Genomic DNA, 1075000 nt, shown 5'->3' with positions numbered 1-1075000 from the left:
TTTTTTTTCTTCTTCTTAGAAAAATTAACATTAAAAAAAGAAACAAAGTGGGAAAAAAATGTGAAGGAGAGACTGTGCTGAAAGAATTCATCAATAGCTGATTCAAGAAAAGTTTTCTCAACCAGAGTAAATATCCAATGATACCTGAATTCAGAAGACTGTAAGATAAAACTGATGGATAAATGTCATGTGGTCATAAAAGTAGCAGATACATATCAAACAATAACCTCTAAGTAGAGATAGGGCACAGAAGACCCCAGATTTACCAATATAATTTTTTCTTAATAGAGAGCAAAATGGTAGACAGTGGCTGAAACAGCATCTCCAGTAGAATTATGAATGGGTTGCTGTAGAAACAAAGTTTTCCTAGGAGCGTCTTCCTTTAATGTTGGGGAAAGGAAGGAGACAGGAGAAGAGGTTTCCTTTTCCTGCCTGGCTCCATGTAGTGATGGAGTGGTCTTTCTCAGAAGAATCCAGAAGGGTCATTGATCTAAGGCTGCTGGTGTTATAGTTTTACCCTGGGCTCTCTCTGTCATTAAGTTACAGTCTTCTAACCCCTTATTGAGATGGGTATTCAATCACTTGGCAAGAAGCCAACCAGACTACCTCATATCCTCTACCTGCTCCATATATCTCTGTATTCCCTTCTGTGATGTCATGAAAAACCATGGAGCAACAGGGCAAGGTGGCGATTACCTCCATCTTTTTCAAGGCAAACAATATTGTGGTATCTTTAAGCATCTAAGTACCTTCCAGCTATAGATGTCCTTTGAACAAAACTGTGCAGTTTTGATATTCAAAAGTGCTCCCAAATTTCAGAAAATACATAAGAGGTATGGTTTTTCATTGTTTTGTTTTGTTTTTTTTTCTCCTCCATGACAAAGGAGGGAACTGAAAGGACAATGTGGCAAAATGTTCAAGTTTCCAGAATGCTCTCTCAGAACACAGCAACATATTCTATTCCACTGGGACACAGAGATGAGGAATGAAACATTAGTCTCCATGACTGTAGCCACTCCCAAGAGTTAGGAATTATTCTCTTGAAAAACTTCCCTTTATCTGGAAGAAGGATAAAACAATCTTCCCTTCTCCAAAAAGAGAAGAGAATAACATTTTACCATAAACACTAACCTCCTAAAGAAAAAAAAAATTCTTTCTGTGTTCCATTTATATTGGTTAGTTGAGCAGTTGCTGTTAGGGGTAAGAGTTAGTAGTTTTTGTTTGTTTGTTTGTTTGTTGTTTGTTTTTAAAGATTTTTATTTATTTATTTGACAGAGATCATAAGTAGGCAGAGAGGCAGGCAGAGAGAGAGAGGAGGAAGCAGGCTCCCCGATGAGCAGAGAGCCCGATGCGGGGCTCGATCCCAGGACCCTGGGATCATGACCTGAGCTGAAGACAGAGGCTTTAACCTACTCAGCCACCCAGTCGCCCCAAGAGTTAGTAGTTTTAAGCGGACCTCCAGTAAGCCCTCAGAGCAGTAGTGTGCCCAATCCACCGTAATTCCTTAAATTTAGAATTCAAAGAAGTCATTTTTCTGTTCAGTGTGCTAGCTGTGATTGTAGGACAAGAAAAACTTCATTCAAAGCCCTGTTAGAAGGAATGAATAAGTAGTTCTCAACCTGGAAAAAAATTGCCTTCAGTGAATATTTGGCAATTACAAGAGGTATGTTTGGTTGCCCCCAACTCCAAGGGTTCTACTGGTCTAGGTGGGAAGAGATCAGGCTATCACTGAACATTTTATAATGCAAAGGACAGCCTCTCATAGAGTCATTCAGCCCAAGTATCATTATTGCTGAGGCTGAAAAACTGTGGGCTAGAATATACCTCTGTATTTATGTCTAAAGTAAAAATCCAGGAACTCCTAGGTGGCTCAGCTGGTTAAGCGGCTGACTTTGGCTCAGGTCATGATCTGAGGGTCCTAATATCCAGTCCACATCACACATGGGGGGTGAGGGGGAGGAATCCTTTCTCAGCCTGCTTCTCCCTCTGCCTGCAACTCCCCCTGCTTGTACTCTTGCTCTCTCTCGCCCATGCGTGCACTCTCTCTCTGGCTAAATAAATAAAATCTTAAAAAAAAAAAAAAGTGAAAATCTAGAGGTAACAACAGGTGTCTCATGGGACTCTGGTAGTCCTATAAATTCCCTATCTATTGGTCAAGATGATGACTCCTAAAACATGATTTGCATTTTTACATGCTTCTATGGTTGCCTGTTTATTATTCTAAACTTTCTATGTCGTTGATTCCACAGACTTCCTCCACATGGAACCATTGACTTCCAACATCATCATTTATATCTTCAAATGCAAGTCATCTCAGGTCAATAAAAACTAATTACTAAAATTCCACTCATCTCTTTTCAATGAGATTGACTTTCCCAATTTGGACCAGTTACTAGAATCTAATGATAACGTCAACGGTCAGAAGGAAGATCTGAAAGGAGAACAGCCCGACAACCATACTCCTTTCACACTCTTCAGCGGGGCCCTCAAACCAGCTTAGTTTTTTGTTTCACCAGAAACAAGTAACTGTAAAACTATGTAACTACCAGGCCAGGTGGAAAAGCAACCTAGAGGTCAAACAAGCAAATTGACATAACACTTTAAGATATGCTATTTCGTCAGGGTGAATGACAGTTCTGTTATGTGCATAAAATCACAGATTTATCTGAATGCTAAGTTACTTGTCAAGGAGTCATTTTACTTTTTTTTTTTTTTTTTGTCTTGTGTCATGTAAGATTCCTTGAAGCAACTAAAAAAACAGCCATAATCCATTTGATTTTCTGCCTTCCCATGAGAAAAATTTTGACAGATGATAAATAGCAACTGCTGACAATCATCAATGCGAAGCTATCATGCTTTTACATTAAATACAAAAACAGAGTTGTAAAGTCACAAGGGATAGGACTTTTGACACATAAGAGACAAATATATAATCCTCAGAACTAAATCACTGTTGGGATCTAAGCAAGTGCAACAAAGCGCAGCTGCTCTTAGAATCTCACAAAGTCGAACTAAAGCTAACTTTGATATCTGGAACGTAAGGCATGTTCCAAACCCATGTGCCACGCTCTCATCCAGAAGCCTGAGTTAAACTCGCAAACATCATTGAATGTGTTGCAGAAAGGAAATAGCCATTTTATCATACTGTCTCTTTTAATTAAGGCCAAAAAGGAGGCTAGAAAACAAATAAAAATACCATAAAACCGAGTTAATTAGAATAGAAGGGTAATTCTGAGGCAAAGGGGTTTGAGTATCAGATGTCTGTCTCTCATTAGACCTGCACGATAGCTGTGCATGTATGACCCTTCAAAGAAAAGCAATAAATTGTCCAGATTACTTGTCAATATGAGGAAATCATCTGCAAAGGTTACATCCTTTATAGTCTAAGCTGCTCCCTCTTCTGCTGTTGACAAGTAATCAGAGTAGTTCACGGATCATTCTTTCACTTATGGCTTACTTGTGGCTATTTAGTGACATTCACTTCAAGTTATCTAACCAATTTAGCAACCTAAAGTACCCTTGGGATCCAATTTCCACCTCAAATTATATATATTTTTGTACTTCGGATTAAATGACTAATTTTAATGGGGAAATCTTATCTCGTAGGCTAGGGAATAGCACTTATTTCAAATTTCATGCTATTCTAAATGATCCTGGTAACAAATTAAAAAGGTTTTATAGCATACTGTTTATTTACCTAATTAGTAGTACACTGGCCTTTTGGCTTTTATCTAAGCTTGTTTTTCTCTATTTGGCCTAATTTCCCCTGGGAGAATAAAGGTGAGGTAGACAGGGTTAGAAAGATCATTCCCTATTCTCCAATCACCTTCCTTTTTTCCTCCTTTTACTTACACACACATGCGCACACACACACACACACACACTCACACACATTTGTAGCTCTATATGGCTTACAGTGTTTAATAGGGTCTCCATTACCTAAGATCTGTGAATGGGGCCACATTTTCAGAAAAAGATTCCACACTCTTTATCATTTTTGATACCTATGAGGTTTTTCTACATTCATTCAACATGTCCAAATTTCTAATTGTGTATTTCAGTAATCTATTCCCAGTTTCCAAAACCGACCACTTATAAAGGGAGAGGTTATGCCTATGAAGAGAGCACTTAAATGAAAGGGCACCTATATGAAAGTTGGCAGAACTGATGATGGTCATGAGAATAGAGATTCCATTATGCAGCTTACATATATGATTTTATTTGATTTTTACAATAAACCTATTGGAGAAAAAGTGCTATTCCAAATTTATAGAATTTAAATGACTTCTTCAAGTTTACATATTTAGGAATTAGCAAAGCTAAAGCTTGAATGCTGCTGCTGCTTCTTCTTTTTGTTTTTCTTTTTGGTTTTGGTTTACTTTTGATCACTGATTCCATTCAGTGTCTCTCAATGAAATGGTGAGTTTAACTACTTTTATGTCTTTATTTTTCTTATTTTTTAAAAAGTTTTACAGTATCTTTCTTTTTTAAAGATTTTATTTATTCACTTAAGAGAGAGAGAGAATGAGTGAGAGAGCGTGCACAAGCAGGGGGCACAGCAGGCAGAGGGAGAAGCAGGCTCTTCACGGAGCAGGGAGCCTGATGTGGGACTCGAACCCAGAACCCTAGGATCATGACCTGAGTCAAAGGCAGATGATAACTGAGTGAGTGACTCAAGCATCCCTACAGTATCTTTCTTCAAAAAAATGTAAGAATATAAACTCTTAAAGATATACAAGGTCATGTAATATAATTAAATAAAGAATAGTGGCTTAAGAAGTACTTACATTCTAAATTCTTTGTATTTCTTTACCTTTTGATTAAATAATATTTATTGATTATTACATTTATAAGCTTAGTCTTTGATGAAAATATACATATAAAGAATTTTTTTACGCTAGCTAATTATAAATTTGAGAAATTATTCTCTTAAACTTTGGAATCTGAGACAATTAGAACAATTGCAGTAGGTCTTACTAAGTAGTGGGATAAAAACATCAAGAAGCATAAACCTCCATGGTTATTTCAGGTGAATGGAAATGCCTGGGATTAATATTACCTTGAAGTGGACCATAGGATCCCCAAAAATTTAAAGACATTAAAAGCCTAGATAATACACATTTACAAAAAGAAGTACTTATTTGTATTCAAATGTAAATAGAAAAACATACAACTTTCATATTAACATTTAAGCAAAATGAAACATAATTTGGATAAATGTCAGCCAAAAGTTATATCCAATATTGATTATAGTGGATTTTTTTTCACATTAAAGTTGAATAGATGCTATAACTATTAAAGTTGCGTACTTTTTTAATGCAAGAATACCCAGAAACAGAGTAGGGGAATGAATCCATCCTAGAATATATTTAAGGATCATTTCTTTACCATGTGCATTTCTTAGTAGATGAACTACATTTTCCTCTTGTTGTAGATCAAAGCAGAAGAGTCTTGTGTGAAAGATATCAGTATTGTCAAAAGTCTTAGCTTTTTATCCTCATCTGACCTTCACTGATTGACTTGAGAAGGGCATCAAAGTGAAGATTTTTTTTTTTCAAAGTACTCTCATAACATCCCTTTGTCAGTCTGATCTGTATAAACTAAATAATATAAAAGCAGGAATACTATGATACCTGGATGATTGTCTCAGGACAGTAGCATGAATAACTCTAAACCATGTCAGCTGCCAGAGATATGTAGTATCTCAGCCTATTTCAGCTGCTGTAAGGAAAACCCCCTAGACTGGGCAGCTTCAACAACCGACATTATTTCTCACAGTTCTAGAGGCTGGGAAGACCAAGACCAAGACCCCAGCAGACTCAGTGTCTGCTGAATGCTTGCTTCCTACTAGAAGAGGCAGAAGAGGTAAAGGAGCTCTTTAGGGTCTCTTTTATAGGAGCACTAACCTCATTCATGAGGGCTCCACCCTCCCAAAGGCCCCATCTCCACATACTGTCACAAAATAGGAATTTGGGAAGACAAATAGTCAGTCTGCAGCATATGGTAAGTTGCTTAATTTGTCCTTTCACAATCCCACTCTTCAAGGGAACATCCTAATAAGAAATCTAAAACCAGGAAATAATAATTGTGTAACTGAGCCTATCAAGTAGGTTTCCTTATCACTCTTACCCTAGCTCCGAATTAGGACAAAGGGGGAAGTCCTCTTGCATTTCAGTGCAATGGAGGAAAATATCTTACTACCCATGGTTATATTAAGGGCTTCTGGCATTTTAATTTTATTTGTCTAACAGAACCACATCTAAAATTATGGGCGATGAATCAAATTAGGGCAATTTATCACCGAGTTATAGAAAGTTTAAAAGACAATAATCCTATCTAGTCAAAGTACAATGCAAGATAAATGATAGCCCAGTATTAAAATATTTCACTAGATTTTATGTTCTTGCAACTTAGGAAAAGTGAACTTGAGACAATCAATAGTGCCTAAGTAGAGATCACAACACCTGTTAAATCCTATACTTTCTTTAGGAATATTCCCTGGTGTTTGTGAGAGGAGGAAAGTGGGGCCCGTTAATGCGACTAGTTCTGAGTACTCATAAGGAAAAGGTCAAAGGTTGGGTTTCAAGCAGACCAGTTAACTTCAAACGAAGAAGACATCTGTTCTTCAGTCACATATTATGCCTCCAATAATCCTGGCCAGCTGTCTCAGAAAGATTTCAATCACAATAGGGATCAGTTGAGACTGTATAGATAGTTTATTGGCTCACTGCAAATGTATCACCACTACAGGTAAAAGAGATCAAAAGTCAACTCTACTGATGATCTGTTAGCAATTTCAATCCACAAAAAATCCTATTTTTTTAAAAAATTTTTAATTGCTTTTGCTTACACAATGCCAGAAACAGCATCTATTCAATGAATGAAAATCAGCTACAATATTTAACACTGTGTGTGGGACAAACAGTATTCTGATGTTTTGTATCTTCCAGCTGTCATAATGACAAAGCCTTCTTCTTTGTCTTATAGCATTTGTTTTCAGTTGCATTCAAGATTTGGATCAAATTGGCATTTGAAAAACCTAGGAAATGTTTATTTATTCCTTTTGCCAAGGAATAAGGCAGGTCATTCACTCTGTGACAGATGGACAACAAAAGAATCAGAGAGTTCAGTGACTCACCCGTGAGAGGCAGTCTATCAGCAAAAGCATGACCTGGGTCTCTAAAACACAAAATTTTTATTGTGCCTCAAATTCATTGTAAACAATTCACTATTTAAACACATTTTGAATCTGGGATATTAAATTACCCCTGAAGTCTCATTGTTTAAGATATTTCTGAAGACCTGACAAATAATCATAGTTAGAAGAGAAAGACATTATTATAAACCTAGAATTATTTTCAATACATCTTCTCCTTATTTTCTCCCATAGTGTTATCTGTTATTGTCTTCTCAAAAATATTGAACAATTGATACCAAATTACAAAGCGTTTAAAATTTGTATTGCTTTCTCATCACACAGTCTGAAGCTAAGTAAGTCAAAGTTGAGTTCAAATCTTACTCTCTCTCTTTCTCTAAGGGGACCAAAAAGACAGACAAAACCCTTAATTTCATCCTAAAGTTAATTAGAAACTGTGTGAGAGAGACAGAGAGTAAGTAACATAAGCCCTGTGCTGGAGAAAATTCTAAGAATATGTGTTGACTCTCTAGAAACAAGGGGAAAATTAATACAGATTATGGAAGCTATCTAGTAAATCAATTTGCAATTTTTTAAGCCATCATTTTTTAATTAACACACCCAGGATTGGGATTTTTTAATTAACTAACTGAAAGTTAGTATTTCTGTATCTGATTTCTGGTTTTCTTCAAACATAAGGTCAACCCCTTTGATCATTTTGTTGAGTGTGATGGATTCTTCTTATCTGCTACCAATATATTTTTAAGCACTAGCAAAGTATTGGACTATTTCACAGTTTTGAACGATAGCTCATTTCACTCATATTTGGGTGGTTTGTTAAATGCAACCATCTTCAAATAAATCTGGCTAAGTGCTTATGTGGCCTTAACTGCACTAGGTCATTCTAATGGCTGTTAGCATTACCTGCTTTTTAGGGCTTTCTGGGCAAGAAGACAAAGAAGGGCATTCAAATTTCAAATGGCAAAGCATTTAAAAAAAAAATTCCCTCATATCCATGAAATACCATCTTTTGACATAAATGTTTCAGTCAGGCTGTGGAAGAGGTTAAGAGGGTGTCTGAAGAAAGGAGAAATAGCATGTAGGTTCAATATTTAGTTACTTTTTGCAGTAAGATGACTCTGAATTTCCTCATAAATACCAGACCTCTGAGAAGGGCAACCAAAATGTCAACCCCGACACAAAGTACAATATTAAAATATAAATTACTAACAATGTATATTGTAGAATAAAAATTTATGCCTTTTAATTTAAAGGTATTCATGTATTTATAAGTTATTAAACAAATATTTATTTGGCATTGAGGTTTAAAAAGATTAGTCCTATACCAGGAGGGCAACAGATGAGAAAAAAGGCAGACTCTGTCCCCTAGTATGAAGAGAAACTCGAGATTAATCCTTATTCTAAAGCCAAATACTCTCCCTTGTGCCCAGAATCCATTCTGCTCTTTCACTAACCCAAACAGAGAGGACTGACCTTCTCCCTTTCCACATATCCATCCTTCAGTCTGTATATTGCTGCTTTTTATTTTTTTATTTAGAGCATGAACATAAGCAGGAGAAGGGGCAAAGGAGACAGAGAAAGAGAACCTCAAGCAGACTCCATGCTGAGTGTGGAGTCCGATGCAGGGCTTGATCTCATTTGATCTCAGGTCATGAAATCATGACCTGAGCCAAAACGAAGGAAAGTTTAACTCACTGAGCCACCTGGGCACTCCTGTACATTGTTTCATATAGAAGTTTTTTACTCTTCTGATTTGCCCTTGAGGCTTCTTCTTCTTCTTCTTCTTCTTCTTTTTTTTTTTAAGATTTATTTATTTATTTTAGAGCAGGGAGGGGAGGAGGCAGAGGCAGAGGGAGAATCTTAAGCAGACTCCCTGCTAAGCACGTCCCCCAACTTGGGTCTGATCATGACCTGGGCCAAAATCAAAAGTCAGATGTTTAACTGACTGAGCCATCCAGGCATTCCACTCTTGGGGCTTCTTGTAATCTAGAGACTGTAAAACATGGAGCCTTGCAGTGAAATTTACCCCTGATTCCATATACCCTATATGGACCACCTGTAATGAAAGGTGGCACAGTTCTCCAATTCATTTTAGACCAGATTATATTTTCAGTGAGGGCACCACCATTATACCTCCTACATCCTTGTATTCCAGAGCCTGAAATTCTGTAGGTGCTACATGAAAATTCGTGAAAGAAATAAATGGATGAACTCTTAAAACCAATGAAGTGACAAGGACACACGAACACCAAGATAAAATAGTCTGTCCTAATCTGTATGGATTGTCATCCTGCGCATCCTCTTCCAATCTTTCCTTTCTTCTCCCATAGCCCTTGTTTATGGCTGTTTAGAACGCTTCTCATGGTTTGACTTATGTAACTGTTATTTATGAGTCTATTTTCCTGATTAGGCTGTGATTCCTTGACAGTAAAGAATGCAGCCTCCTTCCTCTATTTATACAGCTGGTACCTAGGAGAATGCCTCTCACGGGGTAGTCCTCAAAAAATATTAGAAGGAATTGTTCTGACTGGTGTGTACATGTATACTACAGCTGACTGAATTGAGACCCATGTTTATAAGGAAGAAAAGAATACCTAGGCATAATGCTAGGCAGTTTCCACATATTACTTCATTAAACATCAAAACAACTCTCTTAAGTAGGTCTCATTAAACTTGTTTCAGCTTTGGAAACTTAGATTCAGAGAGGTTAAGCAGTGTGACCCAAGTGAAGTTAGCAGTGGCAGAATGAAAATTCAAATACGAGTCTTTCCATCTCCAAGGTCAATGCCCCTTCTACTATATTATGCTTCTACTATAGTATGCTTCTTTTGCATCTGCCCATCTGAAGCTTAGGACAGAACTAAAGAATTTTTTTTTTTTAATATATAGGCTATATCCAAGGTTCTCAGCTTCCTGTTAACCACTATTATAGTGCTAGACTATAAAGTTTATAAAGTTCTGTAAAGTTTTGTAAAGTTTTATCAAGGGTTAAATTTATAATTTAATAAATTTTTTTAAAAATATCCTTAGTAATGGTACTTCAACCATCTTCCTTAGCGAGCTTTTCTTTTTGTCTGGCTGACTCTCAATTAGGAAGTGTTTCTGAATTTACATTGCCCCCTTTTCAATTTCAGATTCTTATCAGTCCAGCCTTTCCTTGCTGTCCCTTATAACTCCTCTTGGTGTTCACTTCATCTTATTTTTTAAGGCCACATTTGCTAAGCTGGATAATCATTCTTCATGAAAAATGCTCTATCCTTTTAAATTTTAAGTTCATTGCGTTGCCCTCCACCCTATGTCTATAATTTCAGTGACGTTCTTTCAAGAAAATAATAATGGTGATCAGAAGTGTACCTAGCATACTATTCCAAGCATGGTTTCGTTTTCACTATGACCTGCCAAAATAATTTGGATTGATTTAGAATCCATGCTGTGACTGCTCATCTTCTCTTTCTTAAATGTTTCTAAACATAGATTTTGTCACTCTATTTTTACCAACGTATTTTATAGTGAGATTTTCAATAAATTATTACACTTGCACAATCATTTCCCCTGTCATTTCCTCAAGCCAGAGTCTATATTGTACTTTAATTTTCATTTTGGCCTCTATGATTATTTTCTATCCCTGTACTCATTATATTATATGGGATCATAACAGTCATTTGGAATCCCATAAACCGATTACACAAAACATGATTATGTTTACTCTGTTCCTCAGTATTTTTAATTCTTAGCTAAAAATCTGTGCTATAAACAGCTTTAGATATTTTGAAAAAATTCTTTACCTAAGGTCATTCTACACTACTAAAAAAATACACAAACTTTTGAATGGCCAATTAATCTCAATATATATTATGTAGTTTTTCAAATCCACTTTATTTATATATGTTTGACATGCCTTTTTAGTTTTTATTTTTTTATTTTTATTTTTAAATAATCTCTACATGCAACGTGGGGCTGAAACTTAACAACCCTGAGATCAAGAGTTACATGATCTACCGACTAAGCCAGCCACAAGTCTGATATACTTTTTTAAAACAGAGAAGTTTCTTTGAATGTGATCTTTTGTCCCTTATTGCATTTTTGTTTTTAAATTTACTACAGTCTTAGTTATCTTTTCATGTATCTGCCTACATCTTCACTGTCCCATATAGCTCCATGTGATTTTTAAAATTAAATTGATTAAAGCTAAATAAAATTACACTCTTCAATCATACTAACACCCTTTGAAGAACTCCACAGTCACACGTACTAATGGGCTGCCACGTGGGACAGTGCAGATGGTGGAGCATTTCAACCATGACAGGAAGTTCTATTAGGCAGCACTGTCCTAAAGAATCTAGACATCCCAACAAGGACTATCTCTCTCTGAATGTTCTTTCTCTCTTAGTACCCTGCTATTATGCAACCCATAAATGTTTATTCAGCTTATTTGTCCTAGAATAATTGATATTTAGAGTTAGTAAGGTTGGATATTTTAGATATCACCCACTTTAATCCCACAACTTTAGAGATGATGGTGTTCAGCTCAGAGGTTAATTTATTTCTTCAAAGTAAACCCAACACAAGAACATTGGTCTCCTAAGTTCAAATCCACACTGCTCCTTCGATGAATTCACTCTGAATTGTTTATGAACTCACAAACTATATGAACCTCATGTTCATATCAAATATTGCAGGGACACTCAGAAAAAGTATGGTAGTGTATTTGAGAAATAGAATTAAAATAAAATCACAAACATCTCTGAGATGCAGCCATTAGCCACTAACTATATAGTGGCTGCATATGAGAAATAATATTAACTTTTTTTTTAATGTATGGACATGTGCATTATTGGTATCATTTATTGAGAGGTATATGTTTGCAGATAGAGGTGAGGGAGGAACACATGCATTTATTCATTCAGCAAACATTTACTGAGCATCTGCTATGTGACTGGCACTGAATATATAATCATTAGCAGAGCATGTGGCTAGGCGAGAACTAGCAGTTACCAGACTGCAGGAACAGCAGACTTATAACTAGAAATTGCAAAGCAGGGCTGTAAACACTGCAATAGAAGCCAATATGGAATTATGTAAAAAGAATCCCCAACTCATCCATGGAGAATGTCAGAGAAAGCTTAATGGAAGCATTAAGCATTTCTTCAACCAGCAAGGATTAACACAGAGTTAGTACACTGATATGGTAAGAGAACATAGATACGAGTGAACAAAGACGGTACCCACCCCTGAATCCTCAATCCAGCCTCAGAGCCCACCTTAGGGAATACAGGCAGTGTCCGAAAAAGCAAAGATCCTTGAGAGGTCTAACCCTTGTGCTAAGATGCACCGTGACCACCATCTGTCTGTCACTGACCTAGACTATCCTTCTCCCTAACCATGCAGGGAGAGTGGCTGACGAAAGAAGGTGTGCCAAAGATGCCACTGAATGACTGCTTTGCTTTTGAAACATAGTGTTTGGGACTTCTTATGCAATGGGCAGGACTATTGTTTTAAAAGTTCTTTATTGCATTCCAAGCAGCAATAATGCATATGAATACTGGATGGATCTTGTGATACCTGTAAGACATGTGGAATTTGGAAAGTAAGTGATAAGCATTATGTGATTACTAAGTTATTATTCAGTGTAGAAATATTTCATGTTTTTTTTTTTTAAATGCAGCAGTAATCCATTTAAAGACTTTATAGCAAGGTGGTAAGGACAGTGTTCTAAGCTGACTCTGGTATTACTAAATTATGCATTACCAAATGTTTGGTAATTGTCAATAACTTAAATCTTAGACTGGGTTTGTCCACTGCTTTTCAAGGTGACTTCTTTTTGTTTCTGTTTTAATGCCTATAAATCAAGGTAGGAGATTTTGAAGTGATATTTGCCACCTACTTTTGAAAGGTCTTTTGATGATTGGTGGATTAAAATCTATAAGTATACTGCAATAATTGCATATAAAAGAGGAAAAAGTCTTCAGAAGATTTAGACTTTCCTGGGAGGTTTTTTTTGGCAGGACCATGTGTGTGTTTGTGTGTGCACGTGCGTGGGCGTACACACATGCACATACATGCATTTCTCAAATTCAAGACTATATTAGCACCCTTCAGCCCTCTGGTAAGATGTTGTCCTCAATGAGTTATCAAAAGTGTTCACTAAAAATTATACTATTTGTTACTTCCTTCAGAATTCTAATGAGTAATGCATTTAAACTAATGCTCTGTCAAATTTAATAGTTGTAATTGCCTAATTATCTGCTCTAGTGTGATGGTAAAGCCTTTTAACATCTCACTTCCCCCTAAGGAAAATGCATTGCAGTTTCTGGAATACTACCTTCCTCTTCTTTGGGGAATACTCAAGCAAATAATTCATTTTGATTTCAGCTAAATAAACCTTATCCCCTTCCTCAATAACTGTTTTTTTTTTCTTTTTTCGTTGTATGTCTTTGCGTCTCTTCTTAGGTCTTAGGTATATAAAATGTTTTTAAGTAGATTGGCATTCATATTCATAAAATGTTGTTGTTCCTTTGATGTTCTTTGACTTTGTCAATTACTTTTATGGTATTCCTTTCTAGTGGGCCATTTTCATCTTAACCTTCTTCAGTATTACATGTCCAGAAACATGTCTTTCATTTTCATAATAATTAACACTCTTCTTATCAACTTCTAAAGATTTGTATCACTTCACACAATACAATTAATTACCATACATGACCAGATGACCTTTGCACTAAAATAAGTCAATTTTTAAGTGAGTTTATTTTTATTTGCTTCTTTCAATTTTTATACAATTTTAGCTCAGTGAACTTGGTATCTAATTGTAATATGCAAAGTACATTTTCATGATGTTATTTTTCACCTTTGACCTTAAAACTGGGCCTCTGAACTTGACATTTAATAGGTAATCCATTTGGGGATCCAATGTAGTATGTGCAACAGTGAGACCAAGATGTCGTACACAAAGATGCCCCCCTGCACAGAGCAGAGTGTCTTTTTTTAAAAAGGATGCAGAAAATTACAGGGACATATCCATAAAGCTAGAAATAGCAGAGTATGTCCAGACAGGGGTAAAGCTTCCCAGGTATTCCAAAGTTCTACCCAGAGAAGTAGGGACTTCTAACAGCAGGTCTGCTCTATCATCAATCAAAAGTCAGTCCCTAGTGCAAAACCAGTCCAAAACATACCAGAGGGTCAGCTGCTCGACAAGGTGCTACGAAAGCCAGTGGCTGGGGGAGCTCACTTAGGCCCCAACTCAGATATATTTGAAGTCTTCTCCTGTCATCTTCTCTGAATTTTATTTTTAGAGGGTCAATTCAGTAAGTAAACTACTGTACTTCTTAAGCAGATATCAACATCAACTCAAACTACTCAACTGGGACAGTACTGGATCATATAAACAAATATAGGCATAGCTAGGAGATATTGCAGGTCTGTTCCAAACCATTGCAATAAAGCTAATGTGGCAATAAAACTAGTCAAATGAATTTACCGGTTTCTCATGTCACACAAAAATTATGTTTATCCTATAGTCTATTAAATATGTAGTAGCATTATACCTAAATGTATACATTGTATGTATCCATACAATGTATGTATCTTAACTAAAAAATAGTTTATTGCTAAAAAATGCTGACCACCACCTGAGCTTTCAGCATGTGGTAATCTTTTACTGGTAGACAGCCTTACCCTGAGGATGATGGCTGCTGGCTGACCAGGGTGGTGGTTGCTCAAGTTTGCCATGGCTGTGGCAACTTCTTAAAATAAGGCAATAAAGTTTCCCACATCAATTGACTCCTCTTTTCACAGATAATTTCTATGCAGCATGTGATGCTTTTGATAGCATTTCACACAGTAGAAGTTGTCAATCCTCTCAAACCCTGCCACTACTTTATCAATGAAATACATGTAATATTATAAATTCTTTGATATTGTTTCAACAACCTTCACACCATTTTCACCAGGAGTAGATTTCATCTCAAGAGCCACTTTCTTTGTTCATCCATAAAAAGCAACTCTTCAGGGCGCCTGGGTGGCTCAGTCACTGGGTGTCTGTCTTCTGCTCAGGTCGTGATTCCAGGGTCTTGGGGTTGAGACAGCATCGGGCTCCCTGTTCTGCTGGGAAGCCTGTTTCTCCCTCACTCACTCCCTCTGCTTATGTTCCCTCTCTCTCTGTCTATCAGATAAATAAAATCTTTTTTTTTTTTTTTTTTTAAAGAAGCAACTCTTCATCCATGAACGTTTGGTCACAAGATTGCTGCTGTTCAGACACATCTTCAGGCTCCACTTCTAATTCTAGTTTTCTTGCTGTTTCCACTACATCTGCAGTTACTGCCTTCATTGAAGTCTTGAACCTCTCCAAGTCATCCATGAGGGTTAGAAATAACTTCTTCCAAAGTCCTCATAATATTGATATTTTGACTTCTTTCCCTAAATCACAAATGTTCTTAATGGTATCTAGAATGGTGAATCCTTTCCAGAAGGTTTTCAATTTACTTTGCCCCGATCCTTCAAAGGAATCATGGTCTATGACAGGTATAACCTAATAAAATGTCTTTCTTATATAAGAAGACTTAAAAGTTAAAACTACTCCTTGGTTGCAGAATGTATATTATGCCAGCAGGCATGAAAACAACATTAATATCTTTGTCCATATCCATCAGAGCTGCTGAATGACCAGATGCATTGTCAATGAGCAGTAATATTTTGAAAGAAATCTCTTTCTGCCTTCTCGGGTTAGTAGGTCTCAACAGTGGGCTTAAAGCATTCAGTACATCATGTTGTAAACAGATGTGCTATCACTAGGCTTTGTTGTTTCACTTCTAGAGCACAGACAGGGTAGATTTGTCATAATTCTTAAGGGCCCCCAAATTTTCAGAATGGTCAATGAGAACAGACTCCAACTTAAAGTCATCAGCCGCATTAGCCCACAACAAAAGTGTCAGCCAGTTTGTTGAAGCTTCAGAGCCAGCCATTGACTTCTCTCTAGCTACTAAAGTCCTAGATGACACCTTATTCCAATATAAGGAAATTTTTGTCTACACTAAAAATCTATTATTTAGTGTAGCCACCTGCATTAATTAACATGGCCTGATTTGAGAACTTGCTACAACATCTCCCTCAGCACTTGCTGCTTCACCTTGCACTTCTATGTTACACAGAAGGCTTCCTTCCTTAAACCCCATGAACCCACCTCTGCTAGCTTCTTACTTTTCTTCTGCAGCTTCCTCATCTCTCTGAGCCTTCAGAGAATTGAAGAGAGTTAGGGCCTTGCTCTGGATTGGGCTTTGGTTTAAAAAAAAAAAATTGTGGCTGGTTTGATTTTCTATTTAGACCACTAAAACTTTGTCCATGTCAGTGATAAAACTGTTTCATTTTCTTATCACCATGTGTTCACTGGAATAGCAATTTTAATTTCCTTTAAGAACTTCTTCTTAATACTCACCACTTAACTAACTGGCACAAGAGGCCTGGCTTTTGGCCTTTCTCAGCTGTTGACATGCCTTCCTCACAAAGCTTAATCATTTCTAGCTTTTGATTTAAAGTGAGAGACATGTGACTCTTCCTTTCACTTGAACAGTTAGGAGGCCATAATAGGGTTATTAAATGGCCTAATTTCAATATTGTTGTGTCTTAGAGAATAGGAGGTTGAGAAAGAGGGAGAAAGATGGGGGAACAGTTGGTTGGTAGGCCAGTAAGAATACCCATAATATTTATTAATCAAATCTTTGTCATCTTACATGGACCCGGTTCACAGCATCTCAAAACAATCACAATATTGACATCAAAGGTCACTGATCATCAATATAGTAATAATGGAATAGTATAATGTCATAAATTATATTATTATAGTTTAATAATAATGAAAAATTTGAAATATTATGAAAATTACCAAAACATGACACAGAGGACACAAAGTGAACATACCCTGTTGGAAAGACAGGGTAGCCACAACTCTTCAACTTGTAAAAAACACAGTTATCTGTGAAGTACAATAAAGCAGAGAACAATAAAACAAAGTATACCTACAAATTTTTCACTGTCCTTTACTTATTGAATAATTTGATGCCACTCTTGACTCTGTGTGTGTGTGTGTGTGTGTGAGAGAGAGAGAGAGAGAGAGAGAGAGATGTGTACACATGAGCTCCTGGGTACCAAACAAATGATCACATTGACAGATACACAGACGTGCCTTTTATCTAACACACTTAAACATTTTTCTTAAAAACTGCTGCCCCAATTATAGAATGATCTCTTCTACCAGGATCCCTAGCTCCTTTCAGTGAAGGATAGCATTAGAGTGACGATCTGGAGGCTAGCATGCACAATAGCGTACACAATAATCTACTGGAAATAAATAGAACAATATGAGAGAAGAGAATATTTAGATCACTGTAGTAACTGAGCAGAGAATTAAATTTTTCCCCAGAAATGATGAGTTCAATCTGTTATTTTCAACTCAACATGTTTCTTTTCCCTTGGCCTAAAATCAGAGGTTTTTAATTCACTTCTCCCTTTTCTCCACCCATCATCAAGCATTATGTCTGTATCATCACACTTCAGAGGGTCATCAAATTACAGTTTCTTTTTGACTTTATGCTTAAGCACTACGAACTGGCTCCAAACTTCCTCAGGATTTCTCCTTCAGTGTCACTTGGACCTTAGTCGTCTGAACAGGAAGAGCTATTCCAACCTTAGTCCAAGCAAACCCCCTAAAATATAAACATGGCACTTAAAGTCACAAGAGTTACAAATGGCACAAGAGAGAAAAATACATGTTCACAGTCCTCTTTTGGCTTTTGATTTCCATAGGTCTCTGTATTACTGGTGATCTTTTATTATGAACACTTTAATTTCTGAGTTCTAATTTCTTAACTACTTTTTTTAAAGATTTTATTTATCTATTTTACAGAGAGAGAGATCACAAGTAGATAAAGAGGCAGGCAAAAAGAGAGAGAGAGAGAGGAAGAAGAAGGCTCCCCCACTGAGCAGAGAGCCCAACGAGGGGCTTGATCCCAGGATCCCAGGATCACGACCTGAGCTGAAGGCAGAAGCTTTAACCCACTGATCCAGCCAGGCGCCCCTTCTTAACAACTTTTTTTTATTTTTTTAAGATTTTATTTATTTATTTTGCAGAGATCACAAGTAGGCAGAAAGGCAGGCAGAGAGAGAGAGGAGGGAGGAAGGAGGCTCCCTGATGAGCAGAGAGCCCGATGCGGGGCTCGATCCCAGGACCCTGAGATCATGACCTGAGCCGAAGGCAGAGGCTTTAACCCACTGAGCCACCCAGGTGCCCCTGTCTCATACTTTCTTACTCTTCCCTTCTTGAATAGCCCCACAACCACTCAACACACTGTAGAGAAATAGAAATAGGCTTAACCCACCAAGCTACCCAGGTGCCCCCCTTCTTAACAACTTTTAAATAAATGTAGGAATTCAATATCTTTCTGTTATATCAATCTCACTTTTTCAAAAAAAAAAAAAAAGTATAAAATGTCAGAAAATATTACCAAATCAGCATCAAGAACCAGCAAAGAATTTAGAAAACATTACTCCAAAGATCAAGCAAACTATTTCAATAGGCAACATTTTTTTCCACACAGCCTGGTGTCCAGAAGAACCAGTTCTTAAACGATGCTAACACATTTGGAATTTAGCATGCTTCCATTGATGCTCTATAGTCATGCCTTTCAGGTAACTCTCAGTACGCTTTTAAAGATTTCCCAGAAATTTCTGAAATGCCACTAGAGATTTTATTTTCACTTAAGATGATCAGACTAAATTCAGCTTCTCTGAAAATATCCAAAATGTGACTGAAGACACAGGTACACTTTGACATTTTTGCATTCTGTGGCAACTGTACAATAATCATGGAAAAATAGCAGATGAAAACCCTTTCTGGAGCAAACTATCTCCTTAGGCCTTCAGGATTCCTACAGATTAAGGTGTAACAGTGAACTCAGCACCAAAGACTACCAAGAACACAAGGCAATAAGCCACCTTAAATATAAAATAACAACAGATTTAGATTCAACCAGGGACATCAGATATTGGAATAGTTAAATACAGATAAAGAAATACAGGATGCAATTTTAAAGACCAAGGAAAAAAGAAACTATAAAAATATATAATTTGGGGAATAAAATGTATATCCAAAATGTTAAAGTACATTCCACCACAGACAGAGTTTAAAAAAATATATATATATGAGGGGTCTAGGAGAAGAGTATTGCAAAATATGTAACTGCCATTTATTTGGTCTTCTTTGGTATCTTTCACCAGTGTTTTGCAGTTTTCAGCATATAGATTTTGCACACATTTTAGGAAATTCATACATAAGCATTTCCTATTCTTTTGGTGCTATTGTAAATAGTACTGCATGGATTAGGAGACTCAATATTGGGAAGATATTAATTTTCCCCAAACAACATCCCAGGAGGATTTTTGTAGAAATTACCAAACTGATTATAAAATCTATATGAAATGACGAAGAAACTACACTAGCCAAAATAGTTTTGAGAAGAAACAGCAATGCTGGAGGACTCACAAAACCTGGTATTAAGACCAGGTGATCATGACAATGTAGTACTAGGGAAAAAAAAAAAAAAAAGGTAGACATATTCATCAGTGGAACAGGAAAGATAGCCCAAAAGTAGACCCACATATTTTAATAAAGGTACAAAGGCACTCAATGGAGAAATAATTGTTTAAAAAAAATTCCTGGGATAAGTATAAATCCACATAAAAAAGTTAACTTTGATTCCTACTTCGCACCATATAAGAAATGATTTAAATGTGGACTTATATATTTCAACCAATAGTTACCATAGAACACAACAATATAGATAATTAACCAAGACAAATGAAAATATGTCAAACACAAAAACCATATATGGTATGATTTCATTAATATTAAATTCTGGAAAATGCAAACCATCGTGACTGAAAGCAAATCAATGGTTGCCTGGGATTGGAGTTGGGAGGAAGGCATTGACTAGAATGGGCCACAAGGTACTTTTAATTGTTGTAAACGTGCTATACTCTTAACTGTGGTCGTGAATACATGGCTATAGATAATGCCAAAGCTCATTAAACTACACAATTAAAATTGGAAAAAAAAATACATAACTGACAAAGAATTCGTAGGTAAAACAGAAAATTTAACAAAAAGATCTGAGTAGGTGACTATAGGAAAATAAAAAGGGTTAATTTGTGTTTGAAGAGCTATACAGCTGCACAAGAAATAAGAGAAATAAAATTCAAATAATAAAAATAGCAAGTGATGCTCAGAATGGGGGAATGTGAACTTTTTCCTGCCATGTTTGCTATTGGGCTGTAAACCAATGCAGTCATTCTGGAAAACGACACAGTGGTAGTTAAATTAAGCATGCCAATTGAAACCCATTAACTGAACTTCTGTGAATGCACCCCAAAGATACCCACATGTAGGTGCAAAGCAGACATGATCATGATTGAACGTAATAAATACATATTTGGGGGAAAGGATGGGAGTAATACTTGTGTTTTTATAGGTCTCTCTCCCTCTTAGCTTCCTGCCTGTCTTCCCCCTCCCCATCTCCTACTTCTATTCTCCCTCTCTTTACCCTTTAGTTCCCTGCTTTCTGTATATGATATACAACTTAGTCATGCTATTTGATTGATTATTTAATTTTCAGTATCAGAGTGCTCATTTTATCTGCCTCACTCTCTCAATAGACTGTGAGCTTCTCGAACACAGATTATACACCACCATCTTTGTGCGGACATACTAGAAAGTAGCAGAAAGCTTTACTGGAGAAAGATCTTACTTTCAAATATATGTTGCTTTGGCTCTAAAGATAGTTAAGGGCAACTAGAAGCTCCCCTTAACTTCAGACTATGATTGAATAGTATCAACACTCAATTTCAGGAAGCATTAATGTTGAACTTTTTAAATGTAAAAAGCCATATCTGTAAGCCATTATAAGAACTTTGGCCTCTTTCACTAACATTTTCCTTTGTATTTCAGAAATAGAAATTCACTATAGCCAGGTGATCAACCTAATTTAAAGAGAGCTTTTCTTCTTTCCCACTGACAGCCCAAACAAAGCAACAGTCGAACTTCAGAATATAAGCTATTTAAATTGGAATATAAGCTATTTAAATTGGAATATCTTTAGTTTCAAAATTACCCCTGATAAATAGAAAGAAAATCATTTTAAAATTTGATGTGTGCTTTGACAATGTCTAGTTTTAAGGGAAAATAAATATGGAAAAATTCTAAAATCTGTAAGACTGATTAAAATAAAAGGTAGCACAAAACCGATAAAATAAACCATGGTCCTCATAGGGAAGGCAATATATGAAACCTTAAATTCTGAGCTAAAAAGGACATTTAAAACACGTTTTCTTACAATAGTTTTCAGTTGTCAATCTCATGGGAGAACATATAAGATTTTATTATCTACATTTAGTAAATACATACATGTATCTCCTCCCTATAAGGTTAAACTTTAAAACATTTTTTAAAATAGAACTCAGTATTTTCTCTCTTTCCAGAAATTAACATTAGCATGACTACCCCATCCTTCATTGTTTTGTTTTGTTTTATGTGATACAGGTAACTAGGGTAACCCACTACACAGTCTATTCAACTATTAGTGTAGAGGAGAGACAGAAAAACAAAGAAAGAAAAAGAATAATCTAATGACAAATTTGTGATATGGACCCCAACAGAGTTGAATCTAAAACTTAGCTCTGCAACTTACTGGTCGTGTGACCCTGAACCTCATTTTCCTTATCTATGACTCAAAGAACACAATACCTATCTAGCTCAGAATCATATAAGAAGGATTAAATGAGAAAAACCATGTAAAATAATTAGCACAATGCTTGGCACTTACGTAACTATTGATAAACATCACTGCCATATTTCTCTCTTTCCTACTAAAGGAGGAGTAACCTGACAGCATGGAGCATCAATTGCTTATATTTGTATTCCCAGGGCACCAGTAATACAGAGTTCCTTAGCATAGAGTTAGTATTCAATAAAAGTTTGGTGAACCACTATTTTTAAACTGACACTCAGATAAATTGTATTTTTATAGCAAATTTATTTAAAATATGATTCAGCGTTAAGTTACATTCTAAGCAGAAGAAAAAAAAGATGGTATCTGAAACACTGCATTTGGATATCTTACATGCTGTCATACAGTCATTTACAGTTTGGGAGCCTGTGAGATAGAACTTGTCACGGCGGAAGGAGAATTACACTCTAACTGCTGAGGGGACTTAAGTTCTTCAATTTCTCTGAGCCTCAGTTTTCTCACCTGTGTAATGGTGCATATTCCTCGGGTGTGAGATTGATTAAATGTGATAATACATTTAAAGTAGCGAATCTAGTACTTGACACATAGGTTGTTCAACACAGGTCAGTAAATCTCCCCGCATTCCTACCGTCTGCTTGTCTACCTTACCATTTAGAAAAAAACCCACCTTTACAAAATATAAAAGCTATTTGTAATAGGGAAACCGAACCTATGTATGGCAAGTTAGGCAAGAAGTTTTAATTGAGTTGAATGAATCTTTCTGGAAGTTAATCAGAAAAGGAAGGGATATGTGTCAATGACTCTCATATTTGAATTTCCCTCTATAGTGACCCAGATCAGTACATCCAACTGTTTTCCAGCTCTGTTTGGAAAACTTACTGGCACATCAATCACACAAAATCTATGCCCCAAATCCTTAAAACCTAGTCTTTCCCCAGGGCATCCTATTTTAGTGACTAAGAAGATACTCAATCCAAAGGTGCAAAGTAGTGTTTTAAAATCATCATTAACCCTTACTTCTCCAGTTACCCCCTCTACCACCAGCATCTTATAGACAATCTGTTGAGTTTTCCTTCTCAACACCTCTTGAATCTGTCTAAATCTCTTCATCTCCATCGCCCTGACCTTTGTTCAAGCTACTATCATGTCACAGCTTGAACAACGCAATAGCTTCTTAACTTGGCTATTTATATTCACTCTTGTCCTGTTCCAATTTATTCCCCCAAACTGTAGTGATCTCAAACAAACAACTACCAAAAAACCCACTGTGTGATATCTTTGTTTAAAACACTTACGCTGCACCCAGTAACCTGATCCACAGAGCCCTCCATTGCCCATCTTGGCCCTGCTTAGCTCCCCAGCTACATCTTCTACCATTATGGCATCCCCTCTGACCCCACTCTCTCTTTACGCTCAGTTCTTCAAAGGTGCCATATATCTTCTTGGCTCCAGGACTTGGCACATTTACTCCCTTTGCCTGCAAAGGTCTTCTTACTTCTTCCGCACCTGCCTTCCACCTGATTACATCTTACTGAGCCTTCAGAGTTTTTTGATTCATTCTTACATTCCCCAGAAAAGCTTCTTCTGACCTGCCAGACTACATCTGTTCTCTGCTGTTTTCCCCAGTCCCTCTACCTTTCTTTCACAGCCTTATCACAGTCCGTATTTACATATTTATGTGTCATTTGATTAATTTTCCCCTTCCATTTTAAACCCTAAATTTTTTAAGTCTTTCGCCTCACTCTGGCATTCTCGTTAGGCTCACCACTGCTGGTATATCACAGGTGCCGGATAGCTACCTAATAAGTTAGTGGATGGATGAATATAAACTAAGCTGAGGTCATCACTACTCTTCACGCACTTATTCCCTAAATCCTCCTTCCCACCCCATGAAACATGGGTGACATTTGTTTATTTGACTTTTGTTATTCAGAGAAGAAAAATGAGAGCAGAATATTGGAGAACTGAAGCATACGGTAGACAACTGATACCTTCTGCTAAAGTGAGATCTACAAGTGATTATAACTATAGTTAATAGGAAAAGCAGAGGTTAAAGCAAGGAGTATGTTTTGGCCTTTAAGAGTAGCTCCTCTGGGGCACCTGGGTGGCTCAGTGGGTTAAGTGTCTGCCTTCGGCTCAAGTCATGATCTGAGGGTCCTCGGATCAAGTCCTGCATTGGGCTCTCTGCTCAGTGCCGAGCCTGCTTCCCTCTCTCTCTCTGCCTGCCTCTCTGCCTATTTGTGATCTCTCTCTCTCTGTCAAATAAATAAATAAAACCTTTTTAAAAAAGAGTAGCTTTTCTATTTTATTTTACTGGTACTAATAATTGGACTGAGAAGCAGATTGGTACTCAAAGTGTAAGATAGATAGCCTGGACTCTATCCTCTACTAGAAAAGAAAACAAATAGAAAACAAACAAACAAACAAAAACAGACAAGAATCTGCTTCCTATTATTCAGAAGTCAAGGAAGGTCCATATAAGCTTTTCTTATACGTCATGGGGATTTAAGGTCTGTCTATAAGGAGCTAAGAAGGCATTATGGCTGTTCAGAATTGAAATGGCAATGATCATCTCAGGAACCAGTTCTGAACTGTGGCTTAGAGATCTATGTTGCTAAGGATTCTGACACCACTCGTGAGTCAAACAGCCAAGAGTGCTATGATCAATTAGTGATGTGAGTCAGGCTTTGAATGGGTACTGGTGGAATGCATGTTAGGTATTAGCATTTACTCTTCAAAAATCAGAAAGTTGATAGGAAGATAGTATGGGGGATTGAATTAGCATTCCATTCATTCCCATTATAAGATTAAGAAATACATTTCTTTGGAACAGGAGCTCAATATCTGCTCCCGACCCAGGCCAAACATGCTGTCCATCATTCCTGATTAACAATTTGGAAATTGGCCTGAGAACTGTAGATATAGAAATGCTAAGTGGTTTCACCCAAGATATTTATGAGAGCTCATGACAGGGTTAGAAGAATTTTTATTCCAGTGCCTTATCTTAATCAATATGGTCTCATTTTAAATTCACAACCTGTGATGTAAAAATACCTTAACATGTTTAATGAGATCAATTAAATATTTAGCTTGACATTGTCAACAGGAAATGGAGCATTTGCATGGAAATAAGCACTGCTACTTTTACTATTCTAAGTCATACACTACTCTGCAGTTCAATTTTCTGGTCACACTTATGCCACAGTAAATGTCTCTGGAGATAATATCAAGTGTGGCTACCCTTAGGGGAAGGTGAAGAGTGAGTATGCCTAGTTTGCATTATTTATTTTTTCTGATTGTGAAATCCAAGCTCAGTGTTCCTTATCAGAGTTTACTGAAACCTACATTAAAGGGTTTACTGAAATCTATCTACTTCCATCATCAGTTGTCACTGTGACATTAGGTATATAATGAATGTATATAGAGCCTCTGTGTCAACCCAGAAAGCACACATACATTGTTTATAAACACATTTTCTTCCATCTGCTGCTGTTGTCTTACGTAAGTTGATCAGAGCTGTGTGGGTGGAGTAGTATCTGTGGTGCCAAACCACCTACAAGCTGTAATATATCACCCGTGTCTCTAGGGGTCCAACTCACTAATTACTTCTCCAGAAATATACAAGAGGTCACTTGCCTGCTACCTTTCATCATTACTTACCCACCAACAAGAGTGTTAATATGGTTGTAAAGATACAAGGAAAAAATGAGTGAGAGGCATTTATAAAATCTGGAAGCCAACCTCATTGGTAAGAGCCCAAATCACACTTCAGATATATGCAGTAAATGATGCAGGGAGAGCTAATCCGAAAAACAGGATAGCCAGAAAGAAGAGACCGATAGGGAGACGGAGGAGGTTTCCACTACCCCTTGAAAGTTTATAGGATTGGATTTATTTTAAAAAATTGTTTTTCTTTATAACCATTCGTAAACCTTGCAGCAAACTCTTAGCTCCCTGCTATGTCTAAAAAAATGATTATATAAGTAAATACGATTTGTGTAAACAAAAATCTTACGATTCTTTCAGTGTAATATGGTAAGTGGTGTTTCCTGCTTTGAGCTGGATTGGGGGATAAAACTGAAAATGTCCATCTTTGGTTTTCGGTGCCCAGATATCATTCAGACACTGAAACCATCAGGGTTGAGAAGTCCTATTGCCCACTCATGGTTTCAATCCATCTGGAGCTTTTCTAGCATCTCTCTCCCCACAGCGGGACAAAGCTCACTACAGAGCCCGAAACTGGCCCTTAACCAACTGGTTCAGATGTGACTTTTCTTTACTTTACAGGTGTATGTGGGAAGGTGTTGGGGGGATAGGGATAATATCATTGTTCCATTTGGGGAATAGGGGAGGAATTCAGATTTATGTCATATCGAAGAATCAAGATACCAAAAATTAAAAAGGGAATTTCTCTTTTCATGCTTAAGAAGTTAATTTACTCGAAAAAAACCCAGATCAGATCTATTCCTCATTTTAATTTAGAAAATCAAGGCACATGCGTGAAAAATTTTTTTTAATCTCAGTAAGTCTAAGATGCATATTAAAAACTAATTTCTAGGACTCAGATTTAGTTTTATAGTCAACTGATAGTATATTTTCCCTCCGGTTCTCCTTTGTGAGAACTGACCCATATCTAACTGATCGGTATGCACGTGTAAGCAGGATTTCATGTATTTTCAAAAAGCATAATAACATATCTAACCATTCTTTCTGAAGATGAAGGAACTAGGCAGGATTTTTTGCCATTGGTTCTAGGACTCTATATGATGTCACCCACTGCTTCAGGTCCTGATAGCAACTGCTTTAAGACCTTTAAGATCAGATATGTCATACATTAACCTTGGACTCCCCTTATGGTATGTTAAGTTTCCTATAATTCTGATTAACCTCATGGTCATCAAGATGATACTAATTAATTAACTAATTAAGTACCTATTAGGTTCCAGGAGACCTGGAAGGTCACAGGCATCCAGAAGATTAAAATTATCCTAAAATAAACCAAACAGAAAACACAGAGGAGCCTGACAAACTTTCTAGACTGATTCAACCTATTTTTATTTTATTATTTTATTTTTAAAGATTTTATTTGTTTATTTGACAGACAGAGATTACAAGTAGACAGAGAGGCAGGCAGAGAGAGAGAGAGAGGGAAGCAGGCTCCCTGTTGAGCAGAGAGCCCGATGCGGTACTCGATCCCAGGACTCTGGGATCATGACCTGAGCCGAAGGCAGCGGCTTAACCCACTGAGCCACCCAGGTGCCCCTCAACCTATTTTTAGATGCAAGATTAGCAATGGGCCACCTCAATCTCAAGAGACCACTAACTGGAAAATAAATGGTTATTTTTCCTCTACGTGTTTATTGGTTTTCATCCAGTGGCTTCACTTTTCTTCCAAACTAACTTTTTAGTCTAGATAAACAAGATCATCTATGAAAGAAAAACTTCTGTGAAAGGAAAAAGGGGTATTTTTAAGATATTCTGAAACTGAAGAGCAAAATCATGTAATGTTGATCATTTTAAAGGTCTGGATAAACAATAGCATAAATAATCTTTATTTACAGTGTTAGCAAAGAACTATAACAAAAAATAAATCTTTAGAAAGAAGCATAGTAAGTATTAGTATCTACAAAACATAGATGGGTTTCATAAATAGGTTATTCATATAACCAAATAAGTGAACCTGCATATTCTTAATCAGTGGTTTCTTATACAACATCTAAGTATATTTCTATTTTTCTGCCTCACATAAATTTAGGCAATAATGCTATTTGTACAAGTATAAATTCATATGATATGAATTTTATGATATGAAATTTAAATGGTGTTATTGAACTTACAATCAACTGTGCAAGATTATCCTTCTATCACAGCCTAACTTTGACAGAGAATAGACTATATTCAGTATTATCTCGATGGTAAATTTTTGGTGAGAGGAACAAAACCTGAACTTTCTTTGAAAACAAGCTAACATGAACTTATAGGAAAAAAGAAATCCTAATTTTCTAAGCACTCAATGTTAAGAGTACTTAGAAAAGTTTTAGGTGGTTTTCATAAAGCAAATTTCCTGCCCCATGCTTTCCCTGCTGAAAACTGACAGAGAAGCCACAAATGGAAAGAAGGTACTCCATTAGTCCACAGTAATTTCCCTTGTACAAATTAATACGAGGTGGACACGGAAATAGCTCGCAGTTTCCCTTCCTGTGGGGGTGCCCATGTGAGCCTGTGCAGACTCCTTCTATGAGTAATTGGGTGACAAGCTTAGGGGCACTGCAGGCATAGGAAATCAAGCTATAAAGAATAGCCTCCCATTCTGATTTCCCATATAAGAAAATCACTTTTCACATGTTTCACTCTTTGTTTAGTTTAGCTTAGTTGTTGTTTTTTTTTTCCTCTCCTTTTTTCTTTTAAACAACCACAATCCATAAGCCCTGCCTGAGGGTGTATATTGTAAACCATATGGATCACTGAGCTTTCAGCCCCTGGCTTTCATAGTTTTCTCATCCAGGATGCTAATATTTCTATGATTCACTAACATGACAAGAACAAGATATGCTGCTTCTGGCATCCCTCCTTTAGGTGGGGGTGGGGGGAATCTGAAAATTGTAGCTTACTAGTAAAAATTACCAAGAATGTCAAGGACCTCCCCCACCCCACCCCCAGGGCTGAACTATCATCTCTCACAGTTGAAAGTGCATTGTCTGTTCCAGAAAAGGGGTAAAAAGCAGGAGACAAAAGTTCAGTATCTGGGTCATCCCACAATGTTGAGAGGAAGTTCACGACTCAAGTGGTCAGATAATACTCTCATGCTACTGTTTGGAACAATAACCCACCAGGATGAGACTCATATCTTTGCCTCCATCTGCTTTCCTGTCTCTGCAAAATATAAAAAAATAAAAAAATAAAAAAAAGTATCTATTTACTGATAGGCAATCCTCTGGTAACATTCTTATAATTTCTACATCCTGCTTAGTCATGCTATATCTGAAAAACTGGGTTCCTGTTCTTTAACTTGTTTTTTTTAAGCTAACGCTGCATTTGAAGAATATTCACCCACAGAAAACAAGAATTAGATCTTTTTCTCATTAAACAAAGAAGTAACTCTCTCTTGACCTAGGATTTGTGCTGTTTGATTTCTGCCTCATGCTTCTACAATAAAATATTGAAAATGCTTAGTAGAGGCTTCAACTCATTGGAAGACATGAAGCACAATTTTCATTCTGGAACTAGGGCCATTTCCCAAGGAGAGAGAGAAGGAATTGTGCAACAAGAGTTTCTTCACAGAGGCAGTCTTCAGTAACTAATGGACAACCCTCTTCACTCAATTATTTATGCTCTGCATAACCAACCTGTGCACAATTATTTGGGGGGAGAGAAATATGCCCTTTGTCTAGATGCCCTCAGCGGGGAACTACATCTCTCTATGATGCATTTTATAGGATATTGACAATTGTTAGGAATCTTGCAGGTCAATTTTTCATGCAATGCAAGAGCCACTTCTACAACATCATGGCCAAGTATTTGTGTAGCATCTACCATTTATGTATTAACAAATATTTACTGAACACTAAGTGTAAGCAGTCAGCTAAGCACATGCAAAGATTTTCTGAAAAAACCAAATACATAAATCTTGCCCTCAAGATTCTCACAGTCTAGAAGAAAAGAGACACATGTAACCAATTATAAGCACTGTGCTAAGAGAGTAGAAGGGAATAATTAATTCTGAGTGGTTGAAAGAAATTATAAAAACGTTAATAATAGGATGAGATCTTACGAATGTGGAGATTATAACCAGATGGAGAAAGGATAAAAGGACCCTCTGAGCAAACAAACAACAACGACGTCGACAACGACTCCATCTGGAAATGTGAAAATTCTCAGTGTATTAAAGTCATGTAGACACAGCCATTTCTTTTGGGGCTGCACTGTCTACAATGGTATCCACTAATAACAATATGGCTATGGAACATCTAAAGTGAATTCACATAGAAATGTGCTTTAAGTGTAAAATATACACTAGATTTTTAAAGTATTTTTAAAAGACTGTGAAATGTATTACAATACATTACTGGATAGCAAGATACCCAAAACATTCAGTAGTTTAAAACACGAACGTTAAAAATCTCACAAGTCTGTGGGTCAGGAATTTGAGAGTAATTATTGCTTACGAACTCCCAATACAGATAACAAGATGCATCAGGGCTGCAGGCACATGAAGGCCTGAGAGAGGCTGGGGGATCCCCGTCCCAACAGATCCTTTGCAATGCTGCTGGCAGACCTCAGTGCCTTGCTAGCTGTTGCTCAGAGACCTCAACTCTTTGCCTCATCAACCATCACCAAAGATAAGGGTCCTCAGTTCATGGCAGCTGGCTCCCCATAGAGTGAGTGATCAAAGAGAGAAAGCAAATAGAAAGCTGCAGAACCTGAGATGGGGTTCAGGACAGGCCACTCCGAAATATGCCACTTTGGCATATCGGTTTTTTGAATTAAAGTAACTTAAGAAGTAGCCCACACAAGGACACTCTGACCCTCTTCTGTCCCCCCGAAAGTGGGAAATAAATGCCCAAGTGAAAGGTACTTTCCCAGCACCTGGAAGGTAGAAAGCGTCATTCTCACCAGCAATCAGGAATTCAGGGCCAAGAAGGCTACGTACACAAACCTTGCTACTTCTTCATTAATTTACTAAACCAACCCCAACTTTTTTGTCCTGTCCATTCTTCACAAATGTATAGTTCTTTGTGATTAGGTATAAAAGCTGCCTGCTTCAGTCACTTTTTTGAGTCTCATATTTTTATGAGCTCCCTTACATACAAAATTAACTGTATTTTTCCTGCTAACCTGTCTTATGTCATTTGAATTATTAGACTAGCCCCCCCAAAAAAGAAAAAAAAAACTAAAAAGGAGGAAAAGTTTTCTTCTCTAGACCACTTATGACTTAGTCCCTGTAGTTGAAAACCATCACCTCTGCTTTATTCTATCCAGTAGAAACTACTCATTCAGTCCAGTCCACACTCAAGCAAAGAGCAATTTGGCTCTACCTCTTGAAAGGAACAGATATGTTGAACACAGTCCACCTTTTGTTTACAAATTATTCTATTCTTCTCACATGCAAAATATGTGCACTCTTTCCCAAGGATCCCCGAAGTTCATCATATCACAGTTGCAGCTTGAATTTAGACTCTTATCTTCTAGATTATGTGTAGGTGCCAACAGAACTATGTGGGTCTAGTTTCTTAAGAACATCTCCTCCAGTGCATTTCCCCTTTACCAGAAAACCCATGAACAAGAGACAAGTTATATGGCCCCCACACTGGAAACACACAAAGGTGGGGCAGGCATAAGTTCACCATGAGAGACATTCTTGTTGTAAAGAAGGAAGAAGCGCAAAGAAGTCATGAGTCTACAACATTCCTGAAATTGAGCCAGACATATTTGGGATGTGTCTTGACTTGGTCCCATTCCTTCCTGGGAAACATTGTCCATGGCTTTCAGCTCTATTCTCTGGCCTCTTGGTTCTACCCAGTCACTCATCCTTCCTTTTCCAAGAAAGCAGCCTGTGTTTAGCCATGTAGATTTCTTAGGCTCCTTCCAACTGTTAGAATTCCAGGATTTGAAAGATCTCTCTTTATTTTATTTTATCTCTTTTAGTCCAAGCTGGCAGTGTTTCTTTGAATATACTCTTCTTTAAAACTTTGTGTATCTCCTGTGATTCTTAATACATTCTTTCCATTACAGAAAAGTCACACCCACAACACCCTTCAAAATGAGTCCTTTTGCTACCTTGAGTTTCTCGTGAGATGGCTGAGGGACAAGATCCCTAGGTGTTAGAAGCTGTCCAGTTGGAGAAGCCTTTGAGAGAGACTTTGGTCGGACTGAACGGTACTACTCTCTGAGGCAATACCTATGATGTTTCTGAGGTCTTCACAATGTATTTCACAGTCTCATCCACAACATCATCTTTGAACCATGTTTTCTTGAAAGTATCCTGGATTGCATCTTCACTCATAAGACATTTCCTAATTTTCATTCACCATCAGAGTAGGCTAGGAATTTCCAAAAGCATCAAGTTCTTGTTCCTTCCTGTTTAAGTCATTCTTTTTTTTTTTTTTTTTTTTCTCCTCCTCACTTTACTACAAGCAGCAAGAAGAATCCAGCTTACATCTTCACCACTTTTCTAGATCTTTCAATTCACTGGGCACAATTTCTACTTTCCAGGTTACTGGGAGCAACAGTGTTGATCAACTTTCTGACATTTTATAACAAGACTTTCCTCAATTTTGTTTAAGCCCTCATTCATAGCTCCTCAAAGGATAACGTATTTCTAACAAGATTTTACAAAGCTTTCTGAGGTTTTGGTAATACTGTTCTTAAAGATCTTCCAGCTCCTACCCACTGCTCGTTTCAACACCACTCCTACATTTTGGATTGTTTTTTGTTGTTGTTGTTTTGTTTTGTTTTTTGTTTTTTGTTTTGTTTTGTTTTGTACAATAGCGCTCCTCTGGCAAGTACCCAGATCTGCATTGGCTTAAACTTTTGTGTAACAAATGACTGCAAAATTTTGTATCTATAAACAACAAGCATTTATTATCTCACACAGTCTTAGAGGGTCAGGAATATGGAAGTGAATTATCTTTGTTGTTCTGATGCAGCTTATGAGCTTGCAATAAAGCTGTCAGTTGGGGTTGTTGTCATCTGAAGCTTGACTGTGGTTGGACAATCTGCTCCATGATGGATCATTTCTGCAACTATTGGCAGGAGACCTTGGTTCCTCACTGGTTGTTGGCAAAAAGATTCAATTCCTCTCTATATAGGCCTCTCCACAGACCTGCCTAAGTGCCCTCAAAGCATGGTAGTTGACTTCTCCCAGAATGAATGATGCAAAAGACAGCAAGGCAGAAGCCACAAGGCTTTTTATATACCTACCCTGAGAGGTAACATACCATCTGCATACTCTATTGGTCATACCAACCAACCCTGCTACAGTGTGGAAGAGAATTACACAGAGGTAATCTAGAGCCATTGATCTTGGCAGAGATCAATAAGGGTTATCTTGGAAGCTAGCTAGTACACCATATAAACACCATAGGCTAGCCTTACATATATATGTATACATAGATATATAACTATTGATTTTTAATATTGGCTCTATGATTTGTATCATTTATATCATTTATGTACTTAATAAAATATATTTAAATATAAACATAAAATACAAACCTGTATAGTAAGTTATATACATATCAATATATAATCTAATAGATTATTAAGTATTTTCACCTATTCATGTTTATTTTTATATTAATGTGGCTCCTAAATAATTCCAAGTTACATATCTGGCTCCTATGAGATTTCCATTGGACAGCATGGTCCTAGTGGATACATAAAAGAGAAAAAATAAGATTGGAGGTAAAAAGCAGAAGACAAATTGAGAACCATCTTGAATCTTCTCTTACAGCATTTGGATTCTCTACTTTGAACAGTAAAGAGACCTTAAAGTTTTGGGCAGGGAAGTGACTTTATCAGAGATATGTTTCAGGGTGATTACATTGAACAGCAGGGTGTTAGATGGATTAGACCAGAGGAGACACTGAAGAGAGATTGAAAAGACAATGAATCAGACAAGGCTTGAGGCCAGAAAGAAAAATCAGGGTGGAGAGAATAAAAATTTTTGGAGTTACATCCTTAGGGATCCCAGTTAAAGGCTTCCAAAGGATGAGTCCACCTATGGGAACAGTACTGTAAAAGAAAATTTTCACCTAGGAAGATCAATGGGTGAAGAGAAACCAGAGAAGGACAAGGAAGGAACAGAGAAAAGGACTGATAAGAGTGGATAGGAAATGAACTTTTGCCATCCTCACTGGGGTTGCAATTGTGGATTCTAGATTTAGGTTTCGGTAGTTCCAGAGGCTCTAGAGGAATACAGAGGTATCTTGAGCAACTGTTATATAGGATGATTTTTTTTTTTCTCCACCCAGAAAACATTGCTTTTAAGACAGTACTGCTTTGTTATTCACAGGTGGTAAACTTCTCCAAATCAAGCAACTGGCAGAGCTCTAATTAATATATCTCGTCTGTATCTTTTGCCAGCTCCTATCCTCTGTCAGACTTCTGGGAAGGAGACAGTGGTGGATAAGCAGTTTTGGTGTCATCCAGAACTCTGGTCTCAATGTTTATGATGTGCTGCTATAGAAGAGGAAGTGAAAAGAACAGCTGGCTTTATTCAGTTGAGATTGAAAAGGCTTTTAATGAAAAGTTGAAATTACTCTCCCATCTTGAAAAAAATTGCTTTGTCAGTAGCCCTACAAATGGTGAACTCAGTAGCATTTTAGATCATGCAAAATATAATTTCTTAACTTTTAAGAAACATATTTCCAAGTAACTTTTCCCCTTGTGACAAACCTGTTTTCTGAGTTTTTAAAAATAATTTCCATGATATGTTGAATAAACCACCACTATCTAAAACATGACAAGCTTTTGAAGGAAGTGATGTTAAAAATATGAATCATATCTGTTGACAATGAAAAAAATTTAATAGTGCAAATAAAGAAACCCAAAACAGTAGAGAAAAGCAATCAGCTACACACATGGAATATTCTAATTATTTTTCCATTTGCTACCACCTAAAATTTAAAGCATTTATGTGCTATGATTAAGGCTAAGCTTGTAAATAGAACCCAGGGAAAAAAAAGGAAGTTTCTATTTTAGTGTCATTTTCTCCCTTAGCCTCTCTGGTAATTTGAAAAGTATAGTTGCCAAGAGGATTTTTTTATGCCCACTAGATATTGGAACAAGATCAACAATTCTCCTAAGACCTAAACAGTCTTATTCACTGCATTGTTAAGACTTGTTCAGTCAATTATATCTGATGATGAGTGAATATTTATTTTTCCATCAGTGTGACAGGTTTTTTTTTGATCAAGTAATTTTTATAGGTTAATTACACCCTGAAAATAAGGAAGCCACAAAAGCGGTTGTCATTACAACCCCAAGAGTGATTCAATATAAAAAAAAAAAATTTAAATCTATTCTTTATTCTGGATAGTAGCAAGGTAAAGTGAACATCTGCTGAAGACATGACACAATGCTCCTTTCCTTACAGATAATGCATTCTACACTGTATTTGGTGAATGAATGGGTAAATGAGGAAAAAAAAAAAAAAGCGAGGGCATTAGAAAGGAAAGAATCCCCCTGCAACTGGAAAGAGGCATAGAATTTTTATCTTTCTTTCTTGCTTCCTCTCATGCATTCAGCCAATATTTATTAAACAACTACTTTATCCCAGGCATGGTTATAGATGCTGGGGAATACAAAGCTTAATTACAAAACAGTTTCCTCTCTTGATGTGATTATATATAATCCATCAGGGGAAGCATGCATTTATACAACTACAATACAAAGTGATCAATACTATAATAACTTACATCTGTATAGCATTTTATATGCTGCAAATAATTTTCACATGCATTTTTTCATTTCATTTCATTCTAATAACAAACCCATTTGGTAGGTAAGTTATTATCCTTGACACCATCAATTAATACAACTGGAAGCTGAGACAAGGAGAGTGCTCAACACCACACACTTTAAAGAGAACAAATGACATGGACTGAAGTCCAGTGAAATTTCCCCCCCAAAAGTATAATGGATCTTGCAAGAAAAATGGACTTTGCACTTTCTAAGTGAAAAAGATGATGAGTTTTCATAGAAAAGCTGACGTTAGAACAAATTCTTCATGGACTAATAGCATTTAACTCAGAAGGAAAGAACATTTCAGACAAAGTAAACACCATTAGTTGTGTAGAGCTGTGCCCACAAATGGAAGGTTCTAGGATCGGTAATTCTGGAGTTGTGGGCAATGATGCTGAAAGGTAGATTGTAGCCTGTGTATGAAAGACTTCAGCTGTCATCCTGAGTAGGTTGGCCTTTGTCCCAAAAGGTAAGGAGAGCCACTTAAGAGGCACTTTACATTTGAAGCAAGAGAGTAAAACAATAGGCTTTTTAAAGAAAACAACCTGGGTGCCTGTATAAAGGACTGGAAACAGGGTGAGCAGTGAGTGAAGGCACAGCAGACCAAAGCAAGAGAAGGAAATACCAAATAGAGCAATGAAAATGGAACGAAGGGGTGCATAGAATCTAGATACATCCCTAGATCAAGTAAAGAACTGGGTAAAGCCCTGAGGAATGTCTCTCACTCTTGAGCACCAAGAGATCCAAAACTCAGAAAGATGGGATGAAAGAGGCAATTTGGCCTATTGTACCACAAATGCCTATGTAAAAAATGTAATGAGAAAAACCTTATAAACATTGCTTGATGAGTCTGCCCGGCAAAAGGTAAAATCTAAAGATGTTAACCTATAAAGAAAATCCACAGCTGAATGCATTTTGTGTGAGGATACGGTACAAGCTGCAATTATAACCACATCCCACAGGCATTTTTGTGTTCTGAATAGGTAGTTAGAGATGGTTTCTTCAGGCTGAAATGTCATATCTTGCTATCACTTGGCAGCTCTTCGAATGTGTCAGAGTTGGGAAATGTATCACTGACCCTGTGTTCTTTGTAACAGAGGCAGCCTCTGTGCTCTTCAGCTAACAACGCAGCAATGAAGGACAAGGTCCCAGGACCAGTCCTTTCCTCAGGGAAGGAGCTGGCAACTTACCAGGCTATCAAACACTTGTTGGGAGTCATTTCTGCTAAGTAGCACTCCTACCCAAAGGCACTAAAAAATACTTAGGTTTTCCTTAATAATACCAAGCTTTTTTGTAGCACTTTCTAATCATTAATTAGTTAATTTGAACACCATCCCTATGAGATAGGTAAGGATAATTATCCTCATTTTACAGCTGAGAAAACAAACACTAAGAGGTTAAATGACTTTGACAAGGTTATTTAGGGAGCTGTGGCGGCAGAGCCAAAATGCAGACAACTTTCAGACCTCGAAAAATAAAATGTTCTTTTCTTTACTGCATAGTAAATATAATTCTAGTATATTTAAGCAATCCGTATGATGCAATTGCTTTCCTTTTGATCTAGATGACTTGGGGCCTTAAACCTGGTCCACTGAATCACCATTTAGTGACGGGTAGTAACTAATAGTGTGATATATGTTGCTGTTGGCTGCCACCAGTGCTAAACTGGCTGCAAATGCTGGAAGCACTTTTAAGAGGATTAAAAAAGAAGTATCATAAGAGTATCATAAAAAGTATCATAAGGAAGTATCTGAGTTCAAAAGAAAATTATTAATGTTAATAGCCCTATATAAAGAAATATGGCTCTCGAGAGTTAGAATTCCATCAAAGTACATATCAAAATATTAGGAACAAATCAGGATGTATTTTAAAACATATGATCTTAATAATACTCTCAGTCCAAGACCGTCTGGATGGCTCAGTCCCTTAAGCATCTGCCTCTTGGTTTCAGCTCCCGTCATGATCTCAGGGTCGTGAGATGGAGCCCAGGGCCAGCTCCACACTCAGGGTGCGTCTGCTTGGGATTCTCTCTCCCTCTCCTGCTGTCCCACCCTGCACTTGTCCTTGTGCACTCTCTCTCTCTCTCTCTCTCTTTTGAAATAAATAAATAACATCTTTAAAAAATAACACCACCAGTCTACAATGGAAAGGAATCCATAAATACAATGTAGAAATATTTGCATCAATAGTTTTCCAAAATTACCAAAGAACTGGTAGATTCCATATATTTCAATGTAATTGATTGATTAGGAGTAAGGTTAACATTATCTTTTTTTAAATTTAATACCTATAGATATTTTAAACAATTTGTCAAAATATTGGGGTTTTTTTCATATAATGATCTATATAAAGACAGTGAAGCTTTAAAAAATGAAACTAAAATCACATGTTCTCATCTATGCTGCTGTTTCCAAAATGCAATGTTGAATTATTTCAGCAGCATTTCTTCACTTATAGCAATTGTCATATGAACTGTAAAATTATAATTGCTTATCAACATTAATAGATATTCATAAGGCTCTCACTTGCACATTGGCTTCCATGGTACAAATGTTACACAGCACTCACATAGACACCAAGGATGCTATATTACCCAAGAGTAATGAGGATTATAAATATTTGGTTAGTATATGTAGTGCTTGTGATGTTAGATTTTATTTTTTTTAATAACAGATTTCTCAATCTAAAACTTACGCATGTCCTAGGAACAAGCAATATCCTAGGAGAGACCTCAGTAAGGTAAAAGAAGAAAAAATTCACTGGAAATAGCACATCTAAAACCATTTTATGCACAGATTTATTATTTTTAGTATATGTGGTACTGAAGCAAGCACTTACGCACAGATTTATATCCATTCAATTTGTGTTGGTATCTTTTTATTTTAAATTACACATCTTTTCCATGGAAAGGGAAATTTTAAACCCAAATATATCTGAGGAAGCTCTCAATATTCTCTTCAAGAAATAAAGTTCCCTGAGGGCAAAGCATTGAAAAGTAACTTAAATTTTTAGTGACCCTTTCATAGAATGGAGTACGGAATGTCTACTGTTTTAAATCGAATTACAAGATTTCCTAAACACCTCCTGGAACCTTTGCTCATTTTGCTCAGTTTACCTCTTTGTTTGCAAATATCCCCTTCTCTACCACAACCCTTCTCTCCACACCCCTTTCCTACCCCTCAACCCCTTCCCCTGCCCCTGCTCATTCTTGGTCTACTCCACCTCCCTCCCTTCTTCCAGAATGCCTGGACTACCTCCAGGTTTGTCTACCCCCACCTCACACCTTTTTATTTCTACATCAGCATTCAACATTTCTTTACTTTTCTTACATGAATTCTCATCCAGCTGCTCAGCAAAACATTAAATCCTCCTTTCGATCCAATTTCCTTAAATACAGTGCAAGAGAAGGAAAATATAAATATTTGCCCTTTGATATTGCCTTGTACAGATTGAGAGAATAAAGGAAAAAGAATATAGGACATATGGAAAAAGAATAGGCGAGAGAAGGGAGCCATGTTAACTCTAACACATGTAAAACCAGCAAAGGTGAAACAACTGATCAAGGTCCCGTGGACAGAGGAGTTTAAAAGCAGCCTCACAAGTGTAGGGATTTGCCTCTGTGAAATCAAAAAGGGAAAGGAAAATGATCAGATATCATAGCAGCCAACACGCCTCCCCCAGTAGGACATCGCTTTCCCACCAGGGGGGCTGTCTCCTGTATTAGCCTCTCAGAATCAGTGTTCACAATCAATCTCTATTGAGCAGGGACAATTTCAGTCCACTGAGTGAATCTTTGAAAACCTACTAAAGAAAATCTCTAAAGAGGGACTTACTGCAGCACAGCGACCCCGACAATGGCAAAGAAAGGTCACAGGCCTCCCACAGGATGGTAACCCACCACCAAAGCCTGGGGGTGATTTTTCTCATTTTTTCTGCCCACCGCTGAGGGTGTCAGATCGGTTCGGTAACGCTGGCAAAAAGAATGATTTTAAAAAGTAGAAAGACACTAGAAAATCAGGAGTGATAAAGAAAAGAAGGAAATGCTACTGAGGTTTTGCAAGAGGTTTAACGCTGTGGAAACCACAGATGATACGTTATTGTCTTCTGCTGGTGAGGACAGGGATAAGATGGGAGCTAGAGGCTGCACGTGAACATTGCACTTGAGCACGCTGAAAGGAAAGTGAGCTCTCCTTGGGAGGGTCTCATCCTCGTCTTCGAAATCAATGAGAGAAGAGTAGACGGAGAGTTGATAATGAAGCTACTGACAGCTACAAAGAGTTGATAATGAAGCTACTGACAGATTGAAGTTTGTTAAATATGGGGAGGTTTGTCATTAGGAATCTCCAGTGGGATGGGGGAAGCCAAGACTGAACTCACTTCTGAAGAAATACATGAGTACATATCAGGACCAGATGAAGGTAGAGGTGCAGGTAGGTAGGAAATACATACCTATAGCAGAAAAACAGATCAGAAACAAAAACCCACTCCTTGAAAAAAAGGGACTATATTGAAGATGCATCCATGAAATTCCCAAACACTAGCAGATGATTCACATTCTAGGGGGAGACTTAGATGTGAGTAATGAAAGAATACTGATCTTAACAATAGAGAATAAACTGAGGTTGCTGGAAGGAGCTGGGTGGGGAGAGGGCATTTATAAATGGGTGATGGGGATTAAGGAGGACACCTGTTATGAAGAGCAAAGGGCATTATATGAATCACTAAATTCTACTCCTGGAACCAATATCACACTGCATGTTACCTAACTATAATTTAAATAACAATTTAAAAAACAATTGAGAATATTAAAACTTGCAATCCATACCAAAAAACAAAAACAAAAACAAACAAACAAAAAACCCAGTAAGTATGAGTAATAAGTAATGGTAGTAAGTAACAGTTGTAAGAAAAAGAAAAGTCAATAAATATAAGTTAAAATATGTCCGGAGCCTCTCAAAGTTGAATGAACAGAATCACCGGGAAAATGGGCTTGTTAATACAGATTTCTTGGCTCCGTTCCCAAGGGTCCTGATTTCAGTAGGTCTGGGGCAGGGCCTAAGGTTGTGCATTTCCATCACCTCCTAGCTGATGCAGATGCTGCTGGTCTATGGACCACACCCTGAGCAGCACTGATCTAAAATATGCAACCATATCATGGACATTTAGGTTTCCTGTAAATTCAGATTTATCACAAGCAATCAGTTACCAGGGTCCTTAATTTCAGAGTGGTTTGCTGAGACATCTGACCTCAATCTTTTAATCTCTATGCACCTCAGTTTCCCTTTATGTGGCATTAAGATAGCTATCCTTAATTTTCTAGCACAGCTTGATAATTAGGTTCATTTTTAATGGTGGGTGAGGTCCCTAATTATGCAATTAACGTTCTAAAACCTTTTGAAATCCTAACATGGAGAGTGCTTTCACACAAGCATCCTTGTTATTATTTTTAAAACCCTTGTAATATCAAGTAAATCTGGCAGAAGCAATTCTGCAATCTATAGCCAATTCACACTTGCCCCCAGATAGTAATTATAGAAAACGTCTGACTTTTCTGTTTGTGAAATCTGAAGATTTTGAGGAAACAAGCAGGTTCTAAATGTCAAGCACTCAATGGAACCCCCTCTTCCAGTAAAGAAAATGCAGCTATGTTTAAGGATGGGAGAGTTTCTGATATTAGAAAAGGATTTACTCTAACCAGGTTTGACAACTGACCCATGGGGCAAAGAGTCATTTGTTCAGTTGGCCTTTACTGCAAGAAGGAGAACATTTTGACCATATTTCTGCCAGAGTCTTTTTATTCTCTAGTCTGACCCTGTTTCTGGACTCTTAGCTAAGGAAAAGCAAGTGGACAAAGACATTACTTATTTTTTTTCCTATTTTCCCCCAATAAATGCAATGAAATCCTATGATTCCTACAGAAATATGTTCTTTACCAAATGCATCACAAAGGTTTGAGAAAGATGCCCATGCTAATACGATAATAAAAATACTAAATAACTAGTATCGACAATGAAAATACTAAGTTGATTCATCTCTTCTTCCCGCTTTACTTGCTTTGCTTCTTCTTCCTTTGCCTTCTTTTTCTATTTTCCTTTCCCTTCTCTTTATTATTCCCTTCTTTCTCTCTTCCTCCTAATAAAGGGACATTACATGATTTGAGTTAAAACTCATCATCATCATCATCATCATAAATTGATTCAACATCATTAAGTACAATCATGTGGCATTATCATCATCATTATCTCGGACGGCTGGAGATGCTGAAGCATGTTCCTTCCTTCCTCTCTTTCTTTCCCACAGCTTCCAAGATAAGAGGATCTTTATTCTCACCATTCACTTCCCTGTTTCTGAATACACGAGAAAAAGTTATTTTCTCTTTTCTTCTCCCTGTCCCCCCATACCACACACTGCCAATGCAGTTTCGGTCATTTCTTCCCTCTATTTGTTTCACCAGCAATTATTTTCAGGCCCTCGAATGAAAACAAACTGGCAGAGAGAGCTGGCATTGGGCAGTATCTTACATTTCTTTCAGTGTTGTAAAGATGTGGAAATGACTTCCTGTGAAGTATCAGTGGACTAGATTGTCCTATTAACTATTTAAGTGAGCATGCAAGATGATTACTTCAAAGCTTCATCTACTGTAATTATGTCTAAGTATGCCTTCACTGAGAAGATCCTGGATGTGATGTCAAAGGGTCATTTCCAAGTTAAAATCAAGCCTCTCTTTCCATACTAAGATAAGTTGTCAACCCAGCCACAGCTCTCTGAAGAAGAGGGTGTGCACACATAGTCATCTTATCACAGGATTACAGCTCAAGTCAAGAGATCTCTTAGATAAATAACTTAGTGTTGCTTCAAACATCATTTTATTTCCTAATTGGTAGTGCATACTTCTTTGCTGGATAAATGGAATAGACTAGGTATGGCATCATCCTTAATTAATTGGTGTGCTAGCTACTTAAGAGGGCACACACCACTTGTGTTATTAAACAGTGTCATGTCAGATTTAATGGATGTCATTATGGGGGTTCCTCAGGGATCAATCCTTGGACCATTGTTATTTATGATCTTTATAAATGAGCTGACAAGGCAGTGTTCTGACTGCACTGTGCATCTTTGTGCTGATGATACAATCCTGGGTGGGAGTGTTCAGTCACTGAGTGAACTTTGAAGCAGCCTTAGACGGAAATTGCATTGTTTCCAACAAGGCGAGGAAACATTGAGGCATTTTGTGCAGAAATTTTCCAAAACTCTGCATACAGAGATAAAATTGAAATGCTCAAGTATCTCTGTGTTCAGAATAATTTTAGAGAAAGTGTTACTATCGGCTATTATCGACAAATACATTGACATTTAAGTCATCCCAAGTAAACTGTATTCAGAGAGATAGATCAGAATATTTTGATTTTGAAAACTGAGATGAAAATTTAGATAAGTTTCTGCTATGGAAGTAATGCGTAGCAAGAGACCTAACTGGTTTTAGTGTAGGTATTCCCTCTTCCTAAGGGTACTTCTTGATCTCCTCAGTCTGCATTAGGTGAGCTTCCTACAAATTCATTTTTCTCCCCCCTTCACTTTAAAGATAGATTTATTTATTTATTTATTTATTTATTTGAGAGAGAGAAAGTGGACAGGGACAGAGAGAAACCCCAGCAGATTCCTTGCTAACAGCAGTGCCCCATGTGGTGCTTGACCTCACAACCCTAAAATCATGACCCGAGGCAACAGCAAGAGTGGGAGGTGTAACCGACACACCACCCAGGGGCCCCAGTTTCCTACAAATCTTATTTGCACTGTGTGCTCACTTTCAGTCTTTTCCTTAGATTTCATCTTTGTGAGGGCAGGACCAGTATCTTTAGCTCTGCAGCCTCAGAGTCCAGCCCAACATAAGATACACTTTAGGTACTAAGAAAATGTTTAGGAGTCTATCAGTCTGTGTTTCATTCTGGAAAAGAGAGAGAGAGAGTGACTGAAACGAAAAGTATTATGGAGGAGTTAAATATAATGTAATGTAATGTAATGTAATGTAATATATTATTAAATATAATATAAATATAAGGAGTTAAATATAATAAGTTGAATACATGAATATGGGGCGTGTCGTCCTAAAAGGCTGCACCTGCACCTGGAGGACTAAAGAAACAGGCACTCGGGACTTTTTCTCCTGAAGTGCTGCAGCAGACGGAGGCACAGGAACCCAAAGAGAAGTCGGAGAAGCTGCAACAACCGCAGGACAAGCAGGAGCTTATAAAGGAAGCTGAAAGGCTGCGGTGTCTGGCCACCTTCCCCATGAATGTTGAGCTGGCTTAAACTGAGAAATCACCCCATGTGGTAGACACAATCTGCTGAGAATAACTCCTCCTCTCTGCCTTCTTCTTGTGAAACTTTAAGTGGGGACCACACAGAGAAGAGTATTATGGGGAGTGTAAGCAGAGGGAAGAAGGGATCTCAGTCACTAAGGGAGGCGAAAAGGGCAAAGCAGACAGAAAACAATCCCAAGTGACAAAGTTCAAGCGTCCCAGCACAGAGGAATGCTCATTCACCAAGCATTACCCCAGTAGAAGATTGTGTCTGAAGACACTATTTGGATAGAAGTTCAATCAACATCAGAGAAAAAGTACCTGCAAACCTGTCTACATTGTCTTTATAGTTAGGCTGTGAGATAATAGAACAAACATGGGCAAAGAAGTAAAAAGGAATAATCTCTACTAATAAATGTTTCTATTCTGACAGAATAGGAAAATAAACACAGTAAGCAAAATTTAGCTTTTTCATTGAAAATGATTGAGGACACAGGGTCAAACATGATTTATGATTTAGCAACTAAGTACCACGAGAATAACGCCAGCTCTCTCCCTTTTGGGGCATCATAGGCATCACTGTCATTGAATCTTCCCAAAATGTCTTGCCTGTACTGGCTTGCCAGATAGCGATTACACAGCCATAAATTTAGAACCATCCCATATGGACTCCCCTTCCCATCACTTCATTAATGTCTCACTCTGCCTTCGCACAATGACAAACCACAGATAATTTTACTATAAGCAAATGGTGCTTGATTGTTATGGTTAGTCACAATATGAGTAAAACTACTATAATTTTGTATGTCAATGTGCCATCATTCCTCTCTGGTGGTAAAAATGGTCAGAATAGTTTTGGTGCTATGACATCCATAAGACAAAGCTGAAGAGGATCAAGGAAAAAGAAGTATCTCTTTTCTTCTTCTTCTTCTTCTTTTTTATATGCCTAAATATCTCCTTTTTAAAATCTTTTTTCTGAAGATCTGTGCTGGATATAATAATACTGCAGCAGAGTTCTCAACAAAGTTCCTTAGTGAGTAAATCTGAATATGAAGAATAGTTTGCTTTAGCTTGACAATGCTCTGTACCTAAAGAAGACAGAACTGTTTTTTAGATAGAAATTATGGTTATATGTCCCTAATTAGGGTTCATTTATTTACTTAGTGAATATTGACCATGGAGTACGCATATGGCACTATATTAAATCTTGTGGGGAATACAAAGATGAATCTAAAATAAGCTCTATCCATGAATACTCGGGTACTGTGAGTAGGAATGCAAACTGATGCAGCCACTGTTGAAAATAGTCTAGAGGTTCCTCAAGAAGTTAAAATAGAGCTACCTTATGATCTAGCAATTGCACTACTGGGTATTTACCCAAAGAATACAAAATACTAATTCAAAGGGATACATGTACCCCTATATTTCTAGCAGCATTATTTATAATAGCCAAGCTATGCAAGTAACCCATGTCCATCGAGTGATGAATGAATAAAGAAGATATGGTATATTGGGGTACCTGGGTGGCTCAGTGGGTTAAGCCTCTGCCTTCGGCTCAGGTCATGGTCTCGGGGTCCTGGGATCGAGTCCCACATCCGGCTCTCTGCTCGGCGGGGAGCCTGCTTCCCTTCTTCTCTCTCTCTGCCTGCCTCTCTGTCTACTTTGACCTCTATCTGTCAAATAAATAAATAAAATCTTAAAAAAAAAAGAAGAAGATATGGTATATATAATATACATACAATGGAATATTATTCAGCCACAAAAAAGAAGGAAATCTTGCCATGACATGGATAGAGTTAGAGAGTAAATGCTGAGAAAATAAGTCACTCAGAGTTAAACAAATACCACATAATTTCATTCATATGTAGAATTTAAGAAACAAAACACATAAACAAAGGGAAAAATGAGAGAGATGAGACAGACAGAGAGAAAGAGAAGGAAAACACACAGAGGAGAAGGTCATATGAAGATGGAAATAAAGACTGGAGTTATACACTCACAAGCCAAAAAATACCTAGAGCCACCGGAAGATGAAAAAAGCAAGGCAGGATTCTCTTCTAGAGACTCCAGAGGGAGTGCAGTCCTGCTAGCATTCCTTGATTTTGGACTTCTGGCCTTCAGAACTGTGAAAGTATGAATTTCTGTTGTAAGCTGCTGGCTTTGTGGTAATTTGTTACAGAAGCCCTAGGAAACTAATCATAGATGCCAAGTTTTCAATGAACCTTACCTTGACCACCCTTTTAAAAATGTCTCCTCTTCTCCCCACTGCCCCTGGTACTTCTGGTTTTGTTTATCCTGCTCTATTTTTATAGCACATATCACTTTCTAAAATACTGTAAGTTTACTTTTTCCAATATATATTGTTTATTATCCATTTCCCACTAGAATATAAAATCCACAATAGCAAGGATTTTTGTATGTTTTTTCTCACTGATTTATTTCAACTGTCGAAAACAGTGCCTGGCACATGTTAGGTGCACAATAAATATTTATTAATGAGATCACGGTCACAAACGTGAGAAAGCCCGTGGAGTGTTTAATGAGCAATGGGACCCAGAGTCTTGAGTTTACCAATGGATCCTCGCAATATAAACCTGGAAAATATGCATTACAGAAGATAAGGATTTCAAACTTCACTTGTGAAACAACAGGGCTTGCTTTTGTGTCGGGACACTGTGTGACCAGAGCTGTGCACTGTTACACATATACAAAGGACTCCTTCCTTGTTGACGAAATCACTTAATGTAAAACTCCTGGCTTCTCATGCCTCCTTTACTCATTTTTCCCAAAGGAGGGGATGGAACTTACTTCATGATGCGTTAGATACAGGAATAAACTACACTAGAGCAGTCCACACTCTTCCTCTTCGCTTGCTTTTGAGAGGCTGCTTATAGGATGGATATGTTTTGTTCTCCAAAGCCACTGCTTTGAAGAGGGCCAGGTCCCTGTGTGGAGAGGCCTGCCATGTTCAGGGCAGCTTGTGAAACTGTAGCTGATCCCAGATTCATAAGAACAGCAGTAAAACCTGCAATAAGGTCATGTATGCTTTCTACCCCCACTATACCGTCACCTTGACAGATAACGCTATCAAAATCGGCGAAGATCCTTTGTTTGCAGGCATCAGAGAATATAATGGATTTGCCCAATCCATGATTTCCATGTCATATTTTGACATAGCATACAGAATCCAAAGCTATCCATAAAAACAAAAGATGTGTTGAGAAGGTGGAAATGAAGTATCACTTTTAAAACTTAGAATTAAGAATATTTGGGGAAGTGTAGTTAAGGCCATCAGACATGTTGGTCTCTCTGAAAACAAGTCAAAAAGGATTGTTTTTCACAAGTGTAGAAGGAAAAATACCTCAAGTCTAAGCTCTGTATCTCACTAGCTCTTTAAATCTGGCCAATCATTTCATCTCTCTTAGCTTCAGTTTCTTCACGTGTAACTTAAGGGAAACTTTTTTGCTCATAAGGTTGTTCTAAGTATTAAATGACCTGTGTTTATGGAAACCTCCACACCTCCATGAAAAAAGATTTCTTGTAGAATATTACTCTTGGTTTCTCTCCCACTCTCATCCATACCCAGGAAGGAGGAGTAATTTATCCAGTTGAGGTGTTTGAGAGAAGGAAGTGACCGCCCTGTCTCTCTTGGAAGCAGCCACTTAGACGGCACATCCATTCTCTGCTACTGCATTCTGTAAGTGTAAAGAGACGGCCCCCGTGGGCAGAGGCCTGCAACCATCTAGGCATGCCATGACTTGGAAGGAACTTCATCTAATTAGAAGGTAAAATACTAGCAAATCTATTGTGGTCATAGCAAAACTTAATTTTTCTTCTAACTTATTGATTTTTCTATTTCTTTCTCATATGGTTCCAAACTTGGGTATACAAGAGGTACATTATTAATAGCCTCCCTCAAAACTCCAACATCCTCTACAAATGCAAATTAATGCAATTATCACACAATATCCTTGAGCTGTGCCTGCAAATGACTATCACATGTATTTATTTTTGCTTACTTTCTCTGCCAGAAGCACAGAAATATCTTCATCTTAGAGATCAAATCTCCTACACCAACAGCAAATCAGAAAAGGTCAGAGAAAGAAAAACTGCGATTAAATACTCAGTAAGTGAGGTAGATTTGCTGTGTTTTGTAATTATGCAGTTCTTCACTGTACACTCCCTTAAAAATAAAAGTCTTCCTGCTCATATATTTAAATGGTTCTACTGGTTTTGGGATGTGTGTGTGTGTGTGTTTATGGTTTTCATCAAAAGAATTGCTCTTTCATATCTTCAGAAAAGAAATGATCAAAGAGAAGTTTGTTCTTCTATGTTGCCGCTGCTCCTCTCGACTCCTCTCATTCCCCAGGTGAGGTCATTATCCCCTATACCCAGAGAAAAGGAAGAAATTGGCTTTTTGTTTTCTTCTTCAGTTTCAAATGGCTGGAAGACATTGCTTCTTGAGCTTAATCACTAAATAGCATAATATCCTCCAAGCATGGGTGATACGGTTATTTAAGAGAAAACTGTAGTTGTTTTAATATGGTTATTGTAGTCATACATTTCGTTTTTATGAGTTTTTATGTAGCACTATTACTTGTGTGGTAATCTTAAGGATATTGTTATAATTTGTTTTATGTGTTAAGTATTATAGAGGCCTTGCTAGCACTGCTACAGTTAAAGGTCTGCAAGCATCTCATTTGATTCATATTCTCTGACTTAAACCATTTCTTGTTACCATGGGCTCCACACACAGCTTCCGTTCACTCATTTAAGCCATTTGCTTTTGGAAATTTTTGCCCTTTATCCTCCAAAGTATATATCATCTCCAGTCTCTTCGAAACTATGCCAATGAGAGAGGTCCACGTGCTGCACACTCTTCTACACACACAAAGCCCTGTGGCTTCCTATTTAGACTGACGGAAGTCATAGAAGAGAGATTTCACTTCTTTTGATTCCTGTGTGCCAACGGAGTGCTTGTGTGTGACCCAGTCCTTTTTTAAGTTTCCCTAACTTTTCACGCTGTAACAGTAGTGCTTAGTTTGTCTCTTTTGTTTACGTTTAAGAAGTCACAGAGTTTAGATTTTATTATTCATATGCCTTCAACCTATGTTCTCTTTTTTTCCTAATTCACACAAAGAGAAGATGTTCCTCTGAGAGGGCCATTCTGGAGTTGCCATGACATCTTATTTTACTGGCAAGACTGTTTATAAGAAAGCCATTGCCATTATTCAAGCAAGAACAGCTTACTTCTTGTGCTGTGGATTACAGCACAGGTGATAACATCTGACATTGCACAAGAATCACTGGGGACAAAAACCCCATGCTTACAGCTCATTTTGCTTTCTTAGGAATTACTCTACGCTCATTAGGTGCGTTTGTTATGTTTTGAGGTTTTTTGGCTTGGGCTGCCATATATAAAGAGACATGCTGAACATTCGTCAGCATGTACGTAAATCGCAGATTGAATCTAATCACCTTACTGTGCATTGTTTTGGCTTTATACATCATAATATACACAGCTAGGTAACAAAGGGAGGAAATAAAAGTATACTGTAAATATCAGGGTCACTTACAGTCTCAAATAACTAGTCCATTTCTTTAATGACATTAAAAAGGGACCAGGGAGAACATCCAGTTTCAGTCAGGACAGAGAGAGTTGCAAAGTACAAACTTTCCCACCCTAACAATAAGCCAGTTAAACTACAAAATCATAGATTTTTAAACCAATATGAGAGCTGGGGAAACAAAAATAAACCAAATTCCAGAAAGTGATGAATTTTCTGGAAGAGAACTACGGCTGCTTTCAGCGCTGTTAGAGTAGGAGACGAGCTGGGAAGAGTAAACCAGCCAAACTTTTAACAAACTTGTGGTGACCACATGTGGGCTGGTGTGATGGATGAGAATCACTAACACCACAGAGGGGGTCTGTATCTACTTGCCAGCTCTTTCCATGACACTTTACCAAACACACAGCTATAATGTGCCAATGGCCGGGGCCCGGCAAATTCTGTGGTTTGTAGGACCTTCCCTTAGAGTAAGTCAATGGTAGGGCTGTGAAGGAGAGCTTTGGGAAATCCCTCTGGGACACACTCGGAGCCTTCATCTGGTGTAGGTCCTGGCTGTGAAAGATTTGAAAAAGAACTGGAGGACTGAAGAAAATAAAATTCCTCCTACGCACTCGGAGCCTTGATCCAGTGCAATGCAGAGGTCTCCCAAAGGTTAGTGCAGGAAAGCAGAGTGGAGAAAGTCCTCCTGAGGTACAGAAAGCCAAGCATGGAACTGGATGGAAAAAAGAACTCACCAATGACTAACGAAACAAACAGCTGCATGTACAGGAGAGAGAACACCTACAGTTTGGCAAGTTAGCAAAAGAACTCTGAAGCATGAAGAAATCTCTGTAGTTCCTCAAACATTTGAAGCTGGTGCTAATGTACAACTACATAAAGCTGCAACAAAGCCCAAACCTAGACCAATTAGCTGATTAGATCGACACCACTGGACACACTGGCAGATGACAGAAGGAAATATGACTTTTTCAGGGAAATAGATAGTATTTACTTCAGTCTCCAGTGTTCTTTTATACACACTGGGTGGCATATAATTTAAAAATGTAAAGACATGTGAAGAATCAACAAAATGTCACCTACAATTAAAAGAGGATGTAATAGAAGTGGACCCAGAAATGGCAAAGATGTTGGAAATATGAGACGGGGATTTCAAATGCTAGGTTCTTGTATTTAAATACATTAAAGAACCTTAGGGGGAAGTGAATACATGCATAAACAGTTGTGGAATTTGAGCAAAAGGACATGTGTGCGTGTGCACTCGCACACACACACACACACACACACACCAAATAGAAATACAAAAAAATATAAAATACATTACCAGATGAATAATATATTCAGTGGGCTTAATATGAAACTAGAAATAGCAGTGAAAATAATCACTGAGCTTGAATACAGAGCAGTAGGAATTATTCAAATCAGAATACAAAGGAAAAAATGAAAAACCAGAACTGAGTGTCTAAGATCTGTGAGATAATATAAAAATATGAAATGGTCCAATATATGAAGAACTGGAATCTAAGACAGAAAGGAAAGAGAAAAGTGGAGCAGAATGTTTGATTGAGAATGAAATGACTGAGAATTTTCCAACATTGATTAAAGATGTCAAACTGGGATCCAAAAAGCACAGTGAACACCAACCAGGACAAATTAGAAAAACAAAACAACACAACACACAGTTAGTTAGGGATTTCAAAGTTCTGAAAATCAAGGTAAAAAGAAACCAAAAACTTCAACCAAAGATGAAAGATACATTACATACTGAGACATGACAAGAACAGTGATGGCTGACTTCTCATCACAAATAGTGAGGCTGGGACAAAGCTGGGTAACACACACACAAAAGGAGCAGGAAGAAACAAAACAACCTGAAGCTACACAAACAGCAAAAAAAAAAATATCCATCCATTATGAAGTGAAACAGAAGTATTGTCTTAAGTATTGAGAAATGAGCTGAGAAAATTCGCAGCAGAACTGCCCTACAAGAAATGTTAAAGAAGTGCTTCGGGAAGAAGGGAATCAATGACAGAGGAAAGACCTTGATCATCCGTAAAAACTAAAAGCAACAGGAAGTGTAAATACATGGGAAAAGTATAGGCCTCTTGTTTAAAAGACTATTGGCCATCTCAAGTAAAAATAATAATAATCAGTATATAATAATAAATGACAACAGAGGGAAGAACAATGGTAGGAAGAGAAAAAAGAAAAGTGTTTAGATACCAAAGCTCTTACCTTGTTTGTGAAATTCTAGAATACTACTTGAAGGTACTCTGTGATAAGGGCAGGTGAATATTCAAATCTCTAGAGAAATCACTAAAAATAATACATGTACAGCAAAAAAAAACACATAAGAGAAAAAAGGGAATATTAAAAAAAAAAAAAGTTGACTTACTATACGATTGTCAAAATACATCAACCTGAATCTTTGTGGTCTCTGCATTTTGCTGTGTGTGAATTCGCTCTCAATTTTAAAAAATACAAATAAATAATTTTTTTTAAAGCTGCGTAAGAGCTTCTCGAAGAAACACTTAACTGTTTTATAGAGGCAGATTCCAAAGTCTTGGACTAGAAAACGAAAAGAAGACTGAAGAGGGTGTTGACTCCCTCTCCCCCACCCCTAGAGAATCTTGGCACACTGCTTGACTCATCCTTTTACCTCTAAAGACAAAGGGTAGAATAAAAATAGTAGAACTACTTTTCTCTGAAACAAAACAGAACAAGTGTAATCAATTGGTGCTGACTGTAGGTAAAGGGACAGAAGCTTGACACACAGACACAACATCATCATATTTTTGCTTAAACTTTTGCACGAATCCACATTTTAAAGGGCAGTTAATTAAAAATAAAGTTATTTGGGGTTTTGTTTTATTTTGTCTTTTTTTTTAAATTTCTTGTTAATCTTATCTTAAATATATAGTACCTTTAAGTCAGACACAAAACTGAGACAAAGCTGATTAATCACAGGTGGATACCAAGGGAATGGTTTCCTTAGCAATGCTACCCCTATGTATGAAGGCCCCAGTTCAAACTTATGATAGTAGCCACACAGGGATGGAGTGCTAAATTGCCGAGATTATTACTTGGGGACTACCTGTAGGATTTTGCTAATCTGTAATGGAAAATTTGACACTACAAAGTTCTTTCTTTGAAAGAATTTACCTAGTACTGTAGAGCCATGCATGTCTCATACTACACATATGTAAATACATATATACATATCTATTTACGCATTATATTTATGTATAAATGATTAATAACATAACATCTGGCATTTTGAGGAACTGAAATTGTTGGAATGTTCTACATCGTTTTTCAACAATGACAGTAGCAAATCTTCTGACAGAGATTGAAAAAAGAGTAATGATGTAGGTGTTTATTTTGGAAGATATTTTCTAGGGAGAGGGTTTTAAGCAAAGATATATTACTTGAATCATAGAGCTGAAAGGAATTAAGGGTCATCTGGTTCATCTTCCATGCCCAAACTAGAACTCTCTCTACTACTTTGACTGATGACCAACCTGTCTCTGCCTGAATTCTTTCAGCAACAGGGAAGTTTCTACTTTGGAAGTCAGCCCAATGGGATTCCTCTCTTGAGAAAAATGAACATAGAGTTGCAGATACTGACTGTATTTAGTCTGTTCTTATAAACTCTGGAGCTGAAAGGTTACGCAGAGTCAAATTTGGAGATGCAAATAACGTTGAGGGAAGGAGACGTGAGAGAGCAAAACAGGAAAGGAATGAACACAGAATAGTAAGCCGAGAGAAAAGGAGACAAGAAAGAAGGCCGCCATAGCCCAAGTCATCCTGTTTCCTTGTCCAAGCATTTTCCATTTCTCTGTGCTTGGGTTTAGTACTTCAAAATGACAGCCTTCTAGAAAATATAAAACCAAACCAAACGAACAGGGAGAAGTGTCAGAGATGGTGAACATGAAGGCACATATTTTCTGATCACTAATCACCAGCCTTGGGGGGCTCTTTCTGGCAGGCAGAAAGACATTTGGGTTCTCAGGAAATGGAGTCTCGGCAAGAAGAGCCTAGGGAAAGTAGGACTTGGGATAGTCTGCTAATATCACTGCAAGACGGCACCATTTTTGCCAGTATAAAGTACTCCATGTTCAAACAATGATCTTTGAAGCTAAAAGTAACAAATATTCTACTATTTTTAAGTGACCAGTGGCTTGAAAATACTATTTTGTTTTGACAAAATTGTAAGAGAAAGAAAAAGACCAATGGAGACTGTAACAATAGGAATTGCTCAAATGTCTTTAGCAGCCTGGTCTTGAATGAGTACAATCATGACAAATCTGAAAAACACGCAGTACTTACTTTTGTTCAAGAAAATGCATTCATTTCTTTTATTAAAACTTCAGGTAAATTCACTGTTTTATTATGTAAACATTGTGCCTTAGTCTGAAAGGTGACTTTTTTCCCTCACTCTTCTTCCTTGTTACTCACTCTTGACAGTGTCAGGGTACTTCTTCCTATGCTTATTCTCTCTATATACACTTATTCCTCTCCATAGTATGTACACATCCTCACGATTGTAGGCATTTTTTTTTCAGGTTTCAGTTCTAGGAAAAGAAGTTTATCTCAAAAGTTCCCTATTGCTGACTTAGAAATCCAATTCCATCATATCTATGGATAAGAGTGCCTCTGAGTATTATTAAATGATGTGGAATAGATGGATAAGCTTCAGATACTTACCAGAAAATCAGAGTATAGTTCTTTCTCCAAGAAAAGAAACTTAGAAATTACATTTTAAAAAGTTTTGTTAATCCCTACAGAATGCCAAAAAAAATAGAGAAATATAAAAAATGTCTGAAACATACTGAATCTATCCCAGTTTTAGCCACATATCAAAGCCATTTAGGGAATAAGATTATTTATTGTCTTTCCACATTTAAAAGGAAGTCTTAGTTTAAAAGAAAGAAGCTGATCAAACAATTCTGTTCTTAAAGGTTTGAAAAGCTTTCCACTTTAATATCTTTTTAATTTAAATAAATGTCTTACTAAAAGAACACCATTCTCATGAAATTTCCATGGGACATAAATTGGCACAAACTTTTGATAAAGAATTTAGTAACGTGTCAATGTTTCAATGTAGAATAACTACCAATATCTTCCCTTGAAATATGCCCTGAGAACATAATTGCACAAATACACACATATATCTATATATCTGCACATGTATGTATGCACATTTATAACAATGCTCACTGAAACAATTTTATAATAGAAAATTTGAAAACACCCTAAATATCATTCATAAGAAATTAATAAAATAAAATATAGTATAGATAGTTTATCAAATCAACAGAGCACTAGTCAGCAATTAAAATAAAATGTATATTTTTAAGGCAAAGAAACAGCTTCTTAATAAATTTCCATGTGAGATTGGCAGTTACAAAATAATATATATAGAATGTAAAATTGTGTGTATACACATGAATTCTGTGTGCATAAAGACAGATACTTTTAAAAAAAGAGACTCATAGAAATGTTAACATTACTTAGCTCTCCCTAGAGAGATTATAGGTGATTTTTAATTTCTTCAAAAAAATTTATTAACTAATTATCGTGGGCATGCATAATTTTACAGTAGGAAAACACTATTGCATTCTTATTTTTAAGCAAATAAAGACTGTGTCTGGATGCAGCACAGCAAATAGGTGTAGCCTTAGGTGTCATGATGAAAAAATTCTGCATAAGTTAATTTTCATGTGAACAGGCCACACTCTCATAATAATGCTTTTGATGCTATTAATTTTATGAAGTGTGCAACTGTGCTTATCCAAGGTGTCTTTAAGCCACTTTCATACAAACAAGTAATACATACTTAGAACACTTAGGACACCTGATTGGGTAGAGAACAATATACAACAATATGAGGCTATAGAGTCTTTCTGAATTTTCTGCTGAAAATATGTATCAAAACAAGGGGGGGGGGTTTCAAATATGTACCTAAATTATCATGAATTGAATTTTAAATCATCATTTTACTTTATTTGCTTTATTTAAATAAAAAGGTAATACTTTGGAGATTTTTAATAATCAATTCCATTTTTAAAAGATTAGCTAATAAACTACATTTTTTTTAAAGATTTTATTTATTTATTTGAGAGAGAGACAGGGAAAGAGAGCATGAGCAAGGAGAAGGGCAGAGAGAGAAGCAGACTCCCCGTGGAGCTGGGAGCCCGATGCGGGACTCGATCCCAGGACTTCGAGATCATGACCTGAGCCGAAGGCAGTTGTCCAACCAACTGAGCCACCCAGGCGTCCCTAATAAACTACATTTTACTATCTTACCAAGTAATTCAAAACTAGAGTTGAAGGGGAGTATATATCTGAAAGAAATACTAAAACAGGCTGACAGGCTGACACATTGCACAATGTGTGACTATTTGATAGCAGGAGTAAATAGGAAAAGCCAGGATTTGGCTGATATCATGTAAGTAAAATCTGTTATGAGGTAATTGTTGTATGGATATGGAATCCATCAACATGCCAAAAGGCAAATTAAGGCACTACTACTTAATGGCTTAAAACAATAACCCTTATTTTCTCATAATTCTGTGGTTCAGAAATGCAGGCAGAGCTCCTCTGGGCCATTCTTTGGTTCCACGTAGCATTAGCTGGGGTCACTCATGAGGTTATATTCAGTTGGTGGCTGGTAAAAAAAATATCCAAAATTGCTTCACCACAAGTCCAGTGCCTTGGAGTGGATGGGAAACAGATATATCTATTCCTTCTGCCTCTCTCTCTTTCTCTCTCTCGTTCTCATGTACTTATTCCTATGTGATGAGCTTGAGCTTTTTAATACATCTGAGTGTCACATATGATCCAGCAGATCAGATGGTATATGAAGCATCTACAACAGAAAGCAAATAAGGTACTAAGCCTTTGGCCCTCCTTCTGTAGGTAAATCACAGTTCACAGATTTAGGACTTTGGAGCAAAGTTACGCTCTACACATACTCATTCTCCTTGAAGAAACAGCTTTTGGTTTCCTACTGAGATGTAGTAGAAATTCAATACTTGGTCATAGGACACCAAGTTAGAATGCAATGTGAGATCCCCATTATGAACTCAGTGTTGTCTCACCCAACCAGCTATTTGTGCAAGCACCCTCAAGAAGCAGTGTTTTATGTAGGATTGAGCTTAAGCAAATCCCAAAAGCACAATAAAGTTACATGAATAAGTGTCTCAGATTTTCACAGTCCCTACCTACTGCCTTGCTTTTTCTCTTCCAACCCAGGCCTATGACTTAATGGAGAGTTTCCTGGAACCAAATGACAAAAGAAGAAAAATCCAGGCCTGGCTTACAGATGGCTCTACATGATATGCTGGCACTGCTTTAATGTGGATGACGAAAGCATTGTAGTCCCTCTAGAGGATAACTTTGAAGGATAGTCATGAAAGAAAATCCACCAGTCAGTGGAACTTCAAGTAGTGTACCTGGTTGTTAATTTTGCTTGCCAGGACTGATGGCAAGAGGTATGAATCTACACTGATTCATGCTGAGTGGTCAGAAACTTAAAGGAAACACAACTGGAAAGCTAATGGCAAGGAAGTTTTTGAGGGAATGATATGAACACAGATTTTTCTGATTGGTCACAGAATGTAAAGATATTCGTGTTCCATGTAAAGGTGTACCAAAAGGCAACTTTAGCAGAGGAAAGTCTTAATACTCAAAGAAACACAGTAACCTGTTTGAGTACCCACCATACACCTTCCCCATTCACCTTTGTTCTTGCCCAACAGGATTATGAACAAAGCACCCACGGTGGCAAGGATGGAGGCTACACACAGGCTCGGAAACACAAATGTCTACTTATCAAGGCCAATCTGGCTAAAGGCACTGCCAAGTGTCTATCTGGCCAACATCAGAGGCAAGTGTAAAACCCCGTATGGCAACATTCCCCACATGGTAGAGATCCTCAAGCTATTTACCGTTGCCAGGCAGATTACATTTGACCACTGACTTCCATCATAGCAGGGACAAAACTTAGTTCTCACTGGAATTACTCTGGATACATTTGCCTTCCCTGCCTGCAATGTTTTTGCAAAAACCACCACTAAGGACTTACAGAATGCTTCACTCACCATCTGGGTATTCCACCCAGCATTGCTTCTCAACAGGGAACTCATTTTATAGCAAATGAAGTGTGGCAATGGGCTCATGTTCATGGATTCACTGGTCTTGCCATGTTTCCCATCACCCTGAAGCAGCTAACCTGACAGAATGATGAACTGACCACTTGAATAATTAGTTACAGCACCAAATGGATGACAAAGTCTTGCAGAGCTAGGGTAATGGGTAATGTTCTCCAGGACGTGGTCTACACTCTGAATCAGTAACCGAAGTAGGAATTTCACTCATACCTCAGATTCTCATGTCTGGGAATTGAAGAATAGAAATGGGAGTAATTCTTTCCACTATTAGTCTTAATTATAAATTAATGACGTGTATTTCACATTCTTGCAATTTACAGCTCTGTTTGGTTTATAAGTCTTAATTCCCAAGAATGGTATGTTCCACCAGGGAACACAACAATGGTTCCATTAAACTGAGACCTGTAGGCTCCTGATGTTACTGAACTCAATGGAAAAAGGGCTGTTATTATGCTGGATTTGGTGATAGGTTCCAATTATTAATAAGAAATGGTGTCGTTTCTACATAATGAAGCCACAGAGGAGTACATCTTAAAGCAGAACATCTTGGGCACCTATAAGCATTCCATGATATAATATGATATCATAAGATTTTATCTTGTGATAAAAGTAAATGTAAAACTTCCATAACAGGCAGGAAAATAGGTAAGTACCCTAATGTCGCAGACTATTCCAAAGTGACGTTTTTGAGTCACCCAAAGGCAAGAAACTGGAAAGCTAATGGCAAGGAAGTTTTTGAGGGAATGATATGAACACAGATTTCTCTGATTGGTCACAGAATGTAAAGATATTCGTGTTCCATGTAAAGGTGTGCCAAAAGGCAACCTTAGCAGAGGAAAGGTAATAGGTAATACAGAGTGGAAAAGAAAGGTTATACATATAATAAAGGTAATACAGAGTGGAAAAGAAAGGTTATACATATAATAAATGAGGACTGTAATAGTTATGAGTAGTTCTTCCTTGCTTTGAGTATTTTTAAATATATAATAATTTCCTCTTTTTCATTCTTTTATTTCTTCTCTGTCCATCCCCCTTTTATCTATATGTTGCTGCTAATGCTTCTTTAAATGTAAAATGTAATTTTTGGTCTTAAGTAATATTGGATACTATACCATGATAGCAAATGAAACATTTCAACGATCAATGGATGATGGTGATTATGGGAGGATTGTGGGCAGCAAAGGCAAATCCATATTCAGAAGTTTTAATTTATGTCAAAGCACTATCCTTTCCATGACGGAAGAAAACTAATTAAACGACTTCCACCAAGCCGACTAACCCCTCCTGAGATTGGGGCTACATAAAAGTCTTAGTGTTGTTTCCCTTTGATATTGGCCAAGTTAGTCTCTGAGCAGGGACAGTAACCACATTATCAAAGGTGTGAGAAAGTCTATGTGTACAACCCTAGCCCAATTAGGTTATGACTTCACTTTAGCTAACCTGAGATTACAGAAAATTTCCGGGATGTATAGTGGGAGCATTTCAGCCTTGAAAAAAATGTGTTCTTTTTTTCTACTTTCCTGTCCACTTAAATAATACTAGATCTGTCGTCCACAGAGACATTGATTGATTCAAGTTTTAATTGTTTCATACATATGTTATAGCTATGATTCTGGCAGATGCAAATAGAGCAGCATTCCGCTGACAACGAAATAATTCTTATGAATGAATACTGATTATATACGCATTGCAGTTTATCGAACACAATGGCCCATTTTGCCCTATTAAGTATAGTATAGGAAATTTATTGAGAATGATAACAATCTCTTCTGTTTGGACCAATGCAACAAATTTCTACTCTTTTCTTTTATTTTTTTTTAAGATTTTATTTATTTATTTCACAGACAGAGATCACAAGTAGGCAGAGAGGCAGGCAGTGGGGTCAGGGGAAAGCACGCTCCCTGCTGAGCAGAGAGCCCGATGTAGGGCTCCGTCCCAAGACCCGAAGATCATGACCTGAGCTGACGGCAGAGGTTTAACCCACTGAGCCACCCAGGCTCTGACTCTCTGTGAGCCTGAGCAAGTCATTTACACTTTAAGAGTTTTGATCCTCCATCTGTAAAATGGGATAATTAAATAGACTTCGAGATGTTCAGATGAAAGGAATGATGTAAGCACAAAATAACCTACTCATCATTAGGAGGACAAGATTATCATCTCATGAAAGTGAGTGGTACTAGAAAAACTATGGTCAAAGGGAAAAAAAAAAAACACTTAAGGAGATGTTTATAATTATTACAAGCTAATTTGACTAACTTATTCATTAAGACAGGTATGCATTTTATTCCATATATTATCTCCTCTATAAGATAACAATACTATCTCTGCAATTCTTTACTGATAATAGTATCTCAAAAGAGTAATTCACTATGGTTTATAGTTCCCATGAGAATTTTAAAAGCATTACTCAATAATTTCTTTTAAATCTTTAAAATGGTCCCCATAAAGCAAACATATTAATTTATTTATTATATTTCATTGTTTTGAGATTAACTGTGGATAAAATATGCATCTAGTTCTTTTAGGTTGTAATTCTATTTAGTTTCTGAATTTGTCAAACTGAAGTAGGGCAGAGATTTTCTACATACGTTTTAAACTCTTGTCTTGCCATTGGTAAATAGTACCAAGGCAACTATAACCTCAATATCATAGATTCTAAGTGAACTTTATACAATTTTGATATTACTTTAAGCATTCTTTGCAAGTAATTCCCAAGGTCTAATTTTTTCCAAGCTGTACACCAAAATCAGGTACTGATTTTAGGATTAATTACAATGAATTATGAAAAGGGTCACTTGAATACATAAATACAATAAAATAATCAGGGTTCTCTGTACAATTTTTTCTCAGAAATATAAATTCTTTTGAGTACTTTTTAAAAGATTTATTTATATATTTGAAAGGGAGGGGCAGAGGGAGGGAGAATCCAAGCAGATTCCATGTTGAGTGCAGAGCCTTAAAGCAGGGTTCAATCTCATGACCCTGAGATCACGACCTGAGCTGCAACCAAGAGTCAGATGCTCAACCGACTGCGCCACCCAGATGTCATACCCAGAGAGAGAGAAAGACAGAGAGAGAAAGAAAAAGAAAATGTCTTCAGGGAAAACATAAGTTTTTACCTATACTTCTAAACCCCAAAGCTGCTGATTCATTTGTCCCATCTGCAAGAATTGTGCATACCTTCCAGAAGTTCCAGTTTTAAGTAAAATGTTTATGTATAAACACTACATTCTCATTGTCATCAATTTATTTTCCTACAGACTAACCACAATAACATTTATATGTAATTGGCAGTGACAATTTCCAAACAGTTCCAAACTTAGAGGCTTAAAGGGGTAGTAACTTGGAGGAAAACAAAACAAAAAAAAAACCAAACAAACAACAACAAAAAAAAACCCCACAAACTAACAAACAAAAAAAACATAAAACAAAAACCACAGATGTGAAAAGTAGGCATCTGTGGGGTTGGTTTCCAGGAGTAGCTCTTTGGCCTCCTGCTCCAGTGAAGGGAAGTATCCAATTAATGCAACCTTAGATTTTTAAAAACTAAGTCAACAGCTAGATAATTGCTCTAAGTCCCATACTGAAAAGTATAAATTACCAATAGGTTTCCTTTACAATGCAGGGAAGAACTTTATTCTCAAATGTATACAGGCGCAATTTTGAAATGTTATGGATCACTGAACAAAGGAGTAATAAATTAAGCAAAATTTAAAGTGAAATAGATACCTTTATACTTCTCCTGGCTATCTTTTGAATATCTGGTGATAATTATGCCTCCAATAGGTATATCCATGTGGCAGGCTGGGCTTCTCTGGCTGTCATGAAAGAACCTGATACATGACGTTTCCCTGAGGCTAGGGAGAAAGGTGGAGAATATTCAAAACCATAAAGTTCAGGTATACAGCTAACTTCAGAATGAAATAAGTGACCAATGACATATGAGTTCAGTGTTGTGAAAGCAGTCAAAAGTAGGGATTTAAGGACAAAGAAAATTCTTGCTAAGTTATGAGGAAGCCAAGGATAACTGAATTGAAAAAGATCTAAGAGTTGGCTGGAGATAACTAACTCCCTGAAAAGGAGAATAGCAAGGATCTAGTAAATTGCCTGGGGAGGTTTCCCAGGGAACCAGAATGCAAATCAGAAATACGGCCAGGGCATGGACATATGGGGTGAAAGAAAAAATATGATGATCACTTTGGTGTTCTGTGTAAGTTTTCCTATTCAGTTCTCACAACATGTGGGGACATACAGCTCACAACATACAGCTAATAAGAGACAGAGTCTGCCCTAAAACCCCAATCTTTCTGTCTTCACAACCCACAACTTTGACCTTTATAAACATCTTTAATATATCAACTTCAGTTTAATCTTTACATTCATCCTGATAGGTGAGTATTTGTAATCACCATTTTGCAGATGTGAAAACTGAAATGATGAGATCTGCCCAAGGTCAAATAAATAGTAAACAGCAAAAAAAGACAATCCTCCTGAATACTAGAGGACAGTAACAGAACACATACGGTTGGGAATAAGTTCCTAATAAGACACTATACTTTATTTTTAGTGATGCAAACATTGGTTAGGGAAGAAACTTCAGACTTGAAGCAGCTAAATACTGACAGGTATTGATACAAAGACATTAAAATCTTTATCTTAATCCAGAAAAAAAGTGAGACTAAGATTTGTTAAACCCATGCTCGCTTCGGCAGCACATATACTAAGATTTGTTAAACCCTCTTTACTAGAAGTCAAAAGATTAGCAATTCAAGATATACAGAAGGGCTGGGAATTCTTGGCAGGAGCTAACTGTGAGAGCAATCAATATTCCAGGTAGGAGATCTGGAGCTACACCCAATAGGGAGGTTTCTGTCAGCCACAGAGATGCCATGAATGAATGGACAACTGGGAATGGAAGCCAGAAAACATAGCCAGAAATTGAAAGTCAGGAAGATAGCCAATCCATGAGTGACACCAGAATTACTAATCAGAAACAAGGCTACAGAATATGTGAAAGTTGACAAAGAGAGTGCTTTAAGAGCACCAGACATATAAAGTGGCATTTCCCCTCCTGACAGCCTATAGGTTATGCAATCACCATGGGCTACACATTGAGTTATTGTGTTATAACTTACAAGGAACTCATACAATTTAACACATGTGTTCTAGCTGCTACACATACAGTGAAGAACAAGACAAAGGTCTGGACCTCAGAAGGCTTATGTTTTGCTATAGAAGACAGATAATAGAAAAATAAATACATGAAACATTGTTCAATGGTAGTTAGTGCCAACAGTAATGCTTGAAAATATTGGAAGGAAGCATAAAGCCTTTGAGAGGAGAATGTCAAAGAGAGGGTTTCTGAGGTAGGGACATTTGAGCATAGACAGGAATGAACTTTAAAGAACTAGACCTGAGACCATCAACGGGAAGAGAACAAAAGGAGAAAACCCATGAAAAACAGGTAAATTTCATGTTTGAGCATAATCAGGAAAAACCAGTCTTCTGCAGCAGAATCAGCAAGGCATTCTGAGGTAGCAGAGAGAGGCAGGGTTCAGATTATGTAAGGCCATGTAGGTAAGGAAGCTGGTCTAAGTTTAAGCAAGAAAGTAACAACTTCAATTAGCATTTTGAAAAGGTCAATAGTGACAACAGAAAATAGTTAGCTCAGTAGCCTAGGTGCAAGAAAGATGATGGCAGCTTGGACAAGAGTAGTCAATGGTGGTCATGGATGCAGTGTATCTGTTGAGAGTAAGGGGGAGAAAATCTGCTTAATCAATATGTGGGTATGAGGGAAAGAGAGGAGTCAAGAACAACTTTCTAGGTGTTTTGGTCTAAGCAACTGAATAAGCAGAGGTGTCACCCATTAAAAGGGGAAAGTTGGGAAAGGGCCAGGTGTCAGGTGTTGGTAGGGAGAGGCAGTGAGGGGTGAACAAGGCACATTTGATCAAGAGCTCAGTATTGGAAGTTTTCAGTTTGAGAGGATCATTGGACACCTAAGCAGAGATATTGAGTTGCAACTATAGAGGAAATGTCTAGGCAAAAACTATACACTAAGAGTCATCCATGTACACATAGTATTTACAGTCATGAGATTGGAGAAGGTCCAGAGAAACACTGAGAAAGAAAGCATTCTCACTAGAGAAAAACAGAGGCCTGAGAGTTTGGGCTAGGTGCCTCATGATGGTCATCTACATAGAAGGAGGGGATGCCAGGAGTGGAACCAAGATATCTCCAAGTTCACTATCTCGTTCTGTACTTTCCAAAACCCTGTACTATATCAATGCTGATTTAATAATCTTCATAACAACCTTGTGAACAAAGTATTCTATAACCATTTATATGTGGAAAATACTTTTCAAAATTATGCACAATTAGTAAATTACAAAACACCTGCATCCTATGAAAAGTTGAACAAATCAGTATTGAAAAACACAGGCTCAGAAGATGAACTAGACACATCCAGTTCTAGCTCTATTGCTTGCTATGTGTCATTGGGCAAGTTAACAAAACTTTCTATGTTTCAGTTTCTTTATCTATAGAGATAATAATAATACCTCCCTTATAGATTGTTGTGATGGTTAAAGTTTAAAGACTTGAAGAGTTCCCAGCACATAGTAAAAGTTATAAGGGTACAGCTAGGATTTTATGTAGGTCAAGACTGCATAGTAGAATGGCTAAGAGCAAGTGCTATTACCAGATTGCCTAACAATACTTTCTGGCTCTCTATTCATTGACTATTGGGCATTATGCGAGTTAACCTGGGTGTTAGTTTCTTCATTTATGTACTGGGCTTCAGAAAACACACACCTCACAGGATCACCATGAAAATCCAATACATTAATACATCTATATCATTTAGAATAATGCATGGCACATAATAAATGCTCAATGAATTTTAAGTATTGATATCCACTCCAAGGTCCACTCCAATATCCAGTATACCTCAACTGTATTTTGGGCATCAGAAAATAACTATTACGAAAAACATAACTAGCACACTTACAAAAGCTCAAATTTCACAAAACTCACCTTTTGGACACTTTTATGAAACAAATCTATAAATATTTAGAGGCTTACTTGACACTAATCACCATCAGTGCTTTCATACAAGGCAATAAACACTCAGAATTTTCATGAGAGGTATTGTGAGTAGGACAGATGCTTTTGTTCATAAATTGGGTGGTAACCTCAATCATTAATAAACAAATCATGGTCAGAGCAGCAAAGAATGTAAAGAGTAATTTTGTAAGGAATCCAATAAATTTATTCAACACAAATAATCAAAACAAAGAATTTATTCTTAATCCTGCCATGCTAATGGCTTCTGTTAAAATGAAAATGATTAAATCAAATTTGGCTTTAATTTGCTGAGGCTAGATGCAGTTTTCCCCAATGTGATAAATTACTGTGTGAGCAAGTCAAATAATGTGAAATTTACTATGAGCCTGCTGTTGCATGAAAGTAGAATGAAACAAGAAACAATTCAAGAGTTATTTAGCATATAGTTCACTGAATTCAAGAAGGGAAAAGTATTATTAAAACCTCATATACCTTTACTACTGTTAATCTGTTGTTATAGAAAAAAAAAATGACTTTTACATCAAAGCTGCTATATAGTAAAATCTTCCATGTCCTGCCCTACCATGTGCTTCTTGGGACAAACCATTATCCATGATCTGAATATTCTTTCAACTCCAGAGCTTTCATGGAATCACAGGATGCTTCTGCTCTGAGACCTGCCAAAAAGGGCTTATTCCATCTATCTCAATTTATAAACTAAGAAAAGTAAGCCCAGAAAGGTTCAGTGACCTCCTCAAGTCCCACTTGGGACACAGCCAGAAGTCAGACGCAGTTGCACTGAGCTCTTAGTCCAGATGGAAAAGAAAGAAGGAAAAGAAGTGAAGACAGTAAAGAGAGAGATGCTAGTCTCTCAGCCTGGGTAGATTCAATATTCATAAAACACAATTTTCTAAAGCTCTTCTTTCTCCAGTGAGGAAGGTATTAACTGAATATCCAATCATGTAACAGCTCTGTCCCAACTTTTATTCTTTACTATTTTAAAAGTTGTGCTAGGCTAGAGCTGGGTTGGATTTGTGAACTTTAAATATATTTTTAAGAGATTATTTCAAAGAGCTCATCTATTTTTGTCCTGTCAAGCTTTCAAAGAAATTGGTGGATAACATCTGTATTTCTCCATCATTAAAAAAGAAAAAAAAAAAAAGAAGAGTGGAAGCATAATTGAAAATTATAGGAAAAGAAAGTCGAAGCACCTGCAAACAGAACAGAAGGAAAGGCCACAGGGGGTAATGAAGGGTCACAGCAGAAAGAAGGAGAAAGATAATCAGAATGACTCAGAAATTTTCACTTGGTATCGAAACAGAATGTGGTAAATTTAATCTGTCATGAGGAAGCTGGCCTACTAGACACTGGCAAAGAGTAATTAAGGAGTCACTCTCCAAAGAAAACTATTTTTATAAGTGGAAATCAATGGGTGCATTCCGCCCCCCCCTTCCCACCGTCTGCCACCGAATTTGTGGTTTTGCATTCCACCTGAAGAGGCTGATTAAATCACTGACACTTGGGGCAGAACAGGGACTTGTAATCTTTATACGGCTCTACGCTAATTGGGCTAGCAACTGTGCAAGGGACAGTGAGACCTGAACTTCTGTCCTGACAGCACTAAGTGGAGGAAAAAGAGACATATTCAATATCTTAAGCTGTTCTGGGGCTGAGCACTGGCTATGTCAGTTTAAGAGAAAAGACAGTATGAGAAGACTTGCCTAAGGTCAGGACTTTAATCGTGAAAAGAAAAGATGATTTGCTGAAATTCACCATGCCAACTCCTGCCGAGAACACTTTTTTTTTTTCCCCCTCCCCTAGCTGCTACTCAAAATATGAACTAGAAAGAATAAAGAAAGGACTAAGGTGGGGGGGGGGAGGGCGGGAAGAGTCCAGTATCCCAGGGTCCGGGTTGATTTAAGCTTTGCTCAAATTCATACACTAGTGATACAGGCAAAGGGAATAATAGAACATGGGTCTTCTTTCCTAGACAAGGGCCCTTTACATTATGGCAGAAGCTCTAATCCTTGGCTGAACATCAGGACTTAGGTCATAAATGGGTCTTTCTTGAACTCATCCAGCAAATCCGTATGGGCTAAAATCACAGTGAGAATCCTGCAGATACCAGTTTGTAGAAATGAAATATTCTTATCACCGAACAGGCTTACCTGTCAACAGCATATGCACAATTTTCTCCATCCAAAATGGTTCAACTCCCCAGATATTCTTAGTTCTTCAAGCCTGCCCAAAACTCACTGTCCTTCACATCCATTCTGACAAGTAACATCTTCATATTATTTAATACTGGCAATATGGGTAATTTTTCTCTTTTCCTTTCTTTCTACCATTGTATACAAGAAACTGTAAGTACTGTCTTAGTGACTCAGGCTACTGTAACAAATTACCATAGGCTGGGTGGCTCATAAACAACAGAGATTTATTTCTTGCAGTTCTGGAGACTGGTAAATCTGAGATCCAGGCATCCCACAGTAGATGTCTGGTGTCTGTTGAAAGCCTGTTTCCTGATTCATAGATAACTGTGTTCCCCCTCTGTTCTTACATGCTGGAAGGGGAGAGGGAGTTCTCTGGATTATCTTATAAGAACACAATAGCCCATTTATAAGGACACATAGCTTAATCACCTTCTAAAAACCCCACCTCCAAGTAATATCACCTTAGGAATTAGATTTTAATATATGAATTTGGGGAGGGGGTGACAGTTCACTCTACTGCCTTAAAAGGGTCTGAGTTCAAAAGGTACCAAGCCAGTTTGAGATGCCAAGAAACAGTATCCAAATTAACTGATGGCATTCTATTTAAATTTCATTTCTATGAACAAATACTCAGGTGCTTAGTTTAGATCAATTGATTTTTACATCATTGTCAAATTAATTTGCCATGCAGAAGAGATTTCTGGTACGATTTACAGTTTATAGAGTAAGCCACAACCTTAAATTTTAAATCTCTGCATGACCCATAACAACTCAGTCCAAAAATGTAGGATTTGCAATGAGTTTATCATATTCTGCCTCCACGCTGTAACATGATAAAGAGGCAGCACATTACTGAGACATCCTTGACCCTGTCCCACAGGACCCATTTGTCTTATAAACCAGTTCTTACAGAGTCAGAACCAGTGCCACGACTACACAAAACAAAGGAGCGATTTTGTTTGCAAGGGTTAGCTGCAGCTAGCTCAGATGCCTCACTTTCTGACAATGAGAGGAAATACTAAAATCTCAAGTTGTTGAACTGTGACTTTGAATCAGGGTAGAGCAACCATTAAAACCCAGACTGAGACTTTCCATAGCACTTTTAATGGATACTCTATCTGAGGAAGCAGACTCAGGGCCCATCCTCTTTACTCCCTTTCAAGGAGGTTTGTACTTAGTTACTAGTGTTCAATAGGTCTGAGGACTTGGTGTCTGCAAGGTAGCAAAGGTGCTGAATATGCAAAACACTTGAAGCATCATCTTTCTAAATGGCAAGTCTGAAACTGGCCACTCCTCTCCCCCTGAAGTCCTTGAGTGACTCCTGTTGCCCTCTAGACAAATATGAAACTCCTGAGCCTACATTATCATCCCTGAGGCTTCTCCATCTCATCTCTCACCAATGCTCTTCCCTCTTCTCTGCAGCTGGGCAGTTCTCAGCCACACTGAGCTCTTTTTACCTTGAGCCTTTTCACACTGGCACCAATACAGCTGCCTGGCTTACTCAACTTTGGCACCTTCCTCACTGAGCCAGCTAAAAGCATTATCTCCCATTCCATTTCAGCCATAGACACCACCAGTCAGATGCACAAAAAAATGAAGACAAAAAATGGGGGGCAATGCTTTATTCAAACATTTGAAAATTTCGATACAATTTATTCAAATATTAGCTCAAAAATTGACAGGTCAATTCTTATTTATTCGAGAGGACTTACCAACTATGGGGAACATTCCCTTGAAGGAACCTGTAATTTTAAACACAATGCCACATAAAAATATCAAATCCTTTAAGGTGAATGTGATAGCAACTATAGGTCATCATTCATTCATTCTTTAAAACAGTGTTTGTTGGCTTCTTTCCACATGTTCAAAGAAAGAACTGAAATCAATACATATATTGGTGACTCACTGTCTGCCAGGGATGATGGGATAAGTTATGCTGCGGTATCAAAGAATCCCTAAATCTCTGTAACCTAGAACAAGAAAGCTTTATTGCATGTTCATGCTAAGATTCCACCATGACTGGAGGCTCTGGATCTTTTCACTCTGGAATTCAGGCTGACAAAATAGAGAACACTTTGGATATTCCTGTTCATTCTATCAGAGGACATAAAACTGTCTTCAGAAAGGTCTCCGCTCTAAAAATAATGGAATGCTCTTCTATTCATGACCGATTAGACAGGAGTAGTCACGTGGGTCAATGCAATCACAAGGGAACCAGGATGTACTCAGAAGGAAAGAGAACCTGTAATGTTTAACAAATATCAATAGTGTCCACTATAATCTACCCTTCTGGGATCACCAAATTTTTGTTTCATCCTTCCTTCTGCAGAAAAATATGCTTATCTTTACTATGGTTGAGAAAACTTCTAAATTCCATATATCTTAGCATCAAGCTTTGGGCTCTACCTGGTGGTTTCTAAATTGGGGTTATATACCCCAAGAATAGGTATATAATAGGTGCATCATATCCAGACTGGTATTCTCTATATCTAGAGAACTATACATGAAGAACCCAAGTTATCCATATCTTTCACAACCAATATGAAATGTTGGAACGAGAACAAGATAATTGCAATAAACACCCCTATTCAGAAAGGGTAGGAGTGAGAGACCCACACCAGACATGCATTGATCTACAGCCTCTACCCTAGAGTACGGGGTACTTCTTGGAGTAGGCTGAAATTCTTTCCCCTGGAAAAGGTTCTTTAGTTCAGGGTTCTCCACAGCCCTTAGTTGTGATTTCTGTCCACTATACTCTCTGCCCATTTTTAAGTAGGCATCAATAAACAGGTCAAATTTGTAGGCCAAGAAGCTTTTCTGGTCCTCTTCCTACCTACTGAAAGTTGGAGGCCATAGGGTCATCTTAAGTATGAAGAAGTCATTAAATTTTGTTAATCCAGGTACTAGTTTCTTACTCATTGGTGTCCTTTTCTCTTTTTTTGCTCAATAAATGCAGGAGCAGACAGCTGCACCAACAGTTCCCCTTAAGACATGTCTCAGGGTCTTGACTTAGTGACATATATCTGCAAGTTGTATGGCTTCTGGAATAGAGCCACACCCTAATCTCTTTCCCGAAATGATTTTCCTTTGAACTGAAAAGATCTACTGGGTACTTCTTAATCCCTTTAGAAGTTTTAACCATAGATTTGATAACCAAGTTCTTGATTTTATCCTTGTTCTAGGATGAGTTTTAATAGGTATTTGTAGTATAAAAGGTTCTTCTTAAGAATCTCTGTATATTCTTTCAGTCCTATTTGCAAATTGAGCAGTTATTTTCCAGGCTTATCTCTCTCTCACACCATCCTGTCAGATGCCACTAAAAACAGTCAACATATCCTACCAACATTCTAATACCATTTCATTCCCTGAAAGCTGCAAACGTGTGGGGTCTATCATCTTCCTTTTCTTGGTATCCCTAGTAACATCCTATCAAATTTCCATGACCACAAAACATGGATTGCCTTTCTTCTAGCCTCTGATATCAGTTTCCTGACACCTGCCAACTGACCCCATATCAAACTAATACCATATATCTTAATTTTCTATTTGTTTCAGTAGCATTCCTCTCTTCAACCAACTTCTGGAGTATTCAGTGTGTGCTAGTTTAAACTGAGTCAAAAACTACCCCTAAAATTTCAATAACTGATAACATGTAGATTTTTCTTTTCTTTACAGAAGGAAATCAGGTTTTTCTGCTCTACATTTTGCCATTGCCTTAGCATAGAAGATTCATATGATTTTTCCTTAGGTCATTTCAGAAGTCTCACTCTCGAGTCTTGAACTCGTAACACCACAAATGGCCTCGAGAATGATCTATGGGTGATACAAATCTGATTATGTTCCTTGAATTTACGTCTTTCAATTCTCCCCAATCATATTGAAAGTAAAATCATTTTCTTTTCTTTTTTCTTAGTAACTTCTTTCATGATCTAATCATTGACTGCCTTTCAAGCTCATCTCTGGCCGTTCATCAACATACACTTATATTCTAGCCACACAAAAACACGCTGATCATTCCTGCCTCCATCTGGACAGCTTTCCCCCATTTCCTCCCTTTTGTTAATACCTACACATTTTTTTTTTTTTAAGACTCAGCTCAAACACAGAGAAACCATTCCAAGACTCCTGCTGCAATTTAGGTTACTTAAATTTCCTCCTTCCTTAGTATCCTGTGAATAACTTTATCATAAATTGCATACTGCATCATATTTTATAGTTTATTTTTATTTCCTAGAGTGGATTATAAGCCCTTTGAAGTCAGTGACTGTATTTCTAATTTGTCTTGATTCCTAGAACAATGACAGACACATGATAGATGTCCACTATTCATTAATTCATTCAGCCCATATTTAAGGCATACTTACTCTCATTAGGCACTGTGCTAAACTCAGAAAAGAGAGAATAATTTGAATAGCCTTTTCTTTCTTTAGCTCATGACCCCCTCTCACTGTATACATTGATGTCATTTCCTGACTATGCCATGAAACTCTTCTCATCCCTGAAGGCATAGATAGAAACATTGTATTATGGGGGGGGGGGGGGAGGTCTGATTTAGACAAGTGGGATGGTTGTCTCATATTTTAATATTGTCAAAATCTTGACCCTGATCTCTAAACACACTAAGGGTAGTCTGATTCTATCATACACATATTACATTTTTGTAATATGTTTTACTAAATTTAGTGTAAGTCATAGGACAGGATTTTAATTCTCTTATTTTTCTCTTTCTGGCACTATTTGCTTTTATTAATGAAAAATTAATTTACGAAACTTAAAGCTCCTTATTTTATTTAAGGGGTACAAAACCTTATTCATAATGATTATACAGATTTAGTTTTTGAACAAGTGGAATAGAGACTGTAAAGTCTTAAGTCTAGTTATTCTTGTTTTAGTACATGGATATTTCCATTTCCTATGGATTATCCCAATACCTATTACTGTTTAGGTGTCTTACTACTCAAAAATCTACTTACTGAAATATTTTATGCTACTTTCAGGGTTATGCCTTTGTGCTCATAATTTTAAAAGATTATTTATTCCTTTTTGTAATAACTGCTCATAGCCCACGGGGTTTACTTTGCCATGTGCTCACCAAATCACTTAAACTTTGAAGTTCTCTTTCTGTAGAAGTTGTTGTTTTTGCCGTTGATTTCAATTCGGAACTGTTAAATACTCTGAAAAGAAAGAAGAATTCTAAAAACAAGAAAGCTTTTAAATTTTGTGTGTCTGTTGATGGTAAAGATAAGAATGGTGCAAAGAAATGTGTGTAGTCAACATGCCCCTAACCCAGGGCCCAACTAGATGGGGCCGGACCTTATTTTAAGGTCCTTTTGACTGAACATGAGACATATGGAGGTTGTGTGCCATGATGGACAGAGAACAAAATTTGGAATCAGACACACCTGAGAATAAGAGGAGATATGGGCATATACTAGTTCTGCACCCTCACCCCCTACAAACCACTAACCCTTCAGTGGGAATAATCCTTGAATTTGCAAGACTGTTGCAAGGATTAGAGATGAAGTAGATGACTCAGAGTAGATACTTGAAGGGATATAATGTTATATTATCTTTGAAGACATAAAGAAGGTCATTCTCCTTAAACCTTTATAATTTACACTATCAGTTATCTGGGGGCCTTTTTCCCTTTTCTCCCTATTTTTCACAGATTAGTATTTCTTTAAAAAACAGGCCAAAAAAATGGACAAAAAATTATGATCATGTTATTAAGCATTCTGACCACAGTTATGGATAATATTATTATAAGAAAAACTCTAAGGTGATCAGTGAGGATGAATTTTTAAGTAACAAATAAAGGGAATGTTGTAATATGACAAGCAATTAGGGAACTGGAGTTGAACAGTTAGAGTCCCCATGGTTAGCAACCTGGAATGGAAATGGGAGGGCCCTCCTGTCACTCACAGTACTTTAAATTTAAGTCTTAGATAACCCAAACACTTTAAGGAATAGGAATCCTAGAATAACAGATGGTAGAAACCTGACAACTCAGCCCAGCAGAGAAGGTAAACAGTGATGGCAGCCGATCAGGATACACCTTGACTAGGAATACAAATAGAATGCAAGGAAAACTGACAAACTTGCACACCCTGCTCTTAATTTATGTGACAGAAGAGAGATTTTTAATGAACAATCCAAAATCCAATAGAGTGAGTTCTTGATTAACTAACTGCAAATGCAGAGCAGGAAATGTGTGGATAGCATTTTTTAAAAAATCAACAATAATAAAACTTGCTATATGATGTTGAAAAGCAGGAACACTCTAAAGCAGCATTATACATGTTCAGATTCCTATGTACTCACCTCTCAGACTTGAAACCCAAGGTAATCATACTATTAGTTGCTCAGATTCTATATGTATGTGAGGAAAATAGTCTTAAGATTATTTAAATTTACAGAATTTGATGTTTATTTATATCCTTCTTTGATTTTTTGGGTTTTAGTCTACCAATGCATGGGTCCATGAATTTATTTATTTATTTATTTATTTATTTATTTAAATTCAATTAGCCAACATATAGTACACCATTAGTTTCAGATGTAGAACTCAATAATTCATCAGTTGCATGTAATACCCAGTGTTCATCATATCATGTGTCTTCCTTAATGCCCCTCACCCAGTTACCCCATCCCCCTCACAACCTCCCCTAGAGCAACCCTCAGCTTGTTTCCTAGAGTTAAGAGTCTCTCGTGGTTTGTTTCCCTCTCTGATTTCTTCGCTTTCAATAATATTTAAGTTATATTTCCTCCGTGAAAGCAATTATTGATTTCAAGGTTAGTTGCCATCAATTACCAATATCTGAGGCCCTTGGGACCCTGAAAGCCTTAAAAACACCAACCAGAAGACAGGGATATGGTCTTGGGTTGACATTGGGTTCACAGCCTCAGTGGGGTGGTGGTGAGGAGGGTTGGTGGTAGAATTGAAAAAATGTGAACATAATAAAATGTCCATTTTTATTCTGCTTTCATCATATTCTGTTCTTCTGGTCTGAAGAGAAAATGTCAGATATGTAACAAAACAATATATCAGGAGGACCTCAGTTCACTTTTATAACACCCCAAAATAAGCTTAATAGGCACTGACTTCTCCAAAGGTGCATTATAAGTAACCAAAACAGTGGCCAAAGTGGCAGAATTAAGGTGCTTGGTCAGCCTTCTGTATGAACTTCCTAACCTTTAGAACTTCAGAACTTTAAAATTACAGCATTCCAGTAATAGAAATTTTATTAGGACATTCCTACACTTAAGAAGATGCTGAAGGTGTAATTTTTTTTCCCCCCAAAGAAGCTAGTCACAATGACTTTAAATTTCTACATAACTTTTAAATTTCCTGCACTGGAAAAAAACAAAAAGCCCCACTTAAAAATCCTCAGATTCTGATGTACCCTCTTGCCTAAGTGAAAAATCTATCAAAAACCTCCACCTTTTTTTTTAAGAAGTTTGCTTATGTGCTGTGGTGAGTGCTCTGAAATGTGTAAGCCGGATGATACACAGACCTGTACCCCTGGAGCAAATAATACATTATATGTTAATAAAAATAAAATAAAATTAAATAATTTAATTAAAAAAAAGAAGTTTGGTTATAGTTTCACACTTTTGTCTGAGGGACACAGTGCCTCTGGAAAGGTCAGGTTTTTATTTTCCAGTGTGTGTGTGTTGTGGGGGGACTAGCTCAGTCATGCCACCTTTTAGTCCTTCAACTGGTATTTGTCACATATTGAATATATACTATATATTGCTATGTTGGGAAGAGACACATGCATAATGACATACAACATAATCACTGCCGTTTATGAGAATTGGAGAGAAATGGACAAGACCAAAATTCAAGAAGCACGTTAAAAATGCCCTATGTATAGCATGAATAATACTCGGGTGAGGGAAAAAGATCGTTTCTGCCTAGAGCAAACTGCTTAATGTACTCTTAGAATTCTGTGCTCTCTCATATAATTCATGTGTTTTAATAGACTTACTGTCTCTTCACATGAAAAAAATCTCCAACCTCCCAACTGTTTTTTTCTCTCCCCGGGAACCTGGTAGACTTCTACATTTTAGTGTCATAATCCCAGAGGGCCTGCCCCAGGCCGGATTAGGAAGTGTGCTATTGTGGCTCCTTATGATAATATATGTTTCGTAGTATACAGCTATATGTTGCATATTATAAGTTACATCATATAGTACATTTCTATTTTAATAGGGACAATGCCATTAATCTGTTTCCTCAGCACACTGCACAAAGTCTGCAACACAGTAAGCATTTTTGAAAAAGATTATAAAACGATTAAAAAACCTGTTTTTATTGGATCTTCAAGGAGGAGTAGGACTTCTGAACAGCAGATGACAGACAGGGGACTCTAAGGAAGAGCAGTACATCTAAAAACACAAGACATATTAACAAAATGATAAAGGGAGATTAGGTTTCTAAAACAGGAAACAGGTAGCAGGAGAGAGAATTTAAAGGCAGCTGAAGGAAGATTTCCAAAGACTTTACATTCAAGAGTGAGGTATGCGGCCTCCAAAATCTTCACTACTTTTTCTCCCACGTACACCCAGTCTCCTCCACACTTCACTGAATAGTGAAGGTACATCACAGGAGTTGATGAGACAGCCAAAGAGCTTAATAGGGGTAGAAAAGAACAAAAGAAACTTTCAGCAATGGTCATATTTAGGGAATAAGAAGAGAAAGAGAGATGATGAAGACAGAAAGGAGGAGTAATCGGATTTAACTGAATTATGAAATTGCAAAGAGGCACAAGCTAAGGAGTTCTGAGAAGGAAAAGTGGCAAATGTACCAAACCGGCAAACGTGAGGAGGCAGATGCAACCTGAAAAAAGTTTACTGAATGTGGTAACTCAGAGCTTTATTACTGACTGACAAATGAGACAATTCAGTAGACTAGTCAAAACATGAGACAGATGAAAGGGGCCGCAGGAAGGGGCAGGGAGAGGAAACCAGACAGAGATGTAAGCCACTGGGAAATTATCTCGATATGCCAGAGGAGGGGATTTGAAGATATACAGTATATATTATGGAGGTAATTTTATGCTGTTCCAGGACCCATGTATATTTATGTGTTGTCAGGAGTTTAAAATTTTGGAGAAGGAAAATTCTCACTCCGTTGACAATCTCCTTCTTCTTTTTTTTTTTTTTAAATATTCAATTTTTTATTTTTTTATAAACATGTATTTTTATCCCCAGGGGTACAGGTCTGTGAATCGCCAGGTTTACACACTTCACAGCACTCAGCAAAGCACATACCCTCACCAATGTCCATAATCCCACCCCCTCTTCTCCCAACCCCCCTCCCCCCGGCAACCCTCAGTTTGTTTTGTAAGATTAAGAGTCACTTATGGTTTGTCTCCCTCCCAATCCCATCTTGTTTCATTGATTCTTCTCCTACCCACTTAAGCCCCCATGTTGCATCACCACTTCCTCATATGAGGGAGATCATATGATAGTTGTCTTTCTCTGCTTGACTTATTTCGCTCAGCATGATATTCTCTAGTTCCATCCATGTTGTTGCAAATGGCAAGATTTCATTTCTTTTGATGGCTGTATAGTATTCCATTGTGTATATATACCACATCTTCTTGATCCATTCATCTGTGGATGGACATCTAGGTTCTTTCCATAGTTTGGCTATTGTGGACATTGCTGCTATAAACATTCGGGTGCACGTGCCCCTTTGGATCACTACGTTTGTATCTTTAGGGTAAATACCCAGTAGTGCAATTGCTGGTCATAGGGCAGTTCTATTTTCAACATTTTGAGGAACCTCCATGCTGTTTTCCAGAGTGGCTGCACCAGCTTGCATTCCCACCAACAGTGTAGGAGGGTTCCCCTTTCTCCGAATCCTCGCCAGCATCTGTCATTTCCTGACTTGTTGATTTTAGCCATTCTGACTGGTGTGAGGTGATATCTCATTGTGGTTTTGATTTGTATTTCCCTGATGCCGAGTGATATGGAGCACTTTTTCATGTGTCTGTTGGCCATCTGGATGTCTTCTTTGCAGAAATGTCTGTTCATGTCCTCTGCCCATTTCTTGATTGGATTATTTGTTCTTTGGGTGTTGAGTTTGCTAAGTTCTTTATAGATTTTGGACACTAGCCCTTTATCTGATATGTCGTTTGCAAATATCTTCTCCCATTCTGTCAGTTGTCTTTTGATTTTGTTAACTGTTTCCTTTGCTGTGCAAAAGCTTTTGATCTTGATGAAATCCCAATAGTTCATTTTTTCCCTTGCTTCCCTTGCCTTTGGCGTTGTTCCTAGGAAGATGTTGCTGCGGCTGAGGTCGAAGAGGTTGCTGCCTGTGTTCTCCTCAAGGATTTTGATGAATTCCTTTCGCACATTGAGGTCCTTCATCCATTTTGAGTCTATTTTCGTGTGTGGTGTAAGAAAATGGTCCAATTTCATTTTTCTGCATGTGGCTGTCCAATTTTCCCAGCACCATTTATTGAAGAGGCTGTCTTTTTTCCATTGGACATTCTTTCCTGCTTTGTCGAAGATTAGTTGACCATAGATTTGAGGGTCTATTTCTGGGCTCTCTATTCTGTTCCATTGATCTATGTGTCTGTTTTTGTGCCAGTACCATGCTGTCTTGATGATGACAGCTTTGTAATAGAACTATCTCCTTATTCTTTGCCTTCATAAGTAAAAATAAGAAAAGCTCTCATACATTCACTCATTTTACAAACATATCATTAGCCAGGAAAAAGAAATGAGAAAGGAAGGAAAGGAGGGGAGAGAGACTGGTTTATTTGGGTTCCTTCTATCTCTTCAAAGAGCAAGGAGCCCAAATGCACTTATAGTTAACCTTTCAATTTCCCTCCTATCTGGAAGCAGGAATGTTGATTTGGCATGCATCTGATTCTAGATGCTTTCCAGACAGATTCTCCATACAAACCCACTGACTGCACATATATTCAGTTTACTACTTATTTGATACGAAAAACCCACCAAGTGACACTACCACTTTGGGGACCCCCTGACTGACTTGAGTAGGAAGTTCTGAACTACAAAACAGTGCTACCACTTCCACCCTGGGACACGCACTGGTGTGAACTTGTTGATTTCCTCCCCAAGCAACCATACTCATATTCACATTTTCTGGATCATTACTTACGATACCCAATTCACTTTGTGTTTGGGGACATGGCTAAGAATCTTATGATTTTAGAGTGGGAAAGGACCAGATAGAATATATGTCCCAACCTCCTTATTAACAGATAAAAATTCAAAGCTCCAAAAACAAACACGAGCTTACACAGCTAGTGAGCCTCTAAGAAAGGTCTAGCATTCACATTCTGACTTGAGTTTCAGGGCTCTTCCCCAGTCATGCTTTGGATTGTGTGTTGCCAATCTTTTCTTATCACTCATCTATATTTCTACTATCCATTTTGCCATTAATTATCTTTTTCCAACCATAAGCACATTATTCTACTTACAGACCTCAGTTTTCTCAGGTGCAAAATGAGTGAGCTAAATGAGCTATCTATTGTCTGGTCTAGGAGATAGTATGATTCCACAACCATCAGGAAACCCATTGTCTTATTCCTAGGTATTTCTGTTTCATGTAACAGAAACCCAATCAAGCAAGTGTAATTAAATAGGCAGATTTATTAGAAGGATACAAAGCTATCTCCTAAGTCCCAAAGTGAAGAAGTATGGGGGTCTCCATACTTTTTCTCCATACCAGGAACTGGGACTATGAACTGGGACTGTCACAAGTTTATTGATTGATTTCTTCTGTCTCTGTGGGACCCCTGCATTCTTCCCTGCTAGTTTCTGAATATTACGCTAATTTTTCTTTCCTTTCAGATCAGTTCTCACTGCTTCACCAGGCACAGAATGTAGCCGTCCAGAAGGGCAGCCTTCCCACTCAGTTCAAATACCACTAGAGTCTAACTAGCATCTCCAAATCCAAATTCCAAAGGTCTTCCCAATCCAGTCTGGTTGATCCACCCTGGCTGGGTTAGATGTCAACTAGCCTCTGTAAGCTGAAGCTGAAGCTAGAATTCACTTCATTTTCACAGAAGGACAATTTGGTCTAAGCAGGGGACCCAGAAGAGTGGATGCTATATATTCAGAGCTAGTAGACTCCGTTGCTACTTGATTGGCATGAGATGACAAAGATTCTGTGGCTAAATCAAGAATGACCTAAGCAGAAAGCCCAGTATGAATGTCTTATTCTCTCAGGGTTTGACCAAAATCTACATCAATAATATAGGTAACTATTTAACCTCCTTAGCTATTTCAGATGGTCCACATCGGAAGGATTCCATATTCAGGTTTCCAAAAAAGCCCACATGGAAAAGTAAATTCAAGTTAACAGTTTAAAATGAAAATTAAATGTAGAGCCAGGAAGTAAAGAAGCAACAAAAACCTCTCTAGAGAGAGGAGTGAACCCATAGCAACAACTAAAGGAATCCCACAAAAGAGAATAGTCTCCAGATACTGAAGAAGTGTAGCTATTCCTTTGGGAGGGCCTTGGTTTAAAGGGATTAAGGTAAATATTTAGGATAAAAAAAGAATCAACTAGGACAAGACAGCAAGGAATTCAGTGTGATTTCTCTTTGAACAGGAGCTGGTTTGTTATTATAATGAAACAAGCCCCCTGCTGACACCTTTTCCGTGACTTGTTTCCAATCCTATTGAGATTTCTACCCTTCAAAAGAAAGGATGTGGATTATTAGACTCTTGGCAGGGGGTACAGAAGAATCTGTGTAGCTCCAGGTCCAACCCAGCAGTGGCGGATTAAGGTGTGATTGAATGGATTGGTAATCGCCCCTTATTCAGAAGAGAACCTCCAGATTCCATCAGGATTCTCAACAAGGCAGTTTTCCAGGCAGAATTCCCCTTTGTTGCTTCCATGTCTTCTTTACATTTTTTCATTCACCTCCTTGAATTCCACTGGTGAATTTACTGATCTGCCACCAGGCTGTTTCTTCAAATACCATATTTTCTAAAGGTGCTAAGAAGGGGAGAAAGATATCCTTAGTTACATTTGAAGTAAACACAATGTTGGGGCATCTTTATCTTTATCATTGTATAGCATGAATTGTTTGAATCAGTCTGCTTGTATCAGTTTGAATCAGGCTATGCCAGGGAACTTTTTTTATGGCAATTTAGTCTGCTATTCTTAAAAAAGAATAACATGGGTGCCTGGGTGGCTCAGTGGGTTAAGCCGCTGCCTTCGGCTCAGGTCATGATCCCAGGGTCCTGGGATCGAGTCCCGCATCGGGCTCTCTGCTCAGCAGGGAGCCTGCTTCCCCTTCTCTCTCTCTCTCTCTCTGCCTGTCTCTCTGTCTACTTGTAATCTCTGTCAAATAAACAAATAAAATCTTTAAAAAAAAAAATAAAAAATAAAAATAAAAAAGAATAACATGTTTCATTTTCTGTTGTTTTACCCTCCAGACTTCCCAAATAGCATTTTACACATAAAGAGGACACCAGAATCTCGAATTCTCATATCTTTAATGGGAAAAAACTAGAAACATATCTAAATATTATCTATATTCACATGTTTTATCTATATTATATATTATCTATATTCACATATATATGTATCACATTATTATACATACTATATATGTGTATACACACATATACACATCTATACATCATTACAACTATTTTCCTGTGTATAAATATCATATGTAATAAGTCTGTCTATTAATAATATCTATGCTGGGGGCGCCTGGGTGGCTCAGTGGGTTAATGATTATCAAATTCATGGACCAGATTTTATTTAACATTCATATCTGGATTTGGGCATAAGCAGGATAAAACTTCCCAAGTAAGCCCTAGAAGACTTCTCTCCCTGACTTAGAAGGCTTTATCTTCCTTTCTTATACCATTATTGACTATGTGTAAATAAAAGTCAGTTTGTTTTTGCATTGGCACTTTTTCAGCTGTGAATGACACTGAAAAAAGTAAAAGACCTTTCTTTAATATGTCACTCTTAAGAATTCAAGTAGAAACAGAACTCTGGTTTGTCACTTTAATGATCATGGTCATTATGATCACCTCCTTCTCATGGAGTGATATTAGCCATTTTCAGTATTCACATGTCATGGCTGTTATGTAGCAACAGACCCATTTTCTGTCCAGCATGTTTAACCCATGCAAGAATTTGGGAGCTTTTACCAAAATATAAATACCTCCCAAACTCTTAAGATTATTTTCTCTTCATCTTATTATTTTTTTTTAAGATCTGATTTATTTATGTATTTGAGAGAAAGAGAGAGAGGGCCTGAATGCATGCTAGTAGCAGAGAGGAGAAGAGAGGCAGGAGGAGAAAAAATTTCAAGCAGACTCCATGCTGAGCACAGATCCCTGCAGGAGGCTCCATCCCACAACCCCAAGATCATAAGCTGAGTTGAAACCAAGAGTCAGAGGCTTAACCAACTGAGCCACCCACGTGCCCCAGTTTTCTCCAATTTTAGATAAGCAAGGTAAAGAACACATGGTCTAATGAAAAATAGTTTGCTGCCTTTTCCTGCTTTTCTGAATTATCAAGACCCTCTTTTTGAACTAGCACTATCAGAACCTAACTAAAGTCTCCTAATCCTAATTCCAAATGTGTTCTCAATCAAATCTGATTGATTTAGCCAGGACAGATTTCCACCCAGCTCAGTAAACTAGGGGCAGGAGGGCAGGCCAGAATCCTTTGGTCTTCTAGTATAAGGAGATCTGGTTAGAGATTAGATCTCTAGAGACCCCTCTAATTTGGGATTGGTTTATGTCAGTCTACACAATGAAAACTTCTTCCCTCTCACATTAAAAGGAAGAACAAGAAATTGTAGAGCAGTGGTTTCCAAACTATTCCTTGCATCCCACATTCCAAGTTGGGGAATGTAAAGGGTTCTCTGTTTTAACAAAGAACTAGAGAACAGTAAGCGAAGACCAAGTCAATAGCAAGAAAGCAGAATGAATGAAAGTTTTAAAAGACACACCTAAAAATATTTCAACAAATGTGACTACCCAAAAAAGTAGCCACTGAAAGTCATTATTAAATCAAGATGCTTTGAAGATGAAACATCCTTCCTCAATACTGCAGGAGTTTCATGTACATGTATAGTATAGAAGCTTTACAAAGTTTTCAAGGATTTTGTCGAAGCCAACTCTCTTATGGGAATACAGAATTGGGGTCTTCCTGTTCTAGCAATGTGAAGCTTTTGCTTAAAGATAAAAATTAAAATTTGCTTAAAGATAAAAAATTTTGCTGCCCCTTAAAAACTCAACACTTTATTATAGTAAATAGCCCAATTTCCTTGGAATAATAGGTATTGAATTGCAAGACATTTCATAAAAGAACTGAATATATGACTTACTACTTTTATTTTTCCATGCAGTTGGGAAGATAACTGTGGCCCACGTGAGGCTCAAGGATGGTGTGGAGAAAAACACAGGTCCAGAGATACAGTTCTACAACGAACTTCCTATCTAACAACTGAGAACTAAGTCAGGTCTTAGCTAAACTCCTTAATAGATTTTATGGGGCCTCATTCTCCAACCACTGATGAGAAAAAAGGAAAAACAAGATGGTGGAATTATGAATTTTTGCTGTTCTTCTTTCAAAGTCTTTGCTTCCTCTCGCTGTTTGTTCCCTCCCATTAGCCAAGCACAGTGAGTACAGAAGGGGAAAAAGAAGTTGTAATTGCTTAATTGATTGTTTATTAATTAATTGATACATGTACCTATTATGTCATGTGAAAGTTTGTAGGAATGGCTTTTATATTTAAGTGGAGGATGAGATCTAATTTATGTCACTTTGTTCTTTTTTATATTGTTTGGTTTTTACATGCTAAACACCATGTGTATCAGAAGTACTTTTACTTCAGCCTACAGTTAGACTGCAGTTGAATTTTAGAATTTTCTAGATTTTTGTTTCTGGCCAAAAGTTTGCACTTCTTACACAACCCATGATAGTAGTCCTCAGTAAATCCTCCTGAAATTCAATCAGTTATCAAATGTGATACTACTTCCCAAAATTAAGTAGTCAGTAAAGTCTTCTAAGATTCTACCAATACCTAAAATGATGGGAATGTCCCAGACCGGTGCCATTTTCTTGACAAAGTTTGATTTTGGTCTCAACCTTGGCCAAGAAAGGGAAAAGATACAAATTTACAAATCCACTTGGGGGAAAAATATTCTCAGTAACTGAAGAACAAAAATATTAACCGGTGATTAACTGTTCTTAAAGAAATGATCATTCATTACATAAAACAGGTATTTTATATAGTTTTCCATCCAGTGGATCTAACTTTTTACTTTTATACATTCCTGTGAGAGTCAGGAAATGTCCTTAGGAATATCATCGATTGATGATCAATAACAAATAAGGATCAATCTTCAATTATAAAGTTGTTAAATTAAAACTATGCAATTACACCAGTAGTAAATTAGAATTCTTTGTAGGAAAATAATTATTTTACTTATAACTTTGCATAATGTAATCCATTACTTCTGCTTTAAGTAGACCAGACCTTTTGGATAATGCTTAGACCATATTGTTTGAAAAATTGCTACAGAACCAGAATTGAATCATTCTATCTCTTCTAGCTACCATGTATTGAGAGTTTACTATTTGTAAGACATTGTACTTCATGGCCAATATATCTAGTTTAATTCTCTCAGTATTTCCTCAAGTAATTATTATCTTCCTCATACAAAAAATGAGAAAATCAATACATAAACAGGTAGGATCACATTCTTCTACCATAAGGAAAATTTGGAATAAAAATCTTTGCTTGTCTGTCTCTAAAACTGTGTTCTTAACTACAAAGCAGCTTTTCTCAAGAGTAACAAAAGCAAATCCCTTGCCTTTGCCTGCAGAAGAAAAAAAAAGTCCTAAAGGCTAAAGACTTATGCTTTAAATTTATGTAGGGAGGAGAACCTACATTTCTTTTCTCTCCCTTAAAGGAGGTTTGGGGACATGACATGAAACTGACAACCAAAGAAAAAGTAAATATTGATAATATCCCGGGTGGTTGAATGGGTTTCTAATTTTTTATTACTATTCAGGAAGTGTCACTCAAACTAGATTCCTTTATTGCAGTGGTGCTATGGATCACTGTCATAAATTTTCTGTTTGTACAATTTTCCCTCTCATATTGTCAAGTATCTTGTGGTTTTATTAGTGGCTTGCCTGTAATTAGATTCCAGGTACAGACTCACACTCATCTTTCCAGTCAGGAAATCAGAAAGACTATCACTTGTCTTCTGCTATTCCAGTGAATTCAGTTTGGGATATAAGATCCGTTAGAGGTAATTTCGTTTGTGGGTTGCTCAATACCCAGTGACAATGGACTCTACTCTCCTGATGTTTCCATAACCTCCTCATTTGGGATTTTGTTCCACCTGAACACTTACGTTTTTAAGTGATAATATCTCTTATATTTGAGGAACTATACAAATTAAAATCAGAAAGAAGAAAAACACATGTAAGTGTAGCTGCTTCTTTTGGTTCTTCAGTATTCTCAAGTACTTCACTGGGTTCCTTACAGTCTTTTTTGTAACTCCTGGCATCAGGAGAAGGAATTAATTTTTAAATAAAGTATCCTTCCCATGAACAAAATCCCCAGAGGCCGTTTATTGTTTTCTTTTTCTGAAATCCATAGGCTAATGACATTTATTTCCTTTTATTTGTAGTTCTGCTGGCTAAGTATACACTCGAAAGTGAAGTTCTTGGTGACGCATGCTTATTTTCTTCCTGACACCCAAATGAAATGTTCAAATGGTATGACTTCAATTTAGAAAATTTTGAAAAATCTGCCAGTGAATCTGTTATTATTACATGTATGAGCACTCTGTTCCCAGGGGCTACCAAGCAAAAAAGGGCAAAGAAGCCTTTGGATATGGTAAAATGGATAAACATTTTACTACAAGAAAGGCCAAAACCAATATTATAATCTTTCAGATCATGAAATGACCACCCCAAGAAGGAAAATATGGAGGTTCCTTTTTTTTCCCCTATCAGCCCAGAAATTCACAATTCATCACGCATATGCACTTCAGAACAAATTAAGGTAAAAAGATGCTCAGATATTAATGGAAATCTCCCATTTTCTTTTGATTAATTAAAAGGGTTTTAGGAGAAAACTAATAATGGTCCACAGGGAAGAAAAGGCCATTAAAGTCATGGAATATATATTAGCAATTATCTTTCTTTATTTACAACCCATTTTTCTGCTGAAAACTGGAATGCATAAAATATATAAATTGCATAAAATAATAAATATATGTAAAATTCATGAAAACCTGATAACAGATTGTGAACGTAATGATATTATTAAGAATTAAAATAATTCAGTATTTTTCAGCAGCCAAAATATATGAGATGAGCTTTCAAATAATGTTAAATAAGTAAAGTAGGATTGTAATTGGATGTAGGCCTAATTAGCTTCTCTTCATTTTGATCTTCATTTAAACATCTTCTAATTCCCTTTTACAGAAAAACATAGATTAGAAATTGGTGTAAGATTATGTAATCAACTAGGCAAATTCGAGGGTTTATTATTGCATAGAGGTTGGAATATCGAGATGTATTCCTACAAGTAAATATCTGAGCTTTGAACTTCAACAAATATTAACAGTGTAGTCCTCGTCTAGATTTGTTCTGGGTGCACACTGACCTCTTTACTAAAAAACTGGAATAATCCCAAGAAATCTCTGTTTTCCAGTACCTGAATCTGGAATGCGGCTTACAATATAAGGAAATTCCTCGTGGGAATCCCAGGGTTCCAGACAAACGAATTACAGTATTGTGCATTTGGACACTGATGTTCACTTTAGCAGACCCAGAGGTCAAGCAAAGGGGTAAGTCTAAGTACCTTTTCCTCAAATAAAGACCCACTCTAAAATGAACCGACGTGAGTTACTAATTACCAAATAGTTATTAAACAACTTTAGTGCACAACACACTTTCTGATTACAGAAAAAAACAAGAAGGGATCTGTCTCAAGTTTAATTTAAAAAACATAAGCTATTGATAAAAGGTAAGTAGCATGGTGTTTGGGGGGGGGTTAATCTTTGGAATTAGATTCCAACTGGATTATAAATTTCTCCACCTCCTTAATCCTCAGTTTTTTCCTCTATAAAATGGGAGTGAAAAATGTCTACTTCATAATGTTATTCTGATGATTAAATGAGTGTTTGTTTACCAGGTTTCTGGCAAATGGTGAACACTCAATTGATTGTAGCCACTAAACACATTTAAAATACTTAGTAGTATATTAGACACACTTGATAAAGACTAATTCTTTTCATCTAACACTATGCATCAATTTGATAGGTGCCAAAATAACTGTTCAGAAAATAAGGATCATGAAAATTCACTGAGGATTAGGACAGTGACAAAAGCTTCCCAGATAATGCGGGCCTTAAGTAAAAATGTGGGAGAAGACATATCAGGAAAGTAAATGTATAGAGGAGGGAATTATTTGAATGTTTGAAGAATAATAAATGGAAAAATTCAGTCAAACTGGAGGCACAATAATGTAAAATGAAGCGAAGAACATTAAGACTGGAGAAGGGGAAGTTGGAGAAATATCCAGTTTTTCATGAACATCACATAGAATATGGATGGCATTTTAATCAAGTAGAAAGAAATTAAGGAAAAGTGTTCTGAAGTGCTTTATAATAAGATATTCAAAAAGAAAGCTTTTCAGCAATGAATGTTACATGAGTTATATTAAATTGCACTTTGACCATATGTACGCATTAAGTAAAAGGTTGCTGCTGTGACAAGCAGACCCCAAATCTCAGTGGCTTAGCACAATAAAGTTTATTTTTATTCACATAAATCATGTGTTCCTGGTCAGTGAACAGCCTTCCATATTGGCAATCACGGAGCCAGACTCCTTCTGTATTACCGTTTTGCCCTCCTCTGGATCCCTATTTGGCAGAAAAACAGGCAAAGAGGAGGATTACTATAGAAGGTTTTAATTGGAGAAGCCTAGAAGCACTGTCCATCATCTGTGTCTAAACTCCATTGGCTAGAATTCAATCACATGAACCAACCAACTGAAAGGGAGGCTTAGAAGAAAGAAAAGGGTTTTATTTTTTAAAAAACACAAAGTGATATGCCATACCATCTCAGATGTTTTTTCATTCAGGCTGGAATTTATAGCACTCAACTTTTGGTAAACATAACATATGAGCAACTGATGTCTGTATTATTAATCATGGCATCATTCTTATTGAGAATTGACTTATTAGCCTCATAAGAAAACACTATAATTTTCATTATTTTAATAAGTAGATCTAAATCAAGATGGGTGACAACTTGGATTCTAAGCTATCTAAAATTTAAGAAAATATTCTAATTATTTAGATCTGTCTTAATACCTTGATACAGGGAACTATCTCAATATTTCATTTCAATACTGTCAATGAATTTTACATGTGGATTACTGAAAAAAAAATTTGTTGTTAAATATTACAAGAGTGTCATGGGAAATCTAGATGTAAGATACTGTAAAATTTTAAACTGCACCTGAAACACAGACAGAAATTTCTTAATTACACAAAAGTATTACATAAGAAAAAACATCATATAAACTAGCTTATGAAACACTTAACAACAAAGAAAGTACATAATAAAATTTCTTTCTATTAACTTAAGTAGTGGAGATAGTATGCTATGATGCAACGAGGGGCTACACTGTGCTCCCTCAAAATTCATAGGTTGAAGATCTAACCCCCAATATCTCAGAAGGTGATAGTATTTGGAGATAGTGCCTTTAAAGATTTGAGTACATTAAAATGAGGCATTAGGATGGGCCCTAATCTGATCTGACCCATGTTCTGTTAAGAAGCTGAAATTTGGACACACAAAGAAAGAAGAGGGATCCATGCACACAAGAGGAAAGACCATGTGAGGCTACATCTGTCATCCAAGAACAGAGGTCTCAGGGAAAAACAAACCTGCTGACACCTTGATCTTGGACTTCTAGTCTCCAGAACTATGAGAACACAAATTTCTGTTTATTAGCTCCCCAGTGTATGGTACTTTGTTATGGCCACCCAAGTAGACTAGGGCAGATGCTTATGAGATGACATGACTGATTTGAAGTTGAAGGTCTCAAAGGCAAATATTCACCATAAGGATTTTGCCAAAGGAAGTCGTAATTTAGGGTGCTTCTACAATCAGAAAATCCAACAAACAGCTGAATATCACCAGGGAACTGAAGCACAATTCTTTCATGTATAATCCTGGAAAATTGTGGAATTATCACCCAAATTATATATTTTGAAAGTTGTTTATAGCCTAATTATTTGAAGAATGCAAATTCCTATATTGAAATAGTAATAGTAGGGAGTTATTAATAACAAAAGATTACATTTATCAGGAAAATAGAAAAACGTTAATTTATATTCCCCTAAGAGCATGATCTCAAAATACATAAAACAAAATTTGACACACATAAAAGAAGAAATAAAAAATATATAATCCTGAAAAGATACTTTAATACACCTCTCCCACTATATAATAAGACAAGCAAACAAAAACAGTGAAAATATAGAAATCTGCACAACATGAATCACAAATGATATAACTGTTGTATGGAACATTGTATCTTACAACAGCAGAGCATTTCCTAAACTGACCATAATAAGAAACATAAAGCAAGTTCAACAGATTTCAAATGTTTGAAATTATACATCTTTTGTTTCTGAAATACAGTGGTGTTAAGCTAGAAATCAGTAACAAAATCAGTAACAAAAAGTTAAGAAAAAAATCCCCAAATGTTTGGAAATTAACCACTACACTTCTAAATAAGTCATAGGTAAAGAATAAATTTCAGTAAGTATTAGAAATACTTTTAACTAAATGAAAATCAAAACTAATTTAAAACTTACATATACATATTGAAAGAAGGAAAAAAAGGCTGATAATAAACTATGTATATAACTGCCAAAAAAAAGTTAGGAAAAAAGCAGTTACTTAAACCCAAAAGTAGTAAAAAGAAGAAAATGATGAAAGTTAATAGATAGAAGAAAAAAAAAAAACCCCTCAGAAGACAAAATGAATGAAGCCAAATTATGTTCTTAGAAGGACAAATAGAGTAGCAAGACTCTATGAAAAAAAAAAAGCAAAAAATAATAAACACACAAATATAAATAGTAAATATTAGGAGTAAAAAACAGACATCAATACAGAAATAGATTAAAAATATAAAAAGAAGCGGTTATATACAACTTTAAGTCAACTTATGTGAAGATTAGGATCAAAGACAGATAACTATAAAAACATAACTAAGCACAACTGATGGGAAAACCCCCAGAAATCTGAATAGTCTTGTATGTATTAAAGATATTAAACACGGAATGAAAATCTTCACCTCATTAACCATGAGAACAATGCAAATTAAAACCAAATTAGTACTATACACACCCACCCCAACTGCTAAAGTTAAAAAGACAAAAAATAAGTGTTCATCCAATATGGAGCTACTGTAACACCCCCTCACCACTGGGAGTGCACATCTGTGCAATCGCTTAGCCATCTGAAAACCCAGGGTTCAATCTCACACAAAAGAAGCATGACACAAAACATTCTTACTATGGGATTTCATTTATATTCTGTTCACAAATAGGCAAAACTAATCTATGTTACTTTTGCCGTAGAAAAAAAGAGATACTGCTTAGGATATGTAAGCAGCTTCTAGGATTCATAAGATGTTCAATTTATTGATCTGAATGGTGGTAAAAGGGGTATGTTCATTTTTTATCAAGCTAATTATGTGTGTGTGTGTGTGTGTGTCCACACTTCAGTAAAATATCCATATAATAATAATATGAGATATGATCATTATTTCGCACATGCTGGGATATGTTACAAAATTCTCTGGCCCTTTTATTCTAAAACAATATGACCTGGGGAGAACAGGTCATTGTGAATTAATCATGAGCAAATGAAGCAGTGAAATATTTGTAACAACACAAAAAGAGCAGCATAGAATTTCAGTTGAGGAAAGGTTATTCCAAGTTTATTCCAGAATCAGAAAAAATATTGTATTTGTTACAAAAGCAGGACAGAAAAATAAAAACGAAGGTAAATATTGAAGACGACTATACCATAAAAACTCTACAGAGGTTGACTCCTCTAACAGACAGGAAGAACAGAACCTGTGAATTCAAAAGAATCAATTGAGACATTGTTGTTCACGCTAATTAACAAAGAGGTGTTAATGTGGCATCTAATGCTTAGATTTTAGCTCCTGAGCAGATGAAAATAAAACGGGAAAGACTGAGCCCAAACGGTAATAAAAAGGCCTCAGCAAACCTGTGTATGCACTAATTTCCACCATTATCACTTTCCCCATCTAGGCAAGTTAATCTCCAGCAGTTTCAGCACACCACCACCTCTGCCCCTCACCCCAACCCCACCCCGTCTGATTTGGTTATCTAGACTGGGGCCAAATCCAGGAGGAAGTCTAGATTAGTCCAATCCAACAATGAATACTAGTTACAACCTCCTTGTAGTAAGTAGACATTAAAAAGATTGTATTGCCTAATTTTTACCTATGAGAGTGCTTCGTGTTAAGGTAGCTCTGAAAGAGACAAGAAGATTAGGCATTTATTTTCCCCCATGCCTCTGAACACTGATGTGCCTTGAGATGTTATGACCAGCTTACTCCATGAGGGGATAGGATCCCTGTTTCTGAGAAGAAAGAGTAATGTTATTGTTGAAATGTCACATTAGTGAGCCATCCTGATTAGGATACCTACCATCCTTTACTGCAAGACAATACATCCAGTTGTTTAAGTCAGTGATTCTTAAAGTATAATTCTCAAGTCAGCAGCATCCAGATAACCTGGAAACTTGTCAGAAATGCAAATTCCCAGAAACCACCCCAAACCTACTAAATCAGACTCGGGGCAGGTGATCTTGATGGATCCTTAAAGACTGCTAACTACTGGCTTAAGTCATTTTGAGTTGGGTTTTCTGTTACTTGCAGCTAAAGCTTCCTATTTGATAGAGCACACAGTAGCAAGCAAGATAAAAGCAAATGGGATTATGAGATAAGAGAGAAAGAAAAACTGTGAAGAGCAAAGGTTAGGATAAAACTAGGATCTGGTGAATCTTCTTGTAGGTAAATTATATCTCACAAAGACATACAAGAGGCCAAAATTGAGTTAATTCCTCAATTTCTGTGCTATATACCTCAAGCACCTCTGAGACTGATAGCAGATTCATAGGATACAAATACCTCAAGATCTCAGCATCATCTTTGTTGTTGGATTCTTTACATTAATGAAGATTCATGACATTTATTGTAGCTTCCAGGATTAAAAAGTCAAGGAACAGAGTGATTATAGTCCTGCTTCTACCTCCTCTTTAAAAATCACTGAAAAACAATGAGCATAACTGAGGAAACAGAATCACAAATACTTTTACCTTTCCAAAATTACGGAATATCATAACACTAAACCATAACATTTGCTGAAGAACTGCCAAGTGTACCAAAGAGGGGACAAGCGTGGAAAAACACCAATGAGAAAGTCTACAGATCCCAAACACGCCAACAGAGCACAGTTATTCTTAAGTAAAAACTTCATCTAAGGAGCAAAAGGAATGATCTTCTTTAAAAACTCTTCTGGTTATAACAAAAGAAATGGAATGCCTAGGCTAGTGAGAAAATGCCATATGCCACCAAGATGTATCAGAAAGTCCACAAGGAAATGCACAAACATATTTGGCATGACTGGAGGGATTGGTGGCGTACTAGAAGAGAGAAACTGAGGATTTGGAAAGCTCCTGTAACTGTTGATCTTTACTGGCTCTGGAGAAGTCATGATTAAATAAATCTCTCACATATTCATCTTGGGTTTCTTTTGGTACTAAGGTGAATTCTGACCACCCCACAGGACTACCATGTTCTCTTTCTCACAAAAATTTCCTGTAAAAAGCCAGGCCAGGGAGAATTCATTCAAACAACCAGACTGAAACAGTATGGAATCTTCCCCCTCAAATACTAGAAAACAATAAATGAAGGCTAGAAACAACAACCAGGAAAAATAACAACAACAACAACCAAACAGAAAACAAAAAGAATCACAAAAAATAATTATTTTTTAATTAATAAAATCTCCAAAGAATTCGAGGCAAGTACAGTATGTAGGGCTTAAGGAACATATATGATGGGTACAAAGAAAAAGGAGCAGAGAGCTCAAGAAAGAAGCTGAGGAGGAAAAAAAAATTGGTGAAGCATCACTGATCACAGTACAAAGGAAAACATCATGCTAAACAGACAAAACAAGTAAATGGAGAACAAGATTAAGAAAGAAAACGTGCTATATATAGATACAATGAGTTTTAAAAGCAGTAGCAAGGATCAGGATGGAAAAATAATCAAATATGTAATTCAAATATATTTTCTAGAATTGTAAGACTAACCCACAGAGTAAAAAGATATACACTGTGTAGGAAAACATGGATACAGAATGATCAACACTGAAACATAGACCATACAGGTGTCAGTCTTCTCTAAACAAGACAAAACAGAAAAGCTCTGTTGGGCCTTAAGTCAAAAACATAAAGTCACCAACAAAGTGAAGATTCAAGCCAGCCTTAGAGACTTATGATCAGCATTCTTCAATGGTAATTGAGGTTTGCAAATGGCTACAATGTTTTCAGAGAAAGAAAGTATAACACAAAAAATTTATAAACCGTGAACTGTGGATGAAAACAAAGGCAGAAGATAGGCATTTTTACATGTGCAGGAATTCCAACTCCCATGAGTCCTTCTTTAAGGAAATCAATGGAGCCAAGGAAAATATTAATAAAGAAACTACGGGAAACAATTGGTTAATTCTTTGGATTCATTCAACTGTAGGAATAAGACCAAACATTTGATAAAATTGTAAGAGCAGAAGAAAATGTCACAAACTACAAAATTTAAACATATATATACAAACAAAAAATCTGAAGCAAAAGGAAGAAATAAGAGAGAGAGAAATATAAGTATTTTATTTCTTCATTACTAAGCTGGTGATTAAAATATTATTTTTTAAGAAATAGAATAGAAATATAAAAATAAAATATAAGTGTAATATATAGAAATAGAAATATAAAATAAATAAAATAAATATTTTTCAAATAGAAAAACAATAGAAATAGAACTGTTTTTAAATATGTAAAGGTAGAGAGTAGACTAAGAAAAAGGTGCTATTTATCGGTAGTTTGAAAGAAAAAAAAGAAGAGATTGGGGAATTACAGCAATTTTGCTATTCCACAAAATGGAGACTCAAAAGTTACTACCTAAAGACACAGAGTATTAAGTATATTATATAAAATTATGGTATAAATAATCACTAAAAGAACTGACAATGAAGATACAACCTACAATTTATCAGAAAGAGTCTACATACAAGACAAAACCAAAGAGAAAAACTCCCAAATAATAATACAAAAACAATCAAAGAAGCCATAAAAAGTGAAAGTATAATATAAAGGACTATGAAAGAACTAAGTCCGAACAAATCTGTCACCTCAATAAATACAGGTAGGCTAAGGACTCCTATTAAAAGAAAAGGAATCTCGGGTTGAGCAAAGCTTATAAAAACAGAAACCAAAACAAAATGTCTCAAAAAGATTGAAAATAAACTGATAGGGAAAGACATACAAAGAAAATGCAAAGAAAAATAAGGCAGGATTAACAGTCTTAATACTACGTAAGGTTACATTCAGGGCAAAAATAAAAAGAGGCAATGCAAATAAAAAAACTGAAAACTATTAAAAGTCATAAGAATTGGGGGGAATAAGACTCTTAGATTATCTCTGTACAAACGGCATGACAATATATCTAGAAAACCAAAGAGAATTAATACTATATATTAGTATATAAAATCACATAAAGAGAGATGGAAATAACCAATTGAAGAAAAAAGCCATTTATAATGATAGCACAAAAATTACATATTTAGGAGTAAGCTTAGTAAGAAATGTGGAAAAAAAGAGAAAACTGTAAAAACACACCAGAAAAACACAAAGGTAGACCTCAACAAATAGAAAGCATTCCTCATCATTAGAAAGGTTACTTTTCAAATTTATCTTTTCCAAATGATACAGATTTAAAATGATCTCCCAAAAATACATCAGTAGTTTTTGTTTTTGTTTGAAAGCTAGACAACTTTATCCTACAGTTCATTTGGGGGGAAAAAATATAAGAAAAACTACTAAAAATAAAGCCCAACAAAGAAGAACACTACCACTGCTGCAATCTCACTAGAGTAATTGAAATTTAAACACTATCAAAAACAAAGATTAAACAACTGAAATTCACACACATTAGGTAAAAGAATGGCAATTCCTTATACAACTAAACGTTCATCTACCCCACACCCCCCAAATTTTACTGCTAGGTATTTACCTAAGAGAAAGGAAACATACATTCTCCCAAAGTTATTTAACAGTGTTCATTACACTTTTATATGTAATAGCCCAAAACTCTGAGGGTTTATCAGTAAAATTAAACAAAGTATGGTATATTTATAGAATAGAACACAACTCAGCAATTAAAAGAAATTATTTACTCATACACACAATATGGATGACTATCAAAACATATTGCCAAGTTAAAAAAAAAACTTGAAACAAAAGTTTACTTCAATTTTACAAAGCCCAAGAACAGGCAAAACTAATTTATGGTGGGGGAAAAAAAAAAAAAAAAAAAAAAAACAACCTACATAATAATTGTCTTTAGACTCTGACTGGGGATTTACCAGGAGAGTGAATGAGAGAACTTTACTATATCACAAGGTATATCGAGTTGTGAGAAGTTACTGGATGCTATACTAAAGATTTATGCATCTCATTGTAAGAAAATTTATCATAAAAAAAAGAGAAAACTCTAACAAATATTTAATTCTATTTGATGTTATGGATACTGAAGTATTTAGGAGGATGATAGTGATGTCTGCTAGTGATTTACTTTGGAATGAACCCCCAAAATAAGATGGACTTATGGACAGACAGATGGATGGATAGATGAACAAATAAAGAATAAAGTGAGCTTAGAAGAAAATTATTGTTTGAATATGTGTGGTTGTATATGGGTGTTCACTGTAAAATTTTTTCAACCTTTCTTAATATTTCAAATGTTTTCATGATGACAAAATGGGGGCTAGGGGGAGGAAGAAAAGAAGTGCAGGACAATAGCCCTCCCAGAAATGAAAACATACTATAATGCTTCTAAAACTTATCAAGTAAAGTGGTACTGTTGCAAGAATACATATGACAGTGGAACAGAACAGACTATCTAGAATTTGACTTAAGTACAGATGAAAGTTTATATATGATAAAGGTGACCTCTCAAATCACTGAAAAATGATAGACATTTTAATAAATAGTGTTGACGTATGAGATAACCATTTGGATAACAGATAAGAATGGATGCATACCACCAAACACTGTAATAAATTCCAAATGGATAAGGTTTGTGTGTTAGTCGAGTTCTCCAAAGAAACAAAACCAACGGGGAGGGAGAATTACTTTAAACAATTAATTCATGTAATCGTGGAGGCTTAGTGAGTCCAAAATTTGATGGGCTAGGCTGGCAGGCTGGACACTCAGGGAAGAGTTACAGTTTGGCCCAAACAGTCAGCTGGCAGCATTCCTTCTTGTTTGGAGGTCAGTCTTTGTTCTGTTAATGCCTCAGTTGATTGGATGAAACCCTCCCACACTACGGAGGGCAATCTGCTTCACTCAAAGTCAACCGACTGAAAGATGAATCTCATCCCCAAAACACCTCACAGAAACATCCAGAGTAATATCTAACCAAATATCTGGGCATCTAGAAGTAATACAAGTAAAATAGTAATAATTTTGACTATTTAAAACATGTTGCATGGCAAAAACAAACAAATGAAATAAAACAAAACAAAACCACTATAAGCAAATTTAAAAAGCAAGTAGGTTTAGATTTAATTATAAATATAAACATCTTTTTTTTTTTTCAAATGAAATATAGGAAGGATATAGTGAAATATAATAAAAGGGTTACCCACAGGTGTGTGTGGATATAGAAAGTCTACAGAATGAGTAAGAATATTCTTAGCACACCTATATGTGTTAGTATCCAAGCAGGAAAACAGAAACCATGTAAACTAGGCTGACAAAATAGGAGCTTATCTAGATCAATGTTGGAAGAATGAAAAGGTAACCATGGAACACTAAGGTAACATAGAGATTATAAATGCCTGGAGCAGCTCCTACCCAAAAAGCTGGAAGTAAAGGAAGGAAACTGAAGGAAGAAATTTACAAAGTTGGAATACATTTTTCTGAATGCAGGGCACTTCCCAGATGGTGCTAGAACCTTAGGAGCTCTGAGGCATCATGAAATTGGGACTCAGACCACTGAAAAAATAGTGTTCTTAGTGACTAGTCTAAAAGTATTAGAAGAAGAGATATGCTGAAACAACTATTACTAGAAAGATCTCCCACTGTCTGGATAAAGGGTTGTCGCTGGAGAAACTGAGAAAGAAACAACAAATAAACAAGAAGAAACCAGCCCTTTCTCCTATCTTCCTTCTTTTCTCCAGTCTCCTGTGACACTCTATAGTAGAAACTAATAGGACAAAAAGTGGCAACGGTGATACAGAGTTTAGAGAGTGTCAGCATCACAGAGAACATTAGGGAGTGTTTGGAGGAAGAGAAAATAGCCAGCACAGTCCATTACTTTGGCTACTCAATGGCCATAAACATGTTCCCAAACATATGTGAAATCTTATGTAGTGAAGTAACACTTTTAGGCTTTCATGAATTTGATGTGTTAACATTTTATGCACCTATCCCTCACTCAGATATGACTCTTCTTTCATTTTGCCCTAAAAGGGTAAACACAGTCTTCATTATATCGATATACATTTCTGGTCAGTGTTAATTACTCCTAAACACAATTGTAGTCAAACTTGAATATTACGTAGCCTAAAGAAAAAGAAATTGAAACTAAATCACCAATAATTCTTACATAAAATAATAAAGGGAACAGGGATTAAGAAAAAATAAAATTTAGGGGTGCCTGGTTGGCTCAGTCAGAAGAGCATGAGACTCTTGATCCCATGGTTGTGAGCTCAAGCCCCACACTGGTAATAGAAATTACTTAAAAATAAAATATTTTTAAAAAAAGGAAGAAAGAAAGAAAGAAAAATAATAAATTTTGAGCAATGAAAACATTTTATATTTTCAAAAATAAATCAATAAAGTTGTAATAAAGGCAGCAAAATTAATTATACACAGAAACGAATGGATGCAACCATATCAAATGGGTAATATAATTACATAGGAATAATACAACGAATTTAACTATCTTTTGACTGTACTATTTCAACTATACATCCTGGATATATTCTAATTACAAAGACAGCAAAAATAGCTTTATCTTTGCTCAGTGGAGTTGTGGCTTGCAGGATTTTGTTTAAAACTTTCAATTAATAAGTGAAAGATGATGATGATGGAGAAGAATGAGAATGAGGAGGTAGATAGATAGATGAATGAGTGGATAGGCAGACAGAGTGGCAATGAGTAAATAGATTAATGTTATCTGGGAACCAGAATTCTCACTGAGAGAAGAAATTATGGGAGAAAGATGGGAAAAAACTGAGGTCCCTGTAAACACACATTTTTTTTATTTTTTGTTTATTTCCTGGCTCTACGCAAAGAAAAGCCCTAAAAATGGAATCCCAGTAACAACGAACAGACTGGCACCAGATCTTGATCTGCAAATGCCATTTTATTTTGTAAATACCATTTGAAGAAATAACTGATCACAAATGTGGGCAAAGAAATAAAAATAAAAGGCTTTTTATGCCTGAAAGTGCCCCAAAAGTATCAAAGGATTTAAGACGCTTCCATGGACTAAATTTGGGGAAATTTAAGCATATAAAGTTAAAATAATTTTAATAAATTATAACACATCAGATTTTAAAAATCCATGAATTCTACCTCTGGGAAAAAAAAAAAGAGGAGGAAAAAGGAAAGAAGGAAGGCTCATCTTTATAGAACACTCCCAGCTAATATATGTAGAAGGAAAAATGTAAAAACACTATTTTGCAAATGCCAGTGTAAAAATAGATTTAGGCTAGGATTTTCAATGGATATTAAAACCATTAAAGAAGGTTATTGAGAACATAAAATCCAAAGTCTTAAAGCTTTGGTGAAACTGAGTTCCCTACAGATTATGTATTACTTATAAAGGATAACAGATATCCTAATAGCGAATAAGTCTCAACTGACACTATCTCAACTAAGTCATTAATTTAACATTACCTAGAAAGAGGCAAAATTACCTTATGTATTTTCTGATGCAATGCACTGAAAAGGACAGGGTATCACCTATTTAGTATTATTTCCAAAAGTGTTGAATATGAACTTACTCATAAGGAAACAATCACACAAACCCAGATTGTGTGACATTCCACAAAGCGATTTTCCAAACTATTAAAAAATATGGTTAAAAAAGAGGAAAGTTGGGAAGCTGTTGTAAATTAGATTAAAGAGACAAATGCAAGCTGTGATTCTTGATGGATCCTCAGTGAGAAGAAACAGCTATCAGAGATATTATTAGGACACTGGGAAAATTAGGATATGGATTGCGTATCAGACAGTTGTGTATCAATGTTACATCCCTTGAGACGGACAATATCGTCATGGCTACGCAGCAGAATGTCCTTATTCTTGGAAAATAAATGCTGACACTTCAGGGTGATGCATCATAACGTCTGAGACATTCTTCTGAAACTCCAGCAATTTGCACATGTATGTATACATATATAAAGATAAATGTGGCAAATGGGTGAATTTAAGAGATGCTTATATGCCTGTTCGTTGTTCTTTTCTTTCATCTTTTCACAGGCAACTCTAAGACTAGAACAGCCCTTCAAAATTGCTCCAAGCTGGGCTAAGGTGACCAGGCTTTTGTGTCCCTCCACCCACATTATCAGTCATCTGATGGGGGCTGACCTAAACAAAGCATGGTCTGAGCAGGGTCACTCTCCACCTGAGGCAGTCCCTAAAGGGGATTCCTGAAAGCCTTCTGTCTGCAGAGCTCCCAGCAGCTGGGCTGACGAGTGCCCCTTCTAGAGGCATCTGGGCAGCACATCACAGTGTCCACTATGAATGCTTCAAAATACATAAAGAAACTTCAGAAGCTATTGCCAGAGGGGACGTTATTTCCCCAGCTAAAGAAAAACAAATGGGAAGGCGGATCCTCTGTACCGATGTGACTCTTGATAACACTCCACATTCTCTCCTAGTATTGTCATTGCTGCCAAGGATTTATTTTTGCAGCTATCCATTTAAGCCAACTTGTGTTTAGGTGATTCTAAAGAAAACAACTCTTTTCACCCTGAAATTATGTGCCTGGTTTAGCTGAAAGAAATATGGTAATACATAATCTTAGCTGAAACATAGTACAGCAGTTTTCCTCTGAGAAGGTCAGGGTTAACCTTCAACGCCCTTACTCGCATAAGGAAACATCTTAAACTTGTATCAGCATATTTTCATTAAGTTCACATCGCCCTTCAAGGTGCAAAAGGGCTTTCATCTCTAAGAAGGCAACAACTAATTAGAAATAAAGTTGCAAGAAAGGCACACATTAAGCTGCAAGAATGGCACAGCCATTGCAGGCAAAGCATTCCAAAGGATCTAGAAAACACTTAGAAGTGCAAAATAGAAACCAGAAACTCGGCTCTTTCACAGGAGACATTTCAAAGGTGCAGTGGCCTTTCTCTGACAATTCTAACATTCATAAAGGGATGGGGGAGGAGGGGCGCACAACAATTTAAAGGGCATTTTTTTTCTGGTGGTTCAACGGGATGGGGTCTTCAGTTTGTGTAGGAAAGTCAGAATTACAAATGGTCTATCCTTTTGTTCCCAGAGCATAAACCATTATTTCATCAGCAACTTCCAAGTCTGACATTCAGAATACAACTATCAATTAGTATCTGTAACCTGAAAATTAACTTCTCGTTCATTGCATATTAGAGGTAGGAGATTACAGCTGATACACGGGAAACTGCAAGACCATGGGAAGTGCAGGAAGATCCGCTCCCAGACTATGTGTCCATTTTTAAATTTTTATTTAGAACAGCATCATGCCTGACACATAATAGGCATGCAATATGCATTCATTGTATAAATTTTCATGTCTCCCCAACAGAGAAAACCCTGTCATTTTTAGGAAGTATAAAAATGATACTGATTAAAATGCTCTGAGCAATTTTGATAGGTAGAATCTCATTAAGAGGACCTTATTTAACTATTGATGTCCTGAGCAATTTTAATGGGTAGAATCCCATTAAGAAGAACTTATTTAACTATTGATGTTTTATTTTTCATAAGCTCCATCAAATAAATATTTGCCTGGCTTTGTGGATAGTATTGCTCATCTTTTTTAAGAAAATACAATTTCTAAAATTCAACAGGTACGTTGAGTGTCTACTTCATATGTTGGTCCAGTGAGTTTCTGTGGCATTTTTCTGGCCATGTGACTAATTCAAAAGATATAGTATCTACAAATACATATTTTCTTTTCTTTCTTTTTTTTCCCCTCAATACCCCATGGGGTGGACTTTCTAATTATTTTTCAGCTTTATATGAAAAGTACATAAGATCATACTTAGGAGTTGTCAAATTGAATCAATTTTTCTCAGTTTACCTTAAAGTGGTTGCTTACATAAATTGAATAAATATGCCCACATGAGGATAGCAAGGGGGGAAAAGTCAATAGATTGGAAAATTCCTACATACATGCATCTTGAAACAAGTTGCAAAAGCTACTGAAAGGTTAATATTTGTGAGATAGGTATAGTTTTAATCATAAATTTAAGAACTACTGAGTTTGACAAAACAGTCCTAGGGCAATTTGGCTTACTACTATTTAGTTTCCAAAATATTTGGTATTGCCTTGACAGGACAGAAAAGATGAGTTGTTTGAAGTTGAGTGTGAAAGTCTGTTTTCTATCAATTAAATCTGCTTCTCCTCCCCCCCCCACCCCCGCCTTTAAAATGTTTCTCGGTATGGTACTTGTTCTGGTGCGTTTGATTTTATTTTGAAATGAATTTTTTGTAGTTTATTTTGTTTTTTTTCTCCTTCTTGAGGTATTCATTTTGAATCTCTATGTCAGGAGACAGAAGTGTTATCTCTAAATGAGAAGCGTATGCAAGAAACTCAGCCAATGTTGAATTTCAATGAACTTGGTGGTTCTAATGTCATGAAACTCTGTCAAATGTTAACAGAAATTATAGATAGAATTCTTAAGGAAGCTTTCAAATCACAGCCTTTTCTGTCAGTATTTGATAATAACCTAACATCTATGCTCTATCAAGGTACTGAAGTGTGCTAGTGAGCCCCTGAGGGAAAATGACGTTCTTAGGCCAGTATAATAATATGCATTTCCAGTTTCAATCATTTCTAAGTTTCCTAAGTGTATTTTTTTAGTCTGCTGCATGGTAAATATGAAAAATAATGGACAATGAAAATATTCGACATTTGGAAATATTTCTCATTAAAATGATGGTATGTTTACTTAACAGTTCTCTCTTTTCATATATTAAGAAAGAAAAACTAATATGAAAATTTTATAGGCTTTTCTTTATCCAAATATTCTAAATGGAGGCACAACAAATGTTATTTTTTTTTTAAAGATTTTATTTATTTATTTGACAGAGAGAAATCACAAGTAGGCAGAGAAGCAGGCAGAGAGAGAGAGGAGGAAGCAGGCTCCCTGCTGAGCAGAGAGCCCGATGCGGGACTCGATCCCAGGACCCTGAGATCATGACCTGAGCCGAAGGCAGCGGCTTAACCACTGAGCCACCCAGGCGCCCGCAACAAATGTTATTTAATAACTCAACCACTGTATGAAAATACGTATTTTTAGAAGTCTTTTCCATTGTATGTGTCAATGCCATTACATTTCCTTAAAGACAAATATGCAGTATAGATAATGTTGCTTACCTTACGTTAGACTAGCTTTTTAAAACAATGATGGAAAAATCTGTGGAAATCAATAATCAAGTGGTGGTGAATGCCTTGGAACATTTGTAGAGTTCAAAAGGCTGTCACTTTCACTTAACTAAGACCATCCTCATCCTTCTTCCTCCCTTCTACTGCTTTCTCTGTTCTTGAATATTCAAGGCTGGAAAAGTAGAACAGAAATAGAACAGAAATTTGGAAGAAAAAAGGTTGAAGAAAACCCAAGGACTACCTTTATTCCTATCCAAATGGGCCCAGTGACAAATGATTCCACGGCTGCTGATCTTGGTCCAAGCCATTACTTACACCACTGTGAGGGAACATCTGGAATACAGACTAGCTACCTTCAACAACAGTTGATAGAATTAAAGACCTGAGTTATAATGGCCCACTCCATAAACAGCTGCAACAAACGTGCCACATCATCCCATTCTTACATTGTAAGGGAAAGGGCTTTATAGCATTATTTTCAGGCACATTCACAAGCAGATACACTGTGTAAGCTCTGAAAGAATGGGGTCTGATTTAAGTTCTGTTTCCTACTATTCTCTGTATTCCCTGCTCCTAGGACAGTTCCTGAGACAGTAAATAAATAGATATACAAAGAATGAATGTGCCAAGGCTCTTGAATCACTGTTACCAGCTATCTGGGTCTCTTCCTTTCCCATAGTCTCCCTGAAGCCAATCATACAACCGCAGTAAATATCCTTGAGCAGATACACTGTGTGTGTGTGTGCATGTGTGTGTGACTATTATAAATGGGACACAACAGTGATGAATATCCCAGCCAAGAATATGAATTAGCAACTCCACATACCCTTTTAAGATACAGTTGTTAAAGTTATGCCACTGGAAGTCAAAAGCACAGAACAATGCCATGTTTAGATAGTCAAATTTTCCCAAATTTGAATGTATTATGGAGTTATTCAAAATTTCAAAACTCCATTAGAGAGTTTTCCAATAGGAATTTAGGTTTTAATCTTCACACTACCTGGAAGACTAGGAAGGTTATTGCAATTAAAGTAATGATTAGTTGGGTTCTTGAAAAATTTCTCAAAGACTTTATTTATTTATTTGAGAGAGAAAGTGAGTGGGAAAGGAACAGAGGGAGAAGGACAAGCAGAATCTATGTTGAGCATCGACTCCAGGACCCTGAGATCATCACCTGAGCCAAAACCAAGAGTTGGACGCTTAACCAACTGAGCTACCCAGGCAACCTGTGATTAGTTTTTAAAAGATTTTAAGCTGAAAATCAAATCACAGATTGAAATTCAAATCAAAGGAAATAAAGATATTTAAATATAATGGAAATAAAACTTTCCAAGGCAATTTATGCAATACAAATATAATTTGCTATTTGTTTGGAGAACTGAGTCAAATTCAAAACTAAGGTATTATTTGAATTATATTTTTACATCCATCAACAAGAAGGAAGGAATTGTCTTCCTCGACTCATACCTTAAATCACAATGCTTCCTATCTTTCTATTCATGTGAGATGTTTTTTGCTGTCTTCACAGTTTATATTAATTAGGTAATTTTCTCTCACACTCTAACTCTTGCTGATATTCCTCAATATCTTCAAACTTCCTTCATCCAAGAACTCTTTTGTGAGATTCAGGTTTACATATCTATCTAGACATCTCTATTTAGATGTTCACAGGCTTTAAATTCTTCATGTCAAAGCTGATTGCATCATCTCCTACCTAACCCCTAAATCCCAGAACTCTTACTATATTTATCTCATTATCTACTTAGTTACTCCAAATACTACAAAGCCAACACCAACCACTTTTCTTTCCTAATTCTCTATACACAATTTAACATCAATTCCTATCAATTCTACTTCCTAAAGTTCTTACTGTTAACCAGTCTCTCTGCATCTGATCTGTCTCTTGCCACTGACCCCGTCTCCATTCATCTCTCATCTTGTAGCCTGAATGATCCATACAAAGGGCAAATCTGATCACTGTAGCTCATCTGACAAAATCCTTCAGTGGTTCTCCAGTGCCCTAAGATTTATTAACTTAGACACACAGTCTGACATTCAAGCATTTTATGATCTTTCCCATTCCTGTACTTCATTGACTAAACTTAAGAAATACTGAACTGCTGGGGCACCTGGGTGGCTCAGTGGGGTTGTGCCTTCGGCTCAGGTCATGGTCTCAGGGTCCTGGGATGGAGCCCCACATCGGGCTCTCTGCTCAGCAGGGAGCCTGCTTCCTCCTCTCTCTCTCTGCCTGCCTCTCTGCCTACTTGTGATCTCTGTCTCTCAAATAAATAAATAAAATCTTGAAAAAAAAAAGAAAGAAAGAAAGAAATACTGAACTGCTGAAATAAGACTTTTTCTCTCTGTTATGGATGATTGTGTCCCCATACCCTCCTCAAAATTCCTATGTTGAAGCCCTAACCTCCACTGTGACTTTAACAAGATAATTGAGGTAAAATAAAATCTTAAGGTCAGGGCCCTAATCTAATAAGATTAGTGTCCTTATATGAAAAGGAGGAGATACCAGGAGTCCATGCACACAGAGGTAAGGTCATGTGAGGACCTTGGTGACCATTTGCAAGCCAAAGAGAACAGCCTCACAGAAACCAACCCAGGTGACATTTTGATCTTAGACTTCTAGCCTCCAGAACTGTGAAAAGCTGAATTTTTGCTGTTTAAGCTACTTAGTCTGTGGTACTCTTTTATAGTCACCCTAGCGAACCAATATACCCTTCTTCCATTCTGAGCCTAGAAATACCACTCTGCCTTTTCTGCATCCCCTCTGCAATCCCCACACTGGACAGACTCATTCCTGCTGGTATTTCACACCTCAGTGAAACTATTAATTTCCTTAACAATCTTGACTTCTCCTCTGGGCAATGCTAAATTAGTTGTTTCTCGTAGATTACAGACACATAGCTCCTTATTGTTGTATTCAAATGATCTAAATTTAAAATTCCTAATTGCAAATTATTTGCAAGCAGGGAATGTATTTTATGCATTCCTTTATTCTCAGGGTCTAGAACAAGTACTCAACATATTCGGCGAACAAATGAACAGTATCCAGTACGTACTAGACGCTCAGTAACTGATAAATAAAAGAAAGGTAGGTTATGTCAAAACTTCCACCAATACTGAAGGGAACTTCAACTGACTATAATTAAAGAGCTATGTGTGACTGCAAAACTTCAGTGAATGAGCAAGTCAAGGAAAAATAAAGCACTTCAGTTTGATGTCCAGACATATGGGAAGCAGAGACGCATAAACAACAGCAAAGCAGAGATCAGATAGCATATTTGGAAAAGATTTAGACAGAAGTAATTGTTCTACAACAAATAGCTTTGTGCATTTGTACAAGAGTGCAAATTTTATCTCCTTGGTGTCTTTTTCCTCTACATACACCTCTAGGAAAAATGGTTATAAAATAAACCTTTTAAGATTTCACGAGATATTTCATGTTTGGTCCTTCTAATGGTTCTATTAAGTCTCTTCAAAGGGGCACTTTTCTACCAGAGCAAACTTGAAAGAACAGAACATTTATTCCAAAAGCAATTTCCTTCCCCAGTTATTTTCTGTATTCCCTTGGCAGTATTTTTCGACAGTTTTACTTGAATAAGAGCTTATTTGGTCCCAAACCAGTTTCTCCTGCTGCTTGAACCTATACTCAAGTCTGAGACCTTTGTGTGTGACCCCTGATCTGCTACCATGGAAATGACTACGATCACGCAAGTACATATTTTCTTGCAAGATGAGTTCAGATATTTATAAAGAGAAAAATTAAAGCAAACTCTTACATTTTTTTTTAATTCATTGTGTTGCTTTCTTTTATCCATTCAAGGAAAGTGAACACATTCCCAAATGGAACTTTTTATATTTACAGGAAAATGTTAATGACAATGTGACAGTGGTGATGATAACTACATTACTAATGATAATGATTCCTTCTTAGTATGTAATATTGTAAAAGTTTGCAACAGGATAGCTTACAACCGCCATAGGAAGAAGGATGGCTTAATTTTTTTTTTTTTCTTAATGTACTTATTTGAAAGAGAGAGAATGAGAGAGACAGCATGAGACGGGGTAGGGTCAAAGGGAGAAGGAGGCTCCCCACAGAGCAGGGAGCCAGATTCAGGGCTGGATTCCGGGATTCCAGGATCATGACCTGAGCCAAAGGCAGTCATTTAACCAACTGAGCACCCAGGAGCCCCGAGAATGGCTTAATTTTAATATTCCCATTTTACAGATAAGATGGATAAGAAAACAGATTCAGAGAAGTTGATTTACCTAAAATTGTTAAGTTTTTCAATGAGAAAAGTCATTACAGAAATGTCTGGCACCAGTTCCTTTGTTTTTTTGTTTTTAAAGATTTTATTTATTTATTTGACAGAGATCACAAGCAGGCAGAGAGAGAGAAGGGGAAGCAGGCTCCCTGCCAAGCAGATGGGGACCCTGAGATCATGACCCGAACTGAAGGCAGAGGCTTTAACCCACTGAGCCACCCAGACGCCCCCCAGTTCCTTTGTTTTGCAAGTAAGAGATTTGATGATCAAATCAAAGGTGACTTTCCCAAGATCAAACATCTAGGAGGCGGTGAGCCTCTCCCCAGACTGCCCTATACAGAGAGCTGCATAGGCGAATGGGGTCTTCAATGCACAAACTCCACATCAGGAATAAAGCCAGTCTTTGGAAATGTTATTATCTTTTGGCCACTATTTGATAAGATTTGAAGCAATCAAGTGGTCTCAAGTAGTCATAGGTGTCAGTAAAAGAAATCTTCCTGGGATGTTTAGATAGTGACTAACAGAAAGAATCTGCCCAAGATTGAAGCCTGTGAGGGTTTTTGAGGCATATCTGATGTCCCAATAACTAGTTTTCAGCACAGTGTTTCCTGACTTTCAATCTTCTGGGGTGCCCCTTTGGGAGGAGGGCACATGAACGACAAGTGGGTTTTCCAATTTCTTCTAACTTTGAATTTTACCTTCTCTCCCTCAACACTGTTCCTACTGGAGATTTCAAAAAAAAAGTTTGTTGGAAAGGAAAATGGTCATGGGTTCATGGTGTAAAAAAACCTGAATGCAATCAAGTTCAGCAAGCATCCAAGGGATATGGTAATTCCTCCTTATATACATTTTTACTTTCCTTGGTTTCGGTGACCTGTGTTCCACTGTGATGGACCTCCTTCTGACATACAGTTGGAAGGTTGATAGTGGCACACTGCCTCCATCACTCACCTCACTTCAAGTCATCACATAGGCATTTTATCATCTCACATCATCACAAGAACAAAAGAGTGAGTATAGTACAGTAACATATTTTGAGAGAGACCACATTCATTTGACTTTTTTTACAGTATTATTGTGATAGTTGTTCCATTTTATTAATGCTTATTGTTAATTTCTTACTGTGCCTGATTTAAAATTAAACTTTATCATTGGTGTGTATATGTAAGAAAAAACATAGTGCTCAATATTACCTGTAGTTTCAGGCATCTACTAGAGGTCTTAGAACCTATCCCCCATGGATACCTGGGGACCATTGGACTTTTATGTCTTCATGAAAGTATTTTAAACTATATCATTACTAGCCTGGCAGGAATAGTGTTATTTTAAACAATTACATATATATATACTTTCCACACAAGGAACTATATAACAGTTTGCTTCTGCTTAAAGCCAAACTCCAAATCTATTCTTTTGTTAGGTGCTTAGTTTTCTGTTGTCCCACTCAAACCCTGACCATAACTTTAGAACTTCTCATGTTAGAAGACTACCTCACAATCAGGCAGATTGTGCTTTTCCATCAAAGGAGCAAAAATAACCACAGCAGCCTCTTCCTGATACCTCTCTAGGTCCTTAGGTGACTCCATGACGTTTTTGGATCATTTCCTTTTCTAACCAACCACTTACACCAAAGTAGCTTGGATCTCATCAGATAAGGGAAAATAACCATTTTGTTCTCTAAACATACACTTCACATATCACTCAGAAGATTCCACTTGCCCCGTAGTTGTGGATTTTGGGAAGGAAATGGAGGCATCTTCCATACTTCCAGCTCCGTGGTAACACTATCTCTATGAAAGGACAACACAGGCGCCTTTCAGTGCAAGATTCCAGATCCTCCACTGCAGTTCCCCCAAATCAGCCCCAACCTTTGAATCTCCTTCCTCAATTCACCTTTCCCACCTCATTTCCCCCCGACCCCTGCCTTCTTTTCTCAGCCTTTCAAATAGTGCTGCCCGTGTTTGTTCTCTGACTGGTGTTTTAAGGTTGCAGTCCCCAGATGCTCATGCTAAAATACCTGGGGCAGAGAACATTTATAGTTCAACACATGTTTTCATAGTCAATGGGAAAAATTTCTTCCTCTACTCCTAATGGACTTTCTTTAGTAATATGCTTCATGGCACCCTTGAATATGTGGGGAGACTGATGTTGCCCGAATATTTCTTTTTTACGGCTTTTGTTGCTTTGACAGCTTTGATTTTATGGCAACTTTAATCATGTGTGTCCTATTCCTTCACCTCTGGCATTTTGTAAATATTCTATTTCTCTATCACTGCTACCATAACTGCCTTCAACAAATTGTGATTCATCAAATTGTTTCCCCTATGTCCTTCTACTACATCCACAGGGGAAACCCCAAAGGGAATTGCATCAAGCAAACAGGGTGATGTTAAATGCTCGTGAACAAGAAAATCTATTAATTAAAAGAGGGAGGGGAGAGGGAACAAGAAGGAAGAGAAATTACGTGTATAAGTTAATGCAGCCCCAAGACACCACTGGCAGTAACTTACATGCTGACACTTTAAACAGGCTTTATGAGTCTGTTTACTCTATTCACGACTATTCATGAAAACGAATGTGCTATCAAGTATAACAACACAATGTACATGTGTTATCTTAAAGATACAGTGACTCAATAAATCATACCTGAGATTTAACAATATTATACTTCCTTTTCTTGTATATTCATAGAATAATGGAAGTGGAAATGAAAAAGAGCTAGAGATGGCAAAGACCAAATAGGTTATCCATTCAATCTTGCTCTGACAGAGGATCAGTCTAGAGCAATACATCTTAGATTCTGTCATCTGGAAATTAGTGCCTTCTCTGTGTCACAGCTTTCTACTGCTTTTCTTAGCAGTTTATTTCTGAAATAGCAGAGTTCTTAGATGCTAGTTGTTTTCCCTTAAAGACAGAACTTAAATTTGACTTTGCTAATTTTTTCTTCCTCTCTCTCATTCAAATTCCCTGGATCCTGTATAAAAAAAATCTCTCTGCTGTGTATATTTATACTAATATTCCAAGGATTATTCTCCGCTTCTTATTACTCATCCAAGATAAATCCAGTGGCTGGTCATATATACCAAGTATGTATCTCCCTTTGTGCCAAATGCTCTGTGTGCACTGTTTTCCCAAGAGGGTGAGATTAGGACAATGTCCAGAAGATGTTTGCAAAAGGTAATGCCTCTCCTCAACCACCCTAATTCTAGCACTCTCTAAACTAGGGAGAGATTTGTCCATGAGCCTCTGCAGCTATGTCTCTTCACCCCCAGAAGCCATTTCTGCCTATTGAACATCTAGGTTTCTGATGGATTTGTCCCATTTTGCATTTGTATCTTACTTAGTGGGACGCTCAATTCCTGTTCTAAGACAGTGTGGTCCATTTTTATGATTCCCCTTTTCTTCCAAATATTGGCATTGCCTTCAAATTTTCATTAAAATGCTATTTACTACCCTTTATAGATCATTAAAGATTTTTTCACTTAGAGTGAAGTTAATGCTACAGTATACTAACTACCTCTTCAAATTGATCAATTCATGCCATTTTAAAGCACTGCAATGTTTTGTTTACAAAGCTAAGCCAGTTATCAAGTTGTTGGCTTTGAGGGCACTCAAAAGGGAAAAAAACAGATATCATGCTAAAAAATATTTTACAGAAGTCATGACTATTATCATAAGTATATAAATATCTAGTAACTGTTTTAGAGTTTGTGTCAGTGGTGCAAAAAAAATATAGATTGTAAGCACCAATCGTTTATTCACTTTTCCTTCCAGGCCTGGCATAAAGCAGATACTCAATAAGTAAACATAGAGTTAAATGTGTATTTTTAGATAATACATTGTTTGTTTAGATCCAAATAATTTTAAGTGTGTTTATTTTGCTATATAAAACTTAGTTTTAACTTCACAAATATGAAATCGAGGGTTAGAGATGGCTGTGTAGATATCCAGAAATTGTGCTGTTGAATTTACATGTAAGTCTAAACTTTGCAAGATCCCTAGAAGTCAAAAGGGCAAATTCAAGTACAGGAAGGTAACTTGCTTAAGATCACAACAAAGAGGAGGGAAGCAAGATGGCAGAGGATTAGCAGTCTAAAACAGGATTAGGTTCCAGAAATTCAGCTAAGTTGTTATCAAATCATTCCAAACACCTACAAACTCAACAGGAGATAGAAGAGAAGAAGAGCAGCAATTAAAGGAACAGAAAATTGACCATTTTCTGGAAGGTAGGATGTGTGGAGAAGTGAATCCTAAGCAATGGGAAGATAGACCGTGGGGGGTGGGGCTGGCTCCCCAAAAGCAGTGGAGCACTAGAGCATAAAATCGGAACTTTCAGAAGTCTGCCCCACTGAGAGACATTGCTCCAGAGGCTAAGTAGGGGTGGAGCCCTCGCGGGGACAGTGTGGTCTCAGGATCTGTGGAGACACAAAAAGACTAGGGGTGTCTGAGTGTGGCAGAGCTGCCAGGTATCAGAGCAGGGAAACCGACTACAAAGACAGAGCCAAAGAGTGAGCTCTCACCTCAGGGTTACCTTAAGCAGTGATCCAAGGCACAATTGGACCACTGCTCTTCGAGAAGGGACCCCACAAGTGGCAGATCCAGAGAGAGCCCATCCTTCCTCCTCCGGGAGGAGCAGCAAGGGAGCATGTAGCAGGAATCTACTGGGATTGGAGACTTCAAATGAGGCTTTGCACCAAAGATAGAAACACTTGGTCTCCGGCCGGGTGAGCACAAAGCATGGCCAGAAACCAGAGAGATGGGAGGTACTGAGTGCTTCTCTTTGAGGGCACACTAAGGAGTGGGGCCCCGAGCTCTCAGCTCCTCCAGGACAGAGATTGGGAGGTCGCCATTTTCATTCCCACCATCCAAAGCTGTACAGATAGTGGTCACGGAACAAAAGCTCCTGAGAGCGAACCCAAGCAGATTATTATATTAGCCTGTCCCCTGGGGAGGGTGGTGCAATTCTGCCTCTGGCAAAGACATTTGGAAATCACTGCAAGAGGCTCCTCCCCCAGAAAATCAGCAAGAACATTGAGCCAAGACCAAGTTCACTGTTCAATGAGAATTGGTACTCCAGAGCTAGAAGAAAGCAATGCATAGAATACAGGGCATTTTTCCCATGATCCCTTAGTCCTGCAAAGTGAATTTTTTTTTTAATTTTACTTTTTTTCTTATATTTTTTCTAACTTTTCCTCTTTCATCTTTTAGCATTAACTATTTTATCTTAACAATGACTTTATAAAAAAATCTTTTACAACTATCATATGATCTCCCTGATATGAGGAAGTGGAGATGCAACATGGGGGAGTTGAGGGGGTAGGAAAAAAATAAATGAAACAAGATGGCATTGGGAGGGAGACAAACCATAAGTGACTCTTAATCTCACAAAACAAACTGAGGGGGGCGCCTGGGTGGCTCAGTGGGTTAAAGCCTCTGCCTTCGGCTCCGGTCATGATCCCAGGGTTCTGGGATCGAGCCCCGCATCGGGCTCTCTGCTCTGCAGGGAGCCTGCTTCCTCCCCTCTCTCTCTGCCTGCCTCTCTGCCTACTTGTGATCTGTCTGTCAAATAAATAAATAAATAAATCTTTAAAAAAAAAACAAAACAAAACAAAAAAAACAAACTGAGGGCTGATGGGGGGAGGGGGTTTGGGAGAGGGGGATGAGGTTATGGACATTGGGGAGGGTATGTGCTATGGTGAGTGCTGTGAAGTGTGTAAACCTGGTGATTCACAGACCTGTACCTTGGGGATAAAATACATTATATGTTTATAAAAAATAATAATAAATAATTTTTTAATCTTTTAAAATTTTCATTGTTAAAGACATATTCTATCCCTTCAATGTATTTAAGTTTATTTTTTTGTATACATATAGATTTGTATTCTTTAAAATTTGGGTATACAATTTCTTCTAATACATCAAAATACACCCTAAATCTAAAACATGGCTTTGTTCTAGTCTCCATCCTGATCACAGTCTCTCCTCTTTTGTTTTTCTTTTCTTTTTTAAACCAACTTATCAATTCCTTTAAAAAATTTTTTTTTCATTTTCTCTTTACAGTCATATTGCATCCCTTCATCATGTGTACATATATGAGTTTTTCTTTCTTTAAAATTTTGGGAGGTAGTTTTTTCTAAGAGACCAGAATACACCCTAAATCAAGTGGGGAGCTCTGTTCTAATCACCAGTGTAATGTGTATGTATACACACACACACACACACACACACACACACACATATATATATAAATTTTTTTTATTCTCCCCCTTTTCTTCTCCCACTAGTTTCTGGTCTCTTCTGATTTGGTTAGCATATAATTCCTGGGGTCTTTGTCACTCTCTTAATATTTTATTTTCTCATCAATATATTCATATCTAGATAAAATGACAAGGCAGAAAAACGCAATACAAATAAAAGAACAAGAGGCAGTACCAACAGCTAGGGACCTAATCAATACAGACATTGGCAATATGTCAGAACTAGAGTTCAGATTGACAATTATCAAGGTGCTAGCTAGGCTCAAAAAAGCATGAAAGATACTAAAGAATCCCTTTCTGGAGAAATAAAAGAACTAAAATCTAACCAAGTTGAAATTTTAAAAAGCTATTAATGAGGTACAATAAAAAATGGAGGCTCTTACTGCTAGGATAAATGAGGCAGAAGAGAGAATTAGTGATATAGAAGACCAAATGACAGAGAATAAAGAAGCTGAGAAAAAGAGAGACAAACAACTCCTGGACCAAAAGGGGAGAATTCGAGACATAAATGATACCATAAGATGAAACAATATTAGAATAATTGGGATTCCAGAAGAAGAAAAAAGAGAAAAGGGGGAAAAGGTATATTGGAACAAATTATAGTGGAGAATTTCCCTAATATGGCAAAGAGAACAAGCATTAAAATCCAGGAGGCACAGAGAACCTTCCTCAAAATCAGTAAAAATGGATCCACACCCATCATCTAATAGTAAAACTTATAAGTCTTAGTGACAAAGAAAAAGTCCTGAAAGCAGCTCAGGACAAGAAGTCTAGAACATACAATGGTAGAAGTATTAGATTGGCAACAGACTTATCCACAGAGACCTGGCAGGCCAGAAAAAACTGGTGTGATATATTCAGAGCACTAAATGAGAAAAATATACAGCCAAGAATACTATAGCTAGCTAGGCTGCCATTAAAAAGAGAAGGAGAGATAAAATTTCCAAGACAGACAAAAACCAAAAGAATTTGTAAATACCAAACCAGCCCTACAGGAAATATTGAAAGGGTCCTCTAAGCAAAGAGAGAGGAGTAGTAGACCAGAAAGGAACAGAGACAATATACCTTACAGGTAATACAATGGCACTAAATTCATATCTTTCGATAGTTACCCTGATTGTAAATGGGCTAAATGCCCCAATCAAAAGACGCAGGTTATCAGAATGGATTAAAAAAAAAAAAACCAAGACTCATCAATATGCTGTTTGCAGACCAGGGACAATGATGGCCTGAGTCAGAAGTCCCTGGTCTGGGACTTCATCAAGTTCAAAAGTTTTTGCACAGCAAAGGAAACCGTCAACAAAACCAAAAGACAACTGACAGAATGGGAGAAGATATTTGCAAATGAGATATCAGATTAAGGGCTGGTATCCAAAATCTATAAAGAACTTCTCAAACTCAACACCCAAAGAATAAATAATCTAATCAAGAAATGGGCAGAAGACATGAATAGACATTTCTGCAAAGAAGACATCCTGATGGCCAACAGACACATGAAAAAGTGCTCCACATCACTTGGCATCAGGGAAATACAAATCAAAACCACAATGAGATACCACCTCACACCAGTCAGAATGGCTAAAATTAACAAGTCAGGCAATGACAGATGTTGGTGAGGATGTGGAGAAAGGGGAACACTCCTACATTCTTGGTGGGAATGGAGCCACTCTGGAAAACAGCACGGAGATTCCTCAAAAAATTGAAAAGAAAGCTACCCTATGATCTAGCAATGGCACTACTAGGTATTTACCCTAAAGATACAAATATAGGGATCCAAAGGGGCACATGCACCTGAATGTTTATAGCAGCAATATCCGCAATAGCCAAACTATGGAAAGAACCTAGATGTTCATCAACAGATAAATGGAGAAAGAAGATGTGGCAATGTATAATGGAATACTATGCAGCCCTCAAAAGAAATGAAATCTTGCCATTTGCCATGATGTGGATAAAACTAGAGGGTATTATGCTGAGTGAAATAAGTCAATCAGAGAAAGACAATTTTCATATGATCTCTCTGATATGAGGAATTTGAGAGGCAGGGAAGGGCTGGGACATTAAGGGTTAGGGAAGGAAAAATGAAACAAGATGGGAGCAGGAGGGAGACAAACCATAAGAGACTCTTAATCTCACAAAACAAACTGAGGGTGACTCGGGGTGAAGGGTTAGAAAGAGGGTGGTTGGGTTATGGACATTGGGGAGGGTATGTGCTATGGTGAGTGCTATGAAATGTATAAGCCTGATGATTCACAGACCTGTACCCCCGGGGCAAATAATACATTATATGTTAATAAAAATACTTTTTTAAAAAAGATTACAACAAAGATTAGGGGACAGAGACAGAATCCAAATGCAGAGGTGTCTCCCAACAATAGGCAGGATATACAGAATATGAATTGAAAGAAAAGACCAGACCTGGGGGTTAAATGAGGGAGCTAGTGAGGGATCTCTGACCATGGTCCACTGTGGTGCAGAAGCATAAGCTAGCCCCGTACATACTGGGAACATGGTCAATTAAAGATACGTATAAAGGGGAGCTGCAGTTATTACAATGCAAGAAATAAATAAATGGGGGCACCTGGGTGGCTCAGTGGGTTAAAGCCTCTGCCTTCAGCTCAGGTCATGATCCCAGAGTCCTGGGATCGAGCCCCGCATCAGGCTCTCTGCTCGGCAGGGAGCCTGCTTCCCCTCGTCTCTCTCTCTGCCTGCCTCTGCCTACTTGTGATCTCGGTCTGACAAATGAATAAATAAAATCTTTAAAAGTTTTTAAAAATAATAATAAAAAAAAGAAAAAGTTAAAAAGAAATAAATTCATGGAAGCCTAGTCATAGAGACCTTGCTCTTTGCTCCCAAAAAGAGTTTAGAGTTTATCTAAACACTTTAAGCAAAGACTTTGAGGGTCTCTCTGGCTTGTAGCATTAGGAACTGATTTGAAGAGAATAAGGAGAGATAAGGAAACCTGCTAAGAGTGATTATACAATAGTCCAGGTAAAGAATGAAAAAGCCTTGAACTACGACAGGGACACTGATAGCAAAAATAATGAGTAACATTAATTAATTAATTTAAGGAAGGAGGAAAGAAAGGAGGAAAGAAGAAGGAGGAAAGATGAGTGAAAGGAAACCGGCTTATTGCTGAGTAACGGTGATGTCCTCTACTGATACGAATGTAGAGCCTAGAAACTCTTGTAGGACAAAACATCTATATATGGGTGTGGGTACATTGGAAGGAAAAGGGAGGGATGGGCTAGATGAGTTTGTTTGGAGATCCTAAGTTCAATTTAGTATATGCTGAGTTTAATATATCCAGTCCAGTAGAATATTGATGGCTGGAAGATCAGGGTATTAGACACAATTACTCACAAAATGATTTATTTTGTGAGAATTTTCCAAAATATGTATGTGTAGGCCTTATCTTAGATATCATGATTCAGTACTTCTGCACTGAAGCTTAGGCTAATAAAAACAAACCAATAATAACAAACAAACAAACAAACAACAACCTGCCCACACTAACAAAACACATCTATAGGACCTCTACCAGATAGAGCCTCAAAGTCTCTAGGTTACCTTCTTTTCACTGTTTTTATACCAGTAGTAGCAGTAGTGGTATTGTGTTACTAACTATGGGTCACAATCTCTTGATTGCTCATTAAATCAATTTAATAGATTGCAATAAATGTGTTAGTGAAATTTAACAACAACAACAAAAATATCAGAACTAATTGCACACAGAAGACTAAGTATGTTGGGATGCCTGGGTGGCTCAGTCAGTTAAGCATCTCCTATCAGCTCAGGTCATGATCCCAGGGTCCTGAGGGAATGAGTCCCGCATCAGACTCCTTGCTCAGCAGGAAGCCTGCTTCTCACTCTCCTCCCCCCTATTTTGTGCTTGCTCTCTCTCTCTCTCTCTCTCTCTCTCTCTGACAAATGGAGAAATAAATTTTTTAAAGTATTTTTTATAATTTTATACCTGTTTTATATATATTTGAGTAGATACATGTGTAGTGCATGTGCATGCAAATGCACACTTGTATTGGTTTATAATGTAAGATTATACTTTCTTTCACAATCAAAAAAAGGTTTTTTTAAAGATTTATTTATTTATTAGAGAGAGAGAGAGAGCTTGAAAAGGGGCAGAGAGTGCGGGCGAGAAACATTAGCAGACTCCACGCTGAGAGTGGACCAATGGGGGCTCAAGGGATCTCAGGACTCCAAGATCATGACCTGCAGATAAACTAATAGTCACAACTGTGACCAACTGTGCCACCCAGGGCCCACAACATAATACTTCCTAAATATTAATAGATATTTCTGGGAGGAGAAATGATTGCTTCTACTGGTATTCAATAATCATATTAATCAATGCCTAATAGCTAAAGATTTCATGAGATTTTTCTTTCATCACCCACTGAAGCCAATACTGTAGACACATACTCTAAATCTATTTTGCTAAGAAAATATTTTTCTTTCATATTTTGTTCAACTCTTGAAAGAGAGATTAATGATTATCTACCCATAATTTCCTCTTATTTGTCAAAGAAACTCCAATTTTATCCGTGTACCTATAACTTAGAAAATATATTTCTGGGGTGCCAGGGTGGCTCAGTGGGTTAAGCCTCTGCCTTCGGCTCAGGTCATGATCTCAAAATCCTGGGATCAAGGCCTCATAGTGGACTCTATGCTCAGCAGGGAGTCTGCTTCCCCCTTTCTCTCTGCCTGCCTCTCTGACTACTTGTGATCTCTCTTTCTCTTTGTGTCAAATAAATTAATAAAACCTTAGGGGGAAAAAAAAGAAAATATAATACTGTTCTCAGCTCAAGAGCAAATCCTGAACATCATACCTCTATCAAGTTTATAAAAATCTCCTTAAGAATGATTGGTTTACAATGGACATATGACCCATTCAGGTCATATGTCCTGTTCAGCTCTAAAGAGAGGTCTCCTAAGTCCAAGGGGAGGGATTGATCAAAAGAAACACAAAGAAGAGACTGCTGTTTTATTCCTCTGGATGCTGAAGTTGTCTGGATGTGACTACTGGAACTGTGGGACCCATACTGCAACCATGAGGGCAGCTGGGCTGAGGACCAATGCAGCTCCCTGAAACTGTGGCAGTGGGAAAATGGAAAGAACCTTAATCTCTGATGATATTGTTGAGCTGCTTAACTTCTTGACCTTGGAGTCATCCTATATCCAAATAACTTACATGCAAAGTGTTAAACTTTCTCTAGAGTTAAGCATTTTAAGATATATTTTTCATCCTTGCAGCCAAACATATCCTAACCAATAAAATCTCCCATACATACATTTGGTCTTTATGGCAAACTTTTAAGCGTAAATATCTTAAGTTTCCACTTAACTAATTTTTTTCCACTTTAACAATAATTTAGGAATATTCTAATCCTGCCTAAAATTTTTTAATCCAGTTAATCTAAAATAATATTTTATGATTATCGCATTTTTTAATTGAGAGACTATTTTCCAAGATGTTTTATATATTTAGAGAATCCAGTTTTTATTAGCCATTCAGAAACACAGCAGATAAATAATGACATCCAATATATAAAAAGCATTCATATGATAATAATATCTCCAAAGTGTTTAATTTGGAAAATATTTAGTTGACTCATTTCTTACTTCTTTGACTTAACTACCATACGTGTAACATGGTCTATGTGTTATAAAGGTGGATGGTAACCTAGCCAGTGGACATAAGGGTGATATAAATGGCCTCGGGGTTGCATCTGACACCCTCCTGAAATTTTATTCAAAACTGCTTATGTGTGTTTATGCATATCTCTCTAGGTGGACTATCCATAACTTTTATCAGTTTCAAAGGATTAAGAGCTACTATGTATGAGAAAATAAATCCTTTCTTTTATTATTTTTGAATCAGATCAACAGAAGCCAACAAACTTTCATTCAAATAAAGAATGATTTCATCTCTGATTTGCCACTTCATATGACCATAGCTCATGTACACAGATTATATACAAGACTATACCACTTTGTGGAGACAGAAAAATACTAAAAGCTTTCGATGCTTTTTCAGAAAGGAAAACATAAATTAGGCAATTGGATTTTTAGTTCTGCATCAATTCATCCACAGCAATATAGAGTGGTTTAATTTTCTTTCCAATACTCAATAAAATAAGCATAGGAAAAATGTAGAAAAAAATCTTTGGAATGGTACAGTATTCATAAGTTATACTGCTAAACTTTGAAAGAATAAGCCTAATACATTTATCATAGTGTCTACCATTCAAGGTTTATCTCTGAAAACTCTTGTCACACCCCCTACTCCAACCACTCTATGCTCCAACTATAGAGAAAGTACTCTCCTTTCTAGAATTAAAACTGCCATTTCTTTGTGCCTTTGAACATCTCTCTTCTATAATGTCCTCCCCTTGCTCCTTTATTTATTGCCTGGCATAGTCCCATTACTCAATAGTTATTCCAGAATCACATCCACTGAGAAGAACCTCCTAGGAATAATATGACACTCCCTCCTCTTTGTTCTTGGAAGACCCCAGGCACTCATTCAACAAATATTTATCTAATGCCTCTAAGCACTGGGAATATGGCAGTGATCAAAACAACATTCTTGCTCTCATGGAGATAATATTCTCATGGGAGCAGATAGATAATAAGCAAATAAGCACATGATATATAGAAGAAGTAATAAGTTCTCTAAAGAAAAATAAAACAGGGTAAGAAAGAGTATTAGGGGTAGAAGACCACTGTTGTGTCTAAGGTGGGGAGAAAAATCCACCAAAACAGTGGAATATTTGAGCAAATATCAGAATTAAATGAGGAAGACAGTGACCACTTAGGAGAATAGCATCCAAGGAAAAAGGGGCAGCAAATGCACAGGTTTGGAGGTGAAAGCAGATCTATAAGTTTTAAAGAAAAAAATAAAAGGAAGAGAGGGAGGGGAAGAGGGTGAGAATAATGGGAGATAAGGTCAAGAAAGTAGCTGGGTGCCAAGGCATGCTCTTCTAAGCTTTGGCAAGGACTTGTAACTTTTATTTTAGTAAGATAAAAGCACTGGGAAATTTTGAGCAAGATGTGACTTGACTTTATTTCTATTTCTAAAGGTTCACTCTGGCCTCTTTGAATAGAGTGCATGCTTGTCAGTGAGACAGCAAAGAGACTTAGAAGAGGCTACTGCATTGGTCCAGGTGGAAACTGGTGGTGGAAGCTTGTCCTGGGATGACTGCAGAGGCAGGAAGTGAAAACTATGAACCTTGGCAACACTTAAGGGAGTTTGTTACAGCAGAGAAAAGAGAAATGGTTAATTCACTGGAGAGGGTAGTGAGGTCAATGGATAATTTTCACTATGATATATTATAGCACACATTACACCAATGGGAAAGATCCAGGTAAGAAGAAAATGTTGATAATACAGGGTTGAGAGGGTCTAATTGCCATGTCCTTTAGTAGGTGAGAGAAGGTGCGATGCAGGATGCAAAAAAATGAGGTGACCTTTGTGGACCAGTGACAGATAGTTCAACTATAGTAGTGACAGGGATGTGGAGTATTTGGGTGCAGGTAGAGGTGGAGTATTTGGGTGCAGGTACAGGTGGGGTAGTAGATTTTGTGGTATAACCAGATAGGCATTCTATACATGGGGAGAAGATAGGAGAGAATTGTGGCAAGGTATTTTCTCAGATGTGCAGGAGGTGGCTGACTGAATAGAGACATATTAGGCTAACTGGGCAGCACTAACAGAACTTTTGATGTTCTGGGTTGTGAGTACAAAGTGAGATCAATCAGCATGCACCTGTGTAAAGACGAATGCAAATAATTCTTATAATTATGCACTATAGAATAGACCAATAAAGGAAGGAGGTGAGAACAAATGGTAGTAATACACAATGAAAAGGGTAGGACCAAGGGTTCAAAGAATTACTGAAGCAGAGAACTTAAAGGAGTATCCTGGAGAAAAATGTGGGGAGTAAAGAATGGGATATCTCAAACTGAGGCTTTGGTGGTGGCAGAACGTTTGGTGTGACTGTAGGAGTGGCTAGCTACAGTGAGGCAGAAGACAAGAGCATAAGAAGCATCTTATTATGTGTTGTATTTCTCTTAGAAGGAAAAATATACTGTGGACAGTATGGAATAGTAGGCAATTCACAGGATCGTTGGGAAGGTCAAAGAATCATCGGGGCCTATCCAACCAGGACAATTGCCAAATTACAATGACACAATTGCTCACAGGACATAATTTTCCACTGCATTTGGGAACCCCAGATTTTTTTGCCTATAGATCCCCAAGTCCAGCTGGTGGAACCCATAAAACACTGGCTATCTGTCAATTACCTTCAGCAAACAAATAAGCACTGTACTCTGCTTCCATCTTTCTGCAATTTGTCTCCTAACCAAAATCTTGCTTGGAAAACTTTGATAGGAGAAATCTACATCATATTCTTGAGCTCTAGTTGTAAAAGAAGTTTAAAATATAAGTTTCTGGCATCTACCTTGGAGACTGAGATTTCATAAGGGGAGAGATTCCCTAAACATAAAAAGGGTACTCATGAGGTGTGAGCAAACAATACTGCAACAAACATAAACTATGAGTATTTACATATTTGTCATAGTATCATCAAAACTTTTCTCAGTACACACAATAAAAATAAGCATATGATCATTTTTCTTGAATAAAAAATATAAATGAATGAGGAACTACATTTTTAATGCACACTTGTTATTTCTTTGTTTTGACTCCTGGTCTCCACCTTATATGATACAAATAATATACAATAACTGGAGCATTAGAGAGTTAAATTGGGGTGTCTTATAGTATTAAAATACTACCTTCAACCTCTATTCTAGATATTAAGACTCTTCCGGGAACTGACTCATTTTGAGCTCCTATTCATTTCAACACAACTGTCCTAAGAAGGTTCTAGAGCTCTGGTACAGTAATGTTTGAGAATAGTAGAACAGAGTATTTATTCACGAAGTAGGTACTTATTGACCACCTAACTACAGTTATATATTGTTGTAGGTGTTGAGCACTTAGCAATGTACAAGAGATAAAAATCCCTGCTAATGGCATTTGCGATTCTAGAAAAAAGGGATGCTTTCGACATAACAATTACCTTTAAGTTATTAGAAAATTAGAGCATGCTTATGACACAAAAGCATAAGAAGAAAAAAATTCACTATAGCACTAATGCAACTCTTGTGCTTTTTGATACATGTTACTATAGTTCTTTGTAAGTTTATAAACAGAAATATTTATTGCAAAAATAGAATGCTATGTAAACATAGTTTTCTATTTTCCTTTTTTTACTTGACATTAGTTCATGAATATTTTTCTGTATCATTATGCCATTTTTAAAACATTTTTATATGTGTACATATTATTCTGTCATAATAAAAGCACCATAACCAGGTCCCTTTTATTGATCATTTAGTTTCCAATTTTCCATTATTATAAACAATGCTGCAGTGAACATCCTTACACCTATATATCTGCACATTATCTGATTTTTCTTTAGAATAGTGTTGCAGATGTAATACTGCTAGGTCAAAGAGTAACCATATTTAAACATTTAATGTATAGACCAACTCCTCTCCAGAAAAAACTTGTGCCAGTTTCATTCTCAGTTGCACAATGCCTATTTCCTACACCCTAGAAGATTCTACTTTTCTGATTATCAATCAACTTCTGATGATTCAGCCAGTGACTCTCACAGTAGGGAAAGAGGTAGTTGGGCAGCTGTGGCTAAATGATAAGTCAACAGATTTTTTTGATATGTACCATTTTATCCACAAGGATTACCCTGTGCCCAGTGGGATCCTTACCTGTATCATGCTGATAGGAATGCTTACAAAACTTCTGAAGGAAGAAAAGAAAAAAGAGGAGAGCAAATGTGTCAGTAAACCTCACCCTCATCATTGAAATCAACCCATTTTTTTCATTAGCAAACAATATTAATTGCACTGGAAAATATTTAAATAATGTCGGTATGGCAAGGACAATTTAGCTATATAGATAGGTTTGTGCGCAGTACACAGAGCTATTGAAGGCACATGGGAATACAATTGAAATTGCATATTATGCATCATTAAATAATATACTCTGAACAATTGAGAAAGCATCTTCTAGCTCTTGGGATGCCCATATCCTATCCTGACAATCTAGAGAATCCAAAGAAGAAATGATGCTAAATGGAGTCATTTTTCATATATGTCTGTTCCACCTCCCAAATTGCATTAGTTAATACTTACTTAGTTGATTAAGTTAATGCTTATTGTTCCAGTTTTATGCCAACTGTTTCCCGAGATGCAGCCAATCACCACTTAACACCGTGATAAGAGAATGTTCCAGTGAGTCAACTCCAGAGGTCATTTGCCTCTAATTCAGAATTAGTCCCTCTAACTCAGAAATCTCTATCATGTAAGATCCCAGGAGAACCTGGACAGCTTAGCCAAGCCTGTGTCAACTAGGAAAACCACTCAGAGTGCAAAGCCCTTCATTGTTACTATTGGCATTACCAGGATCCCATCTCTGTCTGCCCAGCCTGGGCCCAAAACCTTCAATCTCCCTACACCAGGAGAGAGTGGTTCATAACCAGAACAAAGGTGAGAAAGCCCCTATCCTCATCACAAGCGATACCTCGTCATCTTTAAAGGTCCACTGAATTGGTGCCGGTTCTGATCTGTACCCAAGCTCCTAATCAAAATCCTCTTGTTTCCTATTAATGATGTCCTTCTTCCTGGTCTGAACTCCTCCTTGGTGAACAAACCCTGCCTCATCAGATCAAAATCTGTTTATGGCTCCCACTCTGGCCTCAGCCATTCCCATCCATTTCCCATAGACCACAGTGTCTCCAGCTGTATAAAGAGGGTCCCCCCTGCTGGCACCCTAACTCTGCCTTTCTCTTAGCAGAAACAGATAATTATATATGTTCCAGAAAGGGAAATCCAGTCTGAACTCCCTTAGGATTCAGACTGAGCATCTTCTGAATGAGTTTGATGTTAAATAAATTTCTATGATTTCGTCCTTTAATTTTCATAACAATTCTAAGGACTAGATCTTCCCTTTTTAAGTGAGAAAACTGAAGCACAGGCAAATTAGGTGATTTGTCTAGCTTTTACATAATGGAGCCAAGGTTGGAATCTAGGTCTCCTGAATCCAAACCAATGTTTTTCCAGCTATTACATGAATATGGAACGACTTAGGTCAGACTTAAACACATTTTGAAACAGAGGTGTTCTCCCCTGGCTTGATGTAGTAATTTTCAGATGAATAAAAAATTCCCAGAGTTCCTGGGTGGCTCGGTTGGTTAATTGTCCGGCTCTTGATTTTGGCTCAGGTCATGATTTTAGGGTCCAGGGTCATGAGATCGAACCCAGAGTCGGGATCTGCGTTCAGCAGGAGTCTGCCTGAGATTCTCTCCCTCTCCCTCTGCCCTTTCCCCCACTTGCTCTTGCTTTCACTCGCTCTCTCACTCTCTCTCTCAAATAAATAAATCTTAAGAGAAAAAAAAAAAAAAATCCTGTGTCCTGGCCATGTGGGTCCCTCACCTACGCCACCAGGCCAAAAGACAGACTCATGCATCTGACAGGCAACCACCCCTTGCATATTATCTATAATGTCAGATTTGAAGTACAATCAACAAATAAAAGCAAATCTGGCCAATGTTTAATAACAGATGGAGGACTTAACGGAGCTATGCAAATCTTAGAGTGCACAGAGAAATTATAAAAGTAAGAAAGTATTATACTGCCTTTCTTATACCCCACCTGGTCCCCTCAGCAAGATATGCCATCCCAACATGAGTCCCATCCAAACATTTCCCAATTAGTAAGGGACCTTAGGCATCTCAACATGTAAAACAGCATTCAAAAGGATCGTGATTACATAACATGCCATATTTTCCCCCAAAATAGGAGAAAAAGAAAAATTCTACTTTATAGCTCTTGCTTAATTGCCCTCATAGACTAATCAGGAGAGAGAATGATGCTATCTCCTCTTGCTAACCTTTTGGTCTGCTCCCTAGCAGGGTTTATTTCATTTCCTCAAAACCACAAAAAGAATAGAACAAGGTGATCAGGGCTGAAGTCATCCCCTTTGCAGTTTTTCCTGGCTTAACATACTTTTTTACTGCTAAGCCAAATCTTTTAAGATTTCTATTTAATAAATCACAGTGTTATTGCTGCTTATTGTTACAAAATTTCTTAACAAAATGCTCCTTTATTTAGGCTTTCATATATATATATATATATATCTATATATAGATATATAGATATATAGATATATATTTTTTTTTCTGAATGCATTGTGGCAGTTATGTTAACTGATTGCAATTAAAATTCTGGTTTGTACTAAGATGGAATGACCTCTATATCAACACAAACAAGAGTTTTGGAGTTGACATAGCTAGTTTACAGTAAAAGACGAGTCAGTTTCTGAAACACTCCTTATGCCATGCAGAATATTACTGGAAATTCTATTAGGCTTTAAGTAGACACTGTGCTGTATTATGAATACCAATACTATTAGTTCCCAAGTTTGCACACAAATTGTATAATCACTCAAGACACTGCAGGGGTTACTTAGAAAACAAATGCGACATCATTTATCATATTGATCTTGTCTATAAACAAAGAACTTGTATCTTTCCTCTCGACAGCAGTTTCCTAAATGTCATTTAGTATTAACCAGAGAAACAAAATAATAACATTTTCAAAATCAGGATTAGCATTTAGGTTGTTGCTGGAGATCTTAAGATATGAAGGAAGTAGCCTTTAGTCCTTGTCTGAGGGAAAAAAAAAGAGGAGGAGACTTAACAGATGCTCATGCTTATCTTAGTCTAGAAAATATGCTATATTATACTTCTTTCCTCTAACATCAGAGAATGGGCACCTGCTTATCTGTTTTTATCTAAGTAATCTTTTCTATAAGTTTAAAATAAATGAAGTGTTTTACCTCTAGAATTATAGAGTTGTGTTTATTGTGGGTTTTGTTTGTTTGTTTTGTTTTGTTTTGTTTTGTTTTAATACCTTGAGTGGACCTTGGTGATTAGTGAATCTACTATGATCCAGAGGCCAAATGTGTCTGTCTGATTCTACCTTTAATTTACCAAACACATGATTTTCCTAATCTTACTTATAGCTTAATGAAGATGTTCTCCAAGAAGAAAAATACAACAGTAAGTGATAAACATCATCAATTACTGTTCGTCAACTTATTATGCTTGAATAAGAACACATTAGGTTAAGAATTGCTTTTCTTATCATTGTCGTTTGTTGGACATTTTACTTGATAAAAGAGAAAATGTCTTGTGTGCTACTTGTCCACAATTCTTCACACCAATATAGCTAGCCAAGTGAAATTAGTTGCCTAATTAGAATTGGAAGAGATGGATGGACTTTAAATGGGTCCACAATATATTATGGCACATGCACATTTTTTTTTCTTCTTCGATTCGACATTTTTGTTTGTAATTGGAAACTGTCAGAGTTCACATCAAGAAGATTTTAGCATTCTCTCATGATCCTTTCACAGCATAGCTCCAATCCATAATACCAATGTAAGTGTTATTTTACATTCCAAAATTCAGTCAGAACACTGCTTTATTATCTTGAAAAAAATGGAACATAAAACCTGTTTTGACTAAGATGGTTCTCTGTTCTCTTATCTGTCCCTTCAAAGAAAGTTTCTCTCTTCCTCTCTTGATTTATACCTTTTACCTATACTATAAACATTATTCCTTCCCACTTTTTATAATAATACATGCCTCTCCCTTGTTTCTTCAGTTAACCTTTACATATTGGTTGTTATGCTTCCATTTTCAAAAAGGTTCAGGTTATTATTTTTCTATTGTTCTTAATAACTAGTTATTTGTACCTTTTAACTCCCTTCACCTCTTTCATATACCTCCCCTTGCGTGCCCACCCCAGAACTACCAGTTTGTTCTCTGCATTTATAAGTCTATTCGGTTTTTCTTTGTTTTTGAGAGTCCATATATAAGCAAAATAATATGGCAATTGTCCCTGTTTAGTTATTTTACTAAGTATAATATTCTCTATGTCCACTCATGTAGTCACAAACACAATAGTTCATTCTTTTTCGTGGCTGAGTAATATTCCATTGTATATACCACATTGCCTTTTTCCATTCATCTATCAATGGACATTTAGGTTGCTTCCATATCTTGGCAACTATAAACAATGCTGCAGTAAACATAGGGGTGCACCATCTTTTTGAATTAATGCTTTCATTTTCTTCATGTAAATACTTAGAAGTGGAATTATTAGATCATACAGTATTTCTATTTTTAATATTTTAAGGAAAACTCCATACTACTTTCCATAGTGGCTACACCAATTTACATTCCCATCAATAGTGTACAAGGATTCCTTTCTCTAAAGTCTTGCAGACATCTGTTATTTCTTTTCAATACTAGCCATCCTGACTGGTGTGAGGTGATATTTCATTGTGGTTTTGATTTGCACTTCCCTAAGATTAGTGATTTTTGAGCACCTCATGTGTCTGTTGGTAATCTATATATCTTCTTTGGAAATATGTCTATTCAAGTCCTCTAGTCAGAAATGAGCACACACATCTATGGTCAATTAACCTACAACAAATACAGCAAGGATATACAATGGGGAAAATAAAGTCTTTTCAAAAAATAGTATGGGCAAAAACTGGACAGCTATATGCAAAAGAATGAAATTGGACCACTTTCTAAATCATACACAAAAAATAAGTTCAAAATGGATTAAAGACCTAAATTTAAAACCCGAAGCCATAAAACTCTTAAAAGAAAACATAGGCAGTAAATTCTTGAATGCTGTCCTTAGCAATATTTTTCTGGATCTGTCTCTCCAAGGGAGGGAAACAAAAGCAAAAATAAACAACTGGGACTAAATCAAACTAAAAGGCTTTTCCACAGTGGAGGAAACCATCAACAACAACAACAAAAAATCCATCTATGAAATGGGGAAAGATATTTCCAAATGATATATCTGATAAGGAGTTAATATCTAAAATATATAAAGAACTCTTATAATTTAACACCAAAAAAGAAAAAAAATCAAATTTAAAAATGTTACTGTTGTTTTAAGTAAATTTCTAGCAATTATGTTCCATTAAATTAGAAATAACCTCCTTCTAGTAATTCTAAATGGCATTTTCTGACTGATCCTGACCTACTCCTTTCTGGAGATTCTTTCATGATTTGATTTCAGTGGCAAAGAACAATCTTAAGTTCTTACTTTTTCCTCTTTGGTTGGCTTTTTAATCTCTTATGTTCCTCAGTTGTGTTTCTCATGACTCTTCCCTTAGTTCTTTATTCTTCAATTCTCCTTTGAGTCTTTGATTTTAATCACTATCATCAACCACCCCTTCTATAGGAATAATTCCTGTGTTATTCATGGATGGCAAACCCCTAAATTTTTGGATTGCTCATACAATGACCCCACCCAGATGTTCCTGGTCAGTCACCTCCCTGGTCAGCTCTCCCACAATTGTCCCATTCCATCCATGAAGTCCTCAGAATTCTTCACTAGATCCTCTGTGAGAAAAAGAGGGGAAATAAAGTATTATCAGGAATTTTATATTTCCTTGTGTTTTTTGTTTTGTTCTTATTTTGGACCCAGCTGGGAAGCTGTACCCATCACTTTGAGCCTACAGCATATTGGCCAACACTTAATGAGATAGGGAATCTAAAAGATAAATAAATAATATAGAGAGAATGTATACATGGCGAGAGACTGCCTAATACAGTTGTAAAGAGCACAGCTTACAAAGCCAGGTGACCAGAGTTTGAATCCATCTTGACAATGGACAAGTCACTTAACTAATCTCGGTTCTAGTTTTCTCATATGTAAAATAGGACTAATGATATTCCCAAGCTCAAAGGGTTGTTATGATAATTAAATAAGCTAATATTTTCTGCAAAGCCTAGAACAGTGCCTTGTTGATAGAAAGCCCTGACTAAGTGCTTGCTGAATAGGTGGGTGCTAACTGAAACAATAAAGCAGGGAAGATGGAAAGGCATGAGGTTTTAGAATTGTAGATCAGGTAGGCAGAGAATGCCTGACTGGGAATGTGAGATTTGAGCAGAGAGTTGACAGAAGTCAAACAGCAAATTGTTTTGATAACTCATGGAAGAACATTCTAGGCAAAAAACATCTTCAAGTACAAAAGTACTTAAGAAGGAGTTTGTCTAGTAGCTTTGAAAAACTCTAAGGAGGTCAGTGTATCTAGGGAGAGCATGAGAGGCACATTAGACAAATCAACGTGAAATAAGAAAGGGAAATAAAGTGCTGGTGGAGGATTTGAGGTATGGGGATATTGGGATTTTTGACTGTGATTTACACAAGTTCATTCTGGCTGTGATACTGAAAATAGTTTGAAATGAGGCAACAAACTATTTATGAGGCCACTGCAACATAATCAGATGAAAGATGTTGGTGGCTGTGATCAGACAGGGAGTGGCAAAATGGTAACAAGTGGTAAGATTTGAGATATATTTTAAAATTAGAGTCAATATAGTTTGCTGTCTGAGTAGATATGAGGTGTGAGGAAAACAGATGAACCAGGGAATTAATAACAGCTTTAGCCTAAGGAACTGGAAAGAGAATTACAATTAAATTAGATGAGAACCATTATAAGAATCATAGGCTGAGGACTAAGATCGCAAATGTGGTTTTCAATGTAAATATGAGATGCCAATTGTTTTTCTAAGATGTATAGTACACAGTGGAGTCTAGAGTTCAAAGGGATGGCGAGACTAAAAATATACACTTGGGAGTTATCAGTGATAGATAGCAATCAGAGCCACAAGAATAGACAAGATAATCTAGGAGATGCACATAATTTAATGAAACAGAGAACACATCCAAGGATTGATCCCCAGAGTACTCAAAGGTTTATAATAGAAATGAGCAACAAGCATAGGAGACTGGGAAGGACCAGTCAGTGAAGCTGAAGGAAAACCAAAGAAATGTGGTGTTCTAGAAGTGAAAGAAATCATTTCAAGAAAGAGGAAGTGATCATCTCATCAAGTGATCAACTCTGTCAGGTAGTTTAGTTACAAAGAGAACCAAGAATTACAAGTTTGGGATGCCTGGGTGGTGTGGTAAGTTGAGCATCCACCTCCTGGTTTTGGCTAGGGTGGTGATATCAGAGGCATGGGAGTCAAACACAGAGTCTGCTTGAGATTCTCTCTCTCTCCCTCTCCCTCTGCCTCTCCCACTCATGCTTTCTCTCTCTCTCTCTCTCAAATAAAGAAATAAATCTTTAAAAAAAATTGTGAGTTAGATTTAGTAACTGAAATTTCTTTAGTGAACTTGAAAAGATGAGTTGCAGTGAAGTCATAGGAACAAAATCCTGGGATCAAAAGACATGGAAAAGAAGAATTAAACAGAATGAATATGATTTTTCAAGGAGTTTTGTTACAAAAATAAGGAAAGAAATGAGGTGGTAGGTGGAGAGTTAAACAAAGACAAACTAAATTTTTTTTTGAAAAAATATTTTTATGCTAATGGGAAGAATCCAGTAGGAAAAAAAAATAAATAAATGAAGAGATCAGTAACATTTACTCCCAGTTCAATCACCAAGCCCATCCCTCCCCTGTGAACTACACTTTTACTGCTGCTCCTATCTACCTATTAATTTACTCAGTCCAATCATCAAAAGTCCAAATCCAAAGCACGCTTTTCTCTGGGTTCTCTGCCACCAATTTTATAAGCACCCCTATTTGTTTGCTAACAAATTTGGAAATCATGAGAATCTTTTCCTAGAATACTACCTCTATCCCTTAATGTTACATGGGGACTAATTTTCCCAAGATGGTGCCTCTTCTCCAGAAACTGAGGCAAGTGAAGAATGAATGCTCATGTTCTCAGGCTCACTTTGATCAATTGCTCAATCTTGATTCATTTATCTGACTTCTCTCTGGCACCTTGTGGACAATCATTTTGACCATATCATTGTTACTAAAACCTTCAATTCTCTTTCCTCCCCTTTTGGTTCACCACACTTAACTCTTTTTTTTTTTTTTTTTAAAGATTTTATTTATTTATTTGACAGAGAGAAATCACAAGTAGTCGGAGAGGCAGGCAGAGAGAGAGAGGGAAGCAGGCTCCCCACTGAGTAGAGATCCCGATGCGGGACTCGATCCCAGGACCCTGAGATCATGACCTGAGCCGAAGGCAGCGGCTTAACCCACTGAGCCACCCAGGCGCCCCCACCACACTTAACTCTTGCACTGACTAGGTGCACAGTAAATGTTTCCAATCTTTGCTGAACTTCAGTATCATTCAGAAATTATTTTACTTATTCTATTCAACAATTTTCCCCCATCGTCTGCAGTGGCTGATCAAATCTGTTAGGTTCCTATCTTCATGTTTTTCTCTCATTCTAAGATTATTGGGTTCACTCATTTTACCTTTACTGAAGGTAAAATGCTGTATGTTTAATTCTGATTTTGGCACTAGTTATCCAAAGGTCCTTGACTTCAAAGATCTCAAGAGTGTCACAAAAGGAAGAGAATAGGATTAAAAAAACAAATCAAGGGAAAATAATGGAACAGAGAAAAATATAAACAGAATCAAACAAACAAAACAACCTCTCATACAATTTGGTTCATGTTTTAACAAAGGTACTAAGCAAATTAATTAAGTACAGGAGAATAAAGAATGCTGTAAGGGGAAAGTCAGGAAAAATCTGACAGAAGCGTTGTTACTTGGTTTGGGAGTTAAAAGGTAACTGTAAGTGTTACAAGTTCCATTAGAAGAGACTGGGCAGAAGGTAATTCTAAGCAGAGAGAATTTCTAGAGCAAGATAATGAGGCAAAAAATCATTCCTTTCTCATGAAATAACCACTAAGTCCAATGTTCCTAGAGTACAAAGTAGAAGCTAAGGATTTTGGACTACTTTTCTACTAATCTAAGAACCATGAAAGGTTTTTGCAAAGAATGGGTAGAGACATGTGTGTGTCTGTTTAAAAAATATTCCTGGGAGTAATGTGGAACACGGACCTAAGAAAGAGACAGACTCAACACAGTTAACTGGAAATTATGGCAATTGTCTAGGAAATAAATGATAAAGGTCTCTAGAGCAATGTCGTCAGGGGGGAAAAAAGGAAAGAAAGAAAAAGAAGAAGCTGGCTTGGTTAATTTTTATGAAAATATAATTTAAAAGATTTGCTGATAAACTGGATTTAGCGGACTATGAAAGGAAAGGAGTTAATTTGGCTTCAAGACTTCTAGCTTGGGCGATTGGGTGTATGGCAGGTGTGTTAATTACACTAATGAACACGGGAATTTCTGAAATAGAGGGAATGGGAAAGCAACAAAGAGGTTAGGTCTGGGATGCCTTTAAAACATCTGAGTACAAATGTCCTGTCAAATCCAGCACTGGAGCTTCTGAGAGATATTGAGGCTGGAGATATTTATCTAGACGTCGTCAGGACGTAGGTGGAAGTTAAACTTGAAACACTGGACTAAATCCTCTGAGAAAGTGTCAAGGAAGGGGGAAAAAGGATATCATGAAAAAGATATACACTCTGAAGGCTGTTAGGGTTGTATCCAGAATATAGTCTCTTTACCATCTATACTTGCTACCTATTTCCTCAATCTTATTAAGTAATAAAAACTGACAAGGCTTAGCTCCTACACTTAAATCTTAAAAAGTACTGGTCCCCAGCTTTTTTTTCCCCCCTCCTAGCTTTCTTCTCTATTTTTTTTTTTCCTTTTTAAAAATTGATCTCTATTTTCAGAGAGTATCACATGATTTCTTCAAGTTTCTCTTCCATAACAGCTGGCAGAAATGCCCGAGAAGTTGCACCTCAGAGAATTCTTTCATCATTTGTTCATAATAACACCATTTAATTGGACCATTCCACCACTTTAGTACATTATCATCTGTTTTGTTTTCCTAACGGATACAAGTACTTTATTTTCAGAAGTTAGTTTTGGCATGTGACTGACATTGCAAGGCTCACATTCAGCAAGTGATTCTTCTAGATTCCAGCACATTTAACACTCCATGCTGTATCACATCTCCCTTAGACACCCAGTAACCTACGTAGCCTTTTTACTATAAATTTTCTGGATAAATTTGCCAGTATCACGAAATCCACAATCACAAAAATAACGTTCTTTTCCCTAAGAAGATATACAACATTTATGCCCCCGAATACAGGACACAAGGGATACACATGGATAGAGTATGACTTGATTTCAGCAATAAATTGTGAGTCAACGCAACTAGGCAAAATATGAAACCACTGCAGTCTTGAACTGGGATATTTTTAGAATTTCATTTGAGTACACTCAGATGAGAACCTGTCCTTATTAATGGATTAGAAAGTTAATTGATCTGTATTATGCCTGAAAGTGGCCAGAGAACATGAAAAATAAGGGTACTCATTCTGTGCCCTACTCATATATTTAAGCTCTCTCTATGTACTTTTAACTTACACCATCAGCACTTAATATACGGATAACTCATTTTAAAATTGAAAGGGTTACAGGGTTATAATTTTTATAATTTCTTCTCACTAATGCTTTATATATTACATTTAAAGCACCTAGTAAAATACATCCCAAGGATTTCTGCACCTCACAAACTTTACAGAAATTTCTTGGCCAGTGACTAAAACCCGAGCCTATTTGAGACTAAATATAACTACTGAATGAGGTAAGCAATAAAATTATTCTTATGTGTATGCACTCTAAAGAATTTTTAAGGTCTTTACGTATTTTAAGAATTTTTAAAAAAATTAAATCTGAAATTAGGTTCTGGGCTTTTACCAATCCTCAGTCTACACAGTCTTTTATCACTAGCAGAATTTGCAATTCACCCCTTCCTCTCTTCCTTCTCTCTCCACCCCCTGCCCCCAGATCATAAATAAACTGAACCGCTCCACTCACAGTATAGTCTTCAGAGTATCCATTTACCTTGCATCATGTACCCAGAGGCCCATAGCGTCTTTCTGTTCTTTGTTTTCCTTCAATAAGTGGTTTTGAAATCCCTAACAGTACCTTCGACCTTTGATCTTTCACTATTTAATCTTTAAAGGCTTTATGAAAATTCTGTTAAATTTGTTATCAAACATATCCTGTCACTCTTTTTGTTTCGTTTTGTTTTGTTTCTTGCCTGTAAAGTTTTTCAAAACAATCTTTCAGATTAATGAAACAAAATTCTTTTAGAAGAAAGTTGTTCTCCCGTACTCATGAATGGTTATGCGCAGCCACGTATGATAACCAATCTCTACTTGTGGCACTGTGGTTCTGCAAACATATGCATGAGGAATGGGGAGAACCAATGTTGGGTTGACTATTACAGAGCAGACTCAAGGCTACTTCTGTACTATTTTCAGCATCAGTGATTTCAGTATTATGTGATCTAAAATTCTTTCCTGCCAGGATCCTGTCTTCCCTTCCAGAAGATAGTGTTTCTCTGCCAACACTAAATGACAACATTCCCTTCCGTCACCAACAGCTGTACATCTTTCAGTTCTCGCGTTGGATGTCACAGGCTTGCCTCCCACTCTTCCTGCTGCTGCGAGCTGAATGTGGAGGAGAGCGCAATTCTCGTAGGCGTTCATAAAGGCTCAAATGACAGATGAATTTTTCTACCCCTGCTGCTCTCTAAACTTTGGGAAGTATCAAGTGAACCATTAGCCATTTCATGATATTCGACTTGGGTGACCATGCTGGGAAGAGTTGCAATTTAATGCCTTTTTAAATGTATGGTTATGGGTTATAGTGTATGTAGTTCTATTACATTTTTCTACCATGTTTTCCTTTTATTGTGCCATTAAAAATTTATTTTTTTTATTTTCATTATCACATTATAGTAATTGTTACATTTCCATTATTGTTTTCTCATTTCTTTTTATAATGGTTGTAAAATTAATAAAATGTTTGACATTTTCTTGGGAGGTCCAGAGGGCCCACGAAGTGCCCTCTGCAAGCTTGTCATTATGCATACCTTGCTCAGGTCCTTTCTGAGCACCTCCTGAATGCGTTACAGTGGAGAACAGTTGACTCAGTCAATTCACTTGCTTGTTTGTTTGCTTGTTTGTTTTTAAAGATGTTATTTATTTATTTGAAAGAGACAGTGAGAGAGAGCATGAGAGAGGAAAAGCAAACTCCCCGTGGAGCTGGGAACCCGATGAGGGACTCGATCCTGGTACTCCGGAATCGTGACCTGAGCCGAAGGCAGCTGCTTAACCCACTGAGCCACCCAGTTGCCGTGTTTGTTTTTTAATCTGTAAATTGTACATAATATATAAATATATATAATATACATATTATATATATATAGTATAAATATATAAAAATTATAATATATATAAATCTAACATTCGGGTAATGGTATTCAGAAAATGAAACCATTTTTTCTTGGCAACCTAAAAAGGCTATTATTTCTAGGAAAAGTAAAGAAATATGTGAAAACTAAATACCTCAAAAATATTATTTAATGATATCTAAATAGAGTCAAACCATAAAATATCAGAGATGGTAATAATATTAACAGTGCAGCTGAAATCCATTATTAAAATTATTAACTTTAATAATTTTAATAATTTATTAAATTTGTTATTAAATTTAATAATAACAGAGGAAGGGAGAAGTTTAACTTTAACAGGAGAGAACGATATTGATTCAAAATAGAAATGAAAAAAAAAAAAAAGAAGCCCTGAGACATGGTATTTAAATTTATTTGACATCAGTTTCTTTATAAACTTAAGAGGCACTCCACTGTTGTAAATAAGGCCTCAATTAACAAGAGTTCTGTTTTTCCACTGCTGTCTTTAAATTGTCCTAAGTTGTCACATTCTTTGTGGAGAAAACTGTTCACATCTTCAGCAAATGGTCAATCATATGTAATGTAATGTTCATGAGGGCACAGACCATGTTGAACTCACTACTGCAGCTCTAGTGCCCAGATCACAGATTCTCAATAATACCTGTTTGCTGAATAAATCAATAAATAGGAGATATATATATATATATATATGTGTGTGTGCATAACATAACATATATATGTTACATTAATTTAATACATAACTGATTGACACAAATATCACATTACATATGCAATACTGCACTTAGAAAAAAGACAGCACTTGGACAACCTTTGTGGAATTTTACCTAAGTTTTTTATATTGATGTTATTAGAGAGCATACAGGCAAGGACATACAGTTTTTTGTATACCAGAGTATGAGACTTTGTTTTAACATTTATCTTTCCCAGAGAATACATATAAATCAAAGAAATTTTTTTTTACTCTCTGTAGAAACAGAAAATACAATACATTTAATTTTTGCTTTACAAGAGTACATGTCAATGCATGTCTCATATCTTTCTGATCCAATGCCTAGTGCCTATTGGCTACAAACTGAGGAACTACTAACACTAATTAGCAAATAAAATACACATCTAATAGGGCTCCTAAAAGATATGTTGTAGTATAACCCTGTACTTTGAATTTTAGCAGAGCAGCCAAAGATAAAAGAAAATAGCATGTCAGCCTCATAATTGATCATTATGTCACCTACCTTTCCTTATACAAAAACCACGCTTGTAAAATATTTGCTAAAGGCCATTTGATTTTCCTCAGATGTGAACACCAGACCTAATTAAAGAGTACATTTAATTTCTAATAAACCTCCTTTCTTTGTATGTTTTCTGTTCTTGAATATATTTCTACTCAGGTGTTGATTTCAGATCTTTGGAATTTTAAGTGATGAAAAAATTAAAACAATAACAAATTCCACTTACAATTTACTAAAATAACTTAATCTTTCATCAAATGTTTGGGTTAGTGATATAAATGTATAGTTAAACAAATACACATGGAACTTTTATAAAACCTCAATATAATTCTATCCTGGAGGTCCATAACTGAGAGCATCGTATTTATAAAGTCCATTGACAATTAGCCACTACTATCTAAACAAGAGATCTTGAAAGAAAGCCATTTTATATCAAATTCCAAAATATGTATTATTTCATTACCCGTTTCCAGTCTATATATTAAGACATGAAAAATGTATTTGGAGGTTAGACACTCACCCACTCAGGCATCCAATAATTAGACCAGTGAAACCTGGAAACCTGAGTGATCTATACTGAGATATGTATTATTTAAATGTGCTTTGATTTTCTTATAAATTCGAAATTTTCCAGATGTAAGATAGGTGCTTATATTAATATAGAGAAAAAAGATCAAGAGTGGTAGAACCCAAGAGCAGAGGCAGTATATCCTTCCAAACATCCTATCTGGAAAGAGATAGCACTTTTAAATTAGGTAATTAGAGAAGAGTTTAAAAGGGAGAAATTTATAAAGACCTTGGGCTAGTAGTAGTGAGGAGCTATCCCTAGGTCTGATGAGAAGTAGAGAGAAGGTATTAGCATGAATGAGAAGACAGAGTCACATGGAGAGAACCCCTAACTTGATGCAACCAAACCTGGTGATCCCATAGGAAGATAACTGAGGAAATAATCTCCTCATAATCCCTTTTCCCTTTGTTGGTCACTTCCTCAGGAACTCCCCTCATATACTCCAAAACTAGTCCCTTTGAGCAAAGGGTAAGGGAGACCAAAAAAAAAAATTTTTTTTTTTTTTAAAAAAAGGGCAGACCACACCAGATTGGTAGGTGGCAGGTTTAATAAGCAAAGGAATTTACATATGATGCTTGTCTTGGGCAGCCACAGAGAATACATCTTTCCACCTGCTTACAAAATCTTAATAGTTTATGTAGAGCCCTTCACTGGATTCAGTCACATATACCATCCTAGCGGTCTTAGTATCACATCACTATCTCCCTGGGGCAGCTTCTGGGAACAGGGAAAACAAGTGGAACACATGTGCCAAGGACAGAGGAGGGGCTAGGGAGCTTCTGATTGCTGGGGTTCAGTTCATGGGCCAAGCAGTCATCACACGCTCTCAAGGATCTCCCTTAGCACCCTTTCCTCACTGGCCAAACATATATAGAAGCCAGGAAACATGGGGGTCATTGATGTAGACCATTATTTAAAACAGAGCAGAGTAAAGAAGAAGGCAAATGAATCTAGAGGAGCCAACAGAATATATTATGCACAAAAGAGAACTGAAAAGCACATCTGTCAGAGGACCAAGGAAGTAGACAAAGGAGATGTAAAATGTGCAAGGAAAAGCAATGGGTTATCAACTAAATATGCAAGAGAAATTAATGAGAATTCATCATACTCTCAACTGGATGTCACAATAGGTAGAAGCAAGAAAGCTTCTAGAAGAATCATGAAGAAATTCTAAAATAGATGAAGGAAAGGAAATTAACAATTACAGCACAACTGTTGTGTACCAAACATTGTGTTAGGTAGTTTTTTTTTTAAATAAGTAATATCTTTTAATTCTTACAATATTCCAGTAAGAAAGTTGTGATTATAATAATTTTAAAGATATAGAAACTATAATCTATAAGGCAATCTGCCCATCTATCCCTGTTTGAAGTGCCTCTGTGTATTACCACTTAGTCTCCACAAAACAGTTTAACTACCAAAGCTAAGGGATCCAAAGCTGCTTTTAAATTAAACCTAGTCTGGTGATGAATCACGGCTCAAGACTTTTCTGACCTAAAAGGAATGGATAAAAACTTCTTGTCTCCTTTCCAGAAACTTCCGCATCTCTTTGTCTCACCAGGATCTCTGGAGACAATGAGCATAAGATTGTGCTACTCTGTATGCCAAGTCACCTTCTACTAGATCTCTCGTTCCCTTCCCTTCAAACGGAGCCAGGGAAAGTAAGTCAGGCATATAGTCTTACATTACTAATGTATGGAATCCATTAGGCAATTCTATTTGGACCTAAAAAATAATAACTCTGCTTTTCTTCCAACTTGAAGTCAGCTGTCGCAATCCCACACTCTTTCAAAGCTATTTCCAGCAAGTTTACATTGTAGCTATGGTAGCATATATGCCTTATCAAATCCCTTTTATCAACAAAACTAATTTTGTATTTTTTGGCTCTGGCTTTATAGTTTTCCTTCAAGTTCCCCCCATACAAAACCACTCCAAACTCCTGAGGTTTAACAACAATAACAGCTAACATTTAGAATGGGTCATGCCCTGGACTAAGGATCAAGACTTGATTTATCTCATGGAATCTTCCCAGTGAATTTGAGGTAGGTGCTATTGTTAGCCCCATTGCAGAACTAAGTAACCTGAGGTTTAGATTAAGCAGTCTGCCATTATTCCCACACCAGGAAGTGTTAAAAATAAGCTTTAAATGCTGTGAATAGACCTACCAATACTAAATTTGCACCTAACAAGGCTTAAGCAGGTAAATTTCATGTGATGCGTATTTTACCCCAACTAAAAATAAACACACAACAAAGAATCAACAAAACAAAACAAGACAAATAAATAAGCTTTAAGCCCAGGAATTCTGGCCCCACAAACTACACATTTAACTAGTTAGTGCCCTCTGTTGCTTCCTGATGTTTTGAATGAAACTCTGTTCCCCATATCCCCTCCCTTTGTCTCCCAAGCAACCAACAGAGGGATGTGAAACTTGTTTTCCATTCCCTTTCTCAGAGAGCCACGTTTTCTTTTTCCCCTTGATTTATTTATTTATTACTTTCCCCTCTGGTTATAAACAGCATTGACTGGGCGCCTGGGTGGCTCAGTCCTTAGGCGGGCGTCTGCCTTCGGCTCAGGCCAGGGTCCTGGGATCGAGTCCCACATCAGGCTTCCAGCCCCACCAGAAGCCTGCTTCTCCCTCTCTCACTACCCTTGCTGTGTCCCCTCTCTTGCTGTGTCTCTGTCATTTATAAATCAATCTAAAAAAAAAAATAAAATTAAAAAAAAAATAACATTTACTTTCCCCTTCACTTAGGACAATATTAAAGCATCTTGCAACACTCCAAACTGTCAGTAATTTTTCCAGCAATGCCAGTTAGCCAATGGACAGTCTCAGACCATCAAGTCATGTTCAAATTTGTCAATATATATAGCAAAACCACATTTAGCAAAATTATACATTCAGACAAATTGTTGATAAGTATTACTTCATGAAGTGCTTTACCATTTTCAGCCAGGTAATCGCCAATCAGGGAAATTATGAAGAACAAAATGTACCAATTCTGATGACTACATTAGTGACATGAAATTAAAACCAAAAATACTTCAGTCCTAGAAGCACTAAGGAGACTGGTTTCAATATGGAAAAAATCAAACCCTCTTCACTAATAATTAAAGAATCCTGTGTGGAATCTGAGACCTAAAGGCAAAATCATTTTATTTGAATTTTCAGTATAATAACGTTTTCAGTATAATAATGTTTGAAATAGTGACTAACCAAACTCAGATGTGAGAAAAGATGGCTTAAGAAATACCAGACAAAAGAAAATGAAAGGTTTTCAGCATTCTCAAGGGGAGACACCAACATCTAATAGTTTCACTTTGGTATGTAGAATACCGTAAAGCTTCTATATCTCTATATTTTCTTTACATCCATGATAATATACCCGGAAGGTTTTTTCCTCTAGGGCACTGATTAGGATCATTGTTTTTGATTCTGCATTTTCATCTCTCTTTTCAAACACAGCATAAAACCATTGTTTTTGCTCCTTTCTTAGGTCTTATCATATGTAATTAGTATAGGTACTCACAGGACTGTGGGACAGCTGGAGTTACTATGAAGTTGGTGACATAAATTTTGCAGCCAGCCTGACACTGATTTAAAATGCATTTCAGACTGATGAAAGCTGGTGGATTCACAGTCCCCGAGACTGAAGTTCTCTGGTTCTCCAGTGAACAAAGAACGCCCGGGGAACTGCAGTGCCCCATAAACTTGCTTCAGCTGTGAGGTGACATTCACCATAAAGAGGCATGTTGGGGAGGTACAGCTGAAAGAACTGGAAAGAAAGCCACTCATCACTGAGGTCTGAAAAGAGTAGTTGGATTGCTTCTATTGTTAGATGAGTTAAATTAGAGCATCCACATTGTCATTCATTCAACAGTAATTTTAGGATTGTTTATCATGTTTTTTCCCCTCAAAATGCCTAGATTTTTCAAATATATACAATTGCTAGAAATTTACATTTGTTTTTATTCAGAACTTTTCACTAACTTGTACAAAATTAGGCAAGTCACCATGTCTCTGTATGATTTAGTTAATGTATCTATTAAATGGGGGCTAATCTAGGTGGTATATAAGACACATTCCAACTAAAATCCAGATATATGGGGGCACCTGGGTGGCTCAGTGGGTTAAGCCTCTACCTTTGGCTCAGGTCATGATCTCGGGGTCCTGGGACCAAGCCTCGCATCGGGCTCTCTGCTCAATGGGGAGCCTGCTTTCCCCTCTCTCTCTCTGCCTGCCTCTCTGCCTACTTGTGATCTCTCTCTCTCTCTGTCAAAAAAATAAATAAAATCTCTGAAATCCAGATATACAGTCACGGTTTATCATGAAAGGAAAATGTCCCTATGATCCCACAGAGCTATCTTAACAAAGTAGCACACTGCGTTCCATCTGATTTGTTGGATTATAAAACATAACAGACATCTAGAATTAGGAATAAAGACAATCTCATGTAGCTTTCACAATAATATGGAGAGGTATATCTCAAAAGGTTTTGGTTTTTTGTTTCCATTTTACATGTTGAATGGGCATGCTAGCCATTTCCTGTCTCATTCTTATACAATTTCAGTTTGAAAAAGAGAGAATAAGAAGACAACTAGCCCTTGTCCCTTTGGCAAATAGATAAATGTTTTAAGACTGAGCTATAAGGAACCAACTCAGAAAAGATAGCTGTTGGAATTTGCTCTAACAAATCCAGTTCTCTATCATTCAGAAATATTCTCATGCTATGGGTCATGCTTCCAAACAGATTTTTCCAGTTATACAGACCTCATATTGAAATAAAACTGGAGGGGAACATATAGTTCCGTAGAGTTGTCTTACTTCCCAACAGATTTAAACCAGATCTAATGGAATGGCAGGGGAATGATAAGCAGGGCAAGAAAAAACATAGCAAGAGACATAAGAAGCGTGTGCTCCTTTGGATTCTGACTGCAATCAGGGCTTGGGGTTTGGAGCATTTGGATTCTTTGTGTGAGGCATTTTATCTTGATTTTATTCTCTTTCCCACTCTTAATCCCTTCTGCTCTAATTCACCTAATTCACACACACATACATAGAAGACACTCCAACGTACAAATATTTAATTCAATCTACCTGCTTATTCTCTATATCCTTATGTTATTGAGACCAATCATACATGTCAGCATGTTACGTGATCCAAGGCAACATATGAAGGATGCAGGGACCTTCCAGCTACCTCCCCGTGTCACTCAAAAGACAACGCTAGCTTCTTTTAAGTGTCGTAAAAATGACAGAAGAAAAATTTTGTAAGGAAGCCATCTACAATTCCCTTAATTTAACCCATCACTTTAAAAATATCTCTTTTTTAGAGACACTAAAACTAAATACATGAGGGAAATAAGGCATTCATCTCCAAGAGAGGTCAGGCTTAATTGCTTGTGTTCCCATAAAAGTCCATTAGATGAAAAAGAAAGGGGGGAGGGAAATAATGGGCAATAAGAAGTGATTATCAAATAGAGAAGGAAACCAGCTTTAACAGCAAGTCCTTAACATGTAACGGAATGTATGCTATCGGCAGCATTGTATTTATGGTGACCTAAACCCCGTGATTACGCTTTGAGTCAACTCTCTGAGCCAAGAAGGACAGACCTTTTGTCTACTGAACAGGCAGTGTATAAAGCAAGTATGCTTCTCTGTTTCCCTCAGTGTGTGTGTGACAGTGTGTCATGCACATGCTACCGCACAGCTTCAAATCAAGATGTTCTAGAGGCGCCTGGGAGGCACAGTCGGTTAAGGGCTGACTGTAGGTTTCAGCTCAGGTTGTGATCACAGGGTCATGTGGTTTTGCACTGAGCTCAGAGTCTGCTTAGGATTCTCTTCATCTGCCCCTCCCCACTGTATTCTCTCTCTCTCTCAAATAAATAAATTAATATTTAAAAAAAGAAGAAGACACTCTAAATTATGTATCCTTCACATCTAGATGGGCAACTGTATGGCTAAGAAGCAGCATTGAGTAGTGGAAAGAATCATGAACATTCCATCATGTACAAGAAATTCTCTGACTAGTCCTGTCTCAGTTTCTTCAACTGTGAAATGATAATGATAGTGTCTTCCTTGTCTGCTTCACAGCTTTGCCATGAGCATAAAGTAAAATAAATAACAGCATCTTTATTTATTGAGCACTTAGATAATAAACATGCAAAAGATTTCACAAGCATTATCTCAATTAGCCATTAAAACAAACTGATGAAATGAGCAATATTGATCCAATTTTGCAGTTGAGAATAGTTAGGCTTGAAGGAATTAAAATTCCACAGACTATAAATGGGAAAGCAGAGAGATTTGATCCCAGGATTTTAAGGACATCTTGTGTAGGTGATATGATTTAAACTTTGCGTATTCATTGAATACCAACAAGGACAGTGTTCTGTTCTTTTAGCTCTTTGTTTTCAAATGATGACATTTGGTGATAATAAACTGCACTTCTGCTGAAAAGAAAAAAAAAAAAAAAACTTCTACAGCCAAGCACTAAATTAATAGGACACCAAATCACTAAAGTTTAATTAGAAAACTCGAAGGAAATTTAGAGGAACTTTCTCCTTTCATAGGTAAAGCTCTTTTTTGTTTGTTTGTTTGTTTCACTTTCTTTTAACTTCTGTTAAAAGGTTAAGGGGATGGTCTTGCTACTTTTCTTTCTTCTGTGCCCCTGAATGCTGCTAATAATTACCTTCTGCCAATGTTAAAGTCCTCTCATTTACCTAAAGATGGAACTCTTTTAAAATTAAAATCTCCAGTGGTAAAGGTGATATTAGGCCATGTAAGGTCCCATCTGCTTTTCAAAATCCAGTTAAGGGTATTTAATTTCTCTTATTCAGGAAAAGATGCAAATAACTGTTTGACCAAACTGCTATCTAATTAGACCAAGAGCACTAAAAAGTCGCTTGCTCTCCACTTGCTCAATGTAGCTTTGAAACAGACAAAGGTCTGTCTGTTTTGGATGGTTTTTCCCTTAGGTGGGTAATTGAAATACTTCTAGTTTGGTGGCTTAAGCACTAAAATGTCAGAGTGATGACTGTCATAAGATAAATATAGGGATAGCTTCTTACAAATATATTTTTTTTCAATCTGATGTTGCATATGGATGCCTGGAATAAGTAATGTAAACTGGTCTCTTCTAATTTACATTTAAACAGGGGCTTAAGAAGGATCAGGGAGCACCACTCTGCCTTGAAAAGCTACAGCCTAAAAAGAGTGACAGGGATTGTCATCTGTATTATAATCATTACCAAGTTCCAAAAAAAAAAGATCCTTGTTAGGAATGGATCCATCTCTGCAGGGGATAGCCAAGACTATGGGGCTTGGATAAAATAAGAATCAAGGACTAATGCCAAAAATTCAAATTACATTTTTAAAAGATGTTATATTAAAATAGTGATAAGCTGGGTAATTATAGAGAATTTATGCATCTTTTAACATAATCAATAACATAAAACACTTTAGTTTGAAATTTAAAGTCCAACTATTTTAAATTTGTTTCTGAATTTACACGTATCATTAGAACAAAAATAAATTAGAATGGTTAGATTAATAACCATAAACTAAACATGGATTAGATTTTTGTCCATTTGTGAACATTACAAATGAAAGCAAGAATTTCTTCTCATATTAAATAGATTCTAGTTAACTGTAGGGCATTTGCTAAAACTAATATTAATATTATCTTAGTTAACTTATCCTATATAAAAAGTGCTGGGTAAATAAACCCTGTATGAAATCTGGAATGTAATTTATAATGAATTTGTGCTAATGATATTTAATGTGCCTAGTTAAAATGGAAGCTTTATTGAGAATAAATGTTGCTCATTTACTTCAAAGGGAGTTACCAAACATGTGTAATTTCATGGTAATTGAAGAAATAAAACAATGTTAGCTAATATAAGTATGATTTACAAATTTCCTTATGAAAATGCAGTGCATATGTTACATATTTTTCTTAATTGTTTACTAGTAAAAAATTTAAGAATCCATGGGCTCACCAAAAATTCACTTAATTAATCCCTAGAACCTGTGAATATGTAACATTGTTACATAGCAAAAGGGACTTTATAGGTGTAACTAAGGTTATGGACCCTAAAATAGGGAGATTCTCATAATCCTGGATTATCCAAGTGGACCCAATCTAATCACATGAGCCTTTAAAAATAAAACGTTCTCCAGATGCAGTCAAAGAAACTTAGAAGAATAAACAGAAAGGATGATGAAGCCACAGAGGAGGTCAGTGGTAAGTAGGAAAGAGCCCCACCCATCTTTGCTGGTTTTAAAGATGGTTATCTGGGCAGCCTCCAGAAAACCACAAAGGATTCTTGGCCAAAAGCCAGCAATGAATCTCGATCCTACAACTGCTTGGAACTGAATTCTACCAAGACCGCGGATGAGCCTGGAAACAGGAGACTTCCCCCCCAGAGCAGCCTATATAGAAGTCAACTCTATTGCCATCGTAGTTTTAGCCCAGTGACACCATGGTGGCCTTCTAACCTATAAAACTGTGAGATAAGAAATGAGCGTTATTTTAAGTCATTGAGTGTATGTGATAATTCGTTGAGGCATCCTAAGAAACTGATATTATACTGTCTTTATATATACAATATAAATACTTATTAGTGAGTGTTAAAATGATCAAAATTCACTTTCACTATAGGTCCTCATGGTATCGACATAAACTAAAATTTTGAAATTCTAAAATTTTAGAGAATAAATTCTCTAAGAATTGACATCTTAACTCATGATATAAAACAAATAAGTAAGCAATTAAAATAATCCAGAGCTTTAAAAAAAAATGAAAGCAGAGGTTTGCATATTCAACAATACTAAGGGAGCTCACAATGTGATTTATTTTTCATTATCCCAAGTAAAGATTGAGTGATCTTGCTCTCCCCTCTTTTATTTCCTCCAAAGAACTTTATCATTTTAGTAAAACTATAGTTTATTACTATAGCTCATCTTTATTCATCAATGATATGTATTTTTTAAGAAATTTTAAGAAATATTTTAATTAGTTCCTGTGAAAAAGCTCCAGTTTGAATTAATGGTAGGTCCATTCTGAACCAAAGATGTGACTTGGCTCTATGACTATAATGCAATCTTATAGAAAATAATAAGTGAAGACCAAATAATAGTAATAATCATTGTTTATTAAAAGCATAATATCTATGTTATCTCAATAACTTTTAATACCCTACAGTTAGGTATTAATACTCCATTTTACAGATGAGGACATAGGTTTGGGGAGTTTATTACTTGCTCATAGTCATATAGCCAGTTACTATGAAATTAGTATTAAAATCTTTTCTAGCATGTTCTTTCTCTTATAATATAGAAAGTACTTCTTGTCCTGTTACATTCTATATGCATTAGCCCAGCACCTTGTGGATTCTAAAAAATTAAGGTAAATATATATACATACCGCTAATGCCATTATAGCCATGATAGCTAAATAGCATGGTTTTTATCCATCTGATAAAATGATATCCATCTGATCTCTCTTATGACTAAAATGTTCTTTCTTCTTAACATACTTACTATAAATTTGTTCTTTGATCTTCACCTTTGCTTCTATCTGCTGCCTTTTTTAGCCCAACTGAAAGCTGTAAATTATTAGCAATTTTTTTTTATTTTAGAAATATTCATTGATCACTGTTTTTTGCTGGCCTACTCTAATTCGTAAAGAAGAAAGTGTTCTTATACCAAAACTTTTTGTTGTTTTATTCAAAATAAAATATGACACCCATATAACCAGAAGTTCAATTTCCAGGAACGTCAATCAATTATTTAGTTTCAACTTGCTACATCATCTGCTGTGCCTCCACAGCAAGCCATCCCTATTTCTCAAGCTTCCAGAGACAGAAAGTAAATTCTTCTCTCCCAGAAGAAAACAAAGAGCATGGAGTGTACACCCTTTTCCTTTTCCCCTCAGCATACTTCCCCCATAGAAGAGAGAGATTTTCTTGGCTTGGTGAGATCAGAGGGTCTAATTCCCATTGTTTGCCTATCAGAAATGCTCACTTTTTCTAATTTTGGAAATAACCACTGAATAATGTACTTCAAAGTATAGGAGAATTTTGATAAAATAATAAAACAAAGATAAACCATTCAACAGCTATTTTAAAACTGTGCTTTGTGTGAGTAACAACCTGACTTTTCATAGGGAAGCATGGGAAAATAATCCTAATATTATTTTCAGTCTCCCTACCTTGCTTGTAAGAAAACAAGAGAGAGAGAGAAAGAGAGTGTCAAACTCCCAAACTCTATAATGGAGATTTCCAAAAATCCTCAGACTGTTTACAAATACATGCCCTCCTCTGCTCTCACTTAGCAATTTGTTCCTACCTCACCAATAAGACTTGCATTGCATTTTTTGTTCTTATGTGTATTTCCTGTCCTTCTAACTCCCCATCTCAGAACTTCTTTGCTACTCCTGATACTTTTTTCTTCTTTACATTCATTTCCAATTTATGTCCAAGTCCTATAGATTCCACTTCCCACTCTAAAATCTGTCCACCCAACTGCAACCACCTGCATCAAAGCTCCTATCACCTAGCCTTGGAGCATAAGAATTGCTTCCTAACATCTAATCATATCTCTGTCAAATCTTTTCTACTCTACAGACTTGGAGATCTTTCCAAAATAGGAATCAGATAATCTCTCCTGCTCTTGGCTACTTCTCAGTCTCTTCTTGAGTTACATTTATCTTCTCATATTTACCTTCTAAATATACATTGAATCTTAGCATATGCTGAACATATTGTGCCATGTGCTTTACACATATCATTTCACTTAGTCCTCACCAACCACTTTGAGGTTGCTATGTAACTTGTGTGATTCTCCTTAAACATTTGATAAAGTTATTGCAGAACATAGTTAAATAATTTGCTCAAAGGGTCACAGCTAGTTACTGGTAGTTCTTTGTTAAAAACCAAGTCATTTAGGTCCATAGTCTACACTCTGAATTACCACTCCATAATTTAGCTTTCATTTAGTTTTTTTAAATACTGCCTGTTCCTCTTCACTTTCTTCATACATCTCCCCCTCCACCACCTTCCTCTCCATCTTTGCCTCAATAGTCACTTCTGATTCACTGTATCAGCTCAAGCGTGACTTAGAGAACACGTTCCTAACTCTTTAGTCCCTTCTGTCATTGGGCCCTATTCCTTCATTCATAGCTGACTGTATAATCAGTCACTCATTGTTGTATTTAGTCCTTCAGTGCCTATCTCCAACAGAAGACATTTCATCAGCTAAGCCCCCCGAGGAACAGGCAACTTGACTGGTTCTGCTCGCCATTGTGCCCTTAATGCTTATCACTTTCCAGCAACCAGGTGCTCAACAACCATAGAATAAAAGACTGAAGCAATGCTTCTTCCTGCTTTCAATCACGTTCTGTCTAATGATCCCACTACATGGTATGGTACCAAACTGCCAGGATTTTTTGAGCATCACAGCATTTAGCTTCTCCCTCAGAGGCAGATTCAATGAAGTTTATTCTTTCTGCTTCAGTTTGAAAATGTCTACATTGGGACCTTTTCTGGCATGACTTAAATCAGGTCCTATTCCTAGTCTGACTAATTCTGATCAAAGAAACCACATCAGAATGCACTTCCGACTAACGGGACCATTCTGAGAAAGGGGGATATTACACTTTGCTAACAAGACACTCCAAGCCATGTCCATAACATCTAAGTAGATAGATATGACTGGGTCTCAGAAACTAGTTCAATTGAACTTAATTAAAATAATGGTAATATAATAACCAATTACTATAAGCAAAGCATACTGCTAGATGTTTTACCTATGTTATTTAACTCATATTGATGATAATCCTGTGAGGTAGGAATCCTCTTTTGTATTATTATCCCATTTCACAAATGAGAAAGTGAGGCTTAGGGAGCTTAACTCATTTACTCAGAATCACATTGCTAGAAAATGGCAGAGTGAACTCAAAATTATCTAAATCCAAAGTTTACTTTGTATTCTGACCTGCTAAAAATCTTGCCTTGTTAACAACAAAGCTATTCAAGTATATAGAGTGAGCCAAAACTTACTAGATAATCAGCTGTATTGGTATGCAGATGCAAAGGAAAGAATCTGCCCAGTAATTATATACCAAGTCTGTAGTGAAAAGGTGGCATGTCAGGAGGAAGAAAAAAATGTATACAAAATACAGCAGGGGCTATCTCTGTCTAGTAACAGTGAAGGACTACATGAAACAAATAAGATTACGTGAAGTTGTATTAACCATAGTTATGCACACAAATATAAACAAGCAGAGGTGCCTGGCTGCCTCAGTTGGTAGAGCATTTGACTTTGGACCTCAGGGTTGTGAGTTCAAGCCGCAAGCTGGGTGTAGACATTACTTAAAAATAAAATCTTTAAAAAAAAGAAAAGAAAGAGCATTTCACAAGCAAACACATCACAAATAAGCAAGGAATTTCAGGCTATTTCAATACTGTGTTGTGCATGACCTACCCCGGAGGTCGAATAAAGTCCTCTCTCAATATGGCACAAAAGAATAAATGTATATTATTGATCAGAAAACCATAATTAAATGAACACATTTTAATTTTCAAAGTTGAAAAATTTATTTAATCCCCAAAAGTATTGTATTCTAAATCTACTGAAGATAAATCTTTATAAATGAAAATACAAATTGCATTTCATATGCTGACACTCTTTATTTTAGGGATTCAGGAATAAAAGATAAAAGAAACTAATTTTCTGTAAATCCTGATACATTATCAAAATGGTACATTAAATTTTTCATATTAAATTATTTAACTATTTAGCACATTATAAAATTTAAAATGACATTTCTGTTTAAATGATTATGAGGCACTGAATTTGAATATAATTTAATAAAAGTATGCAAAATACATTACCATATGAAGTCAATCTGATCAATTTCATAATACTACATATTATGATGTAGAATACTATTAAAATTGTATTAACATAGTTCCCTTTAAAGGATTTTTTTTCTCTGCTATTTGGCATATGACCGAATGCTTTAATTTATTCTCTAAACATTATCTTGACACTATTGATTTCTGTAATCGCTTTTTAGATTATTTAACTATGAAAATTTCAAGATTTTAGTTTTATTAAGTATGTGATACACAATTAAACTGTATGACTATGTTAGATATCTCAGAATGTTCCCGTAATTAAACCAGAGAAGTATTTATAAATTGTAATTTATTCTAATTCTGATGTTTTTAAAAAATGAGGTGAAAATAAATATAAACATCTGAGAAACTTAAGGGAAATGGTATATTTATGAATCAGGTTTTAAACATCTACAATGGAACATTCAAAGAGTTCATTCAAAATAAAATAATAATAAAGTCATAGACTTTTAACATAACAGATGTGGTAGATATTTTTCTTTGTCCTTTTAAATATTCAATCAGTTACTACATGTATATTAAATATCTTCTGTGTAACAGAAATATTTCTTTACACACTGTAAGCTGGAAGAATATTCAATTATGTATTTGTTCGATTGACATCTGACTCCAATAAAATTTTTTCTAAATAAACTAATATAGGTTTCTTTTAAAAAAATAAATAAAGCAGCACAAGTACAGAGCAGTCGTCAGATTAGTGGACCCAATCAATGCCACAGTGCCCTCAATCCAACATTTGGGCACAGCTCATCAGCCGGATAGTATACAAAGCTCTATGTTTGCATCTTCCACAGTAAAGTTCTCTCTGCCTCCCCATTCCTCTTGTCTTTTTCCTTAATAACTCAGCACCCCTTAACAGACATCTTACAACCAACAAACACCACTATTAGACTCATTCTAAACACTATACCTGACCAGTGGCCATCAGTTCATGTTTACATGTATTGCTGATGTGCACTGATATCACCGAGCCTTAATCATTCCTTTATTTTTAAGAACTTACATATTTCAATTCTGGCTGAATACCAGTCTAAATGCATATCCTATAGGCACTTTTTCATTAACATCTTAAAAACTGAGTTCATACCATCTCTACTCCCTAATCCATGCCTGGGTCTTCACCTGCATCCCCTGATTCAATGCAACAATATCTAACCACAGTTCAAGGCAAGACTTGGGAACCATTCTAGGTGCTTTCCCTTTCTTACTCCACATTTCTTATCCCTTGCATTAATTAATCACCACTTACCAACTGGCTTCACTGTGGACTCATGATCACTAAACTCTAGCATGCCCTTAGCAATCCTACAGCATCTAGCCAGTCAGTTCACTCTCTCTCTCTTAAGTTACTATTTCACGAATTTTCCTTTTCCTCAAAGTACCAATATCCATCTCTGGTCTTCACTCTCAGCTGATAACTCTGCATATTATTTCACTGAGAAATAAAAATGATCCAAAAGATTTCTATAAGTTCCTACCTCCACATCTGCCTTCTGCATCAAGACCCACATTCACTGAGTCTTCTGAAGCCAGACACTCTATACCCATTCAGCTCCATTCCCTTCTCAAGAGGAGGGCTCAATCACCTACCTCATCAACTTTCTTTCTCTCTCTTGGATTATTCCCCTAAACATATACACTACTATTAAGAAACAATTATGGAGGTGCTTCGATGGTGCAGTTGGTTAAGCGTCTGACTCTTGGTTTCAGCTCAGGTCATGATCTCAGGGTTCTAAGATCAAGCCCCATGCTGCGCTCTGTGGTCAGTGTGGAGTCGGCTTGAGAGTCTCTCTCCCTCTTCCTTTGCCTCACACACTTGTGCTCTCTCTCTCTTTCTCTCTCTCTAAAATAAATAAATAAATCTTTTTTAAAAAGAAAGAAGAAAAGAAATAACTATGACTTCTCCTTGCATACCCCTCCAATGACTGCTGCTGCCCATCCCCTTTATAAGATTCCTCCCTTTAAATATAGTCTACTTAGTGTCTCCAATTTTTCACTCTCTTTCTCTCTCTCTCTCTCAGATTCTCTTCTTCTCTGCCTTTTTTTTCTTATCAAAAGTATACATGGTAAGCAAAATTTGTTAAGAAAACAACACTATCTTATATTTTCCTCCTAAGACAAAAGAAATTTTGAATCATTTAGGTGAGATGAGTGTATTTAGGTGCATTCCCCGCCCCACCCCCATTCATATGCTGAAGACCTAACTCCTAGTACCTCAGGATGTGCTTGCATTTATAGACGGGGTCTTTGAAAAGCTGACCAAGTTAAAATAAGGTCACTGGAGCATTAGAGTAGGCCCCAACTCAATATGACTGGTGTCAATAAGAAGAGAAAATCTGGATACACACAGGCACAGAGAGAAGACCATGTGAAGAACCAGAATGAAGACAGCCACCTACAAACCAAGGAGAGGGGACTCAGAAGAAACCAACCCTGCAGACACCTTGATCTTAGACTATTAGCCTCCGGAACTGTAAGCAAATAAATTTCTATCCTTAAACCACCCAGTCAGTCATACTTTGTTACTCACCTAGAAAATATAGAACAAAATAAATTATTAAGGTATATCTGATTTTTTTCAAATTCAGATTCTGACTGCTTCAAATCACCTGGTTGATTGACAGTCTTACTATCCATGTTTTTCCACATGGTCATCCTTTGTACCAGCCAGAATGCTGACGGTGATGTTTTCATAAAAGAATGCTCAAAATACTAAAAGGCTCTGATGTTTGTCTCTTCATCTAGTTTTGCACTATGTACAGCTAGCCAGATTTTTTTACTCCCATTTTGGGAATATTACTAAATATCTGTACTGCACTACCTCACTTTGTCCCCACACCATCGGTTCCTTACGGATGTATACACCTATGTAATCATTATCAAATCAATTACAGAATACCTCCACAACCTCGTGATGCTGGCATTTGTTGATGTTCATGTTTACAGAGCTAATGACAATCTTACTATGAATTGCCGCATGGCAAACAACATTTATAAAACATCATTTATTGTAAGATGGTCCTAATTTTTAGATATGCTAAACTGTGCAGGTTAGAATTAATAAAATTCAAAATATTATCATTTGGTTAAATAAGTATTTAATAATCACTTATTAGATTCATGAAGATGCTAATGACTGCAGTAGTGAATTTACTGTGAAGTTAGTAAAGGACCCCTCACTGGGAATAAGCACCTTCAAGGCGAGGGGAGGGGACCTAGGAATGTGTTTGCATCATGATGTTTTGCGTAAAAATTTCAAAAGTAAGGCATTTTAATTGAAACCAGTTAAGTTCACAGGCCTTTTCTGCTCTGGGTTTACAGGTATCATCTGCCACATTACTCCTCATGATCCTCATGATTGGTTAGTCATAAACTTGTAAGGGAAACTGAGGTGAAGATACACTGCGTTTGGGTTTGGAGGGACACCTTCATGTACATTGCTGCCATTTCCATGTGCTAGCCACCATTTTCAGTTGTTACTGCTACGGCTTACTATGCCTTCTCACCAGGCATTCATTACCTGAAGTACAGGGTGAAATCTGATTGCAACTGGAACAGGCTCTAGGGTTCTGATGACATGCTTACCCCAAATCCTAAACCCTCTTCACCTGATAGTCTCCCTAAGTCTGATGTCTTCTTTTGCCAGTGTCCTAGGAAACTGTAGTTGCCTGAAGAACTTTGTCAATTCACAGCTACACACACTTGTTTAAAAAAGAAACAATTAAAAAAAAAAGAAACAATAGAAATATATAACTGTAACACAATTGTTCTCTCTTTCTGGTTCTCTCTTTTCTTCTATTAGACTCAATCAGTTAAAAAGAATCAATAAAATAAATCCACACAGTATTTCACCAGCCAGGAATTTTGTTGTTTTTTGGTGTTGTTTTTTTTAAAAAGCCTCCCATATCTCTTTCTTCACTTCTCTACACAACTTTTCCATCCTATTACACTGGCCCAAAAGTGGGTAACCCCACTTTTTCAAAAAAAAAAAAAAGAAAAAAAAGCTCCTGAATTAAAATAACTTCATGGAAAAACATAATCCAAAATAGCATATCAAATAAAGAATGTTGACTAAGAAAAGAAAAATATAGCATCCCCGAGGAGTCTGAGAAAAAGGTCTGTGCACTCCAAGATGGACTCTCCCAGCAGATTGCTGTTCAACTTAATAATGGTTTAAGATGTGCACATGTGAAATTAATATTTGGGATCCTGGTGATTTGAAAAACGGCAACTGGCCACTATTTGAATTCAGTCTTGTAATCCATCTTTTCCCATGAAACAACTATAATACAGTATCAGTGCTCAGATTTCTGGAAAGAGAAAGCAATGGTCCTACTTTTTAAAAAAATAATAATGCATATGTAACTTGAATACGAAAGGGGAGATTACATTAAAGCCGAGGGAAAACTACAAGGCTTCCACCGTTTTAGTCCCAAACCAAGAAATCTCCACTTAGTTCCTTAGGTCTATTCAGAATGTCACTACACACCGACCAATGTCGTATCCTTACAACAATCTCTGAGCCTACATTCATGTACGTCATAGCTTTGCATGGTCAGAAGGAGAGATACGAAATTCAGGATGAGACCTAGACTAGTTTCACTGAAACTGTACTGATGATACCCCATCTTTACCTCACTCTTCCCCATGCTTGCTAACAAACACTGTCCAGGGACATATGCCCCAGGGAAATAAGCAAAGCGACTATCCTCTCCAAGCCTCCATTCTGGTCCAAAGAAGTTCTGATTCCTGGTTTCTAAGTCTCAGCATCTCCTTTCCACAAATATCTAAGACAGGCCCCAATTCTCCCATGTCCAGCAAATCTCTGTCAGGGAGCCAACACATCCTCGTGGAACTTTCTGGCTCCTTCTCCATATCGGACACTTTTATGGGGATCATTCAATTTCATCCTCTCCATCCTGCCTTGTCACTATCAGAGGATAAAACTTGGTATGTAGAAAAACTTCAAGTTTGGGGTTGGGTCTAGTCTCCATTTCTCTCTCATGGCCATGTAACCTTGGGTAAGTTACTTTATTATGTTGGATGCTTTTTTGTTTGCTTGTTTACCTAGATAAATATAGGTGCATTTTATTTACAGGATTGTAAGCATCAAATGAGAAAAAAAAAATATATATATATATATATATGTAAAATATCCAGAACAGGGACTACCACAGAAGATACCACTGGTAAATCATGTTCCTTCCGCTGCCAAGAACAAAGCCAATGCCACTGAGGTCATGTTGTGCTGATGGATCCCATCAGATGGTTGACAGAGTGAGTGCTGAATCAAGCTGCCTCTGCTACTGTGGCGAGATATTGCCACTTCACCCTCTGAGCCTGATCTTAGATGTATAACCTTTGTTCACAGTTGTGTTCCTGCCACACTGGCTTTCCTTAAGTTGGAACACTGATTCCTCGCTTTCCCCAGATTCTTACAAGTACCTTTCTCTTGGCTCTTCTTATGACTATTCTTTGTTCTTCAGTCTCATTGGAAATGTTATTCCCTCAGAGAAGCCTTTTCTGACTATCCTTACCTAAAGGAAGTCCTTTGTATTTTTTATTCCAGCACCTATTCCTTTTTTTTCTAAACACACAACACAATCTGTAACGATTTTATTTATTTGGTTGTGTATTATAATAGAGTCTGCTTGAAGATCTTTGTATCTTTCATATACATCCAGAGGAGTACCTGGTGCACAGCAGATATAAAATAAATATGGTATTTGTTGAAGGAATGAATGAATGCACAAACTATTGTAATTTCACAACTACCTCTGTTTTGTTTCATCTTAAATTCAATTTAGGTCACATATACTGTATTATTAGTTTCAGGGACAACTGCTTCTGTTTTTAAGAAGCTTTTCTGGCTGCACTCCCACTTAGATGAAGTACTGGTAGGCATCAATTCTTTTCTTAGTTTTGAAGAAAGTTATTATGAAAAAGTAAATTAAATGTTGGTACTATAAGGGTGAGTCATCAATACATAGTAATTATCTGGTGTAGTATTTTCATTAGTTAGAGACCAGTAGCCTGAGTACCATAAGAGCACATAGTACCTTCACCTCCCTTTGCCTTGATTACCTTAACTATAAATTAAGAAAACCAACCAAAGTGCATGGTGTACGTTATGAATATTAAATAGGTTTATACATACAAAGTACTTGGAATGGCACCTGGAACACAATCAGTGCTAAAAGATTTGATACTTCAGTCTATAGCAAAGACTATTTCAAGTTAACTGATTGGTTCATCTCACTGAAGCCAGACGTGGGGAAAGGCAGCATCTATGTGGCACCGATCAATAGAGCCCTGCTGTCATACACGGGGTTAAAGTCTTTAATTCTATTTAGTGAGAATTAGTGTAATTTAACACTTACATTATTTGACAAGATGAAAATTTTGTTTCACTGAAATCCCTGCAGAGGTTATAACCTTAAAAAGTTTTGGAGGAAACTATTTTCACTGCAACATGTGACTATCAAGTGTTAAATCCGTGCTGCCCAAACTGATCAGATATAACAAGATATTTACGGGTATTCTGGTCAAATGGACACCAAAGCTTCTTGGATAAAATCCATGCCAGCTGGATTTATGGTAATACATAAGTCAGCAAGTCCCTGGATTTGTCTGTTATACTTTCCGCTATGTATTATCACAACCCTTGAATAAAGATTCATTTCAGTACCACTGGTAAGATTTTTTCTTATGTGAATCCACTATAAATTCAGAATTTTGAACTGAAAATAAACTCAATGTGTCTGTTTATAAAGATAAAAAGTTAAAAAAATGCTAGGGGAAAACTAAAAATAGCAAATGGTCCCATATTTATATCTCAGTAGTCAGAATACAAATAAACATCCTTGGTGAAAACACATCAGTGCTTCCAATTAAGGCAATATAATTGCATGCTTTGAAGTGGAACAATGGAAAAATCTGACAATCCATTGTATTAATATGAGACACAGACTTTAGAGACATATAAAAAATAACATTTAATCTTTGAGAGGCATCTGCTTCTATATACATTTTGCATAACATTTATGCATTGTGTGTAAACACACACATTAGATAGATAAATAGATAGCTGGATAGATAAACATATGTTAAAGAGCTAGATGAAATCTGGTGCAACCTTCTAATTCACTTTAGTAAGCCATTTTACTGTTACTGCTGCAAGTTCTATTGTCTTCTAGAGTTTCATTATTTTCAAGAGGTGATAGAAAGGCTTTACACATTTATACTCAATTAATGTACTTACCTGGCACAGATCTCAAATGACCAATGTCTAAGTAGAGGACAGAGTCTCAAATAAACTAGAAAGTGGTGTAAATCTGAGAGCAATGCTTTTTCTCTTATATATGCCTTCAAGTATTTTATTTCATTTATAAAGTGGAGTGTAATATATAAACATTTGAGAAAAAAATAATAGGTCAACTAACAATCTTATGTAAACAACTATTTGGAACATACAGTTGTTTCTCCAACTCTTCCTGAGATTGCATCAAACTATTACTTAGTGAGAAGTTTCCAAATATCGGTGTTCCCTTCCTTTGCTCTCTAAAACAACCTAAACAAAACTAAACATTATTTACAAATTTCTTTGTTAAGATTCTTGGTTTCTGGTCTACTGACTCTGTCTACAACAGTATTTGATTGTATAAACTTTAAGCAAAACTACCTCTTAAATTTCCTCCTCAAAAAAGACCTGAACATACAGATAAAGAAAACTAGGAGTGGGGTGCATTTAAGGTAACTACTTTGGTGAATGAATCATTAATATTCCAATACCAATGGTTGCAAATTATAGACCTTTATAAAATTCCATTGCAAGATTGGTTGTATGCTAATGGTTATATAATGGAAGAAGAATTTTCATTAGAACATTTTGGTCTAGATCTAGAAATGAAGTAGAGAGGAAGGCAGCCAGTTATAGAAGAGAGCAAAGAATTAATCACAGTTGTCTTGCACTTATCACAAATAGATCAGTTACAATTAGTTATAATTACAGTCAGTTACAATTTATTTCCAACTCTTCAACCTTGGCCACAATCATAACAAATTCTCTTCCTACCTTTTTCTGAGTTATTTTTTTTTAAACATTAAAAATATATTAAGCTACTCTGTAGTACCTAAAATTAATTATCTATAATATCTGAACCATCTTCCACTAGAATCAAAAGTCCTATAATGTAAACATGCTACAATATTACAGGTTGGAATAATTTTCTTTTTTTTTTAAGATTTTATTTATTTATTTATTTATTTGAGAGAGAGAAAGATAGATAGCAAGAGAGAGCAGGAGCAGGGAGACAAGGGAGAAGCAGGTTCTCCACTGAGCAGGGAGCCCAACACGGGACTTGATCCCAGAACCTTGGGATCATGACCTGAGCCAAATGCAGACACTTCACCAACTGAGCCACCCAGGTGCCCCAAGAATGACCAGTTTTTACAGAAAATTATTCCAGGGCACCAGGGTGGCTCTGTAGATAAAAGTTTCTGCCTTCGGCTCAGGACATGATCCCAGGGTACTGGGATCAAGCCCCACATCAGGCTTCCTGATGAATAAATATTTTTTTAAAAAACCAACAACAACAATAAAAACCCTGATCATTCTTTACTATCACATGTAGCTGGAGATAAATTTTAAGGAAGGAGTATTCATTTTTTTCGTAAGAAAGAAAGATAAGGAAGTTAACATTTACTAAAAATACAATGAGGGAGATATGCAAGTAATATAGAAGAAGCCATCAACTGTCAAATGACATTACTGTGCCAGGAAAGTTCAACATTTACCATTCTGCTTAGGATTTCCCCATACAACTTTTCAGGAGTTAAAAGCTTTATGGTTCAGACTCTAACACTGGGAAAATCATTCTCCTGGTTCATTTAGGGATCTTTGTAAATTTTGAGAGACATTTGAAGTGTTGTGGCAGGTTTAGAGTCAGACATTTGAAAGCTTTGCACTCCTGGGTGAAGCCATTTCAAATACTAAGATGGGATTACAGCAAGTGAAAAATAATAACACATTAACTTTTAATTCATTGTTGTCTTAGAGTGTGAAGGCCTCTGAGAGCTTTAACAAAAGACCACTAAGAATTACATGCTTGAAATACACTCCAAAGAAGAAGAAAGTAAACAATGAACCTCAAATAGTTCAAGGCAAGGCACACTTACAGCATGCAGGACCAAAAATAAAAGTCTAAAGAGAAACTAAAAAGCTTTGAGACTGGCCTTTAGGATGGTGCATATGAGAAGGGGAAGAATTTCCAGCTAAAGCCTTTCAAGATCCAACAGATTATACTTTTTGATGGCCAATAGTATCATTCTGACCTTGACTGCTGCTGTAGGAAATAGCGGGGCATTCAAATATGGCCATGCATTTGCTCCACGTCAGTCAGGCACTGAGGATAATGATGGCCCAAGAATAGAGGTCCTTTTGCTATATTCTTTGTTCTCTGTGGGAGGAAAATCTGAGAAAGACGTTCTATTATATCCCAAATAGCATTCTTTCTGGCAGTCCGTAATAGTGGGGAAAAGGGAGAGAATTATTAAATGAGGGGAAAAGTTTACCTAAGACAATATGTACATAAAGAAACTTTGGTTTATTACATACCACAATAGTTTAGCATACTTGTAGGCACTTCATGTGAATTTATTTAATCCTAAAGACATTCAGAGGTAGGAACTGTTATTTCTATTTTGTGGACTGAAAACAAAGAGGGAGAGTGGTAAACCATTTGCCCAAACACACTCAGTAGCTGAGTGATAGAGGCAAGGTTGCACTAAAGCCTGTTGAGTCCAAAGCCCCAGTCTTTAACCATGATGTAATTCTACCCATTATTAAATCTCAGGAGTTGTAGGATCACCATCCAGTGAGTCCTTTCTTTTCATGTACCCATCGTAGCAAATGTTATCTAGAAAACCTTGAATTCTACTGTATGCTGTAGGGAAATAGCTGACTGCTAGATGATGATTAAGAATTTGCCTTTTAAGGACACGCTACCAAGCTGCACCCAGCTCTTCTACCAGTCAAATTCCAAAGGACCTGAAGGATGAATTCATTTCACTAAAATAAAAAGACTGAAACTCAGCTGACCTGGTGAGCAGAACTGGACCACAGCAATCCATCCAGTATATGAAAAAACTTGACTCTTCAATCCATAGACATGACAGAAAAATTCCACAATCCAGATGAGGAATATCCCACTGATGCAATTTCAAATGAGGACCGTCTCCCTGAAAAGTTACACTCTTCGCAGAGATTGTTTTAATGCCAGTACCAAAATAATTAAGGAGGCCCACACCTACAATAATCAAGGAGAGTAGATTATTATACTGCCATTTATTTGGGGCATTATTTCAAGTGTTTGCAATGAAATAATTCCGTCTTCAAAATAGATTCACTGATCTGGTAGAGAGCCCTCATCTAAAATCACATCAATAATTTATTTTTTCTGCAGAATGAGAAAATACTGCCCTATACAAATATCTCTTTCCATAATACTGTAAAAAGTATGATTTTAAAAATCGAGTCCTAAATATCCCAGCTATAGTTGGATAAGCTTACAAAACTAAAATGATACGTGAATTCTGAGAAAGTCTCCATTTGAACTCAATAAGATTAACCATTCACAATAGAAAGCCATTTGAAATGCAGCATTTGGGAAGGATCATCCATCACAGAGACTAGCACATTCTCCCTGCTAGACTGAAGCTTGGAACTTAATGGGAAGTTACTGACAGCTTTCGTCTTCACAGCTGTCCCTGAAATTTGTTAACAAGTCAGTTCTCCTGACAGGGAGATACTAGGAAGAAACTCGTAATATTCCAGTAAACACAATACAAGAAATGAAATCCGCTAAAAAATTATTCCTTCAATCCTTTTGACTAAGTAAATATAACTTTTAGAGGTCATCAGCCAACTGTTTAACAAATCTTAGCCTTGTGGTTTTTAGCCTTCGATATAACTATTTGTAGCAAACAGTAAAAAGAATTCAATGTGTCAGAATTCCCACATTCTTCTTTTTTAAATTGCAACTCTCATATGCCAGTTCTATCATCAATTATGCCATCAGCAGCCTATTAAAATGTAAATAGTGTATTAACATTTACCATGTTGACAATTCTCAAACAATCTCCTATGAAAGGTATGATTGATCTTTTTTCTTTTTTTTTTTTTTTTTTTTTTTTTTGTGGCAGGTAAGTAAACTGAAAGCCCTGAGGCATTAAAGGATATGACCAGATTATAAGTTAGGTATTGGCAGAATGGTCAATTCTTTTCTATATCAGTAAAGATCTACTTTTCCATAGAGATAGAGAATTAACTTTAGAATTGAAGTGAGAATTAATGAATTGGTCTATTTTAATGCAAATTAACAATAGTTTCTTTAAAAAAATCATATGTACTGCAGTAAAACAGAGTCAAAACTAAATTTTCTTACAGGCATCTTTAGCCCATATAATTTTTTGCATACACACACACACACACACACACACACACATACACACAGAAATCTGAGAAACTCTATATAAATATCTATACATTAAGAAATCATTGCTCAATAGATGAACAGGTGACTTCCTTTATAGAAACTCTGAAAGACAGGAATAAACCCTCTGTCAAAATTCTGACCACATTGCCACCATCACCATACTTATCACTAGGATTTCACAGTTCCCTAATTCCACCATGAGTCATATTCTTGACTTGAGGCATCAAAGACTCTTGTTAAAACTACTATGTGAGGTTGGGGTGTATCACATTCAGTCATTATAAGTCATTAATGTCATTCTACAATCCTGTTTTAACTAATTAACTGTAATCATCTAATAGGTACTTGAAGAACTAGATCACCAAGAACAAGAACAGGTAAGTTTGATACCAGAGGATGGAGGAAGGAAATGCTAAGAGCTTTCATGGGCTTCATATTCCTAAAACATACATTGAATTTAATTTGCCAGGTTCTTCTCAGAGCTGATGGAAATGGCCACTGAACACATTAATGCAAAAAACACTCTAACAGATATTTTCACATTTTATAGTGATAGAATGGCTTGTTCTCAGCAGAGCCCCATCTCTCCACAGTGACCCTAGACTTTCAGTCTCATGGGGCTCTTCCATACAGTGCCGTCCATACATGATTTTATAGAGTATGTTTTTCTGTCTCCTTTCCTTCTTTCAAGTTCTGTTCTCCATTTCTCTTTTAACAGGGAGCAAATGAAGTGGAAGTGGCAGCTAAGGTACATTTTCCACTCATAAACAATAATTGCATATTTGTGGGTAAACAATCACACCTAAATATCAAAGGCAGGTCCTGGACTGGTGCCAGGCGTAATAGCATAGCTCATCAGAAAATAGCTCCTGGAATCACAAACAACCTATCACAGGTTCTTCTCTGAAGACTCCCCCTGAACCCCCCCTATATTTAAATAGAGTATGAAAAAAAGAGGGTAGTTATTTGGGATATGCATTATTTTAAAATGTATTTTAATAACAATTTCAAGATTGGGAGGACTAAATTTATACAGTTTTCACTAAGCTTGTCTACATATTCTCATTTATTTACATATATGAGACATTCCAGTGTCAAGAAATAAAAGATTTATCAATGGTCCTAAAAAATATTACCTCTAAGAACACTGCTGAGGCCATAAAACCATCCACTGTGTTCACCCGCATCTGCTCAAACCATGCCAACTCAAGTTTCTACAGTTTTAAAAACTTTTCACTTAAAAAATGTATAGTTTTGGGACGCCTGGGTGGCTCAGTTGGTTAAGCAGCTGCCTTCGGCTCAGGTCATGATCCCAGCGTCCTGGGATCGAGTCCCACATTGGGCTCCTTGCTCAGCAGGGAGCCTGCTTCTCCCTCTGACTCTGCCTGCCATTCTGTCTGCCTGTGCTTGCTCTCTCTCCCCCCCTCTCTCTGATAAATAAATAAAATCTTTAAAAAAAAATGTATAGTTTTGTCCTTTAAAGAAGCCCCTCCTCTCAAATAGTTACTATTCTCTAAAAACCTCATAAGAAAAACTTGAGAAGTACTGAGATCCCAAAAAAACAGATGAGCAAAGAACAAGGATAGTTTACAAATGAGTAAGCACAACTAGAATGAAAACACAAGAAAACTGTTCAAAACTGTTTAGGATTTCCATTAATAAAAAAAAAATTAAGTAAATCAAAGAGAATCCATCTTTAATCAATAACTTTTTAATTATGTAAAATGAAACATAGTTGAGAGCATAAATTTCCTAAGGCTTTTTGGGAAAGTAATTTAGTAATATGTGTCAAGACTACGGGAAGTTGCCTTTGAACTCAAGAAAATAAACCTAAATGTGAGAGGGCAAAGCATGTTTAAAAAATTGGTTTATCACAGCATTTGTCCTAACACTGGAAAACTAGAAATAACCCAACAATATCCAACAGTAAGGGAAAAGGTATATAAATGGTGTTATAGCTAATACATTGTATTTATAAGGTTTAAAAATGAGATGAAAACAGACTGGTCAAATGGCGATAACTGTAGAAGTGGGGTGATAGGTACATGAGCTGATTATACTCTTTAAAAACAATTAGAGAAATTCTTAAACCACAGTTTTAAAGGAAAGGAAACACAGCTTTGTGTTGGGAGAAAAAAATACATAAAAACACAGCAAAATGTGCATAATGTATAATTTCTTAAAGACTTAACTTGTTTGAGCAGTTTTAGGTTTATAGTAAAATTGACAGAAAAGTACAAAGATTTCCCATTAGCCTCCTGCTCCTACACTTGTGTGGCCTCCCCCTATATCAACATCACTCTCCAGAATTGTACATTTGTTTCCAAAGATGAACCCATACTGATCCATGGTCATCACCCAAAGCCCATGGTCTACCCAAGTGTTCCCTCTTGGTGTTGTATTTTCAGTGGGTTTAGACAAATGTGTAATGACATGGATCCATCACTACAATATCTCGTGGAGTATTTTCACTGCCCTAAATACCCTCCGTGCTCTGTACATTCATCTTTCCTCCCACAACTTACTGATCTTTTTTATTGTCTCTATAGTTTTGCCTTTTTCAAAATGCCACATAGTTGAAATCATGTAGAATGAATACATATTAAAAAAATCGGGATCTCTATTTATAATGAAAAAGCAATCCTTGGTACATAAATATTACCCTTTGCATAAGACCTATCTATAGAAGCCTTGAGGATTCCTCCATGGGAGTAAAGCAGGTGTTGGTAAAGTAAAACCTCCAAGAAGATAAAGAAGGCTGATATGCTGATAATGATAATTCAACTCAGAACACTAGAAGAGATGAATAATTTACTAGAGAAATATTATAAGTTTAGAAATGGTTTCTTTTCACAAACAAAACCCTTGGGAAACGAATTATCTGTCCCTGGCAATGAAACACCTTGACAGCCTGATTCAGAATCAAGACTGGAATGTGGACATGGAAGAGATGGAGAGAACAAAGTGGAGGAAGAACCAGAGAGCTATCCAAAAACTGAATCTTTCAGAAAAAAAGTAAGAATGCTTTCTGCACAAAGAAGGCGGAAAGAAGAAAGGAAAGGAGGGAGGGAAAGAAGGAAGGAAGGAAGCAGACAAATGAAGATCTATAAACTTTTCTGAGAGGACTCAATAATATTTCTAAAGAAATCTTTGGTTGCTTCTAATCTGAAAGGACTTCTATTGTTTTCCAGCCTTTCAGTATACTTTGGAAAGGAACCATGACCTGAGGTAGTGTTGTCTTTGGAGATTAAGAGAAATGCAGTCCTCTGCTATCATTCTTCTGCTCCTCTCCAATTACAACCAGTTGTAGGCAGTTATGGGTGGCCTTTGCAGCTTGGTGACTACTAAATAATTGGAGTTGAGACGTCAAATATTTCCCTAATGAGCTCAAGGTCCAAAGTAAATCCTGAACTGCAATCGCAATACTGAAGCATTGCAATGTGTCTGCTTCTGGATGGGTTAGAGCGCTTATGCCTCCAAAAACATGTGCATAATTGCTTGGAGAAAAGTAAAGAAAGGGTGAGAATGAAGATAAAAAAGAAAGGAATCTCTTTCCATAATAAATTAATAGGATTATTGTTTTTAAATTGTTATTTCGATCACTTAGCTTTAGAAACTCAGCTCCAGTATGACTGATATCTGAACACTTCTAATTCTATTTAAACCAAACCCAATGTAGAAAGCTAGAGAAGAAAACTGCTTAGGAAAATAAAATGATACCATAAGCCCTCTTCAGAAATGACTAGCATATTGGTGGAAGGTTTGCTATCTTTGACAAAGGGGTATCTGGCACCTCGAAGCACAGATAAACACAGGTGTTACTTATAAACACAGCCAAGCCCCATCCCCCAGTGAATGCTCCAGGCTGCTGCCTGTTCTGTCATGTGGAGGTGAAGGTGAACCAGAGTGCGCCATAACTCCCAGCCCGGATGACTCTGACGGCTGTTGACTTCTTTGCTAAATAAGTAGTTAAAACTGCACAAGGATATTAATGGTGCTTGTTACTCTAAAATTTAAAGGGATAATATAGTGATTAAGGGCTATCATTATCACAGAGTCTCACAGCTTTAGTTAAAGGTCTCTTCAGAGACTTTCCTGGAGTGGGGGAAATCAACGTTCTGCTGGTTGATACGATCTTCAAATCCTTACGCCATTACAGCAAGAAAGTGGAAATCTTAAATTAGCAATTTGCATTAGAAAATAATTTCCTGTAGTCCCTCCTCCTTCTTGGAACCATCATTATAAGCAACCCTTCATATTGTAAACATGGCTATTTGAATTATGTTTTATTAAACACAAGCTTTCCAATCCTTTGAATCAGTATGTTGGCTTGAGAGAAGGCTTTGCCTCACTATTTGGAGTGTGGACACGTTTGTGCTTGTCTCTTTTTATTGCTTTGGGGATTTTCCCAATATAAATCCTCTTGGAACTCAACTCTCCAGCTTTGTACAGATGTACTGTAACTGACTCTTTGTTTATGATCCTATATCCAGTTTTGTTTTGTTGTTTTTTTTAATGGGAGTAGACAGATTAGATGCACTTCTAAGGACCTATTGTGCATTGTGAGCACTGTGTACTTAATTGCAAAAAGGAAAGAAAAAAAAAAAAAACAGCAACAACCCAGCTGCTTAATTTATGGATATCAACAACAGGGCCAGCAATTTCTATATGGAAAGTGGAACTGCCATCATTCATAAAGCTGGCAAGAGTTTCTTCTGAATTTCAGATTGAACAAGAATCTCTTTGTTTTTCTCCAATTACTTTTTCAAACAACTAAACTGAGTGCTCATGGAAGGTGTTTGTTTTCCTAAGTGAAGTCCTCTATTTCACCAGTGAACAGGTGCAACAGAGGGAGTGGCTTTTAAAGCATTACAAATTTCCCCAAAGTCCACAAGTATGCCTTCTGCTTAATCTAGATGCTCTACTTTTTAAGGATCAATAAAGTTGAGCCTCTGTAACCTATCTTGGTCTATTCCTTGACATTATTCATAAAATGAACAATTACAATGGTAATTTTTCAGAATCAGCTAAGCCTGGAAATAAATATACTACTTCTCTAATGTATTACCTCATACAATTTTGACTCATTTCCTTCTGTACTTGGCCCAGAGCCATCAGTCTAGGGATTCCTCATTGCCCTCCAACTAAAACAGAGGTTATGTGTTGAGGATGGCAAGGACAAGGCCAGTGCCAACAGCTCTCTTCTTGGCCTGGCCTTATTCTTCTCTAGGCTTTCTGACCTTTTCTTTGGCAGAATGCACCCTTTCCCACCTAACAGTAAATGTCTTAGGGGATGGACCAGTGATACAAGAGAGCTCAAAATCATCTCTATCTTGATGTGCTACATAATGTACTACTTTACAAGAATGTGATGACACTTTCTTATGAAGCTGTCCTTGGACTCTCAAGACTTTGGAATCTTCTTGAAATAAGACTGTGTGAAATAATAAGTAATTGCTGTTTTAGCAATTAAATTCTCTTGGATGGGATCCAAAAAGGATTTGCTTTAATTACGGAAGTATTTTCAGAGGCAAATAGTCTTAAAGTGGAGTTTCAATGTATTGTGAACAGATGATCTTTAGCATGAAACCATGTCAGAAGAGTAAGTCATGAGAAGCACCTGTTCAGCAGTAAGCAAAAGGAGTCAGGAAAGAAAACACATGCACATGGAAATGTTGTTCTTAAAAGTAAAAATGTCAATGCACAATGATCCATTAAGCAGACGAATTCCAACCTAAATTATTCCAGCAGAGCTTCTAAAATTCCCAAATGCAATAGATTTTTGGTTACTAATAACTGAGTTTGGATTCCTGCCCACAAATTAAAGATAACATGCTCCCGTATCCCATTACTAATTCCTTTAACAAGGTTTCCTCTGAATAATTTTCACTTTTTAACCCTTTTGGTTACGGAAACTCCATTTAACAGAGTAGCTTCATAGGAGCCACCTCAATCTTATTTCTGTCCAAGCATTGGGATGCAGCTATTTAACAAGATGTCCCAATTGTTATTGTCATGTATTATAGAAAAGAGCCAGTTTTGCATAGCCACATTGAAATCTGTGAAGAAAGAACAATCTATTTCTGTATACAGAAAGATGCATATAAAATGACAACTTCAGTAAGCCTGACGATTCACAGACCTGTACCCCTAGGGCAAATAATACATTATATGTTAAAAAAATAATTTTTTAAAAATGACAACTTCACTGTATATCCAGAAACCCTCTTGAACAGGAGACATTTATTTTTTTTCACTCCATTAGAGAAGCCAGAACCTAAAGTAGAGACATGAACCAAGGGCACCAACTTGTATTAAATATATTATACGTATTTGGTTTCTTTAACTATTCACAGAATGGGCTCCTAGTTGGAATGCTCCTATATACGTAATTAAAACAAACAAACAAAAAAACTTGCCACTGGGCTAGGAGTTGTGGGTCTTATTCTAGTTTTATCACTAGCTAGTTTTAGAAGCAAAGGCAAGATACAGCTTCTTAGGTGATTTATTCATTTCCTCATGCGCAATATAATAATTATGATTGGCTTACATCCTTCACAGGATTGGTATAAAGATTAAATGATGCCATACGCAGAAAGTTACTTTAATAAAAGCACCATCCAAATACATAAGACTGTTATATATGCTCCCCCCAAAAAAAATCTGGTTGTTAGACCATCAACCCAATATTCATGAGATTTAAACTGGAAACATATACTAGCATATTGAAATGCAGCATTTTTATGACCTTAACAAGAAGCTAATGGGCATTATATGGTGATGGATGGTAGCTACAGTTTCAGTGAGCATAATATATAAACTTTTCAAATCACAATGCTGTACCCCTGAAACTAATGTACCAATTGTATGTCAACAACACTTCAATTAAAAGAAAAGAGAGAGAGGCTAATGGGAAGCCTCTTCTGGTTTTAACATTTGTTCATTCAACAAACCTTTACTCAATGCTCATCATTTCTCAATTATTTTGTTAGCTGCCAGTTACCAAGTGATGAATAAGTCATATGTAAACTTTTCTGCATGGAGCTTGGAGTCTAATGGGGGGCTAGATATTAAGCAGATAATCACATGACTAATTAGACCATTAAAATCATGACAAATGTTATGAAAGAAGAGTACATTTTGAGAACGTAAAACAAAGCCTAAGCTCTATTTCAGGGTTTGGTGAAGTTCTGAAAGGAAATGACATGAGCTGAGACCTAAAGGACAAGTAGGAGCTACCCAGACACATGCAACAGGTAAGACAGCAGTCAGAAAGCAGAACAGATGAGAGCCTGAGACACAGCATATAAGGGGCAGAAAGGAGCTGGGGGTGACATTAAAAATGTAGGAAAAGGTAAGATCCCACAGGAGTATAGATATCAAGGATATGGAATAGATATCCCTATTCTATAAGGATAGTATTAAAATCTTTAACACAGAAAGCAATCCAGACTGCAAATATAAACTCATGATTTCTTTTTATCTGAGTATAAAATTAAAAATATGTTCTTGCAACAAAATTAAAAATATGTTATTTAATATTAGACCCTTTCACCCTGTATCAGTGACGTTTACACCATGCTCTCTGGAGGCCTAGCTTTCTCCAGAGTTGCCTCAGCAGGAATCTGAGGTGGGCTAGGTACAGGAAGAAAGGCTGGGAGGAGGGTTACAGGCCAACAGCATCACATCGTTCCATCCACAAACCAACCTGCCACCAAGACAGAGCAGGCACATTCTTAGTTTATATATTGGCTTCTATATAAGAATCATTGTAAGAAGGATTGTGAAGTCAGGAAAGGCCGGAAGACTAGAAGAGAGAAAGAGAAAGAGTTCCCATCTTCTATGAGTGACAAGGCTATTTATTTATGGCCTTCATCCACATTTTCTTCTCCCCCCGCCACAGAGCTGTGTTTTGTTTTCTGAGAGCTTATCGCTGTTTTCTCTGCTGACTTCTTGTACACGGATCATCATATTAAATCAGATCATTTGTCTTAAAATGGGGCCTACCTCACTAGTCCACAAGGCCTCAGGAAATCTGTGACGCCTCAGGAGGCAGGCTTCTGAGTACTCTCTTTATGGAAGGGAGGGCCTTCTTTTTCCACTGGGCAGCACTAATCTGCCTTGACTGTGGTGGTACATCCTCAGGCTCTCCTTTCTGAGGTTTTAAAACCTTTTTATTGCAGCTTCCAGGGCTTTGTTCAGGATGGTTGATGGTGTTCTGAGATCTGAGGAGAGAGGAATAACAACCATAATACACACCGTACATTGGGGAAATCTGGATGCTGAGCTCTGTCTTCAGACAAGAAACAGTGTGAGTGCCTGCCCACTGGCTCACAGGAAGTAGGAAGGACACAGCCTTGCCTTCCCTCACCCACCTCATGTTCTGTCCCTCAGCTTAGCTGAATGAAGGCTAACCTTGATACAAACTGGATGTGGGCTCGGTAAACAAGGTAATAAAAGAAGGTAAAGTAAAAGTTCATTCCCAGAGGAGTCAATCCCAAAATCTCCAGAGAGCCAGTGTTGCTGATCCATTTGTTATTTTCTATCTATTTTTCTTGTTCCTGGTGGAATGCCACCTTTCGACATTTCCCTCCCCAGTCCAGCAAGCTGGCAATTCTATGCCAAATCAGGCATCCATGAAGCTGCTAAATGTTACCATATATTTTGTAAATAAATGTCTTTCAAAATTAATTTTCCTAGTTTTAACTTGCTAAAGGAGGGAAGCATAGACAGAAGGTCGTGTGTATGCCTAACTTGGAGAAATCCCCACATGGAACTTGGAAGCCATTTCAGGATTACCTGGTTCTGACTAAAACAGTCCAGGAATAGCTAAAAAGCCTAACCTGCATGCTATTGTTTTAATACCTCAATAGACAACATGGCCTCCTTCACTCAAGTAGAGAGAAGCATGCTCAACAAATATAGTACATGCTCACTGACATTTTCCAGCCTCTCTTGAAGGTACATTGGCTCCTCAGGAAATCAGGCTGGGAGCTGAAGAGATGCCATGGTCTGATGCACTTAGGACTAGTTGTGAGTCCCTACAATCTCTCTTCTGCTCCCTGAGCAACCAGGAAACTGGTTAGCATGCTGAGATGCTGCATGGATGAGGCTTTCCTGCTGTAACCACCTGAAGTGACTTCTTGAAAGGGCCCCTTTCCTATGGTACCCAATAGGATTTCACCAAGGCTACCTTCCTATAATACAACCCATGAAACTAACAAGTCAAATCTTCATTTAAACCTCCTGACCCTTCAAGTTCACCATCCATTCACTGCAATGTTTCTCTATATTGTCACCTTCGTGTCATGTGACTGACTTCAATCCTGCTTCCTCAGGATGACCAGTGAGTAGTCTGAGAATATCACGCCAACAATTTCTTCTTAGTAATCATCCTTTTATCTCCCTGGAACATTTGGCATTCAGCATTGAAAGCCAACCTTGTTTTTCTCTAAATTCTCAATTCCCTGTTTTTGTGTATATGTGATTCTATTATACCAATTAACCAACAAGTGTCTGCTGAGCAACTATGTACCCTAAAATTGTCTGTATCACTTGGGCTCTGTTCCCTCCATACTTTCCCATTGAGTTATCTTAGCTCTATCCATAGATTCCCTAAGCTTTGGTTTCCTAATTGATAAAATAGGAATGACAACATTCTCCCTTTCAGTTTCTATGAAGGTTAAATGAGAGTGTTTATAAAGGAACCTGTGGCAAAATACAAACCATGGGAATTGTGGAGTCAATCTCCTTTACCGCTGCTGTTGTGAAGTGACAGCTAACTATTCAAACTACTGTCTGCAGTCCTCATCTTTCCAGCAATTTCTGGTCTTCCTTCTTAATTTCTAAGGGACACTTCAAATAGAACATTCACATTCACCTCAAATTCTAACAACTGAGCTGACAATTCTCCACACCACTCCCATCACAACCATCCACCCCCCAAAAGTTTCTATTTTTTTCCAGTGGTCCTAGTACTAACCCAGTCATCATGGCTTGAAGCTGAAGAGTAAGCTTCACTCATTGAAATCTCCTGCTGATCTCTTCATTCTATTCAACTTAGTCAAACAGAAACTGAGCCAGAACACTACAATTGGCAACACTGATATCAAGCAGACACAACCCCTGCCTTAGGTTGGAGAAGTATAGAATAGATTTGTCAAAAGAACAAGATGAGTGAAATCTGAGGGTTTGGCAGAAGAGGCCTGTATGTTACTGCAACATGAAGTTGCAAAGAGATAATGATAGACTCTCAAAAAACTGGAGGTTATTAATAAGATGGAAGAGAAATTTTAGTGGAATTAGGGATCAAAGGAACTGGGGAGGCTAATAAGTTGTCTTGTTGTTGCCAATGAGTGGGTTCATAGAATGGAAGAGTCATGGGTACTGACAAAGGCCAGTTGTGGCCATGGGAGAAGACTGTTAAAAGGCAAAGTGTTTTGTTTTGTTTTGTTTTGTTTTGTTTTGTTTTGTTTTGTTTTTTAAATACTGAAATTAGTTGTCAGGTGCATTATCTGTGGTGGGGGTAGGGAAAGAACTGTAAGAATATGTCAACTTCCTCAGTAAGAAGATATGCTCACAGGAGGCAAACCAAAAGAAACGCTAAACTCTAGGAAACAAACTAAGGGTTGCTGGAGGGGGCGTGGGTGGGGGGAAGTGATAATTGGGTAATAGGCATAAAGGATTACTTGATGTCATGAGTGCTGGGTGTTACATGCAACTGATGAATCATTAAATTCTACCCCGAAACTAATAATGCAGTATATGCTATTTAAATTGAATTTAAATAAAGAATTAAAAAGAAGAAGAAGAGGAAGATGTGGTGACCAGAACACAGCAGATGATAATCAGAAGCTCATTCAGACAGCGTGAGCCTCAGGTTATTTTGGGTAAAGTTGGCTTAGTGTGAAAGAGGCAATGGGAGAGCTAGGAGAATGCCGTCTGTGGAAAAGCTCCAGATTTGCACCTTTTTGTAATGGAACCTCGCCATCCACATTACTAATGTGGGGTAGAATTAAAAATTGGATGGGTTTCTGAAGTAAATGAGACACCTCACTTTTTTAAAGTTTCTCATATAGGAGGATTTCAACAGAGATTTCAAAGGCGCATTAAAGAATTTTCTAGCAAATTTGTGAGCTGTTAAAATTATTTACCTTAAATAAATCTCGAGAGTCTTCTTCGGTTCTAACTTACACAGGTCACTAACCAAGACTAACAAAGACCACCTACAAAGAAAGCTAAAAATTTTATCGGCTGCATCTTAGTCGTGTGGATGGCATCCAAAGATTTCTAGTCCCCAGATTTCATAGGATTGTGAATTTATATAAACCACTAACATTCTGAGGTTAGTGGTGCAAAGAATAAACAGAAAGCTGAACGGATAATTCAAGCTGTGTAGCAATTTGGAAAAAGTAGTTCTATCTCAGATTAATAAAATGGAAATTTGCTTCTAGAACTATGTTGCTTCCTGCTACTGCCAAATCTCTTTTGCATTTGTATGATCAAAAACTCATAATCCTATTGAATGCACACAAAATTGGATAATAAAGTTCTCCAAGTGTTATTGTTAGTATCTGCTCACCAATACCAACACAGAGGGAAAGCTGCATGCACAGAGGATGTTACAATACTATAAACTTCTGAATATTTTTAATATTTTATTTTCAGTGTTCAAAAGATATGTCCAAATTAAGAATTGAAAAGTCATTTGATCACACAGAACAGTCATATCTATCACATAAAATAGTAATGTGATTAGCTATTGACTGTATGGGAAAAATAGAATTGTTACAATTTGCATTTTTTGCATCAAGAACTGAAGAGAAGTTTGGCTACAAAACCAATAGTTGTTCTGAAATGGCTTATTTTTTTCTTTTTTTCCACAGTATTATGTTTAGGCTGTGAAGTAAGGTTTTATCATATACTAATACCATAAAAGGGGAATCTGTGCAGGTGGATGAGAATGCGTTAGGGGGAGGGACAGAAGGCTGATGATGGTGATTAACAGAAATTGATAATACAATATTGATTTTCATTTCCTTTCTCATCCCAACATTGCCATCAGACAGACCACACAAACACCCGTAAGATAGCAAAAGTTAGGCACATAAACTCTTTCATTGAATCCAAACACAACATATTAGAAGAAATTCTAGGGCAAATGTTTCCTTTGGAACATTAAATTGGTACAATACCAAGTGCATTCTTTTATGAACCTTTAAAACAATATGACTCACAGAAATTCTGTGAAGTAGGATGCAAGTAGGGAGAGAGAATCCTAATTTCAGCTTTATCTGAATTTCAAAATCATTTGAGTAGGAGGGGGGTAAACTTATCTCTTACAAAGGGAATATAGTACTTTAAAAACGAAAGGACAAGTTTCCTTTCATTCAGTTTTGTTTTGTATCTGGAATTATAACAGAGGAGGGGGGTAAACTTATCTCTTACAAAGGGAATATAGTACTTTAAAAACGAAAGGACAAGTTTCCTTTCATTCAGTTTTGTTTTGTATCTGGAATTATAACAGAAATTGAGAAGTTCCTAGATTTAATGGACTATACCTACTCCGTGGAGGTCATGCTGGTATTGAATAGTGCAGGAAGAGGAAGGGTGAGGTGGGATGTGCGGAATGGCATTCTGTTATGCATCCCCTGTTCAACATTACTGAATTATTTATGTGCCAGTTGTTTGCCACATGTTTATCATATAGATTATGCATATACCTTTTAGACAATGAAGAAAAACAGATATAATTTCTTTTTCATCTCACTCTGGAGACAAAAGAAGATTTGGAATCATTAAAGACACGTAGCTGTGTTCCAGAATAGTTTAGGTGATGTTCAACCAAAGAAGCCTGCATGTGTGATGTTGGCATTGACACTCTTCTGTGCCATTCTTCCTTTAGTGTCTCTTAACTATTAATTTTATTCTGTCCAGAAATCACTGCCATTTTGCTTTACCAAAGACACAGTATTCAGCATCCAGATGACTTCTTTCCTCTAATTCCAGCAGAGAAAAAAGAAAGCTTTGTGTTTAAGAAAATGTAGCCCACAAAATTGAAGTTTACAAAGGAAAAAGCTGAAAGATTCCCTTAAAAAATTTTTTTTCAGCCTGAAGTAGTCACCATAGATAGAGTAGAAAGGAGAAAACGACTAGGCGGTGTGAGAGAGAAAGTGGAAAAGAATAGAGAGAAACCTAGAATGATATAATATCCTACAGTATTAAATTTTTAATCTCTTACCGGAGCAAGCAATTCCTCTCTGTCGGACAGTGTCACCCTAATGCAACCTCCCAATATCCTGATGACTTTGCGTGACCCACAGAGCTTCTCTTGGTTATGTATAGTTTTCTAGAAATCTGGGTCCATGGTGAGAAATCACTACACTAAGTTTTTCTTGTTGTTAAGCAAAGGCTAAGTAATTAATTTCTTGATATTTGTTTCCTTCCCCACAGGTTTACGCTCTGTTCCTTTTCTCTTTTTCGAAAAAATTATGGCTCCTAACACATGTGCTGGAGAAAGTCATCAATAAAATGTGTTTTATGAAGACTGAAAATAATACCTATCAGTTTTACATGAGTTAAGGTAAAGGCAAGCCTCAACGATGAAATAATCTTGACATTTATTCAAAAAGTTTCCAAAATTTTCCATGTTTCTCACATAGGAAATTTCTGGGGTCGGGGGAGAAGAATATTAGAGATTAGCAAAAGATAGACTTCGAACACTATTTAAAGGATTAAAGTTATGAAAACTCTTCACTCGTATTCAAAAACCCCACTGGTTTTAAGGGAGTTTCCTTATACAACTGGGGCTGGGGAGCTAATACGCAAGAGCCCGGGAGACAGTGATGAAATAATACTTTATATGCTCCAGTGCGCATGCAAGCATTTGGCTGAGGATATGTATGCTTTCCTGACATCAGAGTATGACATTCCATAGACCTACCATACGGCTCCATTATGCAGAAGGATCCACTAGAGAACTCCTGTTATGAAGCAAAGCTGAGATATCGGCCTCTTTTATGCAGGCAATATTCCATTTTAAAATGTTTTCCAATCTGGCTCGGAATAACCCCCTCTGTGAACCAAATGTGTTCGCTACCAAATATTCTCCATGGTTTCCCTCCAAGGACCAAGACAGCCTCCAGGTGTTAGTAATGACCTAATCATACAAAAGCTAGCATATTTATCTACTCGTACTCCAAGAAAATGTGGTTATGCTTCCTTCTTAGTCTACTTTGCTTCGACAGCCTTCATACATCTGCTGATTATATATTTGTAAATCTCTCCTTTTATCTCCCCAACAGATGCACGCTGTGATGAGAAATGCCGAAGCACACATTAGAAGCAATGATGGTTATCAGCCTAGCAGAGGCTGATGGGCTTCCTCGGATCTCGCCATGGAACCAATGGAATGCCAGAAAATGATTGGCTGGGGAGCTCTTCCACATTGTCAGGAGCATTGGAAAAAAGGCTGCAAGACAATGATGAGAGAAAACCTGGAGAACGGCAAATGCTTCACTGAAGCAATCTGTTATGTGCCTCCTTGCAGAGTGGGACGCCTGGCCTGAGATCAGAGGAGAAGCAAGAGGGTGGGGAGGAAGCAAGCCAAGGAAATAGAAGCTGAGGAGGGCAGGGCAGAGAGCAACGATTTGCAGCATGTTCCGTAACCGCACTCATATTTCCGGCTTCTCCTGAGTTTAATCCAACTTCCGTGCTACTGAAAATACATTATTTCCCTTATGCATTAGTAGAAAAGAGACCCAAAATGAGTATGAAAGATGGAAAGAGATGGGGGGTGAGGGGGACAAAAACAAAGGGAAGCAGGAGCCTAATTCCTGTTTCTCCTTCTTTTGTCAGACTAAGTAAAACCTTGAAAATCATCAGCCGATATTGACTGATTCTCATCATTTTGAAAGTGGCTATTCCAACCTTTTAGAGAAGGGCCTGGTCCTTGTGCCAGTTATTGGCCAAGGTATGACATGCACTAATAGCACTTCAGGGACAATGGCCTTTCGATGACCATCAGGTACCAGTGCCTCTAAATTGGCCAATTTCGTGTGTCAGGAGGCCAGAAGACATACAATCACATAAGAAAAACACTTTAATCCAGTCATTATAAGGTAGGAGCCAAACAGAGTAGCTGAGGTGTTTATGGGTATTGCTGTAATTTCAGCCTAGGTTCATTCAGTCAAGAAGATTGTTTCCAGTCTACTAGAAAACACTTCCAATAAGCTTGAATTACAACCTCAATATCTTTTTTTTTTTTTTCCAGGTTAACATGTGAAATAAAGAGATTTCTTCTGTCATACTTACTTTTACTGCCTCCAAACCAATGAATATCTTCCCTCTAGAACAAAATACTATTGTTTCATTTTAATCTCCTATCAGACTGGTAGTAACCAAATTGGTTTTGAATTTTCCCTTTTCATTTACTTTTCTGCAATTGATTACTGCCCTTAAAAAGATGAGAAGATAAATTTCAGCTGCTATCTTCTACGGTGGTTCTCATTCATTAGTTGTTTTTCTTTTCTTCCTTTTTTCCCTCCAATCTTTTCCTTGCCTGTTACATCAGCCACAGCTCTCACTGCAAGTTCACATAATTCCTGTTGTGTGTCTTTGCGACATCTAATTTGTTATGATGTATTATGCATGCAAATGTAATTGCAGAGGAGGAGTTAAGCAGAATGACAGCTTAAAGAGGCATATTTTTTTGACTCTGTCACTCCCAGAAAACAGCATAAAGAGATCTGGGACAACTAAATGTCGTGATGCAACCATTAGAATGTCAGGATATCAAATTAAACAATAGAACTGTCCTACTGAACCTGCTTCATCTGTCATAGGCAATGAGAGCCCCAAACAGAGAAGAAAGCTATATGAAGTCAAGGCAGTTATTTGTCCTAAAATCTGCCTCTAATTCTTACATGTGTAAAACAAAATGAAAATTGTGCTTTCAGCACAACACTTTTGGTGAGAAATGTACAAACATACTTTGTCACACTATATAATTACTTATTTTTGGAACACTTAGTTTGTGAAAAATCATATTAACAAAAACAATAACCTGAAAGCTAACTGAATAAATCTTAATAGCACCAACCATAGTCTTAAAACTTGAGGGATCTTACATTGATCCTGTGTCTGAAGAAGACTACAGTGATATGGGAAATAACTTACTTCTTATAATCAAGTATCAAAGAACGCGGCATACCCATTAAAAGTTAAGAGGACTTTTTTAAACACTTTATTTATTTATTCATGAGAGACAGAGTGAGGCAGAGGGAGAAGCAGGCTCCCCTCTGAGCAGGGAACCCGATGCAGGACTCTATCCCAGGACCCCGGGACTATGACCTGAGCCAAAGGCAGATGCTTAACCATCTGAGCCACCCAGGCACCTGAGGATATGTTTCTTAAACTACAATGCTAAAAAATTAATTTCAAAATTATTAGTTTAAGTTGTTAATATGAACTGTAAAATATGATCTCAAACGGATTCATTTTATATGGAACACATTTCAGGCAATAAATTTTAATTTCAAAAAAAAAAAATCACTGACCTGTTGTTTACATGGTAAAAAGTGAAACAGAGACTTCTTGAACAGGTTCTTAATCGGGATCATCTTCCCATGCAAACCAGACTCTCCTTTTTTCAGATCCACCATTGCATATGCCCATTATTTCTGGAGACCCAGACAGGTTTGGAAGATATTCACAGAAAGGGCTTTATATAGACCAAAAGTCCATAGTTGGGTAGTAGCCTCTCTACTTGAGCAAGAATAAAGCTAGGAAATGGGACACTTGACAACAAGTATTTCTCTACACCAGCTAATTCCATTGTCCTGAAAATTCATTCTTTATCCAGTCATGTTTTAGACAGTCATGGAAAGTAGAGGATGAAGAAAAAACAGGAGTACAGGAGAATATGGCACTGAGAACAGAAATTTAGCAAGAGTAGCAAAGCAGAAACTCAGGCCTGAACTGGGGCTTAGCAGAATTCTGAGAAGCTGGGATTCAGATGGGTGACTGGTTTCTTATTTCTTTTTCTCTTTTTTTGAAATGTATGTATCTATCTTTCTTCCTATCTATCTATCTATCTCTATTTTAGGCCAAGGAGTAAGTCTTGTTTTCATTATTAAGCTTAAAGCCAGACTGACATTATTCAACATCTTTATACTGGAGAAAACACAAATCTTGGGGAAGATCCAGACAAGCGTTGACATGGCACTACTCTTCACTATTCAGGTCCCTGCTTAACCTGAAACAGAGTCTCCCTCTTCATCACCCTGGAATACAAGATGGGATACGAGATGAATGAATGAACGAATATAAGATGGAAACGAACTCACACAGTGACCTGTACTTTCAACATATTTGCTGCTGTAATAACAATGAAGAAATCCACCTGGGGCTTCCACTTATTTGCTACACGAACTCTCAGAAACCCATTTTCAACTTTTTTTTGTTCTTATTTATGGAATAAGTGCTACCCAAATACACCATAATTAAAGGGAGATTGACTTTGCAACTTGAGACAAGTTCCAGTAATGCTGGAACTTATTGTGTAGCTCAGATCAGCTTTTAAAAAAGGGCAGTTCAGACGATGAATGGGTGCTAGGTGACCCTTACCAGCACATCCAGGAAGCGATGGAATACTAAACTGCACTAGACTGGAAGAGGGTAAGAGAACACAGTCTCCTGAATGGCTTGGGATCTAAAGCAGTGGACATTTCCTTGCAGGAAAACACCACTGTGCCAGCTAGTCTTCTGGTTATCTAACAACCTTGTTTCTTTGACCTGAATTAAAGCAGGTCTTAGCACCAAAATCTAAATGACAAACATAGCTGTTTAAGCCTTACAGATAACGATGGTTCTCAGGAGCAAGATGGCTCCTCAGAATGCATCACTGCAAGAAAAAGCAGCCTGGCAGGGTTATAAAAATGTCTTTATTTTCTTTGGTTGCTTTCTCAGTAGCCCTACTACTCGGATTCCGCGATGTTCATAGCGGCCCCTCTTAACCTTTGTGGCCCTCCTGCTAGTGAATTACTGTATTACTCTCATGGGAAGAAGAAACGGCTAGAAAGACTAAGACCTAATAACATGTCAGAGGTAGTATCCAAAAATTTCTCTGCAATGATTTCAGTTCCTCCATATCCTAGCCTACACCTACCTTCTGGTTTTCCCTGCTACCCACTCTAAACTTCAGTAACGACCAACTGATGACTACACACTGAATGGACTATGGTATGTAATAGCTTCACTACTTTATGTATGCTGTTTCCTCTGTGGGACACTAACACCCCTTCACCCATCCTTTCTCTTGGCCAGATCACTTCCAAGATACTTTCCCTGACTCTCCACTAAAAGAGCCCATTGGGGATTTGCTTGCTGCAGGTGACTCTGTTAAATCCTCTGCCACACTACCTTAAAACTGTTGACTCACCCCTCCTGCACTCAGACAACTCTCAGAGGGCCCCAGTTCTCGTCATTATACCAGATTCTTCTAAGTCCAAATCATGAGTCTCAGGATAGAGGGAGAAGGGAAAATAGTAATTTAGAAAGAATCCAGCTACAACTACTTTCGGACAGGGAGAAAAGTAAAGGCAAAACAGTTTTAAAAAATCTGTCCCAAGGGTGCCTGAGAGGCTCAGTGGATTAAGCCTCTGCCTTCAGCTCAGGTCATGATCTCTGGCTCCTGGGATCAAGCCCCACATCAGGGCCTCTGCTCAGCAGGGAGCCTGCTTCTCTCTCTCTCTCTCTCTGCCAGCCTCTCTGCCTACTGTGATCTCTTTCTATCAAATAAATAAATAAAATCTTTTTTAAAAAATCTGTCCCATAAGTGCACAAATAAGTGATATTTAAAAGCCACAGTTTTAGGCTACCACTGGTGCTGCGGTCCGAAGAGGGATGCACTGGATCTCGGAGGCAGGACTGAGGAAGCAAGAGACCCGCCACTTGGGCACTCTCTGCCTGAGTGTAGATGAACCAAGGGGAATCAAACTGAGCAGTTAAAAAAATAAAATAAAATAAAAAAGTAAAGTAAAATAAAATTAAACCACAATTTTATCAGTGGTGAAGAAACCTGCATTTTTTTTTTAATTTCAAAGTTACAATTTTATTTATTTATTTATTTATTTATTTATTTTAAAGATTTTTATTTATTTGAAATACACATCACAAGTAGGCAGAGAGTCGGGCAGAGAGAGAGAGGAGGAGGAGGAAGCAGGCTCCCTGCTGAGCAGAGAGCCCAATGTAAGGCTCTATCCCAGGCCCCTGGGATCATGACCTGAGCCGAAGGCAGAGGCTTTAACCACTGAGCCACCCAGGAGCCCCCAAAGTTACAATTTTAAATCACACTGCCTAATGTTACTGTGAAGTCCAAGAAATATAATCCTCCGTAAGTGCATTGATGGCTTCTGATATTTAACACATATTTTAGTTAGAACAGTTCTGCCACTGATATCAGCAGGGGAACAAAATCTCTTTCCTTTAATAAATGGTAGTTGGACATCCATTTGAACAGTGTGAACCACCAGCCACCTTTAAGAATATTCATCACCTGCCTTGTTAGACTTAGATGCCATCCTATGCTGGGAGGCAAACTGGTGAACTCTGTGACTTCTCTAAGTCCTTCTTAGCCCTCTGATTTTAGTTCTTTGATTTTCTATTTATGATCTTCCAGGACAGAGAAATGGAGTTGATTTATTCACATTAAGCCCATTGATATATTTTGAATAAGGTGTAGAGGAGGGTTTTGAATGACTCCTCACTCATGCGAAGGTCTGTGACCTGTGAACTGCCTCAAGGCTCTCTCTTCAACCTCTCTCTGGGGTATTCTCAACCTTTTCAAGATCTTTCTTAACCCCTCCACTTTTTGGATGAAGATTTTATTTTCAGTATTTATGGAATTAGTCTATTCATTACCAAACATGTGCCTACTTCACTAATTAGTAGGTATGTCCAATAAATAAGCAAATAAAGCAGTAAGGACAGAGTTTCATCAAGAATATCTCAATGCTCATTGAACATCTGTGATCTCAGTGTGTGAAGTACATAGCCCCCAGGTAACACTACCCTCTGAACTGAGTTAGCTCATATTTTTTTTCCTAGCCCATCTGTACTTGTCAAGTAAAAGCTTGATTCAAAAATGTGCTGTAAGGAAGGGCTTTTCTACATGTTAGAGTAGTTATTTCACATCTCCCACTCTAAACCAGACTCCCAACTGCCCACATACATTCCTTTCTTATTCCTCAAGGAAACAGCAATTCTTCTATGATTGCAGTAATTTCTCTAGAAAGGCTATTTCTCGCAATTTGAGAAAAGCACCCCCTTTTTCCCTCTTCTGGGATGTGTGTACTTCAGGGCCGTGGTTATGCTACATGAAAGGGGGACTGAGTGCCCTGTGGAGGTGCTATCACATCTTCTGAATCTACCCAGAAAAGGCACGCCATGGTAGCGTTTCTAACAACCATCAGTTAGTTGAATAGCAGAACCAAATGGCTTTATCGCATCTGTACTCATGCGGTCAAGTTTGTTTTAGTAAATCCTGTGGAGAAAGAGAGCCACTTAGGTTTCTTTGAAAATAACACCCACAAATTGAAATGAAATATCCCAATTCATGAAAATAATCCTTTTACAAGATGATTTTGTACAAATTAAAAGTATTTTGTTTTGTAACTTGTTTTTGAAAACATAATTTGGAATTGTATAATGGAATTTTGATCAAAAGTGTGAATAAGTTTTCTGCAAGGAACTTATATGAAGCCTTATATGCACTCTATTTCAATAGTAATTATTTCTCTCAATCACAGTGTTTTATGATTCTTATTCTTAAAAATAATAGAGAAAGCTACTGTGTGACAGTATAGTTGTGAGACATGTGTATTGACAAAACTTCTGAAAGTTACTTTTAGTTTTTTCATAAAGAAATACTAATTGAAACAAATAAATGCATATTCTTTTTTGTTGTTCCTGTATTCCAAAAAGACAATGGAAAAAATGAGTCCAAGAAAGTTAAAAAGCATTTATTAAATATCTATTGTGATTCTGGCGCCAGAGTATATGTAGAAAAACAGCTCAAAAAAAAAAAAAAAAAAAGAAAAGAAAAGAAAAAAGAAAAAAAGAATTGTGTAGGAAAAGACATTGCTATGCTAAGGGTCACCTTTATTACCTCCACTAATGCTGGTTAAAAAAAAAATTAGCAACGTATATTAGCTATTATAATATGGATGCTGTAGCAAACCAACTGCCAAATTTCAAGGCTTAACCCAATAAAATTTAACTCATGGCTCACATTACAGTCTAATTCCACTGTCTCTGGTGAGCATGCAGCTTTCTAAATTTTAATTTACAGATAAAGGCAATTTTATATTGTGGCTCTGTCTTCTTATAGAGTCCTGGAAGGGTCATCAAGGAAAGGCAAGAAAGATCACACACAAGGGACGTTGAAGGATCAGGTCTGAAAGTTGTGCCTATCATTTCTGCCTACATTCTTTTAGCTAGAATTAGGTTGCAGGGTATATCTAACTGCAAAAGGACAGGGAATGTAATACAGCTGTGTGTCCAGAAGATGAGGAAGAGGATCTGATGAGCAGCTAGCCACAAGAAGACTTCGTAAAAAGAACAGTAGGTAGAAACTGAAAGTCAGAGTTTTAGATTTTGTGGTACTTCATTGTAGTATATGATGCAGGGTAAATTTTTACAGTTTTGGGCCATAATTTTTGCATAAATGAAGTTAGGTGTGAGATTCCGATCCTGCATCAGTAAAGTGTTAAGAACAAATTTATGGAAGCATTGTCACATTAGAAGGAAATTAAAATACAGTTGTTGCAAACTGGAAAGTGTTACAATAAATCTGTATAAAACATACTTTCTCAACAGCTTTATTGAGATATAACTGACATACAGTGCACATATTTGATGGAATCACCTTAAGTTTTCACAAACATACAAAACCAGCTCATCAAAATTAACATATCCTATGCTCTTATGCTCCCAAAAGTTTTCTCTTGCTACTCCATGCTGCATTTCTAGGCAACCACTAATCTATTTTGGCCACTTTAGTCTGCCTTTTCCAGAATTTTATACAAACAGAAACAAACTCTTTTTTTTTTTTTGACTGATTTCTTTCATTTATCATCATTGATTTGAGCTTTCTATGCTCTCATTGTTGTGTATATCAATGGTTGCGTGTATCAGTGGTTCACTACTTTTGACTGTTGAATAGTCCAGTGTCTGGATATAACACAATTTGCTTATCCATTTATCTGTTGGTAGATATATGGATTATTTCCAGGTTTTTGCTATTACAAATAAAGCAGCTATGAACATTTGTATACAAATGTTTCTGCAGGTATATGTTTTCCTTTTGCTTGAATAAATGCCTAAAAGTGGAAAAGCTGGATCATATTGTCCTCAGGTTCTGTTTTCTACTTTTTCTGCCTTCTCTTGGGTTAACTGATCAGTTTTTCTGATTCCTTTATATCTCTTCTGTTGAATTATGATTTGTATCTTTTTTAACCATTTTGATGGTTGCCATAGGGTTTTCCAAGGTACATTTTCAAACTATCTGACTCAATATATCACTTAAGCTGTAATGTTAGGATTTATAAAACTATATCCCCAATCTCTCCCTCATGTCCTTTGCACCACTGTCATATTTTTAAAATATATACACTAGAGCACACATGGCACCATTATTATTTCTGACTTAACAATCAGTGTCTTTTAGAGATACTAAGCTGTAAGAAAAACACAAATTTCATTTTATCTTTATTTATTCATTTTTCAATATGCCTCATTTTTTCTAATTGATATCATAATACTGTCTGAAAAACCTCCTTATAAACAAAAAACAAACAAAAACAAAAAACCCTGCCTCCTTTAAAACATTAATGCAGAGTAGGTCTACTAGAAATGAATTACCTCCATTTTTGTATGTATGAGAAAGTATTTCTCCTCCATGTATAGAGGGTATCTTTGCTGGGCATAGAATGCTGGGTTAACAGGTTTTTGTTCTTCTTCTATCAGCATTCTAGAGATTTTACACACTTGTCTTCTTCCTTCCATGGTTTCTGATGAGAAGTTTGCTGTAAATATTATTTCATTCTACCATACATAATGTATCTTTTTCCCTCTGGGTGCCTTCAAGATTATCTTTTGTGTTTCATTTACGGTGTCTTAAACAGAAAATTTCTGGATGTGTTTTTTTGATATTTATCCTACTTCATGTTGCCTTATCTTCTCAGACTAGTTTGCATGTAGGTCACTAATTTTGCAAAACTTTTAGCGTTTACTTCTTCAAATAGTTATACTACCTTACTTCTCCTTCTGGAATTCCAATTATGGCATTGTTGTTGTTCTTCACCACCACTACCCACCCTCAAAGGTTAAGGCTTTTGATCAGAAAGAGAAATAGGAAAAATAGTTGCGCGCCTAGTTTTGGCAATGGCTGTCCTTCCCTTCCCCCAAAGAGAACCATAAGAAGACCTATTTCAGGACTCTTGCTATCCTTCTCAGTGCCTTGTGGGGTTAAGGCTTTACTTGTAAGTGTGTAAGCATATTATTAGTATCTGAAGTCCCAGGACCTTTTTGCTCTGATGCCAACCTTCATTCCATCTTTAGCAATTTATTAAAAATTTTTAGATATCTTCTTACCATCTTTTAAGCAGCCAATGGTGCCTGCTCCTGGTAAGCAAAGGCTTGGATCCTATTTCTCTTTGTAGTTGTCTTACTATCCCCAATAATTCCCATTGCAATTCTCTGGTAAATTCAAAAAACATCATTAATTTACAGTTTGCATTTTCTTGTTGCATGTTTCATGTTCCTATTATCTCCAGATTTCTCCATCTCTAAGCTGAAATAAAAGATGACCTGGTTACAAAATTCTTCCTTGGCAGGTTTTTTTTTTTTTTTCCACATTAGTATTCTTAGTTTATGAATCCTCTCATGAAAAACCTACACAATCCCCACAGATAAAGTCATGGCAGCACCTTTACTTCTCCTCTTGTCCAATCTCTAATTCACTTCTTTTTCTCAGCAACAGTGGCTTTTGCAGTCTCCCTGCCTTTCTTTACTCTGTTCTGCATTCCTCTTGCTGTTGTTTTTTAAAGTCTTTTTCTTCTCATACAGGCTATGTCTTACAAGTCTATGTTGAGTTCATTTTTCTTTGCATACTCCAAGGAATCATAAACCATGCCAAAGCCAGTTGTCTTGCCAATATGGGTTCTGAATCCAAATACAAATATGACATCTGGTGCAGTCTTGTACATTTTGGCTAGTTTTCCCCTGAATTTCTGTCTTATGTGCTATTGCCTTTCCAGGGTGAAGGACATTAATCAGTGACCATCTGAAGCAGTCAATTGGTTACGAACTTCCTGGTCTAAATAGTGAGTCTACCTGAAGTTGTCTCCCAACTTCTGATGATCTAGTTTCATTGTTATTGTTTTCTTTAGAGTCTTTTCCATGTCTTTTCATTTTCCATAGCTCCTACAGATAGATCTGAAAGTTCACTAATCATTTCTTCTGCAATGTCTAGTCTACAATTAATCCTATCCAGTGTATTTTTCATCTTAGACATTAGAGTTCTCATCTCCAGAAGTTTGATTTTGGTCTTTTCCTTATCTTCCATATCTCTGTATAACATTTTCTATTTTCCTCTGGCTTTTTGAATACATGGAGTATAGTTATAATAATTGTTTTAAAGTCCTTGTCTGCTAATTCTAACCTGCGCTTCAGAGCTGGGCTGCTTTTCATTGATTAATTTTTCTCCTCTTTATATATTTAATTTTCCTGCGTCCTTTTGTGACTGGTAATTTCTTGATTATATGCCAGAATATAAGTCATAACTTTTGGGGTGCTGGATATTTTTATATACCTCTAAAATTCTTGATCTTTGTTCTGGGATCCAGTTAAGTCACTTGGAAACAGTTTGATCCTTTTGGATCCTGCTCTTAATATTTGTTAAGTTGAAGTAAAACAGTAGTCGATGTCTCATTTTTCCCCTCTACTGAGGCAAGACCCTTTTGAGTATTTACCCAATTCTCTGAATTAGATGATTTTCCAGTCTGGCTGGGAAATAAGCAATATTCTTGGCCTAGGGTGAGCTCTGACTACTGTTGCTTTTAATGCTATCAGCTAGTTCTTCCCTTGGCCTCCAGTAGTTTTCTCACACATATTTGCTGAGCGGTACTTTCCTAATTACTCCAGGAGGACTCCCTACAGATACCTACAATTATTTTTCATTTGGTTGGTTCGTGGGTTTTTGCGTACCTCAGTCTCCCAAGACTCTCAGCTCCTTTCCTCCCAAATCAAAAAGTCTGCCAGGCATTGTCTGGGTTTCCCTTCCATGCACTGCAGCCTGAAAATCCTCTTATACCAATAAGCTGGGACAATTATAAGACTCACCTTATATGTTACCTGACTCTTAAGAATCATTGCCCTTCATTCTCTAATGTTCAAGTTCTTGAAAAAATTAATACATTTTGTCTACTTTTTCAGCTTTCTAGACTGGGGAGGACAAATCTGATGTCCTATTACTCCATCTTGATTGAAAACATCTTGATCTTAAAACATATCTGAATACACAAAATATGTGGAATCTCTACAGAATGTATAACTTCTTCATTAGAAACAACCACAGCATAATGTGCTCCTGGTGAGATAATGATATGGTGTAGTTTTAGCATTTATATTAGATAGTTGATTTTTTTTTTCTTCTACCCAGCATTCCATTCCACTTTTCCTATGATTACACCAAAATTTCTTTGGAGATTCCACCTTTCTGACTAGTCTATGTGGATTATTTGGGGTTCTATTCCCAGTTTAAATAATTGAAAAATAGTATTTCAGTATATTTTACATTTGTGTTCATGTCATTAGCAAGGTTAAGCAAATCTTCATATGCTAAAGAATCATTTGTATTTCATTTTCAATGAACTGTCAGTTCATAGTCTGCGTCCATTTTTTCTTTTGGGTCATTTGATTTTTCTTAACAATTTCTGTAAGCATTCTCTATAGCTGAAAGATTGATCCCTTTATCTCATATACTGTTGCACTGACCAATTGTTTGCCCACTGAGTTTTACCTTTGCTTAAGGCTTTTTTTTTTTTTTCACTTTGCAGATGATCTTCATTTTATATAGTAAATCTTTTCTGACTTCTATATTTTCAATCATAGTTAGACCTTTCAAACTCCTAGGATAATTTTTCAATGTCTCATTTTAGCATTTTTATTGTTTTTTTTTAACATGACTTCTTACAAATTAGTTTCCAACATTTATTAACAATTTTCCCCAAATATTCCAGTCATGGTGGATTGGTTTTGAATTCTTCCAGTGATGACTGGCTCACATCATTTATTATAATTATTCGCTTTCTTAATATTTTTATATTATAGTGTTTTATGTATGTCATGGTCCCAAACTAAATTATGAGCTTGTGATAAACAAATCACAGTTTTTCTTCCTTCATGAACACGAAGTCCTAGTTCAATGCTAAACACAGAATATAACTTGAGAAAGAATAGTTCTTGGTACCAAAGTGGAGAGGAAGGTATTATGTTTCCCATCTTATTAATTCCCCAGCATTTTTTAAGTGGTATGTTTCTAATGACTGCTCAATTAGTATTTTTAGAAAACCGGATTGTAAGTATAATAATTAAACTAAAGATGGGATTTCTTTGTGCTAAAATAATTTGACAAATCTAATAGCACATAGGGTATATATGATACATATGAAATGATAAATATATAATTTATAATAACAATATTCCTGCTATAATTCAATGGACTTTATATGGTTTAATTTCAACTTCAAATGACTTTCACAGTGACTTTTCCTATGATTATTTTCTGATTTCTTCAAGTTATACATGATCTCATTTGAGGCCTATGGCTTAAAAAATCATTTTCATCATATTTCCTAAACTCCTGAATTTTCTAAATATTATATATCTTAGACAAGTTAAATAAATTTCCTGAACCCATTTCCTTACTTATAAATGGGAATAGTAAGATCTTTGTCAAAATTCAAGAATTAGGATAAAAAGAAAAAGAAGAAAAAAGGAAAGAAATGGGGGGCCTAAACTTAAATGCCTAGTACAGATCCTGGGAATAGTCAGTATTTATAAAATGGTATTATCATCGTTATGAGTATCGCCATCATCTTTATTCCCATTGTTTATTTTAGTTCTTTTTTTAACCTCTTTCACATGTGTGATACCTTTCATCTTTTCTATCTTTTCTACTTTTTTCTATTTTCCTGTTGTTTTTCTTTAATATGCTCACCTGCTCCAGTCTTGCTTTAACTTCACTCTTCTACTCTGAGTACACTTCTGCACTTCATCAGACATCTTGAACTACTCGTAAACACTTAGGGCTTTACTCAAATGCCCAGTTTTAACTTATTTTTTTTTTATCTGTATTAGGTAGGCATTATCTAAAAGATGTTCAACAAATGTAGGCACCCAGCATGGGCACTGAGTCCCCATTTCCCAGAGGCAAGAGGTATAATCCTCGTCTCCTACTCCACCATGCACCCCTTCTCTCCCACTTTCCCCTTCTCCCTTTAGCTCCATCACTGATGTAAGCAGAGAACATTGTTCTTTGTGTAGAAAAGTACCATAAAAGGCACCTCAGATCTGCCATGTGATAACCACTTTGCAAGAGCTTTAACTGCCACCTCTGAAACAATCATCTTGAATAATGAATCATAAAAGTAACTACCATTTACTGAATGTTTGCTACTTAGCAAGCAATATTCTAAAAGTTTTATGAGTGTTGTCTCATAAAATCTGCCATAGAATCTTTGACAGTGTATTCAGGTAGATATTCTGACCTACTTACAAAGACTTAAGAGATGTTACGTAAGTTACTCAAGGTCACACAGCTGGTAGGTGGCAGGCCAATTGAAGCCAGACATGTATGACTCCAAAACCCATCCATTCTGCCTACAACGCTGATTCTATACTTTAAGAAAAGGAAGTACACTCACCATGTCACTTGACACCTCTCCTTTCAAAACAAATACCTAGTGAGAATGACAGACGACCAAAAAACTGGCTTCGAACCTGGAAAATGCCCAAGAAATTGCCAATCGAATGACCTCTGAACCACAGGCAGATATCACAGAACAAGTTAAAAAACAAATGCTTCACTGAAACAAAATTTCCAGGAGGGATTGAAAATGCTCTTTCAATCCACTACAATATTTTACTAAGGGTACAGCATATTTTCCCTTCAGTCTTGAAGTAGAGAAAATGTCAGCTTTGCTTTCATATTTCTTTAAGTTCAGGATGGTCAAATATTGAACTTTAGACCCTCTCAACTGATAAGGTTTCAATATCTCTTGAACTCCTCTTACAGTATGAACAAAATGAATTTCTATTGTCTGTTGTTTGTTCTAAACTCCTGCCTATTTTTTTTAAACTCTGTTTTTAAATTAGTAATTTTCACTACCTCATGCAATCTTCTAAATTACTTTTTAGAGTGCTGGCTATTAATATTTTAGGTAGCTTTGATGTTTTACTTTATAGTCTTCAATTTTATTTTACATTTCACAGGTTCCTAGTTGCAAATAATCCTACAGGCAATTTTCTCACACTGCAACTATTCCTTGAAAGATATGCTAATGCAGCACGACACTTGCAATACTGGGGGTTAAGTTAATCACCCAAAATGAGTTGTATTACTGTCAGCAGTGTATAAAGACATCCCATAGTGAATTACAAGGAAGGCTAGCTTTAAAGCTGCATTTCAAAAAACACCCAAAGCTAGAGATGAACAAAAATAAGCATTTATTTCAAAGTCCATTGAGCTAAAGAATCAAACATTTGTTATTTCTGGTCTCAAAGTTACCCAATATAAATAAAGGGATTCATATCCTTTTCAAAATTTAATTACCAGGAAAACCTTTACAGATCACACACTCTGTCTCTGAGCAAGACAAACACTGCAAAGCAGTTTCTGCCGTCATATTTGTCTGCAGAAAAAGGAAGAAATCACTATTTTGCTCTCTGTTTAGCTGAACCAACATGCCATCTCCGAAAACCTGGGCAGCAAATTGCCATCCTCTCCTCCCTCAGTGAAAGTGACACTCGTGGCAGGAACACAATCAAAAGATGACTTGGCCAGAAATCAGGAGGCAGTACGTTATACATGTATTCATCTACTTCATTCCACCGTTCAGCCGTTACTTGTGTTTTACATCTGGATTAGATAAGAGACTTAAGGATCTGCCAATTATGTGACCCTTTGAAATCTTTGAAATGCAAGTCACTTGTAAGACTATTTTCTAAGTGTCCCATAACAGTAAGGACACATGTCCAACCACCCTAACTTCTTGCTTCCAATACTCCTGACTTTGTTCTTGGGAGAGATTAACAATACCTTGCCCCCATGCCCAGATGCAGAGCCACACTGCAGCTCCATTTTCTACGTGCTCTCATACACACAAAGCTAAGGGCAGCCATCAGTGCCAGCCCTGATGCTGACTGGCAGCTTCGTACGCATTGCTGCAGTGTTTTTCCATATAGGCAGCAGATTAAGGACTTCCAGGAAGCCTTAATCCTTTCTTTCAGAAGCACACTTCTCAGTAGACTGGCTGCTCAGAGGCCAACTGAGGTAGAGTTCCGAGCTGCATTTTAAAACAGCGGCAAGTCTGCACTGACAATGATCTAGATTTCTCTTTTCTGCCTTGCAAAAATATTGAAATAAGATTTAGTTACACTGTTGTGATACGCATTTTTATGAGAGAAGAAATATATTGTGAAAAGCACGTTACTTTACTTGAAAAGATCAAGACAGTGGGGAAGGAATAAAGGTTTACCGGGAACATAGTATTTATTTGCCATGCATATTTGATATGAGTTCATTAAATACGCAATAGAAGTGTCAACATCAAGTGCTGTTTAGATCAAGCTATGAAAACAAACTGCCCTGGTATTAACATTGGAATATACTGAGCTATGGTTAAATATAAGCCTATTTACTATACGGTAAAGAAATATTTTATTGACTGTTGTTAAATAACCATCTATTTAGCCTAATTGAATTTACCCCTTTTTTTTTTTATAAAGACTGATGGATCTAATTCTAGGACAGTGTGGTTGGCACTTTTATGTGCCATCCCTTTGCCGTTACATGGATTTTTCTTTGCTCACCCATTGACATTCAATAATTAGCAATTATCACCAGTCCGTGCCTAATTTGAGAGTATTTTCTCAGTCTCCCTGGACCAGTGCCAAAGCTCTACCCAGTGAGGAAGCAAAGAGCAGAAGCATCTCTTTAAGGAACGCTTGCTGTAAAACTGCACCACAGTGTGAAAATCCACTCACTGGCACAAGTAAGTGTTTCATAAGACAGAGTCGACTCGTTTGAGTCTCTTCTGGGATTTGAATTTAAACATAGATATTTTGGATTAAAAGGCAGATACCTCAGGCAGAAGGAGAAGGCTGGGTAGTCTTCCTGGCACATTGCCTTACTGACGATCATTAACATAATGTAAAAGTACGAAGCCGGGAGACTATTATTATCCTCATGTCTCATGCAATATGCAGGAAAGCTAAACCTGCTGTAATTAATACTGACCCTTTCTTTACTGGTAGCTCTCCTACCAATTTTGTAGGACAGAATATCAGAAGAACAAATGCATTGATAAAATTTTTAAAAACCCAGGTTTTGCCTTACAAATGATTTCTGCTCCTGTTCTGACCCGGATCCTTTAGGGTAACAGAAATAAAGGCCATGAGTACAGATGCGGCTGTCAGGATATATAAACATTTTACAAACATAAGGAAAATATCAGAACTTACTCAAACTCATTTCTAAGATGTTGGAACCATGTATTCAAACACCGTTTCCCCAATTAAGGTTAATAATGCAAAAAGTACACTTATCAAATAGTCTTAATTTCAGCCGTGCATTTTCCGTTTTTGTTCACTTTGTGATTTCTGAAGCATCTATTAATGGAGTTGTTGATGTGAAGTCGGAGATAGTAGTTTTTAAATTATTTTTAAATTTAATGGCAGGGTATATTCTTCCTTGGTCTTCCTCTACTTAGTCTTTCAGTTTAAATAGTTTGAAAGGATAACTATTTTTCAAGGCTCAAGATTCAAAAGAATGGGTATAAACTCTAAAATTAACTTCTAGTTGTAGTGATGGAATAGTGGATTCAAATTATATAGTTTCAGTTATCTGTCATTCTTCTTTAATTGTTTTCTGCAAATTTCCCACTGCCACCTAGACTAAGGAGTTTCATGTCATAGTTGGACTCTGATAAACATGACAATTAAAGTATCGAGGTTCTCTCTCTAGAGGGAAAAACAGGGTCTTCATGTGACTAGGCAACATACAATTTTTCCCAGTGATTTCAACCAAGTCATTTTGTACAAATACAAAGTCATTACTTTGTATAAATAACACTTCAGACAGATGTAGCCAAAAAAAAAAAAAAAAAAAAGACTTCATTTATAGTTTTTTCCCTTCAGGACCATTTACCACTTAAAAATCTCAGCAAACAAGTGATACCAATAACCAGGTAAGATGGTTCCAAACTAGCCAATTTCTGATAAATTTTTATTTTGGTTCATTTTTTAGTTGATACACACTGAATACAGAAATTCTTTTCACTAATGAAAAACTGGCCCATTGTCGCAGAATTCTCAAATACATTGTTGCGAATGTTCAGTACATCAAGACTGGCAGATGCCAAAGAACTGTAAAAATTCACCACAATCTTCTCCATTGCACCCCCTTCCACCTTCCTTTCCCAACATATAGCACCTTTGCTGGGTCCCCCTTCTCCTTTTAAAGAAACACCATTAATTCAGTCAACCAAACTGCAAACCCTGAAGTCATCTTTGATGACTCTTCCTCCCAGCTTCCGTTGTGTCACCTGTAGTCCCTCTTCCCTTCAATCCATCCTCTCTTGTTGCCATTGATAGCATTCTAAAATGAGGTGCACATACTGGTGCAAGCCAATGTGGTATGGTTGAAAAGGAGAGAATATAGGGTGATGATAGTATTGATCACCTTGTTATTTACATCATTGATGTTGCTACATCTATTCAGTTCAAAACAAGAGTAGGTTTTTGGAATCAAAGTTATGACTTTGGGTGTAACCCTTAAAATTAGGTGTTCCTGGAAAACTACTTGATGTTTATAAGCAATGCTTTCCTCGTCTGTGGAGTGCTCATAAATTGGAATCCCTCTTACCCAAAACGTAACATCATATAATTTCTTGCCCATCAGGCCTCTTAAGCGAATAGTCTATATTCATTTTTTTTGTAGTTTCATAAAATCAATCCATCATACGAAAAATCTAAGAGCCATTTCTACCCCTCCCAACTAAAACTGCTCTCGTCCAAGTCATCCATAAATTCTTTTTTTTAAGTTATCTATGAATGCTAATCCCAGACTCAACAGACATATTTCAGACTACATCTTAGTAAACCTATAAGTGGGATTTAGCTCTACTATTTTCTCATTCTAGTCCCTTTCATGGTTCTCTGTATCTGTTTGACTGTTCCTTCTTTATATCCTTCATGTGCTTCTATTTTATTCAAATCCTGATTTTTCCCTCAGGGCTCCATCTCAACAATTATTTTGCCTTACCTCTGTTTCAGATTTGTATATGAAATTGATTGGTGCGCGCGCGCATGTGCGTGTGTGTGTGTGTGTGTGTGTGTGTGTTGGGGGGGTGTCTCTAAAAAGTTCCAATTCTCCTTTTAGATATTAACGTGAAATTTTCTTCAATCTCCAAAGGAAAAACCTACCATTCCTACTCCCTCTACATTTATCACCATGTACTTAATCACCTAATACTTAGAATTTTCTCCTGAATATTTCTTTTATATAATACCTGCTTTCTATTCTTATTTTCAGTGATCCAGATCATTCCCCGTTTTTTTGAACCAAAGCAATAGACTTCTTTCTAATGCATCTCTCTCTCTGGCTTTCCCTACTTTGTGCTGTATCCTCCCCACAACAATAAAGTGACAGATCTAAAATTAAGTCTGACTATTCCTCTACTCAAAAATTTTCAGCAGCTCCCCACTGCCCATGGCTTCTTAGCATGGTATGACCCTATCTACCCATACTTCATAGTCCACTCTCACTGCCATAAACATTATATTTGTTGTATTATACAACATTGTTATACAAATAACACATACCACACTTCAATCTTTAAGCTCTGTTAATTCACCCTTGTCTTTGCTTTGCTTTGCTTGGTCTCTCTGCTTGATATATTCTTCCTCCTTTTCAACTTCAAGATCCATTCTCCAAAACTCAGCAAAAAGAATTTTTCAATAAATTTCTAACCCAATTTAAAAAGATTTTTTTTCTATATCGTTCTTACCACTGACCACAATAAAAGTGAAATTATAATTTTATGTCAATTTCCCCTCCTAGATATAACCTACTCAAGGACAGAATCTGTATCTTAATCAACTTTGCACTGTCAGCATCTAGCATAGTACTAAACGCACAGAGATGATTCTGTGAAGACACCCAATTTCAGTCTTGGGTAACTGAGTAGATGATGCCATTCATTGAAACAAGAAATAAAGGGAGCTACAGGCATATGGAGCTAGACTGTATTTTAGATGTTAAGGGACAAACAGACGAAAATATCTAGTAGATAGACAAGTATATGCATCTAAGGCATTTTGAAGGGATGTAGGCTGGAGATAAAGGTTGCAAAGTCATAATTATATAAATGGTAATAGTGTAATAAGGAAATTTGTGAATTGTTTTCTATTTAAACCTCCATGCTGAAAGCTAATTATTTAGACCTTCTGCTTTAATCAGAGTTGCTGCTACAGAAAATCATTTTAATTAACTCAAATACTCAAGAATCTGGATGCCTACAATATCCTTTGGTCTAGATTAAGAAACACAGTTTTGATTTCAAATAGACTGTTATGTTATTGTTTTGGAATTGAGAATTACCCATATGAAGCTATTAAATAATCATGACAAAACATATAAATTGAAAGGTTGAATTAAACATTACTGAGTTCTAATAGGCATGACACTAAAGAATAAATGCTGCTTTGTGGTACAAAAGTGGATAATATGCCTGTAATTCTAACATCCTTATGACTTCAAAACCCCTCTTATTGGGGCTATAATAAAATGTGAATTCACTTGTATATGCAAAGGCAATATAAAATTGTCCAGCTAGGTAATAAAAAGGTCAAAGGCATACTAGATATGCATTTCTTTTTTAATTCCTAGAACTATGAACAGGATGATGGAAACCTATAATGGACAATAATGGACAAAGAATTATATAATTCATTTATTCTTTAAATATTCATCAAACGTTTGAGTACCTGCTGTATGTCATCACTGTTCTGTGTACTAAAAATAGAGTAGTAAAGAATACAGGCAAAAATTCCTATCCACATTCAGCTGACAGTCTAGGTAGAAAGGCATGCCGTAATAAGATAAATAAATAAAATAGAAAGGGTGCTAGATGGTGATGAGTCATATGACATAAACTGAAGCATCAAAAGGCAATGTGGAATGCAAGACAGGGGCAATTAACTTGAAATGTGGTAGACAACAAAGTTGCACATTTTAACAACAATCTGAAGGAAGTTTAAGAGTGAGCACTGTGAGTATTTGAGGGAAGAAAATTCTGGGCAGAAGCCAAATCTATGGTGAAAAGATTGCAGGGAAGTCCAAAGAACAGCAAAAAGACTTTGTGTGAGAGTCAAGAAAGCAAGGGGAAAGTAGTCAGATAGGTAATGTGCGCCCTATCAGGTCAAACACTTAGATCCTTTCAAGAACATTGGCTTTTACAAGCTTTTATTCTGAGTGGGAGACACTGATGTGAGCTGAGCAGAAGAATGTCATGATCTAACCTATTTTTTAATATTTCTAGTGCATTAGTATGTTGTCTATGCTAAGAGTACACAGTGGAGATAGAAGAACTTAAGCAATAATCCAGAAATGAGGCATGGTGGCTTATACTAGTGTGGCAGCAGAAGACATGCCAGGCAGTAGTCGAAGTCAGGATATATTTGAAACTAAAACCACAGCATTTAATAACAGCTTAAATGTAAATTATAAGAAAAAAACTGAAGCATGGAGAATGACTATAATATTTTTGGTAAATCAATCAGAATAATGAAGCTGCCATTAGCTGAGCTGGGGACAACTACAGAGGCAGCAGTTTTGGAGAAGATGGTGGGGGGGAATCAGTTTTACTGCGGGTCTACTGAGGTGCTTGTTAAACATTTCAATAGAGATGGTAGGTGGGCTGCTGGATAAAGGAGTCTGGAATTTAGGAATGAGGACTGAGCTAGAGATACAAATTTGAGAGTTGTAAATACACAGATAGTGGAAGAAAAACAGAGAACATGAAATAATGATGTAGGAGAGTTAAATAGTAAATGGACTAAGAAAATTCACTATGACTGCCTAGCTACACAAAGGGCCCACTTACCTACTTGATTATAAATTTAAAGCGAGACCAACGGCAAAGTCCAGGTACAGGAACAAAATCAGCAGAGATGGACTTAACTACTATTGTACTTTTCCCAGCTGCTCCCTATGCTGAGATGGAATTTGGAGTGTAAAAGTTTTTTGGGAAATAATGCCTCTGAAATGAAAGAGACGGAAGCAAGAATGGAAAGAGGGAGCCGGCAGACCCTGATACAGATGGACAAACCCCACTAGTGGAATAGGAAGCCCATTAAAGAAGTCCTGCATTGAGTGGAAATGGCTAGACCTTGAGACCATCATTTGCTCAGTCATTGGCTGGAAGCATCGGACCACTCCAAAGAGTTCACGGCAGACCCATAGCTGTCAAAAGCTGGAGACTACCAGTCAACTATATGCCCTACCATTTGACAATTTCTTTCTCAAAGGGAGATCTGAGCAACACATCTCCTCAAGCCTACCAGACCAATCTTTTCATAACTCAGTGAAAGAGCTGAAGGTGAATGAAAGGAGGTAATTTTATTAATTGAACATGAAATTTAAGGTGTCTAGGGAGGACTTGTGAACACAAGATATGTAATGGACAGTAAAAACAGGAGAGGCAGTGGATGTAGATTTCAGCAGGACTGAAAGATTGTTGGGGTAAAGATATTAGAAGAATTGAACGAGAATATAGGAGGTGGTGGCCACTGTGTGAATTTAGGATTATGGGAAGGCTTTTAGTAATGAGAAGATTTAGGATGTGACCCTGAGAGTGAATGAATGGATGCAATCAGGTGAGAGACAGAAACAGTAAAGGAAGAGGTTAAGGAACTGAGAGGTCACATTATAGGAATGATCACCTATAATAATATTAAAATCACTGGAATGCCTGGGTAGCAAAGTCAGTTAAGCGGCCGGCTCTTGATTTGGACTCAGGTCACGATCTAAGGGTTGTGAGACGGAGCCCAGCATTCCCCTCAATGCTTAAGATTTTCTCTCTCTGTCTCCTTCTCCTTCAGTCCCTCCATCTCCCTCTCTAAATCAATCAATCAATCAATCAATATGGACTCTGAAAAACAATGTGAGGGGCTTGAAGTGGTGGGGGGGGTGGGAGGTCGGGGTACCAGGTGGTGGGTATTATAGAGGGCACGGACTGCATGGAGCACTGAGTGTGGTGAAAAAATAATGAATACTGTTATGCTGAAAATAAATTAAAAATTTAAAAATTAAATAAATAAAAATATAAATAAAAATCACTGAGACTGAGGATGGCCTTGGGCTGAGAAACAAAGAGCCAGGAGCAAAAATCTGGATTGGGAGGGAGACAAACCATAAGTGACTCTTAATCTCACAAAACAAACTGAGGGTTGCTGGGGGGAGGGGGTTTGGGAGAAGGGGGTGGGGTTATGGACATTGGGGAGGGTATGTGCTTTGGTGAGTGCTGTGAAGTGTGTAAACCGGGTGATTCACAGACCTGTACCCCTGGGGATAAAAATATATGTTTATAAAAAATAAAAAATTAAAAGTAGAAAATAAATAAATAAATAAATAAAGATCTTTAAGAAATGAAGGGGTGTGACCCGAGATTGGGAGCTGACTTCAACAAAGCAAAGGTGGTAAAACCACAGATGACATGGGACTCCAAGCCGGGAGGAGAAAAGGAAACAGTCCTGAGGAACAGGGTAGATACCTACCATACAGCTATGTAAGTGGAGCAGGAAAAAACTACACATCCACTTAGAGCGGGCTGCAGAAGTAGCTGTGTTGAGAACCAGGTGGCCAGTCAGAGGGAGAAGGTGAGGTGAGTGTTCAAGAATGTGCTGAATGTACAGGGGATTCTGAGGTTCATTACCCATAATGTCTTCAGGGCCCTATGGCAGGATTTCCTGAACTAATACAGGGTGTTAGAGTGCAGGAGATGAAGGGTGGCCTGGGATTCTGGGGCATTTTATGGAGACAAACATAACAGAAATCACAGTATAACATGGTTTGGTCTGTGAGTCTCAGAGCAGCTAAGGGTGGTGAGACTGGAGTGACAGTTGGGAGAACAGGTAGGGTCTCGAGTCTCCACTACTGTTGATGGAGACACAAAACACGGGGGAGGGTACTGAAGGCCTATATTATACACAGAAAATTATTGTTTGATGTTCTTGATTAGATAATGATATTAAGTGCATTTGCATTTTTATGTATGTAGACATTTTTACATAATAACCAATGCACAATACTGATTTTGAGAGAGAATGAACCCAAAGCAATTTTTTGAGTAGTCTGAGAGGTGGAGTTAATTGTTTTCACATACTTTATCTCAATCAACTTCTCAATACATCTATTAGAAGGGTATTACTAGTTTTTCACACATGAAAAAGCTGAGATTCAGAAAGGTCAAGTGGCTTGTCTAAGATCACAGCTAATTCTCAACAAGAAGTAAGATTTTTCAATTACATCTGTCTGACTTAAAGCCTGGACAACGTTTGCAATGCTATGCCTTAACACCCATCTTACAGGATCCCTCTCTATCACAGTGGTTTTAATTTTTTTTTTCTGAAAATAGTTCCATTTTTGACATGTGATATTAAATATATTTTGCTATGAGTATAAACACATGTATATGTGCATATATGTAGTGAAATATTATCCCTTATAATAATTTTAAACAAATTAGCTTATAATTCTACCAAAAATGTCTAGTTCCCTATGTGTTATGCATTTGTTTTCCAGACTATAGCCCATTTGTCAGAATCACTGGTCATCTTAAATTTACAGAGGTAGCAACAGATTGGATGAGACTGAATAGAGAAGTTTGAGGGTCAAAGCATCCACAGCTCACATTTCTATCACAAACTGAAAAGGAACTACATGTGACAAGAGCTTCAGATCTGGAACCCATAAGCACTAGTAAAATCAAAGGCCCAGATTCCATACAAACTATGCATTTTCCATCTATATCAAACTAAGTTGTTACAAATGTATGTACTTTCCTACATTTATGAAACTGGGTAAGAGACACCATATATATTAAACTCACTATAAATATATATATATATATATATATTTCTTTTTAAGATTTTATTTATTTATTTGAGAGGCAAAGAGCAGCAACAGCAGCAGCAGAGGGAGAGGGAGAAGCAGACTCCCTGTCGAGCAAGGAGCCAGATGTGGGGCTTGGTCCCAGGACCCCGGGATCATGACCAGGGCTGAAGGCAGATGTTTAACCAGTTGAGCTACCCAGACGCCCCCTCCTTTTTTTAAAGATTTTATTTATTTATTTGACAGAGAGTGCTTATTAAAATTATAATAAATAACTGATTTAATAGTAATACAATAAAGTACTTTGAATAATTATATAAAAAACTTGTTAAAACCATAACAATTTTTGTCTACAGTGTGGCCATTTTTATCAAATGTATTTTTATTAAATGTATCAACCATTATTTTGAATCATTCTATACTCAGACAAAAAAGAATGACTACACCCAGTAGTCATCCCTTTAATAGAAAGGATTATTATACTGTCCTTTTTTTAAAAAACAAAATTATCCCAATGTAGTATTAAAATAGGTGCTCTAGAAATGATGTGGATTTTTTTTGGATCTGCCAACAAAGGCATCCACAAATATTTGCCAAAGCTTGTTTCCTAGGCGCTCTCATCCTTGTAAGTGCCAATCAGCCAATTATACTGGTGACGAGGAGAGAGGAAGAACTTGAATTACAAAGCATATTCAGTTCCCAAAGAGAATAAATCCTTGAAAATTAATGCTACCGTATTTCCTGGACTCTACAATGCATACTTTCTGAAATTGGGGTGCCTTTTTGTAATCAAAATCATCTTAGATTTGATAAAATTTGTTAAATCATTGAATGAATTTTAATCAATTCAGCTTGGCCCAGGGAGAAGCAGGCTCCCTGCTGAGCAGAGCCCAACATGGGATGGGGCTCCTGGGGCTCATCCTAGGACCTTGAGATCATGATCTGAGTTGAAGATCATGACCAGAGGTTTAACCAACTGAGACACCCAGGCGCCCCTGAAGTTAGAATAGTAAAAAAATAATTTAAAATTTTTTTTAAAATCTCAAAGAAATGTTCATCTATATTCCCTCAGATCTCTCATGTTCCTTGTAATCCAATTACCTTTGTGCATATTGCAATTTCCCCATTATAGCTGGAAAACACCACTACATATCAGAAATCAGGATTAACTATGTATTAATTTAGAATGATAGTTATAGAAGGGTAAATTATAGTAGGAAAGTAAAATAATGTGTCCAACTGAGAAATTTCTATTTTTGGACAGAATCTCTAGCACCTTTTTAGTGATAAACCAGTCTCTTATTAATGTCTTAACCATCAGTGAGTGCTGACTGTGATACACTTTACTCATAATATTTCACTTAATCTTCATGGCAATGAAACAGATATTATAATCCTCATTTTTACAGATGACCAAAAAAAAAAAAAAACACATTAAATAATTTGCCTAAGATGAACTGAGCAGCATTTCTAAACTGGCCTTTCAAACCTCAAAATCCATTTTCTTAACCATTACACTATACTCCCTCTTGGCCCTACTGAATTGCCATAATGTAATTTGAAGGTGGGAATGCAGTGACATTACAAAACCAGGAATTGAGAACGAAGGACGTAGGGATCCCTATAATCAGCTATTTCTGATTGCTCAACATTTTCCAAATGGCATATCACGTCCAGTCAAGACAAACTGTGTGCCGACAGAAATTAGTCCATAAAAGGCAAGAGTGCTGTGGAAAAGAAGAGGCATTCATGTGAGGAAACACGTTTTTGAAAAATAGGATAGGCAACTTAATTTTCCAATTCCTTGAGTTTTACAGTGAAGATTTAAGTAAGAGTTACAACATGAAATGTTCTGAGGTTTTCAAGAGCAGAATTACTTCCCAAATTCCTCTGGAAGACATGAAAGACTATAGTGGGCTAATATTTTTAATGATACTGAACAAATCTCACTAGAACATTTAGATTGCAGAAAAGAAGCTTCTCAATACTAAATACTTAGGAAAATCTCCTTTCTTTGATGTGAATGATGATCTTTAGCATGAAAACACTTTACAGCCAGGGAGACTCTAGGCCAAAATCAGCAAAAAATGACAATCCCTGGTAGGTAGTACGTTGTTGCATGCGGATGTGAGTGAGATGCGAGAAGGCGGAAAGAAAAAGTTATGTGGCAGCAATGACATCTCTATGCTGGGAGCACCTACCTGCAGACACACACAAAAGACTGCAAAGGCTATCTGAAAATCTCCAACATTTACACATAATCTTCAGCAGAAAAATTACTCCTTCAAAAATAAACGAATCTGGAATTTTTTTTTAATATACAGGCTTGATAGGTAATTCAAAATAGCCTGAGATGTGAAAGATCAAATTCTAATGATATAATAATCTTATAATTAGGTTAACAACCTAGGCTAGTAATTTTGACAACCAAATAAAAGTACCAGTAGTGGGAAGTCAGATAACATCTAAAAAGGACAAAGTCATCATCAAGAACTAGTCATGAGCCAACTGTTAGTTAGGGGTTTTGGGGGGGGCAGGGGGAGGTTGGGGGTTGGCCTCCAGTCTCCTTTCATACAAGAAAAGTGAACCCTTACCTCCAAATCTATTTATCTCATTTATCTGAGTTCTCAATAATTGGAGAATTTCAGGAGCTACCCCAAGGTAATGACATACATGTGGTTCCCGCAAAATCCACATCCACCTAAGTAGAAGGAACTGCTAAAGAAGACTTACAGATTTTTCCCATCAGCCCTCCCATTCCTTGCTCCAGGGATCACTCCTCCTAGCAGCCCTTCTCTGTCTTTCATCCCACTCTGCTGGAATCATTTCACAGAATTTGGGGAAATGTTTCTAGCAGTGCTCATATCCCACTGTTGCCGCAAGTTTGAAAGAACTGTTTTGATCCCCCCTTTTGCCAAACAGACTCTGACCTATAGAGCGAATATGAAAGTCTATTATAATTCCAGGTACTATCTCAAATTGTTGGGGAAAAAATGAAGGTGGAAACAATCGAGTTTTATTCTGAACATATTCTGCCAATTCCAATTAAAAACGACAGCTATAGATATGTCTTTTCCAACTTGCGGGAAATCTACTGCTTTCTGGTAACAACCTCCTACTTCTCTCTACAAAATTGCAGCTTATAAGTGAGGAGATAATGAAAAAAAAAAAGGGCAGGCTCCAAAGGCCTTAATTTGTCTGAACCTGTTTCGTACTGGCACACAGAGCTGGAGAGGCAGGCAACTAACCCCCTCAGACAAACTGAAGGGGAAATCCAGCAAAAGGGCTGGAACTTACATTAGTCCTCCCAGACTATGGCACTGGGCTTCTTAACCATGCTGTGCCCTTAATTTTTCTTTTCCCAGAGCCGAACCAAAAGGAGGGAGAGAAAAGAGAGTGGAAAGTTGGATGTTACATCTCCAGTAGTTTTTCAGTCCAGGAATTTAGGAATGGTGCTAAAAGGAAATTCAAGCTGGAGCACCTTTAGCTACAGACCTTTGGAAAAAAGAAGAAAAAAAAAAAAAATCTTGTCTCCATAGCCTCCCGCACACCAGACATGGTTGTCTTTATTTTATGAAGACGTCACTCTACCATCCATAAGAGTGCTGGAGGTGACTGATAATAATTAATATATCTCTTCAATTACAGCCTCTGACAATATTACTGATAGGCATGTCATGGGTAACATTACATAACAAAAGATATGCTGAACTTATTTTGTTACATGACTATTCCATCACTTACATTTTCTACATCTGCTACTTTCCTTTCTCCTACTAGGATTGATGTAATGCTTCCAGTGGCATTTGCAAAATTCCAGTTGTACCTCTAGGACCAAAGCTTCATGGAGCACTGCTATATTCACCTGCGGAAAAGCATATTCACTATTTCCAGAGATGGATTTGACTCAAGCAAAAATATCACCTAACGTGGCATGCAGATGTTACACTTTCTTTAACTGAGGCCTGGGACTAAGGGAGTCTGAATTATGAATCTGTATTTTTTAATGTGAGAAAGCCAACTCTGTGCTTTTTGAAAATGTAGCTCTCAATGTATATTTGGTTCTCAAGAGGAAACTCAGGCATCATGGTGTATTTCCTAAATTAATCCAATTATAATGATTTCTATATTTAACGATGAGCCACAAATGTTTTTAATCATGTCTTTCTCCCTATAGTACAGCTTACACAATACCACTGCATATAAGCTACAGAACAGCAAAAAAAATACCCTTGTACACTAAAAGAATACCTGGCAAGTCAAAGAATTCATCCTCAAAGCTCAAATCACTCTCTGAGAGGGCAGAAGCCACAGACTTGAAACCAAACTAAAGTTTGTCACGCTTGTGTTTTCTTTGGCTTTTTCTATCTAGCCTAACTGGATGATTACAATAAAAAGAATTCACCTCGGGGTCTAAAATTATGCCCTTAAAATTAACAGGATAATTACCACTTTGTATTTCTCTTTTATTCTAAAGACATAGAGTTGTTTTATGGCTTCCCGGAAGAAATACTAAGAATTTTTTTTTTTAACATTCTATGTATTTGAGAGAGAGAGAGGGAGCACAAGCACAGAGAGTAGTAGAGGGAGAGGGAAAGCCAGGTTCTCCACTGAGCTGGGAGCCTGATATGGACAGCATGACCTGAGCAGAAGGCAGATGCTTAGCCAACTGGGTCATCCAGGTGCCCCCACGGAATACTAAGAATTTTTTTTAAAGATTTTATTTATTTATTTGACAGAGATCACAAGTAGGCAGAGAGGCAGGCAGAGAGAGAGGAAGGGAAGCAGGGTCCCCATGGAGCAGAGCCCAATGTGGGGCTCGATCCCAGGACCCTGAGATCATGACCCCAGCCGAAGGCAGAGGCCTTAACTCACTGAGCCACCCAGGTGCCCCAATACTAAGAATTTAATAGAGGAAAAAAAAATTATCAGGATTAGAACCTCCCTACATTACCTTGGGTGCCAGCATCAAAATCCAGATTGATGACTGGGCTCCTGCCTTGCAAATACCAGAAAGCATTTGATGATTCGTTTCATTTGTGATCTAAATATAGTTATATAACAGTGTAATTAAAAATGAAATTTTATCTAGAATTAAATAGAAGTCAGTAGAATTAGTTCTATGTGTTCAAAAGGATGTTTGGCAAGAACCAACCAGAAGCTACAGGATGAGTTAGGGTGACATCTTAGTTATGTGTGCTCATTTGGAAGCTTTGGCTCTTTAACTTTTGAATATTCTCCAAAGGGAAACAGTGAAGGGGATTGTGTTAGTTTCCTGGGGCTGCCAAAACAAAGTAGCACAAATCAGGTTGGTTTAAGAATAGAAATGTATTGTCTCATAGTTGTGGAGTCTAGAAGTCCAAAATCAAGCTGCCAGAAGGGCTGTCCCTCTGAGGATTGAGGGGAACAATCTATTCCATGCCTCCCTGCTAGCTTTCATCTCACATGTTTCTTGACTTATAGGTGAGGCATTCTCTGTGCTTTCACACTCTCTTCCTTCTATAATTGTGTCAAAACTTCCCCCGTTTTTATGAATGCCAACCACACTGGATTAGAACCTTCCCTAATGAACTCATCTTAATTTGGTCATTGACAAAAATCCTATTTCCAAATAAGGTCATATTCAGAAATACTAGGGGTTAAGACTTAAAATATTTTTGGGGGGGAGTGCATAATTCAACCTGTAACAGGGATTAAACTCTTTCCAAAAACACTGAGGATCTATTAATCTAGAAGTAAGTTTTCTAGAAAATTATTTTCCACCATGCAATATCACCTGCCCTTGACTGAGTAGTATATAGATAGATGAGTGGTTCTCCACCAGCTGAACAATGGGGAGAGTAGATAAAGATTAAGGAAGACATGATGGGGAGTAATGACTAAATATCATGGAAGAAAAATATACCACAGATGAGTATCAGAATCAAAACGAAGAGCCCAATGAAGGGCTTGGACGGACAACCCTGAGAAGACCTAAGCTGAGATCCAGAGTCATACACTCAACTGACTGAGCCACCCAGGTGCCCTAAAAAAATAATAATTTCTAATATTAAAGGCAAAAAGTAAACTTCAGCAAAGTATTGTTGGCTGGTGGAAATAAATGAAAGATATTTCTAGTCTCTCCTTGTCCATGCTCCTCCTCTAGGATCAGTATATGGCTTGGGAGTGGGAATTTTGGAGGTTGCACACCACTAATCTCCTGTCACTGTTCCCTAGAAACAGTAGCTTCTCTGTCTTTATTTCAGTCCTCTGGTGGTCTACCAGTTCTCATGGCACCCCTGGCCACCCTCACAGAAGCCCTGTGACATGCTGGAAATATCCACATCTGAGGTGTCTTGTGGAGTGGGAGCTGGTGATCTGTAATCTGAAAGCCAATCCAGCCTACTACTTGATTTTATAAATAAAGTCTTACTGAAACACAGACACACCCATCCATTTATGTATTATCTACGGCAGTTTTTGTGCTATTACTACAGATTTGTATTATGTAGTCCACAAAGCCTAAAATATTACCTGAGTTTTAACAAGAAAAGTTTGCTAATCCATGCTCTATATGTTTGCAATCTTTAGTTGTATACCCAAGGAAGTTATGCTACTACATACTACTACACACACACACACACACACACACACACACAACCATACATTCACAGCCATGTTCTTGGACTCCTCGGTAACATGTAGATACTTCTGTGATACTCCTCCTTCAATTTCCTCTCCCAAAAAAGGACAATAAAACACCAAGTATAATTCTTCATTTTACTTTGGTCTTACTTTTCCCATAACTCAAGAGCGCAATAAGGGGTAGATCTTCTTTATATCCTGTTCTTTTATTTGTTCCAGACACATTAAAAAACAGAAACAAAACAGTAACTTCTATACTCTAGTAATGCATGTCTGGGTCTTGTAAATAAGGGCCAAAGGAAATGGAAAAATGCTTTTCTTTTTTGAGATTGTCTGGATATCACTATTACAGCCTTGTACTCACAACAGCCAGCCTTAAGATTCAAAGCACATCAATGACCTTATGGGTTCCAGGAAGGAGCCATTCTCTCTCATTCCCTAAAGCAATAAGCTTCACCTCTCAGCCTTAGGAATGGAATGCTAAAAGGGAATATGATTTAAGCTGACAAATACATTGGTTTAATATCACAAAAGTATTATCACAGTTGCATTAATGTGCAAAATCATGCACATGATGTATAGGAAAATAGAAATTGCAGCATACTTGTACAGACTTTAGGGTTTGTTTGCTTGGTTTTTTTTTTTAAGGGGGGAGTCAGGCAAATGTTTTGTCAACCAGCCCTCCCCTCCACATATATCTCAATAAAAATGAGACTGTTCCTGTTGCTCTAAAACTCAATGGAGGGAAATAAGTCACTGCGTCATATTTATAACATAAAAGAAATCTCCAGCTAGATAACAAATTTGCAAAAACCCTCCTTAAAAGTTGGGAGGCCAGCCAACCTACTAAGTGGGAGAAAATATTTGCAAAACATATATCTAATAAGGAGTTAATATCCAAAATATTATATGAAGAACTCATACAACTCAGTGGCAAATAAGAATAATTGTAACCAATTTAAAAATGGAGAGAGGATCTGAATAGATATTTTTCTAAAGAGGATCTACAAATGGCCAGCAGGTATATAAAAAGATGATCAATATCCCTAATCAAAGCACTACAAATCAAAACCACAATAAAATATCACTTCACACCTGTTAGAATAGCTATTATAAAAAAGACAAGAAATTACAAGTATCGGCAAGGATGTACAGAAAAGGAATCACTGTGTACTGTTGGTCGAAATGTAAATTGGTGCAGCCACTATGAAAATAGTAGTAATATACATATATATTATTCAGCCATTAAAAAAAGGAAGTCTTTCTATCTGTGACAACATGGACAGACCTTATCGGCATTAGGCTCAATGAAATGTCAGACCGAGAAAGATAAATGCTATGATTCCATTTATATGTATAATCTGAAACTGTTCCAAAAAATAGAAATGGAATGAAAACTTCCAAACTCATTTTATGAGGCCAGCATCACCTTGATCCCAAAACCAGACAAGGATCCCATCAAAAAAGAGAGCTATAGACCAATATCCTTGATGGACACAGATGCGAAAATTCTCACTAAAATACTAGCCAATAGGATTCAATAGTACATTAAAAGGATTATTCACCACGACCAAGTGGGATTTATTCCAGGGCTGCAAGGCTGGTTCAACATCCGCAAATCAGTCAATGTGATACAACACATCAATAAAAGAAAGAACAAGAACCATATGATACTCTCCATAGATGCTGAAAAAGCATTTGACAAAGTACAGCATCCCTTCCTGAACAAAACTCTTCAAAGTGTAGGGATAGAGGGCACATACCTCAATATCATCAAAGCCATCTATATGTATAATCTAATACTAATAAACAAAACAACCAAAAGCAGTTACAGAGAGCAAATATGTAGTTGCTTGAGGTGGAGGGGGTGGGCAAAATGGGTGATGGGGTCAAAACATACAAACTTCAGTTATAAAATAAATAAGTCCTGGGGGTGTAATGTTCAGCATAGTGACTACAGCTAATAATACTCTATTATATATTTGAAAGTTGCTAAGAGGTTAAATCTTAAAAGTTCTCAACACAAGAAAAAAAATCAAAACTATGTGTGTAAATAGACATTAACTGGACTTACTGTGCTGATCATTTCACAATATATATAAATGTTGAATCACTACACCTAAAACCAATGTTATATGTCAATTATATTTCAATTTTATTTTATTTTTTTAGATTTTATTTATTTTAGAGGGGAGGAGGGGGGAGGGTAGAAGAAAAGGAAGCGAGAAATCCAGGCAGACTCGGGACTGAGCATAGAGCCCCACACAGGGCTCGATCCCACAGTCCCAATATCAGACCCAGCTGAAATGAAGAGTCAGATGCTTAACTGACTCTCCAACCAGGTGCCCCTACAACTCAATTTTAAAAAAGAAAAAAGTTGGGATGCTGGAGGAGTTATAAATATGTGTTTATATGTTTATATTTGTATATAATACCACACAAAATAAAGATAGCTCCTACTTACTGGCTGCCAGGAACGTCATTAGATCTCTACACCCATGTACCATTTCATTGGTGTCTCTTTATGTTACGAAGAAGATATTATTTACTCTGCTTAACAAATAAGGAAACTGAAGCCAACTCACCTTATCAAGTTGCCCATAGTCACAGCGTAAAGGAGAAATAGAGCCAGGATTGAGCCCAAATCTACTGAATGCTAAAGTATAATCCAAGAAAATGCTTTCCACTTTGAGCGCTTACAATCTAGTGACACTTTGATAAGACGTGATGAAATTAACCTGTTAGCCAAAGGGACTCAGAAGGGTCAACTGATGAGGGAGAGTGAAGGGAAGGCACTTCTCAGTGAAGCATAGATGGGGAACAACTGGCTCAACATTTTTAGGGAGATATAGGGGCACTACGTATCTAAGCACAAGGGAGTATCTTCATGGGAAATTGAATACCTCAGAGTGGGTCTGGGCCCAAGAATTTCTTCTCCTATTACTTTTTCAACTTACCCATCTCATGCACAACAATTTGCTAAGCTTATTAGGCAATAGTGACTAATACAGATCAATGATCCCCTTCAGCAACTGGAACTCCACTCCTAACCACTAGCTAACCTTCTACCATGCATCCAAATAGACCAGTGGTAAACTGGTTAATGTTTATCAAGCAAGTCTCCGCTAAAAGACAAAAGCAAAATAAAAACAAAGAGAAAGGCACGATTTGTAGTATTTACCATTTTCCACATTATAAATATTTTCCATTGTGACCAGTATTCACTACCAACATGGCAACACTCAATTCAGAGTTAGGGGAAAAATACCCATAGTTGGCCTCTGGGCGATGGCATGAGCTAGCTCCAGCATACCACTGACCCAAATGGTGTCCTTCTACCTCCCCAGAATTTTCTTCCCAACCACTTTATCCCACATTTTCTTCTTTTTCAAAACACTTACAGCTTTGAAGTCAACGGCACATTGCTTGAAAGTCTTTCTTTTATGGCCATATTATATTCCATGTTGTATTACAGTAATCTCTGGCTACATCCAGCCTTAGGAAAAGGAACAGCTGATTTATCTTACCATTCTAAGTGTCACTTTACAGATAGTTTTGTCTATTTGTACCCGGTATGATGAATGGTTAGTTTTCTTTTAGAACTAGTTCTCAAACTTCTTAAGGACAGAGAAAATATCTAATATTTCTTATTTATTTCTCAGAGAATACCTAAGAATGTGCTGGTGGTTAAAAAATACTTGTTGACTGATCTTTCTAGGTCACGTTCAGACCTTTGAAACTACTACAAACTTACGAACTGCAGCTACTGCACATGTGTTTTGGGAACTTGCAAAGCTTGCAAATAATACAGAGTTTTGTTTTGTTTTGTTATTTCCTTCCGCTTTCATAAAGAAAACCTCAGGCTTTAAAGCTGAGGTCCTGAACAACTCACTCTGAACCAAATATATCCAGTGCTCTCTCCACCTCTACTCTAAAGTCTGCTCACTGCTTAGTTCCAAACATCTCTAGGAAGTCTGCTCCACAGAGCATCTATGGGAAAGGAAGAATTTGCTGATTCAGGTTGGATCCTCCTTGTTGTAGAAATTAAAATCTAGGATCATAGTTCAAAAGTTCAAAAATTTAATAGCAGTTTTGTTTTTTTTCCTTAAGAGAAGCTAGTTTCCATGTGATCAAGGATCTTTTCTGGTTTGTTCACACTTAAATCTCTAGAACCTAGAACATTATAGATGCTCAATGAATATAAATGAAAGGCAGTACAGCCATAAAAGTGAAAAGAAAGAGAAAAGTGAAATGAAACAATATAAAATATTGGGCAGAAACTCCAGTATAAAGAATATACAAATGATGCTCAGGTATGAATTTATTTTATAAGTTTGAATTCATAATATTCACTCAGTGAGACAATCGATAAGAAAAGATTACTGGACTGTACATGAAACTTTGAAATGAGGCACCACAATTGATGGTTGTAATCTAATTTCAGCATGAGTATCCAATTTATTTCTGCATTTGTTTTGGTTGCAGAGGCTAGAGAAAATTCTGATTTACACAGATGATGAGTAAATTATTTTAACATCTTTCTTTGTAACCTCAGAAGTCTTCAATTAAACACATCCAGAATCTTGAAAGAGGAGTAGTACAAAATCTGTGTTTGTAATATGAATTAGTAATATCTCAGAATTACATTTGATGGTTTTTCACCAAGTTTAAAATTATATATATATGTATATATGTGTGTGTGTATATACATTATATACATCTCTTGAAATATGAAATTCAGTAATGTCACTGAAGAATATTATACATTTCAATGCCCATCTCAATCACATATTTACTCAGTTTTATAAGAATCAAATTTGCTTTGTTTTTACATTGAATCCAAATTTTAAGTTTCAATTTTATTGCTGATTTTATAGGTAGTTGTAAATGAGATTAACAAGGCACGCTAGCATTGTCATACTGAGTTTCTTCAGCTTATTAAAAATGTCAACAAGAGACACAAGCAGGCAAAACCATGTTTTAAGAGAGGCTCTATTAATGGTGTTATTACCAGGAAGGAGGGGGAAAAAAAAGAGTTCTTGTCTCTTTTGAAAGATTTGTATCAGCACTTAGCCTTGGGAGAAGTAACTTCAATTGAAAAGGGAATTTTGGAACTCATTTTGCGCGCACGTGTGCGCACACACACACACACACAATGCTAAAAATTCTGCATTACAAAGAGTACACCTTTAAAATTTGGCAATTTCTATCAAAAAAATAAAAGATTGTTTGAAAGATGCTTATTAACCTACTTCATAGCAAATGATTGTCTACTCAATATACCACAATTATTTGAACTCATTTTGGCAACTGCTCCTGTTTTACAAATCCCATAGTTTTTCTAACCATTACTTTCTCAATGCTAATTGCATACCAATCCATTTTTGACAACTGACTTGATGGAATTTTTTTTTAACTAAAATTAACTTAAACACTTTCCCTGTTGTATGTGCTTCAAGGATCTTATTCAGTAATGTATATCCTTTGTGTTTATTTGTTTGATCCTATCTTACCAACAAATTGGTGTAATGCGTAGTACTCATACCTTGAAACAGGTGAATTAAAATAGTTTCACATATTTCACTTTTTGAAATAAACAATTCTTTATGAGCAGCTTCTTGGTATCTTTTTCACACAGTATTTTAAAGGAATGGCAATAAGTGTGTACCTCATTTCTTGCTCATTTACCATGACTGTAGCAAAATCAATAGCATAGGATTGAATGAGTCTTTTCCTGATACTTTGTGCTTTTTCCTTTACTTACATGATAACTTCAAATGGTGCTGTAAATACATTTTTACTGACAGATTTACATTTTTAAGTGTACTTTTTCAATAACATTAAATGGTGGCTCAAGCTGTACTAAAAGATGCTGGGAGACTTATTTTTTAGTCAATCTTTCAATTCAGAACTTAAGAACACATCAGAATTCACAGAACAAAGAACTTTGCAAATTTTAATTTCACGAACACAATGAAGACTTTGTGTAGAGGACACTGTGTTTGGGGCTGATGTAACTTAACTTGTGTCATGTTATCCTTATAATTTTCATAGTATTAGCCAGGAAATTCTATTTTCTTTGAAACTTCCTGTTTTTAATTAGTGATTGATTTCTAGTTTGAACAGCAATTATCCCACCTCAATTTTCACAGTTACACTTATGTGTATATTTAATTTAGGCAAGTAACATCTGACACTTCATTTGGAAAGTAGGGCCATGACGCAGTGTGTAGAGTTCACCTGTTACTGCACAATTGTCTAATAAGCCATGATGAGAGCATGAGCGAGCAGATGTGCCTGAGCCCTGCTTGGCATTTACTGGAGCACAGTACACACGTGCTGAACTAGTGAGCTCATTTGTACCATTTGACATGGGCAGACATGTACAGGCTTGAATTCAAGGAAAGACCAGAGAAAAGCTCCTTCCTTCCTACTAAAGTACACACTTGTAGGGAGGACAAATATACGCATAAATAAGCAAAAGGAACCATAGCTTAAAATCTGCATGAATACAAAATAAACCCTCTGTACCTGACATGTTCCATAGTCTCTAAAGTGCTAAAAATTGGCAGATACATTGTAGAGTCTGTTGTTTCAGCTTTAAGTTTTCGCTTTGGTTTTGATTACAGCTTTTAAAATAATGAAATATAATTTTTAGTTGAATTAAACTTGAAACTCTATAGAAGCAGCTTGTAGAAACCTGAGGTTCCCCAGAAAGCAGTTTTGTTTTTTTTGTTTTTTAAGATTTTGTTTATTTATTTGACACAGAGAGAGACAGCAAGAGAGAGAACATAAGCAGGGCGAGTAGGAGAGGGAGAAGCAGGCTCCCCACTGAGAAAGCAGCCTGATGTGGGGCTGGATCCCAGGATCCTGGGATCATTACCTGAGCCCAAGGCAGACGCTTAACGACTGAGCCACCCAGGAGCCGCCGAAAGCATTTCGAAAGTACACCAACATCCCCAAAACACCTAGCCCAACATAAGGCATAGTCAAACTGTTTGGCTTGTCACTTCCCAAATAAAATCACCCACTGAGAACAGGCATAAGGAAAATGGAAGGTCACGAAAAGGAATAAGGAAGGGAGAGAAGGAAAGGTATGGAGGGGCTAGGGGAGGAGAAGCGAGGCAAGAGACGGAATGGGGGAGGGAGGGAGGGAGACAAGAAAAAGGGGATGGAAGGGAAGGAGGAAGGAGAGAAAGAAGAAAAAGAATGGGTCTTGAGCTAGTGCTGTGTGACTGGTCATGTTCACATTCTCTTAAGCCTCTACCTCCACTGCTTCCCCCTCTTACCTAAGAGAAGCCTCCCTCTCTTACTGTCCACCTCCCACTAGTCCTGCTCTCTGTCAAACTCTCCACACCCTGAACTCTTCTTGTAGAAGCAAACCTCATTTTACTGTGCTTCACTTTATTATTCTGTTGCTTTTGTGCTTTGCTGATATTGCGTTTTTTGCAAATGGAAGAAGGTTCGTGGCAATCCTGCATCTAGCAAGTCTATCAGCAACGCTTTCCCAACAGATATGCTTGCTTTGTGTCTCTGGGTCACACTTTAGTAATTCTCATACTATTTCAAACTTTTTCATTATTATTATATTTGCTATGTGTATCTGTGATCAATGATCTTTGATATTACTACTGTAATTGTTTTGGGGCACCACAACTGTGCCATATAAGACAGCAAACTTAATTGATAAATACCGTGTGTGCTATGACTATTCCATTGACCAGCTGTTTCCCTATTTTTCTCCCTCTCTTTGGGTCTTCTATTTTCTGAGACACAACAATATTGAAATTAGGCCAATTAATAACTCAACAATGGCCTCTAAGTGTTTAAGTGAAAGGAGGAGTCACATGTTTCTTACTTTAAATCAGAAGCCAGAAATGATTAAGCTGAATGAGGAAGGCATGTCTAAAGCCAAAGCAGGCTGAAAGCTAGGCCTCTGGCATCAGCTAGCCAAGTTATAAATGCAAAAGAAAAGTTCTTGAAGGAAATTAAAAGTGCTACTTCAGTGAACACATGAATGATAAAGCAAAACAGTCTTATTGCTGATATGAAGAAAATTTTGGTGGTCTGGATAGAGCAAACCAGCCACAGCATCCCCTTAAGCCAAAGCCTAATCCAGAGCAAGGCCCAAACCCTCTAACCCTCTAACCCTCTTCAATTCTATGAGAGCTGAGAGAGGTAAGGAAGCTACAGGAGAAAAATTGGAAGCTAGCACAGGTTGACTCCTGGGGTTTAAGGAAAGAAGTCTTCTCCATAACATAAAAGTGCAAAGTAAAGCAGCAAATGCTGATAGAGAAGCTGCAGCAAGCTATCCAGGATATTTTTCTAAAATAATTAAGGAAGGTAGCAACACTAAACAACAGCTTTTCAATGTAGACTAAATAGGCTTATACTGGAAGAAGACAGACTTCTCATACCTAGAGAAGAGAAGTCAATGCTGGCTTCAAAGCTTCATAGGACAACTTGACTCTCCTCTTAGGGCAATGCAGCTGATGATTTCAAGTTGAAGCCAATGCTCATGTACCAATCTGAAAATCCTAGAACTCTTAAGAACGATGCTAAATCTACTCTGCCAGTCATCTAGAAATGGAGCAACAAAGCCTGGATGACAGTACATCTGTTTATAACATGTTTTAATAAATATTTTAAGCCTACTGTTGAGAACTACTGCTCAGAAGAAGATTCCTTTCAAAATATTACTGCTCGCTGACAATGAACCTAGAGCTCTGGTAGAGAGGGACCACAAGATCCATGTTGTTTTCATCTCTGCTAACACAACCTCCATTCTGCAGCCCAGGGATCAAGGATTCATTTTGACTTTAAAGTCTTATTATTTAAGAAATACATTTCTTAAGGCTATAGCTGCCATAGATAGTGATTCTTCTGCTGGATCTGGGCAAAGTCAACCCTTCTGGAAAGGATTTCCATTCTAGATGCTGTTAAGAACATTTGGGATTCACAAGAAGTGGTCAAAATATCAATATTAACAGGAAGTGAAGAAGTTGATTCTAACCCTCATGAATGACTTGGAAGGGTCCAACACTTCACTGGCGGCAGTAACTGCAGAGGTGGTAGAAGCAGCAAAGGAACTAGAATTAGGAGCGGAGCCTGAAGATGTGACTGAACAGTGGCATTCTCATGATCAAACATTCATGGGTGAGGAGTTGCTTCTTAGGAATGAGCAAACAAAGTGGTATCTTGAGATGAATCTACTCCTAGCGAAGATGCTGCAAAGACTGTTGAAATGAAAACAGAGGATTTAGAATATCACATAAACTTAGTTAATAAAGCAGCAGCAGGGTTTGAGAAGATTGACTCCAATTCAGAAAGAAGTTCTGCTGTGGGTAAATGTTATCAAACAGCATCACATGCTGGAGGAGGAAAAAAAAATGTTGGTGAAAGAAATAATCAATTGACATGAAAAATGTCACTGCTACCTTATCCTAAGAAATTGTCACAGCCACCCCAACCTTCAGCAACTACCATCCTCATCAGTCAGTAGCCATCAACACTGAGGCAAACACCCTCACAAAAAGATCGTGACTCCCTAAAGGCTTCGATGATGATTAGCATTTTTAAGTAATAAAGCACTGTTTAGTTAAGGTATGTACATTGCTGCTTTAGACATAATGCTACTGTACTCTTAATAAACTACAGTATAATGTAAACATAACTTTTATATGCACTAGGAAACCAAAAAACTCATTTGACTCACTTGATTGCAATATTCACTTTATTGCAGTAATCTGGAACTAAATCTGCAAAATCTTGGAGGTATGCCTCTAATTTTCCTTCCCACAACTCAAAGCCATTTCATGAGGTGTGGTGTGTGTCTATCCCCAGAAGACACAACAGAAGAAGGCATGAGGTGCTATGTTCTTTGCTGGACTGGTAAGGGACTAACAATTTTTATGAAGTTGCCAATAACATTGCCATGCCAATAACAAACATGACTTTTTTATTTCATTAATCTGTGACTACAGGAAACATTCATTAAACAAATGCTTCTTGAGCACCTACTGTATGGGAACGAGTGTTAAAAAAAAAAAAAAAAAAGATTGTAATGACCATTTATCAACCACTTATTATGTGCCAGGCACTGGGTTAAGTGCATTCCATACATAATCCTTTCATTTTTCACAACACTATGAGACAGGAAATATAATCCTCTTTTCTCATATGGGAAATTTTTGGCTTAAAAACATCAATTGCCTAAAGTCAAACAGTTGGTAAAGGGATAGGGAGAGAATTCAAACTATATCTATGTGATACAAAATCTGTGTTAATAACTCAAACTCCATAACTCTTCCTTCAAACTTGCATAATCTTTAGCTCACTGTACCTCCGACCAATTATTTGCTCAGGAGTTAAATTTTCCATCTGACTTAGTCCATTGTTGCAGATTATAATTTATTTTAAGAGATATTTTTTCTGTATCATCATTTTAACTTTACACTTAACCTGCCCAATGCAGGAGAAAGGACATAGAGACATATTTTTTTTAAAAGACTGACAGATTTCAGTGTATTCTTAAAACCCAGGATTTTAAAATCCTGCAATTGTAACAATGGTCTGAAATCAATAGGAAACTTTTATCTGCATCTATGCTTCACCAGAAAAAAAAATCCTGAACTTTTTTCAACTTTTAGTATTCAAGTAAAACTTCTGCCAAGCATTACTGGGAAAGCAAAGGAACTGCAGCTTAGCTAGATGTCTATCTCTCAGTGGAGAATGCACACATGTACAGAGGAATGGAGCTGTCTGAATGTGCATTCACACATTCAAACACACGTACACACACGTACACACACTCTGCACTTGGCTTCTCATCCCCTCACTCTGCTTTCTCTGCTGCAAGATCCTCTGCCTCCTGCTTTTTAATCCAGGGAAAGCTTTCTAAATGACCTCCTCACAATACAACATTGCCAAAGTTAACCAACAGATTCTAATACTGCCCAGTAGTCAGTGACACTGAGTCTCCTTTTCCTTCTCAGACATCCTCTACACAATCATTTGTAAGCATTTCCCACAGTACTCCCTACTAGGTAGAGATTGAGTTCCTGAAATTGATCAGCAGATAGTCAATCCTTGAGCTGTAGTTATTAACTGTGTCTCTCCTTTGTTCAAGTCATAGCAGGATAATATTTTTAAAGTGGAAAAGATTTTGCCCAACCCCCTTATTTCACAGATGAAGAAACTATGGCTCATTAAAGCCTAGAGAGGTAAAGTGCTAGGAATAGTCAAGCCTGCACAGTGAAGCTGTTGGAGTTAGAATCCTGTACTGCAGGCAGAGCTGATATATTCAGCAGTCCACTCCTGCACACACAGTGTAGTGCCTGTGGCATACCACCCACAAAGATGGAAATGCCATCTCAACTATTACTACTAGGTCTGTAGCCTGACTCTTAAGCATTAGCTCTTTTATCAGACAACCAACTGGCAGCTACTTGAGCAAATGAATTCTATGTCTCATTTTGTAAAATGATTTTATCCTTCCTTTATTATTCTATGATGGATATTCTTTCACATTCATATTACTCTGGCATGATACACTCATGCTGGTTTATGGGGGAAAAAATACCCTACTTTAGAGTAGACTATTATTATACAATCTTGATATAACCAGTGTCACCTCATATAATGAATGAGTTAATAAAGTGCACAAAATGATTGCTTCTCTTCCCCATTTTCTGTATATCATAGTTGAGGCTGCTACAAATACATGTAATACAATAATTATTATTGTGTTCTATTGTCAAAATATATTGAAGGCTTAACAACTACTGATGAGCAAATCTCAATGGGGGTGGAGTTGCAGACTCTTTAGACAAAACAACAACAACAACAACAACAACAACAAAACACTCAATAAAGCAGACTTCTCATAAAATCCTTAGGGTTCCTTAGTCTCCACTGAGAGAAAAATTCTGTAATAACATTTTTCCTTATATTTCTGGCATATACGATTAAAATCATTGCCTAGACTGAGTTATTAGCTTAAATTCTATTCTCTCCAAACCCTCACTGTTAAAACGTGTGCTTCAATCAAAATCCTAATGCTGCTTTGTGTCTTTAATCTTTCAGGAGAATACTATTTATTTTTATATGCAGTATTTTTCTGACATATATCCTAGGTTTTAGGACCCATGTTTCATACCTGTAACAAAATTTTTCCTTCTATCTTTTAGTATTGTCATCCTTAATCCCAATGAAGGATGATTTATGTAATTTTTCACAGATGATTAATCCACATTCACGTAGAAACAACATTTTCTTAACTAATTAGCATATACATAGCAGGAATGGGAAATCGCCTTCTTAAAAGTTGAATCCAGGTAAGCCTGGATTTATTTTATCTAGTTCTTGGGTCAAATATCAAACAGCAATGTTGCCATGTATGCCTCATGTTGTAAAAATGCAACATCACAATACATTGTTAATAATAAAATCAGGTGGTGCCTGGGTGGCTCAGTGGGTTAAGCCTCTGCCTTCACCTCAGGTCATGATCTCAGGGTCTTGGGATCGAGCTCTGCATCGGGCTCTCTGCTCAGCAGGGAGCCTGTTTCTGTTTCTCCCTCTCTCTCTCTGCCTGCCTCTCTGCCTATTTGTGATCTCTGTCTGTCAAATAAATAAATAAAATATTTAAAAAAATCAGAAAATATCATAAACTGGATATGTTACCCAACTATTTTCTCTCATCTTTAGTATTCTTTCTAGGTCCTTCTCTTTAGCCTGTTTTCTGTGTTCCTTACCATTCCTTAACAAATATTTATGGTCCAGATACTATGGCAGGCACTAGAAATACAAAGGTAAAGAAGTTAAAGCACACCTCCCATTTCTGTCATTTTTCAATATGTCATTCCTCAATGTCATTTCTCTCTCTCTCTTTCACACACACACACACACACACACACACAGTCTCATAAACACACAAACACACACACATAATTCTCTCAAACTCAGCTCAGGTCTGTTTCTCTCTAAAAAAGTAACTGCCATAATTATTGCAAGGGAACGCAGCCACACACCCTGGGAATTCAGCACATTCCCTGCTGACTAAATCTGAAGAGATACTTTGTGGTCTGGCTGTAATTCCTGGTTAAGACCCTGCCTGAGAAGTCCCCTTGAAGCACAAAGGACTTCAATTCTTGCCTTGCCAAGGCATCTAGATAAATTCACCCTCCAGCACTACTTTCAGCACCCCTCAAAGGAATGGCATAGAAAACTATGTGTTGTTCTACTCTACCCTCCATGGGAGGGAAATTTTGAGGTAGCCAAGCCCTATCTTTGCCTACACAAACAAAATTCTGACTGTTCTATTGTTCTCACGTGCCTGTATGTCTTTCCAGATTTCCAAACAAGACCTTTCTACTTTAGATTTTTCTCTCAATCCTGCTAAGGTTTCTCCCTTGCTGTTGTCTTCCCATCCCCGTCTCTGAAGTCCTGGATCCCGGAAGGACCTAAGCATGTTCCATCTCCAGTCTCATTCCCACAAAATCTCTCCCTTGCTCAAGGCTCTCTCAGCCTTAGGAACTCTCCATTCTCACAGGCAGTGAAAACTCCTTTTACACCATTATCTTGAGTTGTAGACATCTAAAGCCTAAAATAAATCCTATGCTCAGTCTTGCTCCAATCTGGACTCATTACTCTCTAGGCCTCCTGTTCAGCTGGGCTTTCACTTCATGATTCTCCTGTATTGGATTTTCCTGTTTTCTAAATCCTATGACATTTTTTCTTTTAATTTTTCTATCACTGTGCTGAAACAGCTTTTAGTATATTTCTTAGAGAATTTGTTTCCGAGAATTTGCAGGTTTGACAATTTCTTTATTCCAACTCTCATACCTGATTGTTAGTTTATTTCTTTTTATATAGGATGAAAATTCTTTCCCTTCTATACATGAAATGAATCACTCCATTATTTTCTAGCTTAAAGTGCTGCTAATGAGCAACCAAGTAATATTCTCCTTTACCCTTCACATTACTTGTCATTGTTGTTTCTCTGTGTGAGTTTCTAAGTTCTTTTCTTTATCTCTGGGTGTGGCAGAGGCTGTAGTTGCTCCTTAATTAACTTCAGTCTCTGTTCTTCCTTCAGTAGTTTGAGCTCTAAGATTTAACCAGGCACAGGGAAGCCCAAACTAAGGACTGTCATTCCCAGCTTCCCTTGTGGGCGGGATGACCATGTGACCAACTCTGGGCCAACCAGATATGAGCAGAAATTATATACAGTCTCTAGAGTGGGCCCTGGAAAAAAAAAAAAGACGGGCAAATGGCCTCACTTCCCCTTTCTCTTCTTCCTGCTAGCTATAAACAGACGTGACAATGAGAGCTAAAGCAGCCATCAAACCAAGAGAGGAAACCACATTTTAAGGATGGCAAGAGCAAAAGAGGAAAGCAGCTTGGGTTCGCGATACCATGCAGCAGCTTGTGCTTTGACTAATATCTGAGTGACAAATTTCCATCTTATTTCGGTCACTATTGTTTTAGCCTTTGCAGCAAAAGAAACACTGTATGATAAGGAATATCTGTTTCCTCATAAATTCATTCATGGTCATTGTTAGGAGCACGTGGTAGTCTCTTTGAACATGGAGACCTTTCTTTAACAATAGCGAAATCCACCTTTGTATAATTTCTTTGATAATTTCCTCCCCTCTGTTTTTTGTTTCTCTCTGGAACTAATTGTTGGATCTCTAAAATTGGTCTTTTAATGTTCTTAGTTATTTCCACCCCCCAGCCCCCATTTTCCATCTATCTTTTTATTCTAATTGCAGGGAGATAAACTCAACTATCTACTGAACTTTTATTTTGAATGCTATACATCTAAAGCCTCTTTCTTTTTATTGCTTCTTTATTTTTAGAATCCTATTTTGTTTCACAGATACAGTATCTTTGGTTTTTGTTCTAAGAATATTATGACAGAGCCTTTGTTCAAGTATTTTCTGCTTCCCTTATGGCTCTGCTTCCTAAGAGTTCCATTTTACAGATTATTTTTTTTTTTTTTCTCTTTCATGGCAGAGACTTTCCTCCATTAACTGGCGACCTTCCCTGTCCATTTTTATATGTTTAAGAGTCAGATATTTAAAACACTCATGAGAAGTTCTATGTATTAGGGTGGGCCTTGGTAAGTGTTGAACCTTGAGTGACAAGCTACATTTTTTTGTGGAAGATCCCACCAATGTCAAGATTTAAAGATTATTATTTATTCTTTTAGAGCCGTTCTGCTTTTTCAAAGAAAAGTTCTCCAGGCTTTTACCTGGGTATAGGAGTGGAAGGGGGCTGTCCTTCTGGCTCTCTGCATTCTAATAGATGAGAGAATGGGAGAGAAAATAAGAAAAAGAGAGAGAGTGTGTATGTGTGCAAGTGCAGGAAAGCAGAGCCCCAAGCCCCACCGTTTAATATGCAATTGTCAATCTTTCATCCTATTTTCATCACTTAAACTGACCCTACCTCCAATTGGGTCTGCGGTACCTAAAATCAGACATGCTAGTCCAATTTCAAAAGAAGTTGAACCTCTAGTCATGAGTGAAAGTTACAGATCAGCCTGGAGATGTGGGGTGGGGCAGGGGATAGGGGTGTAGAGCGTAAGAATCAGGGTTATTGAGGGGATCATGTTGGGAAGGTGACCCAGGGAGCCTAACTGTCCATACGCAGACCCTTTATGTGCATTGCCATGCCTCTTTCATGTCTTCTGAGGTGGCCAGTGCCTCCTTTCTGGAGTTCTGCAGAGGAAATTTAATCCCCTTTCTGCAGTATCCTCTGTTGCACCTTGGCCTAAATCAGATTCAGTCCTCAATCCTCTCTCTTCCAAAATTCATTGTCTACTGTTGCCTTCTCTTCTGTTATTTTTCTCATGTGTATGTGTGCTTTATTTTTTCTTTTTTAATAATTCCTTTACTGTACTAGGCTTTTGAGTGAGAACTTAAAGAAATGTGTATTTAATCATCCAGATGACCTGGCACACATTTAAGTTATCTTGGAGCATAACATGTTGCATCTATGATATCTCAGTGTGTTTCAAATGGCAAATTCCCCAGATTATTGTGATAATTGCTTCCTAGTGTCAAATACAGTCCTTTACCTAGTCTCAATACATAATTTAAAAATATTAATAGGTGATTCAGGGTTTTTTTCTCATTTTAGCCAATTTTTCTAGAAAGTACATATGTAATATAAATTCTAGTACATAAACAGCATAAATTCTATTTATAGAACAAGCTACAGTAATTTACTTAGAAAGAAAACAGGCTTTTTTCCTCCGTGAAAACATTTCACATACATGACTTTGTTTTCAATTCACTTACAAGTGAAGATAATGTTGGCCAAAGAATCACACTAAGACTGACTCCAGACAACTTATTTTCCTGGAAAACTTCCTGTTAAATTAGCCCTGTTCCTCCAGGTCAAGCCCTTTGGGTAATGGGAGAAAGTCATTGGTAGCTACTGTTTCAAAGGGTCCCTAAGATATAAGTAAGTCTACTGGAGCCTCCAGGACAAGGCATGCCTGGTCTTTCCGTTATACTGTGGTCCTGAACCTCAAGTCACTACCCAGTCAAAAAAGTTGACAGAAATGTGTCTGCATCTCTGGAATGCCTGCTACAATGAAAATCTCATATCAGCTTTCGAAGGACAGACTCTGTCTTTGCTGAGTGTCATTACAGGAAATTTACATTCTCTGGTGAATAGAAATTAGTCCAAGGAAATGACATCTTGGGTTTAACAGTTACATGGTGTTGGAAAGCTACTGACATTTAATTTCTGTTAGTGTTCAAACCCTACAAACTTTGTATTATAAACCACCGAAAACTTCTATCTCATTTGATGCATTGCCATAATTCAGAAAAATCTGCCTTTGGAACTTTTCTGAGCTGTTGTGTTGTTTTTGTTTGTTTGGTTGGTTGGTTTGGTTGTTGTTGTTTTTTAATCCCTTTACATGCTCTATGTTCCATTTTGCTCACTCATTGGCTATTATTTTACCTATCATTCTTCTTTCAATTATTCAATTATATTCATTTTAATTGTACATATCCTGAATGCCATTCCAGGTCACACACTCAGCTGGTTTTCATCAGAATGTGGAGTTATGCTAATTTGCCTATCCCTACCCTTTCTGTTCCAGAAATCATGACTTTGTCTGCTCCTCTAACCTTCCTCCCTCAAATTGCCTTCTGACTCCCTTGGAGTTCAGTCAGCTTTTCATTCCAGTTGGAAAAATGTCAGGATTATTACTCAGATACTTGGTTGAAAACTTCACTCCTGAGAAAGATTTTTTTTTCCCCCTCTCAACATTGTGACAGGAAATATAACACTGAGACTGTCCAAGGCAGGAACAACATAGGAACTAGGCCCAGTGCCACAATCGTTATGTCACAACTTCTGATGAAACTCAGCCTTCCACAATTCAGGCACTTTTGTAGCATAAACAGATTCCAGAGTCTACCCCAGACCTAAAAATCATTTATGGTCTACTTAGTTTGCACTGATGAATGTCAGTGCCCTAGTATTCGATTCTTCCTTAAAATAGTTCTAGATGACAAAAACGCACCATTGCACGTCTGCAAACCCCAGGCATGTTAGATTCCAAATATGTACGTCGAATATGACAAGTTCTCCAGGTTGGCCAATGAGACTAATGAGATGAAAATAGCAGACAAAGGGATTAAGCAGGAGGGGAGATAGTTTTTTTTATTTTAGCTCATTAAAGTCCCATGCCACTGTCCTGTTACCAAATTATGAGTAGGTTATCAGACATGGCAGGATGCATTTTAAAGCTCCCACACTCTAGATTCATCTATGTCTGAATTTGTTTCCCAACTCTGCCTCTGAGGAATGTGTGACATTGAATGAGTTATTTAACCTCTCTAAATGGCCATCTCTTCTTCTGCACGTCCTAATAGGAATAGGTACTTGGAAGCTGATATTCAGAAGCCACTGAAAAAAATAAGCATTAATGACAAAATATGCAAAGCAGACAGCCTGATGCAACATAAGTACCCAACAGGTACTTATGACATTAACATCATAAACATAGCATCATTGTCTCTCTTTGAGAGGTTGCCAAAAATCATCCTAAGTGTCACTGAAAATAAAACAAAATCACCAAGTCAGGCCTTATAAGAGAAAATACTGTATGCTGACACTGACCTATAACCTTACTTGTACCACTACAACCACTTTTATTCTTTAAAATGTTACATAATAATGATGCGCATACTAAGCAGAAGCCAAATACGTTTGAAGATTTTTTTAAAAAGAAACACAGCTGCTTTTATAGGAGTTAGAGACTACTAATTCTGCCACCTGCCAGAATTAAATTTCTCACCCCCTCATGTTTAATCCTGGTTATGGTAAAGATACACAAATCAAAACTTGACAATATCTGAATTTCAGACATAAATGTTAATCAGTACATCCTCATTCTAATTAGGTTCTTCGTTCTTCACTGACTATCCCATATTCCAGTCAATGTGTCAACTTTTTAGTTAGGCGGTATTTCTGATGCTCTGGAGATGATAGATAGATAGGTAGGTAGACAGATAAATAGATACATAGTATAATAAAGATTTCATATTATTAAACATATGATTCAAATACCAGTTTCAGAAAATTTAATGAGTCCAGCTAATCTGTTTTTCAGCCTTCTTTAGGACTGAAGAAGTGGTTATTACTCATAATGTGTATAAAAATATCCTGGCATGCTTGTTAAAAATATGTTTTCTGGCCTGACCCCAGAAATTTTGATTCGATATATCTGGGATAGGGCCAAGAAGGGGCATTTTAATAGATGTCCCAGGTGATCCTCATGGGCGTATGTCTAAAAGCTCACTTGGAGAAACACAGGGCTAAAGGCACAATTGATAATACTGTGCTTCCATTTCATATGAAATTCTCAATAGCATTACAAAAATCATTGTAGATTCCTTTAAATATCACATCTTCTCCCTACATACTCTTTTACAGCTGAAAAATTGTGCTCTTACACATACACAAATATGCCTATTTTTCCCCATTTTAATAGCAAGCTTGCTCAATCTTACTCCAATATTCCAGAAAACAGATATTAAGAAAATACAACTCATAAAAACACTGAAGCTAGAGACTAGACAAGTCAAGGTATGTTTTGTTTTGTTTTGTCTTTTACACAGGTATTTATTTTTCTAAAGGATATACTCTGGATTTATTTGAATACTGAGTTTTCAGTATTCAGTTCTCAGTATTAAGTGTGTATCACTTAATACCTCTTGCTATAGAGTCTGTTGGGACAGACATAATTAAAGTTAGAGTGGCAAGGCCACAACCAATTAAATATCAATCAGAAATGAAAATAAAGCAGCTCTGAAATTAGAATGTAAATTCAATGTAAATATATTCATCCATTCTTTTTATTAGCTACTATTTATTAAGCACCCACTATATGCCAAGAGATCATGTTTCAATTTATTTTAAAAAGACCTCTATTGTATAAAGCAAAATATATCCACATGGGATAACAGAGTGACATTTACTGGCTCTTTGGGGTATATTTAAATGTATGTCTGATCTTCAAGAGCAGGTCTTTGAACACAAGAAAAGCGATGGAGCTGAATTAAAATAATCACAAAAATTATCACGAAAACCTTCACAAAGTCTGCCCATCAATTTTTCCCAACCTTCCACAATCTTATTTTTAACTTCCAAAGCATGTAGCCCATAGCGTTAGTTCATGTTACTTATTTTTAAGCTGACTAAATTCAGTTTTATAATAAGTCTCTATAAAGGGACAGGCTACATGTCCTTGACATTCTTCAATATTCCTCAACAACACTCAAAAAAGCAGGAGTCATCTTTAAAACGAAATTAATAGTATTATTTAAAAAACACTGCTGAGATATCTGGGGAGGAAGAATATTTGAAACTGTATTGTTTAATGGCTGTCTGCAGAGTATTACTACATGTGTGGCCCTGGATAAGACATAGAACTGCTCTGAACAACAATGTCTTCACGTGTTAAATAGGACAAATAACATCTCATTGCAGGACTGGTGTGTAAGAATTCACAGAGGTAATGTATGTAAAAAAGCAAGTATAGAGTCCGGCAAGAGTAAGTGATCAATAACTAGAAGTTGGGTGATGAGATAATGAGGCTGATGTTACTGCTGAATTGGTCTCTAATTGTTTCCTGTGTGTATATTTTATCTCTTCTACTAGACTGTAAATTATTTGAAAGCAGGAATGATGTCACCTTTTTTTTTTAATCTCCAGCAATCTGGTATAGTATTAAGTAAATAATATCCACTGTATGGATTCATGTAATTGAATTCATATCAATTGACAAGAGTGTAATTGTTTTTCTCTTACTAAAAGTGTGAGCCACATCTTACCTAAGAACACAACTTGAAGGGTCTCAAGTTTTGGAACAAATGTCTCCTGAAGAAAGCTAAGCACTACAATCATAGTAATAATAGCAAATTGCATTTTGGTGCTCTCTATGAGCCAAATGCTGTTCAAAGCACTTTGCATATATTAACTCATGTAATCCTTTCACCAATCCTACAAGGAAAGTACCATTATTATCCCTGTTCAATGAGTGACAAACTGGGAATGCAAGAGGTTAAATGACTTCCAAAGGGCACACAGCTAGCAGTGATGGAGGCAGGATATGGAAACTGGAGTGCTGGGCCCAAGTCTGCACTTAACTGCTATTCTGTGCTTCAGCTATGCTAGATTAAGGGGGTGGGGGAAAGGCTGGGGGAGGAGAAAAATTTTTGGTCTTAAGTACAGGAAAAAACAGATTTAAATCTAATAAAATAGATTGTTGACCCTTATGCTCATCACTTCCTTTTTAAATCGCAGGACAGTGAAATGACTGTGAGGGTGTTCACTTCCTCCCTGAGGAACAAGTTTGTGCAGAAAAGTACCTTAATTAATACTCATTATGCAGTTCAGGCAAAGAGACACATATATATCATTATGGAAGAAAGCATTTTGTTGCATTTGGAATCACCCGAAAATTAGTGACGCCAAATTTAACAGCAAGTTCCAAATTTAGTGAGCTTGGAGTTCCCTTGCCTCTAGCAACATACATGTTCTAGTCTGCTACAGAGTTTGGGGGTGAGAGCTCTTAGTTTATTATTGGTTGTTGTTGTTTTATCTTCTTTCCCTACAGTTTTTATAGACATAGGAACAGAACTTCTAATATCAATATACTTCCAACTCCTCAAAATCTTCGAACGATTTGGAAAGAGAAGGTTAACTATTTACTTAATAGTGATCTTAATACCAGTTTTATTAGGGCCCAGCAAACTTTTTCTATAAAGGGTCAAACGGTAAATGGTTTAGGCTCTGCTGGCGAGACAGTCTCTGTTAGAGCTACTCAAGTCTGCTTTTAAAGTGTGGAAGTGTGAAAGCTGCCACAGACAATAAATAAGTTAATAGGTGAGGCTGTGTTCCAATAAAACTTTATTTACAAAGGCAGCAGATGGGCTTTGAATCCCAGGCTATGGATCCCAAGCTATAAACCTAGGATCCCAAACCATAGCCTGGGATCCTAGGCTTAGAGTAGCCCACGATCTTACAAGTCTAATTGTTATTGAATTATTGCAATTTGCCTGCCACTTTATCCCAACCTAAATTATCTTATTCAATTCTCCCAGGAACCCTTAGAAGTAGAAAAAAGGGGGGGGGGGGTTGGGCAGATCAAGTGGACAAAAATTAAACATGTAGCAACTTACAGAGAAATTACAAGCAATAAATAAATAAAACCCAAATGGTTTGTTTACAAGCTTTCATTCTGCATCTCACTCTGCCTGACACACAAGGCCAGAGCACTTATGGAAACTTTAAAATAACACATTCAAATATTTTTCATTTAAATGGATTGTAACCAGAGATAATTGGTTTCAAAAGCAGTAACTTTGAGAGAATGGAAGACTGAATTATTGACCAAAATACTTAGAATACAGAGCACTGAGCTGGCCTTTGACCAGTCTTCTCATAAGAATAGAAAAGAAGGCTAGAGAATGCATGCCCATCTGATACTTCAAAACAGTAAGGATATAATTAATAGCTAGACTGGGTATAAAGTCCTTATAAAAACTGTTCCATCAGTTTTATATTTAATCTGTGTTTTAGCATTATGAAATTAAATCCTAACTACTATGGTTATAAGATAACTCTCTTGGGACATTCTGACTTCTTAAGCTGCAGCATTATATATTGCTAATCTCAAGGTTATGATGTATGTTTTACTTGTTTGTTGTAGGAAAGTATATTTATTCATTATACAGTTGATAGATGATATTAAGTTTAATTTATTCATAGACTTTATACTATTTAATCATCTATGACTATGAAGAAAAATGCCTTCCCTCTCTTACATAGTTGTGCAAATAAAAATTATAATTGTAACAGAATCTTTTTAAAAATAATACAGAACTTTACCATTTTCTCATACTCTTCCTACTAATTTCTCTTATTCCAATACTTGTTGATCTGTATTGAGAATATCCAGGGTTGGTCACCTTTGAAAGATCTGCTTTGAAAATTCCGACTTGCAGCACTTTTTTTTTTTTTTAATGGTGGGTGAAATGCAACCATATCCTGAAAACTTCACCTAGATACCTGTCCGTGGAAAGGATAATATTCCCTAAGGGGTAGTTTTTTTTTAATTGGTCTTTTAACTAAAAACGTTGTAAAGGGAAATTTTACAGTGTCATATCCAATCGTAATTAGAAACCATGGCTTGAATTTTCTAGTTGGAACATCACACAACACTTTTAGAATAGTGAATTGACCACAGTTTTATTATTCTTCAAAAAAAAAAAACTATTAGAAAATGTTCAATCAACTTGATGAAAAGGGAAATGCATAATAGGTCATTAAGCAGAAAAACGAATAAAAGGAAATGGGTTGTTTTTAATTAACACAGTGGTGCTATGTAAAGTGGTCATCATTAAAAAGGATGGAAATGGTGTCATACTTGGTATGAAAGCCTTGTAATTTGGGTCCAAATTAGCCTAGGAACAAGACGGAAAGGAGGCAGATACTACTCTTCTGTTGGTAGAAATCCTGCATCCCATTAAGTTGCTGATGCTCTGGCATCAGACTTCAACAGTCCTAAATTGAACCTCTAATGATAACTGTACTTTAAAAGGTAACTCCAGGGGCACCTGGATGGCTCAGTGGGTTGAAGCCTCTGCCTTCAGCTCGGGTCATGATCTCAGGGTAGTGGGATCGAGCCCCGCATCGGGCTCTCTGTTTGGTGGGGAACCTGCTTCCTCCTCTCTTCTCTCTGCCTGCCTCTCTGCCTACTTGTGATCTCTGTCCTTCAAATAAATAAAATAATCTTTAAAACGTAACTCCAGGGGCCCCTGGGTGGCTCAGTGGGTTAATCCTCTGCCTTCGGCTCAGGTCATGATCCCAGGGTCCTGGGATCAAGCCCTGCATTATTAGGCTCTCCGCTCCGCAGAGAGCCTGCTTCCTCCTCTCTCTCTGCCTGCCTCTCTGCCTACTTGTGACCTGTCTCTGCCAAAGAAATAAATAAAATCTTTAAACAAAACAAAACGTAACTCCAACCCAATCAACACTTAAAAAATAACTCCATGGGCACCTGGGTGGCTTAGTTGGTTGAGTGTCCGGCTCTTGATTCTGGCTCAGGTCATGAACTTAGGGTCCTGAGATTGAGCCTTGCATTGGGCTCCTTGCTCAGCAGGGAGTCTGCTTCCTCTCTCCCTCCTCCTGCTGGCACTGTCTCTTTCTCTCTCATGAATGCACTCTCTCTCTCAAAAATAAATAAATAAATCTTTAAAAAAAGAATAATACCAACTCTATTAGTCAGGATACTCCAGAAAAATGGAATCCATAGGATGTGTGTGTGTGTGTGTGTGTGTGTGTGTGTGTGTGTGTGTGTGTGTCTAAAAACATATATGGAAATTACATACTGGCTCAGTTGATTATGGAGGTTGGCAAGTCCAAAGTCTATAGTGTGGGCCAGTAGCCTGGAGACCCAGGAAAGCCAGTGGTGCAGTTCTAGTCCAAAGCTGGACAGGCATAAACCTAGGAGAGCCAATGTTCCAGGTCATCTCAAGGCTGTCTGGTGGAGAATTTTCTTTTGGTCAGGGAGGCCAGTGTCTTGTTCTATTCAGGCTATTAACTGATTGAATGACTGCCATCCACATTATGGAGGGCAATTTGCTTTATCCAAAGTTCACTGATTCAAATGTTAATATGATCCAAAAACACCCTCCAAGTTGACACATAAAATTAACTATCACACCAAAGATACCAAAGTCGGAGGCAGGAATGTATTACATATAGAATTAGCTGCAGATCCCAGAGATAAAATATACTAGCTGTCTGACCTTAGGCAAAGCACCTACTCTCTCTAAAATTCACTTTCCTCATTAGTGCCTACTTCAGAGAATGGCTGTGAAAATTAAATGAGAAAATAAGGATAAATGCACTCAAACAGGTCCTTGCTACTAACAGGGCTTTTTAAATATAATTTTAAATTTCTATTATCAGAATTACTGAAGGAATCCTAACTGACAGGAGTGCCCACAGTACCCATTAAGTAAATAAAGCATTTCGAGTACTGACACTGACTGATCATCTTTACATTTAAATGCATTGCCTATGCCTTGGAGGGAGGAGGAAACATGGAACTAGGATGGAGAAGTAGTAATACATTTTTTTTCTGGACAGATGTCATATGAATTTGCACACTGAGATATGCTATAGCTCACCTGAAACACTCCATTCAACTAAACGCCATCATAACAAAATTTAAAGAAGTCAAGGGGAGAGAAGGCAGAATGCCTGTGAGGATAGAAGGTTACTGTAGGAGAACAATGTTCAAAGCCCTTCAGTCTAGAAAGGTGACAGCTTTGGTGGGAAACTCAATCAAAGTTTACAAAATCAAGAAAACTACAGAGTCACCTGTCTGAGTGGCTTAGTCAGTTGAGTGTCTGACTCTTGATCTCAGCTCAGGTCATGATCTCAGGGTCTGAGGATGGAGCCCCACGTCAGGCTCCACGATCAGTGAGGAGTCTGCTTGAGATTCTCTCCCTCTGCCCCTACCCCTGCCTGCATGCAGGCTGTCTCTCTCTAAAATAAATAAATAAACGTCTTAAAAAATCAAGAAAACTAGACAAGAAGTTAAGAAAATCAAGACAAAGGCAAACAAGCCCACACCTAGAAGCTGAACGAGGATGATATAAGCACAATTCATTATGTATACACTCCATATGCAATACATCAGCAAACCTTGTTGGCCCATGGCCTTTCCAGTATTCTCCAAACCCAGCTACTTTTCACCACCTCCACGGTTGACCTTCTTGTCTAAGCCATGGTTCTCTCTAACCTGAGTTATGTCAGTAGCCTAATTCATCACTCCACTACCAATGTTGCCTCCTTACAGGGTTTTCTCAACAGGGCAAACGAACTGTTTAAAACCAGTCTTTTCTTAAAACCCTCAAATGATTTCCCATCCCAAAGCAAACACCGAGTTTCTTTAATTGGCCAACACAAGGCTGTCCAGTCAGGGCCCCGCATATCCCCCCACTTCATCCACTGCATGCAGCCTCCTTGCTTTTCCTTGAAAATACCAGGCCTGCTCCTTCACCAGGGCCTTGGCATCTCCTCTTCCCTAGACATGAGACTTTCTTCCCCTAGATGCTACATGGATTACTCCTCACCTTCCTTGGGGATATACTCAAATGCCATCTTTTCATTGAGGCCTTATGTGACCACCCAATTTAGAACCATCATCTCTTTCTCCCCAGACCCGAAATGCCACCCTCCCTCCTTTTCTTCTCCCTTGCCCTGTAGCTCACTTATCTCCACTTATTTTAATGTTTTTATTGTGATGATCTTTCCTTTGGAGTATAAACCCAAGGAGGGAAGAGATTTTTATCTGGTCTCCTCAGTGCCTGAAGCAATTATTCGACACAGAGCAGGTGCTTAATAAATGTTTGTTAAAAAAATTAATAAATATCTTCTAGCCAAGGTATGGAACTCTGGAAGAAAAAATATATATACATATGCAAACAACAACAACAGTGTTTGTGTATTCTTGGATGATTAATCCTCAGAGGGTTTTACTTCGATGTCAGGGTTTCTGCTATGCAAAGCCACCATAGCCTCCAGGAAATCCTTCTCCTTTGTGTCACTCTAAGATACAAAACACAAAGCTGAATAGGCCGCGTCATCGATTCAGTACAGCATGTTCTATGTTCTACTCTGACATCTAATAGTACCAGCGTTCTCATAATACCGCTTCTGCCCCACTTTTATCTACATTTTGAAAGGTGGCATTTAAAATGATAGGTCGCTTTATATCTATTCTCCTCCCTCTCCAAAAAGTAATCATGGGATAAGCACTCAATAGTATGAAAACAAGCACCATGGTAAATGCTCAAATGGCAAGGGGGAACGCCAAGAGGTTTCAGATTTCCCGCAACACGCCTATAGGCAAAAAAGAGGTTTCATAATCCAAATCCATTCCTTTTTGAATGCCTGCTGCCTGTGTAAATACTGCTTAGATAAATGACTCCTTGTCCATTATATTTGTTCCCCCACAGTTGTTAACAGTTCTCAGAGCAGTTGCTGCCTCAATCAGTACTAGGGGCTCTCTCTCCACTTACCAGAGTCCTCATACCCTACTTTTGTCTCCCATCCAGATGGCCTTCATTACAGAGAGAAATTTTGCCAACAGGTGCCTCCTGTGCCTGGAAATGCCATCTGAAATCCAAGGAAGAGATAATCTTCTGTGTGTGTTAGTGATGTGTGTGGCTTTAATTGCATGCATGGTTTGAGAAGCCTATACTCTGTTGACATATTTCTTGACATCCATAGGTTTACTTCTTGCTCTTAGAAAAATCTACCCAAATCATAGGAAATGAAATCTCATAATCTTAATTTCACTCTCGTAGGGCTAGATGCCACTTGGAAGAAAGATAAACTCCTTCATAAGCCTGTACAAACCAGGTATTCCTACAGAACAGTTGAAATGGAAAGAATAGGTTATTATAGAAGTTCTTGAGTATTCATTAGCAACTTTAACCAAGCTCATTCCCTCACGGACATCTTCTAAATTGCCAAGCAAGATCTTCCATTTCAAAATTAGTGTCTCCCTTCTCTTTCCAGAGTTGGGTTTTTTTGGTAGTTCCATAGGATGGGGTTCGTTGGTCGCGCTCTAAATCTGACTCCTAATTCCGTAGCTGAAGGTCACTGCTTTCACCACGTGCAAAACAACTGTTTTACTATGGAAAAAAACAAACAGACACTCAGCTCATTGATCTTAGAAGAAATTCCTGAGATGGTGGGGGGATCTGTCCTGACAAGAAATGATTTTAGGGCTTCAAATGATCCAAAATTCTTTCTGTGGCACACATTAGCGATAATCAGAGAGCGTTGCTATGGTTCAGTAGAAGTCAGCACTGAACTTCACAGAACTCTTTCAACCTTTCCTCTCTCACTGTGTAAATGTGAAAGTAACAATAAATCTTGTTGACAATTACTTCCACGTCTATTGGCAGGAAGTCAGCAGCAGTTTGAAGAGTATTGTGAGCAGTATGTGCAGTGGAGCCAACACCCATTAACTATCTCCCTAGTTTCTCCTGTGACTTATAGAACATGTTATTTTTCCCCAGCGAGCAACGCTTCCAAATGTTGAATTAGTAATATTAGCACCAAATACCACTAATTTGTCAGCTAAGCTGTGTTTTTCCATAGCGCTTACAGTGGGGTCCGATTACCCCTTTGCAACAACAGCTGAGCAAAGACGAAAATCTGAAGACATTTTATTTATATAATTTCGCCAGGCTTTACAAAAACACATTAAAACAGTCACAGAGGTGATTTAGTTACAGTTCAAAATACTCACCCAGACTACAAACAGAATCCTGACATTTCAACCTAGGCCTCTGATGAAGGTGGCATTTTGGCAGAACCACGATTATTTCTGAATTCCACAAACTAAGCTTTAATTCTTTATTTTTCAATGTAAAAAATCCTATGTTCATCCTGAATAGAGCAATTAGTTGTTCTTCCTTTGAAGCTGTCTTGGAGTTTTATGAAGAACTAGGGGTGGATAGCTGAGCGGGGAAAGGAAGGAAAAAGGTATCTTGAAAACCCCACAAGTGTTTCCATCCGACACCACTGCCCAGCACAGGAGGCCAAGGCAGGATGCATGTTCCCAGCTGCGGTGTCAGCTGCTCTGAGCAGAAGGGGTGGAATGCGTACTAGCTTGCTTGTTTCTAAGAGCACAGATGCTGCCGAAGTTTCAAATTCGAAAGGGTTTTCAGCATCAATTTGGAGTCCTGCATGGTTCATCAGAAACTGTACTCTGAACTTCATTTAATCAAAATATCCCACCTTAGTTGGGCAACAGATCTCCCTTACAGATCTTTGAAAGCTAAAAGGCATGCAATTCCCTACGCCCTCAAAAATATCAGCCAAGGCAGCAAGCCCCCGGGGACAGAGCAAGGGGCCGGGAGAGCACTCAGCAATGCAGACTGCCCAGGGACTCCATGTGTCCTCAAACACCATTCCCACACGGTTTTCCAGGGAAAAACCCATTACCTTAGAGAAATGAGTTATAAGGTTTTTTTTTTTCTTTAAATATTTTGTTTCCCTATTACTAGTGAAAAAATAAAATTAAGATGATTGTATAAATTACTGCCCAGATCAGAACATTTTTGAGAATGCTAACAGGTGCTAGTATGTATGCCAAGAGGATGGGTGTAAATCAATGCCACTGGGGAAAACTGGAATTTGTGGACCTCCCCTACCCAAATAAATGCTGAGGTCTTTGGGGATGGGAAACATGCTCTTAGATGTTTGGGGATAGAAGGGAAGCTTAATTCTTTGCTCTTTGGCAGAGGACTGAGAAAAGGGATCGAGTGATCCAAATTTCCCCACACCCACAAGCACTCTCATCCAAAGTTTAGCATAATACCGGGTTTGGGATCATATCCAGTACATATCTGTTCAGTCCTAATGTTTGCAGACATTAAAATTTACCATCCTATGAGTACAACCTTATGAGAGCACTTGCTACTTTGGACTCCCCAAATCCATTTCCTGGTCATGGAGCATATCTGCTGGTAGCTTTGAGAAGAGATTTGAAATCTGTAGATTTGAGAAGCAGAATGAGAAAAATGCTACAAATACAGGCTTTGGGTCAGTGTCACACATCCTTACTCTCTACATGACTTTGCAAGTGACATAACCTTTGTGAGTTTTCAGTTTACACTTTTGTAAAGTCGTGAAAGTACAGCAGGGTTCTTACAAAGATTAAATGAGATAACTATGTGCATTTAATTGTTGAGCACAGGGGCTAGTACTTGGAGTTCAATCGGTAAACAACAGTGGTCGCTAATAACAATGTTATTCTCATCATTAAGTGTCAAGAGGAGCGGCCTGTGCTGTTGTCTTGGATTTCTGTTGCCAGAAGTTAGCAGTCTTGGGTCTTTTTGTCATTCTGTGGTTCAGTGTACACAAACTGTAGTTTCAACGTGGACGACAGTAGTTTACAAAACAAAGACTGCCTTGGTGCAGAATTGGTGCTCTTTTCCTTGCCTTTTTACTGTTAAACACAGATTAACTGATCAACCGTAAGGACTAGTCAGTTTCTTAACATTTACTTAATAGACTTACGTCTTGGCAGCAGCGTTCCCCAACTTTTCAAGTTCTGACGTGCATGAAGATACTTGCATGGTCACCTACTGGCATTTTTCCTTGTACAGTATTTCTTTGTGTAATTCCTTAGGAAGTGGCCCCAGAGAGTTTCAGATGATCCATCAGGCTGCATGTGGAGGGGGTTAGGAAAAGGCCCTATAGGGGTTCTCCATTCAGAATGGGAAGGGGAGTACGCTAACTATGAAAAATCTAAACAATTTTGCATGGTATGTGGTTTCAACTAGCTGCTCAGTTCTTCCCCAGATGCTGGAAAGCCAGAGAACCAATAGATCTTCTTTCAGCTGACAGTTCTTCGCACCTTGTAATGCCCTTAGCAAAACTGTTTATAAGTGGTGACAACATCTACAGACAGTTTGTTCGTTGTTCTCGCACCTTCCCTTAAAAAAAAGCAGTATGTCCAAACATAAATTTGAAATAGTAGTTCTTTCTTACATGAGTCAAGTCCCAAGTGATGAAAATTCAAAACAGCAAGGAGAAGTGTGTTAAGGCCCCGGAACAGCTATGCCCAGACCTGAGGATGGCTTACTTTCACATGAAGGCAAACAACAGAGTCCTCTTTTTGTCACAGTTCACCAGTTATATGCATACAATAACATGGATTCATATGACCTTTATTAATTAATCTTCTTAAAGAGGTAAATATAAAGATTTACAGGACAAATACATCAAAAAGAACAGCAGCAGGATATCCCTTTCCCAGCCAGCCTCAAAATAAACCTTTAATTTACTAGCATCTTATAATCCTGATGACTCTGAAGGAGCAGAGAATTTTTCAAGGATAGAACATCACAGAACCCCTACGGGGAGGACAGATAGATACCTCTCATACTGACTTCCAAGCTGAGTTGATACAGGGAAGCAATTCATGTCTTAGTGTGTTATGTGTGTTGCAGAATAAACATGGGAACAGCTGAACTCTGACACAGGCACTTCAGTACCCCCCAGGCCCAAGACTATGCTGGGTGTGACAGGGTGGTGAGTTAGAAAATAGGACCTTAGATCCTGCCTCAGAGCTGGTCACAGATTATGTATCCAATTGATAAACCCAATCAACTATCCGAACAACTAGATGTGATTTTTCTGTATGTGGATGTTGGGCAGGATTCATATTCTACAGTGGTCTTTGTTCTCAAAAAAATTCTTCATAAAAAGGATTTTTTTTTTTAATTTGAGAAGAATTTTGGCAATATATCTAGACACAGGAGAAGTATTATATTATACTGGCATATTAACTAGCTCTTTTATTCACACAACTAGCATTTTTTTTTTCTTTTGCCAGTCACTAGGCTAGAGCATCCAGATGCAAATTTAAATGAAATATATGAAGTGTGATCAAGGAAGGAGCCAGACGTGTAAGAAACAATTATAATGCAGTGTGATTACTGCAAAAGACCAGCCCAGGGTGCCATGGTAGAATCGAACAAGACATGGCACATTCATCAGAAAGGAAAATTAGGTCCTGACCTTCAAAGATAGGTGGGAATTTCTAGAAGCAGGAAAAAAGAACTACTGGCCTGAAAAATTAAGTGTGATAATATTATTATCTAATATTTTTTAGCCCAGCTATGTTTCAAGTAATAAAACTTTACAGATATCATTTCAATGAAGCAATCCACTGGTGTAGGTATAATATATTTACATTATAGATGAGGAAGCCGAGGTACAGAGAAGTCAAGCAACTTGCCCAAGATCACACAGCTACAAGGTAGTGGAGCACTCAGGAAGGCTTAAATAATCATAACATCTTTATGAACAGGCCAGGGGTCTGATACAATTTAGACATTATACATGAGATTAAATAGCACAGAAAGAAAGTGTGCATCACCCAGGAGAGTCAGAAGTATATCAGTAATATATCACAGCATTATAATATTATGGTATTATTTACCAGCAGCACTAAAAGCCCACTTGAAGATCTCTGTGATAAATTTGAAGTGAAGCCATTCTGTGTGATGTTGGGTTTGTCTCTAATCTCTTTCAGCTGTATGGTTATGGACATAAAGTAGGCAAACGGTTGTAAAGAATCAAAAGTCATGGTTTTCCTCAAGTGAATACAATATAACAAGAGTAGGGTAGGGGGCTGAGGAGCCCAGTGTTAGAAAGATCACCCCTGTGCATACTGAAGTCATCACAAATGAAACCATGACGTTGGAAGTAATACTGGAGAGACGGGCAATGAGCTATGTATGAAAATTGTTGTGCTAAGAGGGGATCACCCGGAAGTTAGTAGATGACAGCAACAATGGGGAGTAGCTGCCAAATGAGATCAAACTTGGGATTTTTAGAGGGGAGGGGAGAGAGACTGATGTGAAAAGGGCAGGGAGGATCAAGGGCACCTACTCTACCTGCAGGCCAGTGGGGAGAGGACTGTGGGGAGAAAAAGAGAGCTCCCACTTGAAAGGGATGTAAGAAAAGCTGTCCTTAGAACAAAACCAGATTTTCATTCAAATGAAACTATGAAGGGAAAATTTAGAGATAGAGTTGGGAGCATAGGATATTTCCCTAATATTACATTAGAATCACATTGGAAGAATGGCAGGAGTTTGCAGGAAGGATATGGGATATAGGTGAGTTTGCGGGGATTAGAGTATGGTAGAAAGGGGTGACCTGCACCCTGGGGGCTCTTGAGGTAACTGACATAATCAGGAAAAAGTATGATGGGTTCAAGGCAGATAGTGGTAGAAAGACTTGTGATGGGAAAGGTAGGTTTCTGGGGCTTCCTTTTCTAACCATGAAGATGGAAGCAGAAACCTGTGGGAAGAGGGCTCTCTCAGACTCAAGAAAATTCAAATTTACTACAGTATTCCAAACTGTTTTCACTGAGCTTATAGTAAAAGAGAAAATTCATCTGAACTGGAAGGTAGAGCAATCCTTCTAAGTTCTTTAAGTCCAGAAGAATAACTGAAAGAGATGCCTGCTACTCAAAGCTGAATGTGGCAGGAGCCGCAACCCCCACGGGAAGGGCTCGCATCCTGAACCCGACAACCTGTACCCTCTATGCTTTACGTCACTTCTCCAGTAGCAACCCCTCCTTGCTGTACATTCTTTGTCCATTTCCCTCTGCCTAAAATAAAGGCAAGATTGTTACAAAATTATTTATTCCATTTGCTTTTGTTTTCCAGTTGCTTTTGTTTTAAATTATCCAAGAATCAGAGGTTACTCCAACAGCAAACTAAGAGAATGGAAGAAGAAGGATTAATGACGCTCTCTCTAAAGAACAACGGATCAGATTCTCATCCGAAAGACAATGGTCGTGGATACTACTAGGCAAGTGGAAAAATTTTAACATGAAGAAAATAAAAAGAAACAATCCAGAAGAAAACAAAAGGTCAAGGAATCGTCCTATCCTTTTTAATGCTTGGGGCCTCTGTTGAGCAGGGAAACATTGAAATAGACATTAGTGTCATCTCTTGCCTCTGCCTGTCCCATTTTGGTTGCTTTATCTCCACCTATAACTTAGAAAGAGCAATTATAAACAAATGGGGCCCAGCATGAGCACCTCTCTGCCAGCCTCTCAGGGTCAACTGTCTCCTCCCCAGTTCCTGCACCAGCAGAGTGATGCATAGCCCCTGGATGTCAGCATGAGGAGGAACCAAGGAGGCAAGCGGCCTGTGATTTAAACCCATGCCTGCCTTTGTCCGCTCCACGTGGAATTGCATCAGGAAGGGAGCCTGGACAAAGCTTTGCTACTTTAGAATACAGGAATGGATATGGGATATATGATGAGCATACAGAGTAATTTAAAGGAAAAAAAAAAGCGATGGAAATCATTTCCCATTATAATCCCCGTGAATTGCCTTACATCTCTAATATAGATCGCCTGGGAAATAATTTAAAAGCATTTAAAAATATCTTCCATTTTCTATTATGAGCCTTTGGATTTCCACAGTTTGAAAGAAGGAAGAGACTGTAGCTTAGAAAACTAATTACAAAACATAAAAATGCTCAAGTCTAATGGAACATATCAGATTGGAGGAAGATTCTAGCAATGGCAGGCAGTATTACAAATGTACCCCGAATGAAAGAGCCACATCTGAAGCAGAGACAGCAGTCCTACCTAAACGTCTTGTTCTCAACATCTTTGTTTTACATTTTCTTTGTTCCTGTTGGCTTACTAATTAGCTGTGATTTTTTTTTAATGCCCCTTACAGTAGGTTAATTTTGTCTAACTCACCAGCAGGGGTTTTTGTAATACATAATTCACAGAGCAATGTCAATGATTAAAATTCTTTCATTAACACAGCACCTTAAAGATAATAAATATGAAGCATTTAGCTCCCAATCTATGGGTGCAGAAAGCCTAATTCTGTATGGAAAGAAAGTGCATGCTCAGATAACTTGGTACTGGAGAACAAAATGAAATCTGTTTTAGGGTACTGCAAATACAAAGTCAAATAAATCATAGAGCACTTACTTTGAGAACAATAATGTAATGGGGGGGGGGTTCAGATAAGGAATTCAAACAATGTACTTGAAGAATACAAAACAAGCAAGTGCTCAAGTGCTCCTCTGGCCCTGTTGTGGGCAGTTCTATGCCACTGCAGATGCTCAGCTGAACAGAGGGTCAACAACATGGCTTGGGCTGAAAGTCATCAGTGGTGTGGTGCCAAGTTGCTTTGGTCTCCATGTCCATTACTCTTCACTCTCCCCAAGATTTTTAACAGGTCTGATTTATCAGGATACAAGAAGAGCAATGCAGTAATTAGACATAGGGCATGAGATCTCATTTTGAAAAGTTTTTATAACTCTTAGAACATCTGTTCCTCTGAACTTTATCACTTCCTTTCCACCTACACTCAAATGATTCTTATATTTCATCGCTACGTGCAGGCTCTGTTTGCTTCCATGTGTTCATCCTGATACAAAAAGGATAATAATTGCAGATGCCTTGGCAACAGCAGCCAAGAAAACAGAGAATCTGATCACTAAATGTGATTTTGCTTAGAGCTCTTCCCCCTGATGGCTTTTTTCCCTACTTTCCTTCTCCAAAGATGAATCAGATTCTTTTTTGTTTGGGGCGGGGGGGTGGAACAGAGGGTATACATATATATTTGGGGAGGGTAGTAAGAACAATAATCACTTCTCCAATTCAAAATATTTTCCTGCTTTAAATATATCAACTGAGAGTAACTCTGCACAGAATTCCAAACAGCTTTAAGTTCAGAGACATGAAAGTAAAATTAAAAACCACAAAATTGTCACCCAGTCCAAAGGTTATGGCTCAAATTTAACAGGTGGCCCTGACAAAATGCATTTTCTACTCTCAGCTATGGTTCTAATGGGTTTGTCTCTGGAACCAAAGTGCGGCATCAAACTAAGCCCTCAATTGGCATTTTGCGCTAAAGAGACATAGAACCAAGTGAGAGAAGATGGTTCTCCAACATGTCATCCATTCAAGTAAATGGTCTGTCCACTTCAAGAGGGAGGTCAGCAGCAGGCCGGTCAGAGAGAATGTTCATGGCTTGTCCCAGCTCTGTAATTTGCCCGTGGCTCATTTCATAATTTCTATTTTTAGCATTTGGTTGCTCCCATCGCTCTCATAAGCACAAATAATTGCTCCCATTTTTTAAAAGAAAGAAAGCAGCAAATAGCCCTTTTAGTAAGGAGAGCCACTAATTTTAGCTACTAAAATTAATACTGAATACCACTAAGAGAAATTTGCTACTGATCAACACACTAACAGGAAAGTTGTAACAAATGGTTCTGTTTAAAAAAAAATGATAGTGGGGCAAAGTTAGTTCTTTTAGCCCAGGCAGAGTTTTTAAACTAGAAGTGTTTTAATTTCACACATATAAACCAAAAATAATTGATTTTTTTTTCCTTGTTTCCCCTTACAGATTAAAGTCTGGGTAGCTTGCCAAGCTTGGTCAACCGATTACTGTTAACGATAACAGATGAGGTGGGTGCAGAGAGACTGATACCCGTAACTATTGGGCAATAGATACATATGATTCAAATAAATCAAGAATTTTATATGGATAGACAGAATCATAACTTGAGCATCTGAATTCATAGTTCTTCAATGTCACATAAAAGAGGATGGTAAAAGGCTAAGAGTAAAGCCTTTATGTCAAATCAATCACCTTCCTCCCACTGAAAAGATTCACAATTTGAGAATTTTCTTCTTCCTAGAGCATCCATGGCCATGTCTAACCAGATTGGTCTTATTGTCAAAAACTAGGTTGACTATTTGTCAGTCAAATACTCAAACCTCTATGTCCTGTGCACTCCATCTCCTCCACCACAGAAAACCATATTAACAAGCTTCACCTTGGCTTTAGAAGTGGGAGTAAAGGAGGAAGCTATCTATATAGGGCCTATAGGTCATAGCCTTTCACCCTCACATCCAACCTTTCATACTAGGTATTTGGCTGAGTTGCTACTATGGTCAAGGAGTTCATGGTAAGGACTTTGAATTTTGCTTTGAAATGGGAAGGGTATTTTTTTCTTTTTAAATTCCAGTATAATTAACATAAAATGTTATATTAGTTTCAGGTATATGTACAATAATTAACTAATTTTATACATTTCTCAGTGGTCATCATAGTAAGTGTACTCTTAATCCCCACCACCTATTTCATCAATGCCCTTCTACATCCCCTCTGGTAATAGTCAGTTTGTTCTATAAAGTTAAGTCTATTTTTTGGTTTGTCTTTTTTTTTTCTTCATTAGTTTGTTTTGTTTATTACATTTCAAATATGGCTGAAATCAAATAATATTTGTCTTTTTCTGGCTGACTTATTTCACTTAGCATTACACTTTCTAGACCCATCCATGTTGTTGCAAATGACATTTCTTTCTTTTTTATTACTAAGTAATATTCCATTGTACATATATGTACCACATCTTCCTTATCCATTCAATAGGCAGAGAATACTTGACTGCTTTCATAATTTGGTTATTGTAAATAATGTTGCAACAAACATAGGGGCACATATATCTTTTTAAACTAGTAGAAATGGGAAGATTTTAAAATTGAAGAGTGATATGATCTGGCTTTAAAAGATCATTCTAGATGTGCTGTGTTGACAAGAATCTTTGTTGAGTCAAAGAGCAGTAAAGAAGACCAGTTAGAGGGCTAATGCAACAGTCTAGGAGAAAGACAATGATGGCATGGACTGGATGGAAAAGGGATACAGATTATGCAAAGTGGTCGGATTTGGATTTATTATAAAAGTAGAGTCAACAGGGGCGCCTGGGTGGCTCAGTGGCTTAAGCCACTGCCTTTGGCTCAGGTCATGATCGCAGGGTCCTGGGATCGAGCCCCACATCGGGCTCTCTGCTCTGTGGGGAGCCTGCTTCCTCCTCTCTCTCTCTGCCTGCCTCTCTGCCTACTTGTGATCTCTGTCTGTCAAATAAATAAATAAAATTAAAAAAAAAAAAAGTAGAGTCAACAGAATTTACTGATAGAATGATAGCACTAGGAGAGACAGAAGTCAAGTTCATTAGCATATAAACTATTTTGAGAGGGTGTATGTGTGTTTGTCCAACTGACTGACCTACAGCATTTCTAGTAGAGACTGCAAATATAACAGACCCTCAGTAATTATTTGTTGAATAAATATGGTGCCTCCACCTCCAAGGTTTTGAACAGAGAAACTAGATGAATGATGTTACTAATTACTGAATGTCCCTAGGAACAGCCGCAGAGGCATGTTGTTTGTTTTGTTTGTGGAAAAGTGTGAATCAGTAGTTCAGTTCTGGGCATGTTAAATTTGAAATGCCTACAAGATATTCAACTGGAAAGAGCAAGTTGGTAGTACATGTCTGGAATGTGGAGAAAAAACAGAGAATTATTAGAGGGTAGCCCTTATTAGAGAAGAGATGATGTTTAGAGCAATGGGGAAGATGCGATCATCCAGGTTGTGAATACCAAGCAAGTTTAAGGATCACTTGAGTATGTATAGGTCACGTGAGTATGTATAGGTCAAAAAAACAAACTTTAAAAAAGCACAGAAAGAGGAGCCAATGAAATGTAAGGGGAACCAAGAGTGAGTGGTTCCCCAAATGTGTTCTGAAAAAAGTATTAAGCAACTGTGTCTAATGCTACTGATGAGTCCATTAAAAAAATATGAAAATTGATCACTGGAATTGAGACATACAGGTGAACAGTGACCTTGACAAAAGCAGTCTTAACAACCTCAGCATAAATTAGCACTAAAAAATAAGCTGGATCCTTAGCATCCAGAACAGTGCTAACACAGCAGGTACTCAACAGACATTTAAATGAATGAAGAGCATTATCATTCTATTTAAGGTACATTTAAAGTAAAAAATAAATAAGTAAATTAGTTTTATGAAGATGGTGCCAAAAGCTAAGAAGGAATCCCCCACCCCTCCCAAAGCCAAAGCCAAAGCAAAGGCTTTGAACGCCAAGCAAGCAGTGATGAAAGGCATTCACAGTCACAAAAAAAAGATCCGCCGGTCACCTAAGTTCCGACTACCCAATACTCTGCATCTCAGAAGGCAGCCCAAATACCCTGGAAAAAGCGTCACCAGGAGAAACAAGCTTGATCACTATGCCATCTTCAAGATCAGCCATAAAGGAAATAGAAGACAACAACATGCTTGTGTTCATTGTGGATGTCAAGGCCAACAAGCACCAGATCAAACAGGCTGTGAAGAAGCTCTACGACATTGATGTGGCCAAGGTCAACACCTTGATCAGGCCTGATGGGAAGAACTTCTTCTTCCCATCTTCTTCATATGTTCAACCGGCCCCTGACTATGATGCTTTGGATGTTGTCAACAAAATTGGGATCATCTAAACTGAGTCCAGCTGGCTAAATCTAAGTATAATTTTTGTCATCATAAAAAAAAAAATTAAAAATGTTTTTTAAAGTGATTCACACATATCCCATGCTGGTCATGCCTCAAAAGGAGATTAATTTAGACCCTGAGAAGGAAAATGTATTTATCACATAAATCATTAGAAATATATGAAGATTTGGACCAAACATGTTTATCAGAGTATTATTTGTAATAATAAAATGAATAATAACTGAATGTCAAACTATAATAGTTAATTTTAGCTTACCCATATAATGGACTAATAAGTAGCCATTAAAAATGTTCAATGGAAAAAAGAAGTTAAGCGTCCAATAGTATGGGTTGATATTATGTAATAGATCAAATGATATAATATGCAAATAAAAAGGAGGAATTACAATTATAAGAATAGCTTGAATTATTTAAAATGTTTATATGGGGGCTCAGTAGGTTAAATGTTTATATGGGTGGCTCAGTGGGTTAAAATGTTTACATGAATTTGATGAGTATGTGTGTAGAGGCATGTGTGTGTGTGTAATTATTTCTTTATGGGAGGAAGAGATTGAAGGAACATGCCAAAATGTTAGAAGATTACCTCCATATGATTACTCTCTTCCCTTTAATGTTTTCTCTAGTCTCTGTAATATATTGTATTTCTCCATTTTCCTCAAATCTGAATATTTTGCTTTTAAAATTCAAAAGAAGTAAATTTTAAATTTTAGTAAACATTATTAATTATTGTATATATACACATATGTTGTATATGTAAAATTCAATAATTTTTAGAATGTATTTAATTGTCCACTAAACACCTGATATCAGCCAAAGACATCTATGATAACTAATGTGAACTGTAGTTAGAGTTATGTCCCCCACGAATTCTGTTTTTGTATCAACTATCAAAAGTTGATAGTTGATGAGACAGGGTATTTATTAGGGGCCATGTCCACATTTCTTGCTGTATTTTTCATCAGTACACATTCATGTGTATTTTTCATCACTATCTTAAGCTCTACACATATGTGCTGAATTTCAGAATGTTCATCCATTTTCAGTCTTCCAAGTGGACAAATCAGATTTACTTCATAGTTAATAAAAGAGATTCTGCAAAAATAAATCATGAGACTGCCTAGAAAAATAAATAACTAAAAATAATCATTCATCAAGTGTGAAGACAAATTTTTGGCAAAACACCTAACATACTGACCCAGTGATGCTAACAAATAATGTGGTGTATCAGCTAACTACAGATTCAAATTAAAGAGAGATTTTATAACTTTAGTATCATAATGAAATCTGGTCCTCTAAATTCTCCAAATTATTAACTACCCTAATAGGACTCACGAAATATTTTCCTTACAACAAAGGCCACTATTATAAAATTTTAATGGAATCAATTTTAAGCAAATGAGTAGCTATTTTTTTCTTTTAGTTGTGTGACTTAATTAGTCTAAAAATGAGGCTGAAAAATAGTAAGAATATTGTTGTTCTCAGATTATTTTATTACACTTAAAATGATATTTTAAATGTTCTATTAGATGCTTTTAAACTTCAGCTACATTTGAATAGAAGAAAGGTATAATTAATGAGAGAATAAATGAAGGGGTAGATAGAGTAATGCATTTTAAAAACTACTATTATTTTCTACTGAATTCAGATTCAATAGCATATATTAATCATTTAGCCTCTGTGTTAGATTTCACATGTACTTAATTTTCTAAATAAAAGCAATACCTATTTTCTTACTAATCTCAGCCAAAAGAAATCCCTCTGTATAAATGACCAAATGAAAACCCAAGTATTTTACCTAAGCTTTTTATCTTGATACATTTTAAAGAGTCTCCTTTTTATCTTGATACATTTAAAGAGTTTATTCTAATATAAATGAAAATGCTTGTGGTTATTGAAAGGTATAATATAAATGAGAAATAAGCCAGATAACCTTATTATGTCATCAACTCTATGAATTCACCTACTTTTCTAGAGACATATACAGAAATATAATCCACTAAATAATTTCACAGTTATCTTTGACTCAACATTTTAGAGAACGCTGACACTAATCAATTGTCCTATTATTTAAAGTATAAGCCAAAGACTAATGATTTTTAAACACAATTTTACAATTACAAAATTAAATTCTTAGTATTCTTGATCAGGAAACACCAAGAATTACAAAAAAATTAATAAATAAAGTCACACACAAGACATCCCCAAAACATAATAGCTTTAACATGCAGATGGATCACTTCTGTGTTATTAATGCATATATTATTTTCCATTTTAAAACTAGACACCTCTAGTGATGAAACTGGTCTTTTTGTTTTCAGTGAAACACTATATATAATCCCAGAATTTTAAGTATCCAGATATGAGATATTTTTAATGGCAGCTTAGTATTGCATCAAATGGATTTGTCATAATCTGTTCAAGCAATCCCATGATGAATATGTGGATCATTTCTAATTTTCTCCATTATGAACAAAATGACAACATTCTTTTAGATAAATATTTGTACAATATCATGATTCTATCCTTTGGCTACCTTTTTGAATTTAGCTTATTATCAAGCTTCACTATATTTCTGAAACTATAAAAATGTATAGAAACTTGAAGTAATCTGTTCTTTCTCTCAAAAAGTAGATTCTTTCTTTATTGGAAGGGAACCCAAGATTTTGCAGGTGCTACTGCGAGGTGATTTTATAATCCTCTCAATCATCCTGTTTGATAGATTCTATCATCTCCAATCTTATAGAAAAGGAAAGTAAGACTCTAAAAGGTTAAGTAGCTTTGCCTAAAGTCACATCGTTGGTAAAAAACAAAACTAGAATTTAAATTTAGGTCTGCATCCAAAGACCAAGCTCTCTTAATTCAAGCAAGTCGCAAGGTTCTGTGGGTGGGGAATGACTTGTCCTATATTACACTCCAGTTCCTTTACAGGATACTGAAAACCTAATCTAAGAAGCAGCAGAAAGTGAAAAATCAGATCACAAAATACATTGTTTTTCAAAACAACCACTTTGAGGAGCAAGGTTTTGTAGTTTGGTTATAATCAGAATGCCGTATCATTGGCTTGTTTTATTAACTTCTTTTTTTTCTTCAAAGTAGTTATAGTGGTTCCCTCCACATTTATCTTTCTTTCTTTCTTTTTTTCTTTCTTTCTTTCTTTCTTTCTTTCTTTCTTTCTTTCTTTCTTTCTTTCCTTCCTTCCTTCCTTCCTTCCTTCTTTTAAACACTATGACCCTTTGGGGGTTTAGAAGGATTGGAAGGAGCCTACGAGTCCAAACAGTTCAGAACTTTCACTGTCCTTTTGTCTGGCCAGGCTGAATGTCTCAACATCACACTCAAGACAGCCCTGGCATTACAATTAGCCACACTTCCTTTTGAGCACAAGCCTTCTGGAATTCAAACTTCCCCCACCTGACAGTGCATGATTCCAGTAGTGTGGAACAAAGCTCCTACACATCACAACGAAGGTAAAATCTGACAAGAGAAAATTCATGGTTCTCACTCTCTATGACTCCTTCCGATAGGTTTTCCTATATCCATGACATTAGACAGAGAGAACTAAAGATCCTGAGATCATTCCTGTATCATCCTAAGCAAAAAGATTCTTCCTTTCCAAAGAAGAAAGAGAATTCAATTTAATTTTAAATTAAAACTAAAATGAAGATAAGTACTCTATGGTTATTTTCCATCTGTTAAAATTAATCATAATTATGTTGGTCAAATATAAGTTTTTATACAATCAAACTGAAAAGTATATTATCGAAGTCTGCAAAGCATTTAATTAAAATTGAATTTTTTTTTATCCATTCCACCGCTCATCTCCCGAAGGTTCTTCTTATTTGCATGGTTTTTTGCTTATTTTGTTTAATGAATATATTTTCTCAGGACCTTCAATCAAATTGTCCATTTTTCCTAGGTCTTAAATCTTCTCAACCACACATACCTGAAGCTCTCTTTCTCTCCAAATTTATCTTTCCTTCATTCCTTTTTACAAAAATTTTACTGAGCATCTACTATAGCCCAGATGTTATTTTAGCTCCTCAAAACATAAAGATTTATTTTTGGAAGAAGGAAGAGTGAAATTATTGCATTAGAATATCCTCTGAGGGGTGCCTGAGTGGCTCAGTGGGTTAAGCCTCTGCCTTCGGCCCAGCTCATGATCTCAGGGTCCTGGGATAGAGGCCTACGTTGGGTTCTCTGCTTGGCAGGGAGCCTGCTTCCCCTTCTCTCTCTCTGCCTGCCTCTCTGTCTACTTGTGATCTCTGTCAAATAAATAAATAAAATCTTTAAAAAAAAATCCTCTGAGTAACTGGAATTCATGAGATTATTTATCCCTCAATAGCAGTTCTGATACGCAAATTTCATGTCTCAAATTTCACTTTCCCAGCAATGTGTAAGCAATGTACAAACTACTGTATACCATATAGGTATGTTGTTCAACTTATTTTTTGGTTGGTGTTGGCACTTGTCTGTGTATTTTCTAATCTGTTGATGCAGGCACTACTCATATGAAACTTTTAGAGGTGGTTTGGGGATCTGTTTACATTTAACTTGGATGTGCATAAATCAGCAAGCATCAATATCAATCCAGACGGGTATTTATTGAGCTATTCAATAATTATAACACCCCTTAAGTTCTTAATATAGGAATGACTGTATTTTAGTGCACCACCAAATAGCCACACTATTCAGGCATTGCCTAGGGACCAAAATTATACTGATGGTAGCCACCCTATTTTGATATGGACAGAAGATTTACTCATGTTTATCCATACAGCTTTTCACACTGGCCTTCAGCCAGGCTATGACAAAGTGAGAAGATCCTTGCCAGTTCCTATCTGGCAGATCCATGTGACTTGAAGGAATCTTTGGCCTAGAGTTTGATCGATAATGCCAGAATCGCCTGGAGAATTGAGAACATATGGACAACTTCCTGGGCTTCCAAACATTGATTAACTATATTTGTTGGTTGAAGATATTTAATTATTATAAGAATATTTTAAAATTCTCCCAATGTGGTAATTTTTTTTATTGGCATGTAAAACTTTGGCATATACAATTTTCTTCATTGGCAGGTGTAGTTGTTAAGTGTACATACTGGATATTGGGGTGATATAAGCCTTTTTAAGTTCCAGAGGTCCCTAAAGAATAAACTATTTTACTAAAATGCAAGCTAACATGATCACCACTTGTAGAGCTCTGAGGTATCTATGCTTTTCATTGTGGAGTTCCTCCTTTTTTGGGGTAGGGAAGAGGGACCTGGACTTCTCCTCAGAGGTAAAATGCCAGATATTCCAAATAGGAAAATTATCCTATACAGTATGGCTTACAAAACAATAGGACAATTCTGTCAAGTCTGTTTTTAATTGACTGGTTATCTTTCAAATATAGAAATCAGAAAGAAACCATTACTTTAGGTTTAAAAAGATGATGGTAATTTATCTTCTGACCAAATGATGGTTCTTACTGGTACCATTGGGAGTACATTTTTCTTACCAGCTCTCTATGGATGAGGAATTGTATTAGCCTGTCCTTCACATAATACATATAGCAACACTGATAGAGGGACCATCCTTCAACAGCTGTTCCATCTCTCAATCTAGTGGCCCAGTCCCCCTGGGGGTTTGCCTGGTGGCAGTTAAATAGTTGCTATAACCCCTGTGCGCTAGGGTTCCTAATGCAATTGAACAAGGTTTTGAGTGATGACACTGAGTACCTCCGAGTGAAGGTGGTCCTTTTGGTGAGGACATCAAAGTCAAATAGTCCTGAGCCCTGCAGTTCCTCTGAGATCAAAATGCTTTCTTCCATTCCAGACTGCCACAAGATGAACATGGATAAGGGGAAAAGCCTGAAGAAATTAACTGGTAAATGTAACATGGATTATTTGCTTCTTCCCTTGTAGGAAATCATTAGGATAATAGATACAAAACTAAAATGGAATGTCATTAAAATAGTTGTATCTTTTTACAAACATACCTTTTCACTGCTATTACCTACATACCTATGTTTAAACAAGCATTTTAAAGATTTGTTTATTTGAGAGAAAGAGAGAGAGAGAGAGCAGGAGCAGTGGGAGGGGCAGAAGGATTAGCAGACTCCCCCATGAGCAGAGAGCCCGACGTGGGCCTCAATCCCAAGACCCTGGAATCATGACCTGAACAGAAGGCAGATGCTTAACCAACTGAGCTACCCAGGTGCCCTTACATGAGCATTTTAAAGTTACTTATAACTTTTATGAATTTGTTTCAAAGTCACCCATCACCAAAAGTTACATATATCAAAAACTTCACAAAGTTGATAAGAAGAAGATAGCTAGAAAAAAAAATCCATAAATAAGTAACAAAATGCTAATATTCATAATATAATAAATAGTTTATATTTATGAGTACTTTCTGGGCAACAGGCACTGTTCTTAGTGGTTTACTGGTAATACTTCTAACAAATTCAAGGGGTAGTTCAATTCCAATGATCCTCAAGGGAAAAGAGGATAAGTAACTTGCAGATTACGAATAAGAGAATAGCACATGAACAGTGCCAGTACATGAACCCAGAAGTTTAAAATCCAGAATCAGTCATTTGGTTCTCTCCATACCCTAAAATTAGTTTTATGAATCAGAGAAAAAAAATGAACTTCTCTTTAGGGAGAAAAAAAGGCCAACCATAGGAACTAATGATTCCAAAAGGAAAACAAATAGCAGCTTCCCCCTCTTACAAAAGAAAAATCTCACCAGTTACGGTGACATGCAGATTCCCATCATATGCACACTGCTGTGCTGTGAAAGGATTCCAGGTTTACCCGGACATGGGTCTGCCCAGAACCTTCAGCTGACTGGCTCTAATAGAAAGCATCCTAATCTCCTTTCCTCAGTGTGCCTCACAGATGTAATAGTCTCAGTGTTCTAGGACTTGAAAAAGTCAGGCAGTTCTGATAAACGTCTTTGATTTTCAATCAATGAAGTAGTCTGTAGGGTGCTTAGCAAAGTGCTAGGTACATCATAACCACTCAAAACTAACATTACCTGCTTTCGGCTGAATGATATATGCTACCCAATCGCCCATCAGCCGTTGTGAGAAATGTTTTATACCCATTTTTCCTCCTGCCAAATATTGCTGGTTTATGCTAACCCACTACCCACTAGGGGATTTTTAATAAAATTGGTGCAAGGTAGCCATTATTAAATATGTGGAAGAACTAGTCTAACTGCAGGCCTGTACCAGCAGAATTCTGAGTTGGACACTTGCTCCTGTTACTGACTTCTAGGTTATGGTGAAGGTAATACTCTCTCATCTCAACCTCTACAAAGTAAAAATTTGCGTACATACAACATAAGTACAAAAGCTAATTACTGTATCTAGTACTTCATAATGCACCAAGAAGCAGAACCTATGGTAAAAGCCTTACAAATATCTACATGTCACATAGTATGCCATTTTATGAACAGACGCATTTGTTTGATTACTGGATCGCTTGCTTTAAGACTTGATCATTGATCATTCCCCTGCTCCCTGGAAGGAAGAAGGGAAATGATGGACAGTAACAAGGGGAGAGAAAAAGAGACGTTAAGTCATATCCAAAAGAAACAAATATAAAATGATTTGACAGTAACAATTTGTGAGTCAACAGGGAAGCTTTGTACAGTGAAGTGCGGTGAATCAAAATGATCAAATGATTTTATTAGTTTCGTTTTATTAGTCAGATCTATTACCTTTTTTTTTATGATCAGGGAAAAACAAAATAATTATAATCAGTTTATCAAGGCAGACCCTGGCGGAAAGCATACCCGAGTCCCTGATTCCACTCCAGCCAAGCTATAACCACTGCCCTTGGACAAATACTTAGCCTCCTAATTCATTCATTCCACACAGGGAGGACACTGAATGCAGCAAACAAAGGTTTCTCACAAAACGACATCACAACATCAAAAGAAAAATAAAGTGTGAGCTATTGTATTTAAAAAGCACTGGAGATGGACACTGCTCAAAGCTGAGGGGGTGGGGGGGGATTCTTAATTTATCTTCAAGCCCCAGACTGTAAATACACTGCCAGCACTCACAGCAGAAGCCTTTCTCACACTACCGCCCTCTTTCCCAAGCCCATGAACCTCACCTGGAGTAATCACATTCTCAGTGGGAGAGAGGGGATTCAGTTACCGTGATAGCTAATTCCTGGACCTCCCCGAAGCAAAGACGAACAGTCATTATAAGCCATTCCAAATTATAGATGGGCACTCTGTGATGTCGACTGGCGTAGACAGGGCTGAGACAATTATCAAATGAAAGAAATATTATTATTTTAAGAAATCTAACATTTTAATACAATCTGAAAAATGATGAGGGAATAATAAATGGAGTACATAAAAAGAGCTAATAATAAAAAAGAGCTTGGTGAGAAGTCCCGCTGTAATATTTGCATTTACCCTGAAACTAATGCCATGCCATTTCTGAATGCAAATAATTCACGAGAGGAAGCAAAATGAGGGTGTTAATAATCATTTTTCCCTTAATGAGAAGCTGTTCTTTGACTGAAAGGTGCTTTAAGATGGACTAAGTGGGGCTTAACAAAAGAGTTCCTTTTGGGGGGAATGCATAAATGAAGGCAGTTGAGTTTCAGTCTGGGATTCAAAGGCAGCAGCATTAACATTATCATCACAAATATTATTTCTACATTTTTAAATAATAAAAATTCACCTTGTCAAATTAAAATTCCTCCTTGTGCTGATTTTAGCTCAAAGTGATATATCTTGTGGGGTTTCCAGGTATTAAAAGCATCTTTCAGTAATACTTTTAGCCATGTCAAACTTCTACTACTTTTAATAATAATAATTAACATTAACTGATTGCTTATCATTGACCACGAACTGTCCTGAGTTTGACAAGGGTCACTCTCATCTTAGAGCTAATGAAACTCCCAGAGACAGGGGTGAAACTTGTCCAAGGACACCAGCGAGTAAGCAGAATTTATTTAAACTCAGGAGATCCAACTGCCCTTTCCACCTTGATGGCCCCCATCCCTTTTGATACTATGAACAGACCCACGTGGCCTCAGCAACAAGCCATAAGGACTGACACACAATGACACCAGAACACAATGTGAAGCCTAGAGACGCTCTTCTCTTCAAACTGAGTTTACAATCTGTCTTCTTTCCCTCCCTTCTTTCCTTGTTTCCTCCCTTGCTTCCTTCAAGTAGGTGCTAAGTAAGAGGTGGGGGGTGCCTAAGGACAGGATAAGTTTTAGAAAGTCAGCCCCAATTAATATACCTGTGGCTCCATATCCACCTCACTCAGTGTGATTTATTCCAAGGTTCAATGGCCTGACTGCCAGTGTCATTCCAATGGAACCAATTCATGTTACAGAAATGCTTCCATTCCAATAGCAAACCATTCCAACATGATTTGCCACAGAGTCAGTGTTGTATAGTGGCTGATAATACCAGTTTTATAGCCAAAGTATATTGGGAGACAATTCTCCATGGGTCTTTCACATTTCTTCATGTCTTTCAAGCAACAGTACTGAATGATTTTCTTCCAAACTATCTCTTCAAACATGATTAAATAGCAAACATTTTTGTAAGACTGAGATAGCATTTCTCTCCAGAGTAAAAGGTAGTGATACTTACTGCCTATTATAAAAGATCAGTTTCCGGGCGCCTGGGTGGCTCAGTGGGTTAAGCCGCTGCCTTCGGCTCAGGTTATGATCTCAGGGTCCTGAGATCGAGTCCCGCATCAGGCTCTCTGCTCAGCAGGAGCCTGCTTCCCTTCCCCTCTCTCTGCCTGCCTCTCTGCCTACTGTGATCTCTCTCTGTCAAATAAATAAATAAAATCTTTAAAAATAAATAAATAAATAAGCAGATAAATAAATAAATAAATAAATAAAAGATCAGTTTCCTCAACTCAGGCGTCCTGTCCTATAATGCAGCTCACTGCCTGTGCAAGTTACACCTGGCCCTCTTCTCGCCATTCTGTAGGAAATGCAGCCCAAATAAATACTGACACTATGAGTACTACTATTAATATGAATAGCAAAGTCCTTTGTCTCTAATCTGAGAGTCTTAGGTCTTCTGCCAGCATCCATGAAAAAAGGTTAACTTGTTTGCTTGCAAGGAAATTAAAAAGTTCCTTCATAGCCCTTCAAAGCTCTTGACAAGGCCCATATTGGAATCCTAGTTCTTTTGTTTACAAATCATATGATGTTAAGAAAGTAATTTGAACTCTCTAAGCATCAATATAGACTCCATTGTCAGGTGGGGCCAGCCTTAAGAGTTTAATGCTACATGGTGTAATATATCTTATCTTATATAGTATAAAACACATGCATTACCATAATGCAAGGCACAGAGTATATGCTCAATAAATTTACTAACTATGGCTCTATTATAATGCAGAAATCACTAGGAATGAGGAACCCAATTCTAGCCCATATTCTATAGCCTCAGAAGTCACCCAACTCATCTAGTACTTTAGTTTACCCTCTGTAAAATGAGACAGCTAGATGACTTGATCCTAAGTTTCCTAATAGCTTTAAATCCTGAAACTTTATTGAAGCTTCTCCTCATCATATTCCTTCTTTTGTCTGAAAAGCAGTTTCTCTCATCAAATCTTTCCAGAGGTAACAGATCCAGCATAGAGCCTAAACAGAGCTAGAACCAAGCCCAACTCTGATCTAAAGGAGAAAAGTCTGGCTGCTACAGACTTTTGCTAAGGCCAGCTAAAAATGAAGCTAGCACTGCTATCACTTTATAAACTAAAAGAGTCCTGCTAATTTTAGCCATTTCTATTCTCTCTAACCCACACCCAGCTGGCTTTCCTGTTGTAGCTAAAACAAGGGCAGAGACTATGAAAATGTTGAAGAGGTCTTGGATATCAGAAATAATAAGCAGAATCAATAACTGGACTTGTTGCCTAAGTTGATATGGCGGGTGAGCAAAATTATGAGATCTAACTTTTATATCCAACTCTGTACACAACAGACTGTGTGACCCAAATTAATCTGTTGACCCTTACTAGGTCTCAGTTCCCTTACTGGTACTGTGAGGACACTGGATCAGACGATTCCCGAGGTCTTTTCTGACTTTATAATTCTATGACTAACTAATGTTACTAACACTTTCACCTCCGTGAATAATTTAGCTGAAGAAATGACTAAATTTATCTTAGTGCAACTGCAGGCAAAGGGATCAAATTAAATGACATCAAGTTTTTTGTACATAGCCAGGAGTGTGTAAGCAGAGAACTGTTAACAGTCATCTTGATCTAGAATCTATGTTAGTCCCATTGTAAAATCCAGCCAAAGATATGTCAGATCTAGGTGAACAACTGACAAGTCTATGTGCATCTGAGTACTCCACTCTTGATATACTTTTCCATATTGAATGACTTTTCCAATAGCAGTGATACCCTTGCTCATTTCCACCCACAAATACCTTCACTGTTCTTCTTGGACCCAAGACACATATTCATGAAACAATTTGCAGAGGTAGGGCAGGCATATAGAATGGTATCAGAGAACACAAAGTAAACCAGTCAATGACTTAGCCCTAACAATTATCTTATTAGCAACAAACTCTAACCAACCAATGTCAGGAAAATACATTACTCAGCAATAACGACAATGGGGAAAAATAACAAAAAACCTAAGTTTCTTCCCATGGTACATCATTGATATTTTTAACACTTAGCAAGATATATACTTTTTAATATCTCTGCCATGACTAAACTGATTTCTTCTGGGCTGCATCATTTTTATCTTTGCACCTACCCTTGTGATTCACTGGATAATGCTTTGGAATTTAGCATACTGGTTTTAAATTCTGGTTTTGCCATTTGCTAACTGTGTGACTCTGGGCAAGTTACTTAACCTCTCAGAGACATAGTTATTTCACCTGTGCAATTAACATAATAATATCTACCGCACAGAGAGGTGGTTAGAATTTACTGAGACAACTTTTAAGGTGTCAAGTACTTTGTCTGACCTATAAGATTTAATGTAATACAGTTTTTACTATAGCAGATCATCAATAAATACTTACTGAATAATATAGTTTCTTGATTGCTTGTGTACCAGGCCCTAAGGTGTTATTTCACACAAAATTATGTGAAGTAAGTACCATTACAGGCCTCATTGAAAGATACAGACCTGAGAACAGAGCAGTGAAGTGAAATGCTTCCATAGGTCCATCAGTCAGTAACAGCAGAGCCAGAATTTAAACTCAGGTAATCTAGCTCCACAGCCCAAACTCCTAATAACACACAATTTTACCTCCAAATGAATGATTTGATTTCAAATAGAACTAGGCAGCCAGAATAGATTGAGATGATTTATTATATACTTAAAATCTTAAAACAAGTCCCCATATCTTTATCTTGAACTACATACAGACCCATATTTATTAAATTTATATTGTCAGTTTTCAAAATCCTGAAGAGAAAGACATGGAAGAGAAATATATTCCACTAATTAGCATGCAAATATTTCTACATATTTGTGACTTCCAGTGTCCATAGACAGGAAGATAAATTAGAAAATTCACTAAATCTCCTACAGTTTATATTTCAGTTTCATAGTCAACATCATGCAGATAAGGCTTTTCTCTGTATAGGTATTATTTGAAATGGTCTCTGGTAGAAAAGAATGAAAGGTAAAATTCTAACTTACAGATGAAACTAAAATGCAGCTTTCTTGTGAATAACTGTTATTAAGCATACTGAAAAAAATCTTTCTAGTAAAAATGGCAAAATATTTTTAACAGACTTTAAAGAATTCATTTCCAAACAATTCTTTGTAGTAAATCTTTAGCCCTCTTCCTATATTTTAAAGCTTTTTCCTTTGTTTTTCTTTGAAGATAAAGTGGTTTGTAAATCTCCATATTAAAACAAGTACATTCTGATATTATTCATCTACTAGAAAAATCTTTTCAAGCTTTAGGTTAAATAATAAAACTACAATTCAAGAGGCAATGTCATTCATCATTCCAATACATACACTCACACATGAAAGTCTGAGTTCATTGTTCTCACTGTTTTATGGAAGAGAATCCAAAACAAGGAGAAGAAAAGTCTTTGTCCAAGATCAGAGAAGAAATAAACCCAGTAAAATGGGCCTGGCTACTCAACGTCTCACCCAAGTCTGCAGAAGAAACAAATCTAAAAAATGCAGAATGATTCAAATAGAAGGGAAGCTTCTTTCTTACTTGCATAAAAGACTGAGATGTTCCTGTTAGCAGATGACACAGCACCCCTTCCCGAACCTCTACCACAAGGTAACTCAGAGACCCAGGCCCCTGCCAAGCTGTGTCCCACCCACCCTTAGTACCTCATCATGGTCTGCTTATAACTGGAAGAAAAGGAGACAGAGTGAAGGTGGGCATACCCTTCCTTAAAAAGCCTAGAAATGGCACACATAACATCCACCCTATTTATATTCCACTGGAGGAACTCAAACATATTGTTACATGTCAGATCAAAACAGTTAGGGAAATACAGTCTAGTGCAGGAAAAATAAGAAATAAGAATTTGATGAATAGATAATAGTCTTTCCCACACTTTGTATGCTCTATTCCATGTGACTCCAGAACTGAAAGAATTCAGATGCACAGAATTTCTAAGAAGTCTCCCATTACATCTTTTTAAACATTCTAGAATATTTCAAGCAACAGTTTAGCCATGTACAATGATACAATATAGGATAACTATAATCAAAATGCATTTTCTCTTTGTTCTACACAAATAAAAACCCTTTTTAATTTGGACAATCTTTGCCAGAATTCTCTTTTGTCTTACCAGAGTAACAATAACTAGAAATGGTATTTAAATATTATCTGATCCTGGGGGTTAAAGCCTCTGCCTTCGGCTCAGGTCATGATCCCGGGGTCCTGGGATCAAGCCCCGCATTGGGCTCTCTGCTAAGCAGAGAGCCTGCTTCCTCCAATCTCTCTCTGACTGCCTCTCTGCCTATTTGTGGTCTCTGTTTGTCAAAAAAAAAAAAAAAAAAAAATCTTAAAAATTATCTGATCCATTGTTCTGCACTCAGGAAGGCCAACACCTACACCATTCTATTTTAATGGAAACACTTTTTCAAAGATGCGCAAAAGCAATTCCAGCAAGTCCTTGTATGCCCAATAACCCTTACAGTCAGGAAATTCTTTCTTGTTGCTAATTTAAATTTGTTATCCTATAGCTTAAGCCCACTTCCTTTTAGATTTTTCTTAGACATAAAAAACAGATGTTCTTTTATCCCTAGTATATTACACATTCCCACATTTCTACATTTAGCCTTGTCCCTAGCAAACTGAATAATCCCAGAACCTTTCCCCATAGGTCTCATGCCCAAGCCCTTTAACTGTATTTATGACTCTCCTTAGAAATCTCTTCAACTTTCTCATGTTCCCTTTAAGTCGTCATGGTCCATAACAAGGTCCTTGTAATTTAGCCAATTTGTATAAATACCTGCTCTATGAGTGCATAGCATACACAGAGAGAAAATGAACCTACTATCCAAGAAAATGATATTCTATCAACAATAAAATAAAATCTCATCACTATATTTTGTCTTTTCCTTGCCAGTTGCTGCTTTCACATTTGTCATCCCCCTTAAGCAGAAGTCTTGGCTCACAATCCTCGTTTCCAGTTACAGAACTGGCAAAGCCTCATACTCCCTTCTCCACACACCCTTATCTCAGAAAACTCAACACTTTTCCCCATAAATGTTGGGACTCTTTCACAATTTCACAACCAAGACACTTAAAATATTTCACATTCAAATAGCCCCTTTACAGTTTGCGGAATGCTCTAACACATATGTTCTCATTAAATCTTCCCAATAACCATGTGAGGTAAATTACATATCTTCACTTGAAGGACAAGGAACCCAGAACTAGAGGTTAAGTGGTTTGCCTAAGTCAGCTTAGGGACAGGTGGCAGTTGTACATCACTAACTCAGAGCACTTAAGGCCAAATCTAGTGCTTTTGCAGACGATACAGGGGAACAATTTCTTTGTTTTTAGATCTACTGCTTAAGAATCTTAACAGAAACAAATAATACAATTCTTCAAAGTAAAAAGATGTTGTATGGGTCATGTCAATAAAAATATCTGATTTGAAAAGTATCTCCTATTATTATTATTTCAACAGGAAGGTGTTGAAATATAACTTGAATGATTTAAGATTGATTTTCATGCAATGATTACATAAAACATTGGTCTTGACCATGATTCAATAAAAGTATGACTGTATATATTCTTGGCAGGGGGATAATGTGTTTGGTACGCAGTAGATGCTTGGTAAATGTGCATCTGAGCAAAACATCCTTATTCGTTATTCTTATGTAACTATTTGTAGAGTTTAGCAGAGCTTTCCAAAACTTAGTCAAACCACTCACATACTCATGAAAAGAAAATCCAATCCATGCACGCATTGATCAGTCTTGATAAAGATAACAAACTTTTCTCACATATAGATCTTTTTATTTCAGTCAAGGTATTTAAGAGGTTTTTTTGCATATTTTCAGAAAAACTTTTTAAGGAGAAATTAAAATACATTTTATGAGACATTGAAAACACAATATTTAATTCAAACTTCCAGGGCAAACAAGTTAATCTCATGTAAAGATACAGCTATAAATATACATATATATGTATGTGTGTGTACACACACACACACACGTATACATACCCGTGTATATATATGTATATGGCTTATTTTTATAAAAATAAATATATGACTTAATTTTTATAAAAAATGAAGTTTATTAATTTAGAACTTTTCAGGTATTTTTTGCCATTATTATCCATTAATCTCCTATCCAAATAAAAGTAATAATAGTTAAATTAGACCAAACCTTGCTTATCCCATGTCTGTATAAGTTTTATTGGCTATTCATTTGACTTAGGAGGCCGGCATGATTTCCAAAGACTCCCTCCTCATTATCCACTTGATTTTTAAAATTTTTTTTGAGAAAGTTTCTAATATCAAGTAATTTTTATCAATATACACTTCCTTTTTATTTAAGGAATAAATAAAAAATTTGCAACTATGGAACTTCCTTTCCAGAGCTATACAACACTTCAAATCTTTAACAACTAATGGATTTTAATTTTCTTCAGTATATTCTGGGCAATGCATATTTTAATTATATATATATATGATTACTTTTGGGATTTTTGCTTGAAAATGAGCCTAAAAATAGATACTGTATATTTGGTATCCATTTTTTACCTAATCATGGCAAACTTATTAGCCTATAAAAGAGACATTTAAATTTAAAGCATAATTTCACATTCTTATTCTGAATGATTTCACATATTTAGCTTTTGTCTTAATTAGAAGTAATTGGCTGGGGGGGGTGCGGGTGCCTGGATGGCTCAGTTGGTTAAGCGTCCAACTCTTGATTTTAGCTCAGGTCATGCCCTCAGGGTTGTGAGATTGAGCCCTTCTTCAGGCTCTGGGCTAGGTGACAGGCCTGCTTTGGAGACTCACTATCCTCTTCCCTCTGCTCCTCCCCCAAACTTAAGCACTCTCTCTCTCTCTCTCAAAAGAAAAAAAGAAACAACACAAAAACTTACTTAAAAATAATGTCATGAGAAGATGAATATAAATTTAGAATTTTTTTATTACTTCATACAAAGAAGAAACTTACAAACCATACTTTTGCTAATATCGTATGATTACACTACAGTTTCCTCTGGTACTTTTTATTTAATTAAAATATGCAATTTTAACAATAATTTTAAAAACTTAAATAGGATGTTTAACTATCAAATGTTAATCTTATTTATTTCATGCTAAAATATATGTTTTGTCCTAAAAATATAGTTTTGTAAACCAAGCTCAAAATGTGACTGCAATATTTTATATTACAGATAAAGAATGGGATAAATCACTACAAGTTTTTCAAGCAGAAAAAGAATATGCTTTGAGCTTCACAAAATATTTGTTTCAGGCCCTAACACTCTTAAACTGAACTTTCTAAGGTGAGTTAATATTTGTAAACAAGTCTATCATTGAGTGAGGAGCTTAGCTTTGAGGGAATAATTTCAGCAACAGAAATATCTACCTAGCTGTATAATATAATTTCACACTTAGAGAGCTTGCTACATGGAAATCACTTTCCTCTTTCATTTTGGTTTGCATGTCCTTGGGTACTTGCCATTTAATTTCAGGTTACTCATGCCTTGGAAGTTAGAGGAAACAACACCTAAAATGCTGAAACCAAACTTCTGCAACCACAGAATTATGGATCATGAAGATATGATGTGAAATTCCAATGATGTTACATTCATTCATAAGGCTGCCATCATAAGCTGTTATAGAGAGTGCTGGGGATATTCACTGGTCTGGTCTGTGCATTTCTATCAAGTAGGAATATTAGTATCTGAAAACTAAGTCAGTCCATACCACATTCACTAATTAAGCAACATCATTTCAAGTTCTGCCATTTTAATAATTAACTTTTATGGAAGCTATAATTTCTGAGCCAAAATCATGGCGCAAAACATTTACAGATGCAGTTACAGCTGCTTTTCTGTAAATCAATGTTTAGCATGAGCCACTGTTGAAGGGAAGAAAGAGAAAAAAAAAAAAACCACTGGGAGAAATGCCTATAAATTAATAGATTTATTCAAAGAGTTTTTTTTAAAGATTTTATTTATTTGAGAGAGACAGAGAGAGCATGAGTGGAGGTAGGAGAAGCACAGAGGGACAGGGTGTAAAACTCCCTGCCAAGCAGGGAGCAGGACACAGGGCTTGATCCCAGGACCCATGACCTGAGCTGAAGGCAGATGCTCAACTGACTGAGCCACCCATGTGACCCCAAAGAACTTTTTTTAATCTTTTAACTCATATCTTAATTAGAAATTGGAGAAAGATGGAGATGAAAAATAAGAAGAGTACAAAGTAGGAAAAGAAATACAAGAGTACTGGCACCTTCCTTTCCACAAAGAAAAACAACATGGGCTTATCCTCAGAAATTTACAGCATGGATGTAAATAAATAACTAATAATGATAGACAGAACAACGCCACAGGTGATGTGGCAATTGTAATTAACTTTACTGTCATATAAGTGACAGGTAATAGAGACCCTTCACCACCTTGGAGATTTACAGAACAAAATAACTGTGTATAATTTAGCAAATATATATTTTTATAGAGGAGATTTACCATGTGTTAATTAGGAGGTACTTTCAAGGATTTACTGCAGCAGAGGAAAAAAGATGCATCCACAGTAGGTAAACAGAGTAAAAAAGAGAAAAGGTCAGGAATGGGAATTTGGCTAATTAAAAGGAGAAAGCAGGTGGGTGGAAGACACAAGATGAAGTGGGAAAGTATTTTTCACACAAGATACCCAGATATGTCATCTGTAAAGCATGTACCTTTGCTAGTAAGCAGGTTAAATACATATTTCTCCTCCAGTTTTTGTTTTAGATTCATAACCTTCTGCTTATCAAATGATGAATGACTCCATATGCTAATAGATATTACATTAGGAATCTAAGACCAATGGTGTCTAGCAAAACTCTGGATTTCCTAAGGAGAGTGCCAGCTAATTAGATGGCAGTATGCAGAGTTTGGATAAGGGTTTTACCACCCTGTAGAATCACTGATGTCCTTAGGACTTGAAGCCTGATTCCTTCGATAAAAAGCTATTCTGGATTCACAGGCTAATGAGTTGACAAAGAAGCAGAGAAACTATATATGAAAATAAGTTTGGCTTCTTAACAAAAAAGGAGGGGGAGAGAGAAAATATCAGTATCAAATCTTTAATTCTGAAATTAAAACTGTTGCTTTAGATTTTTTCTCCTTTTTAATTTTTTTGTTTTTATTTTATTTGGGGGGGGGTCTGTTTTTGCCTTTCTTCTTCTTTTGATGAAAAGCTGAAAACTTAAAACACAAAGTGTTCACCAGCCCAGCAAATAGATTCATGGCTTAAATAAGTCCTTGAAAATTGAACAGGTTCCCATTCTTCTTTAACACTAGAAGAGGCCAGACTGGGGCAAGCATTTCATGGAAGTCTCAGATCTTTGCCACATTATTTACATTGTGTGGGAAAAGAGCCTTGGCCAGATAAAGGTGTCTCATTAATTTGTAATGGTGATGATGTTTTCCATTCGGCATGGAAGAGGTACACAGATGGGCCCTACGTTTCTTGATTTCCGCTCTACAAGACATCAAGTGCAATGCTTTGCACCAGATTCCTGGTGGGAGAGGTAGAAAGGAGATTTTTCATGCTCCTTAGAGAAGCCGAAGGATAATAACTCAGAAAGAGTCATTTACAGAGTTTAGGGAACATTGGTGCCTGCTTCATTGTTCCTTTCACAGCAGGCTAGAGGGCAAAAGTTTATCAGAAGGAAAGAAAAAAAAATTGAGGGTGAAATGGAACTGAAAAGAAATTCAAATATGCTTAAATAAAATTTTCTCTTGGGCTTTAATTCTAGTCTTTGATTTACATTCTTCTAAAAAAAATTAAGTGATGTTTTAAAAATGGCAGTCCTTTTGTATCCTTCATTTAATCACAAAACTTTGACTTGGGGCATTGTTAATAACATTAAATATTGGGCTTAGATTGTTAGCTTAATAGTAAGTGGGAAGGATGGCTTTGTAATTGTATGATTTTTCTCACTTGAGCCTTTTCTTTTAATAAGTCAGTTTAAAAATTCAAGAGGCAGTTTAATATTAGGGTCCTTACTAGAGGAACTACTCATCCAAGAAAGAAGCATAGCCAGTGCAAATCATTTAAAATTTAGAAATTAATGAGTTTTACTAACTGAGTTTATACTTGAAAATTACCAAAATACTACCTAAAATGTGTATTAATTGGGAATACAGTATCTTGGGATTCTTAAATATTGCAAGCCAGTTTTTAAATAACATTTGAAAATAATAAACCCAATAGAAATCAGCCACTAATTCTTTATAGGACCTTCAACCCTCTATTCTAAACTAGGTTGTTTATAATATAAAGTAACTGTGAAGTTTTACATTTAACTTAGCAAAATATCATTAGTAAGGGTTATTTAATATAACTGGCCTAAAGTCATGGATACTTTCTAATCTGAGGTGCTCACTACTCAAATCAGTTTCATGAATAATGGTTCAAGGTTAAGAAATGGTCACATAATAGTTTAAAGAGTGTTTAGGGATATTCAGTGGTTTGTGTATAATGTTGTAGAAATAATGGCACAGAAAACCAAGTCAATCTGAGCAAATTTATGTCTACACAGTTTTTCTCTTAATAAAAGAAATGGCGTGTGTGTGTGTGTGTGTGTGTGTGTATAGTAGCATCACTTCTGTAACAAAAATCATTAGTTATCTATCAATAACTACTCTCTCCTTTTATGACAATAGGACTGAACTAAGCTTGCCAACAGTCCGCTCAGCTATAGAGGATAGACTCTACCGTTAGAATGGTTTGCCTAGGTTCTAAGGAATAAGATCAGAGCAGAAGAGATAGATAGATAGATAGATAGATCTATATATATATCTGTATTGATATATTCCAGTTTGAGGATTTCTCCCCGACAAAAGATCATACATCTACTCCCAAGCTCTTTGTTCTCTCTGGTTGGGAAATGATAGCAACTGGAGTGGCCACCAGGGTACCAGAGAACGTACATATGTAACGGTAGCACCATCTTCTTACCAGCTTTGGATCACAAAGTCTGGATTGTTGTAAGAGAAGTAAACTACTTTGAATTCTCTTTGTTAGAGAATTTTAGCCTGTACCCAGTTTAACACTTCCTATTAGGGAAGGAAAAAATGGCAGGTGTGGTGATGGAAAACACTCAATAAATGAGAAAGGGCACATGGTTGCAACTACAAAACACATCATGACAAATTTAACTCTAGTTAATATGCTAGAGTTATTTCACACACAAAAAAAAAATGGAAAAATGAACATATATTATTTGAATTTCTTTACAAAATCTTTTTAAAACATAATTCCAATTTCCTATGGTATTGTTTTCATCTACTAAAATTTAAAAAAGCCTTCTATTTTCTATTTATCTATTCATGTCAACAGTTCTTGATATTAGTATAAGAATTAATCAACTAGAAAACAAAAGCAGGGTTAAAGACTTCGCCTCTGTTATAGGTAAGCCCCACACCAATTCCAAGAATGAAATATGCTGTGTCTTAACTTGTAAGGTTTTAGACCAAGCTCACTAGGTTTTCTTGATGTATGTGAAAGTTTTTGGAAAATTTTAAAAAATACAATATACTATTGAAATATAAAGGGTTGTTATTATTACTATCATTATTATTATCCAGAGTTTTTTTTTTTTTCAAATTGTGATAGCTATTAACCCAATGCTTGAGAGCTAAGATAGAGAGGGGAAGAGAGATATATAAAAAAGAAAGAATATTTCTGAAATTCATAGAATAATTATAACTCACAAAGCTGAATTTAGACTTTAGATTTTAAATGCTTTACCCTCAAAATGACTCATAGTCATATACAAATATGAGTCATTTTTGAGGGTATATAAATGAAAGCAAGTGGGAACACAAAGCTCTGAAATAAGAATTACTAAATTTGATATTAACCAATCATGAATCTTATCAATATTGGTTCATGTCCTTATAGGGAGATTTGGTTTTAAAAACTGTACAGCTTATCACTTTACAACCATGACTGACAGAAAATTATCTAAGTATAATTTATAGCTAAACAGAGGACTAAAATATGCATGTGGTCATTTATCTTGATTCTTCCAAAATCAAAAACAAGACAAACTCCATAGTGTCTCTTTTTATTTCTTTTCTTTAGAGCAGATGTTGGCATATTTTTGTAGGGGGTCAGACAGTCAAAATTTTAGGCTTTGTAGGTCTTACAGTCTGCATAGCAGCTATGTAACTGCCACTCAGAGCAAAATCAGCCATAGATGATACAGAAATGAATGAACATGTCTGTGCTGAATAAAACTGTTCATGAGCACTAAAATCTTCATTTCTGACAATTTTCACATATCATGAAATATTACTCCTCCTTTGATTTTTTTCTAAACATTTAAAAACATAAGAGAAATTTTAAATTTACAAGCCTCACAAAACAGGCAACAGGCCAGATTTTGCCTGTAGGCCATAGTTTGCCAATCTCTCATATAAAATGATCACAAAATCAAATCAATATATACAGATACATTTACCTACATAGGATGAATTTTAAATCTCTGCCTTATTTAGGTCAGTTAAAAGGGTTGCAAGACATAATTGAAAGTCATTCATTCACCAAAAATTAGTGAGACCCTACTGGGAACCACGCACATAATACAAATGGAGCAAATCTTTGCCTCATGGGAATTATGGTCCAGTTTGTAGAATAGACATGAATGCATAACTCATGCAAATAAATTAATAAACCCCATCAACCACAAGACCTAGTTTAATTAAAAAACTAAGTAAAGCTATGGTTTTCAACAAAGTTTTGTTTCATTTATATAAACCAAAATTTTTATATTTTCAATCAAAATGATGATACGGAGAGGCTGAGCAAATTGAACAAAATATCAGACTAGTACCTCAAAGGTAAAGATGGAGCTAGAAGCTAGAACTAGCAAATAAAAAGATGTATATGATTACTCCGTATTTTAATATCTTGACCTTATTTTGTTTGAGTTTCATAACAGTCTCATATTGGATCCCAAGGGTCCTGAACAATACTTCTATTAAGACACAAAGACAAAAACAAGGAAAAATAAAAGTAGACAATGAAACAACCCCTTTACATCTTCTCAAATCAAGCTAGTTTTCTCCAAATTAGAACCTGGAAAACTACTTACCAATCATTAAATATTTTATACATGCAAAGCATTATGATACAGAAATAATAACAGATACTATTTGGGGTATTTGCTATATTCATTAGATACTATAATAATATTATATAAATATATATATATATATATATATATATATTCTCAAATTTAATTCTCACACAGCTCTAGTTAAGAGATAATATTCTCATGATTTCAAACATGAGATATTGTCAGAAGTAAAGGTGTGAATCCAGATCTTTCTAATGTCCAAACATGTGCTCTGTAACACTAGCCTATACTACCCTCCAGGTGCTTACCACGGTAAATATAGAATGAATATAAAAGATACTAAGTTTCATGAGCACATAAAGCTAATATGAATTAATTAATAATATTAATAGTATGCAGAATTTACTTGAGCAATTATGTTGTGCCAAACGCTTTTTAAAGAACTTCTACAAATTTTAAGATTTAATCTCTACTTAATCTCTTTGAGGCAAGTATTATTATCTTCCCCATTTTATATATAAGGACAATAAAGAAGATGAAAACAAAGTAACTTATCAAAGGTCAGAGAGTTCATAAGTAATGGATCCAGGATTTATATCCAAGAAATCTCTTTCCAGGGCTTAAACATTTACGTCAGGACCACTGCCCACTGCCACACAGGTAATAACTCTGCACAGCTCTTGGAAATATCATTCATTGATCACAAAGAACTTTGTATAATGTGGCAATGATACTGGACTTTATCTACAAATACTGGTGAGCCACTGAAATGCTCTGTTTTGGATAGAATGAATATGTTTTGGAATGATTACCCTAAAGACAGAGGAAGGACAGACTCTAATAGTTTAAGTTATCAATGCCATAGTCCTATCCAAAATAAATAAATAAATAAATAAATATATGCTAAAAACCTGAACTGTGGCAGCAGAAGTGGGAAGAGAATGGGTCTCAACTTAATTAATCCAGACAGGAAAGTTGAGGAAGGTGTACAGAATTGGGTGTATAGATTGGATAGAAAAAGTGATTGATGCTTGAGGTGTGCAAGTTGTAAAGAGTATAAAGTTCTGTGGCACTTCAGGAAGAGATGGTTAAAAGGTTGGACATGTGGCTCAGGGTAGGAGTTGAATAGATTAACATAGTTACCAAAAAAAACCAGGTAGTAAAATCTTGGGTTTTGGTTAAGAACCCAAAAATGCAAAGAAGAGAAAGACAAGATTTACAGATAAAACCATGTAAAACAGTTACAGTTAAGCAGTAAGTGAAGAAAGAGTTTTCCTTGAAAAGGAATAACAGGAATGGTCAAAGACATATAAGAATAGGGAAAAAATTATGACATGGAAGAGTCGAATGATGGCTGCTCAGAAGGCAAGTAAATCAGACTGAACCACAGAACTGAGCAAATAATTGGAGACTCCAAGTAAGAGGAATTTGTATGAAGTAAATTAAATAGTTGCAGCCTAGGTCAAAACATGCCTGGAAGACATCAAGTAGTTACTGAGTATCCATGATACTCTCATCATTGTATCCAGTATTGCAGGTATGAGAGTAAACAAACTTGCAGTCTACTAGAAGAAATGGTTGGGAACAGGCATGAATAATACAGCATAAGTAATACAGTAGGAGTAAACATGAGGTTTTATTAGTGGGGCCCATTTGAGGGACATATAACTTAGTCTGGTGTGGTAGAGGTCATGCGAAGCAATGCATTCTGGGTGGTGGGGGTAATGTCTAAACTGAAGAATACATTCCATTTTGCTACATATGGAAGGCTAATGTCCCACCAAACATATCCACATGGTATTCACCAGAATTTGTGAGTTATGTTACCCTATGTGGCAAGAGGGATTTAGCAAAAATTATTTAAGTTATTATTAGCATTTTACGATGAGGCGATTATCTTTTATTATCCAAGTAAGCCAAATATAATTACAAGCATCATTATAAAAGAGAGACTGAGAAAGAGGGAGGATGAGGGGAGTAAGAGAAAAAGTAGATGTGATGACAGCAAAATCCAAAATCCAAAATCCAAAATCCAAAAAAGCCTCGAAAATGCTACGCTGCATGAAGATGAAGAAAGAGGCCACAAGCCAAGGAGTGCAAGCAGCCTCCAGAATCTGGAAAAGGAATGAAAACAGATTCTTCTCTAGAGTGTCCAGAAGGAACGCAGCCCTGATGACACCATGATTTTAGCTCAGTGAAATACATTTCAGATTTCTCACCTGCAGAACTTAAGATAATACATTTGTGTTGTTTAAACCACTAAATTTGTGGTAATTTATGTTGCTATAATGCAACAATAGCAAAGCAGTAATACAGGAAATTAACTCTCCCCAGAGTGAACAATACTTGCTAAAGAATAGATGTGGGAAAGTTTACATTTACCAGTCTGAGCCTAAATTCTAAATTTGGTTATAATATCATGATATTCCCAACCATGTAGACCAATGCTGCTGAAATACTCTTGGAAACATTTTATAATCTATATCCTCCCATGGGAGTTGTCCAAACTTGGTCATCTATTAATGCTGCACACAGAATATAAACAATTTAATAACATTGGGAATAAACTGCATTACCCATGTAACCCAAACCCACCACACTCACTACTCTTCTTTACCACTTCATGATCATACCACTCTCTCTATTTGAAGTGACCCACCAAAACCTTCCATTTATACCATATTCTCTGCTGAGAAGCCTTGTGTTAAATGACTGAAGAAACCTGAAACAAACAAGAGTCCCAATTTTTATCAGTTTAGCTGACATAAATATAAACTGCAATCAGCAGCTTTTATTGATCAAAATTAACTCACACTTAGGAGGGGAAAAATATCACACTATCTTACTGAATACACTGTCCATGAGCATTTCCTTTCTGTAAATGATTACGTCTACCTAAAGAAAGATACATTATTAGACTGTCCAACTGTGAAGAAAATGCTAGATGTACATTTAATTTTTCCAGAGCAGCTAATTTATATTGCTGGCTTTCAAATATTTTCTAAGTGCAGCAGTGTGGAGAAAAATCATGTGGTTACATAACTGTTCAACAGACACTGTGTTCAAGTTGAGTTTAAAATTGTTCAAAAGAATGAAAAAAAACACTCCTTTAAAAATGAGGTCACACATAAAAATAATTTATACTGGGATCATGCTGAACTAGTAGAGGTAAGGTACACATTATATTAAGTTAAATAACTCTTATATTATCTATACTATGGAGAAAAGTGAGAACTGACTGTCCTCTCAAGCAGTAAAGAGAATTTAGATATAGACAATCATAAAGAAAATTCATTTATTTCAGCATTTCTCAAAGTGTGCTTTGCAAATCACTAAGCTCACACATAGTATGAGTAGTAGGAATAGTAATTTTGGAAAATACTAACACATTTCCTTCTAAAAGGGTCAAAATGCATATTAGCACATTAATCAGGAGAAATCCTGCAGTAAGGAAAAATTTAATTTGTTTTACTAACTGTTTCCTTAACTATCTGACCTTTGACTAACCCCACCCATTATAATTCCTTTTAACACTTGTTATATGGAAATATTTAGGGAAACTTTCACTAGAGCAAGGTCAGCAAACTTTTTTGTAAAGGAACAAATAAGTATTCCTTTAGGCTTTACAGTCCACTGTGGTATCTGTAGCAACTCTAAATTCTACCTCTGCAGCAAGCAAAAAAATTTTAATTGATATGTAAATGAAGGGGTGTAGCTGTGTTCCAATAAACTTTATTTCCAGAAACACAGCAGACCATATTTAGTCAGTGGGCCATAGTTTGCCAACCCTGAAATAGAAGCATGATCATTCTCCCAGGAATAGAAGCTGAAAATTCACCATCTTTATCCATTAGGGTTTGTCTTCAGGGAGCAATGAGGAGTTTCCTTAAACTTCGCTGTGACTTGAAAAGACATATGCCAGGAATGAAGGTCTAGTTTTATCAACTGTGCTAAATAAAGGAAAGACACCCCAAGTACTAAGATACTACAACCTTCATCTCAAAATAAGATGCCTTCAGTTTAGTAGATGACTGGGATAATTGTTCCAATTTTAAAGAGCTATATGCTTCTATGCAAATGGAAAGAATTAAGCTGGACATACACCTCAAAACCAGAATTGACTATATTTACTAAATATGCTAGAAAATTGAAAAGATAATACTTGTGTAGTTTTTATTTTGGTTAGTAATTATGCAAATTGCAAAGTTGTATTTTCTTACACTGACGTATTATTCTAGCAAGTGACTAAAAATAAGGGATAAATAGTAATTATCTCTTCACATATACCTAGTGATGTCTATCTTACCAATGTTCCCATGAAGCCAATACTATCATCTCATGGAAATAACCTCAGGTAACTAGAACAACAAATAGTGATGTAAAATGGGAGTATTTCTCCCCATTACGGTTCCTTCACTGCTCTCATCCTGTTGTTTAGAAGTTCATATAACTTATCAAATTAGCAAAAACGTTAGCAAGTATTAGAGTCCTAGCTCCTAGCATTAGTTTTGATCATTTGGCTCATTTCTTCAATTCTCTGGAGGTTCAAAAGACCTTTGGCAATTCCATTAAATGATGTGTTACTTTCCTCAGTAAATGTCATTTCCCTAATCTAGTAATTAATAAAAAACAAAGAACAGTTTTCTCAGCGAATGTTGCTTGCTTTCTTTTTGTGCTGCATTTCTACCATTTGCCATTTCTTACCAAAAAAAATTAAAAAGTAAAAATGAGGTTTTTGTTATTAATGACTAGCATTTAATTAGGTTGTTTGATCTTTGGTTAAACAAGTTTGCAGATTTCCATTACCATACCTACAAAGATCAGCCCAACTATTTTAATGAATATGGATGTCCTCATATAATGACAAAGCCCTTGATTCTCTGGCTGCTAAATTACTGGGCAATGATCACAAGAAAATATGTGATACACACTAAGCAGAAAACCTTAATTTTTCACAGAAATCTCACTTGTAATAAAGGATTTAGGTCAATAATTTGTATTGTATGATTATAATTACATCAATATGGAGCTTAATAAACAGGAGAGTTTCTAATTATTTAGAGTTTAGGCATAAATGCTAAGTTCATATGGAACTGATTTTTAACATCTCATTTTCACAGTATTAGAAATTTTTTCAATGGGTTGCCCATATCAACAGACTATTTGACTTGGCATTCAAAGGCATTCCTTGTGTGGTCACAATGTACCATTCTGTGGCCAATCACTCCCTTTATGACCTCCATCCTCACAAACACTACCACTATGCCAGTTCATGAGATGCTGCAAACATACCAAATTACTGATTGCTACTTAAATATATCATCCTGGCTCACACTTCTAGGACATTGCAGATGCCTTCCCATTTACTTAAAACATCCTACTCTGCCTCACCTACACTGTTAATAGCTACCCATAAAGACTTTGCCCAAATATTATTTCTTTTATTCATTCATTTGTTCAAAAGTATACTGACTATCCCCTATATGCCAATTAATCTTTGGGCATTGGAGAGACAATGGTGAACAAGATAGCCCCCAGTCTCTGGGAGCTTACCTCTGGAAGCAGACAGACCATAAACAAAAGTAAAAATAAACAAGATAATTACAGATCTTCCATGACTTACAATGGGGTTAAAACTCAACAAACCCATTAAAGTTGGAAATACCTTACATCAAAAATGCATTTAATAAACTAACCTACTAACCATCATGGCTCAGTCTAGCATATCTTAAACATGCTCAGAACACTAGTATCTGCATACAGTTGGACAAAACCAGGTAACACAAAGCCTATTTTATAATAAAGTGTTGAATATCTCATGTCATTTATTGAATGCTCTATTGAAAATAAAAGACAGGATGGTTGTGTGGGTAAAGAATGGTTGCCAGTGTATCAGTTATCTATACTCAAGACAGCGAGGCTGACCGTGAGCTAAGTTTCACTGCTACTGCCCAGGATCATGAGAGAGGATCATACACATGTTGCCTAGCCCAGGAAAAGATGAAAATTCACAACATGATGTATGGTTTCTATTGAATGTGTATTGCTTTCACACCACCATTAAGTCAAAAAGTTGGAAGTCAAACCATCGTAAATCGGGAATGATCTGTTATAAACTGTGAAAATGGCCCTGAAGTAAATGGGGTGATGTGAGAGAAAATAAAGTATGGGGAAGTGTGAATGCAGATATGTGTTGAGGGAAGGACTCTCAGTAGAAGTGACATTCCAACTGGAACCTGAAGAGGAGAAGAGACCAGGTATGCAAATCCTTGGGACTAGAGTTTGCCTGCTCAGGAATTAAAAGGAGGTCAGTGTGAATGGAGCATAAAACCTTGAGCTAAGGTGGCAGAACATAAGCTTCTGCTCCTAAACTTCTGGATCCCATCCTCTTGAAGTCAGTCTATCAGCAGCCCCTTTCATAACAGCACATGATGTCATAATGCACCATTAAAACTGTCTGCCTACAACTGAACTTGGAGCTCTCTGACAGCAAATTACCAAATATGTGTTTGTGTGTATATACATATAGGTGGGTGGGTGGATGTATGTATAGAAATATAGCCACACATATTTTACACACACATATTTGTGTGTGTGTGTGTTTGTATGTATTTGTGTGTGTGCGTGTGTGTGTATATAACATACATATACATAACACATCTTTATAAATACAACACCTATTAGGGACAAGTATGTACTATGTATTCAATATTTGTTCACTACTAATGTCTGTATCTATATTCTTGATTCTTGATTCTAACCCCTTTTGATGCTTTCAAGGACTCACTTCATTGTTTTCCACATTTATATACACCTCAAGTAACTCAATGCATAAATAACTTCAAATCTTTCCAATTTAAAAAAGGGAGGGGTGCGCCTGGTTGTCTCGGTCGTTAAGCGTCTGCCTTTGACTCAGGTCATGATCCCAGCATCCTGGGATGGAGCCCCATATTGGACTCCCTGATCAGCAGGAAGCCTGCTTCTTCCTCTCCAGCTTTCCCGTGCTTATGCTTCCTCTCTCACTATCTCTCTCTCTGTCATAAATAAAATCTTTAAATAAATATTTTTTTAAAATCTTCCTTCAGCCTCACCTTACCTCTAGTGAGGACCTCTCCAATTTACTTTATGAATTCCTTGAGAAAGGTATTTACTCATTATTTCTACTTCCTGATTTCCCCTACACTTCCTCATCTCACTGCAATTCAGCTTTATATTTTGGTTTTGTAATTCTTCAGCACTGTCAAAGCTGGTTCTTACGTATCTGAACTAGGGCATCAAACTGTGTGGATATGAATATTTGTTTTGTTTTATCATGTGGGTCCGATGACTTAAACTCTTTGTGTGTTAGCAGCCTAATCTGTAACATGGAGACAAAGTCATAGGACCCATAGTTTTGAGGATTAAATGGGCTATCATATGTAAAGTATCTGGCAAAGTGAGTACACTTGTTGTCTTACCCTTTACATTCACAGTAGAATTTACTCATCACACTGACAGTTCTATACCTCTTCTTGGTCTTGAAACTATTTCCTCCTATAGTTTTCATATCACCACTGTCTCTTCATTTCCCTTCTCCCTTTCTGGCCATTATTTCTCGATTTCATAAATCCTTTCTTCCTGTTCCTCCTAAATGTCAGTATCTACCAGAGCTTTCTCCTTTTCTACTCCCCACTCTTCATTCAAATCCATCAGTGTCAGTCACCCCTTAAATCTTAATGAACTCCAAACCCCTATTCTGAGTACAGATCTTTTATCTAAGTTTTAGACCTATGCATCACTCCTTTCAGATTATCCCCCATCCAGCTTTTCAGAAGACCCTCAAACTCAATACCTCCATCTGTGAAATCAGCTTTCTAATTCCTCTGGGGGATCCCTGCTGCAAAGAATGGCAGGAACCCAATTCTATCCCAAGTATCCAATGCAAAAACATTAGATTCCTAGACTCTGATCTTCTCCTCTTCTTCTGAACCAGTCTTTTTTCTCCACCTTCCAGGTGTCCCCAGAATGTCTCCTCCATAGCTCATTTCCATTATAGCACCTTGGACCAGACTTTCACCATCTCTCTTGAGTAAAAATCTTCTTCCCTGATTTCTATACCTTCAGGCTCACAAACTTTGCATCTATCCATACACAGCAGCCAACAAGATCTTTTTAAAATGCAAATCCAATCATGCCATTGCCCTGCTTAAACCGCCACAATGATTCCCCAAAGCTTTAAGGATACAGTTCAAACTCGTCCGTTTAGTTCAAGGCCCTCTGCCTGAGCCAGATCAGTGCCCTTAACAGCTCCCTCCTCACCAATTCAGGAGGCTGCAAGTGCCCTATAAAAATCTGCTGCAGCTATGTTCCGGCTGCTCAGGAAATTCCTCCAAGCCCCACATCACACCCAGGTTGCAGCTTTGAGCCTTTGCTCTCATCTAAGTCCCTGTTTTCCCTCAGTCTCTGCCTCCATCCTGAACACTGCCTGACTGCTTCCTTAGATGTCAGATCTTCACACTCTAAATTTCTCAATCTCTCCAAAGTATGGTCTCTTTAATCACCCCTCATGCTCTGCTGCACACTGTGGCCCATGAGCAGGGGGCAATGCAGCCACAGTTCCTGATCCAGGCTCCCCTGACACTGTCCCCCAGCCTCACCCAGCACCCAGTTCCTACCTGCTTGTAAGAGGACATGGGAAATGTCTCCACAAGCTCATCAATTCTTGTGCCCCATCCACAGGAACACCTGTGTTCCCTAAACAGTTCCTGCTTTTTCACACCTTTGTCCCTTTACACAAGCTCTTCCCTTTGAGTAGAATATGCTGGTCTTCCCCCACCACTCATGCATACCACATTGCTATATATATATATATATATATATATATATATATCAGCTTAGGCCAGCACTTAAAAGATTCCACTCTCCGAAGCTTTTGGTGATGCTTCCCCTGGTCTTAAGATTGGGAGGGAGAGAAACCATAAGTGACTCTTAATCTCACAAAACAAACTGAGGGTTGCTGGGGGGAGGGGGTTTGGGAGGAGGGGGTGGGATTATGGACATTGGGGAGGGTATGTGCTTTGGTGAGTGCTGTGAAGTGTGTAAACCTGGTGATTCACAGACCTGTACCCCTGGGGATAAAAATATATGTTTATAAAAAATAAAAAATTTTAAAAAAAAAAGAAACCATTCTTTTGTCCTCTCAATTCTTCTATATAAATCTAACATAGTACCCTCTATTAAAAAGTCCTTTTCTTTCCATTTTCTCCACTATTAGACAACACCACTATCTGAGGTCAGGTTTGTATCTCAGTGCCCAGTAAAGTGCTGAATTTTCATGACTACCTACTAAGTAATTGTTCAATGAATCAATGAATATATTTCATAGTCCTGGAATAAACTGAATAAATGTCATTTTGAAACACTTTTTGGATGTAAGAGAAATTTCATTTCACAGTGATATGTAAGCAACCCTAATGTGTTTCGATATAGTACCTTTAAACTAGATATATTCAAAATATCTCTATTTTAACTTAGACTTATAATGACTGATTCCTTTCAAAATGAAATCAATATCCACCAATTTCCTTCTCTAGAAGGCCTGTGTGATGAGGTAGGGAGTTCCAGCAGAGATTATCCATGTGCAGATTTATGTAGTGTTTCTGATGTGAATAGATTCCCACCAGGGAATAAAAAAAGATGCCCCCATTCTTTTTCACCGGGTATTTGCAAGGCTTTAGGAAAGAACATTTATTTGCACTGCAACTTTCTGAGCAACTTAGCTTCAGTAGCATTTTTAATTGCGCCATTTATACCTGACACTATTATCCCTATGACTAAATGTAATATTACTGAACATAGATAGTTATTGGATATATTATTAAAACTGGTAAAGATAAATGTGTGGAATACAAAATACTGGTATTATTTTACCTAATATAATATTTCATAGTTCTAAGCCCTAACACACACACACATCTTTAACTATATTTAAATAGCATGTGATGCATAATGTTAAGAATAACCAACACTTCTTGAGTGCTCACAATGAGCCAAGAACTGCTCTGAGAATTTTATATATATTTTAACATTTAGATCTAACAACAATCCTAAGAAACAGGTAGTATTGCTACCCTGCTTTTTCAGTTGAGGAAATGGAAACAAAGAAAGATAAACAGCTTGAGGTCATACAGCTAGCAAGTGATAAAGCCAGAACAGAAATCCAGGCAGTCTAATTTGAGAGCTCTGCTTTTAATTTCTTTGTTATCTTGTCTTTGTACATAACATAGTATAAAACAAAGATTTGCATGGCTTTACTGAGAAAGGTGTTTAAAAGAAAGAGAAAACAGGTGAAAGTGCTTTCCATCCCATAAGCAGAATTCTATGCATGCAATGAAATTCAGTATGATTTGTGTGTGTGTGTGTGTACTTTTAATCGTAACTACCAATCTCTTCTCCCCCACAACAGACACTAATTAACCTTATACCTCTGATATATGGCAGAGACCCTGGTATATAAAAGGTGCCAAAAAAGTTTTAATGATGACATTTATGAATACATACCAACATAGATAGAATTTCATAAATAAATTTTAAAGCTACAGATTAAACAATGTGATAAACACTTTGTTTTCAGTTATTATTGATTCAAATATTTTTGTAATTATTGATTCAGATTTACTGATATTATTGATTCGGGTATTGTTGATATTATTGATTCAGGCATTATTGTAATTATTGAGTCTTCAATAATTACATGGGGTAGAAATACCAATCTTACCAATCTTTTCTGTGGGTTACAGAAATGAAATAACTTACCTAAGATTACATAGCTGGTAAATGGTAAAACCAGAATTCAAACCCACATCTGTTTTACTACAAATTTCAGTACTATTAAAGTTTTTAAGCACCTTTAACTTACAATCTTAGTACTAAAAGAGACCAAATACTGGGTTGGATTTGCCACAATCCTGTCCAGCCAGGGAAATTTTGTGTCTTTATGAGTCCTTAATCTCTAGCTACAAAATTTTAAGACATCAACGCTGCCAATTATACAGGTATAATACATATGAGGCAAACAAATTCATGGACATTGTTTTCTCCAAGAATTTTTTACTCCCATTTTATTTAATTTTCATTCCTAATGTGTATGCATACAAAAGTTAGGATACGGAACTCTAACATTATTATGCAAGAAGGAATTCGAGGTTAGTCAAGCTTCCAGGTGACCCTTGCAGAGCCTCACATTTCGGTTTCCATATGAGCAATGCTGCATGAGGTCAATGGAACAGGTAAGTCTAACAGAATTCTGGAGAAGCCCAAACAAAACTTATAATTCAATATATTGCTCAAAGTTAGAAAATGAGAATGTATCTTGAAAAAACCTCCTATAGCATATATTTTTTGATGTCAGCATAAAACCAAAAACACATTTAGTGGAAAGTAATGAAGAATAAAATATAAGTTTCATACTAAGTAAAGACTGGAAAGAGTAGAAAATTACTCATCATTTAATAAGGCACCTCCCCAGAGTAGGCACTCAGTAAATACTTACTGAACAAATAAATGAGGTTCACATTTGGTTCTATAAAATAGGTGACATCTCACTAAAAGTAACTTTGGTGACATACATTATCAAAATTATTATAAATAACTATAAAATCTAGCTCAAGCCTTAAAATTTCAAATAAATGTTTAAAAAGTGACAATTCCAATATCTTAAAATAATTTTCATCTACTTCAATTTATGCGATTAGTGTCTCCCCAGCTAGGTGAATAGCAGACAGATTTAAAAGTTATTTTCTAGTAACTCCAGAATTAAAAGCATATTGTGCTATTCACTAGTATAAAAGTTTTTGCAGAACACCCCTAACATACTGAGGCATTAAAATGAGAAGTGTTTATTGCTGCTGTTTCGGTTCTTGTTTTATTCAAGATTTTCAATCATTTTCCTAAAAGTCAAGAGAATTTTCTAATTCTTATTAAATCAGATTACAGGGGCACCTGGGTCGCTCAGTCGGTTAAGCATCTGCTTTGGCTCAGGACATGATCTCGGAATCCCAGGATCTGGCCCATGTCACATCCGGTTCCCTCTCAGGGGGAGCCTGCTTCTCCCTCTCCCTGTGCCACTTCCCCTGCTTGTGCTCTCTCACTCTCTCTGTGTGTCAAATTAATAAATAAAATCTTTTCTTAAAAAATTCAGATTACATACCAGCTGAGATCTCATTCAAATATAGTATCCCACCAGTCTATAATTCTCCAAAATTGGTAACAACTCAATTTTTTCTTTTTTCCTTTTTTTTTTTTTAAGATATTTACTTATTTATTTGACAGACAGAGATCACAAGTAGGCAGAAAGGCAGAGAGAGAGAGGAGGAAGCAGGCTCCCTGCTAAGCAGAGAGCCCGATGTGGGACTCAATCCCAGGACACTGGGATCGTGACCTGAGCCGAAGGCAGAGGCTTCAAGCCACTAAGCCACCCAGGTGCCCCAACAACTCAATTTTTTATGTAAAATTGAGATTGCTATTCAATTGACCAGACTTTACAAGACAGAAAACATGTTCTGAACATTAAATGACTCTAAGCAAATCCAATCAGAAACAAGTAATAAAATCAACCTGAATAATTAGTATCACTTTTCACTGTAGGAGTAAAGGATGGCTCCTTCAGAACTCCACCATGGCCTAGATAATCTCACCAATCTACTTTTTTTTCTGTTATGTCAATTAAACATCAGACATCAAGACTTAATTTAATAGTATTTTGACCCTATTGATCACTATTTCCTTTAAATAGTTCTGAGTGCCTTTGCTACAACTTACTTTTTTTTTTCTTTAAAATTATATTAAGAAGTAGAAATGTTTCTTTTTCATTTATTTTTAAGGACAAAACCGAAACTATATATTTTTTAAACACAAATTTTATTTTACTATATTAACAATTACATGGAGTTAATATGATCCCCCCCCACTAAGAAGATATCTCTATCATCATCCTACTATTGATACTAATAACGTGTTATTAGTCAAATGCCCTTTCTGTATGTCCTCAGTAGTCTCTCATATAGATTAATATTGATACAAGTTAATTTTCTAATTCTAAAAATTTTAATTCAAACAACTTTGCCTGGTTCCAGATCCAAATGTATCTCCCTGAATCATTTTTTTCAGATCCTTTTGTAATATCCATCCTAAACAGAAATCCTGGTTTATTCTGGCTCTGATTCAATCTTCCAAAATTTCCTCTCTGTTTACTTGGGTCTTTGGAAAAGTTCCAAGTTTGACTCCAGTCTCTGAAAAAAGATGAATGAAATTAAAATTACTGTTCTTCTGACTCTCATGTTTGTGCTCAAAGACAGATCTAATTTCTCTGACAATTTTCATAAAGAAAAACTACCAAATTCATTTATTTTAGCACTCACTAAAACGGGGCTTATTCACAGCTAATATAACCTTATTCCCATTCTTTTATTAAACAATAAAATCCTTATTAAATTAAAGATTATTTTTTCCCAAGTATACCTATAAAAAGCTTTATACAATCCCAAGCATTTTGAAGTAACCTAAAAGTTAAACTCCTTTAAGAGTTGAAGAAATTGAAGCCTGGAACAGTTAGAGGCTCCTCTAAGGTCATGTGGCTAATTAGTGGCCAAGCTAAGACTGGAAACCCAGTCCAGTACTAGATTGCCTGTAAAAATTCTCAGATTATTGAACTGCTGATTTAATCTTCAAAGATTTTATGGAATGTTGAAAAGTCAACTATTTGTCTCATTCTTTCCATTACTGTGCACTGCTGTTATCCTGATCTTTCTCAAAAGAGAAATAAGAATAAATAAACATCAAAAATCATTATGTGCCATAAATATGGAAAAAAAACACAAACTGTATATCTTGAGAAAATATGTAGAAAATGAATGATAGGGTGATAAGCACTGTAGAAGTAGATGGCAGACCCAGAGATTGATTGATAGAAAATTTGCCCACTATTACATTTTCAATACATAACACTTAACTCCTCAAAGGTTTTTGTGCACACATACAAAAGAACCCTGAGCTTAGGGGCATCTATGAATTTTTAGTAGTCTGGGAAAATATTTCAATTCAAAAATACAACATGTCAAGTATTGTCCTACAAAGATGTAAAATACTTTAAATTGCTCAAGAGAAGATGTTTTGTACGAGACAAAATAAAGTTTTATATTATCATTATAATGATTTGCTTATGTCCCATATTTCTTCTGATTATTAGTTTATAAAGGCATACAAGCATCTGCAAAAGACTGAGAAATAAATATGTACCTGGCCTAATGCAATATCTAGGTTTCATAAAATTCGGGAATGAATCAATTTTTTGTAAATCATAATATTATTTTAAAATGCATTGCAAGCTTTCTATTTAGGGGCACTCTGCGGTAACTCTTACAAAGAATAATTCAAAACAATCACCCTATTTTATCTACAAAACAGGCAAAGAGAGAAACCGACCGGCTGGATGTCTAAGGCAAACCCTGTGAGGCAGCCAGAGATATGATGGAGTGAGCATGCTAAGGGATTTGGTCCCTGCTTGGAAGGTCTGGGCCAGTTCTCAGTCCCAGCTACAATCCGTAATCAATTGGACAGCTTATAAAAATATAACAAGTCCCAGGCCCCATCCCAAACTAATTAAGTCAAAGCCTCTGGGCATCAGTATTGATAATACTAATAAGAGCAGCTCCACTGGAGTACAGCTACCAAAACCTGAAAGAAGTGGGTTCAAGAAAAAACAGGAAGAAGAGAATTAGAAACAAAATACGAGCAATTCTTTCAGGGAGGTTTAGTCCAAAAGGAATAAATGAAATAAGCATTGGAAGTAGATTCATAGACAAAAGAAGGTTTTATTTGGTTGGTGTTTGGTTTCATTTGTCTTTTAAGATGGGAACTACTGTAACACGTCTGCGTCTTGGTGAGGATGATCTGAGAGAAGAGAAGTTTGTATCATCAGAGCAAGAAGGACCAATTGCTGGTGTGCTGGCCATGAATCAGCAAGAGGGAATAGGATGCAGAGCACAGGGGAGAATGTGAATTTTACATTGGAGCAGGACAGTTCATCCCTAGGAGCTGGGGGAAGGCAGACTGTGCGGGCACAAGTGCAGGAAGAGGTAGCATTCTGGCAGAAGAAGCTCACAGAAGTTTCCTCTGGTATCTTTCATTTTCTCAGTGAAAAAAGAACTAAGGTCCTTAAGTAAGAGTGAGAAATGCAGATGGGATGTTGCAGATCTCTAGACAGGGCAGATGTAAAATAATCATGCAACTAGATGGATGATATGCCTAGAGAAACGTCACCACCTTGGTCTGTTGCAGCAGAAAATCAATTTCATTCAAAAATGAAATGTATTCTTCTCACATGCTTTGATCTTACTGAGTCTACATTGAGTCCTAGTAACCACCTTTTCCTCTAACTAAAGTGTGAAACCACCTTCCTCTAATTCATTCTGGTCTTGCGAGAGATCAATGAAGATGGTCACTCTATAGTTTGCAAAGTATTTCTTCCCTTTTTCAAAACTCTGAGTGATATTTGCTTATCTCCAGTTTGCCGAATCCTTGTCTCCATAATTCTTTAACAATAAAATCACTGAAAATTGCTCAGCAATCTCATTTTTGAGCACTCTGAAAACCACTCAGAAAAATCCCACTGAATCAGTACATGTGAACTCATTTAAAAATCCTAGGATCTTCCCCCTCCACCTGCACCATAACTCAGCGCAGTGAGAAATGCTTAACCTAATCTCACTGAGTTCCATTCTATTTTCTCAGCCTGATCTGTTACACACCCAGCAAATTCTGCACACCGCATTTGCTCATTTCTAAACTCTTAAATTATGTAATAGTCTACATGCACTTGTAAGTACTTCCAAAGATGAATTTAGATGAACTTTTTCTTATCGAATGAATGAAAGACCTGAAGTGACTTTTGAACTTCTGGAAACTAAAAGCATTTAAGAGACTTAATAAGCATCACTTACACTCAGAAGAAATAAAATCACATTATTCTTTTGTCTAACCGTAGTATCACCTTAGTTAAGGTTTCTTCTTTTCGGCTCTGGCTTTACTTTATTAAATTCTCAAAAAATCCTCTCATTCTCAGTCTCTTCCCCCTTCCAATTTATCTAAATATTGCTTCCGGGCCAACTTTCACTTAATATAATTTTGTTGATCTCACGGCAATAGGAAAAACACACAGCATTTGCTTCCCCCACAGACTTTGGCTCAAGTCCTCCACTGTGTTACGGGTTAGTTGCTTCATCTCTTTTAAGTAGAACTGTCCTTATTTGTAAAGTGACAATAACAAGGTAATTACACACAGTATACAAAACAGGCTGTCTTTCCCGTGCTTAGAACATACTAAGTGTTCAATAAAAACATGTTCTGGGGCACCTGGGTGGTTCGGTTAACAAGTATCTGCCTTCGGCTGAGGTCATGATCTCAGGGGTCCCAGGATAGAGCCCCCCATCATGGTTCCTGCTCTGTGGGGAGCCTGATTCTCCCTCTCCCACTCCCCCTGCTTGTGTTCCCTCTTTCGCTGTGTCTCTCTCTGTCGGATAAATAAATAAAATCTTTTTTAAAAAAATGTTCTGCTCCTTTCTTTCCCTCTCCTATTCACAATTGGCCCCATTTTCCCAATAAGACTAAGTGTGAAGTAACACTTTTTTTTCCCCTCTGGTAAATGCAAACAATGACCTCTATCATTTTCCTTCTTGAAAGTTTTTCACATTTTACTCAGTTCAGAGTATACTTGCTCATATCACACTCTAATATATCTTTAAATTATTTTGTAGATTAATATATCATTAGTTCCCAGATAAAGAGAGAGCAAGAGAGACAGAGAAATATATAGATAAAAAGATATAGAAATTGATAGAGGTAGGTATAGGTGGATGTCTGTTTAGATACAGATATGAATATGGTTATATATGAGAGTTTTTTGTATATGTATGATTTTTTTTTACATATATAATTTTACATATACACAGCATTTTATTTGAGGTACAACAACTTAGCATAGAGAGCCAGGAAGCAAAGTCTGTTCAGCTAGACAGGTAAGACTTGAAGCCCTCACTTAGGATTTAGGATTATATTCCTATATAATTGTAAAAACAAATAAACAAAAAAGGCTTAAATTCTCTAAGCCTCCATTTCTTTGTCTGTAAAATAAAAACTTCACTGCAGAGCTGTTGTATTTAGGGACACTGTTTATAAAATCCTGGTACATAGTAGGTTCCCTGTGAGTTGCTGTCATTTGTATTATTATTTTCACAAGCCCTATTTTTTCTGTAGTGCCAGACATTTTTAGCAGCAACAATAAATAAATGCCTGCTGAGTTAGATATTGCTATGATTTTATCTTGTTAATAGTAATGAGTAAATTGGCAGAGTTGACGTTTTCAAATTTTAAAAGATGCCATCTTTTGAGTGAGTCTTATAACATCTGTGGTATAGCTACAAAAAGATTACTCTGATAGATAAGATTTTTTCTTAACTTACACATCAAATGAAACAGCTATATGACATTATATTGCTGAAGTAGTCCTCAGCAAGCATGTGCAGTTTTGCTACAGTGTTCCAACATATGCATGAATAATAAAGGTAGGGGCTCTTTGACAAATAAAGTCCAGCTTCTAGGACATAGATCTTTATTTTGAATTTTCTCTCCTTCCTTTTCCCTATCTCTCTCTCTCAATCTTAATATCTTGCTCTCTCTTTCTCACTCTCTCTTCCCATATATACTTCTGATTTCATATATATTCACTATTCTCTTTCAAGATTTTTTTTTTAAGATTTATTATTTGAGAGAAAGAGAGACAGACAGAGGGAGAAGCAGGCTCCAGGCAGCTGGATGTGGAACCCCAAGACTCTGGGATCATGACCTGAGCCAAAGGCAGATGCTTATTCTTATCTGCCTGAGCCACCCAAGTGACCCCCACTGTTGTTTTTTTGATAACCAAATTTACTTTAAAGACTCTACTACTGACTTTTCTGTATTTTCTCCATTTTTCTACATGTCATACAGAGCAGAAACTAATGAAAATTGAACAATTTCTTGTTATTATATCTCCTAACTTTCCTTTTCATCAATAATATTTTTTGCTAAAACAAACAAATAGTAGAGATATCTCTAGTTCAGTCACTGAAGCTCACTGCAAAGGAATTTCAAGGCCAAAAATACAAAACAGATATTATTGGCTTGATAGTTAGAGAGACTAGAAGAATAAAAAGTTGCACTAGATCTAAAAGAATTACCTCTGAATTGATTCCTGAAAGTAAATCAATCTCCTAGTCTTTTTACACGTTGGCAAGTTAATGGAAAGAAATAGGCTTATTTATTTATTTGAGTGATATTCAACCTAGTAACATTTCAGTGAGTGAGAAAAAGAAACTAAGGGAGAAAATTCCTTAAGGGATGTAGTTAAATTGAAAAATGTAGACTTTTTTTTTCCTCTTCAGAGGAATGTTTATATTCTCAAAATTGATGAAGGATTGTTTTCACATGTACTTCATTTGACTTGCATAGCATAATATTTTGGATCAATAAATATGCTTAACCTAGAGTTGTTGTCAGACGCTGGGAGTACATAGTTGTCATTCCTGGTATTTTTTTAATTCAAAAATGGTTGTGATTTTTTTCTTTAATGCACCTAAAAAAGCAACTTCATGTAACAAACACAAAAAGTTCCAGTCTTTGTACAATGATATATCCTAGAATGCACAATTTTTTACCTTTCTGACTTTGGGAAAGATATTTGGCCACAATAAGTCTTAATTTTCTCAACAATAACATACAAATAATAGTAATATCACTTTGCAGATTATTGTCAGATTTAAAATATGTATTTCATGAAAAGTACCTGGTAAATATTCTTATGAGAATGGACCATTAGTGCAGGACCAAAGTTCCCCAGTAGTATTACTTGTTTTTCATTTATGTGTGTGCATGAATATTCTCAAAGCAAATATTTCTAAGAATTTTTTAAACTTTTTAAAAGCTGTGAAAAGAGAATAATAATAAGTTTGCCTCTGATTTAAAAGGTACCATTTGGCTAAGCCACGAAAATTTTGATGAAGCACTGACATATAAGGAAGAAATGGCAACTCCCAAGATAACAAGTATGTGTTTGCTACCTCCAAGTGCTTCACATGCATTGCACCATCAACACTATACACCCATTGGGAGATTAACATTTCTTTCCATTAAAAACCCTAAGTTTATACAGATTATGAAATCTAGCTGATGATTACCATATCCGAACTCTAAAGACTGAGCTCTTGACCACTATGCTGTCAACATCTGCTTGGGGTAGGTATAATTAACTCCAAACAAATACTTCAGGTTGGTGAAGCAAAAGGGAAAGAAACTCTTCTTGTACAAATCTCTAAAGAGAACACTGTGATTTACACCCATTTCCAATTTTTTTCTATTTTATCCTTACAACTAATCATAAGTCCATTCCTGCACATCTCTTCGACCAAAATTTTCTGCCAAGAACCATGCACACTCAGCCCTATGGGACCTCAGAATCAAAGAAAACACATACTAAAATAAATATTTGATGATAAAATGTGGGTAAGGAGAATAAATGTCAAATCTAATCATTAACATAAAACTATTCCTCAAAGTTTCAAATGCCCCACTACAGAGAGATAAAATTCTACAAATCAAGCTATCACAAAAAATAATAATAATAATAAAATATAGTTCCATAGCCTGTGGAACAAGTAGAGATATAATGGCTTAATATGATCAGCACAGCCATTATTAAAATAAATTTTCTTTTTAGTAAATCACAAAGTAACAGATTTAGCTCTACAGAATTAAAGGCAAAAGAAATTTGAAAAAAAGCTATGGGCACTTGGTTGTGTTAAAATGTAGGCAGAGCACAGTAAAGTGGTATGCCAGTGAGAGAAGTGAACCTTTTTATTTTGAACAACTCTAAACTTACAAACCATGGACATTTAAGTGACATCCAGATATTTGATCCTATCAAATACTGAGCGTGCAAATCAGTAAACTGTGTATATAATGGATGATTAGGTGAGCATAACTGCAGTCTGTGCTTGCAATTCAAATTTACATGCTTAATCATCACACATATATTTCATGGAGAATCGTTTACACATACATATAAATTGTAAAGTTTTCATGCATATCTATTTTTACACCTATGGTTTCTATTTCTGGTACAGACAAATAACCCCCTTGTATAGATTTCCTTTGAAGTTAATCTTATTTTCTGTATTATTACATATATTATATAAACACCTTAGGCTGCTGGACTATGTGTTTATCGTTTGTCGATTTCTTTGGTTGTATCTCTGTACCCTGCTTCAGATCTGGGAGCACAGTATAGTAAGGAAGGAAACGGGTTTTCTACCTTTTGAACATACTGCTTTTTCAATAATATCTTAAGCATTTTAAACATCTAGAACATTTGATTTTAAAATTCAAAAAGAAGCTAGGTGGGCGCCTGGGTGGCTCAGTGGGTTAAGCCGCTGCCTTCGGCTCAGGTCATGATCTCAGAGTCCTGGGATCGAGTCCCGCATCGGGCTCTCTGCTCAGCAGAGAGCCTGCTTTCCTCTCTCTCTCTCTGCCTGCCTCTCCATCTACTTGTGATTTCTCTCTGTCAAATAAATAAATAAAATCTTTAAAAAAAAAAAAAAGAAGCTAGGTAAAGTATAATACAATATATACTGATATGACATAATTCTCAGTCCAACACAGCTAATCCTTAAATTCACACTTCGCATATCTGTTTCAATTTGGGAACTGTCCCATAGGGATCATCCAACATCAGGTTTAGAGAAGAGGAAACTGAGGTCCCATAAGGCTAAGTGTTTTTCAAAAGCCACTGCTCTCCCATAACTTTCTGATATTATTTCAAAGGAAAGAAAAAGATAATGTATCCTGTTTATTCATACAAAAGACTTACCAAGGATTTCACTTCAGCCCTTTGCAAGCTTCAACCTAACTTCCTTCATCTTGGCTGGGCATTTCTGTCTGGATGCCACTCTTGCACTCAACAAAATGTTTCTCATTCTTCCTAAATCTGTTAGTCAATTCCTAAAATGTCCTACCATTCCTGAGTCATATCACTCAGAAATGCTTCTTCCCTTTGATGCCCTCGGCTGATCAACAATAAGCCCCTTCCATTCTTCATGTCATTGCCCCTCTCTGTGTATCATGACTTCCCACCCACCATATCTGGCCCTTTGAACATCACAGCAGATCTACTGCCGAAGTATCTCACTAGTCTTGTTGCCTCACATCCTCTCCCCTGCAATCCACCACACACCACACCATCTAATTCATTCAAAACTCTTCTTTCGTTATGTATTGGCATCTGGGGCTCCACGCTCAGGGGAGAGTCTGCTTCTCTCCCTCTTGCTCTGCCCCTCCTCCTGCTTACACACAAGCATGTTCCCTCTCTCTCACTCTCTCTCTCAAATAACTAAATCTTTTTTTTAAAATTTTTTAAAAAGAACTTAAGATTATTTTCTTAGAGAAGGAGAAATCCTTGGTACCTATTCATAAGTTTTTCAAGTATGCATAGAATTAGTGAGAAGAGGCTGGCTGACCTCTTGTTTCCCTTACCTCATAGGAGCTGAAGAGAGTTCAGCTAAATGAACCCTGGTTTAGTTTAAGCTAAAATGTAAGGAATATCAGTTGCACATCAGGCAAAATTCCATTAGGAGAAAGGAGATAAAATAATAGGCAGTGGGTAAACTTAATCTTTTATCCACCACATTTCTGTTTTGAATATGTAGAATCCAAGATCATAAAGGCACAATGGAGATTATTTTAGACAAACTCTTCATTTTACAGGTTAGGAAACAGAGATCTGGAGAATTGAAGTGATTTGCCCAAGGTCACAGCTGCTCAGTATCAAAAGCAAAATAACCGCTCAGATTTTCTACTTCAGAGGAACATCCACTTTTCTCCATTCTCTTCTCAAATCTCATGTGATTTAGATACTCAGTAGTTAATTTCTTGAGTTTACCTTTGATTTATAATTTAGGAAAACTTTATTTCCCCAACATGTAATTTTTTTTCCCCAACATGTAATTTTTAAACTGCAGTATTTCATCAAACCAAGTTGCCATTAATTGTAAGACGCCACTAGGAAATCAAACAAATGTTAACAAACAAACTAGGACACGATGCTTTCTTACTACATGGGGGTTTTATTTCATACTTTGTGAAGGAGCTTGTTTTTTTATGATTTTAATTTATTTATTTGACCGACAGAGATCACAAGTAGGCAGAGAGGCAGCCAGAGAGATTGGAGGAAGCAGGTCCCTCACTGAGCAGAGAGCCGGATGTGGGGCTCTATCCCAGGACCCCGGGATCCTGACCTGAGCCGAAGGCAGAGGCTTTAACCCACTGAGCCACCCAGGTGCCCCTGAAGGAACTCAGATTCATTTACATATAGATTTTTATCATGCAATGTTCTCATTCATAGGTTAAAATAAAAATATTAACACAATATATTGTTATAGCTTAAAAACTTCTGCACTAGAATCCAACCTTCCTGAGCTACATTTCATCTCAGAGTCATAGATATTACATTACAGCATAGTAACCTCTGTGCTATCAAGAGCATTGGTGACGCAGCATTTCTTAAAATTGTCCCCTGCCTCTTCTTTCAAACTGACTCCCATTTTGCACTCATATTCCTTCCTCAAATAATCCTGATGGTTTTTGACTGAAATGTCAAGAAGTTCCCACTGTCCAGGCATGCCACAGAGAATAACAATTAGGCTCACACATGCACACAGTGACACCTTCCTTACCACTGCCACTTCGTCAATAGCTAATGTAAAACTCCATCAATTATAATACATTCTAACTTAAACTATGTTAAATGTGAAAAAAAAGTGCATAAGAACAAAATATAGTATTTTTTTTCTATTTTACCCCTTAAAATGAATATGCATAAATAGCTTCCATTTCATTTTAAGATTGACTAAGCCCAGGAGCGCCTGGGTGGCTCAGACGATTAAGCTTCCCACTCAGTTTCAGCTCAGGTCATGATCTCAGGACACTGGGATCCAACTCCCAATCCAACTCTGTACTCAGAGGGGAGTCTATTTCTCTGCCTCTTCCTCCTCTACCTCTGCCCTTCCCTTGCTCATGAATGTTCTCTCAAATAAATAAATAAATCTTTAAAAAGAAAAAGTTACTAAGGCTCAGGGCCCCTGGGTGGCTCAGTTGGTTAAGCCTCAGACTCCTGATTCCACTCAGGTCATGATTTCAGGGTTGTGAGCTGAATCCTGCATCAAACACGCTGGGCAGGGAGCCTGCTGACGATTCTCTCTCTGTCCTCAAGATTCTCTTCCTCCCTCAAATTCACTAAGCCTTTATGTACAACTACAGACCAGCAAATGATGTATTATTACGCAAGCAGAGTAAGAATCCTCTGGTTTCTCCAGCTCATACTCACAGGGAGAGTGGACAGGTATTTCTACTATTCTTTAAAGTCATTGATACAACCTTCTCAGTTGCAAAAACTGTCCTATCCCATTTGGGAATGGAGCTCATTATGAGGCAACTAATACCTCCTCACTGGTTCTGCACTGTCACATACCTTTTCCCAGAAAAGAACAAAACCAAAAAGACTTGGAGATAGGTAAAGGTCAACTCACTTAATTATAAGAGGAACTCAGTTAATTACCTGACATGCTGGCATCTCACCCCATTGTGCCATCCTCCTTTCCTTCATTCCCCACATTTACTATCTTTTACTCTAAAAAAAAAAAAAAAAATGTTGCTATTCCTCCCTCTGCCTTAGCTCCTCTCTGATCTTTCCAAAGTGTATCATAGATGTTAAAAGTTATATTGTTCTACAGTTTGTCTTTCCCACTTTATCTCTGTCTATTTCAAAATCTCATTCAAGGAAGAGCAAAGAAAGGTCAGGATTGGCCTTGGCTGGCTATTATAATGTGCACCATAGCCTCACCCTTAGCCCAAGGGCCCACAAAAGGAGTAGTATCCTTTAATGCTTTTGAAAGCATCAAGAAAAGAAGAAAAAAGAAAGAAAGAAAGAAAGAAAACCACTTCCAATCCTGTCCTTGTAACCAGGGGCCCATTGATCAGTGTAGGTAAAGGGATAGCACATTAAGGGGGAATGGCATTCAGAAAGTATGATTTGATCCATACAGCTGAGTGATCACGGCAAGTTCAAATCCCATCTGAGCTAGGGAATAAATCTATACTACTGTCAGCTCTGAAATATCTCATTCATGAAGCACAGGTAAGAAATCACCTCTAGTTGCCATTAATTATTAAACATATTTGAGTTAAGTAACTACTTCACCTATGCAGTGATCCACGGATGAAGTTTTACAACTGAGAGAACAATGTAGCTACAGAAACTCAGTACCATCAGTAACCTAACATCAAGATCTGAACTCTAGTTTTTCTACTAAATGGCTGAGAATTGGGTGTCAAAAACTGCCTGTCTAGGATTCAGATTATTAAATAAAAAAGAAGAAGAAGAAGAAAAGAAAGAAAGAGTTTAGCCTATTAAAATGGCCAAAATCTAGAACAGTGCCAAGACCAAACACTCCTGAGGAAACAGAGCAGAGGCAATTCTCATTTACCACTGGTAGGGGTGCAAAATGGTAAGACAGTTTGGTGGTTTCCTAAAAAACCTAATCATACTCTTACAATCCAGCAATCATTCCCTTGGTAGTTACCCAAAGGAGTTTAAAACTTATATCCATGGGGCTCCTCGGTGGCTCAGTGGGTTAAGCCTCTGCCTTCAGCTCAGGTCATGATCTCAGAGTCCTGGGATCAAGCCCGGAGTCGGGCTCTCTGCTCAGCAGGGAGCCTGCTTCCCCTCTCTGTCTCTGTCTGCCTACTTGTGACCTCTCTCTCTCTCTCTCTCTCTCATAAATAAATAAATAAATAATAAATAAATAAAATATTTTTTAAAAAAATAAAAAAATAAAACTTACATCCACGCACACACACAAAACCTGGATGTGTATGCTTATAGTAGCTTTATTCATAATCGCCAAAACTTGGAAGCAAACAAGATGTCCTTCAGTAGGGTAATAAATAAAAGGGGTTCCTCCAAACAACAGAATATTATTGACACTAAAAAAGAAATGCACTCTCAAGCCATGAAAAGACATGGAGGAAACAAATGCATATTAGTATGTAAAAGAAAATATTCTGAGAAGGAAACATACTCAATGATTCTAACTATATGACATTCTATAAAAAGCAAAACTATGGAGACAATAAAAACATCACTGGTGCCTGGACTTAAGCAGGAAGGTGGCAGAGCAGAGGCTTCTTAGGGATATGAAAATGCTCCTTATGATGTTATGATGAAGTATATATATATATCATTATATATTTGCCCAAACCCAGAGAATGTACAACACGAGTGAACCCTACGGTAAATTGTGGATTTGGGTGATTATGATATGTCAATGTAGGTTCATCTTTCATAAAAAAAATTCTAGCAAGTGAGTATGATAATGGGGGTGATTATGCATGTGTGGGGGCAGGAGGTAAATGGGAGATTACTGTACCTTTCCCTCAATTCTATTGTAAACTTAAAATTACTCTAAAAAATAATTTAAAAAAAAAAAAAAGGAAGAGTTAAGTGAGCTTCTCTCAAAAGAAACAGCTTCCAGTACAAGTTAAAATCTTAAACTCTGGAGGGGCACCTGGGTGGCTCAGTGGGTTAAAGCCTCTGCCTTTGGCTCAGGTCATGATCCCAGGGCCCTGGGGTCAAGCCCCACATTGGGCTCTCTGCTCAGTGGGGAGCCTGCTTTCCCTTCTCTCTCTCTCTCTGGCTGCCTCTCTGCCTATTTGTGATCTCTCTGTCAAATAAATAAATAAATAAATAAAATCTTAAAAAAAAAAAATAAAATCTTAAACTCTGGAATCAGAAGAGTCTTGAGTTCAACTTCGAACTCTTACACTCACTACCTCCTAACCTTGATAAACTTACTAACTACTCCAAGCCTCAGCTTTTTCATCTATAACATGGGGATAACAATTGTTCTAACCTTAAGAGGTATATAAAATGTGTACTATAGGTCAATAATATGGTCAGAATTCCAAGAACCTATTTCAGTTTCCAAATATTGAAAAACAATTTCACATACTCTCAGAACTGTCCTCCCTACTTGTGTTATTATGAATATCAACTGAAATAACATCAAAGTATTTCAAAAACTATATATCAATGTATAGATATGAAGAAATATTCACAGTATTTTGCTCTTCTTACTTTTAAAGGTCTAAATAAAAACAATCCCTAAGATGGTTTTTATTCTCAGTATCAAGCTGAGAAATGTAAATTCAAAATAAAAAAAAAATCACCTAGTTTTGGCAAAATTTTACAGAGGAAATTTGAGACAATATGTCTCTAAAAACCAACTTCTAAAAATAAGTACAAATATAAGAAAAAAAACATTGAAAAATTAAACTAACCAGTATAGTTAAATTATGTTGACCAAAAATACTTTTGACTGATATGGACCTTGTTTTCTCTTTTCCATTGTATTATGATGAATCGGATTGTTTTTATTCGGCATGAATTTTAATCAGAGCTGCTAAATCACAGGTAAGAGGGTGCCAAAACAAATGGACTTCATCTCAACTCTGGGAAACCTGAAATGATTAACAATGAGGGAAAATAGAGCTGAAGGAATGTCAAATCTCATCATTCTCATCCTCTTTTCCCTAATGATTGAGTTTCTTTCTCCCATATTTCTTGTACTTATCATTCTTTTTTTCTTCTTCTTCTTCTTCAGGCATTTTGGTCATACACACATACACATAAAGGTCTGCCTGTCTAGAAAACAACAAATCAAACCAAACTCTTGCTGGAAGTTGCCGATGTCAATAAATCCCCCATGCTGCTGAATTTGGAAATGCTTTACAGTTGCTTAACCTAACTCTTCCATGACTGAAATTTTAAAAAAGCAATTCATTAAAAATAGAATTTTATTAAGACAGTTAAGAATAATTTCTTTGTTTCATGCAACTTCATATTCTTAAAAGTCCTGTTGATAAAGTGTGAGAAGAGGAGAATTAGTAAAAGTCATACTTCAGTATTTTTTTTTTAAACCACTAAGATACGACTTCACAAAAATGATGTTGACCTGTCAGTTATACCTTCTTTTCTCTGTGGGTATGCCTCCATTTTGCATGGGAGATATACATATTGGCATGTATTGAAATAGTCTGAATCAAATTATCATCTAGTTGAGATGGGGATGTAGCAAGGGGATGTCTCCATGACTCAAAATTCCACAGAGAGGAACCGCAGTGTCAAACTTGTGATATGGTGTCAAGATGAAATATGCTTTGAATTTTATTAATAGAAGGGAGCATATTTCACTGCTCATTCAAGTGTCATGCTAGAACTAGGTGAGTGTTGCCAATATAAGTGGATGGAAATCAACACTTTTTTGACACTCCTGCTACCAAGTGCCTATAAAATGTTTATACCTGTAATTGTGTCAAATTATGCTAATTGAGTACTGAAAAGACACTATAAGTTGAAGTATTCAAAAAGTATATTTCTCAGAATCTCCTGGGGCTCTTCAAGTTAGGCACTTGGGGAACATTTTTCCCTCCACCAAGTACCATCAAAGTACAATGTCTTAGAGTGTCATCTTGTTCTTAATTTAATTTTTAATAGTAAGTACCAGGAAAGCAAATTCATTTAAATTCTTGATCATATATGCATTAGATATTAAGGATTCTATCTTGAATAGTTTTTTTTTTTTTTTACAACCCAGCTATACTAATATCAGTTAAGAATATTTATTTTATACAAAGTTTGTGTTTATTATAAATGATACTTCAAGCACAGCTCAGGGGTGTTTAACAACCTCAGCCACCGGTAGATGTTAACAATAAATCAGGTGTGATTGTGAGTCAGGAAGAAAGTGAAATAAGATATTGGTTCCTAGGAGAGATTTTTTTTCCCCCTAACTCCTTCTCTCAGGTCAAAATAAATAGGGATTTTTCTGTATGTCATTACAGAAGAATACAACTTCAATGACTTCTCAATTTTATGTGAAAATATTCTACTTTCAGGAATATAGATAACAATCCTTGAGTTCCCAAATTCTGACCATATTCTATTAAAATCATTTTTCCACTTTTCTGTTAAACTGCATTTAATCCTTTGTGTCAATGTGCTGAGGAAGATAGTAAAGATATATCTGAACTTTGCCTTAAACTTCTTTAATCTTTTTTTAAGCTCTCATTCATGTAACACAGCTTCAGCAATCTGATTTCAATACCCTGTCTCCCGGGGGAAAAATGCTAAGATTTCCAAGTTCAGAGACCAGTGTGAAACTGGTTCTCCTCAACTAAAAGGTATTTAATTCTAACTGCAGATTCTCTATAGTGCCTCCTGGAGGCCTTTCAAGTCTTTTGAATTCCAATGATAGTAAAGAGGTCTTTTGTACTGGCTAAAGGGGTCCTCGAGCTGAGGGGATTGGTAATGGCATATGGCACAGGTGGTCACAGAGAATTTTTATCTGGTGTGGAAAACATCAACCCTCTTACAAGGCAGTATATGCCGCCAAGAACACATTTACCCAAAACCTTTGTTCCCTTTGCTGGCTACAAGTACAACTTAGCAGCCAATATAAAATGCTGTTGTATTTCCAAGGCCCTTAATGATGTGGGATTCAGTTATGGAGGAAACCAACTGATAGCACATGTCGAGCCACATTCCCTTCGTTTTTCTACAGCACAAAAGGAAGAATAAATCTCTCCAGAAAATGTTTGTTTGCAGGCCTGAGAGTCTATTCCTAGCTCTTGTCTCTTCTCATCCAATTCCAAGAGCACTCTCCAGTGTGAAGTAGTTCTGAACTATTTTGCCTGTAAACAAGAAACCCCACTGTTTTCGACCATTCCTCACTGTTTCCATTCAATGTCCCTTATCTCAATTAAAATAAAAGTCACTTTATCTCATGCCTCTTTGGTATACTTCTAATATTTTTGCATGAGAAATTACGTTCCAATAGCAGTGATAGTTCCATGCCTAAGGAGATCTGCTGGCAGATGGAGTGCAAGTCAGTGCTCTCTAGGCCTGAACTGACAATTAAAACATCTAGCCCAGATTGGCGGTGATTACTGTCTACCAGTTATCCAAAAGCTTTATGACCCAAGCTGATAGTGACAGTTCATGCTATGGCAACAGAACCAAATCACAGCACACACTTGATAAAGAGCCTTTCATTTATATGAATAGCTTTAGCAATTAGCTTCTTTGTAACAGAGAGAGCAAGAGATTGCATTCTACTAGTATCATATGACAAAAACGGTGGAATGATTTTTTTAAAAACCTTAGCCATCCAGAGCAAATATAAAAATTATCATTATAATACATAATATTGAATTGCAGTACCGATGCATTGTACATAGAAGCTAAACTAAAAGAACAGCATGTTATATTAGAAAAACCGTAATCAGTACACTTAATATCCTAATATAGGTTTGGTTCCCTTTCCTGGAAACACCATGGTCAGTAGTAGAAACCATGGGATTATTATCACTACAAATAACCATGGCTATGAGATAGTCTTTATAGGGAAGAAATGTCTATCTTAGCCAAACTAGATCTTTCAGCATTATGAATCTTTTTCCTTTTGGAATGTGTAATGTCTTCTGAAAAAAGGATTTTTGTTGTTCACTGCACCTCAAGTCAGTGGCAGTTTTAAATGACCAACTTATCTGGCAGGCATTTTGAGACCTTCCTATTTATCTCAGAAAGAAAAGACAGAGCAGCAAAATGGAAAGTAAAACATGATAAGTGTAATAGTTGTAGTTATTTCAGCAGATGGAAAATATGGACTGCTAACTCAGTTTTCGAGAAAATTAATCTCTGCAACAATCCAGGAAGTAGGGAAAATGCTTAAAAAATTTTTCATTTTTGCTCAAATTGTTCCACATTTAGCCATTGAGAACTCTTGTGTGTCCCCTTAGAAAATACTAAGATTTTGTTTTGTTTTGTTTTGTTCTGTTTATTTTAGCATTTCCTTGCTTTCTAGCATGGCTACAGAGATTAAATCCTACATGGGTGGCACTGGAAACACAGCAGAGATAAAACCTCCATAACCTGGGTTACCAAGTGACTACATTGAGCAGAGCTCCCAGTTGCCCTGCAACTAGAAGAGAAATAAACTGTGATATATCTAGCCAATGGGAATTTGAAATTGTTTGTTACTACAACATAACTTGAGCATTGCAGGAGATACACACATTATCTATCACTTAATAACACAACAAGTCTCCAAAAGTCACAGCAGAAAGTTAATTCCTTAGGGGATGTGTATTTATCACAGTGTACTTAAAATATAGGTGCAAATCAAGCATTTTAGGCAGATTTAGAATAGGAATAAGACTGAGTCTTTTACATGATTGGCTTACTGCCAATTCAGAACTTTTAAACCTTTTTAGTGATTCTCTTACATTGTAACTATGGAGATTTATCTTTAGTTATGAATAGGAAAACTGTCCCTATTGTAGTTTATACTAGATTTTCAGGTAGACAAGGGTTAAATCACTGTGTCTGGAGATAATTTGGGAGCTTGTTCTCTTTTCAAACCACTCTTAAAATTGTTCTTTCTCCCTTAATGAGAGAGGACAAGTAAAATGGCGACTATTTTTTAAGGGAAAATAAATGTTTCACAAAGAGAAAAATCTTGAAAACATATCCAGCAATAAAGCATAGGGAAGATTCATTTTTTTATAATGTAATTTTAAGAGGGAAAACAATCTTTTATGATCCTTATAAATAGGTTAGTTAGATATTCCTTCCACACTGATGTACATTAAAAAACATAAAAACTGTTGTAGAGAAATAGACTAATTATCCTCTTGAGGAGGTATAAAACCACCATAATGCACTTGATAGTGTGGTACTCTGGAGTATCAAGAAAGGATAATTCCTTCATTTCCCCTCTCAGAGATCAGTTATGCAGGAAGCATTAGGATTTTAAAACTTCAGGGCCTTTATCCGGATTCTGATGGCCATATGCTTCTACCTTCAATGACATCCTCTGGCACCACGTTCCAAAATCAAAATTTGTTTTATTTAAAATACATTTGCGAATTAAAAGCTATTAACACACGTGACTTTCTTTACTAAGCACAGAAACATCACTGGGCCTGGGGAGTTTAATAACTGTCATGAGAACAGCACTGTCTTAAAAATAAAATACGGGGTCTACCATCTTTCTTTCTAAAAGACTATTTTTAAAAACATAATTTGTATTAAAATAACCCATCTTAAAGGCCAAACCAGATGTAACCTCAGCACATGACAGATTTTCCATAAAAGTATATTTTTAAAATATTGTATATATACACATATATATTATTCCATAAGAACATTACTCTGCTTAGCTCAATAAACTTATTTGACTGAATGAGTCTTGCAAAGTATTTTGTTTGCCTCTATAACAGTAGATTCGTTACCTCATATTTATACTTCAAATAGTGATAGAAACTCAGAAAATGATTGCTTATCTCGTATACCACCAGTTTTACCATATTGTCATGGCTGACACTGAATAAGGACTGGTAATGGAAGAGAAAATTTTCCCAAAGGAAAAAAGATGACTTTCAAAGGGGCTAGATAAAGAAAAAATAATGACTTAAAAAGACATGACTTTTTACCATAGCTATACAGAATTATAGAGAACACAAATACATTTTTTGATAGATCATAAAGAAAAGTTAATTGTGTTTGGGTGGAAGGGTTGTGGGATAATGGGTTTTAATGCTCTAAAATGATCACTACTAAAATACTCTAAGGAAGGAGATAAGTTGATCAATAAGGGTAAATGAGATAAATGTTGAAAATGCAGGCAGAATATTCAAAACTTCAAGATTTTACAAATAAAGTATATTTTCCCTGGCACCTTAAACTCTTTAAAATAACCAAAAGGTATTTTTCCCACAAAAATCCATTTAAAATAAAATGTATAACACCCAGGAATCCCACTGAGCTCATCTCTTCTTTTGAAAACTAGCAGGTGTACTTTAAATAGTTGGGGTCTTGATGCAATAGTTCAGTTTATAAACTGCAACAACACATCTCCCCTTATTACTTACAGGAAGATCATTTTCCACAACAACTCACTGATGTTTCTCCCTCTAATCATCATTTCTGCAGCATTTAGGTACAGGATCCATGATGCCCTCTTCTTAGATGTCAACAGAATGACAATGAGCCAGCAGCAAGAGCTGATGGAGTCACAGGGAGAGGCAAACACAAGAGGACTTCCAGGCACCAGAGAGAGGTACCCTGCAAATGTGGCTCATCAAGAATACAGGCTACTCTCTGGGAGAAGGGGGTGGTATTATGGACATTGGGGAGGGTATGTGTTTTGGTGAGTGCTGTGAAGTGTGTAAACCTGGTGATTCACAGACCTGTACCCCTGGGGATAAAAATATATGTTTATAAAAAATAAAAAATTATATTAAAAAAAAAAAAAGAATACAGGCTACTCTCAAAAGAACATGTAAACTAAAGAATATCACTGACCATAATTGCCAGATACTCTGTCTCTGGGATTTTAATGAAGCAGAGCAAAATCCGTTAGCCCTTGAGATTCATGTAGAACAAGGAAGGAAATATCCTGTCATTCATTGTCCCTTCAATTACTGATGTTACCTGACTCTATCACACATTCTAATGTTTAAGGGGGGGAAAAAAAGAGGTTCCCTGGACAGTGTCCTGGAATTGAGTTCCATAACTAGCAAAATATAGTGTTTTTAAACACTTTAAAATAACCTGCGATGCTGCGATGATTAATTTTCTGTGTCAATATGACTGGGCTATGGGTGTCCAGCTATTTGGTCAAACATAATTCTGGGAGGGGAGGCAAGATGGCAGAGGAGTAGCAGACTGAGATGACATCAGGTCACAGGAGTTCAGCTACATAGTTATCAAACCATTCCAAACACCTACAAACCCAACAGGAGACTGAAGAGAAGAAGAGCAGCAATTCTAGGAACAGAAAATCAACCACTTTTTTGAAAGGTAGGACTTGCAAAGAAGTGAATCCAAAGCCAAGGGAAGATAAACTGCAGGGGGAGGGGCTGGCTCTCTGCAAGCGGTGGAGGAGCAGAACACAAAATCAGAACTTGTAGAACTCTGCTCCACTAAGGGACATCACTCCAGAGTCTAAGCAGGGGTGGAACCCTCAAGGGGATGGTGTGGTCTCAGGTCCCGTGGGGTCAGTGAAAGATCAGAGGTGTCTGAATGTGGCAGAGCTCACAGGTCAGGTATCAGACCAGGGAAGCTCCATAAAGACAGAACTGAAAAGTGGGCTTTCTCCCCATGATCCTTTAGTCTTGCAAAGTTAAATTAAACTTCTCTTAATTTTATTTTTTTCTTACTCTATTTTTTTAACTTTTCATCTTTCCTTTTTTAACTTTATAAAACCAGTATCTTAACAATACCTTTCTGAAAAAAAATCTTTTTAAACATTCATTATTATTGTCATAATAATGTAATAATTGTCATATTTGATCCTTCACTGTATATAACCTTATTTTTTGTAAACATATAGGGTTGTTCTTTTTTTTTTTTCCTAAAAACTTTCAGGACATAATTTCTTCTAATAGATCAAAATAGACCCTAAATCTAGCACAGGGTTTTATTATAGTCTCCAACCTGAGCACATTCTCTCCACCTTTTTTTTTTCTCTCTCCAAACAACTTACCAATTCCCATTTTAGAATTTATTTTTTAAATTTTCATCTTTACAGCCATATTCCATCCCTTATCATGTTTACCCTTATCTTGTAAGTGTATATAAGTTTTTCTTTCTGTAAAATTTTAGGAGGTAGTTTCTTCTAAGAGACCAAAATACACCCAAAATCAAGTGGGTGTCTCTGTTCTATTCACCAGTCATATATATACATTATATGTATGTATAATCAACCAAAATTCATTGAAATATATATATTTTTTTCTTTCTTTTTACCCCCTTTCTTCTCCCCCCAATTTGGGGTCTCTTCTGACATGGTTAGTGCATATTTTTCTGGGGCCTTTGCCACCCTTTTAGTAATTTTATTCTCTCGTTCATATATTCTTATCTGGATAAAATGAAAAGGTAGAAAAACTCACCACAAAAAAAAAAAAAAAAAAAAAAAAAAAAAAAAAAAAGAACAAGAGGCAGTAATGAAGGCAAGGGACCTAAAAAGTACAGACATTGATAATATGTCAGATCTAGAGTTCAGAGTGACGATTCTCAAAGTGCTAGCTGGGCTTGAAAAAGACATGGAGAATATTACAGAAACCCTGTCTGGAGAAATAAAAGCCCTTTCTGGAGAGATAAAAGAACTAAAATCTAACCAAGTTGAAATTTTAAAAAGCTATTAAACAGAGTAAACAAAAATGGAGGCTCTTACTGCTAGGATAAATGAAGCAGAAGAGAGAATTAGTGATATAGAAGACCAAATGTCAGAGAATAGAGAAGTTGAGCAAAAGAGCGAAAAACAGGGCACCTGGGTGGCTCAGTGGGTTAAGCCGCTGCCTTCGGCTCAGGTCGTGATCCCGGGGTCCTGGGATCGAGCCCCGCATCGGGCTCTCTGCTCAGCAGGGAGCCTGCTTCCTCCTCTCTCTCTGCCTGCCTCTCTGCCTGCTTGTGATCTCTCTCTGTCAAATAAATAAATAAAATCTTTAAAAAAAAAAAAAAAAAAGAGCGAAAAACAACTACTGGACCACAAGGGGAGAAGTCAAGAGACAAGAGGTATCATAAGATGAAAAAATATTAGAATAACTGGGATTCCAGAAGAAGAAGAAAGAGAGAGGGGGGCAGAAGGTATATTGGAACAAATTATAGTAGAGAATTTCCCTAATATGGCAAAGGAAACAACCATCAAAATCCAGGAGGCGCAGAGAACCCCCCTCAAAATCAATAAAAATAGGTCCACACCCATTATCTAATAGTAAAACTTACCAGTCTTAGTGACGAAGAGAAAATCCTGAAAGAAGTCTGTAACATACAATAGTAAAAATATTAGATTGGCAATAGACTTATCCACAGAGACCTGGCAAGCCAGAAAGAACTGGCATGATATATTCAGAGCACTAAATGAGAAAAACATACAGCCAAGAATACTATACCCACCTAGGCTATCATTGAAAATAGAAGAGATAGAAAGTTTCCAGGACAAACAAAAACTAAAAGAATTTGCAAACACCAAACCAGCTCTACAGTAAATATTGAAACGGGACCACTAAGCAAAGAGAGAGCCTAAAATCAATAGATCATAGAGAAACAGAGACAATATACAGTAACAGTCACTTTACAGGCAATACAATGGCACTAAACTCATATCTCTCAATAGATACCCTGAATGTTAATGGGCTAAATGCCCCAATCAAAAGACACAGGGCATCAGAAAGGATAAAAAACAAAAGCCATCATTATTCTGTCTAAAGAAAGTCATTTTAGATCCAAAGACACCTCCACATTTAAAGTGAGGGGGTAGAAAACAATTTACCATGCTGATGGACATCAAAAGAAAGCTGAGGTGGTAATCCTTATATCATATAAATTAGATTTAAAGCCAAAGACTGTAACAAGAGATGAGGAAGGACACTATATCATACTCAAAGGATCTTTCCAAAAAGAAGATCTAACAATTTTAAATATCTGTGCCCCTAACATGGGAGCAGACAACTATATAAACCAACTAATAACAAAATCAAAGAAACACATCGACAATAATACAATAATAGTAGGGGACTTTAACACCCCCTCACTGAAATGGACAGATCTAAGCAAAAGATCAACAAGGAAATAAAGGCCTTAAATGACACACTGGACCAGCTGGTCATCAAAGATATATTCAGAATATTCCATCCCAAAGCAACAGAATACACATTCTTCTCTAGTGCACATGAAACATTTTCCAGAATAGATCACATCCTGGGTCACAAATCCAGTCTCAACTGGTACCAAAAGACTGAGATCATTCCCTGCATATTTTCAGATCACAATGCTCTGAAGCTAGAACTTAATCACAGGAGGAAAGTTAGAAATAACACAAATACATGGAGGCTAAAGAGCATCCAACTAAAGAATGAATAGGTCAACAGGAAATTAAAGAAGAATTCAAAAAATTCATGGAAACAAATGAAAATGAAAACACAACTGTTCAAAGTCTTTGGGACACAGCAAAGGCCATCCTGAGAGGAACGTATATAGCAATACAAGCCTTTCTCAAGAAACACGAAAGGTCTCAAGTACACAACCTAACCTTACACCTAAATGAGCAGGAGATAGAACAGCAAAGAAAGCCTAAACCCAGTAGAAGAAGAGGAATCATAAAGAGCAGAGTAGAAATCAATGAAATAGAAACTAAAGAACAGTAGAACAAATCAATGAAACTATAATCTTGTTCTTTGAAAGAATAAGAATGATAAACACCTGTCCAAACTTATTAAAAAGAAAAGAGAGGGGCACCTGGGTGGCTCAATGGGTTAAAGCCTCTGCCTTCAGCTCAGGTCATGGTCCCAGGGTCCTGGGATCAAGCCCCGCATCAGGCTCTCTGCTCAGCAGGGAGCTTGCTTCCTCCTCTCTCTCTGCCTGCCTCTCTGACTACTTGTGATCTTTGTCTGTCAAATAAATAAATAAAATCTTTAAAAAAAAAAAAAAAAAGAAAAAAGAAAAGAGAAAGGACCCAAATTAATAAAATCATGAATGAAAGAGGACAGATCACAACCAACACCAAAGAAATATAAACAATTACAAGAATATATTATGAGAAACTATACACGAGCAAATTTGACAATCTGGAATAAATGCATGTATTCCTAGAGAATTATAAACTACCAAAACTGAGCCAGGAAGAAAGAGAAAGCCTGAACAGACCCAGAACCACTAAGGAGATCGAAGCAGTCATCAAATATCTCCCAACAAACAAGAGCCCAGGGCCAGACAGCTTTCCATGGGAATTCTACCAAACATTTAAAGAAGAATTAAGACCTATTCTCCAGAAACTGTTCCAAAAAATATAAATGTAAGGAAAACTTCCAAACTTACTTTAAGAGGCCAGCATTACCTTGATTCCCAAACCAAAGACCCCATCAAAAAAGGGAATTACGGACCAATATCCTTGATGAACACAGATGCGAAACTTCTCACCAAAATACTAGCCAATAGGATCCAACAGTACATTAAAAGGATCATTCACCACATCCAAGTGAGATTTATTCCTGGGCTGCAAGGTTGGTTCAACATCTGCAGATCAATTAATGTGATATAATACATTAATAAAAGAACAGGAACCATATGATCCTCTCCATAGATGCTGAAAAAGCATTTGACTAAGTACAGCATCCTTTCTTGATCAAAACTCTTCAAAGTATAGGGATAAAGGGTACATACCTCAATTTCATCAAAGCCATCTATGAAAAACCCACAGCAAATATCATTCTCAATGGGGAAAAACTGAGAGCTATTCCCCCAAGGTCAGGAACATGGCAGGGATGTCCACTATCACCACTGATGTTCAACATAGTACTATAAATCCTAGCCTCAGCAATCAGACAACAAAAAGAAATTAAAGGCATCCAAATCAGCAAAGAAGAAGTCAATCTCTCACTCTTTGCAGATGATATGATACTTATGTGGAAAACCCAAAGACTCCACTCCAAATCTGCTAGAACTTGTACAGGAATTCAGTGTCAGGATATAAAATCAATGCACAGAAATCAGTTGCATTTATATATACCAACAGCAAGACAGAAGAAAGAGAAATTAAGGAGTCAATCCCATTTACAGTTGCACCCAAAACCATAAGATACCTAGGAGTAAACCTAACCAAAGAGGCAAAGAATGTGTACTCAGGTAAACTATAAAGAACTCATGAAAGAAGTTGAGGAAGACACAAAGAAATGGAAAAACGTTCCACGCATATGGACTGTTAGAACAAATATCGTGAAAACATCTATACTACCTTTATATACTATACTACCTAAAATACCACCAATTTTTTTGTTTCAAAGAGATGGAACAAATAATCCTAACATTTATATGGAACCAGAAAAGACCCTGAATAGCCAGAGGAATGTTGAAAAAGAAAGCAAAAAAGTTGGTGGCATCACAATTCCAGACTTCAAGCTCTATTACAAAGCTCTAATCATCAAGACAGTATGGTACTGGCACAAAAACAGACACACAGATCAATGGAACAGAATAGAGAACCCAGAAATAGACCCTCAACTCTATGGTCAACTAATCTTCAACAAAGCAGGAAGTTCAGAACGTCCAATGGAAAAGACAGTCTCTTCAACAAACTGTGTTGGGAAAATTGGACAGCCACATGCAGAAGAATGAAACTGGACCATTTCCTTACACCACACACAAAAATAGACTCCAAATGGATGAAAGACCTCAATGTGAGACAGGAATCCATCAAAATCCTTGAGGAGAAGGCAGGCAGAAACCATGTCCACCTCAGCCGCAGCAACTTCTTCCTAGATACATCGCCAAAGGCAAGGGAAGCAAAGGCAAAAATGAACTATTGGGACTTCATCAAGATCAAAAGCTTTTGCACAGCAAAGAAACAGTCAACAAAACCAAAAGACAACTGACATAATGGGAGAAGATACTCACAAACAAAATATCAGATAAAGGGCTATTATCCAAAATCTGTAAAGAACTAATCAAACAACACCCAAAGAACAAATAATCCAATGAAGAGATGGGCGGAGGACATGAACAGACATTTCTGCAAAGAAGATATCCAAATGGCCAACAGACACAAAAAAGTGCTCCACATCACTCAGCATCAGGGAAATACAAATCAAAACCACAATGAGATACCATCTCACACCAGTCAGAATGGCTAAAATTAACAAGTCAGGCAATGACAGATGTTGGAGAGGATGCAGAGAAAGGGGAACCATCCTACATTGTTGGTGAGAATGCAGCCACTCTGGAAAACAGCATGGAGGTTCCTCAAAAAGTTGAAAACAGAACTACCCTACAACCCAGCAATCGCACGGTATTACCCTAAAGGGTATTTACCCTAAAGATACAAATGTAGTGATGCAAAGGGGCACGTGCACCTGAATGTTTATAGCAACAATGTCCACAGTAGCCAAACTATGGAAAGAACCTAGATGTCCATCAACAGATGAATGGATAAAGAAGATATGGTATATATACAATGGAATACTATGCAGCCATCAAAAGAAATGAAATCTTGTCCTTCACAATGATGTGGAGGGTATTATGCTGAGCAAAATAAGTCAATCAGAGAAAGACAATTATCATATGATCTCTCTGATATGAGGAATTTGAGAGGCAGAGTGGGGAGGTTGGGGGGTAGGAAAGGAAAAAATGAAATGAGATGGGATCAGGAGCGAGATAAAGCATAAGAGACTTTTAATCTCACAAAACAAGCTGAGGATTGCTGAGGGGAGGGGGCGTATGGAGAGGGTGGTTGGGTTATGGACACTGGGGAGGGTATATGATATGGCTGAGTGTTTTGAAGTGCCTAAGCCTGACAATTCATAGATCTGTACCCCCTGGGGCAAATAATACATTATATGTTAATACAAATAATAATAAAAATATATATTTCTGGGCTTTTCTGAATGAGATTAATTAATATCTGGATCAACAGACTGGGTAAAGTACATTACCTCCCAGAATGTGTGTGGGCCTTGTTCAATCAGTTGAAGGCCTGAATAGAACAAAAATGCTGACTCTCCCTTGAGTAACAAAATTCTTCCTGCATAATGGCCTTTAAACCAGAAGGCTTGACTTTGCACCCAAACTGAAACATCAGTAATTCCTGAGTCTTAAGCCTAACACCGTTTGGATGGGAAATAAAACCTTTACTATCATGGTTCTCAGAACATTGGACTCAGACTTTAACTATATAATTGGCTCTCCTGGATTTCCACCTTGCCAACTCACCCTGCAGATCTTAGAACTTGCCAGCCTCCATAATCAAATGAGTCAATTCCTTATAATAAGTCTCTTTCTTTTTCATTCTCTGTGTGTGTGCCTATATATACATATCTTATTAGTTATATCTTACTAGTTCTGCTTTTTTCTGGAGAAATCTAATGAATACAGTCACCTTTGTAAGGGAGAAAGGTTTGGCTCACTCAATTTTATAGATGTGCTTAGCAGTGTCTGCATATACAGTGAACATAATCTTGTTTAACTGAGTTGGCCAGTCAATTTAGAAAAGCATAATCATCAACCACTTGGTTTTGTTCAATGGAGTAGCCAGTTTAAAGATCAAACAAACTGTACATGTACATGTGGAAAAGGGAAGAGGGGATTAATCTAAATTATGCATAAGCAGTGTTTAAACTTCAATATAAAAAAAGGTCATTTATCAAAAGTTTCATTTAAGAAGATCTGAAGATTAAGCATGCACACACACACACACACACACACACAGGGGAATAAATTGCAGTTAGGAAAATTTCAAGAGAACTTTGCAGCCCTTATATTTGGAAATTGAGACAATTTCCAATAGCTGAAGTACATGTCAGAAATATTATGCCCCGAATTAAGGGACAACAAATGAAAGGCAGCCTTTAAATATCTAACATTCCCCATACAGTTGATCTGGCAGAATATCAGAGTATCAAAATATCAGAAGATCAGAATGATCTGATACATAATCTGTTAGCTGCTCTCAGAAGGATCTTTGTTCAATGGTTGGATAGATTTCACCGATTGCTAGCCCCTGAGGATGTCAATAGTACCAGGTAGATATAGAAGACATAGCCCAGCAAAAACAGGAAAAACTAAGAGAGGAAGTAATGATGTCTCAGCACTCTAGTCCAAAAGGAAGAAAATTTTGCTCACCCTGATAAATATAACTTTAGTTGTAATAATTGTATGATCCTATGATTGTAGCCTCCTTTGCGAGCTTTTCGAGTTTCTATAACAACTTGATGCAAATTTTTAATGTGGTTGTAACTTTCTCTGAATTTAGGATCTCTCAGAATTTTTTTCTTCCTGTGGCTTAACAATAATGAAATGCAATAACATTAATTTCATAATTAACCTCCTTTAGTAATTCAGTTCCAGATCTATTCCAGCTCCAAGGCAACCTATGTAATTTGAAGAGGGAAACATGACTGTTGAAGACTTACAACCCCTGAGAGGGAAGTTCAGTGTTTCTATTTCTCTTATCTGTATCTTGTCACTTAAAATATTTTTAAAAATATTTTATTTTATATTCTCAATTTATAGTATCCATAGCTATTTTTACCTTTTGATTCTGACTTACCATTCCAAGGCTCCAAAGGCTATGGTCTAACAGAGAAGCAGATAGCAGAAACAGATGACAGATAAGAGAAAAGCAGAAAGGGGATTAAGCTAGAGGGAAACCTTACCATCTTATTTGTTTCCTTTGCTCTAAGTATTAGATCAAAAATTTTAAGTGAGAAGGGGTTAGGCATGAAGATCAATTACATAAGCCTTCTAATCCTCAGTTTCCACATCTGAAAAATAGAGAAAATAAAACCCATCATATATATAACATGTAAAATACCAAGTGCAAGCACTAAGCATGTTACAAGCCCTCAAAAAATAGCAGAAAGAGGTCCCTGCCTCTTGGTATTATTTCTTTTACTCATATTATTAGTTTCCTACTAACAATGTTAAGTCTCACTCAATCCCCCAATAAATGTGGGAGTCTTCCACATTCTATTTTCTGGAACCTGTGAACAGGTTATGCTACAAGGTTAAAGGAAGCTTGCAGACCCAAACAATGTCATAGACTATACAATCCCCACTTTCCTAGGGCTCACAATACAGTGGGAGAAATAGACATGTACAAAAAAACAAAAACAAAAACACTATGAATTTGTGAAATAGAAGTCATCTCAGGAATATAATTCAGATTATTAAACTTCATAATACTCCAGATTTCAGTCATGTGCCTGGCCCAGAAGTTAATGCCAACATCTGCCACTGACCAGGTAAACAGATTCCTTGCCTCCAAGTAGAAGCCACAAGTTGTACCATTCTCATGTTCTGCGATTACAGTTCTTGTTGTAAAGGCATAGCACCAAGGATGATTTTACATCAATTATTTGAGCCTCTTCAATACAAACTGGATTGCAAAATGAAAACTGTGGAAAAAATGTTAGGATTACTTAAACACAAAACTTAGAAAGGCAGCTCTTCTTTCTTCCTCCTTAAAATGCACATACAAACACAAACCTCCTTGCGAACTGTTTAAAATTTTGAATACTGAAAATACTGTATCAGGAAAAACAGTGACTTCACAGTGGAGAAACCCAGGAGACACTACCTTAACCAAGTGATCATGATCAGTATCATCAGTAACAAGACTTAGTCACATCACGTACTCTAGATATGAAACATATGTCATGTCTGTAGTATTCTTGCACAAATGCATAACCTTAATCTAATGTTGGAAAAACTGAATTCAAAGCAGACAAACCAAATTCAAAAGACAATCTACAAAATATTGACCAGTACTCTGAAAAAATGTCAAGGTCAAGAAAGACAAGGAAAGAGTAAGGATCTGTCAAAGATTCAAGCAGACTACAAAGAAATCCTAACTAAATGCAATGTAGGTATCCTGGCTTGGCTTCTGGAACAGAAAAAAAGACACTAAAGGAAAAACTGATGGTATCTAAATAATCTTGAATGTGAAAAAAATTAAACTATAATTCATTTAATACCATGACAGACGTTTTAACAAGTGTGCCATGGTTAAGTAAGTTTAAATATTAGTGGAAGCTGGGTAAAGAGTATAGGTGAACTTTCTGTAAGGTTTCTCCAAATCTGTGTAAGTCTAAAATTGTTTCAAAATAAGCAATTGAAAATTTAAAAAAAAAATAATCTATCATAGCAGGAATTAGGCAGCCCCAGGTTGACTCAGTGCAAAGCAGCTCTCCCTTGTAGTGCCATAGTCATATTTGAGCTTCTCAAAAGCTTCTCTCCAAAGTGGCCAGTTAGGAACAAGTGGGAAGCTCAGTCATAAGACTGGCCAAATGTTTTGATAGAGCGGCCCCGGGGAAAGCTGGGAACTGAATTGTGAGACAGGCCTGCTAATTTCACTCAGACCACCTGCCTGGTTCGGATACAAGCCAGTGACCTAAACATGATGGGCCATTACCAGCCCTCTGCTGGCATTCTGAAATGACTACATAGAAGACAAATTTGGGAACAATGAGATTTGCAAATGACATGAGAACAATAGAGGAGTAATGACTTTTCATGAGCATTCTGAGACACCTCACACACACAACATAAAGTCACCAGGAGCTATGCTGCATGAATTAACAGGGATTTTTCGCCCAAAATAAAACTTTCCACCACTAAGTTGTGACACGCAATGCAATGCATTATCAAAAAGAAAAATCTCTAAATGGAACTTTTCATCACATTTCTTGAGGCAACAGAATAAAAATTTTTAATACAATTTTTTCTTAGTTTGCTCCTTTTCTGTCAAGCATGCAACTGCTTTTCCTTTCTTCTGAAGCAGTTCATATTATGATGAGTGAAAGGAGAGAAATAAAAAGAGCTATGATCATGTCAACCACAACTGAACAAATACATTTATTAAAAAGAACTCCCACCAGAAATCTTAGAAGCCTCACAAAGTCTCATTCTTTTTCATACACTAACTCTATTATGAACTGAAACGTCCCTTTCTTTTATTTTAAATTATTGTCATCGTCCCCTGTGCATGTACCAACCAGTGATTTACGCTGTGTCAGATGATAATACACTAGTAAATTTGGTGTTTTAATGGCTGTAATAGCTCTAATAAAGAAATTAAATCAGATGTCATATGCAGAATGTACGTTTTTTGCCACTAACAATAAACTGAATTATAGCAAGCTAAATACTATAAAGGAACACATGTATCCATTTGCAATTGAAAGCCTGTGTTGAAACTACTCTGAGATAAGCCGAAGAGGCTCTGGAGGAGGCAGAAGAGCAAGGAAGGTACTGGGATTTTTTTTTTTTTTTTTTTTTTTGGTCCTTTTTCCCAATCCTTTCAACTCCATCCTTTATAATGATTCACTCCGAATTTTATCCTGAAGACCACCATGCTGTACCCTTCCCCTCCTCTGGTCCAGTGGAAATCCTAGAACCCAGGCCCGTAATTTTAATATGCATATAATTTCACACAGTTGATGAATATAACACACCATGGGTAAACAGCAGGGAGGGGCTAAATGGAAAACTCATTTGTTAGTTTTCCCTCTTGGAGGTTGTTATTTCTTAAATTACTGATATTGGACACTGTAGGAGTGCCCTTTTTCATACACACTGAAGCACTCCACTGGCCCCAGGAGTCACTAAGACTAGTGGATTTTAATAGTTATAGATCTTAAATGGAGGGTTAGAAATTGTTTCTTTTCATTACAATTACAACAAGGAATTAACCCCAAGGGTATCCACTTAATTTCATAATATATAGACTGGAACGCTAATGTGGCTCTTCTACAGTGTAATAAAGAGGCAACTGGCCCTTCTCTCCCCGGGGTGGGTTTCTATAAAATGTATCACCAAAAAAATGTAAAACGAACAAGATTTGAAGTTAACAAGCTCCCTAATGTCACCAGCTCCAGTGCCCAGCATGAGTGGGCCCTCACAGGCACTGAGCGCTGCTTTTTCTTTTTCCAGTGGGAACTCAGTACCGGCAATGTTCTTTGAACCGCTTCACTGACACAAAGAAAATGGAAAAGGAGAGAAGGAAGGATAATTTACAATTAAGCAGAGGAAGTCAAAAGGATGGAAGAGACTTGGAGCAGACAGTGAATCACCAAGTTCGGAAGACGGGACCAGCAGTACAAGCTGTCCAATTGCGGTCAGGCCCATTTAACCCTTTGCACTCTGCAGTGACCACGGCTCCGTGTTATGGGAACTCCTTCCCTACTTGCTGGAACCTAAAGCAACACCAAGGGTTAGGATTTTCCATCTTCAGGCTCCAAGTGTCTGAAGCCACTTCCTGGCAGAGATTTGAAATCTTGAATCCCTGCTGATTAGCCCTCCCAGTTGAAGGCATTTTTTATTTCCCAAAGCTTTTTCATGATGTTTGACTACGTCTCTCTGGGACGAATGAAAGGACAAAAATAGAGCTTGAAACAGAAGTGGGACAGAGACAGTGGGAGAGGCAAATGGCAATTTGATAAAAGCACATCCTGGAAAGAAGAATGTTCTGCTTTTGTATTATGCATTTCCAACATGTATTGTAACATTTGGCCCACTATCGGCTTCCAGCCAGCCATAGCCTGAGACTTCACTTCTTCCTTTCCCAATGAATGTGTCAGCCTGGTAAAAATCTGCAAATTTGCCAGTCAACTAGGGAAAGAAAAACTGATGATCCAGAGAGAAGAAAATGCACATCATTCAACTCATTTGTTCATATCTATCATGCAGATCACATTTCTGGAGGCAGATAAGATTGTAGATGAAAGCCACAAAGGAACTCTGGCTTCAGTGAAAAGCACCCCTTTACAAATCAAAATTCCCAGCTTCCCTCCTGAGACAGGAAGCAGCGGGTTGAAGCAGATGTCAAGAGGCTGCCAGGAGAGCCACAAGAGATGAAAAGTCACTAAAGAGGGCTGAGGGAGATATTTATCACAAGAGAAAGTTGAGAGTTCCCCTTGCTGGCTCAAGCTATAGGAACCATTTCCAGGGGAAGTCGGTATTGTTTGCACACCCATGAGATACTGAAAGGGGAGAAGAAGGCACATCACCCCCAGAAAACAAACCTACTGAGGATTCCACCAGAAAACCAATGAGATGGGGTACATGATTTAGCAGCTGGTAATTCTCAGCTTAGCCAAGTGGCCAAAACTTTGTAAATATAAACCATGGACCCATTATCAAGGATGACAACAGTGATGCATATGCTGCTCAATGGTTTATAAACTTTTCTATCCCCACATTTCCTCATTCCCCATTTCCTCCCCCTTAAAACCTCATGTCCCATAAGCTAAGCATCCCGAATATATCAATTTTTGACTTATTAAAAGTTGTGTGTATCACAAAATAACTCCTTAAGTGTTTTTCCCCAGTGGCTTTAATTGTGTTTGTTCTGGGCTCATAAACTTGGGGAACTTGAAGCATTTAAAAAACACACACAAATGTGGTATCCAAATGTTTTGGTTTTTCTAAGCTCAATGCACTCTAATTGGCTCTTTCCTTTAAAAATTATAATTAAAAGGAGCAAGCTCACCTATGTAGAAATTTCTCATTTCTTTATTTGCCTTAAATCTCTCCATGCAGTAAACTGTTAATGTTCTTTGTTTTGTTTTGTGTTCAATAGAAACAGGATACAAAATAATTCTCTAATTAGAATTGCATGGGATGTATGCCTTACAAGTTTGATTTTCTGAATTTCCCCCTGACATTTTCAAATTGAATATCATATTCAATATCAATCTAACCAATATAAAGCAATTTAATTTTTATAATGAACCAAGAGAATATCTAAATTTGGCATATTAGACAGTTTTTTTCTCTGTTGAATTATTTTAGGAGATAGTTTAGTTAACTGACTTACAATAGCAAATTTCACACCCTTCAAGTAATATAAGGGAATAGCCTCCTGATACATTATCATTATTTAGGGCTAAAATTTATTCTTATCAAACCACGCTTGCTGAAGTGTCTGAAATACCTACTACTATTTCTGCTTCTAATGGTACTTGCTTTATAGGTCTTAAGAGATGGTAAGCTTTTCAGTATCAGATACATCATAGTATTTGATTTTTCAGTATCTTTTACAATGTTAGTGATTATTTGGATTCAACAAATACTTAAAATAGCATAAATGATACAAATGCTTATACTACAATATGAATAGGATAAGCAAATCTATTTATCATTTGTTGCCTCCACCAAAGGACAAAGGCTATTTCAAAAACAGAATATAAATACACCAAAAATAACAAAAACAATAAGCCTTTTGTTCTTTTCTAGATTCCCAAGATCACACTGGTAGATGGTCAGAGAAGAACAAAAATCTTATCTCTGACAGCTATATTGCATGAAAATTAGAAACATTCCCCTAATTCTTTAACTCTGGTCCCCGCAGTCTCTTGAAATTTCACCCAACATGACCAGTGACCCTGGATACAGTGGTCCCAAACTGAATGCTTTGGTTTCTATCACAAAACTGTTTTTTCTCCCATGTTTCCCTTTTTGGTCAAAGGGAAAAATCATTTTCTAAGGCAACAGTGATTTTCTGAGACACGTTAAGCTGAAATATTATTAGGCTTGCATTTTGGATATATCAGGCAACCATCTGAATACAAGAGTTTGGGCCTCCAGCCTGGAGAGATATATTAGGGAGACACCAATACAGAGACAGAGTTTAAATCTATAAAATTATCTAAATGGTATAAATGGAAAAGAGGAAAAATGTGAGAACTGAGTTCTAGAAAACCCCAAAATCTAGAGAAGAAAAGAGGAAGCTACCAAAGGATGTGAAAAGGAGCAGGTGGTGTGGAGGGGTAAGTATTCTGGCTCCTGCAATATCCTGTACTTCAAGTGAAGCAGGTGTTTGGAGAAGGAGAGCGATGGACCCTGTCAACCACTACTGATAGGTGAGGTTTAGATAATCACAGGCTTTATCAACATTGTGATTATCAGTGAACCTGATAAGAGCAGCGTCAATGAGTGCTGAGGGTGAAAACATTATTGGAGTGGCTCCAAAAGTGGAGTGGTAAAGACAAAGAGGAAAGATTTTAAGACATCTCCAATAAGAGGGAGTGGATAACTGAGGTGGTAACTGGTGAGGGATGCAGAGTTAAGCATTTCTTAAGATCAAAAAAAAATTTACAATCTGCCTATGTATGGATGGGAATGAACTATAAGAAAGTGAAAATTTGGTTTTGCAATAGATCAAAGAAATGACTGCTGTCTGATTCCCTTGAACAGGAAAGAGAGGATGGAATCCAGTTGACAAGTGAGAGAGACAAGCAAGGGGAGTGAATCCACAGCACTAGGGAGTAGGGCAGAGTTCATGAGGTGGATAGATGTGGTGGTGGCAGCACATGAAAATATCTCATCTGATGGTTTATGTTTTCTTATCACTCAGGTCTCAGAGCAGCTGCCACCACTCAAAGAACCTTCCTTGACCACTGAATCTAAGGAGCTCTCCCTTTCACAGAGTCCCATACAACCCTATTTCACTACGTTTATCGCACTTGTGGCTTTTTTTGAAATTGGTATATAATTTGTTTTCTTAATAATGTGTACATTTCCCAACTAAGACCATAGACCTTACTTCTCTTCTTTACTCCTATATCCTCAGTTCCTATAACTGAAAAGCAAGGAATACAAATACAAGCTTAATATTATAACAGTTGAATGAATAAATCAATGAGAGCTTCAGAAATAAGCATTTCCTAGAATCCAAATGATTTCAAATGTTATATTACCAGTTTCAAGTATTTTTTCTAGATTGACTCATACAAGTAGCAAAGTCAATGGATAGTTGTGCCTGTACTATTTGCTCCATTGAAACTGTATACTCTTGAGTTTTGTAGTAGTGAATTAGGTCACTCATGGGCATGTTACAGGCTGTATACCAGAAACATTACAGAAGAAGAGCTGAAATCTCCAACACAAATGGTTTAGATAGTCTTGCTGAGGCACTGCCCTTAGCATACAAAGGAGGATGCAGGGAAGGAAAAAGTTAGTCCAAAAAAAGAAAAAAACCCAGGAACTCAAAACCATTAAACAGGAGAAAATTATCCTTAAATGTTTGTCTAGCACCTGATATTTGCTTTCCATAATTTTTATTAGTACTGCACAAAATCACTTCAGAGGTCAGTTAGTATTGTTGGACTCATTTTTACACAGCCATAAACTGAAACTCTAAGGGCTTCAGTGCTCTCCTCAAAAGAAGTTATCTGCATTTGCTGAAAAAGAACTCACAATCATGCTCCCTGCTTTTCTTAGCTCTCCTGAGCCTACCATTCCCTAAAAGCCACAGAATGATAAGAGTCAATGGTAGGATGATCACTAACTGCAATAGTTGACATTTTTCATTCATTCATTCATTCATTCATTCATTCATTTATATATCTTCCCCCTGATACTAACTTTACTTCTCTAGGTTGACTTGCATTGACCTGAATTGAGAATATTTATAAACAAGAAACTGTTTAATCTATGAATACCAAGTCCGAATTCTGCTAAGAGTGTTCATGCTCTGGTTGAGCTATGCCAAAAAGCAATTAGAACTTCTCCAGTACTCCTGGGGTTAACCTGTTATTTCTACCAGGTAGGCAGAGGGAATTCATTGCATTATCTATGGCTAGGCACCTTGGAAATTTTCCCAGGCTATTTTCAAAGGTTAACTGCTATTGCTGGTCACCTTTGGCAAACAGAAAAAAGAAGAGGGAGAGAAATGAGGGAACTGAGAAATAGGGACACAGACATTCTCAGGGGAGAGGGAAGATGTTTAGTAGAACACGAGGCAGTTTTGATGAGAGAAAAAAAAGGAAAATACAAGATTAAATCTAAGAGTTTGCCCTTTTGCTTTAATTTTTTTCATTTTTAGAAGTGGAAGAGACTTTGTTTTGAGAAGTTGATCATTCTTCTTCCAAAACTGTGTTCCCAAATGAGAAATAACATTCCATTCTCTTCTAAGTCTCCGATGAAGGAGAATTTCACACCCCAGTTCCAAACCACATATTAGAATAATAATATTCTGCCTGAGGTGTAGAATGACTCCCAAATCCGCCCCCTTGTTCACCACACAAAGACTTTTGCAAAAGTAGAGTACAAAGCAATATTGTTTGATTATGTTCCCCCAAATGAGGTAAGTGTCATTTAGTTAAGGGGAAAGTGGAAGATCAATTTACAAAACCCATAAATGTGTAAGGATAATCGAGATTTGTTCACTCTTTTGTAACTTCTTCCTCCCTTCTTTCTTTCCTTTTCTTCTCTATTAGGTTTTATGATGTTTACTGCCATTCTTGGACCATGAAAAATAATCAGATTGTGGTCTGGTCATTAATAAATGTCATCCTCAAACTGAGAGAGAAGAAGGCAGACCCTGTTAAATAAAATAACATACTTTGGGGCCTGATCTCTTCTGTTGGTCTGATCATCTTAACTGCTTTCCCTCAACCTTTAAACCTGATTCATTTTCTACTTCTGGGATTCTATCCTAAGACATCATCCAAATTTGAGGGAAATGTTGTGAATAAAGCTATATCCATTAACTTGAGAAACAAGACAGAGGATCATAAGGGAAGGGAGGGGAAAATGAAACAATACAATACCAGAGAGGGAGACAAACCATAAGAGACTCTTAAATTCAGGAAATAAACTGAAGGTTGCTAGAGGGGAGGGGAGAGGGAGGGATCAGATGGTTAGTGGGGATGGACATTGGGAAGGGTATGTGCTATGGTGAGTGCTATGAATTGTACGAGACAGATGAATCACACAACTGTATCCCTGAAACAAATAACATATTATATGTTAATTATTTTTAAAATCTAATAAATAAATAAATAAATAAAATTTTGAAGACCATATCCATTAAAGCAAATTAAAAAATACAAGAACTCTCCCAAATTAGAAGTTCTAAGTAAATTCTAAATTATTTTTAAAAGTTATTTACAAAAACATTCAGTACATATGGGAATTCTTTGGATATTCAATGTTAAATGAAAAAAAAAACAGGATACAAAATTGCACCTTTATGATTAAAGTATATAGAAAGTAGAAAGAGAAAACACAATTAAATGTTAAAAGACAAGTGAAGATCGTTTTGTTTTCTCTATATTCCAAATTTTCTATGAAGTCAAAATACATTTTGACCTGATTTTTCAGTTTAAAAGAGATGTGTGATATAAAAGAACCCATACTTATTCCAATTGTTCTTTTTCTTTTTTAGGTATTTCTTGGAATAGATGTTTGTGGGCAAAGAAACATTTTTGGATTAAGCCAAGTTTCTCTTCTCTGAGCCAGTTGATAAGGGCAGGGATTTAGAAGGAGAAAGAGTTATATAATCAAAATTTTATTAAAACTGTCTGGGATTTTATAGATCATCTGTTTGAGAGTCCACATTTTATAATGGAGAAACCGAGAAGGGATAGTTAGAAAAATATAACAGGCAGACATATGGGTGGATCCAACAGACATAGTGTGAGTTTAATGAAATTTTTGTAATAGTAATTATTTCAAAGAGCTCTGAATATAAATAACAATAGATCTAAGTAGTAGAATACCACTGTCTAACTCACTCTCCCTGGCCCCACTCTTTCCTAGTGACCTCCAGTTCTTTGCATCAGAAAAAATCTGTTTCTCTGGAGAGTCCGCAGAACAATGTTTACAGAACCCCGAAATGGTACTGTAAGATATCTGTTAGAACTGCCTAAGTACCAGAAACAATATATGGTGCTGTGGGACCCCCTCTGTGCTGAGGCTCCCATTCTGTTTCTGGATGTGAGGGCGGCTGACTGCCCTCTCTGAGTCCCTTTCTGTGCATCACCCTTGGTCAAAGCCACCTCACTCCCCTCCTGGGGTGGCAGTCTGCACCCCAGACTGGGGTGGTTCAGTGGGGGCATGAAGACCCAGCTCTCCTGCTATGATTTGGGACAGATGAGAGGACCATTTCATTTCCAGAGCTGCCCATAGCATCAGCCAGGGCTCTGCTGCAAACACATTCTGCTCAAATTCTCCCCATACCCATCCTGCTTCCCTTGCTCCTGAGTAAACCTCCTACAGGCAAATCTCTGCCTCAAAGTCTATTTTCCAGGGCACCCATCCTAAGGCAATGAAACCATACCAACACATGAGAAGCCCACTATAAATCTTGGAGTTCACTGAGTAACTGAAATTGTGTTATTTTCAACTTCTTATTGAAGATGAAACAAAAACAAGGGTCTGGTTTTAAAATTATACACCCTCTCTTCCCAAGCAGCAAAATTAAGTAGAGTTGAACAATTGTCTTTTGAATTTTATCAATTTAGACAACTAATCTTGCTTGAATACTCTTTCCCTTAATAAGAAGCCTATACACTGATTAATTTTTTCTTTATTTCTTATCCTCTCTGTTGAAGTTATAAGCATGTATGATAGGAAAATTAATCAAGGTAATCTTTATCCTTGCTACTCAAAATGTGGTCACTGTACCAGCAGCATGGGCATCACCTGGGGGGAGCTTGTTAGAAATGCAGAACCTCAGACGCCATCTCAGAATGGTGTCTACTAACTCAGAATCTGCATTTGATCAAGATTCTCAGATGACTTCTATGCACATTAAAATCCAACAACCATTGAAATGCTCCACTGTTGTCAAATCAACCTGCTAATTAAGACTGAGCATCATCAGAGGGAAAACAAGCACTGGAGTCGGAAGAATTCAGAAGTCCCAACTATGCTTCCAGCTTGTTGAGCATCTTAGGCAGGTAAGTCTTCATTTCCTGAGTACCTATTTGATCACCCTTAGAAGTTCTTATAACAAGATGTGCCTTACAGGATTTTTATGAAGATTTATACTTGCTTTTATTCAAATACATTTTCCTGTGCATCTGTAATGGGCCAGGCATTGTTTTAAAGCCTCAAGCACTATGAAGAATAAGACAGATTCAAGTCCTGCCTGTCAGACATTCCACAAACATGCATGGAGCATGGACTATGTGCTGTGGTGCTAGAATTGTAGCAATAAAAAAAGATGGACTCTTTTGGAGCCAAAAGTTGAAAACAGGACAAACATTGAATGAATTATCATGAAAAAAACTATCAGAGTTACAAAGGAGAAATATAGGTGCCAAGAGAACTTATAGTAGGGGAATTAATGTTGGCTAGAGGAGGGAGTTCCCAAAATATCTCCATGTTCATGTGGCTTCCTGGCTAATGAGTGTGTACAGACAAATATGAAATCTAATATCAGGTATGATTCATGTCAACAGTGATGTGTGGGTACATAGGGGGCCCTCCACACAGGCCTGAGGGGGAAGGGGCACAGAGTGGGGATGAGATAGGTGAGACTAAGGAAGCATATCCCAGAAGAAATGTCATTCACTGAGACTTATAAAATAAATAGGACTAATTCTCCTAAATATGGAGGTTAAAGTGAGTCAAACAGGGAGAAGAGCATAAAATAATTTAGGGTTTTAAAAAAGAGAAATGAACATAATCAACAACACAATTTTGAAGAATCTCTTTTCATTATAGAGGTAGATTAGATTGATATTACACCCTGTAAATAAAGCCTCTTCCCTCTGCTGCTTGACCAAGCCTGGTGCTTCCCCATGAGGCCTTACATGGTATGCACCTTCTCCTCTTGGGAACTGTAAGTAACAAAGTATCTTTTCAATGGCAGATCCTGATCTGTTGACCCCACCATATAAGAATAAAAATAAAATCTACACTTTAAAAGTCACCTCATTTAGCTTTTATAACACTCCTATTGGGTACAGTTCATTTTCCCCATACTTTTTTGATATGACAAAGCTGAAAGACATCTATCTCAGAGCCTCTCACTTTGTTAAAGCTAATTCAATGCACTAGGAAGAACGTAACATTTCTAGTAAAACAGATTGCCCAGGATTCAAATCCTACTCAGTATGAGCATGGTAGTAAGCAATAAGCAACCTCAAGAACCTCAGTTGCTTACACATAAAAGTTTATTATCTACAAGCCTAGATACTCTCCAAGGAAGCTGACTTCCCAAGCTCTTTTTTGTGACTTCATCATCTCGCCACAGGGCTTCTGGGATCTCCAAGACAGGCAAAGAGAAAGCAGAAAGCACTCACAACTGATCATGACCATCAGTGTCTGGAGATGACACATCTCACATCCATCCACAGGCCACTGAGTAGGGCTCATATGTAAACTAATTACAAGGAGGCTATAAAATATAGCTGAGTACATAGCTATTTGGTTAGTATTACTGCCTGTGAAACACATTTCTACCACTTTCAAACTTTTCAACCTTGGTCAACACCCTCACTCTCCATCAGCAGACTACAGTGTCCCAAGTGCAGTGTTCCATAGCTGCTGTATTTGAAAAATCGGTTGTGAATCATTCCTTCCATTTTCAATACATGGACATAATCGGAGCTGAATATGTCATTCCCTTTACAGCCACTCAAGAGTTCCAATATATTTTCACTAGTCCAATAACCTCTTTATTTAGTTATACTTAAAATATAAATTACTAAAATTAGAATCTACTTTGTTCTCACTACCACTTTCAACTTTGGGTTTTGGCTTCTTATATGTTGTTTGGCTTCTTATATGTATATTTGGAATGTGTTTGGCTTTTTTTTTTTTAATGTATGTTCTAAGAATTGAATCACAGAAAAAAACTGTCTCAATATTCTAACAGGTAAAGAAAGCTGGAGCCTTTTTAAGGATGCCACAGAAATTAAATCAACCTATTATTCTCTTTTTTAAACTACTTTATTTCTCTATCAGCTGCTTCTTTTTATTCCATTATCAGTGTCTCTCTCTGTGGCTTAAGAACCACTATACAGATGATCTAATTGGTTCCAGTTAGCACCTCTTTGGAACTGCAGCACCTCTTTGGAACTAAATTCTCAAATGGGGTCCCTTTGTAGATCACAAGCCAACCTGCTCATGATTGCCTTGGTCAGGCACATAATCCTAATACAGCCTGCCACAACCAGACTTGTGGAAGGTCTTAATGACACTTTGTGCCCCGTAACTCACCTCTGGCAGCTTAGCTCTGAAGGCAGCTTTGGGTGAGACAAAGTCTCACAGTTTCATAGATTCTTCTCCAAAATAGTATTGTGAATGTGTTTTCCATGAGTAGAGCTGCATTCATTATTTTCAGTTTACTGTTGGCTTAGTATTCTAGAGAGTAGGAAAATATTGAACTGTAGGGTTAGCCACCCATGGCACAGCTAACAGATGGGTTTTTCAAGACAAAGAAAAATATGTAAGACACACATCTTCTAGCCATTTTATCTCCATTATGCATAGAATTTTTTCCTAGATTTTTTTAATGGCACCTACAACCTTCTACAGATTGTCACTATTTGTTATAGTATTGGGTTTTGAGAATTTACATTTTGAATTATTACAGAAATGGTACTGTTACCATGACAAAAATGCAAACTGAGTTATTCTCTCAAACATGTAGGTCACCCAGTGAGCACAACAGAAAACTATGATAATTGTGAATTTAAGCAAGAAGAGAAAACAGATCAATTCTGAGCAAAGGGCACGACTAATCTATAAGTAACCTTTAAACTATGGAGCATTATGTAAAATATTAAACGATTTTTTTTAAAGGGTAAAAAGGAACTGAAACAAAAACTAAAATTTATCTCATAAATTCAGCTTTTTATAAACATAAGAAAGACACATTAAAGAAGAAAACCTATCAGTTAACTGGTATACATATTTACTTTGGTCACTTCATTGCAGTGATAGGTATGATGGGAGGGGGATCCTGGATGAACCAAGGTGCTGAATGCACAACATGGAGCATGATGTGGCAAACAGAAACACCAAATGAGATTTGGTCAAGGTAACATGGATAGATCAAAAAAAAAAAAAAAGAATAAAGAAAAACAGAATGAAAGAACATTATCCAGTACCATTTTCATAAATTACAAAATGTATATACAAAACAGTAAAACACAATCTGAAACAAAAAGATGCACTAGAAAGTAGTTGCCTATGGTAATGGAACTAATACCTTTCAATGAACTATCCAAATAGTACAAGAATTTGCTGAATCCCCTTCAGATTACCTTGTGTGCCATCTTCGATGGCCAAGAATTGTGGGAGCAAAAATGCCCAAACTAAGGCTTTGTAAGCTCTTCCATTCTAGCTGCCTGTTCTCTAAGGAGAATGGGTGCTATAGAGATAAAAGGGAATAAAGTTGAAACAAGTAAGAGAAATTCTCTGCACCAAACAGATGCTAGTTTGTCTGCTAGAAACCAAGGAGTATAATTAGACAGCATGTGAGATGGGGGTGGGGAAGAAGCAGAGGAAGAGAGAGAGAGAAAGCACTCTCTGGCTATCACAGAGATAGCATTAATGCTAATGTGCTAATGTCTAATGTCTAGCACATTAATTAGACCGTATATTCTCAGTTTATGTGGGGTTTGGTTTTGTTTTGTCTATAATACCCCAGGTTCAAGAGAATTTAGACCCAAACACCTAGGAAAAGTATTACAGTTAAGAATCAAACCTTAGGGGCGCCTGGGTGGCTCAGTGGATTAAGCCGCTGCCTTCGGCTCAGGTCATGATCTCAGGGTCCTGGGATCGAGTCCCGCATCGGGCTCTCTGCTCAGCAGGGAGCTTGCTTCCCTCTCTCTCTCTCTCTCTGGCTGCCTCTCTGTCTACTTGTGATTTCTCTCTGTCAAATAAATAAATCTTTAAAAAAAAAAAAAAAAAGAATCAAACCTTAGCAGCCATTCTGTTAGTTGCTTAAACCTCAGCACAAATCAATCGAAAAGCAATAGACTCAAAACTACCTAGAGATGTGGATTAATCATCAACAGTACATCCATCACTTGGTTAGGTTTGGGATTCTGCAAGCCACAAATATTATGTTCCAATAAGTAGGATGTGACAAGTAGGCAGGAAAATAAAAGGGGGTCGTGGTATTGAGTATTGCAGGTTATCAGAAGTCAGGCCCCAAACCTTCCCACAATTGAAAATGATTAGTGAGTATTCCCTGTGATAAAGTTTCAGGGCACTAGATCCTAGTGAGCCTGGTAAAGACAACTTTTCTAATAGCTAAGGGAAAGGTAGAAGGACCTAAGTAATAGAAAATAGCCAAGACCAGTTTAGAAGCTTGCAATCACATGTAACAAAGCACATTCTGTTTTCAGAGCATTGTGGCCAGGTGGGGGATTGGCTTATGAAAAAGAGTCTCTACATGACATGATTTATGGAGAGAACCACAAACTTGCTGACTCGATGCCACACAATGACACACTGGACAAGTTATATGGCTTTCCAAAGGAGATGCATATGGGATTAGAAATAGAAATGATATTTTATTATCTAAAAAACAAATCACAGCCTTCCTGCAGTCACATGTTCAACATTTAATCTCTAAATTATTACAACCGGAAAAACCAACATTTCCATTCCTGCAGAATGAGTGACACAGGGTTTAATGTTCCTCTCCCCTTCTGGGAATGCACTTTCCCCAAGAGCCCAATAAAAGGAGGCTTGTCTGGTCATATCTCTGGAAAGGGATCATTGACTATGCCAGCTTTGATCTTTATTACCTTCCTACAGTAAAGCTAGAAAATTTTGAAAAAAAGATTTAGAAGCAAAACAAAGGCTATGTCTCAGTATATTCTCATAGAAGTTCTATGTAGTTCTGTTTTGGCAACATTCTTTCTTCTCCTAAGGCCAGGGGTGACGTGACATTCACCATTATGAAACAGCCAATGTGGCACCCACACAGACCAACCAAACCACATAAAAATCAACTATACTCACACTGGTACTATTGGCATGGCACGGCCTAAAGTCCTACTGAGGTAACCCCCAAATACTAAAGACTATTTTTCTACTTTGTACTGGGATAAATCCAAGGAGCTGGTTTAGTTTTCCAGAATCATCTCATAAATTTGCTGAAGGCCCCTCTAGTCCTTCACTGCATGGAATCCCAAGCCTGGGGCCACCGTACATTGTCCTAGTCAAACTCAACATGCACAAAAGCAGAACAGTGCCTCAAAATGACGGGCTACCCCCAGATTTATCCAGAGAGAAAGATATTCACTCTACTCCATATTCTGCTAAGGAGCAAAGAAGTCAGAAGATCGAAGTGCCCAGTCCCACTCTGAGCCCCTCTCTTCGGATAGGTACATTCCCAGAAGGAACTGGAGCAAGGGCAGGCAGCCCAATTCCACAGTGTCACCTGTGGAATTGGGTTCCCCACTCCTTCTTTCTCTCCTAATAGGGTCCTACTAAATGAACAGAAAGCCAGGGCTTTTCCCAGGATAGTGGAGGTATAGGAGCCCACAGTCACTTTCTGGGCAAGAGGAAACTCACAGAAGGAACCATAGAACAGGCTCAATACCCCCTCTGACCTCACTAAGACATTCTAATTCTGAAAGAACAAACAAGCCAACCCTGCCACACTGATCCTAGTAGTACTTTTTTGTTTGTTTAACTTTAATACTTTTTACTTTTTTAAATTATAATTAATACACAATGTTATATGTTTCAGATATACAATAGAATGATTCAACATTACTCAGTGTTCATCAGGGTAAGTGAACTCTTGACCTCCTTTACTTACCTGACCCACCTTCAATCCACCTCCACTCTTGGCAACCACCAGTTTGCTCTCTATATATGAGAGTCCATTTTTTTGTTTTTCTCTTTTTTCCTTTGTTTCTTAAATTTCACATATAAGTGAAATCACATGGTATTTGACTTTCTATGATTGACTTATTTCACTTAGGATTACACCCTCTGGGTCTATCCAGGTTGTTGCAAATATTAAGATTTCTTTCTTTCTTATGGGTAATATTCATAGATAGATAGATAGATAGATAGATATAATATTCATATATACATGTATACAATATTAATATATATAGTATTAACCATGAAGATATATATATAGATAGATTGATAGAAGATATAGATATATATCTTCATCTTTATCCATTCATCTATTAATGGCTAATGGGTTGCTTCCATACCTTGGCTATTGTAAATAATGCTGCAATAAACATAGGGGTGCATATGTCTTTTTTTTTTTTTTAGATTATATTTATTTGTTTATTTTAGAGAGATAAAGAGAGAAGAAGCGGGGCAGGGGAGGGACAGAGGTATAGGCAAACTCTTCCCTGAATAAGGAGCCCAATGCGGGGCAGGATCCCAGAAGCCTGGGATCATGACTTGAACTGCAGGCAGACACTTAACCAACTGAGACACCCAAGCATCCCACACATCTTTTTAAATCAGTGCCTTTGTTTTCTTTGGGTAAATACCTGGTAATAGAATTCCTAGATCATATGATAATTCTATTTTTAATTTTGGGGGAATGTCCATATTGTTTTCCACAGTATCTGCAACAGTATGCATTCCCACCAACTGCATTCTTGTAAACACTTGTTATTTCCTGTGATTTTGATTCTAGCCATTCTTACAGTGTAAGGTGATATTTCACTGTGGTTTTAATTTGCATTTCCCTGATAATTAATGATGTTGAACATCTTCTCTTGTGTCTCTTAGCCATCTGTATCTCTTCTTTGGAAAAATGTTTACTCAGGTTCTCTGCCCATTTTTAATTAGATTATTTGTGTTTTGGCTATTGAGTTGTATGAGTTCTTTATATTTTTGGATATTAACTGCATATTGGATACATCATTTGCAAGTATCTTCTTACATTCAGTAGGTTGCCTTTTTGTTTTATTGATGGTTTCCTTCACTATCAAAAGCTTTTTATTTTGGTAGAGTCCCAATAGTTTAATTTTGTTTTTGCTTCCCTTGCTTAAGAAGACATATCTGGAAAAAATATTTCTATGGTTAGTGTCAGAGAAATTACTGTCTATGTTTTCTTTCAGGAGTGTTATGGTTTCAAGTTTCACATTTAGGTCTTTAATCTATTTTGAGGTTATTTTCATGCATGGTGTCAGAAAGTTTCATTCTCTTACATTTAGCTGTCCAGTTTTCCCAGAACCATTTATGGAAAAGACAGTCTTTTCCCCATTGTATATTCTTCCCAACTTTGTCATAGATTAATTGACCATAAATTGTGGGTTTATTTCTGGGCTCTCTATTCTGTGTTAGATCTATGGGTCTCTTTTTGTGCCAGTACCATATTGTTTTGATTATTACAACTTTGTAGTAGATGTTGAAATCTGAGATAATGATATCTGCAGTTTTATTCTTATTTCTCAGGATTGCTTTAGCTATTTGGGTTTTTTTTTTTTTTTTTTTTTTTTTGGTGTTCCATACAAATTTTAGCATTATTTGCCCTACTTCCACAAAAAATGTTGGTATTTTGATACGGATTGGATTAAATCTGTAAATTGTTTTGGATCATACAGATATATTAACAATATTCATTCTTCTAACTCATGAGCATGGAATATCTTTCCATCTGTGTCATGTTCAGTTTTTTTCATCAGTGTTTTATAGTTTTTGAAGGATAGGTCTTTCACCTCCTTAGTTAAGTTTATTCATAAGTACTTTATTATTTTTGGTGCAACTGTAAATGGAATGTTTTCTTAATTTCTTTTACTGCTGCTTCATTATTAGTGTGAAAATTTCAACAGATTTCTGTATATTAACTTTGTATCCTGAAACATTATTAAATTAATTTATTCAGTTTTAGTAGTTTTTTGGTGGAGTCTTTAGGGTTTTCTATATATACTGCTATGTCACCTGCAAGGAATGAAATTTTACTTCTTCCTTAACAATATGGATGCCTTTTATTTATTTTTTTTTTCCTTGTCTGATTGCTGTGGCTAGGTCTTCTAGTACTACACTGAAAAAAGTGATGAGTGGACATCCTTGCCTTGTACTCGATCTTAGAGGAAAAGTGCTCAGGTTTTCACCAGTGAACTTGATGTTAGCTGTGGGGTTTTTATACATGGCCTTTGTTATGTTGAGGTATGTTCCCTCTATACCTTCATTGAGACTTTTTATCATGAATAGATGTTGTACTTTGTCAAACGATTTTTCTGTACTTATTGAAATGATCATACAGTTTTTAATCCCTTTTCTTGCTAATGTAGCATATCATGTTGACTGGTAAATACTGAACCACTCCTGCAATCCTGGAATAAATCCAACTTGACTGTAATGCATGATTTTTTTTTAATGTATTGTTGGATTCAGTTTGCTAATATTTTGTTGAGGATTTCTATATCTATGTTCATCAAAGATATTGGTCTGTAGTTCCTGTATCTGTTATATTTTATCTGGTTTTGGTATCAGAGTAATCATAAAATGAATTTGGGTGCTTTCCTTTCTCTTCTATTGTTTTTTTTTAATAGTTTGAGAAGAACAGGGTATTAACTTCTTTGAGTGTTTTGTAGAATTCACTTGTGATGCCATCTGGTCCTGGACTTCTGTTTTGGGGGGGGGTTTGATTACTTATTCAATTTCATTGCTAGTAATCAGTCTGTTCAAATTTTCTATTTCTCCCTGATTCAGTTTTGGAAGGTTGTATGCTTCCAGGAATTTATGCATTTCTTTTAGGTTGTCCATTATCTGGAATATAATTTTTCCTAATATTCTCTTATAATCCTTTGTTTTTCTGTGGTGTTGGTTGTTTTTTTTTTCTCCTTCATTTATTATTTTATTTACTAGAATCTTCACTCTTTTTTCCTTAATGAATCTGACTAAAGGTTTATTGGTTTTGTTTATCTTTTCAAATAACCAGCTCCTGGTTTCATTGATCTGTTCCATTGTTGTTTTAGGCTCTAGTTAACTTACTTCTGCTCTAACATTTATTATTTCCTTTCTTTACTGATTGGGATTTGTTCTTCTTTTTTCTGGTCCCTTTAGATGTAAGGTTAGGTTGTTTGAGATTTGTCTTGTTTCTTGAGGTAGGCCTCTTTATTACTATAATATTCCTTCTTAAAAACAGCTTTTACTGCACCTCAAATATTTTGGACTATTGTTCATTTTCACTTGTCTCCATATATATATATATATTTTTTTTTAATTTCCACCTTGACTTCCTGTTTGACCTATTCATTGTTTAGTAGCATGTTATTTAGCCCCCATGTATTTGCGTTCTTCCCATGTGTTTTTTGTGGAATTTGACTGAATTCTAGTTTCATATCACCATAGTTGGATAAGATGCATGATACAATTTCAATCTTTTTTAATTTATTGGGACTTGTTCTGTGGCTCAACATATGATTGATTCCAAAGAATGTTCCATGTGTACTTCCAAAGAATGAGTATTCTGCTGGCTTTGGATGGAATGTTCTGAACATATCTATTAGGATAATCTGGTCTATTGTATCCTGGTGGTACTTATTATCTCAAAGAAATACAGAGACAGTCCTGTCCTACTGCTGTGGAGAATTCTTATCACTTGTTGGAACACTAAAACAATGCTTTGAGTGTACACATTCATGAAATCATATGCACTGTACAGGGGAATGTTATACTGTCACTGTTGACTAATACAGATTTTACAGTGTAACCCTACTTACAGGGGGTTACATCCCAGTTGGCCCACATAGGTTGAAAATATCTTAAGTCAAAAATGCATTTAATACACCTAAGCTACTTAACATCATAGCTTAGCCTAACCTACCTCAAATGTGCACAGAACACTTATATTAGCCTACAGTTGGGCAAAATCATCTAAGACAGAGCCTATTTTATAATAAAGTATTAAATACCTCATGTGATTTATTTAATATTGTATTGAAAGCAAAGTATAAAACAGTTGCATGGGTACAGAATGGGTATAAATATGTATATTGGCTGTTTACCCTCATGATCTCATGGCTGACTGGAGCTATGACTCATCACCCCTGCCCAGCAGCATGAGACAGTATCATACTATGTATCACTATCTCAGGAGAGGATTACAATTCAAAATTTGAAGTATAGTTTCTACTGAATGCATATAGCCTTTGCATCATCATAAAGTCAAGAAATCATAAGTCAGACATCATTAAGTTGGGGATCATCTGTACAAATTTTCTAACCACTTCTATATGAGAACCCTCATATACACTTAGAGACATATATATGTAGTAACTGAAAACATAGGCTAGAGCTAGACTAATATCCTTGCTGGCCCACTTAATGGCCATGGACTCTTGAGTCAGTTTCTTAAACTCTTCAGGTTTCAGTCTCCTCATCAATAAAATGAGGATAGGGCTAACATGATAGAATCCTTGGGAATATTAAAAAAATTTTACATGAAAGGTGCTTAGAGTAATACACATAGTAGGCATTTCATAATAATAAATGGGATATATTTTCACAGCACAGACAAAATAGTTGATTCTGATAAACCAAAGCAAGAATCATCAGACTTTCTAGAATCTTAGATAGTTTTTTGTAAAAATGTTCACAATTTACCTGATTGGTTTGTGCTCATGGACTTATGGATTTAATCAACAGATACTTCTCAAGACATAACTACATGTCAGACCCAGTGCCAGCAGCTGAGAATATAAAAACGAATGAGGTGTGGTCCCTGCCACTATAAAGATTATAATCAAGTGGTAGAGACAGATATATTCACACATAATGCAATGCAGAGAGTGGTTTTAGAAAGAAGGCATTACCCCGTATCAGAGAGCCAAACTGATACATGAACCCAAACACCTGGGAATAATGGCACTGTGGGGTCAAAACTTATATATGATACAAAATCAGACTCATCGTACCTATAAGGCTTAATTGATGACAGAAGCAAAAACCAGATTTTTCCCTTTCAAAGTAATTTAGACCCTTCTTTTTTAAGCTTAATCTCTTCTGGATAGCCAAATTCCAGGCTTGCCCCCAACATCATTCTCCTATCCCTAAGTGGCTTATTAATTGTCTTGTCATTTGGGGTGCATGGGTGGTTCAGTTGGTTAAGTGTCTGCCTTCAGCTTAGGTCATGATCCCAGGGTCCTGTGATCGAGCCCCATGTCCTCTGGCTTTGGACTTTTTGCTCAGTGGCGAACCTGTTTCTCCCTCTCCCTCTGCCTCCTACTCCCCCTGTTGTGCTCATCCCCAGCCCGCCCCATCAAATAAATAAATAAAATCTTAAAAAAACAAAAACAAAAAAACCTGTCCTGTCATTAGAGAAAGAATATCTAGCTCTTGCTTGGCATTAAGAACCAACCACATCCATCACTGCACCAAACTGTATGATGCCGATATCTATGGTCTGATTCCCTAGCATAGAGGTGATAGCTTTCAGGTAACTCAGTTTCTCTGACAATAGACTCAATCTCTCACCTCAGCACTAACATCCACAACTGACATTCTGAGATTTAGCTATACATCCATCCACATGGGGCCCCTGTTTTGGACTATCCAATCTGTAGTTTCCAATTTAAGCTGTGGCAGCCTCCTGGCAGACATGCGATTTTCTAATTCTCATTTTCCTTTGCTTCAAATTTGAAGAATTTTAGGGACTTTCCTGGATCTCATCTCTGAATCTGAAGGACAGCTTGAGAATGGGTCGGCTCAGGCCTGATCATCTCACACACATAACACCTTAATTTCTGCTCTACCAAGGAAGCCCCTTTTAAGGAAATCACCTCCATTTAGTGTTCCAGGCAAGATGTGAGGACTAAGCTCCCTTTAATCAGTACTGTTAAAGTCACATAGGGTCTCTGACTCACCCAGGCCCAGGAATCCGACCCAACTCAGGACTCCACATTCTTGCTTTCCTCTTATTCTTTCTCTCCAGACTCCTCCCCATCAGTTTTGTTTTGCTTTGTTTCTTTTCAGGGATTGGAAAATGAATGTTGTGTTACATTCTGCGTATTTTGTATTCTGTGGCTTATGGTACACCTTTCTTCCTTCAATCCTGTAACTTCTTAATATTTTAAAGGAATAGTTAATATTTAAAGCAAAGCTTCTGATTTCTCTTTCAACAAATCCAGGTATTGCAAGTGAATGCCTTGGCTTTTCACAACTATTGTCTCTGAAATTAGCTTCAAGAGCATGATTTGGAATTCAAAAACTGAACATCGTTTCCTTTGTTCTGGCTGAGTCCTGCCCTCCCCCTGAAGCAATGGATATCATGACTCAATGGACAGAACTATAAAGCCAATGAACTAAAGGGAATTAAAAATACAGAAGAGAAGTTTCAAAATCATGCCTTCTTTGCCCCAAAATTTTAAAAAGAAAATTAATTCTGGGGGCACCTGTGTGGCTATGTCAGTTAAGCATCTGCCTTCAGTTCAGGTCATGATCCCAGGGTCCTGAGATCGAGCCCCACCTCGGGCTCCCTGCTCAGCAGGCAGCCTGTTTCTTCCTCTCCCACTCCACCTGCTTGTGTTCCCTCTCTCGCTATTGCTCTCTCTGTCAAATAAATAAATAAAATCTTTTTAAAAAGAAAAAAAAATTAATTCCAAAAGATTGGGTAACAAAATGACATTGAGTACTTCCGATCTCTAACATACCTTTGCAATCCCGTGGCCTAGAGCATGTCACAGGAATATAAAAGCAAAAACGTTTTCAAACAGGTGGAGCTTTATCATCATCCTGATTCCAGGGTGAGTGAAGGTCCAACTTCAGCAAAAAGAAGGATTTGCCACTCTCTGCAATAAGCAAGGCTGTTGTGGAGGTGAGAGGAAGGACAATGGGAGAGGCTGACATAAAGACAGATGCCGTGGATTTAAAAAAAAAAAAAAATCCTATATGACTGTCCATGAGCTGATCATTCATTCAAAATTACCTATTTATAGTTTCCAATATCAACCTTAGACATTAAGAACCATTGTTCCAGCTCTCTAAAATTAATTAGATGTGTTCCTGTTTATTTTATTTGACTTTCTCTATGAAGTAGTTACAGGAACCAAATTTTCATTTGAAGAATCCAAGGCCCACTGACTTTCTCAAAGCCAAATAGTGCTAATGATATAAAACAGGTTCAGACCTCCATACTCCACCTTGAAAAGGCTATTTACATTCTTCATCCTTCAAAATGCTGTTTCTTAAGTCTCTTCTTAAAATCATGCCCAACTTTTATCCCATGGCTTGTAATTATTTGCTTATGATGTTTATTCTTCCCAAATATCGACAGACTGAATTATCACTAACTCATGCAGGTTCCCTCCCACATTGTGTATATACAATGGCTTGCTGACCCTGAATGTCATCAGTCAGTTCATCTGCATAGTTCTTCTGTCCCCTGAAATCACCCCTAATCCTGAGGAAGCTTGCACTCTGTATAAGATGCCTCATGAGTTCTGTTTGTTAGCCACTGTTCATTCCCTAAAGAAGATACTTTCTTCTGTCACTTTCCAACTCCTACTCAAGATATCTACTGTCTCAAGTCTTCCACTGCCCAGGTCATTCCATCTAGGACTCTCCTTTTAAAGAAACGCCCCATGTGTATGTCAGATCTCACCACCTATGATCTTAGCAAAATATAGCAACAGCTATTTTAATTTAGCAAATTAAAAAAGTGACATATCTATAATAATTAACTTCTACTGCATAGTAACCCCCAAATTTAATAGTTTTAAAAAACCATTTATTTAGCTCACAATTCTGCAGGTCAGCAATTTGGGCTAAGCATAGCTGCTGTGTAGTTCTGGCCTTGGCTGGACTCAGTCAATGCATCTGTACTCAGCTGCCAGGTCAGCTGGGAACCAGTTGGTCCAGGATGACCTCAGCTGGAACGGTTGCCTAGACTTGTTCACAAAGCAAGAGAGCAGAGGGAAGATAGAGGCTTAGAACTGACATACCATCATTTTTGTCACATTTTACTAGCCAAAGCAAATTCTAAAACCAGCCAAGATTCAAGGACTGGGTAGAGACTCTTGATGTGAGATACTGCAAAAACACATCATAATGATGAGGTGATTTTTTTTTTTTTAAATCAAACCAAAGGATCTGTGGCAAAAAGTGGTCCAACAACAAACTTTATTAAGTTTGACTACAAGACCTGCTCTGCTAGGCACCCTTATATGAATAAATATTTAACCATTTCCCAACCAATTATTTATTTGCCAAAGGAAACAATTATTTAATTAAAATTAGTTTAATTCCATTCAGTCTGCCAAACATTACTCGGGTATCTAATGCTAGGCACTAAGCTAGTCATGAAAAACAGGCAAATAAGAAAATCACTACCATTAAGAAGCTTGTAGTCTAGTAGAGGAAACAAATAGTAACATGCAATTATAGATATTTGGGGTTACAAAGAAAGGGGACATGACTCAGAAAATTTCCCAGAGAAGGTTACAGAATGTTAAGTATCAGAGAAATCCAGAAGGATGAGAAGTACTGCATTCTATGTGTATGGGCAAATAACCATGAATCCATAGCTCCCAGCCTTGAGAGATGGTCAAGAAATTACTTCACTGACAGACTTGGGTCACCATGAATAGCATACTTGATACCAGAGGCTTTCAACAACCTAGCATTAAGTTGATTTAGCCCACCAGTCCCCTCCCATTACCTTCCAGCAATGATCTTAGGTAAACAGTCTTGCTCTCTGCCAAAAATATCAAAGTCAGCATTGCTTGTTTTCTATCTCCCCAGCACTCCTCACTATTCAATCTATGATCAACATCCAGGTTCCTCTACTTTTAGCATTTACATTCCTAAAATCTCCTTCATCCTCAATACTGAGGTGTGGCTTCCATGTCAGTTGTCTTAGGCAGTTTTTGTTTGTTTGTTTTTAATATTTTAATTTTTTTATAAACATGTAATTTATTATTAGACCCAGGGGTACAGGTCTGTGAATCGCCAGGTTTACACACATCACAGCACTCACCGTAGCACATACCCTCCCCAATGCCCATAACCCCACGACCCTCTCCCGACTCCCCTTCTCCCAGCAACGCTCAGTTTGTTTTGTGAGATTAAGAGTCTCTTATGGTTTGTTTCCCTCCCCATCCCATCTTGTTTTATTTATTCTTTTCCTAAATTACTAACCCCCCACGTTGCATCTCCACTTCCTCATATCAGGGAGATGATATGACAGTTGTCTTTCTCCGATCGACTTATTTCACTAAGCATAATACCCTCTAGTTCCATCCACGTTGTCACAAATGGCAAGATTTCATTTCTTTTGATGGCTGCATAGTATCCATTGTATATATATACCACCTATTCTTTATCCATTCATCTGTTGATGGACATCTAGGTTCTTTCCATAGTTTGGCTATTGTGGACATTGCTGCTGTAAACATTCGGGTGCATGTGCCCCTTTGGATCACTACGTGTGTATCTTTAGGGTAAATACCCAGTAGTGCAATTGCTGGGTCATAGGGTACCTCTATTTTCATCTTTTTGAGGAACCTCCATGCTGTTTTCCAGAGTGGTTGCACCAGCTTGCATTCCCACCGACAGTGTAGGAGGGTTCCCCTTTCTCCGCATCCTCGCCAGCATCTGTCATTTCTTGACTTGTTAATTTTAGCCATTCTGACTGGTATGAGGTGGTGCCTTAGGCAGTTTTTACCCTATTTTTCAAGTCCAATACCAGTCATACATTAATTCATGCAATAATGATTTACCAAGACCAGCTATGGCCTTGAAGTACTATATAACAATCAACAATATAATTACAGCCTTTATTCTCATGACTCTCGTAATCTGTAGAGACTGACATTAAAACAGGAATTGCACAAGTGATTTTCAACTATGTTTATATGTCCTGTGAAGAAACATATAAAAGGTATAAGAACAAAACAAGGAACATTTTAAGTAGTCCCCTAACAGATGAGCACAAATTCATCCTAACAAAGAATTGCAGGGACCCAGAGGACACAGAGCCTTTGTCCTAGGCTAAGGACACAGTGTGAAGGAGCTGGGTGTGAAGGAGCCTGGCGTGTTGGAGGAACAGAAAGATAGCCAATGGGACTGGATGTGAGTAAAAAGATGAATCATAGGCAATGGGGCTGGGGGGTAGAGGGGTACAGAAAACAGCCAGTCTGAAGGAATGGATTCACCACTCTGCATAAAGATACTTTCCTCCAAAACCACATGAAACTTAGGATGCATGGGACTTCAGAATTAATGCAATCTTAAAAATTTTTAATTTCATTTCCAGTTTATCATTCAAAGAGTATCTTAACTTCCCAATCCACAAGTTTACCTATAATTTTAACTAATCCCAGTGTCTTGTATATTTCCTCAAAATACGGTTTGTTAACTTTGATCCAACCAGTCAGAAACTAAGTAGATAAAACACATTTTACAGGATTGTGGCAATTGAAAACATCTCCTGGGGCATAAAATAAAGAATGGTAGAGGAACCAGAGCTAGGATCTGGTTTGCTCTGCTTTCTCTCGAAGGACGTTAATTAAAGCTTAAAGTTAGTTATGCCCTACCTCCTTACTCCTAAAATCTAAGGAGAGGTTACCCCAGGGCATTCTAAGAATTTCTCCAGGCCTCTTGTCTATTTTACCACCCAAAACCTTTCTTTATCTCTAATATTCTCTGTTACGTTATTTTAAAATAGGAGTTTAGAGTAGAATGTACTTTATATGCAAATAGTTGGCTGTTTATGTGTGTAAATGCAGTTGAAAATAAAAGCTATAAAAACAAAAGTAGAAAACCCTGAAACCTCTGTACATCCATTGGTCTGAAGTTGGTGTGGCTGGATATTTGAAGATGGCTGGAAGTTGCTGGCAGAAAACAAACCAGAAGGAGGAATTATACTATTTCTTATTTCTGTGAGGCTTACACATTTATTTGATCAGACTCAGATTCCACCCCCCCTTTTTCTCAAATTTTATCTAGCTGAAGAATTAATATGCAACCATTATTCTTTCCCCCCACGTTTCCTATGCCACCCTTCCCCAAAGCAGCAGTACAACAACCTTATTCTGGACTCATGGCCATTGTGGGTTCTCCTACTATAATGCAACTTAACCCATTACTTAAGTCTGTATTTTTCTAGCATTTATTTAGTGTGTGATACTTGTGTCCACACTATTCAATTCACCTGAGTTCAAAGAAATCCTGTGCTAACTCTGAGGTCAAAAGTTTGTGGGCCACTTTTTTTCCCAGAAGGTACACTTGATCTGGGAGTGTGATGCCATTTTCTAACCATTTTCACAGTTGAAAACATAATCCCGAATTAAAACACTTTGCATTTTAGGAGCTCAGTCCCTACCCTGGGTTCTGTTATTTTAAAACTTTAGCTAAAAATTTCCTGGAGGTGACTGAGTTTTCTCAGTCTCGGGGGAAGCTGCTGTGAATGACTTTCCACAATGCCTCTTCTGAGAGTCGCCAAGTTCACTTTTTGCAACCTAAGTGCATGCCAGGGGCATTTAAATTGAAGGAACCAATGAAAATTCTAAAAGGAAAGTTTTTAAATGAACATAGGAACAGAGAGCTTAACTTAAGGAGGTAATAAAGTAAAAACAAAGCTTAGGGTTCCAATCTCACCCTAAGCCGTGGGACCCTAAGCAAACTGCTCTGGCTTCCCATTCTATCTCAGGGACTTCATGGCATTCTTTCAGAGTTTAAATGAATTAACACATGTAATTCATTTCTTGCCTTTGGCTTTCCTGATGTCTAACTAGACTGCATGATAAGACAGGGAGTAACTCATGTTCTTTTTTTTTTTTTTTTAAATGAACTAATGGAGATTCATTGATTTATGCAGTCAATTATAAGTGTGGGCAACAGCCAAATAGGCAAGTTACTTGAAGGGGGAAAAAAAAAAAATCCTCAGGTCACTGAAGCAGCAATTAGCAAGTATTGTGGGGAGAAGAGGAAAAAGGAGGAGGAAAAAGGCCTGATGAGGCAAATTGCCTTTAATTATCTTTAAACATTTTCTCCTCTTCTTTTGATGCCATAAGACCCCCTGCAGTTCCAAAATAAAATAAGCCAGAGTTTTGTTTTGCTCTTTTAAATAGGAACATAATAGCCGCTGTGGAAACATGTTCTTAATCAAAGGTATTAAACTCCTGGCTGCTCTCCTTCTTTGAAATTGCCTGGGTTCATTATTATCAAGGGGAAGAGCAGTCTAGTCACCATTTAGCTCCCTTCTTAGTAAATTAAAATATTAATTACAAAATACATTATTTTTATCTTATATCTTAAGCTATTGGTTACTGTGGCTGGGTTAAAAAAAAAAAAAAAAAAAAAGAGGGTTCATTTTGTGCTGAAGTAATTTCCCTAACAAAGCATTCATAGTTACTTTCTAGTTCCTGGACATCCAATCCGTACATGAAATGCTGCACTTGGAGAGCCATCTGAATAAATTCGATAGCAACTTCATTTATTTCTTGTCTCCGAGATAAGTGTACAATTAGAGTTGCCGTGTCCATGCGCTCGTGGCATGTGCCTGCTCAGACAAGGCCCTGGCTGCAGCCAATGCCCAGCAGAGCTCAAGAGGAAAGAAAGAATGTTTCCTTTTCATTTCCACCACACAATGCAGTAATCGATCTTATGCCCATAGACACAAATGCTCAATCTTTGGGAAAGAGGGAAATAAAGCCACAGAATAGACATCAGAGCTAACTAAAACCCTCATTGTCTGCCTCTTCAAAGACTCAAATTACCAGCAAGGTATTGAGGTAACAGTAGAAAACCTTAAGAAAACACAAGCCAAGGACCAGCAAACCCACAACCGTATGCAGATGACCTGGTCCTGTGGTGCCTCAAGTCATCACAAAGTAAACCAAAGCTGTGCTCTCTTTTACAGGTGAGGGGCACACGCAGTAAGCATGCATGTAGGCAGTTTATTTGTCAAGACTCTAAAAGCCACCCACTCTCTTGCAAAATATTCCCTCCTTTCCCTACTAACTGCATGATGCCTGAAATTTGATTTTTCCCCCCTCTTACATTTGAAAGGATATTCAGTTTAAGAGGTCACTATTTAATTCCAGAAAGCTAGAGAGATAAGACTTACAGCCAATACCATTTATTAAGTGCCACTATGTACTAAGTATTTTACATACATTATTTTCCTGAATCATTACAATAATCTTATGATGTAGACATTTTTTTAGTACCTTGTTACTTGCAAAAACTGAGGCTTAGGAAGATTAAGTAACTTGAACAACTGACAAGTGATACAGTGAAGATCTAAAACCAGGTGTCTAACTGTAAAGCCCCTGCTCTTGCTCCATCTATCAGCTTCTATCTGATAGTATGTGTTGGGGTACAAGGAACAGAGGGCTGGGGCACTGGAAAACAGACATGAGGATGAGAAAGGTGGTGGAGGGGCACTGGAGAGCCCTAGACGTCCTCGGAAGGAAGAAGTCCTCTTTGCCAGACTGCCAGATGGAAGCATTAATGCTTGCCTGCTCAGCCCTCCCACTAAACATCATCCAAACCAACCTTCTTCTCAGAACTTTCGTGCATATATCTCACTGAATTGTCCAAAACTCATGATGCCTGTGAATGGGCAAAGAGGCTGTAATTCTTTCACACACTTTTCTATGTCCTTAGTAAATTTCTGACATATGACCCCTTCCCTCTGAAAGGGGCAGGCTCACTGGTCTCCACACATCAAAGCCCCTGGGAAGCAGGAGAGGGTAGGGTAGTGGGACAGGGCATCTATGTGTACCTTAGGCAAGTGACTTAAGCCTCTGTTGCCTCAGATCCCTCATTTGAAAAAAGGCATCAATAATAATGCCTCCTTCACAGAACTGCAGTGGCTAGCAGATAGAAAATACTGAATGGATGTTAGCCTGTGCTGGTAGTAGTAACCCATCAACTGACTTAACTGAATAGGACAGCGTTCCTCAAAGGTATACTGTAAAACAACTCCTGAACCAAATAAATTTGGAAACCTTGGCCACCTGACCTGCTCTTACAAACACTCTTCCGATGTACCTTAAAACACAAGAGAGTCCCCTAAACTGCAATCAAGAAACCCAGTTTAATATATTTAACATGTTCATTCCATGAAGCACGCCTGAGGGATTAGTGTTCCAACGAATTCCCTACGGGAATTCTGAATGGGGACAAAGTAATGTAGTGCATTTAACTGTACCAGTTCTCTTATCTCTGTTACAGATTCGTACTTTAGAACCAAAACCCCTTTTTGGATTAAAAACTCAAGTGGCCAGTTAGAAGACTGGCCTTGAACAAGCTACTCATCTTTTAAGTCTCAGTTTCTTACACACACAAGTCTGTCTTGTCAAAGATAGGGATCACCCTTAGTCATCTCTGAATTTCCAACATCTATGTTTGTAAAATGGAACAATGAGTCTCGACTGGGACCTAGATGGAACAAAATGGTTGGTCTACTATCACCAGCTCCATCCAATCCCATAGACTTTTGCAGAGTCAGTGCAAATCCTTCTGCCAGCAGACACTGACACTGCATTAGGAGTGCAAGAGGTTAACCGGCAGATACTGCCAGTGAAAGATAAAGGGGGAGGAAGCAAGACTTGGGCAGAGAGTCTCAGACTGCATTGCAGACCTGACACTCAGCCAGCCTAACCTAATGGGGAGCTCCAGAGCAAACACTGTCCTTTGTAGGTGCCGCGCAAATAGCAGAAGTGGATGAGTAGCCCCAGCACCCCCACCATGCTCAGTGGCTGGGGGCTGCACAAAATGAGCTTGGCCTTGGCTCAAATGCTGCAGTCCATGGAAGCAGATCTCCAAACCACTGCAACTGGAAAGTGTCAGCTAACCACTCCTCACAGCTGAAGGGGAAGTTCTTTCTTGAGATCAGACCCAGCAGTGCACCTCTAGATGGCTGAAATGACCCTCTTCCATGTCCCTAACTCAGATCCAGAGATGAACAAGGCTTAAACTTTATACTAGACTATAGTGTGATAAGAAAATTAACCAATGCTTTAATCTAAGAAAGCAGTACATGAATAGTTCTCTAAGGAAAGACAGACCTGTTATGGGATGACCGATTAACAATGTCTCCCATGGACAAAGGAGGAGACAGTAATTGTGCAAAGAACATGTATTTGCCATCCCTGGCCTACCCCTTCCCTCTGCTAACTCAAATGTCCCAGGAGGTTCAGCTATAGTTTCACATTTTCCATAATTTTCTTGACTCTGGAAAAGTTTCTCCATAAGGTCTTTCCTTTCATAACCAGCTTCAACATTTATTACTGCCTCAGAATTCATTACAGAATTTATATTTCCTGTATTATGTGACAACTGCTTCTTTCCATTGCAGCTAGTCTCAATTAACCAACTATGAACAATTTGATAGCAGATATAATGTCTCATACTTTCTTTTTTATTTATTTATTTATTTATTTATTTTTTGACAGACAGGATCACACAGAGAGAGGAAGAAGCAGGCTCCCTGCTGAGCAGAGAGCCCAATGCGGGGCTCGATCCCAGGACCCCGGGATCATGACCTGAGCCGAAGGCAGAGGCTTTAACCCACTGAGCCACCCAGGTGCCCCTGTCTCATACTTTCTTACTCTTCCCTTCTTGAATAGCCCCACAACCACTCAACACACTGTAGAGAAATAGGATTTGGTCAATGCCTACATTTAGATTATGGATCAAATTACTAGATTCATAGGTCAAGAGGCAATCAGCAACTTTGTTGGGAGAAATTCAGGAGTATATGTCCTTCAAAAGTCTCCAAAAGAAAATAGCAAGCATCATTCCCAACTGGGATGAATCTGCACACCTACTTGTAGGTTTCTATTGCATGTATTCCTTTTACGGGTCCTACTACCTACTGGCAGCTTATAGGATGTCTAAGGAGAGAAATGAAGGCTTTATGAACATTTCTATAATCTCTATCAGCTCCACCCCACTATCATCTGAAATGTCTAACCTGAATTTTCTAGTTTAACATACATTTCCCCATAAGCACAACTTCAAGCATCCTGGCCACCAGCACCCCTTCCAACATCAGTACCACCACTGAGCCTCACAGACAGAAATCATGGGGCTGCTTCTGCTACTTTCCTCTGAAATTCATTCAGATAATAAAGCGTGGTTTCTGCTTCTATTTTCAGGGTCAAAATCCTCTAGGGACTGGTAAAGTCAACTCCATTTCCCTTACTCCCACTTCTGCTATTTTGGTTCCCATCCAACCTCTCTTCAAGGATCAACTTTCCAGTTAACATGTTATAGAAAAAAACAAAACAGATCAAGAGAAAAAAAGTATGTTTGGGATGAATCGTTTTTTGTTTTTTCCTTTAAAACAGTTTGCCTTCTATACATTTGGCTTTATTTACAGGGGGGTGGGGTGTGGAAGGGAAGAAGGACATTTGCTTCTAAACTCACTGAAGTTGAATCTACTCATTCAAATCAGCTTACCTTTTTAAATTTTAGCTAACATTACCAGTCTGCTCCTTCATACTACTCATAACATTTAAAGTAAATAGTAGCTTTCAGGAAAATCTCTTTAAACCCTAACCTAAAAATTAGTTCTCATCACAGCCCATATGTTTACATGGTCACAATTGCCATCGTAATTTTAAAGCTCACTTAAAAGAGCGTCAGAAGGTAAGTGATTTGCCAGAGGTCACAGGGAATCCAGGGTGAGTTAAAAATAGAAGCCAGCTGTTTGGACTAGCTGCCCCATGCTCTAATCACCTCAACAACATTCATTCCCACACACCCCATTATTACAGAGACACTTGTCCCAGAGCCCTGTCCAATTCATCTTCTACAACACAGGCTATGGAAACACTCAAACTACCCCTCTCACTTCTCAAATTTGACTCTGACTCATTGCAAAGCCTCCTTCCCAGCTATACTCACTAAGTCATTTTCAGATCAAATAATCTAGTTAGTAAATTGGCAGGCTGTTTTCTTATTTAATACTAAATATCACTGTAAATGCTAAATATTTTGCCAACTCACATGTGTAGAAATTTTTTCTCACTTCATATGTTGGTGTGAATTGAGTGAGTGCTCCCTGTGTGCTTGGCACTGTACTATTAGAGATACAAAATGGAGTCCTCAGCTTCCAGAAATTGACCCTTTACTGTAGAAGACAAACAATTAAGCAGACAATAAAATATGCTAAGTCCCATCATAGTGGAAATACCAAGACTTTACATTCACAGAAAGGATACTTAACCTCAGCTTGGAGGATCACAAAGACTGCTTAAAAGCTGAGTTCTCAGAGAACATACCAGCCAGCTATTATTGGTCAAACAGTGCCCCCCTAAGAAAGATATGTTGGGGGGCACCTGGGTGGCTCAGTCATTAAGCATCTGCCTTCAAATAGGGTCACTATCCCAGGGTCCGGGGATTGAGCCCTGCGTTTGGCTCCCTGTTCTGCAGGGAGCTTGCTTCTCCCTCTCCCACTCCCTCTGCCTGTGTTCCTTCTCTTGCTGTCTCTCTCTCTCTCTACCAAATAAATAAATAAATAAAATCTTTAAAAAAAAGAAAGAAAGAAAGATATGCTAGAGTCCTAACTCCCAACACCTCAGAATTTTACCTTATTTGGTTATAGAGTATACAGATAATCAAACTAAAAGTAGATAATTAGAGTAGACCCTTATCCAATGTGACTGAGACGGTTTGGACAAAGAGACAGATGGGCACACAGGGAAGTGATGTGTAGACACTGAGAGAGAACACCATGGGAAGATGGAGGATTGGAGTGATGCATCTATAAACCAAGAAACAACAAAGACTGCCAGCAAACTACACGAAGCTAGGAAGGGGCAAAGAATTCCCCTACATACAGGTTTCAGAGGGAACAGGGCCCTGCCAACACCCTGATTTCAGACTTCTCGTCTCCAAAACTGAGGGAAAATAGAGTTCTGTTGTTTTAAGCCACACAATCTGCAGTACTTTGTTAAAGCAGCCCTATGAAACTAACATGCCAGGACAAAAAAAAAAAACCAAAAACTAAAAACCAAACCAAACACAGCAACAACAAAAACAAAGGAGCATACAGGTAAGGAAAATCAAAAAGGCAAATGCCTTAAAATAAAACATTTCCCCTGGCTAGTTTGAGCTCAGCGTGGTGAAGACCTGAGTGTAGAGGAGGGGAAAGCAGAGAGCCAAGGCATGATAGGGAGTCAGAGCCCAGCCCTTGAGTACTCAGTGCAACATATTTAGTCTGCCCTTTGTAATCGTGGAAACTATGGAATCCCCAGTGTTTCTACTATGGGGAGAAAATTTTCTGGATAGTCTATGTTCAGTACATCTTAGGGCATTTGACTCATTAATGGCACGCTTTCTCCATTGTGAAAGCTCCACTGATAAGCTTTAAACCCTGCATTTCCTCTGCAGTCAGCAGCTTGAAGCATCAAAGCTTCTGTTTCAGCACTGCATCAAAACTCAGGAAGCTTTAAAGTTCATCCAAACACCCAGCTTTTGCTGAAAGAAGACACCAGGACTCTGGAGACAAGCAATGTACTGTCTTCAGGGTCCCTCTGAAAAATAAATATCTGATAAGTGGTCCTTTATTTATATCCTCCAGTGTCCTTTCCTGTTCAGGTCTTCTCCAGTCAGAGATACAGGACACTATATCAATTCCATCTAAGGAAAGACAGTCCCCCAGCACAGGCCAAAACACAAGTACAGCAAAACCCTGACATTCAGACCACTAACAGCCCCTTGCTTTGCTTTATAAAGAGACATCTAGGGCCATCACCCTGGACCGTGCAAACATGTTCACGTGGAAATGGGCTAAAATTAGCAGCTTCAATTCCTCTCTGAAATATCCCTACACTAAAAAAAGGTATTTTTGGCAGACTTCCCATGAAGTCCAGCTTAATGCATTTCCTGCCAGACATCTGAATGGAGAAAAGCTCATATGATCCACCAAACTGAGGAATTCTGGTCAGTGAAGGAAGGCTTCCCCTAGCTCAGCAGAACTGAGAAAGGGAAGAGAAAGGAGGAGATGTCCTTCAGGAAGATGTGGGAAGAGTCAAGGACTTTGGTTCCACCTTTGATGTGGGTGGATATAACCTTTATGAGAAGAGCTGCCTTGTGGAAACAGTGGAGAAAGCGTGCCATTAATGAGTCAAATGCTTGCAATGCTTGCTTTCACAGCCTGGTCACTGGGTCTATGTTTAGAGCAAGTGTCACCTGTGCCACACTTTAACCTCTCTGTGAAGACGGAACTCCTTTAAGAGGTTTGAGGGCTGGAGAAGACTGAGTTTTCCTCCTCCTTTCAAACACAAACATTGGGTTTGAATTTTGATGGTTTTTAGTTATAGCTGATTTTGTTTCCTTTGTGTTCCTGCATTGAAATTAAGGGGATTAAATGTGGATTTATTGCTAGGCACAACACCCAGTTGTACAAACAGCAGGGGATTTGATTTTAGTATTACAGTACATTTTTACTCATAGTAATCTGCATTCACCTTCCCTAATATATCCCTGGGTAGAATTTTCCCTTCAACCCTGTCTCAAGTCTTTGTCCACAGTTTAATGAAGAGCTTACCCCCACATTCACTGTAACTTAGTGCCATATCTCTTCCTTCATAACAATGGCATCTTAATCACCTTTGAATCCCCAGCTGCCAAGACAGAATAGGTACACCATTAATTCTTCCCAAATTAATGAATAACATACATCTTGGACAACCACAATATTGCAGAGCCAAATTTGCCATTTCAGCTAATCACGGCTTGTCCTGAGAGTTGTACCAATACTCTCATATGTGATTGCTGAAAACACAAAACAGCACACGTAAGGCCCCTCAGAGAATGCTCTCCTGTTGCTTAATTTCAAATTTTTCTACCTTTGATTCTTCTCACTTTCCTTAGAAGGCAGAAAATAGCTTAAGTGGGTAAGCAGCTTAAAAGATGTCATTCTAAAACAAGGGAGTTGCAATCATATAGTATGTTCTACTATATAGATATTTATATACACATAGTTTAATACTGCATTTATATAAACTATGCATGCTAAATTTAATTTCTACTCTTTATTTAAATGTGTTCTTTGCAAAATGCAATAAACTTCTTTATAACCAGGGTAGCTTGGCTTGCGATAGTTTGTCTTAAAAATACAAAGCATTTAATTGGCTTTCCCATCTACCCTCTTCACACCCTCATCATCTCAGGAAAGGAGAGGCAAAGTATTGCCCTCATTTGCTGAGGGGGAAGACAGAGCCAGTGAGTCAGTGACTGAGTTAAAAAACAGCAGTGCTCTGGAACCACTCTGGAGTAAATATAGCAGATTTCAGTACAGGCCTGGTCCATCTTGGCTTTCATTCAAAAAGGGTATTGTTAGGGAAGCAAAATATTACCTCTATTAATGAAGAAGTTATGCTCAAATGGCATACTTTATTGTCAGAAATCTTATTAGCAGAGCTCAAAATATATGAGGCATTAGGGATATAAATTGGTATGTCAGTAAAGGACCCAATTATGGTCTGATCGTATCATCAACACTAACAGAAATAATATCACATGTTTTAGAACATAAAATTATGATTCAAAGATCGTATGACAAAAGGAGGGCAAAATTTGGGCTTGAGGATGTCTGAAAACAGAAAAATTATATAGGCTTCCAGTTATTGGAAGAAACATGTATAGCTAAAATATATATGGCCCAATATCCTCATCTCAAAACTTCTGGGCTCTACTCAGAACCCAGAAATAAGTCACCCAGAAACAACTATAACTAAGCCTTCTCATTTTTCCTATAAAAGTTAGCAGTCTTCCAAGAGGAGAGAATCATGAAGCCGTTTTTGTAAGTCCAACTAGTAAAGAGAGACAGTGAGAGACAGTGGAAAGAGGAAACAGGCTTACAGTCCAGATAAGCCAGAATGAGAATCTTACTGTCTAAACTTGGCTAAATTACCTCACCTACTGGAGCCTTAGTCCTCCTTATCAATAAAATAAAGGTGTTTAATTTACCATGTGATTTGAAAATTTGAGAATATGTAGGTAAAGCATTTAACATGGTTCCCAGAAAATACCAAGTGTTCAATAAAAGGGACCTATTATTATAACTAAAATATTAAATTACATTTACCATCAGTACAGACTTGTGGAAAATGAGATTGCAGGTCCAAAAGCAATTTGTCTCCTATTAAAAGAATTTTAAATGTCAGCAAACAAGAGGAAGAAAGTCTTTTTTTTTATATAACAGAAAGGGATATGTACAAGGTAAGTGATTGAAAGATTAAAACCACACTAAAATGTAATCAATCAATCACCAAGTATAAATTGTTGACACTAGATTATTTTCCATTTTTGTTTTACTGGAGAAGAAAAAGGATAATAAAAAGCAGGGAAATCGAAGAAGTGAAAGAAAGAACAACCTGAAGAAGAAAAGGAACCAGAAAGAAGAGAATGGGGGTGTTCAAACTGAGTTTAAACAAAAGATACATTTAAAAGAAAAAAATGGAAAGCAACAACCATTTATAACAATAAGAAGATATTCCTATTTCCAAATTTTCCTAATCAAAACAACTAAGATGATAGATAAAATATAAAATAATATTATTTTAATATATTATTAAGCAAGCATAATATTTTTTTAAAAACCAGGGAACTAAAAACAAAGTAATAGGACCCTGGAGTAAAGTTGGCTTTGCCCCAAGAGTTCTTCATCTTAGATACAGTGTGAGCAACAGATAGGAAATAAAATTGGAGAGGGTTCAAGGTGAATGATCTAGTAGAAGATACCTGCATTGATGGAATCCCAAAGATCTCTATCCTCAGTGTAAGAACCTTGAAATGAAATATGCTATAGAGTGGTGATTAACAAAAGACTTTCCTGCCAGGGCCTTGGTTCTGTGGGGAGAAAACAGATTTCTCTCACCATTTTTAAATGCAACTGTCCCACAAAGAGGTTAGTGATCCAAATTTGTGTTTATATATCTATATATCTATATCTTATCTATATGATCATAAAATATCAAAGTGGGTAATTTAATATAAAGTGATCCAGAGCTGTTAGTGCCACAAATGACTGCTAGAAGCAAATATAAATCCTCCTTAAAAGAATTAAAATTCAACCTGGTCTTTGAAAAATATAACTGAATATGTAAGAAAAATAGATAACCCACAGTAAAAATCAAAACAAAAAATCACATCACAAAACATACCCAAAGAGAAGACACAATGAATGGGAATCATAAGAAATAGCAGAAATAAAACACAGGACCACAAGGACTTCAGAAACTGACACTTATATACAGCACAGAAATGAAAAAAACATGTGTTTGAATTTTTTTAAAAAGACAGCAAAACATGAAAAGTGATCAGTGAATGAGTGATTAAAAAGGATGACCAAACATATTTGAAAAAAAATCAAAACAGAATTTCTATAAATTAAAAATGCAATTACTTAAGTTAAGGGAACCAATGAATGCATTAAACAAATGAATAGATAGCACTGCAGAGAGAATTAGTGAACTGGAGATAAATTTTTAAAAAACTATCCAGAACATACTCTAGAGAAACAAAGAAATAGAAAATATGGACATATAGATTCACAGAAATAAAAATGAGACAGTATAATCAAAGTTCCAGATGGAATTAATAGAGAAAATAGGAAAGAGACAATATTCAAAGACATACTGGCTGAAAACTTTTCAGAATCGATGAAAAAAACACTAGCAGTCAGATAGAGAAAACTCCAAAAAAATTCCACACAGGAAATTATTAGAGTATCACACCTAGATAACTCAGAATGAAACTATAGGGTACAAAATTAAAAAGGGAACCTAAATGCAACCAGAGAAAAATGACAGCTCATTAACAAAGAAATAAAGTAATTAAACTGACTTCAGAATCTAAAGGCAATAAAACAATATCTTTGATATTTTGAGAGAAAATAACTTACAGTATAGAGTTTTATCTATGTTGAAACATGGAAGCAATCTTTCAAGAACTGAGGAGGAGGGAGAAATAGACATTCTTAGAAAAACAAAAACTGATGTTTTTACCACAAGAAAAATGTTTTTACTAAGGGAAACTGCAAAGGGTCTTCTTCAAACAGAAAGAAATGATCCAAGAAGTAAGAAGAAATGCTGAGTTGGATATTTCTTGTGTACCTCTTCAAATTCTCTTGGTCAAACCTTTTATTCTACCCAAAGCTACACCAGCCAATTGTATGCAAACTTTAATCAACTTCACCCATCTGTAGCCTGACAGCTCTGCACCTTTCACTTCCTGTTCGGGAATTCTTACACTTACCTAACCTAGGATAAATGGAAATTTTGACCAATGGGGACTAGGAACCAACAAATAATGCCTCTACTTCTTTCCTAGAATCTGAGACTCGTTCAATAAGGCTCATCCCATGGTCTTAAAAGATTGCATATGCAGTTACCTCTAGTAGTGGTTAATTCAACATCCCATCTTTATACTATCTCTCCCTCTATCTCACTTTACTCCCAGATAAACTACTTGCTTATAAACTTTTTTCTCAGGCTCTGCTTTCTGGGGAACCTGGATAATAAAATACTATACAAAAAAAAAAAAATTATAATGACTAATTTGCTGAATGTGGAAGCAACAAGAAACAAGCTAAGTCAAAAATACTTCAAATAAAGGCATGTTAAATTGGGAAGGAGCTGGTAAGAGTCAATGCCTTCTAAAATCCTTTTATTGCTTGAGCAATGGGTAAAATATCAAATAATTTTAGACTTAGTTAAGTATGCATTTTAAATTAGCAACAAAACCACTAAGGGAATAAATATAAATTGTACAATTTCTAAAGAAGGAAGAAAAGAGGAAGACTTGGGGTATGGGGGTGTTGAATAGGGAAGGCAGGGGTAGGCTGACTGGAAACTCATCCAGCATAAACAAACAAACTAAATTAAGGCAAAACAGGAGCAGGAAAAAAGTAACAGGCAGACACTTGTCACTATCCATTTACCCAAACTCAAAGAATCCACAATAGCAAGAGTGAATCATAATGTAAACTATGGACTTCAAGTAATTATGATGTGTCAGTGTAAGTTCATCAATTTTAACAAATGTACCACTCTGGTAGAGGAGGTTGATTATAGGAAAAGCAATGCATGTGTGGAGTTAAGGGGTATGTGGGAAATCTTTCTACCTTTCCCTGAATTTTTTTGTCAGCCTAAAATTGCCTTAAAAAAAAAAGAAGTCTTAATTTAAAAAAGTAACAGGAAAAAAGGGACAAATGGAAAACTAGAAACAATTCAAATATAACCATGTAGACTGCCTAAGCTTTCTAAATAAAATAAAAATGTTATTGTACAGATTAAAAGAAAATTCAGATATATGCAATATAAGATATTCCTAAAATGTAAGAAAAGAAAACAGAAAGTAAACAGTTAATAGGATAAATAGGAAAGCCAGTCTGGAATAAGCTAAATAATATGCCCAAAGTCACAGGTTTCTAGTGCTGTTTTGTTCTTGTTTTTTTGTTTTCTAATCCCTGCATTCAATTGTTTTTCCATTATGTCATGCCAGTTACTGAGGGTAGGGCCACTATTTTATTCATCTCTATGAAACTACTATCCAGCATAGCAACAAAGCAGTATCTGCTGATTTCATGAAATCAAAATTGTACTAGTGTGCAATTCATCAGAAACATGGTAAGCCTTCTCAAAAAGAGCAACAATGTTTCATTTAATTTATGAAGACTGATTTATTCTGATATTTCTAACATAATAAATGAGCTTTATATCTCCCTAGAGGATAAAATCAAAGCATAACTCAACTTAGGAAATATCTACATGTGTGGTCATTTACAAGGTGACAAGCAAGACCATAAAAGATGGCATTCATTTATTCTACAGATATTTATTCACCTAATCTGTGCCAGGTACTGGGTAGGCATTTGGATACAATGATAAATAAAACAGACACAATCCTTGACATTTTGAAGTTTCCAGAGGAGTTGTATAGCAAAGTGCTAGTCTAAAGTAATTTAAATTTAGATTAGTTTAAACACCCTAAGTTTTACTGCTTTTAGATTATATTGTAGTTAGGAAATATCTTGACCACAAAGAAAAATTTCAGCTAGTCTTAATTTCTTAGTTTATAATCTTGGGCACATCATACAGTCAGTTAGACCATTTGCTGCTCTGAAACTCAAGTTTCTTATCTCAGATTTTGAAAATAATCCCAACCTCTCATTACGACAATTATCTAAAATGATATGCCAGGCATAGCAATGTTCAATAAATGCCAATTCTCTTTAGAACCAAACTGTTACTAGCATGTTCAAATTTAATATATACCATATCCCATTTACAAATATTAAGTATTATGCAGTCTAGGAATCAGGTTTCAGAAAAAAGGGGACATCTAGATGCGGCAAGCCTGTTATTTATTAGAAACAGGTTTAATGAGGTCTAAATGGGAATATAATGTATGTATATTTATTCAAACTTTGTATCTATTACATAGATGGTGACCTAGCCACTATGATTTGAGTAGTCTACTGGCATTGACTAGCAATAATGATCCTATTATATTCTATAGAGTTTACACATATAGTTTAAGGTATTGCCTTCCACCCCCGAAAAAGCATATGATCTAATGAAAACTTAAAAAACACTGTTTTGACCATTATTTCCAAGCTCATTCTTCACCCAAGCAGATGGAGAAATGTATTATTAGATATGCTGCATAAAGCTAAAGACTTTGAAATTAATAGAGACCTGGTTGCCACAGGATATGACTACACCTAATGGGCTATTAAAAAATGATTAATATATGTCCCAGTGGGCCAGCAAAGAGAAGGGCCATGATTATGCATAAAAATGAAAGATTTGACTTATCGTGGCAACAAGAAGTGCTAGTCCAAGTTGCAAAGCACTGACTGTGGGAAGAGGCTAAAAGCTTTCGCTGGCTTTATTGGCTTCTAAAAAAACAATATTTCCTAAAGAAGAAGAAAAAAAAAAAGCAAAGTTTACTAGAATGAGCTTTGTGTTTGGTCTTGCCGCAGTGGCTCAATCTTTCAGCCTTAAGTGCTATTTTGCCTCTGATTCACCATCTCAGTGTGCCATAAGTCAATTGCACGAGAGGAGCATTAAACAGTGCCTTTGGGAAAAATACTAAACTCCTTAGGATGTTGTAATGAAAGGTACTTTATAATTGCAAGAATTTATTAATAACTCTTTTTATTCAGACTCTGATTTTCCAATATTTTCCATTGTAGATGCAAAGTTTAAGATGGCGATGTAGGAAGATCCCAAATTCACTTCCCCCCACAGATACACTGAGTCTACAGCTCCATACAGAAAAATTATCTCTTTAAAAACCTAAATGCTGGGGTTCCTGGGTGGCTCAGTACCTTAAGGTTTAGACTCTTGGTTTCGGCTCAGGTCATGATCTCAGGGTGGTGGTATCAAGTCCCACATGGCTGGGCTCCAAGTTCAGTGGGAAGTCAGTTTGGGATTATGTCCCTTTTCCTCTCCCTCTCTCCCTCTCCCCACTAGTATGCATACAGGATCTCTCAAATAAATAAAAGCTTACAAGAAAACAAAACCCTAAATGCCGGCTGAGGGATGACCACATGCGGAGCATATGCGAAGAAAACTACATCTTAGCGGGTAGGCGAGGACAGACCCGAATCTCAGCACACACGCCACCTCTGGCGCACTGACCCACCGGGGGAGGAAAAAGGCAAGAGCTTCTCCCTGAGGAGCCAAAGATTTGAACCCCACACCGAGAACCCCCAAACTTAAGACATGCACTTGACAAACAAGTCCCCCCAAATATCTAACTTTGAAGATCTCGGTGTCTTATCCCAAGACCCACAACACGGTAGCCATCTGAGTACCAACTTTTTTAAACGGTTCACACGCTGGGATTCACCAGGCCCAGAGCCCAACTCAGGGGCAGCAGATCCCATCCGAACTTCGAGGGAAAGAGGCTGGCCACTTGTATTCAAGCGGTGGACTGAGGACTGGCGTCTCATTCAGCACACACACCTGGGAGGCGGCTGGGACGCTCTCCACAGGAGCCCGGCCGGCGCCATCTTGGGGCTCCTGCGCCTGCTCCAGAGCGCAGGTCTGGGGCAGGCGGGAGACTCCACAGCCCCCGCGGCTCAGGGGATCCTCGGGATCGCTCAGCTCTGGAGGCCGGGGAGGTTGCATTCAGGTAAGGACACTGGAATGATGGCTGTCACCCAGAAAGGAACTTGTAGCACCCCTGTGTGGCGCGCCCCTTCTCGTGACTGCTGGAAGACACCTCCCCCATTGCTTGTCTCTCATGGCCTCCGGGATTTGCTCCCGCGCCTCACAGGACTGTAATCAATGCAGAGAACGTTTATAAACAGCCACTGTCAGCAAGGCGCAGCAAGAGGAACAGACCCAAAGGGTACCTGGGGACTTAGTATGTTGACCGTCCGACTTGGGCTCGGTCGTGATACCTGGGTCCTAGGATCGAGCGAGCCTCAGGTCAGGAACCCTGCTCCGTGGGGAGCCTGCTTCTCCCTCTCCCTCTGTGCTCACGCGCTCTCTCAAATAAATAAAAATCTGTTACACACGCAGACACCACACCCCACCCCGGTGGCAACAAACCTGGGAGCTTGATCTTCTGTGAAGGAGACCTATTAGCTAATGATCACCGCTGGGACCTGAGGCGCAGGAGTTTTTTTTTTTTTTTTCAAACCTCTCGGGGCTGACAGTAGTCGGTTACAGAGACCTGGGAAGACGGACGCTTTCTTTTGCTCGTCCTCTGCCCGGCCACAGTGCCAGCGTCTCCTAGAAGGCAGCCTTACGTGGGGCTGACTCACGGGGGACACCTTCAATGACTTGGCTCTGGTGACTGAAGGGGCTTACGCGGCGCGATTCCACGGAGAGGCGGCAATCAGAGGCCTGATGTGGATAGGCTGCACCCCTAGGGCACTGCATAGATAGCGGACTGAGGAACACCCCACAGTCTTGCCACTGGGCTTGTCCTAGAACTTCAGACTGAGAAGCAGGATTCAGGTCTGACACACCTTTAGTGGCCTATGGAGCTGCTTTAAAGGAACACAGGCTGTGGCTGCCATCTTGACACTCTCCTGTGCCCAGCTGCAGCTCCCCAGTATCTCCCAGGAAGGAGCTTCTAGATCATGTGGAGCCCAGATTGTTGTAGCTCAAGAGGAAACCTCCAGATCACCTGGCTCTAATGACAAGTGGGATGTACTTGCAGCCCCTTGGGACTATACATATATATTTGTAGCCTCTTAAAAGTTGTTCCCTGAGTGCCTGTCGTCCAACCTGAATCTAGGTGCTGAGGTCCTCCCCTTTGGGACACTGACAGGTATTGGCACATCCTCAGCTACTGGAAGCTATTAAAAATATAATAGGCTGCTTGGACAAGCACAGAGGTTGGAGAAATGATCAAGAGCTGGGGTGGGGCTGAACAAAAAGGTTTATCTTCTACAGGAGGCCATTCATTCAAGACTGGAACAAGGGGTGGTTTCATCTACTCTATACAAAGCAATACAGAAAGTCAAGCAAAATGAAGAAACAGAAAAGTATGTTCCAAATGAAAGAACAAGATAAAAAATAAAACTCCGGTGTTGGGGAGGACACTTAAATGACAAATAGCTTACCTGATAAAGAGTTCTAAGTAATGGTCGCAAAGAGACCTCACTGAACTGGGGAGAGGAATGTGAAAACACAATGAGAGCTTTGAGGTGGGAAATATAAGAAACTACCAAATAGAAGTCACAGAGTGAAGAAAACAATATGTAAACAGCCTAAGTATCCATCAAAGATGGATGGATAAAGAAATTGTGAGGTATATATCTCACAATCTCACACACACACAATGGAATATTAGACAACCATAAAAAAGAATGACATCTTACCATTTGCAACAACATGCATGGACCTCAAAGGCGTTATGCTAAGTGAAATAACTCCGAGAAAGACAAATATTGTTTGATCTCTCTTATATGTGGAATCTAATAAGACAAGCTCATAGATACAGAAAACAGACTGGTGGTTGCAAGAGGTAGGGAGCAGGGTTTGGGGGAGAAGAGTGAATTGGGATTTTTAGTTTAAATAAATTGTTTTGTATTCAGGGCCACATATGAATAAATTATGTCTTTCTTCTCAGCAGCTATAAGATGAGCCATTAAATCTCTTAGATAGTTTGGATGCCTTAGTTGTTGAATAAAGCATTTTTAAAATTCAGATTCTTTTTTAATTGTTACTTTTAAAACATTCCCTCTTTGGCTTCCATGTGAGTATTACTGGTTATTTCTTATTATTACCTGCTAAATACAGTCAGTCAAATGATAAAAATTTCCAGAAGCCACACATGAAAGAATAAGTTGTGGAGGTGTCAAGAAAATTGATCATGACATTTGTAAAATTAAAAACATAATAGTCAGATATCTTCTTGAAATAAATGACTAGAGACAGTTAAGTACATTAATTTTTAATTCACCATTTTAGGAATGGAAAGGCCAATCAGACCTCTTTCAAGCATTAATAATATAAGTTGCTAAATCCAAAAATTTATTTAAATAACTATACAAACATTGCACAAAATAATGAGAAAAAGCCCCTCATGGTGAGAGGAAAGATAGGAAAGAGATTTCTAGAAAAGACCAAGATGCCAGGTTTATAGATGCTTCCTCCTACTGATTGGCTATTTCAATATCTGTCCCACAAACACAAATTCACACATTTATGTATTCACAGGGGAAAGAGGACTATACTTTAGTGCTTATTATGTCCTAGACACTTGATATATTTATCTTCTTTAATCTTTACTTCTAAAGATTAGGAAGCACGTATTATTATTATTAGCTCCATTTCACAAATGTTTATAGTGAAACTCAGAAACCTAAAGTAATTTGTCTAAAGTTACATGGCTAATAAGAGGTAAAGTTAGATTTTCACACACAGATCTGATTAAGACCAAGCCTAAACTCTTTCCATTATTTCATTCATCCATTCATTTTGTTGAACACCTGGTATGTTTCTGGCCAGATAAGGGGAATGCAAATCCTTCTAAGATAATACTCTAAGCCTTGGGAAATCAAGAGCTCCATCCTGGGAAATGTGTAGGAAGTTGAAGTGTCTATGCTACCAGGCAAGAAGTAGAGAAGAGTTTGGTCAGAACAGATGATAGGAAAAGGTGAAACCAAAACCAAGTCTTCAGACATGAGTAGGTGTGGCCACAGAGGCCAAGCAGAGAAGGCCTTAGAGACAGCAGTGTGGACAAAGGCAGATTAGCCTGAAATTTTAAATTTAGGAGAAATTTCTAGAAATACAAGTTTCAAAGAAGGGTGTGGGATTTGGGTGCCATGTTTTAGATGGGAACTTGAGAAATTTTTCAAATGCCTTTCCCACATAAAGTAACCTATTCATAAAATAGTGAAATCTGTATGAGAAAAAGCAAAAACAAACAAACAAATCAATTCTAATAAAATTGGACAGAGGATCAAGTGAAAAAGCATTGTCTATACGGAAAGCATGGAGCAGGATTTACCTTCTCATAGTGAAAATGAATCTAATGACTGTGCTCATAGTCTACACCCCTAGTTATAGCACCAGGGTACCCTGAGATTTTAGCAAGGGCTGGGTTGGTTTTAGGGGTGTCACTTGGAATTTATGAACATATTACTGGAACCAACGAATATCCACAAGGACATTGTATACTGTAGCAGCTCCTATTTCTTGACATTTCTTGACTCTACACCACTTCCTCTAAAATGCACAATGAGTAATTCCGTTTCAGTGTAACACTAGCTACTCTGTGATGTGCTCTAGAGCCAGCTTCACAAAGATTGTCCTGAGTAGTGGGACTTCCTCTTGGCCTTTTGGCTAATGTATGCATTGGCAGGTGACAGGAAGAAAGAAAGAACGAGGTGAAGTACTCCAATTAGGATGCTCCAAAGGTAACCCTAGATTGTAGGAAACAACGGGCATATTAACTCAAGTTGGCACCAGGCTCCATGAGATGCTTACCAGAAGCAGCTGCAGCAGTCTCTTCAAACACCATAGCTGCCAACATCTGATGAGATTTCCTGGGGCCCTGACTGAGTGAACCAGGCACTAGATTGATTTCACATTAATAAGCTTCAGCCTCTAGGTTTTTAAAGCACACGAAGTGATGTGCTTCTTTTCGGCGGGGAGGGGAGGTGGGGAGTAGCAGGGGGAAGCAGAGTGAAGTTATATTTAAATTTCCATTGTCTTTTTGTTTTGTTTTGTTTTTAAAGATTTTATTTATTTGACAGAGAGAGAGAGAGCAAAATCAGGCAGAGTGGCAGGCAGGCAGAGGGAGAGAGAGAAGCAGGGTCCCTGTTGAACAGGGAACTCCATTCAGGGCTCCCACCTAGGACCCTGGGATCATGACCTGAGCTGACCTGAGCTGAAGGTACATGCTTAATGGACTGAGCCACCCAGGCACCTCTCCATGATCTTTTAAACTCCTGCTGTGCAGATAAATCCAAAGATGAAAAATGGTGAGCAACAGACTGACATAATAAATTGCCCCAAAAATGTGTTCATAATCACATGATAACCAAAAATGGGAATCAGGCCACCAATTACATTAAATTCATGCTACCTTGGCAAGGATTGTTAAATTAACTTTGAAAGCAACAATTAGACACTTGGTAGAACACCAGGAAGATTTTTCCACTCCTGTCTCTGCCTCCATTTCTCTTCATCACTTGCCTTTCCTTGCCTACTCTCCCTCTCTGCCTTTCTGCCTTGCTGCCTTCCCTGGATTCTTTTTTCTCTCTCAGTATATTTCCAATTTCTCTGGAATTACAGCCACGATCCTCTAAAATATTTTAGGTTTAGGTTATTGGAATAATGGTTTCATTTGATAGAAAAGTGCCTGTGGGTTCTTGACCAAAGTAGGACACACACTCTCAGAATTAAACTATTTCTAGCAATAAAATGAGACTCAACCAGAATTTCCTTTCATGGCTCTCTAAAAATTGAGGGAATAAACAATCTACTGCAATAAATTTTTGTGTCAAAAGATAAAGATGTGGATAAACCAGTCACAGAGCCTTTCCATTTCCTTCGAGCGATATTTCTTTATGCCAAGTGTTCTTTTACTTTCTTTGGAAAGGTGGAAGCTAACACACCGCCAAGTGTAGATATTGTTTCCCACACATGGGAAAGAACTTCCTTGAGCTGTACACATGCCATGTTAAAAAAAAATTGATTAAAAAATTTCTTAAACTTGCCTTCTAAACTTTATGAATGAACCCATTATATATCTAATTCTGTACTTTCTTAAAAACAGATTTGTAATGAGGTGTTTCATGCCCCTTAAATAATTTAAAATCTCAAAGATGAAGTTTTCACTAAGGCTTTAGCATACACATTGGTATGTGCTGCCCTTCTTTTACCCATCTAGTCAAAAGGATATTTCAGGCTTTCAATATTTTCTATATTGGTTTGAAAGAGCTATTTATTATCGCAGAGCCATCTCACCAGTAAATATTTATAGGCAGTTTTATTTCTAGTTTAGGGTTTGAGCTTTGTACCTAAAAGAGGTATTGTTGATTTCCTATTTTAGTTTTTGATAGAGAGTGTGTTTATGGCATGGCTGTGGGAGGTTTTTTCTTTAATAATTTACAAAATTACCTGCAGTAAAATCTTCACCTGTTCTTTGTTTTCTTAGCACCACAAAATTGGAATTACATATAAAATCTTTCCTCCAGGAGATTTATGTCTACCATGGAAAGAAAATCTCCACTTAAATTTTTATGAAACATCGAAATTACAGTCAGCTTTAGCAAAACAATACAAAGGAGCCTTTTGTTGGGTGAGGAGTATTTCCAATATTTGAGGACATCATTCTTTATCTCCCGTTTAATTTTTATTTTCCTGTGGAAGCTTCTTTTGGTTTCATTGATTCCCCTGTTTGTAAGTGCAGTGTGCTAATTTGTCTTTCATTACAGAAAGTTCCTAGTGCCAACCACAGAGGCTAACCCCAGCCAGAGGACAGGCCTCCAGACTGGCTGTGCTTTTCACAGTTTAATTTGAGGTTGTTACATGAAAAGGCTGATGGCTGGTTGTTTCTCTCTTTTCCCCAAGAATGAGCACCCCATCCTTGAAGAGGGTAATAGTCCTCACCTGGCAGCCCCAATTTAGCTGCACAGGAAAGCAAAGAAAACCAAATGCTGTCCTTCACTTGATTTGGACTTAAATCTCTCATTATTTAATAAAGGGTTTATATAACATCCACAGAGCAGTTATCAATTAATTACCCATGGAATTTAAGGGATGTTACACAGTGGTAGTTATTATACCCAGGGTATTAGACATATGTTACATAAAAGATGCAGTCACCTTGAAATTGTATTGGCAAGGCTCCCTTTTTTCCTATAGAATATTTTACATTCTAATGTGAAAATTGAGTTAAAAACCTATTAGGATATAGGAATGGCATGTTCCAAATGGTTTAAGACAGGCTTATACACATTTCCAGTAAGCTCAGCAGACTTTTAGGAAAATGTGCCCACTGTTTGAGACATGTGTTACGTTCTTAGGATATTCTTGCCTTCTGTGGATTGGATTCATCCAGAGCCACCCACTTAAGTGGAGGGAGATGATGTGTGTGCCTCCAGGTAGGTGCAGTCCCTAAGGCTGAGCGTTTTGTGCCTATGCACGAGCACCTAAATGCAGGTGCAGGAAAGACAGGATAACATGAATAATGGAGAAGATTGATGGATGGTGACAGTGACCCAGGGTATGACTAAAAAGAAGAAGAGAAAAGAGATCTTCCAGATCCCAGAACAGTGGTGGAACCACTGAGCATAGCAGGGCCATTGGGGGAGGGAGGCAGAGAGGAGCCTACCAGAACCTCAAGCCAGTGACAAGGCTGCCAACAGGCTTAAAATTATTCCGCTCTGTACATGCCCTGAAAACTGCCCAAACTCTCAGCGTCCAAACAAGTTTTCCATGGCTGGAATAAAAGCTTACCTTGCTTTAGGGGAGAATAATATGGTACTGTTTGTTATTTTGTGTCTTCTCAATTTATCAGGGATAAAAATTACCTTCCTTCCTGGCTGAAGAAATTAAAGAGTTGCATTAGCGATTTTTGAAGCTATAATCTAAAGTATCAGGAAATCAAAGTCATTACTTTGGGGCATTGTACTACATTGATTTTTAGAAAAATTACCTCCACGGTTATAGTTTAATTAAAAAATACCAGAAACCAGTGAAATGTTTTCATTTAGCTATTCATTAAACAAATTCGAACAAAACCTAAGTCAAAAATTCACCCTAATACACTGCTACTATAAAAGTAGAAGGAATGCATTCAAGTATTCAGCATTCAGTTTAGATTGAGTTCATCCCTGGAGAGTCACTATTGGGGAAACATAAACAAAAGACATAGCCCCTGAGCTCGACAGTAAAGGGTGAGGCAGCAATGAAAACATACAGCCAACCCTTGAACAATAGGGGGTCAGGGATGCCAGCCCCCACACAGTTGAAAATCATCGTGAAGTTTTTGACTCCCCCCAAATTTAACTACTAATAGCCTACTGTTGACCAGAAGCCTTCCCAGTGACATAAACTGTTGATTAACACATATTTTGTATATGTATTACGTGCTGTATTCTTTCAATAAAGTAAGCTAAAGAAAAAAAGTTACTAAGAAAATCATAAGAGAGAATGCATTTACAGTACTGGGCTGTATGTATCCAAAAGAAATCTGTGTCTCAGTGGACTTATGCAATTCATGTGTTGTTGAAGAGTCCACTGTAATCACGTCCCAAGGGAATAAGTGATCTGGCAGGATACCATGGGAAGGGATGTGAACACCAAGAGGCATGAGGGCTTTATTTTACAAGCAAAACCTGGGCAAGGAATGCAGGGTCACAGCTGAGCCTTGACAGACTGACAACAGTTCAAAAGATGGAAGAGGGGAAAATGAGACCCGTGAAGAAGACCCACAAAGCACAGAGTGAGTCCGCCGGGGTTCACTCTCCTTTCCTACAACTGTGATTATAGAAGGCATCTGCAATGACACTTGGGTTGGCCTCTTCTGGTTGGTGTACCTGAGCCGGACTCAGACACTGAGAAGGCCTTGACTATTTCTGGGAGCCAAGATTTTCCCTGAAAAACCCACTGACTCTATGTGAGAGTGACTATGAAAGGCAGTGAGGAACCAGAAATATCACAGATTCTTTTCATCCAAGGCCTGATTTGCCCTATTAGAATTTTGGTCACTCACTGACATCAGCAATAGCTTACAGGAAAATTAACGAGGTGCTTATGATGAGCTCTTAAATGAACCACAAATGACTTATTAAATACAAAAGATCATCACACCTGAGAATGAACTAAATCTGCTGTGCAGAGAGTGTTCTGGGGGTAAATACATGGCATTTTAATTACACAATCAGATTAGCTGTCAAATGACAATAATCTCTAATATTTAATATTGTTGTCACATTCATTCTACCCTTTGAGTCTTAAAACAAAGTCATGGAAGCTAGGAAGATGGTACTGTTATTGTCGTTTTACAATACAGAAAGGTTTGATGATATACCCAAAGCAAACTGGATCATCAGTGGCAAAATTGCCAAAGTGCCCATCTTCCTAAACCTATCAGTTGAGCCTCTATTTAGTGGTACACCCACCATCCAAAAATTATAACAAGCTTCTCCAAATTCAAAATTTTAAATATAATATTAAGCTAAAGATGAGGGATTCTTTTTCATACTAAGTCAAGATGAAGATTATCCACTAATTTAATCTACTTCTCTTCTACATAGAGGGTTTGATGTTTTCTGTCACTTATAGCATGGAATGACCTGACATGGACAATATATCATAGAACAGGGCGATGTTCTGAGGCTGCCCCAGAAGAAAGCTGGTAAACCCTTATCTGTGACATTTAACAAAGATTTAGAAGATGGAAAGAAATTACTGCTTATATTAAAATGGAAAAAAATAATTAATTGACATATGAAATTAGAAGTCAGAAAAGAAGCATAGTTCAAGTAGATAATTTGGGCTACCAAAATAACCCAAATATTCCTGGCAGCATTAATTATCCAGATTCAAGTTTTACTTTGAGCTTCTTGAATAAGGGCCAAAATCATTTTATTTATATATTTATGGTTTATATTAATTGTGAATTTTAAAGCTCCATAAAAAAAATAAAACATGTGATTTATTTAAGAGAGAGAACATGAGTGGGGTGTACAGAAGGAGAGGGAGAGGTGGACTCTCCTCTACGCAGGGAGCCCGATGCAGAATTTGATCCCAGGACCCTGGGATTATGACCTCAGCTGAAGGCAGCCCCTTAACCAGCTGAGCCACCTAAAGCTTCAAGTGCCCCTAAAGCTTCATTTTTAATAAGCTTTAAATATTACTTCCATAAGATAATTGTCTTTCTCCGATTGACTTATTTCGCTAAGCATGATACCCTCTAGTTCCATCCACGTCGTCGCAAATGGCAAGATTTCATTTCTTTGGATGGCTGCATAGTATTCCATTGTGTATATATACCACATCTTCTTGATCCATTCTTCTGTTGATGGACATCTAGGTCCTTTCCATAGTTTGGCTATTGTAGACATCGCTGCTATAAACATTCAGGTGCACGTGCCCCTTTGGATCACTACGTTTGTATCTTTAGGGTAAATACCTGATATGAGGAAGTGGTGATGCAACATGCGGGGTTAAGGGGGGTAGGGGAAGAATGAATGAAACAAGATGGGATTGGGAGGGAGACAAACCATAAGTGACTCTTAATCTCACAAAACAAACTGAGGGTTGTTGGGGGGAAGGGGTTTGGGGGGTGGGGTTATGGACATTGAGGAGACTATGTGCTATGGTGAGTGCTGTGAAGTGTGTAAACCTGGCGATTCACAGACCTGTACCCCTGGGGATAAAAATACATTATATGTTTATAAAAAATAAAAAATAAAAATATTACTTCCAGTTCCAAAGTAGAAAAATAAATACATTACTAATATGTAAATGAGCCTTAGTCCTTTATTCCACACTTTAAAAACATGTTTAAGATGGAAATTCAAAGCTACTAATGACTCTCTTTAAGTTCTGTAAAAATATTATAAAAGTAACATCTTCTGTAGTGCTGACAGAACAATAGATTTATTCATCTTGTCTTACTGTTTTGGCTTTTCATTACTGATAGTACATTGTGTTCTTGTTGCTGTTTATAATAATTATAATCTAAAGAGTTGTTAGGGCTGAAAGGTAACTGCCACCAGAAATCTATGAAAGCAAATTCATTAATACATTTTATAGTATAAGAGGAATATATTTTAAACAGCCATTGCATTCGTGTACTTAGAGTGTACTTATATGGTCACCGTATTACTCAGGTCTAATGCTAGGTCTGCCATATTTTAGGGCTGCCATAACAAATCAGCACAAACTTAGTGGCTTAAAACAACAGAAGTTTATTTTTTCACGGTTCTAGGGGGCAGAAGTCTGAAGTCAAGCAATCACCAGGGCCATGCTCCCTTCAAAATCTAAAGGAGAGTCCTTCCTTGCCTCAGGTTCTGGTGGCTTTGGCCATTCCTTGGCTTATGGCCAAGTCACTCCAATTTTTGCCCCTGTCTTCCTGTGGGCTTCATTTCTGTGCCTCTCTCCTCTGTGTGTCTTTTCTAGAAATACTTGTCATTGGATTTGGCACCCTGACTGATAATGCAGAACAGTCTCATCTTGACATCTTTAACTTAATTATACCTTGCAAAGACCCCTTTTCCAAATAGGACCACATTCATAGTTTCCAGGAGTTAGAACAGAGACTTATCTTTTGGGAGGCCTCCAGTCAACCTGCTATTGTCACCTGCCAAGGATTTTTACTCATACACTCATCCCCATTAAATGGTTATTCAATACTGTCACTGCAGGGATAGGGGCTAGAACACACCAAATCTCTGATGCCATTGCAGAGTCCCAATCATGGTGATCATGAGTCCAGGGAAGAAAGGGCTCTGAGAGGTGCACCTTTTGATTTATGTTAGCAACAGCCTCATGGAAGAAAACCCAGCCTTAGACTGCTAATGTCCTGGGCCATCAATTACTCCTGGTTTCTTCTTTTGGCACAAATTTAACGTAGCAGTTTGCAAGTACATGTGTCTCTTGTTACAGGATCCTTCAGGAGAACCTATTGAAATCATGTCCCCTCTTTTTGGTTCCTCCCATCTGTCTTGAAAACATGTTTTTCCTATTAGGTTAGGTTTGAAAGGGTCCCCCCCCCACTTTTTTTTTTAATTAAAAATTTTTTTCATAAATCTGGACTTCACTCAGATATCAGGAACCTCCCCCCCCACTGTTCTAGGACATTTTTTCCATGTTGACAAGTCCTTTAAAAGTGCTGTCATTGCTTCTTCAAAGAAAAAAACACATTGGAAAAAATCTACAGCATTTGTTCAAACTGAAAGATTTTTTTCATGAGCCCCCAACAGGCAAAATAAAGGGTATTCAACATTTTCACTTGTGCAGTTTACCACTGAATGATTTTGCTGCATTTTACTTTAAATCTCAGGACACTTTCAAGAAGGCATTTCTCTCTAATGAGTGATATGTCAGATGCAGAGTGGATACGATAGTCCCATCTGCCCACATCATAGCTACCAAAGATTTCATTTCTCATTTCTTTTTTACAGAGCCCTTAACCAATCCTAGCCAAGGTGGGCAGATCACTGAGCTCCCCAGCTCAAGAATTAATCTTGCTGCGACAGATCAAGTTTCAGTATGCCCAAGACAGGTAATAATATCACTCATGTGCAACATTGTCCCAGACCCTGTAGGCACAGCATCTGTCTCACCCCCAGGTCAACATAGGCTTAGTGATTACAGAAGACATTTTAGACAGAGCTTCTACATGTAAATAATTTAGCTGGACTTAGTCCCTGGTTCCTGAGAGGTAACTTCTAAATTTTGGAATTTTCTGAGAGGGAGGAGTGTTATTCATGGTGAACCTGACCACACCTGAGTTTATGCTAATGAAATGATTCAGAGCTGGCCCTTAGATCATTTGTGCTAACAGGATGACTCAGAATGGGAGCTGGCCAGGTTAGAAAAGCCGCCCACATGATTAGAGAACTGGGGCTTTGAGCCCTGTGATATTAGCCCAACTTCTGGGGATAAGAAGACCACTAGGGATTAAGGTCAACCACATAGCCAGTGATTTAATCAGTTGTGCCTGTATAATAAGGTTCCAATAGAAACTCTGGACACTGAGGCTTGGGAGAGCTTCCTTGATTGGCAATACTCTGCTATTGTCACATATCCATGTGCTGGAGGAATAATGCATCCTGACTTTATGGGGAGAAGACAGCAGAAGCTTCACATTTGGGACCCTTTCAGACCTCACTCTGTGCATCTCTCCCTTAGGTTCTAATTTGTATCCTCTTCCTATAGAGAAGTATAGTCATAGTATAATGCTTCCTTGAGTTCTGTATCGGTTGTTCCAGCAATTATCAAAACTGAGGGGTTAGTATGAAATCCTGAATCTGTAATTAGTTGGTCAGAGTGAGAGTGGCCTGTGGACCCCAGGCTTATGACTGAAGTGGGGGCAATCATATAGAGGACTATGGCCTTAAGCTGTGAAGTTTGACCCAAGTCCAAGTAGCTGGTATCAAAAACCATTGCAGCCCCAAACTTAATACTTACTAGGTACTTTGTGTAGTGCATTAGTTTCCTATTACTGCTGGTCACAATCACCACAGACTAAATGGCTAAAAACAATGCAGTGATCTTCTTACAGTTTGGAAACTTACAAGTCTGAAATGAGTTGAAAAGTGCTGCATTCCTTCTGGAGATGCTAGGGTAGAATGTGTTTTCTTTTCTGTCCCAGCTTCTAGAAGAGGACTGCACTCCTTGCCTTATAATATCACTGTATTTCCTTCATCCCCTCCATGTTACTTTGCAAACTGAGGACCATACATGGAAGGCAAAGAGAGATGGGAGAAAGAAGCAGACCAATCCAGAATGGTAGGTGGCAGTTTTGATCAAGGGAATTTAACAAGGGCCTGTCGTGGGTGACCACAAGACTCTACTAGTCTTGTATACACAAGGCTCTACTAGTAGTGTCTACACCTACCCACCATAATCTTAAGAGTTTATATAGAGACCTTGACTGGGTTCAGCCGTGTATGTGGTCCAAATGGTATCAACAATACTTCACTATCTAAAGGCTGTGTCCTTGGGCTGGCTTCTAACACAGGGAAGGCAAGCAGGATGCACATTCCAAGAACAGAAGAGGCGAGTGCCTGGTTCAGCTCACAGGTAAACAGGTAGTTATATCCTCCAAATGACCTCCTCCAACACTCTGTTTCTATTGTCACACAACTTCTCTGACTGTTGCCTTTCTGCCTTCCTCTTCTAAGGGCCCCTGTAATTGCATTCAGCCTATGTGCAATCCAAGATATATCAAGATTCGTACTTTAATCACTCTGCAAAGTCTCTTTTGCAGGTGAGTTAGCATATTCACAGGTTCTGGGGATTAGGTCATGGGCATATTTGGGGAACCATTAGTCTGCTTACTATATATGGCTTTTGCCAATGGAAGAAAGAAGTAGACTTCCCTAGGTTTTTGTTCAAAGCCAAAACCATACTTCGAAATCATTTCAAAAGGCACAAGTATATTTTGCTAAATGTAATTGGTTTCTGTCTACATAGGCCTTTCTTGTTAAAATTTAATTATTACTACCCTTAGGGTTGTCTTTACTTTTCTTTTTATTTCCTCTTATATACCTATTATTATTAACCCAGATCCCTTACACCAGAAGTTTGTATCTGAGAACAGAGAATAGGATTCTAAATTCTATTGCTAAAGTTCATTATAATCCTTCTTAAAATGGTTTCTGATCCTAATGCCCTCATTTTTCTCAATAGCAATATAGCAGAATAGTAATTGTGGATAAGACAATGAGCAGAGGAATTAATTGTATCTGAGTTACAAGTTTGGCTCCCCCATTTCACTAGTCATATGTTCTCAGAGAAGCTACTAAATCTCTCTAAAGTTGAGTTTCTTCATCTGCATAATGACAATAATAGTTTTATTGTGATCACGTTAATTTAATTGCTGTGATGATGAGAGACCCAGTACAGTGTCTTGGACACAGTAAGTCAAAAAATTCCCTTCTTTCCTTCACCTTCACCAACATTGCAGACCCAAAGGGATGCCTACCTGCTCATGTGAGACTGTAATTCTATCTACCCACCTTAAGCCATACATTCTACATACACACATCACTGAGCCTTGGCCTGTGGGTCTGTTCCCAGTGTCAATGTTTTTTAAACCATCCAGGCATGTATTACCTGGCTGTGGGCGGCGGGGGTGGGGGGTTGGGGGGGTATGAAATATGCTATGAGAGGACTGGTTCTGTCCCGACTCTTACTATATTCTTCCAACTTCATCTCATTCTACTCTGCAGCCAGAGTGCTTTCCACTAGGTTACCTGAAATCTCCATGAGAAAAGAAAACAATGTCTGCCCTGTTAGTCTGTTTCTCTAGCCACTGGCAGAATGTGGGACACACAGACCTCCCTCCATAAATATTTGCCAAATTAATTGAGAAAACTAAAAAATGCCTTGCTCCTTCTTGGTTGTGTGTGCACGTGTGTGTGTGTGTGTGTGTGTGTGTGTTTGTGTCTTCTGCTCTACCTTCCACTCCCCACTGTTATTTTTCATCTCTGACCTACAGTCATAATTTAAGGACCAGCCCAAGGACCACCCAGGCCTCGCTCTCTTGCGAGGTTTTTCTGACCACTTCGCAGGGCCAGTCCTCAATAGCTTCTAAATTTTTCCAACATTTCCACTATCTGGGACTTCTAGTGTGCACTGTATTTCTCATAACCTCTTCGCCACTGTTAAATAATATCAGTTGAAAGCCCCTCAAGGACAAACAATTTGTCCTATACTTCTCTTACTAGTGCAGGTGTCATTCATTTTATTGCACTTGACTTTGTTGTACTTCATAAATTCTGAGATTTTTTTTTTTTTTACAAATGGAAGTTTTGTGACAACTCTGCATTGAGCAAGTTTATCTGTCCCCTTCTTCCAATGGCATTTGCTCATTTCATGTCTCTATGTCACATTTTACAGACTCTGGTAAGAGTTCGAACTTTTTTGTTATTAGTATATTTGTTATGGTCATCAGTGATTGCAGTGTGCCGAAAGATCAGATGATAGCATTTTTTGGCAATATTATTTATTTACGGTATCTACATTTTTTTTTTAGACATAATGTTACTGAACACTTAATAGACTACAGTTATTGTAAACTAACCTTATATGCACTGGGAAACAAAAAAAAAAAGATTTGATTTGCTTTGTTGTGATGCTTGCTTTACTCTGGTGGTCTGGAACTGAACCCACAGTATCTCTGAGGTGCACCTGTACATAGCCCGAACATGTAGTAGGCATTTGATAAATGCTTCTGGAATTGGCCTTCTCTTGCTCCAAGTAACACACATAGCAGGAGAATCTTAAGGAATATGACTGTGGTTGTGGATATATTTATAACTAGTTCATTTTGATGGAATTGGCAACATTATTTAATTAAATTGCCACCCATTTTTTTTTTTTTAAACAATAGGCCTCATTGATATACTGAATCGACTACACAAAATCCAGTTGCAATTCACATTTGCAGTTTGCGACCATTAAATGAGATGTACTGGGGGCCACCAAAAATGTTGCTGGGCTACTAATGGCATTCCCAGGTTGCATTTTGTAGAATTTTTGCCTCAAGTTTTGGGATTCCTCATTGTTTCTTTCAGCAAGTATCACTCCACGGTGTGTGTAGGGGCTGGGTGGTTATAGCAAATGGCAAACTGTGTTAATGGGAGTCAGGGAGGAACTTAATTATTCTTCCAATTTCCAAAGGCAATGATGTATCACATTAATACTTTTGCTTTGCTCTTCCTGCACGCTAGTTGCTGAAAGTGAAATGATGTCCCAATCCCCAGTGTGTTTGCAAAGGTGTCATAAATTATACTTCTGCACCTTTTTCAGTGTAAGAGCTGTTTTCTCCTGATGCTCCTTGTTTGCACAGACCGCAGACAGAATGGCACAGGCCACAGACATAGTGAAGACAATGTGTTATTCCAAATTTACTTTAGGAATCTTTTGTTTTGTTTTGTTTTGTTTTATAATTCAGGGATTTTCCATAAATGATTTCCATTCTGCAGGGCTGATGATTCTTACTAACCAACGCTTCCTAGGGTGTGATTTTTTTTTTTTTAATTAGCCTATTCAATCAATTTTAGTAGTATCTTTGAAATCTCTGAAATTCTGAAAATAACATACCTGCGATTTTACAATTCTGTGATTGGGCAACTCGATACTTCATGATGAAGGATACAAATCGCTGGGGTGGTTCCTAATGGTGAGTGACTAGGGTCAGTGCCTCTGCATCACTCAATCCCCAGTGCAGATGGGGGAGTCAATTGAACTGATGATTCTCACTGTCTGAGCCAATGCAACCAAGTTTTTAAAATATCAGCTTATGTGACTTTTAGCAAAACAAGCTTTGAGTGTAGCTTGTACAACTGTTGGGTGGAATCCTCAAGTTAGAAATGTTCTGAGGATTACTAGATAAAATTGCTAAGGCAGTAGAAATTTGTAGAAATAAAACTTCCCCTTAAATTCAAAATATTATTAAAGTCTATAATGTTGAGTATAAACATCCAGTTAAGACAGAATAGTTTTATATGGAAAAAAAAAAAAAGAAAAAGAGGGAGAGACTGAGGGGAAGAGGGAAAGAAGAGAGGAAGAAAGGAAGGGAGACTGAGAAGGAAAATGGATTTTGAGATCTTTAAATAAAGTTAATTCTGCTTTTGAGATTGCATATCAATTCTTGCTTATCTCAGCTTACTTTCTTATATAATAATATGTCTTATAAACAAAAAATTACATTTGTGAAAAAACTATATAGAAATGTCCAGAGTTCCAAAATATTTATTTTATGAAAAAATTATTTAGAAGTGTCCACATCCACAGAGAAATGCCTCATCACCCATTTTTCTCAGCTACCCCAGATTTCCATTTACTTACTTGCTCAAAACAGTAGTTACACATTTCTTTATACATTTTTTCATGAAAAAGTGATTGGAAAATACATTTCAATTTTACTTTTAAACAATATTTATTTAATTAAGCTCTCTAGATACTTCAGCCTTATAGATCAGATGTAAATTGATGGTCCAACTTTCCTTTTAACATATTTTTTTAAAAGATTTATTTATTAATTTTTGAGAGAGAGAGAGAATCTTAGATTCCACACTAAGCACGGAATCCAGGGTGGTGCTTGATCCCACGACCCTGAGATCATGACCAAGTGGAAATCAAGAGTTGGATACTCAACCAGCTGTGCCACCCAGGCACCCCAATGGCCCACCTTTTCTTAAGTTATAAAAAGGAACAGAAAAATTCTTTATTTTTAGGAGCATTCAGCTCTTCATAGCTACCAGGTATCAAGTGCAGGATGAAATGCTAGCATAACAGTTATGTTTGGTTTTTTGTTGCTTGTCTAGCTCCTTTGGTTCTCAATTAAATTTCTGGGAAAAAATTAAGACTTAAGAATTAAAATAGTCCAAAAGGAAGAGAACTGGACCTATTGGTAATAAGAAATTGGGCTTCTGTTCTTGGATCTTTCAGGCCCGACTGGCCTTGGGAAATAATTTAATGCCTCCATTGCTTTTATTCCCACCTCCCACCCCCAAGTAAGATAGGAATGAGAGCAACCCTTTCTACTCAGGGATGTAATAAAAGAACAATAAATAATAAATATGTAAAAGTCCTATGTACAGTTAACAAGGTATATTATTACCAGATTGTTGGGGGGAGGTGCTCCAATTACCCATTAGTTTATGACAGGCCCTCTGCTAAGCACTTGGTATGCATCATATCTTTTAAGCCTTCAACAAGCTATACTATTATTGTCTTTTAGAGTTATAAAACCCTAACCGATTCAGTTTATGCATCCCCAAAGGTCTGATTGTTTGCCGTGCTGTCTAGCTGGAGAGACTAAAGCAAATGTGGAGGGCTGCTCCGGCATCCTTGAGCTGGTCTCTGTGGTCTGCTGTGGCAGGTGTTCCCCACCCCACGCGTTGCTCATAGCCCAGCAGCCTCCTCTGTTGCTCCTGGACTTCCCTGTCACCACTGTGGCGTGAGGTTCTGCCACATCCATGCATACACAAATCAGAAATGACTGGGAGCTCAAATCTCATAGGGCAAATGTTGACCAGTAAGAGATGGAAGTGAGACGATATATTTATCTCTCTTCTTGTCTATCCTTCATGCTGTTTGGAAGCACAGTAACTTCATTCAGCTTTTCTGAAGACATCTTCAGAAACCAAACAGTTTATCACAAAGTTATGGCCAGCTCTGTACCACCTTAATATCTGTTCTTTCCTGGCCTTGCCTTCCTTCTGCCTCACCTTTACTTCCGCGGGTTTCCACTTCCATAAACTACTAATACTTAAGCTTTCACTTCCGGTTTTGTCTTCTAGAAAATCCATCCTAAGAGAGAAAGCCATCAGGAATAGACCAGATAGGGAATCAGAGAATCGTAACCAAAGGATCTATTTGGTAGAGTACCACAAAATATAAATCATATGTCAAGAAAAATTTCTTTCAGATCACTATTTATCTGACATAAGTAATAGTACATCCTTTCAACACAACAAAATGTGAAAGAATAATAGCAAACAAACTCATAAAAACAATATCTCTCTATTAGTTAGAGCTGGCTATACTTTTGTCATAGTAACAAACTATCCCCAAATCTCCGTTCCTAAAAATATAAACTAGTTTTCAGACAATTCTCCATAGCAGTCAATCATCCATGTGATAACTAAAGGATTCAAGCTGCTTCAATCCTGTAGCTCTGCCATCTCAACCCATTGCCTCTACTGTAGACAATGAAGGGGGAGAGAAAGAGCTGGAAAAATCATGCAAATGCTCATTGCCTCCACTCAGGAGCATGATTCTTAGTCATATTTCTCCACCCAGTTGTAAGAAAGTCTGAAGAGTAGCTTTCAGTGGTTCTCTGAAGAGACATCATACTGAAAAATACTGGTGTTGTCAACTATAATCAACCAGAACCTACTTATAATTTACACATCTGAAGTAGCTACTGCTTGTCATTGTTTTATGTTCAAAAATGTGTTTACCAGGGTAATAATAAACCCAAATCTGAATTATTTATCAGAGTTCACTGATGCTACTTGGTTCAGTAATCTGTCACAGAAGTCCGATGACTCAATGCCCATTATTATTCAATATCCAAAGTCACTTGGGAAAGTCACTTCAACCTCTTGGGCCTTAGTTTCTTGACCTACAAGTAGGACTTGGAAGTAGAGTCCCTTCCAGAATTTCCATTTCATAAGTTTTGCCTCAGTTGCACTGGGCACCTAGGATAAGCTATAAAAAGACTGCCCAAGACTTTTTGCTCAGTCTTCTACTGCCATCTCGCAGTCAGTCCTGTGGGCACCGTCTGCCCAGGATTTGACCTGGAGGATACCCCTCATTCCAATTTCAGGAATGAGGATGCTGGTGTCGCACCTGCTAGTGTTTCTCGTGTTTCTCGCTGTGCTCCAATAAGTGACTGAATGTCAAAGTAAAACTTAGTGCATGACTCCTAACACAGAAAATGGTGCACTAAATTTTGTCATTTTCCCCACTGTTTTATTATCCTTACCTGTTGAGAGAGAAGTGATTAAGCAGTGAGTGTTAACTTTACTTGCAGAGTTGGAAGAAACAGTGCATGCTGGTGGAACAGCTCCTGCTCCATGATTAGCTAATGAAGCAGAGGGGAGAGTGTATGAGAGGAAAATAATAACAGCAGCCTGAACCAGGGTTCAGGGAGAAATAACACCTTCCCTTTGGGGTGAGGGACAGGCTTGTTAGGTGAAGTTCACTGAAGACACATGTGATTTTTCCTCTTCTTTTTTCGTTTTCTTGTCCCAGTCTCTGACCTCTAGGTTCAAGCCTTGTGTCATGAAGCGCAAATATACACAGATGGATTATGGCCGTTCTGCACACAGCCTGAGTCTGATTCCTCCTATGGCCGTTCTGCACACAGCCTGAGTCTGATTCCTCCTATCAGTGCTGCAAAATGGTACCCACTGCAGTACTTCTTAATAGTGCATTGAGTCCTGTTGTGCTACCCTTACGCTTTTCTAAACGAGCTAAATAAAATCAACTCCTGTTGTCTACATGCTTACATTTCAGACCACGCTATATTAGTGTAGTCAAATAGAATTATCCAACCTGGGTAACGTTAGTGCCAAAGCAAGCCAATTCCAAATAAGTATTACATTATGTTTTGAGTTCAGCAGTTGTGGGTTTTGAGGAGTGAGCAAGTAACATGTGAGAATAAAGGAAAGATTCATTATCACACACTCGGACTTGATGGGCTACAGGGGGGAAGGGAGATGAAAGACATCTTTGGAGACGGTGGGGGAAAGTATTTGGCAAATCCAAGAAGGGGAAACACAATAGACATGGGGGCTGGAAAGCATAAAGATATGCAATTAGAAGAAAATTGAGGTGTCTCCAGAATGAAGGAGAACAGAAACTGAATGAAGGGTGGAAAATTGAACTGAGTGGTAAGGAGATTAGTATGGGAGGAGGGAGAAGAATGGGCCAAAAGATGCCAAGAATAACTAGAAGGAGTAGAAGAAGGCATGAGAGAGTCTCACCAGCTTGCTCACACTCCAGTACACACAGTGCTATTTCCTTGCATGTACAATTGGAGGTACTGCTTCTCAAATTTCTTTTCTTCCTCTATTTTCTTGGAGTTATGTATATCCAAATCCTGTGGCTGGCATTTCGGTGTTTGAACTGTTGATTAGACTCAGGTGAGTTGCCAAAAAGTCCTCAACTTTAGAACAATTTTCTGTAAAGGTCTGGGAGAAAGGTCAGCTTACCTGCTTGACCCATTCATTTGAGAGACATTTACTGAAATAATCTATTCCCTTAACTGCCTGAGTTGATTTAAATCTCTTTGTTATTTAGTCACAGATTCAAAAATATCCTTGGCTTCATTTTGCATGTATTAGGAGACCAGGGTTTTGGCAGGATATTTAAAATCTGAATAAACAAATTAAAAACTTATGAAAGTTAATGACCTAGAGAATTAACACATTTCAGAAATTATGGTCAACTATATGCAGATACTATTCACGATACATTATGCAGATGCATTCACCTACCTATTTATGAAATTGATAAAAAGAAAATACCCTCAGCTTTCCTTTCCCTCCCATGACATACAGTTAGCAATTAAGTTCTATGTATCCTTTCTCCATAATGTCTCAAACTAAGAAGACCTCCTGCCCATCCCCACTCTTCTCTTCCCCACCTAGTATCTAAGCTACTTCAATACCACAAGACTACAGTTCTCACCCTGACACATATTCACCACTGGAGTAAGAACTACGCACGGTGCTATAAACACTTCCATAGTTAGTCATTCCTATCCTCAAAAGCTCACGAAGGCCTGCCTTGAATAAAATACAAACCTGTATCACAGTGTCTTAAGTTTCCCACAATCTACCCTCAGACTATTTTCCAACCAGATTGTCCTCCATGGCCCTTCACATCTCCACATTTGTCTTAACCCTTCTGTGTTCTAATTTCTTCATCTCAGAAAAGGACAAGAAGGGGTGCCTGGGTGGTTCACTTGCTTAACCAACCGACTCTTGATTTTGGCTCAGGTCATGACGTCAGGGTCATGAGATCGAGCCCTGCATCCAGCTCTGCCCTGGGCATGGAGTCTGCTTGAGCTCCCCCCACTGCACTTGGACGTGCTCTCTCTGTCTCTCTAAATAAATAAATCTTAAAAAAGAAAGAGAAAATTAAACTGCTTCCTTCAGGGAGTTATTGAAGGATTAAGTATCTGGCACATAGTAAGCATTCTCTGCATTAATATTATAATTATTTGTAGCACTAATGTAAACCCAGCTTTCAATATTTGAACAATGAATATATATATGTTTATACATATATATATATATATATATATATATATATATATATATATTTCCTAATTCTCGACTATATGTTTGCTACAGTGCCCAGTTTTATTTGCTGAAGTGACTGCTACGATCAGAATCTGGGTGAGGAATTTTCACATTGTTCACATTGTTACCTTATTTAATCTGCTCCAGGTGGACCCTGAGAGAATATTTAATTTTCATAGAACCACAGGGTTCTTTCAGTGGAGAGGGTAACTTGTTCTGTTTGCATGATATTGTAACAAATCAAGTACTGTGTGTAAGTGGAAGCTATAAAGATAGAGGAATATTTTAGCCTGGAGCCTGAAAGCTGGTTTTATTGAGCATCGAGGTCTATTTAAAACATGCCTTTTTAAAGTTATCTTGCATAAGGTCTGGATTTGGAATCACAACTCCAGAGTGGTCCTTGAGAAGGTTTTTAGTAGAGCTTCCAACCTAAAACAGAAGCACCCTGAGATAGAAGAAAATCTCTTCTGTTTTAAAATATCATCTGAAAAGATTTTCCATCTTTCATAACCTACTGCGAAATTGGTATCTCAGAATATCCAAAATTCTCAACTGCAATATAAATTATCCTGTGAGTACTACTTCCTATTTTTCTTTTTTCTATTGAAGTGATCCAGTTAGTACCCTTTGATATAGTAATAATTCTACTTCTACTGTTTTAATCAATTCTTTTTCTTAGATTTAATACATACCAGTTTCTTTGAGTTTGCTATGTAGGTCTTACAATCTAATCATCCCTGTGCTTCTTCATTGAGCTTGCTTAGAAATTTCCTACATAAATTTCTAAAGGTCAAAACAATGCAGAGAACTGTGGTTTTACTATTGACAAATTCAGTAAATATAGTAACTCGGGTTCTTCAGTTTGCTGTGATGTTGCACTTATTTTACTACCTGATGAGTTCTCCCAGGTAAAAATTTATGTCTGCTTGATACAGTAAACTTGCATCTATTTTAATATATTTTTAAAAGATTTTATTTATTTATTTGACACAGAGAGAGTGATCATAAGTAGGCAGAGAGGCAGGCAGAGAGAGAGGGAGAAGCAGTCTCCCCGTTGAGCAGAGAGCCCGATGGGGGCTCGATCCCAGGATCCTGTGATCATGACCTGAGCTGAAGGCAGAGGCTTAGCCCACTGAGCCACCCAGGTGCCCCTGTATTTTAATATTTTTATTAAATATTGCTTTTTGTATTTATTTTCATTATTTATATCGAGAGTTTTATGTTTCATGTGACCTAATCATATTTATATTGCTTTTCCTTCATTGATCTGATGATTATAAAATCTTTCTATATCTAAGCCTCTCTATCATATTTTTTAACTTTAAAACATGCAACTTTTATCTTTAACTCATTAATGTTCATGATTTTGTTTGTTTGTTTGTGCATGTCACCTCAGGTAAGATTCTATTTTTTTTCCTCCAAAAGTAAAATATTTCCTGTAGTAAAATATTATTTTTAATACATGAAGGTCTCATATAGACCAAAGGTCTCCTGTGGGAAAAAAACCCTATTTTTAATTAGTCACTGGGTCTCTTTTAAACCAGTTGTAGATAGGTAAAATAAATATTTAATTAAATAATTGATATTTTATAATAAACAGGAGATTAAACATGGGAAAACACTCCAGATAAGTTTTTAAATTATAACAAAATACATGTGACATAAAATTTACCACTTTGACTTTTTTTTAAGTATACAGTTTGGTGTCATTAAGTAGATTCACGTTGCTCTACAACCATCATCACCATTCATCTCCAGAACTTTTTTGAAACACCAAAACTGACATCCCTTTTCAATAAGAGAGGAGGCTGATATTTTCTTTCCCTTTTGCTATAATATTTTATCATGGCACCATTTTGTTTTGTTCTGTTTCATTTACCCAATAGGGTCTGTGATTGACTTCCCAGTCTTTTGCCTTCCCGGGGGCAATCCCTTGAAATCCTCAGCTTGTGGGCAGTTTGATATAAATAATTCCTAACCCAAATTGAAATGACTATGTATTCTTGGGAAAGAGCTCTCCTAGACCAGGCAATACCCAAGCGAGACCAGGTAGTACCAAGACCTCGGTTGTTTCGGTTTGACAGGGTTCATGAAAAGCAGCTGTCTGCAAGATGTACCAAGATCCTGGCTCTTCCTGACTCTGGCTACAAAAAGGGCATGAAATTACTATAATACTGAATGTCAACTATGCCTCAGTAATAAAGAAAGAAAGAAATCAGTGGACTTTGCGTAAAGCAGATTGTGGGTGGGCTTCCTCCAACTACCTGAAGGCCTGAATAGAACAAAAGTTTGACCTCCTCTGAACGGAAGCGAATTATGTGGCCTGACGTGACAACCTTTGGACTTAAGCTGCAGCACTGGGTCACCCCAGGCTCTTCCCATTTTCTGCCAGCCTGCTGAGTTTGCACCTGCTGCCCTCCGCAGTAGTGTGAACTAATTCCTTGAAACACATCGCTTTCTTCATGCAGAGACACATCCTACTGGTTCTGTTTCTCCGGAGAACTTTGACTAACATAGCAAATATCAAAATATTTTTCCTTGGGAAAATTCTTTCCTTCCCCAGCCTGTTTGTTAAGGGCAATGTTTCTGATGATCAAACTCAACTCTGTGATGAAACAGCCTTCCTTTAGCTTTAGTGGGTGATGAAAATCCTCAAGGATATGCTACTTCATTGCAAACACCTCCTTTCACTTCATGAAAGTAAATCTTCCTCACAGACCTCTGTTAAACTGGGGCCCAGGAACATTTAAACTACATCAGCTTGGTACTGTTAAATATTCATATTTGCACTGCCAAGCAATATTGCATTTTAATACCGGTTGCATCTTTAGGAAGGCAAGAGCTTGAACTTGCTGAATCAGATTGTATTCTCGACACTTCCAAACTTCTGTCAAACTCCTCTCAACTCTTCATTTTCTTCAGCACACACTGCCACTTTTTCGCACTCATTGGCACTGTTTGTACATTAGTCAGTGTATGTCAAGACAATGATAATTAAATCTCACTTGAAGATCAGAGACAACGTGATTTCATTTAAACTTACATCATTCTGAAATAGGTAGCTTTCTTGTATTTCACAGAGGGAAAATTCTACTTGAGTATTAGGAGGAATATAATTATCTTGTTCAAGATACTAGATCTTTCAAGAAACAATACAATATTATCTTGGGTAGAAAGAGGGTAATCAGAAATTCAGAGCAGGTTTTCTTACAGTTATTTTACATTTTCAGTATGTAACTGTCCTTCCCTCACATACAGACATTTGCTGCAGCCCCAAAGAGAAAGGAGTGCAGGGAAGCCTCAGTTTACCTCCCTCAATGTAGAAGAAAAGGAGGAGAAAATCTGGCGTCTCTCTGTGGCAGAAGGACACCTGATGAGGTGATCTGATCAGCAAAAGCTTCACAGTCGCATGGCAATAGTAGCCTCAGTTCACTTTCTCAAGAAGCTGTGGGCCACCAAGATGCCTGGCGGCAGAGTCTCCCCAGGAACGTGGAACCTTGTCCCGCATGTGGCTCTAGTCCCTCTCGACTGGGTCTGGACTAGGAGGAGGACAATCTTTGCTCAAAATTGGTCATGGTCGTTAAGGATACCTGGATTGTCAGATCTAGTTGTGCTATCAGTGATCTCATTCAAATTCGCTTCCCGAGCAGCAGGGCGATTCTATTTCCCATTGCCCTGTGACTTTAATTCAGCTGCGTCCTCTCAACCTCCATCCAGCACTGATGAAGGAATCTGAATGCAGAAGTCAAAGCTGCATTACAAGCGGAGGCTGTGCATCAGTGCTGAAGTGACAATCATCCCTATTCTCGGTGTGAACTGGGAGCAAGCACTAATTAAAATTATAAGCTAGAGAGAACATGCATTGAAAAAAAGAAGCCGTCCCTAACCAATAATTCCAGGGATAAATTATACTTGATTTGCTAACATATAGAAGTGTCCAGGAACTATGATCTACAAATGTCTTGAATATGGTTCTAATCAATCTGCAGAACAATAATCAAGGAGGCATATAATTAGAACCGACTCATCCGACGATCAGCACATAACATTGTCTCACCTTGAAACAGAGCAGAGCATCCTCTCCCAAAAGTAAGAACTAATCGCAAACAGAGGCTGTTTTCTTATGGGAAATGCTTCCTGACAGACTTCTGGCAGTCCCTGAAAGGCAGTTTTGGACTTCAGAGGTGTCCCGGGCAGGTCTCACTGAGGCTCCAGCTCTTGTGGCATCCTTCTCCCTTGGGATTCAGACCCAAGAGGCCCTACTTGGCGATGTACACTCCATAGTGAAAAAGACAGGAGACTGAGAAAATGGTCTGTCGCCACCTTTCCCGAGAGCTACTGACAACCTCCGGCAGCTGCTGGTCGCACCACTGCCCTCAGGTAGGGACGGCAGGGGAGAGCACGAACAAGAGGAGACGGAAATGTGAGCACTTCTTACTTGCTCTGTGGGTGTTCTAAGCCTTTCTGTAGATCACCACAGAAAGACTAATGCAGTGGATTATGAAAGAGCGGTGTAGAAAGAAAAATGCCTCTGGTAGGTGTTGAAGGTGATGTTTGAACCCATGTCTCTATAGCTCTAACGTGTCCGTGGCTAAGGCTGCCTTCCTCTCCACTGTCCTCCTTTCTGACCTTAAACATGCCAAGCTCGTCCCTGACTCGGGAGCCTTTCTACCTGATGTTCATGGCGCCTGGAATGTTCTCTCTCCAGATCTTCAAACAAATGCCACCTTTTCACTATTCAGATCTCCAGCTCAGACATGCCTTCCTCGGGCGGCCTTTCCCTACATGCTAACCAGACCGGGCTTCTCATCACCATATTCTTTATCATTGTACCCCTCCTAGCTCTGCAGTTATGTGCACAGACCCTGGAGCCAAACCGTCTGAATTTGAACTCTGGTTCCTCCGTTTACAAACCGGGGCACGAACCAGGGAGGACTTGCCCTCTCCAGGCTTCAGCATCATCATCTGTAAAATGAGGATCACGAGAATAACTACTGTACCTATCTCATGGATTTGTTTAGAAAAACACACAAAGTAATACAGATAAAGTACTTAGAACAGGGCATGCTACGAACTCACACTGTATGCATGTTTCTTACTGTCTTCTTCATAGTACTGTGAGTGCCCAATTCTACCTTCTTCTCACCTAAATATTTATCAGAAGGGTTTTATTCCTTATTATGTCCTTAGCAGCCAGAAGGATCCGTGGTACACAGTAAACTATTATGTAATGCACTCAATAAGGTATCGTTAACTAGAGATTCAATGATTCAAACCGTATGTTATACTGCTCTTCCAGCTTTCGGATGGGATGGTCCTGGGTCAAAGACTTTGTTCTGGTACTTTCGAACTCTGTGATTTAAAACTAGTTATTTAGGAGCACCTGGATGGCTCAGTCAGTTAAGCAGCCGACCCTTCATTTCTCTCAGGTCATGATCTCAGGGTGGAGAGATGGAGCCCCACATCAGGCTCCATGCTCAGTGGGGAGTCTGCTTGAGATTGTCCCTCTTGCTCTGTACCCCCCCATCTCTTTCTCTCAAATAAATAATCTTTTTTAAAAAATCGTTATTTAACCTCCCCAAGTTTTGTCATTTTAATATTAGCTATTCTGAGTCTAGATAATGAATTTATGATGTAGTCATCAATGGATCATTATGTAACAATGAAAAGGAATGAACTACAACTGCATATGCCCATCTGAATGGATTTTGCAAACATAGTATTGAAGAAAAGAAACCATACACAACATATGATATATTGCCATATTCTAGAGTTCAAAAGAGGCAAGGTTACACTATGGTGTTAGAAGTCAAGTAGTGTTACCCCAGTAGGGTGCCATGATTGGGAGAGGACACATGGCAGTTTTTGGACTTCCATATTCTATTTCCCATTCTGCATGCTATGTTAGTGTGCTCACTTTGTGAAAACTTAGTAAGATCTACTCTTATCATTTGTATGCTTTAAGTAATAATAATAATAATCACATACTTCCTTGTATGGTTGTGAGAATTAAATGAAATAATGTAAATAAGGGAATAGAGATCTTACTAAACACTAATTCCCTTCCCTTCTTCCAACATGGTTATCAAACAACAGATCATTTCCAGTGCCTCAGGGGCATTCAAGTCCCTTTCAATCTGGTCTCCATCTATGTCCTTAGATTTTTGGTCACCACATACCCATCAGACACATTATAATGTTCCGGCCCCGCAGAACTTCTCCCTCAAATCAGCTCATGTTTTTTCACACTTGTTTGCTTTTCACCATGATCTTCCATCTACCTAGAATACTCCTGCTCTATTTTGGTCACCTAGCAGGCTCCTACTTCTTCTTCAAAGCCCAGCTCCAACACTGTCTCCTCAATAAAGCCTTTCTTGGGATTCCTTTCAGTCAATCACTCTCTCCTTTGTGCTCTCACAATAGTTAAGCCTTTATCTTATGTTGTAATTATCCTTTCAAATATGTTTTGGTTTCAAGCTGTGTAAGTTGTATCATAACAAGGTCTCTTAGGTTCTCAAGTTCTCCAGTGACTAGATTTTTAATCCTCAGCAAGTTGTTTCACCTTGCTAAGCTTTTGTTTCCTCACTTACAAGAATGTAGGTAATAATAGTTTCTACAGGAATGTTACAAAAATCAGACTTTTTAAATGAAATAATATTCATGAAGGGTTTAAATACAGAATTTAGCAAACAGTAGGTGTTCAGTGTTAGTTATTACCATTATTAGTTGAAGGGGAGACATCCTTCATTTCTGTGTTCTGCCACCAATTTTATAAAACACATAGTAGATACTCAATATCATTAAAGAAAGAGGCAATCAGTAAAGCAAGAGATTTGTCTACTGCTTTGTAGGCAAGAGCAAGAAGGCAAAGGGAAGGAAAAGAGGAAGTACAGAAGTGGAAAACTGAGTGACACACTTCTCTGCATAAGATAAATATTTTTTTAATTAGCTAAATTAATATTCCAGAAGGAGACTGAGAGACCTGGTCCCCTTTGCTCTCATTAACCCACATCACTGCAGGGAGCTGAGCGTTCCCCAGAGTCACCCATCTCTCACAGGCGGGAGCCTGTGCCTTGGTCCTAAAGTGTGACTGATAACATCCTAGCCACATGGCTTGAGGCAGATAATGACAATCCAGTTGAAGTCCTGATGACTGATTATTTTCATAAAACTTAGAGTCAGGAGATGTTTATGCTACTCACAGTATTTTCCTAAGGAAAAAAGCTACTATCTATTGAGTGCCTATCACGTGCCGACGCTGTGCTAAGGCACTTTACATACATTACTTCTAATCCGCACAGCAACCCTTGGCAAGGTAGGCTGATTCCAATTTTACGGAGGCGGAAACAATTTGAGAGAGGTTAAGCAATTTGCCCAAGAGAGAGCAAAGTTAAACCTATGTCTATGTGAATCTCAAGTTTCCATAACCATTATACCTCTATTTGATTAAATTATTTATGTGAATATCTTATATAAAATATACACTAAAATTGGGATAAATATATAAGAATTACAAGTAGGACTGACATGCTGGAGACTTTTTCAACGCAGCCACCTTCATGGCAGTAACTCTGGCTGACTACTGGAAGAGAAAGTTAACAAAAAAGAAATTAAAGAGAAACAGAGGGTCTTTTTTTCTTTTTTAAGGAATGTGAAGGGCAAAAAGAAAATTAGAAGGAAATTAAAAAGTAAAATTAAAAAGAAATTTAAAGTAAGCAATTTATTTCCAATAAAGTCAATACTAAAAATAATATAAAATTATGAGATTTATAAAAACGCATATGAAGCTAGAAGATGGTGAGATTAAAGAGGAAATCCACAGACTAAAATATATATGCTCTAGTAAGAAAAAGGGCTAAAGTCCATTAAATGAAAAGATGATATATAAAAGTAGATATGATTAAGAACTAAAATAGTTTTTCCTAATAAAATACATACCACCACCACCACCACCACCACCACCAAAAAGCTTGAAGAGAAAACAAAGGAGGGAGAATAAGGCACCAAGGGAGGCAAGCAGGTGCCAGCAGCATTAGGAACAGCACCAAGAAGGCCATTCAGACAGCCCTCAGGTGTGGTGGTCAGGCGTGGGGGGGGTGGTGGGGGCTTGGGGGAACCAGGGAAGAGACAGTGTTTAAGTGGACAGGAGCCCGTAGGACAAAGTCTCAGATCCCTTGTGTATTCTTCCCTTTCCTCTGTCACCCCAGGACCAGCTACTTAATGAGCAGAAAAGTCAGTGCTTTTTGGTACTTTTTGGTACATCCCAACTGCTGGGATGGAGGTGGGGGATGGCTCGAGGCGGATTGACCGTCCCCAGACAGTGTTTAAGTGCCTGGGCTCAGGCATGAAGCTGAGTTCTGATTCCCACACACTGCTTGTAGTTGGCTAAGTTGATGTACTTACGTAACTCAGTTTCCTCAGTTGTAAGAATATTTACCTTCAACAGTTGTGAGAATTAATTCAATAAATCAGAAAGATTCATATAATACCTGCCTTAGTAGACTACATTTCCAACAAACTCTTCATTTTTCAAAAGAAAATAGGTTGCTGTCCGAATGTTAAAGACAGTGCTACATTATGAACTTGAAAAGCCCTAAATACACACACACACACACAGACACACACACACATCCACTCACCTCATCTTACACACCATTTAAATTTAAAACAATATTAAGGGGCACCTGGGTGGCTCAGTGGATTAAGCCGCTGCCTTCGGCTCAGGTCATGATCTCAGGGTCCTGGGATCGAGTCCCGCATCGGGCTCTCTGCTCAGCGGGGAGCCTGCTTCCCTCTCTCTCTCTCTGCCTGCCTCTCCATCTACTTGTGATTTCTGTCAAGTATATAAATAAAATCTTTTATAAAAAAAATAAAAATAAATAAAACAATATTAAGAGTTAAGGAAACTCAAATAATTTGATTTTTCACGTTTTTTTCATTGTTATTGTGACTTGATTGTGAAGGAAAAGAAAAAGCATGTACTTGACTAAGCTGTTTTTCATTTTTTGTGGTTGTTGACTGAATGGTCAGGAATGGTCAGGTGAGGACTAGAAATTCGACATCCTTAATCAAAGTCTTTTGCTTCTTTTTCCTGTCACAACTCCCTCATGATGACCTTTTATTTCCAAGGGAAATGGTAAATTAATAACCAGTAAACTTTCCAGTAGACTACCACTTAGATAATATGCCCACTTCTGCTAAAATTTGAGGTAAATAAGTGGTCTTTTAGCTGGCTATCTTCTTCTGAGCACTTTGACTTAATTAACTGACTTCTTTACTTCATTTTTTTTTACAGTCCTAGAAACCCAAAGCCAACCAACCAACCAGCCAAACCCCTCTGACTACCACCAGAGACAGAGTCCAGGAAATAAAAAAATATTCTTGGAACTCCGAGTTAAACCAGAGGTGACCTATGTTGGCTAAATCCTCAGACTCTGTAGCCAAACAAACATCTCGCCAGCTCAGGTCTGGCCACCCACCAGCTGTGAGACCTTAAGCAAATTATTTATCTTCTTTGGCAAATGTGGATAAGGAGTCCACTTCTCAGAGGGCTGTTGAGAGGATAGAGTGCAATGGACCACGTAATATTTAGCACAGAGCCTGGCACATGTGAGGCATCTATTAAATGTAGGCTGGTAGGCACTAGCACTTTTATTGTTGTAATATGTAAAAATTAGTAAATGGGACGTCATTTAGTCTGAGACATCTTTTAAAAATTACACAGTGATTCTTACAGTTCCTTCATTATACCGTTAAAAGAATTTACTGTGAGCTAGTGCTATGTTTTGGTGTAAAAGCTATCTATTAGGATTGATATTTCAGCAGAAAAACATAAATGAATCTTTCATCTAATCAATATCTCTGATACCTATCATTATTATTCCTGGGTGTTCTATATAGTAGCTGTCAGCCTTTCTAAGAGAGTATCAAAGGGTTGGTCATTTTATGCCTAATAAAATCAGACAACAAAGCCATGCTGTTGTGACTGCCAAAATGCTTTTTAAAAAGCTTAGTTCTGACATAGGACTTTAAATGCTTGTGAAAAACATTGAGGAAACTATTCAAACCTTGATCATTCATCACTGGTCTCTTAGGCTCAGACAACATTGGTTTCCTTAAGACTAACTATGTCTTTTAAACATTTCTAAGGCATTTTGGTCTTAAATTTTCAATAAGCAAATCGGGGAAATGTGTGAAAGATTAACAGGCAGTATTTTTTTTTTTCATAGCAGGTAGACTTTGGTCAGTTCAGTTGTGCTGGGTTATCTGTTTTGTTTCTTATTTCATACAATGGTCTCGAATGTTAAATATTAGGACACCTGACAGCATTTCACAATCTATTAATTCAGAAAAATCTTACCAGTTAAAACATTAGGCTTTAAAAATCAAACTGACATCTGAAGACTTCTTTCTCAGAACCTGCACACTCAGTAAACAGTAAAGCCATCAGGAAAAGGAGGAGGAATCCAGAGAAACCTTATTAAGACAACAGGGAATGATCTATAATGTTTGTAGTAGGTTTAGTGAGCCTCATTATATGGTGCACCTACAGCTTACTGTTAATACATTCTGACAGATATTTTACCCTGGCCTTGAAAGTTCAGTGGCCACAGTGCCTTGAAATGAACTTGGATAATGTGCAGAAATTTCCACCAGTCCCAAACATTTTGGAACAAAATACCAATAATATGCACAAGGTACACGTTGGTTAAGTGTGTTCTCTCCTTCTGTTTGGTGCATTTAGCTAACATAATGTGTTTCTATGACCATTTGGAGAAAGACCCAAAGTGACATAATAGAAAATCCTCATTCCATACCATTCAAATGATAATTAAGACTGCCATGAATTAATCTGCAAAGTGCTTCCAGTCTGCCAGTGCATACTATTGAAGGACTACTCAAAATCAACATGGTGCTTACCAGCAGGAAGCACAAGATACAGCGTTTTCACCAAAAAGTACACTAATTTGATTACCCTGTGAAGCAGTCCTCATCTGTATTCAGCATGCTCATAACTCTTCATACTAATGTGTGAGATTAAATGCAACAATTTCATGGAAAGAGAAGTATGTGAAACAGAGGACTGTGTGAACACTTGGTACTCAGTTTTACTTGAAAAACTCTGCAGGGATTACTGTCTTTAAAGAAAATTTCAATATCAACCAAATATGAAGAGCTGTTCTCACTGCAGAAATTCAACTTGTATGAATTCATTCAAGCTTTTCTAGTTAGGTTAAAACTGCAATAAAAATTTTCTGAGTTAAAATTCTTTACAAAACACTCTATCCTACAAGAACATGTTGAAGGGTGCCTGGGTGGCTCAGTGGGTTAAAGCCTCTGCCTTCGGCTCAGGTCATGATCCCAGGGTCCTGGGATTGAGCCCCACATCGGGCTCTCTGCTCAGCAGGGAGCCTGCTTCCTCCACTCTCTCTCTGCCTGCCTCTCTGCCTACTTGTGATCTCTGTCTGTCAAATAAATAAAATCTTAAAAAAAAAAAAGAACATGTTGAAGGTCAGTTTTAAGTCTGAAGTTGAATTGATGGAAACATACATTTTCTCCTTTCTTAAATAAATAAAGCAGACATCCGAATACACCCCTTTAATAAGTGCACATGAATTTGTTTTTGAAATTTGTTAATGAATTTGTGCATAATGCCTCTGTGGAGAGAGGATAGTGATGGTGATTTTGTCAAATATGTGCAGCTGTTGTTTTATTGGTTAAAATATTATATATAATTACCCTCAAATGAATGTGGAGGAGGAGTTTGAATTGACAACTATTTAAGTAATTTATAGATTTGTAAGGATTCTTCCTTATTCCCAAGTGATTTTAAAAGCCTATAAGACAACCTATGCGTGTGTGTGCATGTGTATAAAAGAACAAAACCGAGCCTATATTTTAAAATAGAATAAAGTTCAATCTGAATTAATCTGTATCAAGCTGTGTCTAAAGTAAACGGCAAAAAAAAAAAAAAAATCTTATTACTAGTAGACCAGTTGTATCTGTCCCTGAGACCAGGTACACTAATGTGAACAAGTTTACAATTGTGACTATTATAAAGAGAAACAATCAAGGATGTGGAAATTCTATATGCAGGTGAAGTCCGAGAACATCCAAAGAAATCACTGGGTTAATAAACAGACTAATGTGTCGGTCAATGGATTAATAATTTTAAATGTAAGAAATTAATTTGTACTAGGGGACATCCTGAATGGATTTTAAGGCAACATTTATGTACTTTAAAAAAGAAATCCATTTTAAAAATGATTCTTCTTTTGGTGACAAAGATGAAAGATATCTTCCAGACTGTATTCTCTAATATAGACTCATAATAAATTACATTTTCTAAAGAGAACAGTAACCGTGTAGGTACTATGTACTTACGTACCTGTTCACATCATACCAGTTTTAAGAACTGCTTCAAGAGAAAGAAATGAGTACTAACTGAATAATCAGTGCCTTTTGTGGGGGGGGGGCGCTAATTCATTCATCCAGCCCAGCCCTAGTTGGATTATATACTGATAAGTACATATCATACAACACTATAAGTTTGATAGGAAAAAGGTGTAACAAAATAGAAAATTAAAATGTTTGATTATATAATGCCCCAAATAAAGTCTTATAAATTCCTAAAGGATTTTAGCCAAAGAAATAAAAATACCCTTTTAAAGGATTTATTAAATTTGTTTGAATATTAATACAACTTTTTATAGTCAGTCTCCAACCTAAATATTAACTATGTGTGAATACACACCTCTGTTGTTACTCTATTATTAAACTATGGATACTATATCATACAGTGCCTGCCTTACTATATCTGCATTTAGATATATCAATATATACTTGAAAAAACTTTTCTCATTTTTTAAAAAAATTCAATAGGCATGACGAAGTGTGTCCACATTAAAAAATCAAGCTATTTCTAACTTAGCGGAAGCACTTGAGAGCCACTACCCTTTAGAAGAATCTGGTATAAATCCTTTTGATGTAGACAGGAAAAATCTATTTGTTGAGATTCAATTATATGATTTTTGAACCTTTCTCTGATAACAAATATTGTCATTCACGGCAGCCTATAGGGATAGTTTAAAATTGTAAAAGTATGCTTTAGGAATGTCTTCTCAATTCTGCTGAAAAATTAATTTTTTTACGATGCCAAAATTTGTAGAATTTCCTACCCTTCTTCTTTTTGTAATTTTTGTTTTAGTTTTGACACAATGCAACTTGAAAAAAGTACTTTCAGTAGATTTCTCTATTGAAACTTTTCTGCCAGATCCTGTATGTGGGAAATGGGCAATTTGAATACAAACATATTCTCGACAACACCCAGAACCATCAAGGCAGCTTAAGTGTATTCTTTCTCATACCCGTGGGTTATTATTATGAAGGGACCCACGTATGCCATGGGGGAACACCATTTAACACCAGTGTGTTAAAGCCAGTTATGTCTCATACATAAAAGTGCACGTTATAACTACTTGAAAAAATTCACATTTATTTACTGTCAAACCGTGTTAAACTTTACACTGGATATTAGTGATGGGCTCATTATTAACAGGTTTACACAAAGGGATGAAAAGAAAAGCAGAATTTTGCGGAAACAATTTACATTTCATTAGAACTTTATCATAAAATAAATTAATTACTAAATATAGGCAGAAGGAATATGGAAGAGTAATATTTATGTTTTATTTTATTTTTTAAAAAAGAATAGGCACCTTTTGTTCACTAGAAAGTTTGTGAGAAGTGCCCAGTGCCCTCACTGCCCTCCGTTCAAGAATAAACAGAGGGGTAACACACACTCTTTTCTAGATTTCACCACATTTGTGCAAGGCATGGCGTAACTGGCTTCGAAGAATTTTTTTCCCCCCATAAAACGCGTTCTTTTGGCAATAAGAAATTTAAATGTAAGAATAAAGACTAACTGGTCAAAGCAGAACACTGTGTACAGTGGAAAATAAGTGAAAATGGGTAGAACTTACCATGACAGAGTGTAAGAAAAAACATTTCATAACATATGTGCAACCAAGAGCTTTTCACAATATTTTCTTCAAACTCTTTAAAATTATTTTAATGACAATTATATTTCAGTTGGACACAAATGTATTTATTTTACCCTAGCAATAGAACAAAATATAATTTCTTTAGCCATTTTTCATGAGAATAGTTCATTGTACAGTTGAGGAAACATATGAAATAAGGCCTGTGGCTTGATTGCTAGTGGTTAAACATGTTTTCAATCTTTGCCTTAATGTAAAAGATTTGCAGTGAACGAACTGCAAACTGACGCAGAATGGCTCTCCTGCTTTTCCAAGTCTTGTCAGGAACAGTAAGGTACAGTAAATTTGTCCCACAGGATTTTAAAGCCTACGTCTTGTATATAATACAATGCAGGCCTACAAAAACGGTGCAGCCATATTTACAGATCTAGTTCACAGACTGCTGCAGTAGAATGGCTGGAAAAGTTTTGTTTTGCTTGCTTCACAATTTCTCTAAACAGCAGCAGAATCTTAAAATACCTGGTTGGCATCTCTTTTCTTTGTAACAAATAATCATTTTAGTATACTCTGTGTATATACAAAGTTTCTGTACGTACTATAAAAATTCACAGAACTTCAAGGTTCAGTCATCTTTTTACACTGGAGAACCACAGGTCAACAGAGCCATCTCTCCGAGCAGAGTCTGAGGGAGCTGCACTGGGCCAGCGGAGTCTTTATTAATACTTGCCTGTGGCCCATGGAATTCCTTAGCTGCTCTATTAAAGACTCGTGACCAGCTGCATTTGTCCTTCTCTAACGTCTCCTTCGGGAATACACCCTTCCTTGTTAATGGGGATTATGTAACCATCACTATTGCCCCTGCTGATCTGGTAACACATCTGAAGCTGATGGCCAGCTCCAAGATTTGGCATGCTTTTATAGTAAATGTCCTCGTTCTCACTCCTCCTGGAGGGAGAGAGGTCCTCTTCCATGTCAGGGCTGCTCTCCTGGTAGGGAGAGTCTCTAAGATTGGGCATGCTCGTATAAAGAGAGTCTCTGTTGGGGGACTGGAGGTGGTCCTCGGCCTCCGCGGTCAGCTGGGAGACGTAGCTGTCAGTCCCCTCGGGCTTCACCTTCTTCTGCGGCTGGTACAGAAGGGAGTGAGTCCGCTGAGGAATGAGCGGCGCCTCGAGCTCCTTGTGGTGGAGCTCCAGCCCGGGGTTGTCGCCGTGCATCAAAGAGGAAGCGTCCGCCACGATCGCGTCGTCTTCGCTGCTGCTGCCACCGATCACGGGTTTGACTGGCAGCGTGAGCTCGAGGTTGTGAGTCTTGCTGCCGCCCCGCAGGTTGTTGTGCACTAACTCTGAAATGATCATTTTCTCGAAAGCGGTATCATTCAGACTTAGTCCACAGTCCACGACTTGCACGCTGTCATTATAGTCCCCCTTGCGCAGTGAGTAGCTGTTGTTAAAGTTACCATTTAGCGGTAGAGTATCCATGGCACTTGTATCCCTGGCATTGTTCAGTGAATGTCCTGAAACGGGAAAGGGGGGGTTTCCGTTACTGCCGCTGTTCCTTCCCAAAGCATCTTTACTTCTTTCGTACAAAACTTTTTAATGTCGTTCAGGACAAAGTTGTATTTGAAAGCTAACACCTGAACAGTGCCAGGCTTTCCCGCATTCCCAACGGTAAACAGTTGCAACCCCTTAGATAATAGGAAGAAGTGTGAAAGAATAATACTGTTTTCCAGGGAGGGAAGATGGCATACAGAATATTACTTGATCAATTTTGGGGAGACGGTAGTTATCAATTGATTTTTGGTCAAATCTCTGACACTCTTACAAGGAAGACTTCACTCCATGCCCTTGCATAGTTAATGCAAAGCAATTCATTAGTGACATTTACATTTTAAAGTACGAGACTATGATTTATAAAAATAAAATTGACAGAATTTGTCCTAAACAACACTAAATTAAAAAAGGAATAAGTCACATACAAAAACCGAAGGCAAATGTACAACATAAACCCACATAACTGGCAAGCAACTTTTTAAACAACATTCTAACATTTCCTTTTTCTGGAGATGGAGTAAAAAAAAGAATGAAAAAAATGGACAGATACAAAGAATCATGTTCAACGAAGACAGCCATCTCTCACACTGACGGGACCAAGGGCCCACAAGCACCATCCGACAACACGATAGACAGCAGGTGGAATGACTCACTTTGGACAACTCACATCATGTCTGTCTGCTCAGGCTATCTGGCCTAAGAGTAGCTGATATATAAAAGAAAGTAAAATGATTTATTGTAACATGATGAAGAATTTCTAAGCTTCTCAGCAACTTAGTCAGAGCAAGGGTTCAACAAATTAGATTACCAGCAATAGCAGCCTTTTGCTTTTTCATTTAATAGTTATCGTTTTGATTTTTTGGTTTCCTTTTGGTACTAATACTCTCTCTAATCGCAACGGCCCCAGGCTCCTAATGGTCAAAGTTTGCCTGCAGCCCTGCAGTTGCATCAGCCACAGTGACAGCACCGAATGAACCAGCAGAGTCTACTGTACGAGACTGGCCCACAGACACCATGGGCATGGAGGTTAGACGCAGAAATGTTAGAGATTTCTTAAGTATGGGTCACAGAAATCAAACCAATAATAGATATTAACTATGGAATGGGAAAAGGGTGTCAGCCTTGGCTAATATATATTTATCTCTAAAGGAATGAAAGACTGGATAAGTCTGCTGAAGATATGAAAAGAGGTTTAGAAGGAAAAAAAAGATGGTAACATGCTCTCTTGGAATCAGAGTTGTATTTCTACAGACACATAAACATGTAAACTGAGACATCACAGTGCTTCTCAGGCAAATGAAAATAAAAAGTTTTAGAGAAAATTAAATGATCTGCACCATGGTAAGTTAGGTTATTCATTCTCAAAATCCTAGAGAAAAAAAAAAATCACTTGTTTACAGATAGGTCTGGAAAAAAAAAGAATGAAATGGTGTTACTGAATGACACTGGCCACTGTGAGGCTGCTGCATTGTATGCAAGGCTTGGAGGAGTCGAGGAAAAATTTCATTCTTGGAAAAAATAGGAAATTTCCCTTTTTCGTGCTGACTCCACTCTTAAAGCTGCAGATTATCCTAGAAAACTCGATTTCATGACCAATAAATATGTGGGAACTGTTCAATAGCTTCTCATTAGCAGAAAATGAGTAGGTGTGGGGGGGGTATACCTGTTGGTGACTGGTTTTATTTTAAAAAACTCTGATCCAACGTCTACATTGGAAAAACGGACAATTTCATTTTTACCAGGCTCCACATATAACAAAACGAAGTTATTATAATAGTATCTGTAAGGCTTCCTTTAGTTTGATTCACATAACTGTCTAGCTACCTAATTCATGCATGTGCCACCATCTTTATTTAGAAAACATTTGGTGTTTAAGTTCTAGGTGACACACAGATCACTTTCTAGCAATTGTTTCCTCTATCGAGGTTCGATCGTGCCATTTTTCTTTCCTTTTACCATTGCTTAATAAATATAAAAATATATACTGGGTAATGCAAAAGGTGTTTTCTATGATATACTGCAGATTTAAGCACATCTTTGACTGGTTTTGAAGAGGCAACTTTTTCTGCCCAAGTTCAGGTAATTCACTTGAAGACTTTCCACAGCCTGTAGCAAGATTACTGTGGGAATGCAGAAATGATAAGTCAATTATTAAGCTTTCTGGTTGACAGCACCTCAGGCTTTAAAGAGCAAATTATTTCAGCATTGCATATACTTAAGTATGGACAGCATTTGCTACAGACCTCTATTACTGACAAAAGGCAGTACAGACAGATGTACTGTTTGAATTTGGTACCAGTTTAGTTGGAAATTGTGAACCACTTGCCCGCTGAGTCTACTTCATGACTGCTAGTTATGTTTTAATTGTGCCGGTTAAAAATCATGCTGAAAAAATTTACATTTGATAGGCAAAGTTAAGTTTGACTCCCATACTTGTCTCTCTGTAGGTTGCTAGAGGAAAGCATAAGGAAAGTAAGAAAAACAAGAGAATGAAAAGAGAAACTGCAGTTACGTTAAAAAAGAATTTAAGAAAAAAAAAAAGGAAACAAAGTTCTTTGTTTAATTTAGTGGCAAATATCAATCACAAATAAATTTTACGTGCTAACAATAATTATGTGATAACTTTTACTGAAGTCTTGCAAACTGTGTTAATATTAAATGCTTTTTATTTTAATAAGCTATTAGAAAACATAGTAATACAGGATGGGTTAGTGACAATCTCTCCCCCTCCCCCAATAAACAACTAAAGGTATAAACTGACTAATAGTAACTTCATTCTCAAAGTTTTTTTTTTAAGGAAAAAACAAACAAACAAAAAAACCACTACCATAAAGCTGCACTATACTATAGTTTGGTTACATTGATAATGCTGGGTGTAGTTTTCTATACCTAGGCATCCAAATTATCTTTATTAGCTAATTCATTCCAGAAGCAAATTCTGTCTGCAAGCTTTAGGGTAAACTGAACAGTATATTACATAGATAGGATACCTCTAAATGATATAAATCTTGAAGATGGGCTCTCGGACCATGTGATGTCAGTCCTGTAATAATATATTAAGATTTATGCCACCTGTGTTAAAAACATGGATAATTATTGGTAAATACTATCATGACTGAATTTTTACTATAATATAGTGCAGTTTTAGAAGCCTGGCATGGGCAATACCGTAGTTCTTTAAACTGAGAAATTAAAGATGTAATAATAAATATATGGCAACTTGAGTACTCTAGAAAAGGGGCAAAGATCAGAGCTCTGTTTAGCAGCAAAGAAAGGAAGTTTTATTCGTAAGTATAAGCACACCTGGTGAGTTAAATACAGGAGCTGAAGGGGCATTACATACAACTGTTTCAGCGAGCAATGTGTTATAGGGGTTGTTAGTGCCGTGGGGTCGAAGAAGAGGGTTTGTTAGTAGGTAATTGCCAGTCATTCCTAAAGCAAAGAAACAGAAAAGAAAAATACATCAGTTCTCTTATTTTTGTGTTACAGTTGCAGTAAAGTACTTTTTGTATTCATCAAGGGTAGCAGACAAGTTGGCAATGGATTATCTGCTGAAATTTTCTGACTGTATTTGAACTACTAATTTGAAGGAGAAAGGGGAGAGGGAAGTTAAATTTCAGTAATTCACAGGTGCTTTCTAAGTCCCTCAAGTAAACACCTGCTGAGGATGACATTTACTAATTTATACAAAATCACTTTTAAACAAAAATGGCAATTAAATGCACAGAGATCAACATTATGTTTCAAGATGTTACTGCTTAATATTAAAAACCTAACCACTGAGGCCCAGAAGAGGGAATCTCAAACTTTCAGATTTACAGGTGTGGGATTATCCCTCATGAAAACATCTGTGTTAATATCAACTTTGACACAAGCAGGAGGAAAACAACTTTCACAAACAAGTAAAAAGTACGACACACTGCACAAAGCTTCTCTTAGTAAATGCGAGAGCACACATGCCAAGGGGGAAGAAAGAGACTGTGTGTATGATGAATTATTAGACCATTCACAAACTCCATATAGTAAGAATTTTCATTCCGTAATCTTATTTGCCAGGTTTCAAAAATGAATCATTGAATAATTCATTTCCTTTTTGATAGTCATCTTAACAGAATTAGGTAAAACATCAGAGCAATGGAATAAACACACATTTCACTCATTCTAATTGACAAATTACAAACCTTTCAATACTTATCAAACATATGTTTTGCATAGCTAATGTAATTTGACTAAAAATACTTTAAAATTCAAGTTGGTTTTGATGCCATACATACTCCTTTCTTCATTTTAAACCAGAATCTCATCAGAACAATGTCAACAGTGAAAAATGTCTTTAATATTTGTGATAAAATAGAACATGTTCTATTATATTACAAATCAATATATCAAAACAAATTACCTGGATAAATTACCTTTTTAAGGATATATATATATATATATATACACAATAACATTATTTTTTTCATATCAAATTCAAATTTACTAAGCTTGCACTCAGGATTATGTGTGTCTATGTGCACTTGTGTCCTCATCCTGCTTAATTATTTTATTTGCCAGCTTATTTTAAGTAATAATTCGTCATTTATACAAGTTTAAAATTGTAAACACCTTAAAAATAGTAATTCAAATAGAAAAAACTGCTTTATAGATTCTCATTTATTTAACTAGTCGCTTATGAAAATTTACTATAAATGTTTTTGACACTTTTTTACTTTTGGAAAGAAGTGTAAAGTAAAATAATTTTACAAATAAGAATTTTCACCATAAAATTGTCAGTTTAATGTGAATAGTAGTTATTCTAACTATATTAATGTTTTAAAAAGAAAACTTCTACAAATGTCTCAGAAAAGATAAATTTGTATTCACTAAAGGAAAATATTTTTAATCTGTGGCAAAATATGTTCTTAGTAATTACTTTTTTCACCCTTATTCTGTTACTGTGGAGTTTAAAATTCTACTTTTTGCATTACATTATTGAGTAAGACGAATTTATATGTACTTTCATAAAGGATAAAAGTTGACTCAACAGGTTTAATAGCTTGTGAGATAAACCCATTTGAGAGGAAAAAAATCAGGAGTTTCTCTAGAGTTATTGTAAATTGGCAAAAAGGTACAAAATTTATATTGTAAACTCAAATTTTCCTAGTAACTGACCTTGATTAAGTGTTGAAGTGCTATTGATGTCACCTGAGATAAAAGAAGATTCAGACTGTTTTCTCACAGTGTCATTCCACATCCTTCTTATACGACTCTATTAATATAAAATAGCAAGACATATGTTATGTTAGTTTCCCCAAGCTCACCTTATGAAAGACACATAAAGATCTACCCTAAGCAATCTGTGGAGGATTATCTGGTAGCTGTTAAAAAGAAATGTGTGTTGATTCTGGTCTAAAACTAAGGAAGTCTAGAACTGAAGAACGAATATTTAATCCTCCACTCTTCGTGGAGATGACTGATTATTTAACAAACGTTTAGTGAGTACCCACCAGGAGTACCGTGCTATGTGACCTCAGGGTATCCCCAAAATGATCATATACATCTTAAAGAAGTTACACTTCTCAACAATGATGCTCACGCCTAAAGAAACACCTTGAATAAATACTTAAGAAGAAATTAAGACCAAAAAACTAAAAGAGCAAGTATTTGCTACCTAGATCATTATAATGAGGAGACAATTAGTGCATGTGAACAGAACATGTCTCGGTAGGCTTTCGATAAAGAAGGTTAATTAAAGATGTTGTCAAATTCTTTGTTACCTGTGTGCCAGAGGAATACCGAGCACTAGTTCTGGTGGTTGATGCCTTCACTGAACTGTGGGGGCTCTCAGTCGGGAGGCCGCCGCAGCAATAGGAGTGTCTGAAGCACTTGCCATATTCTTTTCGTACCTGCATTGAATAACCACGAGACCGAGAGATGAACACAAACATACCTGCTTCTCTCTGTCACTCTAATTAAATGAGCAGTGGAAACAACTAAGAGGAGTAAGTTCACTAACACTTTTCTGTGGAGCAAATAAATTGAATTTCTAAAATCAAGTTCAACTGAAAATGCTGAAAGAGTAATCAGAAAAATATCTTTGCCTCCCAGACTGACTAGTAGGAGCTTCAAAATGTGATGTAATATGTGAAAATGTTTGATGCCTATTGTTACACAAATGTTATTAATACATACATAATAATGTTTTAAAGCTTTATCCATATACTTAGCAACTTAGATTTTCTATTTTATGCTAAGAAAAAAAGGACAAAAAATTAGAATTTTCCTGCTTAATTACATTTAACCACTCATAATCCAGTCATTTAAGTTTCATACGCTTCATGTCCCTTTAGGTAGGTCAATACATAAACTTCTTTTACCGGATTGCACACTTTCGCGGATAACCTCTTTATAATGACAAGACTACTTTGGCACACGAATAAAGAAGAAAAGGACTTTGATACATATGCTATTAATTAGGATGGAATGTTTTCTTCATTTTCTGATGTGTCTAGCTTTAACATTTAGTGCAGAGAGTCTAAGATGCCTATTCACTTCATTAGCACACAAGGGAACTATTTATGCAATTTCCAATCACATTAATGTGTTACCCATGTAATTTCCCTTTTCCCCTGAAGCTAGGATATATGAATAGATAGGAAAGCTGTTAGACCTAAAGAAAGTTTAAAGTCAACTTTAAAAACTGAATCCCCCAAAATTGTAAAGAATAGGGCCCCATTTAGGAAGGTGATGCAGAATTGGGAGGAGCGGAGAAGAGGGCTGGATTTTGTGCAGCTCTATTGGCCTGTGAACAAGTTCTGCTCTGGCTTAGAGCCAGACTGAAATTAGAACTCTGCGTAAGAAATTACTTTCCTTTTTTTTTTGTTTTTCAATTTATTTATTTGATAGACAGAGATCACAAGTAGGCAGAGAGGCAGGCAGAGAAGAGAGGAGGAAGAAGGTTCCCCACTGAGCAGGGAGCCCAATGTGGGGCTCGATCCCAGGACCCTGCAATCCTGCACTGAGCCGAAGGCAGAGGATCTAACCCACAGAGCCACCCAGGCGCCCCAAGGAAATTACTTTCCAGTAGGTTGCCAAAAGCACTCAAAAAGACTCCTCCCTCCCCCCACCCCACACCTCCCTTCCCCACCCAACACCATTCTATTCTAAGTAGATCTACTTGCAGACCCAGGACTTTGACAATTATTCCTTGAAAAAATTACAGAATTAAAGTTGCTAGATGACTTTTTAAACCCAAGTGCACTTGCATTTTCATTCTGTTAGCCTTATTTAACTACACCTATTAGAACAAATAACAATGGGCTTGAGCTTTCAAAGCATTTTCTTGGCCTAAATATGCTCACTCAAGCAGTAAGAAGCATGATTTTAACAAACTCATTTTGTATCATATTCTTAGCCATTCATTCTGGCAGCACCCAATAGGACATACCCAAGAGTAGGTAGAAGGTGTTCAAAGGGAAGTCTAACACATTGTTCAAAAAATGTGATTTTTAATTAAAAAGCACAGCAATGGGGTGCCTGGGTGGCTCAGTGGGTTAAAGCCTCTGGCTTCGGCTCAGGTCATGATCCCAGTGTCCTAGGATCGCATCAGGATCTCTGCTCAGCAGGGAGTCTGCTTCCCCTCCTTTCTCTCTGCCTGCCTCTCTGCCTACCTGTGATCTCTGTCAAATAAATAAATAAAATCTTTACAAAAAAATAAAAAAATAAAAAGCACAGCAAAATCTCTTTGTTCAATTAATACACATAACCTGTATGAGGAAATAATTCATGCTTTATGTTAAACACTTTTGGAAGAAATTATGATATGTGATCCTATACATGTATACAAAAGGCTCGTTTGTGTATGGTAAAGTAAAACCCAAAGTAATTACAAGATTATACCTGTATAATGTTTAGAAAACTAAAGTTCAGTGTTATTAAATAACACCTGATACCTCAACAAAATTTTTTTTTGGACATTTCATGGCTATTAACTGCTCTGAAATGCTGTATGACCAAGTCTATGGCAATCAAAATGGTATTTTATCCAAATAATACACTCCAGTGTTGGTTTTGCCTAATGCCTATATTGCTGTGAATGTACATTATCTGTCAGTATTGCACATCCCACTGTCATTATCTCAAAATTATAGCTTACTCAACAACTGATGGAAGTAACAACACTATCATCTTGTCAGGACTGAAAACATAATAGTTTTCACTTTCAAAATTCTATTTCGCTGTTCAATTTAGTGACCAACTAGTAATAACAGAATAAAAAGACTATATTAGATATGCAGGCAGAGAAAAGATGATACCTAGTTAAAAGGCGGCTAAGCTATTCTCTTAAGGTTTACATCTTCTTGCAAGTTTTTCATCTTTAACTTTAATTTTTGAATCATTTTTGCTGACTCCAGTTAACATAAAATCAGGACAAAATAATAAGATCTGAGATATTAAATTATTGGGTTTTAGATTTTTCACAACGACTCAAAAGGTAACATTAATATTAATTTTTTGTATGTCTGGTGCTTTTAAAGTCAAGGTCATTTATCCTTATGTTCAATTTTGTTTTGAAACACTGCATTCCCTTTATCAAGCAAAAAATGAGATTATTTAACCTTTTTTAAAAATCTTGTATACTTTTTTTTTTAAAGATTTTAGTTATTTTTTCATGAAAGACAGAGAGAGAGAGAGAGAGGCAGAAGGAGAAGCATGCTCTCTGTAGAGCCAGGAGCCCAATGCAGGACTCAATCCCAGGACCCTGGATCATGACCTGAGCCGAAGGCAGACACTTAACCAACTGAGCCACTGAGCCACCAAGGGGCCCCCATCTTATATACCGTTTGCACAAAGCATGTTTGTAGACCCCACTAGCAAAGAAGAAATCTTAACATCAGTGCCTAATATTTTCAAAGTGAGATCCAAAAAGATGATTGGTATTGACTTATTTTATATGTGAAGCCTGAATTTCCAGACATGCGTGACAATTAATTTATGATTAAAAATGATTCTATTTAGTAATATGTCAGCTGTAAAATTGTAAAATCTTCTCCATTTCATCTCTGATTTTCAAACCAAAGAACAAACAACTAGAATCCGTAGGTGTCTTCACTTACTTTCTTTTGGAGAGCACAGTGAAAGATGAAAATGAACACTCCCTGGAAAGCATTAAAGATGGTGAAGAGATATGCCATCACAATAGTCTCCTCATTAATAAAAAGCAACCCAAATGACCAGGTTAGGCCAAGAAGACATAGGAGAGCAAAAGCGCCAAGCACCCAAGACCTGAAAAAATAAAGTGAATTTTATTAACAAGTCCAATGAGAGAACACCACATCACACTTAAATATCAACATATCAGTAGTAGCGGTTGACTTTCTCTATGTTCACATTCAAATTCAACAGCATTTTGGCTTTAACCTTTCATTGATTAGAGAAAGAACAATAGCATTTAGTACTGCAGCCTCCAGTGAAAACAGCAACAGCAGGTATGACCTTTTCTTACTCCAGCATTAACAAGGTATCAGAACTATATTAAAATACAAGGTGTAAAACATCCCCCGTGACTTTATTGTCTTTTATGTGCATTTTAGTCAAAGAAATTAAGGAGTCCTTAATGAGTTTACTCCTGTCTTTTTATCCCTGTGGTGCACTCATGACACTGAATAATGTGACACATACAGAAAGGTTAAATGGCAGATAATCACTTCACACCTAAACTGCAGATTCTAATAAACTGATCTTAGGTGAGCCTAAGGTATTTTAACTAAAGCATGAAGAAGCCTCACTGAAATGGGACAAAAATATGAGAACAACTTCAAAATAAAATAATTTTGGAGAGATTTCATCATGAATAGCTTAAGGAGAAAAGAACTGTAGAAAATAGGACGGAATGGAAAGGATTTAAAGTCAGTGCATTCCATGTCTAACTAATGATCTTACTTGATAAATGGCTTATTATCTTCATAGCTAGAAAGCATTATAAGCAGAAAAGAGAAACAAAATTATTAGACAGAATTAAAATAGAAAGTAATAAGAAAGCATTTATATATTTTATAAATTAGTCAAAATTAAGAAAGTCAAAATGCAGAGGCAAGCAATTAAAAAATAAAGGCATATTATAGTTTTAAAATACTACAGCAAATTAGATATTCCAAAATAACTATAAAAATTAAGGGCAATTCATGATATTGACGGATTTGTAAAAAATATAAATCATGCCATAAATTTGTTAATGTAGGGTTCTACCTTACCCAGGTAAGTCCGTATTATAGTAGCCATCACAAACACGGTAATTACTGGTGTAGATGAGAAGACAGAAAGAGGAAAAGGAAGAAAAGAGAGAGATGCTAAAGATTAGCTCTCTCTCTTACCATGCAACATGCAATGAAGCTGGCACTAACCTATCTAAAACATCTACTTTTTTAAAAGAAAAATTACCCTTACTAGAGATCTGCCATTTTTTACATTACAAATATTTTTCACAATCCCATTATAACCAACTTGAATAATACCTCCTCAAATCTTAAATTAACTCATATCTAAAAGATAACTCTGAAAATCCTTCCATAAATGACTTAATGAATCAACAGCGATCAATTATTTAATTAGATAGCATTTGCCATTGATAGGATATTGTAGTTTTTATTCAATATTGTAATAAAGTAAACATTTCTTCAATTATCATGAAAAACAACAGATAATCTCCAAGTTAACAATAGTAATAGAGTAAATTATCTTAGGAAAACAAGATTAGAAGTAGAAACTGCTCAGAATCCTTAAATCAAAAAAGTCATTTAACAAAACAAACTTAATATCATCATATCAGCCATGCAAACAGCAACATCATTTTGAACTGCATTTTAAATTTAAATGAAACTGCTACAGTGATATGGAATTTCCACAAAGCCACTGAAACAATTTCTTGGCTCTAGATCAAGACAGAAATCATTATCTAATTTTTGACCAATGTCTGTGACATGGTTAACAGTGAGACTCAACCTTGATCAGTAAAACTTCATTCTGAATAATTTCTACAGTTGAAGGAAAGCATTTATGCTGTGGAGGGTATCTTTCACTTAGTTTGTCAAGCACTAAAATTCAAATACTAAATACTTACTTAATGTTTTCCAACCTGCTAGAATCTGGTTTCAAAGTGTTTGAGTGCTTCACCATTTTGCATAATGTGATCACCAGGAAGATAATATTTAGCTGTTACAACAAATAAAGAATTAGACCACTGTAACCACAGAGTAAAAAAATGAGCAAGTTTTGCAAATACACTTAATGAGTTAATGCAGCTAAATATCAATGACATGAGTATATAGTAGACATTCACTGACTCAGTTTTACATAGGCAATGATCAGGTTGAGTCTAAATAAAAAATACTCCAGCTATGTATGATCGTTTTTTTTTTTAATAGATCATTTGACATGAAATTACAACCTCATTAAATCAGCATCATGTGGTGATGATTAAATAAATTAGAAAATCTAAATTAGTTTCTTTAGCTAGAGGTACTCCACGGCCTAAAAGCCATCTAATGGAAATACTGAAGTGAATTCTTCAGAAGGGACATTTACATCATGTAGCTTACAAGGACTGTGGGATTTGGGACCCCAAGACTTAGCTGAGAGTCTAGCTTTTGATTCTGACTGATCAAAGAAAGATAATCACATTTGTATGATCTATTTGTGAGGTAATTGTGAGAATCAAATGAAATAAAATATATGAAAAATTATGAAAAAATACATGAAAAATATTTATTAGTTCCAGAAAGACAAACTTTGAAAATATTTATATATTTGCTACTAAATGGTTAAAAGCCATCAGTCCTTTTGTTCTTATGCCTCTCTGATGAATGGGCGTAGGTAAATTCTGAAGAAAAAGGCTGCTTTGAGTCCCTCTAAACACTGAGCTGTGTAAAGAATCTAGGTGCAAACGAAAGCAAAAAGAGGGAAGATGGAACCAGACATGGAAGGAAGGTTTGGGAGGTCAACATGAGTGAACTGAGAAGAAAAAAGACAAGTTTTGACTGGAGAGAGATAATGTTTGCCATTTTGCATTTGGTTGTACAGAAACCTAGCAGAATGCCGGAGAGAGGGAAGGCAGTTCCATTTCTAGCTCTAAAAACAGAACTAAGCCTGATCACTCCTGGATTCCTTTACATTTTATTTACTCCTGATTATTACTTTTAAAAAGACAAAACAAAATTATATTTTGTGAGCTTTACTTGGCTTAGACAAGGACAAATAGGGACAAAGACAATTCCTTGGGGGTAAACATTCAACATAATTTTGTTATAATAAGATGATCACTTTTACTGAGTCACAATACCATCTGATAAAATGATAATGCTGTTTTACTCATTCATCACTACTTCTGATTTTGTAATTAGGAAAATTTATATAGGGCAATAAATAAAATTTCCAAGTCATTCCTAATGAGGAGTTTAGGAACATCTAAGCTGTTTATCACTCATTTTGTCAACTGTGCCTTATTGTTTCTCTTAGATGTAGAATTTCCTCTTAAGGGATAAAATGAGGTCAATGGCTATAATTTGCAAGTGTTGGCAGATAGCATTCTATTGTTTCATGTTAATTACTTAATATTAACAAAAGAGGGACAAAAGAAACTCTCTGTTTAAAACACCTACTTAAACATTAACTTATTAAAAAACTTGTCCAGAGAAAAAGCAAACAAATATGTAGAAACACTAGCTTTATATTCTAATGATTATTCCAGGTGGTCACATATAAATAAATGTTTACATTTTCAGAGATATTACAATATAATGCAATTCATTCAACTAATATGTATTGACCTTACTGCTCCATACAAGAATGTGCCTATTGTATTGCACGTAAGATACAATTTCTACCTTTGAAAAGTTAGGGAGATCCTTCTGATAGGACAATAAATAGCTGACTTAGTTTCTAAAGATGATGGTACAATACATCTCTAATTTTTTAAAGGCAAAATCAACAGTGTTTTTATTTTTTTATTTTATGCAACACTAGGTCTTAACTAGTAAAATTAGAGAATGGTTACAAATAAGATCTCCAAATATTCTAAAAACAAACAAAACAAAATGCAAATAAACACTGATGCAACTCTTAGGGAAAAAAAGCTGCTTTGTAGATTCAGAGTTAAAATCCTTTAAAATTCTGGACCCTTCCTTTTGAATGTTGTAATATAACCATTTCTTTCTTTCACTCCATAATTCTAGACTTTGGGTTATTTCTTCCCCCTTCCTTTTCTTATACAATTTCGTAAAACATATAGGGCCACAATTTGGTGTTCATCACTTTCTAAGCATGTTAATTAACCCCTCAGGAATAAATAGTAGTGGTAGTAAACTCCAGGAAGGAAAAAGTTATACAACTTCTTTGTAAAATTGTATAATGTAAAAACTACAAGAAAATAAAGAATGTGAATTTGGAAAAATGTGGATGTATAAGGTATTATGTTATGAAAAGAAAAGGAGTACAAAATGTGAAATCTTGAAGATGAACACATACCAACATTTTTCAATGAAGATGACCATGTTAAAATTCTGAAGTAAAATAGTTACTTCAGAACTAACACATTTTCAAATAAAACTGAAATGGAAATGGAGTTCACCCACTGAAGAACAGAATTAAATTTAAGTATGATACAAAGCCATTTTTCTTTCTTTCTCTCTTTCTTTCTTTTTTTCTTTTTTTTTAAGACTGAGAATTAACCAAGTTGAATGTCACACAGAAAGCCTATCTTATTTAATCCTTAAAAAACAACCTGGTAGATAGATACCTTTTCTTCCTCTCGTATCACTCTACTGAGGATTGTTAACATTATATATGTGTTTAGTTCTTCTTTCTAGTTACAAATATAGTACATTCACTTATAATAATCCTATGTCCAGAGGTAACAGGAAGCACTTGGAGAGTCAGTTTACATTCTAAGATGTTAAGTACCTTGCCAGAGATTACTTAGGTGCTATAATATCAGTGCTGGGATTTAATACACTTTGTGATGGCTCCATAGCCCAGCAACTTTACAGATAGAATTAACCAGTTTATTCTGGTGAGAAAAGTAAGAGTCTCTCCTAGCAAAGCAAAAACATACTAGTTTTTTATTTAAAAAAAAAAAAAAAAGATTCTACATCTAGAAAGAGTCATGCATTTTAGAAATCACTCAGAGATGATGAGTGAGTTGAAGATAAATAATAAATTCATATACAAAATACAGCCTCAAGGAAATTCTGAACATAAGGGATGTGCTCTTCAAATGACTTCTACCTGATCGACTTGCTAGAATAACTAATTCTCTATTTCTTTGTTAAACACTACCATCCCATGATCAGCAAATGACTAAAGTGTCCACACACTCCTACTCCCAGTAGACAAACAGTATGTTTAACAGTTAGTTCTGTTTTCTCAAACCTGTTTGTGTTCCACTCACATAACTAAACATCACACAAACTCATAATTGAGTCCAAAAAAGGACTGTCATTTCTAACATAGTAGAATTGAATGTTTCAAAAGATGTTTTAAAAGAGAATCTTTTAAAAAACCAATAAAATAGTAGAAAAATAATCATAAAACCACAGAAAGATTTTTGCACTCAAATTGTTTCACGAATATCTGTGATTTCTCCAATTTAAAAAGCCAAACAGAAGAATTATGATTAGCACTCTAAAATTTAAGTTGCCAAGAAATTTATAGTTAAATCCGATACTAATTTAGACTTCGAAATACAACTTGAAAATATACAAATAATGAAGCAATGGTGTCTTCAACAGGACAAAAATACCATCATTTCAAGAAAAACTAATTATGAAAAAAAGCACACAAGACATACTATAAACCATAAAACACAACAGGGAAAAAAAAAAAAAAGCTAAACACAAGGTACTTTTCTTTTTCCCAAATCCACTTTAAAAACTTCACTGATGGGGCGCCTAGGTGGCTCAGTGGGTTAAAGCCTCTGCCTTTGGCTCAGGTCATGGCCCCAGGGTCCTAGGATTGAGCCCTACATGGGGCTCTCTGGCTCAGCAGGGAGCCTGCTTCCTCCTCTTTCTCTGACTGCTTCTCTGCCTACTTGTGATCTCTGTCAAATAAATAAAATCTTTAAAAAAAAAATTTCACTGATAATGTGTTTATTAGTCTTACTAAAATAATGAAAAAGATACTTATGTCATTTAGGTATTGAATATCTTAATATATTATCACCAATATGTATGACAGTAAAATGCTTTCTGGAATTAAATAGAATAAATCCTGAAATGTAAACAATTTTTTAAAAGGAAGTTTTAGAGTTCTTTCTTTCTCTCCAGTGCTAAAAAATATACATATATTTTCATAGAAAAAATACTGTTGGCTGTGATCTTTTTCAGGAGGTGATAACACTTCATAAGAGTCATGATTCTGTAGAGTAAAATATTTTTTTTTCCTCTCTTCTTTGCCATTCTCTTAAAAAGTAACTAACGGAATCAGAACAAGAAATCAAAGGGCAAGTAGAAATATCTTTGATTAAATCTATCATTCCAAACAGTCACAGGCAAAAAAAAGTTAGTTTCAAATGAATTACTGATTGCAAATCTGACTTGTTCCTTCTTTGCATTTTCCCCATAACACAAATGGCTCTTTCCAGACATAAACTTCTGGGCTGCTGCTGCTGCTTCTTTTTTTTTTTTTTTTCTCCCTTTCTAATTAGAGTAAGTGATCTCTTTCTCCTCACTTTTATTTCCTCTCAATTTATTTTCCTGCATTTGGTATGCATTTAGAAAATAAAAGAAATCCCAACCATCAAAGGAATTTCTCCTATTTCTTCCTGGAAAGCAGGCAAAAAGCCAGGGAGAGAAGAATGTCTCTATCATCCAAGTGCTGCTCTTCTCCCCTCAAATTCCAATGCAACCACTTTTTGTCCACTTGCTTTTTTTGTTTCTTTCTTTCCAACATGAATACCAGTAACCTTAAACAGAGTACATATTTTGGGATAGGTTGAAAGGCATTACGCATCAGTGAGAAAGGAAAAAGACGGAGTTACAACTCTGTATACAAAGAACCTGGAAAGTGCATGTCATGACTCAATCATTCACAGAGAAGTCACTAGTAAGTACAGCTGTAGGACTGTGTTACATACGAAATACCAACCCACCAAGCTTAACACCCACACTGATGATTAATTTTAGAGATGAAGCAACTCATCCAGGAATTAATCCAATTTTATCTCTGCTGTGTGTGGTGTGTTTATGTGTGTACACACAGGTAAACAGGCATCTCTTAATGAAATTCTACGTGAAAGAGACGGCAAATTCAGAAACAGATTTTCCTATTCAGCTAAATGGAGTTAATTGCCAAATGGGGTACTCCTTCTCTTGTAATGACAAATAAGACTCTTTCACTTATCTCAAAATAATAATTTCATGAGTTCCAGTACAGATAATCTGCCAGTATCATTTGCTGCTTGATGACAGGGCATAGCCAACTACCCACCCACACTGGGTCACGAAAATCAAAGGACTTGGAAACAAGCAGAGGGAACCAATGATGGCGGGAGCGCACCGTTTGTTTTAGAGTCATCAACCTGCTCAATTGAATCACATCCGTCTGAGCTTAGCAGCTTAAAATTCATTCCACAGCTCGTAGTGCTGACATGGATATGATAAGACAGAAGAACAGAAACACCACTCTGAAGTAACCTAACTGAACTGCACATGTTCTGACCCTTTTTGTCCTCCCTGGAGCTTTTGCTACCTAGCAAATGCAACTCTAAACTGCACTTGTATCTCCAGATCTTTCCTGTTAGCCGAGCAGAAGCCTATTTCTCCCTGGGACTAGCAGCCAGAGAGGTGTTCTCTGAAGAAGACTTCTAAATGAGTGTGTGAGCTGAACTCTTACTGAACTGAATTAATTATTAACGATGCAGATGGAGCTGTCCAAATGATAAGAACAGCTCCTGACGTGTCATGATCCAAGCTTTCATTAAACCATTTCAGGCATACTAATGGTTTCCCACTGCTCATTACTTACAAGCACTTTTCTCATAGATATAATAACTCTAGTGCCTGTAGGCAAGACAGTCTATAGAAATACAGAAGCAAGAAGTTTTATCTTCCATAGCATGTTATTTTTCTTCATAGAACATTATAAAAAGCATACACTTACTTAATATTACTAAGTTAAATGGCTTCAATTCAGAAAAGTAGGAAAGGCAAAATTCCAAAAGGAACACAATCCCCTTCCGGGAATTGTAATGAGTACTTTTTGTTCTAAGAGTACTCCTTAAAAGGGTAGTATATAATGGAATTTATGTTACTAAGATTTGTGTTTGTATTGACTTTTAAATATCCTTTCTCATCAGAAGGATGTATGTGTTATAAATATATTAACATTCAACAAACGTGCTGAACAATCATATATCTCGGTTTAGGTTATGCATGATGTTTTACACCTCTATACCACTCTTTGCCTCTCTGCGTCCGGAGAATTAGAGGACAAAGCAGCTGCGGGACAATTACTCCTAGGATCTATATTGTCAAAACAGCTACTTGCTGTGTTTGGGTTTGTTGGTTTTTTTTTCCCCCCCTTAAAGTTGGGAACACTATTCCTCAAAGCCCTTCACATTTCAACCTAAATGATTGGGTACAGGATAACAATGACGACAAAACTAATAAATAACAGTAGGGTTCACACTGTAAATGGGCAATATAATGACCTTCACTTCTTTTCTTACTAGAAACTGAGTATATGTGAACATTAATGTCTTTTGTCCAAGTGAAAGAAATTTTCATACTCTAAAGTGAAAAAAAAAATTTAATACTCTAAAGTCAGTATTTATTTTTAGATGGAAATAAACAAAACTAGTACAACAGAAGTTAACACATACTTTTATAGATTAGATTATCTCTGAAATGGTCTTTATAATTTTCAAAGTTATCAATATGATTAGCTAAGGGTTCAGGGGGAAAAAAAGAGAAGCGTGTGTCTTTAAGAATCATGCCACTTCAATTCAGCTGTTTACCATTTAATTTGAGAGTGGTTTAGGCTATGTTAACTTAAATAAACTGAGAACTAAAACGAGAGTAATCATTTGGATTGAGTAATTCTGGTGAGAAATAAGCTTTCCTAGGAAGACTTGAGAATGATTTACTGGCTTGATTCATACAGGCATTCACCTCAAATTTTCATTTTGCTTTGTGTAAGTGTATAATTCATTTTAAAGACAAAAGTACATACATATGAAGTGGTTTTAAGTTTCCTTGAACTACTACATTTTTTCCCCTCGATTTTATGAAAGACTAGTTAAATACAGAAATATCCTAATAAGTTCATGTGTATCACCTCTTTTAAAAAGTCCTTAAAATAGGTATTTAAAAGAAAATATTTAAACTTGCTTATGTTTCCCTTTCAATCTTATAATGGTCAGTAGCATCTATCTGTAACAGCATAATGCTAAAACTCAGTGAAAAGTTTTAAATACCGAAAACCAAATATTTTAGCTACATCCTTTTATTTCAACTATATTTCAAATATTTGACTAATGATAATGTAAGCAGTTAAAAAACACCTATGTCATGTTATATTTAATGGGTAAACAATTTATTTTTTAAAAATTTTTTGAAGACCAATATTTTTATTTGGCATTTGAAAAGTAACTTTATTTCTTTTGAGTTAAAAATTGATCTAAGACTCAGTTATTAATCTAAGCTTAAAAAATTTTTTTTGTGCTCTAAAAAGCTTAGGGTGTGGACATTTATTTTAAAAGCACTAAATTATTATGTGGAAATTAATATAATAAGCATTAAGCTAATGTTCTTTCAATTCCATAAAACATTCGTTTAATTTATAAATGCCACATAACTTGATACAGGGCTAATATTACAGATTTTGAAGACAAAACTCATGAAGCACAACTCTTAGCAAAAAACTCAACTATCCAAAACCAAAATACACTATACATTTCAGTTATTCCTTTCTAATTATTAAACTAGGCCCGAATCATGCAATCTAAACATAATTTACATATTTTTTTTAGATTATGACATGCATTGTAGCAAACTAAATTAGATAAGAAAAAGTATTTTTTAGAGGAAAAAGGATTTTTGAAATAGACCAATCAGCAAGTACATAAACTGTCAATAATGGTATAACATTTAAGGTATACACGCAGTTTTATCCTGTAGGTTAGACATGTTTATAAACCCTTGAATGCACAGATTAATTAAAAATAAAACCAGTTATCTTTGTTTCAGTGGCACTACAAAAGTAGCAAGCTAAAAATGAAGGGAAAACAGAGTTTGCTTACCAGAATAATGAAGGTAACTGGTCCAATGAAACTCCATATAAAATAGTTATCAACATGAAGCCAGCAACTATTATGAAAAGAAGGTTATGTATTAAGTAGCTTCAATGGATCCTCAACATTACCAAAAATATAGGATTCTTAAAAATCTAACAAAACTATCTTTATATCTGCCTTTGAAAATTCATTTGTCATGGCTAAGAACAATTTTAATAATTCTGAGTTGGCTTTGATATAAAGAGTAGTAATTTATTTACTTCAGCTTACTGTTTTTCATTTCAGGTTTTAAATTTGGTAAAGGCATTCATTATTCTGTTCGTATGGGATAAACAATAAACCCCACCAAACCCCAATCCCTAAATCTTAAGACCTCTGACTATATCAAGGAAAACTTGAAACTCAATATTCCAAATGGTCTCATCATTTTAAAGTTCTTATCTTCAAAATTTGCCTTTCAGATCAATATCTGAGCGACAGTGTTTAACCCTATGAAACAAAACAGACAAAATATTCAGCTGTTATGCCTGTTTCAAAACAGCACAGCATGAATATAATACCTCAACTGGGAATGGATGAATACGAGATAAAAAAAATCAAAGCATAGCACTCATATAGTATTAGAGTAAATGATGCATAAACTTATTAAGACAGATTTTACTTAGTGGTTCATTTTTCATATAACATTGAATCCCCACTGAATTTTTTTTATTTGTCTTTCATCATCTGTTTAGTCAAAAAGCTTTCTTTAGTCCAAGGAATCTTTATATAAGTAATTTTATCAAAGGCAAATATAAGCAGAATTGTGAGACAAATTCATGCTCCTAGCAAATAAAAGCCTTACAAATATGGCTATGTCTACCTTCTGTCATTTTCCATAAATATCTATATTTTTTATAAATGAAAGACAGTGACTTATTTTAATCCTTTTAAACTGCCTGACAAAATATTATCAAAGTAGAACATATGGGATGGAATGTGCTACTGTCACAATTCAGAATGAGAGTTAGCTAGAGGGTCGGCTGCACAAAGAGAGCTAATGAAGCATTAGGTTAAAACTGAGTAGTTAAACCTGTCAGATGCTTTAAGTTCAGAAGAATTTTTACTTAATATCTTTCTAAGGCCAAAAAGTTATTTACTTTTTCAATTTGTTTCAGGTCAATCTTTTGTGTTAAAAATAAAGTCCATAATTTAGAATCTGCCTTGCCAGAGTACAAATCCTCTGAACCTAGAAAATTACAAAAGACTTGATTGTAATTTGTGCACGGCATGCCCATTCTCTTACCAATAAAGCTTTCAGATGCTATTTTAGTCTGTCAGGGACCCGCACTGACAGCTAACAGGCTTTAAAAAATTATTCACTTGAAAAACACTCAGGTCGCTTGCAATTACTTACGCTTTTTCTGTTCCATAGCTCTTATAGTCAATAGCAGCTGAAACCCCAACCACGGTGGCAGGAAACAAGTAACCAGCAACATAATAATATTTCTTCCTTGAATATTCACTTTCAAACACTTCAACCAACATCAGGTAGAGCTGTACACCTTCTAGACACATCCAAGCAAAAGCGGCCAAAAAGAAAAAGTGTAAAAGTCCTGCAAATATTGGACAAGCAATCTAGAAAGGAAAAGAAGAAAAAACCCAAGAGAGAACACATGAATACAAGCAGGGCACCCCAAAATGATGCAATATTCACTGACAGTGCTCATGATTGTCTTTAAAATACAACATTATTTAGAGTAAATGTTTCTTAAAAAAATTTTTTTTTTTAACAAATGGAAATGAGTTCTAAACAGTACAAATTTGAAGAGTTTAATGCTTAATAGAGCATAATGGCAGGTGTGCTAGAAATTTCATCACTGTGAGACCCAACTATTTTTAGTAAAATTAAGTGTAAATAAGAAAATACATGTTAATTTCCTTTCTAAATTATCCACTATTAAGTCTGAATATTCTACTTACAGATTATTTGCTCCATATGTCTTTAGAACAATTGCTTCCAAGTATATTATTTTTATTTTTTCAGTAACAGAATTTAAAAATTCACTTTAGTGATGAATACCCTGGATCTAATTCCTAACATTCTTTTCCTGTCATATGCGGAGCATTCTTAAAATTCATTCCGGTGCAGATGAATACAGGGTAAAGCATTAACTACTGATTAAGTACTATTTCTGACACGGAGGCCTCCTGATGATGAACAAATTGCTCAGAAGACGAAGAAATGATCACTGACCAGAATGACTATGTAAGCAAAATGAAAACTGTAAAAATAGGATCTTTTCATTTCAGTGTCCCTGGCACTCTTCTATTCAAATTACGTGTCTTAATAACGACCCAGAAAAATGCAAAAGCATTTTTATCTGCAATAAATGCAAGAAATGAGTTCGCTCATAATAATAATACCTAACGATTACGCTTTTATTAAAAATTATCTGCCAAGATCACCACTGTCAACTTTATTGTTACAAGATCAAATAAATATCTATATAGGCATCGTGTGTGGATTCACACCTGGTATAGTAATTGTCAGAGATCCAAGGGCGATAAGCTGAAGGGGTGCTTACCATGTATTTCGTCTTGTCAATGCCTATTAGGAAAATAAATTCCGCAATGAAAAGGTTGATACAAAGGTTCTTGTGAATAGTATTGCGGTCACTCTGCAGACCACGGAAAAAGCAGAAGGTGAAGATGCATATAGCCAGGCAAACAAGGGAAATGACAATTCCCACCCAGGTGATGACTGTAAGAAGTAATTCGTGAACTCCATCTTTGTACTGAAAACAAAAATAGTATGAGGAACATTAGTATTCCTGCATTGCTTCAACTAAAAGGTTAAGATAGCTTTCACCATGGTAGCTCATCTTTTAATACCAAACTCTATGAATATTCTTATGTGTTCAAACAGGGCTCAAAGCTAAAATGAAAACTTGATCACATAACAGATCAATCTTATCTTATATCCAAAGAATGACCTAAGAAAGTGAAAGATTTTACCTAGAAAATAATGCAAGAATCCAATCATTTCAAAATAATGGCTGAAATAATTACTTACGTAAACCCAGATATTTATATAATAGGATAAAGGATATTCAGTTATGATTAAAAATAATTGGTATCTTAATGACTTTCCTGGCTAACAAAAAAATTTTAAGTTTTCATTTCCCCCTTGAGTTTTGATATTTATTTATATACTGAGTCAAATACACAACAGACCTGTGAGTTTTCGCGCTCTATTTCTTAAAATGTTTTTATCTTCTGGCTATCATTCCCTTCATCACAGAAAGGAATATGAAGAAATATCCCAGAAGCTATCCTGACCTTTAAAATCTGCAGTTCTGCACAGTGTGCAAAGTTGTGAGAAAAACTTAAAACAAAAGCTGAAAAACAAATTCAAACATTCCAGATGAAGAGAGTGTGTTCAATTTTAGAGCCCTCGGTCTCTTTTGTAGGACCCATCGCTATTCATTTTTTAAATCCCCGATTGCCTCTGCTAAACACCTGCCCAAAGGAGAAAAATTTAGAATGAATCTGCAAAACACATGATTTTGAGAAGTAACAATAAAGAGAGTGCCAAGACGTTCAAAAAATATACGGACAGTGTAATGACATTTAGAAATCCACACTACTTTGTTTGCTTTTTAGTTACGATAAGCACCCAAAGAAGGGACTATTATAAAGCTGTTTTGAATCTCCTGAGGTTTTTCTCTGCTACTAATTAGAAGTGCAAATACTTACTGCAATTTCCCTGTGGGCCATGAGAATTGCAAAATTGGTTAGGTGGCTGCATGCACACGTTGTACGGGTTTTATTAGTGTCAACCAGCTTGCAGCCCTGGGTAGACCAATATCCCATCATAGTTCTTTCTGAGTAGTTCCAGAAGGAGCAGTTTGCATTGAAATAATTATCAGGCTGGGAAATAAAATGACAAGATAAAATTAGGATTTTACACTCTAAGATGGCAATAGCAATTGTTTAATATGTGTAAAAGGTAATTTAGATTAAACTTTGCATGTTTCGGACTATAAAGTTTTTCATCAGCAAAATTGTAGACTATGTTATACAAGGCAGATATCTAACTTAAAAGGGGTTTTATAGTCCGAAACATTCTAAAGTGTACTCCAAATTACCAAAGACCCATTTTACACAATTACAATTTCCATCTTATGATTTTACATACTGATGGTACATTGGAATCATTTTTTTTTTTCTTTTCTGACAAAATGACACCCATGAATTTGTCCTGTCCTGAGAAAATTCTGTAAGGATCAAGTGTTTTAAAATCGATTTGGGGCCCATTTTTATTCTAAGTGACATGTTAGCAACATCAGGGTTTTTAAGAGAGTGAACCAACTTGCAGCAGATGTAAGAGAATAGCTGCACGAATTTTTTTTTCTTTGCCGATTCTGGAGATACACTTGGGCTGTCTGTGGGCACTTATTCATTCTGCTTATAACAGAAGCCAAAATCCTGCAATCTTCCAACACAGTGCAATAATTTAAACCAACTTCATTCTAAGGCACTGCAGAGAAATCACGTTTTCAAGCCTTCAATCCTATATTTTTAAAAACCCAATGCTTGATAACAATTGTGTCACATAGGATCAGTAAAGTCAAAAAGAACAAAAACAAAAACAAAAAGGTCTGCCACACTAAAAAGGCAGAGTCCTAAGAGTTAACATTCGGTTATCCTGCTGTTAAGGTAAGAGTTAATTTTCATTCTCAAACAAATTACAGTCATTTACATTTTCCTGTTGATTACTGAATTAGCTTTCATTAAGAATACACTTAAGTTCTAATAATCACTGAACCAGGCTCATTTAATTTTATGTTCACAGACTTAAATAAACTTATGTCTGACCTAATCCAACATTTGAAATTCAAATGGAAAGGTCTTTCCTCTCCTCTCCGCAATCTTCCCATTCCCTCTCTCCCCATCCCCACCATGTCAAGTTTTGCGTTCTTTCCTCACTGGTTTTATAACCTTCCACTACTTCATCAGCACATAGAACTTACATCAATGTGTGGCAGGGTGAAAAGCACAGGATCTGTCAAGTAGACTCGGCTGGATTCTTTATTGAGTGAAACGGAAATGACGTGGGAATTCACTGCAATCGTGCTATTCCGACCAATAAAGTCAGCACCCAGTTTTATGGTTGCATTTTCTGTACTAAGAAACTGTCCCAAACTCCGGTAAATGATGAACACCAACTTTGCAAGCCCTAGGAAGGTAAAAGTAGTCATATGCCTTTCCAGGAAATATGCTTATGAATAAAATAAAATACATTCAAGTAAGAATAAAAGGGAAAAAAAGTCCTTATGGACTCTGTATAGATTAAGTTTCTTGGGAAAGAGTAAAGCATTATTTTAAATCTGCTTTTAAATGGTAAGCAGCATTGTTACATTAGGAGTCAAATAGTTGGCATTTTAGGGTTAATAGAGTTAAATGAACAAAAAACCTGTCAATTTTTAAAAGACTCTGCTCCATCTTACCATTCCTGCTGTTCTGTTTGACAGTATTTGCAGAGAGCTGGATTGAGCTGCCTGCGCCTTTGATGCCCAGAGGAAATTTAAAGTCTTGAACCTGTCCTTCGGTACTGAGTACTGCAACTTCCAGAACTGGATGAGGGGGAAGGAGAAAAGGGCATTCTTTAAACTACAAAGAGGCAAATGATAATTGCATGAAAACCACTGCTTCTTTTTTTTCTACTTACAAAACTTTACTGTTACATTTCAATAAAATCATGAACTAAATGACTCGAGGAGGTCTAAAACCTTGACCACTCTAAAAATTTTTATATAATAATTTTAACATTTTTTCATAGTTTTGTATCTTTTGTCATCAACTAATTCCAGACATTGTCCCTAGGAATACTAATTGTGTATGAGCTGAAAGCACACAACTTTCAAAGTTTCATTTATATTGAAAATAAACAAACCTATTTCAAAATGAGTTTTTTGGCTCTGTACTTTAAATAACTTTTCAATGAACATTCCTTGACAATAGCAAAATGAAATATGAAGCATAAATCTGAGTGCCTTTATAACATGTATACATTTATTTCTTTGCATAGGATACATTTTAATAGATAATGAGATTGCATAGCTCAATTTTGCAATACTTGATTTTCTCTGATTTCTAAACATGGTGAGACCAGCACAGCACAACATTTTATGAGAAAATGTCTGGCATTATGTTAAAACCTCCCATTAATTCTCACTAGTTACTATAAATGTTTACATATTTAAGTTGGGCAAAACAGGCCCTGTGTGCCAAATCTGTCCTGTCATCTTTTCTTGTAAATAAAGTTTTTACTAAAATACATCCATGTATGCTCATTTACACATTCTTTATGGCTGCTTGGTGCTACAATGTCCGGTAAGCATTTGCAACTCAGACCATGTGGTGTAGTTGCCTAGGATATATATTATTTGGGCCTTTATAGTAAAAGTTTACTCAACTACTGTACTTAATATTCCAAAGTTCAAAAATTCATGGAAAGGCAAACAAGCTGACATAAAACACTAAGAACATGAACCTAATCAACAAGACCAATGTTAAACTTTTTTTCCATACACACACACACACACACACACACACACACACATAATTTAATAGTCATCAACATAAACATATCTACTATAATTCCAATAAAGATTATAATACTTTACATCAATATTCATCATATTCACATAATTTTTAAAAAGAATGGAAAAGTACTATTGTTTCTGCTAAAGTAAACTATTTCATATTAATAATAAGATTATGCCATTTTATTGATGAAATGAGAGGAATTATATACAAAATTCATTAGTTTCATATATTAGCATTTTTAAAAGTAACACATACTTTTTAAATAATTCAATACATACAGTTCATACATTTTTCTCTGAACTTCACTCTCCTGGTATATATTTTTGTATAGCTCTTTCCATACATAGACAAAGATGAGTATATGTGTTTGTAGACACACACACATACACAGAGATATGATTAATTCATCCAACCCCTTTCCTTTTACAGATAAGAACTTATACTATTATAGTAACTTTTGGATAATAATTTATTCTTCTAAATCTTTCATAAATTTGTTGTGTAAACTACACATAGATTTAGTTTTATCTATGAAATCAGAACACTGTAAGATTTTCATGTGTCAAGCACCTAAAATACAAATTTATAATGACAGTTATATAAATCTTAGAATTCTATAAGCTGCAGAAGCTGGTTAAAATATTTATTTTATTGGTTTACGCTTAGAAATATTAAGCAGGTGGGTAGGTAGGTGACCTTCATTCATCATATCAGATCCCATGTGTGTGGGAAGAAGGAAAAGTAGTGGAAGAAAAGGAAAAAATATACATCTAATGTATGCCTCACTCTTTTTACACTGAAAGAGACTCTCAGTTATTAACTTTTCTCTTTTTTTCCAATTCCTAACTTTTCTTAAAGCAAGACAGAAGACAGGGTAAAAAACTGAAATCTTTTGAGTTTTCATGAAAAGTTCCAAATATAGATATATACGTACAAAAAGTTAATTTCTTTTTAAAGATTTTATTTATTAATTTGAGAACGAGAGGGAGAAGTAGACTCTGCACTGAGCAGGGAGCTGATGTGGGGGCTCCATCCCAGGATCCTAAGATCATGACCTGAGTCAAAGATAGATGCTGAACTCACTGAACCACCCAGGCACCCCCCCAAAGAGTTAATTGTGTTCAACAAATATTTCTGATCAAACTTTAATTTCAGTCAATGTATATTTACATAAGCTTAAAAATCAAATCCATAGCAAAAAAAGGGTAATAATTTGAATTTTAAAAGGATCATTAATACAGATCTTTGTAGAGAATCAATAATCAACTTCATATTAATCAATAAATTTATATCAATAAATAAGTAAATTTAAAAACAGACAAAAGGGAAAACTTCCAAGAAACAAAAAACGGAAAAAAAAAATATGAAAAGCTCTAACAGTTTATCACCATTACAGAAAATAAAATAATAGCTAAATACATACTCAATCTTAAAAAACTGTTCCAGAATACAGAAAGAATGCTTTTCAACTCAGTTCATAAGACTTGTATAATCCTGATGCATAAAACAGCATAAGGAAAAAATTACAGAATATTCTCTTATTAAAAGGTTGTAAAAATGTTTAACAAATTATATGGACACTAAGTATAATCTTGAACAAACTGAGGTTAAGTCTAAAGGGCATTAGAAAATATATTAATGTAATACACCAAATTAAGAAATTAAGCACACAAAAAAATTATTAACCAAAAGAAATCAACAAACACCAAAACCAATTCAATTTAAAAACAATTTACAAAATAATAAAAGAAAAGAAAAAATCTTTGCCTGGGGAAAGGTTTTGTTATCAGATGAAGTTTTATCTAACCAAATCTACAGGCAAAGTGAAAAACTCAAGAAGCATTCTTTCTAAAGCCAGTAAGACCCCTATTAGGGGTTTTATTTATTAGCATTGTACTAAAAGACCTAACGAATGCAGTAATTCAAGAAAAAAGTTTTATGACACCTGGGTGGCCTTAGTTGTCAGTTAAGTTTCTGCCTTCTGCTCAAGTAATGATCTCTGGGCCCTGGAACAGAGCCCCCATTGGGCTCCCTGCTCAGCAGGGAACCTGCTTCTCCCTCTGCCTCTACTCCTACCCTTGAGGGCTCATGCTCTTTTGTTAATCCTCTCTCACAAATAAATAAGTAAATAAATAAAAATTTTTTTTAAGAAAAAAGAAAAGAAAAGGTGTAAAGACTGAAGAAAAAAGCAAGCTTTTTATTTACAGAAGATATAATTAACTACATAGCAATTTTGAGAGAGCCTCCATATGATTGGAAGTAAAAGAATTTAGCAAGGGTGCAATCAGCAAAATCAACTGTGATCCTATACACTGAGCAACAGACAATTAGAATATGTAACCTTAAAAAAGATACTTTACAATAAAAACAAATAGTGCAAGTTATCTAAGAATAAACCTGATTTTTATAAGTGCAAGACATTAGTGGGAAAAATACAGAACGTCATTAGAAGACCTAACAACAAATGGAGAATTATATGAGATCTTATTTGAGATACTTCAACAGGTAAATAAATCTGTGAAACTTCCTTCAAAATCAATCTACAAACTCAGCTTAATTCCTTTTTTTAACGTAATATTTTATTTTTAATTTCTTCAAATCTTTATTTAAATTCCAGTTAGTTAACATACAGCATGATACTCGTTTCAAGAGTAGAATTTAGTGATTTATTACTTACATAAAACACCCAGGGCTAATCACAAGTGTCCTCTTTAATGACCATCATCCATATTTAACTCACCCCCCACTCACCTCCCCTCCAGCAACCCTGAGTGTGTTCCCTACAGTCAAGGGTCTCTTACGGTTTGTTTCCTTCTCTTCAGCCTAATTCTAATAAAAATTCCAACAAGACTTTTTGTAAGGAAAAAAAAAAAAATTTCCTTACTTTTTGTAAGGAAAAAAAAAAAGATTTTTTTGAGATTGTGGAACTCGATGACTGACTTTATGGAGAAGACATGCCAAAAGCAGCTAAGGCAATTCTTCCAGGAGCAGAAATGAAAGAACTCACCAGATAGCAATATCATTAAAACAAAAACAAAAGGAGCAATGCATAACACACTTCTAATGTGTATAGAAAACAACAGAGATAGCCTTACAAACCACAAGGAAAAGTTAAGAATTATGAAATCAAAGTACTGAAACAACATATTATCCCCCCAAAACCCCAGAAAACAAAAACCAAATTAGTTTCTTCCTTCATACCACAAACAAAACATAATTATTAAAAACACAGATATTAAAACAAAATTATAAAAAAGCAAAATTTTATCATTTCTGAAGTCTTATATAAGATCATTTAAAAAGTTATAGGTATAACTATAGAGAAAATTTTCTTGAGAACACCAAAAAGGAAACCTGCTTAATAACACCCCAAAAGCACCTACCCTAAGAGAACAGACTGACAAATTTGACTTCATTATTCTGTAAAACAAAAGATACCATAAACAAAGTAAAAAAGAGAAAGCATGCACAGAAAAAATATTTTCAAACTATACAGCCTGCAAAGAATTAGTGTCCAGAACGCATGAACTACAAAGAAATAGATGCATATGTCAAAGTCGTGGAGAACAAATACACAGAAGAGAAATCTGAAATAACCAATAAAGGCATTAAGTAATCTGAGAACTGCAAATTAAAACAATAATGTGATCAATTCTAACCCATTAGAACAATAACATTTATGTCAATAACAAAGTGTTATTTAGCAAAGAGATTGATGGGGAGAGAACAATGGCATTAACAGGTGAGGATGTAAATTGGTAAACAATATTAGAGAGCAACTTGGCAGTATTTAATAAAGTTGGAGATGGGCATGCTCCATCATTCAAAAATTCTATTTCTAGGTATGTATATCCATATATGTCTAGAAAGGCACATACACATGACAACAAAGACATACAAAAACCTTCACGGTTTTCCTTCTTATTAGCAAAAAAGCATACGCCACTAAAAAACCTATCATTGGCATATTAAATAACTGTGATGTACCTTAGATCAAACAAAAGAATTAACTAGAGATGAACATATTAACATGCATAAGAATAAAAATATAATGGCAAGGGACAATTATACAACCACAACTATAGTGTGAAATCATTAATGTTAAAAGTGTAAAAAGCAACTGTTAAATGTACATAGTTGTAGACCAAGTTGGGGGGGTAGCTTATTAAGGAAAGGTTACACCCTTCTTGGTCTGATCAAGAAATAGAGGACCCAGAAGACTTACACATTATTGATAACTCCTTATTTTCCCCAAAATGTGAAGCGAATATGGTACAATACTAAGATGTGGTTCAGCTGGGTGACTGGAATACAAATTATTTATGATATTTTCTGTATCCTTAAAATAATATATGCCTTGTACCACAGATTTCCTGACACTGAATACACTTCATTCATAGGAAAGCCTCCCTCACAACCAATGATATAGATCATATTTTAATATATTTTTCTATCCATGTACTTTTCAGATTCATTTCTGAGTAATGGCTCCAATGAAAGAAGAGGGGAAGAATAGAGAACATACAGGAAAATCTATGATGTGTGCCAGAAGACCTGCAGCATTCTAGGCTCCGTCAGCCTGAATCCAAGGTACAAAGAATATGGAGCTGACTAAAGATGACAGTCGCACAGCCAGAACTAAACCTCAGTGGTGATGCGGTGTGAAGGAGTATAAGCCTTCACTCTTGCAAGATGCTGTGACTTTGGGGGTTTTGTTACCACAATATAACTAAGTCTAAATTGACAATCATGTTGGCTGCTAAGCCCACTGGGAAAATAAATGATACGGAATTTTATAACAAATGGATTAGGCTGATAAAACCCAAGTCACCTAATCAATCATAAGATCACAAAGAAAGACAACCTAACATGTGCCTCTTTTGCAGGATGCAACAGCAATTTCTTTGAGAAAATAAACAAAGAAACAAACTTAAACCTGACCTGATTAAGCCTCTAGATCCAATTACAGTACATCTCAATCATGTAAAATGGTATCATGGGGATGAAAACAGCCAAATATAGGATGTGGGAAATTCCATAGTACAAATCATCTGCTCAATTTCTTCAAAAAGAGGGTAAAAGTTTATAAAAAAGATGTAGAGAGAAATGACTCAAGCAATGTATCAAATGTACTACATGGACTTGTCTGTATCCTGGTCAAAACAAATTAAGTATTAACAAATTTACAAAATGAAGTAAATTTAGACATATTTTTGAACATACTATTTTTGTTAATCTTCAAATGTGTGAAAATGATATTATTGTTCTTTTAAGCATGGGATGCATATTAAGGTATTTACAGTAGTAATATGATACTAAAATTTGCTTTAAAATGCAATGGCGGTGAGAGGAATAAGTGAAATAAGATTAACCAGACGCTGTGGAAGGTGCATAACTTTTTAGCAATATGAGAAACTTCTGCTCCTCTTAAGACATCATTAAGAAAATAAAAAGAAAAGTCACATGCTGAGGGAAAATATTCACAGTTCATACAGTCAGCAAGACTTACTATATAAGGGATAGATTATAAATCTTCATAACTCATTATTAAGAAGAAAAACAGAGCAAATAGAAATGGGGAAACTATAGGGACACTTTACATAAAAATACATGAATGACTGACCCACAAGCACATAAGAGTTGAATAGTTATCAGCCCTAAGAACCACAGCGAGTCTATAAATGCAAAATAGAACTAAGATGAGATGACTCTACAAGCCACTTGAATGGCTAAAATTAAAAGGACTGACAATCCCAAATGTTAGTGAGGCAAGTCTCATGGCAGTCAGGAGTATGAAATGGTATGACGACTTGGGAAAACTGCGGCTTTACAAGTAACAGTGAAAAGGGGAAAACGATGCAAACCCCTAATAAGAGAATGAAAACACAAAGAGTGGTGTTTCCTTATAATGGAATACTACTCAGCAACAAAAAGGACTGGACTACAGATGCTCCTACCAACACAGACAAATCTCAAAAACACTACTCTGTGTAAAAATGCACGATCAAAAAGAGTACATATCGTATGATGCCATTCAACTAACGGTCCAGAGTAGGCGCACGATCAAAAAGAGTACATATTGTATGATGCCATTCAACTAACGGTCCAGAGTAGGCAAAAATAAATTACGGTGACAGAAAACAGATCATTGGTCATCTGGGGCTGGGGTTTGAGCAGATCTACTGCTAGAGAATAAAGGGCCCTTCTGAGGTGACAGAATGTTGACCATGCTGTCGGTCACATAGTGTGCATTTGTCGGAACTCACCAACTATACACGTATGACAACTATTATATATATATTTTATCTCCAAGTTGACTTAAAAAAGCTATAATCAGATATATTTATGACAGATATAATTGTACCATTTTTATGAGGTCATATAAAGGTCATATAAGGATAAATCACACAATGAAGTTAAACTAAGGATTCAAGCAGAAATCACTAAGGAGTAAATCAAATTGTCTTAATAACCTAAGATAGTGTACCATGCCCTAAATTTAGATAAGAACTTCAGAAAAGTGAGGATATAAAGGAATAATAAGCTATTTTAGTCCTCATGTCTAAAAAAAGAACAGTTCCTAGGAAAAAGGTAAATGCTTTCCTCATACTAAAGCATGGACTGTATTTGCCACAAAATTATATTTTAGCAACAAACAAAAAAGTCCTAACTGTGCAAGAGAATGTAAAATGACTTTCATACTGATAATTCTTGGGTAATCTACATGCATATGGTAAATTCAGGCCATTATTTTTGAGAAGTCAGTAACATGTGTACTACATACTGTAAGAGTCTTTACCCACAATGTTCTTTTTAAATTTTTGTAAAGATATTTTAGTTTTTTAAGCAATCTCTACACCCAATGTGGGGCTTAAACTCACAACCCCAAGATCAAGAGTCACATGCTCTACTGACTGACCTAGCCAGGCACCCAATATTTTTTAATTAAAATTTTCTTTTAAAAAACAGAGTGAAGGGGCGCCTGGGTGGCTCAGTGGTTTGGGCTGCTGCCTTTGGCTCGGGTCATGATCTCAGGGTCCTGGGATCGAGCCCCGCATCGGGCTCCCTGCTCCGCAGGAAGCCTGCTTCCCTCTCTCTCTCTCTCTGCCTGCCTCTCTGCCTACTTGTGATCTCCATCTTTCAAATAAATAAATAAAATCTTTAAAAAAAAAAAAAAAAAAAAAAAAAAAAAACAGAGTGAAGATGAATCCCTTATAATTCTGAAAAACAGGCATTAGAAAAAATATTTTCCTGGACATTAACATTTTCAGACTCTGCCTCAAGCTGGTGTAGAAATATCTCAGAGATTGAAGAACAGCGCATCCTGTATATGTGAGGCTCATGGGAGCATAGCACGTCGCGCTGGTCCATCCAATATTCTTGCACTCTTTGAGAGGGTGTAGGAGGGAAATAACAGGTGTTTTAAAAAAGATAGCGATTGGAAGATTTGGAAAACAAATGTCACTTCAAACAATATTTTCTATGATTCACTCTCTAAGATGATCAAGTTTACACTCTTTTATCCGTACAGGTACATTGCTGGGAAAATTTGAGAAGAATTGTTCAATGCACATTGATTCAATGCACAAGGGATTTTATGAGACCAGCTAATAAATTAGCCAAATTTAATGAAAGCTTTAGACAGAAAGAGGGAGCTTTCTTCATTTTGTATTACTGCTAAAGGTATGGTAGAGCGTCACTTTCCTTATGACTGGTATCCCAGATCATGGCCAGCCAAATTACGTATCTTGACTTCATTTAATTTGAAGTTACTGAGTTATCTATCATCCCTAAAGCTCATAGTACATAAAAACATGATTTTCATAATGATTTTTTCTTTCTAAAATTTCAGCTACTTAAAATAAACTTGAGGTTTTAAATTTAAATTCCATTATTGTAATTTGATTCTATACTTTTTAATTTTTATTTATTAATTTGATAGACAGAGATCACAAGTAGGATGAGAGGCAGGCAGAGAGAGAAGAGAAGCAGGCCTCCTGCTGAGCAGAGAGCCTGATGCAGGGCTCGATCCCAGGACCCTGGGATCATGACCTGAGCCGAAAGCAGAGGCTTTAACCCACTGAGCCACCCAGGGGCCCCTTAAATAATATTTCTAATTGTCGTGGTATATGTTAATGTGTGTTCTGCAACAGCTTCAGTTGAGAAATAAGGTATTGCTCTGTGGGACGCCCTATTCAGTACCTGTTGTGCCAATGCACTCTTTCGCTGCAAAAGTTGTCTGTGTTCTCTTCTGGCTTTTTTTTCCCCACTTGAATGCTTGGGAAACTTTTTTACTTTACTAAAAGATATTATAAATATCGCTTGAGTTCAACTTCTCTGAATAACCAACAATTCTACATCAGTCAAGCCTAAATGAATATAATTTTACTGTACTTACTGTAATTTTTCAAATATTATCAAAAGTGAATTCCCACCTCTCATGGACAGCATTTAAATGCCAAATTTAAATGCTTCGAAACTATCTGCAGCTATTTGCAATCTATGAAGCATGGACAGTCTGCATTATGGGAGATGTAGTTCGCAGACCACATTTTCACATGAAGGCGGTTGTGTTTAGTATAAACATTTGGCTCAAATTCTGTGTGCCTAAAATATTTGATTTGGAGAATACATTACAGAAAGTAATTTAAATTCATTAGGAACATATTACATAAAATGGAAAAGCATTTGCCACAGTTCCATAGCAAGTACTTTCATTACTTACTCAATCCATATACTGGCATTTAAGTACTCTAAGCTTCTTTCCTTTAATGATTTTTCAGTTGGGGGTGGGGTGGGGAGAAACCCTACATAAAACCAACTTTTAAAAGATATAGACAGATTTCAGCTTTTGCATTAATTTTATAAAGTGTGATCAATAATAATTTGATGAAAGAGAAGTCTGGCCCTGGGAAAGAACAGATTCAGAAAGGAAGCATCATTCTCTTAAACATTTATCTTCTAAATCAAAATTAATCCTGACAATGTACTCACTTACCGATATTTTCTGTAGGCATGGAGACCCTCGTTGGTTCTACAAGATTGTCAGCCAGGACAAAAGCTCCTTCTTCCAATGTATCAAGTAACATTGTTGCTGTATGAGCTTGCTCAGAAGAATTCATGTGTTTCCAGGATTCCAAAGCTTCAGGTCTCAGAAGATTGTCCACTGTGTCCACAATTGCCTACATCCATTAGAAAACCACCATTAGTTCTGACTGCTTCTAGTACCAAGGTGATTTTCAATCACTGACTAGTGACAACTGTAGTATTTATCTGTCATGATGATTTACTCTTACTTCAAGATGGAAGAACACCTGAACAACATACACCTGGCTGATTAGGAACATATCTTACCATCTCAAAATAAAACTAACTGAAGATTAGTAGATTGCTATGTGATTATAAAGGGTAAATGTGAACAGATGGCTTGTGGATACTTACCTAACAATATCTCCATTGTCAAAGAGAAGCCTAACCAATGTCAACTCTTAACCTGAGGTATTACTGGTACATGCATGGTCACTCCTATTTATAACCTCAAGGTTTAAATGTTCTAGATAGAAAACACTGATGTCCCTGGAATAGCCTTTTATTTATACCTGAAAGTTACACCATACTGTTTTCTGGAACCTAAACTAAAGTAATAGCTAAAAATTGTGCCTTAGAACATTGTCTACTTATTACACCATTGGGGAAAAAACCAAGATGATTTCAAAGTTCATATATTATCTGTGAATATTTCACTTTTCCAATTCTCCATCCAGCTAGAAAACACTTGAGAGTACACCTTAGATGATAGACAATGATCTGTTTTTATAGAAAGATCAAGAGATCAAAACGTTTAAAGCCCATTTGAACAATTTAATGAAAACTAATAGTTTAATGAAAAATTTTAATGAACTATTAAGAAAAATAGAATAAGGTCTTCATGTTGTACATGTTCGTATTTGTAGGTTTTGTTTACTACCATGCAAAATAACAAATAAAAAATAAGACCCAGTCAGCTAAGCAACTGAAGGCAGGCCTTTGTACTGATACTTAGTATAGCTATATACTGACCATGGCTTGAATACCTGAAATCACTAAGTTTACTTACTCTACCCCATGTACCCAGCCACAACATGTCATTAAGACCGTACATAAATTGTTTTAATCTATTGGTAATCACTGAGGGAAAAGAACATACATTGTGCAAAGAACAACAACAAAAATTGCTAGTTTGAGGCACGACATTGAAATAAGCAGGGGGAAAAGTTGTGTGAAGCTACTGTCAGAGTAAGAGTAATTAGCTTAATCCATCTTAATATCCTCGTTCTATCTGCCTTGTGAGCCCCCATAACCTTCCTGGCAGGTGGAAGATACTTCCAAGTGGCGTTAAAGGCTTTTCTTCCCTCTCTCTAATGGGAGACAGAATAGTCAAAATGCACACAGTGATACTGCCGCAGCCATTAACTAGAGTGGAACAGAAATTGGTCTGCTGAGGCCAGATTCATTAGTCACCAAGAAATACAGACTGGAGTCTCTAATCTAAGTTACAAATGAATCCTCTGTCACAAAGTGGGAACTCGCTTCATTTGCATAGTGTAAGTCAGCTTCTGATTTGTAATTTAAGAAGTTTTATTAGTCTTATCTGAGCAGAGAAGCTCATTTTGAGAGATACTGAAAATGACACTGGTCAGAAATTAAGGTCATGCTGAAACTTACTACATAGACACATAACTCGCTGATGACATGCTTTTATTAATTTGAAACACTCTTTATTTATTACCATTTGTACTTTTCTAGCAGAATCAAAAACGATCATTAGTCTAATCATATTCCTTAAGTAGTCTCTCCCTGCCAAAGAGAAAAAGCTATTCTCTTGCCACTAAGATATACGTCCCGGGCAACATACCAATTATTACATTTCATACATTAACTAATACCTTAAAGGTGAACTGAAAATTTCAGTACGACAAATTCTATACACTTCAGCAGTTTTTTCTTTGCCCCCATTAAACAGGCTAAAAAGGACATTCAGAATATTACTACCTAAAAACGAACTTTCCCACCACTTTTCCTTGTCAGGTTCTCGAGTCCAACAATGTCTATTTGCAAACTAGGGACATGACTTTGTTCTTTTGTTCTTTTTTTCCTTCTAGATCTTGCTGACCGAAACTGGTAGTCATGGCTTTTGAATAACCTCTATTCCACAAAACTAAAAGCTGCTTTTGTTTTGTCGTCATACTCATATGGGTTAGTTCTTAAGGTTTGATTTACTAAGGATATGGTCCTCAGATGAGTACGATTAGAAAATAACCATCCCCCTAAAAGAAACATCTAAAATTCACATAATAAAACCAAATGCAAGCTGGTAATGTTATTCTGATCTATCACACAGAACTAGAATGGCATAGTCTACCGTCAGCCTCAGCATGCTTCCTATTACTTGGATATACCAGGGAGAAAAACCTGCTGGAGTGAACAAGGATTCTGAGCCAAACAGTGACTTTCTGTTTCTATTAGCCTGATAAAAACCAACATAGAACATACATTGATAACTCTGTCACATTATGTATATTCCATTTCTAGTAACCCATCCCCATGTATCAACCTGATTCTAGAAATGACTCCTAAAAATTTCAGGACAAAGCCTATTTTATTTAAGAGTACACCACAGGGATAAGAAAGCAGTGACTTTTTCATGCACATACATTATGACTATACAGTCTTTGATATGATAAACTGCCAAGAATATATCATAGCTGTTTTAACTCAAGTTGTTCTTAAATCCACATAGATGACAACAGGAAACAAAGAGATTATAGGATTACTTTCCAATTCAGAGGATATTTCATTTAAATTCTTGTATGTTTGGATGAATGGAAAAAAAGCAAAAATTATAAAGGTAAATTATTTGCTTATTCTGAGAGTAATATACCTGAGAAAAGTCAACATTTGTACAGCTGATATGGGGCACATTATATAATTATCAAAGACTGAAATACATTGGATCATGCAGCAAGATGATAAAGCGTGGCTGAAGAAGGGAGAAAGCAGGGTGACAGCACAGGAGAGATACCTTAAGGTAAGCCCTGCATGTCTTCTCTCGTTTTTGGAGCTTTTTAGTGAAAGAAAAGAAAATCAGAGGTTAGATTTTGTCTGTTGAAAAGGAGGAAAAAAAGAAATCCTCAAAACTTAGGCTGGTGTTCCTGATTTCAAAGTTTGTTATGCAAGGTGGTCCTCTGGATTTTTGTGAGTTTACACTGATTGCCAAAACTGCATATTTATAGTTCATAGCTGCATTTTGTTAAGTGTACTAATCCAAAGTACCACGATAAAACCAGAACAAAAATGTCTGTTTTTTAACCCTATAACACCATATTACCCACAGATTTTGGCTTAATATGAATCTCCTATGCTTGTTGGGTAGTATGGTTAAAATAACTATCAATTTTTTGTCGTATTAGAAAAAATTAATGGCGCTAATATACTATCCTCCTAGAGAGGGAAACGTGCCCTTCTCCCAAAACCTGCAATTGAAAGCAGTATTGTAGTGGATAACATTCCTCTGTGCATTACAATTTTAGTGCAACCACAAAAGCTGCATGTATTAGTGTACGGAGTATATGAGACGTAGAACATGCACTCTCTTCAAGTGCAGATAATGCATTCTTAAGAGGGAATACCGACCACAATCAGGCCATGTCTGCCACCAACTAAAATCTCCCTAGAAATTTTACCTTCCCCACCCCCCCCATGTTGTCCCTTTTTCAACTGTAATTCTTTCTTGGGAAATTAACCATATCAGAAATTTTGTTTCTGAGTATATGTCAAGGGGGCCAGAGGTTTGGCAGTCCAGTGCTGGAGGAATCAAGAGCTGCCATATAAAATGTCTGATTAAATAACAGGAAATTCCTACCCACCTTGTTATAACTCCGTCCGGCGGAATCCTTTTCACTAGGTTTCAGTTCCTGCAGCTGTGCATCAAGAATGTCCACCAACTGCTCCATCAATCTCACTGAAGAACTCACATCCCCAGCAAACACTGGCCCTTTGGTATGTTTAGCCAGTTCATTGGCAAGACTAGCAGCATTTTCTCCACTTCTGATCTGAAATGACAATTTATATTATCTCAGTATGATTTCTTGCTCTGTTTGCGGCTTCTTGTTCTTTTCCTGAGTATCTTTGTTGTGGTGAGAGAAATATTTGCAAATATGTCAAAATCTGCAACTAATTGAGGCCAATAACTTTCTCCTCATTTCATATGATTAAAGGTTCTTAGATCCTCAACACACAAAAGAAATTCTTAACCAGACCTTTAAAAGGAATGAAAGGAAAAAAGAAAACCAGAAGTCTTTTTTTAAGTTTTTCAGATAGCTTTCTCATTTCACCGCCACCCATTTGTAAACTGCTGTTTAAAAATCTTATTTATTTATTCCAATGATCCAGAAATTTAAATTAGAATGTAATCAGTATGATACTGGGAGTTATTATCTACTCTTCGCTTGCATTTCAGAAAGGTAGATGACAAAGAGGAAACTAAAATGCCACCGCATTGTGTTGTAATATTAAAGTTACTAATGCCTTTTAAAGTCGTTTTTACTTATTCTATCATAATCATCTGTGATATAAACATCTGCTTGCATTCTGTGGATTCAGTTGCAAACTTAATGGTATTTGATTTATTGGGCCGATGGGCTATTCATCTTACAAACATCAAAAGAAACAGAACAAACTGAATATAAATGAAATCAAGCAAGTATCTACTCATTAAAAAGCTTAACTTAGAAAACAGCATGCCCCAAAACATATGTAGCTTTGAATAGTTTACAGACAAAACTATACATGATTTTCTTATTTTTCTACTGAACAAAGAATGATGAAGCCAGTTTCAACATACAAAGCTAAATTATTTATGCTAGACCTTAACACCCTTAATCATCAATGTGTATCATATTAAAAGGTTCCAACCAACCTTCTGAGCCAGCTGATTTACCCAGTGTGAGGTACAGTTGCTAAGATCGGGGCCCTTAGGGTTCCATGTTCCAGTGGAAACCATGCAGAGATAGGATGCAGTTCCTACAACAGATGTAGAAAACAGCAGTGAAAAACTATTTTTCTGCATGCATTCAGGAAATCAGCTATGATGATACTACACTACATGTTAAATTTTGAATGAACACCAATGGAACTGGTTGACAGAAACTGACAAAGAGTAGGGTATAATGCAGATTATAAACAGTAAATATAAAGTCAGTATAGAAATATCAGACGTTTATAGCAAACAAAGAGCCCTTGATTTTCTTGGGACTTATCCAAAATGATACTTGCAATGAGAAAGGCAGCAGTAAGGAAGCCTCCCTGGAGTCCATGGGCAAAAAAATGTCAGGCTTGACCCCTATAGGTCTTCAACAGGGAGAGAGGTAATTCGGGCCTGACCTTAAATAACTTTTACTGTCCATGAGCCTGTAAGTTATCTACCAGTGCTCTATTACCAAAGTGAACAAAAATAGTAAAAAAATAAGCTATCCTAAACGTCTCTCTTTCCTCGAAATCACTTCAGTGTAATTCAGAACCTACTCACACTAAATTTAAAAATATAAGTTTGGCATTTTACAAGAACTACCTCTTGTTCCCTTGGGACATGGCCGTTCAACCATCATTCCCCTTTGTGTCTGAGGCCACTTTATCCCCCTCGCGTCTAATGCTTCGCAGAATCTCTCTGGCAGGGGAAAAATATTTGTTACAGGAGGAATTTTGGTTGTAGAAACTGCTGGAGGTGGTTTTGTCCCTTTGCTTCCTTCCTGTGATCCAGCTACAGTTGTGCTCATGGGGCCTTTCTGTGAAGTAGTGCTTGTGGTTGATACTGTGGTTTTGAACAGCTCAGCTGAAGAAGTTATTGTCACAGCTGTGGTAGGCACTACGGAAAAAAGATGAGTATGTTAATCTCACACACACTCGCACTCATATACAGGCACACACGTGAATGTGTATATGCACACACACAACACAAAACCCCTCCCAACCAACTATCCCAAAACCACTAAAATGAGAATTAGTGGGAATACCAGTTGGGAGGAGCAAGAATAAATCCCCTCATTTATTCCAATTTATTCATATTGTTGGCTAAGTAATGATAGTTTAGACTTTACTATGGATTTTTCTGTATGACTCTAATTGTCTTAAGTCTACTTCTAAATGAAATATTTGATAATACAGCTTAAGTATACTTCATCATTTATCATCCAACAGAAACCGAAGGACAGTTTTAGTGTCTAGACCAGGTATATGTCACTATGAAACAATATAGAAAAATTCTTTTTTTATATAAGCCCATACCCTGTAAGTAATCAAATTCAAAGCATCAATAAAAATCTGAGAATTACATATAATTAGGACAACAGAAAAATCAGTCACCCACTCTACATCTTGCAGGAAAATAAATACTGTGACATCTTTCCACCCAGCAGCCATTCTTGCTTGAGAGATTTTTGAGCATGCCTGATTAGATCCAAACAGAAGATAGGCTTGGCATGCTTATGCTGTGTTAGTAAGGAAACATCTGAGGCTTCATTAAGCATATTTACATTTGAAAACGTAGATAGAAAATGCAACCAACTAGTTCTGGTCAGAGGTTACGATGTAATCTCTTATCAGGATAACAGGTTAGATCAAATTATGCCTAATTTGAAACCAACCCTACATACCATACTGACAGTACAGAGTGTAAAAGGAACTACAGTAACACATTTGAAATTATTTTAAAAGGTTATTTTTTATTTCCAGCATCACTTCCAAACTGTTTAATCTACCAGGTTTTAAAAAAAAAAATGGAGCTTAATGTTTCCTTCATTGATTGCCATTTAATTAGTTTTAACAACTAAAATTCTGCCAGTAAAACTTTAATGCTATCACTTAAAATCTATTAGGTGATCACACTAAAGTTTCATCAACATTTGCAGATAACTGGCTCTTGAAACCTTATACATATGATGCTTTTAATAGAGTATAACAAGTTAAAAAACTATTTTCTAAACATTAACTTTTTTTATGCTTTCTCTATAATGTAAGAAACAAACCAGAATATTAAAACTTAGAAAACAAGTTCATCTTATCGCTAATATGTTCATTATTTTAAGTTTTGGTTCAAAAGTAGTTGTTTATATAGTATGGATACTACTGACAGAATATTCTAAGTCCATCACAAAAAGTAGTGTGTACTTGTTTATAGTTCTTGAAGAGTGAGAAACTTCTTGTCAAAAAAAGACATAGACATTTTCTACACTTTTTTCCTTCTACCTCAAGAGAAATTTTTTAATCATGTGTTTTATTTCCAGGGCATAATTTATTGACCATATGAGAGATGCTGTGTCAAACATCATGTCTACCCAGCTGCTGCAGAAACCGATTCAAACCTGTCTATCTTTTTCTGTAAAGCACTTGCCTGACATCTTGTTAAACCTCTGTAATTTTCTTTTGATTACAATGCAGCCAGGCTTTCAGTGCTTTCTCAATTAACATTTGTCAAAAGCATCACCTTCTTTTACACAACTGTCAAATGACTGCCTCTGAATCAAATCTTAAGTAGTGGGAAATCGGAGCATAAACGAAAAGGACAGAGGAAAATGGTTTAGTGCCACACCACCTTATGTATCCCTTGACACTGCACTAATTACTATGTCTTTAGTCATGGAAATATGTCTTAATAATACTACAATTAGTGATCTGCTAGCTAAGCATCAGGAAAGCATCATGATAACTGAATCAAGGTAGGTAATAAAATGACCTCTGGTAAATGCACAAAATTTCTTGTAGCATGTGAAGTAGTGCTTCTGGTTGATACTGTGGTTTGCATGTGTTTTTGATAATAAATTTCATACATTTTCACCTTTTGTTCATCAAAAGTTTAAAGGAAATCAATCTTCTTCAAAAATAAATCAAAGAAATATTGGGACATCATGAAGAACCTAAAAGTAAACTTGTAAGTGGCAAAACTAAACCCTTTTGAAAGGCCATCAGAATTTCTGGAATTTTGCAAAGCTGAAGTTTTGCAACTTTACAGAAAGCAATTTTTTCTAATGATGAAGCCATAAGCGCAGAGGTTGTTTCTAAAAATTAACATTTCTTCCATAAGTGAAGACAGGTCCCAACAGGGCATCTGATAGTGATAAAAGCCGGCACTTATTCAGCATTTATGTACCAGATGCTATGTTAATCACCATTCATGGATCATCAGATCATCTTATTTAATCCTTACCACACAACCCCATGAAGTAGCCACTATGATTATCTTCCTTTTACAGATGAGAAAATTGAGCCATGGGGAAGGTTAGGCAATTTGCTTAAGGTCACCCGGACATACTCTTGAATGTTATGATCTTACTTTTCTAGGCAAAAGATTTTCATAGAATCTGGAAAAAGTATGGCATCCCACAAAGTAATCTGCCCTTATTCTGGAGCATCTAACTGATACTTTTCTGTGTAAATCTCTAAAACAAGAAAAGATGTGGGAAGATAATATAAAATACTAGAGCAACAGATGATAAAAAGTTTCATAATGTAACTTATATGGCAAAAGATTCAAAACTCAAGAATGTCCTATAAATCGTAATAGAAAACATGGCAATTCACAGCTGAATTATATCTCAAATCTAAACCTTATTTTACAAAGTTCTGTCCCAGAGTTATCAGAGTGTCATATCAAGCATCCAGATTAAGTGACTTAGCACTCTCTTACTTTTGTTATTTGGGTATAGAGACCCAAAAACAGTACTAATAAAATGCTCATGAACATATTTAAATGCTCATGAAAATTTCAACAAACCACACATACAGAATGCCTCAATTTACTGTGGTAGTGCTTACTAACAACAGCATCCATTTATCTTAAGGGTAGTGCTTCCCTCACGGGGGTCCAAGAACTCACTCATTGTTCACTGAATGAACTCTAGTTACAATGAGTCTGTAGCCTGGAAAGGCAGAAATGCGTATTCATTAAATTTACCTTTATTCAATGTCTAAAAATAACAAGCATCTTTTATTGAGCAATCATTATCAGTGGAGAAATGTTTCAAGAAGTATATATTCTACGCTAAACATCCCTAAATAAATAAACCTAACTAGTTCTCTTGATAAAAATTTTTCCCTCATACTACTGAAGTGTCTTACTTCATAATTATTCTAAGACAAATATTCAGGAACTGCCAAAACCCAAGACACAAAATCTTTTCAATATTTGGGAGGGACTCCTGGGTGGCTCAGTCAGTTCAATATTTGGGAGGGACACCTGGGTGGCTCAGTCAGTTAAGTGTCTGTCTTTGGCTCAGGTCATGATTCCAGGGCCCTGGGCTTGGGCCCCAAGTCAGCTCTCTTCTCAGCGGGGAGCCTCCTTCTCCCTCTCTACTCCCCACAGCTTGTGCGTGCTCGCTCTCTCAAATAAATAAAAAAAATCTTTAAGAAAAATAACATTGCAGACAAAGTAAATATAAAGCAATTCAGATTAAGAAACAGAGTTGAAATAGGACTGAAAGGGTTTTTCCTAAGCCCACTTTAGAGGGGGAGAAGGTAAAAGGAAATAAAGAGCTAGTTTAGAGATATGGAGCAACTGAACTATGTAGAGATAACATAAGGTTAAAAATTCAAAGGAAAAAAAAAAAACATGTATCTGAAAACCATGATTAGGGCAAAGAAATAATATACTTGCCCTGTTAGGAAGGAAAAGGCTGTGTTTATAAAAGGGGAAAAGTTTTGAAGCCAATAGACTATGAAACAGTCCACAACAAAAATCGAAAGGAATGGTAATTTTACAGTATGCTGTATACCTTAGAAACATACACAGTAGCAAATCTAGTACATAAAGCTAAACTACAGCCAACCAGTCAATCATTGTTTTATGACGGCTAAAGATCTGAATTCTCTGACTGCTCTGTCCTATCAGTTTTGTGGATCTTGCTTCAGAAAAGCTGACAGTGGCTTATTGATTTGACCTAAACTGATGGGCCAGAATAGTTCTGCAAGGCCCCATCTACATGCATATAGATATCAGCCCATCTGAGAGAGACAGGAGTCTCTAAGAGCACATGAAGATAAATCACAATAGAGAGAAAAGAGAATATGTTTCAATCAGGAGCAAGAGAGATTTAGGTCATATAAAACTTGGTATCACTAAGAGTTTAATATGGGGCCAATAAGAATTTTTACTTTCTGGGAATATTTATGAGTGGCTAACTATATTGGGTAACAAAACCCAGTTGTGGAAACACAACTACCAAATATGCCCGTTTCCCATTTTCAAAGCTGATAACTGGTTTTCAAAAAATATCTAAATTATTGAAGCCTTTTTCATCTGAAATGGATCAAATTATTTACTAGAATATAAACCACATATGGAAAATTACATCAGTACTCATCTTGCATTCACAAAGTACTTTGTGACAAGTAGACGGGGCAATGACTCTTTGTTGAATTGAGTTTGTCCTCAATTTATTCACAGTCTTTCAGGTGTTGCCTGATTATGAATTTGCATTTTTAAAAGTATTTTATTTCTCCTTTTCCTAATGGAGGGGGAAGAGATTTATTGTTGTCCCAAACAAATGTAACAGCTGTGTGAGAGTAACACAGGTTACAAAAAAGATTAACGCAGCAATCAATATACAATGTCAGATTTTGTCAATTCCTGAATTCTGCCTTTGACAAACCTATAGGATAAAGGAGAAGAATGGTACTAGCTTTTAGAAAAACAGCCGAGACATTGGGGGCTATGGTGAGTGCTGTGAATTGTGTAAGACTGATGAATCACGGACCTGTACCCCTGAAACAAATAATACATTATATGTTAATAAAACAAGGAAAGAAAAAGAAAAACAGCTGAGATACAGAAAAGGTTCCAAATTGCTGGCCTTATGAGAAAAAGATATGTCTAAATTTAAAAGTAAATGATTCTGGGACCGCTGGTTTGTATAGTCAGCTGGTTAAGTCTCTGAGTCTTGGTTTTATCTCAGGTAGTGATCTCAGAGTCCTGAGATGGAACCCCATGTCAGGCTCTGAGCAGCACACAGTTTGATTGAGAGTCTCTCTCCCTCTCCATCTCTGCCCTTTGGCTCATGTTCTCTCTCTCTCTAAAATAAATAAATAAATCTTTTAAAAAATTTAAAAAAGTAAATGATGCTATGCTATTATCCTTGAAGATTTAATTGCTGAAAATTTAATAATGGGCATTACTACTATAAATTTAATGCAAAAAAATTCCAGCCATACATGAATTAGAATAAAAGGGGTCTTGCGTTAAGTCAATTTGTTATTATTCTCTTACTTTTTAAAGAAAAAAAATCACATATTTTTGTATACTATAATGATTCAAATTAGAAAGTCAACTATAACAAGTTGTGACTTTTGCTTTTAAGGTCCTTCCTGACCCTATTACAATATTTAGAACTTAGTAACAGTATATCTTAAAAAATGTTTAGGTACATGTAATTATGTTTAAGTGTGTAGAGTGTGAATATTGCTTTGACAGAAAGATATATTAATTTCTTTTTCACCTTGTTGAAGAGATTGATTTAGTCACTCCAAAGAACTTCTTGGTTCCTAAAATTTTCAAGTAACTTAATACTTGGAAAACTCCAAATAACTTGAGTATATTGAAATATTCAGATCTTTAAAACACAAATATTACTGTTCAAATAGAAAAGACTTATAATTAGTACAAGCTCTGTAACAACATATGAATAGGTTACTTTTATCATGAGTATGAGGTAATCTTGTTTTAATGAAATATTCATTTAATTTACCCTCATAAATTGTTTCCCACAGAACTGAATTCAGTTGATCAACTAAAATATATTTCCCAAGATTTTACATTACTTTCTAAAGTAATGATCCTCCACAAAGATACCTAAAGAGAACACAAATTGAAAATGTTAGCTGATCCATCTTCATAAATCACCACGTGGGATCATTTAATGCTTAGTCTATGTGTGACAGTTAAAGTCAAAGAAATATTTACTTAAAACCATCACTAATTTATCAGGAAATAAAAATGTGTAATTTTAGTAGGAGGATGTTGGATGACTCCCTCTCCTATCCAGACGGCAGATACCAAAACTGCAGAACATTTATGCCTGACATTGTACATCAAGCCTAGCAATTCTCCTGGGACTTCCTAACACACATTTCCCTTAACCACTGGCGCCAAGAAGTTAAAAGGTCTACACATAGATTGTAATCAATTCAGAAGTCAGGTAGGAAAAAAACAAAACAAAACAAAACACAAAGCTAACAGGTTTGTAGCTGGTATTATATTTTTAGCAATGAAAAACTGAACTGACAAATGATGCTACAATTTTCTGTCATCGACATTTAAATAAAAAAATTCAGAGAAAGAAAATAGGCCAAACTAAGGCTAAAATGTACCCGCTATGTGACGGCATGAAATACATTATCCTTTGAGCTTTGACTATGAAAAGGAGAAAAAAACAGACAGGAAAAAAACTTCCAAGTCTTTTAAAAATAAGCTTAAAGCCAAAAGCATTAGCAAGCAAACATTCTTACCTTGGGCAGGATCAGGTGGACCAAACTCCAGAGAATATCGTAAAATGAAGTTATTGTTCCACACGTAGAGTTGGTTATCTCTAGGATTGTAATCCACTGCAGCAATATACTGGTATTGGTTGGGGAAGGGAACATCTACATATTCTCCTCGGTTTAATCGGGTATTGTAAATGTAATCGATTGCATTCTTGCCTGTTTCACTCTCATTGTCTTGATAAACTGACCTGACCACATAGAGGACTCCGCAGATCATAAAAGCATTTGATGCAGCACGTTTGTCATACACAGTCTCCCACGTTGCTTCAAATCGAAGAGTATATGGATTTAGTTGGCTAATAACTATCATTCCATTGTTCTGTTCAGTGGCGTAAATGACCCATAAGCCATTTTCATCAACTGCTAGGTCGATATCAGTCTTCCCTCCCCATCTATATGGTGAGGTATCATGATAGTTGGCATAGTTAATTATGGCCTCTCCACTCTTAATTCTAGTCCTCAAGTCAAATTTCACAATGTTCCTGGTTCTCTCTTTGTTAAAGAAGACAGCACCATCATATACCACAAATCCAGTACCATCTACTCGATTTGGAAGTTTATATGTCGTTGTTTGGCGACTATTTTGGAAATCTTCTAAAGAAGCATATTCTATTAAAGTATCAGTACGATAGGGAGTCCAGGGCATGAAATAAATTTTATCTGCAGCCTGAAGAGGGTCCTTGCACCAAGCACCTGCCTTTTGTTCAGCTTCATATATACATGGTGAATCCACAATTGCTTTCAAGGTCCCAGGGCACACAAAAACTAACAGTCACAGAGAAAAGACAATAATTAAGCCAAGTTAAAAAATGAAACAGGCAAACACAAATTTTAATGATCACAACTCAGAAGAGAAAAAAAGTGTTTTATTAACATTAGATTTAACCAAAATTTATACTTAAAACAGTACCACCCTTCTTTCCTTAAGTTACAATAATCAATGTAGCAGCATACAAAGTGGCTGGGGTTTATTTTCACACATACAAGCCTAAGTTTAAGACCATTCATAACTGAGCTGACAACGTGCATTTTTGTTACGAGCTTTTAATCTTATAATCTGGTAATTAATATTTCAAAACTTTGAGCTTTGTGTGTAACAGCGTACAAAGTACTTTAATTTAGTCCCAACGGTGTCCCCTCCCTTCCCTACCCTACTTACAAACCCCCAAAAGCAAAACACTAAAATAAAGGAAATAAAACAAAAACCCAATGTGAAGGCTTATTTAGAACTTTTATAGAAGTCAGACTGAAAACAAAGGTGCTTCAATTGAAGAAACATAAATATTCAGGAAATGTAATTAGGAACGGAGAAAAGTAAATACAAGGAAAGGAGTGATGAAACAACCGGGAGACCCTGTAACCATGGCATGCTATGGAGAGGGTTCTGGAAGCCAGGCAGGATGACACGTAAATAATAAAATATCCAGGGGTGTCCGAAAAAAGAGATAAAGGGTGAAAAAGAAACCCAGAAAGGAGCAGCTCCCCCTCGCCGACTTCAGAATTTTTACCCCATCACCAGATTTAGCAGTCATGTAATTTCATCGTAAACAGTTGACTTCTTTATGAGGTGCATTTATGAGATCCTGCTGATTATCTTAATGTCAGGAGTATTGTGGAGGGAGGGAAAGGAGGGGCGCATCCATAAGGCACATAACAGGGAGCTGGGGTTCAGACTGTATACGTTATTTACCTTTTTGCTCCACTTCTATTTTAAGCATCGGAAGAAAAACAAAAAAAAGTGCGAGGAAAAAAGAAAAAAGATTAAAATAAATTGACTATTAGTCTAAGACTGAATTCGTAATAGATGCTAAATATAGGAAGAATAAGAGCTGTACTACTTTGGATAAAGAGAAACACACAACAGGAAAACCTAGCAGGAGAAAGATTCTAAAGTTACATAAAGGAACATGGATCAATCATTTTAGTAGATTAAGGAGGCAATACAAATACGTTGGCATGTTGCTTCACTTAGTGTACCTGAATAAATAATGAAACTCTTCACTAATGCATGGTATATATACTCTTGCCTTTCTAAAGTCACTCAGCATTTTTATCCAGTTTTACTTTATATACTTATGCTACAGACACAAATGCATGCAAAGGTGTATCATCCCCATCTATCTTATTATATGAGCTCATTATTAAATTGACTAAAATCAAGTAAGCATAACAACAGGAAAATATATCATAAAAAAACGAAACTCAATTTTGGACCTTAGGTCAAAATTAATGAATATTGATATGGTTATATTTTAACACTCTCCCAAAGACATTTATGTAAGAATAAATATATAATTATGCATCTTAGTACTTTTTAATGTCTCTTTATTAATTTCTATTTCTAGAAAAATCCATCTTAATTATAAGAAAAAAAAATGCCTCCTTTGCAGGATATATAAATCTCCCCTGCTATCCCAGTAAGGATTCTGAAGGGTGGGGTAACGTAGTGTCTTTCTTTCCCACCAAGAATTAGTAAATTTGCTTATTTAGGTTTATATATACTTTACAAAATAAAATTCTTACTAAATTCCCTATATTACATATCTCAAACTTGTTATATTAAGTCTATTTTTTTTTAAAAAAAAAGTAAGCAAAAATACATACAAGGAAAAAGCAAGCACAGTAGGCAAGGAGAAAAAGGAAGAAAGAATTATGGTTAGCTTATTATGACATTGTCTACCATCATCAATTTACACAGAAAGCAAGCTGGCATGCAACGACAATCATACCAAGCATTCAAAGCAAATACCTTGACTCCACAGACCCCATAAGAGGTAAATGCTTTCATAAAACAAACCTGATTAGTACAGTTATATGAGAGAAAAAAATCCTCCCTCCAAGAAGTCTAAAGAAACGGATTATACAGTTAGGAAGGGTGCTATATAAGATTCTTGTTGGTAAATAGAAGTCTAATAATTACAAACCATAAAACACTATTTTGGATTGTATGTAGGCTATGAAGTATGTTGCCTGAATTTCATAAAGTGACCAGATTAATGTCTGTGATTCTCCCTCTTTCCTTATTAAAATGCATTAGGGTGTGCTAATATTCTATCTCCAAACTGATTACTCAAAGACACTGTAGTTGCACATTTCATTAAGATGTCTTAGCTTGATTAATTTTTAAAAATTACAATAATTCATCAAGATTAAATACTGACCTCCTGAAATACCTCAGGGAGAAATGCCATACAAATATTTTGCTACAGGAATAGCATATAACCCTCTGCATTAAGCAATACCACCTCCCCATCCAACTTGGTTTATTTGACCACTTTCAGGAAACATACTTGCCCTATAATGTGTAATTCTGACTATATCCAGGAAAAGTAAGTTCAGCGTTACTGATATGAAACAGATCGTTTTTATAAACCAGTAGGCCTAAAACTACTCCTCAACGAAGAGCAATATTATACCTGTTTAGAATCAATAACGGAAGGGCGTGGTGGGAAAATGAGGATAAGAGAAATTATTAGTCTTGTGACTTCTCAGACTATATTTATATACAGCCATATTCTTTTTTTCAGGAAAGAATGATTTTACTGAGTGAATCAATTAAATGTAAAGGATGGGAATAATACATTTTAAAATATGTTACATATTTAAAACAGAACTTAAAACAAGTTCATTAAGGAATGTATAAAAATATATTGTTTTCCATTCATTGAAAATGGCTAGGCTTTATTATGTGATACACTAAAATGACCGTGCATTTGCTTAGCACAATATTAAATACGGAAGTCTTCCTTTGTGATTTAACTAATCACTTGAAAAAACGAAAATGTATAGAAGTTGTACATAATTTAAAACTGATGAAAACAGAAGTAACAGCCAAATGTAAAAATAAAAAATAATTAAATAAAAGTTTGATGATTGATGAATCATGTAAGATATGGATATTGAAAACAAAAGTCCTTACATTATGATTTTTATGAAAACCCAAAGGACAGAGATCTGTCAAACTAGCCAAAACTTCATCAACCCAGAAGAATATAAAAATACGATAAAATTAATGAAATTAGCATTCTTCATCACATGCCAAATGTATATTGCAATTTGTTTTAAAAGACTATGAATTAATTCATAACAATACATTTGCTATTCTATAGACCAAACATAAATACACAACCCACTAACATCAGTGGAGGACTAGATGGATATGCAAAAAACAAAACAAAATTGCCCCAAACAAACTTAAGCCTACATACTCTGTATCTGAAGTGACACACTATTTCATTTTGAATAATCTCACATAGATTCATTAAAAAATTTAATTAATAGTAATGGTTATTTTCTCAGACAAAACTTATAGGTAAAATTATGGTATAATTTGTATAATTTAATGATAATTTGAAAAATAGGGCACAAATAGCAAAACCAATCTTGCCTATAAGGTACGAAATTCTAATAATTATTTTCATTTAGTCTATAAGATCTTTATGATTTCTTTTAAACACATACACATTCAATTACTAACATTTCTGTTAATGATAAAGGATAAGCGGGACACATAACATTTTTGACACAGGCATTATCTGGGTAGGTATAAATGTCACATGTAGCATTACATGTGTCTGTCTATAAACATAAAAAGTAAAACAAACAATGACATTTCTAATAAATTCTGTTGGATAAATTTCTTATAAAATTTTCCAAAATCATAGAAAATTTCTGGATTTTTTTTTTAAAAGGAGGTAAAGTATTTAGATGTGTAAACCGCTCGAGAATTTGCTCTGGATAGAAACTGGCATAAAGCCAGATGGTAAAAGACATATAATTAATGTTTTAGTGAGAATTTTTATCAACTATATAAAGTTTGAAGGGGGTATGCAAATTATACAAGGTACTAAAACAAGGAGGAGGGGCATCTGGGTGGCTCAGTCAGTTAAGCATCTGCCTTGAGCTTAGGTCATGATCTCAGGATACTGGAATAGAACCCCACATTGGGTTCCCTGCTCAGTGGGAAGCCTGCTTCTCTCTCGCCCACTCCCCCTGTTTGTGTTCCCTTTCTTGATGTCTCTCTGTGTCAAATAAATAAATAGAATCTTTAAAAAAACAAACAAACAAAAAAACAAGGGAAAGGGGAAAATACGGGCTTAAAATAAAAGTATAAGGGATGGGTATAACAGAAACATAAAGAAACAAAAGGAGAAGAAAATAAGGAAAAGAGATAAGGAAATACAGAATCATATCTAATGTCAAAACAATTCAAATAATTCTTTGCAGTAAATTTCTGTATTAGTGAAAATCATGCAATAGATAGTGTGTCACTACTGTACAGTATATAGGAATTATAATTCTATTCTTTAGCATGGAATAATTTGGGGGGAAAAAAAAAGCCAGACTTATTTCTGCCTCGTGCAAACATCTAGAAAGGTAACAGCGAATTAATTACAGGTTTTTTTTTTTTTTTTTTTTAAGGACACAAACTAAAAGAACAAATACTTCTCTGAATATAGCTATTTGCAAGTTTAGTGCACAATATACAATACTTCTGGAGAACTGAAAAAGTAAAAATTTTGAAAGTTAGATGTTCCAGAAGATATCCACATTTTCCTTTCTAAAACAGCACAAGAAATAACTTAAGAGTCTGAAAATAATATTTGCTTAACACTGTTCTTGGTCTATAGACTAGGTTACAGGAACTGGCTCCAGAAAGACAATTCTTGGCAGCTCTGACTGATTCCACTGTTTGGGAATGGATGCTGTATTCCTTTTCTAATTTGAGGACAGAAACCATAATAAATTCAAATGAAAGTGACTTTACAGAACAAAATTTTGGTTAGCTCAAAAGAATACAATATTCCTCTAGTGGCACAGGAGAATGATTATGTAAGCCACCAACACTACACACAAGAGAAATAATATAAAGATCAGTGCACTCAGTAGGCTTCCAATCCTACAAATGGTATAGAAAATACTGAAAACATAAAAAGCATCCATTTCACTGTAACACAGGAACACAGAGCGGGGATGAAAAGAAAAGATAATCTGTGTTTGGCCTTTAACTGATACCCACAAAAAAACAATTTATCGAAACTGTGGGCAGAGAGGAGAGAGCCCGCACCATTCACAGGACATGTTAGAATGTACTACTAGTATATTGGACGTATATTTATCTGAATTCAGTCCTTTGGTTTTAAAAATATTGATAGTTTGGACATAGAAATCTATCAGGAATAGTGATCTAGCTTTTGAGGTTCTAGAAAAGGCAATTTCATTATTTAGTTCAAATCCACCTTTTTAAAAGAGGGAAGTGTATAAAACTTTTTCAGATCATTGCTGCTAAAGATAATTGCCGCTAAAGACTTCAATTTAAATGCCCATGAATCCAGGTTACAAGATACATTTTTTTTTATTTGAAAAAGTAAAGAAGAACACTATTAAACAAGCTAGCTTATGAAAATTACCTAACATACTGAAACTTCTGGTCGTCTAAAATGCTTTTTTCTACTGAAAGGGCAGAATACAATTCAGCAGTATGAATTCTGAGGTTAGGAGGAAAACTACACAGAATTAGAGCAGGAGCTGAAGAGTACTTATGAAACTTCCACCTGAATTTTAAATATCCCTCTACAGGATCTAATAGATGTTGTCAAATTAAAAATAGACGCATATGCAAGGTTTTGTTCTATCTATTTTATTTACTCTTAAGATTTTAACACTGAATCTGGTAAAAGAAAGGCTCGTGTAAGGACAAGGAAACAAAAAAAAGGAAAGCACTTGCCTCAGTTACTACAATGGTAGCTTTTACCGGGCACTAAAGTTACCACAACAGCAGGTAGCCATTCAAGTAGCTCACGATTAAAACCGAAGTCAATTCCTTCTTTAGAAAACTGTGAGCCAAACCAATTTGTCAGCAACTGGTATTGGGCAAAAGTACAGATTTCTATCTGCCCTAGTGAATAGCTAATTCAAGTTTGTTTTCTGGAAAAACACTAGTCTTAAAAGCCAAACACTTAAGAACACAGACAGACACTTGGCCAGCATCACACTGTGGCTTCCTTCCACACTTCATGAAGCTAATTGGAGGCCCGAGTCTGTTAGTGCTCTGCATGCATAATGGTTTTGTAGGCCATAAACATATGCTTCTTTCACATGTGTAATCTTTCAGCATCAACGAGGAATGCTGGAGAAAGTGAACATCACAAACTTCATACTTACTGTAAGGGACACATTCATACTGGACTTCAAGATATTTGTATGTTCCAGGACAGGGATCAGGAAATACATCTGACCCAGTAACTACTATACACTGTGTTCGATTGTTGCACCTAGAAAACAAAACAAACCAAACTTGTGTAATGTAATCATTAGTTTGTTTTTAATAAAGAAATCGAAGACAGAACTGATTCATATTTTAAGCAACTAGTACCATAAAACAAAAAAATTCAACTGATATTAGGTTGCTCCACATTATTAAATACAGAGACATAAAAATCCTATTTTATATTGTACTATTTCTTTATCACGGGCCACACTATATTTTCATTCAAAGCAAAAAGAAAGGAAGAGTTCTCTATTATTCTACTATACATCTAATTGGAATTTTTAGCATTTTCGACATGTACTAAGAAAAAAGTATATTTTGCATGTTTAAGAACTAAAATAACAATTAAAAATGATACTATGGTTAAACAGAAACAGTCAGAAATTGAATAGCTTGGAAGTAAGTTCTGAGAACACATTAAAACAAAGAAGAAGCCAGGTTTTTAGGTTTATCCATTAAATCCAGTTTGTGTTACATTTTCTATTACAGGAACTTTCTGCACTCTTCCATAACAGATAGCAAGTTGACAGATCACACCTTCAGTGCTCTGGCTTGATCGATGACAGAACACATTTAGAGCAGTGAGCACAGTGCCTGGCACATATTGTGTCTAAGACTGTTCTTACTCCTGTCATGTTCATTGATTCCCCACATGCTTATACTAAATACAACATGACTATGAACCTAGGTTCTTTTAAATTAATACTCTCTGAAATAGAATGTTAAAGAGAAGAGCACTAACATGATGTCTAAGATGTCCTATTTATTATTTTATTTTTATGTTGTCACTCATCAAGATTATTAGGATTAAGGTAGAATTTTAGGTAAGATGATACTTATTTAAGTTCTATGAATTTTTTCAAAATGATATAGCTTTATAAAGGCAAGAACCATTTCCCTTTATAATTTGCCCTGATTACAACTCAACGGAATGTAATGTTTGCAGAATTTTATTATATTTTGAGATAGTGCATAAATTAAGAAGGCAAAGCAAGCAGAACAAGAGCATTATAACAAAATTTATTTAACAATCTGAATACCAAATATTCTTAGAGTGTGTAAAATAACTGGACTAAAAATGGCCGATAAAAAATGGAAAAAAAAACAACAACCCAGCTACGTCTTTTTTTAGCATGACAACTAATGAAGATAGTGGAAGGAGATATGCATTAAAGAGGGGTAGGTATATTAAGTCATGCACCCTTGCAGCCATTTCAACTCAAACCAGGCAGTTTCGTCCTTGAAGAGCAGCAAGACCTGAAAACTCCTACAGGATCAAACAGGTAAGTTTCATAGGTCAAAGTATATTCAAAAACTTCAAACAAAAGTCCTAAATATTACATAAACTATAATACTGCTTGCACAGATATTAAACTAATAATAACTTTTATCACAATTCATCTAGAGTAGTGTATGCTATTTATTTTAAAAAACATACCACATAGAATAATTTTCAAAAGCACAGACAATGGAAATGGTGCAGTGTCACATTCTTAGGCAACATCATGTTTTACTTCCATTATCTGCATTTCTCTTAAACTGATTCAATCATTTGAAGAAATTTGTCAGTGGTTCTCCATTTAGTGTAAATGAATTATTTTAGCGTGAACCACATAACCAATTTCCTATCTTAAAATTTTAGACAACTGATGAATTTAAGATTTGACAATACATCAGTATCTAATATTTCATATTTTCTTCTTTCTTAAATTTTACAATAAGAGAGTTCCCCACTTTGTTCTTGATCTTCAAGGAATCCTCAACCACTACCTGGTCCTTTCCTTCCTTATACTGACTTACACCTCCAAAGCCTATCAGAAACAGGAAATCTAAACTCCTGCGACTTGACATCCCTGTTATATATTCCCTTAATGTGCCTTTTATAGCTACTCGACAAAACCCTGCCATGTTTTCGGGAAAACATGGCCAGAGTAAAGGAGTTGCACTCAAGGTTGAAATGAACCAAGACTGTGAAGGATTTGGGACCAGAGTGAAAGAGGGTATAGCCCAAAGAATTTAGGAATTTACATCATAAAATAAATAAATAAATAAATAAATAACCCATGCATGTATTCTTTTTCTCTCTCTCTAAAATAAATAAATACATCTTTTAAAAAACAAAGAATATATCGACAATTATCCATCTTCCCCCTGATGATCAGATAAATAAATATGAATATAATATGGGATCAAAAATGTCTTTTATTTGGGGCACTTGGGTGCCTCAGTTGGTTGAGCATCTGCCTTTGGCTCAGGTCATGCCCTTTCCCCCTGCTCATGCTCTCTTTCTCTCTCATTCTCTCTCTCAAAAAAATTAAACTCTTTAAAAAATATCTTTTATTTCATACTTTTCAATGCCACAGGATGTCTCCAAGAGGTATACAAGGGGTAAGAATTCCTTCTTCCACTATATTTTAAGAGAGACCAACACCATAAAATGAAGAATAACTATTCATATTTACTTTCTCTGAACTTTTTTGCATTAGTCATCTGACCACAAATACAAGTTCAAATGAATGTCAAACGCAATTACCAAAGTTTATATCAACCATATGATTTTTATGTCTTTTAATAATCACACTGTACAAAACATTTATTTTATGAAAGCAGAAAGTGTTACAGGGTTATAATCTTAAGTAAAATGAAGGTAAGAAGACTTAACGGAGTTCCTGAAAAAAAATTATAAAGATTTCTAGAATTCAAAGCTTCCCAAGATGTCAAAAATATTCTTTTTATATATGGGAAATACTAGAACTTGATCTTGAGGAAAAAAAAAAAAAAAAAAATGGAATTGGGGGCTAAAACAAGACCGGCAAGAGAAACGCAATTGTAAAAAGAATAAGACTATCAGATTTGCATACCAGTATCCTGGGAAAGAATACCTAAGCTTTTGGAGAACAAAGTGATGGAAATAAAATACAATTATATACATTCATTTATGAATGAAGAAGTGAGAACCTGAAGTTTTCAAATTCAGTAAGTGTGGGGACACAACTGGAAAGAAAATACCAAATAAGAGCTGTTAAGACTGAGAAAAATCAGAAAATTCCTTAACCAGTATATTGTTAGTAAGATTGTAAAGCTATAAACGACTCTCATTTAAGAAGATAGGGAAAGAGAAAGCAATTAGCCACAGAAGCAAAGTAAATTCTCACCAACTGCTCTGCTTCAAGTTTTCATTCTAATGAAAATGAAAGGTACAACTAAGCCAAGAAAAGAAGGCCTTCAGTTGCTTGTGTTCTCAGTCTTGGGCATAGTTCCTGGCTTAATTTTCTCCCTCTTCCCCCACAGAAAAAGATTATCAGCAAAGGCATGGCTTCTATTAACTATTAGATTATCGGCATATTTTGGTAATATTATATGGATTCATTGTTAAAAATCTATTCTTTTCTTAAATGTTAAGCATAAAAAATTAAGTATGAATGAAAACAAGGCAGAAGAATACGGTTGTTAAAAATAGGTGCATCTCATTTACACTCATTTTTAATAACAGAAGGAAGATATAATCTTTTCCTAAATATTTGCTAGCTAATGAAAATTTCTAACACTAAATAAATCTGGAAATAAAACTTTTGACAATCTGTGAAATTACACCATGCTTCCTAGGAGAATGTCATTAAAAATAGTAACAACAAAAAAGATCCACTCTAATCACTATAAATTTTTCTATATTCAACCTATGACTTCTTTATTAAAACAAATTTTAATAAGGTGGTTCAACTACAGGAAGAAAATAATCGTTTTTAGAACTCAAGGGCATAAAGGCAACCCTTGCAAATAACGTCTAAGCAATCTCTGGGGTATAATGTATGCTTTAACACAAACTAGTAGATAAATGTTGAAGTACCTAATAGGCACTCAGTCTCAAAGTCTAAGCATTTAATCGTTTTTAATACTTAAGCACATTTCCAAAAATTTCCCAAAGCTGGCATGTACAGACAAAAGGCTTATTATTTCACATTACTGTGTTAAAACCACTATTAAAAAGATCACCTATGTATTATTTCTACACATTATTTTAGGTTGTAACTTTCTATCATTTTAAATATTTTTTCTACTGATTTTCTTACTAATCTAAAATATACAGACTACAACACTCATCCTGAGAATTCCACATGTTAACTAAAATAAATCCAATAATAAATGCTTTGTAACATTATCAAATTCAAACACCAGAAGAAAAGTATTATTTCTGATATTAATATTCGTAAAACTTACATTTTAATCATAAAACCCATCATCTACAATGATGAAAATCCTAAATCCTACTTTATAGGTCAAAAAGCTGCTTTAAATGGAGCAAAAAACCTGAATTTTAAAAATTAGTTTAAAACTAATTTATGCAAGTCTTTCTACTTTAAATGGAAAAAAATATTCTACTTAGGAATGAAACCAAATGTACATCTCAAGAGCTGATGAAAATAAAACCACATAATTTTGGAGATTAGTACCTATTGGTTTACATCCTTTGCATAAGGGAATGACAATACCTTTGTTTCTCAGCAAAATTCAGAGTATGATATTTAAAGTCATTGATAATGTCTAGGTTTGTGCATAATATATAATAGAAAAATACTTTACAAAATATCTAATGACTCTCTTAACAATCACAATGAGCATACAGTAAAAGTTAAAAGTATTAATACTGTGTATCTATCTTCCAGATATAATCAATATTCTCAGGTTTCAATATTAACTTTTAAGTCATCCACAGTCATTTTTGAAATTAAGTTAAATGTTGCCACCAAAATGTATAATTGATGAAAAGGCAATTTATAAATGTGCATTATCATTAATTTACATATGTATATGGAAATTACCTTAGAAATTGTCATGCACAAATTAGCAGTACTTTGAAGAAATATTATCTTTTTTTATTTTGGGGACGGTACTGATTCATCACTAATGAAATATTAATAATGCAAACAAACTATTAATATGTTGCTTTTCCTTCATCTTTTAGAAGTGTAAATGAAAGAAAGCTCAATGCACACATTACTTATAATCTGAAAATAAACTATATAAGAATCAACAATATAGAGTACCATTTGACTTTGTTCAGAAGCAAAATCATTTGCTATTAGGGAAAATTAGTGTTTAAAAGCAGACACTTTAGAGTCAGAAAAAACTGGGGTTTCTATTCCAGTTTGTTTGTTGCCTTTACTAGGAGCCCCTAAGTAATGTATTAAAGCTTACAACCTTCTTTCGAAGTTTATCTTTAAGGTTAGATGGGATAATGCAGGCGAACTCTTTGCACAATGCAACAAAAATGAAATACCAAAAATATCAATAATAAGTACTCCCTTACATAAGGTGGACATAGATTTGCAAACCTGAGGAGGATCTGACTAGGGGCAGAATATCTTTTATTGTTCCAGAGTAGTTCCAATCCTGTGCATGAGATTTCCTATGTACAGTTTTAAAAACAGGCCAACTATTCATGCAATTTGTTTCCTTTCCAATCCTAACCTTGGATTGTACAATGCCCAGCAAATTGCTTTTACTCTTCTTCTGATTATCTTATGCTCATTATTACACTTTACCAAGTGCAAAGTATGGAGATGAGATTCCATGTGTAATCTATTGTGAGAGGTGTTTTAATCAATAGTCTTGTTCTGCTGATTAAGCAGGGGCTTCTGTTTTGGGAAGATAACATTAGTTTTTCCAGTCATGCTCCAAAAACCATTGGGAATCTTCAGTAGATCATTAGATATGCTACAATAAAGCTTTGGTACATTCTCTTTTCTTCCTTAAATTACTTCTCCACTGTCCCATCATTCCCTGTCTCCATGGCACTGCATTATTATTGCATCTCCCCTGAAACTTGCACTACAGCTATGTCTCCAGGCCATAGGACGCCATTTTCAATTGAAGCTTCTGCTTGAAAATATAAATTAAGAAAATTTCATTATCTCCTGCCAGGGGCCATTATTCACCACAGTTCTAAGGAAGATTAAAAATGCAAAATCTACTGACTTGAACAAACACTCCAGCATTCAACAGAAAAGCTCATGACAGAAACTAAAAATTAATGTTTGCGTAAATTTGGAGTCACCCTCTAGAATTAGTCCAATTCTTTATTGAGCCTGTAGGTTCAGTGAAGATTGCTTCCACAATTTCAGTTTCTTCATGGCATCTGTTACTTTTAAAATTCAATTATAAAATACTAGCAGTAACGGGTCTGTTTTCTTTCCTGAGTAATCTTCTACCTCAGTTAAAACTGCTCACTTTTTTGGAAACAAGCTACATGTTTTCAAGGTACCAGGGTATAATGTAATGACACTCCTTTCCAAAGTGCCATATATAAGCAGAACATTCACAAGAGTACCCTGGAAGAGTTTAAACCACATACACATGGGGGATAATTTCTTCTTAATGAACCCAACATCTATAGTTGAATTACTGCAACTGAATCCATTCTCTCATAATAAGTAGGAATGATATTAATTCCTGAGTCTCAATTACTAAAACCATAACAAAAATTAAACAAACCTATTGTATGTCTGTAAGTAAATTTTATTCTACTCAAATAAACCAGTTCAAAAAAAAAATTAGAAAAGTTACCTCAAAGGGCAAACATAAAAAGGAACAAAAGAAAAAAGATATTGTCAACCTCTACATTTTTATTGGAGGTGATTATATGCCTGTCACATAACAGAGATTCAGTAATTGTTTTTGAATGAATGAAATAAATGATGAGTAGTTAGCCTGGCTATTTCTGTTTATAAATAAACACAGTTACTAGAAAATAAATACCAGACATCCAATTCTGCTTCAATCAGCTGTACCTGATTCTCAGAGAATTCTGTCAATTTGGACATAATTTTGTATCATGAAAGCCAATGATAACAGCACTTATGAGAGAGACTATTTAAAGACAGAGGAAAAAAGTACCCTTTAAACTTCCAAATCACTTCAAACACTAACAATTCCAAATGACCAAGAACAAATGTACAGTACTCTAGGCACTAGAACTCTTGACCTTCTGAGTCCAAATTAAGAATAAATTTTTACACATATAGCAGGTGACCTTAAAATACGAATAGGTAAGATCTAATGAGAATAGATTTTTTCAAGGAAAGTAATCAAACCGAGGGGATAAAAAGAAGCTATGTTCCAAGATAAAAGGTGACAATGATCCTCACAAATCAAAGAGGGAAACTGAGGCGAATATCACATCAAACTTCTTCTTTTCTTATTGTATAATGCTTTTTTAGTATCTAAACTTCTATTCTGTAGAGCTAAGAAAAGTGGGTCCCGCTTTCTTTAAATATTTATTAATGATGATTTGTGAGCCTAACTAATTGCTAGGTAAACATAACATTAGGAAGCTAAATGGTGTGTAATTATTATGGAAAAAGAAGAGGTGTTCTGTAGTAATGTTCCCATTTGTCACATAACTACGTTCTCATAATTTATTTAGTAACTTGTGCATTCTTGTAGATTTCAATCCATCATATAGTATTTAATTGTTAGGCATGTTAAGACATTATACTCAAAGCATTACAGAATATGTGTTGGTTGAAGTATTTTGAAATCACTGAAACGAAGCTAAATTACAGAAATAAAGTTACTAATAAAATCTCTAGGAAAATATTCTTGAATATTGGTACACGACATGAATACATAATTTGGAAAAAATAACAATTTCTGTTCTGTTCAATTTCCAATATGCGGGTGTTTTCAAAATTTTTAAATACAAATCTGATTCCCAAAAAACTAACTGTGATTACATCTCTGCAACTGTATTTAAAAGAAAAAGGTATAGAAAAAGGCAATTGATTAATTAAGTAACCAAGAGCAAAAACACAAAGTAAAGTTCTTTCAGTACTATCAATACATAAATGTAAACCTAGTTGGCTGTAAAAGTGTACAGTACACAACAGAAATAGAAAGTCAAAATAAATAAATATCAGATAACCCACAGCAAGTGAACAAAAGCTTTGACAGTCAAATCCTGTTTAAGCCCATGTCTAAAATATTTTCATTCCATTTTTCAGTATATTAAAAACAGGAATAACATAAAGGTGATACCTTCCACAATCATTTTGTGTCTGAATAAAATGTTAGGAATTATAACCAGTTTGCATACTTCAATGTTTGCAAGTTAAATGTGCATCTGAGAAACTTAATAATCCTCAAAAATTCCACATTAATTCCTAAAATAAGCATTTGAAATGGCAATGCTGATTTGCTTAAAAACAACTTACTATGTTTTAGAAACCTCTGAAATTCCTTGCAGTTTTTACTGGACCTTGGGGTCAGTTTAATGCAAATTAGGCTTGACTCATTCAGAGCCTTATTAATCCAGTACAAAATCTCTTGTTTGCAGAAATGCACATTCAACATAAATGTGCTTGCTTTTATTAGCAAAATAAGAAGTATTTATTTACAAAGCATGCCACTGAGACTAAGTTTCATTCACAGGGTCATCAGGTCTAACTACTTAATGAAAGGAGTAAGATAATTTAAGTCAGGATAAAAACTATAAAATTTTGGAATACTTAAAAAATATAGCTTCTGTGTCCAAATTTTCAAGACCTCTGCTTTTAATAATTCAAAAAATTATTATGACCTGTATCAATTAAGAGCAATTATTTATAAAAATGTTAACCTACTATAGTTTGCATTTGCAGAAACTATCACATTTTTAACAAGGGAAATGGGAAATCACTTTGGGATGCCCTAGTTAGATTAAATTAGCAAGAAACTTGTTACCAGACCATATAAAAGACACAGCGTAATAAGACATGACCTTGCAGAGCCTTGGAGCCAATCTGTGATGTTTTTCCTTTCTATAACCCTTGCTAATTATCTGCAAAGTTGCAGACCCTTTTGTCGTGGGTTATTTTTCTTCAAATTGTGAGGGGATTTTTGGTTTCTAAATATTTAATTAGTCTTGTTATGATACGAGAATTGTTGTACATGCCAAGCATTTTGATTTTCATACTCTATTCCTTCTAATTATCCTCAGATTTAGATTGGTCATCCCAAATCTTTTTCTTTTGTAATTATTTACTTCTTAAAGATCATTCGGTGAAGAAATATTTCCACCCTTATGGCTCTTCTTTTTCACAAATGGCTTTTCTGGTCCGTTAATTACCCGCTCAGAGGATTAGAGTTTGAAATAATGCAAAGAACCTGCAACTAAAAGGAGCTTTAGAGGACAACACTGAGTAAACTAGATTTTTGTCATTGCAATTTTAAATTCACCTTAAAAGATTATTCCCTTGGTTTGGATGTGATTTTGAAAAACAAGAAAATTATGCCATAAATACATTTTTCTGCCTCCCAAGATGTTTGATGGGGCATCATTTGGTCAGCATTATAGATCTCTGCATATAGAATAAAGGAGTATCTAATCTAATTGATGGCTAATATAATTGCGGCTTTTACAGACCTCACTTTGATTACAGCACAGCCAACAAATGTTCACAGAACTCCTATACAAATCAAACGGCAAGCAAAGAAATAAAATCATAAAAGTTGATAGCATGACTTTTAAAAAATTTCCATCTATAAAAAACTTAAGACTAAATACAACTTTTTGCTGAAGTATTTAAATGACTCAGAAGTATTTCATTTTTTATTAAAATGACCATATTCTACTCTACATGCCTGGGTTTTGTTTTTTGATCAAGAGGCAAGAAAGCACTGCTATTCTTTACCCGAAGTGAATTCTTCTGGCATAAAATCTTTTTCATATTTCACTACTATTATTTTCTCATAAAAAATCTTCAATTAAATACACTTTTCTTGTATAGCTTTTATATTATTTTCCTCATGCAACTTATGGAATATTTAGTAATAAAATATGTGGTATAGTTTATAAACAAAAATATAGGAGGGCCTTGCATAAAAGGGGATGTAAAAGCATGAGTGAGCAGTGTCTTAATAATAGGATTTGAATCAATAAATTAATAAACTAATAAATTAATTCAGGGAAAATACTTCGTCAACATTTCCCCAAAGGGTCAAGAAAGTGACCAAAAATAAAGTGCTACATAATTAATCTAAAAGTTATGAACATGCTTCTATTAGTTATCTCTTTTTAATTTTGCACCCATAAAAACTGTTATCTGTGTTTTCTTTATGTTGTTCTTGTTCATCTAGAAAGATGCATCAGAACAGAAATAACTATCTGTATATACTTCTTTGAAGTATTTTCTTCTTAACAAGAAGACCATTGGAAGGACCTTAAGTCTCTGAGGTAGAACATTTCTAGAACTGAGGACAATAGGCTACTTGTTTGCTAAACTTTTGTTTTCCATCTTTCAGTCGTGCCTCTATGCAAGTCGTTGCCATGTACTTCAGTGTGAGGAAGACACACACATTTGCAGGAAGTATCTAAATATCTAAGGTGGAGGTGTAAAGAAAGCCAGCACATCAACGATGCAGGTCAACAGTATTATATTCATCCCTGATTAACGGAACCTGAAGTGATCTTTGTCTCTCTCCCTATAGCAGGAATTGTCTATGTAACTAATTTGGCAATTAATCACATTCTGCTTTGTGGCATCTCTTGTATATTTTGCATTTTAGCTTTTATTTAACTCAGCAAGTACATTGCATGTTTTGAATTAACTGGTAAACTTCTCATGTTCTTGTTTACATTCTTCCCAAATACCCTCTAAGAGTGCCAGACACTTATTTGCATCAGGTCTCCAGGTCTCATTCAATGCCTTTAGTTGTAGGGCCCTATTATTAGCTCTCCAGCTTCTTTTAAATCCATCAGAATGCCGAGTCCTGTTAACAGCAAAAAGTACTCACTCAATAAATACTTTCTATATCAGAATTCTTGTTCCTCTATTATTTTATGAAGGGTTTTTTTTTTTTTAAATCAAAGAGACAACTCAAAATATTCCTGTTGATAGATACCATTTGTCATTTCTTTAATAAAAAAGGTGGGAATTTTGTATAGATGTTCACTTAACTTTCTGTAAGACAAGAGATGAAAATTAATACAGACAAAAAGCTGGAACCATAGAATCTTGGGTTAGTCTCAGCAGTAGAGCAGGTGTAGAAAGCTAAAAACAACGCTTAATATCTATAATCTGAATATAAATAATCAAATTCATTAGAGGCTCTTTATAAAGAGGTGGATACTGTGTGGTTCATACACTCTCAAAATTAATGCAGTCTCACCTGACTGATAAATAATATGGCAAATTTCACTGGCTTACTTATGATAAATCAGAAGTAATCTTTAATCATGACAAAATATTCATAATCTAATCCTTTTATCAAATTGACTATCACTGCAGGAGTCTCATGTGTTTGCACAATTAAAAACCCCATGTTAGCTGTATATAATAAGGCATTACATTTGATGCAAATCCTTTTCTATTGAAATAAGTGCCAAGCTGACAGCAGGAAGTAGCTGATAAGAAAGCAACAAGGCATTGCTCATGGCATTTTCGATAACTGAACACCTACTCATAAGCATTCAGTCTTCAGCATATTAACCCAAGTGCTCTTAAAAAAAAAAGTGCACAGATCAAGGGAAGTGTCCTCTTACTACATCTCAGTCTCAAAGGCAAGAAATTATCAAACAATAAACAGATGACAGATAGGTAGAGATAGAAAGTAGACAAATAGGAAGGAAGGATTGGAGGGAGGGAGAGAGAAGGGGAGGAAGGAAATGAAAATTTTATATCCACCTGTGATTCTGGCACTAGAAACAGCAATGTAAGACATATGCTGCTATAGTCTAGATATAGAAATACCTACAATTTTAAAAGTATAGAAATACCCTAAATATACCACATCCAAACAATATGCAGAAGGAAATTAACAAATGAATATGAAATTATGCATTATAGTTCTCTGCCATAAAAAGGGTGAACTTACTTGCTGAATTAATAAAGGATCTAAAGTCCTAGTGTCATTTTCCATATTCACATTACAAGGTTAAAAATAATTTTTAAAATGTATTTTATAGAATTTTGAGAAACATGAAGAACACAATCTTTGAAAGATCCTTCCTTCCTTAGCCTAAGTACAAGAAAAGAATTTACAGTGCCCAAGAAGAAGAAAGCTATGAGATGCTCCATGGTATAGGAAGTTTGAAAGGGTGAGGTCAGAAGTTGAATAACTCCCTAAAACAGACCTTATTCAGCATTCCCTCAACATATAGCACATCTTCCTACCTCAGGACATAACTCATCACTTTCCCTTCTCCATCAGTTTTTAGTAGTTGATTGTACTGAGAGATTTGGTATCATACTTATTTCTGCACACATCTCATCTTCATCACCAGACTACATCTTTGAGGGGCTCATGCCTGCTTTAAGAATCTCTGACAACATGCAGTGCATAATGCTGTGACTTATTCCACAATTTATTAACTCCATAAACATCTGTCTGTAGACTTACAAATATATATCCTTACCAGGTCTTCATAAATACCATTACAGAGTTTGGCACATTCGCTTGTACATCATATAGCTCAGGAATTATCTGGAAGCATCAGTCAATGAATGAAAGATAAAATATAATTTTCAGAAGTATAGTTCCATACCCATATGACAGAAACCAAATCAAAACTTTCCTGATTTACATGGTTTGTGTAGGTTTTTAAAAACAAAGAAGGCAGACGCTTCCATTCCATGTTACACTCCTAGCCTGAATTAGCTTCATATCAGTAACTTGTCTGAAAGGCTCAGTTCATCGTGACCTATAAAATGTTAGACTCAAGAGCTTTTAATACCACTAACACCATGTACAGGCTTGGGAGTACAGGGCTGTGTGCTGTGAAGCAGCAACATCACTCCTCTGAAAGCAGACATGCCGTCTTAGGCCACAGATATAAGCGGGGGAGCATAGTCAATAATGAATGTCTAGGAAACCATCTTTATCACTGCAGACTAAAGACACAATGTATACCTTATTACATTGTACATATTAATATCTATGAAGCTATTTAAAATTTGTTACACATCTTATAAAAGTTATAGAGATATGTAATATCTTAATTTAGTAAACTGCATTTGAGGTTGTGTAATTCATAGCTAGGGAGTGTTAGAATTATTTTTATTTGCAAAAAAAATATTCTAATCCTTAAAGTTCTACACTTAACACATAACATTACAGATTTTATGTTAGGAATCATAGTCAATTTATTAAGTGTATTTGATATCACTATTAAGAAAAAGAAACACTAGAAAAGCTTGCTACTATTCTTATCTTTGACCCTTCAACTTTTCCATTTCAATAACCTCATTAATGTCAAAATGCCATGAGAATGTTGGCCCACTTTTAAATCTCTACAGCCTGGGCAAGGCAAAATCTTTTGAGTTCAATCAGGAGTGCTTTCTTTCTGCATTCAGCTAAAAAGCATAATAATACCACAAAGGTCAGAATATTACCTTTATTAAAGAAAAAGGATCACATGACAAAGATAAAATGCCATCTGTAGACCTGAATTGGGTAATGGGGGGGGGGGTATAGGGGTTGAGGGGGGTAAAACTATTTTAGTTTTTAATTGCTGTATTCCTACAATGTGTGTACCCAGTCCCACTGACAGGACTTGTTTTTATATTTACTAGTAGTACCTTTCTTAGGTTAGGTAACATGGGAAGCACAATCGGAAGTGGAGATCTCTGGAAGGCTTACTGTACTCTTGGAACTATCAGGGAAGCAGAATTGGATAGAGTCTAATGTGGCTGCAGCAAAGGCGCCACAAATTCCTTAGGGAGGGAGCTCTGGAGTTAGGAGAGTGCCCTTCAGAGCTGTCTCAAAATGAAGCAAAGGATGAGGAGGCCAAGCCTTTGTACTTTGGCAATCAGTGAGGGCTGCCTCCAGGGAGAAGGGTTTCAGATCCCTTTAGCCCAAGGCAGTCTTGGGCGGGGACTCACTGGGAGCCCAACAGCAGGCTGGGGGAAAGATTGGCCGGTCCTGAATGGGGAATCTGAGGGCACACCACAACATCCACTACCACACCGTTATTGTAAAGAGTTTAATGAATTGTTTTCAAAAACAGTTCTTTTAATGATACTTCTCATTTTCACAGATTTTATTGCATTTCATCTTCTTGTACACCCTGACATGTCAATCCTGTTTACTAAGCGATATTCAATGGGTTTCCTATAGAGCAATGAACCTTAACAGGCAGCTTTTAATTGGCCCACATAGGCAAGCGCATTACTATTAATTCCACAGCTACTGCATAAAATAAAACCATTGCTTCTCAAACTCTAGAGCAATTAGACCTCTCGGCTATTTGGCTAACTCTGCTTCATGATACCCAATGCAGTTAATTATATTTTTTGATGTTAATAGTCTCTGTCAGTCTCAAGCATAACTTCTCTTTGATGAATATTTAAATTATATTTGAATAAAAAATAATCTTGGTTACATTTCATATTCAGTAATCATCACAGCTTAATAAAGGTCTACTCGTCAAGGGTTGAAATAAATGGCAATGCACATATAAAGGTCTCAAATCAACTTATCGGATAATGTATTTGTAATGACCACTATTTATCTTTCTGTCTAACATACCTGTTTATACACATTTTCAAATAGCATAGTCTCATTCACCTAACAACCCACAAACAGATTTCAAAAGTTACTTAGAAACATTTTTTAAATTATATCTACAGAAATCCATGAATTAACAATGAGAACAACTTAGGACTGTCATAATATAATATAATGTAGGGAAAAAACCCCACAAATTATAACATATCCTAGCAAAATCGGCATAGTTTCTCTTGCCTCTTCTTACTACATTGTTTTCGCAAGTTTCAAGACTAAGAAAAATAAAAAGGTTTGATTTACTAAAACGTTTTTTGATTATGGATCTTATAGAAACCCATGAAATAATTACTAAAGAAAAGTAACTTAAAAAAAATATATATATATATTTTTCTCCATATAAAGGCTGTAATAGGACTGTGGGATGAGGGCAAAGGAAACTTCCAAAATTGGGGAATGGGGAGAATGGAGAAAAGTATAAAAGCAAAGCCTATTAGTACAATTTCTTAAAAATTTGTTTAAACCACATTTAGTTTAAAACTCTCTTCATTTAGCCTACATCATAATAGAAAGGTTTTATATAAAACATTTATTATCTTATCTACTTAATATCCCTTAATAAATTTATTTGTTTTTAATTTTTCACATTTTCATCCCAAATTCTAAATCTTTAGCCTATAATGTAGACACAATGAAATAAAATAAATAAGATACAATGAAATGTCCTGAAATGCATACATCAAGCTGTGAATGTCAAAAGTAGAACACTGCCAATTTCTCAAAATCAACATATTATAAATTAAAATGGTAGGGGTAGATTCAAGTTTTGTGAGGTCCAAAGCTCAAATTAAGGGGTACCACTTTAACGAAATAAACAAACAGAAAAATTACATGTAGAAAATTAGGTACCAAAGTGAACAGTTATTTAGGAAAAGAAAAAAATCACAAAACAACCGTGTATCACAAGCAACAAAATCCAGAGACCTGAAATAACATTTTAATAAATTAATTGCCGGCATTCCTTTATGACATTTTCCTTAGTAATTTTTTAACCACAAATCCTACCATTGTCTCATACATAACAATTTCACAAATTCACTTTCTATAATTTTGGTTTTCCTCTAGAATAGCTGCTCAGAATTTGTTATTTATTACTGATGATTTAGATACATAAAGTGAATGAATGCCTACAAGGTCACGGGGGCTTGTGTTTGTTGAACTGCTACAGCCTATGCCCCATGAATACTGGTATCCTGGTAAATTCTATTTTATCTGATACTCACTGAAAAACAGAACAATATGTTGTCTTTATAATTTTAAGTGCTATACCTGAAATGTTGTCCATGTACTCCCACAAGAATACATAGGAGAGAACTTCTGTTTTGATTAGTTATATCTAAGAACCAAATCCCCCACTTACTGTTTAACACAATTAATAACTGAAAAGATTCCACAGACTAGCTTCTGGCTCCCTACATTTCAAACATTATTTCTTCTCCACTTGCCACATATTTCAGGTGCCATAGGACACATTCAAATTGTAATATGACATCTGGCCTTGCACATTTATGTCACAATCAGTAAGGCAATATAATGAAAAATAGGAGTAATTCTAGAGGCCATTTCTTCTCCAGAACAGCTAGCAATAACTAAACTGTACATGAATGTGTGCAGAAACATAAAAATACCTCACTGAATCCAAACTGAATTTATCACCAACTGAACCTCGACTTAACAGAATCCTGGTAGCTTTTGGCTACTCCTAAGTGACCATAAATGAGAAGAAGTGTAACAGAGAAGAAGTCAGAGAATGAAACCAAACCCTTAAAAGATTGTGTTTGAATATCATACCTCAGCAAACTTTACAAAAACATACGATCCTTTGAGCACACTGGTAGGGGCCCCAGCAGTGTCTTAGAAGAGCCTGGTAACTGAACGGCTCTAACATTTAAGATTCTTTAGCTTCATGGTAAATCCAATTTTAGGAACAGTAATATTTTCACAAATTACAGGCGAGCTCAATAACAATGACAGATCTCTGGTCTGAAAGAAATGAACAGAAAGACCACTGCTTGGGCACCAGGGTGGCTCAGTTGGTTGAGCGTCCAGCTCTTGGTTTCAGCTCAGGTCAGAATCCTGGAGTTGTGGGATCAAGCCCTAAGTCAGGCTCTGCACTCAAGAGCGGAGTATGCCCCTTCCTCTTGCTCTCAAATAAATAAATAAATCGTAAAATAAATAAATAAATAAATGAAATAAAGACCACTGCTATAATCTCAAGACAGCTTATACAGAGTAACTATCATTTCAGACACTCTAAGGCCTGGGGAGTGTTGTTTATGTGAGTTCTAAAATCATGTCTGTGTTGGCTGTATATGATGTGAAGAATATTGGGAAAATGGGGAAATGCATTAAACAATAAACTTGACTGATTTATATGAAATTTATCAAGACTACAGAATCGCTCACTTCATTTCTTCAAAACCTGATTTTTCCTAGAAACACCAGAAATATTAGGTCCAAACCTACTGTGGAATAGCAAGCAGCATTAAGAACTATAACTAAATTGCTTTATTTGCTATGTATTTTTTAAGAAAATACATAGCAAAATAAAAAGAACAGGTCTTTAAAACCTCTAAGACAGATAAATCTGTAATGCTATCAGAAACCTAATTAACCACAATAATTTTCTTTAGACTACATACAGAGTAGTATATTGATACCGGTGTTTTTTGTTACCGCTGCTATTGTTAATATGGTCCAGGTATAATTTCATTATATGATATATAGAAAAATTAGTAAGTCCATAATAAATGACAGCTGAGCTCTTTTGAAATAATTCAATATCAAATATTTTTCTCTATATATTTGATAAAATTAGCCATTAGAATATATTATAAATGATATTGATTCACAATTGCTACCTGCTTTTGTGTGGCAAAGCAGAATTCCTCATCTCCTACTAAGAAAATAAAGTAAGGATTTGGAATAAAACAAAGACTAAGGATTTTTTTTCTCTACCAAATAACATGTAAGTTTTTCTCTTTTTCTTACTTAGGAATTTTAATAAAATAAAAAAGAAAGTTAGAATGGAAGATTCTCATTTTCACTCAAAATTATATTTTATTCTCATTTATTGCATAATAAAATATATTAAATAATCAACAGTGTATTTTCAGGCAGTGAATTTTTGTCAAAGTCTTTATGAATACATGTTTTAATTTCCTGGTAATAAACATGCTGTTAAGAAGTTGCACTACATATAAAAAACAACTCCAAATTCTTAAGTGAAGTTAAAATTCGCAGTTTATTTTTATAATGGTAGAAAATACATATTACATTGCACTTCAGTAGCATTTTGCTATGACATTTTGATGGGGAGTGGTAAGAGAAAGCCAAAAAAAAAAAAAAGAAAAAACAGTGACTATGTATTGATTTGAAAATCTACTATAATATCATTTCTATTCTCTATAATTGATCAAGTATCTATTTTTTGTTTAAAGTATGACTTTTTAAAAAAAAGACGCTTCTAAGCATATTTATATATGATACTAGTAATATGCCATCAGAGAACAGCTATACACTAAAAAAAAATCACACCATACAAAACAAAGTACTCATCGGGTATTTGAAGCTCGTCCAATGTAAGCAGATACAGTGTGCTTTCATTTAGTTATTTAACATTGATTATGTAGTACATTTAGGTAATATAACACTAAACTGGACTTCGTTTCTATCAATTAACATAATTAATGTTTAAACTGACTTTGTAAATAGAAACCGATATTTTAGTGTGATGAAGTCAGGAATGTTCTGAGTAAAAACTACAAGGTATATGACATTGTATGTGCTATTGAGATACCACTGTAAACTCATCAGAAACATCTTTCAAATGAGAAAGCAGGAGTAAATAATACTTAAAACTATGAAAAGCATTATGAACAGATTATTTACAATGATACTGAAATTTGTATGTCTAAACAATGTTCACATTTGCTCTTATTTTATTTCTTTACCTCTCCACTTTGGTTTCAAAAATAAAGACAACTTCTAAAAATAAAAACTGAAGCAAAATTACCAATTGAAATGTGATGTCTTTCCTTTTGAGAACTAACTTCGACTAACTTCCCTTTTCTCTCATCTGACCAGAATCCGAAACAAAAATCAAATTCAAACTTTTAAAGTATTATTCAGACCTCTTACTTCACTGAATAAGCCTTAGGAAATACCGAGGTTAGTAATGTTTAGTCATAAGGAAAACTGGTCCTGGTTTCCTTGACCAAAAGACATAAGATAAAAGGTTAAAAAAATCCACATATTAGCTAGAAGTGGGCAATTCACACTTATTCTCTCAGTCCTCATTAACCAATAGAATTGTTTCACTAATTTTCATTTTAAAAGGAGAAACAGAGGACCCTGTAGGGCAGAATCTTTGATGTGACATTGTTTCTTTCTTCTACATTTGATAAGCAGGGTTGTAAGGGATATTTAGATTATTTGTCTTCTAAGCCATTTTACAATTTATTAGTCTTTCTTGCACAGTAAATGTGAATGTTTAATATGTTTCATGTTTATTACTGCCAACAGTCTCCCCTTCTTACAATGAATGCTTTGGTTTAAATACCCATCAGTAAGTGACATGCAAAGTGTGTGTCCAATTAGATAGACCAATTAGAGCTTTAATGGTTATTTATTCCTATACTAAGGTTCAAGAGTCTATACTAGTAACCTCCCAATCCTTGGCCAAAGAGAGATGCTTGTAATTCAGTTAGCAGTCTTAAAGCAGCTTGGCCAAGAGTAAAAGAATTAGTGGAAATGCATCACCTAATATATTGCACAGAGATGATGAGTTAGTAGCATCTGAGTTATTCATTTTCCCAGATACATTTCATCTTAATGGACAAATGGCTGATAAATCTGACACCACAGATAGATAAAAGCACTTGAGATAAACAGTACAAAGGTAAGAATGTAGTTCTTCAGAAATGGCAGGCTTACATCCTATGAGTAGGAATAGGTTCAATGAAAAAATACACTAAACAAGAGAAAAGTATCCCTGACCAGTATTTACAATAATGCAAGAAGAAAATATACAAAACCCCCAAATATTACAAACTATGAAATTAGGGGGAAAGGCAGATTGGCTTATTTTTTTCTTCTAAAAAAGTTCCATTAATAAAAAAAGGGATATGAATATTTAGAAGCACAGGTTTTAAATGTATTGATAACTATAAAGAGAGACCAGGAAACAGGAAAAATAATTAAACTCTCATGAAGCTCTGACTTGGATACAAAGCTTCTTTATAAAGGCTGAATGATCAATATAAAAGTTGAGAGGGTTGTATGTGAAGGAAAATAAACCCATACCGAAATCTATAATCATGAAGTCTCCCAGAGAATACTGGCAGAACTGTGACTGCATTCTAATGGATTTTCTTGGTTAAATTGTGAGAAGCTTCCAATCTCCATCAGTTCTCATAGGAAAATTTTGTATGTATATGTGTGTATTTAAGTATCTCTTTTAAATATTTTACAAATACTTAGTATCTTACCAGTGTACTTGAAAATAGCAGAAACACGTTTTTAAAACCTAGGTAACAGAATTATTATTTAAGACTAGTTATCACTAATAATAAATTTTCATGCCATTAAGATACTAGCTAATAAGATTCCAGGTATAGACGAAGTGAAGTTTCAGTTCCTATTGCAAATCACTCAACCTTTCTGAAGGTTCATAAAGTGAAAAGAGGGATATCATGTTGTCACACCTTCCCAAGTATATTTTTAAAGCAAGTGAGGAGAAAATACATGCTGCAGTGTGGACAAAATGTACTGAATGCAATGACAGTTGATTCCTTGATGTAATGAAAGGGAACTAGAATATGATGAGTCCCAAGTTCCTCAGCAGTTCTAACAATGTTATTCAATAGCTCTCTTAAAATAGAAACAATCACATATGTCCCCACCACTGACCCGCACAGAGGGTCCCTCGTTATGTGCCCTGACTGGTAGCAAGAATGGGAGGTGGAAAGGCAGAGGAAAGATTCTTGTGCTTATTCTGGACTAAGGTATGCTGGTCCTTTCCATGGAGCCTTCTAACTACATGTTGAGAATACGCACTACATTTCCGAAACTCACTCTGTATCACTACAATGGAACGAGGCATGGAACAGAATAGGTAATGCACCTACATATATAATAGCATGTTCCTTCGAATCCTCATACACGCAAGGAACTGTCACCACTTGAGTTGCTGTTGGGTTGACATGTTAAATAAAATGTAATTATGCTCGGTGATAATAGGCTGGGACACTGATAGGTTTAAAAAAGGGAAATTCGAGGATACAAAAGTTACTGAATGGGATACAGGACGGGAAGGGATTACCTGGTTCCTAGATATTTGAGCTCATCTTCATCACCCCAACCAATGTGGAAAAGATCTAGGCTCTGAAATAAGTTTTGTCATCTACATATTTAGCTTCATTTAATGAAATTGTACCCAAGTTCGAGAAGCAGATCCTTTCCCTTTAAGACAAAAGTCCCTGTACTGTACCCCTACTTTAAGAATCTAGGTCGTGTATTTATTCATTGGGGGCTCTGTGACTAGGGAAATACCTAATTCTTCTAGTCTAGGCAAGGCTAAGTGTCATTTTCTTGATTCCTATTCTCAAACTCTACCATGAAAACCCTATGTATTCTTTTATATGGGCTGTCTAGATAAAAATAAAGATCTTCAACACCAATAAGAAAAAAGTGTACGCCTTGGCAGGGCACCTGGGTGGCTCAGATGGTTGAGCATCTGCCTTTGGCTCAGGTCATGATCCCAGGGTCTGGGCATCAAGCCCTGCATCGGGCTCCCTGCTCAGCAGAGCCTGTTTTGCCCTTTCCCTCTGCTGCTCCCCCTGCTTGTGCTCTCTTGCTCTCTTCTGTCAAATAAATAAATAAAATCTTAAAAAAAGAAAAAAGTGTACATCTTTTATACTTTACTATTATTATTTTACTATTGCTATGACTATTAACTTTGCTATTGGCTTTATGAGACATTACCTTCTTGTGCCTGTCCTGGTTCCTTTGATGGCAACTTTACCTCCGTCCCTTACATTCAGGTGTTCTCTTGAGTTTTTGCATGCTTTAACTATAGAACCTCTGTGCATGACATCATCCTTTCACCAACAACTGTCAACTTTGCGTTTCTTTGCTTCATCTATATGTTCTTTCACTAGTCTTGTGAATGCCAATTCTGTATAAACAACTGCTTGCTGAACTATTCATTTATATGCAAAATTGCTCCCAAAAGAAACTTAAATGGGTAGCACAACCAAAAATACACTGAACTTTATTTAATAAGAAACGTCATGCAGTTATGCTATAAGGTTCTAGCCAGTTGGGTCTACATGTGGGCTAAAATTTTGGCCAGAAGCATTAAAGGAGCCAGACTAGTTCAGCATGTCTAGGGCAGTCCTTTATTCTCCTTGGGCAATTCCAAAAGGACAACAGCCTATTTTTGAATCAATTACACAACATAAACCTTTCCTACAGTAAGAAAAAACTGAGGCATGTATCCTTTCTATCTTCTTGAGAGGAACACATATTAATTTCAGAACCTCTTTGCATTGATATAAGTACAATGACGCATGTCTGGTAGCATGAGTTAAATCTCTAACTCATCTGATGTAAAAACCTCACCTACCCATGCCCGTTCAACTAACATTAAATATTGAAAAAAAGTACATATTTACTTTCAGATCTCTAAAGCAAAGTGCTAAAAACTTAAGGGCACATTATAAAGCATCGTTTAAGGTAGCAAACTCCCTTGATCAGAATGGGCAGGCTCTCAGAGTAAAGAACATGAACAGAGAAACAGCCATAAATGACAATGGAAGATGATCGCAGATACAATTCAGCACATCACTTTAAAAACTAGATTGTACCTGAAGGCTGCAGAAACCCGATTTTATTGGGAAATTCTAATTTCCTTATTAATCAAATACTTCAGAACAGTAGTAAAGTTTTTTGTTTCTCTTGTTTTAATGAAAGCAAAGAGCGGAAACTGTTGTACATTTTTTTAAGGTATCTCACGATAATTATCTTCAAAAAGTGCTAATAACTTTATCTTTAATGGTCATTATTTTATTATTTTTTTAAAGATTTTATTTATTTGTCAGAGAGAGAGAGAGAGGCAGAGACAGAGAGAAAGAAAGCACAAGCAAGGGACAAACAGGTAGAGGGAGAAGCAGACTCCCCACTGAGCAGGGAGCCCCATGCAGCGACTCAATCCCAGGACTCTGGCATCATGACTTCAGTTGAAGGCAGATACTCAACCAACTAAGCCACCCAAGGTGTCCCTTTGTTTTTATTAAGATTTTATTTATTTATTTGTCAGAGAGAGAAAGCACATGCTGATTTTTAATGAATTTATTAAGTTTATTAAAATACATAGCATTTTAGGGACGAATTTCATTTCCCACTTGTTCAGATGAGCCATTTGTTGTACTTATAAGATAAATGTACTATCAGTTTCATATAGAGCTGATATATGAGTGAATAGGAAATAAAAAGCGAAAGATGAAGAACAATTATTAATATTTTTACCACCACTACAGCCAAAACTGTAAGTGTCTTTATTTACTTGGCTTTCAACTTTTGAGTGAATAGGAAATAAAAAGCGAAAGATGAAGAACAATTATTAATATTTTTACCACCACTACAGCCAAAACTGTAAGTGTCTTTATTTACTTGGCTTTCAACTGTTGAAGTGATGACAATGGAGAAAGTACCTCCATTTCACCCTCCATTCAGGGGTGAAAAAACCTTGAAATACAACACAAACATATTTTAATTTCAGTAGTATTGAAATTAGTGTTTATCTCCATCATTACAGTTTAGAAATTTAATAGAAAATTTTTTAGAAAAATTTAATAGAAAATTTAATAGAAAACTTCAAGTGTTTTTATTAGAGCTTTCTAGAGGAATTTATCTTATCTCAGAGCAAAAAATGTCTCTTTCCTATATTATCAAATATCACATTTTCTGACAATTATAAATAGAAAATTTGCTAAATTATTAGGAATTTGGTAAAAATAACTCTTACTTTTTATCTGTAAACACTGAAAGTATTTTTCAATGAAAAAAAAAAAAAAACCAGGGATATACTTAAACAATGGGGTGCCTATCTGGCTCATTTGGTGATGTGTAAGACTCTTGATGTCCAGGTTGTAAGTATAAAGCATAAGTATAAAGCTTACTTAAAAAACAAAAATAAAAACAAAAACCCCAGGGCACTCAATTATTATTCAGTAATAATTCAGCTGCAAAAATGTTGTCTGCATATTTTATTACAGTTTTTTGTAACTTCGTACTGGTCAAGTATGGTAGACTGAAAGTTTATATTCTGACAAAGGCAGAATGAAGTACTTACAAGCTACTACTATGAAACTCATTTTTTTTTTTAAAGATTTTATTCATTTATTTGACAGACAGAAATCACAAGTAGATGGAGAGGCAGGCAGAGAGAGAGAGAGAGAGGAGGAAGCAGGCTCCCTGCTGAGCAGAGAGTCAGATGCGGAACTCGATCCCAGGACCCTGAGATCATGACCTGAGCTGAAGGCAGCGGCTTAACCCACTGAGCCACCCAGGCGCCCTATGAAACTCATTTTTAAGTTCACTTAACATCGTCTTCCTCACTAAAGTGTTCTTGTTTAAATTGTTATTGTGCTGACTAAATAATTATAAGCCACCAGTATAATACAACAATTTAAAAATGGGGGTCCTACAGCTAGTTTTGGAATTAACCCCTTATTTGCACTAGTACATCATAAATTGTTCAAAACTCTTGATAATAAGGGTACAGTGAACAACTGTATGCTTCCAAAGAATTTAAATACTAGCAAAACTCTAGTTCCTTTTAAAGTATTATAAAAAATGCAGCCCTGCTTTTATAACATGATGAAACAATAAAAATAACTTAGCTTCTACATGTTCTATAATATGTAATTATATTTACTAGATACAAATATGATGTAGACCTATACATTTTGTTAGATATTGAACTGTGTATTTAACTGTAGACATCCACAAACAACGATAAGTTACCTACAATGTACAGTCCCCTCAAGGCCAACTCTTCCAACTCTTTGTACCAACTCCTCTGATCTTTGTTTGTCAATTTTGTAAAAACAGAGAGTTGCACATATTTCTCTACTTCCCACTTCTCTCTGGCCAACTTCTAAATGCTCATCTAATACCAATTAAATTAAATTGTTCAATTATTATTTTTTTAAAAGATTTTACTTATTTATTTGACAGAGAGAGATCACAAGTAGGCAGAGAGGCAAGAGAGAGAGAGAAGGAAGCAGGCTCCCCGCTGAGCAGAGAGCCCGATGTGGGACTCGATCCCAGGACCCTGAGATCATGACCTGAGCCGAAGGCAGTGGCTTAACCCACTGAGCCACCCAGGCGCCCAAACTGTTTAATTATTAAACAGCTCAACATGTAAAGAATGGATAAATGGTCCATTATTAGTGGCTGCCTTTACTGTCTCTCCAGTATGGACGGTTCCCCAAATTTTGAAATACTATGTGCAAATTGTTCTATTACAATTTACTGGAGCACAGAATCCATTCTTCCAAAGAAGGTAAGTTATTTTTTACAGTTTATTTCACAGGCCAAATTCCAAATGGTACACAATAGTGAACTTCTGTTTTAAATTTGAAAAACCTTTCTCAAGTACCACTTATGCAAATAAGATTTTGTCTTAACTATTTAATAATGAGACCTTAAGAACTAAAAATAAAACAATTTTTTAAAAAGATCTTATTTTTTTCAAGTAATCTGTACATCCAATGTAGGGCTCCAAGTCACAATCTTGACATCAAGAGTCAAATGTTCTACTGACTGAGCCAGCCAGGTGTCCCCAGAATTAAATCATTTTGTTGGAAAATCTTTGGTTTTGATGGAAACCAAAATAAGAATCTGATGAAATCTGTTCTCTGGTTTCTTAAAAAATCTTGACCAGTATAAACATTAAAGAAAAACTACTTATAATGTGCTACTTATAATATGGCCAATACCTATTCTCTATGAAATCAGAGATTTTACAGCAATTTATACCCATATTCTTATGACATGGGTTTTTTTTTTTTAAGATTTTATTTATTTATTTTACAGACAGAAATCACAAGAAGGCAGAAAGACAGGCAGAGAGAGAGGAAGGGAAGCAAGCTCCCTGCCGAGCAGAGAGCCCGATGCAGAACTTGATTCCAGAACCCTGGGATCATGACCTGAGCCTAAGGCAGAGGGTTTAACCCATTGAGCCACCCAGGTGCCCCTCGCATGGATTTTTTAAAAAACAGTTTTTCTACTTTTTTTTTCTTCATTGCCTCTTAGCACCTTCTGATGTTTTCATTTTGCTTATACTAACCAGACCCCAGTCTAGAAATTTTGCTATTCTACTTTAAGGTACACTAATAAATAAGCTAGAAAGTTAGACAAAATATTGTGTCCAGTGGGGGAAAAGAAGCAGGAGAAAAGGGTGAAGGCTTTGAAGGGAAAGATGAAGGGTTTTCCTAGTAAACAAAATACAAAAGCAATAATATATAATAAACTCTGTGATATTTAAATGTTCCTTCAGAGAGTTTCTGTGTTCCAAATAACTACAACTGCAGGATATTATTGTATCGGTTGACCATAACTAACCACAATTTTAATATCTTATATATAAGAAAATTTTAATTAAGATGCCAAGTGTAGCAAAATTGAGAAAAGAGAAAAAATAAGGCCAGGAGTTAGGTGCTCTGTAGTAAGGCCGAGAAAAAGCAATATCCATTCTCAGCAGTTTTTCTGGTATTCTATCTATATGTAGGAAGGTAATTATCCCCTTAAGAGATATCATTTATATATTTTAAATTTTATAACACACCTTCCAACACACATCATTTTTAGAAATCTCTTTTTGTTTTTAAAGATTTATTTAAGAGAGAGAGAGAGGGTAACAGGAGGGACAGAGGGAGAGGGAGAGAGCTCAGAACCAGACTCCGGGCTTGATCTCACATCCCTGAGATCATGGCCTGAGCTGAAAACAAGTCAAGACACTCAACTTATGGAGCCACTCCAACACACCATTTTAAAAAACATAATATTAATCAATGAGATAAATATATGGAAGGAGAGATAGACAGAAAGCACACTATTTGTTTTCTTAACCCGAACTTGCTGGATTTTTTTTTTTAAAGCTGTTTCGAGAGAATGAGAAGACAAACCACAGGCTGATAGGAAATATTTGCCAACAACCCTATCTGATAAAGAATTGTTACCCAAAATATATAAAGAACTCTTAAATGAACAACTGACTAAAAAATGGACAAAAGACCCGAATAGACAACTCACCAATGAAGATATATGATGGCAAGTAAGCATATTAAAAAATGGTCAATATGACATGTCACTGGGAATGCAAATCAAAGCTATGACACATCACCATATACCTATTAAAAGGGCAAAACTACGTTGTACGATACTACAATGATGGACACAGGCCATCATAAATTTGTCACAACCCATAGAATACTCAACACTAAGGATAAACCTTCACGTAAACTATGGACTTTGGATGATAATAAGGCATCAGTGTGGGATCATCTATTCTAACAACTGAGCCACCCCAACACAGGGCGTCAGTAACTGGGGAGGTTGTGTCTATGTAGCAACAGAAGTATGATAACTCTACTTTCTCTGCTCATTTTTGTTGTAAGAAATATTAATCAAAAAATTAAGGACTGGGGTGCCCGGGTGGGCCAGCCAGTTAAGCGACCGACTCTTGATTTTGGTTCAGGTGTTGATCTCACTATTATGAGATCGAGCCCCAGGACTGGGGATCATGACCTGCACTGAAAGGCAAACATTTACCCAACTGAGCCACCCATATGACCCTAAATAATCCTTTTTAAAAAATTAAAGATGAGGGCGCATGGGCGGCTCAGTCAGTTAAGCGGATTGCCTTCAGCCCAGGTATGATCCTAGAGTCCCGGGATTGAGTCCCACATCAGCTTCCCTGCTCAGCAGGGAGTCGACTCCTCCCGCTGACCTCTCTCTTCTCATTCTCTCTCTCTCTTTCTCAAATAAAAAAATAAAATCTTTAAAAAAAAAATTAAGGACCAATTATGCCAAAGAACCAGAGAGTTATATATTTTTAATGTTACAAAAAAATTCCAAAATCCTGCAGACCTAAAAAAAGATTACATTTGGAATATTATTCTTACAATGTATTTTATGATATATAAAAATCAAAGAAAGGTATTACATATTCCTTCTGATATGTCAAACTATATAAAAATGATATTGAGATTTAAATGTTGAAAAGCTTAAAAGGGGAAATCAACATTAGTAGGTAAAAGCCTCATTCAGTTTAATAAATGGGCTGAGATATGGACTCTATTCATCTACTTTGGAATTATTATAATTTTACCAGTTTGGATGCAGTAGCTAAAATGGGATATTAACACATAGGTATTTACCTTTGAGTCATAATTTTGAAGGCATCTGGGAGGTAGCAGTCTGTATTCTCCATCTGAAATGGGTCAGCATCGCAAATCTTGTCATCCGTCCGACCATAGTTAGCGCTCTCAATCATGATGACATCACTGCCTGGACATCGCAGATCTATAGAATAACCTTCACAGGATAATTCTCGCCTAACTAGCCCGAATGGTAAAGCTGCTCTGCTGAAACCTTAAAAATAAAAGAAAGAAAAAAGGAATTAAAATCAACACATTTATGAAATATATTATTTTTTTTAAAGATTTTATTTATTTATTTGACAGACAGAGATCACAAGTAGGCAGAGAGAAATGAAGAAGCAGGCTCCCTGCTGAGCAGAAAGCCTGATGCGGAGCTCGATCCCAGGACCCTGAGATCATGACCTGAGCCGAAGGCAGAGTAAGCTTTAACTCACTGAGCCTCCCAGGCGCCCCTGAAATATATTATTTTAACAAGGCATTTCAAGTAATATGATTCATGTCTACATTCAAGAGGTGTCACGAAAAGTATGTTTTTTAAGTCACCCATTCACACATTAAATAATTCTTTGACTCCTTATGTTAAGAATTTTTTAGTTTTTTAAATATGTATCTTTAGCTGAACTATTCACCTGCATAATTTAAAAATTACACAATCAAAATATTTTCTGTATAATCTAATCACAAGCAGAAACTAAATGACTCTTTTGAGTCAATCCAAAGAAAAATGACCAATTTTAAAAAAATGACCAATTTAATCAATGGATTTATAAATAATGATGTTTTACAAATACAGAATGGAACAACTAATCAAGAACAATCTTCATTTAGGCAGTGGAATAAAATCTCTGTATATAATGACTTGACTTTCTCATTTAATGTAGACATATTAATTGCTGTTAGTAGCATTATCTTAAAAAATACTTTTGTCTTAGCAGTTTTGCACCCCTCCAAGAAAAAAAACCGAAGATACTATGACAACAACATATTTATGGCATATTAGCTTATGTCAATTTATAGACACTTTATTTAAAAGTGGCATCAATGGACGCATGCAGCAGCTAGGCATTCAAAGGCGCCAACACCCCCCGTCTGACAAGCTGAAAAAACCCAGGAAGGGCAAAATTTGTCTAAGAGTCACTTTTGTCATCTACAGAACGGAGATGAAACACCTGTGATGTGACTTTTCCTACCTGGATGACTCTAAGATAAGATCATGTACATAACCGTGCTCAATTAAAAATGCTATATGAATGTAAGTGTAGTGTATTAGAAAGAGTGCAGACACCTTCTGTTCATGAGTGCTGAAAAAGATCTGCAGATGGAATAAAAGATTAGGATTTTAAGTTACCAACCAGGGACCCATGAAGTAGCAACACAGCGTAGGACAAAGATAAGTGAGTGAAGTCCATCTTCACTGTGCTGGTGTTCTACCCATGGTTAGCTACCACTATCAAAAACTTCTCCAGCATTGCCTCAATTTTGTATTTCAATTTTCTAACCTGTCACCGTCTCAAACATTCCTGTTATAAAAGACTAGCAATAATTTTAGTATTTTTTCTTATCTCTATCCTTTTAATTATTCTGCATCACGTAAATTATCCTTTATGTCCCTTTTTGTAGGAAAAAAACCTGACCTTCAAAAGTAAACGGTTCCAAGTTATGAACTTCAAGTTCAAAACTAGGTTATGGAGGCATCTGGGTGGCTCAGTGGGTTAAAACCTCTGCCTTCGGCTCAGGTCATGGTCCCAGGGTCCTGGGATCGAGCCCCAAGTCGGGCAATGGCAAAAGCTTTGTGGAAATTCAAAAAAGCAACATACAAAATTTTGAAGCACAAAGTATTTTAAAGACATATATTTTGTAATGATAACTCCTTAATAAATGAGAATAAATCATATTACTAGAAAGTACTGTGAATTTTAGAACACATTAGAAGACAGGCTAGGAGCCATAATTCACAACTTTCACTACTTGTCAAAATATAGGATTGACTATGAAACATTGTGGTTTTTAAAATAAGCCCTTAATTTTTGTTGCTGTTGATAGTATGCAGGATTACAGTTATTAAGGTTCTAAGTTAATTTTTCTCTGCTTTTGAAAGATATTTAAGAAATTGCATTGTTGAGTGTCCTGCTGTTTCGGTAATTCGGTGAGAGGATTTTTAAACCTTAGCTATAGTCATCCAAACAGGTAAAGTAAGGAAGAAAAGAAAAAAAAAAAAAAAAAAACAAGGGAAAGGGACAGAAAGATCTGTATACTTTAATAATTTCGATTTCTAATGTAGAATCTTCTGGAGAAGAGAGATCATGGTGCTTACGCTTTGCAGAGAACTAAATGAGTTCTTAATAGTGAATATTGCTGGGGCACCTGGGTGGCTCAGTGGGTTAAGCCTCTGCCTTCGGCTCAGGTCATGATCCCAGGGGCCTGGGATCGAGTCCCACATTGGGCTCTCTGCTCAGCAGGGAGCCTGCTTCTCCTCATCTCTCTCTGTCTGTCTCTCTGCCTATTTGTGATCTCTCTCTCTGTCAAATAAATAAATAAAATCTTCAAAAAAAAATAAGTGAATATTGCTTTATTAAATGCCACAATGTCTATTGTTTTGAATCACAAGTGTTCTTTACAAATTCTTGCTCTCTCCCCTCTGTTTCCATTGAACTTTATACTTCTTCACGAAAGTGCTTATTGTTACCACACAGTACTATGCATATTCATTTTTAATTTATATCTTCCCTGCTAGACTATGATGATAGAGTTCTTATAATTCCAATGACTAGGTGGGTACGTGACACGTAATTCCAACAAGTATTATCAAACCAAAGCTAAATCGAACTGGTGTTTGTTAAAACCATAAATAATTACAATCTTTCCCCTCTATAATACCTATTTCCTTTGGTCATGGAAATAAAAACAGTTAGCATTTAGAAACAGATAAATCACTTATAATCAGTGAAAATGATATGCCATCCTCAAAAAAGAAAAAAAAATTCTGCCAATTATTTTCTAGGTACTGCTGGGGTTCATTAATGTTTAACATAAAGACAGGTGAGTAACATGTTTGTGAGCTTTCATTTACTTAAACCCTGTTTTTCCAATCAGAAACACAGAAATTCAAATAGGAACACAGAAAACTTGTTATAATAGCTAACATTTACAACACTAATTATTATGTTCTGGCACTGTGCTAAATGCTTTATATGGATCACTTTTTTAATGCTAACCAACATCAAGATCAACAACGGAGTAAGTTACTATTATAATACCAGTTTTACAGAGTATGAAATTAAGGCATAAAGTTCGGCATCTCAAGGATTACTACAAGCTTGTCTATAATGTACACAGGTTCTCAGACTTCTGAACTCACGCTCTTAGTGGCAATAAACAGAAGAGTATTGTGTGACTTCTCAAGCCACCTTACTGATAATAATTTTATAAATTTTCACACAATCTGAAAATCTACCAATGAATATTAGTAAATTTGACAGGACAAAATTATGGGAAAGGTTCACAGAACATATAGATAATAATGAAAATTCTATTTTTGGAAATGTAGTGTAGTATGCCATAAATATAAAGAGAGCACAGCCTACACTCTTCAAATAAATATACATGGCAAGAACATGGGATACTAAAGCACGTGTGTCTGGGTGAGGCTTGTGGGTTTGGCAAAAACATTTTACATTCCTGGGTTATAATTTCTTTTTCTGAAGAATTAAAGTCATTTCAAATTTGCATCAAATTTCACCAATCGGTGATTCTAAGTAGGCAAGTTCCTTTTTATCAGGTAACACATGCTATTCTAACATTCTCAAGCAGTAACCGAGTAATAAATTACTCGCTGTTTTCTTTAAAATATAAACATACATGAGAAGGCTAACATGGATGTGTCATGGCACAACTGTGTAACTTACTACTGTCTGTGTAGCTTACTACTACAGCTTACTACTGTACTTACTACTGTCAAGGTAATTCTCCAAAGCACATTTGACGACTAGGCAGCCAGGGTTCACACAAATCATAAGCAGACATCATTCTGGATTAACTATTTTAATCAAGGACAGTCAAAGGGATAAAATAAACATAGGCCAACATGGGATCACAAGAAAAATTCACATTAATTTCTTAGTAAAATGTAAATGGCTGTGCCTTCTTCAGCCACTTCACACTATTTTTCCTAAAAACTTCAAGGAGTGGGTTCAGTCTCTTCAACAATGGTACACAGGAGAAGCTTTGGAAAAGTCTTAAATAAAACTGTTGCCATTGATATTTTTTTAATTCAACATTTTCACTAAGAAAATGTGATGGGGAAAAAATAAAACAGAACAGATCTTATTCCCAAATACATTAATTTACTCCTTTATTTACAACATGTTAATGACTTACTATATTGAGTCACAGAAATAAAACATTACAGGTATGGCTACTATTTCTTAACCACACTTTCTTCCTTTGTAAATGATGTAACTCTTAAGTGTTTAAAGTGGGTATTTTTAGGACTTTTTTTTAAGTCACTTGCCCGGACTATATAAGTCATTCCCAAACATGATTTTGCATCAGAGTCAACTGGTAAATGTTTTTAAAAAGATCTTCAAGCCCTAATTCAGACCTACTGAATCACAATTTCTGGGTTCAGATAAAGCTGGGTATCTGTATTAGGGAAGGAAAATGTTAATTTATTTGCAACACAATGATATAATAACTAATATGTGCCAAGAATTTCTCCAAGGCCTTTTTAAATTAGTTTTTATTTCTCTATTGAGATTACATACTTATTAAGTCATTGCCATCATATTTCCTCTTAATTTTCTAATATAGATGTAGTTTTACTTTAATCTTTGAACATATTCATAATAGCCACTTTGAAATTTTTATCTGCTAAATCTAACATCTGGGCCTACATCAGACACAGTTTCTACTCAATGCTTTTTCTCCCGAGTATGGGTCAACTTCCTTGTTTCTCTGCAAATCTTGTAAATTTTTTGTTGTTAGAAACTAGACATTTAAAAAAATATTCTGTTAGCAACTGGAGATCCAGATTTTCTTCCCCAGAGAATTGCTGCTACTGTAATTATTTTCTCTTTAGAATCTTGACTGGATTTAAGCTACAGAATCTGTCCCCTCCATCTTCTTCCGCTGCTGTCTCTGCTCACTATTGTTATTTTAATTCTTATTTTTATTTTCTAGCCTGGCTTCCTAGGGATCATTCCTGTCTCTGCATAGCTTAGTGATGGGCCAATGATTGGGCAGAGTCTTTAACTTAAACACCATGAACACATAACAAGGTCTGTACCCTCTGCTGACTGATCTGAGTGTGTGTTAGGGAGAGTGTGCAAGGTTCAGGCAGTTTCCAAGTCAGTCTCAGTTATTTACTTTCTGCCAACTCCTCTCACATCTCTTTGGCATGTGTGTGTAGCTTCCCACTTAGTCAAGAATGCATAGAGAACTTTGGCTCTTTTCATTTCAAAGATTCCCTGGGTTTGTTTCAGACTGGCCCTCCAGTCTCCCCAATAGGGACTACAACCTCAGGCTAGCAGAGCTGTGAGTCTTTCCCATCTGTTTTCCGCAGTGTTTACTACTTTCATTGGCAACACTGCTAAGCACGGGTTTCCATCCTCCACTCCAAATCAAGCCAACTCTCTCTGGCAGCAGTCACTGACTTTCAAGGCCAGCCTTGCCCTAATGAAACTAGCACAAAGACTTAGTAAGGAGTGGAGGGTAGGAGCAGCCCCAGGCTAGAAGGCTTTGAACTTCCATTGTTCATTCCAGAAGTTGTAGAGCTTTTCATAAATAAATGCTTCCCAATTTCTTATTTGGCTCTGGTTCATTTCCACAGCCTTAAATTGTTGTGGTTCACAATTCTGTACAGATTTACACTTGTTTTGGGAGAGGATTTGCCACCTTCTTCATCCCCAACATCTGAAGAAGCTCCTCAAAGGACTTTATGAATATTTACTGAGTAAAATGCTCAAAACTGTATGGGGTAGGTGATATTACCATTATCACCATTTTAAAGAGGAAGAAACTGAGGCACAGAAAAATTACTTTTTCCATCATCATATCATCCAGTAAGAATGAAATCAAGGTTTGAGATACATTAATGCAGATACATTAAGTTCATATCCTTAAATGTTACTTTAATGCCTCTTAAAAGCAGGTCTGCAGACCCTGGAGGCAGGGGAATTAGTTAGTAGGATGTACTGGGTGCTTTCCAGTCTTAGGGGAAGAAGAGCAGGAAAGGAAATAATAGTGTGTTTGATTGTTAAGCTTACTATGAAACTGTCCAATCAACATAATCAACATAAAGAAATTCCCAAATTAAGGCCCTTTAATTATACTATTACTATGACATTTATTCTAAGTCGTATTTTCAATCTATTTCTATTTCAACAAAGCGGGGTGGGGGTGGGGGAGCATCCCAGCAAACAAATCCATCGTGCAACCCTGACAATCAAAGAAAAAAACTTGTAGGAGACCTTGTGAGCAAAAATATCAATATTGCAGCTTTGTGCTGTGCAAATGTGAATATCCCCAAATAGTGGTGCTTAGAGTACAATGAACTGTTTTGCTCCATTTTCTCCACTCTGAACAAATGATTTTGAAAAGACGGGGTTTTTTTTCCCCCCAAGCTATAAAATGTCAAGCAATAATACTCTGTGCTTTAGGCTAGTGATTGGAATAAATATCTCCCAGCAACAGGTGTGGTGACTTAGGACTGAAATCATTCACATTCAGAGGATAACTCCTAATAAACAGATGCACTTCTTTGAGATGTGAATCTGTAAGATCGGAATTGGAACTGTCATTGGATTTTGCATCATATAAGCATTTTTGCAAGAATAGATGCTACTCTGGCGACAGTATACTCTGCCATAAGCTTACACTTGTGATAAACTTTAGGCACTTGATTATAAAAACTTTACTTTTCTGACATTGTCTCCATTCAGTTTGCTCTTTATATAGATTTCTGCAAAATCATACATTCCTATATAAGTCTTATTAAGCTATAATATAAAAACATCAACTTTTCTGGAACAGTTTTTTCTTAATTACTTTGAACTAAACCCTGTCATGGATGCTACTGCTCTTGCTGTCTGGGGTCCTGGTAAGCACCATGTCTTCTGATTATCAGGGACCTCTATGGAACTGAGGCTGTGACTTCAAGCTCTACTGAAACATTAACGCAAGTCACAGTCTACTACGAGTGCTGGCATATTGAAATCTGATTTATTTCTGTTTATATATGTTAATGATTTTTTCCCCTAAAATGGAAATGAGAAAACTACTTAATAGGTGGGGACATGGTTTCAACCAGGCTGACCTACAGCCTACAAGCTTCCAGAAAACTTTTTTTCCATTCCATTTTCGTTCAGATGAAAAGAAAATGTTAAAAATAAGTCTAAAAGATCATTTATTTCACTAATGGTTCAACATTTTTATTTCTTTCTGAATATTCATGATGTCATCAAGACAATGTTAAAACTCAAGGATGTATAAAAAAAGCTTTTGTTGGTAGGGGAACATGATTGGCTCAATTGATAGAACATGTGACTCTTAATCTCAGGGTCATAAGTTCAAGCTTGATGTTGGGTGGAGAGCTTACTTAAACTCATTATTAAATCACAAGTGCCACTAAAATACAGCAACTTAGTGATATAATACTATCAGTTTAATATTAATTCTTAATATTAATTAATTAACTAATATTAATTCTTTTAGAAAAGAAAAATTCCTGATAAGCATGTCTACTGAAATATTACATGCAACATGAAGAGGTGCTTTTAATTGTTTCAGTAAAAGCTATAACTTCTTCAAAGTTCAGAAATGTAGGATACTTTAATTCTGATCTACTTCTAAAAGAAATTAGTAAATTTTGTATTAAGCCTCAATATTTCCCTGCCTATGTTTAAACTATGCCCTCTGTGTAGAATATTCTACTCATTTTTCTCTTAGGCAACAATTACTCTCCAAATCCTGTCAAGCCTTCTCTACACAAAGAGGAAAAGAATCTGAGCTCAGGTTTTGGGTCATCTATTTTTTTTTTCTTCCAATAATATTTACTGCCCCCCTACTATGTGTCTAGCACTTTTCTAGGCGCAGAGGTTAACAGTGAAAAACATGACAATGATCCCTGTGCCTAGGTAATTTACATGGGTAGTGAGTTCTCCTTGAGATAAGGTATCACATCTATCTAGTTCACCATTACAATGCCAAAACCTAACAGTTAGCTGAGGGGGCTCTCTTTATAGAAGGCATGAAATAAAGATATATTAAATAAATGGATGTGCAAAAGAACTAAGTGAATGAACAATTATGAGCTCCTCTGGCAGAGGAGGCAACATGCTTCTAAGAGTCTCCTTACTTAATATTCCTCCCCTGCTGAACTCTGAGCTACTCAACAGAAAAAAGTGAATCCTATTTACTTTTGTATCCTTGGTTTCCTGCACAATGCAAAATACACAATAGGCATTCAATTTTTACTTAATTTTATTTAGTGCTGTATTTTATACCTTAATTCCTTATACAAAAAAGATGTCAAATACACCCAGGAACATAAAATGAAGATGTTTTTACAAGGGAAAAAAACAAAACCACAATTCTATATTAAAATGTTTTAAAACTTAAAATAAAATCCAGATATCAGGAAATAAAGAATACAAATGTAACAAAGATGACATCTTCACTGGAGTCCCCAAATCAGTGGGCCTCAGCAATGAAATGCACCCCTAAATGACCAACCATCTGCTGGACTTCACAATCATCCAGGAATCCATGTAAAAACATTACAAAAACCAGAATAACAACTTTACCCTGTTTTCCCTACCCCACTAAATACGAAACACTCTTTACATTTATTATTTCTTAAAACTAGTTAAAACCAGTTTAACATTATGAAGTTATTATCAGAAATGCAATTTCTCAAGTCAGTCACATTGGATTATCCAATTTAAAGTCTTAACTAATTCGGTATAATTTATTCATTGACATCAAAAAACCCAGAGGTAACAATCACAGAATAAGTACAAAACAACAATTCCATCATCTCCTCAGGTACAACAATTTATTTCTACTTCCACATTGATTAACACAACTTTCTAACGATTTTCTTTCTTTTACTGTTCTGTTATAAATTCCATTAACAACTCCCAATCCCAACCAGGTCGAGTGTTTGTTCTCAAAAGCAGTTAAACAAAAAGCAAAAATGGAAAACTGTGATTTGTTCCCTCATCCATTGACTTACCCCAAAACATACTAGCTAAAAGATTCTATCCCTTTCCTGTCACTGTATTATTAGTCTGACAAATAAAACTAGTTAGAAGCAGAGCCCTCATTTAAAGTACTCCCCAAGATAGGTCTCCCAGGTCAAAGAGAGTCAAAATTTGGATTCTGAGTCTTTTTCTTAGTGCCATGTGTATTTAAAATAACCAATATTTTTTAAATGCCTCCCAAAACCCCCCAAAAACTGCTAGGCATTATTTCATTCTTCAAAACGTACATTTAAGTAGACTCAAAAAGGGAAAACAATGTACATGAATTTAAGATTTCCAGGTCAATTACATTTATTTGACAACAATTAACTCTATATAAAAAGTCGTAAAGAAGTTACCTGTGTAACAACTGGGTTCCTCATTAAAGGTATCTAATAAGGGGGCCAAATTAATACTAATTCTAAAACTTATTTGAGTTAACTACATTGAAACTGCACTGAAACCACCCACTCATTTCTCTCAATCCCAAACAGCAATCCAAAGGTAATCACATTCAACGACAGTGACTCAAAAAGTGTCCTAGAAGGAAAAGACATTATATCTCCATATACATTTCTATGAAGTATTTATTTCTCACTTCAGGTAGGAAAGATTAATGTAGCCTGAAACCAGTCTCAACTGCTACCCTGACTTTTCACAAACTGTCACGTACACTAACACTTCGATCATTTAAATAAAAAGTGTCAGCCATTTAACCTTTTTCCTACTGAAGAAGGGAGAAATTTCATGTCTTTCCTCTACATGCTATAAAAGGTACTCTTCTTTCCCTAAAACCTCAAAGGACTCCTGAAAGTTAGTTTTTTGTTTTGGGTTTTTGTTTGTTTACTCACAGTAATACTACGGAAGATGACAGAAAGGCTTTTCTGTTACAGGAGTGAGAAAGCATCTTCCAATAAGATTCTAGGGAGAAAAATGCTTACAGGAGTACTGTCCCATCTCAAAAAAGCTATTCAGGACACCAAAGTTGATTTTTAAAATTTCCTACCTTTTTTCTCTTAAATAATGTTTAAAATTTGATTCTAAATTATGCTATACACATGAATTTCTTTTTTCAAAAGAAATTTATTTTATTTTAGATAGAATGCACTCACACATGGGGGAGGAGCAGAAGGAGAAGCACAAGCTGACTCCCTCTGATGCAGGGATTGATCCCAGGACCCTGAAATCATGACCTGAGCCAAAATCCAGTCACAAGCTTAACCAACTGAGCATCCAGGTGCCCCTACGTGAAATTTTTTCTAGCCCAAACTCTGGACTATCATTCCTAAGATGTAAAACTTCCTTTAAAGCTGAAGGTTATTTTTAACCCATGAAAAATTTGGAAAGATACATTTCTAAATGATACATGGAGCTTATGGAAATAACTAATCACAGACTAATACCTGAGACTAATACCGTCTACAGGAAACAAAATTACTCCACTGTACTATTATGCTATTACTTTTTTCAATGAATATTCCTGGGCAAATTAAAAACGGCAAAATGACAAAATGAGTGTAACTAAACACAGCAGTGAGCCCATTTTGTGAACTTTACTTCAAAATACAAACTCAAAATAACCCAAACCACCACTAAATGAAAATAGCATCTGTAATGTTATCTCTTACTAACATCTTTGGCAGCCTCACCCCAACACTTTATTGCTCATTCATCCATCCGTCCATTATGTACTTGTCTCTGTAGCACATTTGAATTCCTCCATCAGGCTATTTTGGAATAAGCCAAAGAAACTAACAACTCTCAGGTTGGAGGCCATTTCACTACTTCTCCAAGCTACAGAAAGCCCACACAGTGGTAAAAATCCTCCCTGCAGTAAAGAGATGACTTACAGAAGTACTCACTCCTCTACTAACTGTGATAGTGTGAGTTAAAACAGAAACGGCTTCCCAAAATGCTATGAAGGTTGTCAAATAATTCCTTAAACGACCGTATCACCGAGTTCATGGTTAGTTTTGCTGTTATTATTTTTGTGTTGGGCTGTTGAGGGTTGTTCCATTTTTAATGAAAGATGAGATTTCCAAGAACACACAAACTATTCTCAAATATGTGTCACCAGAACATTCTGGGAGGGAAGCAAGGAGAAGAAGAGAGGGAGAGAGAGAGAGAGAATAAGAGAGAGAAATAAGTTTAGCCTGACATTGTAAAGTTACAAAATGCTGCCTTAAAAAAGAAATACCACTACTTTTCTGCAGAGTTAAAAATTATATCCTCTCTCATATTTAACTGCCAAACTAAACATCAAGGGAACTAAGAAACAGCATGGTAGCAGATCCAAAAGCACAGGCCCTGCCCCTACATATATAGCCCATTGTTGTCTTTCATACTCGCTCCCTACAGGTACCAACAGTGCAGAGACAAAAGAGCAGTTCCAACTTCTGGACTCAGACACTCTAAGGAATGGCAGGAAAAAGGCTCTAAGAAATCCTGTTTGAACCAGTGTTGCTATGTCCTAGTGTACTACTCTAATGCCACTTCCCTGGTACTTAAAATGTTGATTTCCCTTGGGGCCACCTGGGTGGCTCAGTCGGTTAAGAGCGTCTGACTTCAGCTCAGGTCATGATCTCCGGATCCTGGAATGGAGTCCCCCGCCTTTCCCCTGACCAGCGACGGGCTCCACACTTAGTGGGGAGTCTGTCTGCTTCTCCCTCTCCCTCTACCCCTCCCTCTGCCTGTGCTCTGTCTCTCAAATAAACTCTAAAAAAAAGAAAAATATTTCTTTACCTTTGCAACCTCAAATACTTGTTATTTCACCGTTATGAAGCTGAAGTTTTACCATATATTAAAAAAATCTCCCTTACTGTTCAAGGCAAAAAAACAAAAACAAAAAAAACTTGAAAGAATCTCAAAAACAAGCAGTGTATCTTATCAGAAAATGAGAGTAAATTTAAGTGAATCTGATTTATAATGACAACAGGAATGTTTCAGAAGATTACATATCCCAAGATAAACTGTCTAAACAAATAATCAAAGGTTAAATACTTTATATAAGCAGTACTTAGAAATCCTGGTATTAATTTCAAAGTAGGTAAAGAAAAATAAAAGAAAATGAAATAAAATACAAGTAACAAATAAACATACACAATGCTCAGTTTAACTGGTAAGAACAAAAAGAAGGCAAAAAATAAAAATTTGGTCAAATCTTTTCCTATAAATTACCAAAAATTTACTGGGAGTATTATAAAACAAACAGCCTCATATTATTTCTGAGGCTTTACAAATTAGTACAATCTTTCTAAAATAACCTTATCAAATTCCTTCTGTAAGTATACATTCTAAAAAGAAGCCAAAAATTTGCCAAATATTTGAATATTTGTAACAATGAAAATTCTGAGACAAACTCAAGGTCCCAATTAGGGAAATGATTTAAAAGTAGACTGACAAAATAGAATATGATAAAAACCTAATCAACAATATAGTAAATATTATAAATAATAATGACTTGGGAATGTATTCCCAGAAAATTGTACAAAAGAATTATATATGTACTTCAATACAGACAGATAGATAAATAGACAGACAGACAGATACATGCCTAGAGGAAAAAAAATCCAGAAGTGGAAACTCTTTTTGGCATAGCAGTGACCACTATGGTAACCAGCTGGGAGCTGAAGAAAACTAGCCACCAACCCCGAGATACCAAGAAACAGTACTCAGGTTAAAGTGAACAAGTGAATGAAAAAACATTCAGTCTGGGAAGATAAGAGAAATCCTGTTTTCCTTTCCAGGAACAATCTGAAAATAAACCATATCTCAGCTTGAGAATGAGGGTGCTTCCCTGACTTTCCAGGTTCTGAGTTCCAGCCTTTGTGTAACAGATGCCTAGATGGACATGGGAGATCCTGGTGGTTTTTCCAAAGCTACATAGATCCGTCCTCCCTACATCACAATTCCCTCACTGCAACTGGGATACATATTTCTTGGATAATCTATGCCGAAACACACTTACTCCATAAGAAATATTTTGCTCATGCAGGGGCCTGTCTCCTATAGACTCCATGGTTTTTTCCTATTGCCCATCCCTCCCAGCTCGTACTTTCTTCTCACTGTTTGCTCCAAATTTCCTGCCACTTAATCCAGACTTCCTCCAAATACATTCCAGGGTGGCAACTTTGTTGTTGTTTGCGTTAACTTTTACATGCTGAAAGGCAGATGAATAATCTATTTTTATGGAATTAACTATTTATGTAAAAGAAAGAAGCAAATGGTACTTGAGACATCAGGTGTTATGCAGAAAATTCTAACTTATGTATTCCTTATAATGTATTAAAATGTACAAAGCTAATCTGTTTACACTATGGAATTGAGTCTTAAATAATTTATTCTTCATTTAAAATCTAGTATATGCATTCCTGACTTTGTAACTTTTTTCATACAACTCCCCTTGCTTGGAATTCCTTCCTATATGCTCAGTTTCCCGGCCACCCCCTCCTTTCCCTCTTCTAAAAGCCTGGGAGAAGATACAAAATAAAACCTTCAGAAGCGAACAGAAGGTACAACACTTGATTCAGAGATGGGATAGTAAGTTTTGCATTTATACCAATTATAATCACAAGACTCCCCAAAATCACACTAATAAATGGTAGGTTTTTCAAAGAGAATTTATTGCCAAAGGAACAAGAGCGTTAAAGGAAGGGTCACTGGCTATCACAGTGACCCACATTTCACCACTCTGTACAGAGAGTCTTACTGAGAAGTTGAAGAGTACAGCCAGCACATCCATATTCCTCAGGATTCCCCAAGAATGCAGAGACAAAGAACCAATACTCCCCTTTAGTGAGATGCTCTCTCTAGCTACCCTGATGACGGAGAATTTTGACTTCCAGTTTCAGCTTTGCAACAGTATTCTGCAAGCTTGTCAGCCATATTATCTTGTAGGAAAAGTATCCACTTATATTCCATAAACTAATTTGCTTGTTTCCTATGTGCCTTGAAACCTAGTTATTGGTTTGCACATTTATCTTGAAAATCTTAGTCTTCTGGCACAAGAATGTTTATTTCTAGGACCTTCTTAATCACATGCTATTTTTCAGATGAACACTGTCCAGCACAGTCTAGATTTGAACCTAGGCTCCTCTGTTTATTAGCCAAGTGATGTTATTCAGATGGAAAAGTCTGTACTTCAGTCTCCCTATCTGTAAAATTGAGATAATAATAGCGCTTATGCTTCATAGGGTTTTTGTGCTGACTAAATAAGTTACTACATGTAAAGTATTGAAAAACAGTGCATGGCAATTCTAAGTGCTCAATTTTGCCGACAAACTTTTCTTAAGTGATTCATGCATGATATCTAGTCATAGGTTCTAGGTTCCACCTCCAATAAACTAAGGAAACAGCGTAACTGGTAAATTACAAACCAGATATAATTGAATAACTCATTACATGTAGATAATTTGCAGATTATATTTAATTATAGGTAATAGAAATAAGCTGGACTGTGTCGTTCCCATTTCTCTTCCCAATAGTTTCTTTGAGAGCACAAAGTTCACTTGCTAATTGGGTTTGTGTGTGCATGTGCGGGTTCAACTGCATGTGTGACCAACTCTATGTGCACACAGAGTACACTGGTAGACAGGTCAGGAAAAAGGCGAGACACAGAGTACATTATCTCACTTAATTATCACAATAACCCTGGCTGCATCCACAGAATATACTGCCTGCATAGTGAATTTTTACTCATACTTTTTAACATTAGAGATAGGAGAAATCTATTCTGACCATCTAACCATGCTATCCCATTCATCTCCTAAAATGTATCATAATCTGACCAAGCGTCCATGGGCATTCTCTGCAATTATCACATGGCTTCAAGGTTATCTAGTCATGTGTTACCCCTTTAAGACTAAAACTTCCTTGAAGGCAGGAATACTTACTCCTATTTTAACCCAAGCATCTAGCAGATTGCCTGGTTATAGTAAACACTTAATATAGATATGATATTAACTTTAGAGCTAAGAAAATGGAGGCTCTGGGGTATTGATCTATGGTCACATTACTGCAAAGGAAATCTGAAGACTGGCTTTAAGGCTCCTCTCATTATATACCATCATACCTTGTCAAGTCCAACTGTCAATACTTACTTTCTGAGATTCCAAACCACTCTCTTTCAACACTCTTTTAACCTATTTTACCATGGGCATCATTGCAATCTTAAGAAGTTTCTCAAAATCTTTCCCAGACTTTTAAATTAAATCCATCAAATACACATTAAAGGGACATACTGATACTTTTTATTTTCAGATTTTCCAAAGGTTATATTAAAGCTGTTCTGTAAACTGTGTTTGAATATATAATTCTCTCACCTAGTAACACATCTGTGTATTATACAAGTAGAATATTTATTTGGAAATCTAATAAGCAAAATCTCAAAGCCATCCAAATGTTAGTAACAAACATTATAATGATGAAAACTTCATAACACATAACATTACTACCATTTTTTTTCTGAGCATTCAGATGCTAGAATCTCTTATTACCCAAACCAAATGATCAAAGAGCATAAAAACTCTATAGGATTCAAAGGAAATAGACTAAGAGGTTCTATATATCTTGGTCTATTGCCTTGCTTTCATGGTGTCTAGCACAAAGTCAGTTTGTTGAATAAATTAATCATCTTACTAAAAACCCATTTCATTATTTCTGAGGAAATATGCTTGCCCTCACATTACTTTGTAGAAAGTATATATTTAAAGTCTATAAAGATGTACCGTCTGTGGATATGAAAAAGAAAGAGATCATTCTATACAGGAAGCCCAGATAAGTTTTCCTAAACCATAGAGAGCTTTAAGAGGAGTATGCTTTTTGGAACTGGAAAATATGTGCTTATATTATAATAGAGGCATTGTCATTGTGCCTCAATCCCATTCTCAATCTCCAATTTCACTAACAATTTTACCTGAACCAAAATAATCATATGGCACTCCCTATTCCTGAAGAGTCTTACCATTCACTTTTTCAGACTTAATATGTTAAACGTGAACATGGTCTGCAAAAACAGTCGATACTGTGGTGATAAACGTCTAATGTCAGTAACTGCTACAACAGAAATTATAGAACTACCTTTAATAAGCAACTCCACTATTTTCTCAAGTATAATTAGGAATTTTTTATGACATTTTCTCAGTGTCCATCATGCTGTAATTTGCATTTCACATGCTCTCTGACTAAAGATGAAAAGGCCAGTCTACAGGAATGTATATACAGTTTCTGTTCCATTCAATCATAATCACAGCACCTGTAAGGTGGGTGGGTGAAAACTTAATAAATCCATGTTAACATGCCAACAGCAACCATCATATGTCCAAATGTTATCAGACCAAATTTTAAAGTTTAATTCCTTGAGATAATTCTATTTTTTTTTTTTTAGATTTTTATTTATTTATTTGACAAAGAGATCACAAGTAGGCAGAGGCAGGGTAGGGGGCGGGGGGGGGGGAGGAAGGCTCCCTACCGAGCAGAGAGCCCGAGTGGGGCTCGATCCCAGTACCCTAAGATCATGATGGAGCTGAAGGCAGAGGCTCAACCCACTGTGCCACCCAGGCTCCCCAAGATAATTCTATTTTTAATCTTTTAAACTCAATGCCCTATTTATTCCCTTAACTTTATTGTATATTTCAGTTTTGGTAGCTCATTGACATTTACAGAGTGGTCACCATATACACGTACATAAATGCGGTACATATAATATACCATACACGTGAGACACAATATACTAAAATGAATTTTGCAGTTTCTAGTTTTAAGCAGCTCAGTCTAAAAAGTACGAAGCAGGAGTACATATAGTGAGGGGAAGGTGAATGACTTCATAAAAGAGAACCGTCTTGACAGAAGGGACATCAGGGAAAGTTCCTCATGGAAAACAATGTTTTAAAAACCCCAGTATCAACAATATGCAAACTCGAACAGGTAAGTGTCTAGCCAGAAATGAAATGAGAGAAAGACCACATCAAGTTCATTTTCAACCTATTAATACTAAGTTTTTCTCACTGCATTTTTTGTTTAATTAACAAAGGTGGTCATTTGTCACTCAAGATTTCATGTTTGCTTGGGTATTTTGCAAAAGTATAGAAAACTGCTCCAGTATTTTCAAAATACTAAAATAAAACTCGGGCACCTAGAGGAATCAGTGGGTTAAGCGTCTGCCTTCAGCTCAAGTCATGATCCCAGTGTCCCTGTCCAGTGGGAAGCCTGCTTCTCCCTATGCCTCTGCTCCTTCCCCTGTTCATGTTCTCTCTCTCAAATAAATAAATAAAAACTTTAAAAATAAATAAAATAAAATAAAACTCAATGTGTTGGGAAACTCAATATAATCAATTAGTGTATTGTATAAGGACTAAAATTAATCAATTTTATTGTTTATCAGAAAAGGAGTTTCTTACTGTCTACAGCCCCCACCCTCGTCAATTCAAGAATGGCCCTTCTGAAATTCTCCCACAGCTCATCATCTCTACGCTTTGATCTTTCTCTACTTCGGTTCAACCACCACTCTGCTACCTTTTTCTTTCTTCAAAGCAGATCTAATTCTAGCAGGCTTAATAGGTTTGGCGCTCTCCCTGGTCTTCACAATAAACTTCACATGCCTAAGTATGGCATGCAATGCCTCTTGACTTTCTAGCCACATTCAAAGTGTCCAGACTCATCTCTCTCAATTTTCTATCTAAAATGAATCTAATCATACTCATCTTTCAAGGATATACTCTAATGTCATGAAGTATTTTCTGAGCCTGACAATCACAACTAATCACTTGTTCTTTATGCTCTTATAGCTTTCATACAGGCCTAAATTATCGCACTTAGAGATTAGGAATAATTACAATTTACATAAGTTTTACTCTTTCAGAATATCAACTGTTATATCTTATCTTTTTATTCCTAGAAGTATCTGCTTGTGGTAAGTTTTATTTTTTAAAAATGCAGTCTCATAGGACACTAGGTGGCTCAGTCGGTTAGGTGTCTGCCTTTGGCTCAGGTCAGGATCCCAGTATCCTGGGATTGAGTCCCACCTTGGACTCCTTACTCACTGGGGAGCCAGAAAGCCCTTCTGCTTTCTCTCTCACACATACAATAAATAAATAAGATCTAAAAAAACAAAAATAAAAATGCAATCCCAGGAAAGCCTAAACAACTAAAATTTCATTTGGGGATACTGGAACTGGGACAGACCTTTGGAACTACTCAGCCCAGTATTTCTTCATATATATACATTGATAGTATCAAGACGTAATATATTTATGTTCACATACAAAGTTACATATTTCATGAAAAATATTCTTCATATATAATGTATTCTATTTACTATTCTCTTTCACTCAAGTGCTGATCATACCCACTAAATACTGTATTCACAGTCTGTTATTCAATGGCAACCTACAACCTGAAAAGCACTGATCTAGTCTAAATTCTTAAATTAAGAAATGAAACTCTGAGTCATTATATGAATTCCCTGAGGTTCCTGAACCAGTTAATATTAGACACTATATTCTAAGACACTGGTCATACTAACCTAGGCAACTAGTCTGTATATTCTTAGTATGCATATCTGTGTATTCCATCAATTGGTTCAGTAAGAAATCTGAGGCTTCCAATGAACACTTAAAGCTCTACTCTGACATAGTAATGATTCTCTTCTAATCATATTTTATAGCAGTTATAAATTTACTTATAACAATCCCTATTGAACATACAACAGTATATACTCACAATGTCTATCTCTGGCTAATTACACTAGAGGGCACTTTTCAAAATCTTTAGACTTTAGGACTAAGTGCATCTTTCTGAGAAAGTGTGTCACATTCCTGGAATTTCAGAGCTTTGGTCTTTTAATCCATTACCAGTTTTCTATCAAGGGATTACCATCTTGTTTTTCTTACATTAATTATATATAGAATCCTCAGGCAGAAATTCTGACAGAAAGAATGTAAACGAGCTAAGCAGATGCTATTTTAATTAAAAAGAGTACATGCAAATATTTCATTTTGCATAGGAATTCAATGAAGGTTTAAAATTATTTTTATTTGGCAGGTTTTGTTGTTTAAATAAAAACCACATGTTAAAAAGCTTATCGCATTTGATTATTAATGATGCAGAATAAGTAGTCAACTAAGAGCTTCATCCGCAAAGATAATAAGGAGTATTTGGGAATCTAAGGAATATTTGGGAAATGGAAAATTATCTATGGCTAACTTGTTTTAAGAAGCTGAACTTCTGCTTTCTGGTGAAAAATCATCAGATTACTATCAAATTAAAAAACCTGCAATTTGAACAATATGAAAGGTGTATAATTATAATTGTAACAGCAAAGAAGTAATGTGTAGTTTACCTTTAAAATGATATACTGAAATACAAATCATGTACAAACTATGTAAAACTGCTTTCAAGAAAAAAAAAGATAAAATTCACTTGTTGCAACCATGCTGCACTGAATATTTCCAGGGAGGTCATTACTAAGTTATTAATGAATGTTGATTAACATCAACTAATATAAGATCCATTTAATTTCAGTTAACTGTTATCTAAGTGACCTGCCTAGATTTTCACAAAGCTACAGGCTAAGCCTAATTTGCCCCTGTTTCAGAGTAACAACAATTTGGAATTGTCTCAATGTACATTTTAACTATAGTAACAGGATATTCAAATTTGGAAAAGACAGAATTTATGGAAATCCCAATGCTTAATTAAATCACAGAATGAGGTTTTGAAGTAGTAAATAATAAATCACAATGAATCCTCAATCTGGTTGTCAAGGAAACTACTTTGCCTCTGCCATAATTGCTGTGATCCCCATCTTGCCCTTTTTGACACCAAGCCTTATCATGCATTCTGGTCAGAGACTGAGAAAGTAGCTTTTCTATTCCTTTTAGGCAATCATGTAACATGCATTGAGCTTGACTGAACAGGGCCATGCGACCATACAAACGCTGAATTCAAGGCCTATTCCTTTTCTATTTAGAGACAGTAATTAACTAGTGAGCAGCAGTATATTTCTATCAAGCTTTAGATAGGAAATGGGACCAAGGCGCCTTGGCAGGTCTTAACAGCTGTGTTTACAGAAAGTTTTCACTAATTTACTAATTTATTATCAGAAGACCTGTTTGTGAACCAGCAATCATTAATATCTTAAAGTTAAATATCATTTTTTGATTGCTCTGAAAATAAAGATCAGATTATAGCTCTGAAAGAGATGTATGTAAAATAAACACAAATACACAAACAGTACATTTAATAATGGTAAACCAAATACTTTTAGTAAAGCAGTAAAAACAGTGCCAAATAGGTATTACCAGCTCAGAATGGTTTCCTTAAGTCATCTCTCTTATTTTCTTTTATATTGGTCATGTTTCAAATAATAACTATTTTAAAATAAAATCCTAAAGTAAATTGGCAGTTTTATGCCCCTAAATCCATACACTGCTTCCATGGTTTTCTATTATTTTTACTTCCTTAGAAGTATTTGTTTTCTAATACAATTCTATTCATTTTCAAATTTTGAGGTCCTCTCTACTCATTTCAACCACTAAATAGTAAAAAACAATATTACCATTCTATCTTCAGATTCTATCAGTCTACAATGAAAATCAAAATGATCTTCACCAGGAGGACAACTGCCATGATTCAGTGTCCTCGATCTTTCTTCTTATTTACGTAAACTCAGTATGTTTCTCTAAAGCTCATTACTTACCCAGCAATAAAGTTAATAAAACTGACTATCTCATAAGTCTTAAAAAGTTTCTGAGTGTTATATGAAAGAACGCATGCATAGTGTTTAGTTCTGCTCAATACCTGTTTAGTCAGAAAGCATTCAATAATTTTTAGCTTCCAACATCAATAGGAATCTTTCCATTTTCAGTTCAAAACTAAAATACCCGACAGGTAGAGGTACCTGGTTGGCTCAACTGGTAAAGCATTCTACTCTCATCTTGAGGTTGTAAGTTTGAACCCCATATTGGGTATAGAGATTATTTAAAAAGAAGATCTTAAAAAAGGAAAAAAAAAGAGAGAGAGAGAGAGAGAAAGAGAGAGAGGGAGGGAGGGAGAAAGAGAGAGATGGAGGGATCTAGCTATAATCTAGAGGGAGGAAGAAAGAAAAGGGGGGAGAGAGAGAAAAAGAAAGAGAAAAAAAAGAACGGAAGAAAGAAAACCTTGTCTTGCCTAAGCACGGAAAGTAACTAGTTAAATAAAACTAATAAAGTGTAATGATTATGGGAACTCAGGCAGAGCTTTAGAAATGGAAAAATAATAAAGTTAAAATAGCTAATACCTGGAAGAAAAGGATCTGGAATCAGAGTTTGGTACAGTATCAAGAGAAACTCAGGGCAAGTAGCCAGGATGTAAAAAAAAAAAAAAAAACACACACACACACACACAATATGAAACTTAATGCTTAAATATTTTCTCCCCATTTTTATCTTATTTCAAATTAATGGATTTGCTTATTTTCTTTTAGAATTAGTAACTACAAAATGTCCTTGAAAAGAGGAGGAGTAAGAGGGTATCTACATTTCTTCCAAAATGTGCATCAAAGTAATATAATCAAAGCTTAATTAATCATGCAACTAGATGTAAAAAGAACATGATCCCACACATTCCTATTGGCTCCACCATGTTAATTCAATGTTACACTGAATACTGGTACTTGATTTTCTTGATGCAGCTGATAAACTTAAAATAAGTACTTTCTATAGTACTTAAGTACTCAAGTAGTGTTAGAATGCTACATATGATTCTTATTCTCTGCTTAAGTTCTCTCATATAAAATACACCATCCCTGAAAATGAACTGTATAACATCTCAGACTAAAGCAACATACCCTATGAAATCCTCTCTGTCCCAAGGAAACACACCATACCTTAACTGAATCAGTTAATTATGTGCTTTGGTTTCACAAACAAACTGCTGTTGCCAGTTGTATTCTAAATAAAAGTAAACAGAGACAGTCTGAGCTGTCAACAAAAGATAATTAAATGGAAAAAAAATGCTGTCAATAAGACATGGCTACAACATTTAAAACTTTAAAAACAAGTAAGGTCAACCAGATTTGGAATAGACCATCCATCAATACATCTTAACCACTAACTAGATGGGTCAGATAAGAATAATCTAGAGGGGAAAAGCTCAAAGAAATATATTTGTGGGGAAATATTTTATGTAAAAGAAGGTTAAAAGAGATTTTTAAAACTTTTTTTTAGCTTTTTTCAACTAGGATTCCACAAGAGAATAAAGCCCTACCTAAAATGATTGAGAGTCTTATCCCCCAATTTTGCTATTTTAAATACATTGGAAATAAGTTGATTCATTACATATGAACAATGTGTTAGATCTTAATTACCTACAAGAACAGACTGAAAGGCGTAAATAGAGAATCTCCTTAAAACCTATAAAAACAGACTCCATATTTTTATTTTTAAGTTTAAAAGATGCTATGATTACAAAAAGCTACAGTTAACTTTTCCTTCAGGGGTATCTTCTAACCATAAAGCTAGTTTGTATGTTTACAATGTTCTAATTTTCTAACTGCTTTCCCATTTGTTTACTATGTCATTACCCATATAAACAACTCTAGTTATTTGAACATGTTTTTACAGGAAGCTTAAATTCATATTGTTTAAAAAAAATTACTGTAATTTATTTTAGATAAAATTAACTTCCATTCTGATAAATACTGAAAGGGCCAAGAAAATATGTAGGACATTTTAATTATTGGTAGTATATTTGGCATAATCAAAGTCCTTCCATAGATTTGCTAAAAAGCAATCTCTTTTTCCTATATGATAGAAACCAGGAAACTCACAAACCGCAAGGATTATGGGGGAAAAAACCATCTCCACCTATTTAGCACCAACCTAATTTTTGGTTGCTTGATCACCTTTCTCATTTCTAGTTAGAATCATTTTTCCTAATACCTAAAATCAGAAAACAAACTGCACAAATTCTGTATAACCTCAAGGCTTCTACAGTACATCTATCTATGTCGCCGTATCAGAGAAGCAGGGAAGTCAGTTCTAATGGCAGACTCAGGAAAAAGCGGGTAGGTCTCTAAACAATTCTCACCATCACTGAAAGAAAATATGCATCAATCAAGTATCCACTGACTGCCACTTAGCTGCTTTAGCACAGGGTCTGAGGCAGATTTAAGGCAAGATTAAGATAAGACATTGTCTTCACCTTGGATAACTTGGGGAGCAAAGAAACAGATCTATACAAAGAATATATATATATCTCCATTCAATTATGCAGCACAGACTGTACGGTGTAAAAATTGGAAGTAAAGAAATATTAATGAGCATTAGTACGGTGAAATAAGATGTTATGAAGGAAGGGAAATCTCTTTTTAACCTTCAAGGATGAGCAGAGAGACAATATAGAAAGGATGACAACCAGAAGTTAAGAACAATCTTAAGAGTAGGTTCCTTCCTGGGGCGCCTGGGTGGCTCAGTGGGTTAAGTCTCTGCCCTTGGCTCAGGCCATGACCTCAGGGTCCTGGGATCCTGCCCCACAAAAGGCTCTCTGATCAGCAGGGGGCCAGCTTCTGCCTGCCTCTCTGTCTACTTGTGATCTCTCTCTGTGTCAAAGAAATGAATATAATCTTAAAAAAAAAAAAAAAGGTAGGTTCCTCCCTTCCTTCCTTCGTCCCCCCCCCTTCCTTCTCTCCCTCTTATTCTTACGTCTGTCTATCTTTCTTATGCGCTGTTTATAACAACATGAAAATAACAAATGGGATTTGCCAGGAACAATGTAAACATTAGCATGGGATTAATATTTAAAATACAGAGGAATTAATACCTTGCCAAAAAAAAGTTCTATTACTCATTATTTTGAGTGCCATATTCATCAATCCCCATACAGTTTCATAACAATCTAATTTTACACCTAACATATAAACCTATTTAATCCCATAATATAGAATTTGAGTACACTGGTATTTCAAAGAAATATATGAAGAAATGAAGCTGGGGGCCTAGGGGAGTCCTACCACCACAATGTTAAAAACTGAAAGATGCTATTGGTTCAATTCAGGGTTTGAAGGGGTAAGACTAAGAGATTTTAAAATTGTTCTCTACAAAAAAACTTTCAACGCCAAAAGAACTTAATCTTCTATCTAAAACAATCAAAAAGGTTGTTTCATGTCCTTTGCTCAGAGGGACAGGAAATGCCCAAGTACTTGAGGAAAAAAAACTGCCCTGACAGTATCTGAGGTTTAAGTAATAAGACAGAAAGCATTCTAACAAGGGTGCCCACAATATGTGCAAGTGATCATGCTTTGAAAAGAGGGGGGGGGGGATCAAGGAATTTCTTTAAAAGAAGACACAGTGAGGCAAACTGAAGTATAATTTTTTTTTTTAACCTGCAGTATTATTATCTTCAGTGTTCAGAAGAGGAAACAAATCTCAGCACATTTAAAGGGCTATTTTTGTTCACAGTACTAGAAATTAGAACTGGAAATCAAATTCAGTTGTTTTATATTTTAGCTTCCATAACATTTGATTTTTTTTTACCACAAGTGTGAAGAACAATCACTTAGAAGAGCTCCATTTCATTGCATTTCAGTTACATTTCATTGCAATACATTGAGATACACCTTTCTCACTTGGGCACATTCATTTTAAATATTTTATTTTGGTTGAGTAAATAATCACCAATCAAGTAGTTATAAGCTTTAAAAAAAACATGTCTAATCCAACTGGCCTTGTTCCAGATAAGAAAACGATAGTCCATAAATAATAAGTCTCTACCCAAGGATATGTTTAGTGGCAGATTAGTGGCAGGGAAAGGTCAAAACAAATGATTTACTTTCAACTGTGATGATTCTAGCTTTTCAAACAGTTATAAGTATTTTGAGATTTTTCCCAAGCCTCTTCAATGATAACTCTATGTTTTAAGAACAGTTCTGTTTCCCCAGATATTTTCTAATCACACAGACTCTGAATCTACTTATCAATACGATGCATTTCTAACTCCAGAGTGCTAGATTCTCACAGTGTGGTTCTACGCTGGAAATGACTCAACGGTTTCAAAGTCAAGCAGACATACAGATCATTCCCAGAAAGTGTCCAGTGAGTGTAAAAGGAAGAAACAGAAAAATTACTTTAATATTTTATGTCATTGTTAGGTTAACGCATTTGTTTTTTTGCTTTTGTTTTTTTTTTTTTTAAAGATTTTATTTATTTATTTGACAGACAGAGATCACAAGTAGGCAGAGAGGCAGGCAGAGACAGAGAGTTGAAGGGAAGCAGGCTCTCCGAAGAATGAAGAGCTTTGCAGGGCTCGATCCCAGGACCCTGAGATCATGACCTGAGCCAAAGGCAGAGCTTTATCCCACTGAGCCACCCAGGCTCCTCAACAAATTTGTTTTAATTAAATGCTTTTAGGGGAAGTACTGTCTTTCAGAATGTGGTTTTGTTTTTTTCTTAAGGTTTATTTATTTATTTTTTTGACAGAGAGATCACAAGTAGGCAGAGAGGCAGGCAGAGGGAGAGGAAGGGAAGCAGGCTTCCTGCTGAGCAGAGAGCCCGATGCAGGACTCGATCCCAGGACCCTGAGATCATGACCTGAGCCAAAGGCAGAGGCTTTAACCCACTGAGCCACCCAGGCGCTCCATCAGAATGTGTATTTATTTATATTTTAAAATGCTAATTTTATATAAATCAATTATAACATGTTATCTTTTTAAGAAAATACATCCTAGTGTGTTCATGAATACAACTATAAGCTGTATTTATTTCAAGTTGCCCATGATGCCATTTACTCTAGTGTTTAGCCTTTTATGTGACATTCAGCCAGTTCATGATTATAAAAGAGTTGGAAAGAATAAGCGGTTAATTTAAAAGGGACACATTACAACATCTCTCTCTGGTATTACAATATTTTAATTTCTTTTTTGAAGACAAACTCCTTGGAAAGATACCATCTGCTAGTGTGTTAATACTACTCAGCAAAGTAATGAATAAATGTCCTCCTCTGCTGTGAGAAGGGGACCATTAAAATGAAATACAGAAAAAGAAGTATGACTAACAGACTGATTCAGTGCCATGTAAAAAGCATTTTTCATTATTTAGTTTCTAAACAAAAGAATGATTTTTAAATGCATGCTTTAATAAAAAGTATAAATAAATCTTCCAAAATCTATTTTTTACACTAAGTAAAGAATATATTAACAAAGTAAACAGCTAAAAATCAAGTTTCCTATCATTTCTTTTCATGTGATATCTTCACCATCTATTTATACATAGTTAGGCTCTGTCCCCAACATAAATATAATTTTAAAAACATACACATAATAACTTAGATTTTATATGTTGCTACATTTTCATGTATTTTGAAACATTTTCCAAAATTGTGTCATCAGTATTCAATGAGTGGAATAAAGTAATGTCTATTTATAAATAATTGTAAGAATATCAAATCAATTAATAACTACACTTCTGATCTCTATTACAGTAATTTCTATGTATGTGTGATATGGTACCTGTGTACCTTATGAGAAACTGCGTCATCTCAGGTTACGTTAGGGAAGAAGAGCAGGGCAGGTCACTGTCTAGTCTTCCTATGCCTAAAGGATTGCCTTTGAACACAAGAGATTTACTCACTTAGAAAACTATGGATCCCCTGAATCCCTATGGAAGCTTACCAGAGGAGAATAAACCTCACCCATTACTGTAGTACAATTTCAGGACCAAAAAGTATAAATGCTTATTCATTAAAACTACATAATACTCTAATATAGTAAAACAAATGGAAAATTATAGATTTTTATAAACACTCCCACGTAGCTTTTTTTTTTAATCTGTAAACATGATTTACAGAGATTTTTCTTTCTTTCAAACACAATTAAACTTCCTTTGTCAAGCCTGACTCATGACTAAAACCTGGTAAACATTTCAAATGGTTCTGATGGTTATTAAGTAGCTACACTGTACTCAGTAACTTCTAAGGGCAAGGTATCCTGTTGGCTATCTGTTTAAGCTGGTGGCAAAATTTCTTTTAAGATCCATCTCAAACCTCTTTTCCCAAAATACCAAGTTTTCCTTTTAAAACAAAGTGTCTTAGTGCTTTATAAATATTCATTTCTTGAATCCTCCTAACAGTGCTATTGTAATCAACCCTCATGTAAAGATAAGTAAAACCAGACATCGAGAGGTTAAGTAAGCAGCCCAAGGTCATGTGCAGGAGAGTACTCCTATTTAAGACTGAACAGGCTGATTCCAGACCTAGACTATGCTCTTAAGCGCTGTGTCATGCCACCTTAGTCATGTCAATTACAGCAATAAATTCTGATGCACAGCCATAAAGGCAAACACTTTTTAGTTTGAAAGTCAGTCTGGAGAATCCACATCATCTTAAAGTGAGAATAACTATCACAACAAATGTTGTTACTTCACTGGCACTCAAAACAAACAAGTAAGAACTATAACAAAGGCTGATTAGGGAGACAGGCATAGGAATTAAGACTCAATATTGTAGAATGAGGGGCTGAGCAGGAGTGGTTAAGAGGAGCACGGGGGGGGGGGGGGTGCACCTGAGTGGCTCAGTGGGTTAAAGCATCTGTCTTGGGCTCAGGGCATGATCCCAGGGGCCTGGGATCTAACCCACATCAGGCTCTCTGCTCAGCAGGGAGCCCGCTTCCTGCCTCTCTGCCTACTTGTGACCTCTGTCAAATAAATAAATAAAATCTTTAAAAAAAGAAAAAAAAAAAAAAGATGAGCACCCAGGGAATCTTGTTTCAGAAAAGGAATCAACTCGACTTTCCATTCTACTACAGAAGAAACTGAGCTTGCTGATACATAACCTCAGCAGTCCACAGTTTAGAAACTGTGGCTGGGAGTTTTTGAAGCTGAGCTTTCATCAGTAGATTTAGCTGGTAAAAACCAAGGCAGAGAATAACAATGGAAGTCAAGAATTTTTAAATATTTTTTTTTTCTCTGAGTCTGAGGGTTTGAGTCACCTTGAATCTGCTACTAACTTACTGCTATCTTGAACAAATATCAACTCAAAAAATATTTCTCAAGTAAAAATGAAGGGGTTGGATTTAAATTATCTCTGAAGTCCTTTTTAAATTCCACAGTCTTTATCTTTGTCATTCAAGTTAAACAAGCATTTATTGATAGTCAGGTGACTCCACTTGTTTTTACATGAATGGTCTGTTAAATGTAAATCAAGGATTTCTTTTGTGGTCCAAAATGGTCTAACAGAATCAATGGAAAAAACTCACTTTGTAGTAGTACATCTGCATTAGTGCAAAAGATCACATGTTGTCCATTTTAGTATCATTAAGAGCTTTGTAACGAAATAATGGAAAACAATATACAAAGGTATAGCCTTAACAAATGTTGGAATTCTTAAATTTTATTTTAAGGTAGAATACGAAGTTATGACAGGAGTAAATGAGAAAAGAAATAAAACCATCCTCAATTTCTCTTTGGCCAGGCATTAAAACTTTTTATACTTTTGATTTCACTTATATTTTATAAAATCATATGTGAAAAGCATTTTGATAGTTTAGCTTTCAATATTTTAAAAATTAGCTCAAATATGCTAATTTTTAGAAAATGTCAACTTTTTAAACTACCTACGCCATTCAGTGAAAGACACGCAGATGTGAAAATTTTCAAGGTCTGGATTCTTATTCAAATGAATAAAGACTTATTTCACAAGCCCTTGATATACAGTATTCTCCTTTATGTACTTTAAAAAGTTGAACTACTATCACAAATACATAATTGATTTATGGGGGAGAAGTTCAAGTGAAGGACATATTACTAACTGTGCATTAAAGAGGCAGGGTGGAAGAAAACGTACCTCTCTGGAACATTTTAAAAGCAATATTTAAAAAATGCAAATGCTGGATACAGGCAAAGCTCTCCATTTCACATCAACACGTAAGTCACAATAAAGCCAAAGTCCCCCTCCAAAAGTAGTAACAAAAAGGGAAAGTATGTATCAGGACACAAATAAAAGGCAAATCTTTTCCCATGTGAACATGTTAGGAAGGGTGCTGCAGCACTCAATTACTCTTTTAAGGAATAAGATTTATCTGTTGTTCCAAGTTTATAAAGTACATCAAGGATCTAATCACAACATGGTACAATACTAAAGATTCAAATGTGTCATAGTTCAAATGCTATGTAACAAGAAACAATGCAATTAAAAGTCTATGGAATGGAATGTATTCACAATGTTTCTGTCACTCAAAAGCATTATACAGGTGCTTTAATCAATTTTACTCCATAATTCTCTATTTTTTTTTAAAGGATAGAAATGGAACTTTATTTTCTTATCCATTTTCACCCCATCCCCTTAAGAAAAACTACTTAAGTCAGTGACTTTTTCAACCAAACAGTAAAAGATAATTATTATTAGGGAAGTGGGCTGGCAGTTGGACAGTTGTTCACTCTGCCTGTCACATCCCTTTAATGCAACTCTGATTTGCCTTTGTTCTGACAGTAGCAAACAGCTGCTTGTAAATGAGCCACTATCCTCAGGCTGCCTCCCATTATTCCCCACTTTTGTTTGACAAGGTCACTGGCTGAAGGGATTTTGTGAAGAAAGGATGTGCTACCTATAGAATTAAGAGTTTAGGACATAAGCAAGCCAGGTATTTTTCTTTTGGTAGCATGAGCAAATCACAACCACAGAGAACGGTTTCTGGCCATTGAGGAGGTCAAACATTTCTCCTTTAATACTAATTTCAAAAACCTAAAGTTATATCACAAATTAAGACTTTTCTGTAAGTTCTCTTTCCTTTAAATCTACATGACAGTTGTACAAAAGACAGACAATCACAAAATAATATTTACAAGCCCATGTTAATAGATGCTAAGATGTTACTCCTCTGCTGTTTTATAATGGGAGTTCATCTGGAAAACAGCAGCTGGAGAAATATTTATGGAAAACTGGAGAATATAAACCTATACTTTTTTTATTTCAAATTTCAATAAAAATTTCATTTATGACTAATTTCATTAAAAAAAAAAAGGAAAGACCTCCAGGATCAAAAATTCCAGTTTCATTCCATGTTGATTGTTACCTTTAATGAACTTTACACATTATATAAATTAATCCACACTGAAACTGATTATTAAAATGTTTGATCAATATTCTACCAATGTTCCAAAAGGTGTAATTGACACTATAAAGCAAGGCTCACCTTTAATTTTCATCTTGACCTATGATCTTCAGAAGGACTTAAAGATACATTATGACACTCTCATATAATTAAGTTGTTTCCAAAGAAAAGCATGCAGAAAGAGTGGAATGGCAGGTTTTTGATGTCATGGATGAGTATAAAGGGCATGTTGGAGCAGCCACTCATCCAAAATGAATCATGGTTTTGTGGTTTTGAAAGTCTATGAGTGGGAAAAGATCTAGGAAAGTCTTTATGGATTCTTAAGATAAAACCACCCAAATGTCTCACAGAAACCTGGAAATAAAGAATTATTCACAAATATGACTTCTCACTATTCCATCTTTTTACCTATATCTAAAATTAGACAGCTTTGTACATTTTTCTCATCTTAATATATAACCATCAGAAGGAATGCGAACCTACAATAAACTTTATCAATCAATAACTAAAACTGAAATTCTTTTCAGCAATACCAGCACACTTTGGATGTGTTCACTGGTGAAAATGAGGTATTTCCAGGGCGCCTGGGTGGCTCAGTGGGTTAAAGCCTCTGCCTTTGGCTCGGGTTGTGATCCCGGGGTCCTGGGATCAAGCCCCCCATCGGGCTCTCCGCTCGGCAAGGAGCCTGCTTCCCCTCTCTCTCTGCCTGCCTCTCTGCCTACTTGTGACCTCTGTCTGTCAGATAAATAAATAAAATCTTAAAAAAAAATTAGGTATTTCCATATCAAGGAGAAAATTAAGAATTATGTGATTATCTCAAATTCCTTCTTTCTCTACTCAAGTATTACAATACTATTCATAGAATATACTATACAAGTTTTCAAAAAATTCCCAGCCTCCTGCCATTTAATAAACTCAGCGAATTTTACCAGTCTTGTCTCATGTGGAAGGCACCTGAACTCTAAAAGTATTTTTACTACCTTAGCTAGGCTGACTTTGTATACCTCGTAAAGGCTACTCCTCCTCATTCTTAGCCGTAACTCTGATCTATCATTTATGGTATTGGAATAAAATGTTTTTTCCTACATTTCAGTCAGAATATGTCAAAGCACCTTCACCAAGTACCATATTTAAAGACATATTAAAGAGTATTATAACCAAATTATATTTGATTATCCAGTGTTAACAAGTATTCACATAATAAAAAAAAAAAAAGCTAATGGTAATCCCTTATAACAGCCTTCACTATTGCACAAAGATTTGAACAGCCTAGTAGTTCACTACCGAGAGCACAGGACAGAAGATTTTCAGCTTCATTTATATTCAGAGGCAGGCAAATCACCCAAACTCATTTACATCCCTCCATTTTCCTTACAGTGTGTTAACAGCAGGTGGTCTATCCATACCATCTCAGAAATAGGTAGGTGGCTTAAAATGCCTTTACATTTCAGTCAAGACCCTGAATTAAAAATAAACTTGAGCTTTAACTTCATTATTTTCTCTACAAGATGCAGTAATACAGAATAAACGCAGTACAGTTTGTTCTTATTTTAATCTACATTTCACATTCTGGTTTCATACCATACATTTGCTCATTTTAATCCTTCACATCCCCCAAGAGTTAAGCATTTAAGCTAACAAAACAAATAAAATGATCTAGTAATAAATTGTAAGTGTTTCTGATAGTCTTATTTTATTTTATTTTATTATTTTTGTACTCTATAGACTTGCCAGCATTCCTTTTTACTGATGAACACTAAAAAAATAAATAAATAAAAATAAAAAAATAAAAATAAAAATAAAAAAAATAAAATAAAATTGGGGGAGTGCCTGGGGTAGCTCAGTCAGTTAAGCATCTGACTTAGGCTCAGGTCATGCTGGGGGTTCCCTGCTAAGCAGGGAGTCTGCATGTCCCTCTTCTTCTGCCCCTCTCCCCACTCATGTGCTCTCCCTCTTGCTCTCTCAAAAATCTTAAAAAAAAAACAAACAAACTGTAAAACATTTTTTTAAAAAATAAAAAACTATTTTGACACCAACACAATAGGAAAATCATGATTATATAGACTATGTACTACTCCTAAGATATCCAGAATATACCTACATAGGTATTTATAAAAATATTTTCGTTTCATCTATTGGCAATGAATTTTCAGAAACAAAAGTACAAAACATTTAATAAAATTTCTAAAGACATATGCCTCCTTCTTCTTAATCTGAAATGAGTATTAGGACAGCCAGATTAAAACAGAAAAATCTGTTAGTATCAGTACTTAACGGTAAATAAATAAATCTTTGTGAGAAGAATATGTCAATACAAAAAGTTTACAGGGAACATTCAAAACATTAGCATCAGAAGGACCTTCAAAATAAAAATATGAGGGGTTCCTGGGTGGCTCAGTGGGTTAAAGCCTCTGTCTTGAGCTCCATTCATGATCTCAGGGTCCTGGGATCCAGCCTCTCTGCATCGGGCTCTCTGCTCAGCATCAGCATGGAGCTTGCTTCCCTCTCTCTCTCTGCCTGCCTCTCTGACTACTTGTGATCTTCGTCTGTCAAATAAATAAGTAAAATCTTTTAAATAAATAAATAAATAAATATGAAAGATTTAAACTACACAGTGGAAAAATTGGTAAGAATCCTTCGAGGCAAGGGAGGTGATTCTACTACTTGAAGTTTTTCACACTAGAGTCAAGATTTCTAAGAAACTGTCTCCATATCCATGAAAACTTACAACTCAGAAAGTTGTGGCCTGACCTTCAAGATTTTCATTACTACTTTGGTCCTGTGCATTTCCTTGAGAATACAAAATAGGTAGGGAGCAAATCAACCTAAATCCCCATCTTTTAAGAAAGATGCCAAGGGGTGCCTCAATGGCTCAATCCTTGGGCATCTGCCTTCGGCTCAGCTCATGAACCCAGGGTACTGGGATGGAGGCTGTCATCGGGCTCCCTGCTCAGCAGGAAGTCTGCTTCGCCCTCTCCTTCTGCCCCTGCTTGTGTTTCCTCTCTCACTGTCTCTCTCTCTCTAACAAAAGTAAATAAATAAATAAATAAATAAATAAATAAAATAAAAAAGATGCTGGATTTGATTTCTAAACAATTTTAATCTCTCTGCCTATCCATGTCTAGTGACAAATACTTAAAATCAACGAGAAATGAAGTAAGACTTATTTAAACACTTGACCTGAAAAGTAGTTTTACTTTTCATATTCCACCAATAACATAGCCACTTAAAGTTATGTATATAGTTCAGAACCAGACAATAAAAGTATTGTCTCCAAAAGAGGCAAAAAAGATTATCATTTACTAATGATTAGGTAATAACTTTAGGTAAAATGGAACAACTTGTTTTTCAAAAGTAGTTTCATATAAGTACCAATGAATGTAAGCCTATGAAAGTATTCTCGAACAGAAAAATAGAAAACCTACCAAAAAAATAAAAAGTATGGTTATGGGTGTTTTAACTATTCTAACTTGTAAATGAATATACTACAAATCGAAACTATTTTTGACAGTATAACATCGATAAAAACCAGAACCTTGATTCTTCATAATATTGCCTGCAAATGTAAAAATATTTCCATTAGGACTAGCTATTCCAACAACTTAAATGTAGTTTATATTCCTATATCTTTAAAATAATTTCATAGCCCAATTAAATTATCATTATGGGTACTTTCAAAATGCGAGACCATTACTTGAAATTGACAAAGAGAAAGTCCCTATGCCTACCTGTTTTACTTGAAAACTGATTCTTGCAATTAGAATGTTACCTTATAAAGTGTTACTCTGTGTTAAATATATGAAGATGTTGCAAGAAAGGATAAACAGAGTATTTACTTTTTATTAGAGAATTTCAAGTACTAATGGGAAAAGAACACTGGTAATTTCTTGTTTTTAGACTAAGTTAGATGTACTAAATAAGATCGAAGGAACCTAATTATTCCAATTTAGGTAATTAAAGTTAAAAAAGTTTTTGTACAAGTCATAAGCTTCAACAAATGTTAGGTTATCAAAAAACGTATTTTTAATAAATTAACCACATTTTATTCTCCTTTCATAAAAACTCTCATGAATATGTATAAAAAGTTTTATGTGCAGATACACAATATGTATGAAATTAACTCTGAATAATTGTCTGGCACAAACCAAGTCTTTTAATTTCATACAACTCTCATAATGAATGTTACCAATTTTGTGTTTTTGCTCCATATAGGAAAATGTGCATTTCCTACTATTCAATTTCAACATGATGAAACACTACAGTTTTCAAGATTAGTAGCTATAATATTTGCCAATGTAGCTCAAATAACTAACAAGTTGTCATACAAAGATACGGACACTTAATAAATAAATACAAAAGAATTCAAAATTAAATGTGATGTGACCTTTCTACACAACAGTAAGAAATTATACTTCTTTATAAACTGTTGAGAGAATAGTTGAAGTATTGAAAGAATACCTACATGTTAGTGATTTTCTATTATAGTACTTTTATATGTATGCTCAAGGGTATTTACCATGGTTGGAAGTCATTATACAGAGCAATCTAATACTACTTCTACAGTCTTTGAAAATACTGGAAAACATACATTGAAGAGGAAAATGAAAGAAAAAAGAGACCTGGAGAAAAACACAAGAAACAGATTTGTACCTGTACCTGGACAACAATGTGGTCTTCTTGTATCTCAGTCAAAAACACCCACATAGGTTGCACAAGTCAGAAACCCAAGAATCCACCTGACACCAGCTTTCCCGCCTCAAACTCTGGCTAGTTTTAATGTTTTATTTATTTATTTTTTCATGCCTTTCCTTTTCTTTGTCTCTACTTTCAGCAAGATAATCCACTTACTGATATTTTGATTCCTGAGCTCTCATAACATCTTCTCAAATCTCCCGCATACATTTTAGTTCCACCCCCTTTCCTCACAGCAACAATGACCTTTCCAAACACAATCTAATCAGGCCAAGCTCCTGGTTATGACCAGCTCTTAGCATAAAGATGAAAATCCTGAACATAGGCCATAGGGTCCCACTTGATCTGAACACAAGATCTCTCAGCTTACACAGTACATTTTACTTCCATTAGTCAAATGAGTCAAGCACCTTTCAATTCTCCACAGAAGAATAACACAGCTCCCCTAACTCGGTCAAATATTCCCACCTACATTCCAACTTTTCTTTTTATTTATTAAAGGATGAGAGCATACTATGTACAAGGAGCTGGCTAATACAAAGATAGGATTCCCTGCCGCATGGAGCCAAAATTCGTGCAAATAATGGGTACCTATCTACCTCTCAAAAGATGTAAAATAAACACACATTCATGCTGCAGAAGGTACTAATAAAGAAATAGATGAGGGGTTAAAGTGTTGTATGTCTGGAGGATGTAGGAGAAGGGAATGTTTTAACTGGGCAGGTAGCTTCTCTGAGATAAGAATAGTTGAATTTTAATCTAAAAGTAGGGGAGGGAAAATTGTCAATAGGGCAGGGGAAAAGAATTCTGAGCAAAGAAACCACAGGTGTAAAGGCCTTCAGAGGTTTATAGGAACTAAAATAAGACTAGTAAGCCTGAAGACAAGGTAGTCTATCCAAGAGTGGCTTCATGGAAAGCCAGAGAGGAAAAATACAAGTTACATCATGGAGGGGTTTACACCAATTGAGGACATAAAAGAATTTTGAATATGGAAAGAAAGTGACTCAAATTGTGTTTTATAGAGCTCATTTTTGCTAACCTGTGGAGAATAAATGGAGAAAGAACAGGGGAAAGGGAGTGGGGGTGGGAGGACTCAGATGAAAGTGGCCACTACACCAAGAAACCATCACTGTAGAACCTACCCCATTTGTAATTTATTTAGTTAATGTGGTCTCCCCCAGATTTTAACTAAGTGTAAGTTAAACCTTGTCTGGTTTTTCTTCAACAATATCACCAATGTATGGGATAAAGCACGTGGCAAAGACGGATATAATCAATGAAAGCCTTAAAGACAAAAAGAAAAGGTCAGTAAAATTTTTATAACACACACACACACACACACACACACACACACACATCTACTCAAAGTGGAACTTCATTATTAAGTAGATTCTAAGGGTATAATACTTTGTGTCTGTGTGAATCTTCTTATTTACCTGGGAGGAGTTGTCCAGTTTTTAGCATATTCTCCAGGGGGGGTCTTATAAGCTCCAAAATTTTAAGTGCCACTGAAGCCTATATCTCACCATTAATCTAGAAGGTAGAGTTGTCATAGGACATAGAATAATCTAAAATAAAACAGTGAATAGAATCTGAGTTCTTCACAGATGCATCAATTAATATCTGATACTCAAATCAAGTGCAGATACCATACGAATTAAATTTTTTAAAAACATTACTTTCTTCGGTGCCTGGGTGGCTCAGTGGGTTAAGCCGCTGCCTTCAGCTCGGGTCATGATCTAAGGTCTTGGGATCGAGTCCTGCATTGGGCTCTCTGCTCAGCAGGGAGCCTGCTTCCCTCTCTCTTTCTCTCTCTCTGCCTGCCTCTCTGCCTACTTGTGATCTCTCTGTCAAATAAATAAATGAAATCTTAAAAAAGAAAAAAAAAGACATTACTTTCTTGACTCAGCAATTAATTATTTGGTTTTCCTTTATAATTGTATTTCATTTTGGAACTTCATTTATTAGCAATTCCAAGGAAGGAAAAGCAGTGCACAATCACACTTTTTTAAAATGTTTGTGTATAAGTATTAATCTATAGATAATCAGATATTGTTTTACAGTGATTTAACAAGTTTCTTTCAAGTACAGAATTAAATACAAAACTCACTCACCAGCCTCAATTTTGTTTTCTCTCTTGTATATTAGTAGAGATACCTCCTAATCTCTGACTTTCTGGTACATATCTAAAAAGAGCTAAATGGCACAGGCCCATGTGCACATAGCAAAGGAAGTCAGAACGCTCCAGGGAAGGAGTTTGGTTTGTTTTTATAGACACCCAAAATAGCACTCCCCTCTTCCCATGGGGCTTAGCAACAACACTACCTTGTCCACTCTAGTTTCACAAAACACTATGATACCCAAGCTATGTTTTGTTATTTTTGGGAAGTAGACATTTCAAAACATTGAGATTGGGGCAATCACCAAACACTAATCATAATAGTAGTCTTCTGTCAAAATCAAGTAAGATGCATAAGAATTTTGAGATATGAAAATATTGTAATTTTTAAAGCAGAATCATTGGCTACTATAAGATCACTAGAAATATTTTACAAGGTTAATTTCATTTATCTTGTCTAATTAGACTAGAAAGGAATCACTCCTATTAAATTTACTTAAGAAAAACTACTTAAATTAGTGGAGTTTTTTTTCCCTATTCTCCATAGTTTAAAAAGAAATCACTATTCTATGTAACAAAGATTTCAAATTCTTTTGTCTAGAAGCACAATGCAGTCCTTAAATAGCTTAGTATACTTTATTTGTAACCAAAGGTAGCAACTTGCATTCTAGCAATGAAAGCATTTACTTGCCACTTACCATTTTGAGCTCACCTTTGGTTAATGTTAAGACTTGTGTAAGATTCTGATGCTAAGCACAAGGTCTCCAGAGTACCTATTTCATGCAAAAACTGAAATCACATAAATCCCAAATATCCATGAAAGATTACTTTCTTTTGTGTAAGATATACAATCAAGTTAACAGCTCAGTAATTAAAATACACTTGCAGAAGTGGTTCTTGTGTGGAAAATGAATGCAAGATTACAAAATGTCTTCTATCAGCAAAACATGGCTTCAGTAAGAATTTCCAATAATTTTCATGGAAATTTACATATAGGTTATTTCTTTAAAATATCTTCCCTTTAAAAAAAAAAGATTTTATTTATTTATTTGACAGAGATCACAAGTAGACTGAGAGGCAGGCAGAGAGAGGGGGGAAGCAGGCTCCCTGCTGAGCAGAGAGTCCCACGCGCGGGGTGCCATCCCAGGACCCTGAGATCATGACCTGAGCTGAAGGCAGAGGCTTAACCCACTGAGCCACCCAGGCACCCCTAAAATATCTTCTGACTACCACAGTAACAACTGGAAATTAACACTGAAGTGCAGTTTTAATGATTTCTTTAAAACTTTTTGAGAAAATAGGACTTCTTTATCTCTACGTATTTAAAAGGGAACAAGATATATAAACAGCTGTATTTGTTCACTGAACCAACAGCGACTGAACATGCTAATGCAAGCCAAGTACTGTTAGGCGAAATAAAACTTGAGCAAACAAAAGCGAAAAATGACAGATCCTTGTCCTCATAGAGCTTATAGTGGGACAGACAAATAAAAGTACTTACAGATACTAGAACTGTTAAAAAAGAAAATAAATAGGATGATGTAACTTGGGAGGTGCTTTCCATAAGATAGTTATGAATAGTCTCTCTGGGGGTTGACATTAATTAGAGCCAAGACCTAAAGGATGAGAAAAAATCAGTGATGTGACAATCCAAGGAATGAGTTCCAGGCGCAAGAAAAAGTCTGGCATGTTCCAGAAACAGAAGGAAGGCAAGTGTACGAAAATGTTAACATTTCTTCCCTATTCCTCTAAGTTCAGCGTGCTTTAACAGTAAGAACATGGACTCTGGAGCAAAGTTTGGATCTGAATCTCAGTTGTACTAACTTAAAAATTATGTGATCTTGGACAGTAAATTACAAAAATACTTAGACCATTTATCCCTAATCTACACAGTACAGAAAATAAGATCCATATTTTATGACCATTAACATAAAAAATCTTCCGGAAACAAAAAATACCCAATAAACTATTCCTTTTTCCAAAAGTGGCATCACTTTTATCTTTCTGAATTTTAAACAATTTTTTTTAATTTCACAATCTGCACAGAACATTTTAAATAAATATATTTCAAACAAATTTTTCAATGCCCTTCAAAATAATTAAGTTTTCATGGAAAGTGATGATGTAAACCTTTCTCCCTCCCTTTAGGGTGAGGAACTATCTCCCTGGGAGTTCTGTTCTCAGCACTGCCTGTGGGGCATACAACAAAGGTTACTTACAAAGGCCACTACACTTCCCTGGGTATTTCTTAGAAGAAACAAACTACTGGCTCAAAACCAGTAGCTAAAACTACTTATCCCACATTTGAGGAATCTAAGAAGCTAGGAAGAATTAGAGATCATTTCCTAGAACAGGTAGTTCCTAACCTACAGTGTTCAGAGTAAAGTGATCTCTTTATATTGGAAGGAAGGAAGGAAAATTGAATAAATTATAATCATTAAAGTAGATATGATGGGAACGTTCCATATTCCCAAATAAAAGTGATAAAAAATAGCTGCAATGTAGTGAGGCTGATAAAATGCTTTCAATTTCAATACTTCACGTTTATCTTTGTATTAGTAAAAGCCTAATTAGGGAATGATTTGGCTGACTCACCAATATCATTGTATTTTAGCTAGTAAGTAAGAACTGAAACATGGCAAGAAAGTAACTGGAAAAAAAAAAAATGCCCAGTGCTTCACAACTGGGTTTGTGTAACCAGCTGAAATTAAATTAAATTTTCGATAAACAAAAAAGGTTACAGTTTTAGAAATATATCTAGGAAGCCGAAAGACAATGGAACATTTAATCTAAATTATCCCTTTAAGGTAGTTAAGCCTCTTTGTTTAGAGTGATAGTAAATAGAGAAAAAGGATGGAGATAGCACATATGGAGAATCTGCTACCTGTAAAACAGTATATGTGAGTTTTCTCAAGTTTTAGAAATAAAGTAAAATGGATGGTCAAATCCAGGGAGATGCGAAAATCTAATTTTCCTACTTCACTGTAAATATACTTATAGTGACTGAAACTTTCATACTAACAAAAATGCAAATGAGGCTGTCAAATTAAATAGAAAACATGCAATAATCATGTAACTATATATACACATATATAATTTTAATCGTAATAAGCCACTTGCCAATTCATTCACTTGTGCAATATGGTATCTATGTCAATGGCTGCTATTTGGGGGAAAAGGAAAAAGAATTCTTCAAAGCACTGTCTCAATGCTATAGCAAACACACTGATTTTTTTCCAAATCAGAAGGAGGTCCTCACTAAATATGTACACATTTGCCAAGTGGTATGCTGCCTTCAGACTCATCACTTGGCAATTCATTTTGCATACAAAAAAATCTTCATGCTTGATAGTTCTGAGGCTCACACTGAGTACTTTACTGTTAGAAGGATATATGGAATTAAGCCATGAAATATATGTGATGAGTTACTATTTTGGAATGCATGTGACCGTTGCCATATTGTTGTTGACCCAAACTCAGTAAAGTATGACTCATACTTACAGTAAATAAGTGCATACTAAAGTATGAAATTAAAAGTCCCGAAATGCTAAAAATGTAAGTTTTCACAGTTTTAGTGACATATGATAAAGAAAAACTTAATTCCAGAATTTTGAGTTCTTCCTCCACGATAGATTGCTACATGTATCAGAAAATTACAATGGCTTTCTAACATTTTTTTCTATAAATACCTAAAGCAGTTTAAAAACAAAGTATCTGATGCTATCCAGATAAATTCAATTCCCAGTACTAAGGGACTACAAAAGTCTGGAGGTGATATAATACTTGTGACACATAATTCAATAAGTTTGGGTCAAATATATTAACTTCTAATTTTTTCAGACAACATCATTATTTTATATACAATGTATATAATACTACCTCCAATCTTTTTGTGTGAGAAAACATGCTCCTTCATTCTTTATCAGGCTCTCAATATATGATACCAGGTTTCTTGGGTTTCCCCATTAACTAGCCCTAATATAAACAATTAAATCTCACTTTACACTAAATCAAATGTAAATAACAGCAAGAGACTGAGATACCCCCACCCCACCCAAACAGCTATCTTTTCATCTGTTCATTATAATCCACTACTGGCAACTTAAGAATCATCACAGGAGAGAGCCACTGTTGTTTAGGGTTCAAAGGGGTGGTGGGACAGGCACGAGTGGAGGAAAAGGATTGTCAAACATGGTTTTAGATGATTTTTTTCAGTTTCTAGGAGAAGATTCTTCCTGGGATTATCATTTAAAACCCCAGGCTCCTCGGGCACGAAACATTAGAAGACAACAGGAAAATACTATGACTGAGCAACCCCGAGTCACATTCAATGGGTACTGTGGGGTGGGTACTTCGAAAGCATGCTACAATATGAAGACCAACATGAGCTGTCCATCTTCAATTCGAAAGAACAGGGCCTAAAGCCATAATGGAAACAACCCTACAGAGCAAAGATCAATAGCCCAAGAATCATACAAACCAACTTCTAATTCTTGTTCTGACAACAGTTATCTCTAACTAGTCACAAACAAATCACCTAAATTAACTGCACTGTTAAACTCCCACAAAATGGAGGCCCCTTGCTTTTGTAAAATCTATACAGAACAGTATCTATAAGAAAGTATAAATATGACACTAAAAATCATATTCCCAGTCTTCCAGTGCTTGCTTATGTTTCTCTGTGACTGTGTACTTACAAACCAGAATAGTTTTTATGTCATCTGGGTTCATGGAAAGTTTTTTTCCACCAAAACAGGGTCTGATCTTTTCTGTCTTTCTTTCTCTCCTCTCTGCTTTTTTTTCTTCTTCCCCATTTCGACAATAGTGTAAATAGAGAAGGGATTATTCATTTACTCATTCTACCAAAAAATATTTATTGAGTATCTTCTCTAGGTCATACCCTGCTTTGGCTGCACAGTAGACATCAGTAGATGTGAGAAGTGACAGGTGCACTTTCTTGGTCAAAGAATAAAAGCACTATGAAAAACTGTTATCTTTTCTCTAGAGTTTATAAAATGTGAATCCAGTCCAGAAAAAGGCTTACTCAGCTCTGTTAATATAATCATTCAGTCATTCATCTAGTCATTCATTCACCAAATATTTATTCATTTAAAATGTATTTGTGTGCCTTGCCCTTTCCTGAGGTCTGAAAATCACACCGGCAAAAGACATAATTCCTGCCTTCCCATAGAAGCTAAGTAAAACTCCCTTCAATCTAGATCTATTTATCACATGAAAAGACTGCAGTTACCTCATTACTGTCAGAGAGGAATGGTAAAGTACAGAGGAAGATTAAAAAAAAAAATGATAGGAGCTACTAGGTGGCTAAAAGAAAGTTATAAAATTAGTGACAAACTAGAAGGGAAGCAGGAGTTATTAAAGGTGTTGGCTCATTATGGTTTTTTCTAGTGCATTTACCGACAGAATAATGTAAAAACATGGTTAATGTATTCTAAAAAAAAAATCTACTTTTCAAAACTTAAGTTCTTTTCTCTCATCCCCTCAGACTCCTTCTTTAACAATAAAATTCCTTGATACTATAGTATGATAAGTACATATTAATTTTCTCTTAATTTACAAACTTTGCTAGTTTTAACTTTGGCAAGTGAAATAAAGTTTGAGGATAAATATAGGATTTCTTTGTTCACAAAGTGATTTCTGCTGTACTCTATAATGACAAAACTGTACATAAACACACTAATGTAACACAAAAATACTAAATCCTTTTATGACAAAATACCACACAGAATATGTTAAAGGTCTATAGTAAACACATTCATGGATTTAATAAAGAACAATATCAAATGTTAAAAGGTATTTTTGAAGTGATACTGACAGAGTCCATAAAATATAATATATAACATATAAATCAGTGAAATTTATATTTCTCTGGTCAATAGTGCATAGCAGCACCTTTAAGCCAACATGCAGAACTGGCCATGACACTCTTTTTGTCTTGTTTTTTGTTTTTGTTTGTTTGTTTTTTTAAAGATTTTATTTATTTATTTGACAGAGAGAGAGAGAGAGAGAGAGAGGGAACACAAGCAGGGGGAAGTGGGAGAGGGAGAAGCAGCGCTGTCCCCCCACCCTCCACCCCCCGAGAATCCCAGGACCCTGGGCTGGGATCGTGACCTGAGTTGAAGGCAGATGCTTAACATGTAACCACCCAGGGGCCCCCTGGCCATGACATTCTAACATCTCTTAACAAGTGGTAGAGAAGTTTCTTAACTGATTTAATATTACTGAAAACATTAAAATCTTTGCAAAATTAACTATGACAAAATACTTTATCATCCTATTAAAATGTCAGTCAAATGTGCACATGTTCTAAAATTAATGAGGCAAGCACGTTTTTAAAGTTAAAAACAAATATATTGCTCCAGTAGACTTAACTTTATTTCAAAGTTTGGAGTCAGCATAGATACTGGCCCCCTCCCAATTTAATTTCTTAACTTTTGGTATTAAGAAAAATTAACTTTTGGTATTCAGAGAAATTGTTTAACTACACTCCAAGTTAGACCAAAAACCAAAATTTTGGATTCCCAGACGCTTTTTTTTTCCCTCTAAAGCATCTCTTGTGTCATGTTACTATGGGACATTCTTCCAGCTAACACAGACACCTATGTAACTGAAACCATAAAATATGTGATTATAAAATTTGCTAGAGATAGTTATACATTTAACATGTTAATGTATACTAAAAGAAATCTAAGGTAAGAACATATCATTTTGTTTTTTTAAAATATAGAAAACTGAAGTATATGGGGGACCTGTGTGACTCAGTCAGTTAAGCATCTGCCTTCTGCTCAGGTGACAACCCCAGGGTCCTGGGATCAAGCCCCAGGTCAGGCTCAGTGAGGAGTCTGCTTCTCCCTCTCCCTCTGCTGCTCTCCCCTTGCTTGTGTTCTCTCTCTCTCTCTCTCTGTCAAATAAATAAATAAAATATTTTTTAAAAAGAAAAAGAAGGGTTCTTTAGTGCCTTTTTTTTTTTTTAAGATTTTATTTATTTATCTGACACTGAGAGAGAGACAGCGAGAGAGGGAACACAACAGGAGGAGTAGGAGGAGGGAGAAGCAGGCCTCCCGTCTAGCAGGGACCACAACCCCGAGCAGGGTCCCAGAACCCTGGGATCGTGACCTGAGTCCAAGGCAGATGCTTAACAACTGAGCCACCCAGGGGCCCCAACAAGTTTTTTGTGTTTTGTTGTTTTTTTATTTTTAACTTAAAAAAATTCACCAACAGATGTTTCAAGAAAACATCAGTTTGTTGATATCAGGATTTCAAATCCTTTTTATCCCTACTTTTTAATGACATCTAAATTTGCTTAAAATACTTAAAAATATTAAAATATCTCAAATATTTTAAATATTAAAAAATATCAAAATACTTCATATTTTTAAAAAGCCTCACACGGTATGACAAACCAAAAAAACAAAAAATAAAAAAACTCATACACACATATGCCCCACACAAAAGTGAGCATTTATCAAATAATATTTCAAAGAATACTTAAATTATTTTTTGGTCATTTTTACTTAAGAGAATTTCAAATCACATAGAGGGTGAAGGATGAAACATTTAAAAAATACTACACAATACAAATAAAAGTAATACTATTGAATTGACTCAAAAGATTTCAACAACACAATTTCTTTCATAAAAATTAAAGAACATTTATACACAATCATATCAGAATTAGAGTGGCAAATGTTTTAAAATCATACAATGCTCAAATCACTAAAATATTATAAAACTCAGTTACTTTAATTTTTTTTTTTTTTTTTTTTTCAGTTACTTTAATTTACTTCCCATCTTAAACTATGCCAGTTATTTACAGCTTGTATTGGTAGTATGTTCTCAATCCTTCTCAATTATTATTAAAATATGAATGTTCATAGTTACTTAAATTCTGCACAATTAACTTCATAGAGGTACCCAGCAAAACTATTTATTCAATCAATATTTTCCAATGTTAGAGAAACAAATGGCAATACACATCATAGGACTATGAAGTCCATGGCATGTTAAAATAAAAACTCCATAGCAGGCTGAAAGTCACCCATATTCAATAGAAAATAAGCACTCTAAGTTACAAATACCACAACTTACTCTTTATTACGTGGGGGTGGGGGTGATGTGTATACAGTTCATTTCATGTGACTTAGATTTTGTAAATGATTTTTCTTTAGGACTTTCTCCATTTGCTATCATTGTTAAATTTTAATCTGGCCTCATCTAGGTAATCATCCTAAATTCTTATAATCTGGGAAGTAAAATGCTAACTCAAATACTGACCCTGTTCTAATTCAAGCTGAATCTCTAAAGAGGTGAGAACATACCCTGCTTCAAAAGACAGCAAAGATAAGATCAGGAAAATCCTGCATTTGGTCTTAGCTCTAAATAGTTTCATAATACGTTTGTTTTTGCCTTAAGAGAAAGTTTATGGGAATAGGTAAAATGATGTTCATTCTTTTTGGTTTCAGTTCCTTACACCACCAACTGCAAAAAAACCTGCACACAGGGGTACCTGGGTGGCTCAGTGGGTTAGGCCTCTCCCTTCATCTCAGGTCATATCTCAGGTCATGGGATCGAGCCCCACATCGGGCTTTCTGCTCACCAGGGAGCCTGCTTCCCCCTCTCTCTCTGCCTGCCTCTCTGCCTACTTGTGATCTCTCTGTCGGATAAATAAATAAAATCTTAAAAAAAAACAAACCTGCACACAGGGGTGCCTGGGTGGCTCAGTGGGTTAAGCCACTGCCTTGGGCTCAGGTCATGATCCCAGGGTCCTGGGAGCAAGCCCCACATCGGGCTCTCTGCTCAGCAGGGAGCCTGCTTCCCCCCTCTCTCTGCCTGCCTCTCTGCCTACTTGTGATCTGTCAAATAAATAAATAAAATCTTAAAAAAAAAAAAAACCTGCACACAGTAAGACTCAAAAAATGTATCATTTGCTGAATAATCTGACAAATGACTTCAGGAATAAATACAGTCAAGGAGAAGTAGTACTATTGGCTCAATGGCATTAGCTCTGTCCTAAATGTCATTGGGTCTGGCTTTCTCCTGTCTCACGTGCCATGTATAGACTTGCAGACTTTCTACATGTAGCCTCATTTAAACCAACACTGCCTGAACCTAGGAGAGTAACTGCAGGTTTCAATGGCAAGAACTAACTGCTTACCTCAGAGAGTTAGAGTATTATAATATTTAACTTTCATCCTCCCTGATCCAGTTTCATCTCCATAAGTCCAAATGTAGTCAATCTTTATCTTTACATTTCCTTATTTCCCTAGTGCAAACTAACAGCTAATTTTAATTTTCCATTTGAGATCAAATGTTTTACCATTCCTGTACATTTTCAAGGGCCACTTCTCAAACTATCACAGTAAAGATTTAAATGACAGTTCTGAAAGTAAAGATTAACTGCTATATAAGCACAAAAATAATTTTTCAAAGAGGTCCATAAATGGTTCTTTCAATGGTACACAGCCAATAATATTCTATCTAAAGTGATAAAAGGGTTTTAAAAATTGCATTGCTTTTTTTCAATTACTTATTTAAATCCTATACCAAGAACCCACAAATTTAAAATTAAAAAAATAGTGTTACATTCAAATCACAACATAATCACCCAATTGCGTATTTATTGATGAGGAACAGACCTCTCTCTGAATAGAAGCTGTCAATGGATGGTGCATTTGAGAGAACTGCCACCAGAAGGAACCATCTGTGGGCTGATAGAGGCTTTTCTACTGATTTGTCAACACAATGCCAAAATATGTAGTCAACGAAGTAAAAAAATAAAGCTAAGTAGGATGTCTGGCACCAGAGACAAAAAGCATATGTTGAATGCCTACATATTCCACTTTCTCAATAGGCTTTCTGGTGTCCAACAGACCTAGCCTGAGTCTGAACAGTGCATGTACATCAATGAACCTTTTAAAAGCCATTTCCTTTTTATCCATATGCATTGCTTAAAATACAAATGGCTTAATTGTAAGCACCACACAATATACATCTAGAAACATTCCAAAACTGAAAATGAAAGTGGATTTTCATGAAAACGCAAATTAAAAATCATCAAGAATGTGGTGTCGCACAGTCTCAGGACAATGCATCTCCTCTCTGCATTTATTACTGATTTAATGCTGCCTAACTCGCCTATCTGTGAGTTTCCTCACGGACAAAATTGAGAAAATAACACAAACCCCACAGAGCTATTGAAAACATTATCCAGCACAATGAAGAAAAGAATCTTGTAGTCTCTGATATCTAGTAGGATCCCAGGACAGCCCTTGTTTTTAGATTTAAATTAAAAGCACAAACTAGAGAAATTAAAAACTAGTTGTCTCTGTATGCTTAGAATAAAAGTTTCAAAACTTTATTCATATTTATTATTTAATGAATAAGGCAAGTTTCATATTATATGATTATAAATCATGGAATATTAAGACGCTAATATATTTTTAATTCAGTATATACGCCCCACTTACACATTTGTCTGAGTCTGAACTTACTATTATTATGCTTCTAATGGTAGCATCTGATTTAGGAAAGATGTTAGGGTTCTAGGCCTATGGCCAAGAAAGAATTCTTGACACCTTTGGTGCAAAAAGGTGGTTTTATTAAAGCACAAGGGGCAGAAAGCTGCACTGGGTCATGAGAAGTGGCGCATTACGTACTGTCCATTTGGGAGGGATTATGGATAGTGTACACCTCCCAGGTATTTTGGAAACAGGCTTCCAGGACCTTGAGGGGGTTAGCTATTGTTAGGAAAACGGCATTTGTTATTGTTATCTATATCAGTGGGTCACATGCTTGGAGGATAATTACCAACATGCATTTTGGGGGACAGAGATAAAGGAAGTTTCCGAAGGAATTTTTATATGTTAAAGTAGTTTTACAGGATCCTGGGGGTCGGGCCTTTTGCCCTTAGCAAGTTTTAATATCGAGGCAGCTAAGTTCCTAGAGGAATGTCACTCCAGGATTTGTCAATGGGTTGTAAGTAGTAAAGACATTTAATAATTTTTCTTCTGCCTTTGTTTCCCACATCAGGAACTTCATTAAACTGACCACACAAATTACCCATCAAATCCACTTCTCTTTTTATATTTCTCATCTTAGTGAATTCACGATTCAGTGTGACTCCCCACATTCATCACTTACCATATCTAAATATTAACTGCCATTCTTGCCAGCACTCAGTTCATTTTAACTAAAAATGCTCTGCTTACTACAAGCACTGCCGAGAAGACAAAGCCAATCTGACTATGAGATCCTATCAGCAACCAGACACAGCTGATTGAAAAAGACGATTCCTCAATGCAGGAACAGTCGGTAAATCTCAACAGAAATGTATGTGACTTCATACAAAAGGAGTGAGGCCCATGGATTTCTCTCTTTCTCAAGAATCTCGATTAGGAAAACTGGGCCAATTCCAAAATTAAAAGAATTAAAAGAAAGTGCTTAAGCTAGGGAGAGGGTGTCTGGGTGATGGACATTGGGGAGGGTATGTGCTATGAAATGTGTAAGCCTGATGACTCACAGACCTGTACCACGGGGGCAAATAATACATTATATGTCAATAAAAATAAATTTTAAAAAATAAAAAAAAGAAAGAAAGAGCTAAAGCTGTCAAGGTAGAACAAGGCTGGGTGGAGTATACTAAAGTCATCCCAAGATAAAACTGTGAGGGAGGAGAAATCATGCCTAAGGCAAAGGGGGGAAAAGATAAGAAGAAGACAGAAGAGAAAAAGAAAAGCCAACTGGAATCCTGGATTCTGGAAGAAGAGTAAATGGATGCCAAGGGAACCCACAGCAAGTAAAGAGAGTCCCCCAAACCCCTGCTGCTCCTGATCTTAGATAGGTGCTGGATATGACCAGTTTCCTTACATCTTTCAACCACCACAGGACAAACCAGGCAGTATGACTCCCTGGGAGAGTCCAGTTTATTTTACTCCCCCCATTAATTTCACATCCTTACTACCAATAAACTTGAATAAATCACCTTATCCCTCATCAATGATTTAGCAAGTCAATTCAACTTTTTATTCTACCTCTGAAATCTCATCTATTCATTCCTTTTTATCTAATCTCATCACAACTTTTTTCTCATTCTTTCTTACATAGATTACTACAGAAGTCTTAAGAAAAAGAGTTTAAATGGGCAGACAACAGGATGATGCCTACTCACAGGCACCCCCACCATATTTGAATTTGTGTTTTGAATTACCTGCCAATGTTTTAAACTGTGGAAACACATCATTCAAAATCAATTTCTGGGGTGCCTGTCTGGCTCAGTCAAAAGAGCGGAAGAGACTCTTGATCTCAGGACACAGGTTTGAGCCCCATGATGGGTGTAGAAATTACTTAAAAATAAAATCTTACCAAAAAATCAGTTTCTGACTTCTGTTGGGGAAAATAAATCAGATCAACTGACAACATGCACTGAAAATAATCACCTGGAGCTGAGTAGCAACTGTCTACTTTAGACAAGCACGCATTTCTCCAGTTTTGTTCATTTCTTTATACTCTGCCTGTTTCACTTTTCTATATTAATTGCCTGGCCCCACAGGAACCCATTCAACATTCCCTCTCTATGCTTTCAATAGTCAATCCCATCCAATGCAAACAAATGCATCCAGAATAAAAATCCATAATCACCTTTGAAATTATGCAATAATCATCCTGTCACTTACAAGATAAAACCTTAAACTCTTTCATATGACCTGTCCTATATTCTCTATTCAGTGCTATCTTTTGTCACTGCCCCCGGCCCCCACCCCTGCCACCTTTCACATGCATTTGACCACCTACTATTCCCTGCAGTTTTTAGTGGCAATGTTTTTGCATACTCTAGTTTCTCTTCTTCAGCTGCCCAGTTCTTACTCATTCAGGTATCTCTGCCAGAAAGTGTTTCTTGACATATCTAGTTTCAGCTGGCTTTGACACCTATGCATGTCTCCCTGGTTCCTTGTAGGTGTTATTATGTACCGTAATTACTGTTAAATTCATTAAAGGCAGAACCCGTGCCTATCACACAGCACAGTCCTAGCACTTGGCAGATGTTCAATCATTACTGATGAATAAATGATTTTTTAAACATCTCATTTCTAAGCATCAACAGTTCTAAAAAGTAGGCATTTTCCCAACTTTATAGTAAATAAGAAAATGCAGACTCAAGTTAAATAATTTGCACAAGTTCCCACAGCTGGTAAGAGTCAGAATATGAACCAATGGACTTTATAGCAAAAGTTGCTGCCTTTGACTATATACTCTTTTTCACTCCCATAGGAAACTCTGGTATAAATGTAATTTCACTACAGGATATGTTAGTGAAAGGAAACAGAGACCAAGTCAATACAAAAGACAATAATGTTTAATCCTAAATCAAAGCTGACAGGATAAATCCTGTGAAATGTTCAGTAGTATCACTGAAATGTGACTGGCTGTCAAAATGCCATGACAACTTTCACAGTCCTAGGCAAACTAGAGGAAACTTCATAAAATCTTCATACTTTGAGCACTTAGCACTTCATTATCTTACCATAATGGAAAAATGATTAGAAAAAAAGAAAATGAAAAAGCAATCTACAATGGAGAAGAAAACTCAATGCCCACAGAACAGGCAAAAGATAGATCACAAACTCTTAAGAAAAATGTTTATGACAGTCAAGAAAACACAATTAACAGAACTAATTAAAGGGTAGTTTTGTGATTCAAGTTTTTAAATTTCAAAAAAAGTAACTATTATAAACGCTTCGAGCACAAATTAATTTGAGCAATATTAGCAACAACTTGTGATATAAATTCATAAAGCATAATAATTCTAAATTTTGTTTTAAAATATCATAGTAATATATTGCACAAGAATTTCTTTTAAAAAGATAGGGGAAAAAAGACAATTATACCATGTAATAGTGAAGTAAGATAAAAAAGTTTGAAGGAACAAAAAAATCATCTTTAATATTCCCTAATAGTTGTTTTGCCTTCCTTTTTTTAAAATCTTTGAAAATTTCACTGCTCATCCACATAGGTTGCATATCAGGAAGTTTGGGTTTTTGGTTTTTGTTTTTAAAGAGACTCAAAATAAAGCCTAATTAAATGTTCTAGCATTCCTAAAAACACTAACTCCCATGTTTTTCCCCCCGCACAGTATCTCAGGGCCAACAAAGTACTGACAACTATTGTTTTCAGTACATTAGAGAGTAAAACCCTTGAAAGCAATAATCTTTTCTACACAGATGGATATAGATGTTTTTCAGTGTTCTGTATGGCATCTTCTTGCCACATAAGCACCTGCAGTCTTGCATTGTCCTGCTAGGCATTCCTAAAAACACCTGGGCAAGCTGTTTACTAAAAAAACTAGACATTGGAAAAGATGAGGGATAATTAGCAAATAGAACTATTCCTGGCACTCTCTCGACATTAGTGCAGAATGGAGCTTCAAGCCGGCACCTGGTGAAGGGAACTGCTAGATGTGATAATTCCAATTTACACATTCAGCACAACATTCTGTCTGCCTGTCAATTTGAAACAGTTTCCTATTCAGTGATAACAGATACCCCAAAAGAATGCAGTGTCGAAATGCTGACATAAATTTTTTATGCATCAACTAGACCCTCTCTCCTCTGGACCAGCTGCATCTGCCTTCTTCACTCTCGGAATGGACTGACAGTTGGGTACTTTTTTAAGTACACCAACAACAAAAAATTGAAATTTAGAGAGTAAATTAAAGTATCAGATCTTCATGCAGAAAAAAAAAAAATACCAATAATACGTCCTTTAGTTAAGAAAAATAACTTAAATGAAGTTGTAAAAAAATTCACTGGGTAAGTATATCCTAATTTATATAGTGCAGTATTATTGCTCAGCTGCCAAAAAACATGAAAGTAAATATTTCTACTAAATACACAATGTACTTTTTTTCACAGTATCTTTTGTGAAAGATACACAATACTTTCTTACACTATCTTTTTTTTCTAAATTGACATAAAGAGAACAAAAGTAAGCAAGAAAGACACACAGAGACAGCATGGTAATCGAATATTTATCTGCAAATGCTAAATAAAAAATAAAGAGAAATTAGAACCTAAATCCATGCAGGTTTATTTTCCAGATACTTTCATATGATCATAGTTTGAAAAATGACTATATAAAGATAATGAAGTCAAATGTTATATTCAGGAAATTATAAATTTTAGACTTTTTATTCTCTTCATATTTAAAAGGCAAACACATGAACTATACCTTTAAAGTACTACTATTTGTGTTTTTTTCCATACGTATACGAGATAATATTAAAAAAATCTCTCCCCGTAATATGAAAAAATATCTCAGCATAATAAGTCACCTGGAGGTTTATTCATTTGTTCTATTATCATAGCCATGGCTCAAGAATTTCTGGAACTCTCCTCTTACACCTGCTGTATGAAATGGCAACACATTCTTTTCAATTATTTTCAGTGATACCAAATACCCATTTTAAGAATGAACTGACTTGCTAAAATAAATATAAATCATGCAGAAATGAAGCTAATAAAATAATGCTTCGATCTGAGAGACACCATTACTGTTATAAAGCAAGAAGTGGTAATGAACTATTAGATGTGGGGCTCATAAACCAGCACTCCAGAAACCTCAAATCAATGCTGAGCACGTTAATGAAACTTCTTAAGTTCTCTGAGTAAAGCTTTTAATTACAAAGTGTTCAAGGCTAGAATAGTTAGAAGTCCCAAATAAAGTATTTTTTAAATCACCAATATAAGTGAAATATTTTCTTCTGCAAAAGTTGCACTGTGCATTTAGCTGCTGGAGAATTTGTCATTTTCCTACATTAGAGACAGAAATAGGTAGACAGAAACAGACAGCATGTTAAATCAAACATCCATTTGCAAATGCTATTTAAATAAAGAGAATAAGAAATGTTGGTAATGTACAACACTGATGACTATAGCTAACACTGCTGTATAATACATAGAGAAGTTGTTGAGAGTAAATCCTAAGAGATTTCATCACAATTTTTTTTTTCCTTTTTTCTTTTTCTTTTCTGTTCTTTATAAAACTACCTATATGAGAAGATGGGTGTTAACTAAAACTATTGTGGAAATCATTTCACAACATATGGTAATCAAACCACCAAGCTGTATACCTTAAACTTGTAAGCAACATATATCAATTATTTTTCAATAAAATTGGAAAAAAATTTAAAAAGAAATTTGAATGACGGTATACATATGCTCACACACATATATATATGCACATGTGTATATATACATATATATATATATAAAGATATAGATCCACATAAATATGTGTATTTATATACATATATAATTAAGACATTTTATGAATCTTTCCTCAGCAAAGCCATCAATTCTAATATTATAAACTATAAACACTTTAATAATAGTCATTACAAACATATTAAACAAAATAGTAATAATTTTCAAATGTGATATGTAAGTTTATGTAAAATGTCATTATACTTAAAGGCTATTATCTATTTTAAAAATAAAACTCCCTCTGTCTTAAAGCTAAGCTAAAATTAAGGAATTTTCTAATTGCTAAAAGAAGAAATTCACAAGGTAAGATCACAAGAATTTCCGAAATGACAACATTACTCATCATTTTTAAGCTGATGCCTTCATAACTACTTATCCTCTAAAGCATTTTCTCAAACCATCGAAAGCAAATGGCAGCATCAGCTGAGTTCATCATTAGATTTCAAGACAGAAGCCCTATTAGGGAACAGAAATCAACACTAGCTCACTTAGATTACCATCCAGATAATTTAAAGACCTATCAAAATCATGTACAAACTGAGGCTGCAGTCAGCAACTAGGGTTTGCTACCATTACATCTAAAAGTATATTTAAACTCAGCTGTTAATCCCAAAGACTCCATTCCTTCAAGCTACATACTATGCAAACAGCTACATTTGCTTTTGAAATTCACAAACACAACACACTGCTTTCACTGATAGTGAAACTGCTCTACCATTAATGAAGTATATATTTAAACCACTGCTTTGGTACTAACACACCTTAAATGCATTTCTCAACTAACTGAAATATTTTTCTAAGCACCACAGCACAATGAAAAGTATAGAAATAAGTAAACCATTTTCCCTGACCTCAAGGAATTCACGAAGACATATAAAAGACAATAGCTGACCCAAAAAAGGGGTGGAGGGCAAGTGAACAAAGAAAACTAGAGTGCCTACAAACTGTTCTGTCCATTACTGTAGCTACTAGCCATTGTGGCTACCTAAATGTAAAATAATTAATATAAAATTAAAATGTACGTGTTCAATCATATTCGCCATAGTTCAAGTGCTCCATAACCACTGGGGACTAGTGACTGACTCTACTGTACTGCTGCTATGTAAATTCAAATGATTCCTGTTTATATGAGAAAAAGCTTCGCAAAGGTACTAGCTTTTGAAAAGGATCCTAAGGGACAAATAGGAACTGAAGAGGTGGGAGGGTAGATTTCTTGGCATTTGTTTTTCCTTCTTCTTTTTTTAATTTATTTTTAAATTTAAATTCAACTAATTAACATATAATGTATTAAATGTTTCAGGGGTTACAGGACTGTGATTCATCACTCTTAACATAACACCAAATGCTCATTACAACACATACCCTCTCCAATATCTATCACCCAGTCACCCCATGCCCCATCCCCTTGCCCTCTAGCAACCCTCAGTTTATTTCCTACCCATAAGCTTGGCATTGTTTTTAAGGAACACATAGTAAACAAAGCGTGGCTGGAGCGATGGGAGAAAAACCTCACTTTGAAATCAAAGTTCAGGTCTTTGAATTTTATGCTATGCCTTTTAGATTTGGTTTTATTCAGTGGAAAACTCATAGAATTGACATGATTAACGGAAATAATGCATATATAAAAGACTTAGTGTTAAAGTTGTAAAAATGGTCAGGAGAGAGGAAGAGGACAAAGAGGACCAAAAATGGTCCTTTCTAATAAGAAAGAGAACAGAACTGCAGACTTTTAACTTCGTTCACTGTGTTAAACTAGTATTAAACAGCTATAAGACTGCACTGAAATGTTACAGTTAAGTCTCAGAATGGTCTACTGATGCCTACAAGTGTTTCTTTTATACTTTTCTCCAGGACAGATTGGTAAGGAACCAAAGTGGCATCCACCACACACAGCCATGAAGAAAGTTTACTTTGGTAAATGTGTTCAAAATTAGGGTGGAATCTTGTAGTGCAGAGAAAGAGTATTTAAGAAGGTTGTGTTAAATTTCAATTTGTCTACTGACTGTGGCACAGGGTCACCCTATCATGTGTCCTTGGGCTAATTGGTATATAGCTTATTGGTATCAAATCTATAAATGAGTCTCTGATTTGTGTTCAACTGAAATGCATTCCAAAACATAGAAGTGCTAGTCATTCAAATTATTAATTTATCTTTCTCTTCTAAAGCTACGTATTTGAAGTTGTCAAAAACCATATATCAAGATTTATAAAGCAGACGTTGCTTACAAAGGTTTCCACTGTGACATATTTGTCTTTAATGTTTTACTACTCTATTAAAACACGTGATCTTAAGACACATTTATGTATTTATCAATATCATCAGGAAGTCAATCTTCCCAAAAGACCAAAATATTATTTTAAAATTAAACTCAGTTCAATCCCTTTTTTTTTTTTCTTTTAAAGCAAAATTACTAGAAACATTTGTTTGGACCTTGTCAGAAGGGTTTCAATTTTACATCATTACGTTTTAACTTGCCTAATCAGTTGAACAAAAGTACTTTATGTAAAATGATTCTTTTAGTTGCCTTAGCTACAAATCCCTGCAGGATACTATAATTGAAATCTACTCACGTAAGTTAGGAATAATTAGGGCCCCAAATTAAGCCAAACACAAAGTTAATTCAAACAGTCAGCTGCTGTCATTTAAATGGTTACGGAGTTTTATTGTTGCTTAACATTTCTGAATGCTTTTAAATGTACTTTGTTCTTCTAGTCTATATTTAGTATTTTAGTACAAATAGAAATGGGATCAAGAAGCAATGATTCACCAGCCTTGAGACTGGAGTAACACCTATACCCAGTCTTCGACACTGACAGTTTTCCACACAATTTTCGCTATCAGTCAATTAACAACACGGATGAAAGAAGAGAGTGACAGCTCTCAAAGACAAGCTTTCTGGTAAATAAAGAGGGATCACAGAATGTACCCTGAGTGCCATTAATGCAGGAAAAGTAAGAGCTTTTGAAAGCTAACAAGGATGGTCTCTATTTGCCTAAACTCTAAAACAAAGCAAAGGATTAAATCAACTTCCTGTTGTAAGCAAAGAAAAGAAAAAGGATAATGTCTAAACCCCATACGCGAAGGAGGGGCTCCAAAGGCTTGCCTTCAACTATTTTAATGGTGACTGCTAATAAGTGTGAACTGATAAACTAAATACAGTAAAATAAAAATTACTGTGGCATATTTCAGTTTTCCAGTGTTGCGGCAGTAAATCCTTCTTAGCAATAGTTTGTACTTTCAAAGAAAAACTGATTTTTGAAAAAAATACATGCCTTATGGCTGTATAACTTCTCAAGATCATTGGATACTTGCAGAGTTAGCTAATACTTTTTTTAATCTGCAATGGTAATGTTTAAGAAAACTGAAATAGAGGATTTTTTTCGATCACAACCATTAAGTTAAACAATGTTAAGCAATATACTTTAAAGTATATCTTAAATACTCCTGAGTGATAGCCTCAGGAGGTAGGAAAATATACCAATGACCTGAGGCTATTTATCAGGTTCTCCAGAAAGAAAAAGGGACTGGCAGTAAATAGAGCTTAGCAGAGGGTTGAACTCTGCAGACGTTTCTTAGTTTCTTCATCCATAAACTGAAAACTTCTAACTACTAATCTCAAATTGTGGTATTACGTCTATAATTCTTCAATCTATCCCCCAAAACAAAACAAAACAAAACAATTTTGACCTCTAAGATACCCACGTAAAACTCTTTGTTTAAAATTTGCTTTTTAATTACTCTTCAGATGGCTTTAAAAAGTGGAAGAATCTAATAAACTTCATGACGAAATAAATGTAATTTGTGATTTGTATTATTATAAATCTAAAGTAAATAATTATAATAATCTATATCTCTGACAGGAAAAGTAGAGGGAGATTATGTCCACTACCAAAAATGAATAAAATCCTTGATTATGTATAACAAAGTAGAAAAATCATTAAATAATCTTAAGCAAATAAAAAATCTTTAAGCTGTTTTTGATAACCAGTTTACATTCCAGTACTCATCCTCACTCTCTTACGGGGCTAACATGTCAGGGTGTTAATATTGAAGTGAAAGTGACAATTCTTAGTTGTTGTTTTTTTTTTAAAATACATGGACTTTGAATAATTAGTAAAATATAAACTTTTTCCAGATAGGTTAAGAAAATATACAACCTGCATTATATGATTTTTTAATGTTACTTTAAGTAATAAATGCATTTATAGTAAAATGTTATTAAAAATAACGCTTCCACATAACACAGAATGAAAATAGGACAGATCAACGGGGAATAGAAGGAAATATTAGGGGGTAAGGGTCAGGCTGCATTGTTACTCAGGGATCTTTAAAACAAATCATCAGATAAAAGGTCAATAGAAAGCATATAAAATTGGGTTACAAGTGCAACAAAATGTAAAAATGTTCAGTAACGTTTCAAGATAGCTTAGTTCCTTTTTAAAATAAAATGAATTACAAAACTGAAAGTGATATTTTTTCTGTATTTCAACTATGCTATTAAGGTTAGAAAAAAACTTTATTTGCACTGGTAGAAATCACTGTCAAACAAAATCTGATTTTCTAGACTAAACATTTTAATAACCAAACTCTGATACAGATGTCCTCTCACAGACCAGAAACCTCAGCATCACCTGGGAGCTTATTAGAAATGCAGACTCTGGAGGCCCATCCTGGATTATTGAGTCAGAATCTACATTTTAACAAGATCCCCAAGTGATTTATGTGTGCATTAAATTTTGAGGGGCATTGTTCTAGATAAACAAGAAGATTAAAAGCATCCAGCATGTCTGTCTTAAATTTCTTTTTCTCACATACACATCTCTTCCTGACTTTTCCCCTCCTTGGATCATCACACATATTCTCTCTTCCTAGATGAGGAGTCTTTCTGTCCTTGCACTGGATCCCATTTCCTTTCTGCCTGGAAATAAATTCAGGTACCCAACCTATCTACTAAAAACAACTAAAAAAGAAAATTGTAAAAAGTACTTTCCTTAAACAATGGAGTATACTGAAATACCACCTGTCTCCTTTACTTTAGAGAATCCCCTGCCACCATCACCTCCGCACAGCATTCTGCCATGTAAATGTGGTTCTCTTAAAATCCCAGACAGCTCTCTCCCCACTACCCCCAGGAACAACCCAGTCATCCTTCCTATGGTGTTTGACTATTATGCTTGACTAAGTTACAAAGTCCCTGACTCATAAGCATATTGTCTCTAATCAAAACCTAAATATTAGTTATGTCTACCACATGGTTGGATTTTAATACCACAAAGAAAAAATAAAGAGGAGAAAGAACTAATGATTAACACACATACATATACATAAACACACACAAAGAGACAGGAGTAAGTAGCATTCTATAAATAACCAGCAAAATGAATGAGAATTTTACTTGATCTCTTTTAGATTAAACCTCGATGCCAAACAAAACTCTGCTATCTCTGAATTTCTCTATTTTTTCCAGAAATTTCCTGTGTTTCTTGACACTCCAGAATTCCTAAAATGTAAACTCTATTTTTACTATGAGGTGTTTTAATTACTGTTGTCATGCTTTTTATTCATTCTTCTCACTCACACAAAAAATTTCTCTGTTAAAAATAAAATTTATTGAACAGACTAGATAAAAAAAAAATTTAGCAGAGAAGAGCACTATTACTGAAATCAGAACAGTAACATTTCATCCATAATTCAATCTGTATAGATATAAAATTGTGTTCATTGCTTTTTCTTTCTTTTTTATTATCCATTATCCTTTTTTTATATGGATAATGTCCCAATTTTATCTACTTTTGTTAGTTAAAATCTGATTCATTTCAAATCAACTGAATGAGAGCCGAAAGCTCTCACCTAGTAACAAAGTTAACTCCTAATGGATTAAAAATTAAAAACATTTAAGAGCTACAGGGAAATGCAAGTGAATAAATATTTAACCAATCTCAAGATAAGAACTTTTAAGATAAAAATAATGGAAGATCTCACAAAAGAAAAAAGCAATACATCAAAAAGCAAGAAAAGAAAAAGACAAATAAGAGCAAATGAAAAGCTGATAATTTTAAATCTGTGATTGTTGTTATTTTATAAATTTTTCTTATTTGAAATTTTCATTACAAAATTAAACAGAATGGAGCGCCTGGGTAGCTCAGTGGATTAAAGCCTCTGCCTTGGGCTCAGGTCATGATCTCAGGGTCCTGGGATGGAGCCCCCCACATTGGGCTCAACGGGGAGCCTGTTTCCTCCTCTCTCTCTGCCTGCCTCTCTGCTTACTTGTGATCTGTCTGTCAAATAAATAAATAAAATCTTTAAAAAAAATTTTTTTAATTAAACAGAATGAAATGAATTATAAGGCAAATAAAAGCTAAACAGAAAAGTTGACAAAGGCAGTGCACAAAAAAATTCACATTAAAATTACAACTAACCAATAAATAAATCCATGAAAACTAATTTTTTCCTCACTATTAGCCCAGAAATTATAAATTTAACTTACAGATACCCTTTTTCTCCTATCAAAGTGTCACTTCTTCTAAAATTTAAAATCAATGATGGAAAAGTATGTAAGATCGATACTTTGAGACACTGGAGATCAAAATGAACAGTGGTATAATCGTTCAGAAAAACCAATCTGGAAGACGTCCACATCATCTAGACATCTACAACATCAGAATTTTAGAATTCCAGTCTCAGGAAATAATGAGATATGAAGAAAAAACAGTTATATATATATTTAATTTTACTTATACTTGAAAGAAATTAAATTCAAATGGTCAACAATTACAGACCGAGGATTTTATATCATTTTTGACATACAAATGATAAATAACCATGCAGGTGTTAAAATCCATTATCTAAATATATAATGACATGGTAATACAAGTTATGATAATATAAATGAAAAATCAGAATATAAAAGTATATGGAAATGAAAAACCTAATTTTGCTTCACACATCATAATTTTGTTTTAGCTGTAATATCAAGCAAGTTGGTGGGGCACCTGGGGGCTCAATCGGTTAAGCCATCTGCCTTGGGCTGAGGCCATAATCCCAGGGTTCTGGGACCAAGCCCCACATCAGGCTCCCTGCTCAACTGGAAGCCGGCTTCTCCCTCTCCCTCTGCCCTCTCCTTCCCCGGCTCATTCTCCCTTTCTCTCTCTCGTGCATGCGTAGGCGTTTGAGATGTTTCTCAAATAAATAAATAATTTTTTTTTTTTAAATCAGGTATGTTGTGAAAGAAAAAGAAAAAGAAATATGCCATGGTTATGTCAAAGTCCTACAATTATGAACATTTTATTTCAACTTCCTAATTTTTTATCTTTTCTCATGAGAATGTATTACATTCAAAATCAGAAGGGGGAAAAAGTACTTTCAGGGAAAAAAAAAGCCCTTCAAACAAGAATAATGGCAGACATAAAAGTCAAACTCAGTAGAGTCCCATGCTGATAAGGAGGGATTACAAATGTTGTTTTTGCTTCCTGAAGCTCTGATATGGAATTCCCTTCTCAGCCTTACATTTTAGCCAAGAGATCCCAGGGCCGGCGCTAGGTATTCTCCTGAAATCACTTCTGTCAAGTTGACAAAAGGAGTTCAAGAATAGGGTTGAAAGATGTCATGAGATATTCACTAATCCACATTGATGTCTAATACATGTAGACCGCACGGCTGTCATATGTCATTCTCTGTCATGCAAGAGGTGAAAAGAAAATAAAGAGTACCATAGGGTACCAAGCATATGTTTCAGTAAAACACTCCCTTAGTAATGCGGCAGATAAATCGGTTCTTGGAGACATACCAGTTCTACATTAATACTCCGAAGTGCTCAGTCATTTGTATTATCGTATTCTTTAATACCATAACCTAAGTATATAACATATAAAAAAGTGAAAAGCTATATTAATTCAGAAAATGAAACAAAAGATTCATCAAAACTGAAATTACTCAGTAAGGAGTAATTAACACAATTACTGTTTGGCAAAATTAAGATGCGTTACATGCTTCCTATGCTTTTAATTAAGCTACCTTTAATAACACTGTTCTTTCAAAAATTATAACAACTGTGATAAATTCCCAATATGGATGTAAAATCAATACTTCAAATATTTACTATGATATGGACAAGTTCATAACCTCTTTACTTTTAGCAAAGTATTGTTTCATAACAACAGATTTATTTATTTAGCATTTAATGCAGTCTTTTCTGTCAGAAAACGGAGGCTTGTAAAAATTGAACAGCCACACAATACACTGTTATTGAGGTCTGCTGGGCGGCTGTTGTGTGTGACACACTGATTTATAACACTTTTCCACCAGCAACAGACCTACCTGTGAATCAACATAGAGTGTGGATAAACAAACCTTTTCTAACATGGGAAGAGGACAAAAGAGCATGAAATAGGGTAGAGGATGGGAAGAAAGTGGGATATCAAACACTGGAATTTAATCTCCAATATATGAAATATGGCATATTTTGACACTGAATATTGGTACATAAGATGATAAATGTATATTCTAAACTAACTTTTTAAAAGATGCTTGTGTCTCCCAGTAAGTTTAATCTTAATTTTTTTCAATTTTGAGTCATATTCTGAACAAATAAACCTTATTCTTAAATCTTGGTAGTAATATAATAATGCATTTGGATTTTTACAAGATAAGAAGCAACATTATATAATTTGTAAATGGCATTAATATTTATATGTTTAAAACTGAATTACATCTCTACCTATACAGAGGAAAGCTGCTGCAATCAAATTACATTACACTCATATAATACAATAAAATGTCCTAAGAGCAATATAGTTGGGTACTTTCTCAAGGAGTTAAATCACATTGATCTGCACTAAACATATAAATAAAATCATTATTTTAAAAAATGTATTGTTTTAAACCAGTGTTAATTTACATAATTTGTGAATTTAAAAAATAAGGTTACATTTGCTATGCAGCCAACATAGATACGCTGTACAATTCCTATTAATTTAATGAGAGTTGTGACTCCCATTAAGTTTAATAGGAGTCATACGGCCAAATCTCCAAATACCTTGCTGAAAATTTACTTGCTAGCTTTCAACTAATCAAAAATATACTGAAATGAACAAAAGTAGTCAATTTTGCTAGATTGGGAAATCTAAAGTCCCTACAGTAAGTCAATTCAGCATTTTCACAGCAATGGCCATATAGTTATTCCCAACAAGAAAAAGAACAAGGTTATCACAATGAAGAGACAAATTGAATCAAGGGTTTAGGAGCTCTGAAAATGTAACAATTTCCCTTAACAGAAAATATGTCCTGTTTTTTATAATCTGGAGCCAAGTTTTCCTTTTTTTTTTTTCCTTCTCAATACATTGTCAAGAAAGAGGGGGAGAAATCCCATTTTAGAGCCTAAAATTATGACCAAGAAGCGTGATCAGAGGAGTAAAACACCATATGAAAAGATACAGATAGTAACTCCTAGTAATCAACTGGTTACTATTCTGGGATGACAGTGAATTAAATCACAATTTCTTTTCAAAAACCCTTTCAAAAAAGTAACGTTATATCCATATCCATCATCTCTACACCTCATCTCTACACCTCAGCTCAACTACCCACACACATACAATACTATAATGGTCAAGTGTGATGCTGAGGGACATCAGTGTTATCCCTCAAATCTGTCAGAAATACAATGCTTAGGCCCCATCCTAGGCCTTCTAGGCAATTCTGATGCTCTAAGAATCACTACAGTGTTTTATTCCACACCATGCTGTTCTGTCTTTTGACTTTTTTGTCTCCATCCCCATGCTCACCACTGCCTTTACATAGCTTGGTCAACTCATACTGAGTCAGCTCAAGTATCATGATCACCTCAGCTGAAAGCCTTTACTGATATATATCCAGCCACCTCCTCCCCTTCATCCCAATGAGTATCATCATCTTGGCACTTACTACCCTGGTATTACAACTGTTTATTAACCTCTCAAAAATTTCGGGTTTTTTATGTGATGGATATAAAATGAGTACTTACTATAAGCCAGGCATTGTTCTAGGCACTTGGACACACTGATGAAATAAAAACAAAAACAACTGCTGCCCTGTGATGCTGACATCGTGTGTGTATGAATATATATTTTATACATTTTCTTATATGTGTATGTAAATAAAAAAAAGAATGAATACAGACAGGTCTGAATTATTGTAATCCTTAAATTTAACCTTGAATAAAAAGCTACTACTCCTGGGGCACCTGGGTGGCTCAGTGGGTTAAGCCGCTGCCTTCGGCTCAGGTCAGGGTCTTGGGATTGAGGCCCACATTGGGCTCTCTGCTCAGCATCTGCCTGCCTCTCTGCCTACTTGTGATCTCTCTCTGTCAAATAAATAAATAAAATCTTAAAAAAAAAAATGCTACTACTCCTTCCAAATTATGGACCAGTCTGAAGGAAATATTTATATGACTAAAACAGTTTTTTAACTCATACTTAATGCCTAGATCTACTTTTTTCTGTCACTCAACTAGCAAAAAGACCCTACAGCCAAACATCATTTTTCAGTAAGATATCATTAATACAAAAGTTATTGTAAAATATGCTTAGAGAATTTAGAAGTACATTTAAAATTGGTTAAGACACTTTCTACACCGATATTCTTAAAACTTCTGGATGTATATAAAACTAAAAGGTAAAGCTGTATCTTGCATAGCTGGCATTTATTTGGACATAACATTTTCTTTTTGGAAATATGGATAAATAACAATGTAATTTGAACTAATTAAAATTTTGACTAATGAAATCTAATTAAATACTCACTGCAAAATGAAGTCAACCTGAAACCCATTTTAAAACCGACTTTGCTGAAGAACTGCTATTATTTGTAACTTGTCACTTGAGCAAGCCTTCACATGTCTGACTTATGCTTGCCAGGGCTCCATTATATAGCATAATTTAATTCTCTAGGACACAAAAATTCAATTTACTTTCTTACTTACTGATACATGATACCACAGTGGTTATTCTGCTTATAAAAATTGGCCAAAAAAATCAAAGCACACCAGTTTCTCAACAAAACTGATTTTTGAAGGGCTTGAGATTAGTTCTGTAGGAATAAAATCAATTCGAAGAAAAACTTACAAAGTATTTTGAAAGTCTGATCTTTCATAATCATTTTTATTTGGAAATTCTAAACAACTTTCCAAAATACACAGGGGAAAAGAAACTAAGAATAAATAAAACATTGTTCTTATTTTGCAAAAACAAGTAAATTTAAGGAGTGAGACTTGATTGTTCAATATTAGATGACAAAGTTAGAGATAAAGGGAGAGAGGCTAATTCTAACAATTAAATCTTTATGTAATTAGATTTTACTGTGGTTAAAAACTTAAAAAAACTATTTCGTAGTTTGTTCTTTACTGTGTACCCAAAACATGACATATTTATAATATTCACCTGAACATAAAACAGGTAGGTCCTTGCAAATGTGGAAATTTACCTCTCACAAGTATAGATGTAAAATAACTCTAAAATTATGTTTGGCCTATTTTAAAATAATATACTAAAATGAAACACTACTGCAAAGAGGAGGAAAAATAAAAGCTCTGAAAAAGGCAAGTCCATCACTAAATATAATATACACTTGTTCTATTTTGATCTTAATTAGCTACTACTATTTAAAATCCACATTTGATTTCCACATAAAAGTCAGAAGATTGGCAAAACCAGGCTAAATTCTGGCATGGCAATCATGGGTCCTCTGGCAAGCATTTCCCTGCCTACTGCAGACCTTCACTGGCCTGCTGCCCTGAAGTTAACTTCGCCTGCTTGGCAGCAGTAAGTACCTGAGGTTTCTGCCCCTGCACATGACTGTGAACTCCTCAAGAAGCAGAAACTGTGCCTTGTGCATTTCAGAATCCTAGCACCTGGCTCAGTTTAGTCACTCAGTAAATGAGAAAGGAAGAAACCACCTAGGAAAGTTTCTCTAAGTCATAACTGTAAGAATCCAGAAACTAATACAAAAAGTGCTCATCTCTGTGAGATTTGAAAAGGTAACCATCATGCAAGGGCTCTGAAGAAACTTAATGGGCTGAATGGTTAAATTTATAACTCCTTTCCTGTGTTCTCACACCTAACTTTGATTGGTTTTCTCTATAGGTGTTCACAGAACATTATCTGCTTTCTGGCAATAAAAGACGATCATGTCATGTAAAACTTTACTAAGACAAAACCACGTGATGCTGGATCAGTATTCTAACAGTGTGCATTAACTGTGTCTACTCTCACAGCCAGCAGTGTGGATTCCTCCCAGGTTCTTTTTACCCGTAGGAGGGAGCTGCTTCAAAAGCAACACCCCCTGGCCTGATGCGCCAAAAATGAAATTTCTCTTAACAGCGATATGAATCCTGACCTGATAGGTGACACTAGAAATAAAACTGCAGTATCTCATGAAAAAGTCTCTGTTTGCTAGCCCCCCCCCCGCTGAGTTAAGCTATTGTGCCAGCAAAGTGGTCTCTATCTTGATTGGAAATTTTTTCATTATGTGGACTAATGAGCCATTGGTCCACACCTGGAATCTTTTTTAAATGTATAAAAACATTCAAACATAACAGCAGGAATTCAGTTAGTTTCCACCCCCCCCCAAAAAAAACAGATGCAAAATTATAGACTATACACAAGATTTTCTGAACAATCCAACCCAGAGATTCATATTCTTAAACTCTGTTTCTGCTTGTTTTTTATAATTATGGTACTATTCATTCAGACATGCTGCATTTTACTGTTAGATTTGATATATCTTTCAGTTCTGATGCGAAGAGCATTATCTTCTAAAAACAGAATATTAACCCATTTGTAACTTTCAAGCTTGACTTAACTCCAAGTGAACATTATTTACTTTCTAAATACAGAATTTATTTTAAAAATATTCCTAAATTTGTCATTTACTTAAATTATTAAGTTATGTCAATACTGAAAGGAGGGGACTGGGAAGGTAAGACGATTATGATGAAATATAATTTTGGGACAGCAATTCAAATAAAATTCTTTCAGCAAAATAAAATGTTAACACTGAAGCTTATTACAAAGATACTGGAATAATAAGCTTCTCTTAGTAGAGAGCTGCCTCTAACCTCCACCTATCATTTTGTTACTAGGTATAAATAGGATCACTTAAAAATACATATAAAATCAATTTTAAAATTCTAAAGTATTTTCTTCAAGAATATTTAATTGGGACAAATAAAAATCCATGCGTTTCTCATAGATTTTGTATTCTCCACAGATTTTACAAGATTAATATAGTTTCACGCTGAATACATAACTACCACTATCAAGTAGCTATAAAATTAACATATCTTAGCTCCATATTAACTTCTGACCTGCTCTATAAAAAGCACCTGAAAGGGTGTTATTTTCACATGGTAATAATATGTAAAACTAAAGAAATAAGATACTAAAAAAATCACATAGTAATTGATAAATGATGGTTTCTATTATTTCACTAAGCCTCAAAAGTATTTATTTCTTTAAAAGTCATGTCCATCTTCAAAACGATATAAATGACATTCAAAGGAAGCACTACAAATTAAAAAAATATATATATTATCCAGAAGATATGAAAAAACTTTATTTAGGAGTTTTAGAACTAAACTATGACTCCACTTAAGAAGCAAGGAAACTAAAGAAGTAAAAACATTGACATGAAATACTTTTGATTTTACTGGAATAAATTTAGTTGCTAAGTGTAAAATATTTACCAAAGCAAAGTTTTCATTTACTTCTCTCAGGATATTAACAATAATATTTTACAAATTTATGTGAAACATAAATTCAGATTTCTAGCACTTTCTTCACTACTATAGTTGTGTGTAATGAAAATAAATTCAACCACCAAAAAAAGAATTTGACAGTCGGGAAATCTTCTTAACAGCTACTTTTTAAAATAAAACTCATTCTAGCCACTTCTGTATAGAGAATACTGCACAGTTTAAACCAAGTTCACCCAGATTTTAAAAATAAAATTTAAATTGCATCTTACCTTCTATATTCGGTAAGAAGCTGATTATAATGACAAACCACAGACTTCGCATTCTGCAACCAGAAGACACCATTATTGATCCCTTTAAATATTTTCTTTGTATTCCTTAATGAATCTAGTTATAAATGCCCAGCTTCATCGAACCCAGCAGTCTGCATCATTGATCCTCATATCTGAAAAACAAACAAATCCATCATTTACTCTTATGGTCCTGTTACGTCACAAAAGAAATGCAAAAATAATAAGTCTCTCTCTCCTTCCCTGCCTCAATCCATCTCCTAAGTATAAAATTTTATTTTAAAACAGTATGTATTTTGACTCTATATCCAATATGGGAGCTGCTCCTACATACTGGATATCTGAGCCTTAAAAGAATATAAAGAAAACAATCAAAGCTCGAAAAACATTTATAGATAACCATGACATATGAATTCGTAGAACAGCAATATAAATCCCTAACGATTTTTTTCTTTGAAAAGCTTAGGAAGTCATTCGAGAACAATACATCTCTCTATGCCACACATCAGTCTTTTAATGAAATTACTAGCCTTAGTATAGGTTAAATACATATATGTAATATATATTATATATAGAATTTAAAAATTTATTAATACCTGTAATTTTTTGGTTTGTTTCTAGTGATGTTGACAGTAATATTATCTACTATTTTATCCTGTTATCTTGCAGGACAGATTAGAGATAAATTAAGCAGTTTATTTTTCTATACAAGGATGTAAAATTTTTGACACACGGGTGCACGTAATTTATATAATAATGACATTCTAAAAAATCACATTCTTAAACACCATATATCAAATTGCTATTATTACAGTTATTCATAGACAGAGAAGTTTAATAAAGGGTCTCTTAACTATTTCATTTTAAAGTTTCAGATTTTCATATATTGGGGTTTTTTTATAGCAAAGTATAACTTAGTAAGATTAAACCTGTATCCTTGAGCAGGTCCATCTCCTAGACCCAAATAAAACCCCAAGACTATGATGACTGCTTTTCCAAGGTTGTAACACTATTTTTCTAAAAACTTGGAGAAGAGTAAAGAATATAAAACCTGGAGCCAAATCTAATTCTGACTAGCCCTTAAGAATCCAGTTCTTCAACTGGAGAGGCTACAAAAACTTCAGAAGCATGACTTAATCAGAATTCTCAGTTCCTAGGACATAAGACCAGGTTATTACCTGGATTGTACTGAAGTGTTTCACTTCTTCCTAGGTTAACGTGAGGAATCAGAGTAAATACTAGCCCTACAATACACATAAATGCAGACAATTCTCAGGCGTCTGGGTGGCTCAATGGGTTTGGGCCGCTGCCTTTGGCTCGGGTCATGATCTCAGGGTCCTGGGATCGAGTTCCGCATCGGGCTCTTGCTCGGTGGGGAGCCTGCTTCCCTGTCTCTCTCTCTCTCTCTCTGCCTGCCTCTCTGTCTACTTGTGATCTCTCTCTGTCAAGTAAATAAATAAAATCTTAAGGGATATCTTAAGTTTCTTCATACCAACTTCTGAAATTTTCTTCTAAATAATACTCCTACCAAGTTCTCTCAATCTACCCTTAATCTGCCACAGATAAAGTTTCTTAAAGTGGGGGAGTGAGGGGGAATATCTCCCATTCTGAAGCTGTATCTATAAAAAGGAACTCATATAATTTAGATCTTGACACAAAAGCATAAAAACTTTTAGGAAAAAGTTCCTAGATAACCCTGTAGTTCTTTCACATTATCTGAGCTATTCTGCATTTGCTACATGCTTCATATATCATGTGAGTCTATTAGTAGTTTACTATATCCTATTATTAGTTCACTATATTCTATTATCAGTTGACTATGATGTAACCTCAATGGAAAAGCAGTGAGATTCTAAATGGTTTGGAACACTTATAACCCTACAAAGTCGCTATCTTGCTTCACCAACAACCACACCGAAAAGAATATAAAAAATTAATCTGAAGCTATTATCCGGTGTTTAAATATAAAGATCCATAAAAATCACAGATGAAACTAGCAAGATATTTCCATAATACGCAGTTTGTTTAAGCATGCCTATAGTTTCAGAGATGAAACTGCTTCCCTATACATCCCTCCATGACCCAGAACAGCCCAATTTTAGCTGTCTCTGAAACTACTGAAGACATCTAGGTATCATGATGAAAGGAGTCAGAAATGTTATTACCCAGTTCTGAGAACATTTCAGATGATTCTGTGCCCAGAGAAATAAGACAAAAAGAGCAAACTTCCTCTCCTGAATACCAAAAATATTCAAAAAATGATATATCAAAAATTAATCTGATGGGGAAACATGGCACAAAAACCTCGTAAAATGGGCAATCTCTATTCTTTTTTCACACTGAACTCCCAAAGACCATTCAAAAGACAAAACGCAAATGAACCTGCAGTTTATGAGCGCTGTGGTTAAGTACTTGCCTTAAAACTGCGAGCTATTTTATATAAAGCATAAAGAGAAGTCCAATAATTTCATGACCTGTCAGACTGAAAAGGCTAATCAAGAAACAACTTTTTTAAAAAAAGATTTTATTTATTCATTTGACAGAGACAGACGCAGCCAGAGAGAGAGCAGAGCACAAGCAGGAGGAATAGAGGAGGCAGAAGCAGGCTTCCCACCCAGCAGGGAGCCCTATTCGGAGCTTGATCCCAGCACCCCTGGGATCATGACCTGAGCAGAAGGCAGACACTTAATGACTGAGCCACCCAAGCGCCCCAAGAAACAACTTCTTATATCCTCTATGTTGTTCAAAGATCTGACCAAGCAATCAGAATAATTTTAATGTTATGGATGAGGCACATTAATTAGTACACATGAAATTAAATCAGCCTCTGGACTGCTCCTGATTTGAGCAAGTCCAAGTTCTGCTTGTAAGGAGTATTTTCATTTCAATGACATGAATACAGGCTGCCTGCCCACATGCACACAACTCTTGAACACATTTCTACATTCTTAAAGCAATCCAAGTTTAGTCTGTCTTCGGTCATCTGTTATTTGAAAGAGTCCTTGTTTGTGGGGAGAAAGGGAAGGAAGAAATCAGAGACTGATGACTGCTTTGTAGGAAACAGCTGCCAAGATAGGAAAACCTCTGTTAGTAAAGGGAAAATGAGGAGGAAACCGCACAACCAAGACCTCTTTTGTGGTCGTTGGCCAAGGCAGATATTTCATGAGCTGATTCTAACTATACTAAAAATTTAAGTGTATTCTTAAGGATCTTAATGTGAAGCACAATTTTAAGGTTTGAGAATGTGAAACACAATTTTAAAATTATACCGTAGTCAATTATGACACTTAGTATAGATGATTATTTCTAACAAATAGAAACAAGTTCTGGAATGTAATAAAATCATGGTTTTCTTTATGCAAATAAAGCTTACGTCCATCTGTGCAATAAGTAAAAAGAATATCAAATTTATTTTTCTCACCCTACAATCTACATCCAATCATCTTTAGATCAAACAGAACTATTTATGAAAATTCAAGCTTTAAATGCAATTTTGAAAACTAAAGTCCAAAGATTTTATCGCTGTGATCCAAATGAAGAACAACCTTCCATTTAAAAACGTCAATGAAAACTGAAATACTTAACAAACCACAATCAGTTAAAGACAGAATGAATAAATAATCAAACATGGTGAAACTAATCTTAGGAAAACATTGCTCCTAACCAAAGTGGAGCCAAAGGACACTTCCAGGCATAAATGTAGCTAGCTAACAGACTCCTCCAAACATTTTACCTGCAAAATGAAGCTCAGCAAAATCTTCTCATAATGCAAAACAAAAACAAGGAAGAGATCAGAAAAGAAGCTATTAAATTTCCTTTCAATGAACAGAAAAGATTAAGTAACTCTCCATACTAATAACCAGTTTGTCCTTAAATTTTGGAAAACCTCTTTCCAAAAACTTTGGTGAGGAAAGAACTGTGACTATAAAGGCACAGGAGACAGATCAAACTCCTCTTAATGCTAAGTAAAGTTTCATTTCTTAATAAAATCAGAAACACTTCTACTTAAACTATAAATGACCATGGTTTTTAAAATCCCAACCCACTTCTAATGCACAACCTTGTTTTTATCCTTCAAATAAGAAGATAAAATTCAAACAATTTTTTTAAAAGATTTTATTTATTTATTTGACAGACAGAGATCACAAGTAGGCAGAGAGGCAGGCAGAGAGAGAGAGAAGGAAGCAGGCTCCCCGCTGAGCAGAGAGCCCGATGTGGGGCTGGATCCCAACACCCTGAGATCATGACCTGGGCCGAAGGCAGAGGCTTTAACCCACTGAACCACCCAAGCTAAAACAAGGATAAAAACAATTTTATCCTAGTCTTAGTTCTACCAAACCTCAGTCAAGATTTTTTTTTTTAGCTCTACACAGCTTACGACACTGTCATATAGAAAGTGAATTAATGCATCCTTACTACTAAATCTTCCAAAGCTGAAAAATGACTTCCAGGAATACACCTCAGCACTGCTTATACCCCTCGATGTTTTATACACTACTTACAATGTACAGTCAGGTGTAGTCCTTCAAATAGTAACCTGCTTATATTTATCAGTTGCATAAAACATCCCATGCTTTAAACTGTCAGTAAAATTAGGAAAGTATTACTAATCAGTTTTAGCATTCAGGTGTTTATGTTACATTACCAGGAAATCACATTTAACCTCATATGCAACATGCCTGTTCAGCAAAAATAGAAAACAAAACAAAACAAAAAAACAAAAAACAAACAAAAAACAAAAAACACCACCTGCTTGTTTTTAAGTATCAATGAAAGAGGCACACTAGACCATGCTTCAAATTAATAAAAGGAAAAGATAATTTAAGGTTTTCTATCACAGCTTAACTAAGGCTGATATTCTATTAGGAGTAAAGCCAACATAAAGATTCATATACAAAGCTTTGTCTTTGACTTCTACTTACAGACACTGAGGTACTAAGACCACTAGATGATAAACCCAAAAATAACTAAAAGCATGAGAACAGGGAAAGAAAAGCACCATCTAAGTATGAGACCTATCAAAGTCACCCATCCTTGTTATTATACACTAATGCTGTGTAAAAGGAAACATCAATGCTTATTCTATGCCCTAAATGTATGTCAGCACTAAATGAAAGCCAAAGAAGCTATGTACAAAATCAGTCTTTCTAATCTTATTTGCACTATAAAATTATAATTATGAAATGGAACTTACTAGCAAAAGAGAGCTGCTATTCTATATTTTGCCCATACAAACAACAAAAATGGATAATACTAACCCCATTATGCCCCAAGCAAAGTCTTAGAAAATGAAAAATAAATTAGTTTAATTTCAATCTAAATCTCATTCGGGATGTTCACTTTCCAGAAATATCTTATGTGTGGGCTTGACAGGCCAGAACTCCCCCTTCTTGTTAACATCGTAGAAAACACTGATACTCTTGGGAGTTTTCTTTCAGTAAGTTGTCTAAGTAAAACCCTTGCTATTGGTAATCAGTGAGCTTATTTTAGCTCCAGACATTCAACGTTCTTTTGTGTTTCAGTTTATTTTCTTTCCTTTCACAAAGATAGTATGAGGCTGGGAATGCTGATAGAGATTTGAAAACCACATGGCAAACCACAAGTTGCCACCCTCTTTCTCCATTTCATTTCTGTGGACACTGGTATCAAGTCCAGAGTACTTTAATTAAACTATTTATGCCTAAGTCCCCTTAACATTCATTACTGGTCTTACCCTTTACTGAAACTTCTGCACTGCGAGGGAATAAATTCTTCTAGGTCTTAGAGCAGAGAGGGGAAGAGCTCAAGAATGCTCCGAGAAAATTACATCAGCAATCTGCTATAACATCTACCAGCCATGCTGAGCATGCAAAAGAGCCTTGTAGCTGTGGACACTGGAGGCACAATGCAGGGCAGTCTGCCATTCTCTTCATTAAAATCCTTCCAGTTGAAATAATAAAAACAAGTTACTGTCATTTTCAAATCAATGTAGGGGACATTTTATTTTATGACTGAACATAAACTTGCAAATTAAGTCTCAAAAGAAAAAAACAAACAAACAAAAAAGAAGTTACATGCCCAGTTCAAAATATCACCTATATCATAAAAAGTTGATGCCTTCCTCAACTCTTCTACCAAAAAAAAAAAAAATCATTAAATCTGTTTGTTGAAGATATTTTGTATTTATTATTAAATTATAATCCACTTACACAAGAAGTTAGTTTTTTCCCCATTTGAGGGAAAGGGAAAGGTATTTTTATCTTTATTCTTTTTTAATTTTATTTATTAATTTGACAGACAGAGAGCACCAACAGGGGGAGATGCAGGCTCCCAACTGAGCAGGAAGCCCCATGCAGGGCTCAGTCCCCGGACCATGACCCCAGCCACAGGCAGACACCCGACCACTGAGCCACCCAGGCACCCTGGGAAAGGTATTTTTAAATGGCAGTCCTCTCCAACTTTAAGACATTCTATTTCCTCATAACTTTCTAATAGTCCAGAATTCTTAGAAAATTTTTTTAGTTAAATACAAATTATGGGTACTACAGCCTAAAATTATTTCCTGGATGCCTACTATGGGCAAAACACTATATTATACATCATATATTCATGAAGAATATGTATTCTTCATGAGATCAATATTATAAAGATCAGAAATCTGAGCCTCAAAGAGGAAAAGTTTAACTCGATTAAAGTTATTCAGCTAGCAAGTAGCAGAGCTTGAATTCTAATTAAGGCTAATTAGAAATCCATTCTTTCTGCTAGTCACTACATTTTTCATTCAACAAATATTTACTGAGCACCTATGATGTGGTAGGTACTAAGGAACAAAAGAGATAAAACTCCTTACTCTTGGGAGATTACATTCCAGCTCAAAAATAAACCTTCCCCCAAAAAAGTTGTAAGTGCCCGGTACACAATTAGGTCTAAATAGTTTATTCACAAGACTTCATGAAATCTTCACAACTTGAAGAAATAGATATTTTGCCGTAAATTAATCACATAATCTGTTCAAGGGCAGTAAGTAAATACCAGTGCTAGGATATAAACCCATGTTCTAAAACCATTATTGCCACTAATTAAGTAGTTCAGATAAACTTACTTTATGTTTTATCATCTTTCCCTTTAGAATAAAAAAATGGAAGTAAAACAAAGGCATTTTGGGATTGGGAAAATGAAAAAATACCAAAAGAATAATGAGTTGATTTTCAAAGTTTACATTTGTAAACCTAACATCCCTTAGGTAACGATAGCTAAATGTTAACTTAATTTTTATTATTTCTAGTCAAGCTATCTTAATTTCATTCATTTATAGTGCTATTTAAATTAACAAACTATTCTTAACTAGTAAGTCTTATCAGCCAAAATACCTGTAAAGTTGCTTACAAGTCAAATAATAAACTTAAGTATTTCCAACAATTATAATTAATAATAAATCCTAACAGTCCTGGAAAGAATGTTTTCACATTAACATCTATAATATTATGGACTAATCATTCATTGTTCAGACAAACAAAAAGGAAAAAAATCTAATGTTGCTCATGAGATTCAATCTTATGTTTGGTTTACTGCACTGGATCCTTTGTTCATAAATCATTGTTACTAGTCATTCCCTAAATCAATATTCAGATTCCCTCTTGGTCTATATATATAACCACTAAATGAAATAATAATGACCCAGGATCTGTTGTATATTAGATCATCAATATCACCATCAGAGTTTTCTTAGAGATAATTAGGTAATCTGAGTAAAGTATGTCAAATGATCTTAAAAATAAATATGAAAAATTATTATGAATACAGAGTAAGAAGCTGAAGAAAATTTTGTGAAGTATAGCACATTGCCTTATGTAATCAATAAACGATACAACTCATTTGCAAGCTATGTCAATATATAGTGTCATATAAACTTACAATTTTCACTTCTAAAATAAAGTAGATTATATTAACAATATAATCACATGTTCATCAGTTTAGGTCAATGAATATCTAGTGATTACATTCTAGATATTTCTGAATTGAGTACTGGAAGGAATGTTACTTATTTGTTAATTATTTTTACCTTATATATTATTAGTTGGTCCTGTGTTAGGTTCAAAAGGAATTATAATACAGAATAAGATATGGTTGCCACCTTCAAAAAGTTAATAATCTTCTAAGGAGAATTAGAAACTGAAGAAAATACCTAAGACTCAAACTATGTATTAGTTAATAATTGTTATAATTCCCCCAAAATCTATGGTAATAAATGTATTTCATACCAAAATAGTGAGAGAGAAGAGAAATAAAAGGATTTTCTGGACCTGTGTTTCTCCTGAGATGTGCACCTAGATCAACCAACATCATCTAGACAGCAAGAGTCCAAAATTGAGATCAGGAGCAAACTCTGGAATCCAGACTTAACCTACCACTGTGAAAGTTGATACAATTCACAAACATGTAGTCCCAAATTCCACCAACTATATATGAGTGTAGGAATAGACAATAAATCTACTATCTCATTATTTTTCCAATTATTCCAATTAAACATTTATGGTCCTGATTCCACTTTAAGTAGTCTTAGAGAAGAATTTTAGGGGTTATTGCAATATGTTTGACTAAGGGCTTGTCCCATCTCTCAAAATATGTCTCAGCAATTATTCTAATAATTCACATTCTAAAAATATCTAAAGGAGTTGCTATTTCAGAAAAACATTTTTTGAAACCTACTTATACATGATCACATTGGCAGCCATAATAATAATAACCTAAGTTACTCAGCTCACATATTTCACACTCTGACTTCATTGGAAAAAAGCAAGATGACATCTGGGACTTCTTCCAGAAAAAGCAAATTTTTTGCCTTAGCCAGGGTTGCTTTCCATCAAACCCTATGTTCCATACCATTTAATGTGTGTGTACAAATAAAACTCAAGACAATAGCATTTTACTGAATTGTAAAAATATATATATCAATTATTTCTGAAAATTAATTAACACTATTCAAGTTGTAACCTAAGTGTAAGAACAGAATAGACTCTTACTTTATTGTTAAACACATTCTGTATAGTTGGTATGGCTGACTCCTCTAAAAAACATTAGGACTTAGATGGGAAGGCAAGAAAAATCATCATGGACCAACTATTAAGAAGTAGTAATGGACTGGGTTATTCTAAATGGTTGTTAACACACACACACACACACACACACACACACACACACAAAATAAAAACTCCAGTTCATTAAAAAGTTGAAATCAGGTTGTATGTGCTAGTGCTTCTTAACTACTCAATCATGGAGTAGGGGGAGGTATGTGGTTTTTAGAAAAGGGATTTGCAACTTTAAAATATAATTTTACAGCCTCTATTAAAATTTAAAATAATATTAAAGTGGCAATAAAAGAATTGTTGTTTAATAAAAAATATAGGTTATAAACAGCTGAGAAAAACTGACTAGAAGCTTGAATTAACTTGCTAACACTCTTTTTTTTTTTTTAAGATTTTATTTATTTATTTGAGAGAGAAAGCACAAGTTGGCGGGGGAGAGTAATCAGGAAGCAGAGGGAGAAGCAGACTCCCCACTGAGCAGGAAGCCCAATGCACAGGACTCCATCCCAGGACCCTGAGATCATGACCTGAGAAAGGTAGATGGCTTAACTGATTGAGCCACCCAGGTGCCCCAAGACTCTCTTAGTTAATAAATAACTAATGTATTTCATAATATTTCAACAAATTTTTTAAAATCTCCAATTCAGAAAACTTTGAGGAAAATATATTGTTATTAGGCCATATATAAAGAATAGCAAAAGGCTGTACTTAATAACTACCACTGATAACTAGTGAGTCTTCAAATCTCATAAGCAAAAACTTATCAATAGTATCCCATTATGTCTGTAAAGATTAGAAGCAAGGGTTTGTGTAGACTGATATGACAGAGCAGGTATCAGGAAACATTTTTTACAAATGACCAAATGGTAAATATTGTAGGCTTTAAGGACTCTATAGTCTCTGCCATTATAGCATGAAACCTGCCATTGACAATACGTAATAATGAATGAGCATGGCTGTGGGCCAATAAACTACCACAAAAACAGTCACCCAGCAACAGTTTGGTTCATCACCCAGCTGTAGATGAACTGGCAGGAAGAAGATAACTAAATGCAGTTCAGTCAAGTAATGAATTGACCAGTAACTATCAATGTCTGCCAACATAACCAAACCAATTTTAGTCTGTTATTTCAAGAAATTAATTTAAATGTTAATGTAAAGGTAAATTAAGCATGCTGGAATAAGAAAAATAAAACAAAGCAACGTTATACTGACCAAAACAAATGAGTGTTTCACTGTGTGTGTATAACAAAGCCATTATGTACAGCTTACAGTGTCTGGGGAGAAACTCCAGAAAAGAAAATAAAGGACATTACCACAGTAACATATCTTGCTACTTTGTTTGGCAGAAGAGAATGTAAAACCAATCAAAACAGTAAGTAATGGAAGACTGAAAAATAATGAGGTTTGGACAAGACCCCTGAGGTATTCTACCATTAGCATGATGGTTTCAAATAGCTGTTGGTAAAAGTGGCTTCAGACTCCTGAAATTTCTGTCACCATTGCTACTCACCCATATGAAATACTGGATATACCCCAGTTCCACATTGTATTCAACAGGAAACTGCTAAATTCTAATTTGCTGATTTTCTGCTAGAAAGCTAAAAATTCTACAAGGCCAGAATCACCAATCTTAATTCCAAAAAATTATTAAGTCACAATGAATACACACACTTCTTTTGGAACATAAGCATTTTTACTGCTTTCCAATTCCCTGTATCTAGATTCTCCCCAGTAAATATATTTTAAGTGTTACTAATACAATAAATATTTTTATTTTCTGCTATCTAATATATCTTAAAATTGAATAGCCATCCTATGACATATCATAAGAGTAAGAATAACATTTCTAAGCTACAATTAATAGGTATCATTAAAATACATGAAGGCTAAACTTTTCTGCAAATATTATATATAAGACAAAAGAGTGGAAAAGGTTACAAATTTTTAATAAGAGCATTATATTATGGTAGTAATAATCTAGGTGTTTTACTGAAAGTGAAGTGGATTACTGTAAATGAAATTTTAAAATGTCCTTTCCATTCTACAGATAACACAAAATGACTTTTTTTCATGTCTCTAGCGATAAGGATAAATTTGCCACACATTTAAATGGTGCCTTCACCCTTTCCACTCTGGCTCATGAATTAATAATTCAGTGACATTAATACAAGAAGATAAATGATAAAAAGGTTAAGGCGCATGGGCCAACCATACACACATACTTCTTTTAGCACAGTTAATACTTCTCTGCCAATTATAGCTAAAACTTTTTAACAGTTTTCAATAGCGTTTTTACAATCTAAGTAGCAGCTTATGCACACACAATTTCACACAATTCAGGCTTAATAAATCTCCTGCTGGTACCAAACAATCATTCTAGGGGATTAAAGTGCAACATCTGTTAACATTAATAATGTTTTATATAGTCATATGTATTAAAGAAGCCTCTACTCCATTATTAGTCTCCTAAAAAACCTTCTAGACCAATATACTGATTTAGTATGAATTATACATATATCCCTCAATTGGTGACTTATAACAACAAAGAAATGCATTAGTATGAAATGGTAAAAGAAAAAATTGCATTCTCTGTGAAGTAACGGGGTTTTTTTGAACCCAACTTCACTAAATGTATTTGAGTGTACATGTGCAGATATACACACACAAATGAAATTAGCTCAGTCTCTAATAGTTTTTAAAACCAAAACCCCTCGGTAACATTACTCATTATAAATTTCAGTAAGCCAATGTTCTGTAAATATAAAAGGTACTTCAATGTAAGGTGGCACACATTCACTCACAGCTGACTCTGAAATGTCTTAATCCCCTCTCACTGATTTCATTCCCAGGGCCCTAACACCTTCTCTCTAAACTTGTGTAAAAACCTCATAGGTGATTCTTCACCCTCCATCCAACTTGCTAATCTCCACTGGAGTAATCTTCCTAATTTCACTCAACAACATAAAAATGTGTAAAACTGGAACCAATCCCAGAGATCACTTCGTACATATGACAAAGAAAAGACTTGGGGTTTTGAGTTGACAAAGGCAGATCGCAGAACTGCTGTTTTTTAAATTGCCCGTTAAGTTACATATATTGTCTTGCTGTAATTCAATTATCACAACAAATCTAGTATCTCTATTTTAACAGGGAAAATACAACTGGGGGCTGAAGGAGTAGTAAATGGAAAGTTTAATAAAAAGTGGCAAAAAGCAGAACTAGGAATAGAATCCAAATAGATCTAATTTCAAAAATACTTAAATGCTCTGCTTCTGTCAAATTTATTTGCTCAGTAATTCTGAATATGCCCTTGGAACTGATTTTTACCAAGATACCCATATACAAAGCATCACCCTCCTTTCCACCTAAGGAAATTTATACGGATTTCATAAGTTTAAAAACCACCTAAACCATAAAGCCAACCTGACCACCTCAAGGTGGAAAAATCTTTCCTTCCACAAATTCCTATAGTCATCATCTTTATCATTTGTATGGTAGGGGATCTTGGGTTATCTTAGGACCCCCCTTCAATTAAGCTTTTAAACTATTTTTAAAAACCTCTTTTGTCCAAATTTCTCATATTTATCTTTCTTCAATATAAAGTCTCTTCAAACCAAACCAGAAGGTTTGGTTTCCAACATACATACTTTGTTCAAAACACTGAGGCTGATACTACAAGCAATACAAGGATACAGGAGATCAGGAAATGAAACAAATAACTACAAATTACTTCAATGTAATTAAGAAAAGTGGTCCTCGCTTTAATCGAGTCTGATATGTAGCATAATATCCTGGTGATCAACAGTGAATATACAATAAATTAAACAGGCTTCTGGAACTTACTATTTTTTAATGGATTTCCTTTTTTAGCTAACATCTAAGCTTGAGAATGACCATCATTCATTCATTTCCTGTTCTTCCTCTTTAAAAATTAGGGAGATTCAGTTTTTGAACCAAAGGAGGCTTGCCCTCACCTCTGTACCTTTCCTGGCATACTTATGGTGTTCCTTCTGCCCAAAATGCCCTCTGCCACTTGTTCCCCTGGCCCACGACTATTCTTTTTCCAATACTCAGTGTAGACCATGACTAAACTAACTCCCTCCTTCCCCTAAACCTTAGCACAAACAAAAGAGCACTACCATTTGTATCCATAGCACAACCTGCTATATCACAAAATATCATCTCAAATTATTTTAAGTTAACTGAAAACAGAACCAATGGCTTTCACATCTATAATCTCAGTGCTAGGCAGCCTTGCCTAATGCTTGGCAAATAGCACATAACAAATGCTCTTGACAGAAAGAAAGGAAAACAGGGAAGAAAGGAGAAAGCAGTGAATGAATAAACTGAACTACAGATGCAAAGCAAAGACCATGAATGGTGGAAAGAATAAAGAAAAGTGAGTGGAATCCAGAAACTAATGTGTGAAAGAAACATAATATTTTAAAAGTAGAAACAAATGGAAAATCTCCTAGAATAGGGTTTTTCAAGGATTTTTCTTCCTCTACAAGACTATTTTTAATTAAATGTTTAATTAAATATTGAGAAAGCTTATTTAAAATACAAAATACAAAATGAATATTTTTCAGAAAGCTTAATTTGCCATTGTTTGACATAAAATATTTTAACATTTCAATCCCTTATAGAAGCCAAATAAACTGAGCCTCCTAATTATAAAAGCAAAACAGGAAGGTCACAATTAATAGGGAAACTAAACCTACACATCAGCTCTAACCAAAACCAAACTACAGAAAAATAATCTCTTGATGGAAGTTTTCCTTTAAAATACTTGAAAATCTGAGGTGCCTATGTGGTGCAGTCAGTTAAGCATCTAACTCTTGGTTTCAGCTCAGGCTCCTGGGATCAAGCCCTGCGTCTGGCTCCGTGCTCAGCAGACAGTCTGCTTGAGACTCTCTCCTCTTCCCTCTGCCCTTCCCCGCAACTCCCTGTTCTCTTTCTCGCTTTCTAAAATAAAAAAATCTTTATGTAAAATAAAATACTTGAAAATTTAATAGATCTATGAAAACAATTTCTAATTTTAAATATTTTAAGTAATTTAAAACTTCAAGTATTATGAAATATGAAGCTCCATGAAATTATGTTAGAAATGCCTGATAAGTAAGCTTTTAAATAAAAATAGACTGGGTATACTAAAAAAATAGACACTGATTTTCAAAGTACACCAAAAAATACAAGAAATTTTTTTCTTGCAAAACTTTTTGACAAGGTAGGCTTCACATCTACACATTGGCCCAGCAATAAATAAATTCCAAATACTTTTGGAATTTAGAGAAATGCTATTTCTGTATCAATAATTTTTTTAAATTGTAAAAGTTCCCTTAAAAGTGAAAGCTTTTAAATAGAGAGAGCAACACATGGATACAACACACTTTTATCACCATTCAGAACAAAGAATGGACAAATTAAAATCCACACCTCTTTTCTCTCCCAAAATTATGAGACTGACCTTAGCACTCCAATTCAATGCCATTTTGAGGGCTTATACCTCACCTCTAAATGAAAAGACAATACATTTCACAATGGGAATTACACTTCAGCCTTACTCTGCAATTAAGTTACCTGATATTACCTATAAAGCATGCGGCATTGTAGGTTATTTCTTTTTGGTATTATGTTTTGCTGAGGCTGTTGAAAAACCACAGCAATTTCCAAATCCTAACTTTCTACCCTTCCGCAAACCAAAATTTGCAATTTAATCAACTTTAATTATATGAATCAAGCACTGATAATAAATCTAAGCAGCTTGTTTGCAGAAAGATATCTGAATATTAAATATGAAATTTAACAGGTTTTAATAATTAGACTCTGTAAGTTGTATAATATATATATGTCTGTCCTAATTTGGGAAGATGCACTTCTCACATAACACTCATCAAACTGAATATAAGAAATTGCTCTGGCATTTCACTAAATTAAAATCTTGAAACCCTAGAGCTACAATGTGCAAATTTAGAATTTATTAATACTTTAAATCAAATCATAGTTATTATTCAGTTTCATATAATGCAATTTATAGTAGTCTTCTGCTGTAAGTGCAAGAACACAATGAGATTTTAATCAGAATCTACTGTTAGTCACTAACACACATTTTGGAAGGTAACAACCACCATGACCAACCTCCAGAAACACTATCATTTAACAGTTAAAAGATAAAAATTATCCACCTGTGATACCCACGGAGTAAAGGAATTGAGGAAGAATGGCTCCTTACATACCAGAAAATGTTTCTAAACCTCGGATTTAGGCTACCTTTACTAGAAACTTCCATGAGATATTAAATGCTGTTTTTTCATGGTTTGCTAAATGCCTAGATGGATTTGTTAAAATACTTTGTCACAATTTTGTTAACATACTTGTTAAAGTATTGGATTTGTTAAAATACTTTGTCACAATTTTTCTTGATATATTTTATCTCATGACCATTAAAATATCTTTTTAAACATTTCTATTATTCTTACAGTTTCCTTTAACAATTAAAAAACTAAAATTCACACTAGAATATCAATACCCACGTTTAGTTAACCTCCCTTTATTTCCTGTTGATTACCTTATGCAAATCTATCTTCAGCATAACTGGTCAACCAGGAGAAAAAAGAAGTCAGCCTTCATACCAGGGCACAGTTCTGACAAGCAGCCTCTACTGACTTCCTTTTAAAACTGTTAATACATGGGAGGATCCTAATCTTTGCGATGATTTGGGGGCAGGGATTTTGAAACTGTGATTGTAGGTCAGGGGGAAGAACTACAAAAAAAGAGTCCTACTTGCATATTTTCCATATGGTAATTCAATCAGATATCAGATTATAGTAAAATGAGGAAAATTATCCATCTTTTTTTCTTTAATCACACAGTAAAAGTGGAAGCAGATGTTTTTAGGTGGTGGGTAGGCATCAACATTTGTTTTCAGTCTCAGAACATCAATTTTGATAAAGGCAAATCAGGTCAATCACTAATTTATCACCTAAAGAAGACACCGACATAAACAGAAAACTCTGAGCAGAACTTAAAAAAGGAGGAAGAGAGAATCTCCCAACAAAAATGAGGAAAAAAATAAAATAAATCTAAAGAGTGAAAATGGATCCCAAACAACAGGAGCCACTGTGAACCAAATATGGGAACCAAATTTAATCCACATCAATAATGATAATAGTAAGTATTTACTATGAGCTTTCCATGTATGAAGCTCTATTAAACTCTGATAAGTGTATCACACATTTTTTTCTCTATTATATGTAAGTAAGAATATGTTCAGATCACCACTGAGAAATCATAATAACTCTTGTATTACTACCATTATCATTCTTACATCTATGACAGGAATCTGAAACTGGTTAGGTTCTAGCCCAGTTTACTGTGATCTTTATTATCATAAATGACAACTATTTATTCAAAAACATATTGAGAGCCTACTCTGAATTAATAACTGATGGTAGGTGCTGATAGGGGCTTGTGGTTGTTGTTCAGCCTTGTCACCCATAATTAACCAGCTATAAAACCCCAAAGTTATTACTGGGTCTAAAGAATTGGAAAGCTATTGAGGAAATAATTGCATTGTTCTTAATAATGAATAAAATGTAGCTAGGAAATTTTCTAGGTGCCAACAGAATAAATAAGTAAGTTCATGCTAACAAAAAGAAAAAGCCACAATAAATTGTAATGATTACCAAAAAAGATCTTTGAGGGCATAGAAATTCCTAAAGCTTTCCAAAAAGGGACAAGACTTGCATCTAAGGAAACCTAAGAATATCAAATTAGTTTGTGAAAGAGCTGTTAAGAATGTTAATAAAATGGCCCTCAACAAAGCCAAAAGTATTCTTTCACAAAATAAAAGATTTCTCTCTAACCAGATTTTAATAACTGACTTTTGTAAGTCTTGATTATCTTAGAAGAAACCTCACACAAAATACAAATAAACCAAAAACCTACATCTTATAGCCTTAAATCCACATAATAAAATTTTTCATTTTAATCAGCACTTGAAGAAACTTGAGTATCATTTAAAACATATATAGGTACATACTCAAGAATATTTCTAGGAACATCTGTAAAGGAAGCATAATTACTATTTTTTCACAAATATAACATTTAAAATACACGTATCAACTTAAAGCAATTTTTTTTCGACAACTGGTATTATTTAGGCATAATGCATGCCCCTCAAAGTCCAGGCAAGAAAATGGACTCGTTCTTTCTCCTTGCTCTCAAGCAAGCTAATGGCAAGAATGAACGATGTTTTGAACTTGGGTTTGATTTCTAGCTCTCTTTCTACCCCACATTCAATTACCAAATTCTACCCCATCATTACAAATATTTTCCCATCTATAGGCATTGCTTCGCACCTGGACTGTCATCCACACCTTCTAAAGTTCTATTTCCTCCATTATTTCCCTGTTCTAGTTCACTGCTTACACCATCTTGAGAGTTAGCAATTAAAAAATATAACACATTCTCAATCAAAAATATTAACAGCTTTTTATGGCCCACATGTAAAGTCTAATTTTAGTGGAGTAGGCTCTTTAAAATCAGGTCCCAAACTAACATATCACTTTCATCTCCTTCCATTTTCTGTACGACTCATACCCTACATACACATTCTCCTGAAGGTACCATATTTCTTCGTTTTCCAGTGCCTTTACCTCTGACCTGTCCACCTCTCAAAAAAAAAAAGCCTGAACCTGCTAAAATCATCTTCTGCCTTCGAGTCTACCTCAATGGAGTCTCTTTTTTCCATATTTCTCATTTTGAATTAACCCCACCCTACATCCCGCAGACTTTACTCTTCATTTTGACATGTGGCTATAGTATGCCTTATATTATAATTATTTGTTGAACTACCTGTTTCTCTCACAAGATTGTAAGTGCCTTTTATAGAGCAGTCCTTAACACAGCAAATTTTTCGAGGCAGGACCTTAATAAATGGCTGTTGTCTCAAAATAAATAAAATTAAAGCCCAAAAGTTGATGGATAACTAGATGAAATGCACTTATAGATAAAACTGTTCTTGTAAAGGATAAAATACAATCAATATTGTAAAACACAGACTTTAAGACCAATTCAAGCAAATGCATACTTTTGGTCTGGCAATTTTGGCGAACTCAGTAGTAGGAGTTCTCACATTTTTAAAACCACATGTGCTGCCATAATAACCTCTGTGGCACTGCAGGAAACCAAAAATAACATCTTGAAAGTAAAATCCAAAGCATTATAAATACTGTGAATTATTAAAGTAAATCCAAGCCCTCATCTGTCACTTACACACATGCAACATTATCAAGAATGACTGCTCTGAACTACAGAAGCATAAGGGACTTTAAGAGAATGTACCCGCTTGGGGCGCCTGGGTTGCTCAGTGGGTTAAAGCCTCTGCCTTCAGCTCAGGTCATGATCCCAGGGTTCTGGGATCGAGCCCCGCATTGGGCTCTAGCCCCGCATTGGGCTCTAGCCCCGCATTGGGCTCTCTGCTCAGCAGGGAGCCTGCTTCCTCCTCTCTCTGACTGCCTCTCTGCCTACTTATAATCTCTGTCAAATAAATAAATAAAAATTTAAAAAAAAAAGAGAGAATGTACCTACTTATGAAATATCAGGCTTTTCAAAGGGTAATTTGGGTTTGACTTTTATTTTAATTGGACTCTTAAAAAATTTTTATATAGTAAGAAATCTCTAGTACTGTGCATCTTAATACTACTTAATTTAATCAATATTGGGACTGAAAAGTAGGACAGTGGCAACAATTTAACCACTCTGGCTTGGTAAAAGCCTCTGGCCTTGAGAAAACTATAAATTGCACAACATAGAAGGGTGACAAGGCCACCAAAAATGAAGATTTACCTCATCAAATTTACCTTTATGATCTTAGCAGTAGCCTTACAAATGTCCCGATAAATGAAAAGTTGACTTAAGGAGTTTTAATTAGATGAATATAGTCTTGAATACAATTCCAAAGATGGAATTTCACCTAAAAAGAAAGATGCCTTTCACCTAAACAGCTAAATATACCAAATGCACTATGTTCTGAAAGATAAAAATGAAATTCTACAATATTTAGAACTAAGAGCAATTTTCAATTTTTTAAAAATTTGTCATATTTACATACATTAAACCAAAAACTGCTATTCTAGATTATTCAATTCTTTATCTGTTGCATAAAATCAATAAAACTCAAAGTCCAAATAAAGAAAGCTTACTACTAGAGATAGGGAGCTTTTAATTTGTACTGAATTATTCATTAAAATATTTTTCAACCTATTTACAAATTTTGCAATAATAAAAAAAAGCGGACTTAAGTCCTACTTTTAAAGCAGTTTCTATATCACCATGACAGGTGATTTCAAAACATTTTAACCTGGATGTTAAACACTTCAATTTCAACAACTTTTGATTGTATGTTAAAACGATGTAAAATATTAGAGTTTTAATGAGTACTCAGCATTAAGAAGTCAATTTAATAAGTAAGGAATTAATTTTCAAATAGATAAGCAGAGCTTTATAAATTTTGAATGGTATAGTTGTGAATTCTGTCCAAAAGCTAACCTTTATAAGCAGTGTTAAGGAAAATCTTAACTATTTAGTCAAAATTATATATTATTTCCTGGAATTTTTCCTAAGATTTTTAGTTTAGCTTTCTAACTACTTGAATTATTCCTCCGTGTTATATATAGTTCCTTATCTAAATACCTACGCTTATAGAGGGTTTTTTAGGTTCTAACAGGAGAAAATTAATAGATACTTAGGTCTTAGATATAATGCAAAAATGTTTAAGTTTAGAGAACAGACAGCCTACTCTTCAGTCAAAAGTGAGATCAAGACAATGCTGAATCCTTGGCCACTAACATAAACATATTTGCCTTACTATATTTTGGTTGAAGCAATAAAAATAAAAATAAAGTACAATGGCAGGCCAATCAAAGACATCAATTCCCACACAAATCCTTCTTTATACAAACATTTTTTTTCTTTTAAAATCATTTTTTGGGGGCAGCTGGGTGGCTCAGTGGGTTAAAGCCTCTGCCTTCGGCTTGGGTCTTGATCTCAGGATCCTGGGATCAAGCCCTGCATCAGGCTTTCTGCTCAGCGGTAGCCTGCTTCCTCCTCTCTCTCTCTTTGCCTGCCTCTCTGCCTACTTGTGATCTTTGTCTGTCAAATAAAGAAATAAAATCTTTTAAAAATAATAAAATAAAATCTTTTTATTCATAACACAAATTAAAGAATGGCAAAATATATACGTTCTTCAAACTGTCATTTAAGATGCTTCAATAAAAATTTTCATTATTTTCTTTGAGTAAAATTACATGGATTGAAATTTTTATTTTGTAGGTTAGACAATAAGCAAGTATTAAAATACACTCATATATCATTACAAAAGATGGATTATCAGAACAAAGATTAAAAGAATATTTTACAGGAGTTAAATAATGCCAAAAATGAGGTATGTATGTGTGTATATACATACATACACATACACATTCAGTCATATAGAAACCATCTGAAGACCATTACCACATAATTCCACATTAAATAAAAACTTATATATTAATACTAATCACTAAATTTACACCTTGGTCTTTTTCAGAGGTAAAACAGCATTTACTTGGGAAGTCAAATGAATAAAAATGTGATTTAATTTTTTTTAAAAAAGAAATGAGACCCTCAGCCATCAATTCAGAAATGAATATCAAATTATTAAGGATGAAAACATTCTATCAGAGGAAATACCAAAAATATTATAAAGCAATACACAAAACACAAAGAAGTGTTAAACATAAAAACATCAGAAAAGGGGCGCCTGGGTGGCTCTGTGGGTTAAAGCCTCTCCCTTCGGCTCAGGTCATGATCCCAGTGTCCTGGAATCGAGACCCGCATCGGGCTCTCTACTCAGCAGGGAGCCTGCTTTCTCCTCTCTCTCTGTCTGCCTCTGTGGTACTTGTGGTCTCTATCAAATAAATAAATAAAATCTTAAAAAAAAACTATTAAAAAAATCAGAAAATAGCAATTTTACAAATACACAGGAGTTGGTGATTTATTCTTCATAAACAGACAAAATCAATTTTAATAAAGTAAGCTAAAAAATTAAGCTTATATTTTAATTTATTTTCAATTAAATGTTAACATTGTGGTGATTTAATTGTAACTTTCTTGGTAATGTTCTTGATTTTCCCAGATTTAACAGGCAATACAGAGAATGAGATTATTAGTGTACATAATCTATAAAATTCTCAATATTCTTCAAATACTGAAGCAATAGTTGTACTAAAGGCTATTCAATTTAGTATTGTTCTAAAGCGTTCTAATTTTTTAAGAACACTCTTAAGCTATTAAAAATCAAATCTAAATATTTTTTTTAAAAAGCCAACTCTGGAAAATGTGAATTCTAAGATACCTAAGATTTGTTCTTCAATTTTTTAATCATGTAATATTAGCGACTGAATAATAAATGCTTTGAAAAATATCTTTTCTCGGGCGCCTGGGTGGCTTAGTGGTTAAGCCGCTGCCTTCGGCTCAGGTCATGATCTCAGGGTCCTGGGATTGAGTCCCGCATCAGGCTCTCTGCTCAGCAGGGAGCCTGCTTCCTCCTCTCTCTCTCTCTCTGCCTGCCTCTCTGCCTACTTGTGATTTCTCTCTGTCAAATAAATAAATAAAATCTTTAAAAAAAAAAAAAAAAAAAAAAAAAAAAGAAAAATATCTTTTTTCATGTAATGAAACCAATTATAGGTTTCAGGCTGAAATGTCAAAGGAACTTTGCACTTAACATATCAGGAACACAATATAAGAATATTAGTAAAAAAACAACAGCAAAACAAATGGGAGGTGTGAGAGAGTGACTACACTATTAAAATAGACTACACTATTAAAAGTTATGCTTGACCATCAAGTTCATTATAATTTTATGTCACCATAATTCAACAAAATATTTCATAAGCACTAATCAACCCAAAATTCCTACGAAGAGGACAAAGAAAAGTGCTTTTAGAGTGTACTCTTAAATACCTTAACATATTGCAGCTGTTATCTGAGTCCCATGTAGCAAAGATCTAAAACAAAGATTTTCCTGAATGTAATTCAAATAATTTCAGAGGTCCAGGTACTTATTTTTGCATCTGCCAACAGCTACAACAGGCCAGTAATTACTACTAAGAGATAACAAAGCATCCCTTATGATGCTCTGACAAGTAATAAAATACTAGGCTAAGCTATTTCCTTGAAACTTCAGGCCTCTGATATAAGTAATAACAACTACTTTTCTGCTTCGACTGGTATTTGGTCAAAACAAAAATGCCTTTCAAATCAGTATTCTGAATTAAAGAGCATTGAATATAAACTAATTTTTAAAGAACATTACATATAACATTATATGTTATATAAAAGTAAAAATTCAATGAATAAATGGCTTCCTTAGTTATGTCCCAAAAAGATTATTTAAATTTATATTAAAATCGTATTTGTATTAAAGTAAGAAAACCAATCAAATATGAGACAAGATTATTCATGAATAGAAAGTATCAATATTTTTATTTTGAATTCCAGTTATATCCATAGGTCTTATGTTTATTCTTATATACAGGTAATGCAATCATGTTTAAATTACTGGAGAAAAAGATACACTATCTTATAACTGATTCTTTTTAAAAATGAATAGAATTTTGATATTCTAAGATTTTAACATTTTCACTCTTCAGTGCAGCTTTGAATTAGCAATAAACTATGAATGCCATAGAAGCATATACATAAAATGTACATAATAAAAAGTAGTCTTTTAAATCTTTGTTAGATTTCAACTTGGTGAAATCTATGCTTTTGAAAAATTTTCAAGGAAAAAGGAACTAATATTATTTATCTATTATTATAATTAAAATGAGTCTTTAAATTTTAAATTAATTCTATTAATAAGGCAATATAAGATATATTTTTCCAACAGTTATTAAAACATGGAGATTCTTAGTTTTGAATTCCAGACTCTTCATATAGGTAGACATAAATTTTGAGTAAATATTATTTAGGGTTTTTTTTTACATGTTTTATTAACTTCCATTTAAAATCTAACCTGTTAAAATATTTGACTTGGTTCAAAGAGAATAAAACATAGCAAGATTTTTAATAGAAACTTCCACTTTTATAAGATGTATATTAAAAAAGATTATTTCAAGTAAACATTCATAACATACACTACTCTTATCTCGAGAATTATTCCTCATATTTTATTTTACTCATAATACAGCTTATTTTTTTAAAAAAGTCAATCGGCTTAAACAGATGTAGAAATACATACACATTCACTCAACATATATACAAATGACCAGAAGATATTATATCATAATTAATAGTTTTATTATTCATTCAAGAATATTTGACTTTGTTAACTTACAAAGAATGTCAGTTATTTTAAACTGAAGAGCACTGCCAATTACCTTCCTTGTCATAACATCCCCAGTATAATACCAATAACTTTTACAATAACTTAACTTGTCAACAAAACAGTTTTTTGCAATGGATTCAAATTTCACTGCTTTAAAAAACACTCAGTAGTTAACCTCCAAATTTAAGACAAAACATGTAGAACTTACCCTAGCTGTGCCTTTCCAATAACCTCAAAGAAGTTATGCACTCTGTGACAGTTACTGTTCCTCACGTAACAATTTTCCTGGAATGAATTCTCTAGTAACCCTTACCTCTCTGTGAAGGGAGGTGTGATATTCAAGGGAAAAGGGTAATGAACTGTAATATCAGATTCTATTTTCCAGTGCTGATCATAGTTAGCATCAACAATGATAAGAAATCTTTTTTATCATATTATTCAAGACAATGAAGTTGGCAGTACAGGATGCCTATCAGTAATTTTACCGAAAAGGAGCATTTGTATACTTGCGTAAAAACATACCATCATAATCCTATTGAAGTGTAATTGCTGTTGCTAATATTCTTACCCTGGTATGAAAATGCTCTGCATAAATGTAGCATAGACTTGTTAAGATAATACATGACCATGCTGAGAGGTTAATACTTATATAAAAGCCCATGCCAGTACCATAAATCTCTTTATTAGACAACAGTTTCCTTACTCAGAGGGTCATTCTGTGTAAGAGTAACAATCTGATTTTTCACATTAGTGAAGCTTAGCTAATAAAACAGTAAATCTATGACAACGAATTTCATTAAGAAACAAGGCCTCTTAAAATACAAAATAAGTTATTTTTACTTGTCATATCATTCCTTGGTAAACTAAAGAAAATGAACTACTATATCTCTTTTCAAGGATGCATTAAAGGATAAACTTTCTTTTATTTTTTTTTTCCAACAAGCAAATCCTGAAATAACATTTTTATACTAAAATGTAAAAATAAAAATAAAAAGGTTCATCTTTAGTATAATTTAATATAACATCTTACCCTAAATTTCCTGGCACAATTACGCATATGATGTGAAAATTTTAGCTAAGTGAAAAGAACCAAATGCTCCTAAAGGCTTTTAACAATGATTACCAAAATACCTGATCGGAAAACTCTCAAATATTTCTGAGTATCTGGCTTATAATTTCTTTAGCTGACACAGTGTTCATAAATATAATCCCATTTTTTAATTAAGTACTGCCTATCTTACCTGCATTCGTGTTTTTCCAAGTCACTCAGCAATTTTCTAAACCATTTAATATTAGATCTTTGCTGGTGGTTTCCCTGTTTTTAAGTGTCACGGCACTAATCAGTCCGTTATTGAAAGCAAAAGTCATTAATCCAAAGTGATCATTTTTGTTTTTAGAAAAGAGCATATGCAACTCATCTACTTTGATCTATTAATTAAATATAGAAGAATGTAATGTACTACTTATTGTTCAGTGATCACTTTATAATATTTCACATAATCTGGAAAATTTTATAAAAAATCCGACCTCTCTTTTAACAATTATTCGATATTTAAACAAGACACAGTTCTAGTCATCCAGAGTGTGGGCTGATCATAAAAACAGCTAGCATCTCAAAATAAAACTGATTCATTATCTTCATTACCTTTCAACTTATTTTCACTAATTAAGGAAAGGTAAAAGGCACATTCGTAAGCTGTGAATACATGAAATGATAAATACTTGGACACTTAGTATATTAAATTTCACTACAATTTGGCTAATCCCAAATGCTTTATATTCCTTAGAACAATTTTTCTCAAACAAAATTTAAAAATACATTAAAAAATACAATTTTCAAAAATGCAATTCCAATTGATATTGCCTTGATTATTTTATCTCATATACAAGCTCCCTCTGCAGGTAATAACAAGGGTTAGCAAAAATATCTGAAACATGTAGGCAGTTGCCTGGTAAAGTTGCAGGTCACTATTGTATGAAAATACTATTATCTAGAGTCTCCTCCTTACCAATTATCTGATTAAAATAACTGCTTTTGAAAATTTGCGGTTCAACATGCTTATTCTTGTCCTTCAGCTTGGTTAAGAATGTGGCTTGAGTAGGCAGAATAGACAAACTTTTCAAAGTCACCCAAGAGCCACTCTTACAAAGTGTATTTCAAGGAAAAGAAAACATTACCTTGCTTACACAGCACCAGCCTGAAATGATAGACCACCCAAAACAAAGCTGTTCTACCCGTTTATCTGATGCATCTTCTGATCCCAAAGTACACAATCAAAGATGGTATTTTAGGATCGACTTATGGTGAAAAATAAATGATGAATTTCAAATAAATGCAGTCACTACCATATTTTCTTATTTAAAAAAATTCTGAAATGTGAACCTGGAAGTATTTACTTTCGAGCAATAAATTTATTTTCACTAATTCAATACGAAAAGAAAAACTGATTTGATTTACAAAATGCCCTTTACCCCTCCATCATATTTTTTTCAGAATCAGTTTTAGATTTGTGTTTGCACACTCTCCTCACCATATTCCTTTCTCTGTGTATACACAGATACAAGGTGCATCTCTGACAAGGGTGCAGGGCCAAGTTAAGAAAATTTTCAAGCTCTTGGGGGCAATGTGTTACTAGAAATTATTACTGGGTAATTTGATGTCCCCCTGATTTTCCCCTTCAAACATGTATGCACCACCTTATAGCATATAAGCAGTGACTAGAAATTTGAGGCATTCCATTTGACTCAGCTATAAATGAACTGACAGGCTTAGAAAGTGTTTTTTTTAAACTAAGATCTTTATTAAACACCTATAAATTATAAAAGATTTGCTCACTTTCGTGCTAAACATACAAAAATGTCATACAGAGATAACCAGTTAAATTTTTCTACTTGAACAAAGAAAACAAGATTAAGGGTAAAGGCAACTTGTAATAAGCAGCACTTGTAGTGAGTTTTTCACTTTAGAGAAAGATAAAATTTTGTTTCACTTATATTTTTAAATATTCAGGCTGCAGACCTAGTTTAAAACCAATGATAATATGAACAGTGACTTCCATGAAGGCTGTGAGTATCACAGCATTCCCAGCAGAAAAAACAAAGGTGGGGAGACATCTCTATTGCTCATCTATAGAGCTATCCAGAGGAAGCAACCAATATCCCAATACGACCTTTCTCATGACATTCACGGAACTTTGAAAGGACAGACACAGTTAAACATCCTTAATAAAAATGAAACATCTAGACCATCAAATTTTAGTATAATTTTAATCTGTTGATGTATGAAATGAAATGAAACATTTCAGAATTAGATTTACCTTTTTTTGAATGTGAGACAAGATACATAAAGTGTTTCAATTCTTCATTTAATACATTAAAGCTTTGTCAAATTCTGTACAAATATGCATAATCACTGGGATGCAGATGTGTAAACCTACAACACCAAAATGAATGTTTCCCAAACTGTCTTGGACATTAACCGTAGGAAGACGAGGAATTTTAAGAATTAAAATACCATAAGCATCACAAGATTAAGAACACAAAAATGAGTGGAGAAAATATTGTATAAAAACATGTGTTCTGTAAGTTCTAATCAATAACCACAGTAATAACCACTGAAAAAACGGTTGGCTTTTAAGGCAGAGGAATAAAATTTCTGTATGGAAAGTACCAGCGGAATAAAGAAATAATAATTCCAAATAAAAATCATTTGTCTCAAAGTAGAGAAAAGGGAAATAATTTTCGACATGATTTTTTGATGTAAATTGTAGTTGAGAACCAATTAAGTAAATATATCTACATAAGAGAGAAATATATCAACTAAAGACCTTTTCTAAAATTTTGTAATGATTCCCTCATTATATGAAGAACTGCTGTCACAGTATTCTATTTTAACAATAAATGATTAAAATTAGAACTTACTTTATGAACAAACCAGAATTCTCTTTTGTTCTCTTTATCGACACTATTTACTGTACTCTACAAAAGAAAGCATTAGTCAAAAGCAAGGTCCCCGAACCCACCCTTAGCAGCCTAGAATCATTTTCTACAATAATTGGGGTTAGATTATTTTATCATCTAAATACAAGGCAACAATTTGTTTGAGGCGTGGGCTGATGTCAAGTACCTACATAATATTGCAAAGCATGAGTAGTACAAGCATTTTGTGATCCAAAAGTAGTAAAGACCTTTGAGAACGAAAGAGAGATTAACTAAGCCATATCATTTTCAAAATCAGTTTAAAAAGCTATTTCAATAGTAGATATTTTACATTTTAAACTTATATTTGCAAAAATTTTTGGTCAATTAAAGTCATAAATATTGATATATACAAAGGAACAGAATATAAATTCCATGCTTATGTATGTACAGGTGTGTATATATTTATTTGATCAAGAAAGGAGCTAAAGAGAATTACCTAATAATTGAAAGAGCAAAACTAATCCTTCTTCTTTTATGAGGAACTTCATGGTGCATTTTTCACTGCTATAATGGCTAAAGATTTTATTACTCATCTAGAAATAGATCTATCCGGTTTTGTTCTAACAAAATAACAAGTCTTTGAACTGATCTAGGTCTAAAGTTAACCATCTTTTCAACTTCTTTCATCTGTCATGGTCAAGAACTAATAGTTCATTTTTATCTCTTTCTTTTTTCTAGTATCAGATTTATTAAAACAACAACAACAACAAAAACCGACACATTTTTGAAGTTACTTAATGCATCTTGAACAAAATTAAGTCATTGTTTAGGATGTTAACTTCTGCTTAACCTGCCTGCTTTTTAATATTTCTATTTTTATGAAAATATTGAATTTATCCTCACAAAACGTCTGCCAAAGGTTTTTTTTTCTGTTTTAGCTTTAAGTAGGCTTCTTTTAAAGCAACTAATTTCAATACTGAAATTCAGAGATTAAGATGTAATCCCTGTGTGTGAATTTTAATGTTTATAACGTATTCCTCACAGATTGGAAAAATCAATGACAAGACCAACAGGGGCCCGTTTTGCTCAGCATAGGTTTTCTTGTCAGGTAGTGATTAATGCTGTGCTCTGTAGAGGGAGACATTACATCCGGGCTAAAACAGACCTAAATTTTACCCTCAGGCAGAAATCTGATTTAAACATCTCTATTTAAAGTGACATTTGTCCTCCCTTTTCAACTGGTTTCCCCAGAAATTCCAGAAAGTTGACTTCATGACCTAAAAACAGCTGGGTGGCTGTGAGCAGCAGTTGTGGCCTGTTCTTGCACTTCGGTAAATCTGGGTGCCAGAATCAATCAAGGTGGTAATAAAACAGGTGCCCGGCTATCCGCTATGATGAATCCCATGTCACCTTATTGCTACAAGAATTTAAGACTTAAAATTCCTTATAACTCTAGAGTCAGTAGTAAACATTTCTAAAATATGTTTCTGTTGTTGATAATAACCTAGCTATCTATACTGATGGGCTAGATCTCTTTTGATGCCTAAAATTACATCGATATTTCACTACATTCATCTGAAATATCAGCAGATTACAAATACCATGAACCCAGAAAAGCAATTACAAAAAGCAAATCTCTAAAAAAAATTAGAATATGCAAGTGGAAATGGCTTCTTACATGAAATATAACAGCTTCCAAAAAATGGAAAACAAAAAGAAAAAAAGTTTACATAGCAGAAGTCACCAAGTAAACAAGATATATGCATACTAAAACAAGCACAATATCCTTATAGTGTGAAACATGGTAGCTTTTGATATTATTAAGCAATTTAAACATTGCTGGCAAAGTCCTACTAACCAAGGTAATCTAATTTCTGTTGCTTTTCAATGTAAATTGATTTTTTTTTTCTTTAGCCATTCTGGTAATTGAACAAATTTATACAACTGTGATGGGATTTTACTTACCACCACACAATGCATAAAATTCTCTATGAAGACAAACTATATTACTTCATAAAACTACATTTTTGTTGTAATTAAACAAATTGTATTTAAACTTGCTCTGTGCTTCAAAACAATCAATAGTGTTTTGCTGTAAGCTGTACTTTACTTGCAGGTGTTAAGCGCTAGCTAGGTTCCTTCACTCGACCTACCTTTTTTAAAGATAATTTTTATTGGCAATACACGGGAGGTTATTTTCTTCTTAAGAAATAACTTTTTAAAAATCACTGCATAAGACTATATTAGAAAATATCTGCAAATTATTGCTTACATATAGTCTATCAGTTAAGTGATGTAAAAAGATTTTTAAGTATTTTTTGTTTGATTAAGACCTTTTATGACACAGTGATCCACTTAAAAAAATACCCACTTATGTCAAAACACCATTAAGAGATTTTCATTGTTTATAACATACATATAACAAAATCTATAAAAGTCAAAATGCCACACTGACGTCCTGAATAAAATTCAGAAATTACAGACCTCCAGTTCTATAGTTTTTCCTTTAAAAGATATTCACACTTAGGTCAAGAAAAATGTCACCATTTCAGGATTCTAACTTCCCAATTCCAATCATTAACTATCTCTATATTCACCCATTTCCTAAGCGTTTTTCTTAACGCATTAAAAAAAAATCACTACTTGACCAATCTTGAGTGGCAAAAAGATTTCAGAGAATAGTCTCAATTTTTCTGATAACATCAAGTCTAATTACAGTAATCGGGGTGATTAAATACTTTTCAACCTTTCAACCTTCAATCAAGAATTATTTGAAGAGATGAATATTTAGGTGGGGCTATAAACTAATTAGTATTATGTAAGAGAGACTTTAACTAAGCTATGATTTTAATCTATCTTTAAAATAAAAATGTTTTAAACTTTCTTGAAAATAGTTACAGAACAGTTATCTATTTAGGTAATATGAACTGATATTTAAACAAATCACCTGAAGAACTGATATGACCAAAACATAAGTAGGATTTCAAGGCCTACTTCAAGCTAAAGTTGTTATTTTTAACACTTGATCAAAACCATTAATTTGCAAAAATTTTTAGCTAAGTATTCTTGCAAATAATTTGATGAACATTTCTAAATAATCATGCACTTTATTTCTAGAATTTATTAGTTTGAAAATAATTCCACCTTAATTTTACAGGAACCTTTTCCATAAAAAAGCAGAGAGATGTCAAATGTGTTCCTCTCCAACACTCAAAATCAGATACAGTGGACGTGAAGAGGCAAAGTGTACAGTCTTTGAGATTTTTCGTAAAAAGAGCAATCCTGAATTCTTCAATCACTGAATTCTTCACATTTCCAAGACTGTATTTCATTCCTAATCTAAATACAGTTAATCTGCGCTCTTAAATATTAGCAGTTGAGCAAGTGGTATGGATTCTTATTAAAATGAGAACAGATTTCTCTCAGGTAAGTTTAGTGTGTATAGCCCATACCTAAATTATAATGCTCTCTTCATCTCATACTACTTCTGTCAATAAACTAAGCATGATTTGAGTATTTATGCACAAAAGTTAGGTCAAATAAATATTTTGATAGAAAATACAGCAATAACATTTTATTACTATGGTGTACAGATTTCCAGTTACCTCTTGACCTTCCCAACTTCTCAATCTTAGCTCACATATTCCATAGTACTTAAGACATTAAAATACTATGTCAGATTTTTTGCTAAAACACAAAAGGCTTCAATAATGATCAAATAAAGATCCCACCTTAAGTAAACCTTGGTTTTAAAGCTCTCCTCTTGCTTATTTTAAGAAAGGAAACGCCCAGAAGCTTGGTGTTAACGTTTCTGCTGATTGTGAAAATTGCAGCAATAAAAACTCCAACTGCTTGTCTTAAATTAAGACCTGTAGTACTACTCCATGTGAGATCCGTATATTTAATATTAGTTTTTATAACATTTGGAAGTTTTGTTGTCTGCTTTGATGTTAGTCCATTAATAGAGCAGAATCAAAGCCTTAAAAAATTATATTTATTGGAAATTCTCAAATCAAAACCAGAAGTAATGTTTGTTTTACCTCACATTACTTAATATTCTGATTCTCCAGCTACCTGGTCCCAGAACTATCTGTATTTCTAAATTCATTTTTTGTTGCCAACACATAGTAACCCACAATGATTGAAAATGGCAGCTGAAGTGCTTCTACAACACATTAATTTTTCTCTAAGTAGTCCAATTTTGTCATTGAGATGTTGAAAAATCTTTTCACTGCATTTTACACCTTCAGAGATTTGCTGAATTCAGGCTCACCATCATATAAAATGAAGAACAATGTTTTCAAGACAATTTTTAGATTATCACTAATAGCTCTAAAGGATAATGTTTTCTTTATACCACTCTGCATTCAAAGCAGACTAGTTAACAGCAACTTAAGTGCAATAATAGCAATTACATCAATGTGGGCATTTTTACCTCAGAAGTACTTCTTAGATAACCGAAGGGACCAGATAAATAAACTATAATAAAATGATTTCAGGGGAATGATATACAATAGGAATGCCACTAAAAAAAAATCTTCTCAATCTAAATAAAGTATCTTATTAAACGAAAAACTAAAAATGTTAGGCAATTAATGCAATGATATTTATCCCTCCAAAACTGAGTTAAGTTTCAATATTAGAATAAAACCAAGGAATCGCGAACATTAGTTTATTTAAAAAAAGAAAAGTCCTCTTCTAATGAAAGAATATAAGCTTCTGTTCAAAATCAACTAACCATCAAAGGTAAAACTATTAAAAATATAGGTTCCAAAATCTTCTCTGAGGTTCGTTTTCATCTTAAAACTAGGTTTTAGGAAATCTTAAGCTAAATAAATAAAACCAACACTTCCCCAGAAGTTGATAAAAAAAGTTCTCCCTTGACCCATCTGCTTGCCATGAAATGACCCAAATGACCCAAGTACTTGTTCTTATTTCTCCACTAATGGATACTGAGTTGTTAAAAGAAATTCAAAGAACTTCTCTCTCTGCAAATGTAAAAAAGGCATTAACAAATATGCTATAAATATTAGGAAAAATAAACCAAATGTAAGCTGAATTCTCCAGCTTACGGTGTTTAGAAAATACAAAACTTTTGAGACAAAACAATCAATATTCAGAAAGAATTACTACTAAATAGAATTCACAAATAATCTGAGTATCACCTAGAACCCTTTTTCAAATTTACACCTACAAAAGTTACATTAACAAAGTTCATGCTGAGTTTTTAACATTCAAACCCTCCTTGGATTTTTCCCCCTTAATTTAGCAAGTGTATTAAAAATAAGTTTCCTAGGTGTAAAAATGAGTGTCCCTTAATCACAAGATTTCTATTGTTTTATACTCTAATTAAAAGTCTTCCCTACCCATTTTAATAATATAACAAAGTGTAGGCCCTAGAAAAGTATGAAGTTGGAAGGAAAAGCTTTCTCACTCTCTTCCACTGAAGGGACCCCAAAAGACAGGCAACAGTGACTATCATAAAATAAAAGGTCACCCTTTTTCTAGGAACAAACCATTTATCAATAGAAAATAATTGTCTTGCCATTTGCAAGGGCTCCACAGCAATAGACAATGTTTTTCGCTCACATAATTACAAAACAGTGAAAGTTCAGAAACACAGCCTGAATCCACCTCCCTATTTTTACCCTTTACAATTCTCATTGCCCTTTGGGCCTCTGCTTGGAAGCAAATGGAAGACAGGCTGAAGTTTTCTCAATTGAGCTGAAGCTAAGAAACCTTTGATATGCTAATAGTCCCCTTCAAACGGTAAGAATTCACACTTGCATTAATTCAAACAATTTGTGCAGAATGATGTGAAATGGCACCTCTTTTAGAGGCAAGCAACAAAAGGAGAGAATCGGAATGTCTGAAGGAACTAAACAACAGAACATTTGTTCTGCAGTATTCTCTCTATCATGCATAAATTTCCTAGAGGGCGGAGGGAGGGACAACAAAAAGTTCCACAACACACCTGAACAGAAGTAGGTTTTCTTATATAACGTTTTCCAAATATTAGAAACATACTAAATCTAAAGTTACCAAGTTACCTTTAGTTACCTCTTAGGTCAAGAGTCCCATAACAACTTTTCTAAACTACTAAACACACCACACAAACTATTCTATTTTTTCTGCTGTGGACGCACATTGCCTCCTTAGTACCCAATTTTTAAGGTTTGCCCAAGATCTAACTTGATTTAGTAAGAGACATCCCGACAGGAAATTATTTACCAAACGGATGTGACTTTTCTTCATTTGTGCAACTCGAGTTGAGCAAAGAGCAAACTCGGTGGGGCCCGTTGCAGACACAAACACTGACAGGGAAATGAATGAAACAGCGTCCGTTAAATCTACGCCCCTGGAAAGGGGACGAGAGAAGTACACATACTGTAAAGGCTGCAGAAGAAAATTTAAGAATTGGGGCGGGGGCAGGGAGGAGAGTGCCTTAGAACCGGGCCTTTTGTAACGGGAACCATATGGTTGGTGGCTGCGGCTCAGACGCTCTCAGGCTGCTTGGAGGAGCTGCTAACCAGCCTGACACCTTTCAAGAAACAGGAGGAAAACATTTCCTCGGTCTGAATCCGAGACAACACAGTTTGCATCAGGAAGAACGGAATGAGAGGGCCCGGGAAGGGGGGAATGATGAAGGGGGAGGAGTCCGTAAAAGACGAGAAAAGACTCCCCCCCCCCCTCCAACTACGTTTTTAGAGGACGGAATGAAAAGAAGATAAATATATAGAGAGGAGACAGAGAGAGAGAGAGAGATTGAGGAAAAAAATATATATGTATGTATGTATATATGGCATACGTTCCTTAGCCTCCGATCAGCGACACTTTGGGCACAACGTAAAGCTTCCAGCGATTTCCCCTACCCTAAGCCCCGTAGTTTGGCGAAAGGAACAAACTTTACTGATCCCAAGTGAAGCAGTCCTGCAAGCGTGCCTCCCCACTGCTAAGACGCTTTTGTCGCTTCGCCCGCCCTCGCCTCCCCACCGGAGGGGTCGACTCGCCCCAGCCAATCAAGGAGCCTACGCTCGGTTAGCCCGGGGGTCTCGCCTTTCCTCGCGCTCCTCCCACGCCTTTTCCTCCCCGTGGATCCTCACCCGGCACCCCCATCCTACAAACCAGACTTCCCCAGGTTCCCAGCCCCAGCCACCCCAGGAGCCCACGGTTGGTAACTTCTCCCGCAGGCCCAGCGCGGCCCGCTGCTGCCCTCTCACTGCGGGTCCGGGAGGCTCTCTGCCCTCCCCAGGGCCCGCCGGGTGCCCGGCTCCGCCGCCAGCTCGCCCCGTGGGGCCGCCCCTAATCGTTGCCAGCCCCCGCGCCGGCCTGGCCATGGCCACATCTGGCTGCGCTTTGCTGTCATCCTTGCCACTCCACACCACCTAACCACCGACAAGAAAAAACAACAACCCGCAACAACTCACCCAAGCCCCCCAAACCGCCCACTTCCCCCGAACTCGCTCCCAGAGCCCGGCCTCCCTGCTCCACTTACAACCCGGGACAGGTCTGCAGAGGGAGGCGGGAGGGGCCCCGCACCCCAAGCAGAGCGGTCCCACGGAGGGCGCGCCTCACATCGCCCGACCCAGACGGGCTGTAAGAGGGAGACCGACACCTTCCGACCCAAGCTTTCAGAAAAATCAAAAAACGCTAACCCAAACGTACTCCCCCACGCCCCCTGCAAACAGACTGATGCCTAGAGAGCGTTACAACCGCTCCCCGAGAAAAGGAGAAGCTGGCTGGACGGGACTGGAGTTCTGCGTATCGATTTCTGAGCAGAGGAGGTGGGGGGAGGGGGCGCAGCAAGAGCCAGCGCGGGTCTCTCCCTCGGCCGGGCCGAACATAAACAAACAGGCGAGCCCCAACTCACCCGCGGCTCCCTCCACCTCCAGCATCCACCCCCGGGCAGGAGGCGCAAAGCAAACAGGTCTCCGAAGCCCGGCACAGAGGCACATTGTTCGCTCCTGCGGATCTTACCTCGGTCTGCGAGCGCGCCCCGGGGGCGGGCCGTCTGGCGCGGGGGCCGCGCGGGGAGAGGAGCAGAGGGCAGCGGCGACCCGGGCCGGTGAGGGCCGAGGCCGGCCGCACGCGGGTCGCCGGCCGCCGAGTCCGCGCCGGAGGCAGCGCCGCGGCTCGCCGGCGGGACACGGCGCCGCTGCTCGGCGCGTCCTCCTGCTCGGCCGCCGCCGCCGCCGCCTCCTCCAGCCAAGCAGCCAGCGCCGGGCGGCTCCTGGGGTTAGGTCAACATTTTCCCGCAGTTTCCCACACGCCGCTCCGGAGAGGGGTCTTTTATACACGCGCGCACACCCCCAGACCTCACGCTCCCTTAGAAAAATCAAAATTTCGGGAATCAGAGCGAAAGGGGTGGCGGAGGTAAAAGCCCGACAGAGGTGCGCAGACTTGGGAGTCCCCTCGGAGCGGCGGCCGCGGGAGGGGCGGGCAGACGCCGGCGGCGCGAGGCCAACTCAGTTTGTCAGGCGAAGCCCCTCAGCCCGCGGTCTGCGCCGGCCGGACTGGCATCCCTCGCGCCGACCCTGCGGCCTGGGGCGGGAGACAGCGGCGCCCCCTCCTCACATTTCGGGGCTCCGGCCCGAGGCTGAGCGGTGGCCGCTGCCCCACGAAAGGCTGAAGGCGAGGACTCTGGCTCGGGGAAGCTGGGAGGTGCACGGAAGAGCCACGCCACGCACAGCTACGGAGGGGAGATGCCCCCCAACAATCCCAAGGAATTCTCCGGTAAGCTCCCGATTTCGCTCCGGCACCTCTGCGAGTGTGTGTGTGTGAGCGGAGAGAGAGTGAGAGGGAGAGAGGGAGAGAGAGAGAGAGAGGGAGAGAGGGAGAGAGATGGGGGAGTGCGAAGTCCTGACACAGACTCTCGGCGAGGTCTGAACTGGAGTCACCTCCAGCCTCCTCCTCCTCCTCCTCCTCCTCCTCCCCAAATCCCCACCTACCCACCCCCCTTCCCGAGTTCGACTAATCATATAAACATATTAGCGTGTAGAGCGGCAAAGGACAAATCTCTCCCTCCTGATTTTTCCAGCAAGGGGCTCAGGCAAACTCAAAAGAAGATTACAGGCAGCTAAGTACAAAACGTGGAGCAGATAATCTATAACTCATTGCCGCCCAATGGCCATTTTCCACTCCATTTGAGCAGCTGCGGCGGCGGTGCGCCCGAGCAGGGGGGAGGGGAGCGAAAGGGGACACTTACGGGCTCGAGCGGTTCGAGTGGCGGTGGCGGTGGCCGAGCTCCCGCCCTAGGACAGGCCGGCCCCGGCTCCGCCGGCGGGGCGGCCGCAGGGCTGTCCGGGCAGCGGCGGCGAGGGATGCGCGCGCTCGGCCTCGGAACGCGCCCCGGAGGCGGCCTGCGGCGGCTTGGCGCCCCTCCTCTGCCTCTCCGTCGGCTCGCCACCCCCCGTTCTGTCCCAGGGCTTCGCTTCCAGCCTCCCCCCTCCCACCATCAACACACGCCTTCCACCCCGACCCCCACCCCCAAACTCCACTCACTGCGCGCGAGGTCCTCCGCGCGCTCCTCCGGCGCGCGCTCTCCATCCTGTCCACACACACGCACTTTAAAAACATTTATTTTATTTCTGGAACGGGGTGAAGGGAGAGCACGGCGGAGTGCGGCGCTCGGGCCTCCGAGGCGGGGCGCAGGGGACTGGCCAGCGGCTCGGGTTGGGGGGGGGGGGCTCCCCTCTTCCTTCCAGGCCCGGGAGCTTTCTCCTTGCCTGCACTTCGGAGCGGCGCCCAGGATGCGTCTTTTACCCACCCCGTCTCCAGGTTTTCTCTTTTCTCCACGCAGCGAGCCAGAGGCTTCGAAACTTTTAGTTTCCGCAGCCCTCCTTTTGTGTGACTGCTCCGAGGAGAAAAGAACGTCTGTTCGCCGCGGTCGCCTCCGTCCGGCTGCGGCGCGCGGGGGACGCTCCAGGGTTAATGCGTCTTTGATACCTGAGATTTCCGGCGCGCTCGTTAATGAAAGTTACATTTTTTAAAATTGCGGTGACTTTTTCTTTGTAGTTACAGAGACCTCGCCAAACTTTGACTTTATTGACTATATTTCACAAGAGCGTTTTGTTTGTTTTTGATTAAACCCACCAGGATAAGCAAAGGAAGGAAAGGAGACTACAAGGCTCTCTTTACTCGCAAGTGCATTCATCGTGCTGTTAGGTCTGTTTCCCTCATTTCCTTACATTGAAACTGCTTTTGCTCTTGTCCTCTGACCACACTTCCTTGCCACCTCTCTGATGGTAGGGTCAGTAAACAGCCAGGCAGCGCCAGCGATGAACCTGAGCTGAAGAGAGCAGACCACGACGGGACAAATTACGCTTGAAAAATATTTTAAAGCCAGTTTAAGTGTCCTCTGTATACGAGGAAGGTCAAAACTGGATTTTTTTTTTAATTTTTATTACAAAATCTCTAAGCTGAAATTCCCTAAATTTTCAGACGTATTTCTCAATCACTAATACTACTAATGAACGCTGCCCTCAATTAAAGAAGCATGTATGCATTGGTTTTCAAGAAAAACCGATTCATCAAGGTTTAAAACCTTTAGAAAATAGGATGAAACTTGAGCTGCTTTGCTTTCAGAAACTATGCACTTTTTGTTGCTGCGGGTTTGTTGTAGTCATCATACTTCAGGAATCATTTCAAACAACAATGTTATTAAAATGTCAACAGCAGACTGTCAAAAGACTTGAAGCCTCTAAATACCTATCAGTATTTTGTCACAGAGCCAGGCATTTGTAGTATTAAAGTAAATCCAGCTATTGGTCAAGTTTGTTCTCAACTTGTAAAAAATCACAAGTTAAAAGTACACATGTGCAAATAACCAAAACCTACTCTTTCGGTTGATCCATTATACTTCTCAAATCAAGAATCCTTGATGATCAGATTTCCTTGTACTTAATGTATTGATGTATTAATATTCTCACCATTCCAAAAGATAAGAGGAGCCTCTCAGAACATTTGTGTTTTAAACTACATAAACACTTCCATTTGGAATTTCATAGATAACATAATTCAAATATTATCAATAGAGGACACAAACCTCATCTGGGGGAAAAAAAAAAAAAACAGGTATGCAGAGGTTGTATGAAACCTTACTATGTACCTAAGGTTTTTAAATCTGTCAAAATTACACATACAACAGATCTACCTAGGAAAATTAAATCAGGCTTATTTAGTTGAAAAGAGGTAAAATTATGAGATTCTTAGACCTCAGAGGTTATTTATATCTTGGTCTCTTCTAGAATTTAAACTTGTTTTATTCAAGATTATAAACCAAAATATGTCAAATAATAATCTACATTTACTGAAAAATTTTAGCCCTTTCCTTTGTTCATCTTTGAAGGTTTTTCACTCATCCGGGCATGATTCACAAGAAGTCCCAATGAGTGCATAGATCAGTCTAATCCTATTTTCTTTTGGGAGGCAAAACCTGGGCTGAAGTTTTTATTTAGTGAGCTTAGTAAGTAATCAATAGAAATTTTTGACTGAATTAAGCAGGCCATATGTTGGCTCATTTACTTATTTATTTAACTCTCAGAAAGAATCTCTGGAAGAGCCCACTGTCTACATTTCATAGGTCTGACATTCTTTGATGCTCTGGACCTTAAGTAAGTCACTCTCCACTATGTTCCTGAAAAGAGTTGTCAGAAGTGGGTTAAAACTATAGGGAGTGGAAAATGCGTCATACAAGTTTTTAATTTTAATTCAATAGGATGTGTATTTTATAGAGTTCAAAGCATTCAAAGCTTTTTTGCAAAGGATATAATAAGCTTGCTGTGTTTTTAAAATTACAGCTAAATGTATTCCTTCTCTAGGATGTTTTAAATATTAAAGAATTTTTAATTCTTTCCTTGCACTTTACCCATAATAATGGTTCAACCTTCTCTGTGTCCACAAAAAGAAATTGAAAAGAGCTTTTAATTGCATTGATATATTAAAGATTAAGCTGTTAGCCACAAACCTGCCATTACAAAGGAACCTTTAAATGACACATACACACCAGAAAACATAATTTGCCTGACACTTCATGACAATTCAAACATAATTTATAACAATACAGGTGTTATGGCAGGGAAAAAAATGAAATGAGAAGCTTAATAATGTCTGCAGATGTTAGCAAGTTAAGGGGAGTTGGAGTATATTATGCATTCCCTAAAATCCAATCAAATTAACTACTCAATCTGTATTATTATTTAAGTAATGGCAAAATCATTGACTTATTCATAATACTTGCTAATTGTTTTTAAAAATAAATTCTGCAAAGGACAAAGGAAACACCCATTTCCATTTGTTTTATGTTAAATCAACATCTAACCACTCGTGATTTCATTCAAAGAAAACAGAAGGTACTCGTTAGCTTACATGGTTAGAGAGATTGATGGGCTTCAAACATTTTAACCATATATGTTTTTTCCAACTCTAGAAACTCGTGTTTTTAATTTAAGCAACTTTAGGAAACTAGATTATCTTATTCTGTGGGTTCACATATTTCTGATACAGAAATTATGCTAATTTTTGAAGCTATTACCATCTAAGCACCTTTGTTTAAAGGAAAGTGATGAGGTACTTGTCAAAATACAAGTATGAATAACAATAGTTTGGGTACCAAATTAAAGAATCTGAAGAAGTAGGAAAATGGGCATTAAAATATTATGATTAGTACAAGCCAGTAGAACAGTAAGTAACTTCTCCACTGCCCCACTCTGCCAAACTCGGATATAGATAAGACAGTTCTAAAAGGGGCTACATGGAGGTGGGCTGGGGTGGAGTGGGGAGATTTGGGACTTGATACTGGGCCAAAAATTCTAAGTTTGAGCTATGCAGCTGTAGAGAACTGTTAAGGAGAGTAGGCTGTATTCATTATGGGGAGTATATTTTTGCCTGTGATGAGAGTGATGTGAGTTCTAAAATAAAACAGACAAGTAAACAAATAACAGGTGAAACTGGTCTGGTTTCTAATACACAAACAGAAATAAAATTCGCTAGATTTCACCCTAAAGTTAACCAGTTCCCATTTCTTCATCTTTACTATTCAGTGATGCTTAGTGCTGAAACTAGCTTTCCCTACTCTAGAAAGTAAGTGTTATAAAGCTCTGGAGCAGATCAAAGCAATGTGTGAATACCAAACTTAACTAGAACTGGTTGAAAGTTGCTAGCTTTGTTTTTCATTTTAGCTTTGCCATGCATGGAGGCTGAGAAGAAATCAAAACTCATTTTCCATGAGAGTAGAAACATATGAAAGCATTTGGCAAAGCCAATAAATTTAACTATTCTCCCAGCTCTCTTCAGGCAGAGTAAATCTTTGTCCAAGAAAGCCAAACTCCATCTAAAATGTAGAGATGCAGTCTCCAAAAGTAATGACATTTAAACAACAGTATACATATAATTATGGTGAACTGTGCTTAATGATATTGTTTAGAAGTATATAATCACCACATATATTATTATTATTATATACCTATCATTTTTAATTAATACTTTTTTTAAAAATTCACCAATACAACTGGTAGCATGACTGTGCACTTAGAGTGTTTATATGTATAAATATATATAAAAGATTATAAAAATTTTATACCATTGCCATTATGATTCTCAAAAGTAAGCAAATTAAATAAGATGTTCTACGTAATCATTGTTCCACTGAGTCTTATACAACTCTAAATTAGTCTTTCTTTCCCATAGATTGTTCCCATAACTCTTGTTAATCTCTGCACTTTGAGGATTTTCTATAATTGGGTCTTATAGATCTTTTACTATCAATGTTTCTGTCAAACCATGAAGTATAACTATAATAACCCTTATTTTATACAAAGCTGTCTATAACTTCTTATAGTAATTTTTTGTTCATTGTACTCACATCCAAATATTTTATTAAAGTCCATAGTTTAAAAATAGTTCTCCTCATGCCTTTTTAAAATATTCAGAAAACCTGTATCAACAATAGAGATAAAATTTCCTTAATTTTTAAAAAAAATATTGAAGCTAAACTAAGAGTATCCTAAATCACAACTCTTTGTTTTAAATATAAAATATTTGGATGGGCAATTCTTCGTAAAGCAAACATGTATATCTTAGATGAGAACAAAAGCAAGTCAGTGGTTCATAGTAGAGGCAACTCCACTCTATTGAGTTATCAAAGATTACCAAAGACCAATTTCAGAGAAGTCCAAATAGAATTTTTAGTGTCTCTGTGAATGATTTTGATTATTCATGTCATTGTTCATTATAGCACAGCAAACTTGCAAAAGGCTTTTAAAAGTAAGAAAACAAACTGACAGAAAGCCTTAGATAGTGAGTCAAAGGTACAATTATATAACATTTTCATATTAGAAAATGTTATGATTTTCTTAATGATAAGCATGAAATAATAAAATCATAATTGTAATCTATGATCTCAGTATTTTTTCAACAAAAAATGATTTCGTTGCAGTTTTGAAAATATAGTGTGCAACTGTATAAAGCGAGATGTTTGACCTTGGCTTTGGTTGATCCTTTTGATCAGATAAATAACCTATTGCTAACACTTTTCACTATTTTGTTCTCTAATATGAGAGTAATTTTTTAACTCCACTTAACTACTTTATTTTTTAAAGGCCTTTCTTTGTTATGTATATTTCAGTAACCATAAATTTGTCTGAGCATGTGGAAAATAGAATAGCAATTTGCAAAGATTTTTCTCCTAAGCCTAGCTCTCATCATAGTTTCTTGATAAGATAATAGAATGTTGCCATCTCTATTTTCAAGAATAATTTAAATCTTTATAATTAAGTTTTAACTTATTGCAACTCATTACAGTGCATTCTTAAGGTCACTATGAAATCAATCACTAGGACCTAGACCAAACAATGATGTAATGGGCATATGTTTTTTGATAAGTAAAAGTGCATTAGAGAAGAATTTGTTTTCTTTAAAATAAGCATCCAAATTTCTAATCATGCTACAATGTCATTTATATATCAAAGGAATACTGAAATGATTTGGAAATGATAAGGTTTGTGGAACTACGTTCAGTGAAAAATTTTTGTTTTAGGTTAAAAAATAAAAACACATAACCTCTTCAGCTATTCTACATTAAAAAAGAAGTTGCTGAACTGTCACTTGAACAATATATTTTTTGAAAGGTTTTGTTTCAGTGGTGGAGATGTGTTACACTGAACTATCCACCCTCTTATCCAGCTGTCCTGGTTACCAAAATCACGTATCTACAAATAACTCTTTCAGTGCATTAAAAGAGTGCCCCCCTTCATTATGGGAATGTAATTTATGACACCAATTTAATTAGAACTATGTCCTTACTACCTGAATTAATGACCCAAATTCAAACCACATATATTTCATTGTTCAGACAATGAAGAATACACTACAAGAAAAACTAATTTCCTGTTTATTATCTAATGATAATTGAAACACAATAATTCATTATAATACTGGATTACATCTATATATGAAGTAACATGTCTCAAAGAAATAGGTCATGGAGATAAGATGAAAAATATTTTAAAATAAAATAAAATTAGAGAAATGTTGAGTAAGAATGTTAGGTATAAAATGTAAATATTTGAGTATTCAAGAATATAAAATATTTTTAAATAATATGGATCCCCAGAAGACAATCATTTATCATTAAAAAAAAAAAACTATAGGTAATCAAATAAAGAATCTGAAAAATATTTAAAAGAATGAATTTTGACATTTCATATAATTACTCAATATTTACTTTCTCTCCAATACCTTATTGCAAAGATATGATATATATAAATCAAAGTGTTTTATACAGGTGTTGATTTGAGATGATAATGTTAGCCTGTTTGTTTATAATGAATATTTCTATACAGGAGGGAATCATGTAATGTCAAAAATAAATATTAGATTGAATATTTAGAAAACTACCTTTAACAACTTAGGTAAGTTTATAACTTATCAAAATTTGTAGATAAAACATTACAACTTATAACTAAGAAAAGTCTATCTTTGCCTCAGTTTTCCAGTTAATGAAAGAAGTGTTTAAATACTCTATAGTTAGATTATTAACTTCTACAAAACTGAAACAGATGTGTTTCTTAGTATGCCATTAAATTTATGATTTACATAGAACCCTTACATAGAGCTGAGCAGAGGCCAGCGATTCTAATTTGCTCTAGATTTATAATAACCTGATCTGGGTTTTGTAAGTATTGAAACACTTTAAACAAAATTAGAAAGCAGTTGTGCTTTGTGTGATTAAAGATGCAATTCTCTTTGGAGTAATGAGAAAAGTTAGAACATGTTTCTTTCTTTATGGATGTTTCTATTATAAACATGAATACTATACATTATATAATTTTGTTACTATGATTTCCTTGTTTTTAATTATAAAATAAACCAGTTGAATTTCACTAGAGTCTCAGATTGAAACTGTGCCAAAATTTGGCTGAAGAATGTGTACTGAGCTTCATAAAAATCCTTAAAACTTTTTTCCCAGGGTCTTAAGGTCTTGTTATACAAATAGTAGTTCACCATAATTTTCTAGAGCAAAGCATCTTTTTGATGAAGACCTGTGCAGCAAAACGGCGTAAGTGCTAAATAAATTCCAAACCCTAGAAAATGACATATATAAAATTGTTCAGGATTAATGACTCATATAAATTACATATAGAAAAAAAAGCCTATTTTATCTCATTACACAGATTATAACATTTATAGCACTATTATTTAAACCTTCTTCTACTTAACTTGGTGAATTATAATCCATCAGCTCCTAAAAATCAGATCTATAAAAACCCTTTATTTTCAAAACTCTGAATACTATTTCCTTAAAAGTCAGTCAAAAATGTTGATATAAATATCATTGTAAGCATCCATGTGTATATTTATGTATATAGAAAATAAGTACATGCAAAAGTATTAATTCATTAAAAGTTTATCTCTCATAAAACCTTTATTAGCCCTTGAAGTCTTTGCCACTTCATATAAAATGATTTATCTTTTGAATAACAAGGTTCCATTAATCTGTTTGACAAAGGAATTTTTAAATCATTTAAATAATTTATTTGAATGAATTATTTAAATTCTGTAAAATATATATGCACATGTATATGTATATATCTGTGTCTATATATTTGTGTTCTGGCACAATATCACAGAAGAAATACGAAATAGAAATTCAGAATACATTGTCCTTGACACCACCAGTGTGACTTGTTGTTTCTGCAAAGTGTTCTTTGATCACCCACTGTTTGCATAGGACCCCTGTTAGAGGGCCATTTGTGCTACATTTGGCACAACAGGGTGGTTTAATGTCAGAGAAATGTGCACGTTATTTCTTATACTCATTTTTAATTTTGCATTTTTACTGAGATTGCAGGCTGACATATATTTTCCAAAATGTAAGAATAAGAAAGACAGTTATTCAACACTCATAGAAAACTTGCTTTCCTGGGGCGCCTGGGTGGCTCAGTGGGTTAAGCCTCTGCCTTCGGCTCAGGTCATGATCTCAGGGTGCTGGGATCGAGCCCCGCATCGGGCTCTCTGCTCAGCAGGGAGCCTGCTTCCTCCTCTCTCTCTGCCTGCCTCTCTGTCTAGTTGTGATCTCTGTCTGTCAAATAAATAAATAAACTCTTTAAAAAAAAAAAATTAAAAAAAAAAAAAAGAAAAAAGAAAACTTGCTTTCCTCAATTCAGGGCTCTAGGTGCTAGTGGGAAGTGGTAAACACTCCTTCCCCAGAGAAATAAATCATGTGTGGAAGCAAAGGGCAAATATGCATGGAAAATAAGTAAAAATATACCCCAAAATTTATAAACAAATACACAAAACTAACTAGGACATAAAGATTTATATGATATGCTTAATGTGCATGGCATTTAGGAATTTTAGTTATATACTATTTCTTCACAGACTATTACTTCACAAAATTTGCTCTCAAATAGGTCTTATTGTTCTTTTTTCCCTGAAGATCCATTTTTACTTATAAAAATAATGAAGATGATGAAATATTTCCCCAGTTTTGGTAAGGTTATAGAATACATTTATGAAAGGTTCTCCCCAATTTTAGTTTTAAACATGCAGGAAAATAAGCTTTCACCTAAGTATCTCCTACAAGGAGATAGATAGATAGATAGATAGATAGATAGATAGATAGATAGATGGATGTTGTGTTTTTACTTTCTTTCGGAAGTTCCATCCAGTTTTTCCTTTGTGATGCTATACCCCTGTCCATTCAATTAAGTTTTGATGGGTTCATTCAGGTTTTATTTGAATTTTGTGACCCATCCTTTCAACAAATTCATTTTAGCTTGATTTACCAGAGAGGTCCTAATTTTATGCATATTAAAATCTCAATCTATGTTTGTGACAATTAGTAAAATTTTGAAGCTTCTATTTTCTCCAGTCCTTTTCTCCCTTACCCAACAATCCATAAACCCAGTTATTATACAATATGGTTTTATATCCGTTACCCACAATACTCAAACCTTAGTAAGCAGGTATAAGAAGCTCTCAGTGGACTGATACAACTATTAACGGTGGGGAGACAACAGTTTTTCAAAAATTCATTATATGCCTAAAACTCCTATTTGGAACTTTCTCTCTAAAACCACAAGTACACACCAATCGTGTAAAGTAATTTTTTCAACACTTTATCTACTCTCAGATTTTTTTTTAAGATTTTATTTATTTATTTGACAGACAGAGATCACAAGTAAGCAGAGAGGCAGATAGAGAGAGGAGGAAGCAGGCTCCCCGCCGAGTAGAGAGCCCGATGTGGGGCTGGATCCCAGGACCACGGGATCATGACCTGAGCTGAAGGCAGAAGCCTTAACCCACTGAGTCACCCAGGCACCCCCTCCTCTCAGATTTTTGAAAAATAGTGGCCCTTTTAGTGTCTAGCAAAGGACCTGAGCTATAGTTGGTTATTGAAAAGTATTTATAGAATATATGAGTCAGAAGCCTATAATCATGAATACTACTATATTATTTAGTTCAATAATAAGGCTACTTCTTATCCAAATATTGTAGCATTGCTTTGCTGATATGGATATTACAAGTCAAATAACCTAGAAATCTTATACAAACATACTTATCACAAGTGTACATATAAACACACATACATAAATTTACTTAACACATTTGTTTAGTCAATTTATTGAAATATTTCTATAGACCATCTGTAAATATTTTACTGTCTTTACAAATTGGTGATTACAATGAAAATTTGAATGTTTTCCTAAAAATTAATTTAATGACAATATTTGTGTGTGAGTGTGCTTGTAAGTAAAGAGAATCATAAATACAGACAAAATTGTTCAGGGAGTATATAGCACTATTATCTTTGTGTGTGTGTATGTATGTGTGTTGGAGAGGTGGGAAATAGTTCAAGGAAGGCAAGAATTAATATGTTTGAGATTTTTAATTCAGAGAAGTTGAAAAGTTGGCTGTCTGTTCTATATTACCTAGAACAAGCTTTCTCCCTTCTACTGTTCTCTCCCAACAATTTATATAATGTAACGATGTATCTAAGGAACTTCAGAAATTAGAATCAATAAGACTTAGATGAAGCATTTCAAGGGTTTTATATTGTACCCTAGTACTTGTACCCTAGTACTTTTATTCAAACACAAAACATCTGATATTTTATGCATTATGGTAAAAGTATCACATTTCCATCTTCGTTAATTTATTATTATTAAGCAAGAACTGGAACCCTACATCCAAGACCCAAAAAACATTTTAACTATTTTTTTTCCTACCAAATCACTTGTAAATTCTATTAATGTTATTTTAAGGAGTAAATTAATTAAAATTTCCAAAGAAGATCTCATTTTCTGCTGACACTTTGCATTCTATTTCTTTTTGTTTATATTCCTAGTTTTTAAAAAATCTTTTCAAAATATATTAGTATAGTACTTTGCTATCTAAGAAAATCATAGTGAATATTATTTTTATCTTTCTTTGATGACATGCAATTTTTGAGTGTTGCAGAACCATAAAAATGAAAATTGATTATCATAGCTCTTATTACACATCATTGTATTTATTGATTTACTCCTCTTGCAATAAAAAGTTAGCTCCTTAAAATCGCACTAAACTCTCTATGCCAGCTCTTAGCACAGCATACAACAGAGGTCATGAACTGCTGCCCTATATAAAATCTAGCCAACAAATGTAACTTATTGGCTCCATAGATCTTGGATTACATAGTATTTTGTTTGTTTGTTTTTAAACAGTTATTTGTCAAGTTTTAAAAATTAGGAGGTTTTGATCAAAACATGGATTTCCAGCTTCTGGGAGGAAAAAAAAAAAAAGGAAAGGTCTAATAACATTGGGTGGATGTTAGTTCATAGTAACATTCAGCAGGAGAGGCCTTCCTTTTTTTTTTTTTTAAGATTTTATTTATTTGATAGAGACACAGAGAGAGGGAACACAAGCAGAGGGAGTGGGAGAGGGAAAAGCAGGCCTCCCACTGAGCAAGGAGCCCAATGCAGTCTCGATCCCAGGACTCTAGGTCACGACCTGAGCCAAAGGCAGATGCTTAACAACTGAGCCACCCAAGTGCCCTAAAGCCTTCCCTTTTAATGAAAACATGTCTCCACCATTCCCTATGACCTCCTTAAAATTAAGGCAAAGTATCTTGTGCCCAGGTGCCTGGGTGGCTCAGTTGTTAAAGCCTCTGCCTTTGGCTTAGGTCGTGATCCCAGGATCCTGGGATTGAGCCAGGTACCCACCAGGCTAGGCTCCCTGCTCAGCAGGAAGCCTGCTTCTCCCTCTCCCACTTACCCTGCTCATGTTCCCTCACTGTGTCTCTCTCTGTCAAATAAGTAAAAATTTTTAAAAAGTATCTTATACCATGAATCATCTAATCATTGATAATGTTTTGTGTTCTACTTTAAGTGTCATTAAAGGAAAGTGAAATATATCTTCACCCACATCTTTGTTTTTGTTTTGTTTTTTAATTAACTTATTTATTTAAGTAAGTTCTACACCCAACATGGGGCTTGAACCCATGAACCCAAGATCAAGAGCCCAATATTTCTCCAACTGAACTAGCCGGGCCTGCCTTCACCCATATCTTTGGAAAGTGAGAAATAACAAGATAGATCTAGAGAACTATATGTTTAACCTAACTGCCCTTCTCTCACTTTTTCTTTCTTATTCCTATAAACATTTTAATTTTTTAGCTCCAGTGGTCAAAAACTTATATGTGAGTGAATGCATGAATTACACTGTCAATATATATTGAAAGATATGAAGAAATGTATTGTATAGTAGTAATGGTGCTTTGCTGTATTCAAAGGGTATGTATATATACTACCTCATCTTTGTACTTACTGCACAGCTAAGATATTGAAGTTACAATGCTGCACCCCCCATTGCCACCAATTAGCTCAATCCTCTCTCTACTTATATCTACATTCACCAGTTGTCTCTTTTTCTCCTCACTTGACAACACTTTCTAGCATTCTTTCACTGATGTTTACTCTTACATATTCTTTTCTTTCTGTGATCTGTTCAGTTTCCCCCTACGTGGTGAGGTAACTTGACAATAACAAATGATGGTTTTGATTATTTTTGTATTACCTAATATCCCATAAGTGTAGTTCACCAAGGCAGGACACATGAAAGGAATCAGTCTTTTCCAACCAAACAAACAAGTGGAAACAAATATCCTTTGAGTATTTTAAACCAAAGGGTTTAAAAGTCTTAACAGTTAAAACAATTAAGACACACTAATACAGCAGAAAAAGCTAACCACAAAATGCTTTAAGGCAAACAAGCTAAGCCTTTACTAAAAAATACTAGAGGCAATTGATTGCCTCAGATATGTTTAAAAAATATTCTTTGTTTAGGGTGTATTTTTCAAAGAGAGAATTTACCAAGAATAATGATAATTTATTGAACCTGAGTCAGGAATATTTTTATTTTATTATCCCAAGTTTGTTATGCTTCTTATTTCTGAGTATTATTAGTACTATTATCATAATTCCTAATTTTATTTTATAATTTGTATTTTCATATATAAAAATTTTATTATGATTATAGGTCAAAACATTTTCCCATATGAATGTAACTCAATTTTTTGTAAGTATATCAACTGGAAAATATGATAATGAATTAACTCCATAAAGTGAGAATCACCTATATTAAATATACCAGTTTTTAAAAATTCTTATAAGTTATAGTTTGCATACTATCCTTTGTATCAGTAAAAAATCCTAATACACACTTTCTGAAAAGAGCCTTTTGTGATCATTGTAGTAGTTCACTAGTTCAGTAGTTTTACTGAAATACTGTTGTCCTTATTTAAGTTTCATAAAATTTTGGGGGCAACTGGGTGGCTTAGTAGGTTAAGCACCCGGCTCTTGATTTTGGCTCAGTTAGTGATCTCAAGATCCTTGGTTGGAGCCCAGCATCAGGCTCCACACTCAGTAGGGAGTCTGCTTAAAAGACTCTCTCTGCCCCTCCCCTCCTCAAATAAATAAGTAAATCTTAAAAAAAAATTATTATAACAATTATATATGGCAATTGTTGAGACAGACACTATTTAAAAAGAAACAAAAAACCCTCAAATTTCCCATGCAAAATAGAAACTGATATTGACATATATGATTGGATCCTTTTCATATTAGAAATTTTCAATTTTTTTCACTAAGCAAAGCTCTTCTATAATGACAAAAGTAAATTTGTTTCTAGTAATCATAGTATTTAATTTCAAAAATTTTGTCTTTTCTCCCTTTTCACTTTTCCTGCCAAATTGTAAGACAAAAGGTATATTCCATTCATAAAATTGGATAATTAATTTGATCAATTAACTTAATCTGTGTCATACTAAAGAGTATGAAACATTTTTATTATTGTTTTTGACTCTTAACAGAACACATACATTAAGGAGTAGAATTTCTTTTCTTAATGCTTAATAAGCATCCCATGAGACTATACCTAGCTTAAATCATTTATACTCACTTCTTAAAATTCTATGTTTTGGTACAGTCAAGAATTTGGTAAATACCATTTGAAATCACTTAGCTCTGCCAAAGTTTTTGAAACACCACCATTGAAGCATTTGACATATACTTTAAAAAAAAAAAACCCCACAGACAGACCTACTTTTTTTTTTATTAAAATATTTTATTTATTTATTTGACAGAGATCACAGGTAGGCAGAGAGGCAGGCAGAGAGAGGAAGGGAAGCAGGCTCCCTGTTGAGCAGAGAGCCCGATGCAGGACTCGATCCCAGGACCCTGGGATCATGACCTGAGCCAAAGGCAGATGCTTTAACCCACTGAGCCACCCAGGTGACCCCAGACCTACTTTTTTAAGATATGTTGAAGATGAAACTTTTCTTCTACCTTATCTTGAAAAAGATCTGTAAAGGGCTTCATAAAGTATAAATTTACTTAATTTGATGAATGTTAATTTTAAGATATTTGAAAAAAATTGTTTAAAAAAGGAACACAAGCTAAAAGCTTTGAATTTGGACCAGACCACCAGTAGTTTCAGCTCTACCATGTTCAGGCTTCCATAACTTGCTCAAGTTATGGAGGCTTGTCTTTATTTTACTTTAATTTTTTTTTAGATTTTTTAAAAATTTATTTGTTTGTCAGAATGAGAGAGCATAAGCAGGCAGAGTGCCAGGCAGAGGGAGAAGCAGTCTCCCCACTGAGCAAGGAGCCCAATGCGGGACTCCATTCCAGGACCCTGGGATCATGACCTAGCTGAAGGCAATCACTTAAACAACGGAGCCACCCAGGTGTCCCAGGAGGCTCATCTTTAAATTAACTCTTTCTTTCTTTCCTTGTTTCTAAAATGGAGATCACAATTGTGTGTATTTTATAGTGTTGTCATGAGGGTTATATAAATTAATACAAGTAGTCTTTAGCACATAGTAAGTCAGTTCTCAAATATTTACTACTATTTTGGTACATTAATAGCATAAAACAGTTGATCGCTCTTCAAAATGTGTTGCTTCATAAATGCCTAAAACTGTATGAGCTAGGGGTGCCTGGGTGGCTTAGTGGTTTAAAGCCTCTGCCTTTGGCTCAGGTCATGATCCCAGGGTGTGGAATGGAGCCCCGCATCCATCGGGGCTCTCTGCTCAGCAGGGAGCCTGCTTCCCCTTCTCTCTCTGCCTCCTCTCTGCCTACTTGTGATCTCTGTCTGTCAAATAAATAAAATCATTAAAAAAAGAAAAAAAAACTGCACGAGCTAGTGTGAAACAATTTTGAACATTCCTATATATTCTCACATATTGGGCTGTATTATAGCAGATTTTAGAAGTACTTTTTAAACATAGAGCCTTAAGTTGACTAAATGAAAATTTTTTGTCACACGAACTGGTAGTTTTGATTGCTTTACGCTCACAATTTGAAGAAACCACTCACTCTTAGTTATGTTCACAGCTTATGATTTTCATTCTTTTTTATTCAAAAGTGCTTCATTTGGGGGCACTTATTTGGCTCAGTCAGTTGAGTGACTGACTCTTGATTTCAGCTCAGGTCATGATCTTGGGGTCATGAGATTGAGCCCTGAATCTTCATCCAGCTCTGCGCTAGTTGTGGAACCTGCTTAACCGAATTCTCTCCCTCTTTCTCTGCCCCTCCCCTCTGCTTATGCATGTGCACTCTTTTTTTTCTTTCTCCATAAAAATAAAGCTTATTTTTTTTCATAAATCCATAACATTAGAAGAATATCTGGTTACGCTTATTATATTCCAAAATAGCTAAACACAATTGATGACAATTCTCTGTGAAGCACTCTAATTTTTATTTATTAATTTATAATCCTTCATATTCCAAAAAGAATTTAAGCCTGGTGGTGGGTATTAAGGGGGGCACATATTGTTTGGAGCACTGGGTGTGGTGCATAAACAGTGAATCTTGGAACACTGAAAAAATGAAATAAAATTTAAAAAATTTAAGGATATTTAAAAATAAATAGAAATACAAGTAATAAGAGCAACTAAGAATGACAAGGCAAAGACAAAGTAAAGATTGGAAAGTAAAAAGCAGGAAAATAAGTACAGGCAAGGTATGCTTATATGCACACCAGCTTTATATTTTTGCCTTTAGTCTAAGAGCTACACAAAGAGAAGGGCTGTTACAAGTTTCCCAATGCCCAGCAAATGCATGACCTGATGGTGAGACCCGCAAGGACCCTGACTAACTAGTGATACTCATCAATTACTTATTCTTCCATCCTGTCTCTACTTCTGGTCCATCCCTCCTTACTGTGTTCTCCACTACTGAAGTTTATAGTCCAATTTTGCCTTTGCTTACAAAGGTGTCCTTCCTTCTTTCCTCTGTTGTTCCAATAACAACAGAAACTCCCCAAACCCCAAAGCGGGTTTGTTTGTTTGTTTGTTTGTTTTAAGCCAAATTACTTAAGGAATCCTATACATACTTCGTTGGTTCATTCTGGCAGGTTCTTTTCTTGTAAGAGAGCATTTCTCCATTGATTTAGGTCTTCTTTAATTTCTCTCTCAGAGATATTTTGCAGTTTTCAGTGCACAGGTCTTGCACATATTTTGTTAAATTGATCCCTTAGTATTTCGTATCTTTTAATGCTCCTATAAGTATTTTTTTACATTTTCAATTTCAATCACTTTTTGCTGGTTAATACAAGTAAAATTAATGCTTTTATTGAGATATAATTCACATAGAATAAAATTCACCCTTTTAAAGAATATAGTTTAGTGGTTTTAGTATGTTGAGAAGCCTGTGCAATCACCACCACAATCTGATTTTATAATATCTTCAGCACCCCAAAAAGAAGCCCCATACCCATTAGCAGTCACTCTGCATATCCCCTCCTACAGCCCCTGGCAACCACTAATCTATTTCTATATCTGTGGATTTACCTATAGAATTAATTTTTATGTATTGACCTTATATCATGAGACCTTGCTATACTCATTATTTCTAGAGCTTTTAAATAGATTCCTCCCAATTTCCTACATATATGTTCATGTTGTCTGAGAAACTGAATATACAAATAAGTAATAGACAGACCAAACATGACAGTAGAACTCTGACCCACAACCTCTATAGCAATCAACCCAGAATGATCAAACTACATCAGCTACTGCCAGCCCTGCTGTTTTTTTTATCCTGATTCTAACTCAAGACAACCAGAAAAAGACAAATGTATTTCCCAAACCATCACAGGAGATTCTCACTTCAAGTTAACCCACCTCTATCTTCCCCATGCCAACAGCCTCCAATCAGTGCTTACTTGAAGCCTTCTCCTTTTTTCATTATAAAGCATCCCCACTCCCCAGCCTGACCTCCAGTGTGCCAAATGCAAGTCTTAGTGACTATCTGCTATAGCAAACTCTGAATAAATAGTCATTCTGGAAGATTCATAATAGAAAGGAAGGCACCAAAATCTCTGGAAGGACTTTGGGGAGGTGGTTTTGGTGGAGTGTTCCCCATTTCCACTGGCAACACCTGGGAAACATTGCCTTAAAAACTGTAGAATCTAAGTAAATTTAAGAAATTAACCCTTCCTAATAGGGAAATTATAAACTCCGAGGAGAGAGACAATGGTCCCACTGGGTATAACTTAAGATATAGTAATAGTTAACAGCTGGGTTCTAACTGAGGGAATAGTTTACAATTAATATTTTTAAAAGTGTATCCATTTTAAAGTGTATCCATTTTACTGTAGAGCACAGAATGAATTTTGATATTATTGGTGTGAAGAGAAATGATCTCCATTAATATCCCATTGCCATAAAATAATAAACTTGACTTGTCTGGTTATCTGAGGCTATGTCTTCTTGGAGTTGCTTTTTTGCTTTCACTGGAGTTTGTTCAAAAGGAAGTTGTGAAGCAGGGTAGGAGATTAACATTAATCAAACACCATCTCTGTGTGTCAGATAGCATGAGGACATTTTAACGTTATTTTGTTTTAAGGCTGGCATTCATCTGGCAAGCACGAGCAAGGCTTGCTGGTAGTTTATGACCAGCATCTGTTCCGATCTATTAGTGCCCAAGCTCAACCATTTACACATTGCTAAATATCTTAGTGTTACCCTTACTTTATTTAATCTTCAAGATAAACCTCCAGGGAGACAGGAACACAGGAAGCTCCAGGCGGAGATACTATTCAGGGGCCCCTGACCCTGGCTTTGCTTGCTCCTCCCCATCCTGCCCAGAGGAGGTTTTTTCCCTTGTTCTGGTTTGGCTCTAGAACTGGGAGAATGTGTATCAGTAAGCATTTTCTTACATGGAAGTACCTACGGTATAAATCCTTCTAGAATAGAAAGTTTGAGTTAAAAAAACTGTTTTTCAACCCTGGCAGTAGTGTCTCTGGCAGCTGTGTGGCCCATAGGGAACCAGAGGAAGAGAAAAGCAAAGCCAAGGTATACTGTGTCCGCATCCATCTGCTTCTGATACAGACGGCCACCTGCATCCAAGCGGAATCCACTTTGGTATTCTTGGCTAAATATTGGGAAATGGCAGGTGTGTATGTAATATCTTTCGGTCCATCTATAACCAACCTGAAGTGCTGTAAATTCTAGGATACGTGAGGAAATTGTGACAAAGAAAGGTTACTTTGTCTGAGGTGCTAACAGTAAAATAAGTATTAGATGTGTCTCTGAGACTCTAGAGCATACACATCTTGTTTCAACTTCTCTTAGCTGAAAAACATTTTTCTCTAAAAACAATCTTACATAGCAACCAATCTGTAAATAAACAATTAATGTATGCTCTGATTAAAGCAAAATGAAGCCCAAGAGTTCACACTCAGCTACGCCTTCTCTACTTTGAGCAGTGCCCAAAGTACCTCCGTGAAACTTAATATAGTGCTCTTAAGAGTCAGGTTGGAAAAACAATGACTTCCAAAATACTGCTGCCCTCAGACCCACTCTTGTTCACCTTGGTAAATAATTTACTCAACAAACATACTGTGTAGCTATTGAGTGCCAGACTCTTAGAATATGAAGATAAATAAATACTGTCTGCCATCAAGAAGCTCATAAACTGAGGGAAGAGAAATATACAGGAAAAATAAATTAACAAACAAACAAATAAAAACAACCACCAATATTGAGACTTTCAATATCAGTTCTCACAACTTCAAGAGATAGGAATGTTTAGGGGGTTCCTGGGTGGCTCAGTGGGTTAAAGCCTCTGCCTTCATCTCAGGTCATGATCCCAGGGTCCTGGGATCGAGCCCCACATGGAGCCCCACATCAGGCTCTCTGCTCCGCAGGGAGCCTGCTTCCTCCTCTCTCTCTCTGCTTGCCTCTCTGCCTATTTGTGATCTCTGTCTGTCAAATAAATAAATAAAATCTTCAAAAAAAAAAAAAAAGAGATAGGAATGTTTAGCTCTTTAACAGATGAGAAAACTAAAATCAGAGAAGTTAAGAGGATGTTGTATTGCCCTGCATCCCCTGAGTGGCAGAAAAGGATTATCATCCTGGTCCCAGGGGTGCCAAAACCCAGATTCTCTTCTGTAGGATGCAACCTGCAATTTGTTGTAAATCTTTAACAAAGTAAGCACATTTCACTACAGATTTAAATTTAAAATGCAAATCTCAAACAAGAAGGGGGGGAAAAGCCCACAGAAAGCAACAGATTAAATCATTATCATAATAATACCGCTTTACACTGTTACTGTTACTGTCATTACACACCTATTAGCTCCTTCCCTTTCAACAACAACTCTGTGAGGTAGGAACGGGCAGGCAGTATTTGGCTTTTACTGAGGGGAAGTAAGTCTCTGGGCCATTCATGGAAAGCAACCTGTGGGGGGAAATTTACTGGCCTAAGGGAATAACACCTTATCTTGCAACCACTCTCTCTAACTAGTTGTGAGACTGTGGACAAGCCAACTAACCATGTGAGGTGACTGTTTGCCCCTCAGTGAAAGCAGAGTCCAGATCTTTCATCCTTCAGTTAAGGGACTTTCAGTTCTGACATCAGCAAGATACTATATGGCTTGGTCAAGAATAGAATCTACCTTCTATTCCAAAGCCTTCTATGATTTCGTGCTGCTTGTTAATATTAAGCTGTAGGGAAACTTCCTGGTTTCCTAGGTGTACAATTTGGTCATGTTCAATTTAATTTCTAATCTATTTTTAATTATAATTAGACCAAACTAATTGCAAAAATAGGTGAGAATGGTCCTGACTGGTTAGAAGTTGTGAATACACGTGAAAAGTCAAGAACCTGTTGGTGGGGGAACACTGGAGAAAAATTTAGATGAATATAAATAAGACACAAAGAAGTGATAGCACTATGTGACTGCACCACAGACTTCCTGTAAAGAAGGATGTTTTTCTAGTGCTGACCACAAAATTATCAGGGCAGTAAGATATCTTAGCGTTAGGGATGTCTATCTCAAAGTATCTGCAGAAACTTTCATTCCTCAGAAAGCAAAACACCGACAATTTCTTAACTAACCTTGCTGATAATTTCATTTCCCAGACGGCAAAGTAGGCAGTAAGAAGAACTCCTACTCTAAACCCAATTCTGACAGAAACCAGTAGGTAAGACGGAAATGATGGGAACCTTGGGGAAAAGCAACCATGCACTCTCAAGAGTTAGATTTTAGCAGTGTTCTGCCTATGCAAACACAAATGATTCGAATGAGCAAGAAAATGGGGAGGAAACCAAAGAAACCGGTGTGCAGCACAGACACCAACTGACACGCTCTGAATTTAAAACAGCATGTGCAAAAGATGGTAAAAAGGGGCACAGAATCAAGCACAAATATGGGAAGGTAGCACATAGACCTATAAAAATAACATCAGCAACACTGCACAAAAAGAGCTGGGGCTTGTGAAAGATGCCAAGGAGAACAAAAATTATTTCCTTAGCACGAAATGAAGAAGAAGAGCAATACAGGAATAAGCTCCCCCTCCTTTTTTTTTTTTTTTTTTACATTGAAGATGTAACATTTATTCATGAAAAAGAAAGGAAAGCATCTTTACTCCTCTTGTTTCTTCCCTATAAATTCATTGGTATCTCGGTTCACATGTCATCTCTTCAGAGTGGACCCTGACCATCCTTTATAAAATAATTCTGACATCCTCTGATTCTTAAACTTTTCATTCTTCCAATCATTGACTGCCATTATTTCAAATACTTTGGTGTTTTTCTTCTCCTGTACTAGAATGTAAGCTCTCTGAGTGCAAGAAGTTTGGATTTGCTCAGTACAGTATCTTGAGCACCTTGTATGTACCCAGTACAACTCGATAAATATTTGTTTAATGAATAAAGTCAAGGCCATTAGCCATTGGCCAAAAATTGAAAGACAAAACAGCTAAAGTGATTTTAATGTAAATAAAATTTATTGGTGACTCAGAAGGTGTCATACACTATGTATTGATTTGCATTTTTTCTTTTAAAAAAAAATTATTTATTTATTTGACAGAGATCACAAGTAGACAGAGAGGCAGGCAGAGAGAGGAGGAAACAGGCTCCCTGCGGAGCAGAGAGCTTGATCTGGGGCTCTATCCCAGGACCCTGGGATCACGACCTGAGCCAAAGGCAGAGGCTTTAACCCACTGAGCCACCCAGGAGCCCCGATTTGCATTTTGTCATTTAATCATCCTAGCTATAAAGCATGCATCATTATCAGATTGAATAATTTGTCCCAAATGATACAACTAGAGAGATGTAGAGCTAGGATTTGAGCCAAGAGTTAAGCCCATTGTTTGAGCCCTTCACTTATGTGCTATACTAGGAGAACCTGACTGGTCTAGGTGCCAATATGTTTCTGGACCCCTCTGAATTATTACCGGAGACCTTCTAAGTGAGATTATGGAGTACTTAGCTGGTTACCTTTGAGAACAGAATGAAGAGAAAAAGAGAAGAATATTTTATGTTTAAAAAAAAATGGCAACATCTGGAAACTTCGAATCCATGAAACTAATGTTGCTTGGAAGAGAATAGCCTCGGTTATACTTATGAAAGACCGTTACAAATCACAATCACAAATGAATTTTGTGAGCATTTTTTAAGTGGCTATTAGGAGAAAGTATAAATTCAACAAGAATAAGCAATTCAGCTCAATCTTACATATTCTTTTCTATAAAATTGATAAACCAGTATATTAGGGCAATAGAAATAGACATCTGGATTCTAGCAAGTCATTTAATAAGGTTTTCTTTATATCCTTGTGGACCAGATACAGAAATATAGGTTAGGAATAGTACTATTATATGTTTTCATAACTGGCTGAATGATTGCACCCAATGGTAATTTTAAGGAATCTGTGTCAGCCTGGAGGAAGGTTTTTCAAGTGGTATACCACAAGTCTTGGCCTTGGCTTTGTCTGATGTAAACATATTTATCAATGACTGAGATAAAGCTGTAAGAAGGCATACTTGTCAAAAATTGGTTATATGAGATAGGAAGAGTGAGTAGTATATACATTAGATTAAAAGATCAAGCTCTAAAAGTTCTTAACAACTAAAAAAATCAGCAAAATCTAACAATATATAACTTGGTTGGAATAATTGTGACGTCCTGCCTTGGGACAAAACACCAACTGCCTAAATTCAATTTTGAAGGATATGAGATTTACTAACTGTATTAAGAGGGAAAAAAAAAGAAGAGCTTTACTTGGCATGGTATAAGATGGTTACAGAAGAAGTACAAGGAAGAAGGTGGAGGAAGAGAAGGAGGAGAGAAAGAAAAAGATGAAGAAGAAATAACTTCAACTGCATTAATAAATTTAGGAGTGAACAGAGTAATGGAGGACATAATCTGATTATATTTCAAGCTCTTCAGATTACCAAAATCAGATCTCAGAGCAACATTTTACGGAAGATATGAATGGAAAGGTTATAAAACTTCCGGTATTTAGCAGCCTTCATGGTTAAGGGGACTTAAAACTATCTCACATGAGAAAAGCTTAAAAGAATTGAGGAACTTTTAGTCTGAAAGTTATTAAATTTGATGGCTTTATTAGAATAGTATAAATATAAACATAATAATTCTAATCATTATTCAGCATTTACTATTTGCTAAATACTGTGTTAAAATACTGTGTTAATTAATGCTAGTCACAATCTCAAGAAGTAGGTTCTAGTTATAGATTAGAAAATGGAGATTGAGAGAGATTAAGTAACAAGTCTGAGGTTATAAAAGCTAACAAGATAGTGCTTGACCTTGAATCTAGGTCTTTCCCCAGTGCCTGTCCATGTATCTTCTATGGTAGATTTCTTCCACTAGATGGGAACTCAATTATGTATTGTATGTGTGTGTTTACATATGTGGTGATAAAATTATGTTAAATGAGAGAGAATCCAAACTATTCACAGTAAAAAGCATGGAAATGAGACACCGATATTTTTAAATGTGGGTGTCTTGGGTAATGGGGATATGACTACTTCCTTCTTTTATCCACTTCTTTTAATTTCCAAATTTTCATGATTAAGCCTATCCGAATTTCATGAAAGTCTCACCAATATTTTTTGAATTAAAGGCATTATTATTTGAAAGTGAGATTAGCTTAATTCTGAATGTCCCAAGATGCTGAATTAAGATGCTGCAAGGTAAAATGAGGCATGATTCAGTTTAAAAACAGAACCACTTACAGTCAGAATTTTTCAGAGATGCAGTATCCTGATTGTAGAAATAGTGATCTTTCTGTTTCTGGAGATGCTAACCCAAGTCTAGAAACAGTACAGTTTTATTGTTCTATGTGGTTAAGATTATAATTTGAAGGATCAACCATGTTAGATATATGAGCCAGGAAAAAGTAAGCCAAGGACTAGGTAGTTGTTAATATGTCACTTCATACCAAGGCCTTTCAGTCTGCTTAAGAAACCTTATTTTTATAGGTACTTGTAATAAAATATTTGTGTAATGAATACATGAATGTATACATTTAGAACAGGGAAAGTAGACCATGGATAATATTTAGTTTTTGTACCAGACTTTTTACAAAGTGTGCACAGATAGCAAAGACTGTACTGAAAGAGGGCATGCTCATTTGTTTATTCAAGTTCTAAAGTACTCCTGGCTGTTGACATCTGAGTACAGAATAAGTGGTCCCTCCAGGAAGTATCATTTGGGCATGACCTCTACTCATACACACTCTCCTTCCCTGCCTCTGTTTCAGGCTCCTATAAGGATACTATTTTTATTTTATTTTTTTTTCAAACCAGGACTTCCATTAACTAAACTGAAAGTTCCACAAAATCAAGAATCAATATCTATTCTGATATTTCTATATTATATAATGCTTGATATCATAGACACAAAACACATAAATTAATGGCTTGGCAGATATATTCAGCAAGTGTTTCTTTTGTTATCTAATTATGGTGGGGGGAAAAGTGCTTTTGATTTCAAGTGTAGATAATGTAGTTTACTTTTAAGTATTGCCATTATTTGTTATCTTTCTTTTTAAGAGTCATGTTTCCTATCTATGGGTAGATACAAAGACCCACTGCTTCAGCCTTGAAACTTTTTTTTAATCAATTTTTTTAAAGACTTTATTTATTTATCTGACAGAGAGATAGAGAGAGAACACATGTAGGCAGAGCAGGAGGCAGAGAGAGAGGGAGAAGCAGGCTATCTGCTGAGCAGGGAGCCCAATGTGGGATCATGACCTGAGCCGAAGGCAGCTGCCCAACTCACTGAGCCACCCAGACACCCCAAAAGTATTTTTTTTAAGGTAAGAAGAGTAATATGATTTTTCTTCTCAGAGCATAAAGCCGTCAATTTTTGCCAAATGATAAGTACATAAATCGAGTTTATAATACAGAAGACAACATTAGAGTTTGAGATCTTACTTCCTTTTCGAAGGTGAACTCTAAACCTGCATTCACGTGTGGTCCCACCACACAATTTGTGTCACTATGAATAGGGCCAGGCCACAGAATAACTAACTGCAAGAGAAGTAATTGTTTCTGCCAGTCCTTTTACATAGTTGGAGGCAGTGGTGAAGGGTTTTACAGTGAACAAACTAGATAGGCTTCATATATTTTTACTATTCTACATATTAAAGTATCTTTATGACTTTTTTGTAGCTTCTCAGGAGGCAGACATATTGTAACCTACAATAGGTATAGACCTTTAACAAGAAAATTTCTGAAATTGCATTGTTAATGTAAAAGAATCACCAGTTTACTTCAAAAAGGTGTAATATTATTCAAGAAACACTGTGATCACTGGAAGGCATAGTAAGAAATATATTTTCAAAAGACTGAGGTCAGAAGTTTGGAGGAAGCTGTCATATGATCATTAATAAAAAGATGGGCAAATAAACTTAATAGATTCTGTTATTCATAAGATCAACTTAGGAAAATATTTAAAATACCATTTTCTAGACCACATGCCCATAGATTTTGAATCAGTAGAAATTGTCTGGGGCCTGAAAATCTATAATTAAAAGAATGCCACCCAAAATTCTGATGCACAGCCAGGTTCAGGAACCATGGGCTTTACCCTAGGGATAAGAAGAGACCGCAGAGCAGAACTTGTTCTCACTAAGTGGGTTTGCCAGCATGACTATGAATGTTTAAATTAGAGTGATGAGAAGCTGGTGGCTGCTGGAATATTTCAAGTAAGAAAAACAAAGCCTAAACTAAGGCAATAACTGTGGGAACAGAGAGTAGAGCAGACATTTCTGCAACACATTTTATGAGTAGATTTGATAGACAGGCTTATTTCTTCTGAGAACTTTCCCTGGCTTGTAGATGGCAGTCCTCTCCCTGGGTCTTCACATGGTCTTCCTTTGTGTGTGTCTGTGTCTTAATCTCTTCTTATAGGGACACCATCATATTGGATTAGGGCTCATCCATATGACCTCATTTAATCTTAATAACCTCTTCAAAGATTGTCTCTGTAAATACAGCCATATTCTGAGGTACTGGAATTTTTGGATTTTTTTGAAGTAATCACTATTCCCAACATGGGGCTTGAACTCATGACCACAAGATCAAGAGTCACATGTTCCACTGACAGAGTCAGCCAGACATCTCTAGAGTCTTGGATTTTAATACATGAATGGGGGGGGGGGCACAATTCAGCTCATAACACCCAATGAGGAAAGGAATTAAAAATGGACCAACCAGGTCTTTAATATAGTGTCATATGCTCAATAGATATTACATTCTTCTTTAAATTTCAGCCCTTCCTCTTCAGGCCATGTAAAAATCTCTAATTGTCAAAATAATAGGGATCCTAAACCTTATTATAAAGAATAATCTTAGGTAATCCTTTTAACTTTGACCTGACTGAAGAATAAATCAGAAGGAAGAAATACATTCTGGTCAAGGCAGGACTTCAAAAGAACTTACCCAGCACTCTTTCCAAGTCCCTTCCCTTGCGGTGGAAAAGGTATTAAAAGTATTATTCATCCATTGCCTTCTATGACTATCAGCATGCAGTGAAACCATCTCAGAATTTAATTTTCTTTATATAAGTGTAGTTATCAGGACCATTTTCGTTGCAAGTTATAGAAATAACTCAAACAAGCTTGAGCAAAGCAATTTACTGGTTCATGGATCCCTAGAAAGTTTAATAACTGGAATTAAGTCTCAAAATCAGCCTTCCTTGGGATCCATAAACCAATGTGTTCTCCCTTTGCCTACAAATCGGCTCCATGATTCCAGTTTAAAAAATTAAAAGGACAGATCATGATTGGCTCAGCTTTGGCCAGTGGGCACAGTAAGACCAATCAGGAGTTCAAGGTCAAGTGAGAATACAATTCTTTTGTAGAAAATTTCAAAACACAAATGTAAAAACATTTGAAAATCCTTGAGATTTTAGGTGAAAATAACATGCTATGCAAATAAAGCATATTCTAAGAATTTAGAATATCCCTATTTTAAGTATTTAACTAAATGGAATCTGTCTAAAAAAAAAAAAAAAAAGCTTGAAAACTAGATTTTTTCCAATAGCCACCAATATATGTTTTGGTATTTTTATCCTAATAAAGTATTTACCATCTTATTGGTTTGTTTAAGCTGAACAGAAAAGTACCTATTCTTATTTCTATTCATTTTTTGTTTTCCAGAATTCTTATAGCTTGGTAAATAAATGTGATCAAATTCCATTTCAGTATAACCAGGCTTAGCTTGGTTATACCAAGTTAAACTTGGCTATATTACTAATTTATGACATTATAGAAAGGAAAGTTTATGTGTTATTCATGAGGAAATTAAATGCTAGAAAAATATTTTTGAATTTAGTTTTGTGTGCAACAATGAATGAGAATAAAAAAGAAAAGAATGAAAATGGTAATTCCAATATTTGAAGTCTTTGTGGGTCTGATTCTGCTTTTTATCTTTTTCACCTGATTCTTGATCATTTGTTCCCCACCTCACCCTCCTTTTTTTAAAATAGTGTGTATGTGATTTCTGTCTGTGGGCTTATACTAATGGAATTTTATCTGTTAAAATTCTTGGAGTAATGGCATAAAGGTGAGCTCTCTAGAATGGATTTTCTTTTGATTTTACCAAGCCCAAAAGGCACAAGTAGGGACCAGCTTAAATTCTTATCTTGAATATTTAGACCACTGAGATTATGTGAATTTTTGCTAGAAACAAAGTAAAGCTGGTTTATGATTATGACTTTTCAGAGGGGAATTTTTTTTCTTTTTAGTTATACATTTAAGACTTACAGTTTTTCTTGCAGTCCTCTATGGGATGGATTTATTTGTAGACCAAGTTAATGATGAGGATATATCCATTTTGGATCCTAACGCTAAGCCTTGGGCTTTGTCACTTTTCCTAGTACCAGCAAGAACATGAAAAGTAAAATTCTTGCTCACCTCATTCAGTAAATGTCCTTAAGGTAAGAAGTACTTCAGTGTTAAACAACCATTTGTGAGAAAAATTGTGTTGTCCTCTAAATTACTGTAGAAAAACCCGATAAATTTCATACCCATCAAAGATTAAAAAAAAAAAAAAAGGAAAATTTCTTAACTTGATAGAAGATATCTGCAAAACCCATACAATTTAATGGTGAAATTTTCATAACATTTTCTTTTTCAAAATTCAGGAAAAAACAAAGTTCCATACTATCACTATCTCTGTGTAATACTGGGCTAGAAGTTGACTTGGTGGAATACACAAAAACAAAATGTTATAAGAACTAGAAGAAGTAAATCTGAAATTACTCACAGAAGAATTCATTGTTTTCATGGGAAATATAAAAGAAAATACAGATAAATTATGAGAATTAATAAGAAAGTTAAGATACTTGACTTGCTGGATAAAATAAAAATACAAAAAATTGTGTTTCCATATATCAGAAGCAAACATTAGAAACTATCACTTTTTTTTTAAGATTTTATTTATTTATTTGAGAGAGAGATGGTGAGAGAGAGCATGAGCAAGGAGAAGGTCAGAGGGAGAAGCAGACTCCCCATGGAGCTGGGAGCCCAATACGGGACTTGATCCCGGGACTCCGGGATCATGACCTGAGCCAAAGGCAGTCGTCCAACCAACTGAGCCACCCAGGCATCCCAGAAACTATCACTTTAAAAAGAAATCACTGGGGCACCTGGATGGCTCAGTCAGTTAAGCGTTTGCTTTTGGCTCAGGTTGTGATCCGGGGGTCCTAGGGTCCTGGGCTCCTGGGATTGACCCCCACTTGGGGCTCCCTGCCCAGTGGGGAGTCTGCTTCTCCTTCTGCCTCTCCCTACCACTCCTGCTCTCTCGCTCAAAATAAATAAAATCTTTTAAAAAAATCATTAAAAGTAAGTAATTAAAATAAATTATAAAATAACATTTAGAGATATATCTAACAAACTTACGGTAAAAATAAAACCTTTTTGAAACATTATATTATATATATTATATATATGTATAATATATGTATAATCTAAGAGTTGCACAGAAAAGAAAAGGGACTTAGGAGCCAAGATACTCTTGAGGAAGAACAAAGAGAGGAACTTACCAGATTTTTAAGTTAGCAGTATAATATTGGTGAAGAGATAGACAAATGAATAAAACAGAAAGCTAAAAACTAGATCATAAAATATAAGAAAAAGCTGGCTTTGAAGATCGTTATGGAAAATATAAACTCTTCAGTACATGGTGTAAAGACTATAATTTCTATTTAAAAAAATATTTCTACTTCATACTATACACAAAAGTTTCAGAAGGATGAAAGGCTTAAATATAAAAAGTAAAATGTTAAAATACTTAAACGATCAAGGTAAAAATTTCTTATGTAGGAAATGTAAGATACCAGCAAAAAAGAAAACTTTGTTAAATTTAACTACTTTAAGATTCAGAGTTCTGTCTATAAAGGGGAACTTAATAAAGGGAAAAGATAGGGATCACCCAACCACTGCTGGTTTGTTGCTGCTCTTTTTGAATCAGTATTTGGTGAAATATACTCTTTTTTTTTTTTTTTTCAAATATGCTCTTTAAAAAAAGTAGGTGGGGGGAGGCAATCCACAACTAGAAAAAGATATTTATTACACAAATAAAGAACAATGAATTAGTAAAGATATTGCCTATAATTCAATTTTTAAAAAAATATTTAATTTATTTATTTGACAAAGACAAACACAGCAAGAGAGGGAACACAAGGAGGGGCAGAAGGAGAGGGAGATGCAGGCTTCTTGCTGAGCAGGGAGCCTGATGCAAGTCTTGATCTCAGGGCCCTGGGGTCATGACCTGAGCCGAAGGCAGATACCTAACAGCTGAGCCACCCAGGCACCCCTACAATTAATTTTTTTTTTAATATTAAAAGATTTTATTTTTAGTGTAATTTCTACCCAAGGTGGGGCTTGAACTTACAACCCCAAAATCAAGAGTCACATGTGCCACCAACTGAGCCAGCTAGGTGCCCCTACCTACAATTCAATTTTTAAAAATTGATTGATGGCTGCATAGTATTCCATTGTGTATATATACCACATCTTCTTTATCCATTCATCTGTTGATGGACATCACTATTGGGACATTTATCTTTACACTATTGGCAGGAATGTAAAATTGATACATTTAACAAGTTAAGAATTCTCTAATAAATTTAAAATCTTCATACTCAGTGGCTCAGCAATTTCTTTTTCAAGTGTATATTCTAGAGTAGAGTTTCACAACTTCACACTATTGGCATTTTAGTCCAGAAGATTCTTTGTGTGGGACTCTCTTGTGTCTTACAGGGTGTATAAAGCATTCCTGCATTCCTGGCCTTTATCTGCAAGAAACCAGTAGAATCCTGATTGTCAAGTTATGACAACCAAAAATTTCCAGATAGTGCCAGGTATTGCGTGAGGGCAAAATAACTCCAGGTTAAGAATATCTTGCCCTAGGGAAATCTTTGTATATATCCCTTTATACGTGTTCAAAAATGTTCATAGCAGCACTATTAAAGAGTAAAAAGCAAAACCAAAAAACTGGAAGCAACCCAAATATCTATCAGTGTTGAAGCCAAATAAATTATGTCACACAAGGGAATACTATACAACAGTGTGAACTAATGAACTATAGTTACGTGCTGCAAATGTTTGAAACTGGAGAACTTAATGTTGAATGGAAAAGTCACAGACAGATACATATATTTTCACTTACGTATCGTTGTAAATATGTCAACCAAACAATAATATGTTTAAGGGTGCAAACACATGAAATTAAATTACAAGAAAAATAAGGGATACAGAAAATTTAGGATAACTTTTAGTTCTAATTGAAGAAGAAAGTTAAGGAATTGTAGAAAGGCACAAAGAGAGCTTGAAAGGTCACAGGGGACACAGGTATTCATGATATATTTCTTATATATGTAATGGAAAAAATTTTTTGGCTACTAAATATTTAAATTTTTTTAAAAGGAAGCGAGTATTTTTATCTTATAAATTTTGAAAAGTAATGCAATAACACACGAGAAATGTCTCTTTATTTAATAATTTTTATTTGTATGTTTTAACTGATACGGTAATAAATCATTCTTAAGCCAATTTAGGATATTGCTTAGGAATGTTCTGAGGTTAAAACAAAATGGATTAATCACCTATCAAAAAAGACATCCTGTCTTCAAAGAAAATGGTTATCAACAGATAACATATTTAACTGCTCTAAAAGCAGAGCTTTATTATTATTATTATTATTAAACAGAATAATCTAGTGGCAGTAGTCAGTGCATGGAGTGAATTCCCTCTTATAAAAACTCATCAACTGTTTTTTGCTAATTAAGATGAATATTATTCCTGTGAAATGAACCAAAAAGTTATATGAAACCAGAAATCCCAAAAGAGATCTATAATCTACAAGAATAATTGCATGCAATTTTAATTGAAGGAAAAGGAAAGAACTGTTTTTAATCTTTACTTTTTCAATATCTTAAAACTAATCAACCTGTTGGCCAATTAACATTTCTTTACTATTGCTACATCTGACCTAAAAATTGACAGTTGATGTATCAGAAACTGTTGTGGAATTTTAAGAGATAAATGGCAAAGTGACTTGGCTATAGTTAACTCCAATATGAAATTTTTGTCATTAATGAAATAACTAACAAATTTTTATTAATGTTCTCAGAAATAAAATATATTTTATTATTCATTGAAGACTAGATGCTGTGACTATTCACAGAAATATGCATTCAATCTTTGTTCATTAAGTCAGAATTGGGAATGAGAGGAAAGATCTATTTTGTTGAAGTGCAGATTAATTACACTGAGAAATTTGCTTTATTTAAATAGTTGGCATTTATCTCTAATCTACTAGAAAAACTTGTTAATGCTGAAGATTTATTTTATTTTAAAGTTAGTTTGAATAGATACATGTCAAACAAAATATATATTTACATTTCAATTCAGTTTGTGTAATAATTCAGAAAATGAGTGGCTTGCTTAAATTTGTATAGTTACAAATCAGAAGGAGATAATTGGAATGAGGAGCTGTTTTAGTTATCCAATAATTTTTTTTAAGATTTTATTTATTTATTTGACAGACAGAGATCACAAGTAGCAGAGAGGCAGGCAGAGAGTGAGAGGGTGAAGCAGGCTCCCCACTGAGTAGAGAGCCCGATGTGGGGCTTGCTTCCAGGACCCTGGGATCATGATCTGAGCCGAAGGCAGAGGCTTTAACCCACTGAGCCACCCAGGTGCCCTAGTTATCCAATAAGTTGTTATGTTGAACCGATCTAGGTTATGGAGAAAAGTTTATTTTTTTTCCCCTAAAATGTCATGATATGTCAGTTGTACTAAAGATGAGTAGATGTAAAAAGAGAATTATGAATTAAAATTTTGATTGCCCAATACATCAAATTAGCATCTTGACAGAATAAACCTATTCAAAATATACATTTCCAGGGGTGCCTGGGAGGCTCAGTCTTTAAGCATTTGCCTTTGGCTCAGGTCATGATTCCAGGGTCCTGGGATCAAGCCCCCATCGGACTTCCTGCTGGGTGGGAAGACTGCTTCTTCCTCTCCCAGTCCCCCCTGCTAGTGTTCCCTCTCTCACTGTCTCTCTCTCTGTGTCAAATAAAAAAAAACAAAATCTTTTAAAAAAGAGAAATATATATTTCCATATACAGATAGGTATGAATTTGATTTCCCATTCTTTAGAAAAGACTGATGCTAGATTTTTCCTTCACATTATTTACAGTGTTATTTAAAGCACAGTGAGAAATTTCAGGTTAAATTTTTAGGCACTTTTTTTTTTTAAGATTTTATTTATTTGCTAGAGATCACAAATAGACGGAAAGGCAGGCAGAGAGAGAGGGGAAAGCAGGCTCCCCCACACCCAGCAGAGAGCTCGATGTGGGGCTCGATCCCAGGACCCTGAGATCATGACCTGAGCTGAAGGCAGAGGCCTCAACCCACTGAGCCACCCAGGTGCCCCTTTTAGGCACATTTAAAAAGTAGTTCTGTGAGAAGAATATTATGAAAATGCACAATATATAGTCTCTTATTTACACAATATAATTTGTGTTTTTTGGAGGGCTTGATTTTGTTTTTAAGATTTTATTTATCTATTTATTCGACAGAGAGCGAGCACAAGCAGACAGAGCATTAGGCAGAGGAAGAGGGAGAAGCAGGCTTCCTGCCCTAGCAAGGAGCCTGAAGCAGGGCTTGATCCCAGGATTCTGGAATCATGACTGAGCCTAAGGCAGATGCTTAACAAATTTGGATAAAAGGGGCACCTGCCTCTCTGACAACTTGTGATCTCTCTCTCTGTCAAATAAATAAAATTTTTAAAAAAAGTGAATTTCACAAATGAATGAAAATAACCCTTTTAATCATTAAAACCTTTTCATTCTAATGACTCCAAATATCACAATATTATCTTATGCTCTGTATAGTAAGTTTAAAGATACATCATTCTATTGTAAAATTCTAGGGCTAGAAAGGAATTCAGATTTCATAAAAAAAATGTTTCAGTATAACTTTCTGATTTAAGACATCACGAATTTTAAACCCAAAGTACAGGATATATCTTCTCAAAATCATACAGCTAGTCTTTGGTCTCTCAATTCTTAAAGCTGATGAATAGTTATGAAGGGCTCTAACTTTTCAGTTCATTTCTCTTGCCCCTCATGGCTTTTATAGTATCCTTTCCCGTTTGTGAGCTAGACAAGCAGAGAACAAGTTCTGTTTTAATTTTATGTAAACTGAGAGCAAGTGGGATGAAGTGAGAATTCGGGAAGCATTAAAGTAAACAGGATTAAAATACCTGCTAGAGCACTCTTTTTTTTCTTCCCTAAATTTCTTCTGAAATTATTGGCCTATGTCCAGACAAAGTTGCTGGATATTCGAGATACAACAGCAATTTATACTTATATGCTAAGTTTTCACCCTATAATAAGTCACTCTTGAGAAGAAATTTTTAATCTCAGAAATATTCTATTTGTTCTACTATTGAGTTTATGATTAAGAAATTATTTATTAACATCATTTAGGTTAAAAAAAGAACTCTGCTAAAAGTTCCTTATAATTGCCTAGTTGTCTATTATATTTTCTTTTCATCTTGGACCTTAAAATAATTTTGCACATTAAACTTGCAAAGATGACTCTTGGTTGTAGATGAGTAAATTACACAGATTTTAGATCAGTTTTTTATTATTACTGAGTAGTTTGATTTACTGACTTAAAATTTGAGTTATTTTAAAAGTTTCACCTTCATGTTTTAGCTTTTATGTAGCTAGACCTTTTCTCCATTTAAAAAAAAATTATTTTTATTTATCTGTAAAAGATTTTATTTTCAAGTAATCTCTATACCCAACATGGGGCTCACATTTACAACAGTGAGATCCAGAATCAGATACTCTACTGACTGAATCGGCCAGGTGCCCTTAGACCTTTTCTTCTGAAAAAGTTCATAAAATATCACATTCTTTTATACTAAACACCAATGTGAATCTAAAGATTTTTTAAATTACAGTTTTAAAATGTTTATTTTTTACACATGCATTTCCTGAATTCTAGGAGTACTTTTGTATTGTAGTAAAATTAATAAAATTGATAGCTTTAACCTCATTTAAAATACTTCATTGTCTTTTTTTAAAAAAGATTTTATTTATTTATTTGACAGAGAGAGATTACAAGTAGGCAGAGAGGCAAGCAGAGAGAGAGCGAGGAGGAAGCAGGCTCTCTTCAGAGCGGAGAGCCCCATGACGGACTCGATCCCGGGACCTGAGATCATGACCTGAGCTGAAGGCAGAGTCTTAACCCACTGAGCCTCCCAGGTGTCCCAAGATTTTATTTATTTATTTGACAGACAGAGATCACGAGTAGCAGAGAGGCAGGCAGAGAGGGAGGAGAAAACAGGTTCCCTGCTGAGCAGAGAGCCCGATGCAGGTCTCGATCCCAGGACCTGAGCTGAAGGCAGAGGCTTTAACCCACTGAGCCATCCAGGCACCTTTTTTTTTTTTTTTTTTTTAATCCAAGTAATCTTCAATTTCTATTTTGGCTCCTTCTGTGACTAGGTGAAAGGGTCTTTTTGTTTTTGTTTTTTCCTTTTTTAAAATTGTATAAGATCATTTTGATTATGCAATTGGCACACGTGGTATTTCCTCTATTATATATATCCGTATTTCATTAGTAATAAATATACTATTTTAAGTTAACTATTGAAATAATACTTTCATTCTGATTACAAAAATAATACATATATTTTTTAAAGATTTTATTTATTTATTTGAGATAGAGTGAGAGCGAGTGAGCGAGCAAGAGCACAAGTAGGGGGTGTGGAGGGGGGCAAAGAAAGAGGGAGAAACAGGTTCTCCACTGTGCTAGGAGCCCAACACAGGGCTTGATCCCAGGACCCTGAGATCATGACGTGAGCCGAAAGCAGATGCTTAACCAACTGAACCACCCAGGCACCCATAATACATATTTATTATGCGGAATGAAGATGGAGTGAAGACTATTAAACTACCCATATTCTCACTGTTTTGTGCACCTTTTGTGAAACTTTTCTAAGCTTACCACCAGGATGCTCTCAATTTTCTCTCCATTGGATACACATGCACATGTGTACACAACATATAATATATGTATTCTGTGCCTTGATTTTTCACTTAATAGCACTTTTGATGATTGGTTTATTTCAAAGAGATTTTTTTCCTACTGTGGGAAATTCCTACTTTTTATAGGGACTATCCAAGATCACTGGGGGGAAAAAAAACTTCATAGGAGACAGTAATAACTTCCTGAGAAATGTCACTTTACATTGACCTTTCCCATTCAATAAAATTAATTTTTATTGTTATTTGAATTGTAAAGAGGTTATGATTAAGACTAAAACTAAATATTACCTTTTTGCATCATAAAAATGTAAAGGGAAGAAAACTATGTGTTTAAACAAAATCATACAGTAGCTAGCTTGCCTAGGAGAAGTTATGATATATACTCTTAAAAAACAAACACTTTTAAATTCACAGATGCTGCAAAGCCCTGGTCAAACATAAATTACAATCAGTTTTTATGTAACAGTAAAAATTCCAAAGGACTCTTACTCACCCACTCTCAATATGTATCACAGATATGCTTTTTCTCTATGTTCATAGAATATAAACCACATTTATTTCTGTATCTGTGTATATTTTAAAATAAATTACCCCCAGAAAACAAAATGTTGACTCCACTGTGTTCAAATTCCATACAACCAAGAAAACAGAAACCTTATATTCCCTTCAAAGAGCCTGTAGCATATATGGTGAGAAATTTGGAATGCTTATAGAATTTGAATGCAGCATCCATTTATTTCAAGAGTATAAGCTATCTTATAATTATCAGATCATTTAATATATTTAGCAAATGCCACTCCACTTTTATTATAGCAATTCACTTTTTCTTGTTTGTGTTGAGTACTATCCTATATAGAAAGAGTTCTTTACTTACCGTTCTGGGAAAGATGAAATTTATCATTATGCCATAAATACCCTGGAAAGCAAAGAAAATATTGTTATTTATTATACCTCCATCCACAGGGGTTCTAACCACCAAATGTAATGCATCAGCAGCAAAACAAAAATGAAGTAAATCTATTGCAGAAAGCATGAATCAGTGTTCTAAGAATTATTGAACACGTATTGCATGCCTGTGGACAGAGCTACTTTAAGACTAAGCAGTTGTTGTGATAAGTAATTTCAAGGTCAGAAATAAAACATTTTATTTTCCCCAAACAAATATTATAGGATTAAGAAAATATTGCCAATTAACTGTTTATTCTTCTCCCCTTTCGCTCAGTTGAATCTTTCAATGATACAGATGGGACAGCTATGGCTAAAACTCTTGAAGGGGAAACTGAGGGTCATTCTACTTTCTTGAAATCAACATTAATGACTATTTATAAAAAAATCTAAATTAGTTTCCTGTTTGGAATCTTGAACTGGAAATCTAACGTAGGAACTGAGAAACAAAATTAGAGTCCAAACTTCTACTTTTTCATACTAAATAAATGATAATAAAGCATTATTTATATATTTACATTGTTTTCTGTTGATTAAAAATAAGGTTTTAAATCGCATCACATAAAATTAGAGCAAAATCATATTTTAAAAAGCTATTTACTCTTGAATTTATTGTGTTCTTTAAAGATTTTTAATCAACACTTTCACATTTAATAATTAGTTAAAAATAAAAACCTTTCTTAATGTCAATAATTCTAATATAAAGAAACATGTCCAGATGTGAGAAAAAATGCTTTTCTCATATCCTGATAATGTTATTACATATTAGTCATTTTCCATTCCTTTACTTAATTATTTTTTAAATATCATAAACTTAACTTAGAGAAAAACACAATGAGTTCATCTCCCTTAACTTCTCTATCAAAACTAGATGATGGCTAAGGAAATTTTAATAGATAACATACTCAGAAAAGGGTTTTTACTTGAATTTTTGAATAATGATATTTCAGACCCTTCAGGATTATTTTTGAAGAAGTAAATTTGAATAAAAATTTATCATGTGTTAAGTAATCTGAATTATTATTTCCAAAAAAGATAATGTTTCTACAAATGAAAACTAGCTAAAATTTCAAATGGCAAATACATATTTTTAAGTAAACTCTATGCCTAACCTAAGGCTTGAACGTATGACTCTGAGATCAGGAGTTGCATGCTCTAATGACTGAGCCAGCCAGGTGCCCTTAAATGACAAATTTTGGTGTTCACAAAATTTGCTTTTTCCTAGAGAATAAAATTAAGATTTGAAGTTTGTCCTACTTAGATTTTGACATCAAAGATATCTTTTTTAGTCATTTGTATTCTTAAAGAAATATTTGGGTAGAAAATATGGAACTCTGAAATTCTGTAGTGATTCAGGAATTCTGCCAATGAGTGTAGTTTCTTTTAAGAAAACTATTTTTGTACTTAATTGTAAATATTAATAATTTATTTCAAAATTTATATTTATTGATTTTTCTTGAAATATTTTAATGGAAAAACTTCTTTAACTTAGAAATATTTTACTAATGTCGTGCTTATTCCCAAATAATTATCAATACAATATTTGATATTATAATTCATATTTATAATTTCTAAACTGCTAAAAAAAAAAAGTAAAGTATTTTTAAGCACCAGCTCCTGAAGAGGGCAGCACGTTCTAGATATTATTGAATTCTAAGCTCAAATATGACAGCTTTGGCTTTAGTATACTTTTTTAAAGGACTTGAGGGGAAAAAATTGGATATTTTTTATAGATGTCTGCTCCCATGATACAATAAACTAGCAGAAATTCTAGGCAGCTGTAGACCAAGGTCAAAACTGTATTTGATTATTAAAAGAGAACATTCAAATTAGACACCTAAAGCAATGTAGTTAGAAAGGGAACAACAAAATACTAGTAAGGAGACTTTCCATGAGGAATGTGTTTTATCTTAATACTGTAGATAACTTTTCCTATTGGCAATGCATTGACTGTCAAAACTACTAAAGGGGTTAGATTTAATTATCTCACTTCTTGCACATTTCATCTCAATTGCTATGGCAACATTCAGTTGCCTCAGCAGCAATGCACACTTTAATCAGATATTTCCTCCTTATTTCTCTATGAGCCAAAACTGTGTAGTCAAATTTACAACCAAGTCCTGATGAATCTGATAACACTTCCTACAATTTAATGGGCAACTTGCCCCCACCCACACATATAAATATTTTCAGAGAGGCTTGTAACTGTTGGACAAGTATAAGACTTGATAAGAATATACATTTGGACTTTCCTATTTCACAGATTTTTTTTTTTCTCTCTTTCTGCCACCATTCCTTTATTAGGAGTTTTTTTAACCAATTTGAAACTCACTCCAGCAAGTCGCTGCAATGGGTCATCTAACCTCAGTGGGAGAGCCAATGAGTAAGGGAAACAGCCTCTCACATTCAAATGTAAACTTTCCTGAAGAATCCTATTGATTTATTTGCATTTTATCTGAATATACTTGGAATTGGCACATTAAAGAGCCTCATTCTATTTCTTGAAAGCAGGTAAGAGAAGGAAGGAAAAATAACTGAAGACAAAGCAAAACGTGATGGTATAGGAGGAAAACTGTAGGGTTTCAGACTTATACAGAAGGCCAAGCATGAAGAAAATTTAGTCGAGCTTCAGTAATAGCAATTTTAATGAGAAGAAAAAGCATGATGCATTAAATTGTTGATGTCACTTGGGTGAATATTAACCATCTACATTGTTGGACAAATATAATCATGTTAGCGTTTTGCAAAAGACTAGAGAAACTTTTGTGGGCATATAAGGAATATTCAAACTGTCTTCAAGTCTGATTTAAAAGGTTAGCTCATTATATTTTCATAAATGCTTGAAATTTCTCAAATAGTAACTATATTTTAATTTGATACTGTATAATAATTTTGGGGGGAAACTGTAATTAAAAAGCAAAGTGTTCTAAGGTGTTCCTAACAATTTTAGGGGCTGCTAAAACTTGTATTTAGATAGCAAACATTTAATCCTAAAGTTCTCATAGTTTTCTGGTGAGAAATTTTACACCAGTAGATAATAGTAATATTTCAGCATGATTTTTCAATCACCTCTTAGTAGTGTCCAGTAAAATTTTCATTAACAGAAGCAAACAAAAAGATGCTTTCTGCAGCTGGGTCTACTAGTCTGACATTTTAATAGCAATTTCTGATTATATCTTAGGTATTATAGACCATTAAATATAGTATTCAGTCAAAACTTAACCAAACATAAACAAGATTATTTAACCTTAAATTTATATTTAAGTAAGTTGTACATATTTTTTATTTTAATTGAGCTGATTATTAACAGACTATGTTCAAAATCTGCTCATTAATGATGAAGTTTGGATGCCATATAACCTTAGGAGTAGCCGAAGGAAGAGTAGTTTAATTAAAGAGAAACCTGCAGAGGAAGAGAAGCATGGAAACTATCTTTAAATATTCAAAGGGCTTTTTATATAAAGGAGACAGTGAGTATCTAGAAAACCAAGAAAAATGGCAGAGAAGTGGATTCCAGCTCTATATAAAGAAAATTTTAAAACAATTAGAATTGCTCAAACAATGGCTCAAGCTATGAAGCAGTAAGTTCCTCATCTAGGCATATTTTATAAACTGTTTGCATACGGACTCTTTATTTTCTGCTGTTTGGATTCTGGAACAACACTGTAGAAAATGTGGTAAAATCACTCCACAGATTGAGATCTGGGAGTTCATATGAGTCACTTCTTAATGAATTTTTCAAGTACCAGTGCTTTATGTCAGTATGGAAACCAAGCAATGATCTGCAAACAGCATATTCAGCAGCAAGTTTGCAAATCCTACTCTGGAGAAATGGTCTAAATGAGAAAAACAAACAGTTCTTAGTGAAGAGTTATCTAAAACCTCCAAGGAGACATGTAAATCGGTCCTAATTGGCATTCTTTCAAGAACCTCAGTAGATGCCAGGGAGTGACTAGGGATGAAGAATGAGTTTCCCTTTCAGTCTTCACTTGGTTCTTCTACCTAAAGCTGGGGTGTTGCCAGACAACGTATGCCGCTGACTGTGTCAGACTTGTTCTCTGGATGAAAGGGAGATGTTGGCACTATCCTCAAACTCTATATTCACTTAAGAAATAATAATTGCTCAATTAAGGGTCCAGAGCTTTTTTTTTTTTTTTTCCCCTGCACCCAGAGAAATTAAACATTGAAAAGAAAATTGCACGGGATGTGGGAATACTCACCTTCCCCAAGATTGCTGAAGAAGATAAGGGAAGGTTGTAACTAATTTGAAAATGATAAATAAAAGGAAATTGCTGGTTCTTTAACCAAAGTGATGGGTACTTTTTGTTTAATACCAGATCCTATAACGTTCTAGTTTATGTTATTTATAGTCTTTTTACTCAGTTTGGTTTTGAAATTTCCTTGTGTGATCCTGCTCTCAAATCACACTGAAGAAAACAAGAGGCTCACAAAAGCTCTTGCATAATATCTAACCTTAATGTACTCTGGTGCTGTTGTTTGGACCATGCAACCTTTTGAAGGGTGACTGTCTTCCAGAAACATCCGTTTCTATCCAAAGAGCCAATGGGTAGTTTTGCTACTATAAGAAAAGCTAACTTTGATTTTTACCCTCAAAGAATATGGGATGTTACCTACTTCACTTTCTCTCTCGTTGCTCCTCCAGGCTTTTTCAGCTGAAGCCTTTATATTAACTTATGTTGTTTAAAATTCTACCTGCTGAGGTTTAGCTGGCAAATGGTCTTGAAACTTGTTTCCAAACTGCTCACCCACAAAAGCTTTTACTAGCCAGTTCCATTTGGTTGGCTATACTCCAAAACAGTCTCTGGTGAACAAAAACATTAGCTACAGAGAAACAGAAACTTCCATGGCACCCTGGAGGAACTTTTTGATCCAAAAGACACTACTAGTAAACCAAAGTGTCATTGCAAATTCATGAACATTTCCTTATGTCATGAAAAGCAGTAGGAGGAAAGGGCTGCATTTGTGCAATGGTTGTTCCATGTGTGTAAACCTAGTCCCTGACTTAAGATCAAAGACTGTCTTCCATCAACAAGTATTTATTTAGTGCACACCATGTCTGAAGCCTAAAGAGTCAGAAAAGGACAAATAAGGGCTATTTTAAAATTCTATTTGTTGAATGAACAAAGAAAGACATATTGCCATCCTATTAAAAAACCCTTAATCATCTGTAAGATCATAAAATTAAGATGAAACCAAGCATAGTATCCCTGTCTTGTCTCTATCAGTTAAAATGTTTAATCTATTTGATGCCACAGAAAGTTTTAATATATTTCAACAGCACTACTCCCTTCATTTAGGTAGTTTTTACAACAAAAAAGCACAAATCATGTTGCTTTATCCCGTATGGCCCTGCACCTCCACATCTACCCATTTGCCCTATATGTCTGTGGAGCAGAAGGCATCTCTACTGAACTGTTTCTTCTCCATTTGTGAGCTTAAGGAAAGCAGGGAAAGTCTGTGTTTTTGTTTGCATTCTGACCAATGCAACAGTGCACAGTAAACAATACTAAACATTTAGAAAATGATTATTCAATGAATAATGAATGATAATAAATAAGAAGAATGAAATGGTACTGACCTAAATGCAGGAATGTTCAGCAAGGTTAGTGTGGCTTGAAATGGTGTTGGTTTCATGGAAGGTATAGGATTTTTTCCATGGGCCTTAAGAAACAGATAGGATTTAGATAAAGGGGGAAAGGAAATAAAACATTTCTAGTGGTGTTAAGATTACGAGCAAAGGGATTGTTTGGATGCAGAGATATTAATGAAAGGACTTCATTCTTTTTGATGGGACCATGGGTTGTGTAATGGGATAGTGATTTTGTTTGGTTTAGATTAATGGAGGTTGTGTAGTACTGTTTCTCAACCTTTAGTTTGCATTCGTGGGGATTTTGGTAAACTGCAGACTCTAATTTAGTAGGTCTGGATTGAAGTATGAGATTATCTATTTCTAACAAGTTCCCAGGTGATGTTGGTGCTGGTGCTGTATTCTGAATTGCAAGACTATGGGTGATTCTTGAGTCTAGACACAGTCATATGGGCTTTATACAGCAGTTATTTGAAAATTACTCCATGTTCTCCAGCAGTTTTGGCATGATGAAAACTGCATGAAAGAAGATTAGTGTGTCAACCTTATGAATATAAGGTTCCTTATGCTAAGGAAGAAAGAATGTGGATATAGGAAAACCAGCTGGGAGGCTGTCTTACACTTTATCTGCATATTTCACAGATTTGGTTTTCAATTACTTGTTGATTGATTAGTTTGTGTGGACATGGTCAATTCAAAAGTACTTTCTCAGTGGAACAACTGTGGGCCCACTGACTTTTTGAAAACAAGTCAAGTTTAGATAAAACACATGGGGAATTCATGAATGCTCTTCTCTTCCTCTCCATCTGGAAAAACTGCATTCCTTCTTAAAAATAGTTGAAATGTTAGCTCTTCTGTTCTTATCATAGTATAAAATTGTAAGTGTACCCTCACATGTATGTCTCAGACTCTGATCTTATTCTATCATATAGATAATAATAATAATAATAAAACAATAGTAATACACCTTGTGTTTTTTGACTGCCAGGCAAATTGCAAAGTTTTATCATTAAATCCTTATAACAATGCTGTGAGGAATACTGCTATTATCATCGCCATTTCTACAGATGGGGAAAAAAGGAATACTTTGGATGCCTTAATACGACGTTAGTTATAGGCCAATACATATATTTACTTGGAGTGCAAAGAGAGTGTGCTCGGCATGGGGGTGTCTAGCTATGTGCTAGATGAAATGCCCTTCCCGCAGGCCAGCACTGGAAAGAAGAGAACTAGCTAGGCTGGCATGAAGGAGCAGCAGCTGGGGAAGCCAGAGCAGATGTGTAGCCACTGAACCAACCAGGAAGTGGCCTTGATTGATCAATGTTCTCAAACTAGTTTTAAGAATCTTTTCTGTCTGGAGCAAGATGGTGGAGGAGTAGGAAACCTAATATCATAGGGTCCCAGGAGTTCAGCTATAGTTATTCAACCATTCTGAACATCTACAAACTCAACTGGAGATCAAAGCAAAAAAGAGCAGCAATTTTAGGAACAGAAAAGTGACCACTTTCTGGAAGGTAGGAGAAGTGAATCTGAGGTGATATACAGGAAGAGAGACTTCGGGCGGGGGGGCAGCTCCTGGCAAGTGGCAGAGCATCGAAGCACAAAATCAGAACTTTTAGAAGTCTGCTCCACTGAGGGACGTTGCCCCAGAGGCTAAGCTGGGGGTGGAGCCCTCATGGAGACAGTGTGGTCTCAGAACCCATCAGGTCACAAAAAGACCAGGGGTGTCTGATGTGGCGGAGCTAACAGGTACAGAGTGGGGAAGCTGGCTGCAGAGATGGAGCCAAGCAGTGGGCTCTCAGCTTGAGGTTACCTTAAACTGTTATCCAAGGCATATTCAGGCCACCGTTCTTCGAGTGGCAGATCTGGGTAGACTACCTTCTTCCTCCTCTGTGAGAGGTGGTGTGGGAGCATGTTGCAGGAATTCGCTGGGGTTGGAGACTACAAACAGGGCCATGACCAGACATAGAAATGCTTGCTCATGGGCTGTGTGAGCTCAGAGTGTGGCTGGAGACCAGGGAGACAGGAGAGGTTGACTGCTTTTCTCTGAGGGTACACTGAGTACTGTGGCCCTGAGCTCTCGGCTTTACAGAGCCAGGGATTGGGAGGTCAACATTTTTATTCCTGTTCTCCAAAGCTCTACGAAAGCGTTCAGGGAAAAAAGCCACTGAAAGCAAAAATGAGCAGATTGCTTAACCTGGCCCCTGGCAAGGGAGGTGCAATTCTGCCTCTGGTAAAGACATTTAAGAATCACTTTAACAGCCCCCCCTCACCAACCCGCAGAAGATCAACAAGAACATTCAGCCAAGACCAAGTTTACCAATCAATGAGAACTGCACACTTCAGAGCTACAGGAATACAGCACATAGAATTCATGACTTTTCCTCATGATTCTTTAGTTTTTCAAAGTTAAAGTTTTCAGATTTTTTTTTAAAGATTTTATTTATTTATTTGACAGAGGGAGAGAGATCACAAGCAGGCAGAGAAGGAGGCAGAGAGAGAGGAGGAAGCAGGCTCCCTGCTTTATGGATCCTGGGATCATGACCTCCCTGGGATCATGACCTGAGCTGAAGGCAGAGGCTTAACCCACTGAGCCACCCAGGCGCCCCCAGATTTTTTTTCTTATTCTAATTTTAAAATTTTTCCTTTTTCCCTTTCTAACAATTTTTAAATATTTTATCTTATCAATATCTTTAAAAAAATCTTTTAAAATTTTCATTGTTATAAATTTTCATTGTTATAGTCATATTCTATCCCTTCATTATATTTAATCTTATTTTCTTTTTTTAACATATAGGTATTTCCTTCTTTAAAATTTTGGGATACAGTTTCTTCTAATAGATCAAAATATACCCTAAATCTAGCATTTTGTTCTAGTCTCCAGTCTGATAACATTCTTCCCCCTCCCTTTTTAAACAACTTTTTATCTTATCAATTCCTTTTTTAGAATCTTTTTAAATTTTTCATGTTTACAGTCATATTCTATCCCTTCATCATGTTTAACCTTATGTGTGTGTGTGTGTGTGTGTGTGTGTGTGTGTATACTCACACACAAAAGAAAGAAAGATTTTCTTTCTTTAAAATCCGTGGGAAACAGTTTTTTTTAACAGACCAAAATACACCAAATATCAAGTGTGTGGCTCTGTTCTAGTCTATATATATATATATATATATATATATATATATATATATATATATATACATATTTCCTTCCTTCTGCCCCCGGTTTTATATCTCTTCTGACTTGGTTACTCTGTATTTTTCTGGGGTCATTGTTACCCTTTTAGTATTTTGTTCTCTCATTCATCCATTATTATATGGATAAAATACAAGGTGGAAAAACTCACATTAAAAAAAAAAAAGAGGCAGTACTGATGGCTAGGGACCTAATCAATACAGACATTAGTAATATGTCAGAACTAGAGTTCAGAAGGACAACTATCAAGGTGCTAACTGGGCTTGAAAAAAGCACAGAAGATACTAGAGAATCTACTAGAGAAAAAAGCACAGAAGATACTAGACATTCTAGAGAATCCCTTTCTGGAGAAATAAAATAACTAAAATCTAACGAAGTTGAGGGGCTCCTGGGTGGCTCAGTGAGTTAAAGCCTCTGCCTTTGGCTTGGGTCATGATCCCAGGGTCCTGGGATCAAGCCACACATCGGGCTCTTTGCTTGCCTCTCTGCCTACTTGTGATCTCTGTCTGTCAAATAAATTTTAAAAAGTCTTTTAAAAAATAAATAAATAAAAAATAAAATCTAACCAAGTTGAAATAAAAAAAGCTATTAATGAGGTATAATAAAGAATGGAGGCTCTTACTACTAGGATAAATGAGGCAGAATAGAGAATTAGTGATATGGAAGACCAAATGATGGAGAATAAAGAAGCTGAGCAGAAGAGAGACAAACAACTACTGGACCACAAGGGGAGAATTTGAGAGGTAAGTAATACCAAAAGATTAAACAATATTAGAATAATTGGGATCTCAGAAGTAGAAAGAGAGAGGGGGCAGAAGGTATATTGGAGCAAATTATAGCATAGACTTTCCCTAATTTGGCAATGGGAACAAGCGTCAAAATCCAGTAGGCACAGAGAACCCCCCTCAAAATCAATAAAAATAAGCCCACACCCCATCATCTAATAGTAAAACTTACAAGTCTCAGAGACAAATAGAAAATCCTGAAAGTAGCTCAGGACAAGAGGTCTGTAACATTCAATGGTAGAAATATTAGATTGGCAGCAGACCTATCCACTGAGACCTGGCAGGTCAGAAAGGACTTGCATGATATATTCAGAGCACTAAAGGAGAAAAATATGCAGCCAGGAATACTATATCCAGCTAGGTTGTCATTGAAAATAGAGAGACAAAAAGCTTTCAAGACAAATAAAAACTAAAAGAATTTGCAAACAACAAACTAGCCCTATAGCAAATACTAAAAGGAGTCCTCTAAGCAAAAAGAGAGCCTAAAAGTAACAAACCAGAAAGAAAAGAGACAACATACAGTAACAGTCACCTTACAGGCAATACAATGGCATGACATTCATATATTTCATTAGTTACCCTGAACGTAAATGGGTTAAATGCCCCAATCAAAAAACACAGGGTATCAGAATGGATAAAAAAAACAAACCCACCGATATGCTGTCTACAAGAAACTCATTTTAGACCCAAAGACACCTCCATATTTAAAGTGAGAGGGTGGAAAACAATTTACATGCTAAGGGACATCAAAAGAAAGCTGGGGTGGCAATCTTTATGTCAGATAAATTAGATTTTAGGCCAGAGACTATATAATAAGAGATGAGGAAGGACACTATTTCATACTCAAAGGGTCTGTCCAACAAGAAGATCTAACAATTTTAAATATCTATGCCCCTAACATGGGAGCAGCCAATTATATAAACTAATTAATAACAAATCAAAGAAACACATCAACAATATGGCAATAATAGTAGGGGAGTTTAACATCCTCCCCCACCAATGAAATGGACAGATCATCTAAGCAAAAGATCAACAAGGAAATTAAGGCTTTAAATGACACCCTGGACCAGATGGACATTGCAGATATATTTAGAACATTCCATCCCAAAGTAACAGAATGCACATTCTTTTCCAGTGCGCATGGAACATTCTCCAGACTAGATCATATCCTGGGTCACAAATCAGGTCTCAACGAGTACCAAAAGCCTGAGATCATTCCCTGCATATTTTCAGATCAAGCCTTTCTCAAGAAATAAGAAGGCCTCAAGTACACAAACTAACTCTACACCGTAAGGAGGTGGAGAAAGAACAGCAAAGAAAGCCTAAACCCAACAGGAGGAGAGGAATCATAAAGATTGGAGCAGAAATCAATGAAATAGAAACCAAAAGAATAGTAGAACAAATCAATGAAACTAGGAGCTGGTTCTTTGGAAGAATTAATAACATTGATAAACTCATGGCCAGACTTACAAAAAGAAAAGAGAAAGGATCCAATTTAATAAATCATGAATGAAAGAGGAGAGATAACAAACAATACCAAAGAAATACAATTATAAGAACATATTATGAGCAACTAAACACGAGCAAATTAGACAATCTGGAAGAAATGGATGCATTCCTAGAGAAGTATAAACTACTAAAACTGAACCAGGAAGAAGTAGAAAACCTGAACAGACCCATAATCAGTAAGGAGACTGAAGCATTAATCAAAAATCTCCCAACAAACAAGAGCCCAGGGCCCGATGGCTTCCCAGGGGAATTCTACCAAACATTTAAAGAAGAATTAATGCCTATTCTCCTGAAACTATTCCAGAAAATAGAAATGGAAGGAAAAATTCCAAAATCATTTTGTGAGGCCAGCATTACCTTGATCCCAAAACCAGACAAAGACCCCATCAAAAAGGAGAATTAGAGACCAATATCCTTGATGAACATTGTTGCAAAAATTCTCACCAAAATACTAGCCAATTCATTTAAAGGATTATTCACCACGACAAAGTGGGATTTATACCTGGGCTGCAAGGTTGATTCAACATCCACAACCAATCAATGTGATACAAAACTTTAATAAAAGAAAGAACAAAAACCATATGATACTCTCAATAGATGCTGAAAAAGCATTTGACAAAGTACAGCATCCTTTCTTGATCAAAACTCTTCATAGTGTAGACATAGAGGATACATACCTCAATATCATCAAAGCCATCTATGAAAAACCCACAGCAAATATCATTCTCAATGGGGAAAAACTGAGAGCTTTTCCCCAAGGTCAGGAACAGGGCAGGGCTGTTCACTATCACCCACTGCTACTCAACATAGTACTAGAAGTCCTGGTCTCAGCAATCAGACAACAAAAAGAAATAAAAGGCATCTGGATTGACAAAGAAGAAGTGAAACTCTCACTCTTTGCAGATGATACGATACTTTGTGTGGAAAATCCAAAAGGCTCTACTCCAAAAGTGCTAGAACTTATATAGGAATTCAGTAAAGCATCAGGGTATAAAATCAATGCACAGAAATCAGTTGCATTTCTATACACCAACAACAAGACAGAAGAAAGAGAAATTAAGGAGTCAATTCCATTTTCAATTGCACCCAAAAACCATAAGAGAATAAACCTAACTAAAGAGGCAAAGAACCTGTACTCAGGGAACTATAAAGTACTCATGAAAGAAATTGAGGAAGACACAAAGAAATGGAAACTCCTTCCACACTTATGGATTGGAAGAACAAATAATGTGAAAATGTCAATGCTACCTAACGCAATCTACACATTTAATGCAATCCCTATCAAAATACCATCAATTTTTTCAAAGAAATGGAAAAAATAGCCCCCAAATTTATATGGAAACAGAAAAGACCTTGAATAGCCAGAAGAATGTTGAAAAAGAAAACCAAAGTTGGCAACATCACAATTCCAGATTTCAAGTAATATTACAAAGCTGTAATCATCAAGACTGTATGGTACTGGCACAAAAACAGACACATAGGTCAATGGAACAGAACAGAGAGCCCAGAAATAGACCTTCAACTCTATGGTCAACTAATCTTCAACAAAGCAGGAAAGAAGGTCCAATGGAAAAAAGTCTCTTCAACAAATGGTGTTGGGAAGATTGGACAGACACATGCAGAAAAATGAAATTTGACCATTTCCTTGCACCACACATAAAAATAGACTCAAAATGGATGAAAGACCTCAATGCGAGACAGGAATCCATCAAATCCTTGAGAAGAACACAAGCAGCAACCTCTTCGACCTCAGGCACAGCAACTTCTTCCTAGAAACATTGTCAAAGGCAAGTGAAGCAAGGGCAAAAATGAACTATTGGGACTTCATCAAGATCAAAAGCTTTTGCACAGCAAAGGAAACAGTCAACAAAACCAAAAGATAGCCAACAGAATGGAAGATGATATTTGCAAATAAAATCAGATAAAGGGCTAGTATCCAAATCTATAAAGAATTTTTCAAATTCAACACCCAAGGAACAAATAATCCAATCAAGAAATGGGCAGAAGACATGGAAAGACATGACCTGAGCTGAAGGCAGAGGCTTCAGCCCATTGAGCCACCCAGGTGCCCCACAAATCCTCATTTCTTAGTGTAGCTTCCATTTTTGCTTGATAGCAAATTTGATCCCAAATAATTATAATAAGAGATAGGAATTTGTGTTTCTTATGTCCTAGGTACTACTTTCAGCAATTTACATGTGCTGTCTCATGTAATGCTCATAATAATCCCATGATTTAGGTGTAATTATTACCCTTGTTTTACATATGAAGAAAATGAGGCACAAAGAGGTTAAATAATTTGTCTAAGTTTCCATATTTATAGAGCAGAATTATAGTTTGAACCCTCTATACCATGTTACTGATCTTAGCCTAACTTGTTTTTAGTAATATAGAGTTCTCTTTTCTTAAGTGAACACCATAAATTTCTTCAAATCATATTTGTGGAAAGTTAATTTTCTCACAAGTTAAGAAAGAGTCCATGAAATGTAAGAGGTCTTATTGTTATATTTTTGCTTCTATTAGTATGTCGCAATGCCTGACTAGGAGGATATCCCCAAGACTGGCAGACATTTAGACATGGGGAAATGTTTTTTCTATGAAAGCATAGAAAATTTCAGATATCCTGGGGCTCCCATACTCCTAACTTCTCCAGTCATACTCCAAACCCCTCATGCCCACAACTCATTTCTACATAAGAATGAGTATTCTCCAAAACAGGGGAAAAGAATATTCAAAGGATAGTCTCTTTTAAATATTTTTTGCCTTTAGGAAGATATAGTCAACCTCTGTGATCCCTTGTTAGGTTAATTATGATAATCTTTCAGCTATTTTAAATGCCAGATATAAAAATTATTACTTGATTGACCAACTAAACAAGCATTCAAATACAAGTAGAATATTTTATGCCACACAAACTTAATATTGTAATTTTTAATTTTTTAAAAAGATTTTATTTATTAGGGTACCTGGTGGCTCAGTGGGTTAAGCCTCTGCCTTCTATTATTTGCCATACTATTTAAAAATGGTTGTATTATAGTAATGTGGGTAAGTATAAAAATGTTATCTATCCACATATTATTTCTGCTAAGTTTTCTGCCCCTCAGGAAGTATCATAACTTCATTTTAAAGCTTATTTATTTATTTGTCAGAGAGAGAGGAGTGCACAAGCAGGGGGAGTGACAGGTAGAGGGAGAGAGAGAAGCAGGCTCACAGCATGGGGCTTGATCCCAGGACTCTGGGATCATGACTAGACCAAAGGTAGATGCGTAACCAACTGAGCCTCCCAGGTGCCCTTCATAATTTCCCATTTAGACAATATTCATTGATGTTTTAATACCTATCAGAGATTTGACTCCTTCCTACTAAATTAAATAAAAAGACCTTTCACATTTAAACAAAAGAAAACAGAAAACCATCACTATAACCATTAGTACCAAACATTTGAGAAATCTTAATTGTTTTAAATGGAAACCCCACAAGGCATATTGTTCTTTTTTAATTATTTACCTACCTTATTTTAAAAGGGGAGGCCTGCAGTCTATACTTCAGATTGTATTATACAAATTCACGAAATATACATGACTTTTCTATAACCTGAACACTACTTTAGGATTATGACAAAATTGCATGGAAGATGTTGAATTTGAATTTTTTAAGTTATTTTCTTACTTTGAAACAATTCCAAGTTACAAAAATGTTGTAACTGCAGTACAAATAATATTGTTCCTGAATGATCTGAAAATTATGATAATTTGAGCACTTGAACATATTTTCCCCACAAACATGGACATCTCTTTATAAATGAAATGCAGCCACTAAATTCAGAAAATAGATACTCACTACCATATAATCCTCAGACTGCATTTAAGTTTTGTTGCTGGTTTCAATAATACTCTTGATAGCAAAAGGATCCAGTCTAGAATCAAGCAGTGCATTTCATTATTCTGCCTCTTTAGTCTCTTATAATCTAGATTTCCTCAATTTCCCCATAATTTTCATGGATTTGACATTTAAAAAAATTACGACTTAGTTATTTTGCAAGATGCTCTTTGAGGTTTATCTTCTACTTTCCTATTACTGGATTTAAATTGTCTGTCTTTGAAGAATCATGAAAGGGATTTTTTTGTTCATCTCACAGTATCCTATCATTTGGTACATAATTTGTGAAGTTAGTATTAATTCATGATTAAGGTGATCATGTAAAAGAATTTTTGTTAAGTATATTATGGAGAAGTACATTAACTTTCAACTTACTGATTTACTAAGATAAATATAAGCTCATGGATATCCATTTTATCCAACGGGTTATCATTTGCTTTTATTATTATTCACTTTGATCTTCTAATAGTCTTAGATATGGGCAGTATGATCTTCTTTAATCTGACTTCTTCTTTCTTTGACATGTCTCTGGCATTTTTTTGAGTACTTCCATATTTTTGTACAATAAGAGAGGCTCTTTTTGTCTTTCTCATGCCCCAGCTGTGCAAACAGCTACTTCTCCAAGCAGTCCTAGTTTCTTTTATTCAGAAATGGTATTTAGAAACCAAGATTTGGGAGGTAGGTGTGCCCATTGTTTGAGTGTGTCATTGTTCTCAGGATTTGGAACTAAGAAAATATATGTACGAAAAAATTTATCTATCCATCTATTTATCTATTTTTCCATATATACACATATTAACATATATCTTCTATCTATATCCATACACTAGGAATTCACACTGATATGTGTGTTTTTAAGCCAACACCACAGGATCCAACATAGTTTCTTTCTTTTCATATTTGTAACTTCTTTCTACAACAGTGGAAACCCTATCTCCCAATTTTGCTTAACATATTTATTTGATCAATTTCCTCATGTATATTATTCTATTGATGCTGAACATCCCAGTCCTCCCTCCCCACACCAGATGCTCTTCTCATCCTTCTTGAGCTCCAACACTGCTCTTCAGGCTGCTGAGTTCTCCCTATACTTTATACTCTATAGAGTCTATATACCTATACCTATACTCTCTATGGATGCTAACCTTACTTGTCCCCATCTAATGAGTTTAGGTGTAAATTATTCAGGAAAGAAAGATAAGTAAAGAGAAGGGAAGATGGAAAGGAAGATGAAAAAGAAGAGAACGGGAAGAACTTGTAATATTTTTAAATTGCTTATTTGTCTGTTAGGTGGATTCTAATGTCATTGCATATTACATATTTAATTGAAAAATTCTCTTTTTATTGAGTAACTAAAAACAAAATAACAAGTCTACTTTAACTAACTAAACTTCACATATTTGACAAATATTTATTAAGTACCTACTCTGTGCCAGTAAAAATAAATTTTAGTTAAAAACCCAATTAACTGCAGTTCTCAATTAATCAATATATTTTACTTACTTGCTTTTCAGGGAAATTGGCCCATTATAAGAAATCACATCCAAATTGAAGATTTATTCCAAACAAGGTCAGTCATAAAGTCAGTATGGATTTTACTGTAATTCTCATGACTTATGTATTATACTATATAATAAGAAGTGATATTCAGGATTATGACCCTGAAAGCGAATATGAAACTCAATCACAATCTAAATACTACCATGCTCATTAGAGACATGTTATAGATATTTTCAACAAATATTGTTTTATTTTGTTAACCATAAAACTATTTTTAGTTTAGTTTGGTTTCCCCAAACAACCAATTTCTCATTTATTTATTCATTCTACAAATATTTAGGAAACCTATTTGTCAGGCACTGTTTAAGAAAATCTATTGAAGTTCTTGTTTTGATGGAGTTTAGCATCTTAGTGAGGGGGAAAAAGTCAATAAACAGGCAATTTGTGCTATTCCAGGTATTATAAGTGCAAGAAGAAAAATAAAGAAAGCTAGGGGAGCTGCCTTAGACAGATGGTTAATTTAGTTTTCCTTGCCATCAGTTTGTCATTTATCCAATGAGATTTTCCTTCTCAAGGTGAGAAATACATTGTTCTCATATTTGTTTGCTGGATTTCTTTAGTATGTTTGGGTCAAATTTATAGTAAACTCTTAGTTGTATCTAAATCATTTTGAACAGACTAGGCAGATATTAATCAAGATAGCAAATTGGGGAAGGTAAAAGGGAAAGGAAGAATTACTTGAGGAAGGAGTTTGAGTGGATTTTTAAATTAAAAAAGAATCTTCTTCATGTTACTTAGGTTTTCTATGTGAGTTCTGATATCTTCATGATCTTTAAAAACTATTTTTGTTAAAAAAATACTTTCATAGTGGTTGAATTCTACTTCAAATAATATGCTAATAGCTTATGTATCCTGAACAAGAATGAATGGAAAATGAAGTCATTGAGATGGACAAAAGTCTGTAAATCTTTCTATTGTTCATCAGCCACTTTCCAGATATGTATGTTTTACTAATTCCTATTAATGGTGATTCGACTTTAATAATTTAAATTATAGATAAATGGCTGAAAACCCTTCTATTATTCTCAAGCAAAATTTGGTATCTTATTTCTTAGCTCAGTAGATTTCTGTCTACTCCAATGGTACTGTTATAAATTTAAAGAATTAATAATATCAGTTTGACAGAAAGAAAAATAAGAAAATGAAAATGATTAAATTCTAGAATAAATTAGTTAATAGAAGTAAGTAGCATCCATATGTTAATGAAAGAATACTGGACAGGAATTTTGAGATCTGATCTGAACTTTGGGCAAACAAATTCTAGTTAGGTAACTTTGGGCAAACAAATCCTATTTTCTTATCTTGTCTTCTTTTTGGCATAACTGTGGGCAAACAAATCCTATTTTCTTATCTTGTCTTCTTTTTGGCATAATGAAGATGATGTCAGTTCATGTCCAAAGTCACCATTTTAGAAACAAAATCCTAGAAGTAAAACCAACAAACCCAATAAAAAAATACCAGCCTCATGTGTTTTGACACATGCACTTTCTCACACTGTACACACATACTGTACTAAAAGAAAAATTATTTTTCAGTCCAATAAGAGAATATGTTGAATACTCAATTATTAAAATTCCTATTCACTACGATTACTGCTCTGTTAGTTTCAATTCTTTCAAAAATTATAATAATCCTCTCGAATGATTATATTTGAGAAAAAAGGATAGGAGAAATAGCTATATTACATTTCTCTTTTGATGTTTGTTTTTTCAGTAGGGTTCACAAAAGACATCTCTATCTCATCATTTAGACTTTGCATATGTGCAAAAATACATTTTATGAAAAAATTCCTGATGTATTTTATATTATTTCTCAAATAAATAATAATGTACAGGGTTGAATTAGTTTACTCATAGTCAGAGAGAAAGGGACCCAAAATAACTATTGTACTATTAAAATTATTGGGGAAAAATCCAATAATAAGTTTTGTTAATTATAATAATACCTTGACTTTTTTTTAAAGATTTTTTTAAAAAAATTATTTATTTGACAGATAGAGATCACAAGCAGGCAGAGAGGCAGGCGGGGGGTGGGAGGGAAGCAGGCTCCCAGACCCTGGGATCATGACATGAGCTAAAGGCAGAGGCTTTAACCCACTGAGCCACCCAGGCACCCCCCTTGACTTTTATATAATATATTTATTCACAGTAGAGAATACTTTACAAAATATGCATGTGATTTTTCTGGTTCATTTTCAAAGGCGTTTTATAAAATACAGATTAAACAGTTTCAAAAATGTATTTCTTTTACTCATTTTGTCTCCATAATATTTAGCATCCTATACTTTCAATTTTAATGAATTATTCCTTTTTAATATGTACCAATTGAGTATACATATTATATATGTATTTACATGTGTATAATGCATATTGTATACATGTTATATGCATATGTGCAAAGGCACAATGTTCACTGGCAAGGACCTTACAATTCATATTTTATTTTATTTTTAAATTTTTTTATATGGGACACTTCATGAATTTGCATGGCATCCTTTGTGCAGGCACCAAGCTAATCTTCTCTGTATCATTCCAATTTTTAGTATATGTACTATGATTGATATTTTAGAAGTTAAAACCAAAATGGAAAAACTTTCCACAAAAAAATCAGAATATAAAAACAAATAACTCTGAATTTTTATTTTATTTCTTCCTGTACATTATATTATATAAATTCCACTTTATTTTTTTTTAACCAAGCAATACCTGAATCCACTAAAAAATTTTCTCTGACATGCTTTTATACCCCTATCTAAGTTGATGAGCATAAAGCTACTCATTTTTTTGGCCTTAAGCCATTTTATAAGGTAAAAGTCCCATGAATATTTGTTAAAACCTCAACTACAAAACTAGTGACGCATCCTGTGGATGGCAAATTTGGATGGGAGGGAAAAGCAGCTCAGAGAACTTGTTAGCGGCTGATACAGTATATATACATTGAGGAGCCTAGAAAGCACTGGACAAAGGGTTATGTTGCAGTGGTATTTGTTGTAAAGCTACATTCCTCCCCCTTATAAATCCATAAAGAGTATATGTTTTTTCACATAAATTTATACCCAAAGGTGGAACCCAATTATCTGTCACAGGACTGTTTTAAGAATGAAGTGAGATCATATTTATAAAATTAACACTGAGTGTGTACTAAGATCTTGGCCCTGTTTTAAGTGTATTCATCTTTACAACAACACTACAAATATTAGGTTGAAGCATATGAAATTGCCATTTCTGTACATGAAAAACAGTTGAATATCTGCAGAATTATATTTCAACCTCATCCTATCGTTTCATGTTACAAATGAAGAAACTGAGGAACAGAGGGGTTAAGTAACTTGCCCAAGGAGAATTATTGTTTTTCTCACTTTACAATTGAGAAAGCTGATATTTAAGAAAGAACAAGCAACTTTTCTGTGGATACACGGCTACCTGCCTCTCAGGGAGTTAGATCAAAAGAGATTATATCTGCTTATGCACTTTGTAAATTTCATATTGCTTAAAATGTTAAACTATTTCTGCTGTTAACATAAAATCTTCTTTTCCTACGGTCATATTGGGTCTTTCATTCTCCAATCACCAAGGATTACAAGGAAATCATGCCTTTGGTTTGGTTTCAAGATAAAACGGCTATCATATTTACTCTCCTCTGAGATGTTTCCCTCCAAAATGACAGGGTGACTGCAGTCATCCATCCTGCCCTTTCTGTTATCAACTCAATGCCAAATGATTAAGGTGCAAGAGTACTTCGGTTTGTCCTCAAATTATTTTCCATGATGTCCTTGGGACAGATGAGGTGCAAGGGCTATTGGAGATAACATAAAAACATTGATGAAACATTATCATTTCTCAAGTAGCACACAATAAACTTCAAACAAAATTTCATGGGATTTAATTTGAGCTGGACCGAGGGATATTTTAGAAAGTGTACATGGCAGAAGAAAGAAGAAACTAAGTAGAGACATCAGGTTGCTCTTCTTCTCATTATTATTTTTTTCTCTTCTGCTCTACTTTTGTCAATGCCCTTGTAATAAGCTAGGCACTTTGACACATTTGAGCAGCATTTGGTGCACTGCAATGAGGCCAGGAGAGACCATCTTCAGCCTTGGCAGAAAGAACCTGAAGATCTTTCTTAGCAACCTGTGCTAGGTGTGCTAGTCCAATGAAGTACTTCAATTCCATTAGTGGTTTCCTTGTAAAAATTTCAACTGCAACAGTAACAGTGTATCTTTATGGTTCTCTTGGACACAGAGGGTATTGTGACTACCAGTGCCTACCTCAGGAGTCAACCTGTGCATGAAACCAGATTCCACCTGCATTTGAAATTTCTGCCACTTAACTTCTTGTGTGACTTTGGGCAAGCTTCATATTTCTGTACATCAGTTTTTCATAGGGTATATATTCGTTCCTACCTATATTATTTAGAAGCATTTTAAGTGGGATAATGCTCGTAATCTTTAGAACATTGCCAAACATGCTCAGCATTTTAATCGGTATTGATTTCTTATGAAATTTTGAGCATATCTTAATTTAACATTTAGAAACACAAGTGCTTTCATGTGTTCACAGAATGCTTAACCATCCATCAGGAATTTAGGTTAATTTCCTTAGGAAATGATTCATCACACTCCTTGCATTTATCTTATTCTCACTTTATTTTTCTAGATTTATCTTTAGTGTATCCTTTCCCACTTCCCAACATTTACATACCACCTCGGTTTTCCCAGAATAAATACACTTCATCATCAGTTATATCTATCCTTGTCCTTTCCTTCAATGTTGTAACACATTTCATTGTTTCTTATTTACTGATAACTGTTGTATTACCAAAATAGACATCAGTTGCAAATACACAGTAGCTACACTGGGTGCTATTTGAAGCACAGAGAAATTTCCCCCTGAAATTGAAGCTGATGAACTAGAGGCACATTAAAAACAAATTAAGATCCACTCACTACAACCAATATGGGTTACCACAACAGAAAATTGCTGTGGCTATTATACACAGTAACAGAGAACTTGTACTAGAAGAAAAAAGTAGAATGTGAGTTATAAATCACAGTAGGTTAATAGAAGACTGTTAGCTCTGATTTTCCTTTTTTCTTGTAGAACCTTTTAATTACTGCATTTTTAATGCACTTACATTTGCCAGTAGTTCTCTTTTTTATTCTTCTAATAATAGTTCCTAAGGTACATCCTATAAATTACACCTTTCCTTTTCCTCTCCCTCTTCTCTTTAAACAATTCTGAGAGAGAGAGAGAAAAGAGCAAACTGTAATTTTAAGTAACTCCTTTGGATTAGTTCATGTGCTCCTTAAAAAAAAAAAAAAAAAAAATCTCTAACTGTCATTAGCACCATGCTTTCCTGTCCCCATTCTTATACATGCCAATTTATCAGCGGCAGCATTACTGCTGGCCTGCCGTTTTTCTATTAAGGCACCAACTCTAGACAAACAAGCCCTCTCCATTCACTCCCTACATTCTTTACTTTTTTAACTTGTTCTAATTCCAGGTTTCCTCTAAGGACCCTCAATTTCAAAACCCTTCATTAGACCGGCGGAAAGTACTTCTGTTTCCTTTTACACTATAAAAGGCTAGGTTTCTCCCCAAACTCATTTGTTCAGTTTTGTTGCTTAACCTCCTTACCTCTTACATCACTTTTTGCAAGGACAGTGCCTTTTTTTTTTTTTTTTTAAAGTTCTCTAAGTCTTGTCCTTCTATCTTTGAGATGTTTCTGGAAACCTCACCTCCTGATTAAGTAGAAAAAATGTGTTACCACTGAACTTGCCAAACAAGTTAAGGGATGACTACAGGTCCTACATTTCATAAAATGCCAACGAATCCCAATTTAGAAACCGTAGGAAAAGCAATTATGTGGGGTACAGAGAAAAATTTGTGGTAAGAATGACTCCATGGCAAATAATTAGGCATATGAAGAATAGGAATTATTTTTTTTTCTTGCAAAGATAGAGACATTCATTCATATAATAAATATCCCAGATTCTCTACTACACTAGAGCCTGGGATGATGATAATGATCCACACAGTAAAATATCTACTTTCTGGCATATTCATTTATGGAATAAGCTATTTTTTGTTGCAGTCTTTGCTTTCATTCTTCACTCTTCACATGATACCATTCAAAGTCAAAAGATACACATAAGACATCAAACATGTGTTTTTAAGTATTGAATTCAGTATCATTTCCCTCAAAAGCTTCAACTAGAATGTTTAAATTACGGTAATAAAGTGATGGATTGGAGAAATAAAATGTTTTTATCTCTTCCTCCCCTTTCTTGCCTTTTCTCCCAGTAGAAGGAAAGTCCAAGATATGATAATTTGAATAAAAGAGAGAGAGCCATATGTTGGATAACAAATGTTTAGTGAGTGAAGTTGTTTATGACCCCTAAGGAAATTACACTTAAATAATGAAATTATGTTTCATATGTTTTTATAGATTTTGTTTAAAACTACATTTCTATGTTCAACAAACTAGGTAGGGAACATATTATTCCCAGTTAAAGAGAGAAAAAGTTGTATGTCAACTATATTTCAATAAAGATATAATTAACCAAAAAAAAGATGCTTGTCACAGGAAAAAGAGAGAGAAAAGTTAAACAAGTGACATAGCTTATAGACAAAAGCAGGACTGAGGCTAAAACATAGGTTTCCCAGATCCTGGTTTGCTTTTTATTATTATTATTATTATTATTATTATTATTATTATATATACTTCTGTCTTTTAAAAATTCCATGCTAATGTATACCGGCAGTCTTTGTCATACAAATAGTATACACCACATTCACATTAGCTTATGTTTTATATATTTCATAGATACTAAGATATCTGAAAACAAATTAAGTTTTTGTCAAAATTCTTGGTAAAGTGTGCACTCTCCTTTTGTGTGTTCAATTTTTTGATAAAATTGTAATATGTATATTTTATATTACAGTAGGAAAAAAGCATGTATACTTTGATTTTTCAAAGTGAAGTGAATCTTGAAATTCTGAAGCATGCCTCTGATATCAAAGATAGTCAAATAATCACCACACTGATAATATTAATTGATTGAATATTGCAGTCTTCTTGGTTAGATGTATTTAAAACTGTCTTCAGTTGATTTCTCTTACTTAGAAAAATGCAGCTTCTAAGGAGAATTCAGTTAGGGGTGTTAGTGTGTTAGCTTTCAGAAAAAGTGTGGGTAGGTTTGTGTAGACTTCACATGCACCTTTATTTATTTATTTATTTTTAAGACCCCCCCCCCCCCTTTTTTTTGACAAACAGAGAGCACTAGTAGGCAGAGAGGCAGGCAGAGAAAGAGGGGAAAGCCAGCTTCCCGCTGAAGCAGAGAGCCTGATGTGGGGCTTGATCCCAGGACCCCGGCATCATGACCTGAGCCGAAGGCAGAGGCTTTAACCCACTGAGCCACCCAGTCACCCTCACCTTTATTTTTTTATTTATTTTTTTTCCTTTTTTTTCTTCTCAAACTATTTCATTTTATTTTTTTCTCCAGTGTTCCAAAATTCATTGTTGATGCACCATACCCAGCGCTCCATGCAATACGTCACTTGCACCTTTAAATTTTAAATGTAAAAATCCCACGTCTTGTGAGAAGTAAGGGTAATTCTCAATGAAATTTAATTAAATGTATGTAATTATTGTGTTCTGAGTATGATCATTACTATGTTAAAGTTGCTGTAAGGATATGGATCTTGAAACTCAAAGACTACATCTCCCTCGATCAAGTTTCAGTATCTTGGTGGTTAGTACTCAAAATTGCTAAAATATACTGCCCCAAAGGTCTGTTTTCTAAAAGTAAGATGACCCTAAATTCAAAGGAAAGCGTAAAATTATTTTTGTATGCTTTTCTTTTCCTTATAATACGCTTTTCTTTATCACTGATTCCTTTTTTTTTCCCATTTCCTGTATCTATTTTGGCTTCACTCTTCATTTCACTGTAATTTTCTTTACCCTGATCCTATAACCTGTCACTTCTCTTAGAATTCCCTTGTCTCATCTTCACCTGAGATTAGCCTCTAGCCTATAATACACAAAAGGGGGGTAAGACCATTCCGTGTACTGAAAACATAACACTCCAGTTTATAATATATTTTTTTCCCATTTGAGGCCTTTCTTTCTGTGGTAATAGAAACCTTTACCCATGTCTTTCTCCATTCTGTTCTATAATCCATCACTCTGCTTCTCCACACTCAACTTGCAGGTTTTGACCCTCCTTCTCTATTACTGTCTTTGAGATCTGAACCTCTTTCATCCCTTTTGCTATATTGCATGCCTGTCTCCTCTCAAAAGCTCCCTACTTCTGTTCATGGCAGCTGATCCTCTAGATAGCTCATCCAGGGAGGGGATATAGAGGAGAAAGCCCACCAAGTGGTTTTACTTTCAAATACTAAATGTGAATGTTGGCTGGAGTGCCAAGTGGCAAGTCTGTACAGTATGAACAGTAAGCACTATGGGGGCTCAAAACTTTAGAATTATTTCCCTGTGTATGTCTGGACTCCATATCTGTGTCTGAATAATCATGCGCTTGTCTCAACTTTGTTAAGATTATTCAGTGCAGTCATTCAGACCCAAAGGCATTGAAGTTGTAAAAGATATACTGCCAAGCCAAAGAGTTTGACTTAGGCTCACAAAATAACAAAAAGGGAAAAAAGAAAAGAAAAGAAAGAAAAAGATTTTTAAGCTATATTGTGTGAATGACAACTACTCAAAGCTCAAAAATAAGATGCCACTTCAGACGTGGCTATTAAATAGACTAGAAATCATATTCAAGGATGCCAGAAACTCACTGTGCTTTGTTCTGATTCAAATAACCCTTTAAAGTGGATATGTATCCAAGACTGCTATGTATTCAGTAGCATTTAATAAACCCTTGTTTAAATGGATGGAAACTGCATAATAAGAATTTTGTGAGAAAATTATTTGGAAGAAAAACCATGAACTACACTCTTTTCTTTAAAGTAACTTCACCCCAAGAGTTCCTCTGTTAAGAAATACTGGTAGTGTCATGGAGATTTGCTTGGTAGGCAGGTGGGTGAGTCTAAGCCCTATAAATATAGGGCCCCTGTGGACGTGCATATCCCCCATTTCACTTACCTGCTTTATTTATCAATCAATATTTATTGTTCATCATGAACAATTTAGGTTCTTTTTTGATTTTTCTCAGCCCACAGGGCTGGGCTGGGGTAGAAAGCAATTAGTTTATATTCTGCCCTAATATAAACAGTTAACAAGGCCTTATGCTGTCTCCTTCTCAGTGTTTCCGGCCAGGGCATTTTCTCGAGTGAGCTCATGGTTTTGTGTCTAAGGTAGAGGAAATAGGTCGATGGACTCTATCAAAGCACTCATAATTTTTTGAGCACTACATATGTGCCAGCACTTTTGAAGATATTTACATAAATGATTTCATTTTCAGGCTCCCAACACATCTATCCTCATTTCACAGATGGATGGGTAAACTGAGGCACTAATCAGTTAAAAAAAATTGTCTAAGCTTATGCAGCAAGTGGGAGAGCCAGGGATGGAACCCTGACTTGAGAGCCTGCCCTCTCAGCAAGTAAGGTTGTCCTAGGGTAACTGAGTTAATTAATTCAACTCTTGTTGTATGAAGTTGTGGTTTTGTTTTGTTTTGTTTTCTGTCTGCCAGGCTTACTTTGCCAGGTTGAATCATGCTGAATAGACTGTCTTGTCTACAGTTGCCAGCACAAAAGCTTTTGTTGTTGTTTTGTTGTCTTGTTTTTGGGTGAAGCTCTTTCTCTTGGCCTGATTATTCCAGAAGTAAAATACCAGCATTATCAGGAGGACACTAGGCCACTGGTCCCTGGGGCAGCAGGTATAGAAAAGCACCCAGTGGAAGACGTGACAGCAGTATCCCTAAGTTCTGCTGGCTACAGCTCTCTAACAAGGTTAATTGTTGTGAAGATAGAATCTAGAGAAATGATCACTTAGGTCACCAGGTTAAGGGTGCTAGCTAAAGAACACAGAGGTCAGGGCCTGAAGTAAGGCTAAGGGAGCACCAGGAAAAGGAGGTCAAAAACACAGGTGTTAGAATACCAGACTGCATCAGGGGTAGGAAAGACATACCACAGCTCAGGCTCACTGTGTAGAATGGGGAAAGGTCAAACTGCCAGATAACAGAGCAAGCATAGTCCACTGGTGGGGTCCCTTTTGCATCTGTAGCTACTATGGCAACCCCTTTGTGCCTAGCCTATCTACTTTTTCTCTATGGTTCTGATAGTGAACACTAATCTCTCACTTTTAGTTCTAGGTTCCTAAGCTTGTAGAATTACATCTAGGAATGTGTGGAAAGGTTTCATTTTCCACTCTGCATTTTCATTGACCTTCCTTGTGTTGGGCTATTGCTTTTGATGGAGAACCAGACTGAGACTGAACAGTTTCTTCAACAGCTGCTGACTCTCATACTAGAAACTACCATAGAAGAATGAGGGCTAGCTCAGAGAATCTGTCATTCTTCTAGTCCTGAGAATTAGGGTCTTGGTTGGTTAAGGGAGACATTAGTTGATATATTGTTTGTAATGTAGCTTAGCATTCAATCTTGACCTAAATTCAGATCCTGCTAAATCGTATGACACCCTAAAGACAAACTTTGGCAACACTGATACATTTCCTGCATTGTAGGATACACAGAACTTGTTTATGACATCACTATTTATTTATAATTCGTTCTGAGGCCACCATGATCTGTCTTACCATACAGTCTCAAATTTTGAATTCTAACCTGGGTTTCAGTTTGTTTTCAAGGCTTTAGTTATATCCAGTGAATCAAAGGATAGTTTGATAATTTGAACAATAGTATTTTACAGGGTAAACATATTTGGGGTTGTGGAATTTGGACATCTAGTTTTGCAACTATAAATACAATTTATATTTAATATAAATTGTATAAATAATTTATATTAATATAAATTAAGAAATATATTTATTATATATAATATATACAATATATATTATATATAATTATATATAATTATATATAATTATAAATATAATTTATTTATATTATTATATAAATAATCAATTAATATAATATATAATTAATATTTTATATAGTATAAATAGAAAAATAAATAATTTATATTATAAATTAATATAAATTGTATAGATACAATTTATATTTAATTTTAAAGGCCACACGTGAAAGTTTCCGCTTGCCAGGATGACTGTAGAAGCTCAATGGCTAGTATCCTGCTTGTTGTTTAGTCAACTTTTGTTTCTGTTTGTTCAGATCATCCTTACAGTATCACACACTCTCAAAGAAATGGAACATAAACATATTCTATGGACTCAAAGTATGTAAATACATGAAAATATCTGAGCCATGGAAATATTTCCTGTTTAATGGTTCAGACTTAAAATTAGAAAAACTGAGTTCCATCAACATGACAGAAGTCATCAGCTGGAACCCGGGTTAGGGATGGGGATTGAGGGAATTTTCTCTAGGATATTATTGGAGAAGAACAAAATCTTATAAATAGATGGGGCAAGAATGCTCACGTAAAACTCCAGCTGCTATCTCAATCTTTATTCCTGATAAATTTGTCCTCAGTGACCACTTCTACTCTGTTCATGATATGTAGAGTCCAGAAAACTGAAGAAACAGCTAGGAATCAGATGGAGGTTACTAAACACAGAGATCTGGGTATAAAGAGAAAGTCAAGATGGCAAACTGAATATGGCCATATCAAGGAAGAGCCCATTCCTGCCCAACAATGAACTGCAGGTGATACTGAATTCAGCAGAGCCTTGAGGGAAGTAATAAGGCATAGGAACACCAACTGACATAGCATGGTTGGAAAAGAAGGGGACCTCATTCCTCTACCTTAGTTTTGGGATGATGCTGGGACAAGGCTTTCCCTACAATAGTCCCTATCAATATCAATTCCCTATGATATGTCTTCTGCCTGCATGTTGCCTTTCTCTGTAACTGCCTCCATGGGTCACTGCCTAAACTCAATAAATTGAGCCCTTTCAGCACAAAATATTTAATTCACTATAGCTCCAAGTTACTTTTAATCTGTCAGTTTGATGCACCATAATGGAATGACCACAAGACCACATCAAACCGATATCAGTTTGAATTCTGGCTTTGACATTTACTGTCTGTGCCTCCCTGAGAAGTTTACTTACACCTCTTTAAGCCTCAGTGTCTTCATTGTAAAATGGGTGAAATTGTACCTATCTCACATAGATGATAAGAGGATTTAAGGGATGATATATACATAAGATAGGGCCTTGCACATGGAAGTCATCAGTACATGGTTTTTTCATTATTTCCCTATACCAGTATCTGTATTCATTTCCCGTGGCTGTTGCAACAGATTATCGCAAGCTGAGTGGCTTCAAACAACAGAAATTTATTCTTTCACAGTTCTGGAGGTTAAAAAAAAAGAAAAAAAATCAAAAATTAAACTGTTGGCATAGCTGGTTTCTTTTGGAGACTCTTGGGGAGTCTCTTGGGGAGAATCCTTTCCATGTTTCTCTCCTCACTTTTATGGCTGCCAGCAATCTTCGGTAATCATTGACCTGTAGACACAATACTCCAGTCTCTGCCTCTGTTTTCACGTGGCCTTCCTCTCTGTGTCCTGGGTGTCTTCTCCTGTTCTGTTACTTAAAAGGACATATGTCATTGGCTTTAAGGTCCAACCTAATTCAGAATGATCTCATTTGGAGATCTTTCCCTTAATTACATTTGCAAAGATCCTTATTCCAAATAAGGTCATACTGAGAGGTTCCAAGTGGACATATCAATTGAAGTTCCAAGTGGGCATATCAAGGAACATAGTGTGCTCTACTATAAAATATATGGTTAGCTGAATTGTATCCCTCCATGTTCATATGTTGAAACTCTAAACCCCAATACCTCAGAATGTGACTGCATTTGGTAGGTAGGGCCTTTAAAGAGGTAATCACATTAAAATGAGTCCATTAGTGTGAGCCCTAATCTAGTCTGACTTGTGTTTTTATAACAGGAAATTTGGACACAACGAGAGACACCAGGAATGCACACGCATAGAGGAAAGCATGCTCTGTGTGAGGACACAGTAAAAAGTGGCTATTTGTGAAGCCAAGGAAAAAGACTTCAGAAGGCCAACCTTCTGACACCTTGAGCTTGCGGCTGCAGCCTCTAGAACTCTGAGAAAATAAATTTCTATTTTTTAGTCACTTAGTCTGTGATATTTTGTTAGGCTGCCCTCATAAACTAATATAATACATAAAATTAATGAGTGGCCTATTTTCTTTTTTTAAAAATATTTATTTATTTATTTAATCAAAGAGAGAGAGAGCGCAGAACAGGGGGGAGGGAAAAGGAAGAGGGAGAAACAGACTTCCTGCTGAGGAGGGTGCCCCACTCAGCGCTCTATCCTAGGACCTTGGGATCAGACCTGAACTGAAGGCAGAAACTCAAGCGACTGAGCCACCAGGTGCCCCCTTTTTTTGTTTCTTTAAGGGTCTAGCAGTTTACACAAAGAAACTGACTTCTCTTTTTCTGTTTTTCACCTTCCATACAGTGTTTATGTTTTATTTTTTCATATTAACATACATTGTATTACTAGTTTCAGAGGTAGAATTTAGGGATTCATCATTTGGAATCCGTCTTCTTACCATGTGCTCATGAATCCCTTGTTTGCAGTCGCCTTACAATGAGGAAGCTCACTTCCCTCCTGCTCAGATACTACTTAATACAGTAGGTAGTGCCACTTTACTGAAATCCTGCATGATTTTGTAGATGAATTAAGTGAAATACAGTGAATATAGTCAAGTACCTGACAATTAAAATTCTGTAGTATCTCAGACCATCATAATGAATAGTATGGTTATTATGAAATCTAAAAGGTACAGAGGATTTAGATTAAAAATGACAGTTTGTTTCTTGTGATCTACCTTTTCCTTTTGCAAATTGAATGTTAAAAAAGAATCTGGTTAATTGACAATTTTGGTTATTAAGGTAAAAATAAAATTCTTAAGACATATACATGATATTTTACCGCATTTCAAATTAAGAGCCATTTCACTTGTATATTAAGTTACCTATTCAATCATCTTCCATTTGCAAATTCTAAAAATAGCCTTCATGAGCATGAGACTTTGCATCTTTTAATTTATGGGCTTGAAAAAACCCTAAACTCCTAAGTGTTATCTTTTTTAACTAGCTTATGATTAGCACAGCTGTTATTTTAGCTCATTGTTTTATTGCTTTTGTAAAGAGCTTTGGGAGTTTTATGAAGGTGCTATGCTTATAGTGTATTTTTAATCACCAATTCAGTTATCATTATCTTTGTCATTAAAAACAGCACATCTGTAAGCCTATGTTGGCATTCAAATAGTATACATAAGCAATTAACAGTAAATATTAATAATGATATTGTCAACCTCTAAAATAGAAAGGCAGAATGATTAAGTTAAGGAAGCATATATAGTTCTCTTAAGATTTTCTCTGACAAGTATCATTTCAAATATATTTATTGTTGAGATATTTATCTGGCATATTACTTATGACTGGCATACCTAGAGGTTTTAGGGCAATACATCAACCAGTACTCTGGGGGTGGATCTCACATTGTACTCTCTTAACAATAGTTGGCAGCAGGTAGCATTCCTTTCCTCTGTGTTTATTCTGACCTGCTCCAAGGTCAAGACAATGAATATGTGATCCACCACTGTGTTCCCTCTGAAAATTCATGGATTTCTCACTGTTACTGTAATCTACATGTTTCTTCACTGTGTTAGCATGAATAAATAGGTTACTGAGCAAAGCAAGGGAGACAAGGCTACTGATACTCTAATCTCTACGGCTAGCATCTGAGAGTTGGAATGACACCGGAAAGCATCAGGATTCAAGTGCTTTGAATAGACTCTTGGGTCTAGAACTGTTTCTCACTTCTGTCATTGTTTCCCAGGTCCTCAGCACAGTGCCAGGCACCCAGGAGGTGATCAATAAATAATTTTTAATGGGTAAATTAGTGAATGAGCAAACTGAAAAATATATCACCACTCTTCATTAGGAAAAATATTATCAGTTGCTTAGTCAACAGTGATAAATGGTACTGAACTCCATCTGGCGAAATTAAAACAAAACCCAAAAACACATAGGCAACTTTGCCTTAGGCTCAAGCAAAGCATTATCAAGATGCAGAGAAAGGAGCAAACACAGACACACATCTGTGAAATAAGGAAACAACAGCAATTACATATATCTCATAACCCATCAAGCAGTTCAAACAGAATATATAAACATGGTGTCTATGCGTTTACCTCCCCAGTCCTCCCCCCACCACCAGTGATAGGACATTTGAAATCTTAGGAAGTCTCCAGAGGAAATGCAAAATCAAATGAAAAATACTGTGAAAAGTTCTTGGAGGAAATAGATTTGCTCCAAAAAGTCCAGTTTTGAAGGAAGTGCAAGCTCTCATTTGGTAAGAAGTGCAAACCTGATAGATTAGGAAGCTACAGTAGGAACTTGAAATGCCTAATGGAATTAAGGGACAGAATAATGTAGACACATTTTCTAATGAACTCATACAATAGAGAAACAGAAAAACTTGATATAGTATATGTAGAAATGTTCTAAGAATGTATTAAGCATACTGCAATGGTTCATTTCTGTAAATAATATCCCTGGGCCTAACAGAAGGGAGGCTGTCTCAGATAATGGCCTCCTGAAGTCAGATTGTTGTCCTTGCCTACACAAGCCTACTTAATAATCTTTCAAAATCTAACCACCTGTGAGTGAGACATTGAGGAAGTGGTAATAAATAAACTATTTTACTGCACCTTAGGGAAACACACTCATAATTTTACCCTACTTGAATCATGGGACAGTAACTGTAATACTTAAGACATGGTTTTCTATGAAATCACAGGCTTTGGCTGTATAGGTGAATTAGAGAATCAAATCAATCAATAATGTTGAATAAAGAATAAAACGATAAAACAAAACTTCTCCCTCTATTACCTGAATCATTAAGGTAAGAGTGGGTTTTATAAAGAGTACATTTTCTAGATCAGTGGTTATGATCCTGTTTAAACCAAGATAAGCAGTATCTGTTGACTGAATAAATAACACGTTTCACACCTTTTGGGGAATAAGTATAAGTGTTATGATACTTAGAAAATCAAAATTTCATTTACAAATATTTCTGACTTCAAATATAGCACAAAGTACCATTTCTGTAGATGCAGGAGCAGTTCTCAGAGAAAAGGGGTTGGTTAAGGCAGTGCAAAATGTGTCAAAGAGTATTTGTTACAATGTTCCTGGTTTGGGTCATTGTATGCTTTTTAAAACAAAACGAAAAGTGGAATTCTTGAACAGTGTTTTCTGGTATAATACATTCTTATAACTGGAAAAGGTTAGAGACCATCGAGCTAGACAATTGCTTGGATCTGTGCTGACAGTTGTGACTTTCTAGGATCACAGGATTAAAGAGCATCTCAGCAGATTTGACATCTTTGGCTGTCTTTGTGATTGATGCTCATCGCATAGCCAGAACCATGATGAGACTCTCCCCATCAGTCATTAAGGAAGGCTGTCATTTCACGCATATTGCCATAATTTGAGGACATGTCTGAATAGTGGAAGCAATGAAACTGCAACATGGCCAATCCCGTAAATTTAGCCATTTATCACATGTTACAAGATCTAGAGTCAATGGCCAGGGTGATGGATATTAATGATAGAGATGACTTGATTTAAATAGTTTATTGTCCACAGGTATAACTTAAGTGTAATTTATTTCCTTTTTCCTCAAAATAACCATGGTTAAGACTGGGAAGATTAACTGTCAGAAATTACTTAACTAAGAAAGAGAAAATGATTTAGTTTATCCCATAACAGATTTAAATTAGATCAGAATTGAAGGAGAAAAATATAAAAATTATGAAATAGAAAGAAAATGAAAATATGGAAGAAATACACACATCATCAAGTCATTAGTTCAGACGAATCATTTTGCTTAGTATATAAAGCATAGTTAATAATGGATTATCTCCAAAAATGCTTGAAATATGGCATTGCAGAAGGTAGTTCTGTTCATTTTTTAAAATTTTTTGCAAAGTCAGAATAATTTTGAGAATAACAGTACTGTAGAAGGTAGCAAAATTGCTAGACACAGCATCTCAGTTAAAAATAGTTACAAATAGGAAGCTATCCTTGGTAGAACAAAAAATAAACTTGGAAAAAAAAAGTTTTGTTCCAGGGAATCAAAAATCTCTAGCAGGGACGAATGGCAAAAACCTTAAGTTGAAAAAGAAAAGTAAAGGAGCTTAGACATAGAATTAAAACTAGATTGAAAACAAAACAAAATCCTGATGATCATAAATGATTTTTTAAATGGTGAAGTCCAGAAGACATTTTAAAATTATATATTCAAGTTAGATTAGTGAATTATTACATAATAAGGGCCACATTCTACCTATATTTATAAGCCCAGCTTCTAATAAGTGAAAAGCACGTATGATATATTCCTTTTGAGATGTTTACTAGTCCTAACCCTCTTCTTCAAAAACTATTCCCATTTCTGTAGTGGATGCTAGGTCCCAAATTTGAATGAGGTGGTCCTTCCCTGTCATCATAGCAGATAGGACTGAGGACAGAGTGAAAGAGATCTTCCCTAAGATAGGCAGAGCTGATTCTCTAGAGAACTGGAAGCTGAAGCAGTTAATTAAGGACTGGAATAGGAAAAGAATGGGCAGCCAGTTCAGGGCTATGTTTGGTCATGTGCATGTGCAGAAGCAGAGAAAGTCACCTGAGAGAAAGGGAGGAAGAAAGAGATGCAGAGAGCATGAGAGAGAGAGAGAGAGAGAGAGAGAGGCTGAGGGGCAAAAGCAAGAAAGGCAGATACTCAGTGAGAGACAGCCCCATGAATCTTTCTGTTGTTCTGTATGGCTACAGTTTCACATGAGCTTTGATTGGTCCCCAATCTGGGTTTCTGAGATCTTTTCCCATAGTTTTTATGATAATCTTCAATTTGCATAAGGATTAGGCTATGAGTTAAATTTAGGGCATGGAGGAAAGGTAAGGTTTTGCAGAGGTTGGGGGGGGAGCTAAATATGAGGCAGAATCATCACATTTCTTTTAAGATACTCTATTTGGTAATTTATTAAAACATGATACCTGAATTTATAGACTCTGTATGTTAACACATAATAATGAAATAAGTAGGTTTAGTAACTTCTCTAGGTCTTATGGTTTCTTAGTGGACTGAAATATAATTTCCGATCACATAATTCTCCTATCAGGTTTTACTTAATCAAAACTTTAAGATTTTGAAACAGTTACCCAAAATTAGGCTCAAGTTCTTCCTCTACATAACATGTTTTTGCTTAAGTAAGCCTGATGTGCCACAATTTGTACTTCTGGTAGAAATACAGATGTTAGAAGAAAAACTGTAATAAGATGCCATCTTTTGTCTACAAAACTGAAAAAAAAAATCCCCCCAAAACCTAAAGTTGATGAGTGTTTAAGGAAATGGGCCATCTCACACTTGGGTATTTGAATTATAATAGGAAATACAACAACACTCATTCATTCAGCAAATATTTATTGGATGCATTCTCAGTGTGAAACACTGTTCTAGGTGCTAAAATTTAGCAGTGAACAAAAATCTGCAGACAAAAATCTGCCTGCATGGAACTTACATATTTTTCAAAAAGTTTAAATCTGTACATATCCTTTTAACCTAAAAGTGGTAGTTTCTAGATATACGTATATGTATTTTTTCCACACAGTGAAATACTATGTTGCACTTAAACACCTGTTTTTAAAGAATATAATGTTAGGTTAAGTATTAGGTTACAAAGGAGTAACTACAGTAGTTTCTCATCCTTATGAAAAATAGTTCAAATAGTTTAATAGTAAGATGAGTACTCACACACATATGTTTTTTAAATCAAAAGAAATATATATGAAAACAGTAATGGTAGTTGCCTTTATGATAAGATTATAAATAATCTTCATTTTGCTCATATCATGTCTCTAGATTTTCTGTAATAAACCTGTAATAGTTTGGTATCTTTTGCCTCAAGTATAAGATACATACTGTTTCACATTTTTGCATTTTTAAGATTGAGAATTATGAGTTCAATGTGGGCAGGAATCTGTCTGTGTTGGAGCCTTAGTTGAATCAATGAATGTGTTAGTGTCAAAAAGAAAGCATCCATACTTTAGGCAAAGGAGTACATTGTAGTACAATTGTCACTGTTCATGTTTAACATTAATGATGCCTATAAGCTGATTAATACTTTTGTCCCTCCAGTTGAGCTATTTGTTTCTGAAATGCCATATGAATTTTAACTTGTTTGGATCCATATATATATATATATAGTTTAAAGTGTCCTTTGAGAAGATGAGCACAGTGTACCTAAAAGACAATTTAATTAAAGCTAGTGGATCCCTAACAATAGTTTCTCATTCAAGCCTGAACAGCTCTGTGTCCAAAGTTTCCATTGTATGCATTTTAATTAAGGAAAACAAAACAATAGAAAATAGAAAAACTGTGAGTAATATAATGCAAGCCATATAATATGAAATTAAACTGTCAGTCTAAAAGATGTTAATAAAAAGTTCAAGTTTTAGGGTACATTACAGTGTTTTTACCCCTTGGCATCTGTATTTCCTACTCTGGAAGATAGGACCTGCTTTTTACAAAAACTTTTCCTTTGGGGAACCCCCTCTCCACTCATGTCATCCATGTAGTTTTGACCCACAAACCAAACTCTAGAGCTGCGCTATTCAGTGTCGTGGTGGCTACTATTTTAAATCTAAATTGCTTAAAATAAAATTTAAAATTTTGTTCCTCAGTTGCATCAGTCATATTTCAGGTAACCAATAGCCACATAGGACAAATGGCTACCATTTTGGACAGTGCAAATTATAGACATTTCCATCATCACAGGAAGTTCTTTTGAATCGTGCTGTGGAATTAAGTAACTCGGGAAATCCCATGTGACTCGCCATAGTGATGAGTTCAGAGGACACATGATCCAATCAGGTAAGTGAGAGCCAGGACCAGGACTTTTGTAAGGGTTGAAAGAGAGAAGTTCTCATGATTCTATTGGGGAAGAAAAAAAAAAAAAAAGCATATGAAATTGGAGCTAGTGCAGTTTCCACAAGGGACAAACCTGCTGACTATGGAAACTGCATAGAAGAGAGAAATGAGATCATGGTAATGTTTCTTGAGTCTATGAACTGGCAGTGACTGAAGGCTATTTACAGATTTTTAAGTTACAAAAGCCAATAATTTTCCTTTTTGCTCAAGATCATTTGGGGGCTGTTTGGTTGTTTAGTTACGTAACTGAAGAAGTATTGACTGAGATACATAATCGAAGGTGAATTAACTGAAAGGCATGGTAGTTGTCTCTTTGATGCCACCAGCAACATTAGAAAGTGACTCCAAGGATACAAAAAAGATTTTGAGTCAAACTTTGTAATTCAAATACAAGAGTGATATATAATTATATAGATATATGTAAGCTGTTGCCAATTAACAAACAGAACTCTTGTGTGTAAATTTCATGTCATTTCTTCTCTGAAAAGCTGTTACCAAATCAGTGGAAGTAGATTCATATAATTGATAGCTTCTTAGAATCTATGAACATGATACATATTCATGTGAATATAGAAAACTTGGGGAGGACAATAATTTCCCCCCCATATTCATCAACTTATACATCTTCAGACTTGCTTTACTCGTGTATCCATGTTTATGATCTTTTGTATACTGCTTGAAGTGGCTTGTGTTTCATTTTGGTGTAGCCTTCTTCTATCCAATAATTGGATACATAGTCTTTTCATATTTAGTCATAGTTCTTATGATGATATAGAAAGAAATTTGTGTAATTTATTCCTAACATTTTGGTGTACCATACTTAATTTTATATTTCTTTTCTCTTATTTCTCTCCCCTAATTTACACCTACTATCACTGGCTTTGAAGGTCCAAAAAAGTAGTTAAAATGAACTGTAAAGCATAAGTGAGGAAAATGTAAATACCCAGCTTGTTATCATCAAATAAAGAATGATTTCATTTCAGTGAAGGTCTTGTCAAGTATTTTATTTGTTTGTTTTCTCCTTTAAATATCTGTAATACAGCTAGGAGAATCATCATGTCCCAAGTTGAGCTGAGTTCTCCACTTTCGCTCTGATGGCTTTTGCAGCAATTTGTTTGCCTATGGTTCCATTCCATTTTCATAATGAAATATAGTTAACAAAGATGAAATGCCAAAAAAATAGATGTGTTTCTAAAAATGGCAGGGGATTGGGTGTGGTAACGGGACGTGTCTTCTAACAGAGTTTACAAAATTACATTTTCTTCCATTTCACAACTCTTAAACAGACTAACCAGGTAGAAGACAGCCCATTTTCAAAAGGGCTCCCTCAGGAACAGGTGGGAAATATTCAAAAAACACTCTGAGTCAACATGCTGACAATGATCAGGAAAAAAAGAATAAACTCCACAAACTCCACTAGCATTTGGGCTGTGTACAAAAAGCCATCACATCCCCAGACTTAGGGAATGATATATGATGCACCTGGAAAAGTGCATTCAGTTTGGATAAACTCAATTCCAGAAATATGTAGAAGATTGGAGAGAGTTAAGAGGGAAAAAAATGATGAAGTGACTGGGGAGGTGGGGTTGGGAGGGGGCTTGGGAGGAAAGATTAAAGCAACGGATCAAGTAACTTTTAAGATCTGACATGATAAGAGCCAACAAATATTTTAAAATAACAAATACTATTGAGACAGAGAAATTATTTGGAATGGCAAAAAACCACAGGAAAATAAGCAGTACCGAGAAATCCAAAATTCTGGCTATGTGGGGGGAAAATGAAAAACAAACACACACAAATAGTAACTTTTGAAATAATTCTCTTGAGGAGACCGAAGGAAGCTTTAACTCATGGCAAATTTACTACTAACTACAAAGAAAGTCATGGGTGTTGTAAGATGGTTGTAAGGAATGGGCGGTGGCTGATACAACTGCAGATGTTTTCCCCTACTTAGTATTTCTACAAATCTACTATAATATGTAAATTCAAAATTATCTTGAATAAGGGTATATTCGTTGCCATGCAGTGAGGCTTAAACCAAACTTTTAAAGAACCCATTATTATTACACAGTTTGCCCTGGGATCTCTGACTAACATAGGGGAGAAAACAGTTTTTAATCTGCAGTTTTCCAAAAACAATTCAATTAAAAATAATAAAAAATCTGAAATGCTGCCCACAAGGGTTAATAACTACAGAGGTGTCCAACAGATATTCAGTCACAAAAATTTAAATGCTCTTTTTATTAAGCCTCTTGTGTCTTTTTCCATGGCTAAACCAAGATAATTGTTTTGGGGCTAATTTCTGAGGCTATTTAATAACACCTCCTGCTAAACTTCTTATGTAAACTCAGCAAGAGGAAGCATCCAGAGTAATAGAAAAATAGTTGTGCTCATTTTACAGCTCAAATTCATACTTTTCTTTATAAAAGAGATCCTGCTGTTTGAATTTGGCAACTGCCTTACCAACTGCATTGGGGAAGATTGGATTAGGAGGCAAAGCTGACTATGCAGTAAAGTCCCCACTCTCTAGCAGGATTTTTATGTAAATTCCATTACAGTTCATACTTCTGCAGATAATGAAATGGATACAAAAACACTTCAAGGTTTCTAAGTCAGCAAAATAATGAACAGGATAGCCTGTAAACTGCTTTAATACATTTTTGACATTTGGTCACTCATAAAAATGGGCTTTATATTTCTTTTTTTCATGTAAGTTTTCTTTTTTAGTGCTACATTCTAACAGCTCATAGCTCTACAGGTTATTGCTAATGTGTGAACATGAACTACAAAGAGTTCATCGTACTTTAGATTTCAGCAAGTGGCAAATTTTGCATTATGTTTTCTTAGGAAAATAGGGACATTTTTTTCCCCCAAAATGTCATTACTTCAGACTGAAAAAAAAGCACACATACCTTATAGACTAATGGCAGAGCCAGAGGGATATGCTTTTGTAATTAACTAACCACAAAATTAAAATTATGTAGATTGATCTATAAGTATTCTTTTATATAATTTGTGATGACATGTATGGGTAAAAGTGTGTTTTCAAAAGACTAGCCCCTAGAGACAATATGTTTTCAGATTTCCAAATGGATCTTTTTAGCAATAGTCAATGACTATAACAGAAATAGTCAAGAAAAATATTATGTAGCACAATGTAGAAAATGTATTCTTTACCTTCTGCTATTGTCATTTTAGTTCCATATACTGTCTGTGTTAGAAGGTGAAATTCCCATTAGTGTCAATGGAGAATCCAGGCATGGGGTAAAAGAAACTTAAGACTTTGGCAACAATGACACAATTTTCCAAGTGAAGCAAGAATGTGGACAAAGTACCCATTTCAAAAATAAAGCATTCTGGTGATCCATTATCCCATTAGTGTAGCTGAACTTTTTAGGAAAGTACACTCATCTTTATTCTGGGATGACTAACATACATGCAATATTCCCTTTGGTATATTCAACAATTTCAGTCAAAATAGGAAGCCTATTGACATTTCACCTCATTGCCAAGTCAAACAAGATTAGTCATATGAACTGAGTCTCACTGATAGATGATTTTTGATGGTGAAATGTCAAAACATGATGCATGACCTTTGGCTTGTAGTTAGTCTTTTGGGAACATGCAATGCCCTTCTCCAAAGAGAAGCCCAGCCTCGGGTTCCTGTGGGGCTATGCAGAGAATCCTATATGACTGGCTCATAATTTACATTTTAAAATGTTTCACTGTCATGGAGCTCTCAAATGCACTCAGGTGTTCTGGAAGTAAACAGTCCAGGACTATACATTAGAAAGTCCTGACGACTTAAGAGAAACAGCCAGATTAAAAAAAAAAAAAAAAAAAAATGGGGAAGTGACCATGCTAAACAGAGGCAAAATGCCCACAAGCACTGGTAAGAATATTGAGTGCTTACTTGGGCTTATACTTATTGTTTAATATGCATTATCCCATATAAGCCTTGTACAGTCTTATAAAGTAGGTCTATTATTGTCCCTATTTTACAAATGAGAAGATTGAGGATTAAAACCATATAGCACTCTATTTTTTCTGAAGATCAAATGCTGTGTAGTAGAGTTGGATTTTAAACATTCTTAACCACTTTAAATACTGTCTTTCCCTTCAATCCTCCCCAACGCAATCACCACCACCAACACCAAGAAGGTAATTTGCCTTTTATACATACTTTTTGGGGTACACATTGGTTTTGTAGTTTTATTCTTTTATGCTGCTTTTGATGGTTTTTTTTAACTCGGTTTAATTCAGGTCTTAGATTATGATTTTGTTGTTGGTGGTGGTAGTGTGCAGCAATTTGTACGACCCTGGCCAATTACAGTTGGTTCTGCTCTTATTTCCCTCTAAGAGATTTTTTCTTTAAAATTGGTAACCATATATGGAAGAGAAAATAGAGATTCCTATCTTTGCTGTTGGTCTATATGACTCTGACAGTAACAAAATGTAATTTCTGGGAATATAATTATATTTTTAAAGACAATAAAAGCAGCCAATGAGGGGTGCCTGGGTGGCTCAGTGGGTTAAAGCCTCTGCCTTCGGCTCGGGTTATGGTCCCAGGGTCCTGGGATCGAGCCCCGCATCGGGCTCTCTGCTCGGCGAAGAGCCTGCTTCCCCGCTTTCTCTCTGCCTATCTCTCTGCCTACTTGTGATCTCTGTCTGTCAAATAAATAAATTAAAAAAAAAAAAAGCAGCCAGTGAATGTATGCACACTCATATCAGCCCCTATGCTAGGTCCTTTGGGTGTAGAAACTCACTCAACACTCATGTAACTATTTTTGTGACCATTTTACAGATAATGAAATGGAGCTCAAACAATTTTAAGAACTTGTTTAAGATTATAAAAAGTCTGTAGCAGAACTGATTCAACACATATCTGTCTGCCTCTGGACCTTGTGCTTTCCATATCCAGGAATATTAACTCCTCCAAGCTACTTTGTTTTAGGCTAGAAATAAACTTTTATGATCTGACATGTTCTGTTAGAGACAAATAGTGAAGATCATTAGCATGACTGCCTTTCTTTCTTCCCTTCTTATCCCTTGCATCTTCCTTCTGTCCACTCTTGTCCCATTTTTACGTGAAATGATACTATGTATTTCAGTACTTTGAGCAATTGTGATGTTGTGGTTTTGGATGTCTGGCAGTGATTGTCCTAAGTGAAGGGAGGAAACAAACCATCCCTAACGCTAGAAGTGCCCAGCCTACTGGTATCTGTGGGAATAGGCTGCCTTGCCTACCTTGATCTAGTTGGCCTCAAAACCTTAGCTTTTAATTATAATACCAGGTTTTACTAATGTGTACCCTGGACCTAAGAACTCTGCTTCCTTTGAATTCTGTTCCTCATTATGTTATGTGTCCCTGGTCTCACAAAGAAACAATAAAAGAGAAAGCAGGGGGGATAAGAGATAGTTCTCCCAGCACTTGGCAATTTGACATGTATGCAGATCTGTATTTATCTCTGTCTCCCCCTTTTGAAGGTAGGCTTGTGGGGGGGAGGGTACCGTGCATGTGAAGTTGCATTAAGTACACAGCACACTCTTACTCTACGCTTAACATAATAATTCTCATATTCGTTCAAGAGAAAAGCCTTCTTTTCTTATGTCCAGCCAACTGAAAAGATTCATAAGGATGATTTAAAAAGATTGAAAGGCTACTCTAAGCACAAAAATTTACAAGATACACAGAGAGAGAGACAGCAAAATCTCACGATGGTAAAAGACGCTCTGAGTTGTTGCTCTTTCTCTTGTTTAGACCTAATGTCTGCATAAAATGTTCAAAGCGGATACATACTGTGTCACTCAAGAATATATGTATGTCTCTTCAGAATTAAAAAAAAGAAAAAAGAGGGGAGCATGGGTGGCTCAGTCGTTAAGCCTCTCCCTTCGGCTCAGGTCATGATCTCAGGGTCCTGGGATCGAGCCCCTCGTTGGGCTCCCTGCTCAGTGGGAAGCCTGCTTCTTTCTCTCCCACTCCTCCTGCTTGTGTTCCCTCTCTCACTGTGTCTCTCTCTGTCAAATAAATAAAACCTTTAAAAATAAATAAGTAAAAATGAAGAAAAGAAAAAAGAATAACATCTGTTTGTTAACAAATCTGTATTTTTGAGTGGCCTGTTCAGTTGAAAGTTTATAGTACTTTACAAAAAGCAAAACAACCCCCCCAAAACAAAAGATCTTACCAAATTAGCTTCTTCTAGGAAATAAATCTGGATATGATTGGAGCAGTCAAAGCAAGAAGCAGTAAAATCCAAAAATAATATTATAAATAGCTTAAGTCATTTAACTTTATGTAAATCTATGGGGGAGGAAGAAAATGAGAGCAGAAAAAAAGATACTGAACAAAGCAGGTTAAAAACTGGGAGGAGAGAACTCTTGCATCAAAGAAAAAGAAACAAAAGAAATTATAAGCTATTCTTCTTTTACTGGAAAGAAATTAAGACTTGCACCTATGATACATTGGAGTAGAAGCAACTATAAAAGAAGAAGAAGAAAAAAAAACATGCCCAAACCTGTACTTGGATCAAGGTGGAGTAGCTACCTGCCACAATTATATAAAACCATCTCAAGTTATTGTTACAGGATTATTTCTGAAATAGGAAAATACTCAAGTATGCAACATGCTTCCCAGAACTTTCTCCCCTCAATCAGTAAGTTATAGCATTTCAGAACACAGCAAGTGCCACATTCATTAAATTCTAATACTGAATTAGAGTTTTCTAAATCGTCTTTATCCCCTTTAGAGTTTTATACCTGACTTCTGTTTCATTGTGTATAAAAACGTATCAAAAATTATGCATATTTTTTAAAGTATACTGTCATTTTTTAAATTGCTAGGTAAAAATTTTTTCTCAGCTATCAAGCGTACACAAAAGTGTTTACCGTTAGGTCACAAAAGTTTGCTTAAGGCAAAATGATTAGTAAATACTATAAAACAAAGAAATATCAAAATGCATTATTTTTAAGAAGTTTAATACCATATAGTCCCCATGTTTGCCTAACAATAAGTAACCATTTATCTGGGCAGTCCCAATTTATATCTTTTGCTCTGGTACAATTATTAATAACATCTCTTTTACTCCCAAAGACATCCAGGTTTATATCAAAATTATATAGTCACCCCTACGTAGTATCAAGGCAGCATGGCATGAAAAGATCTGAGGCTTTTGAGACAAGCCCATGGGGGTCTGTGTATTTTTCCTTCATTTACTTACTGTGTATACTTGGGCAATTACTTATCTACTCTGAGACCAATTGTGTCCTCAACAGCATATGGATAATAATAGCTCATAGACTTGTTGGGATCACATGGATGCAAGAGTATTATGTCTGGGTACAGAGACAAATGGGGATAATAAGATCACCTTATAAGATTGTTGTGCAGTTAACTTAAAATGATGAATTTATGCATAGTGCCTGGCACATGGTAGATACACAAAAATACAGTTTTCGTCACACTCATTCTCATAATTATCATTATCATCTGCCATTAGTGGCTGTTGGTAAGTAAATATTGGAGCTAATTACTTCTCTCCTTCTAACGTCATCTTTTCCAGTACTCAAGTCACATCTGTGGAAGATATCCCCATAACATCCAGGAATTAGGAGCACTTTCCTAGCACTTTAGACTGGCACTGTGTTGAAAACTACCAGGGCAACATTTGGTCTAGTTCCTGGGGTGACACATTGGTTCACTTTGATACAGGAATGAGTATCTCAGAGTGCATCTCAAAAGTCCTCTCTAAGCAGAGCAGTATGAACTCTGACTTTTGGACAATCTGGGAAAGTGCCTGATTCTCCCCTCCTGAGAGAAAATTTCTTAGACGTCTCCATCTAACTCTTTATTATTCAAGTGGTTTCCACTTTATTTCATTACATACCTGTTTTTGTTTTGAATTTTAGAATGTTTTAAAAATTTGCCACCAAGGCCACTCTGTGGGCTGCAGTGAGGTGGGTAGTGTGTGTTCCTGATGCTCTCTATCTCCCGATACACTTCTGTCTGCTTCCAGGTTACCGCTACCCCAGTTTGAGAAAGAACAGAGACCCCCTCATTGGTACCGCTGGCTTAGAACCTAGTTCTGCATTTTATGTACTTTGTGGCCTTTGGCATACTACTGAATTCCTCTGAACCTCAGCCTCCTGGTCTTAAAAATAGGGCTACTATGGGGCACCTGGGTGGCTCAGTGGGTTAAGCCTCTGCCTTCGGCTCAGGTCACGATCTCGGGGTTCTGGGATCGAGCCCCGCATCGGGCTCTCTGCTCAGCAGGGAGCCTGCTTCCTACTCTCTCTCTGCCTGCCTGTTTGCCTACTTGTGATCTCTATCTGTCAAGTAAATAAATAAAATCTTAAAAAAAATGGGGCTACTATAAGTACCTATCGAATTGTTTGATTATGAAATGTGATCATGTCTGTAAGCCTACTAACTAACATATTAGGAATTCAATCCATGTCGGTTATTTTAAATTCTTTTTTGTGTTAGTAATATTGTTAATGATACCTAACCAGGTCACGCTGATGAGGACCAATTTGAATTTATTTCTGTTGGGACACAGAGCCCAAAAGTACATAAAATAGATGACATCTGGCTTAACACATAAAAATGTCTATGCAACACAACACGGAGCCTCATGCAACTATCCAGGTTCTCTCTTTCAAATTCCCATAGTAACTCAGCTTTGAGTGGTAATAGCTTATTAATGACCTTACTTGACTAGGCATGCACGTTTTTTGGAATCCAGTTGCCATATAGGAACCATATGGTTGAGATCTCTTTAGACTTTACAAAGAGCATTAGTAAAATGAAAACAGAAATAATGTTGTGAGGTACAGGATTCAATCAGCCAGACTCCATCCTTTACCTGGTAGATACCTAGTCGTCCTTCAGGATCCCAGTCAGACACATTTTTGTGTGTGTGTGGGGGGGGGAGAATGTTCTTCAAAGACCCTGTGCTTTATCCTTTATCACTGTACTTATCACAAGTCACAGAAAATTAATGTTCATTTATGTATCTGCTCCCTTAACCTTTCAATCTCTAGCATAACCGTTCTCAAAGTGAAATCAGCAGACTCCTCAAGGTCTCTGAGACCCTTTTAGGGGGATTTGCAAAGTCAAATTTACTTTCAAAATAATACTAAGACATTACTTGTCATTTTCACTTTATGGACATATCTACTGAAAAGCATTGGTGTATAAAACTGCTAAAATTTTGAATTAAGGCAAGTGGTACCAAACTTGCTTTATCACCTAACCCTTGCAATAACAGAAAAGCAAAACAATACCAAACAAAGAACAAAAAGTAACATACCAATCTCAATTAAGAATGCCCTTTTAAAAACAATGAAAATTAACATTCATTAGATAAAGTCCAAATTCCTGAATACACATCTTTAATATTCTGCCAAAATATTCTGCCAAATGGGATGTGTATAAAAAGCACTCGCACTATAACCGAAGGATGATAATTGTCAAGCACTTGTGAGATAAATGTTTGGGTTGCAAGCTGAAATAGCTTCTCTTTTCATGGAATACCATTTTTACTTTAAAAGGCAACTGACAGACAAATCATGGTTATTCAGAGTTGGGTACTTCACAGATATTTTTCAAAAGATGAATGAAAGCAAACAAGTCAATTCAAGGAAAACAACCAATGATATTTATTGCCAATGATAAAATTCAAACATTCATACCGAAATTATAATCTAAAGAACAATTTATATCTGCCACTGTGAACTTGACAACTTCCCAGTACTTTTCTGGTAAGCTTGGCGGTGATATTAACAGTGGTAATTAAAAAAAAAAATAAGTTTTATGACATATGTTAACTTTTGGGAAATCTGCATAATTCAGTAAAACGGTATTTTCCATCATGTTATAAAATCATGCAAGTAATGCATGGGTAAAAGATCTATTCAAAATGTGAGATAAACCAGGGTTCCTTGTTGGTTCAGTTGGTAGAGCATGCGACTCTTGATCTTGGGGTTGTGAGTTTGAGCCCCATGTTAGTCATAGAGATTACTTCTAAAAAGTGTAAGATAAACCAATATGTTTCAATGCAACAGATTTTAAAACATTCTTTGATATGCTTTCAGATTCCATCTTGCAAATGACCTTTAAAGAACTATTATTGTTGAAGTCTGGTTTAGTACCAAAGAAGAATATCCCATTTATCTGAAAAGGCTATTAAAATAATTCTCCCTCCTTTCAACTAATATCTGTAAAGCTGAATTTTTTCATATACTTCAAACAAAACAATACATTGCACTAGATATACAAGTAGACGTGAGAATTTGTATGTCCTCTTTTAACATAGATATTAAAGACTTGGCAAAAAAAAATGTAAATGATGCCAATTTTCAGACTACATTTTTGTTTTCAAAATTTTAGTTTGTTTTCATAAAAATGTGGTTTTTTAAAAAAAGATTTATTTATTTTAGAGAGGGAGTAAGAGAGAGAATGCAAACAGAGGGAGGGACAGAGGGGGAGAGAGAGAAATAGAATCTCAAGCAGACTCCTCGCTAAGCAGTGAGCCTGAGGTCGGGCTTGATCTTAAGTCACTGATAATCATGACCTGAGCAGAAAACAAGGGTTCGATGCTCAACTGACTGAGCCACCCATGTGCCCCCAAAATGTGTTTTTATGCCAAAGTGCAATGAGTTTTTATTGCTATTTTTAATTGAAGAAATAAATATTAAAATTTTTCAATAGTCTAATAGGAAAAATATCAAGAGCTATAATCCACAAAAAAAGCTTTGGGGATCCTCAATAATTTTTGAGGATGGAAATGGGTACCAAGATCAAAAAATGGAAAAATCACTGCTTCAGAGGGCAGTGCCATTCATCTTTCTACCCAAAATGTCTGTTATTCACTAGGTGTTTTATACATGTTTATTTAAGAGATGGATGGTTGATAAAAGAACTGAATATTGTATATAATGCCGCAAAAGTCTTTACTATGATAGAACATATCTTGATAGGCAATATATAAGGAATCCATTACAATGCAGTTTAGTATTATTGTATTATTATTTGTCTATCATTGTTTCTTGCCTCATAATGCCTATCTCCAAAACTGAGATAAGGAAAATGACTCTTTGGTCAAAATTTATCATTTAATTAAATCACTCTAGAGACATCTACTGGGAAAATACTATTTGCCCGGCTCTAGGTTGGATATAGATGGTGATGAGAGGGACAATGAAATAGTTTATTTGTCTTAAAGTTCATTATTTGACAGCCAAATCAAAGAATTTACTTGTTTATATATTTTACAACAAACATGTTTGGGATAAAATAGTTTTAACACCTTTTGAAGATTTTTACAAGTTTTGGTTGACTGTTTTTTATATTGCTTTATCATTGTGCTGTAAGGAATATTTAGTACCCACCTCTTTTCGAGTTTCCTGTCATAAAAGCTTGAATACCTATTAGTCCCAGACTGCGTTGGCGGGGGAGTTTTGATGGGCAGAAAAACAGAAACCTGAGGGGATAGAATGAGTGGGGACACAGAGTCTCAACTAGATTAACTTACAGACTAAACTCTCACATGAATCATGTCAGAATTTAAATTCTAAATTGTAAGGTTTTTTTTTCTCTTTGTATATACTATTTTGCCTCCTTCAAGACAAAGTCAACTCTGTCCTCACCAAAGGAAGAAAAAAGAGAGAGAGAGAGAGAGAAGGAGGAGGAGGAAGGGGAAGAAGAGGGGGAGAAGAAGAAAAGGAAAGGGAAAAAAAAAAAGGAAAGAAAAAGTAAATATGTGTAGGGATGGATGTGTTAAATAAATCAATGGGAGAAATCCTGTCCCTATACATATATCAAATCATCACAATGTCTGCTTTAATAGCTTACAATTTTATTTGTCAGTTATAACTTTAAAAAGCTGGAAAAAAGAAGTCAAAGTCTTTCAAAAGGGAGAATATCTTCTTGATAACTCTTATGAATGAGAAAAGGTAGAAACTGTTTGGAATACGCAGTACATATTTTTAGTCCCACTGAATGAAGGAGATAATAAATCTTCTCTTGCCAAGAAATAAATGCCTTTCAGTTGTGCTGATGTAGTTAATATACTATATCCAAGATCTAAAACTCTGTAATTATTTCTTATATGCTATTTTATCCATTGTGAGATCCATTTTCTCCCCTTGTTTTAACATTTCTGAAATTGGGATAAGGCTATTCAATCAATGATATATCACAGTTTCATTGGCATAGATTTGAATTTTCTTTGTATAATATAAAATATTGGTGCATCTTACTATTGACAGCATTTTAAATTCAAAGAGACATAGTTTCTCAGAAAACTCCATAAGACTTGATTCTACAGTCATATGGTGACACTGTAATCAGGATAGTGGTCCTTAATGCCTTGAATTGGTTCTATTTCCCTTTCCTGTCTCATTGGAAAATACTACTATTTTTTCATCTAAAGAGCAAATAAGCTGATTTGCTTCAAGGCAAGGTAAGCAAATTTGAATGACACTATTTGATCCCAGAGAACTTCAGAGTTTGGTATAAAGTTTGCACAGGCCCAAAAGGAAAAAAAATCCAGATGTTTAGCTAATGTATAAATAAGATGTGATCACAAGGCAGAGATTTCTATATAGTGTATCCTAATTTTTATGTTACAAAATATTAAACATTCCCAGCTTACAGCTGATTATATATATTTTTATGCAAACAACAACATATTCAATTTTGCTATGCATCACCCTTTTCTTCTGAAGTGTCAAGGAAAATAAATGTATGCAAAAGCATTTATGCCATGTCACTATCTGTACATTGGTTAAACAATCCAAAGTACTTCTGCAGATGCACGTATGAAAATTATGAGCATTCCCACTTCCTCAGTCAAGACAGTCATGCTTTTCTGGCCGCACAGATGCATAATGGAAACACAATTGCTTTAAATAATCAAAATACACAAAGGCACATTTTTCTGAGTGATTGGAAATAACCCTGACAAATGCTCACATTTGGTAAATTATGAGCTAGCCAAGGTACGTTTGCATAAATATAATGAAAAACATTTTTTAAAAATTTAGTAAGCATATAAAGCAAGTCATTCTCTTGGTAATGAATTTCTTTGACAGATCAACCAACAACCACGCAGGGCAAGTTTATGAAGGTGCTGGAGTGAGTGCTTGACAGTGTGTGCCTGTGTGTGTGTGACATGCACGCATGTGTGTGTGTATACATATATAGACAAAGAAAAATCCTGTAGAACTATGTGAGACAGAGATCTTCCTGCAACTAAAAATAAATATAGAAAAAGCCTAGACATATCACATAGCTACTAGTATTTTGGAAAGAACACAAACGATATGCAATGGAACACTATGATAATATGGCCCACAAATAATTCATCTTTCCCATACATAACTCTTTGGTAACAGAGAGTATTACATAAGTAACCACATAATTATATTCCCTCCCAACAGTCTAGATACTACACCTCAGCTGTACACTTAAACAGGCATCAATATATAGTTGAGAGGATTTGTAGGTGTCTGATAATAAAAGTGTTTGAATAGGGCAAGAGATAATTTTCTACTCCCAGGTAAAAATAATTTTCTTTTCTTTTTTTAAAAAGATTTTGTTTATTTACTTGAGAGGAAGAGAGAGTGAGAGAGAGCTTAAGAGGGGAAAGGGCCGGAGGGAGAAACAGACTTCCCGCTGAGCCATGAGCCCGATTTGGGACTCAGTTCCTGGACTCCGAGATCATGACCTGAGCCAAAGGTAGTAGTTCAACCAACTGAGCCACCCAGGTGCTCTAAAAATAATTTTCTACTCCCATGGCACTGTTATCTGATTGCTTTGGGTAGGTCTGAGTACTGAGCACTACCACATGTGGATACAACAAAGCAAAAAGCTTTGGAAAGATGTTGTTTGCTTACTATTTTCTAGGTTAGCTTATTTCTTAAGAGAAGCATAATAAGGTAGGGAGCATGACCACTGAGTTTGCTACTTAGATAGTCAAGCTATTCCAAGAATTCTGTAGTCTTTAGAAATTACTAGAAACTGAAGAACACACCTTTAAACGAACTGGTTGTTTTATCAAGGTATTTTCAAATGGTCTTGCCCGGAAGACAATCACCCACATCTATAAGTGTAAATTGTGCTCAAAAAGATAAAATAAGGGGCTCCTGGGTGGCTCAGTGGGTTAGAAAGCCTCTCCCTTCAGTTCAGGTCATGAACTCAGGGTCCTGGGATGGAGTCCCACATCGGACTCTCTGCTGGGCAGGGAACCTGCTTCCCCCCCTCCCCTCTCTGCCTGCCTCTCTGCCTACTTGTGTTCTCTGACTGTCAAATAAATAAATTAATAAAATATTTTTTTAAAAAAGATAAAATAAGCCAAGGACAGTGGGTGGAGTAGAGATGACTTTTTGGAAGGTGGGGGGTGGGGTGGGAGTGGGGGAGATACTTTTAATTCCTAAACATGAATTGTAGGAAGAGCCTGATTGTCTTTTACAGCCTTAGTCATCTTTGAACATCATCAACTTTTCCCCATTAACTGCCACCCACATTCCCCTAACAACAGGAAATAAAAGCTTGAGAGAAACGAGAATTACAACAGGGCACTGGTTGGGTAAAATGGAGCAGCCAACCAAGTTAAACTGGTGTCACTTGCCTCACTCTTTGAGGTCCTTCTTATTTTTATCTCTTCTTCCTCTCATTTAAGACCCAACTCCTAGAAAGCTTAATGCTTTGCTTTACTTTCAATATGCAAATACACTGAAGGTATTTGGTAAAGATTTATCACTTAGCAATATGATTTCTCTTCCCAGAATTTCAGTGAAATCTCTCTCCTATTGGTCTCAATGACTAACTCATTGGGACATCCAGTGTTTTCATATTTCATCTTCCTTGTCTCTGTATCCTCCTTTTCAGCTCAACAGTCCTTTCTTTTAGAAACTCTCCGCCCTTCCTCTGTATGGACATTCCCAGTTTTCTTTCTCGCTCCCCTTCTCTCCCCTCCCCTCCCGGCCCTTCCCTTCCCTTCCTCCTTCCCTTTCTTCCGTTCTCCCTCCCTCCCTCTCCATCTCCCTCTCTCCCTGTCTCGCTTTCTTTCTTTCACTGGGGGAGGGGCAGAGGGAGAGGGAAAGAGAGAATCCTAAGCAGGCTCCATACTCAGCTTGGAGCCTGATGTGGGGCTCGATCTCACAACCCTGAGGTCATGACCTGAGAGGAAACCAAGAGTCGGATGCTGAGCCAACTGAGACACCCAGGCACCTCTCCTAGTTTTCTTTCTAACTGTGTGACTGAAGCTTTTGTCTCCTTCCTCTTCACACGTTCTAAGAGTTGGTTCCTCAACCCTCGTCTTGCCTGTTCTCTGTCTTTTCCTAACAATCTCATCTACTAGTTGGGCCTTGAGTGTGAGTGACCCCCATAGTTCTGTTATTCTCTCAAAGGGCTGGATACAGGTGTCTACCTGTACACTTCTCTATGAAGATAGGCCCTGGCACCTCAAAAAACTCAGTATATCCAAACTGAAATTATCCAGTATATCCAAACTGAACTATCACATTTCTATCTCCTCATGTTTCCTATTTTTAAAAAATGTCATCACCAGTGTTTGGAATCTCAAAGTCAAGTATGACCACTTTCTTGGTCATTTCCACAATAATTTACAAAACCCTGTCAATACTGCCTCTGAGATATTGCTGTGATTTATATCTTCTTTTCCAGCCATTCTATAGACTTCCCAATAACCTCATAAATGTTCTTTAGGTTCTTCGACATCTAAACCACTTTATATGTTGCTGCCAGAAAAATCTCTATTTTAAAAAATATTTTATTTATTTGTTTATTTGTCAGAGAGAGAGAGAGAGAGAGAGCAAGCAAGGGGAGTGGGAGGTAGAGGGAGAAGCAGGCTCCCCACTGAGCAGGGAAAAGCCCCATGTGGGACTTGATCCAGGGACCCTGGGATCATGACCTGAGCTGAAGACAGACGCTAAACAGATTGAGCCATCCAGGCATCTGAGAAAATCTCTTTAAAACAGAGTTTTTTCATGTTAATGTATATTGTCTTACCTAAATGCATTTGCTTCAGTCATTTGCTTCGCTAATATTTTCCTTTTCCTACAGAAGAAATCTCTCTCTTGTTGGTGCCTTTAAATCATTAAGGATTCTAATCTAACAGGATAGACTCATTTGTTAGTGAGCTCTATAAGTAAAGGGCCTGATGTGTCTTCTTCAAACCTCTAACATACCCTGTAGTGACTGACATAAGGTAGACCCTCACGAAATCTTTGACTTGGGGGTTGGGTTTATTTTATTTATTTATTTTTTTTAAGATTTTATTTATTTATTTGAGAGATTGAGAGAGCGCATGAGAGGGGAGAAGGTCAGAGGGAGAAGCAGACTCCCCACAGAGCTGGGAGCCCAATGTGGGACTCAATCCCAGGGCTCTGACCTGAACCAAAGGCAGAGGGTTAACCAACTGAGCCACCCAGGGGCTCTTGGGGTTGGGTTTAGTATCATTCATTTGTTTAGAAACCTTCAACATTCCCTATTTGTTATACCCCATGAACTTTTACCTGGTCAGTCAGACCCTTTGATTTGGGATCTGGGAAAGCTTGGCAAGAGGATAGTCCAAGGCGGGGGAAGAGGCCCAAACAAAAAGGAAATTGAGAGAAGCCCAGCAAGTGGCAGCTGGAAGCATTCTCAGACAATATTTGTATTGTTCTTTTGCCTGCTGAGTGTGGCCTGTTCCTTGGGGGCCCAGACGTGCACATACCACAACCACCAATCTCTCCAGGAATCATGGAATGCTCAGTGCCCCTGTTATACCACACCCAGGCCTGCCACTCCCAGGGGATGCCCTGTGTCTGTTGGCAACCACTCAGTGACTGATGTGCTATGCTCCTGTCTTCTGGCAGGAAAACTGGAAGAGCCAGTTAAGCCTAAGAATGCACCTGTCCTGAAATGCTAATGGTAATTCCATACATATCAAGCAGAGAGTTAGACTTTTGGGGCCTTCTCTCTGCCAAATGACCCATAGGTACTGTATTAAACTCTGGTTTTTCAGAAGATGCTGCCCTGCTGTTGGTGCCTAACCCAGGGGGTATGAGTCAACAGGAATCTGGGTTCTGTGGGAAGAAAGTATTATGATAAAGGGAGACTTGGGCAGTACCACAGAGCTTTCTCCTTTGTTAAATAAATACATTGTCACCAACAAGGATGCAGGAGAGCAGAGGGAAAGGGAAGTTCCAGAGAGATGGTAGGTTTTCTCCCAAAGATGAAGCTCCTTTGTGCATTGAAAGTGTCTTCTATTTCATAAGCACATGTCTTCCCCAGAGCTCCTCTCTCACTGTGGAATGCAAGAGTGCTACATTGGAACCAACTACTTTAAGTGTACTGATAGTGGAGAACGTAAACTTATAGACTATTAGGTAATTACAAGTCCAGTCCTATTACTCACTTTACCTGGGGGCGAGTCTATGTCTAAGTGAACCTTTTATAATAACCCATTTCCATTTCTCCATTGTCCCTCATTTCTTCACCTAATTTCATGGTCATTTATTTTGCAGTACCCCCCCCTTTTTTTTCCAGTAAGAAAGTAAATTCATTGTTATCTCCCTGCCATGTCCACCCTTTCCTACACCTTCCCAGGAGACGATCTCAATAACATCTTCACTAGGATCAGAGGCATCTGGTATACAGTCTCAAAACTTCCCTCATCCTTACTCCAGATTTTTTCTGTCACCATATTCTTTTCCTCTTTCTTCTTGGAGTAAAAAAAAAAAAAAAAAAAAAAAAAAAAATTAAACAAGTTTCTTTAGCTAGCATTATAAGCTGGACTCTCCCCAGTTCCTGCCTCATTAAGGACATATTTCCTCCTATACTCCAAATTGTTCCTGCTCCAGCAGCTCTTCCTCTCATGGTCAAATCTCCACTTTCCTAAAAAAATTTTTTTTTTCTTGCTTTACTTTTTTCCTTTCACTTTATTTTTTTTTTTTTAAGATTTTTTATTTATTTATTTGACAGAGAGAGATCACAAGTAGGCAGAGAGGCAGGCAGAGAGAGGAGAGGAGGAAGCAGGCTCCCTGCTGAGCAGAGAGCCCGATGCGGGACTCGATCCCAGGACCCTGAGATCATGACCTGAGCCGAAGGCAGCGGCTTAACCCACTGAGCCACCCAGGCGCCCCTTCCTTTCACTTTTTGAATAAAGATTCCACACATTTTCTATTTCTAGTTATTATACCTTCATTTTTCTCATGCCCTTGAAGGACATATTCTGTACCCCTGAATCTGTGGAAACAGCTCTTGTTGACCTAACTCTTGCTGAATCATTCGCTGTTGCCAGCCCATCTACGGTTCTCACTCTGTAATAATCTTCACAGCAGACCCTTCTGAATCATCCTGGTTGTGCTTCTACACTGGGTTACAAGCTTTTTTTTTTTTTTTTTTTTTTTTTTCCCATAACTCTTCCAAGCTAGAGCTTCCTCAGATTTCCTGAACACCTTCCATCTCCATAGTAAGTCATCTTCCTTCTTCTCTACACATTTATTCTCTTTCCTTCTAACCCCATATTTGTTGCAAGGAATCACTTCTATCATCTATGAATAGAGGTCTTTTCTTAAATCATCACAACCCCACACTAGAAGTCATTTTCTGCAGACAACATCCTCTAAGATTTTTTTTGATCTCCTTGGTAAAGATACCAATATATCTACATCCCAAATGTGTGTGTGTGTGTATAAAATATTTTCATCCCAGCCAGAGATGCAGACATATTTTGGGAATTTATTTTTGGCTTATTTTTGTTTTTCCTTTCTGATTTATGGGTGTCTGATTGTCATAGAGCTTCGAGGAAAAGTTGTTTCAGCTCATGGTACTTGGGATTCATAGTTAGCCTTTTGAAAACTGCTGTTTCCAAATTACCATGTACACATCATGGAGACACCCTTGAATTCTTGCACTACTCTGGATTTTCTCTTTCCTTCCTTGCGTATTTTTTATATGTAGGTGAAAGGATTAGGACTGCCCCAAAAGTGAAGTGGGAGCCTCCGTGATGTATATGGATGTTTTCATTGTCCACTTTTTTCTTTTTCTTTTTTTTTTTTTTTAAAGATTCTACTTATTCATTTGACAGATCACAAGTAGGCAGAGAGGCAGGCAGAGAGAGGAAGGGAAGCAGGCCCTCTGCTGAGCAGAGAGCCAGATGCGGGGCTCGATCCTAGGACCCCGGGACCACGGCCTGAGACAAAAGCAGAGGCTTTAACCCACTGAGCCACCCAGGTACCCCCCCCCCTTTTTCTTTATACACATGCATATCTCATATCTGTAGGAAATCTTTAGCCATGGGATATTTGAATAGGCTTTTTAGGAAGGAAGGGTCATGTTAGCGACCATTCTATCCCCAGCATATAGATGAAGACATGTAGATGGCTGCTTACTTTTGGTCAGATCAAATGGTGTGAAGCATCCTATATCTAGCCACAGGATGTGTCCTACTTGCCTCCTTGAGAAATGACTATTCTTACGGATATAGGCTTTCAGAAAAAGATATTGACAGCCTTCCTCTTCAATCTATTCTTCTATAGATGGACTATGGGGCTCGCCTGATGGACTGTTTGACAAGTCTCTCACAGTGTCCATTCAGCCCCGGGGGCAGAGGCAGCTCCCTTTATCTAACACAATAGGGTCAAAGAAAAGTCAGAGAGGGAGTTAGTCTCCCAGAAAGGCCATGAGAACTCTCTTTATGGAAGGCCATAGATTCAAGTTTCAGTAATGTGGGCTTCTCTGAGGTAATAACTGCTAAAAGCATGTATTTCCCAGGGAAACTGAGTTAGGTTCCTTTGCACAACTCCCAAGAGAAAAGAGAAGGCAAAGGCAGGGATCATGTCTATCTTGCTTACTTTGCGTCCTCTGACAGAAAGAGGTTCTCCCTAAATATTTGTAGAATTGAAATGTGGCCAAAGAGGTAGCACTTGATATAGGTAGCACTTGATATAGTACTAGGTTTGGGGGACTTAAGCAAATTTCTTATTTTCTTATATTATTTTCTGAAGAAAGTATCACATATTCCTGGGGTTGTGACTTAAGATTTTTCCCTGAGGCATTGTCAAGGAAGTTAGGAATTGGTAGAAATTGATCTCTGCTAAGAGATTCAGTGGGCAGATTGGAAAATCCCACCTTAGTACATTTAAGGGTTAGATGCTCTCCTAAAGAAAGCAGTCCTTTTCTTAAAGGCTCTGGCCCTAGCTGAAGCTGGCCATAAGATACTAGATTTGGTAGACAAGCAGACAATTCAACTGTGACCACTGCTTTATTCCTCCCGGGATTTAATTACCAATGTACCTTTTTTGAAGATAGTTTCGCCAATTATGAAAAATGACCTCTTTGGATAATTACATAAATGTCAAATAGAAATAGCCTATAACCAGTATAAATGTTACTGCCATCAAATAGTTATAAATCGGCCTTTCAGCAATGTTTAGTGTACCCTCAACAGTTTTTTTTTAAACCCAAAACATTTTATTTTAATCAAGAAGAAAACAAGGTATGTCACAGATGAAAATGACACACATATTTTTGTGCTTATTATTTAAAGAAAGGGGAAACATCTGAAATCTGTTTGCTAACTACAGTATAATACAAATTAGCCTGCAGGCACCGTGTGTGCCGTACCCTGTCTGCTTGCCAGCCCTGCTTAGTCCCAATGTATTAATGAGCAAGTGCAAGTATTTGAACAATCAGCATTTCCGCATTTGCATGCAAACTCTCATGCTGTGTAATTATACACAGAGCTGGCACTCAAATTAATTAAAGCTGATTTCTCTGTGACTGCAAACTGGTCAGATCCTCAGCTTTGCCTTCCTATGAAGTCATCACTCTACATTCAACGTGACACTTCTGTCCCTGGCATTCTCAGTAATGCTAATGTTCGACAACTGTGAATCCGGCAATATTTTAGACTGCAGCTGACAATGGCTGGGTGTTCTTGTGCTTTTCCTCTCCTCCCTATTTTTCTCCCTTCTGGTATAAAGATAAAGAACAGCTTTTGAACGCCTGCTTTGTAATTATCTCAAATAATAATGCAAACAAATTACATATATTGTTTCAGTCGGTTCCCTCCCTCTTTTATGACTCCACCCACTTGATTAGTGCTTACAAACAATTCATCAAACTTAAAAAATCTGTTTGTTTGATAGTAGCAAACAATTAGTTTTGATGGCTTTTGTCTTAATTTTGAAAAGGCTTTAACAAATGGTGTTTTATTTTCATAGATAAGGATCTCATAATTCAGGATCAGGAAGATTAGGAGAGAAAGAAGCAGGAATGACTGCTAGATTTGATTAAGACTTTTTGAATCCTCATCAAACACAGCAGTATTGCAACAGAGACTATTATTTGCCAAAGAGATCCATAAACGTTACCTTCTAGGACACGGGCTTTGCTCAGCTCTTCCATTATAAAGTCATCACCTTTCGGTTTCTCAGTTCCTCAGAAGGAACTGTTTCTGTGACAATTGCTTTGAAAAGACATCCTTAGAGCAATTAAGATATCATTATGAGTCTCTCTTCATAAATTTAAATCTCTGAATACAGGTGGCTACTAAAAAACACTATCATGTAGGGCCCAGGAGATGAGCTGCTTTGACACGTTCCTCTGAAATCACTCCTTAGCACTCAACTACGGCTCACCATCGTCCTCATTCCTCTGTATCCCATTAGCCAGAAACCGCACAGATAACTATTTGCAGGGGCTGGATGTCTCTTTTTAGAGCAGGCACCAAACAGTTCTGTCCCTCAAGTTCAAGACACTGAAATACACTGCCAAGAAGATTGCCCTAGTAATCTACATTTGAAAGGAAAGATCAAGCAGGGAAATCCTTTATAATCAATCTCTAGTGATCAAACCAGGAGATATAATTGCCCTTACCTTATCAGTAGTACTTCTGGGTCCACATAGAACATCAGTTAGCAAGCTCCCTTCAAATTCCAGTTGGCATACAGGTGAGAAAGGAGCATTGAGTTTCTCCCGGAGAGGCTTCTGGGGAGATCACAGTCACTATTATTGTGATCCGAAGCCTGCCCTTCTGTCTTGTCATGAATTTCCTACGCAGACAGGTGTCATATTGGCATGAATTTCGTTGTCAAGTGCAGTTTAAGAGGTGGGCGTGGCCGTGATCATGTAGCCAGTTCCACCTGTCTCTAAACCCTCATAACCTCCATGCTTTCAAAATTTCTCGCTCAGGTCTTCGGTGACTTCATGAGTTACCCACGCACTGGGTCCGACTAACAGAGGTGTGGGAACAGTATCGAGTTAAGCAGCACTGTCATTGTAGTACACAATGCACATTGCTACTGGCAAATACCTATTTGCTGAATCAGGATTGGGCTGCACTGAGCAGGACTAGGCAGTTCTACCGCTTTCTGTTTGTTTCCTTTTTAGAAACCATCCTCTTCTAATTAACCATTTAGCAAAAATAGATTCTTTTTGATGTTCATTCCCTAAAAATACAGCTTTTATAAGCATAGAGAATTACTATATTTTAACCTTTTTTTTTTAAAAAAAAAGCAAGCACATGCAAAACAAAAGGCAAAGAAAATTAGAGTTCCCCAAACAATTAAAATGAACATGACCACATATGTTGTACTTTCTGCTCTTAAACTTTCTGATAGCAAGTTGAATACATTTGTTAGTTACGATTCTTTAACTTCTTATGGGAGAAGGATAATAGGAGAAATGTTCTGTAAACCTTGTAAGAAAAGGGAATCCTTTACATCTTAAGGAATAATAGATAGCTGGTACTCAAAAAAGTCTTTTTTAATTACTGGTGGTATTTTATAAAGTTGATTGACTACACATCTTTAGGTGTATGTATAAATGGAATTCAGGTTTGCAAGTGACTAGATAAGATTTTAGAAACTTGACAGCGTTATATGTTTTATTAATCATTTTAAGTATAACATGATCACAACAAAGTCTAGAAAATAAGGAGCTCAATAGATGTAAATGGCATATCTTTGAATTACAGTTTCTACCCATTTTATCAGTGTACTCTGGAAGTGGTGGGCTATTAATTTTTTTAGACTCCTCAATTCCTCAGTGACATTTAAATCAAGAAAACTCTTTTTTCTTTTTGTTTGGGGGTGTGGGGAACTGGTCTAAATTCAAATATCAAAGTATGGCCCAATATCCTACCCAAAGCAAACATTTCTTATGTAACTTTGCCTTTTCTTCAATCTGCCCACCAGCTAGCACAAAACTGATAGGTACATAATGATATTTAACTGATTTTTTTAAAAAAGATTTTATTTATATATTTGACAGACAGAGATCACAAGTAGGCAGAGATGCAGGCAGAGAGAGAGGAAGGGAAGCAGGCTCCCTGCTGAGCAGCGAGCCTGATGTGGGGTTCGATCCCAGGACTCTGGGATCATGACCCCAGCCGAAGGCAGAGGCTTTAATCCACTGAGCCACCCAGGCGCCCCTATTTAACAGATTTTTGCTAAGTAAATAGTTAGTGGTACATTTAAAACTGTGTATGTGGACTTTGTAAATGATATATCAACTAACCTCAGACTCTTGAAGGTTTCCTTCTTGTACGGGGCTTACGCAAGGTTTGCATATAAACACAAATGGAAATCATTCTCTAAATAAATTGAAATTAAATAACTTTGACGAGAATACATTAGTAAGTCTAAGATGATCCACTCTGATTTTAGATAGAGATCTTCCTTATTTTGACCAATATCTTCCTGAATTGTCTATTCTTTGGTATGATTTTTTTCTGAGGCTTCGCGAAGCTTTGAGGATAAATTTAATCCCTATTCCACATCAAAGTTATTCAACTATTTGAAAAATGGCTATCATTTTTCCCTAAGTCTACTCTTTTTTCAGTCGAACATTCCTTTAATCATTCTAATATGAGATGGCTTTTAAGGTTTCTCACCATATTGGACAGATTCCAGTTTGTCCATGTCACTTCTAAATGTGACATCAGAATCGAATGCATTACTTGAGACATCGTCTAATTATGCAAAGTACATGGATATTGATGCCTGCCTTGTTCTGCCTTCTATTTCTAATAATTCAGAATTTTATGGAGGCAGGAAATGCATTCTGAGAAGGGGTTGGCATCATTATCATACTCTTAGTTTTTGAATTTTTTAAAAATGAAAAAGTTTAAATATTTTCATTCCGAATTCTTTCCATTCCAGCCTCTCGGGACGTGTTCTTACTGTCGTTGAACTTTGGATGGAAATAGAAGACTTTATATCCATCCATACTAGAGCTCACATTTGGTACCAGCCATTGTTCTCATTCCTTGAGGCATTTTTGAATCCCGATTTTGCTACCTGATGTCTTAGTTACTATATTTTGTGTTGTGTCATTTTTGGAAAGACATTTGCGTGGCTCCTATGGGTCAGGCACTATGTCAGTGTCAGGCAGTGATGATACCAAAGGCAAGGAGACATGGTCACTTTCCTGAGAAAGCTCCCAGCAAAACAATGACACTGCCAATGTAATTATTATGCCTTCCGTGGTTTTTTTTGAAATCACTAGCAAAAAAAAAAAAAAATGATAATACAATTCTCAGAGATCTCTCTTCAGATTGACAACACTCAATCACCCTTAGCTCATGAGAATAAAATGTTAACACCTATCATTTTTATTGAGCACTTGTGTAAAGAAAGGTAAAAAGCACTTCATGTACATTATATCATTTAAAAAGCACAGCATCTTTAGGATGTAGATAGCTTTAATCTCTCACTACAGTTGAGAAGATTCAGGCTCAGAAAGTTAATGCAACTTGCACAAATTGACATATCTGGTAAATTGCAGGGCTTTACTTTGAACTGCCGAGGTTCTGTGACTCCAAATTTCATTCTTCATCACTCTTAAAGAGGTAATTCTGTCATTCTTGGAAACTTTCTAACTATACTACAAACTAATCTAACTTATCTTCTAAGAATGCATGAAAGTTTTGATTAAAAGACTTGCCAAAATTCAGTTATACTTTTTTTTTCTTAAGAGTAAAAGTGATATATTTTACCCAGTGCTATTTTGTTCTTAATGAACCCATATTGATTCTTTTTTTTTTTTTTAAGATTTTATTTTTTTAAGGTTTTTATTTGTTTGACAGAGATAGAGAGAGCACAAGCAGGAGGAGTGGCAAGTAGAGGGAGAAGATAAAACAGACTTGATCCCAGGACCCTGAGATCATGACTTTAGCAGTAGGCAGATGTCCAACTGACTGAACCAATCAGGTACACCGAACCCATATTGATTCTTAAAAGTCACTGACATTGTCTCAAAATGCTCACTTTTACTTTAATAATTTTGTCCAAATTTTGCTAGAGAGTGATGTTGAAGTCACTGGTTTGCAGTTTACAGAATCAATCTTTCCTTTCTAATAAAATCAGATTAGTATAGACTCATCTTCAGTTTTCTTGATTCTTCCCTATTTTCCATGATACCTCGGAAATAATTGGTAGAGGTTCTATGAACACATTTGAAATCCTTTCTTTCTTGAGCACACCATAATGTATTTATGTAGCTATCTGCTTCACCTTCTTGGGGTTTGTTTCCTGAAAGCGAGCTCTTGAAAGTGAAGACTGAATTGTTCTGTACCAAGTTTTATATGTTGAACACACTTTTAAATATTTGTTGGAAAAAAATTGACATAGTGGAGAGGGAAAAAAGCTCTACAATCTTGTTTTATATAAAAGAAAAAAGACCCCTATTTTTTGCCTTCTTGGGAGGAGAAACATTAATATCACACATAAATGGTTCTTTTGTTAAGGGGGGAAAAAAAAACAACTAGAGAAATCTGTATGAGATATTCAAGTTGAGGAAGTCAAGGTACTTTTGGACATAGCCTGATGGGCAACATTAGCTAACAGGCGGGCTAAATTTCCCTATAATAGATGATGAACAATCTGTCAGTCTGGGAAGTGGGACTTGAACATGGGCAGAAGGGAAGAGATATGAAAGTGTAGTGATGTGAGGGGCTTCCCAAGAACATGGCAGAAAGGCCAGAATACAACAGAGGAACACAGACAGGAAGGAATTCTGAAGCTGCTTCCATGCAAATCTCAAAACATGGCAGTGCTGGCCCAAGAGGGCCATCCCTTCACAACAAGGGATGATCCCAATTTTATAAAGTGAAAAAATACCTTTGAAAGAGAAAAGACCTTCTCTGGGGTAACATTAATTATTCTGGTTTGAGTGGATATTAGGAAATAATAAAGCCCTGATATTCTATAACAGTTTTTTGATAGAATTTTCCCTAATTGTACTTTTATTACACTATATTTTGAAGAGTTGCATTAATTCTTTCATGGAGTAGTATATATTTTTAGTACATAGAGAAGTCCAAGATTATTTCTGGTAGGTAAGCAGAGAATGAAAGGAAGGTATGTCATCCAGAGAATGTCAAGTCCTCTGATATGAAAGGCTCTTAAAAATGTTATTTTACTCTAGCTAGAAAAGACTAAAGCATCATTTTAATATGAATTTTACAGAAAGAACCAAAAAACTGTCAGGAAGAAAAAGGCTTTTTAAGACCATTTTCTTCCAGAAGAACAGTGTATGTGTGTGCATACACATATAATATTATTTTCAATATTCCTAAAATATTCTTAATAAAACAAATGTTTAATAATAAAACTAATTCTGATGGGAGTATCAATAATTTATATATTATATTATTAAAAGAGATATGTGTATATATGTGTAGGTGTGTGGCAAAAAAAGATTCACAATTTTTAATCAGCTCGAAAGTAAAAATTTGTTGCTGAGAATGTTTCTCTTTGGTAATATGCAGTATTGGAAGCATCAGCACAGTAGTATTATGCTAATGCATTACAGCTGGAAGATGAACCTCGCTGAAAAATTCAAGAAACTGAATACTGAACAGTTAGTTGCAGAAGGGCAATTATGAGACCTGGTCTGGTTTCATTATCCAAGATGAGTGAGAATAAAATGCAAAACTGAAACATAAATGATGCAAAGCATATTAGGTATTAGATTTCTTTTTTGTTTTAATTATCTAAGTTTTCATTAATAAGTGCTTTGAAATATATGATCTTTTCTTTGATGCTGCAACGTATTATATGGGCTTCTACTGCATTATATTATAATAATTCTAATAGCTAACTTTTTTCTTACTCTGTGCCAGGTATTGTGCTAAACACTTCATGTACATTATCTTTTTTATTGCTGCAATTTATGAAGTAGATAATATTATCATCTCCTTTTAAAAGCAGGAGCAACTGAAACACAGAGAAGTTAAGCAACTTGTCCAAGGTCACATTGTTAGCAAATAATTGAGCCAGGACAAAACTCATGTAGAATATGGAGACTGTACACTGCTCATTTATATTGCATCTACTGTGTACTATCTTTAAGTATCTGCTATGTGCTTAAGTGTTTTCATATGCTGTATGCCCTCAGGAAGGAAAAATCCATCATTCTAAGTTATTTTGTAATGCTAACCAGTTCTTAATATTTTATTCAAGGGATGTCTCAGTTGGTTAAGCATTTGCCCTCTGCTCAGGTCACGATCCCAGGGTCCTGGGATCGAGTCCCGCATAGGACTCCTTGCTGAGCTGGGAGCCTGCTTTTCTCTCTGCCTGCTGCTCCCCCTCTTGTACTCTCTCTCTCTTTCTCTGACAAATAAATAAATAAAATCTTAAAAAATATATCCTATTCAAAGTGAATGTAAAATATACTTTATCTGTTAAGGCTAGCTCAAGTGTCAAGTTATTTATGGATTTTGTTGATTTCATAGAGCAAAGCTCTCTGGAATCCCCAGTGCCCTGTTCAGATGCCTGTATACACCCAAAATATCCATGGCTCTTATTTATTTACATATCTACTTATCTGAGGGGCCTACCTTGATGTTGAAATGCAATAGCTGTTAACAAACATTTGTGTAATGAATCAATAACTGGGGTAGCCCTTATCTTTTCTGCATCATTTTTTGACACATAATTTTCCCTGCCAGGCACCAATTTGTCTCCTGCTGGGGGAAAGCAGAGTACTGCCTTCTCTACACTTTGAATTAATGTTTTTCCTGTTGACTAAACTAAAGTGGTAAGGAAACATGAGTTTCTCTGCTCAAACTAGCAGTACTCTTAGTAAATATATGAAAAATACGGAATCAACAAGCTTTGTGTTGGACTACCCCAAAGAGAAGTTGCCTAAAATTTGACTATTGTGCCTGTGATAGATGAGGCTCAATATTATTCTTCCCAAAAGTCTTTATTATTAAGCAAAGTGACCCATAGTTGAAACAGAGAAGAAACTATAATGTTTTCACCCCAACAGAGACCTGGGAAGAAGAGAAAGTCAAGTGCAGACTAGTGCATTGGCATGATACTACTCTTTGCTTGCTTTTATCCACTCATCTGACATTTATTGAATAGATGAGAGGATGAAGAAATGACAGGAAGAGGGGTGGGACACTGTAGGCGGGCTCTGAGATGGCTGCAGAGAGTAGGAGACCTCTGAGTGGAGCACTAGAATAAAATTTAGTTAAAAGAGGGAAGAATGACTGGGGTGCCTACATGGCTCAGTGGGTTAAGTATCCGACTCTAGATTTCAGCTCAGATCATGATGTTGGGGTTCTGATATCGAGCCCCCAGTCGGACTCTGTGCTCAGTGGGGAGTCTGCTTTAGATAGTCTCTCTCTCTCTCTGCCCCTCCCCTCCTCTAAAAATAAATAAATAAATAAATCTTAAAAAAAAAAAAAAAAAAAAGAAGACAGTGGTAAGCCGGCAGTGTGAAAAATATAAGGAAGAGCATCGACCACATGGGCACCCAGGGGCACAGGTCCTCTTGGGTGACTGTAGGAAGTTCAGTGGAGCAGAAGTTTCTTGGAGTAGGGAAGAAAGTGTTAGCCACATGGTCTAGCAGATTTTATGATCAAAAAATGTGGCAGTAGACCTGTACTGGAGGCCTACCTCTGTCAGGACTTGAAGAGTCAGACTTATAAAAGTCTTTTTACACTATGGGTGCAAAAAGGAAATGCCTAAAAAGGCCTAGTAAGTAATGGTTAATGAGTAGGGAGACTGGGAATAAGGCAACAGGAAGTGCTATACTGAGTTGCTGTGGGCCACGTGGTAACCACTGGGAGCAGAGCTTCCAATTATCCCAGATAAGTCAGCTACCCAGTTTTGTTGTTGTTGTTTTGTGAAATCTCCAATTTTTAAAGCATGGACAACTAGTTTGAAGTTTTTAAAATATTATCATGGCAAAAGTAATGCCTATTACCATTCTGTAGGTCCTGATGTAAGTTTTCTATTCTATGAAGTGAGTTGACAATACTTGCCCGATATTTCTCAAAAGCGTATTAGAAAGATCAAATCACCTTGTAGATAAAAACTTAAAAAATTATAATGTGCTATAACAATTAAAATATTACTTATATTATTTTCAATGCCAACAATTCTCATTTTTAAAAAAGATTTTATTTATTTACTTGTCAGAGAGGGAGAGAGGGCACAAGCAGGGGGAGTGGCAGGCAGAGAGAGAACCAGGCTACCCACTGAGCAAGGAGCCTGATGCGGGACTCAATCCCAGGACCCCAGGATTATGACCTGAGCCAAAGGCAGACACTTAACCAACTGAACCACCCAGGTGTCCCAATTGAGTCTTATATTTTAAACAAGCCAATCTGTGTCTCACTTTACTCTATCCCATCTTTATTTTTATCTAACAATAATCCCCAAAGGAGCAAGGCACACTAGAGCCTGAGGTCAGAGGAATGAATCCAACACTGCTCACTGCTGAGTGAAGGTGGGTTGGCACGTGTGTTATCCCACCTGATTCGAGTTAGATGAGCATCGGCTCCCTTGGCTGTAGGGTGGGTAAAAACACTTTTAAAATGTATCAACAAATTCGATGACACTATAAATGGGTATATATGTTTATATACATATGAAAGCCATTTTGTCTCAACCTCATAACTCCGGATTATCAAAAATCTAAAAAAGAAAATGGAGAGTAGACAATACCTAAACATACTGGTATGAGCTATCAAAATAGACTCTGTTTCTAAATTATTATTCCTTTTCTACAAAGTAGAGGTTCTCATGTACTTACAGAGATTTGGGACAAAGTTTCATTTATCCTTACCCAATTTGTAGGCTAAAAAAATTAATACGCATGGCTGACACCAATAAATGCTAAAGACGGGGTCCTAGAACTAAAGATAACACTTAGATGCCGGCAAGGCTCCCCAGTTGAAGTTGCAGATTCCCTTTCTCTGACTTGAAGTCTTTAACAGGATTTGTCTCATTTGTCTAGGAGGATTTGAGTGTGGTCCTGCCAAACAGTGACCTTTCCAATTTTCTGTGCATGTCCTTATTCTGGTTGAGAGGCCTGTACAATTTTCATAGAACGTATTCAGATTCTCTGTGGCATGTGTGCTCTTTTAAGAAACCAAAAATCTCATAAGCATCCCATAAATTTGACCCTGCTGCTGATTGGAACTTCTTCAGAAGCAGCACCAGAACAAGCGGGTCTTCTTTAAGTGTTTGTATAAAGACTTTATTTCAGCAGCTGTGGTCGAGGCTTCCACCGCAGGCAGCACAATAAGGTTTAGATTAAAAACGGGAAATAACCCTCTTGAAGTCGAATCCTGAATGTACCTACCAGCAAGAGTGAAATGAATCACATGTTTCCTGGAGGTGATATTTTACTCTATGACTTAAGGAATCTCAGCAGGAAAAGTGTAGGTTTGCCTAGAGAGAAGTGTAGGAAAAATTTACAAAGAAATGAAAAACCTAGAAATGAGGAAGGCAGCTTGCCAATTCTATGATTTTTAACTAGGAATGTTCAAAAACCGAGCCCTCTGTATAGATAGCCAAAACAACTTTTATAGTTTTCAGAAATAGGACTGCAACTCCATTCCACCCTCTCCAACATCGCCCCGGATTTCATGATGAATAGAAGTTGGGCACTGAATTTCACATTCTGAATGAGGCTAAAAGCAGACTGGATAATGAGAAGTTCAAACCTACAGAATCTGCTCTTGGCAGTCTGGGTCATCACAAGAGAGAATTGGCAGTACTCCATTCCTGCTTCCTGTCAACTTCTTTCCCGTTTTCTTTGTCTTCCTACTCCCGCGGATACGTTGGAGTCAAAGAAAAATTAGGGACAGAGTGAGAAGAGCCTCAGATGTTGGGGAAGGGAAGAAACAGCAACAGAGCCTGAGTTTCAGGTGTCCAGGAGAGCTAGATCTCATCCAGAGACAGGGTCTGGTCAAGAAAATGGAAGGGCCTCTGTGTGTGTGAAATCTCCAGTAGCACTACCCTCAAGACAGTTGCAAAATCACCATCTGATGGAATTTTAGGCAATCTGCGAGATCAGATCAGTCAAAAATAGTTACTGAGACTCAATCTCCAACAAACTGGTTCCTCCTTGCCTTTTGATGACCTTTCCTCCCATTCCACTCATGGGAGCCACTTGTAAAGGTCCCTTCCTCCCTTCTGTCACCCACACAGCCCCCTCTCCTGCCAAGTCTGCGGGTGGTGGAATGGGGTGGCAGAACAAACAGGTTTGGGTGTAGGATGGGTCTTGTCAAAGGGTCACAGTCATTTGTTTTTAACCTTTGTATGTATGTCTGAAAAGAAGGATGTACAGCACGTCTTGAAAATCCTCACATTATGTTTTCCCCTTTTACAAACAGATCAGTCAGTTTAGTTGCTTTTCCTAGTTTATGGTTTTTGCCACAGGTCTGGGACCCTAAAAAGAGAGACTGCCAGGTAGTTCTGAAATCTAGAAGTACCTTCGATGTAATAGGTGCTTCACAAATATATGTTGACTAATGAAACACATCTAAAAATTTAATAGCCTCTTAGATGCTCATTTAGCATAGTTACAGGTTAAAGATAAGGGAAGAATGATGATATCCCAGGGGAGGGAACTAGGCAGACTTCTAGTGTGAGCTTAGGTCTAATTCAAACTGAGATACGTGACATGAGGAAGGCTGACAAGCACTATATTTTAGTTAAAATCATTAGTCCAAGTCAGCTACTGTATTTCCTTTATGTTAAATAAATATTTATATTCACTTGAAAGCATTCTGCGTAAGGCAATGGGTCTTAAGATTTGGGGGGTTATAAGTTCTTTTTGGGAATCCACGAAAAGCTATGGACTCTCCTGAGATGAAAACACACATTCAAAAAAAATCTTTTAAAGAAATAAAACCACAAGAAACTTTGTTCCCGAGTACCCTGAAGCTCATCAGGGACAAACCTGTATCCCAGGTTAAGAACCTTTATAAAGGCGAAGCCCTTGAATGGTGACCTGCAAGGTTCAGAAGAGGGCTTTCAAGGAAAAAAGGAAAAAACAGTTTTATTTTAAGGTTTAAAACAGTAGAGTCCTATACAGCATAATCACAAATTCCATCCATTCCAAGAGACTGAACTGAACGAAACAAATATGCACAGAGCTGTCCCCTTTCTGGGAGGTAATGGAATTTTCACGCACACCCCACAGGGCAGAAGAATTCAAAGGTGCTTGTTTAAGCCAGAAGACCAGGAGATGTGCAACAGTATTGTGGCCATATCACACCGTAGTTTCATCCAAAGATTCCCACACAGTAGGTCCACTGTGCTCAAACACATTAAGCCAAGCGGAGATATGGGGGTCTGTGCCCTGGAAGTCTAACATGAGCTTAAGATATTTCTTAAATTAAAAGAGAAATTACTGTCATTAATCACTCTCTGAATCCTTAAAATATTTTTTCCTTGGACCTAAAATTTAAGCTGATTACCAGCCATTCCCAGAGATGCAAAGGAAGGGGTTGTGGGGAGAAACTTACAAGAGAAAACAATTGGCATCTCAAGTGTCCTTTCTGACCCCTTGTCTCCCCTCTCCCCAGCAACTGCTTCCTTTCTCTAATAGTTTCCTCCTTGTAATGGCAGAAAGAAAAAACACTGAACTTCCTAACTGAGCCAACTTCAGATTGCCAAACTAGAATCTGGAAGGTTGCTTTTTGAGATGCTTTTGTAGCCAAACAGATGTATTTCTAAATTTTACTTCACTTCATTCACTGGCTTCTCCTCCACTATATTTAGGATTCAATGCTCATTTTCTTATCATTTTCCATTTCATTGCTTTTGTTTCACATTTGAGTAACTGTAGGTCAAACGTACTCCAGATCTTCTGTTAAAGACATGTTAAAATCAAATAGAAACTGTATGATTAACCACATGAATCATCGGTTTTTTAAAAACAGGAAAGTAAACAAGTGCTTGGTGAAGCCCCACCTGCTTTGCTGCTGTTGTGGTGCTGTGCCTATCATGAGGAAAACAATTCCCCCTTCTCAAGGCTGAACTAAAATTAGGCTCCACCTGCAAGATGTTAATGAAAACTTACACAGCTGCATTCCAGAAACAAGTTACCCAGATTGCTTTTGGAAAGCTCTGTGTAAAAGCAAACTTGTTAGCTCTTTGCCTAATTCCCAAAATGTAGTATTAATTTTAATGGCAATTATTAGCACAATAACCAACTGATAAGTAATCTCAAAATAGATCCAATATTATCAAATAGGAAATATACTGTAATTTTATCGCACATCCTGCCGGGTTTAACCCCTTACTCACAAACGCTAACTTCCTGTCTCCTTTTTGACACTTGTGCTCAAACGGAAGACATGAGAAAAAGTGAAGTCACAGGAATGGTCTTCTGACAGTTCCATTTAGCATGGGGCTCCCCTTATCCACATGTGGCTAATGAGAAGAAGAACGCCCTTGATTCCTTTTGCAGATTCTCAAGCTTTCTTTGGAAGAGAAGCCTCAAATCAGAACCAAATCACATCAGACACCCTTTTCTTGCAGATTTAAGATACAGTGGGCATTCATACATTCTCATCAGAGAAGGTGGTCTCCCGTTCCATTTCCAGGTCAAGTCTTCACCATTCCATTCTATAGACCAAAGGACTCAGTTTTGATTCCCATTACTTTTCCAAATCATACCATAGTGCTTACCCTCAGAGAGAGAGAGAGAGAGAGATGTTACAGTTTAATTATTTACTAAACTGTGCGTGTGCAAAATTAAAGAAGCTGTCGTTTGGGGATGGAGGATCTCTGCCTTTTAAAAATCCCAGACTTGGAAAAAAAAAAAAAAAACCCGCTTCACTTCCTTTACTTGCAATTTAGTCTTATCAAAGGATCAGGAAATGCCTACAGTTGTTCTGATTTGATCTATGTTCCCGATGTTGCATGTTATCCTATAGATTCTTAATATTTTCACAATTACACCTTCGTAAATGCTCTTTGGAACACGTTAAAAAATTGTTTCGAAGTCAAATAGGCCCAATTAAACCTCGAGCAGCAAATTCAGTTTCTGTCAGAGATTAAATAATGAAGAAAATAGCAATGCTAACAAGCAGGAGGCTGCCTTTCATTACCCTATCTGATTTCATTAGCCTAATTCACGCTTATTAATTATTGGTTGGATGAGATCATCAATGTAAGTATGCCAGCCTCACGATGGTTGCATTTGGGGAATAGTCTGCCTTTTTCAGGACTTCTCCATGGTCCTCCGATGATACTCCCATTTCATTTCCATTTCAGGCTGCTGCCCTATTCAATAAATGTATCTGAACCGCCTATGAAAGCAACACTGCCAGAATAAACATTTTGTTTACTACACAGCCCTGCTTGCAACTGTCAACAAAGAAATATAAAAGGAGATTTAAGTTTTCATTCCTAGATAGTGAACTCCTGTGTGTTTCTACAATACAGGTCATTACTGACTCGGCTGCCCCCCTGAGATTGAGCAATTCTCACGCACGTTGTGACAAAGGGCTCCGGGTCTGGCAGTGTGGGAATGGACTGGGCCACTTAGATAAGTTTCATTCACTGTAGGAGCCCAAGGGAATAGTGCATCAAGGCAGCTACACTGCCTCAGTTCATGGTGTAACTTTACACTATTTTCCCTTTAAGTCGCTACTAATCCCTTGGGTTTACATGTTTTGGGGGCTGCATCAGAGAAAAGCAGTGTGAAATTGCCTGAAAGCCTCCTTATAAATAAGACGTATGATATAGACCAGCTCTGTTGATGAAAAGACTGAGAGAAATGCCCTTGAGGGCCCCAGGAGCCATTTTACAAGGCTCCCACTGGTAGTGTGTTTTTTTTGTTTTGTTTTGTTTTGTTTCCATCTGATGGGCAAGGAGAAATTACTAACTAGGTTAAAAATCTCACTGGCTCTGAATTCAGTTAGAAACGAGCCTATCATTAACATAAATCCCGTCTACATATTTACTAACCAATACTGCTTGTTTAAACTTGATTTTGTCCTCGTAGAAGATATCTTCCTCCTTTTGACAAAGAGAGGAAGGAGAAAGCAAACAAAGCAGGAAACTGGGATGTCACCGATGAGAACAAGATCATAAGTTTCCAGGGGCTCTGGATTTGCTTCCTGAAGGGTGCACAAGGCACCCGTGTGGGCCATGTATGTGCTTCATCTTCTTAGGTCAAGTCTTTGAAGTGTTATTGTTCCATTTTAAAGATGAGGGAACTGAGGCCAGTAAATGACAAACCCATTCATTTAGCATGGGAATGTCTTACTTCAAAAATAATTATGCTTCGGGGCGCCTGGGTGGTTCAGTGGGTTAAAGCCTCTGCCTTCGGCTCAGGTCATGATCCCAGGGTCCTGGGATCGAGCCCCACATCGGGCTCTCTGCTCAGCAGGGAGCCTGCTTCCTCCTCTCTCTGCCTGCTTCTCTGCCTACTTGTGATCTCCATCTGCCAAATAAATAAATAAAATCTTTAAAAAATAATAATAATAATTATGCTTCTTCCCTTCCTGCCAATCAGGGAAGCTAGAGGAAGAGTCCCTACCAGCAAAAGGAACATGGAGAGACAATAGAAAAAACTCTTCCCTCATTGTTCCCTTGGGTTCTTCAGTATCATCAGTGCGTCTCCCCTGTTCACTCTTACACTTCTGGAAATTGGCCTGATTTCCAACCCTGATCCTTTTATGAAAACACTAACTCCTCTTACTCGTTCCATTTCCTCACACTGCGTCCAATCCACCGCACCCTGCTGCCCTTCAGTTTTCCTACTCTCTAAATCCTCCTACAAACAGCCATTTGGAAACAATTTGGAGGTCCACCTACTTTCCTGTGCATCTGTCTTTTGTAATTTAGAGGTTAGGGACTGTGTGTTTTCCACTTGTCATGTTTATGCCTCATACTCTGTGGATACCTAATAAATGCTGAATAATAGCAGCTTTAAGACAGTGCAGAACCAGAAACACAGGTTCTCATGTTTAGTATTTCATCACCAGCAAGGAACATTTATTCACTGTCAGCACTATGCTAGGCACTAAATGAAGTTAATTACTGAAGCCGGGCTCCAAGATGTTTTACTTTCCTCTCTTATTTTCTTGATCAAAAAAAAAAAAAAAAAAAAAAAGCCATTGAATCTTCTCATTAAAATCCACAGTATCCTAAAGATATAGCTACTTCTTCTTTTTATTTTTTTATGTTTATGGTAATTGCATGGAAATATTAATTTGGGAAAGAATTCAGTTTCCGGCTTAAAGAACTCAAGCCTTCATGCAACTGAACAAATTTATACAATATTAAGAAGTAGAGAAACTCCCTTTGGCCAAGGGTCAATGCTAGAAGACTCATGAATTTAATGTCACCAAGAGGGCCTGGATCCTAGAAAAAGGTTGCCAAGCACATTTGTTGGCTCTGTTGTTGGTAAGTATGGCTTCTAAGCCGATCCTCGGAACAACCATACCAGCTGTTGGAAGCCTAGGTTGTCAGTCCAAATGGATGGTGGCCACTGGTCCTTGGAACTCCACATTCTATCCCTGCCGCAGCATGGCTGACCATTCTCCAGGAAAACGGCCTCCATGGGGGCTGAGCTGTTGCGGTGACCGGCTGTAAAACTCCACACTGCCGATCACCATCCTTTAGCACTTCAGCACTCAAAACCTCAAGGCATTGCCAGTGCTCATCCCTCAAATACCCAGCGGCTGTGCATGTGATCACATACTGGCCACCCCTCACTAATTTGTAAACTGGGTGGATGGAGAAATTCAAGGTCACTCTTCAGATCCACGGACTTCAGGACACAGGTATTTTTTGTAAAAAGAGGAACCAAGGTGCAAAGTGTGCTGAATGAAAACTTTTTGAGACTCACTGATAAAGTCCTATGTAAACACCAGTTTGCTGTTGCATGCATGTCTTATTTCCTTTGTGGTTGCCCGCAAAGGGAAAGAACAGACTATCTCAGTGGGGTTATGCACATTGGGGAGGGTATGTGCTATGGTGAGTGCTGTGAAGTGTGTAAGCCTGATGATTCACAGACTGATACCCCTGGCGCAAAGAATATATGTTAAAAAATAATTAATAAATAAAAAAATTAAAGAGAGGCAAAAATTTAAATATTAAAAATCAGTAATTGAAATAAAAAGAAAATGAGATGAGTGCAAAATATTAAAACAATATAGAAATAAATAATTTTGAAATGAAAACCATGCCAGTGATGATCAGGGTCCAAATTTCAGTGTATATTGCCTAAATATATTTCAAGGGATATGTTAATATTTTCATTAAAATGAGATTATACATTGAGTTCTAAAAAAAAAAAAAGAAAAATAGACTATCTCAAATTTGTGTTTTCTAAGAATAATAAAAATATCCCTGAGTTCCTGCTGTGTCTAAATAAGCAGAGTAAATTGGAACTTTTCAATGTGAGATAATTTAGGCCAAAGATATATTTGTTTGTAATAGCAATATAATTAATTCCAAAGATTTTTTTGTCCTATTTGTTTTGTTTTAGATTTCTAAAAAATGATCTCAACTCCATTTCTTTTGGTCCCCTGTATGGAAAGAGGTTACGAATGTACAGTAAAAATAGGAAGGTACTTGCCAATTCGGGACATTAATTCAGGAGCAGACCTATGGTAACATCATTGATTTTTTATTGTTTTTCCCAATCACTAATTCAGCAAATATTTTTCAAACACTACCTACCATATCCTTGGCTCTATGCCGTGCAGTGGAGCTCATAGTATTGTGTAGAGAGAGACATGTAAACAAGCAATTAATAAAACATGGTGTGGTATAATAGAAATAAGTCCTACAGAAATGATAAATTCTTCCTGTATGCTCTAAGAAGGTGACATGTGGGAGATGACATTTCAGCTGTGTCTTAAAGACAAATAGTTGTCCACTGTCAGAGGGTGGGAAATACATCATAGGCAAAAGGAACAGCAAGTGCAAAGATAGAAATCCATGGGAAAGGATAGTATAGTGCATTTATTACATAGTGTATATGATAAGTAGAAGATGATGTTGAACTACCTAATGGTAAATGCCTTTTTCTCTTTATCTCTTTATCTCTAGGGATTAAATTCTGTTTTATGGGCATCAGGAAATCATGAAGAGTTTTAAGCAGAAAATAATATAATTATATTTATTCTACTAGAAAGAATTCTGCATAAAGAATGGGTTGGCAGTAGTTGAGTCTGTAAGTAAGGGTTAATTACATGGTCGTCCTATTAGTCAAGGTATAAGGCAATGAGGGTATTTCCTTAGGAGGTATAAACGAAGACTAAAAAGATGCAATTAGAGAGAAAGGAGGTATAAATGAAGGACTTGATAACTAACAATTAATACAATATGTGGGAGAGGGAGGTTAGCTTGAACAGTTGTCTAGATAGTGGTGCTCCTATGGTGAAATATTAACATTTTCTTGTCTTCCAAATATTTCAGGAACTGTAATGAGTTATTTCCATATGTTAGTTTATTCAACTCTCACAATAACAATGTGACATAAACAATAGGGAGTTTTATCAGAATTTTGTATGACACTCAGGATGGGCAAGAAAGTTGCCCATATTCCAACTAGAACACAATAGAATCAGGGTTGGAATCTGCATCTTCTCTATACTTTTCTGGAAACCTGCTGGTAGCATTAATGAAATTTCCTTGTTAAAACCCTGATATGAATTTTGAATCAAAATAAATCACAAATTTGACTAATGAGTATTATGACATATTTAAGACTTTCATTTTGAGGGAAATGACTTCTTTTTTCTAGAACTAGACTATTTTATTATCATTTTTTAATTTTTAAAAATTTTTAGATTTTTTTTTCCTGCTAAACAAAAACATAACAGAAAACAAACTTAAATTCCCATTAACTGGTTTGTAGTAAAAAAAAAAATTGACATCTCTTTGCTAAGGAAAAATTTCTACCGTAAAGTGCTCTGCTATAGAGATGAAACCTAACACATCAGTAGAATAATGGGTTTTCAAATAGCTAATCATTTGATTTCAACTCATTGGAGATTTGAATTTCAGTATTTCAATATTACTGATTCAAAATACTTAAGAAAATGTATTATCAAATATAAATATTTCTATAGTGACCTGAGCAAAAGTTTCTTTTTTCCTAACAAGCACAGTGGGCTTTTATTTATTTCATAATAGGTTATTAGATGGGGGGGGGGGAGGGAAGCTGTGCTTTTTATTTATCACATAATAGGTTATTAGATGGGGGAAAAAAAAAAGCTGTGCTTTTTCATGCTGAGGCCACTTCATTTTCCTGTCGTTTCCATTTCTCAGTTAAGTTATCTCATTCTAAGTATAGTGGATGCTGTATTTCCCAATATCTTCTTTTGCTTTTGTGGTGATTGGGAAGGTATTCGTTTGCATGAGCTAGTCGCACCTGGCCTGAGATCTGTGAAAGAGAATAGGATGAAAAAAATGACATGGCCTCCAGCACTTTCTTCTTTCTTTTTTACTTTCTTTTATTTATTTTTTCATTTTTCATATGAAACATTTTCCTGCAAGGATCTTCTATATACAGTTGGAAGATGCTTTTGATATGTAGATCAAGCAAAATGGTAAATACATAGCCCTCTCTTTTCAAATATTCCCTTATTCTACAATGTGCCTGTAGTGTCACTTTCTTTGATTTCCATGAGGCTTGCCCTTGGGTTTGTATTGTAACTTGGTATCTTTCCATTGTCCCTTACCACAAAAAATTCCTTTTAAGAAACTGCATCAGAATGTAATCCATCAAGCTTTAGCTCCTCTTTCTCCTTCCTTCTGGAAGATTTAGTGACTAAGCCTTTGCTTTGATTTTCTTTCTCTGACTTTGAATGCTCTCACTTTCTCTTCTAATTGCTACAGTGTGGTGTCCCCTTTTGCTGGGGAGTAAACAAAAACAGAAACAGTGAAGAGACAAACAGGCTTAGGCATTCTTGTGCCTGACTGGCTGATGGATGGCCAGGTCTGACTGTCGGGGACAAGATCTTCCCAGCACACCATGTCGCCTCAATTTCAGGATGGGCTCTCCACTAGGCAGGATGGTTAAGTGCTTTACATGCATTAGAATCCTCCAACCAACTGGGCGCCTGGGTGGCTCAGCGGGTTAAGCCTCTGCCTTCGGCTCAGGTCATGATCCCAAGGTCCTGGAATTGAGCCCCACATCGGTTTCTCTGCTCTGCAGGGAGCCTGCTTCCTCCTCTCTCTCTGCCTGCCTCTCTGCCTACATGTGATTTCTGTCTGTCAAATAAATAAATAAATAAAATCTTAAAAAAAAAAATCAATGATAAAAAGGAATCCTTCAACCAACCTACATAGACCTTGTTATCACCTCCATTGTTTCGGATTAGGGAACTGAACCTAGAGGACACGAAGTACCTTTCTCAAGGTCATTCAGCTAGTAAGTGAGAGAATGGGTTGGTAAACCCAAGTTTTTCTCATTTCAGTGCCTGAATTTAAATGATTAATTTATATATTTTTTTCATCTGAAAGGTTCTTCATGCCATTGCCAAGGAGTTCTCTGAATTGGAGGAGTAGATTGTCATTATACTATTTCTTGAGTTCTAATACTCCAGAAAGTGTATTTCCTTTGATGCCGGTGGACTTGTTAACAATTTTCTAAAAATAGGGAAAATGGAAGAGTTGCCAAGGTCACCCATTAAAAGAAAAAGGAAAGCAGAAAAGAAAGTATATAAACCTATTATTTTATTGCAATAAATGGAAGTTAAAAATGAGCTGGGGTTAAGCATTAAAATTGGCCCTGATTTTCTATTGGCTTGTCCTATTTGGTTTCCTACAGTAGTAAAAAGCATACAGAAATTATCATTGGGTGTGTTTTTATTTATGTGTTCACTAGAGTAGTACACTATTTTGCAAACTACAAATACTATTTGGAATGCACATGGAGGTATCTTGACATATCGGCTATCCTATGAGCTATACATTGAGTATACATGATTCTATTTATTTTCAAAACAAGAGAGGTAATTGTTCCATGAACTTTTGAAAATAAGAAAAACACCATTAAAATGATTGAAACATCCATATTAAAGAGATTCATTAGACACAAAGCATATTTTACACTGTGATTTTCTCTTATCCAAATTGTATTTAAATATTAAATTTTGAAATATTGCCAGGGCTCTATTACTTTATAGTAATCATTTACTAGGTTGTTTCTTAGAAAGTCAATATGATGATTGGGTAATCTTAATAAATTCATTCACAGTGCACTTATCCATAGTCATTGACAATTAGAAAGGTTTAATTCAAGCATTATACACTATACGTTTATTATGAGAAAGCACTGGATTATGCTCTTTTGGAAAAAAAAACAGTAAAAATACATTTAAATAAATGTTTTAAAATTTAAATAAATTAAATATTTTAAATAAGATATAAGTAATATATAATGACTTTTGTTCCCCAGGAGCTCACCTTCTAGTACCAAACATATCTAGTTGCATTCCACAAGGATTATATGAAGGATTTAATATTACCTGTGCATAAATTCTACTTTCAGAATACAAAAGAGTGAGAGACTAATTCAGACTGGAGGAATACAGATCTGGAAGAGAAGGGATATTACTGATCTTCAAAACATGGGTAGGATTTTAAGAGGTATGACTCTGAAGACAATAATGGGTATTTTAAGATCAAGTAGAATTCCTCTGTTTAAGAATGGCTTTGTCTCATTGAAAAACAAAGCAGATACACTTCTTGAAAAAGATAGGTATTTGTGTCTTGAAATGAATCTTAAAGGGTGGATATCTTTTGTTTAAAGGCCAGAAATAAGATATTTTTTCTTTCTTATTATGTGGAATAAATAAGGGTAAAAGCTGGAAAATTATAAAAGTCACTTGATTAAATGAGGCAGGCAAATAAATGCTTTCTAAAGGTCTCAACTCAGTGTGCTCTTTCCCCGAGGCTAGTTGGAACTAATCCACAGTCACAATTGCTCCATCATATGGGTGGCCAGTCAATGTGGTCCCAGTAATAAAATGTGTAATCAACTTTCACATGTTTTTAGACATTCCCAAATCTCTTTGATCATGGCTAACAAGAAAACTGCCATTTCAGTTAATAATCTATAAATTCTCAGGGGGAGGTTTTAGTCCACTACCCAGCAGAATATTTCACATTTTATTTTAAAAATGTAGACGAACACAATCTAGAAATATATCTACCCCCTAAAACATTAGTCAATTTTCCATTATGTAATCTTTGTTAATGTGAACTTGTTAAATTGCCATGTCTTCCCAGTCTGGGGAACTTGATTACTGACATTATGTTGGTTTTGAAAACATACGTACTTCAGATCCCACTTCATCTAAGTAAAATTAAAATGGCAACTTTTGTGATGGCTTCAAACCTGCTTTTTGCAGTGCAACCTGTGGTATCATTGTCCTTCTTCATGTAATTGAATTTTGCTCAATCCAGGGAAATATAGTTATTATAGAAAAGAAGATACCAGCGTAAAATCTCTCTAAGCCAAGTGCTTTTTTTGCTGTGAAGATGTTCTTAAATATCTCTCAGTTCCATGCCGCAGGTCCCAGTTAACATGAGTAGTTAGAAGTGTACCAAGAACAGCATCCATCCAAGAAAGTAACATACAAGAGTTTGTTGAGAGTAGGAAATGATTTGGAGTGGGAAATTTCAGAGATGACAGCTGTTTAATTCTAATCAAAATTTCTTTGCTACACCAAGAGACATTTAGTCTTCCATGGGCTCTAATATGTATCTTAGAAATTTGTAAGGTTTTGGAAAGCTGCTACAGTTATACCTGAGAGCCCGGTTCAAAAATAAGACTCGGTGACATCACTGATATCTGATTAATTGGGAGGAGGAATAAGTAGGGATGAGAGGCTGTTGTCTGGGACATCATCGGAGACAAGAATCTTAATAATGATCATCTAAAAGCTATGTCTTTTAAACTCTTACTCCTGTGTGATTTTTCTTTTTACACTCAGTATTAAAACTTCCCATCCCAAAGCAGCAGCATGTTCACATACAAACACATCCATACACAACAGAAACCACCAAAACTCTCATGGGACTTGCTACCCAGAGTGTGGGCTATAGACAGATGTGACCTGGGAGCTTATTCGAAGTGCAGAATCTGGAGCGCCACCCCAGACTCACTGACTCAGAATCTGCATTTTTACAAGATACCTGGCCTGTTCTCATGCACATTAAGTTTGAGAAGCACTGACCTAAAAGCAAGTTTTAAAAAGTTGCACAGCCCTCTCATACTTAAAACCCATGCATCTTCTGTTCCAAGCTATTATGAATTTCTGCATTATTGAAGGGTAGTACACTTTAGTGATTGCTTAAGAGCAAGTGTTTCCAGAAATTCCCTGTCCAAATAGCCTGAAGCCCGCTTCCACGGCCAATTTAGGCCTCTTCTCTGGGTCAGTTCTCCTAAAGGTGTGGCTGTCTGGGGTCGGGACAGGTAAGAGACAGAAGCTGGACATGCACTTGGTAGGCCCCTTGTAGTCCTGAACAAAAGGGGGTGGGAGATGGTCCGGCTGGGCCCCCGTTCAGCCCTCCATTTGTACTCCATTTGCCCAGGCAGCAGGACTTGCAGATGTTAGGGAGTATGGTAATTATTAAAAATCAATCTGTGACTATAAGTTGACGATTTTATGAAATAGAGAGTCTAGTCTTAAAGATATATATATATATATATATATATATATATATTTGCAATTTCTTCCACCACTCCTCCTACTGCTCTGGTTGGCAGGATCACAGGTGCTAGTCCTGATGCCATGTCCTTCCTTTCCATCTATTTTCTCTCCTTCCATTCACACTCTTGCTAGTGTGGCACCGCCGAGAGCAACGTTTCCTTAGAGATTCACGTGTATGCTCGGGCTTCCAGGCTCTGTGCCAGAGGAGGCTGACAGTGACACAGAGGGCAATGTATTTTCCTAGATATACAGGCACAGCTCCCGCTGCCATCAGTGGGAGTTCTACAATCCGATTGAGAGCTGAGGACAGTCTAGAATTGGAAATTTGTCCTCAAGGTGAGGCAGTGTTAAGTGGCTGGTTCCAGAAAAGCCAAACTCCACTGTTAAGTAGCAAATGCACTGAGAATTTAGAGAAGAAATCCCCCAAGTTCTAGAAGGAAAAGCAAGTAAAAGTAAGTTATGATATGGCCAATCATCAAAGGAATTTTTTAAATTCCGTGAAAGAAATTATGTAGTAAGCTAACAGTTTATTAAGAGGTCTTTAAAATTAGCCATTTTACCTAGTTAGAAGATTCTGGAAATAAATATTTTCTAAGCACTGCTTATTTTCCTTATTTGGCACTCTTAATTCCACCCCACCTCTGGGACTCAGCTGAAATGGGAAAGCATCATAGATTGGTTCAGGTGCCCTCTTGTAAGTGTACTTTTCTCCTCCTGCATTTCTCCTCCACAGCACCTATCCAGTCCAATTAAATAATTGGCTAATCATGTGCTTTATGTTTATCTCTCCCAGTAGACTGTAAGCTTCCTGAAGAAAAGGGCTACGTCTGAATAATTATATACCTGAAACACACAGGCTACTCAATATATACTTGTTACATAAGTTCACACTTAGTAGCCTGAATATAGACTCCAAAGACTCATATATTAAAAACACATCCACCAAAATTTAGAGGAACCTACTGGACCCTCACCCAGACTTATTTACTGTTTAGACAGAACCAAAGGGATTGTTTATCCGATTTCCTAAATTACAACAGACCCAAGTAGTCAACTAGAAAGAAAAAAAGGACGAAGAGGGGGTGAAAAAAGCCAACTGGATGGACAGTTTCACAGAGAAAGAGGACAGAACACTACAGATAAAAGAACTGAAAAAACATCGCAACAGCAACAACAAAAAGAATCTATCAATGTGGAGCCATTGTCAGGGGCAAGATATTGCAGAGGGGACCTTTGTAAAATGTCATAATCCCACGATTACTATGATAATTATCCATTCCCTTTAAAAAATATAGGAAAAATTGTATTCCATGTATGTTGTTTAAGAAAGCAGAAAAAGTAAATATTTGGGAAACGCTTTTAGAAATAAATTATCTGAAAACAAGTTTGTAGCATAATAAAAATAATAGTATCCGTTATAATGCATTTTAAAGTTTATAGAGCACTTTTCTATATGTTATCTCACTTGATTTTAATGGAAAAAGGAGGGACTAAACTGCAACTGTCAGAAAAATTTGTGTGGTACATCACATTCCAGGGTGAAGCTGATAAATTAGGCATTACTACAATTTCCTCACCAAATATTATTATTGATTGATTTATTATTATTTAAATATTTTATTTATTTACTTGAGAGAGAGCATGAGGTGAGGGGAAGAGCAGAGGGAAAGGGAGAAGGACAAGTAGACTCTGCGCTGAATGTGGAGCCTCATGTGGGGCTCCAGGCGGGGTTTGATCCCAGCACCCTGAGATCATAACCTGAGCGGAAACCTACTGAGCCAGCCAGGTGCTCCCTTCTCACTGATTATCATAAGGAGTATTTAGATGATAATTTTTTCAAAGAATTGTTGGAAAGAGATTTCATAAAGCTTTAATATCCAACTTTTTTTCCAATAATGATTTAATGAGAGTTAGGCAGTATATTTAAATTAAGTCACCTAAATCTTACAACAAAGATGCATAAATAATATAGACTAGATCTTATATATATGTAGTAGATGCAAATTTTATTATTTATAATATTTTAAAAGTAGGTGTGTCCTGGACATTAATTTATAATTTTACATTAATTATGCTCCTGTGTGTTGGCAGTGCTCTTATAGAATGCCGAATTTTACAAAAACTACACTCACATACACTCTCAAAATCACACTTACTTTAAAGTATACCATGAATGCAAAAGTATATTTTAAATTTCCAACTGCTGTTAGTATCCAGAATTACATTTAATTTTTTTCTTGAAATAAAGAATAGTGATAACCATGTAAAAAGTACAAAGTATGTCAGAGATGATAAGGAGAACTTGTTGACAGACAAAAGACAGTCCCAGGAAAGTTGTTTCATCAATAGCAGCTGTTACATTGCAATATAAAACTGTCTTTATATAAAATGTTCACTTTATGGTTCCTTCTACAGGAGATCAAAAATTAAATATATGCAGGAACATAATTAGAGAATTAATGGCCAGAGACAATGCGCAAAGGGAGAGATTTCCAGGAAAAAAATGTGTTATAAGCAGTTTTTTAATGACTATGCTTTAAAAACAAACCTGAATTATAACAACAATTGTTCTCTTGTTGTGTGGGAAAGGTCACATTAAATAATTCCTCTCTGATTTTATCCAACCAACAGCATCCACCCAAACAGGGACAGGTTTTGCCTCTTTGATTTGCTAGTGTAGTGATTATAGCACAACCCTTTCTTTTTATAGTTGTATAGATAATCAAGGGCAAAAAATAACCAATCACTTCTTTGTAATGTTATAAAGACCCATGTAGGTATCTTTGCCTTCTGATTTCAGTGTGTGCATTCTTAAATATAATAGAGCTGCTTTCTAGCTCTTTCATTTTGGTGACTTCTCTTTCCAAATCTCACCTAGTCAACATTTTCTTTTGTTGTCAAGGATACAGCATATACATTCTAAAAGCAGAGACTTGTTTTCTGCCATAATTAGAGGTACATTCAAATCCAATCCCTGGCATTCAGTCTGTTTAGTAAGATATCTAGGGTGGTTGACCATAAGGCCAATATTTAAGTCACAATTCTTGTGGCTTAGTCTGAACCAAGAATGGGATTCCAGGCCTCTGGGATTAAGCATGGTGAAGCTTTCCATGAGCTTCCAAACATTCTCTTTGGTAACAAATAGTGAACTGCTTGAACTCCAACTGGGTTGTCATATGTTTTATTCATGGACCATCATAGGAGCCGCCAAACAGATTACCATGTTTACATCAGGCCTCCTTGGAGAGAAAAATTCTTTAATAGTTGAACTAGCAGGGTCAGTCAGTACAGAGATGCCTGCGGGCGACCAAATAATAAATAAATAAATAAATAAAAGAAGAAATGAAATCAAACATTGAGAGTTTAATGATGTCCTTCAGCACGCACCAATCAATATGTTTTTATCTCTTGCTGAAGAGGTTATATTCAGACTCCCTCATTTTAGTAGTTTTGTTTATTTTCTTATTTACTTACTTACTTATTATAAGAGTGAGGAGATGCAGGTGGCACAGAAAAGCACACAGTCCACAGAAACCACTTCATTAGAGTTGACAAACCTTTCCCGTGTCTACTTAGGGTATCTCAATTTTATTTTATTTTATTTTATCTTATTTTAACTTATTTTATTTTATTTTTTAGCAATTCGGCCTTTTTCAATAAGCTAAGTGCCACTTGGAGTTGTTCTATTGTTTCTGTTGGAAGTAAATGCACTTTAGCAGATGTTGTGACATGCAGTAACATTTCCTTTTCTTGAGAGTCTGATTTCAAGATTGATTTAAAAAGACACATTACAGTTTGGCCGGGCAGTAGCTCTCCTTGGTTGGGCTTGCTTCTTTGTTTAGGGATTTTCTACAGCCCTGCCTGACTGAGCCCGGCCATTCAGCTTCAGGCAGGAAACTGTTTTCTAACTAGAAGGAAATCCATGAGCTAACAGGTGAAGTCATTATTCACAGGCGTTCTTTCCTTTTAGTTCAGCTGACTTTATAAGGTGTCAAAAAAAATGTTATTTTGATCACTCAGAGTATCATGGTGTATCCTGGAGGTTATTGATGTAAACTAGACCCTCCACAGGTTCATAAGGCAATTAGTCATGGTGTTCTAGAAATGGGAGGAACTTTAAACATCTCCATGTAGAGGGATACCTTCACTGTTGTTAATATTGGGGGTTTCTAGGTGTGATAACTCATTCAGAGGTTGACAATTTATAACATCTAGAAGCTCCTATGCAGAGACAATATGATATTTATGGAACATGTTAGTCAAAGGAAGATCAACCTCCATTTTGTAGACTAAGACTCATAAGGGCAGAAGACCCAGTATCCACTCTGGCTACTCATTTTGCAGACAAATGTAATTGTATGAAAAATAACATTTTAAAATTGGAACTGGGATTAGTAATTCCTTCATGAGAATTTATTGCCTCTACTGGCAAGTAAGAAATGAAGTACCTCTCAGCTTAGATATTACTTTATTTAAAGATAATGGTCAAAAAGGATCAACTATTTTATCATTTGCATAGAAAGCACGTAAGATATAAATTTTTAAAGGAAAAGACTACTTTTATACTAGGATACTTCCTCTGTGATTTCCAGATACTTCGGATCTTTCTATAAGGTACATTTGCATGTCCACTACCTGGAACGCTTTCATGTTTACTTGGCTCACTGTACTAATTCTAAAAGATTCAGCTTACCCATCTATCTCTGAAAATTTATTTTAAAACTTCACACAAAGCTCATTTGGAATCACTTTCTTCTCTGTGTCATCACTGTGCCTTGATCAACTCTTTCTTATTCTCTGAGCCACAGCATTTATTTTAATTATTTATTGACATTCCTCCCTTCTCTGACTATGATATACTTATGGGAGGGCCAATGTCAGATTCATTTTTTATTGTATTCTCACATCAACTTCAGTACCTGGCACAACATAGTGACTCAATAAATACATATAAAATAAATGAATGTGGCCTGAACATCACATATATCAAATCTGTTTCAGACAAAAGTTTTACCCAGATAAATATAATAAACAAATTAAATGAGCTTAGGCAAAGACAAAATATTTATGGATACCTTAGGACTATAGAGGGACAGAGAGAAGAAAATGATAATTGTGGTACTCTCATGCATGGACTGAAATGAAAATAGCTTAAAAAAAAAGACTTTATTTATTTCTTTAGTTAGTTAGTTATTTTAGAGGGAGAGAGATTATGAGTCAGTGGGGGAGGGTGGAGGAGCAGATGGAGGGAGACAGATTCTGCACAGAGTGTGTAGCCCACCCAGGAGCCCCAATAGAAGTGGTTTCTTAAATTGTCTCAATTATTTGTGCCCTTGAAAAGCTTGTCAGAATTTGGAGGCTTACTATGTGTTCTTTTTCAACCATCCTCTAGTAAGCAAGGCAATCACTGAGAAATATCTTGAATCTATGCCTGGTTAGGAAAACTTTTGAGAATTGAAAGTATTTGATTCACAAAAAGCTTTGGTACCATTTGTGGAATGCATACTCAAATCACTACTTGTTGTTGTTGTTTAAAGGAACTGATCATTTCAGAAGGAAGCACGTCAGCGGAACCAGAAGGGAATTATAGGTTTTTCTGCTGGAAAATCTTTTACTGCTTTTGTGAGAAGAAGGAACATATACATGCAGATGCTAACAGACCCTTGAATTATGAAAATGTAAGAAAATATTTTTATTTTAAATCTGGGAGATAGTTTATCATATATATGTACATACATATATATATATGAAATCTGAGGTATCTGTTAAGATGTGAAGAATCCTTTCATTTGTTCATTTGACAAGTATTTCTTCAAGTATTAGTTTAAGGTATTATGCTGGGCAATGAAAATGTAAAGATTTCCTAGATATGGATAATTTAGAAATACAAATACAAAATAGAATGGTTTAATAAAAAAGAAAAAAAATACTTCTTTCGATACAGTATTTTCCTCTGACTGTTGAGATATTTTATAATCTGTGGTCATGCTTTAGGGTAGCAAGATATACAATTTATCAATGATCCTTTTAGCTTTGTGAACATATGATTACCCAAATCCTAAGAGGGACATCCTTCCTTTCCCCTTCGAAAATAAAAACTGTAGTAATATTTGTTTAAATATTTTATTTTTAACTTTTATCTACCAATTTTTTTTTCCATACTTAAAAATAAAACAACAAAAACCCCTATAAATCACATAGAGGAAGTACTATGAGAATAAGGAGCCAAGTCTTAAAGAACATTTTCTCTTCCCTTATTATACATCTAAACTTGACTTTAACAATTAATATGGTTAGCAAATGTTGCACCCTACAAACAGCAAGACAAATGGCCAAATGCTCACCACCTGCCCACACCCTCTTGCAATCAATCAGGACTAACTTAACAAAGCAACCAAAATACAATGATTAAAAGAATTAGACCAAGTGTGCTATTACCAAACGACTTGGAAGTAATTTTGCCACCAATACTTGAAGAACATTTAAGCAGACTGCATTCCTTCTTTTTCCTCCTGTACTCTATCACAGGTAGTACTTACCTGGAAGATATTCAAAATTATACACAGACAATACGAAGATAGGCAGTGGAGAGCTGGCGTGGGTTAGGGAGGTATATACCCGTTATTTCCAACCCATTTGACCAGAATATGGTGAATAACTAGGGTGATCATGTGGTTTATTATTGAAACTCAGTACTTCTCAAGTGAGAGAGGATGTTATTTTCAATTATGACAATTGGTGTAAACTGGGATTATCCCAGGCAAACTGGGATGTATGACCAGCCTATGAATAATTAGCCATAATCAGACAATTTAAAATTAGTTAGGACAGACTGGTGACATTAGTTGTATACAATCTGTGTAAAGTAAGAGTTTTTATTTTTTTATTTTTTTAAAATTTTTAAGTAAGCCTTTTAGAGTTAGGACCACATAATTGGTTAGCTTGTCTTTGAAAATCATGTCATTGACTCAAAACATCTTGTTCCTCTGAATTTCTCTGGTTTAAATGACATGTATTTACATACTTTTTAAAAAAGACTAGTTCAGGATTTTTCACTTTTTATTTTTCTAAAAGCTTTTATCATCTAAAACACTCATAGTAATACAATTTCCTGGGCAACCAAAAACTTAGATGATTAACAAGCAAGATGTAGAAACTTGAAGCGAAATGGAGAGACCATTAGACTAGGAGTAAAGGAACCCAGAATATTGTTCTGATTTTAAAACCAGCACCAAGTAGGACCTACCTTCACTGTACCTTTAGTTTTCTCATTGCTACAAACATAATAGCCTCACTTGTTAATTTCCTGGGGAGGGCTTATGGAAATACTTTAAAAACACCTAAGAGAGGGGTGCCTGGGTGGCTCAGTGGGTTAAGCCTCTGCCTTCAGCTCAGGTCATGGGATTGAGTCCCACAAAGGGCTCTCTGCTCAGCAGGGAACCTGTTCCCCCACCATCCCCCCCCACCTGCCTCTCTGCCTACTTGTGATCCCTCTCTCTCTGTTAAAAAAACAAACAAACAAAAAACAAACAAAAATACCTTAAAAACAAAAAAAACAAAAAACACCTAAGAGGTTTAAGTTTAAATATCTCACTTTCAAGAGCTTTGTAACAATAAAGAAGGCAAAAGAGGAGAAGTAAAGCGTCTTAGAATACAGAATTAAGGGTACAGATAAATATATTTAAATAAAATGGAAGAAAAGTGCGTCTTTCTGACTGGAAAACTTTCAACATTTGATGATTTGCTAACACTTCCAGAAAGCCTCCTCAGAATCCTGTAACTTCCCCCTGAATTCCCTTATGGCACTTAATTGTTATCGTTATTTATGTTCCCAATTAAACTATATGTTTTGCAAGACCCAACTATGCTTTATCTGTCATTAAATTACAATGTCTCACCCGAAGTGGATACTCAATAAATATTTTTTTACCAAATATATTCATGTTGGTGACAGACTTAGGAAGACAGAATAAGATACCTCTATTTGAATATTAATACTCTTTCTTAGGTTTCTGCCAGGTTCTCTTTTCTTTAGAATTTTATGTTCGACTTTTTTCAACAATCCCCTTTCCACTAAACCTGGAAAAGGAAGCTTATAAAAACTACTAAAAGTTCTATAAATTTTCACTGTAGGGTACCTCTCCACTGCGACACAGGAAGAGCTGGTTTGGAAATTGGATGTGAATATGGCTCTGTGCAAATCATCTATTTGCTTTTGGAGGTGTTAGCTCAGTTGGTGAGAGGACAGCACTAATAAGGGTAAGGGTGCAGGTTTTATTAGCTTTACACAGAGAGAAACTGCCCCAGAGTCACAGATTGTACCTCCAAGCTCAGTGAGTTCTCCTGGGTCACAAAGAGAGTGCAGATTACTCAGAACAACCTATTAACGGTTTGGAAAACAAGCAGCTGATGGCAGATCTGGTACATAAAAGATAACACTTTCTTACTTTGCAGAGGGCTAAAAAAAAAAAAAAAATTGAACCCATCAAACAAGTGTCAATTTAAGAAGTGTCCCTTTGTCATATATCCCCTTTAGACTACAATTCCAAAACGGGCATATTGTGAAGGAAACTTTAAATCCAAATTCTGAGAATACATCCAGTTCATTACTGGATTCTGTGCTTGGTAGGAAGAAAAGATGGCCATGTGATATTGATAATAGACTGTCAAATGGCAAAAATCAATCTGAAAATCATTTGTAGTGATCACATTAAGCATTTCCACGGTGATAGATTCTGAAAATATTTGTATATTGAAATAATGGTTTTCTTTGCAAAAATGTGCTTTCCCACACACAAAAGCACATTGTCATTGTATGTGAAGTTCTGTTTTTCTAATAAACATTGATTCATGGCTCACTACCTAAATTAATGCCAGAAAAAGAAAATAATTTAGAAATATTTTAGATACATTCTGTTAAATTCAGTTACGGTAACTTCTTCTTCTTCTCCTTCTTCTTCTTTTTAAGATTTGTTTATTTATTTGAGAGAATGAGTGAGAACTCCTGTACACACATGTGTCAGCAGGGGAAAGGGCAGAGGCAGAGGGAGAGAAGCAGACCCCACCCCAAGGGGAGAGCCCTATGTGGCCTTGATCGCATGACCCTGAGATCATGACCTGAGCCCAAGTCCAGAGTTGGGCGCTAAACCAATTGAGCCACCCAGTCACCCCAGTTATAGGAATTTCTCCTAAAACATGGTAAACCAGTTGGATGCTCTAAAAGAAACTGTTGAAGAAGCTAACAGTGACATGTAATGGCTATCTGTTAGTCATTCAGCAATAGGAAACTATACCTACTTTTTAAACTTTTTTTTTTTAAGATTTTATTTATTTATTTGACAGACAGAGATCACAAGTAGGCAGAGAGGCAGGCAGAGAGAGAGAGGAAGAAGCAGACTTCCAGATGAGCAGAGAGCCCGATGCGGGGCTCAATCCCAGGACCCTGGGATCACGACCTGAGCCGAAGGCAGAGGCCTCAACCCACTGAGCCACCCAAGCGCCCAGAAACTCTACTTTTTAAGAGCTCTTCACTTACGGCAATGGTCTAGGGTCATAGATGTTGCCCATCCTGTGGCCAATCCATTTTTATTTTTATCTATTTATTTTTTAAAGATTTTATTTATTTATTTGAAAGAGAGAGAGAGAGAAAGAGAGAGCATGAACAGGGAGGAGTAGAGGGAGAGGGACAAGCAGACTCTGTGCTGAGCAGGAAGCTCATTGCAGGGCTTGATCCCATGACCCTGAGATCATGATGTGAGCTGAAATCAAGAGTCAGATGCCCAACTGACTGACCCACTCAGGCACACAGTCAGTCATTTTTTTTTATTTCCTTTTTTATCGCCAGTCAATCCATTTTAAAAATGAACATGTTCTCTGGGAAGGTCGATAAAAGGAACCCACTATTTTTACCTGATTCTCAGGCAGGTGGAGAATCCAGATTCTAGGAGTGGAAGACTTAGATAGGAAAAAAACTTTATACTAAATTCTTCTGCAGAAGAGTTCCCAGTTCCCTTTTAGTTAAAGGTGTACAATAATAGTAGGGGACTTTAACACTCCCCTCACTGAAATGGACAGGTCATCCAAGCAAAAGATCAGCAAGGAAATAAAGGCCTTAAACGACACACTGGACCAGATGGATATCACAGATATATTCAGAATATTTCATCCCAAAGCAACAGAATACACATTCTTCTCTAGTGCACATGGAACATTCTCCAGAATAGATCACATCCTTGGTCCTAAATCAGGACTCAACCGGTATCAAAAGATTGGGATCATTCCCTGCATATTTTCAGACCACAATGCTCTAAAGCTAGAACTCAACCACAAAAGGAAGTTTGGAAAGAACCCAAATACATGGAGACTAAACAGTATCCTTCTAAAGAATGAATGGGTCAACCGGGAAATTAAAGAAGAATTGAAAAAAATCATGGAAACAAATGATAATGAAAATACAATGGTTCAAAATCTGTGGGACACAACAAAGGCAGTCCTGAGAGGAAAATATATAGCGGTACAAGCCTTTCTCAAGAAACAAGAAAGGTCTCAGGTACACAACCTAACCCTACACCTAAAGGAGCTGGAGAAAGAACAAGAAAGAAACCCTAAGCCCAGCAGGAGAAGAGAAATCATAAAGATCAGAGCAGAAATCAATGAAATAGAAACCAAAAAAACAATAGAACAAATCAACGAAACTAGGAGCTGGTTCTTTGAAAGAATTAATAAAATTGATAAACCCCTGGCCCGACTTATCAAAAAGAAAAGAGAAAGGACCCAAATAAATAAAATCATGAATGAAAGAGGAGAGATCACAACTAACACCAAAGAAATACAAACTATTATAAGAACATACTATGAGCAACTCTACGGCAATAAATTTGACAATCTGGAAGAAATGGATGCATTCCTAGAAACATATAAACTACCACAACTGAACCAGGAAGAAATAGAAAGCCTGAACAGACCCATAACCAGTAAGGAGATTGAAACAGTCATTAAAAATCTCCAAACAAACAAAAGCCCAGGGCCAGACGGCTTCCCGGGGGAATTCTACCAAACATTTAAAGAAGAACTAATTCCTATTCTCCTGAAACTGTTCCAAAAAATAGAAATGGAAGGAAAACTTCCAAACTCATTTTATGAGGCCAGCATCACCTTGATCCCAAAACCAGACAAGGATCCCACCAAAAAAGAGAGCTATAGACCGATATCCTTGATGAACACAGATGCGAAAATACTCAACAAAATACTAGCCAATAGGATTCAACAGCACATTAAAAAGATTATTCACCACGACCAAGTGGGATTTATTCCAGGGCTGCAAGGTTGGTTCAACATCCGCAAATCAGTCAATGTGATACAACACATCAATAAAAGAAAGAACAAGAACCATATGATACTCTCGATAGATGCTGAAAAAGCATTTGACAAAGTACAGCATCCCTTCCTGATCAAAACTCTTCAAAGTGTAGGGATAGAGGGCACATACCTCAATATCATCAAAGCCATCTATGAAAAACCCACCGCAAATATCATTCTCAATGGAGAAAAACTGAAAGCTTTTCCGCTAAGGTCAGGAACACGGCAGGGATGTCCATTATCACCACTGCTATTCAACATAGTACTAGAGGTCCTAGCCTCAGCAATCAGACAACAAAAGGAAATTAAAGGCATCCAAATCGGCAAAGAAGAAGTAAAGGTGTACTTCTTTCATTCTTATTGCGTGTTCTTTTTGGGACAGGTACAACAAACAATCATCACTCTCATCTCAAAATTACAACTAATAAGCATTTAATAAAGCAAATGTCATATTAGAAGCATAGGGAAGGCACATGATGTACTGAGCACTGGGTATTATATAAGACTGATGAATCACTGAGCTCCACCTCTGAAACCAATAATCCATTATATGTTAACTAATGGAATTTCAAGAAATAAAAAAGCAAACATTTAAAAATAGACAATCTTTAACTAATGTAATATTGTGTGTTAACTATACTAGAAAAAGCCAGCCAGTGTTTGTGTATATAAATAAATAATGATATGATTAAACGTTAATTAATGTGCTATAGAATATGTGTTAAAACTCGATGAACCTATCAAAAACATTCTGCCAGGTACACTAGGCCTGTTGTCTTGCCATTCTTTCTATTTTTATGCTTTATAAGTAACTTACCCATCCTCACAACAGTGAAATAAAGATACACAGGCACTGAGGTCATACCACACACACACACACACACACACACACACACACACACACATTTCTCATTTCTCACAATTGACTGCTCCTCCTGGCAAGAGAGTTGAGATTTGGATACCCAGGGGCTTAGTAGGAAGAGAGCAGAAGTGCTACTTTTCTTAGGATATTTTAACCATGAGGGAATTATGTTAGCAGACCAGATTCACCAGACTTCAAGCTGTGTCGTAAAACAGAACTCTCTGTATCACTGGTTTATATTGGAGTCTTGAATTGCTGGCTCACCCTCATAGACACTGCATGACTCTCTCAACATTTTAAAATTACATGGGGTACATGGTAAACTGTCTCAGAATGTGGCTCTTTAGTACCTGTTGAAGAAGATTCAGAGACTAGGGTAACTAGTGTTTTCCCAGAAAATGTTACAGTAGATGGTATAGTGAAATAACATTAGCCAACATTGGTTAAAAGCCAGACATCTGGCATACAGAATCTAATTCTGGAAACAGTATGTAGAGGTATGGTTCTGCCTGTTGTAAAGATGAGATTCAGGAACATCAAATACTTTGTCAAGATCACAGAGCTAGCTAAAGACAGACAGGGATTTGAATCTTGGTCCATCCAAATTCAGAAACTGAGCCAGACAGATCTTGGTTTGAAATCTCCTCCATCACTCACTAGCTGTGTGAACTTGGGCAGATTTCTTAACTTTGGTGAGGCTAGTCTCCCCATTTACATATTTTGAAAATGGAGAGAAAGCCTACATCGCACGACTGTCCAGAGGTTTAATATTTGAGACAGGCCATGCTAAAGTGCTGAGCACAGTGTCTTCCGTCTGTGGACCTGTCTTGAATAAGCAGTCTGACATGGCCCTGAGCTAGTTGCTGTTGGAGACACATTCTCCATAAGACTCTCTCCTCTCACAAAGTGTTGGAGATGCAGTGGGAGAGAGAAGACAGTAAGTTATTATAGGAGGTGTTTAGACGTTTACCCCAAACTGTGGAACAGATAAAAAGGGGACATTCTGTGTGAAGCGCTGTAGGTGTGTGTACAGGTCACACACGTCCGCCCACTCGGGCTTTCCCAGCCCTTTGGCCGCCCTGGACCATTGTCCTGTGAACCTCCTTTGAACCCTGGGACCCTGAAAAGCATCATCAGGCAAGATGATCTCTGGGGGATTTTCAGACATAAAATCCAGGTTTCCATTGTAGGTGCACAAATATCTGTGCTGAAAGGCATGAATATGATAACAGAGCATATAGTTCAGTTCAGACAGAGATTGAGATCACACTGCTTGTTTCATGGAAAAGGGCAGAAGAGGGTCAGTGATGGTATCAGAGGGAAGGTGGCCTTTCACAGGAATGGGCAGGATTTTAAGAGGCTGAGATCACCACTGAAGAGGAAGGAGAGGAATGAAATGCATTTCAATAGAAACGTGTCAGGAGGAAAGGCAAACCATGAAAAGAAGGAAAGGGAAAGGAAAAAGTACAAAGCATCTTTGAGGCATGTGAATAAGCTGACTCAACTGGGGCCGTGAGCACAGATGTGCAGGAAGTAGGAGAGATGGGTCTGGAAACCGGGGGCGGTGACACACTGTGTGAAGACATGGGCTGTGGAGCCAGACAGGTGTAGCTGAGAGTTCCTGTTCTGACAATCGGCAGTTGTGTGAGCAGGGGCAATTGACCTAGCCTCTAGGAGCCCCGTGTCCTCTTCGGGAAGATGGAGGTATTAGTATTAATAACAGTCGTGATAGGAGTAAATGGACATAGTAACCTTTATTGAGCACCATAGGCCTGGGTCTGAATATTTTAAAATTCACAGCAATCATCTGAGGTAAATGCAATCACTGCCATATTTTGCAGGTGAGGAGACTGAGGCAAGAGAGGTTAACAAACTTGTTTAGCAAGTCATTTGTCACACAGTTGATAAGATAAGGATTGGAATCCAGGGATTCTGGTTCTGGAATCCCCCTCATTATTAGAAGTTCAGCCATTTACCTCACACAGTATGGGCAAAAATTAAATGAGATTAACACCTATAATAGTCTCAGTGATGGGGTCAGGACATGCTACCCCCAGACTGAATATATTAAGCTGAAGGAGCTCGAGAAAATGGCAGAAGCAGGAAGGTCAGGGTCCCCCGTCTCTCCCTTTTTCTCCTGAAACAGGTCATAAAATCCTCATGGGAGAGGGCCCTCCCTTTGCCCAGAGGGAAGCTGCAACCTTATCTCATAAGGCAAAGAAATGCCAGGAAGAACCTGGCAATTAGGTCTAGCTATTACACTTACTTCATTCTCCTTAAACTATCATATTTGAACACAATGCTGACTCCTCATCAAACATAGCATAAATGTACTCAGGTCTGTTTCCCTGGGTCTTTATTTCCTTATGAGGGTTCCCATGTTGTGTGAAATTTCTATATTAAATAAATGATGCACGTTTCTCTTGTTAATCTGTTTCTGTTAGTTTAATTTTCAGACCCAGCCAGAGACCCTAAGAGGATTGAGGACTATTCTTCTTCCCCTACACTAGCAAAGTGTCAGGAGTAAGGGTTCAAGTGAATAAATCATAGCATAGAAAAGGAGACAGGGAGTTTGAAGCCAAGGCACAGGAAGGCTCTTGAATGCCATACTTAGGCATTGTTTTTGACATATTCCAGTTCACAGTTTTTAATTATATATGGAGTTGCAATAAGCTTGTGATGTGATCAGAAACATGATTCAGAAAAATGAACCTTTTAGGACATATTAGCTTAAAACAAGAGAGAATGAGTGTAGAGCAATTAGACATTTTTTGCCACAGTCCTTAAGTAGGCCTGACAAAGTGGGGAACGAAGGAGGAAACAGAGTTGTAAAAGCTATTGCAGCCACTGAAGTAAGCACAGCCAAGGAAACATGACTCGAGATTTCCAGGCTGGGTGACAGGGAGCAGCGACTGATGTCATCAACAGAAACAGATCAGAGGGAGAAACTGGACCATGATGGAGAAAATGATGATTCACAGAGTTTGAGGTGATGACAAAAAATTTAGGTGGAGATACACAGAAGGCAATCAGCTTTGCAGGAATTCAGCTCCATATGATAAACATACAACAGTAGCTAAACTTTTTTCCTCAGGACATCCTTTTCAATTAAATATCTTGAGCACACACTTGCTTTATATACACATGCATACATAATATATACATATGTGTATATCTGTATATATGTATTACACATCTATAATTTGTATATATTTATTGACAAATTCTTTGCATATACTATTGCACTTTATAAAAGATGCATGTTGAAAATAATAGAATTCCAATATTTTTCCTATGCCCCCAAACAGAAGGATGTTTTTGAGTACCCTATGACAGGCATATAACTCATTTTAGAGACCACTGCAATATCTTTGACCCCTTTCCAGTGTTGGGAAGGGACTTGAATGCATTTGCATTGAACTAACTGAACAGATGAACAAAACTACTTCTTCTCCTATGAATGAAAAATTCCCTTTTCAGAGTCTCTTAATGATCTCAGAAGGAAAAGCAGTAAAGACCTCTTTGCCGTATAAAACTCTCACTTATGTGCACAGAGGTGTGTAGATAGGATGTTCAATGTAGCATTGTTGATAAAAATGAAAATAAGGTCTATCAGGAAGAAGATAATACAAATTATGATAAATCATTTTATGGAATAAAGAAAGAAGGTAAACCAACATGTATTGAGAAGGTAAGAATCTGCAAGACATATTAAGTAAAAAAATAAGTTGCAAGAAAGACAAGGTCTTTTTTTTTAATTTAATAGTCTCCACAAGTAGACTTGTGGGCCCACTGTGGCCCTGAAACCATGACCCTGAGATCAAGACCTGAGCCAAGTCAAAGGGTCAGACGCCCAACCAGCTGAGCCACCCAGATGCCCCAAGAAAGACAATGTCTTGATGAAGAATACCCCATAACTTATAAAGAATTTTGAATGAGTAATACATTTATTTATATATACATATATTATACATATTTTTGGCATGACATTGACACCAAGTAAGCCTCTAGATCAACTATCAATTTATAGAAATTACAGAGAACAGTTATATTGGATAACACCAGGAATGCAATCAGTAAAATCCAAATTGGAGTGGGAGGAGGGGATCTGTTTAGGACAAATGATTACATTATTTATTTTACTCAACAAATTACAATAATAAAAAGAGTGAGAGAGAGCTGGAAGGGAGTTATGATCAAAGAGACTTCAAAAATGGAAAAGTGGCAACACTTAAATATTATAATATTTAAGGAACCACTTGAGTGAGTGATAAATTTCACCTTCCATGTTGTTCTTTTCACAGTAATGTATTCATGTGCTATTTGTGTAGGTAAATATAACATTAAAAGATGAAATATTGAAACATAGAACATAGGGCATGATTTGGCAGAATGGAAGTTCTAGATGTATGTTGAGTGGCAATCCCACTTATGAATGAATAAAGCTGAAGATGGATTTATATTTATAAGGACATGTGTCCAGTGTCACATTATTACATATTTTCAGTTAGGAAACCATAGAAACATAGCTTATTGCAGAACCAGTGAAATGAACTAGTTTGTAAGTTTCCTTTCTCTCCCAATCCTAGCAGTCTTGCTTTTTTTTTTTTTCTGTTGGATTCCCAAATAGCTCAGAGAATTTTTTTTTTTTTAATTATTTGATATCTTTGGTCTTTGGGTCTAGACCCTAAGATAGTATGACAAAATTGGCATTAGCCTTATATCGGAAAGTTACTAACTATTGAGATGAAAATCTCCTGGCTGATAAATTCAGTTATTCAAACAAATTCCAAAAGATGACAAACTGATGCCTAATGATGAACCTTCAGATCTAAAGGATGATTGAATTCAAGAGTGGGGGAACTTCACCATGACAGAGGAAATAGGTATTGTTTCAGTATTCTTTATTCTCCTCATTTGCTTCAGGTCTTCCAAATCACATCTTTATTTGATTGCTTCGCCTAAGTTCACAGAAAATTTTGCTTCCTGAAATACCATTATAAACAAGTTTTTTTTTTTTTTAAGATGTTATATATTTATTTGACAAAGAAAGATCACAAATAGGCAGAGAGTCAGGCAGAGAGAAGGGAGGGGAAGCAGGCTTCCTGCTGAGCAGAGAGCCTGATGCAGGGCTTGATCCCAGGACCCCAGGATCCCAGGACCCCAGGATCATGACCTGAGCGGAAAGCAGAGGCTTTAACCCACTGAGTCACCCAGGTGTCCCATAAACAAGTTTTATTAAGCTTATTGACCAGAGGAGTATTTGATTTGAGAGTAAGAATTTGTTAATCTTTTAGCAAGGCTCTGTCTCAAGCTACATTTACAAACTGTTTTCAACATATTCTTGGTTTGATATTTAGATGCTAACAGAGATGGTAGGAATTGTGCAGTTGGATTTTTTTTTTTTTTCTAATTCTGGTAACTAGTAGAGAACTCTAAACTGAAATGAAAAAGAAAAAAAAAAAAACACCCAGTGTGCATCTTCCCTTTTCCACGACCAACAATTTCTAAGCTATTTTGCAAATATAGGACAGCTGCTTTATTGAGCTAAAAAAACACTACAAAATGTAATGATAGCACTTTGGACTCTATTCTGATCTCCCTTAAACTCCACACAGCTTGGATTTTTCTGTAATTTTAATGAAAATGTGGCATGGCACATCTCTCTCATTTAAATTATGCACTGTCAGTATTTTCCTTCTTTGCCACTGAAGCACTTCTTGGGAAACATGCCAGGTACAAGAAGGGAGGGTGAACACCGAAAATAGCAAATGGAGTGGGGGTGGGGAAGGGAACTGGACTAAACAAACACACTCTCCATACAGCCATATTTTTAAAGACTTGCAAATCACTGGGAAATGGGGTACAGAAGTTCAAGTAGGATTAAGATAGCTTTGGCAAGCCTAAAGGGGGCTAAACACAGGTCAAAGTAGGGCTTCAAGTCAAACCTTGAAAACCCTGTTGATTTGTTAAAAACTAACACAAGATCTCATTCATTTTAATGTGATATCAGAGTATATCTTATTACTACTTAGCGACAAAGGGCTCCATAAAAGTCAATAGTGTTTCCTCATACCAGTGACAATTTCTCAATTAAGAAAACCTTCTCCCTTCACCTGTCATGCTCCTCTTTTGTTTTCCATGCAAGAATCGGTCATTCCCTTATTTAACCAGTATTTGTTGAGTGAAGAACAAGACAGAGAGGGTCTCAGGACGCTATCCTCAATGTTCCAAGTTCATCTGGTGTAGAATTCGCATAAACATAGAAATAATTCCTTTGGGGTAGAGGTGGTTAAAAAAGAAGAAGAAGAGGCACCATATTTATATCAGTGAGAAATTGGTACCATTTTGTAAATCACTTCTCACATTTAACTCATGTTAACCCAGCATGATAAGTTTGTTATTAGCCTGTTTTACAGATTAGGAAGGCGTTTTAGAGAAGTTAAGGAAATTGGTGATTATCATTCCTTAGTAGCAGAACTACAACTGAAATCTGGGTCTTCTGACTGGGAGTTAGTGTTTTTCTCACAATGGTGCAGGGGTTGAGAACATGGGCTCTAGGATCTGAACATTTGGATTTGACTCAGGTCTGCTTCTTATCATGACCTTGAGCAAGTTACTTAATGGTTCTAAACTTGTTTTTTTCTAAAATGGAGATTTTGATAGAATACCCCTTAGAGGGTTGTAGGCAAGAGTAATAAAAGATTTGTGCTAAGTACAAAATCCATTTTCAGAAAGGGTTAACTAGGATAGATCAATCCATCCTTCCACCAGGATCAGAAATACCAGTTAACTTTCTTACAGAACTCTTTAAAAACACAGAAAGTTCAGGTGAGTGGAATTCTTAAAAGAAATGAGATGTTCTAGGAAAAGAGAAATGGAAATTCACCACTTAGTGCATCTTCCTGGTCAGAACAAGTACTGGGACTAGTAGGGGTGTTCAAGAAAATCTTGGATCTCAGCACAAAAATACCTTTTTACCCTTTGAGAGATTCCTTTAGGATAAATCAACAGATGCTTTAACATGCAGATCTTTGAGAGTAGGAGGAGCAAAGGGATAGTGTTGGTGAGTGATCGGCCTGTTATAAATTATTTTAATCAAATAATATCTTATTTGAGATCTCCTACACAACAAGGAGAAGGAACAGCGTTTTTGTGCACTTTGGGTAGGATAGATCTAGAAGAGATAGAACTGAATAGGAGGTAGAATGCTTCTGGCCAGGATGGTGGAAGCCTGAGGGCCCCAGGTGCTTGGTGATAGGAGGTGGGGCATTCCAAAGGAGGGAAGAAGAATCTGGAAAATGTGGGAGAGCTCAAAATAAACTTCCTTTGTTTTGCAATTGAGGTTGGGATTGTTAACCCCTTGATCAGTAACAATCATCTCCTGTCTTCCCTTTGGCACCGCTGCCATGGTGCTGAGGCCTGAGCTGGGATACTTGGTCAGAGCAAACCCTCCAGGATAGCCCAACACCCTGGTCCCAAGTGTCCAAGAACTCCAAGGACTGTGTGGGCAGACACTTGTCCAGTAGGACAGTCAGAATCCCGGGGAATGCAGAACTAATTTTCTCCCTGAAACCTGCTTGCATTCATTATTTAAATTATACTTTTACACATCTTCTCTGAAATATGTCAAGCTAGGAAACCCAGGAATACCCCGTCCCCACTACTACTAAAAGCTTTAGTTAGAATGAAACTGGAGGCTTATGGAAATGTCACTAAGTAACATATATCCTTAGAGCTGTGGGAAGCCCCCCCCCCCAACCCCCCCCAACCCATCATTCAAGGAGGATCGGAAATGAGGTTCTCTTTAGAGCTTATTAACTCTTCATTCCCCTCTTCCCATCTACTGCAATCCTTCCCGATGACATTACATTTTAACTGCAATTAACCATAGCATTTATGTGCGATCTTGTGCCCAGTCTTTTGGGAGAAGGAAGATGTGTTTTTCTTTTGTTTTGCCTTAGCAAACAGAAATGATTTATAAAGTGTTACGTTTTCCAACATCAGTGGTGCGAAGCCACAGCTAAGAGGGAGGCAGGTGGCTGAAAATAGCACTATGGGGTGGAGATCCCTAAACTGAGCCCAGAGTTCTGGGTTTGAATCCCACCAGCTGTGTCTCCTATCTGGACTTCAGCTACCTGATCTAGAAAATGAAGGCGTGGGATTCGGTTGGTCTGCAGTTCTAATCCTCTGAGTTGGCACAACCCGGTCATCCTTGCTATCAAGGGGGTTTCCAGTTCAGCTTTAAATTAGCGGCGCAGCCCCTTGATTCTTATCTCACTGCGGGTTCTGGCATATAACAAGCATGTGCTCTGAAATCCCTCTCTTTCAGCCTCTATTTAGAAGCCGAAATCCCCACCTGCTAGCTTCCTGACTGCTCTTATCATTCCCCACGTTTAGTGTGCTCTGCATTTTGCCACCCAGTGACCCACATCTAAATCGGTGGAGGTAGCATGACAAAAGGCAGAAAGTGAAGTCAGAGCCGAACTGTAGATCAGTGGCTGCGATTTCACCCCAGAGCAGGGCTGTGCTTCTGCGAGGACTAAGATTTATTGGTTTCAACACACGAAGATGTAAAATGCGCTGTTATCGCATCTCCCCAGAATGTGTACTGGCACCAACCTGGGGAAATTGTGTGGAAGAGCAACTTCCTCGTTGCTCCGTCAGGCCTACCATCCATTTTGTGAGTCCAAATTCCAATACCTTACCTATTGATAGATGCCGTTTTGTTGGGAGGGAACCTTGAAACTTACACGCTGTGAGGGATATTGATAGGACGAATGTTATAACTTAGATACTTGCATATTTAAATAAAGTGAAATCTCATGGCATTCAGAGTTCTGCATTTAAACACATTAAATTTTCCTTTATGTATTCACTTAAAATGCAGTTATTCCACCTATGAGGTGTGATACACTGTAAAATGATGAAGGCAAAGTCCGTGCAGGGTAGAATCTAGATTTTAGACTCAAAGATTTTATGTGAATTTTGTTGTTGGTGCTGTTTACCTTAAATGTGATATTCAATCTCCCTGAGCTTCCACATTCTCTTGCGAACAATAATATTTACCTCATAGGATCTTTGTGAATATAAATATGACTCTCAGGTATGTGTAGGTATTCAAAAATATTGTTTTATTTGTTTATTTATTTAATAATAATTGCAGCCCCTATCTACAGTTGATAAAAGTACTTTTGCATATTGCACAACATTTCAATCTCTTATCACCTTGTGAAGCTGTTAAGGCATTTTACCTTCATTTAAGAGAAATTTGAGGTTCAGAGTGATTAGAGTCAGACATTTCTTCAAACTGAATCCTTGACCCAAAGGCAGTCCTCAGAGGTAGCATATTTGCTAACAATAGATTCAGAAAAGCTTTATTTATTTTTAAGGTTTTATTTATTTATTTAAATATTTTATTTTTAAGCAATCTTTGCACCCAGAGTGGGGCTTGAACTCACAACCCTGAGATCAAGAGTTGCATGTTCTACTGTCTGAGCCAGCCAGGCACAGATAATAAAGCCCTGGAAGAGCTTTATTAATAAATCCAGGAATGGACTTGCTGAGTGGTTGAAATGTTTGTCTTCTCTTATAAACTTGGAGAAAATATTTCTGATCTATAAATATACAACCACACCTCAACAGGGTTCCTGTTAATATAAATGAATTTTGTTGCAGAATTCTAGCATCTCATCTTTCCTCAATAGTCATACCATGTTGCCTTTTAGAAAAGAGTTTAGTGCATTTGCTACTTGAAAAATTCTCTGATACTGAGATGATTTGAATAGCAGTTGGCATAAACAAGTGTATTCTAACCAGAACATCATGATTTTCCACACATCAATAAGTCACTCTTAGTGGATCTTGTCTAAGACCTTTAATAATGTGATTTCTGGAGCTATGAAAAACCCCTCATCCAAGAAATAATTTTCCTCATATAATTTTGTTTTGTTTTGTTTTAATTATTTATTTACTTGATAGAGAGAGAGATCACAAGTAGGCAGAGAGGCAAGCAGAGAGAGAGGGTTAAGCAGGCTCCCTGCTGAGCAGAGAGCCCGATGTGGGGCCCCATCCCAGGACCTGAACCGAAGGCAGAGGCTTAACCTACTGAGCCACGCAGGCGCCCCTCCTCTTATATAATTTTTAAAATCATTCCACAGTCTTTTATTTTGCAATTAGATATGAAGTTTGGAATGCAAATATCTATAAGAATAGTAGCTAATTGATTTACATTTGTAAGAAGGCAAGTGATACCAGATTCTTTCCTGAGAAAAAAATTGCTAAAAGGGAACTAACCAAACTTCTTCAGGGGAGTTGGGAGGGATAGAGACCAGAAACTGTGATGGGAAGGTCTAGTACAGAAAAGAATGATTGAAATCAAGGATGAGATAACATTTTTACCTCTTAGTTTGACTTATTTGGTAACATCAGATACTCGTTAGGATGTGGGGTTCTTTCAGACTTTGCTAGTGAGAAGAGTGAATTGGTTCAGTGACTTCTGAGGATGAATTGACAGTATATTAAAAATGAATTTCATCTTAATATCTAACCAAAGGAACATTATACATATGACCAAAGACACACATGCTAAGATGTCCAATATATCGTTTATTTTTTTAAATTATTTATTTATTTGTGAGAGACAGAGAGAGCACAAATGGGGGAAAGGGGTGAAGGGAGAAGCAAACCCTCTGCTGAGCAGGAAGCCCAGTGGGGCTCCGTCCCAGGATGGCAGATGCCCAACTGACTGAGCCACCCCGTCATCCCTGCAGCATTTTTTATAATAGGAAAAGAGAAAAGGAACAGTCTAACTGTCCAGCAAAGGAAGATAATTTCACGGGATAGAATACATTCATATTATGACATACTAAGTAATATTTGTAGAGAATAAAGACAATCAATATATACTGATATGGAGAGAGAGTTAATGCACACTGTGAAATTTTAAAAAATGGAGTCTCTCCCTTAAATCCTACTATATCTATATATCTATATCTATATCTACATATCTGTAAGTATATGGAAATGCACAGAAATATACTAGAAGATGTAGTACTTAAAATAGATAAAAGTGATGACTCTAGGTCTAAGATTGGGGAGTGGTAGTTGAAGGAGATTTTAGAACTGTAATGTTTGATTTTTCTATTAGAATGTACTCACATATGAAAAAGAAGGAATGCACTGTACATGTATTAACACCTAATTGATAGGCACTCTGAAAAATCAAAAGTGAATCATTGAATGTGAGAGCTACAAGGGGCTCAAAAGGTTTTAAGCACAAGCTACCCCTTTCTTCTTAAGTATGAAGAATTTGCTGAAGGTCACATTGCTTATTAGTGCTTCAAATGGAGTGCTATCTTGGATCTCCTGACTTTGGTTCTAGCACCTCTTCTACAACCTGGGGCTCACTCTTAGGATGCCAGTACATTTTGCTAAAATCCCCTGCTGTGCAAATGCAAGATGCTATTACTCTTATGGATATAAGGTGAGGGGTTAGGGCAGGGACAACTTGTGAGAAAGGGTGACTTCAAGGACAAAAGCTGACAACCTGATTCACACACTTTCAGATGGGTTAGAAGAGTCTATTTTATACCTTACTTTTAAATTTTCAACTATAAGAGCAGGAACTACTGAGAAGTGTGGGAGATTAAGGCAAAGAATGGCTCTTAGATGTCTTCTTTGTGGCTTTTCCACTTTAATAATACCAGCCTAAGCTCTGATAGCAACAAAATGAAAATGGCTTTTGCAAAGAAAATTTATTAAATTTTGTTTAATTAAAGAGCTAAAAGACATTCTATGGTAATGTAGTGGAAAATGCTTTCCAGATAAAGAAATCTGGGTTATATCCCAGTTTGCACCTTAAAAGTTGCATGAAAAATCTGAATATAGTATAGGAAGAATGATATTTTCTTATCCAGGTTGCTGGTAAAAATAAATATGATAAAATGTTTGACAATAGCTGCCACATTGATAAAAGTGCACAATAAATTCTTGTTGAATTGAACTCTATTATGCTATTCCTCAGTACTCTTGTGTGAGAACTTCTGCAAATTAAAGACAAAGAGAAAGATGAGATACAGAGAGGATAACAGAGATGCTGTAGCACACTTTAGAGAACTGAGACAAAGAATCATAGAATTTTGGAACTTATAGAAATTTAGAAACATTTTTAGTGATTCCAACAGCCTCCTTCTACAAATAAGAAAATGGGGAGCCTGAGAGGTTCAATGACTTGCTTAAAGTCACCCAGTTGGAGATAGGGAGGTCTTCATGGTTTCATTCAGTTGCTTTATTTTTCAGGAAGTTTAGTGATGGGTTCTTTGTAAAGTAAGAATGTAGACATCCTATTTGCTTCCCAAAAGGATGCCAGAAAATAATCTACTGTGAAACTGTATATAAATGGCTGCTCGGTGAGGGAGAGGATTATATGGTGTACCCCAACAATGTGCTATCAACTCCTTCACTGTTTGTTAGCTCATCAAATTGACCTACAGCTCTTACTACCAATAGGGACAGGGATGTATCTATCTCAAGGTCTCCTGGTTAAAAATATGAGTGGAAGAAGAAAAGTTAAAGACTTGGAAATGGAACTTGGGCTGATTCAGTGATGCCACCTAGCTTATTCTACCACCAGAAAACTGCTCTTCGTATTAAAAAAAAAAAAAAAAAAAATCCCAATAATTTTTCTCAATAGGGTTGCCAGATGTTCAGTAACTAGAATTTTACAGTCTTGTATTTTAGCTTTTTTCTGGTAAAATGAAAAAAAAATACAGAGCATGTGAAGTTTTAAAAAATGATTTAGACTATTTAAAAATTTGAATTAAAAACCTGTATATGGTAATAACTTTGGTATGTGGATAAATGTGGTACCTTTCATAAAGTGTTTCCTTAGGCCAACAAACAGCATTCACTAGTGTTGCTGAGTGTTGCTCTACCATTCATGGTCCTTCTAGCAGGACTAATAATCAAGTTGATGTGTGACAGACTAACAGGAGAAAATCAAGTTTAATGGAATCCACACATACAGGGAAATTCCAAAGACACTGTGATAACATGACGCTTAAATGAGCTAAGGAGAAGAGTAGAGATCTGAACATACGAAAGGAAGAAAGACCATTAGTGGAAAGAGGAGAGGAGATGTTTGGAAACACAGGTTGCCCTATTATGTGGATAAATTTATTTAGTAAAGAGAAATTTCTGTTAATAGCTCCTTTTTAAAATATAGGTAGGTAGTTGAGGGGGAGGTAAAGAACTTCTCCTGAATCTGCTAAGTTTTGATTTCTTTTAACTCAAAATAATATTCATGCCAAAGTGGCCCATCTTGGGGTGCACTGCCCTTGTGCCCTACACTAGTTATGCTGTATGTTTAATTTTAAGTTAATATTTTCTTAATTTAATTTTTAAATTTAATTTTCAATATACAAACCCTGTGTGGACTGATTATATAAAATAAATTCAAACTGAAATTTTGACTTTTTTTTCAAAATTCTATGAAATTGTTGAAAATAATTATTCTTAGGAGGAACATAGCCTAAGCAAATATTTTACAAACAGCAAATAAAAATATCAGCTGAAATAAGCAATAATTTTAAAATATTTAATTTTTTATTCACCACCTCCCCTTTGCCAAGTCCCTTATTTTTCGGGGACATCTGGCAATCCTATTCTTTAGCTTCAGTAGATGCTCTTTCTAGGTTTTTTTCAACTGTGTTAAATAAGAAAAAGGGCCCTTGGAACCAGACCAACATGGTTTCAAATTCTTTCCCCACTACTTTCTAGCTGGGTCAAATTATTTTACTTCCCAATTTTCTCTTCAGAAATTGAAAATTATATTTCTACCTTGAAGGTTTTTTTTTTTCCTTAGGATTAAAGGAAAATGAAATAGTCACTCATTTACCTTATAGGTATACAAATTCCTTTGAAAAGCATTTAGCATGGTACCTGACTAGGAAATGTGCTCAGGATTTGAAATATCATCTTTTTCCTCGTGGGTCAGCACAGTATTTCCCAACCTCATTTTGAAAAGCTCTAAAAAGGATTTCAGAGTCAAGTAAATTTGGGTGAAGACCACATACATACTTGGTCCCTCTCTTTGGGATAAGAAAATGTACATTAGTATAGTAAAGGTTCCAAGGAGACTTAATGTGTTGTTTTCCAATCTTTTTTTTGAGCACAGATTTTCTTTAATCTCTAGAGAATGTAAGTTAATGGTTCTGAGGAACTCAGTTTGGGGAAAACTGGGCCAGAAAATGGGGAAGTATGGGTAATGGCTTTAAGGCTCCTAAGAACAGGGAAAAGCTTAGAGGAAAAAAAATAGGGATAGCTTGTGTCACAGTCCTTTCCCATTAGAGTTTCCTTTCTTTTTCCAATTAGATTATGGGTCCCTTAGAGGAAGGTTTTCAGACTTTTCCATCTAAGTACCCCTAAAGCAAGGGACATTGAACACTCACTTTTTTTATGAAAGCCCATGAGAATCTCCCATGTTACTTCATAAGGCATCTGTTTTTTTAAATAAAAAAATAAAAATTTTAATTATTGAAAAGTAAATGATTTAGTGCTTTCCTGCACATATACATACATGTACTTTTTTCTGATTTAATTCATATTCCTGGATCATGTGTCATATTTCATGCTTATTGGGTATATAAACACAGAATCCCTGTACAATATGAAGCAGACTTGGGAGAAGTCCATGTACTCCAGGGTGAGAAGGAAGGCCTTAAGTCAGCCAGTCAGACTGCTTTCTCTAGTCTGGGTACTGTTTTGGGAGCTGAGCAAGGCAGAAAGAGTTTGTGCCTTTAAGGAATTCTTACAGCTTTGTGTGTCATGGATGCATGGGGTGGAGTGAGTCCTGTGCTGAACTTGAGGAGGGGAGACGTGAGACTGCCAAGAAACTCACAAAATGATAAATAAGATAACTTTTACTTTTTAATGTTATGAAGAAGATATGACAGTGATGGAGTGACTGGTAGAAGTTAATTTGAGCTAAACAGTCAGGGAAGCTCTTTGAGGATGAAGCATTCAGGTTGGAGCCCGCTGATAAGGATGCCACGCAAAGGTTTGAGGGAAGAGATTTTTAAGTTGAAGGCAGAACAACTTCCAAAAGCCAGAGGATGGAAGTGGCTTATTTGTGTTTTAGCTTGGGTTTCTCGCAGTGGACCCTGAGATAAGGACAGGGTACAAGTTTATTTGGGAGGTCACCCCAGGAAGCACCAAAGAGGAAACGGAGAATATAGGCAAAGAGAGAGAAAACCCAATAGGGGCTGTGTTAGCTGAGGTTCATTGTTATGCATAATAGGGGCTTATCTCCTCTGAAGTGGAGCCCTTTAGAGAAATCATTTGGGACTCACCCCACAGTCATCCTAACCAGAGGGCTGGGAGGCTGGATGTGTATGTGCCTTCTCCCTTTTCCTACTGACTGAGTATTAACCTCAGGGTGTTCATTCTCTTGCATTTTTAGGTTGTACCTGAGGAGGTCAAGCAAATTCCTAAAGAACTAGAGAAAGTCCGCAGGCAAATAAAAGGAAACATGATTGCCAAAGATAGGAGACTGTCAGTGTGCTGAGAACTTTTCAGCTGCAGGGAGGAATGAGGCAGGCCACTAACAACGCCTGTCGTTCACCGAGTATGAGTCAAGGCTCACTTGGTCATAGCATAGTGGGAGAAAATGAAGGGAAATGAGTTCAGAGAGGTAAGCCGATGTCAGATACGTCTAAAATTTGCCAGTTTTAAGTCTATGTGCAAGCAGTAGTATTGGAGATCTGAAGTGGGGAAATGGTCTGATAAGATCAAGCTTTAAGAGCGATAGCTGCGGGGGGGGGGGGGGGGTTGTTTGTTTGTTTGTTTGTTTTTGTGGACAATGGCCTATAAGGAAGCAAGGCAAGAGGCAGGAAGATGGATTAGGAAGCCATTGCAGTAGTTCAGGCAAGGATCATAGTCTGTTAGGTTCAGTGGTAGATTATTAGTCTTCCTTTTATTCAATCTATAAACAGTATTTGACATAATCGATCACTTCCTTTTGAAATACTTTCTTGCCTTAGCTTCTGGAACACCATTTTCTCTGGGTTCTCCCACCACTTCCTTGGGACTCTTCCCCAGTCTCCTTTCTTGGAGTGTTTCAGGACTCAATTCTGGGACATTTTTCTGTATCTTTATATACTCCCTGGGAGATCTCGGGCAGTTTTCCAGCTTTAAATACTGGAAAGTCTTTAAGCTGGCTCCCATAAGTCTTTCAAAAATATATCTCTAGACCAGACCTCTGTCTTGAACTCCAGAGTCGTTTATGTCACTACCAGCTTCATTGCCATTTGGGGGTCTGACTGACCCCTCAAACCTAACATGTTAAAAACAGAACCCTTGATTCTCCTCAGCCCTGCAAGTGGTGGTAGGGCTTAAGGTTATAGCAGTCGAGGTGGTAAAAGTGGTTGGCTCATGAAACATCTTGGAGGAATAGCCCACAAGTCTTAATGATGGATTAGATATGAGCACCAGGAGGAATCTAAGACGGCAACTTAGTTTTGACCTGAACAACTGGATATGCAATAGTGTTATTTACTGAAATGCAAAGGAGTAGATTTGTCAGAGAAAAATCAATGGTTCTCTTTTGACTGCATTAAGTGTGAAATGCCTATTAAGTATCCAATAGGATGTGTGAGGTATTGGGGTGCTAAAGGAGAGGCTCCATCACCCACAGTTATATTTAAAAAGCTAAATGAGGGGACACCTGGGTAGCTCAGTTGGGTGAGCAGCTGATTCTTGATTTCAGCTCTGGTTATGATCTCAGGCTTGTGAGATCAAGCTTCATGTCAGGCTCTGTGCTCTGTGGGGGAGTTTGCTTGAGATTTTCTCTCTCCCTCTCCCTTTACCCCTTCAATCCCACCTGAATGTGTGTGTGTGTGTGTGTGTGTGTGTGTGCATGTTTTCTCTCTCAAAAACGAGTAATTCTGAAAAAAAAATTAAAGCTAAATAAGAATTTTAGAAGATTTAAAATAAAGACTCTTTGTTTCTCTCTGTATATTGGGACTGCAGAACTGAATAGTTATCTAACCATTAAACCCTTGGGAAAGAGGAGAAGATGATATGGGCTGAAAAACATTCCCATACATATATCCTAAAATGTTCACAGGCAGGTTAGCCACCCAAAACAGTAGGGTATCCTTATCAAAGACAATTTGATGTAAAAAAAAAAAAATCTGTGATAGTCAGGTAAGTCCTATTTATTATTTAAGGTTTTGTTGTTGTTGTTTATGTATGTATGTATGTATGTAATCTCTACAGCCAAGGTGGGACTCAAAGTCACAATCCCAAGATTGAGTTGCAGGCTCCCCCAACTGAGCTAGCCAGGTACCCCAAATCAGCCCTTTTTAAACCCCCTGCACGAATATCTCCAGAGCCTTCCCATTTTATTTAAATAAAAGTCCTGACTATACATGATCTTATTGTCTCCACCCTTGATTCCTGCCCATCTATACCGTTTTTCCAGCACAGCTCCCTTCCTCACTCAGTTACACCTACATCAGTATCCTAACTGTCTTAAACATTCCAAGTTGCCCACTCCCCTTTGTTCTAATTGCTTCCCTCTGCATTCTTCCCCCCAGATATATGTGTGGTTTTTCCCCTAGCCTTGTTCAAATATTCTGGTCTTGCTCAAATATTTCCACCATAGGAGATGGTCCTTGGACCATTCAATGTGAAATATCAGACTCTGTCATTGTTTTTCCATTTACTCTGTTTATTCTTCATAATTTTTATCACCACTTGAGTTTAGTTTATCTATCTATTTGCTTATTGCCTTTCTTTTTAGTATGTAAGCACCAATAGGCTAGGGACTTTATTTGGTCTATTTTGTTTAATGCTATATCTTCAGATCCTGGAAAATTGCCTGGCACATGAAATATACTTGGTAAGGATTTAATTGAATAAATAAATGAAAAAATGATTCTTTTGAAGTTTATATCATCAAATATTTCTTATGTGACTATGGAATATTATAGAAATCCACATAAAAATATTTGATGGGTAGGAGAGATCTGCTTTGATAGGAAATCTCAGAGCCTACATTCAAAGAGCTAGGCAGGCAGGCCCTATAATCAGGAAGGAAATCTCTCAAAATTTAGTGAGTTGCCACTAGCCATTCAGGGAAAGAGCTCCAGTGTCTGATTCAGGGGTAGAGGTTAGAATGATAATAATCATGGTCGTCTGGGTGGCTTGGTTGGTTACACGGCCAGCTCTTGGTTTTGGCTCAGGTCATGATCTCAGGGTCCTGGGATGAAGCCCCACTTTGGGCAGGATTCTCTTTCCCTCTTCCTCTGCTCCTCCCCCTGCTCATGCTCTTTCTCTCTAATAAATAAATAAATATATCTTAAAAAAATAAAGAATGGTAATAATCATATTGTATGGACTGTTGCAACTAGATCTCAGGCAAAGTAGAACAATCAAAGATCTAATTATCAGAACTAGGGTAAATATTAGTGTCTCAGACTTTGTTGTCCATTAGAATCTACTAGATAATTTTAAAACCCTCCATCATGAGGTCTCACCCCATACCATTAAAGTCAGGATGTCTAGGGATAGGATGTGGGTCCAGTAAGCAATTTCAAGGTGCAGACAAATTTGAAGAACAGTAAACTTGTGGTTGCTCTTCAGATTTTCTTCCCCAGACTGGTAGCTCTAGCATTATCTGAAACTTGTTAGAAATGCAGAATTGAAGGTTCCATCCCTCTGTACTTGAATAAGAATCTGCATTTTTAACAAGAGGTGAAGACTGAAATTTGAGAAGCACTATTATAGACCACAAGATCAGAGCTAGGCAGGAGATAAGGTCATTAATCCTCAAGTCTCTGAGGTGAATTAGAGGACCATAAACCCACTATGATCACTCTGCTTTCTGATTTGGTAAGAGTTAGTTCCAGAGCCTGGGAGTGGGGGTGGGGGTGGGGTTAGGGGCCATTCAAATGGAGAACAAATGGTCTTAGCCTTAGAAGAGGTCAGTTAAAGAACAGGGATCTAGGCAAGGTTTAAATCCAGTGTAGACAACTGGTTGGAGATGGCATTGGAAAGATACATTGGTTCCAGAATGTAAAAGAGCCACAGATAGTGATGGTGTTGGAGCTGGTGAGTGACATGATTAAATCAATATTTTAGATTCAGATTGACTAGGTAGAAATTCTTGATGCTCTCCTGAAAAAAAATACAATATTGAGATAAGGATAGTAAAAGAATAAGAATAAGCAGTAGTTTTTGCACTATTCTTCAATATTGCAGTATGTCCACGATTCTCAGAATTAGATTGTGTAGCTTATTATTTTAATCATCCAAATATTAAAAAATCACTTAAAATTAGGAGAACATGTAGAAACCAACAGTAGATTAGAAATTGTTTTGCTTGGTTAGCTTTGTTAAGATGCTCTAAGTTCCTTTCTTCAGAAATATAAGTTTTTATTTCCATGTCAATAGAATAGTTGACTTTTTTTTTTTGCCACTTCATATAACTATTCTTACAATTGCAAACTTTAAAGTTGTAACACATTTTACATATTTTAAGAAAGTATTGGTATATTCAGAAATTCCTCTGGGCTGCTAATCAAGCTTAATATATACCTTCACATTCATGTCACCTCATTCTAAATGCATGTGCTAGTTTCACTGTGAAGGGTGAGGAAAAGGAAAACTAAGGAAGGAGAGAAAGATAAGGATTATCTAAGGAATCTGATTTGCAATGTAAATGGCCCCTTTTTCTGTTATAAAGTATTTTATGATATGTAGTCTATGTTTTCAAAAATTACAATTGGGTACTGACCTACTAAACTATAATCTCAATGAGGTGAAATCAGATTCAAAAGTGAACTCCATTCTTGGCATGGAGTAGGTGCTCAGTAAGTATGTGTTGAATAAATGAATGGATAATTATCAGCTTATCACTGCCTCCTTCTCTGGAAGGGGGATGCCCTTGGCTGATGGGAAATTTCCTAGAAAAAACTGGGAGGCTAGACTTCTGAAACCATAGCTTTGCCTTATTTTCTCTCCACTTTCTACCTTATAGGTGTCTCCTAAAAACGCTCTCTGTATGTCATTTGCCCAGGATCTCCTGTCTCAGACTCTGCTTCTGGGAAATTTGATCTGAGACACTCTATGCATGACTATCATATATTTTATATATGTATGTACACATACTATATATATATATATATATATATATATATATATACACACACATGTGTATATATGCAAGTATATGTAAGTGTGGGTATGTAACATGCAAAATTTTTAAAAATTTTTACCTGCCCTAGGTTAAAAAGTCCATTTTTCATTTTGATTCAGTATAGAAGATTAATAAAAATTTATATATCTACACATACATATTCATTCATTAGCAACAAATGTGTATCTGTTTCCTATTATGCGCCAAACCCTGTTCTCTGTTCTATTTGATAAGGAAATAGCAGTAAAAATGGAGTTTACATTTGTAACAGAAGACTTAACTTTACCATGTTAAATCTGTAGGCTAATACACTGTATTCTACTCTAATATTTTATTTTATAGTCTATTGTGTCTTTTCCTTTAAAAAATAAATGCTGCTCATGATCCACTAAATTGATTTAACAATGTGCTTGAGACTTATAACCATTAGTTTAAAAATATTGCCTTAGATAGTGTCAAGCCTGATTTTATAAGGCTTAACGATGTTTTTGTTAATACCTTCAGGCATTTAATATGATATAATACTTAATATGGAGGAAAAATATGTAACTGACATATGCATGGTATTATTATCTTCTTCCTTGAAGGCTTATATGATTCAACCTTTATTTTTATTAGTATTTCTTTTCAAAATACCCTTTTCATCTTCTTCAACTAGAACTCAATAAATGGGGTTTTTGCTCTATGTCTAAACTGTCAAGGTCTCTAAGAGAAAATGTGCTTTAAAGCAGTAGGAGTTAATGGTCACTCTTGCACTATAAATTCTATTGGCAGATACTCTACTGGCTGGTAGATATAAGGATGACTTTCTCCTTGAAAACTCTAATGAGACCTGGGAATAATATACAATCTGTGATTCAGGTATTATCCTCTAAATGTAAAAGCTTTTAAACAATTTTAAAACCTTATCTAAAATAAATCACAGTATTTCTTGTTACTTCTTTGAGAAGTAAAAATATCTAATATAGGCCATAAATATTTGTGAAGCAAAAGAACTTCAGTTTTTGAAAAAATCATTTTCCTCTTGAGAAGAGGTTATGACATATGTTTGCATTTGATTGATTGAGAAATGATGAAGTTTCGTAACTTCTACAAATAATTTTTCCTGGAGAGGGACTTAGAAAGGCCAAGACCGAAGCAGTTGTGAATGGTGGAAAGAAAGCACCCTCCCAAGCGTGACCTGGATTTAAATACTAATTCTACCAAAGGAGTGTGTGGCATAGGGCTTGCCTATGAACTGTAGTTTCCTTCTCTGTAAAATGGGATAATGATGCTAACTTCGCAGGGTTATTTTGAGAAAAATATATGATGCTATGTTGGATGTCTGGCTCATTATCACTCAGTAGACACTCAGTAAATGTTAGTCTATATCAATCAAGATTCATCAAGAGAGGACATCCATGGTAAAAGAAGTCACAGAAACCATAAGAAAATTCTCTGATTGTTTAACATACCCACTGAGACTTCTGTATCCCAACAGTAGCTCTGAGATGCCACTCGTAGAGCCCAGTCATGATGTTCTCACTCCACACATCTTCAAAACTCCCCTCCGGGAGTTGCCTTCAGAGGAAATCTTACTTTATAGTCACATTTTATTAGTGATGTTATTCAGTATTTATCCAGCTGTACCTTTCTCATCAGACTTAGATCTCAATGAGTTTACATGGTTCTGAAAGTCCAATTCAACCTTAAAAGGTTAAGTCATTGGGAAAAAAAATTATGATACAGGATCTGAGGGCCTCACGGAAAGAGGAACTCTGAAAAATACTCTGATTCTCTGCGAGTAACATGATCCTTAGGTGATCAGCTTGGCTTGTCAAGAAGTAGAGATAAAAACAACCGCAGGTGATCCTCAACATTAAGCCAAGGACAGTTCCCAGCTGCTCAGGGTCATACCCCAGCGGCAGGTCAGAGCCAGGCTCTGAAATCTTGTGGTGTACTGAGGCCAAGAGCTTAGAGCGTAAGGCTCGGGAGCTTGTATAAATCTAGAGGTTTAAGGGACCTCTCAAGGGTCCACACTCAGAATTTGTCTTAGCTAAGATATGGCTGGTTTTACAGTTCTCACCCAGTTCAAGCTCTGTGTCTTACTGTTTTAAATTTGCCCTTACATCTCAGAGTCTACTTTTACTCAGAATGAGTTCCATGATGATCACGGGAAAAGCTGTTTGACTTTTTTGAACCTCAGATTCCTTATGGAAAGTGAAAGTAGTAATAATGCATTCCAGTAGGGTGGTTGTGAGGTTACATAAGATATTGAAAATAGAGTGGGCAATGGGACACCTGGCACATAGTAAACTCTTAATAGATTATAGAGATCATTATTATTATTATTATTACTATTATTCAGAGCAACCTGATCTACCTCTGTGCCCAGCTCAATGCCTAGGAAGCCCCGCTCAATCAGATGCATATTTATCAAAAAATGGGATCCTCGACAACTATTAATTGGGTAAGAAACATTTGTGGAGTTCTGAGTTCATACCGTGGGAGAAGAGAAAGACATTAAGGGCACCACACTGGTTGGATAAATTGGATATGTACATTCAAGTACTTTTTTTAAATGGTCATGTGCCTTTATAGTCACATTGGTTATGGACAGATGGATTCAGTTTTCATGACTTCTGAACCCATTACCCACTTCTAGAATAAAATAACAGTAATAAGAATAATAGCTAACATTTACTGATAATTACTAAGGGTACTATAAAAACCCTCGGAGTAGTATGTATATCTGGTTTGACATCACTGTAATGAATAAAATATCAAAGCAAAAAGAGCAGAGCCATCCCTTCCCCCATCCTTCACTCAGCTCTCCCTGCCTCTCCACCCACCAGGCCCTTCCCTAGTCCAGTGCTCGTGAGGGTGGAAGGCATCATTAAACTGTGTAACCGCCAATTTTCTCTTCCTTTTGATAAAGTAGAGATACAAATGCTTTCACTTCCACACCAGCACATATTTATTAAATGCATTCTCGGAGGGACTGGTCAAAACACTGAAGTGAAATATTCCTTATTGTACCCTCTAGTCCAGAGGCCTTGGGATGTCTCCTAGGTCCACTCCTCTGACCAGTTCATTAAGTTAGAGTGAAGAATCTTCTCACACAAATTTCCCGTGTGTCAGTTTTTACATGTCTTAAATGATGATAACATTTGTCTTATTTTATAGCTTTTATGAAAGTGAAGCACGTCACTGACTCAACAGTTCGCTGATTGGTGATGCCACCACTACCTTGGTCTTTGGTGGTGTTTATTGGTCATTGGTATTTACTAGGCAAGAGATGGAAAAGAATGGAGTTCTTCCAGGGAAGCGCCACTAGAAAACTATGTTAGGAAGCCATCCATCACTGACGGGGTTCTGTGGCAGGATGTTTAAGCCACTGGGTTTTGGGTCTCAAGTTTCTGCAGCCTAACCCAATTTCCAATCATTTGGGGGTGGGGGTGTATCACTTGGGATTTTTATTGTGCCATAGTGGGAAAAATAGAGCTGAAATTGCTGCAGGCTAGTCTCTCTTCAAAGGCAAACGAAAGAAGGAAACTCTTCTCTGACAGTTTTTTAAACAGAGAACTTTTAACTATATCTAGTCCAAATTTAGCTCATGCAAACCATGCCATGATTTTTACGTGCAATTTACTCTTAAGATGGTAATAACTTAAGTCTTTACACTTAAGATGGTAATAACTTCCAATAGGAAGTTATGGTTGCTGATGGCCTATGTGTTTTCATAAGAATTGCTTGATGTTGGTTGTTGTTTTTCAACTTTTCAGTAACAGCACCCCAAAGAATGCAACTATAATAAGAAAGGATAAAATTTTAATATTGTGGAAGCACATCAGGAATGTCTCTTTTGAAGGGGTGAGATAGCTTAGGAATTGACTTTTTCTAAAGCACAAAATGAGGCCCAACTCTCATGACATAGATTTGTCAGCTCTGTAGTTTCTTTCCATAAGGAAAATACCACTGATAGCTGCTCTAGTCCTTCAAGACTGGAAAAAACTGACAGCTTTACAGAAATGATAGAGTATCTAACATAACTATTCTTTATTCATTAACCCTAAGAAGGAGAACCTTTGAAATAACCAGGAAGACAAATACCTATTTTCCTGATCACCCAACATGTCAATTATTTCCTCTTTTGTTGAGTGTCAAATAATTCTGTAACAAAAAATCTATTTTTACAAATAGGGGCAAGGTAATTTAGAGGAGAGAGGGAGGGAGTAGGGAGAAAAGGAGGAAAGGAGCGGGGGAAGGTGGGGGATTGTGATGTGTCTTCTAGCAGCATTTCTAGGCTCTTTATATTGTCATTAGTTTTTCTCCTGATAAGCATTCTGCCTCATTCATACAATATATTACACCAAGACTCTTTTTCATTTAACTCTCCCATGTCTCGGTTTCTTTATCCTTTAAATGATGATAATGCTTGTTCTGTTTCATAGTGAAGGTGTTAGGATTAATAGTGTATTACAGATAAAAATGTTTTGAACTTCCCAGAAAGACACAACACAAAGTATTCCTACTGTTGTCATTATCACCAAACATACTCTGTACTCCTTCTTATTGCTTCTTATTTTCCCAGTGTCTAGCCAAAGTGGGAGCTTAATGAGGAGTGTAAAATAATAGAGCTGCAAAAGAACTAAAGGCTGTTGAATTCAGCCTTTTTTTTTTTTTTAATACAGAATTGGATAGTGGGATTTAGAGACATTAAATCACTTTTTGGGGTTACTATACTTCCCTGCTTAGTTTCCTCAACTGTGAGTGATTTTCAAGATTAGGTTGTCAATTCTTCGTGGTATATACTTCTTTTCTTAGTGGCTTGAACTATTTAAACTTGAACTATAGTCTCCATTCTGAAATTTCTAAAATTGGCACCACTATCTCTGACAAGTGTGTTCTTCAATATCATACTTCTATTTGTTTTCACACCTTAACAGTTAGATAACCATATTAGTTTCCTAGAGCAGCCACAGTAAAGATCACAAACTCCATGGCTTAAGACGACAGAAATTTATTCTCTCATGGTTCTGTAGGTAAAGTCTGAAATCAAGGTGTCGGTAGGGCAGCACTTCCTCTAAAGTGTCTGGGAAGGCATTTTTCTTTGCATCTTCCTAGCTTCTGACTGTTGCCGGCAATTCTTGGCATCCCTTGGCTTGTACCTTCTATCACTCCAGTCTTTGGCTCTGTCATCACATGACCTACTTCCCTGTGTATATACATGTCTCCAAATCTCAATCTCCTTAGAAAGACACCTGTCATTGGATTTTAGACCCACTTCGAGTGAAGGTGTTAGTATGACTTCATCTTAACTTGGCTACATGTGCAAAGTCCACATTTCAAAATAAAATCATTTGCACAGGTACCTGAAGTTAAGACCTCACCATATCTTTTGGGGGACACAATTCAACCCATTACAGTAACCTACTTTTATGCCATATTCAAGATGGCTGAAATGAATTTCACCACAGTCTTTTGAAACTGTCTTCATTTCTGTTGAATGGTATCACTAATCTTGAGGTGTTTGGGAACAAGAAACACATGATTATGATGCTTCTACCACTCTTATACTCTAGATTCACTTTGTCATAAGGCTGCATTGTTTGTCCTTTGGCCATGTTCATCAATTTCTTTTACTGTCCGTTGCGCTGTATATGTCCTGGGCCAGGCCTTTGATTCCAAGTTAGTTATTGATTCCAGCCTCTCCATTACCTAGTCCTTTGCTACTGAAAGTGTAATTCAAGGATTGGGAGCATCAGTTTCAGCTACATGCTTGGTAGAAATAAGAATCGGGCCCTATCTAGACCTGATTCTGATTCTAAATTAGAATCTGCATTTTAATGAGATCACCAAGTGAGGTTCTTTAGAGTTTGACAAACTTGAAGTAGGTTAGGACAAATTTGATATCCATTTAATAGTTTTCCAATGCCTTTCTTGTCGAAAAATTTTATTTTTTATTTTTTATTTTTTAGTAATCTCTATACCCAATGTGGTGCTCGAACTCATGAGCCCAAGGTCAAGAGTTGTATCAAGGTCTTCTGACTAAGCCAGCTGGGTGCCCCTGGAAAATTTTAAAGTCCTTTCAAATCTACCTCTATCTAGATTGGTTAAATAAGTTAAATAAAATTTGTAAAATGGAATGTCATATAAAAAACAAAAACATTACAAAACTAACAATGATGTCAAAGATCGTTAAATAACTTAGAAAATATGCATGGTGTATTGCTAATTTAAAAATGCTAGTTCTAAAGGATACATAGTGCCAATTTTGAGTATAGATATATATAAAAGGACTAATGAATATTGGATAATGTTAACAGTGGGCATTTTTTTCATGCTACTCTTTTAGATGACTCCTTTCCTGTTATGATTTACTTCTTGCAATGATCACATATGTATTCCGTCATAACGAGAAAGGAAGTTATCAAAAATCCTAACTATATAAATGTATGTTTCTCTGCTTTTTAAGGTTTATTTGCATATTGGGAATGGAATGGATTTTAAAATGGTAATTGAAGAGAAAGAGGCTTTTGACCTATGGTAGAACTATGCATTCTTTTTTCTTTCTTTCTTTTTTTTTTTAAATAACTCTACACCCAATGTGGGACTCAAACTCATGACCTCAAGATCAAGAGTGGCACACTCTATTGACTGAACCAGCCTTGCACCCCAGAATTACTCGTTCTTGGATCACCAAAGGAAAAATGCCAGTGTATGGTGAACTGCAACTCGTTGCAGAGGAGGGAGTGAGGGAGTCAAGTGCTGTCTTAGATTCAGATACCGGTGTCATTTGTCTCTCTGTTTGTTCAGGCTAAAGTCATTGTGTTAATTTCCTGTTGCTGCATAACAAATCACCACAAACTCTGAGGCTTAAGACAATACAGACATCTCTTATTTCATATATCTGTAGGTTATCTGTAGATTAAGAGACCAGGCACAGTTTACTGGGGTTCTCTTCTGAGGGTCTCACTACGCTTTAATTGGGGTGTTGGCTAGGCTGCATTCTGATCTGGAGGCTCAGTTAAAAGAGAACCTACTCCAGTTTCATTTAGGTTGTTGGAAAAATTCATTTCCTTGCAGCTATATGACCGGGGCCTTCGCTTCTCACGAGCTGTCAGCTGGGTGCCCTCGGGCCTTAGATGTCACCTGCGGTCCCCTGCCACATGGTTCTCTCCATAGGGAGCAGACACATGGCTGTCTGCTTCTTTAAGGCTTCTAGGAAAACCTCTTTTTCCAATCTGCTAAGGCAGAATGTTAGAGAGGTGTGGCATGCCATCATGTTTACATATTATATTAGCTAGAAGCAAGGCAGAGTCCTGCCCACACTCAAGGAGAGATAGAGCCTAGCGCCAGAGCATGGAGATCAGGGAACCACCTTGGAGTTCTGCCTACTGCCCAAACCGAAGCACGCTGTGAGTTTCTGAGAAACACTGAGAGAAGGAGCAGCCAAATGGACTTCACCCTGAAACCAGTCTCTTCCCTCCTCAGGCCTTCTCAGGTGGGGGTTGCTGTCCTTGGGAGCCAAAGAGAAGAAACTCTTCAGCCTTCAGAAAGCAGGAATAACAAGAAAAGACATAGCGGTATCTACAACAAAACCACCGGGGCATAGGAAAAAAAGACACACAACATCCCACTGCACACCTTGGGAGATTCTGACATAAAAGTCTGGAGTACAACCTTGGGTATTTCCATTTTTCTGAAGTTCCACAGTGAGTACTGGTGAGCTTCTCCGTGCTCTCTAACATGTGGAAACCCTTGCCACCTGTGTAGAGCCTTACATATTTAGAGCCTCTACAAGCCCCACTCTGCTTCTGTGTTCACATGAAGCCTTTTCCGATTATTCCAGTACATGCTAATGTCTCCCTACCCTGAACTTCTATATTTGAAGATTGACTCATGAATACTACCTCGCAGGTTAGTCACCTTGTAAGTTCCCTTTCACTTCTTTTGGATCTTTCTCTTCAACTGAAGCATTCCTTCTTCAAGGACAGAGTTCTTACATTATCACAAACCAGATTTCTGAGTGTATCACAAGTGCATAATTTAGTTTCATTAATTGGCTAAACACAGAAAATAGGGAGGAGCACTTCCCTAGTGGTCCTTAACTCGAATTCAGATGACTATTGTGTCTGAGGAGAATGTAACAGTATGTTCCAGTGGAGTATTCCTGAACTCTAGACATTCGTGGATAGTGAGTTAATTTGAGGACCGTATTTGTGTTTATCTTATGCTACATTTAAAATTATATTTTTCTTTAAATAATATTTTAATTACTTGACCTTAATCTAAACACTAGTATCCTTGAAGCCATATACTTCATATGCTACTTATACATTTTACATTTTTCAACTTCCCAGGAAAGTACTTAATATTGAAATAAAGTATCATTCATGTACTACCTACAAATGTTACAAGTGGTACATTCATGTACCACCAACAGTGCTTATCCAACCTGTGGGGTATGACTTGCATAGTGCAGAACACTTCTATTCTCATAATAGGGCTCTATCTGTTCTAGATCTTAGCTCTCTGAGCCAGTAAAATACAGGATAAGGACAATAGTAGTAACAATTAGTGTTTATCCTTAAACATTAGGTGTCTGGTAAATCTCTAAGTGTTTTATATATATTCATTTATTAAATCCGCCAAACAATCCTATGTCATTATCCATTTTGTTTTTTCAGACAAGGAAATGAAGGCCCGGAGAAGTTAGGTAACTTGTTCAAGGTCACACACCTGCTAAGCAGGAATCCGGGATTTGAACCCAGACAGTCTGACTCCAGAGGAAGTTCTCTTACCTACTTCATGCGCTGCTTCCCTGGTTTAATCCGATATTATGAAGATTACATGCAAAGCAAAATACAACACACACACACACACACACACACACACACACCCCTTACCTAGCACCAGACCTAATTTATAGAAAGAATCAGTACAATTTAGTGATCTTTCTAGAAGATAGATTGGTATATTTTGTTTCATCCATATGTAGGAATCACGAAATGTGTTATATCAGTCTTTAAGCCTCAGACTGGATACGACTGTTGCCTTCTCCTGGAGGCATCTAAAACAACTTCAGACAACTTTCCGGGGAAGGTGGGGGGTTAGAGAGCAGAAGTGCATCTGATTTGAGGAATTTTACATTGATCCCTGACACAACAAAGGTGGCTTAAATTGACCTTCCTGAAAGTTTGCAGGTCATGAAGACCAATTAGTTGCTATGGTGTCAATAAGTGCAAATTGCTTTAGATCGTTGGTGAATAGGGAAATCTCCACTGGGTCAGTGCCCAGGGCAATGAGGTACTAAAGGCACTGCAGGTGGTTTGAAGGCAGACTTAAAAAAAAAAAAAAAATCCACAACTGTGCTGGGCTCCGGCAGTCCACTCATAAATGGTGATACGCCCTGGCTTCTTCATCCTGGTCAAGCAAATGAAGATGCAGATCTCAGCCTATACATCACTGTGTGGCCTAGATTAGTTTTCTTTTAGGGATTATATTTTCTTTAGATATGGTACAGCAATTTGGATTAGACAGAATTGTTTATTTTCCGGACCTTTTGATTATCAGTAAAACATCAAGGTATGACTAATTAATGATCCTTCCCCTCCAAACAGTTTTCATTTTAAAGGACTTCATTTCAAGTTAACAGAAAAGAAAATATATAAATAAATGTCTGAGTGGAAATGTGGAAACCAAATGTTCAGCCTTTTAAAAGAATGAATTCAGAACCCAACCCCGAATGTCATTATGTTACAGTAACAGTTAAAAAAAAAAACTTTTCCAAATTAATGATGCATATACTGTCACAATAAACAGAGTTAACTGAGATAATTAAAAGTATTTTTATTCAGCTAATAAGACAAAATGTCACAGTTGAGAATGATTACCCTGAACTTCTGCAGATCGGGTAGAGCAGAACACCTTGTCTTTGTAAAAACATAACTATATCCAACAATTGCAACATGTTTTATTCATATGGTGTTTATGTCTGGATATGTCCAAGCTATTTGCTAGGTGAACAGTCACACTTGATAGATCCAGGAGGGAATTTCTTGGTACAATGAACAAAAAGAGCTATTTTGTTCTTGTGCTCCAACCTCAGACCAAGGGAAAAAAAAAACCTGTCATAAATATATGGTCACCTTTCTGCCTTTAAAACTGTGCTGGTGCCTGGGGAAGGATTCTCAGAATGTAAAAAAAAATTGGTGACATTACATGGGAAACTTTCTGTTCTTCCTCTTGTAATAGTCAATCTTGTTTAGACAGTAGCCTCTGAGTGGACTGGGAACAGTGTATTATGAGTGATGGCAAGGGATTCAGGGGCAAGGGATCCATAAAACTATTATATGGTGACCAAGAACTGATTTTTCTACTAAAACTTTACTATTGAAGCTTTGTTTCTAGATGCTTTGATATAGTCAAATGTCAATATCCAGTGCCATAATCCAAACTACCTATGATAAAAATAAATCACTTACTATACCTACTTAATGCTCTTTTCCTCTCTTTACTTTTCCTATGCTGCAAAGACAAAGATATAGTCTCTATAATTGGAAGGGAAAACAGGCAATGTGGCCTTTAACCATAAAGCTTTTCGTTATGTAGCTGTAAAAATTCAGCAATTGAAAATAAAGGAGTGATATAACAGAGGGGAATCCATAACCAACTAAGGTTATGCTCTGGGGTGTTGCTCCTTCCACATTTCAAGGGTAATATTAGGTCGCCATCAGAAATAAGAGTGGGTGGAATTTTTGTGTTCATTTTAGTTGCAACGACCCTGGCAAAGGGCTACTTACTGAAGTGTGTTTGTTTGTGGAGGTAACTCCACAGGGACTATTTTAGATTATGCTACAGGAATGGAGCTTGCAACAAAAACACCATTTAAAGAAACATTGACATAGCATCTGAGCTCTGCTACCTTTCTGGGACAACTAAGAAGTTAAGCTTGTTCTTGAAAAGGAAAATGTTCTTTGTGTAGACTGTGAGCCCCATATCAATGACATAGTTGTAAATCCATGACATAATTGTAAACCCATGGCTGTTCACATCCCAGGTGGAGATGAAGTACTTAAAAGCAAAATGTGAAATGAAAAACTGAGATTATTACCAAAGCCAATAAAGAAAGCTGCTGTGGGGGTCATCTGGGACATTGGCAATAGGTAACCCAGGAGGAAGATGCCTGAGAAAGGTATTGCCTGCTGTCCCTCCAGTAGTCCTATAGACTGATGTTCAATGAACTTGCCCATGGTAGTAAGTGTTTGACCTCTTTGAAAACTAGTATTGTGTACTAATGTGTAGGCATCCTCACAAAGTGAAAGGGCTCACAGTGCTAAAGACTTAGAAGTAGTAACATTATAAAATGGAACACTTGAGGCACATTGACCTCAAGGAGTCAACAACCACGAAAGCACCATTTCTCTGAAAAACTGCTCTACCCTCCCTGAGGTGAATGTGAAGGGGCAGGACCTGAAAAGAGAAAATGTAGGCAAAAAGAGAAAAATAGGCAGCTACAGAATAGAAACAGCCAGACTTTGCAAAATTCCAAACATAGTAGATGAACTTGGATGATCAGACCTGCCTCTTGTTTTGGACAACTGAAGCGACTTCCCTGTGTCCTGTGCTTGTTGTCTGTTGGAAGAGAGATGGGGAAAGGGGTTGTATTATACCTGATTCCTCCTTTCTGAGCTTCATTAAAATTCAGTTACAAAAGTTTCTTAGGGAGCCTGCAGGAGTTGTGTACAGTGTGGCTTCCTCTTACATTTGATGATTTGGGATCAGCCCTGGACTGGTTGAGATGATCAGGCTCCAAATGCTTCTGGGGATGGCTCTGTAGTTGACTAGGGCACCAGTGAGCAAGGTTGAGTGTTTAAGGTCTTGACTTTGGTCAGAAGTGGGAAATCATTAGGTATGGGTATGCAAAAAGATAAGGTATTGGCATGGTGGAGTGAATGATTGGTGTAGGCGATCTGAAGCTTCTGCTTTGAAACTCCCAACTCCCTTAGGCGAAAGCATGTCCAAAATAGAAACATTTTGATTATGGGAAAAAAATTAAAATGCTCAAAAATACAAGGTCTGGATTGCTTTCCCCATTTATTCCTCCCAACTAGATTTAGCTTCCTGAAGCTAGAGACCAGTTAGTCTTCATTTTTCAATCTTGATTTTTAAAATTTGGGGGGTTTCCTAGAGCACACACTAGGCCTGACACTTAGACTAGGCCTAACACTCAAAACGTATTTGTTGAAGGGATGAATGGGAAGGCCAAATCTAGCAGTCAAGATTAGAATGGCCTGCAGTATTCTGTGTTTATGTTTACTGCCTTTTGACTTACTGATACCTGTTTTGAGAATTGCCCCTTGCAATGGAGACAGCCTCCCCTCTTTCTTACATCATTTCTTATGCCATTCCAGTATGCCCCCACACACTGGCAGCTTTGACTTCCTAAAGAGCTGGAATTTAGGAGTAGAACTGGAGGTGGAGGTGAGAGATGGAGAGGCAGCAGTGAATGGAATGCTAGAGAAGATGTCTGTGACTTACTCATGCACTTCCGGACTCACCTAAAAAAAAAAAAAATTAGAAAAAAATATATATCCGAGCCACTGAGGAGACAGCTGTCTTCTCTGCAAAGAAGAGATTTTGATGCCATAGAATCTGGCTTTGGAAACTCATATCCCCAAAACACACACACACACACACACACACACACACACAGGGCCCGCAAGGCCCCCAGGAGAGGCCTGGCTGAGCAGGCAGAGCCCCTCAGCCGCAGAAGCAGGGGGCCCTCCCGCCTCGCAGTCCCCAAGGCCCGCTCACATGCCGTCTATAGGTGACTTCAGCCCCAAAGGGAAATGGGGAACTTCAGGACAAAAACGAAACCTCAGAAGTAAAAAGGCTAAAAAGTGTAGCAGAGTGATGCCAAAGTTATATACACAGGCGGTGGCGGCCCTCCTCAGAAGCACACACATACACACACACACACACTCTTCAATCACTGTACTATGGGGTGGAGATATTGATTAGGCCTATCCATTAGGACATTTGCATTGAAGACATGGAGCAAGACCTCATTGATTTACATATGCATCATCAAGTAACATCTTTTTTGGACTGCATATATGCCCTTGTTTGAGATTAAATCAAGATGGCCAAACCTCATAGGACCAGCCTAGAGAGAGCCCTGATCTTGCCTAGTGAAATCTATCTAGTTCATAGATGCGGACTAGAGTGTACTAAGCAAATTTCAAGGAGTTTAGAAGTATTATGTCAGTAGCAATCAGCATATTGAACTAGGTGGAAGTGTTCAGGGAGGGAAGTGCCAGGGGCAGTGATGGGTCTGGTTTTATTTAGCGCATTTAATAATGATCTGGGAGAGGGAGAAAACACATTAAAATCACAGATTATACTAAATTGACAGGTGGTGTAAACACAAATGAGGGCAAACAAAAGGATATAAAGAATTTAGAACAGAAATGAGATTCCATCAGGAAAAAAAAAAGCGCTTTCACATCTGTGCAAAGTATCTTAAATCAGCAATGGAAATTGTTTTAAAAGTCATTTAGCTCAGAAAATGTTCATAGACATTGCTCACATTTATAAGTGCTAACCCCCCCCCCCCAACTCCTAGCTATTTTTATTCCACTGGATTATATTGTTTATTTTTAGCATTTAAAATACAAATCTGATCATGTCATTCCTCTGATTAAAATCTATGAAAGGCTCTGGGTTTTCTACAGGATGGAATCCAAGCTCCTTAGGGCTATAGGAAACCTTTCCTTTGCTATTTTTGTCCATCTTCCTGGCCTCTTTCACATATCTGTCTGCTCTGAACTCCTTTCTGCATCCAGGCAGAATTATTTGTAGCTCCCTGATTGCATCCCACCTTATTACTAACCACACCATCTGCTTAATGTGCCACTCCTTTCTCTTTTCTGGGTTATCTCCATATGACCTTCAAGATTCAGTTTTGGCCTCTCCTCTTTCATGGGCTTTTGTACACATAAACCAGCCCCAGCCCCAAGTTTGGTTTGGTTCGTTGGCACTGCCGTCACACGCACTGCCCACTTCTAACATAACCGGTTGACCATCATGATGGCCATGTTTAGTGAGCACTTAATTATGTTCCAGACTCAGGGCTATGTATTTTCATGCATTGTCTTTGTAACCATCACAACAATCTTAGGAGATGAATATAATCATCTGTTTTATATATAAGAAGATTACACATTTGGTTAAGTAACTTGCCCAAAATTGCCAAGCTAGTAAGTGGCAGAGCTGGGATTCAAACTACTTCCAGATTCCATATCTTAAAAAAATTATACTCTTATAATAATTTGTTTCCTTGGCGCTCCAGGGTGGCTCAGTTGGTTAAATGTCCGACTTTTGATTTCGGGTCAGGTTATGATCTCAGGGTTGTGAGGTCGAGCCTGTGTCAGTTTGTGCTGAGAGTCTACTTGAGGTATCTCTCTGTTTTCCCCTCTTTCTCTCACTCTCAAATAAATAAATCTTTTTTTTTTTTTCAAATAAATAAGTCTTTAAAAATGTGTTTCCTTGTCTGTTTCCCCTACTAGTGTCAACTTCTTGAGGCTAGCGACTGTGTCATAATCGCCTAGCATTTACAGTACCTTGCATGGTACACATAGCTTGATGATGATGATGATAATAATAATAATAATAATAATAATAATAGTAACAACAACAACAACAAAAACAAGGACAAGAATAATTAATATTTAATGAGTGCCAATTGTGTGCTTAGAAATTTACATGTATTTTTGTGTGCATTATTCACAAACATTGCAGAGCGGGTAAATCATTTTTAGCTTATATTGGGGAACTTGGGGCTTAGAGGGTTGAGAAACCTTTTTAAGATTATACAGATCTGTCTCTCCATCCCCCACTCTTTTTGAGGTACCCTTTTGCATTCTCATCCGACAGCAAATAGGCATAAAATGTCTGTGGGATTCTCCAGCAATTGTCAATGAACCCCAACTTAAATGCAAGCCAGAGACCAAATATATGCATCAACATGGGCAAGCTCTCTAATGTTCATTAGGCCTGTTGATCTACTTTATTTGAGCCCATTCCGATTCACTTTCAGTTTTAATCTCATGGGTCCCTGCTTATTTTTGTGATTAAATGAAACAGAGAGATTCATGTACCATAGAGGATTAGCTCTGACTATTGCTACCTCTCAAGGTTTTTTTATTTAGAAGGATCAGCAAGACCCAGGCCTGGGATGGTGCCCTGGCATGCATGGGAGTCATGTTGGTCCAGACTGGAAAACAAGGCTCTCAATCCAACCGTGTTATTGGGTCAGTCAATTTACTTCTTTTCATTTTGGTTATCTCACCGATAAACTGGCTTCCCACATGTTGGGTTGTGGGCTAGCTGTATCACCATCACCAGGGGAGAATTTGATACATATTGATCCCTGGGTTCCATTCACAGATTCGGATTCTGCAGGTTTGGGGCAACCGTGTTTGAAATCTCTCCAGGTGATTTGCTGTAGTGAATTTCTGCATACCATTGAAATGACTTTAGCTAAGAGATAATGTCATTTATTATCCAGGCTCACTTCTTGGAGGCTCAGGAGAATGTATTTTTGTTAAAATTGGTAACTTATTCACGGCAAAGACTTGTAAAATGAGGGCTTTAGATGTAGTGGGCTCAATGAACGAGTTTCATATTTATTACAGTCACAAAGGAGGTCTGTGTTTTGTGGAATGTTCTTTTTTATAATAAAAAAACTGATGACTAATATTACACAAAGTTTTACTAAGTTTAAAATTCTTTTGCATATATTATTTTATTCATGTTCATGTCATTGATTATTTCCTTTTTACAGATGAGAGAACTGAGGCAGCTGGGTTTGTCCAACGTCACAGTGTGAATCAGGAGCTTTGCCAGAATTTGATCTCATATCTCCTGAATCCCAAGGCCATGATACATTCAGCCCCTCAGTCACTGCCTTGTGGTCTATCACTGTCACAGTAGGACGTGTAGTCTTTATATGAAAGGGAACTACATTTCATTTTCACAAAGCTTTTAGATTTTTAGATAAGAAGGGTAGGATTTTTTATTGCGAGACTGCTGAACGAAATGGATGGCATAATGCTGCTGAAGGCTTTCGTATACCTCTAGCAATTTCCACAAACCTGAAAAAAAAAATCTGCCAGGCTCATTGGATGAAACTGTCTTGAGAACCACCGGTTTAGAATTTGTGGCCCTACAGGCGGATCCTGATCTCCATGTTGAAGATCTTGTTCTAGGGTACTGATTCTGCTTCCTATCTGCTCCCCGAAAGATTATATTTGTCCCTCAGCCCTCCCCATTTTAGCAAATAGAACCACAAGCAGTCTAGCTGGACAGTCCAAACTGAGGTTCTTACTCATTTTACCCTCACTCTCTTTCCTAATTCTTACTAATCACTAAGTCCAATTGGCTCTAGGTCCAAATATATCCTACATTTTTCCATTTCTCTCTACCTTCCTCTCTTACCTCCTCTTCAAATTAGACCCCCATAATCTCTTCCATAAATTGCCTGGGCTGCCTACAGAGGGCTCTCAGATTCCTCTCTTGGCCCCCTGCAGTCCATTCTCCTCACTTAGCTGAGAGACCTCTTTTAAAATGTAAAACCCATGTCATTCCCCTGCTTACAACTCGGCGATGAATTCCCATTACATTTGGAATAAAATCCAAACTCCTTAACATGGGTCCTTCCGCAGTCCTGGTTCTCCTGGTCCTTCTCACCTCATCTCCCCTCATTCCAAATGGCATCTCTCCATGCTAGTCACATGGAACTTGTTTCAGCTCTGAACACATCAGGCTTCCTTTTGCAGGCGAAACTCTGTACTCTTTCTCCTCTGCTTGGAATGCACTTCCCCAAGATGTTCTTAAGTCTAGCTGCTCTCCTCCTTCAAATATTAATTTAAGTATCTTTAGATATCACCTGTTTTCCTCCCAGGGACCTTCTCAAATAAACTCCAAGTACCTAAGTTGTTTTGTTTTCTTTCTAGGACTGAGAGAGGTCACACTGTAATTTACACAAAATGTATTTGATTATGTGTTGTGATCTAACAGTGAGTTAGTTGAAGCTACACTCCAGGTGCAGACAGCACTCTCATCAGGAATTCACACTCCCAGAGGAGGGTGGGAGGCTGTTAGCTAACACTGTTCAAAAAGGCCACACTCCAGAGGAGGCTACTCCTAGCACTTCACTATCTTCACGCTAAAAATGCTCTGCTAATTAAGATCATAAATCTAAGAATTGGATTTTTTAAAAAAGATTTTATTTATTTATTTGACAGAGAGAGAGAGAGCAAAAACAGGGGGAGTAGGAGGAGGAGAAGCAGGCTGTCCACTGAGCAGAGAGATGGACTTAATCCCAAGACCCTGGGTTCATGACCTGACCTGAAGGCAGACACTTAATCGACTGAGCCACCCAGGGGCCCCGAGAACTGGATTTTTATTGGTGAAATTAGTGCCTTGTTAACTAACATGATGAATGCTGGAGATAGACTCTGGTAAAATTAAAGGTGGATGTGTCAAAAATGTTTTGGTTATATCTCCTAATCTGGCATGCACAAGGCCTAGAAAACTTGAAAGCACTTTCTTTTTGGAATTGGAATGCAGAACTTGATCTTGAAATCTCCCACGTCTAGCCTTTGGTTTTGAAGACTTGAGTGCCTTCTGCAAATCATGAGGGTACCAGAATCCTGCCTCTGGGATGTTGTCACATCCATCTTGAGGAAACCTTTCATGGAAGATAGTGATGGGAAGATCTGAAGGACAGAGAGGTGGCACACCATCAAGCCACAGAACAGATTTCATTAACTGTGGGAAGCCTGTTTGCTAATCCATTTTATTTAATAAAGTCCTTAGTGTGTGGTAGGAGTTAGTGTGAATCTTGCTTTTGTTTATAACCTAATGGCAAGGTTGTAGAGGGAGTAGCTCGCCCTTACCTATCTCAAAGCTTATGATGGTAATTGCTATCTATCAAAAAGAACCCAAGACTTGTGCATCCCAAATGGACTTTGGCTTGGTATATAAGAATTAGTAGTTAAAATTCACTTGCATGTTCGTTTACTTGTTAAGTATCTCCTCGCTGCACCCCTGACTCCAGTGTAAATCTCCCAAGAGCAGAAGTTTTACTTGATCTCTTCCCAGAGCCTTGACAAGAACCTGGAACCCAAGTCACTATTTCAGTCACTCAGTGGCTATTTTAGATTTCCAAAAATGGAATAAAGGGAAGGGAGAAGGAAAGTAAAAAGAATAGAACAGCCACCAGGGTGGCTCAGTGGCTTAAGCGTCCAACTCTTGATTTCTACTTGGGTCATGATCTCAGAGTCATGAGATTGAGTCTTCAATTGGACTCTGCACCCCGGCATGAAGACTGTGTGGGATTCTCTCTCTTCCTTTCCCTTTGCCCGTACCAACACCTCCCAACCCCGCTTGCTCAGATTCTCTTTTTCTTTCTCTCTCTTAAAAAAAAGGGAATAGAACCGAGAAACAGGGGTATGGGAAACTGGAGAGAAGAATGAAGAATAGATGTATGGAGAGGACAAAAGTGTCCTTAGTCTTAAATAGGCAATGGAGAAAAGTAGTGGAGCTAGGATTCCAACATGTGTTTCTTGGAATACTGGCTCTGTGAGATGCTATGAGAAAAAACATATTGAGTAGATCACTAAGATTGATAAGGACTACACAAACCTTTCCCTCAAATATCCACAATGCACATTAGCATATTAACAGCTCTGAGAGGCATTTTAGGGAACACAGGCACACACACACATACACAGGCATATGTACACACACCACAACACCTTGTTAACTTTGTTTTACCCTGCATTTCTCAAACTTATTTGAACATGGGGTTCTTTTTTTCTCTGTGACATTTATTAACAAACTCTGAAAAGGGCTTTAGAAAAACATAAAGGTGGTAGATAGGGAAGCGGCAAAGAAAATACCAGTGCTTTCATTATCCTGTGAAGCTAGTTCTGGGGCAAGGGTCTAACCTTCCCTTCCCACACACCTCAGGCATGGAGGGCATCAGCAACTGGGTTCTGAAGCAGCCAGGGAAGCAACTCTCAGTCTACTTCTGCCTTCTGACCCACCCTTCACCCAGAGAAAGGAAGATGGGCTGAATGGCTGAACCTTCCCAAAGCAGGAATACGGAGAGATAACTAGGAGCAATCATGCACTGAAAATCAGATATGAACGTGCTACCTAGTGTAGCAGAAAAAATGAACCCATGAGAGTTGCCAGTACAGTGAAACCCACTTACTACATCCTTTTAAAGATCAGCCTAATGCTCACACATGCTCAATGCTTCCTTTTCTTGGCCCTAGGAGAAATATTATGAAGGTGTTTCACTTTAATAGGGTTCATGAGTTTATGGCCTTGAGAATGCCCTTGAGGATAAACTCTAGGGATTGAGAGAGAGGGAAAGAAAAACCACTTTTAATGGATTTTGTCTCTATCTCTTTTCCATAATATTGCAACTAAAACATATGAATTAAATTTTCTAGACTCAGTAAATGCCACAAAGAGATGACTATTTTCATTCTCTTATGATCTATAGTTAACTAAAAATCAAATCGAATAGAGAATTAAGGAAATACATTTTGGGAGAGATTCCTAAAACATGAATACTCCAAAAGGCATATGACTAAACCATTACATGTTTGAATAACACCAGGGACATATGAATGTGTGCAAAGGTGAAACAATAATAAAATAATGTGCTCTTTCTTAGGCCCCAAACTTCACATGGGCTTTTCTTTCCACTTGGAGCTCTTTGGTCTTGTCTTTGCCTCGCTAATTACCATTCATCGTTCAGTCTGCAGTTTTGATGACATTTACTTTGACAAGTCTTTCCTGGGCCAGCTATCTAGTCTGGAAGAACCTGGTCAAATGTCCCTATTGTAACTTCCCTTATCACATCTGGTTGTGTATTTAATTGCCCACTCACTGCTAGATTATAAACTCCAAAATGTCAGGGACCACATATATCTCATTCATTGGTTAGTACCCAGAGCCTAATGAATTGTCTGGCAGAAAACAGATGCTTAATAAATTAGTTGATTCTATAGATTTTGTTTAACTAGAATATAACCTACATTTTGATATCCAAAATTGCATTTGGGGAAACTTACATCAGCATAAATATGAATTCCTTGTTCATATATCTACCGGCCATCAGAGAAAGATATATTCCTGGGATTAGCTCCAGGGTAATTTAACCAGAATTCAAAGAAAAGCTTAGTTTAAGAATTATGAAAATTAGAAATTAAAAACTTAAGAGATAAACTTTTTAAAGTAATCTTGAGTTTTGCAAGTTTGTGAAATTGATGCACTTTATGAAACCACTGTTTTTGGTTATAAAGGTTAAGTTAGATGATTGAGAGGCATTTCATTGTTTAAGATGTTTGTTTCATTGAAATGTACAGTCTGCGCTGTGGTTTTGTAGTCACATGACTGTAAAGGTCACATACTTATGTGAAAGCTACAGAATAAATAAACAAATAGTTGAACAATCTAGGTTACGTACACACATGTTCTTTTTTCGAGACCTTCATTTGCATGTGGGTTTGCATGGCTATATTAGGGTGTATAGAGAGGGGGAAAAGAAAGAGAAAAGAGGAAAGAAATAAAGAAAAGTAAAATAAAGAGACAGGCAGAAAGAGCAAAACTTGGGTTCATAGCTGAATTCTGGGTTCCTGGTATAAATACATTAACTAAATGAAAGAAAATCGATACTTGATTGAGATAAGCTAAACTGAAGCCTCAGGAATGGTGTGTGTGTGTGTGTTTATGTATGTAGGAGTCTTTTCTTAGTAATGCACTGTGTTCATTAGCTTATGCACACTTTGTATCAGAAGTCTGTAATCTTTGATAAAATTCTCCTCTGTACAAATAAAATAAGTACTAAAGCACTTTGCTGATGACCAGAACGTGGTCACACCTTGCAGAAAGATGAAGTGAAATGGAATAGTATGGAATTTTTACTGTAACTGGTTGCTATGTGACAAGTAAATCTTTACTGGCCAATCACGATTATACATACACACAGAATGGTTTCACAGTAGCAAAAACCCCAGAACAAAACCCCAGAATATACAGAGTGGGAACTTTGAAAGAAAACATAGCCTGGTATAGAATACGATGATGTCGGGGCAGGAGAGAAGGAGCACAAACTACATTGCGGAGGAGAATACAAATTTTTGAAAGTCAAGTCTCAGAATGCTCAGTGTGAGTGCAGTACACACTATCTTCACTTCATTCTAAAAAAAGCTGCTTGAGCATTTGGAGAGGTACAAAGAAGGAACAGAAAGATCGAGGAGCTCACGATGAGCTATAAATCTTGATGCTTAAATTGAGTGGGGGGGGGGAGTTGAGACAATACAGAGCAGTACTTGTTAAAAAAAAAAAAAGTGACAAATGGTGTTTCCATTTGCAAAAGTCATTTACAATTGGCCATTAATAAACGGGTCGGGATGGGGGAGCCGCTTGCAGAAGTTTTAAAATTTCAGTCATCAGATTTAGCCTATTTCATTTAATTCCATTTAACAGCTTAGAGTTGATTTTATTCAAATATGTATAAGGTCTCAAATGGAAAACATTTTGGTAATTTGCATGGCTATTTTCAAGACTGCAAAATCTAATCGTCACAGACAATAGAACCAGACTGTCGGCAATGGAAATAAGGGACAAAAATGACTGATGTAAATCAGCCCTTGAGAAGTTAGGTTTCTCCCAAGATAACCCAAATCAGCGCAATGTCCTTGCTCACAAAGTTGATGTTCACAGAAGTAGCTGATGACATTCCCAGAGAAACGGCAAGTCCTGCCTGGGGCCATGGTCTACTCGCGGCTGAGTCTCCCTGTGGTGCTGTCTTCTACTGTGAGGAGATAAACCTTTTCATCTTGACGAAGAAGGGTCTCGACATGTTTTATTAGTTGTGGCTTAGTTTAAACTCCTTTTCCTTTAAGTGTCTTTGGGGTGACTGTTAGATTCCTTGCTCTCTTGATATCCTGGAGATCCATTGGGTGCTATAATTATTATAATTGTGGGCCATAACTGTCTTGTTTTGGGGCCATCTGCTCTTCTCACTTGAATAATCTAGTTTGTCATTGGGCACACATAAATCACAGACACGATAGTTTTCTCTCTTCCTGACTTGACAAACACCAAGCACGTTTAGAATTCAGCCTTGTAATTAAGCAGAGCCCCGTCTCCTCAGGCAGGGCGGATACAGAAAGATTTGCAGCCTGGGGAAGGGCTTTTGTGTTGACCTTGGATGGCAGACATTCTAGCATCGGAGGGAATTGCTGCCCCTACACCGTTCTCATCAGTGACCCTAAGTCACATCTCCACATTATGTGGTTAGTAGGACACTGGGCACTAAATTTGGAGTGAAAAGTCTGCAATTGGTCTTTGGGGTGTGTGTGTGTGTGTGTGTGTGTGTAATGATGTGTGCATAACAACACATTTATCTGTTTTAGGAAGAACCAACTGGTAATAAGAATAAACGCATTAAGACTTTCTCAAAGTGTATGAGCGTGTTTGTATACCTGCTCTCTCTGTTGTGGTTTATAACAGGGGTACCTTTTCATTGTGCCCTGCCCCCCCACATTTCCCTATCAAAGAATCTAGAGCTCCCTAATGCCAACCACACATGGCTCAGATGAATCCTAATGGGCTGTGTTCTCTGTGGGAAAATCTTGATGTTTCTACCCTCTCAACATCGAAAGACATGAGTCAACTTGTTATCTGGACCCTCATAGAGGATCCCTTTGGTAGGGGGAAACAACTGTTTTGATTTGCCCAAGACAGTCCCAGTTTTAGCAGTGAAAATTTTCCATTCCCAAAGCCCACAATTTGGGGCTTGATTGCTTCTCATTTCTTAGCGTTTGCTCAAGAAAACTGACCAGGGGCACCTGGGTGGCTCAGTGGGTTAAAGCCTCTGCCTTCGGCTCAGGTCATGATCCCAGGGTCCTGGGATCGAGTCCCACATCGGGCTCTCTGCTCACCGGAGAGACTGCTTCCCCCTCTCTCTCTGCCTGCCTCTCTGCTTACTTGTGATCTCTGTCTGTCAAATAAATAAATAAAATATTAAAAAAAAAAGAAAGAAAGAAGGAAAAGACTGACCAGTGTGAGGTGGTTGCTTGCAGTTGGCACTCTTGCCTGTTGCTTTGACAACCTGCTTTGACCTTACCTACTTATTTGATTCTGCTGGAACGCAACTTATGCTTACCTTTGTGCTAGGTTCTAACCTGAGGGTTTTCAGACTATAGCTCACTGCACTCCAGGAGTCCATGGAGAGCACTGCCACAGGAATTCAAGTACTGAGAGCTCCAGAGTTCCTCTCACCATTTCAACCAAAGTAGCTCCTCCACATTCTGCATAAGATATTGGGTACTATATTACATTGACTAGCAAAACAATGTTTCTTAGGGGCACCTGGATGGCTCAGTTGGTTCAGTACGCAACTCTTGATCTTGGTGTTCTGAGTTCGAGCCCCACTTTAGGCACAGAGGTTACTTGAAAGTAAAATCTTAAAAAAAAATATATGTTCCTTAAACGAAGTTTAAGAACCATAGACGTAATTAAGTTGCTAACTTTATTTAGACTTTAATAAAAAAGCCAGACTGGCCTTTAAGAAAAGGGAAGGAGTAGGACTAGCCTTTGATAGCCTTTTCTTTTGTTGGGTATAAAAAAAAATAGTGTACTAGTAGTCAAATGTTGGCAATTAGTAAAATATTTTCTCCAAATGTCCCCTCTTTCTAAGCATCTTTCCCTTTCTCTCTGATGGCAGAGGTTACCATGTAACAGTCTACTTGTGAGCATTCTTCTGAATGTCGGGGATTCATTAAGGGATAGGACTGTCAAGTATGAGAAAACAGTTTTAAAAGCTTGCAGTTTCAAAGTTTTCCTTAATATGTCAGAAATGTATGTTATCCTGTGGGCCTGGCTGTTGGCAGAGAAACCTGGTGTTATTATAGGCTGTGATTACTATAATCACATAACTATAATATCATTATAGTTATGAAAGGGATTTGTTGCATAGATAAGTGCATCTATATTTTCTGGAAAACAAGTAACCATATTGTAATGCATATATCATTACACACACATACACACGCAGTCACATGCCTCATCTTTGGAAAGAACCAAACCTTGAGCTGGACCCTACAAAGAAAGCAGGACAAAGTGCTGAGGTCGAAGAACAAGTAGCCAACTGAGATTGGTGAGAATTTCTTGGGGTTACCTTATGAGAAAAAAGCTTAAATTCAGGTTAGGTTCAGGTTAGGAGAGAGAAACCAAGTATTTCAGGTCAAAGAAAAGATATTCTAATGAAAATTCAAAGACACAGGAATAGCCATTAGGAACATAAAAGAGTGGAGGGACGCAGGTGTAACGCATTGATTCTCTTTATTTTTCCATTCGCTCACTAACTTCCTACCATCACGTGGTATTGAAACCTTCATGATACTGTAACACCAGCCTTCCTCACTTCACCTCCAAGGCTTCCTGGGCTGGTCATTTTTCTGGTTTCTTCCTCATTTTTAATCTCTCAGGTCTATATATCGAGAGAAGTGGATTTAAACTAGGAAGTGATATAGGTCTTTATTTATATGGTGTGGCTTCTAGACTAAAGTTCGGATTTGGGTACAGGCCCTGTCAGCCTCTTCAGGCCTGTCACCCAGACACTCTCTTTTCTCACACGTTATCTCTTGAACTGTTTCCTCTTCCTTTTTCTCTCCTTCTGCCTCTTTTTTCCTCTATGTGTATGTTTTTCTGGCTCTGATGTTCACTAAATGGTTACATGACTCTTCCCTTCCAGACTGAAAACATAGGCAGGACAGTGAGGAATGATGTCTGAAATAAAAGAGGGTCACTATTGTCACACATCTGAGGGAATCTGTGAAGTACATTATTAACTGGGAAGAGATTGGCCACATTCCCAGATGAATCTAGCATATTTCAGTGGCTTTCCTGGTATTGCATTCTGTTAGTTTTTGAATTTTCTCTTTTATCTATTTTTTTTTCCTTACAAACACAAGGAATAGTTCTGGGCAGAGATAAAATGGCCTTTGTCAGGTTATGCTTCCACAAGGACGTGGGGGGGAAAGGGTTGTATGTGAATGTGTTAATACGATTCTAAGTGCTTTCAAACCATTCTGTTTAATTCTCTTTGTGGCATGTAATTCCTGAGGGACGTGCACCAAATTGATAAGCTCAGTGCTAAAGTGAACTGTCTTCATCTAGTCCCCGGGAGCCTCTGACGGAAGTGTCAAAATACAATTGTGCACCAGCGGCATTGCTGTCGTGTCGAAGAAGCCCACTGTTGACATCACAAGCAAATTAAAAGACCCACCAAAGTTAATATTCTCACATTATAACAACATCTCCTATAAATTATTAAAGCCCACACAATTTATTACCCATGTTAGGGAAAAAAAAAAAAAAAAGCAAGTTGAATCATGAGCCATGCTACTTAATGATTTATTTTTTTGGTCTTCACTGTGTTGAGGTTTATAAATCATCCCGCTCGACTCTACACGGCACCAAGGAGAAAGCAGTTGCTAGTCATGCCCTTCCCTCACCGATGATCACCTATGCACAGGGTGGAAGCATACTCATTATTTTAGCATCTATCACCAGCCTCTGCGTTTCAGACTGGCTGTTCCTTTTCATTACTATAATGCTTAAGCCTGGCATTGAATGGATATGATTTAAGGCTTGAGATGATAGATCTAAGCCTTTTCAGAAATAAATATTAACCTCATTATTTAGGCAGGGAGGCCAAACCGACTTGCTGTATTCTATCTCAAGGCTTCTAAGTAAATCAAGATTTACTTGGAAATCTTGTGCTCTGGAGTCTGGTCCACCAGCTTCCCCACTGGTCTATCTTGATTATGTTTTATGTTTTTAAGCAAATAGATATATTTTATTTCACCCTGAGTGGTGTGTTTTATCTCTAGCTTTACCATTGACTTGGGCAAGTCATAGACGTTCTCAGAGACCTGCTTCCTAATCTAGTCAATGAGTATATTATTTTAAATAATCTCTAATTTCTCTTTCATGTTGAAATTCTGGTAGTCAATAGTGTGTAACTGTAAATCAGGCAGTGATTTCTCCTACTGTTGGAGTTCCTGAGAGCCCTGTGAATATTTGCCTGAGGCATCTTTCTGCCTTTGCCCTAAATTAGCTCTAAGAGGCCTGGGGTCTATGCTGGACCTGTCTGTCCCTACTTGTCTGTGCTGGCCATAGAGCAGGAGAAAGATTTCAAGAGAAATGAACTATATTTGAAAAGAAGAAGTTAGAGATGGGTTAGAACCACTGCGATTTTTCTAGAAATGTTGGGCAAATGTTGTGAAGACTAAAAAAGTCCTCTGAGGTTAGGTAACAGTTCAAGGCCTCTGGTGACCATGTGGTCTGACTCTTTTGCTTGTTGCCCATCCCATGCTGGGGTTCCCATGGTGTGTGAGCACTGATCTGTGCTGCAGAAACAGTACATTGGATTTTGCAAATAGTGTCACGTTATATCACTGTCCTAAAGTTAGCAGTAAAATAAATACTTGAGAGTAAACTAAAAAGGCATGTAAATACAAGTTGTTTTAATAGTTTCTTTTGTAAAGGCAATTTGATACACATACTTCTTAGGAATTAAAATAATAGACATCAATAATGCATGGACTACACATTTAATTTGCTTTGCAGAAGTAAACAAACATGTCTGCATTTTTTATGTGGCATCTCGAAACTTAGGAAACATAGTTTGAACTTCTAAAATGTGCTATTTTTTATTATGTATGATAAGCTTGCATCAGTATCCCAGTCTCTGATGTCATCTGCATGGAATTCTGACTTTTCTTCTACATAAATATGTAAGTCTGGGGCCATAACTTAAGCTCAGTGACTTAGTTTTCTCATCTGAAGAATAGAGACAGTGGTCCTTAGTCACTCCACAGGGCTGATGTACCACTAAAAAGACATCATATATTGTGAACGTTCTTTTTAAAATAATACATTTGTATAGAAGGAAAATTATTGTTTGGATTTTAATTGATATATGAATAGTGACGATACCCAATGGAATTCTACATTTCTAACCCAAGTAGAAAAGTGGTATTTCATTCACCTACCATGAATACCTTTCTCAGATCACATTTCCATATTACTTTCCATGCTTAAAAAGATTGTGGGATGGGTGGGGTGAGGGAGGGTCTTCACTTTTACATTTCCTGTCCCAGAAACTGTACCATGTTGCAGAAAGCGTGGAACATAGAGTGGTCAAAGCTGATAGCTTTGCAACTTGCTTGTTAAGTTGGGCAAGCATTTATTGGACTCCCACTATGTGCTCAGCCAACTATGTTCTCGCCCCTTATTCACACAGTCGGGTAGATGGGTGGACTAAGGATTTACTACACATAGGAAAACAATTTTGCTGTGTAGTTATCTTTCCGCCCCCCCCCTCAAAGTCTGAGTATTGGGAGATGGTGAGGATGGGGTATTTATACTTGGGAAAGTTAAGTTCAGGCATCGGTTGCCTCAGATCTCTGTACAGACGTTCAACTTATTGTAGAAGTTGTAGGATAATGCCCCATTGCAGAACAAAGGCTTCAGCAGGCTTTGCTAAAATGTAAGGTCCACTCTGCTGATTAGATAGAATCATTGAACCTTATGCTACCCTATATATACAATGGAATCCATAAGCGCCCTCCTAGGAGGGAAGGCATTTAGATGAGGTCTTTAAGATTTAGGTATTGTAGACCATGAATGAACATGAAAGGCTGGTGGGCATAAATAGCCATTCATTCTGTCAACAACATTAATTGAAAACTCAGGGGTGCATAAAGCCCCATTCTGGTTTATTGAGTAAGCCACAAGAATACCTTCACATCTGTATGCAAATATTTCACAACTGTGAAAACCCACTACTGTCGGGAAGTGAGAGCTGCCAGTGTGAAGAGACCGTCAAGCGATGGCACATACACGTCGGCTGTGACCCTTCTACAGGGCTTTTGCCTAACCACCTGTGTGTCATAATTTTTCTGCAATATACGTGTCCTTTAAACGTATGATGGCACTTATAAACACTAAAATTGGTTCCAGTGTCCTTGGCAAAATGCCTCCGTTGGAAAGTATCTTGGCAGGATATTAGTATGTCAGCCACGTAAAGGATCATGTATTGATATTGATATTTGCATTCTATGAAAGCTGCAGGTTTTGAATAATTTTATTATAAGTACAGGGTGACTAAACTTTCAGTTACTGGAAGACCTTTGCGAAGAATACTTTTCCGTGTTTTAGTATAGTATCTCTTCTCTCTCCTAACCTACACTTGGAACACAAGGACCTCCTTCTTTTTGACAGTATTGGGGAATCCACCCCATGCCTTCCTGGCCTTGCTTACACCAACTGTGTGGCTGGGGATTGATTAACCCCACTCTTGCAGACGCTGGTCAGCAGACTTCGTCCTGCCCTGTCCATGTTCACTCAGCATCCACCTCTGCACCTGAAGACAGCTTACTTACTGTGAACACCTGTGACTCTGGAGTGGAGGACTTTTTTTTTTTTTTTTTTTTCCCTCTGAAAGTAAGCTTGCTTTGCAAATAAAGCAAGCCAGAAATGCCCTAAAATTGTTTTCTTCAGAGGCCAATTTCAACCAAAGATGGACAGGGAGTTGGTAGATAAATATACTAGCTTCTTTGCCCCTTGACTAGGCTGATACTAAGCTGTGCTCTACACCATCCTTCAGGGGTCCCCAGTAGGGCTAAGCTCCAGTTGCCACATTGGAACTGTCTTGAAAATGCACTTTTTATTGGCTTTCTTCCATTCTCTGTCTCATTCCTCACACCCTGTCCGTGTTTCCTGGGACCAGCTCCCAAAGAAATTACAATGGTCTCCCTACCTCATCCGGATTTCACTTTCCATGGCTTCAATCCCCTGCAGTCAATGGCAGTCGGAGAGCAGATGATACTCCTTCTGCGGTGCTGTCGGAAGGTCAGTAGTAGCCTAACATTCTGTCACAGCGCCTACTCATTCACATCCCATCAGCTCACTATGGAAGTGTTTCATCTCATGTCTTCACAAGAAGGGTGAGTACAATAAAGTCTTTTGAGAGGGAGAGACCACATTCACATAACCCTCATTACAGGATCTTGTTATGATCGTTCTATTTCATTATCAGTTATTGTTGTTAATCTCTTGCTGTGCCTAATTTATAAATTAAACCTTATCATAGGTATGTTGCATGGCAGAAAACATTCTCCATAAGGTTTGGTACTACCACGATTTCAGGCATTTGCTGAGGTTCTTGGAACATATCCTCCTATAGTGCCCTTGAGTGTATGTGCGCGCGCGCGTGTGTGTGTGTGTGTGTATTCAATTCAAATATATGCTTTGAAAATTGTGCAACTCTAAATAAATTCATACTAAAATTTTAATCATTATTATTGCCATTGCTATTGTGTTTTTCAAACTTTAATTCAGGTGTGTAAAATATTTGCAAATATAATCTTTATATGAGCTAAAGAGAAAAATATCTGAAAAAAATAATGTAAGATAGAAAGTTATTGACAAAGGGTAGAGAATTAGCACCATAAGGTGAAGAGAACTTTTCAACTACTACTGTAATACCACCCAACACCCACATAACCCTCTCCCCAAAATGACAGATGTCAAAGACAAAGGATTAAAAAAGAGACAACTGGCTTTCCCTATTGTCACTTACTTTTCTAGGGAAGAATATCTTTCCATCTTTTCTTTGTTTGGAAGGTGCCTTTTCATTACGTTATAAATTCATGGGGCAGGGACTGTATTTAAATCTTTATTTTGTAGAGTGCTTTTAAAAGTTAATCATGTTATTCAAATATTCAGAAAGATAAAACAAAACAAAACAAAAAAACAAAAACAACTTACTGACCAAAAACAGATGGTTTGGAGACAGACAGAGGGAAGAGTTTAAGAAGCTGCGATTTTAGATGGCAGTGGCCTCTTATCAACCAAGAGGCAAGTTGACCATTGAGGCAGAGAATTAAAGACTATTCAACCTTGTGTGTTACCTCCCAAATAAAATGCAAGGGGGGAAAAATTGTCAACCCAGAGGTTTTCATTGCTTAATACCCTTTAGCCATCTTGCTAGGAAACCCATCTAGAAGTAAAATCTGTGCATTCTGGGAGCAAAGTGGAGGAGAAGTAAATCAGATAAAGAACTTTGGTGGTCATGTATTTAACAGCCTACAAAGATATGAAAGCAAATGCCAAAGCAAAACATTCATATTACAGGTTTGTGCAATTAAATCTTGCCGACTAAATCAGTTTTATTTACTGAATGAAGAGCTGAGCATGTCACTTTTTGTAACTTACTTGATATCAATCCATTGTGACCACATTTATTCCAGAATTGAATACACCACAGTGCTAGTTTATTTGTAGCATGTGGCCATCTGCCATGTTGAAATAATGATCTTTTGTCATTGTTAATGATTTTAGTGAAATTTAATGCGTTCATAGTTACAGGGATACTCTTGCACAGAATGAGATCGGTCATTAGAGTCACAATTTAGTTCCCATCAAAACATTCCTGAGATGTTAAAGTAGGGACAGTGCTCACAATCTGGTGGCTCTTTGTGTGTGTGTGTGTGTGTGTTTTAAAGATTGTATTTATTTGACAGAGACAGAGATCACAAGTAGGCAGGCAGAGAGAGGTGGGGAAGCAGACTCCCTGCTGAGCAGAGAGTCTGATGTGGGGCTCAATCTCAGGATCCTGAGATCATGACATGAGCCGAAGGCTGAGGCTTAACCCAGTGAACCACCCAGACCCCCTCTTCAAGTGTTTTTACTCCAGCTTTTCCTGGGAGATTACAGTGAAGAATTTTCCTCTTTGTCCCAGGAACAAAGATTAGCTTTTGTTAATCTTTGTTCATTTACTCACTGCCTTTTTTTTTTTTGGTGATCCTTGGCTCTTAAAAAGTTCTTACTGCATTTCCCGATTTTAAACCACATTTGGGCAGTCACTTTCTTGCCCCTGCTCCCATAATATTTAACTGGTGTTGCTAGTACAGCACTTGTCATACTGGATTACAGATAGTTGCCGCAGTGGCTGTCGCCTGCATTAGACTATGAATTCCCTGAAGGCAGTAACCACTGTTTCATTTTTGCATTGTTAGCACCTGTCACAGTCCCTGGCATTTAGTCGGCTCAATAAGTGTTTGGTGATTGAATCAAATAGACACAACGCAATGTGTTGATGTTTAATGTGTTTGTTGGCTCACATGACACCAGTTGTTCCCTATTATATTATACTTAAGTTCTTATTAAAAGAATGAATTTTTAAACCAGAAAGGCATAATCACATTGAGGTTGAAATAATTTAGTTCTTTAGCTGAATTATCTTTCAAAGGCTGTTTGTGTCCAATGGCTTATTGATTTAAATGTTTTCTTTCTGAAGAGCAGGATTTCAAAAGATTTCTAATTTTTTTTAAAAAAGAGATTTTTACATTGCCAAAGAAACAGTGAGACCTGTAATAGGTGAGACCAATCTTTCACCTGATAATTCCTACCACATTATGACTTGTTCAATAGGAAAAGGAATGGAATAAATGTTTTTAAAAATCCCAACTGTTGAAAGTTCTGTAATATAATCTAAAATAAATACACCGACTTAACTTTTCCTTATAAAAAGGAAGCTGGTTGGTTTAAAAACCATCTGCAGAATAAATATTTATGGAGCAGAATGACAACTTGACTTATCCAAAGCATTGGCATACATTTTCTTAGTTAATGTTTGATGAAGCACTTCCACTTACAATCCTTCGGTGAACTAAAAGAAGAGATTCATTAACTATTTTTGAAAGATAATGAGGCCATGATCCCTTTCCAGATGTTTCACTCGTCAAATAATTGTGATCTTTCTTCCAAATCTCCCTGGTTGCTTGGTTCCTATTTTCTTGTTTATTGAGCAGTGATTTATGAAGATGAAGAGAGGTAGTGATTTATAAAGATGAAGAGAAGAAGTACAAATGCTAGACAGACAATAAGGATCAGAAAATTAAGTCATAATTTTACCTTACCAAAATTGGAGGCTCTTGAAGTTTTATTACTAACGGAAAATTATCTCAGATGTGGTTAGAGAAAAAAAATTTTTTCTCGCTTTCACTTAGAAGCATGGGTGCACTTCCAGTGCTTTCTCTACAGAAGGGACACAAGAATATGGTTCTTTGCAGAATTTCCCTTGGGGTTTAGAAAGGAGACTTGAAGTTTTGCTTGAGAGCAGACTAATCTAAGTCTCTTTTCTAGCATTCTGAAGTGCAGGACTAAGAAATAGGACTCAAAACGCACAGTGAAATTAAGGGTACACTGAAAAAGTTACTTAAATATAATAGTAAAATTAGAGGTCACAATAAATATAATAGCAACAACAACAATAATAAAGTGAACATTCACTAAGTGTGTACTATGTACCAAGTACTATTCTAATAGTCTGTATATTAATTCATTTTTTCCCCCCTACAGTGACCATAGGTGCTAGATAGTGATATTAGCGCCATTCTACAGATGGGAAATGGAGGCACAAACAAACATTTAGGTAACTTGCTCAGGTTCACACAGCTAGTATGGGATTGAGAGGGAGAGCAACTGAAGCGGCTGGTCTCCATGGTGATTGCTGTTATACTATGTGATAGTGAACACCAGATGATATGAGAACTTTGAGCTATTTGTTTTACATCTTGGTACTCCCCATGTTTTCCTTAATTGCTCCCCAAACTGTCATCTCAATTCTATCCACTTTAACTATGTTGGTTGTAGTCTGACAGAAGGCCAAGGAAAGTGATAATCAACACTATAAAATATATAACAGAAACTAACAGAAATGTTTTTGGATACTTTTAAGCATTGTCACTATTCTTTGTATTGTAACCATTTCATTTCTATCCTTTAGAAATTAATGAAAGATGTTTCCAAGCTATTAAGAAGATTTTGGGGTAAAGGTTGCCCCAGGGAGGAACAGAGAAGTACCTATTCTCCAGCTGCTGGGAGGGGTGGTTACTAAAAGCTCACAACTACCTTTATTGTCTGAGAAGGGAAGCTGCCTTGCTTGGAATGTTCCCCCATGGGGGCAGCCAGCAGCCATGATCAACTGATATATATGGAATGTAAAAGGTGGATTGGAGAGTGGATTGAACTCTGGTGCTCTAGGACTTCCCGTAAGACCATGCTCTCACAATTTCCAGCTGAATACACATCTTTTCTTAGCTTCTTCCCTTACCCACCTCGGGCTCCTCCCATCAACTTCTCCTAAGAGAACTGCCTCAATAAATCATTTTTGTAAGGATCTTTTTCTTAGATTCTGCTTTGAGAGAACCCAAACCAAGATGGATTATACTAGAAGTGATCCCAAGAGGCAGAGTCTAAGATGGGATCCTGGAGGTTGATAGAGATGAGTCCTCTATGTCACCAGTGGTAGATATGCTCTGTAGCAGTGTGATTAAGATCAGAGGTCAGCAAACTATGATCTTTGGGATCAATCCAGCTCACTGCTTTTTGTAAATCAAGTTTCAGTGGCGCACATTCATTAGTATTGTATTGTGTCTTTAGAATCGTATAGTGTCATTAGGAGAGCTGAGTATCTGAGACAGACACCGAATGGCCTGCAAAACCTGGAATATTAATTATCAGTTCCTTTTTAGAAAAAACAAATTAGCTCCAGGCTAAAGTTTTCATTCATGGTGGTACGTTGGATTGAGATACAGGTAGAAGGGATTGCTGTAGCTAGTTTAATGTCTTTGGCCTTGAGAGGTATAAGGAAATTGAAACTCTGAGGACTGTGGTGTTGGGTAACTGTTAGTATCACTGATGCATTAAAGAGAGAAAAGGACATGCTCTATTAGTTACTACTGCTGTATAATAAATGATTACAAATTTAGCAGCTTAAAATAATACACACTTATTGTTTCTCTGTTTCTGTGGATCAGGAGTTAGAGGAGTTAGGGGTCCTCTGCTATTGGGTCTTTTAGAAGGCTGCAATGATTGCGTCATTTGGGGCACAGTCTCACCTGAAGGCTTGACTGGGAAAGCATCCCATTGGAAGCTCCTGTGATTTTTGACAGGATTCAGTTCCTTGGGAGCTATTGGCTGGAGGCCATCCTTAGTTCCTTGTTACATGGGCCTCTCTAAGATGTCAGATTAAGTCATCAAAGCCAGCAAGAGAGGGATTATGCTAGTAAGAAGGAAGTGACAATCTGATGTCACCTAATCATGGAAGTGACATCCCATCACCTTTGCCATATTCTGTTGGTTAAAGACAAGTCTCAAGGCCAGGCCATACCCAAGGGAGTAGATTATACAATGATATAAATGCCAGGAGGCAGGGCTCATTGGGAGCCATCTAAGAGTCTTTGCCACATAGGCTCAGATCTATTATTCAGACTTTAAAGCAAACTGTGGGAGTCAGAAAGATTCATTAGAAGCATTTAAAGAGACACTCATCTTTTGTAGCTAGGGGGCAGACACATCTGAAGATCAGGCTCACATCATAATTGTAAAAGTGGCAGAACTTTAAAAAAAGAAAAAAAAAGGGTGGGGGGGGGAAAGAGCTTAATTCTCAGCCTTGACAAGTCTCTTAGGCAGAAGTCAGAGCCCTGAAAGAAAAGGAGTATCATCTTGAAGTTTGGGATAGAGGATTTGGGGAGTTGAGAACCTTACCTCTGTATGTTCTCCTGAACACTGGGTTGGCAGCAGTGACTAGTAAGCCCCTCCTCTCTTGTTGGAAAAGGGACCCTCTGTTTTAAAGACTATAAAGAAGTCTCAGATGAGGCAGGTTTCTTACAGGACAAGCTTCAAAATCTGTCTGTACTTTCCATCACAGACTGATAACTTGGGTCATATCTCAGCATCTTGACTAGGAAAGTAATGGCCTACTAGGGGAGGAGTCCAGCTACATACCAAGGGAATGCCAGGTATTGGCTGACATATATGCCTGGAAGTGGACCCTGAGGGATCTGGATCGAGGTGGGGACAATATGGGCTGTTCACTGATATGGGCTTACTCCGCCATGACACTAAATTTAACATCTGGGCAAAGCCCTCGATGATATGCCTAATAAAGGCTGGGAGAGCTTGGTTGCTTGGAAAAAGTAATGGTTCACATGAAATGAATTAGGGATCCCAGCGCTCTAGTAATAGATTGTGGAAGAAGGAAAAAACAGATAGGAAATAGACATGAAAAATGGGTCCATTAAGTAAGACTGAAAAATCCATATTCGACTATGTTCCTCAGGAGGGCTTGCGGGACAGTCTGTTTATTAACATGCTGAAGAATCTGTTGATGAAGGGGATTCCAACACTGGAAAAGCACAGTTCTTTTTAGGCTAGGGATAGTTAGAGATGCTGTCACAGGACTGGAGTCCATGGAATAGCAATGGGGATGGTAGGTTCCAGATTACCAGAGATGACAGGGCAACACTGAATTGTCAGAAGCAGAGTAGGTGCAATCACCACAAAGGGAAGCAAGCCTGGGATGGCTGTCCTATGGGTGGGAGTGGAAGGTGTTCCGAAGTACCTATGGAAATGGTTACCTTATGTTAGGGCAAGAGGGATGGGCAGCCAACCAGGGTATTATCTGTATATATAATCAAAAGAGATTAAAAAAAAAAAAGTAGATTGGCAAAAGGCTGAGGTCAGGCAACTGAATGAAAGTCTTAATCTCTTGCTCTGTTTTCAGACCTGAGCCAGTTCTAAGACCCAGAATCCACTGACTGAAGGAAATTCTGGGTCTCATGTGAAAGGAACTGCAACACTATGGCAATTGTAGCTCCCAAGTCCTTCCCCCAAGGGGCGAGAGCTATTTCCTCAGGAAACTGTACCCTAGGGGAAAAAGGGTACCCTGACATCTCAGTGACGATTAGATACAAGGTATGAGTTGAGGTTTACAGCACCTCATGGGTCCCTACTAAAGTGGGAATACATAAATGTTGGGAAGGAAATAGAGTCATGCCCCAGATTCATTTCCTGGTGGGTCAGCTGGGTCCACATGCTCACCCAGTGGTCATTTACAGAATCCTTGAGTGCATAATTGAAGGGATCCATTAGAAATTGGAAGAATTCTATTGTTGTTTTCTTGATTGGCTATTGCATTAGCAAAAGCCATGTGGAAGTCCTTGAAACTATCTCGTCTGCCAAGTTAGTAAATCAAAATCAATGATTACATCCTGGGGAAAATTACACAGATTAGTACCATTCTCATAGATTTAAAGAATGCAGGGGTGAGGATCCCCGTCATTCCTCCATGCAATTCAATGGTCTAGATGATACACCAACTAGACGGATCACGGCAGATGACAGTGGAATGCTGCCAAGTTAACAAGAGGTAGTTTCAATTGCAGCTGCCGTGCAGTATGTGGCATTATGCACTGGGGCAAGTTAACTGGATATGAGGTATGTGGTTATTGTTCTGGCAAATACGTTATTTTCAATACCCATCAAGAAGGAGGATCAGAAGCAGCCTACATTCATATGGATGAACGACAGCAGCCATGGTCTTGTCTTAGTGTTATGTTAATTCTCTGGCTTAATCAAAATATAGTCTGAAGGAACTGGAACTGTCTGGACATTCTGCAGAGCATCATGTGTGTGCACTATATGGATAACATCATGTTAATTGGACCAAGGAACTCACTTTATGGCAAAGGAAGTATGGCCATAGTGGACATAGTGGACATAGTGAGCAAAAGTTCACTGGCCCTACTATACTCTGGTGTAAAAAAGGCACTGACTTGGGCGCCTGGGTGGCTCAGTGGGTTAAAGCCTCTGCCTTCGGCTCAGGTCATGATCCCAGGGTCCTGGAATCGAGCCCCGCATTGGGCTCTCTGCTCAGCAGGAAGGCTGCTTCTCTCTCTCTCTCTCTGCCTGCCTCTCTGCCTGCTTGTGATCTCTGTCAAATAAATAAATAAAATATTAAAAAAAAAAAAGGCACTGACTTAGAGACGATATCCTGTGAGGATAGGTACCATCTTTCAGGGTATTGTACACACTCCATTTTAAAAAAGATTTCATTTAGTTGAGGGGCACCTGGGTGGCTCAGGTGGTGGAGTGTCTGTCTGCCTTTGGCTCAGGTCATGATCCTGGAGTCTTGGGATCAAGCCCAGTGTTGGGCTCCCTGCTCAGGGGGGAGCCTGCTTTTTCCTCTCCTCCTTGGCTCATGTTCTCTGTCACTATCTCTGTCTCTCTTAAATAAATAAAATATTAAAATCTTTTTTAAAAGGTTGTATTTATTTGAGAGAGAGAGAGAGCATGAGTGGGGGGACAGGCACAAGCAGACTCTCTCTGAGCAGGAATCCCCCCTCCCTGGTGCAGGACTCGTTTCCAGGACCCCAAGATCATGACCTGAGCCAAAGTCAGACACTTAACTGACTGGGCCACCCAGGAGACCCTGTATACACTTTAAACCACTAGCTATTATATGTTGCTCTATCCCTGATAGGTAGAATACATGAATCCAGGAATTAAAGGGTAGCTACAAAAGGGACCTTACTCATTATCAGTTTGGGAAAGCCATCTCGGGAAATTTAGGTTTTGTGAGCCTAGAGCTTTTAGGCCCCAGTGCAGGGAAACTTGCCCCTGGGAATCTAGCAAGATTCTCAGTAAATATAAAACTTTTGCCACACTACTTTGGCCTCCCTGTGCCAGGAAATAAGCCGGCACCACAAAAAAGTTACTATATTGGCAGAGAAACTGACCTGATGGTCATGAGAAGGAGGAAGGGGTGACACATATCAGAGAGAAGGAGCAAAGTACTTGTCACTCAAGTGATCTGTTGGGACATATTTTGGTGTCCCTGTCCCTTATTTAACTGTAGTGGGCAAGTAGAGCAACCACAGCCTGATTAGGTCAGGATTGCTCAGGGCTCAGAGACCTCAGAGTTGATCATTCAGTTTACTTTTCTGCAATCTACTGAGACCTGCAGAAGTACCAACCCGTAAGCAGGAGCATCTAGAAGGGTGATCGAGGAGGGAGATCATGACCGTGACTGGACCTTGGAACACACCACAGATGGGGAAGCTCTCATTGGCTCTGCTACCTCTTCTCTTACACGTCAGCCCAGAAAATGCGGCGAACCAGAATCCTGAAGCGGCTTTGCTTGATCTGAGAAGCAAGTGGGTCTGAGCCACATAAGGGATGGACCGCGGGGGCGGTTGGTGGCGTCGTTCCCACCCACCCGCGGCTGTGTTTGGCTGCGATCGATCTGCTCATGGCGCTCCTCTTCACAAAGATTTGCCCTCAGCTGAACAGTGCCAGCTCCGCGGAGAATTACACTTCCTGGGAACGAGAGGCGTTCACCCTGTGGTGCAATTTATGTCCCAGAGTCCCCCAAGGGGCCCCAGCTAAGCTGTCGCTGGTTTTCAGCGGAGACCACATCCTTCTTGGCTAAGTGCTTTCACCTAGTTGACTTCTCCTGCTCCCCTTTTGGGAGCACTCCCTTGATAAATCATTTTCAGAAGTATTTCAATCTCAAGCCCTATTTCTAGGAATTTTGACTTGAGATACCATCTTCTGCTCTTAACCCTGCTGGAACAATCTTTTCTTCACCCATTTTGTTCTGACTCAAACTTGGTAGTATGCACATGAAAAGTTATACAGATTGAGGTTGCCAATTAAAAGAAAATGACCTTCTAAAATCTCCCCTTGATTTATCAACATGACAAAGCTCTCACTCATTTTCAATTTTCAACTTTACTATAACTGATGACCATTATTCTATTCTTGTTACTCTCTAAGGCTTTCTCTACACTGATGTCAACTATCTTTTTTTTTTTTTTAATTTTTTTTTTTATAAACATATATTTTTATCCCCAGGGGTACAGGTCTGTGAATCACCAGGTTTACACACTTCACAGCACTCACCAAAGCACATACCCTCCCCAATGTCCATAATCCCACCCCCTTCTCCCAAACCCCCTCCCCCCAGCAACCCTCAGTTTGTTTTGTGAGATTAAGAGTCACTTATGGTTTGTCTCCCTCCCAATCCCATCTTGTTTCATTTATTCTTCTCCTACCCACTTAAGCCTCCATGTTGCATCACCACTTCCTCATATCAGGGAGATCATATGATAGTTGTCTTTCTCTGCTTGACTTATTTCGCTAAGCATGATACGCTCTAGTTCCATCCATGTTGTCGCAAATGGCAAGATTTCATTTCTTTTGATGGCTGCATAGTATTCCATTGTGTATATATACCACATCTTCTTGATCCATTCATCTGTTGATGGACATCTAGGTTCTTTCCATAGTTTGGCTATTGTGGACATTGCTGCTATAAACATTCGGGTGCATGTGCCCCTTTGGATCACTACATTTGTATCTTTAGGGTAAATACCCAATAGTGCAATTGCTGGGTCATAGGGCAGTTCTATTTTCAACATTCTGAGGAACCTCCATGCTGTTTTCCAGAGTGGCTGCACCAGCTTGCATTCCCACCAACAGTGTAGGAGGGTTCCCCTTTCTCCACATCCTCGCCAGCATCTGTCATTTCCTGACTTGTTGATTTTAGCCATTCTGACTGGTGTGAGGTGATATCGCATTGTGGTTTTGATTTGTATTTCCCTGATGCCGAGTGATATGGAGCACTTTTTCATGTGTCTGTTGGCCATCTGGATGTCTTCTTTGCAGAAATGTCTGTTCATGTCCTCTGCCCATTTCTTGATGTCAACTATCTTTTAAAATGCCATTCTTATCATGTCACTCCCCTGATTAAACCTTTTAAACATTTAGTGACCTTACACTATTTCCTGGATGAAGTCTCAAGTCTTTAATATGACATACAAGACTTTGCTTATTGGGTTGCAATTTTGAGCTGAAGTGTAGTAGACTCATCCCCCTACCACGCAGCCCACATGCCGCATGCTACATACAGTCAGACTGAAAAGAGTCTTCTTCCCTGAATAAGGAATGCTCAGATTCAAATCCATGCTAATTCCTCTGCCTGGGATGACTCCTCTTTCCTCTTCTACTTGTGAATGCCTGATTATACTTTAAGACACAGATATTTTTATCAGCTTTTCTGTGAAGCTGTTATTGACCAACTCTGAACTTTTTCCAGACTCGAGGAAGAATTAGTAAGTCCTTTCTTCGTGCTCTTACAGCATTAAGTACTCACCTGTGTTATGATGCTTGTCCGATTTTTTTGTGATTAAACATTAATAAACATTAACATGTCTTTCTCCCCCACATAAATTAAGATTCTTCAAGGGCCATGTAATTTGTTTTTGTAACAGTACTAATGATAACATTGCTTAACATAGTACTCTTAATAGATATATACTATATAAATATGTATTATATTTTATATATATATATATATATGAATAAAGAATTTGACTGGTTCTGAGATAGTTCCTCAACCCGACAGGCTGGACAGGCTGGTCAGTTCTTCTTTTTTTCTTCTTTCTTTCTTTCTTTCTTTCTTTCTTTCTTTTTTTAAAGATTTTACTCATTCATTTGAGGGAGAGAGAGAGAGAGAGCACAAGAGCAGGCTGAGGGGAGGAAGGAGGGAGAAGCAGACTGCCCCCTGAGCAGGGATCCCGACGTGGGACTTGATCCCGGGGACTCTGGGATCATGACCTGAGCGAAAGGTAGACGCTCAACCAACTTAGCCACCCAGACATCCCTGGTCAGTTCTATTCTAGTTCTTGCCTTTGATCATTTTCCTCCTGTTGGAGCTTTGGAAATTGAAGGGAGTCTTTGGACAACTGTCTGTTCGTTTAAACCAAATAGCTGTTCGCATCTTCAGTCCATTATTGTATGAGTTTAGGTAACTTTACCTGCTACACATTCACACAAGTTCATGTCCCCTGTGATTTGTAAAAAACAGGGCCAAGAAATATACTTCCAAAGGGTAAGAGCCAGCCTGAAATTTAGCTCAGTAACATAAGTGCAATCCTATATTTGATCTCTGCTTGAAAGAGGTAGCAAGCAAAGGAGAACAGAGAAAACACTGCTTTCCCAGGATAACCCCCCACCTACTTCATAACTTCTTTACACTGTAGTCAGCCTGGGGATCAGTTTGTTTGACTGGCGTTTCAGATTCATCTAGATTTCCATTTATACAGCAAATGGTGCTTTTTAAGTTTTCTTAGAAGAACCATTATTTCTTTATATTTTTGAGGGGCTGGAAGTTTAAATAAATATACTTAAGAAAATCCCTAGTATAATATTAGAAATTGTATTAGTGATCTTGAAATAAACAAGAAGGTAAATAGGATAATAAAAGCCTCTGTGTTATAGGAAACTCAATGGTTAATGTGGCACAAAACCTGGTTATAAGAATCTGACCTGATAATTTTCATTCTTTTCCTCCAGCCACATTTCTCAGCCTTGGCTCCTCCAGCTCCCTCCGACTTCAAAAGAAACTCTGAATAAAGAAGGAGGGCACACAATAGAAGAATTGGTCTGATTATCCCTCTCTGTTTGGAAATGGGTAAAGATTATAGATATGTTTTCTTCTTTCTGTGCTTTGGACTATGTAATGTCAATTACCTCAAGCAAAACCCCCTACTCAGGCTAATACACAGATTTGGATCATGCCAAAATTGCATAAAATTAGAAACAAGATATTAATAATAATCCATAATAGTGTAACCAAGTGGAATGCATGTTTATTCTCATTGGTTTTAGCCGGTATAATAAAAAAAGGTAAATTAGAGATTTAAATTTATATTTATTATACCCTGACCTTTTTTGCTCTTCTCTTACCACTTTATATTATGAATGAGGTAATTAAAAAGAGTCTCTTCTCTTTTATTCCATTATGGCCCATTTTTGCCCCTTTAAATGTATTTGTGTGTTTGTGAATGTGTGTGTGTGTGTGTAGATTGATTATTTTAACCAATGTTTGAAAATGAAGTTGTAGTGCTAAAGGTCAAACAAGTGAATTAGCTTGACCTGGTAATTAAAAGACCATGTATGAAGTACTAACCAGAAACACTGTAGGACTTTTCATTCTCAACCCAAAATGAAAAGGCAAAGCATAATAATCCCTTATCACCTGTGAAAATGATGTCAGGAAATGTTTTCTCAGAGTCAGCTACTGGTCAAGACTTACATCAAGTTAAACAAAATAATGAAGGATCAGGATTCTGGAAGGGCCAAAAGTTCGAACAGGAGACCTTTAGCCTTTCTGCCTGCAATGCATAATAATACTTCCTGTTTGTTTGATAGGTGCGCTCCCTGAACATAAAAGCCTTTATAACTTTTAAGTTAGGAACTAAGTACTCTGGTCCCATTCTTCCTATTTAGGATGGCTGTCCACAGAAGTGAATCGATATAATTTGAACTACTGAGTGAAAACAACAACAAAAACAAAATCGTTACTGGACCAATCAACTTCAAGCTGTGTCTTATTAGGCTTCCAAAATATTTGGGATTGTCTGAATTAAAAAAGAATTATATGTGATTATGAATGAATTTCATCCAGGTTGGTTTGCTGTTCAGATGCCTTTAATAAAGAATCCATTTCCTTACAAGAGTCTAGATAGACCACACCGTTCTGTATTAACCAGACATACCTTATGGCAATAACAACAGTTGGAGATTTGACCTGAAGAATGCTTCAGTTTGAACTATTTCTGCTCACGAATAGAGAAGATTGCAGGTAAATAATGTGAAGTAATTTTCACTACTAAAATAGTTTAGAAATATATAAGATATAAAAGAGGTTTTTTTTTTTTAAATGAATTTAATTATTTAGTAAGCCCCAAGCTTTAGTGGTTTATCAGTTTTTAGCCAGTTTTTAGGTCTGACTTACCAATGCCCCAAGAAAACAGAGCAAGAAACTTGAATGCAAACCTTTCAACCAGGTAACTCTATAGTTTATAAGTGGCAATGAATGACATTTCCTCAGGAAAATCTTGGAAATTACCAGTGTTGCACGTTTTATTAATCCATGTTTAACCTGAAGCCTAGAAACTAGTGCCCCTTTCTTCCTGTCTTCAAAATTTCTATTACCAACTGTACTATGTTGAAGTTTATATGACAGGCCATTTCAACACTTTTGTTTAGTTAAATGGAAGTGCATCACTTTTAAAGAAAAGCCCTATTGCCAAAAAATATAAACAGCCCTAACTTTGATTAATATAAATATTTAAAAACCAGAACATTCTGTTACATCTTGCAAAAACAATTCTGATGTAGCTGATGGGAAAGAAAAAGTGCTTTCATGCCTTAGACGAATCCAACAAAATACAGCTGCAGAACAAAATTTTAAGTAAATATGAATTGTTTGTCTTTTCACAGGGCTACGGTGTTTACCTAAGTGGAGTTATTTTAGAACACTTTATGTTTTATTAGTAAAAATGAAAGTTTTTTTTTTTTTTTTTACAATTTCAGTTCTGAAGTATTTTATTTAAATTTGAAAGTCCTCTAATTAAAAACACCATTAAAAATTATTCCTCCTGCCCAGTTTAGCATTTTGCTAATAAGCCACTGGACAAGAGATGTGTGAAATGAATAGATGAAGAAAAACGTTGACAGCAAAAGCAAGGTCTGAGGGGGTGAAGGTAGTTTATTAGGCCCCGTTTGTCACGAATGGCCCTGCTGCACATATAAAAGCAAATCCCTCTACCTTAGAAGATTAATTCTGAAGGAGGCACTCTTGGGTCAAAGTATACATAAGCGTGTGCCTAATCTCAGAGAAATCAGGCTATTTTCTCACAGCAATTAAGCAGAGGTCTGGGGTTTCACCCACAGTGTATTTAAACACAGGATACAATTAAACCCCAACGTATTAATATCTTTGCTCTGCAAAATTGCTCAGGAAATAGATTTTGCTCTCTTTCAAATGAAAAGCACGGCAAATTAAGAGAATAACTTGATGCTTTGCTAAGTTGCTTGAAATAAGAGTGTCGTATTTTCTTCTAATTGCAAATGTCTTCTGTACCTAAAGACAGTTCTTACTCTAGGATAGGGTTATAAAGTTTCTAGTTCCTTTGGTCTAAACAATGAACCTTAGAAGTTTGCATGAAAATGTATTGTTTTAAACTGTAATTTAATTTCTTATTGAGCATACGCTAAAAATCAACTTCTTAAAAAGAACTCACTGTTTTATAAAGAACTCACTGTCCACTACCACCAAAATGTCACAATTAGGAAGCTTTGCAACCTATGTAAAGTGTGAAAAAGTAAATGTAAATCTTAAGCAATCAAATGTTCAGAGGGACTGCTTTCTGCAGAGGTTTTTCCTGAAGCTTTTTTATTCATATACTCATATCAAGGCAAGAGCTAATCTTCCAGAGAAAATTACTGCCAGGTTAAAACACTACTTCGAAAATGCTAAATTTAAAAACAACAAAATAACTTTTATTTCTTGTGTGTCAGTTTCCTAAAGACAAAGATTTTAATAGTACAAAAGCTATATGAATAAACCATCACCTTCATTCAGATCTTGAAAACAAACAAACAAACAAACAAACATACTCTTCTGGTATTAAACAAATTTTACCCATATTGTAATTATTGTTACTTCTCTTTTGTCTCCCTTGAGATTAATATCCCATTTAATTGCCCAACCAAATGCTCTGTCTTTTTGAGGAGGGAAGTTGTTCTTGGAATAGGAAAGGATAGAAATAGTTTTTCATATATATAGCTGACTCGATAGTTATTTCATTTATATAAGAGTTTCTAGCAAGATGGTTATCAGTATATGACACAGAGAGAATTCTTATTATTCATGACTTATAGGCATGTTCATAGAAATTAATAAAACTGAAAGAATGAAGCAAAATTGAATCTGATGGGCAGTGGTGTGTGTGTGTGTGTGTGTGTGTGTGTGTGTGTACACTAACATGTTTCCCACCTAATACTCTTTTGTTGCTTTTAAGGGATGAGTACTTAAGGTACTCATCTTCTTAAGGTGAAGTACAAAAGGCAATGTCCCCTTGGAACCACAAGACAAACAGCTTAGGCACTTTTTTGATGTGTGCTGGGCTATGTGAGAAGGCATGCAATCTGAATTTTACGAAGGATTGTTTTAATAGGACCAATGACTTTAATAGTCCTCCTTGCTGACATCACTGGCAAATTGGTCTACTCTGTAACCTTTAAAAGTGCAGCATATCCCAAAATGAGTTACTTATTAAACAAATGTTCTTTTTTTTGAGTGCAACTGACCTTTAAATGATTATTTCTCAGCACTTGCAACAAAGAGAATCTCACCTATCACCTTTACACTTTTGATGCTACAGTGAGTAGATCCATAACCTTTTCACAACACTTACCATGCCACACAACATGGAATTACAAACGCTAATGAGCACCTTTTCTTTTAAGGGGAAGTCGAGTTACTTTATTAAATTGTTGCAGTATACCGAAGCCATGGGAAAGTCTAACAACAAATCATTATTTTTTTGATCAAGCTGAAACCATTTTAGAAAATAGAATTCCAAGGCACCAAAGCGTAATTTACTCCTAATAACAGTTTCTACTGAAGTTTTCCCCCTTTGGCTTCCAGGGTGTGTGTGTGGCGGGGGAGGGAATGGGGGAATTACACAGTGGTATTTGACTTAAAAACATCATCTTTAGGTTCAGGCACTTACAAATATTTGCAGGCAATTTGAACTAACTTATAGACAACTAGTACAGCACCCTTTTTCACTAACTAGAAGGAAAAGCTTTGAAATTTCAGAAGTATTATTGATGGAGTATATATATATATGTATATTTATACACACATATGTGTATAAAATATGTATGTCTCCTGTGGTGTTAGAGATTTTAAGATTATGCCTTCCTCAGAAACTGGCACCTTTGTAAGATGTAATGGGTATAATCAAGTCCTGGTTTTCTTTATTAAATAGAGCTGGAAATTATAAATCTTATTCTTCAGGAATCAAATCAAATCAGCACATATTCGAAAGAGTTAATGTTTTCTGGGATCTCTTTACTAATGTAAGGAAATCCATGTTACTCTAAGTCCCAGTGGTCTTTCCTGGAACAGGTAACCTATTTATACTTTAGTAGAACTACTGAATCTGTTAAAGGTTTCATTAGCCTAAAGAGAAGCAATATTCCAATTTTGAAAAATTCTGAGAAAATTTTCTTGATCCGAAGGATTCAAGTCCTGGAATAACCTAGTATGTCCATCCCTGACATACATTTTACCCAAACAGTAAGGCACAAGTACTTTCTTATGTTCCAATGTAAGTTTTTTTTTTTTCCCCTTGCAAAGCTGACCTTATTTATAAAATACTGTTTTTTAAAAAATGGGGTCTTAACGATTCTTGAATATGAATCCTCCCTAACATAAAAAGGTGTTTTCATGTGTGCATTCTCTGTCTCTCCTCTTTTCCCACATTTCTTACCAAGTGAGCCTTATTGCCATGAATTATAGAGAAATCTGGGAAATTTTTCCTTAATAATGAAAAATAACTTCTTGAAATAACATTCACTTACGGTTTTCTTTTCGGCTCTGACGCAGTAGTATTTTGTAAAGCATGAGAGGCAGACAAAAGACTTCATCAGAGAAATCAAAGTTAATGTCCTTTGGAAACATTGGGCTCTGAAAGGGGAAAAAAAAATAGCAGAAATATGACTTATTTGGCTCCCCCTAGTTTAATTTACAAAAAGGCAAATCAGTTATGTTATTGGCATGTAATCACAAAGAAAAATACACAGACTTAAGACTAAACCGACTCATTGTCAAGACTTCCAGGGTCTTATTCATTAATTATGGTGGCTGCCAGCAAACAACAGAGGAAAATCAACAATGCTGGATAAAATAATCATCAAGGGCTTCTATGTCTGTAAACTATTTAAATTCTTGAAATTGAATATTTATGATGAGTGATGCTTCTTTAATGTATACCATATTTCCATCAGCTCTCCGCTCTGCCTGCGCTTGGAAAGCCCAGACGCACCCGGTGCTTCGTTCACACCCACATTTCACTCGGTTCCATCCTGGCTCCCTCAGCTAACACCATCCCATCAGAAAACTGGACACCCAGAGTCACTTGCTGTTTTTCCGGGGCCTGCTTATTTTCTAATACCCCTCTCATCTTTAATAATAGCACAGTTCAGTATCCTCTCCGCCTGTGCCCAGGCAGCCCCCGTGTAAAACGGCTGTGAAGTTTATTTTGTGCCCATCAGTACAATGCAAACCAGAGTGGGCTTACCTCCTCGGGGTTAGTGAACCCACGTTGTCTGTGAGCACAGACAGCACTTTGGCCCCAGATGTGCCTGGTTAACTGTACAAGCAAAGAGGATAAATCCACATAACAATACTTCATTCACCAAGGAAATCTGCAGTGGATTACAGCTTCTCTATGGTTAAGTCTGGTCTTAATTTACTGCTTTTATTCAGTTTTCAACCACAAACGAGCCCCTTATGAGGCATTCACTATGCAGAATTGACAACTCTTTTTATCTACTTGAAAAATATTTTTGGATAATAATTTATGGTTACAAAATATGTTAAGCAGTTTCAATAGTTATATTATATTCTTTCAATGCTTAATGATGCAGTATCCCCTGTAAAAATGGAATGCCAGGAAATCTGGTAATTTTACATACAGTATTTATAACAACAGAGCAATTTGGCCATATAGAAACACAAATTAAAAAAAAAATGCTGCATATTTCATAGGAAGTCTTTTAAAGACATTTTTTTAAGCTCTTAAATTGTATCTCAGGAGAAAATCAGAGTTCAGAACAGTGTCTAAAGGCCCTATATATGGGTGAAAAAATAATTTTGGCAAGCACTGTATTTTATTTATGGATTATTATGTTTAATATAGCATATTTTGAACACTCTTCAGAAGGAAAAAAAAGCTGCAGCTCTCTTTGAGGACATGAGGGAGAGTTCATATGCTATTTATATTTTATACATGAAACCAAAATATGTGGTAAGTTTGTACTTCTTTGCCATCAAAAGTGTTCTCTTAATTTATATTCTGAATTAATGCCATCTTTTTAAAAAATCCATCTGAAGGTGTTCATTATTATTGGGCATAGAGTCCTTTTTCAAGCACTGATTGCCAGTAACTGGAACTACTCTGGAAACCCCAAATAGACTAAAAAGCATCATATCCCTTTAATAGTGGCAAGTGCCAGTAACAACGTTTGTCATTTTAGTTGTACAGCTTCTAATATTGCCAGCCTAGTGACCCTATAACCCCAAACGGAACCTATGTAAGTAAATAAGAAGGAATGTATTTTATAAATGGAGACAATGGAAACAATGTGGCTGATGTTCTTTGGGATGATGGAGTTCCTTTCCATCGCTTTAGATTAATTTAAACTGTGGGTATCCAAAGCTTTATAACTTTCCTTTTGGCAGAATTTGAGCACTTTCAGACTCATTGATACTAAGGGATTCTTCCCATTGCAGAATGAACTCCCTGTAGATAAACAAAGGGAAACATTCAATGGAGGTACTTGCTGTGTTTTCCTCATTAGTGGCTACACTGTCTTGAGCAGGGAATGAGAGCTTGGGGAAAAGCATCCTTGGCATTAACAAGAAAGGACATTGCTTTTACAAGGAAGAACACTTTATGGTTTTCTAAAGCATCTCTCCTCAAGTGCCATATGTAAATCATATGAAAAAAAAAAAATCCACCCAAATTGTATGTGTGCTTCAGGGGGGAAAAGCTACGTAAACGTGCAATAGAAAAATAATGAACTATATCACTTTGGTTAGTTAAGCAATTATTGCTTCTTTATAGACCCAAATGCAGTTTGGTTTTCATCATAAAAACAGGTGGGGTTTGCTCTTGTTTATTGTTGGTGGTGGTTTGTAATTTTGCTGGAAAGAATTCTTTATGTTCTCGTTCTTGTTATTTTAGGACTTGGCATGTTCTGCCTTTAATCTGGTAGCTAGGTTTCATTACCTTCCTAGGTGTTCTAATGAAGGTGTAAAAGAAAAGGTTAGAAAGGTGATAAATTAGACAATAGAATCATCAGATTCAAATGCCACTTACTATAATTCCAAAATCATGTGTCAGAATGGTTTCAGTAACAATATTACAGCTCCTTTCTGTTGTTTATCTCCAACACGTTAACATGTAGTTAAGAGCAACTTCTGGAACCGAGTATAGAGCTTTGGATTTATGACAGCGGCGGCGAACCAGCCTCATTAATCTGGGCAAAAATAGTTTCTGATCATCAACCATGGGTCGATGAACTCAAGATTCTGAGAAAGGCTTGGTACATTCTTCCTGAGCCATTTAGTACGCAGACCCAGAATGTTCCTCCGTCCTTTATACTACATCCTGTGTACCCGGATGCTAGTCTCCTTCTCCTTCCTCTTCCTGCCAAGCAGTATATGTGAAGCTAGAGTGGGAGGGTCATTTAACAATGAATTTCTCCATTGTATAACCATTACAAAGCTATCCAGGCTAAAAAACTTGTTGTTTTTTAAGTCACTGTGCAATTTCAAGGTTTTAATGGTCCTTAAAATATAATACCCTGTGTCATTTATTTCCTGAAGTGAAAGCTAGTGGCAGCCTTTGGAATTCATGTAAAACAAGTGGTTCAAAATAGTTTGAAGAGAGAATGAAAACTTGATAAGCAATTAATCTACCCTGAATGCTTTCCTAATGGTTTGTGCCTTTTCTTGCTGGTTTAAAAAAAAAAAATCCAGATGTATTCAAAAGAAAATCAAAGAAAATATACATCTAGATTTTTCTATAGTGCATTTGTTCGAATGAAACCCACACACAGTGAGGCAGGAAAGATTGAACGTTCAAATAATTTAAAAATAAAGGTGTTTCTGGTTGAACAGTGGCAACTTGATTTCTTTTTTTTTTTTTTTTCCCCGCTAAAAAATTTTTTGCCTGGAGCTATGGGAGAAGGGAAGGATTTGAAATGGGAACTGCATACATGAACATAGAGACGGGGCTAATTTCCTAACAGGATAATCCTGCAAGTGACACCTCGTTGAGGAAAAGAACTTGTCCTAATCTGACTGCTAATTTGTAGAGGCCCAGGTTTAAGAATTAAGGCAAGCCAGAGACACTGAGACTCAAGATTCAGCTACGACATAGAGCTGAGCCCACTTGATGTGTCTGCCAGCCTGTGTATCACCAAGGAGCATGGCGAGACTAGATAGAAGACCTGCCGGTCTGCTGACATATTGTCTGAGACACTGTATAGACAGAGGTGATTCTTGTTGGAGAACTGTGTGTGGTAGACAGATTGAAGACCCAGGAATCCATAAGTAGAAGGGAATGCATCTCAGTGGTTAATGGGATCAAGAGGATGAAAACCCGGCACAGATTCATGCAGGGTGTCAATAGCTGAGATGACAAACAAGATCATGACTTTTCCCACTTATTAGAGCTTATGTCTTTCTCCCTCGGCAGAGTGGAACAGGGCAAAAATGGCAAACCCAAAGACAGAGAAAATCAATGAAAGGCTGAAGAGTTACATGAACAAAATTAACAGGGATAGGAACAAAGTCAGAGAGCTTACTTTTGAGCAAATGCCAAAAGTCTTAGGAGCTCCTGGAAGCTGGGACATTTCGAAAGATATTCCTTGTAGGAAAAGGATAACCATGCCTAAAATGACAAGCATGGGATCCAGCAAGATGATGTGGGTGTATGGGACTGATCCCGAGACCGTGCCTCTTTATTTCTGAGTGAAGAAGTACTAGAGGTTGAAGAACTTCATAATACCATACTTACTGCATAAGTATGGGGATTGCATACATACATACGTATATCCCCACACCTAAATTAATTGCTTGGTAAGCATATATAGGCTTATAGCACAGGTTACCAAAGTCCCAAGGCATAGAATCCTTACTTAGGGACCAGGTAGAAACACCTGAAATGTGGGTGTGTGGTACTGGGCATTCCATCCTATTTTTTGGCACCTACCAAAAGACAGGCCTCGATGGAATCTGCCATACATTCTGTAACCCGGATGAGTACTGCATGCCTGTCATCTGAATGGGGTTAGTCTCTGACTGGAGTATTGCCAAGTAACCCAATTTTAGAATAGCACAAATTTTAATTATATGTTTCATTTAACTGACACCTGTCCTTGGAGGCTGTCATTAAAATCTAACAAGCTATGATGTGGGAACTATTATTATCTATGATTTATAGAGAGGCAAAAATAAATAAGGAAAAAAAAGGAAAGGGTGAGAGGTTTGGAGGAGTGGTATGATTTAAAGACTAGAAATTCCACTGGCAAAAAAGCGCATCATATCAACTACCTAGAAAACGCATAGGAAATGGAAACCCAGATCATTGACTTACTTGTGTTTGTGGTATGATTTTACTAAATGTCCATTCATCCTTCCCTTCATGTTGTGGGTATAATATGCTACTCCTTTCCTCGGTAAACTGGGAAAAAGTATATTTTTAAGTAAAATGGTTGAAACTGAAATGCATCAGTTTTAAAACTAAGCCGCACCAATTGTAGAATCCCCTACTATTGGTCTTGCACATTTCATCTGCTGAAGAGGAAAAATGTGGTAAGGAAAGGTTTAGGGTGCAAAGAAAACAAGGTAATGTGTTAATGGTTAAAGAATTTGAATAGTGGGTACATGGGGGCTCATTATACTATTCTATTTACTTTAGTGTAAATTTAAGAGTGGTGCCTGGGTGGCTCAGTTGGTTGAGTTGCTGCCTTTGGCTCTGGTCATGATACCAGCGTCCTGGGATGGAGCCCTGCATCAGGCTCCTTGCTTGGTAGACAGCCTGCTTCTCCCTCTGCCTCTCCCCCTCCCTCTGCCTGCTGCTTTGCCTACTTGCATGCTCTTTCTCTCTCTCTCTGTGTCAAATAAATAAATAAATAAATAAATCTTTTTTTTAAAAAGAAAAATTTTAAAGAAATTTAATTTGGAGAGGCTTTTATTTTAGGTCTTGTACAAATTTATTTGGGAAAATTAATTCATTTTATGCTGCAAAATTTGGCTATAAACAGAACAGTACATCTTACATTAATTATATTATATTACTGTATTTATGTTAATGATCCCACTGTAACGATACTATTCTCCTAAAAATGGAAAAACCAAAAGATCTGTATATACTTTTCTACTCTCCACATTCACAACCTGTCTTTTTTTCTTTTTTCTTTTTTTTTTTTACAACCAGTCTTTTTATAACAGCCCTGGGTTTCTAGACTGAATGCCAAATATGCTTCCCGTTTAGATCAAATTTAGCTTTAACTAAAATAATTAGCCCTTGGTCCTAATTCTAATGGAAATTTAAGACTCTTAATATTCAGTAATAGTAGCACCATTAGATACTGCTGCTAACAGTGATTTATATGAAATAATTAGCAGACTGTTTCTGTGGTAGATACATGCAGAATTTGTCCTAAACCAAAGGCAAAACAATAATAAAAACTACTGCCTTTTAACCTTTCCATGAATTTAAATAAAAAAATGTGTACTGGAATTGCACATTAATAAGGCCTGTTAAGCTCTGAAGAATATTTTACATTCATCTGTAGTTCATCAGACAGGTTCATGACCTCAGTGGAATTGCTTGTAGCTCCTGCAGTTCTTAAGCCGGCATGGGAGAAGACACGAAATACTATTTTATGATTAGAAAATTCTACCAGAATTGACAGAAACAAGGGAACACATTCCCATATTGAGTACATGCTATGAAATGAGCACATATAAAAATACAGATATTGATGACTGACTTTTCATCCTCTAGGTACCTTAAAAAGAAGCAGCTAACAAGAGCGAACTATAATGCCATAGTTCTAGTCTTAAAGCAGGAAATGGGAGGGGTCAGCCTCTTCCCTGTGTCTGGAGGTGCACACGAAGGGAAACCACAGCCTTGTTTCCCAGTTTTCTAAGTTACATGATCATCACCAAAAAATCCGTATGAAGTTTCTCATTAAAAAGACTTTTTCCTCCCTAAGCAATATCTGTTTGGAAGTATCCTAGAGTTCATTTATCTTGCGGTTCCCCGAATCCCCCCTGAATGGCCGGTATTGTGTGAAAGGCATTTCCCACAAGGCTGGGCTTGCGGCTAGCAGAGGTCCCACTACAGCCGGGAAGTTAGTCCAGTTGCTTCTCCATCCCTCAGCCTGAGAAAATTTCATCCACAGAGCTGATTCATGCTACTTCTTTGGATCTGCTACTGGCAGCACAATAAGGGATGAATGAAATAAGCACTCAGCAGCTGAATGCCCTTAAAGACCACTTGGGAACTTTATTTGGTGCCAAATAAAGTGACCTGCCAGTGTCAGCTGCGGGAAGCATATTGTACTGGGCTCTGCAGTCTGTCCCAGTAGCCTATTCATTTCTGAGGAAATTTTCAGGTATTGAATTTTAATCCATGATGCCCAATTATAATTTGGGACCCTTTTACATTAGAGACTGGGCTGCACCCCATTTGGCAATTAAGTCAGAGCTGCCTAATACATGATTTTAATTTCCGGAAAGCAGGTGCTTCCTTTGGTCAGTTACCAATCCCTGATTTTCCTTCATTCTTTAGCTTAAACCATTTTCATTTCATAGCCCCCGCCCCCCCTTCTATAAGTATTCACCACATGTTAGATGATTTTCCTGCTTAAGCCTGTAGGGATTCCCATAGGCTTCTTTTTAAAAAGTGCATATAACTTCTTCAAAAACTCATTTTGTAGGTATCCATTTGATCTCAATTTCATAATAACTTATTATATTTTTTTAAATAACCTGAATAAAGATTTGCTTACCTTACCTACCACTTGCAGTTATGAAGTGAGACTCCCCAGAAATATTTTCTGCATTAGCTTTCTTTGTTTCCTATTTTTACCAGTTCAACTAAAGACTTCCCTAACAATTCAGAAATGATTTTTGTTTGAGTTATCTTTACAACTCTGTGTCTTCTCCAAACAGTGCTTTATGGTTCAAAATAAATGTTTGAGAAAGCACCTTAAAATACAAACAACTCAAGTATCAGGTGCCGAATTTGGAGGCAAGTGTTGTATAAGTTAAAACCTATTCCGGAAAGAAGTTCCCCTCCACACACATGCACTGAGATGGTGCAGTTTTATCTTCCGAAAGTACTTTGTGTAAGATCAGCCAGTACCAACAGAGCTGTAGTGAGGAGATTGGGAAACCAGATGTCCATTTGTGCTGATAATGACAGTGTCTTTAGCCCTTCCATTGCTATGAATGAGCTGCCTACCTCACTATTTCCATTCCCACATATGAATTATAAAATGCTGTTGAAATGCTGTATAAAATGCTGATGACCACCCTAGGATTAAATTTAAACCTTTGGTGGCCATAGATGGACTTGTCATTCCTAAGGGAAGTGAGTAAAAGGAAGCAGAACCAAAGCAAGATGAAACAAAATACTAAACCAAAAATAAAGAAAAGAAAAGGAAAAGAAAGAAAAGACGTTAAGAATAGAGAAAAAAATGGGGGAAAGCAAAGAAAAGGGGTGCTGAAGTTGAGTGCTACCATCAGTTGGCTTGATGAGCTCATTGTTCTACTCCTCCTCTGCAGGCTGAGGCCACAAATGCCTCTTGCTACCTAGCTTGACTCCACTGAATGTTGTTTAATAATTAACTGAGGATTAGCAAAATTGATCGTCTTTAATGGGACCATGGCAAATGTTTCTTTTAAAAAGACCGAAGCAACCAAATTCTGGATTTGAAAGATGCAGAATTAGAGAAATTTACAAAAACAGTCTGTTACCTAACAAAAAGATCTATTTAATATTTCAGTTTAAGAATTAGCTGTCCTAGAATATAATAAATAAGATTTGATTAAAGTCTGTGAAATTGAATGCGGTTGTGTTTCTCAAACTATGTTCTAAGAAACACTAATGTCCTGCTAGATATTTGATGCTTCCTTAAAAAAAGCATGCTCTCATCAAATACACTGTAAGACTCCAAACCATATTTGCCCTCTAAGGAAGTCACAAAGCTTATTACCACATTATAGACGCTGCGAAGACTGGCATGGGAAAAAACAAAACAAAACAAAACCTGTTTATGTTGAATCCAGCATTTTATACACACACACACACACACACACACACATACACACACAGGCTATGAAACTTTTTTTTTTTTCTCCTTAAAACACTGTTAATAATTTGCATTTTCTGGAACACAGTTATAAAGCAGTGTATTCCAATATTAGTACTTATTATTTTGTTGTTGTTGCTTTTGTTTTGAAGAGTAAAAATAGCTGAATTACAGGTTTGTGTTGACTTTGGGACCAGAATATTAAAATTTAGTACATCTGCTTAATGCACAATTCATTGAAGCTGGGTATGAACCTTGTACTTCATGTCACTGCTTGTGTTTACCGTGCCTGTTTTTCTGTATTCAGCCCCTTAGCGTTTTAGGGTCCATATTTAGTTTTCCATTGTATCTATGAGGACTTGCATGATGCTTAGTACAGTGTAGGCACTCAGGGAATATTTGTTCGAATGAATAAATGAACACTGTAGTAGACATCTTTTTATATTTTGGTTATAACCACATTAGAATGTAATTTTGGCCTCAAAGTAAAAATAACAGAAGTAAAAGTGAGAATGGCTAAACTGAACTGGTCTTTAATAGCTTTGTCAGAGGCCAGTAAATTCCTCACCAATTACTCTATTGTCTGATGCTTCATTGCTTCTGTTAGCCAGTCTGTTTGAAGTCAATATTCATTCTATTCTGTAATTTTCCAATTTGTTTTTTAAGTCTTTATATCTTCAATTATCTTCATATAGCTATTTTTTACCTGCCCTTTACTTTTTGTTGAATGACTTCTTAAAAGCAGACTCATAGTGAACTTCATATATCATAATATGCTCTGAGAAACTTCACATTGAAGAGAAGAGAAAAGGCAGTGAAGGCGTGGGAATGAGTGTGTGGTATAGAAGAGGTAAAAGAGGTAAGATGTTTAATTCATTTGACAAATATTTACTGAATGCCTATCCTATGCTGGGCACAGAGTATAGTCTAGACAATTCAAGGTCAGACAAAAATATGAAATATTCATCAGACAGGTATCAACAGAATTAAGAATTTTCAAAATTTCATCCCCCCCTCCAGTTAGTTCATACTAGAGAATGGCTTGGTATTTTTAGAGTGATGATTTCATGTGTAAATTGTTTGTCTTATCTATTTTGCTCTGTTTCTATCTTGACAAGGCTGCCAACTTTCCTGAAATTGTACAATATTTTATGGGTCAGGACAAAACCACGTAATATGATTCTATCACATAAAATTTAAAGTAAATTTAGTTACCTTAAATCAAAGTAGTAACTATTCAAAAGTCCACCTAAAGAATGGTTCTGACCATTGGTTGGTAAACTATATCCTTTGGGCCAAATCTGTAAAGTTTTATTGGGACACAGCTACACTTACTCACTTACATCCCATCTGTGACTGCTCCATTGGAAAGTTGAGTAACTGCAAGAGGGACTGTATGGCCTACAAAGTGGAAAATATTGACTATCTGGCTATTTGTGGAAGTAGCATAGATAACCCTTGGCAGTTCAAGTAGGAGCAAAATGGTGGATCACTAAAAATACATTTAACATCTCCCTTTGGATATTTTTGTTCCTATATTGGAGTGTGATGAGAATATTATTCTGGAAATTCTTAAAGTTCTAAGTCAGTAGCAGTTGGAATTCCATTTCACTGCTGCTCTTTTGTTCAATATTAAGTATGGACATGAAAAACTAGAATGTTTGAATTTTATGTCTAAGTTTTTATATTCTATGCTGGCAATATAGGACTTGTCTCTGCAGGCGGAATACTTCAGTACATATTGTAGGCAGGTTCCAAGGGGATCTATTTCCTGATATCCACTTCCTTGTGTCATCCCATCCTTCACAGAATAGGGCTGACTTGTGTAATCAATAGGACATTGTGGAAATTATGGAGTGTGACTTCTGAGTCTAGGTCATAAAAGGAATTGTGATTTCTGTCTTGTTCTGAAAGAACCAGCTATTATGTTTGGAGGACACTCAAGCAGCTCCCTGGAAAAAGGAACTGAGCCATCTGCCAATGGCCAATGAGGAGACTGAGGCAATCCATGAACATCCAGTGAGGGAGCCATCTTAGAAGCATACCCTCAAGTCCCAGTTGAGCCTTGATGACTACAGCTCCTGCTGACATTTCCACCACAACCTCCTAAGAGACCTGGAGCCAGAACCATCCAGCTAAGTCACTCCTGAATTTCTGACCCTCAGAACTATGAGATAATCAATGTTTACTGTTTTAAAGCCACTAATTTTGGGGTAATTCATTTTCATTATGCAGCAATAGATAACTAACACAATGGGGGTTCCCCGGTGACTAAGTCGATTAAGCCTCTTACTCTTGGTTTCCGCTCAGGTCACGATCTCAGGGTCCTGGGATGGAGCCCCACATCAGGCTCTCTGCTCAGTGGCGAGTCTGCTTGAGATTCTCTCCCTCTCCTTATGGCCCTCGTCCTCTGCCACTTGCACACTTGCATACATGTGAGGGCGTGCTCTCTCCTTCTCTCTAAAGTAAATAAATCTAAAATAAAAAAAAATCTTAAAATCTACCATGGTGTATGAGAATGTGAGCTCTGACGTCACACAACTTGTGTTTGAATCCTGGATCAACCACTTACTAAATGCATGACCTTGGGCAGATGATTAGCTCTGTTACTTAGTTTTCTCATCTAGAAAAATGGGGGTATAATTTACATCAATATCATAGAATTGTTGTGAGGAATTCAATGAGGTAATGAGTGAAAAGACTTCCTAGGAGGTAGTAATTGTTGTATAAATGTTAGCAATTATTTGCTTTTAATTACCATTAGAATGGGCTCCAAGTTACAAGAAAGAATTCTTTCAGACCTCTTTTTGTTTTTTTGACAACTAAGTGAATCCATAGTAGAACTTTAAAGGACTTTTATCGCACATCCTAGAGTTTATACGATTTAAAACAACTCAACTAAATATGGGGTGGGGGGAGTCAGTAAAGCAAGGAACTACAAGAAAAGGCCATTGTCATTATATTGGAAAACTAAGATATATACTAGTTCTGCATAATATTATGTATAAAAACAACAGAGGATGAAGAACAGGCTGTTATCCAAGAAAACAGGTAAAATTCTATAGTCTAACCCTGACCACAAATTTTAAAAAACACAATGACAAATGAAATTTTTGGTCTAATTGGCTAAAACCTAAACCACACATAATGTTTTTTTGGTAAAAATAAAAGATAAATAGCAAAATAATATGATGCTTTGCAGGTTGTTTGAGTTATCTAACCCTTCTTTAATCCAGGGGATTATTGAACAAAACCAATGTTCATTCAAAAACACTTAGGAAATCTGTTGTGGATTACCAATATCATCAGTTAAACCTGTTTCAAATTTATTGCTTTCATTCAGGTTAAATAATAAAAGGGTCCATTTGTCCCACCACATGTATATACATGAATTCAGCTTTCATCATTCTCTACAAGTTTAATCCAGTGATTTATGTTTTTTAACGCATATTCAAGGAATCTGTTGAAGAAACTCATCCAGACAGACAGAAGAGCAGGATGGGATTAATAGGGTGTAGGCAGGATTTAAGCTGGTTGGTTCAGTTCAGTATAAGTTAAAAGAAACAAAGAATAGAACACTGTAACCCTTCTTGAGGTTCTAATCATTTTAATGACTTTAACAAAAAAGAACAGGCTAAGGTCAAGAAAGTTCAGAGACAATGATCCCTGTTTCTAGAAATACATAACAGGAAGAAAAGCCACTGCCTCAGCTGTTCTTTTTTTGACAGTGAAAAACACCACTGTATTTTTTTTTTTTTTCGGGCAAAAATCTGCCTTCTCTTTAAGTCATCATATTAATGGTTAAATTTGAGGTTTCAGAATTCTTGATTTTCTTTGTGAAACCATTGTATTTCACTTACCACCACAGCAGGCAGCAAAGGCTAGGAAAAAATTGGGCTTGCTGACTTTTTAAAAAATGTTTTACAGCAAGACAATGTATTACTTTGAGATCTTCAGATAGCAACTGCTCAGATACAAAAAAATACTATGACTTATCTTATTATTGATGACTTTGAACCTTGAAAAACATTCACTTTAAGTCTTATAAGAACAAAATATTGGAACATGAGGAGGAAAAAGCTTTTTCTTTTCTCCCCCCAAGTAAAGCGAACGCGGTTCCATTCTCTCAGGTATTTTGTTTCGGTGACATTCTAATCTTTATACACATTAAGGACTTTCTTTGATAATATTGTTTCATTAGTGTAAAATGTATTTTAACAAATATGCTCTTTTCCATTAACTTCTTTCCAAACACAGAGGACAAATGGAGACTTGATAAGCATATATCAGCGCTTCATTGCACCCGATATGTCTTTTCAACACTCATTTTGTTATAACTTTCATAGTTTAATGGAACACCTTGGGCCATGAAGTATTTTGTGTTCATTAACTTTTAAAAAGGAAGAGATATGCTATCTAATTACCAGCACTAGGGCCAGAATATGAGGTGCTCTTCATAGTTTTCTGTTTTCTGATTCTACCCATGACACAGACCAGATGTGGGGTCATGGAGAATGGGAAGTAGACTTTGGTGCTGTCTGATTGCACTCTGTGATGGTGGGAATGCATTGTCGCTGTGCTGGCCCAGAATGCAGCTGCGACAGGTGGCCCTTGTTCACTTGAAGTGTGATTAGTACAAGCGAGGTACTAGGTTTTTTAATTTACTTACATTAATTTGTTTCAGTTTAGGTAGCCCCATGTTGTTCGTGCCTACCACAGGGAACAGTGCGTTTCTGACCAGATTTTCAGAAAGGACAGCCATTTCCACAACAAATGACTATCTTAATTTGTGGCTCCCGCCATTCTTATTTCCTGTATAGATAATGTCTAAAAAAGATCAACCTTTGTGTTATTTTAATTTTTTAAAATTTTTTGTTTGGGGGGGTTTAAATACTACAGGTTTAAATTTGCTAGGGAATGCCTGTTTTTTGAGGTACTTTGCATATACAGACACTACAAGATGTATTTAACTGCTTTCTACAAAAAGTTGAGCTTCTCAGATAAAATTAAATTTACATGTAATTGTTTCAAATTTATTATTTATTTACATAACTGGGTTTCTGTCTTGTTCAATATCATGATTAGTTTAAAATTTTTTCAAACAAGTTTTCAGAATTATCTTCAGTATAAATAAAATACTATGAGATCTTAATTTCCTAGTTATATGGAAAAGTAAAATATTGGTTTCAGCTTTGTCTCAGGCAAAATATTCCTGGAAATACACAATATCATATTATTCAAGTGTTGCTTACATGATGACTTGAGTTCAAGTAAATTTGTGGAGTCAAAGAAAAGAATGGATACAAAATCTGCAACAGACTCCTGTATTTCTATAATTGGCTGGGTTTAACGTATTATGTTAATATACATTTTATCCTTTTATTCTAGTTATGAACTTCTTAATTCATCATTTTATCTTTTTTTAGTTCCTACTATGTTGTATTACAAGATTATGGGCAGACCATTTAGTTTAAGGTCTTTTGTTTGTTTGATTCCAGTAATGCCATTATCATCTGCTGATAAAGTTATTTTAAAACTGTGATTGGCCAAAGCCAGTTAAGAATAACCTAATGGCAACCAATACCTATTTGTGGGAATAGGAATAGTTTTTTAAATTCACTGAAATACCCTTGAATTTCCTTTCTCTTAAAACTCTGTATGCAAATCCCTTTCTTGTTGTTTGTCTGAATTTATATATGCAACCAAATCCACAGCATATGCAATATTTCAGTACTCTAAATTCCTCATTTTCCTTTCTCAATTTTTGTTCTTTTCAGATAAGCCCTGTCCATGTATCCCATAAAGAGCTGCAGTATCTTCACTATTCCAGCCCCAAATCTATTCTGCACTGTCAATCACATCCCCTCCCAAGGTACTTCACTGCACACAAATCAAGTTTGAGTCAAGTCTACTTCTAATCAATAGATCCTTATAGATTGTTTTAGTATACCTAAATCACTTCCCAGAAAATATCTCGCCATCTCATTTCTAATGGGAAAACATTAGATGAGATTTCAATCTGGGCCACTAAAGAAGAAAGGCTAATGTACGCTTCTGGTCCATCAGGGGCCTAAACGCCATGTAGTTCTTACATGAAATGGGAAAATGTTTTCTCTCAAGTCAAAGACACACACATGAGGGGAACATTTTAGTGCCAGGGCAGCGTAGAATGAAGGAAAACGGCTGAGGGAAGTGCAGGCTGCCGGATTGTTTTGAACTGTAGAAAGTTTATGCGTTGCCTTGAAATCTCTGCAGTGTGGTCAGGCAAGTGAGTTCTAAAAACACAAGTGCCTCTGAAGCAAAAAACGCTAGAAATCTTTTCTTTTTTTTTCCCCTCTCTCTTTAGCAAATCAACAGCAAATGTGGCTACTAATGGTACATTTTGAATATGGCAAAAACACAGTCCATTTATTATCCATATTCCAGAAATATTTATTGCTCTAATAAGACAGTTAAATAGTATGCCAGGCAGCTGTTCTTAACAACCTGTCCTGTTCTGTAGCTAAGGGGAGTACTGACAAAATTTGTCTTTATATGTTGTACTTTCCAGTTAACAAAATGATCTCCTACCGATAATCTTATTTAATCTTCATAGTAGCACTGTGAGAGCTAGCACGTCCTTGAACCACAGTCCAGAAACTGAAGCTCTGTTGGGTAAGGGAGTTGCCTGTGTTCAAACAGCTGACATATTAGAGCTGTATCTTTAAACATGAACAGAAGATTCCAGAAACTGCCTGCTTTTCATTATAATATACCAAAAATGGCTGGGGCACCTGGGTGGCTCAGTGGGTTAAAGCCTCTGCCTTCTGCTCAGGTCATGATCTCAGGGTCCTGGGTGGAGCCCTGCATCGGGCTCTCTGCTCAGGAGGGAGCCTGCTTCTCCCTCTCTCTCTGCCTGTCTCTCTGCCTACTTGTGATCTCTGTCTCTGTCAAATAAATAAATAAAATTCTCAAAATTGACTTAGAGAAAAAAAAAAACAAAAATGGCTACTTACACTTACCATTTTATTTTTTTCTGATATTTTAAATGAATATTTAGTTTTGGAAAAATAAAAGCATTTTGGCCTATGTGACTCCTAGGCAGACCTACAGTGTTTCTCAGGGTATGCTGGAAACCCATATGCTGCAATCTGCAGAACATTAAACTCTGTGTGAATTTGGATGGAGGCTATTGAAGGACATTTGCTTCAGGAGTTTTGCTAAACCTAGACGTAGACCAGAGTCAACAGAGACTTTGGTCTTCAGTATCCTCTGAGAACAGTTTCTTGACTATGGTGGGCCACTTCTAAGACAGCACCAATAATGCCCTTCTCCTAGTACTCATGGAAAAATCTCCTCCTCTGGAGAATGAGGAGGGACCTAGTGACTTACTTCTGTTGAATAAAATATGGTAAATGAGATGGTGTGTCACTTCTGAGATGAGTTTACAAAAAGACTGATTTCTGTCTTATCCATGATCTCTTGTTTTTCTGCTTGCTCATCCTCATGGAAGCCAGCGGCCATTCTCCAGGCTGCCTGTCCTATGGGGAGGCCTATGTGGCAAGGAACTGAGAGGGGTTCCAGCCAATGGTTCATGAGATACGGAGGCCTCTAGTCCAACAACACACAAGGAACTGAGTCTTGTCACCAACCATCAGAGTGAGGCTCTAATCTAACCTTGAGGTGACTGCAGCTCTGGGGATCACTTTGGTTGTGGACTTATGAGGACCTGATCCAGAGGATCCAGTTAAGCTGAGCCCCAATTGCTGGCCCAGAAACTGTGAGATGAGGTATTGGTTGCCTCATACTGCTAGGTTGTGGAAGGATTGGCTACCCAGTGATATATAACAAATGCATTGATTAAAAGAATTCCTTTTCCTACCCTTTATGTACACAATGCCCATCCTACTATCCAGAATAACTTCTGGAAATGGATTTGATGTCAGTAACTATGAAAACTGCATAGTGGATAAAATCATTGCTTTGGGATTAGAAACATCTGGACTATGTCTGGATTTGTCATTTACTACTCTGAGACACTGGTGAAGTTATTTAATATCTCTGATGCTCCCTTTCCTCATTTGTAAAACTATCTATCTATACTACTTCATAGTGCTTTTTAAAGCTAGATTATGAAAACAAAACAAAAATGTTTAGTATCTAGTAGACATCCAGAAAGTATTAGCTATTTTTATAATTATTCCTTAATTTGAATTTAAAGATATTAACTACATCTACCCCTTTGGTCTTACATTCCTAACATTCTTATTCCTATGGAAAGGATCAATCAAAAGCATTTTGTAAATATCAGTGAACACATATAAGCCATTTCTTTAGATAGGAGGAAACTGGTAATCAAAAGCTCCTACTAAAAATATAAATAATAATGTCCTAAACACCAGAAGGATGTCAAGGAATAACAATGAAGCCATTCTAAAATATTTTGCAAGATGTGAAAATAATGTAAGTGCATGATAATAACTGGCATGTAATGTCTTAAAATAGAAGCCAAACGACAATGATTTTCATTAGATGCTTCTCAAATCCTATGGGTGACATGAACCCATTTCCTCTGTCACATTTCTGAAGAGATAATTGCAGGAAATACTGTAAACAGCTTAACATTCACAGGTCATATTGAGAAATGTTTATAGATATTGACAGCTAAATACAACATATCACAGCCTCCTGAACAATGTAGCATCTACCTAACAATGAACTTCCACAAATCAAAGTCAAAAAGTCAAGCTTTGCTTTGGCAAAAAGGAATATAGAAATATTTGTTGAATGGGTGAATGAATGAATAATGAATGAAATGCTTTCCAGGAGGATAGGCTTGTATGAAATATTATAGAAATAATATTAATTTAAATATTTATTTTTCTTTCATAATACTTAAGTGTCCAGGCATTAACCTCCTGAATTTAGAAATTAAATAATAGTTAACCCAGAATAAAAAAAAAAAATTTCCTAAACAAATCTACTAGACAGATAGTAAATTTAAAAAACATTTCCTAAGATTCATAGAATTAGGGTATCAAATATTTTTTTGTAAACTGAAAAACTGAGCCTGGCTGGGCTCAGTGACTGTAGCATGCAACTCTTGATCTTGGGATTTTGAGTCTGAGCCCCACATTGGGTGTAGAGATTAAAAATAGAGTCTAAAAAACAAGCAGGGGCACCTGAGTAGCACAGTCACTTAAGCCTCTGACTCTTGGTTTTGGCTCAAGTCATGATCTCAGGGTCCTGAGATGGACTGCAACTTGGGCCCTATGCTCAGTGCAAAGTCTGCTTGAGATTCCCCTTCCCTCTCTCTCTGCCTCTCCTGCTCATGCTCTCTCTTTCTAAAATAAATAAATAAATATTTTAAAAAACAAGCAAAAAACTGAAAAACTCATTCAGTTCACAAAAAATTAAAAATGAAATTGGCTAAACTCTTAGATAGAAATATCTACTAAGAAATAGTAGCAAATTAACAAAGTCTCTATATAAATTATATTTTCCAGCTGATAGGGTGTAATTTAATATTTGGGTTTAAGTGGAAACAAAACTTATTTACATTTATTGAACAAGAGAAAAATTTAAGTGTAAATATAGAGAAATGTTCACATTAGGAAAAAAAGGGTTAACGTCTCAATCTTTGTTATTTAGTACACTAAACATACACAGTCTGGGTGTAACTATTTCCTACTCTTTTAATGAAAATATGTGTGGGTAGAGTGGAGATATATATACATACACTTGAGAATGCATATACAGAACAAAGTCATTGGTGCTTCCAGTTGAATTACCTTTCTTACCTACCTAAGAGTCTCAAGACTTTTAAATTACTGTATATTTTAACTAAACAGCCCCTCCTAAAAGTTCCCTAATCTATTCATATTTGTCATATCTTCTATTATTTATTCATTGTATTTTTCTTTACAAGCAGAAGAACTATTTCAGCTTCTTTAAGAAAGATTTGAATCAGGAGTGTTTTTAAATAGGTAATACAAACTTTTGTATTTTGTGATTTGCCCAGAAAGTCATGAAGTTTGGCTGAACATAACAAAACAAAGCAAAGCAGAATTTTGCTCTTTTAAGCTGTGTATGGTCTTTGCTCATATTAGAACTAGGACAGAATACAGAGTGTCAATTGTTTCATGGAAATCCTATAACCAAAGTAATACCGGTGCAAAATGAAAATTGTCATTGGATTTAAACAGCAAGAAAAAGCAATAGCAAGAGGGAAAGGGATTTTTAAAAAATGAGAAATTATGCCACTAATATTTATTTAACACTGATTATGAGTCAGGTACTGTGCCAGGTCCTTGGATTACATTAGTAAATAAAATCAATAAAAAACTCCACCCTCCTTAGGCTTTTATTCTCATGGGGAGGGGGCACTTGAGTGAAGGGAGAGAGACACGAAATAACAAACATAACAAATAAACTATATGATGTGTTAGAAGGTGTGGTGTGCCAAAGACAAAAGAAAATGTAGAGCCAGGGAACGGAAGTGTGTATGGGGGCAAAGTGAGGGTTGGCATGACCTGGCTGGTATTTATAGGAAGCTGAAAAAGTGACATTTGAACAAAGACTTAAAGAAGGAAATTATCCCAACAAATATCTGAAGAAAATATGTCTGAAGCAGAGAGAATAGCTTCAATGAAAGCCCTAAGGCAAGAGTGTGTGTGATACATTCAAGGAACAGTGAGAAAGTGAATATGGCTGGAACGGAGGCAGGAAAGAGGGGGAGAAGTGATCTTGAGGGGCTTGTAAGCCATTGTGAAGACTGATTTTGGATGACTCCTGATTGGCCAATTTTGTGTCCTTGCCTTATTTTTCTCTGCCTCCTCCTCCATCACGAAGGTCACCTTCACTGCCAAGGCATTTATTTACTGAACACTTTTCTTGATTTGAACAATAATAAGATTCTAAAGCCCTAGGAATGTATTTCCAGATTTTTCTTCTTTTCATCATTTCTATTCAATCCAAAAATATGTGTTGGATTCCTAATGTGTGCAAAACTGTGTGTTAGGCACTACAGTCTATCGACTCTGACAGTAGAATATGGTCCTCTGGGCCACCATTGAACATGATACAGTACTTAGAGTTCTATATGTGGTATCTCACTCAGTCCTCCCAACAACCTATAAAATGGATGCTATTTTTTTTTTCATTTTAAAGATGAGAAAAATGAAACATGGGAAGATTAAATAACCCATCCAAAATATGCAGACAGTGAGCTACAGAGCTAAAACTTCTCAAAACTAAAAGTTCTTGGGTGTTTTTGACCCCACAGTTTAGGATCTTAACCATTCACAATACTGCCTTCTATTGTTGCAATCCTTCACAATACTCATACTCTTTGAGATGTTTTCTTTATCCACTTGTTCATTCAGAAAGTATTTATTACCACTCTACTGTCTTCTCAGTGCTATTAGGCATTGAGGACAGAGGGCAGCTGTGGGCCTCCAAGGTATCTTTGTGTGAATTAGAAAAGCCTGTCTATTCCTGAAGGCACTTTACTTTCTTCTGGTGGAAAATTACTGTAATATTCTGATCTTTGAAGAGCAAGTCATCTAACCGCTTTTGCTGAGAAATAGTTATAATAGATATATAAATTTATTTGCAGGTGCACAAATAGAATATATATGAAAGCCAAGATATTAAAGGTGTTTGTGAAGTAAATACTATCCCTTAGATGTGATGCCCTAGTGAAGTCCATGGTGGTGTGCATGACACCATCGTATGAGCCAAATGAAAGAAAATAAAACATTGCTCCCCAGAGATGAAAAATACAACACTCATAGTAGGTCAGAAAACTCATTTCTTTTCTATAAGGCCTTTTGGGGCTTTGTTGATAGACTCTTTCAAAATCTTCGTGAACTCAAATAACTCAGCAAAGTTGAAAATTATTATTTGAATGGTAAAAAGACACTGAAGTTTTAGAGAGTGTATTCTTGTCATTCTTTGAGAATCATCTCTTATTTTATCAATTCTATTCAGTTAAAAAACGTGTTGAATTTTGAACAAGTGCAAAATTGTGTGGTAGGCATATTTGTTAAGATTTTATTTATTTATTTGGAAGACAGAGAACATGAGAAAGAGCAGGGGGAGCAGTGGGAGAGGGAGAAGCAGGTTTCCCGCTGACTAGGGAGCCCGATATGGGGCTCCATCCCAGCACTCCGAACACTGAGATCATGACCTGAGCCAAAGGCAGATGCTTAACGGACTGAGCGACCCAGGTGCCCAAGTGAACATATTTTTAAAAATTCAGACAATAGTCTGTTAGCCACAGACCGTATACTGTTATGCATGAGAGCGGTATTGAACTGTACATGATACCAACTTTTTCTAGTATTTATATCCATCACAATGGACATTAATCAGTTACCTACTTAGAAGAGGATTTTCTCTCATCAGGATCAGAGCATACCTATACCATTACTTTTATATTAATTAGCACTTATCCTCAAAAGATTTTGAAGTTTGACTGGTTACTAATTGTGTCTTCACAAATAATTAAAAAAAAAAAAAAAAAAGAGGTTTGGGGAGGCTAACTAGTAGGGCCAGGTTGAGTCAAGAATTTCTGACTCCCAAGCCCACCACGGCAGGCTGCCTCTCAGCATATGTGGGAGGATGACCTACTCCCAGGCCCCAAACAAGGGGATAGAAGAATCAGAGGTGAAGATTATGGAAGTAAGAGGGCACATGGCCAGAGTGAAGGACTAGTGAGGATCCTCTCTGTGCCAGATTCCAGCTTGCTTACTCCTCCCCAGACCAGGAGCACCTTCTATTGTTTAGCAGCCAATTCAAATGACTAAGCTCTGAACTATAATTTCAAATGCACAAAATAGTCCCAGAATTGGCTTCAAGGTTCATTAGATCCCTTTCCTTTCCCATGTGTATTGCTTCTAAGCTTCGAGCCTTTTTTCTGAAAGGGTAATTTGAAGATATCAGGGGGTATGAAATGAGAAAAACAAACACATATGGAAAGTTAACGAGGTGCCAGATACGATCATGAGCACTTTGCTAAATTCACACAGAAGGAGTGAGAATCAGGTTTTGGGGGTTTGGGGGGGTTTTGGGGTGTTTTCCTAAGAAGCAATCCTAAGAGCTTAGATCCAACTTGGAAATAGAGCTGGAGCTGAAAGTTTGGGTAAAGGAATGAATATAGAGGAGCTGTTGTACCTCCAAGTCTCCCATGTAGCAATGTGGCCCTGAAGGCATTGTCAACAAACCAGGGGATGAGACGTCTCAGCCACGGGAATAAGCGAAAACATGCTTACGAAAGCTGCTGCGGCTTCACATAATTCCTTCATTCAAATGGCCGTTTATGTTTTACTTATTCATGTAGTCTCTAAATGACTGGTGTGAGAAATAATCTTTCGGGGCTATCCTTACAAAGAAAGTCAGACTTTCTCGAAGCTGATAAAAATCATTTCTTATAATGTTTTCTTAGTTTTTTTCTCCCTCTTGTAAAAAAAATCCATGTCTGGGCTCTGTTTTCCCTGCCCTGCTGGAAGCCCCTCAAGAATAGGAGCTAAGCTTTAAATATATGAACTCTTTGAGATTTTTAGTGATTACCCTTTCACTCGACACATGGAAGACTTCAATCGTTTGCTAAGTGGTGATTTTTTGAGTTCTTACTTATGTGTCAGGCGGTGGACTGGTTGAGGGAGTGCAAAGGGAAATAAGATGCAGTTTTTGCCAAAGTTGTCACTGTTGTGGAGAAGCCAGACAATAAATAAATAAATACATTTCAGTAGGTATAAATACAGGCTAGGGCAATATAAGGGTGCTTCCCAGAGTAGAGGGGTACTGAACTCAATCTAAGTTGATCAGGAGAACTTCCCGGAGAAGGTGACGAATATTCTAAATCATAAAGAAAGTAATGGTTAAGAGGGGAAAGGGCAGGTCAGGTGACATTTACTGCGGGAGCCAGGGCCTTGAACCCATCAGCAAGAGTGCGGTCTGTTCTGGGAACTTCCAGTATCTCATTCTGGTTAGCATGGTGAGACCTTGTCTGATGAGAGTGGATGTGCAAGCAGGAGACGGCTCAGGAAGGCGACTGCACCAATATTTGTTTGTGATGCTCCTGAGGCCGTTGGTAGGTGACATGATTACAGCTGGAATCCCTATAGGTGTGCCTAAAAAGCAGGTGTCTACACAGGCCAGTCATCATGACAAACACCAAGGGCCTCTCACAGAGGACAAAACAATAGGCGTTCTCATTTCCAGGTGAGTCAGAGAGCGGGGTAAAATGGTTGAAGGATCCAGATGCCATCTCTTTCTTGACCTGTATGCTATAATTGTGAGAGTATTAGAAGAAAGGTAGAATCTGCTCCGTCGATGAATATTCTTCAGCTTCTCCAAACTTGTTTGCATATCATCTCTATGACCTTTATGTATACGTAACCTGAATCTTCTAAACTCCCAGTCCGTACAGAAGCAGAATAGCTTTTGTTCTATTTGCATTTTGCAAATTAAGCATCCTCTCTGGGTATCTATCCCATCGCGAGTAGCTTTTACTTCTCTCAACCTTTCTTGGCTCTGAAAGTGTTTCTCCAATACGAGCTAGGTACTGAACTTTGAAGAAGAGTCCACTGTAATAACAGTAAAGTTTAATGATGCATAACTTTGAGAGACTGACAAATTTCCAGCCAAAGTATTGATTCTTACAGAATTTATGAAGCACATGCTGTATTCTGTGTCATTATGGTCCATTTTTGGCTGAAAGAATCATGTAAAATAGATTTTTAAATGAGTGGTAATAGCCAGACATAAAGAAGGTATTGATGTGCGTCATGAAGGGTGAAATAGCGTGCCAGATTAAGGCATATACCAAATCAAAAACAATGGTACCCTCCACTACTACAAACATAAATTTGCTTTCCCCCTTAATCACCCCTTCTATGCACCAATTTGCACATTCACAATTTCCTTTCTTATAGAACTCTTCTCAAGGGCATTAAAAATGTGTAAAATTTTTGCATAGTTGCATATATTGCTTTGGGGGATACAAAAGTTCAGAAACTGGTTGTTTAAAGTTGGCAAAGTAATTGCTCTTATATGTAAATACTGCCCTTTGTAAATAATGCTAAAAGCTCATAATCTAATCTTTATTACATGCATATAAATGGACTATTTAGCAGATCAATATTTAAATACCTTTATCAAGTCAATACTTTTAAAATATTACTGGAAAATTTTATTTGTTTTTCAGAAACGTAAAAGTTTATTCTTCTTTTCTAACTTCCAACTAAGCTCTTTTTGGTCCTCAGAAGACCTTGCGGATGACACTTCTATGTCCAACTTGTTTGAAAAAGTATGAAGTGTGTTCCTGTGGTCCTCTGCTGCCTGTTTGTGCCCTGTCCATATTAGTGTCTGTTATGAATTCGTTTCTCAAGAAACAATTGAAATGTAAGTCTTTGCCCCTGCCCCCACCAGTCTACATTTTGTTTTGACACACTGGGAGAAAAAAGTGGCTTTGAAAAAGAGTAATTTAAACTTTGATTTTACGCTTCACTTTGGAATACATGTTTATTAAATGCGTATCTCCCCGACAGAGTAATCAATACAGATTGTGTAGTACATTAGGAGGAAACCATGTCTGAGATTATTAGAAAAATTAAATGCTTTTAGTTTTGCTTACTTGAGCAATATGTGAAAATTAACAGTTTAAAGACTTTCAGGCATCTGACCAGACTTAGCCTTAGTCAGAACTCACGTTACTGTGGCTGAGCTTTCTGTCTTGTTTTTTCCCCTCCCTACTCCTCCCTCCACTGCCCTCCCACCCCTGCCCTCCCCTCCCTGCCTTCTCTCCCCTAACTCTCCTGCCCTCTCCTCCCCTCCCCTGTCCTCCCTTCCCAACCCTTTCCTGACCCTCTCTCTTCTCTTTCCTTCTCTTTTCCCTTCTTTCTCTTAGCAAAGCTGTATGTACTCTCTCTGGTTAGCATTCACCTGGTGAACACCAAATTACTGAAATCTTAAATCTTGTATATAGAAATATCTGGCTTGAGATGGGACACAGGAAGAAAAGTGATTGAGTGGCTATGGCTTTCTCTGAGAAGCGGTGCTGTGTTTCCATCACATTCCAGAAATCTTGTCAGAGTCTGAAGGAGAAGTGGTAGAGCTCTGTGCTGGGGACCAGTAGATCCCAGTCACAAATCTATCTCCCCGACATCCAGAAACCCCATAAGAATAAGCTAACTCTTTTTTTGAACAGCTGCTTTTCAACAATTCAGGAGTTTAAAAGCCTAATAAAAAAGTAACTTGGCAGTAAGAAAAAAGCTGAAAGTCTCAATAGGCTCTTCTCAGGCCTAGTGGAGCCTGAAGAACCCTTCAAGGTCTTAGTCCACAGTGAACACAGGAGCTTGAATGAGCGCCCTCATCCACACCACAAACAAGCTGCTGAGAGACCCGGAGAGAGGTCAGTCTTTACATAAACATTTTTCCCAGGCCACAGGCAAGTAAATTCAAATAAAATCGGCCAAGTCCTGGTTGGAGGATTAGAACAAAAGCTCCGGGAACAGGAAAGCCAGTCCCTTGCTCCAGGATCATATCCCACAGCAGTGCCCATTTAAAAACTGCATTTAACCTGAGGCATTTCAATTCATGATGTCTACGTCCATAGCTTTTCCAGCTGGGACTTTTTATTTATTTATTTCTTTAAGAACAATTTCTAGTTTAATGGATTCATGTGCTAGAACTAAAATTTTAGAAAGTTAGACATTTTGGAAGCACTTTTAAAAAATGTAGCCACACTCAAAGATATTTGAGATACAGAGGTTGTCATTCATCTTTGGATCTTAATTTCCTTTTTTTTTTTTTCCCCCCCCAAATCCCAGCATTTGTTAAGACACTCTAGGCAGACTATAGATGTACAATGTGTCCATAAGTGTACATAATTGCAGCATTTGGTTGTGACAAACTAGTTTTGTTAAAATGGAAGATTTAATAGATGAAATGAGGAACTATGTCAGTGTAATAGCATATTAGATTGTGCAAATGAGCTATTCCTAAGGCAACATGAATTGCTTTGCTTTTATATTTCCACAATCGTTCGCTCGTTTGACAACTAACATTCAGAATCCATCTTTGATCTTGGAGGACTAGTACAAATCAAAGTACAATCAATCTTTACACTTGGGAACATAAAATGGCACTAACAGAGCTCATGGCCTGGAGAATATGCAGACCCCCCCAAGACCTGATGGCAGGGCTAGCTTTAGGTAGGCTTGGAAGGCGGTCAAACTGGTCTTCAAGCCTTTCAACATTGCTCTCTGCCGCATTTCCCACCGAGCACCAGGATCCTAAGATTCTAATTACCCATCGTGAAGGATTTGTTAGGTGCCATACGTTTATACGAACTGTTTCTGATCCTCACATGACCTTGCAGGATCAGTATTTTATTTCCATTTCACAGGTATGAAAATGAGGCTCGTTAAGTCTAACTACTTCCAAGGGGCAGAGCTGGATTTCTACCCCAGGTCTTACTTCAAAGCCCCTCCTTCGGCTCATGACATCATTATGTCTCATCCAAGACCTGAGACTTCCAGGTGGAGTTCACGCCCAAACTTGTTCTTCCTGTTTTGACTCCTGACTCCCTTCGGCTTTGGGGCTGTGGGGCTTTGGAAGACAGACAGCAATTAATTTTTTTGGTGCGGTGTTGGGGGGAGGGTAGGAAATGGAAGGCATACACCGTTCTCCTTCTATTAACTTTTATTACCAGAATTCTATCTCGTTTCTGAGAGGGACCTCTGGAAACGATACCTTTACCCAGAGGACTTGCAACAGGATAAATTTAAAGCAGCGTAGCATCTTGCTGATCACGCAGACGACATGACTGCCAGTTTAGCTTGCTGTTAAGATTAGCCGCTTGTGTTGGCTCCACGATGTTGTGAAAACTCCTGTTAGCTTCTTGGAACTCCAAAACCTGTGATGAGCAATTTTCCTTATTTTACTTTGTGACTATCTGCCATTTGATTTTCACTCTAAAACATAAACTGACATCTCTTGGGTTTGTAACAGAATTTTCCCATTGTGAATAAGTCCCCCAAAACACACTTGGTTGGCAGAGCAGTCCAGCAATCTGTTAAAAATCACCAGAAATCAGTATTTCCATTAAAGACTCCTCTCTGAAATTTACTGCGTGACTTTGGGCAAAGCCACTTAACCTCCCTAAACCTTCAAATATAAAATGGTCATCATGAGGATCAAGCGAGATAATTTCTACATAAAAGGGTTTTACAAATTGTTAAGTATTATACAAACGTTAAGGGCATTTCTGGGCATCATTCTTAATCTGATTCATTCCTTCCAGGGAAGCAATCTTGCAATATAAAGGCCTTGACTTGAGTCTTCCATCTGTGATATCCTTTTGACCCTACCCTATAAAGGAAGAATCAAGAGTCCTAGAATTCTCTCTGTAATTTACCACACAGATCTGCCAATAATCATATGTCATGAGCGCTGAACATTTTCTTCTTGGATTTCCTAATCCTGATTAAATGGTAAATCCTGACGTTATTAGGTAGCAAATGTTCATCCATCAAACACTTAGAAAGTGGCTTCTCTTTTTGGAATTTTTTCCTTCTCCTATCAGTTAGCAGTTTACCTTTTATAATCACAGGTTGCTGTCTAGGCAGTCTACTTGAGATGGAAGGCAGGGAGTAACAGAACCATATGAGGAATGATAAATGAAGGTATCTCTCTGTTCCTTTCTTCTCCCATGCCTCCTTACACTTGGGGTAACAGGTACTTCAGTCCATGCACGATTCTTCTTCTAAAAGGAACTTAGTGCCCCCTGCAGGCTATAGGAGTTTCTCCTCCCACAATCTTGATACCTTTTTTTTTTTTTTTTAACCCTCTCCTGAAACGGACAAGTACTAGGCTTTTCTCCATTTGCTGGAGTCCAGGAGGATGGTTATTTCTAGCAATCTCTGAAATACTGAGAAAAACGACTCAGCAGTGGTGATTTTGATCTCATGTGCCATGTGAGGGTACTAATGGATCCTGAGTATCTGGCCTCACGTTGGTCACTATGAGACCATTGACAGGTGATAAGCTATGGGGGACACATACAGGTGGGAAATCTGAAGTTTAAAAGGCCAAGTAATGGGGCACCTGGGTGGCTCAGTGGGTTAAGCCGCTGCCTTCGGCTCAGGTCATGATCTCAGGGTCCTGGGATCGAGTCCCGCATCGGGCTCTCTGCTCAGCAGGGAGCCTGCTTCCCTCTCTCTCTCTCTCTGCCTGCCTCTCCGTCTACTTGTGATTTCTCTCTGTCAAATAAATAAATAAAATCTTTAAAAAAAAAATAAAATAAAATAAAAGGCCAAGTAACCCACCGTGGGGCTTCCAAAACTAAGTTGCAGTGGTTGCAGGGCTAGAACTCAGGTCTTCCAGGGCATTTCTCAAGTGCCCTTTACTGTGTTTTGAACAGCTTCTTTTCACTATTTTCAAAAGTACATGTTTATGTCTCAAAAAACCTAACCCTGAGAGCTACTAATGTCATCCATGGGCTTCCATAGATAACCGAAGGATTAGAGCTTCCAGCCTGCAGAGAGGATCTGCTCGGCAATACTAATCCAATTTGTAACCACATCCTGGTGCTATTGCAAATGTCTCCGAGGTCAAAGGTATAATTTAGTGAGAACTAGAAAGTGCAATAAACATGGGGGAAGCCTCATTTCTTGATTTACTTGCAAGTTGCCTAAAGCAAAGTACTTCAGCACACAACCTTTTAATGATTCTTTGCTGAAAAAGACAGAAATCTATTGAGTTTTTCTAGGTTTTATGATCTTGAAATTCTTGAACATTTTCTGAACCTTCTGTTTCCTGAAAAAAATAACTCATTCATCCTCAAATTCTTCATTGTCATCCTCGGTCCTGTGTTTGCCTTGCTAATTCTAAGTGCAGAATGTCTGTTGACTCAGATTATTTGTCATCTATAAATTTGGAACTCAGGAAAGCCTTTCTTTTTTGAAGCTATTTTGAGATTTTGAATACAATATTGAAGGAACAAAGGCTATGTTTTCATCTAAATCCTTGGAAGATAAATTAAAATTCTGGGGTATAATAATTAAGTCCTGTAGATCAAAGTGAAAGGTGAAAATCTCTAGGTAGAAGTTCTGAAGGCCAAACTGAAGAAGACTTTGCAAAAGTGGTAAATGTTTAAACCACAAATCTATGTTTGTTCAGCTTGTGGATTTCCTCTTACTAAGTAGTTTTAAAGCTACTTAACAGTATTTAATTGACATTTTACTCACTATTTTACTTGCTTGAAGTCTTTTGTACTCAAGCTCTCCCAATTACAACATGTACACAAAAAATTACCTTCGCTTATTTCTAAATGGCTAAATAGTTTGATGTAATTTCTATTAGAATTCGGTAATATTGATAGTGCAGAGGCTGGAGCAGCATTTTTCAGGTGTCAATTCCAGTTCGTTAGTACACTGTAAAATCGATTTTGTTGGTTGTGCCCGGCATGAAAAAGAAAAGAAGGACAGAAAGCGAGAAAGAGAGAGACAGAGAAACACAGTCGCATGGAATGTAGGAAAAGAGTGGTGCTTAAGTTTTGTGTGGAATTCTGCTTTGGTTCTTGTGTGTATTTTGACTGTGACATAGATTGTCCTTCTTCCTGGCATTGTAGTCAGACTGAGAGACACTATTCTCGACCTCCGTGGATAAGGGCAAGAGCTCCTTATCAGCTGTAGGTATCATTCTGTGCCTCGGTTTTCTTCTCTGAAAAGGTGTGAACTAAGACTGATAGAAGAGGGGGTGCCTGGGTGGCTCAGTGGGTTAAGCCGCTGCCTTCGGCTCAGGTTATGATCCCAGGGTCCTGGGATCGAGTCCCACATCGGGCTCTCTGCTCAGCGGGAAGCCTGCTTCCCTCTCGCTCTCTGCCTGCCTCTCTACCTACTTGTGATCTCTCTCTGTCAAATAAATAAATAAAATCTTAAAAAAAGAAAGACTGATAGAAGAGGGTTGTTGTAAGAGGTAACTAGGAAACAAAATAATGTTGATGCACAGTGTCTGACATAGTGAAAAACAAATATTGTTATTATTTCAGTACAATTTATACTTGAAATCATATTTGAATCATTTGAAATAATAAATCAAAGTACTTACACTTCTCCCTTATATCAAGATCTCTTACCAACTTTTACCTACTGAGCATATAGCCCCAGGAAAGAAGCTGGGCTCTCCCAAGTTAGAACAAAGAAGCCATTGATCAGTTTTAGATCTCATAAACGAACTCTTCTGAAACAACAGTCATGAAATTTGGGTTATAACAAAGAAAAGGATTTTCTAAATTGTTTTACCTCTTCCTTAACATACTGAGAAGCTGGCCAGACAAACAACAACAGAGAGTCTTAACTGAGAGGGGGACAAGGTAAGTTACGAAGAAGGTGGGATGTGCCTGGCTTCTCAGGTACCACAGGAGTCTGGATAGAAGAAGGAAGAGAGGTAGGAAAGCATGGTTTCATGTTTCTCTACTCTTCACAGTTTCCTGGAGGTGAGGGTTCAGTGGGAGATGAGAAGTAGAGAGTTGTTCTAGGGAGGCTGAGGGGAATGATGAGAAGAAAGTGGCTGCCGCCCTCTAAGAGGCTACTGGAAGCTATTGCCTACAGGCTTCTGCTTAAAGTTGGGGGCTGTTATATCAAATTAAATTCAGTGGCTTTACCTAGGTTTGTACAGAAAAGTCTAAGTTTAAGCCTCTTAGAGTCTCACTCAGTTCCTGTGTGATGTGAAGCTATCCAGAAGTTCCTGAGCGTCCTATGGAATGAACTAGAAGAATCTGGCTGAAAGTAATTGAAGGACCTGCCTGGCAACTTCACCTAAGGAGATTGCCTAAGGGGAATGAAGCTATCCACCACAGACTAAAGTCCAACTGGGAGTCACAGTCCCGTCCTCTGTCAGGGATACACATTATTAGAGAAAGTGGAGACAGGGCCCACTCTCCAAGAGGTAATGGTGCCCCACAGCATTGTCAGAGTTGAGTGAACAAAATAAGACCCATTATCTCGAAAAGCAGCTTTTAGCAGTGGGTGCATCAGAATGCCCAGGGTATGTACAAGTCACTCCTGAGATATTACCAGCTGTGGGAGTAGGCCAAACCAGGAGAACCAAGAGGATCCCTCGGGCACTCCAGGACTCCTCCTCCCCTAAGATAGCATACACCACAGTCATCCTACAGATATGCAGGTGGAAAGGGCAAAACTCTGACGAGCATTTCCCTGACTCATCTAAGCAGAAACCGGGTTACGTAAAGAGATGGGCTGATTTACCAAGGAAGACTGAATTGACAATTTAAAACAATTTTTCTAAACCACCTGGTGGGTGTAGGATTGTAGTGAAAACCCAATCATTTAAAAAAAGAGTAAGGAATCCTCATTTCTCTGCACATCTGAGCAGAGTGAAAACACATTTCTGATTTTTCTGATTTATCATTATTGCATTCTATCATTGTATCTGTGGGAATTGGCTTTTTCTAAGACTTTATTTGCTCCAGTCTCTGTGTCATGGAGTATTTTGAGTACCAGCTTCTCTGATACAAATTAACCACTAATTAAGATGTCTCTATCCCAAACTGCAACTATAGAACCAACCTCAAATGAGTATTGAAGAAAGAAAAAGGGGGAAGCCAGTCTCTGAGTTTCCATATAAAATGATGCCCAGCCCCAGTGTAATCCCCAGTGCTGGACATGAAATTAATGGTAATTTTTTTTTTTTTAAGTTTGCAGAGGACCTTTCTGCTTTGATAGTCAATTGAAATTCAACTCTAATTTTTGTGCCTTGAGCTTTAGAGTTTAGTCTCTTCCCAACAGTTGTAGAGGAAGGATGGTGGTGGAGGTAGAGGGGATATAAATTATTAAAATGAAACAGGAAAAGGACCTTCTATGTTCAGGGCACTGATTTGTCCAGAGCTATTCATGCCCCCACCCCACCCCCACAACTGGAAGGGTCCATGGCTGCCCAGACATTTGCTAAGCAGAGAAAGCAAAGGGCTCGCTGACACCCAAGGCCGACAGACCATCGAGCTGGTCAGGGCTAGGCTAGCATGTGTCCTTGCTTTTCATACCATTGGAGGCAAGATGATACAGTGGGAAGAAGTGGAGTTGATTGACAGTGTGGGGGTGGGACCTCTCACTGCAGTTGCTGGAATGGGCTGCCATGCGTAGAGGCACCATCTCAGGGCTGTGTGAACAAATTGTGGAAATCTTCCTAACTTTAGCCTCCTATAAAATGGGGAAAAGAACTGAAGCTTCTCATGAGGCTGTTGGAAGTGAAATGTGACAATTCATGGAAAGTAGGTGTCACACTACCTAGAGCTGAGAATGGGTTCATCAGCCAGTCTTATCTGTTGATCCTCTAGAGCAGCTTTAGTGTTGAACCTGACTACCTACATGAAACAGCATAAAATACTTAAGTTTTTTGAAATGAATTTCCCCTCGTTTGTAAAGTGGGACTAACTCACATTACATGAGAGTGTCTAGAGATTATGATAAGAAATACATGCCAAGCTCATCACCTTTCCCCTACTTCCTTTGACCGGTGTCTTCTGGTCGGTGTGGGTAAGAAGTCCAGAAGACCTCGGAAGAGATGCAATGGGAACGTCTTTGGGTCTGTGTCTCTGTTTTGCATATCCAGACTCTCTTGGAGAACTCACAGGTGTGGGATGGGATTAGATAACCTCAGAGAAAGCAGATACAAAACTGATGGAAAGAGCATCACGAGAAGGGAAACCAAGAGTTAGTACGGAATTAGAAATGAGAATCATCCTCTGTCTTCAGCTCAGGTCTTGGTCTCAGGGTCCTGGGATCGAGCCCCGCATCGGGCTCCCTGCTCAGCAGGGCGCCTGCTTTCCCCTCTCCCTCTGCCTGCCTCTCTGCCTACATGTGAACTATCTCTCTCTATCAAATAAATAAATAAAATCTTTTAAAAAAAAACTGAGAATCATACTGACCTCCAGGTCATTTGATACATCACTGTCAGCAATATCTTTCTACCAGTTCTGAGGTTTCTAAAAGTTCTCCAGATAGCGGCTCTCTATTGTTTCCCACAGAAAGTCTAATTGCCTCGAAGACCACCTATGTTAAGGTTCCGGCCTTCTCTTCAGTATTATTGCCAGCTGTCCCCCTCTATGTGCCTTTCCTAGTAGGGAAGGAGGGACGGAAATTAATGAGGAAGTTATTACTGAAATAGAGTTGGAAGGCCTTCACAACTTGGCAAAAATTAATTTCAGATGGAGGAAGGTGAGTGATAAAATTAGAGAAAGAGAAGTCATGAATGACATTAAGCTGTTTCTTTCTTACCAGATATTAAATTAACTCTGGCAGCAATGAGTTCAGAACAATGCAAATGTCCCCTGATTTATATTTCCTAGATTCTAAGACATAACTGGCTGTAACATACATCATAAATTCTCTAAGAGGAAAAAAGAAAACATATCATTTATATGACACATCTTGATTTTAAAAACATATGGCAGATATTCTTTTTTTCCAACATTCAACAAATATTTCCTGAGAACCTAGTATATGCTAGTCCCTATTCTAGGAACTAAAAGTAGAAGAAAAGTAAAAATTCCTGCCTAATGGAATAAGTAAGAAAATAAACATAATAAATTACTTACTTAGGTAGATGATAAAGTACAGTGGGCAAAAGGTAAAGCAGGATAAGGGGAATCAGAATGCCTAAGAGGGTGCAGGCAGATGTTGATATTTTAAATAGGTAAGTGAGAATCAGTCCTCCTGAGAAGGTAACATTGGAGCAAAGCACTGGAAGGAAAGGAGAGAGCAAACCCCATGGTCCTCAAGGAAAGACCCCTCCAAGCAGAGAGAATAAGTTGTGCAAATATATCCCAGATCTGGTAACATACGTTCCAGGGTTCTAGAATCACACGAACTGCAGAAAGACAATCCTATCTACTCGATCTCCTTTCTTGGAGGTCAAAATAAACCTTAGCACATTATTAAAGCCTTGCGAAACAAAAATAAAGCACTTTTAACGGTTTTAATGCACACATCTCAAACGTGTCAGGTGACATAAACTGTTGTGATGGACATCTACAAAGCTCTCCAAGGACACCAGTTTTCTGTGAGAGTGATGCTGAGTTAGAAAAGTACGATTTCTATAACAGGTATTATTTTCTGAGAGATACCGTCTATCCAATCTGACTAATCCATTGACATGAATATCTTTCATATTTCTTTTTGAGCTTTGGAGTATTATCATGTGGCTATTAACTAGGCATTCAATCGCAATAATGCCCTGATTCCATTTATTGAATTGATCATCACAATATGAGACCACTATATTCTTGGATTTTATACCTCTTCTAGGAGTAGAAATATTATACAAGGGTTATTGACCCTACTATTCTGAAAATGTCCTTGCAAATGAGGACCTAAATGTTTAAATTATATCCTTGTCCTTGCACAGGTTTGAAAAGTTGGTTCTAGATGACAACACCCTTTCATTCACTGCTGAAGCAACACTTGCTGGCTGTGTCCATGCCTCGCCTAACAGCAAAAGAATGTTCAGAAGCATGATGCCCAGCTAATTGAAACTACAGGGGGCATTTAAGTAGGCAAAGTGTTATTACTCAGTTTCAAATGTTTCCAGGATATCAGAATTAGCATTCCCTACTCCTGCAAAAGGCACTCTGGGAATGGTAATGGCCACAAGTGGCTTCCTTTTCTTTCTCTTGTTCCAGTTAATCCTGATGGAGTCAGGGGATGAGAACTGAGATTACCACGAAGAATGCAAAAGTCTGGGAGTTTCCCATGCCATTGATGTGAGGCTATCACAAGAATTTCTCCAATGTCAGTAATTTTTAAAATTTCCCTCAAGGAATAACTTAAGCAGCCAAAGTATAGTCCTTTCCTTCTAGGACTTTTAAGTCTGAGACAAGTTACTCAGTTTATTTCAAAATATTGCTTTGAAAGGTATTCTTAATATGGCTCACTGATTATTTTAAACGAGATCATTTGCTACACTTGATCTTCTTTGCTGATTTCAATTAAATCAGTTTTTTTAAAAAAAATAATTTTAGAAAGCAAATAGCTATCAGTCTTCTCTTTAGGTAGAAGTCTTTGCAAAAAGTGGGTCTTGTGAAGAAGCCAGAGTTCAGGATCTCTGTAAGCAGGTGTGAGTGAGAGCTTGGAATATACTGGCAAAGTCCAAATTGAATGTTCTTTTAATCTTTCCACTGCCTGCTGCAATCTGGGGCCTACCCCCTGTCCAGAACCTGGCTTAAATGAAGAAAAATATGATAGGTGAAAATAGCAAAATAGCCTATTTGGACATTGCTCACATTCTGGTTACTAGCACAGGAAAATCAGGCTACAAATATTACAAGTAACAGCAGTGACCTAACCCAAAAACATTATCTTCAGATTTCTACATATTTTCCCTGTTAACCTAAAGGAATAACCTTGCATAAGGTGTCAGGTAGAGGTTCTATAAGATTACTGATACAGTTTTTTATGTGTTAACCCACCCCCCCCAATAAATGATAAGTTCTCAGAGGGCAGGCACAATACATCATATAATTTCTGTCTGGACACATGGTGTGCCCTCAAAAAGTGATTATTTGTTGGTTGGTTGTGTGTAGTGTTAGGTATAATGAAGCATTTAAATTATACTTTGTAAAAGTTTTTGGTTTGGGTTTTGGTTTTTTTCCCTCTCTCTTATTGCCACCTCTCTATCTTAATTACTACCTTTTCTCCCTGGATTATTGATTTCTCTGGTTTCTCTTTTGTTTCTTTTCCACCAAAAGCAAAAGTGACATTAAATTAAAAAATGAGGGGCGCCTATTTGGCTCAGTCCATTAAGTGACTGCTTTTGTCTCAGGTCATGATCCCATGGTCCTAGGATCGAGTCCCACATCAGGCTCCTTGCTCACCCTGCTTGTGCGCGCGCTCTGTCAAATACATGGAAAAAAATCTTGAAACAGAAAAAAAAAAAAAGAAAGAAAGAAAGAAAAAGAAAGGAAGAAAAGAAAAAAGAAAATTGGTTCACATAATTCCTTTGTTTGAATCCCTTCAATGTCTTAACCTTTCCTTGGAAATAAATCGGAATACATCCACATTTCTTTACTAGGGCCTATCCGTGTCGGTATGATCTGGTCCCTATTTATTTTTCCATTCTTGAGTCACTTTCCCTCTCCCCTTCCCCTTACTAGTCTCTAGCCCCACCGGTCCTTCTTTCCACAGCCCGCCCCCTCCTCCCAGGTTGTAGGACCTTAATACAGGTTGTTGTCTAGGCCTGGAATGCTCTCCTTACCCCACGATATGCATAGCCAGCTCCTTCTCATCTAAAGGTCTCTGTTTGGTCTTTTGTGATTGGTCTTATGTAAAGCTGGTCACCTCTGTTAGTCTCTTGTTTAGACATTTAACTATTTCTTTCATTGTGCTTGCCACAAACTACAATTGTATTCTGTCTATTTATCTGTATGGGAGAAGAGATGGTGCCAGTCTCGCTCACCATTACATCTCCAGTGTGTAATTCAGTGTCTGGCATATGGTAAGTGTTCAATACGTACTTGTTTAAAGGAAATATGACAAAGACAGAGTAAATCTTTTTTCATTAAAAAAAGATTTTTCTCCCAGAAATAAACCCATGCATAAATGATGAATTTATTTACTACAAGGGAGGCAGAATGTACTGTGGGGGAAAGATAGTCTTTTCAACAAATGGTGCTGGAAAAACTGGACAGCAACATGCAAAAGAATGAAACTAGGCCTTACTTTATATCCTGAACAGAAATTGAAATGTAAGTTCTGAACAGAACTTACAGAAATGTAAGTTCTGAAACCATGAAACTCAAAACATAGGTGATAAACTCCTTGACATAGGTCTTGGTAATGATTTTTTTTTTAAATTTGATACCAAAAAATGAAAAGAACAAAGCAGAAATAAACAAGGAGACTGCATTAAATTGAACTACAACTGAATAGCAAAGGCAACTATCAACACAATGAAAATCAACACGACCTACTGAGTGGGAGAAAACATCCGCCAAACATGTATCTAATAAGGGTTAATAGGTGAAATATATAAAGAACTCATAAAATCAAAAGCAAAAAACCATGCAATCCAATTTAAAAATGGGCAGATCCAAATAAACGTTTTTGCAAACAAGACATACAAATGGCTAACAGGTACATGAGAAAATGCTTAACATAATTAATCATCAGGGAAATACAAATCAAAACTATAGTGATCTATTACCTCATACCTGTTAGAATGGCTGTTATAAAAAAGACGAGAAACACGAGTGTTGATGAGGATGTGGCGAAAGGGAACACTTTTTGGTGGGAATGTGAATTGGTGCTGCCAATAGAGAAAATAGTATGGAGATTCCTCAATAAATTAAGATATATGCACCCCCATGTTCATTGCAGCAGTATTTACAATAGCCAAGATATAGAAACAACCTACATGTCTGTTGATGGATGAAGGGAGAAAGAAGATATAATACACACACACACACACACAGTGGAATATTATTCAGCCATAAAAAGAATACAGTCTTGCCCTTTGTGACAATGTGGATGGACCTCAAGGTTATTACGCTAAGCAAAATAAGTCAGAGAGAGAAAGACAAGTACCGTATGCTCCCACTTGTATGAGGAATCTAAAAAAAGAACATATTTGGTGGGAATGGGCAAAAAATGGGTGAAGGGAAGTGGGAGATACAGGCTTCCAGTTGTGGAATGAATAAATCACTGAGATAAAAATTACAGCATAGGGAATAAAGTCAATAATATTATAATAGCATTGCAGATGCAGTGACAGATGGCAACTACAGTTGTGTTGAGCATAGGATGAGGAATAAGTTTGTGAAATCACTATGTTGTATACCTGAAACTAATGTAACATTGTGTCCAGAATACTTCAATAAAACAACAGCAGGGACTAAACAAGGCAAGAGATAGCTAGAATGGAATTGTAGTTGCCAGAGGCAGGGAGGAGGTGGGAAAAATGTGTGAAGGAAGTTTAAAAAAAAAAAAAAAAGATTATTTGGTCACTTTGTGCAGTGTGAATTAAGAAGAACCAAGAGTAGGAGCAGGAAATTGAATAGGATATTAATGCAGTAATACAGACAAGAGACCATGGCCATTCCAACTAGGATTGTAGTTGAGGAGAGATGAGACTGAATTGGGGAACAGGTTTTAAAAAACAAAAAACAGAAAACAAAAAAACAAAAAACAGCCCCTTATTGGACATATATGGCAACAATCTGGTACAAAGGTGTGATGACATTAAAGTATATTTAGTAGCTGCTCCAGCCTAACACTGACCAATTAAAATAGACTTGGGCAGTGGCCATGGAAAAACCCCAAACTTCTAGTTTCTTAATGTACTTTGTAAAACTTGCATGGCTTTTGAAAATACAAATCAATAATCTACAATGAATGAAATAGAAAAATTTTAGGGAAAAAAAAGTTTCAAGACAGAGTTTAGTCATAAGATGTCCTAAACTTGGGGCGCCTGGGTGGCTCAGTGCATCAAGGCCTCTGCCTTTGACTTGGATCGTGATCCCGGGGTCCTGGGATTGGGCCCCGCATCATTCTCTCTGCTCTGTGGGGAGCCTGCCTCCCCCTCTCTCTCTGCCTGCCTCTCTGCTCTCTGCCTACTTGTGATCTCTATCAAGGAAAAAAAAAAAAAAAAAAAAAAAAAAGATGTCCTAAGCTTTATAGTATACTCTGGTACTCTGGAATGGAAATTTGAAATAACCTATTCAACACCCCTTTTCTCATTTTGAAGAAGAGAAACCAAATCACAGAAGTGAAATGATCTGCCTGAGATCTCAAAGCTGATTAGCAGCAGGGCCAGAATTAGAGTGTCTAATTTGGGGTTCATTTCACCATGCCGCTAGTCTGGTACAACAGTATCTACTAGTTACTCATAGTTCCTATGAGTTATAATTCATAATTTAGAAAGGTACAGACACATGTGTTTCAGGCATAAGCATGATGCTTCTATTTATGTACATATGTAACTACATAAATAAGCATCCAAAATCCCCAAATAGGCACACTACCATGCCAGGTTTCTAAACGTATACAATAGATAAATCTTACAAATTTAAAAATAGTAATTTGAAAACAGAATAAAAGCAGGTTAAGGGACTTGGAATTTTTTAAGTGTTTAGCAAATATTTTTTACAAATAAAGTTCTTTCATATTTAAAGAAATATAATCTTTTTTGGATAATTATCCTTAATTTATATAGTATTGGCCTACTGGGACATTTATATTTTCACATAATGACAGTTGCATAATTATGTTGTGATTTAAGGACCAAATATATTTATGCAGTGCGTAGTTCAGTGCCTGGCACTCAGTAAGCACTCACTAAATATTTGGCTACATGAATGTTGAATGATTATATTCCTGAATGATGTACACTCATATTGACTCCCATTTTATCATTATGTTGATTATAGAACAGACCAATTAAAATATTCTAACAAAAGAACTCAAATAATTCTTTTTTTTTTTTTATTTTATTTATTTGTTTGACAGACAAAGATCACAAGTAGTTAGAGAGGCAGGCTGAGGCAGAGAGGGGGCAGACAGCAGGCTCCTTGCTGAGCAGAAAGCCCGATACGAGGCTCGAACCCAGGACCCTGAGATCATGACCCGAGCTGAAGGCAGAGGCTTTAACCGACTGAGCCACCCGGGAGCCCCAGAATTCTTTTTTTATTAATTATTTTTATTAACATATAATGTATTATTTGCCCCAAGGGTACAGGTCTGTGAATCATCAGGCTTACACACTTCACAGCACTCACCATAGCACATACCCTCCCCAATGTCCATCACCCAGCCACCCTCTTCATACCCGCCCCCCCAGCAACCCTCAGTTCGTTTTGGGAGATTAAGAGTCTCTTATGGTTTGTCTCCCTCCTATCCCATCTTGTTTCATTTTTTCCTTCCCTACCCCCCAAAGCCCCTCACCCTGCCTCTCAGGTTCCTCATATCAGAGAGATCATGTGATGATTGTCTTTCTCTGATTGACCTCTTTCGCTCAGACAAAAGTCTGATATTGTCCATTAAAAAAACACACAGACATAACAATCAAAGGAAACAAAGAAAGAAATGAAAAAAAACTGGAATCTTGGTAATCGAGTGAGTTTCTAAGAGAGCAAATTCTGAAGCCAGAGATGAGAACAGAAGTCGTGGTGGCTGATTCCCCATTTCAGTGCTTTGTTTTAGCTGACCACACTTCCTCCCTCCGCAGAGAAAATCGATGCACAATGAAATTATCTGTACTCATCTCTGGTAAATAAATAGCAGAAATCTTTCTTGTTTCAAGACATCAATGTGAAATAATTGTTCACATGAAGATTTGGTTTCTTTTTCTCAATAGCGCTTCAATTTTCCATTTTGCCAATTCAAACAAAATAAAAATTTTCATAAAGTGAGCAAACGGCAACTACAGAGATGAAATATAAAATTTTAAAATTATTTAGAGGAAATGTCACTCAAGTATCTGCTTGACATACATTATTCAGAAACTACAAAGGTTTGCATGTTAATGCAAACTCATAATTTAAAAAAGAATTTGGAAGGAATTAAAAATGTAAAGTAGATGAGCAGTAAAGACAGCAATTCTCAGGTGGAGGCCTGCATTTAGCAGCTAAATGTATCACCCTTAAGTTGCACATCTGAGACCGACGTGCTTACATCTGCACACATATCAGATCTGTGTAAGTATGACTCTATTTACAATGTCTGTATGTACGGTTAAGGGATTTAACAAATTAGGTCTGAAAGTACACTTAGAATGCCCTGATGACGTTTTTACATGTGTAGAATGTTAGGCTTTTTCTGGGTATTTTATACTGTGCCTCTCCAATTTGTTTTTAGATTTCAAACCTGTTTTGCAGGAACTGTATCTAATTCAGTGTTCTTTGCACCATAGGCATACTACTTGTACTAAATAACTGTTTATCATTGTCGAGCGCCTTAAAGTAAACACAGCACAATTTCATCTGCCAAAACCCTGCTATGCATTTATATGTTGCTTTTAAAAACACATAACCCCAAGTAAATCACTTAAACATGGTCTGCTGTACCATTTGGATCTGCTGTCTATTTCTTCTTCTTCTTTTTCCAATGTTACACATTTCACGGCATCTCCCTCTTTGTGTATAGATCAAACCGTTTTACTACAAATTCAGTTCTTCGCAAAGATAAGTTTTTGGTCTCTGATAAAACTTTAACATTCAGAGAAAATGCTGAAAGAAAAAAAGGAAACAAAAGGACAGGACAGAACACACACACTCTTACACTCACACACAAGTACAGTAAAGAACGGTACGTCATTACAGAGCAACATTCCAAAGATAGAGACATTGAGCTACGGAATGGCTAATCACAGATCTTTAATTTGAAAAAGATTGGAAAACCAGAGATATTTAAAATATTTTAAAATCACTCTCACATCTTCCTTTGCTGCTTCTTTTCAGTTCTTTCAAAGAAACCTGACAGCTCTGGGAAAACAAAACCCTTCAACAATTCTCGAAGCATAGAGTCCCAATCCTCAGAAAAGAACTCTTTCTATGCTCTACACACTTACAGCAGACTTGAACTCAAGTACTAAGCAACAGCTCAGTAGCGGCGATTTCAAATCACTAAGATTCATTCAGAGATGCCAAAAAGCTTAGAACCAGCAAGTCCTGATTGTGGGTTTAAGAGAAAAAAGAGGGAAAGAGAGAGAAAGGAAAGCTTCTCACATGTATGCTGTTGTCATTGAAATTTTTTAAAAAATCACAGCTTTCACCCAATATCCGAAATAATAAAGAATCTTTAAAAATAACTTGCATGTGATTCCGTAACCTTTGAAAAAAACTTTAAAGAATGGCAGCATTTTTCTATTCTTATCAGACACCAAATATTCTCTGGCACAAACCATGTAAAGATGCTAGAATCCTAGATTGACAGAAGTGGCATCAGTGAGGTGTAGCCAGAAACAGATGAGTTCAAGAATCAGAAGACCTCACTAGGTATTGGCCTCAAACACTAATTCACTCTAACTTGGACAAGCTGCTTAATCTCTAAACCTCACTTCTCTTACCTGAAGATTCTCTCTCCCTGTGGCCCTTTGTACATTCATGTGTGCCCACTTGCACTTTCTCTCTCTCTCTCAAATAAATAAATTAATCTTTTTTAAAAGGTGTGTGAGTAGTCCACATTTCTTTAAAAGACGATTATGCAAATAATTCTAATCACTCTTCAGTGGGTCATTATTGTGATACAAATTACTCCTTTATTTATTAATTTCACATAGATTTTTGGAGTTTCCAGGTGGTAAGCCTAAATTATTCTGTGATTTTAGTTTTCCTTCAGTCTGAAAATTCCTTGGAATAGTTTGGCGAGAGGGTAAGATCTGCAGGCCAAATTATTATTCATAAAAGATTAGTGCTTAAGCTCAGACTTGTCCTCAATGGATGTTAAGATTGCAAAAATTTAAGAAAAGGAAATGTGCTTTCTGAATTTGATACAAAGCTCTTGCAAATCAACATATCCCGAAGCTCTCCAAGCAGGAGAACTTGAAAAGTAAAAGAAAAGTTATGGTAATCTTATTTAATGGGCTTCTAAGGATTTATAACAAAATGTCAATTATATATAAAATTTTAAATGGGAAATGGGAAAAATGAGCATAAGAATCACTGGACTAATTAGTAATAATAATAGAGCTGCAATTTATTGAACTTATGTACATTTAAGCTTTATAATAACCCCGAGGGGAAGTTATTAGTATTCCCATTTGCAGATGAGGAAATTAGAAATAGTCGACCAAAGCCATGGAGCTCATGAATGGCTTAACTGGAATTCATATTGAGTTCTAACTCAACCCAAAATCTAGGGTGCAAACTTCAGTTATCTGAGATGAGGAAATGGCAACAGAAATATTCAGTTTCTTGCACCAGCTGAACCTAATATGTGGCTGTGGTTCAAAGATGGGTCCAGGTATGGTGGGATCGGAAGCCTATAAAAACTCAAGAAACAAAAACAATTCAGATATAGGGGCTTGTGCAAGTGAGGGATCCACTGACCTTCCTGATAAATCTATCTTAGAGTTACTTGGTTTCAGGAATACAGCTAACTCCTCACCCAGGCCCTTCATTCTAGTTAGGATTCTCATCTTAATCTTAAATCAACAATACCTCTAAGTATTTGTGCTAGGCCTTAGGACAGTGGTCCTCAATTTATTATTAATTACTATTATTATTATTTTGTTTTTTTTCTGCTCTAAGTTATGAAAGTATACAACAAGGTCCTTTCCATGACAGTGATTCATTAAGACATGAATTCCTGGAAGTAAATGTCATTGTTCTGAAGCGAAACTCATAGCATCAGAATATGAGAATCGTTTTCTTCTTAAAACTAATATTGCATATTATTTATCCAAAGCCCTAATTATGTATTGCCTGTCTAGTATGTGTTAAGTATGTTGCTAGTTTCTAGGTTACAACAGAGAACCACAGAGATAAACCTACTCTAAAGAAACTTTTAATTCTTGGAATTTGTTTGTTACATCACCTCCTCTCAAATATGCAGGTTAAAAGCCTTAGTGTCATCCATGACTTTTTTCTTTCTTTCCCCACATATCTAGTCTCTTGTGTTTATTTTCCCTGTGAAATATCTTTTTTTTTTTTTTTATTTGACAGACAAAGATCACAAGTAGGCAGAGAGGCAGGCAGAGAGAGAGAGGAGGAAGCAGGCTCCCCGCGGAGCAGAGAGCCCGATGCGGGGCTCGATCCCAGGACCCTGGGATCATGACCTGAGCCGAAAGCAGAGGCTTAACCCACTGAGCCACCCAGGCGCCCCGAAATATCTTTTGATTCAATCCTAACTCCCCTTTTCTGCTAGCTCAAGTCCTTGTGTCTTCAAACTCTGATTATCAGAATACAACTCTTTCATTTTTCTTATTTCAGCAAATATTTATTGCATACCAGGTATGCACCAGATAGAGTGCGAGGCACTTCTGCTTCTATGCTCTCTTCTTTTTCTTCTCCGATCCATTCTGTACACCGAAAATACACTCTCCTCCGGTCACGCAGAGCCTCTAGAGGTTTTGTTCCAGTGAAATGAGGAGGAGTGTGAGGAAGAAGACAGCAAGAATGTTTTTGAGTTGGTGCCGTCCGGAGAAAGGAGCAGCTTGAAGTGATCTGAAATAAGGCACGTGCCTGGATGGATGGTGTCCTGAGATGACACTGATGTGCAAGAAAAGTGGGAGCCCAGGAAATGGGAGAGGAAGCCCTGTTCATCCTGAACTCCTGGGCCTGTCGCCATTGGAAAGATGACTGGTCACCAGGGAGTGTCGATGAGTTGATGGATTCCAGCATGTGCTAAGCCACAGCTCTGTGCCAGGCAGTAACCCTCAGCCATCATGTGGCCCCGATTTATACTTCCATGGTCTCCCCCTCATGACTCACCCTCATGCAACAGTCAGGCCAGTCTTTCCACATTTGTTCCTTTCTGTGTAGCTTCTTCTGTAACTTCTCTTGTAAGCCCTGTCTCTCTCCTTCGTGTCCTGAACCAAAATTCATGATTCAGGTGTTCCATTAATGACTTCTATCCATGGTGAGATTATGAGCTCAGGGATCACAGTGTTGGGACTTTATTCCCGACTCTATTATCTTCCAGTTTGTTATATCAGGCAAGTTAACCCACCACTGTAAGACACAGTTTCTGTGTAAGTGTCTGTGTGTGTGTGTGTGTGTGTGTGTGTGTGTGTGTGTTTTCCCCTTAAGTTATCTCTGTACTTAACATGGGACTCAAACTCACAACCCTGAAATCAAGAGTCTTATGCTCTACTGACAAAGCCAGACGGGTGCCCCCTTGGTTAAGTATATCAAAGATAAATTGTATCATCTCCTTATAAAGTTGTTGTGAGGACTAAATAAGACAGCCTATTTAATGTAGCTAGTCTGGATGTACTGTGTGCTCAACACACACTGCTATTAATATTCTTAATATGCCTCCTCATCAGTATCTTGAGGCATCCACGTCATTGACTCACTTCCTTGCTATTCCCCATAGCACCTCATATAGACTGGACAGAGGGTAATCATCCAATAAACACATAATTGTGCCCAGCATATATTGGATGGTTCGCTGTAACAAATAATGCAGTTATTCTCCGAAGAATGTCGCAGGACCCATCTAAAACGTGCTGTATGTTCTCGCGGTGGTCCATTATTAGCATCATTTTCATCTTATCTTCCTGGCTCCTCATCCTTGGGCTTCATATTACAAGTCACTAAATATTCTGGGTTCTTACTTGAGCATCTCTCCCAAATCTCTTCCTCCCTTGTCGTTTCCACTGCCCTTCACCTCCCCACCAGCTGTTTTGCTGCTCCAACCTCCCCTGGTGGGCCGGCAGCTCCAACTTCCTTCCTGAATTCCATCCCCCCCTCCAGGTTAACTCCCTAAAACAGCAGTTTTCATCCTGTCTTCCCCCCACTGCTCATTTACTTACCCAATAAAGCCCACACTCCTCCACTTGGTTTTTAATGCTCTTCGTAAATCTCTTTTCACCTTTCCAAGGAACATTTACATTTAGCTCCACACGCTCTCCATTCTAGTCTGGAAACCTTACTCGTGGTCCTTGTAACACACGCTCTTCATTTCCTCCCCAGAGTTTGGCTTTTGCTCTTTTCCCCACTTAGAATATACATTCCTATTCTCCTCATCAGTACAGATCCTGCCCATCCTTCAAGATGGAATTAAAATTCTATTTTAATTTTATTTAGATTTTCTTCCTACATCAGCCAGCAATGAATGGTCAAAGGCTTGAATCCTGCCACAGCGGTTTGAGCAATCACTACATGCCAGGCGCCATGCTGAGGACTTCGACTACCGGGGACAACAAGGCTCTGTGTCTATTCTAACGAGTCTCAGTTGTCCCCTTTCTAAGCCCCACAGTACTTGCTCCATCACTAATTTGGTACAAAACACACGTTGCTTATTTCATCCCATTAACATCACTTTGAGACGAGGAAACTGAGGTTTGAGGAGGCCGCGTGACTCCATCGGCTTCATGCCGCTGACAAATGATCTACTTTGAGTGTTCCTAAAGGGCGGATAGATCCATGGTTAGCAGAGTTTTTGGTGATGCTAACAGTACCTGAGAGAGCTAAGTGCTCCATTCGAATTTCTCGAATAAAAACATCTGGATTTTTGTAAATGAATTTTTGGTTTTGCTTTTCTAACTTTTATAGCTAGAAGTGATTGAAAGACCATTGGCTTTTGATTTTTTTAATACCTCAGAAACGCATCCTTTAACCCCAGAGCCAAAGGAATGTCGCAGTCAGAGGTGTCTCAAAACAGTCAATACAGCTCTTTCAAAAATGTAAGTACGTGTGTGCGTCGAGCCATATGAATAGGTGAACTTGTGTTAGCTTTGTCCTTAGGCAAACTTACTCCAGAATTTTAGTAAGAAACAAATAGAAATGGGTTCAATATAATTTTTGTTTCCCAAATATGGAGAATTTGTCTGTTTGAAGTAGACTGCCCTTTGGACAGTGCTCTTGTAGGTAATGGCAAGGTAGGCATGTTTACATCAGCAGGAGCTGTTTTTGAAGCAGGAAAAAGATAAACATTCACCCAAAACAAAATCTTTTCCCTCTTGAACATGTATTTACTTCAGAGAAAACCCTCAGTAGAAGGGACTCTTAATTGGGGCTTATAAAAGCTTAACACAGGATGATGTTAAACATTACATTTCCTTTTTTTTCTTTACACATTCAAAGTAATTTTCCTTTGAAGATGTATAGGACATTTTGCTTTCTCTTTCATCACATTTATTTTAAAAAGGTTAATTTTATTTTATGGCCATCCGTCTCTTTACAAGTAGTCTGCTGCTTATCAAGCTGTTACATCTAGATAAATTGGTTGTGCGAATTCCATGTGAAAGGGGGCATTCTTGTAGGGAAAATATCTACAGTACATAAAGTGCAAAATAGCTGACCAGAGTTTTTATTATCATAACTTGCATCATTTCTGGACCACTGTCACTAGACATTAATTCCCATAGGGTCAAAAGTTATTCTGCATGCCTATGTGTTGCAAAGTTGCTTTCAATTATTAATAAAACAAGCAAATATTAAATGAGATGCACTGTATGATACAAGGAAACAAAATAAGCTTGCAAATCTGCTTAATTTTCTCTCTTTAGTTTTTATATACTCGCTTACAAATAGGACATAGAGCATTCTCTGTACATTTAAACTGGGCAGGCACAGCGAATAGCATCTCCACACTCTCATTCTTCTCAATGAGTGCCCCTGCTTGTGCAACAAGGTGGGGATATATTTGTAATTATGAGCCCTCCATGCTTATCTTTCCTTATCAGCTCCATTATCAAGTAGATATCAACCCAGTTAGTAGGAAAGAATGTCACGTAATCGGAAAGTTTCAAAGAAAATCATGGCAAGAGTTAGAACGTTTGAGTCGAAGCTGTGCTGGGAGGTGTCTAACCACTGGATTTCCCTGTCGCTCACGCTCATAGTACCCTGATTTGTAGTGTTTGCTGATTTCCTTGGGATAAATGCGTCCATCAGTGTCACTGAAGTGCTGAGCTGGGAAGATATTTTATAAATTATGTCAGAAAGTATACTTAGGATGTCCATTTTGACATTTTTCTGTGGGTAGAATATTAGGTTCTTTCTGGACGCTTTTTAGACCCTGCCTTTCTAATTGGTATGTAGATTTTAAGTCTACCTCTTTGAAGGGAGCTGGTTCCAACACACCACTGGGGGTTCTCCCTTTAACTCTCTCCCTTTAAGAAATATGTGCTTGAAACCAGTCACACTGGGTTATGGGGTATAACTGTTAGCCACAAGCTAAGGTGTTTAAAGTTTATCATATTTCAATTTAGTTTTTAAATATTAATATATTCAAAAGATTCTGATTCAAAAGATGCATAAGTTGTGAGAAGTCTATCACCCCCATATCCTAGCCAAGTTTTATTCCCTGGAGATGAACCATGTTGTCAGTTTCTGTATCTGTGTTGTATATCTACACAAAAATATTCTATGCAAATGTTTATAGCCCATTCCTTCATTTTTCAATGGTAACACACTATAATACTGTTTTTCACCTTTTGTTGTTGCTAATGCATATTGATAAATGTTTCACATTTATATATGAAGAGCTTCCTTATTCTTTTTATTTTTAATGATTTATTTATTTTTTTATTTGCCAGAGACAGTGAGAGAGAACAAGCAGGGGGAGCAGCAGGCAGAGGGAGAAGCCGGCTCCCCATTGAGCAGGAAACCCAATGCAGGACTCGGTCCCAGAACTCTTGGACCATGACTTGAGCCAAAGGCAGATACTCAACTGACTGAGCCACCCAGGCATCCGGAAGAACTTCCTTGTCCTTTTAAATACTGCATAAATATTAAATAGCATGGCTGTCCCATTATATTTCTGAACAGTCTCCTATTGATGTGCATCTGTTTAGGTTATTTCCTATTTTTTGCTTTTACGCATGCACAAAGTTCCCATTATGGCATTTTATATGTGTGGTTTTGCATATGTGTATGTATAGTCTTAAATACGTTCTTGATTAAATCCTAGAAATGTAATTTCAGTTTCAGTATTACCAAACTTGGATCTTTGCTAATGTTATACCTGGAAAAACAAAAATCTCAGGATGACTTTGATTTTTATTTCCCAGATTATGTATGATACTCTTTTGTTTTATTTTAAAGTGCTTGCTTTTCTATGAAGTTTCTGTACATTATAGTTACTGTGCAATTTTTAAATCTTTTCTTTTTTTCCTTCCTTTTTTTTATATATATATATATACATACATATATGTACATACATATATGTACATATATGTATGTATATATATATATATATAAATTTTTTTTTAAGAGAGAGAGAGAACACCACTGTGGGGCAAGGGAGAGAGAGAATCCTAAACTGGGCGTGGAGCCTGATGTGGGGTTCAATCTCACAATCCTGAAATCATGACCTGAGCTGAAGTCAAGAGTTGGACGCTTAACCGACTGAGCGACCCATGTGCCCCGTAAATCTTGATATATGGTAAAGATAAGTTATGTATCCAAATTATTATTTTTTTCATATGACTACCCTACTTTTTCAATGTCCTTTATTAACTCTCACTCTTTTCTCCATGGGTTGATATGCCATCTTTACATGTTAAACTCTTCTATGGTTTTATATCTTTCTGGACTTTTAAAACTGTTCTATTTATGCTTGCACATGTTCACACATTTGTGTGTGTATACACGTGCATGCCAATATTATACTGTTTTAATTATTAAAGCATTATGAGGCATTTTGGTAACTGGAAGATGGAGTTCCCCCTCATGACTTTTCCTTTTAAGACTTTTAATGTGGGGCACCTGGATCCGTTGGTAGAGTCCTGAGTTGGTGAGTTCAAGCATGGGTTGGGTGTAGAGCTTACATACATACATGGATATATACATAAATATTTTTTAAAAAGACTTTTCATGGCTCTATTTGTGTATTTTTTTCACATGCATCTGCTTATCTTGTTTCAAAGAGCCATGGATTAATATTTTATATTAGGATCAATCTTTATAGGTAAATTTAGGATAATGGACATCTTCATGATGTGTGTTTTCTTATCGAAGAACATCAGATTGTATGCTTCTCTGTTTATTCAAGTCATTTCTATTCTTCTGTAGTTTTTAAAGTTTCATTATATGATGTTTGCCCCTTTTTTTGGTTAATTTTTTCCCCAGATATTTTGGACTTTTTTCTGCTGCTATTGCAAAGCCAAACTTTTATTGTACTACAATTTATAGGTTTTGAATGACATAAGTGGAAAATTGAAAAGTATGGCATCTTCCTCAGAACATGTTCAGAGATGAAATTTCTATTAAGCCTTTGAATGTAAATAAATGACTAGAAATGAAGCCATAGACTTCTCGTTGGGTCAAGTTTCTATTCTGTTTATTGGACTGGAAAATGGCTACAAACCACACATGAATTAGCTTTATCATCCTTACAACTTACAAGGTAAAATATCAATTATATCTTTCTTCTAATTACATGTTAGCTCACTGATTTAATCATTTTAAATGTTAAATTTTAGTGCCTTTTTTTCTCAAAAAGTCAGCAAGCAAGCAAACACAGAAGACAAGAAAAGTACTGCCTACACTATACATACCTACCCTTTTTAAGGTGTGTATCACTTTTATTGCAGGTCAATCTAGGGATTCTACTCCTTCTTGATATGTGCTGTGACCACTCCCACTACCATTTGGGCAACGTTGTGCACGCACTAATTGAATGGAGATGAAGATCTCCTGAGCTGACCCAGCATATTCACAGTGTTCCTCCAATAATGTTTCTTCCTTCTCCTATGTCAACGTACTCCTTAATCACAATGAACCAGCCATTTTTTCTAACGTTTTCTCAAGTTTCTTGGTCTTTACCATTCCACCAAATCTTGGCGTTGATTTTATTAAATCAGCACATAGTCTTAAAAAAAAAAAAGATGTATCTCATTGGCATGTATCTCATGCCAATGACAATGTCTTCTCAACACTGCCCACAGCAGACAGAGGTGAACACACACAGGGGAAGGACTACTAAATCACACTGCACATTTTGTATACTCAGCCAAAAGAAAAGAAGAAATTAATTCCTCCACATCATCTTTTCCCATGTCTCAGTAGCCTGACACCTTCTTCAATCACCTAACTAATGTGCGGAAAGAATGAAAACTCTTTGAGAAATCAGTGACCCAGAAAGTTACAAACCAAAAATTATGAAGCATCAAATGACATGCTATTTATCATTTTTCTTCTTCATAAAATTCAACACTTATACACTCTGCTTAGTGGCTATATAAAAACGTTCTATGTGTGGTTCATGTGATTTTAATATGGCAAATACACACACACACACACACACATATGAGTGTAAGATCTTTTTATTATAAAATTATTACTTGATTATTAAAGAAGACTTAAAAATAGAGAAGTGTAGGAACAAATCCCTGATTCATTCATGTTCCTAAATTCCAATGCAACCTCTCTTTCAAATATTTTGAGAGCATAATTTTACCTATATATATTCTATATAAAACTTTATTCTGCATAACATATCAAAGCCATTTTCCTTTTTATAGTACACTTGAATGGCAAACTAGTTTAAAAATAAAGCATATAAAATAACAGACTCCTTCCATCATTATACAGTCTAATTAGCTACAAGAGACAGTAGACTATAGCATGGCTTAAGAGTCAGACAGATGTGGGTTCATCAACCATATGTGTCTTCCTCTGTATGTTTTACACTTTATCCCTACTGATTGAATTGCTGATTTTTAGCTGAGTATATGACCTCCCAAGACGAGGATAACATGTTCTCCCTTTCTTACAGCTAGCAGTTCTATCCAATATGATGTGAGTGAAATGGTGTATGAAATTTCTCAACTTTATCTTAAAAGTAAGATTTTATCTTAAAAGCAAGGATGAGCATGCTTTTTCTTGCCCTTTCCTCTTTTCTGCTGGCTGGATTGTATGTATAAAGGCTGGAGCTCAAGCAGCCATCTTGATCCCAGTGGCAAAACTCACTCCTGGGATGGAGCAAGATTAGAAAAACTTGGGTCTCTGAGGACTTTGTGGAATGCCATATTCACCCCAGACTGCCTACCACCATGGGCTTTTCTGATAGAGACTTTTATACAAGGTTAAGACCCAGTTAAGTTGGACAAGTTCTAAGTCACTCGCAGCCTTATTTAATTTTCACTAATACAATTCTTTCAGTGCCAGATAATAGATGAACAGTGGTTTATACCAAAAAGATGTATATTGTTTCCATAAAAACAAAAGAAAACAAAACTAACAAAAGAACCATTCAAAGGCAGGCAATACCAGTGTGGCTTGGCAGCTCACTGCAATTGGCAAGAACTTAGATTATTTTCCTTGTTTATTTCATCATTTTCATTTTTTTCTCTAATCCCTTCATGATCCCCAAATGGCTGTTTCAGACTCTAATATCATCTACTTACATAAAAATGTATAAAGACAAGACTAAAGGGAGCAGAAAAAAAAAAGAAAAGAGGGGGAAAAATCTTAGGAAGCTGTTTTCAAGAAGCCCCCAGCAAATTTGTTCTTGAATCTCATTGACTAGGATTATATCATATGCACATCCCTAGATTTACTACTTGCAAAGGAGTTTCGGAGGTTGGGACTACTCTAATCAGTTTGGACTGGTTATTTAACTTTCTTCTCAAATAAAATCAGCACTCCATTAGCAATAAACAGAATGGCTGAAGGATGAGTCATTAGTTGCATCTGTCACACTTGCTGTATGACCTTGACTTTGTGGCATTATCTATGCAATGGGGTGACAATGATGCCCAAGTCCTAGGAAATCAAAAGAGATGTTATTTGAAAGGAGCTAGTAGAATGTGCTACTCATACTGGGTGCTTAATATACGGTAGTTATCATTATTATTATTATTTCCTTGAGTTGATGTATCTGATCTTATGCAAAGGATATTTAGGGTTAGTTTTTGCTTTTTTGGCTATTATATATAACCCTAAAATTGACATCTTTTATACAACTGTTTTTTCTCTCTCTCTGTTTAGCATTGTTTTCTTGGATATACTACTAGAAGTATAATTACTGGGTCATTCAATATTAGTAGAATAAATTATGGCCCTTCTGAGATACCATAAAAATTACATAGAAATCAGGAAGTCAAATATTCCTTATACTTTCTTGGCAAGAATACTGGGCTACACATATAAGAAGACTCAGCTTCTGGGAATCATTAATACTTTCAAACAGAATCAATCCTAAAACGTGTTCATCATGCCATGCAGAAATCAGTAGAAATCAGTGTGGCATAACAGAAAGTTCATCAAACTTGTCTTCAGATTTCTGGGTCAGACTTTCTGCCTTGTCGCCATCTGTGTAAGTCTGAGCAAGAGCATAATCTCTGTGACTCCATTCACTCACCTGTAGAATGGGGATGATAGAACCAGCCTACCTACCTACACGGTGATGACTAAATATGTAAGGCAACACTTTGGAAATTGTAAAGGAATCTAGATATACAGATGATTATATAGTATCTATGGAAAGGTCAGAAATTTTAAAAAGAAGAAGAATGCTTTCAACTTAATAAAGCAAATACTTGTACCTTCCAGACATAGTTCTCAGGGCGTCAGTGCTATTACCTCATTTAATCCTCACAGTACCCTAAGGAGATAAATACCATTATTATGACCATTTTGATGAAGAAACTGGTGCAAGGATGTTAAATACCTTTCCCACAGTCACTATAAATTTGAATAGAGGCAGTTTGATTCCAGAAAGCCTAGGCTGAGCCACAGTACTACAGTGTTTCTGTGTGTTTTTAAAAAAATGCTAAGATGAATGTCTCTTTCCCAATACCTTAACATCAGATCAGAAGACTTGGAGTTAAGTAGCCTCTTGCGGAGCCCACCCTTTCCCTTCCCCTGGACAGAGGGGCCTGAATGCAGCCATATGAACTTGAAGCAGAAGCTAAGGGGATACCTGACGGCTGTTGGGCTACTTTTCTCTTTTGTGTATGATCACACACGTTCACAGATGTTGAGGGCTGACGAGAAAAGAGCAATCAATCTGTCCCGAGGACCAACTGTGGAGAAGGTGGCATTTGTCTTTGATGAGCTTATCTATTGTCTCCGATCCCTCTGGGTCTTCACATCTCCCATCCTGCTCTCTTCCCCACTCGGGACATGCCTGGCTCATGCTTGTTGCTCAGAATTAAGCTGTACATCCTTTGGGCTAAAAACCCAGTTTCTATTAGTTTTCCCTTCCAAGGGTTCTCATCAATGAACTTATGGACTAGGTAAGGTGTTAATAACAGAAATGAAGTAAGGTGCTGATTTTCTTTCCAAAGATAAATGCATTTGGACATATAGGGGTGATAGTTTAATTCACAGATGATAAAATTTAGGGCATTCACAGAAACTGGTGGGTGAGGAAAGATGGTTGGGTGGGATCTGCAATATCCTTCAACTCACGCAACTTCCTTCAACTTCCTGTTCTGTCTCAGACAGGAAGCAAGTAAAAGAAAGAGATATGGTAAAAAGAAAAAAAAAAATAAGGATGGGGTGGGGGGAGGGGAAGAGACATTTCTGGCAGGCAGACAATTACTCTGGTTTTCTTTGGGAAAGCCAATGCCAGCTCTCCAAACCTCCCTTGCAGTGAGGAGTGGCAATGGCCCATGAGACATTCACAGTCTGCTCTGGATTTCTCTGGTGGGTGCTTCACCTCCCTTCTGGTCACTTCTTTCCTCTCCTTTTCAGAAATGAGGACATGGGATTAAAACAGCAGCAGCAGCCATATGTTGATGGCTGAGGGAAAAGGCTAAATTAATCCCAAACAGCTTGGTTCTGACATCCTTAAGCCACTAATCAACACCAACAAGCCCTACCTCCAAGAGTGGGATTATGTGGGAAAGAAAAAGTCCCTTATTTATTTAAGTTACTCTTTTTCTATTACTTGTAGCAGAATACAATTCTTAATCAATACGACCTCTGGCTGAAATGGGCTAAAGGCATTTAAAATGGCCTTCGATGACTACCTTGCACTTTCCCTGTCTAAATATATCTAAAGGATCTGCTATTGATTAAGCACTCGTTGCATACAAGGTGTTTCTCTAGCACCACTGACTTCTTACATAATGGTATGAAAATGATATTATTAGCTTCTGACAGAGGATGCTGAAGGTCAGATAGCTTGAGCCTTTTGCTTAAAGTCACACGGTGTCAACACTGGGTCTTTTTCTGAAAGGCTGTCCTGTCCTGTCTCTTAGGCAGGGATAGAGTGATTGAATTCCCTGATCACTTCATTCTGGTTCACCCCAGTGATGTCACAGAAGATTACACCCCCACATGGAAGCTGGTCAATGCTGGACTTACAGGAATTTTTATGAAGGTGCCTTAGTGGCTCAGTCAGTTAAGCATCTGACTTCAGCTCAGGTCATGCTCAGGTCATGCATGATCTCAGGGTCCTGGGTTCGAGCCCCACATGGGGCTTCCTCCTGAACGGGGAATCTCCTTCTCCCTCTGCCCCTCCTCATCCTCGTGCTCTACTTCAAATAAATAAAATCTTTCAAAATATAAAAAAAATTTTTTTAAAGGATTTTTATGAAATGAAGACATTCCTTACAATTAACTACTATTTTATCAAACCATCAGGATTCATTATAAAAATGGTCTGCATTCGTGGAAAACACATGGGGCTCATGGGTAGCTTAAAATAGACCTTAAAGTTGAGGTAATACTTTCAAGGAGTGAGAACGGTTTTGAGAAAGATAAAGGGAAATAATAATACAGGAAGATGAAGGAGGGAGCACAGGACTCTGAATCTCAAGAGGGAGTGTTGGAACTATACTATGTTAGCCCCTTTGGACTTGATGACCACCCACCACCTGCTACCTTCCCAACCTTCCGGCCATCTTGCAAAGGTGAGTGATTGGTTCTGACAAAGATCAGATAAAGTCATGGAGACCGGCCTTATACCCACTGTTATTTTGAAAGAAAAAAAAAAGTGCATTCTATTTTTGTAAATATACTTCATAAGCCTTAACATTTTGAATAGTCATCTCAGTTCTGGTCATTTATCCTAAAGAAATAATTATTGACATGGGCAAAGATTTTAAGTAAAGATGGCATTTGTTGTGCTATTTATATGACCAGTAGCCAATATATTGGAACAACCTGAAAACTAATATTTTGAATCATTAAATTGGAATAATCATATTTGAATAGTTGGATGATTAAATAGTTCATTCCAACAGTAGAATACCACAGAGACATTTAAAATATGGCATAATTGTCTGTGACTCTGTATGGCCAGTGAATAAGGAGGTATGGGCTATATGATATCATTTCTTTCTTTTTTGTGTGTGGCCTTGTGGCACTGAAAAGTGCTCCCCAGACCACTCGTCCCCAGGCCCCCTATATGATATCATTTCTGTAAAAACAGAACGCATGCATGTTTATGCATAGAAAATATGGTAGACGGACCTATATATGGCAAGTATAAGTGACAGTTATTTGGGGAAGAGAGATTTCAGGATTTTTTATTTTCTTCCGGTTGCATTCATTTTATGTTTCTATACTGAAAAACTATTTTTCTCCATATCATTTTTGTTCTAAGAGAGGACACACTAGAAGTAAAACTAGTGAAAACAATAAAAGCGCACATGCGGATTGCACAACCAACAAAGCGAATGGCCCACGCCCACACCGTCTGTAGACACTGCTGTCAACCATCACCAGAAGATGGTGACTTACTTTCTGCTAACAGAAAACTTTTTTTCCTGAGGTGCTTGGCTCCTTGGAAACATGATGCCTCTTTCCAAACGGCTTCTGGTTGGAAGGCACCATTGTCATGTTCTAAGCAGAGGCAGAACCACATTCTTAGCCATGAATAAAGGGAAGCCATTATTTTAGAAGCCCTAAAAATAGCACTATCAGCCACAAATGGAGATTCTTTTATACTACCTCCTCTAAGACGTAATGCTGCAGTTTAAATTATTTATTTTCACTCCTGCCTGTCCTCCTTCCACTGGTATCTGTCTGGTGATGGGGAGGGACACTGTCGATCAGAAAATCTAGCATCTCCCACATCCTGGTGGCAGAGGTAGAGCTCCAGTGTGGGTCAGACACTGAGCGGAGAGTGTCTGAAGGATGGAAAAAAATTAGGTAGAAGCTGTCACTGCACATATCATTTGCCTCCCATTGCAGATAATATCCTGTTAATATTTACATCAGGTAGGAGTACCGGAATAATAATAATAAAAAAAATTTGACCTTGTTTCTTTTCCTTGTCCCACTTTTCCTTTCACCAGATCAATATCAAAATTGTATCTATAGAGAGCATATGGCCAGAGAGAGGCATATCTGCACGTCCGCAACACTGGAGACATGGCAAGACACATGCCTTATTAAATTTTATGCCCTATGCCGATTTTTTAAAGTTTGTTGTCTTCCACCCAAATTTAATATTTTGGGGTTTCAGTACATATAAGCTTGACAAATCAACTTTCTGTTCTTGAGTTAAAGGCAAATAGAAAGCATTCAGAAAACCTCATGAACATCAAATGTCAATTGCAACACAAGATTCTGATACAACTCTAAGTAAATCTGAAACATATGGATCGAATTTTCCTTGCAATATTCTAGTGTTTGGAAGGAAAATCTGTGCAGAAATGTGTTGCGGGTTTTCTGAAACCCCCAAAGTTGAAAAAACATTTTGATTTATTTAGATTTAGAAGTGGGATAACCATTTTGCACCCCAGGAAACTTAATTAGGTACCAAATTCAGTTCAGTGCTGTGTGGCACAGGGGCCTGGATGAGTGAACCCCTCCTTTGCAGTTCAAATGAACGGTTTTAGTACATTGGAAGTATGGAATCTAATCAGTGGCGGAGCCAAGAGGTTTCTTTCTGGGGCTCTAACTAGTCCCTATAATCTCCTTCAGCTTCCCCTCAAGTCATCTCCAATAAACATACAATAAATAAACAATAAACAAACATAATATGTAAACCCAAACAACTACACCACGTAAGTAAAAACTTCAAAGTTGTTACACAAACCAAGTCTCCAGACAAGTTTTCCGATCCTACAGAAATTCTTACTGTCTCCACCGAGTTAAGTACAGAGAAACACTGACGACCACCCTGATTTTGCTTTGTTTTATTTTGGTTCTTATCTCTGACCCGAATCCTTTCGCTTGATTTAACAGCATTGCTTTCCAACCCTTACTAAAGTTCCATTGAGGAACCATGTTCCAGCAGTTCACACCTTTCTGTGGCTCTGTTGGGTCAGGGGATTTGCAAAAAGTAATGGAGAGAAGAAGTGGACTAACAGAACCTTTGCAGGACAGTTGCACTGCAGTAGATTTTTCTAGCCTTAGCTACACTTACAGCAAATTAGTGTTCAAAGACACAAATTTGCAACCGAATTTCAGGAATCTCCTTCTTCAGGTTAGAAATCTCCAAATTAGAGATTCAGTGCATGGAATTGGTTTAAGACTGCCTTTTGCTTGACTTTCCAAAAAAATGTGAAATTGTTACACATAAACACAAAAGCAAAACAAAAAAAAGTGTTAGCTTTTGGATAACATTTTGGTAACTCTATGTAAACACTGGAAGAATTACCTTAAATCATGAAACTCATTTTCCTTCTTTATAAATATGGACCTACTAGTGCTTCCTTCACGGCACTGTTTCAAGAATAAGAAACAGAGGGGTGCCTGGGTGGCTCAGTAGGTTAAAGCCTCTGCCTTTGGCTCAGGTAATGATCCCAGGATCCTGGTATCCAGCCCGGAGTCGGGCTCTCTGCTTGGCAGGGAGCCTGCTTCCTCCTCTCTCTCTGCCTGCCTCTCTGCCTGTGATCTCTGTCTGTCAAATAAATAAATAAAATCTTAAAAAAAAAAAAAAAAAGAATAAGAAAGAGAAAAAACAGTTTACCTGGCAGTGTTTTGTACGTAATAGAAGCTCAGTGAGTGTTAATTCTTCCTTCTCATTTCTTTGAATATTCTAATAACCACATGGCCTGGTATTTTGGTACAAATCATCAAATAAATAATCAAATATGAACAAAAAAATCATCAAAAACAATACCCATAGTTTGTTGAGCTATTATCTGATTTTTGATGCCCAGCAATATGGAGCTTGTATAAACATTCACTCCAGAATCATGACCAATTGTAAAGTTTTATTCTCAACAAATGGGAAAACTGTTGCAAATAATTAGAAAAATGAAAAAAAAAAACTCTCTCATTTTCAAAAACCAGTAAGCATTAAAAAGAGAAAACAATAGAAAATTTTAAGGAAGGTAGATATTTTAATTATTCATATAAAAATATACAATTTTTTCCAAGGCCACAACTGCATTTCAAATTTAAAGATTCATGCTCCCCACCCCCATCGGGTATGAAACACTGGTTTGAGAGATATTTGCTGTTACCAGGCATTGGGGACTAGGTAAAAAAAAATTAGTGAAGAGAAAGCAATGATTCTGATTAAGTAAATTCCATTGAACTCTTTCTAGTAAGCATTATTCAGGTCATGAATGCTAATTTGTCCTGCAGGGGGCTGTGGGTAATTACCCAGAAAAACTATCAGCTTTATTGAGTTGCTACAGAACAGTATTACTGAATGGTACACGGTAAAGGAAGACAACCTTGATGTGTACTCACAGAAGTGGGTATTTTTTTTCCCCTACTGGGAAGATTTGATAGCCTGGATAGAAATGATAATAAATGGCATTTTGTTTAGAAAAATAAAGGCACGTCAGCATCACTTCCTGTTTCATAGTCAAATAAAATTCCTGACAGGCACAGACATATATCTGAGAAGTGCCACCAAAATACCCAAACAATTTTAGCTTCGTGCATATTTAAAATTGTGTAGAATCAGAACCATCTTAAAAAAATGAAGCAAATATGGCACATTGGCCGCATTCCAGCAACTCCACAGAACTGCTGACATTACTAAAATCTAGATAATTTAGTCCCATATGGGAATCCATACCACAATTATGTTGTCCCTGCTCTGACACAGCCCTGATTTTGCACTTCTTTAAGCCTAGCTTTTTATAATCTTAATTCCCTTCACCAATAAAGCAATTTACATTCACATAGTCTTCCTGGCTAAGACAGAAAGAAGAAGAAATCTGTTACATGACCTTGGTCTCTTTACAGTTGATTACAAGGAAACAAACTCTTCAAGTAACCCATTCTCTCATCTCTTTTAAATTGATGTGAAACATCACACTATAAACTGTGGGAGACTGCCCGCAGCAGGCTGGAAACCCACATATTAAAATGTAGGAGGCTCACATGTTTAAAATCACTTGGTTTGCTCATTTAGCACGATGAGGTAAAATCCATACTGAGTTCATACAGACGTGCATCATGGACAAACACCTCCATATTAAAGAGATAACTTTTCCTCTACAACCAAAATGGAAAACGCTATCCCAAGTCGTTGAGATTTAAGAAGTTGTTTTTACAGCTCCCATCCTTTACTGAAATAATTTGAAAAATGTGCTTGCTTGATTCACTCAGGCTTATCCCGACACTTCATAAGTTTAACAAAAAGTAATCATTTCCAGAACATTGTTTTCTCTATAATTTGGTACAAATAGTGTCAAAGCTAAATATTCACATGAAATATGTTTTTCTTTCTGCTTCACCTTGCCTGCCTTAAAAGACAAAGCAGCACAGAAGAAACATGTGGAAAGTATAATCGTATCAAACAAACTTCGATGGAAAAAGTGAGATTACTAATTTAAAAAAAAAAATCCCTTTCCTTAATGCAAAGCAAATAAAAGGTGCAGGGTACTGATACGAATCAACAGTAATGCTGTTAGAGGACTGAGAGATGAAGTCCCTAGTCATCTGTGTACTGAGAAGTCTGTGGTCTTCTTCAGTTGTGCCCTTAGTCGAAGGGATACGACATCTCTTTCCAGGTACTGGTAGCATTCTGATTGCCAATGACTATTTATTTTGGCTGCAGCTACCTGAGACATTTCATGTTATTTTAGATTTACTAGAATGTTTACTTTAAAGGTAGGGATCTGTTTTATTTTATTATTATTATTATTATTTTTGTCCAAGATCAGGAAAGAACTCCATCCAGTCTTTGTTCACACTCGCACGAAGCACCGAGCTTTGGTTAAGATGTGAAGCTTGATTGTGTTCCGAGTTAATATGATTAAGCTTGCAGGACCTGCTCCTCATTTACTTTCTTGTGAAAACTTGTGAAAACTTGTAGGTACTCACATATCAAACCCTGAAAGCTATTTTTTTTCTTGTCAAATAGTTTTTTAAAAAGAGCCTGAAAAAGGCACTGACTATGAAAAAAGGCGACCCAATAATGGAGAGTTCAGACTGTTCATGTGTACTAATAATGAAATCCACCAAAGTATTTTTCATTCTTTCTACACCTTGACAGTGACAAAAAGGAGCCAACACCACTTGTCCCCCCCAGCGGATTAAAAGCGGCTCTTGGTTTTCATTTAACTATAACCTATGTCTAGTAATAGCCTTTCAGTAGAATTAAAAAAAAAAAAAAATCAATATTATCACCAATGCATATCTTCTCTGGTTCTGGCCTTGAGAATATAAAATTGTTTTCTTATCATGGCTCATTTTAAGGGAAAATGAGTACCATATGTATTTCATATATAGTATTAAAGAGATTCAATAAGTATGTTTGTCAGGTTAACACTTTTGGTTTTAATAAGGAATTTTGTTTCCCAGCCCTCTTTTCCTTGCTCACCTAGGACCTCATCTACCGTCCAGACTCTGAAAAACTTCCCTCCAGTCTGCAGAAGTGGGCCGCGCGGGTCCTGGTCCAGTGGGCTTTCAGCGGGAGGATATGCACCTGAGAAATAGCATTCCATTCAGCCTTGGCATTATTGTTACCACGCCGAGCACAGCTAGCTCTGTAAGTAATAATTGTTAAGGCGAATGCTAGTTTAGTCTAATTTAGCTCATTAGCCGGGTAACTCCTTTGTTTTCCAAAGAAGCATCAGGACGCTTGCATCCATGGGTCGCCCCAGCCTGCGTACTACCATCAGGCGGTTCACTTTGGCTCCTCGCGGTGGAGTTTGATGAGTGCACAGAAACTGAATACACACCAGAGCTCCACCAACTTTCTCCCCCGGACCTGAGCGTCCGTGCCAAGACAGACCTGGGGTCTGCCTTCATCCGTCGTCACCCTGGCACGCCCTGGCTCGGGCGGACTGGCCAGGGGGAAGAAAGCGGTCCCGGGCATGTCGTTCGCTAACTCTTCGCATACCGTGGCGAGTGGCTGCCGCCTGGACACGTTCCTCCTGTTTGCACACAAGCCATGGCTGGTGCAAACAATTCCGCAGAGAGCCTGCCTGGCACAGTGAGTCGGGGCGGCAGCTCAGCTTCGTGCCCGTTGTTAATCCATTTGCTTTACATAAAAGATGGAAAATAGGGCTTTGTTGCGGGAGCTGGCTCTTGGGGCTCCGTGTGAAGGAGTCCTTTTTCATTCTTCTTCTTCTTTTTTTCTTTTTTAACAGTTTCTAACCTCATAATCCTTCTTGTTAGGAATCTGGTAATATGATTTCTACCACGATGCAGGCAAGCCCCAGGTTTATGGTAAATGCATGGAGCTGTCTGTCAAAATGCTGGGTCTTCTGCTTCGGTGACAAAGCGCGTATGGGGACGGGGCAGAAGGTCAGTACAGTGTCGGCGGGCAGATAGAGTGGTGAAGAAGGAGCCGGGAAGCAGCTTTTTTGTGTGTTCCTAAGAGAGGCGGCATCTTTTTTTTTTTTTTTTTTTTTGCCATGTCACTGATGTATTTTTTTTTTCTAAGTGATTTCCCACTAAAGGAAGACAGTACACCTTGAGCCGAACAAGGGCTATGTTGTCCCCCAAGAGAAGCAGAGGCCACCAGACCTTAAGATGCAGTTAATGGGGTGTCAGAGTTGCGAGCAGGCTTGTTGGCTTTGTGTGTTTTTGTGCATTGATCTCCGATTCATTTTGGCACTTGCGGCACTCCATTACTCTAGATTTTAATCATCCTGAAAGACAGGGATTTGATACACAAGGAGTGTGGCAGTGGTTGAAAGAAAGGAGGAAGCAAAGGGCGACTTTAATCAAAATGTGATTTTAGCAGGAGAAGAGGGAAAGAGGAGCTATGATATCGCATACATTAAAAGATGGAAGAATTGCTCCATTAGCGGATCAAAAATTTCTTGAGTTGAGCCTCCAGGAAAAGGGCACATGGGCTGAGAGCATTTTGAGCTTAGTTGCTTAGTTGTACAAACTAAGTCCTGAAGCTATTTTCAAACTAATATTTAATATATATTCTTGGTGAGTATTTCACCTTCTAAAGGTTATGTCAGAGGTAGATCTGGAAAATTAATGAAGGAACAGAGTGTGCAACATTTCTTGTGAGGTGTCTATACCCTCATCTGTGGTCTCCACATTGCACTGGAGAAAGTTGGCAGGGCCGGCTTCTAGGGTATACGACCTGAGCACATGGCCTCAGGATTTAATGCTCTGCTGTCACAGTCTTGAAATTCCTTTTTTTTTTTTTTAAATTGTGGACTGTGCTTTATTACGAATGGTGTAATCGGATGGATATAATATGGCATCAACCAGTGAATATCTTGTATTGAAACAACTAGTTTCTTCTCCCTTTCTTTAATCCAAATTTGATGCTATTAACCAATTCCATTATTTAAATTGACTAGTAAGGGGCACCTGGGTGGCTCAGTGGGTTAAACCTTTGCCTTCAGCTCACGTCATGGTCTCAGGGTTCTGGGATTGAGCCCTGCATCGGGCTCTCTGCTCAATGGGGAGTCGGCTTCCCCCCCACCCCCCTCCTGCCCTTCTGCCTAATTGTGATCTCTGTCAAATAAATAAATAAAATCTTAAACAAATAAATTGACTATTAATATTGGAATCAGTTTGATTTATCAGGACATATTTCCCATTAATTAGGTTTTCTTTTTTGCCTCTTTCTGTAAATTTCATTCTGTCCTCCATTTTTCCTGAGATATAGTTGACCTCGGATGTTGTCTAAATTCAAGATGTACAGTGTGGTGATCTGATATGCATATATCATAGAATGATGATCACAATAAGGTTAGTTAAGAAATCCATCGCTTCACATAATTGTGCTTTGTGTGTGATAAGAACATTTAAGACCTACCCTCTTAGCAACTTTCAAGTACATAATAGAGTATTCTTTTTTTTTTTTTTAAGATTTTATTTATTTATTTGACAGACAGAGATCACAAGTAGGCATAAAGGCAGGCAGAGAGAGATAGGAGGAAGCAGGCTCCCCCTAAGCAGAGAGCCCGATGCGGGGCTCGATCCCAGGACCCTGAGATCATGATCTGAGCTGAAGGCAGAGGCTTAATGCATTGAGCCATCCAGGTGCCCCCCATAATAGAGTATTCTTAGCAATAGTCACCACACTGAGTATTAGATCCCTGGAACTCATTTATCTTCTCACTGGAAGTTTGTACCCTTATCCAAAATCCCCTCCCCCCATTTTCTCCACACCCCACAGTCCATTCAGCTCATTTTATTTTGTGTTTCTGTGAGCTTGGATTTTTTTTTTTTTAAAGATTCCATATAGAAGTGATATCATACAGTATTTGTCCTTCTCTGCCTGACTTAGTTCACTTAACATCATGCCTTCAAGGTCTATCCATGTTGATGTAAATGGCAGGATTGTCTTCTTTTTTATGGCTGAGTAATAGTCCAATATTTATCCCATATATATCTTCATAGCTATATAGATATGATATCTATCTGTCTTATATACAGATATCACACTTTCTTTTTCCAGTGTCATTTACGTTGTTTCCATGTCTTGGTTCTTATGAATAATGTTGCCATGGACACAGGGCACAGATTTTTTTTTGAGATAGTGATTTTATTTTCTTCAGACACATACCCAGAAGTGGAATTGCTGGCTCCAAAGGCAGCTCTATTTTTACTTTTTGGAGGAACCTCCATACTGTTTTACATAATATACATACAAATTCAGATTCCTACAGACCAGGGCGCCCTTTTCTTATAACTTCATGAACTCTTGTTATGTCTTGTTTTTTGATAACTGTCTAGAACTCTAATAGGTGTGAGGTGATATCTCAATCAAAATCTCAGTTTTGACTTACATTCCCCTGATCATTAGGGATGTTGAACATTTTTTCAAGTACTCTTGGCATTTGTATCTTTTTTGGAAAGATGTCTAGTCGAATTTCCTGTCCATCTTCCACACAGATGATGAGGAGGAGGATTGTTATTGAGTTTTATGAGTTCCTTATATATTTTGGATATTAAACCCTTACTGACATATGGTTTACAAATATTTTCTCCCACTGCCTCTTCATTTTGTGAATTGTTTCTTTTGCTGTGCAGAAACTTTTTAGTTTTTTGTATGAAATTCTTAATAATTTTATCTTTGGGGATGCCTGAGTGGCTCAGTCAGTTAAGCATCTGCCTTGGGCTCAGGTCATGATCCCAGGGTCCTTGGATGGAGTCCTACATTGGGCCCCTTGCTCCATAGGGGGCCTACTTCTCCCTTTCTCTCTGCCTGCTGCTCCCCCTGCTTATTCTCTTTCTCTGTCAAATAAATAAATACAATCTTTAAAAATAATAATAATGTTATCTTGGAACTTGTGTTGTATGAAGTGAACTCCGCTAGAACAATGGAGCATGAACAACACCAGAGGAGATGTATGTGGTCTGTGAGTCTGTTGTTCCTTATCTCCCATGCACATAGACCATTTGTGATGCCTCAACGGGCACAGAATTCCAGTGGGCCCATAATGTGTGGGAGAATAGTGAATTTAAAAGTGAGCACAAGGTAGGGGGGTTACATCTGTCACTGAGGTTCTGGTGATAATGATGACATGGAAAGGAAATAAATTATAGGGCAACACGTAGCTCTTTTCCTGTTTAAACTTTCCTACTCTTCAGTAAGATACAGAGTGACTATAGAACGTGCATGTATCAAGAAGTGAAATGAAAACAATTGAGTTAGTTTTCACTGTTCTGGTAAAAATAAAATGCATATACATATCTAAGCTACAAAATAGGAATTGTGTGATTTCAATGTTTCCACGTGACTTAAATGCTCTTATATATGCATTTAAAATGGGCGTTGCACAATATAAAATTGAACGGTAAAATTCATGCTAATTTAAAATGTACTTAGAATGGCACGACATAGCAAATAAACACCAATGTAAGTCACGAGAATGGAGGCTATGGAGGAAAGGAAAAGAAATCTGTGTATTTTAGGACCTTTACTACCACTTTCTCCAGTTTTTTGAACAATATGCCCGTATTTTAATTTTGCACGGAACTCCACAAACTATGTGGCTGGCTCTGAAACTGGGAGATACTTCTACCAGGGAAATGGAAATTAGGATGTGTCCCCAAGTCCTATAAGACAAACTTTCCAGCTTTCTAAATTACTTTATCTTGGAAGGAGTCATTCAATCTTGATCACAACAGTAGTAAATGGAACCCCTTCTTCTGGTCTCAAGAATCAACTCAGGCAGCAAACATGTCAGTGCCCTGTCATCGTTCCCTCAACACAGCTCAGCAACTTGATAGCTACCTTTCTGGTTATGACAAATAATGTATGACCCGTGGCTCCCATGTGCTACCTCCTTTGTGAGGAGCAAGATGAATGGCCATAGTACAATGTGAAATAGAGGACTTGAAAGAAGCACGATTCCAGAACATGCCGTCACCGAGGAAACTGTCACTAACTAGAAGCCAAGGAACAAACAATTCGTAGATTAATTAGTAAATGAACAGTGCCCTAGAAGCCCCAAATAGTTAATTTACCACAAGGAGATAAGCCATTTACCCATCCACATTGGTAAAATTGGTCCCTTAATAGAATTGCTTAAAGCTAGTGTGTCCATGTAGAACTTCCTTATCAATATTAAGTCTCCTCTGTTGAAGAGAAAGTGCAAAGGGGCTTCCTCTAGAGGGAATGTTTGGTTCCCATATTCCTTGTGTGCTGCCATTTGTCCCCCAGAAACTGATCAGATCAGCACATCTCACCTGTCTCCTGTCCTCTCAACCTTGACCACTTTCTCTAAAAAAGCAAGCAACCCTTTCCCCTTGCTCCCTGAAAATTTTTTCAATTGCACTTAACTCTTTCTGACACATTATATACAGTACTTGTTTTGTTCAGTCTCAGTCTTCTCCTCATAATATAGTTGAACAAAGCAAATACTTTGTTTTTTGTTCACTGCTGTATTCCCAGAGCCTAGAACGCTGCCTGGTTGAAGTAGGTGCTCTATGAACTAGGAGCTACTTCTACCAAGGAAATGGAAAATGGGATGTGTCCCCAGATACCATAAGGTAAACTTTCCAGTTTTCTAAATTATTTTATCTTTGACGAACGGGGGTGGGGGAAGAGAGGGAATAGCTGAAGGTTCAAGAAGTTTGGGAAAGACTGGATTAAACAAACATAACTATCTTCTTTATTGCAGGACTTATAGACCTTTGATAGCTCAATGTTCATTGTCAGTCTCTAACAGAGATAGAATGTACAACTCAGCTGGGCCCTGGGACTCTTTTTTATCCCCACGTAGAACAATATTCTGTGGAACACATTTTGGGAAATGTCATCTTAAGTGATAATTTATTGACCTCACAGAATTGCAAATGAACCCTGTACCAGAGTAAATCCACCTCTTCCCTTCAAGTTCTTAATATTTTTGGAAACAGCCTTTCTTGGGCTGATTAGAAAGGTACTGCCATTGGGGTCCTGCTCTTTCCAGATTCATCATATTCTTGCATTTCACACTAAAAGAAGTTTACTCTTAGCCTGTATTTGATGTAAATGCCACAGTCTTGGTTACTGTGCCCTACTGTTTTCTGTATTTCCTATCATTCTTCATGCTTATCAGTCTGGATCTCTCAGAATAAGAACGGAAATGCCCCCAGGCAGAAGGAAAGGGCCCTTTGCACCTGTAATGATCTTTAGGGCAATATTTAGGCCTTGTGCACAATGTGGTGCTTTCTAAATGATTTTAATGAAAATGGCATAATGATATTGATCCCCTATTAATGAACAGCAGTGGAGGTAGATGTAAGAAAGTAAAAACAAAATAAAATAAAAAGTCAGGGTTTCTCAGTTCCAGGCTTCAGGACCCCGCTGTTATAATTGACGTTCACGTTGAAACAGAGACCCTCTCTGTACCTAGATGAGCGAACCAAAATACAAACAGGATAAGGTATACAGTTCTCTCTCAGAACAGAGAGTGAACTATTACTGAGGGACTTCTAGACAAATCATCATAAGTCTGTAGTCAAACCCATAAAAATTTGCTCATAATTTGAGGGATAAAATGTTGCATTTGTTAAAAGAAGTGAACAGAATCAATTTTATAAATATAAATACTTTCATACTGGCGTTTCTCTAATACGGGCATCAAATCTATCCTTAATCAATTAACACTGCAGAGACTAATCCTGAGGGTACTAAAGAGCACCTTTAGTTTCTAGGACAAAGGGTATGAATCCAATACAAAGAATTTTTGATCTAGTTCGAACATGTTACCATCAATTGACAATCCACAACTGTGAGATTTTACTACAATTAAAGTCAATACGTTTATATGAGTTCCTTTCTGATAGAGTTAAGTTATTAGTTCTGGATATCAACAGTTTTGTCGGAGTAGGGACTCTATATATTTAAGAAACGTACTTTTTTACTGTGGTGAAATACATACAACATAAAATTTGCTACTTTGGCCATTTTTAGGTGTACAGTGACATGAAGTACATTCATTGTTTTGCCAACTATCGCCACCAACCCATCTCCAGAATTTTTTTCATCAATCCAAACTGAAACGTTACACTCATTAAAATATAATTCCTCATCCATCCCTCTTCCCAGCCCCTGGTAACCACCATTCTACTTTCTGTCTTTATGAATTGATTATTCAAGTTACATTGTATACATGGAATCATATAGCATTTGTCCTTTTGTGTCTTGCTTATTTCAGTTTGCATAAAGTCTTCAAGGTTTGTCCATGTTGTAGCTTGTGTCAGAATTTTAGTCTTTTGGAAGGCTGAATAATACTCCATGTCGTGTATATACCACGTTTTGTTTGTCCATTTCTCTGTAGATGGACATTTGTTTCCATCTTTTTGTTATGGTGAATAATGCTACTATAAACATTGGTGTATAAATATCTATGCAAGTTCTTGCCTTCAGTTCTCTCAGATATATACTGAGAAGTGGAATTTCTAGATCATATGTACAATTCTATGGTTAGTTTCTTGAGGTCCACCATACTGTTTCCGCAGTGGCTATGCCCATTTTGCATTCCCATCAACAATGCGTTCAATTTCTCCACAATTTCACCACCACTTGTTTTCTGTTGTTGTTGTTATTTTATAATAGCCATTTTAGTTGGAAACCTTGTTTTACCTTTGTGTTTCATAAATATTTTTCTTCATTTTGTATAAAACTCTGGTGATAACTATTTCTAAGTTACTGATACTGAATTCAGTATTTTTTTTCCAGTCCAAAAATGTATTATTCCTTCTTTCTCATCAGATCTATTAGTTTTGTTTAAGAGAGCATGATAATATTCTATGTGTCTGTAACAGGGATTATGTTTATGTGTGTGTGTGTGTGTTTGTGTGTGTGTGTGTGTATAATATTCATATCTAATAAATAAATAACTAATTATTACCATGTTGTTTTTGGTATGTTATCAATACTTACTGGCATAAGAATAATGAAAGTGAATATAAAACTACTATCAGAATTATAAAAAGGGTACTCCAAACACTTTCTTCGAACACTTGATTTTGTACGTATTTGTAGAAGCGGTGGGTTTTTGTTTTTTGTTTTGGGGCTCACTAGCAATGCAGTCAGTATATCTCTTTTTAACTTTTTGCATTCAGGTCAACATTATGCTGCCTCACACAAGCTTCATAAATACAGATGCTTTCTGCCTGAGAGGTTCTCACAAGGGCATAGATTCTAGACTCCAATGATGAAACATGACCTTTGTGAGAACCAACACCAGCAAGATGTTCCTATTAAATAAGACAAACAGGTAGCTTGATGTTTTGTGATAATTTTCACAATCGGGTTCAAGTCCATTCTCTCTTCTAAATTAAGTGCAAGGAGATACATCACCCTGGCCAATAATTTCATGGCCGGTCTTGCGGACCTCACTATATAGGCTCCTGCGATCATGAGTGTGAATCATAGCATTTATACTGCCTAAGGCACTGGCATATGAAAGCATAGCCTACACCCAGCTGATTAAGCTGTAGCATAAAACAACACTTCAGTAGTCAGGAGCATGACAGCCCACAATGGTTTATTGGACCAAAGAGTATAACATTGTAATTTACTTCTCTAATACATGTCATGTTCTCTCTTATTGTTTCCCCTTATGGAGTGAAATATGTAGGTAAGAGATTGCTGTACAAGCTTCATGTGTTATGCCCCTCCAAAATTAGAGGGTAACAAACTGTCTTTATTATCCTGTGCCTTTGGTAAGCTGCCACAAATCACAGAAACCACTGCAGGTGAGCATCTAGTGGTTTAAAAAGTCAAGGCAAACTAAAAGACTTCATGTCTCTGCCTGAAGCTATTTTTGAACTACAGTACAGCTAGACACAATTATTATACTTCCTGGCCCTTCCTTTTTATTGTACGTTACTACCATTTTTTTCTTTCTTATTGACAAGAAATCAGGATTTATGAAGTCTGGCTCAATGCAAATATTTAAAGACTTAATTTTTTCTTTCTTTCTCCCAAAACATAACAAAATAAGTTGAATGGTGTTTTGGTGAGTTTATTTTTCTTTTTAAACTGGAATTCATGGCTGTTCTCCAGCTGCAAACGGCACTAGTCACAGATAATTTAAAGAGAATAGCTTGCTTGTTTGTCAAGCAAACATGTGTAATCTGATGAAATTATTAATGTCATAGTGTTAACTCTCTTCTCATAAATACAGTTAACAGTGCTGACACTGCAATTATACTCGAATGTTCCGGCTCTTTGCTTATTCGCTCAATCTGTCAGTCCAGTATGGGGGAGACAAATTGTGGTGGGCACTTGACAATGCACAAAAGAGATATAAACCTCTTCTGATTAAACCTTGATGAAAGATTAAACTGTTCTGAATGCTTGCCAGATTCTTGTGATATGACATTTTTAACCAGTGGTAATAAAGTTCTATTCAATGGAGGTTTTTGAAAAAAGATTATATATATATCATGCCTCTATATAGATATATATATATCTCTATATAACTCTCTATATAGATATATCTATACCTATAAAGAGATATATATCTACATAGAAGCATGATATATGTATCATATATACCTATGCATATATTAGATAGAGTAAGAAAGAGCACAGTCATCTCCTAACTTGGATTCAAATTTTGTAAAGAAGATAATATCAGGGGCACCTGGGTGACTCCGTGAGTTAAGCCTCTGCCTTCAGCTCAGGTCATGATCTCAGGGTCCTGGGATTGAGCCCCACATTGGGCTCTCTGCTCAGCGAGGAGCCTGCTTCCCCCCTTTCTCTGCCTGCTTCTCTGCTTACTTGTGATCTCTGTCAAATAAATAAATAAAATCTTCAAAAAAAAAAGATAATATCAGTTCTAATACTGACAGGTTTTTATAGCTGTTTTTTTTCCTAATAGAAATGAAACAACCCATCTTTGAACGTTACCAATCTTATCGTCCTCTGTTGTCTTCAATCTCCCAACGTAATAGTTGCTCACAATATCCCCTTCAAGTTGAAAGGTCCCTACTTTTATTCTGTAAAATTCTTATTCAAATTTTTTTTTCAGGTTTTTTTGTTTTGTTTTGTTTTTTGATTTTTTATAATTTTTTATTTTTTATAAACATATATTTTTATCCCCAGGGGTACAGGTCTGTGAATCGCCAGGTTTACACACTTCATAGCACTCACCAAAGCACATACCCTCCCCAATATCCATAACCCCACCCCCTTCTCCCAACCCCCCTCCCCCCAGCAACCCTCAGTTTGTTTTGTGAGATTAAGAGTCACTTATGGTTTGTCTCCCTCAGATCCCATCTTATTCAAATTTTTAACATACTTATTTGTCAGTAGGTAAGAATGAGAAAAGATTTTGTGTATGCGCTAATCTTGTTATCATTAAAATGAATTCACATCTTTTCATTGTTGGCTTTGGATCAAATGAAAATGGACTTGCTCATAATAACGGCTAATGATTATATGGCACTTACTATGTCCCAGTAGTGTTCTAGCACTTTATATACTTTAAATCACTTAATTTTTACATGATGTAGCTACTAGTATTTTCCTCCTTTTCAGATGAGGAGACTGAGGCCCAGAAAGATTTAAATGACTTGCTGAAAGTAAAGCAGCTAATAACGAGTTGAGCTGGAAATTTAATACAGATCTGTTATAACATAAAGTTGTCATCAACCTGTAGACTGATGCATAAAATTCATAAAAATAATTATAGTGTATATTTTAAAAGCCTATAGCATCATGGACTGATAATTATTAGTATTTATATTAAGAAGTGCACTAAATCAAAAAGTTTCTTTAATTTAAAAAAAAAGCAAAAACAAAGAAAAAGCTTTTGCATTTCAATATTCCAGTGTCTGGAGCAAATGCATCCATTAAATGTGAAGGAAACAGGGAACCCAGACAAGTTGAACCTGGCCACCTAGACCTTTTAGTTGACTTACTCTGAACAGATAAATTGAAATAATAAAGAAACTGGCAGCTTTCTACACTGTGTTATTACTACAGCCTTGTTGCAAATTCCGAAGGAACCTATCGCAAGTCATTTCTGACCCTTTTGTTCTCTATGTTGTTAACAGAAATCGCATAGTTGTGCTTTCTGTTTTCCACTGCAAAACTTGTGTGAGGAAACATCATTTTAGGAGGATGGAGAGGGAGAGAAGGAAAAAACTTAGTGTCAGGTAGAAAGGCAAGGACAGAGCAAAGGCGCCAAAGAGAAAAAAAAATCGTTTTCTTTTTTAATCGTGCTAAACAGTTGTTTCCCTCTCTGAAAGTTCATTATATTTATTTGTCATCAGGGTAATTGAGCTACACTTGTTGCTAAGTCTGTTGCTTGCCTTCTGATGAACGGATTCATTAAGTTCATTTCTAATCTCTGTCTTCTAAATTCAATAAGCACTATAAAATTTCTTTCCTTGTATGGGAATTCTAAGGTCTTTTTTTTTTTTTCCCTCAACAGCTTGAATTCCTGTATTCTGATTAAGATAGATGAAGTATTTGCATTCTATCCATATTCATAATCCTCTTTCAGAGTCAACCTAAAATACCACATTTGTTGCCCAGGCAGACACAGGCAATGTGTTCCGATGGCTCTGTAGCTTTTTGTTTAGATGGATAAGGACCTATCCCTCTTCAAATACAACAGAAGAGGTGGTCAGTAGGTGAATTCAAGCTGTTAAGAAACCAGAACAATCATTGCGTCTTTTGTGTGTGACAGAAACTGTAATTAATGATTTCCCCCCTTTTTTGCTCAAGAAAAAAAAGAGAGATGTGCAGTTGACAGACATTTTATTAATAGTTTCTGCCAACTTGCCATGCATAAAAGGCTTTATTGGTTGCAATGCCAGTGTAAGAAAAGTTCTTTTTGATGAAATGCTCAAGATGGCTGTTTGATGGATGAAAAATGAAGGCAATCTGTCTACCGCCATTGAAAGTTTGGGTTTCAATAATAAAATTAAAACTATTGTGACATTTCCTATTGTGTTATTTAACCATCTACCTCCCACTGGTCCAATCAATAGTAGCATTACCTAGGTCCTCTCTAGTCAACAAGAAGACCTGCCAATATGGTGTCTCATGGTTAATTTATGAGGAGATTTATTATTGATTAAGGTGTTTATATATTTGGTGACTGCTGTTCTTCCTATAGAGGGGAAATACTTTAGTCTCGTTTTGAGGGTTAAATATTCTCCTTGACAAAACATGGATGTTCGTATCCCTTCAGTAACTAGAAATCTAGGGACTCTACGAGAAAGCAACAAGGAATGTATACCAATGACAAAGTCTCATCAGGTGTGTAGGGTAGGACTCTAATTAAGCACCTATTGTTTTCTTGCTTAGCATTTCATTAAAAGCATATCCTCCAAAAGGCTTTTTTTTTTTTTTTCTCAATATTGGCACATTCGATCCATAGTTACCTGAATTAGAATTTTTCCCCTTTTAAAATTGTTTCATGCAAGTTTTTATTGAGAGTATATGTGTGTTTCAATGATTTCTGCTCATCAGTCAAGAGGGAAAACACATTCTGCCACATGGATTCACGATAAAGCAATGAAGGTGCTTCACTGCAGCTCGTTTAATCCTCCATGACACAGGGGTGAGAAGAAAAGGGATATTCAATATTTTAATAAGTCTTTGGACTTTGCTGCAGCCCCAAATGGAATTTAGTCAAGAAATGTGAAGGGTAAGGTACTAAAGCATTCTAATCATTGCACTGACCAACTTGCAAATATACTAGCTTTATTTTGTTTACAACCGTCATCATTATTAATTTAAACAACCTTCAGTATTTGCCCATACTTTTTACAAACTTTAATTTTTAAAAGTCTTAAATAGCTCATGTTTCGGAGGAAAGCAGGCAGCTGGAAATGTGCTCTTTGCAATTGATCTTCAAGCAGTCATTCCTTTTCTCTGGGAATTTTTATGTAAGCTCCCTTATCGGGAATATGCTAATGACATACGCCATGATTACTGATTTTCTTTGAATCGTTATTCCTCTGTGGGCAAAGCAATCAGAAAGGGAGAACAGGAGATTTCCTCCTTGCTTGTATGCCTTCTTCAACCATCTGCTCTATCCTGACTCATTTGAATTCGATCAGCAGTTTTTAGATCCTTTGCTCGTACATTCAGAGACATTTGAAAGCTTAAAAGGAGTTAATAGTTATCTATCTATGTCACAGTGTGGTTCTCGGATGGGTTCTGAGTGCGAACTTACCCACCCAGGGTTTACATGAGCAGATTAATTTTGTTAAAGAAAAAAATAGTAATGTAGTTTAGCAGCTTCATCATACGGGATGTGTCGTTTTGAACACTTTTATTATTAGTGACCTTGAGCTCAGGCATTGAAAATATAAAAAGCTAACTATAATACTTTGTGTTGAAACAAAATATTCCAGGAAAAGAATTGTTGATTCTAAACTTCTCAAGGGGAAGAAAAAGTGAAACTGGACAACTGGAGGGGGGGGGGAGAGCAAATTTGTAAAAACAAAAACAAACAAACAAAAAAGCAAAAAGGCAGTCATCATGTACACTTTTTAGGGTGACATTTGTAGGAATTCAGACAAGAAGTCCAGATTAAGAATGAAGACTTCTGGGTGCCAGTCTGTACCCTGCCACCAAAGCATGATTTTTCTCTCTCTTAGGAAAGTTACTTAATTTCTTGGAGCTTCTGTTTCCTCTGAGGTGACATGAAATGAATGGCATACTCTTCTGCAGTGACATGAAATGAATGTCGTAGGTGATATTTAAGGTTCCCTCCACCAGTGAAATTGCGTGGCCATATTATTTATTCCCATGAAACACACTGTAGATGATGGGACAGTTACTTTATGGATTTGGTTTTCACAGGGGCATTTGATCTTGCCCAGGGAAAAGCCATTTCAAAATAAATCATCCACCTTCAGAAGAGGGGCTCCGAGCCTCCTGATTACACTTTTAAAAATGATGAGTATGGATGAAATTTTAAAAATGGGACACCATATCTTGCTTCAGTTTACACAGAAGGGATAAATTGCTAAAGGTGTTGCTGATTGATAGAAGCAAGTCTTCTACTTCAGTGAGAGAAAATCAGCAAGATTCTGACACCCCTAGCAAAACAGAGCTAACTTAATATGCAGAGTTGCCATGTAGGCAAGAGTGTTTGCAAAACTTGATGCTATTAGGTCAGTGAACGTTGTCAAAACATGAAGGAGACGTGAGTTTGGGAATGTTGACACTCTCTTGTATTCAGCTCATTTAAAAGCGAAGGGAGCTATTAATGTAAAATTGTTCCAGAAAGCGCCTCAATCATACCTCCCCCAATAATACCTCTTATTTTCTCCCCATCTAGAATGAGATGGGGAACAACCCAGCTGCCCTTGTCTTTTACACAGTTATGAGGTTTCTGAACAAGGCTATTGCATCCACCAACCCTCCCTTCTGCGGAGCCTGCTGGCTTGTGCTGTGAATGACCACTGACCACACCCTCCACCTTATGAATGCGATTCTTCTGATTCTGTGTATTTTCTCTGGCAACCATTCCTGATTTGGGTCCTGATTTCTGTTGGATAGTTCTGGCGTGTTACAGACTGAGTGGCAAAGCCAAGACTTAAATAGAAATTACTTCACTGATGTGTTTCGGCTGACCAGAGACAAACTCATGCCCAAAATAACCTCCACTCCCTTCCTTCCACATATCCCAACAAAGGGAAGAAACATACAGCCACTGTCTTTTTTGATGTATTATACAAATAGAATGCTTTTGAGAAATAGGACTAAAAATAGGAGAGCACAAGCATATCTTAATATTTCATGAGATAAAATTTCAAAGGCCTGAAATTAAAGATAGGCAGGTAGCCAGTGATATATGGAGAGAAATGTTTATTGCAACCATTGGCCTATGTTTGATGGACAGCAAATATTCTTTCGCTAGTAGTTTAGCTTTTGGTTACTGTCATATACTGTCTTGGAATTGCGACATGCGGGGCAACCTGATATTGTGTCTGCTTAGCTATCAAGCGATTGCATTTACTTTTTTAGAATTTTGTTTGTTTCCTTGCTCCTGAAATATAGTTCATACATCTCCTTGATGTTGAATGACTTTGCCTCTTGTAATGGTTAGAGCATATAACATTTAGATGTTGGTATTTCTCACTAGCACTAGGCTTACATAGAGAGATATGTTGTTTAAAACGGATTTTTATTTTTTTGCAGGTTTTGTTTATCACTTACATATATTTTATATTTCCTTCTAGATTAAAAAATATGCATTACATATTCCATGTCAAAAGAGATCATAATCCAAAGAAGTCATTTTATACTTTTCACATACTCTTCTATTGTGCCTCCCTGTCGTGTCCCTCCTACCCGCGCCACTCCCCCCCCCCCCCCGCCCCAGCAGATGATCTTCCTGTTCTGTTTCTGGATGAGGAAGAAATCCAGAAAGGAAGTCTATTCACCAGTTTCTGCATCAGCAAATTTCGGATCTACGTCAGTAGCGCACTCTGCACACTGCTCTCAGCACATCAGGACAGTGTCTGGATGGCAATATTAAATGCCTTGCTGTTTAAAATGTCTTTCTGAACACAGATTATTGAACATTATATCCAATTTTGAGGACGATTTTATTCACATGAAATCAGTTTTTCCAAGTTTAGAAACGAAGCATTCTTAGTTTGAATGTTGCACAGTGATGATTTTCAATGATTAGAAACACATTCATACTATAGCACGTCTGGGCCCAAGAATCCCTCATTTACAGCCCATTTTTCTCCAGAAACAATCTAAGTATTTCTAGGTCGTATTACATTTCTCCCTCCCATGTGCTCTCGGTCAATAGACTGTCATTATCAGAATAAAGTTCTTTATATTTAACTGAATTTTGAACTTATGAAAGATACACAAATCTACTTGAAAATTGATATGAAAAGGTGAGTAGAATTTAAAGTGTTCTTCACTTCTTTGGTCATTTTACAAAGACATTTATGTAAAAATGCCTTTATGTATGTTCCACATCTCTTTCTGTCTGTCTTTCTTTTTTTAAGTAGTTCAAACCACCTATGCAAAATCAGCCTATTAGGTAAAGATAACCAAAATATTATTGGAAAAGATGGAAGGAATATCACTGGAGATTTGCTGTTTTATATCCTCCTGGAAACAAAAGGCATGTGCTCTTTACCGAACTATTTCACTGAATTAAATAAAGATATTACCAAGTGTAGCTAAAAAATCCAGCAATATCTAAGCATTTGTGAGGGAAATATACTTTAGACTGACATTTGTGTACATTTTTCTGTATCTCCTAAAGCCTGTCCATTTTTCAAGTAAAGGTTTATTCAGATAACCTCTGCCTCAAACTCTAGAATATAACCTTGAATGATCACAGGAGTGGACAGCATTATTGAATAAACAACTTCAGCTCCTTTGTACCCCAGCAATATTCCTCACTTTCTAATATATCTTTTTTTTCTAATTTTATTTAATGCATTTTTAAAGATTTTATTTATTTATTTATTTATTTGACACAGAGAGAGAGAGAGAGAGAGAGTGAGAGAGAGAGAGAGGGAACACAAACAGAGGGAGTGGGTGGGAAAGGGAGAAGCAGGTTTCCCGCGGAGCAGGGATCCCAATTCGGGGCTCTATCCCAGGCAGACACTTAACGACTGAGCCACCCAGACACTCCTCTAATTTATCTTTAAGTGGACTTTTATTGCTAGAACTTCAGATGTAATTAGCCCCTTTCATTTTCATTTATTTATTTACTCAGCTTTAAATTGATAAAGCCATTAGCTCCCCCTGCTACTTCTTTCTGGTAGCCGTATCACTTCCTGCCTCCTTTCTAAAGTCTTTTTTTTTTTTTTTTAAGATCTTTATTTATTTTGGAGAGGGAGAGCGTGCAACATGAGTGTGTAGGTGCAAGGGGCAGAGGGAAAAAGAGAGAAACTTGAGCAGACTTTGGGCTCAGCATGGAACCCCTCCAGGTGCTTGATCTCATGACTTGGAGATCAGGACTTGAGCTAAAACCAAGAATCTTAACTATCTTAACTATCTGTTCTACCCAGGCACCCCTCCCTTCTAAGGTCTTAAGACAATTAAAAAAAAAAAGATTTATTTATTTATTTGAGAGAGGGAAAGTATAGGGAGAGGGGCAAAGTGAGATAGGGAGAGAGAAAGACTAAAGCAGATTCTGGGCTGAGCACAGAACCCCAGGCTCCATCTCATGACCTTGAGATCATGAGCTTAGCCAAACTCAAGAGGTGGATGCTTAAACAACTGAACAAAAGGCAATTTAAGGAAGATTTCTATAACTCTGGAAGTGAGAGATGAATTCGGAGTTATACATGCTACTTGGGGAGAAAAAAGAAATAATGATATAGAACTTGATATGCATTTTAAATAATTTGCAACAGCACTATACACTATTGAAATTTTATCAATTTGTAGTAGATATTCTGCATTGATCTGTAAATAATTGGATTTTGCCTTTAAAATTTCAGAACATGTGTAGTTTTATTCATCCAAATAGTTAATACTTACTACAAAGATGTTCACGTTTTATGATTCTCTTTTGGATTGCCTTCAGAGGCAATTTATGAACCATACAAAAAGATCAGTTCTTTTTTTTTTTTTTTAAGATTTTATTTATTTATTTGAGAGAGAGAGAGCAAGCACGAGCAGGGTGAGGGATGAAAGGAGAAGCAGACTCTTCGCTGAGCAGAGAGCCCTACTTGGGGCAGGATCCCAGGACCCTGGGATCATGACCAGATCCAAAGGCAGAGGATTAATCCACTGAGCCAAACGGGTGCCTCAGATTAGTTATTTTCAACCAATGAGCAATGTGCTAGGAGTTGATACAGAATGATGGCAATAGTTTGATTCCTGACTTTGAGAAGTTCATGGTCTAGAGGGACTATCAGTGACGTTTTATGTTATTTATTTTTTTTTATAAAGATTTTATTTATTTATTTGACAGAGAGAGATCACAAGTAGGCAGAGAGGCAGGCAGAGAGAGAGAGGAGGAAGCAGGCTCCCCGCCCAGCAGAGAGCCTGATGCGGAACTCAATCCCAGGACCCTGAGATCATGACCTGAGCCGAAGGCAGCGGCCTAACCCACTGAGCCACCCAGGCACCCATCAGTGATGTTTTAAATGGATGACATCTATCAGCTGCCGTGAAGGCTGACACAAGGACGTGCACACAGGGGTTTTGGTCCCATGTGCCTTGTTTGGTTTGTTTTTTCATGTGATTCCCTGAACAAGGGTACAAGCAACTCTTGCCTATTTTCAAAACCAAACCCCTCTCAGAAATTACCACCTCCTCCTGCTGAGGATGTTCAAAGGAAAGAGTTAGGCACATTTTCCTAAGAAAGCTAGCACAGTGACTTAAATATAGAAGTTGTTAGAAAGCTATCGAGGCTGCCCACGGGCATGAAGCACGAAGGAGGTGTGTGGAGGGCAGAGGTGCTGGCTCAGTAGATGTCTAATCTCAGGTGGAGGTTAACTCTGAGTCTTCACTTGTACGTGCCGATGGCCTTTGATCTTCAGTCGTTCACTTGATTTATCATTTATACATGATTCATTGATAGGTGAATCAGGCTGGACTGCTAATCAATGTTTACTTGAGTGGATCTGATTCTCTCTTTCCCAAATGTTTGTGTATTCATCATGGAGGCAAGGACAGTGTGCCTTGGTGACCTTCTCACGCAGAGAGGTCACAAGACTCTTTGGCATTTGTTGATACCTGTGTGTACTCTACAGTGATACTGTCTAAGAAATTATCATTTCCCTAGGAGACAGACTTCATTGCTCTTGAGGCATCCTAGAAACATCTTTTTAAAAAAGAAAATACTGCATTTAAAGGAAAGCACGGAAATACCATTTAGACCATATAAAGGAACGTTTTGATGTTCCTGTTTTTATTCTACTTCAGTTTAAAATACAGTTCAAAGTATACCATGTTAATATATGATAGAAAATTTTTATCATAAATAGATTTCTGAAATTATTTAAAATTTTAAAACAGGAGCAATATGGACACCCCCAGCCTTTTTATTTGAGGTAATTATGCCTTTTCAAGTAACCTCTTCTTATAGACCTTTATCATTTCCCCCTCTAAATTATTCTGATCTTAAAAAATCCTCTTAAGATTTTGATTTTTTCCCCCTAGTTTCTAATTACTGTATGTCACGAAGGTAGGTAACTTTATTTTCACTCTTCAAGCATATTTTTCCCCATTTTAATTCCTTGCTTTTCTTCTTTAGACTCAATTTCTCTGTCTAAGCTGAACTAATACTTTTATATTGAGCAACATTTGAATATTATAGTTTGTCATATCGTATACTTATTGTTCAGGGCATATCGTATATTTATTGTTCTATGAAGTTCTCTGTTTTTCTTCTGAATTTTTCCTCTAAATCTGGTTTCAGGCATAATTACTAAAACAAAACAAAACTAGATTTTTCAGACATTTTTATGGGTATAATCTGTCAATTGCTTATACTAACTTTACTCAAATTTCCGTTACGAAAAGGGTATCTGAGATATGCAAACTTATCAGTGTTAAAGAAGAACAAATAAATGCTATTTGGGCATTTCAAAATTGTTTTCTTAGTATAGTGCATGGAAAGATGGAAAATCAGCACATCAGAATACATTTTCTCTTCTAAGATGGCTATTTTTTTTTTCCTTTTAAGATGCTTTGTGCCAGGCTGTCCTGTATGTGAAGTAAAGAATGAAAATGCTGCCTACACTGTGGATAAGATAATCTACTCTACAGAGTTCATAATGGAAATAGTACTGAACCACATCATAGTTATGGAAGAAAATAAAATGTGGTTCTCCTGCTACTGACTTTATCCAGCAGTAAAGAGAAATCCTTGCAACTGTTGCTTACACAGTACGAAATCCTTACAGAGTCATAGTGGAGCATGTCTGCTCTCTGACCCAAGCTTTAGGGCTCCTTAAACACCTGTGGATTTATGCAGTTCAGATGTCTGCAAGGGCATGTGTGGAAGTTCATTCAGAAACCTGGAGCCCAAATAAAAAGATCTGATGACATGGGCAAGCTGTTTCATTCCTCTGTAGTCCAATCAGTCTTTTGAATTAAGAAAGAGAGTAAGATTTAAGAATGTGTTCTTTAAAAAGAAAAAAAAAATTCTGTAAAGAATCAGATTTAACAAGGAAACACAGATGCATTTTTTATTTCATTGTGTGATTTTGCCCAGTTAATCTTTAAATTTATTTTCAAATTTAAATTTATAAAAGCCAGATCATCAGGGTATTGCGTCCCCCACGTTATCCATGTATAAGTAGCCCCCGGCAGGTATACACAAACATCTGGTGAGGGGAACTGGCCCTTTTATACTGAAGACCTACACAATTTAAAACATGAAAACCTATACCCTTTAGAAACTTATACTCTTTAAAAATGATCAAATATAGCCACAAAGTTGTCTTAATTAACTCCACAATTGCTTTCTTTTTGGGATTTGATTTCACCTTTTGAAAATCAGAGACACCATGACGTAGAGAAGTTCAGTCTTATTCTAAAGAGTTTCAAATGAACTTATCTTATAATTGTTAAACATGTGTCTTTCCATATGTCTTTAAAAGGTCTTATGAAAGGAAATATGTTTGAAAATACCTTGTTTAAACTCAAACTTCAAGTCATATCCAATGTGAAAAATAGCCTGGTCAACTTCTCTCTTATTTTTATACTCTAATCATGGTGTGCTTGACAGTATGTGTGGAAATGTCAGTAAGACCACTACGCCTGGCGTCTTGATTCTGTTTACACATGGCTAAGACTTATTTTTTTTTTCTTCTGGAAAATAATATATAATCCTATGCAGACTTGGGTTTTACTTAGGGTTATCAGTGAAAGAATGAATTACCCTGAAATAAAAATAGCTATCAGATACTGATTGGTTCTCTATATACTATTCTGTTCCCTCTTCTGCTTCCTTCCTCCACTCCCTCGCCTTTTAAATTTGCCCCAGGAATATTCTATTATTTGTCAATATACTTCTTTGCTTCTAAATGCACAAAAGTGCTGGGGCATTTGTCTTGGATGCTCTTTACTCTTCCTGGCGGCTTCATCTGCCCTATCTTGCTAGGATGTAACAACCATGAATCTTTTTTAAATGGATTAAATAACATGCAATATGCAAGGCATTGATCACTCCTAACTTGAACTTAAAGGTCTAAAGAATGTTCCATGGTGGGCTGCACAAAACAGACATGGTTTTAGGAACAATTCTATGACATTCCCTTTTGTTTGAGTTCAGGTTTCATAACACCTGATAGTCGTTTTATTGGCGAGTCTAGGTCCTGAGGATGACAATTTGTTTCCCTTTGTGGTGTCATGTGGTAGTCAGCTTTCTACAGGGAGTTTGGAGACAAGCCAAACAAGCAAAATAAACCCACAAATTTGGGCAAATTCAAATATAGATAGATAGATAAACAGATACATACATAGATAGATAGATTGATTGATTGGAGGGAGCAGGGGGAGTCAAGGAGGAGATGGTGACCAGTTTAAATAAAAATAGAGTGGTATATAATAAATCTCTATGTGGTCAGTATAAAAGGTAAGGATGTGTATAATGTAGGCATAAGGCTTAGAATGATCATTCATTAGAAAGAATTTTGTTACATCTAGAAAGAGAACATTAGCTAATATCTGCTGGTCGTAAGTAGGAAGTAAAGATGTATTCATGCAGTGATACATTTTAACAGTTTTACAATTGCTACTATTCTCCCAGCAAAATACACTGATAGTGATGGAACACAAATTAAAAGTAAAGGAACTGAAACTAATATAACATTGAATGTCAGCTATACTTCAATAATTTTTTTTTTAAGTAAAGGAAGAATCCTCAGTGAATTCTCACGGTATGAATTGGAAATTTCCAGAAATTTCAGGTATTTGGGCTTCATCTTCAGAATCACACAGCTCAAACAAGTTATAAATGGCTATCAGTCTCTTTATAATGATTTATATGTGCCAGTTCAAGACAAGAAAAAAAAGGCAGTGATTATGTATTTTTAAATTAATTTTTTTCCAATCAACATGCATTACTTGGGTAGTAAAAGAAGAATATACATTTTTAAGGAGATACTGAAATGAATCCATTAGCACTTTCCCAAAGGGAAAACAAGGCAGAAACATGCAATGCCTTATTCAGACTTTTTTGGGGGGCCACAAACTATATTCTGCTCTTTATGTCAGAAATAACCAGTATCTGTTTCTACTGAAACCCAGATAATTGATTAATGTACTCATAACACAGTTAAAAATATTGAACGGCTTGATATTTTAAAATAATATAAGCAGTATGTGGGTTGGATTTTTCCCCCCCAAGGCAACATTCAACCTTGTATAGATTCAGTCTTTACAGACTGAAAGAGGTATTAGCAAGGACTGTTAGGAGACAGAGAGCTGCAGAAAACAAGTATTGGACAAATTGTGTCTGGAAACCTCAGTGGAACACAGAGATGTGGGAAGGTCCTAAGGATTCACTAGCAACTGGCTTGGAAAGATGGGAAGAGGATATGGGTGAGAGGGAAGGAAGAAACAGGGAAGGACTCAGCCTGGAGGTTGGAGGGTGGAATGAAGGAGGAGGAAAACAAGGGATCTCTACAGGCGTAGCTATGAAGTAGTTGCATGCGATCTGCCTTTTTCAAAGTGTTTTCTGACCCTCTTTGAAAACCACTCCATGCTGTAAATGGGGCCAAAACTGGGTTAGGGAACATTGTAACCTCATTTCACCTTATTTAGCTATGTGCCAGAGATCTCAGCAGGTAGTTCAATTAACTCCCACTAGTTAAATGAGAGGAAAATGAGGTTACCCAGATTAGCAAAACACAACTCTTGGTTCTCTTCCAAATCAGGGGGAAGACGCCTCCTGGCTGACCGAGCTGGTTCAGCCCTGGGCAATTGCCCATTTGCCCAGGAGCTTCTGAGCTAAGGGCCACAGTGCTTTCTGCAACCTCACCAATGGCAGTGGAGACAGCCTCAAAGGATGGCTGAAGCTTGAAAAGTGATGTTGAATATTGTATTTTTCCAATTTTCTTCTCTCTCTTTATGGAGCTCATGTGTAACCTCCATGGGGACAAGATGTCTCATGGGATTTTACATCTTAGAGAATTGGAATAAGAAAGTTGTATTTCTTAGACCTTGAATTTTGTAAAATTATTTCCCTATTGACAGTTTATTGGGTGTCTTGGTTTAGAAATCTCAATTAGCTCCTTTATTATTGTCACAAATTGTTTTCCAATATCTGCAGTTATTTTTCTTATGTTTAAAATATTTGTCACAGATAATGATAGAAATAACAGGAAATTTTTAATGAACAAATATTTTTAGTGTTATCTAAAGTTCAAATTAAGTGTCTTTAGTCTGTATTTATGTTCAACTTTAATGAGTAGTTCTATTGACAATGATTGATGTTAACAAGTAAAGAAATGACATAAATGCTGCAATACACTGAAGTTCTAATCTGGGAACACAAGAGTTCAGAGCATGTCTTCATTACTGTTATCTATATGCTGATGAAGAGTTATTAGTCATAGTTTATTTATTTTAAGGCAATATATTGCAATGATATATATGGGCATGATCAGCAGACTGGTGTAAATTCCTGCACTGGATGGCCTTGCCTCCGTGCCTCAGTTTCCTTATCTGTAAAATGGGCTTAATAAAAACTACACATTAGATAATTTTGTTAGGAGGATAAAATAAGCTTGTAAAAAGCACCTTGTGATTACATAATAAATGTTGGCTATTGCTACTAGTCTATCATTATTATTATTAATTATATAAAGCTTTAAAAACTGTTTAATTCCTTTCCACCAATATGTTTATCTATACCTTCTGCTCTTTAGAAAAATATTTCTCATCTGTTTTATACAGAGGCAGGGTAGTCTTACACTATATGTTCTAAAATAAAACTTCTATTTGACATTAAAACTTTTATTTCACACTGCTTCAGGACAGATTGTCAAGTTTAATGTCATACAGTTCTTAGCTGAACAACTGAGACAATTTCAGTTTCACCTAGTAATATTAGGTTGGGCATCTACATTTTTGGTATAAAAGAGAAATGAAGTTAACTAACAGTTACCAAGCTAAATATTTGCCCTTTTACCTTATTTAGTCTTTAGTTACATGAGTGCACATTTCTCTATTTTACAAATACTAAGCTAGAGTCTGAGAAATTCAATTACTAGGTCAAGGTAACATGGTTGATGATTTGTGAGGCCCCTCTTAATGCGTAAGGGCTTCTAGTTAGTTGCCCTTGATGGAGGTTTACTAGGCAAGAGATTCTGGATGAAGGTAAGTAGGTCTGTTTAGAGTCACCTAGCGGGTTAGCCTTGTGTTATAGAACAGGCGTGGGCTTGGGATCTGCCAACTCTGTCATCAGCTGGGTGACCCCAGCCCACGACGCAACTTGTCGGAATTTCTGTTTCCTTACCTGTAAGATTCAGAATTGTCATGAGAACCAAATTAAATAGTGTCCAGAAAACACTAGGCATACAATTTAAGGTATCATTATGACATGGAATGATAATTTCAAAAAAGGGTGATCGTGAAGTTGAGAGAATAAATAAGGACATTTGGTGGGAGCTTAGACTATTACATAAAAAATGAAGTTATTTTATTTGGGCACTTTCATTCTTTACTTCCAAAGTTCAGTTATTACCTGATACCTCAAGAGCATACAAAAAGGTTTTCAAAGAAATTAAAGAAAAGACAAATATTTTTGTCTTGGGGACCAAAGCCAAGAGACATACAGGCTGATTATAAAATAGATAAAAATGCTATTTATGTAATAACTTTCAAGTGCAATACATATCAAGATAATTTATAAGACATGAGTTGAAGAATGATGGCACAATAGTGTTCAGAAAAATAGAAGACCAAAAGTTCTTACATGCTCATTGTGCAGTCTTGGATATTAGCACCTGTGTTATTTAGGAAGCACTGCAATGAAATGGAGAGCATCTAGGAAGCCTCCCATTTTTGTCCCATAGAAACAAGAAAAAAAATCTCCAATAAATGCATGTAGATGCCAGCATTTTTCTCATAACTTGCACTGATCAACAAGAACCATCAAAAATGCTAAAAGCGATCAGCACAAACTTTGAACCACAGAGACAGCGATGGCTGTGTAGAGCCTTCCTTTGAGGTGCATATCATTAAGGAGTATCGGAACATTGCTACTATTAATAAGACTACAAATTGTAGCCGATCAAACCAGAAGGAGCCTTGAATGTATTTGCTGGGAATTGCTTAAGGCTTAAACACCAGGGACTTGAAACAAACTGTTCTTATCACCTTTTTCCAAACAGAGATTTAAATTTACAATGAAAGTGCCAGCACCAGCTGCACTTGAAGAAAGCACCACATGTCTCCATCAGCCCCAAGAAAATGGAATGGAGCCCAGTTCAAGCTGGAGGTGTCGTCGCGCTCTAGCCAGCTGGGTGACACCAAGCTGGTGTAAGTGATGAGGTGCTAATTAAAGGGGATGAACAGTCTTATTGTAGGCACCTGCCAGTGGCCTCCGCGGACTCAGCCAGAGCCTTGGGCATCCCGCCGGGCCTGCCGCGCCATGGGAACCACGCGTGAATTCCGGCATTTTTCTTACGGCACCTCACCTTTCATTATTTTACCCCACTATGGTTTTCGTTGGAGACGATGACTCCTCTCGCCCCTCCCCCTATTTATCTACTCTCCTGAGTAACAACGATCACGTGATCCGCAGTGTTAAGCACAGACCCTTGCTGCCAGCAGAGAGTAAAACAATAAAAACTAGATTAAAGTCTTGAAAAAACACAAACAAACAAATGAAACCCCAAACTACATAAAATGCAGATATACTGCACCTGGGGGGTGGGGGCAGGAATCATACCCAAACACACAAGGAATGTTCTCTTCAATTTCCCAGCAGTTTCAGAGTTGTTCATTCACCCCGCTTGGCCCTCTTCCTGTTGAAACCACACAGCGTGGCGATGCTGCAACCAGAGCTACGTTATAGGGCAGGAGCATTTAGAAATACTTGCAGCAGCCTGTGGAAGCTGCTTTTCAAAGACAGAGAGCATGACATAAACTAAAGCAGCTGAACCACTGAAATAAGAAAGGAAAAAAATCACTTTTTTTTCTATTTAAAATGATTAAGATTGTTGAGTCCACAGTACATTGATTATCCAATATTCACTGTATCTATTAAATGTTCATGGGCATCTGTTTAGTTTTTCATGTGACTAGTAAGCAGACTATTGAATCTATTATCCAAAGGAGGGGAGAAACATTATTTTATAGTGAATTTTAGGAGTGTGTGTGATCTAAAGTTATTCTCTGTCCCAAACACTTTTTCCCCCCATAGTGCTAAATCTGGAGCCATTATTTTGCCTACAAACTTTTTTCTCTGTGTTCTAATACCACTTTTAAAGAAGTTCTTTGATAAATTGGTTGAAGTCCTTATTCACGTAATTTCTGTTCATTGTTCCAGTTCTGCCCTCTGTAGAAACAGAATAAACTCACCTCTCCTCATACACGTTTCCTTCAGGGTCACACAATGTTATTGTGCCTCAAGATAATAATTGTTGGTAGGGATTCTGACACTACAACCTAATAATAACCTAGTATTTTCTCAGGCAAGTTCCTTACCCAACTAGTGCCTCCATTTCCCCATCTGTAAAATGGTTATCATAATCCCTCTCAGAGGGTTGTCATGCCTCTTCTATGATACATCACAAGTAAACCTTAGCAAAATGCACAGTGGGTATTGAGTATCGGTTCAAGAGTAGTTCACCAGGAATGGTCAACCAATCAAGAGAACAAAGGAAAAGCAGGTCTGTGAACACAAAAGATATATTTGATTTTGGACAAGTTGAACTGAAGTATGTGCGGGACAACCATGGATCTTTCTAGTGGGCAGCTGGAACACAACATCAACATTTAGGTGGTCTGGACTAAGCAGGTAGACTTGAGTATTCGTGAGATAAAAATATGGTTTAATTCATGGTTGTCATGAACATATAGTGTCTGAGGCCAAACATCTGGAATGAGGATGGAATCTAAGAAAATACTTATAGTCAGAACAGGAGGGGCCAGATGAGGAGCTTGAGAAAGACACAAGGTGACTACAGGCAAACATATGGTCTTGTACATTAAAGTAACACAATGTTATCTGAAAGCAAATGTAATGAAAGATATTTAATGATGTGCTGCAAACCGGACACTTAGCAATTCTTTATGTAAGAATTTTGTGAGATTCCAGTGGAATGAAATGAAATCCATTATAAGGAATTAAGAGGTCCTAGAAGATGAAAAAGGGAAGGTAGCTGAGCATACTATTCTTTCATTAAATTTGCTTAGTTAGAGAAGAAGGAAGGCTCTTGGCATGACAAGAGGGAGCACAGGTGGAGGTTTTCACTTTGGAGAAGAGAAAGGGCATTGTTTTCCCTGCTAAATGCAATTCATCTTTTTCTCCTCTTTTTGAGCACTGAAAGAATATTTGCCTTATAGCTAGATTTATAGTACTTTTTGTACCTCCATAATTCATTCTTCCTTCCTTCCTCTCTCTCTCTCTCCTCCCATCCCTGCTTCTCTCTCTCCCTCTTTTTTTATTCCTTTCCTCCTGCCTCCCTTTCTCCCTTTCTCTCTTTTTCTTTCTTTCTTTCTTTCTTTCTTTCTTTCTTTCTTTCTTTCTTTCTTTCTTTCTTTCAGTGGCCCATCTATTCAAGCTTTCTCAGTACTTTAAAGTATAATGATGGAGACCTCAGAGATGTGAACTAGTCTGAAACCGTCACATGATTTTATTCTCCTTCTTTTTTCTTCCTCTTCTTCTCCTTCTCCTCCTTCATCTTTTTTTTTTTTTTAATGTTCTTTCCAAACCATAGATTTGTTTTAAATTTAAATGTCTAGGAGGAAGAGTTTTCTTTTTTCAATGGAAAAAGTAAATTTGGAACTAGTTCTTAGGGTTCTTAGATATTGGTGGTGAGTCTGGAAGTACATGGATTTTGTGACCCAACTCCACCTTCCTGCACTGTGATCAAGACTCTCTTTTCTACACAGCTTGGAATAGCCTTTTTTTTTTTTTAAGATTTTATTTATTTATTTGACAGACAGAGATCACAAGTAGGCAGAGAGTCAGGCAGAGAGAGAGGAAGGGAAGCAGGACCCCTGCTGGGCAGAGAGCCTGATGCGGGGCTCCATCCCAGGACCCTGAGATCATGACCTGAGCCGAAGGCAGCGGCTTAACCCACTGAGCCACCCAGGCGCCCACAGCTTGTAATAGCCTTAAAAATTTTCAAAACAACTGGCTCCAGGAAAGTCACTCTTAGTCTAAGTCGATGCTTGAGTTGACAACAATTTGATGTCCTTATAGCTGGCTCCTTTTCTCTCTATTTGATCTCCTTGCTCCCATCTTTATCCCTGTACTGTTGTCCTTGTCTTCTGTACTACTCTGCACAACTCCTCTCATAGATTATCCTTTCCAGTGTGACTGCTCCCTCTCATTTTTCTCCTTAAGAAAGATGAAATCATTTCTGAAATTATTAAAGATTACAACATTCTTTTCCCACCGTCTATGAGGATAGCAATTGGACTAAAATTGGTCAAATTTTTATTTCAAGAAATAGAAAAATAGAGAATCCTAATTCTCTTTCATAAAATACTTTAAAATATGCATAAATGCTTTTAAAATCTTTGGAGAAAGATCTCATCTATATAGCTTAAAGGCAAGTTGTGGCCTTTGAACAAAGTTGTCAGGCAAGGAAGAAAGGGAAGGCGGTATCAGGACATGGACCAAAGTCATGGGAACTGTGATGGTCAACCTGTGCTTGAGGTAGGGGCTGACTGTGCACACGTATTTTTAGCTAAGTACCCACACCCAGGTAAAACAATCATCACCATTTTTGGTATACTTTGAGATATAATAGCTGTGAATAGAATATGAGTATATTTTTATGCCCATAAATATATTTTTCAAAACTGTTCAGGCACAAACTTTTTTCAACTAGAAGTTTAGAGTTTTATCATACCCTTATTGACTTTGAAGTACAAAAACTGATGTCCATGAGTTCCAGAAAATGGACGAAATAGAGCACTAAAGTCTTAGAAACCTAAGAGCCCAGCACGCTGATGCTGATTGCTTTAAGGCCCTGGTCCTCAGGGCAGCAATCACATACTATCTAACAAGGTGCTTTGTTAGAGAAGGTTAGGAAGCGTGCAGGTGGCAGCATCTATCTTCGTCAAAGTTACAATCTTTCTCACTGTTCCTTGAATCTACATAAAATAATGATGAAAAGTGTTCATCATACTCAAAACTCAATCTCAAACAAAATGACCAGTAATTGAAAAAACAAAGGTAATTGGCCATGAATGATAGAAGAAATTTCACAAGGGATCTTACTGACTGAAAGAAGTTCAATAACTCTAAAACACTGGAAATATTTTAAGCACCACCAGCCTTAATGTGAGAGTGTTGGTAAGAAAAATTTACAAGAGTTCTTGATAGAGCATCATGCAGTGATTTGACTATTCTCTGTAATTTCTGAAATGGACTGCACTTGCTGAACTGACCAGCAATCCCTCCCCTTATCCACCAGCAACTTCATGCTCATTAAATGACACAGGCATTGCTTCTTAGCCCAAGTGTTGAGTTTATTGAATGTGCAAAACTCTATAAGTACAAAAGAAAGCATTTTCTCTCCAATTTATTCATCCATTCAACCCATATTTATTGCATATCTACTATTTGACCAGATACTATTTTAGGTCCCTTAGGTTAAGCAAATGAAAATAAAACAGAACAGACACAGTAACCCTGCCTTCTTGGAGCTTAAATTCTAATGGGGAGACAGATAAGAAATATAATAGGTCTTTTACTGCTTCAGAACTCAGACATATTCCATAGGTTTTTTTGCTTTTACATGAATTAGACATGTCACTTTCAGCTATTAAAAAGTACAGTACTGTGCAAGCCAAAATGTTTCTTTCACATCCAATTCAGAACTCCTTTCTCTTCCCCAACTCAAGCCTGCCCATACCAGGACCTCTACTAGGGACAGGAAACCTAGCCTCTTCCTTCTACCTCTTCGTTTTCCCTTCTCCCATCACTAATTCAGCTTCTGAATTCCTTCAACTGTAAGAAGACTGGGTGGTTTTTCTTTTCTTTCTTTCTTTCTTTTTTTTTTTTTTCCAAGATTTTATTTATTTATTGACAGAGAGAGGCAGAGAGGCAGGCAAAGAGAGAAATGTGGAAGCAGGCCCCCTGCTGAGCAGAGAGCCCGATGTGGGGCTCGATCCCCGGACCCTGAGATCATGACCTGAGCTGAAGGCAGAGGCTCAACCCACTGAGCCACCCAGGTGCCCCCTGGGTGGTTTTTCTAAGAGACCTCTTACCACCTTCAGTTCCAGGTACCAGGAGAAAGAGTGGCTTAAACATTTCAGCACCCTAGAGTGAGGAGTTGGTCTCCTCTTCAGATCTACATCTTGATTGGAACAAATGGATCTGTTTTGAAGTTTCTTGCTTGACTTGAAGTGGGGAGAAAGTCCAGCCCTTGCTCCATGGAAGGAAGATGCCACGATGTCACTCCTGATGACAGGCCTTAACTTTTCCTTTTCAAAGCATTTTTCACTTTTCCTAATTAGTTTTATGATGTTAAGGTGGAGGTGAGTGATGGTAAAAGCTAAAAGGTGACAGAATCATTTTTATTATCTGTTAGAAAGGCCTTCCTGGGTGGCGTCATGCGTTGGTGCCCGGTGGAAATACAGGGTCAACAACCATTACAGAGCTCGTCCCGTGTCCCAGTCCTGCAACGCGGTTAACACTTAGTCCTTGGAAGAGGAGATATGATACACACCTCTAGGTTACCCATGAGGAAACAGACCATGAGAGGTTAAATTGCTTGCTGAAGGCACAAGTGCAATCAGGGTTTGAAACAAATCTATCCCCTTCCCAAATCCAAACTCAGTGCAAACCACTTACATAATTTTAAATCTTTTGGTAGCCATAGTGAAAAAGCCAAAAGAAAGAAATGAGGTTAAGTTTACTAAAACATTTTATTTATCCACAGAAATCCAAAATTGTATTTTAATGCATAACTAATAAAAATATTAATGAGATCATTCATATTCTTTCTTCTATCCACATCTTTGAACGCTGGTATGTATTTTATACCTACAGCACATCTCAGTTCAACTAGTCACATTCCAAGTGCTCCATAGGTTCATGTACCTAGTACCTACAATGGTGGACAAGGGGCTAGTCCCTCCCTTGAAAGCAGGGTATCACTTTTTATTCTTGCCTTTTAGACCTCAGGCAAAACTCTGGGGCACTGAGGTCAATTGAACATTCTGAACCAACACAAATCTTTCCTGCCTACCACTCCACTCCCTCTTTCACTCCCTGTATGTTCCACATCCACATATCCTCCTCCTCGACTCTCCCTGTGTCTGCTCTGCTTACTGTGATCCATCACATAACAGGCACTGGGCTCCTCATTGTTAAGAGGATTTTCATAAAATGGTTGGGAAATTAATGAGTGGTCTCAGATGGAACCTCTTGACCTCACTTTCCTCCCTCTCTCCCTACTGTTTTTACTCTTTCTTCCTTTGTATAATATTTAATACGTTAAGTTATAATCTTACATAAAATATTACCAACTTGCAGTGTAGATGGGGAAAGACAGGCAAGGAAAAATAGAAACTTCCTAATATTGTCCTAAAATATCATTTCCTGTCTTAAAATGTTATAACAATACAATTTTGCTTAAGGTTGGGGGTTAGCAATGTTGGATACTACTAGGATACACAATACAAAATATTGAGACTAAAGATCAGGCTCAAAATCTGTCTTAGGTTAGTAGATCTCCAAGTTTTTTGTTAGCCTTTTTTTCCCCCTAAAATGAGCAGATATGGTACATGACAGATTGAAAGAAAAAACACAAAAATTTGGGACCGAGGGAAAAAGCATACATCTAATAATGTTCCCAGATAAAGATAATATGATTTCTTTTCTTCTTTGTTTATCTGATTTTCATTTTTTATTTGTTTTGAGATCTTTTTCTAATTTACATATAAGTCAGGACACTCTAATGTCAAAGGAAAGGAGATTTGAATTACATTTCTCTACATCAGTAAGAGGTTTCAAAAAATAATAGTTATTTAGTATGTTCAGAAAAAAGTTGTTGACTCTAATTTGAGGGTTAAAGATTGAAGAGTAAATACTCAAGCCTTCCAAAGCTCAGTTTTGACAGGAATTTAAATGATCTTTAGCCAAATAGCAAAATAGCCAACATCCCAAAGGAAATGGTTGTAGAAATACATTACTATTTCTTCCTCAGAATTACTATTGTAACTATGAAAAGTTAAGACGTTACCTTTAAAATGCAATATAAAATGTAGGTCTTATCCAGTTATGAATAATAAAGATCTCATTGTCTTTCTGCAAGTAAAGTACCTGGAGAAAATCCAATTAGGGCAATTATGTTCTGCCTATATACATTTTTCTTAGCAATTTAAATTTGATTCAGGCTTAAAACTCTTTCTATTCAGCAACTATTTATGACTGGATGAGGCAAAGCATTTCATTTGTTGGTGGAGTGATTTCCATAAATATGACAGCAAAATGTTCTGAAACACTTCGATATTAACATATCTTGCAAAAGAAATACATTACTTAATCATTAAATAGGATACTAATGAGTCTTTATTAAACTTCCCAGATAAACATTGTATTGACATCTAGTGGCTATAGAGGCTGATAACAGACTATTTTGAAAGCGTATGGAGTATTAATATTTTCCATTTAAAATGTTCTTAAGTGAAAAATGGGCAAAGTATACCTAATACTGAACAATGCTGAAGTATGGGTAAGAAAGTATAAAATTTCTTTGTGTTGATATGTTAAAAGCCAGGGATGGATCTGGGATGGTCTGAAAAAGAATCCTATCACAGCTGTTCAAGAAATATAGGAAAAACACCTAGATACTTGGTAATAGGTGTCATAAGGTACATCAACAGTAACAGGTCAACAACCATTACAGGAGCTCCTCCCATGCCCCAGTCCTGCAACGTGGTTAACAGATCTTTTCTCACTTAGCTCTCGGAAGAGGAGATATGATATACACCTCTAGGTTACCAATGAGGAAACAGACCACGAGAGGTTAAATTGCTTGCTGAAGGCACAAGTGCAATCCGATTTGAAACAAATCTATCCCCTTCCCAAGTCCAAACTCAGAGAAGCCATGCTGTGATTAATACCCAACTCTACATGCTAATGACATCCTTTAAAATGAACAAGTTAAAAATAATCATATTCATCGTTCGAACTCACTTAAAAAACAAAACAAAACAAAAAAACCAACAAAACAAAAGAAAACAAAAAAAAACACCCTGTGATTTTGTGACAACCGAATCTTGCCTATTGATTCTTGAGCCATTATTATTCTGGAGTGTTACTTTGAGCTTGTTTCTACCTCCAGGATTGACATTCATAATTATTTGACTCATGTGCATTGAATAACTTCGAAACGCCGTGCATCCAGAAAGAAGATAGGGTTCTCCTCACTGGTATAGATTCTTGGACTTAAAAAAAAAAAAAAAAGTTGTTTCTTTTCCTCTGAAAGAAGACTTCTTTGAAAAACTATCATAGAAAAGTATCACTGCAAGAAGTAAATTTACAGGAGGGAGTTAAGAAGTACGAGGTGGTGGCGACCTGCTAAATGAGAGTGTAGAACTTGAAAGAGGGTAATGGAGACATGAAAGGGTAGAAGGAGCCCAGGAAGAAGCTGAGTATAGCATCGGATGAGAGGGAAATGGTGGGCGGCAGTGGTGGGGGACAAAAACGGGGTAGTGATGGATTTTACAAAACTCAGCTCTTATGGGAAACAGGCCCTTAGGTGGAAGGCAAAAAGGTACCCCTGCCTTCTACAGTTTTTCAAATAATGTATAATTTGCATAATCTGACAAAGACTAGAACACAGACTTAGATGTACACACATATATATTTTAAGGTTCCGAATGTACTTTATTTCTTCAATCATGCCCTATTTTAAAGGGTGCACAGTGCTTCTAGTTGAAATCAATTCTGAATTGGTTTTCAAATAATTTAGTGTTATACCAGCTGGGCTGATTACTGGTCTCTCCATTCCTTTGGGGTGCCTCTGCTAACAGGGGACAGGTTCCATTCTATTCCAATGTGTGTTGCTGTATATGCACATACAGCAGCACAGAAAGTGGCTCCATAAGTGAATACAGCATTACCATATTTGTCATGGAAATCAGGTGTCCACTTCTGGCTGCTCTGCCTTGCCATTGTTTGCTGAATGCTTTGAAGTTGGAGACGACTTAGAGCATTTTTGGCCATGGGAAACATCCTGAAGACAGAACAGTGTGACTATAGCAGCTGGGTTGCTACAGCTTCGGGTCAAGTCCCCTCGTCCAGACATAGATGTATATAACTCTCCGTTCAATGTAGCCCTTCCTGCCCCTTTGGGTGATCCCAGCTCAATGTCGGCTGTGTGAATCTGGATGAAATGTGTTGAGGAAAGGAAGAACAGGGGTGAGGAACAATTGCATTTCTAAGGCTTACAGTAGCTCTAGGAAATCTAGAGAGGCTCTTGGTCATTTCTGTCGCGGAACAGTCCTCTGTATGCCTCCATTTGGTATACAAGCATTTAGGAAGTATTTCTATCAATTCCCAAAGCAGACACTCCTCCAGATCTAAAATTCTGAGGTTAGGGCGCCTGGGTGGCTCAGTGGTGTAAGCCGCTGCCTTCGGCTCAGGTCATGATCTCAGGGTCCTGGGATCGAGTCCCGCATCGGGCTGTCTGCTCAGCAGGGAGTCTGCTTCCTCCTCTCTCTCTCTCTGCCTGCCTCTCTGCCTACTTGTGATCTCTCTCTGTCAAATAAATAAATAAATAAATCTTTAATAAAATTCTGAGGTTAACTTGGAACCGAAGGAGGCTCTGGAAAAGAGCATAGGGAGACAAATTGGATAGGATGTGTTTAAGAAACACACGGGTAAGGTGTTCATAATGAGCAAGGGAAATGACAAGAAGTCTGACAGTAGTGTTTTGTGCAAGAAAACAATGAGCATTTGGGGATGAGACAGAAAACTACAGTCTGGAACAGAGAAGTTCACTCTAATGAGCTAAAAAAATCGCTAAGAGTCTTGACTTTGTTCTTGGGTGAAGATTGAAGAAAGGAGTAGAGCCTGCCTGTGGGTTTTCGGATAACGAGAAAGAAATGGGTAACACTGCTAAGGAAACCTTTTCATGCTTAATCTGGCAATGAGGTACCAAAGATAGCTAAAGATAGGAAATTGGATAAGGACTGGAAACTCAGAGGATTACAGCTGATCTGTAGTAGTTTGGGGATGAAAGAGTATAAAGGGAAAATAAGAAAGAAGTCGAGAGCAGACGAGAGGCTGTAAGCGGGTTTGCCGGAAGCAGGGAGCACTGTGCTGTGATCCTTCTCAGAAGACAGCAGATCAAGGAGCTGTGTGCCTGAAATCAACAGCAAGATGGAGAAGCATTTTTTTAAAAACTATGTGTGAGAGAGGACATCGGCATCTCTTCAGACCAATTCAGAGAAAACTGAGGCAGAAAAGCCTTGTCAGCTGTTTGCCAAATTTGGCTGCACGTTAGAATCTGCTGGAGAGCTTCGAGAAGTCTCCTGATGCTTACGTGGAGCCCCACGCCAAGAAATCAGAGTGTGCAGGGTAGGAGTCATGCCTCTACAGTTTTTAAAGATCAGCAGGTGATTCCAATTTGCAGCAAAGTGTGAAAACCACTTATTAACAGAGCATGCCTTGAACTTTTGGAGGGAAACTGAAGAGCAGATGGTGAGTGAGTTGATTAAAAAAGAATGACCAAAATCATCTCATGATATGGACGTGTGCATTATGCATGACCCACACAAATCCTAACACTAGCCATTCATGGGGTTGTGCTTGTTTTCCTGACCTCTCACTTCTACCGAGGTTCCCTGACAGTTTATTTTTGTTATTGTGATGCATTGGATTTTCTCTTCCTATCTCAGGATATTAACATACTGAGCACACAAATTACAGAACTTTGTATGTCAATTGAAAAATGAAAAATGCTAGGTTGATGAAAACTTGGCATAAATTAGTCACAACATATTCAAAAAATGCAGCTTGAATGCTGAGCTGCGCACAGGATATGCATAAAAATCTGATGCAGTGATTATCTCGTGCACGGGGTATTGGATTTATGTGGTCGTCCTTTAAATAGTAACAACTTGCAAGGTAGTGGAAATGCTTCTATCCGAATTTGTGAGGTGATTCCAAGTCACACAGTTTGCTCCGATTTGGTTTTGTTTTTTTAGAAACATAAGTTTGTGTGCATTTTTGTCAGAGAACACTCCTTTTCCCACGAGAAGCCAACCCTTAGCAAAACATCCTGAAAAATGATGGTGTGCATCTTACTTTTCTTCTTTGATTAGGCTTGCTTAATTCTGTAGTATCTGCCTTTGCTTTGATGCCAAACAAGATTAAATTTTCAAGTGTAGTATGCTAAATTTATAATGTGAATTTAAAACAAAATTACTTATAAGAAACCAACATCAGCATCTAGGGACAAGGCTGAGCTATTAGCATAATTTACACCAGTAAAGATATTCTACCCTAATTATTTGTGGCCAATTATCAATTACTGGTCAATGCTAGAATCATTCACTGTAATTATTTCCCTGAGGAATCCTCCCTGGATATAATGGAGAGCTTCATCACTTTTCTTTTCTTAGCAAAACAGTTTTTGTTTTTTTCCTACAAGATTTTTCATGTATGAGAAAACCAAATCTAAACCTTTGCTACTGTGAATGTCTCTAAGATTTTAGATTTTGGGTCTTAAATATCCACAGCAAAAAACTAAATGTATCTGTGGCTGACATAAGACATTTCTAGAAAGAATGCCTAAAATATAATATTGCTATTTCATCTTCTCCTTTTTATTAATTTCAGTTCTGAATTCATCTTCTCCTTTTTATTAATTTCAGTTCTGAATTTTTTTTGAAATTGAACAGATTGATTTATACTTCCTAAGTTAACATTTCAAACATTAATTCCTTTCCTTACATACAGGGTTTTTTGGTTTTTTTTTTTTCTATTAAAATCAATTGCAAAGCCTGCAAACACTAACCTTACATTTGAATTCCTAATGACTCCTCCTATTGTCTCATTTCTGTTTGAACCTGTCAATCAATGGTGAAAAGTGCTAATCACTCCCAGAAACCCCAATCTTGCTCACAAAAGTACCAGTCACTGAAAAATAATACCGATTGGTCATGGATGGGCAGGAAATCTCACTAGGGATCTAACCACACAATGGAGTTTATTAAGTCCATTTTGCTCAAATCCAGCTCTCCCTGCATGCAAGGGTTTGGAACTTTAATTTCAAAGTCAGCTAAAACCAGCAAAGGTAACTTATATTCATTAGCCTAGCTCTGACTGAAGCACTGGGAAACCTCTTGGTTAGAGCTTCTGGCCCTTGATAAGAGCAGAAGCATTTATTTTTACTCTTTATTTCTTCCACTTTTTATTTTTTAAGGTTGTATTTATTTATTTGACAGAGAGAGACATGGGGAGAGAGGGAACACAAGCAGGGAGAGTGGGCAAGGGAGAAGCAGGCTGCCCACTGAGCAGGGAGCCGGATGCGGGACTCGATCCCAGAAACCTGGGATCATGTACTGAGCCGAAGGCAGACGCTTAATGACTGAGCCACCCAGGTGCCCCCTCTCCTTTTTAGAGAGGGGGAAAGAGTCTCAGTTGGATGCTAGTTGTTTTTAAATTCTTAATTGGTCCACGTTCTTATTCAGCTGCTTATTATTTTGACATCTTGTTCTTTGGAGTGACTAGACATCCACAAGAAGGATATTTCCCATTAATTCTCCCTGTGCAGCAGTGTTCTCTCAAAGCCACGGCCACATTTATTACTAAAAAGCAGTTATGATGTGTACATACAGCGTGGGCCATAAAGTATTGCAGCCTCGGGTCACAGAGAGGGATGAAGTTTCGGCAGGCTTATTGTCCACATTATGCCGAACACCAACTTTCTTTCAGCCTCTCTCTCTCCCTCTTTTTTTTTTTTTTTTTTTAACTGCAGCTTATTTGCTTTCTGTGAGGTGGCAGCTGCAGGGGGCTGGTGTGAAGAAAGAAGAGGAAGACGGTAGTATCATTAAAGAATAAACAGTAATTACCTTGTAGAAATCTCTAGAGTGATTGATTACCTCTCCGGCTTATAAGAATAGGCCTGGGAATATACAATAATTGATTTCTATTACTTATGTGTGTTTTCCTTTTAACTTTCCGAAGAAGCAACGTACTTTAATTGACTTTAATTCCAGATTACGTATTTTTATGACTTCTTCTGGAGTTTGCTAGGGAGGAATACAGTTGCTAGCCCCCTGAGCCGTATTACCCATTGGAAGCCGGCAGAGACGTGTGTGTGCCCATGTGCATGCGTGTGTGCTCTCGCATGTCGTATGTCATCCCACATCTTGTGCTCATCACTGGGTTGCTCCTGTCTTTTCAAGTAGGTACTCATTTAGGTTTAGATGGGCTCAGAGGAATTTCAAGGTTTATCAAGATTTCAAAGTGAGCAGTGGTTTTAGCCAGGCCCAAAATGATGAAATTATTTATTTATTTATTTGAAATAAATAAATAAACTTATTTATTTCAAATAAATAAATAAATACAATGGGAACAAGATTGCCCCGAAGCAAGCCTGCCCTATGTTGTGGGACAGTCCCTTGAGCAGGGTGAAGCTGGGTGACATCAGACCTTAAATTGTGCCATTCCTATTGTGATGACACAGGTCTAGCCATGTCCCTGTGAAATTGCAGGGCACCATCGACTTATATTTTGACATTGTGAAGATCAGACATGTTTTGGAATAACTGTATGCCTTTTGCTGGCTGGAAAATTGAGGCATAGTTTGCTATATAATGCATCTAGAAGAAAAGGAATCAAATGACACCAGACCTTGCATTGGACAACACTGACAGCAGCTCGGACTAGATAAAATTTTGAGACTAGGCTAAGTAGAGAGAACGTTATTCTCTGAAGCATCGTGTCTCCTGGCTTCCTAGGGAATTAAATTACTTTTGGTTTCTCTGACAATTTACACATTCTTTATACACTATATATTCATATGTATACATATATACCTATGTATACATACCATATATATATACATACCACATATATACATACCATTATATATATGTGCGTGTGTATATCTATATGACCTTTCACAACAAGTAATGAATATGGGTTAACTGACTTTTCTCCTCCTTTTTAAAAACAATTGTTCCCTTTTCATATTTTTTATTCCATTGCTTAGCCCTGTGTCTGGCATATTTTAGGGAACTGAAAATGTGTGTTGTGAGTCTCTGATTCCTGAAGGACTGATTACATCATTTGGGCAGATGCTGAGATGTCCATTTTTTCTTTGTTTGGACAAAAGCAATTAGGATAATATTTATTCTTTGGTATATACACAAAGCAATGTTACAAAATAACAGAAGATAGCAGAAGTAAACAATGCCTTCAATACTTCTCTAATTTCACCAGTGCCAAAGAGCAGCATATGTTGGTTTGGGCATGCAAAACTCGCTAGGAGCTAGGACGTCAATATCTGGGGGGACTAAAGAAGTTTTTGAGTTCTTCATATTCTTGTGAACTAGGATTCCATTAATGAAAAATCTACTGGATTAGCAAGAATCATGGTAGCAGTTAGCATCTGCAGCTTAAGAATTTAGGATTTTTTAGAATGAATTCTTCCCTCCTTTTTTTTTTTTTTTTTTATTTATTTGTCAGAGAGAGGGAGAGAGACCAAGCACAGGCAGACAGAATGGCAGGCAGAGCAGAGGGAGAAGCAGGCTCCCCGCCGAGCAAGGAGCCCGATGTGGGAGCCCGATGTGGGACTCGATCCCAGGACGCTGGGATCATGACCTGAGCCGAAGGCAGCTGCTTAACCAACTGAGCCACCCAGGCGTCCCTTCCCTCCTTCTAAACATGGACCCAAACATTATTTTAGCGGAACGGGTATACAAAATAGAAGTTCATGTCTGTTATCCTGCTTACACAGTGCCTTATAGAAATAAACTCAGCTGCCAATTATCCAAACTATAATTCTGATATCTAACTTACACATTTCCCTAAAAATAATATGGGAGCATTTTCCAAATTCGAACGTAAAGACTCTGGCTCAGGAAATTCTCAGTGTGTCGACACTGCCCGGTAGCTCTCTGTCGAAATAATGATTGCTTTTATGTTGTGTAAAATATTTGTAACTCCAGGAAGTCAGATCGTAGAATTTGAAGCTGTCACCCTAATAGCGAACGGTTTCACAAACAATACGGTGGACCTAAACAATGCCGCTGAAATATGTAGCCACAGACATCGGGGTATCACTTGGACAAAGCCACCAATAGCGTGAGTGACACTTGATGGTGGAACACTGGGCCACTGGTACTTAATGGTCTCGAGCTTTGTCAAGTATTCCTTTTTCTTTCCTTTTATTTTCTCTCCCTGGTGGCTATTTGTTATTCTCCGAAGACTACAGACTTCCCTTCCCCTGGACCTTTTTGAACTCTGCTGTCTTTGAACATCATGGATATTGCAAAAGAAACTATTTACTAGGCAGTAATTATATGCCACCCCTCGTGTAAAGGTAAATGATAATGAGGTATGTGCGAATAATAGGCAGCTCTGTCAAAGGGAAAAAGAGCGGCTTTTAAACGTAGAGCCATACAAAATGCCTTATAGACTTGTTCTGGAGTAACTGTATCAATTAAGCAGGCTAAAAGCTCTAACTCAGATGGGCACTGCACACAGCTTGTCTACTAGTGTTTTATTATCAAGTCCATTATGATGAGTTCTTGTCCTAGACAAAGGGAGAACAGAAAAAGAATTCAGGCTGACAAATTAGACTTGAAATCAGTTTCATTTACATAACGACTGGAAGTTCATTAATAACAGAGTTTTAATTATTCATGCTCTTGTTTCACTAGATACAGCAGTTTTCCCCCTGCTGTGCGGGATGTCTGGATTAGCTAAAATGAACCTTAGCAAACTGATAGGCTGCCCAGATACTCAGATGCTTTTCTATTTTCACACCACTAGAGATGGGGGTGGGGGTGGGGCAGGACAGAGTGTGTGTACAAATTGGGGCTGCGTAATGAGGGGAGGGGGGAGAAGAGGAAGGCACTGAATAGAGAAAAAAGAAAGCTAGCTAGCAGGTTTGCGGAAAAGAAAGAGAAAGGAAAAAAATGCAATTGTTGTATAAATGTGTTCTTGATGGGAGCTTCCATCTGAGATGATAACACTTTAAATATCAATCAGTTTAAGATTTCCTGATGGGGATTACTACCAATATGATTGTGTGTGTGTGTGTGTGTGTGTGTGTGTGTTTAGGAGCACGCATGGGTGCAATTCTTTTCCTTTGGATATGGGAGCACTAATAGGGTTTATTTAGGTATGTTTGCATTCAAAAGAGAGAGAGAGAGTGAAAGAAGAAAAGAAAAAAAAAACTTTTTCCCCCAATTCCACAATATCAGGACAAATCCGAGAAACAGATTTAAAGTGGGCTTTAATACAAAGTTCTTTAAAGAGAGCATTAGTGATATTTTCATTCCTGCTAGTAATAAATACTGACACGAAGGACACTTTCCCGCAAAGAATTTAAACTGTTTTCACACACATCAATCTCCTGCTACAGTCTCCGTGCCACCTTGTGAAGTAGCTCGGGGCTGATTGGACAGGGGATTATTGCATTTCTGGTTCATTTGCTGGCTGTATATTTTACGGGCTAATTTGGGTAACTATCTCACAAAAGGAGAATCCATGACAAATAAAAACAAGGCTCCGCTCTTCCCAACACCCACCTTGGCTGGGCGAGGTGGGGAACGAAGCTGGAGGAGAACCTCCGGTCATTTTGAAATCGCACAACAGCTGCTGGTTGAGGCTCCCAGGGCTGTCTTTGGAACAACTTTGTAATAAAAGTTCTTAGTTTGGGGAACCATCGTTACTAACACATGGAAATATTTTGAAGAAAAAAAAAATTAGTAAAGAGAAATGACATTTAACAGGAGTGAACCGAGTGCCAAGCACTTTGTGTTCTCCTGCTTGATTGAACCTACACAAAAATTTTATATCCATTTTACCATTTTACCGAGGACAAAATCAAGCCTCAGAGAGACCAACAGTGCAGCTAGTGAAGGAGCAGGTAAGAAATCAGTCTATGTTTGTCCACACCAACTCTCCCCCTGCTACATCCTCATCCTGGAGACAATGATTACTAATATTTTTATACAAAGTTGACACAATTTTTTTGTTTTTGTACCTTAATTTTCTTTGCCCTCCCACCACGTAATGATTTTCTACAGAATAAATAGAAGAGTCTGGTTTTTTTGAGAATATAGCTTTCTTAGATCTTGACTAACCAGAAAGTCATAAAATCAAATATTTAAACAGTTAATCCAGGAGCAAGGTGCTAATATGAACAAGGCCTATTTCTAGTAACAGAATAATTGAGTAAGAATTAGACAGACTACTCTACCTGATAACTTTAAGTCAAATGCCACATTTGTAGATCACACAGGGAAAAAATTAATCACCAAGAGCTGCCACCTCTCATTACTTGAAGTTTGCTTCTAAGTGGGCATTTTGTCCACATACTGTGAAGGGCAGTCACGGACTAATAAAGACAATGTTTTCTTGCTTGCTTGCTCCTCTCCCCTTTCCTTCCTCCTTCCCTCTCTCCCTTTCTTCATTCCTTTCTCTCTTTTCCTCTTCTTTACCTCTTCCTCTTCCTCCTCCTCCCCTTTTCCTTCCTTTTCCGTTCTTCGGCAAAGCTATGCTCTGAAGAATTCACACTTACTGGCTAGTTTTATTTATTCCTTTTCTTGGGCATGTCCACCTTCCCCTCACCCTGTTTTGGCCTGTTTTATAAAGCTATCTATCTTTCCATCAGAGATTTTGAATGGTTAATTAGCTTCAGAGTGATCAGAAGTTCTCAACTCATTTACAGTATTTCACTTCTTTCTCTCTCCGAAGTATAGAGATATTAAGGTACAAAGAGGGTACATGGCAAGACTCAGGAGAAAAACAACAACAACAAGTGTTTGAAAAGATAAAACAAGGTCCTTCACTGGAGAGCAACCCCAAGCAACACACTAGATTTCCGAGTAAAATACAATAAATCGGCAGATAGCAATATGCAAACATCAGAATCCGGGCGGGTGGCTGGGACTTTATTGACTCCAGGGACACCCAAAATGGCACATTCGCAAAAGTTGCCTTGGCAATCTGAGAATTAAGCTAAGGATACTCTTCTTCTAAATCTTTGACCAAGACTGCTACAAAAATCGGATGGTTTTGGAAAAGATGATGAAAACCAACCTTTTAAAAAGCCGAAACAGCTAATTTTTCAAAAACGCCTTCACTGCGCAATGGGTGGTGTGTCTGTTCGGCTTTACACTCATATTTCTTCCGATTTTCTGGGCCCTTTGACTCCTTTAGAAATGTAGAAATATTGCCAAAGGACAAGGGAAACAATGGAAGGCTGTGTGGGAAGAGGAGGAGACAGGATAAACATCTGGATTGCGTTTGATCCGATGGCTCTCTCCCGGTTAGGTGGCCGCTGCCCTGGGCAAGCGGGAGGGGGCTGCCTGTGCTCGTATTTGATTTCCAGGTGCAAGTATTCACTCATCTAAATCCTGACCATATGCTGCCACACATCTGCGGAAGTACTGCTGTTGCTTCTTGAACTGGACATAAAACGTACACCTGACTGAGGCGTGCAAGATAGATGGTCCCAAAGCCTCAAAAGCTCCAGCATTTTCCCAGGGAAGACTGAAGCCATGGAAGTGTATCGAATAGCTTGTGTCTTCATGGGTCTTTTGCCTGGTTAGTATGGCGTTCAGAGGCAAGTTGCAGGACCCAGGAGAGAAAATGTCTCGAGCCCCACCTTGGACCATTTTGTTCATCATTTATAAAGTGAAAGGAGTGATTTTTTTTAAGCTTTTATTTATTTATTTGACAGACCGAGATCACAAGTAGGCAGAGAGGCAGGCAGAGAGAGAGAAGGAGGAAGCAGGTTCCCTGCTGAGCAGAGAGCCTGATGCGGGGCTCAATCCCAGGACCCTGAAATCATGATCTGAGCCGAAGGCAGAGTTTTTTTTTGTTTGTTTTTGTTTGTTTTTTTTAGATTTTATCTATTTATTTATTTGACAGATCAGAAGTAGGCAGAGAGGCAGGCAGAAAGAGAGAGAGGGGGAAGCAGGCTCCCTGCTGAGCAGAGAGCCCGATGCGGGACTCGATCCCAGGACCCTGAGATCATGACCTGAGCCGAAGGCAGAGGTTTTAACCCACCCAGCCACCCAGGCGCCCCAAAAGGAGTGATTCTTCAATCCCTTAAGGGAAATCCACCCTGTGTAGGGGAGACATGTTGAAGACAGCAATCCCACTGCCCAAGATACAGTTTAGGGGGAAGAGTAAATTCTGGAGGTCTACTGTGCAACCCTGTGCCTCTTGTTGTATTATACACATAAAGATATGTCAAGAGGCCAGATGTCATGTTAAATGCTCTTACTGCAATAAATGAACCCAACGAGACCACACCATTCACTAATTGTTGGCCAACTGCAATCTTGCAGGACATGGCTGTTTGCCAAACAGAACCGAAAGTTTATACGGGATGGTTAGTGATTGTGTGATTTTGGAAGACATTGGTTTACATATCTGATTCATAGTTTTCTCATCTGTAAAAAAAGGCAATACTAGTTCTCATATTGGGTCTTTGTTAGAATTCAATATAATGCAAGTAAAAGCATCATGGTTGCTTAAAAGGTGGCAGTTATTGTTACTATGGGACTAAAAGTTAGGAAGCCAGTTTCGTCCATCGGGCATTCAATTTATAATTTGAAGTTCCATCAATTCCACGGTGGCAAATTGAAAGGCATGTGCGGAATGCTTTCAGGCCTAGGGTCAATAATGATCGCAAAGGTGGCTCCCATTGTGGAATGATACAGGGCCTCCATTTGGAGACTGTAACCAGTACTGAGCTGTGATCAGAAGAAGAAAGCCCTTAAAAGGAAACACTTTGAAAGTGTCAAAACTTTTTTATTTCACCTCTGGGCCATTTTATATATAAGCCCAATATTTTTTTAAAAATTCACATGGCTGGAAATCTCTGTTAAGTCTGTTTTGTAAGGCTTTTTAAAATTATTTTTTATGTTTATTACAAGGGAATGTAATAAATAGGAAGAATTACAAATATATTTTTGTTAGAGATACTTTACTGTATTCCAATCTTTTGATTGTTGGTCAAGAATCAAATACTGTTAACAGTATTATTGTATTAATAAACAAAAACTTAATTCCCTGACAACGGTAAGGAATAATACTATTAAAAAAAAACTTTCAGAAAAAGCTGGTTAATACTGAATGTCTTTTTTTTTCTAGTGTATTAAAAGTAGAGACCTATGTTTTCCTTCTGTAATATTTTGATGTTTTTAAGAATAGAGAATGGAAAATTACTGTTTGTATTCCATATTAACTTACTGTTGAGTAAAAGCATTTTTTTTTCTGTATCAAAGACTTGAAGACCTTGAATTTTTGTTACACTGAAGGAAAAAAAAAAAAAAAAGGTAAGGCATAAGAAAAAAAGAAATTATCCTTACTGCATTTTGCAGCTTATGAGTTTGGTAGAATTCTTGTTCCCTTTCTTGTATCAATCCTTTCTTATGATAGATGGAAAATGAATTTAGCGTCACACTGGGGGATTCCTTGGATTGTTATTTAAAATATCCAAAGGATGGGGCACCTGGGTGACTCAGCTGGGTAAGCGTCTGACTCGTGATTTCAGCTCAGGTCATGATCTCAGCCCCATGTCCTGCTCTACACTCAGCAGGGGTCTGCTTGAGATTCCCTCTCCCTCTCCCTCTGCCCCTCCCCTAGGTCTTGCAAGCCCATGCACATACTCTCTCCCTAAACAAATCTTTTTTTTTTTTTTTTTTAATTTATATGAGAGAGAGAGAGAGCATGAGAGAGAGAGAGCATGAGTGGGAGAGGGAGCAGAGGGAGAAGGAGAGGGAGAGGCAGACATTCCACTGAGTATGGAGCCCAAGGCGGGGCTCCATCCCGGCACCCTGGGATCATAACCTAAGCCAAAAGCAGACACTTAACTGACTGAGCCACCCACAAACACCCTAAATAAATCTTTTTTTTTTTTTTTTTTTAGATTTTATTTACTTATTTGACAGACAGTAGGCAGAGAGGCAGGCTGGGGCAGGGCAGGAAGCAGGCTCCTCACCGATCAGAGAGCCCAATGTGGGGCTCGATCCCGGGACCCTGGGATCATGACCTGAGCTGAAGGCAGAGGCTTTAACCCACCGAGCCACCCAGCTGCCCCTAAATAAATCTTTAAAAAATAAAATAATGAAAGGATAAATAAAGTGTGAGTCAAACTTACAGTTCTGTGCACTGGGTTTCGGTTCAAGTAATAATGTACTAAGGGCAAGAGGAAGGGAGGAAGGAGCGGAGGCAGGGAAGTGACGTGGAGAAAAGCAGGGGTAACAGAAAAAATAATGATGGCAAAGAAGGAAAGGAGAAGAAGGAAGCAAAAAGGAAGAAAATAAAAGGCAAAAGAAGGAGGCAGCAAGTGGGATAAATTCTTTGGGAAACTATAAAATTAGGAACTATTTTGTGGGAAGGCAACTTGAAAGAGAGATACACAACAATGAAATAAAAACATCCATAAAGAAGCCGCCTGAAAATGTTTTACTGTCCTAGGCTAGAAGTTGTTCCTTATTTGGGAAAGGGGTGCTATGCAAGTGCCAACTGAGTTTCCTCAACAAATGAGTGTTTATGGACCAGGGACATGACTAAATTCTGTGAGGCAAACAACCTATACAACATGAATAATGATTAGAAAAGGAAAATAATTTGTATCATACAGACATTTGCTATTTCTTTATGGGTCATGTCCTAATGATGAGGGAGCAGGAGACAGGCTGAGGACAAAGCAAGAGCTGGCGCCTTGCACCCCCCTTCACCAGCTCCCCTCCATATGTGTAGCATTCCTCAGGCACCCCTGACCACCATAAAACGATAAATAGTTAACTTGCAGGGATCGCAATCCTGCAGAACAGGAATCTCCCTTGCTCTACAGATGTCCTAGAGACCTAAACAGGGAGGTTACCTTATCAATAGCACAAATTTCCAGAGGCAAATAGCTCTCGGTTCCTGAAGCCCTAATGTCTCCCTCCCACCATAAACTGGAGGAGACTGAGGTAGAAGGGAATGTAAATGACAGCAGGATCATAACACCCCACCAAGAATCTCTCAACTAGCTTGATGTTAATGCCTGACCTAAAGACGACATTGATCAGGCCATAAGGGCAAGGCCTCCCCCCGGCCCCTTGTGGGCCCTCCCTAACATGTGAAAACTCTGTTGAAACCTCCCATCCCTTCCCCTCCCCTTCCCCCAACCGCAAGGTATATAACATGCCGACCCTCACAACCCGGGGCAGCAGCTCTTCCTGCCCACGGGTCCTGTCCCCGTGCTTTAATAAACCACCATTTTGCACCAACAATGTCTTAAGAATTCTTTCTTTAGTCATCGGCTCCGAACCTCCTCACCCCACTGAACCTGACTTAGGTTCTGGGACTTCATCACTAGGTAGTTACTTGAAATCCATGCTTACATTGCAAACGTAATACTTTGAAGATAATCTCGGCAATAAGTTCGACCAGTGCGTCGACACTGAAATCAATTGCTTAGACCCTTCTATATTTACTCTTTTGTTTATGAGATTTTTACAGCTCATTCTGAAAATGAGAAGCTTTGAAATTTGTGACGGTAATATCTGGTGGTTTAAAAGTTATTTGAATTCAAGGTTCAAGTACCTGAGTGCTACACACCAAAAACACACCATGACTTTAGGAAAATCTCACGATGGCCTGCATTCTTGATTCGTCCCTTTTCCTTCCCAGCCTTTCTAAAGCCTTGACTCAAATTTCAAAAGTCTTAAAAATTCTATTCTTCAGTGTTGGATGCTACATCCCTAGTGCTGAAATTATGTATACACATACGTTTAGTTCTTTCTTCTAAACTTCATCAAAAAAGAAGAATATATACAATATTTTTGAATTGATCTCTTTTCCACCTGCTCTTAAAGGACTTCTCCAATTCCCGCGCAAAGGGTAAAACAACACCACATGGGTTCTTCTTTTATCATTTTCTAATAAGTAACATGCCTTTGAGGTGCCTGGATGAGGTCCCTCCTAATCCGCATCCGATGCACTGTCACTTTTAATTCTCAAGAGAAGGAACTTGTAACTTTCACCCCTTTTTCAGGGAGACAGCGAGTGTCACACAACACAGTGTTGGATGTGGAATAGAATTTAGGTGTGGCCAATTGCAAAGCCATATCTTTATATATTCTGCCTTCTAATATTTTATTACATATGTCTCAGTTTGCTTCCATCTTCCGCCCATTGACTTCTGAAGCTAAGGTTCTCTAGGGCAGCTATCAGGTTCTCCTCAGCTGTGCTTCGATATAGGGATGGGCATGGAAGGAGGTTCATAAAAAATTTTTGGCAAGAATACAGTAAACCTAGTTCCAGCTTTATAATCAAGCTACCCTTAAGCTTTGCAGAAAGCTCCTACATCTTCTCAGTCTCTTGTTACCTCAAACAGATCTGCATGCTCTACGCATAGGGTTCGAGAAGGAAGTTAAGAGTATGATATATACCTGGTCATATATGGGGACTCCAGACTAACAGACCCAGTCCTAAATTTCTTGTTTAAAGTCATTTACACAAACAGGATATTCACTCTAGGTTTCTGCAGAGAAAGCCCTTCTATTGGTAAACTGGGAAATTCTCAAATCCCAGAGGCACAAGTACTTCAGAATCATGGCGACTTTTCTGCTACAGAAACGTATGAGCAAACCTGGCTCTACGGAGGGAAAGGGAAAGCAAAAAGCATTCTGATGATGAAGGCCCCAGATGAAGGGAGTGCTCTTAATTTCGGAGTGTTTGTGAAGTGACATTCCCAAGTCTGTAGTCCATTTATTATGGCTCTGTTCTGGCAGGCTTTCACCAGGTGTTTTTCAACGAAGCACTAAACTTCCCCTCGTTGACTCCAAAAGGAAACCTTCAGGTAGGTTTAATGCAGAAGATTAAGACTGCATTAAGATTAAGTCTGAAATGTTCTGCTACCAATTAGCCCTCTAGTATTTCTGTAAGCCTTGAATTTTTGATGCGATCAATGACACCAGTGGAGCCATCTTCTGTGGAGTGGTTATTAAAGATATAAAAATCAATACAAAGATGATACTTAGAAATCTATATCACAAGATAATGAATCACCATGAGAGCAGACTAAGAAGAATGTCAGCAAACCAAACAGAAGGTTTGTGCATAACAAAGTATCTCGTGCCAGTAGAATTCAAGCTAAATTTTGCATGAGACAGAAGTCTTCAGGCTACACTTATGATACATTTGCATGACAAGGTTTTAATAAGATGAAAACACAAGCCCAACCAGGCAAAGGGCTTCTAGTAACATTTTGGGGGGGGGGGGGCTGGGAGTGGGGATTGAGATGTTCACGACTGAGCCAATAATGGCATGATTTAACTTTAACTAATGATAAAATAGCATTAAAACTTTCTCTGTCACTAACCCTCATTCAATTTCTTTTAAATGAAACATTATTTGCCTGCATTTTAAGTCCATAAGTACTGATTGTTATTGGAGCTATGTATCGGAGCTTCACAGAATAGCCCAAATTTAATTTAAACTGGGGATTGATTTCGTTTCCTTCAAAGAAGATTTTTTTTTCCTTCCAAAATTGAGCTGGTGCATGACTTTGCAAGTTCATTTTGGTTTTCTCCTTGACACAATTGTAAGTGACAGGAGAACATTTATGTGTTTTGTCCTTAAGGGACATCACGAGGTTGCTAATGAAGCCACAAATGACTGGGAGCTATTCTACGGCTTTAGAGATATGGATTCCCTATGATCTCATGTCATCGCTGACAGAAAAAGCACAAATAAGCAAGGCTGCCCTGTCTCCAGTACACTAAACCACTGTATATTTAATAGATATAGAGTTTTATGCTTGAGATTTTCCAATTTACAACTACATAAATAAACTTTTATAGACAGGGATTAGGTGAGGGTGTGTTTTTGTGTATGTTGGGTGGTGCAAAAGTCATAAATGTTTCTATTTCGTTTTTTCTCCAGGCACATATACGAGTCCCTCATTAGCACTCATCAGTGGCAACCCTTATGGAAAGACCTGCTCATAGCCACTAAGCATCAAGTCTTAAAGAGCAAAGCCTGGCTCTTCATTAACCAATAAACTTACTGATTTACTGAGAGATGTCTTTGCTTTTCTTGGAATTTTTTCATCCACGTCTCATCCTAGTGACAACACCATTTCCAGAAAGTGAAACGATTTGTTTGTGCTGTTGTGTATTACGTATGGTTTTCTCAGTGTTTTTGCAGGTTTGAAAGGTTGCCTTGATCAGTCAGGGTGGGTTTCCCACAGATTGATTTTTTTTTTTTTCTCCCAACATATCATGTAACAATAAGAGAGCTAGATACATCTTGTGCAGTCTTAACAAGTCTTTGCAGGTTTGACTTAATTTGTTTCCCTCTCTTTTACCCCCTGAGGGTCCCACAGCAAATGAACCATTCAGTAGCATAAAACAAGGGGAATTAGTTTAGATTTTAATAAAACACAAACCTCTTGCGGGCAGTATCTGCTCTGATGTCGAACGTGTACAGATTAAAATATTGTGGTGTTTTGATTATTCTGACAACTCATGATAGTGCCCTTGAACCCCCATCGCCTGGGGGAACCTCAGCACCCAGACCGGTTCAGTTCTCAGCCTCATTGATGGGGACAATGGGGCCATCTTGGTGAAGATACTTTGTTGTCTGTAGAATCTACACTACAGAGCCATCAATATACTTAGCTGTTTCTCAGTACTTTTAGACTCAGGATTTAAGTTGAATAGTCCCTCTTATCTCTTTTAGGTGTTGTGAGGGGTTGGGGAAGGGTGAAAAATGCTATTCTCAAGGACAAGAGGCTTATAGGTAACATTTAAGAAAGTGGTTTCTGGAACAAAAAGATTTCGCAAGCCATGGAAACTTTTAGCCTTTATAACCTTTGTCCTGTTAGCTTGGGGATGGGTTTTGATGTCTTGAAAGGCATTTGTTTCAAAGCTATTTGTTTACAAATAGCTGATGATGGTATAATTCATGCTAGTTGCTAAGGATACACCTTATGATAGCAGAGGAATTGTGAGGAAGGTATTCAGTAAGACTGAAAAGCTGTTTCTCCTATGAGGTCACATTTTAATGTTTTTAGGGGAAATGTTGGTTAGTGTCCTTACAAATTTGGTTACCAAAAAACCCAAATTGGATAAGTGTCTACACCTGGGGAGAATAATCAACTATTATTTTTAATAGGTGGAAGAAATGAGATGCTTAGCAATTACGTAAGGGCAAAGTCCTTCCTAACTGTCTAAAGGATAAAAACTTGAATCCAAAAACTTGGTCAGGTAAGTTGCGTGGAAAAAGTTAAGTTTTCAGACAATGTCTGTTCACCAGATAAAATCCCGATGAATCACTCTTGATAAAATGAGCTGAGGTGATAAAAAGGCTAGATATCTGAACAAGAAAATTTCATTTTCCATGTAGTTAAGATGGGCCTATAGGCAGGAGATAAAACCCACAAAGAACATTTACAACATTAGATGAACACAAAATAGTTTTTTAGGTCTTTAATTTAATTTAGAAATCAAGAAGACCAATGTATTATTTTATAATACCATGTCTTTTTTTTTTTTTTTTAAAGATTTTATTTATTTATTTGATAGACGGAGATCACAAGTAGGCAGAGAGGCAGGCAGGTGCCGCCGGGAGCATGATGTGGGGCTTGATCCCAGGACCCTGAGATCATGACCTGAGCTGAAGGCAGAGCCTTAACCCTCTGAGCCACCCAGGCACCCCTATAATACCATGGCTTATATAATGTAATATTAATATATTTTTCTAGTTTCTCTGCAATAAACAAGAGTAGTTTTAATTAACAGAAGGTTAACACATAATGGAAGCAAAAAGAATTATCCAGGAGTTTCACATAAGATCTGATCTTTGTAAACAAGCTCAGAATTAGGACTACTTCTTCACCTCTATGAATCAATGCTTCACTAGGCATTAAGGGTCAACCCTCTGACTGGTCACTTGGCTTTTATGAATCCAAATCTTAGAGGCTCTAATTTTAGGAGAAACAAAGCAGGATAAGAATATATTAAGGCAGGGAGAATTGAAGTTAAAATATAACCAAATGAGGGGCACCTGGGTGACTCAGTGGGTTAAGCTTCTGCCTTTGGCTCAGGTCATGATCTCAGGGTCCTGGGATCGAGATCGAGTCCCGCATCCGGCTTTCTGCTCATCAGGGAGCCTGTTTCCTCCTCTCTCCCTGCCTGCCTCTCTGCCTACTTATGATCTCTCTCTGTCAAATAAATAAATAAAATCTTAAAAATAAAGTATAAACAAATGTGTTGAAAAAAGCTGGAAAGAAATATAACAAAATGTTAACCATGTTTTTCTTGAGGTGTTGGCACAAACAATGACTTTTATTTTCTTTCTTGTATATTTTGAAATTTATAAATCTTCAACAATAGCACTTCTACTTTACCCAGAAAAAAAATAGATCAATGGAAAGCACAATCTAGTGGTTGAAATTACTGTTCTATACAAAATGAATGCATTTTACCACTGGTAACGCCTTTGGCTATAGAGGAAAGAGGGTTTCCATAGAAGGATTACAGTGTTTTATATCTAATTAGATGGGAAAGCTTTAGGCAAAATCAGAACTACCGATCCTGGAAGCTGAATACAGTGAAGACTTAAGAGACATGAGAAGAAAAGGTAAGATCAATGGAAGATCTTCCAGACAATGAGAACAGTTGGTTAGAGAGTGGGTAAGAACATGAGGAATGTGGAAACAAGACAAAGTGAGCTTTATATGAAAGTGAATAATAAACGAGAAGAGATTAGGAAGTAAACTGGCCTTGAATCTGAAAGTAAAGAGCCACAACAGAACTCTGTATTTTGAATGTCAAAATTAAGGAACTCCATTGGGAAATAAGCCTATGGAATGAGCAAAATCAACCTTAGAGTTAGATTGATTTCTACTGGGGTAGGGGGACTCAAAGTTATTAGCATTGGGTCCGGTTTATTAACATCTTAGCTTTCCCTTTACTTCCAAGAAAAAGCACATATGATGCTTTTACTCTTCATAATTCACTTGCTTAGTCAAATACTCATTGATTTTTCTGAATCTGTAGCCTATCTGCTTGTGAAACATTCATTGACTTCATGGGACTAAATAATAAGTATTGGTTGATGTTAATGTACATACATGCAATAAAACTGTCAACTTAGTCATCTTCCTGGTCTACCTGAGTATATAAGAAAAGCATCATTAAACAGAGAGCAGCACTGTCTGAGAGGTAGTACACATAATGGAAAGAGCATGCCCCTTGACCTCAGATAGACACGGGTTTGAGTCCTGACTCTGCTACTTGCTCCTTGTTAAATCTGATCAAATTAAATTTTTGAGCCTCATTTCTTTATCTTTAAAACAGGGACAATACCTTCTTCTGTATATAAATTTTGTGAAGATTAAATGAGATATACATAAATTAAAGCATAAACAGAATGCCACATATGCAATAAACACTCTATCCACAGTAGCTATAAATATCACTGCCATCAACATACTCACAGTTTACTTTCACAACACAATGCGACTTAGAGTTTCAAGAACAGTATCTAATTTTAATTTCTTTTGTGTGAGCCAAGTTTTGGATTATTAATATAAATGTTCTTATTTTTTTCCTTAGATGGCAAATGGTTAATTCATAGAACTAATTCAGGGACTCATCTTCCGTATTCTCCAGTCTTTCTCTATGAATGTCAATAATGGTATTAGCTTTCTCTTTCTCAATCGGTTCCTTTTGTGGTTGGTCAGAAACCCAAAGACAGCAGGGACAGCTGAGGAGAATGAGTCTTCAGGGAGAGAATGTTTATGCTTGATGAACCTCTGAGACCCTGGGTTTTTATTTTGAATAGATGAGGTTACTCAGTAAGCTTTATGCCCAAGCCCAACATTTGGGTCTTAAAGACTTGAACTTAGCTACAATAACTGTAGTTCTTCCTGAGGGGAAGGAATTCTTTCTATCCAAGATGGATATTTGCAGTTGCAATGTGATGGGCGTGTCTCATAGTCCAGGAAAGCTTGGGATTTTGGTAGGATGTCTACTCTCGATTTCATTGGGCACAGATGAGTGAAAGAAAGACCTGTTTGCTGGGTTTTACCTGGCTTTCATGGTGAATTAATCAGCCCCTTCATCTGACTACTCCTTTGTCTTGTTTTTAGGGGTCAAGTAGCTCATTATATAGACCCTGGATAATGTAAATATAGGACCACTGGTTATTTGGTCCTGAGAAGAACTACGTCTCCAAGCTCTACTCATTATTAAAATCCCCATTTGGATCCCACCTCTTCTGTCATAACGCTGACAGAATTGATCATTTATAATACTGGAATGAACACATACATATATTTTTTGTGATGATATATTTATTTTTGTATGTTGATTTTACTTTTATAAATAAACTGGAGAAAGCAATGATCACAGTTTTTACTCTTTTTGTACTCCCTTGTGGAACAGTTGAGGAGATGTTAGAGACCCTCAATAAAATTAGTTAAATTACTTTAAAAAAGCAGTTTCTAAACATCTAGCCAGTGAGACTGCAATAATATATTTAGCTCATGCTTTTTGTGATTTTAAGGTTTCTAATGAATGGAAACAGGGTTCATTTGAAACTAACCCGTTCATTCTTGAAATGATGGGATCCGGGCGCAAGAGGAAAGGGCAGAGGTTGAAGGAAAGCCTGAGAACAGAATGTGGATTTGGTGCCTGTTGGAATTCACTAAATATTTTTGTTGCTTGAAAGTTTTTCTTAAAAATCAGCTTCAGGGGTGCCTGGGTGGCTCAGTCGTTAAGCAGCTGCCTTCAGCTCAGGTCATGATTACAAGGTCCTGGGATCGAGCCCCCCATCGGACTCCCTGCTCACCCAGAAGCCTGCTTTTCCCTCTCCCACTCTCTCTGCTTGTGTTCCCTCTCTTGCTGTCTCTCTCTCTCACTCTGTCAAATAAATAAATAAAATCCTTGGGGGAAAAAAAAATCAGCCTTCACTTTTGAAACTCTTTTATTTATTTTTTCAAATTTTATATAAGAAAATTTTGTTAGATCATTGTTAATTGTTCAAGATCACTCGGGAAATTCAGTAGAAGGTTTGGGACTAGAACTCAAAAATGCTATCCCAGCCATGTATCTTTCACAATGACACTTACCTGAAATGCTGGTCACAGGGAATAGACATTATCCACTCATGTGTCTTATATTACCATAGCAATCAACGTTTATTCGTAGCATAAAGACCCCCCAAAATTATGCTGGAATAATTTAAGATAAAACAATTTAAAATTTCTGAAGTGTTACACTAAAGCATTGTCTTAATAGTTAATATTATTGCTTCCACCATAACTGTTACTTGCCTTATTTTCAATATTTCAGTGAGGTGATCTTTTTCAAGACTATGTTAAGACAATAATACGTGAGTGGTCATTATTCAAGACTAGATTGAGATCTGCTATATTTACTGGATTTTTTTTTTGAAAATAGGAAAATGAAAAAACTTCATACCAGCATATGAGTAAAAATCATGATGCGGAATGGTCTCTATTATTTTTACAAGAAATTTTCTTTTCCAATAGACTGCCTATTATTAATATCTATTCTTTAAAAGATACCTTGTTATTTCTACTTTGCCAAATATTGCCCATTTAAATGATTTTAACACTAAGTATCACTGTGAACTATTATAATAGTATGGTAAATTAAAAAAAGATTCTAACTTCAGTTTAGGTCTTCCTTCTTTTTCAAATTAATAGTCCAAATGGCTCAGCAGATAACTTGTTTAAAACTTATAATTACCATTTTCTACATATGGTTATTAAAATAAAAATATAGTCATAATCAATGATGGCATTTGTAAGAAATATATAAATTATGTTAAATAAACCATCTCCCCTATGTGTGTTAAAAGATCAATTGCACATATTTGCATTTTTCAAGTTATCTTCAGAAATAGAATAATGATCAATTGCATTTTGGAGCTGAGAAAACTAGGTCAGAGAGCAGTTACTGACCCAGAACTGAAGCTAGGTGCTCTAGAGTTCCATAAACCATATGCTAATGTTATTTATTTTCTTTTCTGTGTTCTGTTCCTTTCAGTTCTGAAACTGGTAAATGGCAGATTTTAGAAACATGCTTTTGCTCATGGAGGAGGAAGAAATCCAATGACTTGTTCTGACCAACTAGTAGGATGGTTACGTTCATTAGAAGAGAAGGATGGATACCAGTGGAAACACAGACTACTGGCAAATCTACTGGAGAGATGAAGTCATTAGCCATATATAGGCTCATTAAGCTCTAATGGGGATCATAATCATCCGTTTGTGATTTGAAAGAACGGTGCCTCCATCCTTTTGAAAGGCTTTTTGTTTTGTAGATCCCTTTTTATTCTGCTTCCTGAAACTCTATGCCAGTTGATGTTTGCGTGTTTCTGAAATGGCTATGAGTCTTCTAATTGAATCTCCCACTCCACCGTGCTGGAGAGCTGACAGGCACCCTGCCTTCAGGTCACTTTACACGTCACACCACCTAGGGTTAGCCGGGGACCCATTCAAAGGGCAATGGGATGCCAATTATTTCCCTTCCTGGCATTTACATGAAAGGTATAATATATCTCCTTTAGGAAAGAGGCTGCTAAGAGCGAATTGGGAGTTTGCTTCCCTTAGTACTTCCCACAACCACCAAGTTTCTGGACAGGAAAATTAAGAAGCTGAAACAAAATGAGGAGGTAGAATGAAAGCCCTTTCATTAATCAGTAAATTCAGTGTTTACTAGGTGCTAGGCAATATTTCAAATGTTTTGTGTCTACTCATTTGTTTATACTATGCCGCAGTGCTTGGAAGCAAGTCTTATGGTTTCCCCCACTTTGGCACTAAGAAAATAGAAGCCCACTGTATCATAGCCAGTAAATGGCAGAACCACAATTTGAATTTGGTTTGGCTCTGAAGCCCAGGCTCCTCACCACTTCGCTGTAGGTGATATCAAAGATCCTGTATGTACCTTCATCTAGATTTGATACCTTCTAGAAATGAACAATCATTTAACAAGCAGGAAAGCAAATGATGACTGATCTAGAGAAACAAAAATATGAGGCCATCCTCTATAAATTCCTTTACCAGGTACTTCCTGGTCTGACTTCACCTGTGGTAGAGGTGGTCTTAAAAGGATATTTTATAACCCCACTACTTCAACACAGGAATGCATCCCAATACTTTTGGGCTTCCTGTATGAAAATAACGGCTCTTGTCACTTTCCAATTGACTATGTGATTTGTAATGTCCTGGCATACCCCAGGGCAGGTGCCCCCTAAGATCATAAAAAAAAATTTATAAAAATTCAAGGTACATAGCAAGCTTTAAGTGACACACAGTACAGAGCCTGACTCTGTAGAGCACCAACCTAAAGCACAACCCAATCTCCAACAGATGAATGAGAAACAACACATTTATACAATGCTGGATTTCATCCTATAATTGAATCCATTGTGTCATAGTTTGAAATTAATCATTTACCTTATGAATCTACGTAGGCTCCATATTCTTCAGTTGTGTCGCTCAGAGTTGAGATGTCTGAGACCTAGAAGGAAGACAAACAACCCACCGTTCAAATTCAACATGGAAAGAATGTCAGTAGGATTAAAGATACATTCTCAATGTACGTAAAATATTGCTTTGAGTCAGATGCAAATTATAAAGGCATTTACTGTTTTGGAGTCTCAGAGAAGAAAGAATTTAGATGACATGGGGTATCTGTGTCGTTGTCCCTACGCTTTGAGAATCAGCTCAGACAAAAACATGAAGGGGTTTAAGATGTTTCTGGAACTGAGCCAAGTAACTGAACTCAGGAGGGAGGAGCAGGCTTCCCTCCCTCCACCCCTTACCCAACCTGGGGCATTGGTTAATAAAAAGATCAATTGCACTCTTATCTTGTTAGTCTTTAGACTATCCATTGATGCCACCTGCTTACTTTAAATGTGAAAGCCTGGGCCAGCCATTGGAAAGCTGCCACCATCACTTGGGAACCCCCTTTCTTTCTGCTCTACTGATAGGAAGGAAAAGGCCAAAGTCAGACCCTTGGAAGCCGAGCATCTGTTCCTTTGGTAAGCACAGATGTGAGCAAGGGCAAATCAGAAAGCAAGTCTTTACCCAGGGAAGGGAGGGTGCATGGTTTCCTCTTCAATGACTATACCACGATGTGAGTAGGTAATAAGTTAATATTAATGTGAATGCAAGAAACATTTAAAATGTATATAATAAAATGGCTCAGAAGATTTTTCTTCTTTCTTTAGGTAACCATATCCCTCAGATCTGCCACAGCCATGTATTAAAAACACACAGATTACACAAACTCTGTGTTCGCTTTCATGGTCTTTGGGAGTCACGTGTGTTTTTCAGTTGTCCATTCTTCTTTTCCAAAAGCGTAAGGAAAGGTTAACCCAGCTCGTTTTAGGATCAGTCGACAGTGATTAAAGTTTCAAAAGAAACATAACACATGTCCTAAAACAAAGAAAGCGCCTGTGAACCATTGGTGGACAGGGAAGAAACTTTATATTTTTTATATTGGTAATGGGATCTTTTTCCTCAGAAGCCAGTGGCTACTTCTCTGAACCTCTGCAAACGGCACCATAAATGGGCCTCCTGACTATTTTCTCACCCCTGACACTATGTTTAACCCACATTGCACACGTGATGGGAAGACTCCAGACCATTCATTCCATCTCTGTAGAAGATAAGAATTCATTTCTCTCTTAATAAAATGAGTATGTTTAATTTACCTTGTGCATATTTGATGGAAGACATATTTATTATTTATTGATTATTACCATTCAAGCGGTGAGCATTTATTTTACTACCAGTAATAGCTTTCTCTCTCTCTCTCTCTCTCTCTCTCTCTCTATTTTACATGTCGATTCCAGTCAAAAACATTTTGCAAGGAATGAAATGCTAACTTAGAGAAACGGTACTATGTGGCAGTTAGCTATGGTTTCTCAGAACACTGAGATGGTAAATCCAACTCGTGGTCTGTTAAGTACTGTTCTCTGCTCTGCTCACTTTAGGCTCTAAAAGTCAAGGTACTATTTGTAGGTTCTGAAGACTTAAGATTAATTCTTAATGCAGCAGTGTGTAGATGGACAGGTTTTCCATCAAGTGATTCATACCTGCAAAAGAAAATCGAGCACTGTCTCTAGCCTAAAAGGGACAGAATTTAATAAGGGAACAGACCAAGAAATGACTGCCTATTAAAAAAGTAGTATTTAGTGAATTTTAAACAATAGAATTCCAAGATGGGCTAACTATTATGTATTTTGGAGGCTAGATGAGGTAATAGTTGTTTCCTGAATGTAAAGGGACTTATAAATATCACTCGTATCTTTGATGGAAATATGTGGCAAAGAACAGGGCTCTCTCTCTCTCTTTTTAAAGATTTTATTTATTTATTTGTCAGAGATGAGAATGTTGTTCCCAGAGAGTGAGAAGCAGGTTCCCCATTGAGCAAGGAGCCCGATGAGGGACTTACTCCTAGGACCCGGGATCATGACCCAGGCCAAAGGCAGACACCCAACCAACAGAGCCACCCAGGTGTCCTGAATATGGTTTTCTTACACTTTTATATGTATAAGTTACTAGTAAGAGAACAAGAGAGTAAGTTTTGGAGACCAGTAATTTTTAGTTTTTCGACAAATTTTAAGTTTGATGGTAAACAGAGCAGGATTTTTAAAAGTGTTTTATGACTACATAAGGCTTTGACCAGATGGCTGAAGGAGGCTACAAAGCTTGATCTTAAGATGGTTGATGGAAAATGGACATACGCAAGATCATTCCATGTGATCTTGCATCAAAATGACGATTCTTGGATGCAGTTCAACCAAGTCTAACACTGAATATTTCTCCCTAGCACCATGTTTTATGATGAGGGTCCAACATAACTATAAGGGTTCTACAATGAGTAACGAAGGAAAGTTTGCTAGGGAGACTCATCTTCAGGCTTCATAATGTCCTTGGTAAGTCCACCTCCAGATGAGCATAATATTTTAGAAATAAAGTAGCACTAAAGTTTTTTTCTTGCTAATTTCGTCATTTCACCGTTAGCTAGTAGAAATGAAATTAACGTAGAAATAATGGACACCTGATTATGTAATTTTGTGAAAGAAATTTTGTGAAGCTCATTTTAGAGGTGCCTGGCTGGGTCTGTCAGTGGAGCATGAGACTCTTGATCTCAGGGTTGTAAGTTCAAGCTCCACTTCTGGTGTAGAGATTACTTAAAAATAAAATATCTTTTTTTTTTTTTTAAAGAAGCTTATCTTGTAGGATGAAGTAATATTGGCTATCAGACTATGCTATCTTTAAGGGATCAAAGGTAACTTAGTAATTGTTGATAACTATAGTAATGAGTATAGCTTTTGAACAGACAGCCAGGCTTCTATTTTTTGAATAGGCATTTATATTTGAAAATGCAGGGTTCAAAAATTTTTCAATGTTTAATTGACAGTTTAGACATGTGGTTTTAAATTTTGAGGTACACTATATCAGATAATTTAGAATATTACAGAAATAGAATTAAGTTTATATATGTCTTTTCTTTTTTAAGATTTTATTTATTTATTTATTTGACACAGAGAGAGAGATCACAAGGCAGAGAGGCAGACAGAGAGAGAGGGAGAAGCAGGCCTCCTACAGAGCGGGGCTCAATCCCATGACCCTAGGATCATGACCTGACCTGAGACTTAATCCACTGAGCCCACCCAGATGCCCCATTATCTGAGTAACTCTTACCCAGGCTATAGAAGTGGTATCAATATTAAAAGAACACTCAAAAGAAACAAAATAAAATAAAATAAAATAAAAATGCAAGGCCAGAACTTTAACAATCAATTTAGAATGAGTATTCTTTAAACCATGCTTTAGGGGGAAATTTATGAGATTCAAGAAGAAATAAATTCCAAGTAATATGAAAACAACATTTTGATCATCAAGATGCAAATGGAGAAACTATAATTCTGAATATATACCGAGCAGAGAGTACATAATTCAATATGAGAAAAAGCTCAAGAATGAAAAGAAGCCAGTTTAGAGAAAAAGTGCATCCGATGCTATCTTATCTAGACAAAAAAAGGCAAAGTGTAATGAATTTAAGTAAACTAGAGGAAATTTCTAGTCTTATCTTTTTTGTCTTTTACATCTAAATAAGGCAAAATTATTTTGGTAGGATTTGCGAAAATTCCGCAGCCTTAATAGTTTGTTATCTTGAAATAGGTACATCCCTTTTCCGTGGCTCCCACTGGAACTATGATGATCAACTCAAAATTCTTAACTAACTGCAACTTCGGTTTCAGAAGCAAGTGTAATTGTTGGGGATGATTAACTGGGCTGCTTTCTTGGTTCTGCTGCATGATGTAGGCTGGGGAGGCTTTTGAGGTCACAGCTAATATTATCAGTTTCCTAATTAAAACAGCAGCAACTCCGAATATTCTGCGTGGAATGGAGCTTTCAGAGAGGCAAGCCTGGCCTCCTAACTGGAGCCTCATATTCCAGGAAGGGGACATACGGCGGTAGGCAATCAATTGGGAAGGGCTGAGGATATTTGAGCAAGGGAGTGAATTAACTAGAAATCCAATTTAAATAGATGAAGTGTGTGTACTATAGATCAGAGCAAGGACAGAAAACAGATTTCTTCAATAATTAACTCAACAAATACTTTGAGCAGTGTTTAACATTTGATCGTATATTTTAATAGTGATATTCTATATTAATACTATAGTAATATTTAATAGTAGTAGTACTAAGTTTAATAAACAGTTCTTGTTGGTACTATTCGATACTGAGGATACAGAGGTGAACTTGTTAGTCAAGGTCTCTGCTTTCACAGATGAAAGACAGACATAAAACATCACACAATTGAGAGAGAAGAAGGGAGGGAGGAGAGAAACCTGTGTTTTAAGAGTGTCTGATTCTGGAAGAATGCACTTGTTATGTTAAGTTGAGTCTAGAGCTGTGAAAATTGGAGAGTAGGCTATTGTTATAGTCCAGACAAGAAAGAGATGAATGAGAACCAAGACGAGGTGGGAGCAGTGGGAATTAAAAGGAAGAAAAAGAGGCAAGAGGTATTTCAGAGACAATCAATAGAAATTGGCAACTGCTGAGATGTGCAGTATGGGAGAGAGAAGAGACATAGATAAATGAGAAAATTGGAGCCTCACTGGAGAAATCAGATGCTGTTAACAGAAATATGGATGTCAGACCCTACTCGTGTGATGGGGTAATGATGGATTTGGGTGTGGTACCTTGTGTTTTCTGTATCAAAAACTCTCGTGGAGGTGACATAAGTAGCTAGGACTGTCATAGTATAAATTAAGAGAGAAACTAGCGCAAGAGAGTTGGGTGTTATTCTGATAGACAGTTAAAGCTGTGGGATCGACTATAATCCTCAAGGTAATGGAAGAATGGGGCCTCCATAGATGTGGGGATTCTGGGAAATTATGTCATTAGGGGAAAGGGAAAGAGGGAAGGCAAGTAGAAATAACACCAGACAGTTAAATACTGATTCCTACGTCATTGACACTGCTCACAGCACTCTACGGGAAGTCAGTTCAATTCATTTTCACAATGACCCCAAATGAGCAGATTCTGTAATTAACCATACTTCATAAATTAGGAAATGGAGCTACAGAGAGGTTGCTGAGGCCACACAGCTCATAAGAGAGAGAGACTCAGAGACTCTGTCTTTAAGACTATGCTGGAGTGCCTCATAGACAGAACAAGGGATTATGAAAAGAGGGTTGCTCTTTACTAAAACTGATTATTTTACAGATTAAATTTAAGTGGTTAGGTTAGCAAAGCATAGGCCTGAACTTGAGAAGTAAAGCCACATGCATAAGAAACATGGGCAACAGAGAGGGCTTTCATATTAAGCAAATGATGACCTATGAAACAGTTTAGTTAATACTTTTGACAAGTGCTGTAAGGAAAAGCTCAGGATTCTGTGAAAGTCTATATGCGAGTGTCCTAACCTACTATGTGGGAGGCACAGAGGGTTGCTATTAGGGAAGTCTACCTTGAGAAGGTTACCTTTTACATCTGCAAGAAGGGCATTCCAGATGTGAGGGTCCTTTGGCAGGAGGAACTTACAGGATTCAGGGAGTAAAGAAATCTGGGGCAAAGATAAGGGAGACGAAGCCCTAAGGACTCTGGATTTATCCTAAGAGTAGTGGAAAGGCAATGAAGGAGATTAAGCAGGAGAGTGACAAGTTAAGGCACAGAGAGTTTAAGGATACTGCCCGAGATCTTAAAGTTCCTAATTGAGCCCCAAGGAAACCAAGATCATCCCAGCTCCAAGGTCCTCCCTCTCACAAAATTCTATTACTGTCCAGAGCTGGGCGGCAAAATTGTTAACTACTAGCTCTCTGGGGGAACAAGTAATGATTTGTAGCACCTTTTTATATTAGCAGTATAATCGCCATCATGGATTTTAAGCTACTCATGTGTCCCAAGTTACCGATGCACAACTGGGAAGAGATGCTCCCCATCACACCATGATATGGCATTTTTAACATTCAAATGCAATAAGCAAAAACACCCACAGGAATACAGAAACCAGTGCAAGGTCCTGCAATAATTAGGAAGTGGTGAGTTCTGTGTATTTACTGACTTTGTTTTTAATATAATGTATTTAAATAAAAATGTATACAACTAATTTTTAATAGTGATTCTGGGGGAACAGACAACCTGCCAAACTCCTGAAAACTTAATAATAGGGTCTCCTGAGCAGGTACAAGCTGCACCGCCTCAAAGAACCATTCTTGGGTGCAGATTTTTATTATTGGTTCCTGGACTTATAGATAAAACCTCACTCATGTGTTTGTACTTATCTCATTGTGTGGATCATCGAGCGTATTCAATGAGAAGAAGGCATTATTTTTTCCCCCAAAAAGGAGTAGGAGAGAGAAACTTGGGGGAAGCGGGGCTGTGCAGTGTCAGCCGTGGAGACACCAGGTGACTGATGGCAAACATTTCTGGTCCACTTTTCACCTTCGCTTTCAAATAGGAGAACAAGCTTCTGGTTTCAAATACACATTTATAACTGTTGCACTGAAGCTAAACTTATATTCTCTGTATCCATTATCGTTCAGTCCTATGATTGTCATGCAACCTCCTCTTTAGGAAAACCACTGGACCTTAAAATAAAATGTTCAGATACATGCAAATGAAAATGGCTCAAACTCTCAGACTTTGGCAGTGTTACTTGAGTTGCTGTGGCCTCAGAAGGGACAATCATAATATTTTTCTGGCTGTCTTGTCTTGATTTATAATTTGAATCTCCATAAATGATAATAGAGAGGGCAATTATCAAAGAAATGGAAAGGGCAATTATCATTAAATTGAAAACACATCACACATCCAAGAGGATGAATGATTGAGCTAAAAACAGATTTTGTGGATCTTGCAACAGTTCCAAAAGAACTTAATGGAAACAACTTCGTCTCCCCACCTCCTCCAATTAACCAGATGACTTTGGATATATTTTCCTTTTTTTCTCCCCTCTTGGATGATAACACAAGGCCTGTTAAACTAATCTGCCGAAATACTGACACTACTTAGGAGATGCAAATTTAAGAGACTAAACCAGTTGCTGTTTGCCTAGTGTGCAAAAAGGCTTCCCCTCTCCCCCTTTTTGTAAAAACAGTAGAGAAAAATTAGTTTCTTGTTTGTACATTTGTGATTCCGGGAGACTGCAGACGCCCTTCTCATCTGCCCTTAACCCTTGCAATGAATCTTTTTAAGTGAGGCAACACAGTGTTTTTGTTCATGAGGTTAAATAGTAGACTAGACAGTTAAATTCCCCTAAAGGGCTTTTGTCTTGGTAGGATAAATTGAGTAAATGACAATCTAAACTATAGGTATTAGTGAGCATTACTATAACTATGGAAGCAAGAGGTAAATGTTTGGATATGCCTTTTGTGGAGAATTCATGCCATTTGGATTTACTGTTTTAGAGTAGAACTAGAGACAATCTTTGGAAGGGGTAAAACGTGGAAGGAGGAAAACAAAACAAAACAAAACAAAAATTCCTTTTCGTCAGCACATCTGTATAGTAAAATAGTGGCGGCATGAACTTCAACCTCTGCCCACATGAAGCCTTATATAATTCTGATACAATCAGATCGTGATAGGGAATAACGAGAGTTCTGCCTTTCATGTTAAGCTCTGGTATGCTTCTCTTTGTGATATATGGATCACGAAGAAACTAAACATGGAACGATGGAAATACTCAGATGAATTTAATTTGTATTTATTTCAAATGAGTTTCTGCTTTCCACATATTGGTTCTTGACTGAGCCATTGGTCCTTGACCTGCCGTTGTTAATGCTTAACGGAGATTAGGTTTGTTTACTTGAGAACAAAGAACCATAGGATGATACCAGCCCATGTAGCTAAGAGCTCGGGCATTGAGGTAATAGATGAAAAAGAAAATATAGTTCAGAAGAAAGAGGGAAAGAAAACTGATATTTACTAACCACCTATTATTTCTCAGGCACATGTAATTTTAATGTTGCCATTATCTGGTATCAAACCTGTATTTGTACATCCTCCCCTGCCCAAAGGAAAACAAATCAATTACATTTTACTATGCTGTACTGTGACTTTTGCAAGTACCTTCCCCTTCATGTTGGAGGGCTGAACTGGGCTTGCTTTGTGCACGCTCTAGGGTTCTGTTCCTTGGAGAACGGAATATGTGCTGTACTCTCTAGCTGCCGGCCGTATACAATATCAGTGCTGAATATTGTCCTTTCAAAGACATGTGACTGGTTCTCTATTAAGTCCTTTTTTTTCTAGCGTCTATCTTCCACATATTCTAGAGCAGTTTTTCAATGTAGGAAATATTTGAGAGCTTTTCCAAAACAATAAAACAGAAAACAATTTGTCCAATTTCCTCACTATAAATTTATAGAAGTATGTGTGTGTATTCCTAAATTGCTCGTCTTGAATTGATTTTGTGTGTGTGTATGTTGAGGAAACAAAATTGTTATATTTATCAGTTTATCTTGGTTGGCAAATTTATTTTTAAATAAGTACACTGAAAACCAAGAAGTGGTTTCCTTTAAAAAAACTCCCTAAAGTTCTGAGTGCTTTGAATTTTTTGAGCTCTCAACCAGTACCATCTGTTGATTAAGTCACTGACTTCTGGACATCCTCATGAAGGGGTTGGGGCGGGGGCATTCCCCTTGAATTCTAGGAAGTGTTCCTTGGACATGATGTTTACTTCCTTTGATGTCACAATTTTTCTTGATAAATGTAAATATTTATTTTTAACATGGTTGTTAAGACTTCTGCAATATTCTGTTTCAGTTCCTGTGTCAAATACTGGGTGGAGCAGAGGGGTTAATTTACGGATTGATATGCTTACAGATTGAATGTTGAATTCAGCAAAAGTGAACTTCATATTGTTTTAAAATGGGTCTGGAACATAAGAGGACTTTTTGAAAAATAAAAAATGAAAAGCCATCCCCTCTAATATAAAGTACAAGTATATTCAAAGTCATATCAATAGTTTCTTTATCATCAATATTTTTAGATATTAGTACATGTTTATCAGTTGTGTCCTGTACTTGTGTTGAAACCCTTTGTTAATTGTTTTTAATTCTCATAGGAACCCCATGAGGTATGCCTTGTTGCCTGATTTTGCAGATTTACAACACAGAGAAGTTTACAAAAACTTGTCAGGTCGGTAAGCAAGCAGATAAGCAGATAACAAAGCAAGGACTTAAACCCAGGCCTCTCAGATTCTAAGGCCCATGGGTGGCACAGGGCGGTTTTCAAATTGTGCCAGTTGTTGGCTGTTCTGGAGGCAAAGTGGGACTTGTTCATATATTTGTGTTTCTTAAGACAGTTTCAGTTAAAAGCTATGCCAGATAACAGATGATATCTTAATTTCTAAAACATTTAAATAAATCAGAATGTCAATCTTCTCTGCTCTTCTCTCTGATCATAATATTCCCCCAACCCCGATCACACTCCCATTTTCCACAACCAAACATCCAAGTTCTATATTTGTCAGGGTTTTGCTCACTTATTCATTCAACAAACATTCGTGATACTCTTATTATATACCAGGCATTTATCTAGGCCCTGAGGGGAAAAAAATTGAAGTCACTGTGGTTGTGAAGTTTATATTTGGATAGGTGAGAGAAAATAAACCCATATATACATAAATACAAACATTATTACAAGTAAATTCAAATAGCAATAAATGTGAAGAAGAAGAATATAATGGTGTCAGGACTAGAATATAAAAATAACTGACTTTTATTGAAAATATATTACCAGCATCAGACACTGGTCTAGGAACTTTCCATAGATGAATTACTTAATTCATATACAAAATTCTATGTGGTAGATATGGTATCTGTGGTAGATTGAAGATGGCGGGAAATCATTAGCTACTCCTGAAATTGAGAGGTAGAGTTTATCTTCTCTCCCTATGAGTCTGAGCTGGCCTTAGTGTCTTGCTTGATGAATAAATAGGGCAGAAGAGACAATAGGGTAGGTCTGGACTTCAGCCTTTTTCCTTTGGAACCTTGAGCTGCCATGTGAGAAGTCAGACTAAGGTTTCTGTCCTGTGAGAAAGCTCAAGCCACATAGAGAAGGGAGGTGTAAAGTGAGTCTCAAGTCAGCTGTCAGCCCACAGTGGGAATGAAGTATATTGGATAGCCAGCCCCCTCAAGTCTACTATCCAGTGAGTATCTGACCCCACGAAGTAACCAACCCCAAATGAGACCCACCCAATGGAGTGTAGTCATTCATAGAAAAGTGAAGGATAATAATAAATCGCTAGTATAAACTTACATGGTCTAAACCAAGTTTTGGGATGTTTTGTTATGCAGCAATGCATAATTAGAAAGATTATGATCTTTCTTTTATAAAGGAGAAAACCAAGGGAAAGAAACACTGAGTAATCTGCTGCGGAATGGTAGAATCGGCATTCAAACCCAGTCAGGGTGACCCCCAAGCTCCATTTTACATTCTATCCTATAAGCCTCACCCCTAGAGTGAAATCAGCATTCTCAGCGCGTCCCTGACTAAAGTCGGCAGTTAACATCTAGTTTACATTTCATTTTCTTCATTGAATCACAATGGTTAAAACTCAGGGCACACTGCCATTGGAATATGATTGCTCAGCGGGGTGCTTTTGCAAGGAGACCTTGTGGTGTCCTTGACCCGGAAGTATTATGTGGTCCAAGACCTTTTGTGGATTGGAATCTTAAGAAAAATAAGGAGAATATGGAGGAGATTGACCTGTGCTAATCTATAATCCTTTCATTGTGTTGTAAAATTATTAGAATTATTCAAGTGAAAGAGGAAATTGCATGGCATTTTGATTAAAGAAAGGGAGCATGAAGTAATTTTGTTAAAATAAAGGGCAAAATAATTGTCACCAAATCAGATTTCTTGGCATACAAATATGTTACATCCCGTGTCTAATACACAGAACTGATATTTGGGTGGGAAAGGAGTAACCGGATGTCTGTAGCATGATAGCATTCACCGGCAAGTGGCTGAACCAGATGTTCCTTCCTCAGCAAGGAAGGACAGATAAAAGTACAATGTTTCCAAGCAAGCCCACAGCACATATTTCCAAAGCCGCTTTTCCTTAGAGTATTTACAGTTTAGTTTAGCTGTTTCCATTCTGAAGACTTTGTATACACAACAATGGAACAGCTCATGATAGCTCAAAGGAAAGAACTTTATAGATGCTGCACATTTACCCCCTCAAGCCTTCAGGGGAAACTCCTGGTATTCTTGAAACTTTCCTGTCAGACAATTATACAATCCAGTGCCTTTTCCAAGCAGGAAATAAGATGTTCCAAAGACAGCTTGACCTCCTGTTTGAAAATGGTGGTGGTGGTGGAAGGGGGAGAGGTAGGGAGACACAACAGGCATAGTCTAAGTATACTTAATTCCTAGACCCCCTCACAAATACAAACAAGTTAATGTTGTTAAGAACGCAAGATAACATTTCACTTAAGACAAAATCCCAATCATTTATTCTCCTCTGGAGTGCTTCTTAGGCATCCTTGAGTTTTTAAAAGTTCAAGTGTCGCATAAAAAATCAACATAATTACAGAAAGCAGTCCTTAAACAAGAATATCCTGTTTTGTTTCCTGCATACTCACTGGGGTGGCTCATCTGAATCCTTGACAACATCCAACTCCAAGAAGAAAACATCAAGACTGCTTGCTGATCTTGGTTTTTACATAGAGCTCCTCAGCAGTAGGGCTATTGGCCCCAATGTGTAAGCCAACAATCACCCTATTGTTTACTTTCCAGTCAGAAAAGCGATGCTGCTTTTCTTCACTCTGTATGGTCTCTATAATCCTAACAGTCATGTTCACTCAGCAGTAAGCCCAAATATATGTTTCCCAGAGGAGTTTCAAATACATGAGATAGATTAGCATCTCTGTGGCTTGATGCAATCTGCGACAGATTCGACAGTAATAAACATTTGAAAGTGTGGTCAGTACTAAATTATTTGCTGAAAAACAATTTTGTTCCTGAGGTAGAAAAAAAAAATTAGCCATAACTTTTGGGTAGTAAATACATTGGCTGAGGGATAATACAACACCCTGAACCTCTTGCCCTCTCGGCATTTCATTCTGTGTAAAGGGAGGAAAAAAAGCCCAATTGTGTGCTGATGAATTAGAAAACTTCATGAACATTCAAGAAATACACATGCCACTACAAATTAACCATTAGCAGGGCAAGGTATTCATCCTTTCTGTCAGATTCTGTGGGAAGTATGCCTTATTAGCATGGAAGCCCAAAGAAGTAATGTATCAGTCCATGTTCACTGATCCTACAAAAAAAGAACAGGCAATCTCAGTTCTGGAAAAATAAATAGCGTGGATCTTTCCACCCTCCCCAGGGTTGCAATCCTGAAACTGAAAATCACTAAATGAAATCCTACTTCTCCTCAGCTTCCAGTTTGCCTGGGTGTTTACAATGGAACGTGGTTTTGCATTTTAAATCAGTTTCATCATAACCCTGAAAGTGATCACAGGGCTGCTAATTCTCAGTCTCCAGTTTCCACCACCACCAGCAGCCCCCTCCTTTTGAAGCTTTGAATTTGAATGGGACCAGAAGAATCTCTGGAGGTCATGTTTGTGGCCCTTGAGAAGCAGCCTCTCTACTGCTTTCAGCTGATTTCCTGGCATGTTTCGTGGGGATTTGTGGTGAGTGGCAGCTCTGGAGTCACTTTTCATTCTGTCAGGTTGTGGTTAGGCTTAGTGGGGTTTCTTTGTTATACTGGCCACTACTAGTCAATTCCCTTGAAAATATCTGGTTTTCCCTTTTCCCCTTGAAGAAAAAAAGAAAAAAAAAGGAAAAAAAGAAAAAAAAAGAAAAACAAAACAAAAAAAAAAGCAAAAAACAGTTCCAGACTCTCCACCTTACCCCCAAAACACAAACACAAAACAAACAGGGATATCCCTTGGAAATCCTGGGGGGAGATAGAGAAGGAGGAGAGGCCCAGATGTTCTCAACGTCCCAATTTAATTTTGATATCAGACTATAAAAGATCTTGGGAGGGCCCCATTTCCCGTACCTGTTCTGCTGACATGCTGTTTTATTAAAGAATCAGGGATAGATTTTACTACCGCTTTTTCATGTTAAAAACAAACTAAAATAAACCAAACACACAAAATGTGCATTTTTGAAGCCCAGTGTTTCCCTTCTCATTCAGAATAAACCTGGAAAATAAGAACTACGTTCGAACATTAGTAAAATAAAACAAACACGAAGGATCCCATTGAGATGGACTTTTCCATGGGCCCGGTGTGGGGACCGGGAGGGACTTGGCACTTTAAATACATGTCGTCTTAAGCCAGAGCTTAACAGAGTTTTGTATTTCATGAATTACTTTGGGGGAAGGAAAGAAAAAGAACAACATAAGGTTGCCAACATTTTATATTGCCAAGTCAGGCTATTTAAAACACACACACACAACTAACATTGAAATCTTACATCATTTCTTTAAAGAAAAGACATGTTAACATCAGTGGGGGGTGGGAGGAAGGAGCAAAGCCCTAATCTTAGAATACGAGTCAGCCTTTACAAGAACGAAGCCTTGGCAATTTGTACACCAACATGCCACAAAGGCCTTCAGAAACAGCCCGTTCCTGACGCACACCATGCCTCTTCCCACCTTCTTGCCTTTGCACCCGCCGTTCCAGTGACTGGAAGTCTATTCCCCGAGACACTGGCAGAGCTCTCCACTCAAACCCAGCCACAAGAGGCGGGGCTTCTCTAATCACACTGTTTAAAGCCCCAGCCCCCAGCCCCCCGGCCCAGCAAACCCTCCTCCCCACTTCCATTTCTCTCTGTTTCCTTACTCAGCTTTAATCTTTGCCCAGAATTTGCGACTACCGGGCCAGTGTTTGCTCATCTGTCTCTCCTGTTAACAACATAAAATAGACAAGGTCGGTGGCTTTACATCATGTGTTTGCCCCTTCTTCTCCACTATCCAAAACATTGCTGGCACCTGTGAGGCACTCTGTACTTATTCGTTCCATTTATAGATGCATATAATTTCATGGTCCTTATTGTCCTCATATTAGAAAAAAGTCCACAGTGCCTGCATTGCTTGGTGTACGGAAACTATTGTTTTAAGAGAGAGATTGAGAGTGCCTGTCTGGCTCAGTGGGTTGAGCCTCTGTCTTCAGCTAAGGTCATGGTCTCAGGATCCTGGGATCGAGCCCCGCATCAGGCTCTGCTCAGCAAGGAGCCTGCTTCCTCCTCTCCCTCTGCCTGCTTCTCTGCCTACTTGTGATCTCTGTCTGTCAAATAAATAAATAAAATGTAAAGAGAGAGAGAGAGATTGAAGAATGCTTTAGTCATAGATGAGGATTGCTCTGAAGGAAGTAGACATTTGATGTATGCGTTCTTTAGGCAACTGATTTTGCCCAGTAGGAGTGAGGGTTGTGCTTCTGATGGGCAAGGCACTGAGGGTGGGCTGAAATCCTGTCCCACTACTGATTTAGGGACAAGGAGTACTCTTTGAGCAGATTTACGCCTTATCTATGCCCTCTTCCTCCCTTCCCAAATTACTGAATAGTCTAGGTTTGGCTCTTTGGATTGTGTACACAATTAAAAAAAATATATATATATATATTAAGATATTCCATTTTTTTATTTTACAGAAAGAGAGAGCACAAGTAGGCAGAGAGACAGGCGCGGGGCTGGGGAGCAGGCTCCCTGCTGAGCAGAGAGCCCGATGCGGGGCTTGATCCCAGGACCCTGAGATCATGACCTGAGCCGAATGCAGAGGCTTGACCCACTGAACCACCCAGGCACCCCCCAATTTTTTTTAAACAAGAGAATGTTTTCCGAAAATAAGAGACTACAAGAGTGCAAATATCTATTGGATTAAAAAAAGAAGTAACAGTAGCATCCACGTGACAGCACAATAGCTATGGTCTGTCACTGTTACTCACAGTGAAGTAGTGGAACCAGGAAGTTAGGTCCATAGACGGGCCTTACTACCAAAAATAGCGGGGCATTGGAGAACAAGCTGATTGTGGAATGCATTATGAAGAGTTCACAAATGTAGGTAGTAGGAGTCAAAAGTGTATTTTCCAGGATTTTGTGCCATCCTGGGTAGGTGACTCTGATTTTTTTTTTCTCAAAAAATATCACTTAATGGCATGTGGGGTTCATTTTGGCATAGATTTTCTTCCCCTGAAAAATAATGAGTCCAAAATGTACCTAATGCACTTTGCACAGATTTGTTTTTGTTTTTGTTTTTAATTTGGGTACAATATTTGATGTGGCACCAAATACCTCTTGGTGCCACACTACTGAGTAGCAGTTACAGGTTGTAACATGACAGTGTACAAATAAGTGCGATCTGGCAATTGGTGAAGAAAACAAGAGTTTACATGCGTGAGTGTGTGTGCATGTGCACGTGTATGTTTGTGTTCAGTGTATGTATGTGATAGGGTTGACATATGTTGGTTATTATAATAACGGTGATGTGATTAAAGGAAAGTGTGAAAGCGTTGATCTTTTGAAGTTCCTTTCTTTCTCTCTCTCTGTCTTTCTGTGTCTCTCTTTTCTTTTATGCTCCAGAATGGAATGGAGCGGGGGATTTAGAAAGCCTCTGCTGATTAATCCATCATATTCTGACAACTGAATTCCCAGAAACAGCGTATCACACTTTCGCATAAAGTGTCGTTTTGACTGGAATTTTTCAAGTTCCAGAAGGCTCTGAAGTCCTCATAGGAAGACTGCCCCATAGTGGGGCCTCAAATAATAATAGTTTCTAGTGTTGTTATTAATGACTCGCATTAAAAAGGCAAGGATTTCAGTGTCTGAGGAGTCAATTCCTCCATCTCAATACTACCTCAATTATTGTGTCAGAGAATGTTCCGGAAGAAGCAAAGTCTGATGATGGTTGGACTTTTACACTGAAGGCTAAGAATAAAAACTTTTACTGTTAAAAAAAAAAATCAGAAAAGTGAGATTTGGGGCCATCACCTCGCCAATGAATTTATTTTAGAATTGTATATCCCAAAGATTAAAAATGAAACCGAAGCTTAACTTCACTGATATTTGAAATAAAAATGTGCACTTACTTTTCAAAACTGCCCCGGCACAATGATAGAGGCAGTTATTTTTGGTAAAAGTAGACTGTGGACAGAGTAGCTGGTGAAAATTGCTCTTAAGTATTCACGTAGGACAAAAACCTTCCTGGCACTAAGAAGTCTCAATTGGTTTTTCAGCTGCACTGTGGTTTATTGTGTGCTTTAAATCAACTCTAAGACTGCACTACATACCATTGTGTCTGTTAGAAAATCATTATGGGGCAATTAAAAGCAATGTTGTTTCACAGATGAACATGGAATTTTCCTCTGTGTCTGACGGCTGTGCACTTCCTTCGTGCCTCTTGTGATGCTCTATATTTGTGATGGCCAAGAGATACAGCTGTCGGGAAAACACTCAACAGATGGCCGTTGTGGGGTGATGCTTCATCCTTTTTTGCAGGCTCTCGGATACCTAAGCTCAGGATTTCCGTAAGTGTTGGTGAGCAATGGACTCCTTTTGAGCAACATACGTTTGGAATGTTCAGTGACAAAATTCATCCTCCTCCAAAAAATGAGAAGAAACTGATGTGTCCATATGAAATGAATGTGCACTATCATACTCAAATGTATTGTCCTTGGAAACTTTGTAACCAGTACTGAAAAAAGCAAGTAACTAGATAGAAAGCCTGATATGTTGGGTAGATGGTTAGATCGCTTTTCTTTCAGCAGGAGAGTGAGGCAAGATCAATCAGTTCTTTCATTTTTGTAAAGCTCTTTAAAGATTGGCTTTATATTTTTTAGAAGGAGCAATTTAACCTTGGCTTCAATAATGACACTACTTGTTGAATGACTTAATCTCTGATGAAATTAGTCTGAGTGGTTTAAGAATTAATTAAGTGGTTTTTTTTTTTTTACATTTCAGGTAACATTTTGCCGTGAAATACTTATGCTTCTATCTTTGTTATTTATACAGCACGTGGATGTGTAGAACATTATTATTGGGACGGGAAAATAAGAGGAAGTTGATTGACAAAGATTCGAAACACTGCACTGAACGATTCTTGTAGTTGTGCTAGAGTATCAGTATTCAGAATCTGTGTTACAGAATCCATTATAAATTATGACCAACTTATGTTTCTTCCTCTTAAGGACACAAACTCTTATAGTTCTAAAACCTCATTTCTGTCCAGGGAACATTCTGGGTTGTCTGGATGTATCTTTTTTAACACAATGATGAGACAGTATTGAATAATAGGTATATATCGTGCTTCTGTGCTCTAGACAACGTCCTGAGCATGCCTGCCTTACCCTCAATCCCCCTCTATTGCTACTAAATAATATTTGACTATTTTCAGTTTGACCTGAATGTGAGTATAAGCCAATAAAATCTTAAAAGCAGCAAACATGAGGATAACCATGTCCCAGAGGGTTAAGTTTAATTTTGTGAAAATTGTCTTTTCTTTTTTGTGTTAGCAAAATCATGTCCAGCAGTTCACAGAGATTTGTATTTCTTCTAAAACATGACACTGTGACATTAGTGACATTTTCTATTTGTCTATTTATGTCCCCAAAGAGGTAACCGCATGCCATATATGTTTTCTGTTAATATATTTGCAAGTTGGTCTCACTGGTTGGTCTCAGAAAGATTTCCAGTGGATAAAACATGTGGAATGAGAAGCTATAAAAAGAAGTCTTTTTAGGAAATGCCTAGCAAAGCAGGGAAGGAGAAGAAGCTGTAAGAAACATGGTAAACTGCATAGTAAAGTTTTGAAACATACTATATGTGTTTTGGAACAAAACCAACATTTCACTTATTCTGAGAGGTTAATATGTGCCAGGTATTATGATAACTACTTATTTTATTATTTTATTCTCACACATATATGAGATTGGCACTATTATTGCCACAGCACTAATGAGCAAATGGTGGCCAATAGCTGATAAATATGTTCCTAAGGTCACACAATAAGATGATCTTCCAAGTCCTCAGAGTTCATTACAAGAGTATAATTGCTTCTTCACTAAAGAAAATAGTGCATCATGTGTATAAGATATTCCCTGGTATTCTTACTAGATGTACATGCCATTTAATAGAACAATGAAAAGGTAGATTTGTTCTTATGATAAAATACATCACAATTCCGATAAAAAAGAAGTTTGACAGATATAAAAATGTGTGTCTTTCATCTTTTTATCATTATTTTTAAAAAATGTGTGTTCTTGGGTCACGTGGGTGGGCTTGGATGGTTAAGCGTCTGCCTTTGGCTGAGGTTATAATCCCAGGGTCCTGGGATCGAGCCCCATATCAGGCTCTCTGCTCAGCGGGGAGCCTGCTTCCCCCTCTCCCTCTGCCTACCTCTCTGCCTACTTGTGATCTCTCTCTCTCTGTCAAGTAAATAAATAAAATCTTTTTTTTTAAAAAAAAAGAACATAAATTTTAAAAAATAAAAATATGTGCTCTTTTAAACTTTCAGGTATTTTTAAAATAAGTAGAGCACTCATGAAAAATTTTTTCCTCTCAATTTCATTTGTTCTATGACTGATGCAAAAATAATTTTATGACATCTTTTAATAGAAATGAAAAGAAAATTCTTCCTTTCATCTGTTGAGTGAAATGAGTCTGTAAGTATAACTACTCAGAACACTTTAGAGGCCCTCTTTCTACCGTCTATAGAAAGTAATATGTTTCCAGCAGAGACAAGTGTCGGAAAGACATGACAGGATACATTTTCAAAATAAGCATATCATAAAAATGATCGGTAGACTGTATATTCAGGGGAGGGGAAAAGAGCACGTGGTTGAGATGCTCTGTGGTTACCTCCAGTATCTTGCCACGACACTGGCAGCTAGTGCAACCCCGGCATGACAGGTCCAACACTTGGGTGGATAGTACAAACCCACGGTGGGCCAAGGCACCATGAAAGCACGTGCGGCATAAAGATAAAGACCTTTGTCTTATGACACGGCTTGCACTCGTGAGTGTACTTACCACTCTAAAGCTGAGCCGAGCGGGGAGTGGATAGCATAGTTATAATTGCCATTTGAGATGATTCTGCCACCTAATTCAAGTAGATGAGAAGGGTCTAATTTTTCTAACGGTCCTGCAACCTTACTTTACGGCATCTATTACTGTACAGTTTTAGTTTTGAATAAGTATGAGCTATATCTCGGGTTACGATGTTCACATCCCCATAAGTAACAGGAGGATCAATAGTAAAAGGAAACCAGCAAATTGTAGGCTTTGCAGTAAATCTGAGGTATTAGGTGGACATAATTTAAACAGTTGTTTTTCTTTTCCTGAAGAATAAACACATAATAGAAGGAAAAAAACCTGAGGCTCTAAAGGGATTATGCATTCCTAAATATTTTATAGCTGTGTTAAATGCAATGTTGTGCTTTAGTTCCACTGCTGAATATTTGCTGATGATCGTTTACTCACCAACTGAAAACCCAAAAGATGCTGTTTGAGGTTTTTTGTGCGGTTTCAGCCTTGGCCCTTCTGTCAGTGTTTTCACTACATGATTGTAAAGAGCAACTCTTTGCATGTGAGAAGACAGATGCTGGTGATTTAAGCAGGGAACACACCACAGTGCTTTTACTCAGTGGATATTTAATGATTTAGCTTTTAATGTAGTTCATCTTTCATAACCCTGAGTTCAAACAGAAGCAGCCGCTATTGGGGATGCAGTAATACTGAACTTCCCACCAATGACCTGGGAGAGCTTCTTTTGTAGTTTTAGCTACTGGACCTATCTGGCCTTTCCACCAAGCGTGACAATGGAAGGAGAGAAATAGTTTGCTTCCCATCAATAGCATCCTGGACAGAATGTATAATTATGCCACATAAAGATTCTTAAATCAAAACTCCTTGTGTTAACATCACTGCAATGTTGGTGGATGAGACAACACACTTTATCTCATAAGCAAAAGAACACTGAGAAAACATGGAAAATCATGCTGAGTTGAAGTCCGTGAAAAGGGTAGAGGTGTCTCCTGCTGCAAACCTAGAAGACGAACTCATTTTCTTATAATTTTGACTTGATTTTATTAGTATGGGAGGTTTTTGGTAAGGTATTTGAAAAGGCTTCTTTCCTCCAATTTTAGAAGGTATCTAGTAAATATAGAGATATAGACATTTACATAGGTGGATGGATTGTTGACAGAGGACAGATAGAAAACTTAAAACAACAACTTAACAACTTAAAACAACAACAACAAAAAGCCTTTCACAAAAACTGAAGCATAGAAGATAGACATGAGATTGAAGTCTTTTGGAGAAAGGATGATATCTAATATGCTGATGAGAATTATGATATTAACGTTTTCAAATAGAGTGCTTTAAATGTGTATTTCCAATCCAAAGCATTATCTAATTTAATTATCTGTTTTCACTTTGGCATTATTGGTAAATGATCAAAAAGCAGATTATAGGCCAGTGGTTTCTTCTCTCTTTCTCTTTTTTCTTTCTGATTTTCTTTCCTTGTCTGTATATAATTTTAATATCTGTAAGTGAGTATTTACAAGAAAAGAAAAGGATTATGAACTTTCATTACAATCACAGGCCTACTGACAAAAACATTGCCTAGTTATGAGTGTATTTACTTTCTGGACTGCTTAGGGTAGATGAAGAATACTTTCCTTTTCCAGTAACATATTTCTAGAAGACAGTGAAGGCAGGTAGACCTTCACCGGTGAGATGCTTTCACTGTGAGACACATACTTTAGTGGTGTCAACTCTGATGGGCTTAGATGAACTGAAACTATAAGATGGGCTCTCTCTGCCTCTTGACAGCATTTTTCGTTTATAAAGTGAGTCAGGTCTTTCCTCAGGGGATTTTCCTGTTTAAAGATGTTTCTTCATGGGCGCCTGGGTGGCTCAGTGGGTTAAGCTGCTGCCTTTGGCTCAGGTCATGATCTCAGGGTCCTGGGATCGAACTCTGCATCGGGCTCTCTACTCAGCGGGGAGCCTGCTTCCCCCTTTCTCTGCCTGCTTGTAATCTCTCTCTCTATCAAATAAATAAATAAAATCTTTAAAAAAAAAGTTTCTTCAAAGGCTTTGCCCATGGTTCCAGAAAGCATTTGTATTTACCTCTATCCATCATTTGAAAACACTGTCCTAAAGGTTTTCATGCATTTTCCAAAGTTTAAGGATGCTTAGTATTTTGGATTCGTCATTCAGCAAGTAATAGATCATTTGCATAGCATTCATAATTATGCAATTATGACATTTAAAAAGATAAAGAAGATTTTCTTCATGAGGTTGCTGCTCAACAGTCCTAAAAAGTGTAAATGTGCTCTACCTTACATTTTACTATTGTAAAGGTGTTGATCAAAAGTTTCTTTGTCCACTTTTGAGGCGGACTTCCACTGCCTGGTCTGGCCCTGGCTCCCAGTGCCCAGAATCCCTGCATTCTCTGCCTCAGCATTATTTGTGGAGGAACTATTTCAATTGTTTATTTATTTGTGACTCTTAACAGAACCAAATGTGGGGAAATGGCTATATTGGTCAAAATGGCTACATTGGGTCAAAATTATTATGATTTCATTTAAAAAGGAAAGATCGAAGTATATATTCTAACTTGGAACTATTTAGGTAAATTGCCACAGTTTGGAAAACAGGTATAATGGATCAACTTCAACAAGTTAGAAAGTTTGACTTGGAATCCTATCCAAATTCATTTTTTCGGCTTGGATACAGACAAGTATTTTATGAGGATTTTATTTCCCTATTTGCTCAATTCCAAGATTTATAGGAGTTCTAATTGGAACCATGGCAGAAATGCCACCACAAAACCAGTGGGGGGTTTTCTCCACAAAATTTTATTGTAATTGTTTCCAGGCCCAAGGGCATATTATCATGTGGAAATATATATTTTAAAACAGCATTTCAAATTTATTTAGTCTTTAAAATTTTCAAAATTAAAATCCATTTTGTGATTGTTTTTAGAGGGGGAGATGTTATGGTTCATTTTATTTTGATTGGTCCTAACATATTTGTTGGATAACCAGGTGTTGGACACAATGTTTTCACAAATAGCTAGAATGGCTTTCAGTCTTTAGTGAGCCGGATTATTCAGGTGAATGTTTTAGAACACTTAGAGAATCTGAACATTTCAAAATTGCCTGTTACTATGAGCTGTTTCCAAGTGAGCCTCTTAAAACAAGTTCTTTTTAAAAAGGGGGAAAAAAAGTAAATGTGTATTGTTATGCAAAGAAAGTGTCTAAATATGCCACCTTTGACTGAAGGTTGCCCTTAGGCTAATATCAACTGAAATCTCCTAGAGCCGCTTGGGGATTAGTGATTTATTTTAAACAACAACAACAACAACAACAACAAAACTTGCAAGAAAGAGAAACAAAGAACCAGACTCTTAACTACTGAGAACAAACTGATAGTTACCAGAGAGGAGGAGTCTGGGGGGGATGGGTAAAAGAGATAAAGGGGATTAAGCATACATTTATTGTGATGAGCACTGAGTAATGGATAGAACTGTTGAATCACTACCTTGTGCACCTGAAACTAATATAACACTATATATTCATTAAACTTGAATTAAAAAAAAAAAACAAAAAACCCTTGAATTAAGAAAAATAAAAAGTCACCAGATCCTACAATGACAACATTCAAATTAGAAAAGGTTAGAAATATATCAGATTTTCTTTTCTTTCTTTCTTTCTTTTTTTTTTTTTTTTTTTAATTTATTTGACAGAGGGAGAGAGATCACAAGTAGGCAGAGAGGCAGGCAGAGAGAGAGGAGGAAGCAGGCTACCAGCCGGATGCGGGGCTCAATCCCAGGACCCTGAGGTCATGACCTCAGAGACTTAACCCACTGAGCCCCCCTGGTGCCCCTATATCAGATTTTCTTAATGAAATGACTATCAACCTTAGTAGCAAGAAAATCATGTCTGGAACTCTTGTTATGAAATAATAAGCCAACATTTCTAAGGGAGGATGATAGACCCTAATAGAAGAAGTAGAGGCTGGTCACAGATTTTTCTATCTACTCTGACCTTAAATAATGTCATTCTGTCCACAACCCGTAACATGATGCTATTATTACTGAAGGACTTATAGAGAGAAATAATTCATTCAAAGAGTTTGAAGTAAGGCATTATTGACATAAGAAGGAAAATAGATCTTACTTCTCTTACTCTTTTCTAAAGGCCTAGGTAAGATTTATATTAGGACCCAATGGAATATTTTGAGGGAAAATTACAAAAGAAATTGTTCAAAAAGTACTTAGTGGAAACTTCTGAAAATTATTCTGTAAAATGATAGTTAAAGTAAATGACCAAAAATCCATCATTTCCCTCACAATAAATTATCAATTTAGAATTGAATGATGGCAATTAAAGTATTTTTCTTATCAAAATGTGAGTTTTTTAAAAAAAATTACATTTAATAATCCCCATTAATCCCCATCCTTTTAGAGGGACAAAAAAAATACTATAGTAGTCTTCATGGATCACAACAGATTCTTCTGTAATTGTAGAACACAATTCAGGAATATTTAAATTGTGTTTTATAGAGAAAATATAATGAGGAAGTAAAAGAAGATACATGTTGTACCTGGAAATTTAATTCTTAAAACAATGATTCTTAATGTATGTTCTAAAGACCACTTGCCTGAGAATTACCTGGGATACCTGTGAGAAATGCCACAGATTTCTGGGCTCTGTGCCAGATCTACTGAGCCTGATTCTAAGGGAATGAAATTCAGAACCTGTTTTACTACATACATGGTCACAGGTTCCTAGGTACGGACAACACGGACAACATTCAGAATCATTCTCGTAATGGCACGTCTTCAGGCTATATGATCATTTAGGACCACTGGCCAAATCAAAGCAAACCGGTGGGATTAGGTGAACTCTGAAACATGTGGCATAAAGAGAAACTGAATGTTTTCTGTTGCATCCTTAAATTTTGATAGGTTATCTTGCACATGGTAGACACTCACCAATATATGTGAAGTGAATGGATAAATGGAATTTTATCCATTGAATACAAAATAGATATGTTAGAATAGAAGATCACAATTAGAAATGTTTAAAGGATACTGATTATTTTATTTACTACAAGTGTATAGGAATATTTGGAGTATAGAAGATGAATAAATTACGAGGAGGTGAGAAGTGAGAGATGAGGGGACAGACTGAAATACAACTAGAAACTCTTTAGAAAGTTCTTGTTAATATAAGAGTTAGAGAAGTTGAATTTGCTAGCTATTTATTTTCTTAACTCTTACTACTCTTAATCAGGAAGGTTATTTAGGGTAGCACAGTGTAGTTTATATTTTTAGGGATAAATTAATTACACTTAAAAAAAAAATCAAGAACATGAATTGTCTTACTTACCCAAGTAAGATTACTTCCTTTTAGCAACGAGAAAAATGAGAAACTAACTTTTACATGTTTCTTCATTTACTTATTCATTCAGCAAATATTTACTGATTGACTACTGACTATTCTGCACATAGTTAAATATGTTCCCTGGCCATTAAAAGCTCTTAGCTCAAAGTATTGAGAGGAATGGCTAAATCACATGACAGAGGGATAAGGGCAAGCAGAGGTCTTTAAACATGTCATGTCATATTTTGTGGATGATTAGCAGTGTATCAGGGGCTATAAGTTTCTTTCTAAAACCTCTGCATGAGTCTGCTTGGAGACCACATAATTTGATAGGTAAATACTTATTGAAGGTGAAAATCAAGGACTAGTTGCAGGAATCCTGTCTCCGTTGGTATTTCTGGGCTAGCCCAGAAGGAAACATTCCTCTCTCTATCACAGATGGTTACCCACTGAAGTCAGATGCTCTGATTTGGGTCATACTCATTGGGAGTATTTGTGAGCAAAAGGCATTAGCATGTACATCTAATTCTGTCTTTGTTGAAGTGAGCTGTCAGAGGCTTAATAAACATGAACTGGAGTGTTTACAGACCATCAGTAAGCATTGCAGCAATATTTCCCCTTCCTCTTATCATATCTTTGTTAAGTTCACCTCCTTCCCCACTATTGTTAAACTGGGTGTGTCCATATCCTGCTTCTATTGTAATATCGACTTAACCTCTTTGATGGTTGTGTCTACTTAATGAATGGACCAGCCCCTAACTGCTGAGGCCACCATTGCATAATTTTAACAAAGAGATTATATAAACACACACGCTGGTGTCTCTTAATTAAGGATGTGACGGTTAGATGAAGGTATTTGGCAATAATTGAAATCAGTAAGTCATTAAAAATTCTTTCGTGATACTACTAATTTGTTTGTAATAGCCTTGTAATTGCAGCATATTAAACAAAGACGAATGTGGGCTAGCCTACATGTAAAAAGTATCTGTCTTGTGTTTTCCAGCCAGCCATAGTTTTCCAGCCACAATTATAATTTCTACTTCTGGTACAGTTGAAATAAGGACTAAGGAAAGGAAGCTACATCCCGTGCCTTTGGCTGACAGGCTTCTAACGTACAGGTGCCTTTCCTGAAGGGTGGTCTTCCTTTGCACAATGTTTGTTGTCAGTTGGTAACATTGTGTAGTCTAGGAGAAATCCCAGAGATGCAGGTGCCTTATGAATACCCAGATGGGAAATGGAAGATGATCAGACTTCCTCTTAGACCCTATGAGTCAAAGGAATGACAAAAGATTTTCCTTTGAAACTTTGGAGAGCGACTGAATCTAAAATGTCTCGTATACAAATGACGATAATTCCTTGCACAAGCCTCTTTCTCAAAGACACGAAACCTGTCTGCTAGAGCTTTTCCCAAAACCAAAATGCAACCAGAGTCTGTGATGAGACGCAGCAGCTGTTTAACAGTGCCAGAAGCACTTACGAACTTCCACAACGCTTCCTTCAAGCCAAAAGAAAAACAACAACAACAAAAAAAAAAACAACACAAAAACCCCAACCCTCCAAAGAGCTCACTTTGAATGCATTCATCACGGACTCAGAGGAAACAGTGCCCCCTGTTGAACCATGGCCTCAGTATTCTCAGCACCTGACGGGTCCTTCCCAGGCTCCCTTGCAACTGACCCACTAGCACATCCTGTCTCCCTCACAGAGCTGGCTCTAACAGAGCTCTGAGGTGGTCCCAAGTTCACGTGTAAGCGTGCTCATATCATGCTCTATAATTTGAGGAAAACACATGAATTTTAATCAGTTTTTAAAACAACCAGGCCTCTCTTCTCATTTACTAGAATGGAAAAAATTTCACTTTTATTACCTTAAAGATGCCAAACAGTGCCATTTTATTACTGTGGGAAGCTGGAAGTCATTTCCGAACTCTTTTGGCAAGGGTGCTATGTAGAGCATCCAATTCAGCCCTTTAAGTGTCTTCTGAGAACCACCACACAAACTGTGATTTACTGTCTTCAGGAGTTAAAGGGACTCTTTCTACCCTGAAACCAAAGAAAGAAAGGTGAAGTGTGTTTAAGAGGTGTCCCATGAGACTTGCAAGAATATGAGTCAGTGCAGAGCAGGCCAGACATAGAGAATGTTTTGATAATCCACAAACATTTTCCAACTTGTAATTTTTAATTTGGTTTAAAAGTTTACGTTGGTACTTTTCAAAATTGTGAGGACTTTTGTGCATGAGTCCATCTGTCTTAGGCCACTCGGACAAACTTTTTACACTCAGTGGCTCTGTTTTCTTGCTGTTTGTATCTTGCAGAGGTTTAGAAACACATCTACTGTGAATATATAGTGTCAAAGTTTTAAAAATATTTAAATATATAAAGTACATATGCATATATATTCATAAATGCATATAAAACACATATGCATATATAAATACATATTTTATATATTTATATTTATTTATACACACACATATTTACACACACACACACACACACACACACTCTGATTCTGTGACAGTGCCTAAATTTTATACACAAATATTTGGCCCAACAAGAGTGGAGATTTTGCATATTTTCTCATTTACATAACCAAAAGATGGCAACACTCCAGTTACCTCTCTTGCCATTCAGTAGCAACCAACAACAATTTGAATTTATGTGTTCTAAAGCTGACTCCGATCTCTAATAGCTTAAAATTATGTAAGCTGCCGACTGCTATTGCTCTTAATTAAAATAAACTCCCACACATGTATATTTTGCCCCCAATGTTATTTTATTTGGAGACTTTGACCGGCTAGTTTGTGTAGTCATAAACACTAGGTCATTGAGGGCAAAAACATAGTGAGAGAGAAACAAGATATTTAACCACTAGTCAGAAAATACATTACACTGTGGTGCCTGACAAAGAGTAGGCTATCGACATCTGAAGAAATAATTGAAGGGATAAATTATACCACTCTGGAAAAATAATTAGTCTATCAGATCAAAAATGAAAAGCTGTTTAATAGTGTCAAAGGAAGTCCAGTAAACTCTTTTTCTTGACTAGAATCAGGAAACTGTTGACTTCAAGTAAAAGACCAATCTTTACTTGCCTTTATATTTTTAAGCTTTGACTAGTAATTGTCCAGTGCAACTCTCCAAGCAGTGGCTATATCTCTGGTTATAAACAGCCCCAAATCCTTTGTGGAAAAATTTTTCTCTGGTAATTGTACTCTAAACAGAGAATTATATTCATAAATGGTATCAGAAAGGCATCTGAAGTTAGCTTGCGATTTCTGTGGGTTTTTTGGGGGGGCGAAATTAATGTTTTCTTACAATGTTGTGATTATTAATGAGGAAAACATTGTTTTTTTCCTTGTTCTGACAGGTAGGTAAATATAATCTGCCATTTGGAATGGCATAATATTAAAATACAGAGATATTATGTGGGTTATTCCTTATTAGGACCAGGAGGAAATATCTGTTGTGAAGTAGAAGATTCACACTTGGCAGTAGTTTAGGATTTCATGCTATTTTCATTGCTAAAATCTTGTAGGGGTAACAGAGGCTAAATCTTCAGGGACCACCTGCCAGGCAAATGGTGGAGAAAACTATGGAGTAGCTGAAGCTAGGCAGCCAAGAGTGTGATGCATCTCTTCTATCCAAAGATATCTAGGGTGTCTGACTTCAGAGGAGTGAAATCCAGCTCCAAAACCCAAAATTTCCAAGAGTAAATTTACCACTAACTGGCTGAATCATAGTTAATGACTACTGAAAGGAAACACTAGCAGAAAGAACAGTATTCAAAGGTAAGATAGTAAAATGGATTTTTTTTGAAGACCTACACCCAAGAAGCTCTGTTCATTTGAAGTTTGGCCCATCCATTGGACGGATCCATGAATTTCCTGTCTGCATGTGTTAGGTATCCTTTTCTATTTCCACCCCTGCATCTCTCATCCATCTTTCATCCAATCATCTCTCTCTTTCAACCAAGTATTTACACACTATTTTCTTTCTTCGTTCCTTCATTCATCAATGCAACCTGTTTTGGGCACCTTCTACATGACGAGCACTACTACCAGTGACCAAATGATGTGAATGACGGAGTGCCTTCCCTCAAAATGCTTCAAGTCCGGTGGGAGAAAAAGTCAGGTGTATCAATACAGCCTAGTGTGACAGATCTCATTATGGCACGACTCTGCGAGGACAGAGCGGCTTGTAAATCACACTGATGACTCCGGGAAGGTGAATGGTAAAGCCAGATTTTAAAAGACAAGCAAGAAGAATGAGGTAGCTAGGGAAGAGAAAAGGTAATTCTGGACAAAAGCTATGCATATGTAAAACATGTTCTTAATAAGTGGTGTTCATTTATATTCGCAACATAATCATCTAATGAAATGCCACTCCTTTACATACAGTGTGATATAATGATTCGATTAACAATGACCTGAGGAAGCAATAGAGCTGGTGGTTATTTATACTGTCTCTGGAACCAGACAACTTGGTCTAAATCCTGGCACTTTCCCTTTCTAGCTGATAACCTGGGGGGAAAGTACTCTACATTTCTAAGACTCAATTGCTCTTTCTTCAAATTGGAATAATAATATTATGTCCTGTCCTGTATAGTGGCTATTACATTAACTTATGCAAGAAATACACCCGTATCTGTCGTGAAATAATCTCTCAGTGTATATTAGTTAGAATGATATTTTTCCTTGGCTAAAATTACTGTATTGATAAAAATAGGGCTGGAAATGACAATAGTTTTTGTTCTGTTTTTAACCTTTTGAAGGTACGTCTGAGAGCTCTCAGGAGCTGAGATTTACTATGGTCAGAAGCCCAAGAAGATTTTGCCTTTTCTAAAACTTGAAACTGCTCGCAGCACGAGGAAGAAGGCACTGGAGCTTCTTTTCAATGCCCTGAGTTCAAATTTCATTTCTGTTGCCTTCTAGGGTCTTGGACAAGTTGTTTAATGCCTGTGCCGCATTTTCTTATCGCACAAGGAGGCACTAAAGACGCCAAGATCTCCCTCAGGGAGGACCCAAAGGGATAACAGGTGTAAGTGTGGCTAGCTTCATCCAACGATTTCTTGCATCCTCCCCAAACCCCTTGAGAATGCTTAGAGAATGCATAATGGCTAATCTAAGGACTGTGAAAAAACATCTCTCCCAAAATACTTTCTATAGTTTGAGAGATCACATATAAATATTCTCTTCTGCATTCGCTAACTCTGGAAAACACTCTCGAATATTACTGCTGACTTTGATAGGCTGCCTTTGCAGCTTTGCCAGAACTTGCTCTGGTGGCTGCTATTCATAGAATGCCCTTGGATAATGTGATAGGTTGAATTTGAATTACTCCTCCAATCATTTCGGCAGGAATGATAATGGCAACTAAAATGGTCATCTAGAGAATGAACTGAGCGTGGACATCTTCTAATAAAATCTCTCTCTCTCTCTTTTGTCCTTAGAATAACCCAAAAACACATAAAATAGTGCTACTTGAATAAGTGAGCATTAAACATGCTAATATAAGATGACTTTCCTGTAGGTAGATAATATATACCTTAAAAGACCACTGATCTCAGGGGGAATACAAATACCAAATAGTTTTTTTTCCCAAAACCTAAACCACAGGAAAACAGATGCTGCACTAGATCTTTCCTGGAATTATATTTTGGTTGACAATATTGTTTTAAGGCTGAGAACTCACCCTACCCAAGCAGTATATCCAGTCTAGTTTTAAAGAAATTCAGCCTATCATCATGTTGCTAGTGCTATTAAAATCTTTGGTCTCTCCAACATCTTTTCTTCTTTCTTTCCCCCCACGTCCTTATTACTTAATACTGTCACATCTAAGGCCAGAGCTCCTTAGTCTGCCTGAAGGAATACAGAAGTACCAGGCTGGCATAGCTTCTATTTTATTAATTTTTTTTTCTTGCCTGCAACCTGATTTCTTCTGGGTCTGACCTAATTCCTTTGATGCCTGGGGCTTGGAGGCCTGTGTTAATCTGCATCAGGGATGTGTGGAGAAAAGCGAGACAATTGAGAAAAAAGTAAGCGAAAAAGGAGTGGCACCTGAGCAGGGGGACCCTTCAAAATCAAAATAAGCATTTTGAAAGCAGGACATTTCTGTTCTACCCCATCCTTTAAAGAGGAAACTACATTTACTACATGGCCTCAAATATACATTTCCCCCTTCTTTCTGATTCTTTAAACACTGTTATGACCAGGACAAAACAGGCAGTGGCAGATACTAATTGTTAGCATCGTACAATAAATTTCGGTGTAAGAAAAATGCCCATTTATGAAAAAGAAGTCATCTTCTAGAAGTAAGATTGAAAGAAATCGTGTGTGCTCACTTTGATGGACAGATTATGCAATAGTCTAAGCTTTGTTACTAAGCTCTGGAACGTGCTGATATTGAGAGCTCTTTAGACCTGTCCACAAACTTATTGCTCCTCTGGGTCTGTTCCCAGTTTCTCCTTCCCTCTGGGAAGCAGTTCTTCTTCCTGCTCGAATAAGCGGTAGACATATTGTAGTCATTAATATCCCAAAAGCAGGGGGTAAAGGAGCAGATTTTCAATGTGTCTCTGCTCACTTGATTTTGGATTACTACAAATCTCAGAGAAGTGGGAAGGTGAAATTTATGCTTCCTTGGTAACAAATCACAGGTTTTTTTTTTTTTTTCTTCTTCTTCTTTGAGATGCTAAGAAGTTGTGATTTCGTTTGCATGGGTTTACCAAAAATGTGTGCGTGGGGGGGTGTTGTGTCCATATGTGATTTGATTAGTTACTGTTCCCAAAGCCATGAGTACACCTGCTCCCACCAAAAGAGACATAACTTGATCTAAAGCAGAAAAATGATCAAGAACAGTAATTGTTTTCAATACAGTAGCGTGCCTTGGTTCAGGGATATTTTCACTTCTCAGATGTTTCAAGTCATTTGGCAGTCAGCCTTCAAACTTGCTATTCATTTGGTCTCCAAACTCATGTCTCAAAGCCACATGACTATCTAATGTGCCATAAATAGAAACAAGACTCTGAATTTCAGGGCTAATACCCTTGGCCTCCCCTGGCTGTCTAGCCTACGCGGCTTCTCGTTTCCGGATGTATTGGCCGATTCAAGTTCCTTATTTGGGTGTATTGTTTAAAACCATGTATTCTTCAGAGATTTAGTGCCACTCATTAGCATAAATCTGTGTACACTTTGTGTTCCTCTCCATGGTGATGGGTGTCTTCTTTATAGTCTCTTTTTATTTGCAATTCTTTCTCAGCGGTGGGCACAGCAGTGAGTGGAATGACCCTACCATGTGCTTAGGAGGAAAGAAGAAGAAAAGGAGTTTGGGGTGCAGATAACTCACAACCTGGAAAACTAACATAGCCATAGTTGATAATGAATAGACTATTTGAGTATCAGTTTAAGCCATTAGGAATGATCACTTGTGTGTGTGTGCATTACTGCTATATTTTAACATAAGCCCATGGAATCCACATTTTTCACACTGATGAAAAATTTTTGCAGTTAAATCTGAACACTGTTCCTAACTGATCTGGAAATGCCATTTCAAAACACTGGTTTGCCACATTATTTCCGATTGGATTCAAAGAATAGAATGTCATAGGGTGGTGCAAGGTATTGCTACTTTTCCTTGGCCCCTTGAACATAAACTAATGAACGTCTGAGAGCAGAAAATTCAGCTATAATTCAGGACCCCAAGCCATGCATTATAGTTTTTCTTTGGCAGAGCTATCTAAAACAATCTCATATTTAGTGTTTTATGTCCTCCAACTTTGAAATACATTGTAGTTTGAATGTTGGGCAGATAAAAGATTAATTCGCCTTTGTAAAATTGCACACCCTTGGGGGTGGTTGTATTTTATGCACAGGTGAACAAGAATTTTTTTAGCAGCAAGTCTACAGAGCTGACATTTTTAATGCTTTCTACTTTTCTTTCTTTCTTTCTTCCTTTCTTTTGTAAAGCACAGGTCTAAGCTTATGAACATTAGATTCCCATTTTATTATTTTAAAATAATTATATAATAAATAAATAAATAAATAATTTATTTGACACTCAGAGAGAGAGAGAGAGTGAGATCACAAGTAGGCAGAGAGACAAGGGGAAACAGCCTCCCTGCTGAGCAGAGACCCGCCCCCCATACGGGGTTCGATCCCAGGACCCTGAGATCATGACCTGAGTCGAAGGCAGAGACTTAACCCACTGAGCCACGCAGGTGCCCCAGATTCCCATTTTAAATTGCTTGTTGAACTCTTTTTTTTTGGTTGAATGTCATACTTTATGCAGGTCATAAACCAAGGTTAGGTTTATGAATGTATATATTCAAAGTTTACACATACATAGGCTTCCCTTTTTATTATCAAGTCTAGTAAAGGGATCTATTTCTGCTTTTATTAACACATAGGATCCATTTCATAAAGGATGCTACCTATTGTGCTGAAATTAAAAAAAAATTAATAAGTGAACACCGTCATCATATAGTGCACCTAGGAGAGATTGCCTATTTTCTTGCTCTATTTTTGCAAAAAATGAAGAATCACGATGATTATCAATTTTATAAGTTTTCTGATGACCAATGTGAGATGCTGAATCCCTGAAGCAAGCTACCCCGAATACTTATCATAACCATTGGAACAATTATAAACACAAAAGATGCATGTTGCCCACGTGAGATCTGAACTCCTGATAAAAGGAAAACTGGACCTCTTCCTTTTTCCTGTCCGTGTCTTGGTTAACTGCCCCATTGTCCATAACTAATAGATAAAAAAGTGAAGAGGTGTTTCTGTAATCCAACATACAATGAAATAGAAACCCAATTGCTTGCATTTCTACTTGCTATGCTAACCCTTTTCTCAGATGATCTTGGCAGCTTTGCTTTCCTCTAATTTTGCTAACATCTCACAGTTATAAAAAAAAGTACGCACCCCCAACCCTCTGGCTCCTTCCCCTCCCTTCTTTTCCCCTTCCCGCTGTTTCATTACATTTTCTTATGTGCATACCATCAAGTCCTCTTGGACACATAATAAGATTTGTGCCAGACTATGTTTCTTGGCTTTAATGGTTAGTTAGCTTTCCAGAATACACATGCTGCTTTATACATGCTTTTATTACTGACATCATGAGAATGCATCTCTCCTATGTTTACAATTGGGTGTTCACCCTTAAATAAAAGCAACGAGATCAGGTTGTTTAAGAGAATTTTTGAAAAGCAGAATAAAAACAGCTGTTATCTGCTTGAACCATTTCATTTTCTTTCATGATCTGAATGATAATGATGTGTAGCAGTGGGCAGTCTCCGGCTCTCATTATACAACACACATCAGAGCCTCTTTCAGGTTGGAATTGGGTCTCTGTCCCGGAGTTCCAACAGGATCGTTTCAACCTCACTTCTAACAGGTGTTGGTGTTTGCAGGAGGGGGTGAAGGGCGGATAAAACACCTTTGCTTGTTCCCCACTGACCTCTGGATTCAGGAGGCTGGTTTTCATTGGCAACGTGAGTTTGAAAGTCAAGCCAGGTCCTTGCTGAAATCTCTCTCACCAGGAACAGATTACAAATATTTCCACATGTCAGACAAATGAACAATAGGGTGGTCCTTATTAATCAAAGCTCTCCTAAACCAAATACAGATGGTAGCAATGAACTTCTCTTCCATGAAGATTTCTGGACAGGGGAGGAAATCTATCTTGCAGGAACACACATTTCTTCCAGCAACACCAGACGAGGAATAAGGAGCTTAAACCAAATGGAACCCAAACCAAAACATGACAAAACAATAATAAATAAATACAATTTTTAAAAATCCCAGCCTTCTCAATGATCCAAACTGGAAGGTTGATTGAGCTTATTTCCATTCAACACTCCCCCATCACAAGCTGTTTCTGAAGATTCTGCGGCATTTGCCTAGAGACTGACAAGCTTAAATTGGTTTTAACCTCTGGAGTCCCCTTTCATACTGCAGATGTTGCTGATTGGGGCGCAGGGTTCTGCTTTCCCTAAAGTCAGTGATTTTCGGGCTGTGGTGGCATCTACCAGGGAGAAGCACAACTTCTCTCAGACAGCAACGGTGTTTGTTATTTTTAATTAACAGAAAAATATCGATAGGACTCGTTGAAACTGCACTGTAGTCAAAACTTGAGAGTGAGGAGAGTCAGAGAAACAATTCTACTTAAAGAACAGCCCAGAGACTAGACCCATGGCGGCACCTCGTTGACCTGAGCCATGTTCCTGAAGCCTTTTGAGCAACAGAAAACTGGGTTGGGGAATCTCCTGGGAACAAGACTCCTTGGGACTTTCTGCATGACCAGGTGTTACTATTTAGGAAGAGTATATTTCAGATGTTTTAGCAAAATCGGTTCCACTTCTTTACTCAAGATTGGTGCTATTATGGTCTGGTTCAGCCCTTCAAGGTGAGGGATCAAAAGATGCTGAGATGCCTCTCAGTTCATGCCTTATCTCAAAACAGTGTTAAACCTAAATTGTATTTGAAAGGTGAAAATTCTATTGTGAAGCCCTTAACACAGAGGGTCTGTGATTTCCACTGATAAAAAAAATTCCATGATGTGAGAACTACCAGAGGCCATTTCTCTCACTAGCCTAAATCTTTTGTACTGCTGCTAAGAGTATATTTCCCCTTGGTCTGTTCTTGGAAAAAGAGAGCAATATTCAAAATTGTTTAATGCATGGGTAAAGATTTTTTAAAGTCTCATCTCAAACTTTTTCAACATAATTATAGTAGAGATGGAACATTTTTCTACTAATAGATTAAATATGTGTCTGAAACCTCAGATTAATTATAATCTTTTTCAAGAGGACTAAAATTTTATAACTTTTCATGAGGAGATAACATTTTATTGGATTTTAAAAGGAAATGAAATAAAAGTATTATATATAAGAACAATTCCCTTACATGCCATAATCATGATTCCACAATGACTTCCCCCCCACCCAGAGGGGAGGAGATGGCCCAGCTGATTTTTTAACATATTAAAAAGTAGAAAAAAACCTTATGAAAATAGTCTCTATTATTATTTTGAGGATGTGATATATTTTCTTTAAGGTATGAAATAGTATATTTCAATATTCCAAATAGTTCCCTGAATGTGTGGAAGTAGACTTAAGTCCAGGTTTTGTCCTATCTGGAGCAGATGATCCAATTCTAAGTTCACACAGAATCATTGGCAGATGCCAAAGGAAGACCTAATTCTTCTGATTTCCTTGTGGTGTTGAGTAAGTGATAATATCTCAATGAAATTTAATTTTGAGCATGCTCTCAGCCACCCTTCCCTCCCCTGACTGGGCATTCCTCAGAAAGTACTTGTAACTCTTTTATGTTCTGTGGCATAAATTAACCTGGTAATTTCTATGAGAAGACAATGGATGATTAGTGTGGGTATTGAAATCTCAACCCTATTGAGGAATGCCTGAAAAACTGTCTTAGAATATAAACATGGGATTTTAGAATCTTAGCTACCTAAGCCATGTTTATACTCAATTCAGATATTATACACTTCCATAAGCATTTTCTAATACTCCTGGCTTAATTAAAATAAGGAGAGGTCACATATCTGCCCACTAAAAGAAATCAATGAGAGCACACATACAAGAGAGAAGAAAAAGAGAATGACTTTTTTGTCCAAAGAGTAAGGAGGAAGAAGTGGAAGAAAAGGAAGAGGAGGTCTAATCGTGCATCTAGAACATAGTAGTAATTTGGGGAAAGTTGTAATTGCTACTCATAGAGACATACATAATCAAAGTGAATAGGAATTCACATTCCCCCCCCCCCCCTGTGGATATGTATAAAGCACTTTCATTTAGTGCTTCCATGTGAAATGGTGGAGAGAGCAGTTCTGGGTTTTATGGTGAGACTTGCCTTTTACTAGTTGTATCACCTTGACCAGGTCACAGGTAAAATGTGATAAAGTGTCCTAATAGAGCCATCCTTATTGCTATGTTATGAGGATTGAATAAACATTGGGAAAGTTCTTGAAACTGTGTTTGAGACACAATAACCACTATATAAATGTTTATTAAAACACATGCTCATTTAATTCTCACAAAACTCTCTTTGATTAAAAAAACAGCACATTGTTTTCATTTTAAAGCCAAGACAGCTGAGGTCCCCCAAATTGATGTAATTTCCCTGAATACTAGTAGGTGGTAGAGAAGCGGTTGGTATTTTGTAAGGTTAATTCCAGGGCCCAGAAGCTTCACTGTGTTATATGGTGAGCTAATAGGGCAGGAGGTCTGGCCATGAACTTTTAACTGCCAAATAAGATACTATAATCAGATCTTCTGATAAAAAAACAAGGACACTGACTTTATCTACAATCTCTGACATTTTAGGAAAGAGTGGTAGATAAAGACCAAAATATAGAAACACAAATACGCATGTAAATGTGTATTTTCTTTGTCTAGTAACTATTTTTAAACCTATTTTTCCTTTCTAACAGTACACATTTCTTGAATTCTTTGACAATACCACTAATTTTGGTATGGGAACTGGAGGTATTATCATTAAAGAAAAGTGTTATGCAAATTCCAGTGGATATTTTTTATTGTTACTATTCTGGAATTAATTGCTTGTTACCAAGGTCATCTCATCAAGAACATATTCCCTGATTCCTCTGAGTAGAATACACCTGTTGGTTAGATCATCTCTCAGCCATGTGAACTTTTCTGTTTTATACAAGTCACCATTTTTAGCATAGATTTTTTAAAAAAATGATTGAAAATATGAATGTCTTCTCCATTTTATGGAAAGCTCTATGAATGTAAAAACTAATTCTGGTTTGCTCATTCTTTTACTTCTGATATCTAGAATGATATCCAGCATGGAGTGGGATAATGGCTTGGTAAAACATTTGCCAGATAAATAAGCAAAAGTCACTGGTCCCTGCCAAGGCTGTTTGGGGGTGGTGGTGAGTAGTTTGGGACAAGCTTAGTTGCCTCTCAGAGACAGGGTGGAAGCTGTGTGAGTAAGAGTGCCCTGTGCAGGGGCACCTGGGTGGCTCAGTGGGTTAAGCTTCTGCCTTTGGCTTAGGTCATGATCTCAGGGTCCTGGAATCGAGCCCTGCATCGGGCTCTCTGCTCAGTGTGGAGCCTGCTTTCCAGCCCCCTCTCTGCCTGTCTCTTTGGCTACTTGTGATCTCTGTCCAAAAAAAAAAAAAGAGTGATCTGTGCAAAAAACCATTTCGTGGTTGTTTTAAATAGTAAATGTGGAAATATAAGAGTCAGAAAAATGGAGAAAACAAGATCTGCTTAAAAGGAAAAACATGAGTTATTTTGTTTCTGAGGAGGATAGGAAGTTTACAAGGGAATTTAAAGATTTTTTCCAGTGTGTTTTGCAGTCTTGAGTTGAGTCTCTTTCTGTAATTTTATTAAAACAAGCTGGCTGTGGTTAGAACCTGCAGGTTAGAACAATGTATACCAGAAAGGTTGATGGCAACAGTAATATCACCTTTATATGGTGGAATCTCTTGCTATGTATCAAGGAATCATCACCCATTGACCCTGGGTGCAGGAACTCGTATGTGATTAATCAAGGAAGCACTTTCTTTGTTGAACTCGGGAGAGAAGTTTCTGTACCCAGCAGGTGAAATAACAGATCGGGGAGCCTGGCAGGCAGAGTGGCATATTCCCTCCTGACCTCAATTTCCCAAAGACACTGTGTAGTCTGTTTGTGGACGACACACTCAATGGGAAAAGCACCAGTCTAAGAAAACAGTGAGAATCCTATCATAACCTTATGGTATAGGAAGATAGTTATCTTCTCATTTAGCCAAGACAAGAGGCCAGATTTCACTGGTCTGTGAAGATGAAGAAAGACTAATTCAGTTACAAAGAAACCATGCCGTCTATCCATCTATTAAGTCCTTTGTGGCCAATTCATATCCATTCAGTTTACTACCTTGGAATTGAAAAAAAAAAAAATCTGCTTTTAATCCTTTAGAGAGAAAGCTTGGTTATTGTATTATTTCCTCTGTATAGTTGAAAGAGTGATTATCTTCCAGGAGAGAATGCTGCTAGGGATTTAAGCATAATGTATATTTGTACTTACTTTACATTAAATTTAGAAGTTAAAGATGCGGCATAATTATGTGGGTTTTATTCCCCTAAACGGGCAATCCACGAATGCACAGTGGGTTCAAGCAGGTAGTTGAAAATGATGCTGCTTAATTACTTCATGGATGACAAAGACATTTCCTGACTTGATTAAAGATTTTTTTTCCTAGAAAATCAAGTTTTTATAAACACTCAAAATAGCATAAAAGGTGCTCAATTGTAATTGGTAGATTGATGCATATCTATGAAATTCTATGTACGTACAACGATTTTTCTGGGGCATGGAAGTTTGTGTTTTATCTGAACTTTCTGCATACTCAGGTTATAATCACTGATCTCCCCACCTCAAAATGATAGAGACAACTGGGAATATTTATATACAGCTTGCTGAGAATTTCTGATTTGTTAAAAATGTAATTGCTAATAAAATTTTTACCACACAATTTATCTCTTCCATAATGAGAGGCCAGGGAACTAGTTATATATGTATTTTTCTTCCTCTTTTCCTTTGTAATGTTAAATCTCAGTTGGAGAGAAAAGGACTAACAGCTGGAACTTATAACTATTTGGAAACATCAACAATATTGAAATTTACACTCCCATGTGCAGATGTTATCAGACAATCAAAAAAATGTGTACAAACAATGGAAGAGGAAAACAATTTTATCAAAGTGTGATTTGGTTGGATGGGGCACAAAAAGTTACACTTGTCTGTTTTCAGAAAAAACTTTTGGATCAATAAAATGAGATAGATTATATTAAAGTGAGGTTTTGCAAAAGATTTTCTAACTCAATGATAGGTATGGTCTATACCAGATGACTGACTATGAAACATAAAGTTTTATCCTCACCACACTGTATAAGCAGGAGAGGCTGAACTAATAAAAAGAAACCATGCCAGTTGGCCACCTTTCCCACTGGATTTCAAGATTGTAGTCAAACACATTTCTCCCTAATACTATTGGGCATGGTCTCTTAATAATATGCTTCCAGCAGAGAGGTTGGGCCAACCCTTCCATTGCTAATTTATATCCTCCTTATCTAAGAGAGATTGGTTAATCCAAGTACAGTATTTTGGGTTATGGGATTAGGCTAATACTACTTTAATATAGGTAATTTTTTTTTTCTTCCTTGGGGCTTTATCTGTCAAGCTACCTCCTTTGTTAGCATTAGCTTTCTCTTCCAGCATAATTTAGTAGAAATTGGTAAAAATAGTGAGACTTTAGTATCCATAAAGACCCTTAGGCAACAAAGTAACACCGGAAAATAGGTATAAAACTTAAATATCTCAAATATATTCAAAACTTGACTCCTAAAATAAACTTTATTTTTATTCATTGTATCCAGGCAGGAAGTATCTTCTTAAGTCCAGGAAACATTGCTGTTTTGGTATGGGGGTTGGGGTGAAGGGCGAGGAGTATACATTTGGTGCTTTTGCACGTGGTTTAGAAATATTAATACCTGGGGCGCCTGGGTGGATCAGTGGGTTAAGCCTCTGCCTTCGGCTCAGGTCATGATCGCAGGGTCCTGGGATCGAGCCCTACATCTGGCTCTCTGCTCAGCAGGGAGCCTGCTTCCCCCTCCTCTTCTGCCTGCCTCTCTGCCTGCTTGTGATCTCTCTCTCTGTCAAATAAATAAAATCTTTTAAAAAAATTAAAAAAAAATCAATACCTGCCAGATTTGAAAACAATCCTTAATTGTGGAGGTATTGTGTAGTGGCTGAAAGTCTGCACAAAGAAATAGACAGACCTGGATTTCTATCTTGGCTCTGCAGTTTGCATCTTCTATGGCTTCATGAGTTACCTCTTCCTTGCCTTATGCTTCTCATGAGTAAATCAGAGAAATTGATTGCTATGGAAATCAAATAAGATGATGAAGTGCTTAGTGCAGTATGTAAAGCACTATCAAGGTGGTAAGGATTTAATAAATGGTTGCTATTATTATTTATATTATTATTATTGTTATTTTAGATGTATTCTTCTTCTTTTTTTTTTTTTTTTTACAGATTTTGTTTTTTTGTGAGGGGGAGAGACAGAGAGAGTGAGCACATGAGCACATGTGAGTGAGAATGAGCAGTTGGGAGGGGCCGAGGGAAAGGCAGCCCCCCTCCCCCACCGGAGCAGGGAGCCTGACACAGGACTCGATCTCAGGACCCTGGGATCATGACATGAGCTGAAAGGAGATCTTAACCCAAGGAGCCACTCAGGCACCCTATTTTAGATATATTCCAAAGCTTCTTGACCACAATAAAAACACTTGCTCTAGAAAAGGGATCCAAATAGGCACCTTCTGATCAGAGAAAAGACTACACAGCATTCGTGGTGGCACAGGTTTGCATAGAGGGTGAAGTGTAAGTGGTTAAATTGTCACTTATTAATCTGAATTTAACATAGACAGACTTCTGCGAGAAGAAACCTCTGCTGCATTTGAAGGGCACATAAAGATACACAAAGGAACAGAGGACTTGCTAGAGAGGTAAGAGGAGGGAGATAGATCCCTCCTTCATTTTGGAGGAAAAAAATACATGAACCACAGATAGGAAATGATTACAAAGCACATGAAAACTAAATCTGTTTGCCAAATTCTCTGTTGTTTTTGTTGTTTTCTTCCACAGAGAACACCGAACAGCTACTGAAAATGCCTAAAGAGCGGCTGCAGACACGGGTAGAGAGCTCAGCAGCTCTAGTCCATCCTTTTCAGTGTTCACATTAAACTGGCGGAATCACAGGGCGCCTCTTCTATGACAACACTCGCTACATTGTACTGCAATTTATGCGAACATGACTGTCTCTCCCACAAGTGCTACAAGCACAGGACCATATCTTATTCGTGTAGCGCCAATGCTGAGCACAGAACAAGTGCTCAGAAAACGAGTTTGCTGCATCAGTGAATCAATTCCGGTCTGTCCCAGATAAGGGCATTCATTTACCTCATTTGTTAACAAACTTGATTGCCTGTTATACTTCAAAACAGCATATGCTAAACTAAGCTCAAAACGAATTTCTGACCCAGTAGTTACCAAGTTACATGAGGATTTCCTGTAAGCATCAAAAATTGTCATGAGTGTTTGCACTTGAATAATCTCTTGATTGAGAAAATACATGACACAGCATCGAAAGCAGCTCCCACTTCTGTTCGGAGCTGGTAGCAAACGGAGTGTTTGTGGCAAATGGAGTGTTTTTGGCAGCATCCTGGTAATAGCGAAACAACTGGAGACAGGTTATAAAAACGTAGTTAAGTGTTTGCCCATAGTGGACGGGTTAAATCAATTATGCTACACTCACGTCATGAAATACTTTACAATATTGAAAAGGAAGATGTACTGATACAGAAAAATATCCAAGGTATATTAAGAGAGAATATCAAATTATATGTACAGCATAACTTCCTTTGTGTTTGAAAAACTGCACAAGTCTGTCGAAGAGGAGTATGGAAAGGTTCTGGAAGAATACAGAATAAGTGGAAATGAGTGTGCTAGGAAAGGAGCATTTGCTTTTCAATTATAACTTAGACTGTTTGAAGTCTTGCTTCATGAGCATGAATTATTTCTATCTTAAAACTCAAAATGTATCTCTGTATATATTAACTCTTTCTCTATTTTATCTACATATCTGTATGCTTTATAATATAATTATAGAATTATATATTATATAGCTATAGTCTTTATACATTTTATATCTAGATATATAGATTTTTTTCCCCTTTCACTTTAGACCAATATGTTCTGCCAGTGGCTGATGTTTCGTCCATGCTTCCAAGTGGAAATCCTTTGTGATAATTTGCAATTCCCCCTTAGTGCTTTCACCGTCAGAATGAAAACCAGTCTTACACAATTCTTATAACTCTTTTACCTTTTCAACAACAACGAAAAAATCAATAAACCAAAAAAACAGTAGGTTTTCAAATGTTTGTGAGCTTCCCATTCTTTGTGCATGCTCAGGAAATGTTACAGGAAAACCCAATACTCGGAAGGATAATGGGGAATGCTAGTGTTGATTTCCAAGCAAAGTTTCAGAAGTACCCTCCTCCCTTTCTTTGGGTAGCGTCAAGCAAGAGTGAGGAAGAGGGAATCCGCAGAACACTTACTCTTCCAGGGAGCCCGGTTTGAAAACTGCCATCTTAATCTACACTATCCAGATCATCTGGTTGACTCGAGGTCAAACTACAGAATTGAGATTAGAATTCGGATTAGCAGATGTGAAGTTTTATACATAGAGTACCCCCTCCCCCAGCTGTATATTAGCTCCATATTGCAGGAAGTGCAGAAACCCTGCTTTGCTCACCTTCACACTGACTTTCTTTGACCATCTCCATCTAGTGCCAAGCCCAGTGCCTTGCGTTTATAGATAACGCAAAAACCGTGCAATGATTTAGTGGTTAAATCACACTGACTAGGTCAGATGACTTTTCCAAGACCAATACTCACCAGGGAAATGACACATGGGCTCCATCCCTGAAACCCCATTCCCCATCCGGTCCTCTTACTGTTAAACCCTAAATCATGCTGTGCCTGAGTCATCTGTTACAAGGCATTTAATTTGATGTTAACCTCTTTAAAATCTTAAGTTCCTTTCTAGATTATTGTTGGTTTTCCAAGTTCCTTTGAATTTAGGAAAAACAGTAAGCTTTTATATAATATCTACCCCTCTGCATCCCTCCATTAATATCTATGTCTACTCACTGTGCATTTTCTTCATGGTTCATATTATAATTCAGAATCACTTTTTCTTTTTACACCATTCTTGGTACAATTCTCTGACTAGAATGCAATCCCTCTTAAGAAAAAAGACATTGTCCCATTATTTATAGGGCTCCTCTTTTCAATAATGTCTGCATCATTGAATGTTGAATGGTTCCATAAAGGTTAAATCATTCAGAGAAATCTCGTTGAAAACAAAATCTGTATTTAAAGGTTTTCTGGGGGTGCTTGGGTGGCTCAGTTCTTTAAGCATCTGCCTCAGCTCTAGTCATGATCCCAGGGTCCTGGGATTGAGTACCACATCTGTCTCCCTGCTCAGCCAGGAGCCTGCATCTCCCTCTCCCTCTGCTGCTCCCCCTGCTTGTGTGCGCACTCTCTCTCTGTGTCAAATAAATAAAATCTTTTTTTTTTAAGATTTTATTTATTTATTTGACAGAGAGAAATTACAAGTACACTGAGAGGCAGGCAGAGAGAGAGAGAAGGAAGCAGGCTCCCTGCTGAGCAGAGAGCCCGATGCGGGACTCGATCCCAGGACCCTGAGATCATGACCTGAGCCAAAGGCAGCGGCTTAACCCACTGAGCCACCCAGGCGCCCCAAATAAATAAAATCTTTAAAAAAAAGATTTTCTCTAAAGCATCTAAGAGGTGACAAGATGGTAAAGCCTACAAGACAAACTTGAAGAAGAAGTTGAGATATAGCAAGGTGAGTAGAGAATGAAGCTCTTAAGTTGCCAGTGTCCCAAGGATATTTCTATATTTTGTCAAATGAGAGTTATAACTTTGGCAGATCCTTTGAGGTCTCCAAGTATGGGAATGGAAAAGGACATACTACTTATGTTGAGCTGGGGCCCCAAAGGGTCCTAATCCTCAAAGGACAAGGAAACCAGCAGTAACAATGTCTTTGCCTTTCCAACTCCTGCTCCTAAAGGATTGTAGCGAGGATGGATTTGACACATTGTTGAGCAAAAAAGAAAAGGAAAAGGGAAAATAACCTGTCCTAGAGAACTTGCGAATATTTTTAAAGATTTGCAGCCTCCCCTATGCACTGCTTTGGAGGTCTGGGGATCTCCTATGAAACTTTGATTTGAGATGGTTCCAAGAGATGTCTGGCAAAAATCAACATAATTTTTTTTTGGAGGAAGGCATCTCTGAGTTAGAGCCCAAGGAATCCCCATGACTCAGTACAGCAGGAAGAAGGCCCTCTGCGAGACTGCCAGGACCAACATTAATCAGAAGGGACATGTCTACAGACTTCAGACATTGGGATTATAAGCAAGAGACATTCAAACAGTCACCACAATAAAGGAAGTAAAAGGCAAGGCTGAGAAGAGCTGCAGGGAATAGGAACTGTAAAAAGCTGCAGAGAAGATCTGAAAAGACTATCACCTCAAATTTGTTCTAGAAAACAAAACTTCAGAAACCACCACTAAATCCAATGGACAAATGTAAGAAGACATAGAACTCCAAAGATGTAGACAAAGAAATAATTCAGACCAAAGCTTCAAGAAATAAAAAGATGGGAAACAGAGGAAAATGTAACAATATATGGGACGGGCTGAAAGATTTGAGTATACGTTAGACACCAGAGGAGAGCTGAGGATGAGACGGGTTTTATTTGGAGAGAAAAGGGGCTGAGAATTGTTCTCGGCTGAAGAACGATAGTAATCCTCAGTCTTGAAAAAGACAGGATCTAGAAAATTCCCAGGCAGGATAAATAGAAAGAAAGGCATACCACCTACGTCATTGTGAAACTTCAGACTGCATTAGAACCTAGAATGCAGCATTTGGTGAACAAGTAACTTTCTAGAAATGAAGCAATTTGTCCTGAAGACTGAGGGCTTTCAGGTTGGACCGTCCTTCAGTCATATGACACAGGCTAAGTTACTTCGTTTCTCCAAGGTTAGGTTCCTCTTCTCTCAAAGAGGATAATAATAGTATTGACTTCATATGATGGTAGCAAGAAATATTGAAAGCATGTGAAATAATGCCCTACCTGAAAAGCAACATAATAAATGTAAACTACCTTTGTGGTTGTAATAGAAAAAATAAAAAGACTACTTGTATGATGAAGCATTTTTGTATGAAAAATTTCTTCATTTAGTTTCCCAATTTTCTAAAAGTTAAGCTTTACAGTACACACATTTTGGAATAATCAGCGTGTCTGAATTTGAATTATTTTAGAAAAAAATATTGGTGAACAACATGTTCTACAAGTTTTGGCACAGACTCAAAAGGACAATCATGATAACAATAAATATTGGTATGTTGTTGTATAAGTTCAAATGCATTAGTAATATACATCATTCCATGACCCACTTTGCTAACATCATCATCTTCTGGAGAATGGGTAACTTCCTGTGGAATATTAAATCACAAACGATACTACCTGAAATTAATTTTGAAAATAAAGGTCACCTGCTATTAAAGTTAGGATATATTATGATCAGTTCAAAAAAGGCCACGACTGCTAATATTGTGACATATTGCCTAACGACTCCTCAAGGTAATGGCGAAACATTGGTTTCAGCTGTCCTCATGCAATATAGACTGATAATTGATAGACAACAGAGTAGAAAAAGATATTATTAAGGACAGTTAGAGATGAGAGAAGATTTAACAGGGTGCAATTTGAAAGTGTGCTTCTATTCATGAGAGTGGTAGCAAAGCTGTATTCCGTACTGACAACTGATTCAATGCCTATTTATTTAGCACCAACTGTTTGCACCAAAGTGGTCATGGATCTTTTAAACTTAGTAAATGCACATCACATCATTTCTTTTTAATGTGCTTTTATTAGCCTAATATATATTCTTTTGTAAGGTGTGACCATCAAAAAATACAGGGTACCAGCACAAAGACAATGTGTGTGCTTCTAGACTGTTGCAGAGAAAATCATGGTGAGTTATTATGCATTCATTTGATTTTGACTGGGCATCTGCTATGATGTGATTACCAAATAGGAGCGGAGAAAGAATTTTCTTGAAGATGTTTTGGTGCATAGTTAAACACACACACACACACACACACACACACACACACACCACACACACACCCACACACACAGACACACACACAACCAAAACCCATGAAAGAAGGCAACATGGAGACCAGCAAACAAAACCAGTTCAACTATCACCTCACCACACATGAAGGACTGCTGGTCACCTTTAAAACCAAGGCCAAATCAACTAAAGTAAATGAAATGGTTTCCTGCTTATTAGGTTGATTCTATTAAGTCCTTTATAAAAGAGCCTGTGTCTGTTTTATTTCATTTAGATAGAAGAATAGTCAGACATGTCATTAAATTACCTTTGAATTTGACCTTGTACCTGTCATTTTTTGTGGTAAAGAGTAAGACTTTTTTTCAGGAAAAAGAAAGAAAATTCTTTCAAGTTAGAAACATGGAAACCTAAGAGATTGTGCTATTTAAACAGAAAACAAATTAAGATTGCTCTGGAGTCTTTTTTTTTTTTTTTTTTTGTAATTAGCCACAAGTTCCTAAAGGACATTAGACAATTATAGAAACATACTGAGCTATGTGGTCTTAAACTTCAAGTTAACACTTATTTTCCTGGTTTCTGAAGACCTTTCATTTTCTTTAGCAATCATTTTGGGGATCATTCTCTTTTGCTTCTGAGCAAATCTTTTTATTTACTTTGTGGCAATTCTAGATTAGACAAGTAGAATTATCTCCTTAGTCTTCTTCCAGGGAATCATCTTGATATAAATATTGCAGGTCCTTTTTAGTTTTTATTTTAGTTATTAATTACATGAAGCCCATATTTCATAATTAGCACACTGTTAACTTATTTTCCAATTCTCCTCAGTGAACACCATAACTTTCTGTAATCCGAGGGCAGGCATTCCAGTTTCACTGAGTAATAGGTTGGGACTTTTTCCTTGCCACTCTCTCCAAAACAGTGTTTAATAGCCTTACGTATCAGGGAATATTTCTATATGTCTTGCCTAAATCACTCTTGTGTTTATTCTTTCTCATTGATATGACACTTCATCTGCCTTTTCCCTTGGATTTAATTTACTTGACATCAACCAGTTATTGTGACTAGATCAAATTTTCATAAATTTTCGCATTTCATGAATGTAGTCATATGACATCTTTCTAGCTCTCATTTCAGGCAGGCTTTGGAACATATTTCAACTTGGGGAAATAAAGCCAGTTTAAAAACTGTATTTTCATGCTAGGCTTCTATTCACATGGCTTTATGATTTTCCAGGACTCACCTAAGCCCCCAAAGCTGTATCTCACTAAAGGAAAATAGAGGGTTTTAAATAAATTTATAGGACCATCACTTTTATATGGCCATATAATAAAAGAATATGTGGAAATAGTATTGATAAAATTTAAGTATTCTCTTCAAGTAGAGCAGAAGAACAAAGGAATGGAATACTATGTCCCCTTTTTATATATTTATCAAAGACTACCTGACTGCAGGCAGCATTTATAGAACTGACCACAACTTGGTATCTTGTGAGACAACTGTGGAGCTTATGGTAGCAACTGGGTTATGGTGTTTAAAATAAGTAGGAGGAAGATAAAATCATTTTTTTTTCCATAAGCATTAACAACCAGCAAAGAAAATAATATATATCTGAAAACTATTTGTAAAACCTCCTGTACTTCAAGTGAATGGATGAAATTGATAATGTGGCTGTTTCTTTTGACCACACCTATTACCAGTTACATCATGAAGTAGCCTTTTAAGCCACATTTTCAAATATATGAGTCATTGTTTCATTGTTACATTGTCTGTTACTGTGTTTTAAAAGTTCAGAAGGTATAACGGTGGAATTATGCCCCCCTCAAATTCATATGTTGATGCCCTAACCTTCAATGTAACTGAATGTGGAGATAGGACCTTTAAGGAGGTAATTGAGTTGAAATAAGGTCATATGGGTAGGACCTTATTCCAACAGGACTAGTGCCATTATAAAGAGACGAGAAGACCTCAGAGCTCGCTCTTTTCTTGCCACACAGAGGACACCTTGAGAAGGCAACCATCTGCAAGTCAGAAAAGTCTTATCAGAAACGAACCCCACTGGTACCTTGACTTTGTACTTCCATCTTCCAGAACTGTGAGAAAATAAATGTCTCTTGTTTAAGCCACCTAGTCTGTGGTATTTCATTATGACAGCCCCAGCAGAATAGTACAGAAGGCATTCAAATGTTTCAGATCACATAGCAGTAAAACGTCAAAAACACGTAATGTATAGAGTTATGGTGATAGTGGCAGAAATCAGACGGTACTTCCTGATTTCACATCTGTTATAAACTTGTCATTTTATACAACTCAAAAAGAGAAATGAATGATTCATTATTTAAAGATTAATTTTAAATGTTAAAGTAATCAAACAATAGCAGAGGCACAAAGGAAAAGAATCCTTCTCCACCTCCTCAGAACTGCCCGCCCTCCCTAGCCCGGTCACTGTTTTAAAAGCTTCCCAGATATTTTTCTGGTATCTTCTACTCATTCACACATACATACATACACAGACATACACCCTTTTTTTTTTTTCTGTGCAAATGAGATTGTACTATACTTTAATAACTTATTTTTAATCCCTTTTCAAGCCTATTTCTCAACATATAGTATATCTAGATCTTTATCATTTTTAAAGACTCCATAACATGCTGATATGAGTGTACCCTGATTTGTATAACCAGTTCTGAGTTGATGGGAATTTAGACGGTTTCTAGTTGTTTTCTGTGATAAACAAAGCCATAGTGTACATTGTCACTTATATCTTTGCACATTTACATGAGAATTCCATGCAAAAAAAAAAAATCTTACAAGTACAATTATGAAAGTGTTTGTACATTTTTTAGTTTATTTTTAGTTTCAATAGGCAGTGTTAAATTTCCCTTTAAAAATGTTGGGCCCACATTGCTTTCCCACAACAGTCCACACACTGCTTTCTTAAGGCTTGATTAAGATTGAGTAATGTAAAAGCTTTTAGGTTTTTTAAAAAATTCTATCTTTAACATTACTTTTACTATCAGAAGTTGGACCTCTTTGACAAACTCTTGTCTGAAGGACTTTTACTGTTTTAAATAAATGTTGAAGTTGCTTTTTAAAAAGCAAAAAATCTAGCCAGTGCCATGTCATTGAAAATAGTTCATTTTTATCTTCTGCATGTTGGGTCACCGGGTACACAATACAACTAACAAGTGGCTACCCCTATTGTGTGTTTGTCTTTAATGGGCATTCAGATTGTTATTATTTTATTTGAGTTTAAATAGCGATAGTAGTCTTGATAATAATGGGATAACAAAAATTCCCATATGTTGAATCGGGGTGATTTTAAAATTTTAATCAGGCAGAGGAGAACAAAACCCTTTTTGTAACAAGGAATGTTGATGTGATTTGGTTTGAGAGTGAAGGGTGAACAGCAGAGTAACTCCCTTGGGAAAATACTATGGAATGATGGTTATGTCATGTATGTCATGGTATCCTGAGACTTAACTTAGAACCTTAAAGCACAGAAAGGCTCAGTTAGGCCAGTGCTTAGGAAGACAATCTTTGAAATTCTTTTCTGTCAAAAATTAGTGAAACAGAGGAACAAATATCCAGGGAGAAAAATCTAAACCACTCTTAGACAAAAGAATCATGACCAATGAAGGGCATGACCTTCCTCAGCACAAATCAGGCCAGACAAGCTTAATTGTTTTTTTTTTTTTTTTTTCTTATAGGATTACCAAATTGGTGGATAAAGAAAGGCAAGTGGGGTTATAAGAGCAGGACGTTAGGGAAATGTTTGATACAACAATTATTATTTGTTTAAATTCTTGGGTTATAAGTCCACCATTGGAGTCTTGTGAAAAGTAATTTACCACAGCCAGGTGAGGTTTAATCTCAAGAGGGGAGGCAGGATTCAGTATTATAAAATCTATTCATGGAGAATAGCAAATTGATACGTTAAAAGGAAATGATATGTTTATAGGAAAAGGTGCTGAAAAGGACACTGAAAATGTCTACAGACATTCTTCATGAAAACACTAAACACTTTTCCTTAACATGATAGTCACTATTTTAAACCAACCGCCAGTATTTATATAATGGTTAAACCTAGAAATAAGATAACAATCCCCCTCATGATCATTAATTTTTATTACTATTTGGGGGTTTCTGATTAACCAGTGTAATGTGAAACCAAATGTGGAGTATAAATATTGGACAGTTATAATCCCCAAAGAGTTATATGAAATCACTTAAAATATAATTGTGTTTAATATAAAGCTAGAAATACGATTAAAAGAATTCACAATCAAAACATTAATAAAAGATATCAGTAACATAGGATAATCTTAAAAAGAAATCTCTAAATCATATGTAAAGAAAATTATAAATATAGCTATAATCTCTACAACTAAAATATATATGAAAACTTAAAACTTTATTGAGATCTTTAAGGATAAAAGACATGATTCTAGAAGAGACGATTGAACCTCGTTTATTTATACATGTAATATAATTCCCACATTTATTTATGTTTTATGTAAATAAAATAGGAGCTCTTGGGGAAATTTAAAACTTTTTTTCTGACATAACATTCATCTAGAAAGAATAAATAGGCAAGACTATCAAGGTAAATTGGAAACAACCACCACTAACACTACAAAACACATTATAAACTTATAATAAGTAAATTTGTGGTTTTGATATAAAAATAGACAGCTGGATGGAAGAGAATAAATAGCTAAAAAATAGTTGTTATTTTTTAAAATGCCGTGTGTAATAAAGTCATTGTAAATCAGTAAAATGGGGGAGGAGAAGGCTTGATCAAAAGTGGTCAAGGGTAAATAGCAACTCAGAAAAAAACATGTATTTCCTTACCTCACATTTTATTTCCAAATAAGTTCCAGATGGATTAAAATGTGAAAATGAAAAAAATCGAACCATTGTTAAGGTAGAAAAAAATCGAATAAAACAAACAATGAAACTTTTGGTTAGAAGACTGAATTTATAAATGATTAAAAAACAAGCATAAAGAAAAATGCCAATAAATTTAGTTTTATAAGTATTTTTAAAAAATCCTTATTTTGTAAAGAATACCTCACTCTATATTTGACAAAGGGTTGATAACTTTGCAATTAAAAAAAAAAAACAAACCCATACAAATTCATAAGTACCGGGCACAGGACAGGAACAGACAATTCACCAAAGAGGAAATACAACTAGTAAACAAACATATGGGAAAATGTTCACCTCATTAGTAGTCAAAGAAATGCAAATTCAACTGAGATTGGAAAAATGAAACGTCACAGTTTGTTTTTGTAACTTAGGCTTCTGCAAAGAGAAGGGGAGTAGTAATAGTTTGAAAAAAAAAAGTAGTTTGAAAAAATAGTTAAAAAAAAAAAAAAAAGAAATAGTTTGAGTCCCAGGATTTTTCCCCAGCTGGAGACTGGGTGGAGACTCGAACTAGCAGGAGAAAACTATGTCATTGGACGTGCTGTGTCCTGCATCTCTCTCCCTGAAGGTGTCCTACGCACAGGTGGCTGGGTGGTGGGGGAGGCATAGAGAAGGGAAATTTGGATGAAAAAGAAATTGGTCAATGTGATATTATTTCCTTTAGTTGAGCTGCAATAAGAATTTTAATAAACAGCTAACAGTTTTACTAACAACTATGAAATATGACACTATCTTTCCCTGGTCACATCAGCAAAACACTAAAAAAAATATATCCGTTGATAGGAAAGGGTGGTATGAACCTGGAATTTTGCTACCTATAACATCATTTATAAGATTGCATTAGTAGCCACTAACAACCAGTTAGGACCGGCTAAAAGACTAGGGACTACTGTCAAACATTGAAGTACTGTTTTCTGGGCACTGCAGGAGGACTTCACATAGATGCTCTGATTTAGTTTTCACAGTGAGGTAGGCGTCATTATTGTTGTTACTATTCCTTTGTTTTTACATAAGCAGAAAAGAGTCTTGGAGAGGTGAAGAGACTTGTAGAGATTACATGGATGGTAGACAACAGGCTTGCATTTTGAACCTGGACATCTTGATGGCCAAACCTACTCTTAATCCCTACAATCTACGTGATAGGAAAGACCATGCTAGGATAGCATATACACATTATTATGACTAAAACATGCATGCAGATCCAAAACGAAATCACAAAAATGCTGAGAGATGTGGTATTAAGGTAGCAGGATAGATAATACGTCAGTTTTCTCTTTCTGAAGTTTTTTAAAATTAAGGCTAACACTAAGATATTTTTAAAATGAGGAACAACTGTCAGGCAATTTAAGATATTCACACATATTATGTCAGCACAAATGTGCCACACTAACAGGAAGCCTACCAACCGACCTGCACTTGGGCTGTTAATGAGTGTAATGTGGTCCGCTCAGGAAGCTCAGCGGTAGTGTAAACCTTAATGAATCTGAGGGTTTTCCTACCTAAATTGCTTCTGAGATAATACCTCTCTGGCTATCTTAGAATGATTATATACCAAGCAATATCCAGCTAGTATCTGAATAAGATTTTACCAAATCCTTAAGATTTTACCTAATTTTAGGGGTGCCTGGGTGGCTCAGTCAGTTAAATATCTGCTTTCGGCTCAGGTTATCATCCCAGGGTCCTGGGATGGAGCCTCGCCTTGGGCTCCCGGCTCAGTGGGAAGCCTGCTTCTCCCTCTTCCTCTGCCTGCCCCTCTCCCTGTTTGTGCTCTAGTTTTCTCTTCAAATAAAGTAAAAAAAAAAAAAAAAAAAAAAAGATTTTACTAATTTCAATGCTGACCAATACTAAAGCATGAGAAATGTGAGAATGATGATGATAACACCATTTACCAAGCATTTCTTAAATGTCAGCAATGGTCTGAATCTGAATACTTTTCTCATATTTTCTTCTTGTGCCTTCAGCTCACAGAGTAACTTCGTAAGAGTATATTTATTTCACATATTTGTAGATGACTGATTTTTTTTTTTCCTGAAAATCTATTTATCTCTTTTCTCCAGTACGGTTGTTTCTGATAAATAGAAAAAGTCATGCATTTACTTTCTTTTTTTTTTTTAATAATTTTTTTTAAAGATTTTATTTATTTATCTGACAGAGAGAGATCACAAGTAGGCAGAGAGAGAGAGGAGGAAGCAGGCTCCCTGCTGAGCAGAGAGCCCGATGCGGGGCTCAGTCCCAGGACCCTGGGATCATGACCTGAGCCGAAGGCAGAGGCTTTAATCCACTGAGCTACCCAGGCACCCCATGCATTTACTTTCTTGACCAAGCTCTGTGCTATTAGTGTTGGCAGCCCCAGCCTGACCACACTATACCTCCAACAATCACAGCTTGTGTTTGGTCTGGTTGGGTCTCAGGGAAGAGGCCAGACTCGTCCTGGCAGTGCTTAGCCTCTTGTAACATGCCTTATTAGCAGAATGGACCTCACGCCAAATCACAAAATACTGGGGTGTAAATAATTGATAGGAGATATGGGAGGGAAAGAATAAGAAAAGGAGACCAGACATGTAGGGAGGGGAAGGGAGGAAGGAAAGAAGGGAATAAAGGCTGAAGGGAAGAAGGAGGGAAAGAAAGGAAGTGGTGAGACCCTGACTAAAAAGGCCATAACATACAATTGTGGGAAATCACTACAGGCTTCGTCAACCCAGTCAGGCATGTTGAGAACACTATGGTGTTTGAGCTGCTTGTGTGAAGCAGGCTGGAGAAATTCCCAGATTACCAAGTTGCTAGGCAGTGTTTTCTTGGTTGGCAGTATTGTGCCGTTCCCTTCTCAGAGCTGGAAAAGTGTGAAAAGTGAAAGTTATCCCACAGGCAGCTGGGTAAATGTCTAATGGTTCTCTGGAATAGGTTAGCAAGAAACCAGTAGGTCCAGCTTTGAACGTCACAGTTTTGAGCTGAACGAAATAGACTTTTTTTTTTTTTAAAGATTTTTATTTATTTATTTGATGAAGATTACAAGCAGTCAGAAAGGCAGGCAGAGAGGGGTGGGAAGCAGTCTCCCTGCTGAGCAGAAAGCCCCATGTGGGGCTCGATCCTAGGACCCTGGGATCATGACCTGAGCTGAAAGCAGAGACTTAACTCACTGAGCCACCCAGGCACCCCAAAAGAGACTTTTTAACAAAACACTGTAAAATGACTTGTGAAGAGAGGCTGAAGTTATCTATATTACTCAGCCTAGTAAAAGGAAGAGAGAACAAAGCCAGTGCCAGGAGTGGCAGGGGCCAGTCCACCAGAGAGGAGAAGCTGGTATTTACTGCAATCTTGGCAATGATGTTATTATAGTATTAGAAAATGAATTCACTTATTTTATTGAACACGATAAGCATAGGTCCAATATAGGTCTCTTTTTTTCTAATTAACAGAATGAAAAAAGAGGTATTCTTGATTTTAAAAATAGCATCAAGGACAGCATTTTGAAAAAAAAGAAATCATTAAGTTCAAGTGATGAAGCAGAGCTGAATTTCTCCCTCAGGCCATCACTCCATTATAGCATGAATCTAGTACATGTCTCCCTAGAAGAGGGTCCAGGAACCCCATTTACTAAGGGACCACTGTTAACCATAGTCGAGGAGCATCCAAGACAGAATGCTGAATAAATAATGTCAAATCATTCCACGCACTGATATCCTTGCAACATTCCACTTTAACATTCCCTAATCTGAACCAATAGTAGAATGTCAGAAGTACCTGAAGAGGGTCATGTGCTTGTAAGTAGGACCATGCTCTTTCCATTCGCACAAGTATTTCTGACAACACAATGTTCAACTGATACTTGTTGCTAGAGTTAGTTCATTCAGAGCTTCTCAGTCAAATTGCTCTTTTTGCTCATCTCCATACATTATGAGAGTTACCAGTTCTTGTTGCTGTTTGTTTTCTTAGGTACATTTGAATACGTTTCAAAGTCCTTCCTCATCTTGTCCTACTTAACTGTCCAGCTTTATCTTCCGCCTTTTCGATGGTGAAATCTGATCACTTGTCTTCAGCAAACACCTACTCATTTCTTCATTTGGAGGCTTAATGATAGCCCCATATGAAGATTTCCTTAGTACCCTGAGTCAGACTTCAGTGGTCAGTCTTGTTGTCATGATGCTTTGTAAAAGTCTACTTGTAGAAACAAGCATCACGTGAGACCTGCTCATGGGTGCTCATATCTCATTTGACCACAAGCCTCCTGGAGATGGAGACAATATCTTATCTTTGTGGGCTTGGCAGCCCGCGTGTGGTCTGGAACAAAACTCCACGATAACTGGCCTCTGTGGGAGTCCTGAGGCAGACAGAATATGATTGGTGCTAGGCACGGTCTTCCTCCCATCCCTGATCTCCAATGAGGGCTGACTGAAAAGGGGTATTTTCTATTCAGGAAGTGGAAGGCAATGAATGGACCTCCATGTCTCCAGTACTCTCTCATCCTACCTACCTGCATGGGGACCAATGAAATAGGTGCCAAATAATTAGGAAATGTCTGAAATAGCTGTGACTATGCTGAAATTCTCAATAAAGACTGGAATCCTAAAAGGATATGGGAACCAGTGGGGACAACACAGTAGGTATGTATAAGCTAGAGTGGGTAGTTTCTACCATGGCTGGGCCCTGCACCTGTTTGAACTGCATGTCAGGATCTCCAGAATGGCCAGTGGATTAGCTGGCACGTTTGCCCTACTCATTCCATGGGTCTCCTAACAAGGCATTTTTGCATTTTGTGGAATCCTACATTATAAAAAATTTTAAAATTCCAGTTAGTTAACTTACAGTGTTGTATTAGTTTCAGGGGTACGATACAGTAATTCAACCCTTCCATACATTACTCAGTGCCCATCATGAGAAGTACCTTCCTTAATCCCCACCATCTATTTCATGTGTTGCCCACCCACCACCCCTCTGGTAACCATCAGTTTGTTCCCTGTAGTTAAGAGTCTGTTTCTTGATTCTTTTTTCTTTTTGCTTGTTTGTTTTGTTTCTTGAATTCCACATATGAGTGAAATCATATTTTTCTTTCTCTCATCAACTTATTTCACTTAGCATTATAATCTCCAGCTCTATCCACGCTGGAGTTCAATATTTCATCCCCTTCACTCTGTCATGTTGGGGCTTTCCCGTGTGTTTTAATACATGGTTTGAATCAATAACTGGATAAAAGGATGTGATGTAGTACTTTGATTAGTCTGATTATCTCAGTACCTTAAAGAATGGACTATTATCCTACTCATTCTGATTCTACTCTCTCTCTATATATATGTTTATATCTATATCTATATCTATATATCTATGTGTGTGTATAATGTATTACAGATATCTATATATGTGTGACTGTATATTTTATATGTATATTTATATTAATATATATTTAAATAAAATATTGTTGGGTCCTGTTGAACATATTACTGATTATCAGCATTTCTCATACATGTTATACTGAATCTAAGGTTTATGTAATTAATCTTTGGACTCACTTTATTTTCCAACCATCAGATTTATGAAGTGTAATCTTTGCTTCAGTTTATTACCTCAGACTGCCTGGATTCTTCCAGATTCACATTCTGTCTCCTAAATTGCTGATTTTCCCCCCAACTGTGAATCCTCTTCAATTTTGGTGGTTTACAAACCATGTCATTGTCCAAAGAACGAGGTGCCCTATCTGTGCCCTACCACTAAAAATCATCTTCTGGTCTGACATGGATATATATACCTAGGTCTTTATTAATTCATCTATATAGTTTTTTGGACATCTAACTTACTTTTCCATGTTATACTAGAGAAGCAAGGCCTTTTTGTGGCCCCACGTACCTTATAGCTCTTGCATGTCCTGTCCTTGAAGTACTCCATAAATCACATTGCTAAGGAAGTGCTGCCCATCAGCGTCTGTTATGATGAACTGATAGGATTCTTTTGATTGCTGCTTCCCTTTTCTACGTTTTCACAACCCATCCTTTTAGTAACATGTTTTGAATTTTCCAAGGATTTATGTGGAGCTCCTTTGTCTATCATTGAGGAAACTGAAGATGGAAATGTTGTTCAACATTTCCAGTCATAGGTCTTCAGCTTTCACTCTGGTCTTGTCCTCAAACTCATCCCACTTAGGGTTTTTCAAAGGCCAACATTTTGAATGAGATCTTTCCACCTTAGAGAACGAACCCAGGTACAAGTATTCATTAATTTATTTAATGTTTCAACATTGATTGAGCTATGTCTCAAAGGTTCTGTACAGAAGTAAGACTTGGTTATGACCACTTAGGTAGTTACCAGGTATTGGATAGGACAACAGTTCTTCAAGTGTGATCCCAAATTAGCAGCATCAGCATTATACGGAAATTGGTAGATATGTGTTGAAACTACAGAAACTCTTGAAGCTATGTTTTAATAAACTTTGTCACGTTGTAGAATTACAGTGATAGACATCAAACTTTAGAACTCCTAGAATAAGACACATGTGTAGGGAAATAGAGTGTTATATTGCTATTGTTGTCAACTTGCTTCTGGAGGATAGAGGAGTCACTAATCAAAATGATATGGTTGTGCATCATAAATCTGTGGGTTTTAGTCACATATACAGGTGGACAGTTATACTTTGGTTTCAAGGGTTTCCTTGTGGGAAGAAAACATCTACCTGCTTGTTGATGTACATCATTTTAACATGGGGTAAAATCTGTATTAAACCACCAGAAAATTAGTTATTTCAAAAAAGTTTTTGGAATGAGAGGGGGTAACAAACTTATCAACTAATTAATTAGAGTGTCATAACTACAGGAAGCCAGAATCCGATGAAGCAACATCCTGAAATGTACTCAAACTAACTTATGATCAGTCAGTCCAGCTACCGGTAAGCTTTTCAGGTTGATAGGAGCCAGCAAATAGAGGCAAGTAGGGTACACGTAAGAAAAGCAAACTTGACTGCACTGGTATCCCTTGCCTTCGTTACATGAGGTGAGAGTGTTTAGCTTTGCCCAACACTATTCAGTCTTAGAGGGACATGGTTCCTGAGCTTTATGATGCCCTCATATTCTTTGAATAATTTACAAAGACTTTTGTTGACTTTTTATTTCTGAACAGAGTTCAATCTTTATTCTCAGATGTGTCACTAATTGAAGAATTGCTGTAATGGTTTCTAGGTTTCTTTTCTTTTCTTTTTTAATTAAACATTTTGTTTATTTGAGAGAGAGAGAAAGAGAGAGAGAGAGAGCGCACAAGCATGGGGAGGGGCAGAGAGAGAGGGAGAAGCAGGCTCTCTTCTAAGCAGGGAGCCTGATGTGGGGCTTGATCCCAGGACTCCAGGATCATGACCTGAGCTGGAAGCAGACGCTTAACCGACTGAGCCACCCAGGCACCCCTCTAGGCTTCTTTTTCAATAGATTGACACACAACGTATGAAGTCTTAACTAACATGGCGGATTCAAGGATGACCTCCCTTCTCACATGAACAGGGGTCAGTTGTTTGTTTCACGCTGGTATGTGGTATCTCAGATCTTTATGCTGTATCTTACTATTGGGGGAGACAGAGACCACAGTGTTCTAGAGCTCCTGTGCTGACTCTGCTCACATGACTTCCCTACAGCTGTACCTATTAACAGACCCCCACATCTGCACTTGTTCCTTTGTTCTTTGTTTATCTGTTGCTGTATCTGCCACCTCCACTGCAGTTAGAACATACTGTTCATTTCTGTGCCCAGTAATTAATACTATGCTTGAGAGATGATTTGTTCCATAAGTATTTATTGAACATATGAGTGAATGTTTGGATGATGAAGTACATGATTTTTCTTGTTCAAAAATCGTGGCATACTTTCTGAAAAATAGCCTCTCTATTTCCTAATAAACAATTGCAGTAGAAGCTGACACAGAGATTTAAGTCTATACCTTTACATTGTATTTCAGGTTACTCCTTATATATGATAGAACACTTCATTTATAAAGAACAAAAGTGATTAATGATGGAATACATATCTTACACTGTGCTGCTTTACAAGTGTTCTCTCCCTGTATATTCAAAACAAGCAAATGTTTAGAAGTGAGAAAAGTAGTAGACATATTTAATAATTTCAATGGAAACATTTGTTTTGGAAGTCCAGGTTTAATTCCACAAATTCATCCTTTTTATTTATACTTTTCCCTCATCTTTATCCTGTTCTCCGTCTTTTAATTGCCTTTTTCTAGCTCCAGTTACTTTTTTGCCTTATGATATTTCACCCTAATTTGGTATGTAAAAGAAGAATTTTGGGGAAATAAATACCCCAATTTGTGTAGAACACTGAGGTTTTATCCCTGTGGCTGTGGTCCAAACAGGCAGAAAAGGGAGCGGTGGTTGCTTCTAGTTGCCGTGGTTCATTTAATGATTCTGTGGGTGGTGGAGCCCCTAAGGATGCTTTTCCACTTACGGTCAATATTAATGAACTACAGAAAACGAGAACTTCTTCCACTTTTTAGTAACATCTGCTTCACTTGGGTACACATGGCCCCAATAGATAGATTTTTAAAAGCATTTTATTAGCATACTGAAAATTCCCATTAAACGCTAGACTAGAGAACTTGATAAGTCACACACTATATTGAAAACTGTCCTTCATGAGACTTCAAAGGGTAGACCTAATACATTTTTCTCATCTCTAATATCAATGATTCTATTATACTTAGTGTAACTTAATTCTTTTGGTATTTCCAAATGAAAATTTATTACATAAAGAGAAGTGTTTTTTTTTTTTTTTTAAAGCACAGGGGGTAAAATCATATTTAATGAGGGATGAGATAATTTTAAGTGCCACAGTGTATTTCTAGTGTATTTCTAAAAGGATTAGAATCATTCAAAATTTCTGAAGTACTCTGCCCTAAGCATTCTGATGGTAAGATAAGTTTTAATTGTCTTCAGAGCTTAATATCGGAAAACTTTTTTTTTTTTTTTTTTGCCTTTGGCAAGGGAGAGTCTTCTGAGGATGAAACACACAATGATCTTTAGGATGCCTATATTTGGTTGTGCAAATAATTTTGTGACTCTAATAATTTCCATGTAGAAACGATAGCAATTATTTCAGTTTCTTTGGTACACAATATGGTTTTAATAAACCACCCTCTTTAGAATTTTGTCTTAGATAAAACAGACAAAAGCATTACCTCAAATAAAATTAGGATTTTTTTTTTTTTGTTAACAACAAGCATTGTGCTATTTTATGAAAGACCCCACCCCCAAGAAAATTCCCCCCCAGCAATTATTGAATAGTTTTAGATTTTATAAAGTTTTATATCTTTTCTTTAAAATTCTGGGTCAGTTCCAAAGTTCAATTTCTCCTACACCAGTTGTATTCCATAAAAATGGTAAAAATCAATTAAAGTTATATATTCTGGAAGAGCATCTAAATGTATGGAAACATTATTAAGTTAAAGCCTTTTTTTGTTTTTTCTGGCAGTTCTCCTCCAAATTGTGTCCAAACCACTTTGTTTCACTGTGGAATAAAGGAAGCTGTGTGTTTTCTTTCCTTGGCAGGTGAAGGTAGAACTAATACAGAGAGGAACTTCTTTGGTAGTGTATGGCGCGACGGAAAATGGCTAACTGATGACATCACCCAGTAAGGAAGAAACTCTCAAGGCTATTCCCCCTGGCTTTGGAAATCAGCGCAAACTGCTGTCAGGTTTGCGGTACCAAAAAGCTTAGTGATAACAAAATATAAATAAATAAAAATACCTAATCCCAATACCAAAGTCGTCTAGTGCTTCCTGTAAGATTACAAGTGCTTTATGCAGATTAATGCTCAAATTCAATGATGCCTTGTTTAATTTAACATGTTTTTCTGCCATGGGTTTTCTGAGCCCAGAGTTTTTTTGTTTTGTTTTGTTTTGTTTTTGTTTTTCTCATGTCGTAGAAACTACACACTGATTTAGTCTGGTTTTCCCTTGCTCATGGAAAAAACAAAAAAGGATACATGGCCTTTCAAATGAGCCAAACACGTCAGAATAAGGTCATCCATTCAGCTGAAGCAAGGTTAGTTTTAGAAACAGAATAACAGCTCTGCACAGGGAGGCATGCATTTTGCCCGAAGTAGACTATATCTGAACGCTTTACGCTAAATCCTTTAACCCTAACTCAAAATGTGCCAAGTGGCTACTAGTCTCAGACAATTAATTTGTGTGTGTGTACATACACACATATTTATACACACACATATATGTATTTATAGCTATATGTAAATGTACCTAATCTCTAGCTGCACGCAAGCACCCACATTCTTTTCTTTTTTTAAAAAAAGAATTTTATTTATTTATTTGACACAGAGAGAGATCACAAGTAGGCAGAGCAGCAGGCAGAGAGAGAGGGGGAAGCAGGCTCCCAGAGAGCCCGATGCGAGGCTTGATTCCAGGGCTCTGAGATCATGACCTGAGCTGAAGGCAGAAGCTTAACTCACTGAGCCACCCAGGTGCCCTGAGCACACACATTCTTTATTTTATCTCTGATATATCTAGTTTGATTGAAGAATAAACATACTTTTACATCACCATATATTAGTTGTCATTTGTCAAAAATGCATGCCATGCAGTACCTGGGTGGCACAGTTGGTTAAGTGTCTGAATCTTGGTTTCAGCTCAGGTCATGATCTCAGGATCGTGAGATCAAGCCCCTCATCAGGCCCCGTGCTCAGGGGATTTCTGCTTGGTATTCTTTCTGCTCCTCCCCCTCCCCCCACTTACTCTCTCCAATGAATAAATAAATCTTTTTTTTTTTTTTTAAATCATACAGTTAAACATATTGTAGCATTTGCTTGAAGGGAAAATTCATTTAAAAAATCTACTTAGCAAAAAAAAAAAAATCTACATAGCAAAACATAAACTACACTTAAGCTATCAGTACATGAACAAATATCTTTATACCGTTGCTGATTATAAATATTTAAGGATTTTCTTTTGGTGAATCCTCACAGAGTACTGTTTCAAGGAGAAACAATAACCCAAACTGCAACTATTTTAATGACTATTTTATTCTTGTGGCCAAACACTGTTTTTATTGAATCCCTAAATATATATTTGTGCATTCTCTCTTCTTGTCCCCATTTCTCTTGTTCTGTGTTACTTTTTGTTATCTTGTTATCTCTTTGTCTCTGTCTGACATACACAAACACATTCCTACAAACATAATTTAATATAAACATTAATATAATATATATGCTAGGTATAATAACAAAAATATATAGAAGATTCAGATTTGGGGGTGGAGGGGGAAATGGTCTTGTAGGATTTTTTGTGGTGACAGAAGGTTTTGAATGGGAGTTATGCCTAAAAGTAGGTAGAATAATACAAATGAGCTTCCTAAGTGGATGGGGACATACAGATGTCAGTGAACACATTCTGTGCATCAGTAAAAGACATTCAGTGGAACGCAGGGATAGAAAACCATAGTGTGGTAGGAAAATGGGGGCATAAAGATAGTGGGACAGACTGTAAGCAGTTCAGTGTAATACGAATGTAAATTTTGAAGTAGAAACGTTAAAGACAGATGCTGAAATCATCAGGGGTTAAATGGTAAAGATCTTTGTATGCCATTGATACAAATTTTTGGCTTTACCTTGAATGAGAGTTGTTGGGGGCTCTTATGGAGCATGAAATCATCCGTAATACCTGACTTGCTAAAATGTAACATGGAGGCTGCTGGAGGTGATGGATGGTTTCAGAGAAGGGCATAGATAGGCCTTTAGAATGCCGAGTCCTGTGTGACCACTCTGCCCTAGAAATGTCCCAGGAGTTGCCTTCTCCTGACAGCTTTCTTAGACCAAAGAGCCGCCCTGTGCTTTAAGATACTTATGCTTTGTCCCTTAGGCTATGTTTAGTACACTACACGGGTTAGCATATCACATATTCTACCTTTCCCAGTTCCCGTAAGACCCCTTGTCACACATCATGTGCTTGAGAAACAGTGATAAGAATTTGTAATTATCCTGAAGAACCAATAAAGGTGGGAGCAAAAAAAAAAAAAAAAAGCAAAGGGTCATTGTCCCTGAGTGCTGACTCCCTTGCCTTCTCCTCTCTTTCACAGAAAAGTCTGGAGTAATCTTTCAGCCGTGGGTACAGGGATTGCTGGCCATTCCCAGCAGAGAGTTATTACAAGATTTCGAACATTGGATTGACATATCCAGATGTACATTTAGATTCATCACTCAGAAAGATGTGTGGTGAGTAGGGATGGCTGGGGCAAGGAGATATATGGAGGCTTCAACTCAGGAAGTGGCCAAGGGAAGTGGAGTTAGCTGAATTTTTGAGAGACATTAAGGACAAAATTGATGAGACTTGGTAAATAATTAGGTAAGGGGAAAGGAAAACAAGTTAAAAAATTGTTGCCTCATTACAGGTTTGTTCAAGTATACAGAAATTTGTGACACCAAGACAGATATATGAGGAAGAAATAGCACTGGTAGGAAAGTTGCTAGACATTTGAGGATAGTTGACACGTAATGTTTCATTAGTTTTAGGTGTACAACTTAGTGATTTGACAAGTTTATACATTATGCCACTAGTATAGTTACCATATTAGTATAGTTGCCATCATTACATTGCTACAGTATCATTGACTATTCTTTATGTTATGCCTTTTATTCCTATGACTTACTCATTCCATAACTGGACACCTCTAGCTCTCTTTCCCCTTCACAGTAGTGCCCAATGCTCTACACTCCTTTATTCTCTGTATTTGTAGTTCTGATTCTGCTTTTTGTTTATTCATTTTTTAAAAAGTGGAATGATATGATATTTATCTTTCTCAGTCTGACTTATTTCACTTAGCCTAATATCCTCTAGGTCCATCCATGTTATCTCAAATGGCACAATTGGATCCTTTTTTATGGCTCTGTAATATTCCATTATACATGTATACCACATTTTTCTTATCCATTTGTCTATGGACATTAAATTTGTGTGGCTATAAAATAATCAGTTGACTGTCTGGGTCTAGAACTCAGGGAAAGTTAATGGTAGGAGACTATATAAATCACAAGCATTCAGAGTGAGTGAGATCATCTCAGGAAAATAAGTAGCATAAAAAGGGAATAAAATGTACGATAAATCACTGGAGGTACAACAATACTTAAGGATAGATAGAAGGAGAGGAAGGATAAAAATGGTCAAAGAAGTAGAAGAAGAATGAAGAGAGTCTTATATCACAGAACCCAATGCATGGGAGATTTTCAAGAATCATAGGTTTGAAAAGAAATAACTAAAATTCATTAGAGAGTCTAAAAAATATATAAGGATAAACTTTAAATATTGAGAAATTTCATATTATTTTATCTCAAAGGGGTGTTAGTTGAATTCACAGTCCAACTGTGAAATTCAGGTTAGTGCACAATATTTCTCTGTTAAATCAGAACAGAAGCCAGGGAGTTTAAGAGATTGAAAGAGAAATATCTTCTTGGTATGTATTAAAGGATATGTGATCCTGGGCCAGTGAAAAGCATAAAGATAGCCCCAGTGAAGCAAGAAAACTAGAAAACCTAGAATCTGTATAAAATAAGCTCTACATTTAATTTTACAATCCTTTGTTTTACTACCTTCTGGCATCTGAGGCTTTGTAGGATTTCTGGCATGTTCCTGTAAATATTTGTGCACTGAACCTACTTCTTTAAATAAATGTGATTAAAAAAAAAACACATATCATTCCTAATTGAATTTACTGTTTCTCTTTCTGGAGTCACATGTATTATATCCAAGCAAGTTCCCTAGTAAAGAGTTTATGAAGATGATGGAGATGCATGAGTTTCCTGTTACCTACATGACTTATCCTTAACTTTAGTATAGTAACCAGGTCACTTATAATTCAATAGTAGGAAAACATAAGACATTTATGATGACTGAAAGAGCCAGGTTAAAGATTTTCATAACTACTTTCAGAGGAATGTGTGAGAATACTTGTTGAGAACCAATGTAAAATCCTTCATGTCTCCATTATTCAGCAGAAGAGAAGGACCAGTAGAAAATAAATAGAAAGAAACTACCATTCTTTAAGAGCTTATGGAGAATTGCACCCTTCTGCTAATAGTGTTCATATATGTTAATAGATGCATTTGGTCTTTTAAACAAAATTTTTAAAGATATTTTACCCTATTAGCCAATGAAGAAACTGGACCTTGGGAAAATCAGGTAATGTGTTGAAAATCAGATAGCTAGTCCATGGTAGAGATATCATTTAAAATCAAACTACCCAATGTCAGTGGTATGGTTTAAAATCCAAAAGATTTCAAATAAGTTTCAGTAAGTGTAAAAATTGAATCAGGGCAGTAAAATGTAGATGTCATTGAAATCATACTTCTAGATATTGTGGTCATCAAATGAAGATTCTCGAGTGTTTTTCCTAACCAGTAATTCGATGCCATGAAGAGATGTCTTTTATGCCACAAAGCTGGAGGATCTCACTTCTTTTGATTCAAAAAGGAAGAAAGCACTTGATTTTCTTTTAATCTTGATAGAAATAAACATCACAGAAGTGGGGTTAGCCATGAGATAAACAGTGACAGTGGCATATATAACCATGGTTTTTTTCCAATTTGAAAGAGAGTGTGAGATAGTGAGATATTATATATGAATAGAAGTGCAAATGAAAGATCAGTATTGATAAATTCCATTAATTACTTTCCCTGTATTTGGAGAACTTTTAAACTCATGTATACTTTCTATGCCACTAGTCTTTGCTTTGGTCTCCACCTTAGTTCAGTGCGACTTACGTCTAAACCACTTCCTCATCTAGTTCATGATTTGCTGCCTCAATTCTGTCTTGACCCAGCTTGATTACACACAGATTGACTTTTTAAAAAAATTAATATCCCACTTGGGTAGATGTCCCAATGGGAAGCCTGGTAAGTCTTGGTCCAATATACCTCCACCTGAGATCTAACCTCAGGTGAATCAGCTATCAGGATGGAGAAGCAAATCAAATCAAGTAAACAATTGGCTATCACAATCCAAGTATCAGATAAGTCACAGATTCAAAATATTCATTACCAGCACGTTATTGTTCCTGACATGAAGACTTCTGGTGACTGATTACCAGAGTACTGCTTAGAATTTTGCAGTTTTACTAATTATTTCATTCCTCTTACCCCTCCCCAATCCCCCCTGCACCTGGCTCCCACCCTCCACACCCCAACAACAATGCAGGTAATAGAAGGTGCAGTCTTAATCTTTCAAGTGCTCAATTATCTCATTACATTTCATGTTAAGAATGGTTAGGTCTAGACAGCAGAGCTAAACATCCATATCTGCTATCTAATTGTCCTACACTTTGCTCTATCATATTAAAAATGATAAATTTTCAACTCCTTTTGTAGCTTTATTTTTCTGTGTCTTTACTCATGGAGTGAATCTGTAAGTTAAATCTTTGGTTGTAAAGATGACCCATGAAGAACTGTATTTGGATATGGAAATTGGTCAAAATATGATTGGTGGGTTTCCACTCCAGTATGAAGAAAAGAAAGCATGAGCCTAGACAAAGAAAAAATAGAAAATTTCAGGGCTTATCCTTTCTTTGTTCTATTAAAAAAATCACTCTTCCCCCACTATGTTTTTCTTTCTGTCTGGCTTTCTGTTAGGTTTTAGAGTGGTGGGAGGCAAGGGACAGAGTGAGAGGAAAGAGAGCTGGAATAATAGATTATTAAAACAAAAACGGAGCAGAGACAAGCACGGAGGAATGAGTTTAGTCCTCTACAGATATTGAATTTAAAAACGAATTACCCTCACAAAGAAACAGAGGTCTTTCAACAACATTAAATGTTCTTAGAAAAGTCATTTGCAAAGCAGTCTAATTGAAGGGAATTTAATTGTTCATTGCATACTAGAAATAGGAATGTATTAATAGAGTAGATATTTTCAGAGGGACAGGAGGAAAATACCATGGTATGTTTCCATAGATTTTTATTGTTAGGTTATTGTTTCCTCCATATAATTTATGGAGGCATTAATTTGTATCCCAATGTGTATTTGAGAAAATTTCTTAACCTGGCAAGGAAGAAAGCTACCTCTCTGAATTGGGGGAAAAAAAAAATACAGCTCTCTTACAACATTGTTGCTACACAGAGATAACATTTAAATGACTTGATTGATTAGCAGTACACTGGATGACTTTTGTTATTTATTTGACCAAATGAACCAATTGTTTATGCCTAGGGTTAACATAGTTTTAAGCTCCCTGGTGACCACTCCTATTTGAAAATTCTACCCAGTTGCTGGTCCTGCTTTCCCACAGAGGAAGAGTAATTCTGTACTAGAACACATTTTTTTTTTAATTGTCAAACTTTATGGAAAATTTGTTATGTATAGACATCTCTAGAGAAAAAATTATTCAGTTGGATTACCATAGGATTGACTCATTAATAGCCTAATTTGAATAATGACTAGGTTACCCTTTAGCATGCTTGACTGTAGCAAGTTATTAAAATATCACAGAGAGTTTCGTTTTCCAAGATTAAATCAAAGTTTCCTATTCTTGATGTTATAGCTGTCAGGAATACTACACATTACTAAATTTTGTCTTCTAATAGCAATGTATTTTTTCATGTCAATACATCCATAAATGCTGATAAATGGGAGAAGAATCCAATGTGGTGAATACAATAAAGTGTATATATATCTGGAATAATCTAACAAGAAAAGTGGCAGAAGGTCCTACAGATGATAGAACCAAAAGATAACAGGGTTACAATGAATAAAAAATAGGAAACAGCCTCCATGATTAAGATATTAGGATAGGGTAAGTAAATTAGGCATATCCACTCAATGGAATATCACTTGATCATTTGAGAAGAGGTTTTATACCTGGGAAAGTCTTTGAATCTTAACAGATTTTGAGGAGATGTAATAAAATTAGTCATATGTGATCAGTTGATGATCAAAGCATAGGCATTCTTCTGTCACTTCTTTTAGTTAAAAAAATAGGAAGGAAAAATACAGACAATAAATGCTAAAAGAACAGGTAATTTTTGATGTGTATTGATCACTGCTCTATTCCCTCAAAAAGTGAAAAACATATTTTTTGAAATAAGCTTTTGCTAAAAACTTTTTTACGTGTAAATTTAGAGACTCCCTATTCTCTTATCTTGTGGAGAAATCAGCTTAATGTTAGAAGGACAATGTGATCAATGTAATGGCTAAAGTTTAGTTGTATTTCCAAATCTAAGCTTTTTGTTGTTCAAAAATTGAAAAAAACAGCTGCCAAAGTTATAAAATTAATTTTGAACATAATGAAAAGAATTCTTTGGGAGAAGCGGGGATTTACCTAGCTCTTAGTTTTGAAAAATCTTCTCATGTGACATATCATAGAGAAAGGGGACTCAGAATGAAATAATGAAAAAAAAAAATCACGCTCAAAAAAATTCCCTGTATTAAATGTCAGGGTAAGATTTCTACAGTTTTTGTCACTATAGGATGGCTTAACAAAAGCCTAGGACACCATACCAAAGTATCTTGGAGAAAGCAATCCTATAGAGGGCCCAAAATTATCATTTAATGCCTAGTTTCTTGGGATACCTTAAGCCAGACACAGTGTCTATTAAAGCTTGAAGGAAGAAGAGAATATCCTTAATTAAACATAAACCAGAAGAAACAATGGTTTTCCAGGAATGGAGGGCAGCACCAACAGGGAATTTTTGAAAAAAATACTGTGAACTCTACTAGAGCAGAAAATTATTGAGGGAGGCAGGAAGAATGTCTAAATATAGGTATGGTTCTTAGTGGGATTGTCTCTGAATAGGTTTTTTTTTTTTTTTGAGGACAGAAAAATTCTTAATTGCTGTGTGTTTATTCCATGCCTTGCATATAATACGTGGTTATTAAGTGTTCATTGTATTAAGAAAATCAGGGAAAAGAAAGTGTTTATACCATTGCCACTTCTGAAGGAAGTTTCTACTTCACTCTTGAGTCCTGAAGTGGAAAAATCAGATTAATAGAACTGATTGCTCATTTTTCTTACTATGCAGGTAGAAATTAATATTGATATATTTATTTATTCAGCAAACATATAGTGAGTGCCTGTAATGTACCAGTCCCCTGTGTGATACACTGATTTATACCACAAAGTCCTTGTCCTTAGGAAGCACTTACCCAAGGACTTCTTCAAGTCTTTGGGCCACCCTGTGTAGAATCAGAGAAATCTCGGGCAAGAACTCTGATATGATTCATCAAATTTGAAGTGCTGAAAGTAAGCTATAAGAGCAGACAGAGCCATCTTCTCTTAGCAAGAATGTAGCTCAAACCCCAATCAGGGTGAGTCTGAGTATAATTGAGAGACTGTTTTTGCAAAAAGCACATCAGAGTATTTCAAATGCCATTATAATATTTGCATTCAGCAGTCTCCAAAATGGCAGCTTTGAGACTTTGAAATCAATGGAGCTCCACTCGGGAGGGAATAATCACAGTGTGAGAATGTAGCCCAGTGTATCATCTACTGAATGATACCCAACAGAATAAACAAGCATTTGAACTGTCATTGTGGTTTGTTGTCTTTTTAAAAAATAAAACAAAGGAGAAGATAAGATAATGCAACTAACACTGCTCAGCAGTGCAACATTAGGTTCTTCTTTTTTCTTTCTTTCTTTTTTTTTTTTTTGTTGTTTCTCTTGTCTTAAGTATTCCTGTTTTATCCACAGATTTACTACTCCGTTTTTAAAATGTAGATATTAGATAAGTAGACATTTTCCCCAGGGTACATTAAAATGTTTTTGGAATGCTTTGGGAGAAATATTTTCCCCCTTATATCTAGATTGGAGACTGATAGTGAAAGATAAGGGATGCCAACTTGTTTTTATTGGACACAATAACCTTGTATTTTCTTTTTCCCTTCATTTGTTCATTTACATATCATTTCTTCCTTCCTTTTTTTCCCTTTCTCCCCTCCTTCCTTTTAATAAGTATTTATGAATCACTTTTCCAGGTACTAGAAATAAAGACAAAAAAAGTTAGGTACGATTCCTGTTCTCACAAAATTTATAATTTACTTGGAATAGGAAAAGTAGGCACATTCACAAACAGATAGTAAGAACGACATAGAAAACAAAACTACATACAATTATAGGGAATGATTTGGATGAGCAAAATACTACATCATATTTTTTGTTGGGAAAAATATCTTTGATGAACTAATACTAAAGTGACAACTGAATGACACACAAAAAGAAAAGATCATGGGGCAGAGAGGTCCAAGAGGAGGAAACAGCAAGTTCAATACCCTGCTTGATTTTTTTAAGCATTAGTAATGTAGGTGAAGCTGATAACAAAAATAGAAAGCACTGTATGAGGGGAAGTAGGAGACCTAGACAAAGAGTAGTTCTGCTTATGGGTATGTTAATTTTGAGATGCAGAATCTCTAGGTCGAGATGATAAGGATGTGGGTAGACATACAAGGCTGGGCCTCAGGGGCAAGATCAAGGTTGAAAATAGCAATTTTATCATAAGTTCATGAGATAGTCATGACCCTCCTTCTCACCTACCCCTCGGGGAGGTGGCATACTTATACACCTCATCTTGTCTTTTTTTGTGATTAGTGGCAGAGGGTTGGAGAAAACATTAGGAATGCAGTCTACAACTTCATAACCAAACAAAGCAATCAATACTTTCCAATGACCATGACTTCATGAGTGCCATATTATTAATGCTGTGTGTTAGCTCTTCACACAGCAAAAAATTTACTTATGGATTCCCCAAGGAGTACCTATCACAGCTGCTGGGAACTTACACCCGGATCTTTGCAGACAATTGAAATCTAGTGGGAAAGGCATGGGCAGAGCAACCATGAGTCTTCAGAAATGTTTAAACCAGATTCATGAGCAAATTCAGAATTTAGACTAAAAGATATAGCTTGCTAAATCACTCTTTCTCCCACATATGTCTGGATTTGTAAAATTATACCTCAATTGATCAAGAATTTTGTTTTGTTTTTGAATAGGTCCATGTAGTAATCTGAGTAAAGATACACTCTGTAGAGCTTGTTTTCGAAAGGGTAACCAGAAATGTATTTTTTATAGAGCCATTAGTTTTTCCAGAATAGAGGACACAAAAGAATGAATGAATGAATGAATGAATGAATAAAAGAAAGAAAGAAATGTAATATTTAAACAGCTACTATTGAAACTTGGGATTTATATCAAAACCTGGAGTTTCTTTTTCTTTAAAAAACATAGGTAACCAAAAATGGATTGAATCTATAGACTCTGAGCTTAATGTGGACAGAAACCATTTTTATTTTTATCTTTTGGGGAGAACTAAAGGCCCTCCTACATTAGGGCTTTTACATATGCTATATGTAATTTTCCCTTTTACATATGCTATATGTAAATTTCCCTTTTCCTGATTCTTTTCTCTTTTCCTGCTCCTCTACCCTCTTTCTCTAATTAATGCCTGCCAATTTTTTAGAATTCAGCCTAAGCATCACTTCTTCAGTGGATTTTTCTTGATTTCACTGAGAAGATCTCTCTTCTATCACTTTATAATGCTCCTGTAGAGCAGTTACAAAAATTTCCAATTATACATTTGTGTAATTGTTTAATTGAGATCTTACTCTTTATAAAACAGGTTTTGCTCACCATTGTATCTAAGTGAGGACAATAATAGGTGTTTATATAAATCAAATACCCTCATTATTTCCAAAGTGACAGGAATCATGGAATCTCTAAAATGCAAGGAATAAAACCAAGCTGTTTTATTCAGGCTCATGTTTAGCTGTACCAAGAGAAATTAATAAAACTATCCATTAGATTTCTACCAGAAAGAAAATTTCACATATACCCTGTCTTTGAAGAAATTAAAGAACACAAAGGCACCATTTCCATATATCTGCCTTTAAATTGGATTATTCAAAGATTCAAACTGAATTTAATACAATAAAAATCTAGGGCACCATCAGCTTTCAGAAAATCTAGATTCAGTGCTCGTACTTTACCCTGAGCACAGAGGGCATGCAATGGCATCTTCGACTTAGTCATCAAGGCACATTCATTTCACGAGAGGTGAGGTCACTGCTTTCTCTCACTGCACCTTATTCACATGATGTGGGAAAAATATTCTCATACCTGCTTATGAAAAATCTGTCTTTCCCCATTGCCTTCACCTAGTCTTAAAGGTATAAAATTTATCCTGTTTCCAGGATAAATTAGCTTTTGTGATTATTTTGGTTAAATTATGTTGAAAAGGGAATTAGAGGTCTAATTTCCATACTTGGGGTTTCATTCTTCTAAGTAAAAATGGCTAATTAATAAGTGCCTTTTTGTTTAATATGTATAATAGCTTATAGAAAAATGATTGTTACTCTGCATTTACTAATTTACTTTACTATTACCCCATATTTTTACAACACTTTAATGTTTATCAAGCACTTTTATTTCTTTGATTTTCACAAGAGCATTCTGAGCTATGCAGAGATTAATACCCTCATTTTGTAAATGAATAAATTAGGGATTAAGGGCTTTAAATAACTTCTGAGGCATAATAGTGTTTAGTGAAAAAGGTATGCACATAAGAGTCAGGAGTGCTTGAATTTGTATATGGATTTTATTAGTAACTGGCTATAGGACCTTAGGCAACTTACTTATAAACTCCCTCTCACTCTCCAATCCTGCCAAGCTTCATTTATTCACCTGTAAAATGGTAGCGTTATTCATCTCCTATCATTTTTGTACAGAACAGAAAACAAGACATATCTAAATAAAAAAAAAAAAATATATATATATATATATATATATATATATATATATATATACTTAAATGGTGCTAAGAATTTCTTTTACCAAGTCTGGTATTTTTTCTATAAAGCCATGCTATGTAACAGTAAGCACAAGGGTAAAAACAGTTTGAGTTGCATCTTAACCAGTATACTGGAGATTTGGAAAGAAACAACTAGTCAAAGAGTAATTTAGTAGAGCTAGCAGACCAGTCAGCTGAGAGTAAAGGAGGTGGGAAGTAAAGGAAGTGGGAAGGTGTTGTAGTTTCAGACGTGGGATATTTGCAACCTGAGAACTGAAGAGAGGAGGAGTCTGGAAGGCTGATTACAAACATTAGTCTCTCCTAGTCTGTGAATATAAACCACAAGCCAAACAACAAGGCAAACAAGAACAAGGTCCAAAGACTTCCTTCTGACTAAAGGGGAGGGCCAACTTGGGAAGGCAAGTCTTGCTAGGTTTACACTTTCTCCAAAGGTTATTAGATGTGAGTAACCATGATCTGGGCATCTCTTGGACCGATGAGCTTTAAATACCCAGCAGCTCGGATGAAAGGAGGTCTGTGACTCTTAACAGGATTCAAAAAGAAAACTTTTCTTAATGCTCCTTTGAAGACAGACCAAAGCATCCCACTACGATGTTTTCGAGGCTTCGGTTAGAAGAGACTCTGGTACATATTGGTTTATAACTCTGAAAAAATATCCAAAGATTCCTTCACAGAGAATTGAATGTGACCCTCTCACTTCTTTCTCCTTAATCTTCCTTTTGCTTTCTAATTATTTCAGTCCCCCTTTCAACAAAAATTAATTTTAAACTTAGGAATTGTGCTCAAGGTCATACAGTAAGCAGAGGAGACATAAGTTCAATCCACATCTGGCAAAAACTCCATATTGTTTTCATTGATCCACACCTTTTTTTTTTTTTTAATGTAATCTGAGAATCTTTTTTTGTTTTTTTCTTACCCTGAAAGGAGATAGCATTTTGCAAGGGATAACCTAAGCCTCAGTGAAATATTAGGTTGAATTTAGCATGCTTAATTTTTTTTTTTTTTTTTTTAACTTTTTATTTTTTATAAACCTATATTTTTATCCCCAGGGGTACATTCCTGTTAGAGATGATACCATTTCCCTTAGTTCATTTTCAATCTAATTGAGGAAAGCCACTGTATAAATATGGGGGGTGGGAGAAAGGGAAGCATTTGAGAATTGTCCTGGAGTGCTGTCTCGGGTGCTTCCACTTCTATCCACTGGCAAACTGTTACCCACTAGACTAATTTCATATCAATCGGGAAGCATTTGGTCAAGATTCCTTCAGCCAACGATGTTCATATCTTACCCAAGATAAAAAGAATACCAGGATAGAAGAACATGTCATGGTGGCAATAAGAAAACATTCTCTTAATTTTGTAGAGGATGAGGCTCCTAGGCAGTTATCAATGTTACCTGTTAAATGCAGACCAATAATCTAATTCAGGGGTTATGAAGACAGTTGAATAGCTCAGGCCAAGAGGGAGTAGGTCACCATTCATTGAGTAATGGCAGATACAAAACAACACTTATTGCTCCAAAGCACCTGTGAGAATTCAGCAAAGCTGTGGGCCCAGTGAGCCTGCTGCTAATCACCTTTCTTTTCCCATGAAAGATTCTGCATGTTGTCTGCAGCACACTTTCTGGGACTGCAATTCGTTCTTTTTCAAATGCTAGCTGACTTGATGTTCCCTCTGTGGACAGCTGTGGACCTTCACTTTCATCGTATCCAACTAGGTACCCGAAGGACTTGGTAATTTACTTTTTGTGCCATACATCCAAACAAGTTTACAGATTAAGATAATGCAAACATACCTATTTGAAACTTAAAATTGCATGCCAACTTTCAACTGAATATAACTCAAAATGCATAAGAAGTGAAAACTGCAAAGTGGAATTTATTAAGGCATAGCAAAAGGTTGTCTGCTCTAATAGTAAGTAGCAAAGAACATTACTGAGGGTAACTGTGAGTGTCTGGCACATATTTTTTTTTTTTCCTATACAGTTGTCTTTGCTAAAATCTATATTTTACATCTTTAGAATCTTTCTCAAAAAGATGAAGGGAGCCTAGTGATATTTGTGACACAGCCATAGGTTATGTGCCATTTAATATTCTGATTTTAACCAGTTAAATCAATTGGCAGACAGTTACTAAGACCTATCTGGTAAAAGGCATGGGCGTACTTGACCTGAAGAATACAGAAGTAAAAGGCATGGGTGTACTTGACCTGAAGAATACAGAAGTAAAAGGCATGGGTGTACTTGACCTGAAGAATACAGAAGTAAAAGGCATGGGTGTACTTGACCTGAAGAATACAGAAGAATACACAAATTTCCGTGCAAAGCTCACAGGCTGCTTTTGAAGCAAGATAGAAGAATTCAGGAAGGGAATATATTAAGACAAGACCGAATAAATTCTATGTATGCGGTACAGACAACCGTTGTATGCATACAGGGGAAGGAGGCCTGGCTTTGGATGAGCCTGATAAGAGGCCTTTATGAAATAAATGTGAAACTAGTGATATGCTGATGGCCACTAAGATTAGTGGGAAGGCATTTGGGGAGGAGCCAAGAAGATGAAAGGAAGGACAACAGTTACTCTTCAACACTTATTCTTTTTTCATTCAGTCAATGTTTATTGAAGACTACTCTCTCTCTCTGGGAGTACATTAGGTACAGGGAAATACGGTGTCCAACAAGATCTTCATCTTGGCATCTGAAGTGTGACTTTACAGAAGTAGTTAAGCAGATGATTGATTGGGAGTGCTGGCTCTGGGGGAAGAAGTGGGGTCCCAGATCCATGAGTAGCTTGTTAAGTGACCTTAATCCTAATATTTATTTCCCCTGTTAGAGAGGTAAGACTGGCAATTGTAGGGGTGCCTGGATGGCTCCGTTGGTTAAGTGTCTGCCTTCAGCTCAGGTCATGATCCCAGGGTCCTGGGATCGAGTCTTGCATTGGCTTCGCTGCTTAGTGGGAAATCTGTTTCTTCCTCTCCCTCTCCCTCTGCCTGCCACTTCCCCTGCTTGTTCTCTCTGTGAAATAAATAAATAAAATCTTTATTAAAAAAAAAAAAAAGACTGGCACCTGTAGTTTCCCTTTAGGGCTATTTGTGAAGAGTACATGAAATAATGTGTGGAAATACACAGTGCCTGGCTCATAATATTTGCCCCATAAGTTCGAATCCTGTCTGCTGGTCTCCAAAGTCCCTTTTCCATCATGTTATCTTCCATATTCCATCTTTCTTTGGTGCTATTTCTCCCCCTTTCACCTCTACAACTCTTCCAACACTCGTTCTCAGATTACTCTTTTTATACTCATGCATTAAATGCTACATGGGCGCATGTTTGGCCCTTTTCTCCTACTCCACATATTTTAGCCTGGGACATCTTCTTCCTTTCATGATGGTTTTAACTACCCAATGCTCATCTGTAACTTTATCCAAAGTTTCTCTTGGGAGCGCCAGAACCACAGCATCCTCCACACGTTCACACTGTCATTCCAAAGCCATTTTAAATGCAGCACATCCCTCCTTTTCTTTCCCTTATTGATTACGTTTGTTTGTTATGTATGTTTGATATGATTGTTTGAAGGCAGTGTTGCCCAAGCCAGCCTTTAGGCACCAACCTTGGCGTCAACCTGGCGTCCTCTCTTCACCTTTCCGCCTCCAATCAATCATCACGTCCCATTAAATCTTCTTTCACATATTTCTTTGCAAATTCACTTCCCTTTCTCTAATGTTCTTCCTGCTTCACTTATGAAGGTTCTCATCATTCCAGAAATGGTCATTTGTAGGTGTGATGTGGAGCCCAAGAATCTGCATCTTTCTAAATTCAAATGTGTCCAGTGGCCCAGTCATCAGAACCTCTAACCTGGACTATGGCCCCTCTCCTTCCAAACGTGCTCATCAATTTGTCCTTGTAAATTGGATAACAAATCTGATCATGATATTCACCTGCTCAGAAATATTCAAAGTCTCCCTAGTATTTATAGAATAAATGGACCCAGTTTAAACTTGCCATCATGCCAAACAAGGCCCATGATGCTCTCACATCCTTCCCTGGCAGTCTCATCTCAAGTATTGCTATTAGCCGTATGGGTGGTCCCCGAGTGCAAGGGTCTGGCAGAGAGACTACCTGGGTACAAATTCTGGTAACTAAAGTGAGGTTAATAAGAGCATCCAGCCATCAGGTTCTTGAGATGATTAATTCACACGCACACACCCCCACCCTCATACACGCAATATTGTCCTCTATGTAGTAAGCAATCATTACACTTTGGCTATCAATAATTTTTCCAACCTACTTTGCAGCCCCCAACATTGAATTTAAGTTCCACCACTATTATCTCTGAATATTCTAAAAACATCTGTTTATCTTTCTATCCCACTCCCTTACCTGATTTGTTTACCTAAGCCCTTTTACTCCTAGTCAACACTAATTCAAAAGTCATCTCATTTTTGAAGTCTTTTTTGACTTAACCAGTCAAATGTAAATACTCTTTCCCTTCACTTCCACGGCTGCTTCTTTAATTCTACTAAATTGGATGTATTTCTCCTTTCTACAGTGCAAGTACCTAGAAGACTAAAAGAAATGCTTATGAACTAGACAAGTGCATAAGATGAACCAAAGGAGCTTTAAAAACACCCCTGTTTTCTCACATGGAACATCTTCCATTGGATGGAAGCGCATACAATAGTAACACACAACACTATTTAATCACCATTGGCTTTAAGAATTTAAATCATTGGGGCACCTGGGTGGCTCCGTTGGTTAGCAGCTGCCTTTGGCTCAGGTCATGATCCCAGGGTCCTGGGATCAAGCCCCGCTTCAGGCTGCAAGAAACCTACTTCTCCCTCTCCCTCTGCTTCCCGCTCTCCCTAATTGTGCTCTTTCTCTGTAAAATAAAATAAATAAATAAAATCTTAAAAAAAAAAAAAAGAGTTTATTACTATGAAGTCCAACAAAATTTTTCAAGTTTTCCAAGATTAGTTTGTCTGGCCTACCCCCACTGGGAGTTCTGGTATTCCAAGGCATCTCCCTAACTAGCACAGTGCCTGACCGACAACTTAAACCATTCTTCATAGTATTTAGGCTGTTCAAACTCAAGTTTTTACGGGTAGGGCTTAAGCTTGTTGTACCTCAGCTATAAGTGGAGAGGAGGAATATGACTTGTGGGGATTTTGCTAGGTGTTGTGTCCTTCCAGTGGATAGGCTGGAGGTCAATACACTGCAAGAAAATTTCAGCACCGGAAATGCCAGGTGTGGTCTACCAGCATGTTCACGGGGGTACTGAGACTTTGCCCATCAGGTATTTGCGATGGTGCAAATTCCACTCTGTGGCCAGCAACTTCACATGGACATCCAGGTACCCACAGTGGGGCACCAGGCTCAAGAGTTCAGTTAAGAAATGGTGATAGGTGAGAGTGAATCAGGGCAAGCCAGAACCCGGGACACATGCGTGCACTTAGCGCCGATCTTCGCTGCGACTCTTTTGTCTATGCAACCTATTGAGGCTGTGCCTTTGAGGTTACAGGCAGCACAAGCCTTTGGAAAAGACGTGTGTTTGCCTGTGTGACATCTCTGCTGCCATTCTCTGGCTTTTGTGTTTTGGCTACCTGCCACTGAAATGAATGGCTTTCAAATTGCTTCAAAAGTGAAATGGCACTTTTGTATAATTTCACAACAAGGGAGCCACTCTTAATCTTTTTAAACTGACTTAGACACTTGTCAGTTATTTGAAGGGGTTTATAACTTTGTCACCTATGTAGTCATTCAGGTTCTTAAAAAGCAAGTGCAGTCGATAAGAGGAACCCTTTTTTTTTTTTTTTGACAGAAAATGTAATCACTAAAAACATTATTTGACTTGAACTTGATTCTGAACACTCAGTACCTTTCCTCTAGGATTCAGACCTCCTTCCACCGACTTGAAGGTTTTACACGCTGGGTAAAGGACATCAAAGACTTTCCCACAATTAATCTGAGCTCATTTTTTTTCTTTGTGCATTTGTCAAATACCTTGTCCATTCAGTAGGATTTCATCGTTGGGTTTAATATCACTGGATTGTTACTATCATTGGTCTTTAAAATTCATTTTTATTTCGAATCTTTATCATAATACATATAAATTATTCTGGAATCTGGTGGGCTTACTTTCATCATGGTGTGGGGAGCAGATTCCTTCATCTTATCATATTTTTAAATAAAAATATTGATGGCTCTGATGCAGGAAAATAAAAAGTTTAAAGGTTTTAGTTTTTGTGTACTTTGGAAGGTATCAATAGTTTTAGAAACCCTTTCAGTGCATCAGGAAAGAAAAGAAAGGGTAAAAAGAAAAAAAATCTCAAATAAATAAAAAACATCTGTTCTGACAACTTGTATAAGTTCCAGACTCCTGCAACTTTAAACTGCCAAGTTTTAAACCTCTGAAAGTCGAGATTTGTAATGGAAATGCTAAGTGACCCTTAAAAGGCTTAAAGGGACACTGTCAAATAATTTCGGGTCAAATTTTGAGCAAGCTTTAAATTGTCATAATCTAGTGGGAAATATGTCCCAGATTTAAAATATTTTTATTTTTGTAATTTTGTACTTAATCATAAAAATCAATGAAAAGATGATGGACATTGTTATTTAGAACCATCCTTTTGAGTCAGTCACAAGTCAATAAAAATGAGCAAATTTTTTCTTTCCATGATCAGAGAGCTGCTGATAGAAAATCCATGCTAATGTTATAAAATCAACACTAAGTCATATTGTGCAATGTTTCATCACAATCAAGAGACACATACGTGTGTGAACAAACACTTATCTGTGAAACACCTAAAATTTTTAAAATTGAGATGTGAGGCATAAACACTGTCAGATATCATAAACCAGTTTTACTGTTATTAAATTTTGCCACTGAAAGATATTACTTAGGTAGATATGCTCCCTTGCTTTCTTTGTATTTCCACGCAGTCTGGCCCCAAATTCTGTTAATGAAGTCCAACTGTCTTAGAATTAACAAAAGAAATTCTTAAGTATTGGCAGCAGCTTTCTTCAATATTTGATGTTGTTACATTAGCTTCTTTACTGATTATTCCTTAGATTCAAATCTTGGCAATTCTTTTTAAATTGCCTCCAAAGTAATTTTTGGTAGTTTTTCCTGAAATCCTTGAAGATCCGATTTAATTTTGGCTCACAGGGAAAAATGTCTTACAAATATTTATTTGAATCGGTGTCACACATCTTCAGACCCTGTTTCATGCAAATTTCTGATAGCAATAAGCACTTGTTTTGTCAGAACATTCTTAGGTAAGGTAAACAGTGCATCATTTCAGTCCATCCTATAAGAAAGTGTGTGGCAAAATTATATGCGTGCACTAGCAAAATCAAAGTGAGTTATTTGCCACTTAATATGTTTTTCTTAGAAATTGATTCCTAAAAACACAATCAGCTTTCAATAAAAGTAAAGCTCAACACAAGAGGAACAAAAGAAAGCTGCATAATTAATTGTAAGGTTGCCTAAATATTTCATGAAATAATTGATATTTATAATAATTATTTTAAATTTAATATGGACAGGAAGGTTGCAGGGGAACAAAACAAAAGAATAGGAGAATAGAAGATTATAAGGCGCTATCCTGACTAGGGAACGAGTGTCTAAAAAGTGTTTTCAGAAAGTATTTATTTCTTTTGTTTGATCCCCCCCCCCCCCCACCTTTTTATGAAACATCAGAAACTGGTCACTCCCAGAGGCAAGGTACAGAAATAGATAAATGTGCGGTCTTATCTGATATGGCAAATTGGCTGTTTCTATAGTTTCCTTGTATCTGCTTCCAGTCAAGCATGGCCATGCTGACGAGAGAGTGCTTGGCTTTCCTGAATGAGCGAAAGCTGGTGTGTGTGTGTGTGTGCAGCTTGCAAAGCATGTCCCTCTTTAGCGTCTCTTCCTTTGCATTTTTTTGGAGACACTGGTGCAAGGAAAGATACCGAGGAGAGAAAGTGTGTGAAAGACACACACACACACACACACACACAGAATGTGAGAGATGGAAGCTTTTCAAGAGTTCAAAATTCAGAGCACTAACATCATCCCTACTTTCCTGTCATTCTTGTCCTGACTTATCCCTGGTTCTTGGGTTAGCTATGTGCTAAGCTTCTCTGGCAACTAGGTTAAAAAGAAGTGAAAACAAACAGGGAAGTTTACACTGCAAGACATGAATAGAAAGATCAGCGTGTGACTGAACCGTCATATAAACAAAGACATTCCCTGATAAGAACAACCACCCATCACGGCCTTTGTCCAGCAGCATCTGGTTACAAACAGACACCTCTTTAGTGGCTGTGGAGTGAGGCCTGTGGGAGGGCCTGGTGCCAAGCTCCCCACCATGGTTCATGGTTTCGCTCGCATTGATTTAAGCCTAACCCTCGCTATCAGGAGGCAATTTTGCTCGGGTGCCATGATTCTTTCCAAAACAATCAATAGTTATGAATATACACTCATAAAACTTTTTTCAATGAAGAAAAAAAATATATATGGGTTAACATGTAATCAAAAATCAGTGTGACTGAATCTCTCGGAATATTACTGCATATTACTTCCCTTGATGCAACAAAAGTCACGCAGTTATACATTGCCTTTAAAAATCAGTGAATGCATAATAGTTTTTGCTACTTGGAACAAGAATCATTAAGCAAATTCATAAATCAATGAAGCATACAGATGCATTACTTTAATTATCATTTCTGCTCAGATGGTTGGTTTATATAATGTAATTGTTTACTGTTTCCCAGTATTACCCTGGAAAGGCTTGGTTAGGCCACTGCAAATTTCGTACTGTCCTCACTTAAAAACTTTTATTTTGGGGGGCACCTGGGTGGCTCAGTGGGTTCAGCCTCTGCCTTCGGCTCAGGTCATGATCTCACAGTCCTGGGATCGAGCCCCACATGGGGCTCTCTGCTTGGCGGGGAGCCTACTTTTCCCTCTCTCTCTGCCTGCTGCTCTGCCTACTTGTGATCTCTCTCTCTGTCAAATAAATAAATAAAATCTTTCTAAAACATGAAAGTAAAAATAAAAACTTTTTATTTTTTTAATAACAGCGACAAAGTATAGTCTTCAAAAGATATTCACCATACACCCTTTTTGTTGTGGCTGTTTTGTTGTTAACTTGTTCTTGGGCTTTCTTCCCTTTTTTGACATTTCTAAAATCTGGCTCTCCCACTCAAGAACTGGCATCTCACTCCGTGCTTCTTTTAGTCAGGCTTAGGGAAATCATAGCAAGTTTTTAATCAAGTTGCCTTTGCTCTAGACCTAGCAGACCAATTGTACTTTTGAGGGTCAGAGAAGTGGAGCAGAGGTGAAGTAGGGACGACTTTGATGAAGTTAGCGTCTGCAAAGCGCTTAGAAACATTGCAGTCCCCCAGGATATGCCTGTCCCGATCCTGTTTTAAAACACCAAGAGTAGCTGAACTAAGTCAGTGGTGAGTGTGTGTTTGGTAGCGGTGGTGGGGTGTGTGTGTGTATGTGTGTGTGAGAATCTTAGCTACAGAAGAAGGTAAAATCTGTTAGACTCGAAGATTTGGGGGGCTCTGCACTGCTGTCTAGGCCCACTGGGGTGGGCCGGGGCACCTCCCTGGCTCTGCAACATGACCTCACCCCTTAGGTTCAGTGGTGGGAGAGTCAGAACGTTTTGCAGACAAATAGCCCTGTGGTCTGGTCCTAGAGAATCCTGAAGTCCAAAAGCCTTCCTGCATTTCGTCCTGCTTTCTCGGTGCCCTTTATTTCTGACTTGCAGTGGTTCTCTTGGTCTAATCTTTATTTCTGGCTTCTGCTCAGACAGGTGCAAGTCATGACTGGCACTCACGACCTCTGTATCTCATTGGTCGTTCAGCCACACACTTGGCGTTCTCTCTTTTTTTTCTTTAAAGGTTTTATTTATTTATTTGACAGAGGGAGAGAAGCAGCAGAGGCAGAGGAAGAAGCGGATTCCCCACTGAGAAGGGAGCCTGAGGTAGACCTTGATCCCAGGACCCTGAGATCATGACCTAAGTTGAGGCAGACCCTTAATGGACTGAGCCACCCAGGCATCCCAGCCTCACCCCTCAGTGCTTTCTTCAGCACTAAGTGAGAAAATGAGAACAAACGAGAAGAGGGAGAAAACGGAGAACAAACTTTCTCTGCTTTTCGCAATATGGATGAGTTGAGAATTTTCCAAATCTCCCAAGTTACGGTTCCTTTTGCTTACCAAGTCCTCCTTCAATTTGTCTTTCTCTTCTTGCATTTTACTATAAGCAGTACAGAGAACTCAGGATTCAGCTTCAATTCTTTACCTAGAAAGCGCCTCTGCTAAATATTCAACTTCACCACTCTCATGGTTGACTGCCCCTGAAATTCTAGAACACGATTCAGTCAGGTCCTCTGACATTCTGTAACAAGGATCACGCTTCCAATAACCAACCATCCCGTTTCCAATCACCTGTTCCTCATTTCCATCGGAAACCTCACCGGAGTGGCCATTAGGGTGCATATTTCTACCAACATTCTGTTTCTGATTATGCCCGCATTCTCTAAGTATAGGAAAGTTTTTCCTCCAGCTCTCTTCTTTTCCTTCATCTCATATTCAATATCATTTTCCTACCAACAGTCCCTTCATAGACATCTCGGGTTTTTCAGGCATGTGCCTCGAAACTCTTCCAGCCTCTCCTCACTATCCTGTTCTAAAGCCAGTTCCGCATTTTTAGATACGTTATAACAACACCCCGCTTCTCAAGACAACATCTGTCTTGGTCTCCTCAGCCTGTCACAACAGAAGACCAGAGACTGGGTGGCTTAAACAGCAGAAATTTCTCACAGCTCTAGAGGTTGTAAAGTCTGATATCAAGGTGCTGGTCTGTTTGGTTTATGGTGAGACCTCCTGGTTTGCAGATGCTGCTTTGGAGCTGTGTGCTCATATAGCAGGAAGAGAGGAGGAAGGAGGCAGGGAGAGGTTTCATGCTCTCATTATCAACCACAGTCCTTCCAACTGGATTACAGAGCCTTATGACCTCATTTAAACTTAATTCTCTCCTAAAGGGCCTATCACCAGATACAGTCACACTGGGGAATAGATCTTCAACATACAAATTTTAGGGGGACAAAATTCAGTCCACGGCAGTCTCTGATGCTGTGGTCATCGAATCTGGAATGTGAAGTACGTAGCATTTGAATGAAGATCATAGCCCTGAAGTAAAGATGGCCAAATTGTTCTTCTGATTATGACATTGTAATGGCCACAAATGTGGAATGGTATTTACACTAGTCAAAAGGATTAGAACTGCAAAAATGGGACTGTGACCTATTTCTACATAAATATGATGGATACGTTTTATTTTGCAGATATTTCGCCAGCCTGAGTAAGAAGCATTATATTCCCAGTAAGTATCTCCCACTCCATCCCCTTTTACCTCCCCACCCCCAAATACCTGTCACATTTCTCAGCATGCAATTTAGCTTTGGGTTAACAGACAATACTTTTATAAACTTGCTGCAGAAATTGTTATGGAAAAGCAAAGTATTACTGTTGCTGTATTATATCTTGTCACAGAAAATCAAATGTGAAACAATAGAGGCTAGAACTATAAAAAATTATTTATTCATAAAATTCAGAATCCAAGAGCAGATCCAACAAAAGCTCAAATCCTTTGAAGTGGTACTTAGGTAAGTGAATAGAATATATAATGAATATTCCAAACTTCATAATCTCAATTGAATATCAGATTTTTACTAACAAATTTTAGAATATAATTAAAAATTCCTTAAGCATTGAATTTTACATCATTTTACAGTTTCTTCCTTCCTATCTTCCTTTCTGCCTTTCCCTCTCTTTCTTACTTTTTTATTAAATAATTCTAAATCTAGGACAGTTATGGCTAGTAGGCCAAAAGCAGATCACCTAAATTTTCCAGGTGCTGTACAGATTCTCTGACATTAATATTTATAAAGAGAACATTGTTCTGTATATGTATTTTTCATCCTGGCATTAATGGGTAATTTACTTATCATTTCTCTTTCCGATATTCTAGCAAAATACTATTAGTCTTCCCCTTACTTCTGGAAGGAGGATTGTGGGGATACGGGTAGACGGGATGATTCAGGGGGATGCATGGCTTTCAGAACCCACTGGGCCAAAGTGTGGTTCTTTAAAAACCATTATGCATTGATGGAATCTGGCGGCTATTGTTGAGATTAAGTATATCACCCTGGAAAAGACCGAGAGAGAGATTTTCCTCCTTACCTTGGTTGGGGTCTCGGCTTAGTGACAGACTTAGTGTTTGGGCTGCTATAGTAAAAGTACCGTAAACTGGGGGACTTATAAACAACAGAAATTCATTTCTCACAGTTTCGGCAGCTGAGAAGTCTGAGATCAAAGCACAGGGAGATTTGGAGTCTGGTTCATGGCTGGCCATCCTTTCACTACAGCCTCATGTGAAAGAAATGGCCAGGGAACCTCTTTTATTAGGCTTCAGACTTTTTAATAAATCTCTACCCTCCTTTCCTAAGTGCCTCCAAAGTCCTCATCTCCTATTGCCTTCACACTGTGGGGTAAGTCTTCAACATCTGAAGGTATGGGTGGCGGTGGACACAGACATCCGATCTATCAATAGCAGTGACTTACATCTACCTGAACGATCTCTGAGAACAGCCCTTCTCTCACGAGAGAGAAGATGCCTCGCGAGTGCTAAGGGTAGGTCATGAGAAGGGTAGTTTCCATCTAGTTCCGCCTCTCCTGCTTCCCTCACTCTGGTGGAAGTCAGAAGCCATGTTGAGCAGCCCTGTGGAGAGGCCACATGACGAGGAGCAGGGCGTCATGTTAACAAGCAGCATCGACTTCCCAGCCTAGTGAGCGAGCGAGCTGCAGTGGAAGCTCAATCAGCAAAATGGTATGCTGGTAAATGCTTTCCTGTTCTCTGAAAAGGAACGCATGTATCTTTATTTCAGTAGGTGCATATACCCACATTAGTTTCTTACAAAGATTTATAGTATTCGGGGCGCCTGGGTAACTCAGTCGGTTAAGCATCTGCCTTTAGCTCAGGTCCTGATCCCAGGGTTCTGAGCAGGGAGGGTGCTTCTCCCTCTCCCTCTGCCTGTTGCTCCCCCTGCCTGTGCTCTCTGTCTCTCTGTCAAATAAAAAGAAAGAGAAAAGAAAGAAAGAAAGAAAGAAAGAAAGAAAGAAAGAAAGAAAGAAAGAAAGAAAGAAAGAAAGAAAGAAAGAATTTATGGTATAAAATTTTACCAATAATAAAAATATATAATCGTCTTTATTATAAACTCTATATCCCTTACATTTCAGCATGATCAGCTAGTCCTATTTCTTGCAAATTTTAATATCAGTTTTTGTAATTTATTTCTAACAAGACTTACAAAATCAGACTTTGGATAAACTGATCAGTAGTCAATTCAGCAAAGAAATCACTCATTGATTAATGAGTATAGTTTTGAAATGGATGCTGGTTGATATTTTTGTTTACATCAATGACTAAAACAAAAGCAGAAAAATAAACACTTAAGCTTAAATTTCACTTGTTCATGAAGAGCATGTATGACTTCTCTGCTGAATTAGTAGTTTTCAAATACTGGAAAACGCTTCCTCAATTTTTTTTTTTTTTTTGATGTGACAGATAATGTGACAGCTATGGATACAACACACTTTTAAATATAGTTTGCATTACTGGGGCGCCTGGGTGGCTCAGTGGATTAAGCCTCTGTCTTCAGCTCAGGTCATGATACCAGGGTCCTGGGAGGGAGCCCCACATTGGGCTCTCTGCTCAGTGGGGAGCCTGCTTCCCTTCTCTGAATAAATACAATCTTAAAAAAAAGGAAAGCCTATTGAACAGCTTGACAGCAACCCTGTGAGAGAGACTGAGTCAGAATCACCCAGCTAAGCCACTCCCAGATTCCTGACACATAAACCCTGTGAAATATAAAAATGTTTATTGTTGTTATAAGCCCTATGTCTTAAGATAATTTGTTACACAGCAACAGATAACTCATAATCACACGAACTTTGTATTAGCCATAAATGTTCAGTAAAACATAAAAAAATCCATCATATTTTCTTAAGACTAAAAGAACAAATCTTATCAAGATAAGATAAAAACGGGGTACCTGGTTGGTACAGTCGTTGGACTCCTATTTTCAGCTCAGTCCTGATCTGGGGCTCTGAGATCCAGACCCAGCGTGGGCTCTGCCCTCAGCACCAACTCTGCTTGAGATTCTCTCTCTCCTTCTCCCTCTGCTCCTCCCCCCTGTGCTCCCTCTCTGTCTCTCTCTCACAAAATTAAATAAGTAAATCTTTTTTTAAAAAAGGATAAGATAAAAAAGAAAGCATAATTAATTTTGCATTTTGGGGGAAAATTTTACATGCAAGGAAAAAATGATCTTTTTTTAATGAGAAAAAGACTGCAAAAATATCATTTAGCTGTTTGATATGAGTACCGAGTGTTAAGGAAAGAAAATCACTAATTACATGATCTGCACAGTGAATTTGGATGCTTCAAAAATAATTGTTTCATGTAGAAAAATCACTTTATGATTTCTGAGAACTTAAAAGCTGAATTTGCTGATTTGTATTTTGACTTGTTCCAATTTTCATTATTTGATTCAGACACAAATATTCTTTTCATTTAAAATATTCTACCAATCATGAATTCATGGGAAACATTTGTTATATAATTAACATAGGACAAAAAATTAACAATCCAAAATACTTATTAAAGTTAGAAGACAAATTACAAAGCATAGTCCATTATGAGCATGGAGGTTAGTTGATTAAGGTTGCCTAAGCTTAAATATAGACACTGAACCACACCATCCTTTTGTCAATCAGATGATGTCCCATTTAAATACTGGGTTTCTCAATATGGCAAAAATTGTTTTCCTCTCTTTTTCTTTCTCTTCCCTACAACCTTCCTCACTTTAGGCACCCAAAATTGGATCCATCATAAATCACACAAATTGTAACTCTTGGCTCACCCCCATCACTGATCCATGCACATCCTTCATTTATTTATGTATCTTTTACTTTTCTTTGTCATTTGTCATTAAACCCCAAAACTAGACAATTGACAACCATTTACACTTTTTTTGTGTCTTACTTCCTTAAAATACCATGTAATGATTTTCTACCTGAGGCACTATGGAATGAATGCATCCTCCACAGATTCATCTGTTGAAGCCCTAACCCTAAGTGTGAAAGTATTAGGAGATAAGGTGTCTGAGAAGTGATTAGGTTTAGACGTGATTATGAGGGTAGAGCTGCCATGATGGTGTTAGTGCCCTTGTAAAGAAAAGAAAGAGCTACCACAGCTTACTGTCTCCACCACGTGAAGATCAGGCGAGAAGGCAGCCATATGCAAGCCGGGAAGAGTGCCCTTGCCAAGAACAGAATTTTCTAGCCCCTCTTCATCTTGGACTTCTTAGCTTCTACAGCTATAAAGAATAAAATGTCTGCTGTTTAAGCTGCCCAGTCTATACTATTTTATTATAGCAGCCTAAGCTAAGACATCGAGAAACTATAGTTCTGAATTTTCTTAATCTTTTACTGGCTTAAAAAAATATTAATGTAGGGGCATCTGGGTGGCTTCGTCATTAAGCATCTGCCTTCAGCTCAGGTCAGGATCCCAGTGCTGTGGGATCAAGCCCCGTGAAGAGCCCCCTGCCCAGCGGGAAGCCTGCTTCTCCTTCTCCCTCTGCCTGCTATTCTGCCTGCTTGTGTTCTCTCTCTGTCAAAAAAATAAATAAATCTTAAAAAAAAATTATTGTATACACTTAAAACTATAGCAAATATTTTATTACTAAAGGAAGATTATTGTATGATAATGTCAAGTAAGTGTAGTTATTATTTTCTTTACATATACTTTAATTTTCTTTTATTTTAAGAAAAAATAATGTTACTTGCATTTTACTTGTTTACTTGCTACTTGTTAACATTTCTAGAAAAACAGAGTACAATTGGGAAAACACTGATGTTGTGATAAAGATCCAGACTTTGCAAACGGAAAGAACTAAGCTCAAATCTAAATTACACAACGTACTTACTGTATGTCAGGAGGCAATTTGGCTAACATTTTGGACCTTGATTTTTTTTCATCAGTAGGGTGGGGGACAATAATACTGGCTCCCTTAGGCTGTTATGAAGATAAAATAAGACCCTAAAACTTAACACATGCATTAAGAATTCAATTAGGAAAAATAAAGTTACTAAATGGAAAATTAAAATTTATTAGATTACTTCAGGGCCTTTTTTTTTTTTTAAAGCCTGGATGAAGGGGTTGACTCAAGTATATTTGATTTCTACTGACATCTATCTAAAATTATATCCAAATAGCCAAATGGAAACTTTCAAGCCATCATTTGCTGTAAAATGGTGACTTGATCCATGAATCACAGGGAAGGCATAGCTTGATATCAGTTAGTAGAATAGCTAAATTCAGATAAGGCCAATCAGTGTCTTTCAAAAGCATCACAAAATAAACAGAAAATTGTTGAAAGCCATGTGATAAATTAGAATATAGATCTAATTTGGTTTGATCAATCCCAGTGTAACTCCATGTTTCTCACTATTTGTTGTAATTTCTATAGACTCTTAACATAGGATCTATAATATATGGGCATTTAAGCGATTTTTTAGTGGATTAATTTGGGCATTTATAATGAGAATTTTAAAGAGCTTATTTATTTATTTGACAGACAGAGATCACAAGTGGGCAGAGGTAGGCAGAGAGAGAGAGAGAGAGGAGGAAGCAGGGTCCCTGCTGAGCAGAGAGTCTGGGGGGCTCGATTCCAGGACCCTGAGATCATGACCTGAGTCATGACCTGAGGCTTAACTCACTGAGCCACCCAGGTGCCCTTATAATTTTAATAGGGGGGAAACTGTAGGACATTTTGGTTGTTATTAAAATTATCTATTCTAAAGTTCTTATGCTTGGTATATTATAATTCCAGACCTGCAGCGAGGTGTAAAGCAACCTTTGTTTCTCAAGTTCTGTGTCCAAGAAATCAGACTCTCACCACGTAGGCAACCCAGTCTGAGGGGAACGCATTTGCCTAACCAACATGAACCACTGCTCATCTTCTATTTTTTCCTTAAGAAGTAACTAGTTTTCATGCAATTCATACTTTCTACAGGAAAATGTAAAATTGTAAAATTTGGACGCATGTTTGTTTTAGTTTAAATTTTGATCCAACAAAGATACAATTACTAACGTTTATCACAGTGATTGGTACTAATTCTCCAAGTTTTGAAGGGTTTTAGCAGATAGTTACATAATGGATACATAAATGTATATAACTCCCAGTGAGCTCTACAAATGTATTTTTATAGAAATATAGGATCATCCAGTAATGTGATCACATGAAAGTAACAGAAGTATCACTTCCATTAAAATGCTTAAGAATCAGAATAAAATAAATAGTAAACTGTTACTTCAAACCTGAAAAGAACCTGCTTTTATAAAGAGAATATAAATGCTCAGTTGGTAGAGAAAACTGATGTTTGAAGCAAAAGGCATTTAAGTGTTGAAATGCCAGTCCATGAAATAAAAGCATAAAAATAGGCCTATATAAGAAACAAATCCTATATAAGAAACAAATGCCTTTTTCTAAAAGGCAAATCGCCCGGCTGATAAATCATTTTTGTTCTTTCTGCCCCGTGTGAAGAGGCCAAAGAGATGACATGTCTTTTAAATAAATCTAGGCGCCCCTCTCATTTAAAGTCTCTTTGCTGCTGTATTTATTCCAGGAACTAAAACAGTCCCATAACCTTAAAAAAAAAAACAAAAAACATTTTTACTCTTAAAAGAATCAATTTGAGTTTCCTGTTAAATCTAACAGTTTAATTTTGTTTCTTTTATGGACATAGGATTGAATACAATTTTAAGTCAGGATGCATAATGTTGGAATATCTTAAAATAGGCATTTTACCTCAGCTCCATGTTATTCCAGGGATACATTATCAAGAAATTATTATCTTTTTCACCAACTGTTGTACCCACCCATGAGCTTAAAAATGTAAAGAGGTTTCAAACAGATGCTTAGAACTATGTTAAAAATAAAAATAAGTAGAATAATATGTGCTTATTGACAAGGTGAATAATGAGCTTGTTGGGAAGACGTTTTCACCTTTAAGACCTTTAGCATTTTATTTAAAAAGACCTTTGCTCCTTAAAAACTTCCCATGAAAAGAATGCTGGATGATTTGAACTTATCAGACATCAACCTAAATAAGATTTGTTCTAGAATGAAGTTCTGTATAGACCTTCTCACACTGGGGCACACATTTCCTCTCCTTCCCCCCCCACCCCCTGTATGTCTCTAAATTCTAAAATACCACTGAGAAAAACACTTTCTTATCTGGTGTGCCACAGACTTACACCATCAATTTAATTTGGTCTTCACATTTTTATTGTCATAGAAATACTGCCAAACTGCCTCTTCTTCTTCTTCTTCTTTTTTAATTTTAATCATAAATGAGTGTCAGAGATGGTTTGGGCATAGATAATGTGTGAATCCTTCTTAGAATGAGTAATTTCCTTTGACACTGCCATTTAATTCCCTTCCTATTCATCCAGGACCATGGAAAGCCCAATCAGATGACCCTGTACCCTAGAAGAGAGAAAAGATTGCTTCTGTACCAGAAGCATTGATGTGGACTTGTGACCCAAGCAGAAGTTGGGCAAAAGGATTTTGACTCTTCAAAAAGCAGAGGCTTGTATAGTAGCAGTAAGGTGAATGTGTCCTCCTATCATTAATTATATACTGAAAAAGCAAGAAAAAGATGGAATAAAATATCAATCTTCTTACATTAAATCTATATTTTGAAATAAGAGTTAATAACATATTATTTGTTGGTGACCACATCTTCAAATTACTTTCATTAGAAAATGACAGAACAGTAACACATAACTTTCCAATGAAAGAGACCTCTTATAAAGATAATGTTATTCAAAGTATCTTCTCCAGATTTCGCATTTATTCATTTACTACATGATGTTTTTGAGCACACTTTACATGATCCATTCTTCTAGGCCTGGGTACTGAAATGAATAAGTTCCTTTCTGTAGTCTTCTAGGGGGAAGAGATCCAGGTAAACACAGAATTGTAACACGGTGCAAATCATGAGTCCCGCTATCATAGAAACATAAATACAAAAAAGCAGAAAAGAGCACCTGAACCCAACGAAGCTCAAGGTTAAGCTGAATTCAGAAGAACTTATGGTTTGCCAGTCAGAGAAAGGAAGGAAAGGCATCCCAGGTGAAGGGTGAGCGTGTATGAAGGTAGGAAGAAAGACAAATACTGGGAGACCTCAGTAATGGTACTGGGAATTAGGGAATCACAAGATACAGGTGGGACCTACAGCAACAGCAGTGAGGCTCACCTAGGTGAGAAGCCTTTCTAAGAACTGAAGCCCCGGGAACTAGGTATCAGGTGAGGCACTAAAGGAAAAAAGGAGGGAACCAATAGGAAAGAATCAGAAAAACTTAAAACAGTTAAATTTTCTAGCTATATTTATTTGCTATGCACCCTGGGAGGAACCGGGGAGATGAAGTCAAATTTGTTATCACTCTGACTCTCGGGGTGCTTTCAGTACAGGTGAGAAACCAATATAGCAAGTAGTATGATTATAGTTATGCATGTGTGTGTGTGTGTGTGTGTGTGTGTGTGTGTGTGTGTGTGTGTGTATGTGTCTGTCTGTCTGTCGCATCTATTTTTTTTTTAAGATTTTATTTATTTATTTGACAGGCAGAGATTACAAGTAGGCAGAGAGGCAGGCAGAGAGAGAGAGAGAGGAGGAAGCAGGCTCCCTGCCGAGCAGAGAGCCTGATGCAGGGCTTGATCCCAAGACCCTGGGATCATGACCCAAGCCGAAGGCAGAGGCTTTAACCCACTGAACCACCCAGGTGCCCCTGTCTTTAGCATCTAGATGGATATGGTGCTTAAGGCGTGTGGACTCAGGCTGAGTCTGAATCCTGATTTTTTTCAGTTATCATTATTTGATTAATTACAGTTATAAGCAAATTCCTTACTTATTGGTGTACTTCAGTATTCTTTCTGTGAAATGGAGTGCCTTCCCTACAGTGATGTTGCAAAGATGGAACAAAATAATCCATGGAAAGGCATTAGTGCTTGGCACATAGTAACACTCAGTAAATATCAGTTATCACTCACACACACACACACACACACATGCAAGTATTATAGCAACACAGGCTGCATTCAAATTAGAATAAAGATTTAAGAGAGAGAGTAAATTATTAGCTGAATTTTGTAGGATAAGTAAGTTAGTGCCACAAAGAAGACGCAGAGAAAAACATTCCAGGCATTAATATAGTGTAATGAGATGAAAGAATAAGAAAAGAGTTGAAACTCTCAAAACAGGAGTAAGAAGAGGGCATTTTAAGACCCAGAGGTCAAGAGCAGAGTTTAAGGAGAGGCTGTCCCATGTACTTGTCAGAAGCTTGATGCTGACGTCAAACTCTCTGGGTTCGATTTCTAGCCCTGCCCTTTGGAGGTTGTCTGAATTTGGCCAAGTGACATAATCACTCTGTGGCTCAATTTCTTCATCTACAAAAGAGAGATACCAAAATTTCCTATGGGTGGAGTGCAGAATTATACAGAGCATTTTCTGCATCGAGCATGCTGAATGCTACATAATTAACTATTGTTATTAAATTCCCAGGTTTATGGTGGAGTTAGCCCAAAGTAACATCAGGGATTGTGCGCCCTGAGCACTCTTAGCCTTTTCTGAGTTAAGTCATTTAATTTCTATCACTATGAACTCAAAGTTAGCTGCCAGGTAGTATTAACCCTTGTACTATGAGTTAGTATATTAGTACTTAGTCTAGAAGAGATACCAAGAAAAGTTTGTTAATGTATGCTGAGAGGAGAGTTAATTGTGGGAAGTCAACATTCCTTCAGGGTAAATGATTTCTAGATAATCATATAACTAAATATTTTCCCTACTTAAAGAAGGCCACTGGAAAAAAAATAGGAATTGAAATTTGAGAGTCATATTTCACAGACTTAAGAACTCTGGCTCTATTTTGCCCTCCATTTGCAAATTATCTGACTAAAGACTTGAGCAGAATCACAGATTTATAATACACATTGTAGAACCTCCAGTGGGTGGAAACGACCATTTGATACAGTCCTATATTCTAAGAATTTCTTTGAACAAAAGAATATGCTAGTGTATGAAATGTATGGTAACTGTTGTTAGCAATTTTTTGTTGTTTTATTTTGTTTTCAACCAGATCCTATAGACCAGTAGCAATCTTAAAATAGATCTGAACAGTGGAATAACTCATTGGTGAACTTGGAAGAAGACTATATTAGCAGCCATGGAAACTAAAGGATGGCTCAGTCTTTCCTAGTTTAAAACAAATGGTATTTCTCTGAGAGATCTCATGGTGCTAGGATGACACATGCAAAAGTTTATGAACTCTTTCCAGAAGGATCAGACCATCGAGACACCCTAAATGAGGATGTTCTCTCCCCACTCTTGAGGATTATGGTATTTACAGAATAATCTTGTACATTGACAGCCATGGATAGATACATTGGTCCAGCTGTCCTTTATCTTAACAATCCTCGGGGACCTGGGCAATGAGCACAAGAAAATTACCAAGGCAATGAACACGTATTCCCAACTCAAATGCAACATCAAGGAGACGGATACAATTGACTGGCTCCATGAAGATTTACAGTCTCACCTGGCTGTGTGTCTGGCTAATATTTGAAACTAGAAAATGATTTCTACTGAACATTAAGAGGGAAATAAAAGGGAGGTTGCAATAACATATTGTGTAACTATTCCTTTTTCCAATCCTTGGTCAGTATCAGAGTCACAGTCCTATTTTTATCAGCATATTTATAAAAAGGAGCATTATTACAGCTTGCACACACAATTTTCAGAAATCTGATTCTGAATGTTACAGTCAAGAAAGAGAGGTGAAACAGGTCTGGAAGCGGCAGATTGGCACAGTAGAGGAGAAACTGTGACAAGTCGGCTGAACGTTAATCAGGAAGGAAAGGAATGATAAAGTGAAGGTCATCACAACGGAACTCTGATAGCAATCGCTCTTGTCTCACAAACAGCCACCTTAAAGCAGCTTCACTCGAAACAGGGACTTGCTGAAGAGAAGGAAGTGTTAAGAAATTTTGAGATCTAGACCCCAACTAATTGTACTATTTACAGAACTAATAGTTTTCCACTAAACATTGTTAAGAATTGGTAGTCTCCCTGAGTGGGACAGGCAGTGTCTGTTTTAACATTGTTGCCCCAGGGCTTGGTTCAGGATTGTAGCTATTAGTAGGATTTAATAAATGTAGAATGGAGGAACGAAGGAATCTCAAAATCCGTGAAAACTGAGACAGACTGTGGGCGAAAAATGCTTGCATTACATTCTTTCTTCCAAAATTGATTTTGAATGACCAATACCAGGGGAACATAGAGGTAGGAGGAGTGTGTGTGTGGGGGGAGGTAGCTGGAATCATGCATGTAAGTTACATTTAATTCTGTATTTGCTCATTGGCTCCATGGAAGCAATCTTAAATTCTTTTGTACATGCGGATTTTATTTCTCACACTAAATCATATGTTTTTGTAAATGAGGATCACAGTTTTTGGTTTGGAGGTGAAGGATTGGTTATATGAACTTCATTTTGATAATCTGTATATGTAACTAATGAATGAAAACAGGTTGGTGTACTAGAAAGACAGTACTAGACTAAGTCTAGTTGGTGTACTAGACTAAGTCAGAAATTGTGGGTTCAAGATTCAGTTCTGGCTATGTGATATTAAATTATTTGCACACTCTGCGCCTTGCAATTTTATCTGCAAAATGGAATAATGATATTCGACAGGTTTTCCTTTTCTTTTTTCTTTTCTTTCTTTCCTTTCTTCCCCTCCCCCCCCCCTTTTTTTTTTTTGGTAAGGATCAGATGAAGTGATTCCTCCCACATTTTTAAAAATACAGAATCACATGCAAGGATTTTTTTTTTTTTAATGTGTCTTTGTCTTGTTATCACTGCAGTTATAAAGCTTTCAAATCAATTTGGTTCATATTTTGGCTTTTCCTGTCTCAGTCCTTGACATAATCCACTTCCTTTAATTGCCACCCTTGACACTTTTCTTTTCCTTTTCCTAAGACACTTTTCCTTGCCCCTCAGCTTCCACTGTCCTCCTCACATCTGTCCTATGAGAATTTTTACCGTCTGTCTTTGACAGGCAGCTAATACCTCTAAGGTGTTGACTGATAATCAATGTGTGATAATGACTTCAGGCAGAGGTGAACAACCATTTTTTTTACAAGTGCCAATTCTAGGAAAATAAATGTGTTAATAGGCAGTATAAAAAAAGGAATACAGTAAAAGTCATTTGAAATCCTACTATCCATTGATGGCTCCATTTAAATGTTAACAAACTACTTTCTTTCTTCTTCTTCTTCTTCTTCTTTTTTTTTTTTTAGTAAGACTTTCGGGAAAAGTGTATTCATGTAACTTATCAATGTATTGGCCAGAAAATCATAACTAAAACTGGTGTTTCTTTTAAGCCCCTGATGGTAATACTGGTGAAATTTGGGGAGGTTGCAACATGTAAGTCATTTTCTAACCTTTCATCCTAAAATTAGCCGTGTTTAAAAGGAATAAAACCAGTATGGCAGAAAGACTGGCTCATGGGTCATAATAATAATTCCAGCTAACATTTTTGAGAATTTATTTTATGTTAAAAAAAACAAACTATAACATGCACTTTACATGCATTATCTAATCAATGCTCACAAGATTACTGAAATCTAGGTATTGTTTTTAGAGATGAAGAACCCAAGACACAGGGAGGATGAACAACTTGCACAGTCTCACAGCCGGCCAATGGGGGAACCAGACTGAGACCCAGACTTTACAGAGTCCATGCTATAAACTGTCTGCTTATTCTGAGATATGGGGAAAGGTTCCTTATTTGCTGCTTCTTCAATCCTGTTCTGAAAGCTAGATCTGGAGTCTGGGATTGCAAGAAAACTCATATCCAGGCAAAATTGGATGGGGGTTACTAATATTGTATTGTGTATTCTTCTCGTGACCAGAATCTAGTATAAGGGATTTATGTTTTCGTATTTTCCTGTATAAATAGAGATAGTGAAATCATTTTGTAGTTTGGTTAAATTACTATACACATTTTACTGAACTTATTTTGGTAACAAATACCTTGGAAAAAAAGAAAGTTGGAGGTCACCCCCACTGCTGCCCACCACCATGATGATGTCACAACTTCATGACCACAGTAAGAATTTTAATGATTTTTTTACTATAAATGTTGAGTGCTTATTGTACTTAATTACTGAGGTGCTGAGTTAAGCTCTTCAGATTTGCTATATTGTTCAGCACTCACAAGACTTGTAAGTAGTTATTATGATTTCCATTCGGCTGAGGGAAATTGCAGCTCAGAGAGGTGCAGCAACTTGTCCAGGGTCTCACAAGTCCGAAAGGATATAGCAGAGACTTGAAAGCAAATGTGCTCAAATGCGCTTTGGTTACTTTGTTACACTGGTTTCTCCACCTGTCATTCCTTGTCGAGCGTATTGCATAGGAAGCTTTATTGCTATGCATTCAAGTATATGTTTCCTTAGAGAAGTTGGACATTTTTGGTACATTTCAAGCTTGTATAAGTTTCAAAGGTCATGTAACCATCAGGTAATGGCAAACAAAAACATTTACCTGGGATTAAATTGTATTTTCATGAGGAAATTTAATGTTTTTTTAAGCTTTTGGAATATAGACATCACCGAATCTGATGAATACAAATCAATTTGGCCCCATGAAGTACTTAACCAACTTGAACGGCATATGAAAGTCTATGAAAACTCTATAAAGATTCTTACGTCTTCCCCCTAATCTCTGCAAAAAACTTTCCTTTATTGATCAAATATATTTGATTAATATAAAATATATTTGATTAATTAAATGGGAGACTCCAGAATTTAGGGCAAAAAGTATGTTATCTATCAAGAAAAATAGGGGTCGCTGGGTGGCTTGGTCAACTAAGTCCCGGTCTTTAGCTCAAGTCATGATCCCAGGGTCCCAGGATTGAGACTTGTGTCAGGCTCCCTGCTCAGAGGGGAGCCTGCATCTCTCTCTCCCTGCCTCCCCCTGCTTGTGCTCGACCTCTGTCAAATAAATAAATAAAACCTTAAAAAAAAAAAAAAGGAAAAGTAAGTGAAGTTGTGAGAGAAATTACTCTAGAACCTTCGATGTAAATAATTGTTTTGACTTCTCTCATGATAGTTCTGAATGTAAAACCTACATTGTGATTTTGCACTTAAATGAAAGGTGTGGAGTTGAACTTTTTTTTTTTTTTTTTTTTTTTTCATTTCAGCTGGAAAGCTGCTACCATGATGTCTACAACAGTAAGCACCCTTGTGACTTGCAGAATCCATTTGTCACCCTAAACTATCCAGCGTGACTCGGGCCCATGGAAAGTATGCGTGCATGCGGGTGGAACAGGGATTTCACTTGTTCGAAGGTCAACAGCGACTACTTATCTGGCATAGTGACTTACCTACTTTTGTTTGTGCGTGTATTTTCTAAAATTAGCTGGCCGGTTTAATTTATGTTCCAATCTGATGTCCAGTCATTTGGTGAATTTACCCTGGTTAGAATGCTGTCATGAAATCTTCAGGGAAGTGATATTAGGTTTTTCATCATAATGCATACTAAGCACTCACAGTTTCAACTTTTTTTTTAATATTTAGTAAATGTCAATAAATCTATGGCATGTAAAAGGGCACTGCTAACATGGCAGCTATTTGATTTCTATACTTTGTCAAATATATGTACCTCTTAATTCAATAATCCTTAAAGGCAATGCTCATTGTGGTTTCCCATTCATGATACCTGACCTTTCCTTAATGTCAAACATCATTTTCCACTAGCAAGGGAATAAAGTATATTATTTATATAAAGCTAATAATTATTTGGGGAAAATAAATATAACATAGAGGCAATAATCGTGAAAAAGATGAGCACTTATTCACTGCTCTATTATGTCTGTGACTTGATATGTTATTGTCTATATTTGTATTGCCTGGTTACCATGGTCCCAATATAAAGAAAAAATAACATACTCACCAAGGGTCAAAATTTACCTAATCATTATTTCAGAGCCAAACTAGTAACATAAATTAATTCCCAAACCATCCATTTTACTTGCAAATGTAAAATCTCTCTGTAACTTACTTGTTGTCATTAACATTCTGTGTATTTCTTATTATTCACGGCAGTCCCATACGACTTGATTTTTTAAAAAGGAATTAAATGAGAAATGAATATGGGGAAGTTAAGAGATCTAAATTTCAAAGATCTTCTCCTTTTCAATCGATGTTTTGGTTTGATGTTGACGTAAGGTAAAATACTCATTATCATCAAATATTTATTGAGAGCCTACAGTTTACCAGACACCGTGCCAGGCACTATAGGACATGCAAATAAGTTTGAGATGTGGTTCCAGCATTCATGAAATGTAGGATTCAGTCATGTATGTACTCATCAACCAAATTAATCTAATGTTGCTAAACTTTTAAACTGTTACCAATAACAATTATTAACATGTGTTCTTAGAATATCTTTTGGGCAACCCTTACATGTTTTCTCAGATGCATACAGCAAGTAATAATAAATACAGATCTTACACACTTTTTTCCCCTTCTACATGGCGCAGATGTCAGCCTCCAAAGGTGTGAAACCGTTCTTTCGAGGACACGATTAGAATACATTTGTTGTTGACTGATACAGCTGTTGGCAGCAGGTGGTGGTGATGATCAGGTATGCTGTGGCTTAACGCCTTGTGTATACTTGAGTGATAATGGCACAGTGTAAGAGGAAAGATCCACTAATGTAACCGAATTTCAAAGGTATCCCAGTTTAAAATAATATTTGACCTAAGGACATTCAAGCTCTCCAGATAATGACCCCCTACAACGTTCTTGGTCTCTGGTCAAATAAGACGTCATAGCTATTTTGGGATTAAATTTAGACAAATTAGAGTTGCATCATTTGTGTGGTCCTCAGCAGTGGAATATTCTCCAAGGGGGCGTGCAAACATGTTAACATAAAAATGTGTGACCTCTCTCTTTTTTTCTGCTCTCAGCTACAGATGTCACAGACCAGCCCGTGTATGACATGTGCTTCATTCTGTGGCATGTGATGCTTTTAGAAATCTGTTTGAATTTTTTTTTTTTTTGAATTAATCTCTACTGGGTCAGTATTTGAGATTATCTTCTGACCTTCTTTTTCTATAAAACATCAGAATATTTCAGAGAGTTTTGGTCATCCTCATCATAATGATGAGATGCTAAACATGGCCAGGAAAAATCCGTATTTTAATAGTCTTTAATCTTGTGATGCTCTAGTTCATTAGCTTATGGCAAATACCGGCTAGAAACTAAAAAGCTTCTCGGATGACCAAAACATGGCCATTTGTATATGAGCAATTTAATTAAAATGAAATTCTTTTTTCTATTTCACCGTAACTCAGAATAAAAACTAATCATTGGAAATGTGAAAAGCCAAAGAAGGACATCTGCACCAGTGGAGTTGTCAGATGACAATCTGTGAAGATTGTAATTTCTAGAATAATAGAATAACGTGCTGGTAACGTTGCATTTGAGGGGAAACAGAAGGAAAACATGTATAATGTAAAACCAACAATTTTTCTCTCTCATGCTCTTAAGCTGTGAAAATAAAAGGTGCTTAAATCATAGGTGCCTATCACTTTAACGTTTCACAAGTGAAAAATACGTTGATACCTAAAAATATAGTTGGGGGTTGGAACGGGTTTGATTAACCAAATTATCTTCAAGTTGCAGTTTATATTTGGAACATTTACTGCTACAATACAATGCTGTTCAAGCAGGCAGATGAAGCTAAAGGATCTGAGCTCACAGAATCTCCATCTGGCTTTTGGAAAAATAGTTTGCATTAGATTTGGGGCTACAGGTCCCCAAACAAGCCACCTTGAAAGCATGTTTAAAGGACCAAATTTCAAGACCGTATGGAAGGAACTATTATCTGCCCACCTTATACATATCCCCCTTCTCTTCTTAAGTGAGAGAATTCCTATGTTGTTGGAAACAGCAGAGTGTATGTCTACAAAACTATCTTTCAGCCTCTTTTCAAAATGAGGTTGGATAATGAGATATAAATACGAGTCATTGGGTATGTGGTGGTGGTGCTATTTTGAGAAGAATGCAGTAGGATGATCCGGCAGGCCATTTTCCCCTTGCCCTCTCTGGTGTTTGGAAAAAGAATGTAATGGCTAGAGTATTAGTGTTATCTTGCAAACAGGAGAGAAACTGAAAGAAAGCAAGCAAGTATGCAGGGGGGAAGAGTAGAAAGACAACAGGAGCATGGGTGACTTGTAACTATGGAACCACCATACTACTCATGGGCAGACTAACTCCAGATTCCCTTTGCATGAAAAAAAAAAATCTATCTATCTATATCTATATCTATATCTATATCTATATCTATATATCTATTAGCTGGTTTTAGCCGCTATTAATTCAGTTTTACATTATAAGCAACTAGACCCAATCCTAATACAGATTGATAGATCCTCTATAGATCATGTAAAATGTCATTTACTAGCAAATAAGGAAGGAAATAAAAACCTTATTCAAATAGTCCAGGTAAAGGGCAGACTATAAAATGATAATTAAGTACATCTGTACCCTTTGATGTTTTGAGTCAATGCAGTGTCAAATAGCATTTTTTTCTTTTTTCTGTGTATGTGAAAAGGGGACGGTGCCTAGAGATAGCTTATTGCTGAGTTGGGTAGTTACAGATACTGAAATTGAGGTGATCTTTATCCCTGGTAGTTAGCTATGTTCAAATACTGAAATATTGTTCTCTCCATGTTATCTAAGTGGAACTATATGATGTTTACCTTGGCTAATTACTAAATTATATTTTTATGGTGTGCCTAATCAATATGTACTGTTTAACTATTATAAATTCACCTTTTAGTAAGTTTTCCAAGGTAGTATACAAATTTATTACATAGAAGCTACAGTTCAAGAAACTAGACATTATGAGGGTAAAGACAGAAAAAAGGAAACATAGTTAAGCTTCTAATCTGGTACTAAAGCTTAATTTCTACTTTTTCTTTCTTTCTTCCTTTTTAAAATTTTTTGTTTTGTTTTGTTTTTTTGTTAAGGATGGGAAGTTGGCCTAAGTTTTGTGCTTACAAACATCTAAAATTTAAGACTAAATCAAGTTCATTTTCAGGGGGCAACAAAATTTGATGTTGCCTTTATGCTTTAGTGATAGAATTTTTCTGGCATCCGTGAAGATCTTAACATTTGACTTCCTCAGAAGTCTTCCTTTCCATGAAAAATACAAATTCATTCTTCTTTGGATTAAGATTATAACCACCTAACATGAAGCCATTGAGTCTGTGGTCGGCAGGGAGTCTTCCCCTTTGAGGTTTACTGAGAAGAAATGTTGGTGCCAAGTCTCTCTTGAAAAAGAAAAGGTTTGAAGGCTGTGATATCCTATAAATGCTCTTTACTTCCAATGAAATATAGTAAGCTTGTTCTCTGGGACACAACTTTATAAAAGCCTTTTTGTTTTTCGTAGAGCGTATAGATGTTTTGAAAAAGTGATTTTAGCCACCATAGTGCAGGGTCAACTGGGGGCCGTCAAACTCCTTCCCTGGGTTATTCAAATCTAACACTGAGCAAGATAATAGCTCAAGAAGCAACTAATGAGCCTTGTCCATAGTACTGAGATCGTGTATCAGGATGACCCACACATTTTAAACAGTCTTTGTATTGATTCACAACTCTTTCAAAGTTTAAAATCGGGCTGCGTTGTATACAAGAGCAAAGTCATAGAACAATGATCGTTTAACATACAGAGGGCATGACATTTGATTATATCTAAGCTTCTTCAAATGCCAAGAAGAATCTGGAGAAAGATATTTGATATTGACTTTTAAAAGGTCCACATAGATAAAATTAATAAATCTTATTAAAGTTTATTTTAGAGATATTGATTTTAAAGTAGAAATGCACCCACAAAGAAAGTCCCATGATAAAGGCTAATGTGTAAATTCCTTTAAAACCCGTAGTTACTGTAATTATATGGAGCATTTTACAAGCAACTAGGGACTTCTTTGGATAGATGACTGAAATTTAATCAGTTTCTGGCACAGGCTGCCTTTCTTTCCCACCTCAGATTTCTAAAGCACTATTTCTAGGGCAGACCTGCTCAGATAGTGAACCTTTATTATCACATTTGATCTGTCTTTGAGCACTTTCCGAAAGAAAGGCTCCCACAGATCTCCTAGAAGATAAAGCAACGGACGATTTTTCTCAATAGCCCATGTTCTTCCTCCCACCCCATTCCATTCTCAGCAAACCTAATTCAGCTCTACAGTCCGGATTTTATAATCACGAGGAGCATTATGTATGAAATGCATAAAACATCGATGTGCTAATGTCACCACCAGAGACTATCAGATGAAGAAACAGGCATATCCCTTTGTACTCCTGGACATAAGTGTTTGCCCTGAACCTCTTTAAAAAAACAACTCATTTCATTTCTCAGCATTTTGGGTTTTATTTGAATTAAGTGGCCTTGTCCTGCCAGTCTGCTGAAGGGAAATCTGAGTTTGATATAGTTTTTTAGGCAAGGAGGAACTGGAAGAATGATCACAAATGATAAATGTGAAAATTAAGCTGCCTCTGGAGTTTATGTTTTACAAGTATGAAATCACTGAGTTTATCTCCCAGATGATTTAGACATATCTGATTATTTCTGATGGTTCAAGATGTCATGGTCCGAAAGTCTAAATAGAATTCTTAGACTTACCTTTATTAGAACCTGAGGATCTGAAGATATAACTGTCTGGATTGTTGACTATATTTCTGCTGTGGAGGAAAATAACAGTCTTGAGTCACTGCTTGTTGTCCACATCTTCATTAATGGGCTTAATACATTTCTGTCCTTAGAACAAATTAATGTGTTTTTTTAACTTCTTTTATATTGTAGTTCACTTAAACTTAGATTCTTTGAACATAGCTGGATTGCAGGGTGACATCTGAGTTCTAGAGATCAATTGATAGTTCTTAAAGATCATGAAGAATGGCCCATTAAAACAGTTAGTGTATGACAAATAACAACGTTTGTGTTTAGTGTGGAAATTTATCAACTAGACAGAGCACTTATTCCTGAGAACCGAATGAAAGTCTACTTGAACCAACTTATTAATCAGTCAGTGCCCTAGTCTTAACAGACTGTCTTATTAAAGAGCTCTAGATATATTAAAATTGAACTCTAATGTGATAGGTACTATCTCTGAACCACAGTCACAAAGCACACAATTATTACTGAAGGCTAAAGTCTATGAAAAAGAAAAATAAGCCTTTTTCTCCTCTCCCCTGCCCCCCCCTCCTACTCCCGCCCCGAGGACTAAAATGTTTTGCCTCAAATCTCTGGCTCTGATTAGGTACAGTGTCTACAATGGGTTGCTGGCTATGTGGCCAATTCTTCTCTCACTCTTCACTTAATGTAGGATCACATACCAAGTTATTATGACAAACCTAAAGATATAGCGATTTTTTTCCACTCACTTGTGTTTATAGAGACCACACTGCACCATAGTCTTAAATTTGCAAAGCTTTTTCGGGGGGGGGGGGTGAAGCAGTACCAATAGAAAAAAAGAAAAGACTGCTCGGGCTGGCAAGTGGCATTAATTCTCAGTGAGATGCTCCAGTCCTAGAAGAAATCATCATAGCTTTTCATTCCCTGGGGTTGTCTGTGAGGGTAGATGCCCTTAAGAGCTGTGAGTCATGGGGTTTAGCCTTCCTGACAGCCAGGTTGGAGATCATCTCAAATGACAATGTCAGTCAGAAGGTATTGATTATCTGGGAGTGCTAGGTGGAAGAGGATGCTTGAGGCTAAGTTTAAGTACAGCAAGAAAGCAAGCCATAATAAATTAGTGACATTTGCATGAGGAGAACTTGGGGTCATAACAGAAGAGACATCTCTGATTCTGACCTTTGCAGTCCATTTCTGGCATGGTGCTGACCTTAGCTTACCCAAGAGGGAAAGTGCACACACTTCCCTAAATAACCAATAGTTGCTTGATGCAATCAATAACCCTTCTGGTAGAAAGGTGCCAGGTACATGCCCGGTAGCAATCAGCAATTAAATGGTTTACTAAACACCTGCAGTGACCTAAGTGAGGATCTTCTTTGTTTTCTTCTCAAAGTTTTATTCTATTTACTTATTTATTTTTAAATTATTAATTTATTAATTTATTTATTTATTTATTTATTTATTTCAGAGTGGCCGAGGAGACATCCGAGCGGGACAGGAGGGAAAGGTTGAAGGGTAGGGAGAAGGAGAGAATCTCAAGCACACTGTGCACCGAATGAGGAGCCCTACATGCCACTCAATCTCATGACCCTGAGATCAAGATCTGAGCTAAAACCAAGAGTTGGAGTCATAACCACCTGAGCCACCTAGGTGCCCCTCTTCTCAAGGTTTTAAAATATGATTCCCGAAATTGAACACAATAGTGCTGGAGGAGACCCAAGTCCTTTCCTACAGACCTTGGTCTCTGCCAATAGACCTATTGTGAGAAGAAATTTAGCCCCTTCCAAGTCAGTCTTCTTCTTCCTTTTTTTTTTTTTTTTTGGACAGTTTAGTTCTTAAAAATCATTCTTTCATGGACTGAGTTGAATCTGACTTCTGGTAAATTTGACATTGTGGTTGTAGATCTGTTTTTGTAAAGAAGACAAAATAATTCTGCTCTCTATTCTGCCTGACAACTCACCAGTTATTCACCCAAATAATGTGAAAACTTTATAGTTTTTGTTTAAGATATTTATTTATTTATTTGAAAGAGAAAGGGTAAGCAAGGGTGTGGGCTGCAGAGGGAAATGGAGAGAGACTCTCAAGTAGACTCCCCACTAAGCGCTGGGCCCTGTGGGGGGCTCCTGACCTTGCTGAGATCATGACCTGATCTAAAATCAAGAGTCAGAGGCTTATCAGACTGAGCCACCCAGAAGCCCCTGTTGTTGTTTAAACAACTGATCCTGCTTTTCAAACTTATTGTGGCCAAGCCAAGGCATTTCAACTTCTGCTTTAAAGTTTCTCCACTTCGCAGTCATTCATCTCCTTACATGTATCAGAAAATGGGGGTCTTGCTCAGTCCCGTATTGTTCTCTGCGCCCACATTCAATCCATCGACAGAATCACTTGATACGGCCTCCAAAATGTGTTTGAATCTTTGTTATTCAATCTCCTTTTTCCAGTGTAGGTCAAATGAGCGTTCTCTCTTGTCTCTTCTACTGCTATAGCCTCTGAAGTAGACCCTTCACCACCTGCAGCCCCGTTCCAATACATCATCCACACAAAGCCGGAGTGATTTTTGTGAAAGGCAAGTCTCCTTACCTTACCCTGCACTTAAATGCCTCCACAGCTACTCCTGGCACTTAGAAGACGTAATGTGTCTCCAAAGGCCTAGAACAATCTGGCCTCTCTTTCAAATCACACTATTTTTCCTTATTCATTAATATGCTCTAATCATCCTCCCCTCTTTCCATTCCTCAATTCTGCTAAGCTCTTTTCCTCCTTAGGGGCTCTGATGATGAGACTTTGCATGGCCATTATCATTGCTTGCAACGAAGCCTGCCCTCCCTCCTCCCCCAACTTTATTTGTTTGATTTAAATGTCACTTCTTCAGAGAGACTTCCTTGATGTTGTGCTCCATCCCAATGAGATCAGTTTATTTATTTTTTCGTTGTAGCTTTTCTTTCCCTTTCCTAGCACTATTTGTTATCTAATGTTCATTTGTGTGATTATTTAAAGTCTTGTCACCTCTTCTTGACTTTAAAGTCCATTAACTAGGGGATAAAAGATCAGTTTCTTTTTATTTTCTCTGTTTAGCCCAGTGCTTGTATTAGGGTGTCAATAAATATTTGTTGAAAGATATCTATATCAATTATTTCTTACATTTCCGTTAGTCTTCTCTTTTCTAGGCCAAATATCTTGGTTCTTTTGCTATTTCTCACATGACAGTTTTTAAACTCCTTTCCAACTTGGACACATTTTTTTTGACACGTTGTGTTTTCCAATTTTTTCCTTTAAATACAGAGGACTAATTGCAGTATGTTAGATGTGATCTAATAATTAGAGAATTTAATAGGATTATTCTTTCCAATGTCCTTCTTACAATGTCTATTAATTTAGCTTAAGGTGTTGGAATTTTTTTTTCTTTTTTAGCAGCTGGATCTCGCCATTGGTGCATATTAAGCTTATGATTAACTAAAACCCATATATCCTTTTCTCCTTAACTAAGGTTCCTTCCTAAAGAGCTTCATTTTAAATTGTGCATTTAATGTTTTTAACTGATGTTCAGAATTATCATTTATCTCGTACTAAGTTATACTTATAGCTTATTGTCACATAAGGTACTGATTATCTTTTTCAGGTTGGTCTCATGTGTAATCTGGGTAAACATATTTTCTTTGTTCACATTCAGTGCGACAAAGGCAAGGGGCAGAGATAAAGCTCTGTGGTTTAGCCCTTTCTTATCCTGGGTAGGGGTCAAGGATCCCACTATTTGATTTATTATATATATTAGTTTATATAAATAAAATATTTTTATAAATAAAAAATATTAAATTAAGTATATAATTTATGCACATAAAATTATGTAATGTGTATCATGGACATATGTAATATAATTCATATTACTTTAATAAACTTATTTTAAGTTTTTTTTAAAAAAAATAGCATTTGTTTTTTAAAATACATTGATAAAAGGGTAGTAGTTCATCCAAATTTATACTCAAAGCATTTTATTTCCTTAAATTTTGAAATAAGGGTTATGTCTCAATTATTTTAAAATTAATTAAAAACAAAAATATTGTTAACATCTAATCAAAACTGCATCCTATGAAGAAGTTTAGCTATACGTGTTAATATAAAGATTCAAAGAACAATTCCAAGAAAAAAATTAGAAAATGGTACATCGGTCTTATTTTCCTCTTTAATTGTTGTCTTATTCCAAGAAATAAAATTAATGAATGCAATAAAAACTCATGATCATTGGACTCATGATTATCTTAGCCTCTATAGAATCATTCCCTAGAAACGTTCATTATTCCGGTTCCATTCAAACACATCTGTTGAGCTCCACCTCTATGATCAGCCTTCTAGAAATGCTGTTCTCAGACACTTTGGCCTCCTGGGATCAGAGGAGAAGAAATCGATGAAATTCTCCTAATTTAACAGGAAACTTACATATTTCACAGCCTTTCTTAACTAGGATGTCCCTCATTAAAAAAATAAATAAATAAACAAAATAAAAAAATTTCTGGTTTTGTATTTACAATTATGTTGCTCTGGTGAGTCATATCAAGACATGGAGATGTGGAACACAATGTCATTGGGTTTACTAGAGAAGTGTAAGTCTGAAACTTGCTCTTAAAAATTCTTTCAAACAAACTTGTAAACATCTTAAAATTGGTAGGGGATAAAATGAAAGTTCCATGCAACACATGGATGGAAGTAGAAGAAAGCAGACAGACAGCAATCAGAGAATGAATGCTGTTGGATATCATGACTACAGTTTAAAAAAAAAAAAAAATTGAGAATTTCTTTCTTCCGGGAACCTGGGTGGCTCAGTGGGTTAAAGCCTCTGCCTTTGGCTCAGGTCGTGATCTCAGGGTCCTGGGATCACAAGTAGGCAGAGTCAGGCAGAAAGATGGAGGGGGGAGCAGGTTCCCTGCTGAGCAGAGAGCCCGATGCAGGGCTCTATTCCAGGACCCTGAGATCATGACCTGAGCTGAAGGCAGAGGCTTAACCCATTGAACCACCCAGGCACCCCCTGAGGTAATATCTTAAGTACTATTTAAGCTAAACCCAAACACCCTGGACTGTATTTTTCTTAGAGATAAGCCAGATGTCATTCAACACCATGTCCTAATAGGACAGTTATATCCCACAAACCGTGTTAGATATCAGCAATAAAATGTTCAATTTTCAGGAAACTTTTGGTCTAGGATGGGATACAGAAAAGCAAATCAATCAAGTTTAGGGATATAGTGGTGTGATCACATAATGGTGTATAATTATGATCAGATGACAAACCAGCAGAACTTTTCAGAATGCAGTGATGACTGCCCTGAGGGTTCTGAAGGATGAAGAGAAGTTAGCCAGATGCAGTCAGGATGACGGAGCATTGGGCTATGGAAAAAGAGATGCTATAGGGTTGAGATACATAATGAAGAACCTTCTCCCTCTTTCTTACAAGGGAGATTTTTCAACCTCAGGGCTGTTGACATTTTGGGAAAGATAATCCTATGTTTGGAAAGCTCTCCCGTGTACTTAGATGCATGCATGACTTCTGCCAGCTACATGTTAGTAAGACGAACATCCACCTCTCCCCACCAACCCAAACAAAAAGTGTCTAGTACCAAAGATCCCTTGGGAAGTAAATCACCCCTCACTGAGAAGTCCTTCTGTAAGCAAAAAGAGAGAGAGCTATCTTTGGGCACTAGATTAATTTGCTAACTCCACATAGACCAAAAAAAGGGAGGGGGGGCAAATAGTATTTGTATTCTCCTAGTTTGTTTCCTAGATGCCGTTAATTGGGGTAGGTGAGAGATAGTTATGTGGTTTTCTTACGCTCAACAATCTGGGCCCCAGTATTTACAATTTAGGGATTGACTATTTCTAGGTATGAGTGTAGGTATATATACACACATATACCACAGAGACATAAATCAGAACATTTCCGATTTGTACATGATACTTAGTGACTGTCCAGCTTTTATTCTTATATCTTTTTTTATTTTTCAAGATTTTATTTATTTATTTGACAGAGAGAGATCACAAGTAATCAAAGAGGGAGGCAGAGAGAGAGGCAAGCAAGCTCCCTGCTGAGCAGAGAGTCGGATGTGGGACTCAATCCCAGGACCCTGAGATCATGACCTGAGCCGAAGGCAGAGGCTTTAACCCACTGAGCCACCCAGGTGCCCTCATTCTTATATCTTATCAGAAAACAAACAAACAAACAAAACACAACTTCATAAACTTACCAGAATACATTATATGTCTTCTGGCAGAAATGAGATTTGAATCAGCCTTATAAATACCACAATACTGCATGAATTACAAGAGTCTCCTTAAAGGGGGAACATCTGTGTAGTGAAGTTTGATTACACTCCTCTTTAAAGAAAGAACAAGCCATGAAAATGATAAAATATGATTGACTTAAAACACAATATATCCAACTTTAATCATTTTCTAAATCCAAAGATATTTTTAGATGAAAGCAAAGGAGGTCATTTCCAAATCATTTTGTGAAACTTAAGCCTACCCAGAGGAAAGGTAATTTTGTTTGATCCTGAACATCAAGTGAATTTGTTCACCAAACCATTTATTCCAAAAGGTAATTAAAATAATGTAAAATTGATCCAATATATGTTTAACAAAATTAACTAATTATAATCTGCTTAAGCCATTTAACCTTTATAGTTCCTATAAAAATGTTTGATTTTCTTTGGAAAAATAAACAACGTGCTTTAAAAAGGTAGTGTCTTCTTTTCTATCTTTCTTCTCTTTTCTCTTTTTTTTCTTTTTAAAATTCTCTTTTATTTTTTTGGATGATCTGTTAAGGTGCCAATATAGCAAATAGAGTAGACAAATAATTCGGTGGTGGTGGGGTGGGGATAAGACCTCCCCTTAAGTCAAGAGCACATGCAAAAAGGAAAAGAAATATTTTAAGATGACAAGTCGGACTCTTTCCTTTTTGATAATAAGTTCTGTTACATGAATCATTGATGTATGGACCGAACAACGACTGTATCTTGCAACTAAGCATTTGTTTGTTTTCAGCTGCTTTCCATTTATTCAAGTCATTGTCACACCACCTTAAAAAAGTTCAACCAACTGACAAAGCCTAATTGTCTGCCACCAGCTACACTTATTTTATACATATCCCTTCTAATCACAGACAGAAACACCGAGTAGATGTCAAGATTTGGAAGGGTTTATAAGGGCTCTTAAGTGTCGTGAGAGGTAAAAGTAGTTATGTAAGGGAAGAAATGTGCTGTGACAGCTCCATCGTTTCAAAAGAGTGGAGGAACTAGGAAATATCTTGGGGGAAAAAAATGGTACAAGTAACCATAGGTCCTCAGGGACTTCCTAATCCACATCTATTATTAATTCATTAAAACTTTCTATTATATTTTGGAGATAAAACTGTCATTTATGCCATTCCTAAAACCAAGTGACATTATAAAAGACAACTAATGGTAAGAGTAGTAACAGAAGTAACTGTCACTGCTACACAGAGACAAACAAGTTAGACATTGGGAAAAAAAGAAAAAAAATCTGTGAATATTTTTGATCACAGTGAAGCAAGTCACCCATTATCCTGAGGTTAATTTGTTGACTCATGATTTCCACTTATCCAATGATATTGAATCACATGAACAAACCTCTACATCTAATCAGATTTTTTTTATTGAATTGTGACCTTTAATCCACCTTCTTCTTGATTATGAATGACAGTGACCTTTATCTAATTTAAAGCAGACACTCTGATGCAAAAATATGCAAACTACACATGTAAATTCTGAATCAAACTGAAGATGTGCATAATCTACTGGGGAGAAATTATTTCAGAAGACATTTATATTAAGGCCGAATGAGAGTAAGTGAATTAGTCAGCATACGAATGATTGGTCAGAAGAGTTGCAACGACCAAATGCTGTTTATATTTGCTCAGCTTCTATTTAGAAAACTAAAATGTCAATATACGTATCAATTTTTATTATTCTACTCAGCATTTTACAGCATTCAGGAAATGATCACAATGTAATAAAGTCAGACAAAATTATTTTTCAGAGAGGCTGGCACACTGTGCCTGTATATTCAATCCATTTTCATCTCTATTCGTTTTCTGTTGCACAAAAACCTGGTGGAATTGAGCCACGGCTAGTGTGACGTGTCACCTTCCTATACTGTTTTATCTCCTTGAAGGAAAACTTGGTGCCCAATTGCAGCTGGCAGGCAGTAGTGTCTCTAGGATGTATTTACACTGTACTATCTCAAAAAAAAAAAATGCTTAAAAGAATCAAAGAAGCACATTGGCATTGAGAATCAGAGCGACGCCCTCTACCAGACCGACCTTCTCTGAGTCCCCTTCTTTGCACTGGCTCTTTCCTTTCTCTGGGGATTAATACAAATGCTTCTGAGCTGCCATTATGGAAGCAAACCCTGCTCTGGGCACAAATGAAAATGCAGGCTAATCCTGTAACCCACTCTTGCCTTTCTCGAACTTGTCAACTTTGTTTGCTACCCATATGAAAATGCCCAAATGTAAGTACGTCACAAATGCCTAAAACACATGATCGCACGTCTGTATTTTATTACTTAGGACCCCATGCATATGAGCTTATATATGATAAGGATCATGCCACAGCAGGAGGCCATTGACAGCATTCTGCTGTCAGACCCCACCACACTATACCGGGAACGAGAATGTACTTTCCCGATTAACACCAGGGGGTTGTCGGATTGCCGTGTCTCAAATAAACAGATTTACCCTGACAGATAATCAGCATTTTGCACTGCCTAATACATGTTTATCTTCTACTATTGACATAATTACACTAAAAGTGCACTTAATATAATCTTTCATAGGAAATTAAACAGGTTTTAATGATATACTTATAATGGATTGGGGACAGAGTTGAGGGAGAGGAATATCGATACTAGATGTTTTGGGAGAACACATACATGAAGCAATGATGACGAGATCAATGAACATCGGGAGAAATCAATGACAGCCTGTGTTTAAGGAATTCATTTACATAGTTTCCAAAGAAATCAGAAAAATCCTACAAAGCTGTGAAATGCCCTCCTGATTTTCACATGTCCTCATGCTTGCTTTCTGATGTGGGCCCCGTACTCGTCTCCCACACAACAGATGCTAAAAATAAGAGTGCTCTTAGGAAGGATTTTAGATTTGACTACTTCCTGGTCAATCCTTCCAAAATTTCTCAGTCTGGCTTTTGAGCGTGAGTACTGGAAACTCAGGTCTGCACAGAACCTACTCAGAAGGAATTCCACAACTTTGCAGCTCAAGCCCATTACCCAAGTGCCACAGGCAAGCGGTTTCAAAAAGCTGTGAAAATTAACACACGCTGGGCATTAGGCATCAGGCCTTCAGGATATATTCAGTCAGGACCTGAGAAGCAGAGGTAGGTGAAAATAGTAATTTCAATCAAAATTATAAATATAACCCCCAGCATGAGAAGCATCTTTCTCGAAACATTTGCTCTTCGTGGCTATGACTGACCTCACTGCTGTCCGAGAAGACTTAAGAATTTTAAGTATCACCACCTTCAGATACTAGTTTAGTAACAGTTAGGATCAGTGCTTTGTGGTCTTTTGAATCTTTTTTCTTTCCTTAGCTAGACATTAAAATAAAGCCATTAAGCATCAAAATACTTATGTCTGTGAGAGAGGTCCAGGGTCATGCGAATCTGAATTCGAATAGAAAGCAAAATGAATATGGGGTCGTATTGTAAAGCATCTTTCAGAAGCTCAGCATTGTTTGGGGGCGTATGGCAGATATTTAGTTTTTCTAGAAAACTGAGAAGTGCATGTTTTTATTTCTAGTTTACAGATGAGGCAGCTGTAACTCTGAGAAATGAAATGCTATGGCCAAATGCTGGGATTCCAGCCAGGGTCTGTCTGTCTGTTCCTGTTGCTCTTTCTGTTTCATGATGCTACCTCTATAAGTTCAGATTACGTGATTTTAAATGCTTTTGATTGTTGTTTTCCAAGAAGGCCGTTGATTAAAACATGGTCCTCTATTTCTATCATTAATTAGAAATATGCGTCTACAAGTCTCCTGCCGGCTGCTCTGTCCCTCACTGAAGTCCACAGATTCCAGGGAACCCAGATGCAATGGCTTTTCATCGGCTCAGGGGAAGGATCTCACGAAGAGCCTTTACCATCTCCACTGCTAGGTGTGGAAACATGAGACGACAGAGTGCTGAGACCACCAAGTGCCGGTCCCCTAAGGCCAGAGTGCCCCAGCGAGGAGGGGCGCAGCTCATCTTCTGAGGAACTGGGAGATGTTTCCTGCCCTCAATTCTGGGATTCAGAAGGGGATAGATGGGGAACCCTGCTTTTGCCCCAGGATGGTGACCCTCAAACTGCTTCTGTTTCACTTCTCCCAGTGCTGCCTCCTGAACCCTATGTCTCACTTCACGCATCCCAGCCTTTTTCCGGGAGCATGCTGGCTGACAGTCAGTCACACCTTGGAAGCAGCCCACTCTGACAGGCTCCATCTCCGCCCGGCCTAGGTGTGGCGGTGTGGCTGTGTGGCTGAGGAAGACGGGACTTGCCCAATTCCTTTTACAATCCGATTTATGGTTGTAAGCTCCCTGCGTGGGATCTCTTCTTGGATTGACAATTCTAGAGTTTGTTTTAAAAGCCGCCTCATATCCTCTTTGCTTTCATCCTTCCTTAGGACCCCAACCCTGCTTAGTATAACCATTCCCAAGGAGACAAAGCTTCAGGCCATAGAATAATTTCTCTTTGAGATTAATTACAATTTCTTTTCCACTTACTGTGTATGGAGATTTGATGATAGGAATTAAAAAGCTGTAAACTGTGGTTCATAAGAAAGGCCAAGGTCTGCATTCTTTCAAAACTTCTAACCTCCTCATCCCTCAGGACATCTTCCCCATTCCTCCACCATCTTCTATTTTATTTCTCTTTGTTTTTTTTGTTCTCCTCCTGCTCTACCTTCTATCTTAGCTCTCCCACGGGTCGCCTGCTCCTTTAAGTTCCAATTGAAAAGTCATATACCTATATATAGCATGTACTTGTAACATATATGATATACTTATATATATGATTTTATCTATTGGAATAATCTCCTTTCCTATTGCTGTTTTTAAAAATTGAACGGTGAACTGTCATATACTATCAGAGCACAGGTCCTGCGTCTGCTACATAGCTAGGTCTTAAGAAATGTTTTGAATGAATAGATGTTCCTCACTTTGCCCTTGAAACAAATTTAAAAGTATATACATAACCTAAGCTAACTAGATTTTTTGAAAATTCCATCAATCATTCACATATTAATCAAGACTGATCTCTGGCCTTTACACTGGGCCAAGTTCTGTGAAAGACACAGAATAAGTATAATTTTTACCCTTAAGTAGTTTACAAGCTACTGGAGATACAGCAGACTATGACCCATAAAACAACCAGAGAAATAGGAGAAAAGAACAGTTAGAGGCTAACTTCTGTGATGTAAACTGTAGGCTCAGTCAGTAGAGAGGGAAGAGGTCTCAGTGACTGGCGGAAGGGCGTTAATTTAATATTTCTGGAAGAGGATTGATAGGAAAGTAACATACATAACAACAGTTGGAAACATATAGGATTTCCAGTCGTGGTGTAAGGCTGTGTAAAAGTGTTGACTTTGCCTCCCCAACAGTAGATCTTACCAGTGAAATTTTGTTTTTTGAGCTTGGCTGTGTTGCTAACCGTCCAGTCAGCGCCCATACATTTGAGAATTAATTTATCTGAATGTTTTTGGCTCATATCACAAGCTTTCCACAGTGAGAAAAATCTTTTGATTTTACTTTTAATTTCAAGAAATTGACATCTTTTTAGATAGGAAATTCAATTATGCAGCTGAAGAATTTAGGAACCAGGGACAGTCTTCAAATGGTTTTAGGTCTGTTTTAACTTCCTTGACTGTTTATGTCAACTCACAGCTCATAACAATCATGCCCTGTCCTCCCGCCCCCTCTTTTTCTTTCAAAGTAGAAATATCCACCAAGTAATGGAGAAATCAAATCTGAAAGGAATGTCTCACAGGCTAAGGAACTCACTCAGCAAGAGATGATGGAAGGGTAAGCTCAAATTTAAATTAATTCCCAACCTTCCCTGTACCAATGGTCGATGTCTAACTTAGCTAATCCGGGCAAAAGTGATATATTAAAATAACTTTAAAGATAGGTTCTCGGGCTTTCTGCCTGCCAGCAGATAGGGGTTCTGGATGTACAGGGCAGTCCATCTGCCTGATACTTCAAATAAGATCTAAAAAAAATATGCTGGTATCACAGAATGGCATCAAAATTGTTTTTCATTCGTTCCTCGAGACATGTGTGGCTTGCTCAATTGCTACTGACCCATGTTCCCCACATTTCTGCCTCTTGATTATGTGTTGGTGCTGTTCAGATTTTTGTTTATATTACATATCGGATATTCAGAGGTCAAATGAACACAGTCTTTGAATCAGATTCCTATGAGTTACATGTATAATAGTTTATCTGCTCACACTGGGTAGAAAAACAGTGGGAGACAGTTCAAGCTATCCCAAATAAACAGACAGAAGTAAAGGCACAAATGCTTTTCTGTATAGACCTGTCCTTGCTCATTTCTCCTTGAGGAGATAACACCTTCTAACACAAGGACAGATAACTATTTCAGGATTTCAGAGTCCGACCATTTAAAGATGTATTTTCAGTCCATTTGTTTTCTTTATCTGCTTTTTTAATGCGTTGGTATATTTCAACTTGGGAAATTTTCCTTCAGATGCACCCAATAGAAAGAAAGACAAGGAAAAGGGCTTCCTTTTCACTATCTAGGAGATTTTGAAGGGTGATATGACAAGATAGAAGAATATGTATTTTCTGATGGGAATAGTTGTTTGCATGAAAATTTTAATTGTTACCAGAGCTTCATTGGAGTTGCAAGAAAAGGTAGTTAGATAAAGCCTCAGGTTAATTTCCATCATTACCAAGCATTTTACACGACTGAAAAATTCCAAACATGTAAAGAGTTGTCAATCTTGTTCTTTAGATAGAAAAAATAAAATAAAATAAAAAATAAAGGTGGGGGGCAGTGCTTCAAAGGCTGTCAGTAGACAAGTCAGCCAATTACAGATCTGATTTGGTCCTTAACCCCTTGAGGTAAAAGACAAAATGTTCTGTAATGTTCTTGGCATGCATTAAATGAAACAACTTAAAAACAAAAACAAAAAGCCCTCTGCTTTAATGTTTATATAGACAGACGTAAAAAGCTCTGGTGAGAGTTGAAATATTGGAATCAGATATTAGAATCAAGAATATAAATGGAGCAATAAAAACATTTCTGCTATTGGCGTGTGGGGTGGGTATCCACATTATATTTAGTTATGTGAAGGAGGCATGGTTGTGTGAAGTTTTGAAGCCAGTAACAGAATAAATGGGTTCAAATCCCAGTTCTACCACAACTGTGTGGCCTTGGCTGTACCACTGAAGCTCCCTATACCTCAGTATCTTGATGTGCAAAATGAAGATGATGGTCCCGTCCACCTCACAGTGTCGTGCAGATTAAATTAATACACACAAAGCAATTAGTATCTGCTGAGTGTTCACTTGCTGTTATGATCAAACCACACACAGCAATGTTTCAAGATAGAGAAAATATGTATGGCACATTATAGTCCTTCTTGAGGATTTTTTCATGTCTACAGATGATAAAGGCATTGAATGTCTGCTGATGAGGCACATCATATCCCCTGGAGCAGGGACGGAAGTTTCCCGGGCACCACTGAACACTCCGGAAGTTACAAGAACTTATTAACACCCTCCAAAGCATCCCTTTAAGATGATAATTTATCTTTTTAACAGCACTCAGTAAAACCAGCAGAAGAGAGCCAGGTGGGAATAACAACATGGTATTATATACAGCTACAGTTTGACCAGTTCTATAGATTCTGCTGCAAGGCACAGTAAAATGGAGTAAAATGTAACTTATCTCGAACAGTTGCTCCAATGAGTTACTAGAGGAGTGGCAAGTTTACAGACCAAGCGCAAGAAACCCATGCGAGTTAAAGGCTGTGACCTTTTTATTTAGGATGCACAGTAAAACCTAATTTAAGGCTTGCAAGTTACTAGGTCTTTGGAGAGTTTCCTAGGAGCTTTGCAAACAAATGTGAAAGTCTGTAAAAGATGTGATTTTGAAATAGCTAGGAAATGATGGGTTGAAATTCCACGGGGGAACGCCGTCATACCTATCAAATACTGGTAATTTGGTTGAAAAGAGAATGCCTCGTTGTTTGCATTTTCTCTCTCCCCAGATCTCCCTGGCCACTTTTTATATCTCTGCTCAGCTTGACTGCTGACAGAGTATTGCATAGTGTTCCTTTGTTCTGAAGGGGCAGCCTTTGGTTTCACACTAGTCTCAAGTTCACACAACCAGGCAATCTCACACACCTTTCCATCTGTTCAGGCTTTCCTGTGTAGGGTACTCTTCCCAAACTCGCTTTAAATATGAAAGAATCACCCTCCACCATTCGTGAGGAATCCATTTCTTTCCCTGTAATCCTGAAGATGTGAATGGAATCCTCCAGTGACAGTGTCTGGCAAGAAGATATTCATGGGCAACTACATGATTCGAATAGATACATTCAATTAGCCCTTCCTGGAGAAGCCTCAGTTTCCTTTTTACCACTCAGTATTTCAATGGGTTTTAAAGAAATTCTAATTACTGCATAGAAAATAAGTCAAATTCTTCTCTCACTGCGGAAGGCTTTTATTACCACTGCTATAAAACATATATCCTTTTTTTTTTCTGTTGCTATCCTAGCAGAGTAGCCTGCATACCAATAGGATCACTAAAATGCCACGAAGCAGAACATATTCATCTGTTAAATTCTATGTACAGTAACCTAACAAATGCCAGAGACAGAAAGATTGCCCTCTGCACAGTAATACTTGTGTAGATGTCTTCTTTATGCTAACAATGACAGGGCTTCATGCCTTGTACTGTACTCAAAAATCAGAGTGCATTTTTTTTTCTCTGTAGAAGAGTCTGTATCCAAAAGAAAAAGAACTGCACATTTTTGGCACTGAGATATTTTATGTGGATAATAAATTTTTTCCCTTGAACTCCACTAACTACAAGTATCTACCTGGAAGATGAAATCGAAGATTTATGTCATCAGAACTATTCAGCATACCAGAGGATCATTTTTTCTTCTTTTCAGGACTGTCAACTTTGTTTACTGTTTATGTTCAATTCCATACTACACAAGCGATTAAATGGTCTTGTCATAGCTACATGTCAAACCTTCTTAGGAAAATAAGGTAATAAATGTAAAATTATATTAATAGGGAGTTCTTTGAAAGACATATTACATTTATTGAAAACTAAATTGTAACTGAAATGCTATAATTATATTTGTACTAATCAAAAAGAGATTTTTGAGTCTATAATTTTACAGCATTTAGTATGTTTTAAAATTGAAATGACTAAGGAATGATTAAAATATTATTACAAGGAACTTCAAGGAAACACATAAGAAGTCATGGAAGCCCAGAAACTGACTTCATAAATCAACATGGATCTCGTCAAATCTGTTAGCCTCTTAGGTGCATCTTTAATCGAAACGCAACAATTTGGCTATTGAAATCAGCCTTAAAAAATGACATCAAACAATGTTGTACAAACATAAGCTTTTTTGTTAGCCCTGCAATGTTAAACTTTTTTATAATCTAATTTCAATCTCAAAACAATAAATAAGCGCGTGTACAATCGCAGGAACTGAATCCTGGCTAATTATAATACTTCTGCATAGCCTCGTAACATTTGTAAATTGTAAAGAATAAATCTATTTGACAGGCCTGTTAGCAATAAGGCCTTCAGCTTCTTGCTTTGCAGCTGAATGAAGTAAAATCTATCCTTTTCTGGCTGTGGTTAAAAACATTTCAACAGTTAGTTCTTTCTCACAGAAAATGCTGCAGGTAGGTGCCAGGTTAGGGGGAAAACAAAACAAAACAAAAAACCTCCCAAAAACAGAGCCCCAAAATTAACACGACTGAATTTTACCCTTGACTATGCTTGGCCAGGATGCATGAGAAGTTAAAACATACTGAGAGATTATTATTTTTTTTTTTTTAAGAGGGAAAAACTTGATAGAAAGGATTGTATTTCTAGATCAGAGAGTGGACACTCTAATCTTTCTGACATTGTAAAACTGAAGCTGGCTGCAGGGAAAATAAACATTACAATACCCAACACTTAAACAATTGTACCTCTCCCGCTAAGTAACAAAAGCGTGAGGCACCTGGAATCCCAGCATTTCTGCCTAATGCCAGCAACAATATAAAGCATTCAAGTGACATTTGATAATGAGCAGACAGTGCAGGCATTACACACGGTCTTTAGAAGAATCAGACTTCCTACCTTGAAAAGACAGATGGAGGTAAGTTCCTTTAAAAAAAAAAAAAAAAAAAAAAAAAGTTGTAAGTAAAGCCAGGCGGCAGCTGCAGTAAATTGAGTCCTTTCAGTCACTGTATACATACAGCAGTTCTGCAATAAGGGGAAAAATATAATGGGAGGAGCGGCTGTGAACGAGTGACCTCCTCAAGCCGAGTCCTCTCTGTGAACCAAGCATGGAAAGCCCCTGCTCCTGATTTGCATGGATTATCTCCACTTGAACAGATACAGAGCAGATACATTTAAATTGAGCTGGCACAATGGCAAAAAGATGGAAGAGTGAATGAATGAGGGACAGCGCAAGTAGAGGGAGAGAGAAAGAGAAACAGACACGAGATCGGAGAGCGTGGATAAGCTGGTTCTTGCAGAACTGTGTCTCAGAAGAGCTACAGCTCCCTCTTCATGTCACAGTTGTAAGATAAGCAACGTTGTCATTAAGAACTGGTTAATCATAGGGAAAAATAGACCAGATTAGCTGACGCTCTAGCTGAGCCAGGTTTTGTCAGCCTTTTAGGAGTCTTTCTGTTTTGTCATCAGGATTTTAGATGGTATAGAGAAAATCTTTTATTAGGAGCCGGGTAAACACATTTGGATAAAACTCTTGAGTTTTGAATGCTATCAGAGCTTTGACTTCATTGGTGTACCCGTATGTCAGTGAAGGAACGTAGACAGTTTGTTAAGTAGAATGTTTATTTTGAAAGAGAATTAATCCCTGTTAACTTTTAAAGAGGTAGTGCTATATCCTGCACTGCAAAAAAGGAAAGAGTATTTGAATATTTATTAATGATTAATTCTCTGAAAGAACCCAAATGCACAACTGAAAGGGAATTCGTGGCTTTTTTTTTTTTTTTAATCTCCTTAGATTGTTAATTGGGTTTCCCCCCACCTTCATGTTGTCTTTCCCTGGCGTTTCAGAACAGAAGAAATCCTTCTTTCTCTACCGTACATGTATCTTTAAACAGACAATGTTCATTTGCTTTTCCATTTAGCATCATCAGAGCTTTATATATTCTTATCCTCGTTTTGAAAATGAGAGAGAGGGAGTGGAATATGATTGTAACTCTTGCCAACAGTCACTCAGTAAGTCGGTGGCAGATCTCAGAAAGAAAAGAATAACCCTCAGTTAGCAAGTTAACGTGAAGCCTGCCTTCTCTTTGTGTAAAGGTGTCTGCAGATGTCCAAACAGGCAGGCAATTAGGTCAATTCAAAGGAAAAATCAGTCAAACCAGCCAGTTGACTGAATTGATCATAGCCTTGGGGAAGCCATGATTAACTTGGTGTGAACCAAATGACATTGGTTAAATATATTTCAACAAATGACATTAAAACTCTCAACATACACATGTGTGGGATATTTGCAGGGAGTAGTAAAGAGACCAGTCAGATTTTTGCTGCTGTTGGGAATCCATATCCTGTCAGGAAAGAGAATGAATTTAAATATACTATACTTGGGGCACCTGGGTGGCGCAGTGGGTTAAAGCCTCTGCCTTTGGCTCAGGTCATGATCCCGGGATCCTGGGATCAAGCCCGCATCAGGCTCTCTGCTCTGCAGGGAGCTTGCTTCCTCCCCTCTCTCTCTCTGCCTGCCTCTCTGCCTACTTGTGATCTCTCTCTCAAATAAATAAAATCTTTAAATATACTATACTTAAAGGAACTCTGTCTTGATGGACAGAAGTATTACTTTCAAAGAAATCTAAAGGAAAATGCCAGCACACATTTTCATGAGATTTCGTGATGATCTGGAATTTCTGAAGTGTGCAGATTTAGTGACTATAATAGCGTTTAGGAAACAATTGCTTGAAAGTAAAAGGGTGAAGACAATAGTTATTTTATGTCTCTGGCATCCAATGGTCTGATTGCTCTTTGAGAGGATGGGTGAGTTCTCAGGTTTCTGATACCAATATGGACACAGCTTGCACACAGGTTGGCTTTGGATGGTTATTGGGATCTTAATATTACTTTTCAGATGGTAAACTTTGGAGTCAGGGGCCATATAATGTCCTTTAAATTATCTCTTCAAATATTTTGAAAGTGTCCTTTACATATTTGGGATATTTCATAAACGCTTATGGAGGAGATATTGGAAATAATGGTAAAGCACATAGATGCTCTATGCCAGTTGTTTAAAGTAAAAATTGGATTCATAAATGGTGATGTCTTCTGTACCTTCATGAAATACAAGGAAATAAAATTAATACCATGAACATGTCTTGCCATCCATGGGAGTGTAAGTGGTGTTAGGTATATATTGGCATGGAAGCTTATTTAGGCATCTCCTTCCTCATTCCAGAGGGTACCTTCCAGAAAGTGTGTTTAGGATTTAAGTCACAACTTTCTAGGCACCAGTACTGACTCAGATAGTTATCAGCCTCTGTGTCCATGTGCAAGTTACTTAACTTCTGTGTAAAATGGGGATTAAAAAGGCCTTTTCTTGGGGCACCTGGTTGGCTCAGTCAGTTAGGTGTCTGCTTTTGGATTGGGTCATGATTCTGGGGTCCTGGGATTGAGCCCAGATTAGGAATCCCCACTGAATGGGGAGTCTGCTTCTCTCTCTGTCCTTCCCCCTCCTTGTGCTCACTCTCTCTCCCTCTCTCTCTTTTCTGTCAAATATATAAAATCTTTAAAAATCCCTTTTTTATATGGTTGATGAAAGGAATAAAAGAAAGGGCTTAGCATAGCACGTGGATAAATAATCAGTGTAAGCTATTGTTGAATTATTTTAAATCCATTCCCATTGAACACTGTTGTCTCTGAATTGGGAAGTGTTACTATGGGGTCTATTGGATGTAGGGGCGGAAAATAAAAAAAAAGAAAGAGGACTTCTTTGTCTGTTCTGGGCTTTTTCTTGCCATTGTATGAAGAAGGCTCCTTCCTGGTCCCCGACAACCAGAAGGACTGGTGCCTCTACCTTTTTATAAAAGACAGAAATAGAAGTACTATTCTCAGGAGAGCTAGAGAGTGTTGTAGCAAGCAGATCCAACCTTCTGTACAGGAATAGGAAATGGCTTGTGTGGTACAAAGTGAAGGGCATCCAGAAGCTGCTGGTCCAGAAATATCTTCCCATCTGTCCTCTCCTATTTCCTGAAATGCCACCATTAGAAGTTTATTTCTATGTTTTACTGGCTTCCCATTCTCTTTTCAATGCACATATTACTGGCAAAATTGACACATTAACAAGTTTACACTTAGAGTAGCACATGAACTCATAGTTATTTTAATTATTATATCAGAGATATTTTCTTCTAGCAACGAGCTGAGGACCAACAACGCCAAGGAAAAGCCAGATTTCAATGAAGGTGGAGAGAAAGCTCCTTTGGTGAACACCAGACAGTGTTTAGGGATGAGATCCTAACAAGGGTAGTGCTAGAGCTGCTCTTGGATGCACTCGGACCCAGGCCATGAGAGATCTTGCAGCAGGAGGCCCTCAGAGACCAAGGTGCGGGTGCTCACGGCCTGCCCCTCCCCCGCCCCCTGCCTCCCACCCCCCATGTGTGGGAACAAGGAACAAGGGTGCATTCATTCATTTAGTCATTCAGCAAATATCCATTGAGTGTGGATATAGCAGCAAGAACCTAGGGCTGATGGTCCTTGCTCTCATTTTTATTGGAAATGATGGAAGCGAGCATGGAATCAGATTGAGTCTAATACTGGACATCTGAACAAAGGAAAAGAGTACAGAGGAAAGAATGCAAGGAAGGCAAAGCACAGTTGGAGTGATTAAGGCCTTTACAAACTAGGCAACGCTTGATAGGACTCCTGAAGGCAGAGTGCTGTTGGACAAGCAAGGGGAGCTGGCGGGGCTGCAGGTGTGTGCCAGGTCTAGTGAACACAGGTACGGAAGCAGGGCGGCACGAGATACACAACCAGCTGGGAAAATCAACTGGGTATGCTCAGAGCCAAGGATAAGATTTTATTTATTTATTTAACAGATATTTATTTATTTGACAGAGAAAGAAAGATCACAAATAGGCAGAGCAGCAGGCGGGGGGGGGGCGGGGAGGGGGGCAGAAGCAGGCTCCCTGCTGAGCAGAGAGCCCAATGCGGGACTTGATTCCAGGACCCTGAGACCATGACCTGAGCCGAAGGCAGAGGCTTTAACCCATTGAGCCACCCAGGTGCCCCAGAGCTGAGGATAGAATGATGAGTGGGAAATGTGGAGAGATGTGACTGCAGTGTTACAAAGAACCGAGGAGCGGGTCTCAGGAAGGAAAAACGGGGCACAAGAACGACAGATTCTTTGTACCTCTGGGCCTCAGCCAGGCACCTTTGTCTCCCCTCAACCCCACCTCCCTATGCCGCCTGCACACACTCATCAGGGCTCCCCAGCCCTGGGAACACATACAGAGAACAACGTTTAAATGACAAGAAGTGCTATCCCTGGTGAGGAAAGGGGGATGTATTGCCAATTAGATTAGAGATTGAAGTCTGTAGGGAATTGAAATATTCCAAAATCGTTTGTGAGGGGCCGCCACCCCATTCTGTAACCTAAAGTGCTGAATGGCATATTCATCTATGAATTAAAATTAATTGTGTTTGGAGACTTGGGGATGTAGCAAATCAGGGTGGGAATCACTGCTGGAGCCCTGAAACTCATTTAGCATATAAAAGAATACAGCACTTTGAAATCCTTAGTGAGACAGATTACCAGCATTAGTGCCATTAATACTAATGATGGCTAATAATTGGAAAATCATATTTATAAAAACAGTAACGATAACGGACTCAAACCAGATAGCAAACCTCCCAACTCTAATCTAAAATGCTGTATTATAAGCTTCCTGTTCTCTACTGTTGCTTGAATCTTAGTTATTTTGACACATTTATCCAGAAAATATAGAAGTTTCTATACTTAACCCAAGAATGACAAATTGCTTCTTGTAAATATTACACTTACAGTAAAATTCACTGTAAGATAAATGATTACATAGATATTGGACCCAGTAGTGGGAAATATATTTGAATTCTAATAAGGACTGGTTCAAGCTGAAAAACAATTAATAACTGTCAATTTCCCATAAACACAATGACAAGTAAAACCTCCAAAAAGGGCACACAAACCACAAATGATTAAAAAATCATGCTGATTAACAGAATGACCGAATACATTAGGATTCTTTTAAATTATCTTTCGATTGCCATCTTCGTGCTGCCAGCCACCTGCCCAGTGGAGGTGACAAGAGTTCTGGTTAGTCCCATATCTAGCTCTTTCCCCAGTATTTTAAAACTACTTCCAGTTCTCTGGCAGCCAAGGAAGGGGGTGTGTCACTTGGATCTCCCTTCAAGGAAAACCCTGGGGTGCTGCTGCAGGGAGGGAAGGGAGCTGACAGCCAGCAGCCATTGGCATTGGCACAATTCTCCTCTTCAGGCAGCTCTTAGACAATGACCAAGTGTAATGGGGCTCTGAAGGCCCATCTCTGTTGCCCAGGGCAGGACTCCTCTGAGGCTTTCCCTGCCCAACCCTGCCTCTCCCAGCATTAGACTTTCGCAGGCTTGGGTCCCTCCTTGAACTCAGACCCCTTAACTCCTCTCAATCTTCACTTCCCAGCAAATGCAAGTTCCTAATCGTCAACAGTATATTCACTTGATGCAGACCAACTTCTCTTTCTTTTTTCTTCATCCTTATTCCCCTCAATTTCCAAAGAACTGAACTCTCACTCATCATTTATCAGTAGGACCCCTAGAAAGCTCCTCACTGTGTTTTCACTTCCCAGATGTTTTTGTTCTTGGAAAAAGGGAAGGTTCTTTGGAGAGCTGAAGCTTTTCCAGGAGATACTCTAGGGGAATGGCTTCTCAGGTTCCTCCTGTGTTTCCACACTTCTGCTATACTGAGTACAAAACACAAGGACCCCACCAAACACAGAACTGAACAGTCCAGCAGGCCTATTAGACTAACTGCAGCAGACAGAGAATCCGCACAAACGACATGTTGATGTATTTAGATCAACGAGGCTCTGGAAGACATTCAGGTTCAGTGTTGAGAGAAGTTCGCATGAAGGAGGGTTTGAAAGATGTAAAAGAGTCTAAAAGGAGTTAGAGTAAGGGAGGTAGGTAGGATAGGGAAGGAAAAGCCTTCCCTTTTTCTCTTCCACATTTTTTGGATGGTCTAATAATTAAATTGATACAAAACAGGTTAACCAAATTTAATTTCCCACATATGGGAGCCCCATAAAAATGTGAATCCCAAAGGCAGTCAGGCAATTGAAGCTTACATAACATCCCTAACTAAGGAAAGGAGTTGGGGACTGGGGCTACAAAGAGAAGAAAGGCCATCACAGGAAGGCAGAGGAGGTTTTTAGAAAGCAAAGGTTGCCCTGTTACGAAGATACAAGATATTTCTTGGGTAAAAAGTTGTCTCTGGTGATGGCTATCTTCCTGGTACAGGCCCCTCTCCAATGTAAATTTAAGTAGTTGACAGGGAAGGAAAAGAGCTTTTCCTGGGTTTGATTGTCTTTCACTCAAAATAACCCTCATGCCAAGGAGACATTTTGGCATGACAGAACCTGTTCTGCTTCAGTAGTGTAAATTCTTCAGGGTGCATGGAGTAATAGAGAAAAATGAATGAGGCTTTGGGGATGAAGTCATTAGTGAGCACTGAGATTTTTAAATTCAGTTCTTATCTCTATCACCAAAGCCCTTATATGTTTCCACTGCAAAAAGAGTAACAACTTGCTTCTGTATTCCATTTGTAAAACACTTGGAGTTTCCCAGACAATAGCATTGTTTAACAACAAAGGCATATCACCATTAATGAATCCTTTGCCTGAGATTCTAAGATGAATATCAGTGAAGAACAAAAGCATGCTTTTGAAAAACTTTGGTTTCTGCAAGGCTTTTCAAAGGAGACCAATGTGACTTATGCAAAGAAGAGATTTACTTGAACTCTAACCCTTAAAGAAAAATGAATCTGTATAACCTCAACTACAACTCAAGAGGTAACTGTGTTGTTAACTTATATACACAAATACAACTGTTCCACAAACAATCTAAAATAAATCATTGTTCTAGGTGACTATAAAGCCAATGAGTATCTAGCTCCCTTAAAAAGTTACTCCAAATATGTATTGTATTTTTAAAAATTTAGAAATAATGCTTATTTTGACCATTTCTTACGAATGCTCACATTAGTTTAGATTTTTTTCCTCCCTCATTCTTCCACTCATTCATTAAAAAAAAATGTATACACACACACACACACACACACACACACACACACATATTCAGCATCTACTATTTTGGGATACAGCAGTGAACAGGAGAGACTTGTGTCCCTGCTTACAGGGTAGTTAACTGGGAAGAGAGACACAAAAATAAGCAGTTATATTAAATGACACTATAGATTTGCAAAAACCTCAATAATACATAGTAACTTCTCCAAAAATAGAGGGGATCTATTTCCTCTTCCTTTGATGCTGGACTGGTTTTGCGGCTTGCTTTGACTAAAATTGGAGGAGAAATTGTGCCAATTCTGAACGTGTCAGTCTTCGAGAGACCTTGTAACTTTTGCACGAACACTCTTGGAACCCTTGTACTGCTTTGAAAATAAGTTCAGGCCAGCCTGTAGAGGATGAAAGACCCCAGGCATCACAGTCATCTCACCTGAGACCATTATGATTCCGCCAGCTCCTGCTGACCTACTAAAAAATTATAGATGCATGAGGAAGTCCAGGCAAGATCAGCAGTCCATGGCCCAGCAGAAGCACTGTCAAGATAAGCCAGTTGTCGGTCTGCAAAACCTTGAGCTAAATATATATTTTCTGTTTGTTTGTGTTAATTACTAACTTCTGGGGTAGTTTGCAAAAACAAACTAAAACAAGTGACCAGAAACTTATAATAGGGATTAGCTTAGGGTGCAGAGCATAGAGACAAGTTTATCTAAACTTCTGAAGTCAGAGAAGGGTACCAAAGGGAATGACATCCATCCTGAAACTTGTTAGATGAGGACTAACAGCTAGTTAATGACCTTGACCCCCCAAATATAAAAGCTTTATAGAAATAGAGGCATTCCTACCGTATCCATCCAAAGTAAGTCACAAATATTTAGGCCCAAGATCTTGGATTCACCCTTGACTCTACCTTTTATTTTACACTTCACATAAAGTCCTTTTATTTTACACTTCACATAAAGTCTTTTGTAATTCTGTCATCTCTACTTTCAAAATATATCTAGAATCCAACCACTTCTCACTGCCTCCATTACTACTGTTCACATACAGGCCACATACTCACCTGAATTTTCACTTTGTGTCTTGTGGTCTGTGGGATTCTACTGTGCAATTGTCCTGATTTCCTATAGTCCATTGTCACCAAAGGAACTAGAATGAAATCCTGCCACTCCTTTACTCAGAACTCTATGAACAGATTGAATTTGGACCCACAAAAGTGATGTTCACACGGTAACCTCTACAACCTCTGAATGTGACTTTATTTGGGGAAAAAAAGAAAAAGTCTTTATATATAATTAAGGTAAGGATCTTAAGATGATTATCTGGGTGGGCTCTAACTCCAATGACCAGTGTCCTTATCAGAGACAGAAGAGGAAAAGACACCAGAGTGATGCAGAGGAGATGACATGAACACGGAGACAGAGATTTCGTTGATGTAGTCCCAAGCTAAGGAATGCCTAGAGCCAGCAATGGTGGGAAGAGGCAAGGAAGGAATCTCCTTTAGAATCTTTGGAGGTAGCATGGAATTTTGATCTCCATAACTAAGAAAGAAAAGAAATATCTCTTGTTTTAAGTCAGTTAATTTGTGGTATTTTGCTAAGACAGTCCTAGAAAAGTAGTAAACCTCCAAGGGCTCCTGGTCTCATTCAGACTAAAGCATAACTGCCAAGTCCTTGCATTGATCAACGAGTCCCTGCCTGGACTCCTTCCCCCCTACTCTGACCCCTTTGACATCATCTCCTACACCTTCTTCCTACCTTCTCCACATGGACCTCCAGCCTGCTTGCTGTGCCTCCGACATAAAAGGCATGTACCTTTTCAAGTCCTTTGATTCACTGTCCCCTCTATCTAGCATGTTCTTCCTCTAGATACCTTGCCTGCACGACTCAAGATTTTTATGATATATCTTTTATGTGGTGAGTGTGGGGAGTGATCACTCTATTAAAATTCCATTTACTGCCCAATATTTCCACTCTCAGCTCACAGTCCTGTTCCCCTTTCCTGACTTACTTCTCTCTACAATATGTGCCATCCTCTGAGCTAATATATATTGTACTTACTCATTGGTTTGTTAACTGTCTTCCCAAGTAGAGTATGAGTTCCATTAGAGAGAAATTTGGGAGCTTTTCTCATTGCTCTTTGCCCAGCACTTAGGAGATATGGCCAGTAAATAACTGTGCAATTTAATAAATGATGCATTTATGAATTGAGGAAAGTATATAGGAAATCTAGGAACTTCCTACTTCTGCTACTAGGGAACATTTCCAAATCTCTCCAGAGTTCCTATTAGCTGTCAAGTGCATTCATAGTGCTAATTCTCTGGAGTAGAAGAGCATAGATTCTCTAATTTTAGAGGACAATGACACTATTCTGTTATGGCAAGAAGATCATATACAATTTGTACTTTGAAACCCCTTGGTTTTCACTTGTCACTTTATATTTGACTTCATACCAGGCTCCAGAACTCCCAGTGAAATAGTAATGAGGGAATAGCAGCCATGCTAGCAACCGGTAATGCAAGTTAAAATTTAGGGGCTTAAAGAAGGTTTGAGGGGAACAGGTTCAAAAGGTGGATATGCATGTAAAGCGGTCTCGGGATGAGGGACTGAGAACTTGTCCTTTGCTGATTTTCTTTGGCGGTATTTCAAAGAATTTAGAGTATGCTCTTACAGAATGGCAACTTCTAAGCATCAATTACATATATACTTGCTTATATAAACACCTAAAGAGTTTGCACTAATGCTGCCAGCTCATGCTTCCGACATTGGGGACTATGAACTTACATGTCAACATTAATGCACTTGCCAATTTATCTATATCTGTATCTATATCTATATCTATCTATCTATAGTCAGTATTCCTTTCTCCAAAATGTACAGGACAATAAAAAGTGTCACAAGACATCTTTTGCATCATGCTCAGTCATCAGAGGAAGAAAAATGGATAAAACAGAAGGCTCCAGAAGTTTCTGTTACCATATCTATGTTATCTGGCTTTAGTAATTTTGCTTTCTCTATGTAACTCCAGAGATGTTTTCACAGCAAAACAAAAACAAAAACAAAAACAAAAAAACAGGCAATACTTCTATCCTTTGAAAAGCAATGGGAGAGCCGAAATGAAAATATAAGCAATCAGCAGAAACATAAATGAGAGGCTGTATTCCAGAAGTGGAATTAGTTCAACTAAACCAATGTCTAACATAGTCAAGGAGTTAACAATGTTGTGGTAATTTAATTAGGGTTGGAGTTCGGGTTTGATTCAAATAAAAATCCTCAACTGCTTATCCCTGGCATACCAGGACTGCCCAAACATCTTGGTCTGCAAAATTAGGCTGGGAATAATGCCCAAATAGGATTTCTGAAAAGATTTTTGGGATTTTCTTCTTTGACTAAGGCTTGAAATTCTGCAAGGATTGTAAGAACAGTCTTTTTTTTTTTTTTTTTTTTAGTGTTTTGGTTAGAAGTGGGAGTGAAATAACACAAGAAAATTGTTTACGTGTACTTGCAGTGAAAAGTTACCTATATTGCTTATATATCTAAGTGATGTTTGAGTGTAATCATTTTATTTATTTATTTATTTATTTTGCTCAAGATACAAACAATAGAGAAGCAGACTTAACTATCTGCTTCATTTTTGTGATAGAATAAATGGATATCTATTTAAATATCTAATTCCAGATAGCTGGAAATTGGTCATGTATGGAAAAACAAGAAATTCGGTGGTCAGTGGAAGTTTTTAAAAATGAATTATAGCATTTTAAAACACCCTGCAGTGTTGTTTTCTTAATGCTTTGCAGTGGAAAGGAGTAGGTGAAATATTCTCTCTTCTATTCTTCTTTGCACCTAGTAGAAAGTGGTCAGGGGAAGGAATTTTTAGACATCTAAGTAAAATAACTTGGAAGTATATGAAAATTAGTTACATAAGTTCAAAGAAAAATGATGAATAAAGACAAAGTGTATTTCATTCATTCAACAAAAGTTCACTGAGCACTTTGATGTTGAGGATCTGGTGAATAAAAGAGACTCCATGGAGGTTGCAGTGTATTGGTTTAGTGGGGGAGGCAGACATTAAAGAAGCAAATAACAGCCATCTATCTGTCTACTTTTCTGTTGATCTATCTACCTATCTATCATGCATCACTATAATCTATCTAATTACAGGCTGCAGTATGTTTTATGAAGGATGTGAATTAAGTGCTATGGTATAAATTAGAGGAAGACTATTGGCTGCTATAGAGAATGTCATGGAAAGAAGCATAAGTGGAAGTGGAAAAACCCAGGAGGAGGTCTTTGTCATAGGAAAAATGTGTCATGAGGGTGGCTTGGACCAGGGTGATAGTAATGGAAATAAATAGGAATGGACAGATCCAAAATACAACCTGGAAGTAGAAAAACTAAAGGACTTGGTGATGGGGGATGAGGAAAAAGGAAGACACATGAATGGCTTCTAAGGCAGTGGGTAGATGGTCATGTCATTCACTGTCAGAGATAGTGAAGATTTGGAGAAGAACTAGATTAGAAAGAAATCAAAATTTTGATTTTGCTATGTCTGCAAGATCTGTGATACCTTCAAATAGAGAAGTAAATAATATAGGCTGTTGGACATATGATCAGATACTCAGAAGAGAGGCCTGGTCTAGGGGTATAAATGAGGTAATGTAATTAAAATCAGTATCTCTTCTGCTTAAACACTCCTAGTGGATTCCCATTGCTATAGCATGCAGTTCAATGTCTTTAAGGTGTTATTGTTGAAACCCATCTACTATCTTACCTTTACAACCTTATAGGATTTGTGATATATGAAATTATTTTTTTTCCTGAATGCTAGTATGAGTTAAAATATAAAACGACAAGTGAAAAGTGAGGTGCTCAATTCTGCGTGAGATCTTCCTTCAGCAAGATAGTGTCCTCTCTGCATTCACAGTTTATTTTCACCTCAGTAATAACACTTAATAGACTACATCACCTTTTATCTATTTATAGTTCTGTCTACTCTACTAGAACATGCATTCATCAAGGAAGGAATAGTTTTTATTAATCTTGTTATACCCAAGACCTAATATCCAGAGCCCAGAGTGCTTGACACATAGTACATGCTTAATAAATCTAACTGGTAATGCATACTAAACAGTGCAAGTAAAAATTAAATTTGCTTGGACAATTTTATAGACTCTATGAGTCAATTCTAGAGTATTGTTGGACCAGTGCTAGGAATCCCATGTGGGTAAACTAAATGTTAATCTGTGATATTTTGATCTTCCATGAAATGTTAAACTGGGGTGTCTTGTAGGTCCGATGCACAGTAGTGAGAGTTCTGAATTCCACTGACATGCTTGGTACTCAAGAAGGAAGCCGAATGGAGGGAATGTCATACGAAAAATGTAGTGGAGTTTCTTTCTGCCCTCCCTGCTCCCAATTTGACTTTTATACATATCATTACCAGAAGAAAGGGATACCATTTCCTTTCCACTTCTAAACATATTTAGTCTGCTTTTTAGATATTTCCTTCCCTCTTCAAGTCTGTACTGGAAGTGAATTTTCAACTGTTATTTCTATAATAGTATGTTTTGGAACCAAGGAGTATATTTTATGAGATACTATGTCTGACCTCTTCATTTCCTAGTATGATCTAGGATGAGTCCTGTCCCAGTTCTTCTTCAAGAGAAATTTAAAAGATCTTTAGAGCCAATCTGGTCTCTAGCTGGCAACAAGCTCACGATTTCTGGTATGTCTAGTTTTTAGGCCTGAACTATTCTGAGTGCCGTAACAAGTCCCAGAAGACTTGGAAGTTTTAGAACTATTTTACAATTCAGAATGTTAACATGGCAAGGTCTGAGGAAAACTGGTGCATCGAAAGAAAAAAATGACACATAAAGGGTAGCAGCTTGAGCTTGTGTTTTAAGAATTGTTCCCTATTATGTAGTAAGAGACAGAAATTGTAAGAGCTTGGAATAAGGGTCACAAATCCAAGTGCCACTGGAGGCAAGATAGGTAAAGTGAATGATCAGACAGAAAATCAATAAGGAAACATTGACCTTAAATGGCATATGAACCAGAGAGACTTAAGAGATACATACAGAGCATTCCATCCAAAAGCAGCAGAATACACATTCTTCTCAAGTGCACATGGAATTATGCACGATAGATCACACGTTAGGACACAACACACATCTCAGTAAATTTAAGAAGATTGAAATCATTTGAAGCATCTTCTCCACTCATAATGGTATGAAGTTAGAAATCAATTATAAGAAGGCAGCTGGAAAAATCACAAATATGTGGAAACTAAACAGCATGTTACTCAATAACCAATGAGCCAATGAAGAAATCAAAAGGGAAATTAAAAAAAAAAGTTAGATACAAATGAAATGAAAATGCAACTATCCAAAATCTATGGGATACAGCAAAAGCAGTTCTATGAGGGAAGTTCACAGCAACCGGGCTTACCCAAGAAACACAAAAAGTCTTAAACAATCTAACTTTACACCAAAGGGAACTAGAAAAAGATGAACAAAGCCCAAAGTTAGTAGAAGGAAAGAAATAATAAACATTAAAGTGGAAATGAATGCAATAGAGACTAAAATAAGAATAAACACCACCATCAACAACAAAACAATAGAAAAGATCAATGAAACTAAGAGCTAAGTCTTTAGCTCTAGCTTTTAGTTTCTTTTAGCTAGACTCACCAAGAATAAGAGAAAAATATCAAATAAATACAAGTGGAAATTAAAGAGAAGTTACAAGTGATACCAAAGAAATACCAAAAATCATAAAAGATTATTATGAACAATTATATGCCAACAAATTGGACAACATAGAAGAAATGGATAAATTTTAGAAACATACAATCTTTCAAGGCTGAGTCATGAAGAATAGAAAACCTGAACAGACCAGTTATGAGTAAGGAGATTAAAACAGTCAAACACCTCCCCAAAAAAGTACAGAAGCAAATGGCTTTGTTGGTAAATTCTACCTAACATTCAAAGATTTAGTAGCTGGCCTTCCCAAACTCCTACAGAAAATTGAAGAGGATGAAATGCTTCCAAGCTCATTTTACGAGCCCAGCCGAAACTAAATCCAGACAAGGATACCACAGAAAAATTAAAAAGAAAGAAAAAGAAAGAAAGAAAGAAAGAAAGAGAGAAAATTATAGGCCAATATCCCCGATAAACATAGATACAAAAATCTTCAACAAAATATTAGTAAGTAAAATTCAACAATATGTTAAAAAGATCATACATTGTGATCAAGTGGAATTTATTCCAGAGATGCAAGGATGGTTCAACATCACAAAACAATGTGATATACCACAATAATAAAATAAACCATATAATCATCTCAATAGATGCAGAAAATGCATTTGACAAATTCAACATCAATTTATGATAAAAACTTTCAAAAAAGTGTATATAGACAGAATGTACCTCAACATAAGTAAAAACATATATGACAAAACTATTCTAACATTATACTGCATGGTGAAAACCTGAAAGCTTTCCCTTTAAGATCAGGAATAAGACAGAGATTCTCACTCTTCCCACTTTTATTCAACATAGTTTTGAAAATATAGAAAACCTTGCAGACTTTACCAAAAAGCTGTTAGAAGTAAAATATGAATTCAGTAAAGTTACAGTATACAAAATTAATATATGGAAATTGGTTATGTTTCTATATTCTAAGAACAAATTATCAGAGAGAAAGTTAAGAAAGCAGTTAATTGCATCAAAAAGAATAAGATATCTAGTAATAAGTTCAACCAAAGAGGTTAAAGACACTGAGAACTGTAACACATTGATGACAAAAAATTGAAAAACAAATAAATGAGCATTCTATGCTCATGGATTGGAAGAATTAAATTATAATTAGAATATCCATGCCACCCAAAGCAGTCCACATATTCAACTCCTATCAAAATTCCAAAGGCATTTTTCACAGAACTAGAGGAAATAATTACAAAATTTGTACAGAACCACAAAAGATTCCAAGTTGCCAAAGTAATCTTACAAAGAAGAACAAACTGAAATTATTACATCCTCTGCTTTCAAACTGTACAGCTAAGTTACAGTAACCAAAACAGCATGGTATTGGCATAAAAACAGATGGGTAGATCAATAGAACAGAGTGAAGATCTCTAAAATAAATCCACACATCTATGACCATTGAATTTGTAACAAAAAAGCCAAGAATATAGTGGAGAAAAGAACAGGTCTTTCAGTAAATGGTGTTGAGAAAAATGGACAGCCACATGCAAAAGAATGAAACTGGACCACTATCTGACACCATACAAAAATTAACTCAAAATGGATTAAAGACTTCAATGTGAAACCTGAAACCATAAAACTCCTAGAAGAAAACATGGCAGCAAGATCCTCGACATCAGTCTTGGCATTGAACTTTTGGATCTGACTCTAAAAGGAAGAGCAAGAAAGGAAAAAACAAACAGATGGGACTACATCAAACTAGAGAATTTCTGGAAAGGAAATCATCAACAAAACGAAAAGGCAGCCTACTTAATGGGAGAAAATATTTGCAAATCATACATCTGATAAGTTGTTAAGAAAAAGAATATATAAAGAACTCAACTCAATAGCAAAAAAAAAAAAAAAAGTGATTAAAAAATGGGAGGGGCGCCTGGGTGGCTTAGTGGGTTAGGCCTCTGCCTTAGGCTCAGGTCAGGATCTCAGGGTCCTGGGATTGAGTCCTGCATCGGGCTCTCTGCTCAGCAGGGAGCCTACTTCCCCCCTCTCTCTGCCTGCCTCTCTGCCTACTTGTGATCTCTGTCTGTCAAATAAATAAGTAAAATCTTAAAAAAAAAAAATGGGAGAGGATCTCGTGTCATTTTTCCAAAGAAGGTATGCAGACAGCCAACAGGCACATGGAAAGATGTTTAATAGCACATAATCATCAGGAAAATCAAATAAACACCACAATGAAACGTCACCTCACACCTGTTAGAATTACTATTATAAAAAGACAAGAAATAAGAGGTTTTGGAAAGGATGTAGAGAAAGAGAACCCTTATACATTGGTGGTGGGAATATAAATTTGCATAGTCACTATGGAAAAGAGTATGAAAGTTTCTCATAAACTTAAAAATAGAACTACCATTTGATTCATCAACTCCAGTTTTGGGTACTTTTCCGAAGAAAATGAAAATATTAATTCAAGAAGATATATGTGCCCTTATGTTAATTGAAGCATTATTTACAGTAGCTAAGATATGAAAACAACCTAAGTGTACACTGGAAGATGGATGCATAAAGAAGGGTGATATAATACACAGTGGAAGAATACTCTGCCATAAAAAGAAGAAAACCTTCCCTTTTGTGGCCATACAGATCGGCCTTATGCTGAGTGAAATAAGTCAGACAGACAAAGACAAATACTGAATGATTTTACTTGTATGTGAAATATTTAAAAAAACAAAGCAAACAAAACAAGCAAAACAAAACAAAAATTTGATACAAAGAAGAGATAAGTAGCTTTCGGAGAGGAAGTGGGGGTTGGCGGAATGGGTTAAGAGGATCACTTGTATGGTGTTGGATGGTAACTAGATTTATTGGGGTGATCACTTTGTAGTATACACCAATATTGAATTGTTATGTTGTACATCTGAAACTAATATAATGTCTTCCAATTTGACCTCAATAAAATAAAAAAGAGGGTAAAGTGCACAAGTGGAGCTGACCTCGCGTGAGACAATGGAGTGAGCATAGTACACGCAGCCAACTGGACAGTGCATGCCGTGCTTGAGCTCACAACACACACAGTAATTCAAAAAAACCCAAATGTGAGAGAGTAAGCCTTAAAAATATGCATCCAATCATGCTACCCCTCTGGTTAGAGCTCTCCTATTATCCGCCGCGCTCTCCCTGGAGTAGAATGCAAAACGTTTCCATTGCCTATGAGACACTGCTTGATGTGGTCCTTCTCTGACTACAAGTCTTACCATCTTCTACTGTTTCCAGCCCTTCCAGCCCCTTGGCCCCCTCACTGAGTACAGAACAGAACCAGCATGCCTTTGTTGCATCCTCCACCTGGAATGATCTTCCCCCAAACTGAAAACAGAGTCCATCAGCTTGACAGTTCAATATTCAAATGGTGCCTTGTTATAGATGCTGTCCCTATTACGTGACAACGTAATGCCTCCATCATTGTCTAGCCCTCTTATTCTGTCTAATCTTTGTAATACTTACCACAAGCAAATATTTTAATATTTCTGAAAACACTTGATGTGAACATGCAATATTACTTCAGTAGATTCTTTTCTTAAATAGATATGTGTGCATGTGTATATGTATCTATGTTTATATGTGTAAATATAGTTACATATCTATCATATATACATAAAATTAACCAGCATAACTTAGTTTAATCCTGATTAGACATTTCAGTGTATGTGTATAATGAAGGAGCTGGATTTTGTTGGGTTTTAAGTAGCTCACAAGTTTATTATTCTCAACTTCTCTTTCAATATACTCTGCTGAATTTCTTTCCTGCCCCAGTGTGAACTTTGCAGTGTAGCAAAAGCCCTACGACTCAAAGAAATGCAAATGAACAATTATTCCTCAAAAATATGCTATAGAAATGAGTAGAATTATGTAAAATATAAATGTATATATTTGAATGATTTTTACATTTTTTATTTATATGAATGCAGCATATACATTTAATAGTCATTCAATGTAGAGGAAGATCGATGGCAATATCTGTTAATATATTTGAAATTCCATTACAGTGAGGACATTACTCTAAGGGAAAAATACAGAAGAATGAGTTTAAGAAAATTGGGACAAGATTATCTGCAAATCTTCTCAACAATTTGTCTATAATGACACAGAATTTGTGAACAATATCAAAGAGAATAGAGGAGTCTTTATATTTTTGCAATAAATAACCTTTTCTTTTCTCTACCCTATAAAACAAAGAGAAACAATTTTAGAGAGAATGATGGTGAAGCATTATGAAAGTAATGGAAAATGCTAAGGAACTATTTCTGTGTCTCATTATACATCCTAAATTGCTATTCCGGTATCCTACATTTGCTTAAACAGTTAACTACTGCCAAACATAGCAGTAGTCTACTCTCTGGAAAAGAGACAGTGATTGTGCTGTCTGCTTGTAGAACATGGAGCACACAAATGTGGACGGACCCCAGACAGGATGGAGGCCTGGCCCAGACTGAGCCATGCGGTTGGTGTTGGAGCCTTGGCAGAATCTTGACTTTGAAGAGTTGAAAATTGAATTAACCCAACTTGGCAATGAAGTTAAAATTCCCACCCTCATAGTTCAGGACAATAAAATCTAAGGAACTGAAATGCACAAATGACATAAGCCATAGAATTGTACAGAATTTTTGTTCTTTGAATGTCGCTCCTACATAAGAGAGCAGGCTTCAGAAATTTGGGGCTGTCTGAATCATCCAGGCTTTCTTCTTTTCCAGGTGTTGAGAAAAGAATATTGGGTATAAATCCCCCAATGTCTCATCCATAGAGTAATAGTTTAACTAGTTGCTAAAAAGTGGAGAAAGGGACCAGCGCCGCTACCTCCAAACTGGGGTTTTATTTCCAAAATTGAAACATTATAACAGGCTGAAATCATTAGTGATCTTCTCATTTGGAACAGATTTAATATATCACAACATGAAAATGATACTAGAGGGAAGAAGAAGCACATATACATTCAAATCATGTAGATTATTAATAATACATAAACATTTTCTGATTTGGTTTTGGGAACTTCTTGTAAGTTGAAAAGTAAAGTTGAAAAAAACTGAAATTTCGCATTTGCTCACAGTCACTACTTGGTTATCTTTTAATCAGGAAAAACACAATGCTAAAGTCAAATCTTCGAAATCAAACTGAATTACCAAACATCAATATGAAGACTAATATGATCTTTGCTTTAATTCTCTCGATGAACTCTACCCAAAGTATTGGGTACTGTACACTATCTAGAGACACAGTGGGAAGCCAAGGGAACCTAAGGACAGAGATCAACGAATGTTTAGGTCTAGGGGAACCGCAACTCAGAAGCTATAAAAAGAGAAGATCACTACCTCAAGCCTACCTAGTAAGGTTATTTCTGCTTCTCGCTTTCTCCATACCCCTCTCCTGCCAAGATTCCCAGTTCTATAGCTGAATAGTCTGGCATTACTTTATATGCACATGAATGGGGAGTTTAATTAATTTCTCCAAATTTCAGAATTTTCATCAATTATATAGGGATACAAACAGCATCTGTCAAAAGGTTTAATAGTGATGTGAGTTTTAGAGTAGATGGTGGATGATAAACATTTAACATAATGTCTGGCACAGGGTAAACATTCAACATTGGTTAGCCATTGTTACTCTTCCTTTTCTGCCACTAATCCTCAGTCTATACTAGTTTACCCAACCTCAGAGGTTATGTAGCTTTTAAGTTTAATTCTTCATGGCTAACTAACTCAGTGTCTTAGATGTTCCATTCCAAATTCCCAAAGGAAGATCTGATTGGCTTGGGCCACAAGTCACTATCATGTTTATGGCTTATGAACTGCTTGCCTTTTCATTGGTGTCCATCCCTGGTTGAATCAGCTGCACTGGGGTTGGGAGCAGGGGGAAAATAAGGCAAAAGGTGAAATCAAGTGAATTACCATGCATAAAGCAGGAGTTATTCATAAGGAAGTATTCTTCAGGATGTATGTGTAGGTTGAAGAGGCATGATATAAGTTCCTAGTCCACTAAGATTCCCACACTGCTGCTACAACATACATCTAGGCTTACTATTGGCATATCACGTAGATCGTTTAGGTCTCCACATCTGATTTAAGAATTTTCAGGTTTCCATTATTGACCAAAGTATACTGGATGATTTTCATCTCTTCCCTTCCCTCTGATGGCATGAAGTAGACTCTGCATCTAAACATGAGAAGTAACTGGTTGCCTACGTGGCTGAATTGGTCAGTCTTGTTTGTCACAGCGGGTCCGCACAATCAATCCAGAAGTGCCACGGTCCTGCCGCAATCAGGATTGATTATTATGAAAGCCAGCTGTGGCTCATCTATTTCACTGCAGATGGCCACAGCCTTTGATTCCATTGAGAAAAGTAATTTGTCACCAAAAACTCAAATGCCGCCTTCACAGTATTTTATTTTCAAAGACATAGGGAGGATAAATGGCCATATGGACCTGAATGTGGATTTGTCAAGCCTGTGACTGAGAGTCTTGTCTGGGTTGCAAGTGATGAAATGAAGGGCTGTTGGTTCCTAGTTTGAAAGTTCCTTTGCTTAAACGAATTTCAGTGAGTTCAACTGGACACAATTTTTGGTTCTTTGCCTTGCACAGACGTGACATGTCTGGGTTCACAGCTTTAAAAAAAAATCCCTGTAACTCCCTATGAAAAGACAAATGTATCACTCTAGTCGTAATAATATAATAATATACGAAGCTTCTAACAAATGGCTTTATTGTTGTACTTATTGCTTCCCAAGTTTGATAAGCATTTACGTTTCCATACAAAATTACTTTATTCATTTTAGTAATAAAGAAAGAAATAGATGAAATAGAAGTTTGATTTAAAAGTCTCTGTTTTGCTCAAGATAAGCTGGTAAAAAGACATTTGTGGAAGTTATGAAGGACCAATTTTCAAAAGCTCACTGCTAATTTGAACCCTATCAAAAGAACACACATATATGCACCCATTTTTCAGGATCAATCAGGAAATATGAATAATTGAAGTGCTTTTGTGCTCTAAATTTTCATTAAATATAGCTCAAATGTTGGTCCCAGGACTCAGTCTCGTGTAAGGTTTACTTTAGCAAAATAAATTAGAGAAAAAATGGACCAGATAAAGCCTTCTATTGGAAAATGCACACAAACTGAATTAAAAAAAAGTTTAGAAAAAGTAATGGATTTCATAGATTCCTGTAAATGTATTCTTTTATTATTTTTAAGGGTACATTATTTTGGTCATTCCAAGAGCTGATCTTCACTGCCTAAATGAAATCAGATTGCTATCCAGTGTAATGAACTCCCCAAAGAATGGGTAGAAACGTTTCCAGGGAAGAAATCAGGAAATCCTGCTTAATAAATTGTTGCTAAAACTTGAAAAAAAATACACAAAAGAAAATCAATGGCTGCAGATCTTTGTGAAACAGACCAAGTACATTTCAGCTTGTTATTGGATAATTTATGAAGTATATGTAAGTCACAAGTCATGATGCTGTGTAAAATATGTATGTTATGTTATTGTACTCATTCTAGATTTGCACTGAAAGGAACATATTATTAGCATGCATTTTATGGATAAACTTAAATGTAAACCTTTATGATAGCTTGAGGAATTTATGTGGTTAAACAACCTTGGATTCTGAATATTCTGTAACCATGTCCGGTCATCAGATATCTAGAAGTTGGCTTTATTTTGTCCTTCACTTACCCCCCCCCCCCAAAAAAAAAGAAGTGATGATGTTTATCAGAAACTCTTACAGCGGATGGAAGAGCAGCAAAGATCAATAGGTTAATACTTATAAACCACAATTCAGGTGACAAAAAGTCTGCAGATGCGTATAATAAACATTATGCTAATGATAGACTATTGATCATAAAAAAAAATTACTTTGCTCCTTAACATCTTTCACTTGTTCTGTAGGTTATATATATGTTAGTCTCAGATAACTATTAAGTAAGAGTTATAATGATCATTTAATAACCCCAAGACTGATGTGGAGACCAGTAGTTTCAAGATACTTTCTAAAGATTTTTTTTTATTACCACAGTTTTACAGCTTGAGACATGAATAAATTAAAACCTTTCACATTCTGTCAGACAAAGCAAAACACATACTAACATGGCATAATAAACTCAGCCTTTCTGGCTTTTTGCTTAGGAATCTTATAAAGAAAAGCATTTTGAAAAATAATTTATATTTTGTGTAATATTATAACTTTCTCAAAGAATTTCTTATTTTTGAATATTTATATTCATTTGCTGCTTATGAGAACCAAATGAAGTATGTAGAGATGTAGGAAGGTCAGAAAGAAATTACTATTCTTCATTCCAGTTGATGATATTAGAATTTTTTTGATCATTCAGTCATAACTTCAGTCTAATCTCTATTTTTTCTCCTTGAGTCATTTGTCAGTTCTATATATTCCTCAAACCAAAATATCTCTTACACCAATCTATTTCTTTTTATTCTCATTGCTTAGACATGATATCTTCTCATCTGCCTCAGTGTCATAATCTTTGAATTGGCCTTCCTATCATTAGCTTTACCTTTCTTAATTCATTCTTCACTCTGAAGATCCACTTTGCTACTTTCTCTGCTCAAAACTTTCCATGATTCCCTACTGCACCTACACTAAATACAAATTCAGTATTCTGATTTCCCTTTTCAATCCCAGATTCTGGTTAAATACAGAGCCTTTACTGTTGGTTTGAATCAAGTTTAAATCCCAGTTCTAACTCTTGCTCTTTGTATAACTTCACAAATATTATTTAAGATATTTGAGCCCATCATAGAATTCATGGGAGGTATAAATGACATAAGTGATTAATTAATTAGACAAATATTTATCAAATGTCTATTGTGTGCCAGGCATTGTTCTAAGACTGGTCATAAAGCTGGGAGCAAAGTTTCTAGGAAAATGGGCAGTAATCAAACAGCACACACACATACTTTTTAATTAATTAATTTGACAGGCAGAGATCACAAGTAGGCAGAGAGGCAGGCAGATAGAGAGAGAGGTGGAAGCTGGCTCCTCACTGAGCAGACAGCCTTATGTGGGGCTCCATCCCAGGACCCTGGGATCATGACTTGAGCCAAAGGCAGAGGCTTTAACACACTGAGCCACCCAGGCGCCCCTTAGATTAGATTTATTAAACAATTGTAAAGAATTTAAAAATTGTAAAGAAAGTACAGAGAGCTCTCTTATACATAGTTTTCCTTATTAATGACATCTTACATTGATATATTATTAACCTTAAGTTCATAGTTTATTCAGATTTCCTTAGTTTTTACTTAATGTCCCAGAATACCATCCAAGATACCATACGACATTTAGTTGTCATGTCTTCTTAGGCTCCTCTTGACTGTGACATTTTTTCAGATGATCCTTGTTTCTGGTGACCTTGATTGTCATTTTAATGTTGTTTAGAGACAACTAAGAGGAAGGAAAATAGGCTAGGTAAATGGTTTGAGGGAAAAGGGGGCTGTTATTTCAGATAACATGGGCAAGTAAGCCAACTTTTGAGGAGATGACAATTGAACAGAAACTAGACTGTATCAAGAGATTAGGTGATTAAACTGTCTACAGAAAGAACTTTTTAGACTCATAAAATGTCAATGTAGACGTCCTGAAGTGAGGCCTTTGTGGGCTGAAAAGGTAGCAGAGAAGCTATAAATGGAACCAAGTAAATGAGAAAGAAAAGGTGATAGTTACTGAATTTGGTTTGGCAGCCATGGGGATCATGTGGAAAAGGTCTTGGATTTATTCTGAGTGAAATGGAAGTATCTTGGAGCATTCTGAGCAGGGGAATAACATAACTTGTTACATGTATTTTTTCAAAAGCTAAAGTATAATAATAATTTTGCATCATATTCCAATCACAATATTTTTTGATTACTAGTCATGTATTAAAACTATAGCTCACCTTGATTACTATTTCTCCAGTCATACACCAGGGTACCCCAATTTTTGGTCTATATTATTCCCTTTGCTGAACATGTTTCTGTCTTATATTTCTTTTGGAATCTTATCTAATCTCAAGATCTAGCTCAAATTTCACTTTCAGAACTCTTTCCAATCCTTCCCTCTAGGATATGTCCTTTTTCCTGTGTAATACCCTGGGCAACATGATTGTCTAGAAATATTATAGGACTTAATGTTGGACAAACGCTTTTTTGAATCCAGGATTGATCTACAAATTATTGGGTTACTCTGAGTTTGAATTCTTTACATACAAGATAAGGATATTTAATTGTCTCATGAAGTTATGTCACCAACTAGATGCCAAGATTTGACCTTTGCTGCCCATTTGCTTGTACTTACTCACCTGTGTCCTATATTTCCTCTTGAGCTCTTCTTTCCAGCTTACATCTTTTAAAATATATATATATTTAATATTTAATTTAATTAATTTAATAATATTAATTTATTTAATAATAATTTCATATATATAAATTTATATATAATATAATCTATATTATATATCTAATTATATATAATTAATTTAAAGCATATATAAATTACATGTAATTTATATATGCTTTATAAATAACTATTTATAAATAACTATTTATAACTATAAATATTAAATATATATTTAAATTATATATAAGTTATATATAATAATTAAATATACAATATACTATATACTATATAATAATTTAATAATATTAATTTAATACTATTTAATAAAATGTTTATTTATGTATTTATTTATTTTAGAGAGGAGGGAGGGGAGGGACAGAGGGAGAGGGAGAGAGAGAAAATCTCAAGGAGACTCCCCTTTGAACAAGGAGCCCAATGTGGGGGTTTGATCCTATGACCATAGAATCAAATAAAAATCAGACACTTAACTGACTCTACCACCCAGGTGAGACCACAGTGTATGTCTTAACTCAGGCACGTGGAAAGAGAAGCTGGACTTTGAGCAACAGTGTCTGCCATGACAAGTCCTCCAGCTGGCTCAGATCACCCAGACAGTTTGAATTTAACTCCTGATTTGTGCCTGTGCAGATGGACCATGAAGTGACACCTAGAATGACAAATGACTACCTTTACTTCATTATAAAGCTAAAATTTCTACCCAAGGAGGAGCACAAGCCTTATTTACATATCATACAATGTATGTATAGGCATGTTTCCCTAACCTTATGCTTGCATAAGACTTGTCAGATGACAAGTCTTCCCTATCTAAGTATTCATCTTAACCTTATATAAAAGGAGCATATCCACCCTTGCTCAGGGAGTCACATCTCTGGAAGCCATTCCCCATGATCTCCTTATTTGCTACAAATAAAGTTTTCTTTGTGCAACAACTCAACTTGGTGCAATTTCTGAATCACCAAGAAATGAACTCATGTTGGTTTAGTTACAGTTGCCTTTGAGATAATGGCATTAGAAGTTTAGTATAAACTCTAGTTATTCACAGTAAATTCCTTAAACTTCCATTATGACATTTACCAGTTCCCCTTTGATAACAGCTCTTTTTTTTATATAGTTCTAAATTCAGTGTCTACCATGTCTAACGGCTTTGTCAATGCCAAAGATGAGAATAGGAGATAAAAATAATATTATCATAGAGTCCCTGCACTCAAAGGAGCACTTACGTGAGTGGAAGACAAGATATGTCCACATATATTACAAGGCAATTAATGGAAGGAGGAGAAATGTGAAGAAAATGGGTTGAAAGTAGAAAGAAGCAACCTCAAGACTCAACAAACAGGCTGCTGATACTAGGTTCGGTGAGACAATTGAAGGCATCCTAGAACCACAATCTCTTGCCTGAACAGTTTTTTTGATTGTAGTAGGCGCTTGAGAAATGTTAGTTGAGATTGATTCCTAATTTTATAGAGGCGAACACAGGCATGCCTGGCATGTCCAAGTACATAGGGCCACCCAGAAGAGTTAGGGCTAGAAGAGAGCTTTGCTGACGCTTAGCCTGTGCTATGTATTACAATCATCTAGGCAAAAAGGCAAGGGGCTACCTGTAGTCACATAAGACCTGTGGACCCTTAGACTTTCTTCATAAAGAAATGACATAAGAAATAGGTTATATATGGCTATGAGAAACCTAAGACAAGTTCTGAAAATAGTTTGATCTGGAGAAGAAAGCCAATTATTTTCCTAAGTCTCAATATACAATGAGACATTATAATTGATATTTTGCTAATCACCTGGTTTACAACAACTGCAAATGCATCCCCCCGCATTTTAATTTCTGACCTAACTGCCAGGAACACCAACCAGTCACTCAGCAGGCAGTCACTGAGTGTACTAGCATACTGCTAATACTGGGTGCTTCCTTCTAAGCCATTTTTATTACTTAAAATAATCAGTTAGATTATGAGGGTGCTTTTAACTTGCCCCAAATAAAGTATACACAAAAAGAAGTCCATAATCTTATCCGTAAATGCCTTGATGTTCTTTATCGACCCTGGCCTGTCACTATCAGAGCTAATCATAGGGGTGGTGACTTATCTCCTACAAAGTGCTTTTGCATGGATTTTTAAGTGTGTTCCTTACAACAGCTTTGAAGTAACTTTTTCTATTAATATTAGTTTTCTAAATGAGGAAACTGAGCCCAAGTAAGTTTTTAAAAACAGCTCATCTTGCAAATGGTCCATACAGGAGTTGTACCTAGATATTCTTTTGCTAAATTCCATCCTCTACAAGAATAAGTTAAAAAATACTAAAATAAAATAATACTAAAATGTAGTTCTCTCTTGGTGGAGGGATGTGATCAAGTAGTACACAAGACAACGTTTGGTTCAACCATATTATTTTCCTTCCTACATCCTTGATTCATAGCAAACTGTCCCTTTATCTTATCTATAACCTCAGAGGCTCAAGGTCCTCATGTTTTCCAGATGACCAACCTCTCTGGAGTCTTTCACTCAGCTCTGCCCTGCAATCAAAATGCCTGAGATACTTTGATCCTTTCATTTCCTCATTAAGCAGCTCCTTGGTGCTGCGGATTCTCGCATGGTCTTAGGAGGAAAGAAAGCTCATGAACCAGTTCAATAATGACTATTCATTTCCATTCTTTACCAAGTGACTTTCATCCTGAAGGGATTTCTCTTCACTCATGAATTCATTCATCCATTCACTTAATAACTATTTACTTGGCAACTAGTTATGCACTAGGCACTGTGCTAATTTCTGTAGAAAAAATGGTGAACAAAGGAGACATAGATCTTGCTTCATGTTTTTTTTTTTCCTACCAGCAACTACTTCTGTGACAAATTAAGTGTAATTGTAATTAATGCAATGATCAACATGTACAAGATGTTATGAACGCTGATAACCTTTCTGAGTCTAGGAAGTTCTTGAAGAAATGATTTGTAAGCAGAGATCTGTAGATGAATAGAAGTTTACAAGATGAAACAAATATTGATTAAACAATGAGAAAGTACAGAAATAGACTTAGCAAAGAACTCAAGATAAATCAGACTCAAATTCTGCACCCAAGGAATTTTAAATATAAAAGGTTAGATTAGATTTATCTATAAATATAGTAGACGATAGAAAGTGTCATAAGAAATATATAGCAAAGTTCAGTGAGAGTTCAGAAGACAAATATGGATTTTTTCCCTCTTAGAAGAAAAAGGATGGAATTTGACGGAGATTTTCAGAGATGGTGTAGTGAATGCAGGGTTGTACCATCCAAATCTCTCATGATCAAGATTTTCATTCCCTCAGATTCTATGAGTGAGTATTGTGCTAAGAGCTCATAGCCCTGTCCCTCTCCAATAACTGCTTTTGACTGAAAGAAACACATCATTCCCAAGTGTACACTCCTCTTAGGGTTGAGGGGAGTCCTCAACCAGGCACTAGTTACTGTGGCATTACAAAGATCAGGGCCCCTTGTCTGGGTTGAGATAACCTCTAAAAATCATTTGTTTCAGAGTTTCTAAGGGCATGAGCTGAAGCCGTATTTGCAATTATATCACATTTCCCCTTCCCCTTTCTGCACGATTCTACTTCCTTTTCTCCTTCTTTACAAATGTTCTCAAAAACACTGTCCCATAAACCTCTGCACACAAATCTTAGAATTTCAGTGTCTGTTCCCTGGAGAACCCAACTTGTGTCAGTTGGTATTGAGAGTGGTACTAGAAAGTGGACTGCAAAATTGAATTTTGGAGCTGAGCAGACTAGCTAGCCATGAGGATTCCATCTCTGGTGGTGACTGGAATATGGATAGCTTATGACATGCTATACAAGCAGGGCAATTATTAACACTTTCAACAGTCCAACAGTGAATTGGACATAGGATAGGTTACTAAGGGAAAGGAATACACTAGTGGATGCAATATTTCAATATTTTAGAGGTTTGAGGAAAATTATAATTAAAAGTGTTGTGGCATTGGATGGCTGTTGTTTGGGGGAATCTATATATTGGAGTTAGCCAGTGGAAGGCTGAGCATAATTGCTAGTGACAAGCCACGTGTAAAAGTTGAATTCTCCATATTAGCAAACTTGCTCTGTCAAGGTGAGAAATGAGTTAAGAATGTCTAAGTTTCCATTCGAAAGTTCTCAAATACTTAGATTCTCTGAACTCTCTTGGACTATAGAAGTGGTCTACTGCTTCCAGTTCTGCTTGAAGTTGATGCAGAGGTCTCTGCTTTGGAAGATAGCATATTTACCCTCTGAATCTAATCCTACCTTCCATCCTGGCCAACAGGCCAATAAATATGGTCAAATCACAAGGATAAATCTAGTGGATAAGTGCTTAGCCCACTAATTGGCAAAAAGAACTATACCTTGATAACAAAAGCCATGGAAAGATCCCAAAATATTACACACTTATAAGTGCATATACTTATAAGATATGATACAAGTAAGGTGGAGTTGTAACCTGGATGTATAACAGACAGGGTATGATTTGCTGAGACAAATGGAGATGATTGATAGATAATGTTATTTCTAGATAAATTGGCAGCCATCAAGGGTACTGTCTATTTATGCAATTAAAAAAAAAAAGAACTGATAACCAGGAGTGCAAGGGCAGCTACCATAAACAAATCATATCCCTTGCTCTATTTTTATGACAGTTTGTTTTCAGATCTGAAATCATCAATGACTAAAGAAGTCACAGGAAGTAAGATCCTGCAATACCATAGCAAGTAAATATAATAACTAATGCCCTAGTTCTTTTAACAAAATACCTATGCCATTGTACATTTGGGGGACTGTTGGATATGACGACTCAGTTGATCTTAATATCAAGGTACCTGTTAGAGTAGAGTTTATGAGGTCCAAGAAGAGACATACTTGGTAGTGGGCAAAACTCTCACATTGACTACTTTACTCTGTGGAATAAAAAGTAACACAGGGAAGTCCAAGCAGAAGTGTCTAAACTGTTTTTTCAAAACCCTGGCCAAGTCAGTTGATAAAAAACAATACATCCTGGAAAGAATGATAGATATCTGTGCCAGTATTAGAGACTTCAAGGATACAGAGATGGTGGTCTTCATAACACCCTCCATTTAATTTTTCAGCCTAGTTTCTATGGAAACAGATGAAATCTAGAAGATAACAGATTTCTGCAGATTCAACCAAACAGTAACACCAATTGAAACTGTTATGTCAAATGTGCTGTCTTTGGCGGAAAGACTAACATGGCCTTAGTCATGTGGTGTATTACTACTGATTTGGACCATGTACTTTTTTCAATATCCATCAGGAAAGAGAACTAGGAGCAAGGAGAATTCTCATAAGGTAGAGAAGAGTATTTCCTCACTGTCTTGCTCCATATCTTGTACTTTCTATCAGAATATAATCAGGGGGCACCTGGGTGGCTCAGTAGGTTAAAACCTCTGCCTTCAGCTCAGGTCATGATTCCAGAGTCCTGGGATCGAGCCCTGCATCAGCAGGGAGCCTGCTTCCTCCTCTCTCTCTCTCTCTGCCTGCCTCTCTGCCTACTTGTAATCTCTGCCTGTCAAATAAATAAATAAAGTCTTAAAAAAAAAAAGAATATAATCAGAAAGGACCTAGGTTGATATATGCCATCCATATATACCACATGACAGCACACTGGACTCCTATATTGATGATACATGTGAATCAGATAAATTGAGCATAAAGTGGCAAGTACATTGAAGGCTTTAGTAAGTACGTGAACTCTGAAGGATTGGAGAGAAATCACACAAAGAGTCAAGGTAATAACTCATTAGTGAAATTTTTAGGGGAGTGGTGTTTGCCAGGACATCTCTTCTAAAATAAAGGCAAATTATTACATCTCATACTCCTACCACTAGAAGTAAATATGGTATCTGGTAGGCTTCTGCAGGTTGTGGAGGCAGCGTATTCTCATTTAGGAATATCCAACCCACTTACTGAGTGACATGGAATGCTGCCACCTTTAAGGAATATGCTCTGTGCAATCCAAGCTGCAATCTAAGCAGCCTTGAGGCTTGTGCTATCCAGTCTGGCCCATCCTCTGGCATTATAGGTATCTGTGGTGGGTAAAACTCCAAAAGAGAATCACAGTGAGGCATGCAGTTACCTGGTGCCCGTCATGCCACCCACAGCATAGTGCTACACACTATTCAAATAAACAAACTCCCTATGAGCTCCTGAATTCTGATAGATGTGGAGAATCTGACTATGAAACATCAAATACTCATGGTTCCAGATATGGCCATTGTGAGCTGAGTTCTGGGAGATCTACTGAGTCATAAGTTTGGGCAGGCCAGGCCAAGTCATAGACCATTATAAGATGGAAGTGATTCATTGGAATGGGGCATGAGTAGAGCCATGAGGTACAAGTAAGAGTCTTAAACAAGTTGCCAAGACCCCATATCATCTATCACAGTTGCATTGTCACCTTTTCCTTACCTTATACGTATGTCCACAAGAGGTAGACTGTGACCAGGTGATGGAAGAGGGAAAAAGAGGTCCGATGTGTTTTGCAGTTGGATTGACTTGGAATGTGAATACCCGCACACTAGAACTCCTCTTAGGGTTGCTCCTGACAGAGTGTGTTAAGGGAAATTCTCCCATTAAGTCTGGCTTTGGTCAGTGTACCTAGTTAAGCACTTTATGTGGAAAGGGTAGTGGCTCTGGCTAGAAATATATATGGGCTTGTGGACAGTGTCAAATGGCTTAGATTATTGGTTATGTGGCTTGAAAAGAGAAGGAAAGGAGTATTCAGAAGGAGGTCTAATATGTGACTAGACCTTTGTGAATGGGCACAAAGTGTGGCAATCTTTGCATTGCATGTTAATTTCTGCCAGAGACCACCCACTATGGAATGTTATTTAGTTACTAAATAATTAAGTAGACTGCACCAGTCATCCAGATGACATCAATCAGCCTTTTGTTGCCAGTCACCCAAGAGCTGCCAAATGACTTAAAATCAGAGATAGCCATGGTAGAATGGGTGGCACTCTAACATATGTGTATCTACTTACCTTGACTAATCTAACTACTGTTGCTACTTCGAGTCTAACATGTTGATAACAGAAACCAATGATGAGCCTCAGATATGGTACCATTTCTTGAGGGGATCAAAACCCAACTTGATGGCAAGTTGATTTCACAGGATTCCTTTTACTCTGGAAGAAGCTGTGACTGATATGAATAAAATCAGGAAATAGTCCAACTATGGGTTTCTATTTCCAGATTACAGAAGCTCGGCCAGCACCACTACCTGAGGTTAGTTGATCCATGAACATAGAATCCTGCCTAGCATTTTCTTGGATCAAAGAAGCTTCTGTAAAGCAATAGAGATGTGACAGTGGGCACAAGGTCATGGAATATACCGGTCCTGTTAAATACTGCACCACCCAGTTTTGCTGACTGAATATCTCTTGAAAATACAACAAAGGTGCTAATTTGCTGATAATACCTGGTGTGGGTAATTACCACCCCATGGAATGTAATACTCAATTATAGGGTGCTCTAGCCCCAATATGTGAAATATGTAAGTCTGGGAATCAAAAGGTAGAAATATAAGTGGTCTTCCCATTTTTCACAAGGACCTCTTTGGGGAGTTTGTGATCCCTACATCTGTAACTTTAAGCTCTGTATGTCTAGAAATTAAAGTTCTTAGGCAGGAACAATTACCTCCGGGGAGATCTCATGTATTCTATTGTTCTTTCATGTGATCGCCCCTGCACAGTCACATCAGAACTATAGATATGGAGAACAACAATGTTGTAATGTTATAATCAGGAGGAGATAGGACTGCTATTATACAATGTGAGCAAGGAACAATAGAGCAGGCAATCCACTGGGGCATTTCTTGGAACTCCCCTACATAACTTAATAGTAAGAGAAAAAAAAAAAAAGGTACATCAGGGGCGCCTGGGTGGCTCAGTGGGTTAAAGCCTCTGCCTTCGGCTCCGGTCATAATCCCAGCGTCCTGGGATCGAGCCCCACATCGGGCTCTCTGCTCAGCAGGGAGCCTGCTTCCTCCTCTCTCTCTGCCTGCCTCTCTGCTTACTTGTGGTCTCTGTCTGTCAAATAAATAAATTAAAAAAAAAAAAAAAAAAGGTACATCAGTCATGGTCTGAGAAATTGGTGACCGGGGGATAAGACCCTTCAGCAATTAGTATATAGTTCACTCTACATGTAACCTACCTAAATTAGCAGAGGTGCTAGGCTAGAAATTAGGGAATCTATAGCTGATATTGGAGGAAGGACAGGGAGTATTAGCTGTAGTCTTGGGCTCCACTTTTCCCACCAACCTGCATCTCCTGAATTACCATAAGAAAAGAGACCTACCAGAATTCTAGAGCTTTTCCTAGGTAGGATGAACCTGCGCTATGAGGAAGTAGTTCTGAGTGGCACATGGAAGTGGCCACCTGAAGTGAGTGTGTTTTCTTATGCAGATCTGCTTTTAGGATATGCCTGATGGTTGCTATTTACACCTAGCTACATCCCATTCTTTTCCTCTCAGCTGAAGACAGCTGCCTTGCTAAAGTCTATGTTCCATTTCCAAGGCAGCTTGCATTCAGTGATAGGTCGGTATAGTGGTACAAGTGCCTGCCTGGCTCCTCTCTACCACTAAGGATATGATTGGGGGATTGGGGACTGGGATATGTCTGAAAAGCATCCCCAGATTCTTATTTCTCTGCAAGAGTTGCTGAGCCCCATGTTGCAATATTATCCAACTAGAGCTTCAATTTCTACCAGAACAGTCCTATTTCCCTTACTCTTTTATAGGCACCATTCCAGAGGTCACTCTCCAATTAAACCTTCATTAAATCCCTATCTATATATTTCAGAATCTCAGAGCCTGTTTTTTAGGGAATCCGTCCTATGATTCTTGGGTAGGAGGAGAGAATATTTCCTTATAAGGAAATAGCTTGTACATATGCACAGAGGTGGGGAAGTGATAGGTATGAACACTTAGTAATTTACTGTTGGAGTTTAGATGTATTGGGGAACATGCTTGGGGAGAAAGATCAAGCCAAATCATAAAAGACTTTGAATGCTAGGATGATTGCTTTGAATACCTAATTTAATTGGCAATCTGGAACATTCATGCCTTTTAGAGCAGGCAACTAAACTGATCTGAACCTTGCTGTGGGAATATTGCAAGATATGTAAATTGCATTTACATGCAATTGAGGAAGAATTCATATTAAAGACCCATTGGAGGGATTACCTTTGGTTTCTTTAGGGAGAAATCATTGTTTTTGGCCATGGTTAATGATAGTGGAAATGGTAGGGAGAGCTCCCAGGCCACAGTGTAGAGGTAAATGAGGCTGGGGATTTGATTTGTTGTGACGAGAAGTGGGAACTGGCAAAATGTGATATTTCTGGAAGTTTGAGAAAGATGCTTTGGGGCCTTTAGAAGTCTTTAGAAGAACCAGGAAGTGCCAGTTCACTGGGTTTCCTTGGAGATGATATTCTAGATATTTTCAGAGGGCATGGGGAAGCTTTTTGTTCAGCAGCTCCCTACTAAAATCCTCCCAACTGATTACAGAAATGTTTCCTAATCTTTGTTCCCATTTTCTCCCTAGATTCAGTCTGCTCCATTCATTCTGTCTTTGTTCTTTTGGGGATTAGCTGAGACAGACTGTGCGTAGGTCCAATAGCTGCTTCTCTCTCCCACAAACCAGGTTACTATTGTATAGGCCCTTTTTAAGAGCAAAGGTTTTTAATGTCCCCAAGCTTTGACTTAATTATTCTTATTATAGTGTTACTTAAACACATTTAAACATAAAAATAGGTATAAACTCTGTGTGCTTATCGGTTTTATATGACTACGTATAAGAAAAACCATTTTATAAGTTCAAGTCAATAAAAACTATAAAACTAATAAAATTTAAATTAAGATCATTAATTTAATGGACAGATGAAGTTGTTCTGTGAAACTTAAATTGCTACTTACAACCTAAATGACAATCAGGCTCTTCTGAGTTTGGAATGCCAGTGCTATCTTATCACTTATTGTGACTTAATTTGTTCACCATTTTCTGTATTCAAACTGTAGAAAAATCTTCATGAGGATTTCAAATGAAATTAGCTAACCTTTTCTGAGCAGGTACCCTTCAATTGCCTATGATGCACATTTCTCTTTAGCCTTAGACAATTAAAGTGATGCAATTTGATCCAGTGACATTCTGAACATACATGTGTATCTGGGAGCCCAAAGTGAGTTATATAGTATTTGGTTATAGACTTTTCATCCCGATGATTCACAATATGATTACTGAGAAGTTTTTAGGTTACTATACTAAACATACAACTAAATTTTTAGGGACTCAGGAATCCAGCAGATTTTTTTTTTTTTTTAAATTAAGTGTCTTGGCCCACAGCTTATCTTGAACTGCTACAATAATATTAAGTTCTTTCTTTGTTTTTTTTTTGACCACTGGCAAGAAATTCTATAGAATTTCATCTTAATGTACAATTAAAGCCTATTTACCAGTAAAATACTATGTAATTTATTCAGGGTTTAGTGTTTATAAGCCAAAATTTGTATAATCTTAGATTTGCTGAGTATCTTTTTTTACTAAGTGGTCTGGTTGCCTCATACAGCTTGGACAGTCTGAGAAGCTGCTGGAGGTGAGTGGCCTTCCATCTTCCTCAAGAAGGCTGCTTGCAGAAGTGTTGCAAAGCCTGTCTTACACTGGTGATGATTTTTAATTATTATTCTTGGCTTCTTGGCTTTAATGGTAAGTCCCTTTAGGTTTAGGTTCATCATGATCAACATTGTTGTGTATTTATTTAATCATGCTCTATAGTGTTAGCAAAGCATTATTATACTACTAATTTTCTGTCCTCCAATCTTATAATAACTTGACGTTAAGGTATGTACTGTGAATCATATATGAATCATCTGTATTATCTAATCCTAACCTCCTCCCCCAAATTTAATTGTACAGTGAGTGATATTTCACTGCCATCATGGAGTAATATTTTCAATGGAAATTAAGAACAGAAAAATTAAGTGAGTTTCAGGGCCATTTGCCTTGTTGAAATGAGTACAGGTCAAAACAGTTTGAAAGTTACTATTCTAATTAGCAGGACACCTCAAACTAGGTTATTTGTCTTTGTCTCCGGCTCTAGAAAAGTCACACTTAGTAAAGTGATCTTTGTGTAAACTTAGTTTTCATAATTTTCTGCCTAAAATCCATGATGACTGGACACTTGGGTGGCTCAGTCAGTTAAGCACCTGACTCTTGATTTCGGCTCAGGTCATGATTTCAAGGTTGTGAGATGAAAGCCCCTGAGTCGGGCTCTGTGCTCAGTGGGGAGTCTGCTTGAGATTCTATCGCTCCCTCTGCCCCTCCCCCACCTCTTTCTCTCCCTCTCTCTCCCTATAATAAATAAATCTTTTAAAAAAATCCTTGATGACTGGATCACAATTTAACTAAGAAATAATGTGAAATGGACCCTTAGTGTAATTCTAGCCCTAATAGGTCAGATTTGGTATCAAACTAGTACATGTTGGATCAAATCCAGATGGGTTTATTACCAAATGATCTTGTTAGAAGACTTTTACATCGAACATGGTCCCACAGAATGGATTTCAAGGATAGCATAGTGAGAATGTGGTGCAAATGAAAACGACATGGATAGCTCTTTTGATGCATGAGAAACATAGGTAGAACAGGGGATAGAAAAAATGTCTTGGGGAACACAGACGAGGATGGTATAGGGAACCTGTGTCTGGAGTTATTTTAAGCATTGGCCTTCGGGTATGAAAGGCAAAGGAAACAAAAAGCAAAATCTATGAAATTTACTTGAATATCAGACAAGTGCCTGGCTGAAAACATTTGAAACTGTTACATCTCAAATCAGTTCAATATGTTCAGTATTATTATTATTTTTATTACTAATTTATTTATTTTAATACTATTGAGCACTGTAATAAACCAACACTTCTCGGAATTTTTTCTGGCACCTTTTTACAATAGAGTCAAACCCATTTTCTGCTCTCTGGGTTTATTTAGAGCATTCAGTTGTCTACTCATTTCCCTTGGTATATTAGGTACAAAAATGTGAATTTGAGGCAATAAGGGAAAGGCCCAAAGTTTTATTAAAAGAAAGTTGCTGAGGGTTATGGGTAGCCTAACAGAACTTTGTTATATTGTATTTCATTTCTTATTTTTATTGTGTTTCTTTATTATTTACATACAATTAAAGATCCTTCCTAGGAGATATAAGGACTTTGGTAAGTGCAAAACAATGGCAGTACTTTCGGAGGAAAGCTTGGTGGTTAGCTGCTGATGGCAGGATTTACAGGAGCTCAGGAATTTAAAAGATGGTTTCTATTGCTTAGTCTTTCTACAGAGTGAACATGATATGGATGAGAACATGTAATTCCAACACTCTTCCTTAAAAACACAGGAATTACCGAGGTAGTCTGTCTCTACAAACCTACTTCGAATTTCTCAGATTCTCTTGAAGACAAAACTGATGGGTTTCTCTTTCTCTGGTTACGTATTTTTCTGGTTAAATCTACACATGCATAAAAATCACAAAGTGAATAGATAGAGTGCATTAAAATCATTTTTGGATTCCATGGCATCTTAACCAAACCTCTACTTCTTGATTTTTGCCCCTGCCGAAGAATATATATCTCAAACATTATTTTCTTATACTCATAATGAAAGGGTAGTTATTTAGGCAAAAGTTTTCCAATAGATTCAGTGACTGAAACGCATACTCTCTTTAATCTCTGCACTTCTTCAGAGCAGGGTGGTAATGGCTATGTCTAGAATATTGAAATTCCAGAAAACCAGGAAAAGTGAATGTGCAGATTTTAGGTCTGAGAATCAGAGGTGCCCTAGTTTCAGTACAGTTCTGTCTTCCCCAAGTTTGTATAATCCTTACCTACTCCTTATCCATGCAACACTGTTTCCACACACTTGCCTCTGGGGTCTTTCCATTTATGCTCTGTCAACTGTCTCTTCCATTGCTTGCCAACTACTTCCTTCCTTTGGTCTCTTTCTCCACAAGGAGACATTTTTTAGTCTCTTTTGGTAGCTGCTTAGATTGAAGGAAAGGAGACAATTCTGAACAGGAGTATACTTTTACATTTCCCCCTAAAAATTGGAAAACTTGAAATCTCTCCCAGACTCAAATTTCTTCATGTTATATATAGTAATAAAGTCAGATACAACTGCATTATCTTTGTGTGTGTAAACAACTTTCTGGAACTTATTTGGATCTTTAAAATATACCTATGTCCACATAATGCCCAAACATCCTGTTGAAAGATTCAGTCAAATCATACAGTTGTTTGGTTGACAAGACACCGTTTTTTGAATATTTGTTTAATCAGAAGATATTGAACATCTGCATCTTAATAACTGGATGAATGGGTATTATTTAAATAATGAAACAGACATCTCTCTTTTTTTTAATTTAGTTATTCTGGTTTCAGTAGTCACAGCTTTGCTATTAACACCTAGAGAGTAATTTATTCACTGTGACCACATTGCTGATATTTTTCTATAATCAGACTGATTCTAAGAAATAAAAATGTTAGTTTCTGTTGATTACACAGATTTAATTTTTTCAAACAGATTTGTTTTTATTCTAAATGTCACATAATAAAAAATCTTTATGTATATATATTTACATACATACTTATATATAGGTTTATATATATTAAGTAATAGAGATATTCATAAAACTCAGTTTTAACAAATAAAACATTATTTTATTTTATCATGCAGTAATATATAAAAATAGTAGCTGCAAAATTCATTTTTTATTTTCTTATAAAATGTGCAAAATAAGGCATTTAGACAGGAAGGGGAGAATAAAAGAAGCATTTACTTAGTCTTATATTGGTGTGACTATAAGTATTTTTTTTCAAGAAGTTACTGTTTATTACATCATTGGCATCAGCACACTATTTTTGATAAATGAATATTTGTTTATTTGTTTAATCAATTTTTAAATTTCTTTCCTTTTTTTCTAACTTCCTAAGTATTTACATGGTTTTTTTAAAAAAAAGATTTTATTTATTTATTTCACAGAGAGAGCACAAGCAGGGGGAGTGGCAGGCAGAAAGACAGTGAGGTAGAGGGACAGGGAAGGGAAGAGAGAGAAGCAGGCTCCCTGCTGAGCAAGGAATCTGATGAAGGGCTCAATCCCAGGACCCTGGGATCATGACCTGAGCCAAGGGCAGACACTTAACTGACTGAACCACCCAGCACCCATACGTGGTCCTTAACTTGAGCAGACTTTTACACAAACTTGCCAGGAAATATTTCCATATTGCATTGCGGATGTTGTGTGTGTGTTTTAGATTTTTATTTACTTATTGGACAGAGAAAGACAGTGAGATAGGGAACACAAGTAGGGAGAGTGAGAGAGAATCAGGCTTCCCACTGAGCAGGGAGCCCAATGCAGGCTCCATTCCAGTACCCCGGGTTCATAACATGAGCTGAAGGCAGATGCTTAATGACTGAGCCACCCAGGCACCTCTGGATTTTGTTTTTTTATTTGATTTGTTTCGAAAATTTTCTGAACTTGAGTCTACACATACACACACATCCCATTTTATGGAATACAACCAATTCTTTAGGCTATTAACTAGATTTTTCTGTAATAATAATGTAATTTTTTGGTCACAATAAATAATTTGCTTTTTTTCTTTTAACCTAATTTAACAAGGGTTTATTAAGTACCCATTTTATATTTGAAATGATATGCATATGTAATTAATGAAGTCTTAGAATATAAGTGAGCTTCAGTGGGGTGAGGTCTGGAGCCAATGACCAAGAAAGAATTCTTGAGACATCTTTGGTGCAAAATGGTGGTTTATTAAAGCATGGGGATAGAACCCCTGGGCAGGAAGAGCCGCTGCCCCTGGGATGTGAGGGGTGGCAGGTTCTGTATAATGATGTTTGGGAAGTAAGGAAAAGGGAGGTTTCAATAGAACTTTCATATGCTAAAGAGGATCTACAAGATACCCGAGGCCTTGAGGCCTTGCCTTTGTCACGGTTATTTTCCCCTCTAGCACGTTATTAACATTAAGATGGGTGGGAGATTCCTAAAGAAGGTCCCATAAGTCCCACTCAGGAGTGGGGGTGGGGGAAGGTTGCAGGGTGTCAGCTTTTGCTTTGTCTTCAGCCAGCATTCTGTTCCCTCATCATAATGGCTGTCTAATGCAGTCAGAGCAGATATGTGGATTTAAAAATAAGAAATGACACTTATGCTTTTTGGTTTTGTGATCTGGATGCACTTCTCCACTCAACTTATTCCTATGCTTTCTAAAATAAACTTTTTTATGCAGGTATCTTATTTGCTGAAAATTGAGAATTTAAAAATATTTATTAGTTAATAGCTTTTGTCTGGATAACTTAAACATCTTAAAATTGTGACTTAAATAATTTGGAAATTTTTATTACCTCCTTTTAAAAATTCCTCTCTTGTTTCTATCCTTGCCCATATTATGTGCATAATATTTGATAGTTACTTTATTAATTTATACTAAATTGTTATGACTTCCATGTGAATTTATATTGCTTATTTCTTTACCGAATTAGCAAAATTTATTATTAGAAATACAATTTATGTAACTGTGTATAGTTTCTGCCATAAAATTGGCTGTAACTGTGACAAATATTTGAAAGTAGAGGAAAAAATTATATGGAATCTGGAGTTGCTATGATTGATTCACAGAGCATTTATTCAAGGGCTAAGTTTAGCTTTCCTCTTGGTAGTGAATATCAAAATATTTATAGATAGTATGTGTACACACACATGAACAAAATATACACATTCATACATATGAGTACTTAAAATTTTTTTGTGACTTTGTTTAAACAATAACAAAAACAAAATGGAAAAACATCTCTCTAAAATTATATAAAAATACTTTCCTCAAGTAATATTTTAGAAGAGTAAAATAACAATGAAAAAATTACTGTGGGCAATAATATTGGAAAGTTTCCGCTTTCTGTAGCAAAAATAATAGTGTACATGTTTCTGAATAAAACGAGGAGACAGTATAAGATATCTACCCCAGGCAAATGGCTTAAATGAGCACATATTGATTTTTAAAAATGAAGAATTCATACAAAAATATCACTATTGCTGATAAAGAACACTATATGACCTTCCATCTTTAGGACTTCAGTCAGCAGGAGTCTGAGCTTGCTTCCCACTGTCAGTGCTAAAGAGATTAGTGATGTAATTGTCATTGAATCCGATGTCCTTCTAAAAAAAGACTTGAATTTGAAATGCAAATCAGAATTTATTGAATCTTTTATGACACGATGGTTGAATTAAAGAACTTGGTTTATGATGAGAAGACAAGACTGACAACTAGATAAGAGCTATGTTTTTCGCAAAGTAACAGAGCAAAATAAACAATGAAATCAGGTTTTTGGTGGTCTCGCTGTAATATGCAAACAATTTTTTAGTAATTCGAGGACATCAAAACACTTAAAAGATCATCTTCTAGGCACCTTACCATTGAAACAACTACCTTCCCTTCCTCTGAGCCAATTAATAGACTCCAATGAAATGCGTGTATAAATCTTAAATACTTGAAACCCCCATCGGTGATAACAAAAATTGCACATACACAAACACTATGCCCAAGAGTTGTAATCCTGAACTGTGTCAATAATAGTAGATCTATCTCTTTTGGCTTCAGGAAATGGAAAGATCCTGACAGATATATCCAAAGTCTCTATTTATGTTCTATAATGCAACATAAGACATATAAGCTGTTTTGGAAATTCTGCATTATAGAGGGAAACTGTAGCATCTTGGACTTTGTTGGACTCAATCCAAGGAATTTTAGAGTGTGTGTGTTTTGTAGTCCAAAGGCAATTATGGAGTTGCCATTAAAGGAACATGGATTATTGTTTTGTTTTGTTTTGTTTTAAATATTTTATTTATTTATTTGACAGACAGAGATCACAAGTAGGCAGAGGCAGGCAGAGAGAGAGAGAGAGAGAGGAGGAAGCAGGCTCCCTGCTGAGCAGAGAGCCCCATGTGGGGTTTAATCCTAGGAACCCAGGATCATGAGCCGAAGTTAGAGGCTTTAACCCACTGAGCCACCCAGGTGCCCCTGGATTATTGTTTGTTTGTTTGTTTGTTTTAAAGATTTTATTTATTTATTTGACAGACAGAGATCACAACTAGGCAGAGCAGTCCTCTGAGCCACCCAGGTGCCCTTGGATTATTGTTTTTAAACAAAACAAAACAAGCTAGTTCTCCGCTGATTCAATGGGGTTCTCTGACTTGCCCAGGACAAATAAATGATGTTGGGAAGAGTGGCTAGAAAACTCTTTGGATTAGTATAACTTTAACTGTGATTGGTTGTAGACCATGTATTACATGTCAAATTTAGGCACAAGAAACATAGCTAGTGTTCCCTTCTCAAAGCAACTCGTACATATAAGAAATGTTTAGAGAATAATATATATATTAAGCTGCGATTGGGAGAGAGGGCTGACATAAGTTCCAAGAAGAGAGAGATCACGTTGAACTGGAGCTTAGCTGAGGCATGAAGAAAATATTTAATTTACAAGGACAAGACAGAAAGGGCAGACCATGTCAGGCAAGGAGTGTAACACGTTGAAATCGAAAAGCTTGAACAGTATTAGGTTGAATGATAATATCAATCAAGATAGAAACAAACATTTACTGATTTCTTATGGGTGTCTCTGTTCTAAGCACTTTCAACTACTACGTCATTTCACGATCAAGCTTTTTTCATAGAAACGAAGAAAGAAGATTCACAGAGAACTATGTGACTTCCCTAGGAAGGAGCTGGATGCAGGTAATCTCTGTTAGTTTAATTGGTCGAAATGACAGATGTAGAACTTGTTTATTGTGGGAAAGAATCAACTTAGTGTTGACCTGGTATAGACATCTTAGTTGGTTTTATTAACTAATGTCACTTATGACATATTTTATTTTAAAATCAGATTATTGCATTTGTCTATCTTCAGTTGTAGGAAACTCCAATTCCAATGTTTGTATAAATAAGTTACTGGTCACATAGCGGTAGATACATAGCAAAAGAGAACCACTGTTATCTAGGAATTTTTAGTTTGTCTATTTACTGAGTTTCCTTATTGCCCCAGAGCAAATTAAGTTGTTTAACTCAGAAAACAAAAACAACAACAATAAAAACCTCATAAAAGATAAAGTTTGAAATGACCAGTTGTTCAATTAGAAAAAAATAGAGAAAAGTCTCAATTTCTGGACAGTCTAAATGTGGAAAAATCATTAAACACTAAAACTTGAGGCAAACTTACAAATTCTCTTCCTAAATTAAAATCAAAATTAATATTGCGAAGTCATTACACTATAGAGCTGGACATAAATGTAATTAATTGATGTTAGAAATATCATACAACTTAATAGAATTATTTTGCTAATAGATTTTCAACTGAGACTCCAGACTATAAAAAAAAGTCAGTTTGATGGACTTTTCAGTAGAATCGTAATAGACACAGTTAATATACATTATTTATGTTCAGCAGTGTTTTTTATTATACACATGTGCCCAAAGGCTTAGGCAATGGGCACAGATTTTTTTTTAAATAAATTGAAAGAATAAATAAATAAAATTAAAGCCACATGTTCCATTTGGGGGTAGGGGAAGAGCCATATTCATGGGACTGTTGGCTACTCTGGATGTTAAGCTTGAGTCTGGTTTCAGGTAATCTTATGATTAGAGACCTATTCCCTAAATAATCTAGGGCCAGTCTCTAGTAACACGCAGAAAAAGCAGTGGATGGAGACTCAGGTCCAGCACATCCTCAGAACCTTGAACAATATCCATGTGGGTTTGTGATCCAGCTGTGAGGCATCTTGGCAATTTAAAGGGACACATTCTTCTAACTAGGTAACTTTGAAGAGGGAGGTGTTCAGTATAATATTGGACAGTTTAGATGATCAGATATGGATTCATATGAGCTTCCTCACAATCCAATACCTGAAAAAAATATGAACCAATTAGAATTCTCATCTTTTCCAAGGGATTATCTGGAAAAGGGATAAGGGAAAACAACAGACTTCTCTCTCTACCTTTCTTTTCATTAAAACTAGGGAAAGAAAGGAGAAAGACAATGTCTGGAATGCAATGTGAGATTGTTTTCTTAAAAAAATCTGCTATTATGGATTTACTTCTAATCATTCTTAGACTATATGATTATGTATTATGACAAAATGTCATAATACCAACTTTTTGATGGAATGTCAGAAACATTTTATAAAGTATGTGGCTCCCTGAAAACTCAAATGCTTTTATAACTCCATAAAGTTACTATAATAGGCTTTATGATTTCTTTTAAATGACTGTCAGAGGGACCTACTATTATCTTGACACTTGTATTTGAGAAACTTTTGCTCGAGCTCTTATATACCTTCATGGCGACACTCAATGTCTAGGCTCTTTTACGACTTCCTTTTTCTGCTTCTCATTATGTCTAAGCAGTAATGTTTTGTCTGTTTTGATTAGCAAGGTTAGAAGTGAGCTGAAGTTTGAACACTTTTTTCATGCGCTGTTATTCAGTTTTGTTTAAGAAATATTTACTAAAGCTCTGGACCCATAAAAATGAAGTAGATTTTGAGACTTTATTGATGTAATGGAAGAGGAAGTATTGCCCTTTGTTACTATATCCAAAACATCTCAGAAGTACAAGCAGAGAAATATGTCTCTATCATGAGAATTTAATATGAAATCATGTTCTTCTTCTGTCATACAGAAAATTCGTCATAGATTTTATCTGCAATAAAAGCTATGTCAATGGTGCCACGTAATACATTTGTAAAGGTTAGAGATATTTTAACCCTCATCTGTGACCAGAATAAGAATAATAAGTAACCCAGTGAAACGCCAATGGCAGATGGTTAATAGTATAAAAACTGTCTACACATATTAATGCAAAACAGCATAGGAATCCCCACATTGTAATGCAGGGGGGTCATTTCAAATGGTGTCCTTGGAATGATAAATTTATTACATAAGTAAAAAAATATATGACTACTAATTCTATCAATCTTATGTCCTTGTCACAGATTTGTGTTTTTAAAGTCCAGAGAGATTATACTGCTGTATTAGTTCAAACTCTCACAAAGGCCTGTGAAAACATAACAGCCACATTACTACAATGACTTACTTTTTGACATGTGTCTTGTAACAAACCCTGCACAATGAAGAGCATATTCTCAGAAATCTAGGTTTTACTTATCTGGCTTTCAATTTCCAAAATTTATATAATTCTCTATTTTTAACTTCTGCTAATTGGGAAAACAAATACAGGAGTAAATATTTATACCTGGATCAAATATTCCTCCAAAAATTAAAGTTGCTGATATTTATTTCTGTAAAATTGTAGTATCTCTTGTTTTTCTTCCCTATTTATATCTCCTTTTGTGGCTTTCCAAACAGAATTTACTTTCTCCTTTAATTGCATATTATATTTTTATATGAAAAGCTGAATTTGGGATGTTAAACCTTCTTTATCAGCAGTTGAACTATGGCTAAGCAGCCACAGGACATATATTTAAGTCTCCCTATACCCAACATTGGGTTAGAGCATAACTACAATTCAGAACTAGCTAGAAAACATAAAACACATTTTTAGATTTTGTCTTTCACTGAATAGATGTAAGAAACAAATAAAAGTTTTAATTGGGAAAATCCAAATAAAACTCTCCTCCGCGTCGTCCTCCTCCCCCTCCTGTCCTCCTTCTCCTCCTCTTCCTCTTTTTCTCCCTCCCCTTCTTTTTCCTTCTCCTTCTCCTTCTCCAACAGCCCAGACAGACAATGTATCTAAACAACCAAATTCCTTTCTTAAGGCTCACATTGACTTCCGTTCATTTTATTCTGAAGTGCCGAATGTATTTTGAATACAAGATGATTTAATTTAGTTGGTTTAATCCACAGTTTCAACTTTTGCCTTTTCTTTTAAAACAAGTTCCATGAAAGCATCCACAGAAGCCTTGTTTTGATTACCCTTTATCCTTCAGCCTTAGATCAGTATCAGCTCTTTCCCCGTGCTCACAATCCATTATAGAAAATACTGTAGATTTCTACAGCATGACCAAAACTCACATTATGTTTGCAATTTTCCGTAAGATTTGTATAGTATAAAGTAAAAATGTTTGCTTTAAGAGACATCTGCTATAAATAAAATGACAGTGTAAATTTTCAAGAGAGCTGCAGAATTGCTGTAAAGGTTCATAACATGAGCCTTCTAGAGTGGGTTCCAGCACTTAGCAATTTTCCAGAGGGTCAATAGTATTCACCTCAATGTTCTTGAACCCACACCCAGCTCCCTGTTCTCCCACCCTCCCTCCCAGCTCCCAAAATTGCAATGAAATTAGTCTGTAATGCTTTCAATGCCCTTGCAGAGCAGCTTTCATTCTCAGAGAAACATGGGAATGGCATTAAAATATGCTTCCCACTCTTACAAAATATTTCCTCAAAGTGACTTAAAAACTCAAACCAGTTACTTCAGAGTCTGATAGTATCTTTATTCAGTAGAATCAACCAGCTTGAAAGGGTCAGCCATTCTGGTCAGCGACACATATTGTTTAAGAAGTTTCCAGAACTACTCATTAAAGCTCTGCCTCAGGAGAAATTTGTTAGGGAGAACAGAGACAGGCTAGCATTGCTTCTTCCAAATTTTCCTGTTAGTGTTCTTCAAAAACAAAGAACAGAGTTCTCATAACATGTTTTTTTTTTTTTTTTTTTTTTTGAGTGACAGAATCTTTTATGTTACGTAAAGTAAAGATCTCCATAGCAGCTGGGGTCAGAAACATTTGAGAAATCATTAAGTAAGAATGATGACCAGAAGTCAAAAATATACTGTAGTTCAGAGGGAGACAGAGCCACTTTCCTGTACATTGTTGTTGAGGAAGATTTTAAAAATACATTTAAATACTCCTCGATGATGTCATTTTTATATTTTAGTATAGATGGTGAAATCAGAGCATCAAACGTTACTTTAAAATTCAAAACATACCATTCTATAGAATGACAAATACATTATATTCAGGCTTTGACATTAAGAAGGGCTTCAGGGGTTGATGAAGAAATGTGTAAATTAAGGTTCACTATTTTTCCAATAAAAAGAAGGTATTTCCTAGCAACTTGTGTGAGTATTTTTTCTCTTATTTACTGCATAGCTAGTATGACAATACTTTTCAGTATTTATAGGAATATATTTTAAATGGTTTTTTCATTAGGTTACCCCAAAGGCAAAATAATTTTATGGGAAAATTGATTTGCTATCAAATAAAACAAAGATAAGTGTTTAAAAGGCCCTAAGTAGTCAAATGATAGAAATTTTGCTCACTAACATTCCCGAAAGTGTTATACTATAGCTTTGTGCATGCACATGTGTGCGTGTATATTTTCAAAGCTTTCCATATTTATTGTTCTCAAAAATTACTTTTTGTAGCAATGGGGGAAATGTTAGGCTGCCACTTTCTCAGAAAGCAAGTGCCTAATGCACACAGAAATTACATAAATTGTTATGACTATCAAAACCAATTGCCAAATTTTTTTTTACAAAATACTTCCCCCTCTTATAAATGGTTTAATTTTCCCCTATCTCTTTGAGTCCTTTATCTTCCCCAATGCCCTACCCTGCAATATGTGTGAAATTTTATCAAAAGCTTTCTGATATTACCATAAATTACTGTGTAAGCAGAGCTATTGCTTATCTGTCAAGGGGGCTTTTTTCTCTTTCTTTAGCAATTTTCTCCATTCCTATATGTGTGAAAGGTTTCCCTTGCTATTTCTTACCAAGGACTGTACCTTAAAGGCTTTGACTTTTACTAAGGGGATATGGTAGAAAGTCGTTCATAGAATAACCTCATGACACCACACAGGGGCAAGAAAAGCATTGTATTTCATATGTTCTTTTTTTAGCAAGTATTTAGGGTGAATAATTTCTATATGACAGGACAAAGTCCTGTGTTAAATATAGAAAATGTATTTCTTTATATTTAATGTGTTTTTCTAACTTTTTAGTCCATTTTGTTTGTATGTTTTGCATGCAATGACTACTTCCTCTTTTTTCCAATTATTTATTTTTAAATCTCTTACAATATGTTTCATTAGTGCAACATGGTAAATGTTAATCTTTTGATAGGAATTATTTTACGGGCCCTATTGTACCTGGTTAGTCATAATTTTTGACAACTATGCAATTATCTTTTCTATTGTGAGCTTTCTTTAAAAATATTCAAGGTTAATTGGATGGATATTATACTTTGGAAAGAAGTTATGATGATATCCTATTATAAACGGTATCATCTGGAAAGAGGCTGAATATCAGGGTTGTTTTATGATTGCCACAGGCAGAGATGGAGTGAAATTTCTATTTTGGGCAGTGCAGGGAAAAGGTCACTTTGAAGATCCAGACTTTGAGAAGGATTGTCATGATAACAGAATATCTGAAAAGTGCTTTAAAGAAGAATAACATACAGCCCTTAGTGATGCGCCTGGGGGGCTCATCAGCCAACGGGAATTCTGTTTCACGCTCAATGACTCATCCTGCCATATTTTTAATTCTACATAAATGTCACCTCAGGTATATTTAAAAGCCCTTTACAAAAATTAGATAACCCACTGTTCCTTCTATAGCACACACATGTTAGGCCCCCAGATAAATTAAAAAGCAAAATAGAGAAGATGCGTCTTTGACTCTGTTTGTATTGAGATCTATGCAATAATGTAGAAAATGTTCCTATTTATCATCAAGACTATGTATGTCAACAAGGATCAAATTGTTTTCAAAGGCAACAGCAGAGATAATAAGCAATGACAACAAACTATTAGGCTTCCTTCTTGCATGGTAATTTTCTTCTCAGCACAGCTACTCCATACGGATGTCTTCGCTCTGACCACAAGGAGTGGGTCGTCACTGCACGTGTGATGAGAAAAACACTGCAGCTTCTGTGTCTTCCAGCTCTTCTTTTATTGCTGTATTTCTCTTATGTATTTAGGCTTTTGGTGAGAATAAAATCGAGAGCGCTGCTTCTGGCGGTGATCCATTCTGTGTCCACTCATACAGCTTCCGAGGATTAGCCATATGAGCTTGGACAGGAGTCAGGTAAGTCAGGCAAGGACATTTCCCCATTTTCAAAATAAAGACAACAATAGAAACTACATCAAAGAGATTTTGTGAAGATGAAACAAAATTAATATATTTTTCTATTATCCAATTAGTAACTAAATATATTTCTTTTTAAGAGAGAAAGCACAAGGTGGAGGAGAGGGGCAGAGGGAGAGGGAGAGAGAAAATCTGGAGAAGATGCCCCACTGAGCCCCATCCCAGAACACTGAGGTCATGACCCGAGCTGAAACCAAGAGTCAGTGCTCAACTGACTGAGCCACCCAGGCGCCCTATAAATCTATTTCTTTATTGAACTTATTAGAATTTTTTTTTAAAGCAGTTTACAGAAAGCTTGTGCAGGAAGTACAGAGAGTTCCCATGTATTTCGGCCCCCCTTTTCCCCTCTTATTAACATCTTGCATTAGTATGGTACATTTGTTTTGACTGACAAATCAGTATTGGCACATTAACTAAAGCTTGTGGTTCACATTGGGATTCATTCTTTGTGTTCTACCATTCTGTGGGTTTTGACAAATGCACAATGTTATGTATTCACCAATACGATATCATATGAAATAGTTTCTCTGCCCTAAGAACTTTCTGGGGTCCACCTGTTCATCCCTCCCCTTCCCCCCCACCCCAAAAGCCCCAGTGACCAGTGATATTTTTATTTTCTCCATAGTTTTGCCAGAATCTCACAATCCATTATGTCACCTTTTCAGACTCACTGATTTCACTTAACAACATGTATTTAAGGTTTTTCCATGACTTTTTGTGACTTGATAACTCATTTATTTTTACCACTGGAGAGTATTCCATTGCTGTTGATGTGCTACGTTTTGTTTCTTCGTTCACCTTCTGAGGAACATCTCGGTTGCTTCCAGTTTTAGTGATCGTGACTAAAGTCACTATAATCACTCCTGCGTAGGTTTTTGTGTGGACATGTTTTCAACTCCTTTGGATAAAAGCACAATTGCTGGATCATACAGTGAGAGTATGTTTAGCTTTGTAAGAAACTGCCAAACTGTCCTCCAGAGTGGCTGTACCATTTTGCCTTCCCATCAGCTGTGAAGGAGAGATCCTGTTGTCTCACAACCGTAGCTGTGTTTGCCATATCCATGTTTTGGATGTTATCCATTCAGACAGATAGGTAACGATATCTTGCTGTTGTTTAATATGTATATTTTTAAAACAAATATTCTTTAGCTATTTTGTACCAGGCCCTGTTCTCTAAGGACTGGGTTTCAAAAGGGAATGAAACAGACAAAAGAAAATCTCCCCATGTAGTTTGTCTTCTCGTTGGTAGAGGCTGGAAACAAAGAAATTAGTGGTAACTGTATATGGAGGATGGTGATAAATGCTGGTGCGGAAGAAATTTGAGGACAGAAAAATGCTGGGCTGAGGACTCTGATTTGCAAACTGTGTGTTCAGAGAAGGTGTCAGGGAGAAGATGGCATTTGAGCAAAGACCCAAAGGAAGAAGGACAGCAGTTACACACACATCCAGGGGAAGGGTTCTAGGCAGAGAGACTACCACGTACTGGGTGCAGGGGGAGGAGTGTGCCATGAAGTTTTAAGGAGCAGCACAGAAACCAGGTGAGCAAGGAGGAGATGTTATCAGGAAAGTCCTGGGGGCCGCCTTAGGTAGCATCTAGGAGGAAATGATAAAGGCTTGTCATACTCCTCTAAGAGAGGTGGAAAGTCATCAAAGCAGGCAAATTTTTAGCAGGAGAGCAATATGGTATGGCTTATTCTTTAAAGTATCATTGGGCAGCTACACTGAAAATAGACTGTAGGGGTCAAAGGCAGTAGCAGATAGACTAGGTAGCGAAGTTCTTGCAATAAAACCACACAAGAGACAGTGCTGCTGACCTCAGGTTTGAAGGGAGTGATTATAAAGTGCTCGTAACAGTTCCTGTCACGTGGTATTATAGTTAGTATTAACTTTCTTATCATTTTCAACACCAATATAAATATATAAAATGCCCATATTTCCTACACCATGTTTCCAATTATTATGACATATTCTGATGTTGATTATTCAACTTATTTTCAGTAAAATTATTTATAATGTGGTTATGGATCTTTAAATCCATAAATTTAAGTCAAAATCCAAAAGATTTAAATCAAGATCTTCAAATCTTTTACTTTGAAAAGTTGCAGAGGTACCTAATGGATTAGATTTGCATGATATTTCTAGGATATGTCTCTTAAATATTTTTCCCCTTGTGGAATATATTTAGTTCATTTGAAATATAATTTAGTTCCAATCTGCAATCCTTCTATTTAGCAAGTCGAAGTGGTGTCATAGGAAATAAAGGGAGAAGCTTGTTAAAGTTTGGGGCTTCTACACATTGTTTTTTCTTCCCCAGGAGCAGCAAAATTAGGGGAAGGAGTGTGGTTACAATAGGTGTCATTCAGAATTATGAATGGGAGTCTTTGGTTGGAGAGTCAAGTCTCTGAGAGAGGGACTGAGTGGGGAGATGATGAAGAGATAGCTTTTTTTTTTATTATTTTTCATTTTTTTTTAAATAAAAGATTAAATCAGGAAAGCTAAATGTCCAGCCAGCTGTGGATGAGAGAAACTAAAATCAGCTCTCCTATCCTCCAGTTTCGTGCTAGATTGGAAAAATGGCCACTGGGTCTCAGGGAATCTAAGGAAAGCATTAAGCATACTACAAATGAGTAAGAATTCTCTAGAATCTCTCCAGTAATTTGCAGGCTGAAGTGGCATTAGGCAGTTATCTAAATCAATTCCAATAATAACCTAAGTGTAGGTGTAAATATAGACATTAATTCACTTAAGAAGTATTTGCTGAGCATGTTCTCTAAGAAACTCTTCTAGGAACTAAGGATACAGAGATAAAATAAAAAGTCCCCTCCTCATGGAACTTACATTGTAGCGGGGGGTTGAGAGAGCTGATAAACATGTATGGAATTGAATATATAATATAATGTTATGTAGTAACAAGGACTAGGCAAAAAACATGAAGTGGGATAAAGGAGTGAAGAGTGACAGGAGTGCATTTTGATTAGGCTGCTTGGGAAAGAGATCTCTGAGGAAATAACATAAGAATGAGACACAAATCAATCAAAGATGTAAACCATTGTCCTAGAGAAAGCATTCCAGGCAGAGAAAAGTCCAAGCACAAAGGCTCTAAGGTGGGAATATTTCTAGTTTGTTGTAGGAATAACAAGGGGGTCATGTGACTCCCTACCATGAGGGAGTGAGGAAAACAAGGGCAGGGGATGAGGCTGATGACGTGGGTTTCCATGCCATGGACGGCTATGGGTGGTTGAGAACATTGAAGTGTTATGATCTGATTTTCATTTTGGAAAGATCATTCTGTGGGGCAAGGAGAGAAAGGAAACACAGGTAGAAACAGTAGGTCTAATCAGGCAGCTACTGTAGGCACCCAGGGGAGACCTGGGCTTGGATATCTTGGTAGTGAATAAATCCGATCTATAGGTAGAGGTGACAGTATTCACTCATGTGAGAGAAAAAAAAAGAAATAGCAAATGAATAGCTGTGTGAGTGGTGATATTTCACCCAACGAGGAATGTAAAGTCAGGAGAGTGCAGCTGGAGTGCAAGGGAAAGTTTTTCAAAATTCGTAAGATAGGTTGCTTTCTTGGGTTCCCCATAAAGTCCACAACACTTCTGAGACATAAAAAGCAATTTCTATTGTTCCAAAAAGATAGTATAACTTGAGACAAAATGGAAGCAGGCCATTTAACTTTACTCCGTTAAGATAAGCATAAATATGATTTATCACAATAATTCTCAAAGAACATCCTGTGTCCCATTGGTGGGCTTTAAGGGGCTTTCCACATAACCTCAAACTGATTGGAATATACAGAAGGTCCCTCTCAACATTAATGTAAAATCAGGCCTTATCCCATAGACCTATCTTATTTTTACTTGTAACTAAGAAGTTTTTTGTTCTTTTTGTTGTTGTTGTTTTGTCTGTCTGTTTGTTTGTTTTTACTAGCAACCTATGATAGTAACATTTGGTATTTATATACCAAAATACCAGGTTGCTAGAGCACCCTGAAGGCCAATTTAGTTTTACACTCAAAAGTGTTGACAATGCTTGACAATATTCCCTCAGTTTAAGGGGAAGATAATTTGTTATAGGTGAGTCAGAAATGTCTAGAGTTTGCCTGGATTTTAAAATTTGCAAAAGAGTGAAGGAGCCCGTGTCAATAGTTATTAATATGTAACATAATCCTGCTCTTATGAGGACGTTCACATATTGAGGGATCATCACTCTTTGAATGTGAAAAAGTTAAAAAGTTAGTATCCTACTTTAATCAGTTTAAAAGATGGTTTCAAAAAATTTAAAAAATTAAAAAAAAAACTTAAAAAAGGTTGCTCAAGGTATTATAGAATTTCAGTAAAGAAGAAGTTTCAGTGTTTTGAGATTTGAAGAAATGATTATATCAGGAACCAAAACATGGAGTTGTGAGGCTACTTGTGAATGCATTTCAAAAATCATAAGCTGGAAGTTGTGGATGAAACCCAGCCCAGGGACAAAGGGATTAGTCCCTGATGGTAAGCTTGAAGACATTTAGCCACTGGTGTAAGAAAGCCATTTTCTTCTATTAAGGTTTTTGCTTTGTCTAAGAAAGCATGAAAGAGCTTTAAGAAAGTTTGTTTCCATAGCTGTAATAAATGTAGTCACACATGCGACAAATGAGTCCCCATAAGACCTGAAATGATTGGTTTCATGATGTTCCCCGCGCCTGTCTTACCCAGGGATGGTGTAGAAAATGACCTGTCTTCTGACCATGCTGCACATATGGGACAGGAAAGGGCATTGCTAGAGCCTGGTGGTACATTCCTGAACTTCTGCCTGAGTCCTGATCCCCCTGCATCCTTAGATGCAGCAAGTCCAGAAAGAAACTGGGAGGATACTACTGAAGCAATTGTTTAATATAATTCTTGTTTAATATAATAGTTCTTTGTTTCTTGCTTTAGCCGTAGTTTGGCTTCTGTGAATTTTTTCATGCAAAGTCCTTTCATTACTCTTCATAGTAATGTTTTTGTATACCCCTTGTTTCCTGTGATTTCTCTCTTGAAGAGACAGCTTAGCAATCTAAAACTATTTGCCTTCCCAAGGGGCAGCTACCTGAAAAGTAAACTTTTAATGAAGGGCAAAATTTTACTCCCAGTTCATGAGATCATGAAGTCTTGAAAATGTGAAGGGTCTCATAACGATGAAGTCCCTAACTGAAAGAAGGCGGAAACGACACCTTTTTTTATTACCACTGGGAATCCCAGTGTACCATTACAAAGAGGGAAGTCTAAGGGCCCAAGGGTAGGCCATCCCAAAATGTACCACAGTGGTGCATTGATTATTTTGAATTGAAGTTACTTGAAAAACAACCAGTGCAAGGAGACTCAAAGCCTCTCCTGTCACCCTGAAAGCAGGAAACAAATCTCCCATATGAAAAATACCCTAATTGGCTTAAGAAGTAAAAAGACATCCCTATCACCAGAGGTAGGGACTTTAAAGTCTATAGAAGGATGCAGAAATAACAGTGGGTATTACAAATAAGTGATGGAGCACTAAGTTCTACAATATTACGCTATATGTTAACTAACTAGAATTTAAATAAGAAATTTGGGAAAATTAAGTTTTACATAATGGATTGTTCAGAAAAAACAAAAGTTTAATTGAGTTTTATAACAAAAAGAAAAAAGAAGAAATAAGCTGTTACCTTTTTAAATAATCTACTGCTTCAACCCAAATTCCACTTGCAATCCCTTGTTGATTAACACTCCCAAACATCTGTTTTCCTTATCCTGTAAATTCCTTATAAATGTATTGTTTGTTTGAATAAAATGTATAAAAGCTGCCTGACTCAGTCATTTCCTTGGGTTTAATCTCATTATTGGGTCTCAGTACCCAGGTAATAAAACTTCGTTGTTGTTATTTCTCTTGTTAACCTGTCTCATGTAAAATTAGCTCTTGGCCCGGTTGGAAGACCTTGAAATGTAGAGGAAGAATACTCTCTCCCCTGTGGAGGCATAGCAAAAAGAATCCCGTGACAGCTAATTTTGGGGAGTATTTATAAATTAAGGCTTTGTGAGTTATTAGAATCCGATCAGTTTAGAACAACCTAAATTCACAAAATTGCATCTGTGCCAAAGTACAGTTACAACACACTTCAGAGCTAGAATGGTTACACTTAAATTTCTGCTGTCATTCACTAGCTGCAAGGTCTTTGGCAAGTTAGTCACTCCCATGTCTCAGGTTCCTCATCAGGAAAATGAAGATCCTAATGGAATCAACCAAATAGGGTAGATTACATGAATCAATAGGTGGAAAACACTTAGGAAAGTGCCCAATGTCTCAAATTGGCAAATACTATGAAAGCAATTAGCTTTGTTATAATTTGCTAGTTCTTCAAGACTAGATATTATGTTGTACTAGGTCAGTTTTCACCTGAAAATTACTAAATTGCCTCTCTCTTAGATGACTTCTGGAAAATATGATATCTAAATTGTAGGCTTGGTCTGGTGTGTGTATATGTGTGTGTATACCTGGGTTAAATCCAAGTAAATACTTGCCACTGTTTTCATTTATTGTTATTTTGTTGCAATCTCAAAGTATGCTACTTAGGGTTTTTTTGGTCGTTTTTTATTTGTTTGTTTTTGTTTTTGTTTTAGGGATATAAAAAAAGTGACTATTTTAGTTCTTCCATACCATTTAAGGAGTTCACACATTCGTTTACTCTGGAAAGCATGCAATTGTGTTTACAAAAACATATGGATGTTTACTATAAATGCTTCATTCCCAAGATCTGCTTTCACATGTGCATATCAGGCATAATGATAATATTTTAACCCTGGTAAAGTATTGCATGCTATATAAATGTGTATAATGTGCTTCACAAGATCATTTTCATCCTCAAGTTAATTATTTGAGCAAAATGCAAATATTTAATTGAATGAAAAAATCGATCCTATACATATTTATTTGCTCTATCTATTCTCAGAGTAAATTCAGTATGATTACTGCGAGCATAATTTCAACTGACTTCTATGAAGAAGATTTCACAGTCACCTGAAGTAACAGCCTGCAGCTTTTATTATGGAAAGCCCCTGAAAGGAGCTTGCAGAATCTTGGGAGGATTTTTTAAATCTTATGAAAAAAAAAAAAAAAAAAAAAAGAGGAGGGGTAGGGGAAGAAAGTAAGAGAAGACCTCGCCTTGAAAAGAAATCTGAAAATGTAGCATTAGAAACGGAAGAGTTCTTTATCTATTGACATATGAAACTCTTACTACGCAGACTACGCTTTCATTGATCATTTGATATTATTATGTGCCTCATTTCTACAGTACTTAAAAATTGCTGCATGTTCTAAAGTACCAAAAACAAATGAAAATTGAGATGTAAATTTTTGTACTTTAAAAGTAATTACAAAATTATTTCTCTAAACTGATTCCACACTGACAAGGGATAACATCAATGCATTAAGAGAAGCTAGAATACAATATGGTGTGGTTCACCACTGCAAAATACAAGCGAGGTTACTTGATTTTATTTCTACCAAAATGAATCTTGAAAACCACTGATTAGATGTCTCCTCTTTTCAATGTATTGTTTAGAGGCTAGAGTAAAGGACGGAAGTACTGATGAAAAATAAATGGACCGAGACGGGTTTTGTGAATCCCAGATCTTGCTGTTAGTATGTTCATAAACAATATGTGAATGTTACAGTCCACCAGTTTTTTGCCCTCTTTAGAATAGTGTAAGCCAAAATACTTTACATAAAATGCAAGTTTTTTTTTTCTTGCCTTGTTTTTCTGCTTTGTTATGTTCAAGTTATACTATGTTTTTGATATTATAGCAACTTGGGAGTTTGTACCACTAAATGGGACTCTATAAAGGGCCTCTGATACCGTACTTTCTTTTATTTATGCTTTTAAAATTAAAAAAAAAATCTACCCTCGAGGGTAAACAAAAACTCAGAATTGCACAATTTTAACTCATTTGCAATGTGGCTTGTTTGACATCACATAGAGTACACGTATATCACTCATAAAACAAAATCTCTGATTCTTGTACTAATTCTAGAATTTCAAAAATTTCAAGACTTGCATTTCATGACATTTTAAGAAAATAGGTAGCTTTATAGGCCACCTTACTTAATCTGGGATTTTTATGTAACTAAAAAAAAAGTTCTAGACAAAGACAAGTGAACAAAATCACTTGAGGAGTCACATGGGAGACTCACATTGCTTTTATTTTTTTGAAAAATGCCTTATCAAAATTTTCCTATCTATGAGAATGATCACTAATGATTTTATAATACTATTTATCAACTTTCTTATAATAATCTTTATTAACAACTTTCACCAAAAAAGTTAACTCTTTTCAAATCTTTATTCATGTACCCTATTTTGGAGCTCCTTTGGTGGGTTGTGTTAGTCCTGCATCCAATATCAAATTATACTCACACCCTCACAGACACACAAATCTTCATGGACAAAAACAAAAAACAAACAAACAAACAAACAAAAAAACCCAAACCTGAGAAACATGGGACAGTAATGTGTGTTACCACATACTTGGAAAACATGTGAAAGATAAAGGAAACTAGAAAAAGAATTACTCACACAGCTGTGGATGACCTTTCCATCGTTTCCATGGACTCTCCTATCCATCTGTATTCAGCAACAGCTGAAAATGATCATGCCATTAAATTTTCTCAAAATCCAAGATATTCTGTTTCTCACATGTGACCCTCAATAGACCTCACTCTCTCTTTTTTGTGTTCAGAACATGAGTTCCATTTGGAGTGCTATCTAATTTGCTGTGTAGCTTTAGGCAAAGCACTTAGCCTCTTTGAACTATACTGTTTCTTAATATGAACATTTGGGTTAAAATATTGGTCTCTGTCTACTCATAGGGTTGCATGAAGATCCCAACAGGAGGATTAAATCAACTCTAAACATGTACATATAGTTTATATGAGCAACACTTAGCTAGACACACAGCATTAGATCTAAATAATTTTCATTCCTGGGAGTAATCCGTGGTTCTTTAGGTTTTATAGACATCTACTTCTATTTTATTTATTTGTTCTGGAACCTTTGTTTAATACTCCCATTGTGAAAAATGGGCGTGCAGCTGAGGTATTCATAATGGAGAGTTTCGGGGGAGACCTGTGGAAGGAATAGGTTTTTGAGTCACACTTTCTGTACCTGCGCTCTCTGTTGAACTTTCTGGAACCTAATCAAGAGATGCCGGCTTTAGGTGCGTAAAGCCTAGAGGGATAAGATTTAGACCCTTCTCTGCTTCTCAGGAAGTAAGTCCTAGAGATGCAGAGAAAGGGGAACCCTCTTACACTGTTGATGGGAATGCAAATTAGTTCAGCTGCTCTGGAAAATAGTAAGTTTTCTCAAAATGTTAAAAGTAGAATTACCCTGTGATCCAGCAATTGCACTACTGGGTATTTACCCGAAGACTACAAAAATGCTAATTCAAAGGGATGCATACACTATGAAGTTTAGAGCAGCATTATCAACAATAGCCAAGTGGGGAAAGAGCCCAAATGTCCAGTGACTGATGAATAGATATAGAAGTCGTGGTATATATATATATATATATACACATACACATATGTATACATATATGTATATATATACGATGTACATATATAAGTGATATTATATATTTAAATACATACATGTATAATACAAAATATTACTCAGCTGTTGAAAAGAATCAAATCTTGCCATTTTCAATGGTGTGGATAGTGCTAGAGAGTATTACGGTAAGCAAAACAGGTCAGTCAGAGAAAGACAAATACCATATGATTTCACTCATATGTGGAATTTTAGAAACAAAACAAACATTGGGGGAGAGAAAAAGAGAGGCAAGCCAAGAAACAGACTCTTAACCACATAGAACAAACTGATGGTTACTGAAGGGGAGGCGGGCAGGGGGATGGATTAAACAGGTGGTGGATATTAAGGAGGGCTTCTGTGGTGAACGCCAGGTACCAGGTGTTGTATGTAAGTGAAGAATCACTGTATGTTAACTAGCTGGAATTTAAAACAAAATTTGGAGAAAGTAAATAAGTAAATAAAACTTAAAAAAAAAAAAAAAGACATACATCCTAGAAAGGGAGCTGCTGTGTCTGCTTGGAGTTGGGGGTTCTTTTTTCCAGTCTTCAAAAGCCAAAGAATGAGGTAATTCTGAGTCCCATCCTTTGGGACTACCTCTCATCTCCGCAGGCTAAATAGCATCATCATTCTTGGCCCTCTAAGAAATGCCAGGTTCCTCAAGACACATTTTAGATAGTTTTTCTCTAGGTCCTCACCATTTCTCAGACTATAATACAGGGATGTACCTGATCATATAGTTCTAACAACCCCACAAATTCCACCACATATTAGAATGGCACCAGGGACAAAACTCTATCAACAAGACAGAGCGTAGTGCCTGCAGAAGACGGTCTGTCTAACTTGTTGTTAATCTTTTGGTGGACATTGCCTTTTAGCTCTCAGGGTCAGACGATGACACACATTTTATAAACTTTTTTATGATTACAGTTTCACTGTAGAGTATTTGGGTTGAAATTCTCTGCTCTTTCTGCAAACATCAACATAATTAGTTTCTAAAAATATGCTATTGATATGGTTTGGAAAGTTTTAAATCTTGGATTGTACAAAGAGAAAAGGGAAAATTTTAAATATATATGTCCAGTCAATCTATAAAGCGATCTTTAAATATTCTCATATATTCTGCCTCAGAAATCCTTACTTTCCATTCAGACAACAATCATGTCATAATCCAAGAATATAGAATTATTAAAACATATAATTTCTAAAACTTGTGACTTGTTCCTGGAAATAATTACATTGATTGAGGCACTGTGAATTTGTAGTAGAATGTTTTTGCGAGTTGCTGCAGGAGAAAACTCTTAGGCTTCATAAATTTAAATTGAGTGACTGAGGGAAAAAAAAAGAAAAGGTCTATAAAGCTATGAATACCTATTCTGGTAAAAGATGCAAAGATTTCAATAAAGAAATAATTGGTAATCTTGAATTCAGTGACAGAAAATTATAAATCTGTCTCTTTTATGAAGTCTCTTGTGTGAAATATGGATGAATTGAGGTTATAAAAAAACATGTTTACCAGCAGGAGCCTAAATCAACAGCTTTGAACATGATAGTTCAGAAAGTAACAGGGAGACACTATTTCTGACATGGGCAACACTAACCTTTCTTTAATTTTTTACTTTCCCACTGTAAACCTCTCTTCTCCTGCCCGGCCTTTCTGCCCTTCTCTCCCTTTGTCCTTGGTTAAAATAAACCATCATAGCATTAAATCTGTCTCCCAAAATTAATTACTGCAGTTATGTGTGAAAGCATTTAGTTGCAACACCTTCTCAATGGGTTTTAAAGACACAGTTTAATATTAGTTCCTATGGTGGTTGCTGTACATCTTCAAACCATAAAGACCATGTCAAGTGCTCAAAGGAATAATGAAATATTAATTTCGAGACAAAAAAATTAAGTGGCTTAAGGAAGAAGCTGTTGTCTATCCCATGAGTGGCTTTTAAGACATTGATATCCGTGCTTTGAAGATATCTATTCTTAGCCATTCAAACCACACATAATAAGCCCTAAGTAACTGTCTGCTCTCAACCGTGTAGCACACATATTGAAACCACCAATCCCTTCTCTCCGTCAGAGTGCAGCTATGAAGAAAAGGCCCCTTTTTCTTACCTACAGTCTTGTATTTTTTTTTTCTTTTTAAAGATTTTTTTTTTTAAGTTATTTGACAGAGGGAGATCACAAGTAGACAGAGAGGCAGGCAGAGAGAGAAAGGGAAACAGGCTCCCTGCTGAGCAGAGAGCCTGATACGGGACTCGATCCCAGGACCCTGAGATCATGACCTGAGCCGAAGGCAGCGTCTTAACCCACTGAGCCACCCAGGTGCCCCACAGTCTTGTATTTTTGACAACATGAGGCCGATATGGAAGATCTGCAGTCTTCTGCACACTGGAGAGGGAAAAAAGAAAAGGACATCTAGTCCTTAAAGAAAGAGTAACATGCGTGTATTTTGTGGTAAGTACATATGGATTTGGTATTGCTTTTCCATACTTACTTCATTAAATACTTTATTTGTGAAAAGAAAATCCCAAAAGCCAAAAGGACACCTTTCCCTCATTCAGTCACACAATGAATGGTCCTAGAGCATCTTTTGTGTGTTACAGTTGATACATCAATGATCTTGCTTATCCAAAATTTAAGAAATGATGAAGACAAAAGTGAAGACAAGTTGTTGTTATAAGAAATGACTGAAAGGCCCCCAGCAATCCACAGACATTGAGCAATAAGAAAGTTGTTTCAGGAAGTTAAAAAAATAACTTATTTTGGGCTACATATTGTGGGTTTTAAAATTGAAAGCTCCATCAAAAATGTTACAATATTTTGATGACGGCATCAGCTTTTCTATTTTGCTGCCAATTTTCTGGCAAAGTAGGAGTATTTTGAATGCCTAATTGACTCTTAAATCACAATTATTTGTAAGTGGTTTGTGGGATTAGGGTAAGATGGGGGGGGGTGTATAGAGGCCAATCACAATAAGGGCTGGCTGAAGCTTTAGGACAATTCTTGAAGAAGATGCTGGTGGAAAACCTGAGTAGATATGTGAACTAGCAAGCACTTAGAAAAGCCTCAAAGCAACAAGATAAGAGGCTGCTAGAGAAACACCATTTAAAGAGTAAAGGCTTAAAGGAATCTCTTTTCTCATCAATAATTTTATAAAATATACATGGCCCACATGGATTATATGCGCACATTAGGTTGAGGGACATGATGTCATGAGAATATCTTTTCTGTTAATGTTCCCAGAACTCTTTGATAGAATCAATACTCACAGTCTTAATTCACTAAAATATACATCTGTCTCCGATATAATGAAAGCTTATGTAACCCAAGTTTTTAAGGCTTTCCTATTTAATATTCAAGACCTAGATGAACAAATAGGATAAATACTCTGCGGATTCATTAGCAAATGCCTGCAACATACCGCGTTTAATGCTCAGATTCAGTATCCATACTGGGATTGCTATTAGAAAGACCCACAATTTGACTTTACAGACAGAGCATGTTTGTAATCTTATGACAGTCTGAAAACACCCAGACTATCTAAGAATGTACTGCTTCCAATTATCCTCTCTGAAAGAGATGGTCCCATCTCTAAAGTCTCTGCTCTTCATTTTGATGCTCTCCCATATTAAAATTCATTTGGTTTAAAAATTAGTTTATTTTTTCCTAAGACAATATGACAACTTCATTTTAATTTCTTTGCAGAGCTTCCTTTTTAAAAGTCCCACTGGGAAGCAGATTGAGGAAACAGGATTGAATGTTGAATGATTACATCTGGACTTTTGTCCACCCACAGGTAGAAGCAATTGCCAAAAGTATAAGGAGGAGGAGGCTCCACAATGGCCATGCTGTATCCACAGTGTTCACCTCTGGGTGGCATTTGTCAGTTCCCATCTAAAACCCAGCTAGTGTTTTTAGTGACACCTTTCCCGAGTTGTTACTTTGAGCATTCTCTCTGTATCATGCACTAGACACAATATATCCTCAGTAACTCATTTATTGTCCCAAATTTAGCAGCACTCAAAGTATGATTATTTGTTTCTTGGAAGAATGCACCTCAGCAAGATCAAGCTGAGCTAAAAATGGGATTTTTCTTTTTTTTTTTTTTTCTACCTAGAATGTCAACGTATTCAATACCCAAGAGATGTCTCTTCTCACTAACAAATAGAAAGGTAAACTTCAAGAAGTGTACCACTCTGGTGTGTAATGTCGATGTGGGGGAGGCTGTGAGTCGGTGGGAGTTCGGGATTATGGGAACTCTGTATACTTTCTGCTCATTTTTGCTGTTAACCTAAAACCACTTTAAAAAATAAAGTCTATTTCAAAAGGAGGGGGAAATTAATACCCCATTTATATAAAGAAATGACACATTTACATTTTAAAAGAGGAGAGATTTGGTTTCTGACTCAGGTTGATTTTATATTTTGCATCATTGAGTCTCTGAGGTACACTTACTAGTGAATTTAAAATCTTAAGCCAACTTTTTCCATTGTTGCTTGCTGCATGCAGCTTTCTCTGAAGTTGTAATCACCATGCAGAAAATTGTAAGGATGTTATATGTACTTTTCAGCCTGAACAGCTGAATGAACGAGGACATTGAATTAAAAAGATGGCAATGTAGAAATATAAAATTTTGGCTTTTGATATTTTTATGTATATATTGTAATATGGAAGAGAAACGACATGAAAAGAAATATGCATGGGGAAGGAGAGTGTAGGAATAATTGGGAGACCAATCTTACTGAAAACAAACTCACCATTGAAGTCTGTTGGTTTTCTCTTTCTTATGTGTTCATGATCTATCCCTGTTTGAGTCACCATTTTGTTAATGAAAAAAAATTTTTTTGGTCATATCATGATCTAGAGGACACCAAATCTAAACCAGAAATGATATTCAGTGTTAGAGCCTTAGACTGTATATTAATGTCAAAAGTACATTTGATAAACTATAAATCAAAGAATCAAACTTACTCATCAAAAAAAAAAAAAAAAAAAAGAGCATGGATATAGTTGAGTCACACTCACCCAAACAAACACATAGCTTAGGAGTAAGAATTTATAGAGACATAATCTTTTCTAATCTTCATCCCACATATATATTGCATGCAATCACTCAAGATTTAGAAACCAGAAAACAGAATTCACAATGTGAGACTTGGTTCAGAATGTTGAACAAAGAATTTGACACTGTTCATTGCTTCACAAACAGAATTTTCAGAATCTCAGACAGCCAAAGACTCGTACTTCACATAGAATGATATGCTTAGATCTAAGAGAAGAAATTCAACAGCGCTGACAGTGTCTTGATGTTATAGAGTCCTACGTAGTAAATGGACTTTTCTTCCCTTTCCCCCCAAATTTTTGTGATTTCCCAAACTACAGACTTCTTTTAAATCTACTTAAAATATGCTGGTTGTTTGTTTATTGCTTCATGTGCTTTTGTAGACTAAGGTGATTCTAGGTCCACATAAGCTGTTTGAGGGATTCCTAAGTGCTGGAAGGGGCTAACTTACCTCTGGGGTAGTCGCAGATCCACAGAGAAAATTAGATGCTCTCACACTAGAGCAAAGTTGGTAGCTCTACATAGCGGAAGTGTAGGGCAGTTTCTCTCTTCTCCGCTCCTTTTCAGTTAGGTTAACAGTAAAAGTTGTGGACATGAAGAAAGGACAAAATAACAGCAAATACAGATGACACTGGGATATTTGGTAGCTTGTAGGGGCCACCTGATTTCCTTCATATTTACAAAATAGAGGAGTGTAAAAAATAATTCAGACTATATAAAACATAGTCTTCTATAGATTTGAAACCCGCTGCCCATCACTGAAGAAGAGAACAAAGCAGGAGATATTTATACACACCCAAACCAAAAGAGATGACCCTAGTCAAAGATAGCACATGAAACCACAAAGACACAGAAGAAGGGATAAAGTGGGAATCAATATGTAACAGTGCAAAAAGAAAAGTTTGAATTTAA

The 1075000-nt window shown here is 36.8% G+C and overlaps 2 protein-coding genes, 1 long non-coding RNA gene and 1 pseudogene across 34 annotated transcripts; 1 reads left to right on the top strand and 3 right to left on the bottom strand.

The window, feature by feature from the left end:
- Positions 1 to 280055: 280055 nt before the first annotated feature.
- On the bottom strand, positions 280056 to 333355 carry LOC309842864. 2 transcript variants are annotated; one of them, XR_014299819.1, is made up of 3 exons: positions 333215 to 333355; positions 332126 to 332278; positions 280056 to 280329 (listed from the first exon to the last, which is right to left on the bottom strand). It is a non-coding gene; the product is annotated as an uncharacterized lncRNA (long non-coding RNA). The 2 variants fall into 2 exon arrangements; XR_014299820.1 differs by lacking the exon at positions 280056 to 280329 and adding an exon at positions 322819 to 322902.
- Positions 333356 to 387896: 54541 nt separating this feature from the next.
- Positions 387897 to 994626, bottom strand: ADGRL2 (adhesion G protein-coupled receptor L2). Of its 30 annotated transcripts, XM_082687753.1 has the most exons (26): positions 994568 to 994626; positions 917123 to 917297; positions 890843 to 890906; positions 772174 to 772279; positions 612682 to 612723; positions 540061 to 540233; positions 472656 to 472869; positions 444564 to 444673; positions 437364 to 438164; positions 430441 to 430734; positions 429790 to 429893; positions 428738 to 428923; positions 427894 to 427932; positions 424831 to 425014; positions 414731 to 414856; positions 414254 to 414459; positions 412977 to 413150; positions 411806 to 412015; positions 410635 to 410855; positions 409245 to 409311; positions 401073 to 401164; positions 399070 to 399238; positions 395731 to 395859; positions 395126 to 395222; positions 393275 to 393403; positions 387897 to 389934 (listed from the first exon to the last, which is right to left on the bottom strand). In XM_082687753.1, exons 6-26 carry the CDS (start codon positions 540131 to 540133, stop codon positions 389180 to 389182), a joined length of 4380 nt encoding a protein of 1459 aa, XP_082543879.1. In that variant the 5' UTR covers positions 540134 to 540233; positions 612682 to 612723; positions 772174 to 772279; positions 890843 to 890906; positions 917123 to 917297; positions 994568 to 994626; the 3' UTR covers positions 387897 to 389179. The 30 variants fall into 30 exon arrangements, with proteins under 30 accessions (XP_082543879.1, XP_082543896.1, XP_082543884.1 ...); XM_082687770.1 differs by lacking the exon at positions 427894 to 427932; XM_082687758.1 differs by lacking the exons at positions 612682 to 612723; positions 772174 to 772279; positions 890843 to 890906; positions 917123 to 917297; positions 994568 to 994626 and adding exons at positions 390625 to 390677; positions 575416 to 575552.
- On the top strand, positions 575131 to 646127 carry LOC309843229 (uncharacterized protein; the record flags this gene model as incomplete). The annotated part of the gene is made up of 3 exons (XM_082688567.1): positions 575131 to 576171; positions 629244 to 629299; positions 642288 to 646127. The coding sequence occupies 3 exons, from the start codon at positions 575131 to 575133 to the stop codon at positions 642361 to 642363; spliced, it is 1173 nt and encodes a 390-aa protein (XP_082544693.1). The 3' UTR covers positions 642364 to 646127.
- Positions 867035 to 867655, bottom strand: LOC309841776 (cytochrome c oxidase subunit 7B, mitochondrial pseudogene; annotated as a pseudogene). Its single transcript has one exon. The product of its transcript is annotated as a cytochrome c oxidase subunit 7B, mitochondrial pseudogene (transcript).
- Positions 994627 to 1075000: the final 80374 nt, after the last annotated feature.

The sequence above is a fragment of the Mustela nivalis genome, assembly GCF_964662115.1.
Source record: "Mustela nivalis genome assembly, chromosome: 10".
Lineage (NCBI taxonomy): Eukaryota > Metazoa > Chordata > Mammalia > Carnivora > Mustelidae > Mustela > Mustela nivalis.
Note: the sequence above shows the minus strand (reverse complement) of the source record. Positions and strands in the feature narration are given on the sequence as shown.

Bases quoted from the DNA above. Each gene is read 5' to 3' on its own strand.
- ADGRL2 (XM_082687753.1), bottom strand. From the start codon at position 540,133: ATGGTGTCTTCTGGTTGCAGAATGCGAAGTCTGTGGTTTGTCATTATA. The intron at 429,894-430,440 runs GTAGTTCTTGTA...CATCTGTTGTAG, and splicing joins ATGTCCCAAGGGAACAAGAG to GAACTGCATCCTATCTCTGC. The intron at 399,239-401,072 runs GTAAGTATTTAG...TTATTTTTTCAG, and splicing joins AGCAGGTTGGAAAACATTAA to GTCTTGGGTGCTTGGCGCTT.